At 41.8% G+C, this 1,153,433-nt stretch overlaps 4 protein-coding genes across 4 annotated transcripts; 1 reads left to right on the top strand and 3 right to left on the bottom strand.

The window, feature by feature from the left end:
• Positions 1 to 4,479: 4,479 nt before the first annotated feature.
• HPRT1 (hypoxanthine phosphoribosyltransferase 1) lies at positions 4,480 to 69,670 on the bottom strand. Its single transcript, XM_089657939.1, has 9 exons — positions 69,223 to 69,670; positions 44,687 to 44,793; positions 37,333 to 37,516; positions 30,048 to 30,113; positions 25,588 to 25,605; positions 23,730 to 23,812; positions 17,906 to 17,952; positions 10,869 to 10,945; positions 4,480 to 9,506 (listed from the first exon to the last, which is right to left on the bottom strand). The coding sequence occupies exons 1-9, from the start codon at positions 69,241 to 69,243 to the stop codon at positions 9,459 to 9,461; spliced, it is 651 nt and encodes a 216-aa protein (XP_089514065.1). The 5' UTR covers positions 69,244 to 69,670; the 3' UTR covers positions 4,480 to 9,458.
• A 22,115-nt stretch (positions 69,671 to 91,785) lies between these two features.
• On the bottom strand, positions 91,786 to 140,051 carry PHF6 (PHD finger protein 6). The gene is made up of 10 exons (XM_089657940.1): positions 139,898 to 140,051; positions 133,496 to 133,662; positions 129,745 to 129,846; positions 128,025 to 128,158; positions 124,213 to 124,256; positions 121,029 to 121,198; positions 118,493 to 118,636; positions 115,946 to 116,050; positions 106,983 to 107,116; positions 91,786 to 104,142 (listed from the first exon to the last, which is right to left on the bottom strand). Exons 2-10 carry the CDS (start codon positions 133,631 to 133,633, stop codon positions 104,016 to 104,018), a joined length of 1,098 nt encoding a protein of 365 aa, XP_089514066.1. The 5' UTR covers positions 133,634 to 133,662; positions 139,898 to 140,051; the 3' UTR covers positions 91,786 to 104,015.
• Positions 140,052 to 151,451: 11,400 nt separating this feature from the next.
• Positions 151,452 to 162,937, bottom strand: CCDC160 (coiled-coil domain containing 160). Its single transcript, XM_089657941.1, has 2 exons — positions 162,812 to 162,937; positions 151,452 to 153,425 (listed from the first exon to the last, which is right to left on the bottom strand). Exon 2 carries the CDS (start codon positions 153,419 to 153,421, stop codon positions 152,537 to 152,539), a length of 885 nt encoding a protein of 294 aa, XP_089514067.1. The 5' UTR covers positions 153,422 to 153,425; positions 162,812 to 162,937; the 3' UTR covers positions 151,452 to 152,536.
• A 155,174-nt stretch (positions 162,938 to 318,111) lies between these two features.
• GPC3 (glypican 3) lies at positions 318,112 to 935,017 on the top strand. Its single transcript, XM_089657942.1, has 8 exons — positions 318,112 to 318,506; positions 377,208 to 377,369; positions 564,004 to 564,695; positions 670,247 to 670,377; positions 677,273 to 677,398; positions 713,443 to 713,563; positions 797,746 to 797,902; positions 934,658 to 935,017. The coding sequence occupies exons 1-8, from the start codon at positions 318,356 to 318,358 to the stop codon at positions 934,837 to 934,839; spliced, it is 1,722 nt and encodes a 573-aa protein (XP_089514068.1). The 5' UTR covers positions 318,112 to 318,355; the 3' UTR covers positions 934,840 to 935,017.
• Positions 935,018 to 1,153,433: the final 218,416 nt, after the last annotated feature.

Consider the following 1,153,433-nt stretch of genomic DNA (forward strand, 5'->3'; position numbering starts at 1 on the left):
AATATTGGCCATGAAGTGGAGGGATAGGAGAGATGTTTAGGCCCTGTCCACCATCCGCAATGACACCATGGTGAAAACTGACGGAAGACGAGATCCCATCTGAAAGCCAGAGTATCTACAATTACAATCAATTCATGAGAGGGTGGATTTAAATGATCAGACGTTGCAGCCCTGTTTATCAACAAGGAGGTCCCTCTTCTGGTATAAAAAAGTTGCAATATATGTTTTCTACATGACCATTTTTAATGCATACATCGCCTATCAAAAGTCAAAGACCTACCACCTTCCTCAAATTTATAGATGTCGTCAGTGCCCTAATCTATTAGCAATGATCTCCACCACAAAGCATTTGCTCCGTTTGTGACAGCAGACTTCATTTCCCTGAGAATATTCCACCATCAGAAACTGGAAGAAGACACCCAAAACAAAAAATGTAGGGTATGCAACAGAGGGGGAGTTAGGAGAGACATCAGTTTGCATTGTCCCCAATGTCCCTCCCAATCAGGCCTCTGCATCGGAGACCGCTTCCGATGTTATCACACGTTAGTAAAATATTAGTTCCCCATATTTTTACCAGCCTGCAATTTCCCCATTTTTATCATATGTGCTTATCTTTTGCCTGCTGTCTTGATTGACCATGCCTCTGCCTTCCACCTTAATTGACCCTGGCCTGGTTACAGACAATGCCTCTGCCTGCCGTCTGGATTGTTTCTAAACCACATTTCTGCCTTCCACCTGAATTGGCCCTGTCCTGTTTATCAACTATGCTTCTGCCTGCCGTCTGGATTATCAACCAGGTTTATGCCTTCTTCCTGGACTGACCTCGGCCTGTTAAATCGACAATTTTTTTGCCTGCCGCTTGGATTGATCTTTTGCCCTGCTACTGTAGTACTGGGATTCAAGATAACACAGGGAGTCTCACATACTTGGGGGACTTCAGAGTAAACAGTTTTTGGTCTTCTCCGGGTTTTGCAATTCCCGTAACAGGGTCTGTTTGTCTGGAGGCTTCAAAGAGATTGGGGGGGGGGGGAAGGGGGGGAGAGACAAAGCCTCTACTCGTTCCCCAGTCCTACCTGACCAAGGCCCTACGCCTGATGTTCCTGCCTGCTGGTCCAATACTTTGGCTGTGCTGATCATATCGCTGCCTGTATTGACCCAGGACGTAAGGACCATGTTCCTGCCTGTTGCCTGGACCAATACTTTGGCTGTGCTGACCATATCTCCTCTTGCTGCCTGTACAGACCGAAGTTTTTTCAGACCATGTTCCTGCCTGTTGCCTGGACCAATATTTTGGCTGTGCTGACCATATTTGTGGCTGCTGCCTGTACTGACCCAATACATTTTATGGACTATGTTACTGCCTGCTGCCTGTTCTGACCCTGGCTTGTTAAACCACCATATTCCTGCCTGCTGCCTGGGAGATTCCTGTGGCTGCTGCCTGCTTCCTGGTCCAATGCTCTCCTCTGCGGGCAACTGCTCTACTAAAACCACAAGTAATCTTTTGTTTATCCTTTCTTCAGCTAGGCTGTGAAAGTCTCACATGCGGTATTGTCAAGTTCAGGAGGAGTAGCAAAATGTATTTGAGTAGAGAAGAAATATCTTATAAATTGACAACTTTGTGCAAAAAAAAAAAAAAAACAATTTTCTTTCCACATTTTCCAAAAACTTGGAATAAAAATTACAAGGTCAAGACACTCTTTATGCATGATAAAAAATATACCTTGGGATGTTTGCTTTCCAAAATGGAGGTCATTTTGTGGGGGTTTCCACCGTCATGGTGCTCCAGGGCCTTCAAAACTGTGATAGGTAGTCAAGAAATTAGATGAGTAATCTATGTCCCTTTCATGCTCCTGGAACACGTGAAGGTGCTACTTGGATGTTGGGTCTCTGTATGTGGCCAGGCTGTGGAAAAGTCTCACACACGTGGTATCGCCCTACTCAGGAGTAGCAAAAAGCATTTTGGGGTCAAATTCTTAGAATGGACATGCTGTATGTTAGAAATATCTTATAAATTGACAACTTTCTGTAGAAAAAAAAAGTTTTAATTTTTCTATCCACATTTTCTAAACTTTTGGAAAAAAATAACATGTTGAAAAGACTCATTATGCCTGGTAAAATATACCTTGGGAGGTTTGCTTTCCAAAATGGGGTCTTTTTTTGGGGTTTCCATCATCCTGGTGCTTCAGGGCTTTCAAAACTGATGGGTAGTCAGGAAATTTAGGTGTGCAATTTATGCCCCTTTTATGCTTCTGGAACGCATGAAGGTGCTACTTAGATGTTGGGTCTTATTACTTATGACTTATTTGCAAAATTTTATAATTGAAACAAAGAAAAAAACTTTTTTTTTTAATTTTCAGTCTTTTTTTTGTTGATAGTACAAAAAATAAAAAAAAACCCAATGGTGATTAATTTATACCAAAAGAAAGCTCTATTTGTGTAAAAAAAAAAAAAAGATAAAAATGTCATATGGGTACAGTGTTGCATGACTGCACAAATTGTCAAAGTGCAACAGCACTGAAAGCTGAAAATTGGGCTAGGTAGAAAAGTGCCCTGTATGGAAGTAGTTAAAGCCCCATACACATGATGAGAATATCAGATGAATGATTGTCTTTTTTGCATGCTAGTCTCATATCAAAAGTGAAGAGGTTACGAAAATTCTTGTATGACACAAACATTTGGAAGTGATGTAATGTATTGCATTTGTATTGTATTGTATTGTATTTTCTGATGAAAACTGTACTGATTAAACAAAAATCACACGAGAAAAATTTTCATTCTTGTCCCTTCAAATAATTTCAGATGAAAGCTGTGTACCAACAGTCAGATTATCATGCGATCAGAAAATTGTGCAAAAAATTCCGCTTTCAAAATGATCATGTGTACTAGATTTAAGGCAGAGTATATTCAAAGCTATTGCGACTGATGTGATATCTGCCTCCAGCCAGGGTTAATTTTGGTGAAACACAGCTTCTCCGCCCCTGCCTTATCAATGGGCACTAAGTAGAATGTTTCCTTGCTGGAAGTTCCAGATAAGAGCATCTAAAAACAGATAAGATGCAATTTGAATTTTTTTTATGTTTTGCTATATAAATGGGGTAAATAGGGACATGTAACTAATAAAAGGTAGGTATTATCCAAATATGGCTGCAAATGTGAAAATACCCTTTAATATGGACCATATAGCTCTCATTTAGAAAGTGCTAGTTGCTTACTATGCTAAAACTGCATATATGCAGACAAGGACATTGTTCCAACTTTTGTAACCAGCACAACAGGGAGGAAACTAGCATCTTAGAAGGAGAGCAGCAACAGCAGGGTTAACTTTTTTTTCCTGTTAAAGAGGACAATCAAAATCAAGGTGGTATCTATGTTTCCTCTGCATATTCATGTCTAAATACATGTGCACAGCAATCATACAATCATCTCATGTAGCTGTATGTGTATTCCATGTAAGCAATTACAAAAAACACATTTACACAAACGCAGCACTTAGACCTTTCAAATCATAAAATTAAATATTCTAACAAGTGTTATGCTACAGAGAGGCCTGGAAAAAGTTGAGGTTGAGCAACAACTAGAACACTGCTGTTCTTTTATTCCTGCCCTACATGAGCAGCTGTTGCTATGGCAAGCTCTATGCATATAGCCAGGGGCAGTTCTCTACATGTCACATGGAACATACACACAGCTGTGTTAGCAAATCAGTGTATTGTGTACAGGGGTTGGCAGCCACAAGGGATTGTCCATAGTATAATGGCTGACTTCTGCACCAATTGTCTGCCACTCAGATTGCTCCCCTAAGCATTAATTGTAATAAGTAACTACATCTGTTTGGGAGCCTAGCAACTGGAGTGCACAAGATGCATTATATGGCCATCTGCCAAAAGTGGACCACTTTTGACCTATGCAATAGAATTGTAAAAGCAGTGTTGATTGTCTGTTTTTAAATAGACTAACGTGCCTCACTGAACTCCCAAACTATAACCCATAAGTGATTACAATGTTTAGAAGGGCATTTTTATAAAATAGGTATGGATCATAGCTACAAAGATGTTATGTGGGAACAATGTATTTTTTTGGGATGTATATATTATGAAATATTATGTTGGTTTGATTGTATTTTTTATTTTAGTGCTTGCATTTTCTGACAAACAGCCTCAGTGATTCACACTGTGCTTGACTTTGCTAGGTATCAGCATCTGATTGCCCATGAGATCTGGATTTACAAATCCCTGTTATATGTTCTTTTAAACAATGTATTCTACAATAATGAAATGAAGAAAAAACATTGAATCATGACAAACCATGCAGCACCACCTAATAATTCACAATGCCTTTATAGTCTATCAGCATTTGTAAGATCACGCAAACAATGGTCAGGCTAAATGTCGGTTTCATATACTTAGGAAGTAGGTTTCAAAAGCGTTCCTTTTTTGCATAAATAAAATTTCCTATAGAAAATGAACAGAAAAGTCAACATTTTATAAATAATGGCAATTTTTCTTTATTTACTTGAAGGTGTTTTGATATTAAATTTCAGCTGCTGGGCAAGTTGTCCACTACTGACCTTTAACATACAGAAATAAGCAGAGTTCTGCCATTTTGTATGCTTCAAAAAAGCAGAAAACTAAAATCTTTCTATATAAAAAAAATAAATTAAACACTTAAAAAAAAAAAGAAGATACATCTAAAAGGAGGTTTATAATAATTTTAACTAAAGAGTTGCTAAGAAAGTCATCAGTTATTTACTTCAGATCTGCACCAAAACAAAACCCCTCTCAACCCTCCCCACCCTTCAGTCAAGAAACAGTGGGGGTGATTTACTAAAATTGCAGACTGCAAAATCTGGTGTAGCTCTGCATATAAAGCAATCAAATTCCAGCTTTTTTTGTCAAAGCTGAATTGAACAAGCTGAACTTAGAAGCGGATTGGCTACCATGCACATCTGCACCAGATTTTGCACTCTTCACTTTTAGTAAATCAACCCCAGTGGGACTTGCAAAGGACAATCTAGAGTGGTGGGATGCATGCAGGCTCTGGGCAAAATATTCTCTTTTGTTTTGGACAGTGTAGGGAATGGTTAAAACCAGTCAAGTTTTTATTCCTAAGTCTGTCTCCTTACTTCCTGTGATGAAAATTCTTTATTCAGCGACAGGAAATCCCCCTAAAGCCATCCATAGATGGAGCGAATTTCTTTCCTGCAACTACGGGTTGCAGGAAAGAAAATATCTCGAATTCTCCATCAACACTGACTGACTGAATCCCTCCTGCCTTTGTGATCTCCCAGGGGTGAGTGGGAAATGTTGAGCTGTCCCCGCCGGGAGAACACAGTGATTAATGCTAGTGGCTATAATAGCCACTAGCAATAATCACGTAAAATCCGACAGGCTGGTTGTACCCAAGTTGATCAATTTCCCCTTACCACCTGGGTAACATTTGGGATTCTCCATTTTTGTTCCCTTGACAATGGTCACCAGTACAAATAGAAAGGTGAATTTACCCAGTGGGGACATAATAACAACCGTACAATATATTGACCCCTCTGCTCTCTGACAAAAAAGGAAGGGTTAGTTATAGATACATCTTTAATATAATAAATACATCTGAAATACACCTGAAAGTATTCGATGTAATAAACTGAAACATCGATACTACATTTAGCAGCTGCCACAAGCCACATCATAAACACTATTACTTTTCAAAACTCAACTACACAGTATAGATAACTTTGCATCTTTATAAATACAGAATAAGTACCACACTATACTGGAGGATAGTAGTTCAACATCAGCTTAGGAAAACATTTTTTCTTTTCTGACTTCACTTGGTTGGATCAGATGCGTATTTAAACTCCTAAAGCCTAACTCCAGGTTTGTTTGGGCCAAGCCGACTCAAACTCTTTCCTTCACTAACTGCTGCGGCCAGTGCATGTGCTGTATAAAACTGTATGCAGTATGAATGCCATTTCCGACAGTGGTGCAGAACTTACTGTATGCTACTGGATCAAAACTGATTCAGGTGGACCACTTGCTCAGCCATTCACAGGAAGCCTTGTATTTTGTCACTGAATACATAGCTTCCACCAATTGGCTGAGATATATTGTGACATCATCCGCCCACCTCTCAGCCAATCAGTGGAAGCCTTGCAATCATCGAAAACATACAAGGTTTTCTATGAATACTGAGTGACGTTCAGCAGGTCTCAATATTGTTCTGACAGCAGATGGACGACCTGTACCTCTGCCAGACCACAGTGCTGCATACCGATTCATTGAGTCCTCTCTATCCCATACTTGAGACAATATTTAAAAAAACTTTCCAGAGACTCAATTCTTTTTTTTATAATTTCAAAGTCCGCTAAATATAATCGTTCTGTGTGTGAAGACGACAGATACTCCCTTTCTTCAAACCTAAAAACTGATCAGCAGGAATTATTATTGTCATGCATTTTTATAAGTTTTCTAATGCAGGTAAAATGCACTAAATTTGTTTTCAATCGGGTCTGTTACCATGAACAGGTTTTCCCATTAAGCTGAAAGAGTGTCTTTTAAAAACACAACGGGTCTGAAAGCATTCAGCAAGCTATGTTATGAACGGGCCCCAAAGCTGCACAATTCTAAAGCTGATGTACATACAGTGGGAAAAATAATTATGTGATCCCCTACAGATTTTGTAAGTTTGTCTACTTACAAAGAAATGAAGGGTCTATAATTTTTATAATAGATATATTTTAAATGAGAGACAGAATATCAACCAAAAATCCAGAAAAAACATGATACAAATGTTATAAATTGAGTTGCAGTTCAGTGAGTAAAATAAGTATTTAATCCCCTACCAACCAACAATAATTCTGGCTCCTACAGACTGGCTTTGTGCTCATGGGGTACAGATTAGTCCTGCCAATTTAAGAAGATGCTCCTAATGCCAACTCATTATGTGTATAAAAGCCACCTGTCCACAGAATCTCTTTCTTCCATTCAAACCTCACCATCATGAGCAAGACCAAAGAGCTGGTAAAGGATGTCAGGGACAAGATCATAGACCTGCACATGGCTGGAATAGGCTACAAGACAATCAGCAAGCAGCTTGGTGAGAAGGAAACTACTGTTGGAGCGATTATTCGCAAATGGAAGAAATACAAAATAACCATCAATCGTCCACGTTCTGGAGATCCATACAAAATGTTGCCTCATGGGGTAAGGATGATCATGAAATAAAATGAAGGATCAGCCCAGAACTACATGGGAGCAGCTTTCTCAAGACAGTTGGGACGACAGTCACCAAACAAACCATTGGTAAAACAATAGCGGCCATGGATTGAAATCCTGCAGCGCCCACAAGGTCCCCCTCCTCAAGAAAGCACATGTACAGGCCCGGCTGAAGTTGGCCAATGAACATCTAAATGATTCAGAGAACGATTGGGAGAAAGTGCTGTAGTTAGGTGAGATCAAAATTGAGCTCTTTGGCATTAAATCGACTCGCTGTGTTTGGAGGAAGAAAAATGCTGACTATGACTCCAAGAGCACCATCACTACAGTCAAGCACGGAGGTGGAAACATGCTTTGGGGCTGTATCTTTGCCACATTGAGGGGCGAATGGACGAGGCCATATTTGTAAAATCTTGGATGAGAACCTTCAGCCAGAACACTGAAGATGGGTCGTGGATGGGTCTTCCAGCATTACAATGACCCAAGGCAACAAAGGAGTGGCACAAGAAGAAGCACATTAAGGTCATGGGGTGGCTTAGCCAGTCTCTAGACCTTAATCCTATAAAGAATTAATGGAGGGAGCTGAAACTTGTTGCCAAGCGACAGATCAGAAGCCTTAAGGATTTAGAGAAGATCTGTAAAGAAGAATGGACCAAAATCCCTCCTGAGATGTGTGCAGACCTGGTAACCAACTACAGGAAATGCCTTACCTCTGTGCTTACCAACAAGGGTTTCTCCACCAAGTAGTGTTATGTTTTGCTTGGGGTCAAATACTTATTTTAACCTACCGAACTGCAACTAAATTTCTAACATTTGTATCATGTGTTTTTTGGGGATTTATGGTTGATATTCTGTCTCTTATTTAAAATCCAGAAATGATAAAAATTATAGACATTTCATTCCTTTGTAAGTGGGCAAACTTACAAAAACTGCAGGGGATCAAATAATTATTTGCCCCACTGTAACTAGATTAATATCAATATATTTATTGGTCAGGTCCATTTTCTATGCTGATTAATATTTGATTAAAAACTATCAACTACTGAATGCCACAAACCACCCCGCAGTCCAATTGCAACCATTTCATTTTAACTACTCATAATCCAGTTGTTCTGCTATGGCCAAATACAAATATTTAACTTGGGAACTGATGAATCTGCAACACTTCAGGTTTCAATGTGTGGGCAAAGGGTTTGGATAACCAACTACTGGATCACGCTCCTCAACATAACGACATACCGCCAGATAAGGGAAATTTATCAAAGCCTCTCACGGCTAAGACTAGTCAGACTTCTGCATGAGAGGTGTGGTGTGTTTTTCCTGCATTTTACATGTATAAACATTCATAACAAGAACACTGCACATTTTCCCCCAAAAACAACCCCACACAATAGCTGTTAAAATAGAACAAAAAGGCATAACTTTACTTCATTCTGGATAGTATTATAACCCGTGTCAGTTTCTTGACAAATATGTCCCATTGGGGAGATTTCCCTTCACTTCCTGCCCCATAGCCAAAACAGAAAGTGAGAAGAAATCCCTCCAAAGCGAGGGAATCCCTGGTTGTCACCAGAACTAAAAATCTTACAGGTACTCTAGTTCCTCCACCCCACAAAAAAAAAAAAAAATTAAAAAAAAATTGTTTTGCCTTCAGGTATACCTTTAATGGCAAAAACAGACATGCAGGATATATGTCTGGGGAACAATGAAGCTAGCTCACTGCAAGTTACACTGCTATATTCAAATGGGGCTTTCAATGGCTTCGTCAGAGACCGGTGTTTTAATCAATGAAATATGGTCTTCAGCCAGTGTTACCAAAACCTGCCTTAAGTCAAACGTAACTGTGTGTGGGTATCCACAAAACACAAGCTGTTCGGCCATATTTCAGGACAGCTTTAGAAACGACTACCACACACTCCAGTAGATAAACTATTAACACTCTTCAATCCTTTGCAAGTCCTTTACGTGCTATCAATGTACACGACTTAACTTCTGGGGAAAGGTCAGAGAGCATGCCAACATAACTCAAATAAAAGTCTTGTGTGATCTATAAATATAGACAGTTCGTTATACCATGGAGTGTCCTCCATAGTCTGTGAAGCAGAAAGAACTGACATGGGTGTGATGCATTCATGCAGGAAGGAGTCTAATATGTGAAGTGAATGAGTCCAGGTAGCATGAAGGCAGATATATCCACTGCAGCCTTAGCAGCACAGGAGCCAACGACTGAGCAACCATTTGCATATCCTTTTATGCCTTATACTTCTCCTTTCCATCTTCGCTAATCACACAGATATGCTGAAACACAAGACACAAAAGGTTATTCAGTGTGTAAAAAGTAAAACATATTGATAGCCTTTTCTTAGTGGCAGCCTTATTAAATGGTTTACATTGCTGAAAAATGTTTATATTTACATTATTTTCACTTTTGCCATTAACGTAGAACAAAATCCAAAAAAGCTGCTGTGCTTACTCAGCCTGCCTACTCACATGCAGCAAGAGGGTTGTAAATACCACATCTTGAAAAAATATACCACAGGTTGACGCCCAACTAAATGCACCATTACAAAATGCTTTAGTCATTATAAAAACCATCACATCATTAAAAAGCTTTCAAATCACAAAGGACCCAATGTATCTACAAACCCAAACACTAGGAGCAGTGTTAATTTTGAAGGCAAATTTAGCGTTAGTTATAGTCTTTTGACTAAAATGCCATTTTAGGTTTAACTGTATTTTAGTCATATTTCAGTCAACTAAAAACTCCAGTACAATTTAGTCAACTAAAATCAAATAATGTTAAATTGTAATGCATTATTTAAGCATTTCAATATAATTTCCAAACTCATTATATACTCCTGGAGTAAAAATCTAAAGTAGTTCTAAAGACTTAATACACACACACACACACACACACACACACACACGTGCAGTGGTTTTGCACAGAGCAACCCAGATCTTCCTCTTCTAGGGTCCCCCACCGGCACTCCTGGCCCCTCCCTCCTGTCGGGTGCTCCCACAGCAAGCAGCTTGCTATGGGGCACCCGCTGCTTAGCGTGTCCATTCACACATGGAGCCACAGCTTGGCCTGCCCCCTCTCTCTTCTCATTTGCTCACTGGCTGTGATTGACAGCAGTGGGAGCCAATGGCTTCCTCTTCTGTCTCAGCCAATAAGGAGAGAGAGTACCAGGATAGCCGAGACTCCAATGCACATTGCTGGATCGAGAGGGGGGGCTGGGGGGAAGCCGCACAGAGAAGGTTTTTTACCTTCCTGCACAGAATGCATGAAGGTAAAAAAAAACCTTGACCCTTTACAACCACTTTAAGGTTTGAACATGCACTTCAGACATAGATTTAGCCATTGTGATATATAACCAATGTTAATTTTGAAGTCAAATTTCGATTTAGTATCAGTCCTTTGACTAAAATGCCATTTTAGTTGTATTTTCTGAATTGTTTTAGTTGAAGCAGAAATGAGATCAGCTGTTGTAAAGATAACCAAACTACAAAACTAGACAAACTAACTGAAACGTATACAATATGAACTGTCAAAATGTTGTCAGTTTCAAATAGTTGCACCTGACCAAAACATGTAAAAACAGAAGTCACATAGGTATATTATATGCTGTAAAATCAATGCATGCTGTGTTAAACACTTACATTCAAATCTCTAAAATATTCATTGTAGTCTAGAGCATAGCCCACAACAAACTTGTCTGGCACTTCAAATCCTACAACTAAAAAGAGAAAACATTTTACAAAAGAGATAGCCAACAAGAAACTGCTTGCCTGGTTTTATTAGTAATTGGATCTACAATTTGTTTTAGAAGCAATAGATATCATTTAGGGTGTATGTTCACCCATAAGGGATCCTTCCATATTGGTTGGTTTGGTCTAGTTAAATTCTTTTTGCTATGAAGCACCACTGACATAACTTACCTGTGCCGAAGAATGTCTCATGTCTGGCTGGCTTCTCATAGTTTAGAAATGTTCTCCCCACAGTGCTGATCTTCTAGCACTGCTGGAGTTAAAAATCACTCACTGCAAGAGTAAAAAGAGTTGTGGCACTCACCTGCCTCCTCCATTCATAGAACTTGCAGTATTCTTTACCAGAATGCAAACTATTTTTTGATTGGAGGAGGCAGAGCCTGTCATTCATCTGCCCATCCTCCATTCACAGAATAGACATGTGACAACACTTCATTACAGGTAAATTGTCTCTGGTGCTGCATAGTAAAATTGTTAGGACAGACTGTGTTAAAACATAATACATACAAAAGAGAACCAAGTAGGATTTTTCAGTCCTGAAGTTTTCAGAAAAGAGCATGTGAAGCAGCAATGGTAAAATATCTTAATATTTTTAGTTGTGCTATGTGAATGAAAACATTTAACAGAAATAAAATGGGCATTATCCCAGTTTGGCTCCTGAGAGCAAAAGTAGAAATACACTGATATTTTTTGAAGAATTCCATGAAACTAATTGAATGGGAAAAACAATGTCAACAACCCAAAAGGCAGCATGTAGAAATGTTCGAATGAATCTTACTGTGTCATGCTGGTTGGTGTAAGGGGTGCTATTAGAAACAATTGTTTTACATCTAAGACATTCAGCAAACTGTATGACAATGATGACCATGAAAATGAGCAATAAATCTTTAAGCATTTTGTAAAATGTGAATGCTCAGTGAGGAAACGGGCTTCTAGTTCTGGACTTAAAGCATGATTAAAATCAAAACGTTTTTTCAGATTTGGTTAGAATCATTGTCCGGTTTTTATTGCTGTCTGCATTCCTGTTAGGGAGATTCACTGCTCTCCAACTGTCTTGATTGCCAGTATTGCTGGGAGTGAAAGTGAGAGTAAATCCAAAATTCTGAGCTGCCACCAGAGATAGCAAAAACAAATAAAACTGGCAGCGACTCTAACCTTTTCCTATTGAAAATGAAAAATATTTGCTTTCAGCTGTTTCTTCTGGCATATCACATACATTGTGGCATTGCAGAAGCAGGCATTGTTCTGAGGAACAGTGCCACAACCTGCATTTGTGCTAGAAGCACACTCTCAGCATACTCTCAGCATTCAGCCCATGCTGTCAGACAGCTCCTGGTCTCTCAATAATGATTGGTAGCTTGGAGGAACAGCTTACGATCGCTGTCATAGCCTGTGGTTGGCTATCAGTCAGTAAAGTCTGCCTCAGTTTAACCATTTGACGCCTGGCCAATAGCCATATGGCATCCGGAAAAATGCACTGGCTTTCCGGGAGGCCGCCATATGGCATACTCCCGCACATGCGCAGTTCGCACGCTTGCAGAGCCGCGCAATCTGTCACCGGCCGTGTACCTCGGACACGGCCGATGACAGATCTGAGTATCGGCTCCGTTGCCGGTACCATGTGACCTGCTGTGACCAATCACAGCAGGTCACATGACAGTTGTATACAATGGATGGCTTCATTCATGCCATCCATTGTATACTAGTGTCTAGCTGTGAATGGTCACAGCTAATCACAAAAAAAACAAAAACAAAAACAACAACCCCTGAATGAATCGATGTCATTCAGGTAAATGCTTGCTTATAGCAAAGTAATTCTTTGCTATAAGCATATTGTGTAAAAAAAAAAAAAAAAAATACTGATCACTTCCCAAAGTAGTACAATGTTACTATGGTAACATTGTACTACTTTGGACATAGTGAAATATGAAAAAACAAATCTTAAAAAAAAAAAAAAAAGTAATAAAAAAATGTAAAATAACAAAGATAAAAAAAAAATATATATATTTTTTTCACACTGTAACCAGTCAGTGTCCCTGATCACCGTCATGCCAGTTATATGATGACGCTGTACTGCACTGACAGTATGTAAAAAAAAAAAAAGTGAATTTTTTTTTTATTTTTTTCATTTTCCAAAAAATGACAAAAAAAATACAACTTCAAAAAACTCGCCATGCCTGTTATGAAATACATCGGACTGTCTACTTTGCAAAAAGGGGTCATTTGGGGGATATCTGTACTGTTTTGACATTCTTGGACCTCAAGAAATTAGATTGGCTGTCAGTACTTCAGGACTGATCAATATTCAGATCTATACCATAGTTTGTGAACTCTATAACTTTCCTACAGACTAAAAAATACATCCTAATTTGGGTTATTTTCACCAAAGACATGTAGTAGAACACATCTTGGCCTAAATTTATTAAGAACAGTTATTTGTAAACTTTTATAACAGAAACAAAGAAAAACATGTTTTTTTTTTCAAAATTTTCAGTCTTTTTTTGTTAATTTAGCAAAAAATAAAACCCCGGCGGTGATTAAATAAGTTCTAGTTGTGTGAAGAAAATGATAAAATTTTAGTTTGAATGACAATTGCGCGGTCATACATTGTACCCAAAGTGTGACAGCGATGAAACCTGAAAAATGGCCTGGGCAGGAAGGGGGTAAAATGCCCGGTATTGAATTGGTTAAAAAAAAAAACAGTGTGTAAAAACACAGTATATAGGAATATAAAATAGATCAAGCCTTGAAAGGTTAGTGTCAGGATCAAAAGGTCATAGTCAGTATGTTTATATTTGTGTCATGGTGATGGCTAGAAATATGCAAAGTTTTTAATTTTTTTTTCTTTTAATTTATTATTTTGGGCCACTTTTTCTGATTAAAAAAAAATGGGTAAAAGGTACTATGTCCCTAATGCTAATTTAAGTGTCTCCTGCTGCATTTTTCACAGAAATAATGTAACAGCAAATCCACAATAACCTACTTTGCGCAATACAAATGCAAAAAATCACTGCAGGAATAATACCAAGGTATTTATGTAAAAAAAAAAAAAAAAAAAAAAAAAAAAAGTTTAGTAGGAGTCAGACCTGCCCACTATTTAACTACTTTCTCATCTATGGCCAATGCTAGGTCTCGTGCACATCAGGTTTGTGTTCCCCTTGCTATAGAAATCAAAAAAGCAATGTAAAAGCAGTTCAATGCAACTTAGCAGCATGAGGAAGCAACCTAAAGCTGGCAGATACAGCACCAACAACATCACTTATGTGTACAGCTATGTATCCATTTTACCTCCAGGTGGCGGATCGGATAAAAATTAGGATTTTTGGTTTACCTGTATAATCCTTTTTGGAGTATATCAAACACAACCCCTCTCTGCTCCCCTAAGCCTTAGTTTTGTAGAACAAAATAGGGAAATGGGAAGGGAGCAACAAGGGAAGCTCTCAGTGCCCGTTCATATATATGCGGAGTGGATGCGCTTTGAGCCGCATCCAATCCGCATGACATGTGAAATAACATTGCTTCCTATGATACACTGCCAATGCAAAGTCCTGTACAATTTCTGAGCAGTGCGGTCCGGTTCAGGTGCGGACTACAGGCTATTGACTTCTATGGGAACCGTTTCTAAATCTGACGTGTGAACAGGATAAAATCCTGAGCTGGTCCTGTCCTGAACCTGATGTAAACCTGACCTGAACTGGTGAACAGCTACTGAGCTTCAATCGGCACCGCACATGTGTGAATCAGCACAGAGAGAAGGAAGTTTCCAAAACAGACAAGACCATTTTAAAAACCGTAATAAACCTCACAAAAAAAAAAAAAAAAAACAAAAACAAAAAAAAAAGTATATTGTAGATTTTGTAGGCTTTTTTTTGTTAATTTTCCCTGGTGATTCAGCCGTAAAGCACTTCCTGTCTTAGGGTGTCTACTTTGCCATTTGCTGAGAGTGCAGATCAGGAGCCAATCGGCAGACCTTTTTTCGTCATGCTCCTTTGACAGAAGGCGGCCAAATGGCCAGCTACTGTCGGACCAGCTGCTTTCCACACAGGTCAAATGTCGGACAGTTTCTATTAAACCTGCCAATGCCTCCCGACATTCGGCCCATGTGCACTAGGCTTAAGCAGGGTATACACGTACAGTTTTTTCCAATCAACAAGCAGGTTGAACAAAACAAAAAAACAAAAAAACAAAAACAAGAAAAACCCAAAAAACACTGACAGATCCCTGCATCAACACAATAGCCATTGGCTGGAAGAGCTAATCAAATGCTGGATTTCCAGCATAAGAGACAGCAGTACACATGGACTGAAAGTTGACAAGTTCCGGCTAAATATACCCAGCTTTAAATGAACTTGACCAACAAACTGAAGCCGAACTCCAGCTAATATTTTTTTCCTTTGGGATTAAAGTGGTTCTAAAGGCTGAACGTTTTTTACCTTCCTGCATTCTATTTAGTAAAAAAAAACAAAAAAACCACACATTACGATCGCTTTAAGGTTGACCATTTTAAGCACCCCTTGTCACTAATGGTTTGTCTCAACCCTCTTACTGCTACTTTGTTTGGACAGGTTGGTCTGTTAAGATAAGTTGAAAAATAAACTTACTGGCTGGATCACCAGGTGAAAGGAAAAAAAGCCTATAAAAAGAAAAAAACTGATGCAGCCACCACATCTAGGAAATGGTGAGCTGTAAATTTAATAGATTTTTGTTTTTAGGTTTAATGCTATAAGGTGCTTTAGGGTGACACTGAGACAAGAAGTTCTGCACAGGCGGAACAAGACATGTGACACTCTGCACAAACACTTTAACCAAGGAATGAGACATGATAGATCTCTGAATCAGAATGGCCAAGGCTGATATCGGTCCCTTGTTGATAATTCCAGAGACTTGTCCACATCAGACTGCAGAAAGGCTAAAATGCGTTGCCAGCGTTACATCTGGTGAAAACGGCGTTCCATGTACAATGGTATGTTTTCCTGGAGGTGGACTTTACTAGCCTTAAGGAGGGTAGAGATGAAAAATTCCAAAACTTCTCTGTCCCTCAGGACCTGGGCTTCAGCAGCCATGCCATCAAAGCTAGCGTCCAAAAGCCAGGATGAAAAAAACTGGACCTTGCAATAGCAAATCTGGCTAATCTCAAAGTGCCCACAGCTTTTAGGATGTCTGCAAACCATTCTCTTCTGACCAAAAAGGTGTTATGAGATTCAACGGAATGGTCTTTTTCCTGTACAACAGGTGAGGAAGAAGCTGCAGAGAAGAAGGCATAGATCAGTGAAAATAGATCCCAATGATTCACCAGGGCTTCTACAACAAACTCGAGAAATCCTTGCTTCAAGACATGAACCAGTCAAGTTTGCTAATGAATCTGGTTGCCAAGAGAACCAGACTTGGAATGCCCCACCACAAACTAATCTCAGCAAATACTCCCAGGTGAAGAGACAATTCTCTCTGATTTGGCTGCTGACAGCCAAGTTCGTCTGCCAATTTTCCATGCTGAGAATATCTGTAGCAGGAAGGGATCAGAGCATGTCTGCCAATTTTCCACACTGAGAATATGCACAGCAAAAAGGGCCCAAAACATACAGTTCTGCCCAAGACAAGATCAGGTTCAAGTCTTTCTGAGCAGAGTGACTTCTTGGCCCATCTTGATAGCTAATGTATGCCACAATCATGGCATTGCATGCCTGCCTCCTTATGGGAAGACCCTGAAGGTGGATGGATTGTGTAGAAGAACCAACTAAACTGCCCAAAGTTCCAGGATATTGAGTAGCAACTTTCACTCTTCTAACAACCACGTTCCCTGACTTGACCTGAGAGGTCTGGGACACCTCCCCATCCCGACAGGCTGGCATCCATCGTCAAAACCTTCCAACTCATCGGAAGAAAGGCTCTTCTGGTATCCATCATCTTCACGGATATTCACCTTTTCAGAGCTGACTTGGTCTTGGGAGTCAAAAGCGTAAGCAGATCCAAAAGACACCTGCGGCGTGTCCCAACAGAATAGAATAAAGAGCTAAGGAGTGAAACTTTGCAAGGAGAACTGCATTAAAAAGGTAGTTACCATCTTCCTCAACACCTTCATGAAGGTCAAATTGAGAGACTTTCCAAAAACCTCAGAGACTCTACCTGAGCCTGAAGACACAGGCATTTCTCCTGCAGATCCAGTACCTTCGCCAATACTGTGTTGAACATTACACCCGTGTTGAACATTACCAGGTATCCCCACACTGTGTAGATCAGGAGATGCAAGACATGTGTACTGCGTTCAGGGACTGGACAAAATAGAGCTTGCACATGATGTCATCTTCACTCTCTTACCTGTCAATTAAGGCCTGAGAACACAGAAAATATCATCTATCCCAACAATTACCCAACTGTAGGAGGTACAAGATGGAGTCATTAAATCTCGGCTTCTGAGAGAGGTTGCACTGCTCACCAACCCATATTCTCCCACAATACATCGCATCATGTGAATGCATGGTGGAGACCCTGTCATTCAGCTGGTCCTTCTCTATTCACAGATCACAAGGTATTGTGTGAGAATATTAATACAAACTCTCTGAATGGCGGAGAGGGCAGAAGGGGTTGGGCGAGCAGCACTACAGAACCGGAAGACAGCCACTCCTAGCAGTAATTGGCAGCTATGAAGGAAGCACTGAAGGATTGATTTGTATCAGAATCAGCAGCCTGCAGGTAATGGGATACACAAAGCTATACATAACTAATATGTTTGGTGCTGTACTAAAAAAAAATTAAAAAAAATGTATTTCAGTTTTAAAACACAAGTCTTCTGTTCAGTCTAATGTCCAACACCAAAGTACAATGGCCAAAAACAAAAAGGTCAAAACTAACTAAACCGTTCACTATACAAAGAACGTCTACAAATAGACTATCAAATGTGAATTCTGAATTATAGCAATAAAACTACTTACAATCAGGTCTATATCCGACACTCCTGGGAGTTCTTTTAACAAGCAAGCTGCAGGAAAAAGAAACTGTTGAATAGAAACAGGGAAAAAAAAAACAAAAAAAAAAACAGCACACACTACTGATACAATGCGACCAGTACTACAATACAGATGTCCATTGACACACACACAGAATAGAATGCATTAAAGGTAAAAAAACCTTTAGAATCACCCTCTATAGTGTGTACTTTTCCCTACCCAGGGTACTAAATGTAATTTCTCTCTATCAGCACTAGTCACTTCTGACAAGTTTTCCCTGACACAAAGAGGAAAAAAAAGTGACAGAGGAGGGGTCTCCAGCACACAGCCTGTGATTGACAGCCTCAGCTCTCTTCCTGTATGCTGTGTGAAAGGGGGGTGTGCCTTCCCTCTAATCAACTCTCCTCACTGAGTGCAGAGTGTAACTTCAGCTCCCTGTCCCCTGCTTTTTGGAAGCCCAGACAAGCTATAAAAATCTGCACTTTGAATGGATGTAGAGGAGAGAAGACAGCAGAATAACAGGAGCAACTTACGTAGGAGGATTTGTTCCATCTCTATGCATCACCTGAGGCTAGTCACTTAATTGGGTGAGGGCTTACAACCACTTTAAATGCATGCATTCATAACACTTAGCTTGTAGACCATGAGCTTTTTAGTTTCAAAATCCAACAGTGCCTGTGTGCGTAATTAATTATTCTTCTATTGGCTCACGGAAACAAAAAGGTAGTAAGTGGCCTTGCCACCTGCTGTCTGTAAATTAAAAACATTTCTAATTTATCTGACAGAGAAAAAAAAAAAAAAACTTTCACTAAAGTCCTAAACATAAAGAAAAATATGCAAACGCGTACATTGCATTGAGGAAAAATGAGGAGCCATAAACTAAAGTTCTGATTGCCCACAACAAATCGCAGGAACTGCTGATGCAGGGGTGAAAATGGGGATATGTAAATTGACCTCTATTGAAGATAAAAATTCCCTTTATTGCAGCAATGCAATTAGAGACCAGTTTGATTCCATACAAAATGTCTAGACCTGCAAGAAGGTGATGAAAACTTTCAAGTCTAGGATGGAGCAAACGCCACCAATGGGCTTCAGAATCAGAAACCGGTTCGAAAAAACCTGAAACTGTTCCTTGGAGGGAACTGGCACAATCAATCCCGAAAAAACGAAGTTGATGTAAGGCAGTCTCAAGGGCCTGCAATCTCATCGGAGAGGCAGAAATGTTGGAGGGCAAATTGGGGAGCGGTAGGGAGAGAAACTCCAGCTTGTACCTATGGGACACCAAGTCTTGGACCCAGAGACCTGAAAGGCCCTGAGCTCAGGCAGCTGAAAGCCAAAAGACAGCCATCCCCCCAACATGTAATAGTGGTGGCGTCCCTTCATTACTAGGGCAACTTTGTGCAAGACTTGGCTGGCATGGACAGTCAAAGACTTGTGACAGAACTAAGTGGAGTACTAGATCCATGAAGCGAAGGTCTGGGAGAGAACAAAACAAGTCTTCCCAAACCTCAAAGCAGCGGACTTCACCATGGATGCCTCAGCTTACTTTACTGGATAAAAGTACTTTTTCTCCCTGACTTCCTTAATAAAAGTATCTTGCGACTCCATGAAGCTGAATCCTAAGCATTTGTTACAAACTGCCCCTGCAGACCAATTTTGCAGTCAGAGAACCCTGTGAATATGTATGGATATGAAGGAGGAAAGGATGAACATAGCGTACCTTGTCATTTCCTGGAGGCCCACAACAAATCCACCCAGGGGCTGTGTGTCTGGGTTGTGAAGGCACTGACTAGAGATCTCACTGAGGTAGAGCGCTTTTACAGGCTCTGCCAAAGGGAGACCTATTGGATCTACGCCATCAACACTCTGTCCCTCTGCAGGCCTCAATGAGGAATTAGAGGTTGCCACCATCCTTTAACAAATAACTTTCATGTTCCACTCTATTTACAGGTTTCCCTTTGTTTGCCATCTTTAGATACACCATTCTAGTAATTATTGCTATCTAGAGACGTACTCCCATGTTCCTGACAGTATCTTGCTATATATTATTCTGACTAAATGATTATTATCTACAGGTTCTTCATCTATTATGGTTATGTGGGTGATCTGGAAATTTAATAATTTTTTGTGGGTGGACTACCTTAGAAAAGTACTCGATATGGTTGATCTAGTCCATAACACATGTTAATGCTTATATAATAGTATTTACTTGTCTCCTATGACGCATACTTTAGGTTATTCTGTGCATATAGATACAACTGGTTCCCCCTCCATCCTACCCCTTCACTTTTCCCATTTTTTTTCCCCCTTTCTTCCCATTTCTCCCTTTCTCCACTTTTTATCCCCACATAATTTCCACTTTCTTCCATCTTTGCCCATTGCCCTGTTGGGCATAATGAATCGAGTTGAATTTTTATCTCCCTCTTTATCATTCACTTCACATACATATAAACATAACTAGCTCTTTATGAGTTTACCTTTATTCCTAAATCTGTTATTGTGTAAGGACTACAATATACACCGTTATATCATAACCTTACATCACACACACAAATTTATATACACACACACACATTTTAATATACAGTATGCATATGTATATATTTATGTAATTTTCCATATGATCTAATTTTATGCCATATTATGTTTTAATTCACAGTTAGCAAATATCATGGTTGTTGTTAATTGTCAATAATGTTGAAATCAATTCTTTACATCATTTTAAAATTTTATGTATGAATCATCTTTTTAATGCCAGCCCGTTTCCCCTCCTCCCTGCTGTTCCTCGTAGTCCCATTAGTTGTCAACTGCATTCCCCATGTCCCATATAAGGCTGCTCTGTAATCCTAATCATCAGCTTGAGAGAGGAGCGCGCAAGTCCATTACGGACTCCGCGCATGTTCAGAAACGTGTTGCATCCCTTGCTGACGTCACAACACTGGACACTGCGGTTCATGCCTGCATTTCAGCGGGCGCCTTGGACCAGTGGAGATTCCAGGCCAGCTTTCTTCATCCACGCCGACTGTGCCCCCTGACTGCAGCAGCATCTCACCCTGGCAGAGTGGCAGTTTGGTCATCTACTTCTACTGATGAGCCTTTTTATTTCATTTACATGTGAGTTGCCTAACCACTTTGCTATTAAAGTTCCAAAAAAGTCTACATTCAGAGGAGCTATTTTTCTCTCCTTATATGGACATGAGAGCCAGGCAAGAAATTTGATGCAGGAGGAATGAGGAGATCCCAAGGAGATAAGAGAAGAAACTGAAGCATGGAGACGGAGCTTCAGATACCCAGGTGCAGAGTTTTGAGAGCAACCATAAGTAATCCCTGCTGGCCCTAGAAACAGTGTGTTTTGGAAAGGAAGGGACTGTGTGCAAAATCAAGAAGGGGGATTCACAGTACAATGGCACCAATACATATAGTATATTTGGCAAGAGTTACGGCCAACAAACAGGCCAACCTTTTAGACAATGTCTGCAGAGGAATTTTCTCAATATTCCCAAAAGGAGGTCTTTATAGGACTAAGAGAGCCAAAATTAAGATCCCACACAACTCCTTGAATAAAAGTACAGAATAAAGAATGATTAGTCCAGAAGTGCTTGGCACCACCACCTGTGGGGGTCTTGAAGGTAACAGGAAGGGCAAATACCTAAAAATAAGTTACACCAAAAGCATATACTCCCCCCCCCCCCCCCCCCCCCCACACACACAAAGCAAAAGGACACGCTGGGGCGCCTACACATGAAAATGTTGATTGCGATACACATATTACATATCACCACGCATGCCAGAATAAGATCAATTATTCTAGTACCAGATCTCCTCCGTAACACTAAACTGATGACCTATAAAGGGGCTTTATAAGTGCCAGCCATAGAAAATATAGGGTACTAAAGTTTGTTGCCGTTTCAGGAGTACACGCAAATGTAGGGTTTGACATGTTGGATATTTACTCGATGCAACCTCGTCTTTCATATTTTACAAAAAATTGGATAATTTATTGCTTTTTGTCTCCTAAAATTAACTTAAGTATTTTTTTACTGAAACCTTTGCAATATCCTGTGACATAAAAAATTGGAACTACCGCTGTTTTATTTTCTAGGATCTCTGATTTCAGAAAATATATAATGTTGGGGGTTGCGGTGCTGGAGAGAGGCATGGAGGGGAGGAGGAGATAAACAGCGCACTGTTAAAAATATTAAATGTTTAAGTCTCCATAAAGCCCTGTTTTTAAAAGCCCCAGACATTACTTAAAGCAGATTTAAATATGGTTTTGGTTAAAATGTAGGTTTTTTTTTTTTTAATCAGGACAAGTAGATTGTCATGAGGGACAAACAGACTGAGACACCAATTTAGTCCCCGGACATGTTGTTTCTTTCAAAAACTTCCACACCCCTGAACACACCATGGGCACTGTACCACTCCAGCCCCAACAGGCCTCCACAAGACCGGAGGTGTCTGCACACCCAGCAACGTACCCAGGGAATGCAGGTGAATATGAATCCAGAAGGCAAGCTCCACCGTCCCAGGGTGAAGGGGATAATGTGAGGACTAAGCAGACAACCACTAAGGTTTGGAAGAAGGAGGGGACTCCATGGAATAAACCACCTCAGGGAGTACCTGTGCCCCACACTGTGGATGGAGAAGGAAGGGAATGAACATCTGCATACCGATCCCGTGGAGCGTTGCCAGTAAAGCTCCCATAACAGATCCTCCTCTCCACCGAAGTGGGGGCTATCGGCCGGGGTAACATTGTGATCCCGGCTCCCCGGTCATATGTGTCCCCATAAGACATTTTTAAAAAAAAAACAAAAAAAACAAAACAAAAAAAAACAAAAAAAAACACACTTTTCTTAATCATACTTACCTAGGTGGATGCAGCATCGACGCAATGCTGCATCTGTCCCCCGACATCTCGAACTGAGAGAATAGACACCATTGAACGCTCAGTTCACCCTGCCATTCTGAACAGAGTGATAACTGTCAGCAGGTATCAGTAACTGTCATGGATGTTAAGGAGCAATCGGGATGAGTGAGCGTCTTCCCCATCCTGAACCATACCAGGCTACATGCCCTCAACATGGGGGGGGGGGGGGGTGCTCTGGGGCAGAGGGGGCTCCCCCCCAAAGCACCTTGTCCTCATGTTGATGAGGACAAGGACCTCTTCTCCACAACATTGGTGGGTGGTTGTGGTGATCTGTGCATGGGGAGCTTATCGGAATCTGGAAGGGGGCCACCAGATCTCAGCTTCCCCCCATGTGAATGAGTAGGGGTACATAGTACCTCTATTCATGCACCAAAAAGTGGAAAACGTGAGTAAAAACACAACAGATTTGGACAAGTCCTTAAAATGTTGGGCTTCCCTTAAAATCCATACCAGACCCGAAAGGCCTTCCCCACTGACAGCTGATGATTCATCGTTTGTTAATACCTTCTGTACACATCTTGTAAATACCTTTTTATGCATTACATTAAAACTACAGATATTAAAGGTCAGGAACCACATAATGTACATATATACCAAAAAAACGCAATAATGACCTCCACAAAATACTAAATAATTGGTTTAATTGGTTTAATGTATAACCAAGTCTACTGCACAGAAGGACATTTGCAGAAGCTAAATACTGGGTACTTCATAGACTCAGCTAAAAATACACAACTTCACCCTCTGAAAAAGTTAGAGTATACAACCGTGTGTTTTAAATAGTACACATACTGGGACAAACAAACCCAAAACTTGCCTACTTTCAGTTTGCACAAACGCTATAAATGTTACATAGACTCTATACTGTACTTTGACTGTTACCTGGCTACTTTGACCATCTTGGGATTGTATTTCTGTAGCATAGCAAGTAAAGTCTTCATGGTCTTTCCTGTATCAATAATATCCTGTGGAACAACAATTATGACATTGAGATTACTGTAAGGATAAAGTATATAAGCTGTCTCTGTACTTTTGTAAATGGTGCAGCAAAACATATCCCCTCTGGCCTGGTCCAGCAGCAGATTTAAAGCCAGACTCCACCAAAATTTAAAAAAAAAAAAAAAAGCCCTTATGACTTCTGTAAGGTATTTATAACTGTGTCAGGCGTTCTAAACCTTTCCATTCTATAAAAAAATAAAAAAATGTAAAGTTATTTGTTGGGATATGTAAAAGTTTTTAAAGTGATGTACATACATATATTTTTTTAATTTCTATAAAATATTTATTAAAAATCATCCGACAAGAGTGTAGTTGTGACTCTAAAAACCATGTAAGACTATTTTTGGCACAGAAGGTGACAAAAGCGACAACTGCTGGCAGCAAGTGTTAAATATGAAATATTCATATGTAAAGTACAAAGGAAACAATAAGCTGCATTTAACGTAAACCATCCCTTTGCCTTTTCAAGGCAAGAGTCAAGTTCTCTTGATAAGTTAAATAAATCTGTGCTAGGAGATAACCAAAGAACTTACAAAATTATATGGAAGCAGCACTCAGTAATTATCTGAAGAAAATACATAAAACCTGTTGCTCTTTCCCCTTAAATAAATATGCCATAACTAAACATATAATGTCTCAAATATTTACTGGTGAAAATAAAGAAACAGAGAGTCTATCCACAGATGGAAAAGTGCTGAATGGATATCACTTGTGATAACTCAAATCATCATAAATAGACCATGGAAAGAGAAAAAGGACAGACGTATAGTGCAATACGGTCATACAGTTTTATTATAAAATGCACCAAAGGGTACTCAAATGAGAAAAACAAAATACAGCACATATCTTCCAAAACACTGTCTGTCAGCAAGTATGACGACAGCAGCCAAGCAGGCTCCACTCAACATGTTTCATCACTAGAGGAAGTCTTCAGGGGCCAGTAAGTACCCATTGGTGCCTTCAGTTATGGAACATTTTAGTTATCAATAACACTTATTTTGATCCATATATATTTAAAAGGGGAAGCACAACAGGTTTTATGTATATACAGGTTCTCTTGGTAAGACACCCCCCAACACACTGATCCTTTCCTTCGCCATGCTTGCCTCATAACGCAGTTTGCTCTCCAGAGCCCTTGCAAATCCCATGCAGTTTCAAGTATGAAGATACATGTGGCCATATCTCCTTCCTTCCACTATGCAGTACTTCAGGCATAAAAAGCCAGTTACTAGGCCCAAGCATTGTTTTGCAGGAACACAGGGAAAGTGATATCTGAATAAGCTGCAACACAGACCAACATTGAGCAACAGGATGAAAGAGATGCATGGGTAAAAGTATCAAATGGGAGGGGGTGGGTTATCAGGAGAACCTGTCACTTTACCCTGAATTTACACACAGAAAAGATGCTTGCTTTGATTTATAGTATAGATAAAGAAGGCAATGCAATAAAAGGAAATATTGATGTAAAGAGCACAAGCAGAGGCTATAATTGAATACTCACTGCAATTGAGCTGGTTACCTAATACTCAAAAAAAAAAAAAAAAAAAAAAAAAAAAGTCCTGCCTTTTTGCATTGGTTTACCCAGTTGCAATGTACAATCATTCCTTCAGAAGAAAAAAAAACCCAACCATACTCTTTGCTATGCGCAGCAGTCTGGCTGAAACTGTCCCACATTCATGTCCAACATTGCAATAACAGATAAATCAGTGAAGCATAGATATGTTCTAAATTATCTACTCACCTCAACGATTAAAACATTCTGCAAAAAAATAAAAAAAAATTAAAATGCATTCAATAAACACCAATCAAAATTATCTAGTTGAAAGTATGCTTAAAAAGAAGTATGGGAATACCATTTTCCCCCAAAATTATACTTACCTAGGTGGATGTAGCATAGGTCCGATGCTGGATCTGTCCCCCACCAGCTCTAAGTGTGAGAATTCAGTGATCACATGATCGCTCAGTCACCGCTGTCTGCTCTGCCCCCCCACACTCACTGGAGAATTGGACTGTGAAGGGGGAGGGAGCGGGTGGTTCAGGCTCTCAGCAGATCACTGAGAGGCTAAGCCAGGTACCACTCCAGACTCCGGCGTGGATTCTGACTTTAAAGTGGGCCTGCTGTCAGCTGAAAAAAGGTCACAGGAGTGCAGAACAAACTGCACTCCTGTGACCCACAGGTGAAGTACAGCCAAAAGAACTTTGGCTGTACTTCTCCTTCAAATGCAATACTGTGCCAAAATTGTAGGCACTTGTGAAAAATTCTGTAGATCGAGAATGCTTTAAAAAAAAAAAAAAAAAAAAAAAAAAAAAATACATACTGTAGTTTTTCATCTACCAATTAAACTGCAAAGTAGACAAACAGGGAAAAACAAACCATATCAATATTTTTGCTTTTAAAAGAGCATCAACTTCTCCAGGTACACCTGCATATGGCTAAGGATTTTGTATTCACAGTCCAAAACCGTGCTAATAATCAGTGCAAATAATCAAGATACCAGGTAAGTTAAAACTGTTGTAAAGGCTCTAGGTTTTTATCTTCGTGCATCCTATGCATGAAGGTAAAAACTTGTGTGCAGCAGTGCCCCCAGCCCCCTCAACACTTACTTGAGCCCCACTGAGATCCAGCGGTGGGCAAGACAGCCTCGGCTGTCCCGGGTCTCTGCCTCCTCATTGGCTGAGACAGCAAGCGGGAGCCATTGGCAATCACAGCCAGTCAGCCAATAAGGAGATAAAGGGGGAGGAGCCAAGCCGTGGCTCTGTGTGTAAATTGACACATGGAGCAGCAGGCACCCCCATAGTAAGCTGCTTGCTGTGGGGGCACCCAACAGAAAGGGGGAGAAAAAAAGAACCCTTAGTATCACTTTAAAGTACAATCCACTTCTTATGTTGTCACATATATTGTATGGCCTGTATACTTGACACGGAACCACTTCAGATCTGGATTAATGTACTGCCTTCATGACCAGGCCATTTGGCACTGCACTACTTTAAACTGCCAATTGCGCAACACTGGACCCACATGAAACTTATAACATTTTATTTCACACAAATAGAGCTTTCTTTTAGTGGTATTTGATTACTACTGGGTTGTTTTTAATTATATAAATGAATAAAGACCGAAAATGTTGAAAAAAAAAAAATCATTTTTTTTTACTCTCTGCTATCCAATAAAAAAAAAAATTTCTTCACAAAATTTAGGCCAAAATTCTTCTGCATGTCTTTGGTAAGATAAAAAAAAAATCCCAATAAGTGTATAATGATTGGTTTGCATAAAAGTTTTAGCATGTACAAACGATGGTGTATATATACTGGAATTATTTTTTTATTTTAAATACTAGTAATGGCGGTGATCAGCAACTAGGTGGGAACTGACGAATGACATATCCAGTGACATTAATACAGTGATCTGTGCTATTACTATACACAGTCACTGTACTAATGACACTGGCCGGGAAGGGGTTAACATCCAGGCGCAACCAAGAGGTTGACTGTAAGCCTAACAATGTTTACTGTGTGCGGTTTCTCCTAAGCAGGCTTTGCAGGGAGAAAAAAACGGCGCATTGCTCTGTAGAGAGCCCTGTGTTGCTAAACAGGGGGCTCTTTTCTGTCATTCACTCAGCTGATCAGAGGGTTCCAGCCATACATCCTCGACAGGGACCTGCTGATTGCCTTGAGCTGTAGTGAATAACAGCACAGCTGGGGTGGTGGGCACGTGCATACCCCCTACCCAAAAAAGCCATATCACATACATGTATGTGACCTGGCACAGTGGGGCCGCTCTACCGTTTATATCTGTGGTAGGCAGTTGCCAAGTGGTTAATGTTGTTTTGGATCTTTCTTGAATCTAATAAAGATCAGTTACTAAAATAAACTCACAACCCCAAAACCATAAAATCCCTTCCTCTGAGTTGACAGACACAGCTTTTTCATATTCTCGACTATAGGGTTTATAGTGCCACCTAAAGGAGTTGGACTCTAGGAAGAAAAAAAAGAACACAGCACCACCTATCCTAGCTAATATAAACCCACTCTCTGCTATAGGTAGGTCAGTTAGTCACAAAGCAGTAAAGGAAAAAAAACAAATACAGGGGTGCTGTGCCAGTCAATGAAGTCAGAGAAGGGGATTTTACAGTGAGTATCAAAATCCTTTAACTTACGTTCATTGGACAGACACAGTTTGCTCGACCATAGAGACATCCCAAAGCAGCGCCTTAATTAGCTGTAGGATCCGGCAGCACACATGCAACCACCATAAAAAACAACCCCAAAAGAGAAACAAGGAACCTCAAACAGCCGCTTGCAGATAAAACCAGCTTCTGAAAATGCAAACACACAAACTTTGTAAAGCTTGGTAAAAGGTGTGCACAGAGGATTGGAACACCCAAGAGGCACTGATCGCCCTGGTGAAATGTGCCCGAACAGGGAAGGGAGGAGCCCGACACTTAATGGTATAAGCCTGAACAACTGTCTGCCTGATCCATCGAGAAATGATGACAGAGGATGCCACCAGGCCTTCTCATCAGTTATCTGCAATTACAAAAAGAGAATCTGACTTCCAGAAGGAAACGGTAGCAGACAGGTATGCATGAACCTCCCAGGCCACATTCAAGGAGTGCAGTGCAACCTCCCTAGGGAGTGGGCAAGGACACAGGGAAAGCAGGCCAATGTCCTTATTCAGATGAATTATTATCTGGCCTGTCGCCCAGCTGTTGATTGAAGGTCTCCGCTTGAAAAATCCCAGGAAAAAAAAAAAAAAAGCTATGGAACCACAGGTACCAGAAGGGAACTAGGTCCTCATCCTGAAACACTAGGAATAAATAACTGACTGGCCTATAGCAGAGAGGGGGTTTATAGCAGTTAGGAATGCCCATAGGCAGTGCTGTGTTCTTTTTTTTGCCTAGTGTCCTACTCCTGTAGGTGGCACTTTAAACTCTATGGTCAAGAAGAAGCAGCAGTTTGTCCGTCAATGAACATAAGAGAAAGCCCCCGATCTCCTCCCTTAACTTTTCTCATGCCCCAGTGTTCTCCTAACTGAACTATCTTACTAGCTTTTCAATAATCTTCACCTCCCCTCACATTTTACTATTTCGACCTGCATGCCCCTATGATGGTTTTTACCACTAACCAATCCTTTTTGGCCCATAAGAGACATTCAGATAAGGCATTGGTTTAGGCCCTGTAATTTTGCAACTACCCATCCTTATCAGTAGTCTTAGGCACTGCTTGGGCATATTTGTTTTCTTCTAAAAACCAATAAAAATGATTGAAAATATATGTTTTAGTTACAGGTGGAACCTATCCAGCCGAGTCTATCCCTGGATTCTAACTTGCATACACCAGCAAAAAAGAGCTGTCTTCTATAGGTACTGGCTCAGTTCCTACTTATCTAGCAGTTTTTTGCACCACCAACCTTTGGGTGTTCTAGTACCTCCTCTTGCCTTTACCATAATATGACAAAGAATCAAACAGGATGAGAAGGCCTTATAATGGTCACAGTAAGGTATGCAGACCCAGGAACTCAAGCACCGATCCAGAGATTATTTATATATATATATATATATATATATATATATATATAAAAATAAATAATAATAATATGGGGTGGTTCCACTCTCCAGGATCAAACAAAACAGTGAAATATCAGTTATGAGGATGACAGACCTTTTACATAAACAGGCTGGAAAAAATTAACCTTCCCTTAATTGTTCATAGTGGATATCAGTTGTACAAGCATCCATTCACTGACCGAAAAACATGCAACCATTGACAGAACACCTGATCTGAATACATGTTCTGGGTCAAGCAAGTACTGTTGTCATTAGATTAGCAGCTTGGCCAGGCAACCAGCATTATCTTAAGACAATCAGCAATAACAGTATATGTTTTTCTGTCATTAAAGATTTCTTTTAAAAGGAGAAATCCAGTTTTACCTTTTTTCTGAAACCTCTCCGGCTTCAATACTTTATGACTCATTGAACAGGACAAAACGTGCAGATCAGAAAAGTTAGAATGAAATAATCTGCATACTTGTTCCAGTGGAGTGACTCAAAATGACAGCCAGGAAACCAGTATCTTCATGAGAAGAGATGTACAAAGGCAGTCTCCATACACCCTACAGGTTTCCTTTAGAATGTAGGAAGCCTCTATGCCAGTGTGTAGAATAGGCTGCTCAGAGTAGCCTTTGTGCTGTGTAATACAAACCTTGCCTGTCAATGTGGAAAGATCATCTCCTCCTATAACTTTTATGTCACCCGTAGATTGATCATTCTAGAAGAAGAAAGACAGCAATGTCAACATACCATTAGACAATAACTTAATATGCAAAAAATAAAAAACTTTTACAGGACAACATTTTATAGGCACGTTTTACACAACACATTTGTAGAAAGAACTACAATGAGAATTTATTGGAAAAAAAGTACAGCCTGCAGGTTGTGTTCCATTATCGGGCCATGAATTACATGCTGAAAATAGTAAAAGGTCAGTAGGGCTGTAAAGCATTCACCCACACTGGCTGGTGTCCTGGTTATTTGACCATAAAATAGACTAGAATAATAAGATTTCCAGCATGAAAAGCCCAGTAGCAGTCTAGCTGCAAACACCTACAGAAACGGCTCAGTGATGATGAACCATCTCCTCCCCATTGCACAACCATATCTTTTCGAAGTAATTTTTAAGACAACCAACCAGCGAGTCTAGTGGATGCAGGCTTGCTGCTTATCCTTGTGCCCTGGTTATTTCTGGATGCCAATGCACAGGTTCCTCAAAGTACAGCACAAACAGTGCTGCTTCTGGTAAATAATCTTTTGAAGACCAATCTGTTTTTTTTTTTATTCAAATAGATCAAGTCTTCAGAATGACTGAGCTGCACACAGCACTCATAGCAGTCCAGTGCTAGGATATAGATATGTCTTCCTGACCAGCACCACTTTTTGTTTTAAAACCCTAGTAGAAGAGTGAGCAGAGTTGTTTGCTTGGTTGGAATGCATACATGAAGCAACCAATGTACAGCAGAACGTCAGTGTACAACGATGATGGAACAGTCTGTTGCTTCAGAGGATATCAGAACTCAATGCCTTATAAAAACACTAGTTGGATAATTTTCAGAGATTCCAAACTGACAATCACCTCCTTGCAAAACAAACCAGTGCTTTAGGCACAGTAAACAGAATATGATGGGTTAACCTGGGCCAAGCACAGAGAGGATACAGAGATATCTAAAATACCTCACAGTATCCAATTCTAGAGCGTCCAACCTGGTATTTCTCATTCTTTTCCTTTTTCTTAATTACCTTTACTACTCCTTTTTAACAAAAAGTGGGAAGTCAATGAGGACTTGTTAACTACAAACATGCCCTAATCTCTGATAACCAGATTCACACTGGATGCCTCAACTAGTCTGTTGGTTTTCTTACCCTAATATACCGCTCACACAGACCATTTTAGTTTTAGTTTGGGCTTATGGGTTTAATAATGAATAATTGTTTTTCACTTAGCAGTTATGCTTGCATGCAATACTTGTTCTCAATTTCTGATTTAAAGTGCAACTGTATGCTTATTAAAAGTATCCTTTAATTAAATCTCCTACCTTGATTGCATCCTGCATAGTAAAACACTTTCTTACTCACCACTCTAGCGATCTTCATTGTGTGTCCCTGACTGGCACTGCACAGCTGATGAAGTGAAAATGTTCACACAAGGACAGCTTACTGTGTGCAAAAGCCAGGACATCATTCTTTATCAAGGATAAGCCCTACTCCTGGAGGCCTCGGAACATCCAGTATAGCGTGGGTCATCCCTAGGAATACAGGTGCAGTGGCACATATGTACTGTAAGTGGAGAATCTGGCTGAGATGTTTTCCTTGCAAAGGCTGTGCAGTACCAGGCAGATCGCTGGAGTAGAGGACTGTGTGCATTTTGCAAGGCAGGGTAGAGATTTCATTAAGAATAACTGTACTAAAGATACAGTTGTCCTTCTGGAAGAAATGCAGTACACACAAAAAACCCATCACACTAACACTCTTTTTGACAGCAATGCCCTCAATTTGCTAAATGTTGTACTTCCAACAGCATTATTAACCATAGAATTCCTTTCATCATAAAATGGAGGTGGGCTTTAGATAATTGAACCAAAAATGGTACAAAGAACAATTCTGCAACAAATAAAAAATATGGCTATTAGATGTAAGCTATCACATTAAGTGCTGGAAAATTAAAGGTTTTCTAATAGAGATGAGTGAATCGAACATGACGAAGTGGAATTCGTTCCGAAGATTTGGAAAAATTCGATTCGCGACGAATCCGAAGATTAGCAAACTTCGGATGCACGAATCGAATTTTCCCAAAAATGGCGGCGACATGTGTGGCGACAGGAGAAAATGGACAGAGAAGATGGGGCGGGGATCTCTGGGAAGGCGCGCAGACAAGGCGCGCTGACCCATAATGCATTCATGAGTCATGAATCATGACATGTGATCGCATTAGCCAATCAGCAGCCAGCCAGCACTGTGTAATGGTGGAGCTATAAATCGCGGCCATCTTAGAATTCTCCATTAGCCTCCTGTCATTCAAGAGAGACAGACCTGTCTGTATTAAGGGACAGAGTTAGGGCCACAGAGACTTTAGGGCCACAGAATTGTTACTCAGGGCCACAGAATCGTTACTCAGGGACACAGCTATCAAAGAATCGAAAATTTAAAGTGACATACACCCTTTTTTTTTTTTGTGGCTGTCGTGCACAGTTGGTGCTGCAGTTTGCCGATTGTGCAAAATAAACTGACTTTCTGCTTCACAACCACTATTGTACGTTCAAAGAGTTAGATCCATTTACACGCCGGCTGGCAGTAATATTTTTTGGGCGATTAGTGCATTCCAGTGACATAAACGTACAGTTTACAGCCAACGGCAAGCTGCAATTGACCGATTGTGTACAATAAACTGACTTTCTGCTTCACAACCACTATTGTACGTTCAAAGAGTTAAATCCGTTTTTATTTTTGGGGTGCTTATTGAATTAAAGAGTATGTCAGACAACACGCAGAGGAGTGGCAGAGGAGGCAATGTTTCAGGAGCAAGCAGACGTGGCAGCAGAGGAAGGGGTCGAGGCAGCACTAGTCGCAGCCAGAGGCCAGTGCTCCCGGTGTCATCCAGCGGTCGTGTCTCCACCGACAACCCTGCCGTCATCGATTGGTTGACTCGGTCGTCTTCCTCTTCCCAGGTCACCTCTGACACCTACAGCCAACGGTCGGTGGGTACGTCAGACACAACAGTTAGTTGGCATGGCCCGGGAGCAAGCCCACTGAAATCACGTGTCCTCGACCTGCCCCTGTCCTTTGGTGTTCCCTCACCAAGCGAAGTATCGCATGCTGTGGGCTCAGCCCCACTGTACAGTGAGGAAGAGCTAACAGAGGGGGGTCAGGAACGGGGGGAGACATCCGCCTCTTCAGCAGCCAGGCGAAGAAGTACTGGCGAGGAGAGTGGCTCGGTAGCCGGTCTAGAGACAGGTCTGTCTCCTGACCCACACGCAGCTGAGGGGGCTAGTAGTGACGCGGAGACCCTAATTGATGATGATGAGGCTGATCGCACTTGGCAGCCTCGTCGTCATCAGGCTATTGCTTCCGCATCATCAGGAGAAGAGGGTGCCAGCTTGCCAGCGAGCAAAACAGTCGGTGGGTTGCCCAGGAGGCAGCAGGGTCGCAGCAGTGTCAGTGGAGCCAAACGGCCACGGAGTAGAGCACCAGCTCCACTGCAGCCTACCACCACGGCCAGTAGTGGTGCCGGTGTGCACGGAGGAAGTAGCAGTCAGCCAGTGAGGAGTAGCGGGGGCAAAGTTTCCTACTCGGCGGTGTGGCAATTTTTCGTCACGCCGCCCGAGGAAGTAAACGTAGCCGTATGTCGACTATGTGGCCAGAAAGTCAAGCGTGGCCAGGGGGCCAATGTTGGGACTACAGCGTTGCGTCAGCATATGCAGCGTCGCCATTCGGTGGCCTGGGAAAACCGTGATAAAGATACGGCGGTTCTGCCTGCCCCAGCCCCCGCTCCATCACCCGCTCCGTTACTTGCTCCGTCACCCGACGTCAATCGCCCTCTATCAGCCAGTCAAGGCTCCAACACCTCTGCTGAGGGGAGTTGTCGCTCGTTGGCATCTTCCGCTCGTTCAGATGCTCCTTCTCCTGCTACTCCTCTTCACGGATTCCGTCAGTAGTCTTTCTTGGAATCCGTTTCCAAGAGACAACAGTTTGCGAGCACGCACCCGACGGTGCAGAAGCTGAACGTCCTCCTGTCCAAGTTGCTGGTGCTGCAGTCCCTCCCTTTCCAAGTGGTGGACTCAGCACCTTTCCGAGAAATGATGGCTTGTGCCGAGCCGCGGTGGAGAGTGCCAAGCCGGCATTTCTTCGCCAAAAAGGCAGTGCCAGCCATGCATTCACATGTAGAAGAGATGGTGGGCCAGTCTTTGAGCATGTCGGTCTCTGCCAAAGTGCACGGCAGCGCCGACGTGTGGAGCTGTAACTACGGTCAGGGACAGTACATGTCATTTACGGCCCACTGGGTGAACGTGGTGCCGTCACAGCCGCACCAGCAACTTGGACAGGTCACGCCGCTTTTGCCTCCATGTTTGCACGTCCTTGGTCCAGCAAAGATGTCCGCCTCTACCACCTCTTCTTCCGCCGTGTCCTCAGCCGCCACCCCCGTGCCAAGTCCCATTACCCGACCGGCATATCACATGTGCAGGGCGCAACGGTGTCACGCTGTGCTGCACCTGGTATGCCTTGGCGAACGTAGTCACACAGGGGAGGAACTTCTGAGTGTAATGAACAGAGAAATCGACAGATGGCTGTCTCCGCGCAAACTGAAAATCGGAACCATGTTGACCGACAACGGAAAGAACATGGTGTCTGCTCTGCGTCAAGGAAGGTTGTGCCATGCGCCATGCATGGCTCACGTGTTCAATCTGGTTGTCAAGCGGTTCCTAAAATCCACCATCCCACTGCAAGACATCCTTAAAATGTCACGTAAACTTTGCATGCATTTCAGCCATTCCTACACCGCAAAGCACACCCTCCTTGAGCTGCAGCGGCAGAACGGAATTCCACAGCATCGCCTGATCTGCGACGTTGCAACAAGGTGGAATTCAACCCTACATATGTTAGACCGCCTTTACGAACAGCGAAAGGCCATCACCGATTTCCTGATGTTACAAGCGGATAAAGGTACTCCCCTGTGTAACTTAGATGTCAGCCATTGGGAGCTCATGCGTGACACCTGCCGCTTGCTCAGGCCCTTTGAGGAGGCCACGCTATTCGTGAGTCGGCAGGACTATGGGATGAACGACGTCATTCCTCTGTTGCACGTCCTGGAACAAATGCTGTTAACAATGGCTGGTCAGGGTGCGGTAGACGTGGCGCACAGATCGCAACGCCACATGACTCCTGTGGGGGCAGGACAGGAAGAAGAGGAGGAGGTAGAGGAGGACATTGGTGCTCAGGAATTATTGAGTGAAATGGGTGGTTTTTCCACTCAGCGGACAGGAGTGGAGGAGCAGGAGCATCTGGTAGAGGAGGAGGAGGAGGAGGAGACAGAGGACCCAGACGCACCGTGGCAGTATGCTGTGGAGATGGAGGCAGGGAGTCCCTCGCATTCCTTGGCACAAATGGCCCATAGCATGCTCGGTTGCTTGCGTAGCGACAGCCAAATAATAACCATCAGACAGAGGGATGACTTTTGGCTGTCCACCTTGTTGGACCCTCGCTACAGTTCAAAAATGGTGGCCTTTTTCACACCTGCTGAGAGGGAGGCCAAAATAAAGTACTATAAAAACCACCTATGTAGTCATGCAGTATATAGCCCTATCGGCCACTTTCTGGCATCCAGTTGCTGTAGCCCCCATCACCACACTGTGCCACGGGCCCCTGTGCCGCCTTCTCATACTGCTGCCAGATCCATCCTCTGCCATGTGCGTCTTTGTCGTCTGCTCACGCTGCTGGGTTCCAGTTTTAAACCTAGGCCTGTGTATGGCTTCCGAATACTGCTGCCTCCACCGCCACCCTGCACCATGTGCCTCTGTCATCTGCTCACGCTGCTGACGGCTTCCGCTTTTTAAACTAGTCCTGTGTATGTCTTCCGAATACTGCTGCCTCCACCGCCACCCTGCGCCATGTGCCACTTTCAGGTCTCCTTACACTGTTGGTGGGTTCCATTTTGTGATAGGGTGCTGTATGGCCTTCCATTGCTGCTGCCTCCACCGCCACCCTGCGCCATGTGCCTCTGTCGTCTGCTCACGCTGCTGACGGCTTCCGCTTTTTAACCGAGGCCTGTGTTTGGCTTCCGAATACTGCTGCATCCACCGCCACCCTGCGCCATGTGTCTCTGTTGTCTGCTCACGCTGCTGACGGCTTCCGCTTTTTAACCTAGGCCTGTGTATGGCCTTCAATTGAAGCTGCTTCTGCTCCGCCACTCTGCCATTGGACTCTTGATAGTCGTCTCCCCACGCTGCTGCTGAGCGGACTTTTTAACATAGGCCTCTGTATGGCCTTCAATTTTAGCTGCTTACGCTCCGCCACTCTGCCATGGGCCCCTGTACCGCCTCCTCATGCTGCTGCCAGGCCTGTAATCTGCCATGGGCCCCCGTACCGACTCCTCATGCTGCTGCCAGGCCCGTAATCTGTCATGGGCCCCTGTACCGACTCCTCATGCTGCTGCCAGGCCCGTAATCTGTCATGGGCCCCTGTACCGCCTCCTCATGCTGCTGCCAGGTCCAGAGTGTGTCATGGGTCCCTGTACGGCCTCCCATTGCTGCTGTCTCCATCGCCACACTCTGCCATGTGCCACTTTCAGGTCTCCTCACACTGCTGGTGGGTTCCATTTTGTCATAGGGTACTGTATGGCCTCCCATTGCTGCTGCCTCCACCGCCACACTGTGGCTCCACATTCTGGTTTTGGCCCCGTGACTGCCCAAATGAGTGAAGTGTGCGGTGATTCTAAGATCGACGGCACTCATCTGCATGTCATACTGACAGTATTATTTCTCTTCCCCAGCAGACTCCAAGGGCATTTAAATTAAAGGTACAGTGTTCTGCACTAATATAAAGGCTCTCTGAAGCCTAGAAACACCCTTTTTATAAGTTAAATTCGCAGCGAATATATTCGGCACGAAGCGAATTTAATCGGCGAATTCGGCGAATCAGCCGAACCAAATTTTTGAATAATTCGCTCATCTCTATTTTCTAAACATGGTGCCAGTCAGGTATGTGTGGGGGGGATTGCCCACTGTTCCACAGCCCCTATTTTAAATCAATTTAAGAGATTCTGATAAGATAGTAATAATAAAAAAATGTTTTGTTTTTTTTTTTTTTTTAAATAGGCCAGCCCGTTATTTATTCTCAGCTGTATCCAAGCCTCCTGATGATCACTTACAACAAAACAAGGTGGATTGCAATTCCCTATTCAGTCACTAGGTGGCAGTAATTAGCACAAAGATTATACTTACACAGTAACTTTTCAGCCTGATAAAGTCTACAGTCATAGGGATTGACCGGTCACTGTTTCGATTCAGTGCCTTGATATAGTCAAGTAGATCAGCGAAAAACTTGTACCCGCCTTTCAAGACACAAAGTGCAACTATATGATGACCTCCCATATCTTTCATGATGTCCCGAGCTAACCGTTCAGTCCTGCACCAAAAGACACACACAACACATTCCATAATTTTTTTAGTTCTTAGAAATTCATTAGAAGAAAGCAAAAGTAAAAAACAAAAAAAAAAAAAAAAAAAAAAAAAGGCAGAAAAAATAAAGTTGGGGTCCATTCACAACTCGGCTTTTTTACTGCACAGATTTCTGATTTTAGAAGTGTGAGGAGAGTTTTGTGCACTATACAATGAACTGGAAAACATACAAAGAAAATGTGAGAATTGCAGGAAAAACCCAGCAGAGAACAACTTTCATATTCAAAATGAATAACGTACCACACGTCATAATGGTAATGTGCAAAAATGTGCATTTTACTGCATTGCTGCAGCTCGCTAGTCTGACTAGATCCCAATACACAGAGTAATTAAGGCTTGGTTCACACTACTGTGGGACATGTGACCCACGTTTGCTTGGACACAGCCGCCCAAGCAATTGAGTGGGCTGTTGTGTCTGCATTTCCTGCACATAAAAAAGGTGCTTGCACTTTTAAAAAAAAAAAAAAAAAAAAACCATGGTCGCAAGCAAACCGCATGGTCTTTTTCACCATGCAATTTTCCTGTAGTACCCACACTGAGGGTTGAGATGCATGAGGGTACCATTCAGAATGAATGGCAGCCCAGCGAGTCTCGTAAAAGCGACTCCTGCACCCGCAATGAGCCTGCACAATGTGAACCAGGGCTTAGGGCTGGTTCCACAATTATGCATTGCGGTAACAGATTACTGCAATGAAAATAATGAACTGGTAGCGTGGTAGGTTCCATTCATTTTGAATGGCAGCCCAATGCTTTTTTTAGACTGTGGTACCTAGACAGTCTATTCAAAATTAATGAGCTGCCTTTTAAAGGCCACAAACATTAATGCACCAAATGCTGAACATTAATGTGTACTGCAGACATGTACATGTGGCTTTATAAATGATCATATGAACTTACACTACAGAATATGTAAACCCAACATTTCACATTCCTGATATGTGCCTTGCTGTACCATGTACTTGTGTTTAAAAGTATCTTGTTCTCTTTGTATTGCTTCCTTTGTGTGAAATCCCTGGTGTTCCTGCCAGTTCCTTTGCTTTCCTATTAAAAACTGACCACACTTAAGCTGACATGCCACCACCCCCCAATCACAGGGAAGATCAGTGTGCTGCTGTTTCTCCTCTCTGACCCCCTTATGCAGCTGGGAACAGAGGGTATGTGACGCACACACACACACATATATAGATAACATACACATCATACTTACCTGCTCTGTCTCAGCCAATGAGGAAAAAGACCGGGGGGAGTGTCGGCTCTTGTGCACATCACTGGATTGGGGTCAGGCAAGTATTAGGGGGGGCTGTGGGGGGAGCTGCACACTGAAGATTTTTAACCTTCATGCATAGAATGCATGAAGGTAAAAAACCTTCAGCCTTTACAACCACTTTTAACTTATTTTCTTTTCATTCTCCTACTGCCCTGTAGCCCATCCTGCCCATAAGCTGGGCAAGCCTGGCAGCGTTTGCAGTGCTTCCTATATTAATTATATTAGATAATAGTAACTCCCAGCCCCACACAGTCACAAAACCTTGCCACATGGAGAGTACATTAACCACTTCCAGCCCGCCATGTACTGTGGCAGGGCGGCAGCTACAGGCATGTGACGCAGCCGTACGTCGCTCTGGCTGTACTAACACAGGGGGGCGCTATGCACCTGAGGGGGCACGCAGTGCTCCCCCCTCACAACTGCTGTGTCCAGCGGACACAGCGGAATGAAGATCCCGGTGAACGGGACCCGGTGATCGCTCAGCAATCACAATTTAAGCAAAGCGGTTATGAATCAGTCTCATTCATAACAGCTCTGCTCCTCTTCCTAGTGAGCTGTGATTGGCCCACAGCTGTCACATGAAACATGCGGCCAATCAACACCCTGTACCATGTGACCAGCTCCAGCCAATCACAGATCACTATCCTGAGCTGTCAAAACTCAACTTATTCATGACAGTTCATGAATGAGTTAGGTTCTGACAGCAAGCTTTGCATTGCAGGACAAACGATCATTATTTCTCCTGCAAAGCAAAGTGTAAAAAAGAAGAAAGGAAAAAAAAACAGCTGCTGCTGCTGCATGGCAAGCCCTGTAACAATGACCACAGCCATTTATATTGGTCTTCCTGGTGCAGGCAGCTAGCACGGCTAGAGACGTTGCAGGTTGCACACAGAGTGCTGGCAGGCCACATGTTGGGTACCAGGATCATAGAAGAAATATCCTTGGCATATTGAACTTAAGGTGTTTAAAAATGGTCAGCCTCCAATTTTCATTTTTTTTTTTTTATCCAAATATAGTATATAACTTATTACTGTAATGTATGAAGTGCGTTTTCAAACTTAGACACTTCAGTAAGTTTAGTAACACGTTCCTTCAGAATTTAGTCTTTATATGCTTTTTTTTTTTTTTTTCCCTATCAGTGCTATTTATTTTCTGCCAGTCATACGACGAGCAAGACAAAAAATAGCATGATTTACAAACAATGCTTTAAAATCATTTATGGTAGAAAAAAAATGAGAAAGCGCTCAAGATAATGTGTAAAAATAGAAGCGTCTAATGGGTTGTTATGAATCAACTCAAATAGAAACGCCACCACTGGGAATTTGATTCATCAGACTCTTCTCTCTTGAAGTAGATGTAAATCTGACTGAACGGTGCTTATTAAATTATAGGCTAGTGATATAGGCTTCAGGTGATTGGACAGTGACAAAACTTTGCTGGAAATGCCACCCTGGGTGTATCCCTATACCCCCTACCTCCATGAGACAGTTTAACAAGCAATGCAGAGTAGCAGGAACAGAGGAGAAGGTGGCCCGAGAACTGTACTGCACTCCAAGTTAGGGTCTTTACAAGTAAGCTGGATATTCGTAGACCATGGGACGTCCCAAAGTAATGCAAAGGGGTTGGCAATAAGGCAAACAGAACTGTGCCAACAGACCCAACAATAACAGGAGTCAACTGACTCTTGTGCCGTCAGAACCTTGAGGCTGAAACCTGCATCAGCAAAAGCCTGGACATCCACCTGGTGAAACTTGAAGATGCCATGAACTAAAGACCAGGTAGCCACTTTGCAAAAGTTGGATGACAGAAGTTTGATATCAGAATGCTCAGGAAACACCCATCGATCTGGTGGTGTGAGACAACGTGTGCTGGAGTGGTCTGAGCCTTTACAGTGTAAGCCCTTGAGATGAGCTGTCCCATCCAGCTAGCAATAATGGATTTAGAAGCAGGATGTCCTTTGAAAGATACTGTCAACAAGACAAAGAGAATCCATCTTTCTTATAGAAGTTGTGTGTCTTTTGGATGAACTCCGATAGCTCTGACAACATCCAGACAATAAAAATCAGTCTCCTTGGAATGCTTGGAAGCAGGGCACAAAGAGGGAAGGACTAGGTCTTTAATAAAGTGACTGAAAAGTCTTAAGCTTTTTTTTTTTTTTTAAACAAATAGGTTTTTACTTACCTGTTCTGTGCAATGGCACTGCACAGAGTGGCCCCAACCTCCTCAGGTCTCCCGCCCATGCTCCTAGCTCCTCATCTTATTGGTGTGCCACTACAGGAAGCCACTTCCTATCATGGTACACCTGCGTGCTCAATCCCCAGCAGCGCCACCTGTGTTCACCGACACAGACAGGCTCAGTCCCGCTCCTATTCCTTGTCACAAGTAAAGCCTGTGAGGGGAGAAGAGGAAAGAGCAACTGCATATGGGCACTGCGCTGGATTGAGTGAGGACGGTAAAGTATAAGAAGGAGTGAGGGGGAGATAGTTTAACCTAAACATTTTTTTACTTTAATACAAGAAATACATTAAGGTAAAAAATGTTAGGGCTTTACAACTTTAATGTGAAAGTTAGATACGTCAATAAGGTAATTTTGCAGTAAAAAGAAAAATTCCCTGATGGGTACAAAGGGTGGTTTACACACACAAGGAGGCACAGTGTATTGCAAGGGTGGTCTAATCCCTGGTACCATGTTCTGGATCCATTTGATGCCATAAAAATTACGATCTTCTCTTACTTTATATGCGGAGCAATCGAGGCAAAATTTGCACTGGAGGAAAGGCATATATTAACTGGAACGGTATATACAGGGAACAACTGATGCTAGTGCTAGAAAATCCTTGGGTCCCTGCCACAAGCAGGGGTAACTTGTACCTTAATGCCAGGGTTTCCACATCTAGAGCTCTCCATTTCTGGCACAATAGATAGAAGATGTTGCAATGAAGGGCCCATTCCCCTTGGTCTAGGCTTAGACAGCTGAGATAGTCTGCCTTCCAAATGTCCACTCCTGGAATGTGAACAGCAGAGAGGGATGGACAGCTTTTTCCACCTATTAGAAGTACTTCCAATAAAACTGCATGACTTCTGATACCCCCTTGATGGTTGATACAGGCCACAGTCTTGTCAATGTGTGATTATTCCTTAGTCAGGAAACCCTGAAGAAGAGTGGTTCAGTAATTAACAGCTAGTTTTATTGCCCTGCGCTCCAGGATGTCGATATGGAGCTTGGTCTCTTTGGGTGACCTGAACTGTGAACCTGTGAGGTTGGCATCTGATGTCATCACCTTCTATGGGTGTGGCAGAAACAAATTCCCTGTTGCTTAGGCTGGACTAGAAATCCACCAAGTTGGAGGTTCCTTATATGGCTGGAAAGGCACAAAGGGAGGTCAAGAGAAGGAGCATGCTGGCTCCAGGCCAACAAGAAGTTGCGTTGGTGAGGCCTTGAATAGAATTGAGTGAAGGGTACTGCCTAGAATAAGACTACCGTGAGGCCAAAAACTCTCAAAGAATCTCACTGAAGGTTGTTCAAGATCAGATTATGGAATCTTAGAGAGAATATTGTCAGTGCCAAAGAAAGAAGAGGAGGGGAAGGAGGACGTAAAGCAGAACTTCCCCTTTAGGGTTAAAGTGGAACTTTAGGCTGAGGAATTGCAACAGGCGGACAGGCAGGATTTTTAATGCAGAAGAGACATGCTTTGTCTCTTCTGCATTAAAGCTACTTACCCGCTTGTCCACCCTTGTACTGCGAGCCGCGCATGTGCAACTCACTCTACAAAATTAGCAATGCTGAATCTGACTGAACTTCCGCATCACCTCCCGGCCAATGACCAGCGATCGAGACCCGGAAGCCAGCAGCCGGGCGGATAAAGGTTTTACATAAATAAAAGCGGATTTTAAGCTCCCCTGTCAGTGGTAAATTGCGTCTCATCTTTGCACCTTTAAAAGAGCTTTTCTGTTAAACAGATTTACTGGCTGAATCATCAGGTGAAAATAAAGGAAAGCAAATATTTGCTTTAGGGTTTAATACCGCTTTAACATATTTTTAAAAATGTATAAGAGCAATGTTTACGGCACAATAAGGGCAAAGGTAAGCGAATACCTTTGGTAAAACCTTTAAGGCTCTTTCACACTGACAGCACGGGGATGATGGACAGCGGGGCCCTGGTTTTACCACCAACAATTCTAACATTACAGCCTGACAAGGCTGTACACAGGCTGTGGCAATTTTAACTTGGCACCACCTGTCAAACTAGGCCATTGATATCAATGGGACTGCACTACAACCACATGCTTGGCTCACAGTTGTGAAGTGGTCAACAAAAAAATAAAAAACACACACGTTGTCAGATAGTATTGCCTGCCAGCCCCTGATATACCGCCCTCTGATTGCAGATCGCTTTTCAGAGGGTGATTAGCATTTCCGAAAGAGCGCTTTAGAGTATCTGTCAGCTCAAGACTGGAGATGTTAATAGAGTGGAAGTGTCAAATGTCACTTTAAATTAGCTGCAAGCTAAGCACGTCAAACAGAGATGTCCTAGGCCAATTTTCATTATAGGAATAATATGAAACTTTTTCCTGACAACTTATCACTAGGAGTAATCTGACTTTGTGATACTGCTTCCACTGGGAGTATTTACTTGCATGAAGTTAATACATACCGTACTTAGTGGACATACTTGAGTTTGTAGTTCCCCCACATGGGGGACATGACTTACTGATCCAGTGTGCCATTGACATGTAGTAAGTAAAACAGAAATGCAGTGTAGCTTTATGGCCTATTCACACCTATGTTTTGGTGCCATTGTGGTAATGGTTAATGTAAGTTACCACAATGTAAGTTACGTGCACTAACCTGTAGTGCTATTCATTTTACAAAATGCCCCATATTTTGCAGCACAACCTAACACAAGGCTATACATTATGTATAGTGTTGAAACTGCTTCAAAAAAAAAAAAAAAAAAAAAGCCAAGTCAGTTTTGTGGTTCGTTTTGGTGCATTGGCAGCCTATTCATTAGTAGTTTGCCTTAACCAGGCTTTTAAAGGCCTAGGGCTAGTAAGCACCCTCAAAGTTCATTGATTCTTCAGTAACTGTTTACCTGTATGGGCAGACAGTGGTACTGAGAGTCTGCAGGAGCCTTACATTGCACTCGCAATCTACTGATCGCACACACAGACAAAAAGTACATTTTTAGGGTAACATACACTTTAAAATTCCTTTCATGTGGAGAATATTTCTTCTTGAAGTGTATCTATACCCAAAAGGTTATATATTGCAGATTACTAGTCCTTTCTTTTTCATTTTCTGCATTCATTTTCTTTTTTCAAACTTCTTTTGCTTTATTTTTACCTGTCAATCCTGCAAATAACACTTCCTTCCCTGAGTGGCTACGTCACTCCTCCACTGCATCTATGGAGGAAGCCATGGTAGTCACCCTGGGATGCTCTCCTGATATGGACTACAAACATGTCCGTATCCTTTCATCTCCATTACATGAGAGGCAGGGGAAGTGTTAGTTTACAAGAGATAGCTAGGAAGGAAGATGTTCTTCGATGTAGATTACAGGACGTGACAAGGAAACTGCATTTCTTGCAAGATCAACAAGTATTTTCTGTATTTCTTGAAAGCTTGCAAAAAAGGAAAAAAACAATGCAGACACTACAAATCAGGACTGAAGGTTGCAATATATTGCATGGTCTTGGGTTTATTGATCCTTTAAATTTTGTTGTATTTTTAAGATAGGAAGCAAGGTGAATTCTCCCAGTGGGTACAGAGACTGTAATAAAAACCCGACAAAGGTTCTAACCTCTCTCTCACAGTGTCTAAAGCTACAGAACAACAATAAGTAGACCCACCTGTCCATTATTAGGCCATGAGGAATGTATACCTTCTCAAGATCAGCTGCATAGTGCTTTGGAATACAGAACAGGTCAAGGTCATATCCTTGCTCATCGTCAGCAAGCTGGAAAGGAAACAGATTTGAATAAGCAAACTTCTAAACACTGAAAATAATGGTCATGTTCTGTGAAATGCAAATACTCCGAATCAGCAAAAACCTATGCAAAGCATGCATATTTCTAGGATATATGAATAAGATTCATAAACCATTTAAACAGGCTGTTTAACCCCCTCCAAGAATAAACAGGACTTAATGGGGAGAATTTAGGAACACTGGAGCAGACAGGATTTGGAGCAGTTGTGCATGGCAATCAGCATCTAACTTCAGTTTGCTCTTTTAAGCTTTGAAATAAAGGATAGAAGCTGACTGGCTGCCATATAGAGCTGCTCCATACTCTGCCTTTTGTGTTCACTTTCCTTTCTTAGTCTATGAATAAAATGTGTGATGTTGATTAGAGCAGATACCAACCTCTGGAATTTTTCAAAACAATGAGTGGCTGGCAAAGCTAGTTCAAATATTGGTTACTTGTTTCCTCCATGAACGGGGGTGCACATACCCATGCACCAAGGCCAATGGAAAAAAACTGATTATCTAATCTATAAGCAAAAATAGGGGATTTTTTATTCAAATTTTCCTAAAGAGAGAGATCAAGCACAAGTTGCCTCGGTGTTCCTCAAAAAAAAAAAATCATACCATGAGAGGGTACATCTTATTATGTCTTCAGAATTATATCGATGACTACCTAAAAGAACATATATCAGGGATCACAAGATTGCAAAAATATGCCAGATATAAAGGATAGCTCCAACATGCCTATATCTTCATCATGGTGTAATATATATCCATGAGAGATATAAAATTCTCATCCCCTAAATTATTCATTATAGATAACAATCAAAAGTAACAAAGTTGGATGCGATTGCTTAACTCATTGACATTTATTCAACTCCACTATTTGACAATGCAGTCTTATCATACAACTATTTCTTAAAGCACTGCATGCATGTACATTTTCATCCACTCTTGGAAGAGGCTATTTACCCAATTAGTCCCTGACGAGAGACTACAGCTATCACTAAAGGGAGGGGGCTTTCTATCTCTGAATACTGTGACTACAGATCAGGGTGGATAAAAATCAATGATTTTTTTTAAAACAATAAAAAAAAAAAAAATTGTTTTTTTTTTATTTAAATCGGATTTTTTTAAATAAAATGCTTTTTGAGGAAAATATATTACCATCCAAAGGTTATTCCATCATTAAATAAAGATTAGTTTTTGAATTATGTAGAACAAGGCTGTATATGTTTAATTTTTTTTGTAAATAAATACCATTAATCCATGTCATGCTCTTCCAGAGGTTTTTGTAAGATTATTGGGCAGTTTCTCTGCCTACAAGATATTATCACAGATGCTTGATTTACTTTTGCAGTTCTCAAAACTGAATTTGACTCAGCGGAGATCAGATGCCTCTTCTTCACAGCAAAAATGTTATAACATGAACAGAGTTAAGAAAAAGACCTTAATCCTAACTTCTACAAACCTATGAATACAGAATCAACCCCTTCAGTGCTAAATTTCAAGAAGTTCAGTGAATAGAAACAATATTTTTGTGATTGTTTGGAGTGGAATAGATCTGCACAAGAAGAAAGTGAAACTAAGTGTGAGGAGGAAGGGCTGACAGTCTAAGTTTCTTAAAATATATATATTTTGTTTAGCCAAATTAGTTAACAAACATGGATGTTTGTTTAAGCAAATAACATATGCTGGAATGTTATCGTTTCAGTTGAATAAATCTATTTAAATTGTTATTATTAAGGTAATAATCATTTTTCCCCTTCCTAAGTACAACAGAAAAGTTGTCCAAATATGAATGATTAACCTATTAAACTGGGAATAACTAAAAAACTAATATTAAAAGTTGTTATTCTAAAAATCTTCATCTACTTGCATATTAAAGTTATACCAGCAAGAATTAGTCTTTATGTAGAAAACTATGATTTAAATCAAGCCTTACTGACTAGTGATTTAAATCAGTTTGATTTAAATCAAATCCACCCTGCTACAGATCCACCTGTACCCATCAGTTGACAAGATGTCAAATATTGGTTAGAATTATGCTTTAAAGAGGAATTTCATCAGACCTTTGCAAAACTAAGTCAACAACTACAAAGATTGTACCTGCTGATTAGAATACACATACTGTATTTACCAGCCCATGAAGTCCAGTGCAGTCTTCTTTGCTGGGTTTTTCTCTGTGCCACCATTGTGCGTTCAGGAGTGGGCTGTCATTTCTTGGTCGCCCACAGCCAGCCCCCTGCTGCACATGCATGTTATCATAGCCTGCAGGGAGACTGTCCTGAAGTCTCCTGGGATGTGCAATGTGATATCGCAGGCAATCTCAGGGCTATGTTATCCTAAGGTTGTGGGAGCAAGTACCTGCAGGAAAAAAGGTACCTGCTGCCTGTCCTAAGGGAAAAAAGCATGTGATTCTGTTGGAGGGAGGGGAGATTAATATAATGCTGAGTTGTCTTTAAAGTATGACGTTCCACTATAACTACTTGAGTGCCAGCCTGTAATACCCCTTCATTACCAGCAATGTTTCAGTGATGTGTTAGTTTACCTGACAGTTTACTTTTTCATAGACAGATCGATCTTTTGGAAGTATTTATTAATTACTGCAGTTTTTACTTTTTGCTATAAAAAGGAGACCAAAAAAAGAAAAAAAAAAAAGAAAAAACCCAGACGTTTCTCTTACTTCCCTATTTGTGTTAAAATATCAGAATGGTATGAAAACCCTCATAATGATCCTTTTTTGGAAAGTAGACACCCCAAGGTGATCCCATTTTTTACAACAATCTTTTGAAAATGAAGAAACATGCCAGTACTAAGGGGGTTAAACAGAGCTTGAGAATAGTGCACCAGACACATTACAGTACAGATCACACAGAGGGAGGAGGAAGTGAAGAGGTTAATGTACTGGTCACATAGTGGCGGGTTAGAAATGAAGGTTAATGAATAAGGTGCAGGATAAGGAAGGTGAAAGGATTAATATACAGGTCACAGAGACAGCATAGAGATAGTATGTGTTGGAGAGAAGGGGGTCATGAAAGGGTTAATAAAAAACCATTCCTTTTGTCAGGGAACACAGTGAATAGAGACGCAGATGCATTCAATTTTGTCCCCATTCATAATTACACACTCTCTCCCTCTCCGCTTACAACAGGGAATCAGCACTGTAGACAGTACCACGTGATCGCTACGATGACCAATCAAATGGTCCCTCAGATCAGTATGACACAGGGTCTCCGTTTACCCAGCTAATGATGGCTCAGAACACAGCATTCACCAGTCAAATTGGACACCCAACAGCTATTTATCCAGTGGCATTGATTAAAGGCACTGGCTAAAGAGCCTCCAATATGCCACTGACAAATATTCCTGGTACAAAAGATCTATTTGCCTGGTTGTCATGCTTAGGAAATTATTTCAAAATTTTCTGAGCCACAATACAGATTAAGCATTCTGATTTGACTTGCAGTGTGCTCAGTCTAGACTGTGGCTTGGTAAGTACTGGAGCCAGAGAAAGCCAAGCGATTAGCATTTTGAAAATCAAGAAAGCAATGGCAACGTTCACAGTGATCAGACCACTGCCTGATCCTATGCAAAATGGTAGAGAATCAAACTGATGAATTCAGACTGATTAATTCCAATTTAGTGCCAATAAACCAGCCATGAGTGAAGGCAATAAATGCACCATTTTACAGAAACAGAAACTTCCAACGAGTTTGGTTTGCCTTCAGCTGCTCTGTGTCCTTGTTGGATACCATAAACACAGCTTAAATCCTCCTGAATTATCAATGGAGCTTTATTCTTCACTGTATCTCCAGCAGTTTTCCAAAGGTGACTAATTCAGTATACTCTGGTGTAGATACATCCTGTCATATTGGGATCACCACACCTAACACTGTAAACACAGCTCTGTGTTTGGGAAAAACACCACAACTGCCCTGTACAACCCGGAGGAGGAAAATGGGTTGAACAAAGAAAGCTGATTTCAGCTGATTCTGCTTCAGTACAAGCTGGCTTCTGTTTTGCTGCTACAAACTGTAGCCAGCTTTACAAGCTACTGTATTTTGTTTCTGGTTACCAGTACACATTCTCCAATGGCAATGGGATAACCCTGCGAGCTTACACTGTAATGAAGTGGGTGCATATGAGCCCTGGAGTTCATTAAGTGTGTGGTGGATATTCTTTAGAAATCTGTCTGGTGGTAGTGTGACAAATGGTGGAACATTCAACAGAATGAAGTCAGTAAAGTGTATACGAAGCAGTTGCAGCTCTCACAATTGTCTCAAGTATCTCACCTGTGAAGAGGCAGACATTTTATTCCAGAATTCTCTCAAAGATACAACATAATCAACAATATTCTTCTTATTACCAATATGACAGTATTCCTTTACAAACCAGTTGCAACAATAGCTCCATACAGCAACGTCACAAATTAGTAGTTGAATTTGGGGTATGCAACAGTACAAAGTGAAAATGTTGCAGGGTTTTCAAAGCTTTTGACTACATACATATGTAACAAAATGTGTCAGAAATACCTTACTGAATTGCCCCTGCCCCTCCCAAACACACAAACCCTACTCCACCCTGTGTTGAAGAAAATTGCTGCACCTCCATTCACACACACAGAGCATGGCTAAGCCCTGCCTTCCGCTCTCTCCTCATTGGTTCACTGGCTTTGATTCATTCATTCTTTGTGGCATAGATTCCACAAGGTATTGGAAACATTCCTTAGTCTTTGGTCCATATTGACATGATGATCACCCAGTTGCTGCAGATTTGTCGGCTGCACATCCATGATGCAAATCTCCTGTTCCACCACATCCCAAAAGGTGCTCTACTGGATTTTGATCTGGTGACTGTGGAGGCCATTGGAGTGCAGTGAACTCATTGTCATGTTCAAGAAACCAGTTTGAGACGATTTGAGCTTTGTGACATGGTGCATTATCCTGCTGGAAGTAGCCATCAGAAGATGGGGACACTGTAGTCAAAGGGATGGACATGGTCAGCAACAATGCGCAGGTAGGCTGTGGCATTTAAACGATGCTCAATTGGTACTAAGGGGTCCAAAGTATGCCAAGAAAAGATCCCCCACACCATTACACCACCAGCCTGAACCGTTAATACAAGGAAGTATGGATCCATGCTTTCATGTTTTTTATGCCAAATTCTGACCCTACCATCTGAATTTCACAGCTAAAATGGAGACTCAGACCAAGCAATGTTTTTCCAATCTGCTATTGTGCACCTTTGGTAAGCTTGTATTAATTGTAGCCTCTGTTTCCTGTTCTTAGCTGACAGGAGTGGCACCCAGTGTGTTCGTCTGCTGCTGTAGCCCATCTGCTTCATTATGTTGTGCGTTCAGAGATGGTATTCTGCATACCTTGGTTGTAATGAGTGGTTATTTGAGCTACTGTTGCCTATCATCTCAAAGCAGTCTGCCCATTCTTCTCTGACCTTAACAGGGACATTTTTGTCCACACAACTGCCATTCACTGGATATTTTCTTTTTCGGACCATTCTCTGTAAACCCTAGAGAGGGTTGTGCGTGAAAATCCCAAAAGATCAGCAGTTTTTTTTTTAAATACTCAGACCAGCCCTTCTGGCACCAACATCCATACTACATTCAAAGTCACTTAAATTCCCTTTCTTCCCCATTCTGTTGCTCGGTTTAAATTTCAGCAAGTCATCTTCACCACATCCAGATGCCTAAATGCATTGAGTTCCTGCCATGTGATTGATTAGCGATTTGTGTTACCAAGCAATTGAACAAGTGTACCTAATAAAGTGGCCGGTGAGTGTGTGTAACACACACAATAAAATATATATATATATAAATAAAACACGTTTGGTGGTTCCAAGTAATTTTCTAGCAAAAAATACTGATTTTCACAGTAAACAAATAGTGTCAGAAAAAGGCCTGGTCGTAAAGTGGTTAAACAAAAATGGAGAGGAATGCCTGGGAAAGTAAAATATTCTCCCAAAAATGATAAATTACAACCCAGTCTACCAAATAAAAAAAAAAAAAAAAGAAGGAAAACTGATGTGTACAAAAGGTCCATTTAGAACTAGCTACGTACCTTAGCTTGAAATATCCTGCATTGCGCTAGCCAGTTCTGACACCAACTTTACTCCTCCAAACTTCTGCGAACACTTTTTTTTTTTTTTAAATAACTTTCTCAAGGGCATTGCTAGTCTGTGAAATAAGTAACCTTCAAATGTTTCCATACCTAAAGTGAAACACCTACAATGAAGTATCTCAAAAAGATTACGACTACAGCAAACACAAAACACTGGAGGGTATTACAAATACTGGGCCCAAGCAGCTGACAAAATTGGCCTTATTCACGGAGCACAAGGAACAAAGTTCTAGTTTGAAAACTGCAGAAACCAATAAGGATTAATTTTGCATTGGTGATCTGAGTTCCACAATGCCTAGTACAGCTTTCAAGAGCCAATCACAACAGTTTATGCAAAATTATCTGAAGGGACACGCACAAAAAAAATTTCTCGTACAATAACAGAACGAATGATTTTTCACAAAATTAGTATAGTATTTGTAAAAAAAAAAAAAAAAAAAAAAAAGTGACCAAGACGTGCACGCTAGGAAACGAAAAAAATATTACAATATATACATTATATCATCGTGGATTAGTTGTACTGTGTCTTACGAGAATTTTCATAACCCTAGCAACATATTAGTTTTCGATATGAGAATAGTATGGGAAAAAAAATGGACGATGATTTGTCCGATATTCTCATCCTGAGTACTAGGCTTTAAGATAATTCTGATTGCTTGATCTGAGCTGCACTTAAAGCAAAACTAACTTCTTGCAACCAACATTAACAATTTTTAATTCTTATGTTGCTAAAATTGACAGGAAGGTTTATTATTTCTACTTGTTATTTTAAATTTCTTTAGGTACTTCCTGGTTTCTGGCCTAGAACAAAATTGTGTTATACATCCAAAGAGTCTTCGTAGGCATTTTTTTCATGTAATGCTTTCATCTGTAGGAGTGGATGGGCTCTCTCAGCTAAGCACAACCTCCTGCCTGCAGACCTGAGCTAAGGGCAGATGGATACCAGGAGGTAAATCCTAGGCGAAACATCTACCCAGGGGGGCACACTAAAAAAATGATGGTTGTCTGGCTTTCCTATATTGTTCACAACACGCCGAATCGGAGGATGGTACTAACTGTACCAAATTCTCAGAATGGCAAAAACATTATTTGTCTTGATGTAGAAACATAGCGTAGATTAGGAAGTGATGTATGTGTGACCCTGTAGCCACACCCTTCAGCGCCATAAATTTGGAGTATATATAGATAATGTGATGGCTGCTAATATAGGAATATATACAGATATGCAGGTGGTTTTAATTACTATCCACTATGTCAGAATAGCTACATTTTCTAGGTTAATGCACAATATATAAATATTAAAAGCGAGAAGCATGCCAGAGATAGCCGACTATACCATATATAAAACAAACAATTTCAATAAACTTGTAATAAATGAGATAAACCTCATTAGTAAAAAAAAAAAAAAAAAAAAAAAAAAGATTATGTATGTGTGCATCACTCTTGTCCATTCATAAAACATTTCTGTTGCATGGCTCATTATTATACATATGATACATTGTTCATGTTATGAAATATATTTTCATGGCTGCATATTCTTCCAGGCTGTTATTTGTTTCCCATCTGTTTCTGACCATGTGCAGTCTCTCATTCGATTTTTCTTGTTCAAAAATAGTATACATTGCACGTATATCGTAAGTTCTGTTCACCAACAAGAACATTTTGTAGTTTGCTCCTTTGGACATTTTTTTGCTTGGAAGGTCTGAGGCAGCTCTCGAAAGGTGCGTACACAGGACGTGTACAGGTGAAACTCGAAAAATTAGAATATCGTGCAAAAGTTCATTTCAGTAATGCAACTTAAAGGTGAAACTAATATAGGAGATAGACTCATTACATGCAAAGCAAGATAGTTCAAGCCGTGATTTGTCATAATTGTGATGATTATGGCTTACAGCTCATGAAAACCCCAAATCCACAATCTCAGAAAAATAGAATATTACATGCAATCAATAAAACAAGGATTGTACATAGAACAATATCGGACCTCTGAAAAGTATCAGCATGCATATGTACTCAGTACTTGGTTTGGGTCCCTTTTGCAGCAATTATTGCCTCAATGCGGCATGGCATGGAAGCTATCAGCCTGTGGCACTGCTGAGGTGTTATGGAAGACCAGGATGCTTCAATAGCAGCCTTCAGCTCTTCTGCATTGTTCGGTCTCATGTCTCTCATCTTTCTCTTGGCAATGCTCCAGAGATTCTCTATGAGGTTCAGGTCAGGCAAGTTTGCTGGCCAATCAAGCACAGGAATGCCATGGTCATTGAACCAGGTTTTGGTGCTTTTGGCAGTGTGGGCAGGTGCCAAGTCCTACTGGAAAATGAAGTCAGCATCCCCATAAAGCTTGTCTGGGGAAGGAAGCATGAAGTGCTCCAAAATCTCCTGGTAGTAGGCTGCGTTGACCCTGGACTTAATGAAGCACAGTGGACCAACACCAGCAGATGACATGGCTCCTTAAATCAACACAGACTGTAGAAACTTCACACTGGACTTCAAGCATCTTGCAGTGTGTGCCTCTCCATTCTTCCTACATACTCTGGCTCCTTGGTTTCCAAATGAGATGCAAAAGTTGCTCTCATCAGAAAAGAGGACTTTGGACCACTGAGCAACAAACCAGGTCTGTTTTTCTTTAGCCCAGGTAAGACGCTTCTGACGTTGTTTGTTGTTCAAGAGCGGCTTGACAAGAGGAATACGACATTTGAAGCCCATGTCCAGCATCCGTCTGTGTGTGGTGGCTCTTGATGCACTGACTCCAGCCTCAGTCCACTCCTTGTGAAAGTCCCACACTTTTGAATGGCCTTTTCTTGACAATCCTCTCCAGGCTGCGGTCATCCCTGCTGCTTGTGCACCTTTTTCTTCCACACTTTTGCCTTCCACATAACTTTCTATTAATGTGCATTGATACAGCACTTTGGGAACATCCAACTTCTTTTGCAATTACCTTTTGAGGCTTTCCCTCCTTATGGAGGGTGTCAATGATGGTTTTCTGCACAACTGTCAGGTCAGCAGTCTTTCCCATGATTGTGATTCCTACTGAACCAGACTGAGACCATTTAAAGACTCAGGAACCCTTTTCAGGTGTTATGGCTTAATTAGCTGATTGGAGTGGGACACTTTGAGCCAAGAATATTGCACCTTTTCACAATATTCTAATTTTCTGAGATTGTGAACTTGGGGTTTTCATGAGCTGTAAGCCATAATCATCACAATTACGACACATCACGGCTTGAACTATCTTGCTTTGCATGTAATGAGTCTATCTCATATATTAGTTTCACCTTTTAAGTTGCATTACTGAAATAAATAAACTTTTGCACGATATTCTAATTTTTTGAGTTTCACCTGTATAAGCAAAATCGAACAGTCATTCCAAGTACGGAAATTTCCATCTGATCATATTTTAGTGTGTAGCCCCCCATTATTCAAGATGGCTGTAACTAGAAAAGCTAGGGGGTGTTTTCCAAAGCGATATCTTAAAATAAAGCATGACATGAATGGATGGATGGGGGGGGGGGGGGGGGGGGGGGGAGTTTAATTTGAATATTAAAAGTGAATTAAATAACAGTTTCATTTTGTGGTTCTCAGATACAATTTAGTTCCACTTTAAGCTGCCCATACACTTGACATTTTTTCATTTCAAAAACATAATTTCCATTTTTCTAATAGTTTGAGCAGTCAGAGATCTACTGCAGTGATAGTGCGACAGTAAAATTAGGAGCAGGATTGAAATTGTTTTTGTGAAAAAAAAAATACAATCATTTAAAAAAAATTCTAAAGGCCCTTTAACACAGGCTTTGCAAGCAGGTTAACCTGTACGTTTTTCTGGCGGACCTGATTGAAAGCTCCCTGGAGGTCTTTGGGCAGACAAATGTAAATCTACTTGCACCCATTTTCCTTCGTTAGCTCAAAGTCCCTCCAGAAAAGTACTGCGGATCCAGACTTAAACATGACGGATCTGAGGCTGCCTGATATAAATGGACATAAGCCTGTTAACATACTACAGCCCTTATAGCCATCATGGATCCACAACAGTCCATTATCAAAATGCAGACAAAAAGTGAAAAAGGCACAGATGTCACAAAATGGACATCTGTCCCAGTTGGCTCAGCTTTACTAGGTGATCTGTTCAACTGGACAAAAACACTAACGAGACACTTTAGCCATGAAGTCAGGGAAAATCAGACTTCACTAACAAAGTCAGAGAGGGCATAGTGCATTTTTTTTAATAAAAAAAAAGGTCATCTAATAAATGTTGTGTATTCCTACACTACACAAACACTTAAAAAAAAAAAAAAAACTGTACAATTTCTGTACAATCCATTTTAGATTTACTAAAATTGTTATCCGACAGCCTAACCCAATTGAACTAGTGTTCAATGGAGCAGGATTTACCACAACACAGTTTTTGATAGAAGACTACAATCAGGTTAGCAAAATGTATGGTCCATTTAGGCAGTACTTTTAAAAGTTTACTGTGGAATACTTTGGGGAATGAATTTGTGGACTTTACTGGCAGTTTTAAATAGACTCACTTTAAAGCTTAACTCTAGGCATAAACAAATCCAATAAGGGCTCATTCACACCATGGTACAGAGACATCCATTTTTTTTCACGCGTTATGCAAGGGCACAATGAAATAAATTGTTCTCTATGTTCCCTGTTCACACCACAACACTGGTATCACGTGCAGATTTTATTTCCGTGCAGGAATCTGCAACCTGTATAAAACTCAATTCAGCACGCATGAAAACTGATGTCTCTGCAAGTAAAATCCACTCATCAGTTTCCATCAGTTTTTCTGCACGTATGGTGCAAATGAGGCCTTAAAAGTGTTAGTTTGAGTTTTTATTTTTTTTTAAAAGGTGAACTAACACCATACACCCTCCCCTGACCCTGCTGTACTTACCTCCCAGGATGCTAGGCTGTCAGTGCCCACAGAACGAGTCCAGCAGCCTGGGGGTTTAAAATCCCCACTCTTCTCTGTGCAGCATTTCTGAGGACAGGCCAGAGTGAATTGCTCTAGTCCGTCCTAGAAGCACTGCCAATGCAGTATAACAGTGTGATGGGACCCTTGGGGAGATTTCACCCCACTTATTATCCTGGTGACAATGGTAGAGAGAAAAATCACCAACAGAAACACTGTCAGATATAAAAAATGTTTTTTCCCCTTCTAATAGAGTAGGGAAAGACTAGACACTGCCATCTTATTACTATCGATGTCCCACCTGAAGATTTTTCCTCACTTACTGTTAGGGGAAATCCCTTGGAAACAGTAAATACCTGACGTTTTCTAAATCTTCCACACACTACTTAGAACTAAAAACAGACTGGCCTTACACTTTAACATTTATGTACATTCCATATCCAACTTTCCTGATGCCAAACCTGTGGCCCTTGGGCACTTTTTATGCAGCTGTCGGGGCCCCTGCAGACACTAATCTGTGTTTCTCTTTTGTCCTGTAATAACAGTTTATAGCAGTCTCATGTAACATATCTCCAGTCTATGACTGTCTCCTGAAGCATGTCCACAGTCTCTGACTTCCCAACCAACCATATCAGTCTGCAATCTTAAACCCTCAGTTGTATGTTTTGCAGTCTCTGACCATCTCCTGCATCCTCTCCGCAGTCTCTGACCATCTCCTGCATCCTCTCCGCAGTCTCTGACCATCTCCTGCATCCTCTCCGCAGTCTCTGACCATCTCCTGCATCCTCTCCGCAGTCTCTGACCATCTCCTGCATCCTCTCCGCAGTCTCTGACCATCTCCTGCATCCTCTCCGCAGTCTCTGACCATTTCTTGTATCATTATTACTACTACAGGTACTTATATAGCGCCATCAATTTATGCAGCGCTTTACATATATATTGTATATTCACATCAGTGAATCCCTAACCCTCAAGGGGTGTACAATCTAAGGTATCATGCCCAGAGTCTTTGACTATATACTGATGTGTGTCCGAGAAGAGAAGTAAAGTAGTTTGAAAGGATTAAACAGCTCAAAAGCATCTGCAGGCCAACAAAATGAGATTGTTCAGTTGTCTTATGTTTAGTTCTTTCCATAAACAGGAACACACTGGTCACATGAGCCCTCCTGATTAAGATATGCAGACGTCTGCAGGGGGAGGTACAACTGACCAAGCACCAGCCACCTCATGTAGGCAGGCTAGTCAGACATGAGCAGTCTAATTGGAGGCATGACATGCACTCGTCATGTAAAGCATCCTTGCTCCACCAGGACTTGTCATGATCACTTCACAGACACTAGTATTAGTACATATGCACAGAAATGTTACTTCCCCTTTCTATGGAACAAAAGATGCCAGAAAAAGTTACAAAAACTTGTAAAATCTGAGTGTGATAAAAAGCACTTCTGATATTTTCAGCTCTTGTAAACTCCCTGTAGAAAATGGATATGCTGATTGATCCTCACATAACTGCGAACGATGCACCCAATTGGAACAATCATCCATGTGTATGGCACATCTAGGTTCATTTCTAATGCATAAACAGTGCATTCTATTCTTAGCATCTTCAACACAATAGACACACTTGGGGGCCCATTCTAGCTCACACCAACACATTCATGGTTACACATAGTTCATACTGCTCAAAAGTTTCAAACAGCCCTTTTGTTTACATTGTCTGCTGGCTAACCACCCTGCAAAAACTGGAGTTACGCTTATTTCACTCCATGGATGAAAGCAGAACACATTTCAATGAATACAGAGAACACATTTTATTAAATAACGACCATGCTGGTCACCATCTTCTTGTAAAAAACAAAACAAAAAACACAAACCACACACACCTCTCCGATCAGCAGGGTATCTATAAGCAGAGCAAGACATAAGTCATATCTGTGCCCACTCAGTTCATGTAGAGAGAACACAGGCAGACTCCACTGAGCTCCAAGGGCAGGCCGTGTGAACGAACTTCGCTGTCTATTTACATTAACTAAAAATTAGTTCTGACCTCAAAAACATACAAACTGAATATCATGCATTACTGTGTATGAAATAACCAATAAATAAAAAATAATAACTAAAACTACATTAATGACAATCCATTACCAAATAAAGTGCATCAAACCAAAGTGGCATGTGCTATTCAAATAAAGTGACGTGCTAATTTAAAGGATAAAAGTGCACCTTTGTAAAGAGAAAAAAAATAAAAATAAATAATAGCACATCTTCCTGCATTTAAATAAATGTGTAGTTATTTATTGATTTTACTAGGAGCCTAGAAGGCATTGCACCCGCGGTCAAGCAGATCACGGGTGCCAGGCAGGACTGCTGCAGACCAGTCTGTATATCTGTGTGCTCGTACCTCATAAGAGCAGGCAAATATACACAAACAAGAAGAGAGACTGAACTACCACAGCACTATGGTAGTTCATGGAGAACTACAAGACGAGTCACAAAGCCTGACGGTACTTGCAATTTTCCATTCACAGAATTCTGTGAATGAATGACGCAGCCAGACAGGCATAGCCCCGCATGGCCGCATCTTTTTTAGAAAAGGTAAATGAATCCTTTAATTTATCAATAGAGTCTTTTAACTACATCCAAAAGTCTATTTTCTATTTTTGTCCTCAAAAAATTCAACTGTCCATATGCGCAAAACACCAAAAAGGTCCAGATGTGCCAAAAATCTTCAATAGTGACTTGTGCAGTAAAAAAACTGTGCAAAAGAAAAACAGATAGAAGGCCTTGTTGGAAGGTAGATAATGGAAGCATGCTTAAATACATATCACATTAACAGCCTCCTTTAAAGCGGAAGCCAATGCAGAGATGCTCACCATTCCAATGGTCCCCACCAGCATCATCTCCTGTGCACCAAGTTTCTTCATCGGCTGGTATGGGATGTCACTCCTGAGCATGCACAGGACCTTGTCATCCTGACGCACGGGACGCGCCTAGAGCAGTGCACATCACTGTAAGTAACATGCACGGCTCATTGCAAACAAATGGAAGTGCGCCTAGAGCAGTGCACATCACCGTAACATGCACGGCTCATTACAAATGGAAGTGCGCCTAGAGCAGTGCACATCACCGTAAGTAACATGCACGGCTCATTACAAATAGAAGTGCGCCTAGAGCAGTGCACATCACCGTAAGTAACATGCACGGCTCATTACAAATAGAAGTGCGCCTAGAGCAGTGCACATCACCGTAACATGCACGGCTCATTGCAAACAAATAGAAGTGCGCCTAGAGCAGTGCACATCACCGTAAGTAACATGCACGGCTCATTACAAACAAATAGAAGTGCGCCTAGAGCAGTGCACATCACCGTAAGTAACATGCACGGCTCATTACAAACAAATAGAAGTACGCCTAGAGCAGTGCACATCACCGTAACATGCACGGCTCATTACAAACAAATAGAAGTGCGCCTAGAGCAGTGCACATCACCGTAACATGCACGGCTCATTGCAAACAAATAGAAGTGCGCCTAGAGCAGTGCACATCACCGTAAGTAACATGCACGGCTCATTACAAACAAATAGAAGTACGCCTAGAGCAGTGCACATCACCGTAACATGCACGGCTCATTACAAACAAATAGAAGTGCGCCTAGAGCAGTGCACATCACCGTAAGTAACATGCACGGCTCATTGCAAACAAATAGAAGTGCGCCTAGAGCAGTGCACATCACCGTAACATGCACGGCTCATTGCAAACAAATAGAAGTGCGCCTAGAGCAGTGCACATCACCGTAAGTAACATGCACGGCTCATTGCAAACAAATAGAAGTACGCCTAGAGCAGTGCACATCACCGTAACATGCACAGCTCATTACAAACAAATGGAAGTGCGCCTAGAGCAGTGCACATCACCGTAAGTAACATGCACGGCTCATTACAAACAAAAGTGAGTGAGAGGAAAATGGAAAGGTTTGGGAGTTCACAGGGGATATTACAAGGAGGCAGACAAACAGTAAGAAACAATTTCATGAAAAATAGATTACAGGATCATTAACCCCTTCATGCCTAAGGGTAAAACAAATCTTAAACGCCTAAACACAATTTTGCTACTGTTACATGTGTTAGTAAAACCGTACATATCATCACAACTACTTTGTACATCCAGGTGAATTATACCTTTTCACAACACAAACTGGGCTTTCATTCTGTGGTAAATAGTAATGGATATCTCCTGATTTTTTGTTTTTTATTATCAAAAAGGAAAACTGGCCCCAATTTTTTTTTTAATTGTGCTGTGCGTTTCTTGCTACTGCCGTAACCTAACACCAAAGAACAACCCAAAAATTTTTTTACAGCTCTTGACGATCGCAGCAATACCATGTGTGTATGTTGTTTGTACCTGTACTACAGTCCAGAAACAATAGTGCAGTTTGTTTTTTTTAACTAAACACACACTGACACCGATTCCATTAAAAGAAAATATATATATATTTGTTTTTTGTACCCATAGCACAGCCCAGAAACAATAGTGTGCATTTTGCTTTTTTTGTTCTACCTAAAACATGCGGACACTAATAATTGAAAAAAAAAAAAAATCATGCCCAAAATACACTGACCCTGACCTTTAACCCTTACTTGACCCAAGCACTAACCCTGGCACTAACCTAGATCACAGATGATCTCGGTATTTTCTTTTTTTTTTCCTTTTAAATCATTGGGAGCAGGAGAATTTATTTTGGGTTGTTCCTTGAAGGTAACTTTGTAGTAGCAAGAAATATACGGCTAAATTTAAAAAAATAAATATTGTTATTATCCATAAAGCATTAGCAACTTTTCTTTTTTTAAGGCTCCATGCACACTGGACATTTATATTAATGCTGGTAAAATTAGCTGTGTAAAATCACATTAAAAACATGAGTTTAGCGGTTTCGTATTAGCATTTAGCCACATATTTTCGCATTTGTGTTTACTGTTTTTTTTTTTTTAATACCCCCCAAAAAAATGTTTTCTTGGTAAACAAAAAAAATCCAAAAACGCTGGTGTGCCGCGATTCACCACGTTTGAGCGTTTTTACAGCTAAAAAACTCCTCTAGAAACCCACTAGTTCTGTTTTTTTTTTCCCAGCCAAAGAACGCCCCTGCCAAAAAAACAGATTACAGTCTGTGTGTGCATGGACACATAGGATAACATGCTGGGGGGGGGGTTTACTGGCTGTAGGAAAAAACGTCAAAAGCCAAAAACAGCAGCTGTAAAAAAGTCCAGTGTGCATGAGGACTAGTTGCCAAGCAGCAATTTGATATTGCGGGGCCACAACTGCGAGCCAAACATTTGGTTTGAGGTTGATCTGATTGAGCAAGTCTGACAGGTGGTGCTGCCTGTCAAACTCTGCGGCCAGAGTTAAAAATTCCATGGTCGCCATGCAAGGCATCATGGTCGCAGCATGTGTACAGCCCTGTTTTTTTTTTACTGCCACCAGTGTGAAAGATGCTTAAAAACCTGACAGGTGGTCTGATCCCTCGCCACTCTAGCTGAGAAAGAAAAAAAAAAAAGTTTTGTGTTTAGTTATTCTTTAACCACCTCCCGCCCGCCATATAGTAATATGCAAGGTGGTTCTCTCATTCTTGGAGGGCATCATATGACGTCCTCCCATTCTCACCATGCATGCGCGGCTCAGGGAGCGCGCAGCGCGGCGATCGGCGATGCACTGTGTCCCTCAGACACAGTGGATCACCGATCACGGAAAGAGCCGAAGACGCTGGCTCGGTCATGTGATCAGCTGTGTCCAATCTTAGCTGATCACATGTAAACAGGGAAATGCCAGTTAATCGGCATTTCTCTCCTCTCGAGCTGTCACGCTGACAAAGAGGAGAGCCAGTAATCGGCTTTCTGCGGAGGGGACATGTACACCGATCATCAGGGCACTGATGATCAGTGTAGCCCCAGCAGCACCACCTGTCAGTGCCCATCAGTGCCTCGTGCCAGTGCCCATCAGTACCACATCAATCCCACATAGCAGTGCCTACCAGTGCACATCAATGCCACATATCAGTGCCCATCTGAGCTGCCTTTCAGTGTCACCAGTCAGTGCCGCCTAACAGTGCCAGTCAGTGCCATATATCAGTGCTGCCTTTCAGTGCCTCCTCATCAGTGCCACCTATCAGTGTCGCCCATCAGTGCCCATCAGTGCCCATCAGTGCAGCCTCATTAGCGCACATCAGTGAAGGAGAAAAATCACTTATTTACAAAATTCTAAAAAAACAAAAACGAAGAAAAAAAACTTTTTTTTTTCAAAATTTTCAGTGGTTTTTAGTTTAAGAAAAAATAAAAAAAAAACCCAGAGGTGATTAAATACCACCAAAATAAAGCTCTGTCACAAAAAAAAATGATAAAAAATTTCATATGGGTACAGTGTTGCATGACTGCACAATTGTCACTCAAAGTGCGACAGCGCTGAAAGCAAGAATTTGGCCTGGGCAGGAAGGGGGTACAAGTGCCCTTGTGGTTAAGCATAAAGCATGTATGGTAAAGAAGCTTGCATGTAGTTTTTACATTAAAGAAATCCATTTGCTGAATCTCTGGTGTAGTTTATAGCTTAACCCACCTTCCTTAGGGATTCATGGTAATGCACATAAAATGGATGTAAAACAGAGATATGAATTTAGCTTATAAACTGCACACATGCCAGTAGCAGTAAATCTAGTGTATGTTCAGCTTGCAAAGCTGCACACAAAACGGAGGTATGTACCCAATGTACGGCTGCAAAAGAGGAAGGTGCACACTTTTACGGAAACCCTCCACCCCTGTAAGTGTTTTAGGCTGTATATACAGAATACACATGGATGAAACATGACGAACTTTCCACTAACAGGGCTTTGCACGTGGTTGAACTCTGAACAGTCGTGCTCTGCTTGCCATGCTGCAGTTTTTTTGCTACGTTAGAGAGCAGACTGAATTACAATCTAAACAAAAATTAGAAAATAGCTTTTAAATTAGCAGCTTTTGAAGTCACTAAATATATTGAACTATTGTTTATTTTTGCTTTACTTCATTGCAACAGAAAGAAAAGATAATATTCAATGCAAGATCACATACCCTTAATATCTTTGGATCTGCGCATTTGTTATATCAGGTTAATTGTTTTTTCCTGATTCAAAGATACTCAATTGCTATACAGCGCTTAAAAGAAATGGCCACTTACAAGCCCTGTTTTTCTGGTGAAGCTCCATTCAAGTTAGGTCAACTCAAGTTTTTATTGCTCAATGTCCCTGTTGCAGGAATTTCCTCTTGCTTCCTAATCTTTTTGACTGCGAGTGAAAATGTCCCCAGTTTAACAGAGAGAGCACCTAATGCTACATAATATACAGAAAAAACAAAAAAACAAAAAACACCACTTCCTGTTTTTAGAGGTAGTAAACAGCAAAAATAAATTTTCAACAAAAAGGTTTCCATGCAGGATAATAGCATAATGTGCTAATACGCATCGCATACTGGCACATTATGAAATACCTTAGAACGAAGCCCTCCAGCAGAGTGTTGTCACTGCTGACAGGGCTTCCATCTTCACCCGATCTTCCTTTAGAGTTCGGCTGTTTGACTGGCCAACCACGATGACAATCACTCCTGTGCATGTTCACAGGGAGTCATGGCCACGGCACAGCTCTAGTAGAAGAAAAAATAAAAAAAAACCCACAGCTAAGGAATATTAGTTGATTTCTATGTATTGCTTCCCTAATGGCAGTGAGGGAGCTTTGACAGGCTTCAAAAGTGCCCAACTAAGCCCACCTTTTTCCACTCAGTTACTCCATTCATAGAAGTCGGTACCACAATGAATGGAGGGGGCAGACCTTGAAATCATCCACTGATCCTCCATTCCTAGATCACATTCCATTCATAGAAGCAATTTCTATTAATGGAGGAGCTGAGCGAAAAGGCTGGACATAGTCAGGCCTGTCAAAGCTCCCTCAGTTCTATTAACCCTCACTGCTCCAGAAGATTATGGCAGAAGAGGTGGCGGAGGCATCAGGAGGAGGAAGATTTATGCTAAACAAGGACACCATAATTGTACTGATTTTGTACTTTTATTTTAACTCAAACTTAGGATTTAAAGGAGAATTTAACCTTTTGTAAAAATGAGCACTCACATAAAAAAAGACAAAAAAAAAAAAAAACCTTAATTAATATATTTTTCCAGCACAGACTGCAGAGCAGTGCAACGCCAACAACAGATTGTGGGTGCAATGCTCTAGCTCCTACCAACTTTTCCTCCAGCTCATATCCATACTGGGAGGTACATACCTTCAGTTTTGCAGGTAGAGGAAATATCTGTGAGGGACAGCAATGGAGAGGATTTGGTGGATTTATACTGGGTTGGACCAGGCAGCCACCTGGGGCCCAGGAATCTCAGGAGCGCCATGTCTTATCACTACCGTTTAAAGAATAATTCCAGGCATGGCTATATTATACATAGTTACATTGGTCCAGCTTGGAGCAATGTGGATATATATTTATCCAAACTAAGGTGGGACACTCATGCTGTATGATGAATACCCAATTCGAGGATCACATCAAATGTGGACTCACAAGATTCCACCCAATGTATCTCAAAAATAGGAAATGCAATCACAATCTATGCAATAATGTGTTTTACTTCAAAGTAGTCATCTTCATACAGGATTAAAGCAGTAAGCGACAGCACAGTTTTGAACCTAACCATGTTCTTCACATGCAGCTTGATGAAGAACAAGGTATGTTTGAAATTGCTGTTGTTTACTGCTTTAATCCTGTATGAAGAGGACTACTTGAAGTAAAAGAATTATTGCAAACATTGAGATTGCATTTCCTATTTCCTGAGATAGAGATATACAGTGCCTTGAAGAAGTATTCATACCCCTTGAAATATTCCACATTTTGTCATGTTACAAACAAAAACGTATGTGTATTTTATTGGGATTTTATGTCATAGACCAACACAAAGTGGCACATAACTGTGAAGTGAAAGGGAAATGATAAATGGTTTTCAAAATGTTTTACAAATAAATATCTGAAAAGTGTGGCGTGCATTTCTATTCATCCCCCTTTACTCTGATAGCCCTAACAAAAATCTAGAGAAAGCAATTGCCTTCAGAAGTCACCTAATTAGTAAATAGAGTCCACCTGTGTTTAATTTAATTAGTGAACAGCATCATGAAAGCCAAGGAACACACCAGACCGGTCGGGGATAAAGTTCTGGAGAAGTTTAAAGCAGGGTTAGGTTATAGAAAAAATCCCAAGCTTTGAACATCTCACAGAGCACTGTTCATCATCTGAAAATGGAATAAGTATGGCATAACTGCAAACCTACCAAGACATGGATGTCCACCTAAACGGACAGGCCGAGCAAGGAGAACATTAATCAGAGAAGCAGCCAAGAGGTCCATGGCAACTCTGCAGAGATCCACAGCTCAGGTGGGAGAATCTGTCCACAGGACAACTATTAGTCGTGCACTCCACAAATCTGGCCTTTATGGAAGAGTGGCAAGAAGAAAGCCATTGTTGAAAGAAAGCCATAAGAAGTCCCGTTTTCAGTTTGTGAGAAGCCATGTGGGGGACACAGCAAATGTGGAAGAAGGTGCTCTGGTCAGATGAGACCAAAATTGAACTTTTTGGCTTAAAAGCAAAACACTACGTGTGGTGGAAAACAAAAACGGCACATCACCCTGAACACATCATCCCCACCGTGAAACATGGTGGTGGCAGAATCATGTTGTGGGGGTGCTTTCATTGAGTAGGGACAGGGAAGCTGGTCAGAGTTGATGGGAAGATGGATGGAGCCAAATACAGGGCAATCTTAGATAAAAACCTGTTAAGAGTCTGCAAAAGAGCGGAGACGGGGCAGAGGTTCACCTTCCAGCAGGACAACGACCCTAAACATACAGCCAGAGCTACAATGGAAAGGTTTACATCAAAGCATATTCCTGTGTTAGAATGGCCCAGTCAAAGTCCAGACCTAAATCCAATTGAGAATCTGTGGCAAGACTTGAAAATTGCTGTTCACAGATGCTCTCCATCCAATCTGACAGAACTTGCAAAGAAGAATGGGCAAAAATGTCACTCTCTAGATGTGCAAAGCTGGTAGAGACATCCCCAAAATGACTTGCAGCTGTAATGGCAGTGAAAGGTGGTTCTACACAGTATTGACTCAGGGGGGCTGAATACAAATGCACGCCACACTTTTCAGATATTTGTAAAGAATTTTGATAACCATTTATCATTTTCCTTCCACTTTACAACTATGTGCCACTTTGACAAAATTTCAAGGGGTTTTTAAATCTTTGCAATTTATTAAAAAAAAAAAAAAAAAAAAAAAAACCACATGTACATAAGTATTCAGTCTTTGCCATGACACTCAAAATTGAGCTCTGGTTCATCCTGTTCCCACTGATCATCCTTGAAATGTTTCCATAACTTGATTGGCGTCCACCTGTGGGAAATTCAGTTGATTGGATATGATTAGGAAAGGCATAAACCTATCTAAGGTCCCACAGTTAACAGTGCATGTCAGAGCACAAACCAAGCCATGAAGTCCAAGGAATTGTCCTTAGACCTCCGAGACAGGACTGTATCAAGGCACAGATCTGGGGAAGGGTACAGAAACATTTCTGTAGCATTGAAGGTCCCAATGAGCACAGTGGCCTCCATCATCTGTAAATGGAAGAAGTTTGGAACCACCAGGAATCTTCCTAGAACGTTCTGCCCGGCCAAAATGAGCAATCGAGGGAGAAGGGCCTTAGCCAGGGAGGTAACCAAGCACCCGATGGTCACTCTGAAAGAGCTCCAGCGTTTTTCTGTGGAGAGAGGAGAACCTTCCAGAAGAACAACCATCTCTGCAGTACTCACCCAATCAGGCCTGTATGGTAGAGTGGCCAGATGGAAGCCACTCCTCAGTAAAAGGCAAATGGCAGCCCGCCTGGAGTTTGCCAAAAGGCACCTGAGGAACTCTCAGACCATAAGAAACCAAATTCTCTGGTCTGATGAAACAAAGATTGAACTCTTTGGTCTCAATGCCAAGCGTCCTGCCCGGAGGAAACCAGGCACATCTCACCACCTGGCCAATACCATCCCTACAGTGAAGCATGCCACCACGGCAGCGTCATGCTGTGGGGATGTTTTTCAGCGGCAGGAAATGGGACACTAGTCAGGATCGAAGGAAAGATGAATGCAGCAATGTACAGAGACATCCTTGATGAAAACCTGTTCCAGAGTGCTCTGGACCTTAGACTGGGGCGACGGTTCATCTTTCAACAGGAGAACGACCCTAAGCACACAGCCCACATAACAAAGGAGTGGCTATGGGCCAACTCTGTGAATGTCCTGAAGTGGCCAAGTCAGAGCCCAGACTTGAACCTGATTGAACATCTCTGGAGAGATCTGAAAATGGCTGTGCACTGGCGCTCCTCATCCAACCTGATGGAGCTTGAGAAGTACTGCAAAGAAGAATGGGAGAAACTGCCCAAAAATAGGTGTGCCAAGCTTGTAGCATCATCCTCAAAATGACTTGAGGCTGTAATTGGTGCTAAAGGTGCGTCAGCAAAGTATTGAGCAAAGGCTGGGAATACTTATGTACATGGGGTTTTTTTTTTCATTTTTTATTGTTAATAAATTGCAAAGATTTGAAAACAATCTTCTCTCACATTGTCACTATGAGGTCTTGTTTGTAGAATGTTGAGGAAAAAATGAATTTAATCCATTTTGGAATAAGGCTGTAATATAACAAAATGTGGCAAAAATTAAGCGCTGTGAATATTTTCTGGATGCACTGTATACACACCTCCACAGTACCCCAGCCTCATGCCTGTCCTCCTCATACCTGTACTACAGTATACACACCTCCACAGTACCCCAGCCTCATGCCTGTCCTCCTCATACCTGTACTACAGTATATACACCTCCACAGTACCCCAGCCTCATGCCTGTCTTCATACCTGTACTACAGTATATACACCTCCACAGTACCCCAGCCTCATGCCTGTCCTCCTCATACCTGTACTACAGTTTATACACCTCCACAGTACCCCAGCCTCATGCCTGTCCTCCTCATACCTGTACTACAGTATATACACCTCCACAGTACCCCAGCCTCATGCCTGTCCTCCTCATACCTGTACTACAGTATATACACCTCCACAGTACCCCAGCCTCATGCCTGTCCTCCTCATACCTGTACTACAGTATATACACCTCCACAGTACCCCAGCCTCATGCCTGTCCTCCTCATACCTGTACTATACACACCTCCACAGTACCCCAGCCTCATGCCTGTCCTCATACCTGTACTATATACACCTCCACAGTACCCCAGCCTCATGCCTGTCCTCATACCTGTACTATATACACCTCCACAGTACCCCAGCCTCATGCCTGTCCTCATACCTGTACTATATACACCTCCACAGTACCCCAGCCCCATGCCTGTCCTCCTCATACATGTACTATATACACCTCCACAGTACCCCAGCCCCATGCCTGTCCTCCTCATACATGTACTATATACACCTCCACAGTACCCCAGCCCCATGCCTGTCCTCCTCATACATGTACTATATACACCTCCGCAGTACCCCAGCCCCATGCCTGTCCTCCTCATACCTGTACTATATATACCTCCACAGTATCCCATCATGCCTGTCCTCCTCATGCCTGTACTATATACACCTCCACAGTACCCCATCCTCATGCCTGTACTACAGTATATAGACCTCCACAGTATCCCATCATCATGCCTGTGCTCCTCACACCTGTACTATATACACCTCCGCAGTACCCCAGCCTCATGCCTGTCCTCCTCACACCTGAACTATATACACCTCCACAGTATCCCATCATCATGCCTGTCCTCCTCATACCTGTACTATACACACCTCCGCAGTACCCCAGCCCCATGCCTGTCCTCCTCATACCTGTACTATACACACCTCCGCAGTACCCCAGCCCCATGCCTGTCCTCCTTATACACACCTCCGCAGTACCCCAGCCTCATGCCTGTCCTCCTCATACCTGTACTATACACACCTCCGCAGTACCCCAGCCTCATGCCTGTCCCTCGGCTCCCTTCCTCCCCCATGCTGGCCATGCAGTGTGTACGTGTTGTGCTCCCTCGTGACTTCCTCCCGCCTCCATGCCCCTTGCTATGGATTCTACAGTCCTCCCGCCATACACCCTGACAGGTCCCATCTGCCGCTCTGCTTGTCGTTGCCATGACGCCGGCTCACACCCCGAGCACTGTCTGTAGATCTCCCGGCTCCCCGGACTGTGTCACCTTCCCGTCCAGGAGAGGGAGAGCTCCGGGCGGAGCCAGGTTGGCAGTTCTAGTCCGGCCTGTACTCACCACCACACAGGGACTCGCCATGTCTGCTGATCCGGGCAGGAAGTCAGCGGCTGTGGAGGGAGATGTGCAGCACCTGATCGGCGTCCTGTGTACAGTACAGCAGGCCGGAGCTCACACACACATGGCCTGCCCGGGGCCCGCCCGCTAAGGAGGATGTGGGGTGGAGCTCGGCCCATTCACCTCTATGGGAGAGTCAGCAGGCACACCATCACCCCACCGTGCGCGGCCTCTCACATGGCTGAGCGGTCAGAGGTGACATCATACACCACGCATGACTCGGCTCGGGGCTACCTGCAGCCATGAAATTGGACCTTGGGAAATAAAGGGGTTAAAGCGGAGCTGAAGGGTGATTGTTGCACCCTCCCATCTGCCCCTTTAAGATGCAAGAGCTGCTGATAGAGATGTTCACATGAAAAGGCGAGAACTACCCCGCCCCGCCGGCAGTACCGCCACCAGACGCCGCTCCTTCATGGTAGTAGGGATGTGCAGCATGGGCGCCGGAACCATGTGCAGTGCATTTGTGGCGCATTATTCTGGGAGTTGTGGGGTGGCATGGAGTCCTAATATCACCTCCTCACCACATGCCAAACACCTGAAAAGAGATCCAAATGTAGATTGCTATTCAGAGGAGCAGCAGTTTAGATACGGGTCTAAATAGCTTAATATCACTGGTGGACTCTTTATTGCAGAAGGAACATGCTATTTCTAGGCACACAAAGGTGTTTAGGTCATCTGCAGTGACTTTAGTTCAGCTCTACACAAGGACATGGAGAATAGAACTGCATCCAGCGTGCCCCGATCAGACCAGAGAATAGAACTGCATCCAGAGTGCCCCGATCAGACCAGAGAATAGAACTGCATCCAGAGTGCCCCGATCAGACCAGAGAATAGAACTGCATCCAGAGTGCCCCGATCAGACCGTCGGAGTATAGAACTGCATCCAGCGTGCCCCAATCAGACCGTCGGAGTATAGAACTGCATCCGGCGTGCCCCGATCAGACCGTCGGAGTATAGAACTGCATCCGGCGTGCCCCGATCAGACCGTCGGAGTATAGAACTGCGCTCGGCGTGCCCCGATCAGACCGTCGGAGTATAGAACTGCGCCCGGCCTGCCCCGATCAGACCGTCGGAAGTATAGAACTGCATCCGGCGTGCCCCGATCAGACCGTCGGAGTATAGAACTGCGCTCGGCGTGCCCTGATCAGACCGTCGGAAGTATAGAACTGCGCTCGGCGTGCCCCGATCAGACCGTCGGAGTATAGAACTGCGCCCGGCGTGCCCCGATCAGACCGTCGGAAGTATAGAACTGCATCCGGCGTGCCCCGATCAGACCGTCGGAGTATAGAACTGCGCTCGGCGTGCCCCGATCAGACCGTCGGAAGTATAGAACTGCGCTCGGCGTGCCCCGATCAGACCGTCGGAGTATAGAACTGCGCCCGGCGTGCCCCGATCAGACCGTCGGAGTATAGAACTGCATCCGGCGTGCCCCGATCAGACCGTCGGAGTATAGAACTGCGCTCGGCGTGCCCCGATCAGACCGTCGGAAGTATAGAACTGCGCTCGGCGTGCCCCGATCAGACCGTCGGAGTATAGAACTGCGCTCGGCGTGCCCCGATCAGACCGTCGGAGTATAGAACTGCGCTCGGCGTGCCCCGATCAGACCGTCGGAGTATAGAACTGCGCTCGGCGTGCCCCGATCAGACCGTCGGAGTATAGAACTGCGCCCGGCGTGCCCCGATCAGACCGTCGGAGTATAGAACTGCATCCGGCGTGCCCCGATCAGACCGTCGGAGTATAGAACTGCGCTCGGCGTGCCCCGATCAGACCGTCGGAAGTATAGAACTGCGCTCGGCGTGCCCCGATCAGACCGTCGGAGTATAGAACTGCGCTCGGCGTGCCCCGATCAGACCGTCGGAGTATAGAACTGCGCTCGGCGTGCCCCGATCAGACCGTCGGAGTATAGAACTGCGCTCGGCGTGCCCCGATCAGACCGTCGGAGTATAGAACTGCGCCCGGCGTGCCCCGATCAGACCGTCGGAGTATAGAACTGCGCCCGGCGTGCCCCAATCAGACCGTCGGAGTATAGAACTGCATCCGGCGTGCCCCGATCAGACCGTCGGAGTATAGAACTGCGCCCGGCGTGCCCCGATCAGACCGTCGGAGTATAGAACTATGCCCGGCGTGCCCCGATCAGACCGTCGGAGTATAGAACTGCGCCCGGCGTGCCCCGATCAGACCGTCGGAAGTATAGAACTGCATCCGGTGTGCCCCGATCAGACCGTCGGAGTATAGAACTGCGCTCGGCGTGCCCCGATCAGACCGTCGGAAGTATAGAACTGCGCTCGGCGTGCCCCGATCAGACCGTCGGAGTATAGAACTGTGTCCCCAGACCGCCGCAGAGCGGAACCGCGTCCAGCGTGCCCCGATCGGACCGCCACAGAGCGGAACCGCTCCCGGCGTTTCCCGATCGGACCGCCGCAGAGCGGAACCGCGCCCGGCGTTTCCCGTTCGGACCACCGCAGAGTGGAACCGCGCCCGGCGTGCCCCGATCGGACCGCCGCAGAGTGGAACCGCGCCCGGCGTGCCCCGATCGGACCGCCGCAGAGTGGAACCGCGCCCGGCGTGCCCCGATCGGACTGCCGCAGAGTGGAACCGCGCCCGGCGTGCCCCGATCGGACCGCCGCAGAGTGGAACCGCGCCCGGCGTGCCCCGATCGGACCGCCGCAGATTGGAACCGCGTCCGGCGTGCCCCGATCGAACCGCCGCAGAGTGGAACCGCATCCAGCGTGCCCCGATCAGACTGTCGCAGAGTGGAGAGGTGCAGAAAAATGTTCTTTTCTCCCCACCGTGGCTCAGCTGCTGTGCATAGAAATGAATGGAATGTCACTTTGTGACAATTTCAATAAAGTAAGCACCCCATTAACCACTTGCCTACCGGGCACTTTTGCCCCCTTCCTGCCCAGGCCAATTTTCAGTTTTGCTGCACTTTGACAATTGTGCAGTCATGCAACACTGTACCCATGTGACATTTGTATCATTTTTTTCACACAAATAGAGCTTTCTTTTGGTGGCATTAAATCACCACTGGAGTTTATTTTTTTGCATTATAAACGAAAAAAAGCAAAACATTTGAAAAAAAAATAGTTTTTCTTTGTTTCTATTATAAAATTTTGTAATCCGCTATAGTTTCTCCTTCACTGATGTGAGTTGATGCACTGCACTGATGACCACTGATAGGCTGCACTGATAGGTGCCACTGCTGGGCATTTTTGGGGCTGCACTACTCAGTGCAGATGTCCTCTCTGACACTTGGTGGTTATCAGCAGTACTTTCCTACCGCTGTTACAGCGTGAGGAAAGTGCTGCCGATAACCAGCAACTGTATTTACTTTGTGATCAGCTGTGTCACTGGACACAGCTGATCACGTGGTAAAGGGCTGCTGTGATTGGCCTTTTACATTGTCATGCACGCCTCTGAGGGCTTGTTTTGGGAGGAAGTCATATGACCCTCTCCCAGAACTGGACAACCAGGCTGTAGCCGTCATTGAGCTGTAGCCTGGTTGTCAAGTGGCTAAACAAAGAAGTTATAAACCTGAAATAAAAGGGGTTTGTTAAATAAATGCAAAATATCTTTAGACAATAGTAGGCGGCGGCTCTTTATTGGGGTTAAAAGCACATGTATACATTTCTTAACCACTGGTCCTCCTGAGGATCTACCCCCCTTCCTGACCAGGCTATTTTTTGCGTTACTTTAACTGACAATTGTGCGGTTATGTAACGCTGCGCCCAAATGAAATATACAGCCTTTTTTTCCCACGAATTGAGCTTTTTTTCGGTGGTATGCAGTTTTTATTTTTTGCACAAAAAAAAAAAGACCAAAAATTTTGAGAAAAAAATAATTTTTGACATTTTGCTATTAAACCTGTCCAGAAAAAAATTTAAAAAATCAAATTACGTCAAATTTTAGGCCAAAATGTATTCTGCTACTTGTGTTTGCTAAAAAATCCCAATACATGTAAATTAATTGATTTACATGAACGTTATAGAGTTTACAAATTGTGGAATACTGGAATTTTTTCTTTTTTTTTTTTTTTACTACTAATGGCGGCGACTTATAGCAGGACTGCGGCGGGCATTCTGACACTGGGGGGAACTAGCTTGGTGTCACTGACATCCCCAGTGACACCAATACAGTGATCAGTGCTAAAAAAAAAAAGCACTGACGCTGTACTAATGGCACTCAGCAGGAAGCGGTTAACATGAGTGGCAATCAAAGAGTTAACTGTGCTGGGAGTGTTTTACTGGGGCCGGTGTGTTGGTGCTTCACTGTAAGGACACTGCTCTGGATGGCAGTGTGCCCGAGCTGACAGGGAGGACGACTGTTAGTAAACAAAGCAGCCCTCCTCCTCCTCATCGGAGATCCCCAGTAATCACCGGCTTTGACCCGATGATTGACGGCCGCAAATGGTGGCGCGGGTAGAGCTCACGCGCGCTCCCTACCCAGAAATGCAAAATCATGTATACGTGATTTTGCGCACCGCTGCCGCCTTGTAGCGGTATATCTGCTATAGGCGGCGGGGATGTGGTTAATAAACTTCCTTTAATGCCTGTTCACTCTGATGCAGTGTGGGATTCACAGTGATTACTGTGCGTTTCCCGCATCACAAATGCACTCCATTCCTGCAAACCACTGTGGGTGTCTGTTAATGACACCCCAAAAATGGATTGCAAAACAATTGGATCACATGGTTGTGAACACCCATGCAATCCAATTCCAGTGTGGGGAAAAGAAAGGTGCCTGCACCCTTTATGCAGGTGCAGTGCAATTCAAGCCATAAAAAATGGCTTTGTGACAGCTGAGAATCTGCCAGGAAAAACCAAAGGGGAACCTGAAACACAAAAACGAGAGGCAAGAAACTGCCCAGTACCAGAAAAGCCTAGCAACAACTAAACAAGCCTTCATTTCGCTTTTACCAAGGGGTGCCAGGGCTTGCAGTCCCATGGGGCCACTTCATATGTTTGTGGCCCTGCCATATGAGCATTCCCTGTTCACTCCTGCGCTACCTCGGCACTCACTGTCAGAGGTTGCTTCCGGGCTATGACTCCGTGGTACAGAAGTATGCTGAGTGAACAGGGAATCTCTGTCACACTATTAACATTTTTTTTCTTTTACTTCACCACCAGATAGGCTAGATCCGGCCCTGACACTCATACGGACATCATCCCCAAATGCTAATACCGATTGTTTTAGGGCCGGTTCACATTATAGGAATGCATTCCAAATGCATTTTTGTCACATTTTTGATGTGTTCCAGTGCGTTTTTGATGCATTCCAGTTAATTTTTTCCTCTTTTACTGCAATTTAAATAGGGACATGTGCGTTTTTGGTATGTTTTTAATGTGTTTTACCACGTTCCAGTACAGTTCTGTGCAGAAAAAATGCGGCCTGTTCTACATTTTTTTTCAGGACCTGGAAAGCACTGGACTGCAAGCACTGATGTGAACTATGACATTGACAACCATATAACCTACTTTCTGTGCGTTTTGGATGCAGAAAAAACACAACTGAAATGCATGTAGTGTGAACCAGGCCTTAGTGTACAGGCTGGTGTGAATGAGCTGTCTTTACAATGTATGCTGAGCTGCACAGGGTACATTCCCAGCACAACTCATTTCCAGAATACACAATGTCCTATACACCAGAGTTAGGTCATCTCTCACCAGCCAATCAAGAGGACCGAAGACCGCATCCCAATTGACACCATTGTGCCTGCTTGCACAGGGATGCATAGAACATCTGTGCATCTCAGTGAGGGTAAACACAGCCCTCCATGGGCGTATGGTTATGTACAGTGCCTTGAAAAAGTATTCATACCCCTTGAAATTTTCCACATTTTGTCATGTTACAACCCTAAACGTCAATGTATTTTATTGGGATTTTAAGTGTGAACAACACAAAGTGGTTGATTTACTAAAACTGAAGAGTGCAAAATCTGGTGCAGCTGTGCATGATAGCCAATCAGCTTTAACTTCAGCTTGTTAAATTAAGTTTTGATCACAAAAACTGGAAGCTGATTGGTTTCTATGCAAAGCTGCACCAGATTTTGCACTTTCCAGTTTTAGTAAATCAACCCCAAAGTGGCACATAATTGTGAAGTGGAAGGAAAATGATAGTTTTCCAAATTTTTTACAAATTATGTTAAAAGTGTGGCGAGTATTTGTATTCAGCCCCCTTTACTCTGACACCCCTAACTAAAATCAAGTGGAACTAATTGCCTTCAGAAGTCACCTAATTAGTAAATAGAGTCCACCTGTGTTTAATTTAATCTCAGTATAAATACAGCTGTTCTGTGAAGCCCTCAGGGATTTGTTAAAGAACATTAGTAAAGGAATAGCATCATGAAGGCCAAGGAACACACCAGACAGGTCAGGGATAAAGAAGTGGAGAAGTTAAAAGCAGGATTCGGTTATAAAAAAAATATCCCGAGCTTTGAACACCTCATGGAGCACTGTTCGATCTATCATCTGAAAATGGAAAGAGTACAGCACAACTACAAACCTACCAAGACATGGCCGTCCACCTAAACTGACAGGCCGGGGAAGGAAAGCATTAATCAGAGAAAGGTAACTCTGGAGGAACTGCAGAGATCCACAGTTCAGGTGGGAGAAGTTGTCCGCTGGACAACTATTAGTCGCGCACTCCACAAATCTGGCCTTTATGGAAGAGTGGCAAGAAGAAAGCCATTGTTGAAAGAAAGCCATAAGAAGTCCCATTTGCAGTTTGCGAGAACCATGTGGGGGACACAGCAAACGTGGAAGAAGATGCTCTGGTCACCTGAAACCAAAATTGAACTTATTGACCTAAAAGCAAAAAGCTATGTGTGGCGGAAAACAAACACTGCAGATCACCCTGAACACACCATCCCCACCATGAAACGTGGCAGCATCATGTTGTGGGGATGCTTTTCTTCAGCAGAGACAGGGAAGCTGGTCAGAGTTGATGGGAAGATGGATGGAGCCAAATACAAGGCAATCTTAGAAGAAAACCTGTTAGTTTGCAAAAGACTTGAGACTGGGGAGGAGGTTCACCTTCCAGCAGGACAACGACCCTAAACATACAGCCAGAGCTACAATGGAATGGTTTCGATCAAAGCATATTCATGTGTTAGAATGGCCCAGTCAAAGTCCAGACCTAAATCCAATTGAGATTATGTGGCAAGGCTTGAAAAGTGCTGTTCACAGACGCTCTCCATCCAATCTGACAGAGCTTGAGCTATTTTTCATAGAAGAATGGGCATAAATGTCTCTCTCTAGCTGTGCAAAGCTGATGGATATCCCCAAAAATACTTGCAGCTGTAATTGCAGCGAAAGGTGATTCTACAAAGTATTGACTCGGGGACTGAATACAAAAGCACACCACACTTTTCACATATTTATTTGTAAAGAATTTTGAAAACTATTTATCATTTTCCTTCCACTTCACAATTATGTGCCACGTTGTGTTGGTCTATCCCATAAAATCCCAATAAAATACATTTACATTTCTGGTTGTAACATGACAAAATGTGGAAACTTTCAAGGGGTATGAATACTTTTTCAAGGCACTGTTCACCCCATGTGCCGTGTGAATGAGGTCTTAGTTATCACTAGAACAAGTGTCACCTTTGCAAGGTTTGCTATTTCTCAATAATTTGTCCTTTTCTTAATTTTCCTTTCTGGTGATAATAGTCACCACAGCCTGAGAGGGTAAATCCCCACAGCGGGACACAGACAGCAATAAAAAACAAACTTCTAACCCTTCTCTACTCTGACTATACTGTCCTGTCTGCAGTGAAAGCCCCAAAAGTGTTATCAGATCTGCCCAGTTCTCCTCTGCTGGTCTATACAGCATCTCATCTACTGCTCATCTCCATAAGTGGTCCAGCAGGGAGACCTCAGGAAGGGCTGACAACGCCTGTTTGAGATTTCAGTGCAGCAGAAGCCACGCTGTCAGCTCATTACAGGTAGTTAGGAGCTCACTGAATTTCTGGTAGGATCAACAGGTATTTCTCTGCATGTGCAGCATCTTTAGAGACAAAACACTAGGGAAACGTATATTTGTACTGCAGAGATTCACTGAATATTTTTTTCCTAAATGGGTTTGTTTCCAGAGGAATGATAGGTTATATATTTACAAATATATATTAAATATGGGTAAACCCTCTCCTGCAATAGAAAAAAAATGGTTGGTTTGCTTTCCCCAGCATCTAGCTTGACTGTGGGTGAACCCAGGTAAACTAGATGTCATATCTGTGCTTCAACTGTGTAGGTAGCTGTTTGACTGGAGTTGCAGGGGGCTATGGGCTCATTCAGACACATGTCCAACAGTGATAATCCGTGATTCTTCCCAACAGAGAAACTAGCCCCATGCTCACCTTGTGTGCAGACAGCCACTGCCTACAAGGAGCAGCTGCATAACCAGGATTTTTCTACTGTACAAATCTATGGGCATAATCACTGCTGTTCTTATGTATCCACTCATCTGAGCGGTTACATGCAAATAGGGGCTTAGGCCGGCCTTGGATGCAGATAGTTCACATCCAAAGCCAGTGTTTAAAGACACATATCATCCAATGTGTGTGACCATAGCATAGAGTGAAGACCACTATCACAGCAACCTAGGCTTCCATAACACCTCAGCAGTGCCACAGGCTGATCGCCTCCATGCTATGCCACATTGATGCAGTAATTCATGCAAAAGGAGCCCCGACCAAGTATTGAGTACATACTATACTGCGATCAGTAATCCTCCGATGAGGATCCCGACATAAGGGGGGCTCTAATGTTAAAGGGAATCCGGGAGAACCCTGATTGGGTTTTGTTTTTTTGGACTGCAAATATTTGTATATATTAAGAGCCCCCCTACTGGAGCTGCCATCTTTGATGGTCTGGCACATGCACGGATGTGCTGAAATGCTCTGCCTGTCCTTGCCTGAGACCTGGCAGAGCCTTGGGGCAGATAAGCATGAGCGGGTTTGCAAACATGGCACGATTAGGGAGGCATGAAGTCTTCTTGTTCAGCCTTCTTCCTAATCGCATCATGTTCACACACGGATGCGCCAAGGGTCTCTGCCAGGTACTACAGGTGCATCTCAAAAAATTAAAATATCAACAAGTTAATTGATTTCAGTAAGTCAATGCAAAAAGTGAAACTCATATGTTTTATATAGATTCATTACACACAGATTGATATTTCAAGCATTTCTTTCTTTTAATTTTGATGATTATGGCTTACAGCTAGTGGAAACCCAAAATTCATCCAAAATCTCAGAAGATTAGAATATAACATAAAACCAAAAAAAAAAAGGATTTTTAATACAGGCATATTGGCTTACTGAAAAGTATGTCCATGTGCAGTATAGTATGCATGCAATACTTGGGGCTCCTTTTGCATGACTTACTGCATCAATGTGGCATGGCATGGAGGCAATCAACCTGTGGCACTGCTGAGGTGTTATGGAAGCCCAGGATGCTTTGATAGTGGCCTTCAGCTCATCTACATTGTTGGGTCTGGTGTCTCTCATGTTCCTTTTGACAATACCCCACAGATTCTCTATGGGGTTTAGGTCAGGCAAGTTTGCTGGCCAATCAAGAACAGTGATACCATGATCATTAAAACCAGATATTGGAACTTTTGGGAGTTTGGGCAGGTGTCAAGTCCTGCTGGAAAATGAAATCAGCATTTCCATAAGGAAGCATGAAATGCTGTAGGATTTCCTGGTAGAGGGCTGCGCTGGCTTTGGCCTTGATAAACCGCAGTGGACCAACACCAGCAGATGACATGGCTCCCCAATTCATCACTGACTGTGTAAACTTCACACTTGACCTCCTGCAACTTGGATTCTGTGCCTCTGCCCTATTCCTCCAGATTCTGAGACCTTGATTTCCAAATGAGATGCAAAATTTACTTTGGACCACTGAGCAACAGTCCAGTTCTTTTTCTCCTTATCCTATGAAAGACGCTTCTGACATTGTCTCTGGTTCAGGAGTGGCTTGACACAAGGAATGCGACAGTTGTAGCCCATGTCCTGGATACGTCTGTGTGTGGTGGCTCTTGAAGCACTGACACCAGCCGTAGTGCACTCCTTGTGAACGTCCCCCAAATTCTTGAATGGCCTTTACTTCACAATCCTCTCAAGTCTGCGATTATCCCTGCTGCTTGTGCACCTTTTTCTACCACCCCTAACTACATGTCTGCAGAAAGGCTCTGCCTGGCATATACAGGTGCATCTCAATACATTAGAATATCATCAAAAAGTTAATTTATTTCAGTGGTTCCCCTGCAACAAAAAGTTCCTTTTTGGTAAACGAATCCCAAAGGAAATCACATCTAAAGGGATGCAGACTCTGTCACTTTCCTCATTAGAGCCCTGCAAGTGCAGCAGCTGACTGATAGTGAATTTGAATGGGAGTGATTTTATAATTGAGTACATGGACACAGACAAACAGCAATTTCTTTAGGATAATAAAAGATAGGAATCTGCAACAAAGTTTGTTAAAATGATTGCAATGTACATAGATAAAACAAAGGGGAATGTTTTTTCTCCACAAAAGTGGAGTTACTCTTTAAAGTGATACGCAACTGTTTCTCGTGTCTAAAATAAGTCAAGTCCTTGCTCCAATGTTCTGAAAATGTTTCTAAAATGTGTACTATTACCACAACTAGTGGGGAGAGGCAGACAGTGAGGAGAAGCACTGCAGGAGGGAGAGGAGAGGAGGATGTGTGTGGATGGACAGTGCACCACAATCAATTAACCCATTACAAATCATTGTGCAACAATTTTATTTATGTGGCACATAAAATGCTAAATAAATAAATTGTCCCAAAATAAATTGGTGTATTTTTGTCTGTGTACTAGTCTTTCTTCGTATCTCCCTAGAATATATTTTTCCCACATGTGCACTCTTTTGTGTACATTGGTGTGAATGGGCCCTTACATACTTAGGACCCCATTTTGACACATGGGTGTACTGGACCTTGGCTAAACATCAGATGATTTCCTGTGCCCAATGGTAAACATTACAAAGTCTGAAAATACCAGATGCTCATGGAGGTAGCAAATGGATACAAAACAAACCTGAACTTTGAAACCAGTCAATGATTGATATCCATTTAACACAAAAGTTTTCATTAGATAGTATTTTCTGCCTCATACAAATTTGAAGCTGTATTCTATGCTATAGCTTTGAAACATTTAATCTAGCTCTGTATTCATTATAGAAAACTATAAATCTGGCTTCACATACACTACAAGTTTATTGCAAAAAGTATTGGGACGCCTGCCTTTATACGCACATGATCTTTAATGGCATCCCAGTTTTGAGTTAGCCCACCCTTTGCAGCTATAACAGCTTCAACTCTTCTGGGAAGGCTGTCCACAAGGTTTAGGAGTGTGTCTATGGGAATGTTTGACCATTCTTCCAGAAGCACATTTGTGAGGTCAGGCACTGATGTCAGATGAGAAGGCCTGGCTTGCAGTCTCTGCTCTAATTCATCCCAAAGGTGTTCTGTCAGGTTGAGGTCAGGACCAGTCAAGTTCTTCCACCCCAAACTCATTCATCCATGTCTTTATGGACCTTGCTTTGTGCACTGGTGTGCAGTCATGTTGGAAGAGGAAGGGGCCATCCCCAAACGATTCCCACAAAGGAGCATGAAATTGTCCAAAATGTCTTGGTATGCTGTTGCCTTAAAAATTCCATTCACTGGAACTAAGGGGCCAAGCCCAAACCCTGAAAGACAACCCCACACCATAATCCCCTCTCCACCGTACTTTACACAATGCAGTCAGGCAAGTACAGTTCTTCTGACAACCGCCACACATATCGCCTCTGCTCTAGACTACAGTGGCAGCATGCTTTACACCACTGCATCCAACGCTTTGCATTCCACTTGGTGATGTAAGGCTTGGATGCAGCTGCTGAGCCAAGGAAAACCATTGCATGAAGCTCTCTACGCACTGTTGTGCTAATCTGAAGGCCACATGTAGTTTGGAGGTCATTGATTCTACAGACAGTTGATGACTTCTGCACACTTCAGCATGCGCTGGCCCCTCTCTGTCATTTAACATGGCCTACCACTTTGTGGCTGAGTTGCTGTTGTTCCCAGTTGCTGCCACTTTGTTACTATACCACTAATAGTTGACTGTGGAATATTTAGTAGCAAGGAAATTTCACAGACTTATTGCACAGGTTGCAACCTATCACGGTACCATGCTTGAATTCACTGAGCTTCTGAGAGCGACCCATTCTTTCAGAAATGTTTGTAGAAGCAGTCTGTATGTCTAGGTACTTGATTGTATACACCTGTGGCCATGGAGGTGATTGGAACATCTGAATCCAATTATTTGGAGGAGTGCCCCAATACCTTTGGCAATATAGTGCATATGCATTGTGGTTACTTGCACATTACCACAGCGCATGAATCATGGGGTGGTTTGGTTCCATTCGGTTTAAATGGCATCCCAATGCACTAAATAAGAACACCTGTGTTGCAGCGCACCACAATGCATTGTTATGTATTGTGTTTTGCTGAATCAGATAACATGGTGTATTTCTAAGTTTGTAGGGTTGTATTGGCAGCCTACAAAAAATGAATAGGCCTTATTGAAATGCATGTTAATGCACTGCATCAGACTGTACAAGCTTAAATAGGGCCTAAAGTTGGACATAGATGGAGTGATTTTCTTTCCTGCAACCAAGGATGCAAGAAAGAAAATCACTCAACTCCCCCATCAACACAGTCAGTGTTGATGGGGTAATCCCTCCAGGGGAGCCATTCTGTTCTCCTGGTAGAAGGGAGCCATCCCCACCAGAAGAACACAGTGATTACAGCTAGCAGCTATAATATCCTTTAGCATTAATCGCATGTAAAAACAGACAGACTGGTTGTGACAAAGTTGATAGATCAATCAACTCGGATACATTTAGGCTTCTCACATGGTTTGAATCTTGGCCAGTCCCAGCTGAACTGGCTGAGATTTGGACCATCTATGGCTGGCTTAAGTGTATTTTTACAGTGAACCTGAAAATAAATTTGCAATCTTTTTTAATATCCCCCTCTTTGTTATCCTCTGCACAGCATAACTCAGACTGGGACCCTGAGCCAATAAAATTTTATTGCTTTGTGCACACAATCACAAATCCTTTAGCAAATAAATTAAAGGACCATATACATATTCCATTAGCCAAGTGTTCAGCTTTATGTTTAGAGAAAAACAGAAGTCTTACTAAACTGTTATTGTGTGTAGAATGTTAAGATTGGTGTGACGGGAACGTAGGCAGGACAGAACACACAAAGAAGATGGTAAACACACAAAGCTTTATTGAACTATGGAAGGCACTCAATCAGGGCGGGAAGGTAGAGTCCAGGTACCGAAAAAGGGGAAGAGAGGGGAGGAGCCCAAAATAATTGCAATCCGGCCCACGATAGGGCACTTCAGGTAGCGATGGCCCAAGCACTCAGGGGGCAGTCCAGGTAGCTATAATCCGGGCACGCAATGGGGCAGTTCATGTAAGGGTAAACAGAGCACACAATGACAGTTCAGGCAAGGGTAATCTGGGCATGCAATAGGGGTAGTCCAGGGCACTCCGCAACATGCGGCTTCTAGGGACACTCACGGAAAGCGGCTTGCGGACACTCAGCAGCAGGCGGCTTCTAGGGACACTCACGGTAAGCGGCTTGCAGACAGCAGCAGGCATCTTCTAGGGACACTCACGGCAAGCGGCTTGCAGACACTCAGCAGCAGGTGGCTTCTAGGGACACTCATGGCAGGTAGTTTCCAGGGCCAACCAGCAGACAATGTGCAGGAACACTCACGGTTTCAGGGACGGCAGCAGTCGGTAGAAAGGGACCCTCACAGTGGTCAGCTTTCCAGGGACAGCAGCGATCAGCAGACAGGGACCCTCACAGCGGTCAGCTTTCCAGGGACAGCAGGAGCCAGCGGACAGGGACCCTCACAGCGGTCAGCTTTCCAGGGACATCAGCAGGCAGGGACCTTCACAGCGGTCAGCTTTCCAGGGACAGCAGCGGACAGGGACCCTCACAGCAGTCAGCTTTCCAGGGACAACCAGCAGGCCTACAGGGACTCAGTGGGGGTCCTGACTGTGGGGTCTGGCCTCAGCTCAGACCCCACACAGCGCTTCTCTCGAGCAGGGGACCAACAGAGCGGTCAGCTTGCCAGGGACACAGCAGGCTCACAGGGACTCAGCTGTGAGGTCTGACCTCAGCTTAGACACTGCACAGCATCCTGTCCTGAGCGGGGAACAAGCATACCCACCTGGGTCCCGTGCCGGCCTTCTTAAGCCAGCGCAGGACACTTCCCAGTTGCCTCGGCAACGGTGGGCCCAGCGCAGGTTGTCGGGGCAACGAGGCACGCCTCCTGACTCTGGCCGCACTTTCGGGAGCGCGACCTTTGTCTCCAGTGGGCACAGAGTGCGGGAAGCCTCGTGCCCGTGCTGCGCCCACCGAGGGGCGCGCGGAGACAGGTCAGCGGCACTGTGCCAGAACCCCTGGCGGTGGGTTACTTTCCCCCCATCCTGCACAGCCTCTCTTTAAAGGCTGCGTCAGGATGTGAGGAGGTGACAAGAGGCAGGGGGGAGAGGTGCCACTTCTCATCCTGTGCAGCCTAACTTCAAAGGCTGCGACCAACAGGATGAGAAGAGGGTGAGGGGACACAGGCACCGGGGGGGGGGGAGAGGAGCAGGCACTCTGTGACAACTGGTATACTTTTCTTTTTGCTTTAGAGAGCGGACATGCACATGGATAGCAATTCATGGGAAACAAGGCTTGGTTCACAGTATCCATTTTGCGTTGGATGCTTTCTCCAGTGCCCTTTGCAGTTTTCTTTGCGTTTTTCTATGCGCGTTTTTACCACGCTTTGCCTTTTGTTCAGCTTTTTTTTTTTGGTTAAAGTGGAATTTGTTTTTGTTGCCAGGCAGAATAAAAATGCAAAACATGGCACAAACGTCCTACCATACATTTCAGCAGCTTCTCCATTGAACTCTATTGTAGCAAAAATGCTGTTTTTGGTTTTAGAAAAGTCCCTGACCCTCTCCAAAAACGCAGAAGCTTAAAAAAGTATAGATGTGAAAATGTTCCATAGGAAACCATGTTAAATGAACTGTAGTGTGTTTCTGCAAAAAACATAAAAAAAAATGCATTGTGTGAATGGAGCCTAAAATGCAAATCTAATTTTTTTTTTTTTTTTAAAGTAAGAAGTCAGAATAATCACACCCAGACTGATCAAAAGCCAAAGTTATATGCAAATATAAAATATATAGGGTTGAGGGATCAGGCCTATACTCACCCTTTTACAGCTGCCTGTACTTTTGAATCTAATGTACAGTACCCTTTTCTGAGGGTTAACCTCTGCATATACATCACGCATAAAGCCAGTCTGAACTGCTCAAAGTAAAGACAGATTTACTTCAAGTGCATGTTAAGGTGCTTCTGTGAAGCCTCAAAAAAAAAAAAAAAAAAAAGAGCCTCCCTATTACAAACTTGCGTACGTGTCATAGCAAAGCACAGGAACCAGTTGTACGTTGTTTAAAGACCATACAAGCTTTAGATAAAGAACTGTTTGACCTTTCCTATTTAACCAAAAAGGGCAGATACAGTGCCTTGAGAAAGTATTCATACCCATTGAAATTTTCCACATTTTGTCATGTTACAACCAAAAACTCAAATGTATTTTATTGAGATTTTATATGATAGACCAACACAAATCGGCACCTAATTGTGAAGTGGAAGGAAAATGATTAATGGTTTTCAAAATGTTTTACATATAAATATCTTAAAAGTGTGGCATGCATTTGTATTCAGCCCCCTTTACTCTGATACCCATAACTAAAATCTAGATGAACCAATCACCTTCAGAAATCACCTAATTAGTAAAAAATAGCCCACCTGTGTGTAATTTAATTTGAATATAAATACAGCTGTTCTGTGAAGCCCTCAGAGATTTGTTACAGAACATTAGTGAACAACCAGCAGCATGCAGGCCAAGGAACACAACAGACAGGTCAGGGATAAAGTTGTGGAAAAAGTTAAAGCAGGGTTAGGTTATAAAAAAAAAAATGTCCTAAGCTTTGAAGATCTCAGAGCACTGTTCAATCCATTATCCGAAAATGGAAAGAGTATGCCACAACTGCAAACCTACCAAGACATGGCCAAGCACCTAAAATGACAGGCCAGGCAAGGAGAGCATTAATCAGAAAAGCAGCCAAGAGGTCCATGGTAACTCTGGAGGAGCTGCAGAGATCCACAGCTCAGGTGGGAGAATCTGTCTGAAGGACAACGATTAGTCGTGCACTCCACAAATCTGGCCTTTATGGAAGAGTGGCAAGAAGGAAGCCATTGTTGAAAGACAGCAATAAGAAGTCCTATTTGCAGTTTGCAAGAAGCCATGTGCTCTGAACAGAGGAGACCAACATTAAACTTTTTGGTCTAAAAGCAAAAACGGTATGTGTGGTGGAAAACGAACACTGCACATCACCCTGAACACATCATCCCCACTGTTCAACATGGTGGTGGCAGCATCATGTTGTGGGGATGCTTTTCTTCAACAGGGACAGGGAAGCTGGTCAGAGTTGATGGGAAGATGGATGGAGCCAAATATAGGGCAATCTGAGAAGAAAACCTGTTAGAGTCTGCAAAAGACTTGAGACTGGGGCAGGAGGTTCACTTTCCAGCAGGACAACCACCCTAAACATACACCCAGAGCTACAATGAAATGGTTTAGATCAAAAGCACATTCATGTGTTAGAATGGCCCAGTAAAAGTCCAGACCTAAATCCAATTGAGAATCTGTGATCTGACAGAGCTTGAGCTATTTTGCAAAGACAAATTTGCAAAAATGTCACTCTCTAGATGTGCAAAGCTGGTAGAGACATCCCAAAAAGACCTGCAGCTGTAATTGCAGCGAAAGGTGGTTCTACAAAATTATTGACTCGGGCTGAATACAAATAAATGCCACACTTTTCAGATATTTGTAAAATACATTTACATTTTTGGTTGTAACATGACAAAGTGTGGAACATTTCTAGGGGTATGAATACATTTTCAAGGCACTGTAACATGCCAGAGAATGGCTTGTGGCCAACATTGTAACGGTTTGCTTCAGCAATTTTATGACTAAAGTGACTGTAGCTAAAAATAGAGACATCAATTGAAATGTAGCAAAATAGGCAAATTGACTTGCATGTATAAAGCAGTGCAATAGTCCCCACCTTTTTTTCACTTGGGTACCAATTTGCAGAGGTCAAGGGCTCTTTAGGGTGTATTATATTGCAAAGATGTGTCCAGTGTTATCTTTTTTGTTGTTGTTGTTTGAGTATCATGTACCTGATGATGGAGGCCAATGGAGAGAGGGCTTCCCTTGCAGCTAAGTTCCGGACTCCCCTGAGAGTGGGACAGTGGGAGTCAGGCCCAAAGTTGCACAGGTCGCCTGTAGGAGTGCTGGTTGATGGTCCACTCAGAAGCACAGCTAGTGCACAGGGATAGGTCTGCAGACAGGAGGCGCCTGTGCGTGGTATGTAAGCCTTCCGGGATTTGGATGTTTGCGGGTTAGTCAGTTCGAGCCAAGGTCAGGTACCGGGTGGGAAACAGAACAGACGTGGTCAGGTGGGATAGCCGAGGTCATACACAGAGGAGCGAAAGAGAGTATCCTTTAGCCAAGCCGAGGTCAGAACAGGGGGTTAGCAGACCAGATAGGTCCAAGTACAAGCCGGGTTGGAATCAGGAAGTCACAAGCCACAGGAAATAGGAACAAACCCCGGGGAGCTAGAGATCATCCAGCAACCAGAGGAAGCGATGAGCCTCCTTATAAAGGCAATCTGGCACCAGACTGAGGCTGATGTGTCCTTCTGCGGCCATGTAGAGTATTGGCAAAAACACCAGAACTTCTGCTGTGGACAGGGCCCTGACATTGAGATATGAACCCGGACAATGGTTTCCCTAGATCTGTGGCTCTTATACAGTTTTTAGACCACTTTTGGCTTGGGAACCATGAACAGTTTTGGAAGAGAAGCCACAAGATCCTTCTTTAGGCAGCACAGGTGCAATGACCCCTTGGGAAATCAGTATTTCTAGGGCTGCAAACAAAACTGATATTTTTTGTGGGTCCAAAGCTAGCCTTGAGTGCATAATGTGTGGAGGGGGAAAGCAGTGACACTCTAGCTTATAGCATTTGGCCACAACGCTGCAGATTCAGTCACCTGTGACTTCCTGAGCCCCTTCACTGTGGTGAGGATTTGCCTCTGGAACCAGAGGACTTGGGATTCCAGTCCTTTTTATGGAACTGGGGTCAAACCTTTTACTTTAAGCAACAGCCTGAGGCTGAGGCTGGTTGCTTACAAAAGGAACTCTTCGATTTCAGTCATCTCTGGTCACCTTCACCGTTTTCTTTATGGGTAAGAGTTTATTTTTAACCCGTCACAGTCTGGATGAAGTCATTCAAAGATAGTCCAAACAAGTGTTCTCCGTCAAAAGGGCAGACTTGATTTGCTTTTTTTTTTTTAATTATTATATCTTTTATTGAATTTTTTTTCCCCAAACACTTTCATATTTATCAAAAGAAAATACAAACCATTCCCCTATAAAATTGCTCACCCTGACTTCCCTCCCCCACCCAAATCCCATCCCGCCCAACAATTTTCTCCAGTCCACATTTTTCCATGATTCCCTTGTCCAAATATATATCTTTTCTTCAATCCTCTCCTCCTATAATCTTCATCTCACCACTCTATTTTTTTTCTCTCTCCCCCCCCTCTTCCTTTCTTTCTCCCTTTCCTCCATCTTCACTACGCTTCTTGATTGGTCGGTTCAATTCTCCAATGTCAGTTCATCCAGAGCTCCCACTACTTCCAGATATTTTTTAGATCTGCCAGCCCACATAGGATTCTTCTTATATGGCCAAACATAATGACCACCTTCTCCAGGTTAGCCTAATTGGCATACATCACTTCCTGCCAGTAAAAAAGAAAGGACTTAGGATTTTTTTTTTTGCAGCTTCCAGAAGCAAAAACCAGTGACTTTAGGGGAAGAGAACAGCAGCAGTATTTTCCAGTTAATGCATACCAACTCTATCAAGAAGCCCAGCATTCTTTTCGGTGTCTGAAACAGGCCTGGACCTCAAAACTCCAGAGAGGACCACCACATGCCACCGATTGTGTTTTCCGACTCATGCATGGAGGGGACGTGAATATGGCACTCATCCCTTTGAAAACGTGCACGAAATGCGTTAGGGAGGAGCCTAGCTGTTGTGATGTCATGCCACATGGAAGGCCGGCAGCCACCTTGCTTTGTCAAATACCAGATGTGAGTTTATTCTTACTCTGTGTGATTTTTTTTTTCACCAAATTTCAATAAAAATACTGCACTATAAAGCCCTTTATTCTTTGGCTCGTTGTTAATGAGCCCCCAAGGTGGAGTTTCCCCAGTGCTCACTGTGTTCCCATCCGGTGGTCTATGAAATCTGACGAGATATCCCTGGATACTGTGTGAGAAATCTGAACGTTACCTTGCATGCCGTACGTGTACCAAATTATTTCCAACATTTTTATCCACACCCACATGACACGATACTATTAACACAAATGCGCTTTTAAATTGTGCTTCTGGTGAGTGCAATCACATTATCAGCTCCAGTCACGGATTTCACCAACACGGATCACAGTATTGCTGGACTTTATAATATATATCAATAATCACTCAAGTCACTGTAATGCAGCTAATTTACATTTGTTCACTTTGCCAATACGTCAACTTGAGACGATTCACTCCATATTGTATCACTTAAAGTGCTACAAGGAACCTGCACTAATTTCACATTACCGTTTATTATTGTTTTTTTTAGCGCTGCATCTCTGTTTACATCTTTATATAGAGGGTAAGAGGTTTCACCTTTATGAAAGCAGCTTCATACCTAGCGCTCGTTTTTATTATACATTTTAGGCATGTGTTACATGCATTGCATTAAAGTGGATGTAAATGCTGTTTAACTTGTACTTACAAGTAAACCTCTAATAGATCTTACCTGTAGGTACTGTAAATATCTCCTAAAAACATGCGCAGTTTAGGAGATACTTACCCATGTAGAGTACCGACACATGCGCTCAGAAGGAATGGCATGCCCGTGACATTCCTTCAGAGCTGTGCGCCATAAAAAGTGACTCCTGCCCACATGCTCGGGAGTGATGTCATTGTTGCTCAGCCATTTAAGCCACCAGAGCCCGCAAACCCGGAAGAAGGATCAGTTGAGGCAGGAAGCCGTTAGTGGTGACATTGTGCCAGTGGAGGACTTTTTTTTAAGTTTCACATTACATGCTAGTATGTGATGCATACTAGCACATTATGACATCGCCTTACAGGGAAAAACTTTTTTTTTTTTTTTGTGGAGGGTTTACGATCGCTTTAACTTGCTTACTTTACATCTGGGATGAATACTGGGGAGGAATCAGTTTTTTTCCATTGTTATTTAGCAGCGGCATTCCACTTTATCGTCACAAGAAACCCCAATCCTGGATGAGGATTTAGTGTGGAAATGAAAGGAGAAGCTTACATTTTCATTTTTGACACAGAATTCCCACTTTCTATTCATATCAGACTGTAATCCTGGATGAGGGCCTGCTATGAATAATAAAGAGGAACCCTACTTTTTTTCTGCTGCAGGCTTTACCTTTATATTCAGATAAGACCCTAATTCTGGATGAGGGTCTGGTAAGAATATGAAAGAAAACCGCCACCCATGTCTGCTATGGATATTAAAGGGGAACCCCACACTTTTTGCAGTGGAGTTCCCCTTTATGTTAAATATTAAACCTTACTGCTGCATGAAGATCTGTTAATCGCTATTAAGGGGGAACACCACTTTTTTTTTTAATTCTAGTTGCAGGATTACTCTTAATTTTCACATAGGCTGCTAATGCTGAATGAGGATATCGGATGAAGATTAGGCAGTGGGGGAGGGGAACCATGCATTTTTTCCAATGTTATTTAGAAGCAGAATTCCACTTTATATTCACATCAGACCCTAATGCTGGATGAGGGTCTGGTGTGAGTATCAAAAAAGAAGCTGACAATTCCCCCCCCCCCCCCAAAGTGCCACCTTCATATTCATATCTGACCCTAATCCTGGATGAGTGGTATGGATATTAAAAAGGGACACTCCACAATTTATTTTAGCAGCACAGTAGCCTGTCAGGGGGTTAAACCAGGCCATGGGAATGATGATATACCTCACTGCCTGTAAAATACACTCTGTAGATAGCAAAGCAAGTGTAAATGAGGTGAAAGTCCTCTTTCACATGGGGCGTATCATTATGTACTGCTGGATTTACCCGTACTAGTTACGCTTCCGTGCAGCCATTGCATTCCAACTGACATGAATAGGAACGCCTGCATAGCAAAGCACAGAACACCTCTACATCCCCATACAGGTAAAACACAGCAGTACACATTGATACACCCCATGTGAGACATAATTGCTAAGTTTTATTTGGTGGTTTGTCAAAGGGCATGCTCACTCGAGTAGCTGAGAGGCAGTAAAGTCAAGGAAAAAAGTGATGGTTGTAAGAAAAAAAAAAAAAGTAAATTTAAAATTACAGATCCAAAATAATACCATGATCCATAGCAAATGGCAATTATCATCTATCCAGAAAGCCAACACATTGCACAGTCATCGCTGCTTCAAGACTTGACATTTTGAAATGACAGATGCATTGTTACTTGTAATTTCAACACCTAACAAGATCGTATAGCTGAGGAGATGGTTAGGAACACTAAGGATGTGGGGAGGCAAATAAGGACAACAAACGGAGTACCCTCCACGTTATCCAACTCTAGGTCACAGAAGTCCACAGAGGCAGCAGCATATATTGTACCATGCAAATGTGAGAACATATATTCAGCACATGCAAAAAAACAGCAATGAGAAGGGTGTGTTTACCTCAAAACATAAAAAAAAAAAAAAAAAAAAGGGGGGAAAAAGAAAAATACAAAAATAAGGGTCAAACTAAATCAGTGGCTGTAAAAGGTTCTTAAAGCACTTATCAAGGAAGTGCAGATTGATGATCGATGTGCTTATTAAGTCAGGTAAAAAAGGAACCTATTCAAATACACCACCACGATCACTACCACATGTGACCCAAACACATTGACTTTCTGGATAGAGGACAATTGCCATTTCTATACCTAAAAATATCTATAGTGGCAATATAATTTTTGATCTGTAATTTACATGACATTTTAGATGACTTTGTAATAAAATATACATGTTTTTATGAACCCAATTTTGATACTAATGGGTCATCCTTGCACAACCTTCACTTTCTTTTTTTTCCCCCCTTAATGTTACATACTAGATTAGGTTCATGACCTATGAGTATAGGGCTCGGTTAGCCCTTTCTACCATGTAATCCTACAACATGTCTATGTGTAAATCAATTGAGGGGAAGTAAAACCCCACTGCTGAGATGCATTTTAACTCATTATTTTAAACTGGTCCTTCTCAACAGACAACAAAAACCATTTAAGAGGTTTGTATTCATTTTAATATAAAAAAAAACATTTTCCATAAAAAAAAGAGAAGCTGTAAAGCACAAAAGAATATTTTAGTACAGGAATTAACTGTATACCAAGCTGATAAACCTCAGGCAATTATTCTATTCCTGCTATACAGCTTTGGAGCAACGTGTCACTATACATCATCTGCCAAGAAATGCCACCAATATATCTATTTTTACTGATAAAACAAGCTTGTTACATTTCCTAACATGGTTGTACAACAGTGATCCAAAATTCAGCTTTAGAAACCACTACTAAAGCTTAACATAATTGGTTATGAAATGATGGCAGAATTAAATACATACAATGCATGTAAATGTTACATACCTACTATATAAATAAGTTTTCATGCCTTATTAGTAAAACTATACCTACCAACAGATACAGTAAATACAAAGATGTACACTTTACTAAATGTTAACAAGTCACTATCCAGGAGATGCTCGTCAAGAATATACAAATACAATTATTTACATTGTAAGGCACTTTTCAAAACAGAGAAAATAAGACTGTATGATACATTATACCACAAGACTGCCCAATAAAATGCCTGGGGACTAAAAAGGAATAGGATTTCAGATGCAATGATAACATTGGCAACCACATCACTTCACAAACATGCATGCTTCCTGAAATTAAGTCCTGACCCCCAGGTTTAAACAATGGGCAAGCCTGTTATATAGTGATCACTTTCAGTCAGTCATTCTCATTGTCAATCACTCGAAGTCTGAGGCAAGTGCACTGTGCCACAAACAGCACAGAGGGTACATTTGGCTTATTTAATATAGCAGTACACACTGTAGTAACAACATGCTAAATTCAGCAGTCAGATTTCTGAAGAGAAGTGAATTCTCACTGGTTACTGCACCATGCACAGTTCCTCTCTGCCATACTGAATAAGCCTGCATGTACACAAGGGCATTCTTCACTTGTCACAAACATCCTCTGCCATATTGGCACAAACACTCAACTTGTACAATAAAGCATCAATGATTAGCTGCAAGGTGCACTAACCCACAGCAACAAATCACATTTACTGTAGTCAAATCAGTGGCTGCAAAGGATTCCAACACTTTACGCACTGCCTATTTAAATAAGCTCATCAGTATGTTCATAACAATGCACAGTGCAGAGGTCTACAGGCCAGAGTGGCCTGCAAGAACCAATCTGAAGTCAACCTATGATAGTCCAATTACAATGAACTGCTCACAGCCAATAACCCGTAGATCTACGGATTAAAGAAAATCTACAGGATTGTACTGTGGGGATTGTAGTGATAAAAAGGTATTGTACAAACATGGGAGAAAATGTAAAAAAACGTATTTCGTTATGTGAAGAACAGGCTAAATGCAATACACAGTGGTTTTAGAGATTTCATTCCAATTAGAATATATTTATATTTTCAGAATACTCATACCATGCCTGCATTTCATTGGAAGCAGACACTGTTTGGTTGACCATTTCCTGCTCGGCTCCTCCAATTTTTTTTTGTAATATAAGGACGTGGACGGGGGGGTGCTGACAGGAACCAGCCGGAATTGTACAGCGCTGAGCAAACCCTTTGGCGCTATATAAACTCGTAGTAATAATAATAATAATAATAATTCTCCGACTATGCCCAGCACTATATTGTACTTAAAAGAATGCAATTTCTATTTGGCTCAAAACATTTTCAGCAGAAATCTTGGTTGCTGGACAACATATCGGTCTCATTTTTAAAATCCCATTTGTTCCTAGAAGCAGCTTTATAGTCTTTTCTATATACTGATGAGGGGCAAGACCTGTCAGGCTTTTATTGCTGTGTCCCTATTGGAGAGATTCTCCATCACTTTTAGGCCTGGAGACACAACTGGAAATTAGAGGAATTCACCTCCCAATGAGGGAAAAGTCTACATTTGTCATCAAAACAGGTGTTCCCGTTGGGAGAATTTCCTTTTCGGTCCCATTCACACCAGCAAGATCGGTTGTGATTAGTTGCATTAAGGAATCCCATTTACTTGAATTTTACATTTGTTTCAGCTTTCAATGGTCGCTTAAAATCAGAAAATAAGAGTCTCCCAAAAAGGCACAGAGACCAAAATTAAAACCCAATAGAGGATTCTAAAACTAGAAGTTCTACCCACACTAAGTAACATTAATTAAACGTTAACCAGTTTCATAGTCACAACCCTTCTAGAGATTTTGATTCCCATTTACCTATATATACACATATGTACCTTTGAATGTTATGATATACAGAATAGGTCTTGCAACTTAGAAAAGGTGCTGCTTAAAAGCAAAAAAACAAAACAACTTTACACATAATAAAAATAAATGTTCTTTAGCAAGGAACATACATTCCACATTAATAATTATGCTACCAAAATTTGCGTGTGCTGTAAATTGCCTCCAGTATCGTTCCCATTTCGTCTTGCTGGAGGCTGCCATTTTGCTGAAGCCCAGACATTTGAGCAGCAGTTAAAACGGAACTAACCCCCCCCCCCCCCCCCCATATATCCTTTTCAGCCAAGGAAGCTGCCATCTGCTTGATCTGCCATGGTGCTGCACATATGATCAGTGATAACACCAATCATTTGATGGTTTGACAGTTTGGTTGAGAAAACAAGCAAAATGTTACAGTTAGCAATCCCGGCATTCCAGGAATGTAACAGTTTTTGGAAACTGTTAAAATCGATAGGTTTAGTTCCGCTTTAGGCCTCGTACACATCAGTGTGCAGAGACCTCCGTTCTTGTGCAAGCGTTCTGCAAGGGCACAACAAAATCAACTGTTCTCTGTGTGTCCTGTTCTCACAACACCACTAGTATCACGTGGGGATTTTGTCTGCACAGGAATCTGCAATGTATATAAAAGCTAATTGAAGAGCGCATGAAAACAGATGTAAACTGAGGTCTCTGCAAGTGAAATCGTCACGTCCGTTTTCATACACGTATGGTGTGACCGAGACATTACTCTTTAGACTACCAGATCAACCTCTACGAATTCATCACATTGCCTAAAAATGGACAGCAACTGTGCATGTGCAGAGCAGGGTGAGACAGTGCGTTACTGAATTTTAAACAGTATAGGCATTTATTTTTAATGTTTTACATAGCTATACCTGCAAAAAAGGGACCAGCCTTAAGTGATCTAGAAAGACTTAATTTTCTGACTAAAGTTCCACTTTAATATTGTTACAACAATCTTACCTTGGAGTTACAGGGTACATTCACTACAATAAAGCACCTAAAAATGAAATACACATCTAAGATTATTGGAGAGAGTACCTAGCAGCAGTGTAATTTTGTACTTGCCTTATGTATGATTAACAAAATCTCAATATGGATTCTTATATAAGAGGAGAGTTACAGATTTGAATATTGCACTCCGAGGAGTATTAGGAGTGAAGGAACACATGATTACTTGAGGGCCTCATGAGCAAAACCTCTAAATCAAAAAAAGGAGACACATGCATGCAATGCATTTCTCAAGAACATAGTTTAACCTCTAAAAGTTAAAAAATGATCACTTGGATAATTATGAACCGATAGTACTATCTAGAGCAAAGTGAACAAACTGGACGCAGTTCGTCAATATCACCTGCATGATCAACTGGTATGGCCAAAGAGTTTGAAAGTCTCTCATATTTGTTTCATTAGTTCTTTGGAGATGTGCGGTAAGTACATTTAAGTTCAAGAATGTCAGAAGATCTAAATTACCATCTGGCTCATTAAAGGTTCCTTGGACACTAGCAAGAAAGTCTCATATGGGGGGGGGGGGGGGGGGGAAGGAGTCTTGATAAACATCAGCCTGAGGCATAGAAAGGCAGATCTCTTACTGGGAAAAAAAATTTCTATAATCAGGATTGAGAGATCTGATCATGCGTGGTTTGAAATTTGTTCATCACAGTAAAAATGATTAGATTCTCATATGCAGAGTTTTCCAGCATGTTATATAGTGTCCCCACATGCAATTACGTTTTCTAACTCTTGCACTTTTATGCTGTTAAACACTACATTCGTACTGACCATAGGAGTCCACTGAGAGCCAAAGAGACAAAACCTTCAGGTTACTCCATACTGCCACTTATAGGAAAATTGGGCACTGGCAAACAAAAAATACAAAAAACAAAACAAAGTGTAGGGCAGCCTAGATTAGTCCCCTCTTACTACCTGCATACCTCTGCTTTATAGCAAAGCAGTACTGAGAGAATGATTATTAAAGAGGACTGGGACCCGTGTCCCTCACTGAACGCAGCAAACAAATGCTAACAATACAGCAATGGAGAACTGCCTGCAGTTCAAAGAGCCACCTTAAAAAAAGGACCATATGCCCCAAGTTAGTATCAGATGAGGGCACAATACACACATGGTAGAACTAGAGAATGCGTGAACAGGTGGCAGCTTTGCAAATTTTAGAAAGATCTGCCTGATGCCTAAAACCCAAAAAAGCACATCTAGCCAGGAAAGGGCAATCCCTGAGATTATGAACTTGGATGAGGACCTGTTTAAGCCACCTAGAGATGGCAGAAGAAGATGCTGATGTAAGCTTACGAGGGAGACGGAGACTCTCACAGCCCAATCACATTGGGGCAATGAGGTGAAGTTTCCCAATTTCCTTCTGGTGAATTGGAGATGGACACAAGAATGATGTTCTGATTGCAGTGAAAGGCAGAAACTACCTTGGGCAAAAAGACAACCTGGGCTTTGCAAAATAAGGCCACAAGTTCAGTCACCCTCCTCGTAGAGGTGATTGAGACCCTGTGGTGAGAGAAGAGACAGGAACATCTCTAATGGGATCAAACAGCAGTTTCTAAAGCACAGAGAGAAGCAGAATTCAGAGAAATCAAAGGCGCTCAGTGATTATGTAAAAAGGTAGGCCAGCACGGAGTGAGACTTTAGAGAAGGGCAGGCAGTGAGGCAACGCGGACTGCTCTGGACCTGAAAATAGCTCTGCAGCTAACTTGTTACTAGAACAGTCTGGAAAGTGCTGGAGAGCTGCAATCAAAGAGACCAGCTCTAGAAGGGTGTACAAAAGATGTCTTGATTGGTTAACAAAAAAAAAAAAAAAAAAAATTATATAAGAAAATGGTGCTAGTAATAAATCAGTCAAGTCGTTTACTTAAGATAAAATGTCTATCCTTTTAGGACACTAACAAGGGAGTATCCTAAGCTGGCCTACACTTTTGTATTTGTCAGTGTCCAAACCCCTTAAGCAACAGTATAACCTGAAGGTGAAATACTTTGTGTCCCTCAAACAAGAAAAATTCAGCTACAAGGTTTTTTTTTTTTTTGTTTGTTTTTTTTAAAAACAGAAAGGCAACCCAAGCAGGGGTGTGACCAATTTTCAACCTCTTGTAAAGAAAATAGGAGTCCAAATAATTAAAATAAACGAAGCTTACTGTTGAAATTCTGAGTATTTTTATGAACTTTTTCAACAAATGATCCCAAACTGAAGCAGAATGTGCACAATTAGTCTCATGTAGCAGCTCCTCTGCAGCTTAAACAGTAACTCCACTTTCGTGGGGGGGAAAAAAAAAAAAAAAAAAAAAAAAAAAAAAAAATTTATATAGCTTATACAATTGAGTCATATTGTAATTGAATGTTATTAAAGATTACCTTTCCTTTTCAATCTACAGCGCTGTAGTTTACTGTAAAATGCAATACGGCAACCTGGAGACATTCTGTACACAGATGATGTACAGAACATCCAAGAAATGTCAATTCCTGCTTGTGTAATTTGCTTACTGATTTTCCCAGAAGTCTACACTAAGATAAAATTCAGATTTTGGACATTTCTTGCAACAAACACAAAAAAAAAAAAAAACAGTTAACTGTATTTCCAGGACAGCTTCACAAGAGAGATAGGCTCCTCCCACCAGGAAACACCTGTTCCACTTTTTCCCCTATAAGCAACCTCTCTCCCCAGGGATCCTCAGTACAGGAATATAACCGAAGGCCTAGGATAAAGCACAAACATAAACAGTAGCAACATGTCTAGTCTATTAAATGACGGAACACCAGCATGCAACTATACAGTAATCAGGAGGGAGCTACGCTGTCCTGGAAGATTCCTGGAAATACAGTTAACAGGTAAATAACTGCATTTTCCCAAGTCATCTTCCAGGACAGCTTCACATGAGAGGATTCAATAGAAATATGTACATTAGACGCATTGGATTGCAAGACCTTCCTGCCAAACGCCTGGTCCTTGTTGGCGATCAGGTCCAACCAGTAGTGCCTGGCGAAGGTGCTGAAGCTGGACCATGTTGCGACCCTGCAGAGCTGTTCCGGGAAGGTGCCAGCTCTATCTGTCCTAGTAGCTGTGGTGGCCCTAGTCGATTGCGCTTTCAAGCCAGGTGGTGGCGCCAGTGCTGCGGTTTTGTATCCTGAGATGGCTTCTTTTATCCATCTTGCGATGGTGCCTGTAGAGGCATTGTATCCCTTCCTTGGTCCTTGAAATAAGACGAAGAGGCTGGACGAGCATTTCCATGCTTTAGTATGCTCGGTGTACGCAATTAGGCATCTTCTTACATCAATTTTGTTGTAGTCTCTTTGGTGTTGCTTGGGCTCCTGCAAAAAGGATGGTATTACAATTTCTTGTGTTCTATGGAAATGCGACGTGACCTATGGTAGGAAAGCCAGATCCGTATGGAGGATAATCCTATCGAACAGGATTGTGCAGTAAGGCTCTATCACTGACAGTGCTTGCAGTTTGCTGACTCTGCGAGCAGAGACCAGGGCTACCAAGAGGGTGGCTTTGAGGGTCAAGTGCCTGAGAGATATTTTCCCAAGGGTTTGAATGGCTCATGTTGGAAACTTTTTAAAACCGTACCTAGATCCCAGAGAGGGCATTTAGGCACGCAAGGTACTCTGTCTGGAGACAGCCCTCAGGAATCTGACCACCAGGGGATCCTCTGCTAACTTCAACTCCAGGAAGTTAGCAGGGCAGCTATTTGCACTTTGAGTGTATTAGAGGCGAAGTTCTCGTCTGCCCCAGCTTGAAGGAATTAAAAAGTACTGTGTTTAGGATAGGAGCACCTGGCGACTCATTCCCATTCCTCCAGTAGAACTTCCTCCAGATTTTGTTGTAAATGGCACTTGTAGGCTTTTTCTGCCCATCTAAGATGGTGGCGACCACTCTCTCTGATGAGCCTTTTTTAGTTAGACTACGCCGCTCAGAAGCCATGCTGTCAGAAACAGCTTTTCCGGGTGTGGGTGTACCACCGCCCCCTATACTAGTAGGTCCTTCATGGGAGGTATAGTCTACGGATCCGTTAGGCTCAGCTTCTTCAGGAAGGACCAGAACGGAGTTGTCAGGATGACTCTGGCCTGAGACACCTGTATGTTCTGTACCACTCTTGGTAGTAGTCTGAATGGTGGAAAAGCGTAAAAGGAGGTCTTCCTCCCATGACTGGGCCAGTGCATCTTTGAGGGTCTCTTTGAAGGCAGAAGTACTTCCCTAGTTTTACGTTCCTTCTATTGGCAAAGAGATCTATGGAGGGAGTGCCCAATTTGCTGCAGATCTGGGCGAACACTGTGCGGCTGAGGCACCATTCTGACTGGTTGATTTCCTCTTGGCTCAGCTGGTGCGCCAACAGGTTTAGGTCTCCCTTCAGATGGACCGCCATGATTCATTTTAGCTTTCCTTCTGCCCAGCTCAGGAGGGTTTCTGTTAATTCCATTAGTTTTGAGGACCTTGTACCCCCTTGCCTGTTCAAGTATGTGATGGCCATCATGTTATCCGGCAGGATCTGAATCTCTTTCCCTTCTATAACTCCTGAAAGGCCAGAAGCGTTTTTAAAACTGCCGGTAATTCCCTGAAGTTTGATGACCTTTTTGCGGTTTCCAGGTCCCACTTACCCTGGGTCAGGCAGCCCTCCATGTGTGCACCCCACCCCCGCATGCTTGCGTCTGTAGTGATTTTTGTTGGGTCCCAACGTGTGAATGTTTCCCCACTACTCAGACTCCCACACTGCGCGTGCGGCAAATGCTGGAATCCAGAGATGCTTGGCTGCCGTCCCAGTGGGAGAGGACGCGATTCTGTATCGTTCTGGAGTGTAGTTGCGCCCATTGTACTCTCGGTATGGCTGCGGTCATGCGGCTGATTAGCTTCATGGCATTTCCGATTGTGCAAACTGGCATCCCCCGAGGCTCCTCGTATCTTGTTGAAGTCTGAGCAATTTTTCTGGTGTTCGGTATAAGTGCTTGTGGAATCCAGAATGTATCCAATATGAGATTCTGTTGGAAGGGACTGTGATTTCTCTGTATTTATTAGCCATCCTAGGTTTTCCAAGGATATTGTATGCTTGACATGGCATTTCACAGCTCTGTGTCTGCAAACAAGAGTAGTTTGTCCAAGTAGGTGATAACGTTTATCCCTTCTAGCCTCAAGGCTTGCAGAGGTTCCGCAAGAATTTTCGTAAATATCCTTGGTGCTGAAAACAGACCGAAGGGAAGTGCATTGAATTGGAACAAGATCGTTCTCTTCATGTCCATTAGCGAAAACCTTAGGAACTTCCTTGACTCTCCTCTTATCGGGATGTGAATATATGCATCCTTTAGGTCTATTGATTCAATGAATACTCCGGGAAGGATTTCTTTCGTTGGGTAGATCATCAAGAAATTTTTTGGGTTTTACGAATCCGATCACTTCCTTTAGGTTGAGTATCATTCTGTACTTCCCAGACATCTTCCTACTTAGAAAAAAAAAAAAAAGGGAGTAGAATCCCCTTCCCTTTTCTTCTTCCTCCAACTGACTGACCACGTTCTGTTGGAACATTTCTTCCAGGAGGTTCACAAGTGTGTCCACCTTTACCACCTCCCTTGGCAAAGGAGTCGCAAGGAAAGTGTGAGGGGGAATTTGTGAAAAATTCTATATGGTAGCCGTTTTGAATTGTGTCTAGGAAAAATGCATTCTGGGTAGTCTGTAGCCATTGCGTTTGAAAGTGTCCCAGCCTTCCTCCCACCTGGCTCTGCCAGTCACTTGGACTGAGTTTTGGTTTTGTCCTGGTTGGGGTTGAACAGAAAACCTCCCTTTTTGAGACCCAGCCTTCCTTCTGGCCCTGAAATCTGGCTGATCTCATTGCGTGCTGCCTGTTGGGATGAAAAAATTTCCATCCCGCTTGCCTGCTAGGAACTGGATATCCCTTCCTTTTTGTCGGCAGACTTCGAGGACCGAAGTCAGTTCTGGTCCGAAGAGGAGTTTTCCCTCAAAAGGGCAGGCCGCAGAGTCTGGATTTGGAAGCTATGTCCCCCTGCCAGGATTTCAACTAAATGGCTCTTTGGGCTGAGTTTAAGAACGCAATTGATCTTGCTGTGTATTTGATGGTTTCATTCAATGCGTCTGCAATAAAGGCCACTGCTTTTTCCAAGACCGGCAGTGATTTAAGAATTTCCTCTGCCAGCGTACCTTGTTCAAGGTGAGAGCGGAGCTGGCCTAGCCATACGTCTAGGGTTCCGGAAACGCAGGTTGTTGCTATTGCTGGTTTAAAGTTCACTGCGGACGCTTCCCATGCTCTTCTGAGGAACATGTCAGCCTTTCGGTCCATTGGTCCTTTAGGGAGCCCACGTCTTCGAAGGATAAATCTCTGGATTTCCAAATCTTTGAGAGGGGAGCATCCAGTTTTGGGCATGATTCCTACCTAGACACATCTTCCTCCTTCAATGGAAAACGCCTTTTAAGATTTTCAGGAAAAAAGGCTTTCCTTTCTGGCTCTTCCCATTCCCCTTTTATGGTAGACCATACGGTGGAATGGACTGGGAACTCGCGGCCGATTCTCTTTTGTAGCCCTGCATATAGCTGGTCGTGCAGAGAGAGTTCCTCTTCTAGGTCTAGAGGTGTCAGATTACTTTCAAGAGACCTTCTGCATCTTCTACTGGAAAAAGGAACCATTGTGACTTGTGATCCTGTTCCAACTCAGAGGAAGGCGAGATGGAATAAAATCCGGAAGGTTCCTCTTCTCGATCCGCGACAGTGCCCAGGTTCTCTTTTCTTGACCGGTGGGGAAATGCCTGAGGTGCCGGGTTAAGGCCCATCTGGGGTCATTTCTGGCATCTGTTCCCTAAAGTTTTGAAAGGTTTTGGACATCAAAGTCATATTTTGTAGGAAATCTCTGAAGAGGAACCCCCGACTTTTTTGATCAGCTTATCGATGCACTCCTGGCACAGCTGCTTTTTCCGGACGCTACCAAGTTTCTTTTTGCAGGTAGTGCACTGCCCCACAGAAAGCCTCCTTTTCCTTCCCATCGTCCTCCAGTGGGCCCATCTAGGACAGGGAGACACAACATATAGGCCTCCTGAAAGCCAAGGGCTCCTAGGAGGAAACCCAACCAAGCATGCACCCACTGGCAGAAACTGTGATCCCCGTGGTGCTGGAGAGAGAGGGAAAGAGGATAGAAAGCTTCTTACCCCCTTGGGACGCGCACCCCCTCCCCAATGAGACAGCAGATAGGAGGAAGCATGAGGGGTACAGGGAAGGGGGTCATGCCAGTCGACAGGCTCCTACCTTGCTGCTAGCCTCCCACAGTGCTGACAGATCCACCTCCAATCTAGCCGCATTCCCACCCTTAGCATAGCTGTATTTGTAGGAAGGAGGGGCTTCCCCTCCCCACAATGGATGAGGTGGCCATGGCATGGGGTAAACTTTCGGACCACCACCCATAACCAAGATGGCGGCGGTCCACTTCCTATTCCTCGGGCAGCAAAAGTGACGCTCGCGGTTGTGACATCACCGACCCGCGCCTCCTCGCCGGAGAAAATCAGCGTGCAGAGGAGGAAGGTAGGCTTTGCCCCACAGGGTAGAGGTCCCTTTCCCAACAGGTCGGCGGAGCGGGCTTTATCCCCCCTGGTGAGCCCCGCAGGACCATAGATGAGAGGTGCTGTCTCCCCAAATCTCCTGTTTAGGGAACCCTGAATGAGGCCACCCCGTAAGGCCCCTGCCTTGCTGAGAAGAGGGAGGGGTAGCCCCATCCAGGAGGCCTCTGCACCCTGCCAGACGGCCATAAAACAAAAAAAACCACATGGGAGTAGTTCCTGGTCCGAAGGAAACACCAATACCGAGGATCCCTGGGGAGAGGCCACTTATTAGGAAAAAGTGGATCAGGCGTTTCCTGGTGGGAGGAGCCTCTCTCTAATGTGAAGCTGTCCTGGAAGATGACTTGGGAAAAAAAAAGTCATTTTTGGAGAAATACTCACAAAGGGAAATCTAAAAAGGAAGCAGACCCTATCACTTTCTTCATTAGAACCCTGTAAGTGCTGCAGCTAACTGATAATTATAAAACCACTCCCATTCATTTTGCACAAGGACACAAACAGCTATTCCTTCAGAATAACAAAAAGGTAGGAAACAAACGTACATTGATCACCCAGATGGGAATGTTTTTTTCCCTCAATAAAAGGGAAGTTACTCTTTAACTAATATACCATTTAATAACCGATCAAAGACCGCTTCACTGGATTATGATAATCATAAAATCCAAGCCCTTAAAAGTTCCAAATGTGTAAATGCTGCAAATCAACTGCAGCCCTCTCTCTAAACCCTTACGATATCTGACATGAGACCATCACACACAAGCAAAACTCAACATTTCAGCATTTATTCTTCCTAGAACAAGAAAGGAGTGAAAAGTCCTAGGCTCTGCCACAATACATGATCTTAGAGTTACATAGTCAAAGACATGTACAATATTGCTGAACCAGACAATAAGGGCAGCCAAATCCAATGACCGTGTCTCAAACAAATACCTACATTTTACAATTATTTCAACAAATGTAAAATCATGTAGGGGGAAAAAAAAGAAGGAAGAAGAGAAACACAGGTAAAAACACATTTATGAGACTGGCAATACCTGTTGTGGGCTAGCCAAATTAATTCTGCCAGTTGGGGTAAAGTAAACATGCCAACCAAATGTGATGTTTTTTTTTCTGGGTTCAAGAATTTTAAAAGAATTGTCTATTTAAAAGCAACTATTAAAATATAAAAATTAGCATGGAGAAATAGAATGGAAGAGACAAGCCCCAAAACAAGTGTGTATTGATGAATCCAGGTCATCTTAAACCAAATGCAGCTTTTTGCATGTAGAAAATGCTTGGTGGGGGAAAAAACAAAAAAAAAAAATCCCATTTTTCCCCACAGTCCTTTCTACCACTGTAGATAAAAGCGTCCAGAATTCTCCCATCAAAAATGGATGGAGTGTTCCCAGGACCCTCTCCCCCCTTCAGTTTCCATTGACTTGCTGTGGAGTGTTGTCTTGTGCACCTGTTGTGTTCCCTTTACTTCTGCTTTCACGTTCTTCATCTTCCTCATCTCTTTCATCATTGCCACTGTGATTCTTACAATATAGTCTGTTAAAGAGGGGGGAGAAAAAAAACCAAAACACAAAAGAATATTAATGGGTGTGGGTAATGTTTTTATATATCAAAAAATTTCCTCCCCCTAAAACGGTATGTCATTGTTTATAAACAAGGTTTTCTTTTACACTGTTCAACGGTCAATTGGTATAGTTGAATTTATTTTTCAAGTGGTAATTAAACTCTAAGCATGCAAATCACTGTGATAGTGTTAGGAGGGCTGCATGAAAGACAGATGTGATAAGCAATGTGTTCTGAGAAACTGATGAAAGGGAAAGGGGCTGCAGGGAAAATGCAACGGACACAAACAGGCTCAACTCATTAAAGCAGAGCTGCACCCAAAAGGGGAAGCTCCGCTTTAATGCTTTGCCCCCCGCTCCCCATTAAGGATTGGCAGCTTTGGGGAGCAGGGGGCTAGGGCAGATACCCAAATTGGACAGGTACCCGCTCCTACTTCCACTGTGATCGCCTAGGCGATCAGAAGTTGTCCTCCCTCCCCGTAGTCTTCGGGGACAGGTCCCTGTAAAAAAAAAAAAATATATATATATGATAGATAGAGATCCCAAGATCATGGCTGGCCCAATTCTGGTAAAACCGCTTACTGCCCAGTACACATATATACATACATACATACACTGGCCGGCAAGTGATTACAGCACTTTCTGCAGCTGGTTTAATCATCTATAGCAGCTTTTTTTTTTTTTTTTTTTAATCTTTTAATACATGCCTATTCTGGTTTAAAGATGAACTATAGCTTTCTCTCACCCACTATGAGCAGTAGTGGGATGAGGACTTCACATCCTGTTCTCAGAACAAAAGAGTTGGGCAGTGCTCAGTCATTTACAGGAAACTTTGTATTTTTAGAATATGTTACCTTTGATTGGCTAAGGTGGAGATCCCAGCAGTGACCAGGCTCTCACCAAGAGCTCAGGGTCAGGTACTAACAATTTGGACCCAGGACTCCCAGTTCCGTGTCACCCGATTGCTGTGATTGCCTCTGATTGGCTATCACAGTGACAAGTCATTCTGCAGCCAGCCCATGTGCTTCCTGTCTCCTCTGAATGGAGAGAAAAATACACTGTATCTTTATCTCCGTGCAGGGGAGAAAAATATGAAGAAAACTGTGTGAAAAAAACAAAACAAACACAGTTGAAGGTTTGATCTACTGTATGTTAGTGCCAGTTTTAGTGTTCAGGTCAAGGTAAAGGTCAGGGTCAGAATATTTTGGGTAGAATTTTAGTTTTTTTAAATTGAAGTCAGTGTGTTTTAGGTGGGAGGAAAAAAAATGCACTATTGTTTCTGGGCCCTACTATAGGTACAAAACTAAAGAACACATGTGGTATCACTGCAATCGTCAGGAGCAAGAGTATATTTCGGGTTGCTCTTTGGTGGTAAATTATGTTAATAGCAATAAATATACAGCTAAATTTAACAAAAAAAAAATTTTGTGGCAGTCTTCCTTTAACAAAAGTAATCAGGTGATAACCGTTACCATTTACCAAAGAGAAAAAGTCCAATTTAGTCTGAAGGGATTAAGATCTAATCCACCTAGATATACAAAAACAGTTTTACTAACATATGTTACCCCTTGGCGCCAACACCTCCTGGCCCTTTAAGGGGTTTGTGATGCCGGGAGGCAGGGTTTAGGGTCATGTGATAATCGGAAAGCTTGGTTTATATTGGGTATGCAAATATACAGCCCCTCTGCGCCAAGGTCCAGCTGCTGATAAGCCACATATTTGCGTACACTTGGCGCCAAGGAGTTAAAGTTACAAAATTGCATTCAGGCATTAACATTTGTTTTACCCTCAGTCACAAAGGGGTTAAGCTGGTGCCATGACCGTTGCCCCAGGTTCCCCATTTCAGGGTCCCTCCTGTCTCTTGCAGTATCCTGCGGAGTCACTTTTACTAGCAGGACAACTAAAGTTTGTATGTCAGTCCTCACATATCCATCAGTTGTTGGCATGGAAAGTAGTGCTTGTTCTGAACCTAGGTAATCATACGTGCCCAGGGTACATCTTTTCTATGATCAGGCTCTATGTAGACATGAGGAATGAAATATGATCACATGGTCCAAAGTCCCACATTAGGTAGGATCCTATTACAAATTTCATCAGAAGGGTGGCAGAATACAGGCTTTTAACTATAACTGTAGGTCCACTTTTAGCACAATGAAAGATCATTAAAGTGCTTGAACAGTTTTCTGTACATAGCAGAGTACTGCACATGTTCCACAGATGTCAGTTTAGCCTTAATTCACTACTCTGTTATTTGCCAATTATTTTCAGCCATGTGATTGCTATTTTTAAGCTTCAGCTTAAGCTGAAAAAGTTTTACTGCAAACGTGTTAAAGTTTAACAAACTGAGCCTTTGTACACAAACAGTTTAGAGACCCTCTGTGACATAACTGTACCAATCTGTGCTCTTTAAGAGAATCTGTCACTTTGCCTTTAAAGAGGTCTTTTGAAATCTCACAGCCCCATCAAAATGATTTTCAAATACTGCTATGCTTGCCTGCCACTCAATTTGTCAGAAATCCTCAGTACTTTGGGTGTTGAGGATTCATGTGACTATCCTCCTGTTCCTGCTAGTGAACAGTGTTATGACCTAAGTAGACAATCAGGAAGTCATTAACTCTGTAAGCGCAGACACTAACAGAGCATACACAGGGTTTAGGCTCATGGTTTCTCCGGCTGAATGGAGCTGCTAGTAAATAAGTGGGCGCGTCAAGTGAGATAAGAGAACCTGTCAACTGGTAAAGCCACAGATTCTCTTTATCTGAATATTTGAAGTGATATTTTTAATAGTTATATTACAGGGTCATCATATCTTACTTGTAAATGCCTCGTGACATGTTTTCAATGTATTTAGCCTTGTCTTCTACTCCACAATGATAATGATACGTCTTCACACAGGCCTTTATTTCACATCCAATGGTAGCGCCTAGCAGGCCACATAATGTACACTTCTGAATGGGAAGAGGGTGAAAAAAAGTGCTAAAATTACAAAACAGAGTCCACCTATTAGTACTTTAAATAAACCCCCCCAAAAACTACAAATGTAACTTGTGATTACATTTCAGTGGGTACACTATTAAAAGTTAATTTGGAAATTAAAGGCTGCATTATAGATTTTGAATGAGGTTCAGCAACATGTTTATGCAAGCATTTTTATCTACACTATCCCATAATGAAGCACAGTATAAAAGGAGGTTTGTGGGAAGCCACTTTGTGTTCATTACACATTCTATTTGTATACTACATCTTTAGTTCAAAACTAGAATTTTAAAGCCTTACGAAAAATCTAACCTTAAACACTATTAAACTGGATACAGTTATGCTTGTATTGTTTTATAGGCCAAAATGTTGCACCCATCCTTGCTGTTAAAAAAAAAAAAAAAAAACACACACCACACCCAACTGTAAACAGTCTGAGTACTGAAGATGTGAGATTCTTGAATTTATAAAAACTATGTTGCCTGGAGATAAAAACAGAGCAACAGGAAAGTTTGAATACTTGAAGATAAAAATAAAAATTTCAAGACAGGCTTATTGGTAACTTGTTTTCCAGTAGCCTCCCAGGACAGCACATGAGAGAACGCAGCTCCTCCTCTAACAGGAAACACACACCCACATCAACTTTAAATTGGACGCCTCTCCCCACTGTCTTGTCTGACAGTACCTCTGGCCCATCTGAAAAACATAAGCACAACAGTATAAACAATATTAGGGCAGGCAATTATTGCTGTCCTGAAAGACTACCAGAAAACAAGTTAGTTATTGGTAAGCCCAACTTGAATTTTCTCAAAATGTCTCTCAGGACAGCACATAAGAGGATAAAATGAGAACTTACCCCCTTAAGACAGGATCACAGCTTGCAAGACCTTCCAACTGAAGGCCTGCTCCCCAGCTTACAATAAATCCAGTCTGTAATGGTGTACAAAAAAAAGGAGGACATGCTTGACCACGTCACCACCTTACAAAATTTTTTCCGGAGTGGCACTGGCCTTCTCTAACCAGAGCGCTCGTAGATGCCAGAACTCTTGTAAAATGAGCGTGAATCCCCAATGGTGGATCAAGGTCTTGTCTGCCCATTGAAGAAATTCCATAACAGAGGTAAAGTCTTCTAGGGACCTGTCACTGGAAAAACACCTTCCAAACTTTCCTGTAAATTGCTCGTAACATTTTAGCAGCTTGCAGAAGGGTAGCCACTAGGCGTTGTGAGAAATCCTCTCCAACAGTTGCTTCTCAGAAACCATGCTGTGAGGCAAAACCTTTCTTTCTATCTTTGGATGACACAGCCATTCCTGTTGTAGCAGGTCTTTCCTGAGTGGAAGCGTTCAGTATGGTTTGACTGCTAGCCGGAGAATAGAAAACCATGGGGTATTTCAGCCAGAAGGAAGCTACGAAATGGCCACCACTCTTTCTGCTTGAATTCTCTTCAGGATCTGTGGAATTAGCTGGAAAGGGGGAAAAGCGTAATAGTGGGAAGCCGTACTTTTGGTTAAGGGCATCTTCTCACACCGATCCATCTTCTCTGTTCAAGGAGAAAAACAGACAGATTTTGGCATTCTGGCAGTTCGCAAAAAACAGGTCTATCAGTGGCTGACCCCATTCACGAACTAAGCTGAGAAAGACCTCCCGATTTAGACATAATTCTCATTCCGTCACTTAATACCTGCTTAAGAAGTCAGCTACCAGGTTTAGTGAGCCCCTTGAGATTTATTGCTGACAAAGACACCAGACTGACTCCTGCCCAGGGCAGAATTTCCCCTGCCACCCTCCAAAGACTCCTGCTCTTCGTGCCTCCATGCCTGTTTATATAGGCTACTGATGTGGCATTGTCTGAAGACCTGCACGTGATGGCTGTGGAGCTTCTGGGAGAAAGTGAACAGCACTAGAACAACAGTTTTCAGTTCCCTCCAGTTTGAGGAATTTGTCACTTGTGGTTTTGATCACTGCCCCTGCATCAGATAACTTTCCAAGTACGCTCCCCAGCCCCAGGAGTTGGCATTTTGTGGTGAGAATCTTTCCTACCGGAAAAGACCAGACCTCTTGAAAGAGTTTCCAGTTTCTTCCACCACCAAATGGAGATTTTTACCCTGCCGGGAACCTTCACTTTAGTGTCCAGTGAGGTCAAATCCCCATCCCATACTTTCAGGATAAACTGCTGCAGGAGTCTGAAGTGTATCCTTGTCTACTGGAATGGAAGCAGTTAATAGGCAGACATCAGGAATCTGATAGACACCTGGCTATTGCACTGAAGCCAACTGCATTTTTTGGGATTTCTCTTCTGGCAAAAAAAATCTTCCGTTCTGTCGAGCAGATCAAAAACAACTTTCTTGGACGGGGTCAGATTGGACTTTTGCACATTTACGATCCAGCCCAAGCTCTCCAGATGATTGCTTTCCTACTAGGAATATGTGGGAATATGTGGGAATAAAAGCCCATCTGTTCTTCTCCCGAAGGGACCAGTATAAACATTCTCTGAAGTATCCGATCCTGAATCGGATTCTTCATAGCTAGAGATTTTACCAGATTTTTCAGAATATCCATGACTAAACACCTTTTTGGAGGAGTTTCCGCAGACTCGCGTACCCTTTGCTGACAAGATCTCGGAGTCGGGCTGTGCAGGAGCATAGAAAAGGACTCACTTTTTCTCTGGCCTTCTGCGACCCCGCAAATCATCTTTTTTTCCCCTGTGGCTTGCAGCTTTGCTGCAGATGTCTGGAGAGAAAAAAAATGTTTTGGCAGTGGTTTCTTTTTCACAGGGAAAGATTTTTTATCCGTTGTGCGATCCAGAATTGACTCCAAGTCTGGCCCAAAAAGATCTCCATAAAATGGGATTCCATACAACCTTATGCAGGCCATAGATGGGTCAAAAATTGGCCGATTTTTCGGCTGAAAATAAAATCGGCCGATTTTCGGATCGTTAGTGGGCGATTTGGTCGGCCGTTTTTCGGTATTTTGGCCGTTTTTTTTTTCCGGTAAAGTTGGAAAAAAAACGGCCGATTTTCGCGGCAATTAGTGGGCAAATCGGCCGATTTTTTACCGATAAAAAAATCTGCGCATGAGCAGTGACCTGGAGGAAGAAGAAGAGGAAGAGGAAGAGGAAGAGGAAGAGGAAGAGGAAGAAGAAGAGGAAGAAGAAGAGGAAGAGGAAGAAGACGAAGGAGGAGGAGGAGGAGGAAGAGGAAGAGGAAGGATGAAAATAAGAAGAACTCCAGTCCAGCAAAAAGTGTCTCTGCAGAGAGCTCCGCTATTTCTGACAGTTCCTTGACATTTACAGAGGTTGAAACATTGTATCTATTTGTTTCCGAATAAAAACATCTGTATCCTAAATGGAAACAAATAGATACATTGTTGCAACTTCTATAAATGTCAAGGAACCGTCAAAGAAATAGCAGAGCTCTCTGCAGGGACACTTTTTTCCGGCTCTAGACGGGTAGAAAATCGGCCGATTTTTTTTACCATTGATGGTAACGTCGGCCACTTGAACAACAGATTTTTCGTTTTTTAAAAGAAAAATCTGCAGTTTTTCTCCCCATCTATGGCCTGCATTACTTTAGATGCTGAATTGCCTTGCCAGGCTTTCCTTTGCAGAATTAGATAGCAGTGCTGAAACACGTATAGATTCTGAGAATGCATCCGCTATAAATCCCACAGCTTCGGAAAAAGTGGGGAAAGAAGCTAAGATTTCTTCCTTTCGGAGTCTGTGCATTAATGTGTGCCTTCAGCTGGTTCAACCAGTGTTCTAGATTCCTAACCATGCAGGTGATTGCTATAGCAGGTTTCCAAATTTTCCATGATGGATTGCCAGGTTCTTTTCAACAGCAAGTCCATTCATTTTATCCATCACCTCCTTCAAGCTTCCCATGTTCTCGAAATCTGTGAAAACTCTGAGTCCAGCTTAGGCATTTTGTGCCAAACTGCTAAGGGATCTTTCTCAAATGGGAACCTCTTTTTGTTGGATCTGGGAAGAGAAAAAAAAAAAAAAAAACCTGTTTCCTCTGAGGATCCTGCCACTCTCTCTAGCATATCTGAGACAGCTGAATGCATAGGGAAAAATCTATTCTTTGGTGCGCTAAGCCCCAGGTACATCTGATCATGCAGAGAGAGATCATTCTCTTCCTCTTTAATGCCTAAGGTGGCGCGGATTGCTTGGAGAAAGCAATCTACCTCTCTTAATCTATCAGACCATGGTAGGGAGCAAGCTACCTGACCAATTGTATCCCAGACCCACCACCATAGGAAGCTGGAGACTGTGGGGTGGCAGTAGGTTCCAAAAAACTCTGGGTGGACCCCAATTAATCTTTAAGACTGCAAAGTTGCACTCCATTCCGTCCCCCCTGCCACCAGGAGGAAATCCCACAGTGAAACACACTGAAAACATAAAATGACAGCAGCATCTAAATGCCCACAGGATGACCCCTCCTACCTGGGCTTTGCCGGAGTCTCCACCTGTCCCTGGAACTGAAGCTCCTGCCTACTCCATCTGCAGTGTGCAGCAGTTCACATGGCTGTGGGTTCCAATCCCGGCATCCTAAGATACCGCTGTGCCAGTCCGGACTGGAAATAGGCACTGGATGTAGTCCTACCCCCTTTCCCTGCATTCCCACTGCAGAACTGAAACCGCATGCCCATCTGGAGGCTCTGCCCCACCGATATATTACATCATGGGCATGCCTAGACGCTGCTGAACACCAAAAACATGGCCACCGCCATGCCGACAACAGGGTACTGCAGCCTGCCGGCAGTACTGGCTCTCCCAGAGCACTGAAGGTGGAGAGAGGAGCCAGGAACAGGCCACCCCACCTGGTATACTGCCTGGAGGACCCTGCTGCACAACAAAAAGGTTACATGGAGACCTCTCTCATGCAGCACCTGAGAGAACGCAGTCTGGCACGGTTCCTGTAAGTTCATACCTTACTGGAGGAAACACAACAACTGAGGACTGTGGGGAGAGGCCTCCAATTTAAAGTTGATACAGGTGTGGGTTTCCTACCAGAGGAGGAGGAGCTGCGTTCTCTCATGTGCAGTCCAGAAAGACGTTTAAAACTTGACCAATATACTTGTCCATTCCCTGATAGAATCTGAAAATATTTAGACTTTTATTTAGCTTTACTTTGCCCGAGGACTCTTGGAGCTAAAGTCAGAGGTGACAGTCGAACCATTGCTACCTAAAAACACAGATCACAAGGTCACATTCTACTTCATTACTGCCATGTGCAATCAGGAGAGGTTCTTAAAGCCAACACACTAGGATAATCTTAGAAAACATTTTTTTGCAATTTTAGATTATACATATTATAATTTTATATTATATAAAAACCACAATTTTATTGATACATCCATAAAAACGTGAATAAAATCAATGGCCTAACACTCATCTCGCAACAGAATGTCCACCATTTAGTGGTTACAATACATCTATGGTGGTGTCCATATGCAAAGAGATAGTTAGGCTCACGTATAATGCTTTAACCACTTGCCTGCCAGGCACTTATACCCAGTTCCTGCCCAGGCCAATTTTCAGCTTTCAGCACTGTTGCACTTTGAGTGACAATTGCGCAGTCATGCAACACTGAACCCATATGAAATTTGTATAATTTTTTTCACATAAAACAGAGCTTTCTTTTGGTGGTATGTACTTGCCACTGGGAGTTTCATTTTTTGCACTATAAACAAAACAAAAAAACAAAAAAAAAAAAAAAAAAGAGCAAAAATTTTGAAAGAAAAAAAATTTGTTTCTCTTATAAAATTTTGCAAACAGGTAATTTTTCTCCTTCACTGATGTGCGTTGATGAGGCTGCACTGATGAGCAACAATGAGGGGCACTTACTGACGGCACTGCTGGGCACACACAGACTGGTGGCACTGATCATCAGTGCCGATCCCTCCTCTGACAATTGCCGGTTATCGGCAGTACTTTCCTCACACTGTGACAGCGTGAGGAAAGTACTGCCGATAAACGGTAACTGCATTTACCAGTGATCTGCTGTGTCATTGGACACGGCTGATCATGTGGTAAAAGGCCGCTGTGATTGGCCTTTTACCACATCACGTGATCAGCTGTGTCCGTAGGACAAAGCAGTCACGGAGATCGCCGGGTGCTTGTGGGAGAACGGCATATGACGCCCTCCCAGAACTGGCAGGCCACAGTGAAGCCGTCATTCGGCTATCTGCGGTCAGCAAGTGGTTAATAGATGTATCAATAAAACTGGCTTTTACTATATACATTTTGTGCTGTCAATTTTAGTGTCTAAAAAGTCCTGTATATTGTTTGGGATGTCAGCACTTGCACAGTTTTCACATCTCCGTATATTAACTGTGTTCAGATGACCTCTCACCTCCCCACTACCAGGTTATTCTTACAGAGAAAGTTTACAATACTATTAAGCCTTTCGGTTGCTACCAACATATGGTATACAGTTGTGTCCAAAATTATTCAACCCCCACTGAAATTGAGTGTTTTGGCCAGTTTGACATTGCTTTTGATCATTCAGTCATCTTGCTTACATTTACATTAAAGAGGCACTTGTAGGTCAGACAAATATAACATAACAGTTATAATGAAATAACCACAAATGTCTTTTCTGTGCTCACAGCATTATCAGTTTTATTCAACCCCCAAGTGACATTCAATCTTAGTACTTAGTACAGCATCCTTTTACAGTTATAACAGCTTTTAAACGTGAAGCATAGCTTGACACAAGTGTCTTGCAGCGATCTACGGGTATCTTCGCCCATTCTTCATGGGCAAAGGCCTCCAGTTCAGTCACATTCTTAGGCTTGCGCACTGCAACTGCTTTCTTTAAGTCCCACCAGAGGTTCTCAATCGGATTTAAGTCTGGTGACTGCGATGGCCACTCCAAAATGTTCCAGCCTTTCCTCTGCAACCATGCTCTAGTGGACTTGGAGGTATGCTTGGGATCATTGTCCTGTTGAAAGGTCCAACGTCTCCCAAGCCTCAGGTGTGTGACGGACTGCATCACGTTTCCATCCAATATCTCCTGGTACTGAAGAGAATTCATGGTACCTTGCACACGCTGAAGCTTCCCTGTACCTGCAGAAGCAAAACAGCCCCAAAGCATGATTGACCCTCCACCATGCTTCACAGTAGGCAAGGTGTTCTTTTCATCATAGGCCTTGTTCTTCCTCCTCCAAACATAGCGTTGATCCATGGGCCCAAACAGTTCTAATTTTGTTTCATCAGTCCACAGAACACTATCCCACAACTTTTGTGGTTTGTCCACATGGCTTTTGGCATACTGCAGTCGACTCTTCTTATTCTTTGGAGACAGCAAGGGGGTACGCCTGGGAGTTCTGGCACGGAGGCCTTCATTACGCAGTGTGCGTCTTATTGTCTGGGCTGAAACTTCTGTACCCACATCTGACAAATCTTTTCTCAGTTCCTCAGCAGTCACACGGGGACTTCTCTCCACTCTACGCTTCAGGTAGCGCACAGCAGTCGAAGTCAGCATCTTCTTTCTGCCACGACCAGGTAGCGTTTCAACAGTGCCCTTTGCCTTGAATTTGCGAATGATGCTTCCTAAGGTGTCTCTTGGTATGTTTAACATCTTTGCAATCTTCTTATAGCCATTGCCCTTCCTGTGAAGAGAAATCACCTCTTCTCTTGTCTTCCTGGACCATTCTCTTGCCTTCACCATGTTTGTAACCACACCAGTAAATGTCTAGAAGGAGCTGAGTATCACAGTCATTTTAAAGCTGCCTAATTGGTGCTTATTATGCTTGATTGCTGCTCGGTGACATCCACAGGTGTTTTCAATACCTGATGGAAAGCACCTGTATGAACCTCTGTTCTTCAGAGTGGTAGTCTTTAAGGGGTTGAATAATTGTGGCAATGAAGAAACCACATAAGAACCATTTACTACTGTATTACATAAACAATTGATGTCATTTTAGTTGCATTTGGGTAGTTACAACGTCCTTGTAGGATTTGATTCTGAATACAATTCCAAATGTACACTATAGTCCCTAAACCCCTTTACAGCATTGGGGGTTGAATAATTTTGGACACAACTGTACGTCTGCAGCAGTGGGGGTTTTAACACACAACTGCTACAGCAGACAAGAGTGCATGTACACCTGACAAGCCCACTGTCAGCTGCCAGATGGGTAAGATCTAGCAGCTGTACAGCTACCAGATTGCTTCCACACACTCTTGGTAGTCTAATAGCCCCCAGTGTCTCCTTAAAAGATAACCTTTGCAAAATGCTATCACATAGGGTGTTTTTGGTCCACATACAACAACAAATAAAGCGAAGGGAAGAAGGAAAAATAAAATTAAAGTTGCACTCAAGCACTTAAACTTATCCCCAAGTAAACATATGAGTCAGGGGCACACATCCACGTACAAAAAAAAAAAAAAAGTAAATTACGCTGCACTATACATATTGTGGCATATGCCAGGAAAACAGTTTAATGCCGCGGTCACATCAGGTACAACTTGCCATGTGATTTGCATGCCGTTCAACTTGCAAACCGCATGCCAAGTCGCACCCTATTGTCCACAATTCAAACAGTCAAAATTGGTGCGGAGCCGCACCGATTTCTAAAGTAGTACATGTACTACTTTTGTAGCGATTTGCATAGACATCTGTGTCAGATGTCTTGCAAATTGCACTTGAAATCGTCATCTCACCCCTAGCAGAGGCTAGGAGTGCAGGATGAGTGCTGACATGACAACCTGGAGGAGGGGATCACTTTGGTAGGCAAGTCAGTCAAAGTGCTGTAAATACGATAAGGCTTTCAAATATAGGTACAGAAATAATTACCATACGTTTTCCACGCTTCATTTCTTGTATTACAGTTTTGATATCAAAGTCACCAACTTCAGCCCTTGACGTCGTTGTTAGCTGGACTGTACCAGAAGAGAAAAGCTGCAGAAATAAAAATTTAGCATCATTTTGTTGTACATTAGAAACTAAATGGTGTTTTTTTTCTCTCCCTACTAGATACAGCATGTTAAGGCCTTACTGCAGGTGGGCTAAATCTGCCCAGAAATGTATACAAGGGTGGTTTTCTCTATGCATTCATATTAGAAATGTACAAGGGAAATCTAACAGACTGGGATATGATCAAATCTGCAAGCTTCGGATGTGGCAAATCCCTTTTGCTAATATTGAAGGCCGGTTCACACCACAGAAACAGACCAGATGCACACAAATGTGTTTTTGGTGCATTCTGGTGCACCCCCCTCCCCCTTTTCTTTCCTGGGCTTAGATTGCTAGAAGCCAGCACCTGCCAGCATCCCAACAACCAGTGACTCATCTGTGCTGTCAGCAGCAAGGATGAGTCATTTGTTGTTAACCACTTGCCCTCCAGAGGATTTACCCCCCTTCCTGCCCAGGCCATTTTTTTGCATTACGGCACTGCGTTAATTTAACTGACAGATGCGTGGTTATGCAACGCCTCACCCAGAAGAAATTTAAGTCCTTTATTTCCCCACGATTGAGCTTTCTTTCGGTGGTTTTTGATCGCCTGTGCGCTTTTTATTTTTTGTGCTATAGGCAAAAAAAACCTGACAATTTTAAGAAATTTTTTTTGACTTTGCTATTAAACATGTCCAGTAAAAATTGGGAAAAAAAACCCTGACATGGCTATAGACACCAATACGGTGAACAGTGCTAAAAAAAAAACAAAAACAAAAAAACACTGACACTGTACTAATGACACTGGGTAGGAAGGGGTTAATGTGATGGGCGATCAAAGGGTTAACTGTGTGTAGGGAGTGTTTTACTAGGGGACGGGTGTTTGTGTGCTTCAATATAAGCACATTGATCAGGATGGCTGTGCTATGCAGTGTGCCTGAGCTGACAGGGAGGAAGACTGTTTGTAAACAAAACAGTCTTCCTCTCCGTCGGCGATTGTCGGTAATCACTGGGCGCCAGCGGGTAATCAACGGCCAGGATCTGGTAATTGACATCCGCGGTCACTGTGCCACCGTGTAGCAGTATATCAGCTATATCGCGGCAGGTAAGTGGTTAAACCTGCTTTAAACTTTGTTTTTAAAAAATTGCTGACAGAGGATATTTAAGACAGAAGAGACACTGTTGGTCTCTTCTGTAATGCGTCAACCTGCCGGTCAGCCATCACGTACACAAAGCTCAGTGAAAACTTACAGCCTCGATCTGTGCCACTGCGATATGACTCCCTTGCGCATGCACAGGAGTGACATAGCGGCCCAGCAGGGATTAAGTCACTGGTTGTTAGGACACTGGCAGGTGCAGCAGCTAATGGCCAACAGAAATCACAGGCAAACAAAACGCATTCCAGTGCGTTTTACTACATTCCAGGGCAGATCAATGCAGAAAAAAAATGCAGCATGTTCTACTTTTGTTGACTGCACTAAAACATACTACACTGGTGTGAACTAGGGCCACTAGAGTACATGGAAAATGCAGTGCATGAGGTTTTGATGCAGATTAAAAATGCACTGGACTGCATGTGGTGTGAACCAGCCCTTATTGTGGTTTTAACAAATTGCTCATTCTAAACTCAATGTCTTCCATACTAGTGCTATATTGCAATTATTTAGTTATATAGATGGAAGACATTTAGGGGGACCTTTCATAGTGGAAGTAAATGCAAAACCTAACTCACTCTAAACCAGCTCTCAGCCACATTCTAAGACTAATCTATCTAGGCCTGTAAAGAACAAAAATCACTAAACCCAACTGTTCTGTAGCCGCTCGGGTCCAGTCCCACGCCGACATGTCAGCAGCCACTTAAGTGTGTACGAGTGTGCAGGAGAGGCAGCTGACAACAGAAGCCCCATAGTAGCTTCATGGGTGATGTCACTTCCCATGCATTTCAAAGCTGCTTACTGTCTCCTGCATACAGAGGGCGCCGCAGGACATCGGGCCAAATGGTTTAGAGTTAGTTAGGTTTTGCCTTTACTTCCACTTTAACTTGCTCTGAGAAAGCGAGGTAGGCCTACTGAAACAAAAGTGAAGCAACAAATTATGTAACGGACCATTGACGCTTACACTGCGGTCAACACCTGGAGCTGCAGGGGAGAATAAAAAAAAGGTGTGTATAAGCGAGTTGGGAGATTGGCTTTGTAGTATCTCTAGTCCTTTTGGGCCCCCTAAAAGCCTGGTCAAATGGCCTACAGGTAAGACAATAAAACTAATAAGCAATTTACAAAGCTGCACAGTTTTTTTTTTTTATATCAACTGGGGTCCTTTGCCTGCATATGCTATATTCTGAAAAAGGTGAACTTTAAAGAGACCCTCACTTTGCTGTGTTAACACCCTAGTATTTCACAACCAGATTTTATACACAGTTCTTGATCCTGATGCCAACATTTAAACACATACCATACATTTGTAGTGAGCAGCGGCCTTTTTTGCATTAAACACATGCAGTTTGCCCCGCGTTTCATTCTCTTCATCTCCTGCATGACAGAAGCCACACTTCGGTCTAGTGTCACTTGGACTGCTTCTATGCGGTGATCTATCTCTCTGGAAAGCAAGAATCAACAATGCAAAAAACACAAAAAGGTTGAATCAATTTAAAAATACTTCTGGCTGTTTTAGGTGAAGTATTCTGAGTATTTAGAAAGTTGGCAGAGAGGTTTGTTCAGCTATGTGGGGGCTGCTGGCTGTATGCATTTTGCTGCAGAGTTTAAGTGCAATGGAAAAAAAACAAACAAACAAAACAAAAACAAAAAAAAACAAAAACAAAAAAATTTTGTTCTAAATACTTAAAGTATAAATAAATAGGACTTTTGTACTCCGCATAAAATCATTTTCTCTTAGTTCATTGAAGGACAACTTCACTTCTTCACGGATGGGATTAATGCCGCCATCTTCAGGAGCACAATGCTAGGCACAACTTAAAGTGGCTCTAAAGGCATTTTTTTTCCTTTAAAAAGTGGTTCTAAAAAGGCAGTCCCCTTTGCCAACTGCCCACTTGTGCATGCTCGCTCCCGAGCTGCCTCTGTGTCTATGGGACACACAGAGCGTGGCTCAGTCCTCGCCCCACCAACTCCCTCCTCACTGAAAGTTCATAAAAATATTGTGAAATCCACTTATTCAACAAGATCCAGAACGTCAAACTCTGTGCTCCCCGAGTGCGCTCAAAAAAACAAAACAAAAAAAAAAACAAAAAAAAAACAAAAAAAACTTTCCGGATCTCAACGACGGCAATCTAGGAGGGTTTAAAACAATAAGAACACAAATTATAAAGCTCTTGGTGTTGAATAAGTGAATTTCAAAATTTTTATGAAGTTTTTCATTTTATATAGAAATACATATATGGACAATATTTAGGCGATTGCACAATATATGTGACTCACATTTTTGCTTCAGCCAAATTTTTTTCTTTGAAATATTGGTTTACTGCATGTGATTTATATATAGGGGGAAGGGCAACTTCTTAAAATCTGTGAAGAACGGTTTAAGCAGGAAAGACAAGGGACAAATACCCATACTGGAAATGTTGGCCCCACCGTGGTCAACCACTCCCACTGGGTGAAGGGGAGGAGCTGCCCCTCCATTGTTGCTGGCATGTGTGCTTCATGAACGGTGCGAAAAGGGGTAGGGCAGAGCAGATGCCCACAGTCAAAATGGCAGCTGTGGGAACGCTACACTGCTTGCTCACAGTCGCAGCAAAAGGTGCATTTGTGTACCCAGTACAGCTCCCGGGCAGTACACCCTCAGTATGTCCATGCTATTCCAGTGGCACCAGGCACCCTTTGCTCCAGGACTAGCCCTGTCAGTAGAGGAAACCCGTCTACCCTGGCAAGTGAATACTGAAACTAGAAAGAAAGAGCTTGCAGCCTGCACTTCAGCTACAGCAGAAACTCTCAGCAAACTTGGGACTTGTAGTGCTCCATCAACCAGATACCTCGAGGGGGTAGGGGATAAACACCTCAGATCCCATGCTGATTTCAGTGACATTGGCTAAAAGGCAGAGCTCAATAGAAAGCCAGGTCTGACCATCGTACACATACACCCTACAAGCCACTCTGCAAAAGAGATATTGCAGCCAATCCCATTATTGTGGGAAACTTCATGCATTCGATAACAGTGCTGGGGAGAAAAAAAAACCCACACAACAAAACTAGGTCCACTCTCCTGATCGGTGGACAGAAAACTGATCTGTGTTGCAGCTGTGTCCAATGAATGGAAGAAACAAATTTACAATTGCAGTTAAGTTTTCTGTTGCATTTACTCTGCTTTAGCGTCTCATGGTGATGCTTCACAAGTAAGCCATCTTAAAAGAACTGGGTAGGACTGAAACTTAAGCTAGCTGCCTGACAGTAGTAAAGAGCCGATGACACTATCATGGCTCTATCATGTGATCAGCTGCATCCAATCACAGCTGATCACACGTAAATAGGAAATGCCAGTTATCAGCTCTCCCTTCCTCATAATGACAGTGTGTGAGGAGAGCCGTTAAGCAGCATTTCTCAGAGGGGACATCTACACTGATAATCAGGGCACTGATCATCAGTGCCGCCTCGTCAGTGCCCTGATTGTCAGTGTCATATATGAGTGATGCCCATCAGCGCCCATCATTGCCACCCATCAATGATGTCCGTCAGTACTTAGTGCCACCCATCATATAAGGAGAAAAATTACTTATTTACAAAATGTTATAATAGAAACTAAGGTTTTCAGTCTTTAGTTTGTTTAGCAAAAAAAATTAAAAAATAAAAATACAGTGGTTATTAAATACCACCAAAAGAAAGTGGTCTCAGAAAAATTAAAAAAAGGTTGTTTGGGTAGAGCGTTGCATGACTGTGCAATTGTCACAATCAAAAGTGCGACAGCAATGAAAGCTGAAAATTGGCCTGGGCAGGACGGTAGTAAAAGTGCCCGGTAGGAAAGTTGTTAAATAGCTACTTACACTGGAACTGCTTTCTGTCTCTTCTGTACAGTGTGAAGATGGGAGTTTGCTCTCCTCCGGCTGCCCTCTTGAATTTGTGGTTCTGGACTTTCCACGGGATCCTCTCCCTCTACCACGGTGGCGAGAGGATGGACTCAATTCTCTGTGACCAAACCCTTCTTCTAACTCATCTTAGAGGGACAAAGGAAAAAAAATAAAAAACAAAAAAAAAAAAAAAAAAAAAACACAACACACCTTTTAGCAGGAAAAGTCAACCTTAAATTGCACCTTCAGTTTTCCAGTGTACTTCCTTTTATACTTTTAAAACCTTAGTAGAGAAGTACATTAGTATGTCTACTATTTCAATAGCTGGAAAGATGTTAGTTTACCTTTGTTAATAGGGACTGCTTCCCATTTCATGGCTAAAGTCTGCCAACCAACATTGCCCGTCCAGTACTTTTATGTTTGTTACTGGGACTTCATAAAAGGCAAGGCCAAGCATCTTGTGGGGTCACACTAAACATCATAAGTCCATGTGCACAACAGTCAAATCTTATCCAAATTAATTAGGTGAAAAATTAGTGCAGTTTTAATAATAAAGTGCAGAAGAGCAGATACTTGGTGCAGGAAACACAGGGCTGTGCTCCCCCTCCTGTGTTCCCCCACTCACCAATTGAGAATCCTGCTTTTAACTGGAGGAGTGGTGGAGGACTGAGGGAAAAAAAAAAAAAAAAAAAAGCCCAAGTCCAGGATACTCCGATCCAACGCATCTTGACCCTTATTGCGGTGCTTAAGGGTCAACATGTTGGTGAGTGGAGGAACACAGGATGGGAACACAGCACTGTAATTCCTGCAATGCTGCAAGTGTCCAATTTTTCACCTAATTCAATTACGTAAGATTGTACTGTTGTGCACTTATGGACTTGTACGTTAGTGTGTCACGTTTATAAAGGGCAGAGCTGTTAACTTGTATCATTTGAAGGGTATTTAACCTTTGTAAAAGCAGCCACTCTAAGGATTTTTTACCCATTATCCTATACACTGCTCAAGAAAAATTAAAGGAACACTTTAATCAGAGTATAGTATCAAGTCAGTTAAACTCCTGGGATATTTATCTGGTCAGATAAGTAGCAGAGGGGGTTGGTAATCAGTTTCAGCTGTTTTAGTGTTAAAGAAGTTAACAACAGGTGCACTAGATGGGCAACAATGAGACGACCCCAAAACAGGAATGGTTTTACAGGTAGAGGTCATTGACATTTTTTTCCCTACTCATCTTTTCTGACTGTTTTTCACTAGTTTTGCATTTGGCTAGGGTCAGTGTCACTACTGGTAGCATGAGGCGATACCTGGACCCTACAGAGGTTGCACAGGCAGTCCAACTCCATCAATACGTGCCATTATCAGAAGGTTTGCTGCATCTCCCAGCACAGTCAAGAGGAGATTCCAGGAGACAGACAATTACTAAGAGAGCTGGACAGGGCTGTACCCCATCAGCTGGACCAGTATCTGCTCTTTTGTGCAAGGAGGAACAGGATGAGCACTTGCAGAGCCCTATAAAATTACCTCTAGCAGGCCACTGGTGTGAATGGGTCTGACCAAACAATCAGAAACAGACTTCATGAGGGTGGCCTAAGGGTCTGATGTCCTCTAGTGGGCCTTGTGCTCACTGCCCAGCACCATAGAGCTCAACTGGCATTTGCCATTGAGCAGAATTGGCAGGTCCGCCACTGGTGCCCTGTGCTTTTCACAAATGAGAGCAGGTTAACCCTGAGCACGTGACAGACGTGAAAGGGACTGGAGAAGCCGTGGAGAACATTATGCTGCCTGCAACATCGTTCAGCATGACCGTTTTGGTGGTGGGTCAGTGATGGTCTGGGGAGGCATATCAATGGAGGGACACACAGACCTCTACAGGCTAGGCAATGGCACCCTGACTGCCATTAGGTATCGGGATGAGATCCTTGGACCCATTGTCAGACCCTACGCTGGTGCAGTGGGTCCTGGGTTCCTCCTGGTGCATGACAATGCTCGGCCTCATGTGGCAAGAGTATGCAGGCAGTTCCTGGAGGATGAAGGAACTGATACCATTGAATGGCCCCCACACTTGCCTGACCTAAATCCAATAGAAGACCTCTGGGATATCATGATTCAGTCCATCCACCGCCACCAAGTTGTGTTTCAGACTGTCCAGGAGCTCAGCGATGCCCTGGTCCAGATCTGAAGGAAATACCCCAGGACACCATCTGTTGTCTCATTAGGAGCTTACCCTGACATTGTCAGGCATGCATACAAGCACGTGGAGGCCATACAAAACTACTGAGTACCATTTTGAGTTGCTGCAATGACATTTCAGCAAAATGGACTAGCCTGCTGCATAATTTTTTTCACTATGATTTTAGTCCTCTGAAGGTTGATAATTTCATTTTAACATATTACCCAGTCCATATCAGTATAGATATCCAACATGATATTTTTCCCCATTGAGATCTGATGTGTTTTCAAAGTGTTCCTTTAATTTTTTTTGGAGCAGTGTATATTCTAATATTTTCATTACATATATTTTTATTAATTCTTTAATACACTTATTACTCACTATAAAGTTACTAAACCGCGGGTACTGTATATAGAAAATAATCTTGTACTGTGTGCTCTTACTTCACAATGCTTAAAGTGGTTGTAAAGCCTGAAGGTTTTTTTTTTTTTTAATCTTTGTGTATTCTATGCAAGGTAAAAAAAAAACAAAAAAAAAAAAAAAAACACCTTCAGTATGCAGCCCTCTCTAATACTCACCTGATCAAGTAACGTGCATGAAAACAGCTGCTGTCCTGCCTCTCCACCTCCTCATTGGCTAAGAGACAGCAGCAGGAGCCATTGACTCCCACTGCTGTCAATCATAGCCAGTGAGGAGACAGAGCAGGACTCGGGAGCAAGCACGCATGGGTGCCCCCACAGCAAGTGGCTTGCTATGGGCACCCTTAGAAGGGAAGGGGCGCACAGAACACTGGCAGGGGACCCGAGAATAGGAGGATCAGTGCTGCTCTGAGCAAAACGCTTGCAAAGAACAAGTATAACATGTTCGTTATTTTATAAAAAAACATTTAGCCTTTAATATCACTTTAAAAAAGGGAACACAGGTTACCTTCTATGGCAATCAGAGGACTCTACAGAAACATCAAGCCATAATATTTTAGACCTGGATATTTACCTTCTGAGTTATGCAGCTGTTCCTTGTGTTTTCTGCAATAAATCCTGCAATCAAAAAACTATAAATTAAATTATAGCAGAGTCTAAAAATTTACAAAAGTCAGTAATAACCAGGATTACAGCCACTTAAAACGGTAATAAACCCAAAGTGTAATATATTGCAGCTTACCAATCATTTAATGTGGTGGTTGTATTAGTTTTCTTTAAGAGGCCCTATGAACAGGGGACGTCTTTTTCCTCCACTGAATGCCTGCACTCCAGGAGAGGAAAAAGCGGCTTAAAAAAAAAAAAAAAAAAAAAAAAAAAAAAAAAAAAGACACCTAAAGCCACATTTTGCAAACATGTTTAGGGAAGTCAAGCATGTGGACGTTTATCCATTCAATTTACCAGATTATTAATTCATTGCGGCCACTGGAACGAACGAACGTGAAAGCGTGCGTGTCACATATGCCAACATTGAGCGTTTAAAGGGCAGGAAGGGATAATAAAATGCGCCTAAGAGCAGCATTTAAAACACCCTGTGTTCGTGAGCCCCTTTTCTAATGGTGATCTGGCCAGTAACACACCCAAGGCAGAGGGGCAGTATGTGCAATGCAGTGGGTATGACAATGGCAGCATGTGCAGGAAAGCAGTGTCGAAAGATTGACAGTGGGCAGCATGAGCAGGAGGGGAGGAAAGAGTATAACAGGAGACGGAATATGCAGAAGAAAAGTATGAGAATGGACTGTAGGTAAAGAAGAGGATTTCAAATTGTATTACAAGAGGCAATTTGTCCAGAAGGATGTGAATGGTACGCCAAGAGAGATTTAAGAGCAGGAGAAGAGTACAGAGGGTATTAAAGAGGGGAAATATGTGCAGCAAGAGATATGACAGTGAGTAGAATGTGAATGAGTAGTGGAAGCTATGACAAAAAGGGTAATATATGCAGGTGAGGATCGCAGAGGATATAAAAATTGGCCAAAATTAGTCCAGAGGATTGAAGGGACATCGTGTGCACCAGAGAATTGTGGAAGGTAGGAGAGCAAGCATTATGTGCAGGACAAGAGTGTGGAGGGTAAGACAACTGGACAAAACAGTTGGCTTTTGACTTACAAATCAGTAGTTACTGATCTTCCCATAATTAGAAACACAAATCACTGGAAAATATGATTAGTGCCACACAAAGGCATGATGGGAGTTAAGAAATAAGCCCCACAATGAATTAGGCTCCCATTTACAAACTTATAGAGTAATTATACAGCAGTAGCATTACAGCCAAGCTCTTACAAAAAAAACAGAGGATTTCACAAAAAAGAGGAATAGAAGCTATAAAAAAAAAAAAAAAAAAAAAAATAGATAAAAAACAGAAGGAGAAGGAGTGAATCAGTGGAATTAGGGGAGTTTAAAAATCAGGTCTAGAAGGAAGTGCTGAAGAAGTGGAAGATGGGACTGGACATTGGTGTATTTTTTTTTTTTTTAAAAAACAGAAAATGGCACAGCGACGCTGGAGAATATTATACTAAAGATAATAAAGATGATACTTTAACATTCAGGTCTTTAGCCTTTCAGTTGTAATGCCAGCTACAGAAGGATTGCACACTGGCAAAAAAAAAATTAAAAAACACCCTATACGCCAGCCCAAGAGAACCCCTGCTACTACCTACATGCCTCAGGTTTTTAGCAAAGCAACACTGAGCATATGATCATAAACAGTGGGCTGGACCCTGTGTATCTCAACAGACTGAAAAATTAGGATTTTTGGCTTATTTGTAAAAATCACAGGACTGCATATCCATTACTACTTTGATTAGGTTGCCAGGTGAATTAACACACAAGAATCTCAGCATTTTATATGAACATTTGACAAAGTACTTATAGACCTCCTAGAATTTAATGGGCATGGATTTCAGGTCAGCATTCCAAGTGAAACCAGGTGGTTGGGATTTCATGTGTGAAGTTGGACGCACAAGAATACCATCCAGTCTTTATGGACACTTGATGAGTTGACTTGCATGACTGGACACTTTAGCACGGATTTTTTTTTTTAACCCCTTCAGGAAAATAAGCTCACTTCATACATTGGAACTGTGTCACAATTTAATTATTGCAGGAGTGTGGAATTCTACATTTGGTTATGTAGTTTGTTGTTTAAGCAATATCATTGAGATCGTGTTACTCACATTTTGTTCAAGCGCACTTGTGTTTATTTTAGTAGATCACTGAAAGTTGTATTACTAATTTGTTATAGCGCTGCACGTTACACGTGTTATAGTCTACAAAAGTGTGAATGACAGTGTTAGCTGGCTGCTTATTAATGACCATAGTTGCACATACAGTTTATGGTACTGATTTTGACACACCCCTATCCCTCAAGACGTGGGCTTCAAAAGCCATGCTATCAAAGCCAGCAACTGTAAAGCAGGATGACAGACTGGACCCTGTGACAGCATCCTGTGACCAGAAAGAGCTCATAGCTTGTCTTCCAAAATATTTATGAGGTCTGCATGCTACACTCTTCTTGGCCAAGCAGTTGTGATCAGAATCGTTCTAAAGTCCTCCTACTTTAACCTGAGCAACAGGCGAGGAAGAAGCAGAAGGGGAGGGAAGGCAAGGATCAGGGAAAAACGATCCTAAGAAGTCACCAGGGTATTTATCAAAAATGCCTGAAGATCCCCAGTTGTTGACAACTCAGTCTGCTGTTGAATCGGGACACCAAAAGATACACATCTGGCATCCCTCACTGCAGACAAATCTATGAACACCTTTGAGTGAAGAACCCATTCCTCTGGATTCAGCTGCTGACAGTTGAAAAAGTATGCCTGGCGATTTTCTATACAAGGAATGTGCATGGCAGAGAGGGTCAGATTGTGAAGTTCTGCTCAAGACAAACAACTTGTTCCTGAGCAATGCAACTTGTCTCTCCTTGATGATTAATGGATGCTACAATCTTGGCACGGTCCTGCTGCAACCCAAAAAAGGGAGATAATGTAGGAGAGCCAGCCGAATTGCCCAAAGTTCCAGGACGCAGAATGGCAACTTCTGTTACTCTGAGAACCACGTTGCCTGAACCAAGAGCTCCTTCAGAACACCTCCCCAGCCCAATACACTGATAACAGAACCGGAGCCAAAAACTGAAGCTTAGCGGTGCTGGAGGAGTTCTGCCTGGGCAAGAATTCCTGCCCTTTTTTGGCGTCCATTCAACTGAAAGAGGCAGCATTACCCAGGTAGTTATGAATATTAAGCACACTGTGTCCTGTGACATACGATTAAGAAAAACATTTTACTGCTAATGCAAAAATCAAAAATTTTTTTTTTCTTTTTCGCTCATCCATTAAAGCCTAACCCCAGATTTTGTGATACGTTAAATTTCAGCCAAGCTGGGGGGCTGGTGTCAGTTGTAAATACCGGTCATGTTTCATGCTGCACCCTAAAAATAGGTGTGACATGAAACGTGGTCTGAAAGGTAGACTTAGCTTTCAACACCTCAACTGCGCACCAGGGGGTTAATGCTATAAGCTGCGGACAGATCACCCAGGAGTTCCGGTACACATGCTATATATTAAAGCAGAACCTCACCCAAAAGGGAAATTTCCTCTTGTTTGCATCCCCCCACCCTTCTCTATAGCAGTTAACAATCCAGTGTATGGGGTGCCATTAGGATTAATGTGTTTTTGCTGCGGGTGTGGAAAAGTCTGCGATTTCTACGCATTCAGATGTGAAACTAGCCTAAAACTGACGCCCCTTTAAAAGTGTGTTGTTACAGAACACTGAAAAGATCTAGTGATTTATACTTTTTTTTTTAATTCTGATAATCAAAGCTCACTTTATACCTACAGGTATATTCCTTGTGATGGGTTTTCCTGTATCTGGGCTTTATCATGCAAACCGCAGTGATAATGGTAAGTCCTGCGGCATGTCTTTACTTCACAACCAATAGTTGCTCCAGGACAATGGCAGAGTGTACACATCTAAAAAAGAAAAGATAAGATGACCACCAAACATTTTGCAATTCAGTCTGAAAGCAACTTCTGTCTCATGTTGTTGTAGGGAAGAAAGAAAAACAAAAAACAGAAAAGGAAAAAAACACCACATTTAAAAGTACTTGAAGCGCCCCATATATTTGAAGTCTGACAGTTAAGCCTGGTACACACGATGAGTTACGAAAATTCTCGTAAGACAAAATACAACTTCCCGCAATGGTGTCATGTATTGTATTCTTTCGTTTCTGAGTATGATCAGAATACTGATTAAACTAATATTGTTCTTCTATTACCGTTCAAGAAAAATTGTTGTGCTTGTCCCTTCGGATAATTTTGCATGAACTATCGTGAATGGCTTTCGAAAGCTGTGTACCAACGTACAGATTATCGGACGATCGCTTTGAAAGTGGTATTTTTCATCTGATATCCTCATTGTGTGTACAAGGCTTTACACGGTGTTAATTCCTCCAGAAACATTATACGATCTAATCACTAAGCCAAGATATAATAGCTGGAGCTAATGGGGATTCCCAATGCAAAGACACATTGTTCTTTGCTGAGTTTTATTAAAATGAGGAATTAAGTCTTTGTATGAAACACTGAAGGCATGAAATAAATAGACCCAGGGGTCCAGGGAAATAGCAGCAATGGAAATTGTCAATATTACATTTGTTGCTTTAGAGCAATTTGTATAAATAACCGGGCAGAACCATCACACGTGAAGTGGTTCCCTCTGTATCACATCCTCTCCAACAATGAGTAGGCTATGGAGATAGAGGCCATTCATGACAGGGAACGGGTGTAAACAGTGCAAAATAATTATGACCGATTTTTTTTTGCCATTTGTGCAGTCACATTCCGTTAGAAAATGGTCACCTAAGAAGTCTTCATTGAATGTTTTTTTTTTTTTTTTTTTTTTTTTTTTAACTCATCTCCTGTTCTACATTTCTCATAACCATCTATACAGGAGTCAGTGATGACCATGACAGATAGTGAGAGTGAATCTCCCTAGAAGGGACACAAACAGCAATAAAAACCATGATAGAAGTTATTAAACCTTCACATTTGATGCAAAACTAACAGAAAAAAGGCTGGCTTTATATACACTTGAATGTGCACTAAAGCATTCATTTTTAAACCTATTTTAATGCAAATTACACATTTGGTTCCAGTTTTAAACTGTAGCTTTGCAAAAACACAAAACTGAATGTTTTCCAGGTCCTGGAAGGTGCAGTAAAAGCAAAACCATCTTTTAGCACTGCAAGTTAGGAAACAGAGCCGCTGCATGCCATAAGCAAGTATTGATGGCTACCCCATGAATATATACATTTACAAACCAGTGTTTTTGACATGCATTGATAACATTTATAGCCCGATTCATTTTTTATAAAAAATACTCTATGGATAAAGCAGTTTTACCTTTCTATAAATAAACATTTCAGAACAAAATGGTTTGCTGGCTGTATTTCACTTAGAAGTAGATTAAAAAAAGTGTTGCATTCCCAATTTTATTTTGAGGTACAATAGGTCACAAATGTTCCCATAGACAGTATCCAATCACATTTGACATTTACCAGTTTTTTGCCCCTTCTTAATTCCTTCTGGATATCATCTATGGAGAACCCACCAAGGTTTTCACTGACAGACTGAGTAGATACAAGTGCTGATGAAAACAGCTGAGGAAGGGAAAAAAAAATAAAAAATTGGTATGAATTAGAGTGACTTCTCTGTATGAAACAATAAAACAAAATTGAATGAACAGATGTGTCTACACATACTTACTATTGAAAAACGCAATTTCAAAATATAATCTAACTCCCAAACAAAAACTTAGGATGAGATATTTGGTCAAACATACATTTCAGGTAATTGTAAATGCTCAAGTTTTTTTCACCTTCATGCATTCTAAAACCTTCTGTGGTAAGCAGCACCCCAGCATCCCTAAAATTTACCTGAGCCCCATCCCAATCCAGCGATGTGCACGGAAGCCTTGGCTCTCCTGGGTCTCTCCCTTTTCATTTGTAAAGAACAGCAGCAGCTATTGGCTCCCGCTTCTTTCAATCACAGCCAGTGAGCCAATGAGGAGAGAGTGGGAGTGGGGGTCAAGCAACACTCCATGTGTAAATAGACAGAGCAGTGGCTCAGAAGCGAGCCAATGCTATTCCGAATATAGGGCTACTATTGTAATCAGAGTGCCATAAAACCAGCACAAATGGAATGAAAGGATCACGATAATTGAGAGAACCTTTCGAAAGAAACTGAGCTTAGGCCTGAATTTTCATTCCGAAGTACAAGCATGTTCATGAAAGATCTCAAATTTGTCTGTTAATGTCTGTTCCCTTTGGGCAAACTCTTTTCCATCCCTGTCCATGTGATAGTGCCAAAACAGGAAGCAAGGAAAGCTTTCAACAGTGATGACAACAGCAATCAATATAAAATTAGCAGAGTGGGTAAAGTTGGGAATCTTTTAGGTTTTGACTGTGTCTTCATTTGAAATATTTCCTCTTATAGGTGGCGCGTCAGAACAGAAGGGTAAACCTCTCAGGAGACATAACGACATCTCTCTAACCAAACCAAAAAAAATATAGGTTTTGGTTGGCATTAGGCTGTCATGTACTTTTAACATCAAAGTATCAAAAATACTATCAGATTCACACAGTCAAGAACTGAGGAATGGTTTGCGGCAACTGTCAGGGCACATATGGTGTGAACAAGACATAAGACTTCAGCTTGATAGTCATGGATGAAAGGTTACATTTTTTATTTTTAAAGTGTTTAAAGTATGTAGAACCAAAAATGTTTTTCTAGTTTTGGATAGTGGAGGAGGATTAGAACCGCTACTAATTTTTTGCCACTTTCCAGCAGTCTGCATTCGAGTGCTTTACCCTCAATTCCTGTCTTGCTGACAAGGATTCAATTAGACAAGCGAGGTAGAATTTGCAACAGTGTTGCATAAAGAAAGAAAAAAAAAAAAAAAAAAAAAGAAAAACTGACACAGGTTCTAGCATTCCCACTAAAGAAATACATTTTTCTGTTTTAACAGAGCTCCCTTCACTTGCTGTCTGGTATAGTGTTGTCTGCAGGGCAGAAAGCAAAGTTAAGGTGTTACTATACCCACAACAGTAAAATCAGCCTGTATATGCAGTAAAGCATGCTTCTTATAAAGGGTCCAAAGGGTCAGGGGTTATGTAATCGCATAGGGAAGAGAAAGGAGAATGAAAACTCCTCCTACACTAACAGTAGTCACAAGATTTCTCTAACTGCATATGTGAAAAGATATTTAGCAGTTTATATTTACTAAAATAATTTCATTTCCATGTTTTGTGTACTGTGGTAGACCAGATATAGTGAATGCAGGGTCCTGGGTTTAGTAACACTAATGGATTCCTGAATAGGAGTAAAAAAAAAAAAAAAAAAAAAAAACTAAAAAAAAAGAAAAAAGGGTTGTAATCCTTTCCCAATCTTTCCAGCTGGAAAAAACAAAACAAAACAAAACAAAAAAAAACACCAACAACACACGTTTGGTGTGTTGTTGGTGTAACATACACCAACTTCTACTATGTTCCAGTTTCAGACTGCCCAACAGCAACAGACAACAGAGCCCCTTTGAGTTACGTAAACATAGTATTTGATGCTATAGTGCACTCAGAAGCTAGGATACAATCTGCAAGGTTAGGCAGTTGCAAAGAAGGCAAGAGTCAAGACTTCAGATGACCTTGCATTCCCTGACAAGTTGAAGAAACAAAAACTAATTAAGGTGTTAGATCTACAGTAGATTTTCATAAGCACACCCTAATCACTTTGAATTAAACATTGACATTCTTGCAAAAACTCAATAAAAACACACTGATCCATGCAAGGTTTCATTGACATAAGAGCACAACCTGTGTCTCTCCAGCCATCCTTATTTTGACAGTCTGACTGCATAGAACACATGCCCTTCCCTGGACTCAAACACAACCCTCTGTACTGAAAAAAGGACTCCATGTGCCTATATGAATGAGGCCTACAACAGTACAACTCTTATAATTAAAAAATATATATAATAATGACCTAAAAAGGTGTACTTGTGCTACAAACATTTACCTGGAAGGAACCATAGGGGACCACATACATCTTTATTAGAGTGCAACTATGCGCAAGATAATAAGAACATTTATACTGCAGTCATATACCAGCGCCCCCCCCCCCCCCGTAAACTTGTGTTATTAACCATTTATCCTGCCAGTTACACCTAAACCTTCTACAGAAACTCAGAAGCTCTAAATGTAGTGTGATGCTGATGTGAAAGACTTCATCTGCAAAGTAAATGCTTGGCTCCAGCCGCAATTAATCTCAACACAGAGGTATGGTAGGTAGCTCCAAAGCATCCTCTCTCAACCAAGGTAACATGGCTTCCTGAGGTTTCTTCAGGCGTGCCTTGGCAAAATGTCTCAAAAATTACCCAAAACGTGTATACAAGCCAGTGGGTGGAACGGCCCTACCTTTTAGTTACACACAGCCACAGGTTTTCATTGTGCTTCATTACGACCTTCTAGCTGCCGAAATCCTGACCACCAATATCATCAGTTGATAAGGAGGTTGGCAGCTGCCTGCACAGCATCCTATTTTGACCCTCCCCTGCCCCTCTCCATCAGTGCTGGGGTCACATTAGCTCAGTGATGGAGAAAAACGGAGGGAGAAGAGAAACACCGGAATACTAGTCAGTACCAGTGTGCAAGTGTATTTACTTTGGAAGAATAAATCACCCCTAATGTTGGGTGTCCTACATGTGTGGATGTTGCTGCGTTATATAAACCTATTAGAATAGTTTCTCACATTTTAGAATAGGGTACCTCAAGACTGTCCATAATTTTAAAGGGTGCCTCAGGACTGTCCATAATTTTAAAGGGTGCCTTTACTGAAAAAAGGTTGAAAAACACTGCTCTAGAGACGAATGATATCCACAAGCAACGTCAATTACCAGCATTTGTATCCTGGTGCCAGCTTACTAGATCATTGCTCAGTATAGATTCACCTATAGTTTACTACACATGAACATTTCAAGGTACTTAAGTGGACAATATGGTAGCTGGAAATGTATCAAGTTTGGCCATATGTGCTTCTAAGAGCCAGCCAAATGACCAAGCTAAATATCTAAATCATGAAGACCAGTGTATCCTCAGGTTTCATACAGTGGCAGATGAAGTTTTCATATTAATGATTCTTCCTTTCAGCATCTAGTCACAAGTGGGCCAACTACAGTTAAAATAAAATAGAACATTGTCTTTATTTGCTAAAATACACCATATAGCAACACCTTTACCTGAAAGAGTAGATACTAACCAAGCATCTGTGATGAGCTGCCACCTTCTGGTTGCTGGAAACCAGCAACTGTCCACACTCTTTCTCCCTGTTGGACCTGCAGAAACCACATTTTCGCTGCCGTAAGGATCCTTTCTTCTGTGCAGCAGAGGCAGACATGATTTGCTGCTTGCCAACTTTGTTTCAGACTGTAGAAAAAAAAAAAAAAAAAAAAAAAAAAAAAAAAGGAACAATTTTTAAAAACACTGCTTTTTTCAAGAGGGAATTAGGTATTCGCATAAAGGAAAGATCAACATCTATGGAGCTGTTATTTCAATACACATTCTCAGTTAGGAGACAGTGTATGAGGTTGAAATAGATGCAAATGTCAGACTTCAGCGGGATTCTGACCCTCAGAATCAGACTAAGAAAAAATAAAAGTTAAATGGACAAGAAGCCCAGTTGTAACTGACTTTAAAAGAGGAACTGAACGCCTGAAGCTGTGCCCAAAAAGGGCAGGCACAGGGCAAGAGAGTTGTCACCAGTATCGTCTGTGATCTTCATGCAGTTGACTTTTAGCAATTACTGACTTGCATCATGGCGCCTGGGTTCACACACTGCCTCCCATAGACTGCAGTGCAAAACTCCCTCCACTTACTTCAGTTAATAGCAATCTTATATGAACACTTACACTATATTGCCAAAAGTATTGGGACACCCCTCCAAATCATTGGATTCAAGTATTCCAATCACCTCCATGGCCACAGGTGTATAAAATCAAGCACCTAGGCATGCAGACGGCTTCTACAAATGTTTGTGAAAGAACGGGTCGCTCTCAGAAGCTCAGTGAATTCAAGTGTGGTACCATGATAGGCTGCCACCTGTGCAATACGTCCATCCATGAAATTTCCCTGCTAAATATTCCACGGTCAACTGTTAAGAGTTATAACAAATTGGATGTTACAGCAACTCAGCCACAAAGAGGTAGGCCACGTAAAATGACAGAGTAGGGTCAGCACATGCTGAAGAACACAGTGCGCAGAAGTCGCCAACTGTCTGCAGAGTCAAAGACCTCCAAACATGTGACCTTCAGATTAGCACAACAGTGCAGAGAGCTTCATGGAATGGGTTTTCATGGCCAAGCAGCTGCATCCAAGCCTTACATCACCAAGTGCAATGCAAAGTGTCAGATGCAGTGGTGTAAAGCAAGCTGCCACTGGACTCTAGAGCAGTGGAGACTTGTTCTCTGGAGTGACCAATCACGCTTCTCTGTCTGGCAAACCGATGGATGCGTTTAATGGTTGCCAGGAGAACTGTACTTGCCTGACTTCATTGTGCTAAGTGTAAAGTTTGGTGGAGGGGGAAATTATGGCGTGGGGTTGTTTTTCAGGGGTTGGGCTTGACCCCTTAGTTACAGTGAAAGGAACTCTTAAAGCGTCGACATACCAAGCCATATTGGACAATTTCATGCTCCCAACTTTGTGGTAACAGTTTGAGGATGGCCCCTTCCTCTTTCAACATGACTGCGCACCAGTGCACAAAGCAAGGTCCATAAAGACATGGATGAGTGAGTTTGGGATGGAGGAACTTGACTGGCCTACACAGAGTCCTGACCTCAACCAGATAGAACATATTTGGGATGAATTATAGCAGAGACTGCGAGCCAGGCCTTCTCGTCCGACATCAGTGCCTGACCTCACAAATGTGTTTCTGGAAGAATGGTCAAACATTTTCATAGACACTCCTAAACCTTGTGGACAGCCTTCCCAGAAGAATTGAACCTAGTATAGCTGCAATGGGTGGGCCAACTCAGTATTGAACCTACGGATTAGGACTGGGATGCCATTAAAAGTTAATGTGCGTGTAAAAGCAGGCATCCCAATACTTTTGGCAATATAGTGCATCTACGCATGCTACCCTACTCTATCACTTGCGAGTCTGGAATGCACTGCTACAAACTTGCACAGGACCCTTTTTGTAATGGTACTCAAACATGCAATGCATGTGGATTGCATTTGAGTGAGCCACCTCAATAGGAACACAATATCTAGCCTGTCATATGAACCTGAGTTTGAAAACACATCTAGAATCACATATATGTGAACCAGGGTGGCTCCATTCACACCTGAGTGTTTTGGGATCAGGGCAGCATCACTGATCACAAAACACAGGTTCAGGTGCCAGTTACTTTCAATAGCACCTAAAACGTGGTGCGGTTTTGCTGCGATTGTCGCAGGGCAAATTGCATTATGTGAAGCTTGTCGCCAAAACATTGCTTTGTCCCGGGCACTGACATCCCATGCTTCACAAAACAAAAGAAAAACAAAAAAAAATGGCTCCTAATTTTTCTTAGCTGGCTCCTAGATTCAAAGCAAATTTGTCAAGCCCTGAGCTATAAAGCTGCAGGCACAGGATTATCTAGACTCCCTCAGAAAACAAGCAAGCACAATCCTATTTTTCAGGAGCAACGCCAGACAAACATTAACATTTTCAAATGCTTCCTATAACACAAATCTTCATCTTTCAAATTCAGGTCCGCTTCAAATGCCTACTAATTTACACTCTGTCAACACCACCCACACTCCTAAAATATCTACAGTAAGAATCCCCCATTCGCACTAAGTCATTAGAGTTTTTTTTTTTTTCTTAGTGTGACATGCCATACAGATTTTTCTTTGGATTGCGCATTTTGGCCCCATAGACTTATTAGGTAAGTTTCAGGCGCTGAACTGCAGGCACCCGAATGCTCAAAAGAGAAGTCTATGCGAAGGCAAAGCCAACTAGAAGCAAGTCAAACTCTGCTCATTAGAAGATCAGCTGCAGGTCCAATATGTTTTTCAATGAATTCTGAATAACCTTAAGCGTGTCAAACTGTCAAAGCAGCAACACAGACAGGTCCTTAAAGTATAACACAAGCCAGGCTGTGTGTGTCCAGAGCCACCCACCTCACAGGATTTGACTCCAGCTGATACCCGAATCTCCTGTGAAACCAGGAAGTGAAAGGAGAAGACCTGCAGCTGTACAGCGCTGGATCAATCAGAAGAGACAGGTAAAATGTGTTTTTGGGGGTAGAAAAGGTAGACAAACTTTTTTTTTTCCTTGTGCGGGCAATGCAGAAAAAAAAAAAAAAAAAAAAAAAAACGACTTTAGAACCACTGGTCAAGTGTGCCCCATCTATGGCACATATACACCTATGTAATTTCTTGCTGCTCAGTAGTGGTCAGTGTGCCCCCCCTTTCATTGGTGGTCAGTGAGAGCAGTGTTACTCAAAGGATTGCAGAAGTACTCAAAGAGAAAGGAAGATGATTCTGGAGGATTAGAGACAGAGAAGGAAGTGGCAGGCACTCTAATGCAAACTATGGTACGGTTTACATTTGTGATTGTCGTGATGGACATATCCTAGTGACCATTTTATGCTCCCTCGTGCAGATTTTTCTGTTTAAAAATGTGGGCAGCATTTAGGCTTTAAAGTTAAGACAAAAAAAATTAAATAAATATTATATATATATATATATATATATATATATATATATATATATATATATATATATATATATATATATATATATATATATATATATATATATATATATATATAAAAAAAAAAAAAAAAAAAAAAAAATGTATCTCTCTAGTACGTGCACCACTTCCGTATGTTTCATCCTTTTAAACATGCTGCAAGTACAGGAAAACAATGAGATAATGTGTCAAATACAGTGTATATTCTACTTTCCTCCTTAACATAACAGTAATTTTGCATCTGAATTTCAAAACATGTGGTGACAGCCCTGCCTACTTCTGATGGATTACAAGAACGCAGACCTCTCTTCCTCTCATCTACCCCTCCTCACCTCCATAAACCCTCCTTGTTCATAGGACATCAGCCCATGACAGGTATTTTTGTACTGGAAATGATATAACAAAACACTTCCAATTGTATATTTAGCAGACTAAAAGGGAGCAAATAAGAGACGTTCATTGTTGGGGTTTAAATACACTTTAAAGACCTACTTCACTTTCCCTGACCACCTCTTATTTTTGCTGGGTTATCCACAAAAAAAAAAAAAAAATACTCACACTCCCAGATAATCCAGCGGTGTTCTGTAGTGATCTGGCAATCTGCTACTGCACACTGGCTCCTGCGCTGCACCATAATGTCAGTGGCAGCTTGCTCTCTCTTCTAGGTTTTGGCAGCTAGCCCCTGATGATGCACCATGGTGCACGTTCTGTAGGGTACCTGAGGCCGCCTGGGATGTATGAATTTAGTATCCCAAGTGGTTGCAGGCAACTGAATATGTCATCTCACCTAGGCAAGAATACAGGAAATGGAGGAAAAGAAAAACTGGGATCAGCAAAAAAAAAAACAAAAAAACACCCCACACAAGCTACCCATTAGTATACCTCCCCCCTATACAAAACAATACAATTCTGGAAACTCTTACCATTTAGGAGAAACGTCTAAATTAATTTTCATGACCTCTTCACTAGAATTCAAAAGATAACATCTGCTCTGCCAAGGAGCAGGTGTAACAAAAAGGGGTTACATCATGTCCTCTCCTCACTCTGCATTAAAAGGAAACTACCGTTCCCATCAACGACAAGGAATTGTAGTGAATGTGGGTGGGTACACTAGGCCTGTAAATGTTGAATGTGTCTGAGAGTCTCAGTCCGCCCACCTTTGCAAGTGGGGCTGATATAAATTGCTGCTTCCTGGAGAAAGAACTACAGAAGTGATGTGCCAAGACCAGTGGCTGGGGGAATAGGAGGCACAACAGTCTCCCTTCTTACAAACAGGAAACCAAAGAGAAATAATGGTTTGAATTGAATATAAACAGGCTATTTCAGAGCAACTACTGAGTGAACCTTAAGATGGTAGACCTATTCAGTGAAGGTAGGAAATCAGCAACAAGGACATGGAAAAAAAAATGTTTTTGCCCAGAGTTTTGTTTTTTAAACAAAAAAAAAAAACCAAAGTCTGAATGTTAAATAAGAAAAGGGCAGGAGTGATCGGACAGAAAGTGAGCGCGGAGGGTGCAGGTTTCACTTGGTTACTGGAGCCTGATATCAAGGCTAGGCTCTGCTGGCTTCCATGCCTCATCCAATGACACTTCCAACAAGAACTCTCGTCACACCAGGGAATGGATATTTGTGGGACTTAAAGAGAAACTAAATGTATAAAGTTAGAAGCTGTCAACAGGCAGGCTTTTCATCGCAGGAGAAACATGCAATGTCTCTTCTGCCATAAAGTACACTTTAGTTTACATTTCAGGATCCCGCTAGTGTGCCAGGATGACTGCACCCCTGTGCATGCATGGGAGTGATGTCATCCTGTTCCAGCCTATCAAAGCAGCCAAACACTGGCACCTGGAGGAAGCCAGGGAGAAGATACCGATGCCAGTGAGGGGCCTCGCGGACTTTTCACTGTTGGAATGGAAGTATGTGTACTTCTAGCTCTGCTTTAAGCTGACCATACACAGAGCGAAGTTTGGTCAGTCCCTGATGAACCGGAGGAAATTCACTCAGTGGGGGGACCTGTCAGCTGCCTCTCACCTTACATCCCTGGAATGAAATGGCAGGGAAGGAACCGGTCAGCCGAACAGCTGTGGCATCTAATCAGATGCAGGTACTGGTTGGGTATTTAGACAGCTAGTGAGGCCAGCTATCAGAATAAAATGTCTGCAGCGGGAGATCCCTCCATCCATGTGCAGGATGAGGAATCTGTTAGAGGTTTTCTATAGGAATCTATGGGCATCTTCAGCCCTGACATCAGAAGCCAGTCTATGGACTCATGTAGGTGGACACGGTTTTTAAACGCCACCTTTAGCATCACAAGACAGTGCGGTCTAAAAGGAAAGGTTTCACCGTCCTTACCAGCAATGCAGACACACCTCCATCGGGCACACTGCATCCCAACCAATACATGGCAAGGTGGGCCCCAGATCTGTCACCCTTTCTGCATTATCTCAAGAAATGAGAATCTGTAATGTTGTGATGGGCGGGTGCAGGTCATACACAGGACACAAACCTAGTCTACATCCAACAGGATGGTTCTCTCATACACCTGGCGGTGTCCCCCAGGGCCTGAAACATGTCAGGCTGCCGGCACACTGCTCTCTGAGGACAATTTGTGGAGGAGAACATACAGCTCTCATGTAATCACTCCAGAAGTGGTCATCAATGATTCCCTGGAAAACAATTCTAGAAGCGTTCAGAGGTATATCCTGTCACAGCCTGGACTCCCCCCTAAACCCCCCACACTGTGCTCGCACTGTCCCGGCCCCCTCATTCATCACCATCCCCCGCGGCTCCATTCACTACAATGGGCTCCTGCGGGAGGTTCAGGCTGCTCGGCCTCCCGCGCCTTTATAAGAGGCGGAGCCAGGGGGCCCCTCATACTGCGCCCCGCGGAACTCACGCTGGGGCCCTTTCCTTGGCAGCACTCACCCGCAGCCCCCGCTTCCCTCCTGGCGCCGCCGCAGCCGCTGTCACTCTTCTTCCACAAACACAGCCGTAATCTCTAATGTTTGTTTCCTTTCATTCCACTACGTACGGCGCGTTGACGTCACGTCAGCGGCGGGAAGCGCCGTCACCCGCCCCCTGAACCACGCCACGTGTTAACCCCTGGAGGCCCGCGGGCGGCCTGAAGAATGTGACAGCAATGGCTGCTGCCTGAGTGTACGGCGAGCCCAGTGTACAGGGAAGGGGCGGAGAGGAGGAGTGTGGGAGTACGGAGAGATCCGCATCTTCTGTGATCGCATTCCATCGTAGTGGATTGCAGCCAATAGGAATTCAAGGATTCTGGGACCTTTCCATGCAGATAAAGATGTGTAAAGCTGACTCAGGGCCCATTCACACCAGTGGCTGTATGTTATGCACCAAACACTTGTGCCCCGGACACACGATAAGAAAATCGTACATAAAATTTAGCAGAACCACTGATGGAACGATTGTCTCTTCGTTGATGAGCAGGATGTTTTAACCGATAACAATATTGTGAACGAACAACAGTGAATAATATCGCTTCGCATATCAACAACCGATTTTCTATGCGTTGGCATGACGGTCGTGCAAAAAAAAATGATCAAGCGCTATCACGCATGAGTGGAAACAGAAGATGACCCGGATGTTTATATCCAAGGAATCTTCGTAAACACGAACGAAAAAGCCAAATGTTAAAAGTAGATTGTCCTAATGAGATAACCCAGAATTGTGCAGATTATATTTTATGTATCACTATTTATGTATATAGGTAATGTAATAAATATACCCATTGCTGGTAATTGTGTATATCGCTTGTTCTGGCCAGAGGGGCGTGGCTACAAGGTCACACGCACACTGCATCACTTCCACTTGTACGGAAGACGTCAACACTATGTATTGCCCCGATGAACGATTTTTTTAGATTGGTTAACGTGGGCCTTGATTTCAACCAACAAACGAACGCCTCATTTTCTAATCGTGTATTCCCACTTTTACGTTCTGGAAGGCTTCGTGACCAGGGAATGTTTTGCTATTCAGCACTGTGCTGCTTTAGGCTGCCTATCCATTTTTCTTCTGCTTTTGTGTTAAAAAAAGTGTAAGAAAAACTTGTGACCATGTAATCCTATTGAACTCTTCACAACATGGACCTGATGAGGCTCCGAAGTGTTTTTAAAAATCTTTCTTGTTGCATTTTTGGTGCGGTAAAAAAACACACCGCAACAGTAATTTGGAAAGTTGATTGATCAGCACCAGGTATAGCATAGCCTACATTCCGCAGGACAGGAGGGTAGGAGAAAATTGGTGGGAAAAAAGGTTTGGGCTTTGGACAAACAGAAGAAATCTGGGCACATTTTTTTACTTTCTCATGCAGTGGGGCTGTACTTACCTAATCCATCGCTCCTCAGAGCACAGGACCGGTCCACACTGCCCCCCCCCCCTCATTCTTGATGTCATCACACCCATAGACCAGCTCCAGATATGAGGACAGCAGGAACAGTCCACTCCTGGATGTGGGGGAGTGCGGTTTTCCTGGAGGATCGGCGGAATGGCTAAGAATAATGTAAACCTGAGCCCCCTAGGCCTAAACAAAAGGAGCCCTTAAAGTGTTACTAAACCCACAACAGGAAAATCAGTCTGTATGTGCAGTAAAGCATGCTTGTTATGTTCACTGTGGAACCTAAGGGGTTACTCCTCTGCAATGTGCAAAAAGGCTGTTTGATCCTTTCTTCTCTGATCCTCCCCTTCTTCCAGCGTCCCCCTTTTATCTCCCCTCCTCTTGTTGATACAGACTGAATCCATAGTCACATGCACATGCTCAGTTTGGTGTGTATTGCTAGAGAGGTTTTTTTCTTTCTTCTTGGGAGAGTGCATGTGATCAGAACAGGGCCAATCAGCACTGTCCAGACAAAGGTCAGGGTTCTACATCCTCCTAGAGCTGAAAGAAAATGCCTCCTACAAGCTTTAACCAGTGCTCTGCTGAAGTCACAAGACTGCTATATACTGCTGATGAGAAAAGGTATGTAGCAGTTTATAATTACTAAAATAATTGCATTTCCATGTTCTGTGGGAGACCAGATATAGTGAATGCAGGGTCTGGGGTTTAGTAACACTTTAACCTATGCAGTGCAGGGCACATCCCCACTGCATGGGAAAATAAAAGTTTTAACTGGAGTTCTGCTTTAAAGCGGAACTAATCATCATACTAATCTCTCTAACAAGCTGAGGTCAGCAAGGGATCCCTCCCAGGCACTGTTCTTCTGTCATCTTCATTGGCTGGCATGGCATGACATAATCCCAGCACACAGGGACCGTGCCAGTGATGTAAGCTGAGCTGCACATATGTTGCTCAGTTTAAATGCCGTAGAAAACTACGAGCAGGCAGGTGGGAAATTTGATTTTTTTTTCAGAAGAGATATTTCATGTCTTTTCTTCAATTAACAGCCTGCCCACATACAGGTTTTAGCAAAATGCCTTCAGTTCCGCTGTAAGGAATGTAGACTAGGCCACTTCTGGTGCTAATCAATGCCAAAAACTTCCCAAACTATTATTGCAGGGGCTTTAGATACACATTGAGGCTAGGTTCGTACCTGTGCAGTTTGCGTTTGATCCGTTTCTACGTTGCATTTTGAACACGCGTTTTGCTTTTTTTTTTTCTTGTTGCTAGGCAGATTAAAAAGCATAAAAAACGCTTTTCTGCAGCGTCTCCATTGAAGCCTTTAGAACCAAAAACTCAACATTTTGTGTTGAAAAAAGTCACTGACCCTTTCCAAAAAACTCACCGGGTGAAAACGCAGAGATGTGAAGGTGTCCCATAGGAAATCATGTTAACACCCCAGCCGCACTGGGAGCGATTTGCATGCCATGCAACTTGCCAATCGTATGCCAAGTCGCACCCTGTTGTCCACAATTACAGTGGACTTGGTCGGAGCCGCACTGATTTATAAAGTAGTACTTGTACTACTTTTGGTGCGATTTGCATGGACATCTGTCAGATGTTGCACAAATCACACCTCAAATTGGCATGTCCCAACTTTGAAATTGTGCGACTTCACTGTAAGTCGCACGATTTCAAAGTCGGGCTTGATGTGACCGGGGTGTAAATAGACTGTACTGCATTTCTGCAAAATGCTGCAGGAAACGCTTAGGTGTGAACCTAGACTGAGGGAGATTTACTAATAATGGTGGACACAGAATCTGGTGCAGCTGTGCATAGTAACCAATCAGCTTCCAGGTTTTATTTTCAAAGCTTAATTGAACAAGCTGAAGTTAGAAGCTGATTGGTTACTATGCACAGCTGCCCCAGATTCTGTGTGCTCCAGTTTTAGTGAATCTCCACCTTTCTGTTTTGGTGACGACTGTATAATTTTGTATTTTTCGTGACTTTTTGTCCTGCTAACAATGGGCCCCAGAAAAACTAGAGGGGGTGAATCTCCCCAATGGTACACAGGCAGCACTGAAACCTGATAGAGTTTCCAACTATTCTATACTCCTCCCAAAACTCATAAATGTTTTGGCTTTGCATACTCTCTATGAGGTTGATTTATTAAAGGTAAATACTGTAGGCTGTTCACTATTCAAAGAAAGTTGCACTTTGCAAGGGAATTTTTTCCAGACTTATGCAGGTCATAGACAGGGAGAAAACCGGCCGTTTTTTTTCTAGAAAAACGAAAAATCAGTTGTTCAATCAGCCGACGTTACCACCATTGGTAAAAAAAAAGTCCGCTGATTTTCGTCTCGTCTACGGCCGGCAATTAATATATTAGCGGTGTCCCTGCAGAGAGCTCCGCTATATTTGACATTTAAAAGAAGAAATAGAATATGAATAATAAGAAAAAGTTGCAACATTGTATCTATTTGTATCCATTTCGGATACAGACGTTTCTATTTGGATAAAAATAGATACAATGTTGCAACCCTTATACTTTTAAATGTCAAATATCATAGCAGAGCTCTCTGCAGGGACACCGCTAATAGATTTGACATCTCTAAGTATTGCGGTTGCAAACATTGTATCTATTTGTATGGATACAAATAGATACAGATGTTCTTCTTTTTCTTTGGTCAGGGCTCATGTGCATTTTTTTAATCGGGAAAAAGATTGTCTGATTTGCCCATCATTGCCGTGAAAATCGGCCGATGGGCAAAATCGGCCGATGGGCAAAATCGAATGTTTTTTCCCCCAACATGAACGATTAAAAAAAAGTGTCAAAATCAAGAAAACCGGCCGACCAATTCAGCCACTAACGATCCGAAAATCGGCCGATTATTTTTTTGGATGAATGTTTGGCCAGTTTTCTCCCCGTCTATGGCCTGAATATTGAAAATTTTTACTTTGCAAAAAATACTCAGTCACATGCATGAAAAAATACAAAAATAGATTTTTTGCTTGCACATGACTGGATGATGGAAGTCAGCAGAGATTCACCTAATTTACTGAGCTCTGGGGAAAATTCCCCTGCAAAATCAACAGTCTATTTGCCTTTAGTAAATCAAACAATATGTCTGTAAAAACAATTTTAAAAACCTGCAGAGAAAGTAGTATAATATCTTGCCTTGGATCTGCAGTGATTACCAAGATATCATTTTTTGTATCGAAGATCCTGCACAGCGTTAAAGTAACCCAGTAAGTGGCTAAAGTATGAGCATGCATAAAGTATACACATACATACTTCCGTTCCAACAGTGCAAAGTCCACGAGGCTCCTCACCTGCATCGGTATCTTTTACACGAGCTGGAAGGGGGTCCCCCCTCCTGCCACAACCTTTACCAGGCTCTCTCATGCGATCGGGGAGCCCAGCAAGGATGCGTCCGGCAGCATCCTGTTCCTGAGACACAGTGGGAAGAATGGATGTCGTTCCTCCCAATGTGTGATGTAAAAAACCAGAAGCGACGAGGATTTGGTCACTTCCGGTTTCGGGCTCAAGTAAACAAGCCATTTCTGGCTTCAACAAGTATTAGATCACACCAATCTTGGATATTCTGGAGGCCACAGGAGAGATTTAGGGTCTAATAGACCCCAGATCTCTCCAAAAAAGTAAACCTGTCATGCTTTTCACAAGGGGTGTTTACATTTCTTGCAATAACAGTGTTAAAAAATAAAGTTACAGTGTTAAAAAAAAATCAACTAAATAATAAAATTGAAAAAAAAAAATTAACGCGCCCTTGTTCCACAGTGAGGGAGAATGTCACCAGCACACCGAGGTTCACCAATATGGGTCTAAAAGTTTTAATGAACAATCACATAGTTCCAGCAAGGAAACGTTTCGGAGTCTCGCAGGACCCCTTTGTCAGGCATCTGACCTGGTATCACATGCCTAATGAAGGGGTCCTGCGAGACTCCGAAACGTTGTCTTGCTGGAACTATGTGATTGTTCATTAAAGGTTTTGGACCCATATTGGTGATCCTCGGTGTGCTGGTGACATTCTCCCTTATTGATTCAGTTCGGTTCCAGCTGACAGTCGCTGCAGCACCCACTTATACACACAGCCATTTCTAACACAGGAACGTGTGCGTTTGGATTGTACACTTGTATTCTTGTCCCACAGTGCTCATGCACAAAGGTGAACACATGCATGTGTAAATGGTCATCACACCCGACGTGAGGTATCTCCGCAAAGGTCTAAGCAAGAGAAATAATTCTAGTTCCTCTGTAACTCTAAACTGGTAACCAGTAAAGGCTTTTAAAGCATTGCCTATTGGAGATTTTTAGGTACCATAGATCGGAGCCGTTCCATGGGCATACACAATTTTAAAGCATACTATGCTTGGTATCTATTCACTCGGCGTAACATCATCTTCGGCCACATATATGTGAACCAGGGCTTACTACTGCTTTAAAGAGGACCTGCAGGGCCGGCTGCTATGGTTAGGATGACAGCCTTGTATATAACAGGTGTACCTCCTGCAGAGTTGACAGCCCTCACTGTCTTCCACTGATTTTTCTGGCATGCCTTGTTCCCTCTTGTGCCATTGAGTGATCAGTGATGTAACTCCTGAGAAAGTAGGCTGGAGTGAAACTGTTACACTGAATTACACATGACAAAGACAATGTACACCAAAAAAAAAACTGCTAGGATATGGTGCTACATATGTGATCAGTTATGACACCAGCCAATTGATGGTTTGACAGTTTGGCTGAGAACACAGGAAAATGTGACAGTTAACATTCTTGACATGCATTCTTGACATGGTCTTTTGAAACCATTAAATCGATTGGTTTAGTTCCCCTTTAAAGTTTACTCTCCTTTGTTCTTGATGTCTTGAATCTTTTGAATATTTGAGAACGAGATGAAAGAATAGACAAAAAAGCTAAAGTAGAGTAAGGTGCTAGACTTTATTTGATTAGAAAATAAACCAATATTGCATTCATATATGCTGCCAAAGGATAAGTTCACCTTTGGAGTATGTGACATGTTCCACCCGTTTTTAGGGTGAAGCATGTAACATGTTCCCATAGCTGCAGCGGCACCCGCTGCTGCCCCGCCCCCCCTCTGACAGACAGTGCAGGCAAATCTGTCAGATTTGAAAACAGTGTGGCTGCAAAAGGCTCCGCCCACATGACTGCGTCATTCATTCATTCACAGAATTCTGTGAATGAGTGCCTACAAGTTGGCTGTGGGCTTGTAGATTTCATTGAACTACCAGGACACTGTGGAGTGCCGTGGTAGTTCACTGAAGTTTCCTGTCAGAATATCTGCTTGACTGTACATCCCGTACTGCAAGTAGTTATTCTGACAGGTCTGCAGGAGACCTGCATGGCATCAGTGATCTACTGATTGCTGGTGCAATGCTTTCCAGGCTCCTTTGGACAAAAATAATAAATGCACATTTTTTTACCTACAAAAAAATGTGCATTTATTATTTTTGTCTAAAAGGTGAACTTCTCCTTTAATCTACCTTTAATCTTTACCTACTTCTTCACTATATTTTTTCTACAGTTTTGCAAAACATTTTTTACATTTTCAATTAACGTTTTTGTAAAATTGCAAGAATAAAAATAGATAAAATTTACAAAACACCTTTATTTCACCTGTAAATAAATCTGCAATGCATTGTGCCAGAAACATAACTGTTGTATAATTACAAACAGGTTACCGAATACATATACGCACTCATAAGGCACATCTGTGTGGAGGAACCTCCTTCTGTTGAGAATGGTGATTGCTGTACTGTGAGCTGAAGAAAAAGTACTAAGGCAGCACTTCTGAGAGTAGAAGCAGGCTCTGGTGAAGAAGAAAGTAAGAAGGCACAGTAATATACAGCAATTTAACACTCACAAGATAGTGAAGTTTAATAGGCTCATCAATTGTCTTTCCTTTCATGGCATCTGTTGCTATTTCTCCTCTCTGTTGCCGACAAGCAACTGCAGGGGGAAGTGGAAGTGCAGGCCAAGATGGCCACCATAGCGTCAGGACCACCAGCGTGCATGACGGAATGATGTCACAAAAGGGGCAGTGATGAGTTTCGGAGCATGCGTGAATGGCTCCTTCATCAAGACCGGCCATACATGGGTCAAAATTCGACCAATTTTTCATCCGAAAATCAGACCTAAGAATAATCGGCCGATTTTCGCTCTGTCAATGGCACCGGCCAATTTTTGTGGTTCCTCCCCTTTTTTGGTGATCCGGTATGTTGGAAAATTCATGAAAAACAACCGATTTTCAACTCAATGATGGTCAAATTGTGCGATCGGTTTTCCGAAAAGAATATGCGTATGAGCCGTGACCTGGAAGGAACAGAAGCTTCGCCTGTTATATGGGGTGAACTTTATGACCTGGTCGGCCGATTTTCAAAATCATTGATGGCACCATCGGATTACTGAGCGAACGTTTTAGATTTTCGGGCAAAAAATCGTTCAGAATTCGACCCATGTATGGCCTGCATAAGCCTTGCATTGGTGAGCAAACTTAAATAGGAGAAGGGGGCTGGACAGCGCAGGAAAGAAGGCGGAGGTAGGCGTTGATTATAGCAAGGAGATGGACAGTGACAGTGCGTGTTAATACACCAAGCTACCTGGTAACAAATAGACTGACATATGTAATGCTAAAAATCTATGCACAATACATTTTACTACAGTTGCAAGAAAAAGTATGTGAACCCCTTGGGATTACGTGGAGTTTTGCATGAATTGGGCATAAAATGTGCTCTGAACGTCATCTAAGTCACAACAATAGAAGAACACAGTCTGCTGAACATAATACTACACAAACATTAGATGCTGCCATGGTTTAATTGCACATAACATGTAAACATTCACAGTGCAGGGAGGAAAAAGTATGTGAGGCCCTAGCTTAATGTCTTCTCCCAGAGCTAATTGCAGCCAGGAGTGAGCCAACCTTGACTCCAATCAGTGTGATGATATTGGATGTGTTGCTGACAGCTGTCCTGCCCTTAAAAAACACACACCTGTTTTGGGTTTACTGGTTTCAAGAAGCACTGTCTGATGTGAACCATGCCTCGCAGAAAAGAGCTCTCAGAAGACCTACGATCAAGAATTGTTGACTTGCATGAAGCTGGAAAGGGTACAAAAGTATCTCCAAAAGCCTTGATGTTCATGTGTCCACAGTAAGACAGACTGTCTACAAATGGAGAAAGTTTAGCACTGTTGCTACTCTCCCTAGGCATGGTCGTCCTGTAAAAATGACTGCAAGAGCACAGCACAGAATGCTGCATAAGGTAAAGAAGAATCCCAGAGTGTCAGCTACAGACCTACAGAAATCTCTGGCACATGCTAACATTTTTGTTGACACATCTACAATAAGGAAAACATTAAACAAGAATGGAGTACATGGGAGGACACCACAGAGGAAGCCATTGCTGTCCAAAAAGAATATTGCAGCACGTTTGAAGTTTGAAAAAGAGCACCTGGATGTTCCACAGCACTACTGGCAAAATATACTGTGGACAGATGAAACCAAGATTGAGTTGTTTGGGAAGAACACACAACACTATGTGTGGAGAAAAAAAGGCCCAGCACACCAACATCAAAACCTCATCCCCACTGTAGAACATGGCGGAGGGAGCATCATGGTTTGGGGCTGCTTTGCTGCCTCGGGGCCTGGATGGATTGTTGTCATTGATGGAAAAAAGAATTCCAAAGTTTATCAAGACATTTTGCAGGAAAACGTACGACCATCTGTCTGCCAACTGAAGCTCCGCAGAGGATGGGTGATACAACAGGACAGTGACCCAAAGCATACAAGTAATTCAACAAAACAATGGCTGCAACAGCACAGAATACGCCTTCTGGAGTGGCCCAGTCAGAGTCCTGACCTCAACCCGATTGAAATGCTGTGGCATGACCTTAAGAGAGCGATTCACACCAGACACCCCAAGAATATTGCTACTGTTAGGAATGGACTGGCCAGCAATGGTGGGACTCACCTGCCTTTTGATCTGCAGTACCAGGGCTGGCCAGCGGGTGCTCCCAGCAATCAGAGACTCAACCTTTCAGCCAGCTAACACCTGGAACAGATGATACTGGTGTATTTAAGGGATGGCCAGACTTGCAGACTCTGCCTTGGTGTTGTGTTTGTCCTGGGCCCTGTATCTGTCCTGCATCCGGTTTCTGTTCCTTTGCTGACTTCTCCTGCTCTGATCCTGGCTTGTGACCCTGACCATCCCTCTGTCTGACCCTCTGTACTACGCTGCTTGCTACCTGTTCTGATCCCTGGCTTGTGACCCGGACCATCCCTCTGCCTGACCCTCTGTACTATGCTGCTTGCTACCTGCTGAACCTGGCCTGTGACCCCGACCATTCTCCGCTTGCTCCCCCTGTACCTACCTGCCCAATTGATATTGACCCGGCCTGCCTGACGACGCTTGCTTGTATATACTGTTATTTGTGGGTGGTTTGGTTTGGTTTGTTTGCACCGTATTATGTTTTAGTATTGCACTGCGTTTATGTTTGTACTGTTAGTGTTAATAAATTATATTGTTTATAACATATCTGAGGTCTGCGTTTCCCTGCTTCAGTCACACACCTCTGGTCATACCTGGGAGCCCTGACAGCTACACTGAAACAGTTTTGTGAAGAGGAGTGGTCCAAAATTACTCCGGATCGTTGTGCAGGTCTGATCTGCAACTACAGGAAACGTTTGGTTGAGGTTATTGCTGCCAAAGGAGGGTCAACCAGTTATTAAGTCCAAAGGTTCACATACTTTTTCCTCCCTGCACTGTGAATGTTTACATGTTATGTGCAATTAAACCATGGCAACATCTAATGTTTGTGTAGTATTATGTTCAGCAGACTGTGTTCTTCTATTGTTGTGACTTAGATGACGTTCAGAGCACATTTTATGCCCAATTCATGCAAAACTCCACGTAATCCCAAGGGGTTCACATACTTTTTATTGCAACTGTAGTTAGAGTAAAGAGAATACATTTTATTAGAGTAACTCCATTTGCTTTACAGCTACTGTACAGTATATCTGGTTAAATTAAAAAAACTTAGTTTTTTTTTAATTTGCCATACAAATATATAGAACAAAAAGGAAGACAATGCCACCAAAATACCTGGTACCCTCCCTCTGAACAAAAATCTAACATCACTTTGGTATCATAATTATAGGCCCATGACTGAAATGTAGAAAATACTTAAGGGCCACACAGTATATGCGCATGGGTAAAGTGGGTAAACGATAAGTTCACCTCTCTGGACTTTACGTGTTAAACCCATATTTAGGGAGCAACATGTAACATGTTCAGCATCAGAACCACTCTCCCCCCAATCCCCTCCTGCTTGTGGCAGTGAGCCAGAGATCTTCTCCCAGTACTCACTGCCACAATTCAAAGAGAGTGTGGCTTCGCCCACACAGCCACGCCATTGATTTACTGATACCTGGGAATCAATGAACTACAAGTACCGACAGTCTTTGCAGCTGTTAAGCACTCTGGTAGTTCATTGATCCTTCTTATCAGTGTGAAACTGCCTGCCCATATGATGTTTGGATAGACAGCCTACACTGACAGTCTGCAGGAGACCTGCATGCCACCCATGATCTGCTGATTGCTGGAGCAATGCTTTCCAGCCTCCTAAAACTAAAAATAGTAAATGCACTTTTTTGGAAAACCTGGAAAGTTTTTTTACCTTAATGCATTGAATGCATTAAAGTGCAAAACCTTATACCTTTAGAACCACTTTAATTTATTTTTTAATGTGCCTAGAGTACCTACATGAATTTGATTTGCTATCAGGTTTTGTATCTCACTATACAGCAGCACTCAAAGAGGGAGGGGTTTGACAGGGAGCCAATAAGGTATTTTGCTTGCAAATGTGCTTACAGCGCATATACTGATAGGAGAAGAAAGCAGAAAGATGACCTCACCAGCCTGTCGCTACTCCTTCATTGATCAAACAGCAGGCTATGAGGGTGTATTGAGGATACCACTGTATTCTTTATACAGAAAAAATGATGTCATACAGCTTGTTTGCTGTCTACCACGGATATGTAAATCTTAGAGCTGAATGGACAGAAAAAAAAATACTTTTGCAACAAGACAGTTTACTTGTTTTCATTTCATTTCTGTATTTAGCCGTTTGCCTGGAGTTTAAAAGCGTGAGGAAACATATCCACATATCCTGATAAACTATCAAAAACATGCAGGAACATTGTACAAAATGTATTTTATTTAACATTAATATACTGTACTTACTGGGCCTTGTTCAAGATCATTTTCTTATGCCTCAATGTATTCATACAATATGTTGTAAACTTATTTGCAATTTTCTCAATAAAATCATTAAAAAATTGTCAATATGCTAGTTTACATTCCAGAATTAATGTTCTATTAAAAACCACCAGCAGCAACTCTATGCAGAAAAGACTGCAGAGGGTACATGTTATGTGGTAAAGTGGAACAACAGCGCTTATTGCTACATAAGCTACATATTGTCTATAGTAAACTTCTGGGTATAGTAAAAAAACAAACAAACTCATTCTTTCCACCTGTACAGGGTACCAATGCCTATGAATTACCTTCACTGCCACTCTGAAGAAGCCCTAGTACTTCCAGGTAGAAAGCATATGATATGTCACCATGCTTCCCCACAATGTAGGACTTCGGCCCTGAGTAGCCAATCACCAGACTCCAGCATTGTCACATGATGGCAGTGGTCATGTCTTTTTTTTCTCCTGTTTATACATGCATTGGCCCTCTAAAAAGTGTTCTGATGTGGATTGCTTTTTAGAGGGTGCTTGACAGGTGACGGGGAGGCATTATGTTTTAACCCCTAAATGCACACACCACTGTGCCGCAACTGCTTTCACTGCATGCAGTTGTGGCACATCCCCAATCACTTGAATGTGGTGTGTTGGAATGTGACAGCAGGGATAATTTTTTCTGCGGCATGTGTTTACCATCGTACAGCTGACTTTGTACCTTGGGGGGTGCAGTTGGGGAGGTAAAAAAATGTGGCTCAGCTGCATGTTTTTACTACCCTTCAGCCACAAGTGTAAACTAATCCTTTGTTTGCAACTGTTGACAATACTAGGTACGTATTAGAAGGGGGTGACAATGGGGATATAGTGCTAAAGGTAAGCAGAGGTGCCAGAAGGGGCCTAGTACAGGCTGAAGATTGAGTTTGCAATGTCCAGACAGGTTCACTTTAAAGCAAAACCTTCCATAGAAACCTGAGGTCTTTGTTTTTCTCTTTCTGCTTTAATGGATTCTATTTCTTCACGTAACTTATTTACTTTTCTACTAAACTGCAATTTCATGTTCTCCACAGCAAATATTTTTTCCAGTCCCTGCTGCTGTCTTAAACTCTTTAACTCATCCTCCAAGTCATTATTTTGCAGCTGCAGGTCCTGCGTCTCCTTTCTAGCTTTCTGTAAACTGTTGGTACAGTTCTGCAGCATTCCAGCTTTATCTTGCAAATCCTTTTTCAAAAACTGAACTTCTGCATCTTTTTTCAAGCCATCTTTCTGCAACTGCTTTAGCAAAACGCTTTTACATTCAGCGTACCGTTTAGATGCAGCCAGCTCAGCTCTGACAGCCTCTAACTCCTGTTCAGTTTTCTTTTGTTTGGCTTTTAAATCAGACAGTTGAAGCATGCAAGTGTCAAGCTGAAGTTTTAGCCGAGTTTCTTCACTATGTTTTTTACTCATTTCATGTCTTAAAAGGTTTAATTCATGTTCACTCCAGATACATTTTTTCTTGTCATCACCCACAGTGGTAGCAGAACTGCGGTTCAATTTTTGACAGGATGCACAGATGGTAGTTTGGGTCGTTACAGGTGTTTTCTGGCCAGAAGTCTCATCGTCATGAATGATCAGTTTAGATAAATGATCTTTTCTTTTCCTTTTTTCATCTTCTTGAAGTTTACCAAGTGCAGCATGGTAGATCCCTTCAACTGTCTGGGCTCTCTCCTTGGCCAACTTTTCTGATAGCAGAAGATCTGGTTCAAACGTCTCATACAACAAATCTTGTGCAGTGAAACGTGGAGTGAATAACTCTTCAACCCAGTGTTTCTTCTTGTCTTCCATGAGCCTGAGGATCAAAACCAGACTGTTATTAATTACTAATTAATTACTAATGTATTCCTAAATATATCTTTTGTATTCCTGATTTTTAAAATGAGCAAAAAATAGTCCCCCCCCCCTATAATCTCTCCGCCTCTTAGTAGGATGGTGACCTCTCACACATGCCCCGGAGGTAAATAGTAAATATTATTTTATATCACAGCCCACTCATTTCCATTCTGACTGGATCAGATATTGATTTGAAACGCAATATGGAAATATATCCAGGCAACGAGGGAAAAGAATCAGTCCACTGCCACCGGTTTTGGGAAAACAATATTGTCAGAAAGTTCAATCAATTTACCTTACCTTTAAGGGGCTATATAATGGAAAATTGTATCAAATACTTACCATAATTTTCCTTTCCTGGCACTAATCCATGGCAGTATACTAACATATGAGGGTAAACTTTTTCCTTGGATGTACAGGCAAGCAGATATACTGACAGGAAGAGAATAGAGCCGCTGTTTAAAAAGTGACAGCTCCCTGTACTTCTGTCATGGGGAGGAGGGGTGGGGGGGGGGGGTTTGAATGGGGGTAGTGGCTTCATCATTTGGGAAGACGTTACATATTCCACCCTAAAACAGGTGGAACATGTAACATGTTTCCAAAGGTAAACATATGCTTTAAATGATGTTTTTTTTAAGGTCTGTACTTTAAAGGGAACTGATAATCCACATATAATAAATACAACCCATAGAATACACATTTCTATAGAAGTCCTCCTTTGATAAAAGTGTATTGCATATTTGCAGCACATCTGGATTTACCATTCTTTATTGAATGTAAAGTGGTTGTAGACAAGAAATATCAACTAAGCATATCCCTCTATAGTAGGGGTGTCAAACTGTGGCCCTCCAGCTGTTGCGGAACTACAAATCCCATGAGGCATTGCAAGGCTGACATTTACAAGCATGACTCCCAAAGGCAGAGGCATGATGGGACTTATAGTTCCTCAACAGCTGGAGGGCCTCAGTTTGACACCTGTGCTCTATAGTGTATACTGGTCTCCAGAGCACTAAGTGTCATTTCTGTCTGCTGCCCTGTTCCTCTGTTATCTGCATGAGTTACTTCTTACAAGTTTTCCTGACACCAAGAAAAAAAAGGTGACAGTGGAGGGACCTCCAGCAGATTGACAGCCTCAGCTCTGTTCCTGTGAGCTGTGTGAAGGGGGGGGGGGTCCCTTCTCTCCAATCAGCTCTCAGAACTCTCCTCACTGAGCTTTGCAGTGTGTATTTTCAGCTCTCTGCTCCCTTTTTTCTGATAGCTCAGGCAAGATTTATAAATTATGAACTTTGAATGGCTGTAAAAGAGAAGACTGTAAATAAACAAGTACAACATTGTAGTAGAATTTGTTTAATCTCTGTGGATCACTTGAGGCGAGTTACTTCAGTAAGTATATGTAAGAGTTTACAACCACTTTAAAATGTGGTAAATATCACAGCTGCCAACCCTGATCTGTCTTCTGATATGCTGTACAGAGATGAAAAATTGTTGATTTTTATAAAATGATTTGCCATTAAATGCTGTTGAAGCGGAGTTCCGCTCATCCTGTCAAAAAATAAAAGTCAGCATCTACAAAAACTGTAGCTGCTGACTTTTAAAAAACAGCCACTTACCTGTCCCTCGGTCCCGTGGTGTGTCCCCTGCAGCCCGTTTCATCTGCCTTCCTGGATTCCTGGAGGCTGGCATCTTCAGTGGGGGCACCCAGCTGTGACTGCTTGCGGCTTCACAGCCAGGTACCCACTGCACATGCACAAGTAGCGCTGCACTTCATGAATGTTCCTGTAGTCTTCTGGGACCTGTCATGTGTCCTAGAAGACTAAGGAGGGAGGACACCTTCCGTTTCCGGTCGCCTAGGTGGTCCGACCGCAATTGGGAGCCGGTACCTGTCAAATTCGGGTACCCACTCCCCGCCCCCCAAAGGTGCCAATCCTTAATGGGGAGCGGGGGAGCAGTCCTTAAAGCGGAACTTCCCCTTTTGGGTGGAGCTCCGCTTTAAATTTTAGACTTGCAATCCTGATTTGACTTTGGCAGCACTCCCCCCCTGCACCCACTGCCGGAGAAATTTACAGCTTCCCCACATATGCAGGTTGCTCTTATAACCCATATAAAACACACTATCTATCAGCAGCTGACTTTTCACAAATTAGTTGAGATAGCTGTCCTGTAATTTAGCAATGGATAGAGGTGGAATAGCAATTTGTAGAAAACAAATCAAAAATGCCTAGTCCATTATCACTAGCCCACACAGCGATAATGCAGACCACTGCACATCATATGCAATTTAGCATAGCCCCGTAAGTTGCATTTATGAAACCTGGCAAACAGTATGCTTATTCAGGAGTTATGCTGAGTGATAATCAGACATGGGTGCCAAAACTGAAAAATACATTGTAATAGACACTGCAGACACATTGCATTCAGAGCTGGCTCTGTATACAGTTTTTAGGTGAAGCACAGTATGAAAGTGGCACAAGACTGCATTTTTCATTTTCCCCATCCAAGTTGAAACACATAGTTCTCAGCAAGATGGAAATTAGGTCATAATTCATCTAGTAAGGCTATCAAATAATGCATATATTCAGTAAATACTAAATACACATTTACAATTATTATTGTAAATTGGATCTAACATTTTTGGTGCAACTCTCACATTTAACTATGCACAGTGAAGGACTGCTGAGAGAACACATATTAACTGCATGTCTTGTTTTCAATCAGTCAGACCTCACTGATATATTTGCATTGTGAGAAAAGAGGGGGTCATAAATGACCATATAAAAGTAAGCATAAGGAAGATGCATTCATTCTAAAGTGTATCTAAGCCAAATCTTTATTTTTTAGTTTTAGATAGGCTATGGAAAAATAAACTGAAAGTAAGCAAAAATCTCAATTTTTGACTTGTTACCAAACAAGAACAGAGAGGAAATCTTTCAGTGGGGATACTATCTATCCATAGACAAGTAGTTTTTTTTGTTCAGCCAGTGGGCTGAATGAAAACAAAACAACAGATTCCTCCATCCATATAAGTGAGGAAGATGGAGAAACCCCCACTCCTTGCCAGGACATTGTATTCTGACAATGGGACTACTGTCAGAAAATTATTATTATTATTAGAAAATAAACATTTTCCAGTTTGGTTCTTCTGTCGGACAGGATAGCCACACACAGATCGAAATTCAGCCAGTTCCTGCTGAACTGGCCTAATTTCGATTGGTCTATGGTCAGTTTAAGGATCCTTTCTCAAGGGGTGGATTCTGTTCTGATCAGCAGGGGATCAGCTCACAGATCCTCCACTGAACGGAGCAGAGCGGACAGATGACACATCCGTATCTACATCCTATCTATATTCGTGCCCGCTCTTCCTTATGGGCATCTGGAAGTAAACAGACTCCACTGTTCATTTCCGTCTTCTTCCGTTTAGGCAGATGGGATTGGAAGGTAGTTGGGCTACCTTCCAATCCCATCTGCCTAAACAGAAGAAGACGGAAGAAGACAAATCCTCTTCTGTTTTTCATTTAGAGGACAAGTTCGAACCTGGAGGTTGGCGGGTGTAAAAAAGACATAAGTCCGTTTACACCTGACTGTCCCTAGGATTGTTGTCAGGAATGGACTCGCCAATGGTGGTGGGACTCACCTGCCTTGTGGGCTGCAGTACCAGGGCTGGCCAGCGGGTGCTCTCAGCAGCCAGAAGCTCACTCCTGCAATCAAGCCATCACCTGAGGCTGATTGCAGGAGGTGTATTTAAGGAATGGCCAGGCCTGCAGTCAGGGCCTTGGTGTATTGTTCCCATGAGCCCTGTACCTGCATCCTGTCTGCTTCCTGCCTGATCCTGACTCTGCTTGAACTCTGCCTGCACCGACCTCGGCTACTCCTGACCAATCTTCTGCCTAATCCTTGTTGTACCTTGTCTGCCCGTTAGCTACCGACCCGGCCCACCTGACTACGTTGTGCTCCATGTTTATATACAGTGGGGATCGAAAGTTCATCGGTCCACAGAACTTGTTTGCAAAATGCATCAGGCTTGTCTATATGTTCATTTGCAAAGTTCAAACGATGATTTTTGTGGTGAGGACGTAGAAGAGGTTTTCTTCTGTTGACTCTTCCATGAAGACCATATTTGTACAAGTATCTCTTTATAGTGGAATAGTGTACCACAACTCCAGTGTCTGCCTGATCTTTCTGGAGGGATCGTGCAGTCAAACGTGGGTTTTGAATTGTTTTTCTCACAATCCTGCGAGCTGTTCTGTCTGATATTTTTCTTGGTCTTCCAGATCTTGCTTTAACTTCCACTGTTCCTGATGACTGCCATTTCTTAATTACATTCCGAACAGAGGATATTGACATCTGAAAACGCTTTGCTATCTTCTTATAGCCTTCTCCAGCTTTGTGAGCATCAACTGTTTTCAGTTTCAGTTTTCTAGACAACTGCTTAGAAGAACCCATGGTGCTGATTGTTGGGGCAAGGTCAGATGAGTCTGGGCATTTAAAACCTTTGAGATTGACATCACCTGGTCTTCCCAGACGATGATTGAGAACAATCCATGACACTGGCAGGTCTCAGCTTGGCAAAGGGGGCAGTGCATGCTATAAATTCTGCAGGGTGCCCAAACTTTTGCAGACGCCATTTTTTTGTTTTCTGTTATTTTGAAAGTGTAAATGATGGAAATAAAATCTAACTTTTGTTGACATATTATAAGAATGTCTAATCTGTAATTTGATGCCTTTTGGAGATTATTCCATCTTTCCTTGGCTTCTTTATGCACATTAATACAAATTTTTAGCTGGGGTACCCAAACTTTCGATCCCCACTGTATATATATATATATATATATATATATATATATCAGTTAAGGTTTGGGTTTGTTGGACCTTGTTGTACATATTTGTGTTAGCTTTGGGTTTGGTTTGTTGCACTGCGTTTATGTTTGTGTTGCCCTTAATAAATTATATTGTTTTGCACGCTATACCTGAAGTCTGTGTTTCCCTGTGTCGGTCCACACACCTCTGGTCATACCCGGAGCCCTGACAATTGTATTGACCTTCTGGTCAGGTCTACCTGAAAGACTGACAGGTGGACCTAACCAGATCGCTCATGTGAAAGGAGCCTAAGACAGACTTTTCCTTACTTTGAAAGAAAATGTCTCCAATGCAATGTAGACAGGAAAATAATGTATAGTGTTTTTTTACATTATTTTCTATGGTCAAGAAAAGTTTTTAAAAATATTTTTATTTAAATTTTTTTTCTTTTTAGTCAGGTAAATATGAAATATTGCTTTGAGCCAGTAGGTAGAGCCCAAACAAAAATGTAGCATGTCCGCAGTCCCTGACCTTCATTACCTCTTTTAGATCTATAATTTCTGACAGTCCTCCCAAGCATTACATATATGGAACATTATGCGCAGCCCCTTGATGATGTCATTTAAAGCCCCCTTTAGATGATTAGTTGGTCCGGTTTATTTTTGTAACGAGTTCTCAAAATCGTGCCCAGAAACGTTTAAGTGTACTATGCCGTGGACCACTTGGAAAAGGATGTCCTGGGCATGATTCACTCCAGTACAGTATGCTTCATGTGAGTGATTGGCATATTCAAGGCTTTGGACATCTTTTTATGTCCTTTTCCATCTTTATAAAGTTCCATTACCTTGTTACGCAGGACTTTTGACAGTTCTTTTCTGATCCCCATGGCTCAGTATCTAGCCTAGTCAGTGCTTCCACGTAAGAGCTAACAAACTCATTGACTATTTATACACTGACACTAATTGCAATTTAAAAAGCCACAGATGTGGAACATTAACCTCTAATTGGCATTTTAACCCGTGTGTGTCACCTTGTGTGTCTGTACCAAGGCCAAACATTCCAGGGTATGTAAACTTTTGATCATGGCCATTTGGGTGATTTCTGTTATCATTATGATTTAAAAAGGAGCCAAACAACTATTTGATAATAAATGACTTCATATGATCATCATCCTTCAATAAAAGAGCATTTTTTGGCATGATCAGTCATATTTTCAATATCAATGCCAAACCTTCACAATTTCTGCCAGGGTATGCAAACTTTTGAGCACAACTGTATAATTGTAAAATATTCTCAAAATATTTGTGAGTAGGAAATGACAAAATAAAAGTCCATAGTTCTACTGCAGCTTTAGTCTGTGAAACAAAGTGTCCATCAACTCAATCATCCAGTGAAAATGAAACAAAGGTAAAAAAAGTGTCCATCAATTCAATAATCCAGTGAAAAATGTGAAATCCACCACCACAGAGCTACACAGCCTCTTACCAGATCTATACACCAAATTATAGGTGGTCCATTACGGAACAAGCTGTTGCGTTTTGGTGACATCACTCTCGTTCATTATACCTTCCAAATGCCATCTGCGAACCCACAACCTACCCCCAGTGTACACAGAGTCCCTGTTAAGGGTAGGAGGAGATCGTGACACCAGGTCTCTCATGGTGGAGATTAAGGATCGTATCACACACAGCTTGTGCCGTATTAGACCACCTATAATTTGGGGTCTATAGATCCGGTAAGAAGCTGTGTTGATGGACACTTTGTTTCACGGATTAAAGCTGCAATAGATCTTTGGACTTTAATATTTTTGTAATTTCCTAATCACAAATATTTTGTTGTGAACAATTTATAATTATATGCCAGTGGCTTGTGAACACTACAATTGTTTATTTGTTTTATTGGAGGTAAATGGTTAAACAGTGCAACAATCTTTGTTAATGAAACATTACAGCAACACAAGGCAGGAGAGGATGTTAACGCATTTCTTAATAGACGTGCCTACCCATAACCTGTTGTGTGGTTTACTCAGCGCTCGGCACAATGCACCATTCAGGTACATATAGAAATGCTTGTTTGAAAATGTACTGTTTCTTTTTCTAATATGCTGCAAATATGACTCTTACTTGATCCATTCAAGAATATCTGAAAGATTCTGGCAATCTGTGCTGTACAGCAGGCATCATTTTTTAAAAAGAGTTTTTTTTTAGAGTATTGTTTAGAATATTTAAAGCCTAAGGTTTAGGGAAAAAGATTTTATAAACTGTCACAAATGAAGTTGCTTACATTTGCAAGAAATGATAAAAGCTGCATGTGCAGCTCAGCTTACAGTGCCGTGCTGATCTCTGAGTACTGGGATGATTGGCCCTTGCGCATGCGCAGGAGTGACATCATCTTGCGCTGGCCAATAAATATGCCTGAATACCAGCACTCATAAGAAGATGCTGGCGAGGGACCTTTGGACAGATGAGTATTAAAGTGGTTCTAGAGCCAGAAGGCTTTTTAACTTAATGCATTACCTGCACTAAGGTAAAAAAAAACCTTTTACTAGTTGTTTTCCCAATATACTTATTATAGTCCTGTATTGATCGAGCGCTGTGCCCATCTGCAGCTGCACTGGTTCTCTCTCTCCCCTTTTACAGGCTTGGGCTGTATTCACACTATGTGTGATGACTGGCTTTTTACTGCATTGCAAAATGCTGGTCACTGCAAAGACACCCAGAAAACAATTGTATTGTGTGTCCCATTTACACTGCATTGTAGCCCAGAGCTGTGATAAAATGCAGACATGCTGCATTTTATCGTAGCGTACTGTACAGGATTGCATGTCACAGAACAGCAGCACAGTGTGCTGCTGTATAGTGACATGAATGATGTGTACTCTTTTACATTTCAAATAATGTTGAGTGAAGAAAAAAAAAGGGAAGCAGTGTGTGCATTAAATTGCACACCACACAGCCCCTACTGCAGCCAGAAAGGACAGCTGCAGGAGGAGAAACTGCTGTGGTTTACCTGTCCGGCAGCTGTACATTATGTGTAAACCGGCCTTCAGAGACAGCAGCAGACACCATTTTCCATAGATGCACAAACGCCCACTCAGGACTGAGCCCACAGGTGAGTGACCATAGGAAGTGGATTTCTCTGAGGGAGCACTGAGAAGAGGACGGGGACCCCAGGAGAGGAGGCTCAGGGCCACTGCATAGAGCAGGCAGTCCCTTTCATGTTGATTGGGATGCAGCAGCTGCACGGACACTGCCGATGCTCCCAATCTGACATCCATGTGGGTGTATGGCCCCAAGCGCAGACAGAGTGATCTCGGAGCTGTACACCCACAACCACTGGGATGTCAAATTAAGAGCAATGGCTGTGTTCCTTTAGCCACTGCATCCCAATTGATATGAAGGGAACTGCCCGCAGGGGGATGAACGGAACACCCATGCATCTCCATGGGAGTAAACACGGCCCTCGCACAGGCGTATACTGTAGTATATCCACAGGAACAAGGCCTAACACTGGCAGGGATGCTTACAATGGTCAGCTTTCATTCATTTATGTAAAACCTTCATCCCACCTGACTGCATCCAGACTTGGACATCCATCCCTAACCGCAGCTATCCGTGCTGTTTGTGGCTACATGTGAACAGCGGTGGCTGCTGTCAGCTTGTCATTAGTTTAAACAGGCTGAGCGGCCACTGCTGTTTGCAAGCCCTGGTCATTCCAGCTGCAAAAATGCACTGGCTGCATGTAAACGGCTATGTGAAGCAGGCGTGATTCTTCCACAGATACACAGACATTCATTGTTAGGGTGTACATACACTGTGATCTCTAGGACTATGAGCCCCATGCACCTCTGCAGGGATTGTGTCACACACGTATGTCACAGGCTGGAGAGTGGACACTGGAGTGATCACAGAATGGTGACAACAGCATTCACAGCCAATCAGCACTGCCAGCCGCACACAGAAAGTGTCAAGAGGTCAAGATACTGACAGGATCACCGGATTATTTTTTTTTGTATGCACCAAAAAGACGAAATAATAAAAAAAAGTCATGTATATTAGATTCAGGGAACAAGGGAACCATTATGGGCAGTACTTCTATCTGGCATTCCTAGGGTTGTTGGTTCGAATTCCAACCACGGCACCACCTGCCTGGAGTTTGCATGTTCTCCCTGTGCCTGCGTGGGTTTCCTCCGGGTACTCCGGTTTCCTCCAACACTCCAAAAGACATGCTGGTAGGTTAACTGGATCCTGTCTAAATTGGCCCTAGTATGTGTATGTATGAATGTGAGTTAGGGACCTTAGATTGTACACCCCTTGAGGGTCAGGGACTGAGGTAAATGTACAATATATATGTAAAGTGCTGTGTAAATTGATGGTGCTATATAAGTACCTGAAATAAATAAATTCATGTTTTAGGTCTCCATACAATTTAAAGTAAGCACACATCGCTGAACCCCTTTAAGGTTTAATATCACATTCTAAAAAGTAACGTTTGATAACTATTTATATGCCTTCCAAAAATAAACCGATCACGGGAGAGTTTCATACATACCCGGTCTTCTCTGCAGCACGACTCAGGAGACCCAGATTGAGTGCAGCGCATGCGCACCGGAGGTCCCTGCTCAGGAAGTGGGTGTGTACAGCTCATCCTAGCAACCAAAACACGCCGCTGGTGTCCAGCCAGATTCCTCTTACCAGGGATCTCTGCCAACCAATCAGCTTTTAAGAGGTGTAGCTAACGGCTAGTAAACTGCGTTACATGAAAACATCATGTGACTGGAATCACATGGCCGCTGAGCCCATCGATTGATGAGATCCTCCATTCTGAGTCTTTCTCAAGTGCGACCTCTACTGGTCACCGAGCAGAGCACAAGCCAGAAGTGTGTACACGCCGCCTGCACACTGACACGTTCCGGTTGTACAGCGAACCATGTGCATCCTACCGTCAATGGCATTAAAAAGACATCAAATTATAGTTATCACCCCTCCTGCCCTCATCTCCTACCTAGTCCTACCGAATCCCAATTTCACACTCATCTCTACCTCTCCCATTGCAGTACTGATTTGCGGAGATGTTTTTTTACCTGCATGAATTACAGGAGACGTTTGGGGTTTTCAAACAACAAACATTCATACTTGCCTCCATATTGCCCTCCTAACCCTCTTGTATTGAACTGTATTGTTGCTGTATTGTCTCCCTTTATATTGTAAAGCGCTGAGCAAACTGTTGGTGCTATATAAATCCTGTATAATAATAATAATAATATTGCAGCATTGGTGTGATGCTGCAGGTGCCCCACGCAGACTCTCAGGGCTGTTCACACCACGGTGCAGAGGCGTCAGTTTTTCTGCACACATTCTGCAAGGGCTCAATGAAGTCAGTTGTCTATGTGTCCTGATCTGGGGTGGACTGACAACTCATGGGGCCCCAGGCAATAGGGGATCATGTCCTTGCCCAAACTCAAAAAAGCCTATGAAAAAGGTACCAGGGGCATCTCATGGGGCCCCCTACTGACCCTGGGCCCTCGGGCAGTGCCCGAGTTTCCAAATGGTCAGTCCGCCCCTGGTCCTGATCACACCACAACACTAGTATCACATGCAGACTTCTTCTGCCAATGATCTGCAATGTGTATAAGGGCTCTTTCACACGGTACAGACCCGTTTAGCGGATCCGCTTGCTCAGCGAGGAATCTTTCCGTTGATCCCTGCTGAGCAAGCGTATGACAGGTCTGTGTCCACTCCGCTGCTGCAGAACAGACACACAGCTGCTCGCTCTCAATGGGCGGTCGGATGAAAACGGACTGCCTGTCCGTTTTCATCCGATCCGACAGACGGAAGGGGAATTGGATCCCCATCCGTCCCTTTTTGGCGGATCAGATCGGATGTCGGCGGGTATAAACGGAAACGTCTGTTTACACCCGCCGCTCCCTAGAGGAGAATGGAGGTTCCAATCAGGTCCGCCTGAAAAACGGGCAGGTGGACCCGATTGGAAAATTTGCGTGAAGGAGCCAGAAAACTAATCGAAACACGTATGAAAACTGATGTCTCTGTAAGTGAAATCTGCATGTCAGTTTCCATCAGTTATTCTGCACGTATGGTCCTTAAGGTGGGAATACACGATTACAAAATAAACTGATCGGTCATCTGACGACCGAGAGGCGTTCATTCATTGGTCGAAATCGAGGCCCACATTAACCAATCTAAAAAAATAGTTCGTCGGGCAATACGTAGTGTTGATGTCTTCCGTACAAGTGGAAGTGATGCAGAGTGCGTGTGACCTTGTAGCCACGCCCATCCGACCAGGACGATCAATATACACAACAATTACCAGCAATGAGTATATTATATTTAGTACATTACCTATATACATAAATAGTGATACATAAAAATATAATATGCAGCATTCTGGTTTCATTATCTCATTAGACCAATTTACTTTTAACATGTGGATTTTTCATTCGTGTTTATGAAGATTCCTTGGACATAGACATCCGAGTCATCTTCTGTTTCCGCTCATGATAGATTTTTTTTGCACCATCATCCAGGGGCGGACTGACAACTCATGGGGCCCCCGGGCAATAGGGGATCATGGAGCCCCTGTGTCCTTGCCCAAACTCAAAAAAGCCTATGAAAAGGGTACCAGGGGCATCTCATGGGGCCCCCCTACTGACCCTGGGCCCTCGGGCAGTGCCCGAGTTTCCAAATGGTCAGTCCGCCCCTGCCATCATCATACCAATGCATAGAAAATCAGTCGTTCTTATGCAAAACGACAACATTTTTCACTGTTGTTCAACCGGATTTTTTTGTTCACAATATCATTATCGGTTAAAACATCCTGCTCATCAAGGAAGAGAAAATCGTTCGATCAGTGGTTCCGAAAACTTTTTTGTACTATTTTCTTATCGTGTGTATGGGGCATAAGGCTGCATTCGCACCAGCAATTGAGTCCAGAGAGAATTGTAGCGGTAGGTCTCCATTGGGCTCTTAGCTGCTGTCAGTGGGTAGGTGCGGCTGCCGGCCCCGTTCACTATAATGGCAGGTCGCTGGCAGCCGCACCTATTCGTGGCACTCTGCACAGCCAGCGATTATCTGCATACAATGCACAACTATCGGGCAGATATGAAGAGAACCTAAGTATAAAATAGATGTGTGTTTGCTTTCAGAATTCCTAGATTACATTCAGAGCTCTCTTCCAGCATTAGTGATAGTGTTGTCTCTGGGAGAAGTAAGGGTAAATTTCTTTGGTGAAGAAAAAAAGCAACTTACAGAGATTCTAACTCTTCCCCATTTTCCCAAAAATAGAAATAAAAACTGTTTGGAATTTAATTTTAAGGGCCAGTTCACACTACAAAAATGCACTCCAGATGTATTACGGATACGTTTTTGCTTACAGTTCCCACCACACTCCAATCCGGTGCAGTTTTGAGGCAGTTTGCTATGTTCCAGTATGGTTCTGTGCAGAAAAAATACAGCATGTTCTACTTTTTTTTCTGCACTGGTGTTTACCAGGGCCATTGAAATACATGGAAAACACTGTGCGTGCATTTTTGATGCAGAAAAAAACGGACTGAACTGAATCTAGTGTCAACTAGCCCTTAGGGCTGATTCACACTATGGAAACGCAGTCCAGATGCTTTCCGGATGCGTTTCCGGTTGCGTTTCCGCATGTGCATTTTTGATGCATTTTTTGACATGTTCCAGTGTGTTTTATACATTCCAGTTCATTTTTTGCCTCTTTTTCTACAATTTAAATAAGGACATGTCCCAGTGTGTTTTTGGTGTATTTCAGTGCTTTTCGGTGCGTTTTTTATGTATTTTACCACATTCCAGTGCAGGTCTGTGCAGGAAAATGCAGCATGTTCTACTTTTTTTCTGCAACTGGAATGCACAGGAAATGCAAGCACTGATGTGAACTATGACATTGACAACCATATAACCTACTTTCTGTGTGTTTTAGATGCAGTAAAAAAGCAACTGAAATGCATGGAGTATAAACTGGCCCATAAGCTAAATTTACCTTCTGACAGTTTCACCCCTGTAATTAGGACATACATAGGTACAAATTGTTTTCTCACATTATCTACATGCACAGTCTTTTAAGTTATTTTCAGGAGAAGCAAGCAAATAGCAAAATTCAGTCATGAATAAGCCATGAAAATAATTATTTCCGTGTCCTCATTGTGCTTCTGGAAGCCCTGTAGGTAGAAAGCGAATGATCTGCATAAAAATGGGGCCTATTGGAGGGGTATGAAAGACCCTAAGAGATCGCATACCCAACCCAGCCACTCCCTATTTCCCTTTCACTCTCACCCTATCACCTTCCCCTATCCCTTCCCACCCCCTACTCTCCCTTTTTCATTTTTCTTTGCTTTGCTCCTCTTTGCAATGCCCTCTTCCTTTACAAACTTCCAAACCATACTGTTTTCAAAGCACCAATCTTTTATACTGCCTAGCTGACTTATACTCCTTACTCTTCAACAAACCCAAAAATCTTTCTAGTTGACTTCAAAGGACACTCTGTCCTTTTAAAGGTTCTATGGAGATCATAAAGTGCTTCTAGCAAACAAATGCAAATATTTATTCAAATGCAGATAACAAGCCAGTAGATTTGTCATATCCCAAACCTGCCTTGAAAGACACATCACTATTTACATACGACAGAATGTATCATACAAAGCTGTCTCCCACATATGCTATAGAAAAATTGTGATATATGCAAAGATACCTAAGTTATATTAGCAATAACTTTGCATGCCATCGATTGTTGAATTGTTGTCTGCTTTTTTTTAATAATAATAATAAAAAAATGTTACTACCTAAAGACCTGCTTGCAAGTCAGTGGTATCTGCACATGTGCCCCGAGCTAGGCTATTACACACGCATGTGCCCCGAGCCAGGCTATTACACACACATATGTCCCGAGACAGGCTACTGCACACACATGTGCCCCGAGCCAGGCTATTACACATGCATGTGCCCCGAGCCAGGCTATTACACACACATGTGCCCCGAGCCAGGCTATTACACACGCATGTGCCCCGAGCCAGGCTATTACACACGCATGTGCCCCGAGCCAGGCTATTACACACGCATGTGCCCCGAGCCAGGATATTTTACACACACACATGTGCCCCGAGCCAGGCTATTACAGACATGTGCCCCAAGCCAGGCTATTACACATGCATATGCCCCAAGCCAGGCTATTACACACACATGTGCCCTGATCCAGGCTATTACACACACATGTGCCCGAGCCAGGCTATTACGCAAGCATGTGCCCCGGGCCAGGCTATTACACACACATGTTCCCCCGAGCCACGCTATTACACACGCATGTGCCACGAGCCAGGATATTACACACACATGTGCCCGAGCCAGGCTATTACGCAAGCATGTGCCCCGGGCCAGGCTATTACACACACATGTTCCCCCGAGCCAGGCTATTACACACACATGTGCCCCGAGCCAGGCTATTACACACTATGTGATCTGAGCCAAAAGTGTCAAAAGCCAAATAGGCTGCAAATATTATTTTTGAATTAAGTTTTAAACTAATGTACGTAGCCCTTTAAAATTTGCATTAAGCCTGGGTTCACACTGATGTGCTGCGGAATTCGCTGCGTTTTCTGTTCGAATTCCTCTCCACATCACAATTGCACCCCATTTATGCGAACCGCTGCGGGTGTGTATGTTAAGTTAACAACACCCCGAAATCGGTCTGCAAAACACAGTGCAATGTGCAAAATTGGATCGCATAGGTGTGAATACCCATGCGATCTGATTCTAGTGTGGACCAAAAAAAGGATGCGGATATGGTGCGATTTGAGCCATACAAAATGTCTCGCTTCAATCGCACCGCACACAATTCGCACGTGATTTGCACAGGAATGCGGTGCGGTTCCTGTGCGAATCACATACGATAGACCGTACCGCAGAAGTGTGAACCCAGCCTTAAAGCAGACTTATGCTTTAAAATGAAAAGGCCGTTACTAGAGTTATCACCCTGAATGCTATTAAAAAATCTAAGGAAAGTATTTAGGGGGTGTATTATAAAGATTTCGCAGAGCTGTTTGCCCTGTGAAACTACATTTGTTCTATGTGAATGTGACAATATTAGAAGGCTATTTTCTCCAGGGAAAATGTTCATCATTCATCAGAATAACGGGCACTAGGTAAATACTGCAATATGGCCACTAGGTGGAGCTCACAATCCTAATAAAAAAGGAATTTATTTCCTATGATCATCAGCTCCATCTAGTGGCCATGATTCAGTATTTTCCTGATTCAAGCTATTCTTATGAATTGAGAACAGCTGGCCTTTAGAGAAAATAGCCTAGTAAGATTTTAGTTTTCTGGAATTTACACATAATGAATGTACATGCAGTTTCACAAAATGAATAGCTTTGCTATTTTTTTTTATAAATACTTCCCAGATCTAAAAGTTAACTTTCATGCTGTAATGCTGACCACGTGCAGATTTTATGTCAGAGCTGATCTATCAGAGGGATACATTTTACAGCTGCGTAGCTAGAATAATGTACCTGACTAGATACAATTTAATAGATTATTTAGAAAGCCTTTATGCTACATAGGTAATGGTAAAATCTGACTGAACAAATCTGAAACAAAATCTGTGTGCAGCCACTTTAATTCAGGAAATTACTTATGTTTCCACAGCTATACCTGGTTTTGGGTGGGTGCTGACCTCCCTAGACCCCCTTTTCATTCCAATGCTGGTGGGTCTAGCTGGCTCATCAAGGGGGAAGGACACTGCAGACACAGACTGGCTGTGTTTCACCCAGTATACAGAGGGTTACCATCTACTAACCTTAGAAGTTGGTGAGATGCCTGCTGACAACATCCACATTACACTTTGACAAAAGAGGGACAATGTTGGCTGCAAGCATCATGTAGCCAGTGACATTATCAATGCTTAAAGGGACCAGAATCAGTGTAATCATCAGTGCTTAAAGGGACATTATCCTGAGCACTCCAACATAACAGTTGGGCCCCAATAAACAGGCCAGCAGAAGATAGTGTATTACAGACTGCTGAACTGTTAGAGTGGCATAATTCCCTTAGTTAGGATTGTCCCAGTACTGGGTTTAGAAGTTGCTCTCTATACCCTTTGCTTGTTTTTACAGTACATTCATTTCCACTGTTCACCTATTTGCAATATATTTCTTGCTATAGTTTAACTGTTTTCTGTATCGTTGCTGTTGTTTTATATCTCTTTTTCTACCTGGGTACTGCATATACATCTGCAATAAATATTCCCCACCCAACCAGGTGTGTCAGAATGCTTTGTGCTAATTTCAGAGTTATGGGCACAGGAATAGGGGACCCAGTACATTCAACAGCTCCTTTGGGAGTAAGCACTACATATACTTCCAGAAGTCCATCAGGTCATTCAAAATAGCAAGTGGCTCACTTTAGACAATAAAATGTTATAAAACTGTATGTTGGCAAGAAGAAAGTGAAACCAAAGTAGACGTAGTAAACACTCAAATCCAGGTAAGAATGCTATACCTCAATGATCTTGATAATGGAATGCTAAAATTTTTAAAGGAAATAGATATCCAGCACATTTTGGGCCAATTACAGTGTCTCCTTTATTAGGACTATGAATCCAAATCAGGAATAAAGTAATAAATATAAACAATCTGATCTGACCTGACACTGAATCTAACACTGTTTGTTTTACAGTTTTTAACTATAGCCCCAATGTAGAGGATTGCCCCAATGCTCATTGACTATACACTCCCATTAATAAATATAACATCCATGTTCACCCTGTGCCTGTGTGGGTTTCCTCCGGGTACTCTGGTTTCCTCCCACACTCCAAAGACATGCTGGTAGATTCATTGGATCCTGTCTAAATTGACCCTAGTACACTGTATATGTATGTATGAATGTAAGTTAGGGACCTTAGATTGTATGCCCTTTGAGGGTTAGGGACTGATGTGATTGTACAATATATATACAGTATGTAAAGCACTGGGTAAATTGACGGCGCAATATAAGAACCTGAAAATAAATAAAATAAATAATAACATCCATCATGAAGATTGATTTGTCTGCTTTGTTTTACATTATTAGGTTTGCCCTCCATGCAGCGTTAAGCACTGGGTTTTATTTAGAAAAAATGGAGAGTACAAAATCTGGCGTAACTCTGGTACATCGAAACCAATCAGCTTCAATGTTTTATTGCCAAAACTTAATTGAACAAGTGGAAGTTAGAAGCTGGCTGCTATGCATGGCTGCACCAGATTCTGAGTGCTCTAGTTTTAGTAAATCTCCCCCACTATAGCTACATAGATTACAATGGTTGCCTAGGCAGCACAAAGGTGAGAGAGGGCTACCGTGGACTTCAATCCCACCCCTCACCCCATTTTGCATCTGAGCCCTGGGTCTGATGCCTCTCATATCCCTTTCACTTTTTGCTCACATTTTCAAGTACTGAGAGCACTTCCACTAAGCTAGTTACAGGAATTTCAGTGATTGCAATAGCATTTTCAAGGTAAACGATGACTAAACTGCATCTAAGCTATCAAGAGTGGGGCCCTCCTAACCCCCTTGTCTTGAATTGTTTTGCAATTGTACTGTAAAGGGTTACTTTGTAAAACACTGCACAAACCGTTTGAGCTATATAAATCCCAAATAATAATAATGATAATAATAATAAAAATAATAATTACTCCTGCTTATCAATGGCAATACCAGTCAATTCATAAATGAATAATAATAATCATAATTATTATTATGATTATTATTATTATTATTATTAATAATAATAATAATTACTCATACATTAATAGTTATAAGATACAAATACTTTAATGTCAGCTAATAAATATATATATTTGTAGTTCTATTATTATTCACAAGGATAACATAGTTTTATCAACCAATAATTTTCATTTTATCACAGAAGATGTACTTTATATGACCTTTGTCTAGAAAAAAATATCAATGTGCATAAATGAATTTAAAACCCCACTTAATAGCAACATAAATCTTCAATGAAAACAAACCAAGGAGTACAGCATTTTCACTAAAACATACTTAAAAGACAAGTAATCCATCCTGTTACACACTGCAGAGTTTTTGTAATAAAAAAGCATCCGCCTTTGACAATCAACTTCTTGACGGAAACTAACACCCACTAACTCAAGTTCCCCAGGTAGAGGTCATGACCCGTTGATTGGGTCAATAAGTAAATGGAAACTAAAGCTTTTACCAAGGGCAAAAAGACATTTTATTGCAAGAATTAAGTGTTCCTTTGCACTCCCTGTAAAGCAATATTGAAAGACTTTGCACAGAGATATAGTTCTAATCTTATAGTGGCTGTTGAAGATATCTGTGGAAAATAGAAGCATCCTCATGCAAACAGTGGATCAAACAGTTTGTTTACCATGCTTGTCAAGCCAAGGACTCAAAAACTGGAATCATAACAGGTGATCACTAAACTACTGGACATATGTAGTAGTGGACAGGTGAAATTTAAATTTTCTGTTTTGCATTTTCTATTGCTTCTTGTAAAATATCAACATGTTTGAAATAGTAATCTTGAAATCAATAATCGCTTGACAATTATCTACCCATTGCTACCCATATGGTGCATTTCATAGAATTTATCAAGCATAGAAGTGTACTTGTGTTTATACAAAAAATGTTCATGAAAAACATTGCCAGAAGTATCAAGAATAGCTTTTCCATTAACATTTTCACACTGATGTAATACATATACAGTTGCAAGAAAAAGTATGTGAACCCCTTGGGATTACATGGAGTTTTGCATGAATTGGGCATAAAATGTGCTCTGAACGTCATCTAAGTCACAACAATAGAAGAACACAGTCTGCTGAACATAATACTACACAAACATTAGATGTTGCCATGGTTTAATTGCACATAACATGTAAACATTCACAGTGCAGGGAGGAAAAAGTATGTGAACCTTTGGACTTAATAACTGGTTGACCCTCCTTTAGCAGCAATAACCTCAACCAAACGTTTCCTCTAGTTGCAGATCAGACCTGCACAACGATCTGGAGTAATTTTGGACCACTCCTCTTCACAAAACTGTTTAAGTGTAGCAATATTCTTGGGATGTCTGGTGTGAATCGCTCTCTTAAGGTCATGCCACAGCATTTCAATCGGGTTGAGGTCAGGACTCTGACTGGGCCACTCCAGAAGGCGTATTCTGTGCTGTTGCAGCCATTGTTTTGTTGAATTACTTGTATGCTTTGGGTCATTGTCCTGTTGCATCACCCATCCTCTGTGGAGCTTCAGTTGGCGGACAGATGGTCATATGTTTTCCTGCAAAATGTCTTGATAAACTTTGGAATTCATTTTCCCATCAATGACAACAATCCGTCCAGGCCCTGAGGCAGCAAAGCAGCCCCAAACCATGATGCTCCCTCCGCCATGTTTTACAGTGGGGATGAGGTTTTGATGTTGGTGTGCTGTGCCTTTTTTTCTCCACACATAGTGTTGTGTGTTCTTCCCAAACAACTCAATCTTGGTTTCATCTGTCCACAGTATATTTTGCCAGTAGTGCTGTGGAACATCCAGGTGCTCTTTTGCAAACTTCAAACGTGCTACAATATTCTTTTTGACAGCAATGGCTTCCTCCGTGGTGTCCTCCCACGTACTCCATTCTTGTTTAATGTTTTCCTTATTGTAGATGTGTCAACAAAAATGTTAGCATGTGCCAGAGATTTCTGTAGGTCTTTAGCTGACACTCTGGGATTCTTCTTTACCTCATGCAGCATTCTGCGCTGTGCTCTTGCAATAATTTTTACAGGACAACCACGCCTAGGTAGAATAGTAACAGTGCTAAACTTTCTCCATTTGTAGACAGTCTGTCTTACCGTGGACACATGAACATCAAGGCTTTTGGAGATACTTTTGTAACCCTTTCCAGCTTCATGCAAGTCAACAATTCTTGATCGTAGGTCTTCTGAGAGCTCTTTTCTGCGAGGCATGGTTCACATCAGACAGTGCTTCTTGAAACCAGTAAACCCAAAACAGTTGTGTGTTTTTTAAGGGCAGGACAGCTGTCAGCAACACATCCAATATCATCACACTGATTGGAGTCAAGGTTGGCTCACTCCTGGCTCCAATTAGCTTTGGGAGAAGTCATTAAGCTAGGGCCTCACATACTTTTTCCTCCCTGCACTGTGAATGTTTACATGTTATGTGCAATTAAACCATGGCAACATCTAATGTTTGTGTAGAATTATGTTCAGCAGACTGTGTTCTTCTATTGTTGGGACTTAGATGACGTTCAGAGCACATTTTATGCCCAATTCATGCAAAACTCCACGTAATCCCAAGGGGTTCACATACTTTTTCTTGCAACTGTATGTGGCAGGCCAGCAGGTGGGCTTTAATGGTGAGTTGCCATATATATGTCCACATATAGTCACTGACAGCTCTTGGTCACTGTTTACAACTGGGAGCTGGAGGGACAGTCTCCTGATCAAGTGACCACTGTGACAGCCATATACAGTGATCACATAATTAGGAAGTCTGCTTGCAATTCCTGGCATTCAGAACCCCTTTATGGGTCGGTAGCAAGAGGTTAAATATAGTTTTTTATCCTCTGTTTTATTAGCTCTGAGGAAGGGGGTTCAGCCCCCGAAATGCGTCAGCTTATCCGCATCATAAGACACAGTTGTATTGTGACTGTCTTTGTGGATCACCCATACTGCCTATAATCACGTTGGTTTGTGAGTATACATCCTTTCTATTTAATAAATTACGTTGTATACCACGGTAATGCACGATGAGAGTGCGCCCTTGTTTGTTTTCATTTACTTTTTAACACAAGTACATGGTACAACAGGCACATATCAAGAATATGAAATGCCGGGGTAACATACACTTTATGTGAGGGAAACTCCCCTCTTAAAACTGTTGTCAAAAACATGTGACCCCATTGGAAGATTTCCCCTCACCTCCTGTTCCATTAAAAGATACATTAACAAGATTTACCAATGGAATCAAGGAATCTTACTTTTTTTAGCAGATTAGGGAAGAATTAGAAACCTGCTTCCGGTGTACCTGTTAGGTCGATTTAACCTTTCTGCTTGTGATAATATTCGATTTTACCGAGACAGAAAATAATGGGAGATACAGAATTTTACAGCAGCCACCAGACCAAGCGATGGTAAATCTTTCAATGAGGCCATGTGTTCCAGTGACAGTCATTTAGGAAGGAAATTTTATTTTATTTTGTAGAGACTTTGTCTCTACAAAATCTCATCATAGGACAGGATACTTGCTTGTTCCTAATGTATGCAGTGCACACAGGCCCAAAGGTGCAGGAGGTCCAATATGTTCTCACTGCACACACTGGGAATTTAATATGGGAGGCACTCCTTGCCATGACAAGGAGCTGCATCTGCTATATGTGTTTGCATCTCAAAACAGATCTGTGCATGCTGAAACTGTACCTCTGAAGGGGGCAGGTGCAGTGCCAACAATATGCTGTATTCTTTGCATGTATTATGTATGTACCCCTACACACCTTTGCATTGATACTACTGCCAGTGGGTGCACTGGCTAGGCTTTTCTCAACATTCTCCATGAATTAATCTAAATAATAAAAGGTAAAACCTAGTAAAACTAAATAATTGTATGTAGGCTATAGACATTGGGGGCACAGGTGTTTATTGGATGCAATCACATTTAATTGCTCACACAAGTGGTTACATATGACGGAGCCTGGACACAAATGGTTTGCTTCCTGGGTCACATACTCTGGCTGTACAAGCCCCTAGCATAGTGTAGCACAGCATAGAGTCTTGAAGAAGAAGGACCAAGTTAAGACCTTGCACACAGACTCACTGCCTTAAGAAAACACCTCTAAGACAGGAAATAAACAAAAATCTCCCTAATGCGAAACAGACACACAGACAGGTAAAAAACAATAGGGGTCGTCAACCTTTCCTACTCTGCTCAAAACTAAAACAAAAATGTATATATATATACTGATATAGAAGAAGGTTCAACAGAAAGCAGCCTTCATTCATGAGCTGTAGAGAGCCTCATGCCTCCTCTCAACAGCTCTTGTGCACCCTCTCTTCTTAATTTTGTTGATGAATTTACGTACAGCTACCTAGAGGCAAGAATAAAAGTAAACATAAATTGTGCAAAAGTTAGGTTTTAGTGCTTCCAGTTTTATCTTGGTGTCCACAGAGGGCAAGCAGTGCATTGTGATGAATAAGTTCTTAGGGAACAAGCTCTATTTTGATGAAGAAAAAAAGTGATCTAAAAGTATCCTGTACTAGGCTCCACATACGAAATAAAAGGTATCAGTTTACAAACTGAATCTTAACAAGGTAATTTATGTTGATGTGCTTTCTATGCCAAAAAAAAGCAGAGCTCCACTCAGATGGGGAAGTTCTGCTTTAGGACATCCTCCTAATCCTCTGCCTAACTTGACATGAAATTTTGGAGTGGGTGGGAGCAGGTACCTAGTTTTGAAAGGTACCCGCTCCCACTTCTGCTCAGATCGCCTAGGCCAGAAGTGTCAAACTGGTGGCCCTCCAGCTGTTGCAAAACTTCAAGTCCCATCATGCCTCTGCCTTTGGAAGTCATGCTTGTAACTATCAATCTTGCAATGCCTCATGGGACTTGTAGTTTGCCAACAGCTGGAGGGCTGCCAGTTTGACACCTGTGGCCTAGGCAATCCAAGTGGAAGTTTACTTTTCCTCTTTCCTCCCTGCAGTCTTCTGGGACACATCACAGGTCACAGAGGACTGCGGGACCATTTACAAAGAGCATTGGAGCTAGCACATTCCCAATGGGCAACCTGCTGCAAAGCGGAAAGCCGCACAGCCGGATACTCACAGTTAAGATGTCAGCACCAGGGAACCTGGAGGCTAGTGAAGAACTAGTCTAAGTGAGGACAGCAGTGGATTTTTGGACAGGTAAGTGTCCATTTATTGAAAGTCAGCAGCTACAGGATTTGTAGCTGCTGACTTTTAATTTTTTTTTTAACAGACTGAACCTCCTCTTTAATATTGATAGAGGAAGAATATCTGAAAAGATAAGAGACATCAACAATCATTTGAAGTAATCATGCCATAACATGGTATTATAACCAGGACTGAATTTCTTGAAAAACTACAAAGACCAGGTTCTAGCATGGTAGCAAATTTGGGGAGCTGGCCAACATCCAATTTTCACAATATTATAATTTTTTTTTAAGGTGAAATGTTTTGGATAAATGTTATGACATATTCAACACATTTATTTATCTCTGTAAAACAGAACTGGGGCAGCCACCAACACTGTGGTAATCGAGATTGGAAAAATAAGACTTTAAATATCAAATCAATAGTACAGGATATCTGTGCAAAACTGTTTAAGAGAAGGCCAAATCTTGGCCACAAGGTTTGTGACTTCCCCAGTTCTGTTGTTGAAATATAAATTAGGGCTTGTGTAGATGGGGAGATGGGTTTTGTTGCTGAACACTGTTTTTTGCTTTTGGAAATAGCATAAATGTGAATGCAAAACCGCAAAGGGCTGCATTGATTTTCTTTGGCTGCAATGCAAACACATTTCAAAAGGACTTGCTGCGTCCAGGCAAAATTCAATCTCAAAAGTGCCATCAACACTACACCATTGAAGTAAATGGGAATCTGCTGTGTCAAAGGCATGTCAAAGCAACAAAACACAGCCCGCCTACACAAGCCGTAAATGTATTCTATATTTGGATGTCATAACATATACAACTTTAAAAAATCAACAAGTAAATCAAATCAGTAACATTTAAAGACAATGTACTAAAACGAGAACCTTCACAAAATCTACATTAAAGGGTTATCTCACCTTTTCAGAAAAAAATGAAAAGGTGAACACACACCCTATACCTTTTTTTTTTTTAATCCGTGGAGGTGCACAAAAACTCGATAAGTGTACAAAAATACCAACACAAAAAAGTGCATTTAGGGGTGTGTTTTTTGTCCACCCCCCGAAGGAGTAGGACCTCTACATTGATCCCCGGAGTGCAAGGCTCCTGACAGGCACAGATGTTTCCAACATGGTCCACTTAGCCAAAAGGCCTTGTGTCCTTATCCTTGTGATCAGCTGAAGCCAACCACCAAGTACTCAGTCGAGGAGCTCTCCCGAAGAGAGACCCCCAAGAATCGGGGGAGGGAGCAACCTGAGGGCTACGCATCCTCTCCCTAGACGTCAGGGCAGGCCAGAGGACCCACATCCTCCATCCAGTGAGGAAAAAACACACACAAAAGCAGCGCTGGTAGTTTAATTGTTATGCACAAAATATTGGATACATTGTGAGTAGATATACAGTTTTTTGCAGAATAAACATAGAGGTTTTACACTATTGGATGTTGTCATCTGTTTCACTTGGCAGCTTTGATACCACTTGAGCAGAGAACATACACAGCTTTATTTCCTGTTGGTGCCCTATATGGTACCAGCAAATAGGTCCACACACCTCTGAGCTCACTTTGATTTGGGGTCCTTGATTTTGGTAAGATGCTGTATGTGACAAGGTGGAGGGATGCACTGGAGGCACTTCAAACGGAATGTGGCACTAACAGGGGTGGATCATGGGGCCCCTGTGTCCTTGCCCGCACCCAAAAAAGCCTATGAAAAAGCCAATGAAAGGTACCAGGCGCATCTTATGGGGTCCCCTACTGACCCCGGGCCCTCGGGCAGTGCCCGAGTGCTCGAATGGTCAGTCCGCCCCTGGGCACTAATGGACTTATTATAAGTTTTTAACATGTAATCTTTATTTCTGCATTATAATTATGGTAAAGGGTTACTGATATTATTGGTAATTTCTTCACAATTGCACTATAGGTATGAATATTAGTTGGTGGTTTGGTTTGCACTAAAGTTTACATACAGCCCAACGCTTTTTGTATAGAGTACATAATTCAGAATGCTCTCTGATTAGCACTACCCTGAGACAATTACACATACCCTTTATTGTTATTTGTTACCAATAAAAGACATACTTGTGAATGAACAATATATATGTAGATCGCTGCGTAAATTGATGGCGCTATAAAAGTACCTGTAATACATAATAATAATAATAACATAACAGATATATTTGTTAGAAATATGAATCCATCATTTTTAGCTCATATGTTGTATAGTATGTTTACTGTAATATGTAATTCCAGTTTCATTCTTGGCCCAGCCATTCTCAGCTGTGTTCCAACACAGAGCAGTGCCTAGAGCTACTGACATTAGGTGGCTTTTGATACAAAGATTGGGATTCAAATATAAAAAGTAATAACTGGATTGTTTCAATCTGTTCTATAATGTTGTGGCATGTCTTGCTTGGCATGCTGCTTTAAAAACTTCAAATTCAATTCTACAATTCTGCAGAACAATACATTACAGGAACACATAAAAGCTATTCAATATTTTAAGAATAATTTATTAAAACAGATAAAGTTGATAATATTGCACACGTACACAGAATTATTTAGAATAGGGAAGAACCTGATTCTTCAAGCACATCTGTTACTGTGGCACATCAATATTACAGTGTTGCAGAATTCATGGAAATACTACAGTTTTTATTGTTCTCCATTATAAAACAGGATTTGTATAGCACCAACAGTTTGTGCGGTGCTTTACAAAATAAAGGGAAACAGTACAGTTACAAAACAATTCAAGTGAAGAGGTTTAGGAGGACCTTGTTTGTGAGAGCTTACAATCTAAAAGGGAGGGATATATAAAAATTAAACATCTTTGCAAGAAGCTGTACAGAAGCTACATAGATTCAAATCTCTCAATACTGCACTCAGAGTGTGCTAAGCATTGCATCATGTCATATAATACAATATATGCCATGTACTAATATAACACATAGCACAGCAGCTTTACACATTCAAGCTTAAAGTGTTTGCCTCTAAGTTTTGGATAACATGGGGAAGGGTTAGACTCTCTGACAAGTTTTACATTTTTTATTGTTGTCTGTGTCCCAGGGGTCCAAATAAGGGGGGTGGGGGGTAAAGAGGATCCTCCTCCAGAATGTCTGTTCTTTGCACAATTACAGCAGATAGGCTAGTGTAGCATGGCTCGAGGCTCCTACAGTTGCAATAAAAAGTATGCTAACCCCTTGGGATTACGTGGAGTTTTGCATGAATTGGGCATAAAATGTGCTCTGAACGTCATCTAAGTCACAACAATAGAAGAACACAGTCTGCTGAACATAATACTACACAAACATTAGATGTTGCCATGGTTTAATTGCACATAACATGTAAACATTCATAGTGCAGGGAGGAAAAAGTATGTGAACCTTTGAACTTAATAACTGGTTGACCCTCCTTTGGCAGCAATAACCTCAACCAAACGTTTCCTGTAGTTGCAGATTAGACCTGCACAACGATCTGGAGTCATTTTGGATCACTCCTCTTCACAAAACTGTTTCAGTGTAGCAATATTCTTGGGATGTCTGGTGTGAATCGCTCTCTTAAGGTCATGCCACAGCATTTCAATCGGGTTGAGGTCAGGACTCTGACTGGGCCACTCCAGAAGGCATATTCTGTGCTGTTGCAGCCATTGTTTTGTTGAATTACTTGTATGCTTTGGGTCATTGTCCTGTTGCATCACCCATCCTCTGCGGAGCTTCAGTTGGCGGACAGATAGTCGTACGTTTTCCTGCAAAATGTCTTGATAAACTCTGGAATTCATTTTCCCATCATGGACAACAATCCGTCCAGGCCCCGAGGCAGCAAAGCAGCCCCAATCCATGATGCTCCCTCCGCCATGTTTTACAGTGGGGATGAGGTTTTGATGTTGGTGTGCTGTGCCTTTTTTTTCTCCACACATAGTGTTGTGTGTTCTTCCCAAACAACTCAATCTTGGTTTCATCTGTCCACAGTATATTTTGCCAGTAGTGTTGTGGAACATCCAGGTGCTCTTTTGCAAAGTTTCAAACGTGCTGCAATATTCTTTTTGGACAGCAATGGCTTCCTCCATGGTGTCCTCCCATGTACTCCATTCTTGTTTAATGTTTTCCTTACTGTAGATGTCTCAACAAAAATGTTAGCATGTGCCAGAGATTTCTGTAGGTCTTTAGCTGACACTCTGGGATTCTTCTTTACCTCATGCAGCATTCTGTGCTGTGCTCTTGCAGTCATTTTTACAGGACAACAACACCTAGGGAGAGTAGCAACAGTGCTAAACTTTCTCCATTTGTAGACAGTCTGTCTTACCGTGGACACATGAACATCAAGGCTTTTGGAGATACTTTTTCAACCCTTTCCAGCTTCATGCAAGGCAACAATTCTTGATCGTAGGTCTTCTGAGAGCTCTTTTCTGCGAGGCATGGTTCACATCAGACAGTGCTTCTTGAAACCAGTAAACACAAAACAGGTGTGTGTTTCTTAAGGGCAGGACAGCTGTCAGCAATACATCCAATATCATCACACTGATTGGAGTCAAGGTTGGCTCACTCCTGGCTCCAGTTAGCTCTGGGAGAAGTCATTAAGCTAGGGCCTCACATACTTTTTCCTCCCTGCACTGTGAATGTTTACATGTTATGTGCAATTAAACCATGGCAGCATCTAATGTTTCTGTAGTATTATGCTCAGCAGACTGTGTTCTTCTATTGTTGTGACTTAGATGATGTTCAGAGCACATTTTATTCCCAATTCATGCAAAACTCCACGTAATCCCAAAGGGTTCACATACTTTTTCTTGCAACTGTATAAGTTGGGAGCCGCACTACTAAAGCACCTTCACAGCCATACCAAAGTTACTTTTTCTTCCCCTCCAAAATTCAGACAGAGAGAGTGAGCGAGAGAGAGAGAGAAGAGGAAATACTTGATTGGCTGCATCAGTGGCCAGGCTGGACTACTCACAGAACCTTCAGGGAGAGAGGAAAGAAGAGATGCAACCAGGAACTGAAGTCCTGTCCCCGACCTATGGCAACCAGAGTGAAAGAGGGGACTGGGAAGAAAAAAACTTTAGGGAGCCAAAGGACAAATGGAGACAAGCCACAAGAGAGTTGTGTACAGGGGAGAATAGGACAGGCAGATCAATTAGGCTCTATAGTACATGCCCACATCCTAAACTTATGATGGTCAGAAACACCAGGGGAAAGGAATCTGGGGTCTGTGGCCCACCTTAATGACTCTTTCCCCAGACCAGTAGATTGGAGTCAAGCAGCAAAAATAACTGAGCTAAAACTGGCTTGCTGTTTATGGAACCTTGCCTTAGAATTATTCTCCTCCAGAGGTTTGTACAAGTCTGTCTTCTTGCTTGTGGCACAGTAAATATTTTGTGGGTACAGTAATTGTACCATATGTTACCATGTACAAAATGGGTATGCTCATATTATAAGCCCCTCCCGTTTTTAGTGCAATTTTGCCACTTCCACAATAGGCTCTGTGGGACCCCTATGGGGATCATCACCCTTTAATTGTCCTGGTGACCATTGTTGTTACCAAGACAGTAAGTGTGGTAAAATCGAAACATTTTGAGTACTCCCCAGAACAAGAGGTGACGGGAAATCTTCCAATGGAGACAGCTGTTTTGGGGACAACTGTCTAAAAGGGGAATTACCTTCATAATTTCATTATTGGAGGTTTCCTCCAACGTTCTGTTGTGTTCCTGGGAAAAGAAGTTAAGAGATATTTCACAAATGATGCACAGACAGTAATGGAAATTTCCTGGTTAACCCTTCCATACTCTTTCCAAAATTAAAAAAGAAGTTATGTATACACTAACTCCAACCACAATTTTTCTTAGCATTGATGAAGAGAGTGAGGGTTAAAAGTTCTATCAATTTTCTTTTTATTTTAGATACTGTATTTGCTGTGTGTGTATATCTCCATTTGGAGTTTTTTTCCTCCTTTGCTGCCATGGTGTAGCCACATGAAAAGAGAAAAACGTCTCCAGTTCCAAGTCACTCCATGAATATACTGTATTTACATTTTAAAAATGAGGTGCGTAAAATGCTGTCCATAGCTATGATAAAATATCATACGCCATACAGAGATATACTATGTAATAATAAAATGTAATACAGGAAGCAGTGTGTGATCAGCTTATTTATTTCAAACATACTTTTAAAATTAATTAGCAACTATGTAAAATGAACAATTCTTTTCAATATCCCATTTGCACAGAAATAAAGTAATGAAGCACATTAAGTAAACTGATTACCATAAAAAAATGTTTGATAAGTTGGAAGAAGTGAAAAAATTATAATCACAATAATACTGCTAAACCAGGGGCAGACTGACAAATTATGGGGACCACAGGCAATAAGGGATCATGGGGCCCCTGTGTCCTTGCCTAAACTCAAAAAATCCTATGAAAAAGGTACCAAGGGCATCTCATGGGGCCCCCTACTGACCCCGGGCCCTCGGGCAGTGCCCAAGTTTCCAAATGGTCAGTCCGCCCCTGTGCTAAACACAAACATATGAATAAAGAGAACATTTCTGTTACTGTAATAATAAAAAATTTGATGTAATAGTACTTACTGACACATGTTCTTGTTTTATTTTTGTTTTACTATGTATGGGTTTGTTAAATAAATGAAAGAAAATGTACAGACTATAGAACATACAGCATCCAATCAGCAATCATATTATATTGTTCTATTTGTTGTAAACTATTAAAAGCTTTGATTTTTCAAATGCATTATTTTAAAGGATTCTACCACATATTAAGCTAGATTATGATTCCTTTGAACATTCAGAAACTGTGAAGATATTGATTTTTTGTTGAGGATCGGGAGTGGTTTGCAGTGGAAAATCAGTAATTTGGTGCCTTGTTTTAAAGTCTGAAACAAAAAGCTGCGTGGAGTGAGAAGTGGGACACAACATTATAAATAATTATTCAGAATGGTGATGCTCACACTAAATTTACACATTACACTATAAAAAATATGATCAATGGCAAACAACATCTTATTTGAGGTTTAGCTAAAGGCAAATCTTTTTAGACAGAGTGGTAAGAGGATGGAACCACTGTCAGGGTTTATTGTTGTTGGTGTCTGCATTAGGGAGATTTGCTCTCTCTAGTTGCCACCAATGTCACCAGGAATGAGGGCAAAACCCAAACTTTGAGTTGCCACCAGAATAGGAAAAGAGGGGAAAGCTAAAGATTTGTTCCTATGACAAATGTCAAAAAACGGATTTTCCATAAAGTGGTTCTACAGCTAAAATGTTTTTACCTTAATGCACTCCCTGCATTAAGGAAAAATGTTTTAAACATACAAACCTAGATGAGTCCTCAATTGATCTACAACTGTACATGGCTGCATTTCTTTTCTTTTCTCTCCCTCTACTTACAGGGACAGAGGCAGCATCTAAAGCCATTGGCCCCTGCTGCTGTCAATCACATGCTGTGAGGAGGGAGTGGGGGGCAGGGCCAAGCCGTATTGTGTGTGTCAATGGACGCATGCAGCCCAGCTCAGGATCACTCCCACACAGCTGCCCCCATAGCAAGTGGCTTGCTATGAGGGCAGACACAGAAGAGGAGGAGCAGAGAGATCCAGCGGGGGACCCTAGAAGAGGGGGTACGAGGCCACTCTGTGCAATACCATTGCACAGGGCATGTGTATATGTAACATGTTTATTATTTTAATTGGAAAAAAAGACTTTAGAAATGCTTTAAAGCAGAACTATACTCACCTTCTATCCAGCGCCATGGTGTCCTAGCGCTCCCTGCCAGTTGCTGTCATCTTCAGCTGGATCTGCTTCTGGGTACTTATCCTTGTCCATTTTCATTGACCCAGCTGATATGACCTCATTCCATGTGCCAGAGTTCCTTTATTTCAGCATTGCCAAAATTTGTATGTCTCTTCTGTATTAAAATCATGCCTTTTTGCCAAATGTTATTTTTCTGCTTAAGGCTATGTTCACATCTATTCAGACTGTGTTTGATGCATTTTCCGGGTGCATTTTGCGTCTTGTTTCATACCAGTTTTTGATGCATTTTTTTTGCATGTTGTGCTTTGTGTGACTTTAGTTGGTTGTCAAGGAGTGGGCATCCACTGGCATCCTTAACAACTAGTAAACAACATGGTCGATAAGGAGCAGGTGGCTGCCACGTCCTTAACAAGCAGCGTACTCCCCCCCAATCCATACCAGATCCTTATCTGAGCATGCATCCTGACAGGTCAGGAAAGGGGTGAGATGAGCGAGCATCCCCCACCCCACCCTGAACCATACTAAGCCACATGCCCTCAACATGGAGGGGGGTGCTTTGCGGTTAGGGGGGCTCCCCCCCAAAACACTTTGTCCCCATGTTGATGGGGGCCTTGTATGGATATGGAGGGACACACAACACTGTTTTTTTTCATGATTTGTTCATGTTTTTAATTGCCAGCAATAGGTTTGTTTGTATTGTATGGCTCATTGGTTGTTAAGGACACAGCCGCTGCTTAACAACCATGTTGTTTACTGGTTCTTAAGGGCACCAGTGGCCGCCCGCTCCTTATCAACCAGCTTAAAGTCACACAAAACACAACATGCAAAATCCTAAATGAGTAAAACAAACGCATCAAAACAAAATACTTGTGTTTTTGTTGCAGTGCCACTGAAGTCTATTACACACAAAACGTAATCTGCTGTGGGAAAACACATCCCTGACCCTTTCAAAAATCTGCACAGGCTCAAAATGCACAGATGTGAACTAGATCCTTAGGAAAGGTAAGAAAAACTTTTAGCTTTTAAAACCACTTTAAAAAAAAACTTTTAATAGTAGCTCCCCCGCAGCCCCCCATAAATATTTACCTGAGCCCAATCTCGATCCAACACTGTGTACATTTGCAGCTGCTTGTCTCCCCTCTCCCTGTTCTCACAGGCTTGGCTGAGAACAGCGCGAGTCATTGGCTCCTGCTGCTGTCCATCAAAACCTGTGAGCAGAGAGTGGGAGGGCGGGACGAGCTGGGCTGTGTGTCTGAATAGATGCAAACAACCTGGCTCCAATGCAAACAACCCCCCCCCCACACACACACACACTCCCTGTTACTTTTATAGGAGGGATAGGTATCCCTAAGAGTTGAAACCATGGAAAATGACAGTACGTCTACCAGATATATATAGACTTAGATACTTGAAAACAAAAACACATAAATGACACTACGTAATGTTACAAAGCATTTATGTTGACTTCTACTCAATAAATTCACAATGTTGCAATTTCCCTATCGCCAAAAAGTAGATTCTGTGCAAAAAATTCTGTTCTCCTTCGATCTCCAATTGTCATGTCGCTTGAGGCTCCACACATTTAAAGGATAAGTTCATCTTTTCAAAAAAAAATCATAAATGCACATCTTTTTGCAGGTAAAAATTTTTAATTTATTATTTTCTTATTGGGAGCCTGCAAAGCATTGCACGAGTGATCAGCAGATTGTGGGTGCTATGTAGGGATCTTACAGATTCTGTGTGTTGTACCTTGTACGATCATCAGTTACACACTTACAGGAATTTTCAATGAACTACCACAGAGCTCAACAGCGCCATGGTATTTCATTGAGAACTACAACCTGACAGCTGCAAAGGCTGTCGGTAGTTGTAGTTTCCCATTCACAGAATATTGTGACTGAGTGACATGGCCGGGTGAGTGGAGCTCACACACAGCTGCATCTTTTTTTAATTGTGGCAGATACAGGGAGAAGATCCCTGGTTTGCTGCCACAGCGGGGATTGTGGGTGGGGGTCGCGGGGGCAGCTGCAGCAGTAACATGTTACATGTTATACCCTGAATATGACTGTAACATGTTAGAAAAGGTAGCTTTTAACAACATATGATCTTCTGCACTTCTATTTTTAAACATACTATTCTAAAATAAGTGAAAACATTTCAGAGAGAACTTTAAGACACATACACCTTAAACATTATAAACAAGCCTGACTTAAAAATGTTCACTAAAATTTAAATACATTCAAACGATGGTAACATTAAAGTAAAACAGTGTAGCTAGCAAACTACGAGACAAAATCCAACTAAAAAATATCTCAGTTTTTCCTAAATTGAATAGATAGTTATAGCTGCAACATTTTTATTTGGTTTTAGAATTTTTAGGCATTATTTTACTAATTAGCTCTGTTAAGCTGTACTTTATTCACTATTTTAAATAATTCCTTTGCACATAATTGGTTGTTTACATAGAACATAGGTTCAAGTAAATACAACTATTTAAACCCAATAGATGTTAGGCTTTTACAAATGATGCACAATCCTATTCCTTCTGTACTGAAATGTATTGTAATTGTACTGTCTCCCTTATATTGTAAAGTGCTGCGCAAACTGTTGGCGCTATATAAATCCTGAATAATATTAATAATAATTTGGCAACATTTTTGAAGTATTAATAAGCTCTGTCATTGCAGAGATCATTGCTTTTCAAGAGGCAGATTAGTTTAACAAAATAAAGTAAATCTTTGAAACAGAATACAAAGGTGCATGACATTGTGATTATTGAAGTTTACAATATAAATCATTTTTATACCTAGGGAAGTGTGTGAATCTGCCAATACTATACTGTGGACAACCAGCTGCATGTGACTACTCCTCTAAATAGATTTTACATCTAAAAGTATATGACAATTAAATAAATGTTTCTTTTAGAACTATGTACTGCTAGTTTGTTTTGTTTGTTTTTTTTGTTTTTTTTTTTACTAGTGGCAATGGCAGCTCTATTTGTTTCAATAGTAGACACAAAAATAAACCTAGCTACAAAACCTATTTTTCAAAATAGCCAAAAAGTTGAAGTGACCATTGCATCCAGAAAACAGCCTAGCAGTCTCTGACATCAAAAGACAGACACATTGGGGTTGATTTCCTAAAGACAAAAGGGCTGTTCACTTTGCAGGGGAATTTCCCCCCAGCTTAGTGAATAAGGAGAAGCTCTGCTAAATTCCAAGATAATGAAAGCAAACATATGTGTTTTTTTTTCTTTGCCTGTAATTGGGTATTCTTTGCAAAGAGAATTTCACCATATTTAATATGTTAAAGCAAAATTCCCTTGCAAAGTAAACAACCTATTTGGTTTTAGTAAATCAGCCCCAATGTTTTAATTAATATTGATTATCAAGGGTAGCATGAATGCTTGTTTTATGTGATAGATTTTAGCAACTTTGGATTATTACCTATGTCTTAGACAATATTTGAAAAAAAAGGGTTTTCTTATGGTTTTCTGTGCCTACGAGACGTTTTGAGTGCTGATAGCATACAATTCATAATTTCATGAGTTAACATATTCAAACTTTTTCTTCTTTTCAAATCATCAAATCTTGAATAACATGTAGTTCAAGCACAATTAGTAGAACAAACACGCTTGTACCTGAACGGAAACTACATTTATAGCTATATAGAGCAAGGCCCTCTGATTCCTTTTGTACCAAACTGTATTGTAACTGTAATGTCTGCCTTTATTTTTTAAAGCGCTCCACAAACTGTTGGCACTATATAAATCCTGTATAATAATAATATTATAGCTAAATCTCTTAGCTTATTGGAGGTAATTTACTAAAGGAGTAGGTAATACCCAATTAGCAATGTATGTGTGTTTACCCTGAATACCCAGTTATGTGAAGGGGAAAAAAAAAAGACTGAGAGGTAATTTACTAAAGGCAAAGAGACTGTGCACTTTGCAAGTGCGGTTTCTCTGTTTTTTTCCCCCCCAGAGTTCTGCTTTGTAAAGAATACTCAATCAGGCACAAGAAAAAAAAACAGCATTTTTGCTTGCACAGGATTGGATGAGACATCAGTAGAGCTTCATCACATTTACTAAGCTCTGGAGATAATCAGTGCAACTGCACTTGCATAGTGCACAGTCTATTAGCCTTTAGTAAATCAACCCCTATGTCTTGCACATGCCTGGATTACTGTACCGAACACATCTTCACCTCATTCACTAAGCTCAGTGAACATTAATATAGCCATTAGCAAATGAAAATCATCGGCTTTTCTTAAAGATAAATCCTTGCTATCAAGATATATTGCAGATATATTTAAAAATACAGTGAGAACTGAAATATGTTATTGTGTGTGAAATGACATTAAGAAATGTTAAAATACACTATTTAAAATAAAAATTAAAAAATGTTCTTAGTTGATATTTTTAATTCTAATCTGTTCTTATCCTGGTTACAGTGGTCTGGCAGCAGTGAATCTGCAAATCACCAGTGATCTACAAAGGGCTGTTGGAAACAAGTGAAAGAAGAAAAGCTACAAAAGAATAGCAAGGATAATAGCAAGTAATAGTAAATTCAAGCTTTCTACTTAAACTGAAACTAAAGATAAAAACTTTTTTTAACACTATTGCATTAAAGGATAAGTTCACCTTTCGTAACATGTTACATGGTACACCCATATTCAGGTTGTAACATGTAACATGTTACAAAAGGATCGTCCCTGCTCCCCCTCCCCCTCCCCGATTACCTGTTTTTACAGTTAGCGGGGGATCTTCTTCCCCCTCTAGCTATCAAAACCTAAATAACACATGGCCGTGCGGTGCTGTGCCCAGCTACCACATCCCTCGTGGAGAGAACTACAAGTTCCGACAGCCATCGCGGCTGTCAGTTTGTAGTCCTCAATGCACTACCATGGCATTGTTGAGTGGTGTGGTTGTTTATTGGTTTTACCTGTCAGTGAGTATCTGCTTGCCCGTAGGAGGTACAAGCAAACAGATACACTGACAGGTCTGCAGGAGTCCTGCATGGCACCAGCGTTCAGCTGATCACTGGTACAATGCTTTACAGGCTCCCAAAACAAAACATTTTTTTACCTGCAAAACGTCTGACATAAAAAATGTTTTCTATTTCAGTTTACTCCCCCTTCCCTGTGTGAAGGGGAAGTGAGGGGAGAAGATATCCAGTGTTATGCATGGCTGTATCTCTTATCCCCTCTCTTCCTCTTCACTCAGGACTTGAGCCCCAGCAGGAGCTATTGGCTCCTGTTGCTGTCAATCAAATGTAGTGAGGAGGAAGCAGGGAGTCAGGGCTAAGCAACGCTGTGTGAGTCTATGGAGAATGGCTCCATAGACACACAGCTCGGGAGCAAACAGACACCATGAGCTTCCATAGCAAATTGCTTGCTACTGGGACACAGTAAGAAGAGGAGAAGCCAAGATCACCAGCGGGGGACCCGAGAAGAGAAGGATCAGGACCACTCTGTACAGTACCACTTCACACAGCAGGTGGGAATAACATGTTTGGTATTTTAATTAAAAAAATAGCTTCTATTAACACTTTAAATTCATATATTATATGTAATATATGTGTTACAATATTTTTCATTTCCAATCATTTCTTTTGAAAAACTGTAAAATAATGACATTATTTTGAAAGTATTTGTTTTCAAAAACTTTGATTAACCTTTCTAAGATTTATACTTCTTCCTCTTTTTGGTGCTGCACTTCCTCCTAACTTCCTTTTGGGAACACCCTCTCTCCTTGATGCTACTAGAAAGATCATGTGTCCCATGAGCATCTGTGGTGACACAAATGCGCAAAGCAGTGAAAAAAAAGTTTCTACTGGTCTCTCCTCCCTTATATTACCACAATGATGGACCAGCAAATAAGTACAACAACACATTTGTTTAGGAGAAAATATGTCAATTTTTTTTAATGAACTTTATTGCCCATGTGTTTTTTCTGCGGATACCTATCAATCAATTTCAGATGTGTTTCTCTCCTAACTTTTAGAGAGGATCTTATCTGTCAGGCAAAATGGAGCAAAAGTCCTTTTTTTTATTCCAGCCTTTCTGTGCTGCCTGAATACATTGACGCATAGAGCGGGTGGATGTAACTGTGCAGTTCTTAGTAGAGGAACGTGCAGACTGCAGTGGCTTCATAGAGACACCACAGCAGACTGGAGCTACCGCAAATACAGAAGTACTGAAGGGCAAAAAATAAAAACAATCTTGTGCAAACTAAAAGCAACAATAAACAACATGAATTCTCAGATAAAATGTGTTAGTGTAATGTAAATAATTTATCATTTGACTTAAAAAAACTAAAACTTTCAAAAACAATAAATAGTTAACTTTCCTTTTTCTTGTTGCAGGTGCCTGGCATAAAGCAAACATTTTTTGAAAGTAGTTTCCTTTTCAATCTTAGCACCTTTTATTTTTGCTTGTGTTCTGTGCTACCGTTTGTGCGTGTGTGGTGGCAGCAGAACTGGGGGGAAGGGATGTAAAAAACACAACAGGAGTTTAAGGGTCATCAGCTTTTAGCCTCAGCATGACCACCTCTGTAAAGTATGAGCGGATCACGTGGGCCATTCCAGGCTGTTAATAATTCATTCAGAGCACGTTTTACTCTTGAGGAAATGCTTTGTTCTTCACATTTCCCTGTTCCCCCCTCCTCCACACCAACAGCACAAGAAAAAAAAATAGTAATTTTGTTTTGCAGGACTTTTAAAAAAGACTGGATAAAAATAATTGCAAATCACACAAAATTTGAACCAATCACTAAACAGCCGCTGCTAAACGCAATTCTCGTTTTTGTAAGGTTGTTATATTCAAATAAAGTGATTTGCATATGTGTTTAGAAATTCTGATTTTTTTTTTTTCCAGCCAAAAATACTGAAATATTTAAACATTCTGTACCTTAGTTTATATCAAAAATAATTGTAAACATCCAGAAAATGAGGTATGAAATATAAGGACGAGCTTAGTGATTTCACTGAAATTGATCTTGTCACAAAATTACTGATTTTACCATCAGGGAAATTTCACCAAAGCAGAAACTTTAAGGTTTGCTCACTGAAATTTTCTTGAAAATAAAATAAAAAAGACTACTCTTCTTTTGAATTCATTTTTAGGGGATGTATTTAGAGCAGTTTAGTAGTTTTCTGTACTTGTTTTTTTATCTTGTTTGTGTGTATTTGATCATTATCTGTGGTCTGCTGTTTTCATTTTGTTACATTTAAATTTTTCACTATCCTATCCCTCTTGTATTAAACTGTATTGTTGCTGTATTGTCTCCCGTTATATTGTAAAGCGCTGAGCAAACTGTTGGCGCTATATAAATCCTGTATAATAATAATAATAAGCTGTTTTTTATGTCTATAAAAATGACTTAGAATAATGAGCTTGTTGATGGTCTGTTTTACTACAAGAACAGGATTGGTAAACAAGATTAGTAAAAATTTGCTTTCTTTATTATTTGCATTTAAAATAAATGGCACTCTTAAAGTCCATCTAAATTTCACCTTACCCTTTGGGGTTGATTTATTAAAACCTGGAGAGTGCAAAATCTGGTGCAGCTGTGCATGGTAGCCAATCTGCTTCTAACTTCAGCTTGTTCAATTTAGCTTTGGCAAAAAAACTGGAAGCTGATTGGCTTCTATACAGAGGGTCACCAGATTTTGCACTCTCCAGCTTTAGTAAATCAACCCCACAGACTCCAATGCATTTCAGCACACTTCCTTTGAAATTTAACTGATCAGTTTTGCCTGCATCTCTTATGATAGATAACAAAGGAACTATGCAGGCATTCACACTGCAAGTAGAGATTTTGATATAAAAAAAGATCTTTGTCAAAGCTAAATTAAATTATTTAAGAACATTCCATGAAATATTTTTGTGGTTAAAGACTTGACAGCACTGGTTGACTTAACAGAGAAAAAAAATGAAGGTAAATAATATTCTGACCCTGGATAACCTCTGATCAAATTCACAGCAATTGCTTTGCCAACAGAAACAAGAAAATGCAGCTCATCTGTTAAAGGGCAAAAAATTAATATATATATAAATATTTATATTATATTATATTACATATATTAAATGTAAACCTATTTACTAAAATCTTTTATAAACAGCTTTACATAGTGCTGGTGATCCTGCCATAAAGATCCAGGTTTAATCATTTCCTGTTTCAGGTCAGCCCGTGTCTCCCAGTGTTGCTCTTGCGTTGTCACTCCCTCACATTAACTTTTGATGGAGACTACAAATAACTGCTTCAGCGCACATTACACAGGTATGACCTGCTGTTGTCACCATCAGCAATTCCCCCCTGAGAAATGCCATGTGGCCATGTCTAGAGTGCATACATGTGGACAGTAAGGGGCTGATTTACTAAACCTGGAGAGTGCAAAATCTGGTGCAGCTGTGCATGATAGACCATCAGCTTCTAACTTCAGCTTGTTCAATTAATCTTTGAAAAAAAAAAAACACTGGAAGCTGATTGGTTTTTACTCACAGCTGCACCAGATTTTGCACTGTTCAGTTTTAGAAAATCAACCCCTAAGGAAGGCCATACATGGGTCGATTTTCGAACGATTTTTTGTTAAAAAATTGGACCTAAGAATAATCAGCCAATTTCGTTCTGTTAGTGGGGCAATGGCACTGCATGATTTTTTGTGGTTCCTCCCCATTTCCTTAATTGGGCATGCTGGAAAATTAGTGAAAAATGACCGATTTTCAAAATCATTGGTTGCACCATCAGATTACAGAACGAACAATGTTTTTGATTTTCGATCGAAAAATCATTTGGAATTCGACCCATGTATGGCCTGCTTAACACCCCCGGTCACATCAGGTGCGACTTGGCATGTGATTTGCATGCCATGCAACTTGCAAATTGTATGCCAAGTTGCACCCTATTGTTCGTAATTAGAGCGGTCAAATCAGTGTGGTTCTGACTTAGTGAGAGCCGCACCAATTTCTAAAGTAGTACATGCACTATTTTTGGTGCGATTTGCATAGACATCTATATCAGAAATCGGAATCTCACCCGACTTTGAAACCGTGCGACTTCACTGTAAGTTGCACGATTTCCAAGTCAGGCTTGATGTGACCGGGGGGTTAGTGACAGCAAAGAGGCTGCAGGAGATGAGCACTTAGATGCCACAAAGAGTGAAAATATGGTAAAAACAGGTATTTTATTCACACACATACACACACCGATTGTTTATGTGTTCCCATTCACACAGCATACCTAAAAATAATAATAATAATAATTAAAAAAAAAATCTTACCTTTCTAGTTGTTTGGAGTAGATTTATACATGCTAGCTATTCCTAGAGGGACACACAGGGGGAAAGTGATTGTAAGCTCTTATGAGCAGGGCCCTCTGAATCATCTTGTTTTTCATTGTATTGTATCTGTACTGTCTCCCTTTTATATTGTAAAGCGCTGTGCAAACTATTGGCGCTATAAAAATCCTGTATAATAATAATAAGAAACCGCTATCATATTTTTAATTTTTAAAGTGGTATTACTCAAATGCAAACATTTATCATATTGCAGCTTACCAATTCATAGATGTGATGCCTGCTATAGTTTTCTCTTTTTAGGCTTTCTTTCCTATCTTTTTACCTGGTGATCTGGCCAGTAAGTCTGTTGTTTTTCAACAGAACAAGATATCATACAGATGTAGCAGTTAGACGGTTAAGACAAACCATTGAACACTCACAGGGGTACTTACAAATATGATTAGCTTCTATTTATTTATTTTTGTAAAACTTTTATCCCGTAAGGAAAAAAAAATGTTTGCTGTAACTGCTTGAAAAGTGTTAGCCGGAGTTTGGCTTCAATTTGTTAGTGTATCTAAAGCTATACTAGTACATCTCATACTACCCTCCTCCCAGACTGATTGTGCTGCTGCCCAAAGGTGTCTCTGTTGCTCCTTCATTCAGAGTGGGGACACTCTTATAAAGGAGCTGTGTTATCCACCCGATTACCTGTTGAAAACAAGGAAAAGCCTAAAAAAAGAAAACTAATGCAGGCATTACATCTAAGGATTGGTAAGCTGCAATATATATTACATTTTAGGTTTTGGATTTAACACTGCTTTAGCTTATGCTGTGTGAACTGTCACAAATATTGGGCTTGTTCAGTGCAGGGGAGATTTACTAAAACTGCTGCAATCAGAATCTGGTGCAGCTGTGCATGGTAGCCAATCAGCTTCTACCTTCAGCTTGTTCAATTAAACTTTGGCAATAAAACCTGGAAGCTGATTGGTTTCTGGGCAGAGTTGCACCAGATTTTGCACTCTCCAGTCTTAGTAAATAACCCCCTGTGTCTGTTGAGCTGTGCTTTTCTGCACACATATGGTGAGAACAGAGCATGTAGAAAACAACTCTGCAAAAACACGTGTGAACAAGCCCATAATGTATGCGTTATTCCAATCTGGCTGCAAAAGCAGTAATATACTTCAATGTCCCAGTGTACATTGACTATCAGGGACCCTTTCACATGGGTGTTCAGTCTGGATCTGTCTCAGTTATTCAGGTGAATCCAAACTGAGCCACAATGTATGTCTATGTGCAGGCGGATGTAAACAGATGCACATCCATTTACATCTGACTCTGCTGATGTCTGCAGAAGTAAGAGGAAAGCGTCTGCATTCTTTTGTTGGTGTCTGTTTGCATCAGTTCTGTTTATGGCCATTTTTGGGCAAGAAGCATATTTTTTTGTTACACTTTTGTCACCTATGACTAGTTTCTTCAACAACTAAAAAAAAATGGATGTAAACTGAGACAAAATGAACAGAACTGAGCTGAAAATGAATGAGCAAACTGATGTAAATGGATTATTATAATACAGGATGTAACCTTTTTTTAATAAAAAATGTGACTGAATGGATGTCACCTGTGGGAAAGGACCCGGAAGGCTGATAGCATCAGTCATAGCTTTCACATGGTGAAAAAAATGGATGTAAACTGAACAGAACTGAAGACGAATGTGCAGACAAATGTAAATTATTATTATTTTTTTTTTTAATTATTATTATTATAATACAGGATGTAACTTTTTTTAATTAAAAATGTGACTGAACTGATGACTCCTGTGGGAAAGGACCCTGAAGGCTGATAGCATCAGTCATAGCTTTCACATGGTGAACAAAAATGGATGTAAACTGATGTAAAGTGAACAGAACTGAAGATAAATGTGCGGACAAATGTAAATGATTATTATTATTATTTATTATTATTATAATACAGGATGCAACTTTTTAAAATAAAAAAAGTGACTGAAATGATGACACCTGTGGGAATGCACCCTGAATGCTAATAGCATCAGTCATAGCTTTCACATGGTGAACAAAAATGGATGTAAACTGATGTAAAGCGAACAGAACTGAAGATGAATGTGCAGACAAATGTAAATTATTGTTATTATTATTATCATTATAATAATACAGGATGTAACTTTTTAAATAAAATAGTGACTAAACTGATGACACCTGTGGGAAAGGACCCGGAAGGCTGATAGAATCAGTCATAGCTTTCACATGGTGAACAAAAATGGATATAAACTGATGTAAAGTGAACAGAACTGAAGATGAATGTGCAGACGAATGTAAATTATTATTATTATTTATTATTCTTGTTATACAGGATGTAACCCAAATCAGGTTTTTGTTAGCAAAAAACATGACTGAACAGTTGATGCCTGTGGGAAAGGACCCTGAAGGCTGACAGCTTTCACATGGCAAAAAAAATGGATGCAAACTGATGCTAGAACAGAACTGTACTGGAGATAAATGTGCAAACAGATATAAATGTAGTATTATTATAATTATTATTATACAGGATGGAACCTGAATCAGGTTTTTCATAGCAAAAAACATGAGTGAACAGGCTATGAGGTTGATTTACTAAAACCGAAGAGTGCAAACCCTGGTGCAGCTGTGCATGGTAGCCAATCAGCTTGTAACTTCAGTTTTTTCAATTAAGCTTTGGAAATAAAACCTGGAAGCTGATTGGTTTCTGTGCAGAGCTGTACCAGATTTTGCACTCTCCGGTTTTAGTAAATCAACCCCAAAGTCTGTGTGAAAGGACCCTTAAGGCTGATAGCATCAGTCATAGATTTCACATGGTTAAAAAATGGATGTAAACTGATGTATAGTCACCAAAACTGAAGATGAATGTGCAGACAAATGTAATGTTTTCATTTGTTTGCACATTCATTTTCAGTTTTGTAAATTATTATTTACATTATTATTTTAAAATTATTTTTATTAAACAGGATGTAACCAAAATCAGGTTTTTCTTAGTAAAACAAATGTGGGTGAAAGAATGACATCTGTGTGAAATGACCCTGAAGGCTGATAGCATTGGTGGTAGCCTTTAGCTGGTAAAAAAAATGGAGGGAAAATAACCCTGAATAGCCTCTGACCAAATTTACAGCAATTTATTCCCTGACAGAAACAGAACTAAAATGCAGCTCAAATATATATTACAAAGGTGAGGTTGTGAGTTCTTCACCATAAAGGAATTTAAAAAATATTCTGCGAGACATTTAGGTTCCATTCACACTAATGTGTTTTTTAATGCTTTTTGTTTTCCTATGGGAAATGTTCACATCTATGCTTTTTTGAGCTGCTGCATTTTTGGAAAGGGTCAGGGACTTTTTTAAAAGCAAAAAGCAGTGTTTTTGCTACAATAGAGTTCAATGGAGAAGCTGCTGAGCTGCATGGTAGTGCGTTTTTGCTGCGTTTTGCATTTTTATTCTGCCTGGCAACAAAAAAAATCCACTTTAACAAAAAAAAAAAAGAGTTGAACAAAACACAAAAAGTGGTAAAAACGCCTCAAAACACATCAAATACGCATGTAGAAAAATGCAAAATGAACTGCAGAAAGCACTGCAAAACAAACAAAAAGCTCCATGCACACTAGTATTTTTTTAAGCTCAAACAATGCTGGAAAAAAATGCTGGATACAAAAATGCTTGAATAGCATTTTTTTAGTAGTGTTCAGAAACGTTTAGGAGTGCTAGCATTTTATTAGCGTTTTTTTCAGTACATGTAGAGAAAAATGTTTTTTTACAGTTGTTAGGAACATTTTAGTACAGTTTAGCAGCGGTTTCTGCTGGAAAACGCTCCAAAAACATTTAGCTCCTAGACGCTGAAGCTCAAAAAACGCTAATAGCGTATAGTAGTGTGCATGGACACTGGACGTTTTTACAGCTGCTGGCTTTTGGCATTTTTTTTTTCTACAGCCAGTAAACTCCCCAGCATGTTATCCTATGTGTCCATGCACACAGACTGTAATCAGCGTTTTTTGGCAGGAAAAAAACCCAGAACTAGCGCGTTTCTAGAGTTTTTAGCTCTAAAAACACTCTAATGCTGAAAATCGCTGAAAAACACAGCAAACCAGCATTTTTGGATGTTTTTGAGCAAAAAAAAAATTCTTTTGTAAAAAAATGCAAGCGTGAAAAAGCACGGCAAAACACAGATAAATGCTAATGCAAAAACACGCTGAAAATGCATGTTGCCAGCGTTATTAAAATGCCCCGTTTACATGGAGCTTTAGGATAACATTCTTTAGGAGCAGAAAAAAAAATGCTCATAACAGCTTCTAGCAGCTTAAAAAAACACTAGTCCCCTCAGTCATAAAAAACAGACGCAGGGCCCTTTTACGTGGGTGTTATGTTTGTCCAATTTTTTTTTTTTTTAATGAAACACGGACAGCAAATCATTCAAATGCGCTATGCAGGTGTGTCGGTTCAGGTGCGTTTTTTTCAGGGCTGTCGTTTTCCGTTTACATGGATCTAAATGGATATAAGCGGAGGTCATCTGTTTATGTCTGCTCTGAGGGGGGCCACCTCATCCCTTTACAATGGAACACACATTAATGACACAGGTTCTGGGGCTGATTTATTGCAGATAAGGCATTCAGGGAGTTAAATTACCACCTTAATCAGCCCCAGAACCTGTGTCATTAATATGTTTGGTTTTACAGGGATGAGGTGGCCACCCTACTGCTCTGCCATTTTTGGGCACTAAACATATTTTTTACTGATACTTTTCTCACCTAAGACTAGTTTATCCAATTAAAAAACATGGATGTAAACTGAGGTCAAGTGAACTGAAGATGGACATTTAAACTGATGATGAATATACAGGATGTAACTTGAATCAGTGTTTTCTCAGCAAGAAGCGTGTCTGAACGGACGACTTCTGTGTGACATGTTCCTGAAGGCTGACAGCATCAGTCAGTCTTATCATGGTAAAAAAAATGGAGGGAAAATAAGATTTTGACCCTGAATAACCTCTGAGCAGTTTTCTAGCAATTTATTCCCTGACAGAAGTAAAATGCAGCTAAAAAAATTTAGAAATAAAGAAAAGGGTAAAGTAAACGGAGTTCTGCACCAAAAAAGAATTTTCTTAGAAAAAAACAAACAGAAATGTGAGCGGAGAATCCCCTTAGTGACAGGGGCTGTGGTGAATGGTGTGCTAATTGAACGAGGTGTCAGGTTGATGTAGTTGGGGATGACACTACACTCGGTGTTTATTGGGAATAATTGCTCTTTTTGGTGGTGATTTGCCCGCCTCAGCCATGCCTTATCTCTCAGCTGCAGGACATCATTAATTATGCTAATTGTGTGAGCGGATATACTTTCCCCCTCTGGCTGGTTGGTAAAGTGAAGGAGCCGCCCTGGGCTCAGGTCACATGATTCGCTCTTCGCGCCACTTTCGTAAAAGCCCCTTTTCTGGGTATTTTCCCCCCGGTGCAGCTTCTCGGTCCGGGCTCAGGTAATGTTGTTTATGTTTTGCGGCTCCTCCGGGGTTTCCGCCACATTGGCTGCTCTCTGTGTGTTTCTCCCCCCCCTCCTCCAGCGGCTGCCTGTGAGGTGGGTGCTGGGCTGGCTTGGCTCTGCACCGTCCTTACTACGTAGTTTACCAAAACAAGGCGAGGGGGAGCCGGGCACCTGTACGAGTCGGCGGGGAGGCTGGTGGTGGCGGTCCGGGGCTGTGTGTTGTGCGGGGCTGAGATTGCCCGTGCGGGCTGTGTGCACAGGAAGGAGGAGAGGGTGATGTCTTTGTTTGTGGCCTGTGCTAGTGCTCGGCGCACGGTGGCGGCGGGGGGTGTACGGGGTGAGCACATGGCGGAGGGAGGGGTGGAGGACCGGACCGGGCACTTCATTCCAGGCTTGCGGTGTCGGGACTTGTAGTCCTGGGCTCGGTTCTGTTTGTTTGCCTGAGGACGGCCATGCGGTCTGTTAACCCCTCGTGTGCCGCTACAACTTCCAGCGGCTGTGATTAGGGGGGAGGGGAAGGAGGGGGGTGCCCTCCGCGTGTTGCGGATCCTCCACCGCCCCCCGCCCCGGAACACGTGGGTGCAGCGGGGACAGGACAATGGACACCTGTTTATTTCGCAATAGTGTGCGAGGCACGTGCATCGGCCATTTAAATGTACCGAGCGGCGGGCGGATGATGGCTGCTGGGGAGGGAGGACGGTGATGGGGAAGGGGGGGCTGATGCTGGAAGGGGGCGATGAGGGGGGTGTCAGGCGATCCGGCGCCGCAGGGGTTAAGGTTTGGCGCGGTTTTGCGGCATTTGAATAGACGGGACTTCATTTCCCAGAATCCCCCCCGGCCCCCCTCTATAATCTCAGCACGAGGGACGGAGACGCGTGGTTGGTGGTGAGCGGTGCTGGTGGGGCAGGTAATACCGGAGAAGAGAGGGTAGATCGGGGTCAGACACCGACAGATGGGCGGCTAGGAGGTGACGGCGTGCTGGGATCACTAAGCAGTGAGTGCGGACTCATCCCCGGGCACCCCGATCACTCAGTGGGGAGATGACGGCACCCAGATCTCCCAACTCAAACTCCACTTCCTAACTTTCCCTTTTTTTCTCCCTCTTTAGTTTCACTTTGTCTCCTAGTGAGCCATGATCCACACAACTCCCTGATCCCATGAAGGTGGACGAAGTCCAGGGGTGCTGTGCCTGTTCCGGGGCTCATTCAGACCAGCCACCAGCATGCATGCTGCCATGACTTGTCTAGGAGAGATGCTTCATGTAATCTTTGAAGTTCATCACTCAAGTCAGTGACTGCAGCATATTGCTGTGGGTTGTGCTGTCTACAATGCACATGGCTGTGTTCTGCATGGGACATACAGGGGCTGTGCCTGCTCTGGGCTCATTCACACCAGCCCCCGCTCTAACACGTTGCCCTGTCATGTTCCATTCATTTCCTTTTCTTTTAACTTTACTAAAGTGTTGACAGGTGACACTTCATTTACATCTCTGTACTGTACTATATTGCAGAGACTTGCTCCAGGTTTAGGCAGCACAGTGGTGTGAACAGGACACATAGAAAACCATCACTTTCTATGTGTACACTGATTTATGATCCACAGAGGTGGTGTGATTGAGTCCATAAGACTTTAGTTGGGTGAAGATCATTTTCAGTGCAGTTTGTTTTCATGTGTGGGTTTTGAGTGACGTTTATACACAACTCTACTAGAATTGCACTATGGGCCAATTCATACCATAGAAATGCAGTCTGGATGGCCTCTGGTGCATTTCGTTTTCTTATATAAGGACATGTGCATCTTTGAACTGTCGCTGCATTTTTGTACAGCTTGGTGTAGAAAAATTGCAGCATGCTCTAGGGTTCTCTTTTCATGTAACTTGCTGCACTGGTGTGAACTGCCATTGAAAACCATATAACCTATAATCCATGCATCTTCAATGCAGGTAGAATGCACTGGACCACATGTGGTGTAAGCCAACCCCTAAATACATGTTCATATGTTTGGTGTATTCTTTAGTCTATAGGGCCAGTATCATGCTGCAACTGCACTAAGTAGCACATGTATCTTACAAAATGTACTGCACTGATGTCAATGTGATTTCTATTGTCATACAATTCTGTACAACTAAAGGCACATCTGAGGGCACTGTGAACCAGGCTTTATTTAGGTCCAACTCATGTTGGAGAGTACTTCTGCATTGTTTGAGCTGACAGTTGCTTAATGTGCTTGATGTAAAGATTAATTTTCACTTTTTTTTTTCTCTCCTTAGGCTCTTGAGTTCTACTTCGTACAGCTGCTGTTTGTGGCCTGATCCGTCTGGGTTATGCAAAAGTGCTTATAGTGCAGGTAGTAATTAGTACCTACTGCACTCTAAGCACTTCCAGCATTGCCATGGCAATTGAATCGATTACTGCCGGACACCTGTGCATTGTGTACCAGCCGCTATGTGTTAAGGTGCATCTAGTGCAGTTAGTGGCATAGCTTAGAATCTACTGCTCTAAATGCTCCTTTTGGCACAAGGTGTTTACATATCCTCATCTTGCTCATGGATTGTCTTTTCCTGTGTATGTTCCTTGTTTTGCCCTGGCTGTGCCAAAGTGCTCATAGTGCAGGTAGCTTTCCTTCAGTTTCTACTGTAATATGGGCACTTACAGTACTGCCAGAGATGTGCCTACAGAATGTTCTTGTGGAACCCTATGTCTCTGCTCCTGTTAGTTTGGCTGGATTGCACCAGCTGTTTACAATTGCTGTGCAAATCCATGCAAAACTGACAGTGGCAGTAACCACCTGCAGAAGTTGTGTGATGCCCTTGGAGATCGCTAGCTCCTCCGTGGGTGGGGATTTGTTGCATTACTTGGGTCTGTGGTAAAAGTATTGCACTTGTCCCGGCCTGTGGAAGAAAAAGGACTGTCGCCGAGGACCTATCATAATGTGACTTGTCTGTTCTGCTGTTGTCGGGTGGATCACGATGCAATTTTGTTTAGCTTGGTAGAAGAAAAATTGCACGGTATCCATCTGTAAACCGCTGAACTATTCTGTTAAATTTTTTTTTTTTTATTTCCACAGGCATTTCATCCTCTTGACCTCTGCAATTGAGTAATGTAGACTTGATCATTTGTGGTTATATAGCTGGTGTAGATATGTTAGTTTTGAAAAGTGCATTTTTGTTTAATCCATATAATAAATTGTTAGTTCCTTTTTTATCAGTGTGGTGTATGTAATTTGTCATGTAATGCTAAATGGGGTGGTTCTACTAATGGTTGAGCAAAAGTGTATATATTGCCAGCATGCAGTGCATCTTAAAAAAAAAAAAAAAAAAAAAAAGTAAAGGCATATATTTAAATGATCACAGCCAAAGGTGTACCTTAATGAAATGTGCCAACATTTTAATAAAATGGCCACGTTTCAAGATCCATTGTGAGATGTACTTATACCAGCTCTATATGGTAGTTGCTACAGCACCCGCTTCATTTCCAGGAATGTGTGCAGTGATAACTTGTGCTTTAGTTAAGGGAACAAATAAGCCAAATGTGATTTTTGACTCTGGTATGCTTGTTAGACTAGTTTGGGGAGAAACCCCCACAGAACAACTTTAGCTATGTTAAGGGGGTTTCCTTTTGTTTCAGATTTAACCTTTATGGCACTTATGCTCTTTAAAATACTTTCATAAATCAGTTATGACTAACTCTTGCTAGGTCATGTCATCTCTTGAATCCTGCCTCAAAGGTGAAACAACTTGTGTCATAGGTTTTCATGTACATATGTAGGGTGGCTCAGACCTGCAGTACTGCTTACTGCCCTCTGAAAAGTGAGCTCTGGGTAATTGCTTTTCAGAGGATGGTAGAACAGCAGCTGGTCAGTGGTACTGCTTTCTGAATGCTTGTTTAAAATGCTGCACCACAGCTGCAAGCTGAGTGTTCCATTTGCATTTTGTGGAGTGGCTTTGTTCAACCTAATGGGCATGTTTGACTGGTGGTTACACTTGTTTAATGCTTCACTAGAATTAAAAAGTGCGTTTTGAAAAGTGTTGTGACATGTGTACAGCCTGTGGCTGTTTGACAGTTTAGATGGGTGCCCAAACCATTGCTCATCTGCCAGTTTATAATGCTGCCCATTTGAGAGCACTTGGGGTAACATGACATTTCAGAGGTCTGGAGAACATACAAAAACCCCTTTAAAGAATTCCAGGTATGGCATGGGTTCATGGCTGCTTATGCATAACCATTGCGCAGAGCAGGTAATTGTGTCAAGAGAATCGAGCCTTTAGAACCATTTAAACAAATCCTGGTATAAGATTGTAATTCAGGTTTTGGTGAATTCATGCACAGTTAAAGCAACATTAAACACAATTGTGTTATATTGCTGATCACCTTTTTGTCTTTACCTTCACCTGGTGGGTGGTCCATCCAGTATTGGCTTTAACCACTTGCCTTCCTGAGGATTTACCCCCCCCCCCGACCAGGCCATTTTTTTGCATTATGGCGTGGCATTAATTTAACTGACAATTGTGCAGTCATGCAATGCTGCACCCAAATTAAATTTTACGTTTTTCCCACAAATGGAGCTTTTTTTTTTTTGGGTATTTGATTGCTTTTCTTTTTGCACTAAAGACCAGTTTTGAGAAACTATTTAACTTTTTGCTATTAAACATGTTCTTAAAACCATTTTAGGCCAAATTGTATTCTACATGTCTAACTTTCAAACCATGTGACAAGCTGTGACCAATCACAGCTCACTTAGTAGTTCTCAATGGCTGCAAGAATGCAGACAGAAATGATTGCTTTTACATCCTATATGGGTGTAAAAGCAATCCATGTTTAAAAAATAAAAAATCATCATTCTTCCCCCCCCCCCCCCCCCCATAGTCACCATGGTGATTGACTCTTTGGTTATAAACTAATTTTGGCTTTTTTTTTTTTTTTTTTACTAAAGAGAATAAATTTAAGCCAAGATGTATGATGAAGTATTTATTTGCAAAATTTTTATAACACTTTAAAAAGAGAAAATTTGGACTTTCTCATTTACATGGCAAATAAAAATCCCAGCGGTGAATACCGCCAAAAAGCTTTATCTGTCTCCAAAAAAGGGTACAGTGTTGCATAACCACACAATTGCCATTCAAAGTAATAGCGCTGGAAATTGGCCTGGGCAGGAAGGGGGTAAAAGTATCTGGACAGAAAGTGGTTAAAGCATACATAAACCCACAGATTTAACCATTTCCTGGCACATTCTTGGTGTGCTTGTCTGCTCCAGCCAAACTCCAAGCCTGCAAAGGTCAGATTAAAATGGCCTATTGCATTAGAAGGGAACGTATGGCTTGCTTCTGCTTTAAAGCACATTTCTAGGGAGTGCAGGCTTGTAGTGTTCTTGTTGTACATGGTATGTATGTTGACTATACTAATGCCAGTTAACTGCATGTTTATCTCCCTTTGGCACTTTGATTTGGTGTGTGGGATTTTCCCTCCCTGCTGGAATATTATGTGGTGGGTGGTCCTTAATGCCTATCCCCTGCACATGACTCCAGTTTGTTTTAGGCTTGCAGTTACCAACAGCTGCTGGTTACTCTTTGTAGCTGAACCTAACAAGGCAGGCTTCAATCATATGACAGCTAAACCCAGCAATCATGTGACTGGAAAGCTGCTTTGACACCAGCACTGGTTTAAAGGGCTGCCAAGATGTGGCAGTAAGGGGTTAAGCAAAGTAGGGGAAGGACAACTACAATTCAATAGCCAGAACAGGAAGGAGAGCAACTACAAAATCCCCTTCAACAGTGTTCATGGAGTGGGGTTTTTATTGGCACTGGAAAATTGGCATAATCGCCATGCTGAGAGTGAATCTCCCCAGCAGGGACTAACCAACTTCAGTGGTACCACCCCTGCTTTGCTCAAAACTAGAGCGTTTTGGGGTTTAGACATTAGGGCTTGTATACATGCACATAGGAAACCTTGTTGCTGCAATGGGAAATCCAAAATGTTACAGCTGTCTGAATGGGGGTTGGTGGAATTTTGCTGAGAACAGAACAATTCTCATCAAAATTGGGGGAAGGGATGTTTTAAATTTGTTACCTTTTTCTTGGGTTTTCTTTTAACTCAGTGATGTAACAAATGGAGGGTGAGCCTCCCTAATTGCAAACTGCAATACAAGCTTAATAGGGTGTTCTAATCCCTCTCTACTCTGTCAACTTGTTTGAATCCTTTTGTGCCACAGCACATTGGCCCCTTAACATGTATTCACAGAACATGCTGTTTGACTATACATGTAAACCTGTGTTAAAAGCAATGGCCCTAGAGAATAAAATGGTAGGTTTGCTATTTTTTTTTCTCTCCCTGGACTGGCAGGGGGTGCAGGCATGTTCACGTATATGCAGTGCAGTATATTGCATGTGATTCGCACAGGAAGCACACTTCATTCCTTTGCAAATGCAATTTGTGCAGTGAGTTTGGAGCCATACATCTTGTGTGGCTCTAATCAAACCTGCACTAAAAACATGCGGGACTGCATTGGTTCGCATGAACAGGGTGTGATTCTGGTGTGGCATTCGCACAGAAAACGTGAATGCCGTACAGCATCAGTGTGAACCAGGGCTGATATAGAAAGCAATGCAAGGTTACATTGCTTTGCCTAGAGCTGTTTGTCTGCACGAAGTGGGCAGGCAGTCCACAAGTAAACTGTTAACTTGACCTCAATATTATCTGAGTATTGGCTCTGTTGTGGGTACCATGTGACCAATCACAGCAGGTTACATGACAGTTGTATACAATGGATGGCTTCATTCATGCCATCCATTGTATGCTAGTGTCTAGCTGTGAATGGTTACAGCTAATCACATGCACATGTCATGTGATTAGCTGTGGCCAAGTCACAGCTAAGCACAAAAAACCCTGAATGAATCGATGTCATTCAGGTAAATGCTTGCTTATAGCAAACTAATTCTTTGCTAAAAGCAAATTTGTGTTTTAAAAAAAAAAAAAAAAACTTCCTCCAAAGTAGTAAAATGTCACTATAGTAACATTGTCCTAATTTGGTCATAGTGAAATGTGAAATTTTTAATAAAATATATATTTTTCATACTGTCACTAGTCAGTGTCCCTGATCACTGCCATGCCAGTTATGTGATGATGCTGTACTGCACTGGTGACAGTATGTAAAAAAATTAACATTTTTCATTTTGTGAAATTATGACAAAAAATACAACTTCAATAAACTTGGCATGCCTCTTTTTGCAAAGTAGACAGTCCAACATACTTCATAAAGGGGTCATTTGGGGGATATCTGTACTGTTCTGACATTCTTGGACCTCAAGAAATTAGATTGGCTGTCAGTACTTCAGAACTGATCAATATTCAGATCTATACCATAGTTTGTGAACTCTATAACTTTCCTACAAACTAAAATACATCCTAATTTGGGTTATTTTCACCAAAGACATGTAGCAGAATACATCTCGGTCTAAATTTTATGAACAGTTATTTATTTGCAAACTTTTATAACATTTTTTTTTTTTCCTCTTTTCAAAATTTGTGGTTTTTTTTTTGTTAATTTGGCAAAAAATAAAAACCCCCGGCAGTGATTAAATACCACCAAAAGAAAGCTCTAGTTGTGTGAAGAATGTGATAAAATTTTAGTTTGGGTACAGTGTTGTATGACCGTGCAATTGTCATTCAAAGTGTGAGAGTGCTGAAACCTGAAAAATGGCCTGGGCAGGAAGGTGTAAAATGGCCCGGTATTGAATTGGATAAAAAAAATCAGGAGCTATCATTACCATCAGCCACCAAATGAGGAACCAATTTGTTCATCCTAGAGAATTAGTGTGTGGTGTTTGGGTTTTTACCCTTGGGCACAAATGGTTAAGTGTAAAGTTGATATTCTTCCTGATGGGTCAGATTTTGTGTGAGTTCCACAACTTGTGTATTGGAGAGTGCTGGACAAAGTAAATGGACTGATGGTGAAGGTTACCAGACTTGTGTTCCATTTGAGGACTACATATTTGCCTGCTATGGATTAGTCACAGCACATGCTGATCATTGGGTCCTGGCCAGTGATTAAGCTCCAGCAATCGGCGCTGGGTCCCACAACACAGATGTGTAAACTGGGTTATCTTTAATTTTGACTGGTCCCTGAGCTTTTCTCCTACCCCAAATCCTCAGCCTCCATCATTGGGGCTACAACTCACAGCATGTCTGTGCAGGCTGCCGGTTTCAGGAGAGGAGCTTCTGGCTGTAGACTCCCTCTTCTGCTTTCAGGGATTGATGTGTAGAGCAGGGAGGGTTCTGAATGGCTGCTGGGAAAGGCGCACTCACTTGCAAATACAGAATCATTACTCTGTTTACAGTAGAGACCAGACAATCATTGGAGATGGTGGAACTACAGGTAACTCAAGCAGGCAGCAGCACAAGCTCAAGGGGCAGCTGCTTTGGGCCCCACAGTGACAGGGCCCAGCGCAGCTGCCTGTCTTGCCCTGAATTAAAGACTGCCCTGGTGTAAACACAGCTGTGTTCAGTAACATGATCCAGCTTGCTTTGTGCTGCTTACTGGTGGTCTAGTTTAATTCCCAGAGTACACAAACACCTGTTTGGACAGATATTTAACCCCTTCCTGGCCAGTGTCATTGGTACAGCAACTGCCTATTAGCACTTATTGTAGTAATGGCACGGATGTCAGTGGCAGTTCACACAAAGTGTCAGATTTTTTTTGCCATGCTTTTGCAGTCCCCTTAGAAGTTGGATTGCTACCATTGCTAGTACAAATAATTCCAGTATATATCCCATAATTTTGTAGCTGCTATAACTTTAACAATCCATACAATGTGTGTGGGGGTTTTTGTTTTTCCTTTCCTTGGTGTATTTTGCAGTAGCTTTGTGCACCTGACGGGTGCACAATTTTAAATTACCCAATGCCTGGGAAATAGTGCTGGGCAGGTTCTTTCCCTTCTCCCCCATCTCCTCCCTACATATCCCTGGATCAGTATAGGAGGTTAAGAGTGCAGGCGGATATGTCCACTGGTGTCCCCCCCCCCCCCCCCCCATATCCTGACCCAGAAGTGATATGTATGACACTTCCAGGTCAATGCTGTCACTTTTTTCTCTTACTCTGGATGGAGAATATCACCAAAAAAATCATGCACTTTGTACTATGTGATGAATAAATAATTGTTTTTGTATACTCTAGCACACAATGTCAGGGCACCTATGCATGAGTCAATTGTGATACACACGTTGCATACTGGAATGAGAGAAATAATTCTAGCACAAGACCTCCATACACTAAACTGACCTATAGGGAGCATTTAAAGTGTCACCTGTAGAAAATATAGGGTACTAAAGTTTGCCACTTTACAAACACACAAATTTAAAGGTTTGACATGCTGGTGTCTGTTCACGCTGTGCAGCCTTTATCTTTTGTATTTTACAAAAATGGATAACTTGTTGGCTTATTTTTTTTTCTGCCCTTAAGTGTGTGTACAGAGCACCCAAGTGTTTCCATGTGAGGGTAAGCTGAAGGAATAGTGTCAGCAAATGCGCTTCTGCTGATTTACACCCCGGTCACATCAAAGCTCATTTTGAAATCGTGCAACTTACAATTAAGTCGCACGATTTCAAAGTTGGATGCTATGCCGATTTGAGGTGCGATTTGCAAGACCTCACAGATGTCTATGCAAATTGCACCAAAAGTAGTGCATGCCCTACCTTTTGCAATTGGTGCGGCTCCGACCAAGTCTATATGACCACTAATAGTGGACAATAGGTTGCGACTTACAATTTGCAAGTCGCACCAGATGTGACCGGGGGTGTTAGAGCTTGCCATTCCCTTTCCTGACAAGCACCCAGTTGGTGCTAATCATGCTACAATGTCTCTCCCCTGCCTGCTAGTCCTTGGTGCAGTGGTGGGGAGGAGATTAAAAAAAAAAATAAACCTTTTCAGGTTTATATTGTACTGTTCAAGTTGCCATATAGCTGTGTGGGTTTTTTTTTTTTCCCCCACACCCCTGACACGGGGTGTTGTGTACAGCCAGCCATGCAAGTGTTTGTTTGTATTTCTGTTTACCTGCGTTTATCCTTTTCTGAATGCAAAACTGCCATGGTTGAGAATGTTGCCCGCATACCATGCAAACAAGCCCACTGTCAAAAGCACACCAGTCATTTCACTTGTAGGACTGGTTTGTGTATCTGTACTTGAACCTCTTTGAAAATCTGAGAGCAATAAGTATCCCAGAGTCTTATTGGGATAATCTGATGTCTGTTATTTGATGCTTCTGGATTCACTGGTCAGTTACTGAACTGGGGAAAGTTGGAATTCTTTCTTCAGTTTGCTGTCTGCAGGTGAATGCTTCATGTTTCTAAAATGAGGCATTATTCTGGGGGGAAAAAAATGCATAGAAAAATATGAAGGCTGCCATTGCACTTTGAAAACAAACTAGGTAGCTGGCTGTGAGCCAGACCTACTGGGTTCATGGTCTGTCAACATGTTTAACCCCTTAATACCTAAGGGTAAAACAAATCTAAATACCTAAGCACAATTTTGCAACATTGACATGTATTAGTAAAACTGTACATATCCTCACAACTACTTTGTACATCCAGGTGAATTTATACTTTTTTTTTTCTCTATCCTAACCTTCACCCGAACACTAACCCTGGCACTGAATTAGATAAAACCTTGAGCTAGGGTTATAATGTAATTTTTATTTTACTTTTTGGGCCTTCTATGCAGGAAGGTAACCTGTGTAGCTGCCGTCTCCCTATAGCTCCGCAGTAGCTCTGAGGAAAGGGATTTATCCCCGAAATGCATCAGTAACCTGACCACACTGCCAGAACACTTGCCCATTGTTGCGGTCATCTCCATTATGCAAAGCTTTCTGTTTCAATAATTTTATTAAGACTTTTTGTTTAGAACATAATGAGCTCAAAGTATGCCCCTCACAGGGGCAGAGCAGAACAAAACCAAACAGACATCCTGCTTGTTTTTATCAGTCAAATAACGAAATGTCCATATACATGCTATGAGTTTGTCTTAACACCTTTTTGAATAAATCTTGGATAATGCACTAGGTGTTTGCCACCTCTCTGATCTTTTCCCAGTGGTTGGTTCACCCTGTCTGAGGAGGGCTGCATCCCTGAAGCATTATTTGTAGGTCACTCCTGTCCTGCTTCCCTTGGCCTCCCTTTTTGTCAATTTTATTTCCTGGAGTGTACACGTGGTTATCCTGTGTTTGCATCACTTTTAGGCATAGATGCACCTTGAAAAGTAATACACTAAAAAAAAAACAACTTTTTGCATGAAGAAAATAAACATGGAAATTGTAAGTTTCTAAATCAAAGTGGTTTTAGACAAACATGGGAATTCAACATTACTATGTTAGCCACTTTTTTTTTTCCCCTCTGGTGTGGTGGAAGGCCTTTCACACTGGTTTGAGCGCAGAGTACTGTAGCAATTATGCCCACAGCAATGGACGCGGTTCAACCATTTTGGCTCCAACCTCCATCTTGGCAAAGAATCATCCATTTTGTACAAACCTTTCCCCCTCATTCTCATTCTTCCTCTGTACAACCACAGTAACATATGGCCTGTGTTGGCAGTGTCACAGGAGGCCAGAGCCCAGCAGGGGCCTATGAGCTATAAAACCCCCAAGGGAGCTGGAGCCTCGCTGTCCACAGAAACTGAATAATCTGGCACCTTGGAAAAAGAGAACCTAAGACTTTCCCTGAGTTCAAACACATTCCAGAGGAGTGGAGACTAGCTAACACTTTTAAAATTCATTTTTCCCCTATGTCTCATATCTTGGAATATGAGATTTTCATAAAAACCAGGTATACATATTTGCCACGAGAAGACAAACCGTTTGATAGGTCACACTCCTTGACTGGAATACCTAGGACAGCAGAAAATGACATCTATTGAACACCTTCAAATAAGTATTTCATATGTAACCGTTCTTCAGATGTGTCTGCATAATCTACCTGCGGGCGGAATGTCACTTGTGCATAGCGAAAGTTATGAGCAAAGTATGAACTGAGAGATACTGGCTCTAGTTTAGGTATCCACCCAGACGATCCCTCCCTAAATGGAGCATTGGTCCTTTGACTTCAGAGACACCCTCTGCTGGGGAACTACAAAATGGGCTGTCAGGCCTAAAAGTTAGGTTGAAGAATTCTCTATTTTAACATCAGGACCACCTTGGGAGACTGTGCCCTTTTGCGCTGAAACTTGATCTGCTTAACCCAGGACTTTGGCAAGCACATTAACCCTCTAACTTCTCTATCTCTTTGCTGTGCGTGTGTTAAAAAAATAAATAAATATATAAACCTTTTCTGTAAATTATTTTTATTGCACCCTTTTTGACTTTTTTTTTATTTAAATCTTTCTGAAAGTGTTTGAACAATTTCTAAAGCTCCTTAATGCAATTTACAAATTCCTGCCTCTAAAAGAGCGCTACTGTTTGTTTAACCCTCTGTAGAACCTGTGGTGACAGTGCTATATAGATGATTCTCAACCATCATAGTGTTATTGCTGAGTTTCCTCTTTCTCAGTACAAAAAGGAGGTGGTGGCAGTGTGAAGGGTTAATTGCATAATTAACCTGACCCAGTAACAAGCGCATTCAGGCTGCCAGTACATCGATTGGTGGTCCATTAGCTGGAAAATCACTGTACAGGGTGCAGCTGGGTGAGGCATTGTAGCGCACGTGACATTGCGGTTTTAGATTGGCTAGTCCTTCAGTCACGAGTTTGGTGAGGTCAGGGGTCTGACACCGCGATTGTCACAAGTACCTGAATGTTTGCAACACTTCCCATAGAGTTTTCTGTTGCTTTTTTTTGGTGTGCTTTTAGAAAGTGAACCAAATCGGATCACTTCTTACACTGCATCTGTCGGCCCTGTTCTTTCACAGAAGCTTTGTGTATTTTGTGAATGCTTTCCCTTAATACAGTATATTTCCTGTCAGAGCTGGTCTACTTTTAAATTGCAGCTTTCTGACCATCCTATGGCAGATATACTGCTACAGGGCAGCACGGGCGTGTGTTTTTTGCATTTCTGGCTAGGGGTGTGCATGCCATACCTTTCGCTGTTAATCACCGGGTCCCGGACAGTGATTACTCGCCAGTGCCTGCTGATTGCCCAGCATCTCCAACAGGGAGAACTGTCTCTAAACAGTTCTCACTGTTGGCTCATGCACACTGCTTTGGATGGCTGTGCACAGCAGACATGCAAAGCAGTGTGATTCTCTGTAAGTGGCACAGTTAACCCTATGCCCCTCATGTTAACCTCTTCCTTCCCAGTGCCATTAGTATAGGGTCAGTGTTTTTGTTTTGTTTTTTTATTTTATTTTAAGTAGCCTCTCTCCCAGGGGGACCCTCCATATTAGTGTTTCCTCCAGCCAGGACAAAGGTGTGTGTTACACCCCCCCCCCCCGGCTGTCTGGCGAGGTACTGAGGCCCTCTTTCCTCCTCTTCTTAGCAAGGCAAGGGCCTTGTGGGGTGGCTTCAGCCAGGTTTTTCACCCTGAATCATCCCTTTGGGATGGGGTAGATAGACCCCCGGATGGTCCAAGCGGGGCTCTCCAGAGGGTATAGAAAAAATGAGGAAGGGTTGTAACAGCGCAAACACTGCAAAGTCCTGGGAAATGGTAGCTTGGGGTGATCGTGGTATTAGTGGCTACTGTATGAAGAGCGTAGGATTCCGTTTGGCACTGAGGGCAAGGCTTCCAAATAAGCTGTAGCAACTTCTGTAGATGAGAAAGAGAGAAGCGCCTCTAAGTGCAATAAGTCTTTTTATTCAAGTCTAAATGTAGAAACACTCACATGTGTGAAGCTGACCTCCCCACATCGCAGTAAGATGACGGCTCTTCACCCGGGTTACCACCCCACCGTTAACTATTGTTAACCACGGTTTTTAAGCTGATGATTACTTCACACGTGAGTGTTTCTACATTTTGGCTTGAATAAAAAGACTTATTGCACTTAGAGGCGCTTCTCTCCTTTTTCTCTCCAGAGGGTATAGCCCGCTCTGCTGACCTATTTTGGCAGTGCCATCCCTTGTGGGACAGAGGTAAGCTTACCTTCCTCCTGGATCTCGGCAGCATGGACCCAGGAAGTGCGGGACGCTGCGGCCGCATCATTTCCGGGTGCCAGGACTGTGTCACTTCCGGCGCTGGAGGAACAGGAAGCAGACCGCTGCCATTTTGGTTATGGGCGGCGAACCGCAAATTTGCCAACGCCATGGCTGCTTCATCCACCGGCCGCCGTGAGAGGGAGGTCGGCATGCCAGGACCCCAGGGAGGGGGTGGAGCCCCGTCAACCCTACAAAAACAGCCACCCTGAGGGCAGGCTGTGGTGAGAATGGAGGCAGATCTGGGGGAGGCCTGCAGCAAGGTAAGCCTTTTTTGGCTGCCACTTACAGTATACTTTGTGTCTCCCTGTCCCTAGATGGGTCCACAAGAGGATAGAGGGGGAAGAGCAACTCCTTTGTGAGTCCAAGGAAAAAAGTGCTACCTGCAGGAAGAAGCTAGCTAGCAACTGTGCCAAGAATGTATTGATAAGCTAATTAAGGAGTCGGGATCCTTTGAAAGGTTTTAGACGTGTTTTGCAGAAAATCTTTAAAGTGTTTTTTTTTTTTTTTTTTAGGGAGCAGAGGCAGGAACTAGCCCTGGACGAGCCCCAACCTGGCATGTCAGGCATTTCACCGCAAGGGAAAAGGAGGAAGCAAGACCAGGCTGCCACCGCGAGTACCTTCCAGTACTTCGGACTCGGAGGAAAGCGAGGCAGAAGACCAAGATCACAGATCGCAAAGGTTCCTTTTTCCAGTAGAAGATACGAAAGGCCTCTTGAAGGTGATCTATGATACTCTGGATCTAGAAGAGGAACATCCGGATCTCTCTGTACGAACAGCTATACGCAGGGTTCCAAAAAAGGCGGCTGCACATTTCCGGTTCATTCCATCCTATGGTCTACTGTAAAAAGGAATGGGAAGAACCGGAAAAGGCTTTCTTTACTAAAAACCTTAAAAGGCGATTTCTGTTTAAAGATGAGCCCGTGTGGGAATCCTGCCCGAAGCCAGACGCCCCTTTTTCAAGGATTTCGAAATCGACGGACTTATCCTTTGAGGACAGCAGTTCCCTAAAGGACCCAATGGACCACAAAGCAGACACATTCCTTAAGAGTGTGGGAAGCATCTGCAGTGAACTTTAAACCAGCAGTAGCAACAACCTGCATTTCCAGAACCTTAGATGTATGGCTGGGACAGATCCGCTCTCACCTTGAACAAGGTACATCGGCGTAGGAGATCCTGAAATCCCTACCAATTTTGGAAAAAGCGGCATCTTTTATCGCAGATGCATCGGCAGAGACCATCAGATATACAGCAAGATCAACTGCGCTCATAAAATTTCAGCCCGAAGAGCCATCTGGTTAAAATCTTGACAGGGGGCCGTTGCCTCCAAATCCAGGCTCTGCGGCCTGCCCTTTGAGGGAAAACTCCTTTCGGGCCAGAACTAACCTAGGTCCTAGTAAGGTCTGCCGACAAAAGGAAAGTATTTCCAGTTCCCAGCAAGCAAATATGACAGAAATATTTTTTTTTTTTTTTTTTTGCCCCAACAGGCAGTACACAACAAGGGAGGCCAGGTTTCAGGGTCAGAGTAGTGGCTGGGGCTCTAAAAGGGGCAGGAACAAGTCAAGGGGGAAGGGAGGTTTCCTCTTCAACCCCAACCAGGTTTCAAAACTCCCCCAAAGATTTTTTTTTTGTGCTCCCGCCCCGCCAAAGGACAGGGAAAAGGCAGACTCACTGGTGAACCTCCCTGGAGGGGATGCTCCAGCAGAACGTGGTTTGTCAGCTGGAAGAGGAAGTGGATTCTACTCCCATTTCTGTCTAAGAAGGAAGGTGTCTGGAAGTTACAGAATGATACTCCACCTGAGGAAGGTGAACGAATTTGTAGAACCCAAAGTTCCGCATGGAAACAATACACACTGCGAAAGAACTCCTTATGGCTTCAATAGACCTTAAGGATGCATATCTTCACATCCCGATAAGGGAAGAATCGAAGTTTGTGAGGTTTGCGCTGAAAGGCAAACTAAACTATCTCAATTCAATGCACTCCCCTTTGGTCTGTCGTGTGCTCCAAGAATGTTCACAAAGATTCTAGCAGAACCTCTACAAGCCCTGAGGTTAGAGGGGGTAAACATCATCCCTTATCTGGACGACTTGCTCTTATTTTCGGACATGGAAAGAGGCCTGGAATCCCATGTGGAACACACAATATCCTTCCTAGAAAACCTAGGGTGGTTAATAAACATGGAGAAATCACAGCTAGTCCCTTCCAGGAGGATCACATATCTGGGGTACGTTCTGGATTCCACAAATACTTATTGACGACAGAGTGCTCAAATTACAGCAAGATACAAAGACCTTCTGGGGGATTGCGACCTGCACAGTCGAACGCAATGAAGCTTGTCGGGCACATGACAGTCGCCATATTGGGGGGTACAGTGGGCACAGCTACACTCCAGAGCATTGCAGAACCATGTCCTCTCCCACTGGGATGGCAGCCAAGCATCCCTAGATTACAGTATCCGCCTCTCACACAAAGTAAGAATCGCTAAGATGGTGGGGGAATATCCACACATTGGAAGCACGAAGGAAGTGAAAGCAAGTCAACCCAGTAAGAATCACCACAGATGCAAGTATGTGGGGGTGGGGTGCGCATATGGAAGACTGCCTGGCCCAAGGCAAGTTGGACACGGAGATCTCGGAGGTCGTCAAACTTCAAAGAATTATTGGCAGTCTTCAAAGCTTTCACTGCTTTTCAGAAGAAGATGGTAGGGAAAGAGGTTCAGATCTTGTCCGACAATACAACAGCAGTCACATACTTAAACAGGCAGGGGGCCCCGAGGTCCCTGAGACTGATGGAACTGGCAGAAATCCTCCTGAGCTGGGCAGAAAGGAACCTAAAATCCATCACGGTGTTGCATTTGAAAGGGGATCTACATCAGCTGGTGGACTAGTTGAGCCGGGAAGAAGTCATCCAGACTATGGTGCCTCAGCCATACAGCATTCAACAAAATCTGCACCAGATGGGGTACTCCCTCCATATTCTTTGCCAACAGGAAAAACACAAAACTAGAAAAGTACTTCTGCTTGCAAAAGGAGCACAGGGAGAGATGCGCTAGCCCAACAATGGGAAGGGGGGGGGGGGCGCCCCCATACTAAATACAGTACTTGAATTCCTTCAAGCCGGGGCAGACAAGAACCTGGCTGCCAATACTCTTAAGGTGCAAGTAGTCAGATTCCTGAGGGCTATTTCTAGACGCTGAGCTCCGTCTATACCAAAATACCCTATATAGGACCTGGGCACAGTTCTAAAGAGTTTCAGCCAAAACCTTTTGAACCCTTGGAGGAATGTTCTCTCAGGCATTTAACCCTTAAGACCACCCTCCCTTTTTTTTTTTTTTTTTTTTTTAGCACTAGTCTCTGCCCGCAGAGTCAGCGAATTTCAAGCTCTGTTGGTAATAGAACCATACTGCATGATCCTGTTGGACAGAATCATCCTCTGCACGGATCCAACATTTCTACCAAAGGTCGCGTCACATTTTTACAGATCACAAGAATTAGTAGTACCATCCCTTGATGGAAACCCAAGCAATGCAAAAGAGGATGACTACAATAAAATCGATTGTAAGGAGATGTTTAATTGCGTACAGCGAGCGCATGAAAACACGTCCAGTCTCCATCTTGTTCCAGGGCCCAAAGAAGGGATACAATGCCTCCAAAGGCACCATCGCAAAATGGATGAGAGGCCATCTCAGAAGGATACAAAACTGCATCTCTGGCACCTCCCACCTGGCTTAACGGCACATTGAACCAGAGCCACCGCAGCCTCCTGTACAGAAAAGGCCAGGGCCTTCCCCGGACAGATCTGCAACGTGGTCCAGCTTCACCACCTTCGTCAGACACTACCAATTTAGACCTGATTGGCAACAAGGACCAGGCATTTGGCAGGAAGGTCCTGCCCTAATGTGCATATTCCTATTTAGTCCTCTCATGTGGAGCTGTCCTAGAAGATGACTTGTGGAAAATGCAGGTATTTACCTGTTAACTGTATTTCCAGGAATCTTCTAGGACAGTGAAACTACCTCTGATTTACTGTATACTTATATGCTGATGTTCCGTCATGTAATGAACTAGTGATATATTGTTTTCTACTATTTTTAGGCTTTCTCCTAAAGCTTCGGTTGTATTCCTGTACTGAGGTTCCCCCTGGGAGAGAGGCTACTTATAGGAGAAAAAGGTGGAGTGGGTGTTTCCTGGGAGGAGCCGATCTCTCGTGGAGCTGTCCTAGAGGTTTCCTGGAAATAGTTAACAGGTAAATAACTGTGGGGGGGGGGATTTGTGCAAAAAATAGATGCACAGGCAATCAAATACCACCACAAGCACAATTCGTGGAGAGGAAAGGATGTAAATTTCATTTTAGGTGCAGTGTTGCATAACTGCACAATTCAGTTAACCCATTCAATACCGGGCAATTTTACACCTTCCTGGCCAGTTTTCAGGTTTCAGCGCTCTCACACTTTGACAATTGCGCGGTCATACAACACTGTACCCAAACTAAAAGTTTATCATTTTCTTCACACAACTAGAGCTTTCTTTTGGTGGTATTTAATCACCACTGGGGTTACTATTTCTTGCTAAATTAACAAAAAAAGACCAATATTGTTTAAAAAAACACATTTTTCTTTGTTTCTGTTATACAAGTTTGCAAATAAATAATTGTTCTTCATCAATTTAGGCCGAGATGTATTCTGCTACATGTCTTTGATGAAAATAACCCAAATTAGGATGTATTTTTTAGTTTGTAGGAAAGTTTATAGAGTTCACAAACTATGGGATATATCTGAATATTGATCAGTCCTGAAGTACTGACAGCCAATCTAATTTCTTGAGGTCCAAGAATGTCAGAACAGTACAGATATCCCCCAAATGACCCCTTTTTGCAAAGTAGACAGTCCGACGTACTTCAGAAGAGGAATGGCGAATTTTTTGAAGTTGTCTTTTCTTTTTTTTGTCATTTTTTGGAAAATTCAAAAAATTTAGTGTGGTGTTTTTTTTTTTGTTTTTTTTTACATTGTCACCAGTGCAGTACAGCGTCATCATATAACTGGCATGGCGGTGATCAGGGTCACTGACTGGTGACAGTATGGGGGGGGGGGGGGGAAATAAATTATTTGTGTGTGGTGTGTGTTTTGTTTTTTTGTTCTTCATCTTTCACTATGACCAAAGTAGTACAATGTTACCATAGTAACATTGTACTACTTTGGGGAAGTGATCAGTGTTTTTGTTTTTGTTTTTTTTGTGCTTTGCTGTGATTTTGGCCACAGCTAATCACATGACATGTGCATGTGATTAGCTGTGACCATTCACAGCTAGACACTAGTATACAATGGATGGCATGAATGAAGCCATCCATTGTATACAACTGTCATGTAACCTGCTGTGATTGGTCACATGGTACCCACAACGGGGGCCGATACTCAGATCTGTCATCGGCCGTGTCCGAGGTACATGGCCGGTGACAGATGGCGTGGCTCTGCAGGAGTGCAATCTGCGCATGTGCGGGAGGATGCCATATGGCGTCCACCCGGAACGCTGATGACATTTGCCGGCCGCCATTCGGCCATAGGGCAGGCGGCAAATTGTTAAAGTAACATAAACCACTTCTACTGCTTCCTGACCGTCCTATAGCAGAAATGCTGCTACAGGGCGGCACAGGTGCACAAAATTGTGTGTGTGTGTGTGTGTGTGTGTGTGTGTGTGTGTGTGTTTGTGTTTCGTTCTCCCATGGTTTTCATGCCCCTCCCAGATGGTGTCCGATTGCCTGTCCAGTACACCATTCATCCCATTTAACTCCTTGATTGCCAGGAACACACTCCTACAACATAAACCTCCATTGCTAGTAGTGGCTCAACAGATCAATCATTACTTAAAAATAAATAAATAAATGCATTGTGGTTGTATTGGTCCACACCTGATTCTTCATGCCCATGTTCTCTGCTGCCATGGCCAGGCATAGATATAAGTATGTGTTTTATGCATTTCAATGATAACACACTGTCCTCGAGGTGACCCTGAATTTGACCAGCTCCACAAAATTCGGCCCCTTGTAAATAACCTTAACCAGAAATTTGCAGATGTCTATACTCCCCAGCAAAACATCTGCATTGAGTCCATTTTTCTGGCCACCTTGCATTCAATTTCTCCCCAGCAAGCGTGCCACATCTGGGGTCAAGATGTAGAAGACCTGTGAGGGCAACAGACTATACATAAAAGTTTCGGATTTATGAGGGAAAAGATGGTCATGTGTAAAAATTAAAAGCTTGGTCTTCAGGTTGTTAGAAGTTTATGCCACACATCATTCACTTTAATGCTAGGCATAAAATGCCCCCATCCCCCAAAATGACCCCTTTTTGGAAAGTACACCCTAAACTATTTGCTGAGAGGCATGTTGAATCAATAGAAGAATTTACTATTTTTACCATAAGTTTTTGGAAAATGTCAGTTAAATCACACAAGCCATGGGTATATCGTAAAATTAACCCCAAAGTACATTCTGCTACCTCTACTGAGTATGGGGATATCACATGTGAGAGACTTTGGGAGCCTGGCCACATACAAGAGCCTAAAATCCAATGACCACTTTGAAACCCCCCCCCCCCAATGACCCCTTTTTGGAAAGTAGAAGACACCCCAAGGAATTTAAAAAGGCATGGTGAGTATGTTGCAGATCTCAATTTTTCCTCACAAGGTTTTGAAAAAGAAAAAAAAGTTGGCACGAGTTTTGGAAAATGAGGAAAGCAAAAAAGATCTGCAAAATACCATGCCTATCGAGTTCCTTGGGGTATCTACTTTTCATAAAAGGGGTCATTAAGGGGGGGGGGGGGTTGCCATCCTGGCATTTCAGGGCCTCTCAGGAAGTGTAATGAGGAAGTAAAGCCCTTTAAAATCCTGAAGATGCTTATTGCTTTTTGGGGTCCTGTACTTAGCTAGACTGCCAAAGTCTCACATGTGGTATCCCCATACTCAAGATAAGTAGCAAAATGTATTTTGGGGAGTAATTCCACATATACCCATGGCATGTGTGAGCAATAAAATCATTTTAGTGACAATTGTGTTTAAAAAAAAAAAAAATTACTAAAGATCGTGTAACGCACAGTAAGTCTGTAATGCGGAAAAGATCAGCTTGCAAGGATCCTGTAGTCCATATAGGTGACGAGGCCTTTTGCTGTCCACTCAAAATTTGAGCGCAGCTGCCCCAGTTCTTCCTTCATTAGCTGCATGTTTTGGTCCAGTGATTATCAGTATTTAAAATGGACATCCACCTACATTTCACATCAGCATTTATCTATGCATGCCTGATGTGAAATCCCCTTACATTTTAAAATGTGGTGTTTGTTTTTGTTTTGTCTTGCTTACATTTCCTTGCGTATCTGGTGGTTAGGGTAGGCCTGGTCGTGCAGATGTGCATGCACTGGGTGACGCTAGAAGAATCTGGGAAAGTGTGTGTGTGTGTGTGTGGGGGGGTTCTCCTCCTCTAATGAAGTCTTGTGTCCAATGCCAATACACATTGGCTGTGTTTTTTGTGTTTGACTCTGCCCATGTGTATTTGTTTCTGGAAAATGTTTATTTGGCAGTTTATCAATGGTAATCTCTAAAACACTTTTTCAGAAAGCAAATAATGCAGAATTAAATGACAGATACTTACTGTGATTTTCCATTCCTGATGAGTGCCATGTCAGGGTAATTGGAACATGCTTCCAGGACCTAATAAATTTGAGCTCACCTGCAGCCTCGGTGTTCTGTGACTAATCCTACCAACCTGGGTGGGAATTGTGCTGACATGGACCTCCCATCAGGAAAGAAAAATTACAGTAAGTAACTGTCTTTCAGTGGGGGGGTTCCCCGACAGCTCGATCCCAGCAGAGCTGGGAACTAGCCACACAGGAGGGATAATGCTACACACTCTATTCTGACTAAAAGCAGAAGTCAGGATGACTGCTAAACTCAGCTGTCCTTAAGACTGCTTCTATACAATGAGGTGTCGTTGCCTTGCAGAAAGTGTCTGGGAACACTCGGCCTGCTGCCACTGACAAGGTTCAGACCTTTGCATTTGGGTGGGCAGTGATGTAATCACTGCCAGACCTTTTCAATCTGTAGGCCAAGGAGATGAGTTTCACCAACCAAGAGGCAATAATCTTGTTGGAAGCTGTGAAATAATTACACACTTCACCTAGAATAACAAACCAGTGCTCAGACTTCCTGATGGCAGATGTCGCCCTTGATGTAACATTTTTAAAGTTTGGCCCACATCTGATGGGTTCTTGGGTACTTAGGACAACGGTTTCTGTGATATTGATTCTGAAGGCCACTTAGGCATGATCTTGAGCATCAGTATGAGTACTACTCTATCTGGGATGAATGTAGGAGTGTTCTTTAAACCCCAGGGCCTCCAATATGAACATTCTTCTGGTTGATTTAATTGCCATCAGGAAAGCAGTTTTCAGCAAGAGGTACCACTTGGCCTGTTTTGCATCAGATGCCTTCAATCTAACACCAATGGGTGATTCTATTTCACAAACCATCCTCTAGGTAGGTTTCAACTAAGTTGCAGTTTGAACAACTGTATATTTGAGTGTTGTATGCTGGTGAAGGCAGAGATAGTTGCAATGTGGGCCACTTTCATATTTGAGTATAACCCTAACTCAAGCCCTGCCTGCAAAAATTTCAGAATGCGACAGACTTGTGGTGATCCCAGTGTAAAACGTTGATCAGCAGCAATCCTGTGTGTTTTTGTTTTTTTTTATCTACTGTAGTCACGGTTAGTGCTGTACTTTGCTTTCATTATAGTAGTCACAACCTTTACAGAGCATCCAAGATCTATTAGCCTCTGCCTCTCAATACCAAGGCATGAGCTTGAGCCTGTCAAGTGTTGGATGAATGGAACTTTGGAAAAGATCAGATCTTACTGGCAGAAGAAGTGAATCCTTGACACTCATTAGGAGGGGTGAAGGGTAACAAGGCCAAAAATGTATTTATTTATTTTTTCTATAGTGCAAATAACGCAGGGGGTTCTATTGGGGGGGGGGGGAAGGACACACACACTTAATTTGGGTGCAGCGTTGTATGACTGTGCAATTGTCAGTGTAACACGGCACCGTATTGCAAAAAAATGGCCTGGTCAGATGGGGAGGTAAATCCTCTGCAGAATATTACTGGAAATCTGCAACAGAATTACAATGTATATAAACCATCCAAGGGAATTTTGTTGACGACTTCTTCTTTTGTTCCCCTCTTGAGAAACTTGAGAGCACAAACAAATCTAAAAGGATGTCCTATATTCCAGCAGGCGATGCTGGTTGCACTAGTCATCCACAGGCAACTCCTCTACCTTCTCTGGGAATGCTGGTCTTTGGAGGGGGTTGGCATAATGGCACAACAGAAAAGCAAACAGAAGTCATCAACAGGTTAATGCCATGTGTGAACAGACAAAGCATTACTTTGTGCACCTGTTATGCAGAGTAATACCTCTGGAGGAGCTCAAGGTATGCACAGCGGCGGGAGGGGCAAGGCACAGCAATACCTAGCAATGCAGCATTTATTTGGATATAAAGCATTTTAAATTTGGCTCACCCAACCTCCATCCGACTGTAAACACTGGCATTGTGTGGGTGTGCATACCTAGGGGAGACTGCTGCCACCACTGCCTGCTTCATATGGACCCAGTGGACCCTAGACAAGGCTGTTAGCCATGATGAAAGTTACTCTGAGGACCAGCAGTGGGGCTCATTTTAGCGGGTACACCAGGGGTGCCGTGTCCAGCTCAAATCCACATGCATAGACCAGCCAGGTAGAGCATACCTAGATCCTGCACTTAGGAGGAACGCTGAGGCTGCAGGTGGGCTCAAATTTATGAGTTGGGTCCTGGAGGCATGGGGGATGGGCACCTTACCTAACTGTGCTGATATGGAGCTGTGCAGAAAATTGAATTCCCCACACTTCTTCCAGGACAGCATCCTGAGAAGATTTTTTTCCTCCCTTTTGCTGGAAAATTACTTTGCTTCTCTTGAACAGGCACACCTTAGTGAGCTTGATCATAGACAGACTGAATTTCAGTCAATGGCCAGCTTATGGGAGCAGCTGGCCCAATATGTTTTTGGGTCATGCGTAATAAACTGTTCAGGATTTTTAGAGTTTGCTTCCTGAACCTGCATGAATTGTTTTGCTAGAAAGTATTTGGGTGTCCTATGGCTTGGAGTGCTAGCTTTTTCTCCAAGATAGCTCCTGACTGTCTGCTCTCATGTGGGAAATAAACTGGGTGACTCTTTCTTCTAGGTGGCTGAGGGTCAGATTACTGTTATAGGATAATTTGCAGAGTTTTCAATTCTTGGTGCAAGTCCAAGAATCGTGCTCCTTGGGGCGCCGTGTTTAGTCTTATATTTTTGCAAAACCGCAAATAAGGGTTAGCCCTCTGCACTAGTGCATGTAGCCGCCATTAGTGTTTTAAGAGCTCTAGTGAAGGTTTCTTTTGAAGGCTAGGTTCTTTAGAGCTATACTAGGTCTTGGCCAGAATTGTTGAAATGTTTCCCAAAATGGGAGCTTTCTGTTTTTCAGGCTTTGTCTAAAAGGGCCTATTTTGGTTGCAGTGTTGAGACTGCAACCTAAACAAAAATTTGCAATGCGAGTAGTTACTTAAGCCTGGAGAATCAGTGAACTTCAGGTTTCTATGTGCGATATATATATATATATATATATATATATATATATATACAGTCAGGTCCATAAATATTGAGACATCGACACAATTCTAACATTTTTGGCTCTATACACCACCACAATTGATTTGAAATGAGATGAACACGATGTGCTTTAACTGCAGACTGTCAGCTTTAATTTGAGGGAATTTACATCCAAATCAGGTGGACGGTGTAGGAATTACAACAGTTTGCATATGTGCCTCCAACTTGTTAAGGGACCAAAAGTAATGGGACAGAATAAGAATCAAACCAAACTTTCACTTTTTAATACTTGGTTGCAAATCCTTTGCAGTCAATTACAGCCTGAAGTCTGGAACCCATAGACATCACCAGACGCTGGGTTTCATCCCTGGTGATGCTCTGCCAGGCCTCTACTGCAACTGTCTTCAGTTCCTGCTTGTTCTTGGGGCATTTTCCCTTCAGTTTTGTCTTCAGCAAGTGAAATGCATGCTCAATCGGATTCTGGTCAGGTGATTGACTTGGCCATTACATAACATTACACTTTTCCCTTAAAAAAAACTCTTTGGTTGCTTTTGCAGTATGCTTTGGGTCATTGTCCATCTGCACTGTGAAGCGGCATCCAATGAGTTCTGAAGCATTTGGCTGAATATGAGCAGATATTACCCGAAACACTTCAGAATTCATCCTGCTGCTTTTGTCAGCAGTCACATCATCAATAAATACAAGAGAACCAGTTCCATTGGCAGCCATACGTGCCCACGCCATGACACTACCACCACCATGCTTCACTGATGAGGTGGTATGCTTAGGATCATGAGCAGTTCCTTTCCTTCTCCATGCTCTTCTCTTCCCATCACTCTGGTACAAGTTGATCTTGGTCTCATCTGTCCATAGGATGTTGTTCCAGAACTGTGAAGGCTTTTTTAGATGTCGTTTGGCAAACTCTAATCTGGCCTTCCTGTTTTTGAGGCTCACCAGTGGTTTACATCTTGTGGTGAACCCTCTGTATTCACTCTGGTGAAGTCTTCTCTTGATTGTTGACTTTGACACACATACGCCTTCCTCCTGGAGAGTGTTCTTGATCTGGCCAACTGTTGTGAAGGGTGTTTTCTTCACCAGGGAAAGAATTCTTCGGTCATCCATCACAGTTATTTTCCATGGTCTTCTGGGTCTTTTGGTGTTGCTGAGCTCACCGGTGCGTTCCTTCTTTTTAAGAATGTTCCAAACAGTTGTTTTGGCCACGCCTAATGTTTTTGCTATCTCTCTGATGGGTTTGTTTTTTCAGCTTAATGAGGTCTTGCTTCACTGATAGTGACAGCTCTTTGGATCTCATCTTGAGAGTTGACAGCAACAGATTCCAAATGCAAATAGCACACTTGAAATTAACTCTGGACCTTTTATCTGCTCATTGTAATTGGGATAATGAGGGAATAACACACACCTGGCCATGGAACAGCTGAGAAGCCAATTGTCCCATTACTTTTGGTCCCTTAACAAGTGGGAGGCACATATGCAAACGGTTGTAATTCCTACACTGTTCACCTGATTTGGATGTAAATACCCTCAAATTAAAGCTGACAGTCTGCAGTTAAAGCACATCTTGTTAGTTTCATTTCATATACATTGTGGTGGTGTATAGAGCCAAAAATGTTAGAATTGTGTCGATGTCCCAATATTTATGGACCTGACTGTGTGTGTGTGTGTGTGTGTGTGTGTGTGTGTGTGTGTGTGTGTGTGTATATGTATGTGTGTATATATATATATAATTTATTTATTTTTTTGGGTTGATTTAGTTTTCAAAGTTGATCTGGATGTTTTACATAGATACCCTTGACTTGCCTTTGTACGCTAGGTATTATTCTGTCACTCTGCTCTTGTAGTTGGGTGGCTAAGCTTTTTAAAGTTTTGGATATCCGATGCATGGGTTTTGCAATCACTCAGTTTTAGAGCTAATTCTTTTTTTGTTTAAGAAATCTGTAAGGGGTAAAATATCAATAGGAATACCAGAGGCAGGTGGCTAAGATTGGCTATTACAGAAGCCTACGCAGGTATGTAACAGTATTTCTAGAGTCTTTCAGGACAGCTGCTACTGCCTGCCCTTAGTGGTGTTTTGTGGGGGATTATTTATATATTCTAGTTAGGTCTTCCAACATGACTTGAGGTACTCTTCTACAGCTTTTGCATTGAATTGGTGCTGTAGTATTTCCTTAACCAGTTCCCAAGTGCGCTATAGCCGAAGGACGGCTACAGTGCAGTTGTGTAATCCTGGAATGACATACATGGATGTCATTGCAGAATGCTCCCCCACTGTGCACTCCTGGTGGTGGCATTCAGTGCTGCCAGTGATCGTGGGGTCCTACGGACACAGCTGATCACATGATATAGTAAACTGCCAATCACAGTGGCCTTTTACCACGTGATCAGCTGTGTGCAATGACACAGCAGATTACCGGGTAAATACAGTTGCCTGTTATAGGCTGCACTTTCCTCACGCTGTCAGATCTCATCCCACTAAGAAGTTTTCCTGGCTTTATTCAATTTGGATTAGGTCAACACCTGGCTCTGAATAACTTCAAGAGCCAAGGTTAGCCTTACTGATCCTTTTCTAGTTTGGCTCTTGTTCCTGCTACTCTAATGGCTGGTTGTAATCGCATAGCTAGCTTTAGGGAGCTTGTATTTTCCAGGGAGTTATCAAGGATAAAAATGCTTGTTTACCATTCTAGTCTGTACCACTTTTTTGAACTTTAATTCCTCTTTGAGAAGTTCCTCCGCTCCTGGCAATTTTTAATCTATAGCCAAAAATATTAGCACACTTGCATTTCTGTCAGATAATGCTCCCCTTCATCCAGAAGATTGTTGCAATAACAAATGTTTTAGGCATTCTCAAGTTTATTTCTTTTGTATTGGTATGACACAAGTGGGGAAAGCAAAATCCTGACACATTCAACGCAAAACCCCCAAAATGGACTGGACAAAATTATTGGCACCCTCAATTCAATATCTGGCAGCACACACCCTTGGAAAAATAACTGAAATCAATAGCTTCCTGTAACCAATCAGGTTCTTGTACCTCTCTACTGCAATTTTGGACCACTCTTCTTTTGCCAACTGCTCCAGGTCTCTCAGATTGGAAGGATTCCTCTTTCCAACTGCTGTTTTGAGGGCTTCTCCACAGGTGCTCTGTGGGATTGAGATCAGGACTCATTGCTGGCCAGTTCAGTACTCTCCAGCGCTTTGCCTTAAACCATTTCTGGGTGCTTTTGGACGTGTGCTTTTGGGTCGCTGTCCTGTAAGACCCATGACCTCTGACAGAGACCCAACTTTTGGACACTGCCCTGCATTGCACCCCAGAATTCTTTGGTAGTCTTCAGATTTCATAATGCCATGCACACGGTCAAGACATCCAGTGCCTGAAGCAGCAAAGCAACCCCAAAACATCAGTGAACCTCCACCATGTTTGAATGTAGGAACTGTAGTTTGTTGTTTAAAAGCCTCGTTGCTTTTTCTGAAAACAGCAGCATGATGGGCTTTAACAAAGTTGTAATTTTTGTTTAGTCTATCCAGATAACGTTCTCCCAAAAGTATTTCGGCTTCCTCAGGTAAGCTGTGTGGGTTTTTTTTTTTTTTTTTAAATCCACATCCAAGGAGATTGGCTATAGTGCCATGGGCTGTAAATGTTTTCACAATGTTGCACACAGTGGACACAGGAACATAGGATCTCTGCAGACAGACTTGTAAGCTTGAGATTGTCTATGCTTTCCACGATTTTTGTTCTCAAATCCTCAGACAATTCTTTGCTGCATTTTCTCTTCTCCATGCAGCACACAGACACAAAACAGGTCAAATTTTAACTGCTGGCTGGAGTGATTTCTATATTGTCAGCATCTGTTAACGGATACAGGTGAGTTTAATTACCAGTTACAGGAGCATCACAAACTTGGAATACAGTTATTTCTTACACTTATGAGAAGGTGCCAATAATTTTGTCCAGACCATTTTTGGGGTTTTGCATGAAATGTGTCAGATTTGGCTTTTTGTTTCTCCACTTCTTTTGTCCTACCAATACAAACAGAAAAGTGTTGCAATTATGTGTGTTTAGGCATGCTCAAGTTTATTTCTTTTTGAGTGAAGTGGAGCATTATCTGGCAAAAATACAAGGGTGGGAAATTTATTTATTTTGTATTTGCACACGTAGTTTCCCTGGTTCGTCCAGCTGTGTATTTGTGAGATCTTTACCTGTGGAGTGGTGTTTTTCTTCTCCCTTTTTTTTTTTTTTTACTTTTTAAACCTGGCATAAGTTAGCAGTATTTAAAAATAAAGACTATAACCTGTGTGATTGTTTGTCTCTGCTAGGTTTAAAGCCCCTTCTCCCACAGTGCAGTGCATAGCTGTGGTTTTCACAGGAGTTAGCTGTGCTTTCTTTAGCCTTCAATTTTATGTTCTGTTGTGTTGGTGCACTTTCAGACAGTACACTAAAACTCCAGGATATAACCAGTCTATGGCAAATTGCAGCTAACCCACGCAAGAACTGAGGGTATACTGCAACGTAGACAAGTGTGATAGTTTTTGGATGAAAATTGAATTTTCGGAGATTCAGATGTATTTGAATCTCTGTGGATTTAGAAACACATGGCAACAAATCCAAAAAAAGTTATAACTAAATTAACAAATGCATCTATTTCTTTTGGATGATGAATAGGAGTTCAGGCCCATGGTGCAATGAAATCCATATTATCAAACAAATTCAATTGAAAATAAATGGATCTGAATTTCATTCCATTTGTTAATTCAGATGTGCATGGTGCCAGTCAGTATTGTCCAATCGGCTCATGCTATGTCTCTTGGTGGGTTCAGACTCGTGTTTGATAATATATAGCAATCTTCTGGAAAAACTGCAGAGGTGCTACTGCAACTACCATATAACATAAAACCCCTGAACACCAATGCCTCCTGGACCTTTTTAAGGGGTTTCTGATTATGTGACCACCATGATTGGCTGACATAATGGTCGCATAAGTAAGCTATCAGTTAATGTTGGGACTGCACAGGGCATATTTGCATTCTAATATGGAAATTTGCAGCCTCTGAGCATTAATGCCCACCTGCTGAAAGACTGCATATATGCGTACTGTCATCCCGAACAGGTTAACCATAAGCGTATGGATGCATGCCAACAGAAAAAAATACAAGGTTTATATATTAAAATTTATAATATTACATGCATCCAATGTATAAACTGGTATTATCAAATTCTGCACATATGTGTGGGTATATAAAGTTATTAATAGTGATCCAGTAACTCCTAGATAAATGTTGCAGCAAAGTCTGTTTGCAGGAGCCCTGGAGAATGATCGATGTTTGTCTTTGTGTGGGAGACTTTAAGTTGAGATCAGTGGTGATGGGGAGACTCTCCACCTGCTGTATGACCAGCCTGCAAAACAGCTTCTGCCACCCAGAAACTGTGGTGTAGCACTGGAATGCAGGATCAGCCTATCTACTCTAACTTAAAACTAGCTATGGAATCCCAGACTAGAAGAGATGGGAGTTAACTAAAATAACAGGAGCTGCATGTATATTCTATGCAATAAATGGGTGCTTTTTAATACTGTTAGATGACCATTACACAAATATAGTAGCACAGACCTAGCTATCCGGTACTGTGGTTGTGAGATAATAATAGGACAGAGACTTGCCTGTCACCAGGATTCAGATGAAGTTAATGGCAGCTACAGTTAAACAACCAGCACACAGGAACAAGTACCTAATAGTCTCTGCTTCTGGCCTGGATACAATACAGTATTGAAGTAAAGTGATACTAATCTTAAATGTGTGTTGTGTGTTTTACTTTAATGCAAGCAATACATTAAGTGCTCTCTGTGAAGGAGAAGAGATGTGCTGTGCACAGCTGCATCTCTTCTCCCCTTGCTCCCTCTTCACACAAGGACTTTGACAGCAGCAAGAGCCAAATGGTCCCTGCTGTTGTTCATCAAGTGTGGTGAAGAGGAAGTGGGGTGGGGCTAAGTTCCACTGTGTGTGTCTATGGAGTGTGGCTCCATAGCCGTGCAGGTCGGAAGCGAGCATGCAGCGTTTGTCCTCCATAGCAAACAGCTTGCTATGGGGACACACAAAAAGGAGGAGCTGGGATTGCCAGCGGAGGACCTGAGAAGAGGAGCATCTGGGCCACTGTACAGAGCAGGTGAGTATAACCTGTTGTGTTAAATCACCTGCGCTCTCTCTCAACTTCCTCTAAGTGTGAGGATTCAAAGCCATCCTCAGAGGCATAAAGCTGCTAATATCAGTATTATGTATTAGCGCTAACAGTAGATGGCAGCAAAGTTTACATTACAAATATTGTAAGGTATAGCCTAAGGAGAACAAAACACATGGTAGATGGATGGACAAAAAAAGATATTGCTAGCATATAGTCATTTTTCCTATAAGTGGTGTGGTGTTTCCTTTTTTGTACAAAGTAGATTTGAATTGGGATGATTAGTACATTTTGTGATGGATTACAATGAAATGCTCAGTTAACACAGGGGGAGAATAGGTGATGAAGGGAGGAGGGGTTAAGGTCTTGCTTTTTAAAAAGTTAGCTTTAGCTACATAAGAGTTTTTTTTTTTTTTTTTTTTCTTAAAGATAAAATCATGGTAAATGGCTTAATTGAAAGTAATGCTTATCTTGCTTTTGAAAACTAGGAGGATTTCCTTATCAATGGCCAGTACAATTATATCTGTAATGTTGACATTCCTTTGTTCAAAAAGTATGTGAAAGTAGGACTCTGCTGCTGTGGAGCCATATTAAAACACAAGAGGGCGATGTAGCACAGGAAACTACAAGGCAAAGGAAGTCAACAGTATAATCAGTGTTTTGTGTGTGGGTTTTTTTATTACATTATACAGGATTTATATAACGCCAACAGTTTGCTCAGCGCTTTACAATATAATGGGAGACAATACAGTTCAATACAAGAGGGATTTGAGGGCCATTATTATTATTATTCAGGATTTATATAGCACAAACAGTTTGCTCAGCGCTTTTGTTAAAGAAAAAATGCATAAGAGTTGTAGCTTGTAACAAGACCTATTTATAATATTGATAAGGATGTGTCTACAGTCCATGAGGATGATAGTTTTTTTATGTACTAAATAATATTAAAACCATCTCTACAGGTGAAATCTTGTTACAATAGAACAAACAAAATACAAATTAAGTCCAGGGTAAGGCATAAAATTAAATTTGATTTCTTGAATAGGTTTTCTAAGGTAAATTTAAAATTTATGTTTAAAATTATTTTAATTTTGTTATGTAATTATAGAGCTATTAAAGTGGTTCTAAAGGCTCAAGGTTTTTTACCTTCATGTATTCTATGCATGAAGGTAAAAAACTGTGTGCAGTGAATCCTCCACCATTGGCTCCTGCTGCTGTCAATCAAAGCCAATGAGTTGAGAATGGGGGTAGAGCTAAGGCACGGTTCTTTCTTATGGACTGCTCTTTTTTGTTCTGAATAAAGAACTTATAAAATGTATTTAAAAAAAAAAAGACTCTGGGAACCTTCACAGCGATAGGTTAATTAAATCCTCAAACCTCTGGACCAGTTTTTTTTTTTCTTCTTTTTCTTCCTTCTAATCAATGTGCTGTGAATTCTGGGGCTCTGCTATCAGTCCTAAGAGGTACTATTGTTGGCCACTGTTGCCTTATACGTATGATGATGCCTTGAGATTAAGCCAATGGCTTGTTGGCTACTGTTGTGCATTGATATCTGCTCAAGGGTGTGTTTATAGGTCAACCTCCTGGCATCACTAGTGATGGACAAGTGGAGCGGCTCTGGTCTTTCAGGTAATAGCAAGGAATGGGTAATTGCTATCTGAAAGCCAATGGAAAAGTAATGATGTGGCAAAAGTAAAGCTAAAAAACAAGCTGTATGTATGTGTATATATATATATATATATATATATATATATATATGTAATTAAATTTATTTTTTTCATTTTTTACTATGATCTGTAGATCTGAAATTATTTCAGAGGTCCTAAAGACCTTTAAAAAAAAAAAAAAAAAAAAAAAAAAAATCTTCAATTGTTTCTCTAGGGCAGAAAGGGTTTAGAAAGACTGATCTATGCTATTACAGTATCTTTGTACCATGTCTGCAGGGAGCAAAGGACTGTATATTCTATTTCCTTAGAAAAGAGATTCTGTCTGCAAAATTTGAAACCTTAAACCTCCTTTTCTACATGATCTTTTATGGAAAATTCAATTTTTTTTTTATATTTATTCATAAATTGCAAAAAAGAACTCCACAATGTGTTATACCAAGAAAATCAAAACGTGTGGGATGCTTAAGTTGCTTTCCCTCGGGAAAAATAGCTTATAGACAAGTTTTTTTTTTTTATATAACACCTTTTTTAAGTTTTTTTTTTATTTAAAAAATTCATTAAGATCAAGGGATATACCCATAAAAACAGTGCATGGATGATATCACACAATATTCAGTACAGTGAACCCCTGGACACCTTCCTATGTCATACGTTTCTGTGTAGTATGTAATAACAGTTTAGATGAAGGAAGTTGCCATTACCCAATGCGTTTTACCGGACAGGCTTCTTCAGGGGGTTCAGATAGGGTACACTGTTAATGCAAAGCATATAATATAATTTACACAGTTGCCTTTGCTTCCCACATTGCAGCAAATATTTTAAATTCACAATCAAGTTAAAGAAAAAAATACAAAAATGCACAGATTTTACACATACTGATGATCATCCTAACAATGCATGACCATATATGGAGAGGAGTGTTTACATGGCAGACGCCATAGGACACAACGATGGGGGTCCTACCCAGAAAACCAGAGGATATGGGTGGGGTGTGGGGGATCCATAACAGATGGAAATACTGACCACTGACCCTAAGCGGTAGTATGACCTATGAACCAACCAAACAGACAGCCTATAGAGGTAATTCTTGATAAAGGTTCTGGATGGTGCAGGAGTTGGGGGATATAGAATATGTATATGGATTTTTTTTTTTTCCAACTGGAATGTAGTTCTGGCACCTCCAGCACTGAATGTATGTAATAGCAAGGGGTGCTGGAGGGTCTATTTGATGCTGGCTGCTGGTAGCATCAATTGTTACTGACTCTTGATGAGGGAGGGGTCTATTGTCATTGAAGAGTCAATTGTTGCTTGGAGGGATCTACTGTTGAGGGGGGAATCTCTTGTTTGCTAGCTGCTTGGGAGATCTATTGTTACTGACGGGTCTATTGATGCTGCTCTTTGTGTTTTATCATTAACAAATTACCTAATACCCCAAAATGATATTTTGGTTCTGTATTCACTAACGGGGGTGGTACTGGTAGGTGGATAGGCAGTGGAACCAAAGAATGGTGCTTGTAGGGGGTGGAGACAAGGGGTGACTTGAAAGGGGGGAGTTCCTGCACCTATTCTCAGAGAACAAAAGCAGTGTGTGTGTTTGTATAATATTGTTATACAGCAGTGTTTATTGAGGTAAGTGTAATTTGTAAATTACACGTAGCTTAGTGGAAACGTTAAAGCAAAATACATCCCCCCTCCTCCTTCTCTCCCAGGTCACCTGGAAGGTTTACTATCCTGGCTGTAATCAGCAATTTGTGACTTATAGCAGTTGGTTCCATAGATTTGTATGGGAAGGGCTGCATCAAGTCAATTAATTAATCCAGGATTGAGCGCCTTTAGGCAATGTGTACAGTGAAATTTTGCAGCTGTACTGCATATGCTGTAAATGCTTCTGTATAATACCTAAATGGCTTCTCCTTTAATTCAATATATGCCAGTGCCTTGCTCTACCCTTGATTGCAGTTTAGGTAAAAGTAAGTGATTAGAAGAGTAAGTTCCCCCCAAGGTCATAATATTATGCTTATGAAAAACATGGGCTTACAGTTGAAGGGAGCATACAGTGCTGGCTGATTCTAGAGTGTTTGGTAACTTTCTGCTGGCATCTGCTTGGTATCATTTAAAATATTGATGGCTGTAAATGTCTGTCTGCAATCAAGAGTAACTCCAGGCACAACACAATCCACAGTTAAAATGCTTCAAAGCTCTTATCACAAGAGCTTTGACTGGCAGGGTGATTTAATATTTTTGGAATTGACAGTCTCATTACCCAATAAAGAAGAGTGAGAGGGGCAGAGGAGTGAGTGTCAAATTTATGAGCGTACCCTATAATCAGGGCTTCCAGTATGTTCTGCAAGGAGCAGGCACCTGGAAATCCTACAAAAAAGGGGGGTTGTGAAAAGGAATTCACAAAGAAAGCGGCTACACAATGAACAGAATGCGATACTCAGAAAAATTTCCAAAAATTATGCTTTATTACACATACAAATTTGACATATGGTCAATCGCCCTGGTTTACTATCACCTCAGTATGAGACAATACACACAGACCTAAAACCATATAAAATGACACCAAGACCGGTTCAAGTACTAGTGCAACAAAGACAGTGACTACTAGAGCCTAAAGTCTTTGTAGCACTAATTCACAGGTGAACACTTCCCACAGGAGGTGTAGGCAAAAATTATACCAAAGGTATACCATGTAACATGTTGTAACATGTAGACATATGCTACTACCAAAATGGTTATTTCCCGAGCAGGGAATATCAAAACATTACACTATTGATATAAAATATCACATGTATGCAGTGCAGTAAGCACAGTATGCGTCAAAAAGAGAAGCATGCCTCAAGGCCTATAAAAGACAAAAAATGAAAGGTCATAAATAAATGCAGTACACTCCTATAGAGGTACTCTTTGGTCCTGATGAAGCTGAGTGAGATATGCCCATCGGCGAAACGCGTTGACGTCATACGTCAGATACGTCACTTCCGGTCATGCGCACCAGGTGGAACGCACGCTGACCTACAAGGAGGAAGCCATCTTCACATGCCACGAGGCAGGCTTAAGCAGCACAGGCGCCGAGAAGAGGCTGGAACCCGCGGTATATCGGCCGATGTCAGCGGTTGTTCCCTGGCCTCTTTGGCCCTATAAGGCAGTACCTATGAAGGACATCTTTTCCTCTCCTACTACCCATTGCGCAGGTGGTGAGTGGACTGTTACAGGACATTAGTTATATGGTCCTCTGTGATCGATATAACCTATACATCCTATATAGAGTAAAGCTCTTCCAGTGACTTTCCACATATTGTTTGTTTCACTACAGGATGGGGACATCATGGTGCTTTTCATAGGAAACCGGATATACCACGTGTATCTCAACAGGCAGAAGGTTTATTGGGATTTGTCGTGTTTTCCTTACAAAAAGTGGTATGTAGTCCACATACAGTGGTGAAGAAACCATTTCAAGCAGTGCTCTGCTGTTTGCATCTATCCTTCCATCCTGGTAACAAATGGGGCTTATTCTCATTCAAGAGCCCTAAAGAAAATAGTCGCTTAGATTACAGATGAATGGGCCCCAACCACATGTGCCGGCATAGGAGTGTACTGCATTTATTTATGACCTTTCATTTTTTGTCTTTTTTATAGGCCTTGAGGCATGCTTCTCTTTTTGACGCATACTGTGCTTGCTGCACTGCATACATGTGATATTTTATATCAATAGTGTAATGTTTTGATATTCCCTGCTCAGGAAATAACCATTTTGGTAGTAGCATATGTCTACATGTTACAACATGTTACATGGTATACCTTTTGGTATAATTTTTGCCTACACCTCCTGTGGGAAGTGTTCACCTGTGAATTAGTGCTACAAAGACTTTAGGCTCTAGTAGTCACTGTCTTTGTTGCACTAGTACTTGAACCGGTCTTGTTGTCATTTTATATGGTTTTAGGTCTGTGTGTATTGTCTCATACTGAGGTGATAGTAAACCAGGGCGATTGCCCATATGTCAAATTTGTATGTGTAATAAAGCATAATTTTTGGAAATTTTTCTGAGTATCGCATTCTGTTCATTGTGTAGCCGCTTTCTTTGTGAATTCCTTTTCACAACCCCCCTTTTTTGTATACCTTTTTTGGCTACTGAATGGAGACCATTTACTGGGTGATACGGTAATTTATTGTACGACCTCTTTATAACTATCTTTAACACCTGGAAATCCTACTACTGTCATTTTCCAAAATTAATTTTTAACATTAAATTTACTTTAAGACTATATCTTCTCCACCTCAATACTGGGCACTTTCACCCCCTTCCTTCCCTGGCCAATTTTCAGCTTTCAGTGCTGTTGCACTTTGAAAATTTTGCAGTCATGCAACACTGTACCCATATGGATTTTTTTTTTTTTAATACAGCAGAAAGAGAGAGGTATTTAATCGCCACTGGTTTTTTTTTTTAATTTTTGCTAAACAAATGAAAAACTCAAATGTTGAACAAACTAAACATTTTGAAAGAGTTTTTCTTAGTATCGGTTTTAAACTTTTGCAAATAAGTAATTTTTCTTCTCCACTCATGTGTGCTGACGAGGTTTCACTGGTGGGTACTGATAATATGCCCCGATGAGGAGGCACTGATAGCTGGCACTGATGGGCAATGATAAGCTGCACTGATTATCAGTGTAAACAAAGTACTGAAGGCCTTGCCGGGTATCAGCGGTCTTTTATATCACACAGACACAGCATGTGATGAAAAGACTGCTGATAACGGCAAGTCTGTTTTACATGTGATTGGACATAGCTGAACACATGGTAAAGGGCATTTGTGATTGGCTATTTATTGTGATTTGTGATCAGCTGTGTCCAAAGGATACCCAGGGGTAGGGTGCTGGGACAACATCTATCGATGGCCTCCAAGAACAAGAGAGCTGAACTATAGCACAGTAGTAAAGTGGCTAAAGCCTAACTCCAGAAAAATCAGAAAATTTTCACTTGCAGTGGGGCTGTGACTGCACTGCAATAGTTAATGACTTGTTTATTCTAGGAGAGAGTAAAAACACTTTTGCTTACCTGATCTCCACTCCCGCTGGTGGCGGTGTTCCCCTATTCTGGAGTGAAGGACTATCCTTCTGCGTCCTCACATTCAATGCAGGTCTATGGACCCTGCATTGGTTTTGATGAAGTCAGTACCTTAGACCATTGGACCATGGGAGAGAGGACACTGTGGGGACCAGTCTAGCAGTGCAAAGGATCAGGAAAGTAAATCTTCTTTTCCATGCTCCCCAGACCTAAAGGAGCAATTAACCCTTGCAGTATAGGCACAGCCTCACTGGATAGTGGATTTTCAAATTTCCTAGACTGAAAGTGGCGTTCTACTCACGCTGTCATAAAATAAAAGTCAGCAGCTACACAAACTGTAGCTGCTGACTTTTTTTTTTAAAACAGCCACTTACCTGTCCTGTGGTGTGTCCCCTGCAGCCTGTTTCACCGGCCGTCCTGTATTCCAGGAGGCCGGCATTTTCAGTATGGGCACCCGGCTGTGATAGCTTGTGGCTTCACAGCCGGGTACCCACTGCACATTCGCGAGTAGTGCTGCGCTTCATGAATTGTCCTGTAGTCCTCTGGGACCTATCACATGTCCCAAAAGACTACAAGGAGGACACCTTCTGCGCACCTAGGGGATTGGACTAGAAGTAGGAGCGGGTAGCTGTCAAATTTGGGTACCTGCTCACCCACCCCCCAAAGGTGTCAATCCTTAATGGGGAGCAGTCCTTAAAGCAGAACTTCCCCTTTGGGGTGGAGCTATGCTTTAATGAACTACATCTATACTAATTATATAGCTTATATATATTTTTTTAAGGTTCAAATATTGGCTTACCTTTTAGCCACATAAAAAGTATTACACACAAAATTTAGCATCATGCCACAAATAAAAATAGTGGAATATCTTCCATTCCAGTTCCTAGACCTTGGTAGTGAATCAGTTAACATAACATCTTTGGCAATGTCTTGAAAATGGTGCCATAGATAAAAAAAAAAAAACAGTAACATCTATTCATCACCCATAACAAGAACATCATCACTGTCTGCAAACAATGACAAATTGCATCACTTGTTGTATGCCATGTCAAGGATATTGGGGACAAACCAGAGAAGGAAAAATAGAAGGTTCAGAGGGTAAGAAAGCTAATTGATGCAAAATGTCACAAACAGATGTTCCTTGCACCCCACAGTAAAGGTTATATGCCCTTGGAGAGAGAGAATCTTGCCACTTTTCACTAATACCTGTGCAGGATATAATGGCTATAAACTTATGTTCTTCTACAGCTAAAAGTATTACACAAAAGACCTAGAAGTGGAAACAGAGAATTTAAGGCTCATTGGTAATGATAATAGAAGGCCACTACTGTAACTTGAGCAGATGATGAATATACATCACTGTCCTTTGAGTCCTGCCCAGGAAGATGAAGTGGAAACTTCCCATCTGCTTCCACCTTCAAACCAAATGAACAGCCCTAATTAGTGGAAGCTGAAGGAGTTGGCTGAAAGCTTTTACTATGGAATAATTACACTAAAACCCCGCTGGGCACCCTGGTTCGAATTTTGATGTGAGCTGTTCGGACGTGTCAATTCCTAAAAAGCAGAAAATAAAAGTACCATCTACATTTAAAGTAACTATATTTGGTCAAGCCAGTTGCAATTAATCAGTTAGCTACAAATGTTGTCCAGCATACACTGCAGCTGTGTTAGTCAAAGTTCAGAGACCACATCACATGACCATCAAGAAGGCATTTATTAAAGCATAGGGTGGATCACATCAGCTCTCTGCGTCCTGTATCTCCAATCATGTTTACATTTTGAAGGCAGCTTTGTGGGTGGGGTTTAGGTGCCCTAGAGGCGGGGGGACTCTAAGAACTACCCTCTCTAATCACCTAAAAACTAGGTGGGAGTTTGTGGTCATAAGGAATCCTCATTAAGGCACAACTCCAGACTTAAAAGTGTGCAACAATGTACACAGTTAACCCTCTAGTAACCTGTGGCTAACCTGTTGTATTGTTAACAATAAGCACTCTAGACACTGCTACATTTAGAGAACACCACTTCCCAGGTGTGCAGCATTTAGGAACCAGTACCGCTGAGCCTGCGCCAGAGTCCACCAACCCAGCAATTCCTGTCACCCCACTTCCAGTGACATGTCCAACTGTTGCTACTGGATACAGGGAATGTATTTCACAACTACATGCTTGTTCTCTTCCAAGGGCCCCCTCTACATCTCTCCCCCTCTCCCTCTCGTGACTTCTAGTCTAGGTCCATAGATATGCTGCGCCACAGATCTGGTTCCAGTATGTGGGGAGCCAGTTGCTAGTGATGTGGCCAAGCATAACACCCCTTCACTACCAGAGTAACTGTCACCCTTTGCCAGTCACCCATTCCCTGGCTGGTTGGCTGCATTTAGCAATGATACATACATGGTTGTCCCTAGCAATGGCCATATAGCCTACACAAGACAGCGAACTAAATGCTGGACAAAAATGTACTTTTATCTACTCTAACCTACTGTCCCCCTGATATAAGCCCTGTTATTTAGATACTCTGTGCATTGCACCCCTTTTGAGAGACTTCAGACCAGTCTCATTTAAAGGGACAACAAACAGTCTTTACTGAAGTAGTGCAAAACATACAGATTCACTTACATATCTGTACAGAGGTTCTCTAAGTGCCCATTGGGCAATCATACCTGAGTAGCAGCAAGTCCACTAGTCCTTTTAGAGGCAAGAGTCCATTAAGGCAAATAATCCAGAGAGATAGCAAGTATCCTTAAAGTTCATGTCTGGCAATAATCCATACAGGCAATAAATCCATAATTGGCAGCCCCTCAGAGAACCCTGACTGCCCCCCCCCCCCCCCAATTGGGAGTACAGTCCAGCAGAGTAACAGCCTACACCTTGGCAGTGATTTAGCTAGAGCTCTCAGGGCACAGAACAGCCCCTATTTATATGGGCTGACCTGCAGGGGGTGGTAGTAGTGGGAAAACGTAGCCAGCAACGTTAAAGCCTTCCTCGCAGATCCATCCACCTAGCAGATCAACCCAGGGACATAGTGCAACCTAAACATTGTTACAGTTTTAGTTGCAAAACAGCCAGCTTGACCCAGATAGCTGCAGAACAGCACAGAAAAAAACATTAACCCTTTTTGAAGAGCTTGCTTTCATGTTTGAATTTTATTAGTGGCTGTGAGAAAAAATGAATTGTATCGAAATGTATTTCTATGTGAAAGAAGGCAAAGAGCCACAGTAGATATAATTTTGAGTACCTACTTCACAAGGAAGGGTTGTCAGATCATGATTGTAGACACATAGGACTGGAATGAATGGGTGCACTACAACAATGCCTGGATGATCATCCTAAACTGAACCCATGCAGAGGAAGGCAACAAGTTTACTTGGATCCCCCCAACCCAGAAACGCATACTTACCTTTCCTTCGTTTCCTTGCTGCTCCGTTTGGGTGAATAACATAACCTTCCATGGCACTCATTCTCCTGGTCTTCTATTCAGGATGGAGAGCAAGGAAAGACCAGGAGAACAAGTGCCAAGGAAGGTTATGTTGCAACTATTTTGTGGCTGTGCTGAACTTCTCCATGCTTGGGAGGATTAGGCCTTTATTCAGCCCACCCACTTACTGCACAACTAGCCGGCAGAAAAGAAGGGGAGAACTGCGGGGGACCAGAGGAAGGGGCAAGGTCGGACAGCTGCCTGCCCAGCTATTACCTGGGAGTCTGTGACTTTCTCTCTTTCCTGCCTTACTGAGGTTCTTCTTATCTCGCCTATCTATTGTCAGCTGTTGCACACTATGCATAGTGCACCCCTGAACCCTGCGCTCTGTACACAGCACACCCCTATACCCAGCACTCTGTATATAGCACCACGCCTAAACCCTACACTCTATACTCAGCCCACTCCTGAATCCTGCACTCTGTATGTAGTACACCCCTAAACCCTGCACTCTGTACCCAGAATGCCCCTAAAACCTGCAGTCTGTGGGGGCTGCCGTATTGAGTCTTTTTCCTTGGGTAAAAGAATGTCTAGCTTCGCCAATGGTATCAGGGCTTTGAACTCTTCCAATGTAACAGTTCTGGTGATTTGTGATTGGTAACCATTGTCCTACGGAGTTAGTTACATGCATCTGCATACTTAGGAGTATCTTTTTTTTTTTTTTTTTTTTTGCTTCTGGCATCTGGGATGGTAGAAGAGGGAAGAATAAGTGAGTGTGTGCTGTTTGGGAAGTGCATGTTAAAACAAACCGGTTGATTTGCTCTGCATGAGCTGTGTGCATCTGACATTATAATTTCCAGTTTTATCTAGAGTACCCCCTTAAAAGTTTACAATTACTTTCTACTTTAACAAGGAATGGCTTGCTCGCTAACGTTCTTTCATTACATGGATAATCCTGTGGCTGTTAGCAGAAACCTAGATATCCAGTTTTCTATGGATTGCTGTACTGAAGTGTGCTTATTAATGTTGTGGGGAAATATGCTATTGTTGATGATTGTATCATTTAGTTCAACAACACTGGCAAGGAGAATAGATCAGTTTGTACCATATTGCTTGGAGCATATACAAGAGTGTTTCATATGAGATGAAGCAGAATGATCTTTGCTGGGAAGAGGATGTAATGAAAGGCGATAACAGCAAAGTATGCTAAATTTACCTAACATCACACTTCCCCATACAACAATAGTCTGCACTTTTCAACAAATGATATTACTTCTTGTCAATCAGTCTGCCTTAAAGCAATCTTGTCATTATTGTCAAATGTTCTAGCAAAGCATACCTTATAAAAAAACAAACAAAAAACAACAATGTAAAAAGTATCCTTTTCTACTGCCCACATAGACAAACATCAATCTCTTTCTGAGAAATTGTCCCCTGAAGTCCAACGGGAAATCAAGACTTTTATGAACATGCATAACCCCATATTTTATCATTGCACTTGCTGAAGTTTAAAATTATAAAGGAGTTTTTAGCAGTAATAACCCTAAGCATGTTTTCGCATTGAAGAGAATAAAATAAACATTCTCCTGTAAACTATCTAATAAAATTCTTACCCCAGCACTTTCAACTTTCAGTGCTGCTGAGTCCTGCTCTTTTAGTGCTTCTTCCCTGAACTTTTGGTCTTTACAGGAAAGAGGTAACAGTGGACAGTGCAGTCTGGAGTTGGTCTGTTAGCTTAGAGAAGGAAAGGGCAGGAGGAAGGAGGAGCATGGGAATTCTTTGCCATCCTTGGTTATAAGGCTTTATTTACAGAACATGGAAATGCTATTATTTTAGTAAATATAAACTGTTAAATACCATTTTTTCATCAGCAGTTAAAGCTGTCTTGTGACTTCTTTCAGTGTCCAGCAGAGCACTGGTTAAAGCTTGTAGGAGGAATTTTCATTCTCCTCTCACAGTCCTATGAGACTGCAGGATCCCTGACTCTGTCTGGACAGTGTTATGCTTTGCCGCACATACAGATTGATTTTGCTGTTGTGGGTTTAGTAACACTTTTAAAACGACAGCCCTGATCCTCCTTTTCTGGGATCCCCCACTGGCATTCCTGACTCCTTCCCCTGCTGAGTCCCCAGTATAGAAAGCCACTTCCTATTGGGGGGGCATTCATGAGGGCTCACTCCTCAACCAGGCTGCTTGCGTCTTTTCGGACACACAGCCCAGCTTGGCCCTGTCCCCTGCTTCTCTCTGTTACGCCAGTGAGGGCCAGGAGTGGGTAGAAGAGCTGCGGCAGACATGCACAGTGCTGGACTCAGGGCTCAGGTAAGTATTTTAGGAGGGACTGTGGGGGAAGATGCATGTAAAAAAGTTTTTTTACCTTAATGCAGACCTTACCTTTACCTTAATCCACTTTAAGCTCTGTGTCCTATCTCACCATTCCATTCCATTTCCTTGTTATATTGACTTGTAATATTTAGCATACAGTATGTTGTCCATAAAATAACAAATATACATTTTTACTTTGCAATGTTTGTAGTTTTAAGGAATTGCATACTATGAAATATGGCTATGGAGAAATGAAAGGCTTTTTAATTGGGACTACAAGGCACAGCAAGTCTATCCAATAATGTTCAAATATAGAGAAATCTGGGAACTAGTCTCTTTTTATAAATATTACTTTTTCCACTCATTCCATTATGTTGTGTTCATTTTTATAGAAGCTTCCCAATCAATATATTTATCAGGAGACTAGTATAATTTTTATTGAAGTTGCATAAAGTATTATAGCCAGGCTTAGGAACGTAATGTGATTTTAATTGATTTTAACATGTTGGTAAGTGTATAATAGAAGATAATTTCTAAAAAAACGCATCCTCTTTTGGACACTTTTATGCTGGTCTGATGCTGTGGATCAGGTTGCGTAGAAATCCTATATAGTGTATTTGTGTTTTCATATATTGACTATACAGTGGGGTGGAATGAGTATACTTTATTTGAGGGTGGGGGTTTGTTTAGAGTTAATTTTTTTTTCAGTCGTTATTTAATTTTCACATAAGGTTTACAATAATAGGTGGAATGGGTTCCATCACAGTACAGTTTCCATTTTTTACATGCAAAATACACAATGACGATGGAACGTGAACATTGTAAAATGATGGAAATCCGTGTAAGCTACTACTGAGTCCATTGCCAGAAGTAAGAAGTGTTGAGGGTAAGATGGAGTATGATATGATTAAGCTTTAAGGCATAGACTCTATTGATTTTTCTCTGGGGGTCCTTATTAGAGACCATCACACCCCTGCTTCTATGAAGTCCACTAGGGAGTATAATAAAGATCATACCCTGCAATCAAACTGTGCTTTGCCCAGCCTGATTTGTTTTATAAGTAACAGTTGATTTACATGCATGGAAAATTTGTTAATTAGCAGCAAGGGAACAAAATTTTAGCAGTTCTAGGAAAACGCCTCTGCTTTTGCACCAAATTGTCTTTTGCTTAACCACAGTCTGTCATTAAAGCCTTAATTAAGGAATGGGAAAATATAAGGCCTCGTGCACATTGAGTGTTAAAAACCTCACCTTTTAGGAGCGTTTGACGTCTTTGTTTCTGCTTTCAAGCATCCCTCAACGTTACCCTGTGTGTCCATGCAATAATTGTAAAAACTTTTACAAAGTATAAGTTGTACTTTGTTACAATGTAAAAAGTACAATGTGTAGTTATTATAAGATATTACTTATATAGCACTGACAGTTTGCGCAGAAATACAGGGAGATAGAACAGTTATAATACAAGAGGACATGTAGGGTTTTGCTTCTGAAGCTTACAATCTAAAAGTGAGGGGTGAATGGTACAAAACATAGAAGCTGTGAGGGATGAGCTAATGGAGGTGGGGTAGTTATGAAACTATAATTCTGACAATATCTATTGCAGTGTTTACAGATAGACATAGTACAAACCCTTCTTAATTTTTCTTATATATTTATTATATATGTAAAAAAGAAATGGAGAAAGATTAATTAATTGTAAGTGATTAGTAAAAAATGCCAAGGGAAAAAGATGTATAAAGTCAGCAGACTTTGAAAACAGGAACACAAAGGTAAGGTCACAGACAGGTGTCAATTGGTTCCCTACTCCCATTTATTCTTTGAAAACGAAACATAAGGTCTTGCCACACAAGTACATCAAATAAAGGCAGTTTCCAGGCTTAGTGACACTTTCCAAGAATACTGGGAGACCCACCTTTATTCTGACACCTGAGGTTCTCAACCAGGTGTACAACACTTAGGGGTTGATTTACTGAAGGCAAATAGACTGTGCACTTTGCTAGTACAATTTCAATAATATTCCCTAGAGCTTGGTGAAAGAGGTAAAGCTCTCATGATTTCCATCATCCATTCATGTGCAAGCAAAAATGCTGTTTTTTTTTTTTTGTTCAATTTTGTGAAATACAAGTGAAAGTGATACTAAAGGCTTGAATTTTATTTATTTTTTAATCACAAATATGTCATACTTACCTGCTCTGTGCAATGGTTTTCCACCGAGCAGCCTTGGTCCTCCTCTTCTTGGGTCCCCCACTGGCATTCCTGGCTCATCCCCCTTGCTGAGTGTCCCCAGAGCAAGCTGCTTACTTTGGCAATACTTGTACGTGCTCACTCCTGAGTCATCTTGGTGTGTTTATAAGATAATTTAAAAAAAAATAATTTTTACTACTAGATAAAGGCATATTGATGTAAAGTTGCATACGTTTTTTAAAAAGCATTAGAGGTGCAGTCTACTGCTGAGTGGCTTTAATTTACTTCTGGTAGCTGGTTACTCAGCTTTGAGAATCCCTATAGTTAACACTTTCAACAACAGTGCTACAACACAGGTATTACATGCCTGCAAGTATTTGTGTTTTCAAAATGATCCCTGGTTCCTTTTAGAGCTACGTTTTGGTCAGATAAAAAAACAAAACAAAAAACAACAAATTCAAGAGGTATTGGGATTTCAATATTTATCCATATAGGGAAGTGAATAAAAGTAATTGTTCAAAGATCCAACTGGCTTTGGTTAGGCAGCTCACAACTCAACAGGGCTACCCTCCAGTGGGTGCCAAGAAAGTGATCTCAAGAAAACAGGAGGAGCTCAAAACCAAATGGTAAAGTAGTCCACAGAGGAGTCACAGTTAAATAAAACAAAACACAGCCAATGGGTTTTTGGCACCCAAAACACTTCTCCTTCATGAAGGCTTGAGATATATTCATGAACTTGAAAGGACTCAAGAAAGTGCTCCCTGTTAACTTGTATGGTGAAAGGTGTTAATGAATCATGGGAATCCATCACCAGAACTGCTAGCAATAATGGTAATGATACTGACACTATTACAACCAATAATGCTTGCACTGCTGATTATGAATTCCACTGATTCATTAACACCTTTCCCATACAGATTACATTAGGAAAGGTCTTTCTTGAGTCTATTCACTTTCTTTATTATATCTGAAGTCTTGATGGAGTGTTTTTGGCCCCCGAAACATGCTACCAATAGAGCTACATCAAACTAGTGCTCCTGTCATCGGGCGCATTCAGGGTAATGTGGTCTGAGTGGGGGAGGAGCCTGAAAATGGCGCTGACAGGGTGCTCATGGTGAGATTTCCGGAACACCTGAGCTCCTGTGACCTGCCAGTGACAGACATGCCCGGGAGGATGTGAGCTCTTGGGGCGCTTTGAACTGCCTCACTGCCCCACCTGGAAGTGTCTGACCTGGGAGAGGTGCAAGCTGTCAGCTTGAGGCGACTCTGTGGACGGAGGGCGGAGTGTCTGGTGCTGGTTAGTGAGGAGGTGGACTCTGCCGGGAAGCAGAGTGTGGGCTGCCGGGAGGCTGTGTGGCGGCTGTGGAGAGAGACTGGGAGGCCCAGACATCATGTTAGTGGAGGAGAGCCTGCTCATCCATCCCAGAAGGAATTGGGACCCAGTGAACCCCACTTAAGGTGATCCCCCAAACAGTGACCACCACAGATCAAACCAGCCCACCTTTAGATGCCCTTGAGTGCTCCGGGGGAGGAGAAAGGAGAGACGGTAGCAGTGTCCAGAGCAGCAGCAGCAGCAAGAGTGGAGGAAGGTGAAACGGAGGAGATATGACGGGCTCCTGTGGATGGTGAGTCATAAAGTTTTATATGGACTAAGTTTGCTTAAGGATCTTTCAGGGGGACCACCTGGTGGGCTCTGAAGGAGTGAAAGCGGTGACACCCAAGAGAAGGGAGGAGTAGAAGGAAGGAGAGGTGAAGATAGAGGGGAAAAAAAGACCACTGAGACCCTCTGGGAAGAAACTGGTGGATGGTTATACAGGACTATCTTTGGGACACTAGCCTAGTCGTGATATAACCCTAATGTATTGTATAGAAGTAACCTTCCTGTCTTGGAATTAAAAAAGATAGAGAAAATCCATTATTACCATGAAGAGTAAAGCTGTGAAAGGAAGGGGCTCTAAAACATCTCACGCAAGTTTAATTAAAAAATACATGCCCTCACAAGAGAAATGTGCAGAGGGTCAAACCCCTGAGAGACAACGGAGAAAAAGGAAGAGGGGAGATGGAAAACTGCATCGGGGAATGCTCCAGGCTGTCTATAAGAGTATCCATCATGAGCCAAAGTGTAGAAACTGAAGATACAGAAAGAGAGCTGGCTAAAGAAAAAGTTGCAGAACAAGTGAAGGATGCACAAACCAAAAATGACATTGCAGAAATGCTTTTGAGATTGGAACAGTCCATAAAACAAGAGCTGTCGGTAATACATAAAGACCTGGGGCAAGTGTTGTCATGGGTAGAAGAAACTGAGGGAAAACTGGATAAACATGCCCAGGCAACCAAGCTAGAAAAACAGATGGAGGAGATGTGAAAGGAGCAAAGGAGACTGCTATACAAATTGGAAGACCAAGAAAACAGAGATGGAAGGAGCAATCTGAGGATAGGAGGTTTGCCTGAGACTCCACAAGGAGAAGACCTGATGGAAATAAGGAGGAAAATGTTTAATACAATAATGGACAGACCAGTGACAGAGCATCTGAAAATAGATAAGAGTACATAGAATAGGAAGAACCCAAGGAACTGTGAGTGGAAATGCCCAGAGATGTGATCGTACGATTGAATTACTATAAAGATAGAGTGGATTTATGGAAGAAGATGAGAAGAGGGAGACCAGTAATAAAATATGAAGATACAAGTCTAAATATTTTTGCGGGTATAACACTAGAAACACTGGTCAGAAGGAGATTGTTGAAACCACTACTAGAACAAATGAGAAAACAAAATGTACACTACATCTGGGGATTTCCTGCATGTTTAATTTGATGGAGAGAGGGCCGCTCTGCAAGATTGAGGTTCCCAGAAGATTTAACAGACTTTTCCGAGAGACTAGAAATACAGAAAATAGACATTCCATGGTGGGAAGTAGGGGTGGAGGAGAATAGGGAATAAAAAATCAGAACTGGCAGTTAGTCCCTAAAAGAAGGGAACATTAGAGTTAAGATGGGTGGAGGGAGAAGGAGAGGGAGAGAGGGTGAGTTGTGAGAGAACCTACCATGGTGGGGTTTTTTTTTTCCCTCTCTCTCCTTCTCCCTTCTCCTTTTCTCTTTTCCATTTGTAGTTTGAGAATTTTACAAGAGAGGCAGGAAACAGGAGGTCACATTTACATCCAGACACGTGGTCAGGGTGGGTGGGTGTGGTCAGAGCTCCACCCTAGTTTGGAATCGATGGTGGAACTAGGACCACAAATGATTCAAAGGCAAGTTATGAGCCTAAGGGTTATGGGGGGGGGGAGGGTGAGAATGGTAGGGGAGATATTCCCAAGTTCCTTTTTGATGAATAAATATTCTCTTGTTGGGCCGAATTTAGAGGAGGAAAGAAGAAAGAGATAGAAAAGAAAAAAATAAGGAAAATGGAGGAAGTTCATTTTATGACATATAATGTAAAGGTTGATAAATAATGCAGTGCTGAAAATTCATAAAGTGACTGATGCATCAAGTGTGAGCACTATATTGCGCAAAAGTGATAACAGTATTAATTAAGTGTACCATCATGAGTTGACATGACTTCAGTGTATAATAACTGTAATTATGATATATAATCAATAAAATCTGGAAAAAACATGTAACAGTCCAATTTTTACGTGAAATCCGTGCACGTGACGTCCGTGATAAGGATCAGTAGTGTGATTGCACTTACCAGAAGTGCAATATTTTTGCGCCTGGGTATATATTATCCTCTGTGGTCATCTGGGTTCAGGCAAGGAATAGGAATCATCTGGCACACAGGCAGCATACAAGGCATAACTCCAGACCTCACTCACAGGACCCTCTCAGTATAAAGGAACAGCTCCTCAATACTTCATCACCACTGGACAATAATAGCTCAAAAAAGGATGTTTCCACCTTAAAAGGCTCGTTAAACACAAGCCAGAAACAAAGTGCTGATAGAGTATTATTTTATTGGTATGCAAAAAGGATCAATCCACAAACAGCTGTCAGCACAAAACTTACAGGGACAAAGATGGCCGCCGGCCTTCCATGCAGCCTCTGCGGCAGGACGTCAATACGGCAAGGCTCCTCCCTTGCCGTATTGACATTACATCACACTTAATGCATCAGTCACTTTATGAATTTTCAGCGCCGCATTTATTTATCAAGCTGTTTTGAAGATACAGAGGTTCATCCTGAATGCTAGCTGCTATTGTTCAACCAGGTACTCGTTCATTACCAGTTTCTTATATAATGTAAAGGGTTTGAATACAATGGGGAAGAGGCATAAGACTCTTAGAGAATTACTGCAGAGATCTATTGCAGTAGCGTTCCTACAGGAGACCCACCTATTACAAGAAACAAATGTTAAGTTGTATTCAAAATATTTCCCAACCTGGTATTCTGCAGATTCACCAACTAAGCATGCTAAAGGGGTCACAATTGGTATAGCCAAAAATCTTAAATTTAAACTAGAGGACAAGTTGGTAGACCCAGAAGGTTGATTTCTGTTCCTAAGGGGAAGGTTACAGGAAAAAGAATGTACAATGGCAAATATATACTGCCCCAATAGAAATCCAATGGCCTATCTGAACAATATTCTAAGAAGGCTCTTGGATTTTAAGAAGGGTAAATTAATTGTGGCAGGAGATTTTAAGTGTTGCATGGACCCTCAGATTGACAAGACGTCGCTTGTGCAGAGAGTTAGGAATAGAGATCTGAAAGCAATGAAAAGTATGCTATATCAGTGTCAGCTGGTAGATGTATGGAGAATAAACACCCTAGAGAAAGGGATTATACATTTTACTCTTCTACCCACGCAACGTATTCGAGATTGGATTATATATTAATAGAACATAGACTCTTGGAGTCGTTGGTTAAAGTAAAAATAGAAGTAACAACAATATCGGACCATGCACCTGTCACAATGAGGTTAGTTTGGGGAAAAGAACAAGATATGTTAAATATGTGAAAACTAAATGAGTCACTCCTTCAGGATCACGAGCTGGAACTGAGAGTAAAGAAAGAAACAGAACTCTACTTTGAAATAAATGAGATTAAAGGAGTCTTATTTACTATGGTATGGGAAGCACACAAGGCCTACATCAAGGGAATTTTGATAGCAGTGGGTGCAGAAAAAAAAGAGAGAACGGCGAAAGAAAATACATTTGTTAATAAGCGAATTATATGAACTAGAACAGCTACATAAGAAGAGAATAATAAAAGATATACAACAGAAAGTGATCAAAAAAAGGAAAACACCAAGTAGCCTAATGGAACAAGAATCGTGAAGAATATTTAATAGGATGGCAAAAGAATTATATCAGTGGGGGGAATAGACCTGGTAAATACCTAATGAGAGCACTGAGAAACAAGAAATCAAGGAATTTTATAGAGAAAATTAAAAATTAGACTGGTGAAATGGTGTATTGAACCAATGATATACTGCAAATGTATTAAAAAAAAATACTATAGGAAGTTGTACGAACTCAAAATTGTCTAAAGGAGGAGAGGAAGAAAGAATTAGAAAAAGACAGATGTATTTAAAAGAGGTGGGATTACCGAGACTGAGAGAGGAACACTTAGCTCTGCTACAGAAATCAATAACACAGGAGGAAATCCAATTGGCGCTGAAGGGAACGGCCGAGGGGAGGAGCTCCGGGCCAGACGGGTATACTGTGAGATATTATAAAAAATTTAAAGAACAGTTAGTCCCTAAACTGTGTACATAAATGAATGCTCTAGGAGAGGCAATGGAAATGAATTTCCAATGGGAAGAATTGTTGCAAGCACATATTACAATCATACAGAAGGAGGGGAAAGACAGGACCCAATGTACCAGCTACAGGCCTCTCTCACTGTTAAATATGGATACAAAATTATAAGTGAAAGTTCTGGCTACTAGGCTGAAAGCCTTAATGCTGGATTGGATCCATTTAGATCAAGTGGGATTTGTTCCTGGGAGGGAGGAAGGGAAGGGATAATGGCCTAAGATCATTGTTCCTCATAGAAAAAAGTAAGAGAGATAAACTTCCCATGTTGATCTTGTCAGTTGATGCTGAAAAGGCCTTTGATAGGGTAGACTGGGGCTTCATGATGGATACAATAAAGGTTCTGGGAATAGGCCCACAAATGATAGACTGGATTGGGAAGCTTTATTGTCATCCATGAGTTGCAGTAAAGGTCAACGGTTTGTTAGAGTGTTTTAAAATGTATAACGGGACAAGACAGGGGTGTCCACTCTCGCCCCTGTTGTTTGTCATATGTCTAGAGCCTCTTTTGGCAACAGTACAACATAGTCTAGATGTAAAAGGGATACAGATAGGAGAGAGAGACCATAAGTGGCAGCATATGCTGATGATATACTATTTTATGTTGTAAATCCTAGGCTGACACTACCTAACTTAAAGAGATTAATGAAACAATATGGAGATATATCAAATTTAAAAATTAACCCATCCAAATCGGAGATTCTTAACGTTAATGTTCCAGTATCTGAAAAAAGGCTCTACAGGGAGAATTTCCCTTTGCATGGAAAGAAAAAGAATTAAAATATCTGGGTACTATATTAACCTCATCACCCAAGAGTCTATATAAAATAAACTATATCCCATTACTAAATGATATAGAAGGATGAATTGCGGTTGGACCACGTTCCTGGATAGGACAGATAAACCTAGTGAAAATGATAATCGTCATGAAAATCCTATATAAATTTCATATGCTACCCATACAGCTTCCAGGAAGCTATTTTAAAGTGATTAGGAGAATGATATTGAGGTACATTTGGGGAAACAAAAAACCAAAATAGGATATGAAGTGCTGTGTAGAGATAAAGAAAATGTGGGTTTAAGTGTGCCGGACTTTAAGAGATACTATTGTTCTGTTTTGTTGTCACGTATTTTTGATTGGACATATACTAAAATAGGGAAAAGTTGTGTGAAGATAGAAAATACACTAAGTGAGACACCGTTCGAGAGGATTGTTTGGTTGCCACAGCAATATCGTAAGTTGGCTGAAGGTACGAGCATTTATACATGGAATGTAATTAAGGTTTGGGAGGGAATTCACAAAAAAATGGGATGGGAATTTAATTCTATGTTAATACCACTTGTGGGAACAGTGTACTTCCCACCTGGGAAGGAAGATATTTTGGGTGTATGGATTAGGAAAGGGAATGCACACTTAAAAGATATAATGAAAGAAAGAGAAATATATTCCTTTCAGGAGCTTAAAAATAAAAAGGTGGTTTTCATGTTAGATGAATGGAGATATTTTCAATTAAGTCATTTTGTTGCTACACTCCCAAAGCCATTAAGGACAATGGAGAATTTAAACCCATTTAAACAATTGTTTAGTGCAAGCAAGATACAGAAACATGGTACTTCCCATATTTATAAAATTCTTACTGCAATAGCAGGGTCTATTTCTCCAATGTATTTGGAAAAATAGAAAGGGAACTTGGAATATCATTTTAATAAACAACAAAAAAAGAAAATATTCTCATTAACACACGAGGCTACAGATATGAAGGTGGTGAAAATAAATTGTAAATGCCTAAAGAGGTGGTATAATACGCTGCGTATGGCACACATGCAATACGTAGAAAAACCTATGTGTTGGAGGGGTTGTGGGATTAAGGGCACATATATGTTGGGAATGCCCCAAAATACAGGTATAGTAGGAGGATATAATTCACTTAATACAAGAGATTTTGGGGATTATTATCTTGAAAGATCTATGCTTATTTCTTATAACTGAGATTACAGCAGAAAAATATACAAAATGTGATGTGATGGTATTCAATCTAATAAATGCGGCAAAGGGATTGATACCCAAATATTGGCTGGAACAGGAGCTACCAAAAATAAAAGACTGGATAAAAAAGGTAAATGATACTTAGAAGATGGAAGAACTGTATCATATTGAAGCAGATAAAATGGAGAGATTTAAAAAAAGATGGAAAAGTGGGATAGGTTTAAAAGATCAAGTAAATATGCTGAATTGGTAGGATTAGAGAATGATGAAATGAGAGACTATATATAAAAAAGATGGGTAACGGAAGCTAGGACAATAGAGAAGAGGAGAGGGAGGTCATGAGAATAGGAAAGGAAGAGAAGGAACTGGGGAAAATAGGGGAAAAGAAATGGGTGGGGGTAGGTGGGTGGATAGGATTGGGATTGGGTAGGGAGATCTAGGGTGCAATGAGATAAGGAAACATTTTTTTTTCTCTTTTTTGTTTGTATTGTTGAATAATGTAATAACATACTTTTTGTAATATTGAGATTATGAAACTAATAAAAAATTGCCTTGGCAGTGACAGGATCTCTATGCAGGACAGTGAAATATTTTCCTACTTGCACCCCCTGGATGAGTGAGACTTCATCCTCTAGTTGATCACTTACAATTTTCAGCATTTTTGCTATGGTGGCCACACACCTTTTTTTTCCGATCAATGTGCAATTTGATTACATTCATTGAATCCACAAACAATTCAATGCTCATAGCTTTCCTTCCAATCAATTTGGACATGGAGTCAATTGCCCAGGCCGAATATTATCAATTGTTTTGCATCAGTTGGCAGCACTTTGATGCTTTTGTACATAAATATGATTATTTTTTATGATTACTGTACATGGTAAAAACATGCAAATGATAATTTACGGTGGTAAGTTCCAATCATATCTTTAATATTGCTTGAAATACACTTTGTCTTATGTGGCTTATTGATCGAATGGGTTAACAACTATAGATTGTATTTCTATTGCAAGATATTGATCCAAAATTAAATTGATCATTTATCAAAGCATGTATGGCCACCATTAGTGAGGGAGCATTGCTTCACTCATCCAGCCGATGAAGAGCAATATATACAAGCAGGTTAGCATTTTACTGCAAATTTTAGTGATCCTGTTGCTGATAATGAAGGTTCATCAGTGACTGAATTGTTACTGTGACATGTGCCTTAAACTGGCCATACACTATACAGTGATTATACATTCTCCTGTATCTTATTTTTTTTTTTTTCCTTTATAATCAAGCAGGCCCTTTCACTACATAGTTGTTGGTAGATAAAAAGCAGAATATATAGTGTAAGGTCAACTTTAGAATGTCTGCCTTTCGCCAAGCCCTACCCCTTTATTTAGCCATCAAATGTCAGAGCCTCTACTTCCTACTGATTTCCTGGTATTTGTCTGTTAAATGACTGTGAGGTCTTTTCTTTATATGCAATCTTTTATGCACAAAAATTGCACCTGTGTCAAATCATATATTTTTAACAAGTTGACACTGTCTAAAGAGGAACCCCCAAGCAAATACTGTAGTTAAATACACAGTGGAAACGATTACTACAGTACCTGCCATTTCACTGTCCATTGACGAAGCTGGAGGCGGACATGACACACATTTATCTGCTTTTGGTGGGTGACACAGTAAACATGTGAATTTAGTTGTTTTTACATTAGGGTCTGTTCACACCTTAATGTGTTGTGCAGCACTAGGCAGTCTTATTTAGTACAGTCCACCACATAGACAAACAAGTTGCTTTATGTCCTATGTGTTCAATTCACATAACCATTTTGTGGTGAAAAAATAAACAATAAACTTTAAATGTAATTGTGACATTTTAAAGTGGTTGTAAAGGTTTTTTTTACTTGCATGCATTTTATGGTAAAAAAAACCTTCTCTGTGCAGCAGCTCCCCCAGCCCCCCTAACACTCACCTAAGCCCCCTCTCAATCCAGCGATGTGCACAAGCTATCCTGGGACTCCCTGTCATTGGCTGAGACAGCAGCAGGAGCCATTGGCTCCCGTGCCAGTCAATCACAGTCAGTGAGCCAATGAGAAGAGAGAGGGGCGGGTGCCCCCTAGCAAGCTGCAGGAAAGGGGGGAGGGGCCCGAAGAGCGGGTGGGGGACCCGAGAAGAGGAGGATCTGGGCAGCTCTGTGCAAAACCACTGCAAAGAGCAGGCATGTATGATGTGTTTGTTAAAAAAAAATAAAAAAATTAAGCCTTTAATATCACTTTAATCCTTTCAATGTCATTTTTGCATTTTTTTTGCACACGTTTAAAAAAATAAATGTTTTGGGGATTTCAGACCTAAAATTATGTATTTTCTGAAAGCAGGCACCCTAGAGAATAAAATAGTGGTACCTCCAATATTAACGCAAACATTTTGTTTATTAACTAAATGTCCCTTTGCTTAGCCCCTTATTAACCGTTAGTTTACTATAATCAGCCCTAATTAACTCCTTATTCTCCTCCTCCATTCAATTATTATTTTCCTGCTGATTTTTTTTTTTTCCGGTCCTTTCTATTTTAACGAATATTATTTAAACTTTTTTTTTTGTTTCTTTTTCATTAACATTTTTACACCTTTAACATATCTTTACATACATTTGAAAAAGGGGCAAAATTTAAAAAAACCAAAACACTTTACTTTTTGTAAATAACTTTGCAATGATTTATACCACAATCATAATTTTAAACATGAAAAATTACAGAATAAAATGTGCACTTTTTGTACGTGTCCCCTGGTACTTGTTGCAGGGGTAACACGTGGACAGTCAAAAATCAAGGAAATATTTTTTTTTTTTTTTACTCTGTTTTCTCGAGAGTATTGGAAATCCATCTAGTTGATCTGATTTACCCATTCACATCCCATGGGGGACAGACAGGAAGAGGCCTGTGGAAACATCATAAGTAAGAACAAGTTCCTGTAAAAAACATACTTAATAGCAATATCAATGGGTTTATGTTTCAGCAGGAAACAGATACAGGAATAAATATTTTGTGTCTGTAATGCGTACTGCTCAGAAGTTTCTTTTAGGAAATGTTTCTGCTGGTAGGATTTCCTTAAGAGCTCATGCACTTCTCTGTGTTTCTGATTGTGTGGCAAAGCATGCGTTTTTGGAAATGCAATGCAAATGCACCAAAAAACATGCTCTGCTCTGCTATGAGAAAAGGCACAGGAGTGTCTTTGGGGTATTTGTAGTGCAGAGGGCAACCCATTCAAGTGATGTATGTGCAATGCATGCTGATGTTTGAAAAATGTTCAAAAAAAGGCAAGCAGGAATACGAGTTTCCCTCCTATACTCACATTTGAATAGGGCCTAAATGTCTTTTTTTATTATGAAATGGATACTGACAATAACATTTTAGGTAAAAATGACTTTTTGGTAAATGTTATTTTGTAATCTGGAATCGGGAAGGAATTTGTTTCCCTGCAGAAGCAAATTGGACCATGCTTTGCTGGGTGTTTTTGCCTTCCTCTGGATCAACTGTGGGTGTAGGATTATAACTTTTTTTTTCTAATGGTTGAACTGGATGGACTTTTGTCTTTTTTTTTTTTTTTTTTTTTACAGCCAGATTAATTATGTAACTATGTAATTTTACAAGTTTCTATACTGGCGGTTTATGTTTATATTTTTACCTATTTAACATCTTTATTTTACAAATTCCTTTTTATTACGGAGCCCAAACTTGACACTAAAAAGCAAGCTGGGCTTTATAAGGGTCCCTTCATATGAGCTTTCTGATCAGGTCCATCTGTTAGACTTACACAGAGCTTCCAGGTAAAAACTATGAATGTCCATTTACATCCACTTACCTCCAAGTCCGTGCAGGTCCAATAAAAAAAAAACAAAACAAAAGGAAAACGGCATCCTTTTCCATTTTTCCAGATCTAAATGTGACATATTGGAGGTTGCCTGATGTTAACAGATGCAAGTCTGTTTTCAGCCGGCCACCTATAGGCCAAACATGGACCTGGAAAAGTCCACTGTCAAAGTGCAGAACAAAACTGAATGGACACAGATGATACAAATGACATCCATCCTGTTCTGCTCTAATTCATCAAGGGATCGGTTTTTGAATCCCCTGCTGAATGGAGTGGACAATGTCTATGTGAAAAGACCCTTGTAGGAAAGCCCAGCACTACCCTTATGCTTTTTGTCATATGTTGTTGATGCATTAGTAAGACCTCTACGAACACTAGTATCAAAAATGGGCTGTTTCCATTTATTTTGTTTTTGCAGAATTGAATGTACTAAATAATAAATAAATAAATAAATACTTCTAAAAATGTCCAAACCTGATTTAAAGCAGAACACCTAAGCACAGGAAAAACTGATCGGGGAAATATAAGTCCCATTTCACATAGACGTACTACAGCGTATGCCCAAACAAGGACCTTGTTTGACTACACAGGGATGCACAAGTGTTCCATGCATCTCTATACTGGCAGTCCCATTCATGTCAACTGGGATGCAGCAGCTGCACGGACACAGCCACTGCTCCCAGTTTGAAAGCTGAGGAGCTGCGGGTTCACTGCCCCCAGTGCACACAATCAGTGTTCGGGGCCACGCACCCTCATGACTGTCAAACTGAGAGTAGCGACTGTGTCCCAATTGACATGAATGGGCTTACCTGAATACACAAAACACCTGTGCAAGAAAAACACGGACCTTGTATGGATGCATGCCTAAAGTGGAACTACACTGTACCTGAGCACCACAAACCAAAGACACAATTTAATCCATTTATAATATGCAAAGCAAGCTCCTACTTCCATCCATGTCTCAATGCTTCATTTGCTGAGAAATCACTTTGAAAAACACCCCCAAGCATTTCTGGTCATGGCCATCTTAAGAAAGAAAGCAGAGGATTCATGTAATATTTACTCCCTAGAATCCATCTGTCTTTAGCTCAGGTATGCAGGCAAGAGGGTGTACTAAGCTGAGAAAACCCCTCCTCGCCTCCTGAAGACTCTGGGGATATATGACATCATTTGCCTAAGCATGGAAGTAACTGAAGAAATATAAAAAATAATAAAACAAATAAATATACTTTTCTATATTATTATATAGTATTAGTATACTATTTATGTATACTAGTATTTAGTAAATATATATAAATAGATATCTATTTACTAATACTAGCAGCATAACTGTTAAAACTAGTCAATGTTGATTGAGAGACTGAAGTTCCATTTTAGGTATGCCCATGTGAACAAGACCTTAGAAAAGTACTGAAGCAAGAAAGAGTCAGGCAACTAGCATTTTTAGCTGGTCTGCAATGATAGCCTCTGTATACCATTACCTTGTTTTTGAGATGTTGCCTTCCTGTGCTGCAGGAGGAGAATGGTGTTTCTCCTGTAGCTCATTCAATTTTATTCTTAGCACAGGAGATGCCTGAAAAGGAAAACACATCACAGAGGATAAACCCTAAGAAATTGTACTGTATATTTTGTATTTTTGTTTTCTTACATACTTACCAAATTTTTAATTGTTTATTTTATTACTGAACATAACAAATGGATCGCTCCACCCAACAGTGTTAGCATAACCTCAGCACTGGGTGCCAGAGTGCATAGCATTGCATCGCTGAGCATCCGCTGTAACTCCGCACAGGATCCTGTGCACTGCAAGACCATTCTACAAAATCATGGAACTGTCCTGCAAAATTTGGGACACTTGACAGATATTCCTTTAGCTCCAGATTTTGGATGTTAAATATAGAACATCATAGGACTGCTGGCTGTCACCAGGCTTTTAACAAGTTTCAAATGTTATGTTATGGTTACTGAATATCTACTGTAGTCTGCCAGCAGATTGTTTAAAGTGAGTCAGCATTCCCATTATGATAGCTACATACAGCTACTCATTAAGATCCTTCTGGCGAGATCCTGGGAACAATTAGGATTCCACATCCCAGGAGAAGCAGCTTTAACACAGTGCAGAAGTATTTTCTTGTGAGATCAGGTATCCTGATTGTTCCCAAAATCTCACCATATGGGTTGTGATGTCACCCTTGCCTATAGGCACCATAGGCAGAAGCCAAGGTGCTTAGCCGAGGCGACATCACTTTTTTTATCTTTTAAGAGCATTATTTAGCTCACCTTGACTGAATGGATTTGCTGCGTACAGCCTGCCATTGCTTCTTTGCATTGTTGTTCACCCACTTATTTGGGTCCAATATATATACCCTGAATGTGAAACTTCCCGTTTGAGATCTAAGTCGGACGCGCATGTGTGTGTATACACTGATGCAACAAAGCATCATTGTTTACAAGAGTACACTTATGTACAGTCATTCACTTGTATGGCTCACTGTCCATGGCACATGTGACTACCTGAATGCTGGATAGTACCTTAAGGTTTTCACAAGTCATAAATAGAGATGAGCGAATCGAACCAGGCGAAGTGGAATTCGTTTCGAATTTCAGGAAAAATTCGATTCGCGTTGAATCCGAATATTAGCATAATTCGGGTGCGCGAATCGGATTTTTCCCGATCAGCCGGCAAAAGTGTCCCTGCAGAGAGCTCCGCTATTTCTGACAGTTCTCTGACAGTTCCTTCACATGTACAGCGGTTGAAACATTGTATCTATTTGTTTCCATTTAGGATACAGATGTTTTTATTCGGAAACAGATACAATGTTTCAACCGCTGTAAATGTGAAGGAACTGTCAGAGAACTGTCAGAAATAGCGGAGCTCTCTGCAGATACACTTTTTGCTGTACTGGAATACTTCTTCTTTTCATTCTTCTTTTCATTCTTCTTTTTATTCTTCTCATTCTTCTTTTCATTCTTCTTCTTCTTTTCATTCTTCTTTTCATTCTTCTCATTCTTCTTTTCTTCTTCATGAAAAGAAGAATGAGAAGAAGAATGAAAAGAAGAATGAAAAGAAGAATGAGAAGAATGAAAAGAAGAATGAGAAGAAGAATGAGAAGAATGAAAAGAAGAATGAAAAGAAGAAGAAGAAGAATGAAAAGAAGAATGAAAAGAAGAAGAAGAAGAATCTTTTCATTCTTCTCATTCTTCTTTTCATTCTTCTTTTCATTCTTCTTCTTCTTCTTTTCATTCTTCTTCTTCTTTTCATTCTTCTTTTCATTCTTCTTCTTCTTCTTTTCATTCTTCTTCTTCTTTTCATTCTTCTTCTTCTTCTTTTCATTCTTCTCATTCTTCTTTTCATTCTTCTTCTTCTTCTTTTCATTCTTCTTCTTCTTCTTCTTTTCATTCTTCTTCTTCTTTTCATTCTTCTTCTTCTTTTCATTCTTCTTCTTCTTCTTTTCATTCTTCTTCTTCTTCTTCTTTTCATTCTTCTTTTCATTCTTCTCATTCTTCTTTTCTTCTTCATGAAAAGAAGAATGAAAAGAAGAAGAATGAAAAGAAGAATGAAAAGAAGAAGAATGAAAAGAAGAATGAAAAGAAGAAGAATCTTTTCATTCTTCTTTTCATTCTTCTTCTTCTTTTCATTCTTCTCATTCTTCTTTTCATTCTTCTTTTCATTCTTCTTCTTCTTTTCATTCTTCTTCTTCTGAGGATGAGGATGAAGAAGAAGAAGAAGAAGTAGGATGAAAATAAGAAGAATTCCAAGCCGGCAAAAAGTGTATCTGCAGAGCTCCGCTAAGTGTATCTGCAGAGCTCAGCGGTTGAAACATTGTATCTATTTGTTTCCATTTATGGAAACAAATAGATACAATGTTTCAACCGCTGTAAATGTGAATGTCAGAGAACTGTCAGAAATAGAGGAGCTCTGCAGAAACACTTAGCGGAGCTCTGCAGATACACTTTTTGCCGGTTTGGAATTCTTCTTATTTTCATCCTACTTCTTCTTCATCCTCATCCTCGGAAGAAGAAGAAGAGGATGAGGATGAAGAAGAAGAAGTAGGATGAAAATAAGAAGAATTCCAAGCCGGCAAAAAGTGTATCTGCAGAGCTCCTCTATTTCTGACAGTTCTCTGACATAGAACTGTCAGAAATAGAGGAGCTCTGCAGATACACTTTTTGCCGGCTTGGAATTCTTCTTATTTTCTTCCTACTTCTTCTTCATCCTCATCCTCTTCTTCTGAGGATGAGGATGAAGAAGAAGAAGAAGAAGTAGGATGAAAATAAGAAGAATTCCAAGCCGGCAAAAAGTGTATCTGCAGAGCTCCTCTAAGTGTATCTGCAGAATAGAGGAGCTCTGCAGATACACTTTTTGCCGGCTTGGAATTCTTCTTATTTTCATCCTACTTCTTCTTCTTCATCCTCATCCTCAGAAGAAGAAGAAGAGGATGAGGATGAAGAGGAAGAAGAAGAAGAAGTAGGATGAAAATAAGAAGAATTCCAAGCCGGCAAAAAGTGTATCTGCAGAGCTCCTCTAAGTGTATCTGCAGAATAGAGGAGCTCTGCAGATACACTTTTTGCCGGCTTGGAATTCTTCTTATTTTCATCCTACTTCTTCTTCTTCTTCTTCTTCTTCTTCTTCCTCTTCATCCTCATCCTCTTCTTCTGAGGATGAGGATGAGGATGAAGAAGAAGAAGAAGAAGAAGAAGTAGGATGAAATTAAGAAGAATTCCAAGCCGGCAAAAAGTGTATCTGCAGAGCTCCGCTAAGTGTATCTGCAGAGCTCAGCGGTTGAAACATTGTATCTATTTGTTTCCATTTATGGAAACAAATAGATACAATGTTTCAACCGCTGTAAATGTGAATGTCAGAGAACTGTCAGAAATAGAGGAGCTCTGCAGATACACTTAGCGGAGCTCTGCAGATACACTTTTTGCCGGTTTGGAATTCTTCTTATTTTCATCCTACTTCTTCTTCTTCTTCTTCATCCTCATCCTCATCCTCAGAAGAAGAAGAAGAGGATGAGGATGAAGAAGAAGAAGAAGTAGGATGAAAATAAGAAGAATTCCAAGCCGGCAAAAAGTTTATCTGCAGAGCTCCGCTAAGTGTATCTGCAGAGCTCCGCTAAGAAATAGCGGAGCTCTGCAGATACACTTTTTGCCGGCTTGGAATTCTCCTTCTTCTCATCCTTCTTCTTCTCATCCTTCTCCTTCTTCTCATCCTTCTTCTTCTTCTCATCCTTCTCCTTCTTCTCATCCTTCTCCTTCTTCTCATCCTTCTTCTTCTTCTCATCCTTCTTCTTCTTCTCATCCTTCTTCTTCTTCTCATCCTTCTTCTTCTTCTCATCCTTCTTCTTCTTCTCATCCTTCTTCTTCTTCTCATCCTTCTTCTTCTTCTCATCCTTCTCCTTCTTCTCATCCTTCTTCTTCTTCTCATCCTTCTTCTTCTTCTTCTCATCCTTCTCCTTCTTCTCATCCTTCTTCTCATCCTTCTCCTTCTTCTCATCCTTCTTCTCATCCTTCTCCTTCTTCTCATCCTTCTTCTCATCCTTCTCCTTCTTCTCATCCTTCTCCTTCTTCTCATCCTTCTCCTTCTCCTTCTTCTCATCCTTCTCCTTCTCCTTCTTCTCATCCTTCTCCTTCTCCTTCTTCTCATCCTTCTCCTTCTCCTTCTTCTCATCCTTCTCCTTCTCCTTCTCCTTCTTCTCATCCTTCTCCTTCTCCTTCTTCTCATCCTTCTCCTTCTCCTTCTCCTTCTTCTCATCCTTCTCTTTCTCCTTCTCCTTCTTCTCATCCTTCTCCTTCTCCTTCTTCTCATCCTTCTCCTTCTCCTTCTTCTCATCCTTCTCCTTCTCATTCCTCATCTCCAAGGGCATTTAAATTAAAGGTACAGTGTTCTGCACTAATTTAAAGGCTCTCTGAAGCCTAGAAACCCTTTTTATAAGTTAAATTCGTAGCGAATAAATTCGCATCGAATCGAATTTCTTCCTCAAATTCGGCGAATCAGCCGAATCGAATTTTTGAATAATTCGCTCATCTCTAGTCATAAAAATTGTCTATAATAGTCTGTGCATGAACCCTGTACACATGTGACCATTTGTAACCTATGTATACAAAGCAAACATCCACATATAACACGCAAACCTAGGAAATAGAACTAATAGAACTTTGTCACCTAAAATGTTTTCCATCACTTTGTTACCCTCACAGGTTGACATCTGTGCGGGTGGTGCCACTGCGGGACCTGCACAAATGCCTTCAGCTGCACCACCCACACAGAGGAATGAGGGACCTGCAGGCGGGTGACATTATTTCTATTGGCATGCACCCGCACTGGAAATTGCAATCACACTGGGAACCTCGGTTCCCATGTGGGCTGCGATTTGTTAAGTAGTGCTGGGACTTCTTCCCTGCGTGTCCCGGGAATTCATTCAAATGAATGGGTTCTCATGCCCATGCAAATTATTTATTTCAGGTACTTATATAGCGCCATCAATTTACGCAGCGCTTTACATATATATTGTACATTCACATGAGTCCCTAACCCTCAAGGGGCGTACAATTGTAAGTGTAAGGTCCCTAACTCACATTCAACTACAAGGGCCAATTTAGACAGGATCCAATTAACCTACCAGCATGTCTTTGGAGTGTGAGAGGAAGCCGGAGTACCCGGAGGAAACCCACGTAGTCACAGGGAGAACATGCAAACTCCAGGCAGGAGGTGCCGTGGCTGGGATTCGAACCAACGACCCTAGTACTGCCAGGCGGAAGTGCTAACCATTTAGCCACTGTGCTGCCCATTGGCCACACAGCCCACACGACCGCACAGATGTGAACCAGAGCTTAGGTAATAAAATTATTAGGGCTCATTTACACTGTTGCATTTTAATGCCAACTAAAAGGAATGTGTCCAACCTTCCAATAGTAATGGTTCCTATATCCAGCTGCTGTGCAGTGTGTTTTGAACAATACAACATATCCATTTTTTTCTGCTTTTTAGTGCATTGGGAGACCACGGAAGTCAATAGCAACGTATCAAAGTGCATTTACCTTTATTTGAAACAGGTATTAATGAGCCATGGTCAATGGCTGTGAACACCTCTCCACACACAGAAATCAAAATGGGCCGTTAAGCTGATTTCCAGGTATGGATATTTTTGCATACTTACATTGATCCAAGCTGGACCTATGTGCCATATCTGGCTGATCCCTATGGAATGTGGAAATCACTGTAGTAGGCACAACTACCGCAGTGATTGCCGCTAGCTTTGTTGTTCTGTCCTAAGCGAATGCCCTGCTGCATTGTGAACACAGGCGATTGCCTGCTCAGCAAGAGCGCCATTCATAGAATACTTTGCATTCTCTCAATGACTGCAAAGTGTTCCCTGATTGGGTGAGACGGAGATTATGTCTGCCGCTCCACCTTCAACAGGTATGTCACATACATAGTAAAGCTACACACACATGGATCGAAAACTGAAGGAAAAATTGAGTGGGTAAGACTAATTGTTCAATTTCTGTATGGTTAGTGTGCTTACTGTAACAGTCTCTTTGTATTTTTCAGATTGAAAATTATATTCTAATCATTTGTAGGTCAATCATTCGAAAAAAAAAAAGTAAGTGAAATGTGCATGAGCAGTGGGAGTAGTAACTGAAATTGATCAGAAAAACATGTTTAATGTCAAAAACGATCAGAAAAATTATTACATTTTCTGGAACATTTTTGAAACCATGATTGGACTGCTGACTATTAGATTGTAGGAACATTTTGATTATTTTTTACATTTTAATTTGTTTTTCTACTCAGCTATGGGCAGCTTTAGCTGTATCTATGTAACTCTGCTAAAATGCTTCCCATTGCCCAACGAATAAAATTCAAAACATGAACAATAACATATAAAGCCATTTATAACTCTGCCCTAAGTTACATCACCAATCGTGTCTCCAAATATCACCCAAACCATCTTCTCCGCTCCTCCAGTGACCTCCTGCTCTCTTCCTTCCATGCTCATCTCCAGGACTTCTCCAGAGCCTCCCCCATCCTCTTGAACTCTCTACCCCAATCTATCCGACTATCGCCTACTCTGCCCACTTTTAGGCGATCTCTGAAAACCTATCTCTTCAGGCAAGCCTATCCTGCCTACAGCTAATAACCAAATCTTATATTTATCCTATCAGTTCATCCCCCACAGTTATTACCTTTTGTACCACCAGCCCCTCCCTCTTAGATTGTAAGCTCCAAGGAGCAGGGCCCTCCTAACCCTCTATTGAACTGTTTCTGTATGGTCTCCCTTTTTAAATTGTAAAGCACTGAGCAAACTGTTGGCGTTATATAAATCCTGTATAATAATAATAATAATAATAAAATGTCTATAACCAAACATCAGCTGAAGAGTCGAGCTACCCAGGCTTCCATTATCCCCAATAATCAGGTTCCAGGCATTATTACATAGGACAGGGCTGTCTAGGGTATCCATAGAGCCAGAGGGCCATCAGAGGTGTAACGTCCACCACCAACCTACAGATCATAATCGGGCTGCATTCATGTTCTGGCTGACAGATGGGGTACCAGCTGGGGGCATAGCCACAAGGTACTTCAATCAGGTGTGCATCTGCCTTTGGCGCACAATAGATGGGCATGTAGGTGCGCAATGGGCGCACAATAGATGGGTATGTAAGTGTGCAATGGGCACACAATAGATGGGAATGTAGGTGCGCACAATAGATGGGTATGTAGGTGCACAATGGGTGCCTAATAGATGGGTATGTAGGTGCAGAATGGGTGCCTAATAGATGGGAATGTAGGTGAGCAATGGGCTCACAATAGATGCAGACTCCTGCAGACTGTTTGTGTAGCTCTGTGCTGATACCTCCGATACGGGCAGCCAGTTACTGAATTACAGGAAGGTCACAGAGATCACTGAGCTACCTAGAACACTCATTTCATTAAGAACTACAAGCTGTCAGCGGCTGACGTTACATGTAGTTTATTAATACACAGAACACTGTTAATAAATGTCATGGCTGTGTGGGTGGTTAAATTGTGGAAGTGGGTGCAGGGAGGGGATCCCCAGCACGCTGCCACAGGGTAGGGGATATTGGGGGGAGAGCAAACAGGTGCTAAACATGTTACACCTTGTATATGGGTGTAGCATGAAACATGTATGTTCACAAAGGTGAACTCATTCTTTAAAGGATAAGTTAATCTTTGGAACATGTTCCAGCTCCTGCCTCCGATCCCCCTTTCTCTGTAACAGCCGGAGGGGTTTTTTCCTCTCTCACTTTTTAAAAATAGCACAGCTGAGTGGGGCTCTGCCCACAGAGTCACTTCATTCATTCACTCACAGATTTCTGTGAATAAATAAGCTACAACTACCATCAGTGATCGAGGCAGATGGACTTTTACTATGAATAAACTGTGGGCATGCTGATCAGCATTCCTGTAGTTCATTCACACTGCATACAGCTCTGAAAATGACAGTCCATAGTCTGGGCAACAGAGCTGTACTGTAGGCAGTGTATGCACGATCCTGACATTGCACCCGCAATCTGCTGTTTGCAGGTGCAATACTTTGCAGGCTCCTGTTTTAAGAAATAATAAATATAAATGTTTTATCTGCACAAATATGTGCATTTATTATTTTATATGTCAAGGTGAATGTAGCCTTTAATGCTTTAGCTGCCAGGCGATACGTTCCACTTTTAAACATAGTTGGCCAGACTATTTTTGTAATGTTTCCATTGCTTTTTTATCGTTCCCTTGCAGTTTTCAGAGTTTGTAAAAGACCCCCCCAAACCTTACCAGAACCAGGAGAATAAAAAGAAGATTTTACTGATTTTTTTAGGCCCTACAACAGTTTAAAAAATGTTAATCACTCCTTTTCTCTAAAAAAAAGTGCTGCACACTAATTGACTGTTTGTACAGAAATACACAGAACACCTGTGCAGCCGATGTGTCCCAATTGACATCAATGGGATTGCTTACATGGGGATGCAGGGAACACCTCTGCATCCCTGTGCAGCTAAACATGGCCTCGCTGTAGTATGCCCTGTGTGGACAAGGTCTTAATTCTCCTTTAGAATTGAGGTTGGGGCGTGGCAAAAATGCTCAGCTGAGCTGCATTTCTATTGCCTGCCAACCACCCACCTTATCCGCAATAGGCAGCGGACAGGGGTGTTTACATGCTGTGGCCGTGGTGCTTTTCACCTGCGGCAAAGTTGATTTGACTTGTAGCAATCGGTGGGTGGCAAGCCCTCCGAACGTTATACATTCAAGCCAATGGGGAAGCGCCGCAAACATCCCACAACCGTGAGCAATGCACGTGGTTGTGGCATATTTGTTGGCAAAAATTAGGTTAAAACAGGGGAAGAAGAGGCATGGCTTCACTTCCTCACTGCCTGTCAGTAGTAGATCTGAATGTGGATCAGGCTTCAGTGGCAAGGGAGATTTAGATGCATGCCTTACATCTAACCATACTATGATTTTTTTTATTATATATATATTTTTTTAACAGGTACAATTTTATTTTTAATAATTCTTTAAATTTTTTTTTGGGGGGGGGGGCTTTAGAGAGATATCATGGGTCTAAATAGACCTCTAATGTTTCTTTTGTTTTTAGGCGGAGAAAGGGCCTGAAGACAGTCCCTTTCTCTGCAGCCTGAGCTGCACTGTAGGAAAAGGAATAGAAGTTTCTGTATAGAGACTCTTATTTATTCACAAGCTATGTATCCGTGATGAATGGACACAGAAGCAATTGGTATCAGGAATGGAAGGGGCTGTCAAACACATGCACATGAATTGTTTACATATTTTTATCCCCTGTGGTGCCTTGTGCAGCATGGGGGAGGCAGAGGAAACAGGAGCTTATAGCAGAAGGAGGAATGGCAGGTCCATACAGCATATGTGCCTGGCCAGCTGGAAGTGGTGGTGTAGGTCCATATGCTGTACAGACCTGTCAGTAAAGGGTTAAAGGAAACTTATGGCGAGCGAAGTATGTATATTGCTATCACTGACCTCCTAAAAAAAAAAAAGCTAGTTACACAGCTTAAGTACTTTACTGATTGGTATGGAATAAGCTTGCATCTCATAATGACCTCGTGTAGTCAAAGCTCCTGATCTCAATACTTGTTTCAGATCAGTGGCCCGTAAAGTAAAGCCATTGGATCAGCTTGACACATCGGTGTGTCTAGCATTTTCAGAAGTAAGCAATGGCAGCCTATATGTACAGTATCTTGGCAGAGACTGTGGATTCCCAAGATAAGAAAGGGACACAAAAAAATTGCATGTTTGTGTTCTATATGCATATACTGTATGCCTACACCAGGCCATACACTGATTGAAATGTATCCGTTTCAGCAAGGAGCAGTTGAATTTCGATCAGTGTGTTGCCATTCTCGCTCAACAGAAGTCAATCGCTTGATTAACTTGTGTCTGAGGGACTTAATGAAAAATTATTCTTAATTAGCTGCTGCCCATGATCAGTGTATTCCGACCTGTCATTGTCAGAATACAGTGTCCTGGCAGGAAGGGATTCCTTCATCCACCTCATTTGTGTGGGTGGAGGAATGTGTTGTTTTTTTTTTCCTGTTTAGTCCTGTGGCTGGCTCATGAATGAGTGCCTTGTTGTTGAGACTACAGATGCGAGGTGCAGCGTGCAGGCAGCCCATTCTGTTGGATGCAGCAGCTGCACAGACACAGCCACTCCTACTGAACTGTTAAGGGCCCAAAACGCAGACAGTCTTTGAAAACAAGGCACTTATTCATGGGCTACTTGTTTCCATCTGAGGCCTAACAGTGTATGGGTTGCTTAAGATTGGCTCTTTTACATCAGGAGACCAACAGACTACAGCACGGGTGTTAAACTGGCGGCCCTCCAGCTGTTGCCAAACTACAAGTCCCATGAGGCATTGCAAGACTTACAATTACAAGCATGACTCCCAAAGACTTCGCAACAGCTGGAGGACTGCCAGTTTGACACCCCTGGACTACAACAATACACTAACAAAATTATCTTGAACTTTCTTACATCAACCTCCTAGACATCCTCAGCCTTGGTGTGGCCATAGACCATCATGATGCTTAGACAGTTAGGCACAATATGACCATTGTAAAAGGTCATCCTGCTTTTAAGTGTGCTTGCATGCATGCTGAGATCACCTGTTCAATGCATTTTTTTTATATAATGAAGGAAGAGTGTGGAGTAGTCAGCCAAGATGATTTTACATGTAAACAATCGTTCCATTCAATGGTTCCCATTGAAAAGAGGGCCATTCTTTCATTGCAGAGCAGCCAGTGCTCGGTGTATGTCACAATGCATCTGTTAATACAGCAATGGGGACATTAATAGGCAGAACTCTCACAACTTTTTAAATGGTGAAAATTTTCATATCATCTGGGAACATATGAATAGTTCTTTTACATTAAGGTAACTCCTATTTGAAGTTTGATGCTTTTTGGATAATGTGGGAAATTGCCTCAAGCTGTTTGGCTCTGCTCACTTTTGTGATTTTACATTTAAATTTTTAATCTTCCCCAACTCACATTTCCTCTTTTTTTTTGCTGCTTTATTGAATTGACTTTTCCAATGAGATTCTGAGGATAAAAATATTAAAACATAATATTATACCGCTGGCTACAATAAAGTACAGGAAATTTGATATGAAGTGATAAGTTTCAGTTATGACTATAAGGGTATGCTGTCATATAGGGCTAAAAGCTCAGCACAATAACTAGAGGAACAATTCTTTCTATACAACCAAGTCTGCGAAAAGAGGAAAAAGGCTGCATACATTCATATTACACCAGACAGGTACTCAGTTGGTAATATAAAACTTTGCTAACAGTCTAAAGCAGTGTATACATGCAGAGTTTTTTGTTCAACAAGCAATGTGGATGCAAGGATGTCCCCCATCCCCAGCCAGCATACACAGATCAGTGCTCCAACCATTGGCTGCATGTGCTATTCAAATGCCAATGTTCCATCAGGACCGTTTGTTCAACAGAAGCCAATCTTACCACTGGCTTCTGTCAGACAGTGGTACACATTTTCCTGAAATTCGTCTGGTTCCTGCTAAAGCAACCAAAGCAATAGCAGGGCATAAAGGGTAAGTTCACCACCAGGGGCTGACTGACAACTCATAGGGCCCCCAGGCAATAGGGGATCATGGGGCCCCTGTGTCCTTGCCCAAACTCAAAAAAGCCTATGAAAAAGGTACCAGGGCATCTCATGGGGCACTTTACTGACCCCGGGCCCTCGGGCAGTGCCTGAGCTTCCAAATGGTCAGTCCGCCCCTGTTCACCACACAAGTGCAGTAGGTATGCTCTCCAGTTGCCTATGATGAGTTCAGTGGCTGTGACAGGAGAGAGTGCAAGTTGTTGTGTGCGTCCTGAAAGGCAGGACAGTGCTCCCTCCTATTGTAATTGGGTTTTCTGATTCTAACGGCTGCTCTATCCTTAAAATAACACAGTTTTGAGCCTTTGCAGCTGTAGAGGATTTTAAGAAGGCTCTTTTTTCAGTGCAGTTTTGGCCTACATTCTAAGAGCTGATAGGGAGCCCTGGCAGGAAGGTAGGATTAGAACACTATGCTTTTGGTAAAGGTGAATTTGGCCTTTACAAATTTGGATTTCTTAGGGAAAATTCTGCTTCAGGCTCCATTTAGTGCTGGTCACATAACCACAAGTCTAGTCATTTGGTCTCATGAGCTACAATAAAGGAAATGCGCAGACAATCTGAAGGGCAGATTATTAGCATATGAGGCTTTTTACTTAATGGTAGCCATGGAGCCAGACTCTAAAGATATTTCATTGATATGCAGAATCTTGTTAGTGCTAAACCTGTACTTGCGAGCCAATGGGTACACAAAGCTGCACCCCTAATTTACAAGAAGGCCTGGGCAGATAAATTAGTTATATATAATTTTCCTGGTTCCTCTCTGGTTTTAGGTACTTTCAGCAGCTGATTATTTAATCACTTACTGAATATGCAGCTTTTATATTTAATACTTGCCTACAGTATACTTGTTTAACCTGATGTCATGACTACTACTGCAGGTTTCCTGTTTGTAGCATATTATGGAGCCACTCTTGCATGCAGAGTCTGCCTACACTGTGTACATCAATAGAAACACCCCACACCACAGCCTAGGATGGCAAGGTAATCACTTTCTCCTCCTACCTCCTTTCTCCAAACTAACAGACTGGCTTAGGAATGCACTGTTTATGGGAAGCAGAACTAACAGAGCAGGAGCTAGCAGCAACATGCTTGGGTAAGGATTTTAACAACAAGTTTACTGGGGAATGTTTATTGTGCTGAATGTGTTATGCTAGTGAATGTTACACTTTATGCAATGAACACATGGCAATATTCAGTAGAGCTTCTTCATACAATTCACATTACTATTGAAGGTAAAATGACTGCTTTATCCCCGCTTCCTTCCTGAGTTCCAGGGGTATGAGAGGAGACTCCTGCTGATTGACTGCTTCCAACAAGATCTGTGGAGGCCAGTCAAGCCACTCCATGTCTATCAATCAAGCCATGCAGACTGAGTAGGGTGGCATGATAGCATGTGCAATTATTGGCTGACTATGAGAGTACAGGCACGCTATATGTAGGCACCGCATCCTTTAGGTCCTAGTGCAAGGAGCGAGGACACAACATGACCACATTACATACAGTACATCTACTTCTGTGGTTAGCATAGTCAGAAAAGAACAGGATGGCGTGATTTCTGGAGGAGACTGGCAAGATCACCAGGTGTTTAGTCTGCGTTTTTATCCATATATTAATACAAGCCTGAATTATATGAAATATGAGGGACAATTTGTAATCCCTATGCTTGTTCCAAGTCAATGACTCTGAAAATATTGTAAGTACTGTATGTATGCATGTGGGGATGAACCTTAGATTGTAAGCTCCTTGAGGGCAGGGACTGATATGAATGTATAGTAGGTAAAGTTCTGTGTAAATTGTCTGTGCTGTTTAAATACTTGTAGTAAATAGTAAATAAAGACAAAATAAATGTTCCATACTTAAATACGGTATTAAAGGGTCTATTTATAATTGTTTTCATCCAAACACATGATTTACACATCTTTCCAATAAATGCAGTTAGAAAACATGAGAATATTGGGTGCAGGATGTGTGAATCTTGGGTGAAAACATTTATAAATAAGCCCCTAGAAGTCAGATAAGACTACATAAAGTCCACATTTTGGCTCTTATACACTTTCTAACACTTCTTTTCTTCTGTATTGAAATAAACTGCTTATTATGTAGAAGATGTGTATATAAGCTGAACAATGGCAATTATCTGTCATGATTTTGTGACAATGGAATGACTTTTGACCCATAGAGTAACAAATACATTTCTAGAAAGGCCTGTCTGAAGCAAATGACGTGCTATATCTAGCCATACATGACCTTGTGATTGATGTGGGTTGATGCTGGGTTTGATCAGTTGCTTTGCATTTGTCAAGCGTTTCAGATTAAAGGGCACTTAATGCATTATTATGTATGCAAATGAAGCAGCGGTTGATCTTGCCTGTCACATTGTTGGATATTTTCTACGTTCTTGTGGGTAAAAAGCACATAAAAAATGTTCATTTTGCATTAAAACGCAATTGTATAATGGGAATATATGGCATTTCTTTCTACACTAATAGAAGGCTTAAACCCAGACAAACATATGTCCATGCTTATGCAAATTGCCGCTTTCTTCTGGGAAAGACCTTATTCAGCATTTCTTAATGTTTGTTGCCTGAAGTTTTCCAGAAACACTGCTGCAGATTGATGGAAGCTAGAGCAGATTGTCACTTTTGACTTTAGCAGTCAAAGAGATTCCTGGTTTTTAGTTTTAAAAAAATGAAGCGTGACTGGCTGTGTATTTATCAGATTGCAGTGCTGAATAAATCAGCACCACAATCCGATAAATGAAGACCAGAAGAAGAGTGGAAATGTTGGCCAAAGCAGACAATCACACTTAACAGTCATTGTTCTAAATGCATGTAAGAAAATAGACAGCTCAGCATTTTCTTTTTCCTCAACCAGCTTCATGTGTGAAAGTGCTAAGTCTTCAAAAGTGGCTTGTAATAGAAAGGACTGTGGCAGTAACAGGAAATAATTACTAGCCCTGTTTCATGTACACAAAATCTGATCTGTCGGGGGTACTCAAGTAATGGAGTCGAAAATCACAGACTTCCAGCCTATTTCATTTACATGAACACCACTCAGGGACACATTACAGCTAGCCACAAATGGATTGAACTTCGGCCGGTTAACCGTTTGCCCGCCGTTCTGTAGTAGAAGTATTGCTACAGGGTGGCAGGGCTGCGCAAAATCACTTATATATACGAGGTTTGCATTTCTGGGTAGGGGGGTGCGCACCGTTGATGGCTAGAGATGTCAATCACCGGGTCCCGGATGGAGATTCCCCGCTGGCACCTGGCGATCGCCGTGTAGAACTGACACGGGAGAGACCTGTGTGTAAACAAGACCGGTCTCTCTCCTGCCAGCAAGGACATGCATAGCAGAGAAATACAAAGCCGCATGTCTCTGTAGTAAAACAGCACACAGCACACACAATAAAACACACACTGCACACAGTTAACCCTTTGATCGGCAAAAAGTTAAACCCCTTCCTGCCCAGTGTCATTAGTACAGTGTCAGTGCTTTTTATTAGCACTGATCACTGTATTAGTGTTACTGGGAATGTCAGTGGCAGTTAGTCAGTTCCCACCCAGCGTCAGAATGCCTGCCGCAGTCCCGCTATAAGTCGCTGATCACCACCATTACTAGTATAAAAAAAAAATCTAGTATATACAGTATATGGCCATTTGTAGACATTATAACTTTCATGTAAACCAATTAATTTACACGTTTTGGGATTTTTTTTTTGTTTAGCAAAGACATGTAGCAGAATACATTTTGGCCTATATTTATGGCGAAATTTGATTTTTAAATTTTTTTTATTGGATATGTTTTATAGCAAAAGGTAAAAAACTGTTTTTTTTCTCAAATTGGTGGTCTTTTTTGTTTATAGCACAAAAAAATAAAAACCACACAGATGAATAAATACCACAAAAAAAGCTCTGTGTGGGGGAAAAAAAGGACATACATTTATTTTATGTTCAGCATTGCATGACTGTGCAAATGTCAGTTAAGGTAACGCAGCGCTGTATTGCAAAAAAAATGGCATGGTCAGGAAGGGGGGTAAATCCTCTGGAGGGCAAGTGGTTAAACAGAGATTGGCCAAATTTCCATATGTGTGTGACTATCCCAGTCTAAGAGAAGTCAACATCTGATGAACAGGAATGTTGTAAACCTTTTCCTGATTTGTGGCTGCAGTGGAGTCCTGCTGTCAGAATGCAATGGGTTGATTTACTAAAACTGGAGAGTGCAAAATCTGGTGCAGCTGTGTATGGTAGCCAATCAGCTTCTAACTTCAGCTTGTTCAATTTAAGCTTTGACAAATAAAACCTGGAAACTGATTGGTTTTCATGCAGAGCTGCACCAGATTTGGCAGTCTTGAATTTTAGTAAACCAACCACTATGGGGTTTATTTACTAAAGCTGGAGAGTCCAAAATCAGACTCCCTTCTGCATAGAAACCAATCCGCTTCTAACCTCAGCTTGTTCAATGAAGCTTTGGCAATGAAACCTGGAAGCTGATTGGTTTCTATGCAGAAGGGAGTCTGATTTTGGACTCTCCAGCTTTAGTAAATAAACTCCTATGTGTCAGTGGGGAGGATTCCTATATCCATGATTGTGTGGATGGAGGAATATGTTAATTTTTTTCCCATCAGCCCAAAAAATCACTTATGGGCACCCAACCAAAGGGATCAAGGCAAGGTAGCAGCTATAACTCCCCCCATTGTTTAGATTGACACTGATTGCAATAGGCTAGGCACAGAGCAACTGACCATTTCCACTAGCATGGCTTCATTAGACAACTATTTGTCTACAGATGAATCCTCTTTAAAAGAACAGGCAGGTTTATAAATTTGACCAGTTGTGCTATCCATGTGGTTTTCTGCAGGAGAATGAAGGTTGTAGCTGGGTCCCTTATACATCAAATTATCCCAAGGCTCCTTCATAGGTTGCCTTGTGGTCGTGGATGATCTTTGCCACTAATTTGCATATCCACTGTGGCAGAGGACACAAACTCCCCAGCACACATGAAGTCCTGCCTGACATTTAATGGATGTGTTGGAGTACAGTTTGTAAGAAGCATTGTCCTTTTCTGCTAAGTCCTGTTCTGTTGCCATGCCTGCATGGTGGCAAGACATTGAGAGAAAGTGTATGAACTATTGTTGCTCCCCTCAGAACACTGAAACATGTATGAACTAGTGCTTCTTCCCACAGGAGAGAAAACTAATCAGCTATCAGATAGTACCTATGAAATCCAACTCCACAAAGCAGAAATGTTGCTTAGTGATACTGGTATGTAGAAAGGACTCCGTGTCCAAATACTGGCACACTGCAGTCCTCTAAGTCATTTAAATTCCTAATTGTGTTTGAAAGGTTACCACAACAGCAAAATTATAAAAAAAACCCAATATCAGCCCTGTGACGATCGCGACGTCAGATTCCAGCCCTTCACACCAAACTCGTGACCGAAGGACTAGCCAATCTAAAACCGCGATGTCACATGCGTAACAATGCCACCCCCAGCTGCACCCTGCACAATAATGTTCCAGCTAATGGACCACAATCGATGTACCAGCAGCCTGAAGGCAATTGTTACTGGGTCAGGTTAATTACGCAACTAACCCTTCACACTGCCACCACCTCCTTTTTATACAGAGAAAGAGGAAACTCTGCAATATCAGCAATGACACTATTATGGTTGAAATAATCGTCTGATTAAACACACACAGTAGCGCTCTTCAGCGGCAGGAATTCGTAGTTTGCATTAAAGGCGTTAGAAACAGTTCAACACTTTCAGAAAGTAAGATTTATTACTAAAAGGTCAAAAGGGTGCAATAAAAAATTTTTTACAGAAAAAGATGTAGCCAATATATATATATATATATATATACAGAGAACAATAGCACAGCAAAAAGATAACAGGAATTTAGAGGGTTAACCTCCTTGGCGGTATGATTCTTTAGAGGGTTAACCTCTTTGGCGGTATGATTCTCCTCCTCCACTAGCTAGTGGCGTCCACCCTCTGATGAAGTGCCGTAGCACGAAAGGCCTCAGGAGGAGCCAGTAGCAAGTGTGACTTCCTGACCACTGAGACCATGAGGAGGTCCAGTGGTCTCTGATCTTTACCTCTGCTGGGTTAGTACATGGTTTACAATTTCTTTCACACTTACCAGTCTGCTTATTGGCTAATGGTATCTGTATGCACATGTGACCCTGGCTTTATGATTGTTGCTCTAATAAAGTTTTGAACCTACTACACTATTGGCGTTCCCTCTTTTCTTTGACTCTCCTGTTGGAGGGTTTCAGATTTAAACCTACCACTTTTGGGGTACCTGGAACCAGAAGGGGGATCCCTGTCTACCTATCATTTGGGGCGAGAGGGTCTCTGGATCTGGAGGTATTGCTGCACCCAAGGCTGATGTCAGTATTTAAGAGGGATGATCCCTGTGTTTTCTGGAGCTGCATGCCTGGCTGGTCTTCTGGATAAAATTACACACAGGCACATTTAAAATGTGCGGTCGGTGAGTGCGCATTTTTTCTATCTGATTCCAGTCACCTAATGAGGAGGAGGCCTGCACATATTTGATTTTATTGTGAAAAAGACTTTATGAACTATCTTTTATATATTTTTAATTTTTAATCACATTACAGCGCTGCACTATATATAATGTTTCTGTTATGAGGTCCAGTGATTCCTTGAAGTGTTACAGCAGCTGGTTTTTCTGAGCGCTCGCTATATTCACAACTCACTGAAATCTGTCCGAACAAGAGTCTATTAAACATTCCGGATATGATAAAATTTTAAACACGAAATCATAAATTATAATTTAATAAATAATCATAAGAAATAATAATATAATAATAATAAATTTAATTCAATAATATAATCAAACCAAAAACACTGAAATTTGAAATACAGAGGCAAATTCGCACATAGCTGAGCAAAGTCGCAAAATCGTTTTCAGTGTCTGATGACGAATTTCCCCACGAATCATTATCACTCAATTCTGCAAGTGGTTCTGATTTACTATCGCTGTTCTAAAACCGCTTTTGACGTAAAGGGACGCTTTTTGGACGCCATGGACTTTTCTAAGTTTCCAGGCAGAAAGAACATTCAAAATGCAGGCAGGGCACAGGACACAGCAGTAGGGACAAAATATATGTGAAATGCATTGAAACAGCAATGACAGAAAAAATGACATTTTTTAAAAATTTCAAATTTCCCGCCGGTTACAGCGCCCGTACGTCCCGAAGTCACAGGCACCGGAACACAGAAGCCGGATGCTGGCATCGGCCGGAGGAGATGGCCGGGGACGCTGCAGGGGACACTTCGCGGGAGCGAAGGACAAGGTAAGTGCTGCAGGGACCCCCAGAGCAACGCCGCATGGTAAGTTGGTGAATCTTTTGGTATAGAAATTTTACCCCGAGCTACACTCGGGAATACCGCTAAGGAGGTTAAAGTACTTGCCAGTCAGCCTTGGTGTAAGCAGCTTCAAGTTTCATAAGTCAAAAGGATTTATCTCCCACTGTCAGTTTCGATGTTAAGACAGGAGACTTCTCTTTCTCTCCCTTAACTCAGCTTAGCTTTTCTAGTATCTCCACCAGGTGCCTCCCTGGAGCAGTAAACCAATTGTCTCCTTTTGGGGAGGGAGGTGTAGGTGGAGCCCTAAGTTATGACTAGAAACTCCCATAGCTGCTATTATGATTCATAACTCATTCTCGGGGGATTTGGCAGCCTGGGCACTAGTATATTAATACTCAGCAGCATCTGCGGAATGGTTAGAGATGAAACATGTCATATACACTTGAATGGTTCAGGAGATATACTTTCCTGCTCTCCTATATATTCCAGCTAGGGAATGTAATATACTAAACGGTTTGTATTAACTTAACCAATCTGACAATATGCCTGGTTTTTATGTAATTAAGATTGTATTCTGATGACTGAATGCAATTAATATAACATTCCATGCTATAGGGTACAATGCACCACTGGCCAAAGAAACTTACCAGACTCCCCTGGACATCATTTGTTCATCATTGTTTTTCATGTACATGCATGCCATCTTGCTCCCTGGCCTAAATCCATCTCAAAATCACAAGGCATGGCATGGCATGTTTTATCAGGCAGCACAGTGGCTAAATGGTTAGCGCTTCTGCCTGCCAGTACTAGGGTTGTAGGTTCAAATCTCAACCTCGGCACCACCTGCCTGGAGTTTGCATGTTCTCCTTGTGCCTGTGTGGGTTTCATCCCACACTCCAAAGACATGCTGGTAGGTTAATTGGATCCAGTCTAAATTGGCCCTAGTAAGTGTATGTATGAATGTAAGTTAGGGACCTTAGATTGTAAGCTCCTTAAGGGTTAGGGACTGATGTGAATGTACAATATATATGTAAATGGCGGCGTAAAATTGATGGCGCTATATAAGTACCTGTAATAAAGAAATGTTTTATAGTAAATACGGCTACCCAGATGCTTTGTTTTTATCATACCCACCTTAATTTACCATATTCTCTGTGTCCCTTCATAGAATTACTTCCTGTGACATTGCTAGCACTTATCCCTTGCTGCAGCACTCATGTTGATCCCAAGGGTCTCTCTTGTCATTTTGTGCCCCTACAAGAAAGTGGGCTCCACAGGCAAACTGTCTGCCTGTGATATGCTGGGTTCATCACGTTCTCTTTCTAACTTCTCTTCCATACTCGCATTCTCCTTGTAATCCATCTTTGGAAATATATGTAGATGCTTTTATAGTTTGTGTTTTCATAATCGATGTGAAAACAGCTTTTAAAGCCATACAAGGTGACATCGCTTTGTTCTGCTGCTTCTGTCACGATTTCACATTTTTTTGCATCCTTTTGTTCAGCAGACTTGGATACCAAATTTCTTTCACTAAAGCATAACGAAGGACAAATACACTACTGTTCTGCCCCCTACGTGAACCTTACTTTTCTCTGGTTTTTATCCTTTTCTTTCCAACACAAGTGGTGCGTACATTACATAGCTCCCAGATTCATGCAGCCTCCCTTTTTTTTCAAATATAAATGTTTCATTAGTGCCCAACACAATTATGCTTCTTCGTTAGGGTCATTCATCATTTACACCTACCTTTTACTGTTTGTTTTTTGGGAGCTATGTGTACCTGTGAGTCTGGGCACTTATAACGAATTTACTTTCACCCAGGAGGAAAAAGCTAATTTCACAAATTACCTTATTCTGTTTTATATTTGTTTCGCTGTAATATTTCTTGTCTGTTCTCTATTCTCTAAAGATATTTTCTCTTGCATTGGTGTTGTTAATTTGGGCCTATAAATTTGTGTTTGAATTGTCTGTGTTTTTGGTTTGTATGCTATTCTGGTTAATATATGGGTGGATAACAGATTAGAATTAATGGTAGTTTGTAGTAAAAAGGCTCTAAACTGGCAATAGATTTGGGATGATAATTTTGTTTATCTGACCATTTTTGCATAGATTGAGTGAAGATATGTCAGTGAAAAGGGGAGAATTCCATGCAAAATCATAGGGAATGGAGCTGTAAATGCTGACTTGTTTTTAAAGGATAAGTTCACCTTTTGGGAAAAAATAATAAATGCAAATATTTTTGCAGGAAAAATATATTGTAGTTGTACAATGTAGTGATGACATTCCCTGTAGCTTTCAGCCCATACCTTTATACGGACTGACTGTTTACATGCTGTAGGGCTTGTAAATGAACTACAAGGCCACTCATCAGTGACCCTGCATTGTGTTCAGAACTACAAGCTGTCAACCGTAAAGTCTGACAGTATTTGTAGTTCATGTCAGTCATAGGAAACTGTGAATGAATTACATTATTTAAAAATAGTGATAGCGAGCGCTGTCACTGGGGGGAGGGCGAGGCTGCAGCTGCTGGAAAATGTTCCATATTCCACCCTAAATATGAATGGAACATGTTCCAAAAGCTGAAGTTATCCTTTAAATGTTCATGGTCTGTGGCTTTCATTTTGATCCCAGCCCCACTCACTAAACTAGACCCTGACCTGAAACAAGCACATAACCATTAAAGTATGAAAAGTCTAAAATTACCTCGTATTTAGATTGATATTGTTATATTAGCAATTACTGTATCAAAGTTCAGAGCATTTTAAATTAAAAGGAATTAATATAGAACATCTAGATTGAGTGCCTTATATGCAATAAAATGTTAAGTCAAGGAATCTCCTGATAAAAAAAATGGAGGCTGCCATTGCTGATTTCTCATTTTGCTAATGGCAATTCCCTGGTGGTTATGTTGACCCTGTAGATTCGATGCATTGAGTCACAAATTCAAAATAAATATGCCAACAAGGGGTTCTACTTTATTCCATCTTTACCAATTATCATCCTTGTCCATGTCAGAAGCTCAGAGAGTAATGAAGCCCAAGGCTTAGAATAACTTCCAGACAGAGTGCTTTCTGAAAAAGCTCAACAATTATGACAGCCCTTGTATTTTATTAATGACAGGCTTTATTTATAAAGAAAAATGAATTCTGGAAGCTGTGCCCAAACAAGGACACAGGGCAAAAGTGCCCAGTATTAATTGTGTTCTCGCTGCATATGAACTTTCACCCATTACTGACTTACCATGCCTTGTTCTGCACTGTATCTCTGTGTGGAGGAGGCCATCTTGGTAGGTGAAGAATTTTGCATTCCTCATGCAAGAGCATCCAGCAGTGAGAACAGTGAGCAGCACAAAAGTAACATCACCAAAACCTAATAGCTAGCAGTCAAAAGCAGCAATGCCTTAGTTCTGACACTGCAGATATCCTACTAAAGTGCTGTGGGCACAGAAATGCCTAGGCACCCTCACATCCAATACCAAAATGTTTTTTGGGAGTTAGAAATGGTTAGGACCCAGCGGTTTTTAATATTTTTGCTGATTGTGTCCCATTGGGTAGGTTTCAATTCCTTTTCCACAGACACAACAGGAAATAAGAGGTAGATTTTGTTCTATTTCTATTCATGTGACATCTGTTAAATTTGAAATTTTCTGTCCTTGTCACAGTGGTCATGGGGGTAAATGGATACACACAGTCACTTGAATTTTCAATGTATTGCCAAGGTTTACCAAGTTTCTGAAAAAACATAGGCATGTACATGTAGCAGAGCCCAAGTTTTAACTTGTTCCTATAACATGTATCATGTAAATATTGTGTCACCACTGAATAGCATGGGACCTTGAAGTGTAGAATTTAAGAGGCTTTTTGGAAACTATTAACAAAACCTGCAAAGAAGTATGGGGTAGTGGTAAACCATAGACCACAGTGAAGTACATGAAAAAGTAGTCTGTAGCAAGTTGTGGTCAAGATAAGCAGTGTTGAGGGAGAATCAGAAGGTGGACATAGGTCAGGGCAGGCAATGTACAGGAATAATTATAACAAGAGAAAGGTCAGCAAAAGCAGCAGACAGATGAATGACAGACAAGTATTAGAAACACCAGGAATCGTTGGTCATGTACAAAAGTGTCACAAAGGATCAGCAAAAACATTATGATTCGCGGCTGACTGAGCAGAACTTGCTGAGCATACATAGTCATACTTACAAAGAAAGGTGGAGGAAGTGAAGGAACAGCCAAATACTCCTGGGTGTGCTTACCTTGGGGTAGGGGGGGTCATAATAGCAATCAGAAAGCCTGTTCAAATAATCATGCCCTCACAGCAGTCAATCAACCAAAATACAGTATATCCAAATGTATTTCTTCATTATGGATATAGTGGGGAAGGAAAAGAATCCCCATCAAAACTTTAAACTTGTGGACAGAGCAAGATATAAGGGTAAATCTTCCAATGAGGACACCTGCTCCAGTGACCATGGTCTAAGCTGGGGATTCCCTACATTATGCAGAGATTGTCTCTTACTTTTTTCTTTCATTTGAAGGACAGAAAGTTAAGAGAAATCTTCTCAATGTGGCAGATGGCACAAATAGACCGATAGGGGTTTTAACCCTTCTCTAAAGCTGGCCATACAATGAGCGAATTTTAAGCATTTCCTAATGAATCACCCAAAATTTGTTTACTGGGTGGTTTTGCCAGCACCACTCTGTCTGACATCTGTATATTGAAAAGTTTAAGAAGCCAGGTGGTAAATTGTTGGCTGAACAGCACCTGAAAATCCTATAGCTGCTGACTTTTAAGAAACAAATACTTACAAGTTCATGGAATCCAGCACTGTCTTCCCCACAGCTGACTCGTCTGAAGGCTGCAAAACTTCATCATTGCCATCTTGGACTTGGGAGTCAGTTGTGACTTCCTGATGATTCATAGCTAGCTCCCCACTGTGCATGTGCAAGATCTAGCAGACAAGGAGACTGACTCTGCAGCCTCTTGGGATGTGTGCTGTTATCTCAGGAAGCTGCAGGCTTGGTTGAAGGTGATGATGTCCCCATCTAGGCGATGAATAGGACAAGAAAATACCTGTCAAAATAAGGTACTTGTTCTCTAAAAAAACAAAAACAAAAAAAAAACCCTGCAATTTAGATAGCAGCTGGGTGGGGGTGGGGGAGAAGACAATAGCAGCAACTTTCATTTTTGGGTTTGCTTTAGGATAAGCTTTATGGTAGGTGCAATCTGGCTCCTGTCACAAAATCAAAACACAAAGTGAGATCAATTAGCGAGACATTAATTCCATCTACCTAAAACTGCAGCGGAGCAAAAGCAGAAGGTTTACCCAATTTATCTTAATATGAGTTCTCTGTGATCCGCTTGAGACAGAATCTAAAATTCACCCCACATTGTCACTGGAAGTGTATTTCCTCATACTATGTTTTGTAGCTTCTTTACTGCTTCCTGAATCACCAATTACATTTCAACTTTCAAAGTAGATTTGGACGTAATTGGTGGCTGTGAGTAATGGCCTAGTACAGACACTTTGATACATCTGGTTTTCTGTATGAAAAACGTAAAGGTGCCTGAAATTGGTGTTTTTAGGAAGGGCTCTCCTGTAGGGTTTTAAGATCCCTAGATTTCCACAAATTGGAGTATCAATGCCTGGATAAAAAATGTAAGTACTGAACATGTGTGCTGTGTACCTCAGGATTTAAGTTTCCAACAACACTATATGGTTACATAGTTAGTGAGGTTAAAAAAAGACACTAGTCCAATTCAACCAACAATATATATTATAATAGTAATAATAATAAAAAAAGTACACCATTCCACTGGGACCATCAATTTATTAACATGTAAGGATCCCCGCAATGCATAGCCCCTTTGTAAGCAAAAGCAAAACCTCTATCACAGTGTTGCTCAAATCCTTTGCCCACTGAGATACAGGTGCATCTCAATAATTTAGAATACCATCAAAAAATTAATTTATTTCAGTAATTCAATTTAAAAAGTGAAACTCATATATTTATATAGATTCATTACACAAAGAGTGATATATTTCAAGCATTTCTTTCTTGTAATCTTGATGATTATGGCTTACAGCTAGTGAAAACCTAAAATTCAGTATCTCAGAAAATTAGAATATTATATAAGACCAATAAAAAGAGGATTTTTCATTCCTGCTCCTCTTGCATGAATTTCTACATCAATGTGGCGTGGCATGGTGGCGATCAGCCTGTGGCACTGCTGAGGTGTTATCGAAGCCTAGGTTGCTTTGATAGTGGCCTTCAGCTCATCTGCATTGTTGGGTCTGGTGCCTCTCATCTTCCTCTTGTCAATAGCCCACTGATTCTCTATGGGGTTTCAGTCAGGTGAGTTTGCTGGCCAATCAAGCACAGTGATACCATAATCATTAAAGCAGGTATTGGTACCTTTGGCAGTGAGGGCCAAGTCCTGCTGGAAAATGAAATCAACATCTCCATAAAGCTGGTCAGCAGAGGGATGTATGAAGTGCTCTAGAATTTCCTGGTAGAGGGCTGTGCTGACTTTGGACCTGATAAAAAAAAGTGGACTAACACCAGCAGATAACATGGCTCCCCAAATCATCACTGAGTGTGGAAATGTCACGCTGGAACTCATGCAACTTAGATTCTGTGCACACTCTTCCTCCAGACTCTGGGACCTTGATTTCCAAATGAAATGCAACATTTACTTTGGACCACTGAGCAACAGTCCAGTCCTTTTTCTCCTTAGCCCAGGTAAGACACTTCTGACATTGTCTCTGGTTCAGGAGTGGCTTGACACAAGGAATGCAACAGTTGTAGCCCATGTCCTGGATACGTCTGTGTGTGGTGGCTCTTGAAGCACTGACACCAGCCGTAGTCCACTCCGTGTGAATCTCCCCCAAATTCTTGAATGGCTTTTGCTTCACAATCCTCTCAAAGCTGCGGTTATCCCTGTTGGTTGTGCACTTTTTCTACCACACTTTTTCCTTTCACTGAACTGTCCATTAATATGCTTGGATACAGCACTCTGTGAACAGCCAGCTTCTTTAGCAATGATCTGGTGTGATTTACCCTCCTTGTGGAGGGTGTCAATGACTGTCTTCTGGACAACTGTCAAGTCAGCAGTCTTCCCCATAATTGTGTAGCCTACTGAACTAGACTGAGATACTATTTAAAGGCTCAGGAAGCCTTTAAAGGTGTTTTGAGTTAATTAGCTGATTAGAGTGGGACACCATGGGGTTTATTTACTAAAGCTGGAGAGTCCAAAATCAGACTCCCTTCTGCATAGAAACCAATCAGCTTCCAGGTTTCATTGCCTAAGCTTCATTGAACAAGCTGAGGTTAGAAGCTGATTGGTTTCTATGCAGAAGGGAGTCTGATTTTGGACTCTCCAGCTTTAGTAAATAAACCCCCATGAGTCTACAATATTGACCTTTTTCACAATATTCTAATTTTCTGAGATACTGAATTTTGGATTTTCACTAGCTGTAAGCCACGATCATCAAAATTAAAGGAAAGAAATGCTTGAAATATATCAATCTGTGTGTAATGAATCTATATAATATGAATTTCACCTTTGGAATTGAATTACTGAAATAAATTAAAGTGTTACTAATCCCAGAACCCTAAGTTCACTATATCTGGTCTCCCACAGTACACAGAACATGGAAATGCAATTATTTTAGTAAATATAAACCGCTAAATACCTTTTCTTATCAGCAGATAGAGCAGTCTTGTGACTTCTATCAGTGTCCAGCAGAGCACATGTTAAAACTTGTAGGAGGAGTTTACTTTGTGCTCTAGGAGAATGCAGAACCCCTGACCTCTGTCTGGACAGTGCTGATTGGCCCTGTGCTGATCACATGCACTCTCCCAACAAAAGAAAAAAACCCTCTTTAGCAATACACACTAAACTGAGCATGTGCATAGTGTCTCCACATGATATGTCTTATCAGGAGATAAAAGGGGGACGCTGGAAGAAGGGGAGGATCAGAGAAGTCAGGATCAAACAGCGTTTTTAAACAATGCAGAGGATTAACCCCTTAGCTTCCACAGTGAGTATAACCAGCATGCTTTACTGCATATACAGACTAAGTTTACTGTTGTGAGTTTAGTAACACTTTAATGTTTTGATGATATTCTAATTTATCAAGATGCACCTGTATAGTAATGCTCATAAAGAACCATTTTTTTCATGGTCACACAACAATACTATTTTTCACAAATAGGTGGCTCTCCAGGCTAATTGCCATTTAAAATTATTACCAAAACAGGAGCTGGTATACTCCCAGTGCAGTGAAGCAAACCTACATGTTTAAAGACATTCCTTTTCACCGCTTTCCGACCCCCCTATAGCAGAAATACTTCTACAGGGCGGCACGGGTGCAGAAAATCATGTATACATACATGATTTTCCATTTCCAGGTAGGGGGCGCGCACGAGCTGCGCGCGTGCCCTACCCACGCCGCCATTTGCGGCCACAGCTGTCAATCACCGGATCCCGCCTGGTGATTACCAAAGATCTCGACGAGGAGGAGAACTGTTTTCTTTACTAACAGTTCTCCCTGTCAGCTTGGGCACACTGCTTTGGATGGCTGTGCACAGCCATCCAAAGCAGTGTGCTTACAGTGAAGCACACAGACACCGCTCCATAGTAAAATACACACAGTTCACCATTTTGATCACCCCTCATGTTAACCCCTTCCTGCCCAGTGCCATTAGTACAGTGTCAGTGCTTTTTTTTTTTTTTAGCACTGATCACTGTATTGGTGTCAATGGGGATGTCAGTGACACCAAGTCGCTGATCGCCACCATCATCCACAGATACCGCCCAAATCGCCCACTCCGCTCCTCCCATGATATCCTCCTCTCTAGCTCCCTCATCACCTCCTCCCACGCTCGCCTCCAGAACTTCTCCAGAGCCTCTCCCATCCTCTGGAACTCCCTACCACAGCATGTCCGTTCAGCCCCCACCCTGTCTGCCTTTAGGCGATCTTTGAAAACTCACTTCTTCAGGGAAGCCTACCCCACCTCAACCTAAGAACTGTACTTGAATCACCTCCGCCAGATCATCCCCTGCAGCTATCACCTTTTGTATCACCTCCCCCTTCCTTTAGATTGTAAGCTCCATGAGCAGGGCCCTCCTATTCCTTCTGTACTAAAATGTATTGTAAGTGTACTGTCTCCCTTTATATTGTAAAGCGCTGCGCAAACTGTTGGCGCTATATAAATCCTGTATAATAATATTAATTACTAGTAAAAAAAATAAAAAAATCCCAGTATATATACCGCCATTTGTAAACGCTATAACTTTCACGTAAACCAAATAATTTACATGTAAAGGGATTTTTTTTATACCAAAGACATATATCAGAATACATTTTGACCTAAATATATGACAAAATTTGATTTTTAAAATTTTTTTACTGGACATGTTCAATAGCAAAAAATGAAAAATACTGTTTTTTTTCTCAAAATTGTGGTCTTTCGGGTTTTTTTAGCGCAAAAAATAAAAAACGCACACACGATCAAATACCACGGAAAGAAAGCTCAATTCGTGGGAAAGAAAGGACATAAATTTCATTTGGGTGCAGTGTGGCATGACTGTGCAATTTTCAGTCAAAATAACGCAGCGCCGTAACGCAAAAAATGACCTGGTCAGGAAGGTGGGTAAATTCTCAGGAAGTCAAGTGGTTAAACAGTACTTCAAACACGGGAAAGGTCCAAGGTCAGAAAGTTTTGAGTATTTTGTATTATAATAAGAATTTGTTCTTTGATATTTTGCTTACTCCTTCACTAGTGTGATTGCTTTAACTTCAGCAACAAAATAAATGATAATCAGTGTTTGAAGCTGGGCCAAGGAGCACAACAAGAAAAAGGATAATGCACAGTGGCTTATTTATCAAACAAATTGAAAGATGACCTTTCTTTATATTTGTGCTCCTCGGAAAGGAAAGCGCTGAAATGAGCACGCTCTGATGGTATGGAAAACATAATGGCCATGTATTCTTTGGGGAACAAGAGTCTGCAAAAAGGTGACATTCATGTAAAATTGTTATCTGGGATGTCGACAAGCCTCAGGTTCATCCCAAACATGTCACCAAGGAAATCTTACAGAGGAAAGTGAAATAGCTTCTTCCACCTTGAAATGACATTGACTGTTCCAGTGGCTACAGGCTGGATTTTCCAGATGAGTAATTGCTGTGTCTGTACCTGATCTTAACTCTTTAACAGCTTGAGAAGGGAGAAACTGGAGCAGAGCAATGCATTGTGGGCCTCTTGGCAGCCTATGTGTTAACAAGACTACTAATGAACGATCCAAAGTCTGTTACCCTTCGAGCTCAATCTGTTCCCGCAGGGACTTACAGACATTTTGTAGCCATCCACCCAAATCTGTTCGCTTACCAAGTTACTTCCACGCATCACAATACAGATCCACATGGGACCATTCATCAGAATCTCATTGCTCCATGACATGGCCACAGATGACAAAAGATGTATCACTTCACTGCCCGTAGGGCATTGCAGGACGGTGTGGTTAGAGAAGGGTTAACATGAAGTCCATTCCCAATGTGATGGCAGATGGCTTAGAATGATGACCTGCTGATCGCAATATATAACCTGTTGGTGAGAAGTAGCTTGTTGGCAAGAAAATCTATTCATTATGACAAAATGACACCAGTATTTATCAATAGATGAGAACAAGCCCTGCTTGGGCCTGGCATTAAGATTGCATTCTTGGAATGAAAAAGAATGAAGGACTAATGGTTAAAGCTAGGTGTGTTGATAGGTGGGTGTATACAATATGTCTGAAAGTGACTTTATTCTGAATCTCTTCACCTGACCCTATATATTATCTTTAAAACATGGCTAGTTTTAATAGGTTTACGTAAAGGGAAATTGTACTTAAAGAATATAATAGTTGACATTGCTAACCAATATTTCTGAAAATACTAGCTGCCTGGCTGTCAAGTTGATCCATTGGCTTTAATACTTTCTAATTTAGAAAACGTCTGCAGATTTGAAGTTCTGACTTAACTCGGTATGCTTATTTTGAGTTTTTAACTCAGAAGACATTGTGAATCATTTAAACATTGCTGCAGAGAGAGAACAGGGATGACCTTATTAGTGTACAGCTGCTCAGGGGCGGACTGACCATTTGGAAACTCGGGCACTGCCCGAGGGCCCGGGGTCAGTAGGGGGCCCCATGAGATGCCCCTGGTACCTTTTTCATAGGCTTTTTTGAGTTTGGGCAAGGACACAGGGGCCCCATGATTCCCTATTGCCCAGGGGCCCCATGAGTTGTCAGTCCGCCCCTGCGGCTGCTCCATCATTGTAGGTGACCAGGCTGTATTGCTTAACTGCAATAGAGAAAAGCTAGGTCAACAAATTCTTTGGCAAAATATACAGCTCTGGTACGTTTTTCAGCTATATATTTAGCTGTTGCAGTTCAGTTTAAACTAGTATTTGGCCTTTGAATTCATTTTAATAAGGTTATGCATGGTTCAATCACTTTTTTATAGTTGAATATTACATAGCTACTAATCATAACTAAAGTGTTAGTAAAACCACAACAGTAAAATCAGTCTGTATATGCAGTAAAGCATGCTTGGTATACCTACTGTGGACCTAAGGAGTTAATCTTCTGCATTGTGTAAAAAGGTAATTTGATCCTGTTTTCTCTGCCCCTCCTCTTGTTCAAATGTTCATGTCTTATCCCCTGATAAGACAGACTGAACTCGTAGCCACATGCACATGCTCAGTTTGGTGTGTATTGCTAGAGACTTTTTTTGTTTCTTGGGAGAGTGCATGTGATCAGCACAGGGCCAATCACCACTGTTTTAGACAGAAGTCAGGGGTTTTGCATCCTCCTAGAGCAGAAAGAAAACTCCTCCTACAAGCTTTAACAAGTGTTCTGCTGAACACTGATAGAAGTCACAAGACTGCTCTAACTGCTGATGAGAAAAGGTATTTAGCAGTTTATATTTACTAAAATAATTGCACTTCCATGTTCTGTGTACTGTGGGAGACCAGATATAGTGAATGCAGGGTCCTGGGTTTAGTAACACTTTAACCTTTTTTCAGATTAGAGCTGAAAGAACTATAAATTGTGGCTTCTAACTGTTTTCCTTAACTGAACTTCAGCTCATTCATATTCATATACAGTAGCAACAGTTATGATAAAGCAGCCTTGTTCACACCTGTGCATTTACTGTGCGTTTTAAGTATGTTGCATTAAAAAATGCTGCTTGCTACATCTTTGATGCATTTTCATTAAAACGCATGATACATAGTTCAATGGTAATGTACCTAAAACAAATGAAAAATGCACCCAAAGTGCATTGCACTTATTACACACTTAATACCAGGGGCGGACTGACAACTCATGGGGCACCCGGGCATTAGGGGATCATGGGGCCCCTGTGTCCTTGCCCAAACTCAAAAAAGCCTATGAAAAAGGTACCAGGGGCATCTCATGGGGCCCCCTACTGACCACGGGCCCTCGGGCAGTGCCCGAGTTTCCAAATGGTCAGTCCGCCCCTGCTTAATACACACTCAGATGTGAACCAGCCCTGTTTTTATACCTAGGTAAGAACGGGGATAATTAAACAGCAAAAGGAATATTTGGCCACAGGGTAAAAATGCAGGAGTAGGTGAGAATGATGTGGCAGCAAGTGGGGATTGGAGAGATGTGGTTGTAGGGGAAAGATATATCTACAAGTGGGGAAAAGCAGGTGTGGTCGAGTATTATGTAGCAGGGGGAAGGTAAAGGATGATGTGATATCTAGGGGCAGCATGGATTTTGGGGAATATGTGGCCATGGGGGCATGTAGTGGGGTACTGTGATTACAGAAAGAAAATAAGGTGCTAGGGAGAGATGACTATAAATGCAGTAGAAGGGATGGTCAGAATGCATATACATGGGGAGAGGCAGTGGTCATCACTGAAAGGTACAGTATGCATCTGCACATTCTGATCACTCCCATAATGTATTGTCTTTATTCTAAATGCCTTTTCAGTGTGCAGCATGGCTTCTGGAACACAGAAAAAGTATTAAAAACAAATCACAAAAAAACCCATAGGAAACAAAAAAAAAACAGTATCCCGAGAACAAATGATCAATGGATTCAGAATGCAGAGTGGTCTAAAATGTGTATAAATAGCAGCAGCACTCCATCGTATTCTACAATTTGCATCTCTCCTTAAAATTAGAATTTTCCCTCAACAGGATTCCAACAATGAGATGTCTGCATCTAAGTTCATGTATTTACCATTAGAAGTGGTCAATATGGGGGTGTCTTACTTATTTCATATATTTGTAATAGGGAGAGTGTAAAAGAAGGAAGCTACAATGCCTGTGGGTGTTTCAGCTTCACACTAGAAATCGGAAGGGCCCTCTGCACACTGCAATATACCCTTTCCAGCAGACTTTGCAATAAATATGGATATATAGTTCACACATATTGCAATACATGTTTAAGCTGGCCAACTGTGTCAAAGTAATCCCTCTATGGCCAGTCCTACTCTGCTCTGCCTACGCATATGCTACTGTGGACACAATGCCAATATAGGGGAATAGACAAAGTGGGGGAGAGCTACCAGGTCTAGATCTGGCTACTGACCCAACTTCACAGTCTCTTCCTAAAATATAAATACTAATTTTAAGATGACTAACCCTATATCCTTAAGCTTGTAAAAAAATATATGCAATGAATGCAAATATCTCTCTGATCTACAGTATCTATCCAAATTTATAGATAATATCATGCCCAACTTTATGGGAACCCTTTTGGATCCAAAAAGAACAATTCTTATTAGGATCAGAACAAAATATTATTATAACTTTTATTTTGTATAAAATGTATTACATTTATTGTTTTTAATATTGGGAATAAACATTATTCTTTTGCTGATGGCAAACATTTTGGTGGTGGGTTGAAATACACCTTTCTTTGTTATTTGTCTCAAACACTGCTGTGGTGTGATCTCTGTCTTTGAATTCCCATTACCCTTTACTTGTCCTGGCTATTATTTAAAAAATGCATTAAGAGTTTTGGTTAGACTAAAGGTTCTTTCAAAGGGGCACGCTCCATTCTGTTCAGCAGGGAAACCATGAGCATTTTTTTTTTTGACAGCGCACTGTGGTGAACCTGTGTTGGATCTATGGCCTGCTGAGTGTAAAAAGTAGAATTTCCTGTGTTTTCTCTGAATCAGATTGGGGACTGTAGTAAAAGACCACATAGTGTTAGCTAGTGTTATTCCAGTGTCAGCGACTCTCATACCCATTTCCTATGGACAGCATAAGATAGGTCCAAACAGCTTCAGCAACCACACTACTTAGTGCTACAGGATGACCCCTCAAGACCTGGGTTTACTCCAGGGACTCCAGACCTTCCTAAAATGTGGCAGCAGATATTTAACAGTTTGCCTCTCCCATTCCATTTGGCCTAACTCCTCACTAATTGGAACAAAGTTAAATTTTAAACAAAACCCATGTTTCACTTCTGACGCAGAATGACTCAAAATGAGGGGAACCCCAAAGCGCTGGAAATATGGAAGGAATTTGGCAAAACAGAAAACCAGCACTAGGGAAATAAGTCCCTTGACTTCCTTACAATAAATACCATCTATTGTATGTCAGATGAGATTTCATAGTGGACTAGCAGTGTCAGGGCCTTCTCAGGTGGCCAGAGAAGGGGTGACTGACACAAGATGACATCTGTGATCACATTACAGCTAGTGTTCTGGTTTTGCACAGCTGTTTAGAAAATGCACAAAAGGTCAGGAAGTATTCACGTTAAGGGTGTTTCTCACTGCAAGTTTTAAAGAAGAAAATACCACTTTGTGAATGAAGCCTACTGCTCGGGATGGAACAATGAGGTTCCATACTGAGCAGTAGGCGCCATTCACAAAGTGGTACTTTCTTCTTTAAAATTTGCTGTAAAATACCTCATAGCGTTTTTCAAAATTTTTTTTGCATTCACAAAAAAAGCTACTAAAATACTGCTTGCGGTATTTTTCGGAAATATGCGGTATTTATCTTGTGAAACCATGCAATCTTTTATCTCGTGCGATATGCAGTGGGATGGATACAGTGTAGAAAGGATTAGAACCCCTGTTAGCTTTTATTGCTAATAAAGAGGTAAAATGGTTTAAACTGTAGAAATATGTCAACTCACTAAATCAGTGTGGTCCCTGAAGTGTATGTATTAATACAAAAGAAAAAGGTGAGTAGAATACCAGGCAGGGCAGCTGCTTTCACAGGACACATGTGGTGTATCAAAAACAACTAAGTTAAATTAAGTAAAAACAAAATATCTTCCTAAATGTCAAATATTGAATGAAAATAGTATCAAAAATCTTGCACATATAGAACTACCTTTCTTCTACCAATAAAAATACAATGTTGTCTTTTTTATTGGTGGGAGAAGGGTATTTATATATGTGTGTTTTTTTAATATTTTAATACGATTTTCATTCAATATCTGACATTTAGAAAGATACGTTTTTCCTTTCATTGTAGTTTAAGCAAATACAAACTATTTTAGTTTTGGATAGTGTGGAGAAGTATTATAACACCTATTAGGTTTTTTACTGCTGTCTGTGTCCTCATTAGGGAGGTTCGCCCTCTCTATTTGTCCTGTTTACCATTATCATTAAAAGTGAAATGAAAAGGAAACCGCTACCTGTTAGTGTAAACGTTGAGTTTAACAAATGCCTCCAATCATCCTAATGTGCATGAAAATATAGGATAACACTGAGCTGCTTCTACAGACACAACACAAAAGTCCTGTAGAAGCACTGTTTTTAAGCCAGTGTGCATGGAACCTTAAAGTAGAACTATAGGAAAAACTTTATTTTTCATTTTGGATAGAGTTATTTATGTATTTATTTATTTATTACAGGTAGCCATATAGCGCCATCAATTTTCACAGCACTTTACATATATATTGTACATTCACATCAGTCCCTAACCCTCAAGGGGCGTACAATCTAAGGTCCCTAACTCACATACATATACATACACATACTAGGGCCAATTTAGACAGGATCCAATTAACCTACCAGCAGGTCTTTGGAGTGTGGGAGTTAACCAGGGTACCAGGAGGAAACCCACGCAGACACAGGGAGAACATGCAAACTCCAGGCAGGTGGTGCTATGGTTGGGATTTGAACCAGCGACCCTAATACTGCCAGGCGGAAGTGCTAACCATTTAGCCACTGTGCTGCCCATTTCCATGCAAATATTCTCGTCCGAAAATCTACACGTGCATGGCCAGCTTTAGGAACCAGTGACTACAGGATGTTGTCATATACATTGCATTCATAAAGTCTTCAGACCACTTTACACTTTACATATATATATTGTACATTCACATCAGTCCCTAACCCTCAAGGGCGTACTATCTAAGGTCCCTAACTTACATTCATACATACACATACTAGGGTCAATTTAGACAGGGTCTAATTTACCTACCAGCATGTCTTTGGAGTGTGGGAGGAAACCGGAGTACCCGGAGGAAACCCACACAAGTAGAGGGCGAACATGCAAACTCCGGACAGATGGTGCCATGGTTGGGATTCGACTATCCAACAACCCTTGTACTACCAGGCAGGTCATAACCACTGTCTGTTTTTTTTTTTGTTGCAATCTGTGTCCCCATTGGAAGATGTCCTCTCTATTACTTTTCTGGGGACAATGTAAAATTTTGGATTTTATTTCACTTTCACTTTCAGTGATAATGGTAAACAGGCCAAATAGACAGAGTGAATCTAACTGAGGCACAGACAACAATAAAAGCCTGACAGGTTTTCTAATCCACCTCTACTCTATCCAAAACTAAAAAAAAATTTTCATTTAGTAAATCAACCCCCAAAATTTCCATATTTAGGTTTCTGTGCATTACTGTTGAGAGAACTGATACCAAAAAGGCAGAAACTGCTCAAAATTGCCTATTATATTTTTACATTTCCAAAATACCGTATGCCTGTACCACTACTTAATTACAGCATGGATTTAATTATCTATTTCCTATGAATTGACTTTAACGCCTTTCATGTGGTATTTAACAAGCATTTTGAGCATTTTTGCGGTAAATACTGCAAAACAGTATAGTGAATTGACAGTTTCAGGATCACATGTGATATTTAGGGAAAATGTGTCCGGACACCTAAATACCACAAGCGAGTTTCTTTTTTGAATGGAGCCCAATGTTTCTGTTACTATTCACTGTAAGTGTTGTAGGAGCATTAATGACTGTCATAACTTAGATATACAGTACTTTGCATATTTTGAATGCATGGTGTGACCTTCCCGATATCGACAGCCAAGCTGTCATTGTGAAGTTTTGTTAGTCTGACTTGTAGCCAGTTTTATTTAAAAGGTTGCATGGAACATAAACTAAACAAAATAGAAAATAAATCCTTGCCAAGGCTTCTTCCAGTCACCGCCAAAATAAAATGTTATGTCAGGGGCGGACTGACAACTCATGGGGCCCCTGGGCAATAGGGGATCATGGGGCCCCTGTGTCCTTGCCCAAACTCAAAAAAGCCTATGAAAAAGGTACCGGGGGCATCTCATGGGGCCCCCTACTGACCCCGGGCCCTCGGGCAGTGCCCGAGTTTCCAAATGGTCACTCCGTCCCTGGTTATGTAAACCTTTTCCTTACTCATACAAAGTGAACTTTCACACCCACAGCTCTCTTAGGTATTGCTTCTTGAGTCCCAGCCCAAGAGCAACCTTTTGCTCCAGTCCTGCTTTACTTATACCACCTGGTGGTCACAAGTGGAAAGGAAAATCCGGGTGGCTCGAAAAACCTGGACCGGATTCCACCTTAGTTCTGTACATATAAAAGCATACGAGGTGATACTTAGTGTCCGTCAATCACCTCGCCTCTCATAATATCTATCTATATATATATATATATATATATATATATATATATATAATTACTTTCACTGTTTCACAGTAACAATGAACCCCGATAGTAGTGATTATTTGCTGTTTTTGTGCTATAAAAGGCTAATTTTTTTTTTTAACTCCATCATGATTTGTGATACAAAAAGCATGCTGCTGCTACTACTACATGTTTTATGCTAGCAATACACATATCGATTTTCGGCCGAGAATATTTGTACAAAAATTCTTTACATTTGATGAATGGACAAATGTCATTTGAAAATTTCACTTGCTTCTAAAATTCAGTTTTAAGATGAAAGTAATATCTCAGCGAAACCAACATACACTGTCTTAAAATTGGTTTGATTGAGAGATTTCTATTCTGCTTCTTTGAATTTACGCATCACTGTGGTGGAAAACAAAAGTCGATCTGACCCCAGTAACAATTAGAAAATCAAACAAATGTTCTTAAAATTAATTTTTTTTTGTGTATGGCCAGCATAAGTGACAGCAGGCGCAGGTAGCTTGTATCAAGCTACCTGCCTATGACAAGAAAGTCTGTCATGCATAATATTATATTACAGTCCTGTCTGAACACCTGCAAAACAGTGTTTTTAGAATTTTTTCTCTTTAAATAAAAATTTTGATCTCAGAATCTGATGATATGTACCTTATGCAAAGTCTCATAGTATATATGTGTATATATGTATATATATATATACACATTGCACAGAGCAGATATATATAACATGCTTATTATTTTAATTTTAAAAAAATTAAAGGTTTAATTATAATAATAATACTTGCCTCCCTTAAATTAAATCGTCCAATTTGCCATGCCGGCTTCTTCCGGGTGCCAGGACGCAGCCATTCTGTTGGGATATGCCTCTACTAACTTCTAGACTTTGCAATATTTGCCCACTCTTATTTGAAGAACTGCTTGAGTTCAGTTAAATTTGATGGTGACCGTTTGTGGACTGCAGTCTTCAAGTCATTCCACAGATTTTGAATGGGATTTAAGTCTGGGCTCTCTCTAGGCCATGCAAGGACATTCATCTTTTTATCTTTCAACCACTGTGTGGTCATTTTTGCTCTGTGCTTTGGGTCATTGTCAGGTTGGAAGGTAAACCTTCTTACCATTGACAACTTTCTGGCAGAGGGCAGCAGAGCCATTAAAGAAACTATAACATATTTTACTTGAATCCTAGCTGGGTTACTAGAGTCTCTAAACAATATCATCCAGTTTAGAGGAATCAAAAAGGGTTCTGGATTACACTGGGTGCATACAACCCCAGCTGTGTATGCATTTCTAGATTTGGGGTACCCGTGAAGGTGGTGAAAGTACCTGGGAACTAATAATTAACGTTGGCCGGATTTCAGTGGGGCCCTTCCTTAGGTGGTACACTGTCCAGAAAGTTAATCAACAAATGCTAAGCCGCTAAGAGGGTGTCTGTCTCTGTTTTGGCTAACCATGTGTAGAGGACAGTTAAAACATGTACTGTAGTTCACCTAACCACCTCCTGGCAGATGGCTACTCTGGTCCCAACGACTTGGCGACTTGCAATTACTAACGATTGGGTCTCGGATCCTCAGATGCGCCGCAGCCTCCCAGCTCAAACCCTGAAGACACAGTGATTCTCTCTATCAACTCAGTCTCTGATGGCAGTTCCAGCAGGTTCGGGTGTAGGTCCATCCCCTCTCTCTGACTTGGGGAAACAGGCACAGTAATAGGTCCTCTTAGCTCCTCTTTAATGGCTCAGATCCATCAGCTGTAAGGCACAGACCTTGGCTGCAGATCTGTCCCCACTGCTTTCTTCCCAGGAGTGACCAGCTCTTGGCAGATTTGCCAGGGAAAAACAGTGAAGCTCTCCTCTTCTTCTGCAGGGGATTTTGGGAATTAAAGTCCAGCACTTATTAGTCCCCACTGACAAGTATAGTCCACTGCCTCTTTAGGACTACATCTCCAATGGGGGAGATGCAACACAACAAGTCCTCTTCTGAATATTTCCATTGGCTTAACTCTTGCTCCCTCTTCCTCCGATTGGATCTGATCCTGCCTACCAGAAAAAAACACAGAAAAGAAGTGTGACCAACTGCAAGGAGAATAATCACATAGCCCGCACTCAGATCCTGGCAGGGGGGCAAGTGGGGATCAAAACTGCACACACAGGCTCCAGCTTCAGCCCTGAATGGTCGCTTCTGTCAGCAATGGTGAGGAGATCACAGAGCTGGCACATACACAACCTGCAATGTTTACAGTGGGAGAGGGGAGCTCGAAAGTCAGAGCCATCACTTGTACACAGAGTCCCAGCAGCTAAGTCTTATACCTGCCTGACGTTTGCATTAGTTTGAATGGGGGGGAACGAGTGTGGAATGGTGGGATTAGTGGTTTACATAATAAAGATAGCTAGAAGGAAGAGGCCCTTATTCCCATTAACATTTTGAGGGCATGTGACCTTTATGGTTTGGGCTGCATGCTCAGATATGGGTCTGGTATGGATTTTAGGGGGCCCCATGTTATTAAAAAAAAAAAATTTGGTGTGAGGTTCCCCTCAAAATCCAGATCTCTGGTATGGATTTTAGGGTGGGGGGAGTTGCATGCTGTTTTTTTTATTTTTGGCATGGGGTTCTCCTTAAAATCCGTACCAGACCCGAAGGCCCTGGTTTGGATTGGGGGGACCCTCACAAAGTTTTATTAAAATTTTTTAGTGCTGGCATTCTTATGTTTGCATTTAGCTGTCAGTGGGGAATCCCACTGCCAGCTGATGAGTCATTAGTTCTTAATGACGCGGCAGCCGTCCACTCCTTAGCAACCCTCTGCTTACCAGCTCATAGCAATGGTTAGGAGCCTGTAGTTGTGGTTAGCATTTTTTTCAGCTAGAAAATCACTCAAAATCACAAACCAGAGATTTTCTTTCTGCTCTTAAATGCTGAGCTTAAAAAATACTTCGAGACTACAAAGTGTGCATGGACACATAGGATAACATTATTTGCTTCTAGAGGCAAAAAAACCTAAACACTGCTGCTAGGAGCGTTTTTTTTTTTAATGCTAGTGTGCATAGAGCCTGAAGGTAGTAATTAAGGAATACTAGAATGCTTAGATGGGTGATGATTACTTGTCAGCCTCAATGGCAGTATTTTATATTTGCCACTTGTTAGAAATTAAAATGTTATACAGTATAGCATGAGAATGTCTGCCTCCATTAGGTGTCTTCTTGGTCAGATGACTACTTTGCTTTTGCCCTGAATTTGATTCATTTCATTAAAGCCTTTAAAATGACTGTCAACCACAAGCCTGACAAGACCACTTTAAGAAAATAGAGGCACTTTTGCCTCTTTTTGAACAAATATTGCTTGTGACAGCTTCTAAATGTCTCTCCAGACCTCTCAAAATGGGATATGGTTGAGAAGCTTTATTTACTAAGCATAAACAACTGCAGTGACTTACTTTATCCAGTGTAAATGACAGTTTTGCTCTCTGGTGCTCAAAGTGAATTATAAAAGCAGAAAACCAGATTGTTTAGAGAGATCTCCACAAACAGTGGAGAAGTCTGCAAATTAGAAGCCGCGCAGACATGAAAGAAGCCAAACACATGGTGTCTAGAGGACATCAAAGCAGCAGAGCAGTAATGAAACAAGTATGTGCTTGTGAAATAATGACACACAAGCAGAGTGGGCTATGACATTTTCTTTCTGGTTAAATCAACAATGCCATGTTTTGACTGAAGCCTACAGTATATGTACAGCTTGAAACAGAAGATATTCACGTGTCATCAAGTCCATCACAAACCAACCCCCCCTAAAAGTTCTATTCCTTATTTAAAGCAGAACTCTGGTATTTTGAAAAGTTCCTCCTCACTTCTCAGGCCCCATTTTTGCTTAATACCCTTAAAACATAACTTTTTTCCTGGGATCTTCTGATCAATTGCATGACATCCTCAGGTCTTCTTCTTTTCCTTCTGGCAGGGTGGGCAGTCTTCAATCCTGCAGAAGGCTGCCTAGGGCCAGTTTTACATCACAGGAGCCTATAGGCAGTGAATTCTGAAGCTCTGCTCCCCCCCCCCCCCCAAAAAAAAAGACAGCAAGAGCGGCTTTTTTTTTTCTTGCTAAAATTTTTTTTTATAAACATTTTTATATGTGTAAAAGGGAATGCTATGGACTTTGATGTAAAAGGGAACACTGCAGACTGTGATGTAAGGGGTAATTCTGATGTAAGGGGGTCTCTGGTTACCAGAAGCCCCCCTTACACAAGTTTTCCCAGAGTTACCCTTACATAAGAGTCCTCAGAGTACTCCTGTACATCAGAATCTGAAGGGTTCCCCCTTACAGTGCCTCTGCAGACCCCAATGTAAAGGGGAACTCTGATGTAAGGTGGTCTCTGGTCACCCCCCCCCCCCCCCCAATATCACAGTTAGCAGCGTTTTCCTTTACATCATGGTTTGCAGTGTTCCCTCTTAAATTAGAGTTCCCTTTTAGAACAGGGTCCGCAGAGGTCTCCTTGCACTGTGGGGTGCTAGTGTGAAGGGGCGCTAATTCATCAAGGGCAACAACCAGGGCACTGCATTGGGGCAAGGCACACACTTTTTGCTGTGTATCTTTTTTACTGACTGTACCTTTTCTGAGAATTCCCTGCAGACTTGATGAATGGAGGATAGATGGAGGATCCCTCAGTCAGTGTACTCCAGTGCCTGTGTGTTCACTTCACACTGACAGCTGCTTCTGCCCATTGCACTGATGATGTGATGTCTGCCATATGCCACCTTCCAACGTGCCCGCTGATTCCCTCTCAGCCCGAGCCTGCCCTTCCCCCAGCACTTAACTGAAAGAGGCTGGCAGTGAAAACATCTCTGTCTGTCTGTATCTCTTTCCCCTTATACAGAGGATCACCCCTTAAACAGAGGGTGCCTGTAGGCACATGCCTACACTGCCTATTGGGCAACCCTGCCCTGATGTCATGACTTTTACATCTCTATTCACAGTGTTGTACTGTGAGCTCAAGGTGAAGTACTGACACATCCCCAGTAGGTGGATTGAATGATGCTGGTTGGCAGAGTGGAATTTCTTGGGGGACAGCGCTGGAGAAATGGGGAATATTGCAACCAGAGCTGTTTTTTGTTACATGTTTTGCAACATGCTGGGCTATTTATTTTATTAACCTTTTATGCTTTCCTGGAGTTTAGCTTCAAGGAGACTGGGTTGAATCATGCTAAAAATTTATGTATGTCTCAGAGATCAGGTGGGAATCTAGATTTCATGGTTAATAGCTCAGAAAAAGCCCAAAATTATACCATATTACTTTTTCTTTTTTAGCTTTTTTGTAAGTATAGGATGTGGAAACTACTTTCTGACCATATTTTAGTGGGAGGCTTTAAACTGTGATTTTGCTCAAATCAGCATTGCCTGAATTGCTCTGTGTGCTGTTAATAAACATCGAAGACCCCCAAGGATATGAAAAGGAAAATCAGCACCGGGAAAAATGTATTTTTTTGTTTTGTTTTTAATGGCTCTGAATAGGACAGCCATCGAGTCATAAAATGGCTTGTATATTTCCTCCATATGGAAAATGTCAAACATGTAAATAAGATGCTGTTGAATATGAATATAAATTGTGCCTCCTAGCAGTATTAAGTTCAAAGGCATTTAATTAACCTTGTCAATCTCCAGAGGTGCTTCTACGCTCATAGGTTGGGTGAAGGTCTCATGCACTGAATTTGCAAAGCATTTAAAGTAATGTGTGCATTGATAGTGCAGCTATAATCATAAAGTTGAACCGATTTAGTAAAACCCTGGACAAATGTATTTTAAAGGGTGCCTGTCTCTATGGCAACATCATTAAACAAACAGTAGTTTGCCAATGTAGGTACTTTAAAGTGTCGGCACAAACCTATTACCCCTGAAATAAAAAAAAAAAAATTCATGTACAGGAACTCCCAGATGCTGTCTACGTGATATATACAAATGTTATTATCCACCAGGTTGTGGAGGTGTGCTTGCAACTTAATGGGAATGTGGGGGGGGGGATACCAGGGGTCAAAATTAGGAAATTTTGTAAGTTTGATGTTGTCATAGTGATTCCTCTTCAATGATGCGTGCCCGCAGTGCGGGTATGTATTTTGCTGGGTGCATTACTAAATGAAATTCATATCACTGGGCCATTGCACTGATATATTATATAATGGCCCTAACAGCTATACTGTTCACAGTGCAGTAATGCCACTAACTGACTCATTTAAAGGGGCACAGAGACAACAATAATGTAAACTTCAGAATCCAGTGGAACTTTCTGATTTAATCAATATAAAGCATCTGGAAGAGTAAAGAGTGATTGGTAATTGGTTCCTATAGGTTGTATATTTTGATGCTTTACTCTGTGAAGTATAAATTGTTATCATGCAAGTTGTGTGTACAAGAAACACAAAAAAACCTTTCCCAATAAAATCGGTCTCATGATGCCTGTAGGATGTTCCATGAGCAGGCAATGTAAGCACTGCTAACATTGTAGGTAAATGCAAAGACAGAAGGAGGGTTGAAGGACCTGAGTAACACATGTGGATGTTCCTGACAGCATTTACCTTGGAAGAGAACAACAGAGATCAGAACATACCTGTATTATCCATCGTGGCCGATTGATGTTACCCCCAAAGAGACTGCAGGCAGCAGGTGTTTGCCTACATGACTACTTTATAGACTTGAGAATGACAACCGATCCATCCTTCTTTCAACTGTCATCTCAATGCTATGGACTACCTAAATGTATTAAAGTGGACCTTTAACCATAAAATTGTGATAAAAATAATGTTCTTTAGCAAGAAACATACATTTCACAAAAATATTTATCCTACCAAAATTAGTGTCTGCTGTAAATTGCCTCCAGCATTGCTCCTGTTTCTTCTTGCAGGAGACTGACATTTTGTAGAAGCCCAAAGTCCTGAGCAGCATTAAATCTTTAGGCTGCCAACAGATCGGTCTCAACAAGATAGGTATAGTGCCGAAAAATAGAGAGCAACTGAGCATGTGCAGAGCAGAGCGAGACAGTGTATTACTAGATTTTAAACAGTATAGGCACTTATTTTTTATTTTTTACATAGCTATACCTGCAAAAGGGGCCAGCCTGCAGTGATCTTGCAGGATTTCATTTTCTGACTAAAGTTTCACTTTAAGCTTTTATATACTATATATATATATATATATATATATATATATTTTTTTTTTAAGCAGAACTGTTATAACTGCTTCTTCAACCAATTGTGTCAGGCATCTACGAACATTATATAAACGTAATACTGACCGGTGGTTATGAGTTTCTGTTCTTGTCCAGCTTTAGTGTTTGTGTTTTTTGACACACCAGCCACCATCGATGTCATGTGAAGATTAAACCAAGTATACTAGCTTCTCTCAGTCCCCACCTCTAGCTGTTTCTATAAATATAATTATATAGATACTATATCAGATTTTCCTAACCTCTTTAACACTGAAGAACCCTTAAAATAGTTTTCAGGTCTCAGGAAACCTTACAAAAATTATTACACTTATGGCCCCTGATCAGTAGATTGTAGAGAGTTTCAAATAAAAATAAATAACAAAGTTAATCATTATTATAAGAAAATAATAATAATAGTCAGACAGAGAAAAGTGTACTGACCTCTTACACTGGTGATCCCTTACTTTAATTGTCAGTGCAGAAGTAACTGCTTTCCTTGTTGGTCAATGTGGGAAGTAGACCAATCTGCCACTGCTCTACTCCCAATAAGCTTCTAGCAACCTCTTGAGAAACCAAAAGGGTTCCACATATCCTTGGATGAGGAAGGCTGCACTAAGTGGTATTCTGACAGCTAAGTGTTTTTATTGTAAGAACTGGTTACAGACTTGCACATTCATATTGAATAACCGTGGATATATTTACTCTCAGCAATCACCCACATTGCAAATATCTAACAAGCCCAGTAACTCCTGAGTGGGAACATCCAACATAGACAGCTGACTTTTCCTTCCAGAAATGTCTGCTGTGATTCCATTGTTCCCACTTACTGTACATGTTGATTGCCTTCAGATCCAACTAACAATAGCAGGTCTGAAAGAAGATAATGATATGGCCTTTAGTCATTTTATTCAGATTGAACACAGCTGTATATTGTGAAGTTCTGGGGGATGAATTATGACAGTTGTGTTTTTAATCAGACTAGAAGTGCAGTCAGCATATGGTAGTACATAACATTTTTTAAGCTCACCAAAATGTATCTAACTTAATCATATGGTTGTAAATTGAATTACATTTAAACAACCTATTCTACAGCAGTTGACCCTTTAATGGACCATTTTAATATTGACATAAGTAAACGAATTTAGTTACTTCCTGGAAGAAAGAGTGAATAATTTTTGTGTAATGTTCAAGACTGTATATTGTATATTAATTAGTAGAATATCCAGGGCCACATTAAATAACCTCCATTTACATGCATGCCACCTCTGCTAACACACTGGCTTTATGGAAACACGATATTCAGCAGTCAATTTAACATGCTCCTTTTAACCTTATGTTACAGGCACATTATTCTCCAGAAAGCATAACAGATGTTGATAAATTAAGTGTAATTTACTCATATTATTCTGTTCTGTGTATTACCAGTAACACATTTACTCATGAACTAAACATACTCCATTATATGCACCAATAAATCTGTGTATTTTACCATGGAAAGTAATAAATGGGTTATTAAACTAGATCACTAATAATGTGTATACTATGTTATTTCCTTAATTTCTTTATCTTATTTAGGTGTTTAGTCACATTATGTTTGCAGCTTATTTATGGATTGTGCATAAATCTATTGTTCAATAAATGTATTTTACAATAAATTTTTATTGTGATAACAGTGATACACTGTCATGTCACTGTTATGTTATTGTTATTAAATGTGCATACCAGGGGCGGACTGACAACTCATGGGGCCCCCGGGCAATAGGAGATCATGGGGCCCCTGTGTCCTTGCCCAAACTCAAAAAAGCCTATGAAAAAGGTACCAGGGGCATCTCATGGGGCCCCCTACTGACCCCGGGGCCCTCGGGCAGTGCCCGGGTTTCCAAATGGTCAGTCCGCCCCTGGTGCATACCCAAATGACCTGATTCTGATATATGTTCTTAATGTGAATGCCATTAGAAAACATTTTCAGAATTTTAACCTGGATTCAAATATGTGCGGGGTTAGTTTCAGTGCGATTTTTCAAACAATGGTGTGGTCCGGTTTCAATCACCAATTTAGTTGTGATTCAAATATTTTAAGTGCATGACACTTGAAATTGCTCCTGAACCAGACTGTAACTCATACCTGACTCTGCGGCCGGTCTGCATGTATGTGAACCAGCTCCATAGATAGCTGGCTTGGTTCACATGTCATGCGAACTGGATGCGGTTCAAAATGCATCCAATTCGCACATATGTGAACCGGAGCTCAACTGACAGTTTGGTTCACACTTGTGCGGGTGGTTCCCGCTGCAGGTCAACACCTGTTCCCGCAGTCGCAACCGCTTGCACAGAAGACCGCAGCAGATGTGTGTGCCATTAATCCTAATGGCACCCACATGCGCTGGATATCACAGCAGTCGCTTACCACACTGGGAATTGGACTGTACTTGTGGCTTCTGTGCGGGCCGCGATTTAAAAAATGATGTGGGGACATTTTCCCTGGGTTTTCAGGAGCACGGCAGCCCCTTCAGATGAGTAGGCTGTTGTGCCTGCGCAAAACGTGGCTCACACAGCTGCAATAGTGTGAACCAAGCCTTAATGAAAACGTTTCCTGCAGGAAACATGCATGCTGCCACTGCTGACTTCTTAGACTGAAAATTTTAATTCCTGGCTGACTCACTTACTTTACTTTAAAGTGTATCTATGGTCGAAATGTTAAATCTTTATATTCATTTCCACATTGAATTTCAATTATTTCTAGCCTAGTCCTATTCATTTGAACGATCAGGGAGTTTGTAAACTTACTTTGTGATGTTCCCCACACATTTACATTCTTGAATTCTGTGACACGTAGTCACTATGCCCTGTTGGTAAACATTGCTGAGCCACACATTTCACAGAGTCTGCCTTCTGAACTACAGAGGTGCTGAGAGGAGAAGCCAGTACAGGAATCACAGCTTGTAGACAGCAAAGTACCATGGGATACATAGTCCTTAGAAATGGAAAGTAAACAGTAAAACAAAAGCTAAAAAGCATGCAGGGAACGCACAAAGTTGTGGAAAGAGATGGCTAGCATACAGGCAGCACTGGCAACAAAAACAGATATTTTTCAAGAAAGCTTATATTGGATTGCCAAAGATAACTATTGCTTGCATTGCTATTGTTGATGTTGATAATAGGAAATTAAAGTACATTCTGTAACCAAATATTTCCTCTTCCTAAGTATTCAAACCAGTGGGTCTGCATAACAACCAGGCAACAAGCATTTTCAGACAGAGGTCAGCAATATAAGGCCCAATGTTTCTTTTAGGAAAGGCTTTGTGTAAAGTACACCTGAGGGTAATACGGTGACTGCGATTGTTAACCTCTTGTCTAAAATGCATGGCTGTCTCTGGCTATGACACTCTATGACTCACTGACCTTGAAGTTTTCTCAAGTCAAAACTACAGATCTTTGTGCTTGTATGGGAAGTGTTGACTCAGACACTATGTGGGGCCCAATAGCCAATAGAAGGAGTGCCTACCACAGGCTGACAATGCTGCTCTGCTAACTGTGAGGCAGTGGCTTAGCATTGTCAGCCTGCAACAGTAAGTGCAGTTATTGAATCTCTAGGTAAGAAACTTTGCAATAGGATTACTAAAACAATCTGCATAAGAAATTAGTGAAAGTGAAAAACGGTCCCAAACATGCTGAAAAAGTGTTTTGAGGTTTACATTTGCATGCCAGCCATGTAACAAGCATTTTCAGAAGAGGTCAGCTAGATATCTATCTATCTACAGTGGATATAAAAAGTCTACACACCCCTATTAAAATGTCAGGTTTCTGTGATGTAAAAAAAAGAAGACAAAGATAAATAATTTCAGAACTTTTTCCACCTTTAATGTGACCTATAAACTGTACAACTCAGTTGAGCAACAAACTGAAATCTTTTAGGTGGAGGGAAGTAAAAATAAAAAACTAAAATAATATGGTTGCATAAGTGTGCACACCCTTACACTAATACTTTGTTGAAGCACCTTTTGATTTTATTACAGCACTCAGTCTTTTGGGATATGAGTCTATTAGCATGGCACATCTTGACTTGGCAATATTTGCCCGCTCTTCCTTGCAAAAACACTCCAAATCTGTCAGATTGCGAGGGCATCTTCTGTGCACAGGCCTCTTCAGATCACCCCACAGATCTTTGATCAGATAAAGGTCTGGGCTCTGGCTGGGCCATTCCAAAACTTTAATCTTCTTCTGGTGAAGCCATTCCTTTGTTGATTTGGATGTATGCTTTGGGTCGTTGTCATGCTGAAAGATGAAGTTCCTCTTCATGTTCAGTTTTCTAGCAGAAGCCTGAAGTTTTTGTGCCAATATTGACTGGTATTTGGAACTGTTCATAATTCCACAAAGCATGATGCTGCCACCACCATGCTTCACTGTGGGTATGGTTTTCTTTTGGTGATGTGCAGTGTTGTTTTTGCGCCAAACATATCTTTTGGAATTATGGCGAAAAAGTTCAACCTTGGTTTCACCAGACCATAACACATTTTTCCACATGCTTTTGGGAGACTTTGGATGTGTTTTTGCAAAATTTAGCTGGACTTCTTAAGAAAAGGCTTCTGTCTTGCCAGTCTACCCCATAGCCCAAACATATGAAGAATACAGGAGATTGTTGTCACACCACACAACCAGTATATTCCTGCAGCTCCATTAATGTTGCTGTCAGCCTCTTGGCAGCCTCCCAGACAAGTTTTTTTTATCAACTTTTCATCACTTTTGGAGGGATGTCCAGTTCTTGGTAATGTCACTGTTGCACCATATTTTCTCAACTTGATGATGACTGTCTTCACTGTGTTCCATGGTATATCTAATGCCTTGGAAATTCTTTTGTACCCTTCTCCTGACTGATACCTTTTAACAATGATCCCTCTGATGCTTTGGAAGCTCTCTGCAGACCATGGCTTTTGCTGTAGGATGCGACTACGAAAATGTCAGGAAAGACCTACTAGAACAGCTGAACTTTATTTATCTATCTATCTATCTGTCATTAAATAACCAAAAGTAATTTTTTTGACCGTTCACTAAGAAAATTAATTTTCCTTCCCTTTTTACAGATATGTTCTCCAGGTTATCACCTCATGTTAGCAGTGCAATCATTAGCTTAGCTCAGTATGAAATGCCTTGCAGCAGAGGTCACGTCTGCCAGAACATCCTGCCCTTTCCTCTGAGCCTTGGGCACAAATCATACATTTTACTGGACGGCTACTCTACTGGGGATTTGGGAACTACGTTAAAGTGTTTTAAGGCTTATTTATATGGATAATTTACCTCTATGAGATGTTCTGATTAATGTTAGTGACGCCTAGCAGTAGAGGGAGATTATTTATTCTTTATTGAACATACCGGACGGAGTGATTTTCTTTTCCTGCTGAGACAAGCAATATGACATCTCCCAATTATAGTTGCCAATATGCTGTGATGGCATTATGCTCATACCAATTCATACATGTTTAACACCTATAAAGGCCAATATAAGTCTAACTATTATGTAATTGCCAGCTGTTCTTTATTTCCCTTACCAGATATAGCAACTCTGCCCATAAGTAAAGGCTAAGTTCATCTTTTATAAAATAAATAAATAAATAAATGTACATCTATTTGCAGATAAAAAAAAAAATGCATTTTTTTTTTACACTGAAAAACAATGTAAACCATTGCACCTGTAATCAAAAGATCATGGGTGCAATGTCAGGCTCCTGCAGATTCTCAGGACACTGTCTGTCCATACCTTGTATGGGTAGGCAGTTACTGAATTGCAGGAAGAATCAATGAACCATGAGAGCGCTCACCATTGCTCTTGAAGTTCATTAAGAACTACAAGCCATCGGCCGCAGTGGGCAACGGTAGTTGTAGTTCATCTATTTAGAGAACACTGTGAAAGAATGACACAGCCATGTCGGCGGAGCCCCGCACAGTTGTGCTGTTTTTTAATTGTGACAGCAGGTGCGGGGAGAAGATCCTCCACCCGCTGTCACAGGGAGGGTGGGAGAGGAGGCAGGAGCTGAACATGTTACATGCTCCAGCCCAAATACGGGTGGCACATGTAACATGTTATGAAGGTTACCTTATCCTTTGAATTAAGAAAGCTCTATTACAGTCTTTGCTAGTATAGAGTGAGATAGCTTAGAAAATAAATGTTTGCATAAAGATCAGCAGTTCATTATTTTGTCAGATATAAAGATATATTCACACCTTGTCCATTGAGCTGTGTTTTTCGGCACACCATTGCACATTTGGGGCAAATTCAGACCATGTGCGGTGAGCAGCAGTTTACTGTAGTGTAAAATACCAGTCACCGCTAGGACACACAGAAAACAATTGCAATGGTTTTGCACAAAGCAACATCGATGCTCCTTTTCTTGGGTGCCAGCGCTGTTGGCCCCTTCCCGCTGCTGAGTGTCCCCATAGCAAGCCGCTTGCTCTGGGGGCACTCGTGCATGCTTGCTCCCGAGCTCTGCTCGGTGTGTTTATAAGACACAGAACTTGTCTCAGCCCCACTCCCTGCTCGCTCCTCACTGACTGTGATTGACAGCTGAGGCTCCCGTGCACTGTGCTAGATCAAAATAGGTAAAGTATCAAAATAGGTAAGTATTGGGGCGGCTGAGGGGGAGCAGCAAAAAGGTTTTTTTTACCATCAATTATTTACTTCTGTTTCCTGCCTCCAGCTGACATGCGCCCTGCCCAGCTCCTCACAGTGTATTTTTGTCTCTGCAATTTACAGTGGACTGTGTCTATGCTCCATTCAAGATAGACCAATGTAATTATGTAAAGTTATCCATATCTGGAATTCTTCTAAGTATATATCAACTTTAATAAATACAAAGAAACTTGCTTCCACAAAATGGCCTATGTCTAAATAGCTGAAATGTTTTTTTTGTATTTATAATGCTCTAAAGCAGAATTGTGTCATCATTTATCACCATGTTAAGGCAGAATTTCATGTAATGGAAATGATCCAGCAAAATCTAAAGACATTTTCCTGTTTTTGAAAAAATCAAATGAATTTTTTGTTCTGGCAATATTATCCACACTAAAAATAAAAGTAAGTTAAAGCTATTATTTGTTACAATGTATTTTGTCAATGTAGGCTACTGTTAGCTGGTTTTATAGATGTTTTTTAAGTAATGATGGCAGCACAATGGCTAAGTGGTTAGCACTTTCACCTAACAATACTTGCTTTGTTCGGACCATAACACTACTTGCATAGATTTTGCATGTTCTCCTTGTGCCTGTGTGGTTATCCTCTGGTACTCCGGTTTCCTCCCACACTCCCAAGACATGCTGGTAGGTTAATTGGCTCCTGTGTAAATTGGCCCTAGTATGTGTATGTATGTATGAATGTGAGCTAGGGACCTTAGATTGTACGCTGCTTGAGGGTTAGGGACTGATATGAATACACAATATATGTAAGGCGCTGTGTAAATTGATGGTGCTATATAAGTGCCTGTAATAAATTAAATAAACAATGTTGTTCTTGCATCTCCATTTGCCACTTTGATGCTTTATGAAATAGGAGGAAAACAAAGTAAATTGCTGTGTTGAGACAGATTGATGTGGAAGAACATGAACGCAGAATGTTTCTGCTGTCTCTATAAATAGGCCACTGTACATTTACAATACTTTGGTGTAAAGACTTGTTGAATTAGTAAATGATATAGATAATGACAAGAGAAAAGCGTTTGACACAGTTCCCCACACACAACTAATGTATAAGGTAAAGTCTATGGGCTTGGAAAATCCGTATGTAAATGGATCAAAAACTGGCTAAAAGATCATATTCAAAGAGTAGTGGTTAATGATTCATACTCTGAATGGTCTAGGGTTGTTAGTGGTGTACCCCAAGGTTCAGTGTTGAGACCCTTACTTTTTAATATATTTATAAACGGTATAGGATCTGGGATTAAAAATCCCATTTCAGTCTTTGCAGATGACACCAAGCTTTGCAGTGGAATAACGTCCTTGCAGGATGTCTTCAATTTACAAGCCGACCTCAATGCACTGTTTAATTGGGCAACTATGTGGCAAATGAGGTTTAATGTTGATAAATGTAAGGTTATGCACTTGGGGGCTAAGAATATGCATCATACATACAAGGGGGTACAACTGGGGGAATCAATGGTGGAGAAGGATCTGGGAGTTCTGGTAGATCACAAGCTTAATAATGGCATGCAATGCCAAGTTGCGGGCTCTAAAGTGAGCAAAATCCTCTCTTGTATTAAAAGAGGTATAGACTCCAGAGATATATATATATATATATATATATAATTTTACCACTGTACAAATCATTAGTAAGACCTCATCTGGAATATGCAGTTCAGTTTTGGGCACCAATTCACAAAAAGAACATTGGGGAACAGGAGAAAGTACAGAGAAGGGCAACCAAACTGATAAGAGGCATGGAGGAGCTCAGCTACGAGGAAAGATTAGAGGAACTGAATTTATTCTCTCTTGAGGAGAGGAGATTAAAGGGGGATATGATCAACATGTATAATACATCAGTGGTTCATATAGTGAACTTGGTGTAGAGATATTCACCCCGAGGTCATCACACAGGACAAGGGGGCACGCTTTACGTCTGGAGAAAAATAAATGTAATCTCCAAACAATTAAAGGTTTCTTCACAGTGAGAGCTGTGAAAATGTGGAATAGACTCCCTCAAGAGTTGGTTCTGGCCAGCTCAGTGGATTGCTTCAAAAAAGGCCTGGATTCTTTCTTAGATACCCAGAATATAACTGGATATTAACATTTATAGGTAAAGTTGATCCAGGGAATATCCAATTGCCTCTCGGGGGATCAGGAAGGAATTTTTTGTTTCCCAGCAGGAGCAAATTGCATCATGCTTTGCTGGGTTTTTTTTTGCCTTCCTCTGGATCAACTGTGGGTGTAGGATTATAACTTTTTTTTTTTTATGGTTGAACTGGATGGACTTTTGTCTTTTTTCAGCCAGACTAATTATATAACTATGTAACTATGGACATCCTCCGAACTCACCTCTATCTTAACTCCAGATTCATCACACTGCAGCACCTGTAAACAAAGGGGAGGAATGCTGGTGACATCAGTGCCATTACATGGGCACATGCCTGTAATTAGTCAATGACATTGACCAAATATAAGCAGACTGCTGCTCTGTTCAGTAAAAACTGTCCTCTGAAGTGTGCAGGGAAGCTGACATTTCTGGGATTGTCGATGTGCTGAGTCCCCCTAGGTCTCATTGGTTCCCCTTGTTGATCTCCACATCATGACTTTATCCTGTAATAGGTGGAGGTCTACAGGAGAAACCAGTGAAGGTTGCAAAAGACCCAGGAGATCACTGCTGCCGGGGTAAGTTTCCCTGCAGACTTCACAGAACAATTTCTACTGATCAGCATTTCCACACCACAGGCAGCAGGAAAGGTAAACATGTCCTCAACTGTTTTGCAACTACACTTATTTTGAGCACTTTTATTTAATGACAGCGTTGCTTTAAAGAGTGTCAGATACTAAAGTGTGAAGCATTAAGCCCATTACTGACGGGCTGAATATTAGCCAGAATCAGCCTGTATGGTAGATACTGGCAGACATTCGGCCCCTGTGTACAGGCCCTTGTTTGACACAAGTCAATCTCACGACCGGCTTCTTTTGAATGTGCATGCTTGAAAACCAGCAGCCAGTTTATATCTGATCAGTGCTGTCAGCCAATGACTGCGAGTGGTGACTGTTGGGCTCTGGCGAGGGTGGGGGGGCATTCCTCCTGTCAGAACAAAATAGCACAGTGGGGAGATCACTATACTAGCATCAAATATTCAGTATAGAGGATTCTTCGTAAGCTCTTCAGTTTTTCTTTTGTTCAGCCTGCTGGGCTGAATAAAAAAAAAAATTAACCGTGTGTGCAAAGCTTTACTCTTCAAGAGAATGGAGATCCAAGAATAAGCAGCAGGACAGGAAAGTATCCTTGAAATTCATATAGCGTGTCAGACACTCTTCAGATTTCTGTCAGGCCTTCACACCACAATTGTTGATGCTTGCAATATATATATCTACCTATTGGAAACAGGAACAATCTGTTGCCTGTGGGCCAGCACTGAGGTTGGAGCATCCATACTGGACACTTGCCTGGCCACTGTGTCTGTCAGGCAAAGCTCAGACATTTGTTGGGTGAACTGAATCTGATGGGGATACTGAGAGACTAGTTTATTATTGGGAAACAGCCTGATGTGCCCTGATGGGGAATAGCCCAATAGCAGCCATGCAATCCTCCCCTCCTGCCATCTGCTGTCAATCACAAAGGAAGGTGAACCTGATGTGGAACTAGTCGTCTCTCAGCTTTCCCATTAGGCTTCCCCCACTGTCAGTGTTTGGCTTGCATCATGGGATGCTAGAACACAGGCGACCTAAATTCGGAGGACAAATGAAGTAAATAAAAAACACAATACATTGGAATTGCACATGTGCAGGAGTGACATCATCATGGTGTGACCAATCACATGGCCAAAGAGTCCAAATCCAGATGGAAGACCATGAGAAGATGGAGGTGCCAGTGAGAGCCGAGAGCTCAAAGCAGTGGTGTAGTTAGGTTTTATGCTGCCCTAGGCAACACATAAATTGTGTGCTCTCCCACACTCCCCCATCACACACATCTGAGCGTATTGGAATTGTGGGCAAAATTATGTCATTCTGTCTGCATTTCCAGACTGCACTAAAAACATGCCAAAATGCACAACACTCATTTGGGTGCCATTCATTGTTAGTGGCTTCCTAAATGCACTAAAGAAATTGGTGTGTTTTTGTGTGACAAAACGCCCTAAAAACAAACAAAAATGTGCTATTCAAAAACGCTCCAAAAAAGGATACTAGAGTTTTTGGAGCGCAGGGCTGCCCTTTCAAATGCCTGAGCTGCTCTATATGTTGCTCCAAAAAAAAAAGACACAATGCAAAATGAATGCAACCTAACCCCATTACCAGCATATCAGAATTTTGGGTAGAATATCTCGATTCTGCCTGTGTTTATGCCATGTGCATTTGGGTGCCGTTCATTCATAGTGGCACCCCAAAGTTGCTAAAATAAGGGAGTTTTGTCATACAAAAAACTGGAAAAATTGTGGTGTCCATAATGTGCCAAAGTTGGTACAGGAGCTACTTTGGAATGGAAGGCAAGCCTTTCAAATGAAATAAAACAAACAATATATGCGCTGAATGGAAGTGTAAGGCAGCTGGCACCAATAGGTAGTATACAGACCTAAATACATACAGTCATGGCCGAAATTGTTGGCACCCTTGATATTTTTCCTGAAAATCAAGTATTTCACACAAAAAAGGTATTGCATTAACACATGTTTTGCTATACACATGTTTATTCCCTTTGTATGTATTGGAACAAATATAAAACAGAGGCAGAAAAGCAAATATGACATAATGTCACACAAAACCCCAAAAATGGGCTGGACAAAAGTATTGGCACCCTTAACTTAATATTTGGTTGCACACCCTTTGGAAAACATAACTGAAATCAGTCGCTTCCTATAACCATCAATAAGCTTCTGACACCTCTCACCCGGAATTTTGGACCACTCTTCCTTTGCAAACAGCTCCAGGTCTCTCTTATTGGAAGGACACCTTTTCCCAACAGCAATTTTAAGATCTCTCCACAGGTGTTCAATGGGATTTAGATCTGGGCTCATTGCTGGCCACTTCAGAACTCTCCAGCGCTTCTTTGCCATCCATTTCTGAGTGCTTTTTGACGTATGTTTGGGGTCATTGTCCTGCTGGAAGACCCAGGATCTTGGACGCAAACCCAGCTTTCTGACACTGGGCCCTACAGTGCGACCCAAAATCCTTTGGTAATCCTCAGATTTCATGATGCCTTGCACACAGTCAAGGCACCCAGTGCCAGAGGCAGCAAAACAACCCCAAAACATCATTGAACCTCCACCATATTTTACCGTAGGTACTGTGTTTTGTTCTTTGTAGGCCTCATTCCGTTTTCGGTAAACAGTAGAATGATGTGCTTTACCGAAAAGCTCTATCTTGGTCTCATCTGTCCACAAGACGTTTTCCCAGAAGGCTTTTGGCTTACTCAAGTACATTTTGGCAAACTGTAGTCTTGCTTTTTTATGTCTCTGTGTCAGCAGTGGGGTCCTCCTGGGTCTCCTGCCATAGCGTTTCATTTCATTTAAATGTCGACGGATAGTTCGCGCTGACACTGATGCTCCCTGAGCCTGCAGGACAGCTTGAATGTCTTTGGAACATGTTTGGGGCTGCTTATCCACCATCCGGACTATTCTGCGTTGCAATCTTTCATCAATTTTCCTCATCCGTCCACGACCAGGGAGATTAGCTACAGTGCCATGGGTTGCAAACTTCTTGATAATGTTGCGCACTGTGGACAAAGGCAAATCTAGTTCTCTGGAGATGGACTTGTAACCTTGAGATTGTTGATATTTTGCCACAATTTTGGTTCTCAGGTCCTCAGACAGTTCTCGTCTCCTCTTTCTGTTGTCCATGCTTAGTGTGGCACAGACAGACACACAATGCAAAGGTTAAGTGAACGTCTCTCCTTTTTATCTGCTTTCAGGTGTGATTTCTATATTGCCCACACCTGTTACTTGCCCCAGGTGAGTTTACAGGAGCATCACATGCTTGTAACATTCTTATTTATCCGCAGTTGTGAAAGGGTGCCAATACTTTTGTCCAGCCCATTTTTGGAGGTTTGTGTGACATTATGTCGAATTTGCTTTCTTTCCTCCCTTTTTTTGTTTTGTCCCAATACACACAAAGGGAATAAACATGTGTATAGCAAAACATGTGTTAATGCAATACGTTTCGTGAGAAATACATGATTTCCTGGAGAAATATCAAGGGTGCCAACAATTTCGGCCATGACTGTATAAGTGAAACATGAAGTGTAGTGCCAAACATAAACTGATGAAGCTAAAATGATAAAATCAGTGAAAGAAATTTAAATAATATTCATCCACCACCATAAAGTGCTCTTGCTTGCAGCAAAACAATTCAAAAATGTCGTCACCATCTCCCAGTGAATTGAAGACTCACCGGAAATGGTGGCTGCCACTACAACAGCATTCAAGCCTATGTGATTACACAAGGATTCCAAAGGTACAGTTGCAAGAAAAAGTATGTGAACCCCTTGGGATTACGTGGAGTTTTGCATGAATTGGGCATAAAATGTGCTCTGAACGTCATCTAAGTCACAACAATAGAAGAACACAGTCTGCTGAACATAATACTACACAAACATTAGATGTTGCCATGGTTGAATTGCACATAACATGTAAACATTCACAGTGCAGGGAGGAAAAAGTATGTGAGGCCCTAACTTAATGACTTCTCCCAGAGCTAATTGGAGCCAGGAGTGAGCCAACCTTGACTCCAATCAGTGTGATGATATTGGATGTGTTGCTGACAGCTTTCCTGCCCTTAAAAAACACACACCTGTTTTGGGTTTACTGGTTTAAAGAAGCACTGTCTGATGTGAACCATGCTTCGCAGAAAAGAGCTCTCAGAAGACCTACAATCAAGAATTGTTGACTTGCATGAAGCTAGAAAGGGTTACAAAAGTATCTCCAAAAGCCTTGATGTTCATGTGTCCACGGTAAGACAGACTGTCTACAAATGGAGAAAGTTTAGCACTGTTGCTACTCTCCCTAGGCGTGGTCGTCCTGTAAAAATGACTGCGAGAGCACAGTGCAGAATGCTGCATGAGGTAAAGAAGAATCCCAGAGTGTCAGCTAAAGACCTACAGAAATCTCTGGCACATGCTAACATTTTTGTTGACACATCTACAATAAGGAAAACATTAAACAAGAATGGAGTACATGGGAGGACACCACGGAGGAAGCCATTGCTGTCCAAAAAGAATATTGCAGCATGTTTGAAGTTTGTAAAAGAGCACTTGGATGTTCCACAGCACTACTGGAAAAATATACTGTGGACAGATGAAACCAAGATTGAGTTGTTTGGGAAGAACACACAACACTATGTGTGGAGAAAAAAAGGCACAGCACACCAACATCAAAACCTCATCCCCACTGTAAAACATGGCGGAGGGAGCATCATGGTTTGGGGCTGCTTTGCTGCCTCAGGGCCTGGACAGATTGTTGTCATTGATGGGAAAATGAATCCTAGAGTTTATCAAGACATTTTGCAGGAAAACGTATGACCATCTGTCCGCCAACTGAAGCTCCGCAGAGGATGGGTGTTGAAACAGGACAATGACCCAAAGCATACAAGTAATTCAACAAAACAATGGCTGCAACAGCACAGAATACGCCTTCTGCAGTGGCCCAGTCAGAGTCCTGACCTCAACCCGATTGAAATGCTGTGGCATGACCTTAAGAGAGCGATTCACACCAGAGATCCCAAGAATATTGCTACACTGAAACAGTTTTGTGAAGAGGAGTGGTCCAAAATTACCCAAGATCGTTGTGCAGGTCTGATCTGCAACTACAGGAAATGTTTGGTTGAGGTTATTGCTGCCAAAGGAGGGTCAACCAGTTATTAAGTCCAAAGGTGCACATACTTTTTCCTCCCTACACTGTGAATGTTTACATGTTATGTGCAATTAAACCATGGCAACATCTAATGTTTGTGTAGTATTATGTTCAGCAGACTGTGTTCTTCTATTGTTGTGATTTAGATGACGTTCAGAGCACATTTTATGCCCAATTCATGCAAAACTCCACGTAATCCGAAGGGGTTCACATACTTTTTCTTGCAACTGTATATGTGTCTTGGCAGAAGGCTCTGTTGGTGGGTGCCATTCTATCTAGTCGAGCTACATAGTTACATAGTTACATATTTAGTCTGGCTGAAAAAAGGCAAAAGTCCATCCAGTTCAACCACAGAAAAAAAAGTTATAACCCTATACCCACAGTTTATCCAGAGAAAGGCAAAAAAACAGCAAAGCATGATCCAATTTGCTCCTGCAGGGGAAAAAATGTCTTCTTGATCCCCGGAGAGGCAATCGGATATTCCCTGGATCAACTTTACCTATAAATGTTAGTATCCAGTTATATTCTGTGTATGCAAGAAACAATCCAGGCCTTTTTTAACCTCCCTAGCGCTATGATTCTTTCCGATTTTTGGTGCTGAAAGCGGTACCATTAATTTGCATGTAAATATGTAGTTTTTTTATTGTAGGCTGTAATTTTTAGGAATAACTCACTGAAATCTGTCTGAACAAGATTTTAAATCATACATTTAATTCAATAATATAATCAAACCAAAAACACGTCCCGACGTCACGGGGACTGGAACACAGGAGCCGGATGCCGGCATCAGACGGAGGAGATTTCTGGGGACAATGCAGGGGACATATCGCGGGAGCCAAGGACAAGGTAAGTGCTGCAGGGACTCCCTATGCAGTGCTGCATGGTAAGCCCGAGTGTAGCTCGGGGTTACCGCTTTTGGTATAGACATTTTACCCCGAGCTACACTCGGGAATACTGTTAGGGAGGTTAAGGCATGTCAAACAACAAAAGTTCCCAGCTCAACTTGCCAGCCAGCTTGCAAACAAACTGAATTAACCTGTCTAACAGTATGCGTTAAAAACAGGGTTTAGTTAGCACACATTTGCAAACACATGCGTAAGCTACAGAGCCTCATCACGGCACCCTGATATTCTGTAGTCCTAACTCTACAAATTTTGAAAGCCCCCATAGTAGAGGCACATGTATTTAATGGATAGACCAAAAGTTAGAACTAGAAAATATCAGGGTGCCGTGATGAGGCTCTGGGAACGTTTCTCTTTTGCTGCTTGACATGCATTCCCCTTCCATGTGTTCCTGGCCAGTAATAGACTGGGGCAATGGCCATTTTTTGTACTTTTTTAAAGCAATCCACTGAGTTGGCCAGAAACAACTCTTGAGGGAGTCTATTCCACATTTTCACAGCTCTTACTGTGAAGAAACCTTTCTGTATTTGGAGATTAAATTTATTTTCCTGTAGTGAGATAAAGCTCGCCAAGAGCAAATAGACTTCCAATAGTGTAGTATTTGTTAAAATCCAGTAAAGTAAATAGCACAAAAAAAAATAAAATGTCAGCTTACATAAACAACTGCTGCTGACCCAAAATGGCGCAGCCACGTGTTGTCAGCACTGCAAACTCCTCCCCGACGCGTTTTGTCCAACGGGACATTATCAAGCCCTTTCAAAAGAATGATGTCACTCCAAAAAAAAAAAAAAAAAAAAGGCGACGCTCCCATTTCGCTAGATGTGAATAGGGCATAGCATTTAGATCTGCTAAAAAAATCAACAAATACATCTCTGAGAACAAAGCCCTAGTAGGTATTCTATGTCATTAGGGTTGGTATGTTATCATACAGATCTGTACCTGTGGGTGAGATCGGATCCATACACTGAGCTCAGCGCTTTATAATATACATTATTTTAAAAAAATGTGCTGGTTGTTTATTTATTTTGTACTGAGTCTATAGAGATTGATAAAGAGGGACAAGGGGCGGAGCTCCAGACGCAGGACTTCTCCCATCGCACAGGTGTGACCGTTAATGAGGAAAGCCTCGGTGCTGTAATGGATAATATCCAGTAGGTGGCGCCTGATCCGTACAGTAATAGCATTGCTCTGCTGAAAACCAAAAGGGGAGCATCCCAGGAGCCGAGCTCATTTCACCTCCCGGACGATGAAAAGCTGTACTGTGCTCCGGACTGTGTGTGCGCTCTACAGCCCGGCGACTCCCACCATATAACACGACCCCCATGCTGCAAGGACCCCCGCTCTCTCCTGCACCTGTTCTCGCAGCCAGGTGCTGTGGCATGCATTGAGCCGTCAGTGAGCTCAGAGCGGCACCGAGACTGAACACATGGCATCCTGGGAGGTGTGCGGAGCTCTGCTCCTGGCATGGCTGGTGCTGGGGGTGGCAGCCAGGGGGCCCCTCAACTGCAAGGAAGTCCGAGCCAGTTTTCAGACATTGCAGCCCGGAGTCAGGTGGGTCCCGGAGTCACCTGTGTCAGGTAAGTGCTCCTCCCTTCATTCTATAGACGTGACCCCAATCCTCCTGTGCTGCCAGGGTCAGAGCTGTGTGGAGATGCTGGGATTTGTAGTGCCACAGTCTGAATGAATGGGTGTGAATGTCTTTACATGAGACAACTGGGACCTGTAGTAGAATGGTGTCTATACCTATCTTATATGGAAGGTAGGTCTTATAATGTATGGACCAACTTCACAAAAGTGAGGACAGGACTTTATAACATGGATCAAGACCCTTACATCCTAGATTGTACTTGTGACATGACACTCTTCCAATGTTCGGGGCTCATTTACACCGCTAATGCGTGTGCGTTGCATTATTGGAACACGTAATGCAATGACATACATTTTATACATGTGACTTTTTTTCCCCCCTTGTTTTCCTTTTTTGCACATTTACATGCATTTAAATGTGATGCTCTGAAAAAAGTAATGCATGTCATACGTTTTTGTTTTTTTTTCCAGTGCTGGGCAAAAGCAGTGCAACACACTGGGGGTTATTTGTTAAAACTGGAGAGTGCAAAATCTGGTGCAACTCTACAAAGAAACCAATCGGCTTCCAGGTTTTATTACTAAAGCTTAATTGAACAAGCTGAAGTTAGAAACAGATTGGTTACTATGCACAGCTGCACCAGATTCTGAATGCTCCAGTTTTAGTAAATCATCCCCAATGCCTTGTTGTGAACTGCATTCGTAGAGAACCTTTTTTTTGTGTTTTGTTTTTTTTTTAGTTGTCATGCATTGGGAATGTGCTCACGAACACACCCCAGCTCATCTGGTGTGTGTGTATATATGTATGTATGTATGTATGTGTGTATATGTGTATATGTATATATATATATATATATATATATGTATATATATATATATATATATATATATATAATTTTTTTAAACTGCTTGCAAAAACAATTACATGCTTCAAACTGCTTGTATATAATATACAAAAAAAAACCCCACTTCAAACATGTGGATACATTACACAAAAAATCCACATGAATGATCTCTGCACATGATAAAGTGGATACATTACTGAAGAAACATAATATATTCACCAAGGGAGAGAGGCACTCACTGGACATGAAAGGAGCCAAGATGAGTGATACAAACGGTCTTATTTTGTCAAGACCTTGGTGGGCTATTCCCCTCCAAAACATTGGGCACTCAGTAAAATTACATTTGTATCACACATTCTCTGAATTGTATAAAGTGTGACACAAGCAAACATTTTATTTCTATTGCAACATAGCAATTCTTAGATGTGATGGTTGCATTAGTTTTCTTTTTTTAGGCTTTCTTTTGCTTTCACTTGGCAATCCAGTAAATCTGTTGTTTTTCAAAAGAACAGGCCCTTTTGCAGATGTAGCAATTAAAGGGATGGGACAAACCATTTACCACTGACAGCAGTACTTACAATGATTGTTATTTATGTAAAACCCTCATCCCAAAAGAAAAAACATTACTGTAACTGTAATTACAGTATGAGCTGGAGTATGGTTTCATCTTGTTAGTGTATCTAAATCTGCTAGTACATTTAATACCACAAGATTAACAATGTTGTTGTTAAATGGTGCTCCTTCACCCGGAGTGGGGGCATTCTAATACAGGAGTTGTGTTACTGGCCAGATCAGCAGGTAAAACAGAGGGAAAACAGCCTAAAAAAAGAAAATTAATGTAGCCACCACATCTGAGTGATAAGCTGCAATATATTATATTTTTGGTTTTGGGTTTAATTACACCCTAAATCCACTTTCCTTTTCACTGATATGGTGGTATTGCTGTAGGACTTTGTTGCAAAAACAGTGATGAACGGTATGCAGCCTGTCCAAAGCAGAAGATCTGCTTTCTGGGTATTCTTCCCCCAAAAGCATAGGGCCCTGGGTGCAGTAAAATGCTGGGAGGGTACCATAGCAGTTAGACAGCCCTGTGTGCAAAGAGCCCAAAAGTGTTGCAAATACATTTGTCCCATGCATACACACACACACACACACACACACACACACAAAAAAAGTACAACACATTAAAACACAACTCTATATTAGCCAATGTGTCTATGTACTTTGTGGTGTTTTAAATTCATATTTTAGAGCAGCGTTTCGGGGGAATAGAAAAGTGCCTAAAACCTGCATTTTAAGAGAAGCATATTGGAATAATTTACACCTATAAAATGTGTAATTTCAGCCTAGTGACTGGAGCAAATGAATAATCCAGCCATTTGAATGAAATAATGTGCATAAACCTTAAACACGTGGACATTTGTAAATATGCTGCAGACCAGGCATGAACTCCTGGCAGAAAGGTCCAGATTAAATGGGATTATTTTAATGCGCCAGTGTGCACGTAGCCCACCAATTAACATTTTGCAGGAATGTAATGGATGTATTCACTTTAAATAAATGTTTATATATATATATATATAATCACATTTTTGCATTTTTCTTTTGGAGCCTGTAAAGCATTGCACCAACAATCAGCAGATCGTTGTTGTCATGCAGGTCTCCAGCAAACTGTCCGTTTAATCCGTGTGCTCGTACCTCATACAAGCAAACAGCTTATTGATAGACTGAATGAACTACCAAGGCGCCTCACAGTGCCATGGTAGTTCATTGAGAACTAGAAGCCAGCATCCCCAAAGGGTGCTGGTACATGTAGTTCATTCATTCACAGAACTCTGTGAATGAATGCCACATGTGGGCGGAGCCTGGCACAGCTGCGCTGACTTAAAAAAACTGACAGTAAATATGGGAGAGGCACCTCTCCCTGTACTGCTGTCACAGGTTGGGAGGGGCAGCAGCTGCAACAATGGGAACTAGTTACATGTTCCATCCTAAAAACGGACATAACATGTTCCCAAAGGTGAATTTAACCTTCATTAAAAATTGGTGCAAGGCTTCAGACTTTGTCCACACTCCAAGGAATGTGTCATGAACTCCTTATTGAATAACCCCCATAGTGGCTACTTTCGAGTCCTGTGAATGTCTTTTTCCCCTAAGCCGGCTATATTCGACTGGTTCAGCAAGGACCGAACAGACCAACTTTAAATATATGAAAATATATAGTGCCGGTCAAATGTGTTTAAACATACAAGGTGCTTATCCCAAAATTGCATAGCCATAAAAAACATAGAGCAGAAAAAGGGACTTTTTAAGCACCAAAACTACAAAAGAATAAAAGATCTTGTATAAAAAAATACACATTTATTGAACATAGTACATCAATGTAAAAAACATAGACACAATACATAAAACATAATTTTGATGTGGATGGCGATGACTAGGCTATATATCACCAAAGAGAAAAACTTTAACGTGTTGCAATTCATTGAATTTATAATTTGAAAGATGTGATGCCATAAACAGCATTCATATGAAGAGTGACTCACATCGCCATTCATAAAAACAGAAATTCAAAGGATCCCTGCTGGTTAAGTCCAGGAATCGTCTATGCAAACAGACCCCTCAGTGGTCCAACTGAGTGAATGAATGATAAAATTGTCTAATGGAAGTCAATAGGGAATTGAAAAAAGTAACACACCCCTCTATCAAGCCCTTAGGTCAACCCAGACATCACTGATGAGCTTCCCATGTATGAGGTATCAAAGTGTGGAACCAACAAAATGTTTCCACAAATGGTCTCTCTATCTTATACCAAGATGGAAACTGCCCAGAGAACCACCACAGCTACAGCTCCAACTTTAAATATATGTATGGGGATAGTGGTTGTACAGAAGTCCTCTGTACAACCAGCCTGTTGAATGAATGCTGCTCGATCAGCGTTGCAGGCTATAGACCGCAGCGCTAATTATATTTTGAGGGCATTTTGAATGTTTCCCCACTGTCAGAACACAATAGCTGAACAGGAATGATTCCCTCATTCACCTCAGATGTGTGTATGGGAGAATCGGGTCAGTTTTTTTTTTTTTTTTCGTTCAACCCAGCGGTTGAACGAAACCCCCCCCCCCCCCCGAAATCATCTATGAGCTGTTTTAAAGAAATATAATAATATTAATAAAAATAATAATAATAAAAATATATATATTTATAGTTCAGTACAGTATACACTACCAAAAATACTCCTCCTGTTGGGTTTCTAGGATGCAAGGGTGAATAGATGTTGTTGTTGTTGTTTGTTTGTTTTTTTAAATATTTTTTTCTTGTAGTTAGTTCATTCTGTTAGCCTCAGCTGGACTTTTCCCTGCATGCTGTTCATGAACAAGATCCTACTTTGGATACTAGGGAAATTTGTAAGCTAGTCAGCCTTGCAGATTGCGAATTCCATGTCTACTGTCTGTTGCTGCGTAATCTATTCTAGACATTTTTCTCTTTTATTACCATAATTATTAGCTAAAACAAACCAAAGAGCTTTTATTATTTATGTGTGTGTATTTGTATGAAGTGGTTCCGCATGAACTGCTATCTCCCACAAAAAAGACAAACCGAGAAATACAGTATTTGTCCATCATCAGGTAAGTAGCCTGAGAGTTGGACCAGGTGTGGGTCACCTAATGCTAACCGTTATAGACCTACCCTATAGTTATGATCTCCTTGCTTATTCTCCATAGAAAAGAGACCATCCAGGCCATCATTACGGTGCACTTATTGTCGCCCACTGCTAGATCAGAAAGGACCTGAGTGCTGGAGTACTCAAAATCAAGAGCATCACTGGAGTGCTCAAAATCAAGAGCATCACTGACTTTTCTCAGAGCTTTTATGGTCACCCAAACACACCTTTTTAGTTTAGTGCATATTCCTTATTGAGGTTTCCTTTGAAATCAGAAGAAATGCATCAAAACGCATGTCGACATGTGCTGCAATGCATGGCAGCCTGCATTACATTGCATGTTAATATGCATGTTGATGCAATTCCTTTTGATTTGAGTGTAAAAGGCAGAGGTGTGTTTCCAGCCAAATGGTAACTTCACCTCTAGATAGACGAGCCCTTTTTAAAGTGCATTATTAATGATGTCTGTATGTGTGTTGCCATTCAATTGCACCCCAATATTCAATTGTGCCCCCCTCTCATCTCAATGCACATAATAACGGATATATATGTTGCTTTGCGGTGCGCTGAAAAAAGCGGGCAAATTTGTTCACATCTGTCCCCAGTGTGTTGAGGACCCATTATAAATAAATGGGTATCTCACTGAAACGTGTTGATGCAAAGAAAAATGCATGTAATTACACATATATTGTAGGTGTGAATGGCCCTAAGGGCCCATTCTCACCACTCAGGTCTGATGCAGGATGTTAAGGGCATGGACATTAGCATACGTGATGTTTTGTAGCAGCATATTTATTTAGATTTGATGCCAAGTACACCACAACAGGCCAAAAATGGTGCACGCACCATTCTGCAGCACAGCTTAATGCATGGTAGTGCAATAGCACGTTGCAGTGTGCTGCAAGTCTGGTGTATTGGGAAGTTGCTTTGGGTTGTCATTCACAGTGTGTTATTATAGGTTGTTATAGTAAAGCGGTATTAAACCCAAAACCAGAAATGTAATATATTGCAGCTTACCAATCCTTAGATATGGTGGCTGTTTTAGTTTTCTTTGTTAGACTTTTTTTTTCCATCACTGTGGATGAAGGAGCATAGGGCACACAACATCACTGTTAATGTGGGGAGTGGCAAGTGATGAAAAGTACTAGCAGATTTAGATCCACATACAAATTGAAGCTGACCGGTTACAGTAACCGTTTTTTTTTCTCTTTTGAGATAAAGGTTTTTACATACATAAAGGGCCCTTTCACACCAAATGCAGTGGAATGCAGTTTGCTGCACTTGGCTGCAATTTGGACTGCACTCCGATTGCATAGACAATCCAAAATCGAGGTTATCCCATGGGCATAGTTCACACCATTGCGGGGCAGTGCAGAAAAGAACACCATGCTGCATTTTTCTGCACCGCAAAAATGCATGCAAACACATTTCAAATGCACTGCAACATATCACAGTGCACATAGCAGCCCCAAGAAAGAAGGATGAAGGAAGTGACCTCACAGGACAAATGCAGACAGAAAAACGTGCATCAGCTGCATGTAATGCACGTGTCAACTGCATGTAAAACGCGCATCAAATGCATGCATAGTTAAAAACGCGCAGTTACTTTGTTTCTGGTGTGAATGGGCCCAAAAGCTGATCATTGTAAGATCACTGTCAGGGTTACATAGTTTGTCCTATTCATGTAACTGCTACATTTGCAAGACAGGATGTTTTGTTGAAAAACAGACTTACTGGTAGGATCACCAAGGAAAAATAAAAGCCTAAAAAAGAAAATGAATGAAGCCACCGCATGTAAGGTTTTGTAAACTGCAGTATATAATAAATGTTTTTGGGTTTAATACTGCTTTAAGTAAAATAGAACTATAGGCAAATGTTTTTTTGTTTTTTTTTTTCAGTTTGGATAGAGCACGGGAGGATTATAACCCGTCAGATTTTTTATTTTTTTTTTCCGCCATCTGTGTCCCATTGTGGAAATTTTCCTTCAATTTCGGTCCCATAGTCAAATAGGAAGTGAGAGGAAATCCCTGCAAATTAAGGGAATCCCTTGGACCAGTGTCTCCTTTGGAAGATTTCCCCTCTATTACTTTTCTGGGGACAACCCCAAATTTGGGATTTTCTTTAACTTTTAATGATAATGGTAAACAGGACAAAGTGAGAAGGCGACTCTCCTTAATGGGGAATCGGACAACAATAAAAAACCTAATAGGTGATCTAATCCATCTCTATCCAATACTATTAAAAATATAATCTGGCTAGCTAATCAACATGGTAACTTGTGCAATCGTGTTGTGTGACAATTAACCGCGTAAGGACTGCCCTATAGCAGATATACTGCTACAGAGTGGCACCTGTGTGCAAAGTCACGTGTATATATATGTGCTTTTGCATTTCCGGCTGGGGGGGGGGTGTGAGCCATGCACGAGTCCTACCCGCGCCATCATTCGCAACCGTAGATGTCAATCACTGGGTCCCTGCTGGTAATTACCTGCCAGCGCCCAGTGATTACCGAGCATCTCCGATGGGGAGAAAGATTTTGTTTACAAACAATCTTCCTTCCTGTCAGCTCAAGCACACTGCTCGGGATGGCTGTGCACAGTACAGCCATCCTGATCAGTGTGCTTACAGTAAAGAACATCCCTCCCACCCCTAGTAAAACACTCTCAGCACACAGTTAACCCTTTTGATCGCCCCTCACATTAACCCCTTCCCTAACCCCTTTTTTTTAGCACTGATCACTGTATTGGTGTCAGTGACACCAAGTTAGTTCCCCCCCTAGTGTCAGAATGTCCGCCGCAGTCCCACTAAAAGTCGCTGATCGCTGCCATTACTAGTAAAAAAAAAAAAAAATCCTATTATCTATACCACCATTTGTAAACACTATAACTTACATGTAAACCAATTAATTTACACATATTGGGATTTTTTTATAGCAAAGACATGTCACGGAATACATTTCGGCCTAAATTTATGACGAAATTAGATTTTTTTTTTTTTTTTTTACATTTTTAATATTTGGACATGTTTAATAGCAGAAAGTCCAAAATATTTATTTTTTTTCTCCAAATTGTCGGTCTTTTTTTTGCTTATAGCGCAAGAAATAAAAAACACACAGGCGATCAAATAAGCTCAATTTGTGGGGAAAAAAGGACGTACATTTTATTTGGGTGCAGCATTGCATGAGTGCGCAATTGTCAAAGTAACGCAGCGCCGTTACGCAAAAAATGGCCTGGTCATGAAGGGGGGTAAATCCTCAGGCGGCCAAGTGGTAAACCAATACATTGGTGCCTGCTTGGTAAGATTCAAAGAGCTAGAAATGTGCAGTAACCCACGGCAGCCAATCAAGTTTCAGCTTAAATTAGTTCTGTGCAGCTAGGGCAAAGGAACAATCCTGGCAAGTTCCTTTAGGTTCCTATGTTTTGCACAACACTCTCCTGTATTATAATGTACTTAAACATTTTGCTTGTTGTGCATACATATTATTATTTTTGTTTTGAAGTGAAAAATGCAATTTGGCATGCCACAGATGATTCAATTTTCTTTCCTGCACCCGCGAAAATCACAGTCAGTGTTGATGGGGAGCTGTTGTGTTCTGCAGGCAGGGAGCCTTCCCATTCGGCAGAGCACAATGATTGCTGCTGCTGCCATAGCCACTGGAAGTAATTGCATATAAAAAAATCTGACCAGCTGGCTGTACCCAAGTTGAATGATGGATCAATTTGGATACAACCAGCCTGCTCATAGATGTATCGAATCTTGGCTAGTCTCTGCCGAACTGGCCGAGGTTCAGCCTGTCTATGCCTGACTTTTGCAGCATTTAGGCTACATGTACATGGGGATTATTAGGATAATTCCATATATGCTGGATCTACCTTCCTGAAACTGCCAAAAAAATCAACTGTAAAAAAAAAAAATGCTTGGCCTGGTGCACGGTAAATGTATTTATGCGCAAATCATGCCAGTAGGCCTTTCTCTGAACGCAGGTTAGGGGGCATTTTTTATGTCCCTAAATGCTGCCCTAAAATACAAATCTAAATGTCCCGATGCGCATAGACACATTGGTTTATATAGAGTTGCATTCCGAGGCAGCAAAAAATGCTTCTAAAAGGGTTTTTTTTTTTTTCCTGGGTGCATGAGGCCTTACTTTTATTATCACTATGTATGCTACAGTTTCCTTAGTGTTCAGATTTCATCATTTTATTTGAGGCACATTAAATCACTGTAGTTGTAAAACATGCTCATTATCCTTCTAGAGTGGAATGTTTTAAACATAAGGTCAAATTAAAATCGTATGTGTTTTTTAAAAGCACGTGCCTGTTCACATGTGTTTTTTAACCACGTTTTGACAAATTTTACATGTGTTTTGGCAAGTGTTGTATTTATGCATATGATTGTTTCTTTTTTTTTTTTTTTAACCTTTTTTATTTAGGGATAAGCATAGGAAATCACAAACACTGTACAGTTAAAAGTAAACATTACATTTCAGCAGTGGCAGGGAATGTGTGTTTGGTATTGAAATATAATTCTCATAAATATACAATGTATTGCTGAGAAGCATATCTCATATTTTTTACTGAAAACAATGACATCCTTCTTTTGTTAAAATCTCCAGAGATAGAACATTAGAGAGATGAATACAATAGAGCAAACTGTGGATTTGATAAGTGTTAGACATTTTACTTGCACTTGTGTTGGTGGTTGGGGAGTCTTCTATTTACTTTTCTGATTGTACAAATTGTATTAAAGCAGTTCTTCGCCCTTTTAAAAAAAAAAGAAAAAATTAAGTCAGCAGCTACAAATACTGTAGCTGCTGATTTTTAATAAAAGGACACTCGCCTGTCCCAGGGTCCAGCTCCGTGCTCACCCAAACCGCTTCTTTGCCAGTCTTTGGGCACATTTGCTGTGGGCAGCCAGCTGTTTCCTTGCGGCATCACAGCTGGCTGCCCACTGCACATACTCAAGCTGCACTGTGCCTTGGTGAATGGGATCGGTGACGTGTCCCAAAAGGTTGCAGGCGAGCAGGAGGAGGACTTTTGGTGGATCGCCGTAGCAATCCAACCAGAAGTGGTAGCAGGTACCAATCAAAATCAGGTACCCACCCCCACCAAAAAAGCAAAAAATAGAAAAGGAGGGGGGGGGGGGGGAAATAAAATGCATCTTCCCCTTTAGGTTGAAGTTCTGCTTTAAGCGCCATTACACCCCTAATCCCATGGAAGAATAGGGACTTACTGACTTTTTAAAATTTTTTTGCAAGCTTGATTTAAATAATATTGTACTATTAGGTCCGTTTCACAAAGATGCGATCTGGGTCGATCACAGGGGAGGACTGACAACTCATGGGGCCCCCGGGCAATAGGGGATCATGGGACCCCTGTGTATTTGCCAAAACTCAAAAAAGCCTATCAAAAAGGTACCAGGGGCATCTCATGGGGCCCCCTACTGACCCCGGGCCCTCGGGCAGTGCCCGAGTTTACAAATGGTCAGTCTGCCCCTGGTCGATCACGATCTGCTGAATGAGGTGGATGTTGCATTTGTAATCGTTCCCATTCTTTTTTTTTTTTTTTCCTGCTTTTACAAACCAGAGCTTTTTGAGCCCATGCTAGATTTACGGACATTAAGATGATAGCTTTCTTGGAACCATTTACATCAGACTGTCTTTGATGCATTACGCTTCGGCAGGGCAGAATGCACAATTCTCAACAATATAGTTGGATCTCAACAATCTCAACAGGGCAAGTATAGCTAAAAAACGTTTTGGCGCATAGTGGTTTGGAGGAATTTGCCAAGACCTTGTCTCCCTAAGGTTGGGAATCACTGCTGTAGATGAGATGTATATTTTGATACCTTGTTGTTTGCTCTAGATACAATTTATAAACCATAATTTTGTTTATTTTTTTATTGAGCCTGAGTAATGTGTCTGTCTGGGGCACAAAAAAGGTTTGTTTATATGCAAAAATATTAAAATGAACTGCAAAGGGAAAGGTATAAAGCTGAATGCAGTTATGCCTGTCAAAAAGATTTCAGAAGCTCCTTGGTTTAAAGTGATTTTGTTTTTCTAGTTTTTTTTCTGATACTGAGATTTCTTTTTCTTTTAGAGACAAACTCACTGTTATAACTGGACACCTAAAATATTAATCTTATAAGATTAAAGCGGAGCTCCACACAAAAGGGGAAGTTCCACTTTAAGCATTTGTCCTCCGCTCTCCATTAAGGATTGGAACCTTTGGGGAGTGGGTACTAGAATTTGACAGGTACACGCTCCCACTGCTGTTGCGGTCACCTAGGCAATCGGAAGTGGAAGTTATGCCTTCTGAAAATTTTTTCTGTAATCTGGAGAGTGCACCATCAACATGCAGATGTCCCAGGTGGACAGGAACAGATTAGAGAATTATGGCAAAATCTCCTTATTAAATATGTAGGACATATAGGATTGCAAAGGGATGACCAGTTCAGAAGACTCTGCCTGTAGTTAAATGTCACTTTTTTATTTACTTACCCAACAATAAATATACAGGAAAGTTTCCCTACCTGGGATTACATCTTACATCAGCCTATGACTTGCTCTACCAGGTGAATTACCCAAAACTGTGGCTTAAATGTATGGCTTAAATGAAGATGATATCCGGCTACTTTTTTTTTTCTCTACATGACTCTGGTTTACTTAGTTTCAAAATGCTCAAAGATAAATTTGTTAGCTTTACACCAAAACGGTTTTGCAGTACCTAGAGATCAAATATTTTTTGCAAACACGACAGATCCTTCAGACCTGTATGATGGGACTGCTTGAAAGTAGACGTGCGCTTCGTTTTGTTAAGAATTGGAATTCGCATAGAAATTTTCTTTGGAGATTTGGACATATCCTGAATTTCCAAATCACAATGGTGAGGAATTTCAAGAAATCCAAACATGAACTATAATGAAACAAAGTAATGTAATGAAATAACATATTTTCCAAATTCGGATTTGAAAATAAATTTGAATTTGAAAATGAATTTGCATTAAATTAAAACCTGTTGCAATAAATACAGTCAGGTATTAAAGTGAAATAAGATGATGATTTTTACGTGGGCTGCTTTCACACTGTTCCGTTGCAAAAATGCTTATGCATTTTGCCATGTTTTTTTCTGCAGTGCATTGCATTTTTATACGTTTTTGCCGTGTTACTGTTAATTTCAACGGAGAGGTGCATTTTTTTAATGCATTTTGTATACAGTAGGACTTTTAATGGCACCTTCACACAGATCAGTTTTCAGTTTAACAAGTAGAAGAAAAATGCATGAAAAATGCATCGCTTTAAATCATATGGAACTCTTCACACTGATCTTTTGCGCTTTTTTAAAAGTCCTGCTTGCTGCATGTTTGGTGCGGTAAAAAAAATGCACATCTTCATTGAAATTGATGGAAAATGCAGCACAAATGCAATGCACCTGTTGAAAGTGCATAAAACATAGCAGCATGATAAGGACAACACTGCTCACAAAGAGTGGTTATTAGAAAATCCAAGCGGAGTAATACATTTTGAATATTTATTTTATTTGATCACATGGATCATATTGAGGTTAGACAGATACATGGTAAACAAATCTTAATAAAATCACTGATTTAAAAACATTCGGCGTCTCCAGAAATAATATCCGGCAATCAGGAATCCACATAATAGAAATTAATATAACCTGTTGGAAGTGCTTTGTCCAGGGGAAAAAACAAAATGCAAGCACGTCAACAATGCATATATCTGCCTAAAAATGCAGCTGAAATGTAAAGAACCAGCATGAAGAGTTAGATAGGATTTAAGGGGATGCATATTTCTTGCCCCTTTTTTTTTTTTTTTTTTTTTTTTTAACTGAAAAACTAATCAAAAACTGATCAGTGTGAAAGGGCAATTATTGTCTTAGGGTTGGATAAAGGTGAATCAATCAATCAGAATCTCCGAATCATAACATAACGAATACATCCGTAATTAATTTCATTTTCTTTGTTAGGATTCAGAGATTCTGATGAATCCACCTCCATCCAACCCAAACAGACTGCATAAGTATTATCTGATGAAATAACAAATCAACACAGGACAAATGTAACCGTCTTCTGAAATTCTAATCTAATTTGAAATGAATCTGAATATATAAAAGTACTCCGAATATACAAAACGAATTCCAAAAATGAATCATTCTAACAAAACAAATATGATGAAACAAAATTATTAACTTATCATATGAGTCTGAAATGAATTTTTCTGTAATGCACATCTCTTCCCAAAAGTGCACAGATTCTGGATCACAGTTTACGAAATGCTGTACAAGTGAAAAACATGATCGACAACCTGAGGAATGCACTAATATTCAATTTAGGCTAGTTATGCACATCCTCACGGTAGCAGAGAGTCCTAGCACATGCCTAGAAAGATCCCCCAACCATTCTTTAGGCTTGGTTCACATATATAAATTTTGCATTTGATGCTTTCTCTAGTGCTTTTTGCAGTTTTATTTTGCGTTTTTTTTTTTTTTTTTTTTTTTTTCTTTATGCTTTTTTGACAAATTTTTACAGCGTTTCGTGTTTTTGTTTAAGCTTTTTTTTATAGTAAAGTGGAATTGTTTTTGTTGCTGGGCAGAATAAAAATGCAAAACGCTGCAAATATGCAATACCGTGCATTTCAGCAGCTCCTCCATTGAACTCTATTGCAGCAAAAATGCTGCTCTTTCGTTTTTTTAAAGTCCCTGACCCTTTCCAAAAACCTTAGCCTCCCTTTTATTTTTTGCCCCCCCCCCCTTATTTTTTTTTTTTTTGTGTTTTTTTGTTAATTTTTCTTTACTAGGTTGGGAGTGGTTCCATACACCATTGGAGGTGTGGTCCTTCAAATCCTTGGTATTGGTCTCGGTTCTGCACACACCCTTTTTTGTTTTTCTCTTGTGGCCTCCCAGAACATGAAGCACACCTCTCACCTGTGAATTTATTTTTTTTTCTTGCATTACATCCTATCTTAATAACCTGGTTCATTCTTGTTTGGATTACATAATGTTTTGTTATGTCATTTTCTAATGTTATATTTGGCTTATGTAAGCCTGTTTCTTTCTTTTGTTCAATTTGTTGAACTTCATCTTGAAAATTTAATAAAAATGTATGGAATGAAAACTACTGGAAAATCACATCTTAGTTTGCACCACTTCACTTGGTGTGTTCGCAGCGGAATGGTCGTTGACATTTCTTGTGAAACAGGGAACAGTTTGTCTGGTTGGTAATTATGCATAGGCATGCACATCAGCATCATCATTCCGCACATCCATCACAAACCAACTTGTCTGATCAAGCATTCTTGCCGTACTGGAGGTCAATTCCTTCGTTGTACATCGTTTCCTACAAACAACCTTTCCACAGGCACTAATTCCTTTCTATACAAAGAATTATCTCAGTTTCCAAATTACTCATGAGATAGAGCCAAAAATACCTGAATGATGCTTCAATGTAGAGGAAATGGGCAGACCTATTGTAGGTGATCTTCGGATTGATGTTTTGATGATTCCCTTACTAAAAATGTTCTTTCTTTCTTAAATTAACAAATTATTTGACTCAAGATTGCATGTTAAGAGCTCAGCCTTACACTTGTTAGTAGGCTTTACATTTTCCAATGTAATAATCGGCTGCTTGTTTCTTCTTTGATCTGAAAGTGGCCATTGGACGTGATGGTTGCCACCATTTGAGGCGTATCGGGTGACTTTAATTTGTGTTGTAACTTGGCTTATGAGGATAATAATCACATTGCTTTCACACATTCAGCATGGTGCCGTCTTGTTTGGTTCGTTAGTTCTAAGATGAATGCATTGTGTTTTAATAGAGGTCATCTTTATGCCAAGGTTTGATCCATATGCTCCAGTTTCTGATGATACATTACCAGGAGATATGAACTATTTCAATCCACAGGACAAGATTTCTTGCTGTAGGCCATGCTCACTCAGTCAGCCAATGAATAGCTGACATTTCATATGGAATTGAAATTATGACTTTGCCATTGTGACAACTGGCTACATTAAAAAAGTGAATCGCTCATGAAGCGGAGCCCCTGGAGACTCTTGTCAAATCTCCTCTGTCTTCTCAGGTCAAATGGAAAAGGGAAGTGTCATTGCTAGCAGTATCACTTCTACTATACACAGGACCATGTCATTTTGGGTTCCTATCATTTCCTAAATGGGGTCTCTGGAGACATCCTGGACTGTGTGTTCCACACCTTCCACAGCAAAGCCTAGGGCAAGAGAGACAACCCACTGGAGGGCAATTTTTTTTTTTTTTTCATTAGAAGCAGCTTCTCTAATGACATGGGTTCATCCTCTTGGTCTAGAGTTTTGGCTTCTGCCTTTTTATTCAGTTTTTGGCAAGAGTGAAGTCCAGTGGAAATTACAAATATAGCTATTTAATTACAGATATTTTGCCAACAACCTTAACATTTTTTAATTGCATCTTCCATTTATAGCAGTTGTCTGAATGTGACTGCGCAGTCCAATAGACACAAGAGTTTAACTACTTTGCCCAGTTAATGCCATAATCTAACAGACCTGGTCAGACATGTTCTCTCTACAAATGTACGTGTGGACAGTTGTGGTGGGTGTCTGGCTGCTGCTCTACTTTACCAGGATATCCAAGTGAAAGAGCAGGAATAGCATTTCCACTAAGAGAAAGTAGTACTTTAAAGTGGTATTAAACAATTTTCCTTTTGAGTTAAAGGTTTTGCATAAATAAAAGCTGATTATTGTAAGCACACCGGTCAGTGTTAAATGGTTTGTCTCAACCCTCTTGCTGCATCTGCAGAACAGCTTGCACTGTTGAAAAACAGTCTTTTTAAGGCTCTCTTTTATTTTCACCTTGTGATCTATCCAAAAAGTCTAATACAGCTTTCACATCTCAGAACTGGAAAGCTGCAATATAAAAAAATGTTTACTTTTGTGTCTAATACCACTTTAAAGCTTCATTCTCAGGGACATTTGGAGGTGCAGGATCTGCCTTAAAAATCTTGTTTTCCTTTGCACTGATCCTTTTTTTACATTAGTGTTTACCCAAATGTGCATATATGACATATGTCCCAAATATGAAACTTCCACTTCGGGGAATGTGGTATGCGTGGGTAGACCATGATACAAGAAAGCATCAGCCTTTACTTAAGACTGAATACTAGCACACACACTCACTTCACTTCTATGGGAGGCTGTACACTCCTCCTGCCACTGCTCAGTCACAGGAAAATACCAGGAAATGTATGTGTTAGACCTTGTTTGTGCCTCCAAATGTCTGTATGAATGAGGCCCAAGGCTGCATTTAAACTTGATCTGAGGGTCTTTGGTCATTTTGCAAGCAATTTTGTAAATGTTTGTATAGGCATTTTTGCAGATGTCTGAGGCTTAAAGTCCAGGAACATTTAAAATGATTCTTTTCAGTGGAGCTGTGCTTGCACTGCAAAAGCTAATAACTTTTCGTCTAGGGGAAACCGTTTTACTTACGCGATCCTCTGCTTTCCCCACGCTCTGGTGGTGGACTGTCCCCTGGTGTCATCATGTCCAAGGCAGGGCTATGGATCCTGCTTTGGTCTTGATGGTTTTGGAAAAGCTGCAGGGACTGGTCTAGCTGCGGGGAGGATTGGGGAAGATATTAGGAATTATTTTTAATTCTTTTATTTTGTTCTATTAGACCAAAATGAGCAACTAACCCTAGCAGTGCAGGCACAGCCCCATTACAAGGGTTCATTTTTTTGTAATTCCCTAGCATTGAGCTTTAAACTCTGGGCAAAAAATATTTCCCTTGCAGTGGGAATGTGCATTCGTTTTTATCTAGGGAACTGGAGAAGGGACATATACTCCTCCAAACGTTCCTGCACAAGATTGGTCCCTTTACCCCCCCCCCATTGTGTGGTAAAGTGATCTTGTGATGTGGACTGTTTCTGACCGCATCAAGCCCATAAATCTGCTCTGGACTTGAGGACTTCAGGAGCATTCCGCCACTGAATTGGTTGGAGCGCTCTTTGCCGCTGCCTCTGAGGATTGGTGAGTATAAGCTTTCTGGTCACCCCTGGAGAAAACAAGCAGTTAACCTATCCAGTGCAGGCACAGCCCCACTACATGGGAAAAGTTTTTCTTGCCCAGAGTTGGGCTTTACGCATTTTTTTTATTGTTTTTAGCCGATTGAAAGCTAGTTACTAATTGAACAAAATGCTCAATAAGTCAGATTGCACGTTTTTTTTTTTTTCAGGTGCTCCCATTGAAATCTATAACGCCAAAAAAGGCTTAAAGCCTGTAATTTAAGAGAAGCTTGTGTACTTTTCAAGCGACAAGCTTCAAGCAGCGCTATGCTTGGGTGTGAACAGCACAATTGAAGGCCATAGGAGATTTGATGTTGAGCGCTTTGGAGGTAAGCGCTACAAAACGCTTAGGTGTGAAGGGGCTCAAAGGAAACTGAAAATCAGTAGAAAATCATAATTTGCAGTGGTGCAGGACTTTACAAAGAATACAATACAATGTTTAAGATTGTAATTGGGCTATGGTCTTTACTAAGCAAAATGTAGGAGTCTTCACGGAAGGATAATCTATTGTAAAACTGTTGGTAAATTGCCAAATCTGCTCTAATTTTGTTTTTAAATTGGAGATGAGGAAGTTGTTGAACCTTTTGAAAAATGCCTTACATGCATGTAAAACGTCTACAGGTAGTGAGTGCTTCTCATGCTTCTAACTGCTTTTTTACCTCTTAGGTGCCCCTAGGCATTGCAAAAAAAAAATATTCAGCTTAGCTGTGTCTTGTGAATGCTTGATGTTTGTGTAATCGCTCAAAGTGTGAAATTATTTTTGCACCATATGAAACATCAAGTTAAACCGCTAATCTTTCTGTGATTGTTCGGAGATGAGATAAGACAATTCTAGCATATGTCACTTTATCACATCACCCACGTTGCAGTGCATAGTTTCTGGATTGTAACATTTTCCTACTTAGTAGAAATAAATTACCATTTTTAAAGTAGAACTAAAGGCAAAACTATTTTTTTTTTTGTATTTAATTTTTGATTAACGGATCTCGTGTCCCGTTGGGGAGATTTCCCTTCCCTTCTCTTCTGATCTCCTAGCCAAAATAGGAAGTGAGAGAAAATCCCTGCAAGATGAGGGAATTCTTGGTTGTCGTTAGACCTAGTGTCTGCATGTAAGATTTTTCTCCTATTCCTGTTCTGGTGACGGCCCCAAATGTGTGATTTTTACTTTCACTCAGTTATAATGATAAACAGGACAAATAGAAAAGGGTGATTCTCCCTAACATGGGCACAGACAGTAATACAAACCTGACAAGTGTTCTAATCCCTCTCCACTCTAATTAAAATTGGAACAACTTTGCCTTTGCAAAAAGTAGGGATTTTTAGCCAAAATTTCATCATTAAAGTATATCCAGACAGCTGGGTCCTGGAGCAATCTTCACTACAGGGATGACTGTCCTCTTCCTGTCTCTAAACTTCCAGTGCTGCAATGGTTAAATTGGTAGTAAAGTCTGTTTTTTTAACATATCTACAGGTAGGCCTATAATAAGGCTTACCTGAAGGTACTGTAAATATCTTCTAAATGTGCACTGTTTAGGACATATTTACCTGTGTAGAGGATCGGCGCATGTGTTCCTTCAGAGCTGTGTGCCATAAAAAGTGACACTCATGGGCGCGGGAGTGACCTCACCATAGCTTGGCCTTTCAAGCTGCCAGAGCCTGCTAACCCTGCAGAGGGACTGAGTGAAGATGGAAGTCCTGTCAGTGGTGACAACGTGCCGCTGGAGGACTTCGTTTTAAAGCAAGTTTCACATAATGTGCTAGCATGCGATGCATACTAGCACATTATGACATTACCTTGCAGGGGAAAACTTTTTTTTTTGAGAGTTTACTACCGCTTTTAACAGCTCTTGGGTCTTCTGGCAGAACAACAGAACAGATGGCCTGAAGGAAAAAGCTCCCTTCTTCCTCCTTCATTGAGAAGGTTTTTCATTGGTTACACTGCCTGTAACATCATCTGTGAATTGAGGAGAGAATCCTGTCGCTGATCAGACATTTCCACATTCAGAGATTGTATATACAAACAAGCTAATCTTTCTGTGCTGGGGAATTTTTGTAAGGATCACCGGGAGACAAGACGGGTATAGATATTTCACTGCATGAGGAATCTGGCAGTGCAGTTTCAGAATTACAACTTTTCTTATGTAGTAAGAGGAAGGGACTGCTTAAAGCTCTGTTCACACTAGTGCGATTTCAGATTCGTCTTGAGTTGCACAGAATCACATGACAATGAAAATCACATTTTCAATGGTGTCCGTTCACATCAATGCAAATCAGCACAGCACGATTTTGGAAAATGTTCCTGTACTACTATGGTGCGATTTCCAGCATAATTTTGGCCCCATAGAATATGTAAACCACCTTTAAAGGATAAGTTTACCTTTTTTACCAAAAATATTAAATGCACATTTTTTTGCAAGTAAAAAAATGTGCATTTATTATTTTTGGTTGCAGGAGCCTGGAAACCATTGCACCAGCGATCAGTAGATTGCTGGTGACAAGCAGGTCTATTGCAGATCTGTCAGTATATCTGCTTTCTTGTACGGGATGTATGGGCAAGCAGATATACTGACAGGAAGAAGCTGTGAACTACCACGGCGCTCCACAGTGCCATGGTAGTTCATTGAGAACTACAGGCAGACAGCCGCTAAGGCTGTCGAGACTTCATTCCTCATTCACAGAGTACTGTAAATGAGTGACATGGCCGGGTGGGCAGAGCCCTACACAGCCACGTTTTTTTAAATTTGACAGCAGGGGGAGAAAAGGACCCTTGCTAGCTGTCAAAGCGGGGGAGGAGGGACCAGTTTATTCATAACATATTACACTCCTGAATATGGGTGTAACATGTTATAAAAGGTGAACTTATCCTTTTTAAAGTAGCATCCAAGTTGCACTATATAATTGCACTGAAAGTCTGACCAAAATTGGATTGCACCAGTGTGAACCTAACCCAAAGAAGCATTCCAGGAATGGATATTTTATACACATTAGATTGTTCCAGTTTGGACCAATGTAAATATGTATATACTTTCTAAGCTGGAAACCAGTGAAGTGGATAATTCTACTCCAGTGATCTCCACTTGCTTCCAGGTTTTGTGCTGAGCAGCTGCCCTGGTGCATTCTGAACACAGGTTGGCCACTTAGCACCATGGTCATTCAGAGGATGCTTTGCATCTTCTGAATAAATGCAAAGCGTTTTTGATTGGAGGTAGAGAGGCCATGTAGTCATGTCACATTCTCCACCATGTCCAAATATATGGATACCTGGAACTCTTCTTGAAAGCTGAGTTCCAGTGCAAATAAAAAAAATAAAATTAAAAGCAGCTACAAAAACTGTAGCTGCTGACTTTTAAAAAAAAAAAAACTGACATTTACCTGTCCCTCGGTCCCCCTTGTAAAACGTTTGTAATGCATTTCTAAATATGCTCAAAAACTCAAATAATAATGCTGGAAAATTACTGTGCTCAGGCATGATTGTATGTGTAAAGTGGAGTTCCAGTTGCATAAAAAAAGTCAGAAGCTACAAAACCTCTAGCTGCTGACTTTTAAAATACAGACACTTACCCGTCCCTCGGTCCAGTGGTGTGCTCACCACGGCTGGTTTCACCAGCTGTCTTCTGTCCCTGGCGCCGGGATCTTCAGTGTGGAGTACTAAGATACTGTTAATTTGTATACATTGCTACAGTGTAGTGTTGGACATCATTGTCCTATAATTGTGATAATGTCATATGTTCCCATATTTTCAAAAATTACCATAATGGCCATATCTACTTTTAATCCTCATTTTTAGCCACGCCTACAAAATAATGCTTCCATTTTAACATGGCCTTAAACAACCGATCACAGACTTTCGGAACAAGAGGCAGATATTGATCGTATAACGATAAAATACCTGGAGAATCAAGAGAAGGGGAAATGTGGGTGTAGCCACACTGCAGTAACAGTAGGGCCATGAGTAATGCACAGCGCTCAGGGGTCAGGAGTAGGTAACACACAGAGTGCAAGGGTCAGAATTAAGTAATGCACAAGGTTCAGGGATTTAAATTATGTAACACGGAGGGGGTTTATTTACTAAAGCTGGAGAGTGCAAAATCAGCCTCACTTCTGCATAGAAACTAATCAGCATCCAGGTTTTATTTCCAAAGCTTAATTGAATAATTGAAGCGGAGTTTAGAAGCTGACTGGTTTCTATGCAGAAGCGATCCTGCATTTCCACTCTACAGCTTTAGTAAATAAAATCCCAGAGAGACCAGGAGTCAAAATTCAAGTGGAGATCCACTCACTCTGTAAAAAAATAAAAGTCAACAGCTACAAAAACTGTAGCTGCTGACTTCCACTCACCTGTCCCACGATCCCGCGTTGCCCCCGCCGCAGCCAGTTTCACTGGCCGTCCTGTATTCCAGGCACCAGCATCTTCAGTGTGGGCACCCGGCTGTGACAGCTTGCGGCTTCACGGCCGGCTGCTCACTGCGCATGTGCGAGTAGTGCTGCGCTTTGTGAATGGTCCTGTAATCTTCTGGGACCTGTCGTGGGTCCCAGAAGACTACAGGGAGGGAGGGGGGAGGACAACTTCCGCTTCTGATTGCCTAGGTGCCAATCCTTAACAGGGAGCGGGGGACCAATCCTTAAAGTGGAACTTCTCCTGTGGTTGGAGCTCCACTTTAATGATTAACTGTTGGGCTTCCATTACAATGGAACTGCAGGCTGGCTAAAAATTGTAAATGCCTCCCCTTACTTCCCCAACATATGTAGAATACATAATGCTTGTTTTGTCTAGTGGGATCTAATGCAAAGAAGTAAATGCCTAACCCTCCCAGTCCTGAGAAACCCAGTGTTTCAATCCTCTTCTCTTAATGCCAGAATGTGGGTGAGCCTTGGACATCATAAGAAACCGCACAGGTCACCAATGACATTGGCGAAAGGGGTGGTGGTATGACTGACTATAATCTGAGACTGTAAAAATAAATAAAATGTTTTTGGCAAACTGGTTAAAACATGCCAAATCAATGGAGAGAAACTGCAGAACCAAAGAGTCAGGTAAGTAATCCTCTGTATAAGATCCCCTATAGACTAAATGAGCATCATGTTATGCTAGGGGGAGTGCATTGTTAAGCCTGGACTTTTAACATTGAAGTGGACCTGGACCTCTCTTTACAATTCACGCTTAACATGGATTAATAACAAACATATCAGCATTACAAAATAACTTTATTTAGTAGTGTTTTGTACCATGTTGGCCATCAGTTAATGCAGAATGTTTGGAAAGTGATACCCTTTATTGGCTAACTTAAAGTGGTATCAAGCTCAAAATCAAACACACAATATGTTGCAGCTTGCCATTCATTAGGTGTGGTGGCTGCATCCATTTTTCTTTTTATTTGGCTTTTTACCTCTGTCTTCACCTAGTCATTTGTCCAGTAACACACCTCCTGTGTTGGTGAGACACCATTTTGGAGGAATGAGAACAGGAGGCACAGTAGACAGCAGCTGTACTCAAGGTATATGTAAAAGACAGATTTATGCAGTCTGGTATAAATGTATATATCATTAAATGTAATTTACACTATATTGCCAAAAGTATTGGGATGCCTGCCTTTACATGCACATGAACTTTATTGGCATCCCAGTCTTCGTAGGGTACAATATTGAGTTGGCCCACCCTTTCCAGCTATAACAGCTTCAACTCTTCTGGGAAAGCTGTCCACGAGGTTTAGGAGTGTCTATGGGAATGTTTGACCATTTTTTCCAGAAGCGCATTTGTGAGGTCAGGCACTGATGTCAGGCACTGATGTCGGACAAGAAGGCCTGGCTCGCAGTCTCCTCTCTATTTCATCCCAAAGGTGTTCTATCGGGTTGAGGTCAAGACTTTGTTCAGGCCAGTCAAGTTCCTCCACCCCAAACTTGCTCATCCATCCTATGGACCTTGCTTTATACACTGGTGTGCAGGCATGTTGGAACAGGAAGGGGCCATCCTCAAACTGTTCCCACAACATTGGAAGCATGAAATTGTCCAGCCCCTGAAAAACAACCTCACGTCATAATCCCCCTGTCCACCAAACTGTACACTTTGCACAATGCAGACAAATACCGTTCTCTTGGCAACCGCCAAACCCAGACACGTCCATTGGATTGCCAGAGAAGCGTGATTCATCACTCCAGAGAACACCTATCCACTGCTCTAGAGTCCAGTGGTGGCATGCTTTACACCACAGCATCCGACGCTTTGTGTTGCACCTGGTGATGTAAGGCTTGGATGCAACTGCTCGGCCATGGAAACCCATTCAATAAAGCTCTCTATGCACTGTTGTGCTAATCTGAAGGCCACACGAAGCTTGGAGGTCTTTAGCTATGGACTCTGCAGACAGTTGGTGACTTCTGTGTGCTTCAGAATGCGCTGACCCTGCTCTGCCATTTTACGTGGCCTACTACTTTGTTGCTGAGTTGATGTCGTTCCCAGTTACTTTCTTTTTGTTTTATAATACCACAAACAGTTGACCGTGCAATATTTAGTAGCAAGGAAATATCATTGATGGTCTTATTGCACAGGTGGCAACCTATCACAGTTACCATACTTGAATTCACTGAGCTCCTGAGAGTAACCCATTATTTCACAAAAGTTTGTAGAAGCAATCTGCATGTCTAGGTGCTTTATTGTATACACTTGTGGCCATGGAGGTGATTGGAACACCTGAATCCAATGATTTGGAGGGGTGTCCCAATACTTTTGGCAATATAGTGTATTTACTTTGTATAGTATTGGGCTCATGTAAAACTCCAGCAACACCCAGACAGGGAGAGAGAGGAGCAAGACCGAGAGCCAATCATGTATGCTGGAAGCAAATTTGTTTACAAAAAACCACATTGATAGAGTAGAGAGCAGAGAGAGAAGAGGGTTAATATCATCAGTCGTCTTTTGCTGTCCAATCAGAAGACTGGAAGATGGAGTGAAGGCACAACTGCATTAAAGGAGAGTGGTGTCACTCACTTGGCTGTACTGTATGCAAATCTCAAGACTGGCTGGACAGGAATACAAATCCTTTCGCAGGTAAAATGGCTTCCATATATGAATTTCACCTACCGTGCGTATTTAGCTGCTTGCCTGGAGTTTGGCTTAAACGCTTTCCCCAATACAACAGAATTGCTTCATTCATTTTGTATCGTCTAAATGTGCTCTGGGTTCTTTTTCTAAAGCATCTGTTTTTACTTTGGGGTTTTACATTGTACATTAAGACATATGTTCTGTGTAAATATCTGGCTGCTCACATCTCCCTTGCATTTCATATAGAAATCTTGACTTGCCACATTTTGTGTATGCGGGATTCCTAATGCTTTTTTCATGAGAAAAGATTACAATCGCTCCGTGGGTCAGAAGTTCAGCGCTTTTTATACTCTTCCATAGCAAATACCAAGAGAAGTGTTACTAGTGCACATCTGCATGTTTAATTAATGTGGCTGGCTGGCAGCGCCTTCTTATTTTTAATCTTTTTAGTAGCATGTGTGAATGAAAGAACAAGTGCATGTTAAAACACCTTAGCTGCTCCAAAATATCTAGGAAAATCAAGCAGGTCTATGGATGTTAAACTTTTAACTTTTTACATTTCTTCAAGAGCACTCAAGGGGATAAAATGCACCTAGCTTCAAAATGTGAGGTCCACTTATTAGAAACCTACCTGTGGTTTGCTGTTGGTGTTCTCTTGTTAGGGCTTCTGTTTCTTGTTGTGGTTTGTGCTTTTCTCACCGGACCCTGGTATTCTTCCATTGCTCTCACTGTTTTTCCTTCTGTCATTTTTGGGTCCTGGTACCCATCTGTTTTTGCTTGTTGCCTTTTCCACTGTCCTGTCTGGCTTTCCCTGCACTCTGCCTGTTTCCCGGGGATAGTGGATAGGGTACTTGCCCTATTAACTGTTAAGATGGGCTGTGCCCACACATGAGTGTAGATAGGGGAATGCCTCCTGAATGTTCCTCTCTGTTCTCATTTTGTCTAACTCTGTTAATCCCTCTTTTCCCAACATTCCTGATGCTGCTGACTACAACCTCTGACCAGTTGGACTCTTTAAATCCCTTTTGCTTGATTGACCTGCCCTTGCTAGAGCACCTCCTGCCCTCTTTTAGTCTGCTCAGCTGTTTTACTTGGACCAGGGGTCTCCAACCTTTTCAGTAGAAGGACCAAATATTCTACAAATATTTGCTGGCTGAAAGAAATCCCGATCACGGGTCCCCCCTTACATCAGTAAAGATTCTGGTTGAACTCTCTGCACACTGCAAACTTTGAAAACATTTTTTAAAAAATAAAACAAACAGATTTTTAGTTCTCATGTATTGCAATACATGTTTAAATTGGCCTGCTGCATCAGAGTAATCCCTCTGTGGCCAATCTCTACTTTGTCCCACAAAATGCAAATGCTCCAATGGATATAGTGCCAATATGGGGCAGATAGCCACAGGTTTTAGGACAGCTACAGGGTTTGGGTCTGGCCATTGACCTGCAATGCAAATGAAGACACACAGCTGTGCTTATAGTTTGCTAGAAAGGGTATATAGCAGAATGCACAGGGGTTATCCAGAATCTTAACATTTGTTAACATGTGGTCACACTCCTTTAGCACCTGAAGGATTATACGGGGTGCAGCAACATAACTTCCTTTTTTGAAATGCGTGCCATTCAGGCTGTAGCGGCCATAGCAGGGCGGGAGTGGTCTCAGGCGACAGGCGTAGTTCTAAAGTTTTTTAAATCAGTTATTACGTGGGTCACTATGTTCAGACAAACCGCGAGTACAACAAGACGAAGAGCTGGAGTCCCTCGACCCATCAGATCACCTGAGAACATCGAAGCAGTGAGAGCTTTAATCTTGCGATCCCCGCAGCGTTCTGCGCGCAAACATGCGTCTGCCCTTGGACTTTCGGATCGTTCAGTGAGGCGAATTCTTCACGATGACCTTCATTACCATCCGTACAAGTTGGCGATTGTGCAGGAACTCTCTGAACGCGACTTCAATTCTCGGAGGAACGCATGTAAGGCAGTACTCGAAAACGTCCCTGAGGACGCAATTGTTTTTTACAGTGATGAAGCCCATTTTCACTTGACTGGATGCGTCAACAAACAGAACATGCGCTACTGGGCCAACACCAATCCTCGAGAATTGCATCAAAGGCCTTTGCATTCATCTAAAGTCACAGTGGGGTGTGCAATTGCCTCAGCTGGGATTATTGTTCCCTGGTTCTTTGAAGAAAATGAGGTCACAGTGTCAGTGAATTCAGACCGGTATGTGAACATGTTGGACGAATTTGTTTTTCCACGACTTGATGAATTGGACTTAGGGGACATTTGGTTCCAACAGGACGGAGTAACAGCTCACACTTCAAGAGCATCAATGGCTGTTTTAAGGGAACACTTCCCGGAGTGCCTCCTCTCAATAAGGGGCGATTTGGAGTTGGCAGCCCGCTCCCCTGATTTGGCCCCTTGCGAGGGTTTTTTGAAATCCCGCGTTTATGTAAACCGTCCAAGGACCCTACAAGACCTGAAGGCCAACATCCGCGCAGAAATTGCCAACATACCCGCTGCTATGCTGGTAAGGGTCATGAAAAACGCCAGAAATCAGCTTATTCAGTGTATGGACAATGGGGGGCGTCACCTACCTGATATGATTTTCAAAACTGTGTAAAACAGAACTTTAGATATGTACCTACATTATTAAGGACAATAAAACAATTCTGATTCATAAAATGGGTTTTATTGCGTTTTGAAAAAAGGAAGTTATGTTGCCGCACCCTTTATATACATGTCAAAGCTATTGTATTATGTTTTTTTTTTTTTTTTTCTTTTTTTCTTCTTCTTGCAAAGCTTTATAGAAAGGGTATATGGAAGAGTGCAATGGATTCATCAAGAATTTTTAGTGTGAACATGTGGTCACACCCTTTTAGCACCTGATGGATTATATACATGTAGAAGCTTTTTGGATTTGAGCACAGATATATTTTATTTCTACCTTGCATCAGGGCCCTCATCTGTGTCCTCCCATGCATCAGGTCCCCCCTTATGTCAGGGTCCCTCCCAGATTCTGCTTGGCAGGGAGAAGAAATGGAGATCATTCCCTTTTGTACACAGCCCTGTGTTGAATGTCAACGCAGGGCTCTCGGCTGTGATTGGACACAGCCGATCAGTAGGTCTTGGCCATGAATCATTGGCCGGGATCTGCTGACAAACTATGTGATAATATAATAATGTGTACAATTGCAGCGAGAGCAGAGGCATCTTTAAAACTGATTGGACCCTGGGCAAACATTCTCTTGACACCCCCCCCCCCACATGCAATTTCGCTCTCCATCTTCTCCAAGACAAACAATAAGTAGCTGCTAGACTCAAAATCAGTTTTTTACTGCAGCAGATCAGGCAGTGATTGCAACTGGTTGCTAGAGGTTACAGCATATCATTACTGCTCACTGACTGGTTGCTAGAGGTTAAAGCACACACAATGGCTTATTGGTTGCTAGACTGCACATCATTACTGCTCACTGATTTGTTACTATAGGTTACTGTGCATCATTACCACTTGCTTATCAGCTGCTAAAGGTTACAGCACATCATTACAACTCACGGATTGGTTGCTAGAGATTACAGCACATCATTATGGCTCATTGATGACTTCTGCACCCCAAACCTCTCCCAACCTCTCCACTCCAACCCCCCACCTTAACTCTACATGCCTGCTCTGCTCATCTATGCACCCACCTTCCTTACCTCTATACATCCCCTCCTTGCTCACCTGTGCACCCGAAACTGTAATTTCTTCTTTGCCTACCTCTGCACACCCCACCTGCAACACTTTGCATACCTTTTACAGAACAAGTTGATGGTAGGCTCAATGACCACTGTTGCAGGCAGGACTTTCAAGCATGCTCCTGTTTACTTCCCCAGTGGGCAGCATTCAGCAGAGGTGATGGTGGATGGAACCTCAGGGGGGCATGATACATATGAATACCACCACTATTTACATGCGAGTGTGGCCGCTATTTACATATCAGTGCAGGTTATTTACAAGTGAATACTGACATGATCTGGGCAGTATAAGTGACAGCATTTCACACTGAGATGTCAGGACACAGCAGAAGAGGAAGACTTCAAGGGACAAGGGTATCTAAACCTGGACAATTGGCAAATTTGAGCAGCTGCTTTGGGCCCTACAAAAATGACTGCCCCTTTTTCCCTGCCTTAAAGAGGTCCCTGATCAAGAGTAGGTGGACGGGGGCACGCATGCACTCGTGCCCTGTACCCGGAAACAGGTAGTGACCTATAGGTACCTTGCTGTGCCTGTACAGGCCACCCGTCGACAGTACATTGTGGGAAGGCGGTCCGTAAGGTGGGTAAAGGGAGATGCATGTCCTGAAAGCATAACAGCCATGTTTCAAAAGCTCTTTTGATTATATTGTTGCATAACTTGAAATTTTTGTCTTTGGTTCTTTTTTTATTTGTTACCTAGAGCAATTCTTTAAATGCCTACTTTTTTTTTTTTTTTGAGTTGGAAAGAAACTGGGGACATTGTAAGAATTCTAGCTTTTTGCTTACAAGAATCGATGAGACTTGTTTTCATGCATAACAGATCTCTGGAGTTAAACTGGTGTGAAAGAGTTTTGTCCTAGAAAACCCTGAGTAACCCTTTCTTCAACCCATAGTGTGGTAGTGCATCCTTGTAGGACTGTACTAAACACAAAATATGATTTGGCTTCATTAATACATCATGACTGTGTGAAAGGATGTTACATAGTCTCAATTAATATTTTAATGCTTGTGAGGGTGAAATGCTGTACTGGACTCCACTCCTTTTTGTTTTTCAGTGAGAGGAGACCTGGCACATCTAAAGGCAACTTTTAAAGGGATTTTCTGTGTTTTTTTTTTTTTTTTTTTTTTTTAACTATACATTGTGTTAATTTGTCTAATTCTTCTGGCATTTAAGTATTGTATTAGGTCATATTTGTCATGGTAATGATTCATATATTAATTTGTGTCTGCTAGAGGGCCACCTACCTAATAAACGTAATTACTGCAGTGCGCAGGCTCAAATCCAAATCAGAATGGGCAAGCATCAATCCAAAATGATTGTGTGACCTGAGTTGGAGGCTGTGCAGTGCATGGTTTACACTACACTGCTTCGCTCCCATGGTCGATACTGGGGAGGGCAGTGAAGCCAGACCTGGGGGACACCAGGTGCAATTGGTGAGTTCAAGCAACCACCAAGGCACAACCTCCTGCACTCAAGATGAATGTTCCAGGAGTGGAAAACTTTGTGTCTTTGTCAGCTTTAAAGTACTGGGTAAGCCCAAAAAGAGCACTAGTATCAGCCTTGCACATTACCTTTTAAAAACTTTATTGAAGAATTAAACAGTTGTGTACTCACAAATGGCATGTGATATCTAGCTCATCAGTACCCACAATGTCCTGCACAACCTGGTCCACTGCGCTGATCCCAGCGTAGGGAAGAGGCTACAAATGTCTGACATGTTTTAAGGGTAGGTACCCTTTTCTTCCTCAGAACATATCACATGTTGTTTGTGAGTGCAAACTGTTTAATTCTTCAATAACTAGTTTTTAAGGTAATGCACAAGGCTGGTGCACCCTCTGCTTTTGTTTTTCCAGTAATCTGTGAGTTATTTGCTCCTGACCCCAACTCTGCATTACTTTATCCTGACCACTCTGGGTGTTTTGTAATCCTGAGCCTTGCACTTTGGACATTACTTAAAGCGGAGTTCCACCCAAAAGGGGAAGTTCCTCTTTAAAGATTGGTCCCCCGCTCCCCATTAAGCATTGGCACCTTTGGGGAGCGGGAGGGGAACGGGTGCCCAAATTTTACAGTTACCCGCTCCCACTTCCGCTGCAATCGCTTAGGCAATCGGTAACGGAAGTTGTCCTCCTACCTTCCCTCCCCTGAAGTCTTGTGGGACACGTGACAAGTCCCAGAAGATGACGGGCCATTCAGGAAGCGCAGCACTACTCGCGCATGCGCAGTGGGAACCCGGCTGTGAAGCCGCAAGCTGTCACAGCCGGGTGCCCACACTGAAGATGCTGGTGCCTGGAATACAGGACGGCCGGTGAAACGGGCTGCGGCGGGGGCAACGCGGGATTGTGGGACAGGTGAGTGGAAGTCAGCAGCTACAGTTTTTGTAGCTGTTGACTTTTATTTTTTTTACAGAGTGAGTGAGTGGATCTCCACTTGAATTTTGACTCCTGGTCTCTCTGGGATTTTATTTACTAAAGCTGTAGAGTGGAAATGCAGGCTCGCTTCTGCATAGAAACCAGTCAGCTTCTAACCTCCGCTTCAATTATTCAATTAAGCTTTGGAAATAAAACCTGGATGCTGATTAGTTTCTATGCAGAAGTGAGGCTGATTTTGCACTCTCCAGTTTTAGTAAATAAACCCCCTCCGTGTTACGTAATTTAAATCCCTGAACCTTGTGCATTACTTAATTCTGACCCTTGCACTCTGTGTGTTACCTACTCCTGACCCCAGAGCTCTGTGCATTACTCATGACCCTACTGTTACTGCAATGTGGCTACACCCACATTTCCCCTTCTATTGATTCTCCAGGTATTTTATCGTTATACGATCAATATCTGCCTCTTGTTCCAAAAGTCTGTGATCGGTTGTTTAAGGCCATGTTAAAATGGAAGCATTATTTTGTAGGCGTGGCTAAAAATGAGGATTAAAAGTAGATATGGCCATTATGGTAATTTTTGAAAATATGGGAACATATGACATTATCACAATTATAGGACAATGATGTCCAACACTACACTGTAGCAATGTATACAAATTAACAGTATCTTAGTACTCCCCATCACAAAGGTAAATTGTGGATGTCATTACATCAATCCGTGAAGCCTTAGGAATGGCAGCTAACTAGCTTGACTGCTCACTAACAGCAATCTAGCCTCGAGTTCTTACTGACTGTCTCCAGAGTAGTTGCACCATGGCTGGCCTCAAACACTCTTGAGTGAGGTGAGCATAGAATTTGACATGTAATAAGCAGTAACACATCTATTGGGCTGTTCTTTCTGCTGTTGTGTTTTCCAAATGCATATCTGAAGTAAAACTCCACTTTTGAAGAGGAAAATACCTATCTTCTCTGGTACAACAATAGGCATCACAAGGATTCCTAAGGATTTTAAGGGAAGCCCTTCCAGATTCTTAACAGCTTTTGATTTGTAGACTAACCCTTTCGCTGTCAAGGAATTGTCCTATATCTCATTGCACTAGAAGGGCTAAAACAACGTGATCTTGTTTTAAAAACTGTACATCCAGCTCCTAGCTTTAATGTAGAAGTGCTCTGGGTGGCTATAAAGCTGGACAATCATTTCTACACCCCCTTGAAGATAACTGATGTCTCAGAGTACTGTAGCTCTATCAACATTATACTATCACATAGTAATACATTTTAAGCCCCACTTCTAGAGATTTTTTTATTCTGTTTTTTTTTTTATAGGCTTAATGTTAAGGCTTGACATGTTTGGTATCTATTTATCAACACTTTTACATGCTGTACCTTTTTTTTAGCAGGTCTTTTTAGTCAAGTCATGCGATGTCACTAGTTCTCTTTTCTTCTATTCTTTGCAGTGGGATGGTCTTGAATAGTGATGAGATAACCGACCTGTGTTCATTTCAGGGTGGGTTCAGCAAACTTTACTAAATTTCCAGTGCCAAATCTGAACCCCAATAAAGTCAATAAGAGCCAAATGTAAAAAAAGTAACGATTATTTTCTAGGATTCTAGGCAAGGGACTGTCAAACAAATGGCTCAGGAGGCTTGACATTGCCCTACAGGACATGTACTAAAGCAAAACAAAATTCCTCCATTTTGGTAGGGAGCAGTGATATTATTAATGCCCAAAGTAGAACCTTAAAATGCAAAATTCCTTTTAGGTAATATACCTGAGGGTTGGCCACACTAGACCCTTACCCGAGTGTGCAGCCTGGCAAGCAAGAAATGGAAGGGAGTGGGGGTAAGTGTGGGGTCGGTGATATCACTGATTGTTAGAGACGGCACTAACCGCCATGTATAATCGTGGTAGTAGTACTTTGAATATATATGATTTTCAGCTCCCTCCAAACAGGTGAATGTTTGGGTGTTTAGACTCATCCCTTACCCTGAATTGTGCAGAACATTGTCATATAATGAGACGGCTTTAACATTATGCTGGCAACATTAACCATTCAAAATTATTTAATATACTATTACTATCAGAAAACTTGCATCTTCAGGTGCCAGACAAGAGTTGGTGGTTAAGCATTATATTTATCCCTCTCATTAGTCTGTTCCTAAATTCCACAACTGAAGCATTTTTTTTGTACTTTAAGATGTCTGGGGAAGATTTCTTTTGTTTGGATGTGCAGAATGGAATCCAGAAATTGGAGATTGCCGTCTGAGGCGGATCAAATTTTCCTGTGCTGGGGAGGATGATGAGATAATGAAGACACTTCACAATTACATACAATTATGGCAGGGGCTTTGTAGTCTGCTGTGTTAGCACCACAAGCACCCTGGTGTCTAAAGAGCCAGCAACAGGCACAGGTGCTGTTAAGCATTCACTGACCTACTGAGATATAAATTTTTTTCTAATATTTTTTTCTTTGTCCCAGCTAATACAGTCTGCACTCTAAATGATATTATTAATAAGGCTGCCTCCACATGGCACTCTGTGGCTTTCTATTAATGTTTGGAGTACAGAATAGTGGCACCAGTGTGTGTTTGACCTTACGTTCTTTATATTTTCTGAATACTGATCAGTCCCATTGTGTCATGGATATTGCTGAGCTAGTACAGTCTTTGGTATAATTTGATCATTATTGTTATGCTTTTTTTGATTGTAAATTGCTTAAAGCTTTTCAAAAGAGAGTGAAGTTTGTGGTTGATCTAGCATCATTTAAAAATAAATGCATTTTAAGGAACCAATGAAAAAGTAAACATTTTCTAGCATATAGGGATTTTTTTTTTTTTGCATTGTTTGCAGGTTGACCAATACAACACTTACAAACAAAAATTAAAGAGGAATTCTAGGTATGTCATCTTTGTATGCCCCAGAAAGCTTCTGAGCACATGCAAAGTGTTCTCTGATTGGACTAGGTGGAGAGTGTGATGTCACTGCCCCACCTGTCCACCTCTTCCAATCAGAGAATGCTTTGCGTTCATTCAGAAAAACATTGTCTGAATGGTGCCCGCACTGAGCGGCCATCCTTCTGTATTCACAATGCATCGGACTGGCCACTCAGCACGGGACCCAGAAGCAAGTGGTGTTCTCTGACGTAGCAGTGTCAACCTCAGTGATTTCCAGCTTTCAGGGGCATTAGCCAGGTATGGTATATACATAGTTACATCGGTCCAAGCTGGACCAGTGTAACTTTGTAAAAAAATCTACCATACCTGGGATTCATCTTTTAAAGTGTTACTAAACTCAGGACCCTGCATCCACTATATCTGGTCTTCCACAGTACACAGAATGTGGAATTGCAATTATTTTAGTAAATATAAACTGCTAAATACCTTTTCTCTTTTTTTCAGCAGTTAGCGCAGTCTTGTGACTTCTATCAGTGTTCAGCAGAGCACTGGTTAAAGCTTGTAGGATGAGTTTTTTTTCTTTCTTCTCTAGGAGGATACAGGACCCCTGACCTCTGTCTGGACAGTGCTGATTGTCCCTGTGCTAATTACATGCACTCTCCCAAGAAGAAAAAAAAAAAACCTCTAGCAATACACACCAAACTGAGCATTTGCAGAGTGTCTCCACATATGTCAGGAGATAAGAGGGAGACACTGGAAGATGGGGAGGATCAGAAAAAGACAGGATCAATCAGCCTTTTTACACAATGCAGAGGATTAACCCCTTTAGGTTACACAGTGAGTATATCAAGCATGCTTTACTGGAGTGTAAATAACCAGCGTATGTAGTGATAGCTGCAGCGTACAGCTTTTCATGTCGATGAATGCTGATACACTGCTATACAACTTTTTCCCTCTAACCCTCCTGTATTGAATTGTTTTGTAACTATACTTTTCCCCTTTATTTTTTAAATACTGTAGCCACTGTATAGTAAGAGGGGGAACTCCTTCATATTAAAGCCATTTGTCACTTCCAGTTGTGTCTAACATGAAGTAAAGGCTTGTTTTACACTGGCAGCAAGCTGCCTCTCTGAAGAGCAATCTGTGCAGGATTGCATTGCAGAGGGCAGTTTATAGGAGGCTGGGAGGACATATGTTGCTTGCTCGCCTCCTGTTGTAACCCTGAAAATCCCACACCCACCACGCTGTTGCAGGGTGTGTGGTTCATACTCCCATTCTTGTTTGGTGGCAGTACTTCACAGCATTTGGAATGGGGGTATAATTCTTTGCCATGGCATATGTATAACCCTCACCAACTGCTGTTAGGTGAAGGGGGAGTGGTAGAACTGCCACTCAACCTATTTTTACAGTCCCCGGCCACATGTGTGAATGAGCCCTATAGGAAAGTCTCCCAATTGGGACAGAGGCAGCAATAAAAGCCTCTCCTTCATTTTTCAAACTAAAATGTAACTTTGATTTTGATAGCTTAATTTCATTGACGGTATAAATATGGATACATTACTAGAGCTACATTCTTATAGGATTTGTTATTTTGTGTGACCAGAGGCAGAGACTATTACAGTGTCAGAGAATTCTTATCCAGAAGTCTGAACAAGAAATAACAGCAGACTATACATGTCTCGTGGGAGAACAGGTTGGCACAAAGTTGAAGAATATTCCCCGGTTTCAAAGAAGCAGCTGATGATTTTAGATTTAAACAAAGCCGAGAACCTTACTTGCTGAGTCTGTCCTTGTAGCCAAGAGTGGTCTTTGTCCATTCCAGAAATAACATGAGAAATAATGAAATGATTCTTTAAAAGCTCCATTCTGTCATTTCCTGTGTAAAGGAAATAACCACTATAAAATGTAATTTTTGAACATTTGTGTCAAAAATGGGTATCTGAGAATTTTCATTCACTAAGATGATCATCACATAAGCACATCATCACATAAACAGAACATAAGAATTGCATGTGAACCAGGTGGAGTATTTGAAGTGGTTCTAAGGGCAGAACGTGTTTTTTTTTTTTTTTTTCTTTTTTCATCTTAATGCATAAAAAAACCTTCTGCATGTAGCCCCCCAACCCCTCTTATACTTAGCCCAATTTCAATCCAGCACTGTGCATAAGAGCAGACACTCTCTGCACTCTCTCCTTCCTCATTGGCACAGAGAAGGCAGTGGGAGCCATTGCCTATCACTGCTGTCAATCACAACGAATGAGCTGGGGGTGGGGGATGAGCTGGGCTCTGTGTGTCAATGGAAACACAGAGCCAGCTTGGAATTGAGCCCATAATAGTGTCCCCAGAGCACGCGGCTTGCTGTGGGGGCATGTGGCGGGGTGGGAGGAGCCAGGAGCACTGGCGGGTAACCCAATAAGAGGAGGATCAGGCCTGCTCTGTGCAAAATCATTAGTTGCACAAAGCAGGTAGAGTAACATGTTTTGATATTTTTAAAAATTAAAATGTTATCTTTTACCATCACTTTATGCAATTGTAAGTTTGCAGTTTAGTGAACAGTCTTAAGGAACTGTACTGAACCATGGTCCTATGACATTAAACAGCTTAGGCATGCTTCATAAGCTACTCTATTGTGGCACCAATAAACCACTTCCCGTCTGGTCTATTGTAATACAGTTGGGTGGGTGCTCTGTTATCCTGGCAGGAGAAAAGCTGCTTACAAAACATGCCCAAAGATCTGTTTTGCACACGTTTGTACAAGTGTTTTTAGCGTTTATGGATTCCACTGGTCAAAATAAATTATTCTGTCCATTGGAATGAATAAATTCTCAAGCGCTAAACATGTCTAGTGTTTAGGTGCATCAGATGTGTGGGTTTCTTCTTCCTTCTTTTTTTTTTTTTTTCTGCACAAAAGCTCCTTTCTGCAGCCAGCCCCCAAAGCTACTTCTCTTTGGTGCTCTGTTTTCTGATGTCACCCTGTACAATTTAGGACCAGTTGTGCTGTATTGTAAGTGGGAAAACCCAAGGGCTCACCCACAACCCAGAGCACTGGAAGGAAGAGGAGAGTGCTAGCTCCCGGGGATGAGGGATGAGGTAAGTATAATTTTGTCTCTTAATAGTGCCCTAGTCAAGTTTGAGCTTTCAACTTCTGCATTGTTCAGGGAGCCCCACTGCAAGGGTAGTTTGGACGTTTTCCCAAGTTCAGCTTTAAAGCCAAAATCAACCTTTCTAGCAAGCTGGGTTTTCCAGAGACATGTTCACACTAGCATAGTTTCCTGTGTGTTAACACATGCTACCAGCACAGAGCACAGGTAAACTACAGAACTCTGGTGGAATAAATGGAATGAAATAAAAAGTTCACACAATGGCACTTCAGTTCAGCTCGTTTTAACAATTGTATGCTGTGGATCTTGACTTTGTCAATGCACACTTTCAGGCCTACATAAGTAATGGCCATGTACAGAATCCTTCATGCCACACGTTAAGTGTTTTTAACACTCAGAAATGTTTGAAATAGTGGTATAATGAGCTATGTTTTGTGTATAAGTGCTACTGAAACGTGTAAAGCAAAAGCAAAGAGGTTCAAGTACAGATGAGTGAACAGGTCTTATGGCAAGGCAGTGAAATCATCCACTTTATACACCGTATTTATTATTGCTCTGTGGGCTGTTAAAGCTTAACTCCAAATATAATATCTTTTTTTTTTTTTTTTTTTTTCTAGTCTTCTGTACAAAATGGTAGGGTTAAAACCACTGTTGTTGTACCTGCCTGTGTCCCAATTGCGAACATTTACCCTTCTTTTCTGTCTGATGCCGTTGTCAAAAGGGCAGATCGTAAGGGCAAACTTAGTGTTACTAAACCCAGGACCCTGCAATCACTATATCTGGTCTCCCACAGTACACAGAACACGGAAATGCAATTATTTTAGTAAATATAAACTGCTAAATACCTTTTCTCATCAGTAGTTATAGCAGTCTTATGACTATCCGTGTCCAGCCGAGCACATGTTAAAGCTTGTAGGAGTTTTCATTTTGCTGTAGGAGGATGCAGGACCCCTGGCGCTCTGGACAGTGCTGATTGGCCCTGTGCTGATCACATGCACTCTCCCAAGAAAAAATAAAACCTCTCTAGCAATACACACTAAACTGAGCATTTGAAGTGTGACTCCACACACTGTCTTATCAGGAGATAAGAGGGGGACACTGGAAGAAGGGGAGGATCAGAGAAGTTAGGATCAAATGGCGTTTTTACACAATGCAGAGAATTAACCCCTTAGGTTCCACAGTGAGTATAACCAGCATGCTTTACTGCATATACAGACTGATTTTACTGTTGTGGGTTTAGTAACACTTTAATATACTCTGTAACCATGGTGAATGTTATCAAAGACCCAAAAATAGCTTTATTTAAAGAACCTGTGGTAGGGATAGCTCGATATAGACAGGTTCTTATTCACTTTTTTTCTGGCAGCCAAAATTGCTATCGCCACTGCCTGGAAGAAACCTGTGGTTGAATTGGTGGTAATGACGTGTAAGTTTACCTGAATAATGACTAATGAAAAGCTGGTCAGCATACTTTGTGACGCTACTCTCCGGTTCAAGAGAGTTTGGAATCCTTGCATACAATATCTTTAAACTTCTGCATAGGGAGTACCCTGGTGGTGACGGGGGTGCGGATGGCATGGATTGCAACTCCTCTTCTGTTTCTTTCCCCTCTTCTCTTTTAATCATTCTTCTCCTCTCCCCCCTTTCCCCTCCTTTCTCTTTCCTTTTTGGATCTGCTTGCACTTAATCTATTCCTTGAAGATATTGGGACTCGGGGAGCCTCATCTCCCTGTTTTTCCTCTCCTTCTTCTTGTTCCTCCAAGTGCTATGTGGCTGGTGAAAATGTTTTGAGTTTGTTGGGATTAGTTTTTCTTTCTCTGCCTCAACAGACAGGCGGGGGCGAAGGGTTCTCTGTAAGGGAAGCTTGTTTCTCCCATACCTAACAACAGCTTATAATTTAACACATTTCTTTTTAATGTTCGTAACGTTAATGCAAATTTCTACTGGTGATCTTATGACTGTCAGTATACAGTATATTCCTGCAGTGTGTTATTGTCATTACCATGATGACACTTTCTGCCACCTGCGTAGCAGTTTTACACTTTTTTGTTTGCTTTTTGATAACTCAGGAGAGGCCGATTTTATAGGCCTTTATTCTCTTTTATGTCTGCGTCTGCATTTTCAAACTTTTTTGTAAAAACTCTTTTAATAAATACTATTGACACAAAATAAAAGGTAGGAATCTGCAGCAAAGGTTCTTAAAAATCCTTGCAATGTACATAGATCACCCAGATGAATGTATTTTCCTCAACAAAAGTGGGAGTTACTCTTTAAACTAGCTATGGCTTCCCATTTAAAGAAAAAAAAAAAGTGCTGCAGTACATTTGCACTTTAGTCCTCCTTTAAAGTCCTACAAATATCTGTTGATCTTGCCAGTAAACTCCACCTAATGCAGCTTCCTGTGATGATTCAACACTGCTGCGCTGTTTGAATTACAGTGGATATCAAAATGTTGGGGGGGGGGGGGTGATTATCAGCATTGTCACTGCACCTGCCACATCTAGTCCTGCCCACTGCTTTCTGGATTAGCAGCACTGTCCCTGTTGCTGAAATACCCCACTGTAAGCTGTAGAGTTTGAGATGGGAAGCACGAGAGACACAAAGAAAAGTGGATTTCCTTACTACACTGGGAGTTACTTCTGACAGATTCACATTTGTGCTTTTTGCTGTAACGTTAATTATTTTATTACAGCATAGAGATTAAGGAATATAATACATTTATATATAAAAATTGATAAGTCCATATAAGATTCTAGAAGAGTCTCCAGAAGAAAAACTTAGCTCAAACTTAGAAACTGATGCAGGTGTTAAAACTTTGCTAAACCCATAAATAACTTTTTTTTTTTTTCCCCAAGAAGAAATCGAGAACGCGTTTTGAAAAAACTGAGAAATTCTTTAGTTGGGTCTGTATATACATTTCAAGATACTAATATACTAGTACAGCAATGCAGCCACCTTGATCCGTGCTGAGTAGAAAACCATATGCCAGGTATTCTATGCAACACCAGGTCTATAGGTGAAAGGCCTGGAGTACTCAACTGTCTGTTTCATACTCTCTCAAATTTATCTGAGCAATGCTGATTGTAATAATATGGCGCTTATAGTGTAAAGCAAAGCCCACATGACCAATACAATGCTAGGGGATGGGGGGTGGGTGTTATAGACTTCCATTGCAGTAGAAAAACTTTACAAGCTTTGAAATTGGGCCCTATAAACCGCCTCTCTAGTATGTGTCTGTGTCACTACTAATATGCTTAGCACACATTGTTTAGGGCCCAATTTAACTTCAGTCTGAAAGGCATGATTAATTGTACTAACTATGGTCCAGTATCTGTGAAGCTTAGGGCAACACCAGAACATAGACTATATTTCCAAAAGTATTGGGACGCCTACCTTTTACATGGAGATGAAATTTAATGGCATCCCAGCCTTAGTCCGTAGGGTTCAATATTGAGTTGGCCCACCCTTTCCAGCTATAACCACTTCAACTCTTCTGGGAAAGCTGTCCACAAGGTTTAGGAGTGTGTCTATGGGAATGTTTAACCATTCTTCCAGAAGCGCATTTGTGAGGTCAGACGCTGATATCAGATGAGAAGGCCTCGCTCGCAGTCTCCGCAATAATTAATCCCAAAGGTGTTCTATCGGGTTGAGGTCAGAACTTTGTGCAGGCCAGTCATGTTCCTCCACTCCAAACGCGCTCATCCATGTCTTTTATGGACCTTGCTTTGTGCACTGGTGTGCAATCATGTTGGAATAGGAAGGGGCCATCCTCAAACTGTTCCCACAAAGTTGGGAGCATGAAATTGTCCAAAAAGTCTTGATATGCTGATGCCTTAAGAGTTCCCTTCACTGGAACGAAGGGTCCAAGCCCAAACCCTAAAAAAACCCTAAAAAAAACACCCTACACCATAATCCTCTCTCCACAAAACTTTACACTTGGCACAATGCAATCAGGCAAGTACCGTTCTCCTGGCAACTGTCAAACCCAGACACGTCCATCGGATTGCCAGACAGAAAAGCATTGTAACGGAACCGGACCCAGACTGCACTTGGGTATTTCCGTTATACTCTCACTTCCCTGTCAGAACACCGACCACGGACACCACCGCTGACCAAACAGAAAATAGACAGCACCAGGCTTGTATGAAAGACAGGAAATAGGCTGCTTTATTTTAACATAGATACAAGATATATACACAGGGCAGGGAAATACACACCCAGACAGGAAACACATTAGCAGGCCATCCCATCAGGGGGAAGGGCTGCCGGAAACATTACATCCCATAATAGTTTACTAGAACAATGGGATGCAGCCGCATGGCAGTGAACAATGGGATACACCAGGTGGCAGTAGACAATACACAAACCCATACATCCCATAATAGTTTGCACTCAAGCAAGACACATAATAGAACAATGGGACAACCATGTGGCATTAAACAATGAACAATCCCCACCCCCCACTTCTACATGTCTACACAATATTAGGACAGATCACCCTGTACCCCTAACAGGCACAGGGTGGCTTACACATAAGAGGGATATGTGGAGCTGAGAAAGGAGTCTCCCCACCTCGCCAAAGGGGGCTGTGTTCCATGGCCTCCCACCCAAAGTCACTCCCGTCACAAGCATGATTCCTCACTCCAGAGAACACGTCTCAACTGCTTAGTCCAGTGACAATGTGCTTTACACCACTGCATCGAACGCTTTGCATTGCACTTGGTGATGTAAGGCTTGGATGCAGCTGCTTGGCCATCGAAACCCATTCCATGAAGCTCTCAACGTACTGTTGTGCTAATCTGAAGGCCACACAAAGTTTGGAGGTCTTTAGCTATTGACTCTGCAGACAGTTGGCAACTTCTGCACACTGCGCTTCAGCATGCGCTGACCACGCTCTGTCATTTTGTGTGGCCTACTACTTCATGGCTGAGTTCCTGTTTGTTCCCAGTTTCCACTTTGTTTTAATACCACTAACAGTTGACCGTGGAATATTTAGTAGCAAGGAAATTTCATTGATGGACTCATTGCACAGGTGACAACCTATCACAGTACCACACTTGAATTCACTGCGCTCCCGAGAGCGACCCATTCTTTCACCAATGTTTGTAGAAACAGTCTGCATACCTAGGTGCTTGATTTCATACACCTGTGGCCATGGAGGTAATTGGAACACCTGAATCCAATGATTTGGAGGAGTGTCCCAATACTTTTGGCAATGTAATGTATGTGTCAAATCACCGTGATCCCTATAGCACTTACTATACATCAGGTTCTGGTGCAAGCACATTTATATGATGTTTGAGAGGGATGTAGTGAATGTGTATTAATATATACAATCGAGAGAATCTTTGTGACACATTCAAAGAACTAAGATACTGAACTGAAGCAGTATCCCATTGATCCTCTATCATAGAACCTACATCAACTTCCCAACTTGGTGAACATATGGTATAGATGGACCCTCCCCTTCATGTAGACCCTCCTAATAGGGATAAAGTAACAATCTTTTCTGTGAATAATCCTCCCCTCATATAGCCCAACTGTGTCCTCCAACAAGCCCTCCAAGCGATAAGGCTGGCTCTGTAAGTGGAACTCAACCATATAAAGCGACCACAGTGCAGCACGTATGTTAAAAACTGATAGGTTTATTGAAATACACTCACATGGCAACAGTACAATAACCGCAGTGTGTAAGAAGTAGTAGTAAAGATGAAAACTGTGTCTCCTACTATACTGATGGTGTTCCAGCCCTGATATCACCTGCCTCCTCCCCACACGTATCGTCACGCATCACAAACCCTCCAAATAGGGGGTAAGAAGCATGGCATGAGATAAATCCCTTTTTTCTTAAGGTTAAAAATCGGAGTGGGTGAAAGCTGCCAGTTGGTAGGGAACTTTTGGACCAGTACTGAGTGCTGGAGTTGAAAGCAGTATGTACAGTTGTGTTCAAAATAATAGCAGCCAGACATCACTAACCTGATCAATCACTGTTTTTGGTAGAAATGATATTTCTACATGGCAAATCATTTACTAGCAGGTGTAGTAGAGTAATAGAAATCCAACAGACCCAACAGTCATGACATACATGCTGCTGATTCTGTGTAATTGAATCACTAATTGAAATGGGTATGTTCAAAATAATAGCAGTGTGAAGTTCTATTAGTGAGGTCATTCATTCTTTGAAAAACAGGTGACAATTATTGCCCTTATTTAAGGAAGGAAGGCATCAAATGTTGTACATGCTGGTTACAGTGCATTTCTCTCTGAAATTCTGAGGAAAATGGGTCGTTCCAGACATTGTTCAGAAGAAAAGCGTACCTTGATTAAAAAGTTGATTGGAGAGGGGAAAACATATAAAGAAGTGCAGAAAATAATAGGCTGCTCAGCTAAAATGATCGCAAATGCTTTAAAATGGCAACTAAAACCTGAAAGACGTGGAAGAAAGCGAAAAACTACCATTCGAATGGATAGAAGAATAGCCAAAATGGCAAGGACTCAGCCAACAATCCGCTCCAGGAAGATCAAAGACGGTGTAAAGTTACCTGTGAGTACTGTTACAATTAGAAGACGCCTATGTGAAGCCAAGCTATCTGCAAGAAGCCCCCACAAAGTCCCACTATTGAAAAAAATACGTGCTGAAGAGGTTACAATTTGCCAAAGAGCACATTGGCCGGCCTAAAGAGAAATGGCGCAACATTTTGTGGACTGATGAAAGTAAGATTGTTCTTTTGGGTCTAGTGGCCGGAGACAGTTGGTCAGACGACCCCCAAACACTGAATTCAAGCCACAGTACACTGTGAAGACAGTGAAGCATGGTTGCGCAAGCATCATGATATGGGGATGTTTCTCATACTACGGTGTTGGGCCTATTTATCGCATACCAGGGATCATGGATCAGTTTGAATACATCAGAATACTTGAAGAGGTCATGCTGCCTTATGCTGAAGAGGAAATGCCCTTGAAATGGGTGTTCCAACAAGACAACGACCCCAAACACACCAGTAAACGTGCAACATCTTGGTTCCAGACCAACAAGATTGACGTTATGGAGTGGCCAGCCCAATCCCGGATCTTAATCCAATAGAAAACTTGTGGGGTGACATCAAAAATGCAGTTTCTGAGGCAAACCCAAGAAATAGAGAAGAACTGTGGAATGTAGTCCAATCATCCTGGGCTGGAATACCTGTTCACAGGGGCCAGAAGTTGTTTGACTCCATGCAACACAGATGTACAGCAGTTCTCAGAAACAGTGCTTATACAACTAAATATTAAGTGATTCAAAGGAAAGCAAAATCTTCAAACATTTTTCAGTTTATATAGTGAATGTTTGAGTTTGTAAAGAAGAATACAAACACTATTTTTTGAACAGTCTAATCTTCACTTTTCTTCAATTTTTTTTAGAGGAACAACACATTTGATATGTTCTTCATGTTTTGATTTGGAATAGAATGTGTAGTGTTCCAATTGCATTTGTGTGTATGGAAATAAAAGCTTTTAGAAGGATTTTGAGCTTTATGCACTTTTTTCAACACTGCTATTTATTTTGAACACAACTGTACATATGATCAGGAAGACCAAAATGGGATTGCAGTATGGAAAAAGGGACCAGAATACCCCTTCTAAAGATCTGACACATGTAGGTAATTCCGTGTGCCTGCTGTTTGACGGCATGTTGAAGTTTAGCTAATACTGGATAAGTGTTATCCCTCCAAATGGGGCTATAAGAAATGCAGCCAGCAACCTGTTGGCAACTGTTTTAGCTAAGAAAAAACCCCAACTGAATATACTGTAGTTTGCCAATCATTGGATGCGGTGGCTGCATTAATTGTTTTTTTTCAGACTTTTTCTTTATTTTCACCTTGTGATTGGTCAGTAACACACTTCCGTCTTAGGGTGACTGCATTCATCCCTTCACTGCAGTGGGGAGGAGCAGCATAGCCACCCTTGGAAAGCAGCATTGTCAGTCAGTGGAGAGGGTGGTGTTAGATGTACTAGTATGTTTTTAGATGGACTTTTCGTTAGAGACTAACAATTAAAAGCCCAACTCCAGCTAAAGCTTTTTAAGCAGTTCCAGCAACAGTTTTTTTTTTTTTTTCCTTTTGGGATGAAGGTTTTACATAAATTTAAGGTGGTAATGTTGTTGCCTTTCATCAAAGCAAAAAACCTTTCAGACGCAGATCCCTATTCCCACCCCCCCCTTAAACATTTACCTGAGCACAATCTTGATCTTGTGCCCATCTGCAGCAGCTCTTCTCTGCACTCTATTCTCACAGGAGACTCCGCAGCAGCAGGAGCTGAGTCGTGCTTTTTATGTCAGAATTGAGCCTGCATGAGTGCCCCTATGGCAAGCAGCTTTCTGTGGGGGCACTTGCAGAAGAGGAACCAAGATCACCAGTAGGGGACCACCATTTGCACAGAGTGTGTGTGTGTGTGTGTGTGTGTGTGTGTGTGTGTGTGTATATATATTTTTTTTTTTTTTCTGTTTTTTTTTTTTTGTAATAAAATTTCACCTTTTAAAATTGCTTTAATAAAAGTTGACCTATGTAAGCACCCCTGTCACTGTTAAATGGTTTCTTTCAACCCTCCAAGTGCCACTTTTTGCTGGACAGCTTGGTCAGTTAACCTCTTCTTGTCCTTAGGCTGTGTTAATATATGGCCTTGGGAGCAAGCGGTTATACCTGGATAATGGCTGCAGCTCTCTGTAAAGGTCTGCTAATCGGCCCCTGTCTCTGCACCACAAGCTTGCTTTCCCGATGCCTCTTTCTCCATAGACATACTCTGGTTAAGCCAATTGGTTTTCCAACACTGCTGGACGACAGCCGGTCATGGGCAGCATAGGCATTCTCCACTCCACAGGTACCTGTATACGTGCGGATGTGGGGAGGGGAATGCCGCCGCTTATGATTGGCATCAGCTTTGATGGCTTCCCATTGGGATAGCTCAGCTCATCCCTATTCACCACCAATTAAGATTTGATGAAAGTCACTGTCACTGCTTTTATAAATATGCCCCTTATAGTGTGAGCTACTTAGGTTTTGATCAGTATTTCAATGCACCATGTTCAGTCCATTAATGTTTCAATTTACACTCTTTTACATTCATATGTCCTTATGGATTTTTTTGTAATGAACTTTCTTATACTTGTCATAAAAGTGTAAATGTATTTCAGGGTTTCTAGCTACCTCTCCTTGTTTGAGCACCTTTTTCAATCTAATTTGACCAAAAAGCTCCAGTGAATAGGGGCAAACTATAAAGACATTTAGCTGAAGGCACGGAAGTAATCTCTCTCAGCGCAAAGATCCTATTATCGGAATACTAATGCCTGCCCTCTATTATTTTAAAGGGAGCTTCACAAATTGCTCCATTTTAGCTGATTACATTTTTAACATATTTTTAATTTAATAGGTTATACTTGGCCACCTCCATGGGTCCCTGCGGAAGAATGTACACAGAAACGACATGATAAATGAAATTCTGAGCTTATTTCCGAAAGTTACTTTTCTAAATGATTTGGTCCTTTCTGTCACCTCAAATAGGTCCCAACAGATTTTCACTTTTAACAAGTACAGCTTGTTTAATATCTCTTTTAATTTTAGTTCAATAGTCATTATACCCCATGTTTTCCAGCTGGCTTGTTATTAGAATAACATTGTTATGCAAGTCTAGAAAGCAAGGATTATTAGAATGAGAGTACAGTGTGTAGGTTACTTACACTCCTTTTTGTAAAAAATTATCAAATAAGTTGCAGTAAAGTCCAGACCATAGTGACTACTAGGACTTCTGCTGTTCCCTGTGTCAGTCCTATAGAGCAGGGGTCTCCAAACTTTCTAAACAAAGGGCCAGTTTTATTGTCCTTCAAATTTTGAGGGGGCCGGACTGTGGTCATTGTGAGTAGAAAAGTCAAACAATGCCCATCATTGGTGTTAGTGGAAGGAATGTGCCCAATCAGTGGTAGCAGTATGAGGAATATTATTGGTATCAATGGGTGGAATGCTTCATCCTTTGTGTCGCTGAGAGGAATAGTGCCCCATCATTGGTGTCAGTGGAGGAATAGTGCCCCATTGCTGGGTCAGATAAAGGCAAGGAAAGGGCCACATCTGGCCCCTGGGCTGCAGTTTGGAGTCCATTGCTACAGAGATAACTTAGACCCATAGAGGGGATTGATCCACAGAGATGATGCCTTTTGACACCTGGGAAAACTCAAGAAAAGCTGCAGGTAAAGAAAATGTAGTGGAAAGTTGTTCATTTTAACTTTTATCTTTGAAGGCATCCACTTGTGCAAAGGGGTTCTTCTGTAAGAACTGTGACCCATGCAGTAGTCTACCCCAGCAACAAGTTCTAGCAGATTTAGTAGACTGAGGCTGGCCATTCACTATACAAACTGATTGTACAATCCCTGTATAATTTTCTTTACAATTACCAAAACTATTTAATATAGAGAAAAGCTTAAACAGTCTTTTTAATTCTGTATAGAATCAGGCAGGCACCTGTTCAACATAGTAGATCTGTGATTGTACACTTATATTGTGTAGTACATAGTCAGCCTTAGATTGTAATTACAACAAAGTATATAGTAGAATATCAGTCCAGGGAGTTATGATTGCCTTTTGGAATCTGAAAAAAATATCTTCGTTAATGTAGTTCACCTAAAACCCAACTAACTCTTAAGCTACTTGCAGCCACATTCTAAAACTAATCTATCTAGTCCTGTAAAAAATAAATTGTTATACATAGATTTTCTAAAGCTGATTCGGTTTCCAGCAGTGGATGCTGTGTGCAGGAGATAACTGACAATGGCTGTGTAATGCCTGGGAAGTGATGTAACCCATAGAGTTACTATGGGGTTTCCATTGTTGGCTGCCTCTCCTGCACACTCCTACACACGGATGCTGCAGCTCATAGCTCAGCATGGGACCGTACCGGATCATCTTCAGAAAAGGTATGTATAGCAATTTCTTCTTTACAGGGCTAGATAGATTAATTTTAGAATGTGGCTGCGAGTAGGTTTAGAGTTGTTAGGTTTTGGGTGAACTTGTACTTTAAAGGAAAAATTTGGGGTTATTTAAAAAAAAAAACAAAAAAAACCCATACATACTCATTTCTATGTTGCAGCTTTCCCATATCCGCTCTGACTAAAAACCTATGAGTCATCACACATTGGCTGATCTTTCAGTTCTCGGTCTTCTAGGAAGGGAGAAGTGACTGTCAGTTACTGCGCTCCACTCTGCTCCTGCAGCACTCAATGGAGTGCCAGGCTGGAGAGGAGTGGGCTTACAGCAAACATGACAAATAGAGAAGTTGTAACTCCCTAACACAGGTACAGGCCGCAATACAAACCTGATTGGTGTTCTAATCCCTCTCCACTCTGTCCAAAAATAATGTTTTGCCTTTAGCTATACTTCATGGGTTGTAGAGATGCAGGTTTCTTTTTTATAGTTGAATTTGATGGATATGTGGCTTTTTTTCCTTAATAAAACACTTGAGACTGCTCAGGTGGTGACGATGAAGACAGATTTTCCAGCTTAACATTAAGTTTGATAAATGTTTTGGCAAGGTCTTTTTTCAATGGCTTCAGAAAAGAAAAAAAGAAATAATTTTGAGCAAATCTTACTGCAGTTTAAGTGTTTACCTGAAGTGTTGGTATTCCTTTAAAGCAGTGTTTCTCAACTCCAGTCCTCATGGACCCCCAACAGGTCATGTTTTCAGGATTTCCATTATTTTGCACAGGTGATTTGATCAGTTTCACTGCCTTAGTAATTACCACAGCTGTTTCATCTGAGGGAAATCCTGAAAACATGACCTGTTGGGGGTCCATGAGGACTGGAGCTGAGAAACACTGCTTTAAAGAGACAGTCTTGATCATGGTGAGTCATGTGCTCGTAAATTTTACAGATGTAAATACAACCTCCGTTTCAACATATATTATTTATTTAGTCACTGACGGTACTGTGCAAAATTATGCAAACCACTTGTGAACAAAAAGTTGTAACGCAAAAAAAAAACGCAAAAAAAATAACAAAATGCAATATCAAAACATCTAACGTTTAATTCACTTTTTGGTGTGTATTTCATATTCACTTGTTCCACGCTCCAGCACTGAACCATCCCCTCCGTGTGTGTGGCTGCTGACTTTTAAGTTCCATTGGTGCCACAGTCACAGGGGGGCATTGGCTTAAAGTGCTAGATTGTTGCTTGGTATTTGAACAATGCATCCACATGCTAACAGCTGCACCCCCTGTGATCTTCAGCTACGTCTCCTGTGATCCCCAGTACCTCCTAGTTGTCCGTGTCACCCCAGTATATCACAACCTGTCACGGTTCCCCCGCACGCCATGCCCACAGCGACTAGCTAACCGAGGTGCACACGTGCGGCCATGACTTAGGGTAAAGAGGGAATAAGGGGGACTTAAATTTGAATATATAAAACCATCCGTGATACACTTTCACAGCCCGCACTACCTCTTGGCCACCACTGGAAGGAGACTCCAATCCAGCCGGCCGACCACACACGGGCAGATACGATCTTACATACAATCTGGTGCACTAATTAGGGTTGAGGAGCAGCCTAGCAATCACAGACCCTTCTAGGGTTCCTCCAGCTATCCTCCAAGCCAGAACCCCTCTGTAATCACTCTTCCACTGTCCACACACTCCCACACCAGACACACCACAAATGGTAGCTTGCAACACCTAATATTTTATTGCAGAATGGTCTGCCGGGACACCATACACACACAGATCTCTGTCTGGCAGATCTGCTACCTTACAATCTGCATGCAATCTGGCAACACACAGTGCAATTGCATACAGATAGGCAATGAACTTGACTGATCATTTAAAGACCCTAAAATTCAATACAATGCAATCTCTCCGGAGATATGAGCCCAAGCTTAAGTACCCCAGAAGTCACTTATTAATTTTATGATTTAATATCCCGAAAGTGGGCAGTGCATAAAATATGTACAAAGTATAAAAAGTTACAGAAAATACAAAGACAAACAATTGGCTATTCACTATAAAATAAAAGGGAAATAAAACTTTTACCAAGATTTATCCTGCGACTGGAGCAAGTCAGGGAAAGTCTGCGATACGTCAGTCAATAGGACGGGCTCCATACGAATCACAACATCCATACCTCAAGTCCTTAATTTATGGGAATTTGGACGTGGGCTGGACATTAGTCCTTGGCCAATTGACTCTGGGGGGTGTTCCTGTACCAGCCCACAGGAAATTCTGGGTGCTGAAATGCCCAAAGTCGATTGGATCAGGAACGGTTTAAATCACCAAGTCAGGGATTGAATTTCCGACACCAGCGCATTAGTCCGATCGCGACAGTACCAATCACTGTTTGGCTGTCGCAATCTGGCGCCACATAACCATTTCCTGCATTTTTCTGGCATTCTACATAGGTCACAAATACAGTTTTTGCATGCAGATGTAGCCTACAGAGTGTCCAATCAGAAGGAAGTATTTTCATCTCTCTGCAACTAATATTTTAGCTTTTATAAGAGATTATATCTATTCCTTTGATCTGCTGATATACTTTAAAGCTCCCAGACACATCGGCGCCCCCCCTGGTCTCCTGCAGCCAAAACGTCTGCGTTCCTCTTTTAAACTTCAGGAAGGTGGCAAAGTCTCCTCCTCCTCCTCTCACTTCCAGCCTGGAAGCTGCTCTGACTTTTTAGATGCTAATGTGTGAGCACATGCTCAACCTCCCTCCCACTATAACCCCATCAACTCTCCCCTCCTCTGACCTCGCAACCGCCCTACCCCCCACCACACCTAACATCCCGCACACTATAACCTCCCCAACACTGCGCTCCTTCAGCCTTGCTACCACTGAGGAGGTCACTAAGGTCAGAATCCCGCCTCACCAATTGCCCTCTTGACCCTGTCCCCACACAACTCCTCCGGTCACCCTCCTACTCCATCCTACGCTCCCTCTCCACATCTTCAATCTCTCCCTCTACTGGCATATTCCCCTCCCCCCTAGAGCATGCGCACATCACCCCCATACTCAAAAAACCCTCCCTGGACCCCACCGACCTGAACAAACTTAGACCCATCTCCCTGCTGCCATTTACTTCCAAGCTCCTTGAGCGCTTAGTCTACAATCGCCTAAGCGCCCACCTCACTGACAACAACCTCCTCTATCCACTACAGTCTAGCTTCCGTCCCCTACACGCCACCGAAACCGCCCTACTCAATCACTAATGACCTGCTAACCGCCAAAGCTAATGGCCACTACTTAGTCCTCTTAGTCCTCGACCTTTCCGCGGCCTTCGACACAGTCGACCACCCCCTCCTCCTTAAATTACACTCCCTCGGCATCAGAGACTCCGCTCTCTCCTGGCTCTCCTCCTATTTATCCCAACGCTCCTTCAGCATTACTTATAACGCTACCACCTCCCCCTCTCTCCCCCTCTCTGTTGGGGTTCCCCAAGGCTCGGTTCTCGGGCCCCTTCTCTTCTCCATCTACACCTTCTCCCTCGGCAAACTGATACACTCCCACGGCTTCAACTATCGCCTCTATGCCGATGACATGCAAATTTATCTCTCCACCCCTCACCTCACCCCTCACGCCCGTATCACCCACCTATTGAACAACATATCAGACTGGATGTCGCTCCAGTTCCTCAAATTGAACCTTTCCTAAACACAGGGAAACCTGATTTCCCCCCCCCCCCCTCCATCACGACCAACAAAGCCACCATCAGTCCCATCCCACAAGCCAAAGTCCTATGTCTCACTCTAGACTGAAACCTGTCCTTCCAACCCCATGTCCAATCGTTGGCAAACTCATGCAGGCTCCACCTCCGCAACATCTCTAAAATATGTTCATTCCTAACCCCAGACACGACTAAACAACTCAGTCACTCCCTTATGATCTCACGTCTGGACTACTGCAACTCCCTTCTCACCGGCCTACTTCATCACAGACTATCCCCGCTTCAGTCTATCCTGAACTCAGCGGCCAGACTCATCCACCTTACCAACCGTTCCGCTTCTGTCACCCCCCTCTGTCATTCCCTCCACTGGCTTCCGATTGCCCAACGCATTAAATTCAAACTACTAACACAGACATACAAAGCCATTCATAATGCTGCCCCAAATTACCTCACCGACCTGATACCCAAATACCACCCTACCCGTAATCTTCGCTCCTCACAAGACCTCCTACTTTCTAGCTCCCTGGTCTCCACCTCCCACGCCCAACTGCAGGACTTCTCCAGGACTTCCCCCATCCTCTGGAACTCACTACCCCAATCCATCAGACTGTCACCTACCCTGCTCACCTTTAGGCGCACCCTGAAAACCCATCTCTTTAGGGAAGCCTACCCTGCCCTCACCTAACAGCCGATCTCTTTTACTCCTCCTACCACTCCATCCCCCACAGCCACTTCCTCCTGTACCACTATCCCCTCCCTCCTAGATTGTACGCTCGAAAGAGCAGGGCCCTCGAACCCCCCGTGTTTTGTTTTGTTACTGTATTGTCTCATGTTCCGTCCCCCACTATAATGTACAGCGCTGAGCAAACGTTTTAGCGCTATATAAATACTGTATAATAATAATGTCTCTGAATACCTATGACCGAATATTGCTTTAATAACATTGAATGAAACTAAATTTACAATTACATATTGCTACTGATCACATCTCAGTCCAATCACTTGAATCCCACATCAACGTTACACAACCTGAAACCTTTGTCCTGTGTTCCATACTGCAGAATAAAGTTTGATCTGATCAGACCCATTCCTGATGGTAATGCATGATGGATAACAATCTATATGTACTTTTAGGCAGCGAGTATGCCATCATTTTTTACCAACTCACCAACTGATCCTTTGGCAGAAATACAGCCCAAATCTGCAGGAAACCTACTGTTCATGTACCTTTCACCAGCCTTAAACCTTCATTTTTTTTTTTTTTTACTCCTCAATACAGAGACGTGTGGGTTTTTTTTTTTTTTCTGCACTTCAGTTCTTTTTTTTTTTTTTTTTTGGGTGTTGGTAAATTGTTTGGATTGTGTTACCACCTTGGAGAAAGATGTTTTTGGTTATAATTCTTTCATGAAGACCACTATCAATAGGATTTCTCTGAAATGTGATTGGTTTATCATGGTCTCAGTGGTGTCTGCCAGTTCTAAACTGATAGTGGTTCTGTGTATTTTCTGGTAGCACTCGGTTTCAAAGGCCAACCAACACGGTGCCATGGTGTGAGATTTAAAGGTTAAATTGGTCTTTCCTTTTTAGTTTGAACACAGTTTCAAAGGTCACTGTCAGTAGAACACTACGCCGTCATGGTTTCAAATCATGCATTGCACGGAAGGTTCCCCTGATCAAGTCATCACATGTCCAGGCCTGTCTGAAGTTTGGCAATGACCATCTGGATGATCCAGAAGAGCCATGGGAGAAAGTCATGTGGTCAGATGAGACCAAAGTAGAACGTTTTGGTCTAAACTTCGTTTGTCATGTTTGGAGGAAAAAGGATGAGTTGCATCCCAAGAACACCATCCCTACTGTGAAGCATGGGGGTGGTAACCTAATGCTTTGGGGGTGCTTTTCTGCTAAGGGGATAGGACAACTGCACTGTATTAAAGAGAGGATGAATGGGGCCATTTATTGTGAGATTTTGAGCAACAACCTCCTTCCCTCGGTCAGAGCATTGAAGATGGGTCGTGGCTGGGTCTTCCAACATGACAACGACCCGAAGCACACAGCCAGGATAACCAAGGAGTGGCTCCGTAAGAAGCATATCAAGGTTCTGGAGTGGCCGAGTCTCCAGACCTAAATCCAATAGAACATCTTTGGAGGGAGCTGAAACTCCGTGTTGCTCAGTGACAGCCCCGAAACCTGACAGATCTAGAGGAGATCTGTGTGGAGGAGTGGGCCATAATCCCTGTTGCAGTGTGTGCAAACCTGGTCAAGAACTACAGGAAACGTTTGACCTCTGTAATTGCAAACAAAGGCTTCTGTACCAAATATTAACACTGATTTTCTCAGGTGTTCAAATACTATTCAGCAGTGCAAAAAAAATAAATTCTTTAAAAACCATACAATGTGATTTCCTGAATTTTTTTTTTTTTTTTTTAATTCTGTCTCAGAGTGGGAATGCACCTACAATGTGAATTTCAGACCCCTCCATGATTTCTAAGTGGGAGAACTTGCAAAATCGCAGGGTGTTCAAATACTTTTGTTCCTCACTGTATAAATGAAAAAGTCCAAAAATTTTGAAAGCGTTTTTCTTATAAAATTTTGCAAATAATCTTTCTTCATAAATCTTGGCCAAAATGTATTCGTTTATCATTTTGGTAAAAAAAAAAAAACCCAAATTAATTTATAACTAAAATTTTTTTAAAAATTTTTGAGTTTTTTTTTTTTATTTTGTTAACATACTGTCACCCTAGCTGTACAGTGTCACCATAGTGACACTGTACTACTTGTGGGGGGTGGTGAAGATTTTTTTTTACACTGATTGCTGTTACACCCAGAAAGGCTGGTTTAATGTAGGCCATAGACTGGTTGAAAACCGGCCTTTTTAAAAAAAAAAACCCCCCGAAAAATCAGTCGTTCAATAGGCCGACGTTATGACCAACGGTAAAAAAAAAATTGGCAGTTTTTTGTCCCGCATTTAATTACTTCTGTCCCTGCAGAGAGCTCCGCTATTATATTTGACATGAAAAAGTATTGCGGTTGCAACAATGTATCTATTTGTATCCATTTCGGATACAGATATTTTTATTCGGATACAAATAGATACATTGTTGCAACCACAATACTTTTTTCATGTCAAATATAATAGCGGACTGGAATTTTTATTCTTTTTCTTCTTCTTGTAGGTCACGGCTCATGCGCAGATTTTTTATTGGTAAAAAGATCAACCGATTGCTGGGAAAATCGGCCGATCGTGAAAATCAGCCACTTTTTTTTTTTCCAACTTCACCGATTTAAAAAAAAAAAAAAAAAATGTGCCAAAATCCTAAAAAACGGCTGACCAATTAACCCACTAACGGTGCGAAAATCTGCCGATTTTCGACCCGTCTATGGCCTGCATTATTGTCAAAGTTTAATTGTACAAGCTGAAGTTAGAAGCTGATTAGCTACCATGCACAACTGTACCAGATTCTGAGTGCACCAGATTTAGTAACCTCCTACATGATGTATTAAATACACATATGTGAACGCACACATAGAAGAGAAGAAATCTGTAAGGTAAAATACATTTTAACATATGCTTCAGTTTAACAAGTTGTATTTATAATTTGTCTTGTTCCCTCATTTCCTGGGCTGACTTTTAAAGTATCCTTTGTGCGCAAGAGTCTATGTAAATCTCATGACCAAACTGCAATAGTGTCTCAGCTGTGGTCAGAGCTGCTTTGTATTTAAAATCAAATTGTGAGGCATTTGAAAAATCCAGTGGTATAACAAAATGGTAACCAGGAGTCGTGTAAAAGAAAAAAAAAAAATTAAAACCAGTCTGCCTTTGGTTCCAGACACAGTCTGATTTCAATACATTTATTTGGCTACATTATCCCTCCCAATAAAAAGGATGGCCTTTAATCTGAAGATACGGACTTGCTGGAAGTCCCCCAAGACCTTTAGATGAGGGCCACATGTCCAATGCCTCAGAAATGTTCATGTAATTGGCTGTCAGAGAAGGGCTGATTCCTGATTTTCCTAACAAGAGGTTTGCATTTACTATTTTTTATATGTGCAGCTGGATTGGTTTGACAGCTCCAAGATAATGACTTTCTGTTAGGTTCATTTGTGCTTTTGTTATTCGGACCACCCTCACAAAGCAAGCAGCAGTCATCTATTTTATTTATTTCAGGTACTTGTATAGCGCCGCAATTTACGCAGCGCTTTACACAAATATTGTACATTCACATTAATCCCTAACCCTCAAGGGTCATACAATCTAAGGTCCCTAACTCATACATACACATACTAGGGCCAATGTAGACAGGATCCAATTAACCTACCAGCATGTCATTGGGGTGTGGGAGGAAACCGGAGTACCCGGAGGAAACCCACGCAGGCACAGGGAGAACATGCAAACTTCAGGCAGGTGGTGCCGTGGCTGGGATTCGAACAAACGACCCTAGTACTGCCAGACAGAAGTGCTAACCATTTAACCACTGTGCTGCCCACACCATACCTATTTACCAAACATTTCTGGCACTGTACCACAATACACCAGTCAACAATGGTTCCATATAAATGGGTATACCAAGTCATATGGTGGCCCTTGACAGGAGTCAGAATTTTCTGCCATATTCTTTATCATAGCTACAGTGTGAGCAAAGATTAGGAAAGAGTCTGTGTTTTGGCTGAAAGTGCTTGGTTAGTCTTTGGCCTGAATAAAAGCATTTACTTTGTAACAGAACTTGGGGTAACCTTCTCAGCAGCTGCCTGAACTCCTGAAATATTTAACTCAAGAGTTGACTTTACTTCCCAGAGAGAAGACAGACTTTTAATTAAATAGGAAAAAACAGGCAAATATTATGTTAAATTATTAAGCAGGCCAATTAGACAGTGTAATTCACTACAACTGGGTGTTTTATGATGTCTGTGTGAAGCGGTACCTTTAAACAATCTAAATGATTATTTGAACTTGTGAAGTTACTATGGTGACAGAATACTTGAGGCACATTTTTACGATGCTTATCTAATTCCTTTTGTGATCATACTGTGTTTGCAATCTTGAACCTACAGGCAAACTGTGGCCTACTGTTTTATTTATTTATATAGGTGCTTGGCAAGTTGGGGTTGTTAAATGAGTACCTCAGTGGTGGAACAATTAGCCATGGAAAGCAATTTAATCATCGTGAGGTAAAAATGAATCTTCTCATGGGAAGAGCATTATGCATACAAAAAAAAGAGATTAACATTTGTCTAACTCTAGCTTGAACAAGGAGTAGTTTATTTAGTACGGTTAGTTCACTCTCATTACCAAAACTTTTTTTTTTCTTTGCAGAATATCTATTCATCATTCATCCTGGACATTATTAAAGTGGAATTTGCATGAAAATGCAAGGTCCACTTACCCTGAAGTCCACAAACCACAAATATAAAAGGCGAATTGAAAGCATTGCAACAATAAAGATGGAAGAAATATTAAAAAAAAAAATACCCTGCACCTCAGCTTCTGGTGCATTTACCTTTGGTAATGGTGATTTCGCTAGGCCTTCACATTGAGTCCTAGGAAGACTTAGGATTCAAAATTCAGTGAAAATACATTTAGCACAGCTTTCCCACGATCCATCTTTAGGCAGATGACCTCACCAGTGTCTTTTTTTTTTTTTTTAATTTTTTTTTTTTTTTTTTTATTTATTACATTTTTAATTGATTTATATTAGCATGGAAATGCGTATGTGACATCTTGTATTTTAAAGCAAGGTCTGCTTTAATATACAGACATTTTATGGATAGAACTAATTCTAAATATAAGCATCTAAAGTGGTCCCATAGCATAACCTTAGTGCATTTTTAGGCAAGAACCGTTGCTGTGATGGAAAAAAAAAATCAAAAGACAGATGCGTAACTACAGATCATGGAATCTCATGGCAAAATTTGGATGGGCCCCTCTCCCTCCCCAAACAACTCCCTACTCTCCTTAATCTTAAATGATAGTGCGTTTTATGTCAAGGTAACAGGAAAGCTGTCAGTATAGCCAGGTTACTACTAGGAACAAGAGTTGCAGAGAGAAGTTGAAGGGAAGAGGGAGGCAGCAGTGCAGGGAATTGACATTTAAGCTTTATTTTCCAGCTAACTACATCTGCAAATGTCTTTTTATATTGTTTTTTAATGTAGAACATTAAACAGCTGTTGTGTTAGTATTTAGCTGACCAGGGTCGGATCTAGCCTGTCTGATTTAGGGGTGCAGTAAAAATGTCAGGGGGGCAGAGGATAAAAGGTCAGCAGGGCAGTGTATAAGAGTCAGTAGAGCAGTGTACAGGGGGTCGGCAGTTTGTAGGGCAGTGTACAGGGGTCAACAGGACAGAAGATAGGGGTCAGCAGTGCAGAGAACAGGGGTTAGCAGGGCAGGGTACAGGAGTCAGCATGGTGGAAGACAGTGGTCAGCAGAGTTGAGGATAGGGTCACTGTTGGCAGGGCACTTAAGAGATGATTTCTTCCCCACACAGCACATAGCTGAGATCAGCATCTCTCCACAGTGTATAGCTGGCTACTGCAGCTGCCAATCCAATCAGGGAATTTTACAGGTCAGAACTGCAACTGCAGCCAGCTACACAGGTGCAGATCGAAGCTGTGAGGAATCAGATCTGGTATGTGGGGAGGAAAAGATCTGTTGAGTGCTTTGTGTACAGTGAGGGCAGTGCCGGGACAAGGTCTTCTAGCACTCAAGGTGAAGGTGACAAACTGAGCCCCCCTATCCCTAACAAATCTTCCATGCCCCAAAAATCAAATCCCCCAATTCCTAACAAATCTATGCCCCAAAAATCACCTCTCCTAGCACACATCCTCTTTCCTTCCAAATCCCCCTTTCTAATACAATCCCTCTCCCCAAAATCCCCACTCATAGTACTAATTCTCTCCCCAATCCCCCCCAGTACAAATCCCCACTCCTAGTGTAAATCCTTTACCAATTTCCCCTTTCTAGTACAATTTCCCCCCTTCAACCCTCATAGCGTAAATCCTCTACCCAAATCCCCACTACTAGCGTACATCCTCCCCCCAAATCCCCCTTCCTACTACAAACTCTCCTAAAACCACCCCTCCTTGTACAAATTCCCCCCCATTTCTAGCACAAACCCTCTCCCCAAATCCCCACTCCTAGTGTAAATCCTCTCCTCAAATGTAATCGTAATTTTATGTAACTTGCTGTATGGAGGATTGCTGTTATGACAGGAGGTGAAGATCAGAGAGTCTGCATCTCCTTCCTGCTGCTCCTGGAGCAGAGCAGGGATGGGGGGGGAGCTCAGCGGGCATGGCACAAAGTATATGGGAGGACGGGGCACCTGGCCTAGGGGGTGCACAACTGAAATCTGGAGGGGGGGGGGGCACAGCGTGCCCCAGCACAGCCTACCCCAGCACCCTTTAGATCCGGCCATATAGCTGACTAGACAATGTGGTATTTTTACAGCCTGAGGAGGACTGTGTTAGGCATACAAGGGTAATTTCTGCGCTGGCCAGGATGACCAGAAGCTGAGCAGTAAATCTACACTACTAAAGCTGGCCATACAATGGCAGACTAAACAATAAAAAAAAAAGCTAACAGATGCCTCCATCCATGTTATTGAGTGTGGATGAATGGCTTTCTCATTGCAGCTATTGTATTTGAATGGATGCAGCTGCTGTTTTGGTTAGCAATTTTCCAGCAGACTACTTTGACAAAAGTCGATTGAACGATGACAGGCTGATGCTCTTTGTGCATCCAGCCACGATTATCGCAAGTAATTGCTGGCTGTACAAACAGTCAAGAATATCTGTGGTCACTGTCAGCCTGTTATTGCGTTGTATGGGCTGAGCTTCGCATACAACGCAATAACCAGCAAAGGCAATAATTGAGCACCACCGACTTTAAAAGTAAAATTAGAGCTTCAGCTTAACACTTTCATTTTATGTTCTGACAAATTCCTAAAGGCTTGTCTGAATAAAGAGACTATACTCGACATTCGGAAGTGTTTCTCTCAGTTGACCTGATGACACCATTGTTGCTCCAACAGGGACATGGTGACAACATATTTATTAGGCTAAGAAGGGTTTTTTTGGTTGGTGTTTTTTTTTTTCTTCTATTTCTGTCTGTGTACTCATTTGGGGTTTCTCCTCATTTCCAGCTTCAGTGAAAATGTTGTCAATGGGACAAGAAGTGAAGGGAAATCTCAACCGGTCTCCAACAGCAAAAACAGTTCACAGAAATTATAAATACTAATCTATCCAAAACCATAAAAAATTACTGCAAGCACTTTTAAGATAGTTTTTTATTTATTTTTTAACACCTTTTTGTGGTGATATTTTGCAGGATCTGATCTCCAAGTCTGTATCACAAAAACATCAAGCTGTTGCTCCAAGAAAATGGAAGACCGATATCAGGTGGCATCCCGTGTAAACATGGAGCAACTCATCCAGACTGCTAGTGCCAAGCTGAAGTTCCTGATCATTCAAAATGCAGCCATATTCCAAGGTAAGATGGGATGTGGGAGCATGTAACTGTCATTCATGGGCATGCAGTAAGCAAGTTGAGTAAATGTTTAACCGAAGATGAAAATGGCTGACACACTAACATTTCTGGTGCTTAAATGGTCAGCAGTGGACTATTTTGTGTGATGCATCTTAAATAGAGGAATGGCCACGTGGCTACAATTTTGCCTTACCCTGATCAGACAGTGGCCCAGCTACATACACCAGTCCAGTAGAGGTTACAGAACAAAGGCATATTGGTGGATGGTGTGGGTTTCTTCACATAGGTCATTTCAGCTGCCGTTAAAAACCATAAGGATGTGTCTGCGTCAGCACTTGACATTTGATCTTCCTGATTTCTTTATCAAGGTTAATATCTGAAATCTTTCATCTTTCTACACTGCCTCATGTTTCACATCCAGATGGATCACATACTGTTCCTCTTGGCCATCACCAACGTGTTCTGACAAAAGTGATGAAGATTCGCACAGTGAACCAGTAGCACATGGCACAGTTGATGCCAGTTTTGTGTTCTCTTTTCTGCTGTTGTTGCCAAAATAGCCATTACACAGCGGAGCTATAACTAAAAATTCTGAGTGTCCTGAGGAATCATTGAAATGTCATTTACAAACCTTTAACTCTTCAGCTTTAACTGTTTGTTAATTTTTAAGATTAAATGAGTCAAATTTTATGTTTTCAAGCCATACATACCCCTAATTAATATTATTAGGCTGTGCTTATGATGTTTTACATCACGTACCATTCCCTGTGGAAGATGCACTTACTGGAAATATATCAATGTGCACTGCGCCATATAAGATTACAAGTATCACAGCATAGAAATGGAAGTTAAAAGATGAATATTTTATACTGCACGGGATGTAATGTCAATACACAGCTGATGACTGGGCCTGACCACTGGTTCAGTAAGAGTGCCTTAATGCCTTGAAATTAAATTTTAGGTAGTGGAGATAGCCAAATTAATCACAGTGTGGTACAAATATGCACATTAGATGTACACATGAAAATGGAAAGCCCGTTAAAAGATAAAATAATATAATCAGGTCGTGCTGCAATATTCTCCTTCATTCCAGTGATTTTCCCTGCAGTACAGTTTTTCTTCTACTAGATGTCCTCTGTCTGATGGCTAACATGATTCAATCTACTTATCTGAGCCCAAAACCTTCCCCAGCCTGTGAATGGACAGTAAAATTAGAAGCAGCACCCTGATGAGCTCATCACTGTTTTCTCTTATCAGCATGATTCTTGTCAGAACATGAACTGATTTGGCTTGTGCTACTTTTTTTTCTTTTACACTTCAGCCCTGTTGTACAGTGACTGCTGATACCAAGTCTAAATTGTCTAATTTGACTGCTTACATTTAAGAAACAATACAATTAATGATGTATTGAAGATTGCAAAGCTTCATTAATTTGTGTCTTTTTATATCTGTCTTTACTTCAACTTAAATCTGTTTTCTATGGATAATGCCTCCTTTTTGCACATCTTCTATTTATAAGATTGCTTCTCCAATGTGTCAGAACCTGACAATATGTTTGATGCTGACACCCTCACAAAACTAGAAAATTTAAAGGGGGGAATTGGTATGACCTAGTTAGAGGACACTCCTCATGTGCTGCTAGCTTAGGTTTGTATTCCTCAGGCTCCAATGCCCTCATCACATTTACAGTGCATCCAGAAAGTATTCACAGTGCTTAACTTTTGCCACATTTTGTTATGTTACGTTCTTATTCCAAAATGGATTAAATTCATTTTTTTCCCTCAACATTCTACAAACAATACCCTATAATGACAACCTGAAAGAAGTTCGTTTTGAAATCTTTGCAATTTATTAAAAATAAAAAATGAAAAAAAAACCCCACATGTACATAAGTATTCACAGCCTTTGCTCAATACTTTATTGAAGCACCTTTAGCACCAATTACAGCCTCAAGTAATTTTGAGTATGATGCTACAAGCCTGGCACACCTATTTTGGAGCAATTTCTCCCATTCTTGTTTGCAGTACCTCTCAAGCTGTGAATACTGCCTGGATGCACTGTATGGTTATGTGCACTGTATGGATGTGTCTAACTTATTGTACCATAAGCTTTTGTATGACTACTCAAATTTGTTTTGCTGATTCCTCTAAATAAAGAACATGCCAATCCCTTCTAGCTCTCTTTTAAGTCCCCACAACATAAATGCACGAGACAATCCATGCATAGGCTGTGCACTACCAAAACCAGATACGGTCTCCTTTTCCCAATTTATACAAATGGGTGTTAGTGGTGTGCATGACGCAAAACCTTTGTTTCTTTTATATTAGGACAAGCTGTCCACTGGCTAATCCTTGTGTTGAGTTCAGAGATGGCAACTCAGTGGGTTCAGAGTTGCTTTTTGGCAATAAAACCAATAAAATGTTATTATGAACAATCACGCCTTAAGTTTCGCCTGACAATTTCAACACTCTACCTCTCATTGGTCGCACCCCTAACCATACCTCACCTAGTCTATATTCAGCAAGGGACTCTTGGGACTCATTTACACCACTGTGGTGCATTGCATTGAAGCAGTCTGTTCATCTGAGAGGGTTTCCTAAAGCAAGAAAAATGTGTGCACCATTTATAGCAGCAGTAGCTAATTACTGTGTGTTGTATTGTATTGTGCAGGTGCATTGGGGTGACATTCAGAATGAATGACACCACAACACCAGTTCGCATAATGTCCATTTCTGTATGTTGCAGTACTGTGTTACTGTAACACAACTGTGTGAACCCTAGTTCCACACCATGAATGCAGATGCGATTTTGCCATGTGGAATTCCAAAGCAGTTTTTTCTCCAGACACATCAGTACTTAGGAGTGTTGGGGCATAATTGTTTTCAAAGCAGCAGGGCAGGCACAAAGGCAGGAGGGGGATAGATGAGGGCAGTTATACTGTAGGTCTGATTTAAAGGAAAGCCATAGTGGTTATGGGTCAGTTTTTGGTTGAGCTTTTTTTTTTAAGTTAACACAGTAGGGAAAATAATTTATTTGATCCCAGCGGATTTTGTAAGTTTGCCCGCTCTTTGGGCAAACTTACAAAATCCGCTGGGATCAAATAATAATTTTCCCCACTGTATGCTTTTAAATTTGTTTTCTATCTGTTTTCTCTATTTATATACTGTACATAGATGTATGTTACCAATAAACATTTAATTCAAGACAAAGAGTTCCTAGACCACTGTAGATTATCTGTAGGGACAGCAGAGGAACTTGCTTTGAAGCTCCCTTTGTCTAATAGAAAGCTCTGACCATAAGGGATGATTTACTGCTCTGATGACCTATTCCAGTTCATTCCAATGGGCTTCTTTCAGCACACCTGACACAAAATAATTCTGATGTGAAAAGGAAACTAGAGCTTCATCTAGTGGCTGGATTGAAGACTACATAATAACATGCAATATTTTATATCTAACAAACAAAAACTGGTTTTTAGCCCTTACTGTATTTGTAAATATTTTCTTTGCTTCATTACAATAACAATTCCATGAACAATTCCCTTTTAATGTACCCCTATATGATGCATTTTTTTGGTCAATACTCATTAAATGTTTGCTTTGGTTGTGACATTTGGGTAAGTATCAGTAATGCATATTTATGATCACTTATCCTTCACAATCATTGCAGAAGCCTTTGAGCATGCTGGAAAAGGCATGTTTGAGTAAAAAATCATTTTCATTTACATATTGACTGTGAAACAAAACAGCACATGGCTACATCTGCAGCGATCCTACAGTAAAAAAAAAACAATGAAATATGCTCAGAAACTCACGTGACAAAGAAGATCAAATGTCAGAGAAAATTGCAGGCAATAGCTGGTTGCTGGAGTATCTTTTCAAAATGCTCAACTTTTAAATCTTCTATTGATTTCTGTGTATATAGTCACAGTAATTTATTGGGTTTATGTAATAATGCACTCAACATAGTACATTAACTAAAAAAAACAGAAATTCTATTTAGTTGTATTCGGTGTTATAAACCGATGAAGCATTTGATCTGTCACTTTATTCCTAGGAGAATATTTTTTTGTGACTTCTTATTCTGCATATTCACAAAGCTGTGTGTTTTTTTTTTTTTTTTTTTTTTTTTTTTTTTTTTTTTCATGTACATGCTGTATATTACATTCATATGCTTTATAAACACACATAAACCATTATTATAAGCAGGGTCTACATTTCCTATCAGTGCATGGTGTATCTGCCGTTTTACACACACATACCCTGTGCCCTCTAATTTGATGAGAGCAGACTCCATCCAGATGTTATTTTCCAGTAAATTAAATTTCTTATTGGCAAGTGCTTTTCCTCAGCAAGGTCCAATGGAAATAGGCTGGCATTTGCAAAATTTCATTCAGGCATATCTGCTACAATGTTCGCTTAACAAACTTTATTAGGAACTTAAAGCTTTTCGCCCTCAGGCTTTTTTTCTCATTGCCAAAAAGAGCAGTGCTTCCAAATTTAAATGTCCATAAATTACATTCAGACTGTGTAGTGTGTTGTTGCCGAATTTATAAATAAAATTATGCTTTTGATGTATGTTTGATTTCTGGCAAAGTAAAGTAAGTCCCATAACTGGAAATATTGTCAAAACATATTAAAATGAACCAGTTATGGTCTCTATAAAGTCTACAAAAACATATACAATTCAATGTTACTTGCTAAAACATAATATAAATTGTGTGTGTGTGTGTATGTATATATGTGTGATATATATATATATATTATTAAAAAAAATTAATGGAACACTTTTTATTCAGAGTATATCATCAAGTCACTAAAACTCCTAGGATATTGATCTGGTCAGTTCAGTAGCAGAGGGGGTTGTTAATCAGTTTCAGCTACTTTGGTGTTAATGAAATTAATAACAGGTGCACTAGATGGGCAACAATGAGACGACCCCAAACAGGAATGGTTTTATAGGTGGAGGCCATTGACATTTTTTTCCCTACTCATCTTTTTTGATGGTTTTTCGCTAGTTTTGCATTTGGCTAGGGTCAGTGTCACTACTGGTAGTATGAGGCGATACCTGGACCCTACAGAGGTTGCACAGGCAGTCCAACTCCTCAAGGACAGCACATCAATACGTGCCATTGCCCAGTTTGTGGTGGCTACCAGCACAGTCACAAGAGCATGGAGGAGACAGGCAGTTACTCTAGGAGAGCTGACAGGGCTGTAGAATGTCTTTAACCCATCAGCAGGCCCATATCTGCTCCTTTGTGCAAGGAGGAACAGGATGAGCCCTTCCAGAGCCCTACAAAATGACCTCCAGCAGGTCACTGGTGTGAATGTCTCTGACCAAACCATCAGAAAGAGACTTCATGAGGGTGGCCTGTGGGCCCGATGTCCTCTAGTGGGCCCTGTGCTCACTGCCCGGCACCATAGATCTCGATTGGCATTTGTCATTGAATACCAGAATTGGCAGGTCCGCCATTGGCACCCTGTGCTTTTCACAGATTAGAGCAGGTTCACCCTGAGCACATGTGATCAACGTGAAATGGTCTATGAAGCCGTGGAGAATGTTATTCTGCTTGTAACATCATTCAGTATGACCGTTTTGGTGGTGGGTCAGTGATGGCCTGGGGAGGCATATCCATGGAGGGACACACAGACCTCTACAGGCTAGACAATGGCACCCTGACTGCCTGTCTTGAATGAATTTGTTAGGAAAACCTTTTTTTCTGTGTGCAATTACCAAATCTTGTTTGCAATCAATGGCCCACATTTGTATTTTGTAGTATAGTGTCCCATAGAAAATGTTGATTTTGAAAGGATTTCTGACAAATCTGCTGGGGTGTACCCATTTATAATGAGCAGTGTGTGTGTATAAATTCATGTATGTATGTGTATATGGTATATATGTGTGTGTGTGTGTGTATGTATGTATGTATGTATGTATGTGTATGTATATGTGTGTGTATATAATTTTGAAAACAGAAATAGGTTTTTACATTTCTTGCCAAATTTTAATGATTTTGAGGAACATCACAAAGTTTACGTTTGCCATGTGTTAAGTTAGTGATTTGGCATTCAGTATTTAGCTCTTATTTACCTAAGATGTTGGTCAAATGTTTCAGGGATATCTTTTTTTTTTTTTTTTTTAACTAACTGCTTTTTTATAACAGAAATGGTGATCACTATAGTGGGAAACCCTTTTTTTTTAATTTTTTTTTTCCATGGTTCTTCAGCCACTTCCAGCTATGCTAGCCTTGCTTATTTAAGCATATAATTCTTCCTAGGCTTTATTTGTGATGTTTACACGGCTCACTTATATGGATGTCCACATTTTTAGCTATTTTCACCCCTTTGTAATAAAATGGCTAAAACAAATCTTACCACATTTAGTTTACCAATGAACTCTAAGCAGATATAAAAGACACAAATGAATAATTCTCCATTATCATTAATGAATCAATAAATGCATTTTTAAAAATGCAAGCAGTATAAGCACCTGAATGTGGCCTGGTAGCAGCCTTTTGCAGTTCTTGTGCAGCAGGGCTGGAGTGTAGGAGGAAGGACCAGTACAAGGGGCCAATTCATTTATGAGAAGATAAGCATGCAGATAGGAGGAGAAAGCAAAGTGACAGAGGATAATGTCATCTCTATGCCCCTTCTTATTTCTGTGTCTGGTGTCCCCCAGCCTGGGGTGGGTGCAGGATGAAATGATATCACAGGTACTGAATTGAATGATTATGTACATAAGACATAGTGACAAAAATAGGTACATAACGGAACCTAAATTAAAGGAGAATATTGCTGCAAAAACTGATTCTGGTAATTTTTATGTTTTTAATAGGATACATGTTTTTTCTTTTTGGCAGTTTTTTTTTTCTGCGTTATAGCTTATTGAGGTTTCATCAGTGTGATTTGCATGCTTGCTTGCAGTAACTGCAAAAGACCACATTCATTTCTTTGTGTAAATACTTTACTGTAAATGTGCTTGTAGACAAACCTGGCCAATTACAGTCATATCCGGTATTAGCTGTATGCCTATTAGCACTTGGATCCTCCTTGGATACCTTATGTCCAACTAATCAAGAGGGGGGAAGAATCAATAATCCAGACTTGATTCTTCAGGCCAGTGGCTTTAATACCAGATGTCTGTGGCAGCAGGGGGCATATGTCTTCAGAATAAGCATGCATGTTTGTATCCTAATTCTGCAAACCTTTTGCCATAAACCTTAAACACCATTTAGTATGATCAAACACATGCACAATGTTTCTCAATTCCCATACAGTTTGAATTTTGTGTTGTGCACTTGTGGACTCACTTGGGAGGCTGTATCTTAAGATATAAATGAGTTGAACGTGAACATCATTTTAGGTGGGAATAAATTAAAATAAGTAATCTGAGCACTTTTAACCTTCTAGTATAGTATGTCCTAACGCTTTATCTAACTGCCTTTTTTAAATAGAGCTGTTTGCTGATCTTGGTGTTAAGAACACACCAAACTTTTCAATAGCGTCAGAGTGTTTTTATGAAAGTTGCAGAGAGTATAGCTTTAGTAGCCTTGACCAATCTATTTAGCTCTGTTTCACCTGAATCTGGCCTATGGATGGTGTGTCAGACAAGCCATATTGCATTGCTTTTTTGGAGGGGATCGCATATAGCACTCTAGTGCTCCCTTGGCACCATTCCTGACACTGTATTTTTTTAAAAAAAGCTTTTTTATGCTGTCCTTCTACTCAAAGATTCTGTGACAGTGGAGAAGATACAATTACATAGCCAACATGTACAAATTCTAAATATTACTTGGTGCTGTGGATGTTTACTGGCTGCCACGTCCTGGTAAAGACCCGCAATGCTGCTGGTAAAGTGTTAATAGAATTTCAATGAACCTGCAATATGGGCAACTGCATGTCTTGGCTTACTGATTTTCCCAGAAGTCTGCACTAAGATACAAATCAGATTTTGAGCATCCTTGCATCCTCTGCAACTAACATTTCAGTTTTGATGAGATACTACTAAAGGGCTAATCACATCTAAAGGGATTCAGACCCTGCCACTTTCCTCATTAGAGCCCTGCAAGTGCAGAAGCTGAACAAGGAATGTCACTCCTATTCAGATTTACTTTGCACATGAACATAGACCAACAGCTATTTCTTTAGAATAACAAAAGGGTAGGACTCTGCAACAATGTTTGTTTGTTAAAATCACTGCAGTGTACATAGATCACCCAGAGGGGATTTTTTTTTCTCAACAAAAGAACGCTTTAGGTTTTCAGTGAAGAAAATTGACCAAAAAGGTGTCAAGCTATTGTTTCTTTTTGTCATATCCAAAAAATAAAGCAACGTTGGTGCTGCTAGGAACTTTGTTTTTTTTTTTTTTTTGTTGCTTATTCTCTTGCAGACTTGCAGGTAAAATAATTAGTGTAATTATTTCAATGCTTAAGCAGGCTACACAGGCTTTGATTGCATGATCTCTGTGCAATCTATTTTATGTTTACTAACAGCCAATGAGTAGCATTATTTTATTACAGGTACTTATATAGCACCATCAATGTACATGGCCCTTTATTTTTATATAGTACATTCACATCATTCCCTAACCCTCTAGGTGCATACAATCTTAAGGTCCCTAAATCACATTCATACATACACATACTAGGGCCAATTTAGCCAGGATCCATTTAACCTACCAGCATGTCTTTGGAATGTGGGAGGAAACCGGAGTACCTGGAGGGAGAACATGCAAACTCCAGGCCGGTGGTGCTGTGCTTGGGATTCGAACCAATGAGACCCTAGTGCTGCCAGGCAGAACTGCTAACCATTTAGCCATTGTGCTGCCCGTTCTACAGTTAATTCACTATTGTAGGTTATAAGAGTATATTTGTGCCAAGCCTAGCAATAAGCTTTTTTTTTCTGGCAAGAATTTTATGCTAAATTGAATTCACCCTCTAATCTCTGTGGCCAACTTTCATAAATCCTATCAATATACGTCAAAATTAGTCTAATTTTATTACATATTTCATTATGTTTTATGTGACGATGGTATAGCGTTTTGATTTGTTGCTGCACACAGCTGTCTTTTGGTTTTTTTTTTGTTGTTTTGTTTTTTTGCAGTAATCCTGTGGTAGAAAGGACAATAGCTTGCATAACAAACTTACATAATTACAGAGTAACCAAACTTAAATATAGGCATTGTATTTTTAAAGAGTTTCATTAAAGTGACACTGAGCAATATCCTTATTTTCACAAAATTACCACCACAATGCCAGACACTTTCACCCCTTTCCTGCCCAGGCCATTTTTAAGCTTTCAGTGCTTTGACTCTGACAATTACTCAGTCATTAAATTTTTTTTATCATTTTGTGAGACCGATTAAAGTTTTCTTTTGATGGTATCTAATCAGCATTTAGGTTTTTTTATTTTTTGCTATATAAATAAAAAAAAATACTCCAAATTTTGGAAAAAAAAAATACATTTTTGCAAATAAATCTTTCATTATAAACTTAGGCCAACACTTATCATGTATTCTGCATTTCTTTGGTAAAAATAACCCAAATCAGTGTGTAGACCCTATAACTTTTACACAGACAAAATAACACAATTAGAGATGAGCGAAGTATTCAAAAATTCGATTCGACTGATTCGGCGAATTCGTAGAAAAATTTTGATTCGAGTCGAATATATTCGCTGTGAATTTAACTTAAAAAAGGGTGTTTCTAGGCTTCAGAGAGACTTAATATTAGTGCTGAACACTGTACCTTTAATTTAAATGCCCTTGGAGTCTGCTGGGGAAGAGAAATAATACTGTCAGGCAGTATGACATGCAGATGAGTGCCGTCGATCTTAGAATCACCGCACACTTCACTCATTTGGGCAGTCACGGGGCCAAAACCAGAGTGTGGAGCCACAGTGTGGCGGTGGAGACAGCAGCAATGGGAGGCCATACAGCACCCTATGACAAAAATGGAAACCACCAGCAGTGTGAGGAGACCTGAAAGTGGCACATGGCAGAGTGTGGCGATAGAGACAGCAGCAATGGGAGGCCGTACAGGGACCCATGACACACTCTGGACCTGGCAGCAGCATGAGGAGGCGGTACAGGGGCCCATGGCAGATTACGGGCCTGGCAGCAGCATGAGGAGTCGGTACGGGGGCCCATGTCAGATTACAGGCCTGGCAGCAGCAATGGGAGGCCGTACAGGGACCCATGACACAATCTGGACGTGGCAGCAGCATGGGGAGGCGGTACAGGGGCCCATGACAGATTACGGGCCTGGCAGCAGCATTTGGAGTCGGTACGGGGGCCCATGACACACTCTGGACCTGGCAGCAGCATGAGGAGGCGGTACAGGGGCGCATGACAGATTACGAGCCTGGCAGCAGCAACTTGGACAGGAGGACGTTCAGTTTCTGCACCGTCTGGTGCGTGCTCGCAAACTGTTGTCTCTTGGAAACGGATTCCAAGAAAGACTGCTGACGGAATCCGTGAAGAGGAGTAGCAGGAGAAGGAGCATCTGAATGAGCGGAATATGCCAACAAGCGACAACAGGGGCCCATGGCAGATTAGGGGCCTGGCAGCAGCTATGGGAGGCCCGTAATCTGCCAGCACCCTATGACAAAAAATGGAACCCACCAGCAGTGTGAGGAGACCTGAAAGTGGCACATGGCAGAGTGTGGCGATGGAGACAGCAGCAATGGGAGGCCGTACAGGGACCCATGAGAGACTCTGGACCTGGCAGCAGCATGAGGAGGCGGTATATAGGGGCCTATGGCAGATTAGGGGCCTGGCAGCAGCTATGGGAGGCCCGTAATCTGCCAGCACCCTATGTCAAAAAATTCTACACACCAGCAGTGTGTGAGACCTGAAAGTGGCACATGGCAGAGTGTGGCGATGGAGACAGCAGCAATGGGAGGCCGTACAGGGACCCATGAGAGACTCTGGACTTGGCAGCAGCATGAGGAGGCGGTATAGGGGCCCATGGCAGATTAGGGGCCTGGCAGCAGCTATGGGAGGCCCGTAATCTGCCAGCACCCTATGACAAAAAATGGAACACACCAGCAGTGTGAGGAGACCTGAAAGTGGCACATGTTTGGGGCATGATTCATGGCGGATTTAGTCAGTTGTGTCAGGAACTGGTGGTTTGAAATCCAGACTAATCCACGCCTGATTCATTTTCACAAACGTCAGTCTCTCCACACTTTGGGTGGACAGTCGTGTCCTCCGCGGAGTTGCAATACCTCCTGCCGCACTAAACACGCGCTCCGATGCCACGCTACTGGCCGGGCATGACAGCCTTTCAAGGGCAAATTCAGCTAGTTGGGGCCAAAGGTCAAGTTTCGTTGCCCAGTAGTCAAGGGGATTGTCTACCTCGGTTGGCAGGGTGCTGTCCAAGTAGGCCTAAGCCTGTTGTTTGAGGTCCTGCTCCAGGTCCACCTGATGCTGCTGCTGCTGCTGCTGCTGCGGCTGGTTAGTAGTTTCCTCACTGCGCTGGTGAAGAAAGCTACTCATCATCGACTGCAGACTGAGGCAGCCGCTGCTGGTGGAGCTGCCACTGCTCCTACCACCCCACCCCTCCCCTGCTGCCATGGCAGCGGAACGCGAGCGCACAGGGCCCACAGTGTCTGAGGATGGACGTTGGCGCAGACAGGCAGAGACCAGCTGACTACATAGGTGGTTTTTATAGTACGTTATTTTGGCCTCCCTCTCAGCAGGTGTGAAAAAGGCCACCATTTTTGAACGGTAGCGAGGGTCCAACAAGGTGGACAGCCAAAAGTCATCCCTCTGTCTGATGGTTATTATTCGGCTGTCGCTACGCAAGCAAGCGAGCATGCTATGGGCCATTTGTGCCAAGGAATGCGAGGGACTCCCTGCCTCCATCTCCACAGCATACTGCCACGGTGCGTCTGGGTCCTCTGTCTCCTCCTCCTCCTCCTCCTCTACCAGATGCTCCTGCTCCTCCACTCCTGTCCGCTGAGTGGAAAAACCACCCATTTCACTCAATAATTCCTGAGCACCAATGTCCTCCTCTACCTCCTCCTCTTCTTCCTGTCCTGCCCCCACAGGGGTCATGTGGCGTTGAGATCTGTGCGCCACGTCTACCGCACCCTGACCAGCCATTGTTAACAGCATTTGTTCCAGGACGTGCAACAGAGGAATGACGTCGTTCATCCCATAGTCCTGCCGACTCACGAATAGCGTGGCCTCCTCAAAGGGCCTGAGCAAGCGCAGGTGTCACGCATGAGCTGCCAATGGCTGACATCTAAGTTACACAGGGAGTACCTTTATCCGCTTTTAACATCAGGAAATCGGTGATGGCCTTTCGCTGTTCGTAAAGGCGGTCTAACATATGTAGGGTTGAATTCCACCTTGTTGCAACGTCACAGCATGAGGAGTCGGTACGGGGGCCCATGGCAGATTACGTGCCTGGCAGCAGCAATGGGAGGCCCGTAATCTGCCAGCACCCTATGTCAAAAAATTCAACACACCAGCAGTGTGAGGAGACCTGAAAGTGGCACATGGCAGAGTGTGGCGATGGAGACAGCAGCAATGGGAGGCCGTACAGGGACCCATGACAGACTCTGGACCTGGCAGCAGCATGAGGAGGCGGTATATAGGGGCCTATGGCAGATTAGGGGCCTGGCAGCAGCTATGGGAGGCCCATAATCTGCCAGCACCCTATGTCAAAAAATTCTACACACCAGCAGTGTGTGAGGAGACCTGAAAGTGGCACATGGCAGAGTGTGGTGATGGAGACAGCAGCAATGGGAGGCCGTACAGGGACCCATGAGAGACTCTGGACCTGGCAGCAGCATGAGGAGGCGGTATATAGGGGCCTATGGCAGCTTAGGGGCCTGGCAGCAGCTATGGGAGGCCCGTAATCTGCCAGCACCCTATGTCAAAAAATTCAACACACCAGCAGTGTGTGAGGAGACCTGAAAGTGGCACATGGCAGAGTGTGGCGATGGAGACAGCAGCAATGGGAGGCCGTACAGGGACCCATGAGAGACTCTGGACCTGGCAGCAGCATGAGGAGGCGGTATATAGGGGCCTATGGCAGATTAGGGGCCTGGCAGCAGCTATAGGAGGCCCATAATCTGCCAGCACCCTATGTCAAAAAATTCAACACACCAGCAGTGTGAGGAGACCTGAAAGTGGCACATGGCATGAGACACTGTGGACCTGGCAGCAGCATGAGGAGGCGGTATATAGGGGCCCATGGCAGATTAGGGGCCTGGCAGCAGCTATGGGAGGCCCGTAATCTGCCAGCACCCTATGTCAAAAAATTCTACACACCAGCAGTGTGTGAGGAGACCTGAAAGTGGCACATGGCAGAGTGTGGCGATGGAGACAGCAGCAATGGGAGGCCGTACAGGGACCCATGACAGACTCTGGACCTGGCAGCAGCATGAGGAGGCGGTATATAGGGGCCTATGGCAGATTAGGGGCCTGGCAGCAGCTATGGGAGGCCCATAATCTGCCAGCACCCTATGTCAAAAAATTCTACACACCAGCAGTGTGTGAGGAGACCTGAAAGTGGCACATGGCAGAGTGTGGCGATGGAGACAGCAGCAATGGGAGGCCGTACAGGGACCCATGAGAGACTCTGGACCTGGCAGCAGCATGAGGAAGCGGTATATAGGGGCCTATGGCAGATTAGGGGCCTGGCAGCAGCTATAGGAGGCCCATAATCTGCCAGCACCCTATGTCAAAAAATTCAACACACCAGCAGTGTGAGGAGACCTGAAAGTGGCACATGGCATGAGACACTGTGGACCTGGCAGCAGCATGAGGAGGCGGTATATAGGGGCCCATGGCAGATTAGGGGCCTGGCAGCAGCTATGGGAGGCCCGTAATCTGCCAGCACCCTATGTCAAAAAATTCTACACACCAGCAGTGTGTGAGGAGACCTGAAAGTGGCACATGGCAGAGTGTGGCGATGGAGACAGCAGCAATGGGAGGCCGTACAGGGACCCATGACAGACTCTGGACCTGGCAGCAGCATGAGGAGGCGGTATATAGGGGCCTATGGCAGATTAGGGGCCTGGCAGCAGCTATGGGAGGCCCATAATCTGCCAGCACCCTATGTCAAAAAATTCTACACACCAGCAGTGTGTGAGGAGACCTGAAAGTGGCACATGGCAGAGTGTGGCGATTTTAGACAGCAGCAATGGGAGGCCGTACAGGGACCCATGACAGACTCTGGACCTGGCAGCAGCATGAGGAGGCGGTATATAGGGGCCTATGGCAGATTAGGGGCCTGGCAGCAGCTATGGGAGGCCCATAATCTGCCAGCACCCTATGTCAAAAAATTCTACACACCAGCAGTGTGTGAGGAGACCTGAAAGTGGCACATGGCAGAGTGTGGCGATGGAGACAGCAGCAATGGGAGGCCGTACAGGGACCCATGACAGACTCTGGACCTGGCAGCAGCATGAGGAGGCGGTATATAGGGGCCCATGGCAGATTAGGGGCCTGGCAGCAGCAATGGGAGGCCCGTAATCTGCCAGCACCCTATGTCAAAAAATTCTACACACCAGCAGTGTGTGAGGAGACCTGAAAGTGGCACATGGCAGAGTGTGGCGATGGAGACAGCAGCAATGGGAGGCCGTACAGGGACCCATGAGAGACTCTGGACCTGGCAGCAGCATGAGGAGGCGGTATATAGGGGCCTATGGCAGATTAGGGGCCTGGCAGCAGCTATGGGAGGCCCGTAATCTGCCAGCACCCTAAGTCAAAAAATTCTACACACCAGCAGTGTGTGAGGAGACCTGAAAGTGGCACATGGCAGAGTGTGGCGATGGAGACAGCAGCAATGGGAGGCCGTACAGGGACCCATGAGAGACTCTGGACCTGGCAGCAGCATGAGGAAGCGGTATATAGGGGCCTATGGCAGATTAGGGGCCTGGCAGCAGCTATAGGAGGCCCATAATCTGCCAGCACCCTATGTCAAAAAATTCAACACACCAGCAGTGTGAGGAGACCTGAAAGTGGCACATGGCATGAGACACTGTGGACCTGGCAGCAGCATGAGGAGGCGGTATATAGGGGCCCATGGCAGATTAGGGGCCTGGGAGCAGCTATGGGAGGCCCGTAATCTGCCAGCACCCTATGTCAAAAAATTCAACACACCAGCAGTGTGTGAGGAGACCTGAAAGTGGCACATGGCAGAGTGTGGCGATGGAGACAGCAGCAATGGGAGGCCGTACAGGGACCCATGACAGACTCTGGACCTGGCAGCAGCATGAGGAAGCGGTATATAGGGGCCTATGGCAGATTAGGGGCCTGGCAGCAGCTATGGGAGGCCCGTAATCTGCCAGCACCCTATGTCAAAAAATTCAACACACCAGCAGTGTGTGAGGAGACCTGAAAGTGGCACATGGCAGAGTGTGGCGATGGAGACAGCAGCAATGGGAGGCCGTACAGGGACCCATGACAGACTCTGGACCTGGCAGCAGCATGAGGAGGCGGTATATAGGGGCCTATGGCAGATTAGGGGCCTGGCAGCAGCTATGGGAGGCCCATAATCTGCCAGCACCCTATGTCAAAAAATTCTACACACCAGCAGTGTGTGAGGAGACCTGAAAGTGGCACATGGCAGAGTGTGGCGATTTTAGACAGCAGCAATGGGAGGCCGTACAGGGACCCATGACAGACTCTGGACCTGGCAGCAGCATGAGGAGGCGGTATATAGGGGCCTATGGCAGATTAGGGGCCTGGCAGCAGCTATGGGAGGCCCGTAATCTGCCAGCACCCTATGTCAAAAAATTCTACACACCAGCAGTGTGTGAGGAGACCTGAAAGTGGCACATGGCAGAGTGTGGCGATGGAGACAGCAGCAATGGGAGGCCGTACAGGGACCCATGAGAGACTCTGGACCTGGCAGCAGCATGAGGAAGCGGTATATAGGGGCCTATGGCAGATTAGGGGCCTGGCAGCAGCTATAGGAGGCCCATAATCTGCCAGCACCCTATGTCAAAAAATTCAACACACCAGCAGTGTGAGGAGACCTGAAAGTGGCACATGGCATGAGACACTGTGGACCTGGCAGCAGCATGAGGAGGCGGTATATAGGGGCCCATGGCAGATTAGGGGCCTGGCAGCAGCTATGGGAGGCCCGTAATCTGCCAGCACCCTATGTCAAAAAATTCAACACACCAGCAGTGTGTGAGGAGACCTGAAAGTGGCACATGGCAGAGTGTGGCGATGGAGACAGCAGCAATGGGAGGCCGTACAGGGACCCATGACAGACTCTGGACCTGGCAGCAGCATGAGGAAGCGGTATATAGGGGCCTATGGCAGATTAGGGGCCTGGCAGCAGCTATGGGAGGCCCGTAATCTGCCAGCACCCTATGTCAAAAAATTCAACACACCAGCAGTGTGTGAGGAGACCTGAAAGTGGCACATGGCAGAGTGTGGCGATGGAGACAGCAGCAATGGGAGGCCGTACAGGGACCCATGACAGACTCTGGACCTGGCAGCAGCATGAGGAGGCGGTATATAGGGGCCTATGGCAGATTAGGGGCCTGGCAGCAGCTATGGGAGGCCCATAATCTGCCAGCACCCTATGTCAAAAAATTCTACACACCAGCAGTGTGTGAGGAGACCTGAAAGTGGCACATGGCAGAGTGTGGCGATTTTAGACAGCAGCAATGGGAGGCCGTACAGGGACCCATGACAGACTCTGGACCTGGCAGCAGCATGAGGAGGCGGTATATAGGGGCCTATGGCAGATTAGGGGCCTGGCAGCAGCTATGGGAGGCCCATAATCTGCCAGCACCCTATGTCAAAAAATTCTACACACCAGCAGTGTGTGAGGAGACCTGAAAGTGGCACATGGCAGAGTGTGGCGATGGAGACAGCAGCAATGGGAGGCCGTACAGGGACCCATGAGAGACTCTGGACCTGGCAGCAGCATGAGGAGGCGGTATATAGGGGCCTATGGCAGATTAGGGGCCTGGCAGCAGCTATGGGAGGCCCGTAATCTGCCAGCACCCTATGTCAAAAAATTCTACACACCAGCAGTGTGTGAGGAGACCTGAAAGTGGCACATGGCAGAGTGTGGCGATGGAGACAGCAGCAATGGGAGGCCGTACAGGGACCCATGAGAGACTCTGGACCTGGCAGCAGCATGAGGAGGCGGTATATAGGGGCCTATGGCAGATTAGGGGCCTGGCAGCAGCTATGGGAGGCCCATAATCTGCCAGCACCCTATGTCAAAAAATTCTACACACCAGCAGTGTGTGAGGAGACCTGAAAGTGGCACATGGCAGAGTGTGGCGATGGAGACAGCAGCAATGGGAGGCCGTACAGGGACCCATGAGAGACTCTGGACCTGGCAGCAGCATGAGGAAGCGGTATATAGGGGCCTATGGCAGATTAGGGGCCTGGCAGCAGCTATAGGAGGCCCATAATCTGCCAGCACCCTATGTCAAAAAATTCAACACACCAGCAGTGTGAGGAGACCTGAAAGTGGCACATGGCATGAGACACTGTGGACCTGGCAGCAGCATGAGGAGGCGGTATATAGGGGCCCATGGCAGATTAGGGGCCTGGCAGCAGCTATGGGAGGCCCGTAATCTGCCAGCACCCTATGTCAAAAAATTCAACACACCAGCAGTGTGTGAGGAGACCTGAAAGTGGCACATGGCAGAGTGTGGCGATGGAGACAGCAGCAATGGGAGGCCGTACAGGGACCCATGACAGACTCTGGACCTGGCAGCAGCATGAGGAAGCGGTATATAGGGGCCTATGGCAGATTAGGGGCCTGGCAGCAGCTATGGGAGGCCCGTAATCTGCCAGCACCCTATGTCAAAAAATTCAACACACCAGCAGTGTGTGAGGAGACCTGAAAGTGGCACATGGCAGAGTGTGGCGATGGAGACAGCAGCAATGGGAGGCCGTACAGGGACCCATGACAGACTCTGGACCTGGCAGCAGCATGAGGAAGCGGTATATAGGGGCCTATGGCAGATTAGGGGCCTGGCAGCAGCTATAGGAGGCCCATAATCTGCCAGCACCCTATGTCAAAAAATTCTACACACCAGCAGTGTGTGAGGAGACCTGAAAGTGGCACATGGCAGAGTGTGGCGATGGAGACAGCAGCAATGGGAGGCCGTACAGGGACCCATGAGAGACTCTGGACCTGGCAGCAGCATGAGGAAGCGGTATATAGGGGCCTATGGCAGATTAGGGGCCTGGCAGCAGCTATGGGAGGCCCATAATCTGCCAGCACCCTATGTCAAAAAATTCAACACACCAGCAGTGTGAGGAGACCTGAAAGTGGCACATGGCATGAGACACTGTGGACCTGGCAGCAGCATGAGGAGGCGGTATATAGGGGCCCATGGCAGATTAGGGGCCTGGCAGCAGCTATGGGAGGCCCATAATCTGCCAGCACCCTATGTCAAAAAATTCAACACACCAGCAGTGTGTGAGGAGACCTGAAAGTGGCACATGGCAGAGTGTGGCGATGGAGACAGCAGCAATGGGAGGCCGTACAGGGACCCATGAGAGACTCTGGACCTGGCAGCAGCATGAGGAAGCGGTATATAGGGGCCTATGGCAGATTAGGGGCCTGGCAGCAGCAATGGGAGGCCCGTAATCTGCCAACACCCTATGTCAAAAAATTCTACACACCAGCAGTGTGTGAGGAGACCTGAAAGTGGCACATGGCAGAGTGTGGCGATGGAGACAGCAGCAATGGGAGGCCGTACAGGGACCCATGACAGACTCTGGACCTGGCAGCAGCATGAGGAAGCGGTATATAGGGGCCTATGGCAGATTAGGGGCCTGGCAGCAGCTATAGGAGGCCCATAATCTGCCAGCACCCTATGTCAAAAAATTCAACACACCAGCAGTGTGAGGAGACCTGAAAGTGGCACATGGCATGAGACACTGTGGACCTGGCAGCAGCATGAGGAGGCGGTATATAGGGGCCCATGGCAGATTAGGGGCCTGGCAGCAGCTATGGGAGGCCCATAATCTGCCAGCACCCTATGTCAAAAAATTCTACACACCAGCAGTGTGTGAGGAGACCTGAAAGTGGCACATGGCAGAGTGTGGCGATGGAGACAGCAGCAATGGGAGGCCGTACAGGGACCCATGAGAGACTCTGGACCTGGCAGCAGCATGAGGAAGCGGTATATAGGGGCCTATGGCAGATTAGGGGCCTGGCAGCAGCAATGGGAGGCCCGTAATCTGCCAACACCCTATGTCAAAAAATTCTACACACCAGCAGTGTGTGAGGAGACCTGAAAGTGGCACATGGCAGAGTGTGGCTATGGAGACAGCAGCAATGGGAGGCCGTACAGGGACCCATGACAGACTCTGGACCTGGCAGCAGCATGAGGAAGCGGTATATAGGGGCCTATGGCAGATTAGGGGCCTGGCAGCAGCTATAGGAGGCCCATAATCTGCCAGCACCCTATGTCAAAAAATTCAACACACCAGCAGTGTGAGGAGACCTGAAAGTGGCACATGGCAGAGTGTGGCTATGGAGACAGCAGCAATAGGAGGCCGTACAGGGACCCATGACACACTCTGGACTTGGCAGCAGCATGAGGAGGCGGTATAGGGGCCCATGGCAGATTAGGGGCCTGGCAGCAGCAATGGGAGGCCCGTAATCTGCCAGCACCCTATGTCAAAAAATTCTACACACCAGCAGTGTGAGGAGACCTGAAAGTGGCACATGGCAGAGTGTGGCGATGGAGACAGCAGCAATGGGAGGCCGTACAGGGACCCATGAGAGACTCTGGACCTGGCAGCAGCATGAGGAAGCGGTATATAGGGGCCTATGGCAGATTAGGGGCCTGGCAGCAGCAATGGGAGGCCCGTAATCTGCCAACACCCTATGTCAAAAAATTCTACACACCAGCAGTGTGTGAGGAGACCTGAAAGTGGCACATGGCAGAGTGTGGCGATGGAGACAGCAGCAATGGGAGGCCGTACAGGGACCCATGACAGACTCTGGACCTGGCAGCAGCATGAGGAGGCGGTATATAGGGGCCTATGGCAGATTAGGGGCCTGGCAGCAGCTATAGGAGGCCCATAATCTGCCAGCACCCTATGTCAAAAAATTCAACACACCAGCAGTGTGAGGAGACCTGAAAGTGGCACATGGCATGAGACACTGTGGACCTGGCAGCAGCATGAGGAGGCGGTATATAGGGGCCCATGGCAGATTAGGGGCCTGGCAGCAGCTATGGGAGGCCCATAATCTGCCAGCACCCTATGTCAAAAAATTCTACACACCAGCAGTGTGTGAGGAGACCTGAAAGTGGCACATGGCAGAGTGTGGCGATGGAGACAGCAGCAATGGGAGGCCGTACAGGGACCCATGAGAGACTCTGGACCTGGCAGCAGCATGAGGAAGCGGTATATAGGGGCCTATGGCAGATTAGGGGCCTGGCAGCAGCAATGGGAGGCCCGTAATCTGCCAACACCCTATGTCAAAAAATTCTACACACCAGCAGTGTGTGAGGAGACCTGAAAGTGGCACATGGCAGAGTGTGGCTATGGAGACAGCAGCAATGGGAGGCCGTACAGGGACCCATGACAGACTCTGGACCTGGCAGCAGCATGAGGAAGCGGTATATAGGGGCCTATGGCAGATTAGGGGCCTGGCAGCAGCTATAGGAGGCCCATAATCTGCCAGCACCCTATGTCAAAAAATTCAACACACCAGCAGTGTGAGGAGACCTGAAAGTGGCACATGGCAGAGTGTGGCTATGGAGACAGCAGCAATAGGAGGCCGTACAGGGACCCATGACACACTCTGGACTTGGCAGCAGCATGAGGAGGCGGTATAGGGGCCCATGGCAGATTAGGGGCCTGGCAGCAGCAATGGGAGGCCCGTAATCTGCCAGCACCCTATGTCAAAAAATTCTACACACCAGCAGTGTGAGGAGACCTGAAAGTGGCACATGGCAGAGTGTGGCGATGGAGACAGCAGCAATGGGAGGCCGTACAGGGACCCATGACAGATTCTGGACCTGGCAGCAGCATGAGGAGGCGGTATATAGGGGCCTATGGCAGATTAGGGGCCTGGCAGCAGCTATGGGAGGCCCATAATCCGCCAGCACCCTATGTCAAAAAATTCTACACACCAGCAGTGTGTGAGGAGACCTGAAAGTGGCACATGGCAGAGTGTGGCGATGGAGACAGCAGCAATGGGAGGCCGTACAGGGACCCATGAGAGACTCTGGACCTGGCAGCAGCATGAGGAAGCGGTATATAGGGGCCTATGGCAGATTAGGGGCCTGGCAGCAGCTATAGGAGGCCCATAATCTGCCAGCACCCTATGTCAAAAAATTCTACACACCAGCAGTGTGTGAGGAGACCTCAAAGTGGCACATGTTTGAGGCATGATTAATGGCGGATTTAGTCAGTTGTGTCAGGAACTGGTGGTTTGAAATCCAGACTAATCCACGCCTGATTCATTTTCACAAACGTGAGTCTCTCCACACTTTGGGTGGACAGTCGTGTCCTCCGCGGAGTTACAATACCTCCTGCCGCACTAAACACGCGCTCCGATGCCACGCTACTGGCTGGGCATGACAGCCTTTCAAGGGCAAATTCAGCTAGTTGGGGCCAAAGGTCAAGTTTCGTTGCCCAGTAGTCAAGGGGATTGTCTACCTCGGTTGGCAGGGTGCTGTCCAAGTAGGCCCAAGCCTGTTGTTTGAGGTCCTGCTCCAGGTCCACCTGATGCTGCTGCTGCTGCTGCGGCTGGTTAGTAGTTTCCTCACTGCGCTGGTGAAGAAAGCTACTCATCATCGACTGCAGACTGAGGCAGCTGCTGCTGGTGGAGCTGCCACTGCTCCTACCACCCCACCCTTCCCCTGCTGCCATGGCAGCGGAACGCGAGCGCACAGGGCCCACAGTGTCTGAGGATGGACGTTGGCGCACAAAGGCAGAGACCAACTGACTACATAGGTGGTTTTTATAGTACGTTATTTTGGCCTCCCTCTCAGCAGGTGTGAAAAAGGCCACCATTTTGGAACGGTAGCGAGGGTCCAACAAGGTGGACAGCCAAAAGTCATCCCTCTGTCTGATGGTTATTATTCGGCTGTCGCTACGCAAGCAACCGAGCATGCTATGGGCCATTTGTGCCAAGGAATGCGAGGGACTCCCTGCCTCCATCTCCACAGCATACTGCCACGGTGCGTCTGGGTCCTCTGTCTCCTCCTCCTCCTCCTCTACCAGATGCTCCTGCTCCTCCACTCCTGTCCGCTGAGTGGAAAAACCACCCATTTCACTCAATAATTCCTGAGCACAAATGTCCTCCTCTACCTCCTCCTCTTCTTCCTGTCCTGCCCCCACAGGGGTCATGTGGCGTTGAGATCTGTGCGCCACGTCTACCGCACCCTGACCAGCCATTGTTAACAGCATTTGTTCAAGGACGTGCAACAGAGGAATTACGTCGTTCATCCCATAGTCCTGCCGACTCACGAATAGCGTGGCCTCCTCAAAGGGCCTGAGCAAGCGGCAGGTGTCACGCATGAGCTGCCAATGGCTGACATCGAAGTTACACAGGGGAGTACCTTTATCCGCTTGTAACATCAGGAAATCGGTGATGGCCTTTCGCTGTTCGTAAAGGCGGTCTAACATGTGTAGGGTTGAATTCCACCTTGTTGCAACGTCGCAGATCAGGCGATGCTGTGGAATTCCGTTCTGCCGCTGCAGCTCAAGGAGGGTGTGCTTTGCGGTGTAGGAATGGCTGAAATGCATGCAAAGTTTACGTGACATTTTAAGGATGTCTTGCAGTGGGATGGTGGATTTTAAGAACCGCTTGACAACCAGATTGAACACGTGAGCCATGCATGGCGCATGGCACAACCTTCCTTGACGCAGAGCAGACACCATGTTCTTTCCGTTGTCGGTCAACATGGTTCCGATTTTCAGTTTGCGCGGAGACAGCCATCTGTCGATTTCTCTGTTCATTACACTCAGAAGTTCCTCCCCTGTGTGACTACGTTCGCCAAGGCATACCAGGTGCAGAACAGCGTGACACTGTTGCGCCCTGCACATGTGATATGCCGGTCGGGTAATGGGACTTGGCACGGGGGTGGCGGCTGAGGACACGGCGGAAGAAGAGGTGGTAGAGGCGGACATCTTTGCCGGACCAAGGACGTGCAAACGTGGAGGCAAAAGCGGCGTGACCTGTCCAAGTTGCTGGTGCGGCTGTGACGGCACCACGTTCACCCAGTGGGCCGTAAATGATATGTACTGTCCCTGACCATAGTTACAGCTCCACACGTCGGCACTGCCGTGCACTTTGGCAGAGACCGACATGCTCAAAGACTGGCCCACCATGTCTTCTACATGTGAATGCAGGGCTGGCACTGCCTTTTTGGCGAAGAAATGACGGCTTGGCACTCTCCACCGCGGCGCGGCACAAGCCATCATTTCTCTGAAAGGTGCTGAGTCCACCACTTGGAAAGGGAGGGACTGCAGCACCAGCAACTTGGACAGGAGGACGTTCAGCTTTTGCACCGTCGGGTGCGTGCTCGCAAACTGTTGTCTCTTGGAAACGGATTCCAAGAAAGACTGCTGACGGAATCCGTGAAGAGGAGTAGCAGGAGAAGGAGCATCTGAACGAGCGGAAGATGCCAACGAGCGACAACTCCCCTCAGCAGAGGTGTTGGAGCCTTGACTGGCTGATGGAGGGCGATTGACGTCGGGTGACGGAGCAAGTAACGGAGCGGGTGATGGAGCGGGGGCTGGGGCGGGCAGAACCGCCGTATCTTTATCACGGTTTTCCCAGGCCACCAAATGGCGACGCTGCATATGCTGCCGCAACGCTGTAGTCCCAACATGGGCCCCCTGGCCACGCTTGACTTTCTGGCCACATAGTCGACATACGGCTACGTTTACTTCCTCGGGCGGCTTGACGAAAAATTGCCACACCGCCGAGTAGGAAACTTTGCCCCCGATACTCCTCACTGGCTGACTGCTGCTTCCTCCGTGCACACCGGCACCACTACTGGCCGTGGTGGTAGGCTGCAGTGGAGCTGGTGCTCTACTCCGTGGACGTTTGGCTCCACTGACACTGCTGCGACCCTGCTGCTGTCTCCTGGGCAACCCACCGACTGTTTTGCTCGCTGCCAAGCTGGCACCCTCTTCTCCTGATGATGCGGAAGAAATTGCCTGATGACGACGAGGCTGCCAAGTGCGATCAACCTCCTCATCAAGTAGGGTCTCCGCCTCACTACTAGCCCCCTCGGCTGCGTCTGGGTCAGGAGACAGACCTGTCTCTAGACCGGCTACCGAGCCACTCTCCTCGCCACTACTTCTTCGCCTGGCTGCTGAAAAGGCGGATGTCTCCCCCCGTTCCTGACCGCCCTCTGTTAGCTCTTCCTCACTGTACAGTGGGGCTGAGCCCACAGCATGCGATACTTCGCTTGGTGAGGGAACACCAAAGGACAGGGGCAGGTAGAGGACACGTGATTTCAGTGGGCTTGGTCCCGGGCCATGCCAACTAATGGTTGTGTCTGACGTACCCACCGACCGTTGGCTGTAGGTGTCAGAGGTGACCTGGGAAGAGGAAGACGACCGAGCCAACCAATCGACGACGGCAGGGTTGTCGGTGGAGACACGACCGCTGGATGACACCGGGAGCACTGGCCTCTGGCTGCGAATAGTGCTGCCTCGACCCCTTCCTCTGCTGCCACGTCTGCTCGCTCCTAAAACATTGCCTCCTCTGCCACTCCTCTGCATGTTGTCTGACATACTCTTTAATTAAACGATTATGTGTCCCTGAGTAACAATTCTGTGTCCCTGAGTAACAATTCTGTGTCTGTGCGAGTAACAATTCTGTGGCCCTAAGTAACAGTTCTGTGGCCCTCAGTAACAATTCTGTGTCCCTGATTAACGTTTCTGTGGCCCCAAGTAACAGTTCTGTGGCCCTCAGTAACAATTCTGTGTCTGTGCGAGTAACAATTCTGTGTCTGTGCGAGTAACAATTCTGTGGCCCTAAGTAAAGTTTCTGTGGCCCTAAGTAACAATTCTCTGGCACTCAGTAACAATTCTGTCTGTCCCTGAGTAACAATTCTCTGGCACTCAGTAACAATTCTGTCTGTCCCTGAGTAAAAATTCTGTGGCCCTAAGTAAAGTTTCTGGGGCCCTGAGTAACAATTTTCTGGCACTCCGTAACAATTCTGTCTGTCCCTGAGTAACAATTCTCTGGCACTCAGTAACAATTCTGTCTGTCCCTGAGTAAAAATTCTCTGGCCCTAAGTAAAGTTTCTGTGGCCCTGAGTAACAATTCTCTGGCACTCCGTAACAATTCTGTCTGTCCCTGAGTAACAATTCTCTGGCACTCAGTAACAATTCTGTCTGTCCCTGAGTAAAAATTCTGTGGCCCTAATTAAAGTTTCTGTGGCCCTAAGTAACAATTCTCTGGCACTCAGTAACAATTCTGTCTGTCCCTGAGTAACAATTCTCTGGCACTCGGTAACAATTCTGTCTGTCCCTGAGTAACAATTCTCTGGCACTCAGTAACAATTCTGTCTGTCCCTGAGTAAAAATTCTGTGGCCCTAATTAAAGTTTCTGTGGCCCTAAGTAACAATTCTCTGGCACTCAGTAACAATTCTGTCTGTCCCTGAGTAACAATTCTCTGGCACTCGGTAACAATTCTGTCTGTCCCTGAGTAACAATTCTCTGGCACTCAGTAACAATTCTGTCTGTCCCTGAGTAAAAATTCTGTGGCCCTAATTAAAGTTTCTGTGGCCCTAAGTAACAATTCTCTGGCACTCAGTAACAATTCTGTCTGTCCCTGAGTAACAATTCTCTGGCACTCGGTAACAATTCTGTCTGTCCCTGAGTAACAATTCTCTGGCACTCAGTAACAATTCTGTCTGTCCCTGAGTAAAAATTCTGTGGCCCTAATTAAAGTTTCTGTGGCCCTAAGTAACAATTCTCTGGCACTCAGTAACAATTCTGTCTGTCCCTGAGTAACAATTCTCTGGCACTCAGTAACAATTCTGTCTGTCCCTGAGTAAAAATTCTGTGGCCCTAATTAAAGTTTCTGTGGCCCTAAGTAACAATTCTCTGGCACTCAGTAACAATTCTGTCTGTCCCTGAGTAACAATTCTCTGGCACTCGGTAACAATTCTGTCTGTCCCTGAGTAACAATTCTCTGGCACTCAGTAACAATTCTGTCTGTCCCTGAGTAAAAATTCTGTGGCCCTAATTAAAGTTTCTGTGGCCCTAAGTAACAATTCTCTGGCACTCAGTAACAATTCTGTCTGTCCCTGAGTAACAATTCTCTGGCACTCGGTAACAATTCTGTCTGTCCCTGAGTAACAATTCTCTGGCACTCAGTAACAATTCTGTCTGTCCCTGAGTAAAAATTCTGTGGCCCTAATTAAAGTTTCTGTGGCCCTAAGTAACAATTCTCTGGCACTCAGTATCAATTCTGTCTGTCCCTGAGTAACAATTCTCTGGCACTCCGTAACAATTCTGTCTGTCCCTGAGTAACAATTCTCTGGCACTCAGTAACAATTCTGTCTGTCCCTGAGTAAAAATTCTGTGGCCCTAAGTAAAGTTTCTGGGGCCCTGAGTAACAATTATCTGGCACTCAGTAACAATTCTGTCTGTCCCTGAGTAACAATTCTCTGGCACTCGGTAACAATTCTGTCTGTCCCTGAGTAACAATTCTCTGGCACTCAGTAACAATTCTGTCTGTCCCTGAGTAAAAATTCTGTGGCCCTAATTAAAGTTTCTGTGGCCCTAAGTAACAATTCTCTGGCACTCAGTATCAATTCTGTCTGTCCCTGAGTAACAATTCTCTGGCACTCCGTAACAATTCTGTCTGTCCCTGAGTAACAATTCTCTGGCACTCAGTAACAATTCTGTCTGTCCCTGAGTAAAAATTCTGTGGCCCTAAGTAAAGTTTCTGGGGCCCTGAGTAACAATTATCTGGCACTCAGTAACAATTCTGTCTGTCCCTGAGTAACAATTCTCTGGCACTCAGTAACAATTCTGTCTGTCCCTGAGTAAAAATTCTGTGGCCCTAATTAAAGTTTCTGTGGCCCTAAGTAACAATTCTCTGGCACTCAGTAACAATTCTGTCTGTCCCTGAGTAACAATTCTCTGGCACTCGGTAACAATTCTGTCTGTCCCTGAGTAACAATTCTCTGGCACTCAGTAACAATTCTGTCTGTCCCTGAGTAAAAATTCTGTGGCCCTAATTAAAGTTTCTGTGGCCCTAAGTAACAATTCTCTGGCACTCAGTAACAATTCTGTCTGTCCCTGAGTAACAATTCTCTGGCACTCGGTAACAATTCTGTCTGTCCCTGAGTAACAATTCTCTGGCACTCAGTAACAATTCTGTCTGTCCCTGAGTAAAAATTCTGTGGCCCTAATTAAAGTTTCTGTGGCCCTAAGTAACAATTCTCTGGCACTCAGTAACAATTCTGTCTGTCCCTGAGTAACAATTCTCTGGCACTCGGTAACAATTCTGTCTGTCCCTGAGTAACAATTCTCTGGCACTCAGTAACAATTCTGTCTGTCCCTGAGTAAAAATTCTGTGGCCCTAATTAAAGTTTCTGTGGCCCTAAGTAACAATTCTCTGGCACTCAGTAACAATTCTGTCTGTCCCTGAGTAACAATTCTCTGGCACTCAGTAACAATTCTGTCTGTCCCTGAGTAAAAATTCTGTGGCCCTAATTAAAGTTTCTGTGGCCCTAAGTAACAATTCTCTGGCACTCAGTAACAATTCTGTCTGTCCCTGAGTAACAATTCTCTGGCACTCGGTAACAATTCTGTCTGTCCCTGAGTAACAATTCTCTGGCACTCAGTAACAATTCTGTCTGTCCCTGAGTAAAAATTCTGTGGCCCTAATTAAAGTTTCTGTGGCCCTAAGTAACAATTCTCTGGCACTCAGTAACAATTCTGTCTGTCCCTGAGTAACAATTCTCTGGCACTCAGTAACAATTCTGTCTGTCCCTGAGTAAAAATTCTGTGGCCCTAATTAAAGTTTCTGTGGCCCTAAGTAACAATTCTCTGGCACTCAGTAACAATTCTGTCTGTCCCTGAGTAACAATTCTCTGGCACTCAGTAACAATTCTGTCTGTCCCTGAGTAAAAATTCTGTGGCCCTAATTAAAGTTTCTGTGGCCCTAAGTAACAATTCTCTGGCACTCAGTAACAATTCTGTCTGTCCCTGAGTAACAATTCTCTGGCACTCGGTAACAATTCTGTCTGTCCCTGAGTAACAATTCTCTGGCACTCAGTAACAATTCTGTCTGTCCCTGAGTAAAAATTCTGTGGCCCTAATTAAAGTTTCTGTGGCCCTAAGTAACAATTCTCTGGCACTCAGTAACAATTCTGTCTGTCCCTGAGTAACAATTCTCTGGCACTCGGTAACAATTCTGTCTGTCCCTGAGTAACAATTCTCTGGCACTCAGTAACAATTCTGTCTGTCCCTGAGTAAAAATTCTGTGGCCCTAATTAAAGTTTCTGTGGCCCTAAGTAACAATTCTCTGGCACTCAGTAACAATTCTGTCTGTCCCTGAGTAACAATTCTCTGGCACTCAGTAACAATTCTGTCTGTCCCTGAGTAACAATTCTCTGGCACTCAGTAACAATTCTGTCTGTCCCTGAGTAAAAATTCTGTGGCACTCGGTAACAATTCTGTCTGTCCCTGAGTAACAATTCTCTGGCACTCAGTAACAATTCTGTCTGTCCCTGAGTAAAAATTCTGTGGCCCTAATTAAAGTTTCTGTGGCCCTAAGTAACAATTCTCTGGCACTCAGTAACAATTCTGTCTGTCCCTGAGTAACAATTCTCTGGCACTCGGTAACAATTCTGTCTGTCCCTGAGTAACAATTCTCTGGCACTCAGTAACAATTCTGTCTGTCCCTGAGTAAAAATTCTGTGGCCCTAATTAAAGTTTCTGTGGCCCTAAGTAACAATTCTCTGGCACTCAGTAACAATTCTGTCTGTCCCTGAGTAACAATTCTCTGGCACTCAGTAACAATTCTGTCTGTCCCTGAGTAACAATTCTCTGGCACTCAGTAACAATTCTGTCTGTCCCTGAGTAAAAATTCTGTGGCCCTAAGTAAAGTTTCTGTGGCCCTGAGTAACAATTCTCTGGCACTCCGTAACAATTCTGTCTGTCCCTGAGTATGAATTCCGTGGCCCTAACTAGCGTTTCTTTGTCCCTAAGTAAAGTTTCTGTGGCCCTCAGTAACAGTTCTGTGTCTGTGCGAGTAACAATTCTGTGGCCCTAAGTAAAGTTTCTGTGGCCCTAAGTAACAATTCTCTGGCACTCCGTAACAATTCTGTCTGTCCCTGAGTAACAATTCTCTGGCACTCAGTAACAATTCTGTCTGTCCCTGAGTAAAAATTCTGTGGCCCTAAGTAAAGTTTCTGTGGCCCTGAGTAACAATTCTCTGGCACTCCGTAACAATTCTGTCTGTCCCTGAGTAACAATTCTCTGGCACTCAGTAACAATTCTGTCTGTCCCTGAGTAAAAATTCTGTGGCCCTAATTAAAGTTTCTGTGGCCCTAAGTAACAATTCTCTGGCACTCAGTAACAATTCTGTCTGTCCCTGAGTAACAATTCTCTGGCACTCGGTAACAATTCTGTCTGTCCCTGAGTAACAATTCTCTGGCACTCAGTAACAATTCTGTCTGTCCCTGAGTAAAAATTCTGTGGCCCTAATTAAAGTTTCTGTGGCCCTAAGTAACAATTCTCTGGCACTCAGTAACAATTCTGTCTGTCCCTGAGTAACAATTCTCTGGCACTCGGTAACAATTCTGTCTGTCCCTGAGTAACAATTCTCTGGCACTCAGTAACAATTCTGTCTGTCCCTGAGTAAAAATTCTGTGGCCCTAATTAAAGTTTCTGTGGCCCTAAGTAACAATTCTCTGGCACTCAGTAACAATTCTGTCTGTCCCTGAGTAACAATTCTCTGGCACTCGGTAACAATTCTGTCTGTCCCTGAGTAACAATTCTCTGGCACTCAGTAACAATTCTGTCTGTCCCTGAGTAAAAATTCTGTGGCCCTAATTAAAGTTTCTGTGGCCCTAAGTAACAATTCTCTGGCACTCAGTAACAATTCTGTCTGTCCCTGAGTAACAATTCTCTGGCACTCGGTAACAATTCTGTCTGTCCCTGAGTAACAATTCTCTGGCACTCAGTAACAATTCTGTCTGTCCCTGAGTAAAAATTCTGTGGCCCTAAGTAAAGTTTCTGTGGCCCAGAGTAACAATTCTCTGGCACTCCGTAACAATTCTGTCTGTCCCTGAGTATGAATTCTGTGGCCCTAACTAGCGTTTCTTTGTCCCTAAGTAACAGTTCTGTGGCCCTGAGTAACAATTCTGTGTCTGTGCGAGTAACAATTCTGTGGCCCTAAGTAACAGTTCTGTGGCCCTCAGTAACAGTTCTGTGTCTGTGCGAGTAACAATTCTGTGTCTGTGCGAGTAACAATTCTGTGGCCCTAAGTAACAGTTCTGTGGCCTTCAGTAACAATTCTGTGTCTGTGCGAGTAACAATTCTGTGTCTGTGCGAGTAACAATTCTGTGGCCCTAAGTAAAGTTTCTGTGGCCCTAAGTAACAATTCTCTGGCACTCAGTAACAATTCTGTCTGTCCCTGAGTAACAATTCTCTGGCACTCAGTAACAATTCTGTCTGTCCCTGAGTAAAAATTCTGTGGCCCTAATTAAAGTTTCTGTGGCCCTAAGTAACAATTCTCTGGCACTCAGTAACAATTCTGTCTGTCCCTGAGTAACAATTCTCTGGCACTCAGTAACAATTCTGTCTGTCCCTGAGTAACAATTCTGTGGCCCTAATAACGTTTCTGTGGCCCTAAGTAACAATTCTCTGGCACTGAGTAACAATTCTGTCTGTCCCTGATTATGAATTCTGTGGCCCTAACTAGCGTTTCTTTGTCCCTAAATAACGATTCTGTGGCCCTCATTAACAAGTCTGTGTCCCTGAGTAATGGTTCTCTGTCCCTAAGTAACTTTTCTCTGTCCCCAATTATCGTTTCTGTGGCCCTAACTCTGTCCCTGTCCCTAGTACAGAGCGGTCTGCCTCTGTTCAATAACTGCAGGCAAATGAAGAATTCCAAAATGGCCGCTATTTATAGCTCGACCATTACACAGTGCTGGCTGGCTGGCTGCTGATAGGCTGATGCGATCACATGTAGTTGAGGAATGCATTATGGGTCAGCGCGCCTTGTCTGCGCGCCTTCCCAGACATCCCCGCTCCGTCGCCGCCATTTTCTGAAAAATTTCGATTCGCGCGTCCGAATTAGGCTATTTTTCGGATTCGGCACGAATCGAAATTTTTCCGATATTCGACTCGAATTCCACTTCGGATACTTCGATTCGCTCATCTCTAAACACAATCTATAGTGTGTGTGTGTGTGCATGTGTGTATGTATGTAAGTGTGTGTGTGTGTATATATGTAAGTGTGTGTGTGTGTATATATATATGTGTGTGTGTGTGTATATATGTGTATATATGTGTGTGTGTGTGTGTGTGTGTGTGTATATATATATATATGTGTATATATATATATATATATATATATATATATATATATATATGTATATATACACACACATATATGTATATGTGTATATGTATATATGTATATGTGTGTGTGTGTGTATGTGTATGTGTATGTATATATATATATATATATATATATATATATATATATATATATATGAAAATTGATCAATGCTGATTTATTGACTGCCTTTCATTTCTGGAGGCCCTAATATGCCAGAACAGTACAAATACTCCCCAAATGACCTTTTTTTGGAAAGTAGACCGTCCAATGTATTTGGTAAAAGGCATGATGAGTTTGAAGGTGTAATTTTTTTTGTCACAATTTTTTTGGAAAATAAAAAAACTTTAAATAAAAATTTTCACAAAGTTGTCATTTTAGCAAGTTATGTCTCACACACCGCATAGGCATACTTATAATTACACCCCCAAAGCAATCTGCCTTGTCTACCAATACTTTTTCACAGCCTAGATTCATATAGGGGCTCAATCCAAGGAGCACCTTTTGGACTTTCAAGGACCATACATTACACATAATTGCGCATCATATTATCTGACTGCCTATCACATTTTTGGAGGCCCTGGAGCACCGAAACAGTGGAAACACCCATAAAATGACTCTATTCTGGAAACTATACATTCCAAGGTATTTCCTAAGAGGCATAATGAGTCTTTTGAAAATTGTATTTTTTTTTTTTGACACAATAATTTGGAAAATGCAGGAAAGAAAATGATTTTTTTTCTTTACACAAAGTTGTTAATTTATAAGATATTTCTAACACACATCATAGTCCTGCTTAGAGTTACACCGCAAAACACATTCTGCTACTCCTACCAAGTATAGATATACCACATGTGTTAGATTTTTTCGCAGTCTAGTCACACAAAGGGGCCCAAAATCCAAGGAGCACTGTCAGGCTTTCTAGGATCATAACTTTTTGCATCGAATTTCTAGGCTACCTATCACATTTTTGGAGACCCTGGAGCACCCGGACAGTGGAAACACCCATAAAATTACCATATTTTGGAAAGCAAACGCCACAAGGCATAGTGAAACTTTTGAAGACTTACATTTTTTTTTTGCCACAAGTTTATGGAAAATGCATAATGAATATTTATTTATTTATTTTTTTTTTTTACAAAAAGTTGTCAATGTAATAAGATATATTTCTCACATGCAGCATGGGCATACTTAAAATTTACACCTCAAAACACATTCTGCTAATCCTTATGAGTATGTGATACCACATGTGAGCATTGGTGGACTGACATCTCATTGGGCCCCCGGGCAATAGGGGATCATGGGGCCCGTGTCCTTGCCCAAACTCAAAAAAAGCCTATGAAAAAGGTACCAGGGGCATCTCATGGGACCCCCTACTGACCCCGGGCCCTCGGGCAGTGCCCGAGTTTCCAAATGATCAGTCCACCCCTGCATGTGAAACTTTCAGTGTTTGGACTTCTTATATATACTGGACATTGTATCTAGTGTATCAAACAAAATCAACCAATTGTATCAAATCTAATGTACTTGAATGGTCACCTCTATAGAAATGGTCAGAGAATATAAGCCAAGCAGCCTAGCCTACTGGTACGTGACTGTACACAGAAATGCCATGTTCATTGGCAAGGAAGTACAGAAGAGAACAAAAGCATTCCTGTGGTTCTAGCAGTACTGTTGTCCCCATGGGATGGCTGTGACTGGTGTTTCTCAGGAATGTAATCAGCAGGATGTGAAGATGTGTAAGTTCAGGTGCAGGCAGAAATATGGTCAGAAAACAGGCAAAGGATCAGTCCAGGCAACAGGCAGAAATGTGCTCATTAAAAAGCCAGGGTTAGCACATGCCATGGCAGCGATTGCTTGCTCCGCAGCTGTGGCAGGATTAATTCCATCTGTACTCATGCTGATAGTGACCCATTCAAGTGAATGGGATTGCTTGTGCGGGGTCCAAGGGGTTAAAGCAGGTGGCGAGGGGGTGATACAATGCCTCCTCACTGCTTGTCAAATGCTCTCTGAAGATTTATCTGCATATGGATGGCTCATCAGAGAGCATCGCACATGTTAACAAGTATGATGACGCTGTGACTGCTGTGGCAGTGATCAAAGACTATGTAACTGGTTTGGCGGTCATCAGGGACACTGTAACTGGTGTGGCGGTGACCAGGGACACTGCAACTGATGTGGCGGTGACCGGGGACACTGTAACTGGTGTGGCGGTGACCGGGGACACTGTAACTGGTGTGGCGGTGACCGGGGACACTGTAACTGGTTTGGCGGTGACCGGGGACACTGTAACTGGTGTGGCGGTGACCGGGGATACTGCAATTGGTGTGGCGGTGACCGGGGATACTGCAACTGGTGTGGCGGTGACCGGGGACACTGCAACTGGTGTGGCAGTGACCGGGGACACTGCAACTGGTGTGGCGGTAACCGAGGACACTGCAACTGGTGTGGCGGTGATCGGGGACACTGCAACTGGTGTGGCGGTGATCGGGGACACTGTAAGGCCTCTTTTACACAGCAAGGTTGGTGTAGCACCAATGCATGTAACTTTTGTTACTATGTGTTGTGGTGACACGCATGTTACCACACAGCAGTAGCATGACCTGGCTTTAATGGCTTTAAAAGAAAAGTGATGCAGGTTGAAGGTGCAGCTATGTACATGGAGCAACTTCCAAATCCTCTTGAAAGTCTTGAAAGTACTGAATGCAGCCTGCCTCCTGTAAATTCCTATAGGTTAGAGAGGTAGTTCACCATATTGATAGACCAAAAAGAATGTATAGGGGGATGTGTGCTTGTAGCAGGCTCCAACTTTTCAGAGTGAATGGATGAGGGGATGTACAGTGGGGATCGAAAGTTTGGGCACCCCAGCTAAAAATTTGTATTAATGTGCATAAAGAAGCCAAGGAAAGATGGAAAAATCTCCAAAAGGCATCAAATTACAGATTAGATATTCTTATAATATGTCAACAAAAGTTAGATTTTATTTCCATCATTTACACTTTCAAAATAACAGAAAACAAAAAAATGGCATCTGCAAAAGTTTGGGCACCCTGCAGAATTTATAGCATGCACTGCCCCCTTTGCAAAGCTAAGACCTGCCAGTGTCATGGATTGTTCTCAATCATCGTCTGGGAAGACCAGGTGATGTCAATCTCAAAGGTTTTAAATGCCCAGACTCATCTGACCTTGCCCCAACAATCAGCACCATGGGTTCTTCTAAGCAGTTGTCTAGAAATCTGAAACTGAAAATAGTTGACGCTCGCAAAGCTGGAGAAGGCTATAAGAAGATAGCAAAGCGTTTTCAGATGTCAATATCCTCTGTTCGGAATGTAATTAAGAAATGGCAGTCATCAGGAACAGTGGAAGTTAAAGCAAGATCTGGAAGAACTAGAAAAATATCAGACAGAACAGCTCGCAGGATTGTGAGAAAAACAATTGAAAACCCACGTTTGACTGCACGATCCCTCCAGAAAGATCTGGCAGACACTGGAGTTGTGGTACACTATTCCACTATCAAGAGATACTTGTACAAATATGGTCTTCATGGAAGAGTCATCAGAAGAAAACCGCTTCTACGTCCTCACCACAAAAACCATCGTTTGAAGTTTGCAAATGAACATATAGACAAGCCTGATGCATTTTGGAAACAAGTTCTGTGGACCGATGAGGTTAAAATTGAACTTTTTGGCCGGAATGAGTAAAGGTACGTTTGGGGAAGAAGGGGCACAGAATTTAATGAAAAGAACCTCTGTCCAACTGTTAAGCATGGGGTTGGATCAATCATGCTTTGGGGTTGTGTTGCAGCCGGTGGCACAGGGAACATCTCACGAGTAGAAGGAAAAATGGATTCAATAAAATTTCAGCAAATTTTGGATGGTAACTTGATGCCATCTGTGAAAAAGCTGAAGTTAAAGAGAGGATGGCTTCTACAAATGGATAATGATCCTAAACACACCTCGAAATCCACGGGGGATTACATCAAGAGGCGTAAACTGAAGGTTTTGCCATGGCCTTCACAATCTCCTGACCTCAACATAATTGAAAATCTATGGATAGACCTTAAAAGAGCAGTGCGTGACAGACAGCCCAGAAATCTCAAAGAACTGGAAGACTTTTGTAAGGAAGAATGGGCAAAGATACCTCAAACAAGAATTGAAAGACTCTTGGCTGGCTACAAAAAGCGTTTACAAGCTGTGATACTTGCCAAAGGGGGCAGGACAAGATATTAACTCTGCAGGGTGCCCAAACTTTTGCAGACGCCATTTTTTTGTTTTCTGTTATTTTGAAAGTGTAAATGATGGAAATAAAATCTAACTTTTGTTGACATATTATAAGAATGTCTAATCTGTAATTTGATGCCTTTTGGAGATTTTTCCATCTTTCCTTGGCTTCTTTATGCACATTGATACAAATTTTTAGCTGGGGTGCCCAAACTTTCGATCCCCACTGTACAGATGAGCGTTAAGATTGCCACCTCTTCCAGCCACAAAGGGTCTGTCTTGTATTCTGTGAAAAGAATACAAGACTTTTTATGAATCTGTGAAGACTGTACTGGAGCCACAACTGTAAAGCTGGGAAACTGCCAACATGTCTTTGGAGAGTGGGAGGAATCCAGAATACCCAGAGAAAACCCACTTAGGCACGGGGAGAACATGAAAACTCCAGGCAGGTAGTGTCATGGTTGGGATTCAGACCAGCAACCCTCGTGCTGCCAAGTGGAACTGCTAATCCTTTAGTGATTGTGAACATACATATATTTTCTTAAAATAACAAACATGTCAGGTACTTTCCTGCTCTCTGCAGTGGTTTTTGACAAAGCAGCCTTGATCCTCCACTTCTGTGGGTTCCCCCGCCAGCGCTTTTGGTCCCCCCTGCGGAGTACCCCCATGGCATGCTGCTTGCTATAGGGGCACTTGTGCATGCTAAATTTCGACTCCGCCTGGCCCCCCACTCTCTGCTCACTTGTCGTGATTGACAGCAGCAGGAGCCAATGGTTCTTTCTGCTGCTTCCATGTCTAGTGAGGTGAAAGAGAGATCATATGGAGCCAGAAGGTTTTTCACCTTACTGCAGAAAATTCTTCTACCTTTACAACCACTTTCAGCTTTAAACGTATATGGGAGGAACATCAGTGCCTTTATGGCAGAAAGCGATATTAAAACCAAAGACCAATAGTAATATCTTGCAGTTTACCAATCATTACATGTAGTTGGTGCATTTTTTTTTTTTCTTTTTTTTTTGTCTTTTTTTTGTCTTCTGGTGGTGGGGAGGTTTACCTGCTGTCAAAATCCAATAGCCTGGTGGGGAGGATTTGGATTTTTTTTTTTTCATTCAACCTATTCCTTGAACAAAAAAATTACTCATCTGAGGACTGCCTTAGGCAGTCTCAACAGGGGATGCCATTAGATAGCAGCATTGTCAGTCTGTGTAGAGGGTGATGTTAGATGCAGTAGCAGATTTTGATAGACTTGAATTTGTTGAGTCCAACTCCAGTCAACACTTTTTAATCCGTTATAACAAACCATTTTATTTTTTATTTTTTTTTACATTTTGGGATAAAGTTTGTACATAAATGAATAACTGCAAGCACTGTCAGTGTTTTGATGGTTTGTTTCAGCCCTCTACTACTTTTGCTGGACAGCTTGGTCTGTTCAAGGAAGGAAATAAGACTTACTGACCGGATCAACAAGTGTGTTTAAAAAAAAAAAAAAAATGCAGCCACCACAAGTGTTTATATTTTCTATCATGTTGAGTTTGGTTGTCTTGGTGATATTAAAGCAAAATAAAAAAGGTAATAATTTCCTGTGTGCAACAATATCACACAGAAACATTGCTTTCCTCCCTTTCTAGCAGCCCCCGTTAGCACTGTAGGTGCCTCCTTCCTTCAGCTGCCTCCTGTAGCAAGCTGAGTTGCTAAGGAGGCACCCATACGTGCACACTCTCTCCAGGTCTTGTGCCGAGCTGTGTGTATCCATAGATGCACACTGCAGCAGCAAGCCATATCCATAGGTATGTAGTAATGACAGCAGGAGCTTATTGCTGTGTTGCCCTCAATTTTTCCTGTGAAGGAGAGCTGTACACAGGGATGGAGTAGTGACATGGAGCCAGGTAAGTGTTTAGGGATGGGTAGGGGGCTAGGGCAGCTAAGGGCAATTTGTACCTTCCTGCAGAGAATGCAAGGTAAAAGCACGTTTAGGCTTTAGAATCACTTTAGGTATTGATATGATAAAGTGGCCATGAATAATTTATTTGTTAGAGATTGTCTAGGCTTTTATTAGCTTTTCTTTGAAAAATTCTACCGTACCTGAAGTTGCTAGCTTAAATATCATGGTGTGCCCTTGGAGAGTTTAATTACCTTCTTCTCTTTATTTTTCAGTTTTTGTTGTTCGCATTGAGGCTACTGGCTAAAGCCAGAATTATTAAAGTCCAGGATTATACAGCAGTATGACCAGCTAGTAAACTGGTTACCTTGCAGCCCAGAGTAGCTTCGAGCCCCTAGAATTAATAAAGACTAACATTACAAATGTTCTGTTTTCATGCTGCCTTTTTTGTTTCTTAGTAGCATGCCTATGTTGACGTATGTGCCCTGTAACCTTTATTTAATGAAAAAACTTTGCTGACCTCCAAACATGCAAGTTGCCTGGCTGTTGCACTGAACCTCTGGCTGCAATAAAGTGACCCGTAGCGATTATGTAGCAGGCTATATCAGAATGCGTTTTTTAAAAAAAAGCATTTCCGTGGTGGCCAGTGTATTTGTGTAATGGCAGGTTTTCTTTAAAGAGAACCTGACAGTTCTGTATCAGTAGATATACTAGTTCACTATCAGGTCCTCTTTACTGTTGATTGACTCATGGTAGGGAGCAGATCCATATCTGCTATTCATTCCAATAGAGGCATTGGAATCCACCCACTGCGCTGTCAGTCACAGGCAAGGAGGACCTGATGGGGAACTAGTCTGAGTTCCCCACCAGGCTCCTCCCATCCAACAGGTGCAGCAACCATGAATTCCACTTGGGTGGGCGGAGTCTGATGGGGATCTCTGGGACTAGTCCCTCTTCAGGTCCGCCTAACCTATGATTGATAGAAGATGGCAAAGGGTGGATTCCAAAGCTGCTGTTGGACTCAACAGCAACTGTGAAATCTGCTATCAATCATATGTGGACATGATTAAATTTAAAAAGAGTGAAAATGCGAAAAAAAAGTTTTTGTTTCCATTATAAAATTTTGCAAGCAGGTAACTTTTTTCTCCTTCACTGATGTGCATTGATGAGGCAGCACTTTTGGGCATTGATAGGTGGCAATGATGAGTACCGATAGGTGGCACTAATAGGTAGCACTGACTAGCAGCACTGAATGGCAGCACTGACTGGCGGCACTGATGAGCAGCACTGCTGGGCACGTTTGCGGCTGCACTGATGATCAGTGCCCTGATTATCACTGCAGATGTCGGCTTTGACCGTAGCTGGTTACTGGCAGTACTTTGCTCACGCTGTGATGGCGTGAGGAAAGTACTACCGATAACCAGCAAGCGTATTTACAAAGTGGTCAGCTGTGATTGGACACAGCTGATCACGTGGCAAAAGGCCGCTGTGATTGGTTTTTTACCATGTCATGTGATCAGCTGTGTCTAAAGGTCATAGACCGTATCGGGTGCGAGCTGCGGGGGGCCGTGTCCTGGGAGGACATCATATGACTCCCTCCCAGAATTTGACTACCACGCTGTAGCCATCATTCGGCTATAGTGCAGTAGTTAAGTGGTCAAACATGTATTGTAGTGCATATGAACAAAAAATCCCTGTTTTTTGTGCAGTTTGCTAGAAAGGGTGTATACCAGTGTGCAGCGGGTTCATCCAGAATCATTGGTTGCTAGGACATGGGTCCTTCGTTCTAGCAATCAATGCTGTAAATGTAAGACACAAGCCTATTAATAAAGTAATGAACACACAACACCCCTCTTATATGAGATCACGTGACTGGAACACTTTTAGTCTAGATACATATAAGTATCATTGCTTTACAGGGTAGTTGGCATAGGGCTTAGAATGGGGGTAGGTGCAGGTTTAAAGTGTTACTAAACCCAGGACCCTGCATTCACTATAGCAGTTTATATTTACTAAAATAATTGCACTTCTGTGTAGTGTGGCAGACCAGATAAATACCTTTTCTCATCAGCAGTATATAGCAGTCTTGTGACTTCAGCAGAGCACTGGTTAAAGCTTGTAGGACGAGTTTTATTTCTGCTTTAGGAGGATGTGAAACTCCTGACCCTATTTCTGGATGGTGTTGATTGGGCCTGTGCTGATCACATGCACTCTCCCAAGAAAAAAAACAAACCTCTCTAGCAATACACACCAAATTGAGCATGTGCATGTGACTACAGATTCAGTCTATATCAGGTGGTCATTTCAACAAGAGGAGGGGCAGAGAAGTCAGGATAAAACCGCCTTTTTACACAATGCAGAGGATTAACCCCTTGGGTTCTACAGTGAGTATAACAAGCATGCTTTACTGCATATACAGACTGATTTTACTGTTGTAGGTTTAGCTACACTTTAAGCTTAGTTAGGTTTTGACGGGAATTCTACTTTAATTACTGCCAGTTTCTTATCTGTAAACTGGCAGTAATTCTTTTAGAATGTGTGGCAGCCATAGTGACATTCGAAAGTGGCAGTACTAAAAACCTTCTGTATATGGGGCAATACCTGAATCCAAACTAATGCAAGACCTTCATGAATTTAGGTGCAGGCCATATTAAAGGGACCTTACCACCAGAAAAGTGACATTAATGCGTAATTGAATTCCTCTGTCAATTCCTTTAAATTAATCATTTTAATTCTTCCTAATAGATGTTGGAAATTCTAGGACATACTGTAATGGAATGTACATCTGTGCATCAATTTGTTGCACTGCACTGGGTGTATAGATTTTACTTGACCTAAACCCTGTAGAGTACAGCAGAATATTAATCTGCACTGAGAAAACCAGGACATGGCTATCACATTACCCGTTTTGTTAATTAGCCCCATGCATTAATCACACAGCTGCAGATGCAAAAGAGCAACTGTTTGGAATCTAAAGTGACTGTGACACAGCTGCAAAAGTGACCACAGAGAATAATCCAAATCAGAACAAGTTCAGTTTATCATTGAGATTGTGAATATGAATAGAGAGCAATGTCCTCTCCAAATGCTTTTTCTGTAGAATGTGCTACTAGCATTGCAGAGAGTTGAGCGAGGCCTTACCGATCAGCTTCAATGACATCTCTAGGGGCACGTAGAAAATGAATAGTGTAGGTCAGAGGTGGGCACATGCTATGTTCTCCTTTCTGTGAAGGGTGAGCAGTGATTCCAGATGACTATGCATTTAAGTCTGTTTTGGGTTTTGTTTTTTTTTGTCTTGTACCTTTAGTTATCCCGGTGATTATATGTATCCCATATGTTGAGTATATAGACACATGTCTTAGGATCTGATAATTGGTTCCCAAACCGCTAGGTCCCTCCATGTATGGCAACTTTTAGTAGAAAAGTTTAACGCCATCCAATACAGTTTCAAGAACATGTGTATGAGGCTGTTTACACTTGAGGTCGGGTGTCAGTAAAAACACAGTTGAGCCACGTTTTTACCGCCCTCTTTAAGTTGCAAAGGCAGCTGGTCAGGGTTGTGCACTTGCCACAACCATGATGCTTTGCTGCATGGCAAGAATTCTAACCCATGTTACATTCATTGGTCAGTCCCACCTGCTGAAAACTACAAATTCAAGTGAATTTAGCCATGCCCCAACTGCTCTGCAATTATGTACAATGCACAGACTTATGGCGCTGTGATGTGGGCTTTAAGGAGACTAACAGGCAGTGAAGAAGGGACATATTACTTCCTCACCTCTTGAAAAGAATTCCACCACAGATTGCTCTTCAGAGAGCAATGCTTGTGTAAACAAGTCCTTTACATTATTATGGTCATAATTGATGAGCAGTAGCAGATGTGCATGCAATCATTTGGTACTGTGGACCTTGTTTCATTTGGGGTGGCTATCCAGGAAGTCCCTACACTTGAGAAGCGGGTATGATAGTCTCACTATTGAGAAGGTAACAGCAGTATCCATTGACTATTGTGGAGGGAGGCCTGGTAAATTTTGGATGTGATTTGGGTTCCATATTCCTATACATACACTATGTATTTTTGTGTTCCAGCTTGTACATTCCAGGAGGTCCCTGACATATACTGGGAACACACCTATTGAATACATGGTTCACTCAAATTTAAAGCGGGAAACCTACGGAAACCCAGGATAACTATTTCATCATTACACAACTCTGCCTTATATGGTGCTCTGTTGGCTAAGATGACCCTAAATTGAAGACGCTTAGTGTTTTTTAACATGATTTTATTTTTTTCATTTGTACACCGTGCTCATGTTTAACCTCCCTATGATCTATGTGATCAAATAAAGTATTGTTAAAATTCCTTTGAATTCATATTACTCCGCGTGGATTATTTAGAAACCTTCTTTTTCAGATAGGTGTGTCCTTGTCACACTATCATATTGCTTAGGATGTGCATGCAAGACCTAAAAACTTAACTCTAGATGCATTGTTTTATCTTTATCATTTCTTGTCCTGGTGTCACAGGGACAGGAAGTGTGCACAAATCTTTAAGTATATTTGGCTGGAGTCAGGCTTTAAACTCTATTATTTCTTGTATTGTTGCATTTGGATTATAACAAAAGTATGGTTGGTTAGTGGTGCAGCACAGTGGCTAAGTGGTTAGCAGTTCCGCCTGGCAGCACTAGGGTTGGCAGTTTGAATCTCAACCACAATACTACCTGCCTGGATTTTGCATGTTCTCCCTGTGCCTGCGTGGGTTTCCTCTGGGTACTCTGGTTTCCTCCCACACTCCAAAGACATACTGGTAAGTTTATTGACTCCTGTCTAAATTGACCCTAGTATGTGTATGTATGATTGTGAGCTGGGGACCTTAGATTGTAAGCTTCTTGGGCAGGGACTGATGTGAATGTACAATATACAGTTGTGTTCAAAATAATAGCAGTGTGTTGAAAAAGTGAATAAAGCTGAAAATCCTTCTAATAGCTTTTATTTCCATACACACAAATGCATTGGGAACACTACACATTCTATTCCAAATCAAAACATGAAGAAAAATATATAAAATTTGTGTTGTTCCTCTAAAAAAAATTGAAGAAAAGTGAATATTAGACTGTTCAAAAAATTGCAGTGTTTGTATTTTTCTTTAAAAACTCAAACATTCACTATATAAACTGACAAATGTTTGAAGATTTTGCTTTCCTTTTGAATCACTTAATTAATATTTAGTTGTATAAGCACTGTTTCTGAGAACTGCTGTACATCTGTGTTGCATGGAGTCAACCAACTTCTGGCACCTGTGAACAGGTATTCCAGCCCAGGATGATTGGACTACATTCCACAGTTCTTCTCTATTTCTTCTCTATTTCTTGGTTTTGCCTCAGAAACTGCATTTTTGAGGTCACCCCACAAGTTTTCTATTGGATTAAGATCCGGGGATTGGGCTGGCCACTCCATAACGTCAATCTTGTTGGTCTGGAACCAAGATGTTGTACGTTTACTGGTGTGTTTGGGGTCGTTGTCTTGTTGGAACACCCATTTCAAGGGCATTTCCTCTTCAGCATAAGGCAGCATGACCTCTTCCAGTATTCTGATGTATTCAAACTGATCCATGATCCCTGGTATGCGATAAATAGGCCCAACACCGTAGTATGAGAAACATCCCCATATCATGATGCTTGCACAACCATGCTTCACTGTCTTCACAGTGTACTGTGGCTTGAATTCAGTGTTTGGGGGTCGTCTGACAAACTGTCTCCGGCCACTAGACCCAAAAAGAACAATCTTACTTTCATCAGTCCACAAAATGTTGCGCCATTTCTCTTTAGGCCAGTCAATGTGCTCTTTGGCAAATTGTAACCTCTTCAGCACGTGTTTTTTTTCAGCAGTGGGACTTTGCGGGGGCTTCTTGCAGATAGCTTGGCTTCACATAGGCGTCTTCAAATTGTAACAGTACTCACAGGGAACTTTAGACCTTCTTTGATCTTCCTGGAGCTAATTGTTGCCATTTTGGCTATTCTTCTATCCATTCGAATAATAGTTTTTCACTTTCTTCCACGTCTTTCAGGTTTTGGTTGCCATTTTAAAGCATTTGTGATCATTTTAGCTGAGCAGCCTATCATTTTCTGCACTTCTTTATATGTTTTCCCCTCTCCAATCAACTTTTTAATCAAGGTACGCTGTTCTTCTGAACAATGTCTGAAACGACCCATTTTCCTCAGAATTTCAGAGAGAAATGCACTGTAACCAGCATGTACAACATTTGCTGCCTTCCTTCCTTAAATAAGGGCAATAATTGCCACCTGTTTTTCAAAGAATGAATGACCTCACTAATAGAACTCCACACTGCTATTATTTTGAACATACCCATTTCAATTAGTGATTCAATTACACAGAATCAGCAGCATGCATGTCATGACTGTTGGGTCTGTTGGATTTCTATTACTCTACTACACCTGCCAGTAAATTATTTGCCATGTAGAAATATCATTTCTACCAAAAACAGTGATTGATCCGGTTAGTGATGTCTGACTGCTATTTTGAACACAACTGTATGTAAGGCGCTGCATAAATTGATGCTGTTATATAAATGCCTGTAATATATAAATTAGTGCTTGTCTCAATGTCCTTGCAACACTGAAGTCCTGGCCTCTGTTCCCACCAGAGGATATTTTTTTTGTTCTCTCCGTATAGATTTCCTCTTGCAGACCAAAGCCGTACTGACATGAAATGTGACTATGATTGACAGATTGGATTGTAAGTGCCTTTAGGGTAGGAACCAATGTGATGGGTTCACTGCGGTTTAGTGGACTAAATTGATGCTGTACCAAATGACAGTAAATACAGCTGTGTTAATAACTATAATACACAATTCCTCTAAATATTTATTGCTTATACAGTGTGTCTAATAAACATTTATGCAGGGCACTTTCTGACTGTTGTGTTACTCTGGACTAAAAACTGGCTGTTAGGGCTTGAATACAGAAGCATGTGCTGTTTTCAATATATCATAGCACTACGTTTTTTTTTTTTTTGTCTTTTTTTTCTATTTTTTAAATTTTTCAACATTTCATTTAACCCCCAGCCCAACAGTGCAGTGTGACACATTGATGCATGTTGTAATGCATTTTTGGGTGTTGCACTGCATAAAATTGGAGCATGCTTACATTTTTCAACACATATCAACACACTAGTTGGGAGAATGAGGGACATGCGTTGTACTTGCCTTTTTAGCCTGCGTTGATCAGCTCAAAGTGCATGAAGCCACAGCACCATGTGGTTCCACCAGCTGCACTTTTTAAAAAGGACTGGATACTTCTTTCCCTGCATTCCTCGCAGGTACAGCAGACCATTTTTGAGCTGCTGTACCTGCGCAAAAGCGTACATGACTCGCACAAGTGTGAACCTACTCCTGTTCTTCCCTCCATCCTCATAATACTACAAAACATAATCGTCCTACTGTACCCATCAACATCTTCATTTTTATCAGACCTCAGTATTTTTTTTTTATGTTGCTGAAACATTGCAATTCTGTGTTACGTAACACTTTTGTAATAGAATGAAAAAAAGTAATTAGAACAAATAGAAATTGTTTTCAAGAACATTTGAGTTGTGAACTTTAACAGATTTGAGCGGACCTCACATTACGAACATTCGTAGATGCGAACAAATCGTGGAAGTAGCTCACGTGTCTGCCGGACATTGTCATAGTTGTGCTGCTGTGTCCTTACTGTACAATGCAATGGTGTACAGTAGTACAGTGCTCAATCAGAGCCCAGGATGTCCAGAAGCAAGAGGAAAAGCAGTAGTGATATGGAGGGGACTACTAGGAAGAACAAAGCAATAACCATGGAAACAAAAGTGAAAATAATTGAGAGATTGGACTGAGGCGATGTTAGACGTCGCTCGTTTTTATAACATTAATCGTTCAACCATTGGCACAATTCTAAAGAACAAGGACAAGATCATGGAGCATGTGAACTCTGCTGTGCCAACGAAGTCAACAATAATATCCAAAAAGTGTGGTAAAGTGATAGAGGAGATGGAGAAACTTCTCAGTGTGTGGATGCAGGATCAGTGTCGAGTCCCACTCAGCTAATGCTTTTTCAAGAAAAAGCTAAAAGCCTGTTTGAAGACTTGAAGAAAAAAACGGGGTGAACAGTGTGCATCTTTTAATGCCAGCCATGGATGGTTTAACAGATTCAAGGCCAGAGCCAACCTTCACAATGTAAAAATGGTGAGGCTGCGAGTGCAGATACCATAGCTGCCCAAGAATTTCCAGCAACACTTTAGAGAAATTATTGATGATGCTTATGTATCCCAACAGATTTTTAATGTCGATGAGACAGGAGTGTACTGGAAGAGGATGCTAGAACAAAGTTACATCCGTAAAGAGGAAAACTCGAAGGCAGGCTTCAAAGCAGCAAAGGTGGCAATGTTGTTTGATGCCAATGCTTCTGGCCATATGAAACAAAAGCCTCTCTTTAGTTTACCATTCAGAGAACCCAAAAGCCCACAAAAACATAGCCAATGGGTGCCAGGGATCTCCGCGATCCCCGCAGCAATGGTCCCGGCGCAGGCGCAGTGCGCCGCCCTGTGCAGGGACGCGGGCACTAGGTCTGGGCTGGCCGCGGCGTTCGAGTTCGCGCATGCGCAGTAGAAGCCGCAGCCGCCCGCTGGGCACCAATGGCAGCGCAGGGCGCGTTATTTAAATGGCCCTGAGCTGTCATTCAGTGCCTTCTGGTCTTTCCTTGTATCCTGTATCTGCGAACCTGTGTTAAGTGAGTTACTGACCCGGATTTTACCTGACCTTGTTGCCTTCTCCTGCCCAGACCCTTGCTTTGCCTGACCTCTCTCCTGGATGCCCCTGTCTAGATCTGACCTTCCGTTGCTGACCTGGCGTGTGACCAGACTACTCTCTGCCCGCTGCTTTGTACCGCTCCGTCCCCACAGTTACCGACCCAGCCTGTTTGACCTTGCACTTGCTCAGCCATCCATCCATCCATCCCAACGGGATCACCCGACCTGCTCATATCAGGCTCTTCCCTGTGGGAGCCCCTGGCGAATACTGCTACCACTGACAGGTGTACTCAGTAGCCATGACCTGGTCTCAGGGTACTCCAAGTCCATCCCCACCATCAGGGGCCCTGGTGAACACGTACCCTGGAGCTTAGATTCCGTGCGCTGGGGACGTCTGACCAGTGGAGTGCTAGTGGTACCGCCAGGCGGTCCCTTACAATGGCTCTCTACCTGTTGTGTGGAAGAATAACTCCAAAGCCTGGGTTACACATGCCATTTTCCCAGACTGGTTTTTCCACCACTTGATCCCAGATATAGAGAAATATTGTTTGGAGAAAGATATCCCACTCAACATTCTTTTGCTGCTTGACAATGCACCAGGTCACCCCCAATTCATGGATGACTTTCATCTCAACGTCAAAGTAGTGAATCTGCCACCTAATACTACGGGGCTCATCCAAACTATGGACAAAGGAGTTATTGCGACTTTCAAGAAATATTGTTTACGTCATACTTTCTGTCAGGCAGTGAAGGCAATTGATGAAACGGGAACAACCTTGCAACAATTTTGGAAGGACTATAACATCTACAAAGCCATAAAAAAAAAACACCAACTTTGCTTGGCGTGAGGTTTAGGCTGTCACCATGAATGGGGTTTGGAAGAACCTTTTGCCCGCAGTTTGTTCATGAAGTCCAAAGAGGTCTTTAACAACTTAGTGACCCTTAGCACGAAGCTGGAGCTAGATCTGCAAGAGGACAACTTCATTGAACTCCTTGCTGTGCAACATGAGGAGCTTGCTAATGAGAACCTGATGGAATTAGAGGCCCAGCAAAAAGACGAAGAGAGCCAAGAGGAAGATGTAACTGAAGAACCGAAGAGATTCACAACACAGGAAATGGCAAGGGGATATTCTTTACTTGAAGAGGCACTGTTAGTTTTTGAGGCACAGGACCCCAACATAGAACGATACACAAGGTTGGAGCAGCTGTTCAGAATGCCATCCAGTGCTACAGAGTCTTCTATGATGAGCAAAAGAGCTACTACTCAGACATCAGTAGATTTTTTTTTTTATTTTTTTTTCCAGAGGGTAGACAAAATTGAATCCATTAAAAAAACCTGTATCATCAACATTAGATTTGAGCGAAATTCTATCTTGCCCTCCATCTCCTATTGCTGATGATCCTTTAGCTCCATCAACATCAGGTGTGTGACAAATTCCATCTTGGCTTAACACCAGGTTAGCTAAAGAAGACCCCTGTAAAAGCGGAGAGTGGTTTGGGCACCAGCTAGAAGACGATGGAAAGGCAGATTTTCAAGAAATAGGACTATTTTTTTTTTTTTTAGGTTACTCTGGACCTCCTATCTTTTTCAAAATTAAAAAAAAAAAAAAAGTATTTCTAGTAGCTATGCTTAAATAGTACACTTCCTCCAACAGCCCAAATCACAAGGCCTACTGGGACATGTAGTCCCTGAACAGCTGTGTATATCTGCGATGCCACCTTTCTCCTGCCCATCACCGGGGTACAGCAAGGGAAAGACTGAGTTTGGAGCGGTCCAGTGACTGCAACTTTACAACCAAATAAAGTAATTATATGGAGCTGAAAATACATTGAGCAGGTTTGGGGAACAATGTTTTATCTAGAGTTCTGCTTTAACTTTCCAGAATTCAACACTAAAATATAAAATTTGAATGGACTGACCCTTTGAAAATCTTTTAGTGTTCATTGGTGGTTGTCCTGCAGGGTATTTTTGGCACTTTGCCCTTTTAGAAAGATATGTTTCCTTTTTAAAATTAGTAATGAAAGTTAAATTTTGCAGCATAAACTATTTTACTTTGAAATCAGTGTGCTAAACTGCCTGACAGGTCATACTGTAATTGATGCTGTTACTGTATTTATGCTGAGCATATCACAATGGAGACTATAAATTGCTTAACAGAATTTGCATTAGTGTTAAAAAGATATCTCACTGTCTAACAGGCTCGTAGTGACCTGGCTGCTTGTATAGTTTGAAAGCTTAGTATTGACATCTTAATTGAGTTGACAAACTTAACGTTGCCTGAATGACATGCATATTCAGCATTGTTCGATCATATTATTTTTCGTCTCTGTAGTTGAATATAATAAAAGGTTCTTGCCCTTGGCATTTTCACCCCAGGTGGCTCCAGTAAGGAACTGTGCTTGCAGAAAATCCATTACTTAGATTCTAATATTATAGTACAGAGCATTTTGAACTCTTCATTATTTTTATCCCTTGTATGATTGTTGGCTGTAGTGATCAAGGATAGAAATATGAAAATGCCATTACGCTTTCTTTTTTTTTTTTTTTTTTTATCAAGCATGCTTACATTTTTCAACACATAACACACTAGTTGGGAGAATGAGGGACATGCGGTGTCCTTGCCTTTAAGCTGATCCACGCAAGCTAAAAGTTCATGAAGCCACAGCACCATGTGGTTCCACCAGCTGCACCTTTTAAAAAGGACTGGATACTTTTTTCCCTGCATTTCTCACAGGTACAGCAGACCATTTTGGATAGTCAGAACAAGTATATCTCAACATCTTATAGTCACTAGTTTTGGGTCAGTGGTGAGGAAAGGTTAAGAATAATGGCTCAAGATTGTGCACTATAATAAAGTCAGCATGTCAGTTCCTACTAAGGTGATACTGGGTTGGCTGAACATGTATATTTATAAACCAAAGTGGAACCCCTGGCCCCTAAATAGCTTTCTATTGCTATTCCTCTAAGAACAGGCTAGTATGGAGGTGTCTACTCATGGCATAAAAATGCACTTTACCCAATAAGCACATGCTTCATCATTCTAACCTCTGACTACTTGAAGGAAGGATATTCTTTTCTATTTCATGTGTAGTGTATAAGTATCTTTACTCCTTTTTATCTAGGCCACAACCATAAAGTGTGATCAAGCAGGCTGACATAATATGCTGCTTGTCTGAGGATGGGATAGTTCTGATCCGAAAAGGTTTTCTATCCTGCTTAATCATCTGTTCTCCCAAGAGAGTGGCTCCGCACACCTCATATAGACAGACATGAGATCACTCAAATCTTTTTGACCAGAGCAGGCTATAGTCCAAGTACCTTAAGCAGCTACACATGGCTATTAGATTTTGTGCCTTTTTTTGCTGCTGTTGAGGTTTGCAGTAGTTTTGAATTGTAAGGATAGAGACAGATTTTGTCGCACATGGAGACAAATGAGAAGAATTGTTAGGAGCATCTGAAAAGGAACTTCAAAAGTAATGTTTGTAGGTCAAGTAATGTGTAAGTCTAACACTTGCAGGTATTTATTACCTTTTAGTAGATTACATTACTCTCCCTGATAATGACTTGGTCTTCCATTCTGGATGGCATCATCTTTGTTCAGGCATCTTTTACATCATAGCTGAGAAGCTGGCTTAGAGATGACATAATGGTACAAATCTTGGTACCTGTGCAGGTGTTGGCTTTTTTCACAGATCAGAACCTTGTTGCCGCCTCGCACCTGTTTGTCTTGCTGCATACTGACAATGTTAGGATCAGAATGATCACAAGGATGGAAGACTCCATGCTTCTTTTATCTGCAATACGCTGATGCTAAAATTCCCTTAAGATGTTCCTATCAGCCTGAATTGTTTATTAATGATAAAATAACAGCCTAAAATATGCATAGTTCTTTACAGTATATTATGACATGTCTGGAATACAGTATATTCATACAGACTTGGAAAGTTGCTGGATGGGTCCTCTTTGGATATAATTTTATGTCCTAAATTTTTACCAGGGGTGTAGGCAGTTTCTGTATGTATCCTGTGTCTTGAATTGTGTTGTCAGTTGATGCTTCATTATTGATTTACAAAGTGTCCTCCCAGACTTGACTGCAAGGTTGCATGGAAATGCATGTGTATTATTTCAATGTATCTCTATGGCCTACAGTTATTAAAATATGTGCAACAGTACTAAATTATATATTTTTTTTTCTTAGTCCCCCTACAAAGTCTCACAAATACTTATGCCATTGATATCCACTTACTGCAGCTCCCTATGAGGGTACGGCTATGATGATGCGCTGCTCCTGAGTGCAGAACAGATTTACCATTCTAATTTATGTTCTGCATTCTTCCCTACAGTGGGATGAAAAAATATTGCATGGGTGTAGATAACATTGTCATTGACTATAGCTTGTCAATCAGTGCCTGATTCTAGTCCTGCCCACTGCTTTCTGGATTGTCTAAACTGCCTCTGTTGCTGATACCCTCTCACTGTGATCTGCAGTGTCTAGAAGGGGGGATCATGGGAGACACACATGGAGAACTGGCAAAGTTAGGGAAGGTTGTGGACGTTTTAACTTTTATAAGGCTTGTGCATCACATAATAACTAGATTTGATACTTTCAGATTTGGTACTTGTTTTATATAGGAGCCTTATTTAAAAGACTAATTTGTACTTTTTAAGGTTCTGAAATGATTGGAGTATAATTGGTAGCATGGTGTGTTTTTTAGGTGAAAACACTAAATATCTCTTTGCCATCTCTAAAAGCAGAGTAGGTACCGTATGTAAATATAGAAGATGCAGAACAGAACGTTCCCATAAACCATCAGACAATTCAGCCTTGGAGGTAAATGGGTAGAAAATGTGTAAACTATAAATCTATTGCCTGCATGTATTAGTATAAAACTACTTGCACAGCTTTGACTATGTATTCATCACCCTTGAGATTTTTTTAACATTTTTTAATGTTACAGGCGTCAATAAAAACCGATTATAATTATGAACGGTCTGTCAGTTAGTTACAAAATGGTATCAAAGTAGATAAAAGGTATATATTTTATTAAAAATTCAGTAATAAAAATGGAAACCCTAATTGCATAAATATTTTATTTGCTATGAAACTTTCTAAACAAGTTCTGGTGCAACCATTTGCTTTCTGTTTCAGTCATTTTTGTTGCAAATTTTTCTTTACAAAAAAGAAGGAACAAGACATAAGTGCATCAATGTTCAGACTGCATCATCCACAAAGATATTATGACTCATACAAAAAAGAAAAGGCACATAAGGATAGCCACCAGGGTCCCATCAGGTCAGAGCAAGACAATATAATTTTTGGAGCCTCCCTCGGCGGGACTCGTGGAGGCCGAGGCAGCATCAAACATAAAATAACACTGTAAAGCAATGTCATAGTTGGCAATTAAAAATAGATGTCCAGGTATAGGACCAGGGAGTGTCAATGCTCAAGGCACTGAGCCCCCCCCGGGGGGGGGGAGTGAATGGAAGGGATGGGGAGGGGTGGAGGGTAAAGGGGAAGGACCAGCCTAAGGGGGGGGGGGGAAGAGAGGAGAGAGGGATAGAATGAAATCAGAGGCGAGCAAGCACCAGAAGAAACGGTCCAGCCCACACCCACCCAGGAGTAGGTCCCGACCTTCCGGGACTTGGTGAGCCATGGAGTCCAAATAGGGGTTGTTTTGTCCCGCATTACACTCACCAATTTTTCATTAAGCATAATCCAGATGAGCTTACATCAATGCGATGCCAATGATTGGACTTTATGTTCTTGGCGAGGAAAATCGCCACAGCTCAGAAAAGTAAATCAAGGTCTGAGTGTGTCTGGGGACGTTGTCAACCTGCTTATTTAACAAAGCGATACAAGCATCTTTGGTTATGTTGACCATGGTGACCGAGAATATGAGGGAATGTATCCTCATCCAGAAACGATGGACTGCGGGGCAGGACAACCATATTTGTAAGACCGTGACTGTCTGGCCACAACACCTAAAGCATAAGGCTGACACTCCTGGGAACTTGCAGGAGAGGCCGTGTGGGACCAGGTACCATCTCGCCTACACTTTAAAATCCCGCTTCTATCAGGGCAACATTTAGTATGCCTCTGTGAACGCGAGAGTTCCAGGACCGCCAATCTTCCTCATCAATAGACACATCCAGGGCTCCTTCCCAGGCGACTTGTTAAGAAAGTTTGGCTGACTGGGTAGTGAAATATTTGTACAGTATAGAGATGCAGCAATTGTTTCCTTCATACATTTGTTATCAAACATACATGCAGTCAGATCATGGCTCTGTTTTTCTGTAAGGTATTCAAGAAATGGTAGATATACTGCAAATGGAATTTCTCCGAAACGGGCATCTCCAGACTGTGCAAAAAATGAGTGAGCGGATCCCCTTAGGAAGTCAAGGAAGTCTCCTATTCTATAAAGTCCTTTTATTGACCCACCAGCTAAAGTTAGTGGAACGAAGTCCTGGCGAGAAGAGGATTGTGAAGAACGTGGGCCGCTGGCATGTGTGGAGAATGCAAGGGCCATCGTTTGCTTTTTAAGTCCCACAGACTGAGGGGGTTGGAGAGAGTAGGACATAGGATAGTTTTACAACGGTGCGATGGAAGTCATAGCAACAGATCCATGGGAAGTGGGGGCAGGCTAGGGCTTTGATGGACACTCATTCAGGCTTGTATCCCCAATGATGATGTTGACATAACTGCGAGAGTTGTGCTGCAACATATTTTTGAAAATCTGGAACACCCAAACCACCCGCTTCCTTTGGGGAGTACATCGTGTATCGGGGCAAGCCTGTTGCCCTTAGTACCCCAAATGTAATGGAAAATTTTTGCTTGAAACTGCTGGATTGTCGCCAATGGGACCAGGGTGGGTAGTGTTCTAAAGTAATATAGCAGTCTGGGTAAAACCGTCATTTTGACAAGCTCCCATCTGATCATGTTATCACGTCCTCTAATAATTTCCTGAACAGGGCTGGGTAGTTTGCCTTGTAGACTGAGGAGATGCTAGGAGTCATTGTTTACCTAAATTCTAGAGCAAGGATTGCTGCCATTGAAAGGGATACTGTGCCTGAATACTTTTTGTAGTGTTGAGTACGCTAAGTTCATGTTCATTGCCTCAGACTTATCTCGATTCACTTCTAGATCCAAAATATTTCCAAAATGATCTAGGAAGGATAGCAAATTTGGCAATGAAGTGTTGATAAATAACAAGAGGTCATCGTAAAAAATGCTCATTTGTGGCTTTTTATGAATAGTTTTAAATCATTGTTCATTCGAGAAATTGGCCGATAGTTGGCCACATCACTGAGAGCTCGATGAGGGTTTGTAATGAGAGTTATATATGCTCTATTGGAATCTAAATCTATAGGGTCTCCATGCTGTATGGCATTAAAGTATTGCTGTAGGGGTATGGCTAAGAGGGAAGCAAACTTTTTATAATATAGAGATGTGAACCCTTCAGGACCTGGTGCTTTTATCAACAGGGCTTGTTTAAAAGCCAATCGTACCTTCTTGACCATGTTATCTCTTTTTTACGCAAAGTTCTCTGTGTTTCCTCCATTATAGTGCGAAAAGCAGGTGGGCAATAAAATGGTAATAGTTACATAGTTAGTCTGCCTGAAAAAAGACCAAAGTCCATCTAGTTCAACCACTAAACCCCCCCCCCCCCAAAAAAAAAGTTATAATCCTATACCCACAGTTGATCCAGAGGAAGGAAAAAAACCCAGCAAAGCATGGCTCCGTTTGCTCTTGCAGGGGAACAAATTCCTTTCTGATCCCCCCGAGAGGCAAACTGATATTCCCTGGATCAACTTTACCTACAGTTGCAAGAAAAAGTATGTGAACCCCTTGGGATTATGTGGAGTTTTGCATGAATTGGGCATAAAATGTGCTCTGAACGTCATCTAACAATAGAACACAGTCTGCTGAACATAATACTACACAAACAGATGTTGCCATGGTTTAATTGCACATAACATGTAAACATTCAGAGTGCAGGGAGGAAAAAGTATGTGAACCTTTGGACTTAATAACTGGTTGACCCTCCTTTGGCAGCAATGACCTCAACCAAACGTTTCCTGTAGTTGCAGATCAGACCTGCACAACGATCTGGAGTAATTTTGGACCACTCCTCTTCACAAAACTGTTTCAGTGTAGCAGTATTCTTGGGATTTCCGGTGTGAATCGCTCTCTTAAGGTCATACCACAGCATTTCAATTGGGTTGAGGTCAGGACTCTGACTGGGACACTCCAGAAGGCGTATTCTGTGCTGTTGCAGCCATTGTTTTGTTGAATTACTTGTATGCTTTGGGTCATTGTCCTGTTGCATCACCCATCCTCTGCGGAGCTTCATTTGGCGGACAGATGGTCGTACGTTTTCCTGCAAAATGTCTTGATAAACTCTGGAATTCATTTTCCCATCAATGACAACAATCCATCCAGGCCCTGAGGCAGCAAAGAAGCCCCAAACCATGATGCTCCCTCCGCCATGTTTTACAGTGAGGATGAGGTTTTGATGTTGGTGTGCTGTGTCTTTTTTTTTTTTTCTCCACACATAGTGTTGTGTGTTCTTCCCAAACAACTCAATCTTGGTTTCATCTGTCCACAGTATATTTTGCCAGTAGTGCTGGGGAACATCCAGGTGCTCTTTTGCAAACTTCAAACGTGCTGCAATATTCTTTTTGGACAGCAATGGCTTCCTCCGGGGTGTCCTCCCATGTACTCCATTCTTGTTTAATGTTTTCCTTATTGTAGATGTGTCAACAAAAATGTTAGCATGTGCCAGAGATTTCTGTAGGTCTTTAGCTGACACTCTGGGATTCTTCTTTACCTCATGCAGCATTCTGCGCTGTGCTCTTGCAGTCATTTTTACAGGACGACAACGCCTAGGGAGAGTAGCAACAGTGCTAAACTTTCTCCATTTGTAGACAGTCTGTCTTACCGTGGACACATGAACATCAAGGCTTTTGGAGATACTTTTGTAACCCTTTCCAACTTCATGCAAGAACAATTCTTGATCGTAGGTCTTCTGAGAGCTCTTTTCTGCGAGGCATGGTTCACATCAGACAGTGCTTCTTGAAACCAGTAAACCCAAAACAGGTGTGTGTTGTTGAAGGGCAGGACAGCTGTCAGCAACACATCCAATATCATCACACTGATTGGAGTCAAGGTTGGCTCACTCCTGGCTCCAATTAGCTCTGGGAGAAGTCATTAGGCTAGGGCCTCTCATACTTTTTCCTCCCTGCACTGTGAATGTTTACATGTTATGTGCAATTAAACCATGGCAACATCTAATGTTTTTGTAGTATTATTGTCAGGGATCCAGGTATGACCAGAGATGTGTGGACTGACACAGGGAAGTAGCAGGCTTCAGGAACACAGGCGTAGTCAGGGCTGGAGAGGTGGAATGGTCAGGCGGGCTGTAAGGTACTGTCAGGCACCGCCCGGCGGGATCTCTAGTGACCCACAGAACAGGATTCCCCAGGGCGCGGAGTCTAAGCCCCAGTCTGCCTTTTCACCAGAGCCCCTGATGGTAGGGATGGACTTGGCGCAGGACTGAGACCAGGTCGCGGCCCCTGAGTGCACCCAACTGTGGTAGAGGGGTCCGCTGAGGGTATGTACCGGGGGAAAGCCTGATGTGAAGGGGCTGGCAGGTTTGGACAGTAGTGATTGGATCTGTGCGGGATGGATGGATCGTCTGTATAGCATCAGGCAGGCCAGGTCAGCAACGTGCGGGCAGTGAGGTACCGGAGGGGCAGGCAGAGAATAGTCAGGGTCACAATCCAGGTTCAGTAACTCACGGGCAGCGCGGTACAGAGGATCAGGCAGAGAATGGTCAGGGTCACAAGCTGGGTTCAGTAACTCACGGGCAGCGCGGTACAGAGGATCACGCAGAAGGATGGTCAGGCAAGCCAGGGGTTAAACAGGAGACGGTCAGCAGGGTCAGGAATAATGCAGTCGGCAACAAATCAGATAGGCAGAGGAACAGGAACACAGGATACAAGGTACAGGGGCTCATGGGAAACAACACCAAGGCACTGACTGCAGGTCTGGCCATTCCTTAAATACACCTCCTGCAATCAGCCTCAGGTGATGGCTGCCTGCAGGAGTGAGCTTCTGATTGCTGAGAGCACCCGCTGGCCAGCCCTGATACTACAGCCCACACGGCAGGTGAGTCCCACCACCAGTGCTAAGTCCATTCCTGACAATTATGTTCAGCAGACTGTGTTCTTCTATTGTTGTGACTTAGATGACATTCAGAACACATTTTATGCCCAATTCATGCAAAACTCCACGTAATCCCAAGGGGTTCACATACTTTTTCTTGCAACTGTATAACTGTTAGTATCCAGTTATATTATGTGCATCTAAGAAAGAACCCAGGCCTTTTTTAAAGCAATCTACTAAGCTGGCCAGAACCAACTCTTTAGTGAGTCTATTCCACATTTTCACAGCACTTACTGTGAAGAAACCCGACGTATTTTGAAATTAAATCTATTTTCCTCCAGACGTAAACCGTGCCCCCTAGTCCTTTGTGATGACCTCAGAGTGAATAACTGTACACAGAGTTCACTATATGAACCACTGATGTATTTATACATGTTGATCATATCCCCCCTCAATCTCCTCTTCTCGAGAGAATAAATTAAATTCCTTTGATCTGTCCTCATAGCTGAGCTTCTCCATGCCTCCTATCAGTTTTGGTTGCCCTTCGCTGTATTTTCTCCAGTTCCCCAATGTTCTCTCTCCCCCCTCTCTCTCTCTCCCCCTTTTAGCCAGTTTTCTATCAGTTTACATACTGATTTTACCAAGCCTGTAGATTTTACCTTGCCATGTGTGGGGAACTGTGTCGAACGCTTTTGTAAAATCCAAGTATACCACATCCACAGCCACCCCTCTGTCCTAGGTTTTGCTCACCTCCTCCTAAAAAGAAATCAAGATTTGTCAACTTCTGACAACTGTCTTCCATGAATCCATGCTGTCTGTTGTTTTAAAATATTTTTTTCAAGCAAGAACTCACCATGTGGTCTTTTATTAAACTCTCCCGTATCTTCCCAACTATAGAAATTAAACCGGTCTATAATTACTTAGTAAAGATTTTGATCCCTTTTTAAATATAGGCACCACATTGGCCTTACACCAGTCCAGTGGTGCTACGCCAGTCACTCAAGAGTCCCTAAAAATTAGAAACAATGGCTTTGAAATGACAGCTCAATTTGGCCGAAGTCCGGTTGGATGGATACATTTCTATCATCATAGAATTGCTTATAAGAGGATTGAAATTCTTGTAACATCACCCTTGGGTTTGTGAGAAGGAGCCGTCTGCTTGTCTAAGCTTAGGAACATGGGGTGGAGGATGCCTGGGAGCCAATATAGTCGCTAATAGTTTACCTGGCTTATCCATTTGAGAGTAAAATTTCACCAGAGTCCATCGCAGCTGTTTTTTAGCTTTCGTAGTGAGGCATACTTTCAGTTCCAACCGGGCCGTCTCTATCCATTCATGCAGTGCTAGATTAGGGTTTTGCTTATGCTCCTTAAGCAGGGCTGCTAGGTTCTCCTCCTCCTTTTGTCTAAGCAAGGCTTCATAACGCCTTATACCTGGCGGCTATCTCAATCAAAAGTCAATGAATTGTGGCCTTGTGAACAGCCCAATTACACATTGAGGATGTGTGAGTAGGATTGTTCAGGGAAAAGTATTCTCTCAGGACCAGTTCAATATTGAGGCAAGTCGCTGGATTAATAAGGTGGGACTCATTTAGCCGCAAGGTACAGAAAGTGGCAGGACTTCGTAGGAAAGAAATCAATGCAATAATGGCAGAGTGGTCTGACCAAGGAACTTCTAAAATCTTTGAGGATGTGCAGAGTGGCACGGAAGTGGAGGAAATGACGACATGGTCTATCCGCAAATATGCCAGATGGACATGGCAGTAGTAAGTGTAATGGCATGTATCGGAATTAAATTCACACCAGACATCCACCAGGTCATAGTTGTGTAGCAGTTAAGCAAATCTAGTTCCTATCCTAGTGGGTTTCAAAATTTGAGTGCTTGGTGGCCGTGTCTCATCTAATGAAGTAATCCAATGCAACATTAGAATCGCCACCTATCAGCAGTAGGCCCTCAAATAGTGGAGACAACGTCTCAAACAAAGCATGAAAGAAGTTCAGTTGGGCTCTACTGGGGGCGTAATAGGTAAAAATTGTCACTAAGGTTTCCTCCAGGTCTCCCTTGACCAGTAGGAAGTGACCCAGACGATTAAGGAGTGCTGCACCATCCGGGAAAGTGTGACTTGCTTTGGTAGGAAAAGGTCAGACGAAATGAGAAGTAGCAGCGGTATTTATTTCCCTGTTGTTGAAGGGTAAAAGAGGCTTAAAGGACCTGCATTTCTGTACAGTTGCCGGCAAGATATCTGCAAAAATGTGTACATCACGATGGAGTAGCTGGATTGACATGAGCTCCTGAGCCTTTTGCATGACGCTCTCCTTCACCCGATAGTAGTGGAGCTTGACTATGATGTCCCTGGGTGGCTCGTTGGGATGCACGGCTATAAGAGCTCCGTGGGCTCAGTCAAGCTTCAATTTGTGCTCAGTGACATCAGTTAGCAATGCCGTCAGCAATTCAGTTGTGGCGCTAGTAACATCATTCACAGATTCGGGGAGACCCCGTATGCGGAAGTTATATCTGATCGTTTTTCTATGTCATCGATTTTTGCCAATACCTCCTCTAATCATGCCTTAAGCTTGCAGATGTGGTCTTTCTTTTTATTCATCCTGCCCACTGTCACGTTAAGCTTATTCTCAATGGTATTAATTATCATTCCCAAGTACTTGAATTCCTGTTTTAAATCCTCAACCCCTGCTCTAATAGAGCAGAAAAACATTCCAATATAATGGGGTACCCAGCATATTCGGGTTGAGAGGCCAGATGTTGGGTATGGAGGAGTTCCAGGGAGGTCTGCAGGCTATTCTGGCTAGAGAGGATATCCCCCATAGCCCTGTCCATAGAGGACACCGATGAGAAGGGGTACTCGCCACCAAAGATATCTCCCTCCTATGGGGGTAGGAGGGACCGTCTGTATGGTGTTGCAGTCCTCAATACCCTCGGGTGAGGCAGTGGCAGGTCTGGGTTTAGGCTGGATGGCCAAGGTGGAGGCCGCGTGTGGAGCCGGTGCCACCATGTTGGAGGAACCGGTCAGCTGAAGATCTGCTTCCCGCAGTGGCTGTAAGGCAGCTTTGGACTTCCCTTTTGCCGTGAAGGGATAGTCCAGTGTGACAAGAGGTTCCCTGGGTGGAAGCGAGACAGATGAGTCCCCCCGACTCAGCAGGATGCTGCCAGATTAGGCTGGATCACGGCTGAGCTCTATCAGGCCACATCCGCCTTGTTCAGCCATGCGCATGCACCCCTTGCGACCATTTGCTTTCAAACATTTCATACTTCATTAAGTTAAGTCCACCTGGGTATAAATAAAGTTTTTAACATGAACATGGAGTTAATATAACCTTATGCAGAGCCCTGTAACCTGTTAGAGATCATAACTAAACGTTAAGGAGACCAAGATGTTATCTCCAAACAAGCCTGAAATAAAATTCTAGAGATGTACCAATCAGGGCTATAAATTACAAGTTGCACAATACCCTGTTGTACTTGGAAAGTGAGAATTTATTACAACCACAAGAGAAGGCCATCCAAAAAAAAAAAAGTGCATGGCTAAGGATGGCAGTAGAATCCAGTGGTAACAGTGAAGGAGCTAAGATAGATGTGGTAACAGTGAAGGAGAACTAAGATAATAGGAATCAGAAATGACAAAACTATTTTCATAATGCATCAAAAACTGAGCTCTATGGAACAGTGGAATTTGAAATGTCAAGCTGAATAAAAGATCAAGGCTTTTAGCAAACTACAGACACAAGGGAAAAAAAGGTTCTCTAAAATATTGAGACCAAAAGAAAACTTTTGGCTTTTATGTAAACTGTTCTATGTGGTGTAAAGTATATACTGCTTATAGTCCTGAGCACTCCATCCACTGTGAAGCATGGTGCTGGTAGCACCATGTTTCTGGAATGCTCTTCATTAGCAGGGATTTGCAGAACTGAGGGCAATATGGAATTAAACCACAACCAGAGCAATTCTAGAGAAAATCCTGTGTGTCTGCAAGAGACCTAAGATGGGGTCTAATTTTAAACAGGGCAACACCTAGCCAAAGCTAAAATGGAATAGTTTAAAACTAGGACCCTGAACATCTCAGAATGGCCCAGTGACCTGACCTCAATCCAGTTAAGGATTTATGGCAAGACTTGAAATTAATGTTCTTGAAGTGTCCCCAACCAGCCTGACAGAACCAGAGCAGTTTTGACAAATAGAATGGGTGTATTGCTAAGATCAGATGAATAGACTGGTTGACACCCAAAGTAAACACAACTGCAACTTCAGCTAAAGGTGGCTCTACCACATATTGATTCAGAGCTGTTGAATACTTCTACAATCAAGTAATGTATACTTTTTTCTAAATGAACTTTTGTATCCCCCCAATTTTGTTTTCAAAAGTGTTAAAAACATGTTCTGTAAAAAAATAAAAAAGTAAGACTTTATAATATGCAACCATCCAAAAGCGTTGAATAACTATGCAAAGAACTGTACATATTTGTTTGTTCATACACTTTTTTTCTTTGATCTGCATTGGAAATAATTGTTATTGTAAATGGCAGTAAGTCATGCTTTCCCAGTGATGATTTCTAGTCATTACAGCATCTGCTGGCAGGAAATTCACTTTTTTTCATCTAATTGGACAAGTCAAGTGTCATAATAATCGGAAGAAGGCATGGCAGGGTACTGGCTGCTCTGTAGCTTCTCACTTATTAAAGCATGAGCCTTATCTTGGTTTTCTTGAAGATGTTACATTTGAAGTGTTATAGGTCACTTCCAACTATATGAACAATTTTCATGCTGTCTAGCACATTACAAGGCACAGTACAATATTTTTAAATTAACACTTACATTTACTAGAGCATTCATTTACAAGGCACTTTGCAGTCTTGGAAAGAGCATCAAATTTACACTTTTTTTTGCCACTGTTGGCCATAGTATTGAATAATTATACACACAGTAGATATGATGTATCTGTGACATCTTTGACATGCAGACTTAAATGTAGAGGGACTTTTGTTACCAAACAGTATGCATTTATTTATTTTTTCTTTAAATGCAGATACATTAAAAGCTTGCCAAAGACATTAGATGGTGTGGGCACAATCTAGTGGAAAAAGACAGTGTAACTATTCAAACATCAACACCCATATTGAGATTGCCCATGCATGTGTATTTGCCAGTGAAGATGGAAGAACAGTCAGGCCCTAGTGTCAAGTGACCTAACAGAATATTGTTTCTTCTAGACCCTGATCATACCTGAGCAGAGCGGTTTTTGTTTTTTGAGAGTTTTGCAAGCATATTATGAGCATTTTAGAAGCTTATTACAAGCATTTTACATGTGTATTCAGCTTCAGATGTTTTTATTTTAGCCAATAGAAAGCACTAGGGGGAGGAGATTAGGGGTGGAGAGCTGCTGTTTTGCAAGAAAATTTGCAACAAAACGCTCATGTTATGAGTTTTTCAGACATTCCCTTTGAAGTCTATGGAGCCAATCTGCCTAAAAGAAGCTCCTGTACTTTTTTTGAGTGACCAGGTGTTTTGCTACAGGCAACAAAACACTCAGATGTGAATGGGGCCATTAAAATGTATGGGATTTGGTTTGTTGAGCATTATAGAGCTAAAAGCATCAAGCAGAAAATTGCTCAGGGCCTGAAAGTGTATATTTTCTGTTGTAAAGGAACTCCTACAGTATACATAAGATGTGCTCCATCTTGTTGCCACTATTCAATGACTGCTTGAATAGTGGATTGTCAATAAAATTTGTGCTTTGCTTTCACCTGTACTGTTCCAATATGTAACTCATCTATAGCAAAATGCTTTTTGAACTCAAATTTTCACTACAAAAGAGAAAAATTAGGGAAGTTAGTAAATCAATGCAGTGACTAGCACTAGTAGCCACATCTTTCTTCTATGCTGTTTTCCTACTCTTGGCCGATAACTGTGGCTGCATGATGTGCATGGTGGGTAGCCTCATTGTGTGGTTTCACGGTACAGAATATCTACTACCGCTGAGGCCGTAATTCTGGTTGCTAATATACTGTTAGCAGTGTTAGTGAAATGTTTTAATTCACAGGGACATCTGTGTGTTTCTTTTACCTCACATAAAATATCACCCACAATCATAGTGGTGTGTGTGTGTGTGTGTGTATATATGTGTGTATGTATATATATATATATATATATATATGTGTGTGTGTGTATATATGTATATGTATGTATATATGTATGTATATATATATGTATGTGTGTGTGTGTGTATGTGTATATACAGTCAGGTCCATAAATATTGGGACATCGACACAATTCTAAAATGTTTGGCTCTATATACCACCACAATGGATTTGAAATGAAACGAACAAGATGTGCTTTAACTGCAGACTGTCAGCTTTAATTTGAGGGTATTTACATCCAAATCAGGTGAACGGTGTAGGAATTACAACAGTTTGCATATGTGCCTCCCACTTATTAAGAGACCAAAAGTAATGGGACAATTGGCTTCTCAGCCGTTCCATGGCCAGATGTGTGTTATTTCCTCATTATCCCAATTACAATGAGCAGATAAAAGGAGTTCATTTCAAGTGTGCTATTTGCATTTGTAATCTGTTGCTGTCAACTCTCAAGATGAGATCCAAAGAGCTGTCACTATCAGTGAAGCAAGCCATCATTAGGCTGAAAAAACAAAACAAACCCATCAGAGAGATAGCAAAAACATTAGGCGTGGCCAAAACAACTGTTTGGAACATTCTTAAAAAGAAGGAACGCACCGGTGAGCTCAGCAACACCAAAAGACCCGGAAGACCACGGAAAACAACTGTGGTGGATGACCGAAGAATTCTTTCCCTGGTGAAGAAAACACCCTTCACAACAGTTGGCCAGATCAAGAACACTCTCCAGGAGGTAGGTGTATGCGTGTCAAAGTCAACAATCAAGAGAAGACTTCACCAGAGTGAATACAGAGGGTTCACCACAAGATGTAAACCATTGGTGAGCCTCAAAAACAGGAAGGCCAGATTGGAGTTTGCCAAACGACATCTAAAAAAGCCTTCAAAGTTCTGGAAAAACATCCTATGGACAGATGAGACCAAGATCAACTTGTACCAGAGTGATGGGAAGAGAAGAGTATGGAGAAGGAAAGGAATTGCTCATGATCCTAAGCATACCACCTCATCAGTGAAGCATGGTGGTGGTAGTGTCATGGCGTGGGCATGTATGGCTGCCAATGGAACTGGTTCTCTTCTATTTATTGATGATGTGACTGCTGACAAAAGCAGCAGGATGAATTCTGAAGTGTTTCGGGCAATATTATCTGCTCATATTCAGCCAAATGCTTCAGAACTCATTGGACGCCGCTTCACAGTGCAGATGGACAATGACCCAAAGCATACTGCAAAAGCCACCAAAGAGTTTTTTAAGGGAAAGAAGTGGAATGTTATGCAATGGCCAAGTCAATCACCTGACCTGAATCCGATTGAGAATGCATTTCACTTGCTGAAGACAAAACTGAAGGGAAAATGCCCCAAGAACAAGCAGGAACTGAAGACAGTTGCAGTAGAGGCCTGGCAGAGCATCACCAGGGATGAAACCCAGCGTCTGGTGATGTCTATGCGTTCCAGACTTCAGGCTGTCATTGACTGCAAAGGATTTGCAACCAAGTATTAAAAAGTGAAAGTTTGATTTATGATTATTATTCTGTTCCATTACTTTTGGTTCCTTAATAAGTGGGAGGCACATATGCAAACTGTTGTAATTCCTACACCGTTCACCTGATTTGGATGTAAATACCCTCAAATTAAAGCTGACAGTCTGCAGTTAAAGCACATCTTGTTCGTTTCATTTCAAATCCATTGTGGTGGTGTATAGAGCCAAAAATGTTGAATTGTGTCAATGTCCCAATATTTATGGACCTGACTGTATGTATGTGTGTATATATATATATATATATATATATATATATATATATACACACACACAGTAGATGTCCAGCATATTTTTCCCCCATTGAGATCTGATGTGTATTCAAAGTGTTCCTTTAATTTTTTTTTGAGCAGTGTATATTCTAAGATTTTCATCACATACATTTTTATTCATTCTTATTTAATACACTTATTACTCACTATAGTTACTAAACCGTGGGTACTGTATATAGAAAATAATCTTGTACTGTGTGCTCTTACACAATGCTTTTACTTCACAATGCTTAAAGTGGTTGTAAAGCCTGAAGGTTTTTTTTGTCTTCATGTATTCTATGCATGAAGGTAAAAAAAAAACCTTCAGTATGCAGCTCTCTCGAATACTCACTTGACTCCCACTTCTGTCAATCATAGCCAGTGAGAAGACACAGAGCAGGACCTGGGAGCAAGCACTCATGGGTGCCCCCATAGCAAGTGGCTTGCTATGGGGACACTTAGCAGGGAAGGGGAGCCCAGAACACTGGCAGGGAACCCGACAATAGGAGGATTAGGCCTGCTCTGAGCAAAACCCTTGCAAAGAACTAGTATGACATGTTTGATATTTTATTAAAAAAAAAATTAAGCCTTTAATATCACTTTAAAAAGGTAACACAGGTTACTTGCTATGGCAATCAGAGGACTCTACAGAAACCTCAAGCCAAAATATTTTAGATCTGGATATTTACCTAATGAATTATACAGCTGTTCCTTGTGTTTTCTACAATAAATCCTACAATCAAAAAACTGTCAGTGTTACAATACACCTACCATTCGATTTTTAGACTGATCATTTCTTTGTGAGTGGTCAAACATTCAAAATCAGCAGGGGATCAAATACTTCTTTCCTTCCTTCACTGTGTGTGTGTGCATGTGTGTATGTATGTGTGTGTGTGTGTATATATATATATATATATATATATATATATATATATATATATATATATATATATATACACACACACAACACCTTATTAGGTACACCTTAGTATTTGTGGCATAGATTCAACAAGGTATTGGAAACATTCCTCAGATTTATGTCCATATTGACATGATGGCAGCACACAGTTGCTGCAGATTTGTCGGCTGCATATCTGTGATGCTAACCTCCCGTTACACTACATCCCAAAAGTGATCTATTGGATTGAGATCTGGTGACTGTAGAGGCCATTGGAGTGCAGTGAACTTATTGTCATGTTCAAGAAACTAGTTTGAGGTGATTTGAGCTTTGTGACATGGTGCATTATCCTGCTGGAAGTAGCTATCAGAAGCTGGGTAAACTGCAGTTGTAAAGGGATGGACATGGTCAGCAACAATACTGAGGTAGACCGTGGCATTTAAACGATGCTCAATTGGTACTAAGGGGCCCAAAGTGTGCCAAGAAAATACCTCCCCACACTATTACACCACCACAGCTAGCCTGAACCGTTGATACAAGGCAGGAGCATTCCAAATAGTTAAATTTTGGTCTCATCTGACCAGGCTATATTCTCCCGGTATTTCACCGGCTTGTCTAAATGTTGTGCAGCAAACTTTAAACAATCTTCAAAATGCTTTTTCTTTAGCAATGGAGTTTTGCATGGAGAGCGTGCACACAGGACATGGCTGTTGAGTTCATTACTTTATTGTTTTTATTTAAACAATTGTACCTGCTAATTCCAGGTCTTTCTGAAGCTCTCCACAAGTCGTCCTTGGCTCTTGGACAACTCTTCAGAAATCTTGCGAAGAGCACCTGGTCATTGCCAGTTTATGGTGAAATGATGCTCTTTCCACTTTCGGATTATGACCCCAACAGTGCTCACTGGAACATTCAGAAGTTTAGAAATCCTTCTGTAACCAATGCCATTATGTTTTGAAACAATAAGGTTGTGAAGGTCTTGAGAGAGCTCTTTGCTTTTTTTTACCCATCATGAGTTGTTTTTTGGTAATAAGACTTGGTAATGAGACCCCTTTTTTTAGGCCCTCAGTTGAGATTGAACCAGCTGATATTATTTTTCTCTGACAAGGGGCAGAATTGCTTTCTAATTACTGCTAGATTTCATAGCTGGTGTCTTGGCTTTCCATGCCTTTTACACCTCCCTTTCTTCATGTGTTCAATACGTTTTCCTGGTGTCACTACATTTTATTACACATAACTTAATTTTTGAACTTGGTTGTTTTGGTCTCAATGTATGGATTGCACGGGTTGTTACCTACATGTGGTGAAAATGTCATGTCAATACCACCTTTCAAAATATATTTACAATAGAAAAAAAACATGGTTGTGTGTGTGTGTAGCTGCTGGGTCACTTTTCTGGCATTAACCCCTCTTGTTAATGTACTGCTCCAAATTCCTGAAGCATATGCAACGCTTTTGGTTCTGACAGTGACTTGTGCACCAAGTTCGGATCGATTTTAATGTGCACCACTTTTACATTGTCTCACTAAATGCACCAAATGTAAAAGTGGAGCCAATTAGGACCAACTCTTTTAGCATACGGAGAGAAAAAGAGGCTCAGACAGATTTTCCAAAAAGTGTCTCGTGCATTCTAAAAGTGGTGCAGCATGAGTCAAATTCAAGTCAAGTGCAAGTTCTAGACAGGTTCATGAATTTGGTGCATTCTTCTCCCCTTTCAGAATGCATGAGAGACACTTAAGCAAAATCTGCTTGTGCCAGTACTTATGAATTCCAGGGACTATGTCTACAATTTATAAAGTGCCATAAAAATATCATATGGACCTCTTGGCTATAACATTCCTAACAATGGAGCAATCTGTGTGTATATTACCTTTTTTTACAGCTCTGACCTTAAGCCTTTTCAATAGGTCGCTAAAAGAGGTGTATGTTGTGTTTTTTCTAGGTTATACTGCTATTCTCTTGCTAAGTGAGACAGTTGAAGAGGTCATGCAGTTTTAATAGGAATGCAGAACACTGGTTTTATTTCTGCTTATATGTTCTGACACATTTGACATTTTACAAAAGTGCAAGATGTTTCATACAGGAAGTTTAAAAAAAACTTGGCTTTTACTGAAAAATTAATTATCCTGCCAATTTCCTTTAGTGACAAGTGGACCAAAACATTGACTAAATATCATATTGAAGCAGGACAGGTATAACCCAGAAAGGGCACTTGGGGCAAAAGGTTCTAATTAAACTTTTTCTGTTTTTTTTTTCATTGGTGCTATGATAATACTATACTGAAGCCTCACAGATAACAGGCATACAGTACATCTTCAATGTTCTGTGTACTATGAAAAGGCTGGACATAGCTGTCCAAAAGAAATAATACATTTCTTTAAAAGGCTTAATTAATCAGTGTAAAAATAAAAAAGGGACAATGAAATAGGAAATTTCTGCCCTGCTGGTTTGATAAATTCAATTAAGTGATAAGGAAAAGTTGGGTTCCAAGCTGATGCTCTATATCCTCTGAGTGAATTTTGTATTTTTTCTTTTCAGGGACTTGTCTTGTGGTGATGTCCTTTTTTCCTTCTTGGCCCTTATCAATAGATCATACAACTAGAGAAGCACAGCAAAAGGGCATTGGTGCTTTCAGAATATTAAAGTGGAACTTTTATAATAACTTGAATAAAAAATAGCAAGGAACACACATTCCACATTAACAATTATGCTACCAAAATTAGTGTGTGCTGTAAATTGCCTCCAGCACTTTTCCTGTTTTCCTTGCTGTAGGCTGTAATTTTTGCTGAAGCCCAGAGCCCTGAGCAGCATTAAATCTTTTGACTATCAGCAAATTTGGCACAGTGCCTAGAAACAGAGAGCACCTGAGCATGTGCAGAGCGAGATCGTAGATTGTAAGCTCCAAGGAGCAGGGCCCTCAAATCCCTCTTGTATTGTTACTGTATTGTCTCCCATTATATTGTAAAGCACTGAGCAAACTGTTGGCGCTATATAAATCCTGTATAATAATAATAAGACAGTTTTTATTACAGGATTTTAACCTCCCACCCAGCCTAAAAAAATGCCAGCCAAGTGGGAGTGCTGCCATCCTGGATGGATGTCATACGACGTCCCCCCAGGATCGCACCTCACACATGGCCCACAGGCTATTCTGTGGCGCAATCTGTCACTTGTGTCCATGGCACTCTATAAGTAATTGTAATAAATAAATCCTAATTACCTCCCCAGAGTAGTAAAGCGTCATTATGGTAACACCCTGTCCTGGTAACAGTATGTTGAACAAAAAATTGTTAAAAAAAGAAAAAAATCATAATAATAAAGAAAAATGGATAAGGCTGTATTGCACTGGTGACATTCTTTTATGTCCTTTTTTCCATTTTTATAAAGTTCCATTACCTGGTTACGCAGGACTTTTGACAGTTCTTTGCTGATCCCCATGACTCAGTATCTAGCCTAGTCCAGTGCTTCCACGTAAGAGTTAACAAACTCATTGACTATTTATACACTGATACTAATTGCAATTTAAAAAGCCACAGATGTGGGACATTAACCTCTAATTGGCATTGTAACCCGTGTGTCATCTTGTGTGTCTGTACCAAGGCCAAACATTCCAGGGTACAGTTGCAAGAAAAAGTATGTGAACCCCTTGGGATTACATGGAGTTTAGCATGAATTGGGCATAAAATGTGCTCTGAATGTCATCTAAGTCACAACAATAGAAGAACACAGTCTGCTGAACATAATACTACACAAACATTAGATGTTGCCATGGTTTAATTGCACATAACATGTAAACATTCACAGTGCAGGGAGGAAAAAGTATGTGAAGCCCTAGCTTAATGACTTCTCCCAGAGCTAATTGGAGCCAGGAGTGAGCCAACCTTGACTCCAATCAGTGTGATGATATTGGATGTGTTGCTGACAGCTGTCCTGCCCTTAAAAAACACACACCTGTTTTGGGTTTACTGGTTTCAAGAAGCACTGTCTGATGTGGACCATGCCTCGCAGAAAAGAGCTATCAGAAGACCTACGATCAAGAATTGTTGACTTGCATGAAGCTGGAAAGGGTTACAAAAGTATCTCCAAAAGCCTTGATGTTCATGTGTCCACGGTAAGACAGACTGTCTACAAATGGAGAAAGTTTAGCACTGTTGCTACTCTCCCTAGGCGTGGTCGTCCTGTAAAAATGACTGCAAGAGCACAGCGCAGAATGCTGCATGAGGTAAAGAAGAATCCCAGAGTGTCCGCTAAAGACCTACAGAAATCTCTGGCACATGCTAACATTTTTGTTGACACATCTACAATAAGGAAAACATTAAACAAGAATGGAGTACATGGGAGGACACCACGGAGGAAGCCATTGCTGTCCAAAAAGAATATTGCAGCACGTTTGAAGTTTGCAAAAGAGCACCTGGATGTTCCGCAGCACTACTGGCAAAATATACTGTGGACAGATTAAACCAAGATTGAGTTGTTTGGGAAGAACACACAACACTATGTGTGGAGAAAAAAAGGCACAGCACACCAACATCAAAACCTCATCCCCACTGTGAAACATGGCGGAGGAAGCATCATGGTTTGGGGCTGCTTTGCTGCCTCAGGGCCTGGACGGCTTGTCGTCATTGATGGGAAAATGAATTCCAGAGTTTATCAAGACATTTTGCAGGAAAACGTACGACCATCTGTCCGCCAACTGAAGCTCCGCAGAGGATGGGTGATGCAACAGGACAATGACCCAAAGCATACAAGTAATTCAACAAAACAATGGCTGCAACAGCACAGAATACGCCTTCTGGAGTGGCCCAGTCAGAGTCCTGACCTCAACCCGATTGAAATGCTGTGGCATGACCTTAAGAGAGCGATTCACACCAGACATCCCAAGAATATTGCTACACTGCAACAGTTTTGTGAAGAGGAGTGGTCCAAAATTACTCCAGATCGTTGTGCAGGTCTGATCTGCAACTACAGGAAACGTTTGGTTGAGGTTATTGCTGCCGAAGGAGGGTCAACCAGTTATTAAGTCCAAAGGTTCACATACTTTTTCCTCCCTGCACTGTGAATGTTTACATGTTATGTGCAATTAAACCATGGCAACATCTAATGTTTGTGTAGTATTATGTTCAGCAGACTGTGTTCTTCTATTGTTGTGACTTAGATGACGTTCAGAGCACATTTTATGCCCAATTCATGCAAAACTCCACGTAATCCAAAGGGGTTCACATACTTTTTCTTGCAACTGTATGTAAACTTTTGATCATGGCCATTTGGGTGATTTCTGTTATGATTTTAAAAAAAGCCAAACAACTATTTGATAATAAATGGCTTCATATGATCATCATCCTTCAATAAAAGAGCATTTTTTGGCATGATCAGTCATATTTTCAATATCCATGCCAAAATTTCACAATTTCTTCCAGGGTAGGCAAACTTTTGAGCACAACTGTGTGCGTGTGTGTGTATGTATATGTGTGTGTGCATATATATATATATATATATATATATATATATACCAAAGTTTATGAAGAAATATTATTTGGAAAATTTTACAATGGAAATGAAAAACGTTATGTTTGTTTTTTTGTTTTTCTCAGGGTTTTTTTTGTTTAGCAAAAAATAAAAACCACAGTGGCGATAAAGTACCACCAAAAGAAAATTCCATTTGTGTTAAATTATATAAATGCAGTGTTGCATGACTAAGTAATTGTCATTCCAGGTGTGACAGCGCTGAAAATTGACCTGGGCAGGAAGGGGGTGAAAGTGTCCGTTACTGAAGTGGTTAAATAGTATAGGCACATATTTTTAATGTTTTACATAGCTATACTTGCAAAAGAGGTCAGCATGATGTGGTTTAGCAGGACTTAATTTTCTTTTCAAACTTGCACTTTTAAATTAGTAATTCTTTCTACTTTTTAGTATCTTTTATGCTTTAAGGCTCTATTCACACATAGCAACTTGGAATAAGGCTCAGAATCGTCATGATTCTGCTTGCAATTTCAAATTGCGCAAAAATTGTGACAAAACGTGCGATGCGTGTTTGGGTGCAAAAATATTTTATATGTGCTCCCATTGAAGACTATGTAGCCAAAAAGGCATTATGCTGCACCTGCATCTTTCCAATAATTGCACTACACCTTGTTGCATTGGTGTGAATTGGTACCACAGAAAATGTGTGTTCTTTTGGCTTGCATTGCAGCATACTGGCAGACATAGGAGAAGTTGCATTAGTGTGAATTTGGTGTTAGGGTTTTGTGTGTGCCCATCCTTTTGAATGTTTTCCATTTTCCTATTTCTTTTAAAAATAGGAAATGGGGAGAGAGATGACCCCTTTCCCACAATGTGCTAGGAAATTAAGCACAGGGATCTTGCTTGATTCAGTCCTTAGTACATAACTGCACACTTTTTCAAGCAACTATCTGAAGTATGGATGTTGGGTGGGTTGACCCTTAAACCGGCCATACATGGATTGAAATTTGTCCCATTCAGCAGGGACAAGTCGAATTTCAATCCATGTTTTGGCAGGTTGATTGTACACAAGTCAGGTCTTTCCCAAACCGTTAAACTTTATTTCCCAAGAGAGTAAGAATGTGTATTCATTCAGACATTTGTCTTTCAAAACTCAACTGGAAGTTTAATACAGAGTAGGTCATAGTGATCAGGCAACATCATATAGTAACATAAGGTATAGATAACTGTATATGTACAGAAACAAGTGATTCAGTGAAAATTGGTAAGGTGAGTTGAAGACGTGGCCAGGGAGCTGACAGGACAGTGAGCATATAACTAGGCAAATAAAATTGTATTGGGAGTTTAGATTGAGAGATAATGGAGGAAAGAAGAAAGAGAACAAAAAAGGAGGTAGGAAAGTATCCAATGTTCTTTGTGGCCTGTTGGGATCCGTGAGTCCACCATCCAATCCCAGGGCAGAAAGAGAAGCCCATGGTGATTTCCAAGCACAGTCAAGAAGGATATTTTATATGCCAAAACTCCCATATTTTGTGTTTGTTGAGAGAGTCATTTAAGATAGCCATTAGGTATTCCATCCTTTTTGACATCTTGGATCCTAGCACAAAGCTCCGTCTGAGAGGAAGGGTCATGATGTTGTTTCCCTTTAATGGTGACTAGACATCCTGCTGTCGTGAGAATATGTGACACCAGTTGCTTAGACGTTTAGAGAAATTACGAGGGGGCAAATCCAAGATATATGTTTTAAGTGTATATAGGATCCAGGAGCCAAAGATTTAATGGATAAGGGTGTGGTTTGTTAACCAGTAAGGTCTGATAAGTGGGCAGGGCAAATGGATATGTTGATCCCAAGACCATTCTTACACCTCCAGCATCTGTTATCTGCGAATGGTATACGGAGCATAATTTATCTGGGGTGTAATGCCAATGAAAAAATATTATATTGGTTTTCTTTATATAAAGTGCAGGTTGAACTCTTCGCTGCCTGAGACCAAGTTGTTTGCCAGGTTGTGAAAGGTAGCTCCTCTCCTAGTGTTTGCTCTCATTTCTTCATATAAAAATGTTTTGGTGGAGAATGGGAGGGCATAAAGATTGGCAATTTATATATGAGAAATTAGTCCTCTGCGTGATGGGACATTCAAGCAAATTTTTTCAAATGGAGTCAGTTTGGGAAATTGTTTGGTGTTAGTAAAAAATTGGGAGTAATAGCGGATTTGAAAGTATTGATAGAAAGCTTGCTTAGGGAAATCGTAAACACTCTGTAGATCCTGGAATGAGTGGAAAAATCCAAGTTTTGGGGTCCGCCAAGTAGCCATAATGGAATAGGCCTCTGTCTTTCCTAAAAGAAATATCTTGGAAGTCAAGCGATCTGGAACAGCAGGAGTAAATAGGAAGGAGATATTTAGAGATGTTGTGACTGTTAAGGTATGGTCCCTGTCTATCCCCTTTATTTTTACTTGATGATCTGCCAGTAACATGCTTCCAGCCCTAGGGTAACCACTCTCTCAATATACTGTATCTTTCTCATAACATGGGGGAAATACTCTAGGAACAAAGGAGAAAATGGGGAACCATGAAATCTGATAGAGGTGCAGCACAAGAGGAAAGCAGTTATCAGTTCACAAGAATTCTGGCAGGGTCAAGGAGTTCTACTTTGCATTTTGCAACAGCCGTAACCATACACTTTTTAAAAAAAAAAATTTTAGCAGATTTTTCAGCAAATAAGAAGTTCATTGATGGGGTTTACATTTGTTTTAAAACCATGTACCCACATGTGGCTTATGTCTTCTCTCAACAGTTGAAAGAGGGTGAATTAATTTGATTTAAATACAGAGCTCCCCCTAGTGGATAACCTTCACATCTTTCTAGTTATTACAACAAATACACACAAGCACATAAACATTTGAGGGTCATATAAATTACTTACAAGAAAGCGGTGTTCACTAAAAATATAGTCTGATTTTCTCTTGGAATAGGTTTCCGTGATCGTTTCTTCAATGCTTGTGAATGCATGTAGTAAATAATCTTTCTGGATCCATTGCCCTGGTCCATCACTATGCTTGGATGCTGTGAATTTGAAACACACAGCTGTCTTTCAGATCCTCAGAGAGTGCTGTGATAAGATCTACAAGGCTGTTTGCTTTTACAGGTAGATTAAACACGCTGCAAGACTTTGAAGCACCAATGAGATGTTGAAAGCAAGGGAAGATGTTATCGGTTTCAGACTGTGCTCTCTCTTGTATAGTATTACACTTGGAGCCCCGCTAAGTATTTAATAGTTGCACTGACTTCTGGGATTACCAGTGCAGTGCTAAAAGAATGGCCTGATCTGCCTTCAGGGAACTCTGTCAGGTCAAGTGTTTATTAAGCTTAGATTACATTTCATGCTCCCTGTATCATTATTCTTTGAATTACCATGAAACCATTTTTATTCTTTTTATGAGTTTTCATATCTGTGATGTTATGCTGAAAATGGTTGTTGTGTGCAAGAACTGTGCAGCAAAATCATATAATCTGCATTTTATTAGTAAATCACCAAAGTAAAAATAGCAAATTACAATGATTGCTCTTAAAACCTGCAATCAGAAATTGCATTTGTCAGTGATAACTATGACGATTACCTACCTACAAGCAGACGGATTTGCAATTAGGTTGTCTCACTTGCATGTCGGAAAAGGTCTGTGACCATTGCTGGAAGACATCATTGCGTTTCTCTAATGCTGACCATACATGTAGAAATTTTGATTTGAGTGGATGAATTCTAATTTTTGTTGAAATTGCAAAGCAATAGGATAGTTTTACTCAACTACAAGATATGTGACCACATTTGCAACTTGGGTGGAGAAATTTGCCATTTTGCAAATTAAATTGCCATTGTTTTTTTCTTATTGTGATTCAATTTAAAGAAACAATATTAAAGCTCTCAATGTATTGGCAAGTTTTGACTTCACAATAGATTGAATTCTGATAGTTGAACACCTGTGTTGAAGACTCCTTAGTTTCATGACAATTCTGTACAGGTAGTTGAATTATGTAGAAATCTTCACTGCAGGGATTCCCAGTCCTCTTCCTTCTGCTGAATGATTAGCACCTCAGAGGTTATTGGCTTTGGATCTTCTGTGAAAAGTTTGCTACGAAGACTCGCCCCCTCACTCTCCTTCTCCACTAAGAAATGTTCTTCCATTGCTTTCACTGCATCTAACAGGATCTCTGAATGAGGGGAGAATCCTGTGGCCATGATTGCCAACTGCCAGTAAATCCAGTGTTTTTTACAACTGTCTGTAAATATAAGGGACTGATAAGTTTGTCTTGTTGTGTTGACATTTGTAAGTGTAAACCAGCCAAATTACTTGTTATGCCCCTTTCACACGGGCATCATCTGATCAGTCACTTTTTTTTCAAAGGAAAAACGTACTCCGTTCACATCAGTTTAAATCAGTTTTTACATCCGTTTTCAGTTCAGTTTATTTCAGTTTTCACTTCCGTTTATATCACTTCAGTTTATATCAGCTCAGTTCAGTTTACATCAGTCTACATCCCTTTTTGGCATATGTTTTTACTTAGTTTTTGCAGAGACCAATCAGAGGTGACAAAAGTATAAACAAAAAATTTGCTTGCCTAGAAACGGACATAAACGGAACTGATGTCAGCAGATGGCATCTGTTTACATCTGCTCTATTCAGTTTCAATGGATCTGGACGTACCCTTGTACATTTAAAAAAACGGACTGTAACGGACACTGATGTAAACGGATGGTAAACTAATGATCATCCATTCACATCCGCTGGTTCATGGAAATACATTGCTGTCCTGTTTTCATTCTGTAACGGATGGATGAAAAACAAACGGTCCGCCCATGTGAAAAGGGTCTTATGGGTATTGGCATGGTTTCCATATTGTGTTTTATACTGTTTTAATGTAATTTTTCACGTTGCCATTAAAAAAGTGCTCCGTCAGTAAATTTTTCATGTTTTGTCAGTAAAAAATGCTGCGGGAGGTTGGCAACATTGCCTGTGACTCATCAGACCCTTCCCCCCATTCAGACGATGTTACAGGCAGTGAAGGTGAGGAAGAAACAATTCTCAATGAAATAGGAGGGAGGAGAGCTGTTCCACTGCAACTGAAGTAGTGCCAGATGTTCAAAAACAGGAAGATGACAGGGCATCCCTGCAGTATATATCTCTACATGATCCAGCTGCCTGCAAAATGTGGGATATCCATTACAGCTAAGCTAGCTTATGAAACCGTTTTTTTTTTTTTTGTTTTTTTATGTCTAAACTTCAGCTTTAACTGAAGGGTTCTTGCATGTACGATGTGCATACAATCCCAGCAGTGGATGAAAGTATACTTGTCTAGTGTGTGGGTTACCCCTTTAGGTGAGGCTCTTCTTTAGGTGGTGCACTGTCACTTTAAGAGTGGTGTTGCTGAATATAAACGAGCAACTAGATCAGATCAATCTCTATGGTGTTTACTGTGTATGTCAAGAAATTAGGATATGTAGCCCAGCTCCAGGCATGAGACTTGTTTGGTCCTAATGGCTAGGTGGTCAGCAGGTTCCAAACATCAGGTCCTAGATCCTCACACAGGGATGCAGTCTCTCAGCTCTGATCTTGAAGGCACAGTGGCTCTCTCCCTCAAGCTCAGTCTCTGAATGCAACTCTGGAAGACCCACATGCAGGTCCATCTTCTCTTCCTGGTAAAAGTTAAGTCATAGCAACAGGTCGTCTTAGTGCCTCTTCTGAGCGATCTGGTCCCTGCAATCTGAGAGCACAGACCGTGATTCTAGGCCTGCACTTTTCTCTCTCCTGGCTAGACAGCATGGCTCTTAGAAGATTTACCCAGGAAATCTGTGAAGCTCTCCTCCTCTTCTGAGAACAAAGAATTGTGGCTCCTGTAGTTTTGCAGCTATTCAGTTATATTGAACAATGTAACTGTAAGACTAAATTACCGAGCATCCTCTGGCGTCTGCATGTAAGCCCTCTCCCTGCCTCTGATTGGTTCCAACTCTCCTACTCCCTGATTGGCTCCAGCCCATGCCAGGAGGCAGGGAGCAGGAGCAGGGGATTTCGCACAGATCCTCCCTGCTAGCAGCAGTGAGAGAGGGGAGAAAAGATGAATGCAGCACAAGCTAAAGAAGTAATGCATATTCCTCTTTAGAGAGCTTGGCTAAAACAAATTTTCTAGTATGTGTATGTTGGATGGAGGAACAATTATTCAGGGATTAAAAAAAACACACAAAGAGGGAGTTAACCACCCGAAGAGCTGTACATGAACCATATTTGTGACTTTCTCTCAGTCTCAAATCAAATCTTAAACTGGGTATACACTAGTATATTTTCAAACTAAAATTTGGCTGAAAATTCTTAGTTTGCTCGACTAATTGAGAAATGCTATTCGAAAGTACCTCCAAATTTTTGTTTGCTTTTAACATTTGGATTAGGAACAAATGGATTTTACCAAACAAAAACCATACACAGTTCCTACTCCTTTGAATGGTTTCAACACTGAATTCGAAAAAGACTGATGATTTGACCCCACTAACAATTAGAAAATCAAACAAGCAGTCTTAAAACAAAATATTTTGAATAAAATTCTACTAGTGTATACTTGGCTTTAGGCTGGATTTACAATCTTGTGGTGCATCAAAGGAGACATTCTAAGCATGTTCTGCCCACTTATTAATGGCCACCACATGGTCTTTAAGTGTAATCTTGATGAAAGATGGGGATAAGGGTCCCTAATACACAAGGTGTGGAGGAGGCCCCAGCTTTTTGATCCAATACAATATATATAATATATATATTACAATATATTACCATGACAATGAGTGGTGTAGGGATGAAATTGGGATCATCTTTCACCATGATTGGCCAATCCTCAGTTCTACTTCAAAGAAAAATAATAAAGAAACCTTGTTTTCTCTTGTGATATTACCTTTCACATGATGTTTGTATCCAGGAGAAACTCATTTGTTTTTGTGATAGTAAATGTAGCCTGCAGAAGTTTACATCCTTCCCCACTGTCTGTGCTCACATAAGGGAGATTATCCCTTTCGCTTTGTCCTGGTTACCCTTGTCACAAAGAGAGGCCAGACTTGGTTCTAAATTTAATGATGGGGACTTACACAGAGAGCTGTGTAGACAGATCTTGTTAGCAGTTTCCTAGTCTGTACAAGAAAAAAATCAAATTATGTTTACATTGAGTCAGAATTTAAATTGGCAGCTTACTCGAAGTATATCCACCAGGGTATTCCATTTACAGTTTATGACAAGAAAATGCTATGCATGGCCACGCATTTTCTGTGTTGCTATCTCACTGTTGTAAGCCGGTTTTGTCTTGAACCAACGTAGTTATTGAGCTACGGCATTAGAGTACCAGGTATTTGTCTAAACAATTTCCCTATTCTGAAAAATGAATGCCTATGCTTTGAGAACTGTAAAGATAGTACTGTGCCATTTGGGTCTAAACATATAGAGTTGATTTTATTAATCTAAACTTGAAAAGTTTCTGTTGACTTACAGTACAGTACCCGGGCAGTTTGTCCTGGTAAGCTGTCATGAGCAGGGCCTCCCTAACACTCTTGTCTTGAATTATATTGTAGCTGTACTGTCTCTTTGATTTGTAAAGCACTGTGCTTTGGCATTATATAAATCCTGCATTATTATTATTATTATAATTAGCATCAGGCATTGCCATGGTGGGGGCAGGCTGGCCACCAGCACCCTAACATTCAATGAAGCTTTAGGGTGCATGGTGTCATTTGTTAGTGTGGCCTGCCCACACCATGGCAACACATGATGCTGATCCAGGACAGGTAGTATGCAAGGCTGCCCTCAGCATTCTGAAGTGAGCATTCATCTGGACCTGCTGGAGCCATAAGGTAAGAGGGTCTCTGTGGAGGAGAGATAATGTTGCTTAGGGGGCTCTCACGTATTGGGAGGGAGAGTGGACTTATGATTTAATTAAAGGATTTTGTGATGGGGAGACTTTGATGTGATGGACTGAGTCTAACGAGACGGAGGAGCTTCTTATTTAATGGGGTGACTTTTGACATAAAGGGATGTGATGTGATGGGGGACTCTGATTTGAAAGGGGGACTCTTATGTGAAGGAGGAACTTGTTTGTGACCAGGGGGCTTCTGATGTAAAGTTAACTTCATCAAGGTGGTTGTGTGCATTGTTCCACGCTCATGTTTTTATTAATGGCAAGCAACATTTTAATGTTTTTTTTTTTTTTTTTTTGAGGGTACATTGGGTTTTCACATGTTTTTGGTGTTTTTAATGGGTCCGAAAAGAAAGGTTGAGAATTGCTGACTTTTGGTATCCTCAACACATAGTGTTGCATAAGGAAGAAAACTAAAAAAAAGAACATTTTTTTTTTTTTCTATTGGGTGGATAGTGCAAAGGATGCACTATATATAAATACACTTTCTATCTGCTAGGCAAGCTACTCTGTAGGAGACATAAAGCATTGTTGAACTCTGACTTAGTTTGTTGCCCCACTTCTACTTCCACATCTTGCTGCCCATTTGCTCTTTACATATTATGGCTCAGGGAATCCCCAACAAAGAAAACCATCTTTTTGACATGCATAGTTATGTAGGACATAGACTGCTTTCACTACATGCACTGTGTGAGGAACTAATAATTAGAGAGCAGACTGCAGAAGCCTGCATTTATTTGCTAACATACCAAAGGTATGTTCTACAATATGGTAGGCATGCCTGAAGCAGTAATTAAAATCCCTCCTCTCCGTGTTTAGGGTGAATCTAGAATAAGGCAACATGAGGTGTTCAGACAAGGCAAATGTCTCATCGCCAAAAAGCACCATGGACAAGGATGGTTCCAGAATTCATGTTGTAAAAACAGTAGCATCTAAGCTACTGTCAATAGAACCCAGTTCAAAATAACACAATAATAAGCTACCCCTAAAATCACTATAGAACCGTGTTTAAAAAAAATAATCTGCTGCCACTGCCTAGAGACATTTTACTTTTCCATCAATGGCCGCAACACAGATGGGGAATTGGCATCGTTGTAAGAAATAATTGTGCAATGGTTGACCATTCCTTTAGACCCCTACATCACTCATTACGTCCCAAATGGCAGAACAAGTGTGATGGACAGTGTTGCAAGTGATTTACTTGCCTTTTAAGAAGCTGTAGTGTAGGCTTGAAAATGACTGCTAATTTTTTACTGATCGCAATGCATCTGTAAAAAATTAGCATAAAGAATTGCCAGAAGATGTAGATTTTTATTTTACAGTGGATACACTAAAGACTGGATGGTGAAGCATAAAAGATAACTTCAACTGTTATCGCAGGATTCAACAGGAGATGAAAGTGGCTCTGCATTGGAAGTTGCAAGGAGAGTACATGCCCAAGAACTAGATCCAAATTCCTGTCTGTGAAATGCATATGTAAGCATTCTCTGTGGTGTATTTACTATTGTTAGGCCAAACTACTGTAATAACAGATGCACATAATAGTACTGGATCCAGCAAGGAGATTAGTCAAAGATCTGAAGATGACTCAGAGCCTCTGGACATTGAAGCAGAATTCCCACATAAGTGGGCTATAATACCACAGCTCACAATGCCAAAATCCTTCATACTACACTCCTGTTCTTATCTCTATTCCTTACACTCACAACCCTCACAACCACCTACTCCTTTTCCTCCCAGTACTGCCCCTCCTGGTAACCAAAGCTCAGCCTACAGTGACTATCAGGCTGATAACTACTTTGCAAATACCATCCCACCTAACATACTCTTTAGATGTTTTAATCATAGGGCTATTTCCAATTATTTTTGGGCAAACCAAATAGTTTTTTTCTGTTTTGACAAATGTTATGTTACATCCATGTTGGATTGAGCTTGTCCACATTGCTGACTTTTTGTTATAGTACTTCCAGGAGTCCTGGTGGGAATTCCTTGCTGGAACTTCCAGGATTTCTTGCAAGATCCCTGCCAATATTTCCAGGATTTGGAGGACCTCTTGGACTTTCAGAGTTCCCAGGAACAATGTGTCAGGAATACAGAGTGTTGGTATTCTATGCAACAAGCATGGCCAGTTATGTGTGGACTTGCACAGAGAACACCAGGCACAAGTATAATGTAAAATAATCTAATTTATTATGAATACGTGAATAGCAAAAATATAAATGCACCTCCCATATATTAAAACTAAATAAATCAAACCAGATAATCAAATAAGTGAGTGAACAATGAACAACTGCCCAAACCAAATATATACAAATCAGGATACGAGAAGCGTAATTGGTGTCAGAGCCAAGGTCATGCACAGGAGATCAGGCAAAAGGAGCAGGGCACAAGCCAGGACAGGGAGATGGTAAACAGAAGAAGGAACCAGCAGGCAGGTAACAGATCAGGCTGCAGGGTCAGGATGCAGGACAGAATTAAAATGCAGGAACACAGGTCAGGGGCACATGGACAAACACCAAGGCAAAGAGGAGGCGCACAATCAAGGTTTAAATACACTTCCTTCAGCGAACATCAGGTGATGCCTAATTACCATAAGCTTCTACCTGCTGAGATACGCCCGCTGGTGGACACCGGAACTACAGCCTATAGATATGGTAGCCACAGTACCACCAGCAGGTTGAACCCCTTCTTGACATAATGTTTTTAGCATATCCTCGGTCCAGAAGAGTGTTTTAAAGTGTCTGTAAAGTCTGTTTTTTAAATTAAAATAATAAACAGGTTTATAGTTGCTCTGTGGGTTTTGTACAGAGCAGCCCCAAACCTCTTTTTCTGGGGACCCCCTGCCGGTGATTTCTATATTGTGAGCACTTGTAAATTGATACAGGTGAGTTTAATTACAAATTCCAGGAGCATCACAAACTTGGAATGCAATTATTTCTTACACTTTTATAAGAAGGTGCCAATAATTTTGTCCGGTCCATTTTTAGGGTTTTGTGTCAAATGTGTCAGATTTGGGTTTCTGTTTCTCCACCTTTTTTGTGCCATACCAATACAACAAAAGAAATAAACATGAGACCACCTAAATATTTGTAACTGCAGCAATTTTCTGGGTGAAGTGGTGTATTATCTTGTATTATCTGACAGAAGTGCAGGGGTTTCAATATTTATGGCTATACCCATGCTAGTGAGAAGTTCCACCCAAACTGCACAATATACAGTAACTGAAAATGCATTATCGACACATGTAAAACATGAACTGCCATGTCAGCACCTCATGACACATGTAAAAAATGCACCTTAAACGCACAATGCTACACAAATACCTAACTAACAAAGGCATAGTTAAAACTCACATCTCCTATATGTACGTTAAAGTATACATTAATCCTTGCCTTGTCAAGCAACCAATGCAATTTAAAATAGAAATGAAATGCAAAATGTGTATATATAATCAAGAATTGTCAGGAATGGACTTGCCAATAATGGTGGGACTCACCTGCCTTGTGGGCTGCAGTACCAGGGCTGGCCAGCGGGTGCTCTCAGCAATCAGAGACTCACCCCTGCAGTCAGCCAAACACCTGAAGCTGATTGCAGGGGTTGTATTTAAGGAATGGCCAGACTCACAGTCAGGGCCTTGGTGTGTGTTTTTTCATGGGCCCCTGTATCTTGCATCCTGTGTTCCTGTTCCTGTCTGACTTGTTGCCGACCCTGCCTGATCCTGACCTCTGCTGACTTCTCCTGTTTGATCCCTAGCTTGTGACCCTGACCATTCTCTGCCTGACCCTCTGCACGGCGCTGCCCGTGAGTTACTGAACCCAGCTTGTGACCTCGACCACTCTCCCGCCTGTTCCTGGTACTCAGTTTGCCCGTTTGCTACTGACCCGGCCTGCCTGACGACTCTTGCATTGAATGTATTGTTATCTGTAGGTGGTTTGGTTTGTTTGCATTGTGTTTATGTTTAGTTTTGCAGTGTGTTTTGTATTGTTAGTCTTAAATTATATTGTTAATACCATATCTGAAGCCTGCGTTTCCCTGTGTCAGTCCACACACCTCTGGTCATACCTGGAGCCCTGACAAGAACCTAGGCATGCAGATCACTTCTACAAACACTTGTGAGAGAATGGCTCACGCTCTGGAGCTCAGTGAATTCAAGCGTGGTACTGTGCTAGGTAGCCACCTTTGAAATCCGTCCATCCGTGAAATTTCCTTGCTACTAAATATTCCACGGTCAACTGTTAGTGGTATTTTAACAAAGTGGAAGCAGCTGGGGACAACAGCAACTCAGCCACGAAGTGGTAGGCCATGTAAAATGACAGCTGGATCAGTGCATGCTGAAGTGCGCAGAAGTCACCAACTGTCTGCAGAGTCAATAGCTAAAGACCTCCAAACCTCATGTGACCTTCAGATTAGCACAACAGTAGCTCCTAGAGAGCTTTGTGGAATGGGTTTCCGTGGCCGAGCAGCTACATCGAAGTCTTACATCACCAAGTGCAATGTAAAGCGTTGGAAGCAGTGGTGTAAAGTGCGCCACCCCTGGCATCTAGAGCAGTGGAGACATGTTCTCTGGAATGACGAATCACACTTCTCTGTCTGGCAAATCTGATGGACATTTCTGGTTTTGGCAGTTGCCAGGGGAACAGTACTTGCCTAACTGCATTGTGTGAAGTGTAAAGTTTGGTGGAGGGGGGATTATGGTGTGGGGTTGTTTTTCAGGGGTTGGGCTTGGCCCCTTAGTTCCAGTTAAGGGAACTCTTAAGGAGTCAGCATACCAAGACATTTTGGACAATTTCATGCTCCTAACTTTGATGGCCCCTTCCTGTTCTAACATGACTGCGCACCAGTGCAAAAAGCAAGGTCCATAAAAACATGGATAAGCAAGTTTGGGATGGAGGAACTTGACTGGCCTGCACAGAGTCCTGACCTCAACCTGATAGAACACCTTTGGGATGAATTAGAGCAGAGACTGACATCAGTACCTGATCTCACAAATGCGCTTCTGGAAGAATGGTCAAACATTTCCATAGATACACTCCTAAACCTTGTGGACAGCCTTCCCAGAAGAGTTGAAGCTGTTATAGCTGCATAATGTGGGCCAACTCAATACTGAACCCTACGGACTAAGACTTGGATGCCAGAGTGCATGTGCGTGTATAAGGCATCCCAATACTTTTGTCAATATAATGTATTTTATTTGTGTATGTATATATGTGTGTATATGTATGTATGTATATATGTATGTATGTATGTATGTGTATAAATATATATATATATGTGTGTGTATATATATATATATATATATATATATATATATATATATTGTGTGTGTATGTGTGTGTATGTATGTGTGTGTGTGTGTGTGTATGTATGTATATATATATATATGTGTGTATATATATATATATATATATATATATATATATATATATATATATATATTTATCAGTGATCACATAATCTCTGTTCTCAGCTGCATAAGGGGCTTAGAGAGGTGGACAAACAGCAGCAAACTGATCTTCCCAGTGATTGGCTGTGCAGAGACCTGTCTGCATAAGTCTTTGCATTGGAGGACAAGTAGGCTGTTCTTCCAACATAGTCAGAAAACTGACCACACTGAGATGGGTATGCTTTCATGTTTTTAGTGTGGTCAGTTTTAAATAGGAAGGATGAGGACTGGCAGGTACACCAGGTATTTCACAGAAAGGAAGCATTACAGAGAGAACATTTATAGTTGTTAACACATGTACAGTTGCAAGAAAAAGTATGTGAACCCCTTGGGATTACGTGGCGTTTTGCATGAATTGGGCAGAAAATGTGCTCTGAACGTCATCTAAGTCACAACAATAGAAGAACACAGTCTGCTGAACATAATACTACACAAACATTAGATGTTGCCATGGTTTAATTGCACATAACATGTAAACATTCACAGTGCAGGGAGGAAAAAGTATGTGAGGCCCTAGCTTAATGACTTCTCCCAGAGCTAATTGGAGCCAGGGGTTCACATACTTTTTCTTGCAACTGTAAATATGAGAGTATAATGTGTTTTATGCATTTCAACGACAACACACTCTGTTGTCCTTGGGGTGACCCTGAATTCGGCCCCTCGTAAATAACTTTAACCAAAATTTGCAGATGTCTATACTCCCCAGAGGTCCACAGGCTATACATATACGTTTCGGATTTACGAGGGAAAAGATAGTCACGTGGAGCCCACCGGATGCCCAGACTACATGGGAAGCAGTGGCAATATAGTTTGGGACTTGGTGTCATCCTTTTTCCATATGGGGTACCACTTATATGTGGACAATTTTTATTCAAGCGTGCCACTATTTAGACATTTGTACAATCTTGGAGTTGTCATGTGGCACTGTGCGACCTAATGTGTGCCAACCATTAGAAGTGGGTGGATGCGGGGCGGTATATTCTAATGGTGGGCATACCACACACTTTTTCTGGCAGAGATTTCTTCTCTTTTTTTCATTCAGCCCACAGGCTCCATACACAAAAAAAAGAACATAGCATGTATACCCAAGAAGGACTAGCAACATACTGGTACATCACTGGACTTTGTTTATACCAGGATGATGCCTACAGCTGCAGGCATCATCCTGGTATAATTTTTTTCAGCCAGCGATCGGCTTTATTGTAAAAGCAATCCTAGCGGCTAATTAGCTGCAGGATTGCTTTTACAAGCAGTGGGAGATGATGCCCCCCTCCCCTGCTCCATGGCCTCTCGGGCAGTCCCATGCCATTGGGGGAACCTGCGAATGCAGCCGGTGTTTCTGCCAGCTGACTATACAGCTGATTGGAGACGGGAATGGTGCCAATCATCTCTATAGCATAAGAAATTGGAAGCTGTGAGCATTTTATCACTTCAGTTTTGCAGGATATAAACAGCGCCATTTGTAGATTGGGAAAGCATCTGATCACACCAATCTTGGTGAGATTAGATAATGTAAGGGCAGAGGAGATATCTAGAATTTAATAGACCCCAGATTTCTCAAAAAATAATATATGACAATGCCCATTGAAGTTATAGGGGATATTTGCATTCCCTGTGATGGCATTAAAAGTGATCAAAAAAAAAAAGAAAGGGACAGTGTAAAAAATCAAAATAACTTAAAGCACCCTCGCACCCCCTGCGTGCGTGAGCGTTGACCCTGTGCCAGTATGTAAACAGCAGTTGCACCATGAATGTGAGGTATCACCGTGAACATCAGATCAAGGGCAGTAATTCTAACACTAGACCTCTGTAAATCTAAAAATGGTAGCTTGTAAAGGCTTTTAAAGCGTTGCCTGTGGATATTAAAAGTGTATGCAGTTTGTCGCCATTGCATGGGGCATGCAGTTTTAAAGGATGTCATGATTTAGTATCTATTTACTCGGCATACCATCATGTTTTATATTTTACCAAATAATTGGCCAATATATTGTGTTTTTGTGCATTAAAAGTAAAAAAAGGTGTGCTTTTTTTCCCCAAACAATTTGCGTTTGAAAAATCGCTGCGTGAGTACTATGTGACATAAAAAATTTCAGCACCCACCATTTTATTCATTAGGGTTTCTGCTTTAAAAAATATATATAATGTTTTGGGGTTCAGAGTAATTTCCTAGCAAAAAATACTGATTATGTTCATGTGAACAAAAATTGACAGAAAAAGGCTTGGTCTTTCTGGTGCTTAGAAGAGTGAATGATGTGTGGCATAAACTTCTAATGCTAGACATAAAATGCCCCCACCCCCCCAAAAAGATCCCTTTTTGGAAAGTAGACACCCCAAACTATATGCTGAGAAGCATGTTGAATCAATAGAAGAATTTATTTCTTTTACCACAAGTTTTTGGAAAATAACAAAAAAAAATTATTTTTTGTACACTATTTCCATTCAAATGATTTATTGCTCACACATGCCATGGGTATATGTGTAATTACTCCCCCAAAATACATTCTGCTACTTCCCCCGAGTATGGGGGTACCACATGTGAGAGACTTTTTGGCAGTTTAGCCAAGTACAGGACCCCCAAATCCAATAAGTACCTTCAGGCTTTTAAAGGGCTTTATTTCCTCATTACACTTTCTGACTACCTATCACAGTTTCGGAGACCCTGAAATGCCAGGATAGCAGCAAACCCCCGAAATGAACCCTTTTTTGGAAAGTAGACACCCAAAGAAATTTAATAAGCATGGTGAGTATTTTGCAGATCTCGTTTGTTGCCACAAGTCTTTGGTATATGAAGAAAGAAAACAAAAAAAATTTTCTTTCTTTTTTTATGTTTCAAAACCTTGCGAGAAAAAAATAGATCTGCAAATACTCGCCATGCCTCTTTTTAAATTGGTACATCTACTTTCCAAAAAGGAGGGGGGGGGGTTGGTGCTATCCTGGTATTTCAGGGCCTCCAAACTGTGATAGGTAATGAGGAAGTGAAATGAGGAAGTTACGCACCTGTTAGGCTTTCAAAGTGGTAATTGGATTTCAGGCTCCTGTATGTGGCTAGGCTCCCAAAAAGCCACTTGTGGTATCCCCATACTCGGTAGAAGTAGCAGAATGTATTTTGGGGTGTAATTCCACATATACCCATGGCTTTTGTGAGAAATGTATAATTTAAATGACAACTTTGTGTATTAAAAAAAAAAATGTTTTTGTCCTTTTCCAAAAACTTGTGGAAAAAAAATAAATCTTTCATGGACTCAATATGCTTCTCAGCAGATAGCTTAGGGTGTCTACTTTCCGAAAAGGGGTCATCTGGGGGTGATTGTACTGTACTGGTATTTTAGCACCTCAAGAAATGTGATGGGCAGCCAGAAAGTAAATGCTGTGTAAATTCCATTATCTATACCATAGTTTGTAGATGCTATAACTTATACAAAGCAATCAATATATACTATTTATAACCAAAAACATGTAGCAGAATACATTTTGGCCTAAATTTATGATGACATTTTAGTTTTTTGGATTTTTTTTATGACAGAAATGAGAAAATAGGTTTTTTTAAACTCTTTTTTTTTCCCCCCAATTTTTTTTGTTTATAGCGCCAAAAATAGAAAGCACAAGTGATCAAATACCACCAAAAAAAAAAGCTCTATTTGTGTGAAAAAAGGACACAAATTTCATTTATGTACCATATTGTATGACCACGCAATTTTCAGTTAAACTAATACAGCACTGTATAGCGAAAAATGGCGTAAATTGCGGTATCTATACCATAGTTTGTAGAAGCTATAGCTTTCACACAAAGCAATCAATATACACTTATTGGGATTTTTTTTTACCAAAAACATGTAGTAGAATACATTTTGGCCTGAATTTCTGACTAACTTTGAGTTTCCTATTGCTATTTTTTATAGACGAAAGTAAAAAATATAGTTTTTCTTCCAAATTTCCTGTCTTTTTTTTATTTATGGCATGAAAAATAAAAAGCGCACAGGTGATCAAATACCACCGAAAGAAAGCTTTATTTATGTGAAAAACAGGACGTAAATTTCTTTTGCATACAGCATTACATGACCACGCAATTATCAATTGAAATAGTGCAGCGCCGAATAGCAAAAAGAGGCTTGGTCATTAAGGGGGGTAAATTCTCAGGATGGCAAGTGGTTATAATGTGCTTGTTGTAACCATATTGGCTTTGATACCTAAATTAATTGCCACATTATTATTATTTCTGAAAAAGACAAAACTAGTGAAAGTAGAACAGTGCTGAATAATGAGAACAGTTTTTTTTTTTTTTTGTCCCAGGTCCAAGAGTCAATGCAGTGATGATTTTATATGAAAATATATAGTTTTCTTTTTTGTGTTTTTTTGGTTTTTTTGTTTATAAAAGAAACTGTTTAACAGAATTTTGTATGGAAAGCATTCATGTTGAGAAATGTCTTCTCCAAGTGTCTTATTTCTGCTAGCAGGGAAACTGAGAGAAAATGAAACAAACATACAGTATTTTTAAAATTGAGACACAAATGATTTGCAAGCTCATAAATTGCAAAGAACAATGAGCCGTGAAGCATGGTAAAAACAAGTCAGGAAGGTTTATTTGGATGTCGACTCTTTAAATTTATTTTTACACTGTGTTTAAATTTTTATAGTAATACTATTCATAAATTCTTTGTAATTAGTATTCTTTTATGTTTTTGATATTAAATAACTTGGTGAAATTTCTTTTGCATTCCGTCACTCTGCCTTACATTGTCCTACGGAAAGCACTTGCTGGTTGTCCCCTGCTGGGGAGCAGTCATTCAGATAAGTAATAAACTTGTCCAAGGTTAACTTGTTTCACCATATTAAGAGTGTCAACAGTGTTTGCTCTAGTTTTCCATGCTTCTCTGCCCTTTTCTCTCCATCGACACAAATAGTTAATGAAACGCCAAAAATCTTTTAGCCTAAAGTTGGAATAATGCCCGATTCTATGACCACCTTCTAAAGTCTTTGGCCAGCTTTTGGCACAGACCATTGGTCTTTTATATTCTTTATATTCCTCTTCCAGCACACCTCTCAGTGACATTAACAAATATTTTTGAAAGTAAATGTTCATAAGGTAAGTTAGATTGTGCCTGTATGGCTGGCCTATCTTTTAGTACCACTTTGAACACTTTTTTGGTTGCTGTTAAAGGAAAAACTTTTTCTTTAGCTTTGGAATGCATGGGGGGGGGTGTATTAGTACAGGCTGTCAATGTGCTCTGTGACCCCGTTAGGGAGATTCCCTGTCTCTATTTGTGGCGTTTACAGTTATCATCCAAAGTGACAGAAAACTTAAAATTTGGGTTGTTTCCAGAACAACAATATTGGTGACCCTGGTGAGAACCAGTGATTCCCTCACTTTGGAATTTCCTCTCAATTTCTGTTTGGTTATGGGACAGGAGGTGAAGTGAAATCTTTCCAATAGGACACAGATGGCAAAAATCCTGATGGGGTAAAAATCCTTCCTCACGATATCCAAAGAAAACCCCAAAAAACGTTTGCTTTTAGTTTTTCTTTAAGTGATTGAAAGGATGAAGTAAATCTCCTATTAAAGTGTAACGCCAGTCAAATATTTTATTCTTAGATTCTGGGAAGAGGAACCCCCTTTTTTTTTTTTTTTATGGTCTGCCTCCTTTGGGAAGATTTCCATGCACTCCTTTCCATTGTTCACAGAAAAGGAGTGTAAATCTCCCTGAAATTAGGAGAATTCCTAATTTCCTAAGCCCTCCACTCCTGATTTATTTACAGACATGCAATTTTGAATTTCTTCACACTTTTTTTCCAGTTATAGTGGTCACCAGGCCATATAGTGAGCTTTGATGTACCAGGCAGAGACAGAGCAGCAATAAAAACCTGCCCACCAATAGCGATCCCAATATCTGACACTAGATAAGCCTTGCTGCTTTCTTAAGTTCGGGTGGAAGGGGGAATACTACAGGACAAACATAGGAAGAAAGTGCACCAGCCTAGTGTATTTCCATAGGACTTTAATATAAAATTAAAAATAAAAAGAATCCCGGCAATTTTTATTTAAGTTCTATGATAATACACTAGGCTGGTGCACTTTCTTCCTATGCTTGTCTTATAGTTTAAATTACCCCCGCCCCCCCTCCCATTTTTCTAAACCTCTACTTACCTGGTGGTGGGTTACATAGTTTGGCTGAAAAAAGACAAAAAGTCCATCCATTGGGTTCTGCACATTGATCCTGCGCTGTCCTAAAGAAATCCTTTTCTCTTCTGGCAGCCCTTGGTCCTGCGCCGAAATGTTTTGTGTGACGTCATGAAGACTTCTGACTATTCTGGGTTCAGCCAGTGGGCCTCCCGATGATACACCACTGGGCCTGTCACACTCCTCCTTTGTGACTGAAAGACTTATAAAGAAAGTACTATCTGTGTTGAGGACTGGAGGATGGGTAGAGAGGAGGGATGATGGTTTAGAGGGTAAAGGTCTGCTTTAGAATACAATCGGCCAGCAAACTTTGATCAGTTTCATGGATTAAAATACATTTATTACATCGAAGGAATAACTGTAATTGTGATGTTATAGAAACCGATTGAAACTGGAACCCTTGCAAGCAATGTGGTGGAAAATTATTGGATTTTCTGTCACATTCGATTGGGGTTTCTTTAGCTTGATTGCTCAGCGGTTATTTAGAAATAGTGTATTCTTTTTTTTTTTTTATTTTATTTTAATGGTAAATCAAATTGAAATCAAACGATTTCATCATGAATAACCAGTTTTAGACAATAGTGATTGGAATGAGGAATGTATCTCAACCTCTCGAGTTAAAATTGATACATAAAATTAAAACCATCTTGCTTCTATAAATCCAGTTAACACAGTTATAAACGCTGGTTCATAAACTTAATTCTCTGGCTAGAGAACAGTAATTGTGTTGACCAGAATATTGTAAAGTAAATAAAATTTTTTGTTGCCTAATAAGGCCTGCAAGAGGATAGAATTGGAGCAAAGACAATGCAGAGTAATTTGGGAAAGGCTTTACTGTGAATAGGGGGATAGATGACAAGAAGGGCACATTGGTTCATCCCTATAGCAGATGTTCCATTTTAGTTAGAAAAGCTGAAAGAGAAAATGCACCAGCAAGGGAGAGCTGGATATATTTTTGGCAAAGAAGGGCAAGAAGAGATCTAGCAATTAAACTGAACAAAGAATATTGATCCGCCAAGAGACGTGTCCCCATTTTTATGCAGCCTAGAAATGATAGTTGTCTGTATACCGTTAAAAAGAAATGTAAAAATAAACTCTCTTGGGGTTTCCCCCCCCAAGTCAGTAGAGATGAGATATGTCTAAGGTGAAAGTGAACGACTGATTTCACAAAAGTTTGTCTGTTAGCTAAAGGGACCCAGAGGGTTAGTTTTGCAAATATAACCTTGTTGCAGAATTGTATGGTTTTGATACATTTGCTCCCTCATGGGCTACATTTCTTTCACACGGGAGACCGGGGGGTGCGGGGGGGGGGTGCCAGGATCTGCACTGGTCAGTTGTGAGGTCCAAGATTGGCCTGAACTTGCAGTGATTAACTCACACCTGGTTCTATCCTGTCTACGTCTTCCAGTTCAAGAGTTTTAGTGCTTAGTGAAAGGGTTTTGCCCTTTTCTACAGAGATATTTCACCATGTAATAAATATCTCTGCAGCCAGTTGGGGATCATTTCTTTTTCTATGTAATGAACCATCATTACATTAGACTGGTATATACCATTCTGACAGATTGGCTTACATAAGGCAGAATAAAGGAATTATTAGATCATGACCATGTCTTTTTTTTCTTTTTTTCTGGTACAGATCAACTCAACTCAGTTGTGACAAGCTTAGAGATTCTGTGTATAGCCCTACAGAACACACACAGTCCACATGTGTTTATCTGATGCTTCTCTGTTAACAAGAAACAGGAACTTTTATTTTCAGAGAAAAGTCAAAGTTTAACTATAGATGCAGCTACAAACATATAAATACTGCCATCTACTGGTTGAAGAATATGTATCTACTGAATACTTATACTGATGTAGTTGTGCAAAAATACATCAACATTGTATTGCAACAGCTCCACTCAACAACTACACCTCATATTGTGCCCAAGTTGTTTGTGCTGTGTGTGAATGCAATTTTAATGTTTTTACTCCTTGCCAGTATTAACCAACTCATTGCAGTTCAGCTGATACTGTTCATCTGTAATTTTAGCCTTTGCAAGTAAGATATCCTTTTTTGTGATGGCACAACTGTCATATTGGAAGGTCACTACATTGCCTTGTTTTGTGAGCTTCTTCACTGACAAAAGATTAGTTTCAAGAGCGGGGTCATACAAGACATTTTTCACCGTTCTCTTTCTGGTGTCACTCTAGGAAATAGGATAGTAAAGAAAACCGTCTTCTATACCTTCTGATTCCATTATTTGGCCATTAGCTGTGGTGATTTTTTTCTGTTTTTCTCTGGTCAAGGTAAATAAAGACATTTATGTAATTTTTCATGTGACTAGTAGCTCCTTAATCAACACATCATGCCTGGAAAGATGAGGTGCAACTTTTGGAAAAACATATTAGTTATCTTGAGAATAATCCGTTTCTTCCTTCACACTTTTGGCCTTTTGTAGTTTAGTTTTTTTTTTTGCATTCTAGCTTCCCAGATTCTGCAGTCTGCTTTTAAATTACCTTGTTTCTTGTACACAAAGCATTCCTGTTTTTTCTTGTTGCATGTTACTGTTTTTATTCCTATGTTTTGTCTTTAAAGCAGACTCTGTGACAGAAGCACCTTCACTATTAATGCTTTGTTTTACGTTTATATTCATCCACAAGCTTTCCCTTAACATATTCCAGTGTCAGTTCTTCATCTGGATGTGCATAAAGTGCTGTGACAAGTGTTTCATAACTTTCTGGTAAACCACTAGGTAAGAGTGCTGTAACATGAAAATATTTTATTTCTTCTCCTATATCTCTTAGACATTCAACCATTTCCAGGGTGTGCCTTATGTAATCCTGCATATCCTGGCCTTTCATCAGCTTGGTTTGGTAGAGCTTTCTAATCAAATACAGTTTATTGCTGAGATTAGCTCTTTTAATGCTCTTTTGTAATCTTTCTTTAGCAGTTTTGCACTTACACATACTGTGTGTATGATTTGATCATCTTCTATGCTTAGAGAGATTGTGCTCTGAGCTTTCTGGTCTTTCTCTGTTCACTCATCTGACGGGTGTTCTCACCTGATGTCATTTATACATTTCCACATACCTTCTCTTATTAGCAGCATTTTCATCTTGAATTTTCAAGACTGTTAGTTCTGGCTTGTCAGGTTTGCAAATGAAAGCTTTGTTACGGCTGTGTTACTGGCCATTTTCATTTATTCTGTTGCAGTCTTCTTTCTGTTGTATCTTACACTCATTTGCTGTAGTCCGCTGTGACTGGGTGCCTGGGCCCATAACCTGTTAGAGATTTTGTATATAGCACTACAGGACAGACAGTGAACCGTTCACATGTGTTTTATCTGCTGCTTCGCTGTTAACAGGAACTTTTATTGTCAGAGAAAAGACAATAAAGATTAACCACAGATGTAACTACAAACTTCCAAACACTGCCATCTACGGGTAGAAGAATATATCTCTACTGAATACTTATACTGATATAGTTGTACAAAAATACACAAACATTAACCTTTTTCCCGCCGCCCTATAGTGTGTGTGTGTGTGTGTGTGTGTGTGTGTGTGTGTGTGTGTGTGTGTGTGTACGTACAGTGGGGATCAAAAGTTTGGGCACCCCAGCTAAAAATTTGTATTATTGTGCATAAAGAAGCCAAGGAAAGATGGAAAAATCTCCAAAAGGCATCAAATTACAGATTAGACATTCTTATAATATGTCAACAAAAGTTAGATTTTATACCATCATTTACACTTTCAAAATAACAGAAAACAAAAAAATTGGCGTCTGCAAAAGTTTGGGCACCCTGCAGAGTTAATATCTTGTACTGCCCCCTTTGGCAAGTATCACAGCTTGTAAACGCTTTTTGTAGCCAGCCAAGAGTCTTTCAATTCTTGTTTGAGGTATCTTTGCCCATTCTTCCTTACAAAAGTCTTCCAGTTCTTTGAGATTTCTGGGCTGTCTGTCACGCACTGCTCTTTTAAGGTCTATCCATAGATTTTCAATTATGTTGAGGTCAGGAGATTGTGAAGGCCATGGCAAAACCTTCAGTTTACGCTTCTTGACGTAATGCCCCGTGGATTTCGAGGTGTGTTTAGGATCATTATCCATTTGTAGAAGCCATCCTTTCTTTATCTTCAGCTTTTTCACAGATGGCATCAAGTTACCATCCAACATTTGCTGAAATTTTATTGAATCCACTTTTCCTTCTACTCGTGAGATGTTAATTGTGCCTCTGGCTGCAACACAACCCCAAAGCATGATTGATCCAACCCCATGCTTAACAGTTGGACAGAGGTTCTTTTCATTAAATTCTGTGCCCCTTTGTCAGGGCTCCAGGGTATGACCAGAGGTATGTGACTGACGCAGGGAAACGCAGGCTTCAGATATGTTATAAACAATACGATTTATTAACACTAACAATACATAAACGCAGTGCAATACTAAAACATAACACAGTGCAACCAAACCACCCACAGATAACTATACATACAATGCAAGCGTCGTCAGGCAGGCCGGGTCAATAACAAACGGGCAGGTAGGAACAGGAGGAGCAGGCAGAGAGTAGTCAGGTCACGAGCCGGGTACAGCAACTAACAGGCAGGTAGGTACAGGGGGTCAGGCAGAGAATGGTCAGGTCACGAGCCAGGGATCAGAACAGGAGAAGTCAGCAGAGGTCAGGATCAAACAGGGTCAGCAACAAGACAGGAACAGGGACAGGAACAGGAATGCAGGAACAAGATACAGGGCCCAGGAAAAACACACACACCAAGGCAAAGACTGCAGGTCTGGCCATCACTTAAATACACCTGCATAAGCAGTTTCAGGTGTTTGGCTGGCTGCAGGGTTGAGTCTCTGATTGCTGGGAGCACCCGCTGGCCAGCCCTGGTACTGCAGCCCACAAGGCAGGTGAGTCCCACCATTACTGGCAAGTCCATTCCTGACACCCTTCTTCTCCAAACGTACCTTTGCTCATTCCGGCCAAAAAGTTCAATTTTAACCTCATCGGTCCACAGAAATTGTTTCCAAAATGCATCAGGCTTGTCTATATGTTCATTTGCAAAGTTCAAACGATGATTTTTGTGGTGAGGACGTAGAAGAGGTTTTCTTCTGATGACTCTTCCATGAAGACCATATTTGTACAAGTATCTCTTTATAGTGGAATAGTGTACCACAACTCCAGTGTCTGCCAGATCTTTCTGGAGGGATCGTGCAGTCAAACGTGGGTTTTGAATTGTTTTTCTCACAATCCTGCGAGCTGTTCTGTCTGATATTTTTCTTGGTCTTCCAGATCTTGCTTTAACTTCCACTGTTCCTGATGACTGCCATTTCTTAATTACATTCCGAACAGAGGATATTGACATCTGAAAACGCTTTGCTATCTTCTTATAGCCTTCTCCAGCTTTGCGAGCGTCAACTATTTTCAGTTTCAGTTTTCTAGACAACTGCTTAGAAGAACCCATGGTGCTGATTGTTGGGGCAAGGTCAGATGAGTCTGGGCATTTAAAACCTTTTGAGCTTGACATAACCTGGTCTTCCCAGGCGATGATTGAGAACAATCCATGACACTGGCAGGTCTCAGCTTTGCAAAGGGGACAATGCATGCTATAAATTCTGCAGGGTGCCCAAACATTGCAGACGCCATTTTTTTGTTTTCTGTTATTTTGAAAGTGTAAATGATGGAAATAAAATCTAACTTTTGTTGACATATTATAAGAATGTCTAATCTGTAATTTGATGCCTTTTTGGAGATTTTTCCATCTTTCCTTGGCTTCTTTATGCACATTAATACAAATTTTTAGCTGGGGTGCCCAAACTTTCGATCCCCACTGTATGTATGTGTGTGTGTGTGTGTTTGTGTGTGTGTGTGTATGTGTATGTGTGTATATATATATATATATATATATATATATATAGTGAGGAACAGAAGTATTTGAACGCCCTGTGATTTTGCAAGTTCTCCCACTTACAAATCATGTACGGGTCTGAAATTCACTTTGTAGGTGCATTCCCACTCTGAGAGACAGAATTTAAAAAACAAATTCAGGAAATCACATTGTATGATTTTTTAAGAATGTATTTGTCTTGCACTGCTGAACATAAGTATTTGAATACCTGAGAAAATCTGTGTTAATATTTGGTACAGAAGCCTTTGTTTGCAATTACAGAGGTCAAACGTTTCCTGTAGTTCTTGACCAGGTTTGCACACACTGCAACAGGGATTTTGGCCCACTCCTCCACACAGATCTCCTCTAGATCTGTTAGGTTTCGGGGCTTTTGCTGAGCAACACGGAATTTCAGCTCTCTCCAAAGATGTTCTATTGGATTTAGGTCTAGAGACTGGCTAGGACACTCCAGAACCTTGATATGCTTCTTGCGGAGCCACTCCTTGGTTATCCTGGCTGTGTGCTTCGGGTCATTGCCATGTTGGAAGACCCAGCCACGACCCATCTTCAATGCTCTGACTGAGGAAAGGAGGTTGTTGCTCAAAATCTCACAATAAATGGCCCCATTCATCCTCTCCTTAATACAGTGCAGTCGTCCTGTCCCCTTCACAGAAAAGCACCCCCAAAGCATGAGGTTACCACCCCCATGCTTCACAGTAGGGATGGTGTTCTTGGGATGCAACTCATCCTTCTTTTTCCTCCAAACACGACGAGTGAAGTTTAGACCAAAACATTCTACTTTATACTCATCTGACCACATCACTTTCTCCCATGGCTCCTCTGGATCATCCAGATGGTCATTGGCAAACTTCAGACGGGCCTGGACATGTGATGACTTGAGCAGGGGAACCTTCCGTGCAATGCATGATTTGAAACCATGACGGCGTAGTGTTCTACCGACAGTGACCTTTGAACCTTCATGTCATTGACCAGCTCCTCCCTTGTAGTTCTGGGCTGATTCCTCACCTTTCTTATCAGTGATACCCCACAAGGTGAGATCTTGCATGGACTGACAGTCTTCTTTGGCCTCTTCCATTTTCTAACAATTGCTCCAACAGTTGATCTATTTTCACCAAGCTGCTTGGCAATTGCCCCGTAGCCCTTTCCAGCCTTGTGGAGGTCCACAATTTTGTCTCTGGTGTCTTTTGACAGCTCTTTGGTCTTGGCCATGGTAGTAGTTGGTGTCTGACTGACTGTGGGGTGGACAGGTGTCTTTAAAGAGCTCAGACAGGTGCTACTAAGTTGTTTGTTGCAGTGTTTTTTGGATCATTGTCCATCTGTACTGTGAAGCGACGTCCAATCAACTTTGCTGCATTTGGCTGAATCGGGGCAGACCATATATCTAAACACTGCAGAATTCATCCGGCTGCTTCTATCTTCTGTCACATCATCAATAAACTCCAATGACCCAGTGCCACTGGAAGCCATGCATGCCCATGCCATCACACTGCCTCCACTATGTTTTACAGATGACGTTGTGTGCTTTGGATCATGTGCTGTTCCAAGCCTTCTCCACACTTTTTTTTATTCCCGTCATTCTGGTACAGATTCATGTTTGTTTTATCCATTAAAAGAATGCCTTTCCAGAACACAGGTGAAACTCAAAAAATTAGAATATCGTGCAAAAGTTCACTTTTCCCTTCCACATAACTTTCTATTAATGTGCTTTGATACAGCACTTTGGGAACATCCAACTTCTTTTGCAATTACCTTTTGAGGCTTTCCCTTCTTATGGATGGTGTCAATAATGGTTTTCTGCACAACTGTCAGGTCAGCAGTCTTTCCCATGATTGTGATTCCTACTGAACCAGACTGAGAGACCATTTAAAGGCTCAGGAACCCTTTGCAGGTGTTATGGCTTAATTAGATGATTAGAGTGGGACACTTTGAGCCTAGAATATTGCACCTTTTCACAATATTCTAATTTTCTGAGATTGTGGATTTGGGGTTTTCATGAGCTGTAAGCCATAATCATCACAATTACGACAAATCACGGCTTGAACTATCTTGCTTTGCATGTAATGAGTCTATCTCATATATTAGCTTCACCTTTTAAGTTGCATTACTGAAATAAATTAACTTTTGAACGATATTGTAATTTCTCGAGTTTCACCCGTGTGTGTGTATATAGTGTATATGTATGTATGTGTGTGTGTATATATAGATAATTATGAAAAAAAATTATATATATATATATATATGCAAGAAAAAGTATGTGAACCCCTTGGGATTACGTGGAGTTTTGCATGAATTGGGCATAAAATGTGCTCTGAACGTCATCTAAGTCACAATAGAAGAACACAGTCTGCTGAACATAATACTACACAAACATTAGATGTTGCCATGGTTTAATTGCACATAACATGTAAACATTCACAGTGCAGGGAGGAAAAAGTATGAGAGGCCCTAGCCTAATGACTTCTCCCAGAGCTAATTGGAGCCAGGAGTGAGCCAACCTTGACTCCAATCAGTGTGATGATATTGGATGTGTTGCTGACAGCTGTCCTGCCCTTAAAAAACACACACCTGTTTTGGGTTTACTGGTTTCAAGAAGCACTGTCTGATGTGAACCATGCCTCACAGAAAAGAGCTCTCAGAAGACCTACGTTCAAGAATTGTTGACTTGCATGAAGCTGGAAAGGGTTACAAAAGGATCTCCAAAAGCCTTGATGTTCATGTGTCCACGGTAAGACCGACTGTCTACAAATGGAGAAAGTTTAGAACTGTTGCTACTCTCCCTAGGCGTGGCCGTCCTGTAAAAATGACTGCAAGAGCACAGCGCAGAATGCTGCATGAGGTAAAGAAGAATCCCAGAGTGTCAGCTAAAGACCTACAGAAATCTCTGGCACATGCTAACATTTTTGTTGACACATCTACAATAAGGAAAACATTAAACAAGAATGGAGTACATGGGAGGACACCACGGAGGAAGCCATTGCTTTCCAAAAGGAATATTGCAGCACATTTGAAGTTTGCAAAAGAGCACCTGGATGTTCCACAGCACTACTGGCAAAATATGCTGTGGACAGATGAAACCAAGATTGAGTTGTTTGGGAAGAACACACAACACTATGTGTGGAGAAAAAAAGGCACAGCACACCAACATCAAAACCTCATCCCCACTGTAAAACATGGCGGAGGGAGCATCATGGTTTGGGGCTGCTTTGCTGCCTCAGGGCCTGGACGGATTGTTGTCATTGATGGGAAAATGAATTCCAGAGTTTATCAAGACATTTTGCAGGAAAACGTACGACCATCTGTCCGCCAACTGAAGCTCCGCAGAGGATGGTTGATGCAACAGGACAATGACCCAAAGCATACAAGTAATTCAACAAAACAATGGTTGCAACGGCACAGAATACGCCTTCTGGAGTGGCCCAGTCAGAGTCCTGACCTCAACCCGATTGAAATGCTGTGGCATGACCTTAAGAGAGCAATTCACACCAGACATCCCAAGAATATTGCTACACTGAAACCGTTTTTTGAAGAGGAGTGGTCCAAAATGACTCCGGATCGTTGTGCAGGTCTGATCTGCAACTACAGGAAACGTTTGGTTGAGGTTATTGCTGCCAAAGGAGGGTCAACCAGTTATTAAGTCCAAAGGTTCACATACTTTTTCCTCCCTGCACTGTGAAGGTTTACATGTTATGTGCAATTAAACCATGGCAACATCTGTTTGTGTAGTATTATGTTCAGCAGACTGTGTTCTTCTATTGTTGTGACTTAGATGACGTTCAGAGCATATTTTATGCCCAATTCATGCAAAACTCCACGTAATCCCAAGGGGTTCACATACTTTTTCTTGCAAGTGTGTGTGTGTGTGTGTGTGTGTGTGTGTGTGTGTGTGTATGTATATATATATATAACACATTATACTCTCATATTTGGCCATTTTGGCCTAAATGTGTAACTAACTTTGAGTTTACTATATATTTTGTATAGCCGAAAGTAAAAAATATTGTTTTTCAAAATTTCATTTTTTTATTTTTTGTTTATAGCGCAAAAAATAAAAAGTGCACAGGTGATCAAATATCACAGAAAGAAAGCTCTATTTGTGTGAAAAAAAGACGTAAATTTTGTTTGTGTACAGCATTGCATGACCGCGCATTTATCAGTTGAATTAGTGCAGCGCCGAGTAGCAAAAAGAGGCCTGGTCATTAAGGGGGGTAAATCCTCTGGAGGGCAAGTGGTTAAACAAACAGAAGTGAGGGAGAAAAGGAAAGTTTTGGGAGCTCACAAAGGATGGTACAAGGATGCAGAAAAACACAGAGAGAGGATTTTATGAAAAATAGATTAGAAGCCCATTAAGTAGTGGAGGTGTTTGGTGTTTGTAGAATTAAGGAAAGGGAAACTATATTGGTTTTTGTTTTCCTTCTCTTTCCTTCCTTTTTTTTCTCCTTTCTATTTTGTATTCCTTCCTTCCACAAGACTGAGAATTTGGTGTAATAAGAGAACCAGATTATTAGCATAAATAAGTTTCTGATTTATTTTTAATTTTGGCTGGATTGTTCTTTCAGGTTGGCAGTATGCTAACCAATTTTGAGTAGCAATACTGGACAGTATATTACTTGTTAGATAGGGTTTAACTACAATGTACAAAAATTAGAACATCACTCATAGAAAAATTCTACAGTAAGTCATTTCTTTTTATTTCAGAAGTATTGCAGTAGTTGAAATCTTTATGAAGAAATATAGTTCTTGTAGTTTTCAGAAAATTTACCCAAGTATAGCTAGCGTTATACGTGAAGGAACATACAAGGTCATCCAAGCTAATAAACACTCAAGTTCCATTGAAGCTGAGCTTGTGCGATTGTCTGTTTAAACGTTCTTGGCCATTTACACAAAAGAGTTCATTTTTCTTATACATTGACAATTCATTGGAGAGATAATCTCCAAGTTTCCTTTCTTTCTTTGTTTCTGTATTTGTTCTCTTGGCCTTTAAGATTGCAGAGGGACTACAGCTTAGCCACCTCCACAGTGTGCGGGGAAGTTTCTTCTTACTTTCTTAGTCCCTCCAGATGAGCTTGGTCTCCTTTTTAGTGGATGTGAAGTCCTGCTGTGTTAATAAGCTTTACAGTACCTAGGACTCATCCTGAATTTATTCACATACCTGTTTATGGCCTAATAAAAATATCTCCATATTTTAGCAGTATTTTATTCTAAAGGTCACCTTTCACACATCCCCTGCTGTTAGGGGGAGGAAATTGAATTTTAGCACTAAACAATGTAATGGATATTTTGAAGCAACTTGTGGATAAAATACCTTTTGCGAAGAGCAGAATGCTTCAATCCATCCTCCAGTCTAGATTAATGGGCCAGTGGCGATGCACTCATCCAGACAAACTCAATTTTCACTTTTTTCAACGGTTCATCAAACATCTTTCTGCATCATTTTTCTTCCTTTCCATGAACTGCGGAATTATTATTATTTTTGCAAAGAGAAGAAATATAGACATTACCATGAAACACAAAAATAGAACCTTGCATTCTGTCGGATGTTAAGAACTAGTTTCTCGTTTAAAAATGTCTTGAGGTTCAACCTGCAAGAAAATAATTAGCGCTGCTGCATGGTGTCTGTATCAGCTAGTTAGGGGATGCTCAGAATTGTACTTCAGATTAACCCTTTTCATAACTAGGTTTAACGAAAAACAAAGTACAACTTCTGTGCAAAGTTTGATAAGCTATGGCTACTAACTGATTTTTCTTTTTTTGCTGGTTTAAAACATCAGCAAAGGTTGAATTGAGATTGGTTGGTTGCTGTGGGTTCATACTCTGTACATCATTGAAAAGCCCTAGATATGTATATCAATATACCAACACTGTTTATTTAAAAAAAAAAAATATAAACATGACTTTTAAGACCTTCTGTGTCCCCTTTTTACTCATTATTTCAGTTGCTAATAGGACATTTCTTGTTAGTAATCTTAATGCTATCAAGTGACACAGTGGCACAACAGAAAAGTCTAACTGCACTATTGCTGGGGAAAAACGATCCCTTCTGAGTGATATTTGTACATTGCAAAGATTTTTAACAAACCTTTTGTTGCAGATTCCTACCTTTTTCTGCTTGAAAGAAATCTGTTTGTTTAACCATGTCTCTTCCAGACCGATTTCCTGAATACGAAGGTCCGTCTAACCACATGGTGCACTCTGTGTTCTAATGATGAAAGCAATGGGCTGCTACATGGTGATAGAGAGCACCCTGCGCATGCATGGGTTTTGAATGAGGAACATTTGCTTTTGTGAAACTGGGGGCAAACGTTCAAGCTATGGAGCATCCCAGATCCATAGCAGAACTAGTCTATCTTACAGTGGGAGTTCTTCAGGCAGGATTTGGGAATACCGTTCTAGGTGTGCTGGTAAGGCATTTAAAGGAGAAGTATGGTCAAAGCTTTTTTGGTTTTTATTCTCCTATGGATCACAGGAGTGCAATTCATTCTGCATTCCTGTGACCCATTTTCAGCCAACAGTGCGCTGAAGCCCTCTATTGGCTGATGCCACGCAGCCAATCTAGGTGTCAGGGCAGGGCTGTGGAACGGACAGGTAGGCCTAGTGGCAGGGTAACGCACTGGCTGACGACAACCACCACCAACAGACTGAAGTCCCTCAGGGCGCGGAGTCTAAGTCCCAGGCTGCCCTTCACCAGGGCCCCTGATGGTGGGGATGGACTTGACGCAACCAGGGACCAGGTCGCGGCCCCCGAGACACCCCAGCTGCGGTAATGGCCGCCGCCAATGGCGTGTAGCTGGTGAGAATGACAATAGCGTAGTCAGACAAGCCGGGTCAATAACAACGGGACAAAACAGTACAGAACAGTAGACAGAGAATCACAGGTCACAGGCCGGGTTCAGCAACGGAAGGTCAGATCAAAGGGAAACACAGAGAATGGTCTTAGTCACAAGCCGAGTCAGAATGCCAGAAGAGTCACGAGCGTATACACAGAGCTGTAGCAAGACAAAGACACAAGACACAAGTGCAAAGAGCATGTGCAGATCCCAGGCTTATATGTACTCCCTCTGGGGGATGGACCTCAGAGACCTGAAGGCATAAAAGATTCCCATCATGCTCAGCAGAAATCCAAGATGGATGCTAGCACATGGAGTAACATAACCTCTGGGAAAAGGTAGGACCTTGACACTAGGCTCTGGAAAGATCTTGACCATATGGTCGGAATCTGCCCAGAAGCCTGAAGGACTGCTGGTTCAGCCTCACAGCATGAAGGGGCAGAGCAGAGATCCAGTGACTGACAGTCCTTTGCTCACTGAAGACTGAGAACTGAGTGATCAGTGGGTCTTGATCGCTCGGTTCTTAGTCTTAGTCTTAGAAGCAGCGGGGAACAGATGCAGCATCAGACTGATGCTGCATCCACCTAGGTGAGTATAGTTTATTTTTACAGAACCCCATACTTCTCTTTTAAATGTAGCACAATATTTTAAAGCTGCAGAGTAGGTTTTTTAAAACACACTGGGACCCTTTGACTTTATCGTGTATTTTATAGAAAAGATCAACTTGTCTTTTAAATATTTTTGTAAAATTGAGCTGATGGACATCAATTAATACAGCTAGATCACAGAACTGTACAGCAGGTTTTGTGCTAAGTGCTAATTAAATAAAGTCTTAAATGCTTGTATTGCACAGTTCTTGTGTCATCACCCTAACCTTGGTTAACAGCCTTTAAAAGTAACATTTTCCCAGAACTCATTGCATAAAAATACAGTTCAATGGCCTACCACCATTAGAGGAGCTTACATCTGTAAAGGTTCTTCTCTTGTATTTAAATGCAGATACATACATCTCTTTGACATTAGAAAAAAAATATTGATTTGGTTTATAGACTCTTACTGTAGATCTTGTTCTATGTTCTGAATTATCTTTTTCTAGCTTGGGGTGATGACTTTTATGTAGGTAAACTACTACAGGACTTGGATGCTTAGCAGCTCCAGTGTGCTGAGGCACAAAAATCCCAGGCCCTTTCTGGTGCTTGGAGAGCCACACGTGCCGCATACAGCCTACAATACAAGGGGATGGCTGTATGCAGCTGTACTTTAGGTAAATGCTGATGTTTTCTGCATTTACTTGCACATGCGTGAATGGTGCCACATGCATGGGCAAGTGGCAATGCAGAAATGGCTCCCTTGGCGGCAAAAAGCTCCAGGAGTATTAGGCCCCACAACACAGGAGCTGTTAAGCATCTGTGTGAATGCAGCCCTAAAGTTTCAGCCCACACAATTTACCTTTTTATGTGACTTGAATTCATTCCTGTGCAGCCAGATTTAGCATGTTTGTAAATGGATTTAAAAGAGAGCTGCAGCATCATGAGATATGATTATGCCCTGTGCAACTACCTTTTAATTCTCCAAAGTTTGTGTATATGACTGATAAATACTTGGCCACTAATTATTATGGTGAACGCTATCCACAGTTTCAAATTGTGGTCATAGGGGGGCATAAAGTTCAACCCTTGAGGTCACCAAAGAGTCTCACATATTGGTATGTATAATTCTTCAGAAGACTGGTAGAGACTGTGGACATATGGCAGGAGATGGTCCAAGACTGCTTTGAAAATCGGCAAAGGAGACTGGTGGAACTGTAGTATAGTAGAATTAAATATAATGTATAGAAATATGAAATAAAAAATTATATAAAACTACAATGCACAATACAATGCAAAACTATTATAATACATTAAATTCCACATGGACATACACATGATTACAATTGATCAACTTGGCTGACAGAGACATGTAAAAGCAGCAGAAGTGCAGTAAGCATAGGAAACTAAGAATAATGGACAAAAACGTGGGTTCATTTTATTACAACCCTAAAGATTGTTGGCTGAATGATTGCTTGCTATATTAAAATGTCCTTCAGATATTCTAAGCAAAGAGGCAAGTACACAGATGATAAATCCTTATTGAATTTTCATTGAGAATTCTGAAGCCTCACATCTCCCCCTTGAGATATCTCAAGTTGCTCAACTCGTCACCTCGAAAAATTATCTTTCAGGAAACGGGAGCTGCTGCATGAGCTTTGTTTAAATCGCTGTATATTCTTATTTATAAAGCATTATTCGTGCATGCTGTGTTTTGCAGCATTAGCATACATATATTAGATGGAAGGAAGCGAGGATCCCATACTGGGATCAAAGTGTATGAACCATGGTAGGGGATCCCTCCCTCTATTACTATTGGGGATTGTCAGAGGGAAAAAGCAAATCAAAGAATGTGTGGCTTTTTTAGCACTTGGCCAGAGGGGCCAGAATGTGGTTTTGAAGTTTTAAAGTACACCATTTTTTCACAATGGCAAAATGTGGTATTAAATGAAAACATTTTTCAAGTATCTTTAAAGTGACTGTGTTAGTAAATTATATTTTGATTAAACCAGTTGAAGCCAGGCAGAACAAATTTTGTAATGGTGAGTCAGACCCAGATGCTGGTTGGTCATGCAGGTGACATTTACAGGGAAATTTACGCAGTGCAAATATGTAACGTGCAGTAATATTTTCTTCTACCAGAATTAGTCAAAATGGACCTAAATCCTCAATTGCTGTTTAAAGTAGGTTAGGTTGAGGGAGAGGGGGTGGTATCAAATTCTAACCCCAGCTTTTATTGTAAAAAATTTTCAGCAGCTTTTAAAATTAAAAAAAAAAAATTTTGGCCCGTATACTTTTTTTTTTTTTTTTTTTCGTACTGCGCATGCAGACTTGCTGCTCTGCAGTTGAGAACTAATCATCTTTCAGATTCAAATAATGGCCCACATCATTCAGCTTATAGGAATATGCAACTTTTAACTTGCAACCTAGACTAAACAAGCCTTTAATATTGTCTTTTAATATAAGTAACTGCTATTGAGTTAAGTCATTGGTTCCCATTACATCCCTATTAACAGAAGGCACTTGCCTTGCATCATTTAGCTATGTACTCTATGTTCAAGCAGTTATTTAAAAGCAAAGCTCTTTGCAAAGTAGTCTTATACAAACTTTTGTTTCATGTTGGTAATATGATTGTGTCAGATTTTGTGATCTGTACAAGGAGGAGTCATTTAGGCTCATAGATTATATTGTTACTCTCATTGCAGTTATACACTGACTTTTTCATTCATTATTAAAATTTTGACTGTCTTGCATTTTTTATCAAAACAGAAATAAGTGTTTTGAAGAGTTGCACAATCCAAAACTGATATTTTCCTCTTACTGGGACAGGAAACAGATTGCCTTCAGCTCTTTAAAAGGTGGTCCTACAGGATCATGGCCTTTCATTTGTGTTTCCTCCAGGCGGAGAAGAAACATAGCCTGTAGGAATCACTGGTTAACAGGAGGGACTTGGACTGCGAGGGAGTTGAATGGAGTGGCATCCATACTTGTCAGCATGTTGGAAACTCGTGCACTGCCCGAGGGCCTGGGGTCAGTAGGGGGCCCCATGAGATGCCCCTGGTACCTTTTTCATAGGCTTTTTTGAGTTTGGGCAAGGACACAGGGGCCCCATGATTCCCTATTGCCCGGGGGCCTCATGAGTTGTCAGTCCGCCCCTGCTTGGCAGCTTTACGTGCGGTGGTGGGAAAAAGGAGGAGTTGGTGTGCGCACACGTTCGGCGCTCCCCCAGTTCAGTTGCAGGTGTGTGGGCACCGGCTGCGTTCCCCCTGTTTGTCCGGATGTGGGCAGCTAGCCCAGAAGATGCCAGAGGTCATGTGACTGGGTAGGTGACATCTCTGCATTCCAGGGGCTTCTGGTTCCTGCCTCCTGGGTGCAAGAGGAAGGGGAGGGCCAGGCCAGTTGCTTATTTCTGGCGCCAAACCAGCCCAGACTGTGGATCTCCAGTCACCAGAGGACACAGGGACCATTATGGAGGACTTCTTCCAGGCTCTGGGGCGAAGCAGGCACCGACGGCTCACAGGTAGGATCGTGGGGCTATTTCCTTAAGTCTTTTGTGGGTTATTGTGAGTGTCAAAAGGAGGTTCTGTAGCTACTCGGTGAAGACTAAATTATGTGTGGCTGCTCTGGCTTAGATATTGGCACTTGGCTAACCTGGGCCCTCCTCCTTTTTTCTTTGTTATTCACAGGCTGAGGAAACAGCCAAGGAGGACAAACCTGCAAAGAAGTGTGCTAGCTGTAGTACAAGATTGTCACCCAGTTACAGCATGTCTCTTTACACCCTGGTGTATTGCTAAACTGCTAAAATCTGAAGCAGAATCTCCATATGCAAAATTTCTGAGCTCATTCAGAAAGGAAGTACAATCCACCTTACAAAATAGATTTTTGATAATATAGTATACCAAAAATGTTGCGCAGAGTGTAAATATTGTCATTAAATGATTAAAAAAAAGTATTCTATTTATATCACATTTGTAGCAAAATTCATGTCAAATTAACTCTCCCATGAATAAAAAATGTCCATGAATCAACATAATCCTGTGATAAATGCTCCACCACCACAAACCACAGCCTCTTATCAGAAAAATAGACCCCGGGTTATAGGAGGTCTATACAGGCATGAAGCTGTGTGTGATTCAACTTGGATTTTCCACTCCTAAGGTTTTTGGATGTTCTGATATCCTTCCTCTTTTTAAAAGTGAAGCACTCAAATGCAAAGAAAGATCTCTATACTCCCTATGGGTAGGAGAAGTCTATACTAACGTCAGCCTCGCTAGTTGAAGCTGGCACCAGCAGCGTTCTGTGAATCGTCATTTTGTGAGTAGAGTATTTTTGCTTTTATTAAATAAACCATTGGGGTACTTCACTATAGAGATTTTTATTTGCATTTGAGTGCTTCACTTTTATAGAGGAAGGATATTAGAATATCGGAACAGTTTAGGAGTGGAAAATCCAAGTCGGATATAACCTGGGGTGGAGCATTTATCACAGGATTATGTTGATTCACGGACACTTTCAAATCATTGGATTATGTTGATCAATGGACTTTTTATTCACAGGAAAGTTAATTTGACACATGAATTTTGCTACAAATGTTATATAAATAGAGAATACTTATTTTGTTTAATCATTTAATGACAGACTATTTACACTAAGCACAACATTTTTGGTATACTAAGTCACAACACATGGTGGAATGTTTGAGTGCAACAGGGAAATCATTTTTTGTGGTATGTCACTAAGCAAAGTGAAATAAGGGGTTTTCTGATGTTTACATGCCTTCCATGTCAGTCAGAGCAGATATCTTCCCCTCCACCTCCAATAGCCTCAGGCTCATCAGAGTCTACGGGAGTTAAAGCTTTTAGCCCTGTGCAGGATGAGCTGGACTCCTCTGACTCAGATTTATGTCAGGAGGAGAGTCAGGCTGAAACCTCTTAGGTAGCAAACCACAAACTCTCTTTAGAAGAAGTGAATGAGGTTTTGGGAGCAATATATGACACCCTTGAGGAGGAGGAAATGCAGCTTTCTAAGCATGATTTAATGTACCAGAGTTTAAATAAAAAGAAACTTAAAGTTTTTCTTGTCCACAAGTTCTTGATAGATATGATTCTTTGGGTGGATTCTAAGGGTTGACTGAACCAGAGAAGAGGCCATTTTTTCCAGGAAGTCTAAAAAGAAGATTCCCTTTTGATGTCAGCCCTAGTTCCATAGTGGACAAGTGTCGAAAATTAGATGTCTGTCAAAATTTTCAAAACACACCAACATGGGTCACCTTACTGATACAATGGATAGACAGGGAGATGTGATCTTGGGATGCATACATGGTGAATCTAAAGCTAGCGTTTGCCAATATCTCTAGGTACGCATGTTGTAGCTATCTCAACTACAGGAGCATCTTTGGGCAGATACCCTTAGGGAAGAAATACTAAAGTCTCTTCCTACCCTCTTCAGAGTTGTCGATTTTTCATTGCGGATGCCTCAATGTAAACAGTTAATCTCTCTGCTCTGCAGCATTGTCTGTAGCAGGCAGAAGGTCAATTTGGCTTAAGACATGGTCCGAGGAAACTACTTGAAAACTGTATTTGCAGTATTCCATTCTCTGGGGATATCTTGTTTTGGCTGGAATTGAATGCTGCTCTTGAGTGGACGGTGGATAGGAAAAAAGCTTTTCCCATTAAAAAGCCTTTTCCAAGGAAGACATTTTTTGTCCATTTTTAAGGAACAAGCAAGATAAGAAGATAAACCAAAGAAACCATGGACAGGTCACAAAGGGAAACCTAAAGCGAACATTTTGTTTAACCCGCCATCCCAAAATACCAAGAAGCAATGATGCTAGAGGTTTTGTTGGAGGAAAACTGTTGGAATTTCTTACACAATGGTCAAAGATTACTTCCAACAATTTTGTCTTAGACATTACAGTATAGGCAAAGGCCATATGTTGGAGTTCGATGCAAGGCTGCCCGCAAGATTCCTAGTGACCAAATTGCCAAGAGACCCAGCAAAAGCTCAGGCTCTTCTGCTCCTATTGGACGAATTAGTGGACCAAAAGGTTCTGGTTCCTGTTCCAAAGGTGGAATAAGGAAGAGGTTTTTACTCTGTGATTCTCCTAAAGAAGCCTTTGGGGAAATTCAGTTAATCGTGAATCTTCGTACGTTAAACAAGGAGATAAAATACAAAAATATCCACATGGAATCAATCTGTTCATTTAGGAATTTGCTGAAAAAAGATTATTATATGGCCACTTTGGACTTGAGGGATGCGTACTTGCATATTCCCATAGGAAGTGGTTCACATAGATATCTGCGTCTAGAAGTGGAACTAAGTGGCAGCATTTATTATTTCCAGAGCAGAGCCCTACTGTTTGGGCTAAGTTTAGCTCCAAGAATCTTTACCATAGTTCTAGTTTGAGGCCTTGGCACCGTTAAGACTTCAATCCATATTAGTCATACCATATCTGTACGATCTTCTTTTCTTGGCAACTTCAAAGGAGAAGCTTCAGCAGGATTGTTGATAGCCCAAACATGGTTGTCGAAACTAGGTTGGATTGTCAATTCGGACAAGTCGAACCTTTTTCCATCCAAGGAGATTCGATTTCTAGGATATACAACCCATTCAAAGGAGCATAAGATCTTTCTTGCAGAAGAAAAGAGGGCTCATATCAACCAAAAAGTAGCCCAGATCCAAGACATCCATGCTGTGACGATAAGTGAGATAATGCCAGTGCTCAGTCTTATGACCTCCTCGATACCAGCTGTACTTTTGGCCAGATTTCATCAGAGACCACTTCAAGAAACCCTACTGTGAAACTTCAGGGGAAGAGACTTGGAAGACAAAGTACTGTATATCTTCCAGCGTCTGTGAAATGCTCCTTATGGTGGTGGTGGAACCAAATACATTTTTTACCAGGGCTTTTCCATGCCAGCTTGTGGGGTTGGGGAACTGACTTGGAGGGCTGGTGGATGCAGGGTGCTTTTTCCTACAGGAAAGGAAGACCTGGTCCAATTGAAAGGAGCTTATGGCAGTAGCCAGAGGTCTGTTGGCCTTCCAAGAACACCTCAGAGACCACAATGTTCAGGTACTGTAAGACAACAGAACTACAGTAGCTTACCAGAACAAGCAGGGAGGCAGAAGGAGCCAGAACCTAATGCAAATAGCACAGACCATCTTGGTCTTGGCAGAAAGAATTATGTATTCTCTCTCAGCTCTCCATTCAAGAGGGAATCAGAACAAAATCCACTATGGATGCCCTTCAAAATCCGTGCACTTTGGCCTTTGCTAAGTTTTCCTGTCTCTCCACATGATTCCAAGGAAGTTATCAAAATATATGAAAGAAAACACCTCTTTAATCCTGATTGCTCTACATTGGCCCTGTAGGTCATGGTTTTCTCTCCTTGTCTCTCTGACGTATTGTCCTTGCTTCATTCTTCCACTCAGGCAGGATCTTCTTTCTCAGGGGCCAGTGCTATATCCCAACTTGGCTATGTAGAGATTGGCAGCCTGGTTTTTGAAGAAGAAATTCTAAAATCTAAGCGTCTTTCTAACAGAGTGGTTAACACCTTGAAGCAGAGTCAGAAACCAGTAAATAGAGCTACAGTGCTCAGCATAAATGAGAACACTCCTTTTGAAAAGTAATATTTTAATCAATATCTCGATAAACACAAGAAGAATTTACAAAATTTTGACACAGTGGAGCTTTATAGAATATTTGTTTAGCTCATTACATAAAAGTAAAGTTAATAGTATAACTTAGATTACAAAATCTTCAGTTTTGCTCAAATTAGTTGATGTAAAAATAAATACACTCCACAACAAAAACTACTCCATCTAGTATTTTGTATGACCTTCATGGTTCGTAAGGACAGCACCAAGTCTTCTAGGCATGGAATGAACACGTTGGCGACATATTGCAACATCGATCTTTTTCTATTCTTCAAGAACAACCTCTTTTAGAGCCTGCTCAACTTAGTGATGCTCAACTGGTCTCTTCAGAATTCCCCATAAGTGTTCAGATCAGGAGGCATACTTGGCCACTGAATGACTTTCACCCTGTTCTTCTGAAATGCAATAGTGGCCATAGATGTGTGTTTTGGATCATTGTCATGTTGGAAAAGTGCACGACAATCAATGGCACGGAGTGATGGTAGCATCTTCTCTTTCAATACAGAGCAGAACATCTGTGAATTCATGATACCATCAATGAAATGCAGCTCCCCAACACCAGCAGCACTCATGCAGCCCCACAGAATGACACTGCCATCATCAGGTTTCACTGTAGGCACCATGCATGTGTTCTCACCTCTGCAACACCATACAGTCTTGAAGCCACCAGTTCCAAAAACATTTATCTTTGTCTCATTACTCCAGAGTAGAGTCCCAGTAGTCATCTTCGTTTTAAGCATGGGCCCTGGCAAATTCTAAGTGGGCTTTTTTGTGCATGGGCTTTAGGAGAGGCTTCCTTCGTGGACGACACCCATGCATGCCATTCCTCTGTAGTGTATGCTGTATTGTGTCATGGGAAACAATCGCCCCAGTTTGGCTTTCTACTTCTTTAGCTAACTTCAGTCAACTTGCAAGGTGATTTTCTTCAATCCTTCTCATCAGATGATGCTCTTGTCGAGGAGTTAACTTCTGTGGACGGCCTTTAAGTCTCTGTGAGATGGTTGCACGTACATCTTTGTTAAATTTTTGTATCACTTTTGCTACATTATTCTGACTGATAAGTAATGCTTTGCTGATCATCTTGTAGCCTTCACCCTTCTTGTGTAAAATACATTTTCTTTCTCAGGCTTTGTGACATTTCTCTTCTATGTGGTGCCATTGCTAACAGCATGAAATGGGAAGGGGTTTTCTTTAAGTAACACCCTTTTATAATCGTCTGCTGGACACCTGTTTAATGAATAATTAGACTCACCTGTAGTTGAATTCTTGTTAATTAGGATTTTGTTGTCTAAATTTTAAGGCTTTCATTGGGGTGTATTCATTTTTTGCAACATGGTCTTGAATGAATGTTAGGAAAAATACTTTTTTGTGTGTTCAATTTAACAAATCTTGTTTGCAATCAATCGCCCACAGTTGTGGGAGTATTTTGTAGTATAGTGTCCCATAGAAATGTTGATTCTGAAAGGAAAGTAAAGGTTTTCTGACAAATCTGTTGGGGTGTACTAATTTATGCTGAGCACTGTATATACCTAAAGGTATTGGAGAAATTCAATCTTTGGATCTCAGAGCATAATGGGTCTAAGACTCAGCAACACTCTTAGTTTCTACAGGATGGTGTCGATAAAGGCTAAGCCCTAAGTACCATAAAGATACAGATAGCAGCATTAAGTGTGTATCCCGCAAGTCAAAGTCCTTTGCATCATTCTGGACTCAAACCTTTCCTTCCAACCTCATGCCAAATCACTTACAAACACATGCAGGCTCTGCCTCCGCAACATCGCCAACATACGTACCTTCCTTACCCTAGACACCACTAAACTACTCGTACACTCCCTGATTATCTCATGCCTTGACTACTGCAACTCCCTTCTCACCGGCCTACCCCAGTGTAGGCTCTCCCCACTTCAGACCATCCTGAACTCATCAGCTGGACTCATCCACCTCACCAACCGCTCCACCTCTGCCACTCACCTCTGCCTATCCCTCCACTGGCTCCCGATTGCCCAATGCATCAACTTCAAACTACTAACTCTGACCTACAAAGCCATTAACAACACTGCCCCTAACTACCTCACTAACCTGATTCCCAAGTACCACCCTACCCGTACCCTTCGCTCCTTATAGGACCTCCTTCTATCTCCTCACCTTCAGGCGCTCCCTGAAAACCCACCTCTTCAGGGAGGCCTACCCCACCCTCACCTAACAACCATTCTCCTTCATTCCTCCTACCACTCCATCCCCCACAGCCACTTCCTCCTGTACCACTTCCCCCTCCCTCCTAGATTGTAAGCTCGAAAGAGTAGGGCCCTCTAACCCCTCGTGTGCTGTTTGTTGTTGCTGTACGGTTTCATGTATTGTCCCCCCCCCCTATTGTACAGCGCTGAGCAAACCCTTTGGCGCTATATAAACTCGATGTAATAATAATCATTAAAAGACTGCAAGAAGACCCCTAATAAACAGATTCTGTAAGGCAGTAGCTGAATTCAAACCAACTAAATATAAGAGGATTCCAACGCGGGATCTGCCTTTTGGATTTACATGCAATTACGAAGCCTCCATTTGAACTCCGATATTTCTGGTATCAATTACTTCAACCAGAACGGTCAGTGAGATTCAAGTTCTTTCAATCAGAGAACCCTGTTTGCAGATCTTACATGACAGAGATCCAGCCTTTGCTCCAAAGGGATCATTGGCTTTCCACAAGAGTCAGAATATAGTCCTACCTTCTTTCTGCAGTTCTCCAGCAAATTAAAGAGAAAGGCATCTCCATCTGCTGGACATTGGGAAGTGTTTACTGACCTATTTGGAAACAAAAAAGTCCTTTTGGGTCTTCGGAAGCCCTTTTTGTCTTTTTTTTTTTTTCTGGAAAACGGAAAATAAAGCAAGCCTCAAAATGGTACAATTGCCAGATGGCTCAAGGAAGCTATCTCAAAGGGATATAGAGCCCTAGATATTGATCCTCTTTCAGCCTTAAAGGCTCATTCCACAAGAACACTTTCAACCTCATGGGCAGAAGTAGCCGGTGCCACCCCAGAGCAGATATGTAAAGCTGTCATGTGGTCAAGCTTTTCTACCATTGTGTGGCATTAGTGCCTTGACGCTTTGACAAGTCAGGACCAGGCTTTTGGGAGGAAGGTCCTCCAAGCTGTAATCCCCCCCCCCCCAAGTATGGTAAGTACTTGCTTATCATCTCGGGGGCTGTCCTGGAAGACGACTGGGGCAAAACCGGAGTTAGGTTTACAGGTAACTTTGTTTCCAGGAGTCTTCCAGAACAGCATGTTCTCACCTGATATGAGCAAGTTTGGTTGTTGGTTGCATATGTTTATATTTTTTCAGGTACATACTTCGGTTCTTGGGTTGACTGGCCACGTTCCTGTAGGACTGCTTTTTAAAGGAATGGAGGCAGTGTGTTTCCTGTCCCAGTAGGAGGAGCTCCATCTCTAGGAGGCTGTCCTGGAAGACTTCTGGAAACAGAGTTACCAGTACGTCTAACGCAAGTTTTCAGATTTGCCTAGCTTCTAGTAAGTTGACCAAATCGCTGACTAAATTAAATGGAGGCTAACACATGAATCATTAGTTTTCCATTGGTATTGCTGTAGGCCCTCATCTTCTTTGACTGATTTTTATGTACTTTAAATATAGGGAACACGGTGGGGTTTATTTACTAAAAGTGGAGAGTGTAAAATCTGGTGCAGCTGTTCATTATAGCCAATCAGCTTCTTAGTTCAGCTTGTTCAATTAACTTTTGACAAAAACAAAAAACTGTAAGGTGATTGGTTTCCATGCAAAGCTGCACCTGATTTTGCACTCTCCAGTTTTCATAAATCCACCCCTTAGTGTGCACATGACCACAACATGTATTGCTCATTTCAAACAATGAAAAGTTATAGTAAATCAACATTATAATGTGAGGCAGCCTCTACAGCAGAAGGAAGACTGGGATTCTATAATGGAGAATACAGTGGGAGGTCTTTTCTTTTGCAGAACGAGGACTGAGATTTTATATTAGAAAATACTGTAGATGTAGAAGATTTTAGCTTTCCTTTCTGCAGAAGAAGGTTAGAGATTACATATTTGAGAAAACAATAGGAGACGTTTAGCTTCTCCTGCTGCAAAAAGGAGCATGGAGATTGCATAATGGAGAATACAGTAGGAGAAGTTTAGCTTTGTGTGTTGCAGACAGAAGATGGTGATTTCATTCAAGAAAATACAATAGTAGACAGTAGTGCTGCAAAAGGAGGATTAATATATTGTTATGGAGAATGCTGCTGCTGAAGGAGGACTTCCATGAAACTCCATAATGGAGAATATATTAGAAGTTTAGCTGGTCTAGTTTCAAAAATAGGACTGAGAGCCCATAAGGCTAGGTTCACACCTATGCAGTTTGCACTTGAACCGTTTCTGCATTGTGTTTTTTGCACCTACATTTTTTTGCCGCATTTTTGATGCGTTTTGTGGTCGGTTTGTTTTTACATTTTTCTTGTTGCTAAGCAGATTTAAATGCAAAATGCATCAAAAACACTCTATATTCTTTTCTGCAGCATTTCCATTGAAGTCTATAGAACCAAAAACTCAACTTTTTGCATTCAAAATAGTCCCTGACCCTTTCCAATAAAAACGCACTGGGTGAAAACACGGAGGTGTGAACGTATCCCATAGGAAATAATATTAAATGGACTTTACTGCATTTCTGCAAAATGCTGCGGAAAATGCTTCAGTGTGAACCTAGGGTAATGGAGAATACAACAGAAGATGTTTTAACTTTTCCATAATGGGGAATGAGGTCTTTCAAAAGACACCATAATGCTTTTTGGGCTACTTTTTTCATTCTTTTTTTTTTTTTTCATTCTTTTTTTTTTTTTCAATCTTTGTTTTACAAAAAATGTTTAATACAAGGTTCACCCATGACATTGGTTTTGCAGATTATTCTTTACAAAGTACAGCAGTACTATCTCCCTTTTTCTGAAATTCTATATGGACCCCTAAAAAGTGGGTAGAGTTTGAGCTTCACTTGTTATCTCTGAAAAACATCCCTTTTTCAGCAAAGAGGTTACTGTAAGTCCACCTTTTTAGTGCTGTTAAACTTTCTTCCGTTGTATTGCTCCCCATTCCACACCCTCTGTCAGTGTTGCACCCACCTGTCCCCAAATAGTTTCGGTTTCGGACAACAGCGAAGGATTAGAGCCCTTGTCCAGTTTTTTGTTTTTTTTTAATCTCTGTGCTGGGGATACCTTCTCTGTTTGTTCTGATGACCATCTTCAAAGAAACAGAAAGTGGTGAGAAAAACAAATATTAAGAGTTGTTACTGAAACTGGAGGTAAGGGGAAGCTTGTTTCAGTGCCTGGTTGAGGGGATTTTCCCTAAGTTTGTAAAGATTCCCTCTCACTTTTGCTTCTTCTTCTCACTGGCAATAGGATATAGACCGCAAACAAATAAACTGCCTGTTTTTAACTTTTCGCCATTCAAAAAAAAACAAAAAACACATTTAAGCTAAACATGCAGTTTATTTCTACATTACTTTCACACTTAAATCAAATTTCATTTTTTAAGATTGACAAAAAGGCACTACATTACATGAAAGGTTTTGTTCTCGGCAGAAGAAGGCCGCCTACAAGCTCAGAATAGCTATAAATACATCCTCAAGGTCTTTGTAATTCGCTTTTCAGTAGGTTTCATAGTAAAGTAACAAGGCAGATGGATTGTAATCATGAACATTCTTTTCTGAGAAAACGTTTTTTTTCTAGATTGTTTTTTTGCATTGTGATTAATGAGACTGCTTTGAAACAAACAGTTTCATTTTAATCAATTCGTTTGTGTGCCGGGTTTTAAAAGCTTATCTGAATGTTGTGCACTGCAAACTTTCTGTAATGATCTAATGACAACAGGTTTTCTGCTCTTTGAATCTGTTTTACTTAAAGTGGTTATAAAGTCAGTGTTTTTTTTTTTACCGTAATGCAGGGAACAGCTACAGCTGTCTGAGAGCGCAGGCATGCAACAGTCAGGGCATGGTATGGTAGTTTGTTGAATGGGGACAGACTACAGGAGATGCACTACATAAACTGCTAGAGATCATTGCTATTACAGCAACTTTACAAATAAATTATTACACATCTGTGTTCTTAAAAATTACTTATGCAATATTTGATATTTCTCTCCCCAAGAATCATTTAAAAAGATTATATGTAAAAACACAAAACCTTAAAAAGAAAAAAGGTTGGACAGCAATCAGAGTATACAAGGTGCAAAAAAATAAGCCAAATAATTTAACAACTAGAAGCCAATCTAAATAATAATTTTCCTTCTATGATCAGAGTAATTTATAAAACACAGACTATTGTCTGTTGGGGCTCCAAAGTATACTTAATATGTTTCAAAAGACAGGTTGGGCACCAGGGGTATGAGGGACTGCACAGGCTGATACCATTGTGAATTTTGATACTTGACACTAATTACTTTTCACAAATAAAGACAGAGTTGCACTAATCTGCATATTTTATATCAGCCTGGAGTTCAGCATTAATAGCAAGAGACAGGCATAGTGGTGCTGTACTGAAGTAGTAGCATTTATTGGTCACCATGGTAGTTCAATTTCATTATAATTCCATAGTATTGTAAAGCAATTGCATAAAAGTGTCATGTTTTCAAGACTGACTAATTTTGTTCAGAGTAAAAATGTGACAGTTCAATCATGTTGTTTTTATGGAGTTCACTGTGTCATTACATACTGTTTAGGCTAGAATTCAGAAAGTTGGGAAAGTGATGATCCTGGATAGCCATCTGAAGCTACTGATCTAATAATACACACACTCTTCGTGATACTTCAGGGCAGGCAAGGAGAATATTTTGACCTAAAAATGTGATGTGAAAAAGATTTTAATAGGTAGCTCTAAGGTTAAGGGATCATTTAAATATAGCCCAAAATAAAAAGTAAAATGTTGAATGGACCTTAGGCAAGATATTGCTTACTGCTTTTTTTCGGCGTTCCTTCTGAAAGATTGTGTACATAGCTGTAAATTTCCCAGTAGTGTTCAACAAAGCCTGTGGGGAAAGGACTGCTAAGCGCCATTCTGAAGTTAGTGAAGAGAAGGTCAAATGGAAGATAGGTGTAAACAGCTTGTTTATCGCTGTATAACAGAGAAAACAAATATCATGAGTTGTCACAAAGTGCACTAGACCTTCACTAAAGTCAACATCATGTACTCTGGAGATCGGATTCTCGATTAATTATTTTTACAAAATATTGTAATAAACTAATAAAATTTGTGATTATTAAAAGACAAATTTATATTTAATGTTGCATGTTGTTGGTTCTATTGATAGGATATTACTCTACTCAGGGTTGTATTTACCACAAGGCAAACAAGGCATTTGCCTAGGGCAGCATTTTTCAGGGGGGCAGCGGCATCTTTCACAGGGGCAGCAGCATTTTTCAAGGGGGCAGTGCCGCCAACCAAAAGAAGGGATGGAAGAAGGGACACACGCAGCATGGGGACCAGGTGGGATCTGAGAGAGGCTGCGGGCTGCTTGGTGTATGCAGAGCCGGACTCTTGTTCTCGGGGATGTCCGGAGTTGTGAAGGTGAGTGTCTTCTCTCTCGCAGGGGTGGGGATTGCCAGTTTATGGAGGGCGGCGGTAGTTGAAGGCTCTCTTGATTGGGTTGGGGGGCTGAGGTATTGTTGGTCAATGTCAGGCTCTCTTCGTGGGAGAGGGGGGTGTTGGTTGGTGTCAGGGTCTCTCCATGGGGTGGGGTGAGGGGGGCAATTTTGTGTTGCCTAGGGCAGCATGAAACCTAATTACACCAGTGACTCTACTATCACAATTCTTCATCTTTGTTGTGATCTTCTGGTCCAACCAATCTTTCATATTCTGCAAATTGCCTTTCTCATCTGTTTTTTATAAAAGGGTTCCCATATGTGTACAGAACTAACTGGCAGCTGGAGTCTTTCTATATTTGCTTGCCACTGTCGGTGATCTAGTTTGGCCAAGTGCATGTTACATTAACCTCTGAAGATGTTCTGTGTATACAGGACAGTTTTGCTATGGCTTTGTTTTCCAGCATAATATAATTTTTGGTAGTACCTTTATGCTGATCTAAGAAGTTAAAAATAAAATATCTAAGCCTCTCACCTAAAAACACAAGCAACAATGTGTCTGTTCTGGGTAAAGAAGTAATCAGGGTGACTAATAGAATTGTGTCAGATGACTTAGAGAAACCAGGCAAAAATGACAAGCAGAAATCTTCCATGACTACAAGGACCACCAAAGCTCTGTGACTCATTACTGGGGAGGTGAATGTGGAAGAACAGAGTGAAATACATTCTGTTTCTCTATTTGTAGCATTTATTACATACATTATTATTATTCAGGATTTATATAGCACCAACAGCTTGCGCAGCACTTTAAATTGTGGGCAGACAGTACAGTTACAATACAATTCAATACAGGAGGAATCAGAGGGCCCTGCTTATTAGAGCTTGCAATCTGAGGGAGGATCAAGAACTACAAAAGGTAATAACTGTGGGGGAAATTCTCATCGAGAAAATAAAAGTACAGTTAGGTGTGGGCAGGATAGGCCTTTCTTAAGAGGTGTTTTCCCGAATCATTTAAAAGTGTACACATTAGGAGATAGTCAGACAGATTGCGGTAGGGAGTTCCATAGGATGGGAGAGGCTCAGAAGAAGTCCTGGAGGTGACAAGGGAGCTAGAGAGCAGGAGGAACTAAAAGAACAATTTTGATTGGTATTTTGAGACTAGGTTAGTGATGTAGCTGGGGACCAAGTTGTGGATTGCTTTGTAAGTTGTTAGTATTTCTATTTAATTTGTCAGGTGAGTGGAAGCAGTGGAGTGGAAGCAGTGGAAGGATTGTCAGAGAGGAGTAGCAGACACTGAGCAGTTGGTAAGGTGGATGAGTGTGGCAGCAACAGTCATGATGGACTAAAGGGGGCATAGCCTATGTAAAGATAAGTTAATGGGGAGGGAGTTTCAGTAGTCAAGGCAAGAGATTGAATGAATTAGAAGCTTTGTGGTGTCATTGGTTAGAAAGGGGCATATTTTAGAGATGTTGCATAGGTTGAGGTCGCAAGCCTTGGCCTGTTATTGGATGTGGGGCTTCAAGAATAGTTCGGAGTCCAGGATAATACATAGTAGCTTGGCATGCGGGGATGGGTTGATAGCTGTGCTATCGATCTTGACAGAGTAGTCAGGGGAAGGTACATATGGGGGAGGAAATATGAGCTCAGTTTTGGAATGATTGAGTTTGAGGAAGTGGTGTGACATCCAGACTGATACTATGTCTGTCTGTTAGTAAATGAGTGATGCGTGTGGATATTGACGGAGTGAGCTGAGGGGTAGAAAGATAAATTTGGGTGTCATCAGAATGGAAATGGTATTGGAAGCAATGAGAGGCTATCAGCTGATCCAGAGAAGAGGTGTAGTTTGAGAATAGAAGAGGTCCAAGAACAGAACCTTGGGGGGACCCTAACAAAGAAAGGAAGAGGATGCGAGAAAGTAAAATTCTAAGGGATGCTGAAGGTGTGGTGGGATAGGTAGGTAGGATGAGAACCAGCAAAAAGTAAAGTCACGGACATTAAAGGAGTGGGGTTTTTAGAGGAGGAGGAGGGTGCTGTGTCAAAGGCAGCAGAGAGGTCCAGGAGTAGGCGTACAGAATAGTGCCCGTCTGTTTTAGCCATTAAATCATTTGTGAGTTTTAGGAGAGCAGTTTCTGTGGAGTGATGAGGATGAAATCCAGAGTGAAGGGGATCAAAAAGGTTATTCTCAGTGAGATGGTTGCTCAGATAAACTGCACATTTTAATGTATGATCATCATTTTATTTCATTTGTAATTTATTTGTAAAGGCGTCCTGTAGCTGTTATCTGTATAACAGGAGTTATGAACGTGACGATTGGCACCTCAGGAACCCAGCACTATTCCATAACAACAGAAAGTCCTCAGCCTAATTAGAATTTACACAGGACTCCCTCCTTATAGCTTGAAAAAGTACTGGTTAAAGAAATTGCGTGTTAAATCCCCAAGGAGACCCAGTATTCACTCCACTTGGTTCCACTGAGATCTGTGTAGGGGTCAAAGGGTATTTTTATTTCAGTTAGTGCTGGCTATAGCTCACCCTAGACTGAAGCACAAATTATATATGTTCCTATGGAGGGAGGTTTGTTCAGCACTGAAGCCACCTCCCTTTATTCTGCAGCCCTGTCCCCCACGCCCTCCTCCTCTGAATGCTTTCGGGACCAAACTCAGCAACTGTGCCTGTATTGCAGCCCTGTGCTTTCTCTAACCTCTGACAGCTTCAGTTGTAGTGAACAAATTTATATGTACTAAAGGGAAAGACTGAGCTGAGACTTGCCCTGCCACCACCAGCTTTGCAAGGGAAGAGGGTGGGAGACTTAAACTTTCAAATGACAGTTTGTTAAGAGAAGCACACAAAATAAAACCTCTGCAACACATGCTGGCAGGTACTACTTTAGTTCAAGCTTTGGTAGTGTAGTAGCTGGTCCATGTACACTCTACTTCTTCTAGAAGTATTTGTTTAGTGGAATTTGTGAGCTGCAGATTGTGATCCTGTAGACTTCCATTGCAGCAAATGTTTCCAGTGATGAAAAGTAGGGAGCCCATGGAGAATAACCATTGAGCGAACATCATGGAGGTAAGTGAAATTATTATTATTATTATTATTATTATACAGTATTTATAAAGCGCCAATAGTTCGCTCAGCGCTGTACATTACAAAGGGAGACAGAACATGTGACAGAACAATACCAATACAATGCAAAACATGAGGGGATCAAGGGCCCTGCTCTTTCGAGCTTACAATCTAGGAGGGAGGGGGTGGTGGCACAGGAGGAGATAGCTGTGGGGGATGGAGTGGTAGGAAGAGTGGAGGAGGGAGGCAAGTTAGCAGGGGGTGGGGTAGGCTTCCCTGAAGAGATGGGTTTTCAGGGTGCGCCTAAAGGAGAGGAGAGTAGGTGATAATCTGATGGGTTGGGGTAGGGAGTTCCAGAGGATGGGTGACACCCTGGAGAAGTCCTGGAGGCGGGCATGGGAGGAGGAGACCAGGGAACTAGAGAGAAGGAGGTCTTGTGAGGAGCGGAGTGTGCGTGCTGGGCGGTACTTGGATATTAGGTCAGTGATGTAGTTCGGGGCAGTATGGTGGACAGCTTTGTACGTCAGCGTTAGGATTTTGAATTTGATCCGTTGCGCAATCGGAAGCCAGTGGAGGGATTGGCAGAGGGGGGTGGCGGAGACAGAGCGGTTGGAAAGGTGAATGAGTCTGGCAGCCGTGTTCAGGATGGACTGAAGAGGGGATAGCCAGCGGCGAGGCAGGCCAGTGAGGAGGGAGTTGCAGTAGTCGAGTCGTGATATGATGAGGGAGTGGATGAGCTGTTTAGTGGTTTCTGGGGTTAGGAACGTGCGGATTTTGGCGATGTTGCGGAGGTGGAGTCTGCACGAGTTTGTTAAAGATTGGACTTGGGGCTGGAAGGATAGGTTGGAGTCCAGAATGACACCCAGTACTCTGGCCTGCAGGGCGGGTTTGATGGTAGCGTTGTTGGATGTGACGGAGAAATCAATGGGGGGTGGTGTCCGGGCTGGGGGGAAGACAAGAAACTCGGTTTTGGAGAGGTTCAATTTAAGGAAGTGGAGCGACATCCAGTCTGATATGTCGCTCAGTAGGTGTGTGATTCGGGCTGAGACCAAGGGGGTGAGGTGGGGGGTTGAGAGATAGATTTGTGTGTCGTCGGCATAGAGGTGGTAGTTGAAGCCGTGAGAGTGTATGAGTTGGCCAAGGGAGGAGGTATAGATGGAGAAGAGAAGGGACCCGAGGACAGAGCCTTGAGGGACCCCAACAGAGAGGGGGAGTGAGGGGGAGGTGGTAGCATTATAGGTAACGCTGAAAGAGCGTTGTGACAGGTAGGATGAGATCCAGGAGAGAGCAGAATCTCTGAGGCCGAGGGAGTGTAGTTTTTTGAGGAGGAGGGGGTGGTCGACTGTGTCGAAGGCCGCAGAGAGGTCAAGGAGTAGGAGCACTGAATAGTGTCCATTAGCTTTGGCGGTTAGCAGGTCGTTGGAGAGTTTGAGTAAGGCAGTTTCGGTGGAGTGTAGGGGACGGAAGCCGGACTGTAGGGGATCGAGAAGGTTGTTGTCGTTGAGGTGAGAGCATAGGCGGGTGTAGACTAGGCGCTCGAGGAGTTTAGATGTAAATGGGAGCAGGGAGATGGGTCTGAGGTTGTTCGGGTCATTGGGGTCCAGGGAGGGCTTTTTAAGTATGGGGGTGATGTGTGCATGTTTCAGAGGGGAGGGGAAAGTGCCTGAGGAGAGGGAGAGATTGAAGATGTGGGTGAGGGAGCGTAGGATGGAGGAGGAGGAAGGTCGTAGGAGTTGTGAGGGGATAGGGTCGAGGGGGCAGTTGGTCAACATGTTACACATCTCACATTGCCCTATTCTCAGATAAGTCTCTGAAAGGTTATTGACATCAACTTGTATACCTGACATTCTGTTTTCAATCAAGTCAGGCCTTACTCACAAATTTGATCTAGGGGAAAAGAATACTGAAGCACAGTCATTATGTAAGGCTACTGAGTAGGGGACAGTACCTCAATATATATTGAACAAATGTAGTTGCCCTTTGTACATACATGTTTATGGATTCAATGTCTTTAAACGATTAGCACCCATTTTTTAGTTTAAATTTGCTAAATATATTACAGGTACATATAAACAAAAGTTGTGCAAAGTCATATAGCATGCTGGCAGGGGACAGGCATTAATACTCAGGCTGTGGCTGCTTTCTCCAGAAAATCAACTGTAATACTTTACACACATTTTTGTTTTGATGCACCTGGAATGTATTTTCCCAATTTAAACTTAAAGTTCTAGTGAGACATAGAGGGAAATAAGGGGGAGAAAGAAGTGGGGCCTGAGCGGACTTTACCATATATTGAAATAAGTGTTTGCACATGCATGAGTCATTTTTGTTTTGAGCTGCAAAAGTAAGCCAATATTTTAAGATCTTAAAAGATAAGTTCAACTTTTGTAAAAAAACAAAAATGCACTTCTTTTTTGGAGATAAAGTGCGTTTTTTTTTTTTTTCAATTTTTTTTTTTTTGACTCTGCAGCCTGTGAAGCATTGATCCTGCAAGCAGCAGATTGTGCTTGTGCAGATGGTTGTAGTTCATTCATTCACAGAACTCTGTGAATGAATGATTTGGCCATGTGGGTGGAGTCCCACACAGCCGTGTTGTTTTTAATTCTGACTGCGGGTGCAGGGAAAGGATCCCCACCCACTGTCACGGGGGGGGGGGGGGGGAGGATGGCTGGAGAAGAGGCAGGAGTTCAAACATGTTACATATTCCACCCTAAGCATGTTCCAAAGGTGAACTTATCCTTTGAAAAGTGTCAGTATTTTTATTAACACATCTGCTTTTGCCAATGAAATAAAAGGTTTAAGTTTGGAATACAGTGCGTTGAAATAACTGCATTCACTGAATATAGCTGGATCAGTTTATATGAGTCATCGAGCCGACTCGGTGGCAGCTTACTCTATCCATTCTCTCTTTGATCTGGCTTTTGTTTTATTGTCAAATACATTTTAGCTTCCTGCAAACAAGACAAAATGAATACATAACAGAAAATTGTACGAGACCTGAATACCACATGCTTTTAGTCAGTACACAGACACAATACTGTATATACCATGCAGACTAAAACCAGAATCTGTTCATGTTGAATGTTCTAAAATCAAAAATTCCATGAGCATGAATATCAGCTGTGATGTAGCCCATTATTTACAATGTGCCTTTGCACACAGGTGCGTAAATAAGCAGCGTGTATTCCTCAGTAAATGCAAATGAGGAAATATGCATTTTTGGTCAGTAATTTATGCTGCCTGTGATAAAATGTGCACAAATACTCAGTATGAACAAAAATATTATTGAATTTTCCTTAAGAATATATTGTGTGCGCAAATGCGTGCACACGCATATGTGGACATATACACGCAAAACAAACTCTTGAATTTATGTTAGAAAAAAAGAAGATGCTCAAACATGTACTGTGTGCAAGAGGTCTTAAAATAACAAACATGTAACAAAGCGGCCTTGAACCTCCTCTTCTGCAGTCCTCCGATGACACTGTAGGTGGCTTCTCTTCTCTGTGTGGCCCCATAACAGTTGCTTGCTACTGGGGCAGACGTGAGGGTATCCGATCAAGCCGGACTCTGTGTATCCATAGACACACACAGTATGGCTCAGCACTGTCCCACTCTCTTCTCAGAGAATTTGACAGCAGCAGGAGCCAGTGGCTCCCGCTGCTGCCTCTGTGCCTGTAAGGAGAGAGAGCAGTGATGCTGCTCTCGGGCACAGTGCTGAATCGAAAAAGGAGTATATGGGGAGGGGGGTAGCAAATACTGGAAAGTTTTTTTTACCTTCATACATTGAATGCATGAAGGTACAAAACCCTTAAGCCTTTAGAAGCAGTTAATCATATAAAATGAATACAGTGTACATGCTAATAATCTGTTAAATTGCAGTCATTCTAATAATGCAAGGATACAATAGCTTTGTTAAATCATACAGGACCTCAACCTGTGGTCAGGCTATTGACCCTAAAGTGCTAACTAATAAACCGTAAAGGAGCTTTAAAATAGACTCTCACTGAACTCTCTAACCTCATGCACATGATTGTACAGCATGCAGAGCCTGTGTACTGACATTTCAGGGACCTGCTGCAGCGTACAGCCTACCGTTAAGAGGCAGTTGTATGCCAGGAGCTGTGTAAAGCACCCATATGCGCACTGATGCTCAGAATGAAGATACTGTGTAAGTAGATCCTGGGAATGTCAGTATGCAGGCTGTGCATGTTGTACAGCCATGTGCATAAATCCAATAGCTGTAGGCACTAATGGGTAATTCTAAAAGTTCAGAGCAGAAGTACTCAAGTTAAAGTTGTTCTCTAAGCAACTCCTCTGTCCCAACAAGGACATACAGCTTGCTTAGAATATGCAAATTCCTAAATGCCCCCAGCCTGGGCTCATGTTCACTTTAAGAGGAGTTTTACAGTACCGAATATGGTGGGCAGCCACTGACATGGCACTGTTAGTCCTATAACAAAACGTTGAGTTTGCTCAAAATCGCAACTCCCACTAATATTAGCCCTGGAATCTCTAATAGGCGAGTACCTGGAGTCTCCAAGAATGACTTACAACATCTATCTAGAAGCATTCTGCTACATAGTGTTGACTTTTGGCAGCTTTGTAAACACAGCCCTGTTCTCCAGCTTAAATGTGAAAGATTACAGACATCTTGCTAAAGGCACCGCTAGAATAGTGCAAAGAAATAGGTCCAGCATTTCTGCACCAGTTCTCCAAAGTATAGAATAAGAGACAGCTGACAAGCCATGAAGTAGAGCACCACGTCCGAGGCAAGAACCTTTTTTCTTGCTTTTTAGATTAGAATGGTCTACTTATTGCCTTTTTAATTATTTGGTTGACATGGGAAGGGGCTGCATTTACACTTGTGGGCCAGTGCCTAGGTCAGCGGGATTAGCAGGGGCAGCACCAAGCCTCAAAATTTACTGGCACAGATGGGGAGATGAGGCAGTTTTTCTATTCCCATTGCATTTTGTATCAATATCAGCTAAGGGATGAGGGGAACAATTCTGTTATCTTGCCTAGGGGCATCTTTGACTTTAGAAATGGGCAGAATGAAGGCATAAATACATACATTTATTTAATAAAAAGATTTTCAAAATACTGTATAAATGTGGGGATGTCAGCATAAAAATAATACTCAATGATTTGGAGAGTATTGAAAATCTTTTAGAAACGTTTTTGAATTGTTATGCAAGTGAGCGTATTAAAGTGTAACACTGCCATTTATAGTTTTTACAACACTGCAAACTTTGTATGCATGATTTTCTCTGAGCCCTTGAGATCAGCATGGGAGTTCCACTGCTTCTACTGTTTTCCGTGCATAAATAATTTATTTAGATAACTAATACTTTTAATGTACTGTATCTTATCAGTTGACTAGTTGCTTTTTATTGTATGGTAGAAATTGAAATTCAGTAGGTAGAATAATTCCTGACATCTGATAGTGAAAGTGTTGGCTGTGTGTGTGTATATATATTCATTTAATTAATGTAATTTAAATAAATAAATATAGAGTATAACGTTTTTAATCTTTGTGGACTTATTCATAAATGAATATTGATTTATTCACCTAAATATGGATGCTCTTTAATTACAAAGTAGGTGAGCATTGTTATAATCCATTTGATTTTTTTTTTAATGAAATGTGTCTTTAAAGAGGAAATGTACATCTAAAGAGCACCTCTATATTTACACTGACTAAGTAATCTTAGTGCAGTTTCCGAAACCAAACTAATTTTTACTGGTCTTTCCATTGCTAGTGCTAATAGTCATGGAAATTTGGATGAATTAAAAGCATAGTACTGGTCTGTATGAGCAACTTAAAAAAACAACTCTCCTCTCATGAACCTTCCTATGCTTCTTGTGCCAGTCCTGAAGATGCAGTTTTTAGGTGGTGGCTCAGATACAGCATGGCTCCAAATCACCTTAATTATCTGGAAACCTGGAAGGGGGAAACATTCAGACTGCCTTTGCTAGCTTTTCCTTCTGATAGGATTACTAAAGCTGGGTACACACAGATCCTTTTTTTTTTTTTTTTTTATTATTCAGCCAGAAGGCTGAATTAAAAAATAAAAAAAAGATCAGATTCCTGCATCCATAAAAGTGACGTGGGTGCAGGAATACAGGAGTCCACCCAGCTGGGACATTGTAATCTGACAGAGGGACTAATCATACTGCCTACATCCAGGGCCAATCACTCACATGTGATCGCTGCATGAAGGATTACATGTGAATGGCTGCCTCCTTTCAATGGGCTTCCTCCTGCAGCTAATCACTGAGAACCCCTGCTGAGGTTCATGCATGTAATTGGCATACTGTGAATGCACCCTAATACCAAATTTAAGACCTAGAAATAGGTATTCTGTCAGCCAGACACTGTACTGGCAACCTTTACATTCATAGAATTACTACCACATTCCTGTTATATCAGCTTTCATTTTTTCTAAATGTGACTGCACAGTAAAATGGGTACCAAAGTTTCACCAAGCCGCTCACTACACTCCATAATCTATGTATTAAATCTCCCACACTGCAGTGCGTGCCCTAAAATGATATACCGTACTCATCTTGTGATTCCCACACTTAAATGAAAGTAATCTTTTATCTCCAGTGCGGAGCTTCTACCTACCACTATATACAATGCAAAATAATATCAAAGCATGGGGCAGATTTACTAAAACTGGTGCACTCAGAATCTGGTACAATTCTGCAGAGTAACAACCCGCTTCTAACTTGAGCTTTTTCAATTAAGCTTTGACCATAAAACCTGGAAGCTGACTGGGTTCTATGTAGAGCTGCACCAGATTTTGCAGTTGTACAATCAAAAATCTCTACATAATTCAGTCCTCTTAATGTGAACCCTTGTAATATGTGCGCTCCTATTTTCTCAAGTGTCTTCTATAACCTTTACTCCTTGTTACCCACTCCCGTGTGTCACTCCAAAGCAAAAAACTCCTCCTGTGCATCCACAGCAGAGTTCATTTCCTCTGATAGAAAAGGCACCTGAAGGCATTTCCAAGTGAACACCCATTACAAATTTTAACATATGGCGGTACTGGACTATAAAGCGAAAAAACATGAGACATGAACAGTTGAAGTTGAGGGGACCAGACATCATCGTTTTTGGCATCTGATCCAAGAGATTGGCTGATTTGCATATTAGACCTCCCAGCTGCAGACACTGAGACAAATATGTTTGGTTGGAAGGTCTAAATCACTCTGCCATAAAACCTAGACAAAAGTTTTATTTAGACTGTAGTGCATTTAAATCCTAGGAGATTAAAAAAAGACATAAAAATATGCAAAAATAAACCAGCAAATCATGCTCCACATCATTGTCTCACAAGGCACGAATATTTGTGGAGGGAAAACAATACGCTAAGATGCTTTGAGATGTTGCAGGCAGCCTCCCATCAGTATCCATTTGTATATCGTTTATAGACACTCAACATGATGCCTTGGAGATAAATCTTTGCAGCTGCATGGAAAGGATTAATTTTACCATTAACCAAGAGAAAAATAAAACAAGAGCAAGAAGTTTAGCGTGCACAGAAGGAAAAAAAAAAGTAATTATGAGTCATTGTTTCCTTTGAAGCCCTGCGGATTTTATTCATTGCAAATAGGCAAGAACTTTGAATGTGTTATAATAGTGTTCAAAAACAATATTTCTAAATGTCAAGATAATGTGCTCCGGGAACAATTAGATTACAGAGCCCAGTGTGAGCATCGTATTACATCTGCTTTCTCTTGTAGTTTTATATTCCTCGGAGGCAAACGCAGTAGGAAATCTCCAGTTATTTGAGAATCCTTCTTCCCAGAAGTGTGTTTTTTTTCCAGTGCTTCCTCCTCTACACTGTACTTTTAAATTAGAAGTGATGTACATGGTCCTTGTGATATGCATTAATAGAGGTTGCACGCCCAGACATACAGTATTAACTTACTGATGGCATGTAATGTGTTTTGTGGCGCAATCTAGGAATATATTAAGAGTCAGAGGTGGGTACAGAAAACTCATGTCAGAATTTTGTTTTCAAAGGGGAAATGTTATACCTGCAGTTTTTCATTGTATTTTTACATATTCACACTAGCAGCATGTACCTACAAAGGCCCTGATTCATCAAGCTGTATTCTCACATAATGTGTGCTAAATCAATGTTTGTAAACCTTTTTCACACAAGGTACCCCTTTAACATTTTGCACAAACTTCAGACTCCCTATTTAAAAATGTCCGATTTAATGGTTTCCACATTGCATCAGTATCCACACTCAACATTGAGCTTGGTTCACATATATTTATTTTGCGTTTGATGCTTTCTCCAGTGCTTTGTACAGTTTGCTTTTTGTTTTGCCTTTTTATAATACACATTTTTGATGTGTTCTTACAGCATTTTGCTCAGCTCTTCTTTTTTTTTTTTTTTTTGTTCAAGTGGAATTTGTTCTGTTGCTGGGCAGAATAAAAATTCAAAACGCGTTAAAAATGCACTACCATGCATTTCAGCAGTTTCTCCATTTAACTCTATTGTATCCAAAAATGCTGCTTTTTGCTTTTAAAAAAGTCCCTGACCCTTTCCAAAAATGCAGCAGCTCAAAGCTTAGATGTGAACATGTTCCAAAGGAAACCATGTTAAATGGACTGTAGTGCGTTTCTGCAAAAAGCACTAAAAATGCATTGGTGTGAACGGAGCTTTAGAGGTGATTTATTTTTACAAAGAAAATAAGCACATCGGTACTCACTAGAACTCCAGCTTTTCTATTCTCCCTACATTTCCCTCCATCACTTAGCTAACATTACGTTACTGTTAACGGAGGGGGACAAATAAAGATGTTGTGCAGGTGCCAGAAGTCTGTTTTATCAACCAATGACATCATTGGTTTTTAGGATGCTGATAGCTGGGCCAGATGGTGCCCATGGTTGTAATACTGCACCCCTGTATAAAAACCCTTTGGATTTGTTTAACAAGAATGCAGACTTAAACCACCTGCCAGCTTGTTTACAATTGTGGGAAATTTGATGCGATTTTTAGGCATTTGTCAAGGCAATCCTGAAGAATCCAGAAGGATTGTTCTAAATAGTTAAAATACATGTAACTGAATGACAAAACGTGCACCTGTGTCAAGGCTATAGACGTTAAACTATTTACATACAGTATCTGTAACTAGCAGAGCTTTCGAGATTCTTAAAAAGCCATCCCTGATCTCTCTACCTGCTTTCGATGGGAAGTTATCATTCACATCAGGTGTGCTGGGCCTGCCTTGCCCAGCACAGTCCCATTGCAAGACAAGACAAAAAGGGTTGTTCCCTATATCAGCAGTGGTGTGCACTGCAAATAGTACTGCATGCAGTACTTTTTTCAGTGCAACAATCTGCAAGGAAAACTACTGCATCGTAAAAACACTGTTAATAGAACTTAATTAAATAAAGTTCTGACAAAAAAGAAATGTAAACTCTGTGAAGCGCTGGGATTGGCATTGTTTACTCTCAGCAGCCATGCATTCAGAGCAGTTTACTGGAGTGAACGAGCTGTCAAGTCCGGTTTTAATAATTTCTGACAGCGTAGAAACACCTGCTGTTTACATTTGAGGGCTGATTGGCTGCCAAGAAAAACACATTGTGTTGTGAAATTAAAATCAATTTCTTCACAATGCTTACAGATACAGAGATACGTGAGGGTTTGTTTTAGGGCTTGTTCACACCAGGTGCGTTGGGATTGTCTTGGCAGCCTTGTTCCCCATCATGCCAGTTCACACCGTTGTTGTGGGTGGCATGCATTATAGCAGGGTGTGATGTAATCCACCACATCACACCACGCTTCAGCCAATAGAAATTAATGATCGGTGCTTATCTGCAAGTGGAAGCCCCATTAGAAGCAATGGAAGGTTGAATGCTTCCACAGCAAATTGTGGCCACTCACTTGTAATCCCTTAAGCAGCTATTACCTGTGTAAATGTATGAGTAAGCGAGCGCACCAAGTAAAGCTGCTGATGCACAAAAAGGAACCACAGAACCTTTCTAAGAGTATGACATAAAAATGGGGTGTGCAGCGCTATACAAATAAAACACACGGTCACAAGTATGACAAAATATGACAAAAAAGTCCTATAAACTGAATAATATACAGTGCAAGGTGATGTGATATCAGTCCAAAAAGGTATATTCCAGTGATGGAGTATGAATGACTTCAATCCAAATGGGTATATTCCAACATCGTAACATGAAGGTGTAGAAAAATTGCCCACTCACCGGAAGTGCAATTTAATGTGCACATAGAAATTCCATGAAGCCGGAAGTCCCGTGAAGGTACAGCCTGATGATGAAGGTGCCCTCTGGTGGTAAATGGGGTGACGGCTGCCAGAGATGATGGTCTGGACCTATATCCCAAATTCTCCTGCCTGGATGGACTCCTAAAATGCTGGGCTGAGATGTGAAGGCTCAGTGCCAGGTGATAGAGATGGAAATACTCATGGTGTAGTATTATGAAATGTATTTATTGGGTAAAGATCATTATGATAAAATAATACACGTACAGGGTTAGAGTACCTATACAGATATAGTGTGAAATGAGCTGTTTGAATACACTGACCAGTGGGTAAAAAATGGTGGCCACCGGACCTCCTGATCCGGTGGCGTAACGACAAGGTGTGCAGAGGCTCCTCCTAGACGCGCTTCGTGTTTGGGATATAGGTCCAGACCATCATCTCTGGCAGCCGTCACCCCATTTACCACCAGAGGGCACCTTCATCATCAAGCTATTACCTGTGAATGATCGGTCCTGGACGCTGGCTGTATGCATCCAGGGTTGATCATTTACAAGTAACTGCTGTTTGAGTGATTACATGAGAACATCTGTGTAGCAATCATGCACACAGAGATGGATGGGAACCTCATTTTGGCAAAGGACCGTCCATCTTGTATAATTATCTCTCTCTCCCTCTTTCCTCATCCCTCTTTGTTGAGTGACATGTGGTCGGTGTGTGTTTGCAGAGATCACGGGCAACAAGCTCAGTGGGAGGGCGTCCTGGCTATAAAACCTCACTAGCTAGGTGCCCCTCTGTCTAAGAAACTCTTGCTTGGAAAGGGATCATAAAAGCATAAATTGAGTCCTTCTCTGAGTTCAAAGACATTCCAGATAAGTCATAAACTAGACACCACATTCAACATCCATTTTCTCCTATGATTACATATCTTGGATTATGAAAGACTTACACAAACATGGAGCACATATTCGAATGGCTCACTTTAATACAAATCGTTTGGTATATTACATCCCCTAGCTGAGATCAACTCAACAGGAGAGCAGAAAATATCTCCTTAAATATCCTAGCCGGTATGTCATATTTCATATGTAGACATTCAGCAGATGATTCTGCACATTAATCTACCCATGGGTGGAATGTTACATGTACCTAGGAAAAGTTTTATGGGCCATAATATAAGCCACGAGGGATTTTTGTTCTAGTTTGGGTCTCCGCCCCAACACCCCTCCCCAAATGAGGCAATTGGTTTTCTGCTGTAAGGAGACACCCTGCTGAGATCCTAGAAAAAGGCTGTTATGCTTGGAGTGTGTGTGTGTGAGAGTTGAAGATCTCCCTGCTTTACCATCGAAACTAACGGGGGGAGATCAAAGCATCCTTTTGGCTCTGAAACTTGGAAGCTGCTTAACCCAGGACATGTGGCAAGTACTTTAACCCTCTAACTTCTCTCTGTTATCTCTTCGCTGTGCTATTCTTCTCTGTATATTTATATATATATAGATTGGCTACATCTTTTTCTGTAAATATTTTTATTGCACCCTTTTTGACCTTTTAGTAATAAATCTTACTTTCTGAAAGTGTTGAACTGTTTCTAACACCTTTAATGCAAACTATGATTTCCTGCCTCTAAAGAGCGCTACTGTGTGTGTGTGTTTTAAACTTCGGTATATCTCTGCCTGCGGTGACAGTGGTATACCAACGATTATTCAAACATCACTGGGTATTGCTAATATTGCTGAGTTTCCTCTTTCTCTGTACAAAAAGGAGGTGGTGGCAGTGTGAAGGGTTAATTGCGTAATTAACCTGACCCAGTAACAATCGCTTCCAGGCTGTGGCTTCAGACTGTGGTCCATTAGCTGGAAAATCTGTGTGCAGGGTGCAGATGGGCGTGGCATTGTTACACACGTGACAGCGCAGTTTTAGATTGGCTAGTCCTTCGGTCACGAGTTTGGTGAGAAGGGCTGGGGTCTGATGCTACGATCGTCACAATCTGTGATTAGCGGTGTGCGTTGTCAACATACACACTTGTACTCCTTTTCAGTTCATTGCTCCTCTATATTGAATATGAAAAGGTTTGTGGAAGCTCCAAGTTGACCTGATGGAAACTTACATAGGGCTAAGGGGCACTTTCCCAGCATTCTGGCTTTTGATTGGCTGCTTAGGCATGCAGTACTGCCCAGTGGAAGGATGGGGGGGGAAGAGTCGTGTTTTTCATCCCCGGAAGTGTTGGGTATTTTGCAGCACTGTAGCGGGTGAACATACAGGCAGCAAAAGCCAGGTTTATCTAAGCAGAGGGCAGGACAATAATAAAAAAGCCTTTGGCATGCATGGGCACAGCACAAGTTCCATTAAGGTGACTTCTATACTACTGCAGCTTGATGAATCAGATATTGTATGTTAAAGGTGTAATGTAAATAAATGTTTTCCCCGAACAACTTTGTGTCCATGTACAACATGTGTACATTCACTGTGACCCAAACTAAATTGAAAGATGCCGCTCAAGGTTTAACCAGGTCTTCTTATGTAGCAACTGCTTGGAGTACAGACAAGGACAGAGCTCGTCCCCAGTTCTAGACATCTAATGGAAAAGTCCTGGAAGTCACACATCTCTAAGCCCCAGTTCACATCAAATGCGACGTTGAAATCATGCTACTTCATATGCAGTAGCGTGGTTTCAAAGCTGTGAACCTGATGCAATTTCATATGTGTCTTGCCTGACGTGTGTGACTTCATGCACAGATATCCATGCAAATTGTACCTGAAAGCACTGAAAAATATAGCAGGAACTATGAATGGTTCCACTGTCGACAATAGGGTACGTCTTGTCAGGTGATTTGGAATTGTCAAATCGCATGACAAGTCGTATTGGTGCCTTGCCTGACGTGTGCGACTTCATGCACAGATGTCCATGCAAAGTGTACCTGAAATCACCAAAAATATTGAAGGAACTATGAATGGTTCCATTGTCGACAATAGGGTATGTCTTGTCACGCGATTTGGAATTGTCAAATCGCATGACAAGTCGTACTGGTGTGAACCGGGGCTTACTTATTATAGGCAACTCCTATAATTCTAATTATAGAAGCATTGTATTTGGACACCATGGACAACTCCTATATTATAAATATAGAAGCATTGTATTTGGACACCATGGAACACAGCACACATAGGAGTGATATTGCCTTTGTACAATGCAGCACTTCTTTTGTGTCTACCTATATTTCATGCTTGTTATCATGAAAATGAAAACTATAATGGGATTTTCAAGGCTGCATGTTACTTAGGCTACAGAGAGTGCCAACTTCTAATGTACTACTTAAGCAAGGAAACATTGAAATAATTAGGGCTGATCATTCCATTAATGTGAAAATATCATAAGCCCATAATATGCTGGTTGAAGAATGGGAAATTGTCATTTAGTTTTTTTTTCTATCTTTTTTTGCTTTGGTTGGCGGAAAGTGGAGGTTTTTATTTTTTATTGTGTAGAGAAGATATGCAATGCTTGACCACTTGTTAGGGCTCAGATTATTTCCTAATGTCAGGTTGCTGCAACATATGAATGGCTTACTTGGACAGTTTAATTTTCCTTTACCAATCAAGGAATGAAAAGTTTCTCTTTTTTTTTTTTTTTTTTGTATTGTGGCTCTGGTTAATCTCTGCATTGATCCCAAGGGCCCCTGATAGCCATGGCTGAAAAATAGTTCATCGGACTCCCTGGAGTTTCAAAGGAAATATATACCCTTGGAAAGCTGTGCTAATGCATAATTTTCTCCCAGACATGGACAAGGATTCCTCAAGGGTATCAATAGGGGGTGGCTGTTTAAGCTAAAAGAAAAATGCCCTTTAACGCAAGAACCCCTCCCCCCCCCCCCAATTTACAAGATATTGCCAGATAAACAACTTGTGATAAGACGTGCCATTTTGTTAAATTAGGAAAAAGCTCATGGCTTGATATGGCAACATTTTCAATAATCTAGAAATCATGGCTTGGATAGGTGTTTACGGTTTCAGACCGCTTCACTTTATCTTTTTCATCTTTAAAGTTCACTTTGTGACAAAGGAGAGGAACTGTTCACTGAGAACTTTTGTCTCATCTGGCTGTAAAGGTTATAAATATTCAGGTCCTCCTAAACGTCCCCTGGTCATGCTTGCTAGTAGAAAAACTGATCAGCTTGCATGACCTTTCCCTGCCAATTGCTGTAGTACCTCTCCCCATAGACCAACCAACAACTGAGTGCTGTTACCTCCCTTCTGCATATTTGAAAGCATGTACGTCTGCCTGTCATTCGCATGTTTTAGAGAAATCATTCGGCAGTCGAATAATGCATGAAAGGCCAGCTAGGTCATCTAGCTTCTGTAGGCACCTTTAAGGATGAATACTAAAGTTTAGATAAATCTAGAAAAGTTGTGCAAATGGTGGACAACAGTTCACTGCCACCAGCTCATTAATTACAGAAGCAATGATACAGCAATGCTTCGCTAATGTAAAGCCAAGTATGGTGGTCATCTATCAAGACTTACACAGTAGAGCAAGCAGGGGCCAATGTGTATGGAACATTTCCTAATGTGCAGCATAAACCTGCAGCCAAGCTTTACCTACTGAAAAAAGTTGTATTTATTTGTGTTTTTTTCTAATGCTGAGAGAGCCTTGAATGTCAGTGAACACAAAAATTAGGTACATTAATTTTGGGTGCGTGCATGTTTTTTTCTTGTCATGCAGTTTTATGTTCAGCAAAGATCATGGCACATATATTTATTTGTTTGGCTTTGTTAAAAGGTGAACTAATATATTAGCAGTTTTATTATAGCTCATTCCAAGTTCAGGAAACGTGTACCCTTTGGAAATGTTGCATGTAAGGGTCTTAATTATAAAGCGGTTAAGTCAATTTTTTTACATAAATTCTAATGGGATTTGTAACTGTCATTTCGATAAAAGCAAGCATGGTTTTGTTGAATATCTTGTCTAGATGTTTATGACTTAAATACTTATTGTAAGTTACACTTCATAGTATGTGATAGATATGAAATGTAACTCCAACATTGAGCAATTGGAAAAGTGTTGACAAAAGGTTTAGTGCTGCATAGTCGAATATTTTCAGACAGTATTTGAGAAGCTTGTTTCACAGAGAAACACAATGTTATGCACTGTCCATAGTGCTGATCCTGTGGACTAGTATGCCCACTTCAAAGGGCAGCAAGCATGTAACCTCCTGCCATACTGATACCAGCCTGTGCTGTGTACTTGATATAATGGCCAGCTGGTAGGGTCACATCATTAAACTTTTTTAGAATTGTATATCTTTGAAACCCAGGAGTTTACTTGTAACATGACAAAAGAATTGCCAGTAGCTCTTTTTCTGGTGAACCTAAAAGCGATGTTCACTTTCAGAATTATTTTATCTACTGAAAAGTTGGGCTAAAGAAATTCATTCTTTCCATTTTTCCTTGTGGGCTATGCATTTCTTTACATTTATTTTGCTATACTCTTTTTCGGAATAAAAAAAAAATTACCATATATTTCCCAGTTTTAGACAAAAAAAAATTAAAGCGGAACTGAAGGCAAAACTTTTTTTTTTTTTACATCGTTTCCTGTATCATAGCGACAATGGGAATTCTAAAAATATATAATCCCCCTGCGCTCCACTGGTATGAACAAACACAACCCCAAATATATGCAAGCTGCTACCACCTATTCCCAATACCACAGGATGTATGACATAAAAAACAATATTGGTGAAGCGCTTCACATGAAAAAATAAATAAGTAGGTGCAATGATATAAAAATACATATAAAGTGACCACACTGTATTGAAAGGTATTGATAACTAATGCTAAATAATCCCCCCAAATAATATATAAGTGCTAAGTGCTGAAAGTGCAAAACAGGTCATGCGTTTACTGACTAAATCGTGCCAAAATACAATATATGCACAGTGAATTAATACACAGTAACATAGCACACTCTAACTGAAAGTGACAGGTGCTCAGTAGGAGTATGAATAATGGTAAAAAGTAAAATCCACAATAAAGTGTAATAACAAAGTGCTTGACATTTCATGTGCAAACAAACACCTCGATGTCAGTGCTTCAATTCGTCACTCCAAACATGATGCGTGTTAGCATGCCACACGTGTATATCGTAATCCAAAAATGGCTAAAGTGCCTCCTCACCTTAACCATGCGACCCCTAAGGGCCACAATGCTTTGAGTAATATAGCTCCACCAGACTGAGGTCAGGCCCTGATGTCGGACAAGAAGGCCTGGCTCGCATTCTCCACTCTAATTCATCCCAAAGGTGCTCTGTCGGGTTGAGATCAGGACTTTGTGCAGGCCAGTCAAGTTCCTCCACCCCAAACTCGCTCATCCATGTCTTTATGGACCTTGCTTTGTGCACTGGTGCACAGTCATGTTGGATCAGGAAGGGGCCATCCCCAAACTGTTCCCACAAAGTTGGGAGCATGAAATTGTCCAAAATGTCTTGGTATGCTGATGCCTTAAGAGTTCCTTTTATTGAAACTAAGGTGCCAAGCCCAACTCCTGGAAAACAAAACCCACACCATAATCCCCCCTCCACCAAACTTTACACTTGGCACAATGCAGTCAGGCAAGTACAGGGGCGGACTGACAACTCATGGGGCCCCTGGGCAATAGGGCCCAAACTCAAAAAAGCCTATGAAAAAGGTACCAGGGACATCTCATGGGGCCCCCTACGGACCCCAGGCCCTTTGGCAGTGCCCAAGCTTCCAAATGGTCAGTCCGCCCCTGGGAAAGTACCGTTCTCCTGGCAACTGCCAAACCCAGACATGCCCATCAGACTATTAGACAGAGAAGTATGATTTGTCACTCCAGGGAACACATCTCCACTGCTCTAGAGTCCAGTGGCGGCATGCTTTACACCACTGCATCCGACACTTTGCATTGCAGTTGGTGATGTAAGGCTTGGATGCAGATGTTCGGCCATGGAAATCCATTCCATTAAACTCTCTATGCACTGTTGTGCTAATCTGAAGGCCACATGAAGTTTGGAGGTCTTTAGCTATTGACTCTGCAAACAGTTGGCGACTTCTGCGCACTTCAGCATGCGCTGACCCTGCTCTGTCATTTTGCGTGGCCTACCAATTCATGGCTGAGTTGCTGTTGTTCCCAGTTGCTTTCACTTTGTTATAACCCCACTAACAGTTGACCGTGGAATATTTAGTAGCAAGGACATTTCACAGATGTACTTATTGCACAGATGGCAACTTATCACAGTACCATGCTTGAATTCACTGAGCTCCTGAGAGCGACCCATTCTTTCAAAAATGTTTGTAGAAGCAGTCTGCATGTCTAGGTGCTTGATTTATATACACCTGTGGCCATGGAGGTGATTGGAACACCTCTGAATCCAATGATTTGGAGGGGTGTCCCAATACTTTTGGCAATACAGTGTATATTTAAGTGTAGATAAAGTTTTTTAATGTTTTGTAATTGCCTTTTTCTACTGACAGGCAGCAGTGACAAGCATTCAAAATAGTAAGGAAAAGTCAATAGTGTCATAAAAATTGTTACAGGATGACTTGGATCTGTTCCAATTGACAATTTAACATCAAAACTGAAAATTGTGCAGTAGACAGAGAAACCCTTAAATTATATTTTACTGATGAAGTTGCCTGTTTGATAGCCTGTTTTATAAGACAGACTAATATCCCCCTGCCTTCATAGTAGGCTGTTGTGATAGTAATCTAAACAGATACTAATTTCCTGATATTCTGACATGCAGTTCCTTCTTCATGTGCCTTCATAATTGCATGGTATTGTCACGAATCGGATTTGTCGTCTGTAGTCTTCTGTTGCCTTTTTTTTCGTTTCTGTGTCATTAGCAAAAATTGGTATTGATTTAAAATGTTACAGATACATTTTTCTTGTTGCCAGCAGTGGACACAAATCAATCCCAGCCAAATTGCTGGGGAGATCTTTCCTCGTGACCTTTATTTATATAATGTGTGTGTGAGTATGTGTGTGTGTGTGTGTGTGTGTGTATATGTATATTATATATACTAAAATATTAAACGTTTTTAGTTGAAAAGCTGCTATAGAAAGTGTTCTAGTAACTGTATGTGGTTCACACCTATGATACATATACATATATATATATATATATATATATATATATATAGTTTATTTTTTTCTTTTTAATTTAACATGCCTCAGTTTATATTTTCCCACACTTACATGTAGCTCAGGTTGTGCAGCAAAATGATGGCTATGGGAGATGGGACAAACCATATACCACTGCCAGAGGTTCTTAAAATGGTCAGCTTTTATTGATAAGGTTTGCATAATTAAAAAGCAAAACACCTGTTGCTTTAACTGCTTACTGCTTTAAGCCCGCGTTCACACAGATGCGACTTGACAATTAAAAGCACATGGCAAGTTGCACCCAATGATTGGCAGTGTAACTGTCCTTGTCTTGTCACTTTTGGTGATTTCGGATGTGACTTGTATAGACCTCTATGCCTGAAGTTGCACAGATGTTTTACAAGTCGCACTAACATCTGACTTTGAAATCGTGTGACTTCCAGTGAAGTCACATGATTTCAATGTCCTATTCAGTGTGAACCCGGGCTCAAGGTGTTAGCCAGAGTCAGGCTTTAGAGTGGAACTTTAAATTAAAGAAAAAATGCAAGCAAGGCAGGCTTTTTTTTAATGAGGCATACTAGAGGGGAGGTTTACAAAAAGTGGAGCACTCAGAATCTGTTGCAGCATGGTAGCCAATCAGCTTGTTTAATTTGGCTATAAACCCTGGAGGCTGATTGGTTTCTGTACAGAGCTGCACCAGATTTTGCACTCTCCAGTTATAGTAAATCTCCCCTTATGTCTCTTCGGCATTAAAGTATTTTTATTTGTCCATGCAGTTCAGTGTATAATTTCAACATCTGCAGAGATGAATGAATGAACTGCACATGCACAGGAATTGCGTCATCTCAGCCTGACAAATCAAAACAGCCGAAGAATGGAATACAGAAGACGGCAGGGACCATCTGAACTCAGCATTGCTGATGTGGAGGTGAGTTTTTTCCTTTAATTTATCATATATTTAAAATCCATATAAAACTACATGTCAGTCTATAGCTGGCCATTCAGGCTGAACTCAGTCCCACCGGCTGTTAAAAATATCCGAACAGTGGCTGCATCTGATTGGATGAAGCCACTGTTCAGCTGAAAATTTCCAGCGGGCTGCTTCAACAAAAGTTGATTTAAATAATCAACTTTCGTCACAGAGCAGGGCCATCCAATGAGTGAATTTCGTCCGGCTCTTCAGGAACCGACTGAAATTCCCACAATATATGGCCAGCTTAAGACTCCACAGGTTGGAAGGTGATCACACTGCAGTTATTCATTGCAGAACGGACAGCGTTGTCACCATATTAAAGGAAGTGGAAAACCAACAGATCTAGCTGCAGGACCAACAAGTAATACAAATATGTTACAGGGAGTACTCAGAAAAACAAACTGCAGTGTATGTCAGTTTAGCCTTTGCCCATAATTCCACTTTAATTTTTTTGTCAGCTTTGTCCAAATGTCACATGAAATGGTATTTATTGTACCGAAGTGCAAAATACTATGCTTGCAAGCTTGTGTTTGGGTTAAAACAAACCCGCAGCTCAGAAAGCAGACTGGCAGTAGCATGAGAGGATGGATATTGGTGATGTGTCTGGAGGAAGCACAGCAGATGTTCAAGTCTTGTCTCCATAGATCTCCGCTCTTGAATTTTCCTCCAGATGCTTGTAAATGACATAAAGCAATGATATTTATTTTGAGCTCTTTAGCAATACGTTCAAACTCCCTGACAAATCACCAGCTTCTGCCATAAAAATCTATAAACGCTCTAATCACTGTGCAGTATTTGTTTTTGCTTTCATTTTAGGAATAAGGAACAAACTGCATAGGCCTAGTTCGGCATTCTAGTATACAGTCACGCTAAGGTTCTAATTTTCAGTTTTCATTTTAAATAACGGTGAAGTTTAAGAAAAACTTGGAAAAAGTAGGTGATAAAAAATAACATTTTTTGTTAAAGTGTAAGTTCACTTTTTTTTTCAAAAATCCTCATAACTGGCTTCTGTAGCCCCTCAATTTATTGAGGTGTAGCACCGCCTCCTCCACCACCCAGATGTCCGTACTTGCCTCCAACGACTTTGGCTTCCCATGTGGTCTTGAGTCTGGCTGGTAAAAAGCCAGTGGAAGTTGCCTGAACCTATGCTTCAGCCTCCTATAAACCTGAACAGGGTTGCAGTACAGGTAATTCTTCAAATCTGCTGGATTCTAATGGCCCATCTCCATCCCCCTCATCAAGTCTTCTATTTACCTTGCAACACCTGTTGTGTCCTGCTGAACAATGCACTGTTGGGTTCTCTGCTGGGAATTAATGAAGATTGTGGCACTCATGCACAGGAGAAAGCGGACTTCACAGCTACAGGTAAACTATAACACATGGATGGCAGCTGGGAACAGCACTGAACCCAGTAAACATGCATTGAGTAACCACTTGCCTTCCTGAGGATTTACCCCCCCCCCCTTCTTGATCACGCCATTTTTTGTGTTACGGCACTGCGTTACTTTAACTGACATTTGTGCAGTCATGCAATGCTGCACCCAAATGAAATATCTGTCCTTTTTTTTTTCAACAAACAGAGCTTTCTTTTAGTGGTATCTGATTACCTGTGCATTTTTATTTTTTGCGCTATAAAAAAAGACCGACAATTTTGAGAGAAAAAAAAAACTATTTTACTTTCTGCTATTAACCTCTTGACCGACTGATGGCTACAGTGCGGTTGTACAGTTCTGGGAGGGCATCATATGATGTCCTCCCAGAAAGCGCCCTCCCTGCCCGTGCCACCTCATCAGTGCTGCCTATCAGTGCAGCCTCATCAACGCACATCAGTGAAGGAAAAAAATTACCTGTTTGCAAAATTTTATGTTAGAAACAAAGAAAACCTTTTTTTTTCAAATTTTTTGCAGTTTTTTGTTTATAGTACAAAAAATAAAACAATTAAATGTCACCAAAAGAAAGCTCTGTTTGTTTGAAAAAAATGATAAATGTTTCATATGGGTACAGGGTTGCATGACTGCGCAATTGTCATTTAAAGTGCAACAGCGCTGAAAGCTGAAAATTAGCCTGGGCACGAAGGGGTTAAAAGTGCCCAATAGGCAAGTGGTTAAATATGTCTAGTAAAAAAATTTAAAAATCAAATTTTTTCATAAATTTGGGCCAAAATGTATTCTGCTACATGTCTTTGCTAAAAAAAATCCCAATACATGTAATTAAATTGGTTATGTGAAATTTATAGCGGTAAAAAAAAAATCCTAGTGTATATATACCGCTATGTTATTTTTAATTTTTATTAGTAATGGCGGCGATCAGCGACTTATGGTGGGACTGCGGCGGGTATTCTGACACTAGGGGGAACCGACTTGGTGTCACTGACATCCCCAGTGACACCAATACAGTGATCAGTGCTAATAAAAAGCACTGACACTGTACTAATGGCACAGGGCAGGAAGGGGTTAACATCTGGGGTGATCAAAGGGTTAGCTGTGTGCTGTTGTACTGTGTGTTGTTTGTGTTTCACTGTAAGCACACTGCTTTGTATGGCTCTGCTATGCAAAGCCATGCTTAGGAGTGTGCAGGACCTGACAGGGCAGACAACTGTATTGTTTAACCACTTGCCTACCAGGCACTTATACCCCCTTATTTACCAGGCCAATTTTCAGCTTTCAGCGCTGCCGCACTTTGATTGACAATTGCGCGGTCATGCAACATTGTACCCATATGAAATTTTGATAATTTTTTTCTCACAAATAGAGCTTTCTTTTGGTGGTATTTAATCGCCACTAGGCGCTTTACTTTTTGCGCTATAAATTAAAAAAGTGCAAAAAATTTGGAAAAAAAAAAAAAAGTTTCTTTGTTTCTATTATAAAATTTTTCAAACAGGTATTTTTTTCTCCTCCACTGATGTGCGTTGATGAGGCAGCACTGATGGGCACTGATAGGCGGCACTGATGGGCACTGATAGGCAGCACTAAAGGGCACTGATAGGCAGTACTAATGAGGTGTCACCGATAGGCGGCACTGATAGACAGCACTAATGAGGTGTCACGGATAGGCGGCACTAATATGCGGCACTGATAGGTGACACTGATGATGGGTACTGATAGACGGCACTGACTGGCGGCACTGAATGGCACAACCCCTGGGCACTGACTGGTGGCACTGACTGGCAGCACTGGTGGGTGGCACTGGTGGGCGGCACTGGTGGGTGGCACTGGTGGGCACAGGTGGGTGGGCACAGGTTACAGGTAGGTGGCACTTCTGGGCACAGGTGTGTGACACTGCAGAGTGGCACAGGTGGGTGCACTGCTGGGCACAGGTGGGTGCACTGCTGGGCACAGGTGGGTGCACTGCTGAGCACAGGTGGGCGGAGCTAGTGGGCGCACTGCTGGGCACAGGTGGGCGGAACTTGCGGGTGGCATTGCTGGGCACCGATCATCAGGGCACTGATCACCAGTGCCCTGATGATCGGTGCCGATCCTCGCTCTGACAACTGACGGTTCTCGGCAGTACTTTCCTCACGATCTGACAGCGTGAGGAAAGTGCAGCCGAGAACCGGCACTTGCATTTCCCTGTGATCAGCGTGTCATTGGACACCGCTGATCACGTGGTAAAAGGCCGGTATGATTGGCCTTTTACCACATCACGTGATCAGCTGTGTCCGTAGGACACAGCGATCACGGAGATCGCCGGGTGCGCGCCCCCTGGGGCGCGCAGGAGAGCGCGTTCTGGGAGGACGTCATATGACGTCCACTCAGAACTGGCCGGCCGCAGTTTAGCCGTCATTCGGCTATCTGCGGTCGGCAACTAGTTAAATATATTTTTCTCCCTCTGTTGGTAATACTCCTCGATCACCGGTGTGATGGTGCATGGCGTCAGACCCCAGCTCTTCTCACCAACTCGTGACCGAAGGACCAGCTGATCTCACACTGCGCTGTCATTTGCGTGACAATGCCACTCTCAGCTGTGCCCTGCACAAAGATTTTCCAGCTCGTGGGACCATAATCTATGTGCCAGCAGCCTGAGAGCGATTGTTACTGGGTCAGGTTACGCAATTAACCCTTCACACTGCCACCACCACCTTTTTACAGAGAAGGAGGAAACTCAAATCTTAGCAGTAACACTGTGATATTAGTATAAGCATCTGTCACACGCACTGTCACACACACTGTCACCACAGCCCAGATGTATTCAGAGGATTATCACATACACTAGCACTCTTCAGAGACAGGGATCCTTTAGTTTGCATTAAAAGCTTTAGAGACAGTTCAACACTTTTAAAGAAAAAAGGATTTACTACTAAAAATGTCAAAATGGTGCAATTAAAATATTTACAGAAAAGATGTAACAAAGATATAAAGAGAGCAATAAAACAACATAGAAATAAAAAGTTCAGAAGGCAGAATACTTGCAAAAGTCCTTGTTTTGAGCAGAATCTAATTGTCTGAACAAAAGGTTGCCTTGGCTCTCAAGTCTCTTGGATGGTTCCTGATCGATGTTAAAGGAGAGCTGGTGGTGGTGGCAGTGTGAAGGGTTAATTGCGTAACCTGACCCAGTAACAATTGCTCTCAGGCTGCGGCACATAGATTGTGGTCCAGTGAGCTGGAAAATCTATGTGCAGGGTGCAGCTGAGCATGGCATTGTTGCGCAAGTGGCAGCGCGGTTTTAGATTGGCTAGTCCTTCGGTCACACGTTGGTGAGAAGGCCAGGGGTCTGACACAGCTGTGACCTCACAAGATGGCTGTCATGTACAGCTTCCATACCTCTATTGCGCACAAACGTCACAACCGGGTGCCGGCGAGTAATCATTTGCCGGGACCCGGTAATTGACAGCCGAGGCCGCGAATATGCAAAGTACCCAGAAATGCAAAGTCACACATACACACACACACACACACATATATATATATATATATATATATATATATATATATATATATATATATATATATATATAAAATGTGATTTTGCGCACCTATGCCTCCCTGTAGCAGTAGCTTTGAAGCACATTAAATCACTCGTTGGTAATGTGCGGTGACTGTACTGCTCAGTACAACATTCTTCTTTCTTGATGTATGGCTCATATATACTGCACTGTGTGATAAACAGCTACTTACCATAGTATCTACAGATCTTTAATGCAGAAACACTTTGGTACAGACAAAGTTGTGGCTTTTCATATGCTTTCCTTTACACACTGTAGCCAGGAAGATTATAGGCCAGGCCTTAGCTGGCACACTTTTCAAAAGGAAAATAATTATATGCAAAAAGATTCTTTATTAGAACCGAGTGTTTTAACCCCAGAAATCTCAAGCTGTAGCCTGGTCAGTCCAGATGAGACAAGTCGTCTTTTTTTTTTTGTTTTGTTTTTTTTCTTTTTACATTTTCCAGACTAAAGGCAGTTGCTGAATGCAGCAATAAAAGTAGATAAAAAGTTGCTCTGATTGTATTGTGTTTTGGCCATTAAGCTAAATACATGTTTATATTCGAGATACGCTGCTTGTAGGGATCAGTGAACCTTAAAGGTTGCATAATAGGTGGTCTAGCCCAACTGTGCTGATCACTTTCTGAATGCCCATGTGCATGGATCCTGCAGGTAGGCATAGACATTAAACAGCAATTTGATGTGGAAACACAATTCCAATTTACCTAGAACATTCACTGTATTGATCTGTACTATTGTATAGCCTGAGTCTACATGTTCCTGTGGTGCTGCAAAGAGTGCAGACAACTTCAATTGCTCCTTTGTGGAATTTCATAGAAGGAAGCAGCAGGAGGACAAGTTTACATTTGACACTTCTAATTTGTTGCAGTTTAGCTTTTAATCATTTTGTAGAAAATAACGATTGACTTTTCAGCACTATGTGATGGTAAATTATTAGACTGCTTTATTGGATGTAGTAGCCAGCATTTATGTGTACAGGCCGTACAGGGAGTACACTATGTAACAGTGGGCGAGCTGGCATCTGACATCCCTTTGCTGGGCATACGTTTTCTGATCTGTTACTTTGCCAGATTGTGACGACTACTGGTAAATTCCTCATCATTTCATCATTTTAAACCCTCTGGTTATAGGCAGATTAATAAATGCAAACAAGTCTGCCTATTCTGCTCGGGAGAAAGCTGAGGTGGGACATTTATTGAAAGGCTCCATGCACATTACCATTTTTTTTTTTTTTTTTTAAACAAAAAAAGTGCTCGATAAAAAAATGCTGGTAATAGCTTTTTTTTTTTTTTTAGTAGTGTCCAGAAGTGTTAGCATTTTCTTAAGGTTTTTATAGTACATGTAGAAGAGGAAACAAAAAGCTAGAAACGATGCTGTTAGGAGCGTTTTAGTATCGTTTAGCATTTTTTTTTCTTGTTGGAAAACTGCTCCAGAAAACTCTACTAAATCTATTTTTTTTTTGTTTATAAAAACTTGATTCTTGTGAGCTACTATGGTGTATTATGTGCCTTTTTATGTCTTAGCAAAGTGAATGAATAAAACAAAAAATATATAATTACAATATATATACCTGAAAACACCACAATGAATGAATTGTAAATAAATATACTATTGTGTATAATTTGAAATGATTTAAATAAATATTTGAAAAGCAAATAAGTGGATTGCCTACACCATACACATACTCATGTGTTACTATAATCAAAAAAACAAATAAAATGTGTTGCGCTAAACTAAAGATTTTCCACTGATGAAGCCACGTGACCCAGTGGCGTAATACACGGCAAGTATGAGTAGTGTGGCAAACACATAAGAGGAATGTAGAAGAGGAAACAAAAAGCTAGAAACGATGCTGTTAGGAGCGTTTTAGTATCGTTTAGCATTTTTTTTTCTTGTTGGAAAACTGCTCCAGAAAACTCTACTAAATCTATTTTTTTTTTGTTTATAAAAACTTGATTCTTGTGAGCTACTATGGTGTATTATGTGCCTTTTTATGTCTTAGCAAAGTGAATGAATAAAACAAAAAATATATAATTACAATATATATACCTGAAAACACCACAATGAATGAATTGTAAATAAATATACTATTGTGTATAATTTGAAATGATTTAAATAAATATTTGAAAAGCAAATAAGTGGATTGCCTACACCATACATATACTCATGTGTTACTATAATCAAAAAAACAAATAAAATGTGTTGCGCTAAACTAAAGATCTTCCACTGATGAAGCCACGTGACCCAGTGGCGTAATACACGGCAAGTATGAGTAGTGTGGCAAACACATAAGAGGATTCTATGTCATTGCACAACAAAGCTATTTTATTAATTTTGAGTGCATTATTTTAAGCTTAATAAATACTTTTTAAAGGAGATAAGGCACTATATTATATTTAATTACATGACATTCATGCACATGGAGAGATAAATCAAAAAGGAGTCGAGACCCCCTAGAGGAGAGTGGGATAAGTCCATCCATCCAACTCCAGGAAAACAGGTCTCTGGGAAACAGCAAGACCCCCTGCTGGAAAAAGAGAAATACTCCACTCATCCATCTGGGACAGGGATATATGTATCTATTAATCTCTAAGTGCATTTAAAGGGACACAGGCTATCTTTGACCTCACTTAATGGTTTGGTCATAAAAATCAGATGAGCACACACTGGTGAAGGAGCACATGAGAAAAAGTTTTGTGGACTTTTTTATATAGTTTTCACTAGAGGAAGACATCACAAATAGTCACGGATTGTTTTTGGAAATAAACATGCATTTGTAGCAGGATTGCATACCAAAGTGTGGACTCACATATGTTATTTAAAATTAATTTTAAATTTATTTAAATTATTTTAATTTACTTAAATTATATATTGTATATGTATACATTTTTTTGAGTTTCTTCATATTTTTTACTTAGTGGAGCGCGACACATTTTATTTGTTGTTTTTTTTTTTTTTGCTCCTAGACGTTGAAGCTCAAAAAATGTTAATAGCCTAAAGTAGTGTGCTAGTGTGCATGGAGCCAAATGTTTGGGCAGTCCTGGCAAATCTGGTTCTACTGGCAAGTATGCATTGATGAGCAGTCACCATCTAATTGTACTGAAAATTTTAAACTAATCACACACTTTACCATCTTGTTTGTATAACATCTGTGAAGTTTGTTTTTTAAATAATGTGATGTGAGGGTCTATATGAGCTTTTTTTTTTTTTTTTTTGCTATTTTTTTTTTCATACACATGCACATTTAGATGTAATTTGGAGTTAGACATTATTAATTGTTTATATTTGTATTGCACTAATATATTATACAGCCCTTTACAGAGAACCATTTCACAGAAATCACTACCCCTCAGTAGCTTACAATCTAATGTTCTTCAACAGTCATACATACTGAGCCACTGAATAACTTTCATAAATATTTCTACTTTGTGCAAGGAAACTCATGCAAAGGCTGAGAGGGCATATATACGTCTCATTATCACACTATACTACTTGATGGAATTCAGACCCAGTGCCCCGGAACTCAGGTGATACACAGAGATGTAACAAATCCACCTACATAAGTTGTATTTGTCTGCAGTCTTCACTACTTTACATCTGTTCAAAGTGTTAAGTTTTTAAAGCTTGTCTGCGTTCAGAAAAATGGGGGGCAGAGAGCTGAAGATCTGCAGAGCTCAGTGAGGAGTGCTCTGAGAGTTGATTGATGGCCTCAGCTCTGTTCTTATGTGGGGAAGGGGGGTGTCTCTTCTCTCCAATCTGCTGGAGGTTCCTCCCCTGTCGCTATTTTTCTCTTGGTGTCAGGAATATTTGTCAGACGTAATTCATGGAGATAGGGGAATGAAGGAGCAGACATATATGACACCTAGTGCTCTTAAAGTGACTCTAAAGCTTTGTTTTTTTTAAATAACAAACATGTCTTTACTTACCTACTCTGTGCAGTGATTTTGCACAGAGTAGTCCTGATCCTCTTTTTTTTGGCTTCCCTCTGATGCTCTTGACTCCTCCCCCTCAAGCAGTGCACCCAGGGAGGCCACCGTGAGCCAAGGCTCTATGTGTCCATAAGACAAAAAGAGCCACGACCGACTCGCCCCCCCCCCCCCGCTTTCTCCTCATTGGCTCACTGACTGTGATTGCCAATAGGCTCCTGCTGCTGTCTGAGCCAGTGAGACGGAAGAGTCCTCAGACTGCAGAAGCTGTTGAGGACATTGCTGGATTGGAGAGGTCTCGGTTAAGGATATTGGGGGGGCACTGCACACAGAAGGTCTTTTACCTTCATGCATAGAATAAATGAAGGTAAAAAACCTTCTGCCTTTAGAACCACTTTAAAAGAGTAAAGTGCGCACTATAGAAGGGATATGCTTTGTTCATATTTCATGTCTTAGGTTTGTAACCACTTTAAGAGCTTGTTCACACCACAGGGCAGAGACAACAGTTTTTCTGCACGCATTCTGCAAGGGCACAACAAAATCAGTTGTTCTCTATGTGCCCTGTTCACACCACAACACTATTTTCTGAGCAGGAATATGCAATGTGTCTAAATCTCCTTGAAGCACAAATGAAAACTGATGTACAGCAATGTCTATATAACAGAAATTTGCTTGCCGGTTTCCATCGGTTTTTCTGCATGTAGAGTGTGAATGAGGCCTAAGTCTCTTTTATAAAGCATTCAGCCAAAATGTCCCAACTTCTCTTTCCTTTTGGGATCAGTTAATTTGTGGAGTTTGGTGCCTTTTTTTGGTGAACTTAAAGCTAGCCACACATTATTATAACAGAAAAGAGTCACAGTGCAACATCTGAGGATCCTAGTTGTGCCTAAGAAGGGATAAAAACAGCAACTTTGGTTGTAGTACCATCCAGTCATCATAAAGACAATCCACTTGGCTAACCTCCCACAATCCAAGTGAACATGTGTGAGCATTCATGAATCCTCTTTCAAGAGAATGATGCTTGGAGAATATAAAGTGGTATTGAACCTGAAACCAAAAATGTAATATATCGCAGAATATCAATCATTGGATGTTGTGGCTGCTTTAGTTTTCTTTTTAAGGCTTTTTTTCTCCTGTTTTTCACCTGGTGATCTGACCAGTAGCACACCTCGTGTATTAGAGTACCTACACTCTGGATCTAAGCTCAGCAGAGACACTGTTGGACAGCAGCATTGTCAGTCTTCGGGGAAGGGTAGTATTAAGCAGACCATGCATGGATTAAAATTTGGCCACTTCAGCGGGGGCCGGGTGATTGTCGATCCATGTGTGGACACTGTAGTTGAACAGAAGTCTGCCTACAGATCAACTTCTGTTCAACCACCCTGTTGGTATATTTCCGCTCAATCAGCACTGCAGGCAGTTGGCTGCAGTGCTGATCTGTGTGCTCTAATATCGGGGGAGTCTTGCTGACAGAATACAATGACACAGTTTTATATAACACAAATAATGTGCCTGCAAAACATAGTCCATACAATAAAGGGCTTGATAAATGGCCAGCCTTAAGTCTAGTAAACACAGTTTTTTTTTTGTTTTGTTTTTTTGTTCAACATAGAGGGCTGAACAAAACAAAAACTGACAGATTGTCATACTAACACATGTAATATTAGTGTGGCGATCTCCCCTGCTGTGTCTTTGTGTTCTGACGGGAGCTCCCCCACCCTCCCTAGAATACATTGATCAGTGCTTAATATAACAATCAATAAGTGTAGCGCTCTATAAACTAAATCTCAACATAAAAAATGTGACATAATGGTGGAACAAACCGTGAATCCTAATAATATATATGAATGCTACAATAGTGCAATATCACACGATATTGTGCATATGGTGGGAATGACTGATATTAAGCCCCCTAATACAGGGGATATACCCTATAAAAAAAAAAAAAGTGCTCAGTGTCAACACACTCTATTCATAACCATAAATAAACCGCTGAAATCAGAAAAGAATATATATATGCAACAAGTGAATATAAATGAACACATCACTCAAAATGATATCTTATATAACAAAACGTGTCACCAGTGTCCACAACAATGAATGCAAACATGCAGGTGAATCTTGTGCGCTTGTAGGCTCTGGTGATGACTCCACACACAACTAGATTGGCTCCTCACCGCCTTGCTGCAACCCTAAAAGGGCCTAAATGCCTTATGGATCACTCCTGGATCCCCCTGGGTTAAAGCGTGTCCTCAAAGAATATCCTAAATGGCTCTTATCCAGAAAAAGCAGCTCCAGGAGGAACAGAAAAAAGATCCATCGAACCAACATCCCCCAACCTCCCCGAACCTGACGATATCGGGTTATACAAAGTGAAATCCCGGAGTCCGCGCTCTGCTCTCTGCACCGTCTGATCCCAGAATGGAGGAGGAGCAGATCATACACATCGAATGATGGTTTTCCAGAATGTCCCTTCGACAAAACTTATTAGACCAACTTCTATTGGAAAGACAGCTTCTATTGGAAAGACACTGACCAAATGTCAGTCAGTTTCTGTTGAACCGGCTGATACCAGCTGATATTTGGTCCATGTGTACTCCGCCTTAGGTATACTAGCAGATTTAGATACACTAACAAATTGTAGCAAAGCTCCAGCTTACAATTTTTAAGCAACTACACAAACAGTATTGTTTCTTTTGGGATAAAGGTTTTACATAAATTAAAGCTGACCATTGTAATAAGCCCTGTCCGTGGTAAATGGTTTGTCTCAACCCTTTAACTGCTACATCTGCAGGACAGCTTGTTTTGTTGAAAACAATAGACTTACTGGCACCCCCACTGGATCATCAGATGACAATAAAGGAAAGAAAGCCTAAGAAAAAAAAACTAATGTAGCCTTCCAATCTAAAAATACAACTTCATGTATTTATAAGATGACAAAAAAGATTACAGAACCATGTTTTGTAAGTATGCAAAGATCCTGACGGTTTTCATGTACAGCACACTTCTTCATGAAAAACAGTTGGGATCATTGCCACACACCAAAAAATCTATCTGTATAATTTAAAGCTAATACAATGCATGCTTCAGCCTCTTGGAAAATCATCTTTTAGATCAATTCTCCTAACCAATGTTAACTACAAGGGCATGTCTGATTGGAAACAACTTGAATGGATTATTTAGGAAAGCTCCATATTATGTTGTTTGTCATTCTAAAGGGTGTTTACATTTAGATTGTAGTTTGTATGGTCATTTTACCACATTCAGTTTGCATAATACAAGAATGTAATTATCAGTGTTGGAAAATTGGAAGCAGAAAATGTGAAGTTTGTGGTCAGTAGTACAAATTGCAGACCTCTAATTAAAGCTTTTTCAGTCATCCTAGCACTGCTTCATACAGCCACATTCAAATGCTTTAATGCATTGCATGTTATGTGAGTCAAGTTTTGATTTTTTTTTTTTTTTTTTTTTACAATGCTGTATCTGGGTGGGGTGATCTCTTAATTGCCATCTATTTGTCAGAATAAATTAGATTGTCACTGAATGACTAAATAAGAATATTGTCAATCCCATGTGGACATCTTGTTGAGAACATATTTTTATTCCTAATTAAGCTTTTATGAAGATGAATATTAAGTGAGAGAGCGGATTTGTAATGTTAATAAACAAGTATAACAAATAAAAGAAGAAAGTAATTAAAAGACATGCAGATCTCAAAGGCTGTGCCCCAAACTGAATTAATCTGATCCATTGTATTACAAACAACAGAGCCACGGTGTAATCACATCAGAGAGAGAGGTCAGTAGGTGCAGGTTATATTTATCTACTCTTCTGAGCCATCATGTTTTCTGATTGCAGTTTGGTGATTTGCAAGAAATAAAATATAATGTAGGCTTTACATACAGTCAGGTCCATAAATATTGGGACATGGACACAATTCTAACATTTTTGGCTCTATACATCACCACAATGGATTTGAAATGAAACGAACAAGATGTGCTTTAACTGAAGACTGTCAGCTTTAATTTGAGGGTATTTACATCCAAATCAGGTGAACGGTGTAGGAATTACAACAGTTTGCATATGTGCCTCCCACTTGTTAAAGGACCAAAAGTAATGGGACAGAATAATAATCCTAAATCAAACTTTCACTTTTTAATACTTGGTTGCAAATCCTTTGCAGTCAATGACAGCCTGAAGTGTGGAACGCATAGACATCACCAGATGCTGGATTTCATCCCTGGTGATGCTCTGCCAGGCCTCTACTGCAACTGTCTTCAGTTCCTGCTTGTTCTTGGGACATTTTCCCTTCAGTTTTGTCTTCAGCAAGTGATATGCATGCTCAATCGGATTCAGGTCAGGCGACTGACTTGGCCATTGCATAACATTTCACTTCTTTCCCTTAAAAAACTCTTTGGTTGCTTTTGCAGTCTGCTTTGGGTCATTGTCCATCTGCACTGTGAAGCGGCGTCCAATGAGTTGTGAAGCATTTGGCTGAATATGAGCAGATAATATTGCCCGAAACACTTCACAATTCATCCGGCTGCTTTTGTCAGCAGTGACATAATCAATAAATACAAGAGAAGCAGTTCCATTGGCAGCCATACATGCCCACGCCATGACACTACCACCACCATGCTTCACTGATGAGGTGGTATGCTTAGGATCATGAGCAGTTCCTTCCCTTCTCCATACTCTTCTCTTCCCATCACTCTGGTACAAGTTGATCTTGGTCTCATCTGTCCATAGGATGTTGTTCCAGAACTGTGAAGGCTTTTTTAGATGTCGTTTGGCAAACTCTAATCTGGCCTTCCTGTTTTTGAGGCTCACCAATGGTTTCCATCTTGTGGTGAACCCTCTGTATTCACTCTGGTGAAGTCTTCTCTTGATTGTTGACTTTGACACACATACACCTACCTCCTGGAGAGTGTTCTTGATCTGGCCAACTGTAGTGAAGGGTGTTTTCTTCACCAGGGAAAGAATTCTTCGCTCATCCACCACAGTTGTTTTCCATGGTTTTCCGGGTCTTTTGGTGTTGCTGAGCTTTCCGGTGCGTTCCTTCTTTTTAAGAATGTTCCAAACAGTTGTTTTGGCCACGCCTAATGTTTTTTCTATCTCTCGGATGGGTTTGATTTGTTTTTTCAGCCTACTGATGGCTTGCTTCACTGATAGTGACAGCTCTTTGGATCTCATCTTGAGAGTTGACAGCAACAGATTCCAAATGCAAACAGCACACTTGAAATGAACTCTGGACCTTTTATCTGCTCATTGTAATTGGGATAATGAGGGAATAACACACACCTGGCCATGGAACAGCTGAGAAGCCAATTGTCTCATTACTTTTGGTCCCTTAAAAAGTTGGAGGCACATATGCAAACTGTTGTAATTCCTACACCGTTCACCTGATTTGGATGTAAATACCCTCAAATTAAAGCGGACAGTCTGCAGTTAAAGCACATCTTGTTCGTTTCATTTCAAATCCATTGTGGTGGTGTATAGAGCCAAAAATGTTAGAATTGTGTCGATGTCCCAATATTTATGGACCTGACTGTATATGGTTTTTATTTTAGGTAAGGAGCTTTTTTATTTTACGGATTAGCAAGTAACATTTGTAAGCATTTTATATGCCTAGAGTAAATTTCCTGGTGCTTTGTACAATATGCCATACAAGTGAATGACTGTAAGCAGCCATACCCTTGTAAGTGCTCAAGCCTACTTGCATCTGTGTGTACTTGTGCATCCGCATACAATGCATTTTCCATCACACAAGTTTTAAGTTCAGGACAAGAGTCACATGCTCAGGTAAATGCAGTGCAACTAAATGTTTGCAAGTGTACGGCAGCGTATAGCCTGTTATATGTATGTCAGACTGCATTCCAATCTCAGTAGAAAAAGTGTAGTCGGACTTTACTGGCACAGAAAGGAACACATAATGTAATTATATAAAGACATGTTTAAGATTTATTACAAACAATCAATAAAAGCACACGTGGACCTATTGCAGGGCTTAAAAATAAGTGCCATATATAGTTTTCTACTAAAATATTTGGGATTTACCAACTGCTACTTGTAGCAATTGTGTACACAGAGATGGATGCAAACCTCTTCTTTGGCAAAGGCCTCCATCTTCTATAATTTTCTACTCCCAAATCAGCTTCCCTCATCCCCCCTCCCTCTCTGTTGAGTGACAGGTGGTCTATATGATGCAGAGGTTACAGGCAATCAGGCTCAGTGGGAGAGCTCCAGGGCTATAAAATCCCAGCCTAGCTGGTGCCCAGATGTCTGTTAGCTTCTCAATCTGGGATATCATAAAGCCATAAAATCAAGGCCTTCACTGATCTCAAAGACATTCCAGGTAGTCGTGAACCAGACATCACATTCAACATCCATTTTCCCCTATGATTTCATATCTTGGAATATGAAAGACTTGCATAAAAACCAGGCATAAATTCAGATCGGTCACTTTAATACAAGTCGCCTGATATTACACCCCCTAGCTGACATCTACAGGAGAGCAGAAAATTATATCTCCTAAACCGTCACAGCAGGTATGTCATATTTCATATCTAGACGTTCAGCAGATGCGTCTGCATATTAATCTACTAGTGGCAAGTCTGCTAAATGCACAGAGGATAAGTTATGGGCCATGATATAAGCTGCGAGGGATTTTTGTTCTAGCTGGGGTCTCCACCTACACATCCCTGCCCAAATGAGGCAATTGGTTCTCTGCTTCAAGGAGACACCCTGCTGAGTTCCTAGAAAAGCTGTTATGCTTGGAGTTAAGCTAAGCTGAGTTGAGTTGAAGTTGAAGAAGCTCCCTTTTAACATCGGAACCAACTTTGGGAGATAAGGCCCTTTTGCTCAAAAAACTTGATCTGCTTAACCCAGGACTTTTGTCAAGTACTTTATCTCTCTAAACTTCTGTGTTATCTCTTTGCTGGGTTATTGCTGTGTGTGTGTGTGTGTGTGTGTGTGTGTATATATATATATATTGCATCTTTGTCTGTAAATATTTTTATTGCACCCCTTCTAGTAATAAATCTTACTCTCTGAAAGTGTTGAACTGTTTATAAAGCTCTTTAATGCAAAGAACCCCTGTCTCTGAAGAGCGCTACTGTGTGTGTTTAAACCTCTGTATACCCTGCCTGCAGTGACAGTGGTATACAGACGATTATTCAACATCATAGTGTTATTGCTGATATTGCCGAGTTTCCTCTTTCTCTGTACAAAAAGGAGGGGGTGGTAGTGTGAAGGGTTAATTGCGTAATTAACCTGACCCAGTAACAATCGCTCCCAGGCTGCAAGTACACAGATTGTGGTCCGTTAGCTGGAAAATCTTTGTGCAGGGTGCAGCTGGGCGTGGCATTGTTACGCACGTGACAGTGCGGTTTTAGATTGACTAGTCCTTCGGTCACAAGTTTGGTGAGAAGAGCTGGGGTCTGACACCGCGATCGTCACACTACCTATCAACCATAATAAAAGGCTTATTAAACTTGCTTCTTGATTCTAACAAAATCTGTAGCCTTGTGGCGATAAGCCCTCGCAGGTCATTGCTTTTCTAAGTTAGCTTCTTCAGGACAAACTCCCAAAGTGGGCCATGAGATAGAGAAAAGAAGTGAAGGAGAGGTGGCGATCAAGGATTACTCCTATGGCTAATAAATATCTAATGATCTTGAGATGTTAACCATACTATGTAACAATAGCTCAGTATTGTATCCAATATTCCAGGAGTGGTAATCATCCGCAGGAACAGTGGCTTGATCTATGTTACACGCCTGATGGCACTGAAAATTGGTATCATGGACCCCTTATAGGAAAGTTAAATTATGTTCCAGCCACAATATTTGGCATGGAAAAACCATTCCTGGGAAGGAGAAATGTAACGTCGCCAAAAACCATCCATCCACTAGACCTAATGGAGATTGAACAGCCAACTAGCTTAAAAAAAACTCAATACAAGACTGCCATAGGTTTAGCCTGGAGCTCTAAGGCCTGGTTCACACCTACAGTGGGGCAAATATTTATTTGATCCCCTGCAGATTTTGAAAGTTTGCCCACTTACAAAGAAATGAAGGGTCTATAATTTTTATCATAGGTGTATTTTAAATGATAGAGACAGAATATCAACCATAAATCCCCCCAAAACACACGATACAAATGTTCTAAATTGTGTTGCAGTTCAGTGAGTAAAATAAGTATTTGATCCCCTACCAACCATCAATAATTCTGGCTCCCACAGATTGGATATGTGCTCATGTGTTACACATATTTGTCCTGTCAATTTAAGAAGGTGCTCCTAACGACAACTCATAGTGTATATATAAAAGACACTTGTCCACAGAATCTTTCTACCATTCAAATCTCACTATCAAGACCAAAAAGCTGTCAAATGACAAGGGACAAGTTTGGAGACCTGCACAAGGCTGGAATGGGCTACAAGACCATGAGCAAGAAGCTTGGTGAGGAGGAGACAACTGTTGGAGTGATTATTCGCAAATGGAAGAAATACAAAATAACCATCAATCGCCCTTGGTCTGGAGGTCCATGCAAGATTTTTCCTCATGGGGTAAGCATGATCATGAGAAAAGTGAGGGATCAGCACAGAACTACACGGGCAGAGCTTGTGAATCATCTCAAGGCAGTTAGGACCACAGTCACCAAACAAACCATTGGTAACACAATATGCTACCATGAATTGAAATCCTGCAGCACCCGCAAGCTCCCTCTCCTGAAAAAGGCACATGTACAGGCCCATCTGAAGTTTGTCAATGAACATCTAAATGATTCAGAGAAGGATTGGGAGAAAGTGCTGTTTTCCGATGAGACCAAAATTGAGCTCTTTGGCATTAACTCGACTCGCCGTGCTTGGAGGAAGAAAAATGCTGACTATGACCTCAAGAACATCATCCCTACACTCAAGCACGAAGGCGGAAACATTATGATTTGGGGCTGTTTCTTTTCCTAAAGGTACAGACTGACTTTGTCACATTGAGGGGCCAATGGACGGGGCCATGTATTGTAAAATATTGGATGAGAATCTTCTTCCCTTAGTTAGAACACTGAAGATGAGTCGTGGATGGGTCTTCCAGCATGACAATGACCCAAAACATACCGCCAAGGCAACAAAGGAGTGGCTCAAGAAGAAGCACATTAAGGTCATGGAGTGGTCTGGCCAGTCTCCAGCCCTTAATCCTGTAGAAATTTATGGAGGGAGCTGAAACTGAGTTTTCAAGTGACAACCAAGAAAATTTAAGGATTTAGAGAAGATCTGTAAAGAAGAGTGGACCAAAATTCCTCCTGAGATGTGTGCAAACCTGGTAACCAACTACAAGAAATATCTTACCTCTGTGCTTGCCAACAAGGGTTTCTCCACCAATTACTAAGTCATGTTTTGCTTGGGGTCAAATGCTTATCTTACTCACTGCACTGCAACTCAATTTATAATATTTGTATGGTTTTTTTTCTGGATTTTTGGTTGATATTCTGTCTATCATTTAAAATACACCTCTGATAAAATTTATAGACCCTTCATTTCTTTGTAAGTGGGCAAACTTACAAAATCTGCAGTGGATCAAATAATTTTCTCCACTGTATGCGTGTTGCAAACTGCTGCAGTAAAAAAGGGTCCCTGACCCCTATAAAAAATGCAGTGGCTGAAAACGCATAGATGTGAACATATTCCATAGGAAACCCTGTTAAATGGACTGTTGGGCATTTCTGAAAAAAGCACTAAAAATGCATAGGTGTGAACCTGCAGTATGAGATGGACAGATTTTTTTTTTAATCCATCTTTTCTTTCGTTTTACTAGGAGTGGCTTTTGTAATAGAGAGTATTTGCTGTTGCTGTAGAAGCAGCCTCAAGGCATCTCCCCCAAATGTTGGTATATGTCCTTGGACAACCCGTTATATGTATCTTGATAAAGTGACAAATCTGAGTTTACTGGTTGGTACGTTGTGTTCATGCACTACTGTATGCACTCTCTCTGTGATGTAATCACTTTGAATGAAACCGTTTGGACGTTACTTGAGGATCCCTGGTGTGCTGGCAATATCTATGTTTAGCTATATACAGTATGTCTCATAATTGGGAGTGGAGATTGTTTTGAGTTAGCGACCACACTTTCCAGAGGTGCTTTAAAGTGTTACTAAACCCAGGACCTTGCATCCACTATATCTGGTCTCCCACAGTACACAGAACACAGAACTGCTAAATACCTTTTCTCATCAGCAGTTAGAGCAGTCTTGTGACTTCTACCAGTGTGCACACCTGTACTAGCTAGAGATTGTAAGAGGAGTTTTCCTTCTGCTCTAGGAGGATACAAATCCCCTTACTTCTGTCTGGACAGTGCTGATTGGCCCTGTGCTGAGCACATGCACTCTCCCAAGAATAAAAAAAACCTCTCTAGAAATACACACCAAACTGAGCATGTGTATGCCTACAGTGAAGTTTGGAGATAAGTGGTGGTTGCTTGAAAAAGGGGAGGAACAGAGAAAAAAGTATCAAACAGCTTTTTTACACAATGCAGGGGATTAACTGCTTAGGTTCCCAAGTGAGTATAACAAGCATGCTTTACTGCATATGCAGACTGATTTTACTGTTGTGGGTTTAGTAACACTTAAAAGCAACAGTGTGGTTTTACATGGACCAAAATCCCTCCTGAGATGTGTGCAAACCTGATAACCAACGACAAGAAATGTCTTGCCTCTGTGCTTGCCAACAAAGGTTTCGCCACCAAGTACTAAGTCATGTTTTGCTTGTGGATCAAATGCTTATTTTACTCATTGAACTGCCACTCCGTTTATAATATTTGTCATATTTTTTGTGGATTTTTGGTTGATATTCTGTCTCTAATATTTAAAATACACCTATGATACAAATTATAGATACTTCATTTCTTTGTAAGTGGGCAAACTTACAAACTCTATGATATATGCACACACTTTTTTCACCTGGTAAGTATGAAAAAATACAAATATGTCGTCTAGTGTCGCGCTACAGACAAGTTCAGCCATCTGTCAGGCTAGTATGACTATTGCACTGAAATGGTTCTACAATATAACTTCCCTGTCACAATGATCTCTTAATCTGAAGCTTCTGTCTGACTTATCCCTGTTTTCACAGACCAGGAAAGCACTTTAAATCCGAAGAATGAGCGGGTGTGATTTATAGTGTTTTTCTAGTCGGTGAACATATGGATAATTCAAGCAGAAGTTAAAGGTAACCTGTCATGAGTGGAATGTGAGTGCTGCTATTACTGTCCATCTTCTGAAATGCATTATTGCAGCCATAGCACTGTTTATTAAAAAACCTACTACGATACATTTATAAACACACAAATGTGCATTGTGCTCTGCTTTGGGACTCTGAAGTGATGCAATATATATATATATAAAAAAAAAAAAAATAGAAAAGCCTGGCACATGACCTTGAAAGTCTTGTGAGCAGCTTTCCGCCAGTCATGGAGAACTACTTAGGGCAACACAGGTTCCCTATCACTATCCCTATCAATGAGCTTCCTATGTTTTCTGACAGCCCTCTGAAATCTTTTTCTACACATATTGCCCACTGTTCTACCTTCTGCCACAAATCTCCTCCTATTGCCTGCTGTCATACACTTTGTAATCCTATCCTGCATATTCCCACTGTCATAGCCTTCAGTACTCCTCTACAGCATATATTACCCACTGTCATACCCTTCATACACCTATCCTGCATAGTTAATTTTGTCATCATAAGCTTTGCGCTTGTGTAATATTCATACTGCCTGCTCCCATACGTTCTGACACTCCTCTCCTGCACATACTGCCCACTGCAATACCTTCTTTTACTCCTTTGCTGTGTAAACTACCTGCTATCATGCTATCTGGCTCTTCAGTCCTGCAAATACTGTTCACTGTCATACCTTTCAATACTCCTCTTCTGCACATGCTGCCTGCCATCAGAATGTCTCCTACTCCTCTTCTGTATATACTGCCTGCTGTCAAAACCTCTCACCTTCCTCTGCTGTAAATACCTCTTCCATTGTCATAACCAGCTGCACTCCTCTACAAAGCATATTGCCTGCTGCCATACCTTCCATCACTTCTTTCCTGCATGTTATAGATTATAATGTCCCCCTTCAAATGGTTTTAAACCCTTACATACATCCAGTGAAGTGACTGGCCTTTGGCAATGCACAGAGGTTAAACAAATGCTCCTACATAGGTTGTGCCTGCAGCTATCAGTAGTCCTCTCTTCTCTATAGCTATTCAAAATGCAGAATTTATAAAGCTTATCTGAGCTTTCAGAGGCAGGGGCGGAGATCTAAAATTAAACACTGCATAGCTCAGCGAGGGGAGCACCTGAATGTATGAACTGGATACCTCCCATTCATACACCACACAGGAACAGAGCTGAGGCTGTTAATCACAGGCTATGTGCTGGAGGACCCTCCCCGTCACTTTTTTTTTTCTTTTTTTTTTCAGGAAAACTTGCCAAAAGTGATTCATGTGCATAGCAAAGGAATGAGGCAGCAGACAGAAATTACATTTAGTGCTCTTTCATGTCTGAGGTTTACACTCACTTTCATTATAATGTCAAGTTTGTTTATACATTTTATTTGGGTTATTAACATTTATTAACCATTGTTTGTAATATCCCGATCCCTGAAAACAGGGACACTTTTTTTTTATTTTTTATACGAAATACAATAAATGAATATTCAGCTTTTTAAAATTATTTTTGGTCTTTTGAAGTATGTTTTTTCTGATGATCATTGAGTCGATTTACCTCTTACCCTTTGCTGTTCAATATGAATGGGACCATCATGCAAAATTAATGTCTGACTGACCTTTTACTTTAGAGGAAAGAAAAACTTTCCTCTATTATGAAGACCCTTTTTAAACCTATTTTTATTGGGTTTTTTTTCTAATTTTATCTAGGAGAATGCTTTTATATCTTAAAGTGTTACTAAACCCAGGACCTTGCATTCACTATATCTTTCCCACAGTACACAGATTATGGAAGTGCAATTATTTTAAAAAACATAAACTGCTAAATACCTTTTCTCTTCAGCAGTTAGAGCAGTCTTGTGACTTCACCTGAGCACTGGTTAAAGCTTGTAGAAGGAGTTTTCTTTCTGTTCCAGGAGGATGTAGAACCCCTGACCTCTCTCTGGACAATGCTGATTGGCCCTGTGCTGATCACATGCACTCCCAAGAAAAAAAACCTCCTCTAGATATGCACAATAAATTGAATTATATAGTATTCACATTGGGTAAAGTGTTCTTTATAGAAGACTTTTTTTTTATTTTTTGGTATGCCTAGGTTTGAGTTTTTATGGTTTATCTTTTTTTTTTTTTACAGCACCTTGTAGTGTTTTAATATAAATATTTACTGAACAGTGCCATTCTGAGGTTAAATGGAAAGAATCGAATACTTTGAGATGATTATCCAGTTCCCTAGTGCGCAACCTGCAACCCTTTTGCACTTATTGTGGGTACTTTGGTTACCTCCTATGCTCCAATGACATGCTAGTATGTTATCTGGCGCCTGTCTAAATTGGCCCTACTATGTGTGTATACATGTATGAGTGAATGTGAGCTAGGGACCTTTAAATTGTAAGCTCCTTGAGGGCAGGGACTGATGTGAACATACAATATATATGTAAAGTGCTGTGCAAATTTACATCACTATACACTGTAAATACTGGTAGTAATAATAACAACATAGTTACATAGTTAGGCTGGCTGAAAAAAGACAAAAGTCAATCCAGTTCAACCATTAAAAAAAAAAAAAAAAGTAATAATCCTACACCCACAGTTGATCCAGAGGAAGGCAAAAAAAACAAAGCATGATCCAATTTGCTCTTGCAGGGGAAAAAAAATCCTTCCTGATCCCCCGAGAGGCAATTGGATATTCCCTGGATCAACTTTACCTATAAATGTTAGTATCCAGTTATATTCTGTGTGTCACGTACCTGGTTGGGGAGCCTGATGTGGAGAGAAGGCGTCCTCTTACGACTCCCGCTCGGAGCCCCTGATAGTGGGCTCTATACACCACCACAATGGATTTGAAATGAAACAAACAAGATGTGCTTTAACTGCAGACTGTCAGCTTTAATTTGAGGGTATTTACATCCACATCAGGTGAACGGTGTAGGAATTACAACAGTTTGCATATGTGCCTCCCACTTGTTAAGGGACCAAAAGTAATGGGACAGAATAATAATAAATCAAACTTTCACTTTTTAATACTTGGTTGCAAATCCTTTGCAGTCAATTACAGCCTGAAATCTGGAACGCATAGACATCACCAAACGTTGGGTTTCATCCCTGGTGATGCTCTGCCAGGCCTCTACTGCAACTGTCTTCAGTTCCTTCTTGTTCTTGGGGCATTTTCCCTTCAGTTTTGTCTTCAAATCGGATTCAGGTCAGGTGATTAACTTGGCCATTGCATAACATTCCACTTCTTCCCTTAAACTCTTTGGTTGCTTTTGCAGTAGGCTTTGGGTCATTGTCCATCTGCACTGTGAAGCGGCGTCCAATGAGTTCTGAAGCATTTGGCTGAATATGAGCAGATAATATTGCCCGAAACACTTCAGAATTCATCCTGCTGCTTTTGTCAGCAGTCACATCATCAATAAATACAAGAGAACCAGTTCCACTGGCAGCCATACATGCCCACGCCATGACACTACCACCACCATGCTTCACTGATGAGGTGGTATGCTTAGGATCATGAGCAGTTCCTTTCCTTCTCCATACTCTTCTCTTCCCATCACTCTGGTACAAGTTGATCTTGGTCTCATCTGTCCATAGGATGTTGTTCCAGAACTGTGAAGGCTTTTTTAGATGTCGTTTGGCAAACTCTAATCTGGCCTTCCTGTTTTTGAGGCTCCCCAATGGTTTACGGTGGTGGTGGTTTGTAGTAAACCCTCTGTATTCACTCTGGTGAAGTCTTCTCTTGATTGTTGACTTTGACACACCTACACCTACCTCCTGGAGAGTGTTCTTGATCTGGCCAACTGTTGTGAAGGGTGTTTTCTTCACCAGGGAAAGAATTCTTCGGTCATCCACTACAGTTGTTTTCCGTGGTCTTCCGGGTCTTTTGGTGTTTCTGAGCTCACCGGTGCGTTCCTTCTTTTTAAGACTGTTCCAAACAGTTGTTTTGGCCATGCCTAATGTTTTTGCAATCTCTCTGATGGGTTTGTTTTGTTTTTTCAGCCTAATGATGGCTTGCTTCACTGATAGTGACAGCTCTTTGGATCTCATCTTGAGAGTTGACAGCAACAGATTACAAATGCAAATAGCACACTTGAAAATAACTCTGGACCTTTTATGTGCTCATTGTAATTGGGATAATGAGGGAATAACACACACCTGGCCATGGAACAGCTGAGAAGCCAATTGTAACATTATCTTTGGTCCCTTAACAAGTGGGAGGCACATATGCAAACTGTTGTAATTTCTACACCGTTCACCTGATTTGGATGTAAATACCCTCAAATTAAAGCTGACAGTATGCAGTTAAAGCACATCTTGTTTGTTTCATTTCAAATCCATTGTGGTGGTGTATAGAGCCAAAAATGTTAGAATTGTGTCAATGTCCCAATATTTATGGACCTGACTGTATGTCCATATTTCTGTGCTCAAAGCGGTTCATTTTTTGGCATGGAAATATGTATTTTATTTTATTGTAGGCCTGTAATTTTTAGGAATAACTCACTGAAATCTGTCCGAACAAGAGTCTAGTAAACATCCCGGGTATGTTACAATTTGAAAACTAAAATCATAAATTATAATTTAATAAATAATCATAAAAAATATAATACATTTAATTCAATAGTATAATCAAACCAAAAACACTGAAATTTGAAATATAGCACAAAGTTCGCACATCACTGAGCAAAGTCGCAAAATCATTTTCAGTGTCTGACCAATTTCCCCACAAATCATTATCACTCAATTCTGCAAGTGGTTATGGTTTACTATTGCTGTTCTCTAGCTGGTTTTTTGACCTAAAGGGGCGCTTTTTGGACGCTATAGACTTTTCTCAGTTTCAAGGCAAAAAGAACGGTACAAATGCAGGCAGGGCACAGGATAAAGCACTAGGGACAAAATGTATGTGAAATGCTTTGATACAGTAATGTTTTACTATGTGATTTTAGTGTATTTAGTGAATGTCACTTTTTGTCATTTTCAAATTTTCCGCTGTCCATCCCCGTACGTCCCGACACTCGCAGGGGATGGAACCCAGATGACAGATACCGGCATCCGCCAGAGGACATTGCCGGTGACACTGCAGGAGGGACATCGCGGGAGCGCAGGACAAGGTAAGTGAAGAACAGATCCCAGAGCAGAGCTGCATGGTAGCCCGAGTGTAGCTCGGGGTTACTGCTTGTGGTACTGAAACTTTACCCTGAGCTACACTCGGGAATACCGCCAGGGAGGCTACAGCAATCCACTGAGCTGGCCAGAACCAACTCTTGAGGGAGTCTATTCCACATTTACTGTGAAGAAATCTTTCTGTGTTTGGATATTACATTTCTTTTCCTCCAGACATAAAGAGTGCCCCCTTGTCCTCTGTGATGACCTCAGGGTGAATAGCTCTACACAGAGTTCACTATATGAACCACTGATGTATTTATACCTGTTGATCATACCCCCTCCTTAATCTCCTCTTCTCAAGAGAGAATAATTTCAGTTCCTATAATCTTTCCTCATAGCTGAGCTCCTCCATGTCTCTTATCAGTTTGGTTGCCCTTCTCTGTACTTTCTCCAGTTCCCCAATGTTCTTTTTGTGAATTGGTGCCCAAAACTGAACTGCATATTCCAGATGAGGGATTACTAATGATTTGCACAGGGGTAATATGATATCTCTCTCTCTCTCTCTCTGGAATCTATACCTCTTTTAATAGGATTTTGCTCACTTTAGAACCCGCAGCTTGGCATTGCATGCCATTATTAAGCTTGTGATCTACCAGAACTCCCAGATCCTTCTCCACCATTGATTCCTCCAGTTGTACTCCCCCTAGTATGTATGATGCATGCATATTCTTAGCCCCCAAGTGCATAACCTTACATTTATCTACATTAAACCTCATTTGCCACATAGTTGCCCAATTAAACAGTGCATTGAGGGCGGCTTGTAAGTTGGAGACATCCTGTAAGGCTGTTATTCCACTGCACAGCTTGGCATCATCTGACCCCAAAGACTAAAATGGTATTTTTAATCCCAGAACCTTGGGGTTACCACTGACAACCCTAGACCATTCGGCGTATGAATCATTAACCACTACTCTCTGAATATGATCTTTTAGCCAGTTTTCTATCCATTTACATATGGATTTTTCCAAGCCTGTAGACTATACCTTACACATTAGCCAAGTATGGGGAACTGTGTCAAATGCTTTTGCAAAATTCAAGCATACCACGTCCACCGCCACCTCTCTGTCCTAGGTTTTGCTCACCACCTCACAAAAAGAAATCAGATTTGTTTGACAACCTCTCTTTCATGAATCCATGCTGTCTGTTGCTTAAAATATTTTTTCCAGCAAGAACTCATATATGTGGTCATTTATTAAACTCTCCTGTATCTTCCCAACTATAGAAGTTAAACTAACTGGTCTATAATTACTTGGTAAAGATTTTGACCCCTTTTTAATTTTGGCACCACATTGGCCTTACACCAATCCAGTGGTACTATGCCAGTCATTAGAGTCCCTAAAAATTAGAAACAATGGCTTTGAAATGACAGAGCTCAATTCTTTAAGGACCTGTGGGTGTATGCCATCCAGTCCAGGTGCTTTATTCACCTTTATTCTGTCTAAATATTTTTGGATCATATCAATTGTGAACCAATGTGGATCATCTGGAGCTGTCAATTCCATGCCCATTATGGACAAGAGCTCCCCCATGCTCCTTTTGTATACACAGAGCTGAAGAAGGTAGTAATAAATGTGCCTTCTCTTTGTCACCAGTCACCCACTCTAGATTTTTTTGTAAAGGGTCTACATGCTCGGACCAGACCTTTTTACTATTAATATATCTGAAGAATTTTTTTGGGGTTTGTCCTGCTATCTTTTGCAATCTGTTGGTCGTTCTCAATTTTTTGCGGCCTTTATTTCCTTTTTGCATGTTCTGTTATTTTCTTTGTAATGTTTAAATGATGATGGCATTCTTTCATTTTTATATTTAATAAAAGCTCTTTTCTTATCTATAGCTTTTTTTTAACTTTGGCCATAAGCCACATAGGTTTGATTTTTAGCCTTTTTAAACTTGCCCATGGGAATATATTTTGCAGTGTGTTCACATACAGTTTTTTTTTATTTAAGAACTCCCATTTCTGTGTTGTGTTCATTGATGCCAATATTCCCTCCCAGTCTAAGTCTTGGAGAGCAGCTCTCAGCCTTAGAAAATTAGCTATCTTAAAATTGAGCATTTTTATTTTTCCCGTATGTGCTTGCTGTTTACAGCGAACAATAAATGAAATCATGTAGTGGTCACTGCTACTCAGATGTTCTTTTATATGGACATTCGTAATAAGCTCTGCATGGTTTGAGATTACCAGGTCCATCAGAGCATCGTTCCTAGTTGGGGCCTTTATAAACTGTACCATAAAATTGTCCTGTAGTAGGTTTAAAAATGCCCTTTAACTGTTCCTGCAGTACCATTACTCTAGTCAATATCTATTTAGTTAAAATCCCCCATTTTTATCTCTGTCCCAGCCCTTGCAGCCCCTTCAATCTGTGCAAAGAGCTGAGTCTCCACCTCATTTACACTGGGAGGCCTATAACAAACTCCAATGATTACCTTTTGTAGTGTGCACCCCCATGTGCAGTTCCACCCATAACGCTTCAGCCTCATCACACTCTCCATCAACTAGATCCTCTTTCACACTCGCACTGAGATCACTTCTCACATAGAGACAGACACCACCACCTTTCCTATTTTTTTTAGCCAGGAATATTAATGTTCTAGTCATGTGAAAAATGAAGCCAAGATTCAGCAAAACCAATGAAATCATAGTTCTCTTCTCTTCATGCACCATTCCAACTCACCTATTTTGCTTGGCAGACTTCTGGCATTTGTGAACAAACACTTTTGTTCATTGACACTTTGTTTTACATATTTGCATATTTTTTATTTTCATACAAATGGTACCAATTCCAATGGTTGTTTGTAACATGGGAACCTTCTTATCTGCCCTAGCCTCCCCTCCCCCCATCTTTCCCCATTCCACTGACCCCTGTCTGATCTGTCCACCCCGTTATAATCTAATTCTCCCTCCCCCTTCGATCCTAGTTTAAATACTTCTCCAGCCTTCCCATAAACCTCTCCCCCAGCACAGCAGACCCCCTTCCATTTAGGTGTAAACCATCTCTAGCATATAGGTTGCACCCCAATGAAAAGTCAGCCCAGTGTTCCTTGAAACCCAAACCCTTCCCTCTTACACCAGGTCTTTAGCCATGCAATTAGTTCTCTAATCTCCTTCTGTCTTTCCTGAGTTGAGCATGGCACAGGTAATATTTCAGAGAATATCACCTTGGAGGTCCTTCCCTTCAACTTGCAGCCTAGTTCTTTAAAATGATTCTTAAGGAGCCTCTACCTTCCATGTATTCTGTCATTGGTTCTAACATGGACCAAGACAGCCCCTTCCAGTAATTTATCAACCCGGTTCACCACATACTGAACCCGGGCACCAATGAGACGGCAAACCATTCGGTTGAGGCAATCCTGGCAACAAATTATTCTATCAGTCCTTCTGATTATACAATCCCCTACTACCACCATCTGTCTAGTCCTTCCTACACTACCCTCCCCACCCCTCCCAGATGGTTTGCCCTCCCGCCTGTTAGGGATAGCAGTGACATCCAGGGCTGCCACCCCTGAGCTTGCCACCCCTACATTGTCACCCAACTTCGAAAATCTCTTTGGATGCACAAACCCAGGGCCAGCCTTCCTTTTCTGTTAGCCCCTACCACTCCTCCCTCTCGTTACAGTAACCCATCTTCCTACCTGATAATCCTGACTAGCCCCTCCACCCTCCACATCAATCCCATTAGCTACCTGCTCAGAGAGCAGAAGACCCCTTTCAAGGTTGTCGGTTCTGCCCAGTGTTGCAACTTGCGCCTCCAGATCTCTAACACAAGTTTCCATAAGGGCAACCTGCTCACATCTGTTGTAGCGGTATCCATCCTGGAGCTGTTGCTTCATCATTGCATACATGTGGCACACTGTGCACTGCACAAAACCTTTCACCCTGCTAGCACACATTATCCCAGTTACAATATTAATAGGAAATATCAGTTGTCACTTACAGGTTAGTAGACTCCTGTTATAATCTCCTGTTTTCAACTCCGGTTTATTAACTCCCCTTATCAAATGTTCACTGTCAAAGGTCCAGCAAGCAAAATACAGGCAAGCTCAAGAATAAGCAAGCTCAGAGTGAGCTCTACAGAAAGTTAGTTATATAGTAGCGTTAGCACCTGTGACAAATTAACCCCTCCCCTTAATTAGCAGACTGAAGGAAGGAAAGGAAGAAAAAAATGCTATTTAAAAAGTGGCAGAAAAAGTGATTTAAAAAAGTAAAATATTTTAGCAAAGACCCAAAGAAGAAAATTAAACTACAATCACCAGCAGTCAAAAGTAAAACTTTTTCAATCTCCACTCAAATTTCCCACTCTTTTTATCGATCAGCCAGCAAAAAGTGCCAGACTATAATAACATATTATTGGGCCCTTTGGGTTCCTTGACTGGTATCTGTTTCCCTTACCTAGGTACTTAAGCCAGTGAAGGGAACTATTCTTTAGTCTATATTCTTATAGTTGCATGGTTTTGGTTTATTTCTTTCACACAATCTTAGTTTCTCTATGATGTCCACCCTTTTTATTCTCTCATATTTTATAATGGATCCTATTGACAGAAATTATCATAGGGGCAGAATTCATTTTTAAGAGTGCTGTGGGGAGCACAAATTTAGATGCAATGGTTTGTAAAGGGAATGCTATAGTAATGATATCTAGCAGTCTAATGTAATGTGTCTCCTATGAATATCTCCTAAAGCAGGTCACCAGTCTCTCAGCAACCACAGCTTGTTTGCAGTCTCTGATCATCTGCTGTAGCATTTCTGCAATAGTGATAAGCCAAATATACCTGGGCTCAGTTTTTGGGAGGTGCTACTAAATTTTAATGTTAATCTGAACCTTATTGAAGTCAATGGGAGACAACTCTTTAAAACCCATTCTGGCCATTTTCAAGGCTAATAGGGCAAGTGATTATCAGCCAAATAGCATGCAAAGCGGGGCACTACCCTGTGAGACATTTACCAATTGAAAATAATGTTTTTAAAAATTCAGTTCAGCAGCATCTATTTTAATGTCTGAAATCAAGTATTAAAAAATACTAAATTCATTTTAATGTGCCTGGGGGGGGGGGGGGTGCCCTAAACCTGCTTGTGAAGCTGGGATATGTAATATGTACTACAAGCAAAGTAATATTTACAAAGAAAAAGAAAACATTTTGTTAGTTTACATGAGGACCCCCTAAATTAAATGGCATGGGGTGCTAGGCACTACCCTGTAAGACATGCACTAATGCAAAAAAAAAAAACCTTTTTTAAAACTTTTTTTTCAGCTGGGAACATCTATTTTAATAACCCTTAAAGAGAAACTTTAAAATTGCAACATTCCTTCAGATAACATGCTTGTCCTAAGTCTGCTTGTGAAGTGTCACACCTACACAATGTAAACCATGTACTAAAGAAAAAGTGACATATACAAATAGTCTGGCTTGCCCACAAATGCTGAATATGGAAGGTTCAGGTCAAACCCTGCAATGGATGGAAACACAAACCTCATCCCTAGTCTACAGTGTCTGACCATCTCTTGTAGCATGCCTGTAGACGTTAACTATCCCCTGATGCATATCTGCCTTTCCTGACAACTTTCAGTAGCATTACAAGAACTGAATTTTATGTGCAGCTGTTTTGGTGATGTCTGGAGCCGCACTTGAGGCTCCCTATATTAAGATAGTTGACCACCACTGATCTAATTAAAGAGGAACTTTGAGCAGTTTTTGCTGCCATTTTATGTCTGCTACAGACATTCCACAGTAATATGCTGACAAGCAGGTGCAGGGTACTAAAAGCTGGAATGGCTGCACTTGTATGTCAAACCATGGCCTTAATCATAAAAACTAAATTTTAGGAGGGGTTCTTTTTTAATGTAATTTAAACAAAATGACTAAATTACCATATTCCTTTTCAGTGTTTTTAATGGCTTGGAGGAAGGGAGAAGGGCTCAAATAAGCTGGAATTGGGCTTCAAACAGGTATCTCTTTGTATGTATTTTGCATAGAGACAATTCTAAATCTTTACTACAACTGCTGTTTTGTTTTCTATTATCATTTATCATAGTTGCTATGGGTAATACAGACACTCCTTTTTTGCATACTTATCAGGCATTTTCATGACATCTTAGCAAATGGTGATGAAAGCTGATGAATGGCAAAGTTGTATTCTATGTGTGGGAATGGAGTGGTTTTCACTGAACCCCATGCTTTGTCAAGGCTTAGCAATGCTTTAACTCACTGCCTTAATTTGTGTGCAATTAAACAAAGAATGCAGACTACATGGAGACAGGACACACAGAGGAATCAAAGAGTAAGAGCACTATTAGTTCATTTATGGGCTGTACTTGCTTTCATGCTGTGTCATTAGAGTTCCTATATTTACTGTGCAAAATGACTATGCTAAAAGATTCATATAATCAATGGGCGGCTATGGATCTTGATATAAAATATGCAGCCTACAGGCACTGCTGTCTAGCTGGGTCTTTTGTTGGAAAAATGCATACTTATACATAGTATGGCTGCTCAGATTAAAGGATATTGTTCACAAATCAGTTCATTTGAATTTTAAAGCCCCACTCCAGGGTTAACTATTTGTTAAAAATAACTGACTTGCAAGATTTTAAACACAAAAAAGTCAGTTCACAGCAATACTTGGCTCCTCCATGATTAAGTCTCCCACAGCCTCACTGCTTTGTCATCTAGTGCCAGTCTTCTTCCAGGTTGAATTGCTTCCAACATCATTCAACCCACTTCCTGTGCACTTAGGGTGTCAGACATACCGTTGGGGCAGCGTATTATCAAACCAACCTAAACTCAAAGGGAAATGCTGCCGGGAAGGGTGTTTATATCATTAAATGATGCTGTTCTCTGCCTCAGTCAGGACTGTCCACCACTGGAGATGGTAGGGCACATGACATGACATCAGGTGACAGGTCAGAATATGCCGGGTGTAAGGAGTCCAAGAAAAGCTGAAGTAGAGCTTACTGTCATAATTTTGAAACAAACTTTCAATGTTGTCAAGACTTGCCTAACTAAAAATGAAAACATAAACACACTGCTTGAATAGTTGTTTACTAGATCTAGATTGGTTTTTTTTAAACCCTTTCAGAGAAACAATACATTATTCAGTTTTTATCTAGTAACTGCTCAAAAACATGCAAGTGGTACCATATTCCAAATGAAAGTTAATGATTACATATAGTCTGACTTGGCCCATCCACCAAATATCCTACATATGCAAATGCTGCTGAACAGGAATGTCTACATAGAACTGATTTTTAGGTTTCAGAACAGGTTGTCATGTTTGCACATTTTGAGCAAACAGAAGCTAGGCATAATAAAATAAAAACATGTACTGTATTTGTAAAGTTGACCCTTGTGTATTTTTTGCAATCTTCCAACAGTTATACTTTAAAGTGCACTTTCTCGAGCAAATTAAACCGAGCACATGTTGAAACACTGCAAAGGTTGCCTTGAGGGAAAACAGCATGTCAGAATAATCAGTAGATTCTGAGATACAGATATCTCATGTATTATGGAGGCTCAACTTTTCTTTTAAAACAAAAGCTTGGTTCTTCACTTGCCAAACTTTCTTAATGGTCCTTTTTATTGTGATGGGTGGAGTCAGTGACTACTAGAGAAAGCCGGGGGGGGGGGGGGGGCAGCAGAGGTGAGTTTCATATAATTTCATCTACAGATATTTCTGGACCAAAACATCCATTGAAGGTAACTAGAGGTTGTGCATTTTTTTTTCATCATATGTTTAGTTTGATAATCTAATGCAGCCCACCCCCAACCTTTTTATTTATTTTCAATTCCTTTGATCAGATTGACAGTCCCAGTAAAGAAGTGTCATAGAGTCAACAGTATGCAAATATCCAGCAGGTACTTATGATAAGGATGAAGTTGGTTTTAATAAAACATTTGAAGTTTAAAGTGTTACTAAACCCCAACAGTAAAATCAGTCTGTATGGTGCCGTAAAGCATGCTTGTTATACTCACTGTGGAACATTAGGGGTTAATGCTCTGCATTGTGTAAAAATGCTGTTTAATCTTGGCTTCTTTGATCCTTCCTTTGTTCCAGTGTCCCCCTCATATCTCCTGATAAGACATATCATGTGGAGACACTGCACATGCTCAATTTGGTGTGTATTGCTAGAGAGGTTTTTTTTTTTTCTTGGGAGAGTGCATATGATCAGCACAGGGCCAATCAGCACTGCCCAGACAGAGGTCAGGGGTTCTGTATCCTAAAGAAAATCCCTCCTACACGCTGAACACTGATAGAAGTCACAAGACTGCTCTAACTGCTGATGAGAAAAGGTATTTAGCAGTTGTATTTACTAAAATAATTGCATTTCCATGTTCTTTGTACTGTGGGAGACCAGATATAGTATATAGTGAGTGCAGGGTCCTGTGTATAGTAACACTTTAAAAATTGGTTTCATGGGAGAGTTTTTTTTTTTTTTACTGGGTAATTGTAAGCTTGGTGTACTATGACCGAGGGACATCTTACACGTTTAAAGAAGGAACTATTTATATGTACTGTTACTGTAGAATCTTTAAGATTATCAGTCATGGGAGTTTGTATCATATATATGTCCCATCCTTCTCTGACTTTGTGTCTATGACTAAACCCTAACAGTAGCGCATGGCAGGAGTTCCATGTACCATGGATCATAAAGTTAATTGAAATAAGAGATGAGCATTGCGGGGCTTGTTGGCATATTACTAGATTTTTATGGTTTGCTTTAAATAGAAGATGAAAAAAAGCCAAGGCACATTTACTTTTTATTGTAAGTCTTTTTATGCATGATTGAGCTAATTTATTAAAGAAACAAAGTGTGCGTTACCCACGGCAGCCAGTGAGATCTACTTAAAATAAATCTAAACCAATAAACCAAAGTAGCAGGTTCTCATTTTAGTCCACCACTTAAATAAACAGGACACGGTAATAACATAGTAGCCAGCAGATACAACCACATAGTGTAGTGCGATACCAGGCTACCAACAATCCTGGCTGTCAGATGCTGAAAATTCTTCAGGTGGCATACTTCTTGGAAATCTAGGAAGTTTTGGCTTTAGATATACTTTTAAGCAGAATTAAACTCTTATTTTAGAAAATTGCTAGTAGGTACGCCTTTAATGCACAGGGAATCTGAATGTCTCTTCTGCCACAAAAGTTTCTTTCTTCACTAATGAAAATTTTTTTCTTGTTACACACTGAGGCGAACATGCACACCTTATTTTCTAAATCCGACATGTCTTGGGTGCCAGGACAAATTAACTCCAGTGTGCATGTGCAGGAGTTATGTCATCCCAGGCCAACCAATCAAGATGACCAAAGTCATCCAACACACAGGACCAAGTGACGAGGTCATTAGCAGTGACACAGTAACAAATGAGATCGCTGAAGGGGTAAGTATGATATAAAGTGCAAGGATGATTTCAATATTTGCATATTCTGTAAAAGCTTGTCCAACATGTTGCAGAGTTGAGCTTCGCTTTATTACTTTTCTTCATTGTATCCTATTCTTCCTGCTTTTTGGATAAAAAAGGCATTCAGTGTAGCTTAGGGTGTGGTTGCTATTATCCCTATTTCCATAATCGAGAGAACTACATCTTACATTTAATGGGATTTTTAAGGCGACCTTGGAATATACACAAAGAAACCAATTATTTAAAAGATCAACATTTTATTTAAACAAATTTCTTTTGTTTGGCAAATCAGCACATATCGGGTAGACATTGCATATTAACCAGTAAAAAATACAACAATTTTAACAACTCATTCACTTAGCAAATTGTAGTTGTTGAAATATGCATCCAGTGATATCCTCCAAATTTCCATCTTGCAACCTCAAGGTTTGACTGCAGATATAGTCACCCTGGGATCCAACGTGTTTCGAATGCATTTTTGGAGAAGGTTGAGCAAGGGGGTAGGTACGGAGGTCCTCTCTGATTACCCCCTACACTCCTAACTGGGGGTCTCCTCCTGGAGGGGGGCCGGAAGGGGGTTCGTGTTGGGGTCCTCTCTGATCACCCCCTGCAGCCCTCCTAGCTGAGCTTCTTCTTTTACTGGAGAAGAGGGGGCAGAGGGGTATGTGTGGGGGTCCCCTCTGATTACCCCCCTGCAGTCCATTTAGCTGGGAGTCTCCTTTCACTGCAGGGGGTTCCTGTATTTCTGAATGAGTGTCTCCCTATATTTGTCTGTATTCCTGGATGGATGGAAGGGGGTCTTTTTTAATTGCCCCCTTCAGTGATGGGGGAATCTGTAAATATAGAGCAGGAGTCAGGGGGTCTTATGTAGAGGTAGGCAGGTGTCAGGGGGTCTTTTATAGAGGTAGGTAGTGTGTCAGGGGTCTGATATAGAGGTTGGTAGGTGTCAAGGGGTCTTGTATAAAGGTAGGTAGATGTCAGGGAGTCTTATATAGAGGTTGGTAGGTGCCCAGGGGTCTTATATAGAGGTTAGTAGGTGTCGGAGGGACTTATTTAGAGGCCATTGTGTAGAAGGGAATTATGGTATATAGAGGTCGGTAGGTGTCAGGGGGTATTATATAGAGATTGGTAAGTGTCAGGAGCATTGAAAAGATGCAGTTAGTGTTAGTGTGGGGTCCTGCTCAAAACAGTTTACCTTGTCGTGGTAGCAGGCTTCATATTTTTGGCCAAATATAGAATTCCTTATTGTTAAACCTTGAAAGCACTAACTTGGAATACACTTTTTTTCATTTTCATATATTAAGTTGTAAGAGTGTTAAAATAACAGTGGACTGAAGGACTCAGTGGAATGGCCAGTGGATGGATTTGCTGGGACTGCCAGTGGGTATGCTCTGGGAAATGTTGGTGTTCAGGCCTGGGGGGCCTAAGCCTAAAGCTGTGAAAGGGTCTTGAAATTTCTGATGGTTGCCCTGAAAGTATATTCTAATACAGCAAATATTGTTTGCCAGCTTTAATAGCATTTCGATTTGTTAAAAAATAAATGTGTACCTTTTCTGGACGTTTTACTGGTCAGAAGATCCTACGGCTTACCTTCCCTCTCTTCCTCATAGCAGTTGGCATATTTGCACAGTAAGTGGGTCGGCTACTGTAACACCACACACACACACACTGGGGAAGCCCTCTGAATCCCCCCAGTAGGTAGCTGCCAGCTCCTGTGCTGCAGTGCATGGTAACAACCTTACATTCTTTATCTAATCCTTGTGCTTAAAACATCCAGCAGGCCTCTCTGCTCCTATTTTTGTAATTGTATTTCCCTGTCCATCACTCTAGTGTCGTTCTTGTCATGGAAGGTTCTGTACACAGCCTTTGATCCCTTTCACCTCCCATTTGTCCTTTTCTGCTAGAGACACCCAGTGATGCAGCTTTCTCTCAGTAATGTTGCCACAGCTGCACAGTAGGTCGACAGGCTGTGTATACACTTCACACAGTGGGGAAGTATGTTGCAGTTTTTGGATTGTGCTACTGGCAGCCACAGTCATTCAGCTAAGCAGGTCTCAGCAGAGGGGACATGGCAAGCAGCAGGATGACTATAGGATAGAGGGGAAAGCTGCTGACATTCATCTGAGTAGAGCTGAATAGGGGGCATGGTTGCAAAACTGACTACGGAGATACAAGTGTGTGTGTGGGCACGGTGTCTGTAACTTCTAGAAGCCATCCAAAGGACACAGACTGATCACTCCAGCATGGATCTGCTTGTGTACTTGTAGTCATTTTCAAACAATAACCAAACTGAAAGGATTACCATGTATTTCAGAGCAAATGAAGATGTAAGTAAAAAACAGGCTTGAGTTACAATTAACAACATAAAAATACAGACAGTGTAGCCTAAGAGCCCTAAAGATACAGACAATAGAGTCCTAAGAGCTGTGCTGCATTACGATTCAGTATGATATGAAAAGTATGAGTTTGCTCCTAGCCAACCATCACTAAAAATTAAATCAATATTGAAGTATTGACATAATTGTTTTATACAGGGAAAGAGCAGTTATTGTATTCTGGAAGTTGATCAAAATAAGGTGTGTCTTTTAGAGTTTACATAACAAGGGGAGATCAATAGCTTTCATTCCAGGCTGTGACAGCACATTATAAAGTCTCTGCTCAGCAGATAAACTGGCCAAATAATTGGGCATTGCTGAGATGAAATTTTGATGAGTGTAGAAATTTCTATGTGTATGAATTGAAGGTTTATCGGTGCCATAACATGTCAATATCACTGTTTTTCCTAACATATTGTACATTTAATTGAGATCTTTGATATGTTGTGCTCATTCCTTGATTTGCTAACCCTGTATTCTTAGGCTAAGGGCTATTTTTAAAACCAGTATATTTTTCATAACTCTGTTCACTTGACCCATATTTATTACCGTTTGAGCAGTTATGTAAATATTTAATCATCAATGTGGAAAACAGGATTGCAGTAGTTGCTACAATTAAAAGCGTCTTATGACATAACCCTCTGTTGAAAAATGTCCACACCATTATTTAAACTGATTACTTAGGCTGGGGTTCACCCCTGTGGATATTTATTGTCTTTGAGATGTTCATTGTGGATGGAGACCCTAATGAACAAACAAATTTTGAACCTAGAAATTACTGGAGACAGGTGCGTAACTATAACTCACAGGGCCCCATCGCAAATTTTTTTTTTTTTTTGAGGCCCCCTTGCCAAACCTGGAAAAAAAAAACATTGAACAAAAACCTGATGTTCTCATGTGGCAAAAGCCCTGAGCTAAAGCATATATGAAGGTTCTTGTTTTTAAGACCCCCTTGCGCTTGTAGCCAGTAGGACACAGAATGTGCCCTTTCATTGATTGTTAGTGACATTGGTGGTCAGTAGGAGAAAGAGTCCTCCCTAATTTTGGTGGCCAACAGAATCGAGAATGCTTGCTTCCCCAGTAGGAAAAATAATTTCCGCTTTATGTGAGTGGGCAGTAGAAGAAAGAATGCTTTTTCCGTTGGCGGCCAGAAGAGTAAGCATACTTACTTGTGGTCAGTAGACCAAAAGAATACCCCTTTACAGAAGGAAGAATGCTCCCTTACATTGGGCAGTAGAAGGAAGAATGTCCCTCTATGTTGGTTAGTAGAAGGAAAAATACATCTCAATATTGGTAGTCAGTAGGAGAAATTGTGCTCACTTACTGAATGTTGGTGGTCAGTAGGTGGAACAATGTTTGCTTACATTGGAGCCAGGTGGGGGGAACAATGTTCTCTTATGCTGGTGGTCATTAATAATAACAATGCCCCCTTATGTTGGTGGTCAGTAGAAGCTTGAATCCCTCTTACATTGGTGGTCAGTGAGAGAAAGTATGCCTCCCTCTGTTTGTGGTCAGTAGGGATAAAATGTGACAGACCCAACTGGGACACAGGGGCTTTTGGAGACTATGGACTAGCCTTCTACCCAATGATTATGGTCCATGGAAGAGACCAGGAATTTTTCTGCTTCTCCTGGTCAGAGCATGGAGGAGAGCTGGGGTCTTTTAAACCCTTTGACTGGCCGGGAGTAGTTACAAGAATAATGCGACCAGGAAGTCCCCAGAACAGTTGTGAATCTGCGGGAATATTGTGTTGAACAAATCGTGCAGACTCACCTTCACAAGCTGGGGATTTCTTTGGTTTTACCTCAACATCTTGTCTGTGTTTGATGCTTGGGGTAAAGAGCTGGTATTAGTTATCAGTCTGCTGGAAGGGTTTGGAGGGCAGGAGTCACCGTTTGGTGGAGGCACCCAGTCGGGCTGCCAGGTAGTCAGTCACAGAAAGAACAATGTTCCTTTACACTGGTGGTTATAGGAGGAAGAATAAGTACTTCTGCCCACTACCCATCAGTGGAAGAACTTCTAAGGTAGTTGTCAGGTGGTGATCCCTTTGCTGCAGGTCCAGGCCATAGGCAAAAGAGAGCTGTGGCTTGCAGTGTAAAATCACCATTGGTGGGATTATAACACAGAGTAAGTAGTCGCCTGGATAATCAAGTCACTTCCTCACCTAGACAAGTGACTTCTGCAATTTTTTTTTATCACTGATGGAACAGCAGCACAACAATCTTGACAGCAAGTGAGTGATGCATGGAGCTGGGTGAGCATTTATATCGCACAGTAAACCGCTGCTGTCCATTACATTGTGAATAGGCCCTTAGTGTTCTAATGAGCAAAGCTGAAGTGTTGGCATCCCATTTAGCAGATGAGCCTTGGGGAGTATCTCACCAAAAATTTAATTCTTATTGTAGGGAATGCCTAAAATTTTACTTGTATCTTAACGTGGACTTCTGAGAAAATCAGTGAGCCATTGGGACAAGCAGGAAATTACATTCTTAGTGACATTCTATACACAAACCGTGTAGAGAATGCCTCCAGGCTGGCATGTTGCATTTAACTTTTTTTGTCTTTGTTTTAGAAATAACAGCAGCAGCAGACTGAAATGGAAAGCTAATTTCTAATAAAAGTTAAATTACAAAATAGCTTGTGTAATACATAGTTGTGTTCAAAATAATAGTAGTCAGACATCACTAACCTGATCAATCACTGTTTTTTGGTAGAAATTATACTTCTACATGGCAAATAATTTACTAGCAGGTGTAGTAGAGTAATAAAAATCCAACAGACCCAACAGTCATGACATGCATGCTGCTGATTCTGTGTAATTGAATCACTAATTGAAAGGGGCATGTTCAAAATATTAGCAGTGTGGAGTTCTATTAGTGAGGTCATTCATTCTTTGAAAAACAGGTGGCAATTATTGCCCTTATTTAAGGAAGGAAGGCAGCAAATGTTGTACATGCTGCTTACAGTGCATTTCTCTCTGAAATTCTGAGGGAAATGGGTCGTTCCAGACATTGTTCAGAAGAACAGCGTACCTTGATTAAAAAGTTGATTGGAGAGGGGAAAACATATAAAGAAGTGCAGAAAATGATAGGCTACTCAGCTAAAATGGACGCAAATGCTTTAAAATGGCAACCAAAACCTGAAAGATGTGGAAGAAAGCGAAAAACTACCATTCAAATGGATAGAAGAATAGCCAAAATGGCAAGGACTCAGCCAACAATCAGCTCCAGGAAGATCAAAGAAGGTCTAAAGTTACCTGTGAGTACTGTTACAATTAGAAGGCGTCTATGTGAAGCCAAACTATATGCAAGAAGCCCCCGCAAAGTCCCACTGTTGAAAAAAAGACACGTGCTGAAGAGGTTACAATTTGCCAAAGAGCACATTGACTGGCCTAAAGAGAAATGGCGCAACATTTTGTGGACTGATGAAAGTAAGATTGTTCTTTTTGGGTCTAGTGGCCAGAGACAGTTTGTCAGACGACCCCCAAACACTGAATTCAAGCCACAGTACACTGTGAAGACCGTGAAGCATGGTTGCGCAAGCATCATGATATGGGGATGTTTCTCATACTATGGTGTTGGGCCTATTTATCACATGCCAGGGATCATGGATCATGGATCAGTTTGAATACATCAGAATACTTGAAGAGGTCATGCTGTCTTATGCTGAAGAGGAAATGCCTTTGAAATGGGTGTTCCAACAAGACAACGACCCCAAACACACCAGTAAACGTACAACATCTTGGTTCCAGACCAACAAGATTGACGTTATGGAGTGGCCAGCCCAATCCCCGGATCTTAATCCAATAGAAAACTTGTGGGGTGACATCAAAAATGCAGTTTCTGAGGCAAAACCAAGAAATAGAGAAGAACTGTGGAATGTAGTCCAATCATCCTGGGCTGGAATACCTGTTCACAGGTGCCAGAAGTTGTTTGACTCCATGCAACACAGATGTACAGCAGTTCTCAGAAACAGTGCTTATACAACTAAATATTAATTAAGTGATTCAAAGGAAAGAAAAATCTTCAAATATTTTTCAGTTTATATAGTGAATGTTTGAGTTTGTAAAGAAGAATACAAACACTGCTATTTTTTTGTACAGTCTAATATTCACTTTTCTTCAATTTTTTTAGAGGAACAACACAAATTTGATATATTTTTCTTCATGTTTTGATTTGGAATAGAATGTGTAGTGTTCCCAATGCATTTGTGTGTATGGAAATAAAAGCTATTAGAAGGATTTTGAGCTTTATTCGCTTTTTTCAACACACTATTATTTTGAACACAACTGTATATGTTGTATTAATTTTTTCAATAAAAGTGGAGTTTTCAAGGGATTTGATCTGCACCAGAGCCAGCATCCAGAGCGATGACAATACACCCTTATCACCAGTTCATATTATTAAAGTAAATCTGTCTTGAGAGAGAGAAACATTGAATTCCATGTGAGTTAGATTCAGTGTGGTATAGGTCTGCATTGCTAATCGTGTTTTGTGGTATACAGAGAGTGTTGGAATGGCAAGAAGCAGGTATGATTTTCTTTATGACCTGGCAATCTGAGGTCTGTTTTGGGGAGATTTTCTAGTTGTCATTGAGGGGGGGGGGGGCATAGGGTGCACTATGAAGCCCAGGAGATAGTATGGGAATGGGAGCACTGTGAGGCCCAATGGGTGTTATGGTGAGGGTTTTACTGACAGATTTACTTGATGTTATGGGTTGGTGTGTACTGTAAGGACCAGTGGGTTTTATGGGGAAGGCTGAACAGTCAGGTTCACTTGGTGTTACTCGATGGTGTGCATTGCAGGGCTTAGTGGGTTTTAAGGTGAGGGGTGCATTGTGAGCCTAAGTGGGTGTTATGGGGTGTGTACTGCGGGGCCCAGTGTGTGTTATGGATATGAGTGTACTGTGAATCCCAGAGGTTGTTGTGATGAGCGGTGCTCTAGAAAGGTGTCGCTATAAGGGCCTGTGGGTGTTACGGGGATGGGTACCCTGTGAGCCTAGTGGGTGTTATGTTCAGTGCACTGTGAGGTCTAATGAGTGTTAAGAGGAGGGTGTACTGTCAGGTTCACGAAGATTCACCTTCTTTCGTTTATTTATTTTTAACATGGTTAGATTCCCATGTTAGGATTTTGTACATATTATATTGAGATATGCAGGCTGTGAAGATTCTATATTTTCATATTCTGCTTTGGTTCCTTACCTCCCATATTGCCACATTAAGAGAAGTAAGCTAGAACCTGTGCCCTGAAAGGAGTCTGTTAATTTGCACAACATGATCTAGCAACAGCCCAGGTGCTCCATTCCCATGCCTCTGCCAGCCCATAGTGCAGGCTACTTTATGGAAAGACAGGATTTATAACATGCTTTACAACATGACAATTGTGAAATAGCATTGATACGTATCTATTTTTGTCCTTCTACTTTAACAATTAAATCTCCAAAAATGAAAGCTGATTTTACTTTAAATGAATAACCAATGGCAGTCCTCAGCAGTCAGTTTCGACACCGACAGTCCTATTTCGGCCTCTGTGTACCTAGTGCATGACCCACATTTAATTCTGGCAGTCACAGACAAGTTTGGCACTCTGATTTATGTGAGGAAGAGTGAGGTCCAAATTTTAAATGGAATGAATCGAAAGACATAATTCTTCAGAGGTTATGCTCTGCCCACAGTGGTCCTCCTTCAGCTGGTCTAAGTGATGTTCAAACAATAACATGCATTAACCATTTATGGAATGCTCTATAAGAAACCATTTTTTTACTTTATAAAAGGTGTACTATGCCCAACACATAGCATTTCCTGTTATTCTTTTGCATGGTAAGTATGCCCACCCATTTGTTACAGTGCCCTGCTGTTGTCAGTGTCTGATGCTGGCTGTCTCACTAGGTTGTAAAGGCAAGCTCAGTATGTGCTTGTATAAAAACAGTTGGTAATGGCAGTTTCAGTGTTGCATAAGTTATAGCAATGGTGCCGCGCCCTTTAAATGAATATATATCTATATGTAAAAGATATAATTGGTGAACTGCTTATAGCGATTCATTAAATTGCTTAGTAATGAAAGAAATATCAAACAATATAAACCAACATTGATAGTAAAATAATGGTTAGAAAATAATACATATAAATGTGCAATTCATGAGTGAATACGATCAAATGTGAATCCCATTATACTTGCGGCTTGCTCAATATGCTGTAACAAACTGCTCATACAATCCAGATAGTCTGTGCTAAGGGACTACTGGGCCATAAAGCGTGGATTTATTCTGGTATGTTCCTTTGTAGAAAGCAGACTGGGTGGTTCACCTCCTTACTCCTGGTAGTGCTGTTATGGGTGAATCCGGGATATGGGTCCTCCCTTCAATAGGCTCTATATATTTTCTCCCTTAGAGATGAACTTTATTAGTCATCAACCAGCAACAGGACGTCAGGGAAGTCGATTTCTTGTAAATCTCAGAACTCCCACACGGTGTTCTGTTATTTCTTCCCCAGAGACATTCAGAATACATGAAATCTCATGGGTGTGCTACTGCTACTTCATTGTCCAATCAGGAAGCCGGAGGTGTGTCTTTCCTCAGCGTGTACGCCTGCTTTGAGCCGGGATCAGGACATCGGGGGAGTAGATTTCTTGTAAATCTCAGAACATCCACACGGTGTTCTGTTATTTCTTCCCCAGAGACTGTCAGGAATGGACTGGCCAGCAATGGTGGGACTCACCTGCCTTTTGATCTGCAGCACCAGGGCTGGCCAGCGGGTGCTCCCAGCAATCAGAGACTCAACCTTTCAGCCAGCTAACACCTGGAACTGATGATACTGGTGTATTTAAGGGATGGCCAGACTTGCAGACTCTGCCTTGGTGTTGTGTTTGTCCTGGGCCCTGTATCTGTCCTGCATCCTGTTTCTGTTCCTTTGCTGACCCTGCCTGATCTGAACCGCTGCTGACTTCTCCTGCTCTGATCCCGGCTCGCTCCTGACCATCCCTCTGCCTGACCCTCTGTACCACGCTGCTTGCTACCTGTTCTGATCCCTGGCTTGTGACCCTGACCATCCCTCTGCCTGACCCTCTGTACTACGCTGTTAGCTACCTGCTGAACCTGGCCTGTGACCCCGACCCATCTCCGTTTGCTCCCCCTGTACTTACCTGCCCTATTGATATTGACCCGGCCTGCCTGACGACGCTTGCTTGTATGTACTGTTATCTGTGGGTGGTTGGTTTGGTTTGTTTGCACTGTATTATGTGTTAGTATTGCACTGCGTTTATGTTTGTATGGTTAGTGGTAATAAATTATATTGTTTATCACATATCTGAAGTCTGCGTTTCCCTGCGTCAGTCACACACCTCTGGTCACACCTGGGAGCCCTGACAGAGACATTTAGAATACATGAAATCTCATGGGTGTGCTACTGCTACTTCATTGTCCAATCAGGAAGCCGGAGGTGTGTCTTTCCTCAGCGTGTATGCCTGCTTTGAGCCGGGTTCAGGATCAGGACATCGGGGGAGTCGATTTCTTGTAAATCTCAGAACTTCCACACGGTGTTCTGTTATTTCTTCCCCAGAGACATTCAGAATACATGAAATCTGTAGGAATCCCTGGATCTCCTCACCCAGAGCTGTGATCACATGACCCGCCGCAAACGCCTCTCCTCATAAACTTTATTACAGTTTCAGTGTTGCATTTCTCACAGGTTCAATTTAACTTTTTAATGAAAAAAAAAAACTTACAACCTCTAGAATTAGTATTTATTTAGTATGCTTTATTTACAGTATATTGTGATCTTTTTACTTCAATATAAAATCATTAATGAACTATGTATTTAAATATGGGACTAAACATTTAACAATGTTGAAGTTTCTCGACGAGCCTTGCTGTTCAGCAGACAAATTATAGGTGAAGTGTCTGCACAGAACAGCTTTCACTTGCCAGGGTAATAATATAATGCTTTCTCTTCAAAAGCATGCATTCATGTGGCTGGACCATTGTTCTTGCTGAAAAGCTAGGCTTGTTGCCTCTGTACATTGGGAATACAATATCTACATGAAAATGCATTCCAGTCACAAAAGGAAAATGGTTCATATAAGCCATCAATGTGTTTTGCATTGGCACATTTGATGGATTTGTTGAGAAATGAAAGGTTATATAAGAATCATCCTTATCTTGTGAATTTTAACATAAAAATGGTATTAAAGTATGCAGAAATATATAAAAATTTACCAAAATAGCATTTCATTCACTGTCTTTTTTTTTTTTTCTATTGCAGAAGCATTTGAAATGGTAATACGTCATGCAAGAAATTACACAAACACAATGTTCAAGATGCATTACCAGAACATCTCACTGAAAACCTTTAAACTTGTTGGTGAATTATTCACAGACATCTCACTGTATGTCTTAGGATCGGATATTAATGTGAACGATATGGTCAATGAGTTTTTCGATGGTTTGTTCCCGATCGTCTATAGTAGTTATTTAAACCCGGGGTTCAAGGACTCTGTTGAAAATGTAGAATGTCTTCGGCTTGCCAGAAGAGACGTCAGTGCTTTTGGCCACTATCCCAAAACCATCATGACCCAAGTGTCAAAATCATTGCAAGCATCTCGGGTTTTCCTGCAGGCCCTAAATCTTGGCATTGAAGTGATCAATACTACGGATTATTTAAAAGTTAGTAAGGACTGTGGCAGGACTCTCCTGAAAATGTGGTATTGCTCTCATTGTCAGGGCCATTTGTTGGCACGGCCTTGTGCTGGATATTGTGGAACTGTTATGCGAGGCTGTTTGGCTAACGTGGGAGAAATTGACCCTTACTGGAATGAGTACATTTCATCGATTGAGAGACTTGCTAAAGAAATGCATGGAATTTATGATCTAGAACGTGTTCTGCTCAATCTCTACTCACTCATCCAGGAAGCCGTGGTGCATGCTGTAAAGAATGGAGGAAAACTTTCCAGTGTGGTAAGTTCAGTGCATTATTGAGAAAATTGAAACACTATATTAGCTCAGAGTTCAATAAACAGAAGAGTTTTTACATGGTATTGATGAAATATGCAGAGTTTCACACTTTGGAACACATTTCAAATAGTTCACTTTTGGCTATTGCAGAGGAAGAGCTGTACTTGGTGTAAATAGTCTCTCCCAGGAGATCCTTATTAATGGATTGAACCGCACTAGTCAATTTTTTCTTTTGTCAACTGTGTGACTAGGCAGAGTAAAGCTGGCTATAAATTATACAATTTTCTTGTACAATTTTCCTTTCGATTTACCAAAACCATACAATATGAGGTCAAACCTAAACACTTTCACTTTGTAAGCAATTGGGTAGGCCTTTGCACTACGTACTTCAATGTATATCTATAGGAATTTGAATAAGAAAATTGTATAATTCTGGTAAGCTTCACACTTTAAACCATTGCCTAATGTAAAGAGCCTAAACTTATAATGTTGATTGGCTCTATCTAGCGCTTTTCTTGTCTTTTAATTTGCTATACATACAGATTTGCTATACATGCATTTGGAGAAAAAAAAAAAGAAATATATATAATTTTTGTTTTTAATTCACATATATTTTTTTATTTGTTTTATATGCTTTTCACAGTGCTACTAGTGATTTGAGTACTATATGTTCGATTACTTCATGAAAATCGGTTCATTTGCTGACAAAAATTATACAGATTGTAGTAGAAAGAAGGGTGAGAGTGAAATTAGCTCTCCATTGTGCTGCTTCTCCTCTCCCTGTCCAGTAACTGCATGCGGAGAGTCCAGGGAAAAAAATTGCTGTTTGGAACATCTTTAAATTGAAGGTGAATCTGGCAGCACAAGCTGGTTTTGTTTTCTCTTTAATGGCCTATTTATTTAAATGTAATGGAAACACTCCCTGCTTCATATATTTTTTTTCAGTTAATTTTATTCTCTAGAAGCCCTTCAGTCACTCCTTTTCAGGAATACCAAGGCCCAATACCCTCTTACGTTGTCCATACTCACCACAATTAAGGCTTGGAAAGTGAGTCTAAATTTCAAACCCCAAACACCAGTTCTCCCCAAATACTCCATTATGGCTGAATTCCAGCCTGCAATATCTTTATTCTCTTCCCGATCCACAGGGTTGGGCCAAATACAAAATTAAGGTGCTTTTTCATGTGATTGACCAGGGCAAGCTGCTGTCATTCTTGGATCTCCAGTTGAAATATAATACACATCTGTTCTGATACTGGCAACTATCCCACGCCTTTGGTGGACAATTTTCCAATGCCCTTGTCATCTTAACTGTGTCTGACCTCGAAGATGTTTTAAGATTGGATTGTTCAGATAAACCTATGTCCGTTCTATACAAGCATTTATGTATGTCTACCTTTCCGGACTTGACTTCCCTCTGGTATAGATGGTTAGCTGACATACCCAATTTGGACAGGGAGGATTGGTCGGATATCTGGGATGGAACCTGCCAAGACAGACGTTTGGGAGCTGCTATTGCTGGGCAATCAAAGGGTGAGGAGTCACTGGACGTCTGACATTTGCTGGCATGTCAGCTTTCTAATTTCAGACAATTTTTTAGTGTGTGGTGTATGCTGTTAGACAGCTGACAGGCACAGACTGGCAGAATTCAGATGACCTCTGATACTCAAGTTAGTGTCAAAAATGACATAAGCATAAATAAGTGGAAAATATACCAGAAATGCACCACCTCCCACCAGACCTATTGTAAAATGAACGCTGGGCAGAAGCACTACTATCCTGGGAGGGTGTCTTATGCAGTTCTCCTACTTGGGCTTCATGTGCGCACCCTACGGGGCGTGCAGTAGCACAATCTGTCACCCGCTGTGTCCACTGGTGTCCAGACTGATTGTTATACTGAGTCTGTCCTACTACCATGTGATCACTGTTACAAATGACAGTGATCACATGTAAATAGTGCACAATGGCTTTCATTCATAGCCATTCATTGTGTACTATTGTGCTCTCTGTGATTGGTCACAGTGATCACATGGTACAGGGACAGATCACAGCAGACCTGTACCATGTGATAGCTGTGGCCAATCACAGCAGTACTCAATGGCACATAAATGGATGACATTCACAAAAATTGTTTATAACAGCGATCAGATCATCACCGTGATAAGCAATCATAGTAAAAAAAAATGCGGATTATCTTCCCATAGCAGTACAGTGTCACTATGGTAACATTGTACTGCTCTGGTTACAGTATGCAAGTTAAAAAAAAAAAAATATATATATATATATATATATATATATATATATACACACACACACACACACACACACACACAAAGCGTATATATATTTTTTTACATACTATCACCAGTCAGTGTCCCGCACCAGTTACATGATAACATTGTACTGCACGTATGTAAAAAATTTAATTTGAAAAAACACAAATTGTATTGTCTTCATTTTCCATATAATTGTGACAAAGAATTACAGCTTCAGAAAACTTGCCATGCCTCTTACTAAATACCTTGGAATGTCTACTTTAAGGCTGCAGAAAATGATAGGCTGTCCATACGTCAGGACTGATCAATTTTAAAATATGTACACCATACTTTGTAGACTATAACGTTCACACAGATAAAAAATAATATACACTGATTTGGGTTATTATTACCAAATATATGTAGCAGACTGCATTTTGGCCTAAATTAAAGAAGAAAGATTATTTGCAAAATGTTTATAACAAACGAGGAATAACATGTTTTTTGTTTTTTTCAAAATGTTCTGTATTTGTTTATATTCTTTTATATATCACAAAAAAAATCAGTGGTGATTAAATACCATCAAAGAAAGCTCTACCTGCTTCAAAAAGTGCTAAAAATGTAATTTGGGTACAGAATTGCATGACTGAGTAATTGTCATTCAAAGTGTGATTGCTCTGAAAGCTGATTATTGGCCTAGAGGAAGCGGGAAGTCAGGTGTTGAGGTGGTTAAACATAAGCCTACAAAAGCATATTCATTCAAGACTTATTATTCAGATTTCTGAAAGCTCATTTGTGACTTTAAAAAAAAAAAAAAAAAAAAGCGCTTCAAAATCATTTGTCTGCCACTACACCGTTGGTGTCAGGTTCCGACTGTGCATTGGCTGTAAGTGCCAGAGGTGCCAGCTGTCAGTGACAGGTGAGATCCATTGCTACGCCCAGTAGCTGAATCTATCTGCTCCAATGTTTATACAAAGCACTCTATCAGAATAGCTTCCTACTGTCACTCATTTAAAAGGACTGTCTATTTTATGGAGCCAACTCCGTCTATCCCTTCTTTCTCCTCAATTGTCCTTTCTTTTTGTATGATGTATAGACCTCTATAAATAAAATTGTACTATTTAACTATCAATGCTGTTATACAGCACTAAACCTCTTATCCACTCTTTCTAAATCATTGTATGTTATTTTGATTAACCATAATAAAAGAAAATGAGTGGAGAAAAGAACCTGTGTTTTTTTGCAAATCATTTTTGCTTTCATTGTGAAGTTGGACGAGAAACTGTTCAATCGTAAACTGCGTAAAGGGTTCTTTGCTGTTAAAGCGGTGAGGATGTGGAACTCCTTTTACAGTTGTGGTGTCAGCAGAGAGTGTAAGTGCTCATGTACACTGCAGCTGATAAACTAACGTTTAGGAGATGTTCAGCGTTTTTTTCAGCAGCCCCTGAACTCACCCTAATGTTTTCCTATGTGTCCATGTACACATCGTCGTTTACAGTTGTTTACAGGCAGTTGAGTTCTTAGTCGTTTTTTTGAACGCAGAAAACTTGTGTTCAGCATTAGATTTTATCAGCGTTTCAAACGCAAAACGTTTGTAAACGCAGCTAACTGCATTTATGGGCGTTTGCGTTTGAAATTATTTTTAAACTCTTCCACTTCCATATTCCGTCCAGAGCCTTTTTTCATCATGAAAAATGCATGCGTTTTCTCGGTACTCAAATGGACCTGGTACACCATACTTTGAGGTTTTGCATGAAAAAAATGTCAGACACTGCTGCAATAATTTCTGCACAGAAATGAGCTGGAACACATCCAAACACCACAAAAAAAAAAGACAGCTAATCTCAACAAATACTGCTTTCTCTGCTTCTGCTCTCTCTATTTCTCTCAAAATGTCTGAAATAGTTAATTTTTTACTGTTTTTCAGTGCATTCTGGGCATTTTGGAAGGTCTCCTGAGGTTATCTTTTAAAAACACTACTAAACGCAAACGCTCCTAAACGTGCATAAACGCGGTTAAACAGACATTTTTTTTTAACCTATGTTTTCCAGCAGTCAGTTTTCATCGTTCAGAAATGTCCTGTGTACACAGGCCCTAATTAGTTCAAAAACCTTTGAATGTGTTTCTTAATGAACACAATGTACAGGGATATGGAAAGCCGTATACACACACATTCTCTCAGGTTGAACTGGATGGAGCGGTGTCTTTATTCAACCTTACCAATTATGTCACTATATAAATTTTGTCATATTAATTTTTCATGGTCTGTATAACGAAGATGTGGGAAGCGCATGCTCTTTGCCTTTCTACTTTGGGCTAACTGGTCTCCCTCATTTCCATCTAAGAAAGTTGTGATATATGCTATGTGATTTTGCATTGTGGTTATAGGCAAATTGTGCGATGCCATCTTAGAGGTACAAGGCATTTCTTTGAAGGAAAAAATATGGAATAAATAGTAATTTTAAGTTAAATTTTTTTTTTTACATACTGTCACCAGTCAGTATCACTGATCACCGCCACGCCAGTCATATGATGATGCTGTACAGCACTGGTGCCAGTATGTTAAAAAAAAATCTGAAAAAGACTCACTTTTATTTAGTTTTTCCCAAAAATTATGACAAAACAATTACAACTTCAAAATGTCATGCCTCTTATTAAATACCTTGGACTGTCTACTTTCCAAAAAGGGATTATTTGGGAGGTATTTGTAGTGTCCTGGTATTTTAGGGTCTTAAGAAATGAGGTAGGCCATCAGTACATCAGGACTGATACATTTTCAAATATTTATACCATAGTTTGTAGACTCTACAACTTTCACACAGACTAAATTTATATACACTGATTTGGGTTATTTTTACTAAAGAAATGTAGCAGACTAAATTTTGGTCTAAATTTGTGAAGAAAGGCTATTTGTTTGCAAAGTAATATAACCAAAACAAAAGTTGTGTTTTTTTTTTTAAAAAATTGGTAATTTTTTTTGTTTTATATTACAAAAAATAAACCCAGTGGTGATTAAATACCACCAAAATAGAGCGTTATTTGTGTGAAAAAAAATAAATTTCATTTGGGTACAGTGTTGCATGACTGAGCAATTGCCAGTTAAAGTAGCACAGTGTTGAATAGCAAACAAAATGCTCTAGTAATGAAAGGGGTAAAACCTTCTGGAGGTCAGATGGTTTAAACTCTCTTCCTTTTTAAAGTTGTATTAAACCCAAAGCACAAATATGATCTATTGCAGTTTACCAATTTTTAAATATGGTGTATATATAGTTTTATTTTTTGGGCTGTTTTTACCTAATGATCCAGCCTGTGACTGACTGGATAACTGAAAGAAGATAAAAAAAAAAAGCCCCAAAACTAGCACAGCCACAATTTCTTGGTAAGCTGCAATGTAATACTTTTTTGTTTTTGGGTTTAATATGGCTTTAACCCTTAGGTCCCAACAAATATGTTAAGAGGCTTTCAATCACATTTGCTCCTGCTGCATGATTGTCAAATGCTCATATAAACTTGTGCAATGTCATTTAGCATTTATGGGTTTGCAAATTTGTCAAACAGTACCTGTTTTATTGTGAGCTTTTACATCATAATAAACCTTCGAGAAATCTTCTCAAATTCAATGTATTCACTGGACAACAAAGACAGTCAATACAACTGATCCTTGCAGGCTCTGTGTATATCTGGAGACAATTTTTTGTTTGGAACTAAAATATAACCAAGCCCAGAGCTCACTGGTTTTTACAGAAAATTACTTTTTAATGAAAGAATAAAAACTGTTGCACTTGGTTAAAACATGTCACAAGGTTGGTTCCCAAACCAATTGCCCAGTCATTTCTGGAGGCAGAAGCAGTGTCCCAAAACACGTAAGAGGCATTTGTTAGTTTCCAGGTTGCTAACTTCATCCCCATCGATCATGCCTATAATACTCAACAGCTGTTGAAGCTTTTGTAGTATGTTGGCCCCTCTCTTGTTTACATCCTGCCCGTCCATCCATCCTTTGACATCAGAGATAGAGGCACCATCAGTTTCCTGCAGGGACTAGGTGATTGGTTTTGGAACCATTATGGTGATACACATGTAACCAAAAATCTTTGTATGAAAATCCTGTATTTATGATTCACTGCACAATCAGTACTTTATGTTTTTTAGTTAACTTTGTCTCTGTTTTTAATGGAAACCTTTAATAGAAGGACATGGAAACTGCCATTGATGACTTCATAATTATTTATTATAGGCATTTATATAAATGAAATAATATTTTAAAATTGAATAATATATTAATGTGGCGCTTACACTCAAACAAATGATTTTCAAAATAAATGAACACATAAAAAGTCCAAATGATTCAGTCCATTCTTGTGATCACCACGTGAAAATAATTCATAATCATATATCACTTTGATCTTCCAACAATCACCACGTGAATAGTTGTGAAACAAAATAAAACTGTGCCGTGCTCCCCTCTCAGGTGTGCACTCACCAAATCTAATTGCTTCCCATTCTCATGGTTGGCATACTGAGCTTTTGGATATGAAATTCTTCAAGATACAGACCCCCTTCAAAACACAGAGCAGATTCCTCTAAAATGTCATAAATGTAATTTACTTGGTTGTCAAGCTGACCCTGTAGCTTAAAGTGAAAATTTAATGAAAAAAGTGGCCATACATCTTTTTTTTTAATGCAGAAGAGACATATTGTGTGTCTTCTGCATTAAGTTGCCTACCTGCCTGTCCACTCTGTACAGTGTAGAATTTCGGCAATGCTGAGATGACTGGACTCCCATTTGTGCGTTGGAACGATGTCATCTTGGCCCTGCCATTAAAAAGGTTGGGGATCGATACCTGGAACTCTGGCTGAAGATGTTAGTGGCTGGTGGGGAGCTCTGGTACTTTGCAGCACTGGGGAGATGGCGAGTATAGCTTTGCTTTAAAGGATAAGTGCAATTTAAAGTAAAGTACACTTCTCCCGTTTGCCCCCTTCCCCTGACCTGACCCGACCCACCCTCTACTGCAGATACAGGTCTACCTTGATCTGATGGCCACTGTACAAACTTGTACTTTTCAGCCCTGTAAACTTCTGTGGGACCATCTCTGATCATCTCCGGCCCCAGAACATGGCCTTATAGAAGTCTGTAGGACACTAATGCACAGGCAAAGTCAAGACAGTAAAAACTTGCATTGCTGGATGTAAACAAACAATGGTAAGTATGCAGCTGTGGAGGGGGAGGGTGGCTTAGGTTAAAAAGGATAAATGCACTTTAACCATTTGCCAACCACCAACAGTATATTTACTGCTGGAAACCATCTTTCTCAGGCACCGCGATGTGCCCATACATCGCGGTGAACTTCCTGGTTTAGAGGTGTGCATGCCTCCTGAGGATCTGTGCTGTGACACAGCATGAGTTTGCCAGCAGGTTATAGCCAATTATTTTGGACATATACCTGCTGATCGGTTGTGGCCAATCACAGCACAGACTTCTGTGTGTTTGAAAACAACAGGTTACAGTTCAGAACCGAAAGCAGGGAGAGACCCAGCCAGATCTGTGTGTAAAAGCAGCACACACTTGCATACACTTGTTAGGCACACATTTAATCCCTTGATTGGCCTCCTGATTACTCTTGTCATTCAGTCAGTGTCATTGGTACATTATCACTGTATTAGCATCACTAGCGATTTCAGTGTCCCTCTTAGCCAGTGTCAACTAGCCTGATTGACCGTCATATTATTACAGTTCCACTATAACTGCCATTACTACTATAGTATCTGTACAGATCAGTATTTGGATCACAATCAAAAATATAATAGTGTCCCCAATAGTACAGTGTCTCCCAAGAAGTGCAGTGTTAGATGTGGGATTTTTTTTTACCAAAAACATGTAACCGAATACATTTTGGCCTAAATTTATAAAGAAATTTGATTTGATTGGATTTGGTTTTATAACAGAGCATAGAAAATAATATAATTTGTTTTTCAAAATTTCTCTATTTTTCCATTTATAAAATAAAAATCAAATCAAATGTAGCCAAAAGAAAAGACAAAAAGTGATATAAATTTCATTTTGATAGTGTTGCTTGACCTGGGTAATTGGCAGTTAAGCACTTGAACTCTACACCGTGTTCCAAATTATTATGCAAATTCTATTTAAGTGTCACAAAGATTAAATATTTTGTTTTTCAGTTTATCTCATGGATGGCATTGTGTCTCTGGGCTCTTTTGATCACTGAAAACATTCTCGGACACCTGTGATAATTAGATTGACAGGTGAGCCCAATTTAAAGAAAAACTACTAAAGGAGGGTGTTCCACATTATTAAGCAAAGCACCATTTTCAAGCAATATGGGGAAGAAAAAGGATCTCTCTGCTGCCGAAAAGAGTGAAATAGTTCAATGCCTTGGACGAGGTATGAAAACATTAGATATTTCATGAAAACTTAAGCGTGATCATCGCACTATTAAGAGATTTGTGGCTGATTCAGAGCACAGACGGGTTCGTGCAGATAAAGGCACATTGAGGAAGATTTCTGCCAGATCCATGCATCGGATCAAGAGAGCAGCTGCTAAAATACCATTACATAGCAGCAAACAGATATTTGAAGCTGCTGGTGCCTCTGGAGTCCCACGGACATCAAGGTGTACAGTCCTCCAGAGTCTTGCAACTGTGCATAAACCTTCTATTCGGCCACCAATAACCAATGCTCACAAGCAGAAACGGCTGCATTGGGCAGAAAAATACATGAAGACTAATTTTCAAACAGTCCTGTTCACTGATGAGTGTCGTGCAACCCTGGATGGTCCAGATGGATAGAGTAGTGGATAGTTGGTGGACGACCACCCTGTTCCAACAAGGCTGCGACGTCAGCAAGGCGGTGGTGGAGTCATATCTTGGGCCGGAATCATGGGAACAGAGCTGGTCAGCCCCTTTATAACTGGTAATGGTTCGGTCATGCAGAACTGTATCCACAAAAAATGTATATAATTTTTTTTTACACAAATAGAGCTTTCTTTTGGTTCTATTTGATCACCACTGGTTTTTTTTATTATATAAATGAAAAAAGACCAAATATTTTGAAAAACAAAAACAGTACTTTTTACTTTCTGTTATAAAACATATCCAATAAAAAAATAAAATTTCTTTAATCCCAGTAAATATATATCCCAGTAAGTATATATTGATTGGTTTGTGTGAAAGTTATCGTGTTTACAAACTATGGGATATATAGTGGAATTTGTATTTATTTTTTATACTAGTAAAGGCAGTGATTACTGATTTATAATGGGATTGTGATAGTGCGGCAGGCAGTCTGTCACTAACTGATGCTGGCTGAGAGGTACACTAACTGACACTGACATCACCAGTGGCACTAATACAGTGACCAGTGATAATACTACACACTGTCACTGTACTAATGACACTGACTGGGAAGGGGTTAACATCTAGGGGCGATCAGAGGGTTAACTGGGTTCCTAACAATGTTTAATGTGCTGCTTTTTACTAAATATCCGTTCCTTCTCAAGTGATTGGTCAGCAAGTGGTTAAAGTAGCACAGTACTGAATAGAAAAATATGCCCTGTCATGAAGGGGGTAAAACCCCCCATCCTAAAAAATATATGTGTGTGTATGTATGTATGTATATATATAATATACGCACACAGTGGATATATAAAGTCTACACATACTTGTTAAAATGTCAGGTTATTGTGATGTAAAAAAATGGGACAAAGATAAATCCTTTCAGGACTTTTTCCACCTTTTTTATGTGACCCATAAACTGTACAACTCAGTTGAACAACAAACTGAAATCTTTTAGATGGTGGAAAGTAAAAGTCAAAAACTAAAGTAATATGGTTACATAAGTGTGCACACCCTTACACTAATACTTTGTTGAAGCACCTTTTGATTTTATTCCAGCACTCAGTCTTTTTGGGTATGAGTCTATCAGCATGGCACATCTTGACTTAGCAATATTTACCCACTCTTCCTTGCAAAAACACTCCAAATCTGTCAGATTGCAAGGGCATCTCCTGTGCACAGCCCTCTTCAGATCACCCCATAGATTTTCCATTGGATTAAGGTCTGGGTTCTGGCTGGGCCATTCCAAAACTTTAATCATCTTCTGGTGAAGCCATTCCTTTGTTGATTTGGATGTATGCTTTGAGTCGTTGTCATGCTGAATGATGAAGTTCCTCTTCATGTTCAGCTTTGTATCAGAAGCCTGAAGGTTTTGTGCCAATATTGACTAGTATTTGAAACTGTTCATAATTCCTTCTACTTTGACTAAGGCCCCAGTTCCAGCTAAAGAAAAACAGTCCCAAAGCATGATGCTGCTACCACCATGCTTCACTGTGGGTATGGTGTTCTTTTGGTGATGTGCAGTATTGTTTTTACGCCAAATATATCTTTGGAATTATGGCCAAAAAGTTCAACATTGGTTTCATCAGACCAGAACACCTTTTCCTACGTTCTTTTGGGAAACTTCAGATGTGTTTTTGCAAAATTTAGCCGGGCTTGGATGTTTTTCTTCATAAGAAAAGGCTTCCATCTTGCCACTCTACCCCACAGCCCAGATGTATGAAGAATACGAGAGATTGTTGTTAAATGTACCACACAGCCAGTACTTGCCAGATGTTCCTGCAGCTCCTTTACTGTTGCTGTAGGCTTCTTGGCAGCCTCCCAGACCAGTGTTCTTCTCGTCTTTTCATCCATTTTGGAGGGACATCCAGTTCTTGGTAATGTCACTGTTGCGCCATATTTTCTCCACTGGATGATGACTGTCTTCACTGTGTTCCATGGTATATCTAGTGCCTTGGAAATTCTTTTGTACCCTTCTCCTGACTAATACATTTTAACAATGAGATCCCTCTGATGTTTTGGGAGCTGTCTGCAGACCATGGCTTTTGCTGTAGGATGTGACTAAGAAAATGTCAGGAAAGACTTACTAGAACAGCTGAACTCTATTTGGGGTAAATCAGAGGCACTTTAAATGATGGCAGGTGTGTACTGACTTCTACTTAACATGATTGTGAAGGTGATTGCCTCACTCTGAACACCGCTACATCCCCAGTTGTAAGAGGGTGTGCACACTTATGCAACCATATTATTTTAGTTTTTTATGTTCACCCCCCCCCCCCAAAAAAAAAAAAGATTTTGGTTTGCTTTTCAACTGGGTTGTACAGTTTATAGGTCACAATAAAGGTGAAACATTTCTGAAATTATTTATCTTTGTCTAATTTTTTTACATCTCAGGAACCTGACATTTTTAACATGGGTGTGTAGACTTTTTATATCTATCTATATGTGTGTGTGTGTATACACACACAGCATGTAAATTATTTGCAATACACAGGGCAATGACAGATTCATATTATACAGTTTTTATGCAGCAAGAATTGTAATGTTTAGTAGTTATGCTAACAGACATGTAACATACAGGAAAATAATAATTTAGTTTTAATTGGTTGTTCTGAGCTCTGCTTCCCCTTTGTTTCCTGAATCTTATCCATCTATGAATAAATATTATGCTAGGTTTTTTACAGCAGAATATTTATGCAGTGAAGCGATAGTAACCCTCAGCTTATGTAACATTTATGTTGTGTAACCTATCATATATTATAAGAATATGTATTAGTAACCTGACAGAATACACAATATTAGACTAGAAATACAAAATGTAGACAAATGGTGTAGTAATCCATAACGATAAACATCAATAAAATGATGCTGATAGAATCTGGATTTTTCAGAAAGTCTTTGGGGACGTTCCAGGTTTTAGCTTTGCCTCCCTGGCATCAAAGGGGGTTCATTAGAGGCAGTGAACCTGGTGACGGAACAATGGATAGACAGGTCCTGTAGCAATCTAAGAGCACGGTTGCTGGACAGGACAGGACTGGTAGGTGGCAGAGGATAAAATAGTATATATAAATTGGAAGTGAAAAGGAAACCTTTTTCTCTGGGGGGGAGGAAGAGAAAAAAAAAAACACACTCCGGATATTGGCTTGTGTAGTGTGTTATGGTGCATTTCCATACAACTAACGCACATACAGCACATTTGTAAGATTATCAACCAAATCTGATTTGCCATTCCTAGACCCACTTGCGGAAAAATTACAAAAGTTACTTTAATTTTATTAAACTTCTATTCCCAGAAGTCAGTGAATAAGTGGCAAAATATTGAAGACTGCCTGAAGTCTGTCACTTTGGAAGCTGGAGACACCTCTCAGTGAAGGGCAGACAAGGGAAAGAGGTGGAGGGAAACATTCAGAATATGGAATGCCAAGAGATTAGAGAAATAAAAGGAGACTTGGTGATGGCGAGATGGGCTGTTTAATAACAAGTGCAGAAGTGCGCCAGCAAAAAAGTTCTTCATACCCATAGAAACAACAGTTAGGGTAGTACTGACTCCATTTTTTTTACTGTAATCACTGTGGGCTATTTGCCTATTAAGCCTGCAGATAGATGTTTAATCACTTGCTCTCTGGAAGATTTACCCCCCTTCCTGACCAGGCCATTTTTGCGATACGGTGTTGCGTTACTTTGACAATTGCATGGTCATGCAACACACTACCAACATTAAATGCATGTCCTTATTTCCCCACAAATAGAGCTTTCTTTTTGGTGGTAATTGATCACCTCTGCGGTTTTTACTTTTTGCATTATAAACAATAAAAGACCAACCATTTTGAAAGAAACCCAACATTTTTATTTTCTACTAGAATACATATCCAATAAAAAATTTTTAAAATCAAATGTCTACATAAATGTAGGCCAAAATATATTTTGCTACATATTTTTTGATAAAAAAAATCCCAATAAGCGTTATATTGATTAGTTTGTGCAACAGTTATAGCATCTACAAACTATGGGATATATACTGTAAATGTTTTTTTTTTAATTCTAGTAATAATGGCTGTCACGATTGCAAGATCGCCACCACCACCAACATGCGACAATCCCACGATCGCGACGTCTATGTCACGATCGCGGCATCAGACCCCAGACCTTCTCACCAAACTCGTGACCGAAGGACTAGCCAATCTAAAACCGCGATGTGACGTGTGTAACAATGCTACGCCCAGCTGCACCCTGCACAATGATTTTCCAGCTAACGGACCACAATCAATGTACCGGTAGCCTGGGCGATCGTTACTGGGTCGCATTAATTACGCAACTAACCTTTCACACTGCCACCACCTTCTTTTTGTACAGAGAAAGAGGAAACTCGCATTATCAGTTATAACACTATAATGATTGAAATAATTGTCTGTATAAAACGGTCCGCAGGCTGGTCATAGAGAGGTTTAAACAAACAGTAGCGTCTCTTTAGAGGCAGGAATTTGTGAGTTGCAATACAGAGCTATAGAAACAATTCAACACTTTCAGAAAGAAAGATTTATTACTAAAAGGTCAAACGGGTGCAATAAAAATATTTACAGAAAAAAGATGAAAAAAGAGCCTTAAACTGGAGCCAACATCTTTCATAATTCATATCTAAATAATCCTCGGACTTGTCTGCATAATATACCCGCGGGTGGACTGTCGCTTGTGCAGATGGAAAGTTATGGACCAGAATATGAGTTATGAAAGATGTTGGCTCCAGTTTAGGGCTCCGCCTGATGATTCCTCCCTAAACAGGGGATTGGTCCTTTACTTCAGAGCCACCCCCTGCTGGGAAACTTTAAAACAGGCTGTCAAGCCTAAGAGGAGTGAGTTGAAGACATCTCCCATTTTAACATCAATACCACCTGGGGGAGATCCATGCCCCTTCTGCTCAGAAACTTGATCTGCTTACATCCAAGGCTTAATGGCAAGTACCTTAACCCTTTAACCTCTCTCTTTCTCTTTGCTCTGCTGTTAGTCTCTGTATATTTATATATATATCTTAGTTACATCTTTTTTCTGTAAATATTTTTATTGCACCCGTTTGACCTTTTAGTAGTAAATCTTTCTTTCTGAAAGTGTTGAACTGTTTCTATAGCTCTGTATTGCAACTCATGAATTCCTGCCTCTAAAGAGACGCTACTGTTTGTTTAAACCTCTGTATAACCGGCCTGCGGACCGTTTTATACAGACGATTATTTCAATCATTATAGTGTTATAACTGATAACGCGAGTTTCCTCTTTCTCTGTACAAAAAGGAGGTGGTGGCAGTGTGGAGGGTTAGTTGTGTTATTAACCCGACCCAGTAACGATCGCCCAGGCTGCCGGTACATTGATTGTGGTCCGTTAGCTGGAAAATCGTTGTGCAGGGTGCAGCTGGCCGTGGCATTGTTACACACGTCACAACGCAGTTTTAGATTGGCTAGTCCTTTGGTCACGAGTTTGGTGAGAAGCTCTGGGGTCTGTTGCCGTGATCGTGACATTTTAGACGTCGCGATCGTGGGATTGTCGCATGTTGGTGGTGGCGATCTTGCGATCGTGACATATTGGTGGCAGCGTGATCAGCAACTAATAGCGGGACTGTGATATTGTGGCAGACATTTTTACACTAACTGACAATTTGTGAGAACCAGTGACACTAACTTGGTGATCAGTGCTAAAAATATACACTGATCACTGTACTAATGACACTGGTTGGGAAGGGGTTAACATTTAGAGTGATCAAAGGGTTGTGTGTCTAGCTATGTGCTTGGTGTACACTAGATGGCACTGGTACAAGAGGATGTGATGGATCCTGTTCCCAGCTCTGCAAGGACATATGATGGATCACTTTCTCCTGTCACAGCATAGCTGTGTTCTTCCTACCTGTCCGAGGATCTGCGGGTACCAGCAAACATCCGTTCGCATGAACTTGCAGATCGGCTACTGCTGTGACAGTTCACAGCAGAAGCGCTCCTCCGGGGGTCGCACTTGCCCCATGAGGTGGAAGTGCAAAATCACATGTATAGGTCAGCCGTCTTGTAGCAGTGAAACTGCTTTAGGGCGGAAGTAAACTGGTTAAATCAAGTAAATTTTTGCAAAAAATTAAAACAAAATGCTAAGGAAGAGGTATTATACTTGTCTGTTCCAGCAGGAATTTTTTTGTATTGGTACTTCCTTTAAATCATTTTTCATGCTTTACACACATTAGTTGGCAATCCTCTCAGTGAATTAATAACAAGGTTGTGTACATGGATTTTCTCTGTCTTTCTTCCAATGTTCAAACATTAAAAAAAGCTTCAGTTTTTCCACATTCTCAGTCAGGGAGACAGCTAGGAATTAAAGGTTATTTTACATGTCAAAGCTTCTTTGAAGTGCATTTACTAAAATGCACATGTGGCTTGTAACACCATCCCAGGACAAATGCCCTCAAAATGTGGGATGGTTTCTTGTCAGGGGAGATCCCTCAGGCAAAGTGCCATGTCCCCATGTTGATGAGGGCAAGGCCTCTTACCCTTAACTCCGGCACAGTGGTTGTGGGGGTCTGCAGGTGGGGTTATTAGAATCTGGAATCTCCTTCCCCTACTCATTCACAAACAAAACGTAGGACATAAATAATGACACCACACTTTTTGAGAAGTCCTTTATTATAAAAAAAAAGTCTTGTGGTATAGATCCATCATCAATCATGTTGTCCAGCGATTTAGGTCCCCCTCAATCACAAAGAACGGCACCCACCAAAAGAAAAAAACACACGGAGACGTTCAAGTATTATACAAAAGACTGCTTCCTAGCTGGCAACCAAATGTAAGCAAAACGGTAGGGCCTCCCAGTAGCTGATACCACAGATCAGATATGCACTGTTTGGTCAATAACATCACCGAGTATACCCTGTCTTTGTTTGCATTTGGCTGTTAGTTAGGGAACTGTCATTCCCTGTGAATGATCGAGGGGATCGGGCAGAAATTGTTTTTCATTCAGTGGGTATTGTTCATTGTAGGTTATGAGGATGCACACTGCTGGATGACATGTTTGAAGATGGATTTACATCTTTGGACATTGTGTATTTTTTCTAATAAAGGACTTGTCAGAAAGGGTGGTATCTTTATTTACTGTTCATTTGTGAATGAGTAGAGGTTGTATGCACCCCCTACAAATTCACATACGAAGGGGGCTGTATCTGGGAGCCCCCTTATTTTCCAGATATCAGTAAGCCTCCACCCACAAACCCTCCCCCTCCCAACCACTGGGCCTGGGTCATGAACATGGGGTTAAGGTGCTTTACCAGTGGGGTCCCCCCTAGCAAGGTACCCTTCTCATGTTGAGTATAGTTCAGGAGAGGGGGTGCTTGCTGGACTCCTCCCCCTTCCTTCCTGCCAGGTCGTGTCTGGTGTGTAATTAGGGGAAAACGTGGAACTTTCTTTTTGCTTAGGGTCCCCTTTTAACATCTACTGTATACTAGACTCATATCCTAGATGAGGGTCTGGTATAGAAGTTAGTGGGCACACCTTGCAAAAAAAAAAGTGCGCCCCCAAATCCTACACCAGAATCCTAGACCACCACAGTTTACAAACAGAATAAAGCAGGATATGATGGACAGCAGCAGGAGCCAGTGGCTCCCGCTGCGGCACGATCCTCCTATTTGAAGAGAAAGAGAGGAGAAGAACTGAAGACAGGCACAGCGCTGGATCGACGCGGAACTCAAGTAATTGTTTGAGATTGGAGGGGGGGTGGGTTGGGAGACACAGAAAGCAGCAAAATGTATTTACCTTAATGCAGAGAATGCATTAAGCTAAAAAATTATTTAGCTTTTGAACCAATTTAAGGGCATCCCCATGCATGTGATTTAAAGTAATTTTGCAGTTTTAATGTTTATGCATTTTTAAAATCAGTACTTTGTGCCAAATGAAATGTTTTAAAAAAATATATTTTGTTTTGAGAAATGTCTCGAGTAATTTGTTTGATAATCCCTGGTCTGCTGGTCTAGAAAGCATGTTCATTACTCATTTTTAAAATTCAGCTCACATTGACCTCAGTGGGGTTCTGATTCAGCATCCAAATTTGGGTAAAATTTTCTGAACCTGTCCATTACTCAATTGTTTCTGTTGCAAGTGCACTAATACGGCTACAATCACCTTAACCTGCCCCAAACCGAACCCAGGTATGCCATGCTCACCACTAGCTGCTTCTCTTCCTGTTTAATTCAGGTATAGTTTAATGGCACATCTTAAAGGATAACTATACTTTTGTAAAGTTATCCTTTAAGTTATACCCCCAGCATTCTCCTCACCTTTCCAAACTCCCACCAATTACACTCTGTGCCAACCATGGGGAGCCACTTATCCATTACTGCAAACTCTGCCCACGCTTGTCCCCTTCTTCTTTGCATATGCAGAGAGCAAATTTCATTCAGCCCATGTGTGACAATGGAGGCTTATAACCATCCGTGTGCATTCAAAACAAGCTTGATAAATTCTGTTTTTAGAAAAAAAAAACTATTTAAGCGACCTTTGCGTGATGGTCCGTCCTTAGCCTGCCCCCCAGACACTCACTTCTGACGAAACACGTGAGGTGGGGCTTGTTGCGGTGATAGCATGAATCAGGATCGAGATTAGGATTGCGATTGATGTTTGACTTGTAGCAAGCCACAGGAACACCAAACAGGAGAACTGTGTATGCTCCTTATTCAGCTTGATGCTGCCTTCCAGAATGCGGGTGACTCTTCTCTATATTATCTACGGTTTTGCACTATGGAAATGTATTTTTATCTTTGAGTGATTTGGGAGTTTTACCTTTAACTTGCACTTTAATCAGAGGAGGTATAACTTTTGAATGTGATACCCTCATCTACCCGAGCATTGTTTGACCTGTTTCATGCAGGGGTCACTACACTTTGGTAAGAAACTAGTGTGTGCATTTTTGGAGTGTGGGCTCTTCCATCACCAGACAGAGTTTCAAGACATCACTTTGTTTTTTAATCAACACTTTTGGTGGTGTTTATTTTGGATTATTATTCTCACAAGCACATGGGACACTTACTATTGGACTTTTTTGGCATTTCCTCATTGCACTAATTTATATTGTTGATTATACTGTATTTTATCATAATTTCTTTATAAATCACATTTATGTATTCTTAGCGCTGCACTTTTTTTTCCCTTTTTTCACAAATTCTGTTTTTATGCTGAAGACCTACAGCGATGGTTGTCACTTAGAAGGTATATGGGGCCTAAAATGCTGCTCTTGATATCACTGAAAGGCCAAATACAATATTTATTATATGTATTGCTACAAAAGACTGTCAAAAAATGAAGACTTGCAAGAGGAGATGGTCATAGATTGTACTACAGGATTTGTTCGAGACTGGAGTCAAGCTGTCAGACTAGAGATATGTTTCATGAACCTGCTATCGATGACGGCTATTACAGATCTTATTCAAATCAAAACTCCCACTGTTGACTGCTGGGTCTGAGGGCAGCATTGCAAACACCAAAGTGCTGCATGTGGCCCTCAGGTTACAGGTTAGGCACCAGGTACCTACACAGTTATGACATTCTAAAGAGTAGTGACAATACACTGAAGAATCTGTGCATCTGAGGATAGCAGTCAAAAGCACAGGGACAATACCCAATTAAATTTTGCTTTCAGGAAGCATTTATAGGTTTTGAAAAATCAAAAAAGTGGTACATTTTAAGGCAGATTTAGATATAAATTATGCCTTTACATAACTAATTGCATAATGCATTTAAACTATTTTGGCATTGCATAAATTAATTTTCCTTTTTACATTTTATTTCTTCTAGCATTTTGTTTTTCTCTAAAATGACTCATGCTGATTTTTGTGCCCAAAGTTCTTTGACACATTGGCACAGACAAACTATTTAAAAAAGAACTAAGCAACAGTGGTGTCAAAACCCCGCATATTTTACCATCTGGCACTCTTAAGAATACCTTCTATCAAAGATTCCTTCCCTGGGTTGAGACTGAAGTGCTTTGTAGCCATTGTATATTCAGTTTTGTTTCACTGTTACTACGTCGAATATCTTTTAATCAGCACCAGTCTTTGCGGAAAGACAAACAGGCCGTGCATTATCTCTAATGAGGCAATCTGTTTAGTTTTATGCCGTATTGTACATTAACACCGCTCTCGATAATCTTATGTAGGCATCAGAGAAGAGAAAAGAATTCTCTCACAGTTCTGGCAGCTAATCGATAACTTTTTACCCACCCCTCCTCAATGGATTGATGTTTTAAAAATATTCAAAGCAAAGTCATTACTTACAGAATTACATTGTTGATTTTTTTTCTTACATATACAAGATATACATCCATCACATCCTTCTGCCGTTTTTCTCTAATCTTTATTAGAAAACAACAATTTAACTGGCTTTGATTCATCAAAGTCGGAATAGAGTTTTTATCGTTGCAGTGATTAAACTGTGTCACATTGTCAGCATGTGGAAAAATGTTAAGAGACTATGATTTACTGCTTTGATGGTTTATTGTTTTTTAATGAGTTTTAGGAGTTAAGTTTTAATTAATAGTAACCATACCTTATTAAAGGTGCCCAAAGACATTTATTTCTTTTTTCTGAATTTGGTAACTATCTAATATCTATGGCATACCTGCAGAGATTGCTGGCCAGGCGATTGAGTCTAATAAAGATAGAACATTCTCCTGGAAAGCTGGGTGTTGGAGGTGCCTGCAGTGCACCTCTTCTGCGCTACTCCATAAGTCTTGGGTCTAGTTTAAACTTATATTGACTAGTAACAAACATTAAAGCTCCCACTGCTTTAACATTTTCTTGCTTTTGTGAAGTGTTTTTGCATTAAAGAAGCTTGGCTTAATACCCTCAGCTCTGCTGATCCACTGTTCAGTATTACACCCATGTTTGCTGATCCCCCCCCCCCTCAGTAGTACCCCCATCTCTGCTGATCCCCCCCAGCTCCTCTCTCTCCAGTCCCCGCTTACCTCCCACTGTATGGCTCCCGTGCAGTGCACCATATATGATATCTGCTAGTTTCTCCTGTTCTGGTCCCCTAGCTCTGCCAATCCTCTGCTGCTCAGTCCTCACTGTCCCCATTCACCTTCCACTTTAGTAGTCCGATGTTTCACCCCACATGTGCTGTCTGCTGGTTGCTCTGCTCCAGTCCACTCCCAGCTCACCTTCCTGCTTCTCCATGCTGCACACCAGATTTGAGATCAGTAGCAGATACTGCTGGTATATATGCACATGAACTGGAGTGACTGCTAATGACGTCTTTCTGGTTTGCTTGTTGGTTTCCCAGTGCATCCTGTCTCATGCCACCAAAACAAAGATAACTCTGAATAAGTGCCCCTCAACAGCTGCAAGTACTGTTAAGGAGTGCTGTGATAGACTTCTGTGGAGGCTTTGGAGATGCATTGAAGCACCAAGAAAGTGACATTGGGTATATATTCTGAAGCAAAGTAGTACACACTAAACCGTGTGTACTGGACTGTAAGGTAACCATTTTATTTAGTGATAGCTGTTTTGATTGGCATTCAAAGTGCTGTAAAATGTTGGTCAATTGCCACATTATGAAGCAAGTGTAAACAAGGCCATAGGGTGGTGCAATTGTGTCTAAATGTCTGATTGTACTTTAGTGTTAGTAGTAAGCTTAAAGTAGAACTATAGGGAAAATTCATTTTGGATAGAGCAAGGAAGGGCTAAAAACCCCTGTCAGATTTTATTTCATCATCTGTGTCCCATTGGGGAGATTTCCCTTCACTACCTGTCCAATAGCCAAACAGGAAGTGAGAGGAAATCCTTGGAAATTAATGGGATTCCTTGGGTACCCCGCAGGTCACTAGAACTAGTGTTCCCATTGGAAGATTTCCCTTCTATTACTTTTCTTGGGACAACCAAAAATAAGGGATTTTCTTTCACTTTCAATGATAATGGTAAACAAGACAATCAGATAGCGAAGCTCCTTAACGAGGGCACAGACAGCAATAAGAACTGATAGGTGTTCTACTGCATCTCCGCTCTATCCAAAACTAAAAAAATAAGTTTTGTTTTTAATTATACTTTAAAGCTAATCTCCAGGTTTTAGAGAAGTTTAAATAGTTTGGACCAAGCTGGTCCAAAGCAACTATTTACTTCACTAACAGACATGTTTTTTGGTACAGACTTTTCTTTACAGGGAAGGAAAAGATACATTGTGGTTGTTTTAAGCTGATCATATATGGGTCAAATTCAAAAATTTTCTATCGAAAATCTTTTCTAAGAATTTTTGTTCAAATTTCGCACCATTGGTGGGCCACAGCAACGGCCGATTTTCGAGCAACCATAGAATTTAAGTGAACGGTCATGTTGGAAATTAAAAAAAAAAAAACAACAAATTTCTAATCAATGATGGGAGAATCGCACAAGAAATGTAACTGAAAAAGAAATGAGCATGAGCTGTGACCTGGAAAGAACAGAAAATTATTGGCCATGAAAATTCTTTTCTGTAGCAACATAAGGTGAAATTGAAGGCTTGGTTGGTCTTATTTCGAAATCAATGGTGGCAATATTGGATTACAAAATGCACAAAATGTTTGATTTTCTAAAGAAAATTTATTCGGAATTCCACCCTTGTATGACCTGCATTACTAAAGCTGAAGAGCGCAAAATCTAGTGCAGCTGTGTATGGTAGCCAATCCGCTTCTAACTTCAACTTGTTCAGGTAAGCTTTGATAAAGCACCTCCAAGCTGATTGGTTTCTTTGCAGAGCTGCACCAGATTTTGCACTCTCCAGTATTAGTAAATCAACACCATTGCACGTCTCCTCCCTAGAGGATACTGTTTTTTGTCCTCTTCATACAGAAGAAACAACACAGCAATGTGCTGTAGAGTGAATGATCACTCTGATAAACTATCAACAGCGATCATGTGATTGGGATCCAGCCTCCCCCCTTAATTTTCTTAATTTCAAACCCCACCGTGTTTGGTTTTTCCAGCCGCAGCCAAAGACCACCATCTTTTAAGGAGCCCTGTGTTATGCTATAAAGTTATAAATCATCTGCTTATGCTAAAAATTGTAGGAGTCCAGTGAAAGATTGTGACTCCTTCTTAAATTCCAAGTTTTCCTATAACTTTTTGCAGATAAATTAAATCTCACACATTATTGGACATGTCCCTGATGACACTGTGGTATGTTCCTAAAGGACTATGTCCATGAATGAAGTTGAGCCCCAGAAGTTGTTTTGTATATATCCACTATTTATTCTTGAGAATGTATCATTTCAATTGATTTGGACTTTTGTTTTACTTCTTGAATCTGATATCTTCACCATCCTTATCAAACCAGCAGAAATTCTAAATTCCTCTATTTTATAAAATAGTACCCTTCTTACAATATCATATCCTGACTGTAGTCATTAAACAGATGGTATAAGTTGATAATATATTCACCGCATTTTTATTTTTTACAGAATTGTGAATAACAAGAAAATCTGATCCCTGGTTAATCCTTCTTTTTTTTTTTCTTGACAAAAACCGCATTAATAGGCATTTCTTCAACATAAGGTTCTATTCTCATTGACAAAATTCTTGACATTACTTTATATGGGGCATTTAGCAGTGAGATATGATAATTCATACATGTTTATCTCCTTTCTGTAAGATAGGGCAATTATTTCCAATTTCCATGTTTTCAGCATTTGGTCTTCATTCCTGCCTTAGTTGTGAACCTATACCTTCCACTCCTAGTGCTATATTGTTTTTCATTTTTATGGCTATCTCTTCTGCTTTATATTTAAAGTATAACTAAAGGCAAAACTTTTTTGTAGTTCTGGACAGAGTGGAGAGGTATTAGAACACCTGTCAGGTTTTTATTACGGTCTGTTCCCCACCCCCTCACCCCCTCTGTTTGTCTTGTTTACCATCATCAGTGAAAGTAAAAGAAAAAAACTAATTTTGGATTGTCCCCAGAAAAGTAATAGGAGGGAACCTTTCCAATGGGGATACTATTTCTGATGACCTGGAGAGCCGCAAGGGATTAATTTGCAAGGATTTCCTCAAGTACTGTTTTGTCTATGGGACAGGAAGTTAAGATAAATCTCAATTGGACAAAGATGTAAAAAAAAACCTGACGGGTTATAACCGTACCTTACTCTATCCAAAATGAGAAAAAAAAAGTTTTGCCTAAAGTTCTACTTTAAGGACTTAGTTTTTAGTCACAATAAAATGAAACATTTTTATTGCTATTTTCTCATTTGGAATTTGTTTAATAGTTTAACGTATACAGCTCAACTTTGTAATATTTTCTTCTTGTTTCTAATTAGGTTTCCCTTTTCATCTCCATGCATAGTTGTTCGCAGTTGAAGCCCCTTAGTTTACTAATCTCTTTGGGCAAGTTTCTCATTTCTTTTCAAACCGTTTTTCCATTCATTGGAGCTTTCCTTTTCATTCTCTTTTCTTCCTCCTGTAGATTTTGTTTACCATTCCTATTTCTCTCTAGTATGTCAGTCCCCGCTTTATTTCTTTTTAAAGTTCTCACCAAACATCTTTTCTCTGTACAACTGAATAACCAAAACCTTTTCAGCAGCTCCTACTGGTATTTGTTTATTTTCAGCCATATTCCGCCTTTGTTGCTCAAGGACAAGATTATCACTATACCCAACTGTGTTGTTGATGATTCCTACCTCCCATTCACACTTGAATGTTTTTCTGCACCTAACTATGGCTGACTATGCAGAATCCTATTCTTTCTAATTGTCCCCAATGTTCCCTGCTCACTTGCCCTACATGCATCACCCTATAGTTAAACTGCTGTTTTGTTTGTGTATTCAAGTGTTTTTTGTCCCATACACTTGAATTGGAGTTCCTTTTTCATGCCAGATGAACTTCTCTTATTCTATAGAACTGTTCTCTTCCCTTAGCCCAGCCCTAAAAACAAAATCCTGAAGCTTGATAAACGTGCCAAAACGCCTGTAAAACATTGTGAAGATCGCGGCGTCAGACCCCCCCAGCCGTTCTCAGCAACTTGTGACCGAAGGACTAGCCAATCTAAAACCGTGTTGTCACGTGCGTAACAATACCACGCTCAGCTGCACCCTGCACAAAGATTTTCCAGCTAATGGACCACAACCTATGTGCCGTAGCCTGAGAGCGATTGTTACTGGGTCAGGTTAATTACGCAATTAACCCTTCACACTGTCACCACCACCTTTTTGTACAGAGTAGGAGGAAACTCGCCAATATTAGCAATAACACTATGATGTTTTAATAATCGTCTGTATACCACTGTCACCGTAGGTAGAGATATATAGAGGTTTAAAACACACAGTAGTGCTCTTCAGAGACAGGGATTCTTAGTTTGCATTAAAGAGCTTTAGAAACAGTTCAACACTTTTCAGATAATAGGATTTATTACTAAAAAAGTCAAAAGGGTGCAATAACAATATTTACAGAAAAAGATGTAGCCAATATATATATATAAATACAGAGACCAATAACACAGCAAAGAGATAATAGAAAGGAGTTTAGAGAGGTAAAGTACTTGCCGTCAGCCCTGGTTTAAGCAGCGTTCAAGTGTCAGAGCAAAAGGATACCGTTCTCCCAAAGTTGGTTCCGATGTTAAAAAGGAGAATTCTTCAACTTAACGGCTCCCAGCATAACAGCCTTTTTCTTGGAACTCAGCAGGATGTCTCCTTAAAGCAGAGAACCAATCGCCTCATTTGGGGAGGGGTGTTTAGGCGGAGACCCAAGCTACAACCCAAAATTCCTCCCAGTTTATATCATGATCAATAACCTATCCTAGGTGCATGTAGCAGCCTAGCCACTAGTAGATTAATAAGGAGAATCATCTGCTGAATGTCTAGATATTAAATATAGCATACCTGCTTGGGACGGTTAAGGAGATATTGTTTTCTGCTCTCCTGTAGATTTCAACTAGGGGGTGTAAGATATCAGACGACTTGCATTAAACTGAGCTAACCGAATATATGCTTGGTTTTTATGTAATTATTTCCCAGCTCCAGATATAAAATTATATGGAAAAGTGGGTTTTTAAATGTGAGTCTGTTTTACAGCTAGCTGGAATGTCTTTGAAGACCAGTGAAGGACTGGTTTATGGTTTTACGATTCTCTCAGATTGAGAAGCTAACAGACACCCGGGCACCAGCTAATTTGGGATTTATAACCATGAAGCTGTGCCTGATTGCCTGTGCACGTCTGAACCCTAGAGTACAGGGACCACGTGTCACTCAATTGAGAGGGAGGGGGGATTGGAGGAGGGAGAGAGATACAAGATGGAGGATCCTTAGCAAGATGGATAACCGCGTCCATCTCTGTGTGCACAATTGCTACAAACATCTTGAAAAAAAGACTTTGAAATCAGCAGGAATATGCTGTGCTTACACTCTGTTTAGGTATTTCACTACAGCACAGTGCATGAACTGTGGGTAAACCTGTAAGGTGTGCAACATTTACAATACAACCAGGGGTGGACTGACCAGTTAGGCACTCGGGCACTGCCCGAGGGCCCAGGGTCAGTAGGGGGCCCCGTGAGATGCCCCTGGTACTTTTCATAGGCTTTTTTGGTGTGGTTTGAGTGTAAGCGAGGACACAGGGGCCCCATGATTTTCTTTTGCCCGGGGGCCCCATGAGTTGTCAGTCCGCCCCTGAATACAACTTTGCCATAGATGTATGTTTACTGAAAACCGTAAAGCATGGTCACCGCGCTACTAAACAGTAAGCATAGCATATATATAGTTATAGAACAGTGATGACTGCACAGAAGGTTAGGAAATGGAATGCATTTTTAAAATAAGATATCGTTACATGCTGATTGCATAGAAAGGTTTAAAGGGGCAGTCCAGGTGACATTAATAACTGAAAATGCATTAGCTGCATCTCGGGCAGATTTGCTCATATAAATGGTTTAACCTTTTTGGTTTGTGCTAAATAGTGTGCAGATTAATGAGCTCTAGAAGACAACTGGTGCTTAACTGTACCAGATAGCACTACTTTCTTTCAGAGACTTATGCATGAGCATCATGGTGATTATTATAGTACTGATTTTAGCAATTACATTCATTATGAACACACCGAGGGGAATGTATCAAAACTGGAGCAGCTGTGCATGGTAACTGTGATGATTGCGGCGTCAGAACCCAGCCCTTCTCACCAAACTTGTGACCGAAGGACTAGCCAATCTAAAACCGCGCTGTCATGCGTGTAACAATGCCATGCCCAGCTGCAGTCTGCACAAAGATTTTCCAGCTAATGGACCACAATCTCTGTACCTGCAGCCTGGGAGTGATTGTTACTGGGTCAGGTTAATTACGCAATTAACCCTTCACACACCACCTCCTTTTTGTACAGAGAAAGAGGAAACTCGGCAATATTGGCAATACACTATGATGTTTTAATAATCGTTTCTATACACAATGTCACCGCAGACAGATATATGCAGACATTTAAAACACACAGTAGTGCTCTTCAGAGACAGGGGTTCTTAGTTTTCATTAAAGAGCTTTAGAAACAGTTCAACACTTTTCAGATAAGAGGATTTATTACTAAAAAGGTCAAAAAGGTGCAATAACAATATTTACAGAAAAAGATGTAGCATATATATATGTATATATAAAAATACAGAGAGCAATAACACAGCAAAGAGATAACAGAAACGAATTTAGAGAGGTAAAGTACTTGCCAAAAGTCCTGGGTTAAGCAGCTTTCAAGTTTCAGAGCAAAAGGGTCCCTTATTGCCCAAAGTTGGTTCCAATGTTAAAACGGAGAATTCTTCAACTTCGCTTACTTTTTGCTCCAAGCATAACAGCCTTTCTAGGAACTCAGCAGGGTGTCTGCTTGAAGCACAGAAACAATCGCTTTATTTGGGGAGGGTGTTAGAGGCAGAGACCCCAGCTAGAACCAAAATCCCTCTCAGCTTATATCATGACCCATAACTTACCCTCGGTGTATGTAGCAGCCTAGCCACTAGTAGATTAATATGCAGACGCATCTGCTGAACGTCTAGATATGAAATATGACATACCTGCTTAAGACGGTTAAGGAGATATTTTCTCCTGTAGATGTCAGCTAGGTAGTGTAATATATCAGGTGACTTGTATTAAAGTGACCGATCTGAATATATGCCTGGTCTCCTTGTAAGTCTTCCATATTCCAAGATATGAAATCATAGGGGAAAGTGGATTTTTATTGTGATGTCTGTTCTACGGCTTATCTGGAATGTCTTTGAAGCCCAGCGAAGGACTGGTTTATGGTTTTAAGATCATTTTCCAAGCAAGAGTCTCGCAGACATACAGGGGCCAGGCTAATTGGGGTTTATAACCATGAAGCCCTCCCACTGTGCTTGCTGCCTGTGATCTCTGTATCATACAGGCCACATTCTTGGAGGCCTTTGGCAAAATGGAGGTTTGCATCCATCTCTGTACGCACAATTGCTACAGTAACCAATTGACTTTTAGCTTCCATTTCAAAGCTTAACTGAACGCTTTAAAGTTAGTAGCTGATTGGTTGCCATGCACCACTATGCCGAATTCCATCTGCTCTAATTTTGATAATTCCCCCCATAGTATTTTTTTTTGTTCCTAACTCACTGCTTACTTAACAAGCCAGTTTATTTGTGTGTGTGTGTGTGTGTGTGTGTGTATGTATGTGTGTGTGTGTATATGTGTGTATATATATATATATATATATATATATCAGCAAGAAGGAGACAAAATTTAAGAGATCAATCTGGTGGCAGTTATATCCAAAGAGTCCTTCCCTTTAAGGAGCCGCTTTGAAGAGTCTTACTCACATTGGAAGATGCTTTTGAGCCTTGTTTGCTGCCTATATTCTGTGCAGCAAATCTTTCTGTTGAGTGCATTTTGAATTGGTGGCAGGACTCACTGAGGATCTTTTGGTGGAGAATTTGTTAAAGACTGATACATCACTGAGGATTGTTATTATTATATCAACCATCATCACTAGTGACTTTATTTAGTTTATATGTATCTTATGATACTTAGTTTATTAGCTGCACATTTTTTAGACATAAAGTATATTTCTTCACAAGGTTAGGGCATATTTACCTTTTAGTGCTAGCAGCTGGTTTAGTTCCGCAAAGCACTGATTTTTTCCTATATCTATTAACTCTACTGTTAGCTGACATAATTCTCTGGAGAGATCCTGACTTTAATGTCAGAATTCACCCAGATTCCTGCCAGCAGCTGGTTCAGCCCTTGCATAGCCTGGCGCTCTAGCGAATGCTGGAGGGGCAGAGCAGAGAGCCAGTAATTGGCAGTCACCGGCTCTCTACTCACTGAGAACTGAACAATCAGCCTTAGATTGCTTGGTTCTCAGTCTTAGAGGTGGTGGGGGACAGATGCAGCATTGGACTGATGCTCCATCCACCTGGGCGAGCATGTGTTTTATCATTTTTAATTCCCGTACCCAAATATTTCATCCAGAATTGCTATACTAAGTTGGAAAAACAGCTGCATGCACATTGAACGTTTGAACTTTAGTATTAGATGACTGACTGTTGATGCATGAAATTAACAAATCTTTTAGAAACAAATTCTAAGCAGGGAGAAATTTCCAAGAGCTAAATAGGACCTGCTATGTGGCCACACTGCCTTGTGAGAATTTAATAACAGTAATTATTTTAAACATCTCTCTCTCTTTTTGTAGCAATGATCACGTGTGACACATTTACATGGCTGGAAATGAGGAACTTGACTGTTGTAGATGATCAAAAATGTTGCCTGTGTTGGGGACAATTTCTGCATATGTCAGTCTTATGGCAACACTGAAGCCATGCCCCTTTTTCCTGGCATGACTTGATTTGGCACAGATAGAGATTACACTAAATGTACATTGCAGCACAGTAGAACATTGTATAGGACTGAAGGTCCCATAGTACATATAATAACCAAGCAGCATTGACCACAATAATTCTACATGAAATGGAGTTGGTTAGTTTATAGTAGCTATTAGCCAACGTGATTAATTGTCCTCTCTGCTGCCCATTGCAATATTTTTTTCGTCAACAAATAAATGCACATCATTAACATTGTTACTGTATTGCACTGTGCATGGATTAGATCGCCATAAGATTTGTGGATAAACTTTATGAGCTCTCCAACCGTGTCAGGCAAAGATGTATTTGGATGTTTTAAACAGATGTTGTAATGCTTTTAAGCCTCTTGTCAGGAAATGAATAGAGATGCTTAGTACGGATGGACTATTTATTAAACAATACTAAGAATGATAAGGGTATTATGTTTAGTACACTGCCTGTACTGGCAGACAGGAATGGCGTAGCAGTATTAAGATGTCCAATTTATGTACGCTATAAATTGCAGCTATTTATTTGTTTCTTGGATGGTGAATATGGCGTATTCCATTTGGGTAGGATGTATTACGTATCTAAATCATGTCTAACTGCATTATTGTTGGCTGTAACTGTCCATAAATATTTACAAGCGTTCATTTGTATAAAATCTTCCCTTAATCACATCCCCCTTATGCAGCTGTCATTCTGCTTTTCTCTTCCAGAATGCTATTCCACAGGGACAAAACTGAGCGAATATTTAAATCCTGCTATCATAAATTCTCCTTGGTTATATTTTCCTGACCCAAGACCTTGAGGTACTAAGTGGTTTCTAGAGTACTTAGAGGTTATTTGCATAAAGGAAGTCATGAATGATATCCTTGCTTTTATATAAACTTGCTGCATATTTATGATGCAGGGACAGCTACTTTCAAGAGGAACTCTTATTGTGGCCAGACATACACACAGACGCATGCTGGATGGTCATTCAGTGGCCTTGTAAAAATCTGCGTTCCTCCTGTTTATGATGGACCCCAACAGGGAGATCAATAGTAGAGAGCAGAGTGTGCAAAGCCTCCCCAGTGGTGCTGAACTCCATAGACTTCATAGAGTCCTTCCACACTTCCCATGTAGAAAATCTTACTTTCTTTTACCAATTTTATTATCGGCTGTTGATTATTACAGCTATTAGCAAAAGCATGTTGGCATAGGACACACACCCTGCCACACCCCCTTATAGGAGAATTCTATAAAAACAATTGTTGGCTAAACACACAAGTAGTTTTTTGACCACTACTATTCCTTTATATTGACTTTGTAGATTTACAAATGCAGCAATTTAGTAACTGGATGAAAGGTTTAACTTTGCAAACACTTTTTTTGATGGATAAATAGTGTATTTTATATAAAACTATATAAATCAGACCAAAATTTTGGACAAATGGGGAGGAAGGAGGGACAGAGGGACTTTGTTCCAAATGAGGGACAGTCCCTTGAAATTAGGGAGAGTTGAGAGCTAAATTGTAACACTGCAGTCTGTGTTCATACAGTGGCACACAACAGACCTTTACTAGGCACCTGTCTGTATTTAGCCACTGCAATACAAAACTCACAGAGAGGGATTGTGTTCATTACTTTACCAATGTTTCTGAAAAGTTAGCTCTTCCATGTTGCCTGTGTCAACAGCCTCTTTGCTGATGTTTAGCACCTGAGTATTATTTATTATTACATATACTTGTACATCAATTTACGCAGCGATTTACATATATATTGTACATTCACATCAGTCCCTGCCCTCAAGGAGCTTAAAATCTAAGATCCATAGCTCACATTCATACATACACATACTAGGGCCAATTTAGACAGGAGCTAATTATTCTACCATCACGTCTTTGAAGTGTGGGAGGAAACCGGAGTACTCAGAGGAAACCCACACAGGCACAGGGAGAACATGCAAACACCATGCAGGTGGTGCCATGGTTGGGATTCAAACCAACAACCCCTAGTGCTGTTAGGCAGACGTGCTAACCACTTAGCCATAGTGTTAGGATTTCCTTAACTTTTGATTTCACTAATATTTCTGTTTATTATTAACCACTTCTTTACTGGGTCAATTCTGACATTCCTCTCATATATGTAAAAATAAATGTTTTTTGCTATGAAGTTACTTGGAACCCCCAAACATTATATATTTTTTTGTAGCAGAGGTCCTAGAGAATAAAATGGTGGTCGCTGCAATTTTTTATGTCACACGGTATTTGCGCAGCGATTTTTCAAATGCAATTTTTTTTGGAAAAAGTATTTTAAAAACAAAACACAATATATAACTCAATTTGTTTTTAAAATATAAAAGATGTTACACTGAGTAGATAGATACCCAACATGTCACGCTTTAAAATCGCAAACACTTGTGGAATGGCGTCAAACTACGGTACTTAAAAAATTTCAATAGGTGATGCTTTAAAAATTTCTACAGCTTACCAGTTTAGAGTTACAGAGGAGATCTTGCACAACACACCCGAGGTGGGCAAGTAACCATATCGGTGGGAGCACGGCCTTCGGCAGGCCACTCCTGCCAGTCCGAAACTTGAAAAAGATCTGGCTGCTGGGAAGGGGTATGCAAAGTGAAGGACTGGTTTTGCTTGTTGAGAATGTGGAAGGTATATCCCCATCTGTAAGTGGCCCCTCGCAGCTTGTATCACCTCCAACAGGGGGTGCACCATGCCCCTCATTCACCTGGTATGTTGAGAAAGATCTGGATATGCACCCCATCAAAGTCCAACAGGCCATTCTGCCAAGCTTTACGGAGGATATCTTTTTTAATGGTGTAATAGTGGACTCAGCAAAAAATGTCCCTAGGAGAACCTAGATCTGGGCAAAGGAATCCGGTGTTCTCTATCTAATTCTAGCTCGGTATCTAAGGCTTTGCCCAAAATGGTATTACAAATAGCTTGGACCGTGGTGCTAAGGTCAGAACAAGATGTGGATTCCGGTATTCCCTTTAAACTCAGATTATTTCTCCAGCTGCAATTCTTGGCGTCATCTAGGCAGAGGTGGTAAAGCACCTGCGGGAGGAGGTACAATATTCCTTCAGTGCAGTCAGGCGAAGTTAACTAAGTTTCTTTCTTCCAGGGAGGCAATGCTGGCATCCACTTATTTCCTGCCTGACCTCTGCTATCTCCTTCTGCAAGGCACCCTCAATCCTCTGTACCATAGATTCTAAGTCCATCCTGGAAGGGAGGGCCTCTATGTTTTGCCTGGTGGGTAAGACTCAGATGATAGATCTGAGCTCAGAATCCATCGTCCAGTGTTGCAGGCCCCACTATTGAGAGGGCTCCGACACAGATGAGGAGGATTCGCTGGTGATCCACGGGGTGGGTATAGGGGATAATGACAGCTGAATGTTCTCCTCGCTCTGCAGGAGGCTCGCGACTACCTCTTGTCATGAGCTGCTGCTCCCGTGATGTGTGTGCAGCTGAGTGGCCGTGTGCCATCTTGGTCATGCTGTGGGTTCCACTGGAGGATGTGGCATTGGAGAGATCTGTGAATCCCTGCTGTACGTGATGCCTTGATGTGCCCAGAATGTCTCTGTCCCCTGGTCATGTGTGTGTTGGCTCGGTTTGTTGAAGGTAGCCCTTGGAGTAGCTATGGAGGAACGGAGCTCCAGGGATTAGTAGCTGCTCAGCCTCATGGTCTGAAAATCCCTCCCCCCCCCCCCCCCCGACACACACACACTCTTCCCTGTTTAGCCACACTCTGACAGATCTTTCAGTGCTTCATGGGCTCTCCAGCATCTTCAAGCTGCCACCTGGTCTTCTGTTTTCAGCAATTCAGCAATTTTCAAGTCTTGCCACAGATTCTCAATTGGATTTAGGTCTGGACTTTGACTGGGCCATTCTAACACATGAATATGATTTTATCTAAACCATTCCATTGTAGCTCTGGCTGTATGTTTAGGGTTGTTGTCCTGCTGGATGATGAACCTCTGCCCCAGTCTCAATTCTTTTGCAGACTTTAACAGGTTTTCTTCTAAGATTGCCCTGTATTTGGCTCCATCCATCGTCCCATCAACTCTGACCAGGTTCCCTGTTCTTGCTGAAGAAAATTATCCCCACAGCATGATGCTGCCACCACCATGTTTCACGGTGGGGATGGTGTGTTAAGGGTGATGTGCAGTGTTCGTTTTCCACCACACATAGCAATTTGCTTTAGGCCAAAAAGTTCAATTTGTTTATATTCACTTTGTATATCTAAATCTGCTTGCACATCTCTCCACCCAGAGTACCAATGCTGCTGTCCAAAGGTGTCTCTGTTGCTCCTTCATCCAGAGTGGGGGCATACAGGAGGTGTTACTGGCCAGATCACCAGTTGAAAACGGGGGGGAGACAAAGGCAGCCACCACATGTAAGCATTCGTATACTGCAAGATTACATTTTTTGTTTTGAGTTTAATACCACTTTAAGCTTTACTTAAAAATTGGCTTTAAATAAATGGTGTGCATAAGGAATTCATGGTGAAAATTGTTTTACTTTCCATCCACTTTTAAATAAATCTTTAGGTATGCTTCCTTTGTCACTTTACTGGCATTGCAATGTACCTTAGTCATTTGAGACTTTACCACACGTAAGAAGTCTATGCCTTTTAACTATCAATATATAAGGAAATTCTCAGTGTGTCCACACTAAAATAAATGATATAGTTTTTCTTCATCTTAAAACAGCAGCTGTGGGTGCAGATACAGGGACTGAGGAATATTTGTCCTCAGTCCCTTTCTCTATCTAAATTATGAGACATCAGGGGTCTGTTTAGACCCCTGACACTTCACCAAAGGCCCTCCCAGCAGGGCTGTTAAAAAAAAAAAAAATGGATTTGTTCTTATTAGTTTTGCTCTCTGAAGAATAGTCAGCTTCGCTATTCAGAGAACATTTGACCGGTGGTGAGGAGGCAGATTGTCTCCACAGTACTGTACCAAAACTGTACGTTGCATGCTGTTGTGGGGTGCTTGCAGAGCAGCACTATTCAATTGAATGAGTCTTGATCATTGAGGGCATAAATTCTGCCATGGCTGAGAAGCATAGCATTGCACCCGTATCATTTTAGTGAAAATTTAATTTGACATATTGGGTGGAGGTCCCTGTCAGGACGGCTGTACTGGGCCCTGTGATTTTACCAGCAGCCCTGCTTATGAGAGTATGTTTCCATTGGTGTGCCGAGACAGCAATATTCCTGGCTCAAGGTCCCCCCAAGGGTATAGACTGTATCGAAGGTCCCAACTCCGACACCCATTCTTCTATGTCCCAATATACACACAATGCAACACTGTGGAAGTAGGAAGACAAAAAATCTGAATGCTTTTGTTTTCTTCTAAATTTCCCAACTCTGACTGAGCAGCATGCCCTGTGACTGTTATAAACCCTAAACACAATATATTTTAAATTTGATAATCTCTGTAAAATGAAGAGTGTGAAATAAATCAATATCCGCTGACTTACACTCTGTGCTTAGCATGCTAAAATTCCCCCCTTGTTCGGCCTTGTTATCTTTCTGTGTATTTTCCACTACATCAGAGGTCATCTACAGTGCATGTCTCCTGTCATAGGAGTTTACCAGCAGTGACACAAATCCTCCAGAGGAGCACAGGGCTTAAAACAAGACTAACATTCCCATTAACAAGACAGTAGATTGCTTTCTGAATTGCATCCAAGGGAAGAGAGATCTGGAAATGTATCCCTAGCTGAGATTTTTGTGTAAAGAAGTTTTTGGTGCATTGCAAAGCTAAATGAAGTCCTGAGATTAGCATAAACCTTGCCGCAAGAGTTAATTTAATTTAATCGTCTTCCCTCGACAAAGGGTATATTAGGACTGGTGCAGCCATGAGAATTAAATGTAAGACATCAAACTAGTCTTCTAAATTGTAACAACTGAAAAACCCCATACATCTGACTGTGTTTTGCTATTAGAAGAAATAGAAGTGGTTATTAAAGGGCAACCAGGATAATCAACCAAACTGCAAACTGCACATGCAAGCCAAGTAATGCCATCATTCTGGTAAATTGAGAGTAAAGGCACTGAGGATTTTTGCTAGTGGCTGGATCAAGAACACAATAGTCCAGACACCTTGTGGTGTGGGCCAGAAGCAATGTGGAGAGTTTTGCAGACATAGGGGAGGTAGTTGGGAGAAGAGAGCTGGTGTGTTGGGCAAAGGGTGGGTACTATTATATGGTGGCAGCCGTCATCTCCCATTTAGCCAAATCCATATTTGGAGGTCTGGAAGAAAGGCATGTAATCAAGGATGATTCAGTGATAATGCGATTGGTCAAGTGATTTGACAGCACAATGCTCAGGGTGTAGTAGCAACTTTGGGAATACCAGGAAAACTCCGGACACAAACTTGAGGAAAACAAACTTTTTATTAATCAGCGCTGAGTGACCTAGCAAGCAGCTCATGCCAGCAAGCCAAGTGGCTTGAGAAAACATCTCACAGAGTATACATATGCAAAATTACGTCACAATACATATATTTCCTCTTTCACTTTCTGTTAATTCAAAAAGCTTTCTAAGCAATTCAGAACATGGCCTTGCTAGATCATTTATCTTCAGCTACAGATAAGAGTACCAGCTACAAGCTGAAACACATTACTTCACAGGAAATAAGGGTGAGGGGAAGTGAGATGATGACCTTGTTTTTTGTAAACAGAATCTGTTAGAAATGTTAAAGTTTAAAGGGGTACTCTGCAATACTTGGGTGCTGCCACAGGGTAGTACTTTTAAAGCCAGCAAGTGTTTGCATGTCCAGAATAGCAGATTACTTTAAGCATTCTATACTCCATCCATGTCTGATTGAAAAACAGAAGCTCTGGATAGGTAAGATGTGCTACTATAAAGCTTTATTATCACAAATTTCTGTATTGACAGGACTTTACATTAAAAATGGCATGAAAATGCAGGATCATGGTAATTCCCCATGCAAACATGTTGATTTAAACAAAGAGAACAAAATATAAAAAAAAAGCACATTATATCATTGTTTCAGTTCCCTCACTTAGGTGCCCAGGATGTAGAGAAAACTGAAGATACTAAATCACATGGGAATCTGTATGGATAGAAGATGTACCTTCTGTATTATGTGCCCCTATTGCAGTTGGTACTTGGCAAGCCCAGAAGTGAAATTACAGAGAAGCAGGTGGCACACCTCTACCATATTCTACACCTGCCTTTTTCAAACAGGGTGCCCTTTGGGTTTCTTCTGTACCATGTGATCCACCATGCAGTCTGGTGCAGGCAAACGCACTGTATTTGCTACCTGTGTTTAGGGTGTCATTAAGATAACATTGACACCTACAGCAGACCGCAAATGCAGTGCGTTTTGAAAGCGGTGCAGGAAATACACACACAATGCAGGTTTCCTGCACTGCGTTCTGATGTGAACGGGCACTAAAACATGTTAAGATTTGATACAGTATATATGTCTTTTTTTTAAACCGAATTGTGTGACCGTACCAGGCCCTAAGAACTATGTTTCCACTATGAAAGTGTAAATATATCTTTAAAAGCAAAGGCTTGCTTGTTGAATTTATTCAAACAAGATACGAAAAGATAGAACAAAAGCGTAAAAAAAGGCTCAGACTGTCATCAAGCCTTGGACAAAAGCATAAAAAAAGGCTCAGACTGTCATGCCTTGTACTGCTTTGTGTTTTTATAGAATGCACAGAAATATACATAAAATGTTTGTGTGTATATATGTGTGTGTATACGGTGGATATGAAAAGTCGACACACCCCTGTTAAAATGTCAGGTTTCTGTGATGTAAAATAATGAGACAAAGATAAATAATTTCAGAACTTTTTCCACCTTTTTAATGTGACCTATAAACTGTACAACTCAATTGAAAATCAAACTGAAATCTTTTAGGGGGAAAGTAAGCCTAAAACATTAAAATAATGTGGTTGCATAAGTGTGCACACCCTTAAACTAATACTTTGTTCAAACACCTTTTGATTTTATTACCGCACTCAGTCTTTTTGGGTCTATCAGCGTGGCACATCTTGACTTGGCAATATTTACCTACTCTTCCTTGCAAAAACACTCCAAACCTGTCAGATTGCGAGGGCATCTCCTGTGCCATATATATATATATATATATATATATATATATATATATATATATATATATATATATATATATATATATATACATATACATACACACAGTAAATTCGTAAGGTATTAAGACTCCTTTTTTTCAGTTTTGTTATGTTACAGGCTGATATTACATTTGTTTGAATTAATTTTTTTTCTCTTTATTCTACACTCAGTACCCCATAATGACAAAGTGAAAACAGAATCAAAGATATGGAATTTATAAAAAAAAACAAAAACAAAACTGAAATATCACATTGGCATAAGTATTCAGACCCTTTGCAACAATACTTGAAATAAGTGTTAATTTCTTCATTGAAAATATATTCGACTAAATTAACACTATTTAGTCAACTAAAATACAACTAAAACAGTTCTGATTACTAAAATACTACTAAAACTAAAATTGCATTTTAGTCAAAAGACTATACCTAAAACTAAATCTAAATTTGATGTAAAAATGAAAACCGTACTACCACATAAGAATAAGTAGGGGACATCTACCAAGCTGCTATAAGAAAAAGGCTTTATATTTCTTCTTAATATTTAATGTTGGTAATATATTCAGGTAATATGTGCAATGGCACTACAGCCAATAGTTTACAGTGCTTTTTTTTTTTAATATTATAAAGTTGCACTTGTGTTTGTCAAAGAGCAATATTTTTATTTGTTTATGAAACTTGGTTTTATTTATAAAGACGGTATACAGTAGATCACAATCGCTAAATCTGTGTTTGTAGTGCATCTTCAAACCTTACACCCCGGTCACATCAAGCCCGATTTTGAAATCATTCTACTTTCAGGTGTGATTTGCAAGACATCTGACACAGATGTCTATGCAAATCGCACCAAAAGTAGTGCATGTACTACTTTAGAAATCGGTGCGGCTCTGACCAAGTCGGAACCGCACCCATATGACTGCTGTAATTGCGGACAATAGGGTGCCACTTTGCATGCGATTTGCAAGTCACCTGGCATGCAAATCACATGCCAAGTCACACCCAGTGTGACCGGGGTCTTTATACTATAACTATTAACATGTTATTAGATTTCTACTCCAGAAGTATACAATGAAGTTGGTAATTCTAGAGAAATACTACTCAGGTCATTTTTTCATAGATTTCAATGTATTTGCATTTACACGCATTAATAAGCATTCACAGTATCCAGTCTGCCCTGGGATGAATGCAATTAAATGCAGGTAAATGTAGTATGAATTAATATAATTACATGCTTTTTTTTAATGCATTTATAAATGTGCTATGAATGCATATATGTCCCTGCATGTGTCAATGGGGTCTAACGTGTAAATGTGACTCTACCAAGTATGATGTGATGTGCAGAGTATACGCAGTATATGGAGTCAAGTCTTTCCTTATGTGGTAGATACTGTATATATAAAAAAAGAAAGGCTGAAGAGATCTGTATAATACTTCAATAAATAGTGCTGCTAACTTCAGCAAGAATATGTTTGTTTGCTCACTTCATATTAATTGAAGTTTTAATTAAGAACTTTGGAAATGTTGAAAGTCAACATTGTAATTCTCAATGATGTGCAAAAAATGTAAACACATTTAAGATGCACTGCTGCTTTTTATGGCTTTTGTAGTAATAAAAAAGTTTCTGCAAATGGAATTTCCTGCTACAACAGAGACCAAATACAAACTTTGTGTTAATGTTGTGAAATAAACACTCACAGGGACATAATCTAGTGATTACATGTCCAGTATATATTGCTATTGGACCAGATCATTGTTTTTAATGACTTGGGACGCTATAGGTTTAAATTCTTTTGCAGAATAGTAAACTTTCTAATGAGAGGAGACTGAGCGTGTGGCAGTGAATTGGTTTCACACACCAGGCATGACCATAAGACTGAAAAAAAGCTAGTGTAACAGAAGACACAAGAAATCGTTGTACAAGTATTCATTAGTTAGCATGAGAGCAATGAACAGCAAACAGACTAAGAGTACACAGGGAAACACTGAAGCAGACTGCAAACCCCATAATGAAATAAAAGACAGGCTTAAGATGGGAATACAAAATAGAAAATCGACCGATCAGTCATCCGACGACCGAGAGGCATTCGTTCGTTGGTCGCAATCGTGGCCCACGTTACCCAATCTAAAAGACTAGAATGAGCGATATACACAACAATTAACAGCAGAATGAGTATAATATAGTTTATTATATGCATAATTCTGTTTTCATTATCTCATTAGGCCAATCTGCTTTTAACATTTGGATTTTTCGTTCGTGTTTACGAAGATTCCTTGGACATAAACATCTGGGTTGTCTTCTGTTTCCCGATAGCGCTTGATAGATTTTTTTCTGCACGACCGTCATACCAACGCATAGAAAATCAGTCGTTCGTATGCGAAACGACAAAATTTTTCACTGTTGTTCAACCAGATTTTTTCGTTCACAATATCTTTATCGGTTAAAACATCCTCCTCATCAACGATGAGAAAACCGATCGATCAGTGGTTCCGCAAAATTTTTTTCTTATCGTATGTACGGGGCATTAGGCCCCTTTCACACGGGCGGTTAGATTTCAGCTTTTAGCTGCGGTTTTACCACAGCTAAGTGCAGACAATGCATCTCTATGGCTCCATTCACACACTGCATTTAGCAACATTTTCATAACATACGGTTTTATGGGTTTAGAAAAAATAAAATTGACAGCATCCAGGAGCGATGTACTGCAGTTATCTGTACATAAACACAGTTAATCGCAGTACAAAGAAAAAATAAGTAAACAGTTGCTATAGTAAAGGTAAGAATTTACTAACGCAGCTAACCGCAGCTGCATGTAAACATACATAAACATACATAATCGCAGATAAACGCAATGTGCAAACGCAAGTGATCTCAGTGCCAGGAGTGCTGGAATTTCAAAATAAAAAACCTCATGCATTTACATGCGGAAGAACAACCGCCCGTGTGAAAGAGGCCTAAAGCTCACAGGGGATCATGGAGGTGGAAGGCTAAAAGCTAACAGATGTACACAAGGAAAGCAAAGGCAAAAGGGCACTGGGATGCTCAGTGGATATAATAGATGCAAGGATATAGGTTGCAGGCAGGAACACAGAGAATCGCTGGAGATAGGCTGGAAAACACTTAGAAAACTGAAAGCATGGTGTCTACACTGGAAGGTTCGGAGATGCCTTCAAAGCCAATAGAAACAAGGGGAGTTTGGTACAGGAACACTAGGAATCTTGGAGTCACTAGGACTCACACAAAGCCAGGGATGCTAGGAGTCTTGGGGTTACTTGGAATCTTCTTGGAAAAATGGGGATACTAGGAAGCACTGGGGAAAACTGGAAATCTTCCTCCACTTTTAAACACTGGGGAACCTACTTAGATCATCCCGTAATGTGGCACTTTGTCACGCTGGTACTTTACTCCAACGCGGATAACGAAATGTTTACTCACAGAAATGTTTTTGGGGTTGCTCGAGCCTGGGCGATATGAAACTTATTTGGTGGTCCTGCCCTGCAGTTAGGTTATAGATATGGATTTATAATATGGCCAATACGGTTCTACATGGTAAAGTGGTTGTAAAGGCAGAAGATATTTTACCTTCATGTATTCTATGCATGAAGGTAAAAAACTTTCTGAGTGCAGCTCCCCTCAACCCCCCCCCCCCCCCATTATACTCACCTAAGACCAAAATCGATTCAGCGATGTGCATGAGAGCAGAGACTCTCTTGGCTCTCTCACTGCTCATTGGCTTAGAGATAGCAGTGGAAACCATTGGATCCCGCTGCTGTCAATCACAGCCAGTGGGGAGAAAGTGGGGCTGAGCAGTGCTTTGTGTGTGTTTTATAGACACACACAGCCGGCTTGGGGACGAGCCTGCATGAGTGCCCCCATAGCAAGCGGCTTGCTTAGGTGGGTACTCAAGCAGAGGGGAGGAGCCAAGAGCACTGAGGAGTAGGATCAGAGCTGCTCTGTGTAAAACCATTGCATAGAGCAGGTAAGTATGACCTTTTCTTTTAAAAAAAAAAAAAAATGTTTAGAATCACTTTAATCTTCACAAAATCTTTGGGAAGCCCTCCTCCATAAGCCAAGAGAAAATGCGTCCCAATGTGAATGCACACTTTTCACCCAACATCTTCATGGCAATGTAACAGACGATCGCTAGAGCTCGATTGCAAGCGACGGGTTCAGTGTACACCTATTACCGAGAAGTTGACAGCGATTCTTAATGACACACATGATGATAAATTTTTATGCATTTTGCAGCCTTTGCTTGACCCATTCCCAATCTTACAGTCAACCATTTGCTTTTTGGATCTATAAATGTACAATAAAGGAATGTGGTCATATACCCGGAAGCCATGGGGTACACCTCCCCTCCCTTTTTTTTTTTCTCACATGCATTAGCCTTTCCTTTTTAGCAAACCCCACCCTTAAAAGCCTTTTTTGATCACGTGGGTGGAAGGGAGGTCCTTTTTTTCACTCTTCTTTTGCCAGCACTGACATATCCAAACTGAACAGACACTACCCTATCTTCAATTAACCAGTGGCTTCTGGGTCTTTCAGTGACATTAGCTTGATCCTTCAAAAGATTAACATTCTCTAGTTATTTAACACTTATAGGGATATGATCCCTCTACAGACAAAATCCCCACCACCTGCTATTAGGGTTGTCTTTGCACTATATTTCAGAGGGTCAGAATTTATATATCCTATTTAAGCACTGAGGGTTGGGCCTCTTTGCAGACACCATTGCACGTGTTGTGGCTGTGTTACACATTTTATTATGTTAGGTCTCTCTTTTCAATAAAAATATAGTAAAAGAAACACTGGGCAACACTAGGAATCTTCTCAGAAAGTCAGGGTCGCTGGGGAACCTGGCAATAGGAACACTAGCTGTTGTACATGGTATGCCTGAGGGAATGAGCCCAGTTTAAATACGGCCTTACTACACATGTAATTAACTGAATGAACAGCAAATGGATAACCAGTCTTGAAGACAAGTCTTGTGGAATACAGGTAACAGCAGAACCCTGCACGTTAAAGGTATGGAGGGTACTACGTGTACCAGCATACCTGCTGGCCTTTGAGGATAAATGTGATAGATCAGCAGCTAAGCTGCAGACTTGTGACAAGCAGACTGACCACAGGTAATAAAGGTGTATTTTTACAACTCATTCTCCGTCTCCCTTTGCCGCCAAACCAGACCTCTGCACTTGCTCTCAATCACATTTATATGACATAATATTTATATGGCATAATTTTAGTACTGCTTGAGACTTGAGTTGGAACAGACAGACTTAACTGACGAGCGCTTGTAACATCTAGCCAGTATTAAGTCAGTTTACTAGTACACCTTACCATGAAACAACTTTCAGTTACTATAGTGGAAAATCCCACTATACTCATTTCAGGACTTTTCTGTAACAAAATTCTGAGAGTGATTTAATCTGTTCTTAAAAGGGGTGGTCCCAATCTTTATTTAATTTTTCTTTATTTTCCTCTTCTTTTTTTTTCTTCTGTTTCTTTAGTCTTTTTTCTTTTTTGACTGTCTTTTTCACTGTACTGTATGTTTTTGTGTATGTTTCAGGTTATCATCCAAAATCTTAAATTAAGTAGGGCCACCTAAATGATCAAGTAAGGGAATTGTTCATTCATTTGTAGGGATCTGCTGTCCTCAACTTTTAGATGGTAATATCAGTATAGTGTCTTTGGGTGGGGATGACTTAGCCGCTTTCCACCCCATCCTCCTGGCCCTTTAAGAGGTTTTAAATGCCAGGAGGTGGAGGTGGGCATTCTGATCATGTGGCTGTTGTGATTGTCGGTCATAACGGTCACATGATTGGATAGCTCCAAATGCAAGTATGCATCAGGAGCTTTACAGTTCCCATTTGTAACTGTGCTGGGAGCTCGCAGGGTGTGCTCTCTTAGCGCAAAAAAAGTGTTTACATAGGACCACATATATGCGGCCTTTCAGCATTAAAGAAAAACTCACATGGACTTTTGAGGTGCCTCAAAGAGTAACATACACAGAAATACATAATTAAAAATGTGGTGAGAATAATTCCCCCTTTTTGCACTTTATTAATGGATTAATTAAAACTAGAAATAGTTCAGCTCAAAGACATATAGGTAAAACACACAACATAGCAAGGCCCACAATGTGGCTTTTCACTTCTAAATATACACTGTCAGTCGTATATACAGGAGCAATAACTCTTAGCCTGGGTTCACATATATGCGGTGTGTTATATCGCATGTGATTAGCACAGGAACTGCAACGCATTCATGCGAACCACATGCGATTTATGTGCAGTGCGATTGGAGCCATACATGTTGTATGGCTCTAATCACACCGCACCCACACCAAAAAGGTGCAAGACCATCTTTTTGGTCCATACGAGAATTGGATCGCATGAGTATTCACACCTATGCAATCCAATTCTGCACATCGCACCACGTTTTGGGGACCGCTTTCGGGGGGGTTGTTAACTTGACATACACACCCACAGCGGTTTGCATGAATGGGGTGCGATTCTGATGTGGGCCAGAATTCACACAGAAAACACTGCGAATTCTGCACCGAATCAGTGTGAACCAGGGCTGAGCATCAAAATATAGAGATAAGAAAATTAATCCCAGAAAAGATTAACTGAAGTATACAAAGATGAAAACCTAGTATGCATACATAAGAATATTTATATCCCTATTGTGTCAACAGAGGGAAGGAAGGAAGAAAAAACACAACACTATATTCAAAACTGAAAAGGGAGGTTTTACTTACTAGAATATGTATATATTGTGTATATGTGTTTTTGTTTTATGTGCATATTTTTCTTTAGTGTTGTAGTAGTAGCTTTTGTCCTCCTGAAGAAGCAGGCACAGATTCTTGTGAAACATGTTGCAATAGATACCATACTTTGATGCTAAGAATTTTTGCTCCTGTATATATGACTGACACAGTGTATATTTATAAATGAAAAGCCACATTGTGGGTCTTGCTGTGCCATGTGTTTTATCTGTATGCGTTTGAGCTGAACTAGGTCTAGTTTTAATTAGTCTATTAATAAAGTACAAAAGGGAGAATTATTCTCCCCAAATATTTAGTTATGTATCTCTGTGTATGTTACTCTTTGAGGCACCTCAAAAGTCCATGTGAGTTTTTTCTAGGAGTTTCTTGTTCAGTTTGGATGTGGTGCTCCAGTTTTTAAGGGTTAAATCTGCCTAGCCCCCTATGTACTTATTCAGTGCTAAAGCCCACCTGCCCAGAGGCTACATATATGCATAACTTCGACAAGAAGTGGTTAAAAAAAACCCAGAAGGAGAAAGTGATGGGGGGGGGGGGGTTTATTTTTGTGAACACAATTCTCATACATCATGGAAGGCGGCCATTTGGCATTTTCACCCTGGGCGCTAGATGACCTTGTTTCAGCACTGCCCTGGCCCCCCTTATATTTACCTCAGCCCAATGTTGATCCAATGCTGTGCCCGAGAGCAGCATCGCTGTGTGCTCGCTCTCTTCTCACTGGCTCAGAAGCAGCTGCTGTCAGTTACAGTCAGTGAGGAGGGAGTGGGACAGGGATTAGCTGCAGCCTGCACTGTTTGTGTCAGTGGACACACAGAGCCTGGATTGGGGGCACTCAGTTGGCTGAGAATAACATGTTTGATATGGAAAAAAAACTCCCCTTACAATCGCTTAACTTCTATAATTTACTGAACTAAGAAAATTTTCAAACCACTACTGGTACTGTACACGTAATTACCACTTGTGCTTTATCTTTCTGTCTTAGAAATGTCTTTTATGTGCATCTATAATGGTGATTTTATAATTTTTTTAATGTATCAGAACAATTTTAATGCTCAGGTAACAGGTGCACTTTAAGACAAAGAAAGCACCTTTTCTTTATAGGATATTGTAGATATTGTGTTCCCTTCTGCTGCAGAATGTAGGTAAAAGCTCTTTGTTAGATTTATTGCCATATAAATGATCCCCAGCTGTTCAGAGGCTTCTACAGAACATAAATGTAGTGTTTTGTTGTTCTCCTTCATAATAAAGTCCCCTTTGCACTCTCTCCTCATCTCCGTGCTTGACCTCCTCATCCTGTCTGCATGTGATAAATGGGGGGATGCCACAAATGAGGAAATATTACCTCTATCTGTCCTTGGCTGATGAAAATTCCTCATAGAATTTTGTTAGTATCGTCTTCCTAGATACAACAGGTTTAGATAGGATTTGATTGTCCTTGTTTGTTACATGCCTATTCATGGTTTCTCTTAACTTCTTATCATTTTTCCTTTTTTTTCTTTTTTTTTTTTTAACACCTACATGAGGTTCATAAACAATGTCTTTAAAACGCTTATCTATGTTGAAACCTGAGATTTATTCTATCCTTCAATTTATCCATATAACAATTTGAAATTGTATTGCACAATTGGCTCAGAACTGCATAATAATGAACTACAGCCTTCTGGTAAAAGATGATGCTATGCATGTTTATGTACATAACCGTAAATACTTGGACTTGCTCGCAAGTTTAAAAAATTATGGTCGTGATTGAGTAGATCAATGGCTCCCTATAGTCTACCTCCTCCCCTATGGCTATTTCTGTTCAGCCTGTCCATTTGTAATGAGAGTTCATAAACAATGATCAACTTATGTGGTGGTTGTTATAACCCACACATATCACCAAGTGCACAATAACTTGTAGATACTTTTTGTTTATTGAACTTTGCACATTCAATTATAGGGACAATGTCCAATGATATTGTGTTCTTAATTAAATGTAGTGGGGTTGATTTACTAAAACTAGAAAGTGCAAAATCTGGTGCAGCTGGGCATGGCAGGCCATCAGCTTCTAACTTCAGCTTGTTCAATTAAGTTTTGACAAAAATGCCTGGAAGCTGATTGATTGGTTTCTATGCAGAGCTGCACCAGATTTTGCACTCTTTAGTTTTAGTAAATCAACCCCGGTGTGTTGTTACTTAGTTTTAACCAGCTTGAACATTTGCTTAGCCTGTTCTGTGCTCTGCAGGTGTTTCCCAAGCTCAATGGGTTGAATGCTTATGCCTGTCACTGTGAAGATTTCAGTACTTAGTGTTGGATGGGCCATCACTAAGTTATGAATATGTATCTAAGCAAACCAATTCTGGAGGTCCTTGCTCAAAGTTATAGTTTGGGACATTAAAAATATTTGGGTCACTTTTGCAGTGTCATTTACCTCCTGTGTTTAGAGTGTCTTTTCACTTGACTGTCACAGTGAGAAGCTAGTAGAAGCTGTGACGGGCGCGGCGTCAGACCCCAGCCCTTCTCACCAAACTCGTGACCGAAGGACTAGCCAATCTAAAACTGCAATGTCACGTGCGTAACAATGCCACACCCAGCTGCACCCTGCACACCGATTTTCCAGCTAATTGGACCACAATCGACGTACTGGCAACCTGAATGCGATTGTTACTGGGTCAGGTTAATTACGCAAGTAACCCTTCACACTGCCACCACCTCCTTTTTATACAGAGAAAGCGGAAACTCAGCAATACACTAGGATGATTGGTTAACCGTCAGTATCCCGCTATCTCTACAGACCGGTTATACAGAGGGTTAAACACTCATAGTAGCGCTCTACAGCGGCAGGGATTTGTAAGTCACATTAAAGAACTATAGAAACCATTCAACACTTTCAGAAAGTAAGATTTATTACTAAAAGGTCAAAAGGGTGCAGTAGAAATATTTACAGAAAAAGATGTAACATATATATATATATATATATATATATATATATATATATACACATATATACATATATACAGAGCACAGCAAACAGATAACAGAAAGAAGTTTAGGTAAATAAGTACTTGCCAAATAAATGCCTGGGGTTAAGCAGTTTCAAGTCTGATGAGCTAAAAAGGGATTTCTGGTCTCGCACTCAGTTTCGTTGGTACCGCGCGATTCCCCTTTCGGTCTGCTAGATGTTAAATTGCATACGGTCCGCACTTCTCTGACTACACACAAAGCATAACAGCTTCTTTTCTACAAAAATCAATTGGTATCTTCTTACAACAGACAAGCCTATTACCTTATTTGGGAAAAGGATGGCATAGACAGCTACACTGAATGCATTCCTGAGGGAGGGGGAATGAGGGGATACATAAAGACTTCTTAACGCAGTGAGAGCCGTGCCTGGCTCTTGTATGCATGACTGTGACAGAAGCTACTTCTGGACATTGCAAGATCTCATTGGCCATCAATCAAGGTATCTTTGACTGCTGTTAGAGAACCAATAGCCAGATTTCCACTACAGCTTAAAGACTGTCACTGCTCTTACAGGGTTATAGATCTGTCTGGCTGCTCAAGGGCCAAGCAATTGACAAGAGGCTATTAGGTTCTGGAAGCATGTGTGTGCGAGGGGGGGGGGGGGGGTTGCACCCTTACCCAGCTGTGCTGACATGGAGCTGTTAGGAAGTGAGGATTTTTGACTTTCCTGACACTTTTCTGGAGTATAGTACAGAACACAGATCACCCTCCCTCCTGTCATGGTGTTCTTTGATAGCAAAAAAACCTTAGGATTACTGGGAACTTGAGGGGTTGTATTGGCTGTCCTGATAACTTTGTTTGCCGTTGTGCTCACCTGCAAGCATATAACACATGGCCAAGACCAAAAGTGAAACTTTTTTTTTCCCTAATAAGAGGTTTATACTCACCTGTTGACCCCTTACATTATCTTCTGGGGTCCTCTGCCAGTGCTGTCTACTTCTCCTCTTCTGTGTGGGCCCCCATAGTAAGCAGCTTGTTATGAGGGCACATGGAGGGCATGCAACTAAGCCAGGCTCTGTGTGTTCATAGACTTACACAGGGCAGCTCGGCCCTGCACCTCCTCTCTCCTTGCGGGTTTTGACTGACAGACACAGGAGCCAATGACCAGTGAGAGCAGGGAGAGGGAAGAGAAGACCAGCAACTGGGCACAGCGCTGGATTAATGGAGGTAACTGTTGGGGGGGGGGGGGTTGATTAAACTAGTATTGGAAGGTATTTTACCTTAAGACAAATGTAGCATTAAGGTAAAAAAACCTTTAGTGTTGAGAACCATGTTAAAGGAAAGCAATGGTTACAGCACACTTTCATTTTAACATCAGCATTGGAATTGCAATACAAAAAAATTGATATATTTGACAATGCAATATAAGCTTACTTGAAAAATCTCTCCATGTTGTGATTGCTGCTGGTCTGCTGGCCTCTTTTCACAATATCTTGAATTTCCAGCATGCTTTGTAGCTTCTCTTCTGCTGTTAACATTCTGTTTCAATATGTTTAATGTAGTTGTAGTTTTCAGAATTAACATAACAAGCTCTCAGTTTACCCTCACAGGGGCTGAGCTAAACATTCACATTTGAAAGCAGGCACATGTAAGTATTATGGATTGTCCGAACAACAAGATTCTAAGCAAAAGGAGGAGGACCAGCAAGGAAATTAGAGCAAATATCCCAATCATCGCCACGCTGTCCTCTAAGGGGCAACAGTCCCCAAAAATGTCTTCTAGGAAGGGAAAGGGATAACTAGGAGTGGGAAAGGGAAAAGAAGAAGGGAGAGGAAAAGGACCAAGGGGTAAAAGGGTATCACGGACTTGGGATTGGCGTAGGCAACAATTATAAATGATAATAGCAAGTTAGAGGTTCACAAACGTAAGGATTGGATTGTGAGTTATTCATGATACTGGACATCTGTTCATTAATCATCAGGGCAGTTAACCAGGTTTTCACACCCAGTAAGGCAACAGACGGAGTCTTCCAGGCATGAACAATGGTTCGCAGAAATAAAAAGGTATGTGGCCAATTTCTGCTGAGGTGCAGAAAAGCCCGGTACAGGGCAATGTAAGAGAGCCAGCCTGCCATCTTTACGGACCATCATGTGAAACAAAGTCTGCAGCAAGCCAAAAACCCTGCACCAAATCTTGTCAGCCACTGGTATGACCATCAGATGTACAGAACATTCCCACGCTGACCACAGTTCCTGAAACATCTGTCGCTACAGTCAGGATAGGCATGAGCAATCTGAGTCCCAGACCCAGTACCGCCTCAGTAGAGGTTTATTGGCAGCCTTAAGGTACTGATGGAGCATTTTGCCACCATCGTCCAAGCCTTACTCCAGTTCTCCCTTTCAATTGAGGATGCAAGATTCCATTGTGCCACATAAGAGAGGAATGTTGGGGATGTCCTACCGTTAGAGACAGAGTGTTGAAATACTGTAAGGCCAGGAGACCCAGGTTAGTGTTGGCTGGTGTGTTCATAAGACCTCTTGTGAAAAGGGTATGTGGAAGTACGGCGAAGAGATGAAATCTGATGATAAAATTGCAAATAATGAAAATGTTCCCACTGCGTGATCTCATGTGTTTCCCTGACAACTTCCCATGATGGAAATGAATGGGTGGATAGAAAATTATGCCCCTCGTAAAGTCATGAGTGGTTCACCAGGAAAAAGAGTGAGGTTGTTCTAACCCCCCCGGAGGGAAAAGAGGATTATTAGTGATTTGGCAGGAGGGGTGAAAAAGGGAACATCAGATTGACTGAATAAAGAACACTGCCGTAAACTTTCAGTGTAGCATCAAAATATCCCATTCTGATTTGCAGACCTCAGGCTTTGATTCCTATACTGACTGTGCCTCCTGAAACTCTGCTCAGCACTCCTTCCTTCCCTCTCTTGTTCAGATGGCAGGCTCTGTGAATTCTGTGACACTGCAGTACCTACTTCAGTACATAATGTCACAGAATTCAAACAAAGATGTGGGATTCTTCAAGAAGTACATTTACAGACTTCCAAGATTGTTGAGATTATTAGGAGTAGGGTGGAAATAAATTAAATACAACGTGGAAATTAATATAGTGTATGATTTAAAATTTTGACCATAGATGCACTTTAAAGGAGCCTATGTCCTGTACTATACTCTAAGAAAAAAGGATTTTACAGGTGAGTCAAAAATCCTAATTTGTCTTTCCTTTTTTAACCACTTGCTGTCCTTAGGCCTTTTTAAAACTTCAAGTGGTTAAAACAATTTGCAAGCTATAAGCCCGATATAATTTTTTTTCAGTTTGATCATCTGTTCAATAAAAGTGGTCCAGGTGGACTGTTCTTCCTGAAACTGTGCTCTTGGGAAACATCTGTATAAATATAGTGTAACATACAACATGTTAAACTGCCACCAATTCTACAGGGCCTCTGTTTCCAGAAAATATGTAATTTTTTTGTTTGGGGGGGGGGGGGAGAGGTGTCTAAGTAATTTTGTAGCAAGAACAAAAGTGAAGTGGTTACTGTGCATATCATCAGGCTATGCAACTTCACTTGCGACTGGACAGTATATGTGTGTGGTTAAAATTTTAGGTAATTATCTGAGTGGCTCAATGGCTCATATGCCATTCATCTACATCTACTAATTGCAGATCAGTTAAGGTTGGGGGAGATGGCTGGGATAAAGCTGGCAACACACGGTAGTAACATACCAAATGGTCACTTTAACCAGTTTTTACCAAAACCATAAAATAAGTCCTCACAATTGAGATTGATTGCTGTTTAAGTGTAAACAACTTATTAAAGTGTTTTTTAGTAAATTTTGTGAGACTGACCATTCTTAGGTGTAGATGATTAGTTTTAGGACTAAAGATAGCATAAGAGTTAGAACAGAGGGAGAAGGTTAGTTTGCATGCTGGAGTGACAGGTAGTCATTCTAGTTTTGTACAAATGACTGTTGTCATATGTATATAAGATCACTGCTACCAATTAGCTTCAGGCATCTGAATTACTGCAAAAGCTGCATTTCTGTTGAATGTATAGATAATGGAATCAAAAAATTAGATGCACACATCTAATCCTAATGTGGTCTGGGTCCCCATCACCCTTGTGGATAATAATTGGAAAGGATGGCATAGTTCCTCCTCCATATATTCAATCAGTTATTGGCAGGTAGGTCGACAACTACCTATTTGGCCCATAATTATACAATGCATAAGCAGGGTATTAATTCACTATCCATCCTCCTACGCAATGTTTAACCCAACAAGTGGCTGCAGAGTAAGGAAGGAATTTGAGAAATTAATGATGCCATTATGGAAAGTAAAGAATTAATGAAAAAGATGTAGGACATTAGGCCTTCTTCTCTATGTTGATAGATATGGTCAGTGATATTGGCCATCTAAAATATTTGAATACAAAGTATAGCTGTAATCCATACTTAATCTACTCTGTGTAATTATTTACATTTGTAATGGAAGATTGGAGAACTAATTATGAGAACACATTACAAATGATTGTGGCTATAGTTTTTAATGAGTACTCCTTTTAAACATCCTTAATAACAGCACTGTTGAGAAAGCTAATATCCTGTCCTATAGCATATTGCCCCATGTATCCACTTATCATCCTGGTTTCTATTTCATATTACCTAACTGCACCATTAAGGCCTCTTTTACTCAGCATCCAGATTTGGTCTTAATGGATTATTTAATATAAGGACTTAAATTTGTTTGACATTGGTACTGTTTATTACAAATGCTCTTTTACGAAGTATCGCAGTGTGTGGACTACTAATGCCAAAGTGCATTCTGCTTCGTTGATATGCTCAAAGACTTTATTTTAGTGATTAGAGCTTTTTGGTGCCCGCTCGAGTGCTCACGGTTTTGGTTGTCATTTTTGCTTGCTACTTATTGCTAGAAATTGGGTTTCTATGGCCCAAACTAGGCTCATCCCAGAGCCCCCCCATGCCTTGCACTTGATTTGCTGCAACTAACATGTTTGACTATCTGATCATTAAGATTGTGTAACGAGCATTTCAAAAGTCAGATTGAGGCCTTCTGTGTTGTGGCCCTTTTGTCACTATTATGGTGCATATGAGTAGTTTCCCTCTGAGTTTTCCCTAACATGTACTAGAAGTGTAATGAGCTAATAATTCAGTATACAAAAATGCAAAGGACTTTTATGTATGTGTCCAGACAGATGTATGTGTCCAGACAGATGTATGTGTCCAGACAGATGTATGTGTCCAGACAGATGTATGTGTCCAGACAGATGTATGTGTCCAGTTAGAAGCCCGTGAAAGAGATTTTGAAGTTTATCAGTTCACAAGTCAGATGTGCAGACACTTGACCACTATGGTAGATGAAATTTATGACTTGACCATCATGTCAGTTCAGATACTTGGCCATGATAGCAGATGGAACAATTCAGGTAATTGACCATCAAAGCAGGTGGAACTTGCAGCAACACTTCAGCTGTTGATCAGTGACAAAGTCTTTGATGGTTGCTGCTGTCAAAATAGTTTGTCTCCCTTCTCCAACATGCTTCTGGTTGAAGTCAAGGCAGGTGTGGTAACAAGACTGTCAGTCCAACATTCCATAACTTACAACAATGACCATATAGCCCATTCTAGATTTCTGAACAGGTAAATCCCATGATCCCTAGTGTCCTGACCTAACACTAAAGAAAAACTCAGCTTTTCTGTCAAGAGTGAAATATTTTTACATGAACACCACCCATCTACCACCTGAACTCCACACTACTCTGTGTCTACTTAAACTATAGGCCCAATTTCAAATGTATGTGTTTCCTCTGTGAACTCTGGTCTCCTCCCACATTCTAAAGATAATCTCTCAGGCTAACTGTCTCCTGTCTACACTGACCCCAGTATGTGTGTACAAATTACCCATACATATGTGTCACTATACTCTACATGCCAGTCCCAAACCCAAATAATCAGGGAGGATTCAAGAAAAACTGGAGAACCTATTTCATAACGATTTACTAAGCAAATTTAAAGAAACAACCAAATTTTAGTGTAAATGTTCTGGTTTCTTTACCCTTCAAAACAAGTAAACCATCCAAGATATGAAAACAATATTACTATTAATCAAACACAAAGTTTCTCTCTATTGTTTCAAATTCAACCTAATCAGAGAAAAAAAAACTCTTAAATAGCCATCATGCAGAATCAAAATTATTAGCTGCCAAGTTTACAGTTAAATATATATATCAAGTGCAGCGCTAAATAAACAAAGTGAAGTGATAATCAAAATACATGCTTATAAATAAATGTCCATATAAATCAAATCTTCAATAAATCCATAGAAATAATGTTCAGTAAGTGTCCATCCACTGCCCTAAAGGAGTGTGCTTGATTGCAGACAATATCATTCAATAATAAATAACCACCACTGTCCCTGAGTGAATTGCAAACTCACCAGTTAGTTGCTGCCACTACAGCAGCACAAGCACCAATATAGCCCGGCAGGGACCTCTTGAGAATGTCCTATTGGACGAAATGCGTTGGGGAGGAGTTACAGTGCTGACATCACACCACTGCGCGATCCTGGGTCTGCAGTGGCCATACATGTAAGCTGGCTTCTGTTTGTTTGTACTATTGTTTATACATACAAAGCTGTCCATAACACTGCCCCAAACTACATCTCCGACCTGATATCCAAATACCACCCAAAACGTACTCTCTGCTCCTCACAAGACCTCCTTCTCTCTAGTTCCCTGGTCTCCTCCTCCCATGCCGCCTCCAGGACTTCTCCAGGGCTTCCCCCATCCTCTGGAACTCCCTACCCCAATCCAGACTTTCACCTACTCTCCTCTCCTTTAGGCGCACCCTGAAAACCCACCTCTTCAGGGAAGCCTACCCAGCCCTCAGCTAATTGCTGATCTCCTCCACTCTTCCTACCACTCCATCCCCCACAGCTATCCCTCCCATACCACTATCCCCTCCCTCCTAGATTGTAAGCTCCAATTAGCAGGGCCCTCGAGCCCCTCGTGTATCGTATTGTTATTGTACTGTCTCGTGTATTGTCTCCCATTGTAATGTACAGCGCTGAGCGAATTGTTGGCGCTATATAAATACTGTGTAATAATAATATACACACTCTTTTATCATTGAAATACTACACTATTGGAAGTATCTTTTGCTCTTGGCGAGCTTTATTTCACCAGAATCTGGACAAGGAGGATGCGGTCCATTTATTGATTGTTATAATGAGATACACACGTCCCTGCTGGGCTATATTGGCGCTTGTGCTGCTGTAGTGGCAGCAACTAACTCTGGTGAGTTTGTAATTCTTGGGTGGTGGTGGTTATGGGTGGTGGTGGTTATTTACTATTGAATTATATTGTCTGCAATCAAGCACAGTCTCCCTTCTCCAACATGCTTCTGGTTGAAGTCAAGGCAGGTGTGGTAACAAGACTGTCAGTCCAACATTCCATAACTTGCAACAATGACCATATAGCCCATTCTAGATTTCTGAACAGGTAAATCCCATGATCATACCGCCAGGGAGGTTAATTATTACCACTTGGATTTTCATTAACCTCCCTGGCGGTATGATTATTTCAGATTTTTGGTGCTGAAAGCGGTACCATTATTTTGCATGGAAATTTGGCGTTTTATATTGTAGGCCTGTAATTCTTACGAATAACTCACGGAAATCTGTCCGAACAAGAGTCTAGTAAACATCCCGGGTAGGATAAAACTTGAAACACGAAATCATAACTTATAATTTAATAAATCATAAAAAATAATAATATAATACATTTAATTCAATAATATAATCAAACCAAAAACACTGAAATTTGAAATATAGCGCCAAGTTCGCACATCACTGAGCAAAGTCGCAAAATCGTTTTCAGTGTCTGATGACGAATTTCCCCATGAATCCTCACTCAATTCTGCAAGTAGTTCTAATTTACTATGGCTGTTCTCTAGCTGGTCTAAAACCGCTTTTGACCTAAAGGGACGCTTTTTGGACGCCATGGACATTTCTCAGTTTCCAGGTAGAAAGAACAGTAAAAATGCAGGCAGGGCACAGGACAAAGCACTAGGGACAAAATGTATGTGAAATGGTTTGGTACAGTAATGTTTTACTATGTGATTTTAGTGATTTTTGTGAATGTCACTCTTTGCCATTTTCAAATTTCCCGCCATTCTGTCCCCCCGTACGTCCCGACGCTCGCAGAAGACGGAACCCAGATGACAGATGCCGGCATCCACCGGATTACATTGCTGGGGACACTGCAGGAGGGACATCGCAGGAGTGCAGGACAAGGTAAGTGACCAAGGGATCGCGGAGCAGCACCGCATGGTAAGCCCGAGTGTAGCTCGGGGTTACCACTTGTGGTACTGAAACTTTACCCCGAGCTACACTCGGGAATACCACCAGGGAGGCTACAGGATGTTCATCAAAAGTTGTCTATATTTCACCATGGTTGAGATGGCATTCACAGATCCACCATATTTGTGCACAAGCATTATATGTCACCATCCATTTTGATTTGTCTGTTTTCGCCTGTTGTTGAATCCCATACAGATCTTGAAAACTCCTAAACTTCTAGGAACAGATCTAGTTCTTTCTGTGTTAACGAGAAAACTTAAAAATAGTGTTATATTCTAAAGTATCACACATCATTACAATCCCCAATAAGGACCATACAAAGATATACATGTACATATCTAGTGACCATTCACCATTGTCCTTACTTAAACTGTTACCCTTAGCTTAGTCATACATTTAAGTTGTTATACAAGGAGTAAGAGAGGGGTCACCCAAACACAGGCACAGACTGCAGCCATCTTTTCTACAAATTGATTTTTTCATTTAAACATACAAAGGCTCACATTTCTCATAACTCTCACCTTAGTTTCATTACTTAACCATTCTAATGTTAAACATATATAAGCCCTAAGACATAAGAAGAAAAACTTATTTTATACATCAGCTGTACTTAACTTTACCTTTCTATCTTAATTCAGGTAACATTGTCACATTTACCACAGGAAAAACAACATTCATTCCTCATGTCTTCATACATGTACCATATCCTCAACATTCGCTAACTACCCACAAAACATGTTTAGATTCAGACATACACACATATCCTACGTTACTGCAGTAAGCAAAATCTGAGCATCAGCTCATAGTTTTCAAAATTAAAAAAGATGATTTCTCTGAAACGTGTCTATAGTCCAGAGTTCAATGCTTTTACTGCTATCATAAATTGAAGCTTCCTGATAATACAACCATTCCCTTGTACATCAGTCTCTCACTCAATTTTTCAAACCAAAAACAATATCTTCACCGATGGGTAAATCTCGTAAGTGCAATGGGATTCCACCCAACACAGAAATGGGCTCACACCTGGCATCTCAATTAAGCCAGCTAAGTATCCGATACATTTTCTATGCTTTCTGAATGTACTATGGCTTACAAAACAAAAACACAACATTAAACCCAGCACAAACAATCTAGCACAATTCTGCATCATTATTCGTATCTCTAGTTTACATGGATCGAACCCCACTTCTAGTACCTTGTGTTTTGTTATGTTTTTGGGGTTGTATTCGAAATGTGCAAAGAGAGATCACACAAATACTTAAAACATTTATTACAAGTAATGACAGATAAAAATAAAGAAAATATAACAAGAATACTTCACTAAAATAACTGTTTCTACCATGGGTCCCTCCATTATATGGCATGGCACACAGGAGACCACAGATGCATGCATACTAGCTTGCATACCTAGCTGTGTTATATACTGGACTTGTATGTAGGGAATTGGTCAACTCCCCTTGCAAGCAATATGACCTTTCAAGTACTTGGTCATTTTACAGTAACATTCCTTTGGTGTGACTCATTTAAAGTCAACATCCTTGTCTCATTATTAGATATCGTGAGCCAACAATAATGATTAAATATAAAATATACAGTTTCCCCATCACTGAGCTGCTGTATATGTCAAGATCAATATGAGCCTTTTCCTGCTATGGACTTTAAGTGACTTTGTAATGCAATAAACTTGCTTTTTGTATACTATCATCTGGATATAACCAAAAATTATACTTTGTTATACAATAAGACTCATATTTTGACCATCCAAATTGGGGATTATATATGCTTGGAATTGATCAGAATTCTCCAGTCATTATTGAAATGACTTTGATGTTCACTCCAGGAAGGTTTGATTATGTTCTATATATCTGTATGGCTGTATATTCAGAGTTGACATAGCCTGCTGCACATTATACTGAATGTAGGTTATTTTGATTGTGTTACCAGGTTTACAACATGTTTATGACTGTGGTCTTCTGGAGAGGATTCATAATTATTTCAACTGTGTCCAACAGTCTGACCTTATGCCCCGGAGTATCCCTGGATTAAAAAGTACCCAACTTTGCTGGTATTCACCAGATATGTCTGCACTGCAAGTATTTATAAGTCAGAGATGCAGTATTTAACTTTCCTGCGTATATGTTTGAACAATTCAGCATCTACATAGCACAATGGTATGCAAGTACTTCATGTTCTGAATGAACAAATCAAACAGATTGCTTTTATTTGTGTTTAACCTGGAAGACTAATTCTGCTAGCATTGAACATGCTTACAAAGTGGTGACAGCCAACTTCCTATGCTTACAGTACGTTTCTTTACATATTTTGTGGACAATCCATGTAGCAGCATATATTTACGTACCATGTATATAAAGGGTGATGGTCAACCTGCTATGCTTACAGCCAGCAAGTACTGTTACTTATTGTTTGGACAATCCATGAAGCAGCATATATTTACTTACCTTAGATGTAAAGGGTGATGGTCAACCTGCTATGCCTACAGTAAGTTGCTTTGCATAAAAATAATTTAATGATATTATATGAAGAGTTTTCCCTGCTAACGAAAGTTATAATGCTTTTTGAATGACTACCAAGAAACAGTTATCTTTTTGGATACTATTTGGACTTCAAGCGAATATTTTTATAGAATTGCAGTGAAGCAATATTTAGAGTATTTTCTTGTCTGTGACCCTTCTATTTTAAATGGTTGTATAGTGGGGGATCTACCAGGGCTATTAATATTTTTCTAATTAATAAATAGAGGTTGTTATGCTGTTGTGTAAGTTTTTGTACATATCCCCTATAGCAATATAAATCTGACAGAGGAACTTCTAACCCCTCACCACTCTATACAAATATTTAAATAAATAAAAGTTTGCCTTTAGTTATGTACATGCTCCAGGGACTTGTATCTACAAATTACAAAGCTAAACTTGTTGCAGAAATCTCTGCTGTGCGCTACCAATCCCTGTTAGTCTACATACTGTTTTCTGGGCCCTGACCTAGCATGTGGCTCATGAGTGCAAGAATAACTGCTTCCAACCACAGACTCCTAAAAACAGTAGTTTACTTCTTGACAGGTTCCCTTTAAGATACTCTTAGACATTGCATCAAAGCTATGGTTTGTGCCTTCGTAATTCATGACTGCAAGTAACATGTACCAATCACTGATTTCCCCTTAAAACCAACAGGACAAATGTTATAGAATATCCAGTGACTATTCAGAAAGCCAGTAAATGAGCTATTCAGTAGCTTGGTTAAATTGCTTTGTGTGTATGGTACATTGCAGAATGCCTACGGCATGGCATATGATGATACTTCATAGGATCTGATTATACATCCAGCTTTTTCAAAGCAGATATTTTATAATAGGTGCAACTCTGACAATTAAATCAAAAGGAGTCTGGTATTTAATGACATACATTGCTATGAATGTTTTCGTTGCTGTGAAAATTCCTTCTATGATTCAGAATAATAACACTTAGGCGGTAGATATTTGATTTTTAGTTATTGATCAGAATGATGAAGGAAGACTTTGTTTAAAGCCATGAAAGGTGTATTGACTGAAGAAGCTCTTTTGATCAGCAGATACATTTTAGGATAATACGCACACCAGTTTCCTTAGGGAAGTGGTGATTAATGTAAAAAAAAAAAGTTTTTGAAGACAATGGTTTAATCACCATGAATTGTTTCTTTTTTTTAGACCAACGCAGAGTTTTTTTTCTAGTCTCCAGAATGTTGTAAAGGTGCTTGAGATAATTTGCTGTTTGTAATATGAGCTTTTGTAGACATCTGACAATCACACCTATATAAACTTTTTGGACATTTGATTTAAAAACCACAGATAATGATATAAAGCTCCCCCCCCCCCACCTTGTTCTGTGCTTGCCAGTTAAGTTCCTCCACAAAAAACACATCAAACTATATTTTTATGAAATTAGTTTAGTGCATAGGAGCACCCTTATGCTAGAGCAAAAACTTCCTCCAAACTATTGCCACAAGGTTGGAAGCACACCAAAGTAAAAATGTCTTTGGATGCATTAACAGTACCCTTTACTAGAAACACCTGAGCTCACTAATTTGTAATGGTGTCCACATACGTTTGGTCATACATTTTGCATACAGTATATAGTTACATATAGTTAGTCTGGCTGAAAAAAGACAAATCCATCCAAAACAAATCCATCTAGGTCAACCATAAAATAAAAAAAGGAAAAAATTCCTTCCTGATCCCTCGAAAGGCAATTGGATATTCCCTGGATCAACGTTACCTATAAATGTTAGTATCCAGTTATATTATGTGTATTTGGAAAGAATCCAGGAATTTTTTAAAGCAATCCACTGAGCTGGCCAGAACCAACTTTTTAAAGAGTCTATTCCACATTTTCACAGCTTTTACTGTGAAGAAACCTTTTCATTTTGGAGATTAAATCGCTTTTCCATAAGACTCTACACTGACTTCACTATATGAACCACTGATGTATTTATACATGTTGATCATATATCCCCTTAATCTCCTCTTCTCAAGAGATAATACATTCAGTTCCTCTAATCTTTCCTCATAGCTGAGCTCCTCCATGCCTCTTAACAGTTTGGTTGCCCTTCTCTGTACTTTCTCCAGTTCCTCAGTGTTCATTTTGTGAATTGGTGCCCAAAACTGAACTGCATATTCCAGAAGAGGTATTGCTAATGATTTGTACAGGGGTAAAATTATATCTCTCTCTCTGGAGTCTATACCTCTTATAATACAGAGGATTAAGAAACCGCAGCTTGGCATTGCATTCCATTATTAAGCTTATGATCTACCGGAACTTGCAGATCCTTCTCCACCATTGATTCCCCCAGTTGTGCTCTTGCTGGTGTATGATGCATGTGTATTCTTAGCCCCCAAGTGCATAACCTTACATTTATCAACATTTAAACCTCATTTGCAACTCCCTCTGAAAACGAGTATGTACTCGAAACGCTTCAGGGAGACCCCCCTGTACAAGGATTTATGACCTATATGCTACCTTATTACCTCTGGATATAAGTGTCAGTTGTTTTTTCCACTTTTTTTACCTACTTGCAATTGTAACGCCTGCTGTTATAATAAATACTACACTTTTGGAGTTTTCTTTCTCTCTGGGCTCATTTTTTGGAAATCGTGAGCCCCCCCCCCCCTTCCTTAAGGTGCTCCATGGTAGGAGACGTACACTAAAGTACATGATCCCCCCGGTGGCTGAAATCCATACTGCATGATGTACCCAATGTGATGATCACACATTATACTGGAATGAGGAAATCTGCGCTGGTCTGATGACATCTGGTGACTCAACCCCACCTGACGACCTCAACTGTTTGCAGAGTTCCGGTTCCCAGAGTACCTTTGGAGTAGGTCTTATTTACTCCAATGCACATAACCATGTTGTATCTGGTTAGTACATTGTATACTCACTTCTCACGAACCACGGAAGTCACGTTAATTTAACAACCATCTAAGGAACCACGATTGCCACGTTGCACTCTTTAAGACTTTTACTCATTCTTTATTTATGTCATTTTTATCTGCAATATCAAGCGCTGCATTTTTATCGATTATTGTACATTACATTAGAGGATTCAGGTATTTCCTTTTTTATGCTGGCGGCTGATTTTATATATTTACTCTGTTACCCAGCGCTCGTATATCCATTGTTTTATTCTCATTTACAACATAGTTGCCCAATTAAACAGTGCATTGAGGTTGGCTTGCAAAGAGACATCCTTTGTAAAGATTCTGACCCCTTTTTAAATATAAGCACCACATTGGCCTTGCGCCAATCCAGTGGTACTATGCCAGTCATTACAGAGTCCCTAAAAATGAGAAACAATGGCTTTGAAATGACAGAGCTCAATTCTTTAAGGACCCATGGGTGTATGCCATCCAGTCCAGGTGCTTTATTCACCTTTATTCTGTCTAAATATTTTTGGATCATATCAATTGTGAGCCAGTGAGGAACATCTGGAGCTGTGTTAATACCATGCCTATTATGGACAAGAGCTCCCCTATGCTCCTTTGTATACACAGAGCTGAAGAAGGTATTTATTAAATTTTGCCTTTGCTTTGTCCCCAGTCACCCACTCTAGATTATTTTGTAAATGGCCTACATGTTTGGACCTGACCTTTTTACTACTAATATATCTGAAGATTTTTTGGGGGTTGGTCCTGCTCTCTTTTGCAATCTGTTGTTCGTTTTCAATTTTTGCATCCTTTATTTCCTTTTTACATATTTTGTTATATTCTTTGTAATGTTTAAATGATAGCATTCCTTCATTATTAACAAAATCTCTTTTCTTATAATTTATAGCTTTTTATATCTTTGGTCATAAGCCACATAGGTTTGATTTTTAGCCTTTGAAACTTGTTGCCCATGGGAATATATTTTGCAGTGTGTTCACATACAGTCTTTGAAGAACTCACATTTTTGGGCTGTGTTCATCGATGCCAATATTCACTCCCAGCCCTGGAGAGCAGCTCTCAGCCTTGGAAAATTAGCTCTCTTAAAGTTGAGAGTTTTTCATCTTTCTGTATTTGCTTGATATTTTCAGCTAACAATAAATTAAATCAGGTTATAGTCATTGCTGCCCAGATGTTTTTATATGGAAATTCATAATAAGCCTTGCATGGTTTGAGATTACCAGGTCCAGCAGGGCATCATTCCTAGTCGGAGCCTCTATGAACTGTACCATAAAATTGTGCTGTAGTAAGTTTATACATTTTTGTACTTTAACTTTTCCTGCAGTACCATTACTCCATTCAATTTCCAGGTAGTTAAAATCCCCCATTATTATCACTGTACCAGCAGCCCTTTTCAGTCTGTGCAAGGAGCGGAGTATCCACCTCCTCATTAACACTGGGAGACGCATAACAAACTCCAATGATTACCTTTTGTAGTACAAACCCCCATGTGCAGTTCCACCCATAATGCTTCAGCCTCATCACACTCTCAATCAACTAGGTCCTCTTTCACACTCGCTCTGAGATCACTTCTCACATAAAGACAGACACTACCACCTTTCCTTTTTACTCTGTCTCTCCAAAAGAGGAATAGCCAGGAATATTAATAGACCAGTCATGTGAAGAATGAAGCCAAGATTCAGAAATATCAATTAAATCATAGTTCTCTTCATGCACCAAAGCTTCCAACTCACCTATTTTGCTTGGCAGACTTCTAGCATTGGTGAACAAACACTTTAATTCATTGACACCTTGTGCACATGTATTTTGTATATTTTGTATTTTCATACAAATGTTACCAATTCCAATGACTGTTTGGAACATGGGAACCTTCTTATCTGCCATAGCCCCCCCCTTCCCCCCCATCTTTCCCGATTCCACCCACCAATAATACTGACCTCTGTCTGATCTGCCTGCCCCATTATAATCTAATTCTCCCTCCTCCTTCGATCCTAGTTTAAATGCTCCTCCAGCTTCCCCATAAACCTTTCCCCCAGCATAGCAGACCCCCTTCCATTTAGGTGCAAACCATCTCAAGCATATACAGTTGTGTTCAAAATAATAGCAGTGTGTTGAAAAAAGTGAATAAAGCTCAAAATCCTTCTGATAACTTTTATTTCCATACACACAAATGCATTGGGAACAATACACATTCTATTCCAAATCAAAACATGAAGAAAAATATATCAAATTTGTGTTCCTCTAAAAAAAATTGAAGAAAAGTGAATATTAGACTGTTCAAAAAAAATAGCAGTGTTTGTATTCTTCTTTACAAACTCAAACATTAACTATATAAACTGAAAAATGTTTGAAGATTTTGCTTTCCTTTGAATCACTTAATATTTAGTTGTATAACCAATGTTTCTGAGAACTGCTGTACATCTGTGTTGCATGGAGTCAACCAACTTCTGGCACCTGTGAACAGGTATTCCAGCCCAGGATTATTGGACTACATTCCACAGTTCTTCTCTATTTCTTGGTTTTGCCTCAGAAACTGCATTTTGGATGTCACCCCACACGTTTTCTATTGGATTAAGATCCGGGGATTGGGCTAGCCACTCCATAACGTCAGTCTTGATGGTCTGGAACAGCAATGGGCAAACTACGGCCCGCGGGTCGTATACGGCCCGGCGGACCTTTTAATCCGGCCCGCGGAGCTAGGCTCCCGCAAGGCCAGTGGTCGGCAAGCCGCGGCTCTTTATAAATTTAGATGCGGCTCTCCTGTGTGCCGGGCGCCCGCTCCCCTCCCTCCTCTCCTCCTCTCCCCTCCCTCCTCTCCTCCTCTCCCCTCCTCTCCTCTCGGATGGCCGCCCCCCCTCTCGGATGGCCGCCCCCCTCCCTCCTCTCGGACGTCAGGACTCTGCAGCTGTCAGGATGTAGGCGGGGCAGCCAGGATGTAGGCGGGGCAGCGTGACGAACTCCTCTCACAGTCCTCCCTGAAGACCAGAACGGCGCGGGAATACGAGAGGAACGCGCGGACCAAAGGTAAGTGAATTGACACAGGGGGGGGACTTACTATATGGGGGATGAATTACTATATGGGGGACTTACTATATGGGGGACTTACTATATGGGGAATGAATTACTATATGGAGGACTTACTATATGGGGAATGAATTACTATATGGAGGACTTACTATATGGGGAATGAATTACTATATGGGGGACTTACTATATGGGGGATGAATTACTATATGGAGGACTTACTATATGGGGAATGAATTACTATATGGAGGACTTACTATATGGGGAATGAATTACTATATGGGGGACTTACTATATGGGGAATGAATTACTATATGGGGGACTTACTATATGGGGAATTAATTACTATATGGAGGACTTACTATATGGGGAATGAATTACTATATGGGGGACTTACTATATGGGGAATGAATTACTATATGGGGGACTTACTATATGGGGGATGAATTACTATATGGGGGATGAATTAATATGGGGGATGAATTAATATGGGGGATGAATTACTATGTGGGGGATGAATTACTATGGGGGATGAATTACTATATGGGGGATGAATTACTATGAGGGATGAATTACTATAGGGGGGATGAATTACTATGGGGGACGAATTACTATAGGGGACGAATTACTATATGGGGGACGAATTACTATATGGGGGATGAATTACTATGGGGGATGAATTACTATGGGGGATGAATTACTATATGGGGGATGAATTACTATATGGGGGATTAATTACTATGGGGGATTAATTACTATGCTTACTATGGGGGAATATTACTATACTTACTATGGATGACACATACACATCATTCATCTACTCTTGGTCCGGCCCCCGGGTCCAATATATGAACCCATTGCGGCCCTCAAGTCAAAAAGTTTGCCCACCCCTGGTCTGGAACCAAGATGTTGCACATTTACTGGTGTGTTTGAGGTCGTTGTCTTGTTGGAACACCCATTTCAAGGGCATTTCCTCTTCAGCATAAGGCAGCATGACCTCTTCAAGTATTCTGATCTATTCAAACTGATCCATGATCCCTGGTATGCGATAAATAGGCCCAACACCGTAGTATGAGAAACATCCCCATATCATGATGCTTGCGCAACCATGCTTCACTGTCTTCACAGTGTACTGTGGCTTGAATTCAGTGTTTGGGGGTCGTCTGACAAACTGTCTCCAGCCACTAGACCCAAAAAGAACAATCTTACTTTCATCAGTCCACAAAATGTTGCACCATTTCTCTTTAGGCCAGTCAATGTGCTCTTTGGCAAATTGTAACCTCTTCAGCACGTCTTTTTTTCAACAGTGGGACTTTGCGGGGGCTTCTTGCAGATAGCTTGGCTTCACATAGGCGTCTTCTAATTGTAACAGTACTCACAGGGAACTTTAGACCTTCTTTGATCTTCCTGGAGCTGATTGTTGGCTGAGTCCTTGCCATTTTGGCTATTCTTCTATCCATTTGAATGGTAGTTTTTCACTTTTTTCCACATCTTTCAGGTTTTGGTTGCCATTTTAAAGCATTTGCGACCATATTAGCTGAGCAGCCGATCATTTTCTGCACTTCTTTATATGTTTTCCCCTCTACAATCAACTTTTTAATCAAGGTACGCTGTTCTTCTGAACAATGTCTGGAACGACCCATTTTCCTCAGAATTTCAGAGAGAAATGCACTGTAACCAGCATGTACAACATTTGCTGCCTTCCTTCCTTAAATAAGGGCAATAATTGCCACCTGTTTTTCAAAGAATGAATTACCTCACTAATAGAACTCCACACTGCTATTATTTTGAACATGCCCCTTTCAATTAGTGATTCAATTACACAGAATCAGCAGCATGCATGTCATGACTGTTGGGTCTGTTGGATTTCTATTACTCTACTACACCTGCTAGTAAATTATTTGCCATGTAGAAATATTTCTACCAAAAACAGTGATTGATCAGGTTAGTGATGTCTGACTGCTATTATTTTGAACACAACTGTAGGTTGCACCCCAACGAAAAGGCAGCACAGTGCTCTAGAAACCAAGATCTTTCCCTCTTACACCAGGTCTTCAGCCATGCATTGAGTTCTCTAATCTCGCTCTGTCTTTCCTGAGTTGCGCATGGCACAGGTAATATTTCAGAGAATATCACCTTGGAGGTCCTTCCCTTCAACTTGCAGCCTAGTTCTTTAAATTTAATCTTAAGAAGCCTCCACCTTCCATGTATTCTGTCATTGGTTCCAACATGGACCAAGACAGCTGGGTCATGCCCAGTCCCTCCCAGTAATTTATCAACCCGGTCACCACGTGCCAAACCCTGGCACCAGGGAGACCGCAAACCATTCGGTTGAGGCGATCCTGGCAACAAATTATTCTATCAGTCCTTCTGATTATAGAATCCCCCACTACCACCAACTGTCTAGGCCTTCCTTCACTACCTTCACCAACCCTCCCAGATGGTCTGCCCCTCCCGGCTGTTAGGGATAGTAGTGACATCCAATGCTGCCACCCCTGAGCTTGCCACCCCCACATCTTCACCTAACTTGGCAAATCTGTTTGGGTGCTCAATCCTAGGGTTGGCCTTCCTTTTTTGTGAGCCCCTACCACTCTGTCGTTACAGTAACCCATCTTCCTACATGATAATCCTGACTAACCCCTCCACATCAATCCCATTAGCTACCTGCTCAGGGAGTAGAAGACCCCTTTTAAGATTATTGGTTCCATCCAGTGTTGAAACTTGCTCCTCCAGATCTCTAATGCAAGCTTCCAGAAGGGCAACCCGCTCACATCTGTTGCAGCAGTATCCATCCTGGAGCTGTTGCTCCATTGTTGCATACATGTGGCACACTGTGCACTGCACAAAACCTTCCACCCTGCTAGCACACATTATCCCACTTACAATATGAATATTACTAATAGGAAATATCAGTTGTCACTTACAGGTTAGTAGACTCCTGTTATAATCTCCTGTTTTCAACTCCGGTTTTTTAACTCCACTTTGTCAAAGGTCCAGCAAGCAAAATACAGGCAAGAATAAGCAATCTCAGAGTGAGCTCTACAGAAAGTTATATAGTACCTTTAGCACCTGTGACCAATTAACCCCTCCCCTTACTTAGCAGACTGAAGGAATGCAAGGAAAGGAAAAAAAACATGCTATTTAAAAATTGACAGAAAAAGTGATTTTAAAAAAGTAAAAGCTGCTAGCAAGACCCCAAAGAAGAAAATAAAACAATTGCAAGCACCAGCAATCACCAGCAGTCAAAAGTAAAACTGTTTTTCACTCTCCACTCAAATTTCCCACTCTCTTTAGCTTTCAGCCAGCAAAATGTGCCAGACATTGCCTGGTCTTTCACAGGAATTAATGAGTGTAAAACATTTTTCAATCTCTTTACTAAACTCTTAAACCACAAAGGTCTATATTCAAATTTTCAAGGCTTGTCTGTTGTTGAACTGAAACAAACACATGTGCAGCAAAGTGAATGTTCCCTTTTTTAAAAATAGAAGGGGAAAAATGCTATTTTGGGAGATTGCCACCTATATGACTTTGGGGAAAAACTATGAACATTTGTGAAAGAATGGGTCGCTCTCAGGAGCTCATTGAATTCAAGCGTCTTACCGTGATAGGTTGCCACCTGTGCAATAAGTTCATCCGTGAAATTTCCTTGATACTAAATATTCCACGCTCAACTGTTAGTGGTATTATAAGAAAGTGGAAGCAACTGGGAACAACAGCAACTCAGCCATGAAGTGGTAGGTCATTTAAATGACATAGTGGGGTCTGAGCATGCTGAAGCGCACAGTGCGCAGAAGTCACCAACTGATGCCCGCCCAGCAAAGAGACAGCCCCTCCAGCAAAGAGACCGCCCCATCCACCGCCGCTACAGACCTGTCACAGTGTGCGGGTGGCTGTGGGTGAAGGAGCAGCGGCTGGCCGAGGAGGTGTCCCTGTGTCAGTGGTGTTTCCTGCTTCTCTTCAGGAGCTGTCACTGCCACTCCTCCTGTCGGCCCTGCTTTGGGCATAGCCACACAGCAGGAGGTGAGCGGCAGCCGCGGTCTGTATTAGCACCGACCAGACCGCGGTCGCCACTCACCTCCCGCTGTGTGACCTGGTCATCTTAAACCCGGCAGCCCCTGCCCACCGGGCAAATGCCCGGTATGCTCTATGGCAGGGGTGGCCAACCTGCGGCTCTCCAGCTGCTGCAGGACTACAAGTTCCATCATGCCTCTGCAAGTCAGTAACTTCCCATCTTTGCAATGCCTCATGGGAAATGTAGTTCCACAACAGCTGGAGAGCCACAGGTTAGCCACCCCTGCTCTATGGCCTGTCCGGGACTGCTTCGGACTAGGACTGGGATGCGATCTAAAGTTCGTGTGTGTAAAGGCAGGCGTTCCAATACTTTTGTCAATATAGACTGTGTAGGTGGGGGTGTGTATGTATATATGTGTGTGTGTGTGTGTGTGTGTGTATATACAGTCATGGCCGAAATTGTTGGCACCCTTGATATTTTTCCTGAAAATCAAGTATTTCACACAAAAAAGGTATTGCATTAACACATGTTTTGCTATACACATGTTTATTCCCTTTGTATGTATTGGAACAAATATAAAACAGAGGCAGAAAAGCAAATATGACATAATGTCACACAAAACCCCAAAAATGGGCTGGACAAAAGTATTGGCACCCTTAACTTAATATTTGGTTGCACACCCTTTGGAAAACATAACTGAAATCAGTCGCTTCCTATAACCATCAATAAGCTTCTGACACCTCTCACCCGGAATTTTGGACCACTCTTCCTTTGCAAACAGCTCCAGGTCTCTCTTATTGGAAGGACACCTTTTCCCAACAGCAATTTTAAGATCTCTCCACAGGTGTTCAATGGGATTTAGATCTGGGCTCATTGCTGGCCACTTCAGAACTCTCCAGCGCTTCTTTGCCATCCATTTCTGAGTGCTTTTTGACGTATGTTTGGGGTCATTGTCCTGCTGGAAGACCCAGGATCTTGGACGCAAACCCAGCTTTCTGACACTGGGCCCTACAGTGCGACCCAAAATCCTTTGGTAATCCTCAGATTTCATGATGCCTTGCACACAGTCAAGGCACCCAGTGCCAGAGGCAGCAAAACAACCCCAAAACATCATTGAACCTCCACCATATTTTACCGTAGGTACTGTGTTTTGTTCTTTGTAGGCCTCATTCCGTTTTCGGTAAACAGTAGAATGATGTGCTTTACCGAAAAGCTCTATCTTGGTCTCATCTGTCCACAAGACGTTTTCCCAGAAGGCTTTTGGCTTACTCAAGTACATTTTGGCAAACTGTAGTCTTGCTTTTTTATGTCTCTGTGTCAGCAGTGGGGTCCTCCTGGGTCTCCTGCCATAGCGTTTCATTTCATTTAAATGTCGACGGATAGTTCGCGCTGACACTGATGCTCCCTGAGCCTGCAGGACAGCTTGAATGTCTTTGGAACATGTTTGGGGCTGCTTATCCACCATCCGGACTATTCTGCGTTGCAATCTTTCATCAATTTTCCTCATCCGTCCACGACCAGGGAGATTAGCTACAGTGCCATGGGTTGCAAACTTCTTGATAATGTTGCGCACTGTGGACAAAGGCAAATCTAGTTCTCTGGAGATGGACTTGTAACCTTGAGATTGTTGATATTTTGCCACAATTTTGGTTCTCAGGTCCTCAGACAGTTCTCGTCTCCTCTTTCTGTTGTCCATGCTTAGTGTGGCACAGACAGACACACAATGCAAAGGTTAAGTGAACGTCTCTCCTTTTTATCTGCTTTCAGGTGTGATTTCTATATTGCCCACACCTGTTACTTGCCCCAGGTGAGTTTACAGGAGCATCACATGCTTGTAACATTCTTATTTATCCGCAGTTGTGAAAGGGTGCCAATACTTTTGTCCAGCCCATTTTTGGAGGTTTGTGTGACATTATGTCGAATTTGCTTTCTTTCCTCCCTTTTTTTGTTTTGTCCCAATACACACAAAGGGAATAAACATGTGTATAGCAAAACATGTGTTAATGCAATACGTTTCGTGAGAAATACATGATTTCCTGGAGAAATATCAAGGGTGCCAACAATTTCGGCCATGACTGTATATATATATATATATATAATATAATATAATACAGTAAAGTAAATATTGAACACGTCAATATTTTTCTCGGTAAATCTATTTCTAAAGGTGCTATTGGCATGAAATTATCACCACTTGTCGGCAACAACCCAAGCAATCCATAAATACAAAGAACACAAAACAAATAAGTTCAGAAAGTTATATGTAATAAAATGGCACTTCAGAGAACACATCCCGACTGCTCTAGAGTTCAGTGGTGGTGTAATTTACAACATTGTATACGACGCTTTGCATTGCACTTGGTTATGTAAGGCTTGGATGCAGCTGCTCAGCCATGGAAACCCATTCCATGAAGCTCTCTGTGCACTGTTGTTGTGCTAATCTGAAGGCCACACAAAGTATGAAGGTCTTTAGCTATTGACTCTGCAGACAGTTGGCGACTTCTACGCACTGTGTGCTTCTGCATACGCTTACTCTGCTCTGTCATTTTACATGGCCTACCACTTTGTGGCTGAGTTGCTGTTGTTCCCAGTTGCTTCCACTTTGTTATAATACCACTAACAGTTGACTGTGGAATATTTAGTAGCAAGGAAATTTCACTGGTGGACTTATTGCACAGGTGGCAAACTATCACGGTACCACATTTTAATTCACTGAGTTCCTGAGAGCGACAGTCTTTCACAAATGTTTGTAGAAGCAGTCTGCATGCCTAGGTGCTTGATTTTACACAGCTGTGGCCATGGAGGTGATTGGAACACCTGAATCCAATGATTTGGAGGGGTGTCCCAATACTTTTGGCAATATAGTGTGTGTGTGCGTATATATATATAGGTGTTTGTGTGTATATGTATGTATGTATATATATATATATATATATATATATATATATATATATATATATATAATTTTTTTTTTTTTTTAAATATAATAAATTTGGGCGGCACAGTGGCTTAGTGGTTAGCACTTCTGCTGTGCAGTAATTGGGTCATGGGCAGGGGTGGACTGACAACTCACGGGGCCCCCGGGCAATAGGGGATCATGGGGCCCCTGTGTCCTTGCCCAAACTCAAAAAAGCCTATGAAAAAGGTACCAGGGGCATTTCATGGGGCCCCCTACTGACCCCGGGCCCTCGGGCAGTGCCCGAGTTTCCAAATGGTCAGTCTGCCCCTGGTCATGGGTTCAATTCCCAAACATGTCGCCTCCTGCATGGAGTTTGCATGCTCTCCCTGTGTTCGTGTGAGTTTCCTCTGGGTACTCCGGTTTCCTCCCACACTTCAAAGACATGCTGGTAGGTTAATTGGCTCCTGTCTAAGTTGTCCTAGTTTCATCCCTGGCCACGCAGGATCCCCTGTATTGTACAGGTTGGGGAAAGACCTGGCAACCTACCCTGTAAAATAATTGCTAAGAGAATTCATGGAAATAGTCGCTTATGAGCGATAGTCCATGCAATCGCCAAGGGTCGGATATGACTGAATGGATAGATAGATATAATTTAACAATTACAAATTCCTTTTTAAGGGAAAATGTCATCATTAAAATGCTTTTGTGGCATCTATCCTGCTCAGCATGCTGAGTTTAACAGCGCTGCAGCTTGCTACTTCCATGCTGAGATCTTGAGGACACGATGTTGAGACTCGGCAACATTGAGAATAGAATAATCTAATTCTTAATTGATGTACATGTATGATCAGAATTGGAAGAATGCCCTCATTAGCTGTGACAAGCCCGGACCTCCGCAGTGTATTTAGTTAATTTGGTTTATTGGAGTGGGCGGCAGTTAGGTAACCAGTAGTCTGTAAATAAAGTCTCTAGAGATTTGGAAGAAATGATCAGATTTTAATTGCTTGTTCTAGAAACTGAACTATTTGAAGGTACACTATTAATACCATCTTTTATTATTTGGATGTGTTTTTGAATGCAATCTGCTATACAGTGTTTGTAAAGTAAAATTTTTTTTCTAAATGACAAACCTGTTAGATTTACCTGCTCAGAGCAGTAGAATTGCACAGAGCAGCCATGATCCTCCTGTTTAAGGGTCCCCCCGCTGGTGCTTCTGGCTTCTTTTCTCCTTGGAGTGCCACCATAGGCAGGCGCTTCCTTATGTGGCACACCTGTGGGCTCAATCCCGAGCTACGCTGCCGGCGTTCATAAAAACAGTCAATTCGGCTCAACTCCGTGCTCCTTCATCACAGGATTTGACTGACAGCAACAGGTGCCAATGGCATCCTCTGCCTCAGAAAAGCCTGTGAGAGTGGGAAGAGCTGCTACAGATGACCATAGCGCTGGATGGATTGAGGTAGGTTTAACCACTTCCTGCCTGACCTATTGCAAAATGATGGCTGGGCGAGACTTTTGTCATTCCAGGTGGATGTCATATGACATCCTTCTGGAACACTTGTGGTTGCGATCTGTCACTAGCTGTGTTCACCAGACAAAGCCAATGACCGATAACTGTACCAGCCTGCTGCTGGTACCATGTGATTGCTGTGACCAATCACAACAGATCACATGACATTTGTAAACAATGAACGGGTCCGAGCCATGCTATTCATTGTGTACAATTGTGTTGCTAGCTGTCATTTCTCACAGTGATCACATGGTACAGATAGGGCCAATCATAGATAATCACGCTGAACTAATCTATTTCATTTAGTGAAAATGCTTGCTTAAAGCAGTGAAATTCACTGCTATAAGCAATCAAAATATGTAAAGAAAAAAAAAAAAAATCCTGATGACTCCCAGAGTAATACAGTGTTACTATGGTAACATGATATTACTCTGAGAATATAAACGGAAGAACTTCCTGCGCTAAGAATGGGGCCCTATTCACCAAGCTGCTGACACAAACCTCCTTACCAAAATGAGTGAATAAACATATATATAAAGTGCAGCGCTATCCCTAAACTTACTAAATAAATATAAAGTGCAAACTAACTATTCAAATAATAGCAGTGCTCTGAATAAAAACACAAAGTGCTAGACCTATGTGCAAAATGTGCAATTACAAAAAAATGTGCAATCCGTGTACTGCCAATTAGGAATAAAGTGCGATTGGTGCCAATCACTAACAAAAATCACTGCACACATCTGTTATAAAAAATAAAGTCCATATGGAGAATAAAAGTGTCCAAATCCAACATAAAAAACTCTCAATCTTCATGCATGTGCTCACACGTGTCCACACTGTGTGAATCCAAACAAATAGCTGTAGTGGCCCCTCACCTCCTTGCCAAGACCCCACAGGGTCAGCTCGCTTTAAACCAGGACACCACTCTGATGACTCACCAGGTCCTCTCCCGCCTCTTACACTCTATCATCAGTCTCCTCCTCGGTTCATATATAGACAAAAACTCATATAGTGTAATCCTGTTTATTCTTCAGAAATAGATATATAGAAAAATTGCCCACTCACATTTGATTTCTTCTCATTACACGCCTTCAATACCCCATGCTATGAATCTCCTGCATGGGTATTAGATACAGGGATTTCAAATATGGCCGCCATGCCGGAAATTATGTCACCGCGCTCCCAGAACCCTCCTCGCGTTCCGACGCGTTGCATCACGGTAACACGTGACTTCCTCAGGGTTAACGCCCACCGAGGACTGGATTCTATAAATGCTACTCCTGACCCAATCAAAGATTGGGGGCGGACCCGAGCGGCCATTTTCTCGGAGTGCTCACATATTGCCCATTATTGCGGTGACCTTTTGCACATAGGTCTAGCACTTTGTGTTTTTATTCAGAGCACTGCTATATTTTGGTTAGTTTGCACTTTATATTTATTTAGTAAGTTTAGGGATAGCGCTGCACTTTATATATATATATATATATATATATATATATGATATTACTCTGGTCACAGTGTGTTAAAAAAAGAAAAAAAATTAATAAACTTTTTTTTTCATATTGCCACCAGACAGTGTCCTTGATCGCTGCCACATCATGATGATGCTGTAGTGCACTAGTGACAGTGTGTAGTATAAAAAAAGTGAAACTTTTTAACATTTTCTTAATTTTCCCAAAAATTATGACAGAAAATTACCACTTCAAAACATTTTCCATACCTCTTACTAAATACCATGGACTGTTTATTTTCCAGAAGGGGTAATTTGGGAATATGTGTACTGCCCTGACATTTTTGGGCCTCTAGAAATGGGATAAGACATCAGGATTGATCAATTTTCAGATATATACCATAGTTTGTCGACTCTATAAATTTCCTACAGACTAAGTAATAAACACTGATTTGGGTTATTTTCACCAAAGAAATGTAGCAGAATACATTTTTGACAGCGCGAAAAGCTGAAAATATGTCTGGGCAGGAAGGTGGTGAAAATGCCTGGCATTGAAGTGGTTAACGGGGGTGAGGGGGCGATATTACTGCCAAAACATTTTACACCCTAATGCAGGGAATGCATGAAGGTAAAACATGTTTAGCCGTTATAACCACTATAAGTAATAATAATGTGAAACAAATGGTAAAGTTCTCAAAACAGTATTTCTATTTGATTCATAATTATATGTGTAGTGACCTTCACATGCTGCACTTGCATGCAAGTTAATTAGTAGGACATGCAGCACTATAGTTTGTGACTTATACTCTCTCAATGAATGTCTAAAGACAGCTGAGGTTATTTAAAATGTATTAAAAAGCATTACAAGGATCTACACTTACCCAGATCTATTTATAATCAAGTGCAAAAATTCTTGTTCTGGTTCAGTGACTAGCTAGTGTAACATGTTCTCTTTGTGCTTCATGTGCATGGCACCTGGAGACAGGGCACAGAAGATATGCAGGCTAGATCAGACAGTATATTTAACATCTCACAGGAGTGAGATAGCTCTGTTCACACCATTAAAGTGATCTTGTTAAATCTAAAAAATAAATCCTAAATCCGGGTTTCTGCAATAGAAATATTATGCACCCATCACCAGCAGCCTGTGTGTTCAACCTAATGTTTTCTAGCACTGCAGTCTCAGACAAACTTCAGCATTTGACACTGTGAAGAATATGATTGTAAGCTCCAAGGATCAGGCCCTCCTAACTCTCTTGTATTGAACTGTATTGTTGCTGTATTGTCTCCCATTATATTGTAAAGCGCTGAGCAAACTGTTGGTGCTAAATAAATCCTGTATAATAATAATATGATGCCTGACTGTGTCTCCTGTCCTGTGCTGTGCCATAAAACTTTGACCGTGACATCAATGCTAAGGAACCAGCAAAGTTCAGGGATCCATGGAGTAGGTTTGGCAGTGCATTTTATGGCCTTTGGTGGTAATTGCCCGACTGTAACTTGCTTCATACATTTGTAAACTAGAAAAAGCAGGAAGGCAATAAATGAGCACAAAATTACAGTATCTGGGGTGTTTTGTGTACATACAATATACAGGACACCCCCTCCTCAATGATTTCAGTTACAATAAAGCTACATAATTTGTGTCAGGTTAAGAAATGCATAGCTAGCTGCATATTTAACTAGAATGGCAATCGTATTAACATTATGGACCTAATCACACTTGTTTGATCCTGCGGTAAAAAACATCAATTTTATGACCTGAAAATGCACTCGAAGAGCTGATTTACACATACAGTGCCTTGAAAAAGTATTCATATCCCTTGAAATGTTTGTACATTTTGTCATGTTACAATCAAAAATGTAACTGTATTTTATTGGGATTTTATGTGATAGACCAACACAAAGTGGCACATGATTGTGAAATGGAAGGAAAATGATAAATAGTTTTCAAAATTTTTTTACAAATATTTGAAAAGTGTGGCGTGCATTTGTATTCAGTCCCCTTTACTCTGATACCCCTAACTAAAATCTAGTGGAACCAATTGCCTTCAGAAGTCACCTAATTAGTAAATAGAGTCCACCTGTGTGTAATTTAATCTCAGTATAAATACAGCTGTTCTGTTAAGCCCTCAGAGGTTTGTTAGAGAACATTAGTGAACAAACAGCATCATTAAGGCCAAGGAACACACCAGACAGGTCAGGGATAAAGTTGTGGAGAAGTTTAAAGCAGGGTTAGGTTATATAAAAATATCCCAAGCTTTGAACATCTCACGGAGCACTGTTCAATCCATCATCCGAAAATGGAAAGAGTATGGCACAACTGCAAACCTACCAAGACATGGCCGTTCACCTAAACTGACAGGCTGGGCAAGGAGAACATTAATCAGAGAAGCAGCCAAGAGGCCCATGGTAACTATGGAGAAGCTACAGAGATCCACAGCTCAGGTGGAAGAATCTGTCCACAGGACAACTAATTAGTTGTGCACTCCACAAATCTGGCCTTTATGGAAGAATGGCAAGAAGAAAACCATTGTTGAAAGAAAGCCATAGGAAGTCCTGCTTGCAGTTTGTGAGAAGCCATGTGGGGGGATACAGCAAACATGTGAAAGCAGGTGCTCTGGTCAGAACTTTTTGGCCTAAAAGAAAAACGCTATGTGTGGTGGAAACTGCACATCACCCTGAACACACCATCCCCACCATGAAACATAGTGGTGGCAGCATCATGTTGTGGGGATACTTTTCTTCAGCAGGAACAGAGAAGCTGGTCAGAGTTGATGGGAAGATGGATGGAGTCAAATACAGGCCAATCTTAGAAGAAAACCTGTTGACTTGAGACTGGGGCAGAGGTTTTCCTTCCAGCAGGGCAATGACCCTAAACATACATCCAGAGCTACAATTGAATGGTTGAGATCAGGGATCCTCAAACTACGACCCATGGGCTGGATACGACCTGCCAAAGCCATTCATCTGGCCAGCCGGGAAAATAAAAATCAAAAAAAAAATGGACTGGCAAATAGCTAGGCTACTCACTGGGTCCTCGAGCCGTGAGAACCCAGTGAGTGGCTGCCTGGAAGTCCGATTTCACCTGCTGCAGCCAAAGGAGCAATAGGAGATGAGATTACACCAGGCACCAGGTACAGTGCATTGTGGTGTTCAGTGCATTAGTGTACAGTGCATTGCTGTGTCCAGTGCGTTAGTGTCCAGTGCATTAGTGTACAGTGCATTGTGGTGTCCAGTGCGTTAGTGTCCAGTGCGTTAGTGTACAGTGCATTGTGGTGTCTAGTGCGTTAGTGTACAGTGCATTGTCGTGTCCAGTGCATTAGTGTACAGTGCATTGCTGTGTCCAGTGCGTTAGTGTCCAGTGCATTAGTGTACAGTGCATTGTGGTGTCCAGTGCGTTAGTGTCCAGTGCGTTAGTGTACAGTGCATTGTGGTGTCTAGTGCGTTAGTGTACAGTGCATTGTCGTGTCCAGTGCATTAGTGTACAGTGCATTGTGGTGTCCAGTGCGTTAGTGTGCAGTGCTTTGCGGTGTCCAGTGCATTACAGAGTACAGTGCATGGTGGTGCCAAGTGCGTTAGAGTACAGTGCATGGCAGTATCCAGTGTGTTACAGTGTACGGTGCATTTTAAATATTATATTGTTTTTTCCTGTTTTTGTGCACTACAAATAAGATATGTGCAGTGCTCATAGGAATTTGTTCATATTTTTTTCAAACTATAGTCCAGCCTCCCCAACGGTGTGAAGGGCCCCCTGTTTAAAAAGTTTAAGGACCCCTGGTTTAGATCAAAGCATATTCATGTATTAGAATGTCCCAGTCAAAGTCCAGACCTAAATCCAATTGAGAATCTGTGGCAAGACTGGAAAATTGCTTTTCACAGACACTCTCCATCCAATCTGACAGAGCTTGAGCTATTTTACCAAGAAGAATGGGCAGAAATGCCTCTCTCCAGATGTGCAAAGCTGGTAGAGACATCCCCAAAAAGACTTGCACCTGTAATTGCAGTGAAAGGTGGTTCTACAAAGTATTGACCTGGGGGGCTGAATACAAATGCACGCCACACTTTTCACGTATTTATTTGAAAACCATTTATCATTTTCCTTCCACTTCACAATTCTGTGTCACTTTGTGTTGGTCTATCACAAAAAAATCCCAATAAAATACATTTATGTTTTTGGTTGTAGCATGACAATGTGGAACATTTCAAGGGGTATGAATACTTTTTCAAGGCACTGTATTTGAATTGGATGCATTTTGAATTACATCCAGTCACATGGCGTGAAAGAAAATTGCTTTCTACTGTGCCTGCTTTTCATACTGTATAACTGGTGCATCCGGAGTGCAGATTCAGTGCAAACTGCTAAAGAGTCCTGGCAATTTTCTGAGTAGTGCAGTCCGGCTCAGGTGTGATTTCAGGCCTGTTTACTTCTATAGCAATGCATCTGAATTGCACATGTCATTAATTTGTGAACAGGATAAAATCCTGACCTGATCCTGATGTAAACCAGACCTGATCCTGCCTAAACCTGACCTGAAGTGCTGAACAACTACTTTCTCAAATCGCTGTGAAAACAGAGCTTCAATTTGCACTGCACATGTGTGAATGCACATCAAGTAAAAAAAAAAAAACACATCCTGCGTCACTAGTTCATATCAATGCAGTGCAGTTTAGTCTAGTTTTAAAGGAACCTATAAGGGCCCATTTACATCCACACTTGTATGCTACTTACCACACATGCAACATGTGTGCATATGGGTGAATAGGCCCAAAATTACAAAATGGCTTGTCAAATTTTGTATAATTGATTAATATGTATGGTGTATATTTTTTTCTTAGTTGAGGTTACCTTTAAAAGTGTATCCAAGTCAAAAAGCAAAAAGTTTATATATTGTAGCTTACATATGCTTTTATATGGTGGCTGCAATAGTTTTTGTTTTGAGTTTTTTCCCCCTTGTTGTTTCTCCTGGTGATTTGGCCAGTAAAGCTGGCCATACATTATATCATTTTCTTGAGCAATTTTTCTTTTGTTTTACCAAAACCATATAATATGTGGTAAAACCTACACACTTTCAATCTGTATGCAGTCAGGCAAGCCATTGCACTACAAAGTTGAAGGTAAATCTGAAGGAATTTGAACAAGATAATTGTATAATGTATGGCTACCTTTTTAGTCTGTTTTTTTTCTTTTATAACTTTCTTTAACAGACCAAGCTGTTTAGCAAAATTTGTCTCAAACAGTTGTGAAAAACTATTTTTCAATGCCAGGGAAGCTTACATGGCTTCTCACAAACTGTAAAAATGTTTATCACAAAATGAAAAAAAAACAGTTTCTGTAACTGCTTAAAAAAATGTTAGCTGGAGGTAAGCTTTCATTTATTAGTCACTTAACAAAGTCTAAGTCTGCTACTTCATCTGACATGCTCTGTGCTGCTGTCCTAGGGTTCCTCCATGGAGCGGAGCCACCCTAAATTTAACCATACACTGATCTAAATTCAGCAAGTCCAGCAGGGACCATCTCAATTTCGATCAATGTGTGGGCTCAACAGAAGCCAATCAGCTGCAGCCGCTGATCAGTATATTCTGAGTCCACTGGCTAAAGGACAACTAAGTCTTAAATTCTTGATTTTGGTTTTAGATATGCTTTAAGCGAATAATGACTTGCCCAAACTAAATATACTGCTTATTTAGTTTAGAGGTGCTGTAATAAAGTGTATTAGTTAATTCATTCCATGGTTTCATAGGCCTCCTCCCTGCTGAATGAGGCCCCTACCCCCCTTTCCCAAGCCCCTCTTCTTCTTTAAGCATATGGCCACCCCCTTGTTGATGTCCTCATGTAGTACCAGTCCTGTTGGGCTTTAAATAATACATTTGCTGTGTTTTTCAGTTAATATATGTTTTGACTCCTTTTTGTTTGTAATGTTTGTGTGACTTTTGTTTTGTTTGCTTGTTTGTTCCATATTTTGGCTATATCAATTGGGTCATTGCTTTAGAAGTGATGCAAAGCTCCCTTAACCATATCAAAGTCTCAATTCACAAAGCTTTGCACAAGGGTAAGGATCTTTATTTTCAGTTACATGACTGTAATTTTTAAATCTCATTGAACTAAGCTGAAAACTGTCACTTTTTGGAAATTAAAATTCCATATGTGGTTTTAGCTTTGTGAATTTAGCCTTAAGACTTGTTTGTTTTTTGATTAGCCTACATATGTAATTAGCAAATATGGCTGCTTCTAAAACTGTCAACATAAAAAAGGTTTTTATACAATTTTTAATAAAAGATTACATTAGGCTTATCACTTCCACATATATATCTTATAAAGCCTATAGTCTCCTTTTAAAGGCAGTGCAATGGTTGTGTGTAATAAGGCCCAAAGTTGCTATAAATTATGCACTAAAGCATATGTATGAGTTAGGGATGTGGATAATGAGTTTAAATAGACAATCAATAAGACCAGTGGAGCCAAATGTTTATTTAGTTCTCTTAATTAGTATTCACTTGAGAGTACACCAAGCTGTATGTTTAAAGCTATGTAATCAGCTGAGCAGCATGGCAGATTTAGATATGTAATAAAAGCCTCTGGGAAATTAAGAAGACAAAGCATTAGGAATACAGCAGGCATTAACATACATTAGCATTTTATGATACCTATAGAAATGCTGAATGTTCATGGCTAATCCAGTTAGGGGGCCATATACTTGACATGACATCAGCCATCAGGATTCTGTTAAGCAGCTGGATTGATTTTACAATTAGGATTACATGGGTGGCCATACATTGGAGCAGTCTTTCTCCACCTTTTTACCATAGAGAAACACCTTAAATAATTTTCAGGTCTTGGGTAACCCTTACTAAGACCAATTCATTAAGGGTCAATGGGAAAATGGCCCTTACATTGGTGGTCATTGAGAATAATACAATTTACATTGGTGGTTATGGGAAGAAGAAATGCCCCTTACATTGCTGGATAGTGGGAAGAATGCCCCTTACACTGGTGGTTAGAATGCCACTCTCACAGACAGCTTAAAAGATCAGTGGTGTTATGCTGTTGGCTCTTTCAAGTGGCTTTGGCTCCAGAGCTGTGTAGACATTAGCAAAAGGGGGGAAGGGGGCGGGGTGCCACAGCTAAAGGAACCCCTAGCAACCTTAGGAGGTAGCCTAGAGTTCCACCATGAACCGCGGTTGAGAATGGCTGCATTGAAAAGTAAGATTGCATATATCTGAACTTACAAAGCTGATCATACAATGGGAACATTCCTAATTCACTTGTCATACAATCCCCAACTCAGATTAGGCTGGGTTGTCACATTTTCATAATCTACTGGGCTACCGCTTCCCTAGGTGTAGAAATGTGCACTGCAACAGTTTATTGAATTCTCACTGTAACTTCAACTTTAGTGAATAATATCTGATGTTGGTCTTCAAAGTTCCTTCCCTGCAGCTCATTAAGCCCATGTAATAGGAATAAAGTTGTTTGAGATAATATCCTGTGTATGGGCAATTCTATGAAAATATTAAGTGATGCATACTATATGATTGATGCTTGCGGTATCCAGTACAAATATTACTGAGTGTTAATTTTTAATGCCTCTTTTTAAAAGGATGATATTTTAGGACGCTTTTTAAAATGCACACTGCATGCACAGTAGTCATCTTTGAGGACAGGCAAAACTAATTTTTGCCTGCTAGACTTACCTATCCATCACCCTAATATTTGGGTGTGTTAATAGTGAATGGTCTATATTTTTTAAGAAGTTGACATGAAGGAAAAATTTGATCACCAACAGAACTTTTTATAAACGTACATCATTATGCTCTTGGAAGAAGTGGGAGCACTGTAAGCCCCTCCTGATGCTGACTCCAACATTAGCAATTGGCTAGACAAATCCTACCTTGTCATGGCATGGGCAGGATTTGACTGGTAAGATCAAGAATTCCATACAGGTTGGGTTGGCATTATTACCCGATCTACATGTTGGATAAGCTTGAACTTATGTGTGTACAGATCTTATGACAACATACCCATCTACTGTTCTCTGTGTATCATATTCATCTTATTTCATGTAGGAACAGATAATTTATATATAAAGTGTCCTTTGTTGTGGAAGGGTTGTTAAACATAAAATCCATGAAACATAAAAAGTTCAAAATAATGTAAATGTCCAAGCTTTGAAATTATTTAGGTTCCAGAATCCCACACGGGTAAGCAGTATTAAACCAGTATACTTTTTGATGAGGGCATGAATGCAAGACCGTTCAGATATCCACAAATGCTGTAATCATAGTTTGTGATGGGTTTTCATATATATATTTCTGCAGTTCCATGCTTAAATCTGTTGGCAACACAGTAATATTTTTTTATAGCATCATAAGTTGTATACAGCTTTTTTTCGGCTTTAGGTCACTTGTACAAAATATTAAAGCCAATGTTAAAATGTAGCAGTTTCTAACATATTGTGTATTTTAGATATGCCATGTTCTTGAAATCAATGTATATTGCTACAATAGTCTCCAGTTGTCAACATAAATAATTTCACACAAACACAGTAGCAATCTTCAACTTGCTTTGCTACATTATTACATATTGGTTCTGTAACACTGCATTGTTCACAGCCAAGCAATGTAAGCTGGTCCAAGCTGAGATGCATATCACAATGCAAACTGCTTACATTGCATAAAACAGCATGATGGGTTTAGGTTATCCCTTTTGACTAATGAATGTGGCAAGAGGATAACTAGAAACAGCCATGCTTTAAAGTTAACTTTTCTGCTGGGTAAGCACAATAAATTGGGAATTTTCTTCCTATACCTCACTTTGTCCTGTGTGGTGCTCATGCACATAACTGGCATTGAAGCTGATTTCTTATAATAAAGAAATCGCCTTTAAATCATTTTATGTAGTCATTCAAAATATTTGAAAATGCATTCTTAAATACTGTAATCATGCCTAAAATCTATTGTTATATTAAATTTCAATCTCTCACACACCTGAAATCAGGCTGAGTAGGCATGCCAGCATTGTGAGCCAATGAATTTAAAGACCTGCAGGTTAAAGATACTCATACATAGCAGAGCAGTTCTATATTAAGGCACAAACCAACTGCTTTCAGCTAGAGCGCTATAATAATGTGCTTGAAAGAAGGCGGGCACAACTCCAATGGCAGCCTGTTTTATTGAGAACAATATGAATAGATATGATTTTCAAAACTGGTCATTGATCCACTCCACCTACTTGAGAAAATTTGCTGGTACTATAGACATGAGATTGTCGTCTGATTCAGATGAAAATGGACTAACTGGGTAATGTTCAGCTTTGATTTAAAGTGATTCTAAAGACTTACTTTTTTTTTTTTTTTTAAATAGCAAACATGTCTATACTTACCTGCTGTGTGCAGTGGTTTTTCACAGAGCAGCCCAGATCTTCCTCTTCGCAGGTCCCCCATCAGCGTTCCTGGCCCCTCTTTCCTGCCGGGTGCCTTCACAGCAAGCAGCTTGCTATGGGGGCACCCGAGCATGCGCACTCCCCAGCTGCTGCTCCGTGTCCATTCACACTTGGAGCTACGGCTCGGCCCCAACCCCCCTCTTTTCATTGGCTCATTGGCTATGATTGATAGCAGTGAGAGCCAATGAAGAGCGGGAGTCTCGGGATAGCTGAGACTCCAGTGCACATTGCTGGATCGAGAGGGGGCTTAGGTGAGTGCTGGGGGGGGGGGGGGGAGGATGCTGCACAGAGAGTTTCTCACCATCGTGCATAGAATGCATGAAGGTACAAAACCTTCAGCCTTTACAAGCACTTTCAAAGTGGTTACAAAGTTCAAACATTTTGCATCAAGGAATTACTAAACTGCTTTTACTGCCTTTTGTTGTATACTGTCTCACTTGCCCTTGTGGGTTTTACTATAAGTTGACCCATCAGTCCCCTAAGGGTGCGCTTTAGGGAACAGGAGTGTGAAGAAAGGGTCTCCAAAATACAGTGTTTACTGACATTTTGCTATGCATCATAATAAGGATCTCAGCTTGTTGGGTCTGTTTGCGATTTAAACCATCCCTTCCTTAATGTGAATGGAGGTGGATTAAGGAAACTATGTGCCCTGGAAATTTACTGGATCTTCGATTTAGACAGTCTGTACCCTAGTAGTTTGAATGAAGAATTAGACTTTCGTACCATCATTTGATGTGATCTAAAAAGGTATAATCAATTTCTTTTGCTCCTCTCCTTTAATAATGAATATGCTATGTAGGAGAAATTGATGCTTATACAGGAAAATGCTGTTTTTGTGGAGTGATGATTATGGCATGATCGCCAATTGCTACTTAAACTAGTCAAGGTAGTTCCTAAGAGGCTGACAAAGGGGAGATCCTCTGACACTTTCTACACTACTCGTGACTCCTCATCCAATTGTGATATATTGACAATCAGGCTAAGACTGTGACATAAAATAGGCTTCGGCATTTTAGACTGAGCAGTCCCGAGCCTGGGGGCCCTTCCCTTGGAGCCAAATGGTGGAACACAAGGGCCTAGTTGGAAGTGCGACCTTTGTGACCCAGGTAGTTCCGCAACTGGTGACAGTCATTTTTTGGGGTTTTTTTTTTGTTTACCACTTTATTTTTTATTGTTTTTTACATTTTTAGGAGCCTCACTGGGAGGCTTTCTTGAGATATTGGGGTCTAAACAGACCCTTGACATCTTACTTCTGAGACAGAGAAAGAAGATTGAAGACATACCTCTCAACCTCCATCTCTGCAGCCTCATCTGTACGGAATGAATGGACAGGAATAGCTCTGTACAGAGCTTCATATTCATTCATAAACTGAAGTATAGTAAATACAATTTACTATGCCTCACTTCTCACTTCTCACTATCACTTATCTGTATTGATCAGACAAGGAAGAGGCTGGTAAATGACATATTTACCAGCTTCTTCCCCATTTTCCATCCTGACAGATCCCCTGCAGCAGCCGGCAGGAGAAGGGAGGAAGGAACCCGGAAGTGCTACAGGGGATAGAGGGAGGGACTGAGGGAGTACACAGGAGCATGGGCAGCAGGAGGAGGATAGAAGGGGCGGCATGTAGAGGAACTGATCTATCCATTTCTCTCCTGCAGCCGCTGAATGCCTGCAGGAGGGAGAGGAGGAGAAGCGAGAATTCAGCAGCTGCAGGAGAGAAATGGACAGATTGGTTCCTTCCCGCTGCCCCTCCTGTCTAGGTGGTCCTATCCAGGCCTGGTGACAATCCAAGTCTGCCTGCTTGTCCCTTCAAGTGCTGGTGTTTCTTCCCATTCCACCGGATGTTGTCTTTTAAGCACTGCCCCTTCTGCTAGCCAGGGCAGGAAGCTGTCACAGAGACACTGGCCATTCTTGACTTTGTGTTTTTTGGATTCCATCCTTACATTTGTGAGTGTGCGTTAGGTACAATTTTATAACATTAAAATGGAATTAAACCTAAAACCAAAAATGTAATATATTGCAGTATACCAATCATTAGATTTAGTGGTTGCATTATTTTTTCTTTTTTTTTTTTTTAATACCTTTTTCCCCTCTGTTTTCCGGATCTGGGCAGTAACACATTTTAAAAATAAGGGTTCCTAAATGAAGGCGTAACAGGGACATCTTTGGATGGCAGGATTGTCAGTCTGATGGGGTGGTAATGTTAGATGCAGTAGCAGATTTAGATACACTAACAAATTAAGCCAAGCTCCAGCAACCAATTTTATGTTACAGCAACAGTTTTTTCTTCCCTTTTGGGACACAAGTTTTTCATAAATAAAAGATGACTAGTGTAAACACCACGGTCAGTGCTAAATGATTAGTCTCAACCCACTAACTGCTACATCTGCAGGACAGCTTGTTCTGTTGAAAAGCAGCAGACTTACCATCTAAGTCACCAGGTGAAAATATAGGGGGGAACAAAAGTCTAAAAAAACAATGCAGCCATCACATCTTAGAACTGGTAAACTGCTGTATAATAAATGTTTGCTTATGAATTTAATACTGCTAGGTGTTGGAGGCTTTTGGGCAGGCTTGCAGGAGGGGGAGAGCACAGGGGGCCTAACAAGTGTAGTGATGGTCATTTGTTGTTCATTGACCAAGCTGATGGTTGAAGAGTGGCACAAATAAATGGAGGTCCTAACTGTACTGTCAGACATTGGCTATACTGCTTGGAAGAGTTGTGTGGTTTAAAAGAATGGCTAACCAAATTGAGCATATTTTGTCCACTACAACAGTGTTCTGCATTAACAAATGAAACATATCTCCATTAATGCTCCAAAAGATTTGGTTTGCCATAGTGTGAATTGTATTAATTGTTTCCCTTTCTCACACTACATAGCCTCAGAGCTTAGCCCAATTGGCCTTGGATATTTTGCCCCAATTTCAAAGTGCCTTGATCTCTGACACATTCAGATTGCTAGCATGTTTGAGCTTACAACTTTTAACTCTAAAGTATACCCATACTTTTGGACATTTGTTAGTTGTAAATCTGAGTGCTTTTTTTAGTATTCATACTTAAAGTACCATAATCTGCAAACCTTTGTCCAGTCAGATTTTCTCTGAATGTTTTAATGTATGGATTGGCCAGCTTGGGAATACTTAAAAGTTTTACAAAGACAACTCAACAAGTTACTCACATCAAACACAAACAGAAGAAAGCTGGCCAACTATTCTTGAAAAGATTTGTTTACCAGTCATGGCTGGGTCTTGGTTTTGAGCTGTCCAGTATTTAAAAAATGTGGTTACACGTCTAATTGCTTGGTATGTTTGCTAAATATATGGATTGATTGATTGCAGTTCAAAAGAAAAAGAAGTTGCACAGCAACCACCATGTTCCAGTTTGGTTAGTAATTGATGGGACTTTTCTTTTGGTCAATGTCAAAGAAGATTGTTGGACAGTAATTATGGTGGCAGGTCAAACATGTGCTAGGGGTTCACAGATTAGATGTAAAGCTACTCTTTACAAATAGTGGGCACATACATGGGGTATTGTTAGCTATTGGCTCAGGGGTGTTTCATTTTTCATTTTTTTTATACACCTTCAGCATGAAATTCCTAATAATTCTAATAATTCTCTGTTTGGGCTTTTCTTTTGTATGTAAGTGGAAATTCTGGAAAATGTAGGTATTTAATTAGAATTGTTGTTCAGTATGTCATTATATTCTAAATAAACTGAAAATATGTCTGAACTAAGACACAAGTATAGCATTACATGGCTGACCTCCTGAAAATACTAGTTTACTTTCTACTTCTGATTTCAAGCCTTCTAGTCACTGTCCTGCAGCAAGTTAAGTCAGAAGTCTTGATTTGCATACCGCTTTGAATTGGCGATACACAGTGTAATAAGGTCTTTGAATTGGCAGATCTGCAGTAGAGGCTTACTCATGCCAGCTGGTGGATATGATACTTCCAGTTCGTTTTAGGTTTTGCTTTGAGGACTCCTCTCATTGAATCGGGCAACCAAAGTTCAAATGTTGTGTTGGTTTTTTCCCAGCGCATAGATTGTTGCAGAGAGGTATTGTTTGGAATACCATTGTATTCTTAGAAACGTTAAAGCAGTTGGGCCCTACCATTGCATATATAGTGGGGACAGAAGATCAGAACCCTTAAATTGCTACATGGAAGTTCTAAGCAAAGGTTGACTTTAAGTGGGAAGAGTCTTTCCTCCAACTCCAGCAGTCCTTCTGTCCACATGCACAATGTCCTTTGTATGCCTTATCCACAAACAAAGAAGCAAGTGTAATGCATGGAAAATTCTGCTGTGATACATGTCAGAGTTGAAGTGGTTGTAAACCCTTACATATACCCTGTGAAGTGACTGGCCTCAGGTGGTACACAGAAATGAAACAAATCCTCATACATAGGTGGTTGTTGTTTCTCTGTAGCCCTCTCTTCTTAACAGCCTTCTAAAACATACTGCTCAAAGGCTATTTCTCAGCTCCAGCAGGCAGGGGGAGGGGATCTGATATCACACACTGCACAGCCTAGAGCAGGGAGCTGAGTGTAATCCGAGACATGAGTGGAGGGAATGGACCCACCCCATTCTTCACAGTCTCATAGGGAAATATGCACAGCTGAGACTGAGAGTTGAACATCTTCTGTGTGCTGAAGGGGGGCCCAGTCACCTTCCAGTATTCTGTGATGTCAGCAAGTGAGTGATACAGATAGCAGAGGGAAGACAGAGCAGACAGAAATTGGATGTGATGCTTTGGATTGAGGCAAGTACACACTATAGAAGGATAATGTGGCTTGTTAATTTTTCATTTCAGAGGTTTACAACCACTTTAAGCTGTCCCCTGGGAAACCAGGGGTCAGTTTTGGCATGCAATAAAGGTATGTTATGGAATGTTTGGTGCATTTTATGAAGACCATATTATACTACGTATAGCGACACATTCACTTTAAAGGATAAGTTCACCTTTTAACAAAAAATAATAAATGCACATTTTTTTGCATTTTTCTGTGTTTTTTAAAAATTGTGACAGCTAGTGGGAGGAGAGAAACCCCTGCTAGCTGTCACAACGGGGGATTGGTAGGGGGGGGGGGGGGTGCTGGGGGACAGTCTTTTCATAACGTCTTACACCTTGAATATGGGTGTAATGTTACAAAAGGTGAACTTATCCTTTAACTTTAAACAACTTAATGACATCTCCAAAAATGCAGAATTGCTGAAACATTTCACTTCAGTTCTGTTACAGAACTGCCAAATACAAGTCCAGTACTATAATACATCACATTACATTCTTTTTCATTGTGTCATTCACAAGACAAGTAGAATTTTATATATTCTTGTTATAAGTTAATTATATGTCAGGATTTCTTTACCTGCCTTTATTTGCTTCCGTATTTGATTTGGCAGCAGCAACATAAAATGCATTGACTGGTTTTATGAATAAATTAAGACAGAGTGTTGGCTGTCAATGATAATAGCCCATTTTTATATAAGCTTCATGTTGTGCAATTTCTAGCTTTCTGTTTTTATTGGCCCACAAAGCTGAGAATTAATTTAATACTGTGAATCTTTTGACATAGTAAAGTGCACTAGTATTTGTCTAAATTAATCAGAGTTAAAGTGGTTTGATCATGCTTCACAATGTTTAGTTCAAGTAGGCTGTGGCAGTGTTGTGATCTGTCATGATGTTAAAAGGATATTATGTCCCCCAAGATTCTCAACAGGGCAGGTTGAGGGGCAACAAGGTGCTTGCTTAATTTGGAGGAAATTGTGTTTTTGTTTCCTCAGTGCTTGGTAAAACTCTGTTTGGGATCTGGAGATTTTGTAGTGATCTGGGAGGGAGGAAATCTCCAAACCTGGGACCAGGTTTTAGAACAGCCAACACACTGGTTTACTACCACTTTAAATCCTTTTAAGGATTAGCAGTGATGTATATTGATTACAATAAATAAATAATAATACATTACAGATTTTGATGGACATAGCAGCCATGATTTTTTTTTTCTTGAAAATGCTAGCTGCATGGCTATCACTGACCTCAGTGCTGTGAGTCTCTACCAACTTGGAACCAGCATGCAGCTAGTGAGGGCACAGGAAAGTCAGGACACCTTATCTGCATGCTTTATCTGGGTCAGTGACTTAGGAAATACTGATGATTTTGGACCAACATAACAGCCAATCAAATGGCGATTTTAAAACGGGAATTTAGTCATGGCATCCAATGTATTTTATAAGCACTGGTATTCAATGTATAGGTGATTTATTACAAATGTTACAAGATGTGCAGCATATGGTATGCTGGAGCTCCCTCTGGTGGATAAATATAAACTTTCTAACTGCTTGCTAGTTACAGTATATAATCTTGCAAAAGGAAAAGAAAATCCAAAGTAAGCATGACTGTCTAGCTATAAACTAGATCAGCTAGGATTTTGGTAAATTTGGCAAAGCAAGTTTTTTTTGTCTGAATTTAAAGGACATGTCTTTATTTTTACCCTATTAAGCTAATTAATTGATATTTTTTAACATAATCTCTGCTTAATGACAAGACATTGTTGAAGTTTAGCAATAGCAATGTAAGATTTCAATTATGGATCATCATTGGCCAATTTTATGGTGACTTTTCTGTAAACACAAATCCTAATGGTCATAATGCCCCCCTCTTGCTTGAAAAAAAATTAATAATATACAAGAACATGGAAATTCCTCTTTATCCTGATGTGTTGTATCTGATGTAGTACTAGGTCCACCCATAATATAGAGATATCAGTCTTCTTAATAGCGGAAGGTTGAAATGCCAATATATACTATACACCTGTCCAAATGTTGTGTAGGCAGTTAATTATGCCTGCTATCCTTATAGCAGCTGGAATATGGCAAGAAAACCTCAAGTGGGCTTTAAAATGGCTTTCTGCTTCCATTGTATAAACTAAAACCTAAGCTGTCTCAGGAGTCTTAAAAAGCAGCAGGGCCTTACTTGCTTCAACTCCCTCTGCTCCAGTGACTGATATTCGCTCCAGTGGCTCGAAGTTGCTGCCTCTCTTCAGTTCTTTCCAGGTATATATGAAACAAACATAACCTTTGCCAAGATTAGAATAAATTGCTGAGCTGTGGTATATCACACTCACTTCTAGAAGAACTTGGTGCAAATGAATGAGATCAGGAGCAAGGGTTCCACTTACACAAGTAATTTAGAAGCAAGTCTACTGTTACAGCAGAGTAGCCACAGAAGAAAAAACACGTTTAAAAGCCACATGTAAAGTGTATCTTTTGGTCAAAATACAAAATCATATATTTACTGCCACATGTATGTCAGTTATTTCTTGCCTACACCTATTAATGTGAACAATTTTGAAGTTTGTAAACTTACTTTATGAAGAATCTCACATACTCACTTTGAAACATGTAGCTAGGTACTTGGTTTAGAATGGAGAGTGAGAGAAACACTGGCTGCAACTGCTCTCTGTAGCTGCTGCCCTGTGGTGCTGAACTGGTTAACAGTCATATCAGCAAGAGGAGGTAGCTGCTGAGCAGGAAGACTTTAATAGACTGAGTCAGGCAGCACTGCTCTGTGGGAACGGTAGTCCAGAGGAGAGGGACCTAACTGGAATCAGTTTTAAACTTCATGTCTAAGAGGGAGATTGCCAGGAGGAGGTGAAAGAGCTGCTTTTTTATGCTGTACAGGACACTGCTTCCTCTTGCCATGAGGGAGCCCAGAGAGTGCACATTGCTGTCCAATGTGCATCAGCACAGCTGCATAACAGCGGTTGGAGCAGGATCTGGAGTGCTGAGTCCAGGTGTGCTGACAGCCAGGGTCATATGGGAGCAGAGCAGAAAGTCTAATCACTGTGTATGACTGGATGGTGAGCTGAAATATCACTGGGACTGGTGAGCTGCTGCTGTGGGGATTTACTATCTGCTTCTAGAGAGACTGAGCCCTTTAAAAACTGACCATACAGCCATATTATAGTCTGCTGCCTCATATGCACCAGCAGTACAGCTGGGCCCCAATGCTAGCCGGCTGAGGAGTTAGGAATAAAGACAGTCCCTTTACAACTGCTACACAGAGACCTTCACTTATTGTTTATGCTAAGAGGTACCTCTCAGGAGATATTGCACAATATCCTAATCTATCTCATAGAGTGCACGCTAGAATACTTATAGTATTATTCACATTCTAGTTAATGTCAAACTGGCGGCACTCCAGCTGTTGCCAAATTACAAGCCCCATGATGCATTGCAAGACTGACAATTACAATCATGACTCCAAAAGGCAGAGGCATGATGGGACTTGTAGTTTCGCAACAGCTGGAGGGCCACCAGTTTGACACCCCTGAGTTAATGCTTCTATGCACAGTATATTGCTGACGTTGTTGATTCATGAGTTACTCCAGTCTAGAGGTACAGAACTCTATTCTAAGTTACCATGTCATAGTGGTTATACTGTCTAGCAGACTGTGTCTGAATCTACCTTCTGTGTGTTTGTTTGTTTAAACCACCATTCATTCTAACCTGTACCAATACATTGAGTTTATTTACTATGACATGATCTTGTGTCTATTTCCTGGTGCTAATTCACAGGTGTGTAAAAGGTATTATATTTGTGCTTTTCGAAGTGCTTGCAGTATCTTTCAATCAGCTAGGTGTATCAGAGGGGCTGAGGTGGTTCTTGGAGTCGAGGCGCAAAGCAGAGAACCTAAAATACCAAGCAGTATTGCACACGTATTCACTATGCCGCTTGAGTAGACACTCCTGTGTCACACAGTTCAGAGCCTGCCTTCTGAACTATAGAATTGCCTTGAAGAGGAGTTTCAGTAGGCAAAGTCAGTACAGGAATCACTACTTTCAAGCAGCAATGTACCATGAGATATGTAGTCCTTAGAAGTAGAAAAAAACAGCAGAGGAGTAGCTGCAAGAAATGTAGGGATTCTAGGAAGTTGTGGAAATAGATGGCCAGGAGATAGACAGCAAATGAAAGAAGGTTTTTCAAGTAAGCTTTTTTTGGATGATCAAAAATATCTATTGTTTGTATTGCTGTTACAATGCTGCTGATAAAAAATGAAAGTGACCATTGAACTCTTTAATAAGTCAAAACATTTTAGCATAATGGGAGGCCCATCTGAAAGTTAATTTTCCTAAAATGCTTTTGATACATGTAGAAAACTCTATTTTTGTGCAGTGTCTGTTCACCTAGGTATTGTTTGATAGAATGATCTAAACTCTACAGAACGAAGCAAAAACAATTCCTAATGGCAAAGTTCTGTAGATCCCCAGATATGACTCATGGCTCCCAATTGGCCCTATTTTGGAGGACCAGTTACTATATTTGGAAACAAATCTTTAGTTTCCTCATTCTTTCTCAAATGTTCCACTTTTAGCTCTGGTGTAGGGTTCTGTACAAATGTACTATTTACCTGCCAGATGTTTTTTTGTTCTAAACTGTCATCCATCCTTCAGATTATTGTATTATTATACTCAGATCTACAGTACTGTGCAAACGTTTTAGGCATGTGGGAAAACAGTTAAGAAATCTTTCAGAAAATGTTAATAGTTTATTTTACCAAATCAGATCAATATTTGGTGTGACCCTTTACCTTCAAAACAGCATAAATTCTTCTAGGTGCAGTTGTACACAGGTTTTGAAGGAACTCAGCAGGTAGGTTGTTCCAAACATCTTCTAGAAGAAAGTACAGATCTCCTGTGGATGTAGACTGCATCCAATCCTTCTGTCTCTTCATGTAAACCCAGACAGGGTTGATGATGTTGATATCAGGGCTCTGTGGAACCAAAGCAGCATTTTCAGGACTCCTTGTTCTTTTTCACTTGAAATATAGTTCTTAATTACATTGGGGTCATTGTCCTGCTGCAGAATAAATTTTGGGGCCAATCACATGCCTCCCTGATGGTATGGCATGACAGATAGGTATCTATTTGTATTTATTTTTCACACCAGCCCTAAACTTTTGAACAGTACTGTGTAAGACAAAAGTAACTGAAAAAAATCCATTGGGTTTACGTGATCATTTTTGGCATTCCGTTTGTCATTGTCCATCATGATGTGTGTCCATTGCTTAAATATTCTGTGACTATAGGTACCCCACTTTCCCATCTCAGAATTTTAGGAGGTATATATGACCTTATGCTATTTTTGTTTCAGTATCTGAAGCTGGGAAATTTGTTAATAAATTAACTGATATTCTAAACCAGCTAGCCAGAACAATGAGCACCAGGCATTAAAATTAAAACTCATCTCTGGGCAAAACAAAGTCCCACTGCATCCTTTTACTGCCAGGTCTGTGTGGCCTATGAATCCACAGCACTACTTCTAGCTGGCCAGATTCGTACACCGTACAGACCTGCATTCCTCATCTGTAAGCTTATGGGGCCTTGTGGAGCCTAAAAAAAATTGATAGCACCTTCTTTTTATTCTACTGGTCATGTGCTTTCAGAAAATATATTGTATGGGGGTCTTTTACAAACTCTGAAAGCTGTAAGTGAAAAATGAAAACCTCCAGATTTTAGAGAAACTTCTGTGTACGTTCAATTTTCACTAATTTGCAAAAAGACACAATTTAAAATTTGACAACTATTTATTTTATTAACTCAATACAGTTAAGCTTTTATATTAGGTATTTAGCAGGAATTTTGTAAAATTTGCTGTGTTGGCATTTGCTAATAATGGTTTTAGTGTATTTTTAGCAAAAATATTGTTTTGATAAACATTTGCACAAATATTGCAGGCCTTAAAAACCAGTAGCACCTACTTTTTATTCTACTGGTCATGTACTTTCATAAAACATATGGTTAGGGGGTCTTTTACAAACTCTGAAAGCTGTAAGGGAATAATTAAAAAAACAATGGAAACATTGCAAAAATGGTCTGGCCACCTGAGTTTAAAAGTGGAGTACACGACCTGGCAGCAAAAGGGTTAAAGCTGCACTCTGTACAAAACAATTTATATTTAAATATATTCTTCAATAACCAAAAAGGATATAAATAGACTTTGTGTGCAGAAAATGCCTTTACAAACCCAGATATTACCTTGAAAATGTAGCAGTAACATCCTCATTGTGCTCTACATAGTCTGCGCAGACCAGACAAGCCACCCTGAGCAAGGAGAGAGTAAGGACAGCAGATATCGGTCTTTATTACAGGAAGCTCCTGCAAAGAGGTAGTTTCAAACAGGATTACTACACAGACCTGGAAGAAATTACAGAAATCACACCAAGATTCAAGTATAAATACACATGGCTTACTTATTTAGAGTTAAGTTTTAACACTTCATATCAGTAATCCTCCTATCAGCAATACCAAAACACACTGGTTTTAGCAAAAAGGGTAATACAGTCTCCTACTAGAAGGAACATTCTGGGTATACTACCTTATTAAAGTTAAACTCTGGGCAAATAAAAAATACACAGCTCTAAATCCATCTATACATTAAATGTTACTTTTTTACTAAGTACTGTAGGTACCTGAATTTAACTCTGTATCAGCCCCTGTATGTCAGAGCTCAGATTGGAAGGGTAAGAAGGCAGCAAAAGAACCCTAATTAGATGAGTTGCAGTGCTCATGGTATAAACATTAACATGCTAAGTGTAGGAGAGAGCAGAGTGACAGAGAGAGAGGAGTTCATCCATCTGCTGCTTCTTGTTTTACTGTGACAAGCTGAGGAGGGACAAGACCTGTATATGTTACTAAATTCCTCCAGAAAGGGCTGTGCTGTGTGACAGAGCTGTGTAGATCTGTGCCAGGGCAGAATTCTTTGGCAAGGTAAACCGATCAATTATATGTATTTTGTATGTGTTATTAGAAATATGCCTGGTATTCAGCTTTAAAGCGTGAGGACACGTCTAATTTCAATAAGGCAGGCCCTAGTCTAGTTGACCTGCAGTGTGACAAGAGAATCAACTGTGGACAGAGCCAGCAAATGACATGAACATGTATGGATGCCACTATGTGCATATAAAGGTTCAAATTTATACACAGAAAGAAACTGCTGCTTATTTACTGGGATACTATTGATATGATAACCATGGGAACATTGGCTACCTTTTTCACATAAGTGGGGTTCTCTCTTTAGGCTTTGACCTGCATTTTGTGTTATTTATATTAAGGCTACTTTGAACTGTTTGTGTAACGGACCGCCTGACAGTACCTCTATCAGTCCCCTGATAGAGCCTTCCCAGAGTGCGGAGTCTAAGTACCGGAGCACTTATTCACTAGGGCCCCTGATGGTGGGGATGGACTTGGAGCGCTCCGGGACCAGGTCGCAGCTGCTAGGTATCTCTACCAGAGGTAGAAAAGTCTGCCAAGGTCTCCAGCGGGTTAAGAGTCTGATGTGAGGGAGCCCAGGGATCCCTGAGGGATGGAAGGACGGATGAGCAAAGTCAGAGTCAAACAAGCCGGGTCGGTAATTAGCGGGTCGGTGAGGTACAAGACGATAGGCAAAGGATAGTCGGGTCACACGCAGGGTCCATACCAAAAGATCAGATCTATAAGAGAACATCCAGGAGCAGAGTCAGGCAAGCCAAGGGGTCAGGACAGGAGAAGGCAATAAGGTCAGACAATCCAGATCAGAGTATTCACTACACAGGCAACAGCATACAAAAGACCATTCGGCAACAAGTGTCTGTGCAGGGCTGGTTTAAGTAGCCCGCCCTGCACCTGACAGGCGCCGCCTAGGTCCCAGTGCCTGCCTAGTACTGTCAAGACGACGGGTGCGCCTGGGTCCTAGTGCCCTGCTACCTGCACGTCTTGACAGATGCCTACACATGTGTAGACCCATGCGTCGCGATGGTCCCTGACAGTTTGGCATATACTTTGCCTATTTAGATCAGATGCTGCATTTTTAAAGCTTCTTGTTGCCTCCCTACTTGTCCTGTGGATTTTAAGACATAAAATTAATCCTCTGTTGAGTGTGGGACTTCAGTGTATATACAGTATATGTCTGAGCATAATGGTGGATGCAATAGCTTGCTGACCTCCAGCAATTTTAGATAGCAAGGTCAGATTGCTTCTATCACCACATTATTAGGACATCTCCTTGTAATCAACATCTCTGATCATCTCTGCACTTGCCTGGTAGACGTGATGGCGGTGATTTCCAGCACCTCCGCACGTTCCTTAAGATTATACTGTACATCTCATCCTCATTCGTGAAGAAGAGGAACTTTATTCCAGAAAACATGGGTTGGAAGGACAATCCAACACCCAGTGTCATATTGCTATAGTGCATACATTGTTTACCATTGCCGTTAGGTTTTTTTTACTGCTAATAATACAAACACTAGGGTGTGATATGCCTTCTGGATGAGTTCTATGCAATATTTCAGCATCTGTATTTTGAATCACTTTTGAACATTTGTATATTAAAAGGGAAGTAAGGGTTTTGAACAAAAAAAATAAACATACATACTCACCTAGGTCAAAATCAAAGTCCCCGTGCTTAAACCAGGTAAATCCGATGTAAGTGAAGTGCTGCAGCTAGGGCTCCCGTATGCTCACCATATAATCTGAATGCAAAAGCCGGAACTCATCCAGGGGCTGTAAAATCTTTATTAATGAAGATGATTAAGGCTGTGCCTAGCTGAAATGCTTCGGGTGTTTTAATCACAGCTATTTAATAAAGAGGAATTTACAGTCCCTGGATGAGTACTGGCTTTTGCATTCACACTCACCTAGGTAGATGCAGCATTGTTCTGATACTGCATCTGTACCCGTCACCTCTAAGACTGAGAACTGCACAATCAAAGACCACCAATCACTCAGTTCTTCAGTGAGCAAAGAGCCAATGACTCTCTGCTCTACCCCTCCAGCGCTTACTGGAGCACCAGAATGTGGAGGAGCAGGAGCGGCTGGCTCAGGCTCTGTGGTGCTCTGAGAGGCTAAGCCAGCTACCACTCAGGCATCTGCTTAAATCCCAACATTGAAGTTGGGATCCCTCTAGTGTCTGGACCAGCTGAGTGATGTCAGCTAGCAGAGGGCTAAAGCAGAACAAAGTGCACACCACAGGAGAAGTTGGGCCAAAAGAGCTTTGGCCGTACTTCTCCTTTATACAGTATAAAACATCTGATTTTATTAATGTTGAGGTTCCATAAAAGTCCACTTGCTGAACACCAAATTTGTGACTTAAAGTGTATCTCCCTCCTTTTTGTTAATTTTTTTTAATGAGTATGGAAGGTTAGACACTTTGTCTGTTTTTTCTTTTTTTGTGGTCTGTCACTCCATTGAGGAGATTCACCCTCTGTCTGTCCTGCTGACCATTTCAAGTGAGGGAAAATCCAAAATGTTAGGGTTGCCCCCAGAACTAGAGGTAAGGGGAGATTTTCCAATGTGATTACCTGTTCTGTGGACAACTGTCAAGAGGGAAATTTTCTTCACTTTGGGAGATTTTCTCTAGCTTGTTGTGTCTCTGGGACAGTGAAGGAAAATTTCTCCAATGGTACACATGCAGCAAACAATAAATTGAAAGGGCTTTAAACCTTTCCCTACTCTAACATTAAAGTGCATGTGTAATTTTACATTTTGGATAAAGTCAGAATCAGCCAGTCAGCACCTTGAGGAGGTCAATAATAATATCCAAAGTATTGCTCATATGACACGTTTTCTTCAAGCTTTGCTACCTTCTGAGAACAAATCATGGATTGCAGTGATTCTGCACTGTTTTCATTTGAGCTCTTTATGAGAAATACTCCCTGTGTTCTTTACTGTACAGTATATGTCATTCAAATCTTATTGTCTGCAAGACTGGAGACAGTGATGGGGATGGTTATCTTCAGTACATCAATTTAATGTTTTTCAGTGGCCTATTGTAAACCCTTTTTCCACTTGTATATGGCTTTCACACAATATCCTTCATCCTGCGGTTGCTGTTTTTAATTTTCATAAAGTTTAAATGGTTTTACTATTAGAAAGTCCCTGCCAGCAACCTTTCATTCCTTATAATCGGGAACAGTGTCATTATGTAGGGGAGGAGGACTGAAGTGCAGACTGCAGTGAATAATGTAATCGAGTAATGACGTTGCTTGTGCCACCAGTAGTACCTGGCTAATAGCATTTCATGCTGTTGCTCTGTATTCAAGCAGTACATTTATATTCATGGACATAATACCCAGAAGAAATATTAATCCTTAAGTCCCAAAAGAATCAACATAAGATGAATAGCCTCATTCCATTAGGTTTCAGTCTTGTGTAGCTCACAGATCTGAGCCTGTTCCCAAATAAAAGTATTTGTAATGCAAGAGGAATTAGGACATTAAATGAAATATATAGGCTGCCACTGCTAACCTTTTCCTCTGAAAATGCTAGTTGTCTGGCTTTATGATCAATAACTGCAAGGTGTTCTGAATCATCTGCCCTGCTCAGAATAGGAGTTCTCATTTCAGTTGATGTGTGTGTAGAGATGTGCTGGTTGCTTTAAATCTTAAACAGCAGTTGCAAAGCATTTTTTTTTTCTTTTCTCTCTTTGTGAGTGACAGACAGGAAAAGCAGGACTGTACTCTAATTGGTTGTTGCTACAGCTTCGAAGGATCCACCCATAGCAGCACTGTTGCAGCTGACCGTATGATTGGCTGTGGAGGAAAGGACAGAGGAAAAAGGAAGAAGAAGCACATGTGGGGAGGCAGACATTTTCAGGGGACCGCATGGAGCAAGGGCTCCTGGTGTAAAGTCACAGAGTCTCACTCTCTGTGCTGCTAGAGCCCATGGGCTGGGAGTGTGTAGCAGAGGAATTGTTGCAGGAGGACAGTGTGCAAATCAAGGATTGTCCTGCCTGACACTCAGGATTACAGCCACTCAAGTGCATGTGTCTCTCAAAGTCTGGAGCTGCTGAAAGAGAGAGGATTTCTACTGCTGTCTAATGCTGTTTAGAGGATAATCCAGGAACAGTGAGTATTCTGTGATGAAAGGGGATTTTGATATTGCTGCACTTGCTGTTCATCTCTGGAGAATGGTCATGAGAAAGCCTGCTCTCTAATTCTCAGAGTGACATAGATCTTGGAAAGCCCAAGCTGCTCACAATTAGCTATTCCTGCTGCTGATTGATGAGAGAACTCTGTCACTGTATATTACTGGTTTGTCTCCTCAAAACGTGCTGTGGCTGAAGAGTGTGTTTTAGTTCCAAGTCCCCACAGAAGCTTGCTGCTCTAAATATACTGAGCAAGTGTCAGTATATCAGGATTTCACCTGTATGGTAAAGATTTTGTTGAAGTGTTGTTTTTCCTATTGCAATGTTCACTGGAAGATTCTGCTTAAAGGAGACTGTGCTATCCTGCTACCCCTGGATTACAAATACTCTCCCATTCAGAGAGTGAGCGCTCTTCCATTGATTAAAGGGCCCCAACGTTGAGAGACTAAGTTTCATCCCACTGGCCAGTGGTTAGGTTGGACATTTCTGCTTTAGATAGTACTGCTATAACAAATGTCAACAAACTGCTAAATCTCATTAACAGTTATTGTTTTATGTGTCAATGTCACTCTCATATGCCACCCTAGTCAGTGTGATACTAGTCAGTTTTTGGAGTCTTTGGTGAGTGAATTGTGACTTCTTACTGTGTTATGCAAAGTGGTAGCTGTGTTTTATGTGCATTACCTGTGTTAAATCAGCTAGTTCTTTTTCAGGGTTTGTCTTCTTCAATAAAACCCATAAAAAATATTCTCAGAGTGTCGAAGTGTTCTGGGTATAATCGGAGGTGTCACCAGATTCAGGTGACACCGGTGACACCGCTCCGAGTCACCCCTGGTCTTCATTGCCTACGCACCTATGGGCACCATCCATTTGTTCCACCCCCTACTCACCTCCTAGTACTGAAAACAGAACCATGTATCATTTTGTGGTGCAAAGTAATTTGTATGGAATTTGCTAATGATAACAAGAAAAGCAGTAAAATAGATGCCCTGCACCCAGCAACAATAACTTCCCCCCCCCCCCAGCAACAATAGACCTTCCTAGCAACAACAGATCCCCTACAATAACATATCCCTGCAACAAAATACCCCTCCCCCCAGCAACAATAGATCCACTACAGGAACAATTAAAGCCCATCTGTAACAACATACCTCCTAGCAGCCAGCATTAATAGACCCTCCAGCAGTCAGCAACAGCAGCACCAATAGGCCCATTCCTTGAGTAGATCTCTTCCAGCTACAATTGACCCCCCCCCTGCAACACAAGACCTTTCCCTCAACAATAGAGATCTCCCAGTGACAAAAAATCCCCCAGCAGCCAGCATCAATGGACCATTCAGCATAATCCCTTGCCATTGCATACATTCAGTGCATACATTTGTGCTCCCCTAAATAGCTGACTTTGAATTTGCTAAATTACTTTGATTCCAAACAGAGGCACCTTCTGGAGCTAGTAGATGCTTTTCTAATTCAAAATGACCAAATCGGCAATTCGTCAAATAGCCATAACTTCCCTTGTGATCATTTTAGATTCAGTTGGATCGAATATTAAGGCCAGGGTGGAAAATTGTTAACCATTTAGCATCAGTCAGCAGTAATAAGATGCTTTGGTAACTAATTCAATGAATTTTTAATAGATCAAATTATGAGATTGCATTGTGGAAATTGAGATGTGATTAATAGTTTATGATCATATCCTCCCAACTATCTGTGCAAAAAATCCACTTCCCTGTGTGTGGTATATTGAGCAGTTAGGTTGTTGACTATAGATAAAGTATTCCTATGGGAAAAGAACGATCATTTATCAAAGTGTTTTTAACCATCATTACACTTTCATCTTTTATAAAATATGGCAAAGAGCATTCTATAAAGGTGTGCATTGTATAAAGGTCTGTAGGAGCATCATCTGCATGGAGCTGGTATACTCTCCCCAACACTGGATTCCTGATGTTCTGCTGTCATCTGAAACATATTGGTGGTTGGTTAATCTGCTTCCACCAAAATTCCTGTGTGTGCGACTGTGAAAAGTATATTAGACTGTAAGTAGGGCCGGTGCTAGACTATTTTGCACCCTAGGCAAGACCAGCTACTTGCGCCCCCCACCCCCCAAAAAAATAAAATACATTTTTTTAAAAGCAGTAGAAAATATTAAATCAACAAGACATGAACCTGCTAAAGTTCTTTTAATTTGCAAAAATAAGTGCCATAAGATGCCACCAGCAATATTAAAGACAAAATTAGTGTCATGGACGGACTGTATCTGTGGCTGACAGTGGCAGGGTGACAATTGTGGTGAGTGGAGGATGATGGATCCACACTTTGACAGATCCCAGGCTGGAATTCCCCAGGCAATGGGGGGGGGGGGGAGATAAAACGCTGTGACAGCAGGCAGCACACACACCACCTGAACTGAGCGATCCCACACAGTGGCAGATCAGCAGGCACTAGGAGAGCAGGCTGGGGAATCGTGATGATGTCATCACTCACTGTCACATTGCACATGTTATGGATGGCCGGGCGGGTCACAGACATCAGACAGACATTACCTTCCTCCGCAGCTTCCCGTCTTCTGATGAATGGGAAGAGAAGTGCTGGAACTCCACAGTTATCAGCAGAAGCCAGCCAGTTTACAGTAAAGGACAGAGTCTGAGAGGAACACTAGAAGGAGCTGCACAGCAGCTGCTACACTGGCCCCAGACACCCAGCATCTTCTTCTGACCTTTCTCCCCCCCCCTCCCTCCCCTGCTTCCCCTCTCCTCAGCTGAAGGATCATTCATGATGTGGCGGTGTTCCACAAAGGGAGAGTGCCGGCCTGTGCTGTGTCCAGGTGCCCCTATGATGCAGTGCGCCCTAGGCGGTGACCTAGTGGAAGCATCGTCCCTGACTAAGTTCCTTTGGGAGTTAGAGGCTGATGTTAAAAGCCTTGTGTACTTTGTACAGGAAATGTACATTTTTGTGCTCTATATAAGCCTTATAACTGCCAGAACTCATTTTATTGTTACTGGGACTGTTCTGATGACAGGTGAAGCCGAGTTTTGACCTTTTTTACTGTTTTGTTTAATTAGGTTTGTTAGGATAAACTGCAAAAGTGAATAGCAAATGTTTTGAGTATTACTTGAGGAAATAATCCAAGAGAAAATCTTTCAGCAGCCAAATGTTGGGTTGCAGCAGCCTCTTGTGGGCACTTGCTGAAACTAGTTTTGTTTCTTGGTTTAATGGCTATATTAAGGTATTTATAGATTACAGCCGTATTATACAGCGGGTGTCTTTGATGTTGCATGGAAATTCTGCTATGTAATATATGTACAGCTTCAAACTGCACAAAGCTGAGTCAGGCATTTATGGCACTGCTGACAGCGGTACAAAATCTACATTTCCATGTAGAAAATATAGGTTTAATGTTGCTGTTCATTGGGAAACTGGTTATGTTTATGAGAATGTTTATAAGAATCACCAGTGTGTTTAGAGTGGGCTTACCAAGCCTGTCGATTAACCTGGAATACCCTCGAATTGAGTGCACCTAGTGCTACCCCTGAAGGTTGTTATTGGACATGTAAAACTTACAGCCCTTACAAGACAGGCTAAGGGCCGGTTCACACATGAATTGCACAGGAACGTGATTCACATGCAAGCTGGGTGCAGTGCGATTTCAACCTGAATTTTTGACTTTTTGCTATAAAACAAATCCCATTAAAAAAATTAAAAAAACGAATTTTGTCATAAATTTAGGCCAAAATGTATTCTACATGTCTTTGCTAAAAAAATAAATAAATCCCAATGCACGTAATTTAAATGGCTTACGTGAAAGTTATAGTGTTTACAAATGGCGTTATAGATACTAGAACTTTTTTTTTTATACTAGTAATGGCGGCGATCAGCAACTTATAGCGGGACTGCGGCAGGCATTCTGACACTGGCGGGGGACTTACTGACTGCCACTGACATCCCAATGACACGAATACAGTGATCAGTGCTAATAAAAAGCACTGACACTGTACTAATGACACTGGGAAGCAAGAGGTTAACATCTGGGGCGATCATAGGGTTAACTGTGTGCTGTTTTACTGTGTGTGCTGTGTGTGTTTTACTGGGAAACGTACTGCAGCGTATCTCTGGCCAGGACCCAGTGATCGACATCTGTAGCCGTCAGTGGCTGTGTGTTTGCCCCCTACCCGGAAATGCAAAATCATATGTATGTGATTTTTGCGCAACCCTGCCGCCCTGTAGCAGTAGTTCTGCTATGGGGCGGTCAGGAAGCGGATAATGATTTTAAAGATACAGTTGATATTTTGAGTGGTTTTATAAGAAGAAACAAAGTTTTGGGGCTATCTAATATGCTAAAGGCCTTACTCCACTTTTTAAAAAAAAAATCTGACTACTTCAAAGGAGAGCAGTGAAATAATCAAAATCATATTTCGACTAAAGGTGAACTGAATCAAGACATATAGTTATAGACACAGGAAAAAAAAGAAGCAAGACAAAAAAGAGAAAAAAAACCCCCATCTATCGATCTGTCTATCTATACCTTTTTTAAATCAAATTTTATTACAGTTATACAGCAACAGAATTATTTAGACAGAAAGGTAAGGTTCTACCTGTGTGCATAGTTACAGACATAAATAACAGATCTCGGTCCAATACATCATTATTGATACAGTATGAACACGACTGTGTAATATGAAGTAGTGGGCATTGTACAAACAGTTTGTGGTGTCAGATGATAGAATACACATCAGCCCAATGAAACTACAATAAAGATGGTCATACAGACAATTTTCAGATGTAATATATATATATATAGCAATAGTAAGCAATGAGTAAGTAAAACTTTCAAATGCTTGTCCAATGCAGCAGACTGCGCTAGATCAAATATGAGTATTCTAGCCCCGAGATCTCCAGCCACCGTTCCCAGCATTTCTGAAATGTTTTGGGATACCCTCTATGCTGATACATAAAGTTCTTCTCTCTAAACCATATTACCAGACTGCTTACTTCAACTGAATGTGGGAGGAGCAGGGAATATCCTTTTTTGGGTAATCAATTACACAACTGATATCAATCTGCTAATTGATGTGTGAATATGGGCTGTAAAGATTTCTTCATCCAAGACAACCAACACTCAGATTTGGGTCAGCAGCTAGGGTACTTTCAAATACACCATTGATAGTGTCAAGAATGTTTGTCCAATAACGAACTAATTTAGGATATCACCAAAGCATGTGCATCAGGTTGCCTGATATATTACCCGTTTTTAATAGTGTTGTTGAGCCGCAGTTCCACCAAACATTTTCTTTTCAATGGAGGACATGTACTGTATGTCCTAATGTAGGCCAATTTCAACTTCATTTGTCATTTCTATACAGGCATTGAATTAATTAAAAAGTCAGTTGTTAGGGTAATGGGATTTCCAGTTTGGCTCTACCAACAGAATGCAACCCGCCAGTTTTACACTGTGTAATGACTTTGGGGGTAATCTGAAAATTTATGCTGATACAGTGCCTGCGAAATTTGAACTGGTCACCGAGCACCCTGTTGTCTGATGGCAGTTTGAATTGCTGGAAAATCTCTCTTTACACCTTCAAAATCAGGGTCAAAATAATGTAGTCAGGTAGTCCCCCCCCCCCCCGGCTCATCTGCTTGCTGTCTCCGCCTGTTTATTCTGTAAACAGGCAGCTTTACTGTGACAAGGGAGAGGTAAGCTGCAGGCTGTCTGTGTAACTCCCTGCTGCCCCCTCCTGTCAGCAGCACAATTAAACCATGGCAACATCTAATGTTTGTATAGTATTATGTTCAGCAGACTGTGTTCTTCTATTGTTGTGACTTAGATGACGTTCAGAGCACATTTCATGCCCACTTCATGCAAAACTCCACTTAATCCCAAGGGGTTCACATACTTTTTCTTGCAACTGTATCTAGAGTGAATGATCACTGTGATAGCCAATCATATGCTTTCACCTCAATCCTGATTCCAAGGGTTGGTTCCCAGCTGTTAATATGAGACTCAGAGCAGTGTCATCAATCAGAGACCTTTTTACCACTGGCAAGGTAATGTCCGTCAGTAAAGTTGTGACTGCAAAACTGAGGCTGTATATTTTAGGGTGGCTGGGCAGTGATCTTTTCTTGTCCCTACAATCATTTTCCCACCTTCAGACACCCTTACCTTTGAGGATTTGACAACTAATGAACCCAATTCCTTAAATAATCAGGGACCATAGACCTCTCAAGTAACTCAGACCTTTATGCCCTGTTTACAACAGTCAGGAGTTTGCTATGACACAAGAGCCTATTCATTTCAACCCATCAAATTCAAAAGCAGTTGTAAGGGGGGCTTCTTATAAGACAGGGCCAAGAATTATTTTGAAGCCCCCCCAATTCCTTTATAAAAATGGTTTCATTATCATTTGTCTGTGAATTACCATTTAGATGCATATTGCTAAATATTTTTAATGCTCTATTCATGTGCATTTTTACTCATTTTTTTCAAATTTTTTTATCATGCTGTTACTAAATAACCATTTTATATTTGGCGTATTTATTTTGTTAAATATTGAATTCTGTGGTTTTAGTCTGCATTTAATGTTTGGCATTTTTCCTTTTATTAAGTACCTTCTTTATCAAATCTGCAAAGCATTGTTAAGAATTTCCTTGAAGTTGGTCTTATGTGACACATCACATCATTTGTGTTGCAAACAGAAGATATTAATACATATTTTACATTTACAGGTTACCAAACTGTGTGGTGGTTCAAAACAAAGGGTGACACGGTCAACTCGCAGTGGAGTGGATGTGTATGTTGGTAAAAAGGTATTCAAGGCTAACGCAGACAATGAAGAGACATTATCAGGAAAAAGGAGGTATATAGAAAGCTTTCATCTGTTATTACATGACAGCCTACTAAAATTGCATTATATTTGGAATGCCAGTGCCTTTCAACGCTATAGGTAATACAGATCACTGGGGTCAGGCTAATTAGTAGATAATGGATATATGCAAATATAAGAAAATACAGTATGCCAGACCCTGTTTAGATGCTTTTTAATTTTTTTTTCTTTTATTAAAAATATGTGATATCCACATACTATATGAGCAAACCGTGAACTCTGCATTGGAGTCTTATATTAGTCTTTCTGCTTCTGGTGTAGTAAACTGTTATGCTTTGAAAGTCCATTTTAAACTATACTTGGGGAATGCTTGTGATAAAACTTTGGTATCTTTTCTATTGACCTCTAGTCTGGTGGTTAAGATAATGTTCTTTATTCATCCTAAAAGTGTATTATACTGATGTCAAATAGAGTAGGTAAGCCACATATTCATGTTGCAAGAGGGCTGTGCTTGCCTGGGCCCCTTGCTATAGAGAACATCAGAGTAAAGTCAGAAGACCTTATCTGCATTCGTGTTCTACAGCAGTGTAAAGGGTTGACGCCAGAGAGTTGGCATGACACCTTAACCACTTCAGTACCAGGCACTTTCACCCCCTTCCTGCCCAGGCCAATTTTCAGTTTTCAGCACTGTTGCATTTTGAATGACAGTTTTTTTTTTTTTTCTAAATAAACAGAAGACTGAAAATTTTGAAAAAAATGTGTTTTTCTTAATTTCTGTTATAACATTTTCTAAATAAATAATCTTCATAAATTTATGCCAGCATTTAGCTACATTTCTACAGAATGTAGGAAAGTTAGAGTCCACAAACTATGGAATATATATCTGAAAATTGATCAATCCTGATATACAAATGTCTCCCATATGACATCTTTTTGGAAAGTAGGCGGTATGATATTTAGTAAGAGGCATGGCAAGTTTTTTGAAGTTTTGGAATTTTTTTGTCACAATTTTCTGAAAAATTAAAGAAAAAAAATTTCCCCCAATTTTTTCTGTTTTTTACACACTGTCACCAGTGCAGTACAGCGTCATCATGTAAGTGGCGTGGCGGTGATCAGGGACAAAAACATTAAATTTTTTTTTTCAAATATTTCTTTTTCTTTATTACATTTGTTTCTTTTTTATAGCTTTTTTTTTTTTAAACACTGTGACCAGAGCAACACCGTGTTATTATATTAACACTGTACTACTCTGAAGAAGTGATCAGAATTGTTTTTTTTTTTTTACACACTGTGATTGCTTATACGGTTATACCCATGAATTTCACTGGTATAAGCAACAATTGTTACTGAATTAAATGGATTCATTCAGTATGTACTATTTTTGTTATCTGTGATTTGCCACAGCTAATCACATGATACAGATGGCCCTGCCTGTATCATGTGATCACTGTGACCAATCATAGAGATCAACACAATAGTACACAATGGATAGCATGAATGAACACCATCCATTGTGTACAACTGTCATGTGATCTGTTGTGACTGGTCACAGCGATCACATGGTACCAGCAGCGGCTCAATACACTGATCCGTCAACTAGAAAAAGACAGTGTGGTTGTTTCAAGGACTACAGTATGAACAATTACTTGAACAATAATTAGCTGCATGGTTGAGAAAGAAGCCTTTACTGCGCCAATGCCACAAAAAAGCCCAGTTACAAATGACCGAAAGCACCTTGACACACCTCACAGGGCTTTTTTGTGGCATTGGCGCAGTAAAGGCTGCTTTCTGGCAACTTGACCATGCAGCTCTTATTTGTTCAAGTATCATCTTTTTGTGCTCATTGACACAACCACACCATCATTTTCCAGAGCAGCCTGTATTTTTCCTGTGGTTACCTGTGGGTTTTCTTTGCATTCCAAACAATTCTGGCAGTTGTGGCTGCAAATTTTCTTTGTCTACCTGACTTTGGCTTGGTTTCAAGAGATCCACAAACTTTCCACTTCTTAATAAGTGATTAAACAGCACTGACTGGCATATTAAGGCTTTGGATATCTTTTTATATTCTTTTCCATCTTTATAAATTTCCATTACCTTGTTACACAGGTCTTTTGACAGTTCTTTTTCTGCTCCCCTTGGCTCTCTATCTACGCTGCTCAATGCATTCACATGAGAGCTAACAAACACACTGACTATTTATACACTAGTCACAATTTAAAAAGCCACAGATGTTTGAGGTTACCCTTTAATTGCCATGTTAACCTGTGTGTGTTACCTTGTGTCTCTGTTCCAAGGCCAAACATTCCAGGGTATGTAAACTTTTGATCAGGGCCATTTGGGTGATTTCTGTTATCTTTAGGATTTAAAAGGGATCCAAAACACTATGATTGGCAAGTATTGGTACCTATACTTTCAGTCAAATACTCGCTGATAACGAGTACCAATACTTTGCAGTGCGATTTGGGTCAATACAAAATGTATGGACGCAAATTGCACCGCAAAGGATAGCATGTGATTTGAACAGGATTGCTATTCCTGTCCAAATCGCATGCAGTTTCCCCACTGCTCATGTGTGAACCCAGGCTTGTTATAGCCTGATTTCACAAAGGAGCAGTGCTGGAAACCTCCCTGCACCAAACCCTTGCTGTCACAAAAGGAAAAGCTGGGGATTTGAAATCCTCGTGGCTTTCTCTCCTCTCAGTGCAGGGATAACAGTACGGGCTGGACTGCTTTCGAAAATTGCACCACAAAGTATCGGTTTCGGGTATCTGGAGCATTTGACAGGTACGAGTACTCGGGAAAATACTCAGTATCAGGGCATCCTTACATCAATCTCAATGAGACATCAGCCCATGTTAAAGCTGAGCTGTAGGCAGATACAGAATATGAAAACGAATGTAACTCGGTACTCGATAATACATAATGAAATGTTTTTTCTTTAAATTCAAGCAGTGCAAGTCCCTTAATTTCAGCTAGTATCAACCTCTTGTTATTCATTGGGGCTGTAGTGTTAGAAGGAGGAGGAGCACAAAGAGGCAATCTGTTCTTGTACTGACCAGAAGCATGCTGGTAGGAGTAGAAAGCAGAGTGACAGAGATGAACTCATTACTATGTGGTGTTCACCTGTGATAAAAATCATTCCTTATTTTTTCTTATATATCTACTTTGGGTGGGCTGCACAGCCAGGCTAGACAATGTACCCGTACGTCACAGCCTTTGTTCCTGGTTTTGAGCATGTGTGCATGTGCCCCCTGCTGACTCCTGATCTGTGAGTAAAAGCAGCACATATTACACTTTTTTAGGCACACAGTTAACACCTTTATTTCCCCTTCATGTTAACCCCTTCCCAGCCATTGTCATTAGTACAGTATTATATTTGATCACTGTATTAGTGTCAATAGCGACGTCCATATCAATCAGTTAGTGTTCCTCCAAGCCACTGCCTGTTTGCGCCAGATTGCCCGCCACACTAGTATAGTGTCTCTAGCTGTGCAAATTCCAGTATACAGTTGTGTTCAAAATAATAGCAGTGTGTTGAAAAAAGTGAATAAAGCTGAAAATCCTTCTAATAGCTTTTATTTCCATACACACAAATGCATTGGGAACACTACACATTCTATTCCAAAAAAAAATATATCAAATTTGTGTTGTTCCTCTAAAAATAAATTGAAGAAAAGTGAATATTAGACTGTTCAAAAAAAAAATAGCAGTGTTTGTATTCTTCTTTACAAACTCAAACATTCACTATATAAACTGAAAAATGTTTGAAGATTTTGCTTTCCTTTGAATCACTTAATTAATATTTTGTTGTATAAGCACTGTTTCTGAGAACTGCTGTACATCTGTGTTGCATGGAGTCAACCAACTTCTGGAACCTGTGAACAGGTATTCCAGCCCAGGATTATTGGACTACATTCCACAGTTCTTCTCTATTTCTTGGTTTTGCCTCAGAAACTGCATTTTTGATGTCACCCCACAAGTTTTCTATTGGATTAAGATCCGGGGATTGGGCTGGCCACTCCATAACGTCAATCTTGTTGGTCTGGAACCAAGATGTTGCCCGTTTACTGGTGTGTTTGGGGTCGTTGTCTTGTTGGAACACCCATTTCAAGGGCATTTCCTCTTCAGCATAAGGCAGCATGACCTCTTCAAGTATTCTGATCTATTCAAACTGATCCATGATCCCTGGTATGCGATAAATAGGCCCAACACCGTAGTATGAGAAACATCCCCATATCATGATGCTTGCGCAACCATGCTTCACTGTCTTCACAGTGTACTGTGGCTTGAATTCAGTGTTTGGGGGTCGTCTGACAAACTGTCTCCAGCCACTAGACCCAAAAAGAACAATCTTACTTTCATCAGTCCACAAAATGTTGCGCCATTTCTCTTTAGGCCAGTCAATGTGCTCTTTGGCAAATTGTAACCTCTTCAGCACGTCTTCTTTTTTTCAACAGTGGGACTTTGCGGGGGCTTCTTGCAGATAGCTTGGCTTCACATAGGCGTCTTCTAATTGTAACAGTACTCACAGGGAACTTTACACCTTCTTTGATCTTCCTGGAGCTGATTGTTGGCTGAGTCCTTGCCATTTTGGCTATTCTTCTATCCATTCGAATGGTAGTTTTTCGCTTTCTTCCACGTCTTTCAGGTTTTGGTTGCCATTTTAAAGCATTTGCGATCATTTTAGCAGAGCAGCCTATCATTTCTGCACTTCTTTATATGTTTTCCCCTCTCCAATCAACTTTTTAATCAAGGTACGCTGTTCTTCTGAACAATGTCTGGAACGACCCATTTTCCTCAGAATTTCAGAGAGAAATGCACTGTAACCAGCATGTACAACATTTGCTGCCTTCCTTCCTTAAATAAGGGCAATAATTGCCACCTGTTTTTCAAAGAATGAATTACCTCACTAATAGAACTCTACACTGCTAATTAATATACAGTGCGCTTATTGGGATTTTTTTAAGACGTGTAGCAGAATACATTTTGGTCTAAATTTATGAAGAAATTTGATTTTATTGGATAAGTTTTATAACCGAAAGTAAAAAAATTTTTTTTTCCCAAAATCTTCTGTACAGTGTTGCATGAACAGCAATTGCCAGTTAAAGTAGCACAGTGCTGAACAGTAAAAGAAATGCTCTGGTCATGAAGTGGGTAAAACCTTCCATGGGTCAAGTGGTTAATGGTCTATGCCGGGGGTGCAGAATTAAAATTCAGAGGTTTAATCCATAAATTTTCATTCCAGCGGAGGTCCAAATTGCATGTTTGTGTGATGACTCTGTCATATCACAGCCCCTCTTTTATTTCAAAATCCCATTCTTACATCAGTTTCCTCAGTCCCCCTGCATATCACAATCCCCCCTTCACATCAGTTTTCCCTTCACAGTAGTGTTCTGAACCCCCCTTCATAACGGTATCCTCTGCCCCCCTTCACAGCACCTCCCCACAGGTGTGTCCTCTGCCCCCCTTCACGGCACCCCCCACCATGGTACTGTCCTCTGCCTCCCTTCACAGCACCCCATCCATGGTGCTGTCCTCTGCCTCCCTTCACAGCACCTCCCCACCGTGCTGTCCTCTGCCACTCTTCACAGCACCTCCCCACCGTGCTGTCCTCTGCCCCCCCTTCACAGCACCTCCCCACTGTGCTGTCCTCTGCCACTCTTCACAGCACCTCCCCACCGTGCTGTCCTCTGCCACTCTTCACAGCACCTCCCCAACGTGCTGTCCTCTGCCACTCTTCACAGCACCTCCCCACCGTGCTGTCCTCTGCCCCCCCTTCACAGCACCTCCCCACCGTGCTGTCCTCTGCCACTCTTCACAGCACCTCCTCACCGTGCTGTCCCCTGCCTCCCCTTCACATCTCAACACCCCACAGCTCTGCCCCCCTTCACATTACACAACCCCTGGAACCTTTGGCACCTTTCACATCACAGCCTGCTGCACCTTGGACCCCCTTACATTACACAGTCCCTGAACCCCTGACCCCCCTTATATTACACAGCCCCTGCTTTCATCAGTTTCCCCTTCATGGTAGTGTTCTGAACCCCACTTCATAACGGTATCCTCTGCCCCCCTTCACAGCATCTCCCCACAGCTGTGTCCCCTGCCCCCCTTCAAAGCACCCCCCCCCACGGTGCTGTCCTCTGCCCTCCTTCAAAGCACCTCCCCACGGTGCTGTCCTCTGCCTTCCTTCACAACACCCCCTCACGGTGCTGTCCTCTGCCACCCTTCACAGCACCTCCCCATGGTGCTGTTCCCTGCCTCCCCTTCACATCTCAACACCCCACAGCTCTGCCCCCCTTCACATTACACAGCCCCTGGAATCTTTGGCACCTTTCACATCACAGCCTGCTGCACATTGGACCTCCTTACATTACACAGTCCCTGAACCCCTGACCCCCCTTATATTACACAGCCCCTGAACCCCTGACCCCCCCCTTACATTACACAGCCCCTGCACATCTGACCCCCCCCCCCATTAAATTACACAACCCCTGCACAGCTGGCCCCCTTTACATTACACAGTCACCTGCTGGTTGACTTGGAAAGTTAACTCCAGCAGCTCCGGCTCCCACCCACTTTTCATCCCTGCTGTGTCTCCTTCTCTGTGTGCAGAAGTGTTCTTCCCCCTGCTCTCCGCTCTGCTGTGTTAGTGGCAGAGGCAGGGAGAAAGAACGGGCTCCTAAATGGCAGGACCACTGTAGTTCGGATGGACAGTGACTGGGACCGCATCTGGACTGTGGTCTGCCATTTAGAGATGCCTGCTATGCATTTTTATATTATTTTTGGCTGGATTTTGGCTGGATTTTGGCTTTATAAAATACACGGCCTGTATTATCTGTACAATAAAAACAACTCTAAGTTGGAAAAAAACAAACCATTTTTTGTCTTTCCATGTCGCAATTGCTAACATATTTTCTTTTTCTAGGGAGTTTATAATGAAGTTGAAAGCCTACAGTCACTTCTATGGCAACCTCCCTGCACTTGTCTGTCGTCACAGCACTGTTGCTGAAAATGACACCTTCTGCTGGAATGGACAGGAAATTGTTGAGAAGTAAGTATCTACTATGTCAAGGATTTATTTTGGCCCTCTTTAGGCTAATGACATGCTCTTTAGTATCCTCCAGTTTCCCTAAATAAATGTACAGTATATTGCCATCTGGGGATTTGCAGTTCCTAGATCCCATCAGTTTTACTAGCAAATGAGCATGTAAATATTTTTCAAAGTTGGAAATCATTCAGGGGCTTGTGGTCATCCCCTTCCTTATTGCCAGTCTCTCCCATCTTATCCAGCAAACTTTTAGGTTGTCCATAGTTCGACAGATATCTCCCAAATGGTGGCCACACACATATTGATATCATCTTTCATTTGATCATTTAATGTTAAATAAAAAATCGAATTAAATAAAAACCTCAAACCAAATACCTTCTATTCGATCAATTTGGTGAATCCAATTTTACTCTGCTTTGATCAGCCATTGCAGAATTTTATTGAATGCTTCTGATTGATTGAACAAATATCAGCGTGAACAAATATCTGCATGTCAGAGATCTGATTGTAATACAGATCGATCAGTTCAGATTAAGTTTAATAGATCATTTTGATTAATTATATTTTAAAACCATTACTGTGGTGCCCTCCTTGTTCTCTAAGGGGAGCTAGAGTCTTTATTGATAGAGAGGAGGGCTGACTAGCAGTCTGGGTGTAATAGCCAAAAGGTCAAATTGTGGTCAGGAGCTGAGAGGCTTTGGAAGAAGGTCTAGAGGCAGTGGGTGGATCTGAGGATTGGCTGGCTTGTACTCTTGAGGGATCCTAGCCAATCCACAACAGAAGTTTTGGCAAGAGGCTGGGAAACCCTTAAAAGTGCTGCAGGAGAGTACGGGTGGAAGACAGTGAGGAAGATGTGCAGCTGAAGGCAGGAGGCTGCGAGGAAGCCCAGTGCAATAGGGCCTACCTGCAGGCCTGGAGCTGGAAAGAAAGAAAACTCAAATTTTCAATGGCCCCCAGAGCGAGGACTACCTGTATGGCTGTGAAGGAGTGGCCCAGCTTAAAAAAAAGGCCTGGTAGCAGCCACCAACCCACAAACGGTACAGGAGAGAATCTGAGTGAGTACCCCTGCACCTTCTGGGTGGATAGGGGAAGGAGCACTCTGGTGGGAAAACAGATTTGTTACTTATTTGGGACTGTACACTTTTAAAGTAACAGGCACCAGATCTCCTGTTCAGGGATACCTCCAGAGTGCTGGGTGAAGAAGAGGAGTTCATCCTGGGTCTGGGGTGGTACATTAAGGAGACACTGGCTAGCTCTCCAACAGAAACTGTGCTGTAGTGAAGGCTTGTAAATAGTTCCAGGAAGTTGTCCTCAGTTCATCAGTTTCCTTGGGCATCCTGTACATCACTAACCCTATCCCAATTTAAATTCCCTAAATAAAACAACAAAACCAAAGCTCAAGGACTGATCTCTGACTATGGATGCAGGCCTGTGTGAAGATGCGTGTTACCTGTGCAGGACTCTGGGGGGACCCACATCTTCTAGTGACTCCTAAAGGGGTAGTGCTTTTCAGTTAGTTACAAAGTATGGAACAATGCCAAATGTTGCTTTGTTCAGTATTTTAATCAATTATAAAGGGCATATTTGCGTATGTAGATTGATCACATATCGATAATGGTATGGCCACCATTAAAACGACAGGCAGTGAGATACCTGCTTATTTTCAAGTATGGAACAAAGTTGCCTGGGAGCCAGAACCCTTTTACAATATTTGTCAAGCAAATGATTTACTCTGCTCCTCTACATGGAAGAATTTCTGTGTCTAGAAAGGATCGAGACCCAATCCTATGGAGATTTTCTAGCAAATTGGACAATCTTTGTGTCTTATCTGCTAGAGAATCTTGCTAACTACCTTCTGGAGAACAGAAACATCCTGATTATTGCAAGCAATGCTGAAAGCTTCACAAGCACAGTAAACAGAGCAGCCTCAACCCTCCTCTTCTTGGGTCCCTCACCAGTGCTTCTTGCCTCCTTCTGCAGAGTGCATGCTCACTCCCGATTCCTGGTTCTGTGTGTCTATGGAAGACACACAGCATGGCTCAGCTCCTTCCTCACTGGCTGAAGTGGGCACTTCGCTGGATCCTCAGGTAAGTATTAGGGGGGGCTGTGGGGGGAGGTGCACACTGAAGGATTTTTACCTTCATGCATAGAATGCATAAAGGTAAAAAAAAACCTTCAACCATTACAACCACTTTAAAGGGTTGCTTGTTCCTGAGTGCAGGTTTTTGAAGAGTTAGGCAACCTGCACAACAAACGTAAGTATAACCTATGACTAAACTGCTACAGATAGGAGGAAGGGGAGTAGTGAAGGATAAGTGTACTTACTTATCCTTTTATAAGTCTACAAGTGTGTTATTTCCACCCATAATTATGGCTCTGTCCTCTGATGAGCCATTTAGTTTTGGTTTAATCTCTTCTGAAAGATTGCATATGCAGATTGCTGACCTTCTGTACAGGAAGGAACCCTTCTATTAATGACAGTTACATTATCCGGGGATAAGAATTTCATTAAGATCCATTTTAATTCCTCATATTCAAGTAATACAGCTTCCCAGCACTATTAGGAAAAGAATAGACGGAAGTATATATCAATGTCTCCAAAGTAAGTAACCTTAGGTATTAATTAACCCCTACTTAAAAAGCTGACCCAAAGCACTACAGGGACGAAAATATGTCAGCGGATCATTTTTAAAAATTACCCATGTATCAAGGATATATATCTATTAATATGAATAACCAGGCCTGGGGTTCTGTATGACCTCTATTTGTCCAGTAGAAACAGAGGTTTGGAGACTTTTTTTTTTTTCTCTTTAATTTAATGTGCATTTTAAGTTTGATTTTTGCAGTTAATGTTTAATGGAACTTAATTGAGCCTATGTTAAATGTCACTAGAGCTCATCTGCCACAATCTGACTCCATTTAGAATACATTTCTTAGTGGCTGCAGTTATAATCCATGTTTTATATACTATCCCATTATTTACAAGACAGTACATGTAAGGGAAGAGCTAAATTATCATTGCAATAGTAAAAGTTAATTGCAAAATCCTGCCTGCTAAAGTTTGTATTCAAAATCACATGAGCCAAAAGTGGTAAGTGGGGAGCTTTACCTGCTACGGTCTCATAATCCTTAACCGTGGTTTTAATAAAATAATTATGCCATTTTACTAACACTAAAATTACAAAAGATGTATGTATACATTTTTTTTTCTTTTACAAAAGTGGAGTTACCATTACTAGAAACAGAACTGTACATCAAAACTGCTTTGCAACGAGAAGGGTCTACAAGATATCATTAGGGAGCTTATATTAATAATAATAAGGCATACGTCTTGATCTGTCCTTTCCTTGGCCCAAATGGAAACCATTAGTGATAAGAGATTTCATTTTTCTTTTAATACTAAATATGGAGAACCTCCCATGATCTGGTAGGAGTGGGAGGTAGCTGGCAAAACTGGCTGTTCCAGGTAGCCTTATGGAAAGAAAAGGCCATAAAAATAGCAGTGTGAGTGATTGAACCCTGAGGGTGTAAATTATGATTATAATGTCCTCAGCATTACACTCCAGGAGCTCTGCTTGGGTCCACCCATATTCTTTCATTGTAATTGTAGTGCTACCCCCGAAGGAGCCACTTGGTAATTTTGGGTCCCCTGTTCTGCACTACAAGCACAAGTAGCAATAAACGAACACACACCTGCTTAGTGGTAGACACTATTAAAGCGATTCTAAAGGTTAATTTTTTTCTTTTGTAAAATAACAAACATGTCTATACGTACCTACTGTGTGCAGTGGTTTTTCACAGAACAGCCTGGATCCTCCTCTTGTTGGGTCCCCCACAGGCTCTCCTGGCTCCCCCTGTCTGTCGGGTGCCCCCGCACCCTGCTTGCTTTGGGGGCACCCACTGCTTCGTGTGTCCATTCACACATGGAGCCGCTGCTTGGCCCCGCTAATTGGATAACTGGCTGTGATTGACAGCAGTGGGAGCCAATAGCTTCCGCTAGCTGTCTCAGCCAATGAGGAAGCAGAGACCCGTGACAGCCGAGGCTGTCATTCACATCACTGGATTGCAATAAGGCTCAGGTAAGTATTGAGGGGGCTGGGGGAGCTGCTGCACACAGAAGGTTTTTTACCTTCATGCATAGAGTGCATGAAGGTAAAAAACCTGCAACCTTTACAACCACTTTAACTATAATTAAGGACTTACATAAATGGCAATTTAGGTACAACTTGCTAAACGAAGTAGGACTGCTCTCTAGTAATAAAGGTCCCTCTCTGGCTGGTGGTGCTGGGCAGCGTGGTTGTTCCTCCACTCAGATGCACAGCAGAAGTGGACTCCAGTGACTTGGTCCCTGGCTCTGATGTCCTTCCTCCCCAGAGCCTTGCTTTTCCCTCTCTCCATGGTAGTGCAGCTATGCTCTTCCTCTCTCCCTGGTTGTGCAGCCCCCTTCCTTTTTCCTGTTCTCCCAGTTCTTTGCTCCTGGGCATGTTGGGGCTGTAGTCCATGCCCTATCCAATCCCATGGGCCGACTGTCTTCTGGGACTACATGTCCTATGATGCACCAGTCCTGTCCCCTCATTGGTGTCTGGCTCTGGCCAATGGGAAAGGTTGCGAGGGAGGAGTCAGAGTGGGTGGCAATCCTGGTAAGCACCACTCTGCCCTCCTGTCAGCAGTGTGAGGAACAAGGGGAGGGGGGGGAGAGCAAACGCTTGCAGCGGCTGTACTCAGCTATGTATGCTCTCTTGAGGTAGCTAACTACCCAAAATTATAGATGTCCCATTATGGCTTCACCTTCTACATGTAGTCATTAGGCATGTCATTCTATGTTTCCTGCTGCGTGAAAGTAGCTGGATGGCAATCATTAGCAACCTATTATGCTTTAGTAGAATGTCATCTTCTCCAATCATAATCAGATTGGGAAATATGTGGATGACAATAAGCCTTCCTCAAGTCCTCCAGCTGAACCTTAACCCATGGTTCACATATATGCGGCCATGTGGGCTGTGTTTTGCGCGGGCACGAGAGCCCATTCATTTGCCATGTGACATGCAGGGAAGAAGTCCCTGCACTTCTTATGGAAACACAGCCCACGTGGGAACCTCGGTTCCCAGTACAGTTGCATTTTTCCAGTGTGGGCTGCGTGCTATTAGAACTAATGGCACCCACCCGCGGGTCCACATTTCTCTGTGTGGTTGGTGTGGCTGCATTGATGTTCATGTTGATCCGCAGCCGCACCACCCGCACATATGTGAACCTAGCCTAACAGCCTGAAAGTCTGTTGGCTGAAGTGGAAAGATCTGGAATAGTTGGCAGTCTGTTGGCTGGAGTGGAAGCATCTCAATCATTTTCCTCTAAAATAAACTGGCACTAGAAGTGACAATACAGCTCTGCCCCTCTTCATGCATGTTTGTATAGAACTACCTGAATCATTAAAGCCTAAGGGGTTGATTTACTAAAAGTGGAAAGTGCAAAATCTGGTGCAGCCATGCATAGAAATCAATCGGCTTCCAGTTTTTTTTTTTCTCAAAGCTTAAGTCTGGCCATACACTATACACTTTTCTCTCCAATTTCTGCCCGATTTCCTTTAGATTTACCTTCAACTATGTAGTGCAAGGGCCTGCCTAACTGGATACAATTGAAAGTGTTGTTTAGCTTTGACCTCCTATTATATGGTTTTTCGTAAATCTAAAGCAAAAATCTCAAGAAAATTGTATAATGTATGGCCAGCCTAATTGAGGAAGCTGATGTTCGGAGTTGATTGACTACCATGCACAGCTGCACTAGATTTTGCACTCTCCAATTTTAGTAAATTACCTCCTAAGTGTAGCTAAAATAAAAAAGAAAACAGATTATGGAGGATAGTTGAAATGTCCGCCCCCTCCATTCATGAATGCTCTAGGAATGGCCTAGTTGAAAAAAAAGGGTGGGCATAGCTGGGCTCTCTTGGTAAGAGCCTGTGACAGCCCCTTAGTTGTATTAACCCCTGCTGCTCCAGATGATTACAGCAGCAGGGGTGGGGTGGGGGTCATGGACAGAGGAAGGTTTCTACCAACAGCAGAGGTTTCAGCCCAAGGCCAAGGGTCACATTATACTGACTGTAAGTTATGGCCCCTGTGCTAATTTTTCTGTGCTTTTTTTCTCAATATGTTTTATTACGTTTTAGCAAAATGAGTACAGAAGATGACAGTTATCAATGTATAAATCCACTTGTGGTAGCCTGGAGCACAGGGCAAGTGAAAAGGGACAGTGATAAAGGTTACATTGCACCTAAATGTCCAGGGTGTTCACCATTTGAAAAAAATCACAAACAATTTATCAAAGATAACACCAGAAGACTTGTATAGAGACTAATGTGGGGTACACACTATAGGCTTTTTTTTTTTCTTCAGCCAAGCGGGCTGAACAAATAAAAAAAAAAAAAAGAGGTTGATCGCTGTACTAACACAAGCTATGTCAATACAGCGATCTTTCCGCTGTGCTGTTTTGTTCTGACGGGCGACCACCCTCCTGCCATGAAGCACTGCCACTCTCAGCTGCACCCTGCACAAAGATTTTCCAGCTCACTGGACCCCAATCTAGGTGCCAACAGCCTGAGAGCGACAGACATCATGGAACCAGCTAATTGGGTTTACAACCATGATGTGTATCCAGCTGTGCCCAATGCTCTTGTGACCCCAGCATACACACACACCACATGCCATTCAAAAAAATGGGAGGGGGACTGATTTGGAGTGAGAATGATATTTGCAGAGTATGATCCAAATTATGGTTGTCATTGTCCATATCTGTGCACACAATTATCACAGGCATCGCTGCCCAGCATTGATTGGCATTGGCATCATAATGAGAGCTGGTGATTGGAGGGCTGAGGAGGAAAAGTGAACTTATCCTTTATCCCTTGCAGTTACTTTGGCTCCCTAGAACTAAACAAGCATTTAACCATTGCAGTGTGGGGCAGCCCCACTGCAAAGGAACATTTGTTTGCCCCAAGATGGGCTTTAAGTAAATCTGCTACTTTTCACTGCATAGGCAAAGCACAGGTTTGCTTTAAGGTCTGTGTCCATCGTTTAGCTGTATACATTAGCAAAATGCATCTGGAGAATGTACACTGTGACTAATACAACAGACTGCTTCCTATGTAATTGCAAATTGTTTTCTATGTTTTGTGTTATGTGTAAAGAAGTGAAGATAAATGCCAGGTCTGTCAAATGCATACAGTCAGGTACATAAATATTGGGACATCGACACAATTCTAACATTTTTGGCTCTATACACCACCACAATGGATTTGAAATGAAACGAACAAGATGTGCTTTAACTGCAGACTGTCGGCTTTAATTTGAGGGTATTTACATCCAAATCAGGTGAACGGTGTAGGAATTACAATAGTTTGCATATGTGCCTCCCACTTGTTAAAGGACCAAAAGTAATGGGACAGAATAATAATCATAAATCAAACTTTCACTTTTTAATACTTGGTTGCAAATCCTTTGCAGTCAATTACAGCCTGAAGTCTGGAACGCATAGACATCACCAGACGCTGGGTTTCATCCCTGGTGATGCTCTGCCAGGCCTCTACTGCAACTGTCTTCAGTTCCTGCTTGTTCTTGGGGCATTTTCTCTTCAGTTTTGTCTTCAGCAAGTGAAATGCATGCTCAATCAGATTCAGGTCAGGTGATTGACTTGGCCATTGCATAACATTCCACTTCTTTCCCTTAAAAAACTCTTTGGTTGCTTTTGCAGTATGCTTTGGGTCATTGTCCATCTGCACTGCGAAGCGGCGTCCAATGAGTTCTGAAGCATTTGGCTGAATATGAGCAGATAATATTGCCCGAAACACTTCAGAATTCATCCTGCTGCTTTTGTCAGCAGTCACATCATCAATAAATACAAGAGAACCAGTTCCACTGGCAGCCATACATGCTCACGCCATGACACTACCACCACCATGCTTCACTGATGAGGTGGTATGCTTAGGATCATGAGCAGTTCCTTTCCTTCTCCATACTCTTCTCTTCCCATCACTCTGGTACAAGTTGATCTTGGTCTCTTCTGTCCATAGGATGTTGTTCCAGAACTGTGAAGGCTTTTTTAGATGTCGTTTGGCAAACTCTAATCTGGCCTTCCTGTTTATGAGGCTCCCCAATGGTTTACGGTGGTAATGGTTTGTGGTGAACCCTCTGTATTCACTCTGGTGAAGTCTTCTCTTGATTGTTGACTTTGACACACATACACCTACCTCCTGGAGAGTGTTCTTGATCTGGCCAACTGTTGTGAAGGGTGTTTTCTTCACCAGGGAAAGAATTTTTCGGTCATCCACCACAGTTGTTTTCCGTGATCTTCCGGGTCTTTTGGTGTTGCTGAGCTCACCGGTGCATTCCTTCTTTTTAAGAATGTTCCAAACAGTTGTTATTGCCACGCCTAATGTTTTTGCTATCACTCTGATGGGTTTGTTTTATTTTTCAGCCTAATGATGGCTTGCTGCACTGATAGTGACAGCTCTTTGAATCTCATCTTGAGAGTTGACAGCAACAGATTCCAAATGCAAATAGCACACTTGAAATGAACTCTGGACCTTCTTATCTGCTCATTGTAATTGGGATAATGAGGGAATAACACACACCTGGCCATGGAACAGCCGAGAAGCCAATTGTCCCATTACTTTTGGTCCCTTAACAAGTGGGAGGCACATATGCAAACTGTTGTAATTTCTACACCGTTCACCTGATTTGGATGTAAATACCCTCAAATTAAAGCTGACAGTCTGCAGTTAAAGCACATCTTGTTTGTTTCATTTCAAATCCATTGTGGTGGTGTATAGAGCCAAAAATTTTAGAATTCTGTCGATGTCCCAATATTTATGGACCTGACTGTATATTATGTTGGTATGTCAAACATAATTCTGTAGTAGAAAGCTTAAGCAGTCAATTCAGTTTAATTCCTAGCAACCAAGCATCATATTACTGCCAAATTGAAATATAGTACACTATCTAAGTAAGAGATTAGCTCTGTGCTGATAATGAAAACATAACTGCAGTGTAAAATCACAGATCACATGATCAAGTGCAAAAGATGCTCTGTCCTGTATTTCTTGAAAAGCCTTACTGTGTGATATACATATCTGTTCAATGTATATCCAGCAATTTACAGGTTTACCTCCCATCCCCACCACTGCCTTTCCTACTATTCACATGAACAGGAATATTCAGATGGGCTCAAAGTTTCTGTTCATTGAGCATTCAGGCCTTGCAGGTGCTGAATGGTTGTTGAATAGTCCTGTAAACCCAACTTTCCTTCTGTGTCTATAGGTACCCTTAAATACAAACTATATTGATTTGGACAATTCTATATTACCTTTTTTATACTTAGGTTTGTTTTTATATCTTTAGAGAGAATCGTCCATTATCTGACACTTGGATTTCCAGAGCACTATGGGTTAGCTATACAGCACATTATTAGCTGCCTACTTTAAGGAAGACTTTGATTGAAACCCCAGGATTAGCTGCCTGGTAAGGGATTTATCACTGCCCTGACTCATTCAGATATGTGTGTAAATTGCAGCTTCAGGTATTGATCTTTGTAAAGAACATTTTTTCCCACAGGCCATAATAAGATGACATCTGAACAAAAAGTGCCTGGAATCTCCATCTGCTAACTAATGAGAATACAAAATATGAATTTTGTTTAGTATATTATTTATGGATCAATTTCAGTCTTTTTTTCTGGTACAAACTGTAGCCAAAATACAATATGATGCAGCATATGTACAATGGCCAATTAGAGATGATATACAGAGAATACTTAGCACATGAGTGTTACACTGCAGTGTGGCTTACGTAAGTGATCCAGAAGTAGAGTGTCACTCCAAGTATCCTTTGAACTACATCTGGAGCCCAAGGAGACCTCTTGTTATTGCAGGATGATACTGATACTTGGACTGAGAGGAATACTCTAGTTGAAGGAAGAAACCTCACTGTGGGAGGGGAGCTTATTTCCAGTGTGGGCTAAAAGGAAGGGTGCCTACAGAAGGGTAATGAGTGGGAGAAGGGAACTGAGGTGGAGGGCAGGTAACAAGGAGGGGAAAAGGACATGCTGAAAATGGGTGGTGGTGGGGAGAGTGTAAACTACCATCCTTCACTGGAAATGATATAGGAGCAGAGGTTTGATAAACTGGTTGAACAAATGGGGAAGTAGGGTTGGTAGCAGGGAGAAAGAGAGAGGGTGAATGGACAGGTTGAAAGCCACCAGCATCAGCCAAAGTTGCTTACATTTGTCAGTATCCACTAGAACCCAGTCTTCATGACTTGGAAGCCAATATTTTATTCCCTGACAATAAAAAAAAGAATATTTTACCTTTTTTTTGCCTAACCATAGTAAGGAAATAATTTACTTTTGCGTTAATCACAGGGAGTCAAATTCTTTTTCTGTTAGTTAAATAGTCTGGATGAAAAAAGACAAAAGCCCATCCAGTTCAACCATTAAAAAAAAAAAAAAGTTATAATCCTATGCCCACAGAGTTGATCCAGAGGAAGGCAAAAAAGCCCAGCAAAGCCTGACACAATTTGCTCCTGAAGGGAAAAAAGTTCCTTCCTGTTCCCCTGATAGGCAATCAGATATTCCCTGGATCAACTTTACCTATAAATGTTAGTATCCAGTTATATGCTGTGTATCTAGGAAAGAATCCAGGCCTTTTTTAAAGCAATCCACTGAGCTGGCCAGAACTAACTCTTGAGGGTGTCTATTCCACATTTTCACAGCTCTCACTGTGAAGAAACCTTTCCGTGTTTGGAGATGACATTTTTTTTTCTCCAGATGTAAAGTGTGCCCCCTTGTCCTCTGTGATGACCTCAGGGTGAATAGCTCTACACCGACTTCACTATATGAACCACTGATGTATTTATACATGTTGATCATATCCCCCCTTAATCTCCTCTTCAGTTCCTTTATTCTTTCCACATATTCCAGATGAGGTTTTACTAATGATTTGTACAGGGGTAAAATGATGTCTCTCTCTCTGGAGTCTATACCTCTTAATACAAGAGAGGATTTTGCTCGCTTTAGAAAACGCAGCTTCGCATTGCATGCCATTATTAAGCCTGTGATCTACCAGAACTCCCCGATCCTTCTCGACCATTGATTCCCCCAATTGTACCCCTCCTAGCATGTATGATGCATGCATATTCTTAGCCCCCAAGTGCATAACCTTACATTTGCCACATAGTTGCCCAATTAAACAGTGCATTGAGGTCAGCTTGTAAATTGAAGACATCCTGTAAGGACATTATTCCACTGCACAGCTTGGCGTCATCTTCAAAGACTGAAATGGGATTTTTAATCCCAGACCCTATATCATTTATAAATATATTAAAAAGTAAGGGTCCCAACACTGAACCTTGGGGTACACCACTGACAACCCTAGACCATTCAGAGTATGAATCATTAACCACTACTCTTTGAATACTATCTTTTAGCCAGTTTTCTATCCATTTACATACAGATGTTTCCAAGCCTGTAGACTTTACCTTACACATTAGCCGTGTGTGGGGAACTGTGTCAAATGCTTTTGCAAAATCCAAGTATACCACGTCCACCACCACCCCTCTGTCCAAGGTTTTGCTCACCTCCTCATAAAAAGAAATCAGATTTGTTTGACAACTTCTGTCTTTCATGAATCCATGCTGTCTGTTGCTTAAAATATTTTTTTCCAGCAAGAACTCATCTATGTGGTCTTTTATTAAACTCTCCAGTATCTTCCCAACTATAGAAGTTAAACGAACAGGTCTATAAGTACTTGGTAAAGATTTTGATCCTTTTTAAATATTGGCATCACATTGGCCTTACGCCAATCCAGTGGTACTATGCCAGTCATTAGAGTCCCTAAAATTAGAAACAAAGGCTTTGAAATGACAGAGCTCGATTCTTTAAGGACCTGTGGGTGTATGCCATCCAGTCCAAGTGCTTTATTCACCTTTATTCTGTCTAAATATTTTTGGACCATATAAATTGTGAGCCAGTGTGGATCATCTGGAGCTGTGTCAATACCATGCCCATTATTGACAACAGCTCCCCCATGCTCCTTTGTATACACAGAGCTGAAGAAGGTATTTAATAAATTTGCATTCTGTTTGTCCCCAGTCACCCACTCTAGATGATTTTATAAAGGACCTACATGCTCGGACTGGACTATTAATATATTTGAATAATTTTTTGGGGTTGGTCCTGCTATCTTTTGCAATCTGTCGTTTTTCAATTTTTGCGGCCTTTATTTCCTTTTTGCGTATTCTGTTATACTCTTTGTAATGTTTAAACGATGATAGTGTTCCTTCATTTTTATATTTAATAAAAGCTCTTTTGTTATTCTTTATATCTTTTTTAACTTTGGCTGTAAGCCACATAGGTTTAATTTTTAGCATTTTAAACTTATTGCCCATGGGAATATATTTTGCAGTGTGTTCACATACAGTCTTTTTGAAGAACTCCCATTTCTGTGTTGTGTTCATTGATGCCAACATTCCCTCCCAGTCTTTGGAGAGCAGCTCTCAGCCTTGGAAAATTGGCTCCCTTAAAATTGAGCATTTGTATTTTTCCCGTATGTGCTTGTTGTTTACAGCTAACAATAAATTAAATTATGTTATGGTCACTGCTACCCAGATTTTCTTTTATATGGACATTCATAATAAGCTCTGCATGGTTTGAAATTACCAAGTACAGCAGAGCATCATTCCTAGTTGGGGCCCACTGTGAACTGTACAATAAAATTGTCCTGTAGTAGAAAATGTTTGCCCTTTAACTGTTCCTGCAGTACCATTACTCCAGTCAATTTCCGGGTAGTTAAAATCCCCCATTATTATCACTGTCCCAGCCCTTGCAGCCCTTTCGCTCTGTGCAAGGAGCTGAGTCTCCACCTCCTCATAAACACTGGGAGGCCTATTACAAACTCCAATGAATACCTTTGTAGTACGTACCCCCATGTGCAGTTCTACCCATAGTGCTTCAGCCTCATCACACTCTACATCAACTAGGTCCTCTTTCACACTCGCTCTGAGATCACTTCCCAAATAGAGACAGACACCACCACCTTTCCTATTTACCCTGTCTCTCCGAAAGAGAACATAGCCAGGAATATTAATGGCCCAGTCATGTGAAGAATGAAGCCAAGATTATGCCGATAGTTTGTAACATGGGAACCTTCTTATCTGCCATAGCCTCCCCCCCCCCATCTTTCCCCATTCCACCCACCAATAAATACTGACCCCTGTCTGATCTGTCTACCCCATTATCTAATTCTCCCCCCCCTTCAATCCTAGTTTAAATATTCCTCCAGCCTTCCCATAAACCTCTCCCCCTGCACAGCAGACCCCCTTCCATTTAGGTGAAAACCATCTCTAGCATATAGGTATCGCCCCAATGAAAAATCAGTCCAGTGCTCTAGAAACCCAAATCCTTCCCTCTTACACCAGGTCTTTAGCCATGCATTGAGTTCTCTACTCTCCCCCTGTCTTTCCTGAGTTTCGGATGGCACACCTTGGAGGTCCAAACCATGGTTAGTCATGTCTCACTTTGATTGGGGAGGAACAGGCTGTTGTACAGCTTTATGAAGTAGGAAAAAGATCCTGCTGCAATGTGCATACATAATTTTAATCAGGGGCGGACTGACAACTCATGTGGCCCCTGGGCAATAGGGGATCATGGGACCCCTGTGTCCTTGCCCACACTCAAAAAACGTCTATAAAAAAGGTACCAGGGGCATTTCATGGGGCCCCCTACTGGCCCCGGGCCCTTGGGCAGTGCCAGAGTGCTCAAATGGTTAGTCCACCCCTGATTTTAATATATACCTAGAAAGAAGGATTTACAAAAAGTAACCTACACGAATAATTCAATATAGTGATGGCAAGAGAAGTGAAGTTTAGAAGTAGAGGTCTTGTAGGGGCAAGTGATAAAAGTCTTTTACTTTGTGACTGTTACAATTTCTACAAACAATATTTATGCTTACTGTACAGTATATTTTATATGATAAAGTAGCAGCACTGATTATTTTACACAATATGCATTTGAGAAATGAGTGTGATGTCATACGACATGTGGTGATGGCAGAAGGAAGCATGGTTGGGTTTCAGTTTGTTTACAAGACCCAATAATTCACATGAGAAAGGAAGGTGAGATTGTCTTGGCTGATGTTCTATACAAAGAATGAATACATTAGGGTCACTGGTTTCAAGTGACACCCAAAGGGTCCTTCTGGTGCTGTATTTAAAACAAAAAGTAATGCCCAGATCTCATTTATTTTAAAAGGCAGTAGAAACCAACAGATCATCCACTCTTGGTCATAGTAAAGGAAAATGCCAAATGTTTGATTTTGTTTGTGTATTTCCATAAGGTTTAGCAGCAGCTTACTGAGTACATAACCATTTCCAAAGCCCTTTTCCCTCTGAAAGCTTGACATCTAAAGTGCCTGCTACAGTCATTCAACCCAAAACTACCTTATATTTGGGTTGTAAAAGGAATCTCATACAAACATTGGGAGAAAATATAAACTCTGTTCCATGTTTTTGTGTTGTGGGAGGAACAAGTCAAATCTGGTCACTGCAACTGACCATGACTTCTGTTCACACCTTTTTGTTAAAGGTTACATAATCCATACAATTTAATAATACCTAGATTGTTTCAGTGAGCAGCTTGTCATCGTATGGGATATATCCACATGGCTGGATTCCTGCTTCCATAGACCAACTGTCTTGTACCACTCTTCTTTCCACCACAGATTGTCCAGCCTTGAAAGTACATTAACAAAATTAAATATCATAGGCTGGTAGTGAAAAGGCTGAAATGTGTGAATCTCATTAAAACATATTGTATCTTGCCTACACCAACCAGTCAGAAAATAATTACTTTCTTTAGGGCTACCCCCTTGGTACTTGACCAATCTTATAAACTACATATTTTTTCCCATAAATTCCTACCTCCCTATCTGTATAATGTATAAAAGGGCCTGGCACTCCATGCAAGGTTAAAGCTAATCGTCATCTTATTTAATAATTTAGTTAACCATTCCCTACATTTAGTATTCATTGTATCCTGATATATTCAAACAAATGCTGGAATATGTTATTTACTGTACATTGTTCAATAAAAAGGGGTTTTAAAAAATGCTCATGTGATTATAGCTTGAGTCTTCATCCATTCATATACTCCAGATTTATAACAAACCAATATGCCTGCATTTCTGGTACTGACTGCACAACCTGCAAACGGTTAACCATCCAGCATGCACAGTTTGGGTGATGCCTGTCAAAGACATTTATTATGTGAGCTGAGAGCTGTAATCTGTGATGAACACACTGCACATGGCAGGCAGCATGCTGCTTTAGATGAAGGCAGCCAGTGAAATATGAAGCCATTGGGCGATTGTGATCTATAACTGAACTCTGGCAGTGCACAGAGCAGCTAAAGGTCTTACAGATGAAAGTGTCATTGACAGAGTGCGCACTCTCCCCAATGTGAAACATGCCATTTAGAACTATGTGAAAAACTCTGCAAGCTGTTCAGGCATTCAGGCTGCAATCCAGGTCCATACGGTCTTGCATGTCTGTGGTAAACAAATACATTGCTTTCTAATTTGTGCGTGTGCCAGAATACTTTCTTTGATGATTTAAGAATGTGGAATGAATATACATTTTAGCGATCAGAGTCCCAAAAGTAAACTGGTTTTATTAGATGTTATTTTTACTTAATGCATAATATGACAGAGTAGTTAACCAGTCAAGTAAGGCCACCTGAAACTAATATTTAAGGATAAGTAATTTCTGGATCCATTTTTTTTGCTTCCCGTATATTTTTAATTTTAAAAGGTATCTCAATTCTGCTGTGTACTCTGTTTTGGTTCTCCTTAAATGGGAATTGAATCCTGTAATAGCCTTAGCAAGCATATAGAGTTTATGAAAAATGGGAGGGGGCAACACAATAATTGAATAAATAGAAGGATTCATTAAACATGATGCAAATAGTTGGTGGCCTGTGCCTTTGAGGGGGCTCACAACACCTCCCTGCTCAGAGTTTTATATAGAGATGGGTATACTGGATATAGAAAACGTGGAGTGATCGGGATATTATCTGGATTGGGTGCCAGTGCAACAGCAAGTTGACAGATCTGTGAACTGACAAGAACCAATCCAAAACAAAATTTTGTATCATTTGTGTAGAACAGGGGTGGGCAATTAATTTTACCAAGGGGCCACATGAGAAACTAGGACTGTTGTGGTGGGTCAAACTTAATTCTACTACGTATTAATTTTTGACCTGGAAAGGTTTGTAAGTACCTCCTAGATTGTAAGCTCGAAAGAGCAGGGCCCTCAAACCCCTCGTGTATTGTATTGTACTGTTTTGTCTCATGTTCTGTCCCCCCCGCTATTGTACAGCGCTGAGCAAACCTTTTGGTGCTATATAAATACTGTATAATAATAATAATGTAAACCTATAGAAAACTGTGACAGACCCAACCGGTACAGGGGCTTTTGGAGGGGACTAGGGGCTAGCCTTCTATGGGATCGCTCTTCTCCAGCCATGGACACACTTGGGTAGCATACCCAGTAGCACCATCGTCCAGCACCATTTCCGTCTGGACCAGCCTCTCCAGCTCCATCAGCCATTCCTCCAGAGGAAGCTCTCCTACGAATGGTATCTGCAATGCAAGCTGATCACAAAATGGGGTTTGAAATAATTCTCCTTGGAGAACCTGAACCTTCTCGAGGGCCTTGTTGCACAGTTCTCTTCTGATCACATCCTTCCAGTCCAGTCCTTCTGCAGAAACTGGGCCAGAGTTTACTGCAGTCTCCACTGAAATTCAGCTGCCGTTTCCTGTCCTCCTTCATCCATAATCCCAGTGATAGTTGGATTTCTCTGAAGGGAGGAAGCAAATGCCACTTCTGCCACCAAATACAATGGACCGCCTGTCACCCAGATTGGGTGATTCCATCAGAGAACTGCTTCCTTGCCACTAGGACACTATCAAGGTATTATAACTGGGCATTGCACCTAAGCTAGTGTCACCTAGTCTTGGGTGCGATGCCCAGCTATAGTGCCAAGTGGTCCAGTGGCGAGGAAACATTTGTCTGAATGAATCGCCCAATCGAGATGACAGGTGGTCTGTCACAAAAAGAATACCCAGAGCTAGGAATAATAGGTACAACTGCTCAAGAAATAGGTCTCTCTCAGATGGGTGGTCAGGGGCTGGTAAAATGATTGGCCGAGCCGTGGTTTTACCTCAGCCCACCTGAAATGTAAAATAACAGAATAATGTTGCTGCTCACATGCTACAGAAGTGGCATTTTTAACTTGGGCTGTAGAGTTTCACCAGTAGCACAGCTTGTCAAACTCACCCATTGTGTTCAATAGGACCACGCTGCAACTGCATGCAATGTATGTGATTACAGTGCAATAATACAGCATTATAGGGTTAAATGTGGCAGTGAGGAGGCAATATAACACCTCCTCACTGCCTGCCAATTGCCCTGTAAAAAACACTGTAACTGCAAGGAGAGAGACTGAGATCGGTACAGAGAGATTTCTGTAGATCCTGACCTGCAGTGAAGAACAAGTGCACGGCTCCTGAAGTTTGCCGTGAACCGGCACTAACACAAAGAACTTGGCAGGTTAGCAGAGGGTTGGGACGTGTTCTAGGCATCGCTTTCCCGAGCCTCCTCACTGTATCTATCAGCTTCCCAGGCTCTGTCAGTATGCCTCTCTGGGCCTGTCAGCTTCCTCGGCGAGTAAGGCTCAGAGAAGCATGCTAGCAATGGAGGCATCAAGGACCAGATAGGGATAGTGAAAGGGCTGTTTGTGGCCCTGGGGCTGCAGTTTGCCCAGGACTGGCCCTTTAGCCTACCCCCTCTTCCACCCAACTATGTTTACATTCTCTGTAGCAATATGGATGCTTGCCTCCTTCCTGCATCCTCCATATATGCAGAACCCATGTTCTTTTCCTTTGCATTTAATTATTTTATTTATTTATTTCAGGTACTTATATTGCACCGTCAATTTATGCAGCGCTTTACATATATATTGTACATTCACATCAGTCCCTAACCCTCAAGGGGCGTACAATCTAAGGTCCCTAACTCACATTCATATACAAGGGCCAATTTAGACAGGATCCAATCAACCTACCAGCATGTCTTTGGGAGGAAACCAGAGTACCGGAAGGAAACCCACGCAGGCACAGGGAGAACATGCAAACTCCAGGCAGGAGGTGCCGTGGCTGGGATTCGAACCAGCGACCCCAGTGCTGCCAGGCGGAAGTGCTAACCATTTAGCCACTGTGCTGCCCATAGCCACTGTACCCTGCACATTTCCTGGGGTACTAAATTATGACTGGTTGGATAAAATGTTTTGATTGGATAACCTGAATCAATGAATGCTTTGCATCTTCAAGCCATATTTGACCAGCAGATGTCAGTGTGAAATCTTAAACTGCAACTCCTTATCCCCATAAAATCCTAGAGCTGAGAAATATACAGGGGAGGAAGATACAGATAAGTAGATGTGCGCTAATGAGGCTGCAGTGATGGGCACTGATAGGCTGCACTGATAGGTGGCACTGATGGGCACTGATGAGGAGGCACTGGTAGGTGGCACTGATGGGCATTGAAAGGCATCACTGATGGGCACTGAAAGGCAGCACTGATACATGGCACTGTTAGGCGGCACTGACTGGCACTGTTAGGTAGCACTGACTGGCACTGATAGGTAGCACTGATGCACACTGATAGGCGGCACTGACTGGCACTGATAGGTGGCACTGATTGGCAGCACTGATAGGTGGCACTGATTGGCATTGATAGGTGGCACTGGCTGGCACTGATGGATGACACTGAAAGGCAGCACAGATATGTGGCATTGATGTGCACTGGTATGCACTGATATGTGGCATTGATGTGGCACTGATAGGCACTGACAGCTGGCACTGATGGACTTTGACAGGTGGCACTGCTGGGTCTACACTGATCTTCAGGGCACACTGATCATCAGTGTCCTGATGATTAGTGTACATGCCCCCTTCGCGGAAAGCCGATTACTGGCTCTCCTCTCCTCTCGGGCTGTCAGCGTGACAGCTCGAGAGGAGAGAAATGCCGATAACCGGCATTTCCGTGTTTACATGTGATCAGCTGTGATTGGACACAGCTGATCACATGACTGAGCCGACATCTTCAGCTCTTTCCGTGAACGGTGATCCGCTGTGTCCGAGGGACACAACGCACCGCTGATCGCCACGCATGCGCGGTGAGAATGGGAGGACGGCATATGACATCCTCTCAGAATGAGAGAACCACCTTGCGCTCCTCATTGGACTATATGGTGCGCGGGAGGTGATTAAGTGAACTTGTACTATGGCCATAATAAACAACATAACAGATTCCCTTTAGGAAAAATGCTTTAGGCATTCTGTATTTGTGTTCCCCTGCCACCCCATATCTATGTATAAATCAAAATGTATCTAAGGCTAAGCATGCCCCTGACCCCCCCCCCCCCCCCACACACACACACACATTCGCATGATAGTGCTCTGGCCTAATTACACTGTTCAACAGGTAAAAAGTTTTGGGCATAAAATTAGCTAATCTTACATAATTTTGGGGTGCTGAAAACGAAAATGACCCTAAAAAATGTTGATTGGCTCTAGTTTCCATGATATATTCATCCATCTAATGACGTAAGCCATTCAAAATTATGATGCAACTTCAGCTGCATATTGCGCAATTGATACTGGTGACCAATAGAAAATTGCATGTATACTGAGATGATGCAATATTAGCCTTTAATTGCATCACTTCACTGCATAAAAGCTGCAGTATCTGTAGCTGATTGTAGTTCGACAGCGTCTTTACATTTCGTTTTATGCTTATATAGGCTACTCAGTAATGCCTCAAACTTGTGTGAATAAAGCAGATAATTTCTGCTATATCTGCGGTGAAATAACTTTTATCTCACAAAAAAGGAGGATAACAAGAATGATTAAGAAAGCCTACAACTTGTATTTTGGCTGCAAGATAGGAGACCAGGACAAGAGCTGGGCACCACATATATGCTGCAATTCTTGTGGGACGGCACTGGAGCAATGGTTGAATGGAAAAAAGGCATCTATGCCTTTCGCTGTGCCAATGATTTGGAGAGAGCCAACAGATCATGTTAGTAATTGTTACTTTTGTATGGTGCCTCCAATTGTAAAAGGGCTAAATAAGAAGAAAAAGTTATCTGTGCACTATCCAAATATTCCATCGGCAATACGTCCAGTTCCTCATGGAGAGGGGCTACCAATTCCTAAAGCACCAGAATCCTTCGTGGTTGAGTCAAGTGAGGAAGAACCTGAAGCGTGTAGTCACTTGCAGTTGTAAGAGATAGCCCTTTCCTCGAATACAAGAGAAAAGCCAAGAGAAGCAAAACCGACACAAACTGAAGACAAAACTAGTGAGAATCCTAAGTATTAAAATGATTCAACTTAGCTTATGGCTATAATTTTTCTTGGTAATCCTATGCAATATATTATGCCATTTAGGCTTTGTTATGTAGTCAATATCACTTGCTTTATATTTGTGGAAAGACATCTATCTATATAATTATTGTGCATTATGTAGTCATTACGCCTATAGTAGAAAACTTTCCGTTTACAGAAAAACTAGAGCCAATTGACAAATTTCATTGTTATATTTGAACTCAGAATGTGAAATTCATTAAGAAATGGATCCTTTTGTTTCCAAAACTGGCAAAAAATAAAAATTTGTTGAACAGTGTTATTGCTTTTAAGTTCTGAGAGCTACATTGTGGAAGGCAGGGGCAGTGTCACATATTCACCCATTCTCATAAGTACTGGGCTTTTCTGAGGTGTTTGTTGATGGACTGGGGTTGTGGGAGAGCACAAGGAAGGCATAGGAAAATTACAGCACCTCCTGTAAAGTAAACGTATTTAATGGTACTAACAGAGGGAAGCACACCTTAATTATAACTAGAAACAGCATTTTGCAGGCATTAAAACATGGTAATAAAATCATTTGCATCCATGACATTTGCTTATTCAACTATGAATCCCCTTAACTTGTATCTTAGAAAAAAATCATAATAGATATTTTGTTTGCTATCGGTAGATAGACAGAAGCCAGGGGGCAAACGCCTCATCCCAATACATAAGACAGCATCTTCTAGCCATACAATACATGCCATGGCATTCCCTAAACTGCACTAGACAGACATTGTGACAAAATATTTTAATCTACATACACAGCACATGAGTGGATTTAAATGTCAAAACAAGTCATATCATTGTATAAGAGGAAATGTGTACAAGTGCTTTGTATTTAAGTCTACAGGGCTCCGAAATAAATGTTTGGCAGCTGTTGAATTTAAAGTTTAATCCTTAAACTCAGACTGTAGATTTTCCCTATATTTAAACTGATACACTTATACTAACCGGATGACTGCAGTATGCCTCACACGAGTAAGTATATTCAGAGAAGGAGACATTCCAGGACCCAAGGTCATGGTCTGAACCCCAGAACAGCAGATCAAAAGTTCTCTTTCAGATTCAATGTAGTGAATGCATCAAGGTTAATACATCCACCACCTTCATACAAGCTTCAGGATGCTTTTAAAAGTTGCAAAGATCAAAAGCCGACGATGAAAAAAACACAGATCTGAATAAACAAGCATACGCACTTCACTAAAAAGGGCACTTTATTGATCAGGGATTCTCAACCAGGGTCCCGTGGAACTCTAAGATTCCTCCAGAGGTGGTTAGGGGTTCATTAAGCTGTGGCTGATTGACCTCCCATCTTGTGGTTCCTCCGTGGTTCCTCCATGGTTCCAGGCACAATGCCACATGGCAAAACCAGTGGTATGACACCAATATGCATTTCTACTGACCACCAAATAAGTGGCATTCTTCCTACTGATCCCAGATTAACTGATTTTTTGCTGGGCTTCCCTGAGACCTGAAAATTATTTCAAGGGTTCCTCTAGGGTAAGAGGTTTGAGAAAGCCTATTATAAATATAATGTAAAACGCTGAGCAAACTGTTGGCGCTATATAAATCCTGTATAATAATAAATATTCAAGGTCTGCTTTCTTCAAACAGTTAACATTTTTTTTGTTTTGTGGACACTTGGAGTCCGCATGATTCCAGCATATTTACAAGCTTCACTGAGATGAAGGGGCTGAAAAGAATCAAGTGGCAAGAGGCTAGAGATTTTAAAAATGGCTTTTAAACCTAATTCCAACAGATTGTATAGAGGTAAATTGAGTTTATCTTTAGTAATTTCAGAATTTTGTGACTAGTTTAGGCGGTTCACTGGTTTGTTTTAATTCTCCATCTGTGTTTGCTCAGTAAAGTAACATTTTAATTAAAAAGATGGCATTGCCTTATGGGACAGTGGTGGACATGCCAGAACTCCCCTTTTAAGCTCTAGAAGAAATTTACATGCCCAGGTATACAGAAGACCACAAATAAATGTTCCTGCTCTTGGGAAGTTATTTAACTTTTTATGGCAGGTTCGCTTTAAGATTTTAATATTTGTATTCTGAAAAAGATGGGCTTCCGAAGACTAAATAATAGGATGAAGGAAAAGGCAGCTTCTCAAATAGTGCTTTAGACGTATTAAAAGTTTAATCTGTATCTGCTTAAACAACATTTCAGATAACACTTGTGGTTATTTCCAACGGACATATCAGGCTCAATTCACTACTATGAATGAGCGGTAATGTACAGCGCTGAGCGAACTGTTGGCACTTTATAAATACTGTATAATAATAATAATAATAATGCTGCTACTTATTTTATCTAATAATGATTTTCTCCTAAATAAGAGGTGTCTTTATTTTTTCACATTAAGTAGCATTAATCTGTTGAAAGCCATATATTTTATGCAGAAAAGGATTCTCAATTGTGAAGTCACCCTGAGATGACCATCAGGGACCTGCTGCCTTGGACACATCTGTCATTCCAGCAGGTCCCTTAGTCTCCTCGAGCTGGCTACATAATTGATATACCTCTTCTGGAGCTGGTGATCAACTTAAAGAAATATTATTTTTATTATATTATAAATATTCAATATACTTATTTTCTTTAGGCAAGAGTTCCTCTTTCAAAAATATATACCTTAAAGTAGGTTTATTTTGGTCTTGTTTATATTATAACATGATATAAAGGTGCCATGCTTTATAACAAACTTATTATTTTGCTGATCAGGATGATAACATTAGCAGTATACATCTTTATCTGCCCATGCATTTGTTTAATACACAGCAGCTGCCTTAATAAATAAATCAAATGGCATATTACAGAGCCATGCAAATTCTTTATCATTTGACACTTGGAGTCTCCTTGGATTCTTTTACTCTTTATAAGGGTTTCTTTTAAGGAGAATACTAAACATCTACAGAATCTGTGATCTCTGATTACATGAGCTGACAATCTGTTGTTACTCTGTTGCAGAGATGTGTTCTTTTGAAACTCCAGAGACCTCGTATTATGATCTTAAGTCAGGGTTGGGCTCGCTCCATATGTTATTGTACACACCAAGCCAGCTAGCATCTTGGCATATGTGGGTGAAAGAACAGAGAAAACTCCAACACGTGGTAGATATTTGCTGGTCCTCTCCACATGAAAGAGAAATGCATATGTTCACAGTAAGGTCAGAAAAGCTTGGGCCATATCCTGCTTATATGTTCTTGATGCAGGGTGACAAGCTCTCTGATACTCAGTGATTTAAACAGTAAACAGAAAACCGTTTATTGTGTAAGATGTCCTGGAAGATGTATATTCCATACTGCTGAAAAGAGAAATTCTCACTATCACTTGCTGAAATTCAGTGAAATGCATCACATTCATTGCCGTATGGGATGACCCTAGTTCTCTGCAGTATTTACTATGGGAGTCTTTGTATATTGTTTCTGTGGCTGGAGTGAGTTTTTATGACCTCTGTTTTTATGATATACCTGTGTGCCTCCACTTTTAATCCGGTGGCCTCTACTCTTTGAAAATGTGTTATTACACGAAACGCGTTAGCGAGACCCCCCTGTACATGGATTATTGATCTGCATGCTTCTATGTTCACCCTTGATGTGTCATTTTTTTAATCTGAATTTTGATGTAACTCCATCTGTCCATTAAAAATACTACACTATTGGAGTTTTTTCTCTTCTGGGCTAATTTTTTTTATATTTTGAGCCCCCCCCCTTTCAAGGTGCGTTTTAATAGTGGATTCACACTTAAATGTATGATCCCCCCGATGGCTGAAATCCGTACTACAGGATGCATTTAATATGATGGTTATGCTCACTACTGGAATGAGGAAATCTGCCCTGGTTTGATGACATCTGGTGACTCAACCCCACCTGACGACTTCACCTGGACGCAGAGTTCCCGTCTCCAGAGTACCTTGGAGTAGGTCTTATTTACTCCAACGTACAAGAATTTGTGCTATCTGGTTAGTACATTGTATACTCATTCCTCACAGCCACGGAAGTCACGATAATTCAACAGCCACTTATTGAACCACGATTGTCACATTGCACCTTATGATTTATACTTAAGACTTTTATTCCATTGACTTTTATTCATTTTATGATCTGCATATTTTAGCGCTGCATTTTTACTGATTACTTGCATATTTTTGGAGGATTTGAGGTATTTTCCTCTTTTTTTCTGGCTGCTCACTCCGTCTCTTTACACCACCCAGCGCTCGTATACTACTGTTTATATCTAAAAAATAAGTAGCTGCTGACTTTTAAAAAAACAGCCACTCACCTGTCCCTGGATCCCACGGTGTTCTCCCCACAGCCCATTTCACCGGCCTTCCAGTTTTCCTGGCACTGGCATCTTCAGTGTGGGCACCAGCTGTGACAGCTTGTGGCTTCACAGTCAGGTGCCCACTGCGCATGTGCGAGTAGCACTGCGCCTTATGAATGGTCCCGTAGTCTTCTGGGACCTATCCCATGTCTCAGAAGACTATGGGGACAGAGGGGAACAACTTCCACTTCTGATTGCTGAGGAAGTGGGAGCAAGTACCTGTCAGTTTCGGGTACCTGCTCCCCTCCCACTCCCCAAAGGTGCCAATCCTTAATGGGGAGTGGGGGACCAGTCTAAAACGGAATGCCCCCTTTTGGGTAGAACTCTGCTTTAGTGCGCAAAACTTTCAATCCTAGTGCATTTTTGCAGCGTATTGCAATGCACACTGAAGAAGTCAGTTTACAATAACCCTCAGCATTGGTGTCAGTAAACACAATAACCCCTCCCTCAATCATTGGTGTCGGTGGACGCAATAATAACCCTCAACATTGGGGTTAGTGAGTGCAATAATGACCTCCCACATTGGTGTCAGTGGATGCAGTAATAACCCCCAACATTAGTGTGGGTGGAAACAGTAATATCCCCCAACACTGGTGTCAGTGAGTGCAGAAATAACCTTCAACATTGGTGTTAGTGGACACAATAATAATGCAGTAATAACCCGCAACATTGGTATTAGTGGATGCAATTTTAACCCTCAGTAAATGTGTCAGTGAAAGTAATAACCCCAGCATTGGTGTCTGTGGATGAAACAATAACCCTCAGCTTTGGTGTTAGTGGAGACAATAATAGCTCCCAGAATTTGTGTCAGTGGACACAATAACTGTCAGCATTGGTGTCAGTGGATGCATTATCAACCCCCCAACATAGGTGTCAGTACTAGTAACCCCTCTGCCCCCATTTATAGTCACCGACCGTGAAATTTAATACCTTCATCGCTCTGCATTGGTGGTCAGGACATTGAAATTTAACCCACTTCCATGCATTGTTTGGCAATGAAAGTTAACCCTCCACCTCCCCACATTGGTGGTCATGGCAGTGAAATTTAAACCTCTCTACATCCCTGAATTATTGTTCATTGACAGTGAAAGTTAAGCACCCCCCCATTGGTGGTCAGTGGCAGTTAAAGTTGATATCCGCACCCCCATTGGTGATCACTCTCTCTCCCCCCCCCCCAGCCCTGGGTCTTTGCTTGTACTCTGTACAGAGATAACTCATCTCACAATACAGCCTCTCTTTCAGTACCACTCTAACTGGTGCCCAATAGCTACATATAGAGGCTAAAGCATGGATTTTTTTAATGACAAAGTCTCTTTAAAGTTGAACTCCAGAAAATGCATAAATGCATTTATGTACGGTTTTAAACAAGCCTTTGAATGTACAGTATTTTAAAAGTAATTAGTGTAAGTACCCAATTATGTCTGCATTTCAACCTCCCTAACCCACTTGCACAGTAACGCTGGCTAGAAGAGAGGGGGGGCAGCAGGTTGAGCCAGTCTGGCATGATTCATTAGTCTATTGCATCTCCTTCATTGTCCAATAAGCAGGCTGAGGTGTGTTTTTGACCAAGCTCTGCTGCAATTGCAGTAAAGGTGATGGGTCTGTGATGTCTGGCAAAATAAAACAAAACTGAACAGATTTTCAAATCTTTTTGCTGGCAAAATACCTGTTCTCTGCAAATACCTGGCAAGAATCTATAAATGTAATGAATCCGGCTGCCCAATATGTTATATCACTAAAGATGCCTAAAAAGCTTCTTTTTGCCATAGCAATAGCGACCCTTGCTGATAATTATTTGGCAAATGCAGTCTTCTGGTGGCATTCAGTGGCAAATGAAAAGTGATCCAACATCATGTCATCAGTATTTTGAAATGGACTATGTCTGTTTGGGCTGAAATCAAATAATTGCTGTCCTTTAGGGATTCCCCAATTAGTTTGTGTTTTATGGGATAATTCAATTGTTAATCAATTTTGTACAGTTCCTGACTCTGTGCTATGGCATTCATATTGAAACGTTAACAGATGTAAACCATGAAACCTTGGGGGCACTGTGTATTTTTTTCCCCCACAATTGCAAGAGAAGTATGAACTTCCCTGCAACTTTTACTATAGATTCTTAAACTTTGTCAGGGTTTGGAGACACAAGTTAGACAAGTGCAGGCACTTACCCCCCCCCCCCCCCTTGTCTCTTCCTCTTCCCCACCTAAAAACCCATTTCCACCTTTTAAAGAATACAGAAAATTGTATTATTTGGTAGTAATTTTTTTTCAAAAAAAGAAATGTGATAAAATGTATAAAACAATACACCAAACTTTCTAAAGAGATTTTAGAGTCACTTACATATTGGGTTTGATTTATTAAAAGGTCTTAGCCCTAGTTCACACTGATGCGGTTTTAGACTGCAGTGATACGGATGGCATGGAAAATAAAATGAAATTCTTCAGAGGTTGTTCACATCTATGCAGTCCACACGCAGTGCTTTTTGAAAAAAAAGTGGTGTGATCCAATTTTGAGGTCCATAGAGTTGAATGTAAATCATGTGAAATGCTTATTTGTTCACTTTACATGTGATTCCAATGCATTTTTGCCAAGTCTCCTGTGTGTTACTGAGGAGAGAGAATATAAATATTAATCCAAAATCGCAACTGCATGAAAATTGCAGGAAAAATGCATTGCTAGCCAAGCCGAAAATCTTGGACAACTAAGAGATAAGAGTAGATTACGTGTCAATTGCCTGAAACAATACAGTTCTATGTCTTAGTAGGTTACAGCTGGCTGTGTGCCTAGAAATATTGTTACCTCATTTTTTTTCTCATGAGGATGCAGCTGAAGAAAAGAAACCTCAGGGAGAACCCTATATGTATAACAAATATAAAATAAAGTTTCTAAAGCATACTGTAACTCTTGAGTGAGGCCCACTTGCTCAGGGCAAATGGCAGTTGCACTAATTTTCCCCAGAGCTTAGTGAGAGCTTCGCTTTGTAAAGAATACCCAATCAGGTGCAAGGAAAATAAAAAAAACATAATTTTGCTTGCACATGATTGGATGAGGGAGATCAGCAGAGCTTCAGAATTGGCCCAAACTGGAATTGGGTACATCGACTCTCTAATCTCTACATTTGTGGCATATGTGGTTTATCAGCTTCTCTCCTTGCTGTTTACATCAGGAGCAGCAGAAGGGACCTTGTAGTAACATCCATGATTCAACATATTTATAGAGATAACACAGCGTAAATGAGTACTATCAACTCGTATAAACATTAGTCATGAAATGTATTTTGTTAGATATACATGCATTTACGTGCAACAGATCCACACATTTAAAAGAACCCTTTGCTTTACACATTTGCACGCACCTGCAATATCAGCACTGTCAAACACAGACGCAAGCACACTTGCGCGTACACACACACCAGTGGTGTATTTAGGTTTTGTGGTACCCTAGACAACACAAAAATTGGTGCCCCCCCCACAGAAAGAGCCTGACATTGACCAAGAACACTCCTGTCCTCCACCCGAGCCTTCCACTACCACTGCCCCCATACACCAGCCACCATCCCCCAATGGCGAGAGAGAGAAAGACACTCGCCTTCACAGCTCCGGACATCCCCAGGAACTAGAGTTGGGCTGTGCATACACCGTCATGAAACCGACAGCATCTCTCAGAAGCCACCAGGTCCCCATGCCACGCGTGTCCCTTCTTTTGTCCCTTCTTTCAAGGGGCAGTGCTGCCCTCCCCAGAAAAATGCTGCCCTAGGCAAATGCCTTGTTTGCCTTGTGCTAAATACATCCCTGAAACACACACTCACCAATGCAAACACTAACATCATCACACATGCATCTGCATATTTACACTCCCTGGTACTCTGTCATCTATATGAATAAAGGACTTTTACAACATTAGTGGCATGGCAGCAATAGGAGAATTTAGGACCCTGTATTATTGGAATGCCAAGTCAAGATTTCCTAGATAATCAATTGCTTTATTTGTTTAAAAGTAGTAATGAATCCTGATAAATGAGTGTTCGCATTTATAAACAGGATTCTGTAACAAGGAAATGGAAGCTGAAGCTTCAAATAATGGCACTGAAAAAGCTTTGACTTAAAATTAAAAAAAAAAATAAAAATCTTTGTTCACATTTACTGCATGTTCTAAATGAAATCTTTGATCTGCGCTACTACTGGCCAGTGCCACTAGGTGGCACTCTTAGAACAATTCATTGTCCTGGAAGGTTTATAATGACTGATTCACTTTTCATGCAACAGAAGTCAGGGTGTGGAATAACCTTCTGAGAAGGAACTTGAAACATCTCAAAGATGTTGAGTGTTAAACATAAAAGAGTAACTCAGTATGCCTGTGTGAGTGAAATAAAGGAAGGGGGGACAGTGAGTTATGGAATGGAGAGGTCTCAATTTGCGTAGGGTAGAGATAACCTAGGGCAAGGTGCTTGCTTCATTTGCAAAAGATTCAGACTTGAAAAATAAATTGTCCTGTTCCCTGTGTGTAGTGGCTGTTCACTGCACAGTTTGTAAGTAAACAATACATCTCTAAAGTTGCCATTTCCTCTCGTTATATCCACCATTGAATTAACTCTAAATTTCACATTTTTCCTCAATTTATATCTAATATTGAATTATATTGGTCTTGCCATAATTCATTTAACAGGAATCTGTTATTTATATTTGTAACTAGCAAATGTCTGCTTGGTCATTAATGGGTAAATTGAGGCTGATTGGGTTTTAACCTCTGAGTGAGTCACATCACTGAACGCTTACTTTTTGTTCAAGTGCACCCTTTAGGGAGAGAAACTGCTAGAAGAGTGGGAGCCGATCATAGTTTACTGAGATAAAAGTCTGAACAGGGGATGATCATAGGCCATTGGGAGAAAAGGCAGTGGGAACAGATCACAGGTTACTGGATGAAGATGCAGAACATTTGCTGATCATGGACCACTTAGAGAAGAGGCATAGCATGAGCCGATCATAGATTACTGGGAATAGAGGCAGGACAGGGACTGATCATGGACCACTTAGAGACGAGGCATAGCATGAGCCATTTATGGATTGCTGAGAGAAGAGTCCAGACAAGGGCTGATAATAGGCCATTGGGAGAAAAGGCAGAGTGGGAGCTGATCACTGGTTACTATAAGAAGGTACAGGACATTGGCTGATCATGGACCACTTGGAGAAAAGGCACAGCGTGAGCCGATCATAGATTACTGGGAGAAGAGGCAGGAGAGGGACTGATCATGGACCACTTAGAGAAGAGGCACAGCGTGAGCCGATCATAGATTACTGGGAGAAGAGGCAGGAGAGGGACTGATCATGGACCACTTAGAGAAGAGGCACAGCGTGAGCCGATCATAGATTACTGGGAGAAGAGGCAGGAGAGGGACTGATCATGGACCACTTAGAGAAGAGGCATAGCATGAGCCATTTATGGATTGCTGAGAGAAGAGGCCAGACAAGGGCTGTTCATAGGTCATTGGGAGAAAAGGCAGAGTGGGAGCTGATCACAGGTTATTCTAAGAAGATGCAGGACATTGGCTGATCATGGACCATTTAGAGAAAAGGCATAGCGTGAGCCGATCATAATTACTGGGAGAAGAGGCAGGATGGGTACTGATCATGGACCACTTAGAGAAGAGGCATAGCATGAGCCGATCATAGATTACTGGGTAAAGAGGTAGGACAGGAACTGATCATGGACCATGAGGGATGAAAGAGGAATCAAAATCGCAACCTAACATTGACATTTGGGTAAGGGGGGAATAGAGTAGGCATAATTTGGTGGTGGTTGGAGAGTATAGCAGCAATTAAGGGAGGCTTAGGGAATGCTGTTGGGAACTTTATTCGAGGGGGGAATTGGACAGTGCTGCTGGGAACAATTATACAGTATTGACAGTTATAAGTACCATGAGAGGAAGAAAAGGGAAAAGTTCTCAGGAGTAGTCTGATGAGCACAGGCAAAGCTGTCCTTTACAGGCCCTGACATTGAGGCTGGGTGCAGGTGAGGAGCTGCCATTCACAACTTAAGCACTTTTAGTTTATATTTGCTGAAGCTGTGTTACAGATCAAGAACAGGGGTCCCAGAGGATACGGGGATAAGGATTGACAAACAGTATGGGGGAGATTTATTAAAACAGGAGCATGCAAAATCTGGTGCAGCTATGCATAGAAACCAATCAGCTTCCAGGTTTCATTGTCCAAGCTTAAAGTGGTTGTAAACCCTTCCATATACCAAGTGAAGTGACTGCCCTCAGTGACGTGCCTGACGAAGGGGCACTGCATGGCTGTCAAATGTTGTCTTTGTGTTTACCATGTGACAACGAAATAAAGCTTTGGACCCATTTTGAGGAATCCTTTTTGTGCTGGTGACATTTCTTCACTTTGATTGTCTACAGTTCCCAGCCTGTCATCACTGCAACACCCAGCAATACTGAACAGCCATCTTCAGGAATGTGTCATTGGGAATATTGCGATTGGCCTCAGGTGATACACAGAGATGAAACAAGTCATCTTACACAAGTTGTACCTGTTCATCAACCCCATCTTTTCCCTACATCCATTCAAAGTGCATAATTTACACAGGATCTCTCAACTCAGAAAAGCAGTGGGAGGAGAGCTGAGGTTACATCAGTGAGGAGATCTCTGAGAGCCGATTGGAGGGAAGAGACACATGCCCCTTCACACAGCTCACAGGAACAGAGCTGACGAGGAAAACATGTCAGAAGTGACTCATGCTTGTAGCGGAGGAGCGAGGCAGCAGACAGAAATGACATTGTACTTTGGATTGAGACAAGTATACACTATAGAGGGATAGGCTTTGTTCATATTTCATGTTTGAGGTTTACAATCACTTTAATTAAACAAGCTGAAGTTAGACGAACACAAAAAAAAATCTGCACTTAGGAGTGTGCTCAAAAATCACAATTAGTTATGGCTCCATCCTGGCTTTCATGGATCACTCTTGCCTTGCTGCCCTCAAAGGACTGGGGAAGTCCGAGAACACTGTAACCAGAGAGCAAAACAGAAGGAGCACTGGCCTAGTGCATTATCCTTAAAACATGATTTCATTTGCATAAAAGTGGTAAGTATTATACTGATAAAAGACAAGTAAATCAAAGGCTCACTGTGTAAAAACAGCACCAGTCCGCAATACATCACATCCCATCACATCAAGCCTGTTGGATGTTCATTGACCAGATGGTGTTGTTTTTATATGATGATCCTTTGATTTACTTGTCTTTTGTGAGTATAATTCTTACCACTTTTATACAAATGAAATCATGTTTTAAGGATAATGCACTAGGCCAGTGCGCCTTCTGTTTTGCTTTCTAGTTAAGCTGAAGTTAGAAGCTGATTGGCTACCATGCACAACTGCATTATGTTCTGAATGTTCCAGTTTTAGTAAATCTCCCCCTTTGTATTTTATTGCTGCCCATCTTTCCCTCAAAAATTAGCCCGCACACTGACCAATTATCCTGAGAACCCTAAAGTTCCTCCTAACACACATACACTGAAATCTAAGTTTCCACTACCCACAAATTAGATTTGTGAGGAACCTTGCTCCTGACACCTCTGGTGAGTACCTTTTTGCTTTCATGCAGACTGGCACATAGGCTTTTGCTGACCAAGCACACTGCACTCAATAGCAACTGTATATTGGCTAAACCAGGTAATCTCACTTAAAAGATAGAGAGAAAACAGGTGGCGCACACACCTAGTGCATTATCCAAGGTTTATTGTAGGAATGAAATAATAAAAACATACTCACAGACGAAGCATGTATCTAAAAAGCATAGAAAAATGACAATGGCCACAATGGCGGGCAAGGTGTTCTCACTGTCAGTGCGGTCAAATGTTGATGCGTTTCGGGGACGAATCCCTTTCCTCAGAGCTGATGACCAACCTCTGATGCTGATGTATGATGTATGGACAGAAAGAGCCTCGCTCATACATCAGCATCAGAGGTTGGTCATCAGCTCTGAGTAAAGGGATTCGTCCCCGAAACGCATCAGCCATTTGACCGCACTGACAGTGAGAACACCTTGCCCGCCGTTGTGGCCATAGTCATTTTTCTATGCTTTTTAGATAGATGCTTCGCCTGTGAATGTTTTTATTATTTCATTCCTACAATAAACCTTGGATAATGCACTAGGTGTGTGCGCCACCTGTTTTCTCTCTATCCAGTGGCTGATTTCCCCGTCTGAGGAGGGCTGCACCCCTGGAACATTTCCTTTTGTCGTCGCTGTCCTGGTACCCTTGGCTTTCCTTTTGGCTGTGCATATCCTGAGGCGCTGGAGAGTACATACGATATCCGAATCTCACCTAAAAAGCTAGTATGAGCACACACTCTCCCCATCTCTTTCCACCAGCCACCAGTAGAAGGTAACAATGCAAATCTTGCATGTAACCAATAGTTGTGTGGTAGTTAAGGTGATTTCCCTACACAGCTGGAATCCTACACCGTCACTATGACCGCTGTCCACACACAATCACAGATTCCTATCTGGCAATGAGATTTGTCCTTGCCTATGATTTCACTTACTGGTACTAGTCAATGCTATCAGATTGGCTGTCTTGTTCCCTGTCTGCCTACCGCTGCAATGCGGTAGTAGCAGCCTTACCCCAGCCCCTTAGGAGCTTAACTGAAAACATGCTAGCAGCAGTGACTGTTTCTGCTCAGGGATGTGATGGCAGATACCTGGAGTTGGTTATGTGACGATCGCGGCGTCAGACCCCAGCCCTTCTCACAAAACTCGTGACCGAAGGACTAGCAAAACTAAAACCGCGCTGTCACGTGCGTAACAATGCCATGCCCAGCTGCACCCTGCATAAAGATTTTCCAGCTAATGGACCACAATCTGTGTATCTGCAGCCTGGGAGCGATTGTTACTGGGTCAGGTTAATTACACAGTTAACGCTTCACACTGCCACCACCTCCTTTTTGTACAGAGAAAGAGGAAACTCGGCAATATCAGCAATAACACTATGATGTTTGCAGAAGCGTCGGTATACCACTGTCACCGCAGGCAGAGATATACCGAAGTTTAAAACACACAGTAGCACTCTTCAGAAGCAGGGGTTCTTAGTTTGCATTAAACTGCTTTAGAAACAGTTCAACACTTTCAGAAAGTAAGATTTATTACTAAAAGGTCAAAAGGGTGCAATAAAAATATTTACAGAAAAAGATGTAGCCAATATATATATATATATATATAAATATACATAGAACAATAGCACAGCAAAGGGATAACAGAAAGAAGTCTAGAGGGATAAAGTACTTGCCGTCAGCCTTGGTTTAAGCAGATCAGGTTACAGAACCAAAAGGATGCCTTATCTCCCAAAGTTGGTTCCGATGTTAAAAGGGAGGATCAACTTTTTTTCAACTCCACTTAGCTTAGCTTTTTCTAGGAACTCAGCAGGGTGTCTCCTTGGGGCAGAGAACCAATCGCCTCATGTGGGCGGGTGTTGCAGGCGGAGACCCAAGCTATGACCAAAAACCCTCCCAATTGATGTCATGGTTCATAACTTACCCTGGATACATATAACATTCTATCCACGAGTAGATTAATACGCAGAATCTTCTGCTGAACGTCTACATATGAAATATGACATACCTGTTGTGACGGGTAAGGAGATATCATTCTCTGCTTTCCTGTATATGTCAGATAGGGGGTGTAATATATCAGACGACTTGTATTAAAGTGACCGGTTTGAATATCGGCCTGGTTTTTAGGCAAGTCTCTCATATTCCAAGATATGTAATCATAATGGGTCTTGAATGTGATGTCTGCTTTATGGCTTATCTGGAATGTCTTTGAACTCAGTGAAGGACTTGGTTTATGGCTTTACGATATCTTTCCAAGCAAGAGTCTCACAGACATATGGGCACCAGCTAATTGGGGTTTATAGCCATGACGCCCTCCCAATGAGTTTGCTGCCTGTGATCTCTGTCATCATCCAGACCACATGTCACTCAACAGAGAGGGAAGGGGGATATCGGAGGAATCTGATTTGGGAGAGAGAGATACAAGATGGAGGGGTATGGAGCAAAATGGATGACCGCGTCCATCTCTGTGTACACGATTGCTACAGGTCAGACTGTGCCCGAATGTGTTAAAGGATAAGTTCACTTTTTTAAAATAATAAATGCCAATGTTTTTGCATGTAGAAAAACGCACATTTACTATTTTTTTTTTTTTGAGCCTGGAAGCATTACACCAGCAATCAGCAGATCGCTCCATGCAGGACTCCTGCAGACTGTCAGTGTATCTGCTTGTCCGTACATCCCATATGTGCAAGCAGATAGTCTGAGAGGAAGACTCAATGAACTACCACAGCGCTCCACAGCGCCATGGTAGTTCATTGAGGACTTCTAGTTCAATCATTCACAGAATTCTGTGAATGAACGATGCAGCCATGTGGACAGCTAGAACAGGGAATTTTTCCCTGTAGTGCTGTCACAGGGAGCGGGGGATCATGCAGTGGCTGCAGCAGTGGGAACATGTTATGTGTTCCATCACAAACAAACACAAGGATTTCCCAGCAACACTTACTACCAGCTTGTGAAACAACCAATTTGGCCCTGTTTTAACAGTTTGCGTTACAGACAGAGGGTTTTGTTTGCACACATTTGCAAATACATGTGTAAGCCACAGTCCCACGTCAAGGGTCCTCTGTATACTGTGGACCTAACTAAAATTTCCAAAGCCTTTATAGTTGGAGCACATGTATGAATGAATAGGTTAAGGGCAGGTGTGCCTGGAGGAGCCCATCCCTCCTTAAAGGTACAGGGACGCATGTGATGCCCAGCTATGCCAAAATGATAGCAAAGGCATTCAATGCATCCAAATTAGCCAACTACACAAAAAATGGCAACCATCCCAACCTATAGCCAGCCTTAGCAGTAAGGTGCACCTTACTGCTAAGGCTGGCTATAGGTTGGGACAGTTGCAATTTTTTTTTTTTTTTTTTTTTGATGTTACATGTTCCAACCTTAAAACGGGTGGAACATGTAACATGTTCCCAAAGATGAATTTATCCTTTAGTGCCTTTATAGTATCTATGGTACAGCTTTTGAAATCTGACACAAAAGTGGCATAGTCTCAGTACAGGAATGTTTTTTCCTTTAACCTTGCCTGTGGAATTTCCTTAGCTGGCAGCATTAAGCAGATCAATCCTAACATCTTTGTGATCTGTCAATATTCTTTCAGGTTCAATCCTTACACAGTGAAAAATGGCTTAAAGGTTCAAACAAGCAACCAAGAAGGGAAAGCCAGGAGTACTGAACCCGTAATTAACCAGATCATTGATAAATTGAATCACGTCAATCAGGTAGGTGAAAAGAAAACACACAGCTGTTTAACTGAATATTAAACAGTCAATACAGTGTCAGATTGGGTATTCAAGATCATTCATTATTTTTACTTGAATGCATGTTTAAGAGAATTCCCGGAGATGGAGGATTGTTTTCTGTTTTTATTGGACTGCTTTTCGTCATAAACTTGTGTAACATTCAGCTGGCCTCACACCAGTCTTTTGAAGTATGGAAACAAGTTTTATTGTATGTGGGGTGGGTATTTCATAATAAGCCTGGTTGAGATTTTTTTTTTTGGATGATCATTCTGGGGCCCATGCATATTTGATGGATATAACCATGCTTGTTTCTGTAGTAATCGAAGTGAAAAAAAACCAAAAAACTTTGGGCAAACAAATTGCAGAGTTTTTTTTTTACCATTATTTAAACAACCGGAATAAGTGTACCATCCTTATTTGTTGCAAGTATTGCTGCCTCTGAAATCTGCTCATCTATCTTTTGTCTTAGTCACCATCAGTTAATAAACTAAAGAAGAAGATAACGGCTACACATGAAAGTCATGTCAAACATTAGAGGTCTTGGGCAAACAGCAGACATGACGGTGTTTTTTTAAATTTCTAGATCAGTGAAAAATGTTAATTTATTGTGACAGGGCCACTTTAATCAGTTGGGGTCAGGAATGTGTGCTGGCATTTGACCACATTTTTTTCATAGGAGGCACAGTTGATCTGAATTGGGCAGAGGCTGGGGGCTGTTTCTTATGAATGTGCATGCCAATGTCATTCTAGTAAGGAGGAAAGAAAGGTCTTTTGGTTATCAGATTACCTAACATCCAAGCTACATCAAATGCCTTTGGCCAGCTTTACTCTTGTCTCTGTTATTCTTTTTTGTGGCACTTTTTCCAGTAAAATTCTTTGCCTACTAGAATGTGCATCTTAATACACATCTAGAATATCTGTGTGACTGAGCAGATCTTTCCTTCCCTTCGATGAGAGGGTGCTAATTGCTTGTGCACTACTGAATTACACAAAAAATAGAGGAGATTCTAATGCTACAGAAGACCGAACGATGTTTCCCTGGTTGTTAATTTTGGAGAGACAGCTGTGCATGTCCATGGTAAGGCCAGCACCTTTTGCTGTGTTTTCCATAAGTATCAACTACTGCAAACTCCATTAGCAACAGTAATACTGACTTGTGAAGGCCACTGCAGAATGGAGATGCTAGAAACTCATATGCAAAGATATTAACATCATATTTCTCAAGATATGAGAAGCCGGGGAGTAATTCAGCCAATAAAATAATAGCTCCGGGTGGAATTAAGAGACCCTGTGGTATAGAAGTATGGCATGGGTTTCAGCTAACTTGCTCTGAAAGGTAAACCCTCCAGGAGTCCTATTTTTTCCTTCTCTGTTTGGTGAGGCACTGAGCTAGAATATGTGTCCATCAGGGATCAGAAGGTATAAATTTTTCCATTGCACAAACAGCCTGGAACAGTCTCAAAAGTAATGGGTGCTGCAGCAACTAGCAGATGGAGACTGGAGACAGCACATATTTGTCCGCACATCATGGATTAACGAGTTTTGTCTGAAGCTTTTATTGAAGAATGATCACATCACAAAAGAACCAAGTACAATATTTTGGAGCCGTGATGACATGCCTGACAAAGGGGCGTGGTGTGGCTCCGACACGCTTCACTTGGTACTTTTTGATGTTATCATTCTTCGATAAAAGCTTCAGATGAAACTTGATGATTCGTGGTGTGCTGGCAAATATTTGCACTTATCAGGAGTCAGGACACAGAAGTGAATCAGAGATAAGGATGGGTCTAGCACCTTCCAGAATAAGCAATGGGGGTTCCTGCATTTACTGTCCTCACAAGTTCGCTTAAAGTAATTGTGTAGTGATTATCTATTGATTTTTTTTTTTTTAAGGTGAGGATAAAAAAAGTCATGCAATTATAAATATTAAATATTGCCTATAAATATTAAACCTTAATTAGATTTCTATCCAGGCTTCAAATGAGGCTTTATGATCCTTTTTACATGTTTTTGTGTGTTGTAGAGTCTGTTTTTGTTTTTTTTTGTTTTGTTTTTTTTATCTTGTTTTGGTTTATTTATTTTTTACTGAACTCTATAGTTTAAGCTGAAATTGAAATACATGCAGTGAATGATCCAGAAGAATGGTTAATCAGTGATTGGGTGAAGTTTCAATTAGACAATTTTATACCTGGATTGTGGATTAAAAAAAACCAAACAAATACAATTGACCTAAAACATTATAATATTATTATTATTATATTATTAATATACAGTATTTATAAAGCGCCAATAGTTCGCTCAGCGCTGTACATTACAATGGGGGACAGAACAACAATACAATACAATACAATGCAAAACAAGAGGGGATCGAGGGCCCTGCATTATAGAATACTTTTAAGCTAAAATCATGTGTCCACCTTTCATCCATCACCCAGAAATTTGCTTATACTTTGCTAAACCTATATATGTCCTTTTGTGTACCTAAAAGTTTCAGATATATACTGTACACTCAGTATGCCTGAAGAACTGCTTGCTTGAAAGCGAGCTTGCAAAAAATACTTTGAAAATAGAACTGCAAACATTTCCTTCCTGCAAATCAGTAATAAATAGCTGGAGCAATTAAACTAGTAAAACCACATGCCGCTGAAGTGATCCCTGCATTATGATTCTTTCCTTTTGTGGAATGGGAGTCTAAATTGTATTTCTGTGAATGATGTGTATTAGCAGGTATCTGGCAATTCTCATCTGCTGTATGAGCTGTGTGACTCTGTTGAGTCTAGATCTGGAATTTAAAGCTTAACCTGCATTGTTCTCCTGTGAGTTAGAGGTCATTCATTGGTTGTTAACATGACCCTCTCACACAAATGGAATCTGAATAGAATGAGCAATTACAAGGGAATTCCATTCTTGGATTGTTTGTGACGAGTGTAAAAAAATATAAGGGAACACACATTTCTTCAGCTTTGTGTCTAAATTATGTTGTACATCCGCTATATTCTGCATTTAGGCAGGTACAGCCTTTAGTAGCCCCTTAGGAAGTTATTTCACTTAGCCTTACCCTCTGTTTAATGTGTGTATGAAATATCTGCATCCAAGGGAAGCACTAGTGGTTTGCGCTGGTTTTATTTTTTTAGGGTTTTAGTTTTAAACTGATGTTTGGCATCAATTTTTTCTCTGTGTACATGGCCTTTGTTTTATAAATAAACTTTAATAGCGGATTGCAGGACAAAGGATTCCCAGAGCACCGGACAGCAGATGCACCCTGCCTTTAGGCTTGCTCTTTCAGTTTGAAACCTCAGAGCAATCTGATAAGAACCGCTCTGACTCATTCATGTATGTGTAGATTTTATAAGCTTGAGCCAGCATTTAAACAGGTTTTTTGCTACAGCTGTTAAAGAGCTTGTGGGAAAAAAAAAGTCTTGGTAGAAGGCGAGATACCATTCATATGCAATATTTCATATATACTAGACTTAAAAAAGAAACTTTAACTCCTAAACTTAATGAAAAATATAATATACATATATCACTGCACACTGGGGTTTATTTACTAAAGCTGGAGAGTGCAAAATCAGGCTCATTTCTGCAAAGAAACTAATCTACTTCTAACCTCAGCTTGTTCAATTAAGCTTTGGCAATAAAACCTGGAAGCTGATTGGTTTCTGTGCAGTAATGAACCGGATTTCTCACTCTACAGCTTTAGTAAATAAACCCCACTGTACTGACTCCGGAGTGAAGTGAATAACAGGCTTCAGCTAAAATCCCTGCCCATCAGTCATGCCTACATTGGGCTAAATTGTAGAGAAGAGATCTCTAGCAAGGCTAACACTGCCTGGAATTCCAATGCAGCAAAAGGCAGCATTGTTAGCTCAACTAGGGAGTTAGTAGCTCACTGTAATTCTGGCAAGATTGATAGATATTTTTATGTTCTTACAGTGGTTTTAGGAGAAAACATAAGAAAATGTGCATGTTTTTCAAAGATGTACTGAATATTTTTTTATCTTGCCCAGACATATACTTGAAATATATTCAAGGACATTTCAAATCAGGGCATATCTAAATTACGAATATTCCTTGTAAGCCACACGGCTAGAATTAATGGCTTAGACAAACTACATAGTTCAATTAGCATTAGAATCCATAACTGAATCTCTGGCCATGTCATGCCACAACTTAGAGGGAAATATTATTATTGGTATATATTATGACTTCCCCTTTTTTAAAGAAGTAATTCTTACTCTTTGTATATTTTTCACATTTTTATTATTATTTTGAGTTTTTTAATAATAGCAGCATCCAGTGAGTGTATTTCCTCTCCGTATTATATTGGCGCAATGATGTTGGTATAATAGAAGTGTTGTATTTATTGAAACATTTCTTTGGTAACTAACTTTTTAGTAATTCTTACTCTTATTGAAAATGTGGACATTCAGAGGTAGATGCAGTTATGCAAATAATTATCGGACTGACCATTAATTAAGTGCTTATAGAGGCAAGTGAAGTGATATTCTGATAACGTCTAAATTAAATTCTACTTTCCTCAGAACAGTAAATATCTGGGAACATTATGAATTATGATAAAGAAAACAAGCACAGTAAAGACAATAACACCCCCCCCCCCATTATTTTCTCCATACCCTAAAGGCTTTGTTCCAAAAAAACTTAATCTTTAAAATGAATTAAAACATTGCACAGTGTATTCAAATGGAATTTATAGAAACCACACTGTAAAATTAAACTAGTAAGAACATTATGGAAAAGCTTCATTGCTAGACTGGGTTTCGACACAACATAAAAGATAGTCAAATGTATTTACAAATGAACCTTCAATCTGCCTGCTGCCTCACTTTTTCCTTTTGACTGTCAAGTTGTTTTATATGCTACAAGCATTAGACTTGTAAAAGCTTATTAACAATATGTAAAAAATGTAACTGTTCTATTATACGAGTCAAACAAGTTTGCAGATATAACTTTTGACCTGTTCACTATGACTATAGAACAAAGCAGCCCCCAAAAATCTTTACATGAAACACTTCCCAGTAGGTTGGATGCCTGCACCCTCTACTGTGCTCTTTGGTTCCTCCCGCTAACCCTTACATCTCTACAGGACACATTAGGAACATAAGGGTTGGTGGGAGGAACCACACAGAGGATGCAGGCATACCACATCCACACACCAGGAAGTGTGTTGGATGTGAAGTGTCTTCAGGTCACATAGCTCTGCAGCAAAGAGAAGATACCATGAATGACTGCTGGACTATATAAGTGTGCACACAGCAGCAACAGTTTACAGCTACTTTCACAAATATGTGATAAACTGCAGGTCGGATATCATCTCACTGCCACTAGTACATGATGATGACTTTCAGCTTCACCCTGCAAAGAGATTTTCCAGTTTGTGGCACCACAATCTAGGTGCCAGCAGATTGGGAGGGATTGACACTGGATTTAGTCAACTAGGCAGTTAACTTGTTACATAGCAAACAGCTGCTACCAGATATTCTTTAGTAGTAACACAAACCACTCACAATATCTGCAATAGCAATTCTGATTTTTAAGATGTCTGTAATACATGTTGTCCCATCATATGGAAAGTTCAGAGATTATAATATTGCAGTGCCCTTCAAAGAGACAGGTATTCTTTAAACCCTCCCTGTCATCTGACTCATGGCCCTTTAAGAGTTTTAAAAGATGGGAGATGGAGGCAGGCATTCAGGTCATGTGATCGCTGTGATAGGCTGTCACAGTGGTCACATGATTGGAAAGCTCCCAATCGCAAGTATGCATCGGGAGCTTACCGATCCCCACCGGCTACCACCGGCTACAAACAAGCAAGATTTCTGGCTCTCACAGACCTGTACCTTCTTCTTTAAGAGGCTCCTCTGTCCTGCGCTCATTACCTGTATCAATGGCACCTGTTTGAACTTGTTATCAGTATAAAGACACCTGTCCACAATCTCAAACAGTCACACTCCAAACTCCACTATGGTGAAGACCAAAGAGCTGTCGAAGGACACCAGAAACAAAATTGTAGACCTGCACCAGGCTGGGAAGACTGAATCTGCAATAGGCAAGCAGCTTGGTGTGAACAAATCAACTGTGGGAGCAATAATTAGAAAATGGAAGACATACAAGACCACTGATAATCTCCCTCGATCTGGGGCTCCACGCAAGATCTCACTCCGTGGGGTCAAAATGATCACAAGAACGGTGAGCAAAAATCCCAGGACACACAGGGGGACCTAGTGAATGACCTGCAGAGAGCTGGGACCAACGTAACAAAGGCTACCATCAGTAACACTCTACGCCGCCAGGGACTCAGATCCTGCAGTGCCAGACGTGTCCCCCTGCTTAAGCCAGTACATGTCCGGGCCCGTCTGAAGTTTTCTAGAGAGCATTTGGATGATCCAGAAGAGGAATGGGAGAATGTCATATGGTCAGATGAAACCAAAATAGAACGGTTTGGTAGAAACACAACTCGTCGTGTTTGGAGGAGAGAGAATGCTGAGTTGCATCCAAAGAACACCATACCTACTGTGAAGCATGGGGGTGGAAACATCATGCTTTGGAGCTGTTTCTCCACAATGGGACCAGGACGACTGATCCATGTACAGGACAGAATGAATGGGGCCATATATCGTGAGATTTTGAGCGCAAACCTCCTTCCATCAGCAAGCGCATTGAAGATGAAACGTGGCTGGGTCTTCCAACATGACAATGATCCCAGACTTACCACCCGGGCAACGAAGGAGTGGCTCCCTAAGAAGCATTTCAAGGTTCTGGAGTGGCCTAGCCAGTCTCCAGATCTCAACCCCATAGAAAACCTTTGGAGGGAGTTGAAAGTCCGTGTTGCCCAGCGACAGCCCCAAAACATCACTGCTCTAGAGGAGATCTGCATGGAGGAATGGGCCAACATACCAGCAACAGTGTGTGCCAACCTTGTGAAGACTTACAGGAAACGTTTGACCTCTGTCATTGCCAACAAAGGATATATAACAAAGTATTGAGATGAACTTTTGATATTGACCAAATACTTATTTTCCACCATAATTTGCAAATAAATTCTTTCCAAATCAGCCAATGTGATTGTCTGGATTTTTTTTCTCATTTTGTCTCTCATAGTTGAGGTCTACCTATGATGCCAATTACATGCCTCTCTCATCTTTTTAAGTGGGAGAACTTGCACAATTGGTGGCTGACTAAATACTTTTTTGCCCCACTGTATATATATATATTGGCTACATCTTTTTCTGTAAATATTTTTTATTGCACCCTTTTGACCTTTTAGTAATAAATTTTACTTTCTGAAGTGTTGAACTGTTTCTAACGCCTTTAATGCAAACTACGAATTCCTGAAGAGCGCTACTGTGTGTGTTTAATCCTCTGTATAACCTGCCTGTGGTGACAGTGGTATACAGACGATTATTTCAACCATCATAGTGTTATTGCTAATATTGCCGAGTTTCCTCTTTCTCTTTACAAAAAGGAGGTGGTGGCAGTGTGAAGGGTTAGTTGCGTAATTAACCTGACCCAGTAACAATCGCGCTCAGGCTGCTGGTACATCGATTGTGGTCCATTAGCTGGAAAATTGTTGTGCAGGGTGCAGCTGGGCATGGCATTGTTACGCACATGACATCGCAGTTTTAGATTGGCTAGGCCTTCGGTCACGAGTTTGGTTAGAAGGGCTGGGGTCTGACGCCGCGATCGTCACACTTTCATTTTTTAATCCTTTTCATTTTGTCTTTTTTATTGTTGTCTTTTTTTTTGTAAGACCTTTATCGGTGAGCATTGTTCTGCACTGCTTTCACTCTTTTATTAAACAATAGTTTAAAGCCTTGAAATGATCTCTAACGCACCAAGTGGCCCTGTGTAAAAAACTTATCGTGCTGAGAGCTCTGAGGAAGAAGGCTTGACCTTCGAAACGCGTCAGCGGGACTGAGTACCTACACCCATGATGGGATTCGCGCTGGTCTCTTGCGTTTGAAGTCCCTTGGTGGACTTAAATGCCTGTTTTTATCCGCTGTTTGTGAGTACCATTCCTTCATTAAATAAATTTTGGTTACTGAGGTAATGCACAAGGTTGGTGCGCTTCTTGTTGTTTCACTTCTCTGTGAAATGGTTGCACTTACATCTTTGTTAAATTTTTGTATCACTTTTGCTACATTATTCTGAATGATAAGTAAAGCTTTGCTGATCTTCTTGTAGCCTTCACCCTTCTTATGTAAATAAATTATTTTCTTTCTCAGGCCTTGTGACATTTCTGTTCCATGTGGTGCTATTGCTGACAGCATGAAATGGGAAATGGGTTTTCTTTGTTAAGTAATGCCCTTTTATAATCAACTGTTTGCTGCACACCTGTTTAATGAATAATTACCTGTAGTTGAATTCTTGTTAATTAGGATTTTGTTGTCTAAAATTTAGCTTTGCTCCTAAGACTTTCATTGGGGTGCATTCATTTTTGCAACATGGTCTTGAATGAATTTGTTAGGAAAAATACTTTTTTGTGTCTTCAGATTAACAAATCTTGTTTGCAATCAATGGCCCGCATTTGTGGGAGTATTTTGTAGTATAGTGTCCCATATAAACTGTTGAGTTTAAAAGGAAAGTATAGGTTTTCTGACAAATCTGTTGGGGTGTACTAATTTATGCTGAGCACTGTAAGTCCTGAGTTAATCATGAGTTCTCTTTTATATATGGATTCCGCAGAGAGAGAATTGTGCCCCCGTGTCTTGTTACACCTTGTAAGATGGGAATGTTTGTCTTTTCTAGTCTTTCCTGTAAAGATCTCCCCACTATAGCTAGAGTCACGACAATTGTGTATAGCCTACCCCCCCCCCCCCCCACCAAAATGTCATTATTAATGGACACAAACACAACATAACTTACAAAATTCCTGTTAAGTCTAAAAACTAAAACTGTACACATTTAATAGATAAAGCTGTCTGTGTGCATGAGGTTTTAGGGCCTATTCACGGGCACTGTGGCCTATACAGTGCAAATCAGCGTTTTCCTTATGTGGCTGGAGCTGTGTGCACTTATTACTCTATGGGAATGCAGCAGCTCTACAAACACAATCACAGGTCCTAATCTGACAGGTGTGTGGATGCATGTGTATGGCCCCGAACACAAACAGTGTGCATTCAGGGCAACTCACCTGCACACCTGTCAAATTAGGACCTGCAGCTGTGTCCCCATTTAGTAACAGGTTGCTCCAGCTGCATGAACAACTACTCTGTATCTTACTCAGTTTTGGGGTGCCCAGAGCTCATTACTGTCATAATAAGTAGAAAGCCTTAATGGAAGACATTGGCTGTCATACCCCCCCCCCCAACAGGGTTACTTTGTAAACTGTTGAGACACTGCATTGATGTCTTAAAAGCATTGTACACTTTCAAATGTTTCCGTTGTTTTAGCTGGATGTTACTTTAGTTATATTCCCTGTGTTGTTTGCCTTACCTTGTAATGATCTGCTCACATGTTGCTGCTGCAATTTGCAGTGTCATGACTGATTGATTTACCTACGTCAAAGTATTTCTGCAGCTAGCCTGTCCCTATACGCTAAAGGAACAGGCAATTTTGTGTTCTGGGTCACACAACATCCATCACATGGCTCATCAATTACTCTATAGTACTCTATACTGCATGTTAAGTTCTCTGTTAATTGCTCTGCCTGTTTGTGTCTGTGTCAGATCTGATTACTGTTTAGCTCTCACCTGCAAAGTACTAGATTGAGAGACCCAAGGATTGTGGGATAAGTAGTTTCTTCACAGAATATGTTCTTAGGGCTCATGTACACTGCAGCTGATAAACTCACATTTAGGAGCTGTTCAGTGTTTTTTTCAGCAGCCTCTGAAATCACCCTAATGTTTTCCTATGTGCCCATGTACACATCTTCGTTTACAGGCATTTGAGTTTACAGCCGTTTTTTTTTTTACTCAGAAAACTTGCGTTCAGCAGTTGATTTTATCAGCGTTTCAAATGCAAAATGCTTGTAAATGTGGCTAAACGCAGCAAATTGCATTTATAAGCATTTGCGTCTGAATATTTTTTTTAACTCTTTCAGTTCCCAATGCTTTGGACAAAACACTGAAAACAGGATGTTCCAACCAAGCTTGTCACACATTGTAATGACCAATTCACACCTCAGATTTCTCCCACCCTTGGAAACAAAAGATATGTTAGGTATGATATATTATATATTAAGATATGTATGACCATTAACACCTGAAATTCCTCCTGAAGACCCCCTGCAAGGTGGCCTTAATGACTCACTCCACCAGACACCTATCCCACCCTTGAAAACAAAAGAAATGTTAATGAGCAACTCACACCTATGCTAATTTCAACACATACTGCTGTCTCTGCTTCTACTCTCTGTATTTCTCTGAAACAGTCTGAAATAGTTAATAATTTACCACTTTTCAGAGCATTCTGGACATCTGAGAGGTTCACCTGTGCTTATCTTTAAAAAACGCTTCTAATCGCACATAAACATGCATAAATGCGCATAAACGCCTTATGCAAACGCGGCTAAACAAACGTTTTTTAACCTACGTTTTACAGCAGTCAGTTTCCATCATTCAGAAGTGTCCCGTGTACATGGGGCCCTAAACTACAGACAGACATCATGAGTTAACCTGTGTAGTGCTATGCTGCATGCCTCATGTGTGAACACAGACGCTTCTGACACAGCAATGTAAAGATTTACCCTGCTATAGACTGTGTGTATGGGTTAACAAAGACACCATGAAACTACAAGATCAATGCACATCAGCAAGGTGCAGGTAGGAAGGTTTATAATGTCTTTAAAGGGGTGGTAGGATGGCAGGAATAGTAATAACAGAGTGCAGCGCTAAAAGATAAGTGCAAAAGGCAAATAGTCCGTAGTTGTTAACTGGATATAAATATATAGTCCCAAGAAATAACTGATGAAGACCAGGAAGCAATGGAAAGAGTGCGCACTCACCGGACGCGCACGGAAAATGCGTGTGAATAAATGTCTCCAGGAATCCTAAAATAGATGGAGAGGGTGAATTCCAATCTTTGGATCAATCAGCCTGGGAAGATTTATCAGAGATCCGGAGGTCCCCTTAAGGTTGGTATAATTATCAGCCAGATTCCAAGAGCTCCGTCCCTCTGGTGGTAATAGATGAGCACTACAGGAATCCTGCTGTGTCCGGCTCCAGCACTACACTCCTCTCTCTCTCCTCTGTGGGGGGTCCAAGAGTCTCATCACGTCCAGTGCAGGTTTATGAACCGTGTATGTTATGTGGAGTGTGACACCTTGGACAGTCAGCAGTTTACAGAAGAAGCGTAAAGTCCTTTTCTTGGGGTTATTAGGGAGACGGGATGAGATATTCAGACACAACAGATTATCCTTCCCTTATACAGGAGAACCGGCACATAGTAACATTTCCTCTCTCCTCGCCCTGGTCCGATGGCAGGTATGTCACCGATGTTTTCATTTGGAATACTTATCACAGGCACCCAGCAGGTGAAGGTCTCAGCTGATTTTCAAATATTTCCTGTTTCTTCTTGCCATCTGTTGTGAAAAGCTTGTCTTATACAGAGCTTAGTATCTCAAGCTGAAATTAACACGAAAGTACAGTTGTGTCCAAAATTATTCAACCCCCAATGCTGTAAAGGGGTTTAGGGACTATAGTGTACATTTGGAATTGTATTCAGAATCAAATCCTACAAGGACGTTGTAACTACCCAAATGCAACTAAAATGACATCAATTGTTTATGTAATACAGTAGTAAATGGTTCTTATGTGGTTTCTTCATTGCCACAATTATTCAACCCCTTAAAGACTACCACTCTGAAGAACAGAGGTTCATACAGGTGCTTTCCATCAGGTATTGAAAACACCTGTGGATGTCACCGAGCAGCAATCAAGCATAATAAGCACCAATTAGGCAGCTTTAAAATGACTGTGATACTCAGCTCCTTCTAGACATTTACTGGTGTGGTTACAAACATGGTGAAGGCAAGAGAATGGTCCAGGAAGACAAGAGAAGAGGTGATTTCTCTTCACAGGAAGGGCAATGGCTATAAGAAGATTGCAAAGATGTTAAACATACCAAGAGACACCTTAGGAAGCATCATTCGCAAATTCAAGGCAAAGGGCACTGTTGAAACGCTACCTGGTCGTGGCAGAAAGAAGATGCTGACTTCGACTGCTGTGCGCTACCTGAAGCGTAGAGTGGAGAGAAGTCCCCGTGTGACTGCTGAGGAACTGAGAAAAGATTTGTCAGATGTGGGTACAGAAGTTTCAGCCCAGACAATAAGACGCACACTGCGTAATGAAGGCCTCCGTGCCAGAACTCCCAGGCGTACCCCCTTGCTGTCTCCAAAGAATAAGAAGAGTCGACTGCAGTATGCCAAAAGCCATGTGGACAAACCACAAAAGTTGTGGGATAGTGTTCTGTGGACTGATGAAACAAAATTAGAACTGTTTGGGCCCATGGATCAACGCTATGTTTGGAGGAGGAAGAACAAGGCCTATGATGAAAAGAACACCTTGCCTACTGTGAAGCATGGTGGAGGGTCAATCATGCTTTGGGGCTGTTTTGCTTCTGCAGGTACAGGGAAGCTTCAGCGTGTGCAAGGTACCATGAATTCTCTTCAGTACCAGGAGATATTGGATGGAAACGTGATGCAGTCCGTCACACACCTGAGGCTTGGGAGACGTTGGACCTTTCAACAGGACAATGATCCCAAGCATACCTCCAAGTCCACTAGAGCATGGTTGCAGAGGAAAGGCTGGAACATTTTGGAGTGGCCATCGCAGTCACCAGACTTAAATCCGATTGAGAACCTCTGGTGGGACTTAAAGAAAGCAGTTGCAGTGCGCAAGCCTAAGAATGTGACTGAACTGGAGGCCTTTGCCCATGAAGAATGGGCGAAGATACCCGTAGATCGCTGCAAGACACTTGTGTCAAGCTATGCTTCACGTTTAAAAGCTGTTATAACTGTAAAAGGATGCTGTACTAAGTACTAAGATTGAATGTCACTTGGGGGTTGAATAAAACTGATAATGCTGTGAGCACAGAAAAGACATTTGTGGTTATTTCATTATAACTGTTATGTTATATTTGTCTGACCTACAAGTGCCTCTTTAATGTAAATGTAAGCAAGATGACTGAATGATCAAAAGCAATGTCAAACTGGCCAAAACACTCAATTTCAGTGGGGGTTGAATAATTTTGGACACAACTGTAAATGATTCTGATTAGTGACATAACCCCTTAACAGACGGCTGTGTTCAAGGTTTTAATAAGAGACCGCATGCCTGCCAACCAACAATGTACCTGGAAATCCACAGTGCTCTGGGAATCTGGGAAAAGCGCTGAGCAAACTGTTGGCGCTGTATAAATCCTGTATAATAATAATAATCATTTTGTCATGCATGCTTATAAATATTTTTTTAATGATGGAAAACTATGATAGTTTCTTTTTAAAAAGATTGTGTACTGTTCATTTGCTGTCATGCTGCTGCACATTTACTACAACAAAAGGTCAAGCAAGGTTTTGTATATAAACAATGCTTCTTTGCACACTGCACTCTTTTCCCATGTTATTTTACCATACCTGGAAGTCTCTGCTCTTCATTGAGTGGCACATAACAAAGGCCTGGTATGTAAGCCTTCAGAAAACCAGATGTAGATACAGCAATAGTGAAGGATCAGTCTCCCCTTTCCCTAAAGAACTAGTTAAACACCAGCTCATTCAGAAATCTGTCCACTGTCTGCAGGGCTTGTTTGGCTCATTAAACATTTCCATTGTCAGAAGTTTCTTTTTGAAGTACTTTGAAGCTTTGGGGCTGCTTTAAGAAAAATCTGCACAGTGAAAATCAAATGCCATTTATGAAACAAGGACATGTATTAGCTTTACATGGCTGTGGAGAAGTCATTGTGAATAGTCAGATACTTTCTGTTTGGTTTTGCCATTTAGGCTGGGATAGCAGTGATCTAGTAGGTTAAGTAAGAACCGTCAAAGCTGCAAGCAAGGAGAAAAATATATTTTATGGGCAGGCTGTGACGTCCAGCCCATCTGCTCTCTGGTAACCCTGTTGATTTCAAAATCTGACTGATCCATACATATCACGGCTGTGCCATATGCCTGGTGATAATATAAGGCATACATGTGTCCAATGGAAATCTCTTCATATACAGTGCCTTGAAAAAGTATTCATACCCTTTGAAATGTTCCACTTTTTGTCATGTTACAACAAAAAACGTAAATGTATTTTATTGTGATTTTATGTGATAGACCAACACAAAGTAGCCCAGAATTGTGAAGTGGATGGATAATGATAAATGGTTTTCAAAACTTTTTACAAATATAAGAAAAGTATGGCATGCATTTGTATTCAGCCCTACTGAGTCAATACTTTGTGAACCACCTTGCACTGCAGTTACAGCTGCAAGTCTATTGTGAGGATGTCTCTACCAGCTGTGCACATCTAGAGAGTGAAATTGTTGCCCATTCTTCTTTGCAAAATAGCTCAAGCTCTGTCAGATTGGATGAAGAGTGTCTGTTAACTGCAATTTTCAAGTTTTCTAAGAATTTTCTCTTCCATTCTTTGATGGATGCAGTGAAGATTGGTAGATCTTGACCACTGGGTCATAATGCCACCTGCAGGTGTAGGATGCTAGTTAACACAAAGGAACAGATTTGTTTTTCAAATTAACAGGCTGTGTAGCAAGCCAGATGTATATAGATTCTTGTAGTTCTAAATCACAAACCTGGTTTTTTAATGTTCACGGACTGAATATGTTCATACTATAAAAAGTTAAGATTAGATGAACAAATACATAGATACTCCTTAGAAAAACCTGCTTTATTCAAACAAACATTAAAATCTGTTACCATGATATGGGCAATACCAGAATACCTTCTTCTAAGGGACACCAATAACAATATTCTTCTTAATAGTATCTTTAACCAATTTCAGTAGTACTAGCACATGCAGTTTCTAATCAATACATATGTCATTGAATAAAGCTGTAACTTTGGTAGTGTCCACGGACTGACACCCCTGAAGCAGCTAGTGGAAACAGGCTAATCTGATCTCATGACTTTTTGTAGTATCAACATATATAGTCCATGAAAGTCCAACAAGCAGGTGGTTTTGTGATGTGTAAATTGTTTTACCAGGGACTCTGGACATTCTGGTGGACGTTGAGTAGCCATTTTGGTAATTTAGGAATATTTGTGTAGTTCACCCAGACCTGCCTTTGAGCACATGCACTTTCTTGCTACTGTATCACAATATCTTCCAACATTTAATCCTTCAGTTTTGGCTCACAAAAACGTTTTCATTTCCAAGCCTCCTCCAACAATTCTTTCTCGAGGACCTGTGTTCTACCTTGCTGAACGGTCACTGGCTTTACCGGCCTGGCTGTTGAGAGCCATGTGTTGAAGGTCAGGGGTGTGTTGAAGGCTGTGATTTCTACTATGCTCATGGCATCTAATGCTATTTCTTGTAGAATTTAATACGCTAAATGGCAGGCCTTTTACACTTGGTGTGAGTCCTTGTAGATCTGTCCACAATTTTATTCTGTGGCCTGGTTCTTGGCTATTTTAATTCAAGGAGAAAGCTGTAGCAGTATGACCCCCCCCCCCCCATGACCCTGTAGGATCTGAATTTGGTACCTTCAGTCTTACAAACGACCCCTTTTTAGAATACTTGCATCATCCCCTTACTGACCCTATTCAGATAGTGGACTTTCTGCAGTGTGACCTTGTGAAGATCCCCATACATTTACTTCTGTGATGTGAGTAGGCACTGGTGTGTCACACATTTCACAGAGCCTGCCTTCTGAACTACAGAGGTACTGAGAGGAAGAGCCTCAGGAGACGGAGTCAGTACAGGAATTACAGCTTACAGATAGGAAGGTATCTTGGAGACATGTAGTACCTAAAAATGAAAAGTAAGCCACAGAGGTGACACTGCAAAGCATACAGGGAATCCAGGAATTTGTGGAAAGAGATGACCAGCAGACAGGCAGAATCAAACCATAAAAAGAGTTTTTTCAAGTAAGCCTATATTGTTTTGTCAAAATAATTATAGTTTGTATTCCTATTACAAAGTTGATGTTCTAAAATTAAAGTTTTCTGACTGTTATGACCATAGTACTCTTCTATTAGACGTGTTACTGCAATTTGCCACTGTTTGAAGATCACAAATGAAAATGACAGAGTAAAATTAATGTTTTTGCTTGCTGTGCATTCTTAGGCTCCATGCACACTAGTGTTTTTTAAAGTGTAGTTTCAGTGAAAATAAAAAAAAAAAAGTCAGCAGCTACAAAAACTGTAGCTGCTGACTTTTAAAAAACTGACACTTACCTGTCCCCCAATCCCGCTGTGTTCCACCCGCAGCCTGTTTCACTGGCCACCCTGTGTTCCCAGTGCTGGCATCTGCATTGTGGGCACCCGGCTATGACAGCTTGAGGCTTCACAGCCGGGTGCTCACTGAGCATGGACAAGTAGTGCTTACTGCACTTTGTGAATGGTCCTGTAGTCTTCTGGGACCTGTCACGTGTCCCAGAAGACTCTGGGGAGGGAGGACAACTTCCGCTTCCAATCACCTAGGCAATCGCAGTGGAAGTGGGAGTGGGTACCTGTCAATTTTGGGTACCCGCTCCACCCCAACCCCCACCCCCGCTCCCCAAAGGTGCCAATCCTTAACGGAGAGCGGGGGACCAGTCCTTTAAAGTGGAACTTCCCCTTTTGAGTGGAGCTCCACTTTAAGCTCCTAGAAGCTGAAGCTAAATAGTGCTGTCCATGCACATTATTTTGGGCTAGTAGTGCTTTACTTCAGCTTCAGCGGGGGTTTTTTTCTGACAGAAAAAAAAAGCTAAACGCTACTAAACTGCTCCTAACAGCATTTTTCTTGCTTTTTTCTTTCCTGCATGTACTGTAAAAATGCTAATAAAATGCTGATGTTCTTAAACGCTACTAAAAAATTCTATTACCATAATTATTTATTCAGCTTTTTTTAGCTTAAAAAAAAAACTGCTAGTGTGCATGGAGCCTCACAACTTTTTGAGCATTTCGATTTTTAATTCAGAAACCATTGTTGTTGTTTAGTACTGCCTAACTCAGTTATTATCAGAAGCATATTATTTCTTGTTGACCAAAAATTTTTGTGAATATGATCAACATTAATTGAGTATTCTTTATCCCCACTGTAAGGCAGGACGAATAAAAAATTTTTTGTGTCCACTTTCATGGCATACAGTATGCTGGTTGCTAGGTGGCGCTGTTGGTCTGAGTTCTATGCGGGCGTAATTTAAACCGGGCACTGTCTTCTAACCTGTTATGTAGACTGACTTAAGGGAGGATTTTGTGGTTAATAGCCAAGAATTTCCTTTGAAAGCAGGTGAAAAAACAGCCTACATTCCAGCATTTTTTTCATAAGCTACTGGAAATGATTTTCTAGTCTCAGAGCCCTGGGTATTTTATTGGCTATTAATCAGTGCATATTCATTGTTGGAGCTCTGTTTTGAAAGGTAATGCAGATAAAACTGCTATCCTGAATATTAACGACTAGCATTATGTCACCACATTGTACTCTGACAAATCTTCTGGAATTAAAACGCCCTCTATCCCAGGCACACACGATGATGGCTTTGAAACTTGATTATTTTTATGAGCGGTATTTTTTTTAAGATGTTCTAACTATGCCAGCCACAATTGATTTAATTAGTTTGGGCTAAGTCATTGTCTATAACAATTCACATGTGTTCAGCACATTAGCAGCTGCTGGAGAAGTGTAGGTACCGACATATCTTTTCATAAGCAGCACCGATATCTTTCAAATAATAAATTATACTTTAAAGTTGTGTTAATATGGTCAAGATGCTTTATTTTCATCCATTATTTGCAGAACTTCCACTTGGTAATTGAGTTACAATATGCCGCTGATAAGCTAGAGAGTATAAAATGTGTTTTTTAAACTAGAGCAAATTAATGAAAGAGGGCTGTATTCATAAAGCAGCCAATGAAATTTGGCAAAATAAAAGAGTTTATTGCTACCGGTTTTTCTGCTAGTTCATAAATGCTAGGGGAAAAAAAATCACTGAATTCCGCAAACAAAATAAAAAAATTGGGCTGTTTGAAGAAATAAGATCTTTGCTGTTTAAATTATATATTGTAAATATACATTGTAAATACACACCGATCAGCCATAACTTTATAACCACCTACCAAATATTAAGTAGGTCCCCCTTTGGCTGCCAAAACAGCTCTGAGCGGCCGAGGCATAGACGCAACTAGTCCTCTGAAGGTATGCTATGTTATCTCACACCAAGCCATCAGTAACAACTTCTTTAACCACTTTAGAAATACGGCGGTTGGGCGGCACTGATAGGCAAAACCACGGTTTAAAACGCGTGTTTTGTAAACAAATAGGGGCGCGTCGCCGCCCTATCTGTCCCGCCGATCACCGCCGCGGATGTCAATAGCCGGGTCACAGCCGGTCCTTTACCGCCGATCGCCGGGAAACAGCGACAGAGAGCACAGCTGCAGTAGCTGTGCTGTCTGTCACTTTCTTGTCAGCTCGAGGACGAGCTGATCGAGACAGAAGAGTTTCTCTCTCTCTCGATCAGCGGTGTCCTGTGCAGCACATTCCCCCGCCCCCTAGTAAAACACTCCCCCTCACTCAGATAACCCTTCCCTGCAAAATAAAGTTAACCCCTTCCTCCCCAGTGCCATTAGTACAATGTCACTGTTTTTCTTTTTGCACTGATCACTGTATTAGTGTTTTAAGGGATGTCAGTGACCCCAAGTCAGTATCCCCCAATGTCAGAATGTCCACCGCAGTCCCGCCGTAAGTCGCTGGTCGCTGCCATAAGTCACTGATCGCCGCCATAATTCACTGATCGCCGCCATTATTAGTCTAAAAAAAACCCTAAAAATCCCAGTATATTTGTAAACGCTATAACTTTCACGTAAACCAATTAATTTACACATATTTTTTTTTTTCTTTTTAGCAAAGACATGTCGCAGAGTGCATTTTGGCAGAAATTCATGACTAAATTTGATTTTTGCATATTTTTTTTTACTGGACAAAAAATAAAAATCGCACAGGTGATCAAATACCACCAAAAGAAAGCTCAATTTGTGGGGAAAAAAAGGATGTAAATTTCATTTATGTACCGTATTGCATGACCGCGCAATTGTCCGTTAAACTAGCACAGCGCTGTATAGCAGAAAAATGGCGTAAGTTGCAGTATTTATACCATAGTTTGTAGACGCTATAACTTCCACACAAAGCAATCAATATACACTCATTGGGATTTTTTTTACCAAAAACATGTAGTAGAATACATTTTGGCCTAAATTTATAACCAACTTTGAGTTTACTATATATTTTTTATAGCTGAAAGTAAAAAATATTGTTTTTCTTCAAAATTTTTGGCCTTTTTTTGTTTATAGCGTGAAAAATAAAAAGCGCACAGATGATCAAATACCACCGAAAGAAAGCTCTATTTGTGTGAAAAAAAGGACGTAAATTTCGTTTGGGTGCAGAATTGCATGCCCGCACAATTATCAGTTGAATTAGTGCAGCGCCAAGTAGCAAAAAGAGGCCTGTTCATTAAGGGGGGTTAAGTTCTGAAGTTGCAAGGTGGGGCCTCCATGGATATGACTTGCTTTTCCAGCACATCCCACAGATGCTTGATGGATTGAGATCTGGAGAATTTGGAGGTCAAGTCAACACCTCAAATTCATTATTGTGTGCCTCCAACCATTTTTGAACCATTTTTGCAGTTTGGCAGGGCACATTATCCTGCTGAAATAGGCTAGTGCCATCAAGGTATACCGTTTTCATGAAGGGGTGTACTTTGTCAGCAACAACAATTAGGTAGATGGTACGTGTCATAGTAACATCCACATGATAGGCAAGACCCAACCAGGGGCGGACTGACAACTCATGGGACTCCCGGGCAATAGGGGATCATGGGGCCCCTGTGTCCTTGCCCACACCCAAAAAAGCCTATGAAAGCTACCACGGGCATATTATGGGGCCCCCTACTGACCCCGGGCCCTCGGGCAGTGCCCGAGAGCTCGAATGGTCAGTCCGCCCCTGAACCCAACATTTCCCAACAGCACATTGCCCAAAGCCTCACACTGCCTCTCTTGGCCTTCTTCCCATACTGCATCGCACGCACACCCAGCATTCCACATGATTTAAATGTAACCATTATTCATCAGACCAAGCCACCTTTTTCCATGGTCCAGTTCTGAAGTTCACATGCCCATCGTTCAAGCTTTTGGCTGTGGACAATTGGTCAGCATGGGTACCCTGACCGGCCTGCTGCTACACAGCCCCATACGCAACTAACTGTGGTACTCATTATTCTGCTTTCAACAGCTTTCATCTGCTTTCTGCTTTCATTAGCTTCATGGGAAACATGTTTACTTGCTGCATAATATATCCCACTGACGTTCAGATGCCGTTGTAATGAGATAATCAACATTATTCACTTTACTTGTCAGTGATCTTAATGTTATGGTTAATCTTTGTGTATATACGAGGAGCATTCAAGTCAAACCCAGACTTTAGTTTATATAATAAAAGAACAAATTTCAAGGAGTGGAAACTGCATTTTTTTTTTCAACATGCTCCCCTGCTACAGTCATGCACTTATCCTACCATTTAACTAATGCCTGGAAAGCTTTGCCATAGAAATATTTGTCAGTACAGCTGGACGATTCCAAGACAGCCTGCTTCACATTGTCATTGTGTTCACCGTTCCCACTAGTGGTGCACCGAAATGAAAATTCTGGTGCCGAAATCGAAAATTCAGAATGCACTTGGCCGAAAACTGAAACCGAAATGGACAGTTTTTAAAAATGAATATATTTTTCAAACGTAATTTTTTTTGGAAAAAAATACACTTTAATAATTAAAAAAAAACACAATATATACCCCATGTTACGCCGAGTAAATAGATTGTGCACACTCGTGGAATGGCGTAAAACTATGGTACTTAAAAATCTCCATGGGTGACGCTTTAAAAATTCCTACAGGTTACTAGTTTTAAAGTTATAGAGGAGGTCTAGTACTAGAATTATTGCTCTTGCTCTGATATTCATATGTGGGCTTGTCCTATGTATGCGTTCACCACTACACGCGAGCACGGGGGGGCAGGGGCACTTTAAACTCTTTTATTTATTAAAATTTTTTTTTTTACACTGTTGCTTTTAAAAAAAATGTTTTTTATCACTTGCATAATCAATGCATGCATCCCTTGTGATAGAAATAAGTAGTGACAGGTCCTCTCTATGGAGAAATATTGGGTCAATAAGACCTCGCATCTCTCCTCTACAATGTAAAGCATTTGATCAAAAAAAGCATTCTAGTGCTTTAAATTGAAAAAAAATGGCCGCTGAAACTGGAAGTGACGTAGTGACATTGCTCCGGTCCTCTAAGGGCAAAGAGATGAGTGGAGGCCATTTTCCTTTACTTATCTCTATGTCCAGCTCCGGGATCATTCAGTGGTTTCCCAGGTAAGGCTGAGAAATGGTGCGTGGTGGCAGATGGGCAGGCAGCGGCAAGGGGCGGGGTTATTTTCGGCACCTGTATCGGTGCTTATTTTCATATCAGCCAAAGGCCGATAGAGGTGTCTTCAGCGGAAACGTTTCGTGCACCGAATTTTCGGTGCATCCCTAGTTCCTACAGAAAGATTTGTCTCTTTTGCAATTTCACGACAGGTTATGCATCGATTATCCAGGATCAGGCATTCAACACGCTAAATGTTAACAGGAATGACTGCTGTGAGCTGGGAACCACCATGGCTGGGATAGTCAATGATGGACATATGGCCATCTTTGAAACGTTTACACCAATCATATGTCTTACTGCATCTTAGCGCCTCATCACCGTACTGTGCTTGAAGTCTTCTGTAGATATTGTAGCAATCGTGCACACAGAGATGTATGCGGTCCTCCATTTTGTTAAGAATTTTCCATGTTGTACCATCTCTCACTCCCAAAGCAGGCTTCCTCCTCCAATCATCCCCCCCTCCCTCTCTGTTGAAGGACGTGGTCTGTTTGATGCAGAGTTCAAAAAGGCATTGAAACCCAGTCGGAGGGTGTCCTGGCTATAAAACCTCACCAGCTAGGTGCCCCCCTGTCTGGTAGCTGTGCAATCTGGGATATTGTAAAAGCGTAAACCAAGTCCTTCATGGGAGTTCAAAGACATTCCAGAGAAGGCATAAAACAAGACACCACATTCAACATCCATTTTCCCCTATGATTTCATATCTTGGAATATGAGAGACTTGCATAAAAATCAGGCATATCGTCAGATTGGTTAAGTTAATACAAACCGTTTGGTATATTACATTCCCTAGCTGTAACATATAGGAGGGCAGGAAAGTATATCTCCTGAACCATTCAAGTGTATATGACATGTTTCATCTCTAACCATTCCACAGAGACTGTTGAGTATTAATATACTAGTGCCCCGGCTGGCAAATGCCCCGAGAATGAGTTATGAATCATAATAGCAGCTATGAGAGTTTCTAGTCATAACTTAGGGCTCCACCTACACCTCCCTCCCAAAAGGAGACGATTGGTTTACTGCTCCAGGGAGGCACCTGGAGGAGATGCTAGAAAAGCTAAGCTGAGTTAAGGGAGAGAAAGAGAAGAGTCTCCTGTCTTAACATCGAAACTGACAGTGGGAGAGAAATCCTTTTGACTTATGAAACTTGAAGCTGCTTACACCAAGGCTGACTGGCAGGTACTTTAACCCTCTAAATTCCTTTCTGTTATCTCTTTGCTGTGCTATTGTTCTCTGTATATTTATATATATACATATTGGCTACATCTTTTTTTGTAAATATTTTTTATTGCACCCATTTGACCTTTTAGTAATAAATCTTTCTGAAAGCGTTGAACTGTTTATAACGCCTTTAATGCAAACTACGAATTCCTCCCGCTGAAGAGCGCTACTGTGTGTGTTTAACCCTCTGTATAACCTGCCTGCGGTGACAGTGGTATACAGACGATTATTTCAACCATCATAGTGTTATTGCTGATATTGCCGAGTTTCCTCTTTCTCTGTACAAAAAGGAGGTGGTGGCAGTGTGAAGGGTTAGTTGCGTAATTAACCTGAACCAGTAACAATCGCGCTCATGCTGCCGGTAAATCAATTGTGGTCCATTAGCTGGAAGATCGTTGTGCAGGGTGTAGCTGGGCATGGCATTGTTACGCACGTAACATCGCGTTTTCGATTGGCTAGTCCTTCGGTCACGAGTTTGGTGTGAAGGGCTGGGATCTGACGTCGCGATCATCACAGATATCAGCGGGTTATACGTCTTTGTTCACAAGAGACTTTATCACACACTATTCCATGCACGAACGAACACTGTTGTCTGCCTTCTTGATTAACGGTCTCTGGACTGGCCCAGGACATGTGTGCCACCTATTAGTAATAGGACGCACTTGCCACTTACTCCTGCATGTAGTACCGGCACACTAGCATCCCTTTTTATACCTGTAAAATTAAAAGTCCTGGTTTGACTTGAACGCCCCTCGTATAATGCAAATACAATCTAGTTATGTGATTATTAGAAATTATTGGAAATACATGTAGAAAACGTTCTGAAAAGTGAGAAAATCTAAACTAAAGAAAGTGTGATCAGTTTTCCCACAGTAAACTATTCAGAGAGCTTTGTGAAAAGAATCCTGAAATTACTTTTTTTTTTAAATATAATTGTTTATTAAACTTTTGCATTTAAGAAAGGTCACACGTTTTGGCTCATTTAAAATTAACAATGAGGGCAACAATCCAAATAAAAGCTGGTGATAGGTATTAAAGGAACTCTATGAACACCACATACACTTTTATTTAATAGCATCAGCACTGTAATAACAAATCATAGTTGTTTTTGACAATCCAATATGTTTGCTTGATCTCCTTTCATGTTGTGATTGCTACCTGTCTGCTGGCTTTCTCTTTCCACAACTTCCTGTATTCCCTGCATGCTTTGCAGCTTCTCCTCTGCTTTTCACTTTCAGTTTCTAAGGACTACATATCCCATGATGCCTTGTGGCCTGCAAGCTGTGATTCCTGTACTGACTTTGCGTCCTGAAACTCCTCCTCTCAGCACTAGTTCAGAAGGCAGGCTTTGTAAAATGTGTGACACAGCAGTGCCTATCAATAGGTCATTGCATACATGTCACAGAGTTCAAGGAAGTAAATGTGTAGAGATCTTTACAAAGTACATTTACAAACGTGTTCAGAGTAGTAGAAGTAGACTATAAGTAATTGAAATTCAATGTAGAAATAAATATATGATTTTATGTTTGGACCATAGATAACCTAGATGCCAGCACATGGCTGCAATAGCCTCGAGGACCCATTCACACCACAACCCTCCCTTTTCCTTGCGTTAATGCAAGCATGTTTACATGTGCTGGCATGCAGTTGGTAAATGTGTTGCAGCACAGTGGCTAAATGGTTAGCACTTCTGCCTGGCAGTACTAGGGTCGTTGGTTCAAATTGCAGCCACGGCACCACCTGCCTGGAGTTTGCATGTTCTCCCTGTGCCTGCGTGGGTTTCCTCCGGGTACTCCGGTTTCCTCTCACACTCCAAAGACATGCTGGTAGGTTAATTGGATCCTGTCTAAATTGGCCCTAATATGTGTATGTATGAATGTAAGTTAGGGACCTTAGATTGTACACCCCTTGAGGGTTAGGGACTGATGTGAATGTACAATATATATGTGTAAAGTGCTGCGTAAATTGACGGCGCTATATAAGTACCTGAAATAAATAAAATAAATATAATTGTTTTTTCATGTGTTGCAAAACATTTATTAAAACGCTTTTATTTATGTTTTTGCCTGTTTATGCATGTTACAGTACTTTCTTAAGCACACTGCAAAGCCATGGTCTGAACTAGTCTTGTTGTAAAACATTACGTTTAACTGTCTATACATTGAAAAAAATGCATCTGGTGTGAAAAAGCCTTTAGTCCTCCTGCCCTGCCTAAATACAGACCCTTCTGACCACGCCAAAGCTTGCCTGTCACGTCTGCTTGCTACGCATTCCTATTGGATAGCAAGTCATAGTTTGAAGGACAAATTTTTTCCATAGATCATATAGGCAAAAGACAGTTGCATGGACCATAAAAAATTCAAACATTAAGAATGATTGATTAACCCACAACATTTATGGTAGTTAAATAATGTATTTATAACAGAGGTCTGTACATCAGATCAAAAAGAGGGAGCACTAAGGAAGAATAAGGGACAGTTGGATTTGGTTTGCAAGAGAGGACAGACCCTCAAAATCAAAGACAGCTGGGAGTGATGTCATACTGTGAGTCAATGACAATATATGGGAGTTAGGAGGAAGCAGACAAGCTTTAACACTACAAGTATTCCAGTGTTACCAGATCACAATAACTCATCATTTGGGCAGCATTTAGTCACTGAAAACTTCTTTCATGAAAGTTACAGTATCACTTTAAATACTATACTATTAAATAAATCAAAATTAAAGATACAAATCATTATAGTCCTTCAGAATCATTTTTCACTTATTAGACCTCAACAGTCAGTAATTTGATTTGTCACTATCAGTTTCTGTACTTTGCTGTTCACCATTATTAAATGAACTTATTTGTAGACCATGTCCTGTGATAAGGTCCTGTAACTAGGCAACATGGACCTAAAACCCAATGATAATGGGGCACGTTGTACATCCTTATGATTGTAGAGTTATTTATTTGTCTGAAAATACCTTGTGTTCAGTGTTGCATGCGTTCTAGAAAATATTTAATAAAAACATTCCAGAATAGGACAAGCAATTCCTTGCATTTTTTTGTAATCTCGAGTAATCTGAGTAACTCCGGCAAGGTAAAGTCATTATGCCTGGAAAATGGCTTTCCTCTACAGTCAGTCTCATGGCAATTCAGTGCACATTTTATGTTTACAGTTCCATTAGGTAACCACTCTGCTCTGAGCTGGCCTGTTATCAAAGGAAATCGTTGCAAACACTTTATACAATAAACTGTAATAAAATATTTTGTTTTATTAAGTGATGAATAGTGAGTAACTGGTAACATATGGAAAGGAAGGTACAGGAGTAATACATATTAGAACAAAAACTGACCAACACATTGGCAAAAAGATCCATTCTGCTATCAGTGTTGAGACAGTTTGAGAGGGAAACTTTGTAGGTCTACACCTACAATTATTCAGGAGAATGTATACCCACAGGCACTCCAAGAAACAGTTGAAGGCACTGCAAAGATTGTTTGAGAACAAATGTGACATTCCTTGGGTCTCTTTTTGTTATAAAGCATTGGAGATATCAGGCTATTATTATTATTATTATACAGGATTTATATAGCGTCAACAGTTTGCTCAGCGCTTTACAATGTAACGGGAGACAATACAGCAACAATACAGTTCAATACAAGAGGGTTAGGAGGTCCCTGCTCCTTGGAGCTTACAATTCAAGAGGTTATGTCACTGTCAATCCTTCATGCCAAATAATTGTAATTCTACTTGATGAGAAGACACAACTTGCATATTTGCACTAATTAGAAATTAATTGTATACAGCAGGGATATTGAATTAAAATTCAACAAGGTCCGGGCAGTAAAATTTGCATGCATCAGAGGTCCGAATCTCATGTAGGCCCCTGTGGTGCATTTTCGTGTGTGCCAAACCACGTGTTGCTGCGGTGCATTTTTGAAAAATAAGGGTCGGGGACTTCTTCAGGTTTCTAGCAGGTAGTGCTGACCTATCCACAGCGTGTGCACCAAATGCACTTGTACAGATCTGAACCTGTTCTCACATCAGTGTCCTCAATCCCCACTGTGCATCACAGTCCCCTCCTCACTCACAGCAATATCCCTCTTGATGAGCGTCCTCAGCTCCCCCTTTACATCACCCCCCACCACCCCTTTCACAGTAGTGTTCTCACACTTCCTTGACATAGACCCTCACCTCAACAGTATTATCCTCTACCCCTTCACTGAAGAGTACTCTGCCCCTTTTTATATCATCCCCCCACATTACTGTCCCCAGACCCCCCCCATGTTACTGTCTTCAGCCCCCACATTACTGTCCTCAGCCCCCTTCCATGTTACTGTCCTCAGCCCCCCATGTTACTGTCCTCAGCCCCCACATTACAGTTCTCAGCCCCTCCCACTTTAATGTGCTCAGTCCCCACACACTACAGTCCTTAGCCCCCACATTACTGTCTTCAGCCCCCCTTCACACTGTCATTCGCCCCTCCCCCACTGTCCTACCTTACACAGACAGTGATTGATTGCTAGGACTGCACTTAATCCTAGCAACCAATCACCTGCTTGTTAAGCTCGGGCAGCTCCCACCCTCATATATGAAAATACACAGCAAAAACAATCCCAATCCAATATCCCAAAAAAGTTATCCACCTCCACCCTTGAAGGCCAAACAGACAAAATATATAAAACTTTTTCTTTTTTTTACCCAAATAATAAATATGTCCGCCAATCCCACCTAACAAAAAGTGTCCAAAAAAATATATATAGTGTCCCAAATGTCTCAATTATCAAAATAAATCTCCAAACATGTAGATCATTAAATTCTTTCTTCTTCAAACTTGCAAATCCTGATGACAATTAAACCTCAAAAGAAAAAAAACTTAACATAGTGTCATACCATTTAAATAATAAAACACACGTGCCACTCTTTGTGCAACATGCAAAATCTATGTACACGTGTATACTCTATAAGTGAGTATCTCTATACAAGCAAAATTTATATCAATGGACGACACTCACATAAAGTGTCAGCTACAAACAAACGTGAAAACTAAAGATATCACTCCAAACGATGTGTATCACCACACTCTGTATATAAGTGTACACCTTAGACCCAAACCCACAATCTCCACCTCATGTGCTGATGGATAATTACCCTATGCAGGAAAATATAGGGCATCACATCACTCTGGGTTGCTATCTCTTCATTCAGATATCAGGCTTCCTCCAATCATTAAAATAAGGGAGAAGCAGCTCCTCCTCACAGGGATACAGATACAAACAAGTTTTAGGGAAACATTAGCCACATGTTCCCACTTCCAAGATGGCCGCGATCGCACTTCCGGTCAGCGTCGATACGTCTGACGTCACGTGTCCCTGACGCGTTTCGTCACTTCCTTTGACTTTATCTGAAGGGTAAGGACGTCTGCGCATCGACTCCTTATGTACCGCCCTTCCTACATTAACGGCACCACTAAACGCCATCTTGGAAGCTGGAAACCGCCACCCACACTCATTTCCATTATCCCTTGTTTACAACAACAGATCTAAAGGACATTTCACATCTTATCCCAAACCCTATGCCTCTATACTATCATATCACACCAGGAGCACCATGGAATATGCATTACAATAAAATCCAAAAAAAACGCCAACATACAGAAAAATACATCTTAAAACATTAAATACATATATATACTTTCTATTATTTTATATGCTCCAAATTGATCTACTTCACCCTTACCTACCCACCTTGTGAAAACAACCTTATATCATACTTAAACAATTCTCATATATTAAAAAATATACCTATCCTCATTCCTGTATTATTCATACAATATACCCCCTCTACTGGTCAAAAATTGGAATCACCCCTCTACTATATTAATTACTTTAATTATATCCTATTTTCTTATAAAACAACTTTAAATACCATAATTATCATTATATCAATATCAATATATACGTCTATCCTTCCCATATGTCCAGACACATATCTTTACGCCTAATAAGCAATTTTTTAATATTAAAATCAAAAACATATCATTAAATAGTTCTTAATTAAAATAAACTTTATATTATCTCCAAATTTGATATTCTCAATCTTATATTATATTACCTCCATGGGTCCCCATATAAATATTCACGAATCCATATTACCTTCCCTCAATGTATATTAGGTTTTATTAAAAATTTCCTATAAGGTAAATATCATATATTAGATATAAAATCATCTAAAAAAGTATTAATAAAAAAAATTTTATATATTAAAAATCCGAAATAAAACAGTTCAAATCCAATTCTACATTTAAACCATTCGGTTTCAAAGTGTTCAAATTAAAAATCCAATACGTCTTGTTTTGTGAAATGCTTCTTACCCTATTACCTCCCCTCCAATGGGAGTCCACCGTGTCTATACCACAAAACTTTATACCACTAGGATCCGAATTGTGGTATTCTTTAAAATGACGTGAGACGTTATGGTCCTTTTTCCCTTTAATAATATTAGCTACATGTTCTTTTAGTCTGGTACTTAGATTCCTTTTAGTTCTTCCCACATATTGTAATGGACACGGACATTCTAATACATAAGTCACATACTTAGTGTCACATGTAATGAATTTTTTTATCTTAAATTCTTCTCCTGTATGAACCGATTTGCAACTCCCGATTTTTTTCTTTTTAGTGCCTGTTACTTTACACATTTTGCATCTTTTACATGGATAGAACCCCTGTAGATCAAACATCCTCATTTTTTTGGGGGGTGAAATAACCCCCTTCACTAATAAGGTCCTTAAATTGTCACTTTTTCTGTAAACAAACTGGGGTTGGTTGGGTAACACATTACTCAATCTCTGATCTTTGGAGCTCCCACCCTCCATCCAGAACTGTCCTGCCTCCCGCTGTCAGCTCTGTGAGGATGATCTCGAGACATCTGGAGGAAGAAAAGACTCTTAAATGGCAGGACTGCATGGGTCCGGATGGGACAGTGACTCGGTCCGCATCCGGACTCCGGTCTGCCATTTAATACAGATATAGAGATATCAAAATACTGTATACCAGGCATCACTAAATGGCGGACCGGAGTGATGCCTGGTATACAGTATTTGATATCTCTATACAGTTATTATTTCTAATATCACAGGTTGGAGTTTATGAAACCTGGAGCTCTGGAGCTAAGACTATGTTTACCTATAGCAACCAAACAAAATTATTTTCTATTTTTCCAAAAGAATAAAACATTAAATAAGTTTTTTGTGGGGAACCACATGTTTGATACAAATTATTCAGTGGGGTTGGTTTACTAAAAAAGAAGAGGTTGTTCATTTAGGGTTAGAGGTCTGGACCATGGGTTTTGACGGTGTGATTCACATATGTTTTGATGATGCAAGTCTATACAAGTACTGTTCTGTGCTACCAACAACAAAAATTAAAGTTCTTAAATGGGTCTGTGACGTCTAGGGAAAAAATAACAATCTTGGCCTCCTCAGTCAATACTTATACCATGAATAGCCTGCCCCAGAGGTGAGTCTACTTTGATATTGAGCAGCCAGTATGGAAGGTGTGGTCACTCAAGGGTATCAATGCATATATGTAAAACTGTGGGACATACTGGCCAGGTTCTTATGATCATCATTCACTTAAAGGGTGGGTCCCACTTCTCATGAAAAATGAAAAGGTGAATTAACTCCAAATATCCTGGCCACCTTTCTGGACCTTGTGTACATAGTGGCTATGATACCCTGTGCTACCAGTGTAACCATATGTACCCTGCAACACACAGCCCTGGAGTTAGTATCCTTCATAATGCTTGCAATGGCAAATGCTCACTTGTCAGCACAGGCATGTGATCATGCTGACCAGTGAGAAGCTTATCTGAAACTTCTTTTGGTAAGGTGTTCCAGAGGAAAGAAGTGTTTCTCTTTGGTCAGCGTGGTCATGCAGACCAATGAGCACTTACTATTGCGAGCATTATAATGGATATTCACTCTGGGGCTGTGTATTGCAGTGTACAGACTGCTACACTGCCAGAACAGGTCTTCATGGCCGCTACTGCTACAGAGCGGCAGGGCTGTGCAAAATCATGTGTATATATATGGGATTTGCATTTCCGGGTAGGGGGCACTGCCCATCCGCTAGGGATGTCAGTCACTGGGTCCCAGCCGGAGATTTCCCTCCGACACCTGGTGATCATCGGGCAAAGCTGACGGGAGTGACCTGTGTGTAAACAACACAGGTCTCTGTCCTGCCAGCAAGGACATGCTGCTGTGTATTCTCTGCACAGAAAAGAAATGCAAAGCAGCATGTCTGTGTAGTAAAACACAGCACATCATGTAAAACAGCACACTGTAAACCCATTGATTGCCCCAGATGTTAACCCCTTGCTGTCCAGTGTCATTAGTACAGTGTCAGTGCTTTTTAATAGCGCTGATCACTATATTAGTGTCATTGGGATGTCAGTGGCAGTTAGTTTCCACCCAGTGTCAGAATGCCCACCGCAGTCCCGCTAGAAGTCACTGATCGCCACCATTACTAGTATAAAAATAATAAAAATTAAAATTCCACTATCTATACCGCTATTTGTAGATGCTATAACTTTCATGTAAACTAATAAATTTACATGTATTGGGATTTTTTTTAGCAAAGACATGTAGAAGAATACATTTTGTCCTAAATTTATGAAGCAATTTTATTTTTAAATTTTTTTTTTTACTGGATATGTTTTATAGCAAACAGTACCACCGAAAGGAAGCTGTATTTGTGGGAAAATAGGACATAAATTTCATTTATGTGCAGCGTTGCATGACTGCGCAATTGTCAGTTAAAGTAACACAGCGTCGTATCGTAAAAAATGGCATGGTCAGGAAGGGGGGTAAATCCTCTGGAGGGCAAGTGGCGAGACAACCAAAGCACCTTTCCACCACTTACCGATCATTTCTTTTGAATGTTCTCTGATAACAGTGTTGACTGTGTTCCCAGCATCAGCCCTCCACACAATTATATACTCATGCATTCAATCTGTAGATCTGTACTTTGTAATATATTTGTAATAATATATTCCTAAACAAACACTGCAGGTTTTCAAGTCATAAATTGTACAGATTGGAATGTTTGTTTTTCTTAGATGTATCATTTGCAAAAATGTAAAGCAGTTAAACAAGACCTGCGCTTGCAATAGACATCGGAGGAATACATCAGTGGTTCATAGAGTGAACTCGGTGTACAGCTATTCACCCTGAGGTCATCACAGAGGACAAGGGGGCACTCTTTACGTCTGGAGGAAAAGAAATTTAATCTCCAAACACGGAAAGGTTTCTTCACAGTAAGAGCTGTGAAAATGTAGAATAGACTCCCTCAAGAGTTGGTTCTGGCCAGCTCAGTGGATCGCTTCAAAAAAGGCCTGGATTGCTTCTTAGATACACAGAATATAACTGATACTAACATTTATAGGTAAAGTTGATCCAGGGAATATTCAATTGCCTCTCGAGGGATCAGGAAGGATTTTCTTTCTCAGCAGGAGCAATTTGGATCATGCTTTGCTGGGTTTTTTTGCCTTCCTCTGGATCAACTGTGGGTATAGGATTATAACTTTTTTTTTTTTTTTTATGGTTGAACTGGATGGACTTTTGTCTTTTTTTCAGCCAGACTAACTATGTAACTATGTAAGGAAAGGGACAGAATAATCTTCTCTGCACACAAAAACTTGATTAGCACAAACTACTAAGAATCCTGTTTTAAACTCCTAACACGTTAGTATAGAACTCCACAGGCCCTGCACCAATTGTTCCTGTCTACCAAAAATCAATGTTGGAGGTATGCAATATATCAACAGGAGATATTACACATTTTCTGATCCTTCCCCTCCATACAACCCTTCTGGGTAGAAGTGCATTGCATTGCGCTATCAGTGTTTTACAGATCATATACTTCTGGATGAGCTGGCATTTTATTTACTGCATCATAAACCTTTTTCCAGACAAGCATACAGGATATTTATCCTAACTCACCTGCTGTAGAAGCAATCACTTGCGCCATCCATTGCGTATGGATAACTAAGGTAAATGAAATCAAGCAAATGGAAGACCTTCTTGCCTCTTGGAAACTTGACACATTCTGACAGACCTGATTTTTTTTTCCAAACCAAACTCACCAATATTTCTGAATATGGGGCTCTTCTGTGTCCTACTTATTCATCATGATTTCCCAAGTCTCAGTAGGAAGGCAGGCCCCAGTCTGGAGGAGAGTTTGGAAGCCAAAAAATACCTCTATCCCCCTTTCTCTACCTTCTCCCCACCTGCATTTCGGATTCTCCTTGACCTGCCACCCCTATCTGGACATACCTGTCCTGCTTCTTATTCCCCACTTCACTCACTATGCTGAAAAATCCACTCGCCTATTGGAACCCACCTTTTTTGGCAGGCTAAACTGTACGATTGTAGTAAGTACTTTTCTATACATCAGTTTGTCTGATCTATGAAAGGAAGTGCAATGCAATGTTATATATGTTTGTTGCACTGTGATGCCAACAGTGTAATGTATGTGATCTGGTATGTAAAGGATGATTAGAAAAATGTAAAGCAGTTATTTATGTGGTCTTGCCAGCCACTTTAAAATCTTAAATGTAGAAGTCCTGCCAAGAGCAGGCGCCACAATGTGCCCACTATTCCCCAGCCAGAAAAACCTCTTGTGTGTTTTTTATAACTTTGCTAATTTTACCTTTTGTAAGTTGTACTTAACTAATAAGAAGTCTGTATTCTGGTCATAATAACACGTGTCTTGTGGTATCTACTCTCAAAATAACAAGCAGGATCATTCGAAGTAACAGAAGTACCCCCTGAACCTGACAACATTACTTCCTAGGGAGATTGTACCATTGATTGAGAAGACCACTTGTTTCAATTAACAGATTGTCCAGCTTTTTTTAGTCAAGTAAAGTAAAAATAAAATCTTCTAGTATCTCTGTCTCCCAATCACGAGCATGGCTTCCCAAATTTTAATTATAATTGGTCTTCTTTTCTGAGAAATCCTTATATGGTTCTTCCTAAAACAATATTTCCTTTGTCCTCCTAATCAAGTGGCTCTATTTAAAAGGGTAAAACCGTGTAATGGAATTTGATAGAGGGTTCTCCTGAATGCCTTAGACGCTCCTATGTAAATCTTCGACCTTTTGACATTTTGTCAAACTGCTCCATTGAGCAGTCATGTATTTGTTTTAACTTTTCTTGTTAAATATTTTTTATTGTAATTTCACAAAGAAGTGAACACAGTAACTTGTTTCAGCTTTTACACTGTAGGTCTTTGGTATGAGAGTATACTTGGAATGAGCTAGGTCTGTTTTCATGTAGCCTTTCATAATACAGTGGTCACATTTAGCAGAAATAATTGAGTCCCATTGCCATTGTTGTATGCAGCTGTGGCATGTTGCATAAAGGATATAAGATTTCATCGTGTTTAATTCTGATGATAAACAGGACGGTGAAAGGGGCTTTTTTAGCCATGGCATTCCCAGTTCTGTACTTCGGTGCACATGGGTCAAAAGAAAGGAGTTGGCTGAGGATCAACAATTTGTTCAATTGTATTTAGGGGAAATGTATATATGAAATGGATACTTTTAGCATTCACAAATCTTTATTGTACTGACAGCCCATAGCCACAGTATGAGTCCTTTACTGACTTAGCTGCAAAAGTTTAGCTGTGTAGTAAACCATCCCAATTTATCAGTATTTACATGTGATTAGAGTTGTGCAACTGATGATTCTGTTTTATAACAAAGATTTTTTTTTAAGAAATAGACTTCACAGTGTACACCTTAACCTCTATAACATTTTGTGCTTGCAATTAATTTTGTCACTTATATTTCTTTTCTTTTAATTTAAATATTTTTATTAATGTTTCATATAAACAAGTTATACAAACATACTCATTAAAACCTTCGCATATTATCAAAACATTTATCGTTTCATCCCCCCCCCCCCACCTATATACCACCTATCCCCCCCATCCAATCCCTGACCCCTTCTGCTCTGCATTTTCCTGTTCATTTCTGGAGATCATAATCCCTATAAAGGAAGAACAAAATATGTTTCCATATTATTCTATGTTAATCCCCCATAACCTCTAAGGCTAGCCTTGACTTTTTGAATTCCTCCCATTTGTTCCATCTTGTATGGTGACTCTCCATCTTATCTTCATTCAAATGATAAAGTTTTTCCAACTTACATATTTGATCCACCCTATCCACCCAGTCCTTTATTTTCGGCACCTCCTGTCTCCTGCAATATTTGGGTATCAGTCCCTTTGCTGCATTCAAATAGTACAATAAAACAGATTCTTTGTATTTTTTAACTGAAACCTTAGTACTATGCAAAAAGCAAATCGCTGGGTCTACTAGAATATCAACCTCTGTAATTTTCGGAATCAAGCTTACTATTTTCCCCCAATACTCTTGTATTTTAGAACACTCCCACCACATGTGATACATTGTGCCTCTACCTCCACATCTACACCATAAAGGTGAATTATCTCCACTCAATCTGTGTGCCACACTCGGTGTGATATACCATCTTGCCAAACACTTATAATTCTTTTCTACCTCCTGCATATTTATATTTCCATGGATTATTCTATACAATTTCCTCTGTTTTTCCGCATCTATTGTTACTCCTATTTCTCTTTCTCATTTTTCTATATATGTAGGGCTTATATCTGCATTTATTTCAGTGAGAATCTTATATATTTTAGAGGTTCCATGTTTCCCATCTCCCCATGTACCTAATAAGTGCTCAAAAGGATTCCAATCCTCTCTTATTCTTAAAGGCTTTGGAAGCTTTCCTATAAAAGGTTTCAATTGAAAATAACGCCACTCATCCATTCTCGTAAAAACTTCTCCTTTTTTTTCCAATCCCTTAAGCGATCCTATTTCCTCCCCCACCATTATATCGCTTAATTGTGCATCTTCCTTCTTAATCCACTTCCCTGTGATACCTTCTTTACCCAGGGGGAAAAACTCTGTGGACTTTAAGGGCATTAACAATTAATTAAATTCCCATCCCATCTGTTTTTCTATTTTAACCCAGCTTTTCCCCTCTGCATTATATGTCCAGTCAAAAATTCTCGTCATTATTACACAGTTATAATAACTTTTTAAATCTGGGACTCCCAATCCTCCTTTCTCTTTATTTATACCTAAAATTTCCTGGCTTATTCTTGGTTTTTTATTCCTCCAAATAAATTTTTTTAACATTTTTTTAATTGATCTAAAGTATACTTCTAGTAGTTTAATTGGTATCATTTGAAATTTATATAATATTTTTGGAACAATCACCATTTTTATCAAATTTATACAACGTATCAATGACGGGGTTCCCCCTCCTAATTTTTTTCGTTCATCCCTGATCTCATTTAACAATGGGATATAATTCAATTTATACAAGTTCTTGGAGGATACAGTTAATTTTATTCCTAGATATTTAAATTCTTTTTCTCTCTCTACTTGGAAGGTTTATGTTTAAAATTTCTGTTTTTGTTGGGTTACTTTTTAAATTTGACATCTCCCCATATTCTTTCAGTGATTTCATTAAATTTGGCAATGTTTTCCTTGAGTTTCCCACATAGAACAGCATGTCATCTGCATAAGCTGCCACCTTATGCTCCGTATCTCCTATCCAAATTCCTTTTATATCAATATTATTCCTTATTGTAGCCAAAAGAGATTCCAATGATAAAACATATAGCAATGGAGACAAAGGGCATCCCTGTCTAGTTCCGTTCTGCATCACAAAATACTCTGACAATTCCCCATTAACCATGATTGCTGCAGAGGGTTGACTCTATAATTTCCTTATCCACTCTCTCATTCTAGGTCCCATCCCCAATACTTCCAATGTATCCAACATATATCCCCAATCTACTCTATCAAATGCCTTTTCAGCATCGATAGCGTGCCACTGCAGGGATTTTCTCTTTCCTACTTTTTTGTATGAGAAACAGAGATCTCAGTCCGTTATCTCTACCCTCTCCCCCTGGGACAAAGCCTAATTGGTCTATGTGTATCCATTCCGACATTAGGTCTTTCAACCTGTTTGCCAGAACTTTTGCATATAGTTTGGTATCTGTGTTTAATAAGGAAATTGGTCTGTAACTTGAACAGTGAGTATCATCTTTACCTTCCTTTATGTATGAGAACTACATGGGCTTGTAGGGATTACCTCCTCATTTCCATCTCTCCTCCCAGTGCATTCATATATATCCTCAGTTTAGGTACTAATAATTCTTTATATTTTTTATAGTATTTCACTGTGTATCCATCAGGTCCTGGACTTTTCCCAGCTATAGTGCTCTTTAACGCTAAGTGTATTTCCTCCTGCGTTATTGCTGATTCTAGGGATTTTAATTACACCTCACTTAATTTTGGTAATCCTGCCTTTTTTAATTATATCTGTCTTTTTTCTATTTTTCCTACTTCATCTTTACTTATGGAGCTGTAGGGGAAAATATTATATAGCTTATTATAATCTTTAAACACTTTAGCTATATCATTAGTTGAAAACATTAATTCTCCTTTGTGGTCTCTTATTTTCTCTAAAACATTAATTCTCCTTTGTGGTCTCTTATTTTCTCTATGTAGTTCCTAGATTTTTTTTTTCTCTGAGCCCTCATTTAAATACTTTCCTGGCCTATCTCCCCATCTGTATCTCTCACTTATTTTATTGAACACTTCTCTTATCTTCTTCCAGAAATGTATTTAATTCTTCTTTTATTTATTACCCTCTCCATAATCTCTTTTGTTACTTTTATGTTTATGTATCTGCTCTAACTCACAGAGTTCACTAAGAAGCGTGTTTATTTTTCCTCTTCTTTCCCTCTTCTTTTTTACTCCAATTGCTATCAGGATTCCTCTAATATAGGCCTTATGAGCCTCCCACACTGTTACTACGGACACTTACCCAGAATCATTTTGCTCAAAAAATTGCTCTATTTCTTTTTTTACTCCTTTGATCCACCTCTGAATTCTGGAGAAGTGTCTCATTTAACCTCCATAATTTCCCCCCGATCTGCTCATTTCCCCAAAGTATTATTGTCACTTATATTTAATACCCCATTTTACGATTCTTCACTTTTTCTGACCTTGTCAAGGCTAGATTTATAATTCCTGTACTCCAGTCACCTGGCTAGCCCTAGTATCACACTAATTAGATCAGACAGCATAACCACACTTAGAACTGATGACTAGAAGAGTTAATTTCAAATGGATGACTGCTAAGTATACAGTACATCCCTTCAATGACTATAATGCACAAACTACACAGATATGGAATAGGCGAGGTTGTGTCTTTACAAATCCCGCCATCTGTGTATGTTGAGACTCTTGAATGGTTTATGTAGTGCTCTCAATCCCAGCAGAAAATGGAATTTGGAAAACAAATCAAACCTTTGTAGTTTTCAGCTTTCAGTAGGCCCATGTCTACTATACTCAATGAAAGTGTATGTGTAGGTAGACAGGATCAGTGTTGAACCTTGCAGAATATGACCTGGAATTTGGGGCTCTCAGTACGAGAACATCTAAAGGTATGTGCAAGCAATGCTCAGTGTCTGTACTGCAGTGCTGTATCCTCTTAAGTACCTCTTGTGGTTCTTTAAGTCAGAGCTTAGTAAATAGGATGGAGCTATGTTTACTTCAACTATTCATGTGCTAACATAAATCCTTTTTTTTATCCCCACATGATTGGGTATTTAGGGTTAACACTACCTTATCTACGATCATGCAGTTTTCATACTGAATATCCCCTTTACAACTTGTTTAGTAAATCATCTCCATTGTTTTAATTAGGGCTCCTTGCTTGAAAAGAAAAAAAAATGATTTTTTTTCTCACATTTTGGTTTTCTCTTGTTAAAAGCTTCTGGAAGTAATATAATGTGTTTTGTATTTTTGGTCTCTTGCGGTGACACTTTGTGCACTGTTATTCTCCGCTCCAGGAAATTTAGTGCAGCTTGTTCACTCATAGAACTAAATGTTCTTAGAAGTCTCATGACTCTTAACATTTGTGTTCTCTGTTTTCGTCATGCAACAAGGACAGGCAGCCTAAATGGCTCCAAAAACATTGACAGAATTCTCTGAATAACTTTGGCTTTGGAAAAGAAAAAGAATCCAGAGCAAATTCTAAGAATCCCTATGTCATTTCTGTTATGTGTCATCTGGATAAAAAGAAATTATAAAAAAAGTCGCTATATTTGTCTGATCTTTTGATCTGGAAGGGTTTTTCTCAAACTATGGGTCAGGATCCATATTATGTCTTGAACATATTTGGGACCCCTGTGTGATGTTCAGGTGCTAAAACAGCAGATCGCTGATCGGTAATAGCACATTGACTATGGTTTACAGCACATACAGAAAACAAGAATGTTTGCAAGGAAGGAGGAAAAGGCAATTACTCAGGCAAGATTCTAAAGTGAAGAAACACAGTATTAGTTTGTTATTACAGGTACTTATAGCGCCATCAACTTACGCAGTGCTGTTACATATAGGTTGCAAATGTCTACTACTAAAAGAGAATTCAAGTAGAATTGTATTTCTCTTGGCTTTAATCAAATGTACAAAAACAATGGAGAGCACCAAAATGTGTTATACGTGTTGAAGTTCTCAAAGTTAGCAAGTTAAAAACATAACACCCACAGGATGAATACTAACCCAAGGAGTTTTTCAATGGCAAGACAGAAAGTTTACAAATAAAACAAAAAAAAACGGTGCTTAGACTGAGGAAGGGTAAGTTGTTTTAAGCAGAATGAGCTTCTCAGTAAAACAGTAGCTAGCATCATACCACTAGTTTATACATCATTGCTCTGCAATGGATCTCATGTAGTCCTTGGTTCCCCTCCAAATATGATGAATTTTGAATACAAAGGTACTGTAATTGTTTGCATTTCTGTTTTTTTAAATTATATTTCCGTTATTTGTCTTTTGTATGGCTTTGTTGACATATTGGTAAAAACTTTCTTCCTGGGTCCCAGTATGGTAACAATTTTCTTATTTGTATCCTCAGTTAAATTTTAAGAACCCTTGATCTAGAAGAAACTGCATATCCGTACCTTATTTTGGATCTGACACAGATAGATTCCTTCTGCCTTTGCTGCTATAACTAGATTTACCATAACATGCTTGCTAATATTACATTATGAAATCCAGGATGATTTGAATCAGTTTACAGTTTGACATAGCTACACCCATCTGCTTGAATATTTTCTATGGGGCTTACGTAGGAAACAAGTGCTAAAACAAATTTCTTGTTATCCCTAGCAACCGGTTTTCAATTGTCATTTGTGAAAATGGAAAAAAAAGCATTTTGGTGGTGTGTCATGAGCCACATGTGCAGTAGCACTAACTTAAAAAGTTTTTTGTTTCCATCAGTTGGTGGTAACAGTATTTAATTCTTAATAGCAGCTATGTTATATGTTAGGAAAAAAATACAGTGCTGTATTAAAAATATTAGGTCACTATAAAAATTAAGAAAATATGTATATATTTCCGGTGCCGTATATGGCACTAAAATGTTACACATACAGTAACCTATAAGAGTAAAGTAAAAAGAAAGGTGCTAAATATTTAGACATCCTATTTCTGTCTCGTTAAATTAATTTTGCCAGCCAAGGCCATAAACTTCTTGAACAGTCTCCGTCAGTTTTCGTAGTACAGCAATTGCATTTATATTTGGGTTTCATTAGTCCCCTCCAGCATATGGAAGGATACCAGAGTCATTCTCTCCCGATGTAGCACTTTGTAGTTAATCTCCACTGCCAGTTTTATTTGCCCCCTTTAAAAGACCAAGGCCTGTTAAAAATTAATGGCCAAGGCAAAGAAGAAAGGTTTAAGCAGAGAATTTGAAATGAGTGCTGAAACCATTTCAGCAGGTTATGACTCAGATTTCATCCATATTGAAGGACTTGTGCCCTTGCATTTCACATCCTTTAATCTGAAACCTGTTCTTTTTAAGCATTAATATGCAGCCAGATGAGTTCATTCTTCAGTGGGTGATATCAAAGTACAAGGGATAATTCACTAATGCACATCGAATGGGATTTTCTACAAATTATCGAGACACACTCTTATATATTCATTTCAGACAACTTCACTTTCTATTTTATTTATGTCTAACAGCTAGATGGTGTTGGAATAATGATTCACAGGCTTCACTGACTTACCTGGATTAGTCTTAAAACTTTCTCTAAAGAAAGGCATTTTTTTGCCAAACAGCTATTCATAATAAACATATTGTGCTACTTTTTTTGAGTAGCATTTAGTATAGAATAAAGGAATCTGTTATATTGACAATAAATCTTTTTTGGTCACAAAGTGTACTTTAACCTGACAAGATTATTGAATGATAAATACACTGTATATTTGACATTTTTTTAAATTTCTAGTTATTGTAATTTGCCACATGTTTGTACTTGGGGAAACATTTTAAAATATTTTAATATGGTATTTATGGATTTTGGAGCAACAAAGTTTGGTATTTTGCTAAACTTTGGTTGTTTGGTTCAGCAATTGTTTGGTTTCCTATTTGATAATGACTGTGACAATTCGTGTTACTGATTTGAACATAAAGTTTGTCTAAATCATGAGGTAGAAAGAGAGCATCAACAGATCACTATTGAGTACCGTTACTCTAGATATGTTTCCACTGAAGATGGGGCAGAAGATTGGGATGGGAAGAGTTCCCTTATATCCTGTTCTACTGACAGCCTACAATTTGGGATTTTCTTTCACTTTCATTCCTGGTGAAAATGGTAAACAGCTCAAATAGAGAGGGTGGATCTCCCTAATAGGGGCACAAACAGAACTAAAAACCTGACAGGTGTTTTAATTCACTCCAGTGTATCCAAAACTAAAAATATAATTTTTCCTTTAGCTACAGTCATGGACAGAAATATTGGCACCCCTGCATTTCTGTCATATATTGCAAAATTTCACCTAGAAAACTGTTGCAGTTACAAACGTGTAGGCATTCTCATGTTTATTTCTTTGTTTGCATTGGTATGACACAAAAAATGGCAAAACAAAAATCCAAATCTGACACATTCCTTGCACCCTCAATTTAACCACTTGCCTACCGGACACTTTTACCCCCTTTCTGCCCAGGCCGATTTTTAGCTTTCAGCATTGTCATATGGAATAACAATCGTGTGGTCATGCAACACTGTACCCAAACTAGATTTTTATCATTTTTTTAGACAAATATTTCTTTCTTTTGGCAGTATTTAACCAATTCAATACCGGGCAATTTTGCACCTTCCTGCCCAGGCCAGTTTTCAGGTTTCAGCGCTCTCACACTTTGAATGACAATTGCGCGGTCATACAACATTGTACCAAAACTAAATATTTATAATTTTCTTCACACAACTAGAGATTTTTTTTGGTGGTATTTAATCATCGCTGGGGTTTTTATTTTTTGCTAAATTAACAAAGACCAAAAATTTTGAAAAAAACACTTTTTTTTTGTTTCTGTTATAAACGTTTGCAAATTAATAATTGCTCTTCATAAATTTAGGCCAAGATGTATTCTGCTACATGTCTTTGGTGAAAATAACCCATATTAGGATGTATTTTTTAGTTTGTAGGAAAGTTATAGAGTTCACAAACTATGGTATAGATCTGAATATTGATCAATCCTGAAGTACTGACAGCCAGTCTAATTTCTTGAGGTCCAAGAATGTCAGAACAGTACAGATATCCCCCAAATGACCCTTTTTGCAAAGTAGACAGTCCAACGTACTTCATAAGAGGCGTGGCGAGTTTTTTGAAGTTATATTTTTTTTGTCATCATTTTTCGGAAAATTAAAAAATTAGTTTCACTATTTTTTTTTACATATTGTCCCAAGTGCAGTACAGCGTCATCATATAACTGGCATGGCGGTTATCAGGGACACTGACTGGTGACAGTATGAAAAAAAAAATATATATTTTTTTCATATTTCACTATGTCCAAAGTAGTACAATGTTACCATAGTAACATTGTACTACTTTGGGGAAGTGATCAGTATTTTTTTTTTTTTTCTACACAATTTGCTTATAGCAAAGAATTACTTTGCTATAAGCAAGCATTTACCTGAATGATATCGATTCATTCAGGGTTTTTTTTTTGTTTTTTTGTGCTTAGCTGTGATTTGGCCACAATTTGGCCGCTGCGCGGCTTTGCAGGAGCGCGATCTGCGCATGTGTGGGAGAATGCCATATGGCGTCCACCTGGAACGCTGATGACATTTGCCGGCCGCCATTCGGCCATAGGGCAGGCGGCAAATGGTTAATCACCACTGAGGTTTTTATTTTCTGCTAAACAAACAAAAAGATCAAAAAGATGGGCACTGAAAATCAGCACAGATGGGCATTGAAAGCCAGCACAGATGGACACTGATGGGCACTATTGGCTGCACTGATGGTGCTACACTGATCATCAGGGCACTGATTAGTGTCTTGATGATTAGTGTAGATGTTCCCCTGAGAAATCCGCTGCCAACTCTCCTCACGCGCTGCCAGTGTGAGGAGAGGACTACCGATAACCTATTTACACTGTGATCAGCTGTGATTGGACACAGCTGATCACATGGTAAATGGCGGCTCTGATTGGCCCTTTACTTTGACACATGATCAGCTGTGTCTGAAGGACACAGCGATCACAGATCACACATGGCACATGTGCCCCAGTGGGCGTGGGGGGGGGGGGGTGTGGTTCTGGGTGCTTGCTGGAGTGCTTGCTGGAGTGCTGGGCAGGATTGTGGGTGGGAGCGGCTGGCTTAGGCTCTCAGTGCTACGCTCAGAGGCTGAACTAGCTGCCGATCAGACATCTAGGTAAATCCAGACATTGTCAGGATATATCTAGAGACTGGAGCAGCTCAGTGACATCAGCCAATAGTGGGTTTTAGTGTGCTCTCAGTTGATTCTGGGTCATGAGTGCACAAAGTGCACTCTTGTGACCCACAAGAGAAAAGTGGCCAAAGGAGCTTTGGCCATACTTTACTTTTAACAACTACAAATCGTTGTAATCACCTTTAGAAAAAAAAGACCAGTAGCTGCAGGCGTACTTGTAACTTCTAAATACAAGATACTTTACTGCTGCCATTTAAAAACAAAATGCACTACCGTTTCTGGAAAATGAATAACCTATATTTACAAAAAAGACAGATTACTTGACAACTGCATTGAAGCTATAAATAGCACTATGTATAAATTGGCATTTGTTTATATGGCCTAGTTAATTTTAGTGGTGTGGCAAGAATGGTACTGTGTATGGTAGGAATTCTTGGCCTCTTTTCTCTGCCAGTTTCCCTACAGTAGACACTGGATGTCCAGGAAGTGAACTGCCTGAACCTCTGATGATTTATAGTTCAGGATTATCTCTCTTCGGGTTCTATGTGTAATTACTTTTACCATGGAAAATAAAAATGGTTTATAAATCAAAACAGGAGTGTGAAAACATAAAACACTACAATGTACTCTACTTTTTGAAGTACCCTCTACACTATGCCTATAATAATTCATTTAAATTACTTTCAAGAAGGCAATTAATAACTTGAAATAGTGCCTCCAGGTAGTTTTCAGCTATATTTTAGAATTTTGTTTGTTAGTAAAGTATCTTAAAAACAGATATCTTCTGTAAACTCTGACTCTGAAAGTCTGATTTATACCAATGTGAAAACAATGTAGCCTAAAAATCTAGTAGTCTATTGCGGGGAAAGCCTGCCAGACTGAAATATAGGAACTTTTACTGCTGACTAATTTTTCAAAGTGCTCTGGAGCTATCATACAGGTCCTTGTTTGACTATTTAATGTGGGGGTCAGCAACCAGTAGATTGCGGCCAGGTGACTGGTGATCGTGGCCTAGACTTGCTGACCTGCCATCCTGGAGCATAAGAGTGCAATGCAGTGCGTCCAGGGTTTTTTTTTCTCAGAGAAAAGGTGCAGGAACTCACTCGACCCCCCCCCCTCCTAAGTCACACCTCTAGAACCTCCCATTAAAACTGCCCCTTTAGAAAACAGAGAACCAAGTATAACTTAAAGTGCCATACAACTAATTTGTATGGAATTTGTTTATAAAAAGCAATGCAAACATTTTGAAATATCTAGCATTTACCAAAGTAAGCACAGAAGCACTTCCAGACAATTTCAGCATTCTTGTCATGTTTCTTCTCCGCTTCTTACATCAGTAGCATCCCCAAATATCCAGCATAGAGACATCCCCAAATATCCATCAAAGAGACATTCCCATATATTCAGCAAAAAGACACCCCCAATTCCCGAAAACTAAGTCTTGTCTCCGCAGCACACCAGTTAACTTGTCAGGAGGCTGAGGAGGAGGAAACAGGCTAGCTACCCACATGACTGAACAAGCTGCACTTCACTCTCAAACAGCGAGTTGACTGGCACCAAAATAAGCTTTCCGTCGGTATGCAGGGAGAGGCAGAGCAGAGTGCGGATCACTCTGCCCTCCTGCTCTCAGGCGGCAGCTTTATGATCCCTCCATAGCTGCCCTGCTTTCATACAGGCAGCAGCCTACACAATGGTTGACACAGACAGGGCTTGGCTCCCGATCAGCTCCCACACTGTCTCTGACGGAAGTTCCAGAATGCAGTTCCGGCGCGTTCTACCAGAAAAAAAGCCCTGAGTGGGTCTACTTGTAAAGTTGGAGCTGTAACAGGGAGTCGATACCTCTTCTGTAGTGCTGGCTCCTGTCCCAGAGTGATTCCAGTTGCACTCCACCTCTTATCCCAGCTAGCGGTCTCGGCAGCAGGTGCCAGCAGCAGGAAAGAAGATATCTTCAAGTCAGTGTGAAGCATTACACTAGGAATATTAGTATAGACCTGCTTTCTTACTGATGCGCTGCAGTTTCCCCACACCATGGGAGCAGTGTGGTGTACCAGCAGGTTTCCTGCACTTAGCCATAGACTTCTATTATATCCTGCGGGTTTGGTGCACTTTCTGAACGTGCACCAAAACTCCTGAATGCAGGAGTTTTGGTGCGCTTTCAGAAAGTGCACCACACCTGCAGGATATAATAAAAGTTTAAGACAAATTGCAGCTAACCTAGCAAAGTTGCGGCACATCAGTTTGAAAAAAGCCTTACAGGGCGCTTAGAACATTCAGGGTTCATTTACGGGGGGTATACCCCGATAGGATGGATTTTTACCACCTCTGCCCCAAACTGCACCCCCTTTAGCAGTAGCCAGGGGTGTACACATGCTGCAGCAGGAGTTGTACACCCTCTCATGGTGGGTGGGTAATCCATCACTGTACAAATCACTTCTGTAGATTTCACCTCTGTAACTTCTCCAAAATACCCCAATTTTTAACCAATTAAACCACTAAGCAACTCATTCACTCCCTGGATGTCTCTTGCCTTGACTATTGCAACTCCCTTCTCAGAGACCTACCTCTCCCCTTTCTCCCCTAACCCCTTTCAGTCTATCATAAATACTGCTGCCAGACTCCTTCACCTTACCAACTGCTCAGTGTCCTCCACCCTTCTCTGCCAATCTGTCCACTTTATTCCAGTTGCCCAATGATTAAAATTCAAAATACTAAAAACCACATATAAAGCTGTTTACAACTCTGCCCCTAACTACATCATCAATCATGTCTCTAAATGTCAACCAAACTATTCTCTCTGCTCCTCCCAAGAACTGCTACATTTTAGCTTCCTCGTCTTCTCTTCCAATGCTCATCTCATGGACTTTTCCAGAGCCTCTCCCATCCTTTGGAGGTCTCTACCCTAATTGCTCTGGCTTTCTCCTACTCTGTCCAGTTGTAGGTGTTCCCTGAAAACTCAACTCTTCAGGGAAGCCTACCCTGCCCTTAGCAAACAGCTGAATCTTTTATTTCTCCCAGCATCTCGTCCCTCTTAGTTATTACCTTTTTGTGTCACTTGTCCCTCCGTATTAGATTGTAAGCTCTCAGAAGCAGGGCCATCCTAGCTATCTTGTATTGAACTGTATTGTTAATGTACTGCTTCCCTTTATACTGCTAAGCGCTGTGCAAACTGGGCGTAATGCTTTAATCGCCTTTTGTTTTGATGCACCTGCAGTATGTTTAACTAAATGAAACTTAAAGTTCAATTGAGGTTTATGTGTTGGGACATATTGCTTGTTTGAAATTATAGCCTTCCTAAGCAGTGAAGCATGGGGTACAGCCCAAAACATGCACATTAAAAAAAAGAAAAGTTGCCAATGGCAGCACCAACAGTATATTGCTTTCTTGTAGATTCATTTTAAAGTGACCAAAGTGACAGAATTATGAAAGTATGAGGTCTTAGGACCTTTACATGCACTACAGTTTCTTCTGACATGCAGTCAAATACAATGTGTCATAGGACAATTCATACTTATAATTTTCCCTGCATTGCTCCACAGCTCGACCACTTGACCAAGCTTACTTCACTTCTCTCTTTGTTGCATTTGAAGTGTTGGACTTTGCATACATTAACCCATATTTGAACTACGCAAAACCCTCTTCCTCACTAGTATTTTGCACTCTTTTGTCCAGTGTGGCTGTAGATTTATATTTGTTAACCACTTCACGCCTAAGGGTAAAACAAATCTAAATACCTAAGCACAATTTTGCAACGTTGATGTTAGTAAAACTGTACATATAATCACAACTACTTTGTACATCCAGATGAATTATACCTGGTTTTGTTCAGGACAAATTGGGTTTTCATTTGGTGGTAAATGGTAATGGCAATCTCCTGATTTTTTTTTTTTATTATCAAAGGAAAACTGGCCCAAAATAGTAAAAAAAAAAATATTTTTTTTATTTAGCTGTGTGTTTCTTGCTACTACCTACCACCAAAGAACAACCCAAAATAAATTCTCCAGCTCTTGACGATCGCAGCGATACTATATATTTGTATGTTATTTGTTGTTTGTACCCGTAGTACAGTCCGGAAACAATAGTGCGCATTTTGTTTTGTTTTTTTTTTTCTTTTTTACCCAAAACACACTGACATTGACACTAACTGACACTGATACCAATTTTTTTTTAATCCTGATCTTTGACCCTGATCTTTTGATCTTGACCTTGACCCAAACAATAGCCCTGGCACTGAACTAGATCAAACTTTGATCTAGGTATATTTTCTTTATTTTTTAATATTTATCTTTTTTTTTTTTACAAAAATTTTTTCCTCTATATGCCAGTAGTTAGAAAGATACAATGTATCTCTCGGCTTCATTCATAGACAGAGAAAAAAAACAAAGGGGCCGGGCTGCACAGTGACTGATCACTGTGATAGCCAATCAGAGGCTATCGCAGCGATCATGTGACCCGGAATTGGGAGTCCCGCATCCCGATAGTTAGAACAGGACCCGGGGAATCGGGAGTCCCGCATCCCGATACTTAGAACAGGACCCGGGGCTCTCAGTGAAACTGCAGTCTTTGTGCTGGGAGCGCGCAGTGTGGCATGCTCACAGTACAAAGACAGGTACACAAATATGCGGTCCCATGGAAAAACACCGTTCCGTGAGGCCGCATATTTGTGTGACGTCGGCATCAAGGGGTACTTAAATCAGTTTGTGTTGACACACTCTTTAATAAAAAAGGGGTTAAAAATGCCACCCCATTTCTAAGATCGTAGAGCATGTCTAAGAATTAAAAAACCCCAAAAAACTGAGAAGCAATAAATATAGCTAAAAATCAAATTGGCAATGTAAAAGCAAAGGGTTACATCATAACTGATATAATGGAAGTAAATTCACAAATTTCATAAAATAAATAAATACATGTAAACAGACAATACACAAGTAATGCAATATGAGAAAGGAAATAAAAGCACTTAAAGCAAACCCATGCAGGGCAAAACAACAGGTTTTCTTTAATTGAATCCATAGCATGTCCGGCCATTATGCATAGAAATTCCTTTGAGGCTCTGTACTGGCCTAAATGCCATTTGCCAGTTCATATGTCCTGTGTCTTATGCTAGCTCCGGGGTGGTGATTTTTTTTTTTTAATGGGTTTTATTTTACAGCTTTGCTGAATCACTGTAAACCCAGTCAGAGTATGCCTTTGCCTTAACCTTAATTACCACAATTCTTAGAATGAGGTTAATTTTCTTGCATAATTGCAATCTCCAGAGTCCCATATTATATATATTTGTTTTGGGCTTCTTTTTCATTAGGGGGCTTAGATTACTGAAGATAAAGTTAAACTCTAGGCAAAAAAATAAAAATACAGATTAAATCGATATCACAGAGCTGTTTAACATGTCAAATTATTTGAATTTCTGTTCATTCAGTCCTGTGATTTATATAACTTTTGTAGCACAGCCCTGTCTAGCAGAAGAGGCGACCTAATTATTATCAGGTCCCCTCTCCCGCTAGACTCGGCAGTAAAAGGAAGAGTAGCACACTGATCTCATCTCCCTTTCGCATGACTCCCTCTTACAATTTGAATGACACCTTGCACAACGGCACACCTGACTCCTTCTGCTGCTTCTCCCTTCCAATCTTTGAGCTCTGCTGTACAAACTATATAGCAGACTGAAAGAGGCTAATACTAGTTACACTGCTTGCATTTAAAAATATATTTGATTATATGTTAATGATTTCAGGGCTCCTTTTAATCTTTACCTTGATTATATGCCTGAAGTTCAGCTCTAACATGTTACCATATAGATGATATGTGTATTCAGTACAGGCCTCATTAAACTGTGGAACTCTAGCTAAGCTGCATAGCCATTGCCTGAGTCTGAGCTGACGTCTGTTGGTGAACAACCAAAGTGATGTGCGGCTATTCTCATTTCAGCAATGTTGGCTGCAGTTCAGAAGCTACTGGGCTGACCAAGTTGAACATATTTAGATTGTAGTATTGCCTTTGATCAGGGATCACGATGGTAATATTTAGCATCTGTGAAATCATTCACACTTGCTGGCACAAACATTAATCCTAATCACAAGTTACTAAGTGATCAAACCAGCTATTAATATGTATTTTTATTTTTCCCCTAAACATATACAGACAAGAGTTGAGAGTTTACTCTAGATTCCATTGATAATTCAAAACAAAGCAGTAGTTTAAGAAGGGTTTCTTCTTTCTGCTTTTTAAAACCAATGCATGTTTATCCCACTGCTGACAGGGTAATTTTACCTGTGCCTACTCACACCATTTATATGTTTGAAAGAAAAAAAATGACTCCAAGGCTCCAGCTCAGTTTCCAGCCTGATGCAGCCTGGCTTTGAAGATCCACTTCATAGGAAATGTATAATGTTTGTGTATGTAGTTCCCTGTTTCTCCTTACTATTTTCTGTAAAAAGCCTGTATGCAACAGAGTTCAGTAGCTCAGGCCAAAATGTATACACACATGTTATGAAGTTAGAGGAGTGATTAATCTCTTTTTAAAAGCTCCATCAGAGCTTTTAGGGACAGACTGCTTGTCAAGGATAGGGGACCCGCTTCCACTAGGGGTGGAGGGGCTGACCGAGACCAGGACTAGTTCCCTCTCTCCCTTGTTTGTTTACATTTGCAGAGTGATCACAAAGGCCTCGGCTGGCTGCTGGTTTAGTGATTGGAAGGGCCAAGGCACAGAGTCTACAATACTGCATGGTCTTCACCAGAGCTCCTAGAGGTGGAGATGTTGTGCTGCAGGTGATATCCAGGTTGTGGTCCTCTGACTTACCCCATGCAATACAGGAGTTACTGGATTCATTGAGTGACAGGTAACACAAGAGTGAATAAGGAGTGCACAAGAACACACAGAGGCACAGATGAGAAACATGGGCAGGGAGTGCACAGGTGCTGATAATGAGGGGCTGACATGGAACACACTGGTGCAGCAAGGAGGAACAAACTGAAGTATGGATGGTGAAGGCAGACTGGATACAGGTATGAGTGCACAGAGTGACAATAACAGGACACAGACTAAGGAACACAACCCTGGGGCAAACTGGGGAACAAGGATGGGAGCAGGCTGGAACACACTGGGAACACAAGGCTGGAAACAGACTGGGACACACTGGCAGCAACATGCTGGAAAAATGCTTGAAGGAAGCTGGGACACACTGAAGACATTAGGACTTCTGGGAATCTCTAGAGGCTCAGGAAAACTTGTGAAGAGAATAGGGGAGGGGGGGTCCAGCTGGTAGTGTGTGGAGGCTTGAACACTGAGCAAACCGCGTGGAAGCCCTTTAAGACAACACCCCTCTGTAGCAATCGTACCCACAGAGATGGATGCGGTTCAACAATGTTGCGCCAACCTCCATCTTGGCAAAGGATCATCCATCTTGTACAAACATATCTTTCCTCATTCTCCTCCTCCCTCTCTGAGAGTCACAGTGACATTTGGTCGGTGTGTGTGTGTTGGAAGTGTCACAGGCCGGCCAGGACACAGCAGGAAGCTCCGAGCTATTAACCATCTTTGAGCTAGGTGCCGGGACGGCTGGGAAGCTGAGCAATCTGGCACCTCATACAAAGATAACCCAAGCCTTCCCCTGAGTTCAAAGACATTCCAGAGGAGTAAGAAACTAGATAACACTTTTAAAATCCATTTTTCCCCTATGTCTCATTTCTTGGAATATGAGAGACTTACATAAAAAAACAGGCATATCTTCAGATTGGCCACGAGAAGACAAACAGTTTGATATGTCACTCTCCTTGGCTGGAGTACATAGGAAAGCAGAAAATTACATCTCTTAAACCACTCAAGTATGTATTTCATATCTCATATCTAACTGTTCCTCAGATACGTCTGCATATTAATTTACCCGCGGGTGGAATGTTACTTGTGCCTAGGAAAAGTTATGAGCCAAAATATGAACTCTGAGAGATTGTGGTTCTAGTTTGGGTCTCCGCCCAGACAACCCCTCCCCAAATGAGGCATTGGTCCTTGGCTTCAGAGACACCCCCTGCTGCTGGGGGACTACAAAATAGGCTGTCGGGCCTAAGAGTGTTAGTTGAAGAATTCTCCCGTTTAACATCAGAACCAACTTGGTAGATGTGCCCTTTTGCTCTGAAACGTGATCTGCTTAACCCAAGGCTGAGGCATGTACTTTAACCCTTTATCCTCCTTTCTGTTACCTCTTTGCTGTGCTATTGTTCTCTGTATATTTATATATATATATTGGTTACATCTTTTCTCTGTAAATATTTTTCTTGCACCCTTTTGACCTTTTAGTAATAAATCCTTTCTTTCTGAAAGTGTTGAACTGTTTCTATAGCTCGTTAATGCAACTTACGAATTCCTGCCTCTAAAAGAGCGCTACTGTGTTTATTTAGCCCTCTATATAACCTGTCTGCGGTGGCAGTGCTATACAGACGATTATCTCAACCATCATAGTGTTATTGCTGATATTGCCGAGTTTCCTCTTTCTCTGTACAAAAAGGAGGTGGTGGCAGTGTGAAGGGTTAATTGCGTAAATAACCTGACCCAGCAACAATAGCAATCAGGCTGCTGGTACATCAATTTGTGGTCCATTAGCTGGAAAATCGTTGTGCAGGGTGCAGCTGGGTCTGGCATTGTTACGCACGTGACATCACAGCTTCAGATTGGCTAGTCCTTCGGTCACGAGTTTGGTGAGAAGGTCAGGGGTCTGACGCGCGATCGCCACACCCTCTTTGACTGGAAGCCAGCAACTGTACACAAAGAGAGACCCATTGCTGGAGCATCTAACAGGATAACCCTTTAGGTGAATGTGGCACAGCCAAACTGAAAGGGTAAGACATTTGCTGTGCTGTCAATGTACAGCCATGGCCAAAAGTTTTGAGTGACACAAATATTAATTTTCACAAAGTCTGCTGCTTCAGTGTTTTTAGATCTTTAGATCTTTTTGTCTAATGTTACTATGGTTTACTGAAGTATAATTACAAGCATTTCATAAGTGTCAAAGACACTTTTATTGACAATTACATTACGTTTATGCAAGGAGTCAATATTTGCATTGTTGACCCTTCTTTTTCAAGATCTCTGCAGTTCCCCTGGCATGTTGTCAATGGCAGCCCATTCTTGCATAATCAATGCTTGGAGTTTGTCAGAATTTGTGGGTTTTTTTGTTCACCTGCTTCTTAAGGATTGACCACAAGTTCTCAATGGGATTAAGGTCTGGGGATTTTCCTGGCCATGGACCCTAAATTTTGATGTTTTGTTCCTCAAGCCACTTAGTTCTCACTTTTGCCTTAGGTCAAGGTGCTCCATCATGCTGGAAAAGGCATTGTTTGTCTCCAAACTGTTCTTGGATGGTTGGGAGAACTTGTTCTTGAAGGATGTTTTTGTACCATTCTTTATTCATGGCTGTGTTCTTAGGCAAAATTGTGAGTGAGCCCACTACCTTGGCTGAGAAGCAACTCCACACATAAATGGTCGCAGGATGCTTTACTGTTGGCATGACACAGAACTGATGGTAGCGCTCACCTTTTCTTCTCTAGATGCCCCAAGCAATCGGAAAGGGGATTCATCAGATAAAATGACTTTACCCTAGTCCAGAAGAGCTACTGTTTTGAAGTTGCTGTGATCCAGTCTGCTAGCTATTACAGTCTGGCCTCTGTCAGAGTTGCTCAAATCCTTAGGCTTGCCTTTTTTTTTCCTACTTTCAACACATCAACTTTAGGGATAACATAAAACCAACACTGCTCTAGGTGGGTCTGCTATATGGTCTAACATGTTATCCTCATACCTGCAGGTGCAATGCCCAGTTTGTGTACTGAAGAGTAGCATGTGCAAAGGTTCTGGTTGGCTACACTGCAAAATTCCAGTTTATTGAAAACTCACATAAAACAAGCACATATACAGGCAAACGTTCAGGGGGTGCAAGAGGAGAAAAAGCATTTCATGCTGATTTAGTGCCTACTCAGTCAGTAAACTGGAATTTTGCAGAATGCAGCCATCCAGAACTTTTGTACACCCTTCAGGGACAACATATTTGCCTGCTGCCTAATATATCCCACCCACTTTCAAGTGCCATTGTCACAAGATAATCAATGCTTATCATGTTAATATATATATATATATATATTTTCCTCATTAAAGCTAAGGGGTTTCAGGGACAGTGGAAAAATAGAGCATGTGCGACAAATTCTTAGAGGCTTATTTACAAACTGCTAATCAGGAAGGAAATTAGCTGGGAGACCCATACTGCTCACCAGTGGGGGTGCTGGGGTATGGTATATGCACGCCATACTCTTTTCCCATTCGATCACAGGACCAGGTGACAGCTGATGGAAGAATAGGCATTGCATGAAAAGAAACACTTTTGGGTCTAACTTTCCCAAATCAGGACTATAACTGCAAAAATGTAATTTGATTCTGAAGATATTAAATTAGTGGGCCAAAGCATGATGGCCGAATACGGAATGTACATAGTTGTTGCACTGAAACCACTGTCCTGTGTAAAGTAAATGTTTTGATACCGCAGATCAATAAGTAAACTGACAAATTCCTGTTGTAGATTTTTTACCTTACCTTACTGTGGGGACCATAACAATATGTTTAGAATCCCACGCAGCATTTATGGAGCACTTTTTTTCCTATGAACTTTTACAGTGTTGAAAAACAGCATAGCAGAGCTTTGCTCTGGCAGCTAAAAGAAAGCCCTCACCATGTACGTGTAAGGGGGATGACGATTGGGCAGGTGTTGCTGCCAAACTGATCAAATCCCTGCCCTGCTACTTCTTGGAAAGGACATTTGCCAACCTGTTGTTGATGGAACTCTCTACAATTATGTGCCCACTCCTGGCCACAATCCCCTATCAACATCCCTAGCCATTTAATATTTGTGAATAAAGGAATTTCCACACATAAAATCTATTTTCCGCACTTTACTGTAACTTCACAAAGGTTTTCATAACATCTGGCATCTTGCACCGCTGAATCTTCCAATAGCACTGGATATCAGTATAGCCGGCTCTGTGGGTAAAGCTTGACAACCACAAATTAGACCATAGTGCAGCACGCTTCTTAAAATGGCATGTAGTTTATTATAAAACATATACACTCACATGGTAACCAAGTAAAATAGCAATAAAATCAAAGACAAAGCAGTCAATAGAAAAGTGGTATCCTGCCTGACTGTACGGCGTCACACACCACGTGACTTCGTCACGTGGTGTGTGGGGAGGAGTCGGATGACGTAAGCACTGCAATGTAAGCACTATACACCACCATAATGCATTTGAAATGAAACAAACAAGATGTGCTTTAACTGCAGACTGTCAGCTTTAATTTGAGGGTATTTACATCCAAATCAGGTGAATGGTGTAGGAATTACAACAGTTTGCATATGTGCCTCCCATTTTTTAAGGGACCAAAAGTAATGGGACAATTGGCTTCTCAGCTGTTCCATGGCCAGGTGTGTGTTATTCCCTCATTATCCCAATTACAATGAGCAGATAAAAGGTCCAGAGTTCATTTCAAGTGTGCTCTTTGCATTTGGAATCTGTTGCTGTCAACTCTCAAGATGAGATCCAAAGAGCTGTCACTATCAGTGAAGCAAGCCATCATTAGGCTGAAAAAACAAAACAAACCCATCAGAGAGAACTTTAGGCGTGGCCAAAACAACTGTTTGGAACATTCTTAAAAAGAAGGAACGCACCAGGGAGCTCAGCAACACCAAAAGACCCGGAAGACCACGGAAAACAACTGTGGTGGATGACCGAAGAATTCTTTCCCTGGCGAAGAAAACACCCTTCACAACAGTTGGCCAGATCATGAACACTCTCTAGGAGGTAGGTGTATGTGTGTCAAAGTCACCAATCAAGAGAAGACTTCACCAGAGTGAATACAGAGGGTTCACCACAAGATGTAAACCATTGGTGAGCCTCAAAAACAGGAAGGCCAGATTAGAGTTTGCCAAACGACATCTAAAAAAGCCTTCACAGTTCTGGAACAACATCCTATGGACAGATGAGACCAAGATCAACTTGTACCAGAGTGATGGGAAGAGAAGAGTATGGAGAAGGAAAGGAACTGCTCATGATCCTAAGCATACCACCTCATCAGTGAAGCATGGTGGTGGTAGTGTCATGGCGTGGGCATGTATGGCTGTCAATGGAACTGGTTCTCTTGTATTTATTGATGTTGTGACTGCTGACAAAAGCAGCAGGATGAATTCTGAAGTGTTTCGGGCAATATTATCTGCTCATATTCAGCCAAATGCTTCAGAACTCATTGGACGCCGCTTCACAGTGCAGATGGACAATGACCCAAAGCATACTGCAAAAGCAACCAAAGAGTTTTTTAAGGGAAAGAAGTGGAATGTTATGCAATGGCCAAGTCAATCACCTGACCTGAATCCGACTGAGCATGCATTTCACTTGCTGAAGACAAAACTGAAGGGAATATGCCCCAAGAACAAGCAAGAACTGAAGACATTTGCAGTAGAGGCCTGGCAGAGCATCACCAGGGATGAAACCCAGCGTCTGGTGATGTCTATGCATTCCAGACTTCAGGCTGTAATTGACTGAAAAGGATCTGCAACCAAGTATTAAAAAGTGAAAGTTTGATTTATGATTATTATTCTGTCCCATTACTTTTGGTCCCTTAACAAGTGGGAGGCACATATGCAAACTGTTGTAATTCCTACACCGTTCACCTGATTTGGATGTAAATACCCTCAAACTAAAGCTGACAGTCTGCAGTTAAAGCACATCTTGTTCATTTCATTTCAAATCCATTGTGGTGGTGTATAGAGCCAAAAATGTTAGAATTGTGTCGATGTTCCAATATTTATGGACCTGACTGTATATTAATTCATTAGAACACAAATAACACGTGTTTGCAGCAGCTCATTATATGTGGTATTCTTTACTGATTCTGTACTTTATTTAGCACATTGGCAGTGCACAATTTTTTGGTTTCACATACACGGGAGTTGACATTCTGTGGTTGCCATGAATGCACAGAATGGTCGCACATATCTTATAAGCCATCATCCCTCTAAACCTCTATTCCTCTCCTTGGGAATACCACGAATTTGGGGCCATTTCCCCATGCATATGAAGTCCACAGTCGTTTGCTTCCAATACCAAGTAGAATAAAGATGCTCTCATTAGTATACCAGTCTCTTCCCAATGTCCCTTCCATAGCTTTACCCAGCTGGGCACATTCCCAAATGGCACACTCATTCCTAGGCTTCAGCATTACGCACAGAGGACTCAGGCCTGGCCTAACAGGCCTTTTGCACTCCACTGTAAGATCTTCAGAAGAAGGTCGAGGGGAAAGGATTACTACAGCTATTCCTTCTGTGTTCTGTACCATCTCATCTACATTAAAGTCAATTCTGTAAGAGATTACATCTTAGCAGCTCCAAGGTGCTTGGCTCCCATGTGCTGACTACACTGGGCTCATCATGGGCATTTATAGGGCAATGACTTTACCCGTGACATCAGAGGAGGGACTTTGAAAGGGGACGTAACACCCAATTACAACGTACTCTTACTGTACTAAATTGGGACCAGAGCCATCTAGTGGCAGGCAAGGAAACTGACTGCACCTGCCAACATGGGGACAATCAGGGGGTGATAACGAAGTACTAATACATATGATGGGCTGAACATTGCAATGACATGCAGAACACTCTCTGGACTTCTGCTGTATAGTGCTGTTAGACTTTAAAAGAGCTTTTTAGAAATGAACACACCTAATGCATTTAAGATGTGTTGTTGATGTGTTTTGCGTGTGTTTTTGATGCATTTGCATCACAGTAAATAACACTCTCCAGATGCTTCCTCTGTGTTAGTTTTCTATTGTATGGATTCTTGTATGTCATCTCAGCCAGTGACACTTTGTACACACATCTCAAGTGTGCTATAAACATCATAGGGGCATTTGTGAGGCGTTTCTGGCCCATTTGCAGTGTATTTATATTGACATAAATAGAGGCATTTGGGGAGTGGTAAATCCAGCCGAACGCTGCATGTTGGATAACTTTTGGTGTGAACAACACGGAATTGACACAGAGCATTGACAGGCATTAGTGAGGCCTAAAAATACAGATTAAACGCCTGCTTTTGACACCAGTATAAGTGAATCTACAGAGAGTGGGATAAAGTTTACTAAACCATCTCCAACCCATGACCTCTCTGATTCCACTGGCCGGTATTCTGCTACCCCTCATGTATTTTTACCAAAGATCAGTGGCAGGCATTGTTAGAAATGTCAGTGCAGGCGACAGAATACTGTCACTGTAGGGTGTGGCAGAGAAGAGCCCCATGATTTCTAGTTTTGTTGCTGAGAACGTTTCTGCTCTTTACGTAATTCAGCATATTTTAGGCTACATTTCTGTAGAACAAAACAAACTGTTCTCACTGTTTGTTTTTCTTTTTGTTTGTTTTAAGGTGTTTGCATATTTTTTTTTAATTTAGAGTAAAACCATGACATGTTAATTCTATCTTTAAAGGATGTTTTAAACCAGGGTTCATGGGATTTGGGTCTGCCTAGACTCCAGATATTAAAAAGAATGCTTCAGCAAAGCAAATAAATCTGACACAAGTGAAGCCAAATCCCCCAAAACTCTAATACATTCTTGTTTTGCAACCTCTGACCATTTCCTCCTGTACTGTTTCCACAATGGATGTCAAAGGCATTTCAGTCTGCACTTTTTATAAAAAAAAAAAAAAAGCTATATATTGAATAAAATACATTTTCTGAAGAGAAGAAAGCTATTTTTGGAATGAAACATAAAGTATTCTATGTGAAATGATCAGATAAGAGGTCTGAGGCATGAAAATTGTCCAAAGGAAACATTTTCTGATCAGCTGGACAGCATGTCTCTTCCATTTCTGTACATTCACAGTAATTCTTTGTATAATGTAAAAGAAGAAGCTAGTCAGTCAGATTATTCAGGTGGCTAAAATGTATACCAAGCTCATATTAAAGAAATGTGTCAGCTCTAAAATATTTACCCTTTTACATTTCATTTTTTTTATTACTTTTTATGTAATACAAACCAGAATTGGCTCAAAAAACTACGCACAAAAAGATCCTTCTGTGTTGCTCTATAAGCAGTTGTTGCATGAAGATATAGTGGTACAACTTTAACAAACAAAAGTAAACCATACATAGAATGCACAGCATGTACCTAGAAGATCAGAAAAATGTATATTATGGGGTAGATTTTACTAAAAATGGAGCACTCAGAATCTGGTGCAGCTGTGCGTGGAAGACAATAAGCTTCTAATTTCAGTTTGTTCAATTACGGTAAGCTTTGGCAATAAAAGCTGGAAACTGATTGGTTTCTATATAGACTTTCACCAGAATTTTCACTTTCCAGTGTTAGTAAATAACCCCCTATGGATCACCAATGTTTTGTGTAGAAAGTGTATGAGTAGTTTTAATCTAAAGCTGGATACGCACGGACCAAAAATCATCTGAAAACAGTCAGTTTGGCAGGAACCAGACAACTTTTGACCGGCTTCTGTGGAACAAGCATGCTGGAAAACCAGCATCCAATCAGCGCTCACAGCCAATGGCACTGACTAGAGATGAGCGAAGTATTCAAAAATTCGATTCGACTGATTCGGCGAATTCGTAGAAAAATTTTGATTCGAGTCGAATATATTCGCTGTGAATTTAACTTAAAAAAGGGTGTTTCTAGGCTTCAGAGAGACTTAATATTAGTGCTGAACACTGTACCTTTAATTTAAATGCCCTTGGAGTCTGCTGGGGAAGAGAAATAATACTGTCAGGCAGTATGACATGCAGATGAGTGCCGTCGATCTTAGAATCACCGCACACTTCACTCATTTGGGCAGTCACGGGGCCAAAACCAGAGTGTGGAGCCACAGTGTGGCGGTGGAGGCAGCAGCAATGGGAGGCCATACAGCACCCTATGACAAAAATGGAAACCACCAGCAGTGTGAGGAGACCTGAAAGTGGCACATGGCAGAGTGTGGCGATAGAGACAGCAGCAATGGGAGGCCGTACAGGGACCCATGACACACTCTGGACCTGGCAGCAGCATGAGGAGGCGGTACAGGGGCCCATGGCAGATTACGGGCCTGGCAGCAGCATGAGGAGTCGGTACGGGGGCCCATGGCAGATTACAGGCCTGGCAGCAGCAATGGGAGGCCGTACAGGGACCCATGACACAATCTGGACGTGGCAGCAGCATGGGGAGGCGGTACAGGGGCCCATGACAGATTACGGGCCTGGCAGCAGCATTTGGAGTCGGTACGGGGGCCCATGACACACTCTGGACCTGGCAGCAGCATGAGGAGGCGGTACAGGGGCGCATGACAGATTACGAGCCTGGCAGCAGCAACTTGGACAGGAGGACGTTCAATTTCTGCACCGTCTGGTGCGTGCTCGCAAACTGTTGTCTCTTGGAAACGGATTCCAAGAAAGACTGCTGACGGAATCCGTGAAGAGGAGTAGCAGGAGAAGGAGCATCTGAACGAGCGGAATATGCCAACAAGCGACAACAGGGGCCCATGGCAGATTAGGGGCCTGGCAGCAGCTATGGGAGGCCCGTAATCTGCCAGCACCCTATGACAAAAAATGGAACCCACCAGCAGTGTGAGGAGACCTGAAAGTGGCACATGGCAGAGTGTGGCGATGGAGACAGCAGCAATGGGAGGCCGTACAGGGACCCATGACACACTCTGGACCTGGCAGCAGCATGAGGAGGCGGTATATAGGGGCCTATGGCAGATTAGGGGCCTGGCAGCAGCTATGGGAGGCCCGTAATCTGCCAGCACCCTATGTCAAAAAATTCTACACACCAGCAGTGTGTGAGACCTGAAAGTGGCACATGGCAGAGTGTGGCGATGGAGACAGCAGCAATGGGAGGCCGTACAGGGACCCATGAGAGACTCTGGACTTGGCAGCAGCATGAGGAGGCGGTATAGGGGCCCATGGCAGATTAGGGGCCTGGCAGCAGCTATGGGAGGCCCGTAATCTGCCAGCACCCTATGACAAAAAATGGAACACACCAGCAGTGTGAGGAGACCTGAAAGTGGCACATGTTTGGGGCATGATTCATGGCGGATTTAGTCAGTTGTGTCAGGAACTGGTGGTTTGAAATCCAGACTAATCCACGCCTGATTCATTTTCACAAACGTCAGTCTCTCCACACTTTGGGTGGACAGTCGTGTCCTCCGCGGAGTTGCAATACCTCCTGCCGCACTAAACACGCGCTCCGATGCCACGCTACTGGCCGGGCATGACAGCCTTTCAAGGGCAAATTCAGCTAGTTGGGGCCAAAGGTCAAGTTTCGTTGCCCAGTAGTCAAGGGGATTGTCTACCTCGGTTGGCAGGGTGCTGTCCTAGTAGGCCTAAGCCTGTTGTTTGAGGTCCTGCTCCAGGTCCACCTGATGCTGCTGCTGCTGCTGCTGCTGCTGTGGCTGGTTAGTAGTTTCCTCACTGCGCTGGTGAAGAAAGCTACTCATCATCGACTGCAGACTGAGGCAGCCGCTGCTGGTGGAGCTGCCACTGCTCCTACCACCCCACCCCTCCCCTGCTGCCATGGCAGCGGAACGCGAGCGCACAGGGCCCACAGTGTCTGAGGATGGACGTTGGCGCAGACAGGCAGAGACCAGCTGACTACATAGGTGGTTTTTATAGTACGTTATTTTGGCCTCCCTCTCAGCAGGTGTGAAAAAGGCCACCATTTTTGAACGGTAGCGAGGGTCCAACAAGGTGGACAGCCAAAAGTCATCCCTCTGTCTGATGGTTATTATTCGGCTGTCGCTACGCAAGCAAGCGAGCATGCTATGGGCCATTTGTTCCAAGGAATGCGAGGGACTCCCTGCCTCCATCTCCACAGCATACTGCCACGGTGCGTCTGGGTCCTCTGTCTCCTCCTCCTCCTCCTCCTCTACCAGATGCTCCTGCTCCTCCACTCCTGTCCGCTGAGTGGAAAAACCACCCATTTCACTCAATAATTCCTGAGCACCAATGTCCTCCTCTACCTCCTCCTCTTCTTCCTGTCCTGCCCCCACAGGGGTCATGTGGCGTTGAGATCTGTGCGCCACGTCTACCGCACCCTGACCAGCCATTGTTAACAGCATTTGTTCCAGGACGTGCAACAGAGGAATGACGTCGTTCATCCCATAGTCCTGCCGACTCACGAATAGCGTGGCCTCCTCAAAGGGCCTGAGCAAGCGCAGGTGTCACGCATGAGCTGCCAATGGCTGACATCTAAGTTACACAGGGAATACCTTTATCCGCTTTTAACATCAGGAAATCTGTGATGGCCTTTTGCTGTTCGTAAAGGCGGTCTAACATATGTAGGGTTGAATTCCACCATGTTGCAACGTCACAGCATGAGGAGTCGGTATAGGGGCCCATGGCAGATTAGGGGCCTGGCAGCAGCTATGGGAGGCCCGTAATCTGCCAGCACCCTATGTCAAAAAATTCTACACACCAGCAGTGTGTGAGGAGACCTGAAAGTGGCACATGGCAGAGTGTGGCGATGGAGACAGCAGCAATGGGAGGCCGTACAGGGACCCATGACAGACTCTGGACCTGGCAGCAGCATGAGGAGGCGGTATATAGGGGCCTATGGCAGATTAGGGGCCTGGCAGCAGCTATGGGAGGCCCTTAATCTGCCAGCACCCTATGTCAAAAAATTCTACACACCAGCAGTGTGAGGAGACCTGAAAGTGGCACATGGCAGAGTGTGGCGATGGAGACAGCAGCAATGGGAGGCCGTACAGGGACCCATGAGAGACTCTGGACCTGGCAGCAGCATGAGGAGGCGGTATATAGGGGCCTATGGCAGATTAGGGGCCTGGCAGCAGCTATGGGAGGCCCGTAATCTGCCAGCACCCTATGTCAAAAAATTCTACACACCAGCAGTGTGTGAGGAGACCTGAAAGTGGCACATGGCAGAGTGTGGCGATGGAGACAGCAGCAATGGGAGGCCGTACAGGGACCCATGACAGACTCTGGACCTGGCAGCAGCATGAGGAGGCGGTATATAGGGGCCCATGGCAGATTAGGGGCCTGGCAGCAGCAATGGGAGGCCCGTAATCTGCCAGCACCCTATGTCAAAAAATTCTACACACCAGCAGTGTGAGGAGACCTGAAAGTGGCACATGGCAGAGTGTGGCGATGGAGACAGCAGCAATGGGAGGCCGTACAGGGACCCATGACAGACTCTGGACCTGGCAGCAGCATGAGGAGGCGGTATATAGGGGCCTGTGGCAGATTAGGGGCCTGGCAGCAGCTATGGGAGGCCCATAATCTGCCAGCACCCTATGTCAAAAAATTCTACACACCAGCAGTGTGTGAGGAGACCTGAAAGTGGCACATGGCAGAGTGTGGCGATGGAGACAGCAGCAATGGGAGGCCGTACAGGGACCCATGACAGACTCTGGACCTGGCAGCAGCATGAGGAGGCGGTATATAGGGGCCCATGGCAGATTAGGGGCCTGGCAGCAGCAATGGAAGGCCCGTAATCTGCCAGCACCCTATGTCAAAAAATTCTACACACCAGCAGTGTGAGGAGACCTGAAAGTGGCACATGGCAGAGTGTGGCGATGGAGACAGCAGCAATGGGAGGCCGTACAGGGACCCATGACAGACTCTGGACCTGGCAGCAGCATGAGGAGGCGGTATATAGGGGCCTATGGCAGATTAGGGGCCTGGCAGCAGCTATGGGAGGCCCATAATCTGCCAGCACCCTATGTCAAAAAATTCAACACACCAGCAGTGTGAGGAGACCTGAAAGTGGCACATGGCATGAGAGACTCTGGACCTGGCAGCAGCATGAGGAAGCGGTATATAGGGGCCTATGGCAGATTAGGGGCCTGGCAGCAGCTATAGGAGGCCCATAATCTGCCAGCACCCTATGTCAAAAAATTCTACACACCAGCAGTGTGTGAGGAGACCTGAAAGTGGCACATGGCAGAGTGTGGCGATGGAGACAGCAGCAATGGGAGGCCGTACAGGGACCCATGAGAGACTCTGGACCTGGCAGCAGCATGAGGAAGCGGTATATAGGGGCCTATGGCAGATTAGGGGCCTGGCAGCAGCTATAGGAGGCCCATAATCTGCCAGCACCCTATGTCAAAAAATTCTACACACCAGCAGTGTGTGAGGAGACCTGAAAGTGGCACATGGCAGAGTGTGGCGATGGAGACAGCAGCAATGGGAGGCCGTACAGGGACCCATGAGAGACTCTGGACCTGGCAGCAGCATGAGGAAGCGGTATATAGGGGCCTATGGCAGATTAGGGGCCTGGCAGCAGCAATGGGAGGCCCATAATCTGCCAGCACCCTATGTCAAAAAATTCTACACACCAGCAGTGTGTGAGGAGACCTGAAAGTGGCACATGGCAGAGTGTGGCGATGGAGACAGCAGCAATGGGAGGCCGTACAGGGACCCATGACAGACTCTGGACCTGGCAGCAGCATGAGGAGGCGGTATATAGGGGCCCATGGCAGATTAGGGGCCTGGCAGCAGCAATGGGAGGCCCGTAATCTGCCAGCACCCTATGTCAAAAAATTCTACACACCAGCAGTGTGAGGAGACCTGAAAGTGGCACATGGCAGAGTGTGGCGATGGAGACAGCAGCAATGGGAGGCCGTACAGGGACCCATGACAGACTCTGGACCTGGCAGCAGCATGAGGAGGCGGTATATAGGGGCCTATGGCAGATTAGGGGCCTGGCAGCAGCTATGGGAGGCCCATAATCTGCCAGCACCCTATGTCAAAAAATTCAACACACCAGCAGTGTGAGGAGACCTGAAAGTGGCACATGGCATGAGAGACTCTGGACCTGGCAGCAGCATGAGGAAGCGGTATATAGGGGCCTATGGCAGATTAGGGGCCTGGCAGCAGCTATAGGAGGCCCATAATCTGCCAGCACCCTATGTCAAAAAATTCTACACACCAGCAGTGTGTGAGGAGACCTGAAAGTGGCACATGGCAGAGTGTGGCGATGGAGACAGCAGCAATGGGAGGCCGTACAGGGACCCATGAGAGACTCTGGACCTGGCAGCAGCATGAGGAAGCGGTATATAGGGGCCTATGGCAGATTAGGGGCCTGGCAGCAGCTATAGGAGGCCCATAATCTGCCAGCACCCTATGTCAAAAAATTCTACACACCAGCAGTGTGTGAGGAGACCTGAAAGTGGCACATGGCAGAGTGTGGCGATGGAGACAGCAGCAATGGGAGGCCGTACAGGGACCCATGAGAGACTCTGGACCTGGCAGCAGCATGAGGAAGCGGTATATAGGGGCCTATGGCAGATTAGGGGCCTGGCAGCAGCAATGGGAGGCCCATAATCTGCCAGCACCCTATGTCAAAAAATTCTACACACCAGCAGTGTGTGAGGAGACCTGAAAGTGGCACATGGCAGAGTGTGGCGATGGAGACAGCAGCAATGGGAGGCCGTACAGGGACCCATGACAGACTCTGGACCTGGCAGCAGCATGAGGAGGCGGTATATAGGGGCCTATGGCAGATTAGGGGCCTGGCAGCAGCTATGGGAGGCCCTTAATCTGCCAGCACCCTATGTCAAAAAATTCTACACACCAGCAGTGTGAGGAGACCTGAAAGTGGCACATGGCAGAGTGTGGCGATGGAGACAGCAGCAATGGGAGGCCGTACAGGGACCCATGAGAGACTCTGGACCTGGCAGCAGCATGAGGAGGCGGTATATAGGGGCCTATGGCAGATTAGGGGCCTGGCAGCAGCTATGGGAGGCCCGTAATCTGCCAGCACCCTATGTCAAAAAATTCTACACACCAGCAGTGTGTGAGGAGACCTGAAAGTGGCACATGGCAGAGTGTGGCGATGGAGACAGCAGCAATGGGAGGCCGTACAGGGACCCATGACAGACTCTGGACCTGGCAGCAGCATGAGGAGGCGGTATATAGGGGCCCATGGCAGATTAGGGGCCTGGCAGCAGCAATGGGAGGCCCGTAATCTGCCAGCACCCTATGTCAAAAAATTCTACACACCAGCAGTGTGAGGAGACCTGAAAGTGGCACATGGCAGAGTGTGGCGATGGAGACAGCAGCAATGGGAGGCCGTACAGGGACCCATGACAGACTCTGGACCTGGCAGCAGCATGAGGAGGCGGTATATAGGGGCCTGTGGCAGATTAGGGGCCTGGCAGCAGCTATGGGAGGCCCATAATCTGCCAGCACCCTATGTCAAAAAATTCTACACACCAGCAGTGTGTGAGGAGACCTGAAAGTGGCACATGGCAGAGTGTGGCGATGGAGACAGCAGCAATGGGAGGCCGTACAGGGACCCATGACAGACTCTGGACCTGGCAGCAGCATGAGGAGGCGGTATATAGGGGCCCATGGCAGATTAGGGGCCTGGCAGCAGCAATGGGAGGCCCGTAATCTGCCAGCACCCTATGTCAAAAAATTCTACACACCAGCAGTGTGAGGAGACCTGAAAGTGGCACATGGCAGAGTGTGGCGATGGAGACAGCAGCAATGGGAGGCCGTACAGGGACCCATGACAGACTCTGGACCTGGCAGCAGCATGAGGAGGCGGTATATAGGGGCCTATGGCAGATTAGGGGCCTGGCAGCAGCTATGGGAGGCCCATAATCTGCCAGCACCCTATGTCAAAAAATTCAACACACCAGCAGTGTGAGGAGACCTGAAAGTGGCACATGGCATGAGAGACTCTGGACCTGGCAGCAGCATGAGGAAGTGGTATATAGGGGCCTATGGCAGATTAGGGGCCTGGCAGCAGCTATAGGAGGCCCATAATCTGCCAGCACCCTATGTCAAAAAATTCTACACACCAGCAGTGTGTGAGGAGACCTGAAAGTGGCACATGGCAGAGTGTGGCGATGGAGACAGCAGCAATGGGAGGCCGTACAGGGACCCATGAGAGACTCTGGACCTGGCAGCAGCATGAGGAAGCGGTATATAGGGGCCTATGGCAGATTAGGGGCCTGGCAGCAGCTATAGGAGGCCCATAATCTGCCAGCACCCTATGTCAAAAAATTCTACACACCAGCAGTGTGTGAGGAGACCTGAAAGTGGCACATGGCAGAGTGTGGCGATTGAGACAGCAGCAATGGGAGGCCGTACAGGGACCCATGAGAGACTCTGGACCTGGCAGCAGCATGAGGAAGCGGTATATAGGGGCCTATGGCAGATTAGGGGCCTGGCAGCAGCAATGGGAGGCCCATAATCTGCCAGCACCCTATGTCAAAAAATTCTACACACCAGCAGTGTGTGAGGAGACCTGAAAGTGGCACATGGCAGAGTGTGGCGATGGAGACAGCAGCAATGGGAGGCCGTACAGGGACCCATGACAGACTCTGGACCTGGCAGCAGCATGAGGAGGCGGTATATAGGGGCCCATGGCAGATTAGGGGCCTGGCAGCAGCAATGGGAGGCCCGTAATCTGCCAGCACCCTATGTCAAAAAATTCTACACACCAGCAGTGTGAGGAGACCTGAAAGTGGCACATGGCAGAGTGTGGCGATGGAGACAGCAGCAATGGGAGGCCGTACAGGGACCCATGACAGACTCTGGACCTGGCAGCAGCATGAGGAGGCGGTATATAGGGGCCTATGGCAGATTAGGGGCCTGGCAGCAGCTATAGGAGGCCCATAATCTGCCAGCACCCTATGTCAAAAAATTCTACACACCAGCAGTGTGTGAGGAGACCTGAAAGTGGCACATGGCAGAGTGTGGCGATGGAGACAGCAGCAATGGGAGGCCGTACAGGGACCCATGAGAGACTCTGGACCTGGCAGCAGCATGAGGAAGCGGTATATAGGGGCCTATGGCAGATTAGGGGCCTGGCAGCAGCAATGGGAGGCCCATAATCTGCCAGCACCCTATGTCAAAAAATTCTACACACCAGCAGTGTGTGAGGAGACCTGAAAGTGGCACATGGCAGAGTGTGGCGATGGAGACAGCAGCAATGGGAGGCCGTACAGGGACCCATGACAGACTCTGGACCTGGCAGCAGCATGAGGAGGCGGTATATAGGGGCCCATGGCAGATTAGGGGCCTGGCAGCAGCAATGGGAGGCCCGTAATCTGCCAGCACCCTATGTCAAAAAATTCTACACACCAGCAGTGTGAGGAGACCTGAAAGTGGCACATGGCAGAGTGTGGCGATGGAGACAGCAGCAATGGGAGGCCGTACAGGGACCCATGACAGACTCTGGACCTGGCAGCAGCATGAGGAGGAGGTATATAGGGGCCTATGGCAGATTAGGGGCCTGGCAGCAGCTATGGGAGGCCCATAATCTGCCAGCACCCTATGTCAAAAAATTCAACACACCAGCAGTGTGAGGAGACCTGAAAGTGGCACATGGCATGAGAGACTCTGGACCTGGCAGCAGCATGAGGAAGCGGTATATAGGGGCCTATGGCAGATTAGGGGCCTGGCAGCAGCTATAGGAGGCCCATAATCTGCCAGCACCCTATGTCAAAAAATTCTACACACCAGCAGTGTGTGAGGAGACCTGAAAGTGGCACATGGCAGAGTGTGGCGATGGAGACAGCAGCAATGGGAGGCCGTACAGGGACCCATGAGAGACTCTGGACCTGGCAGCAGCATGAGGAAGCGGTATATAGGGGCCTATGGCAGATTAGGGGCCTGGCAGCAGCTATAGGAGGCCCATAATCTGCCAGCACCCTATGTCAAAAAATTCTACACACCAGCAGTGTGTGAGGAGACCTGAAAGTGGCACATGGCAGAGTGTGGCGATGGAGACAGCAGCAATGGGAGGCCGTACAGGGACCCATGAGAGACTCTGGACCTGGCAGCAGCATGAGGAAGCGGTATATAGGGGCCTATGGCAGATTAGGGGCCTGGCAGCAGCAGTGGGAGGCCCATAATCTGCCAGCACCCTATGTCAAAAAATTCTACACACCAGCAGTGTGTGAGGAGACCTGAAAGTGGCACATGGCAGAGTGTGGCGATGGAGACAGCAGCAATGGGAGGCCGTACAGGGACCCATGACAGACTCTGGACCTGGCAGCAGCATGAGGAGGCGGTATATAGGGGCCTATGGCAGATTAGGGGCCTGGCAGCAGCTATGGGAGGCCCGTAATCTGCCAGCACCCTATGTCAAAAAATTCTACACACCAGCAGTGTGTGAGGAGACCTGAAAGTGGCACATGGCAGAGTGTGGCAATGGAGACAGCAGCAATGGGAGGCCGTACAGGGACCCATGACAGACTCTGGACCTGGCAGCAGCATGAGGAGGCGGTATATAGGGGCCTATGGCAGATTAGGGGCCTGGCAGCAGCTATGGGAGGCCCATAATCTGCCAGCACCCTATGTCAAAAAATTCTACACACCAGCAGTGTGTGAGGAGACCTGAAAGTGGCACATGGCAGAGTGTGGCGATGGAGACAGCAGCAATGGGAGGCCGTACAGGGACCCATGAGAGACTCTGGACCTGGCAGCAGCATGAGGAAGCGGTATATAGGGGCCTATGGCAGATTAGGGGCCTGGCAGCAGCTATAGGAGGCCCATAATCTGCCAGCACCCTATGTCAAAAAATTCTACACACCAGCAGTGTGTGAGGAGACCTGAAAGTGGCACATGGCAGAGTGTGGCGATGGAGACAGCAGCAATGGGAGGCCGTACAGGGACCCATGAGAGACTCTGGACCTGGCAGCAGCATGAGGAAGCAGTATATAGGGGCCTATGGCAGATTAGGGGCCTGGCAGCAGCTATGGGAGGCCCATAATCTGCCAGCACCCTATGTCAAAAAATTCTACACACCAGCAGTGTGTGAGGAGACCTGAAAGTGGCACATGGCAGAGTGTGGCGATGGAGACAGCAGCAATGGGAGGCCGTACAGGGACCCATGACAGACTCTGGACCTGGCAGCAGCATGAGGAGGCGGTATATAGGGGCCTATGGCAGATTAGGGGCCTGGCAGCAGCTATGGGAGGCCCGTAATCTGCCAGCACCCTATGTCAAAAAATTCTACACACCAGCAGTGTGTGAGGAGACCTCAAAGTGGCACATGTTTGAGGCATGATTCATGGCGGATTTAGTCAGTTGTGTCAGGAACTGGTGGTTTGAAATCCAGACTAATCCACGCCTGATTCATTTTCACAAACGTGAGTCTCTCCACACTTTGGGTGGACAGTCGTGTCCTCCGCGGAGTTACAATACCTCCTGCCGCACTAAACACGCGCTCCGATGCCACGCTACTGGCCGGGCATGACAGCCTTTCAAGGGCAAATTCAGCTAGTTGGGGCCAAAGGTCAAGTTTCGTTGCCCAGTAGTCAAGGGGATTGTCTACCTCGGTTGGCAGGGTGCTGTCCAAGTAGGCCCAAGCCTGTTGTTTGAGGTCCTGCTCCAGGTCCACCTGATGCTGCTGCTGCTGCTGCGGCTGGTTAGTAGTTTCCTCACTGCGCTGGTGAAGAAAGCTACTCATCATCGACTGCAGACTGAGGCAGCTGCTGCTGGTGGAGCTGCCACTGCTCCTACCACCCCACCCCTCCCCTGCTGCCATGGCAGCGGAACGCGAGCGCACAGGGCCCACAGTGTCTGAGGATGGACGTTGGCGCACAAAGGCAGAGACCAACTGACTACATAGGTGGTTTTTATAGTACGTTATTTTGGCCTCCCTCTCAGCAGGTGTGAAAAAGGCCACCATTTTGGAACGGTAGCGAGGGTCCAACAAGGTGGACAGCCAAAAGTCATCCCTCTGTCTGATGGTTATTATTCGGCTGTCGCTACGCAAGCAACCGAGCATGCTATGGGCCATTTGTGCCAAGGAATGCGAGGGACTCCCTGCCTCCATCTCCACAGCATACTGCCACGGTGCGTCTGGGTCCTCTGTCTCCTCCTCCTCCTCCTCTACCAGATGCTCCTGCTCCTCCACTCCTGTCCGCTGAGTGGAAAAACCACCCATTTCACTCAATAATTCCTGAGCACAAATGTCCTCCTCTACCTCCTCCTCTTCTTCCTGTCCTGCCCCCACAGGGGTCATGTGGCGTTGAGATCTGTGCGCCACGTCTACCGCACCCTGACCAGCCATTGTTAACAGCATTTGTTCAAGGACGTGCAACAGAGGAATGACGTCGTTCATCCCATAGTCCTGCCGACTCACGAATAGCGTGGCCTCCTCAAAGGGCCTGAGCAAGCGGCAGGTGTCACGCATGAGCTGCCAATGGCTGACATCGAAGTTACACAGGGGAGTACCTTTATCCGCTTGTAACATCAGGAAATCGGTGATGGCCTTTCGCTGTTCGTAAAGGCGGTCTAACATGTGTAGGGTTGAATTCCACCTTGTTGCAACGTCGCAGATCAGGCGATGCTGTGGAATTCCGTTCTGCCGCTGCAGCTCAAGGAGGGTGTGCTTTGCGGTGTAGGAATGGCTGAAATGCATGCAAAGTTTACGTGACATTTTAAGGATGTCTTGCAGTGGGATGGTGGATTTTAAGAACCGCTTGACAACCAGATTGAACACGTGAGCCATGCATGGCGCATGGCACAACCTTCCTTGACGCAGAGCAGACACCATGTTCTTTCCGTTGTCGGTCAACATGGTTCCGATTTTCAGTTTGCGCGGAGACAGCCATCTGTCGATTTCTCTGTTCATTACACTCAGAAGTTCCTCCCCTGTGTGACTACGTTCGCCAAGGCATACCAGGTGCAGAACAGCGTGACACCGTTGCGCCCTGCACATGTGATATGCCGGTCGGGTAATGGGACTTGGCACGGGGGTGGCGGCTGAGGACACGGCGGAAGAAGAGGTGGTAGAGGCGGACATCTTTGCCGGACCAAGGACGTGCAAACGTGGAGGCAAAAGCGGCGTGACCTGTCCAAGTTGCTGGTGCGGCTGTGACGGCACCACGTTCACCCAGTGGGCCGTAAATGACATGTACTGTCCCTGACCATAGTTACAGCTCCACACGTCGGCGCTGCCGTGCACTTTGGCAGAGACCGACATGCTCAAAGACTGGCCCACCATGTCTTCTACATGTGAATGCAGGGCTGGCACTGCCTTTTTGGCGAAGAAATGACGGCTTGGCACTCTCCACCGCGGCGCGGCACAAGCCATCATTTCTCTGAAAGGTGCTGAGTCCACCACTTGGAAAGGGAGGGACTGCAGCACCAGCAACTTGGACAGGAGGACGTTCAGCTTTTGCACCGTCGGGTGCGTGCTCGCAAACTGTTGTCTCTTGGAAACGGATTCCAAGAAAGACTGCTGACGGAATCCGTGAAGAGGAGTAGCAGGAGAAGGAGCATCTGAACGAGCGGAAGATGCCAACGAGCGACAACTCCCCTCAGCAGAGGTGTTGGAGCCTTGACTGGCTGATGGAGGGCGATTGACGTCGGGTGACGGAGCAAGTAACGGAGCGGGTGATGGAGCGGGGGCTGGGGCGGGCAGAACCGCCGTATCTTTATCACGGTTTTCCCAGGCCACCAAATGGCGACGCTGCATATGCTGCCGCAACGCTGTAGTCCCAACATGGGCCCCCTGGCCACGCTTGACTTTCTGGCCACATAGTCGACATACGGCTACGTTTACTTCCTCGGGCGGCTTGACGAAGTATTGCCACACCGCCGAGTAGGAAACTTTGCCCCCGATACTCCTCACTGGCTGACTGCTGCTTCCTCCGTGCACACCGGCACCACTACTGGCCGTGGTGGTAGGCTGCAGTGGAGCTGGTGCTCTACTCCGTGGCCGTTTGGCTCCACTGACACTGCTGCGACCCTGCTGCTGTCTCCTGGGCAACCCACCGACTGTTTTGCTCGCTGCCAAGCTGCCACCCTCTTCTCCTGATGATGCGGAAGAAATTGCCTGATGACGACGAGGCTGCCAAGTGCGATCAACCTCCTCATCATCAAGTAGGGTCTCCGCCTCACTACTAGCCCCCTCGGCTGCGTCTGGGTCAGGAGACAGACCTGTCTCTAGACCGGCTACCGAGCCACTCTCCTCGCCACTACTTCTTCGCCTGGCTGCTGAAAAGGCGGATGTCTCCCCCCGTTCCTGACCGCCCTCTGTTAGCTCTTCCTCACTGTACAGTGGGGCTGAGCCCACAGCATGCGATACTTCGCTTGGTGAGGGAACACCAAAGGACAGGGGCAGGTAGAGGACACGTGATTTCAGTGGGCTTGGTCCCGGGCCATGCCAACTAACGGTTGTGTCTGACGTACCCACCGACCGTTGGCTGTAGGTGTCAGAGGTGACCTGGGAAGAGGAAGACGACCGAGCCAACCAATCGACGACGGCAGGGTTGTCGGTGGAGACACGACCGCTGGATGACACCGGGAGCACTGGCCTCTGGCTGCGAATAGTGCTGCCTCGACCCCTTCCTCTGCTGCCACGTCTGCTCGCTCCTAAAACATTGCCTCCTCTGCCACTCCTCTGCATGTTGTCTGACATACTCTTTAATTAAACGATTATGTGTCCCTGAGTAACAATTCTGTGTCCCTGAGTAACAATTCTGTGTCTGTGCGAGTAACAATTCTGTGGCCCTAAGTAACAGTTCTGTGGCCCTCAGTAACAATTCTGTGTCCCTGATTAACGTTTCTGTGGCCCCAAGTAACAGTTCTGTGGCCCTCAGTAACAATTCTGTGTCTGTGCGAGTAACAATTCTGTGTCTGTGCGAGTAACAATTCTGTGGCCCTAAGTAAAGTTTCTGTGGCCCTAAGTAACAATTCTCTGGCACTCAGTAACAATTCTGTCTGTCCCTGAGTAACAATTCTCTGGCACTCAGTAACAATTCTGTCTGTCCCTGAGTAAAAATTCTGTGGCCCTAAGTAAAGTTTCTGGGGCCCTGAGTAACAATTATCTGGCACTCAGTAACAATTCTGTCTGTCCCTGAGTAACAATTCTCTGGCACTCAGTAACAATTCTGTCTGTCCCTGAGTAAAAATTCTCTGGCCCCAAGTAAAGTTTCTGGGGCCCTGAGTAACAATTATCTGGCACTCAGTAACAATTCTGTCTGTCCCTGAGTAACAATTCTCTGGCACTCAGTAACAATTCTGTCTGTCCCTGAGTAAAAATTCTCTGGCCCTAAGTAAAGTTTCTGTGGCCCTGAGTAACAATTCTCTGGCACTCCGTAACAATTCTGTCTGTCCCTGAGTAACAATTCTCTGGCACTCAGTAACAATTCTGTCTGTCCCTGAGTAAAAATTCTGTGGCCCTAATTAAAGTTTCTGTGGCCCTAAGTAACAATTCTCTGGCACTCAGTAACAATTCTGTCTGTCCCTGAGTAACAATTCTCTGGCACTCGGTAACAATTCTGTCTGTCCCTGAGTAACAATTCTCTGGCACTCAGTAACAATTCTGTCTGTCCCTGAGTAAAAATTCTGTGGCCCTAATTAAAGTTTCTGTGGCCCTAAGTAACAATTCTCTGGCACTCAGTAACAATTCTGTCTGTCCCTGAGTAACAATTCTCTGGCACTCCGTAACAATTCTGTCTGTCCCTGAGTAACAATTCTCTGGCACTCAGTAACAATTCTGTCTGTCCCTGAGTAAAAATTCTGTGGCCCTAAGTAAAGTTTCTGTGGCCCTGAGTAACAATTCTCTGGCACTCCGTAACAATTCTGTCTGTCCCTGAGTAACAATTCTCTGGCACTCAGTAACAATTCTGTCTGTCCCTGAGTAAAAATTCTGTGGCCCTAATTAAAGTTTCTGTGGCCCTAAGTAACAATTCTCTGGCACTCAGTAACAATTCTGTCTGTCCCTGAGTAACAATTCTCTGGCACTCCGTAACAATTCTGTCTGTCCCTGAGTAACAATTCTCTGGCACTCAGTAACAATTCTGTCTGTCCCTGAGTAAAAATTCTGTGGCCCTAATTAAAGTTTCTGTGGCCCTAAGTAACAATTCTCTGGCACTCAGTAACAATTCTGTCTGTCCCTGAGTAACAATTCTCTGGCACTCCGTAACAATTCTGTCTGTCCCTGAGTAACAATTCTCTGGCACTCAGTAACAATTCTGTCTGTCCCTGAGTAAAAATTCTGTGGCCCTAAGTAAAGTTTCTGTGGCCCTGAGTAACAATTCTCTGGCACTCCGTAACAATTCTGTCTGTCCCTGAGTATGAATTCCGTGGCCCTAACTAGCGTTTCTTTGTCCCTAAGTAAAGTTTCTGTGGCCCTCAGTAACAGTTCTGTGTCTGTGCGAGTAACAATTCTGTGTCTGTGCGAGTAACAATTCTGTGGCCCTAAGTAAAGTTTCTGTGGCCCTAAGTAACAATTCTCTGGCACTCCGTAACAATTCTGTCTGTCCCTGAGTAAAAATTCTGTGGCCCTAAGTAAAGTTTCTGTGGCCCTGAGTAACAATTCTCTGGCACTCCGTAACAATTCTGTCTGTCCCTGAGTAACAATTCTCTGGCACTCAGTAACAATTCTGTCTGTCCCTGAGTAAAAATTCTGTGGCCCTAAGTAAAGTTTCTGTGGCCCTGAGTAACAATTCTCTGGCACTCCGTAACAATTCTGTCTGTCCCTGAGTAACAATTCTCTGGCACTCAGTAACAATTCTGTCTGTCCCTGAGTAAAAATTCTGTGGCCCTAAGTAAAGTTTCTGTGGCCCAGAGTAACAATTCTCTAGCACTCCGTAACAATTCTGTCTGTCCCTGAGTATGAATTCTGTGGCCCTAACTAGCGTTTCTTTGTCCCTAAGTAACAGTTCTGTGGCCCTGAGTAACAATTCTGTGTCTGTGCGAGTAACAATTCTGTGGCCCTAAGTAACAGTTCTGTGGCCCTCAGTAACAGTTCTGTGTCTGTGCGAGTAACAATTCTGTGTCTGTGCGAGTAACAATTCTGTGGCCCTAAGTAACAGTTCTGTGGCCTTCAGTAACAATTCTGTGTCTGTGCGAGTAACAATTCTGTGTCTGTGCGAGTAACAATTCTGTGGCCCTAAGTAAAGTTTCTGTGGCCCTAAGTAACAATTCTCTGGCACTCAGTAACAATTCTGTCTGTCCCTGAGTAACAATTCTCTGGCACTCAGTAACAATTCTGTCTGTCCCTGAGTAAAAATTCTGTGGCCCTAAGTAAAGTTTCTGTGGCCCTGAGTAACAATTCTCTGGCACTCCGTAACAATTCTGTCTGTCCCTGAGTAACAATTCTCTGGCACTCAGTAACAATTCTGTCTGTCCCTGAGTAAAAATTCTGTGGCCCTAAGTAAAGTTTCTGTGGCCCAGAGTAACAATTCTCTGGCACTCCGTAACAATTCTGTCTGTCCCTGAGTATGAATTCTGTGGCCCTAACTAGCGTTTCTTTGTCCCTAAGTAACAGTTCTGTGGCCCTGAGTAACAATTCTGTGTCTGTGCGAGTAACAATTCTGTGGCCCTAAGTAACAGTTCTGTGGCCCTCAGTAACAGTTCTGTGTCTGTGCGAGTAACAATTCTGTGTCTGTGCGAGTAACAATTCTGTGGCCCTAAGTAACAGTTCTGTGGCCTTCAGTAACAATTCTGTGTCTGTGCGAGTAACAATTCTGTGTCTGTGCGAGTAACAATTCTGTGGCCCTAAGTAAAGTTTCTGTGGCCCTAAGTAACAATTCTCTGGCACTCAGTAACAATTCTGTCTGTCCCTGAGTAACAATTCTCTGGCACTCAGTAACAATTCTGTCTGTCCCTGAGTAAAAATTCTGTGGCCCTAAGTAAAGTTTCTGTGGCCCTAAGTAACAATTCTCTGGCACTCAGTAACAATTCTGTCTGTCCCTGAGTAACAATTCTCTGGCACTGAGTAACAATTCTGTCTGTCCCTGAGTAAAAATTCTGTGGCCCTAATTAAAGTTTCTGTGGCCCTAAGTAACAATTCTCTGGCACTCAGTAACAATTCTGTCTGTCCCTGAGTAACAATTCTCTGGCACTCAGTAACAATTCTGTCTGTCCCTGAGTAACAATTCTGTGGCCCTAATAACGTTTCTGTGGCCCTAAGTAACAATTCTCTGGCACTGAGTAACAATTCTGTCTGTCCCTGATTATGAATTCTGTGGCCCTAACTAGCGTTTCTTTGTCCCTAAATAACGATTCTGTGGCCCTCATTAACAAGTCTGTGTCCCTGAGTAATGGTTCTCTGTCCCTAAGTAACTTTTCTCTGTCCCCAATTATCGTTTCTGTGGCCCTAACTCTGTCCCTGTCCCTAGTACAGAGCGGTCTGCCTCTGTTCAATAACTGCAGGCAAATGAAGAATTCCAAAATGGCCGCTATTTATAGCTCGACCATTACACAGTGCTGGCTGGCTGGCTGCTGATAGGCTGATGCGATCACATGTAGTTGAGGAATGCATTATGGGTCAGCGCGCCTTGTCTGCGCGCCTTCCCAGACATCCCCGCTCCGTCGCCGCACATGTCAGCCGCCATTTTCTGAAAAATTTCGATTCGTGCGTCCGAATTAGGCTATTTTTCGGATTCGGCACGAATCGAAATTTTTCCGATATTCGACTCGAATTCCACTTCGGATACTTCGATTCGCTCATCTCTAGCACTGACACTTCCAAAATGAGGTAGGATGCCATTAAGCTATGATGTGAGGAAATCCTTTGGAAGAGCCCTCTGACTTTTCAGGGTATCCCACAACACCCAAATTATTGCAACACGACTGGTTTTTGAGGTCATAAAATATATTTTTAATGTCCGCCATCTCCCTAGCTGAATCCATGGTGGCAGCAGTCAGGGGACCCAGTGTCATCTAAAATACTAATGCATTTCATTGCTGCAATTGTACACTCTCTGAGGGTCTGGACATCTTTTTTTTTTAAAGAGAGAAAAGTCTTTATGAATGGTTTATATTTGTGTAGATGTGAAGATTTACAATCCTTGATAGCCTCCAAATTTGACATTGTTTGGTTTCAGCTTGTGTATGGTGTCACGACCCGCGGTCGCCGCCACCAACAGGCGACAATCGCACAGCCGCGACTAACAGTAATACGTCACGCCCACGGCATCAGACCCCAGACCTTCTCACCAAACTCGTGACCGAAGGGCCGGCCGATCCAAAACCGCGGTGTGATGCGCGTAACAAGGCCCCACCCAGCTGCACCCTACACAGCGATTGCCCAGCTAATGGACTACAATCGGTGCCTGCAGCCTGAATGCGCTTGTTACTGGGTCGGGTCAGTTACACAACTAACCCTCTACTGCCACCACCACTTTTGTCGGAGACTGGGAAACTCCCGTTACCAAATATACACTATAATGATTGAAATATTGATCTATATAGCACGGCCCGCGGACCTACTATACAGAAATATAACCACAGTAGCGTCTCTTCAAAGGCAGGGATTCGTGAATTGCAAGTAAGCGCTTAGAAACAGTTTAACACCTTCAGAAAGAAAGATTTATTACTAAAAGCGTTGGATGCAAAATAAATATGTACAAAGAGATATCACAAAAATATATATATATGTATATAAAGACACAGCAAACATAGAATAGCGAGGAAATTACAGGGTAAGTTACTTGCCTTGCCTGGTTTTAGCAAATTCAAGATGCAGAGCAGAAAGGTTCTTTGATCTCCTCTGTTACGATGTTACCTCGGAGATCTTTTTAAAAACACAGCCACAGGGAAATCGCATGATCCTTTTGACCGTTTGATTTTCCTGCGGTTCCCGCAAAAGCGATGTAGGCTGATGTGTGGGGGTGCCAATCAGAATGAATGGCAGGCAGGTGCATCTTGCAAGAGCAGAGTGTTTTGGCTGTGGGTGGTTGCAGGTGCTGAAACAGATGCGATTCCTGCACCCACAACCAGCCTGCACAGTGTGAACCAGGGCTCACTGATTGAGTCTGATAAGTGCACTGAGGTGCTGGAGTCTGGTCTTTGTGCAACGATCCTGACCTTAGCTAGACTGCACAATCTACTCTGCCATCATGCACATGATGTCAACACCCCACCTCCCTGCCACGTCCAATCAACATTTTTATTTAATTGAGATAATGCAAATTGTTTTCTGAATGAAGCCCATACAATTAAGCGACCTCCTGTGTTCACTAAGTAGTTGAGCAGCTGCTCGGCACAGGACCCAAAGTCTAGCAGTGATCAATGGAGTAGTGGTTCTTACTATAGTGGTTTCTAGCCTCCACAAGGATCCCATAGGTATGGCTTATGCATACTTACATTTAGTCCAAACTGGACCAATATAACCATGCAATAAACATAAAACTAGTCAGCAGGTAGGCTGTGCTCCCTCTATGCATGTCAATGTTTTATTTTCAGTGTTGACTGGAGTGTACATTTAAGCATGTGTGGGAAGTAAAAGTGTCTTCAGTTGACGTGCTGTTTTTTGTGATCACATTTTGAGTTCAGCTGTCTATGACAAACGTCATTTATGGTCCATGATTACAGTAAAATAAACCCACACATGTTTTGAAAGTAACCTCCTGCAGAGAGAAAATTGATCTGTTTTACTTGGAGCAAGAGGGCAAACTGCTCACCTAGATATCAGGAAATGGCACAATTCCAGGTTAACATCTTTAGCTGAAAGAGGAAGACTGAACATTGAGTACCAATTGGGAATAGTAAGAAAAGACTAGCAATCTCTTCAGCTTTGATGAGGGATTCTTATGAAAGGAAAGCATGTTTCAATTTACTTACTTTTTCATGAATTCATCTCCAGATTTACCCAGGGAGAGGGAAGAAAAAGTGTTTGAATGAGTATATTTTAGTAATAGCAAGCACTTCCAACTCCCTAGAAGGGCCCTTCCCAGAAGCCTGTAATTTAATGACAATTTAAGATTTGTTTTGCTCCACTGTTGGAAACATTGTGTAGTTTGTTACTAAAGTAATAAATATTTTCTTTGATTGAATCCATACATGCTTGAAATGAGTTTGAACATTTGCCCTGCAGTAAAGCAGAGACAAATGTAAAAGAATATTTGCTGAAGGGATAGGACTTTTGTGTTAAAGAAAAACTCAGATTTCCGAAAAAAAAACAACATGCTTATAACTGCTACATGATCCATTTTTGTAATTTTATAATGCTAAAATGACCTTTCCATTTCAGTATGCAGTCAAATTTCCTATAAATGTCAAGGAAATTTACATATTTTCCTGGCAACCATGGTAACAGTATTCATATAGTTAAAAGCATTTCTATAATTCTTTATCCTTAGTTGCTATTACTGGCTCACTGCCTCTTCACTTTGAGTCAAATTATTAGCAGTCTGTATCAAATATGGCATCTCTGGCAATCTCCTTAACTTGATATACTGAGAATGCATTTTTGTGTATCATGTGTGCTGCCTGTCTAACAGTGTTCAGAAAAAATAAGGTCCGGCTGTTCTAGTAGGTCTTTCCTGACATTTTCTTAGTCGCATCCTACAGCTAAAGCCCTGGTCTGCAGTGAGCTTCCATAGCATCAGAGGGATCTCATTGTTAAAAGGTATCAGTCAGTGGAAGGGTACAAAAGAATTTCCAAGGCATTAGATATACCATGGAACACAGTGAAGACAGTCATCATCAAGTGGAGAAAATATGGCACAACAGTGACATTACCAAGAACTGGACATCCCTCCAAAATTGATGAAAAGACTGGAAGAAAACTGGTCTGGGAGGCTGCCAAGAGGCCTACAGCAACATTAAAAGAGCTGCAGGAATATCTGGCAAGTACTGGCTGTGTGGTACATGTGACAACAGTCTCCTGTATTCTTCATATGTCTGGGCTATGGGGTAGAGTGGCAAGATGGAAGCCTTTTCTTACAAAGAAAAACATCAAAGCCCAGCTAAATTTTGCAAAAACACATCTGAAGTCTCCCAAAGGCATATGGGAAAATGTGTTCTGGTCTGATGAAGCCAAGGTTGAACTTTTTGGCCCAAAACCTTCAGGCTTCTGCTAGAAAGCTGAACATGAAGAGGAATTTCATCTTTCAGCAGGACAACGACCCAAAGCATACATCCAAATCAACAAAGGAATGGCTTCACTAGAGGAAGATTAAAGTTTTGGAATGGCCCAGCCAGAAACCCAGATCTGAATCTGATCAAAAATCTTTGGGGTTATCTGAAGAGGGCTGTGCACAAGAGATGCCCTCACAATCTGACAGATTTGGAGTGTTTTTGCAAGGAGTGGGCAAATATTGCCAAGTTAAGATCTGCCATGCTGATAGACTCATACCCAAAAAGACTGCGCGCTGTAATAAAAACAAAAGGTGCTTCGACAAAGTATTAGTTTAATGTTGTGCACACTTATGCAACCATATTATTTTTACTCTTTTATTTTTACTTCCCTACCTAAAAGATTTAAGTTTGTTGTTCAACTGAGTTTTGCAGTTTATAGGTCACATTAAAGGTGGAAAAAGTTCTGAAATTATTTATCTTTGTCTCATTTTTTTTACATCACAGAAACTTGACATTTTAACAGGAATGTGTAGAATTTTTATATCTACTGTACCTCTTACTCATTCACATGGGTGGATGGGTCAGACTCACAAAACCACTGAACCAGGGTTGTGGGGAATAGGCCCTTGTCCTCATTGACATGCTTTGCCAGGATAAAGGTCTGGTATAGATGAAGGGGAATCCCTGGCCATTTTTTTTATAGTAGTAAAGTGGCTGAAGCTGTCAATTGCTGGCAATTTAAATGGTGTTTTATTTCTTTGTAAATGTCAGTTTTGCTGTAGTTGGTTGCATGTGTTATACAGATGTGCAATGTCACAGGCAGCCTAAGGGCATACCTAAGACATGTTATTTATAATAATTTTGCATTTTTAATGTTTCACTTTAACCATGATTAAAATCACTGATCCCCACCAAACAGAATTTATTTTTTTTTTGCTTTGCTACATGTTTCCAATGGCATTGCCTCATGCCATTTGTTTAACAATACTTTGCTTGTTAGCCACGAAAGTGGCCAATGCTGATTGTAAACATTTGGCTCTCATTGAATTCAATAGGGTTCAGATTAAGCACTTGAACGTCTGCAATGTTCACTGAACCTGCCCAAAACTGAGTTAAGTTTGGCTCATCCCTAGTCAGGATGTGTAATAAGAATTTCTCTGTAGAATTCATGGCCATCCAGTTTCACATTTGTTTTTTTCCAATAACCAAAAGCTTGTGACCATTAGGGGAAATGAGACCTAAAAACCCACATGAATAGCTGTGTTGGTAGTTCTTACATTGGTGCTTGACACTGATCACTTTTTAAAGCTGAGCTTCAAACAAGCAGATAAATTAATGCTTGAAGTATACAAGATCCATTGGAAGTCCATGCACATGGTCCATGGAGTATCTGCCTGGGTGCACTGCAGCAAAAGTAACATCAGTAGATAAATAGTAAGTAGTAGAGGCACTCATCAGTCTTTGAGCTGAGGAGTGTGTCCAAACAAGAGGTGCTTTATCTATCCAACGTTTCAGTGGATCACAGTAGGTACATTAAATGTAGAGGTCATACATGGAGGGATTAGGAGATGAAGGGGTTAATGTACTGGACACATACAGTGAAGAGGTGGAGATGAAGGAGTTAATGTACAGATGTGCAGGATAGGGGAGGTATACAGGTCAGATTAAAGATAGGTTGGGGCTGAGAGTATTGTGGTGGGAATGACATTGGAGAGGTGGATTCCAATACGTTTGGCACTGTTACAGCATTGCACTGGTTCTGGCTGGTGGTCAGGAGTCTGTTTCCTCTCATACACTGATCAATATGTTAGTGCTTTATTGTTTGTTGTGTGATGCTGTGGTTGGTCACATCAATCACATGGTACAGATCCACTCTCATTGGCTCTGTACCTTTTGAACTCTGAGCTGCTGTGCCTAATATTGGTGTGATCACAAACCTGTGCATGCAGGTGTACACAAAAGTTCTATTCCTGGAGGATGCAGCAGTATATCACCTAGAATAATGGGGTGCGGACTGTCTGTTTTGAAGCCTTAAAATGGTTGTTAGGTTTTTTTAATAATTAAAATAATAAACAGGTTAATATTACCTGCTCTGTGCAGTGGTATCACACAGAGCATCCCCGATTCCCCTCTTCTGGGGTTCCTAGCACTCTCCGTATGCCACCATAGAAATCCGCTTCCTGTGGGGTGCACTCCTGAGCTCTGCTCTGTGTGTCCATAGACGCACACAGCATGGCTCGAACCCTGCCCCCCACTCTCTGCTAACAGGATTTGATTGACAGCTGCTGCCTCTCTGTCCTATGAGAGGGGAGAGATCCGCTGCAGACAGGCACAGCACTGGATCAAATGAGATAAGTATTTATGGGGTTTAGGGACAACTGCTGTAGAGAGGTAAACCACAATGCTTTACCCTCTGGTAGCCATCCTTTCTGACTGTAGTAAGGGGCAGTTTGATTTTTTATTCAGCACCTTACACCCCCCCCCCCCCATTAATGTTGTTGTACAGCAGCGTGATGCAATCCTGCTTGGTGCAGTGAGATGAAATGCAGCATGTCTGTATTTTATCACAGCTTAGGAATCCATTTACTGTGTGAACAGGGAACGCAGAAAGCAATTGTTTTCTGTGTATCCTATCAGTGACTGACGTTTGACAGTGTAGTAAAATGCCGGTCACCACACATGGTGTGAATTAGCCCTAATAAGCACTTGCATATTTTCCCACTTTAAAAAAATCCCACTCTGATAAATGGGAGCTTGTGTACTGTGCCCAAACATATACATTCTAGATTATAACAGAGGAATAGTACAGAATCTCATTTATGTGATGGCTGCCTGGGGCTGCTGTTATCACTTTCAATATAGCAGCATCCAGCAGCAGTCACAGACCTGATCAATATCATAATATCATCTGTAATTGCAAGAAGATTAAATGCATGATAATGATATGGAACCGGGTCTATTTAAAGGTGTTAAAGTTTATAGGAGATTAAAAGCAATGAACTCTCTTAGAATAAAAAAGTGTTGTAGTGTCTAAACTGCTCTAATCTTCTGATCGCATGGTTGTTTGAAATCTTGTTAGTTTCTAACAATCAGAAGTAGAATTTGTGCCCCTAAACCACTCACACCTATTCTAGCTTTCATTTTGGAATAAATTAGGTTAAGCCCTTGATGTCAAGAGACTTGCAAAGTACAGTAGCTATTTCTAACCACTCTATCTCTTGTTTATACTGTTCCAGCTTTATATCACACAGGGCTGGCCACTGTTAGATTAGGGTGCTTCTTTGCCTTTGAAAGGTGTTCGATGACTGAAGCCACTTCCATTTCAAAGTCATGGCACTTGTCCTGAAGAGTCCAAATCTAATCCTGAAGACAGCTGCTCACTGACCTTCAGCTAGTCCTTTCATATGGCTGCCCTCTGGGCACTTGAGCTGCATGATGTGTGTGTTGGGTAGGGCTAAAAAAAATGTATCCAATGGGTGCTTATTTGATGCTAACTTCAACACGGGTATGTTAAATATTACTAGGGGAGGGACATTTAGGTAGGATTGGGAATTGAATGGCACTGAGCCAAAAGGACATTTTGAAATTAGTCGTTCAGCTGCAGCTAAAGGCAGAGCAATACAATATTTGCTTTGGGTATTATGCTTATATTAATAATCTTGGCATTATTTCTAATGTATTATCATGCTAGGCTTTTCTTCTTAATTACTTCTCGTGTGTCCTCAGCTTTTAAAGGGAATGTCAACACAGCGTAGGAAAAACATTGGAAGAACTGCAGAAGATGAGGAATCACAAAGTGGTGATTGCGATGATGAGGATGAGTGTGAAGATGGCTCAGGAAAAAGTGCCCTAAGAATAAGGAATCGCTTAAGGTTAATACCAGGTAAGACTGATTTATATTAAACGCGCCACTAATTGCCTTATTTTCTAAAAATAATCCAAAAACTTTCACTACCTAATGACCCTGAAATCTATTTTTTATAAAAATATTTTCTTCTGTGCTTTTCTGGCTCCTTGTAACATTCTCCAGGGGCTCCTGAGGCTTCCTTTTCGCTCACACTTTTGTTTGTTTGGATTACGCAATGAATGTTCGTTGTGGTCAGGGGCACATTTGCTGCAAGGCAAACAAGGCATTTGGCTAGGGCAGCACTTTTCAGGGGGGCGGTGCGGTGGCAGTGCCGCCCCCCCCCCCTTTCCCACGGAAGTCTCGCTTCCGTGGGAAAGGGACAGGGGCAGAGCGGCAAAGGATGAGGGTACAGCAAGGAGGGTCACCCGGGCCAAGGGACCGGCTGCAGAGGAGAGCGGAGTGGTGGGTGGATCAGCGGTGAGCGCTCGGAGCGCGTGAGGGGCGGGGCCCGCTGTCAGTGTGCCTCGCTGTCAGTGTGCCAGCTACACCGGGATGTGCAGGAAGGTGCCAGTGAAGGAGGAAGCAGAAGAGGATGAGGTCAGGGTGGGAGGAGCCCGTCCGCTCTTTTGCCGCCAGAGATCCTGGGGGAGAAGGGACACAGGCAGCCGTCCTCGAGTGATGCTGACACCATCTGGAGGAGCCGCTGCTGGACAGGTAAGTGCTTTGGAGGACTGGTGCTTCCCCACTCCTGTCTTACTATCCCCCGATACACTGCCCCCCACCTGTTCCACTTCCTCCCCTCCTGTCCCCCACATTGTCCTACTACCCCCACTGACCACTGACTAAACAAAACAGTCCTCCTCCCCGTCGGAGATCTTTGGAAATCACAGGGTACCAACAAGTAATTACCGGCCGGGACCCGGTGATTGACAGCCACGGCACTTTCCTATATGAGAAGTAGTGATGGTCTGAACACCCCCCTGTTCAGTTTGCAGTAGAACATTCAAACCTAAAGAAAGTTCTACCACGAACATCGAACCTAATGCAAGACTATGGGACTCGAACTTGTAAATTGGCCATAAAAGGTGTATGAAGACTCGGGTACTGAAGGACATAAATCAGTGGAAATTTTTTTTTCAAAAATTACTGTTTTTAAAGGGGCAGTCATTTTTCATTGCTTGAAGTAAAAAAAAAGTAAATTCCTTTAAATATCATGCCTCCTGGGGGTCCCCTTAAACTACCTGCAAAGTTGCACATCTGTACAATGTATAGAACCTGCTGCAGCAGGACTAACATTTAAAAAAAAAATGAAATTTTAATTAAAAAAAACACAGTGTGGGGTTCCCCCCCCCCAATATATACCAGACCCTTTAGGTCTGGTAGGAAGGTGAGGAGGGATTCCACAATACATTTTTTTTTCAAAAAGTGCGTGGGGTTCCCCCTAAAAGCCATACCAGATCCTTTAGGCCTGGTAGGACTTTTAAGGGAAACCCCATGCCCCAAAATTGGTGGAAATAAAGTGTATGGGGTTCCCCCCTAAAAGTTATACCAGGTCCTTTAGGTAGGACTTTTAGGGGAACCCCACCCCTAAAAGATGGGGGGGGGAAACGCGTGGGGGTCTCTCCTAAATTCCTACTAGACCTTTGATCCGAGCACAGGCCTGGAAGGCCAGGAAACTCAGCTGTGATTGGCCAAAGCATTGCACCTGATTTGTGGTCAGGTGCAATGCTTTGGCCAATTAAAATGCGCCACCAGAGCTCATTGCATTATGGGGCGCGTGGGCGAACGGCCCCCTGAACTCCCCAGATGTTTGTGTGTTCAGTGAACACACGAACACCCAATGTTTGAGTCGAACTTGTGTTCGACTCGAACATATAGACCTTCCCTAATGAGAAGCATGTTGCTGTGGCATTGTACAAGTTATTTAAGAAAAAGAAACTTATCGTGAGTGTGTGGAAGCCTTATGTCCCGAGAAATTGTGTTTAAACAGTTTAGCGTGCAATTGCCCAGAAATAACCATGCTAACGCATATAGAATAAGTCCATTTATATGTACATTACAAAGTATTAAGAAACAAGCTTGGCATTATGGTTGGTGTAGTTTTGTGCTTAGTTCATTAGGAGCTGAATGTGCAGGCTGCAGTATTTTTGAATGAAGCTAAGCAAAAAAGCATTTCTTCAAATACATATTCTGGTACGTTGACCATTCTGGCAAATTGCAGATATACCAGGCTACCCATGGGTTTGCCCATGTTCTCTGACAAACTGTAATTTAACATCCCTGCAAGTATACATACAGAAATGTTCTCTTTTGGATTGCTCAAAATGTCATGTTACATATTTGGTAGGAATGACCATTAGGGTTTGTTGAGTTTTTTGATTACTCCATTCATACAAATAAAGGTTAACAACTGGTGGCTTGCAAGCCTTCTTGATGCTCTTGGAGAGCTTATTTGTACTGACTGTGGGAAATCTGAACTGTGGACTGTTGGTGAAATATTCATTGATGGTAAGGAAAATGTTCACTTTTCAGTGAGTTATGTGATGCAAAACTGGACATAAACCACAATGTTGACAAATAGAGGCTGCAGACCTCATTCGTGCTCAAAACTTCAAGGTACTGTAATGACTTGCCTGAGTATAATTCAGGAAACACCAGATGGTAATGGAACAGCCATTGCATGTGTTTGTATAAGACCCTGGACTAATATGCATTGATGATTTGTACTTGTGTTTCTGTTGCAGTCATAGATAGTCTGCTATTGTGAATCATGTGATCTCTAACACCTAATGCAGTCATGTCTTATGCTGAGAGCTAAAGGTTGTCTTTTACCATGATTAATGGAGTAACTGTGAATCCTCACAAATCATTTGATGGTGGTCTACTGTATTGCTTGCTTTAAAGGGCTTAATGATTGTGTTCTATCACTGTGCACAAGTAGAGCCAAGAAGTGCAACCAACATCAAAGTAACAGTGATGGTGTGTACAAACAAGAAACGTACAGCAAGACAGTATGTTATGTACCTGGTGGATGAGTTTGATGAGGTGGGGAAGGCCTCTCTTACACCTCCAGCCCAGGGTCCATGATAGAGCTTACAGGGGATGCAAGGGCATCGAGTTTCATCAGTATTTTGCTGGACTATTTGATGGAAATGCACAAGGCTAGTCACTGAAACAGTGGGAAGATGCACTGGCTAAAGACCGTAAATTGGTCACAGGAACAGCAAGATAATACACTATTAGCAGGCCAATGCCCACAACAATCATACATGCCAGGGCACACTCAGTGAAGCATGCACATGTGTGACTGGCAGCAACCGTGCATGATTAGCTCAAACCAAACCTACACCTACGCACAGGTGCTCATGTGGGCACACTGTCATGTATTCTAGCATAACCTTCCTGACATTGCCCCCTCCTTAGGGACAACCCTTGGATGTCTGACTGGACCAAATTTCTGGATGGGCTTAATAAAACATTCTCCCATATAAACATTACAATTGGCTCCCAAGAATTCTCTTCCTGTCAAAAACTCTTTCCACTTGATCAAGTACTAAACCTGACACCTTCACTTTCTGCAGTCAAGGGTGGCTTCAGCCACATAGTCGTCAGTGCTGTTAAGAATTACTGGCTAAGGTGGTCCTATATTTCAATCCAGAATCAGGTCAAGCATTGCTATTTCAATATAGATACATGGAAAACAGGAGGTATCCTATCCTACACGAGTTAATTAATACAAGTTCACATTATACATTGTTAAATTTCCTTTTTTACTTAAAATGGACAAACATACTGTAGTTGGGTCCAAGTTTCTCCATTAGGTAAGTTGTAGATAGCCACACTCAGTCAACCTGGTTAGGAATTATCTCCCCTTTTCCTATTAAAGATTCTCTTATCTGTTTTTCCTTGACCCCTACATCCTGAAGCCTCTTGTTTGTGCTGATGGAATTTAGACTCTCCTGTACCGCTGGTACTAAAGGAACTGTACCAGAAAAATTAACAGTAATTATTGGATATGCTGAATTGTATGCTATCAAGAGAAATCCTTTAGAGGTATATTGTACCCTTTCGTCTGATACCATATTACTAGGGATACCATGGAGTGTCTCAATTTTTTTCACAAATATTCAATCATCGATTGGATAGGGTCCCTTTTGTTGGAAAAAACAAATCCCATTTTAAACAATCTACAATGTCATAGCTTGTAGTGTAGCAGCCCTCAGACAGTGAAAGTTCCACTATAAAAACCATCATTTTCCAAGGACTGTCAGGAATTGCAAGATGCTTCAGTAAGCCCTAAGATTTCTTCCTGTTTCTCTTATTCTGTATGCAAGTGACACAGGCATCAGCATGCTGCTTTCAATCTTCCCCATGGCCACCAATACAAACATTATACCAGATCAAAAGTCCTATGTAATGGCAAATGACCTGCTAGAGAATGATCTTGGCAAAAGTCCAAGACCGCAACAAAGCTACCAAGGTACAAATATCTTATTAAACCAGAGCAGATAGTACTTTATACATAATGCAACTCCTTGGGCAGTGCTCTTTTCCCAGATGTTTAATTTGGGACAGGGGATCTGTTTACAGGAACAAAAAAATCCCCGCAGACAGTGGTATCAGATGATGGTGGTTCTTCAGTTTCACAAAACAAATGGGATAGTGCGTCTGGTTTGTTATTTTTAGACCCTGGCTGATAAGTGATATGAATAAGAAAGCATGAAAAGAATAATGCCATCTAGGTTGGTGAGGTGGCAAATGCTTAGCAGCTCTCAGCTCCTCCAGGTTCTTGTGACCTCTAAATATTAATATTGGATGAGCCACCCCTTCCAGAATATATCTCCATTCTTCTAATAAGGTTTTATTTGCCAGAAGTTCCTGGTGTCTAAAGTGTTAGTCTTCTTCTGCTGAAGTAAGTTTGTGAAAAGAAAGCCATCTGGTGCAACAAAGTTCTTGGACTCTGATGATGTGACACTGTCTTAGCCTAATCAAATGATGTCTGGGCCAATGTAACGATAAGAGTGAGTGACAGTTGGGGAGAATTCATTAATAATCAATTGATGTTTGCAAATCCAACAATCTGCCAAACCTCCTTCTGATCAGTTTTGACTCTTTAAGGGTCCATCGCAATGCCTTCAAGGGAAATTATCAGTCCCAAAAACTATTTTTTTTTTTTTGCTCAGATTTGCACTTTAGCATATTGTGTGTACTGTCTGAGCTAACCAGGAGCTTTCTTGAAGCAACACCAAACAATATTTGTTTTCCCCGTCAAAGATATCCACTACACATTCACTACATATTGGCCCTGTTTTATTTTTCATTAAATTATTTTTCACTGTTTTTTTTGTCTCTTTGCCATGTCCTCCATGAGCTCCCAAACCTCTCCTTTCCCCTTCACTTTTATTTTGGAACGAGCAGTGCATGATAGTTGAGGTCATGTTCACTGCTCTATGCACACTACAAAACTCATAGTTCTTGGTCCAAGAGAGGATGTATGCATTTCCAAGTGCAAGCAGTGGTTGTTCTGCCAAAACAGTTAGAGGGCCTCAGGAGACAGTGGAGGTCATAGGAGACCTATTTGCATAGTTTCTGGTGCTTCGTTGACTGATGTGGCTAATCTCATGGAAACAGGGCCTGGTGGAGCTGGAACCTTTGGCAGCATCCAGGTAGGTCAGAACTGGTCATAAATATAAATATAAAAAAATCCATGCTCAGACTATGCAAATCTGCTGTTCGTAGTTCCTGGCTGATAAGTGATATGAAAAAGAAAGCATGAAAAGAATAATGCCCATCTAGGTTGGTGAGGTGGCAGATGCAGCCACCAGCACAAAGTTTAAGATATCACAATTTATAACAAATAACAATATAAAGTGTGCAGCGCTTTTCTATGAATAAATTACTAAACCAATATAATCCAAGTGCTCTGTGTGTATATACACTAAAAACTTAAACATTAATGGTAGTAACTGTCACAGGCATCTTGCTCCTTGGGCTGAGCGCTAGCAAGTTTGCCTCCCTGTTGGGACTGCATGTGGGTTCACCACATGCAGGCTCCCATCCTGTCGCCCCCCCCCCCCGTCTCCATGGGCATGGTGTGACCCCGCTCTCCCGCACTCTGTGCCCGCCAGAGACAAAGGCCATGCTCCCTGTGCAGGGCCAACATGGGCGGGGCCCATTGCCATGGTACACCAACACCAAGTCTTGGGTTACCACGGCAACGAGAATGTGCCTGGCTCTGCATACAATGCCGGAGCGGGCCCCGGTCTCCGTTGCTTACTGGTTGCTCCCCCCTGCCTGCTGTTGAGGAAGGTCTGTGCTGCAGCCAGGCCCCCACTGACCCCCCATTTCTCACCAGCCTTCTTCACTAAAAGCTGGCTACGGACCTCCCCGCCCTCGTCCTCCTCCAGGTTCTCCCCTGCTAGCTGGTGAGTGATTGGATTAACCCCGTGGTGCTTGGATCTCTGCCCTGTGTGGACTTAACCCTCTCTGCCCTGATCTGCATTCAGTGATTGGATTAACCCCGCTGTGCCCAGATCTCTGCCTGTGTGGACTTAACCCACTGTGCCCTGATCTGCATCCAGTAATTGGATTAACCCCGCTGTGCCCGGACCTCTACTCTGTGTGGACTTAACCCTCTGTGCCCTGATCTGCATCCAGTGATTGGATAAACCCTGTGGTGCCCAGATCTCTGCCCTGTGTGGATTTAACCCTCTGTGCCCTGACCTGCACTAAGTGATTGGATTAACCCCGTGGTGCCCGGATCTCTACCCTGTGGGGACTTAACCCGATTCTGCCCGAAACCCTTGCCCGTGGACTCCAACCCCTATGATGTCCCACCGCCCTGTCCTATTGAACCCGGTGGACTATCGGCCCCCTGTTGTCCCATATTGCCATCCTGAGAACGCTACTGGGAATAAAATCAATACTGGCATGTCACTGCAAACTGCAGCATGAATAAATCCCACACTTGATCCTTCCGGCCGGTGGGCACTATGCGTGATTATGTCACGTTAGCTTTTTACGTTTTGTCATGCTTTTGATGTTTTCAAAATCAGGCTCAGGACTGATTCACACTGCAGCTTGCTGTGACATGCCAGTATTGATTTTATTCTAATGTGAATGCACTATCATAATTTAAATAAATATATTTTATGGGATTTACTGCATAACCAGGTCTGGTCTGTTCTTGTGTTCCTTTACTGCATGAGTGGAGTAGGACAGGAAGCCAGAATACGCCTTTTCTCAGGGCATTATAGGGATTAACCCCTCAAGCACTTATGGCCACTCATTAAATTGGAGGGCCATGGATGTCTGGTAAGCATTCCATGTTTCCTGTCTCCACTGGATACCTTGTATTCGTAGAACCACCACAAGAGTCACTAATTGTTGCCAACATCCCAGGGAGATACAAAGATTTTTTTCCCCTCAAGAAGAAAATGGGACTTTAAAAGCAACTCAACCAGTCACTAAAAGTACAAAATTACAGATGCCTAAAATTTACATCACATAGACAAATATTGATAAAAAAAAAACATAGAACGGCTAGAAATATAATATGTGATTTAAAGCTTGATGTAAATGTGAATCATCCTTCTACAACTGAATGGTATTCTACTGAAGAAGTCTTTCCTGCTCTTTTCTGACACACTTCAGAAAAACATATTTCTTTCATCAAGGGTAGTCTGAAGGAAAGGATGGCAAGATAGAACTCTACAATGCGATAAGCAACAATGAGAATCCATACATATACAAATACATTGTTATATGATCAGTACAATGCATACCATTCAGTACTGATATTCGTATTCACAAGCCTCCAAATAATGTTAAAAAATGTATCTTATTGTCCACTGAAACCACCAGCTGGAACGCCACTGGAAAATGTGGGGATTCTTTGGAAATTGGTATCTTCTTGCACAGTGTGGACCTTATATTGAGCACACAAGTGCACATACAGTATGTATGGCATTTTATATCACTTGATTTAGTCATTATTATTTTATTGTTACTGTCTTCTATGTTCACATGTTTAATCTGTAAGATACACATAGGACAGAATTGGTGGCTGTTTCTTTCAGCTCTTAATTTTCTCAAACATCTGTATGTTTGAATGGCCAGGCAAATAAACTGTTCTGGATAATCTAAAATCCCCCCCATGTGCAGTTCAACATTCCAGTTATCCGAAAAGACCAAATAAAATTGGTAACCCAGAGCCACATCGTTGCAGCTAACATGCACCCGTGACCATGCACATGCTGGGAAGTACATATTCAAATGGACACACCTGCATGATTGGCATCAACCCTGCGCAAGAAGCTGCAAGCCAGCCAAAGCCTGTGCAATGGTACTTGTGTGGACATGGCATATTTCATTCTGGCACAACCTTTGTGACATGGTAGAAAAGCACTTGACACACTGACTGGCTGCTGCTGTTTTCACTTGAGACAGACCGCTCACAGAGCTGTTTGACTGACATTTCTTTTCCCTCTATGAGTGCTCAGTTAATATAAGTTTACATAATGTGTAAGACCAGATTTGCTCTGTATGTCTGTACAAGCATATGATTGCTTATTTAATAACATAAGGCAGATTATGGTGGCTATGCCCACAAGGGTCAGGACATCAAAAACTGATATTTTATTAGCTGATAAATGATGGATCTAGGGCAAGGGTCTCCAAACTATGGCCCTCCATAGGAACTGCAAGTCCCATGAGGCCTTGCAAGACTCTGACAGCCACAGGCAAGATTACCAGAGGCATGATGGGACTTGTAGTACTTCAACAGCTGGAGGGCCATAGTTTGGAGACCCCGGATCTAGGGTATAGGCACTTGCTCAGGCTCATAATCACTGTTACCCTGCACTTCAACATACCCATTACCTTTTTGGGTATAGGTTACACACACACAATGTTGTTGATCAGAGTCTAAACCTTAGCAGAGTAGCTCAGCAGTTTTCATGGAATATAGAGGGTGCCAAGGCAGTCCACACTAGGATGAGCTGCAGTAAGTCAGAGACTGGGTAGTCATATAACAAACAAGGGACTAAAGCCAGACAGTCGTAGACAGTGACAAGGGATGAGATTAAATCCTATCCTTCAGTCTGAGCTTGAGGTTAAGGTAAGGAAAGTTCAGTGAAGTCATGAAAAGCAATGGAGGAGGACCTAGAGGGGGTAGGCAAAGAAGAGGTGGCAGAATCCGCAAAAACAGATGGAGAATAGTCAGATGTGGGGAGGAAACAAAAGAAGGCCTAGCAGTATCCAAGAACCATCTGACCACTCAACACCTCACTGCATATCAGATGTAACCCACTGTTCTGATGAATGATCTCTTTGCAGTTAGGTCCCTGGCACTGGACAGTTGAACCTGCTAGCATTTTTTGAATATTCATCAGGAACTCTAGAGCTAATATTGCTGCAATTGCTGGGCCCATACACCTGCCAGAACCATTACAAGAGGTTGCACCCTACTTGCTAGGTTTTTTTTTTTTTTAAACTTTTTTCATCACGGACAATGCATTAGGTGCTAAACTGCAAGGTTAGGGGAACTAGAACCAGGGACTACTGTAACAAAATCTTTAATCTGGAGTACCAAGAAGACACCAGGGATGACACTTTTGCTCCTACTGACAAGCAGATTTCAGTTTCCATAGTTACATGTGGAACATTGTGAATTCTAAATGACTGCTGTGATTTAGTCCTCTGGCATATTGTTAAATAAGCCAAATATGTTTTAATTCCCATCTCTTGTTATAGCCTTATTTACCATATGTGTCTTCTTTCCAAACTAAGGAACCATAACATATTCTTCCAGGCGGCTCTGATTTATCATTAATGGTTTCCAGCGTAACCTTATGTCCAACTTGTAACACAAGGGGCCGTTTCAACTAGTGATTTATGCATACTTGTAAAGTGTCAAGTCAAAGTTTGTAAGGGACTACAAGCATGATAGTAAGATGTGTACATGAAGAAATTCATTATGCTACCCCAGTGAGAAACAAAATGCCCTGGGAATTTTTTCATACGTTTTTTATTATTTCAGACATCTGCAATGTATTATTCTGCATCCTGGACAGATAATGTTTGCAATTTAAAAAAAATATTCATATCCATTTTGACAATGTATTCTATGCTTGACATTGGATACATTCTGTGATAGAGGCACTTGTTAAGGTGTTACTATAAATAATATTGTATTTATGTTGGTTTTAGCAATTTGTTCCCATTGTTTAAGTAAAGTATTAATATTTAATGACCTTTTTCATTTAACACAATATGAGCTGGGTGTTATATAGCTTAAATGGTAATATTAACCTCTACAATGTTGTCTACACACACAAGAGCAGAAGCTACCAGCTTTGTCTTAATTAACAAATGAAGATATACAATGAATGACATAACCATGACTTATTGTTATCTGCAGCCTCAAGGTCACCTATTGTATTTCTCAACAGGATTTGGACAAGAAAAGAGGGAGAATCTCCCTAATGGGGTAATTGCAGAAATAAATACTGACAGAATTTTTACCCTTTCAATCTAAAAAAAAGTGGTTTTTATTAGGCTTTAATCACTTCACTGTGACTGTACATCTCTAACCCCTTGTCTACCAAAGTATGTTTGTTTATAAATGCCATAGTAGTCAAGGGGTTAACCCCTTTATGACCAGAGTCAAAACAAACCTTAATGCCCAAACCCAAGTTTGCAACGTTGACATGTGTAAGTAAAACTGTACACATTGCAACTGCTTAGGGTGTCCAGGTAGATTATACTTTTTTTTTTTTTTTTTTTTGTGGGGGAGGGGGGGACAGATTTGGCTTTTTTGGTGGTAAATGGTAATAGCTGATTTTGTTTTATTATGAAAGGAAACTGGCCCAAAATAGTAAAAAATATATATAATTTTTAAAAATGAAGCCTTATACCCCGATGCAATGTATCTTCTCCTTGCTAGTGGGAAAGTCTGTTCCTCCTCTTCACCAAGGAACAACAACAAGGGTGAGCTACAGATTGAATAATCACTGTGATAGCTAATCAGAGGCTATCATAAAATATACATTTGATAAATAAGCAATTATCATGCAATACATAAATGCAACTGCCTCCATTTGTTCTACAGGGCCTCTACTTTCAGGAAATTATATAATTGCTTGGGGGTTTTAAGTAATTTTCTAGCAAAAAAATGCAGATCTTAATGTGTAAAAAAAATTGATCCGATAGGGAAGTGGTTCAAATGCAAAGTTATGAACCCAGTGACATTTAAAATGGCACCATATTTATAAATTGCATCAACAGGCAGTCATTGTTCTTGCTAATGTCCATGAACTGATCCACCTGAGTGGCTCTGTACCTTAAGAATGCTGTGGTTGGTCATAGAAAAAAAACTACACAGTGATCACATGATGTAAACGTTGTGTGTTAACATTTGTCAACTCTCCCCTTCCTCTTACAACAGAGGAAGGGGAGGAAATAGTAACTAATGAATTATGAATTATTTATTCTTGAGTGTGATAGAAGCTGAAAGTAAAGCTTGACCCTTTTATACCTCCTACTCTACTACTGCATTACTGATCTCCATAGTGTCTCACTGGGTGATCTGTTTATTTATCCTTTGGCTCCCCTATAACTGCTCATCTGCACATTAACTCCACATTAGCTCCCACTTTATTTGACTTGTACATTAACTTTTTCACCACCTCTTCCCTCTGTGTATGTGCTGTATCTAATGCACCATTACCAAGCTCCATTTTTTAATCCCCTAAATACCAGCTTGGTTCTTCAGTTACAAAAATCACCTTGGGGTGATTAGCAAATGAAGATATGTCTGCATTCCATTTATGGGTTATTTATGGGTGTTTGTGCTGTCCTGGCATATTTACTTTAACAGAACATAAGAAAAAAAATTGTGTTCTATTACTATATATTGTAAAAAAACAAACCAGTGGTTATTATTTACCAGCAAAAAAGCTGCATCTATCTCACAAAAGATATAAAATGAATTGTGGTACAATGCTGTATTTCAGAGTAATTGTTGGTCACATAACCCTGAAAACTGAAAAATGGCCAGGTAATGAATTGATAATACAGACTGGTAATAAAGTGGTTACAAAATGACTATCCAACCAAGTTAGTTTATTGCTGTAACAGCTATTTTGTCTGTTGCTCAGAGCAAAATGTGTCTACAGTTTCTTTTGTCCAGAACTTAATTTAAAGTAGAAACGTGAGATGACGGCCTTGCTAGAAATTAGCTGTATCAGGGGAAACCTGCAATTATTGTTCAGATAAATGCCCAGACACTCAGACCCGCTGGCTGTGGACTTCGTGGACATCTGTGTACCGTTCATGTGCTGGAAACTTTAACCTGAAACTGGGAAACAAAACCACAAACGCTGCTAAGTAATCCAAATAGTTTTCGTCCTGCAGGAATTTTATTCAGCTCCATTTTTGTCTTTTCCGTTTTTGTATAATCAATAAAAAATGCTAGAACTGAGGTTACTTGTACAGGCTATTTAGAGACTTACACGTGTATGGAGGAAACATTTGTTAAACATAGTAAATGAGTGAAGAATGCCAAATTTATATTACTACACCCTGTTCCAAATTATTATGCAAATGATATTTTGCTCATTTACCTAAATAATTGATGTAAATAACAGTCAGCATAATTCTCATGTTATCAACTATTAAGAGTACAATTCAAATTTTATTGAACAAACCTCCTAATGATAACAGTATTTTTTTTAAACATAAAAAACTTACAATACACTGTTCCAAATTATCACGCACAGTAAGTTTCAAAACACTTTATAGGTTGTAAAGAACTGAAAATTGTCATTTGTTGTGTTTGCAGCACATTTACTGAAATCAAAAGCTATTTCAATCAAACTTTTTAACGAAATTTTAACTTTTTAAACATTTTAACAGGTTACATTACATTTTAACATAGGACCCCTTATTTGATAGCAGCTTCACAAGTCTTGCATCCATTGAACTTGTGAGTTTTTGGACAGTTTCTGCTTGAATTTGTTTGCAAGATGTCAGAATAGCCTCCCAGAGCTGCTGTTTGGATGTAAACTGCCTCCCACCCTCATAGATCTTTTGCTTGAGGATGCTCCAAAGGTTCTCAGTAGGATTGAGGCCACACCATGACTTTCTCTCCTTTTATCCCCATAGCAGCCAATGATGCAGAGGTATTCTTTGCAGCATGAGATGGTGCATTGTCATGCATGAAGATGATTTTATTACGGAAAGCTTAGTTCTTCCTTCTGTACCAGGGAAGAAAGTGGTCAGTCATAAACTCCACATACTTTGCAGAGGTCATCTTTACACCTTCGGGGACCCTAAAGGGGCTGAACAGCTCTGTTCCCATGATTCCGGCTCAAAACATGACTCCACCACCGCCTTGCTGACATCGCAGCCTTGTTGGAACAGGGTGGCCATCCACCAACCATCCACTACTCCATCCATGTGGACCATCCAGGGTTGCACGGCCCTCATCAGTGAACAGGACTGTTTGAAAATTAGTCTTCATGTATTTTTCTGCCCGATGCAGCCGTTTCTACTTGTGAGCATTGGTTAGTGGTGGCTGAATAGAAGGTTTATGCACAGTTGCAAGACTCTGGAGGACTCTACACCTTGATGTCCGTGGGACTCCAGAGGCACCAGCAGCTTCAAATATCTGTTTGCTGCTATGTAATGGTATTTTAGCAGCTGCCCTCTTGATCCGATGCATGGATCTGGCAGAAATCTTCCTCAATGTGCCTTTATCTGCACGAACCCGTCTGTGCTCTGAATCAGCCACAAATCTCTTAATAGTGCGATGATCACGCTTAAGTTTTTGTGAAATATCTAATGTTTTCATACCTCGTCCAAGGCATTGAACTATTTCACTCTTTTCGGCAATAGAGAGATCCTTTTTCTTCTCCATATTGCTTGAAAATGGTGCTCTGCTTAATAATGTGGAACACCCTCCTTTACTAGTTTTTTCTTAAATTGGGCTCACCTGCCAATCTAATTATCACAGGTATCCAAAATTGTTTTCAGTGATCAAAAGAGCCCTGAAATACAATGCCATCCATGAGTTAAACTGAAAAACAAAATATTTAATCTTTGTGACACTTAAATAGAATTTGCATAATAATTTGGAACAAGGTGTATGTACACTTATTTGAATGCCAGTACTAGCTGTATATTATTGTGGTAGATGAGCTTGCATGCTCTGTATTTTTAGAAAGCAGAGTCTGGAGATTTTGGTTTGGTTTTATTTAGATTCAAGCGCCACAGGTGAAAGATAAAATTAAATTGAGGCTCCATTCACACCTGAGCGTAGAGATTTTCAAGCATTTTCTTGCAGCATGTTTGGGGTGCATTTGGTAAGTTTGTATAAGTGTTTTTTTGTTTGTTTCCAAATGTGACCTCATACATTTCTCCTCTACCTCTGTTGGTTGTATTTGTTTCCTACTGTGTGATGTGAGAGTGAGATGTTGGTAAACAGATGGAGAGGAGTTATGGTTATGAACATACATAGCTTCACTCAGGCAAGATGTACTGGCAGTGGCAGGAAAAAAGAGGTACTTGGAGGGGAGACTGTGTGGCAAAACTGAGAGAATAAGGAGGAGCGTTGGTTTGAAGAGATATTCGTATGGCTACAGGGATAATGGGCAGCTTGGTACTAAGGTTGCAAAGATGCAGGAGAATAGTTTTAAGGTTGTGTTGTGACAGGTGATTCAAAATGTTGGAGGAACAGTTGTGTGTGCTGGTGTCGATCCACATGGGAGATGACTAGTAGTTGGGTAATTTGGACCATGGTGGATGTAAGCAGTTGGCAATGTTGCTGGCCGGTAGGGGGTGGGGGGTTGCTGATGATGCATGTGTGTATGAGGATGGAGCAGGATAGTAAATAAATGAGTCAGTTAGGTTCATGACCCTGGTTCTCATCGTCACCTGCCAAGACTCTGGGCTGCAAAGAGATAAAAGCACCTCCCTACTGTAAATTTTTCAGCTGAAGTCCACCGTAAGATTTACAAATTTTTTATATCTCTGTACTTGAGATCTACCCGGCCAGCCCTTCCTACATTATACTGGAGGAGTAATTTCTTCCATTTCTGGGACAGGTAAAGCGCATAAAGAGCTGTTGGGTGTTGGTGGAGTGGTTGGTGGTTGGTCCTGTCTTTCTTGTAATCCTGCCAAAGGTTCAGCTTCTGCATCCTTCTCCACACACTGGTTCCTAGAAGCTATGGGTCCTGTAATTAGAAAGATACTTTGGAACACCTGTATTTTTTACAACATTATTCACACTTTCAGATGATGACTTGCTCGGACCTTTCGATGATGACGTTTAAGAAACCAAGTTACTGCACATGCACAATTGCATTGGAGCAATTGATGGGAAACACATTAGGATAATCAAGCCAGTAGCAAGTGGAAGCAAGTAGTATATTTATAAAAAAAAAGTTTATTTTGTGCTGTTGTCATTGACTGATGCCAATTCTTGTTTTTGCTATATTGGCAGCTCTGTCTGTAGTTTTTTTTGCTCATTCTACCTTTGGACAGAAGCTGCGTGACTTTTAACTTGACCTTCCTGACAACTCTACACTGCCTGGAACAACAAGTCCTGCTCTGCCCTGTGTCTTTGTGGGGGTGAGGCGTTTGCCCTGGGGGAGCACCTGCTAAGGCATGTTTTTTGCACACTGCAATTAACCTGAATATGCAGAACAATGATGTCAAGGCAGCATGTGTCCTCCACAATTTTGTCCGTGAGTGCAACGGTTTCCTTTTCTAAGAGGGAGTCACAGACACAATACCAAGGGCCCAGTGGACAGGAATTCTTGGAAGTACTAATGGTGCACATGTGAGAGATGAATTTGCATCATTCTTTGTCTCCCACAGTGGAGCTCCCATGGAATCTTTGCATACTTGTACTGATGCTTTCAAAATATTTTTTTTTTGGGTGCTATTGACTTTTTCTGCTATCTCTACCTGACAGGTAAAAAGAGTTTTTTACTATTACAACCCCAGTGGATTGCCCAGTGTCCTCTCATAACCACATTGGCAGACTGTCGTCAACACTACCATAATCACCAGTCCTATTAGATACTGTAGATATGACCTAAAAAGAACATGTTTCAAAAAACATCTGAAGAAAAATAAAAAGGATTTTACAAATTTTATTTTAAAAAGATGGCAAATCACAAAGACACAAGTAAATAGCGACACTAGCTCCTTATGTGCAATAAAAGCTTTGAATCAATTTGCTGTTGCTAACAATGGTAGTTACTTCATCTGACACAATGGGGGATATTTACTAAAACTGGAACACTCAGAATCTTGTGCAGCTGTGTATGGTAGCCAATCAGCTTCTAACTTCAGCATGTTCATTTAAGCTTTGACAATAAAACCTATAATCTGATTGGTTTCTATGCAGAGCTGCACCATATTTTGCACTCTTCAGTTTTAGTAAATAAACCCCAACAAGTCAATTTCTTAACTTTGATTTCAGATTCAATAATGCATGATTTAATAATCCTGTTTTAGTTTTAAAGTGGTTGTAAAGGGTGAAGGATATTTACCTTCATGAATTCTATGCATGAAGGTAAAAAAAACCTTCAGTGTGCAGCTCCCCCCGCAGCCCCCCACCCATACTTACCTAAGCCCGATTTTCATCCTGCTGTGCATTGGGAACCTTGGTGTAGCAATCATGCAGAGATGGACGTGATCATCCATTTTGCTCCAAACTCCTCCATTTTGTATCTCTCTCTCCCAAATCAGATTCTTCTGATCACCCCCCTCCCTCTCTGTTGAGTGACATGTGGTCTGGATGATGACAGAGATCGCAGGCAGCAAACTCATTGGGAGGGTGTCATGGCTATAAACCTTACTAGCTGGTGCCCCTATGTCTGCAAGACTCTTGCTGGAGAAGGAATCGGAAAACCATAAACCAGCCCTCACGGAGCTTTAAAGACAGGTAGTCGTAAAATCAGACTTACATTTAAAAACTCACTTTTCCATATGATTTTATATCTTCAAATAGGACATAATTACATAAACATGGAGCACATATTCGGATGGCTCACTTTAAGACGAGTCGCCTGGTATATTACACCCCCTAGCTGGCATATACAGAAGAGCAGAAAATTATATCTCCTTAACCATCCAAGCAGGGATCTCATATTTCATATGTAGACGTTCAGCAGAAGATTCTGCTTAATAATCTACTCGTGTATAGAATGTTATATGTATCCAGGGTAAGTTATGAACCATAATATAAGCTACGAGGGATTTTTGGTCATAGCTTGGGTCTCCACCTGCCCAAATGAGGCGATTGGTTCTCTGCTTCAGGGAGACACCCGGCTGAGTTCCTAGATAAAGGCTGTGATGCTTGAAGTTAAGCTAAGCTGAGTGGAAGTTGAAGAATCTCCCTTTTAACATTGGAACTAACTTTAAGAGATAAGACCCTTTTGGCTCTGAAACCTGATCTGCTTAACGCCAGGTGGATGGCAAGTACTTTATCCCTCTAAACTTCTTTCTGTTACCTCTTTGCTGTGCTATATATATATATTTATATATATAAAAATATTTACAGAAAAAGATGTAGCCAATATATATATGTATATATTGGCTACATCTCTTTCTGTAAATATTTTTATTGCACCCTTTTGACCTTCTAGTAATAAATCTTACTTTCTGAAAGTGTTGAACTGTTTCCAAAGCTTCTTAATGCAAACTAAGCACCCCTGCCTCTGAAGAGCGCTACTGTGTGTGTGTTTTAAACTTCTGTATATCTCTGCCTGCGGTGACAGTGGTATACCAAGGATTATTCAAACATCGTAGTGTTATTGCTGATAATGCCGAGTTTCCTCTTTCTCTGTACAAAAAGAAGGTGGTGGCAGTGTGAAGGGTTAATTGCGTAATTAACCTGACCCAGTAACAATCGCTGTCAGGCTGCTGGCAAAGAGGTTGGGGTCCATTAGCTGGAAAATCTTTGTGCAGGGTACAGCTGGGCGTGGCATTTTTACGCACGTGATAGCGTGGTTTTAGATTGGCTAGTAATTTGGTCACAAGTTTGGTGAGAAGGGCTGGGGTCTGGCGCCGCAATTGTCACACTTGGCTCTCCCAGATCTCTCCTCTTTGGCCTCAGCCAATGAGGAGGGAGGGGGCACGGGACTGAGCTACACTCTGTGTGTCCCATAGACTAGAGGGGGAGAGCTGGGAGTGCTGGTAGGGGACCCTAGAAGAACAGCATCAGGACTGCTCTGTGCAAAAACATTGCACAGAGCAGGTAAGTATAACAAAAAATTACCTTTAGAACCACTTTAATTATTCAGAAATATACTCCCATACCTATATCATTTGGGTCCCATATCTGAAAAGGCTATGAATACCAAAGGGAATGAACCTGCTTGGTTAGGAACATCTGCTCTAACCCACCGACACTTTGCACTGTCTGTTCCCAGATTATACAGATTCCTCAAAAAATGTGCACTGTGTGCTCCCTTGTTTTCCATCTAGTTTTGTTTGTTTCCATTTTTGTTTCATGTTCACAAACTAATTTTTATGTTTCACTTTGAGTAGATTTAGACATGCATCTAAATCTCCCTTGCCTCTGAGGCTCTGCCTCTGACAAGCAGTGAGGAAGTGGCGCGATGCCTCCTAACTGCTTCTTCTAACCCCAATTATGCTGACAAACACGCCACATTCACATGCGCTGCATGTGGTTGCAGAGAAATTGCAGCACTTCTCCATTTACTTGCATGTTTAGCATACAGCAGACTTGCTGCCCACCGATCGCTACATTTCTGGCGAAGCTTGCCATGGGCTCAAAGCATGCCTATTACAGCTTAAGGGGGGCAGTTGGGGGATGTCAAAACCGTTGCTGAACCGTTTATTTTTGTCGTCTCCCCCCCCCCAACAAGTCTAAACAAAGTGTTTGAGTCATGATACATTTGTATATCATGTTGAAATTCTGAAACATTACATATTGTTATTCATTTTATCTGCACTCATGTCTTGATGCTAGATTTAGGATATCTCCTTTATTACTTTAATCGCATAAAATGTTCCAATATCTTAATTTTGTCAGCCATTTCATTGGCTTAGGGGTTCAGTTACAGTTTTTTTTGCAGGGACTGTGGCATACTTATTCATTTATTTTACCATTGTGTTTTCTGATTTTATTTTCATCCCTGCATGATTATAGACCATTTTAAGTAGATATCATTTTATGTACAGTGTATATTGCTGTATTATAATATGATTATCCAGGTGTTGTCTCTCCTTTGCTTTGTTTGGTTTGCTGCCCTTGCAGATCTGGCAATGTAGCATGCATAACATTTATAGTAAGCAGCTTGTGTAGATTGGACAATGCAATGTATTTTTAGGTACATTCAGCTAACATTTTATATGGTTATGAATTGCTTCACAAGTGCATTTGACATTGCAGTAGACCTTCTCCTGACTTGCAATAGAACTCTTTCTTGCATCAAGATATTTCTAGCTGCGTTCAAGTTGCATTCTCCTTCGCTTGTGTAAAGAGAAGTCTATTAGTTATGTGAACAATCCCTAAATGGCCTCTGTTACCCAGTGAACTTGTGGACTTGTGTAATGATTTGTGGAAAGATGTCTTTGCCTTAGCAATTATACATTCCCATCGCATTGCCCAACAGACAACAGTATTTAACATATTTCTGAATTTCTATCATATGGAGCATCAGTACAGAACATATACAGGTTTGGACCAAGCAAAATGTTTCTTATACTTTCTTGGTTTTGCAGCTTGAAGCAGATGGAAGACTTAGATCAGGTATAACTGTACCCTAATTTAATAGATGCATTTCTGAGAAGTGATCCCCACCCAAAAAGCAGACCTTTAGTTTTGCTGACTTTATGGAATTTTTTTCGATTCCCTGTTTTTCTTTGCATAGTTAATAGTGAACCATTGCCTTTAACAACAGTAGAAGCTATGTACTTTCTGGAAGCTCTTTTGTTCTGCAGATGGGGGCAATTTAATACTGTTTATTATCTTACCCTTTTATAGCTTAAGGGGCTTTGATGGTTTGCTTCTCTAACAAAGGCCTTGAAATGGAATGTTACAGGATAACTGTTACCAAAAAAGCTACCAACTTCATTGGCGGATTATGAAAAAAATCAGAGTACTGTCTTCAAATTTTAGTTTGCTTTCGATGAGAACTACTTATATTGTAAAGTAGAACTTAGGGCAAAACTTTGTATTAATTTTGGATAGAGTAATGGAGGGTTATTACCCTGGTCAATTTTTCCCATTCGGGAGAATTCCCTTTGCTTCCTGTCTCATAGTAAAAATGGGACGTTAGAGGAAATCCATCCAAAGTGATGTAATTCCCGGTTGTCACCAGAACTAGTGTCCCCATTGGAATAATTCCTCTCTATTCCTGTTCTCATGACAAACCAAAATTTGGGGTTTTCTCTCACTTTGATTCTGGATGATAACAAACTTGGATACTGACAGAAATAAAAACATGACTGATGTTCTAATCCTTCTCCATGCTATCCAAAACTATGAACATTGTTTGCCTTCCTTTTTAAAATGAAGCTGTTACTAAGAGATTATACAGGTTACTATTGCTAAGCTCTCCTTTTAAAAATGCTAGTTGGCTGGCTGCCATGTTGATCTAGTGGTTTCAGCTAGTTGGTGAGCTGTCATGCTGATCCTGGGACTTTATTACTTTCAGGAATTTGCCACAAACACATATGCAGATCAAGGGTATTGTTGCTGTATTGTCTTCCGTTATATTGTAAAGCGTGGAGCAAACTGTTGGCGCTATATAAATCCTGTATAATAATAATAAGGGTTTTTACCTTTTTTTTCATATCCCATTGACTTAAATATTGAAGGCAGTGACAGCCAGCCAGCTAGTACCCTTGAAAAAGATTTCTGTAATTGCAGCCCCCATGATTCTCTCAATATAGTGTTTTTTTAATCAGAATATGAGCATTCCAGAGAAGATTTATCTGAAATTTGTGTTGGGTGTGACTAGTAGAAATTTTCCAAAAAAAAGTATTTTTTTTCTTACTTTTGTGTTCTTATATAATAATATAATTCTCTGCCCATAATTTAGAAACTCAAATGCTCTTAATCGGTTCTGTTCTATTTGTCTGAAGAATGAGAGTGCCCTTACTGGATACTGCGGCAGTCTCATTGGAAGGTGGGATGGTCACTGATGGGGGTTTATCCAAAGAAGGTAAAGTTTGAATGACCATTGGGTTTTTGTTTATTATAACATCCAAACTGGTCAGTGCATTGACAGCGTTTTACAGTTTACTGAAACATCAAAATGAAATTGAATGAAAATGAGAACACATTGTGGCAAATTCATTTAAAGCAAAGGGATCAGTAGATCGCTGATGCCATGCAGGTTTCCTGCAGACCTGTCAGAATGTCTGCTTGCTATACGGGATGTACTGTATGGTCAAGCAGATATACTGACAGGACGCTTCAATTAACTACCATGGCACTCCACAGCGTCATGGTAGTTCATTGAAAACTACAAACCCATAGCCACTAAGGCTGCCAGGACTTGTAGGCACTCATTCATATAACACTGTGAATGAGTGACGTGCCCGTTTGTTTTCAAATCCGACTGAAACTTCTCCCCGTACTATCTGTCGGGGGGGGGGGGGGGGTGGGCGGCTGCAGCTATGGAAACATGTCACATGTTCCACCCTAACACCGGGTGGAACTTGTAACCTGTTCCAAAGTTGAACTTATCCTTTAAAGATCATAAAAGCTGAGTAGAAACAGTGAATCAGCAGCATGAAGAAGTGAAAAAAAGGAGTGAAGACGTCACGATTTGGAAGGGTATTGGTGAACTGACAGAGTCCTCTGAAAAAATTTAAAAAATGTCTCGTAGGCTGCATACCCCCTAGAACAGCAATGGGCAAACTACGGCCCGCGGGCCGTATACGGCCCGGTGGACCTTTTAATCCGGCCCGCGGAGCTAGGCTCCCGCAAGGCCAGTGGTCGGCAAGCCGCGGCTCTTTACAAATTTAGATGCGGCTCTCCTGTGTGCCGGGCGCCCGCTCCCCTCCCTCCTCTCCCTCCTCTCCCTCCTCTCCCTCCTCTCCCCTCCCTCCTCTCCTCCTCTCCCCTCCTCTCGGACGTCAGGACTCTGCAGCTGTCAGGATGTAGGCGGGGCAGCCAGGATGTAGGCGGGGCAGCGTGACGAACTCCTCTCACAGTCCTCCCTGAAGACCAGAACGGCGCGGGAATACGAGAGGAACGCGCGGACCAAAGGTAAGTGAATTGACACAGGGGGGGGACTTACTATATGGGGGATGAATTACTATATGGGGGACTTACTATATGGGGAATGAATTACTATATGGAGGACTTACTATATGGGGAATGAATTACTATATGGGGGACTTACTATATGGGGAATGAATTACTATATGGAGGACTTACTATATGGGGAATGAATTACTATATGGAGGACTTACTATATGGGGAATGACTTACTATATGGGGAATTAATTACTATATGGAGGACTTACTATATGGGGAATGAATTACTATATGGGGGACTTACTATATGGGGAATGAATTACTATATGGAGGACTTACTATATGGGGAATGAATTACTATATGGGGGACTTACTATATGGGGAATGAATTACTATATGGAGGACTTACTATATGGGGAATGAATTACTATATGGAGGACTTACTATATGGGGAATGAATTACTATATGGAGGACTTACTATATGGGGAATGAATTACTATATGGAGGACTTACTATATGGGGGATGAATTACTATATGGGGGGATGAATTAATATGGGGGATGAATTACTATGTGGGGGATGAATTACTATGTGGGGGATGAATTACTATGTGGGGGATGAATTACTATGGGGGATGAATTACTATATGGGGGATGAATTACTATGGGGGATGAATTACTATAGGGGGGATGAATTACTATGGGGGACGAATTACTATATGGGGGACGAATTACTATATGGGGGACGAATTACTATATGGGGGATGAATTACTATGGGGGATGAATTACTATATGGGGGATGAATTACTATGGGGGATGAATTACTATATGGGGGATTAATTACTATGGGGGATTAATTACTATGCTTACTATGGGGGAATATTACTATACTTACTATGGATGACACATACACATCATTCATCTACTCTTGGTCCGGCCCCCGGGTCCAATATATGAACCCATTGCGGCCCTCAAGTCAAAAAGTTTGCCCACCCCTGCCCTAGAATCACCTTTCCCAGTCTGATAATATCATGCACTTGTCAACATGTTACTTCTCCCATTCCTAGAATGAAAGTAAATATTTTACTTCTACAACTTTGTTTTGGGGAGGTAAAGTTTGTAGAATAGAGAACTTTTTTTTGTTCAACAAAAGAGGGGCATTTCAGACTGAGGCAGACCAGGTGGTGTGTGCTAATGGATTGACAAGATAACTGACTGCAGTGAACTGGCCCCTTTGTGCCTGAGCTGCAGGTTTATAAAGACAGGTTTGTGTGCAGGTTCATTAACAATACACAGCACTGAGTGATGTGGTATACACATGTCTGGGCCTCACTTTCTGACGATGAATTATCTTCTAATGATACATTGCTACTTGCCGTCTGGATTTTAGGTGTGCTGCTAGGAATGTAATAATTGCTGGAAGGGATACTTATTCCTTTGCACCTTATTCGCTTTCCAGCTTCCAAGAATGTTTCTGGATAGCAAAGCAAAGGCTGTGGGACAATTATCTTAACATATACTGTATAATAAAAATGTGGGTTTTTTTTTACCAGTAATGATATACATACAGAATGTTTATAAAGCTTAATCTACTTCCCAAGGCATAAAAAAGTTCACCCAAAACTAATAAGATTGTCTTACTTGGAACCATAGCTGATCAGCCATATAACAGAACAGCAGAGCATCTTCAAAGCTCTACCAAAACTATCAAAGTAATACCCATTAATTTTTAATGTTGTAAAGGACAGGTAAAGACAACTGAAGTGCTCCGGGTGGAGGTAAAGTTGAAGTTGTTCGACTGCTGATATCACATTAGGAGAACACCCATTCCCAAAATTGAAAAGGATCAGCCCAACCAGAACTGTTGTTTCAGTGATAGGTGGAGTTTTCTGGCTTGGGTCATGCACTGACTTCTTGTATGTCTTGGAGCTTAAGCCACAACTTGTGTTTTTTTTTTTTTGGTAGTTTTTGGCTCTGTTTCTGTCCACCTCCTGTTGTTGAATTCTCCAGAACATGACATCAATTAAAAAATTCAACAGGTAGTGTGGGACCTCCTTTAGAATGGCCATGGCATATACCCAAGAGACAGTTTAACTCCCCAGCATCAACCAAAAACTGAAATGTCAAAAAGTATCAACAATTTCTGAGATGCACAGTTGAATAAAACATGGATCCTTTACAAAAAAGAACTTCTGTATATCTTCCAACATAATGTCAACATAAAGAATGTCTGTATGTCTTCCAACATGATGTCAACATCAACAAAATAATCATTTAATATAAAAATTAGTCATGGACACAGACAAGTTGTATATATTAAGGTGTAATTAATCCAGCTAGTCAGCACAGAAAACTTTTTCTAGCTTTAGATTAAAAAACGCTTTTTTTGTATATATGTATATCTGAAAATCTTTTTTTGTGGTTGCACTACTAAGCTACCTCAGCAAAGTGTTGCCCCTTACTCTAACCTATCTGAGCTTCCAGTAAACACATTTAGAGCAGGCTTACCTTGGACATACCCCCTTAAAATAAAGTAGAAATGGCAGCCACTTGCTCTGTTGGAATAAAGATAAAGAGACTTAACCCAGTGTAAATATGGACTAAAGCCAGAAGCAAAAACTCACAACCAGTCATAATATTCATAACAACCTATGGCAACCAATGATTAAGTAGAAGTACAAAAATTTAGAAAGTGGAATGGACTGAGGCCATGCTAGAGCTAAAAGACCTCACCAACAGCAAGTAGTACAAGTTCTCACCTGTTTTGATAAAGTTTTGTGCAAGAACTGGAAGGTTAAACCATCCACAAACTTTTTATAATGTTAAGTTGCTTGATAGGGATATTGACCTTTTTGGCAAGCCAAACCTAGATGCTAAAGTTGACTTACCTGGTGTTTGGCCTTTCTTGAATCTTGATAGTGATGGAACCACTCTATTCTCTTTGTGTCCCACGTTTCCTCTAATGTATAGTGGTGTCACAGCAAACCAATGCAATAGCTTAATTCTTAACCGTTTCAAAGGTTAGTTTTTATTACACGTGAAGGCAAAATGATGTTCAGATTGCTTAGGTTACTTCCTAGGCAGTTGGTTGGCTAATCAAGTAATATCTACATACTCATAGATCACCCAAGCATTTAAAATTATTTATTCAAGCCAAGGTAGGCAGCTAACCTAAACAAATGCTTAGGTCACAAAAAAATAAACAATACTAGGTAGCATTTACCAAGACCCCAAGCAAGGTAGCATTTACCAAGACCCCAAGAAAGAATTTCACTCAATTGTCTTAGGTTTGTTTCTAAAGCGGTTTCGTTATTGGTGTTAGACATACAAAAACATCACAATTCACTAGAAGCTTTCTGGATAAAATTGAATAATACCCTTTAACATAGAAGGGGGCTTTCATGATTCAACTTATTACATTTCAAGAACCTTCTTGGAAGTATGTATTAGATATATTCCTCATAATAGTTTTGTTTTATACATCTCCATTCTCGACAGTTTAGTTCAGTTTATTTGCAATTTCCTTCTTTATTTATAGAGATCTCCTTTACAACCAAATGCTCTTCTGCCTAGTGCTGCTCTTTCACTGTCTAGGGATAAATAGAGGACACCATCTTTAAGGGCCTATCCACACAGTGTGGTGCCATATATTTTAAATAGCACCCCAATGCACCTAGGGAATGCAGCACAATGCACTTGCATTTTAGCTCATCCATACTCGTGAAAAAATGCATGTACTTTTAAATGAGCGTTGGAATCCCCTTTAAAGTGAATGGGCTGCCTTAATACAATATGCATGCGATAATGCACCACCACTATCTGAATGGGCCTTCTATCCTGGTGGTGTACCAGTGCAGTGTAGATCTCCAAAGTTGGGTTGATGGAAGTGCACATCCTTTGGCATGTAAAACCACTCTTATATGTGTTACATCTGCTCGTCTAGCTGTTCGGCCTGGAGTTCAAGTAAAAGTACAATCGATTAGATTACACAATTACTGTTTCCATGCTACTCTATCTTTAAGCTCCACACTGAAATCATTACTCTGACAAAAAATCTTGACAGGAAAAAGCAGCAAGAAATAAGGAGAGTTTGCCAGAATAACATCAGACTTATAATGGTAAATATTGTTTTACTCACACCCAAGGGTGGACATACAGCCTGTGTTGTTTCTCTGGGGCCCCAAAGAACAAAAGGGTTTATCATAGCTAAGCTGAGTTTAGAGTGACCACCAAGTGCAGTAAAAGGAAGCCAGGAAATAGGGTGTAAACCAGACTGATAAATGATCTGTGATCATTTTAGTGGCCCAGCTGGTGTTAGTAGCATCATGTGTATCAAGTATAAATGAACAGGATGTGATGAAGTGTTAGAGATAAAGTGGAGAGCAGGGCTCCAGAGGAGCTGCCTGGGTATAGCATTAGCAAAATCTGGTGCAGCTCTGCATAGAAACCAATCTTCTTCCAGGTTTTTGTTTTTTTTGTCAAAGCTTAATTGAACAAGCTGCAGTTAGATGCTGATTGTCTACCATGCACAGCTGTACAAGATTTTGCACACTCCAGTTTTATTAAATCAATCCCACTGTGCCATAAAGTGTTCACACTTGGTATACCACAGTGATGACATTGATAAGGGGCATCAATACCATTTGTCTTCATGGATACCTTGAGGCTGCATCTGTCACTGGCCATTGCAAGTTCTTCTCCCTCCATACAAAGGGAAATAATTAAGCAATTGCACTTCTTTAATTGCACGGTCACCCAAGATATTATCAGTTTTGAAATATAAAGACGATCTGGCAGTACAAATTTTAATTACTTTCTGTAAGTAAATATTTTTAACATACAGTGAACCTTTTGTTTTATTATTGTTGGATCTGGCAGCTTTTAGCCTGTGTTACATTTTTTCACTCTGTGTGGAACACAGTATTGAATGTTCAACTTACTTTTACATACCACAGGATATATACTGTATATTTTCCAAAGCTTCAAAAGCACCAGATTATTGGACATGCTTTAAAAACAATACTAAGTAACAAAAGGAGCTCATGATTGTAATTTCTACTAGCAATCAAACACATTCTCACATACTGTTGAATTATGATAGAAAGGAAGATGTGTATATTTAATATATCTATGTCTTGAGTAGCATGTTCCTCTTCCCCATTCCAGCTTTCTCCTTGGGTAGCTTTAGTGATTGCTGAGCAACCAGTCTGGGTAGTTCAGTGCTCTGCTGCCAAAGTCCATACAGTGAGATTTTTACACCACACGAATGTCAGGGTGGCAATATGGATATTGTTGTGCATCAGTGTGGCATTTGCCAAGGAACTCCATATTCAGTAAGACTTTTTTGCAGACTTCTGAAGACATGTTAAGCCTATGGTCAGACTATCCCAAAGCTTCAGCTGGTTGGGCATTCATTGGGGTATATTGTTCTATGCTAAAGTGTAAATGCAATTTCAACACAGTCACACTTACTGTTTAGGCATTCCACCAGTCTTTTACTTGCATATTCCAAATCAAGCGAGTCCTCGAGGCTGGGTCACTGTGTCAACTTTAATCTACAGATTATGGACATGAAAGGGCTTACTCGAGTCAACCTTTTAAAATGAACTACCTAGCTCTTGACCTTTGAAGCTTAACTGCTGTTATTAAAGACACATTAATGTAGCTGTGTATTCATTAATATGTAATTAAACATTTTTCAAATGCATGGCATGTACCTGAATTTTTGTTGGTATCCGCTTCTTGCAGTCACTGTACAGCAGGGCTCTGGGGGATGGAGAAGCAGTACAGGGGGGCAATCAGTTGTGCTGCAGTGCAGGAGCATCCTGATAGATGGAGAGGACAGAAAGATAAACTCATCATTCTGCTGCTTTTTCTTCCATTGTCCAGTCACAGGCAGGTGGAAGAAAGAGACATGTAAATGTGACTGTACGACAAAAATAAAATCAGGTCTCCTGTCCTGCCAGATAGGGCTGTGTGGTCATGCAGAGCTGTACTAATCTTAGAACTGCATGGACAGAAATAAAAAATTTTTGTAAGGCAAAATAAGTTCCTTATACATTTGTGCTCAAATGTTTGCATACCCTTACTGCACTTTATTATTTTTTGTGTTATACTTCTAATTTTGTTGCTTATATTTCTGAAATTTGTTATGTGCCTAATCAATATGACAGTGCTTAACTTCTACCTCCTGATTGCTTACTTTGGTCATGTGGATGCTGCTACCCTCACTGATTGAGGGGTACCAGAGTTTGACTACAGTTGAGATTGCTCTTTTTTTAAGAGTATCTTTCTAAAACCAATAAAAACAATTTTGACCAAAAAAAAAAAAGTTTTCATACCCAGGCAGAAATGATGAAATTTTTACATTGATATAAAAAATATGACTGATCATGCCAAAAACCGTCTTATTTAAGGATAGTGATCATATTAAGCCATTTATTATCACATAGTTGTTTGGCTCCTTTTTAAATCATAATGATAACAGAAATCACCCAAATGGTCATGATCAAAAGTTTACATACCCTGGTATGTTTGGCTTTGGTACAAATGATACACAGGTTATCCGGATATCTCTTTCCCGCAGTTGTCACTGTGCCAACACTCAGTGACAACTGCAGGAAGGAGAGATCCGGATCTCAGGGACAGAACCATGCCGGGTACAGGGAGAGTCCGCATTCATGTGGTGTACTGACGCCCAATAACAGCCCTATTCCTCCAGAGAGGGAGTCTCCAGTTAACCTTTGTGAGCTGCACCCACCTATCCCCTAAGGGGAACTCTGGACACCCCTGGATCGTCATTTAAAGCCCCGGGACCTATCCATCCTAAGAGGGAGCCACTTCCACAACTGGCCCAGATGATTACCTTGATGACACCAGGATATATTATACAATGCGCATAAACATTGCATGTTCGGTGAGTGCGCATTTATTCTGTTTCAAGATGAGCACAAGCACCGACTGAAGCACTTAGAACTATACGGGCACAATTTTAGTCATCAATACAAACTATCATATATATATATATTGATTTTATTACTCATATCATATTTATTATTATTCTATTACCAATACGAAATATTTGTCATTACTCATATCATATAAGAATTTTGCACATATTTATTACTATTAATTTTAAGCGCTGCACTTTTATACTTTGTGTTTTTTAAAGGTTTTGTTTGGTTACCTTCGTGCACAGCTGCTAACAATCTTTACTTGAAAAAACTTTTTAGTGCACTCACATATACTGTATATTTGCATGTCATCTTACTTCCTGTTTGGCTATGGGACAGGAATTCAAGGGAAAGCTCTTCAATGGAGCACATATGGGGGGAAAAAAAAACCTGACAGGTTATAACCCTCCTTTACTCCATCCAAAATAAAATAAAAAGTTTGGCTTTAGTTCTGTATTCATGTAGTCGACACAGTTATGCTTATAGGGTTCCCAGATTGTGCTAATGCTACCAAGCTCTGGACCTCTTTATTTTTTTAGTTTTAGACTGTTTATCAAGCCATACGTATTCTGCCATCACTTTACTCTGTTTAGCTTACGTCGACTTGTTTGTGTGCAATGTAGAATGCTCTTTATAGAAATTACAATTTTTGAGAGTTAACAAGGAACACTGACCTTCCAGGTACTGCTCTGCATACACTAGGGGAAAATTAGAACGCCATTATTTTTTTACTTTGTTTATATTCTTATTACTGTCTGTTGCTCAGTGTGAAGAGTTTGCTTCCCTGTCTTAGTGACGAGATAGGGAATCTCCCAACAGCAGACAGTTAATCCCATTCCTGCTCTGTTTAAAAATTGTTCAAAGTGTGGACAAGTCCAAGGGGATGAAAACCTATGGAAGGCTCTGTAGCTTAGTGAATTGAGCCTGAAATGTTCAGGGTGACAGAGTTTTGATCTAGTTTTAGCTGATCTAATTATTGTAATTAAGAAGATTACATATGGGCAGCACAGTAGCTAAATGATTAGCACTTCTGCCTGGCAGTACTAGGGTTGTGGGTTAGAATCCCAACCATGGCACCACCTGCCTGGAGTTTGCATGTTCTCCCTGTGCCTGCGTGGGTTTCCTTTGGGTACTCCAGTTTCCTCCCACACTCCAAAGACAAGCTGGTAGGTTAATTGGCTCCTGCCTAAATTGGCCCTAGTATATGTATGTATGAATGTTAGTTAGGGACCTTAGATTGTACACCCCTTGAGGGTTAGGGACTGATGTGAATGTACAATATATATGTAAAGTGCTGTGTAAATTGATGGTGCTATATAAGTACCTGTAATAAATAATAGTCAGTTCTGACAAAATGTTTTTACCAGCTAAATTATTTTACAACAATATAAAAGTTTTCCATTGATTCTGCATTTTTCATTATAATTGCAGTGAATACCTACAGTGGGGCAAAAAAGTATTTAGTCAGCAACCAATTGTGCAAGTTCTCCCACTTAAAAAGATGAGAGAGGCCTGTAATTGGCATCATAGGTAGACCTCAACTATGAGAGACAAAATGAGAAAAAAAAATCCAGACAATCACATTGACTGATTTGGAAAGAATTTATTTGCAAATTATGGTGAAAAATAAGTATTTGGTCACCTACAAACAAGCAAGATTTCTGGCTCTCACAGACCTGTACCTTCTTCTTTAAGAGGCTCCTCTGTCCTGCACTCATTACCTGTATCAATGGCAACTGTTTGAACTTGTTATCAGTATAAAAGACACCTGTCCACAACCTCAAACAGTCACACTCCAAACTCCACTATGGTGAAGACCAAAGAGCTGTCGAAGGACACCAGAAACAAAATTGTAGACCTGCACCAGGCTGGGAAGACTGAATCTGCAATAGGCAAGCATCTTGGTGTGAACAAATCAACTGTGGGAGCAATAATTAGAAAATGGAAGACATACAAGACCACTGATAATCTCCCTCGATCTGGGGCTCCACACAAGATCTCACCCCGTGGGGTCAAAATGATCACAAGAACAGTGGGCAAAAATCCCAGGATCACACGGGGGGACCTAGTGAATGACCTGCAGAGAGCTGGGACCAACGTAACAAAGGCTACCATCAGTAACACACTACGCCGCCAGGGACTCAGATCCTGCAATGCCAGACATGTCCCCCTACTTAAGCCAGTACATGTCCGGGCCCCGTCTGAAATTTGCTAGAGAATAGAACGGTTTGGTAGAAACACAACTCATCGTGTTTGGAGGAGAGAGAATGCTGAGTTGCATCCAAAGAACACCATACCTACTGTGAAGCACTGTGAGGGTGGCAACATCATGCTTTGGGGCTGTTTCTCCACAAAGGCACCAGGACGACTGATCCATGTACAGGACAGAATGAATGGGGCCATGTATCGTGAGATTTTGAGTGCAAACCTCCTTCCATCAGCAAGGACATTGAAGATGAAACGTGGCTGGGTCTTCCAACATGACAATGATCCCAAACATACCACCCGGGCAACGAAGGAGTGGCTTCGTAAGAAGCATTTCAAGGTCCTGGAGTAGCCTAGCCAGTCTCCAGATCTCAACCCCATAGAAAACCTTTGGAGGGAGTTGAAAATCCGTGTTGCCCAGCAACAGCCCAAAACATCACTGCTCTAGAGGAGATCTGCATGGAGGAATGGGCCAACATACCAGCAACAGTGTGTGCCAACCTTGTGAAGACTTACAGGAAACGTTTGACCTCTGTCATTGCCAACAAAGGATATATAACAAAGTATTGAGATGAACTTTTGATATTGACCAAATACTTATTTTCCACCATATTTTGCAAATAAATTCTTTCCAAATCAGCCAATGTGATTGTCTGGACTTTTTTTCTCATTTTGTCTCTCATAGTTGAGGTCTACCTATGATGTCAATTACAGGCCTCTCTCATCTTCTTAAGTGGGAGAACTTGCACAATTGGTGGCTGACTAATACTTTTTTGCCCCACTGTATGTCATCTCTATATAGGATCCATGCAGACTAAAGATAGCAGAGACGACAACTGGCCAGCAGACAAATTTCACTCAGTGTATGGTCCAGCTTTAGACTTATGGCACAGCACTGGTGGTATGGTTTAAGCTTGGACAGTGGCAACCCCCAGTGAAAGAACTCTGGAAAGACCTTGAGTAGCAGCAGGTCAAATGGACACACAGGGTAGAAGTTGAACAAGATCTTAGTTAATGTTAGCCTGAGGGCCAGTTATCTGGAAGTCAGAAAACAGAAGTCAGGTACCAGAACGAAGACAACCAAGGTCAGGGTAGACAGTGATCAGAGGTGGAACAAGGTTACGCAGGAAAGTTAGGATAGCATGGGAGGCAAGTCAGGATCAAACAGACTGCATCCACTGTAAACACGTTATACATTAACTTTAACAGTAAGCAAACTTCAGGTACAAGGCCACTTTAAGGCTACAATGACCAATTAGCTTGTTCTAACAGACCCATTGAGGCCAGGGATACCACACCTGCACCACTAAAAAGACAATTTGTCCAAACATGCAAGTATACCAATGGTTTTTGGACAGACAATATACACTTTGCACAGCACAAGCAAAGCATTTTCTCTTATCCGCTCCACATTGAAAGGAAAGGGAAATTCAGAATTGACCTCTGTGTTGCAGTTCTCATGCTCCCCAGGCAGGTAATATGTCTTTTTACACAAGTATTAGGTAGGTCCACAGCATCCAGAGCTTGTGTCTATGAAGTATAAAAATAACTGTCAAAGCCAGTGGCATCAATAATTTGTTCAGATGTTCCTGGCAAAATCTGCCACATCTTGCAGCAATACTAACAATGGAATTCTGTTCAGAGAATCTGAAAGCGTTTAGAAAGCCACGACAGCAAGACACAATCACTAAATTCAACTGATGATCTGTAGTTGAATTGGGAGACTGTGAAACATCTTCACCTTTGAATAATTTCTTTTTACAAATTTATTTAGTGCTAGTATGGTAGTTCTATCTCATAGATAAATAAACCAGTGTTTAGGAGAGACGCAGATAACTAATATAACTACCGCACAACAGGAAGCATTAGTTGACTGCTCATAATTCCATCATGTCATTCCTCTTCACCAATCCACTGCTGGAGTTTTAAAGAAAAAAACTAAATTTCCAAGAAAGGGGAACGAATCTGTTAGCTCTCCCAAAATGCAGAACTGTGCTATTGTCAACCCAAAAACACTGGGGGTACATGCTTTGCTTTCACAGAATCAATATTTACATAGAAATTTTTAAAGTGATGAAATCAGTGTATCCTAGTGTTATTGACAGCACCCTGTAGGTGAATCTCCCTTTAAGTGATATTAAAAGTTCATTTTTTTTTTCGCTTATTTGTTTTTTAAATAACCATGTGATACTTACCTGCTTTGTGCAATGGTTTTGCAAAGAACAGCCTTGATCCTCTTCTCCTTGGGTCCCCCGTTGGTGCTCCTGGCTCCTCCCTGTTGACCAGTGCCCCCAATAGCAAGCAGCTTTCTATGGGGACACTGGTGCATGCTTGCTCCTGAGCCTCACTCTATGCGTCCATAATGCACAATGAGCCGCGACTCGGCTCTGCTCTCCCCCCTTCTCCTTGGCTCACTGGCTGTGATTGACAGCCATGGGGGCCAATGGCTACTGCTGCTGTATCATCCAATGAGGAGAGAGAGACCCAGGACAGTCAAGAGGGGGGCTCGAGTGAGTATTGGGGGGGCTGTGATGGGGGGGGAGCAGCACACAGAAGGTTTTCTGGTTAACACAGGTATCAGTGTTGATGAAAACAAAGCTAGATACTACTCTGTCAAGTTGATTGAGTTAGAATAACAGACAGGAAACTTTAATAGGTTACCTGCAAGGAAACATGTGCAGTCATTATTGCTTTGCACAAAAAGGGATTCACAGGCAAGTATATTGCTGCTACTAAGATTTATCGGATCATCATGCACTTCAAGGAGAGAGGGTTCAGTTGTTGTGAAGAAGGCTTCAGGGTGCCCCAGAAAGTCCAGCAAGCGCCAGGACCATCTCCTAAAGTTGATTCAGCTGCAGGATGGGGGCACCACCAGTGCAGAGCTTGCTGAAGAATAGCAACAATTGTGCATAAGAACACAGCCATGAATAAATAATGGTACAAAAACATCCTCTAAGAGCAAGATCTCCCAACCATCCAAGAACCGTTTGATGAACAATGCCTTTTGCAGCATTGCCATGAGGCCAAAGTGAAAATTGCCTTGGGAACTTGTGGTCAATCCTGAATAGGCAGGTGAACTAAACAAAAAAAAAAAAAAAATTCTGACAAACTCCAATCATTGATTATGCAAGAATGGGCTGCCGTAATTCAGGATATGGCCCCGAAGTTGATTGACAGCATGCCAGGATGAATTGCAGAGGTCTTGGAAAAAGAAGAGTCAACACTGGAAATATTGACTCTTTGCATAAACTTCATGTAATTGTCAATAAAAGCCTTTGACATGTATGAAATGCTTGTAATTATACTTCAGAATACCATAGTAACACCTGACAAAAAGGATCTAAAACCACTGAAGCAGCAGACTTTGTGAAAATGTATATTTGCGTAATTCTCAAAATGATTGGCCAGGGCTGTAGTTCAATTTCAGATGTGGCTTAAGTCCTACAGAGTCATTTATTACTTTGATGTGATTCTAGCACTATTTTGGCCCATAGAATATGCAAACCACATTAGAAAATGCAACCAAATTGCACTACATAATTGCCATAAATGTCGATTCAAAATCGGACTGCAGTAGTGTGAACCTAGTCTTACAGAGAAACTGAACTTTGGAAGCTGTGCCCAAAAAAATGTCTGACAAAGGAGTACTCCACACTATTGGCTGTGGTCTCCCTGCAGGTGACCTTCCTCAATTATTGACTTGCCATGCCTTGTTCTGCAATGTGTCTCTGTATGAAAGCAGCCAGTAAAGGCATGTCTTTGCTATCTTGTGTCAGATCTACCAAGGAGAACAGTGAGCAGTAGGGGAGCAATTCTCCTTAACCCATTCCTGTCCAGACCTAGGGGTAGTGACCTTGTCTTCACGGTGTATCATGGGTACAAGGTCACCAGGGGAACTATCCTACTCTTTAGTGCATCTGGAGATGCCTGTTGGTTGACCCATCCTGTCCTAACTGCTACCTACTGACAGTTCTCTAGATGCCTGCTTCAGGCCTTTCATCAATAGACCCCACCTCCTTGCACCTTGGGCAGAAATTATAATTCCAGGAGACATTACTATATGGATGTTAGGAGAAGGATTAGTCCACACCAGGAATACCTTTAAACAGTTTGCAGAATAAGTAGATATAGGGATATTATATAAAGATATAAAGAGATATTTACATATTTTAGCCATACCTTGAAATTGGCAGCACTCAGCTTAAGTTGCAAACAGTCCAGCATAGTTCAGAGAGATGTGGCATTACAGTAGAAATGTTAGCAGCCCATTGCTTACAGAAAGGGTGTCCTAGAGTTTAGGATACCAAAGCAGAGAGATACGAGTAGTCCATTAAAATTTATACAGTACTTCCACTGCTATAGGCTTATACTGCAGTGCCATTGATTTTTCTACCACATCCCCAGTGTAATAGTGTATAACCAATCCTTCCTCAAAATAGAGAACAGACGTTTGTGGGATTTTTAAAGTGGATAGTCTCTCAAAGAAATGTCATTAGTCATACATTTGTTAAAATCCAATCTTTTATTAACACATGGCCATTACTGTAGACAAAAAGTGACTACTATTAAAAAGGCAGTAATAACCTCACCCTAATTAAAAACAAAACACAAATATTTACACATTGTACAAAACATATGGCCCTCTCTGAACACAACCCTTTGAAACCCATCTGCATCTTCATGATATTACAGATTCCTCCCAGGGCTAACAATCGTTGTGGTATCTGTTCTGTTGAACAGGTAATGTCCACCCACGCAGAAAACCAGTAATTACTTTCATCATAGAAACTAAACTCAGCCAGCTCCACACCTTCCTAAAATAGCCTTACCTAGGGTGCCCTGCTTCTAGCAGGGGCAGGGCTTCTACTTACCCCAAGAAGCTACTAAGCCAGCTTTCACTCTCAAGCTATGGGTTCATCAAATGGCCAATCAGGAAAACTACAACAGACCACATCCGTACCCTGTCTTGTCCTACCCTACAGCAGAACAGCAGTAAAATCACCAAATATTATTAGCTTTGGCTAGCAGTCAGAAGCAGCAGTGCCTGAGATCGTACACTGTGGATATACAGATAAAAGGCTGTAGGAAATGGAGTCCCTAGGTACCCTTGCATACCGAGAAGTGCACTGCTATTTTTTAGGAAGCGTTCCAGACAAAGGGTAATTTTTTTCTGTGTACACAATTAACATTTCTGGATATTCCATACACCATATCAAATCTTTTAAAATTCAATTCCGCTTCAATTATCAGCTGTGATAGATATTTACTGGGACCTTTGCTAATCAGCCAGAGAAAAATATTAGAATGAGAAAGGACTGATGGTCTGTAGATTAGAAGCAACATTCTTCAATCCATTTAAAGGTTCATTCCCCCCAAAACTCATGTCCATTTTGGATGAATAGTCATCAGTGTCTAGTATCACTTTGGAAATCCAAGGTGAAACCTGATTTTCCTACCCTGCCCGCTGCTGCAACCATTATTTTTAGATGTATGTCATGCTGCATAGAATTCAGGTAGAAAGTTAAGAGCCAGGGGTCAGTTGAGATCATTAGTGTCTATCCTATAATATATATATATATATATATATATACTGTTACGGTACTGAACATTTAAATACAATGTAAATACATAGATCTCTGGTTAACAACACAGTTACACAGCTTCTACAGAGAGCAAACAGAATTGCCATTCAAGTCACTCAAGCCACTTCATACCTCTGCTTCAACCTGTGTTTTGGGGGACAAAGAAATTAATGTAAAGCAGCAAAATCTGCTTGTGTGTTTTAACTAGTATATGGTATGGCCATTAGAAAGAAATCAATTATTTTAACCACAGCCAGACCTAAAATGCATGCACGAAAATGCAGCACTGTTATGTGATAAAAACATGTCTGCGCACACAAATACATTCTACAATGCAAGTTATAAATGTTCATGTATTTTCACAATGCAAAGTGTATTTTTACTGTCAGGATGTTAAAATAAAAAGCTGTGTACTTAAAGAAAAAAAATTGAGGTTAGCAGAAATTGACAGTCCTACTTGTTTGTTTTTTTCTTAACTGTCTGATTAAAATATTAACGAGATGTAATTTATACACCACATGTGTTCTTCACATCACTGCCATTCCCGAGTGTCTTGGAAATGGTTTGCTTTATGGGGTTTGTCATGTGGAAGCACTGTATGCTTGATTTGCATTTACAAAGCAATATTAGCCTTTGGTTTTGTCTTGCACAATAGGTAAACAATGATTTTTGTAGAATGCCAAATCTTTAATAAATTGTCTCGTTATCCTTTTGAATTGGGACATATGCTCCCAATTACTGCTTCAATAACAATGTGACTAGGCGTGATTTCTCAGCAAAGGAATGTACTGTCTCTTTTCCAGCAAAAGTTTTTTAAATCAAAGTTGTACTGTGATATTTTATTAAACAGCAAATATTTTTCTTCCCTAAAACCCATGGGTACCCCCAGTCTCAGTGAAATATGCATGCAGATATTATCACACAGAGCTATATCATTCTTACTACTTGCATTCCGTTCTACCAACACTCGGTTTTTCTTGACATGCTTTTTGTAAAACATCTGCTGAATTCCAGTTAGTTTTTTTCCCCTAACACTAGATCTATATGTTACTGTATTTTTGCTAGTATTATAGCTATTTACACCAACACTATGGATGCACAATGAATGAAACTGAGCTTAGGTCTAAGCACTGTCCTGCATACATGCTGAACTCCAGTTCAGCTGTTGCTGCTGTTTATGGTGTCTCTGTCAAGAAAGGGACACTGCTGTTGGAAATAGAAGCTCTTTCAGATTTTTGTGGTTTGGCGTGAAAAGTAAAGCTTTAAAGCATTTAAAAATACTAAATATTGCCCTTATATACGATGAAAATGAGGTCAAGCAAACTAAAAAACTGAGTGAGGGGGAATATAGAGTCATACTGAGCACAGTGCTACCCCCATCATTTTCCAAAATTCACAAGTCAGTGACAGAAATAGTCATTTATATTCCTTCTCTATGCTTAGCATTCATGGAATTTAACACATTTGACAAAAGAACACATTCCAGTTTACAGCAGTTTTAACATGATACAGGTCCAGTTTCATTAAACCCCAGTTGCAAGTATCCCTAAGCCTATAAATAGCCAGTGTAAATCTGCATTACGCCAAAGTCATCTAATGGGATCAGATCATAAAGTGCTTTCCTGGTATGAGATTTAACGACACACATCTGGGAGTTTGGTTTCTGAACCACACAGAGTTAAGTGTTATACAATTTCCATAATTAGTGCTATGATGGAGCTACATTAATAGGAAGTCTTTACACAAAGGCATTAAAGAATAACAATCCATTAAATATCAATCAGTTAAATACCAAATATGCCTATGCTATGATCAATGCTATTTCTGGGAGGCAAATGAGGCACATTACATCTAAGAGATCGTGCATAAGATCATGTTTGGCATCTATCAAATTGTGATTTTGTTCAGTTCAGTAATACGTTGGTTGTTGGATTGGAGTGGTCATCTGGAAATATTGGCACAATTAGAAAAACTGGCATTGAGGGAGTGTCCACTGAACTATGGATGCTTCAGAACTCCTACATTACACCACTTAGCATTTTTAATGAGTGAGGGTTGTCTCAGTGACACCCTAGAGGGTCCACAAATAGCTGCTTCAACTGTCATCTGAGAGCTCTGGTCTCCATCAAAATAATGCATGAATGTTGAGAGTCATTCATGAGAATCTGATGCACTAGATTGGACTACTCTGAAGTGAATTGGACTTGCACGGGAACCAAAATACAGGAAATATTTTTAAAGGAGAAGTGTGGGCTTTGAAAAAAACAAACATACATACTCCCCTCCATGCTGCAGCATCAGTGTGAGGTGGTAGCTGTCCCATGTTGGCTCTCACTTTTTATTGCTCTCACTTGGATGTTCATGGTAATACCTCAACTGTGTGGTACCTGTCTTGAGAAAATTACAGGAGCTGCCATTTTTTTTACCTCATTCTAAATTTTTTTGTCACGTTGCTGTCTTTGGATTCACTATTTCTGAGTCCCTGACCCAGATCAAGTACACACATTTGAAAGTCAGAGTGCAGTCATAACTGCTGAACATTATTGGTTTCAGTTCCATGCTTTAGAGAGTATTAAAGACATCAGCATCATGGATCAGCAAGACTGCCAGACAGCTATCATTTTGAGGTAAGGCTTTCTCAGTATATTTTTTTTCTTTTTGTGTCCTGCAAAACATGATAAATTAGACTTATGTGAGCTAATACAACATTTTTACTAAAAAAAACAACTGCAGATAAGCCAGGTTTTACAGGTGAGTTGTTCTAAATATATTCAGCTGCTTGAATGCATCTTGCAAAAAATGCTGATCCTAGTCATAATAGTATCACTGTATATTCTCTATATGCAAAATGTCCACAAGGTGAACTGTTTGTAAATGTGAGAGCATTATTATGTTTCTCTCCGCTGAGCGCCAGTGGCGCATGCTGCATGTTTGCCGAGTTCTCGCCGCTGAATAATCCAATTGTGTGGTGTAAGGAGAAAACTTGGCAATGCTGCTTCCGATTTAGCCCTTTTACTGCAGATTTGGAAGGACTTGAAAGTAACACTTACATTTATATTTGCTAGGTCAATTTCTTACCTAATTATGCATAAAGTAACACTTTTTTTTATCTGTTCCTCAATAGCCTTTCTGTTTTTCCTTGTATCAACCATGGTCATATGCTGAAACCTTGAATTTCAGGATACACATGGATTTTTGTTTTGCTATATTGGCTAGGATCTGCAATTGGAAAACAGCACACAATGGGTTACAAAATAATATTGGCAAGACATTCTGCTCATCTAATCCGTTAAAGAAGGAATCTGCAATATTTACTTCATTAATTCAGATAATTAAAAAAATGGACAGAAACATGCTGTACAAATACCAAGCAGAAAGTGGTTTGTATTTTTTTTTAAATCCTGACCATTTATAGATTAGTTTTAAAGGATGAATTCACCTTTTATAACAACATGTTACATATTACACCCATATTCAGGTGTAACATGTTATCAAAACACCAGCCCGCTGCTCCCCCCCGATCCCCCGCTTTGACATCTTCTCCCCCTTCTCCGCTAGCTGTCAAATTTTAAAAAAATGTGGCCGTGCGGGGATCTGCCCACCCGGCCACGTCACACATTCACTGTGTTCGGTTTTAGTGACTGTCGGCTTGTAGTTCTCAATAAACTACCATGGCACTGTGGAGTGCCATGGTAGTTCATTCAATCTTCCTGTCAGTATATCTGCTTGCTTGTACATCCCGTACAGGTAAGCAGATACACTGACAGATCTGCAGGAGATCTGCATGGCGCCAGAAATCTGCTGATCGCTGGTGCAATGCTTTACAGGTTCCTGCAGCCAAAAATAATAAATGCATGTTTTTTTTTACCTGCAAAAAATGTGAATTTATTATTTTTTACCAAAACGTGAATTTATCATTTAATACTTTATTGGCTATCACATGAAAGTGAAAGGAAGGCATTGGGGCATCTGCCAATGTCTGCTCTAATGTTGGGGTTAAAATTGTGTATTTTATTAACTTGAGTACCAAGGCAAGTGCATGTTGCTTTGTATTGAATGGCTTCACCAAGTACAGAGCCAATCACAGGAAGCCAGTCTGGGAATTTTGAAAAACAGAGAACTATATTATAGGGTTGATCAGTCATTTGAGGATGGATAAGAGTGAGCAGTGGTTTTATAATTTGTATAATGACAATGATGAGTGTATGTGTGTGTGTGTGTGTGTGTGTGTGTGTGTGTGGGGGGGGGGGGGGGGGTAGAGGATCATGCCAGAGTCCTGACCACTTTAGGGTGCATAAATGAAATCCTAAAATCCAAGGCAACCATTTGTTTCTGAAAGTTTTGAATGTATCACAATAGTAAACTGCTGGTCATTTCATTTTCCTCAACTGACAAACTTCAGCAACCCATTCTGGGATGGTAAGGGTCATGGTGGTGCTTCAATGCCTGGGTATTAAAGCTGTGGCTGCAGTAAGAAAGAAGCGGAGTAGTGATTTTTTTAGCTGCAGGTAAAGCGCAAGAGAAAAATCCAAAGTAGAACTAGTTTTGGAGCAAAGGGGACATTAGATGTTGTGACCTGAACATGTATATGGGCTGTCTTATCCCAAAAAAGGTTTAAGCAAGTGATATTCCCACAGGATGTGGGTTAAGTTGCCAATAGCGGAATAGCAGCACCAGCAAAGGCTAAGTGTACTTGGTAAAAGTTGGGGCAATGTATGGATGTATTCCAGAAAGTTACTAGTTTAAAGATTTTTTTCATGGGCTGTACTGTCCATGCATAGTTTGTAGGTTAAACAGAAGCTCATGGTTTTATCTCCTGAGACATTGCAAAATAGAGTTTCTCTATTTGGTTGTGTGCAAGTATTCCATATGGGAGAGATTTAGGATGGTCAGGTTAATTAAGTGAAAAATATCTACTCCAAATATGTCAGAGATGAGGATAATGGTTTGTTTTGAGATGTGTTGAATAAAATGTGGTAACTGGAGATATTGCATTCATGTGCCACTGTGTGGAGAATGAGAACTAAATAGCTGCGTCAGTGGATCATTGATGTAAGCATTGGGTAATGAAAGGTGCAGATACCTGCCAATGGAGAGATGTGTGAGTGCTGCATGCCAGCAAAAAGTCATGGTTACCCATGATAAGGGTGAGTGGGCCGTGATATGTATATAGCTGGAATTTGATCATTGCAGACTGCCAGATCGTAAGCACCATGGGAATGAAAAAAGGGATGACTGTCTATTTTGGAAGAGAAGTGGGGAGTAGCTACTTGAGAGCATGTAGAGGAAAAAGATTTAAAGAGAAACTTCACTTCTTGTTGAGAAAAATCCCTTCTATGTGATCAATTTACATTTCAAGGATTTTAACAACCTTTTTAGCTGCGACCTACCCGTTTCTGTTCTTGAGAAAAAGCTGTATGTTCTCCTATGTTCTTGGAATATTGATTCCTGAATCGGAGAGTCTGTGTTCAATATAATCAGCTAATGCACTTGTAGTGTTCCATTAAGGAAAGTTGCAGTGTCTGCATCCCTTTAGAAGTAATTAACCCTTGGAGTATCTCACCAAAAATATAATTCCTGTTGCAGAGTATGTCATAACTTTTACCTGAAAACTTCTAAGAACATTAGTGAGACAATCACTCAAGCAGGAAAATACATTTATGGCAAAGTTCTGCACACCACTGTGTACATAGCATCTTTCATATTGCATTACATTTTACAGAAAATTACAGCTGCTCTAAATTGAAAAGGAAAGGTAATTTTTAATAACAATAAATTACAATTTGGCTTGTGTAGCAATTGTATATGCAGTATTATATTTTATATATTTTTTGGCCATTTTTCTTTATGAAAGCAGATTTATCCTTAAACCACATTCAAATAAAGCTCAGTTTTAGAATGTGGGAGGCAAACCAATCTCATATATGTGTAAGGTGGGTAGCTGTATAATACAGTTCCACATCTAGTAATGCTGCTTCTCCTTGTTCTTTTCATTAGGTCAAAATGTGATAGGGCAGAGTGATTTACACTATATTGCCAAAAGTATTGGGACGTCTGCCTTTACACGCATATGAATGGCATCCCAGTTTTCGTCCATAGGGTTCAATATTGAGTTGTCCCACCCTTTGCAGCTATAACAGCTTCAACTCTTCTGGGAAGGACGTCCACAAGGTTTAGGAGTGTGTCTATGGGAATGTTTAACCATTCTTCCATAAGCGCATTTGTGAGGTCAGGCACTGATGTCGAATGAGAAGACCTGGCTCGCAGTCTACACTCATCCTAAAGGTGTTCTATTGGGTTGAGGTCAGGACTCTGTACAGTCCAAACAATTTCCTCCACCCCAAATTCGCTCATCCATGTCTTTATGGACCTTGCTTTGTGCGCTGGTGTGCAGTCATGTTGTAACAGAAAGGGGCCATCCCCAAACTGTTCCCACAAAGGTGGGAGCATGAAATTGTCCAAAATGTCTTGGTATGCTGACGTCTCAAGAGTTCCCTTCACTGGAACTATGGAGCCAATCTCAAACCCTGAAAAACAACCCCACACCATAATCCCCCCTCCACCAAACTTTACAGCTGGCACAATGCAGTCAGGAAAGTACTATTCTCCTGGCAAATGCCAAACCCAAACACGTTAATCGGATTGCCAGACAGAGAAACGCGATTTGTTACTTCAGAGAACACATCTCCACTAGTTTAGAGTCCAGTGGTGGCGAGCTTTACACCACTGAATCCAATGCTTTGCATTGCACTTGGTGATGTAAGGCTTGGATGCAGCTGCTCAGCCATGGCAACCCATTCTATGAAGCTCTCTGTGCACTGTTGTGCTAATCTGAAGGCCACATGAAGTTTGGAAATCTTTAGCTATTGACTCTACAGACAATTGGTGACTTCTGCGCACTGTGTGCTAAAGCATGCACTCACCCCGCTCTCTCATTTTACATGGACTACCACTTCATGGTTCAGTTGCTTCCACTTTGTTATAATACCACTAACAGTTGACCGTGGAATATTCAGTAGCAAGGAAAATTTCACAGATGGACTTATTGCACAGGTGGCAACCTATCATGGTACCACCCATGAATTCACTGAGCTCCTGAGAGTGACCCATTCTTTCACAAATGATGGAAGAAGCAGTCTGCATGCCTAGGTGCTTGATTTGATATATTTGTGGTGATGGAGGTGATTGGAACATGTGAATCCAGTGATTTTGAGGGGTGACCCAATACTTTTTTCAATATAGTGTAGGTACAGTCTAGAAAGGCAGTGTGGGGGAAGGTTCATTTTGAAAAATGCAATTCTACCAAACCATATATGATGGATATTTTGTAGTTTGGAAAAAACATCATTAAGTAATGGTGCATAATTCAATTTGTACAGGGTTGAAAGAATAGAGGGAACTTGTACCCCTAGGTACATGATATGGTCCTGTTTCCATTTGAGGGGAAAGGAATTTTGAAATTGCATCTGTTCAGTCACTGGAAGCTGTATGTTTAGGGTTTCAGACATCTGTAGACTAACTTTGTAATTTCCAAGTTCACTTTAGCATCCCAATTTCTGTATTAGAGAGGGAATCTGTGTGAGGATTAGAAAGATACAGCAATAAGTCATCTGCATATAAGTCCATTTTTGTAGGTATGGGAGCCAAGGGCTACTGCTTAAATGGAGACATTTCTGGATGTATTGTTCTCTAGGTATTCCATTACTAATATACAAAGTATGACAGTGCTAAAAAATTAAAAATGGTCTGCAGTGGAAGAGCGTGAAAGTGTCCAAACTTGAAGTGGCTAAAATGGCATACTTTTACCTTTTCACACTGCTGTGACTTCGACCTGTTAGATTGCTTTCATAACTGCTCAAAGCAGAAGTGTCCCAAAGCATGGGGTACAGGCTTGTCCTAATATCAATCCAGAGGGCTAATAAGTGTAAAGAGAAATAGATCACATCTACTCCCAAGAGCGGCCTCAGCCTACATGCCTCCACCAAACTACACACCCTGATGCATTTCACCCCGCCAACTGGGGTTTAGCCATAGAGTACTACAGTTAGGTCCATATATATTTGGATACAGGCACAATTTTAGTTTTTTTGCAGGTATTTACCAAAACATATTCAAGCTATAGTTATATAATGGATATGGGCTGAAAGTGCACTCTCTCAGGTTTAATTTGAGGGTATGTACATCCAAATTGGAGGAGGGGTTTAGGAATTACAGCTCTTAAGAGTAGCCATCCCCCCTTTTTTCAAGGGACCAAAAGTAATTGGACAGTTGAATATAACCATAAATAAAATGTTCATTTTTAATATTTTGTTGAGACTCCTTTATGACAATGACTGCCTGAAGTCTGGAACCCATGGACATTACCAAAGACTGGGTTTCCTCCTTTCTGATGCTTTGCCAGGCTCTAACTGCAGCTGTCTTCAATTGTTCTTTGTTGGTCTTTCTGCTTTTAGTTTTCCCTTCAGCAAGTGAAATGCATGGCCAATCGGGTTGAGATCAGGTGATTGACTTGGCCATTGCAGAATATTCCACTTCTTTCCTTCAAAACCTCCTGGGTTGCTTTTGCATTGTGTTTTGGATCTTCGACCTCCTGGAGAGTGTCCTTCACTTGTCTGGATGTTGTGAATGGGTTTTTCTTTACCATAGAGAAGATCCTGCGATCATCCACCACTGTTGTCTTCCATGGACGTCCATGCCTTTTTTATGTTGCTGAGCTCACCAGTGCATTCTTCTTTTCTTAGAATGTACCAAACTGTTGATTTGGCCACTCCTAATGTTGCTGCTATCTCTGAAGGATTTGTTTCATTTTTGAAGCCTTACAATGGCCTGTTTCACTTGCATGGACAGTTCCTTTGAACGCATGATGTAGGTTCACAGCAATAGATTTCAATTGCAAATACCACACTTAGAATCAACTCCAGAACTTTTATCTGCTTAGTTGATGAAGAAATGATGGAGTAGCCCACACCTGGCCATGAAACAGCCTTTGATTCAATTGTCCAATTACTTTTGATCCCTTGAAAAATGGGGGATGGCTACTCTTAAGAGCTGTAGTTCCTAAACCCTCCAATGTGGATATACATACCCTTTAAATTAAACCTGAGAGTGTGGACTTTAATATCCATTATATAACTATAGCTTGAACATGTTTTAGTAAATACCTGAAAAAAACTAAAATTGTGCCTGTGTCCAAATTTATATATATATATATATATATATATATATACACACACACACACACACCTAATTGTATGTAGTCCTAGAACCCTGAGTCACAGATACACAGAAAGTTGTATGACAAGTCAAAACACATTCATTTCAATAGGTGCTGTCTTAATTGCTACAACTGAAGTTGCAGTGGCAAAAACAAAATTGTTCCTGCATTTTTTGCGTCTTCCATGCAACATGAGTGCCATAGAGTGCAATGTTAAAATCACAAAAGTTGCAAGGAAGTTGTTTCTTTGTCTTATCTTGCAACTTTGGCTGCGATTTCAGAGGGTTTTGTAAGTTCAGGATTAATATGTCACACTCTGTATTATGATTTGCCAAAGCCGAAGGTGCATGAAAGCTATTAACCCATTGCAATACAGTAATGTTTATAACAATTACTACAAGTCTGTGTGCATGTACAAGTTGTAGCACAAGTGTGGATGTGAGTATAGATTGTTGTACTGTACAGTAGCAGAGATAGTTATGAAATCAGACTGTACTACCCTGTAATCTTTCCAACCACGAACCATCTGAGCAGTAGAATTCCTTGATTTATGTTCTTAGCTGTGTTTTCCTGTAGCCTTGAATTACACTGTATCCAGCAAAATAAACAACCGTATATATAGCATGTATGCTAAATATAGCAAGCTGAGGTTTTGGCTTGTTTCAAAACACCACCACTAGAGACCAAAACCATTTATCAAAACGAAGATTACCTTGACTGGCCTGCAATTTAGCAATTAAAGGGATTAATATATATTTAATGTGACTGCAGCTGACAGGCTCTTATTTTCTGCTTTGCACATATCATTATATAATATTTTGGGGTTAACTAATGAGCTGACAGATACAGTTACAGAACGTATTTTTAAAAGGTTTTCTAGTAAACAGTTGTATGAATCTGGAAAGATGAAGCAGAATCTGTGGGTGTTCTGAATTCAGTTTAGCCTGCCAATTCTAGCCTGGAAGTCACATGGGTGGGCAGAGGGCATAAGGTATAATTCAGAAGGTCTGGTTTAGCTAACATTTTTGATTGCAACTGTGCTAGGATGTCATATGTCCTATACATAGCCTATAATTTTGTTTTCAGCATCACCTTTTGATTTAAAGTGAACCTATGCATAAAAGAAAATGACCGTTTACAATGGTTTGAGTAGAAATCTCTATTCTGTGCTGCATGCTATGTTTTAGCTTTCCATTAGTTGCTATTTGCATAAGCAGAGGCCCGCCCCAGATCGAAAATTACCAACTGATATAAAGCTCAGGTGGGGGTGTTTAACTGCTTGCTGACCACACTATAGCCGAAAGACTGCTACAGCACAGCTCTCCAGTTCTGGGAGGACTTCCATGGATGTCCTGCCATGCACGTGCCTCCCTGGGGCGCACATCTGGTTTGCTTTGTGACCACAGATCACAGATCGCGGAAAAGGGCCACAGTGCCCTTTCCCATGTGATCAGCTGTGTCCAATCAGAACTGGTCACAGAGTTGCTGGTTATCAGCATTTTCCTTTACTCATACTGTCTCTGTGTGAGGAAAAGAGACCTGATAACTTGCCAGTCTTGTAGTACATTGGTTACACTGATAATCAGTGCCCCAATTTTCATTGAAGCCCAATCAGTGCCAGTCAGTGCAGCCTCATCAGTGCACATTAGTGATGAAGAAAAATTACTTCTTTGCAAAAAATTTTAACAGAAACTAACAAAATTTTTTTTTTGGTTTGTATTGAATTGGTTAAGGTGGACCGGTGTGTTGATCAGGCAGCACATGCTCACCTTGTGCTCCACAGTTACTCAGATCAGCTGTCCTCTAGGTATGGGAAAGCATGTGGCTCACTCCATTTCCTTCTATCTGATGGTGCAGATGCTTGTTGTTTGACCTAGAGCTGTCACATGGCTGAGCAAGGAAGAGTCCTTGTAAACTCCAAACTGTGACATCGAGATTACACAGGGCTTCTTCTATTAGCTCTTGGATTACAAGCAGAGCATTGGGGATGAGTCTAAAGCCAGTCATTAATGGATCAAATCTCAGCCGGTTAAGCAGGCTGGCTGTACTAAAGGCAATCCATCGATTGACTTCAGTACAACCAGCCTGTCAAATATTTTTGCATGAGATTGCTTCCGGAGGCTACAGGCTCGCCATCGGCAGAACACAATAGCACTGCAGGAGGGATTCCCTCATAAACCATCCATGGTTGCAGGATAGAAAATTGCATCATCTATGGTATGGTTGTTGTATCTTTTTATCTCTTAATAATCCTGTAATCTATAGATTTTATAATTTGTAATAGTATTTTTGCTATAACACATTAAACATTTTTTAAGTAAACAAAGGCAATTTGAGTGACTGTTTAATACAGGGTGTATGTAAACAGCAATGGCGTTACAACATCAAAAGAGATAAGGAGCGTCCAGTATATCAGTACTACAAGGACAAAACAGAGATTTTATGGGTTTTACAATGATCCATCAGTTAATAACAGTGCAGCACAACTATGGTAGTTCATACAAGCAGACACAAATGTCAGTGTCCCTGATACAGTACCATCATGTGAACAGGGGCGGACTGACCATTTGGAAACTCGGGCACTGCCTGAGGGCCCGGGGTCAGTAGGGGGCCCCATGAGATGCCCCTGGTACCTTTTTCATAGGCTTTTTTGAGTTTGGGCAAGGACACAGGGGCCCCATGATCCCCTATTGCCCGGGGGCCCCATGAGTTGTCAGTCCACCCCTGCATGTAAAATTTGTTTTGGGGGGGGTGGAATGATCGAGGCGTATGGCACCCAGCTAGCTAGACGTTCAGGATAGCAATTTAGGCCAAGTGGCATCATTCCATGTATTCCAGATCTTATCAAATTTTGGCGGGCAACTCCTGCACTAATAGGTTAGTCTATGCAGGGGTAGTACATTATTGATGGAGGACTGCCAAGCTGATACAGTGGGTGGGGAGGGTGATTTCCAGGTTAAAAGTATTTCTATCCTAGCACTGAGGGAAGAAATAAAAAAAAAACTAATAATTTTACATAGCTACCCATCTCCAAATATTCAGTACCATCTAATATTATTAATATTATCCTATAATAAAAATATTATAGGATCCAGTCCTAACTGCAAGTCACACACCTTAATAGTCTCAGTCACAGATTCCCAGTTTGGCATCTCTATAATAGAGGGTTAGAAGTCATCGGATATATGTTGGCCAGTCTTTGTGGGGTGTCCCACATGGAAGAAAAATATATTTGAAATATATTTTTAAAATATTCCTCCCAAATATATTGACATATATTTTAAATGCTATATATATATATATATATATATATATATATATATATATATATATATATATATACACACACACACATATGCACTGCATGTTGAAATGCATTTTTTATATATTACAAAATATATGAAAAATATTTTTAAAAATATATTTTTTTAAATATATTCTTCAGATTTTTTGTAACAAAGTAATTTTAACATATATTTTTACATATAAATGTAAATTAAATGTATTTTTAAAGTCATACAGTATATTTGAAAATGTATTTTTAAAAATGTTTTTCATATATTTTGTAATAAAAACTAATTTCAACATACAGTGTATGTATTTGTGTGTGTGTGTGTATATATATATATATATAGATAGATAGATAGAGATATATATATATATATATATATATATATATATATATATATATTGGATACGGCCAAAATTGTAGTATTTCAAATATATGTCAATTTATATGGGAAGAATATTTTTAATATACAGTATATTTTTCTTCCATGTGGGGTAGTAGAGTGATCTTTGGGGGACATCACATGTATGAAGTAAGTAGTCACGCAGTTATCTAAGTCTTCTGCTGTGAGATCTGGCAAATCTGTCACCCATTTTTGATATGAGCGAGTGATTTTAGTGAAGTATACATTAGAAAGTCAGAGGTATATACAGGAAAAAGGCTTCCTCATCACTCATGAGGATTACAACCATCTAAGAGGATCTGATTCCAGGGTGGGTGGTAGTGGAAATTGCACGAAGGCATGACACAGGATTTTTGCTTTAAAATGCCCCTTAACTTGCCTTAAAATATCTTTACACTTCAGCGCTCTGTGATGTCATATCTAACTAACAGCCTACTCCAGTTCTCTTACTGAGTTCTGATTACTGGGAGCACTGAGTCTAACTCTGGTGTCAGTGCAATGTCTACCTGCATATCTATTTCTGTGGCTTTAACTGGTTTTGTCTTGCAAAGCCCATGTTCACGTTAATCTACTTTGAAACATGGAAATTGTGGAACACTGGGTGAAAGAGAAATGTGTTGACAGCTCATGCTGTCATCTACCTGCTGCTACTAGAGTTGTCATTTACTATTATAGGTGTGCTGTGCAAGAATGGAAAATCAATGTTAGACTGAGAGCAGTGAGGCAGACCATACATTTTATTTTTTTTAACCAGAAAGTTGAATGAAAAAAAAAAATTATCCAATTCTCCGATCCACATCTGTTTGTTTGGCCGGCTTCTGTCGTAGGGGCGGGTGTACACATGGGCTGAATGTCCACCAGTTTCTATTAAACCAGCTGATATTCACAGAAGAGGTTTTTTTTTTGTTAACAAAGGTAATATCTGACATCCTGTGGTGTGCTCTTATGCAGGATTTTTAAATGTGTAAAAGTGGCTATAGTTTTACTTTAAAGCCTAAAAGAGTCGTACGTTATACGAAGTAACAATTTTCATTTAGGACCACACAGAAATATTTGTCCCCAAAGTGTATATATTTTGTCTTTGTAAACATTGATGTACAGCTCTGTAGATTAATATGTTGATCTTGATAGCAGGATTGGAAGGAAGAATTCACACGGCTGTTAATGGTAGAGTTCATGAGAAAAGGTCTGTATTACAAATTGCTCTGCAGGCTGAATAACGGCAAGCTAATTCCACTGATCAGACTACATGAAACAGAAGTGGATAGATTATGAGAACAATCTGCCAGCTGAGGCCCTCTCCTTATACATGTCTTGTGCTTATTAACCAGCCATTAAGTACTGGAGTGATGTCAGAGGATACAAGTACTGACTAAGTAACCAAGACATATTATGGATGGATGTGGCTTTAATCGGTTTATATGCCTTTAGAATCATTTAGAAGGAAATTCAGGCTTAAACATTTTAAAGAATACAAAAGGAATACAACTACCACTTTGTATTATATGAATGATGTTTTGGTGATGTATAGGACCATGCATGTTATTATCTGCAACCTTACACCCACCCCTAGCTGTACCATTCTAATCTATCCCATGTTCCTAGTTGTGATATCCAAGAGATAAGAAAAAGAAGAGAGAAGATAATACGAAACACATGATATTGATCCAGTCTACCCCCAAACAATATACTGTAGCTGCTGACTTTTAATACAAGGATGCTTACCTATCCAGGGCTGTCCTCATCCAAGCCAATTCTTCAGTGGGCTTTGGGTCTAGGCACTGGCATCTTAACTGAAGGAAAATGGCTGTGAAGCCTTGCTGCACTGCGCATTGTCCGTGGTCCTGAAGTCTTCTGGAACCTGTGATGTGTCCCAGGAGGCTGTAGGCAAAGGGAGGGGGGGAGCTGAACTTTTGCCCAGATCACCTTTTCGTCTTGGGCGGAAGTAGACGTGGGTAACTGTCAAAACCAAGTACCCCCTGTCCTTCCAAAAAAAAAACAAAACAAAAAAGTGCCAAGAGAAGGGGGTGAAGAGGCAAACGAGCGGAACTTCCCCTTTTGGGTGAAGTTCTGCTTTAATTATGTGTAGATTTTATTTTCTGTAGCAAGATGCTCATATATACATTTGAAGTATAATATATAATAGTCCAAGGGGGTTATTTTTAATTTACAGTGGACACCTTTATCTGCTCTGCTCTCAGCTGGACACTGCATCTGCTTTTTATTCTTCATGCATAGCACTGCAGAGAACTCTCTGACAGGAGGAGAGGCAGGTCATATGACTGTGACCACCACCTTTTTTAAATGAACGAGGCTTTGCTTGTTTAAGGTCTCCTAAGCAAGTGAAGCTCCATTACTGTAGTTTATAAATATGCCTTTTTTAAAGCAGCAGTATGGTTATCAAAAGATAAAATCCTTATCTTTGTGAATTTAACACAATCCATGTAATTTTCGTATAGGCCTGATATCACAGCTGTATTTACCATTATGCTATTTCTGGGCCTGTGCCTGACCTAGTTACTTGCCTTACTAAGAACTGGAGATTCTGTCCTTCCACCACCAACCAGATTGACACCTATCCTGGAAGTCTGAATCTTACTTGTGGCGGAGGTGAAATAACTCCAGTTCCTAAAGTGAACAATTGCTTTGCCCTCCAGGATGAAGCAACAGGTTCAGTTTACTTCGGTTCCCCAACTGTACATATTCATCATTCGTTCAAATCTCCTGCTGCCCCATTCAGTTATTTTACCCCATCTACCAGATTCAGAATGTCAGGACAACTGGGAATTTGATTATTAGCCAAGGGAAACGATTTCCAGTTTTTATTATATGAAAGCATTCCACCAAGATTGACCTGTTTTGTGCTATGCAAATGTAAAAAAATAGTATATTTGAATTTATTTTCTCTAAGATATTCATTAAAGTGATTTGTGAATGAAAAAGCAAAAATCTCACACTTAAATAATAGCACCTTAAGGTTGGAGTAATCAAACAATGTATATAAATTCAGTTATTACCTTGTTGACTTTTCAGGTACTAAGGTCAGAGATCATCAATTCATTCTAGGATTTCAATTAAAATACGTCCTTTTTTATAACATTTCAAAACATGTAATCCCACAATTGTATTTCCTGTATTGGCAAGTATATGCCCATGTAAATAATACAGCATTTACAATACTTGAATATTTTTGAAGCATTTTGTGAACAGAGTTCACTACTTCAAGAGAAGGGGAAGTCTAAAAATGTTTTCGTTTATCCAACCAGTCAACCACTTATAGTATATTGGCAGTAGAATATTATTGTCCTACAAGACAACAAGTCCTGGTGATATTTCAAGTTAGATTAGGTCTTAGGCATAGTGCTGCAGTCATTCAATATTTTGTCAGTGTCTTGTGAAATCATTCTTAATGTGGGATTGTATTACTATAGAGAAGTGGTGTCTGGTGTCCAAAGGGATAAGTGGCCCACTTATAGGATATTCCATCTTTTAGGTCAATATTAATGCACCCTTCAAGAGTATGTAAACCCAATATTTCATATGTTCCTGCTGTACCATGTGCATGTACAAAAAAGTATCCTGTTCTCTTTGTATGGATTGGTTTGTGTGACATACCTGATGTTACTGCCAGTCACTCTTCCCTGGCATGGCACACTAGGCATGAGAGCACAGCATGGTCAGTTCTCTAGCTGTGCTGGGGCCTGCTCTTTTCCAATGATTAGACATGTGCTGACATGCTCCTCTGCAAAACATTTTACTGGGTAGACCAGTGTGATGTTGTTTCTCCACCCTCACTTCTCTATGCAGCTGAGAACAGAGCGTATATGATCACTTATAAAGAAGGGGGAAAGAATCATTTCTAATGTTTTTTATATCTATACACAAAGGTTTTACCTTTCATTCTTTAAACTGAAAATGGTTATTTTACAATTTGGGGGTTTACATATACTTTAAGCATCCCCTCGCAATTTCTGAGATGCCACACAGTCATCTGGGTCTTATGCAGGCCATACAAAAATCGTCCAAACGAAAAATCGGCCGATATTCACACCGTTAGTGGGAGCAGCCCGTCGGCCGTTTTTTGCGGATCTTCTCGTTTATTTTTATCAGTCATGCTGGAAAATCCATGAAAAACGGCCGTTTTTCGTGGACATTGGTGGCAGCATCGGCAACGGGGCCGACCAATTTTTCATTTATCGGCCGACAATTTGGCCAATAAACGACCCCACTATGGCCTGCATTAAGACCGGTCACATAAAAGATTTGGAAAGATATTGAGTGCCTTTGGTGTTATCCTCAAGACCTAATCCTAAAACAAAAGAAATCAACAGGATTGGTTGTTTTGTGGGACAGTAATATTTCACTGTGAATATACCATAAGCAGTTGACTGGTGGGGTAAAACACAACTGTGTTTAAATCTTTCCTACCTCTTCTCCTAAGGTAAGCTCTGTTCACAAATGGGTCAAGATTCTCGACAGTCTCCCTACATTCAGCGGATTATTTGTAAGTGCTGTATAATTTAAATATGCATCTAAAAACCAATATAGGAAGTACAACTGTTGGGTTGTAGGCCTCAGAGGCGCTTGAGTTACTAGGGATGTGGTATAAGTAATATTTTGGCATTCATAATACATCAGTAAATGGGGTATATTTTGCTTTTATGGTTTCTTTTAGTAGTCGCAGTGTAGCAGAGGAAGACAGAGTTTTATAGTAACATTGCATAGGCAACGCTTTTGTCAGGTGATCACTATCAAATTACAGTGTACGCTAGCTTGTAGTTAACATGTTTGATTTTCAGTTTCATTCAATGGCACAATAGCTATATGAAAAGCCTTGTCACAGTAAGTATACAGGCTACTTCAATGTGTACAATAAATAGCGGAACAGTTTTCTTTTTTTTCTACTTTTGTTTTGTTTTATTCTTTCTTCTGAAAATGTCCAAAATATGCCAACTCTGCAACTGTGTTGAGTAAACAACCCTTCCCCCCTCTCATGGCTTCATTTTTTGAGAATGAGGAACATTGAAACCAGATTTTTTTTTGCAGAATACATTTTATATCTGTCAAAACTAGTTTATTTCCATAACTACAACTTCATAAACAGATGATAACTTTACTCTGCAGAGCCGGCAAACTGATGAAAAACAGCAATCAGAGGTTTATGTATTGGGCAGAGGGGAAATTATTTTTCTATTTGAGTAAACCATCCTGAAGACTCTTGCCTTCTTATGTTCAATAATCTGGTTTGTGGGTTAAATGAAGGGGAAATTCAGTTTACTTCAACTCTTGACATCACTGAGATACTTTGAGTTGAGAGACAACAGCATTATGCAGAGGGGTTTTCCAGTTTTTATAAAATACCTTATTCCATTTTAAATCCAAATTTTGGGACCAGACACTTAAGCAAATGTGATGCTGTATTCAGAAAAGTAAGTTCCTAACCTATAAAACAAAATGGGAAGGTTTACAGTTCTGCTCAAAAGTTTGCATACCCTGGCAGAAATCGTAAAATTTTGGCGACTCTCCTCTGAAAAAATCTTGTGAGCTGCTATTCTAAGTGCAAATACCAAATAATATTATAGACAATATAAATACTGTGTAAATAATTGTGAATTGCTTACACCATACACATACAAATGTGTTAATTATTAAATAACAATGTAGTGCCACGCTCCACTATCAATAAACAACTTAAATCATCTAACACATAGTCTAATAAATAAATGTCCATGCAGGATCCGTGTTTTTTTCCACCCACTATTATGTAGAAATGGAATGCTTCTTAGTTCACCTCATGTAATGTATTCAAACCAATGTGTGTTCACCTCCACCAGTTGTGCTCTCACCATATTTCTTTAGCCCGCTGTCTATTGGATAAATTCCGATACAAATTATCTGCTATGCTACTGGCACTTTTCAGTCCACTGTATCCTGTGTTGCCTAAACCCTGCTAACTTGGACCATGTGTTTATTAATGTATATAATTGATGTGCTACCTCTGCCTGTTAGCTAAGTGTGGTAACTACTACCACTCTAAATTCTACTCCATACTTTTAAAGTAATATATATATATATATATACATATATATATACACACACACATACAAAGTACCATAGTTTTACATATAAATGTGCATAAAATATATACAAAAAATACAATATAAGATTAATTAAAAGTTTAATAAAATTGAAATTCAAATTTACAGACCTACACTTGTACAGGGGAGGTGGGTATAAATACCCCACTTCAAATATGCAAGTGTATATACATTTGGATTGTTTTGTTTTAATTTATTTTGGTGACATACAGAGCCAAAAGTATTAAAATTGTGCCTGTGTCCAAATATATATATGGACTTAACTGTATGCTTTGCCCTGTCTTACTCACCAGCTGAAGGGGGACTGCTCCTGTTTGCTATCTTAAAACCACTGCCACAGTATGACACTAACCATTAACTGTGAACAATAGATTTTCTGTGCAAGAAGGACTCTATACAAGCATGCTATATACTAGTTTGTCATACGGGCTATGGATCCTTACCTCCATTGATGAATGGACAGTGATACTAGCATTTAATCCACTTGCATTCAGCCACAGAGATGCCCATATAAATAGGGATATTTCCCTGCTCTTTTCAGTGTGCATGTGCAGTTGCTCTAGCATAATCACTTGTATTGGGCAACTTAATAGTATCTTGCGCTATACTCTATCATGGTATATAAGAATGTCTATGTATGTGTGCTTGGTATGCCTGTGGCCCAGGCTGGTTTTTATTGTTTGACAACGTTGTCATTTATTTTTAATTTTTGTTGGGTGAAGGGGTAATTGCTCTTTTGATACCTTCATATTTTTAATAAAGTTTGTTATATCCATCCATTAGCTTCAAGCAGCAGTTTTTATCTCTCTGTTGGGACCTCTTTTTGTGTGCATCTCTTTTCAAACTACATTTTTCAGCTGGTATATTTTGGTTCAGAAGAGGACACCACTTTTTATTTTAGATGTGAGTCGACAGTAACATACGTGTTCAACCTGCAATGGTTCCCGTTTGGTTTTAATTTTTCATAGTATTCAGGATAGATATGGAGCAATGGGGAGCAGAAAAGAACTGTCAAAAGGCCTGCTTAACAAGGTAAGACAACTTTTATGAAGATGGAAAAGGATGTAAAAAGGAATCCAAAGCCTTAATTATGCCAGTCAGTACTGTTCAGTTACTTATAAAAAAAAAGTGGAAAATTTGAGGATCACTATTCCAAGCCAAGGTCAGATAGACCAAGAAAGATTGCAGCCACAATTGCCAGAAGAATTGTTTCAGATACAAAGAAAAACCCACAAGTAACCTCAGGAGAAATACAGACTGTTCTGGAAAAAGGCTGTGTGGTTGTTTCAAGGAGCACAATACAATGATACTTGAAGAAAAATTAGCTGCATGGTCGAGATACCAGAAAGAAGCCTTTACTGTGCCAATGCCACAAAGTAGCCCTATTACAATATGCCCGACAACACCTTGACATGCCTAACAGCTTTTGGCACACTGAAATCTGAAATGACAAGACCAGAATAGAGCTTTATGGTCACAATCATAAACGTTAAGTTTGGAGACGGGTCAACAAGGCTTATAGTGACAAGAATACCGTCCCCACTGTGAATCATGGCTCACGGATGTTTTGGGGGTGGGGGGGATGGGTGAGTGTAAAGGCACGAGGAATGTTGTGAAATGTGATGGCAGGATGAATGCAGCATGTTATGAGGAAATACTGGCAGACAATTTGCATTCTTGTGCACGAAGAAGTTTGTGGAATGGTCATCACAGTCTCCTGACCTTAGATAACCAAGCCACTCTGGGGAGATCCCAAAACGTGTGGTTCATGCAAGACAACTAAAGACTTTACATGACCTGTAGGCATTTTCCAAAGATGAATGGGCAGATATACCACCTCATGGACAACTATTACACTACATACTGTCATTGATGCTAAAGGGGGCAATATGCAGTACTAGGAACTAAGGGTATGCAGACTTTTGAACAGGGGTCATTTCATTTGTTTACTTGTTACACAGTTAGTCTGGGTGAAAAAAGATCAAAGTTTATCCAGTTCAAACATAGAAAAAAAACCAAAAGTTATAACCCTACACCCACAGTTGATCCAGAGGAAGGCAAAAAAAACCAGCAAAGTATGATTCAATTTGCTCCTGCACGGGAAAAAAATTCCTTCCTGATCCCCTGAGAGGCAATTGGATATTCCCTGGATCAACTTTACATATAAATATTAGTATCCGGTTATATTCTGTGTATCCAAGAAAGAATCCAGGACTTTTTTTTTAAAGCAATCCACTGAGCTGGCCAGAACCAACTCTTGAGGGAGTCTATTTCACATTTTCACAGCTCTCACTGTGAAGAAACCTTTCCGTGTTAGGAGATTACATTTCTTTTCCTCTAGACGTAAAGAGTGCCCCCTTGTCCTCCTGTGATGACCTCAGGGTTAATATCTCAACACTGAGTTCTATATGAACCACTAATGTATTTATACATTTTAATCATATCCCCCCTTAATCTCCTCTTCTCAAGAGAGAATAAATTCAGTTCCTCTAATCTTTCCTCATAGCTGAGCTCCTCCATGCCTCCTATCAGTTTGTCTTCTCTGTACTTTCTCCAGTTCCCCAATGTTTTTTTGGTGAATTGGTGTCGAAAATTGAACTGCATATTTCAGATGAGGTATTACTAATGATTTGTCCCGTGGTAATATGATATCTCTTTCTCTGGAGTCTATAACTCCTATATAAGAGAGGATTTTGCTCGCTTTAGAAACCGCAGCTTGGCATTGCATACTATTATTAAGCTTATGGTCTACCAGAACTCCCAGATCCTATTCCACCATTGATTCCCCCAGTTGTTACCCCCCCTAGTATGTATGATGCATGCATATTCTTAGCTCCCAAGTGCATAACCTTACATTTATCAACATTAAACCTCATTTGCCACATAGTTGCCCAATTAAACAGTGCATTGAGGTCGGCTTGTAAGTTGGAGACATCCTGTCTGGACGTTATCCCACTGCACAGCTTGGTGTCATCTGCAAAGACTGAAATGGGATTTTTAATCCCAGACCCTATATCATTTATACATGTATTAAAAAGTAAGGGTTCCAACACTGAACCTTGGTGTACACCACTGATAACCCTAAACCATTCAGAGTATGAATCGTTAACCACTACTCTCTGAATACGATCTTTTAGCCAGTTTTCTATCCATTTACATACTGATTTTTCCAAGCCCGTAGACTTTACCTTACATATTAGCCATGTGTGGGGAACTGTGTCAAATGCTTTTGAAAAATCCAAGTATACCACGTCCACCGCCACCCCTCTGTCCAAGGTTTTGCTCACCCCCTCATAAAAAAAATCAGATTTGTTTAACAACTTCTGTCTTGTATGAATCCTTGCTGTGTGTTGCTTAAATTTTTTTTTCCCAGCAAGAACACATCTATGTGGTCTTTTATTAAACTCTCCAGTATCTTCCCAACTACAGAAGTTAAACTAACAGGTCTATAATTATTTGGTAAAGATTTTTACCCCTTGTTAAATACTGGCACTACATTGCCCTTAGGCCACTCCTTTGGTACTATGTCAGTTATTAACCACTAGCCTACAGGGCACTTATACCCCCTTCCTGCCCAGGCCAATTTCCAGCTTTCAGCGCTGTTACACTTTGAATTACAATTGCTCGGTCATGCAACACTGTACCAATATGACATTTTTAAAATCTTATAACATTTTTTAAAATCATTGACAGATAGAGCTTTATTTTGGTGGTATTTATTCACCTCTGGGTATTTTATTTTTTCTTAAACCAAAAACTACTGAAAATTTTGAAAAAAATGTTGTAAATAAGTGATTTTTCTCCTTCACTGATGTGCGCTAATGAGGCTGCACTGATGGACACAGAAGTGGCACTGATGAGGAGGCACTGGTAGGTGGCACTGATGGGCATTGACAGGCATCACTGATGGGCACTTAAAGGCAGCACTCATATGGCACTGATAGGCAGCACTGACTGGCACTGATAGGCGGCACTGACTGGCACTGATAGGCGGCACTGACTGGCAGCACTGATAGGTGGCACTGACTGGCACTGATGGGTGACACTGAAAGAAAGCACAGACGGGGACTGTGCGACGATCGCGCATCAGACCCCAGACCTTCTCACTAAACTCGTGACCGAAGGACTTGCCACTCTAAAACCGTGATGTCACGTGCGTAACAATACCATGCCCAGCTGCACCCTGCACAAAGATTTTCCAGCTAATGGACTACAATCTGTGTACCTGCAGCCTGGAAGCGATTGTTACTGGGTCAGGTTAATTATGCAATTAACCCTTCACACTACCACCACCTTCTTTTTGTACAGAGAAAGAGGAAAGTCGGCAATATCAGCAATACACTAGGATGATTGGTTAATCGTCGGTATCCCGCTATCTCCACAGACAGGTTTTACAGAGGGTTAAACACTCATAGTAGCGCTCTTCAGCGGCAGGGATTCGTAAGTCACATTAAAGGGCTGTAGAAACAGTTCAACACTTTCAGAAAGTAAGATTTATTACTAAAAAGGTCAAAAGGGTGCAGTAGAAATATTTACAGAAAAAAGATGTGCTCTATATATATATATATATATATATATATATATATATATATATATATATATAGATAGATAGATAGATAGATATATATATGTTACAACAGCACAGCAAACCGATAACAGAAAGAAGTTTAAAGGGTTAAAGTACTTGCCAATCAGCCTTGGGTTAAGCAATTTCAAGTCTTATGAGCTCCAGGATGATTTGCTTTCTTGTCTCTACTGCTAGTTTTGTTGGGACATGGCAGGAGATTCTGCTTTCTCTCGGTCTGCTAGATGCTAAAACGCAGATGGTCCTCACTTCTCTGACTACACACAAAGCATAACAGCTTCTTTTTCTACCCAAAATCAACTTGTATCTCCTTAAAACAGACAAGCCAATACCTTATTTGGCAAGAGGATTGTATAGACAGCCCCTTAGCAAGGTATGCTGAACGCATTCCTGAGGGAGGGGGGAAATCGGAGGAGGGAGACTGATTTGTTTTGGGGAGAGATACCAAAATGCAGATGTTTGGAGCAGAATGGATGACGGCGCCCATCTCTGCGTGCATGATTGTGACACACTAATATGTGGCATTGATGAGCACTGAAATGTGGCACTGGCAGGTGGTATGGATGAGCACTGAGAGCTGGCACTGATGGACACTGACAGGTGGCACTGCTGGGGCTACACAGATGATCAGGGCACACTGATAATCAGTGCTCTGATGATCTGTGTACATGTTCCCTCCGAGGAATGCTGATTACCAGCTCTCCTCTCCTCACGAGCTGTCAGCGTGACAGCTCGTGGGGAGAGAAATGCCGATAACCGGCATTTCCCTGTTTACATGTGATCAGCTGTGATTGGACACAGCTGATCACATGACCGAGCCAACATCTTTGGCTCTTTCCGTGGATCGGTGATCCGCTGTGTCCGAGGGACACAGCGCGGCGCCGATCACCGCGCTGCGCACTCTGGAAGCCACGCATGCGCGGTTAGAATGGGAGGACGTCATATGACATCCTCCCAGAACGAGAGAACCACCTGGCGTCTGTCATATTACTATATGGAGGACGGGAGGTGGTTAAAGAATCCCTAAAAATGAGAAACAATGGCTTTGTTCTCAATTCTCAGTTCTCAACAGATCTCAATTCATTAAGGACCCGCGGGTGTATGCCATCCGGTCCAGGTGCTTTATTCACCTTTATTCTGTCTAAATATTTTTGGATCATATCAGTTGTGAGCCAATGTGGATCATCTGGAGCTGTGTCAATACCATGCCTATTATGGACAAGAGCTCCCCCATGCTCCTTTGTATACACTGAGCTGAAGAAGGTATTTAATAAATTTGCCTTCTTTGTCCCCACTCACGCACTCTAGATTATTTTGTAAAGGGCCTACGTGCTCAGACCGGACCTTTTTACTATTAATATATTTGAATAAATATATTTCTTGCCATGTTTTAGTTCATGATTGTGCAATTCTGTTATGACTTACAGTTGAATATGAACCTTATAAGAAATAAAAGAAAGGCAAACCATTTTTTAAGAAAATGTGAGTGAGTAGGCAAAATATACTCTTACCAATTCTCCACAGGTATGCAAACCTTTGAGCAAAACTCTAGTTGTCTGTGTGTAGGAACCTATGTTCTTGCATGTGTGGTATTCTGTGGACACAAATATGGTGAAAATATTACATCTATGAATGGATAACTTTCCTTGTTCCTTGGGATTATTGGTAGAGTTGGAGATTTAAAACTTTTAAATCTAGGCAGATTTAAAAGAGAAGTATGGGAATGAAAAAAGACAAACCATTATACCTACCTATGTGGACGCAGCATCAGTCCCCTCAGCTGCGTCTAAGAGATCTGAGCAATAAAAGACCACTGGCTGCTCAGTTCAGTCTTCAGTGAGTCACTGGCTCTCTCCTCTGCTCCTCCAGCACTCAGTGGAGCATCGGGCTGTGGAGAAGGCAGCTGGCTCAGGCTCTCAGCAGCTTGCTTAGAGGCAGAGCCAGCTGCAGGTGAGGAATCTGGGTGGATCTCAACTTTAAAGTCGGAATCTCTCCAGAGCCTGGATTGACATCAGCGAATAGCAGACTTCAGCCCACTGTTGACTGAAAATGGATCACAGGAGTGCAGAACTAAGTGCTCTCCTGTAATCTACAGGAGATGTAGGGCCAAAGAAGCTTTAACGTCAAACTTCAATTTTGTTTAAAACAAAAAACAAAGGCCCTAAAAAAATTAGCATCATCTAAAATGCCTACAATCTGATGCTGTGGCTCTGTACAACCACTTCTATATAGGATGCCGCCAGTCCTCTGGAATTAATGTCATATTACATTGAATTCACCTTCAGAGAGCCCAGGCTCTCATGGACCTGCCTCCTGGGTGAATGCCATGCTGGCCTTGACTCGTGAACAGCGGGGCCCTCCCATGTGAGTATAGGAGCATAGTACTGTCCAGAAGTAAGCACTGCTCCCACCACTGCTGAGGAGGAAGGCTGAAGGACAAATGGTATGTGTAATGAGTCTCTTAAGGAACTAAAAGGGAGAGATGGAGTTAAGTTTTAAAGGAAAAAAAACAATGAATTATTTATAAGTGCACCTGATGTAAATATCTGAAACTGTGGTGATATCATTCTTCTGTGATCTTATGTATAGAAGCAGTGACATGGAGAAGAAGGGCCAGCAATAGCAACCAACCAAGATTTTGCAAAAATGTTCTCACAGGAGGTAGAGTCAGTAGCAAGATGACTTATTAGAGTGCGGTTTCTCTCTCATTGTCAATTCAGAAAGCTGGGAGTGTGCCCAGGTTCTGCTGTAGCTGAAGTAGAGACCCGGCTACAATGTCTGGCCTGGGTCACAAGACTAGCTGCAGACAGTTACAAATCCTTTTGCATAAAAAAATAGAGATCAATATTTCACCTGTGCAGATAGCTCTCTCTCTGGAGTTTGGATGTAAAGAGAAGTTGTCACAGTAAAAAGAGCACATGGACACTAATTACGTAATATAATAGGGTCTACTTATAAATACTTTGCTGTGTGAATGCATCAGCATGCACGCAGCCATCACGAATATTTGTGATGTGTCTAATATTTTTATTTCTTATCATTGTCAACTCCACCTAGTGGCCATAATGTAGTATTTTCTTGAGTGAAAATACCACATTATGGCCACTAGATGGAGTAGACAATCATAGGAAGTAAACATAGTAGACACATTGCAAGGATTATTCTCAACCACTGAGTGAATGCTGAGACTTTTGTTAAGCAATTTTTTTTAATAAAATGTTTTGGCCGACTCTGCAAACGACAAAGTAAATTTTTAAATGTAATACAAAAACAGCTCTACAACTCTCTGATGCAGAATTGCAATGTATCGCACTGTTTTTCTACTGTTAGCCACTATAGCAATGTAAGTTCTATAAAGTATTAGCATGCCCTACAGCACTGTTATGTGACAGATCTGCATTAAAATAATTGTAACTATCAGGTCAAAAAGACACCTTGGAAAGATTAAACTTCCTGGCATTAGATGTTAACTAAACTCCATGATAAGTCTATCTGGTCCGTGCAAAGAGTTAGATCACGTATATTCTGATACCTGGCAGTCACGTGGTACTGTTTTTTTTCTTATTTACAGTATCAGTAAACACGTTTCTTTCTTTCATCAGTATTGGGGATGGAGATGATTTCACTGAAGATTGATTCCGTTTATGTAATGTAAACATGCTGAGTGCAGGCGTTGGACAGAAACGCCTATAGTGCATCTAACAGCCGATTACCACAAGGCCAACCTTTTATTTCTGAGTTATGACTCACAGCAGATGGGCTCCATTTACATTTTAGCCTAATACCTTTGTTTAAAAAGAAAAGGTTTCCCTTTTCAGTATGAACGTGTTGAGCCATATGTTTCTGATTTTCCCAAATATTTTGGAAATTTTATAAACATTTTCAGAATGCCAAAGGCTTTTCAAGCCATTGAAATTCAGCTATTTGAGTTGGAGCCTGCAATTTCTGCTTGCTAAGTATTTTAAAAGCATTACAATATTCCTCCTTCATGCACAGCCTTGAACGCCATGTAACAGTTTGCATGTACACATTCTGTGCTGGAGGTACAGATAATTACATCTCGGGCATATGTTTCCGACCAGCTCTGCGTTTATATTCTCACATAAATTTGGCATCTGGTATTAGTCATCAGTCATTTTACATACTCTAAGTAGGCCTCCCTGAGGTATGTAGCCAAGATGACTGAACCGGTTTACAGAGATTACAGTGCATTCACGTCCAGGTCATGCTGGGGGCATGCAGTGGTTCCAGTTGTCATATTTTTACGTAATGCCGGTCTTGAATATAATAGCTATTGCCTGATACTTTGAGCAAATATACATTTCTGCCCTCAACTGTTATATAAATCATAAATGATTTTGTCAAAGAAAACTGAATTTTAGAGTCCATCTGTTAAGACCTATTAGCTGAACAATAGCAATACAGCGCAAACACATAGAAGTGGCTGAACAGGATTACAAGAACCCCAGCACTCTCCAATGAAAAGTATGGCACTTTCTTGGCATGTCAAAGTCCAGCCCACTTGCTGTTTGCTCATCATTTTTGTCTTGAAGCCCACCACTGCCAGATAAGTTCAATGAGACCGCATGTCAACTGGGCTCTTCTGAACAACTTTTTTGCTGGAAGGAGAAAATCGGCTTCAAAATGTGTCTAAAGCTACATTTTTGCAAATGCATTTAGGCTCGTCAGGCACTTAGGGGTTCATTCACTTCATTGTACAGAAAATGTATTCTGGCCAATAAAATGAATGAACACTTAAGTGCTAAATGCATCCAGCAGTATTGCATGTTTAGGTGTTTTTTGTTACGCTGAAAAGCTCTTCCGCTGAATATGACTTTGGTGCTTTTGTTTTGTTTTTTTCTGCCTCAACTTTTCTGAACACCTATGTGTGCATGGACACATAGACTAACATAAAGGGGTGTGTAACCACCTCCCACCCACCATATACAGTCATGGCCGAAATTGTTGGCACCCTTGATATTTTTCCTGAAAATCAAGTATTTCACACAAAAAAGGTATTGCATTAACACATGTTTTGCTATACACATGTTTATTCCCTTTGTATGTATTGGAACAAATATAAAACAGAGGCAGAAAAGCAAATATGACATAATGTCACACAAAACCCCAAAAATGGGCTGGACAAAAGTATTGGCACCCTTAACTTAATATTTGGTTGCACACCCTTTGGAAAACATAACTGAAATCAGTCGCTTCCTATAACCATCAATAAGCTTCTGACACCTCTCACCCGGAATTTTGGACCACTCTTCCTTTGCAAACAGCTCCAGGTCTCTCTTATTGGAAGGACACCTTTTCCCAACAGCAATTTTAAGATCTCTCCACAGGTGTTCAATGGGATTTAGATCTGGGCTCATTGCTGGCCACTTCAGAACTCTCCAGCGCTTCTTTGCCATCCATTTCTGAGTGCTTTTTGACGTATGTTTGGGGTCATTGTCCTGCTGGAAGACCCAGGATCTTGGACGCAAACCCAGCTTTCTGACACTGGGCCCTACAGTGCGACCCAAAATCCTTTGGTAATCCTCAGATTTCATGATGCCTTGCACACAGTCAAGGCACCCAGTGCCAGAGGCAGCAAAACAACCCCAAAACATCATTGAACCTCCACCATATTTTACCGTAGGTACTGTGTTTTGTTCTTTGTAGGCCTCATTCCGTTTTCGGTAAACAGTAGAATGATGTGCTTTACCGAAAAGCTCTATCTTGGTCTCATCTGTCCACAAGACGTTTTCCCAGAAGGCTTTTGGCTTACTCAAGTACATTTTGGCAAACTGTAGTCTTGCTTTTTTATGTCTCTGTGTCAGCAGTGGGGTCCTCCTGGGTCTCCTGCCATAGCGTTTCATTTCATTTAAATGTCGACGGATAGTTCGCGCTGACACTGATGCTCCCTGAGCCTGCAGGACAGCTTGAATGTCTTTGGAACATGTTTGGGGCTGCTTATCCACCATCCGGACTATTCTGCGTTGCAATCTTTCATCAATTTTCCTCATCCGTCCACGACCAGGGAGATTAGCTACAGTGCCATGGGTTGCAAACTTCTTGATAATGTTGCGCACTGTGGACAAAGGCAAATCTAGTTCTCTGGAGATGGACTTGTAACCTTGAGATTGTTGATATTTTGCCACAATTTTGGTTCTCAGGTCCTCAGACAGTTCTCGTCTCCTCTTTCTGTTGTCCATGCTTAGTGTGGCACAGACAGACACACAATGCAAAGGTTAAGTGAACGTCTCTCCTTTTTATCTGCTTTCAGGTGTGATTTCTATATTGCCCACACCTGTTACTTGCCCCAGGTGAGTTTACAGGAGCATCACATGCTTGTAACATTCTTATTTATCCGCAGTTGTGAAAGGGTGCCAATACTTTTGTCCAGCCCATTTTTGGAGGTTTGTGTGACATTATGTCGAATTTGCTTTCTTTCCTCCCTTTTTTTGTTTTGTCCCAATACACACAAAGGGAATAAACATGTGTATAGCAAAACATGTGTTAATGCAATACGTTTCGTGAGAAATACATGATTTCCTGGAGAAATATCAAGGGTGCCAACAATTTCGGCCATGACTGTAAGTAAATGTCAGATGGGCAGCGGCTCTTTTGTTCTGGGAGAATGTCATATGACATCCTCCCACTCTAACTGCACATGCGTGCTCCTGGGGGTGCGCGGCACGGTGATCGGTGGTGTGCTGTGTCCCTGGGTCACAGCGGTTCACCGATCACAGTAAAGAGCTGATGACACAGTCTCTATAATGTCATCAGCTGTCCAATCACAGTCCAATCACAGCTGATCGGTTATCAAGAAAATGCCGGTTATCAGCAGTCCTCTCCTCACGCTGACAGCGCCGGTAAGCGGCATTCCTCAGAGGGGACATGTACATGTACTGGCAGGTGGCACTGATGTACCTGTGTCCTGATGATCAGTGTAGCACCATCAGTGCCACCTGTCAGTGCACATCAATGCAACATATCAGTGCCTACCAGTGCACATCAATGCCACATATCAGTGCCCATCAGAGCTGCCTTTCAGTGCCAACTATCAGTGCCACGTATTGGTGCCATATATAAGTGCTGCCTTTCAGTGTCCACCAATGATGCCTGTCAATGCCCATCAGTGTCGCCTATCAGTGCCTCCTCATCAGTGCCCATCACTGCACCCTCATTAACACATCAGTGAAGGAGAAAAATTACTTATTTGCAAAATTTTATAACAGAAACTAAGAAAGAAAATGTTTTTTTCAAAATGTTCAGTCTTTTTTAGTTTGTTTAGCAAAAAATAAAAAACCCAGTGGTGATTAAATACCACCAAAAAAAAGTTCTATCTGTCTCAAAAAAATTATAAAAATGTTGTTTTGGTACAGTGTTGAATGACCACGCAATTGTCAGTCAAAATGCAACAGTGCCGAAAGCTGAAAATTGGCTTGGGCACAAAGTGGGTAAATGTGCCCGGTAGGCAAGTGATTAAAGGTAGAAGAGAGAAAAAACTGAAATGCCTGTAAAACAGGAATTTTTTTAGCTGCAGTGTGCATGAGCTCAGAAAGCGCTTTAAAGAATAAAACATTTGAAAAAATGTAAAAATATATGTATCTTATACTTTACCTTCTGGGCACTTTCACTAATGTCACTGGGCCCCTCCTATCCTGAGAAAGCTCATCATTTCAGTTCGCGTCAGAAGACGCTCCAGCAGTAGGACAAAAAAACTGTTTTTGTTGCATACTTCTGAAAATGTGAAGCACCACTGCAAAACTGCAAAGTGTTGCCCCCAACACTAAACAAATCAAAACAAATCTTAGCTCACAATCTGGGGAGTAAATTTGAGTGTAGGATTGCTTTTATAGTAGTCCCATCTTCCTTAAAGTGATTGTAAACTTTTTTTTTTAATAAACACGTTCTATTTACCTGCATTGTGCAATGGTTTTGTACAGATTAGCCCCAGTCTTCCTCTTCTGGGGACCCCGCCAGCGTCAATGGTTCCAGTTGCTGCCTCTTTGTTCTGTGAGGAGGTAGAGAATGGAGAGAGCAGCTGTTCTCGGGCACAGTGCTGGATCGAGTTCAGGTAAGTATAGAGGAAGATAGGGGGATCCTGTGCACAGGTTTTTCACCTTAATGCAGAGAATGCATTAAAGTAAAAAAACCTTAAAGTGTTACTAAACCCTGGATCCTGCATTCACTATATCTGGTCCCCCACAGTATACAGAACATGGAAATGCAATTATTTTAGTAATTATAAACTGATAAATACCTTTTCTCATCAGCAGTATATAGCAGTCTTGTGTCTTCTATCTGTGTCTAGCCCACCACTAGCTGAAGCTTGTAGGAGGCATTTTCTTTTTGCTCTAGGAGGATGGAAATCCCCTGACCTCTATCTGGACAGCGCTGATTGGCCCTGTGCTAATCACATGCACTCTCCCAAGAAAAAACAAAACAAAACCTCTCTAGCAATACACACCAAACTGAGCATGTGCAGATGGGCTACAAGTTCAGTCTGTATCAGGTCATTTCCACAAAGGGAGGGGCAAAGAAGAAAGGATCAAACAGCCTTTTTACACAATGCAGAAGATTAACCCCTTAGGTTTCACAGTGAGCATAACAAGCATGCTTTACTGCATATACAGACTGATTTTACTGTTGTGGGTTTAGTAACACTTTAAGCCTTTAGAACCACTTTAAATGTACAGCAAAACACCAGAAGCCAAGCTTTACCCAAGGCCACTGAAAATGTCCAGTGAGTGTCTGCACAAAGCAGACTTGCAGCCACACAGATCAGTTTAACTACCTTCCAGCACTGCAGCCCCCCAGTTGGAATCTCGGTAAGGACTCTATCTGCATGGCGTTTGCATATTCTTCCAGTGCTTGCGTGGGTTTCTTCATAGATACTCCAACTTCCTCTCAAACTCCAAAGACATGCTGGTAGGTTAATTGATTCCTAGTATGTGTGCACATGCGAGATAGGCACCTTAGAGTGTAAGCTCCTTGAAGGCATGGATTAACGTGAATATACAGTATTCTAAAATGTGGCGTAAATTGCCAGCACTATATAAATACCTGTAATGAATACGAACTGCCAAAAAAAAGGTACACATGGATGGAACAATACACATAAAAACCTCTAGCACTTAGAGAAGTAATAAACTCAAAAGCAAACATTGATAATATTGCAGCTTGCCAATTATTACTTGTGATGACTGTATTTGTTTCCTTTTTTAGGCTTTATTTCTTCTGTTTTCATCTTGTGAACCAGCCAGCAAATCTGTTGTTTTTTAGAAGCATAAGCTGACCAGCAGAATGTATCAGTTTTAAATGGAAGAGACAAGCAATTAAAGCGAAGTTCCACCCAAAATGGGAAGTTCCGCTTTAATGCTTTGTCCCCCCATTAAGGATTGGCACATTTGGGGAGCTGGTACCAGAATTTGACAGGTACCCCGCTCCCACTCCCTCCCCGTAGTCTTCTGGGACACGTGACAGGTCCCAGAAGACTATGAGGCCGTTCACAAAGTGCAGCACTTCTCACGCATGTGCAATGGGCACCTGACTGTGAAGCGGTCACAGCCGGGTACCCACACTAATGATGCCGGTGCCAGGGAGAGAAGAGGGCAGGTGAAGCCAGTGGTGGTGAGGACACTGATGGACAGGTAAGTGGCTGTATTTTAAAAGTCAACATCTACAGTTATTGTAGCTGCTGACTTTTTTTTTCAGCTGGAACTCTACTTTAACACTGGCAAGGGGTCATTAAAATGATCAGCTTTTATTTATTCATGCAAAACCTTTATCCCAAAAGGAAAAAACAGTTTGCTGTAACTGATTATAAAGTGTGAGCTGGAGTTTGGCTTGCATTTGTTAGTGTATCTAAATGTGCTAATACATTGAACACTCCTCTTCCACCAGAATGGCAGTGTGGCTATCTGCTGTACCTACTATCTCATTTCTCCAGTGTTGTGTATCACTAATACAGGAGGTGTTTGTGCCCAAATCACCAGGTGAAAAGAGAAGGAGAAAAAAACTGATACAGATAACCTATATTGATTGGTAAGCTGCAATAAATTACATTTTTGGTTTAACGTTTTTTTTTGCGTTTAATAGCACTTTCCAGCACAATTTCACCAGTAAGCTGGCTCCAACATTGTCCTGCTAAATCCTTTTTTTTTCTCTGTGGTTCCATTTTCCTCTCCCTTCACAAACAGTGTACCTGAAATCAGATGTGCATGTACCGTGTTAAAACATGACCGTCATGTGTATTCATCTGTGTGTATATATATATATATGTATATATATATATATATATATATATTTATTTATTTATTTTTTCCTTGTCAGGGATTACAGTAGCAAATCTGCAGTTCTAAATGTCTTACATCAGGCCACATTTGTATTGCACAGCTCTTGCCACAAAGCTCCATCTTTTTTTTTTTTTTCCAAAGAAGTGGCAGATGTGGATTCTCACCCCACCACATGCATAATGGGCACACATAGGAACTGGCACTTGTACCAAAAAACTCCAGTTCATACATGCACCATACTGCTTTTTGCTATTTTCACAAGCACCTGGCAAGACAAAGCAGCACAACTATCATCTTAGTCTGATTGTAATTAGATAACCAAGAGGATTATAATAATATCAGTAAAGACAGACTTGTGCCCTTTGCTTCTCTGATGTACTGTACAGAAAATGTTATGTTCTGAAAAATGTTTCATCTGTTCATAGCAAAGGAAATAATGCTATGCCTTCCAAGCAGCTGTTAAACCAGCTTACACATCTTTTTAAATAGAGAGACAATAGACAGAATATGGATCTTTATAAAATTTAATGACTGTGCTTTTCTGTGGCCCATAACAAACCGTGTAATAGAACGATTTTGGCATGTTTTGGTGTACACTTGATCTTAGATCAGATCTTCAAAAGTGCAAGATCCAGTATGTGTCTGTCAGTATTTTAATAATAAGAGCAGCAGACTAAATAAATCTGTATTTGATGTAGGCCAACTGAGCTCCACTGAGCTTTGAAAACTTCCTTCATTTAGGCTTTTATAACCTCTTGGGATGTTTGAGGCTGAAATAAATGAACCATTCCCAAAGTATACATTGGTTATTGAATGCATTAATGGAATTCTCTTAATCTGAAAGTTCTGAAATGAAGACACATCACTTACTGCAACTTGGTTATTGGCAGCCAAAGTATTTGTCTATGTAGTTTGATTAAGTTGTCCTGCTGCAATAAGTTGAATTCACATGACAATTTCCTTGCGTATTTGCCAGCATTGTGTGTAATTCTCAGGATAGATCTGTGCCATGCCCCTAATCTACACTATCTACTTATTTTTCTGTATGGTAAAATCTGGCATCTTTTATCATGTGATAGTCTGACCAGTTTTTTCATCAAAAGAGATTATAAAGTCTCAAACAAATCTGGTGTTGTTGATGAGAAATCTATTTTTCCCCAGTCATCTTCCAGGACAGAGAAGCCCCTACCACCTAACACAGAAAACACTTGATCTACATTAATATAAAAAGACACTAGCCCAGGGACTGCCAGTGTATGTGGCTCCTCCAGCCACACAGGATCACTTCATACTTTATTTTTCTGTCAGGCTTGTGTGCTAGGTGGCAGGGGCCTCCCAGCCGTAAGAACTCCTAAACTGGGGCAGTGCCCCAGGAAGGGGGGGGGGTACTGAGGCTCTGGCCCCTCCAGAAGGGATAGGACCCTCTCTCCCCAACAGTTATTTGTATATAGGGGTATCCAAAGGAGGCAACCCCTGTCACTGTGAGAAGCTGTAGGTGAGTGTTTCCACTATGCTGCTGAGGTTGGTGCTTACTAGGCTCGGGTTCCCTGGCGTCATGGTGATCTGTGCCAGCTTCTGGGGGCTTGTGGAGCCAGGAATGTCAGGCGGGACGTCGCTTCTGTTCTGGGTGATGATGTATTTCATGCGGGGTGGGTGTTGCCATAATGATTTTGGGCTGTTGGAATCCCCGGAATAGGAGGCAGTGGAGACCAGTGTAGAGCATATGGATGAACCAAAGAGGCAGCGAGCGGCTGCATTCACAGTGACAGATGGGACCCCAAAATGAATATATGGATCTGGCATGGTTCTGAATCCCTGGCAGTTCAACATTGAGATGGCTGCAGCAGAGGAGATGGATCAGGGGTCACAGTCAGATCCAGCCGCTACGGTTAGAGAAAGGTTCTATACAGTTCTCATCTTTGTCCTTGCTGCCTGCTTAGTGGAGGTGGCACCAAGCAAAAACATTTTTTTATGGCAATTGATGGTGGGGTAAAGGGCTGTGCACCTGGTTAGCTTTTATTCCTATTTTTCTGTGCCGAGGTAGGTTCTAAGTTCCCCATCTCTTGCTTGTACCTTTTAGGCTAAAGGATGTGAATATAAGGACGGAGGAGGATCTTCTGAGTGTCAAAAAAAAAAAAAAAAAAGAGTTGTGCCTCGTGCACGAAAAAAATTGTCATCCTCCCAGAATAAATCTGTGCCCAGGAATGTTTAGATGTCCTAGCTAAAAAGAAACCGGCATTTGTGTTTAAAAATTTACTGGATACTATGAAAGTTGAGATTGTTAAAACTTTCCAATCTTTTAGATCACTACTACAAAATTTAGCCCCACAGAGTGTCTCATTACACGCACCTCAGGTGTCAGTACAGCAGCCTTGGCTCCTGAACCTTCGGTTATGTCAGAGGAGCAAGGAGTGCTGGAAGAGATGGAAGAGAGTTCTAATAGGGATTCAAGTTCTGAAGAAGGGGAAGTCAGGGAAGAAAAAGTGTCACATACAAAGATTTGTGTTCCACTCAGACAAGACCAATGACTTACTCAAATTATATGGCACAATAAAACTGGAGTTAAAGGAAAATGTTGAAAATGAAATGTTCATGACAGGCTGTATGCAGGGCTGCAGGCAGGTATGTCCAAGTAAGTCTGCATTCAGCTTTAAAGGGCACTAACTTGCAAGAGGGGAGAAAACCAGAAAAAAATGTGTTTATCCCAGGCGTCTCAAAGGGTGCTTTCTATTCAAACAGGAGGAAGCCTCCTTGTGGGGAAAATGTCCTAAGCTAGATGTATCCTTTTTGAAAGTAGCAAAAAATTCAGATCTCTCATTTGAAGATACAGTATTTTTCAAATACACCAATAACAAGAAGGCAGAAGGATACTTGAAGAAAGCATGGGAGGCAGGTAAAGTAAATTATCAGCCCGTTATAGCCACCACATAACCAGAATGCCTCACCTCTAGCTAAAACAGTTAAGGACTCTGTAAAATTATAAACAAAAAGAGGAAGTCATTGAGGCTCAGTCCTAAACTAGGTATTTGCTTATATTGCAGATGCTTCAGCAGAAGATTTTAGGTTTTCTGCCAAATATATGGCCTGATCAATGAGGCTAAGAGGGCTATCTGGCTGAAAACTTGGCCACGAGATTCATCATCAAAAGCCAAACTCTGTGTAGTTGCCTTTCAAGGGGAATCTTGTGTTCGGCGAAGACCTAGATTCAGTAATAAAAAGGTTGGTGGATAAAAAGAAAGGTTTCCCTAGGCCTTGGAAGCAACAGAGCAAAAAAATCTTAAGTTAGCCATGAGCCACCTTCAAGGATTGGGTTAGCTAATAAATAAATAAATTTTGCCTTAGCCACAAACATATGTTTAATAGAAAAAACAACGCAAACCCTGGTGGATGAATCTTGCAATCTAATTTTGAACTCCATGGTATCGATCAGAGTTATGATGAAACTCATCTCCTAGATTGTAAGCTCGAAAGAGCAGGGCCCTCGAACCCCTTGTGTATTGTTTTGTTACTGTATTGTCTCATGTTCTGTCCCCCACTATAATGTACAGTGCTGAGCAAACCTTTCTGGCGCTATATAAATACTGTATAATAATAATAATAGGGTTGATGGCAGTCTCTTCAGTTTCACATGAAAATGCTCCAGAGGTTTATGTTAACAGTCTGGAATGGTGGACAAGAGTCAGTGTGGAAATGCTGCACCAGGTGAAAATGTCCTTACAGTGGTGACTTCAAACAGAAAATTTGACATCTGGGCATCCAGGGACACAGGTGAATCCAGTGAGGATTACGATGCATGCAAGCTTGTGGGATTGGGGAATCCACATGGAGCACCAGATGGCCCAGGGAAGATGGAGCCAAGCATTGGCCCACTATTCGTCAAATGCAAGAGAATTAAGGCCAATCTGGAAAGCCCTGCTGATTTTTGCTGTCTTCATAAAAGGAAGACACGCACAAATATTTTCAGGCAATGTGGCTGCTGTCTCAAACAAACGAGCTAGGAGGTTAGAGAAGCTTATGGATATAGTGGAGCTCATCTTCTCTTGGGCAGAGGAAAATGTGTTGTCTCTATCAGCAGTACACATAAAGAAGGAGCTGAATACAGAGTGGAGTCTAAACCAGGAGGTATTTGATATGATTTGCACAAATGGGGTCTACCAGAGATAACAAGCAAAAAAGCCTGGGGGTGGATGCATTTGCAGACCCCTGGGAGGGGGATCTTCCGTATGCGGTTTCCTCCTCCAGACTCCTTCTTAAAGTTATATTGAGAGTCAAGACCTCACAAACAAGAGTAACTGAGTGTTGGCCCAAAAAGGGCATAATTCTCTGCTCTCTGGAATCTCTCAGTGGACTCTGAGGAGCTATTACTTCAGGGGGAACTTACCCATGTGCGGACTAGCTTTCACTGACAGCCTGGCTTCTGAGAGGGAGCTGTTGAAGACCAAAGGCTTATCAGATCAGGTGATTAGCACCATTCTAAATAGTAGAGAAAATTCTAGTAATGTAATTTGCATTTGGATAACGTTTTGAGCCTACCGCAAAGAGTATGACAAAGTAACAGGACCTATGATCCTGGCTCTTTTGGATTTTCAGCAGGATGGAGCAGATTTGGGGCTGGCATCTAATATCCTAAAAGTTCAAGTGGCGGACTTATCTAACTTTTTGACGTCTGCTTAGCGGAGCATTTATTAATCAAGTAATTCATTAAAATGGTGTCCAGGAAAAAGATACCACAGAGAAAAAAAACACATTTCCAGCCTGGGGCCTTTCTTTAGTTCTACAGAGCTTCATTAGAGATCCATTTGATGAGCTGGAAGACAGCACTTTAAAGCTTCTTATGTATACGATTGTCCTTCTAGTAGCTTTAATCTCAGCAACGTGGATTAGCAGTCTGTAGCAGAACCATACTATACAATATTTCTGGATAAAAAGTCCTTACGTCAGATTCGGGGTTTCTCCCGAAGGTGTCGACTGATTTTCAAAGGACAAAAGGAAATTGCCATCCCGTCCTTCTGTGGGGACGGAGGAGACTTAACAGAATAGATGTAAGGAAGTGCTTGTTGAGCTACATTGAATGTACCAAAGAATAGATGTCAGTGTCCAACCTATTTTTTAGGGCCAAAAAAGGGTTGGCAGCCGCTAAGGTTACTATTGCAAGATGGACAAAGTCCGCCATTGTGGAGGCCTACACTGCTTCTGCTCTGGAACCACCTGAAAACCTTAGTGCTCACTCCACTAGAGCTTTGGCTACTTCATGGGTGAAAAAAGCTGGCGCTACCCCGATCCAGATCTGCAGGGTAGCCACCTGGTCCAGTTTTTAGACCTTCATATTGCAGGCCATAGATGGGTCAAAAATCGGCCGATTTTTCGGCCGAAAATAAAATCGGCCGATTTTCGGATCGTTAGTGGGCTATTTGTTCGGCCGTTTTTCGGTATTTTGGCAGATTTTTTTATTTGGCAAAGTTGGAAAAAGGAGGAGGAGGAGGGGGGAGGAGGAGGAGGAGGGGGGGGGAGGAGGAGGAGCCGCTATTTCTTTGACAGTTCCTTGACATTTACAGCGGTTGCAACATTGTATCTATTTGTTTCCGAATAAAAACATCTGTATCCTAAATGGATACAAATAGATACATTGTTGCAACCGCTATAAATGTCAAAGAACTGTCAAAGAAATAGCAGAGCTCTCTGCAGGGACACTTTTTGCCGGCTGTAGACGGGATGAAAATCGGCCGATTTTTTTTTACCATTGCTGGTAACGTCGGCCGCTTGAACGACCGATTTTTCGTTTTTTAAAAGAAAAATCGGCCGTTTTTCTTACCGTCTATGGCCTGCATAAGACATTACTGGCTGGACCTGCTATCTTGTGTTGACCAGGCTTTTGGAAGGATAGTGTTTCAGGCCGTGGTCCCTCCCTAGTAGATATTTGTGATGTCTCTCGTAAGCTGTCCTTGAAGATTACTGGGGAAAACAGAGTTTTTTTACACTTTAACTTGATTTCCAGAAATCCTCCAGGATGGCGCTATTTCCCATCCTTATTGATATTGTCTGTTATCTTGGGACTATGGGTATTCATTATTATGGACAATCCCTGGTCTAGTGCCTTTTATATTAATGTGGATGTTGTGTTTTCTGTGCTAAGGAGTGGGAAGGGTCTCTCTCTCATAAATCATCCTGGAAATCAAGTTAACAGGTAAATAACTCTGTTTTCTTTTAACTGGGCACTGTCTTGAAAAAGTTAATACACATACATCCCTTGATGGATCATTCCATTTTTACATCCCAGTAAGCAGCTTGTACCTCTGTTGAATGAAGGATCATGCAGGCCCCAATTTTTGGCTCCTGACTGCAGTATGGATGTAGCAGGGTTTGAGAAGGTTAGTGGGAATGAGAGTCAGGCTCACCAATTTACCCAGTAAGCAACCTCACCAACCTGACAGTTAAGCAGCTCCTGGAGCTATACTACAGGGTTATTTGGCTCTCAAGTTGCCAGTACTTACCAACACTTTTATGTTTCCTTCCTCCACTAGGCAAATTAGTCTTCACTTACAGAACCTGACATTTGGTGTGGAGTGCCCCATACCTATTACCCTCACTGCAGGCAGCTATAGATTATGAAAATTTATGGTCATACAAACCTATGTTATTTTAAATTATTTGTTAAAGATCATCTATGATTTTGCATTTACAACCAAAATTGGAGAAAAGGGAGTTTTGATTGAATGAATTACGGGGCCTAGAGCCTTCTTCCTCTATCTCCTACACACAGCCAGTGAAGGATCGGATACGGAAGTAAGTGTAATTCACATGCTACATTACCTCTATCTGGTTGCATGGTTCCAATGATCCCCACTTTCTACAATAAATCAATTCTGTAATTGACAATGACAATCCCCATGCAAACAAAGCACCGTATTCATTTAATCCCACCCCTTACTGCTTACACTCACCTTCTGTTCTGATCCCCTTCTACCCCATCTGCCCAGTGGAGCAAACTGTATAAGCTACAAGTCAGTCATGGCTCTCGCTCCTTCCTACACAAAAGTGTACAGGTCTAACTATTTGCTCCTCAGGCATCATTATGGGATGTAGGGTATATGGTCATACGCTTCTATACCCAGAAGTACAGAGTATTTGACTTTGCTTTGGTGGGTAACTGGAGCTGCAGTTCACTTAAAGCTAGCAAACAGGGTTCAGTGAAAAAACATACATGGCAATTTAATATATAATATGCAGAAATAGCAATGAAAACCAGGAGAGACTAATGGCTAGTTAAAACTCTTGTGAGCATATACCACTGTGTGTAGTTGTGAATGGTGACAGACATTCTTTATGGCAGAAAAACACCCAAATGGTTCAACCTGGTGAAAAGTAACCAGGTGTAACAGTGTTCATTTCCATGCTGACTAAATGAATATATGTAAATGCACATAAAATCTACCATATCAAAAGCGCTATTATAGTCACACGATTTGTTTTTGCACCTGCTTCACATCATATAGTAGCCAAATATTTGGCCAAGGCTTCTGAGCGGCTCTGATACGTCATATTTCTAAGCTAGCCTTAAATTGCTTTCAGTATTTTGTTAAGCCTCTCTTTAGTGTGTCCAGCAGCGAAAAGGTTAAACCCCAAAAGGTTGTCTGGTTTGTGTTAGGTTTTTTTCCCTCCACTGTATTTTTTTAATGTCATGAAAATATATGTCTCTGTGTACATCGCCTGAGAGTGTGCGCAGTGCACATAAGTGGCTTATGTGTCAGTAGGTTTTGGGATGGAAACAAAAAGGTGTTAGTCACTTTAAACAAGGTGCCTATTGAGGCTGTGTGTGCAGGGCAGGCTCGTGTGGGCCTAATAGCTCCAGGGACCTTGTGAAAGGAAATGGATAGCAAAGTAAACCAAATGGCCACAAAATTAAAAAGAACCCATTTAAACTTTGTTATTTCAGAAATGTTCTATAATTGGTATATAGAACCTGGCACATGCTATCTGCAATACTGATAGAAATAACACATCCACGAAAAAGAAAGTCAGGAGGAACAACTCTATAGTCTAACTTTTGCATAAACTATTTATAGATGTTTCTGTGAATGAGATTAGTTTAAAGCGATATTAAAATCAATTAAAAAAAAAAAAAATTCCATACTTATCTGCTCTGTGCAGTGGTTTTGCACAAAGCAGCCCTGATCCTCCTTATCTCGGGTCCCCCACTGGCACTCCTAGCCCATGCCTCTTGCTAACAACCCCTATAGCAAGCAGCTTGCTATGGGGGCACCCAAGCAGGCTTGCTCTAAAGCCGCCTCTGTGCATTTCCATTCACACACAGAGCCATGGCTCAGCCCTGCCCCATCTCTCTCCTCATTGGCTCACTAGCTGCGTTTGACAGTAGCGGGAGCCAATGGCCCCCACTGTCGTCTCAGCCAATGAGGAGAGAGAGTCCTTGGAGAACTGAAGCTTTTGTGCACATTGCTGGATCGCAATGGGTAAGTATTGGGGGGCTGGGAGGGCTGCTGCACACAGAAGGTTTTTTACCTAAATGTGTAGAAACATGACGGTAAATAACCTTGAGGCTTTACAACCACTTTAAAGGCTAAGTTCACCTTTTATAAAAACATAAATGCACGTTTTTGCAGGTAAAAAAATGTGTTTTTAATGTTTTTTTTATTCCGCAGCCTTACAGGCATTGAACCCGTGATCAAAGAAGATCATGGTTGCAATGCCATGCTCCTGTCAGTCATTTAAAAAACTTGAGTTGAAATTATCCAAGAGAAGAGCATTTTATATTCACCAATCCGATGACATGTTTCTCATACCTTCCCCCTGTTTCAGCACAGCACCCTTTCATCGGTCTCTTTGCCATTCAACACTTTATAAGCTGTGCCCTCAGCCCCATGTGTAAGCAGGTGCTAACAAGGTGTCTGTATTTGAAGACCTGCTTCCACTGCAAAATTCTTGTGTTAATGCCATTAATGTGATTGCACTTAGCAGTTGGGCTGCCCAGGTGGGAAGGGGTTAAGCCAGGTTCTGAATTCTCCTGGGTTTTCTGGGCTCTGACCCCCCCCATGCTGCTAATAAAAAGGAAGAGGGCTCTGCTCAGAGCTATGGGTCATGGCCTGCATTGGAAGGAGAGGCACAGCAGAAAGATCAGCAACATTCTGAGCACCTTTTGGTCAGGACTCTTCCACACTATGGACTGTTAACTTGGAAGCTTTGTGTTGGGCTGCCTAAGTTTAGTTGGGGGAAGACTGTTATTGCACTGTTGGACTGTACTGTTGAGAATGCTCAGTAAAGTTTCATTAACCATTTCATGCCTTTTCTGAAGTTACTGCAAAGGGGTTCATGGTAGTATATGACGTATGACAAAGAGCAGGGCCTGTAGCACACAGGGTGAAGAGGAGGATATGTAGTTACTAAGAGTAATCAACACAAGGAATGATATGGCAGCCAGACAACGGGAGTATGGTGCCAGCAAGGGTGATGGATAGTGAGGGGATGGGTGTGCTATTTCCCTCCTGGGTGGTTGATGCCCCAGCTAACCAGGACTGCATTTGCATGGCGGAAACCTAAGGGACCTAGCCACAGGTACAGAAGGAGTTAATCAAGTTAAGTCGTGCATGCAGAAGGTTCATGTGGTGTCATGGTGGAACCTGTATTCTATCACTGAGAGTGAGATGATAGGTAAGCTGGACTGGTGGAATGTGACATTGCTCCATTGTTTTAACTTTAAAATGCCACATTCCAAGCACAGGTGTACGTATCATGGGATAGTGTGGTATGTGCAGCAAAGCCTCGGTATGGTACAGATGCACCAGGTGTACTGCTCATTTCTGATTTGGGGTGCTGCCTTAATGCTGACTACACTTGAACATGGCCCCGCCTAATCCCAGGCATTAGAGAGTGCGTACATCACAGAAGCAGGAGAGAGAGGAAAAGGCCTTGTGTGCACGGGCGGGGTGGCCTTGCCCACACATAGTGTGGCTCCAACCCCCAACAGTCGGGAGACACAGGTATTAGACGCTTCCAGATGTGTCAGATAGCAAAAATGCTGATGGAAGCTTCAGCACTGGAAAAAAGGAAAGGTAAAAGACACAGACAATCAGAGAGATCAAGATAAAAGCTCTTCTTTGCAGGAGCCTTTCAACTCAATTTTTTTAAACAGCAGAAAAGGTATATAAAGCACAGAGCTGCAGAAAAAATTATGCAAGGCAGGAGGGAGATTCTTGCACTGTAGGTCCTCAAGTACAACTTCCTCTTGAGCAATTTGCATTACATTGGCCATCATATAGAATGAAAAGGTTTACATTAAGGCCTCGTTTACACTTGTGGTGCCCTCTGAAATGCGATCCACAGTGGATTGCTTTTTGGAGGGCAGTTAACAGGGTACTCAGAGGTGACATGCCACCTCCTGAACGACTATTTTAACCAATAAATGCCATTCACGCTGTACCACATCACATCTAATGTACTCCGTTGCAGCATATTATAGGTGGTCTTTTAATAGTTAAAACAGAGGTGGTCCCATTTAATTGAAAGGTTGCATTCACCTGCTTAGCGTGACGTGGTATAATTTATGGAGGTAGTATGTGTACTGCCTGCTCCAGCGGCCATGTTTGGTTAAAGTGGGTGGGATTGGGGGTTGTTATAACCAGGGGCGGACTAACCATTTGGGCACTGCACAAGGGCCTGGGGTCAGTAGGGGGCCCCATGAGATGCCCCTGGTACCTTTCATTGGCTGTTTCATAGGCTTTTTTGGGTGTGGGCGAGGACACAGGGGCCCCATTATCCCCTATTGCCCGGGGGCCCCATGAAGTGTCAGTCCGCCCTGGGTTATAACTATGATTTAACCGATTATCTCCCCCACTTCCATCTGCCAGTGTAAGCAATGCCTAAAGCAAACCTATTATGACAAAAATTGCTATTGCTAAATTCCTTCTGCTAGTTCCCTGATTGTCATGCTGAACCTAATTTTTTCACCATGCCAATGGTGCAAACTGAAAAAATGTCGACCCTTCATACTGGGGTCAATATTCCTTCAAGAGACCTTTTGACTAAGAAAGTGACCCTACCATTACCATGATCAAAAATCCTGAGCCAATTACATTATTTGCTTGTGCTGTTAAGCTCATCTCATGCTGGCCAGTGAACACAGAAATGCAGCATGGCACACAGGTAATTTATAGTTATCCAGTCAAAAGGGGACATCAGCTGCACTTGTAAAAACTATTATTTTAATACATGGCCCCAGTACAGGATTGGAAGAATACAGACTTTTTTCAACTGTGCATGCAGGATTGCTTTTGAATTATTTAATAGGTGCTGTGTGACCTTACCTTCATTAAAAAATAAGCTGAAAAAAAATCTATATTGCCATCTGCCTTGTCTTCATCTCACTATAGCTTGAAGCTGTTGTCCTCTACATTCAGTATTAACTTCCCTGTTTTCTTCCTGGGATATTATAAAAGGTTTTCTAAAGTTAAATTTGTGGATCTTGACCAAACCCTGAATACTAGGCTTACTTTGTGTTTGTGATTGATGTATTCTACGCAGTGCCGAGAACGGTATTGTACATGTTGCTTTTATGCTGCTAAAAAAGTGTACATAGAATAGAATTCTTAGACATTGCTAAACATCCAGGAATTCAGTTTTAAGTTTTCCTTTATCCTTCTAATAAGTCTATTACTAGCATTCTGGCATATTTTAAGGGCTTTTCATGCTGCAATGAGAGAGACTTGGACATGCTTTGCATTTCAAACTTTCTTTGTCTGTGAATCTACAGAAGGCAAAGTTATTTCAACTTTAAAATAACAGGCTCAGTGTACAGCTAAGCTCTCTTCATTCCCAGTTTCTTACATTATTTTTCAGCCTGGAGTTTGTGTTGGCTACAAAATGCTGCATTCACAAAAAAGAGAAGAAAAAAATTTCCAAGCAGGACTTAAAAAGCTGCGACTGTGCTCGAGTGGGCACAAAGGTCTCCTTTCCAAGGCCATTAAGAAATTCCAAATCTGCCCAGTTTTCAATCGTGACAGTAAATTAGCCTTGCTAATTTCTGTAATTCCAGCTGATAAATGAGTTTGAAAAGTGAACAGATGAGGCCTCTCCACAAGTAGAATTTCATTGTGCATTTTTGTTTAACTCTTTGTAAGCCTTGGAGATCAGTGCCGGAAGGGTTAACTTACTGGAGCTGGTGATAATAATACTGCAAACATAATATTGATCTCTATGTTTACATATTATAGAATGAGGTGTGCTCTTTATGAACAGGATTGGGTGAGTGTCTGTTTGTGACTGAACTCAGGGATAGATGCTAGATGATACTTCATACACATCACCAAAAGTATGCTGCGAGATCAAGGGCAGAGGCTAGGTCAAAAGCTCTTGGCCATGATCAGTGTACTTTATTGGACATAGCTGTATGATCAAAACATTCTCAAGTGCTCTGGGATTCAGTCACATCCATCTGGTATCATTTGTTAAAAAGAATATCCGAATTGTGATATAACTGTATAATTCTTAACTGCTCCGAGTTTTGAGAGATGGTAATATTAGGGCTAGATGAAGGTTTATTGGAACTAGTGGAGTCCCACTCCAAACAAAGCTTTGATCAGCCTGACTTTGGGTGTGAATTATGATTTTAGCATTGAGAGGTATTCATTTTGTGGACTTTGGTTGATTGGGTTCTATATATTATACCAGTCTTTCTCAATCTTTTCAATGCAGAGGAACCCTTCAAATAATGGTCTAGTCTTGGGGGAACCCCTACTAAAAATGTGTATATCTATAACTCATGATACATTGTGATGGTCAGCGGGAAGAATGTCCCTTACATTTGCGTACGCTGCAAAGAATTATCTACTTACAGATAGCAAAAAGGTTCAATGGTGTCAGTGGTAACTTTTCTGAGGAAGAAATTGCTCATTGCTTAAGGATCCCCTAGAAACCTCTGGAGGAACCCTAGTTTAGAAACCTTTTGTTATAGCAATGGTGGAAAGCTAGATAAATAATAAGTGGCTAAGATGTGGCCTTGATTCATATTTGTGCTTTTATATATTTTTTGTTTTATTTCTAATACTGTTTTAAGTACAGAAGTGTTTCCGAAATGAGTCCTCAGGGACCACTAAAGGGTCTTGTTTTCCAGGTCTCTTCTCACAGTCTCAGGTGAAATAATTAGGAGCTGCTTTTACAGTGTGAGTAATCAATAAAGCTTGGCATCTGCCTGAGTGTGTTCAAACCATGACATATTGGTGGCCCTTGAGGACTGGAGTTGGAATCACTATAATGCTGGATACATTGAGTGGTTTGATTTAAAAAGTTGACTGTCTTGCATTTTGACTGATAACCTTGCCAGGGAGTCCTCACAGAGGGTCAGACACCACCTGAATTTGATTCATTTAAATCACTGGAGAGTACCAGTGGTGCCAAATATGTCAACAATGATATTTAGTCAAATACACAGTGTAGCAATGCTGTAGGTTTGGATTTAATTCTTATCTTCACACACACATAAATCTGTGGCTAAAGTCAGAGAATGTATTTTATTTGAACAAACGGATTTTCCTAACATAGATGAAAACCACCATCATATCAATGGAGGGCTGTATGAGGGTTCTGTGTTTCTAGGCAATTCCTAGGAACCTTTTAGGAATATTCCAAGCAAAAATAAGTTCTCATCTGCACCTAAACAAAACTTACATTTTAAAGAGATTTTTTTTTATTATTATTATTATTATTATTGCATTCAGAACTAAAATATATATTGGGAAATTCATAACTCAAAATACCCTCAGGGTGCAGCACCAAAAAGGTGATGGTGCTTGCACCCGATTCATGTACCTTGAAAAAATAAACCCTAGTAAGAGAAAATAATGGGGCTTATAAGGTACCATACCATTATGGGTATAAGGATGCATAATAATAAACAATATTGTATAAAATAGAGCATATTTTATTATGACATTATAAAAAAAAAAAAACATACAGAGTGGTAAGAAAGACAAACGCCAATGTAGGCAAATACATAATGAGGCAACAAAAATATAAAGAAATAATAGTGGGCAAAGACTCTGGCTCGGGATCGTGAAAACGTTACGAGCAAGAGTCCTAAAATCCTATTGATACCATCAAAAGAATTGATCATCATCAAACTGGTAAAACAATTACAGACATGAAAGGTATGAAAAATGTTGGTAATTAGTGGAAATATCTAAATTCATATAGACTTACCCAAATGATAGACCATTGGATGTAATTTGAGAAGGGTGGCAATTCCACTAGAAACCAAAAATGCTTTTCCATAAAATTGAATCTAAAACTGGATAATCAATCAAGATCCGACACGTTTTGTGGGATGTGACCCACTTCTTCAGGGAAAGTGGAAAAACTGAGCAACAATGCCTACAGTGGAATCAAAAATATACAACCAATTAGCAATGAAAATACAGATGAAGCATAACAATGTACACAAAATTATATAAAGCAATAAATAAAAAAGAGGCACCAAATTACCAGTCAATGATAGCACTCTGTTCAATAGCAGCACCTGATGTACATGAAGATCAGTAGTGATTGGATACACAAAGGGAGATTCTCTGAGCTGCGGGGAGGAAACCACCAGTCCAAGAATACCTCAGATCAAATTGGGTAGCAACTGTTCTAAGGGTCCATAAAATAATCAGTGATTAGAGATTGGAAAATTCTCTTTTTATAAAAATTCTAAGCCTCTCCTATCTCTGAAAAAAGGTACATGAATCTGTCAATGCTGACACTGCAGAGGAAGTGTCCATACTGGACACTGCTTTCTCAGTGTGCTCCCTCACTCCCCAGCCACTCTGCTATCTAGAGACTAGTTCCCCATCAGGTCTGATTTACTTTGGAATAACAGTGGATAGCAGTGAGCAGATCCATAGCCACTATTCGGTGCAAGAGTGGCTTTGGAATATACTCACTGTCACAGGCAAGACCCACCCAACAGATACAGTGACCATAAATTTGAGTTGTTGAAAGGAGCCTGATGGAGAACTCTGAGAGGCTAGTTCTCCATCAGGTCCACCTTGACAATGGATGGCAGTGGAAGGCAATGGGTGGATTCCAGAGCCATTATCGGATTGAATATGGATCCACCCACTGCCATCATTCACAGGCAAAAAGGACCTCATAGCGAACTAGTCTGTCCTCATGGCGAAGTTCCCCATCAGGTTCCACCTGTAGCAATTGTACGTCCAAATATGGATGCGAACATCCATTTTACTAACAATCCTCCATCTTGGGTCATCCTTACTCCAAATCAGCTCCCCCCTCCCTTTCTGTTGAGTGACATGTGGTCTGTGTGTGTGCTGAGTTCAGGAGTGCACAGGGCACAGCTGGATACCCTTGATGGTTGTAAACCCAATTAGCTGATGCCAGGGTGTCTGTCCCACTCTTGCTCTGAATGCCCTGAAGCTGATCGTAAAGCTATAAACCCGTCAGTCACTGGACTTCAAAAGCATTCCGGGATAAAAGTAAAACCTATATCTCATCTGGAGGCCACTTTTTTATACACTTTCATAATTTCTCGTAAGAAATACGTACAAGCATATACATATATGTACAAAGCATATATTCAGAGAGGTCATTTTAATACAAGTCACCTGATACCTTACACCCCTAGATTACTTCTACTCGAGAGCAGAAAGCGATATCTCTTTAACCGTCACAGGCAGATATGTCATATCTGGTGTCTGGACGTTCAGAATATCATTCTGCATATTATCCTGCCAGTGGCTAGGCTGCTGCATGCACCTATGGAAGGTTATTGACCACGATATAAACTGCGAGGGATTTGGTCATAGCCCGAGTTCCTCGCCTAAACACCCTTCCCCAAATGAGGCGATTGGTTCTCTGCTTTAAGGGGACACCCTGCTGGGGGACTAGAAAACAGGCTGTCAGGCCTGAGAGAGGTAAGATGAAGAGATCTCCCTTTTAACATCAGGAACCAACTTTGGGAGAAAGGCACCCTTTTGCTCAGGACCCTTGAATCTGCTTAAACCAAGTACCCTGACAAGTATTCTACTTCTCTAAACTTCTGTTTTCGCTCTGTGTGTATGTGTGTATATATATATATATTGGCTACATCTTTTTCTGTAAATATTTTTATTGCACCATTTTGACCTTTTTAGTAATAAATCCTATTACCTGAAAAGTGTTGAACTGTTTCTAAAGCTCTTCAATGCAAACGAAGAATGCCTGCTACTGTGTTCTGCGCTACTGTGTGGTTTTAAACATCTGCATATGGAGAAGAGAGCAGGTGTGCAGGGTTAAATAGGGAACCCAGTTCAGTTAAGCCATAAAGGGGTTGGTCCAGCTCTGGTTCACACTATTGAGGTACGGGAAATGCTGCAAACCCTGTGCATTTCCTGAACCGCAATGCAAATGCACTATTTTGTGATCTGCTGCAGATGGCAATTTAAAGTTAACACCCCAAAAGCAGGCCGCAAACGCAGTGTTTTTCCTGCACTGGATTACATAGTACAACACGACCATGTGATCGTGTTCCAGTGCATTTCCCAAAATGCTGCAGGTACCTTTTTAGTGTGGATGCGGTGCAGTTTGAGCTATTCAAAATGAATGGGTGAGCTTATATCGAACCACAGAAAATTGCATGTGAATTGCACAGGAATGCGCTGCATTTTCTGTGTGATTCATATGTGGTTCCAAGTGTGAACCTAAGCTAAGGGAATGTAGGTTCAGTGGAAGTTAGGGAGCATTGTCTGGGAGGTAAAGAAGGGCTAGGGGAGGAAGGGGTGGAGCTGGGATGGCAGTGTCTGGTATATGTGGTCACCCAGATATGGGAGTTAAGCTAGACATTGGGTACTGGGGGAAGGGACAGGCTGTTGGGAGGAGCATGATGACATAGAATAGGCTGGGTAAGGCAAAATCAAGGGGGGGAAGGGAGTAGAGGGGATGGAAAGCAAAGCAAGGTCAAGCAGGGAACCCAATTCAGGCAATAAGGAGGGGGAGGCTAGTGACAAGGGATGCATTGAGTTACAGGTGGGTGTCAATTGTCACCAAATTACCTGCCATTTGGCCATTCTCTTCCCTTTACTCAAGGTCTTTTCATCCCCTCTCCTCCCACCCCCTTCAGTGTCCACACCCCACCAGCTCCTAATTTTACAGTCCTGCTCCAGAACTTCTTTTTGGCAGATTGCGCCCTATAGACTTAAATGGGGACATTTGAAAACCCATGACATGAGCGTTTTGTCGCACATTTTCTGCTCAAACAGCAGCTCTCTGCCCCTAATCTTGTTTGCCTAAACAAAAACACTTGAAGCTGTTCAACTCTTGTAATGCATTTCTAAAAATGTTCAAAAACGCAAATAAAAATGCCAGAAAATTGCTGCGCTCAAGTATGAATGTATGCTTAAAGCAAAAGTTCCAGTTGAATAAAAAAAATAAATATAAAAGTCTGCAGCTACAAAAACTGTAGCTGTTGACTTTAAAAATACAGACACTCACCTGTCCCTCGGTCCAGCGGTGTCCTAACCACGGCTGGTTTCACCGGCCGTCTTCTCTCCCTGCTGCCCGCATCTTCAGTGTGGGCCCCCGGCTGTAACAGCTTGTGGCTTCACAGCCAAGTGCCCACTGTGCATGTGTGAGTAGCGCTGCGCTTTCTGAATGGTCCCGTAGTGTTCTTGGACCTGCTATGTGTCCCAGAAGACTACGGGGATGGAAGAGGGAGGAAAACGTCCGCTTCCGAATACCTTAGGCCATCAAATTCAGTTACCCACTCCCCAAAGGTGCCAATCCTTAACGGGGAGCGGGGGACAAAGGCTTAAAGCGGAATTTCCCATTTTGGGTGGAGCTTCGCTTTAAAGTACACCTAGAAGAAATGTGGATTTTGCTATTGCTGATGCCAGTTGCCTGGCTGTTGTGATTATTATAATATACAGGATTTATATAGCGCCAACAGTTTGCGCAGCGCTTTACAAAATGAAGGTAGACATTACAGTTACAATACAATTTGGTGCAAGAGGAATCAGAGGGCCCTGCTCGTTAGAGCTTACAATCTAGGAGAGTGATGATCCCTTGTCTTTCACGCTTTCTCAGTTTCACAACGCAATAGAACCTGATACATTCACCACCCTAGACCTTCTTTCTGCTCTCTCTGCATTCTGGTGTGCAGGTGACTACATTCACCATCCTAGACCTTCTTTCTACTCTCTCTGCATTCTGGTGTGCAGGTCACTACATTCACCATCCTAGACCTCCTTTCTGCTCTCTCTGCATTCTGGTGTGCATGTGACTACGGGAATCTGATATTAAAAATAGATTTCTGGTGAATATACTCTAAATGTCTTAAATACATCTAACAATGTTTTAATAATACATAAAGGCATTTTCAAAAAATATTTACCTGGAGTTTGGACTTGATCTTGAAAGACCTAAAAAAGTACATGCACCGTATTTTTATATACATGTATAAATAATATCTGCAAGCGTACGCATAATTGAAGGACATTGCAGCCTCGCCCTGCATTTGTCAGCTGGTCGTAATAGTTTGAAGTGTTTGCAAGCTGCTTATAATAGTGATCTGTATTGAGAATGCTGACGGCTGCCAGGGGACAATATACATTGCTTCTGAGATGTCAGATAGGACATTTTTACTTTTTTTTTTTTCCCACCAGGTGTTTTTTCATTTTAGTAAATATGCATGCCCAACAGTGAAGAAATGGGTTTTCATATATTCATCATGTGGTACCAACTAGATTGTTGGTAAATTGTTGTGGTATTAGGCTTATAGGTCAGCCGGGACTGTTTAGGCAATTCTGTATGGAATCAGAAAAGCTAATGGGGTTGGTGTATTAAGCTGGAGAGTGCGACATTTGGTGCAGCTCTGTATAGACGCAAATCGGCTTCCAAGTTTTATTGTCAAAGCTTAACTGAACAAATTGAAAGGAAATTCAATTAGTAGGCCACATAAAATGACAGAACAGGGTCAGTGCATGCTGAAGCGCACAGTGCGCAAAACTTACCAGCTGTCTGCACAGTCAATGGTTAAAGACCTCCAGTCTCCATGTGGCCTTCAGATTTGCACAACAACAGTGTGTAGAGAGCTTTATGGAATGGGTTTCCATGGCCGAACAACTGCGTCCAAGCCTTACATCACCAAGTGCAATGCAAAGTGTTGGATGTGGTGTAAAGCATGCCACCACTGGACTCTAGAGCAGTGGAGACGTGTCTGGATTTGGTGGTTGCCAGGAGAACGGCACTGCATTGTGTCAAATGTAAAGTCTGATGGAGGGGGAATTATGGTATGGGGTTGTTTTTCAGGGGTTCGGCTTAACCCCCAAGTTTCAGTGAAGGGAACTCTTAAGGCATCAGCATACCAAGACATTTTGGACAATTTCATGTTCCCAGTTTCATGGGAACAGTTTGGGGATGGCCCCTTCCTGTTCCAACATGACTGCACACCAGTCACAAAGCAATGTCCATAAAGACACGGATGAGCGAGTTTGCGGTGGAAGAACTTGACTGGTCTGTACAGTCCGGACCTCAACCCGATAGAACATCTTTGGGATGAATTAGAGCAGAGACTGCAAGCCAGGCCTTCTCGTCCAACATCAGTGCCTGACCTCACCAATGTGCTTCTGGAAGAATGGTCAAACATTCCCATAGACACACTCCTAAACCTTGTGGACAGCCTTCCCAGAAGAGTTAAAGCGGTTATAGCTGCAAAGGGTGGGCCAACTCAGAATTGAATCCTACTGACTTTAAGACTGGGATGCCATTAACGTTCATGTGCGTGTAAAGGCAGGCATCCCAATACGTTTGGCAATGTAGCGTATGTGTGTGTGTATATGTATGTATGTGTGTATATATATATATATATATATATATATATATATATATATATATATACACACACACACACACACACACACACACACACACACACACACAGAGAGAGAGAGAGGGACTGTGTTGGGCAGACATTTACGTATTCCAATTCTATTTCACCACGAGAGGGAGCAGCTGTGCCTTTCCTGTTCCTTCTTTTTGCTAAGGTTTGTAGCGTGTGTAAAAAGATCTTTTTTCCTGCCTGGTTTATTTGACTGCACAACATAATGGTGCTTGTTCTTACAATTATACTGTATATATGATATGCTTCTATTTCCCTAGATTAACTTTCATTCAGCAGCATTTTCAACAGTTTAAGTACTACATATCTAAACATAAAGCCTATACTCGACTTTACTGTGCAAATTATTCAGCTTTTGCCAGTTGACTCATAAATCTTTATGTAAAATCATTTTAGCTGATTTGAATTCAGTGCTCTGTTGTTAATTCTGAAGGTCTCCTTGTGCAAGGAACAAATGTAACAGCTGACCCAATGTAAAATCTTTTTCAGACAATTCTTCCATTTTAATTCTGAGGGTTATCCACAATCTCTGTTCAGAGACTTTCTGCCCCCTATACAACACTATAAGCATTGATCTCAGGAATTTAGGTATTCAATAATTAAAAAAAAGACATGGAGCAAATATTTTTAAACCTCTTTGGTAATGAATATGTTTGCCCCAACCTCCTTCCCCATTATTTCAAGCATTTGAAAATCAATTCACAGCACAATGGAAGAAAACAAAACTATAATATATATAAATATATATATATATATATATATATATAAAGTTGGTATTTGTACAGTCATTTTTTTTTCAGTTGGGTTTGGCCTTTTAAAATAGGAGCCATTATAATGGGAGTTTTAAAAGTATTCTGCTAGCAGGCATCATTATGGGAAAAAGCTGTTGAAAATATATTGGGTAATGTTTGTGTTTTGAATGACTTCCTTCAGTACACAAGTGCACATTATTCTGGAAGACTCCGTTACTTGAGCTCTACCAAGCTGCTGCTAGAATTCTAAAATGATGTTTTATAACCTCAAACTAATGCAATAAAAAACTTTCAATTCCTTCTTTTATAGGGCCTTTCAATGCTTTTCCTTTCAAGTTGCTTTGCAGGGAAAAAAAAAAAAAAAAAACACCACAATTTTGGTATGTTCGACCTGGTGCTAGCCAGATGAAGTTATTTATTAAGAGGAATGTGCTAGAGGCCGATATACCTTACCAGCCATTAATCCTCCCACTGTGGGGCCTGAAGTGCATGGCAAGTGTCACAACTGCAGAAGCTTTACTTCTTTTGGAAAAACGTATTTTTCTCATTGTACTATTTAAAGTACGGTATATTGTAACCCAAGAACAAAAAATGTATTATTGCATCTTATCAGTCCTTGGAAGTGGTGGCTGAAATCCATCATCTTTTTATCATCTGTGCATTAAACTGAAATCTCAAAAATGTTATTACCCTTCCCAGCCATCTTCTGTCAACTCTAGACCCCCACTCCCCCATTTTATGAAGATGAGGAGGTGGAGGCTACTGTAGTCCAAATCAGAAGATCAGCCCATAGTAATAATGTTGGTACTGTATAGATACAGTAAAATGAATGCGTGAGTGAATGCTGTCACCCTAGAACAGTAAATGTGTTATTAGCAGAATCACCAAGTGAATGTAAAGGGAAAAAGAATGAGAAAATGAAATACAGGCATCACATTTAAAATGCCATCTATGGTCAAAATTTAAAATCATATATTCATTTCCAAATTTAATTTTAATTATTTCTATCCTCAACCTAGCAGCAACCAACCAGCAGACAGGCAACAATCGCAAAGTGAATTTAGTAAGCTTAGATTGGATTCTAGATGACTATTGTTTGTATCGCTATTACAATGCTGATATTTTACAATGAAAGTGTATGCTGTGACTGTAATTGCTTAACTCATTTATATAGCACTGACATATACGACACATTAGCCAGAACATATTTCAACATCATTCGTTACAATGATTGTAGCCAATTGCATTCATACTTGGAAATATAGAAGCATGGAAACTAGATTAACCACTTGCCACCCGAAGACTTTCCTTGAGTTGCAGTGGCTATACTGGGGCCATGGCTGCAGTGGAATCCGTAGAATTTGTAGTAAGGTTGTATTCAACTTTTCCATTGTCCCCTCCCGCCTATTGAGTGTTAGAATCAGCGATAGTATGTATGAAGAGTGGCCACACTGACTATAAAAATTCTAAAGAGGATGAGTGGGGCAAAGATTAATTTATAGGAAAGGTTGAGCAGGGAAGACCATGGAAAATCAACTTACAGGAAAGTTTGCATATAACTTTAGCTGCCCAATTTTTTGACATGCAGTTTCTGCCTATATAAGGTAACCTCTGCCTATCCCAGTTTTCCATCATATGCTCAGCTTAAAATAAACTGCTTTGTGACAGGTTTACTTTAAACAGCAGGTATTGTGTTGAGGGAGATTCCTGATTGATGCCACGTAGTGCAGTACGTATTTAGGGACCACCTTGTGCAGAGAATAAACATCTCTATTCAGTAAAACAATATTTTGTGGAAGGCAATGAGAAGGATTTATGTAACTATCTCACTTCTACAGCTTCCATCCTCCTGATCAGATATAGAAGGAGCAGCAGCACACTTAAATGACATGACAAGGGCAGAAAACACAGTGAGCAAAGTTTAATAATGTATGAATAGCACTACACTAATTTGCTTATAGTTGTTTTTTTTACATAGAAATACCTTTTATTTAAATTTTTTCAAGTGGTCTTGTGATCACTTTTTGTCTCAATACAGTTGTGGCTGTGATTCAACTGTACCTATATATGGTTTCTGTTGATCTTGTAATGGGGTTTAGTAACCAAATGGTAACTGACCATTGCAGTACCTGCCAAATAAAAAAAAAAAGGGGGGGGGGGTTGATGTCACTACAGGCAGAGCTTGCAGTGATAATGCTGAATACACTGCCGCTTCCTACACAATGCAACAATGCAGAGACATCCAAATCAGCTTTTAGGGTCCATACACTCTGGGCATAAAAAATACTGCTTATGTAGGTTTTTGGCATTTTTTTCCTTCAGCCTGTATAAGCAGTTCTAGGTTAATCTTTGTTCCTGCACATTCGGAAGTTTACAGGCTTATTTGGAGAGAAGCATTTTCAGGCAGAAAAAAATGCTTGACACACATAAACACCTAAGAACACATAAACATGGCATTTAGGAGCATTCAATGTTTTCCCGTGTACAAGGATTATAAAGAAAAATGAGCAGAGGGAAATGTTTAAAAAAAAAAAAAAACCACTCATAAAAGCAAATGCTCTTATACTCATACTCTTGCGCAACACAAACCACTGTGAGCATTTTTATGTCACTAGCGTGCATGGACCCTTAGTCTGTGGAGGACAAGTTGGACCCATCTTTTAGCATTGTCAGTCTTCAGTAGTGATGGGCTTGATATTCGAGTCGAACGTAAGTTCAACTTTAAAATCTGCAATTCCTGTGGCTGTTCGCCGACCCCACAATGCACTGCGCTCTGACAGTGCATTGTGATTGGCCAAAGCATTGCACCTGATATGTGGTCAGGTGCATTACTTTGGTCAAACACAGCACAATTGGTTGGAGCTAGTGGTGACATCACTGCTAGCTCCGCCCAAAAGTTTACATCTGACCAGCAACTGTCAGACCTGTCAGATGTGGCAAGTGCTTGGCAGGTGCGGACGGGTCGGTGGGCGTCTTTTTATTTTACATTTCAGCGAGTCGGCATTGTCATGACAATGCTGAACGTTGTGATTGATGATGGATTACATCGATGGAACCATTTTTTTTGCTTTTTTTTTCTAATAAAGGACTTATTAAAAACTTTTGTTTTTATTTACATTGTACACTTTTTTGGTGAATGATTAGGGGTACCCCATACTCATTCACAAAGGGGTCAGGATATGGGGGCCCCCTTGCTAAAGGAGGCTTCTAGAGTCTGATAAATCACCCCCCCGCAGACCCCAACAACCACAGCCCAGGGTTGTGGGGAAGAGGCCCTTGTCCCTATCAACATGTCCCATTCCCCCATGTTGAGGGAATGTGGCCTGATATGGGGGGGGGAACATTTGTTTGGCTGGTAGGAATATAGGGGGGACCCCATGCTTTTACCTAATTTTTTTAGAATGGGGGTTCCCCATAAAAGTCCTACCAGGACTAAAGGGCCTGGTAAGCCTTTTAGGGGGAACCCCACGTGGTTTAAAGAAATTTTTTTTACTTTACTGTGGGGTCCCTCCTAACCTAGCGACCAGTCCTAAAGGGTCTGGTATGGATAGGAGGGGCACACTGTTGTATTTTTGTTTTTTAAATGTTATTTTTTTTAAAAAAGGTCACCCCTGCTGCAGCAGGTTCTATACATTGTACAGATGTTTGACGTTCTCGGTCCAACTTTTGTTAAGTTCGAATGTTCAACCGTGCACCGAACCAGGGGGTGTTCGGCCCATCACTAGTCTTCAGAAAGAAGTGACCTAACAGGAGGAATATTGACAAATCAACAGCTGAGCTGAACAAGGAACAAAGGAGGGAGACATTTTTCAAATATGTGTAATGATTTTCTGAGGCCTAAATGATTAAATGCCAGAATATTGATTTAAGTCATGGACTCTACTCACTCAGCTCCCTGCCCCTGTCCGCACATGCAGCAGAGCCTAATTGGTTCCTAGTGGGGACTCTCCTTTTCTTAGTGTTGCTGTGCTGGGAATGATAGAAGCTGATATGGCAACAGATTCAGGTATTTGTTGTTTGCCTGCAAAAAAAACTGTGCTAAATGGTAATTTATGAATCTGCCAGGATTTCAACATACCTTTTAGGAATTTTACCTTTTAGCATTGAAATGAAAATGTAAAATAATTACTGGGACTTCTAACTGAACACTAATCAATGCTGCATTAAAGTGTTTCTTAAGAATCTTTTAATGAGACAGAGTAAATCCCTGACCTCTTCATTCAGCTCTTTATTAATTGTGGAATGTCTGAGACAATGATGAGAGCAGAGCGTCCTGCCACGGCCTTCTTTTAACTACAGTATTGGCTTTTGCTAATGACACAGGGAACAAGGACTGAGCTAAATCCACAGCAGCTGACTGCTTGACTGATGACTCCCTGTGGTTCAGTGACCTTGCCTGGGATCCCTTCCCCTGGCCTCTCCTCCGCCCATCCTTTGTCTAAATTAGATACTGTAGTGTAGAATGAATCGCAGTGGTTATACACTCGCCACTTCAACGTTTTTGCCAGAATTCCACACTTCCCTCTGCTTGGCACTGCTGTAATGATTTCTTTCACAACCCCAAGGCGCTCATAATTTAAACCTGTTAAATATGAGTAATTAGGCCATTACCACCTCTTCCAAATGTTTTGTTAATATAGATTTGGACAAGCTCATTTTTTAAAACTATTACCTGTTTATTAAGATGAATGCACTATAACGTGATTAAGCCTGCGTGTAATATTTTTTTTTTGTTTGTTATTTAGTGTGCTGATTGCATGACGTGAAGGATTCCAGTTGCATGTATGCTTCCAAAGACCGATTTTACTGGCTTCCCCTGGGGCTACACACCTCTTAGGTTATGCTGTTCCACATATTTTTTATAGTGGAACGCCAGTCCAAACGTTTTAGTTTTAAATAGGTTAGAACCTAGATTTTTAGGATTCCTTTTCAGAACATTTTCTTTTATTTCCTGTTCACGTGAAAATGTTGTCACTGGGACAGGAAGTTAAGGTAAATCTATCAAGTATACAACAGTAATAAGGCACTTTTTGGGGGGAGGAGGGGACAGGAACAAACAAAAAAACTCCCAGCTATTTCTCTTTGTTAACACTGGGGTATGCACCTCATTTTCTTTCCCATTGACAGCTTTGGTCAGTGGTCAATGTCACCACAATAGGGCTACAGATAGAAATAGAACACACAATTTTCGAACCATTTCCTCTTCCATCTAAAAATTACTGGGCTTTAGACTGCCTCCCCGTAACCTGAGGCAGGGCCTGCAAGTGATGGATATTAGGTCACATGAAGGGTACTTTTAATGCCTGAATTAAAAAATACATTTATGGATTTATTATTGATTACAGAGCTGCATCAATCTTTGTCTTTATATCTGCCCAGAGTTTAGCTTTAAAGAGGGTTTCCACTTACAGAATGCTTTCAGTATTGACACTTTTGCAGGTGATGTAGGACTGTATTTTGAGTTATCAGTATATTTCATTATATATGTATTCGTAAGTTTGGATTTAAATGCCATATTTCTACCCCATTTTTTTTCTGTTCTAAATACAATTGTATGCAACTGGTGAGGTCAAAAATCATGTAGTGGCACAGAGGGACGTATTTATCAAGCTCAACTGGAAAAAGAGTTATTGTAGGCCAGCAATGCTAAAAGATGGGCGGAACTTGTCCTCCACAGACTAAGCCACTTTTGATGTCTCTGTATGGTTTAGAAAGTGACAGTGTATGCAGCAATTACCCAAAATTTTGCTTCACTTTGATCATGGTTTTTTTCAGATCATTTGTAAGATTTAAATAAGGTTTAAATTTCAATCCATGTATGGGCTAGCTGGACGTACATATGTAGATCTAGTTGTACACAAGTTGATCTAGCAATCGACCTGTGTACAGCCAGCTGTTGGATTTTCCCCAAATGATCAGTGTCGCTGGCTGTCACGTTTCCGTTCACATCAATCCTGCTCTAGCTCCTACCTATTTGCTCTGAACCTAGGTAATAGTAAGCCTTTGCACCTGTGTGTTAACGTTCAAGCAACATGTCTCCACGTAGAAACCGGACCCCTATGATTCCTGTCGTGTTCGCTGACGTTTGAATACTCTCATATTTTGTGTGTCGTTTGATCCTGTCTTAGTTCTCAGTGTTTTTCCTCTGGCTGTGCAGTTATATTCCTTTGGTTTTTGTCCGTGGATTCCTTCATCCCCTGTTGTGTGTCCTTTTCAGCAATGTTTCTTATTGCCTACGGTTCTTTCCAGCTTTCTGCAGTAGGTTACCTTGTTACCTAGTATCCTGCGCACACCCCTTGTCCTTCAGTGTGCTGTTTGCATGAACTGTGCCCACACGGGTGTATTAAAGAGCTGCAACCTGGGGGCTGCCATGCAGTGCAACATCCGTACCTCCAGTGGCTCTGTTGAAGACCAGGTGGCTCCTTAGATCCTGCAACTCTCACACCACCGTTTGCGCGTGGTCACACTGCTCCTACATCTGGAAGGACCAGTATCCGGGTACACCTGTTTAGTTGTTGCCACTGGGCCCGTTAGTTCTTGCGTTACAATCCCAGATGGTCTTACCCCCTGAATGTGACACTGGCTATAGTTGACAACACTGATCATTGTATTCTGCCACCTGCAGAATACAATAGCTCAGTGGGAGTGATTCCCTCATCCATATCGAATATGTGGATGTGGGAATTGTTGGTTGAACAAAAAAAAAAAAAAAAATCATACATGGCCTTATCTTAGCCCCTTCATCTTTTTTTTATTACTGTGTCCCCACAGGGAAGAGTAACCTCTCTATTTATCCCAGTGACCATTGCTGCCAACATGAAAAGTTAAAGGAAACCCAAAAACATCCAAGCATTTGAATCTCTTGTAAGGCCACCATACTATTGCCTTCCCATTACCAGATTTGTCATTTGGATCACTTTATCCATCTATCATATGGCCCTGCGTTAAGATGAAGTCAAGGAGGCTGGTATGTTACCTTCCTCTAAGAATTATAGTTTCTACTAGAGTGATAGAAGAAAAAGGTGAACATTAAGATTGTGGTGAGGTGGTGCAAAAGAACACAAAAAGCCCACCTCTAAAGTAGTGACAATAATAGGTTTGATTCAGAAAGTAAACAAGGGATCCTACTAGTGCACTATATAATAAGATGAGTATTATAATTACGTTTTGCTTTTTTACAAAAGCAACAGCACAGCCCCCAAGTGATTACCATGAGTAATGGATACAACATGGTGTGTATAGTAGGGGTTATTGACCATTTTGAATAAACAGACCCCCAGTGGATTTCCCAATATGTCAACATAATCCATTCATCAAACTGTCAAAATCATTATCATCACCAGTCCGATTGGTTACCAGCGTGACTGCAAAATAAGTCAGTAGCTTTGTTTTACTTTCCATATGAATATCTGGAAACATAATAGATGAAAGTATCATACAGATTTTGCTAGAGAAAAAGCAAATCACAAATACAGTACACAAGTTAGCTAAAACTAGTATAGATACCATTGGTTAAGAACCATTGGTATATATTATAAATAATGATCACCTACCCAACACCAATTGTGATCAGTTGCTATTAGGAATTAGAAATAACTTTTTCTTGTATAGTCAGGGCTTTTTTTCACCGGGAACACAGTTCCAGCACCTACATCACTGAATGGCAAGGGATGGTGGGGTGTATCACTAATGTCATCACTAAATGTCCATTATTCCTCTCACACCAAACTTCCTGTCTTTACAAGATAAGGTATAATATATACTATACAATGGAAGGAAATTTACTTTATTAGTGAAAGTGTGCAGCTTTGCTGACACAGTAATCCTCATGTGACCTGAGCTCGCCCCCTGCGCAGACACAACAGTCTATCACATGAAGATGATCCAGCAGTCACATCCTTCTCAGGCTCCATGATCTCAGTGTGACACTTCCTTATTGCCATGCCTTACACTGCCCTGCAGCTGTCACAAGTGTGTGTATGTAAAAGATATAAATTACACATTAAAAATAATAACCGTTAAATGTGGACTTCTCTGATGAAATGTAATTAGCACTTTTTAGGTCATCGCACAGTGCTGCATGCTTCTTTAGTCCAGTCACCCTTTGTAGTTATTAAATTATTTTTGTTAGTTTTTTTCTTATAATAGGCAAACTGCATTTAAGGAAATATAAGCAAAACACAGAATTCACAAGTAGCTGAATCAAAAGGAAAACTGCATACTTCTGTCTGCATTTTGGCTGTGCTGTTTGGTAGGAGAGTTAAAGTTTGTATAAACCCTAACTGGACGACATTTAGATTGCTAGAGCAATGCATATTAAAAAAAAGCATTTTTAAAAAAATTAAAATACAGTTTTCACTTCTTTACCCTTTTCTTTTCATGCTGCTGATATCCTCCAGCCTCTTTTAGGCAGCCTATAGAGGAGTCTTTTTTTGTTGTTTGTTTTGGGGTTTTTTTGTTCAACAAGCGGGTTGAACAGAAAAAAATTGTGGATGGGGGAATCCTCCTGCTATCCCTTTGTATTGTGACAGAGGGTTTTTTTGCCCCGCTGTCAGAATACACTGATCAGTGCTGTCGGCCATAGCTGTCAGCTCTGATTGAACAGAAGTTTTCCAGCAGGGCGGCTGTACAACCACCCTGCCCATACATGGATTGAAATGCAATCCATGTATGGCTGGATTCAGACACTTGCTATCTACATTCATACATACTAGGGGGAGTACAACTGGGGGAATCAATGGTGGAGAAGGATCTGGGAGTTCTGGTAGATCACAAGCTTAATAATGGCATGCAATACCAAGCTGTGGTTTCTAAAGCAAGCAAAATCATCTCTTGTATTAAAAGAGGTATAGACTCCAGAGAGAGATATAACCTATTACCCCTGTAAAAATCATTAGTAACACCTCATCTGGAATATGCAGTTCAGTTTTGGGCACCAATTCACAAAAATAACATTGGGGAACTGGAGAAAGTACAGAGAAGGGCAACCAAACTGATAAGAGGCATGGAGGAGCTCAGCTATGAGGAAAGATTAGAGGAACTGAATTTATTCTCTCTTGAGAAGAGGAGATTATGGGGGATATGATCAACATGTATAAATACATCAGTGGTTCATATAGTGAACTCGGTGCAGAGCTATTCACCCTGAGGTCATCACAGAGGACAAGGGGACACTCTACGTGGATTGCTTTAAAAAAGGCCTGGATTCTTTCTTGGATACACATAATATAACTGGATACTAACATTTTATAGGTAAAGTTGATCCACGGAATATCCGGTTGCCTCTCAGGGGATCAGGAAGGATTTTTTTTTCCCCTGCAGGAGCAAACTGGATCATGCTTTGCTGGGTTTTTTTTGCCTTCCTCTGGATCAACTGTGGGTGTAGGATTGTGACGGTGCACGGCATCAGACCCCAGCCTTTCTCACCAACTCGTGACCAAAGGACCAGCCGATCTCGCACTGCTCTGTCACTTGCATAACAATGCCACTCTCAGCTGTGCCCTGCACAGAGATTTTCCAGCTTGTGGGACCACAATCTATGTGCCAGCAGCTTGAGAGCGATTGTTACTGGGTCAGGTTAATTACGCAATTAACCCTTCACACTGCCACCACCACCTTTTTACAGAGGAGGAAACTCACAAATCTTAGCAGTAACACTGTGATATTAGTATAAGCATCTGTAACACACACTGTCACCACAGACAGGGATATTCAGAGGATTATTAAATACAGTAGCACTCTTCAAGAGACAGAGATTTTTTAGTTTGCATTAAAAGCTTTAGAGACAGTTCAACACTTTTCAGAAAATATGATTTATTACTAAAAAGGTCAAAATGGTGCAATTAAAATATTTACAGAAAAATATGTAACAAGGATATAAAGAGAACAATAAAACAACAGAGAAATAAAAGAAAGAAGTTCAGAGGCAGAATACTTGCAAAAGTCATTGGTTTGAGCAGAGTCCAAGTGTTTGAACAAAAGGCTGCTTTGGCTCTCAAGTCTCTTCGATGGTTCCTGATGGATGTTAAAAGAGAGCTCTTTTTTCTCCAGGCTGTCAGTTTTTTTCTATCATCTCAAAGGGGTGTCTCCTGAGAACAAATGGCCAATCATCCAGTTTGGGGATGGGTGTTAGGCGGTAACCAAGGTTATGACCAAATCCCTTACAATTTCATACTAAGGTCAATAACCTTCGATAGGTACAGGTAGCATCCTAGCAACTGGCAGATTAATATTTAGAATTATATTCCAAATGCAAAGGTACCAAACATAGCATATCCTTGCCAATTTGGATAAAAGAAATTGCTTTCTACTCTCTTGTAGGTGCTAACATAGGGATGTAAGGTCTAATGTGACTCATATTAAAATGACCTATCCGAATATATACTTCATATTAATGTGCCCAGTTCCTGCTGAAGTTTATGAATTTGTATGAAAAATGACTCATGTGGAATGTACGTTTTATGGCACACTCTAGCTGTAATGGCCTAACAGGTCATGACTGACTGAGTTATTGTTTTACGATCGGGCAGAGGAAAGTGGTTTTCAAGTAGACTCCCTGGAACCAGACTAATTAGTGGTTTACAGCTATGGAGCTCATCTAGTTGTGTTTTAGATAAGAGGCCCTTTTGACCTCTGTTCACTTACAGCCTCACATTCCATTCAAAAGGGAGGAGGGAGGACAGGAGAGACAACATGGCTGCGACCTAACAAGATGGCTGTTCATGTACAGCATCCATGCTTCTATGGCGCATAATCATCACAAGGATTATAATTTTTTTTTTTTTTTATAATGGTTGAACTGGATGGACTTTTGTCATTTTTCAGGCAGACTAACTATGTAACTATGTAACATACACTCTCTCCAAACTCTGTTGCACATCATTGCTCAGTATTGGCTTACTGATAGAGGCAATGATGGACCATGTTTGCACAATGTGTATCTGTATATCTGCTTGTAGTCTCCACTAGGGGTATACGTGACAGGGTGACATCCGAGGGAACGGTGACATCCGAGGGAAGGGTGACTCTTGACACCTCATAGCAGGAACTGTCTGAACAAAGACCTTTATGGTGGGATCAACAGGTGTTACTTAATGAAAATTACATATTTCACATGATTAAAAACTTTTTTTGAGGTTGTATTAACATGCTAAAGCCTACACGAGGTTTTAGCGACTGGGTTTAGATCTACTTTAATGGTCCACATCAGTTATTTATAAGCTATAACATAAAATATTTACTTTTGACTCTATGTTTAGAACCATGCTAGTTATTCCAGATTATGTGAACTCCGCTTGCATGACCATGCATCATTCTTAAGCCAGTGTCTTTAGTCCAGGGAGTAAATGTTGAACCTGGATGATGCCTGAACAAAAGGCACTGGGTAGAAAGAAAAATGTTTGTTTTTTTTTTACTTTCCTAGTCTTCCTGAATTTGTCTTGTCAGTAATGTTACAGAAACTGGTGCAAATACTTGTCTGAATCGGGGTGCAAGTAGATCTAAAGGAAACTACCACCAGAAATGTGTTGGCACTGCTTTACTGAATTCCCCTCATAATTACTTACTAACCGCTAAAACCAATGGTCACTATTCCGTACTCTTGCTCTTGGATTTCTCCACTGCCTTTGACACAGTTGACCACCCCCTCCTCTTCAAAAAACTCTATTTACTAGGTTTCTGTGACTGTACTCTCCGTTGGTTTGAATCTAAACTATCTCACCGCACCTTCAGTGTCACAACTCTACTTTCTCCTCTCCTACTCCTCTTATTGTCGGGGTCCCCCAAGGTTCTGTCCTTGGACCTCTCCTATTCTCGATCTATACTTCTTCATTGGGTCAGCTGATAGCTTCCCATGGTATCCAATACCATTTCTATGCTGAAGATACAGAAATCTCTCTAATTCTCAGCTCACCCTATCAGTTTCCTCACGTATCACCGATTTACTAACCGACATATCAGTCTGGATGTCACACCACTTCCTAAAACTCAATCTATCCAAAACTGAGCTCATAATATTTCCTCCCCCACGTTCCTCTTCCCCTGATACCTCGGTCAGGATCAATAGCACCACTATCAACCCATCCCTGCATGCCAAGGTACTAGGGATAACCCTGGATTCTGAACTATCCTTTCAGGCCCACATCCAATCCCTGTCCAAATCATGCCGCCTCAACCTCCGCAACATCTCCAGAATATGCCCCTTTTTAACCAATGATACCACAAAGCTCCTAATTCACTCCCTGGTCATCTCTTGCCTCAACTACTGCAACTCCCTCCTCATTGGCTTACCTTTACATAGGCTATACCCTCTCCAGTCCATCATGAATACTGCTGCCAGGCTCATTCACCTTACCAACCGTTCAGTGTCTGCTACCCCTCTCTGCCAATCTCTCCACTGGCTTCCAGTCGCCCAATGAATAAAATTCAAAATACTAACAACAACTTACAAAGCCATCCAGAACTCTGCCCCCAGCTACATCACCAACCTGGTCTCAAAATACCAACCAAACCGCTCTCTTTGCTCCTCCCAAGACCTTCTGCTCTCTAGTTCCTGTGTCACCTTGTCCCATGCGCACCTCCAGGGCTTCTCATCCTATGGAACTCCCTACTCCAATCTGTCCGACTGTCTCCTAATCTATCCACCTTTAGATGATCCCTGAAAACCTCTCTCTTTAAAGAAGCCTATCCTGCTTCTACCTAGTAAACCACCATTTATTTCCTCCATCAGCTCATGCCCCACAGCTATTACCTTTTGTATCACTCAACCCCCTCCTCCTAGATTGTAAGCTCTAATCAGCAGGGCCCTCTGTTTCCTCTTGTACCAAACTGTAGTGTAACTTTAATGTCTACCTTCATTTTGTAAAGCTCAGCACAAACTGTTGGTGTTATATAAATCCTGTATAATAATAATAATGTTTTGGGGTGTCAAGTAATTTTTAGGCCTAAAATGTGCATTTTAACATGCATTACATCTTAAAGGATAAGCTTGCCTTCTGATAAAAAATAATAAATGCACATATATACTGAGAGGAAGCTTCAATGACCTACCAGAGTGCTCTACAGCACTGTAGTAGTTCATTGAGAACTACAAGCTGACAGCTGCTAAGGTTGTCAGGACTTGTAGTTTCTCATTCATTATGAATGAGTGACGCGGCCAGGCAGGCAGAGCCCCACTTTAGCCGTTTTTAAAAAGAATTTTCACAGCTAGTGGGAGGAGAAGATCCCCCACTAGCTGTCAAAGCGGGGGAGTGAAGGCCGGTCTATTCATAACATGTTTCACCCTGTTTTTCAAGGGGGGGATATAACAGTAAGGGAATTAAAGAAGTAATACAGATCTGTTTTCTACACATTGCTTTGCAAAAACAATCTACAATACCTGCTGCTAATCAGTTAGGGTCACAATACTCTATACACTCTGACTGTACAATCTCCTTTAGGTCTACCACCAGCTATAGAATGCAAGGGTCTGCCTAATTTGATACAAATTGAATGAATTGTTTAGGTGCATTCTCATATTACATAGTCATGGTAAATCTAAAGGAGATTATATGATCAGATTGTACAGTGTGCAGTTGTACAGTTTCTTTTTTTAAACACATTTTTAGTGCGTTTTCTGGTTGCCAGCATGCAGCTGTGAAATATGGGCATGTCAAACGCAACAAAAAACGTAGATGTGGTGCATTTCTGAGGTGGGTTCGATACATTCTTATTGGCTTACAATAGAAGGTTCCTTTTTAGAGCACGTTTTAAAAATTACAGCAAAAATGGAGTATGTAGGACTTTTCAAAATGCAGTTACATAGGAATAAAAAGGGGAATCATTTTATGTACTTTTGTTGTGCTGAAAAAGTGCATTTTAGCGAGGCAAAAAAGCACAGGAGTGTGAAAGGGGTCCAGGAGCCAAATAACACTATATGAAGTGACAGACATTTTACTGCATCATAAAATGTCTGTTACAGCAGGGACACACAGGAAACACTGCAACACAGCCTAGTGCTGCACTAAAATCCAGACATGCTGCACTTTATCGCAGCACACCAGGCCAAATCGCATTGCAATGTCATGCAGCACACTCTTATTCAAACTTACATTGACTGTCCGCTTTATTAGGTACACCGGTTCAATTGCTTGGTAACACAAATTGCTAATCTGCCAATCAAATAGCAGCAGCTCAATGCATTTAGGCATGTAGGCACAGTGAAGATGACTTACTGAAGTTCAAACCGAGCATCAGAATGGGGAAGAAAGGGGATTTAAGTGACTTTGAATGTGGCATGGTTGTTGGTTCCAAACAGGCTTGTTTGAGTATTTCAAAAACTTCTGATCTACTGGGATTTTCACACACAACCATCTTTAGGGTTTAGAGAGAATGGTCTGAAAAAAAGAAAATATCCAGTGAGCTGCAGTTGTGTGGACTAAAATGCCTTATTGATGTCAGACATCAGAGGTGAATGGGCAGATCGGGTTTGTTTTGACATTCAGATGGTAGGGTCAGAATTTGGGGTAAACAACATGAAAGCATGGATCCATCCTATCTTAGCAGCGGTTCAGGCTGGTGGTGGTGGTGTAATGGCGTAGGGGATCTTTTCTTGGCACTGGCAAGGTGTACCTAATAAAGTGGCCAGTGAGTTTATTGCTGGTAAAGGTTAACTTGTCTCTATAGCCAAAACCTTTTTTCCACAGTTTTGATGGGTAGGGAATGATTAAAACGCCTGACTAGTTATTTTTTGCTCTCTGTAGTATGGAGAAAATTCACTTCCTATCCTATAGATGCAACAGGAAGTTAATTATCCCCAGAACAAGTGTTACCATTTGAATATTTCTCCCTCATCTCTTGTATAGGGGAAAACGCACAACATATGGATTTATCGTCACTTTCATTTTTGGTGACAAGTAAAGTGAATCTCCACAATGGGTACTCAAACAGGGAAATAATCTTGACAAAAGGTCTAAGCCTTTCCAAATCTTAAAAAAAAATGTTTTACCCTAGAGAGACACCATAAAACCTTAAAACATTTACTGTGTCTTTATGCTAACAATTTTGTTTTCAGCACTGAATGATTTGGGTGTATGGTTCATGTTTAGCCAGAGCCATGGCATAATATCCCACCCCTCAATGGCTGATCATGTGGCCAAATGCCTAGGAAACTAGGATTTAAGTAGCCTAGATGGCCAGTATATAGTATTTACCTGCATATGAGTGGATTTAGTTTTCAAACTAGTTCAAAAAGTTCCTTCTCTAATCCTGAAAGCAAGGAATAGTAGATCCTTGACGTGTAATTCACTGTGTATAGACCCCATTGGCACCATTCACCCAGGATCACTGTACAAATCCCTCCTTCCAAGGTTGCATTTACCAAAGTGGCAGCCAAAGTTATTACTATAGTAGACACAAGGTTGAACCTGATGTGCTATCCCTGCCCCTTCTTTCCAAAGACAGTGGCCCATAGTAGGCAGCTAGCTTGCTAAGAATAAAAAGTGCAGTTCTTTAAGATGACCAAAAAAAAAAAAAAAAAAAAAGATTCAAGATGATAATATATTACCCGAGAAAGAGGCAACAATACATTGTAAATACAAGCCAGCATTTCTTTGTTTCTCTTGGACTCTGTAGACCTCAAGAATGAAATACCTGTCTCATGGCCAAAAGACTAATCCTTTGATAATACATACATCATTACTGTCATGTATCATGTCCTGTGTGCAGGAAAACAATGCTGAGTGCTTTATCTTACAGCTTGAGCTGTTTTCAATGGCTCCAAACTGTATGTTTCACAGCCGTGTCCAGGGAGCGCTCATGTGTCTGCTTAAAATTCTTTTCCATTCCTTGTTGTGACTCCAACATCCTTCCCAGGGAGTTTTAGCATATCCAAGCAGGATTGTCTGGGGGAAGAAAAATGCGGGTCAGGCAGGATGAACAGAGACATACATCCATCAGGCATGACAGAGGACACACAAAAATGGTTCTGTCCTTCTCATTAGATATTGTTTTTGGCAAGGGCCATTGCAGTAATGTATTTGTTGTATACTCACATTTTTACATGTATACAAATAAATCAACCAGCATGAAATCCTTGTCAATGGAAAACAAAAAAAGTTAAAAATGAAGCATATTAAGAATCAATAAACCTTTCTTTCAAAAGAGTGGTAAAATGTAGCTGAAGCATTTTTTTTTTTTGTTTCGGATAAAAACATTAAACCCACGCTTAGGTCTTTACTGCTGTGTGTCCCCGCTGCATACAGTAGATTTATTCTCTCTGTCCTGGTGCCTGAAAGTGAGGGAAGATCTAAAATTGAGTTGTCCTGAACAGGAATGGAGGGTAAATCTTCTGATAGAGACAATAGTCTAAGAGGGGATTTTCCTGTGGAGAGATCTCCCCTCACTTCCTAGTGTGTCTCAAGATAGGAAGTGAAAATATTTTTTTCCAATAGAAAAAGACAGCAAAAAAAATTACAAGGGTTTTAACAATTCCTTGATATGTTCTATAGTGATGTAGAAGTCAGGAGGATGGAACCACACCCTGCAGCAGAAGCCAGCTGACACTTTGCCGATCGGGCATATTTCCAACATGCCCGTTTGAGAGAAGTCGGACAGGCTGCTGCACACACTGGCCGAATGTCGGCCGGTATCTGTTGAACTGGCTGACATTCGGCCCATGTGTACCAGCCTTTAGTTTATTTTAGCTTGCAGGCCACAGTGTTTCAGAATAACTACAAAAGCAAGCTGCTACTTTGCCACTTTTTTGACAAAAAACAAAACGTTATATATAATACCATTACCAACAAAATCAGCAATATATTATTGCCTTACAAACGCCAGAAGTGATTTTTTTCCTACATATCAGACTGATGCTATAGCTGATATTTTTTTCTTTTTTTTTTTTTTTTTTTACACAAAAGGAAGATCCTAAAGGTCTCCAGGGAATCTTATCCACAACAGGAATGACATGCAAAGTATGTGGAAATGTAGTGAAAATAGCTGTAAATTGTGTGAATGTGTTAATCTCTGCTCAGCTGACATCTTTGAATGATTAACTAGAAGATTTCTGTTTCTAGTAGTAGTTTCCAGGGTCTTGCTCAAAGATGGTGACATTTAAAACGGCTTGTCTGATGAATCCTCCCTGACAGTTTAAATTGCTCAGACATTCACGTTTCAAATTTGGTTCCTTAGGCTTCTTTTTTTTGCTTTTTTGTTATGGCTTGATCTAACTTAGTGGAAAATTAATGATAATTAAAAGCATATCTAAGCCCTAAAACAAACATATATTACAGTCTACCAGTTCAAGATCTGTGGCTGCGTTTGTTTTCTTCTTTCAGACTTTTTCCCTTTTTACTTGGTAATCCTACCAAATACCATTTCAGTCTTTGCAGGTGACACCAAGCTATGCAGTGGAATAACCCACTGGCTTCCACTAGCCCAACATATAAAATTCAAAATACAAACCACAACATACTAAGCCATCCACAACACTGCCCCTAGCTATATCAATAACCTCATCCACAGATATTGTCCAAATTGCCCGCTCCGCTCGCCTCCAGGATTTCCCCAGAGCCTCCCCTATCCTCTGGACCTCCCTACCCCGGTATGTCTGGTCAGCCCCCACCCTGTCTGCCTTTAGGCCTACCCCACCTCCACCTAAGAACTGTACTTGAACCATCTCCATCAGATCATCCCCTGCAGTTATCACCTTCCCCTTCCTTTAGATTGTAAGATCCAGAGAAAGAGCCATCATATTACCCTGGTACAAATCATTAGTAAGACCTCATCTGGAATATGCAGTTAAATTTTGGGCACCAATTCACAAAAAGAACATTGGGGAACTGGAGAAAGTACAGAGAAGGGCAACCAAACTGATAAGAGGCATGGAGAAGCTCAGCTATGAGGAGGAAAGATTAAAGGAATTTAATTTATTCTCTCTTGAGAAGAGGAGGTAAAGGGGGGATATGATCAACATGTATAAATACATCAGTGGTTCTTATAGTGAACTCTGTGATGACCTCAGGGTGAATAATTTTACACCGAGGACAAGGGGGCACTCTTTATGTCTAAAGGAAAAGAGATTTAATCTCCAAATAAGGAAAGGTTTCTTCACAGTAAGAGCTGTGAAAATGTGGAATATACTTCCTAACCAGCTCAGTAGATTGCTTTAGAAAAGGCCTGGATTCTTTATTGGATACACAGACTATAACTGGATATTAACTTTTATAGCTAACGTTGATCCAGGGAATATCTGACTGCTTTTTGGCGGATCAGGAAGGAATTTTTTTCCCCTGCAGGAGCAAATTGGGTCATGCTTTGCTTGGTTTTTTTTCTCTTACTCTGGATCAACTGTGGGTATAGAATTATAAATAGTGTTTTTTTTTCTTTTTTAGTCCTCATGCACACTGAACATTTTTACAGCTGCTGTTTTTGGCTTTTGGTGTTTTTTTCTACAGCCAGTAAACTCCCCATCATGTTATCTTATGTGTCCATGCACACATAGACTGTAATTGTTTTTTGGCAGGGATGTTTTTTGGCTGGAAAAAACCCTAGAACTAGTGGGTTTCTACATGAGTTTTTTTTAGCTGTAAAAATGCTCTAAAGCTGAAAAATGTGGCAAACCTGTGTTTTTGGAAGGTTTTTGAGCAAAAAACATTTTTTTCTTTTGGTAAAAAATAACGCAACAAGCGCAAAATGCTGCTAAACGCTAATGCTAAACCACTGAAAAACTCAAGTTTTTAACGTGACTTTACACAGCTAACGTTACCAGCGTTATTAAAACGCCTCGTGTACATGGAGCTGTATGGTTGAACTAGATGGACGTTTGTCTTTTTTCAGCCAGACTAACTCTGTAACATACTTCCTGTCCAGGGGCGGACTGGTACCTTTTTCATAGGCTTTTCTGAGTTTGGGCAAGGACACAGGGGCCCCACGATCCTCTATTGCCCAGGGGCCCCATGAGTTCTCAGTCCTCCCCTGTTCCTGTCCCTTTATGGCTACACTCATTCCTCCATTGTATCATTGTATAAAAGAAACCATAGTTGTCACACGGGCTGGACCTTTGCCCTTGTACATCCCCATTACATAGTAGACTGATGGGACTAGTGGTTATAAAAGAAAGATGGGAATATTTGTGCTTTTGTTTTCAGCCTACACAAAATGACAAAAACATTGCATTTCTGGCAAGATCTGGTATTTTCTGTACTTACCAAAAATGTTCTTAGCCTGAAAAAAAAGACGACTAATGCAGCCACCAAAATTTAATGAATGGTAAGCTGCAGTATAGATCATTTTTCATTTTTGTATTAGATATGCTTTAAGCCTGATATAGTTATGATTGTATTGATTTTTTTTAGAACATGTACACACATTCTGTAAATACATGCACCCAGATTGTGAGGCTGGATTGTATATGTCACCTAGGTGTCCTCTAAGTTTCTCACATGCACATGGTGAGGGTTTCCAGGGATTATGGCTGTGTAGAAAACAAACGTTTTCTCAGAATCTTCTAAGTTCTGCTTTATTGCTGGATTCTGCTAGAAGGCAGAGGCTCTGAAGCTTTGGGTGGTATGAAGCCTCCATTCCTAGGTCCATATATTACCTGGTAGCCAGGCCTCATTATGTATGTGAGCAGACTAATGCCCATGGCTCTCCTGGTGTCTGCTGTTGGAGATTGCTACTTACAAAAAGACTGAGTGCTGATAGAACACTAAAAAAGGTTGAAGTGCTACCTGTTTGTTTTGAGGAACCCTATTAGTCAAGAACTGACCCAAGTTTAGGTCATGGCTTGGACAAGCACACATTTTGTTTGTTTTATACTATGGGCTTGCTGTGTAAAGCCTTCCTGCATTGAAAAATTTTTGTTTGCTAAGAAAAAAAATACAAGACAATTCTTCTTGGACTGTTCCTGGGGCTTGTGCACGGTTTACTACTGCAAATACTATTGAACATTTATCCCTTACAATAGATAAAAATCTTTCTGCTCTTCCAAACTTAGTATCTACTTCAATAATCTCTTTAAAATTCTCACAGCAGAGTCTTGTAGTGAAGATTTTTTGCTTTACGCAAGTCGAAATTTCATGCAGCTGATGGGGCATGAAAATAACCTTTTATCAGTATTGTGTTTGGAAGTTACGTGCAGCAGTCAGATCTATGCCACCCATGTGCATGTTCTGCCCACCCTGATGCCAATAATAGTCTTCAAGAAGACTGAGCTCTGCAGCACTAATTTGTACTCTGGTACTTGCTGAGCAAAAGTGGAAAGAAAGGTCAACAGCTGTAGTCCCTGCAGGGCCTCTCTCTCACTTTCTCTGCTCAGTCTGTTATCTATTTTAGTACTTTTTATCTCCTCTACCACCATTAGGTCAACTGAAAAAATAAAAATGGTTCTGCTAACTAGTAGCCCAAAGGAAAAAAGCTGAAAACACCACAAATAAGTTCTGCTGTCCCTGGCTCCCTAGTGACCAGCAGAGTTAAGGCTCAGACTACTATGTGGCTTGCCCATTTATAAAAGGTTTCTTTGAAGCAAAGTGAAATTGATTGTCCTGTAAAAAGGACTACTGAAAGGGTGGAATAACATTTTGCTACACAAACCCTTTAAACTATAGAATGTGACTGACATTAAAAAGCCTAATGAGAAAATGGAGCGTGTTGCATTGTAAGGAGAAGAAGATCAATATTAGGCAATCATTGATGCATTGTTTGTGGAGAATACTGGGGGAGTGATGAGGATAATCTGTGCAATTTCCATAAATATAAAGGCTCACCATAAACAATCTGATCCCACCCAATTAATGTTTGGAAGAGGCTATATGACTAACCCTAGGAGGTGTTGGAAAACAATTCTAATGTCAGAATCACTCACTAGAAGTGTGTCAGCGAATGTGTCACCTGACCAATCCTGGGAAGGAACGTGTTCATGACTAGGGATGTGCTCAGGCATCCTCCAAACTCATCTCTAATCTAGCTGAACTATCAAATTGACCCTTTTTTATTCCAATCAGCTGTGGGCTGGGTCAATTCCACCCCACAGCACACCTACACAAAAAAGGGCAGGATGCTGGTGATATCCATGCCCTTAGATGGGCACATTTAGGCCCATGTTAAGTCAATCACATTTGTTTACATTTGCTGCGGGAGGGGGGGGGGGTAATTGACCTGGCTCACAGCTGATTTGATTTAATAAACTACATTCTGATAGTCTGGATAGAGATGAGTTCAGATGATGCCCAAGTCAGATGGAACAGCCACAGACATATCTTTTTACCAATATTTCTCAAAAAGACTCCTGACCATTCAAGACTTTCCTAAAGTAGCTCCTGTACTACATTGTAAGGTCACACTCCCTTTCCAATTGCTGAAATGCTGCATTGAAAAAACAAAAATCAGTAATGGAAAAAATCTATATAACATACCATCCCCACTGGTTTCCTTAGTGTAGGGTCACTGCACTATCCTCACGACCAGTGAAAATTGAGGTACTCAGCAATCTCCAAAAATTCACCTGAAGGATGTCACCCTCACCTTTAAACCATGGGTATCAATCCCCTTCCCACAGTTGTTTTTCATTTATGTTTTTAAGTGTTTCAGCTGGGGGTAGATGAACCACAATTAAAAAAAGTGCACCTTGTTATTTAGTTCCATTTTCCTTTTCCTGCAGGAAAACACATTAAAGCGATTTTTTTTTAAACTAAAATAATATATAATACAATAGGTTCGCACAGAGCAGCCACAAACCTCTTTTTCTTGGGTATCCCACTGGCACACTCCACTCCTCCTCTCCGGTGAATGCCCCCATAGAAAGCCACTCTCTCTGGGGTCACTCGTGCGGGCTCAATCCTGAGGCTTGGCCCACCCCTGCTCCCTCATCACAGAATGTGATTGCCAATGGCTCCCGCTGCCATTGATTTGCCTTATGAGGCAGAAGAAAGCCACTGCACAGTGCAGTACAGAAGTTTTTTTTTTTTACCTTAATGCATAGAATGCATTAAGATGAAAAACCTTCGTGTTACTAAACTCAGGACCCTGCATTCACTATATGTGGTCTCCCACAGTACACAGAACATGGAAGTGCAATTATTTTAGTAAATATAAACTGCTAAATACCTTTTCTCATCAGCGGTTAGAGCAGTCTTGTGACTTCTATTGTGTCCAGCAGAACATTGGTTACAGCTTGTAGGAAGAGTTTTCATTCTGCTCTAGGAGGATGCAAAACCCCTGACCTCTGTCTGGACAGTGCTGATTGGCCCTGTACTGATCACATGCACTCTCCCAAGAAGAAAAAACTCTCTAGCAATACACACTAAACTGAGCTTTTGCAGAGTGTCTCTACACCATATGTCTCAAGATAAGAGGGGGACCCTGGAAGAAGGAGCGGATCAGAGAAGTCAGGATCAAACAGCCTTTTTACACAATGCAGAGGATTAACCCCTTAGGTTCCACAGTAGGTATAACAAGCATGCTTTACTGCATATAAAGACTGATTTTACTGTTGTGGGTTTAGTAACACTTTAAGGCTTTAGAACCACTTTAATTTTACTGCATGAAAATGCATTTCAAGTAAAAAACCCATTCTTTCCTATGTGAAAGACTTACATCTATGCACTGTATTTTATGGTGTTTCTGTTTTGCTTTCCTCTAAACCAACCTTTTGGAGTTGATATTAGGTTGAATTGATAAATATGGATCATCTTCAACCTTGTTAGCTATGTAACTAAAGATCTGTGTGTCACCAACATAGTTTTCTGTTCCTTGGCAAAAGATTCATTCTAAAGTCTTATACAAGTAGAGAAGTCCCTTTAAACCAAAAGTGGATTGCTCCACAGTTGGCGCATACCTTCTAGTTGGCACACAGAAAACAAGGATAAGAACTGGCATGCGAGCTGTATTAAAGCTGGTATGTACATCCCTGTAGAAAACATATTTAGGCATGGCAATACACCCTTGTTTTACCATGAAAGGACAATGTCGACTTGAGCACACGAGAGAATGCATTCCACACCATCAAAAGAGGTGGAAAAAAAAAGAACATCAAAGCATTTTGTGCTGCTTCTATGGACTCATCCCTGGCTGGACTACTCAGAAAGCAAGGAAAGAGGCCAGAAAAGATCTGTTCGTGTCATGCCAAAGCATGGGAATGTCATTCCAGAGCCAGGCATTTGGGTCTTCTAGTAGCTTGTGCCACCAGATGGTCCAACACTCAACTGAATAGAGTGACAGTCAGACGGCTGATAACCCCATCTGTGCTGGACCCATGTTATTCTGCCAATCTACGGCCCATATTATCTCCCAGTCTACAACATAAAACTTGGAATGGTGCTATGTCTGTTTCTGTGGAGCAAGAATATATATTATGGCTAGGATATTTTGTGCTGCAAAAATGTAATTAAACTATTCTTGATACAGTTTTTAAGTAATAAAATAGAGCCTGATTTTCTAAAATTGAAAATAACATCAAGTGTATTACTGCTTAGCAGTATCAGAAACTGCATTTAACAAATACTTTTGTAAGTTATAAGTGTATACACAGCCAAAAGGTTTAATTTATTTAATTTTATAATGCCATTACGTATTAGTGAACTGGCCCAACTAAACCAATAGTAAATTCAAGGAGGAACTACTGCATGTGGATTTATTTTTATATTGATCCACTTATCCAGCCAATTTACTTATTGATTAATTGGTGAAAGGGTGTTTCCTTACTGTTAATGTAGTTTTCAGCATTTTTTTTTTTAAACTGAATTACACTGACTATTCAGCACTCTGTGTTTATAAAGCTTGGTGATATGCTGTAATTCCCATAGTTGCTTAGGCTATTGCCTAAACAAGGTTTTAAGTATGAAGAAAGGCTCCTGTTTGACAGTCCAATAAGATACTAAATCCAGTTATTATGGGATGTGCAAACCGCAAAGTAAACCAAAATTTCCTCTACGTGCTCTAAACGCCAGTTCACATATGCTGATTGGATGCAATGAAATTAATTGTAGATGTGGCAAATCAATGGCAAAATCCTAAATGCTTTTATTTTAATTGAAAACATGTTTTCAGAAATCTGCATAGAAGCTGCACCGGCTTTCAACACTCCTGTGCCTGGATACTGAATATCATTATTCAATAAGCCCATGCTTAGGAATAATTTAGGATGACAATGTAGAATTAATCTGATCACTGACAGACTTGGCAGCACCCTGTAACTTGATCTAGTTTGTGAATTCCTTAGCATGTGTTTATCATGGTACTAGATTCACTTTATAGGTATTTAAAGCTGGAAACCCAACTAAAGATAATGTGAAGGCAAGGGGATAGCAAAACAGATCAGCTGCAAATATCAATAAGAGACCTTGTGTTAAAGAAAAATGGTCTACATTTGTACGAATAATACGAGCCACAAGCAGTGGTAGAAGCAGGAGTAGTCTATTAAGGTACACAGGATTACATAGCTGTCACCACTAACCTCTCTTCCTGAAAATTCTAATTAGACCTGTGTAATTTTTCAACCTGCGTAGCTATGTAACTAGTTGTCTGGCTGTCCTACTGATCTGTTGGCTTCAAAACTGTAATTCACTGATCAGGAACAGGTATGGAGATTAGAATGTCACTGAATATTGACTTGACTTTTTGCATGCTTGTTCCAGGACCGTGATGCAGAGAATATTAAAGCCCTTTGAAAGCCTACGTACAGTGGGGATCGAAAGTTTGGGCACCCCAGCTAAAAACTTGTATTAATGTGCATAAAGAAGCCAAGGAAAGATGGAAAAATCTCCAAAAGGCATCAAATTACAGATTAGACATTCTTATAATATGTCAACAAAAGTTAGATTTTATTTCCATCATTTACACTTTCAAAATAACAGAAAACAAAAAAATGGCGTCTGCAAAAGTTTGGGCACCCTGCAGAGTTAATATCTTGTACTGCCCCCTTTGGCAAGTATCACAGCTTGTAAACGCTTTTTGTAGCCAGCCAAGAGTCTTTCAATTCTTGTTTGAGGTATCTTTGCCCATTCTTCCTTACAAAAACTTCCAGTTCTTTGAGATTTCTGGGCTGTCTGTCACGCACTGCTCTTTTAAGGTCTACCCATAGATTTTCAATTATGTTGAGGTCAGGAGATTGTGAAGGCCATGGCAAAACCTTCAGTTTACGCCTCTTGATGTAATCCCCCGTGGATTTCAAGGTGTGTTTAGGATCATTATCCATTTGTAGAAGCCATCCTCTCTTTAACTTCAGCTTTTTCACAGATGACATCAAGTTACCATCCAAAATTTGCTGAAATTTTATTGAATCCATTTTTCCTTCTACTCGTGAGATGTTCCCTGTGCCATTGGCTGCAACACAACCCCAAAGCATGATTGATCCAACCCCATGCTTAACAGTTGGACAGAGGTTCTTTTCATTAAATTCTGTGCCCCTTCTTCTCCAAACGTACCTTTGCTCATTCCGGCCAAAAAGTTCAATTTTAACCTCATCGGTCCACAGAACTTGTTTCCAAAATGCATCAGGCTTGTCTATATGTTTATTTGCAAAGTTCAAACGATGATTTTTGTGGTGAGGACGTAGAAGAGGTTTTCTTCTGATGACTCTTCCATGAAGACCATATTTGTGCAAGTATCTCTTTATAGTGGAATAGTGTACCACAACTCCAGTGTCTGCCAGATCTTTCTGGAGGGATCGTGCAGTCAAACGTGGGTTTTGAATTGTTTTTCTCACAATCCTGCGAGCTGTTCTGTCTGATATTTTCTTGGTCTTCCAGATCTTGCTTTAACTTCCACTGTTCCTGATGACTGCCATTTCTTAATTACATTCCGAACAGAGGATATTGACATCTGAAAAAGCTTTGCTATCTTCTTATAGCCTTCTCCAGCTTTGTGAGCGTCAACTATTTTCAGTTTCAGTTTTCTAGACAACTGCTTAGAAGAACCCATGGTGCTGATTGTTGGGGCAAGGTCAGATGAGTCTGGGCATTTAAAACCTTTGAGATTGACATCAACTGGTCTTCCCAGACGATGATTGAGAACAATCCATGACACTGGCAGGTCTCAGCTTGGCAAAGGGGGCAGTGCATGCTATAAATTCTGCAGGGTGCCCAAACTTTTGCAGACGCCATTTTTTTGTTTTCTGTTATTTTGAAAGTGTAAATGATGGAAATAAAATCTAACTTTTGTTGACATATTATAAGAATGTCTAATCTGTAATTTGATGCCTTTTGGAGATTTTTCCATCTTTCCTTGGCTTCTTTATGCACATTAATACAAATTTTTAGCTGGGGTGCCCAAACTTTCGATCCCCACTGTATATATCTCACAGGGTAAATATATCAACCTTAATTGCACCTGTAAAACTGATACCTTTTCAGAAGAAGACAGTGCTCAGACCTCTGGCAGCTGGTCATGTAATCTCTGTCAAATGGATTTATGGTCTGACATTCGGGTAGAGCTGGCTAAACAATTATCTTCTTTGGCAAATACCATGTACCCAATGACCCTGATCACCAGCCACTGGTGGAAATCCCAAAGCACCTGTTTTAGCAAAGGTACTTTACAGCTACTCTGTTTTATGAACCACATTTATTGCCACAGTTATAACTTTTATTTAGCAAAAGGGTCAATTTTATTCACCCCAGTTGAATATGGACACCCCTCCACCTTAGTTCAGGGGATCCAGCTGAAAAGTACTGTTAATACTACAGCTTAAAATACAAACAGAGTATTGTTAACCCACTTACAACACTATGCCCATTTATATATAGTCAGGGCAGGTGGGCCTTAACCCCCAGCCATCACACATACTGTACAGTGCCTCCAGAACTGTGATTGAACTGTCAGCAGCAGCTCATGATCACATTGGTAGGATGGGCCTGTGATGATCTCAGCACTGTGCAGCCAATTACAGTGTAGAAAGATCAATAGCCCCTCCTACCAGGCCTCACCGCCCATTTAGAGTGCTGGCTGGAGCTGGCATAAAGGGGCACACAGTACAAAGACAGGGCATTTTTAATGCTACATCATACAATACAAAGTACGGATGTGCCCATACTGAGTATTTTCACAAGTACCAGTGAAAATGCTCCTAATACCTGAAACAGATACTTTGCGGTGCAATTTGTGTCAATGCAAAAATGTATGGCTGCTAATTTCACCGTAAAGAATAGGATGCAATTTGAAAAGGAAACTGCATGCAGTTAACCAACTGCTCCTGTGTGAATACATCCCCACATGCCGTTCTCTCCCACTCTCTGCTCAGCATGGGATCAGTGCAGGGTGGTCTTCTGCACCATTCCTGTGTGAACTCGGGCTTTGACAAGAAAGTGGGGAAACAACATGTGATTTGGACAGGAATTGCATTCTTTTTCAAACTGCTTGCTAGTCTTTGTGGGTTTTTTTTGATTCCATACATTTTGTTTCAACAGAAATCACACCGCAAAGTGTCGGTACTTGGTATCAGCGAGTACTTGTCCCCTCCAATCAAAAATGGGTGTTGCTGCATCCCTAGTACAAAACCATATTAGTTAATTTTGTGCTTCCAACCTGGCCACATCTTGGGGCATGCCTTTTCCTGTTCCAGCATGATTGAGCCCTTTTTCACATTGATCCAGATCTACAAAATACATTGCTTGATGAGTTTGGAGAGTGGAAACCTGAGTGACTTGTACAGAATTCTTGACCTCAACCATGGGCTGGAACATCAGTTCGAGTCGGGTTTTCTTGCCCAACGTGTGTACCTAATATCACAAATGCAGTTTTGGCTGAATATGCACAAATTCTCACAAACACACTCCAAAATCTTGATAATATCCTTCCAAAAGTACTAGAAGGTGTTATAGCTGCAAAGGAGAAGAGGGATATTCCTCATAGTTGCACCCATAGGTTTGGAATGGGATGTCCAAAAAAGTCATAATGGTGTGATGTCATCTGTCCACAAGCTCTTCACCATATTGTGTACATACCTTCCCTATTTTTTATCTGAAAATCATAACAACAGATAATTAAATATTATACATACTGCATAGAATTAGGGGGTATACAGTATTGTGAATGGATACAAAATTAGGTGTCCGCTTTCATTTTCAGGCAATCCAACAGTATTCGGGTTCTGCAAGAAAATGGGGGGGTATACTCTTAATTTGCTTATTGACTAGGTGCCACATCCTCAAATATTGGACATTTTCATGCAATCTCTTCAAGAAAATCTAACAGGACTTTAATGGTACCACCACAATTGTAAAATATATATAACAAAATTCTTGATTTTCACCTGTTAAAACAATATATTAAAATACATATCAATTGCACATCTTGTTAACATTGCAATTTATATAGTTCATATAAAGAGGACACCCCTGTTGTTCATGAGTGAATCCCGCAATTGATTACAGGCAAAAAAAATGACAGATAATATTTTTGCATTCAGTGCATTTCACAGGACAATACCTAATTTTTCAGAAAAGAAAAATATTCTATCTGGAATGACATCAATATGATGCTAAACCTCAAAGGAGGGGGAACACTCGCACAGGGATGAAAGTTCAGCAGATAGTTCTTTAGAGAATATATTCTCTCTCATATACTCCATTCTATGATCTAGGAGTCATCATGAATTCCTTTTGCCTGGATCCAGGTTTGTGGCTTAGCATCTAGATCCACCCACCCATGAAGGTGTTTTCACTGTGTTAGTTTTAATATACACACCCAAAGGTTTCCATTTTTTTTTTTTTTACATTTCTTCAGTTACTTCCTGGTTTCCATGCCTAGGCAAATGTCATTCATTGCAGGAGTTTTCAGGAGAGTGAGAGGGGTTTCTCAGCTATACACATGCTCCTGCATGCATGCATGAGCGAAGGACAGATGGATTCCACATGAATCATCTACCCTTTCTCAAGATAGCTACGGGCAGAAATGCTTGAATCCAACACCACTTTCTCTTTTCACTGAAAATAAAATCTAGAAGACCAATCCTACTAAAACTATTTCAGATTTCTCTGCCACAGATTTGGCCATATAAATATGTATTTAATGGCACACTTTTGAATTTCTCATGGTGCACAGCGAAAGATTCCACGACTGCACATAGCACCGTTTCACTATATTTTCCTTTACACCCAGTTATCCCATTGGATAACAACTGCATGGGAAAGTTTAAATTAAAAAATTAAAATCATTTATGAACTAAATTAAATTAATTTTGGTGATTGGTTAGCAGCAAATCTAGAACCTCAATGACTGGGTCCATATTAACCATTTGGCCTCCTGAGGATTTACCCCCCTTCATGATCAGGCCATTTTTTGTGTTACGGCGCTGCATTATTTTAACTGACAATTGTGTGGTCATGCAACATTGCACCCAAATGAAATTTATGTCCTTTTTTCCCCACAAATTGACTTTCTTTTGGAGATATTTGATTGCCTGTGCAGTTTTTATTTTTTGCTCTATAAGTAAAAAAAGACTGACAATTTAGAGAAAAAAAACTATATTTTGGACTTTTTGCTATTAAACATGTCCAGTAAAAAAATAAAAAAAATCAAATATCATAAATTTAGGCCAAAATGTATTTTGCTACATGTCTTTGCTAAAAAAAAAATATCAATACGTGTACACTAGTGTGCAATCATGCACACAGAGATGGATGCAAACCTCCATTTTGGCAAAGGCCTCCATCTTTATCATTTTCTACTCCCAAATCAGCTTCCCTCATCCCCCCTCCCTCTCTGTTGAGTGACATGTGGTCTGTATAATGCAGAGGTCACAGGCAATCAGGCTCAGCGGGAGAGCTCCAGGGCTATAAAATCCCAACCTAGCTGGTGCCAGATGTCTGTTAGCTTATCAATCTGGGATATCGTAAAGCCATAAACCAAGTCCTTCACTGAGCTCAAAGACATTCCAGATAAACCGTGAACCAGACATCACATTCAACATCCACTTTCCCCTATGATTACATATCTTGGAATATGAAAGACTTACATAAAAACCAGGCATATATTCAGACCGGTCACTTTAATACAAGTCGTCTGATATATTACACCCCCTAGCTGACACAAACAGGAGAGCAGAAAATGATATCTCCTTAACCATCCCAGCAGGTATGTCATATTTCATATCTAGATGTTCAGCAGATGATTCGGCGTATTAATCTACCCGTGGATAGAATGTTACATGTACCTAGGAAAAGTTATTGACCATAGTATAATTTGTGAGGGATTTAGTCAAAGCCTGAGCTCCCTGCCTACAATACCCCTCCCCAAATGTGGCGATTGGTTCTCTGCTTTAAGGAGACACCCTGCTGAGTTCCTAGAAAAAGGCTGTTATGTTTAAAGCTAAGCTAAGCTGAGTTGAGCTAAATTGAAGATTCTCCCTTTTAACATCGGAACTAACTTTAGGAGATAAGGCACCCTTTTGGCTCAGGAAACTTGATCTGCTTAAACCAGGACTTTTCGCAAGTACTTTATCTCTCCAAATTCCTTTCTGTTATCTCTTTGCTGTGTTATTGCTCTCTGTGTATATATATATATATATATATATATATATGCTACATCTTTTTCTGTAAATATTTTTATTGCACCCTTTTGACCTTTTCGTAATAAATCTTGCTTTCTGAAAGTGTTGACATGTTTCTAAAGCTCTTTAATGCAAACTAAGAACCCCTGTCTCTGAAGAGCGCTACTGTGTGTTTTAAAACGTCTGCATACATCTGTCTGCGGTGACATTGTGTGACAGCGTGGTTTTAGATTGGCTAGTCCTTCAGTCACGAGTTTACGGGAAAGTTATAGTTTTTACAAATGGCAGTATAGATAATGGGATTTTCTTTTTTTTCTACTAGTAATGACAGCGATCAACGACTTTTAGCAGGACTGCGGCAGACATTCTGACACTGGGGGGAACTAACTTGTTGTCACTGACACCCCAGTGACACCAATACAGTGATCAATGCAAAAAAAAAGCACTGACACTGTACTAATGACACTGGGCAGGAAGGGGTTAATGTTAGGGGCGATTTAAAAGGGTTAATTGTGTGCTGGGAGTGTTTTACTAGGGAGCAGGGGGGGGTGTTCTTCACTGTAATCACACTGATTGGGATGGCTGTACTGTGCACAGCCATCCCGAGCAGTGTGTTCAAGCTGACAGTCAAACAATCTTCCTCCCCATTGGAGATGCTTGGTAATCACCGGGCGCCGGCGGGTAATTACCAGCCGGTACCCAGTGATTGACATCCACACGCGCCCACTACCCGGAAATGCAGAATGATGTATATATACACGTTATTCTGCGCACAGGTGCCGCCCTGTAGCAGTATATCTGCTATAGGGCAGTCCTTAAGCAGTTAAACAATCAGAGAGAGAGAGAGATAGGACAGTGAAAGTGACAGGAAAGGTAACTGCTTACATAAGCACCCCTGTCTGCAGCTGCCATGACACGGACCCAAAGCATCACGGGATTGCCTTGTTAAGGCAGACAGACATTCTAACTCCTAGTCATTTTCTCTGTCATTTACCTAATTGTTTGAAGCATGTCTAAATTTTGACTTCAGGTCCTTTTTAAAAACATGGCTATACATTTACCTCTACAAAATATATGTGACTTTTCTTTGAACAAATAAAATAAATAAATTAAAATAGGATAAACTAAAATAGTACCAACACAAAACATCAAACCATAAAAAAAAAAATAAAAAAAAAAAATGTCCAAAATCCCACCGTGTCCAAAAACAATTCAAAATATAAAAATCAAAAATTCAAAATTATAACAAAAATAATCCCCACAGGTGTAAAGTAAAAACTTAAACTTTTTCTTCTTCTTTCATCACCAAAACCTTCTTAACCACATGCCGCCCAGCCACCGCATATAAACGGTGGCAGGGCGGCGCTCGTAGGCAAAAGCACGTTTTAAAACGTGTGCCTACAAAACAGGCAGGGGGCGCGCGCGAGGCACGCGCCCGCCCTACCTGTCCCACGGGTGTCAGCAGCGGGTCACGGCCAGTTTTTACCGGCCGTTTTCCCGCGATGAGCGGTAAACACTGAAACAGAGCAGGGCTGCATTGTTTACACACAGCCTGCTCTGTGACAGTTCGCCGCCAAGCTGCAGAGGGAGAATACAGTTTCTCTCCCTCGATCAGCTCCCCCCTCCCTCCCCCGTCCAGCACACACCCCCGCCCCCTTAGTAAAACACTCCCCTCACACAGTGAACACTAAAAATGTTAACCCCTTCCTCCCCAGTGACATTAATACAGTTTCAGTGTTTTTTTTTCACTGATCACTGTATTGGTGTCACTGGGGATGTCAGTGACCCCAAGTCAGCTCCCCCCCAGTGTCAAAATGTCCGCCTCAGTCCCGCCATAAGTCGCTGGTCGCCGTCATATGTCGCTGATTGCCGCCATATGTCGCTGATCGGCGCCATTATTAGTATAAATAAAAAATTTTCACCCTTCTGAAAAAGTCAAAGGAAGTGACGAAACGCGTCAGAGACACGTGACGTCAGACACATCGACGTTGACCGGAAGTGCGATCGCGGCCATCTTGGAAGTGGGAACATGCGGCTAGTGTTTCCCTGAACCTGTCCATGTGTGTACTTCTTGTGAGGAGGAGCTGTTACCATCCGAATTTTTTATGTGAGTTACCAATAAAGAAGAATATCTTTTATACTGTGACTGGTTTTCTGGAGGAAGGTGGAGGAAGTGGCCCTAGTCTTTGGAGAAAATTGATGTGAGGAGAAAGTAACCCAGAGTGGGATTGTGCCCTGCTGTTTCTGCTATAGGGTAATTACCCATCCATATAAGAGTTGGAGAGTGGTGATCTGGGCTTTTTTGGCTATCACTTTTTTATATATAGGGTGTGGTGATATACACTGGCAGTGTTATTTGTGGAGTGGTTTTCACACATTGTATTTCATATCCTATGTGAATGTGTTTTCACTTATATTGACATTCACCTATCTGTATGTGTTTAGACACTCGTTTAGAGTATACACATTTATTTAATATTTTGCATGCTGCACAGTGAGTGGCACGTGTGTTTTGTATCTTTTAAGGTATGACACTATGTCGAGTTTTTTTCTTTTTTTGAGGTGTATGAACATCAGGATTTGCGGGTATTAAGAAGGTTTTGGTGATGAAAGAAGAAGAAAAAGTTTAAGTTTTTACTTTACACCTGTGGGGATTATTTTTGTTATAATTTTGAATTTTTCATTTTTATATTTTGAATTGTTTTTGGACACGGTGGGATTTTGGACATTTTCTATTTTTTTTTATTTTTTTTTATTTTTTATGGTTTGATGTTTTGTGTTGGTACTATTTTAGTTTATCCTATTTTAATTTATTTAATTTGTTCAAAGAAAAGTCACATATATTTTGTCTAGCTGGCCTTCAAGGGTGGAGGTAGATTACTTTTCTGGGATATTATAGGGTTAAGTGTTGTTATATAGAATTACAAATATACATTTACCTCTGTCTCACACAATTTACCCTCTCTTCTAGTAGTCCTAATCGGAATGTGATTCATAAAATGTAATGCTGCACAAAAGGATTAAAATGGCAAGGAAACAAATAAAACTATATAATTAATGTGCATTGTTTGATATGCCCCCCAGACACTGGCTTATTTTAATAAGGAACAGATTTTTGGAGCAATTACTAACATTGTTTCTCAGGGCCAAAAGGTTCACAGCGAGAATTCGCGTTGAGAATTGCTTTGCAAGCACGTAATCCAGGCAGCAGAACATTCAGCTGTGATGTGAGTTAAAAGTTGGAAAATTGTCATTAGCTCAAGCTATGGTTTTGGATTTTTGTACAAGAAACCTTTTGCTTCTCAATGGATCAAGGGACACTGCAGGTGTTTTGATGGACAAATAGTTTCTAAGGTGAACTAGAACAGATTTCATGTTCTCTCTTTAAAATATTTTAAGAGAAATTATTATTTTAAAAATGTTTTACAGATTTATAACTGATAGAGTATACTTGTTGCAAGGCAGTATAATAAGAAGGAATCGGTGATAAGTCTTACCTGTTGGTACAGTGAATATCTCCTAAATGTGTACAATTTAGGAGATATTCTGATGTGCAGCAGTCGGTGACATCACCGTCACATGCAAACTGTGCTTTGAATGGACTGCACACTCGAGTATGCCATCCATTAAGAGTGCTGTGCCGCAACTGTGACTCCTGCATGTATGAGCAGGAGTGATGCCATTCAAAAGGCTGGAGCCCACAAACCCGGAAGGAACACCGGGTAAAGGTGGAATCCCTGTCAGTGGTGAGAGCATGCCTGGAGGGAGCCTTTTTATGGGCAAGTCTGTCATAACATGCTAGTATGTGGTGCACAGTATGACATTAACATCTAGGGGGGCAATTTTTTTCCCTTTTTACAGCTTACAACCGCTTTAAGATTTGTTTTAGCCTTGGTCATGAAGGGGTTATATAATGGCATGGGTATTTTACATTAGGAATCAGCCAAAATATAAAGTCATTTAGGTAAAAAATATTTTTATCTTATTAACTCTTCCCCTAATGTCCAGAGGAAGGTCCATCCATTGTCTATTATTTTGTTCTAGCTGGGAAATCAGAGGACAAACATTATTGGAAATATATGTACGCAAAGGCAATTGGAACACAACTGCAATATATTTGAAGGAATGTGTAATCTGAAGTTGCGAGCGTGGGTAAATCACCTGAACAGCCACTGGATGAAAAGGGAAAAAGACCCCCAACTGACCCGGAAGCCTGAATAGTTACCAAAATTCTCAATCATATTCAGCAGACAGTGCAAGGACTCATTGGGGTCCCCCTATTTATATCAGAGTGTCATCCTTGTAGAGTGAAAGACACTCTTCCAAGGTAAGGCCCATTTTATCTAGTGAATTACAGATGTGGATGGCTAGGGAGATAAGGGCACCTTTAGGTGCAACCTGAAAACCCATCTCTTCAGGGAAGCCTACCCCACCCTCACCTAACAGCCGATCTCCTCCACTCCTCCTACCACTCCATCCCCCACAGCCACTTCCTCCTGTACCACTTTCCCCTCCCTCCTAGATTGTAAGCTCGAAAGAGCAGGGCCCTCGAACCCCTTGTGTATTGTTTTGTTACTGTATTGTCTCATGTTCTGTCCCCCACTATAATGTACAGCGCTGAGCAAACCTTTCTGGCCCTATATAAATACTGTATAATAATAATAAGGGACACCCTTGTTAAGTAATCCAGAGGATAGCAAAGGGATCAGAGTTATGATTTTTCACCCATACCCTCTTCACCAGATCAGTGTAAAGTCGCTATCAAAACCTTTGCAGGTATCAAAGAACACTATCACTCTTGTGTGAGGATAGTGGAGAGTGTGAAATATTTCAGCGGATGTTCACCCTAGTTACTACCTGGGAAAAAAAAAAAAAGCCCTTTGGTCATTACTCAGATGCGTGAGCACCTTGTTAATTCTATTAACCAAGACCTTCACTAGGATCTTGAGCATAATCTGACCTCACTAGCTGGGCCAGGAGGCGACCCGCTTTCCCATGTTCAGAAGTTTTTTGGGTTGTATGTAGCATTTTCTTTTTAGTAAGGTCTGAGAAATGGAGTTCATAAGATGTTCATATGTTCATGAAACCAGTCAGCATGGGTGGCTGGTGAGGGGATGTTGGCATAGCTATGTTCCACATGAAGCATAGCTGATTCTATTTCCTCAGTAAGCATGCGGCTATTTTTACGCAATATTCCCATAATAGACAGAAATGTACCTCTTGGAGACATACAATGTGGGGTTTGTATTTCTTAAGAAAGGAAAATACCAGGGACCATTTGTGGGCAAATGATTATCTTTGTAGTACGCACTCCCATGTGCAGTTTCACCCATAATGCTTCAGCCCCATCACACTCTCTCTCAACTAGGTCCCGTTTCACAATCGCTCTGAGATCACTTCTCACATAGAGACAGACTCCGCCACCTTTCTTATTTACCCTGTCTCTCTGAAAGAGAACATAGCCAGGAATATTAATGGCCCAGTTGTGAACAATTAAGCCAAGATTCAGCAATACCAATGAAATCATAGTTCTCTTCATGCACCAAAGCTTCCAACTCACCTATTTTGCTTGGCAGACTTCTGGCATTAGTGAACAAACACTTTAATCCATTGATACCTTGTACACACGTATTTTGCATATTTTTTATTTTCATACAAATGGTACCAATTCCAATGGTTGTCTGTAACATGGGCACCTTCTTATCATCTGCCATAGCCCTCCCCCCATCTTTCCAATCATGGCTGTCACAGTGCATTGTGGGTGAACATACAAACAGCCGATGTTCCACTCGAACATTGAGCCCAACACTACAGCCCAGATAGTTTAATTTACTTTTCTTGGTTAACACTCTGATGGTTTGCTTGGTCTGTGTTTTTGGCTCTGTGTGTGGCTATCGAGCATGGTGTTCCCATAAAACTCTGGAGGTGATTTATTCAGCTTGAGGAGAGAGTGAACAGGAGGATTTTATCCCAAGTGTGTACTGACCTTTTATCTGAAAAGGGGTCAATAAATATTGGTGAGTGAGACCCGTGGTGGTGGTGTTGGTGGGGGTTTGAAGCATGGAAGGTAATTTTGAGAGAAAGCACTGAGCACGAGTCACTTTAAGGATTATTGTTTGCAATGATTATATGTTGACTTAGTCAATTTATGGACTACTTGCAATATTTGTGTGTTGTAACCAGCACTTTATCGACTATTTGTATATGTATGTTGGCACATATTTGAGCACTGTATGCATTTTGTTATATATGCTCCTTTTTGTTGATGGTTCACATTAGGTGTTTTTTTTTTTTTTAAAGATTGTGTGCTTAATGAATCGTCCTATGTAGCAAAACAGACAGTTTGAATTGAATTAAGGTAGTAGATAAGTGTTTCCTCCTTTGCTTTGTATTTAGTTAATATGGTGTGTTAACATGCACATGTGTTAAGCTGGCCATAGATGAAGTGATTTTCTTTCCTGCAACCCTAGGTTGCAGTCAGTGTTGATGGGGGAAGCCCTCCTGTAGAGCCAATGTGCTCTTCCGGTGAATGGGCGGGGGGAGTTATCCGTGCCGGGAGAACACAGTGATTACTGCTAGTGGTTATAATAGCCACTAGCAATAATCACATGTTAAATATGACAGGCTTGGTCAATGAACTTTGGTAAACTCAGCCTGTCCATACACTGTTCGAATCTCGGCCAGTCCCTGCTAAACTGGCCAAAATTTGAACCATCCATGGCCGGCGTTAGAGCAGCAGCTATCCATAGAGAACCTTGCTTCTATATGGTTTATAGCAAGTTTTTCACAAATTACACTATTTGTGCTGGTGTTCACCCTAATGTCAATTCAATGTTGTTTAAGAGTGGAAAAAAATCTTGTGAAAATGTAATAAACAAAAACTTGATTTAAAAAAAAAATAAAAAATTGACTATGTCCTCAACATGTTTTTTTTTCCCATCAGGGACAGAGTTGTCTTTTTTTGCATTTGGGCAATGTAGTTAGTTTATGTGCAAGTTGTGCTTTGTGGAGATCCCTCTAATGACTAGAGATGCCAGTCCAACCACCATCCCAAGTAACATAGAATCCTGTGTTACAGCAGTCATGCTGATAAAAAGAATAGGCCTGTTTCTGACTGGCTCCACTTCAAGGTCCAGAGTCTATTAAGTGGGTCTCACCCATTTTTCCATAGGCCATGTGATTATCTTATAAATGGGTATTTTCTTCCCTACATTGCTGGAAGTAAACCAGTGTGAACAAGCTCAGAATAGTTCCAAAGCTTTGACATAAGTCGGGTGTATCTATCTTTCCATCATGAAGTGACTCAGAGCATGCCACTGAAAATCATGGCAGATGTTTGCTTTGATGTGGTACTTGTATTAGAATTCGAGACTTGTATTGTGTAAGCTGGGGTTCAAACAAAAGCTGCAAGGTAAGGAGGAAAGGCAAACCTAGAGACAAATTCTTTTCTTCATATTCATTTGATAAATATATTTTATCAACAGTCTAGTTGTCAAAGTTGGCAAAGCAAAATAACACTATAAGACTGCTGGTACATAAGGAGTCTATTTGGTTAAAATGGGTTTTAATAATCTGGGTATATAACAATGTTGATAAATGCAGAGTTTATTTAATTAAAATGTTATATATTAATTAGTGAAAGCCTGATGATGACCTAACAGGAGAATAACAATCTTGATTCTGAAGGAGCCTCTACTGAAGAAGTTTTTATCCTGCCAGTGTAGACCTCTTCTATTGAAAATACTAGTTCTCTGGCTGTCATACTCATCCAATAGCTTCTAAGTTACTGACTTGGAACAAATATGTAGCGTTGGAGTTTTGACCTTACTGTAATCTGGAAAATGCTCACAGACCAGAAGAGTCAATGTCTAAAACATAGGAAAAGCCAAATAACTGGCATTTTAAGAAGCAGGTCTGCAACTACATTTTTGTGTGTCATTACAGGTTTACTTTAACTAGAATAGGTATATATGGTGCTGCAATGTAGTAAAGTGACATCTAGCATTTGCTATGCCTATCGCGTAATAGGCTACAGCATACCTCCCAGATTTATAGGATGGAAAAAGGGATACAGCTTTGCAAACAGTTTTTAAGCAAAGATCCCTACCACACCTCTAGTTACGCAAGTAATATTCCTACCATGCTCATATAAACCCAAATATACATGCCCTGGGGCACGTGAAACCTTAACACAAACATAACAGACAAAATCCATGCAGATAGGATGCCTGTTGGAATTTGGAAATCATATGCCTGTTGGAATTTGGAAATCATATGCCCGCCTTGTTATACCATGTTTCAGGTTACACCCATATTAAGTTTTTAGGGAAAAGAGTAAAAGATGGTATTAAGCACCATCTCCAAACTGCCCTTTTTTTTTAATTTAGCACAGTTGTCTCCAGGCCCAGGATTGTTTACAAAAGTTACTATAAGTCCCATCTGGATTCTTCGTAGATGGGACATTTTAGAGTGCTGTTGATCCCTCCTCCCTCACTGCTCTGTAGTTCAGCAGCACGTCCTGCCTGAAGTCTATACTTCCATACATACTTTTTTTTTTTTCACAAGCAGTAGACTGTCTATAAGCTCAAGATCCAGTACAGAAAGAAAGAAAGAATGAGTGCTTTGATATTATACTGCCCACCCAAAAATCTGTTTTATTCTAACATTTCCTTGTCAATGACATATCACCCCTGTGCTACAACCTAGAGGGTCCTTTGAAACCTTTGTATTCTGTTGTGGTGCATTACAGTTTACGGGTGTTAATTCATTCCTTAATGACAAGTCAATGCACCATAAGCTGAATTCATTCCAAATGAATGGCACAACTGTGTGTTGCAGATACTTATACAGCACTGACAATTAACACAGTGCTTTACATATATATTGTACATTCACATCAGTCCCTGCCCTCCAGGAGCTTACAATCTAAGGTCCCTAAACGCACATTCTAATTTACACATACTAGGGCTGATTTAAGACAGGAGTCAACTGACCTAATAGCATGTCTTTGGAGTGTGGCAGGAAAAACACGCAGGCACAGGTAGAGCATGCAAACTCCATGCAGGTAGTTGTATGTTTGGGATTTGAACCAATACCCCTAGTGCTGGCAGGTGGAAGTTCTAATCAAGTAGCCACTATGTAATGCACATTTACCATGCGCTACTGCAACACATTGGTCTGAAGGAACCCCCTAAATATTAGTATTAACTAGTGTAAAAGGCGATTATTTTCTTAACAGTAGGTGGTATATTTAAATATTTTGGGTGGAATGTTACTGAAAGCAGCAATCACAGAGTTTGCATGCTTGTGCATGACACTGTAGAGGATGTGTTTATTCTGCTGGGCTAGTTTATCTCACGGAAAGATAACAGCACCATATGCCATGTTATTCTATTGAATTGATTCATGGCTTCCTTGGACATTATGATAAATCTGTTACATAATGAGGGGATCAAGTCTGCAAAGATAAGCGGAGTTATTAAATTATATTTTAACACCACTGCTTCTTAGGCACTTTTTTTTTTTTGCTTGAGTGCTGATAAAAGGCATGCATGGGTGTCATCTTAAAATAAACCTATACCTACATCTGTGACATATGAATGTTATGTAAGGTTGTTTTTATTTGTAGTAACAGTTAAGTTTTCAAGACAAAATTTCAGGGTAATACAACACACACACAAAGTTACCTGGCATGACTAAATATGGCCACGTATCCATATAAGAATAGTGATATCACCAGCATCCCCCAGCAATAAATCGCAATTTTGATGTTCAGATGGAGAGAGGTTCAGAGACACCCAAACTCATTTCTATTTTGAACCAGCTTTTTGATCGAATTAACACTGTAGAGGATGTGTTTATTCTGCTGGGCTAGTTTATCTCATGGAAAGATAACAGCACCATATGCCATGTTATTCTATTGAATTGATTCATGGCTTCCTTGGACATTATGATAAATCTGTTATATAATGAGGGGATCAAGTCTGCAAAGATAAGCTGAGTTATTAAATTATATTTTAACACCACTGCTTCTTAGACACTCATCTCTATTCTGAGCCAGCTTTTTGATTGAATTAACATTGGCCCATGCATTACGATTTGGCACATTTACCTGTAGTCTTGTCAGGGGGGCATGTGACAGGGTGACAACATAGGAACACAATTAGAAGACATTTGTCATCGCATAGCAGGAAGTACCTGAGCAACAACCTTCATGGAAGGATCAAAACGCATGGTTTTAATAAAAAGGTACATAATTTAAGAAATTGAATCCTTTGAAAATACATTGACATGTTAAAGCTTGCATGAGCTTTAGCGATCAGATTTAGATTTACATAGGAGTACATGGTGAGGAACTTGGAATATCATAAGTGCAGTGGATACGTTGAAACATAAAGGGGAGTCGATCACCAAAAAAATCTCTCTTATGCTTGGTACACACCATCAGTTTTTTTCATTCAACCCAGTGGCTGAGGAAAAAAAAACAAAAAAACTTTAGAGCCCGGGAGGAGCTCACTGTACTAACTATCAGATGTTAGTACAGCGACCTCCCTGCTGAGCTATTGTGTTCTGACAGGGGGACAACCCCCCACCACCAGAACACACCAGTTATTGATGGCAGCCATTGGCTGCCAGCACTGATCAGATGCTGGTTTTCCAGCATGCCTATTCGACAGATGCCTGCCAGGCGGGTGTATGAACAGGCCAAATGACAGATGATTTGTATTGATCCAGCTGACACAGGCCAATATTTGGCCTTTGTGCTCTTGTGTGTATGGGGCTTTATAGGCCACTGGTGAATAAAGTAATCTCCAACTTGCAGGCTGAATACAAGGTCCAGGTCAATGAAGTATGGTGTATGTAGCTTCTTTAAAAATAATATAATTGCCAAAGAAGTAGTAATTAGCCTTTAACAACAAGCAATAGCAACTTACATCAAAAACTCCTGAGACAGGTTTTTTGGATGAGTGAAAAAGTTAGTGTAATTTGTGAAGCAGGCCATAAACCACCTGAAAGCAATGCATACACAGGGATCAGACTGTTTAGAGGTACTTCTAGGAGGCTACAAGGTTACATTCACATAGATGGCCAGAGGCAGATAGTTTGTTGTGTTCAGAGGCAGCTAAATGCCTAGTGACACCACTAGGGACACCATAATTTGTAAGGTCAGCTCCATGTGAATAGAAATGGGATATTGCAGCAAGAGAGTGCAGGTTATAGCTTTCTAGAAGAGCACAATAGCAATTAGTACAGGTTTTCTTAACCAGTCCAATTACTCATTCTGCCTTATAGCAGCTGGCCAGTGGTGCACCTAGAGTTATGGAGATAGTTGCTTGATTTAAAAAAGAAAACAAAAGTCATATTGGGTGACTGTCTATTGTTTAATTAAAATGGAACTCCAGTGCCACGGTTCAATGCATAGGTTTACTTCCAAATTATTCCAAGTTTGCCTGGCCGTTCTTGTTACAAACATAAAACTCTGTCAGGAAGGTTGTGCTGCTACTTTCTGGTTTAGCTCCCTACTCAATGAACAGGTGATCATGTTGATATATTGTCCATTGAGCAGGCTAGCACTGGAGAGGTGACATAAGAAGTGTCTTTTGTCTGCCTGGCTGTGGAATGTGGCAGAAGCACAGAAGTCAAAAAATTTTCTGTGCTGATTTACAAATACCTTGGCAGGTAACACCGTTAGCCTATTTGTATTTTAACAATCCCTTTAGCTAGGTGCCCAGAGTTTTTTATTTTGAATCCTCCACATCTGTCAGATCTGAGACTTTCCCGCACTGGCTTCCCAAGGACAACAATGCATTTAACAAAGCAAAAATGAATTGACTAGAACAAGGTTCTCACTCAGTGATTTGTTTACAATGGAATGATCAAACGCAAGCTGTGATGCCTCTTAATTGAAGGGTCACAATGCCATTTACACCTGATAATTTTCTTTTTCACACCATTAATACAAATGTTACTTTGTAACCTGGAAAATAATCCTATCAGCAAGTACCTGCAGTCTAAACTAATAATGTGCATGTGTAAAGTCCATGAAGAACAGTGGCTCTGATAGAGCATCTTCCCTTAGTGCAATAATTACATTTGTAACCCATCAGCAGCTGTTTACTACCCTAAATAGGCATACATAGAATAGGGCCACTTCACTAACTGGATCAGTTGTGTTAACTGTGCTAGTTATTTTGTTTCACAATAATTTGCTCATTAAATCATTTCATTTACACATGCAGATTTAATAGGTCTTAACCATTATTTCTTTAAGGGAGATTTTTTTCTTTTTAACCAATTAAACATTTTTTGGTGAATCTGAACTTTTTTTCATTTGAAAACTTATATCTCCACATCAGCTTAGCCCAATTTTCTGTTCTCCTTACTAGATACCTCATGGAACCTTGCAAGCAACGTCAGCAATATTTAAAATTACAGCTTGTCAGAAGAAGAGTTCAGGGGCTTAACCTCTTCCTGAAAATGCTTGAGATCTGGCTATCATGATTACTCAATAGTTAAATACTTCCTGTGTCATTAACCTGAGACAAATAAGCATATCGGGAATGTCAGAGAAACATTACTTAAAAGTAAACTTTACTATCATATTCTTAGCAAGATGTGGTCTATTTTAAATGTGCAGATAGAGGACTCTCAACTTAGATATTTTTGAGCAGATATCCTGTCTATGGGGTACCTACAGCCACTACTTTCTGAAACTCACCAAGGAGAGTACTTGCACAGTTTAAGAACCTTTCCAGTGGCTATTTTCTCTCCAAGCCAGAAGGAGGAGTAGGCATGTAGAGACATTTTCTATGCTTCCCTCCAGCCTTGCTCCATTGACCTGTTGAATTGACTGAAGCAGGTCATGGCACTCAAACAATGCAAGTGAAGGTTCTCAGATGTCCCACTTTCCTTTACTCTTGGTAACCTTTAGTGACATTGTCCTTTTAAATAATCCTTCCCCTTTAGTGTAGACCAACTGAGATAATAGTTACCTTCAGCCCCAACCCAGTAAGCTTTCCTCTGACATGGTCCTGGACAAATTATTTGCATTCTACACATGCATGCAACAGCTCCATTCATTAATTTTGGTAGCCTTGTGAATGGTAGCCTCCAGCAATCCCTCATCAATATAACTTACTCCATGTTGGAGTATCCTAGGTGGGCTATACTCAGGGAGATGGGAGATGAATTAAATGACAACTTCACAAAAGTTGCAGTTTTTTGTCATAAAAAAAAAACCCCATGGGAAAAACATGCCAAATATGATTTTTCTGGTAACAACAATGTGTTGCAACAAACAGTACAAGTGGCCCTTCTAAGGCAAGCCAAATATTCAACTTCAGATTCTCGTGCAAGTAAATTACATAAAAACAAAGCCTTATCAGCAGCTTTAAAGTCAGCTCACTCTGAGATCTGCATCCCACATTGTTCACTGGAATTTAGGAGGTGACCTCTTAGTAGAATTGAAACTGGACATGTCTGAACAAGATCCATTTTTTGGAGCTGTTAGATTGCCAAATAATATCCTAAAATCTCAGGCCCACCAGGCCTAAATAGATCAATATGTTTTTAATGGAGAGACTGAGCTTTCTTCATTTTAAATGAATGCTAGAAAAAAAAAAAAAAAGACTGTACTTAACATGGACTCTGGCATTCGCATACCTCAAGAGATTAAATTATTACAATTATTTATTCAAAAAATGAGTCATTTATCATAGTTCTCTAAACTTTGCATGCTTTAGTTTAACAGATAAGAGATAATGTTTGCATTTGGCTGAGGATTGACAGCACGGATATTCAGTTTATGCTGCATTAGGAAGACAAAAATAACATTTTACTACTGTTTTTAATTTGTGAATAAGAAACTGATGACTGCATGCCGCTAAAGTTATATTGTTGTTGTAGGAAAACTATAAAGTATCTTAAAGAGACATTCCAGGCAAAACTGAAAATTAAACCTTGAAAGGTTTAAAGGAAACTTTGCCTACCCACTTAATATTAATAGAGATTGGGATGGTTTATGAAATGTGTTGAGAATCTGAAAAAGTTGTGTAAATATTCACTTTAATTATTCAACCATGTTCAAACCTAATTATGTTCACTTTGAATACACACCTACTTTATGTGCAGATGAAATAAGTAAACTAGAATTTAGTTTTCACATAACGAAATAACTGAACTGAATCTTCACACAATTTATAGTTTGCAGATTCTTGGCTACTTTATCAAATTGGCCTCTTTGTCTCGAATTTAAAACATGAAAAAAATGGCTACAGGTATAAAGTGGGAAGCTTAAAAAAGAGGCTGCAGATGTGGCTAAATGATGAGTTATCCTGACAGGCAAAGTTCTGATTTTTTCGGGTTGTGTCTCCCAACATTCATCTTAGCACATTATTATGATGGACTGCCTCACTGGCCATTGTGCTTTCAGGAGCTTTTTTTCTTTGCTGTAGAAACCGAGTCTTTGTTTATCTTTGAATAATTACTGTAGTGCTGAACCCCATACATTTTGGCTGTTTTCAGGTAATTTTGGAACAAGCTTTCTTGTAATGCTAGAACACCCTCCTTGCTGCATCTCCCCAACCACCATTCAGATTTGAACCTTCCTTAAGTATGAATGTAATTGGTGGTGCTGGGAGTGCACACTGTGTTCCACGCTCAGAATGGAGGTAAGTACTATTGGTTCCATTGAGTGATTTCAACAGCCCCTGTTTTTCTATTATACTGGGGTGCTTCCTAAAGGTATATAAATATGCATTGGAGGTATTGCTTAAAGCATGATGAATCTAATTAAGGGTTTTAGGTTAATTACAATTCTCCCTCTTGTTTTTTTAGATTCGGACTATGAACTGGACATGGACGATGTTCCATTTAATAAGCAGATGCGTAACCAGCAGGATCAGCATGGCAGAGACATCATTCACTTCCAGTCTGGAAGCCACAGAATAAAGACTGTATCAGCTACACTGCTTGTTCCAGTCACTGTCACCATGTTAGGACTTGTCTCAGTGATCTAACGTTCTAATCTAACCCCTTCTTTTCCTGCTAGCTCCGTTACCTTCCTGGCTGAATTTTCCAGTTTATAACATTCCTGGTTCATTGTAAAGTAATCTTAAAAGGAGAAATGAATTTTATAAAGTAAATAATAATGTATTAATAAAGACAATTTCTTTATTCAAAAACTTTTTAAACAAATGCATAGTCTTGTTGTTAATTTTTGTTGTTTTCTTGCAAATGACACATTGCAGTGTTTTAAAAGCTTGTCCTATCTCCCTTTCCAGCAGACAAACTGGCACTGGATGGACTGCACAGAAAACTTTTTTGGCATGCTCTTGGGATGGGGGTTACCACACAGCACAATCCTAGGGGACGTTGTAGAAACAAATATTAGTTGTAAAGAGATACATTTACTGGAATACATTTTTTTTACTTGGGCATTAAGAATTATTAACCATGTTGTTAATTTTTGCAGTTTAGTGCTCCACCAGTCTCTTTGCAGTCACGTTCGGTCTACATGCAGATGCTCCAGCAGCACCTGCATGTCTTTGCGGAGGATGGGTTTTCTGATGGAACCTCCACCATATTAAGTCTCCATTGGAAACACATGTGACAGGGTGACAATACAGGAGAGAAAGTGAGAGACAGCAACAAAGCATTGTCATCCCATAACAGGAGGTGCCTGAATCATAAATTACTATTTTAGTGAAAGTCTCTGTACTTTAACAGTACATTGGTTTGACAAAAGTGCTGTTACATTTAATTTTTTTACAAACAACACTTAAGCAGTGATATATCGTTCAATCCAAGCACACAGACTATATGACATGACAGATAAATAATTCTTGCTGGAGCAAGCATGCCCAAACTTGTCACAGTATTTGAAAGTGCTATCAACGAGCTTCTCTATATGCTCCCTTTTGGTAGCTTTTTTGTTATATCTGACAAGTGCAAAAAACTATTGATCTTCGCAGCAGACCTGTATTCTCTGCACACTTTGGGGTTGATATACTTAAACTGAAGAGTGCAAAATCTGGTGCGGCTGTGCATGGTAGCCAATCAGCCTCTAACTTCAGCTTGTTCTATTAAGCTTTGACAATAAACTGGAAACTGATTTTCTATGCAGAGCTGCACCAGATTTTGCACTCACCAATTTTAGTAAATCAACACCTTTGTGTGTTATCCGGGAAGGAGTCTTGGACTACAGAATAACAAGCATTTTTGTTCTATAGCTCTTAAGAGTCCAAGTGTTGGAGTAGTTTAGGAAAATACACTGGGCACAACTGGCATTTAGTCCACCAAAAGGTTGTGTGTTGCCATTCCACAACAGGACATTTTTTCTGCACTTTAACAGTTTTGTAACTTATTTCACGCTTTGGTGAGCATTCAAGCATCATCTGGCTTTGTACCACCACCCACCCTCTCCAAACCAGACAGAATAAACCTAAAAGATGTATATGCAGACTTCTTAATGGGTCAAAACTCCTATATACAGTCTGTCCAGAAATAGGAAGTCAAGAAGGCATGCTATTGCCTACAAATCAATTTTTAATATGCAGCAATCATGTTCACATACAGTGGGTAAAAAGTATTGAACACGTCACCATTTTTCTCAGTAAGTAGATTTCTAAAGGTGCAATTGACATGAACTTTTCACCATATGTCAGCAACAAATGAAGCAATTCACATACAGAGAAACAAATAAGTTCAGAAATTAAGTTACGTGTAATAGAATGGAATGACACAGGGAAAAAGTATTGAACATGCTAACAAATTTATTTAATACGTCATACAAAATCCTTTTGTTGCTAATGACAGCTTTAAGATGACTTCTGTATGAAGAAACTAGTTGCATGCATTCCTCAGGTGTGACTTTGGCCCAAACAGTCTTCAAATCATTCTCCCACGCAAACAGACTTCAACTCTTGAAGGTTCCGTGTGTACATTTTATGAACTCTGATCTTTATTTCTTTTCATAGATTTTCTATTGGATTCAAGTCAGGTGATTTGCTGGGCCATTCTAGAAGCTTTATTTTCTTTCTTGAAACCAATTGAGAGTTTCCTTGGCTATGTGTTTGGGTTCATTGGGATCATTGTCTTGCTGAAAAGTCCACCCTTGTTTCATCTTCATCATCCTGGTAGATGGCAGCAGATTATCAAGAATGTCTTGGTACATTTTTCCATTCATCCTTTCTTCCAATGATATTAAGTTTTCCAGTATGCCGAAAAACAGCCACACACACCATGATGTTCCCACCTCCATACTTCACTGTTGGTATGGTGTTTTTGGTATGTCATTTGACCTCCAAACATGGTGTGTATTATGGCATCCAAAGAGTTCAATTTTGGTTGCATCTGACCAGACTATATTCTCTCAGTATTTCACAGGCTTGTCTAAATGTTGTGCAGCAAACTTTAAAATGAATTTCAACATGCTTCTGCTTCAGCAATGGAGTCTTGCATGGTGAGCATACAGGCCATTGCGGTTGAGTACATTACTTATTGTTTTCTTTGAAACAATCGTACCTGCTAATTCCAGGCCTTTCTGAAGCTCTCCACAAGTGGTCCTTGGTTCTTGGACAACTCTTCTAATTCTTTTCACTCCTCTGTTAGAAATCTTGCAAGGAGCACCTGGTCATAGCAGGGTTATGGTGAAACAATGGTCTTTCCAATTCCGGATTATGGTCCCAACAGTGCTCTCTGGAACATTTAGAAGTTTAGAAATCCTTCTGTAGCTAATGCAATCTGTATGTTTTGCAAAAATAAGGTTACAAAGGTCTTGAGAGAGCTCTTTGCTTTTATCCATCATGCGATGTGGCACCTTTGTAATCAGACACCTTTTTATAGGCTGTCAGTTGGGATTGAACCAATTGATATTACTTTTCACTGACAAGGGGTAGGATTGCTTTCTAATTATTGAAAGATTTCAGATGGTGTCTTGGCTTTCCATGCCTTTTTGCACCTCGTTTTCTTTATGTGTTCAATACTTTTTTCCTGTGTCATTCCATTTTATTACACATGATTTCTGACATTATTTGTTTTGGTTTCTTTGTATGTATGGATTGCATACATACAACCCTGACCCGAAGTACTAACCACAATTAATCATTAAATGGCAAACATGTTCAAATAGGAAATCCAAAGAGTTCATGCACATTGAGGTTCTGTTACTAGGGGCAGAGGCTGTTCCTTTAGAAAAGTGAAAGCACCTTTAGTGAACCGATCACTTTGTCTAAAGGAAACTCGTCTTCACTTATTCGCTATCACGTGAAAGAGAAAAAACATTTCAAAGAACAACTTCTGCTCGCTTAGTAAATCATTCTAGCGTGTTTGCCCTTACTTATCTCAATTGCCAACAGAGAACCAGGGACATTTCAAACCCAGAATGAGCAATGGGGGCAACATCCTAAAAATAATCATATACTTGTACAGCTTCAGTATTGCAACCCAAAATGCCTAATTACACACTCAGTCATAAAATCATACGAAAAATACCACTTGACGCAACCGTACGATAATCTGATCATTAGTAAGCAGCTTTTCTCCAAAATTATTCTAAGGGGACAAGCACAAATATTTTTCTTGTATGAAACTAGATCGTATAATATTAGTTTAATCAGTACAGTTTTGGCTAACAATACAGATATATTACATCCCTTTCAAATTTTTATTCTGTTGTACAAGAATTTTCGTAACCTCTTCACTTTCAATATGAAACTAGCATGCAAAAAAAAACAAACAAAAAAAACAGATGATCGTCCAATATTCTCATCGTGTGTATGAGGCTTTATGCATAGGGACCAGTAAAATAACAAAATACAAATAGAGACAGAGATAAGCAGCTTCCTTATTAAATGATACATTCACCTTTGGAACATGTTAGATGTTCCACTTATTTTTAGGGTGGAACATGTAACATGTTCCCATAGCCACAGCCGCCCCCCCTCCCTCTGACAGCTGGTACAGGAAGAAGTTTCCCTGTACTATCTCAGATTTGAAAACAGTGTGGCTGTGTGGGACTCCACTCATATGGCCTCACCGCTCATTCTCGGTGTTCTGTGAATGAGTGCCTACAAGTCCCGATAGCTTTAGCAGCTGTGGGCTTGTAGTTTTCAATGAACTATCACGGCACCGTGGAGCACCATGGTTGTTCATTAAAGCTTCCTGTCAGAATATTTGAACATCCCCTATAGGAAACATATATTCTGACAGATCTGCAGGGGACCTGCATGGCATCAGCAATTTACTGATCTCTGGTGCAATGCTTTACAGGCTCCTTTGGACAAAAATAATAAATGCACATTTATTATTTTTGTCCAAAAGGTGAACTTATCCTTTAATGTTTTACCAAAGATTGAATATGTGGTACTTAAAAAAAATATTTATGTTTATGTCAACCCATAATCTATTTTCAGTGTGTTTTGCATCATGGCTTACTCTATAAAGTTTTTTTAAAGAAGTTTTTGTGAATCTGTTGCCTGGAGACCCTGTCAGTAACACTTCCTGTTGCAGATGGACAGTGCTAGGCCACTGCCTTGAAATTAGCAGCATCAGTGTCAGGATGCTGTGTGTGCTCCTTCAGTTGGCCATTGGGCTATCTAGACTGTACCCCAACAGCAAACTGAAAGAGCTTGTACAGCAAGCTCACAATACTGCTGCTAACTGGAAGGTCAATGAAGGAAGTGTCTCTAGGTAACAAAGTTTGCAACAGATCAATTAAAACAATGTGGTGAAGAATGTTGTAAACAGTAAAGGCATGACAGCAAACATTCTGAAAAACACATTTACGCTTAACATACACTTTTAGGAATGTGCCTGAATTTGAATATGTATTCATTGACCAGGAAGTGATTCCTCAGATCACTTTTAAGAGACCTGTCCTAGAAGAAACATGGAGGCTAACATTGCTGACGGTTTGTCAAGATGTTCTAGTGGTTTCAGTTATTTCTGAGTCACTGGCCTGGAACAAGAATACATGGGCAATTTTGCTTCACTCTGATTTAACTTGCTGCATACCTGATGTTACAGGGACATATTGAACAGGCTGGAGAACCTGTCTTGGGTGGAGGAAAGATTAACCTCTTCATGCTGCCTTCTAGCAGCACAGTATGGCTTCCCTATTATGTGACCACTGTGATTGGTTCTCACAACGGCCACATGGCTAGAGTTAGTGACCAAGAGTTGTCATTGACAGCTCTGAGTGCACTCTCCGCACACAACCTTAGGCAGCCATGAAGGGATATGTGCAACGGCTGGGCATTAAAGCCCACTTTTCTTCTCACCACATATATGTTTTACATGATCAGTAAGAAGTTCATCTGAAATATGGTGCAACAAAACAGCCATCATTGGTGTAAACTTTTGAGTAACCCAAGACAAGAAATTCATTTAATTAGAAACTTCAATTTAAATGCATTTAAAACCATCTCTCAGGGCTTATGAAAGTTCACAAATGCATCCCATACATATTGTGTAATCGCTATATCAGTTTAATGGTTTCACAAAAATGACATTTAGGTATTCAAACGAATACTCATAAAGTTGACCTCCAGGCAAACAAATTTTACCTGCCAAGTGAATCACATTTCCATAAGATATAGAAATTAGCCTGGTCACCTCCCTGCCCCTAGCCTAGGTATGGACAGTGAAAGGGACAGGTGAGCTCATGTCTCTCCTCTCTCCTACATTTGCAGCAGGCCTCATTGATTTCTAGGAGGTGCCCCATCTTTACCACTCAGTGCTGCTGTGCAAAGAATGACAGGAGGCCGATACCAAGCCAGATTCAGGTACATAAGTACGCTAGTCGAATTTAAAATACATTTAATGTTTTTTTAATGGGTACATTACTACATGATTGGTGTTGTTTTGCCTCTGCCTGGAGTTAAGTTTTATGTGAAAATAATAAGAAAACAAACACATGAAATCTCTTATTAGATGCACATTGCAACCATCATTACTAGGCTATTGCGCATCTTCACAGACAATCAGGCTTGCCTTTGCTTGTTTGTTTTTTGGGAATGATAACACAACAGAAGACCCCCTGCTGATAACCTTATCAACTTTCAAGACCATCCCCTTGAGCTTTCTCCCTGCACAACATGTGAGAAAATACCTCTATTTATTCATCTTCCAGCAGTGCTATGACACAGTACTGCAATAAGGTCAGATTAGCCCTGAAACAAATGTTTATGGCTCACTGGGGAAGTACAAATTCCTTCTCGATGTGAGGCCATGCCACCCGGCACTCATAGCAGAGTTATGTAATGGTTACATTACTGGAAAATATTACAGAAGACACAGAATTAGAACGTTTTCAATATTAGGCAAATGGCAGCAGTCCATAACTCTCGGACTGTACAGCCAACTATGCAAGTACAGCCTTGATTAATTGGGTCACATAAATGGTTTGCTTCAAGTAAGAGGATGTAATAGTTAGGATCCATTTATACTGTTATGCTGCAGAGGGCAGCCCATTCAATTGAACAGGTTTTCTAATGAAAAAGGAGCAAATATCTTTAGGCTGCACGTCTGGGAGGCAAGGTGCATTGGAGTGCCTTTCACACAAGCATATGTTACCACAGCACAATAGTGTAAAGTGGCCCCAACAGAAACAATCTTCTAGTTTACCTGTAGATATATCTACTCATCTTCAGCTTTCCTCAGTCTTTTTATACCAGAGGAAACTACAAAATACAGGGATCCTCTGCTAAAAATAACTATAGCCTACAGCTCACAGTACATTAGCAGGGGCGGACTGACCATTTGGAAACTCGGGCACTGCCCGAGGGCCCGGGGTCAGTAGGGGGCCCCATTAGATGCCCCTGGTACCTTTTTCATAGGCTTTTTTGAGTTTTGGCAAGGACCCAGGGACCCCATGATTCCCTATTGTCCGGGGGCCCCATGAGTTGTCAGTCCGCCCCTGTACAATAGTGTGTTCAATTAGTTGTAGAAAGTTTAACATTAAAGCTGAACTCCTTGGCGCCGGCCACATGCATATACAGCGGGTAAAATAGGTATTGAACACGTCACCATTTTTCTAGGTAAATATATTTCTAAAGGTGCTAATGAAATTAAATGTTCACCACATGTCAATAACAACACATGCAATCTATACACACAAAGAAACCAAAACAAATAAGTTCAGAAATTAAATTACGTATAATAAAATGGAATGACACACGGAAAAAGTGTTGAACACGCTAACTGAAATTTATTTAATACTTTGTACAAAATCCTTTGTTGGCAATGGCAGCTTCAAGATACGTCCTGTATGGAGAAACTAGCATGCATTGCTCAGGTGTGATTTTGGCTCATTCTTCCACACAAACAGTCTTCAAATTTTGAAGGTTCCGTGGGCCTCTTCTATGAACTCTGATCTAGCAGCTTTATTTTCTTTGAAACAATTGAGAGTTTCCTTGGCTTTGTGTTTGGGATCATTGTCTTGCTGAAATGAGCACCCTCGTTTCATCTTCATCATCATGGTAGATAGCAACAGATCAAGAAGGTCTTGATACATTTTTCCATTCATCCTTCCTTCAACGATATAAAGTTTGCCAGTACCATATGCTGAAAAACAGCCCCACACCATGATGTTCCCACCTCCAAACTTCACTGTTAGTATGGTGTTTTTGGGGTGATGTGCAGCGCCATTTGACTTCCAAACATGGTGTGCATTATGGCATCCAAAGAGTTCAATTTTGGTCTCATCTGACCAGACTATTTTCTCCCAGTATTTCACAGGCTTATCTAAATGTTGTGCAGCAAACTTTAAACGAGCTTCAACATACTTTTTCTTCAGCAATGGAGTCTTACGTGGTGCGCGTGCATACTGGCCATGTCGGTTGAGTGCATTACTTAATGTTTTCCTTGAAACAACTGTACCAGCTAATTCAAGGTCTTTCTGAAGCTCTCCATGAGTGGTCCTTGGCTCTTGGACAACTCTTCTGATAATTCCTTTCACTCCACTGTCAGAAATCCTGTGATGAGCACCTAGTCATGGCCGGTTTATGGTGAAATGATATTCTTTGAACTTCCAGATTATGGCCCCAACAGTGCTCACTGGAACATTCAGAAGTTTAGAAATCCTTCTGTAACCAATGCCATCAGTATGTTTTGTATCAATAAGGTTGCAAAGGTCTTGAGAGAGAGCCCTTTGCTTTTAGCCCCAGTGGCAGAATTTGGAGCCATGTATGGACGGCTATAGTATTAGACCTTTCTGCCGCCTTTGTCAGGATTGACCACCCGCTCCTCCTCAGAAAAATATTCTACTTCCTTGGCTCTAAAATGCTTTTCTGGTCCTCCTCCTCCTACCTATCTAAACTCTCCTTCAGTGTCAGATAGAATGCAACCTCTTCCTCTATCCATAAGGGTCCCTCAAGGATCTCTCTGACCCCTTCTAATCTCTACCTACACCATTTCACTTGGTCAGTTGATAACCCTCATATCTCCACCACCATCTCTATGCTGAAGACACACAAATCCATCTCTCTACTCCTCAGCGCACCCCTTCAGTCTCCTGAAGGAAACTAGAACTCAAAAAATAAAAGCATGAAGTCATCTAGAGAACTAGCATTTCTAGACAATATTCTCTATACAGATTTCCTTTCATTTCACTTTTATCTTTACAATTTTGCTTATGTGTACCTGCATTTTCTCTGTTATGCCCACAGATGACTGATGCTCAATTCAGAGTAAAAGCACTCTATAGGATTGAATGAAGTTTGTCGTGCATATGCGCTGACCCAACTGAAATGACTAAGATAGGAGGCGGTGTGGTACTTTGGAGGCCGCACTGCTCAGACCTTAGCAGTTCACAGATAGATAGGTACAAGACTGGTGGGGGGCTGGGGGCAACAGTGGTTAACTAAGCATAATGGAATGGAAATTCATTTACACTTTAAAGACTTCGTTCACGTTTTACAAAAATTAGCCTGTGAGTTTGATCTTAAAAAATTGTGCAGCTTTGGGCATTGCTCTCAACATTACAGAAGCAAAAATCTGCAGCTTTCATTATAATTATTATGATAATACAGTTTTTATTTAGTGCCTACTGTTTCACAGCGCTTTACAATATAAAGGGGGACAGTACAATTGCAATACAGTTCAATACAGAAGACATATGAGGGCCCTGTTCATGGAGCTTATAATCTACAAGGGATTGGGAGGTGGTACAAAAGGTAATAGCTGCAGAGAAAGATCTGATGGAGGTGACTCAAGTACAGTTCTTAGGTGGAGGTGGGGTAGGCTTCCCTGAATAAATTAGTTTTCAAGGATCGCCCAAAGGCAGACAGGGTAGGAGTTGACCGGGCATACTGGGGCAGGGAGTCCCAGAGGATGGGGGAGGAGTCTCTGGAGAAGTCCTGGAGGTGAGCGTGGAAAGAGGTAACAAGGGAACTGAAAAGCAGGAGGTCTTGGGGGGAGAGGAAAGGACAGTTTGGGCAATAGGTTGGTGATGAAGCTAGGGGTGATATTGTGGATGGCTTTGTATGTTGTGGTTAGTATTTTGAATTTTTTATTTTGGGCTAGTGGAAACCAGTGAAAAGATTGGCAAAGAGGGCAACAGTCACGAATGTGTACTAGTCTAGCAGCAGCAATCATAATAAACTAAGGGAAGATAGCCTGTGTAGGGGGTAGGCCAGTGAGGGAGTTGTAGTAGTCAAGGCTAGAAATAACCAAGGAGTGAATAAGCAGTTTTGTTGTGTTAGAAAGGAAAGAGCAAATTCTGGAAATGTTGCGGGGTTAATGCGGCAAGATTTAGCCAGTAATTGTATGTGGGGGCTAAAGGAGAGGTCAGAGAATTATAGCAGCAGCTTTCATGTCCTAGCAACAAGGCAGGATTTGGAGATTGCCAACTGCAAGATTTTGGCCAGGCTTCCTGGGGGCCCAAATGGCCTACATTATAACAATAAAATGAATGAACATTTTACAAAGCTGCATGTTTTTTTTTTTTTTAATCTACTTAGGTCCCCTTGATTACATAGACTATTTTCAGGAAAATGTGAACTTACACTAGATGAAAAATCATTTGAAAATATGTCAATTGCACAGTTCGTTGGCTCTTCTTATGACCATGCGTTGTTTTTTTGACTAGTGTATGGCTAGCTTTAGCCTTTTACAACTTGTATAAAGCTCAAGGCATCGAAGGTGTCTCAAAAGTTTGTTTTTTTAATAACTTCAGTTAGCGAATATATGGTATCACCTAAAACACCAATCTTTCTGAAAATTATACATTACAAATTGTTAATCCTTCTACTTTTGTATTTTACAAAAATGTATACTCATAAAACTTTGCAAAGCACACAACCAATGAAAAACATGTTTCCTGGTGCAAACACTCTAAAGTGATGGAAAATAAAGCTGAATTATTGTTGGTCTTCCTTACAAGTTTCACATATGTATTCTTTATAAGATGGTTTCTCTGCTGGAAGAGTAAAGATAGGTCAATATGTGTTAATATAAAACCTCCAAAACACAATCTGCATCAACCCTATGAGAAGTAAGCAAATTATAAAATACACAAAACAAGTAGATGTGACTCGGCCTATCTTTTGTCTACTGAGTTAATTTGAAAATTAAATACCCTTTTATTGTTAGTAAAATCTTTATTATGTAAAATAGAAAGTTTGGTGTGTGGGTGATAACCTTTAATGGTTAACTTGAGTTATTAAGAAATGCAAGCCTTTTGGATGTTTTTCTCAGGTTTCATACAATTGTAAAAAGCCTGAAGAAAGCATCCAATGTTTCCTGAAAGATTGCATATTTAGTAACCCAAATTATCCAATAAAGGGTATATTCAAAAGGTCTGCATTAACCAATGGCTAACACAGTACTAAACTCTACTACTACTCCTCCGTAAAAAAAAAAAATCACTAATGCTACACTGAGCCACTGCGGGCCTATTCCATTCATATAATACATCAACATATGCATCAGATACCTCAGATACCATCTATAAAAGCTTGATGTAGTAGAACATTGTCCCTGGTAAATTATCAATTTCACAACTGCAAATTATCAATTTCACAACTGCAAATTAAACATGCTAACTTTTATTGTATTTATGCAATGCCAAGACTTGGCATATCATGAAGTCTCAAGTCACCAAGTTTAGGCAGTGCTGAAAAATCTGAACTGGCTAGTTGTCTCACAGATAACAACCAAATTATCTTCTGCTGTTGCTATAGGCAGAACATACATTGACTGATCTAACCAGTTTGCATTAGGCTTCTTTTATATCTAGGATCATTTTATAAATATCTAGAGATTATATAGGGTTTATAAACAAAAGTGAGGGTCCTGAAAGCAACCTGTGCAAATGCTTTTAAAGAATATCTAAAGTCAAAACACCTTTTAGAATTTTGAATTAAAACCACTGGGACTTTTTTGTGGTATGTCCATTTGCAGAGATTTTCCTTCATTTCTTGTTTCAAGATACAATAGGAAGGCATCTCTTCGAAAGTGACAGGTATCCTAATGGGCAACCAGAAAGCAATAAAACCTCATAAAATAAAAAAAGCCAGAACCCTATAACGTGCCTTAGTTACTTTTATTGTGGGCACAGCAAAAAAAAAAAAAAAAAGGAGTGCCAAAGAAAAAAGTACCCAGAACCATGTGCCTCCACTGACATTTCAGGGCCCCACAGGACTCTTTTTCTTAACCACTAGGGGACCGCCCACATATACTGCGGCAAAACGGCCCCTGTGCGCAGGATCACGCTTATAAACGGCATCCTGTTTACATGGTAGGGGGCGCGCGCGACCGCCCTACCCGTGGCACCGACTGGCAAACACTGAGAGGGAGCACAGATGCATTGTTTTCAATGCATCTCTCCTCCCTGTCAGTTTCACACACACTGTTCTGGAGAGCAGAGCTTAGCTTTCCGGAACAGTGTATAACGATGAAGAACAACCCACCCCCTAGCAAAACACTCCCCTCACACAGTTAACCCTTTGATTGCCTAAAAATGTTAACCCCTTCCTACCCAGTGCTATTAGTACAGTGTCAGTGCTTTTTTTTGCTCTGATCACTGTATTGGTGTCGCTGGAGATGTCAGTAACCCAAAGTCAGTTCCCCCCCCCAGTGTCAGAATGTCCGCCGCAGTCCCGCCATAAGTCGCTGATCGCAGCTATTAGTATAAAAAAAAAATCCAGTATCTATACTGCCATTTGTGCACGCTATAATTTTCACGTAAACCAATTAATTTACATGCGTTGGGATTTTTTTTTTAGCAAAGACATGTCCCAGAATACATTTTGGCCGAAATTTATGATGAAATTTAATTGTAAAATTTTTTTTACTGAACATGTTTTATATCAAATAGTCCAAAATATAGTTTTTTTTTCTCAAAATCATTGGTATTTTTTTTACAGCGCAAAAAATAAACTCACAGGCGATCAAATACCACAGAAAGAAAGCTCAATTTGTGGGGAAAAAAATGATGTAAATTTCATTTTGGTGCAGCGTTGTATGACCGCGCAATTGTCAGTTAAAGTAACGCAGCGCCGTAACACAAACCGCTTCTGTAACCGCTTCCTGACCGCCCTAAAGCAGAAAACTGCTACAGGGTGGCACAGGTGCGCTAAATCACATATATATATATATATATATATACACACACACACACACACACACACACACAGGATTCGCGCTCCTGTGGTTTTCATGCCCCTCTGAGATAGCGTCAGATTGCCCGTCAGTACACCAGTAATCACATTTAACCTTCTGATTGCCAGGAACACTCTCATACACAATAAACCTCCATTGCTAGTATAGTTTCTGAACGGATCAATATCTTTGATCAGATCAGCACTATACAATTGTTCACATTAGTATAGTGTTCCCAAAAAACACAGCATTAGCGGGATCAGCCCCAGCACCTGCGTTTAGCCCCTACGCTTACCCCCAGCAAGTGCAGTGTCAGTAGGTCACTGTCACTTGATACAGTGCACACACAACCGCAGTGTTCGCAGAATCAGGCCTGATCTGTTAGCACTTGCCGGTAAATTTTGATTACTCTCATATGCAGCAGCGTGCCAGTACTAGTGCCGTGCTACCTTTTGGTGAACTAGCAAGCACTAGTGGCCTAGTACATCCTGGTCTTTCACATACCTCTTAGATTGTAAACTCCCAGCATCATTTGGGGGCGTTTGCACTGTCCTGGTATTTTAGCACCTCAAGAAATGTGATGGGCAGTCAGAAAGTAAAAGCTGTGTAAATTCCATTACCTAAACCATAGTTTGTAGATGCTATAACTTTCACACAAAGCTATCTATACACTTATTGGGATTATTTTTTAACCAAAAACATGTAGCAGAATACATTTTAGCCTAAATGTATGATGAAATTTTAGTTTTTTTTGGATATTTTTTATGACCGAAATGAGAAAATATGTTTTTTTTTAAAAAAAAATAAAATTTTTCTTCAAAATTATTTTGTTTATAGTGTACAGGTGATCAAATACCACCAAAAGAAAGCTGTATTTGTGTGAAAAAAAGGACAAATTTAATTTATGTACCGTATTGTATGACCATGTAATTGTCCGTTAAACTAGCGCAGCGCTGTATAGCAAACAAATGACGTAAATTGCAGTATCTATACCATAGTTTGCATACACTATAACTTTCACACAAAGCAATCAATAAACACTTATTAGGATTTTTTTACCAAAAACCATTTAGCAGAATACATTTTGGCCTAAGTTTATAACTAACTTTGAGTTTATTATATATTTTTTATAGCCGAAAGTAAAAAATATAATTTTTCTTCAAAATATTCTGACTTTTTTTGTTTATAACGCGAAAAATAAAAAGCGCACAGGTGATCAAATACCACCGAAAGAAAGCTCTATTTGTTGGTCCCCTGCTCGAGAATGGCTGTGGGGGGTCTGAGCTGAGGCCAGACCCCACAGCCCAGACCCCTCTGAGGGTCCCTGTCTGCTGATCTCTGTTACTGGGAAGCTTCCCCCTGCCTGCTGATCGCTGTGTCCCTGGGAAGCTGCCCCCTGCCTGCTATGTCCCTAAAAGGGTGAGCACTGTGACAATCCCTGTCTGCTGATCGCTGTGTCCCTGGAGAGCTGCCCCTGCCCACTGTGTCCCTAGAAAGCTGAGCACCGTGACGGTCTTTGTCTGCTGACCGCTGCTGTCCCTGGAAAGCTGACCGCTGTGAGGGTCCCTGTCTGCTGATCGCTGCTGTCCCTGGAAAGCTGACTGCTGCTGTCCCTGGAACGTTGGCCGCTGTGAGGGTCCCTGTCTACTGACTGCTGCCGTCCCTGAAACCGTGAGTGTTCCTGCACATTGCTGGTTGCCCCTGGAAACTACCTGCCATGAGTACCCCTACAAGCCACATGCAGCAGAGTGTGAAACTGTCCCTACTGTGTGCCCTATTGCCCTTGCCCGGACAGCCTTAGTGTGTGCCCATATCACCCCTGCCTGGACTGTCCGTGGACTTCCCTCCCCCACTTTCTTTTCCCTGCCTGGACTGTCTGTGAGCCTGCTGTTGTCCCTAGAGAGCTGTGTGAGGGCTGTGCTGAGGTCAGACCCCACAGCCACGATCCCTATGAGTCCCCGTGAGCCTGCTGTTGTCCCTAGAGAGCTGTGTGAGGGCTGTGCTGAGGTCAGACCCCACAGCCAAGACCCCACTGAGTCCCCGTGAGCCTGCTGTTGTCCCTAGAGAGCTGTGTGGGGGCTGTGCTGAGGTCAGACCCCACAGCCAAGATCCTGCTGAGTCCCCGTGAGCCTGCTGTTGTCCCTAGAGAGCTGTGTGGGGGTTGTGCTGAGGTCAGACCCCACATCCAAGACCCCGCCGAGTCCCTGTGAGCCTGCTGTTGTCCCTAGAGAGTTGTGTGAGGGCTGTGCTGAGGTCAGACCCCACAGCCAGGGCCCCGCTGAGTCCCCATGAGCCTGCTACCGTGAGTGTCCCTAGAAGCTGCCTGCTGCTGAGTGTCTGCAAGCCGCTTACTGTGAGTGTCCCTAGAAGCTGCCTGCTGCTGAGTGTCCGCAAGCCGCTTACCGTGAGTGTCCCTAGAAGCCGCATGTTGCGGAGTGCCCTGGACTGCCCCTATTGTATGCCCGGATTATCGCTACTCGAAGCGCCCTATCGTGGGCCGGATTACAATTATTTGGGCTCCTCCCCTCTCTTCCCCTTTTTGGGTACCTGGACGCTACCTTCCCGCCCTGATTGAGTGCCTTCCATAGTTCAATAAAGCCTTGTGTGTTTACCATCTTCTTTGTGTGTTCTGTCCTGCCTACGCTTCCGTCACAACCCCAAACAGGGCAATAGTCACTGCACAACCATTAATGCTGGCCATAGATGGATCAAAATTTTGCCAGTTCAGCAAGAAACGGGCCAAATTTCAATCCATGTGTGACCACCCCCGTTTGTCAGAGGTTGAACATTGCTGGAAACATGTTCTCAATCAGCAGCTGCATCCGCTGATCGGTGTATTCTAACAGCAAGAGTAGAGTCTCGCTATCAGAATAAAAATGTCCCAGCGGAAGGATTCCTATATCTACCTCGCTTGTATGGATGGAGGAATTTGTTCATTTTGTTTCCAGCCTCACTGGCTGATTGAAAAAAAATTAGTAAACTACAGCCAGCTTAAGCATCAACCCTGTTGGGGTGCAGAGTGACTGGAATGCCATTAGGATGAAGTGTCTTATTTTCACTGAAACCTCAGTGCAGTGGAGGAAAAAGTTTTTGGCACTTTTTCTTTGTCACCTGTTTTGTTGAGCCCTCAAACAACTGAGGCTCATTTTGGAGTGATGGCTTTTTCTATTTTATGAGCTATAATACGATATCACTAGTAGCCTTGTTTTCCAAACCAGTGATGTTCACGGGCAGGTGCTGGAGGGTTTTGTCTATTAAAAATTTGCCAGAGGTTTTAAGTTCTCATCACTTTCCCCAAAACTATAAATAAAATACCTTAAGAAATATGCTAGCTTTCCACATGGTTCCATCTTTGCATTCTCTTGAAATGAACCAATGCTGCAAGGTTCAACTATATCACCCCTACCAAACCTTTTTAACATGATAAAACCCTTGAAGTATCTTTCAGGTTCCCTGATATTTACTATATCTAAAGCTCACAGTACATTAGTGTGATGGACACTGGGAAAAATGCTACCTTTGAAGTCATTGGGAAGATTTAAAAGATAGTTTAAAATATCATTGTTTTCAGAGGTTACATATCTGAGAAGCAAACATTGCTCAAGGAATCCCTAGCAACTGGAGAAACCCTAGTTGCACAGGGCTGATATTCTAGGTTTTATTCTTAGCAGGACAGTATACAAATGCTTCCCCAACCCTGTGCAGGTACATCATGTATGTCATTTGGCCAAACACATGTCAGGCCTGAGAAGGCTCGGCAGATTTGAGGGAAACTTCCTGGTCCCTCTGATGCTCCTCTGTACGTGGCATTAAACTCTAATTGTATTCTGTACTATGATAAACTACAAAAGATCCAACACTCTTCTCTTTCCATCAGTTTCTACCTAATCCAACAAGCAGTTCACACAAAACATTGTCACATCCAGATGTTGTACATCTAAATAAATAACACCATTAAGTGCTGGGAACCAACAAATAAAAACAATGACACTTTTTAATGTAAATCTACAAAACATGGCCCAGATGCTCACGTTAAAATAAAACATATGAAAATATTTTAGTTAGAAGGAACTAAAGTGGATGGAAGCCTTTTCTCTGTTTGAAGCATAAACACTAGGTCACTTAAGGGTCGTAAAGTGCTAACTGGAAAGCGCTAGGAACGCCTTTCGCACCAAGTTAAAGGTCAGATCTGTAATCCACTTTTCCACAGAATGTATACAAATGCCATTCTTTTGCTGAAATGTAATGAATCAGTTCCTCAGCTGGATTCATGTTGTTTATTTTTGCATTTACATGTACACCAAACAGACAGCCCTGACTGACAATGAAGAAATCCACATCCACTTTGCTATGATCTTACCTACCTAACAAAACACACAGGACATATTTGAAAGAGAGGCTTTATTCAGAGTCACAGAAACCAAGATATCCTGGAAGGTATGGTCTGCACCTATACTGTATGTAGATGTAGAAGGCTTCTTGCACATGGGTTATGTATTTGGATAAACACATGTATAGCCTATGGGTGTATGCAAAAATAGAACATTTAAAAATGTACTTTTTACAATAGCAATGGTCTATGCCTGAGAAAACCTGTGCACAGCCAGTGATGTCTATGGAGGTTGCATGTAGACCCTAGACTTTCCATATGGGGTAAATACTCTGAATCAGGGGCGTACTGACCATTCGAGCACTCGGGCACTGCCCGAGGGCCCAGGGTCAGTAGGGAGCCCCATGAAATGCCCCTGGTACCTTTTTTATAGGCTTTTTTGAGTGTGGGCAAGGACACAGGGGCCCCACGATCCCCTATTACCCGGGGGCCCCATGAGTTGTCAGTCCACCCCTGCTCTGGATTTACATTGCTCAGGATCATTTGCCATTGTTCAAAAAGTATGTGAAATGCAAAAAGGAACACATTTATGAAGAGTTTATTACAAGACGATGACACAGTGGAGCATTTTCTTGATACTTTAACTACTTATAAGTAACAGTTCCATTTTCAGGACAAGCTCAGGGGCCCATCATTTTTTTCTAAGGTCAAATCAGTACTGATAAGAAGAGGATAGGCCCCGAAATCAGTATGTCCTGAAAATGTAACTGTTAGTTGAGTACTGTCTGTAATACTTTTTCTTTTAATTTGCACGGTGTTGCTGCAAGTGCACTATTATGGCTACAGTCACCTTTGAGCGGGTCTTCACACTTAACAATAACATATCTACTCTCCTCCCCCTACCCAGCTACACAAATATCCATCTATTTTTGTTTATTTTTTTAGTAGAGGTTTCAATCTGCCCTCTCATCCTCCCACCTTGCCTAGGTGAATGACGTGCAGTCTCTTCCGGAGTCTCCTGGGATATGTGACCTGCATATTCCAGGAGGCACTGGGAACACTACAGTCATTCCATTCATTAAAAGGAGGAGGGGGCAGTTCTACCAGGCATCATGACCGTAGCAATCGTGCACACAAATATGGACGCGGACGTCCATGTTGCTAAGGATCCTCCATCTTGGTTCCAGCAGGAGCGCCCTATGGACTATACAGCTTGATTTTATATACCTGTGGCCATGGAGGCGATTGGAACACCTGAATCCAATGATTTGGAGGTGTGTCCCAATACGTTTGGTAATATAGTGTAGGACATATGTTTTTTATGGACTGCAGTGGATCTGGAAGAGCGGGCTGTGCTGTCTGGCTCACAAGACTTACAGAACAGAATCGCAAACACTTTGCAGGTAAGGTTTTACCTATGTGTGTATTTAACGATTTACTTAAAGTTAGCTTTGCCATTTTGGATACTATGAGTGATGATTCTACCCTGTTCTTTGGAGTGGAGAACTCAAAGATGATAACAATATCTTGGAAAACCCGTTCATGCAATAGAGAGCATTTCCAATGGTCCTCATCAATCACGTTTTAATCTGTTGTTCATCTGTTGCAGACAATCCCTAAAAAGGCAGCTTTGCTTTTGAGTAATAGGATGTATATGGTGAGCCAAGTTTTTACTTTTCCAGAAGCAAAATTCTGCACGGAAGCAGTGAGGAAACGGTTATTGCATGTAAATGAGCATTTTCATTACATTGTTATTGTTACCTAATATACCTAATGCATTTAGACTCCAATCCAATAGCATGATTCAAAACGGACATAATTAGTGAGGTAATGGAGATTAGCATGTAATTTTATTTTAAACAATAATATGCAACTCGCCCTCATCTCGTAATAGGGTTTGTTTTGCACCGCATTTATGTGAGATGACAAATGGCTGTATGTGGTAAATTGTACAAACAAGAGCACAGAGACCATCATAGCATCCAGTGATTTATTTCTCAGAACTATTTAACTTTGATTAATGAAGCAGCTGAAGTATGAAGGGATTTCATACAGGGTCAGGAATGCAGCCTTATCACTAGGGGCCCAATTCATCTTACTGGCACATATATTAGGCTATTAACCCATATAGATGTGCTGTGTCTATGAACAGTAAAGAGAAAAGCTTGATCAGTTGCGTTGACCATATGTGGAAGATCTTTCATTAGTTAATATAATTATATTGTTCATTTAGACAGCACCAACATGTTTTGAAGCACTTTCCTAGGAAACGCATAACCAGGCATATCAGTTGCTGCCCTGAAGGAGCTTATGCAGTGTATTGTCCCTATTTCAGACATGTACACACACACACACACACACACACACACACACACACACACAAACGGTCGGTCCTAGGCAGAAGCTAACAATATTACCAGTATATCCACATGTAAACATTTTATGCATGTATTTAGGAGGAAATGTAGGCTGGAAGGCAGCAATACTAACCACCAAGCAACATGCTATTTCCTCCTACTATTTTCTTTTTATCCTCTGCATGCTTCTCCTAACGTATGCGATCTTATCTCCTTATAAACATGTCCCATATACAGGAAATTGTATATAAGATTTGGACAGACTTATAAATTTAAAAGGAAAACTGTTCTGAGACAAATACTGCTTAAAACCTGCAATTGCTGACCTCTTCTGAAAATATTAGTGGCCACCAGAGACCTCAGATCAATAGAGGTCCATAGTCAAACACTTTGGCGTACATCCTACAAACACTTTGGCTGGTTGAATTTTTTTTTTTTTTTTTTTTTTAGGAGCTGGGTTTTCAATCATGGTCTGATAAAAAGCATAGTTTTCCAACCAGACATTAGACTACTCCCAACTTCCTATTCAGACTGATAGATTTATTATATTCAACTCTGCACAGACTTGCTCAATTAAGCTCATTAAACTGGCTACTTGATAGGCTTTTCATGCCACTTATATACCTATGTTGACATAACACGTCCCATGTCCACTAATACATCCTATGGATTATCATCTCAATGTAATGTAACCTGGACTAAGCTAGTCCCTGTCTGACTTGAACCTGACAATTACTGAATCAGGATACATGGGAGACCCAGAAGAAGGTGCCCTGGGTCTGTTAAGAGACTAAAATTTAGGAAGTCTATTTTGTAGCTGGTGCTCAACCTAAGTGGTACCACAGCCTGGAGAGAAAGTCAAGGGGAAACAGATACTCTATGGTTTCCTGGGTCAATGGAGCAGCATTCTGGTTGGTTACACTGCAGCCATGTGACCCTTGGTGGCCATCTTGAGTTAGCAGAGTCTATACATGTTCATGCCCCAAGGTATTTGGTGTGCATTTTGGGAGTGGCTAGTGTAGGTAGAGAGACCCCGCTTGTTAGGGAAAGTAACTAGCGGTAGGTAAAGGTTTCAGATGAGAAGGTACAGGCTACGGATTTGCTAACCCGGAAAAGATCCTCCCCACTTGGGAGTGGACAGGCCACACTTCAACCTCTGAAAAGACACAGTTGGCACCTCTCCTCAGTCACATCTTTGACTGCATTGAACTGCCAGTTATTTCCCTAAGTGGCGTTCTCCTGCTAGAATGTTGGTAATGTTGGCATTCTGCTCAGTATAAGTTTCAAGTTTTATTACAACTGGACTGTGTGTTCACTGCCACAGCACTGCTCTGCACCATGTCCCCCCCCCCCAATCATTCACTGGCCAGTGTGACAAAACGGTGACTGTTATAGCAAGTTAGGGCTATAAATGCAGTTCAGCACTGTTAACTACGGCTATTCAAAATACTGCAGGTGTTTAACGATTTCTCTCAGGAGTAGCATTATTGTCTTATTTATTGTTTGTGTAAGTACACTTGCAAATCCTCTCTTCTTTTAAGCTATGCTTGGCCTAATACATTCTTTAAAATATCTCAAGGTGTGTCAGTAAGTGCTGGGTGAGTGAGGTGTGTCATTTTCAGGTGTGCAGAGAAATCATAAAATAATTCAGCAACTCCTCTAGGGGTAGTGCTAAAGTCTCTTGCTTAGACTAACACCTTTTTATTAACAAAAATAGTTATCTAATTATTTGTGCTCTGATTTAACATGTCTTCAACAATTGTGTTAAGAAGGCATTTTTCCTGGTCACAATTTAGCCTTCATGCACACTTGACATTTTTACAGCTGCTGTTTTTTGGCTTTTGACGGGGTTTTTTTTACAGCCAGTAAACCCCCCAGCATGTTATCGTAGGTGTCCATGCACACATAGACTGTAATCAACGTTTTTGGCAGGGACATTTTTTGGCTGGAAAAAGCCCAGGACTAGTGGGTTTCTAGTGGAGTTTTTCAACTGTAAAAATGCTCTAACTGCTAAAAATGCAAAACGCAGAAAAACGTGGCAAAACACTGCTAAGCACTAATGCAAAAACGCTAAAGAAAGCTGAAAAACCTAGGTTTTTAATGTGACTTTACACAACTAACGTTACCAGCGTTATCAAAACGTCCCATGGGCATGAGGGCTTATTGTGAAGGCTTATTTCCTTTAGAACGTAAAAAATACACAAATGAATAAGGAACTAGCAAAAAGCTTCCAACACTGCATAAAATAAATGTAGCAGATACCCAGAAGTAAATAATTGTAACAACATATAGAAAAGCTCTTTCCATTCAGCCGTTTTGTCTCCTAGTGAAGGGTCTAACAGCCCTTTTCCTACCAAATGGAAGACGGATGCTTTGTCCCAACATAGGTCACAGTGTTTAGACATAGACATGATCTGAGGTTTTACCTGGAGGCATTCAGAGAGTAGGGAAAGCAACATGTGGCTATTGGGTTTAGTTGAGTCCACCCCCAACCTCACCCCCTCACTCTCTGCCCGCATCGCCCACCTCCTAAACGACATAGACTGGATGTCGCTCCATTTCCTCAAACTTAACCTATCCAAAACCGAGCTCTTGGTCTCCCCCCCCCCCATCCTCTCCATCACTACTAGCAACGCCACCATCTCTCCCACCCTACATGCCAAAGTCCTGGGTGTCACCCTGGACTCCCACCTCTTCTTCCTACCCCACATCCAACTACTATCTAGATCTTGCAGGCTCCACCTCCGCAACATCTCCAAGATACGCACATTCCTCACCCCAGACACCACCAAACAACTCGTACACTCCCTCATCATCTCACGCCTGGACTATTGCAATTCCCTTCTCACTGGCCTACCCAAACAAACGCTATCCCCACTCCAGTCGATCCTGAACTCAGTGGCTAGACTCATCCACCTCACCAACCGCTCCACATCTGCCACCCCCCTCTGCCAATCCCTTCACTGGCTCCCGATTGCCCAACGCATCAAATTCAAACTGCTAACTCTGACCTACAAAGCCATCCACAATGCCGCCCCAAACTACATGACCGACCCGATACCCAAATACTACCCTATCCGTGCCCTCCGCTGCTCATAGGACCTCCTACTCTCTAGCTCCATGGTCTCTTCCTCCCATGCCCGATTGCAGGACTTCTATAGGACTTCCCCCATCCTCTGGAACTCCCTACCCCAATCCATCAGACTGTCACCTACCCTCCTCACTTTCAGGCGCACCCTGAAAACCCACCTCTTCAGGGAAGCCTACCCCAACCTCACCTAACACCTGATCTCACCTAACAACTAACCTCCTCCACTCCTCCCACCACTCCATCCCCCACAGCCATTTTCTCCTGTACCACTTTCCCCTCCCTCCTAGATTGTAAGCTCGAAAGAGCAGGGCGCTCAAACCCCTTGTGTATTGTATTGTTACTGTCTTGTATCATGTTCTGTCCCCCTTGCTACTGTACAGCACTGAGCATACCCTTTGGTGCTATATAAATACTGTATAATAACAAAAATAATCTCCAGTTATCCTGTAAGGGACAGTTTTATTAGCATTTTGTATTCCCTGTTAGAAACGAATATAAGCTGGTGCACAATATTTTACAGAGGACCCCCTTCATACAAGGAGGCCTGGAAGCTTTGAGTGGCTCTCTGGGGCCTCTTCTATGACACATCAGTGTAGTGCGTGACATCCTGGAGTTTTATAAGCTCCATTTACAAATGTAATGATGCATTAGAGAGGCATTATTATTTAAAATCCACGAAATGTGTTGTAATTGTAGAGCCGTTCTCTGAAGATCTACTTCAAATCCCATACTGTCATTACAAAGTAGAGTCACTGGGTTATTTGTCTAGAACAAAGCTGATTAACAGTCTTGGCAATGGGCTGGGTCTGCTATTTCCAAAGGTATATTCAAGTATTATACAATATGTTAAACATATTTTCCCCCTACATCAGTTATGAGAGTCAACTCAGACCCAAAACATTTTTTTTCAAGCACTGTATTATCTCTCTACAGTATTATACTGTTTGTTATTCTCATGAATGATTGAATTTATTTCTAAATTATTTTGATTTCATTGTCTGTCAAAAAACGCTGATCAGTGGCCACAGCTGCTGATTGAGGAAATATTTCCAAGATGTCTATTTGACTGAAGTTGAATAATCTAACACTGTCAAGTAGGGATGGCCACATGCTGATCGAAATACGGTTCCTGGGAAACCACACAATTTTTGATCAGTGTATGGTCAGCCTATATACATATACTGTATATGAACTGTTTTTCCTTCTCAGCATTATAATTAAATCATCTCTTGCCCCTTGTTAGCATGTGGCTTGACAGCACATAGGCTTGCTAGGTAGTTGGTGTCTAATGGGAGCTATGTCAGTATAGACTATGTAAGTAGAGCATCTTCTCTATGCCTACTGCAATACTAATCAATGTCCATTGAAGGGGACAAAGTTGTTATCTTGCCTGGGGCCCCATTTTGCCTTAATCCACTTCTAGGGGTCATAAAACAGCTTGCCTAGGAAATACTGGAAATATAAATCTGGCCTTGGTATCCAGACTAATGCAGATAGTGTGCATTAGTTTTTTTTTTTTTTCCAAAAATAATATTTATTAGGAAAGTTAAGGCAGATCAATGTACATGCAAATATAGATTACAGTCCGAACATAGACACAATATGTAGCATCCTGTTTTGCAGACGGGCTATGAGTTTAAATTGTATTACAAATTGAGGTGAGGTATATCTTTATATCAAAAGGTATATAGCAAACCAGGAGATACAGTCAGGTCCATAAATATTGGGACATCGACACAATTCTAACATTTTTGGCTCTATACACCACCACAATGGATTTGAAATGAAACGAACAAGATGTGCTTTAACTGCCAGCTTTAATTTGAGGGTATTTACATCCAAATCAGGTGAACGGTGTAGGAATTACAACAGTTTGCATATGTGCCTCCCACTTGTTAAGGGACCAAAAGTAATGGGACAGAATAATAATCATAAATCAAACTTTCACTTTTTAATACTTGGTTGCAAATCCTTTGCAGTCATTTACAGAATAATAATCATAAATCAAACTTTCACTTTTTAATACTTGGTTGCAAATCCTTTGCAGTCATTTACAGCCTGAAGTCTGGAACGCATAGACATCACCAGACGCTGCGTTTCATCCCTGGTGATGCTCTGCCAGGCCTCTACTGCAACTGTCTTCAGTTCCTGCTTGTTCTTGGGGCAATTTCCCTTCAGATTTGTCTTCAGCAAGTAAAATGCATGCTCAATCGGATTCAGGTCAGGTGATTGACTTGACCATTGCATAACATTCCACTTCTTTCCCTTAAAAAACTCTTTGGTTACTTTTGCAGTATGCTTTGGGTTATTGTCCATCTGCACTGTGAAGCGGCGTCCAATGAGTTCTGAAGCATTTGGCTGAATATGAGCAGATAATATTGCCCGAAACACTTCGGAATTCATCCTGCTGCTTTTGTCTGCAGTCACATCATCAATAAATACAAGAGAAGCAGTTCCATTGGCAGCCATACATGCCCACGCCATGACACTACCACCACCATGCTTCACTGATGAGGAGGTATGCTTAGGATCATGAGCAGTTCCTTTCCTTCTCCATACTCTTCTCTTCCCATCACTCTGGTACAAGTTGACCTTGGTCTCATCTGTCTATAGGATGTTGTTCCAGAACTGTGAAGGCTTTTTTAGATGTCGTTTGGCAAACTCTAATCTGGCCTTCCTGTTTTTGAGGCTCACCAATGATTTACATCTTGTGGTGAACCCTCTGTATTCACTCTGGTGAAGTATTCTCTTGATTGTTGACTTTGACACGCATACACCTACCTCCTGGAGAGTGTTCTTGATCTGCCCAACTGTTGTGAAGGGTGTTTTCTTCACCAGGGAAAGAATTCTTCGGTCATCCACCACAGTTGTTTTCTGTGGTCTTTCGGGTCTTTTGGTGTTGCCGAGTTCACCGGTGCGTGCCTTCTTTTTAATAATGTTCCAAACAGTTGTTTTGGCCACGCCTAATGTTTTTGCTATCTCACTGATGGGTTTGTTTTGTTTTTTCAGCCTAATGATGGCTTGCTTCATTGATAGTGACAGCTGTTTGGCTCTCATCTTGAGAGTTGACAGCAACAGATTCCAAATGCAAATAGCACACTTGAAATGAACTCTGGACCTTTTATCTGCTCATTGTAATTGGGATAATGAGGGAATAACACCCACCTGGCCATGGAACAGCTGAGAAGCCAATTGTCCCATTAATTTTGGTCCCCTAACAAGTGGGAGGCACATATGCAAACTGTTGTAATTCCTACACCGTTCACCTGATTTGGATGTAAATACCCTCAAATTAAAGCTGACAGTCTGCAGTTAAAGCACATCTTGTTTGTTTCATTTCAAATCCATTGTGGTGGTGTATAGAGCCAAAAATGTTAGAATTGTGTCGATGTCCCAATATTTATGGACCTGACTGTACATAGAGTATAATAGATAAATTGTTATAGGTAAATTACTAACCTATCTACTTGTAAGCCCTTATGTTGAGGGAATGTGAAATGTTGGGAAGGAATAGCACATGATGATGTGTTCATTATGATTTGTGTGCCCAATTCGGGAGCCTGTGATCCACAAGAAATTAGTCACACCTGTATGAGAGAATAAGTGCTATAGTTTGTTGTGGATATATGAATGATGAAAGTATACAAAAAGGTGTGAGATAAAGAGAAGTAAGAGAGGTGAATAGATAGAAGAGGAGATGTAGAGTGAGGTAGTAGGGGGGGAAATATTATTATTATTATACAGTATTTATAAAGCGCCAATAGTTCGCTCAGCGCTGTACATTACAAAGGGGGACAGAACATGTGACAGAACAATACCAATACAATGCAAAACATGAGGGGATTGAGGGCCCTGCTCTTTCGAGCTTACAATCTAGGAGGGAGGGGATAGTGGTACAGGAGGAGATAGCTGTGGGGGATGGAGTGGTAGGAAGAGTGGAGAAGGTCGGCAAGTTAGCAGGGGGTGGGGTAGGCTTCCCTGAAGAGATGGGTTTACAGGGAGCGCCTAAAGGAGAGGAGAGTAGGTGATAATTTGATGGGTTGGGGCAGGGAGTTCCAGAGGATGGGTGACACCCTGGAGAAGTCCTGGAGGCGGGCATGGGAGGAGGAGACCAGGGAACTAGAGAGGAGGTGGTCTTGTGAGGAGCGGAGTGTGCGTGCTGGGTGGTACTTGGATATTAGGTCGGTGATGTAGTTCGGGGCAGTGTGGTGGACGGCTTTGTACGTCAGTGTTAGGATTCTGAATTTGTTCCGTTGCGCAATCGGAAGCCAGTGGAGGGATTGGCAGAGGGGGGTGGCAGAAACGGAGCGGTTGGAAAGGCGAATGAGTCTGGCAGCCATATTCAGGATCGACTGAAGCGGGGATAGCTAGCGGCGAGGCAGGCCAGTGAGGAGGGAGTTGCAGTAGTCAAGTCGTGATATGATGAGGGAGTGGATGAGCTGTTTAGTGTTTTCTGGGGTTAGGAACGTGCGGATTTTGGCGATGTTGCGGAGGTGGAGTCTGCATGAGTTAAAGATTGGACTTGGAGCTGGAAGGATAGGATGGAGTCCAGAATGACACCAAGTACTCTGGCCTGCGGGGTGGGTTTAATGGTGGCATTGTTGGATGTGATAGAGAAGTCAATGGGGGGTGGTGTCCGGGCTGGGGGGAAGACAAGAAACTCAGTTTTGGAGAGGTTCAGTTTAAGGAAGTGGAGCGACATCCAGTCTGATATGTCGCTCAGTAGGTGTGTGATTCGGGCAGAGACCGAGGGGGGAGGTGGGGGGTTGAGAGATAGATTTGTGTGTCGTCAGCATAGAGGTGGTAGTTGAAGCCGTGAGAGTGTATGAGTTGGCCAAGGGAGGAGGTGTAAATGGAGAAGAGAAGGGGCCCGAGGACAGAGCCTTGAGGGACCCCAACAGAGAGGGGGAGTGAGGGGGGGGTGGTAGCATTATAGGTAACGCTGAAGGAGCGTTGTGACAGGTAGGATGAGAGCCAGGAGAGAGCAGATTCTCTGAGGCTGAGGGAGTGTAGTTTTTTGAGGAGGAGGGGGTGGTCGACTGTGTCAAAGGCCGCAGAGAGGTCAAGGAGTAGGAGCACTGAATAGTGGCCATTAGCTTTGGCGGTTAGCAGGTCATTGGAGAGTTTGAGTAAGGCGGTTTCGGTGGAGTGTAGGGAACGGAAGCCGGACTGTAGGAGATCGAGGAGGTTGTTGTCATTGAGGCGAGAGCATAGGCGGGTGTAGACGAGGGTCTCGAGGAGTTTAGATGTAAATGGGAGCAGGGAGATGGGAAAAGAAGAGAAAAAAAAGGGGGGGGGGGAGGAGAATGGGTAAGGAGTAGAGGGAATGTTAGAATTGGTAGTTGCAGATAAACTAAATCACATTGTTTTGTACGAGCCAGAAAGATAGCCATATAGCTTAGGATTCAATACGTGCAAGATCATTCAATGGGGCAACGAGTGGGTCAAGAACTCAAAAGGCAGGCCACGATGCCTAGTCTCAATCCAACCAAATGTGTCACAAATGCGTCACCGGCAGACAGAGCGTCCCCAGAGACAACATTTTGTCTAATCATTCAATCAGGGGGTGTAGGTTGTTCATGCAATAAGAGGTGATAGGTAGTGGTGGTTTTGAAATGACTCCAACAAGCCCATGTCTTCCTGAATCTCTCGGGATGGTCTTTTGCTACAGAAATCAATTCCTCCATTTCCTCAATTTTGTTGATCCTTGCAAACCATTCTCAAATAGTGGGAACCAGGGGCGGACCGACAACTCATGGGGCCCCCGGGCAACAGGGGATCATGGGGCCCCTGTGTCCTTGACCAAACTTAAAAAAGCCTATGAAAAAGGTACCAGGGGCATCTCATGGGGCCCCCTACTGACCCCAGGCCCTTGGGCAGTGCCCGAGTTTCCAAATCGTCAGTCCACCCCTGGTGGGAACATGTGTTGAGCACCAGTGGACTGGGATGCATTGTTTTGCTGTGTTTACCATGTGCATGGCGAGTGATTTACGATACGTCCTAAATGGAAGAGCGGAGTGGTGGAGCAAGAATTGTGCGGGGGAGAGGTCTAAGGAGTGCGTAGTTACTTGCGTGATTATGGTTTGGATTTTCCCCCAGAAAGGCTGCAGCAATGGGCAATCCCACCAGATATGCAGGAGTGTACCCGTCACCTGGTGACATTGCCAAGTTTGCACTAGTTAAATAAATACATAAGTGCATTAAATGGTTTTTGTTTTCACATCTGCTGGGGATTCAGCTTTCAATCTGCAACACCCTCCAAGAATGAAGCCCATCAGCCACATATATGCTGCAGCTAGTCCTGCTCTTGATACTGCTGTGTTTCTGGACCCTAGAGAAATCAATTCATCATTTATCTTAATACTGAGAGAGGTTGGGGAAATATGTTTATTTGTGAATTTCAACATGACCAAGTGTTCATTGTAGACAGATCCTCTTTAAGACTAAATAGAATATGTTATGTTATCTTTGTGATTTATATATGAACGCTTCAGTCTTGGGATTTTGTGGTATGTTAACTTGTATGAGAATCCACTGACTGATTTACAGGCCACATCCCAAGGCAGCAAAGAGGGTGAGATAAGCAATTTATAATCACCATAATGACTTTGAACGTTAAAAATTACCTACACGTGACTTAAATGTCTGTAAAAAGTAATAGCACTCCCTAGCACACTTAGCTTCCCACCAGAGTCTACATTAAGTTCAGCTCATGATGTGAGTAATTCATGTACGATGGATGGTGCATGTAGTGATAAAAGCAAGTTAACAAGCTTAGAAGTCTGTGTTATGGATAGTTGTAATTTTGGAGCGATTTTAAGTCTTTGGGCATGTTATACTTTTACATTACACATTTATACGATATATATTGTTATATTCCTTGAATATTAGCGCTCAGGAGTATGCGGAATAAAAACAGGAAATAAATTATCTTCACCAGTACACCTTGTTAGAGGTATAATCTTGTCTTTTATTCACAGAAAGCAGCAGGCATCACTGGACGACATTTCGGGAACTAACAGAATCCTTTTTTCCAGGGCTGAGCATCAACAAACTTTCCTCCACTCTTAGGACACTGCCTTGAAAAAGGGATCCTGCAAGGTTCTGAAATGCTGTGATGCCTGTTGTGTTATGCGATTAAAGGACAAGATTATTACTATACCAAAAAAAGTGTGCTGGTGACAATCCTTTTTTCCCCCTATGACTGCATAATGGCTCCATCCACCAATTCACTTCAGCACCCTTCATAAACTGTGGGTGAGCCTGTAAGGTGAGAGATTGTTTGAATACAACTTCTGGTTGTAAAAAAAAATCTCTTTATTTAATTTTATACATAATGGATATGTACACACCAAACGTTCTACAATATATCCACACAGATTGAGCAGGTTACTTTTCTCCTTTCTCTCACTGACCCTCAATAGCTCTGCTGGTATCCTCATTATTCTGCAAGTTCAGATTTCCATGTTGGGAGAGATACCATTTTCTGTGCTGCCTTTGTTATCTGGCCAGGTCGTTGTGTGACTGGCAAAATGTGGAACTCGCTGTGAACCAGCAGCTATGCTGTGGACATTCAAATCTTATCAACAACCAGTAGATGAGATTTAAAACAAGCCCTCACTAGCCTCTGTAGCTGCAGGCAATGAAGAGAAATGCATGCTTAAATTTATAGCAGAGCAACTGAAATAGCTCCGCTCACCTTATTTCACCTAGCAGCAGGGACTTGGCAGCCTGTGGGTGGGGCTTAACCAGCATCCCTGAATATTGAGGGGAGTCAACACATGTTGCTTCTTAAATAATATTTATTTTGCAGAAATTGAGTGAATACAGAAATAAGGTAGTTTTAAGAAATAGCTCCACGAACTGTATGTTGCAGGTGACACTCTTCTTCAAGCAGAAAGGTCATGTCCATCAACAAGCCATTTTTTTCAAAAGCAATATAATATGAGCTTACAAATCACAAAGCACATTCCTTGGAGGTATCCATATAACTAGGTTGCCTTGAGATCTCCAATGTCCTTGCACTCTAAACCAACTGATGGTGGGAGACCATTACACGAAGCTGGCAGAAGAGATATCCTGTTAGGGGAAAGTATCTTTCCCACTTTGTCCAGTCCCGCTCCCTAACTCTGCTCCTATTCTCTCCCCAACTATCAGGGCTCTGTCTGTGACCTACTCCCACACTGCGGGCACCCCAAATTATGTAAAAACGGTTATTTAATCATTTCTGTGCCAAGATATCTGCCCAAATCTTATCGGTTTTCAAAAATTGTGCTGCATTTTTCCTTAAAGTAATGACTATCCCCAAACTCATGTGTCATCAAATTAACACACAAGTGTGTATATAATCCATTCACGAAGACAAAAAATTAACATTTAAAAAAAATATATATATATTTTAAACCAATAAAAGTTCCAAAAAGAATGTAATCTTTATTAGTTATTTCTCCAATCACTATGGTGCCACCAGTCATTGAAAGCCCCATGTATATGCTCAAATCTTCTCTCGATTTATGCACCTCCACCAACACACCCGATGTGCTCTCACCTGGAGCTTTTGACCTCACATATACAATGTTTGGTCAAATAGCGCTTGTGTCCCTTTAATTGGACTTAGTAAAGATGTCTCCTGAGTAATGATTCATTCTTGTGGGTAGATTGAATCCTCTGTGTACAACCTCCATGGCTCAGCATGAAGAAACAAATGGGCAAAACAGTGCTTTATCATTTAAAACACCTTTATTCTAAAGGCATGAAAGCCTAACAATGAGCCACTCACATTTCTTTGGTGCTCAATCGCACCAGATACAGCCAGCATGTATAACAGCAATATATCCTTAATATTATATTATCAGCATTCTCATATTACCAATCGAAGAGCGCTGTGACATCATCAATCTCCCCACCTCTACACGTTGTGCCACAAGGTCATCTGGCTTCCTCAGAGGGATATGATTGGATGTAATGCAACTCTAACTTTATATATAGTGACAATTGCAGTCATTTTTTGTCATCCTGCCTAGTATACCATTCTCAACATGCTTGTACAGCAGCTATATTGTTGTGGATCTGGGGCACTGGTATACACAAAGCAAATCATCAGTTTAATACCAATCACCCCCTATCCCCAATTACATAAAATCTACATACAGGATAACCATATAACTGCATTTGCAGGTCTCCTACTCATTTGAATATTACCTATTGCAACCCCAACCTATGAAAAATTAAAATATTTAAAAAATAATTAAAAATAAAATCATCAATTATATAAGAACATTATTAATAATATGAAATACAATCTAAAAAACCATTAAAATATTTTTTACGATATATAATAATCTGTATATTAAAAATATTATCCATTTTAAATCTTACTACCAACCTTGATCATTATCAACATGAATCATTATCCTTATCATTACATGTATTTGAACATAATTTCCAATTTAAAAATCACAAAAATTGAATCCATCCTATCACACTACTTGCGGTGTATTCATTCTTTATATTAGAGATATTACTACTTTAAAGTGCACAAACCTACCAACATCAGTCGTGGACCTAAAAATTACTCAGAAAACATAGATCAAATTCTGCATACAAACCTTTGGGGATAAGGGACCCAAACTCATGTATCCTGTCAGGGCAGGAGCTGAGGAACGGACAGGCAGGCCTAACAATGTAACGCACTGGCTGACGACAACCACCACCCACAGACCAAAGTCCCTCAGGGCGCGGAGTCTAAGTCCCAGGCTGCCCTTCACCAGGGCCCCTGATGGTGGGGATGGACTTGACGCAGCCAGGAACCAGGTCGCGGCCCCCGAGACACCTCAGCTGCGGTAATGGCCGCCGCCAATGGCGTGTAGCTGGTGGAAGAGACAAAAGAGTAGTCAGACAAGCCGGGGTCAACAACAACAGGACAGAACAGTACAGGACAGCAGACGAGAATCACAGGTCACGAGCCGGGTTCAGCAACAGAGGGTCAGATCAAAAGAGAATACAAAGAATAGTCAAGACAAGCCGAATCAGATACCAGGAGAGTCACGAGAGTCAGAACAGAGTAACAGCAACACAAAGACAGAAGACACAAGTGCAAAGAGCATGTGCGGGCCACAGGCTTATATGTCATCAGCCACACCCCTCTGGAGGATGGACCACAGAAACCTGAAGGCATAAAAGGGCTCCCATCATGCACAGCAGAATCCAAGATGGACACCAGCACATGAAGTAACATAACCACAGGAAAAAGGTAGGACCTTGACAGTACCTCCCCCTCAAGGGCCCCTCCCCCTCCGCGGCTCAACAAAAGGTTTCTGAGGAAAGCGGGTATGAAAAGCGCGGAGGAGGGCAGGAGCATGGACATCCGCAGAAGGAACCCAGGAACGCTCCTCGGGACCATAACCGCGCCAATGAACCAGGAACTGTAATTGACCGCGCACCAATCGAGAGTCCAGGATCCGGCTCACCTCATACTCCTCATGACCGTCAACCCGGACAGGACGGGGCCGAGGAAGAGAGGTAGTGAAGCGATTGCAGATCAGAGGTTTCAACAGGGAAACATGAAAGATATTGGAGATCCGCATCCCAGATGGAAGGGCAAGTGCATAGGCCACCGGATTCACTTTGCGGAGAATGCGGAAAGGACCGACAAAATGGGGAGCCAGTTTGGGTGTGGGCACCCGAAGATTGAGGTTGCGAGTAGACAACCACACCCGATCGCCGACCTGGTATGAAGGAGCGGGCAACCGTCTGCGATCAGCCTGGAACTTCTGGTGCTGAGCTGAGTCCCTCAAGGCCCTCTGGATCTGCCCCCAAGAAGAACGCAGGGCAGCAAGATGGTTCTCCACAGCCGGAATGTCCTGTGGTGAGAACCTCTCAGGTAATACCGCGGGTTGAAACCCATAGTTGGCCATGAAGGGAGACATCCCGGTGGAGGAGTTGACCGCCGAGTTCCTGGCAAACTCTGCCCACGGCAGGAGATCGGCCCAATCATCCTGATGGTCTGAAATATAACACCGAAGGAATTGTTCTAAGGCCTGATTGGAACGCTCCGCAGCCCCATTGGACTGCGGGTGGTAGGCTGATGAAAAGGAGAGACTAATACCCAACTGGGAGCAGAAGGCACGCCAGAATCTGGACACGAACTGACTCCCGCGGTCTGAGACAATCACCTTAGGTAACCCATGCAGGCGAAAAATCTCCCTGGAAAAGACCGTGGCCAGTTCCTGCGCTGTGGGTAATTTCCTGAGTGGAATGCAATGGCACATCTTGGAAAACCGATCGACGATCATGAGGATGACCGTATGACCCCGAGACACCGGGAGGTCTACAATAAAGTCCATCCCTAGATGTGACCAAGGACGCTCCCCATTGGGAATGGGTTGCAGAAGACCCAAAGGGAGATGCCGTGGAGACTTATTCTGGGCACAGATCGAACATGCCGCTACATAAGAGGCAATGTCGGCACGGAGGGTTGGCCACCAGAATAAGCGAGAGACGACCCAACACAGCTGGTTCTTCCCTGGATGCCCGGCAGTTTTGGCGTTATGGTAGGTACGCAGCAGGCGGGTGCGCAATCCCTCAGGTACGAAACATCTACCCTCCGGCCTCCTGGGAGGAGCATCAGTTTGAGCCGCCAAAATCTGCTCCCCAAGGGGAGAGGTCAGACTGGTGCGAATGGCAGCCAGGATCTGATCTGGAGGTATAAGTGAGATTGGCTCAGAGTCCTCCCTGGACAACTCAGAGTATTGCCGTGATAACGCATCAGCCCTGACATTCTTGGAACCAGGCAAATATGAAACCACATAGTTGAAGCGTGACAAGAACAGAGCCCATCTGGCCTGGCGGGGTGTCAATCTCTTGGCCTCCGAAAGATAAGTCAGGTTCTTGTGATCGGTAAGAATGAGGACCGGAACCGCGGAACCCTCGAGCAGGTGCCTCCATTCCTTGAGAGCCAGAATGATGACCAACAACTCCCGATCTCCAATCTGGTAGTTGCACTCAGCCGAGGAAAGCTTCCTGGAGTAGAACCCGCAGGGAAGTAGGGGTCCATCGGGCGACCGACGCTGAGACAGGAGAGCCCCTACTCCCGTCTCGGAAGCATCAACTTCGAGGACGAAGGGCAACCCAGGATTGGGATGCGAAAGAATCGGAGCCGAAGCAAAGGCAGCTTTCAGAGCCTCGAAAGCTCTGATGGCCTCGGATGGCCACTCGTGAGGGTTACTCCCCTTCTTGGTTAGGTCAGAGAGAGGCTTTGCCAATGTGGAGAAGTTCCTGATGAACTTCCGATAGTAGTTGGCAAAACCCAGAAAGCGCTGAATGGGCCGAAGACCATTAGGACGAGGCCACTGCAGAACTGCCGCAACCTTCTGAGGGTCCATGGAAAATCCCTCCGCGGAAATTATGTAGCCCAAAAAGGCAACCTGGGATCGATGGAACTCGCACTTCTCGAGTTTACAAAAGAGTCCGTTCTCACGCAATCGTTGCAGCACCTGCTTAACATCCTGGACATGGGACTCCATGGAGGTAGAGTAAACCAAGATGTCATCCAGGTAAACCACTACGCATTGCTGCAACAAATCACGAAGGACATCGTTTATGAATTCCTGAAAGACCGCGGGCGCGTTACACAATCCGAAGGGCATCACCAGGTATTCGTAGTGCCCAGTTCTAGTGTTAAACGCGGTCTTCCACTCATCCCCCTGTCTGATCCGTACGAGGTTGTACGCCGCCCTAAGGTCGAGTTTGGTAAAGACCGTTGCTCCCTTAAGGCGGTCGAATAACTCAGAAATCAAAGGAATTGGATATGCATTTTTAATGGTAATCCGATTGAGACCCCTATAATCGATGCAGGGCCTCAATTCCCCACCTTTCTTCTTTACGAAAAAAAACCCCGCTCCTGCTGGGGAAGTAGACTTACGAATGTGCCCCCGGGAAAGCGCATCCACCACGTACTCCTCCATGGCCTTATTCTCCGCAACCGAGAGAGGGTACACCCTGCCACGTGGAGGAGTGGCCCCGGGTTGCAGGGATATGGCGCAGTCGTAAGGACGATGCGGTGGTAAGGTACCAGCGCGTACCTTATCGAACACGTCCCGGTATTCCCCATAGTCGGTGGGCAACGCAGAGTCCGAGGAGGCACACAATACCTTAACCGGCCCCCGGATGCACCCGGCCCCACACTGTGGAGACCATGAGAGAATCTCGGCTGTTTGCCAATTGAAGGTTGGATTGTGCCTCTGGAGCCAGGGATACCCCAAAACCACCGAATAGTGTGGGGAAGAAATCACCTGAAAACAGGCCAACTCCCTGTGAACAGCCCCAATGGCTACCTCTATTGGCAGGGTCTCGTGGGTAACCTGCGGCGGCTGCAGGGGCCTGCCATCTATTGCTTCGAGAACCAATGGGGCAGCACGAGCCTGCAGGGGAATGGAGTGCTGCGCAGCAAACGAGCTGTCCAAGAACAACGCACCGGCCCCAGAGTCTACCAACGCCTGGGCCGTCACCGAGCCCCCTGTCCAAGAAAGGACCACGGTGATCAGTGGCTTATCCTTGCGGGACGCCGGGGACGAGGAAACTCCACCCAAGATCTGTCCCCGACATGATCTCAGGTGCGAGCGTTTCCCGGACGGACCGGACAAGACTGCCGAAAGTGCCCACCGAGGCCACAGTACAGGCAGCGACCCTCCCGACGCCGAGCGGCCCGCTCCCCCTCGGAAAGGCGAGCAAACCCCAGCTGCATGGGTTCCCCACCAGACAAGCCATCCCCAGGAGGCGTGGGAGGAGAGGGAGGAACGGGTGGGACAGAAAACGCAGGTGCCAGTCGATTGGAAGGCCTCCGCAGGCGTTCCTTGAGTGAAGGCCTCTCCCTGAGCCTGGTGTCAATCAGGATCAGGAAAGAGATGAGCTCCTCCAACACCACAGGCAGTTCCTTAGCTGCAATCTCGTCCTTCAATGAGTCAGAAAGACCCTGGGAAAACGCAGCCACCAGAGCCTCATTGTTCCAACTGACCTCTGCCGCCAGGGTACGAAACTCTATAGCGTACTCGGCCACGGTCCGTGAACCCTGATGCATGGTCATGAGCAGCTTGGCCGCCGAGGTGGAACGAGCCGGTACGTCGAATACCCTACGGAAGGCATCGACAAAACCAGAAAAATCTTGAATCACCGGGTCGTTCCTCTCCCATAAGGGATTCGCCCAGGCCAAGGCCTTGTTTGAGAGTAGTGAGATGAGGAACCCCACCTTTGACCTCTCAGACGGAAAGGCGTGGGGTATTAATTCAAAATAAATACCCACCTGGTTGAGGAACCCACGACACTGACTCGGCTCACCCCCAAAGCGCTGTGGAAGAGGGGCTGAACCGGTCATACCTCTGGACACCGCGGGTGCCGCATCAGCCGCGGCGGTAGGCACAGCAAGCGGAACGGCATCGGAAGCGACCACCGGAGCGACAACCGGCCTAATAACACCAGGAGTAAGGTGCGCGGTGCGTGCAAGCAGAGTTTGCAACGCCTGAGTGAACTGATCCAACAGGTGATCCTGTTGATCGAGTCTGGCGACTAGCATTGGGAGCGAAGGCGTGCCTGCACCGTCAGGGTTCATGGCACTTGTGTAATGTCAGGGCAGGAGCTGAGGAACGGACAGGCAGGCCTAACAATGTAACGCACTGGCTGACGACAACCACCACCCACAGACCAAAGTCCCTCAGGGCGCGGAGTCTAAGTCCCAGGCTGCCCTTCACCAGGGCCCCTGATGGTGGGGATGGACTTGACGCAGCCAGGAACCAGGTCGCGGCCCCCGAGACACCTCAGCTGCGGTAATGGCCGCCGCCAATGGCGTGTAGCTGGTGGAAGAGACAAAAGAGTAGTCAGACAAGCCGGGGTCAACAACAACAGGACAGAACAGTACAGGACAGCAGACGAGAATCACAGGTCACGAGCCGGGTTCAGCAACAGAGGGTCAGATCAAAGGAGAATACAAAGAATAGTCAAGACAAGCCGAATCAGATACCAGGAGAGTCACGAGAGTCAGAACAGAGTAACAGCAACACAAAGACAGAAGACACAAGTGCAAAGAGCATGTGCGGGCCACAGGCTTATATGTCATCAGCCACACCCCTCTGGAGGATGGACCACAGAAACCTGAAGGCATAAAAGGGCTCCCATCATGCACAGCAGAATCCAAGATGGACACCAGCACATGAAGTAACATAACCACAGGAAAAAGGTAGGACCTTGACATATCCACCATGATTCCTTTTTACTCATCTCTCTAATCATTTTGTCCCCTTTCCAATGCTTCTTGTAAATTTCTAATCTGCAGAATTGCAGATTACTATAATCCTTGTTATGCACCATTTTAAAGTGATTAGAAAGGTGATGTTTCTTATAACCTCTACCTACATTATATACATGTTCCTTTATCCTGTCCTTTAATGCCCTTTTGGACCTCCAAACATACAGATACCCACAAGGGCAGGTCCAGAACCTTTCCATTTAATTAAATATTGGAGTTGGTTCCTCCTTTACCTACAGTCAACAATTGTTTCTACCTCATATGCCTCTTCGCCATCGATCACTGGTTCAGGTGGCCCCAGTTCCCGACCTGGAAAAGGGTTAGAGACTGCAGACTTGAGCAACGATAAGTGGAATACGGGATGGACTTTTAGAGATTCTGGTAATGTGAGCTTGTATGCTACATCGTTAATGCTCCTTTTTAATGGAAAAGGTCCCACAAATTTGAGGCCTAACTTCTTTGAGGGACAGGTTAACCTTAGATTGGCTGTTGACAACCATACCTCCTCGCCAGGTTCCAGGACCATGTCCCCTTTCCTTTGTCAAATAATTTCTTATTGGACAACTGAGCCTTTGAGATTGTCTCTTGTAGCATCTTGTTGTTCTGTTGAAGATATTCAAAGGTATCTTGGACTGCTTTGATTGCGGATTCAGGCACTAGATTGGACAGGAATGCAGGATGAAATCCATAGTTGGAGAAGAAGGGAGACTGTTTTGTGGCCGAGTGTTTTGAATTATTATATGCAAATTCAGCCAAGGGTAAAAGTGATACCCAGTCATCTTGGGAAAAAGACGTGAAACAACGAATGTACTGCTCCAAGGTCTGGTTGGTTCTGTTTAGCCGTTGGTGTGAGAGTGATAGGCGGAAGAGAGTGAGAGTCCCACTTTCTACTTCTCGTAAAGAGCTTTCCAGAATTTCGAGGTGAATTGTACCCCTCGATCCAAAATGATGTTCCCTGGGACACCATGGAGGTTCACCACCTCTCTTATCAAGATTTGGGCCATTTTTGCTGCAGACGGTACTCCCTTCATGGCAATAAAGTGGGCCATTTTAGAAAACCGATCCACTATAACAAAAATAGCCAAACATCCTTCTGATGGTGGCAGTTCTACAACGAAGCCCATCAATATCATTCTCCAAGGATGGTCAGGAACAGGTAGAGACCTTAATAATCCTCACGTCTTACTTCTGTTACCCTTGTTCCATATACATGTGGGACAGGAATTTATGTAAGCCTTGCAGTCCTTCTTCCACTCAGGCCACCAGAACAGGCGTTGCACTAGGTATAAGGTCTTGTGGACCCCGAAATGTCCTGCCAGTTGATGGTCATGACAGAGCCCTAAAAATTGCCAGTCTGGCAGTTTCTGGTGCAAAAATTCTGTTTCCTGACCATAGTAACCCTTCTCTAGAGGACAATGTTATTCCTGGAGGGGATGGAGCCCCAAAAGATGCCTGCTGAATCTGCGAAAAAAGGTCTGGTTGTAAAAGACAGAAGTTACCTGTTGAGAGCACTGTGTCAGGGGTAGGAGGATCCTTCGGGTCATCAAACATCCTAGACAGGGAATCGGGTTTGATATTCTTAGAGCCTGGTCTATAGGTAATGTGGAAGCTGAATCTGGAAAAGAAGAGTGCCCACCTGGCTTGTTGGGGTTTTAGACGTTTCACAGTCTTCAGGTACTCCAGATTTTTGTGTCGGTGTAGATCAAAATGGGGTGTGCTGCTCCCTCTAAAAAGGTACCTCCATTCTTCCAAGGCTGATTTGATGACCAGTAATTCTCGGTCCCCTACGTAGTTTCTCTCCGCCAGGGATAGCTTTCAGGAAAAGAAGGCAACAAGATGAAGCAGGAGTTTCAGACCTGGCCGCTGCGATAGGACAGCCCCAACAGCAGGCGTCTACTTCTACCACAAAGGGTAGTGCTGGATCCGGATGGCTTAATATGGGTGCTGAGATAAAAAGTCCCTTTAATGCGTCAAAAGCATTTTGGGCTTCCCGTGTCCAACGGAATCAGGTTCCTTGTTTGGTCAATTGATTGATAGGAGTGATGATGGCTGAAAACCCCTTGATGAACCTCCTGTAAAAGTTGGCGTCAGGATGTCGTCAAGGTATACAATCACAAAGATGTCTAAGAAGTCCCTGAAAATGTCATTCACTAGGTGCTGGAATGTTGCAGGGGCATTACACAGTCCGAAGGGCATAACTAAGTACTCGTAGTTGCCAAACCTGGTACGGAAGGCTGTTTTCCACTCATCTCCTTCTCTGATCCTTATGAGATTGTATGCCCCTCTTAAATCCAGTTTTGTAAATATGGTCGCAAATCTGAGCCTCTGGAATAGTTTTGGGACTAGTGGCAGAGGATATCTGCTCTTCACCGTGATGTTATTTAATTCGCAGTAGTCCACACATGGATGGAGGGAGTGATCTTTTTTTTCACAAAGAAGATCCCTGTACCTGCTGGTGAGGTGGAGGGGCGGATGAACCTCTTTTTGAGATTATTTTCGATGTAATTTTTTAATGCCTCCAACTCATGCTCTGATAGTGGAAAGATCCAACCAAAAGGAATCTCAGCTCCAGGTAGAGGATCGATCGGGCAGTTGTAGGGCCTGTGAGGTGGAAGGCTGTCTGCACCACATTTACTGAAGATGTCCAGAAAGTTATGGTATGCTGCCGGAACCATTTGGCCTACTTCGGTATCATTTTCCATGCATAACAGGGGCCCGGATTGAGCAGGGTCTTGGGGCAAGCAGTGCTCATGGCAGTAGGCCGATTGAAAGTCCACTTCACCAGATACCCAGTTTACACTGGAGTTGTGGGCCTGCAACCATGGGATCCTCAAGATGACTGGAAACAGTGGTGATGCAATAACATTCAGGCATAGTAGTTCCTTGAGGCCAGATGGAGATATTACCACAGGAAGTGGGATCGTTTCCTGTGTGACTGCCCCAGACTTAATGTTAGATCCGTCGACCAGATATACGGTCAGTCTCTGAGTCTTGGCTTTTAAGGGTATCTGGTGTTGCTGAGAGAAGGTTGTGTCGATAAAGCAACTGCAGGTCCCAGAATCAATGATAGCGGGTGTGACTATCGCAGCGTCAGACCCCAGCCCTTCTCACCAAACGTGTGACTGAAGGACTAGCCAATCTAAAACCGCGCTGTCACGTGCATAACAATGCCACGCCCAGCTGCACCCTGCACAACGATTTTCCAGCTAATGGACCACAATCGATGTACCTGCAGCCTGAGAGCGATTGTTACTGGGTTAGGTGAATTAAGCAATTAACCCTTCACACTGCCACCACCTCCTTTTTATACAAAGAAAGCGGAAACTCAGCAATATCAGCAATAACACTATGATGTTTGCGTAAGCATCTGTATACCGCTGTCACCGCAGGCAGAGATATACAGAAGTTAAAACACACACAGTAGCGCTCTTCAAAAGCAGGGATTCTTAGTTACATTAAAGAGCTTTAGAAACAGTTCAACACTCTCAGAAAGTAAGATTTATTACTAAAAGGTCAAAAGGGTACAATAAAAATATTTTCAGAAAAAGATGTAGCATATATATATATATATATATATATATATATATATATATATATATATATATATATATATATATACACACACACACACACACATACATACACACACACATACACACACACAGACAGACATACATACATACATACATACATATACATACATACACACATATATATATATACATATACATACATACACACATATATATATATATATATATACACACACACACACACACACACACACACACACATATATATATATATATATATATATATATATATATATATACACACACACACACATATGAATACACACATACATATATATACACATATATACATACACACACACACACACACAGCTGGGCCTGGATACCTTTTGAACTCAGCATCCAGGGACCATGTGTCACTCAACAGAGAGGGAGGGGGGAAGGGGGGATTGGAGGAGAGAGAGATACAAGATGGAAGATCCTTAGCAAGAAGGAGGACCACGTCCATCTTTGTATGCACAATTGCTACAGCAGGTACTGGCCCAAAAGCGGGAATGAGATGGATATGGTAAGATGAGCAGGATTGATAGTTGGTAGTTTAGCAGGCAAGGTGGTCAGAGACCTACGTAATTTTGCAGGGCAGTTCCATACATAATGGCCTGATTCTCCGCAATAGAGGCATAGGTTGCCCTATCGGCGGCATTGACATTCCTCCGGGGTGAGGGAGGTTCATAGCAACCCTATTTGCATGGGTTCAGAGTCATCAGAATTGGGTGCAGCAGGGCTGGTTGGTGCCATGCTTGCTGGAAGTGGTACCCTGGGTAGCATCCACATGGGGCGAACTTAGCCTGCGGATCTTTCCAACCTTCGTTCCCTAAGTCGGCGGTCAATCTGGATAGCCAGATTAATAAGCTCTTCCAACATGTTAGGTACCCTGACTCGAGCTAGCTCATCTTTAAGGGGTTCGGCTAGGCCTAAGAGGAACTGGTATCGTAGGGCAGCAATGTTCCAATTGGTATCGGCGCTCCAATGCTGGAATTCTGTTACATAGTCCTCAGCTGCCCTGGGACCCTGCTGAAGAGAGTGTAGTGCGGCTTCTGCAGATGCAGATCTCTGGGGATCGTCAGAGCTGCGCCATAGCCTCAAAAAAACGATTTAAGGAAGTCAGCTTGGCATCTTCGTTCTCCAGCAAATGGTGGGCCCATGCTTGTGGTTCGCCCTGGAGGAGTGAGATCACAAACCCCACCTTGGTTGACTCTAAAGAAAAGGTGCAGGGTTGCAAAGCAAAACAGAGTTCACAGGCGTTGTGGAAGGCCCTGAATTTGTGGTAGTCGATAGAAAATCTTTCAGGCGTAGGTACTCCAGGTTCAGGGGGCAACATCATCACTGCAGGGTTCACCATGGTTCCTGGAGCGACAGTTGGAGTGGATGTCGCTGCGGTGCTAGCAGAGGGTGTGTGTGCAGATAAAGTCTGAAAACGGTTCTCCAGATAGTTATAACCCTCTTGCAGGACCTTGATGGCTTGTGTCAGTGCCACAATGTGCTGGCATATCTCTTCCAGAGGAGAGGCCCCTCTCTCAGACTCCGACATGGCCTTCTGGTACTGTCATGTACCTGGTTGGGGAGCCTGACATGGAGAGGAAGCATCCTCTTACTACTCCTGCTCAGAGCCCTGATAGTGGGAACAGAGGGCATAGAGCCAGGAGTGGCACGAGTGCCAGGTAGGTCTGGAGCCGGTGGCAGGCAGGTGAGACCCAGGAGATCCGGATACAGGCTAGGTGTGGATGCAGGAACGTAGGTGCAGCAGCAGGCAGGTATGGCGGCAATCAGGATGCAGACTGGGAACGGACACAGGAGCGTGGATGTGGCAGCAGGCAGGTATGGCGGTGACCAGGATGCAGGCCAGGTGCAGGACCGTGGGTGCAGCAGCAGGTAAGTATGGCAGCAATCAGGATACAAGCCAGTAGTTGGTAGTAAGTAGGTGCAGCAGAATCAGACAAGCCGGGTCAGGATCAAACGAGCAAATCAAGTACAAGGGAGCAGGCAAGTATATAGTCAGGGATAAGCTGGGGTCGGTGCAGGCGGAGTTCTTTCTTAGTCAGGTCAGATCAGATACAGGCAACAGAATCAGGTTATGAAGTGCAGAACGTTATAGACCAAAAGGCATTGTCCAAACTGTATTGCAGGTTTAAATAGCCCGCCTTGCGGTGACGTGTACGCTACTGCGCATACGCACGCTCCTGCGCATGCACGCCTACACATTCCCGCACATGCGGCCCGAGGGGATCCTGCGCACAGCTGCACGGAGGGATCCCTGACAGCAGGCTAGTGCACATATCGCTTATAAAATTAAATCCCTTATAAAATATCTCTTTCTTGTAGAGGGATGAGTAAATTCTATACATCTTTGGATATTATCAAAAATTCATAAGCAGCTATAGCAGCTGCCACAAGCATATAAATCTTTTGGTTTTGTTTCAAAGATCATTTATTTTTATTAAGTGGACTATTAAACTTAATTGAAATGCATGTGAAAAATAAACTGTTTAAATGCCCCTTACTTTGCTAAAACCTAAACTGCTAATAAAAAAAAACATGTAATGCATATCTGTCAACAGCTCCTGCCTACCTCTTGCAGTCTTCAATAGATTTTCCAAGGCAACACACATACTTTACTTCAAAGGGTAGGATCTGAGTTAAAGTGGAGCTCCACTCAAAAGAGGAAGTTCCGCTTTAAGTCTTTGTCCCCCTCTCCCCATTAGGGATTGGCACCTTTGGGAAGTGGGTACCCGAATTTGACAGGTACCCGCTCCTACTTCCGCTGCGCTCGCATAGGCAATCGGAAGTGGAAGTGGCCCTCCCCCCGTAGTCTTCTGGGACATGTGACAGGTCCCAGAAGACTACGGGGCCACTCACAAAGCGCAGATCTTCTTGCGCATGCACAGTGGGCACCTTGCTGTGAAGCCGCAAGCTGTCACAGCCAGGTGCCCACACTGAAGATGCCTGCACCAGGGAGAGAAGACGACTGGTGAACCCAGCCGTGGTGAGGATACCGCTGGACCAAAGGACAGGTAAGTGACTGTATTTTAAAAGTCAGGAGCTACAAAAACTGACTTTTTTTTTTCCAGGTGGAACGCTGCTTTAAGGTAGAGCAAACGATTGGCATGTGACATTACTCTTTAACTACTTCAGTACAGAACACTTAAAGCCCCTTCCTACCTGGGCCAATTTTAATTTTCGGCGCTGTCACAATTTGAAAGGCAACTACTCATGCAATACTGTACCCAAATTAAATTTAAATCATTTGAGACAGAGCTTTTCTTGGTGGTATTTAATCACCATTGGGTTTTTTGTACATTTTTTTGCAATATAAAAAAAAAAAGGGAAAGTGTGGAAAAAAAACACATTGTTCTTTTTTATCTGTTAGAAATTTTTGCAAATAAATAATCTTTCTACATAAATATAGGACAAAATGTATTCTGCTACATTTCTTTGATAATAGCAACCCAAATCAGTGTATATTATTTAGTCTGTGTGAAAGGTATAGCATCTACAAGCAACTGGGAACAGCGGCAACTCATCCACGAAGTGATAGGGCACGTAAAATGACAAAGAGGGGTCAGCACATGCTGAAGCACACAGAAGTCACCAACTGTCTGCATAATCAATAGCTAAAGACCTCCAAACTTTGTGTGGCCTTCAGATTAGCACAACATTGTATAGAGAACTTTGTGAAATGGGTTTCCATGGCCAAGCAGCTGCATCCAAGCCTTACATCACTAACTGCAATGCAAAGCATCACATGCAGTGGTGTAAAGCACACCGCCACTAGATTCCCGAGCAGTGGAGACGTGTTCTCTGGAGTGATGAATCATGCTTCTCTGTCTAGCAATCCGATGGATGTGTCTGGATATGCGGGTTGCCAGGAGAATGGTACTTGCATGACTGCATTGTGCCAAGTGTAAAGTTTGGTGGAGGGGGGATTATGGTGTGGGGTTGGTTTTCAGGAGCTGGGCTTGGCCCCTTAGTTCTAGTGAAGGAACTCTTTAAGGAGTCAGCATACCAAGACATTTTGGACAATTTCATACTCCCAATTTTGTGGGAACAGTTTGGGGATGTCCCCTTCCTGTTCCAACATGACTGTGCACTAGTGCACAAAGCAAGGTCCATAAAGACATGGATGAGTGAGTACGGGGTGAAGGAACTTGACTGGCCTGCACAGAGTCCTGACCTCAACCCAACAGAACACCTTTGGGATGAATTAGAGTGGAGACTGCGAGCCAGGCCTTCTCGTCTGACATTAGTGCCTGACCTCACAAATGAGCTTCTGGAAGAATAGTCAAACATTCCAATAGACACACTCCTAAACCTTGTGGACAGCTGTTATACAACCCCTGGCAAAAAGTTTTAAATTACCACTCTTGGAAAATGTTCAATCAATTGTTTAACTTTAATGTCACAGACATGCCTCAAAACTATTTTATTTTTATTTTTTTATTAAACTTTTTTTCCATTACAAAAACACAACAAAACATCATTTTCATTCAAAATACAAACATTTCCCCTGAATTTTACATTCCAACCTCCCCACTAACCCCCCCCCTCACAACTTACCCTGGTCCATATACTGTAACTCTTTCCAATCTATACCTGTAATCTTTCTCCTCTGTTCTCACTTCCCACTCTCCTTTTTCTTACTATTCTCTTTCTTTCCCTCCAGCCTATCTTTTCCCTTTTCCTATTCCTGCTACAGCCTTACAAAAAACATTCCCTTTATTCTCCTACCTCAAATCAGATCCCTGGGCCTCTCACTACTTCCATAGATTTTCCAGAAGTCTTGAAGTCAGACCATCTATCCCATTCCTTTTCTAAATTTACCCATATTACCTTTGTCTATATGGTAGAACTCCTCCATCTTATTTATATCTTCCAGTCTGTCGAACCAGTCCTTAATTGTTGGAGGCTCCTGTACCTGCCAAAATTTAGGAATAAGCCCTTTAGCCGCACTAATTAGGTGGTATAATACACTATTTCTATACTGCTTCACTGGTACTTCTGTCCTATAAAATAAACACCCCCCCGGATCCTTCTGTATAGTTGCCCCAATATCTCTTGTATAAACTGGATTACATCTTGCCAAAACCCCTGTATTTTTGGACAGTCTCACCATATATGTGGCATTGTTCCTTTAGCTCCACATCCCCTACAACATAATGGTGAGCCTTCCAGTCGTTATGTGCAACACTCGGTATCAAATACCACCTTGTTAAACATTTATAATTAATTTCGACCGTATTTAACCATGTGTTAATTTAAACATTTTGTTTTTCTGTGATTCATTCATTTTGATCCCAGTTCCCTTCTCCATTCTCTAAGAACAGTGGAGGACCTGCCCCCCCCCAATTCAACAAGATTCTTATATATCCCAGAAGTAACATGTTTTGGAGCCATACTGGAACCCAACATTTTTTCAAATGGGAGCATGTCCATCGTCAGTGGTTAAGGCAACTTCGCAACAAAATGTCTTAATTGATAATATCTCAATTCATCTAATGCCACAAATAACTTTTTTACTCTTTAAGTCTTGAAAAGTGCCCAACTTCCCTTTAACTACTATATCCCCCAAACGTGCATCTACATCTTTAAACCGTTTCCCCAAAATGTTATCCTTTTCCGGCGGGAAAAACTCAGTACCCACCAGGGGAATCAACAATGAATTGTACTTCCAATCCTTTTGATTGTGCATTCTAACTCATACTCTTAATACATCCTGTGTAATGTACTACTAGTCTCATCCATAGTGCAAAACTTTTGTGGTATCCAGATAATCCTCTCTAATCGTATATTTAAGTATTAGTTTTTTTATTATCCCAAAGAAGGATCCTGGGATATGAACTGGGAGCATGTGGAATTTATATAAGATGTTTGAGACTATCACCATCTTAACCAAATTTATACGCCCGTTCTAAGAGACCCTTTCCCTTGAGAGCCTGCTCAGGTCATCCTTTAATTTATTAATGGAATACAGTTTACCCGGTATATATTATTTATAGAAGGAGTCAACTTTACACCTAGGTAACCGAATTCCTTCTCCCTCCATGAAAATGGGAAGTCTTTTTGTAAAGTCTGCATCACATTTTTTGAAACATTAATGTTCAAGATCTCTGATTTTGAGGGGTTTATTTTCAAGTTTGAAAGCTCTCCGTACCCTTTTAGTAATCCCATTAGGTTAGGCAACGTTAACCCAGGGTTCACAATATAAAACAACATATCATCAGTATATGCCACTACCTTATGCTTTATCTCACCTATCTTGATTCCTCTAATATCAACACTTTCTCTTACCATCGCCAGCAAAGGTTCCAGGGATATTACAAATAATAACGGGACTTGTACCAATGTACATCTTAAAAAAACCTTGAGAGGGACCCATTTACCTTCACTGCCGCTGATGGGCCGTTGTAGAGCTCCTTTATCAAACTCATCATCTTAGTCCCTATTCCCAAGGCCTCTAGGGTATTTATCAAACCCCCAGTCTACCCTCGATCCACAACAAAATTGTTGGTAACTTTTCTCTCTTTGCCCTCTGTAGAAGAAGCAATGTTCTTAAACCATTATCCCTCCCTTACCTTCTTGGGAGAAAACCCACTTGATCTAAATGTATCCCATTCTGGCATCAGCTCTTTTAACCTCATAGCTAGCACCTTCGCAAACAGTTTTATATCTGTATTTAGTAGTGATATAGGTCTATAGCTAGCGCATTGTGAACTATCCTTTTCTTCTTTTAGGATGATCGTTATATATGCTTGCAGCGATTCTGCTCTTATTCCCATCCCCTCTCCTAAGGCGTTCATATATGTACAAAATTTAGGCACCAATAAGTCTCCAAACTTCTATAATACCCCACCGTATACCCATCGGGTCCTGGGCTTTTCCCTCCTGCTGTATTCTTCAGGGCCGTATTAATTTCCTCCTGGGAGTTCTCTTGTTCTAACAATACTAATTTTCTTTTAATATTCTTGGCAGGTCTGCCTTTTTCCCCTCTTTTCTTCCTCTGTAGCTTTCAGGTTCTTAGGTTTTACATCATACAACCTACTATAAAATGTTTGGAACGTTTCTGCAATATCAGTGGTGGAGTACACCAGTTCTCCTTTTTCATCTTTAATCCTTTAAATATAATTTTTCGATTTCTTCTCCTTAAATCTTTTCATTAAATATTTTCCTGGTTTATTCCCCACTGATACTGTATCTCTCCTTTGAAACCCTATTGAAGATCTTCCTTGATTCCTGTTCCAGAAGGTCTTTTAACTCTTCTCTTTTAAGTATAGTCCTTGAACAAACCTCTGTATCCGATCTCTTTTTATGTGCCCGTTCTAATCTGTATAACTCCTCCGTCACCTCCTTTATTTTTCTCTCCGAATCTTTTATTTTTTATTTTTTGTAGTTACTGCGGCTGTCAGGATTCCCCTCACGTACGCCTTATGTGCTTCCCAAATGTTGGCCACAGAGACTTCCTCAATTTAACAGAAAAAATTGCTCTGTTTCCTCCCTTAGCCTCCTCCCTAATTCAGGGTCCTGTATAAGAGTCTCCACATTGCCCTTTTGTGTCCTTCTCCTCCTACCTTTAACCACTTGCCTACCAGGCACTTATACCCCCTTATTTACCAGTGCTGCCGCACTTTGATTGACAATTGCGCGGTCATGCAACATTGTACCCATATGAAATTTTGATCATTTTTTTCTCACAAATAGAGCTTTCTTTTGGTGGTAATTAATCGCCACTGGGCACTTTACTTTTTGTGCTATAAATAAAAAAATGAAAAAAATGTGAAAAAAAAAAAAAGTTTCTTTGTTTCTTTTATAAAAATTTTCAAACAGGTATTTTTTCTCCTTCACTGATGTGCGTTGATGAGGCAGCACTGATGGGCACTGATAGGCGGCACTGATGGGCACTGATAGGCAGCACTAAAGGGCACTGATAGGCAGTACTAATGAGGTGGCACTGATAGACAGCACTAATGAGGTGTCACGGATAGGCGGCACTAATATGCAGCACTGATAGGCGGCACTGATAGGTGACACTGATTATGGGTACTGACAGACGGAACTGACTGGCATCACTGCTGGGCACTGACTGGTGGCACTGACTGGCAGCACTGCTGGGCTGCACTGGTGGGTGGCACTGGTGGGCAGCACTGGTGGGTGGGCACAGGTGGGTGGCACTGGTGGGCACAGGTGGGTGGGCACAGGTAGGTGGCACTTCTGGGCACAGGTAGGTGGCACTGCAGAGTGGCACAGGTGGGTGCACTGCTGGGCACAGGTGGGTGCACTGCTGGGCACGGGTGGGCGGAGCTAGTGGGCGCACTGCTGGGCACAGGTGGGCGGAACTTGCGGGTGGCACTGCGGGGCACCGATCATCAGGGCACTGATCATCAGTGCCCTGATGATCGCTGCCGATCCCCGCTCTGACAACTGCCGGTTCTCGGCAGTACTTTCCTCACGATCTGACAGCGTGAGGAAAGTGCAGCCGAGAACCGGCACTTGCATTTCCCTGTGATCAGCGTGTCATTGGACACCGCTGATCACGTGGTAAAAGGCCGCTGTGATTGGCCTTTTACCACATCACGTGATCAGCTGTGTCAGTAGGACACAGCGATCATGGAGATCGCCGGGTGTGCGCCCCCTGGGGCGCGCAGGAGAGCGCGTTCTGGGAGGACGTCACATGACGTCCACTCAGAACTGGCCGGCCGCAGTGCAGCCGTCATTCGGCTATCTGCGGTCGGCAGCTAGTTAATCTTACCGTGAGAGGAGCATGATCTGAGATAGACATAATTTCTATGTTGGATTTAACCAGTGAATGCAATTGTCTATGCTCGATCATAATATAATCCAACCATGAATATGATCTATGCACCAGGGAGAAGAAGGTATAATCTCTTTCTCTGAGATGTTTCACCCTCAATGCATCCAATAGCTGACTTTGATGTAACCTCTTTTTCAACATTCTTAGTTTTTTACCTCCTCCTCTCTGCACAACCCCTTTGCCTGTATGTTGCCCTGAAATCTGACGTGGGATTCCCCCACTGGTGATTCCTAAAATGGGGTAATACTCTGAACATGGACACCTACTCCTACCCACCGCTCTCAACGTGGAGCTTAAGTGTTTATTAACCTGTTTGGCCTCCCGCCGCCCCGCTGACTCTACTTATTTTTCCCGAAGACCTGCTGAAAAAAAAACACAGGGGGTGGAGAGGGGGAGAGAAAGGAGAAAAAAAAATGTGGGGGAGGAGGAGGGGACAACAATTCATCCCCCAGAGCCACCTATCCCTCCCCAATTCAGTCTATCTTGTCTTTTTATTCACTGGCTGCCACTTCTCTTTTTTTATTACCTTACACTTTCATTTGACCCCTCCAACCACCCCAAAATTCCCACATTCTGCAGTTCTAATTTTTCACAAAAGTCACTTCTTTTGGGAATCTTAGCCTTGCTGATTTCCCATCTTTCCACCTGATCAGATATGCCGGGAATCCCCAATTATATCAAATTCTTTTTTCCCCTCATCTGATCCAATAAGGGTTTCAATAATCTATTTCTAGCTATTGTCTCAGCAGAAATGTCTGCAAAGACTTATCGTTTCGTTTCTCCAATTTTTAACTCTGGTGTCTCCCGCAATTTTTTCCATATTCTCTTTCCTCATAATCCTGGAATCGGATAATCACATCTCTAGGGGTGTCTGATGTTACTCCTGGTGGGTGTCAACTGGGCACTTATACCCCCTTCCTTACCAGGCCAATTTTCAGCTTTCAGAGCTGTTGCACTTTGAATGACAATTGCACAGTCATGCAACATTTTACCCATATGAAATTTTTATCACTTCTTTCCACACAAATAGAGCTTTATTTTGGTGGTATTTACTCACTACTGGGTATTTTATTTTTTGCGCTATAAAGAAAAAAATTTCAAAAAAAAAAAAAGTTTTTCTTTGTTTCTATTATAAAATTTTGCAAACAGGTAATTTTTCTCCTTCACTGATGTGCGTTTATGGGGCTGCACTTATAGGCAGCACTGATGGGCACTGACTGGCGGCACTGTTGGACACTGGTGGGTGGCACTGGTCACATGTGGGTGGCACTGCTGGGCACAGATTTACCAAGAAGGTAAATCATTGCGGAATGTTGCAAAAGATGTTTGTTGTTCCCAGTCAGCTGTCTCTAAAATCTGGACCAAGTACAAATTAAATGGCAAGGTTGTAAAAGGGAAGCTTACTGACAGACCAAGAAAGACATCAAAGCGGCAAGAAAGAAAACATAAAGCAATGTGCCTTCCTAACAGAAAATGCACAACAAAACAACAAATGGGCAGAAACTGGAGGTAATGTCTGTGACCGAACTGTAAGACATCGCCTAAAGGAAATGGGATTTACATACAGAAAAGCATCATTAATACCTAAACAATAAAAGACAAGGTTACAGTGGGCTAAAGAAAAGCAATCATGGACTGTGGATGACTGGATGAAAGTGATATTCAGTGATGAATCACCAATCTGCACTGGGCAGGGTGATAATGCTGGAACTTTTGTTTGGTGCCATTCCAATGAAATGTAAAAAAATTACTGCCTGAAGAAAACATGCAAATTTCCAGAATCATTGATGATATGGGGTTGCATGTCAGGTAAAGGTACGGGGGAGATGACAGTCATTAAGTCTTCAATAAATGCACAAGTTTATATTAAAATTTTGGACACTTTTCCTATTCCATCAATTGAAAGAATGTTTGGTGATGATGACATCATTTTTCAGGATGATAATGCATGTTGCCATAGGTCCAAAGCCGTGAAAACTTTCCTTCAAGAAGGACACATAATGTCAATGGCATGGCCTGCAAATAGTGCGGATCTCACTCCAATTGAAACTCTGTGGTGGAAACTAAAGAAAATGGTCCATGACAAGGCTCCAACCTGCAAAGCTGATCTGGCAACTGCAATAAGAGAAAGTTGGAGCCGGTTTGATTAAGAATACTCTTTGTCGATAGTTAAAACCATGCCTCAGAGAATTCATGCGGTTATAAAAGCCAGAGGTGGTGCAACAAAGTACTAGTGGTGTACTGTAATGTTTTTTATTTTCATGATTCAATAATATTTTCCTCAGAATTGAGTGATTCCATATTTTTTTCCTCTGCTTGATCTGCAAAAAACAGTTGCAACTGATTACAGTTTTATTTTTTTTAAGCATTTCTTAAAGCCAGAAGGTTGGAATGTTAAATGAAAATAAGTTTGAGGCATGTCTGTGATTAGTTTTTTTGTTACACAATTAAATGAACATTTTCCAAGAGTGGTGATTCCATACTTTTTGCCAGGGGTTGTAGCTGCAAAGGGTGGGCCAACTCAATATTGAACCATACGGAATAAGACTGGAATACCATTAAAGTTCATGTGTGTATAAAGGCAGGCGTCCCAATGTTTTTGTAAATATAGTGTATATTTGAAAATTGATCAGTCCTGATGTACTGACAGCCAATGTATTTCTTACAGTACAAATACCCCCCAAATTACCCCTTTTTGGAAAGTAGACAATCTGAGCTATTTAGTAAGAGGCATGTTGAGATTTTTAAAGTTGTATTTTTTTGTCATAACTATGTGAAAATAAAAAAAAATGTTTTTTTCCCACAATGTTTTTTTTTCCTTTACATACTATCACCAGAGCAGTAGAGCGTCATCGTATGACTGGTGTGGCATTGATCAAGGACACTGACTGGTGAATGTAAGTAAAAAATAAATACATACATTTAAAAAAAAAAAAAAAAAAAAAATTTCATGATTTGATTTTTTACATAATTTTTTCTTTTTACACAATTGCTGATAACAGTGATGATCACTGTTACAGCAATCATTTTTATGAATAGAATCCATTCATTGCTATTGAGTACTACGGTCCGATTGTCCACAGCTATCACATGGTACAGATGCGCTGTAGTTTGCCATTTCTGTACCATGTGATCACTGACCAATCAGAGATCATCAAAATAATACACATTGAATGGCTATGAAAGAAAGCCATTCATTGTGTACAACCGTCATGTGACTGCAGTGATTGATCACGGCAATCACATTGTACCAAGGCCAGCCTGGTACAATGATCTGTCGGTGGACAAAGTGGGTGACAGATCACACTGCAGCATGGCCCCGGGAGGATGTCAGATCCACCAGAACTGTAGTGCTCCTGCGCGCCTGTCATTTTCCTGTAGGCCAGGTGGGAAGCAGTTAAGAATGGCCACAGGATCTGTTGCTACATTTTTCTTTGGGCTTAATTAGCTCAGGGGAGCCTGGAGCCTGTGCCAGGCAATTAATAAACATTTTGAAAAGTTTGGGTAATTTGACAGCAAGGGTCTGCTTAACATAGGCTTCAGGTTGACTTTTGAAAATGCTATGCTATTGAGGTGAACCATCTTGTGATTTTTCTTTAATGCAACAGTGATCCTGCTGTAAACGCAGAGTAGATATCTTTTTATTAGATGAGCCATGAGCTTCTTAGCATACTCTAAAGCTTACAGGTTAACTGTCTGAAGAGAGTGAACATATTTATAAGAAAAGACAGAAAAAGTGAACAAAATGATGGAAATTAAAACACGTTGAAAAGATAACAGAGGAACCAATTCCAATAACATTAGTGCAGAGGAAGTATTATTCTTCACCCCGGACACTATTATTCTAGGAGGTGCGGATAATATGTTCTTATATTTGTATATTATTAAAAGTTACCAGTTAGGAATGATTTATATCCCTGGCTATGCATGTTTTCCTATTTCAAGTGCTGACTTAAAGGAATTCTTTCAGGGCCTATCCCAAAGTTTCCAATCTCTTGTTGATCCTTCATTCCATTACAGGCACACACACCCTTCTTTGCAAGAGAAATATAATTTCTAAAAAGGTGGTTCTTAAATCTGTTTGAAAGTAATTTTCTCACAGGGCAGAAGAAGAATGTAACACCCAAGAATCATACTTGGCCCTAATATCATGACATCGGAAAACTAAGACACCCATGGACTGAGTCTTCTCCAGTTTCACTGTAATAAATTCCTTATATTTCTACTACAAAACACAGTTATTATCCATTTTTTATTATTGTGCATATGCATCCCTATCTGTTAGGGATCCTATCTCTATCCCATAACATCTGCTAATTCACCTCCATCTACAATAATCACTTTTTTGTAAAAATAAGCAAATATGCAATTCACTTGAAAGTTGGCTTTTTGATCATTGGTACGTTTAACAGAGTTCCATTAAAACTGCAGACAAAAATAAAAAGCTACAAATTTTGCTTTCTAATTATTCCTCAACCCATGGAGACATAATAGACTTGGATATCTCAATATTCCAGATATTTCATGGCAACAAGGACCTTAAGCCTAGCAGATGCCCTGTAAAAGAGGTCCTCTGCCTTTAAAAGAAAAAAGAAAAAACGAAAAAAAAAAAACACACATTGTTATGACTTCCAAACCAAATAAAAGACACCTTCCCCCCCCAGTTGGTCAAATTATCAGCCAACTTCATTACTTAACATATACAGTAAGTTAAAATACTATCTGTCAGGAGCCGCCGCGGCGTGTGGCTCGGCGCAGGCACAGTGTGCCGGCTTGCACTGGTGTGCGGGCACTAGGTCCTGGCCGGCCGCGGCGGAGACGGAACTCGCGCATGCTCACTTGGGGCCGCGGATGCGCGCCTGGCACCAATGACAGCGCAGGGCGCGGTATATAAATCCGCTCTGCGCTGACACTGGTTGCCGTTTGGTCTATCCTGTGTTCCTGCTTCTGTATTCGTTGGTATTTGATCGTTGCTGACCCGGATTGTTCCTGACCGTGCTGTATTCTCCTGCTCTGACCCCTGGCTTGCCTGACCTCTCTCTTGGATGCCCCTAATTTGCTCTGACCTATTGTTGCTGACCCGGCGTGTGACCCGACCATTCTCTGCCTGCTGCCTTGTACTGCGCTGCCCCCATGGTTACCGACTCGGCCTGTCTCACCACGCTTCTGCTCATCCATCCATCCTGCTCGAGCCCAACCGCCTCTTCACATCAGGCTCTCAGTTTGCAGATACCTCTGGCGGATCCCTCTACCATGGGTGGGTGTACTCAGGGGCCGCGACCTGGTCTCGGTCTGCTCCAAGTTCATCCCCACCATCAGGGGCCCTGGTGAACAAGCAGACTGGGACTTAGACTCCGCACTCTGGGGAACCCTATTCCGTGGATTGCTAGAGGTACCACCAGGCGGTTCATTACAGTACCAAACGGCCATGACAGAGCCTGGAAGAGGACCATCCCCACTAGAGGACATATGCCAGCACCTGGCAGCTCTGACCCAAACAGTCAAGACACTGCAAGATGAATACACACATCTGGAGAACCGCATTCAGACGCTAGCCGCACCTGCCACCACCTCCCAGAGTCCGGCTATCCCTGCTTCATACGGGAAATCTCCAGGACCATCTACTGGAGCTATATCCGCGCTGCCTACTCCAGAACCCCGCGTTCCACTGCCGGAACATTTCAGCGGGGACCGAGCACAGTTCTGGGCCTTCGGGAACGTGTGTCTACTCTACTTTAGTCTGCAGCCACGCACATTTTCCACGGAGGCAGTTAAGGTGTAATTTATCGTATCCCTGCTCCAGGATGAACCCCAGGACCGGGCTCACCGTCTGATGGAGAACCACGATTCCCACCTGGAAATGGTAACAGATTTTTTTGATGCTATGGCCTTGTTGTACGATGACCCGCAGCGGGCAGTCTCCACAGAAACGGCCCTGTACTCCCTCCGACAAGGCCGCTGGGCAGCGGAGGAATATGCATCAGAATTTAGATGATGGATGGGGGATACCCGGTGGAACGACGCTGCTTTACGCTACCAGTTCCGCATAGGGCTCTCTGAGGCTCTTAAGGACGAGTTAGCTCAGGTAGGCCTACCCGATTCTTTGGAGGACCTCATTACCTTGGCCATTCAGATAGACCGCAGACTGCGGGAACGCAGATTTGAGAGGACCAGCCAGGGTCAGAGAGCAACATGGGTACCCCCTCGGAGCTCAGTCCAACCTTTTCTGGGAGGAAACTGGATCCCAGAGCCTGTGGATAACCCCGAACCCATGCAGCTTGGATTGGCTCAGCCATCATTATCGGCCGAAGAATGCCAGAGGAGAAGGTCTAGGAATCTGTGCCTGTATTGTGGAGAAGCCGGTCATATGGTGTTGCTGTCCAGTGAAAATGAGTAAGTCTGCCTCACTTTTTTCTTCTGTATCTGCTGAAAGTCTCAACCAATCCAATTACTTAGCCATTCCTGTTTCCTTTCAGCTCCCAGTTAGAACCGTGTCGGTGACGACAATAATTGATTCCGGAGCATGCAGTTGCTTTGTGGATTTAGATTTTGCCCATCAACAGAAAATCCCCCTCCAGACTAGGGAACGGGGTCTTAACATATTTTTTGCTGACGGGTCACGTATCAAGTCGGGGTTGGTAGACCGGGAGACTCCTATCTGCACCACAGTAGCTGGCCATCATCGGGAGTTCCTCCGACTGGACGCTATAGCCTCCCCTCTTTTCCCAGTCATTCTGGGGCTTCCTTGGTTGCAGGCCCATAACCCCCAGATTGATTGGGAGACCGAGTCCATTCGGTTCCAATCGCCGTATTGTCGGGAACACTGCCATGCCTCGGGCCCATGGCTCCCCAATTCCTCCTCTGCATGGACGGAGATACCTACCTAATTCAGGCCATCCCTCCGGCCTATCACAGTTTTTTGGACGTCTTCAGTAAACGGGGGGCAGACGTCCTTCCTCCACACCGAACATATGACTGTCGAATAGACCTCCTACTTGGTTCTGAAATTCCGTTCGGTCGGATTTTCCCCCTGTATGAGCTAGAACTAGGGGTCCTCAAGGAGTATATCAATGAGAACCTCCGAAAGGGGTTCATCCGCCCCTCCACATCACCAGCTGGGGCTGGAATCTTTTTTGTGGAGAAAAAAATGTAAGTCCCTACGGCCCTGCATTGATTATCGCGATTTAAAGAAGATCACGATAAAAAAAAAAATCACTGCCCCTGGTCCCAGAACTCTTCCAGAGACAAAGTCAGCAGTGATCTTTACAAAACTAGATTTAAGGGGTGCATACAATTTGGTCCGTATAAGGGAGGGGGATGAGTGGAAAACAACATTTCATACTTGATCTGGCCATTTCGAGTATTTTGTCATGCCATTTGGACTCTGCAATGCCTCGGCCACGTTCCAGCACTTCAATGATGTATTTCGGGATTATCTTGATGTTTTCGTGGTCATCTATGTAGATGACATTAATCTTCTCTCCCTCACTCGAAGCTCATAGGGGTCATGTTACAAGTGTATTGGAATGATTACGCCAACATGGACTGTACGCTAAAGCTGACAAGTGCAGCTTCGAGCAGCGCAGTATTGCATTCCTGGGGCTGATCATCTCCACCACGGGGGTTGCGATGGATCCACAGAAAGTCTCTGCAATCTTGGGTTGGCCAGAACTCACGGACAAGAAGGGCGTGCAACGCTTTATTGGGTTTTCAAATTTTTATAGAAAGTTTATCAGGAACTTCTCTGGTCTGGTTTCCCCCATTACCCAGCTGACCAAACAAGGGGTCCGTTTCAAATGGACACCTGAGGCTCAAGCGGCATTTGAAACTCTGAAGGGATTATTCACCACCGCTCTCAGTCATCCGGATTCCTCCCTGCCTTATGTCTTGGAAGTTGATGCCTCGGAAAATGCTGTAGGGACCGTCCTGTCCCAGAGGAAAGGCACCAAGGAGCTCTTGCACCCAGTGGCGTTCTTCTCGAGGAAACTTACATCAGCAGAAAGGAACTACGATATTGGAGATCGAGAACTTTTGGCCATAAAAACCGCACTGGAGGAGTGGAGATACCTGCTGGAAGGAGCCACACATCCAATTCTGATCTTCACCGATCACAAGAATTCAGAATATTTGAGAACGGCAAACCGCTTGAGACCACGCCAAGCGAGATGGGCACTCTTTTTCTCCCGGTTCTCCTTCCACATCACGTATAGGCCAGGCTCCAAGAACACGAAGCCTGATGCTCTTTCGCGCATGTTTGAAGACCCTGAAGAGGTCCCTAAACCTGACACTATCTTGTCCTCAGAACTTCCTGGCCCTCCAAACGGAGCTACGTTCCAGGCTACCCGGGTTGTCCCTCCAGAGCAAGGGAGGGCTCTTATGGAAGGAAAGGCGAATCACGGTACCAGAAGAAGTCTGAACATTGGTCCTGGGACACTGCCACCATAACCCGATGGCAGGTCATTTCGGAATGGTGAAAACTCTATTAGAATTAGAATTACTTCAGCGCACATTCTGGTGGCCAAGTATGATCAAGGATTGTGAGATCTACGTCAAGACCTGCGCCACCTGCCAGAGGAACAAACCCTCCAGGAGCAAGGCCTGGGGTTTGCTACGCCCACTGCCTATACCTGATCGACCGTGGCAAATGATTGTGATCGACTTTATAGTCGAGCTCCCTCCGTCTCAAGGCCACACCGCGATCTTCGTAATAGTGGATCGCCTGTCGAAGATGGCCCACTTCTTGCCTCTGAAGAATACGCCATCGGCTCTGGAAACAGCTCAAATCTTCATAAGGGAAGTGGTAAGACTGCATGGAGTTCCTGAAGACATTGTCTCAGACCGAGGAGTCCAAGTTACCTCGAAGTTTTGGAAGGCGTTATGCGAAGCATTAGGAATCAGATTGTCTCTCTCTTCCGCTTACCACCCAGAGACGAATGGGCAGACGGAGAGGACAAACCAAACATTGGAGCAATACTTGAGATGCTACACGTCCTTCCTGCAGGACGATTGGCTGGCACTTCTGCCGCTGACCGAATTTGCCTACAACGTGAATCATTCAGCTACGGGGCAATCACCATTTCTTGCAATTATGGGTTCCATCCCACATTCCTGCCTGATCTGATTGCTGAAAGCTCAGTTCCTGACACTCAAAGCACGCTGAATTTTGTTTCTGCCAACAAGGTACTTCAGGAAGCCATCGCAAAAGCTCAGGAGGACAACAAAAAGGCCTTCGACAGGAAGAGAAGGGGGGAACTAGTGTTGCAACCTGGGCATCAGGTCTGGTTGGCAACAACGAATTTGAAGATGTCTTGTCCGTCGAAGAAACTGGGGTCGAAGTTTGTGGGTCCATTCCGGGTGAAGCGAATGATCAACAAAGTTGCGTATGAACGCACTCTTCCGGAAACTTTTAAAATTCACCCAGTTTTCCATGTGTCGCTACTGAAGCCAGCTACGCCAGACCCCTTCCCGGATCGGAAGTCCAGACCTCCAGAAGTAATAACCATGGATGAACAAGAAGAATTTGAGGTGGAAGCAATCCTGAATTGCAGGAAAAGGGGGGGCCAGACAGTTCCTGATCAAATGGAAGGGTTATGGCCTTGAGGAGAACTCATGGGAACCGGCCCAAAACGTTCATGCCCCCAGGCTTGTCTGGGAATTTTATTGCAACCACCCGTGGAGGAGAGATCAGTTTTGCACCCGGATGTTGCCCGTAGGGGGCAATGTCAAGAGCCGCTGTGGCGTGTGGCTCGGCGCAGGCGCAGTGTGCCGGCTCGCACTGGTGTGCAGGCACTAGGTCCTGGCCGGCCGCGGCGGAGACGGAACTCGCGGGTGCGCACCTGGCACCAATGACAGCGCAGGGCGCAGTATTTAAATCCGCTCTGCGCTGACACTTGTTGCCGTTTGGTCTATCCTGTGTTCCTGCTTCCGTATTCATTGGTATTTGATTGTTGCTGACCGTGCTGTACTCTCCTGCTCTGATCCCTGGCTTGCCTGACCTCTCTCTTGGATGCCCCTAGTTTGCTCTGACCTATTGTTGCTGACCCGGCGTGTGACCCGACCATTCTCTGCCTGCTGCCTTGTACTGCGCTGCCCCCACGATTACCGACTCGGCCTGTCTCACCACGCTTCTGCTCATCCATCCATCCTGCTCGGGCCCATCCGCCTCTTCACATCAGGCTCTCAGTTTGAAGATACCTCTGGCGGATCCCCCTACCACGGGTGGGTGTACTCAGGGGCCGCGACCTGGTCTCGATCTGCTCCAAGTCCATCCCCACCATCAGGGGCCCTGGTGAACAAGCAGACTGGGACTTAGACTCCCCACTCTGGGGAACCCTATTCCGTGGATAGCTAGAGGTACCGCCAGGCGGTTCATTACACTATCACCAGCTTTAATCTGCTCCGTAATCATGCCCCCCCCCTTTTTTTTCTTTTTTTTTTGCCTACTCTCTTCAAAAGCGAAATGTTGCTCTGCCCCCCATGCTTCAAATATACCGTCACCAGAGTGTATCAGATTCATTGGGAAACAGAGAATAATTCATTCTTATCAACAATTTGCAGTACATAGAACAAGCAATTACCAAAAGCTCTAGAAATGTCCCAATCTTAGAAAGTGTTACAGGCGGTACTATTGCCCAGCTTCTTTAGCACACTTTATCTCAATGTACCCCTCTCCCTCTTTCCATGGAATTCTGCACCCTGGCATATTATCACAAATTTGGTAGACTTGCCCAATACCAAACAACCGCATTGGTGGTACAACAGCAGTTCCTGATTACCAGTTATCCCCTCTGACTTGCCTGCTATACAAGCATTTCCATCTGTGAGTGAATTACTTTTACATCAATCAAAGAACATTTGGTACATGATGAATGTCTGCGCTGTTCCTATGGTTTGATATCTTATTATAAATTACTTAAATCCACTTCCCATTAAAGTAATCCTAAAGGCAGAAGGGTTTTTTACTTTAAATAATTCTATGCATTAAGGTAAAAAAAAAAAAAAAAAAAAAAAACCTTCCGTGTGCTGCTTCCTCCCCCCCTTACCTGAGCCCCATCTCGATCCAGCGATGTGCTGAAGATCCACGGCTCTTCTGGTTTGCTCTCTCCATATTGGCTCATAGAGCAGCGGGAGCAATTAGTTTGAGAGAGAGAGAGAGATCGTGCCCACGCTGTGTTTGAAAAGACAATGTCCATTCACAGGAACATGGCTCAGGAGCAAGCTTGATTGAGTGCCCCCACAGCAAGAGGCTTGCCATTGGGGACACTCGGCTGGGGAAGGGAGCCAGGACAGCCAGCGGGGGACCCAAACAGAAGAGGATGGGAGCTGCTCTGTGCAAAAGCACTGCACAGAGCAGGTAAGTATAAACACATTTGGTTTGTTTTTCTTTTTTTTTTTTTTTTTTTTAATTGCAACCTTTAGGATTCACTTTAAATCGCCCAATGCAATACTTAGGCTGCATTCACAACTGCGCATTTTATAGGAGCGACGCTTGAAAAAAAAAAAAAACAACAACAAATCAATATTTCTCTATGGAGATGGTTCACATCTCCACTCCAAGACTAACAACTCATGGGGCCCACAGGCAATAGGGGATCATGGGGCCCATGTCCTTGCCCAAACTCAAAAAAGCCTATGAAAAAGGTACCAGGGGCATCTCATGGGGCCCCCTAGTGACCCCGGGCCCTCAGGCAGTGCCAGAGTTTCCAAATGGTCAGTCCACCCCTGACTCCAAGTCGCCTGAAGCTCAAAAACGTCTTGGAGCTACTTTTGTAGCTCAAATTGGGCAGATTTGCAAATTTTTGTCAAGTTTACCTAGCAACAACTGATGCAATAGATGATATTGGGCACAATTCACGGAGCGATATCTTACCGCATCCGACTATGGGTAGGATACCGCATAGCATTTTTTAAAAACACGTTTAAATTCACTAAAAAAATGCTACTAAAACACAGCATGAGTTATTTTATCAAGTCATGTGGTAGTTTAGTAGTAAAAACCATGTGTTAATGTTTCAGCTGTCAAAGGGGTTCCCCACTGACAGCTGAATGTAAAAAGAATTGCTGGCAATTTTAAAAAAAATGGTGTGGGTTCCCTCCTCCATCCATACCAAGCCCTTGGGTCTGGTATGGATTTTGAGGGGAACCCCCATGCCAAAAAAAAAAAATTGGCGTGGGGTCCCCCCCAAAATCCATATCAGACCCTTATCCAAGCATGCAGCATGGCAGGTAAGGAAAGGGGGGGGGGACAAGGGAGCACCCCCCGAACCATACCAGGCCACATGCCCTCAACATGGGGGGGTGTTTTGGGGCGGGGGGCTCACCCGCCCAAAGCACCTTGTTCCCACGTTGATGGGGTCAAGGGCCTCTTCCCCACAACCCTGGGCTGTGGTTGTGGGGGTCTGCAGGTTGGGGGCTTATCAGAATCTGGAAGCCTCCCTTTAGCAAGGGAGTCCCCAGATCCCGGCTCCCCCCTATGTGAATGAGTATGGAGTACATGGTAACACTACCCATTCACAAAAAAAAACACTGTAGTGTGAAAAAAGACAAGAGACAGTCTTTGACAAGTCCTTTATTAAAAGAAGGAAAATTATTATTATTATTATTATACAGGATTTATATAGCGCCAACAGTTTGCTCAGTGCTCTACAACTACAATACAAGAGGGTTAGGAGGGACCTGCTCCTTGGAGCTTATAATCTAAGAGAAAATAAAAAAAGTCCCCCAAAGTAGATCCAACGTCAATCACGATGCCTGCCACCGCCCGAAAAAAGAAAAAGAAAAAAAAAAGGCTCCGCTCCCGACGCTGGCTCCCGCCGTCTGACTCTTCCACTGGCTTGACAGTTCTTAAATATGTAATATTTAAATATACCCGCATGACCCTGCCCCAGTGTGACATCATCGACCAGGGCATGCTGTATTGCAGTGGGTAATGGCCAAAACTCCTGCCAGGTTTTTTATTCTGTTTGTGCCTGCCTGGAAGAATTTTCTTCATTTGTCTTGGAAACACAAAGGGAAATATGTTTAAAGTGAGAGGAAAGGGATCACTGAAACGGATGTCCCCAAAAGATTAATCCTCACCTCCTGTGACAACTGTAAAATTATTGGACTTCCCATAACTGTTGAGGTGACAATGGTCCTCAAAGCAAATGACAAGGCTGAAAAACACCCACACCCAATAGAACTTCTAAGCCTTTAACACATGTTCAAAAAAAAAAAGGGAGTTCACTTTAGAAATTTTTTTTTAAAGCAAACATCAACTTATTTCCCTCTAAAATTAGATAGGTATAAGATAACTGACCCCCTAATGTAGCATGAGCAGAAAACGAATCTATGTATAGTATATGAAGTACAATTCAATATCAATACAAACCATATATGAATGCTCGAAACCACAGCTATTCTATTTGCTTGAATGTAATTTGGAACCTGCGCTTACGCAGGTGACCACATTCAATGTCTTTTGAATAGACTTGCTCTGCAGACGTGGGTTTCACTAGCTTGCCATCCCAATGAATTTCTCTTTAAAGAAAGAGTGCTTAAGTAAACACGCCTTCGCTGAAAAATAATCCATAAAGTAATGTTCCACAAAACCTGTCTGTTCTACGGAACAAAAGATGCAGATTTGGTTTCATGCAACTTCATATGAAAGAAAACTGCTGAAGAAAAAAAGGTTTGGTTTATCTTCAAAACATATTTCCCTTGAACTTCAGTTCATTGAAGATTGAAATGCAGCAATAAATAAACTGAACTGAAAGCAAATCATTTCATGGAAAAAATATAACATGCAAATCATAGCAAAAGGGCCTTGACTATGCCTCTGTCTTGTTTAGATTTCATTCTTTAGTCTGAAAATTACAAACACATCGCCATATAAAGCTTATTTTGTTGACGTTACCAAGGAAAAAGAAAAGAAAAAAAAAAAAGAGAGAAAAAAGTGAATATAAAAAGTGGAAAACAAGTCTTTCTAATTAAAGGTCTTGAATCCTCAACATAAATTATGAACGAATTCAACAATCTGTATACAGTTTAAAAATGTTGAGGTTACAAAAGTGTCTGAAGGAAGAAATGCCTTAGCTTGTTCTAATAAAAGAATCTGGTTGATTTGGGCAACATATACTTTTTGTGATCATTATTCACACAGATGTTCATAAGTGAGCCTTGTTGTCGTTTTACCTTTTGAACTGGAGTTACACAACTAGAAAAGAAAAAAAATGCAGGTCTTTATGAAAAAGTGTTTGATATGAGAATGTTGTAGATTAGCAGTTCTTTGATTCAAAAAACACTTTATGGATCTGGAGATCAGTATTTACACGTCAGGTTTTCCTAGACACATCTAAACTATGAAGCCCTTTTGTACAAGATCCACCACGATTGCTGGCAACTCTGGATCTTCTGTATATGCAGAGATTGTCTTTCAGTTGTGCAACACACTAAAGAAAAGAGTGATGGGTTTATGCTTTGTAAGCTATAAAGAGCCGTCCAATTCCTTTTTACATGCCCCACATTCCTTTCTCCCAAAAGGTCTCTTACTAAAACTTAGAAACACGTGTCCAGGAAAACACAATAAGGGAAAAGTTATCACGAATAAAAGCCTAACTCTAGGTTTCATTTCACCACAGAAAGTATGTAGCAGATGCTACATAGAGTTTATAGAGTGCTTAAAGCAGGCTTATTTCTTGGTAATTGACAGTTGGATTGGGACAGCTTGGTCCAAACAAACTATTAAAGCTTAATTGTAAGCTTCATTTTAGTTTAAAGGCTTGCCACTGTCCATCCAAGCATGTTGCTGTAGCAAGGTCCTCATCTACTCACCAAGCTCAGATGCAGACGCAGGCTGATTTAACTCCATTTCCCTCAACTCCCTGGATTCCTTGACATGCCCAGGGAATATAACTTCCTTGGCTTTCCTACCTCAGGAGTGAATGATCTGCAGCCAGGTCAGAATCAGAATGCAAGTAGTCAGACCAGAGTCTATTAGCACATACAGTTGCAAGAAAAAGTATGTGAACCCCTTGGGATTACGTGGAGTTTTGCATGAGTTGGGCATAAAATGTGCTCTGAACGTCATCTAAGTCACAACAATAGAAGAACACAGTCTGCTGAACATAATACTACACAAACATTAGATGTTGCCATGGTTTAATTGCACATAACATGTAAACATTCACAGTGCAGGGAGGAAAAAGTATGTGAACCTTTGGACTTAATAACTGGTTGACCCTCCTTTGGCAGCAATAACCTCAACCGAACGTTTCCTGTAGTTGCAGATCTTTCCTGCACAATGACCTGGAGTAATTTTGGACCACTCCTCTTCACAAAACTGTTTCAGTGTAGCAATATTCTTGGGATATCTGGTGTGATTTGCTCTCTTAAGGTCATGCCACAGCATTTCAATCGGGTTGAGGTCAGGACTCTGACTGGGCCACTCCAGAAGGGGTATTCTGTGCTGTTGCAGCCATTGTTTTGTTGAATGACTTGTATGCTTTGGGTCATTGTCCTGTTGCATCACCCATCCTCTGCGGAGCTTCAGTTGGTGGACAGATGGTCGTACGTTTTCCTGCAAAATGTCTTGATAAACTCTGGAATTCATTTTCCCATCAATGACAACAATCCGTCCAGGCCCTGAGGCAGCAAAGCAGCCCCAAACCATGATGCTCCCTCCGCCATGTTTCACAGTGGGGATGAGGTTTTGATGTTGGTGTGCTGGGCCTTTTTTTCTCCACACATAGTGTTGTGTGTTCTTCCCAAACAACTCAATCTTGGTTTCATCTGTCCACAGTATATTCTGTCAGTAGTGCTGTGGAACATCCAGGTGCTCTTTTGCAAACTTCAAACGTGCTGCAATATTCTTTTTGGACAGCATTGGCTTCCTCCGTGGTGTCCTCCCATGTACTCCATTCTTGTTTAATGTTTTCCTTATTGTAGATGTGTCAACAAAAATGTTAGCATGTGCCAGAGATTTCTGTAGGTCTTTAGCTGACACTCTGGGATTCTTCTTTACCTCATGCAGCATTCTGCGCTGTGCTCTTGCAGTCATTTTTACAGGACGACCACGCCTAGGGAGAGTAGCAACAGTGCTAAACTTTCTCCATTTGTAGACAGTCTGTCTTACCGTGGACACATGAACATCAAGGCTTTTGGAGATACTCTTGTAACCCTTTCCAGCTTCATGCAAGTCAACTATTCTTGATCGTAGGTCTCTTGAGAGTTCTTTTCTGCGAGGCATGGTTCACATCAGACAGTGCTTCTTGAAACCAGTAAACCCAAAACAGGTGTGTGTTTTTTAAGGGCAGGACAGCTGTCAGCAACACATCCAATATCATCACACTGATTGGAGTCAAGGTTGGCTCACTCCTGGCTCCAATTAGCTCTGGGAGAAGTCATTAAGCTAGGGCCTCACATACTTTTTCCTCCCTGCACTGTGAATGTTTACATGTTATGTGCAATTAAACCATGGCAACATCGAATGTTTGTGTAGTATTATGTTCAGCAGACTGTGTTCTTCTATTGTTGTGACTTAGATGAAGTTCAGAGCACATTTTCTGCCCAATTCATGCAAAACTCCACGTAATCCCAAGGGGTTCACATACTTTTTCTTGCAACTGTAGCTGCTACAAAAGGATCCAGCGACTGTGGGTAGCACCATCCCAGTTTTACCAGAATACTGGAGTTCCAGTGGGGTGGCCCTTTGTCCATGGACTTCTCCAATTTTTCACCTTTGTTACCAGAATTACCTTGGACTTCACTGTGGAAGATTCGGTCTATGAGGTTATATTGCAAGTAGCTGTGTTATAAACTGTTTTACTGAAATAGAGATTCCCACCTTGATTCTCTGTTGTCGTAGAGTCTGCAGACATGTTACCCTGTCTGAGCGATAGAGACATTGACGTAAAGGGGTTTATTTACTAAAGCTGGAGAGTCCAAAATCAGACTCCCTTCTGCATAGAAACCAATCAGCTTCTAACCTCAGCTTGTTCAATGAAGCTTTGGCAATGAAACCCGGAAGCTGATTGGTTTCTATGCAGAAGGGAGTCTGATTTTGGACTCTCCAGCTTTAGTAAATAAACCCCAAAGAGTCCATGTTTGTGCAGCTCTCATATTGAGACTCCATAGTGTATGCATGTTCTTTGCCATCATCAACCGGTTTTGTATTATTTTGCAGTGTATGCTTTTGTCTTCCTATAAAATTGTTTAACTGGGCAGCACAGTGGCTAAATGGTTAGCACTTCTGCCTGGCAGTACCAGGGTTGTTGGTTCAAATCCCAACCACAGCACCACCTGCCTGGAGTTTGCATGTTCTCCCTGTGCCTGCATGGGTTTCCTCTGGGTACTTTGGTTTCCTCCCACACTCCAAAGACATGCTAGTAAGTTAATTGGATCCTGTCTAAATTGGCCCTAGTATGTATGAATGTAAGTTAGGGACATTAGATTGTACACCCCTTGAGGGACTGATGTGAATGTACAATATGTATATGTAAAGTGCTGCATAATTTGACAGTGCTATACAAGCACCTGTAACAATAATAACTGGCGCATTATTATGTCGAAATCTGCACCTTTTTAGTGAACTGCAAGTTACAGTTACTCCATCTGTGCTGAGGGAATGGGCCTGTGAAGAGCTGGAAAAAGGAAGAAGTTACTTTAATTCCCTGTATGGGAACAAATGTCTACTAACCTCTTTTGTTGTGAGGTCCTGTTATCTGTTGAGTGCTTGATGTTGGATGTTGCACACCATATATACATAGGTTTTTCCACATGGATTTCTTCTTATGTAAAGAGGCTGATCTTTTTGTGGAGCTGGACAGTTTATGGTGTCCATATGGTCCTGAGCTACCTGGTACAAATGTACAGCACTGTACACAAAGTGTTAGTGCTTAGAAGTGTGTAGGGTACAGCGCAGTAAAAAAAAAAAAAGTCAGAATTATGTAATATAAAGTCCAGAATACAGAGTGTAGTGGTCAGGATTATGCAGTGCACAATACAGCACAGAAGTTGCAGTGGTCAGGATTATGCAATGTACAGTATGTACCATACTGTTCACTACGCACTATGGTACATGGACTTTACTGTTACATACTTATGGCTGCTGCTTATGGCTGTACACTGCATGTTGGGGTCTGCTGGGTTATGTTTCATACAGTATTACTGACCCTTGCCCTTTGTATGTTGGTCAGTAGGTTACATACTGTACTTCATACCCCTGCTCTCTGTACATTATATGATCTGCACAATGGGCTGTACATTACATACTTCCTAATCCTGCATTTGGTACATTAGATAATCTTGACCACTGCACTATATTTAAAATGTTGAACATTATATACTCCTGAACCCTGCACACTACATGTTATTAGTAATTACACAAAACTGACTAAATTGTTGTTTCAAACAGTTGATTGTTGCACAGTCGTCCTTGATTATTTTAATGAAGTTCTTTTTAAAGTAGATGGAAAGGCTAAAATTAGCAATGTTTTAAAGTTGGATCCCCACTACTCTTAATTGCTGTATGCAACTTGTAAGAAATCTCAATGTCAGTATCTTTTTTAAATCATCTTTTATGCGCTCTTCACAATACTTTAGAGCAATAGACACCTGTGGGATGATGTCAGTACTCTAAGGATTCATTGCTGTGGTCGGGCCTGCACAGACACTATTTGGAAACATTTTGTTAAAAAGGGCATTTCTACTAAGATTTATTTTAAACTGTATATAGCAGAGGTAAGAGGGGAGGCAACATTTAAAATGTTTATATTAGCCTTTACTTCTACTTTGGAGGGAGACTCAGAGAAAGTGTTAGCTGTATTGCTATACTCTGTGTGCAGAATATCATACCTAATGGAAAAGTTTCAATTTCTTAAAGTTATTGTGCATCTGTAAGATTCACTGGTGACACAGTAATTTAAGCATCATTTTGTGGGTACAAGGACTGTGACATATGTGTACCATGTAGACAGTGAGTAGGTTCTGGTTCACTTCAACCATACTACTTTAAGACCATCACACTGTCAGCATTCTGTACTCTGGCCACACTCACCAATTGTCATGGCACGCTACACACACTACATCATTGTTTCTCTAAAGGTGCAAATACACTTAAAAAAAATAAAAAACACACAATATTTTGTATGAACACTAGCTATATAGTGATTAATCATTATTATGTAAAAAAAATAAAAAATAAAAAATAAAAAAATAAAAAAGGTACTTAAAAATGTTTTACATTGTTTACCCGTGGGGTGTATTTTTTTTTTTTAAATGATTGAGGTTATTTGTTTTAAATTTCCTTTTAAAATTCTAAGTTATAGAACCTCTCTCTTTGGTTCAATGTAGTCTGTGTTCTCTGGTCATCCAGGGTTCATAGATACATTTTTCTACGAAGTATAAAAAAATACAAAAAACACAACACCAAATAAATTTACAAAATGCTTTTGCTGAAACTGAATGAATGAATAAAATGTTTATTGTAAATTATGTTAAATATCACATGCAGTGAAGGTCTGCATAACAAATGTTCAGCTATCTTGTGACACAAAAATATAGATTGATGGCAGGAGCATATATAGGTTCCTAAAAGACCTAAGTCACGTCTGGGTAATAAGATTGAAATGTTGTGGAGCTTGTAGCCATGGCAAAAAAGGGGTGAGGCGGTCTTTTGCCCCACATACTGTATCATCCGTCCCGTCTTTTTTTTTTTGGCTCTTTTTTCATACTATTAGTTCTCTTACCTCACAGGTATCCCCTACCAAAAGGACCCAGGTTGCAAAAGGTCTCCAAAAAGGTCCCATCACTGCCACTTTCACCACACCTTATACTGTGAAGAGAAATTAAAACTCAAAAAGTAAGATCATACATGAGGAAGTTTTTCATTGATATACAAAAATCCTCTGTGGATTATTTATTGGCCTAGTTTAAATCAATTATACAATTAAAGTTGGGGCTATTTACAAAGTTTTTTTTTTTTAATGACAGCAAGAGTGAAATTAAAAATGACATATATCATTAAAAAACAAAACAAAAAAAAAAAAAATTTTTTTTTTTTTACTTTCCCCCCCCCCCCCCCGTCAATTATCTTCAATTTATGGTGGACCAGACTTTTTTGCACAACAATATATTGAAGACAACACCAAATCATTCAATGCTCATCCGTTTGAATGGAGACTTCTAACAATGGAGGAGTTTACATTTTTTGGGGGGCTTACGATCAACATGGGGCTGGGGCAAAAAAAAAAAAAACATGAACAGTGGAAAATTACAGAAGACCCAGTCCCAACCAAAACCCTCAGGTGTATCCACAATTATAAACAATTCACGGGGGGGGGGGGTGGGGAGTGGATTTAAATGATCAAACACTACAGCCCTATTTATGAAGAAAGTCTCTCTTCTGGTATAAAAAAGTTGCAATTTACCTTTTCCATTTGGCCGTTTTTAACGCATAAGTCACCTATCAAAAGTAAACAAAGACCCACCACCTTCCTCAAATTTATAGAAGATGTCAGCACTGCCCTAATCTACCAGCACGGATCTCCACCAGAAAGCATTTGCTTCAATTGTGTCAGCGGACTTCACGAGCCACATTTCTTTGAGAACATTCCACCAACAGTAACAGGAAGACAATAAAAAAAAAAGTTGAGTATGCAGCAGAGAAGGAGTTAGGAGAGACACCAGTTTTCATTGTCCCCAATGTCCCTTCAGGCCTGTGCATTGGAAACTGCTTCTGACTTTATCACACACCACCATAATATTAGGCTTACGTTTAACAGCCTGCCATTTGCCCATTTCTAATATCTGTGCTGAACGATTGCCTGCTGCCTTGATTAACCACGCCTCTGCCTTCCACCTGAACTGACCCTGGCCTGTTTACTAACGATGCTACTGCCTGCCACCTGGATTGTTTCTAAATCATGTGTCTGTCTTCCACCTGCATTGACCTCGGGCCTGTTAATCGACCATGTTTTTTGACTGCCACTTAGACTGATCTTTTGCCCTGTTACTGTAGTAGTGGAATTCAAGATAACACAGGGGCCTCATATAAGTGAGGGGAGGCTTCAGAGTAGTGTCCAGAGTAGAGAAAAACAATTTTGGGTTTTCTCTGGGTTTGTAATTCCCTGATCAGGGTCTATTGGTCCAGAGGCTTCGAAAGAGAATGGTTGGGAAGAAGCCTCAAAACCCTGTGCCCAAGATTTAACCGACTAAGGCCCTAAGCCTGATGTTCCTGCCTGCTGCCTGGACCAATACTTTGACTGTGCTGACTATATCTCTGCCTGCACTGACCCAGGACATTTTATGGACCAGGTTCCTACCTACTGCCTGGATGATGCTTTTGGCTGTTGCTGACCACATCTCTGTCTGCTTCCTGCTCTCTCCTGTAGACAACTGCTCTACTAAAACCACAGGTAATCTTTTCTTTATCCTTTGTTCAGCAAGGCTGGGAAAAAGTCTCACACGTGGTATTGCCATACTCAGGAGAAGTAGCAAAATGTATTTTGGAGCGTAATTCTTAGTATGTCCATGCTGTGTGTTAGAAATACAGTTGTGGCCAAAATTATTCAACCCCCAATGCTGTAAAGGGGTTTAGGGACTATAGTGTACATTTGGAATTGTATTCAGAATCAAATCCTACAAGGACGTTGTAACTACCCAAATGCAACTAAAATGACATCAATTGTTTATGTAATACAGTAGTAAATGGTTCTTATGTGGTTTCTTCATTGCCACAATTATTCAACCCCTTAAAGACTACCACTCTGAAGAACAGAGGTTCATACAGGTGCTTTCCATCAGGTATTGAAAACACCTGTGGATGTCACCGAGCAGCAATCAAGCATAATAAGCACCAATTAGGCAGCTTTAAAATGACTGTGATACTCAGCTCCTTCTAGACATTTACTGGTGTGGTTACAAACATGGTGAAGGCAAGAGAATGGTCCAGGAAGACAAGAGAAGAGGTGATTTCTCTTCACAGGAAGGGCAATGGCTATAAGAAGATTGCAAAGATGTTAAACATACCAAGAGACACCTTAGGAAGCATCATTCGCAAATTCAAGGCAAAGGGCACTGTTGAAACGCTACCTGGTCGTGGCAGAAAGAAGATGCTGACTTCGACTGCTGTGCGCTACCTGAAGCGTAGAGTGGAGAGAAGTCCCCGTGTGACTGCTGAGGAACTGAGAAAAGATTTGTCAGATGTGGGTACAGAAGTTTCAGCCCAGACAATAAGACGCACACTGCGTAATGAAGGCCTCCGTGCCAGAACTCCCAGGCGTACCCCCTTGCTGTCTCCAAAGAATAAGAAGAGTCGACTGCAGTATGCCAAAAGCCATGTGGACAAACCACAAAAGTTGTGGGATAGTGTTCTGTGGACTGATGAAACAAAATTAGAACTGTTTGGGCCCATGGATCAACGCTATGTTTGGAGGAGGAAGAACAAGGCCTATGATGAAAAGAACACCTTGCCTACTGTGAAGCATGGTGGAGGGTCAATCATGCTTTGGGGCTGTTTTGCTTCTGCAGGTACAGGGAAGCTTCAGCGTGTGCAAGGTACCATGAATTCTCTTCAGTACCAGGAGATATTGGATGGAAACGTGATGCAGTCCGTCACACACCTGAGGCTTGGGAGACGTTGGACCTTTCAACAGGACAATGATCCCAAGCATACCTCCAAGTCCACTAGAGCATGGTTGCAGAGGAAAGGCTGGAACATTTTGGAGTGGCCATCGCAGTCACCAGACTTAAATCCGATTGAGAACCTCTGGTGGGACTTAAAGAAAGCAGTTGCAGTGCGCAAGCCTAAGAATGTGACTGAACTGGAGGCCTTTGCCCATGAAGAATGGGCGAAGATACCCGTAGATCGCTGCAAGACACTTGTGTCAAGCTATGCTTCACGTTTAAAAGCTGTTATAACTGTAAAAGGATGCTGTACTAAGTACTAAGATTGAATGTCACTTGGGGGTTGAATAAAACTGATAATGCTGTGAGCACAGAAAAGACATTTGTGGTTATTTCATTATAACTGTTATGTTATATTTGTCTGACCTACAAGTGCCTCTTTAATGTAAATGTAAGCAAGATGACTGAATGATCAAAAGCAATGTCAAACTGGCCAAAACACTCAATTTCAGTGGGGGTTGAATAATTTTGGCCACAACTGTAGCTTATAAATTAACAACTTTGTGTAAAAAATGCTTTCATTTTCTTTCCACATTTTCCATAAACTTGTGGAAAAACCCTGTCATGTTCAAAAGACTCACAGAATATACATTGGGGTGTTTGCTTTTCAAAATGGGGTAATTTTGTGGGTAATTCCATTGTCCTGGTGTTCCTGGGCCTTCAAAAGTGTGAGAAGTAGTCAGGAAATTAGATCTGTAATTTATGTCGCTAGAACTCCTGAAGGTGCTCCTTGGATGTTGCACCTCTCTACATGGCTAGGCTGTGAAAAAGTCTCACATGTGATATCAAAAAACTATGCAAATAAAAGATTATATGTGCAACTCAAAAATTCTCAAATAATACATAGAAAAATTATATTATTGAAATAGTCCCACTCCAAAAAATAAATAGAATATGGTGAATAGAATTCTATTCACAGAAGTCTGTGAAAACGCCATGGAGGAGGGGCAAAACGCGTTGACATGCTGTCATCTATCGCTGACTGTGAGATCTGTACCATGGTTATGTGGTGATTTGGCTCCAGATATAATAAATGCTGATTACATTTTTTTAAGATCTGAGTGGTTTGGTATTTGAATTCATCCTGTTTCAGTCTTACAGTATTACACTATATATATATATTTTTTTTTTTTTTCTCTGCACAAATTATCTTCCTATGGCGAGTGATCTCTGGTGGTCCTGGAGATTGGAGGCTGATTAAATTTACAGTTTGGAGTTCTGGGGCATTTGTCTTACCTACAGTTTGGGATTTCTATCTATACCTGAAGATTGGAGGCTGATTTGAGGGGATCTAGGATTCCTGAGCCCAAAAATTAGAATATTGTGCAAAAGTTCATTTATTTCAGTAATGCAACTTAAAAGGTGAAACTAATATATGAGATAGACTCATTACATGCAAAACAAGATAGTTCAAGCCGTGATTTGTCATAATTGTGATGATTATGGCTTACAGCTCATGAGAACCCCAAATTCACAATCTCAGAAAATTAGAATATTGTGAAAAGGTGCAATATTCTCGACTCAAAGTGTCCCACTCTAATCAGCTAATTAAGCCATAACACCTGCAAAGGGTTCCTGAGCCTTTAAATGGTCTCTCAGTCTGGTTCAGTAGGAATCACAATCATGGGAAAGACTGCTGACCTGACAGTTGTGCAAAAAACCATCATTGACACCCTCCATAAGGAGAGAAAGCCTCAAAAGGTAATTGCAAAAGAAGTTGGATGTTCCCAAAGTGCTTTATCAAAGCACATTAATAGAAAGTTATGTGGAAGGGAAAAGTGTGGAAGAAAAAAGTGCACAAGCAGCAGGGATGACCGCAGCCTGGAGAGGATTGTCAGGAAAAGGCCATTCAAAATTGTTGGTTGGAATTGTTGGAATTGTTGAGTGGACTGAGGCTGGAGTCAGTGCATCAAGAGCCACCACACACAGATGGATCCTGGACATGGGCTTCAAATGTCATATTCCTCTTGTCAAGCCGCTCCTGAACAACAAACAACGTCAGAAGAGTCTTACCTGGGCTAAAGAAAAACAGACCTGGTCTGTTGCTCAGTGTTCCAAAGTCCTCTTTTCTGATGAGAGCAACTTTTGCATCTCATTTGGAAACCAAGGACCCCAAGTATGGAGGAAGAATGGAGAGGCACACACTGCAAGATGCTTGAAGTCCAGTGTGAAGTTTCCACAGGCTGTGTTGATTTGGGGAGCCATGTCATCTGCTGGTGTTGGTCCACTGTGCTTCATTAAGTCCAGGGTCAACGCAGCCATCTACCAGGAGATTTTGGAGCACTTCATGCTTCCTTCCACAGACGAGCTTTATGGGGATGCTGACTTCATTTTCCAGCAGGACTTGGCACCTGCCCACACTGCCAAAAGCACCAAAACCTGGTTCAATGACCGTGGGATTACTGTGCTTGATTGGCCAGCAAACTCGCCTGACCTGAACCCCATAGAGAATCTATGGGGCATTGCCAAGAGAAAGATGAGATATATATGAGACCGAACAATGCAGAAGAGCTGAAGGCCGCTATTGAAGCATCCTCGTCTTCCATAACACCTCAGCAGTGCCACAGCCTGATAGCTTCCATGCCACGCCGCATTGAGGCAGTAATTGCTGCAAAAGGGGCCCAAACCAAGTACTGAGTACATATGCATGCATATATTTTTCAGAGGTCCGATATTGTTCTATGTACAATCCTTGTTTTATTGATTGCATGTAATATTCTAATTTTCTGAGATTGTGGATTTGGGGTTTTCATGAGCTGTAAGCCATAATCACCACAATTATGACAAATCACGGCTTGAACTATCTTGCTTTGCATGTAATGAGTCTATCTCATATATTAGTTTCACCTTTTAAGTTGCATTACTGAAATAAATGAACTTTTGCACGATATACTAATTTTTCGAGTTTCACCTGTATATGCATATTCTGGAATGAACAGATTGCACTATGTAGGGTCTTTTTGTGTTACTATGATCCTGGGAGAGGTTTGCTGGTAGCTGTGTGGAGGTTTGGATTGAGGAACGTATACCACAACTGAAGGGAAGCCTGTGAGGAGTCTCTACTTATTAGGATCGGTGTGATCCCTTAAGCAAACTGGCCCTTTGGGTTCTATGTAAGGAGGTGAGGGGGCATTTTGGCCACTGAAGGATTGCCACGTATTGATCACCTAAACATTGTCACTTGCATGCGAGTGAAGTCGGAGCACCATCATATATGTTGTTGCTTTGGGACTTGATTTCATGATTATATTTTTGTTTGCTGATGGTTTTGAGTATTGTTTAGTGCTATTCACATTTTTGTGTGTGTGATGTATGACACCTAGCACTGTTTGCACTGTTTATGTTCCCATAGAGGGAATTCATGTGTTGCACATATTATTCATTTGGATCCCTCAAGTGTGGATTTGAGGGGGGATTGAGTGTTGTGCACCTATATTTACGATTATCGCTTACATTTTATTTTTATTTATTTTTGTTTAGTGCTACACTGTGTCATCATAAATCATAACAAACCCCTTCCCTCCACCTTCACAATTATTAAAATCTGAATCTTCTGAGGAGTGGGGGGATAGGATCCATTCTTGCTATCTTATGGTTATCTGACATTTATTTTGTTGGAATTTGTACCATACTGCCTTGAAAAACTTGTTTTCAATAAACATTATTGGAAAAGAAAATCTGAAACTTCTGTAGTATAATCAGGGTACCCTACAAAATGCAGGCCCTGTATTAAACTTGGCATAAAGGATATATGAATACATCATAATCCATTGAAAATAAAACCATGACATGCAGAACGTCAGCATAAAATATCAGACAGTTCTCCATTTAAACAGGGTCTCTCCAGGGTAGAATACAATCCACAATGCTCAATTATTTCATAGCTGGAGTACTCTATAACAATTGTTTCATTTTTAATGGACGTTATTACAGACAAATAGGAGTGAGTTGCCATGGGAGCGGCATGCCTGCATTTCTCTTGGGTATTGGAAGAAAAAATGTGTGTCTAGCAAATCTTGGTGCACTCTGGCTTCAGTTCGTGGATGATGTGCTTATGGCCTGGAGAGGTACCCCTGAGGCTTTGTTAGAATTAGTTGATTTGAATGACAATGCACATAATATTTTGCTTACTTCACTCTTTGACAAAGAAAAGATCCAGTTTTTGGATTTGGAGATTTATCACAAGGGAAAGGTCTAAAAGGCAAAGACTTTTCGTAAACTTACAGCTTCATTGCTACGTGCGGATAGCTTCCACCTCCCTACTCAGAAGAGTGATTCCATGTGATCAGTTGCTCAAAATTAAGCAAAACTTTTCACAAGGATAAGATTTCCGAATGGAAGCAGTCAAGCTAATAAGCAGATTTGCAGACAGATGATACATACACATCTAAAAAAGTAAACTGTATTTTGCATGAATAAATTCTTTGGTGATTTTTGGTAATGTAGTGCAAGCAAATTTTTTTAAATAAAAGTATCCATGTGACTGCAAGCATTCAGTGTTCCTTATTTCTATACAAATTATTATTATTATTATTATACAGTATTTATGAAGCGCCAATAGTTCGCTCAGCGCTGTACATTACAAAGGGGGACAGAACATGTGACAGAACAATACCAATACAATGCAAAACATGAGGGGATCAAGGGCCCTGCTCTTTCGAGCTTACAATCTAGGAGATGACTTGCAAGTGTACCTATTGCCCTGTGTCTGGTTTCAGTTGGACATGAGGAACGTTATATCAAACAGTAAAACGGTATTCAACCCAAAACCAAAAAAAGTAATATGTTGCTGAATACGGCTGAATTATTATTACTATAATAACACACTTCTTGTATTAGAATGGACAGATATACTTTTTATACAGCAATACTGCTATTCTGGGGGGAGGGGAGTGTCAGATGTACTAGCAGATTTTGATGCACTAACAAATTTAAGCAAAACTTCAGCTAACACTTTATACACAGTTACAGCAAGCAGGTTTTTTTTTCTTTTGGGATAATGGTTTTACATAACTAATTAAAAGCTGTCCATTGTAAGCACCTTGTCAGTGGTAAATAGTTTGTTTCAACCCTCTAACTAATACATCCGCAGGACAGCTTGTTCTGTTGGGAAAAAAACAAAAAACCCCCAACAACTTACTAGCTAGGTCAGGGGTCTCCAAACTTTCCAAACAAAAAGGGCCAGTTTACTGTCTTTCAGGCTTTAAGGGGGGGTGGACTGTGGACAATGGGAGTAGAAAATGCCCCAACATCAGTGAGGGCAAACAGTGCCCCATCATTGCTTTTAGTAGGAGGAATAGTGCCCCACTGTTGGTATAATTTGGGGAATGATGCCCCATTGTTGGTGTCACTGGGATAAATGGTGCCCCATCATTTGTGTCAATGGAAGGAATAGTACCCCAAGGGAATGAAAGGCCAGAAGGGCACAAAAAGAGCCAAATCCGGCCCTCAAGTCACAGTCTGGAGACCACTAGGCTAGATCAACAGGTGAAATTAAAGGAAACAAATCCTAATATAGAAAAACTAATTCAGGTGTCACATCTAAGAATTGTTAAGCTGCAGTATAATAAAGGTTTGCGTTTGGGTTAAATACCACTTTAAAGGGAGATGTGCAGGGGAACTTGTTATTTTTATTTGGTGGGATATTACTTTTACATTCAAATGGTGACACATTTTATTTTTAACTTTTTCTATCTCATCACATTTCTTATAGACTATTATACCAATTCATTTTTCAAGAAAATATATATTGGTTTTAAACATTTATTAGCTGTAAAGTGAATTTTCTTTTCTGAGTAACCTTTCATTCCTTTGTGTGTCTCAAAAAGGAAATCATGGTGTAAAAAAAAAAAAAAAAAAAAAAACAATACTTCCTCAGGAATCTTCAGTTTTTTTATTTTAACATATGCTTTAAACACCCAGTAATACTTATTTTAATCAGTATTCTTGCAGTCTTCTGCCCTTCTGGTTTTTGTGGTGATAAATTGTTTGACTAGTCTTGCTGTCACCTCCTTCATCTTCACCATCATGCTTGGCCCGTAATTAGTGAACAAGTTCAGTATCAGCATCCGCAACATGGGTTGCAGCGCCAGCCATGTGCTTCAATTCACACAGATTAATGTAATAGCACACAAATACTGTAAGATAAAGGAGTTTTATGACTGCTTGCTATATTTATTAGAGATGAGCGAATCGAAGTATCCGAAGTGGAATTCGAGTCGAATATCTGAAAAATTTCGATTCGTGCCGAATCCGAAAAATAGCCTAATTCGGACGCGCGAATCGAAATTTTTCAGAAAATGGCGGCTGACATGTGCGGCGACGGAGCGGGGATGTCTGGGAAGGCGCGCAGACAAGGCGCGCTGACCCATAATGCATGCCTCAACTACATGTGATCGCATCAGCCTATCAGCAGCCAGCCAGCCAGCACTGTGTAATGGTCGAGCTATAAATAGCGGCCATTTTGGAATTCTTCATTTGCCTGCAGTTATTGAACAGAGGCAGACCGCTCTGTACTAGGGACAGGGACAGAGTTAGGGCCACAGAAACGATAATTGGGGACAGAGAAAAGTTACTTAGGGACAGAGAACCATTACTCAGGGACACAGACTTGTTAATGAGGGCCACAGAATCGTTATTTAGGGACAAAGAAACGCTAGTTAGGGCCACAGAATTCATAATCAGGGACAGACAGAATTGTTACTCAGTGCCAGAGAATTGTTACTTAGGGCCACAGAAACGTTATTAGGGCCACAGAATTGTTACTCAGGGACAGACAGAATTGTTACTGAGTGCCAGAGAATTGTTACTCAGGGACAGACAGAATTGTTACTGAGTGCCAGAGAATTGTTACTTAGGGCCACAGAAACTTTAATTAGGGCCACAGAATTTTTACTCAGGGACAGACAGAATTGTTACTCAGTGCCAGAGAATTGTTACTCAGGGACAGACAGAATTGTTACTGAGTGCCAGAGAATTGTTACTCAGGGCCACAGAAACTTTACTTAGGGCCACAGAATTTTTACTCAGGGACAGACAGAATTGTTACTGAGTGCCAGAGAATTGTTACTCAGGGACAGACAGAATTGTTACTGAGTGCCAGAGAATTGTTACTTAGGGCCACAGAAACTTTACTTAGGGCCACAGAATTGTTACTCGCACAGACACAGAATTGTTACTGAAGGCCACAGAACTGTTACTTAGGGCCACAGAATTGTTACTCGCAGAGACACAGAATTGTTACTCGCACAGACACAGAACTGTTACTGAGGGCCACAGAACTGTTACTTAGGGACAAAGAAACGCTAGTTAGGGCCACAGAATTGTTACTCAGGGACAGACAGAATTGTTACCGAGTGCCAGAGAATTGTTACTCAGGGACAGACAGAATTGTTAATGAGTGCCAGAGAATTGTTACTTAGGGCCACAGAAACTTTAATTAGGGCCACAGAATTTTTACTCAGGGACAGACAGAATTGTTACTGAGTGCCAGAGAATTGTTACTCAGGGACAGACAGAATTGTTACCGAGTGCCAGAGAATTGTTACTCAGGGACAGACAGAATTGTTACTGAGTGCCAGAGAATTGTTACTTAGGGCCACAGAAACTTTCATTAGGGCCACAGAATTTTTACTCAGGGACAGACAGAATTGTTACTGAGTGCCAGAGAATTGTTACTCAGGGACAGAGAGAATTGTTACTGAGTGCCAGAGAATTGTTACTTAGGGCCACAGAAACTTTAATTAGGCCCACAGAATTTTTACTCAGGGACAGACAGAATTGTTACTGAGTGCCAGAGAATTGTTACTCAGGGACAGACAGAATTGTTACCGAGTGCCAGAGAATTGTTACTCAGGGACAGACAGAATTGTTACTGAGTGCCAGAGAATTGTTACTTAGGGCCACAGAAACTTTAATTAGGGCCACAGAATTTTTACTCAGGGACAGACAGAATTGTTACGGAGTGCCAGAGAATTGTTACTCAGGGACAGACAGAATTGTTACGGAGTGCCAGAGAATTGTTACTCAGGGCCACAGAAACTTTACTTAGGGCCAGAGAATTTTTACTCAGGGACAGACAGAATTGTTACTGAGTGCCAGAGAATTGTTACTCAGGGACAGACAGAATTGTTACGGAGTGCCAGAGAATTGTTACTCAGGGACAGACAGAATTGTTACTGAGTGCCAGAGAATTGTTACTTAGGGCCACAGAAACTTTAATTAGGGCCACAGAATTTTTACTCAGGGACAGACAGAATTGTTACTGAGTGCCAGAGAATTGTTACTCAGGGACAGACAGAATTGTTACCGAGTGCCAGAGAATTGTTACTCAGGGACAGACAGAATTGTTACTGAGTGCCAGAGAATTGTTACTTAGGGCCACAGAAACTTTAATTAGGGCCACAGAATTTTTACTCAGGGACAGACAGAATTGTTACTGAGTGCCAGAGAATTGTTACTCAGGGCCACAGAAACTTTAATTAGGGCCACAGAATTTTTACTCAGGGACAGACAGAATTGTTACGGAGTGCCAGAGAATTGTTACTCAGGGCCCCAGAAACTTTACTTAGGGCCAGAGAATTTTTACTCAGGGACAGACAGAATTGTTACTGAGTGCCAGAGAATTGTTACTCAGGGACAGACAGAATTGTTACGGAGTGCCAGATAATTGTTACTCAGGGCCCCAGAAACTTTACTTAGGGCCACAGAATTTTTACTCAGGGACAGACAGAATTGTTACTGAGTGCCAGAGAATTGTTACTCAGGGACAGACAGAATTGTTACTGAGTGCCAGAGAATTGTTACTCAGGGACAGACAGAATTGTTACTGAGTGCCAGATAATTGTTACTCAGGGCCCCAGAAACTTTACTTAGGGCCACAGAATTTTTACTCAGGGACAGACAGAATTGTTACTGAGTGCCAGAGAATTGTTACTCAGGGACAGACAGAATTGTTACTGAGTGCCAGAGAATTGTTACTTAGGGCCACAGAAACTTGAATTAGGGCCACAGAATTTTTACTCAGGGACAGACAGAATTGTTACTGAGTGCCAGAGAATTGTTACTCAGGGACAGACAGAATTGTTACCGAGTGCCAGAGAATTGTTACTCAGGGACAGACAGAATTGTTACTGAGTGCCAGAGAATTGTTACTTAGGGCCACAGAAACTTTAATTAGGGCCACAGAATTTTTACTCAGGGACAGACAGAATTGTTACTGAGTGCCAGAGAATTGTTACTCAGGGACAGACAGAATTGTTACGGAGTGCCAGAGAATTGTTACTCAGGGCCCCAGAAACTTTACTTAGGGCCAGAGAATTTTTACTCAGGGACAGACAGAATTGTTACTGAGTGCCAGAGAATTGTTACTCAGGGACAGACAGAATTGTTACGGAGTGCCAGATAATTGTTACTCAGGGCCCCAGAAACTTTACTTAGGGCCACAGAATTTTTACTCAGGGACAGACAGAATTGTTACTGAGTGCCAGAGAATTGTTACTCAGGGACAGACAGAATTGTTACTGAGTGCCAGAGAATTGTTACTCAGGGACAGACAGAATTGTTACTGAGTGCCAGATAATTGTTACTCAGGGCCCCAGAAACTTTACTTAGGGCCACAGAATTTTTACTCAGGGACAGACAGAATTGTTACTGAGTGCCAGAGAATTGTTACTCAGGGACAGACAGAATTGTTACTGAGTGCCAGAGAATTGTTACTTAGGGCCACAGAAACTTGAATTAGGGCCACAGAATTTTTACTCAGGGACAGACAGAATTGTTACTGAGTGCCAGAGAATTGTTACTCAGGGACAGACAGAATTGTTACGGAGTGCCAGAGAATTGTTACTCAGGGACAGACAGAATTGTTACTGAGTGCCAGAGAATTGTTACTTAGGGCCACAGAAACTTTAATTAGGGCCACAGAATTTTTACTCAGGGACAGACAGAATTGTTACGGAGTGCCAGAGAATTGTTACTCAGGGACAGACAGAATTGTTACGGAGTGCCAGAGAATTGTTACTCAGGGCCCCAGAAACTTTACTTAGGGCCAGAGAATTTTTACTCAGGGACAGACAGAATTGTTACTGAGTGCCAGAGAATTGTTACTCAGGGACAGACAGAATTGTTACGGAGTGCCAGATAATTGTTACTCAGGGCCCCAGAAACTTTACTTAGGGCCACAGAATTTTTACTCAGGGACAGACAGAATTGTTACTGAGTGCCAGAGAATTGTTACTCAGGGACAGACAGAATTGTTACTGAGTGCCAGAGAATTGTTACTTAGGGCCACAGAAACTTTACTTAGGGCCACAGAATTGTTTCTCGCACAGACACAGAATTGTTACTCGCACAGACACAGAATTGTTACTGAGGGCCACAGAACTGTTACTTGGGGCCACAGAAACGTTAATCAGGGACACAGAATTGTTACTGAGGGCCACAGAACTGTTACTTAGGGCCACAGAATTGTTACTCGCACAGACACAGAATTGTTACTCAGGGACACAGAATTGTTACTCAGGGACACATAATCGTTTAATTAAAGAGTATGTCAGACAACATGCAGAGGAGTGGCAGAGGAGGCAATGTTTTAGGAGCGAGCAGACGTGGCAGCAGAGGAAGGGGTCGAGGCAGCACTATTCGCAGCCAGAGGCCAGTGCTCCCGGTGTCATCCAGCGGTCGTGTCTCCACCGACAACCCTGCCGTCGTCGATTGGTTGGCTCGGTCGTCTTCCTCTTCCCAGGTCACCTCTGACACCTACAGCCAACGGTCGGTGGGTACGTCAGACACAACCGTTAGTTGGCATGGCCCGGGACCAAGCCCACTGAAATCACGTGTCCTCTACCTGCCCCTGTCCTTTGGTGTTCCCTCACCAAGCGAAGTATCGCATGCTGTGGGCTCAGCCCCACTGTACAGTGAGGAAGAGCTAACAGAGGGCGGTCAGGAACGGGGGGAGACATCCGCCTTTTCAGCAGCCAGGCGAAGAAGTAGTGGCGAGGAGAGTGGCTCGGTAGCCGGTCTAGAGACAGGTCTGTCTCCTGACCCAGACGCAGCCGAGGGGGCTAGTAGTGAGGCGGAGACCCTACTTGATGATGAGGAGGTTGATCGCACTTGGCAGCCTCGTCGTCATCAGGCAATTTCTTCCGCATCATCAGGAGAAGAGGGTGGCAGCTTGGCAGCGAGCGAAACAGTCGGTGGGTTGCCCAGGAGACAGCAGCAGGGTCGCAGCAGTGTCAGTGGAGCCAAACGGCCACGGAGTAGAGCACCAGCTCCACTGCAGCCTACCACCACGGCCAGTAGTGGTGCCGGTGTGCACGGAGGAAGCAGCAGTCAGCCAGTGAGGAGTATCGGGGGCAAAGTTTCCTACTCGGCGGTGTGGCAATTTTTCGTCAAGCCGCCCGAGGAAGTAAACGTAGCCGTATGTCGACTATGTGGCCAGAAAGTCAAGCGTGGCCAGGGGGCCCATGTTGGGACTACAGCGTTGCGGCAGCATATGCAGCGTCGCCATTTGGTGGCCTGGGAAAACCGTGATAAAGATACGGCGGTTCTGCCCGCCCCAGCCCCCGCTCCATCACCCGCTCCGTTACTTGCTCCGTCACCCGACGTCAATCGCCCTCCATCAGCCAGTCAAGGCTCCAACACATCTGCTGAGGGGAGTTGTCGCTCGTTGGCATCTTCCGCTCGTTCAGATGCTCCTTCTCCTGCTACTCCTCTTCACGGATTCCGTCAGCAGTCTTTCTTGGAATCCGTTTCCAAGAGACAACAGTTTGCGAGCACGCACCCGACGGTGCAAAAGCTGAACGTCCTCCTGTCCAAGTTGCTGGTGCTGCAGTCCCTCCCTTTCCAAGTGGTGGACTCAGCACCTTTCAGAGAAATGATGGCTTGTGCCGCGCCGCGGTGGAGAGTGCCAAGCCGTCATTTCTTCGCCAAAAAGGCAGTGCCAGCCCTGCATTCACATGTAGAAGACATGGTGGGCCAGTCTTTGAGCATGTCGGTCTCTGCCAAAGTGCACGGCAGCGCCGACGTGTGGAGCTGTAACTACGGTCAGGGACAGTACATGTCATTTACGGCCCACTGGGTGAACGTGGTGCCGTCACAGCCGCACCAGCAACTTGGACAGGTCACGCCGCTTTTGCCTCCACGTTTGCACGTCCTTGGTCCGGCAAAGATGTCCGCCTCTACCACCTCTTCTTCCGCCGTGTCCTCAGCCGCCACCCCCGTGCCAAGTCCCATTACCCGACCGGCATATCACATGTGCAGGGCGCAACGGTGTCACGCTGTTCTGCACCTGGTATGCCTTGGCGAACGTAGTCACACAGGGGAGGAACTTCTGAGTGTAATGAACAGAGAAATCGACAGATGGCTGTCTCCGCGCAAACTGAAAATCGGAACCATGTTGACCGACAACGGAAAGAACATGGTGTCTGCTCTGCGTCAAGGAAGGTTGTGCCATGCGCCATGCATGGCTCACGTGTTCAATCTGGTTGTCAAGCGGTTCTTAAAATCCACCATCCCACTGCAAGACATCCTTAAAATGTCACGTAAACTGTGCATGCATTTCAGCCATTCCTACACCGCAAAGAACACCCTCATTGAGCTGCAGCGGCAGAACGGAATTCCACAGCATCGCCTGATCTGCGACGTTGCAACAAGGTGGAATTCAACACTACACATGTTAGACCGCCTTTACGAACAGCGAAAGGCCATCACCGATTTCCTGATGTTACAAGCGGATAAAGGTACTCCCCTGTGTAACTTAGATGTCAGCCATTGGCAGCTCATGCGTGACACCTGCCGCTTGCTCAGGCCCTTTGAGGAGGCCACGCTATTCGTGAGTCGGCAGGACTATGGGATGAACGACGTCATTCCTCTGTTGCACGTCCTTGAACAAATGCTGTTAACAATGGCTGGTCAGGGTGCGGTAGACGTGGCGCACAGATCTCAACGCCACATGACCCCTGTGGGGGCAGGACAGGAAGAAGAGGAGGAGGTAGAGGAGGACATTTGTGCTCAGGAATTATTGAGTGAAATGGGTGGTTTTTCCACTCAGCGGACAGGAGTGGAGGAGCAGGAGCATCTGGTAGAGGAGGAGGAGGAGGAGACAGAGGACCCAGACGCACCGTGGCAGTATGCTGTGGAGATGGAGGCAGGGAGTCCCTCGCATTCCTTGGCACAAATGGCCCATAGCATGCTCGGTTGCTTGCGTAGCGACAGCCGAATAATAACCATCAGACAGAGGGATGACTTTTGGCTGTCCACCTTGTTGGACCCTCGCTACCGTTCCAAAATGGTGGCCTTTTTCACACCTGCTGAGAGGGAGGCCAAAATAACGTACTATAAAAACCACCTATGTAGTCAGTTGGTCTCTGCCTTTGTGCGCCAACGTCCATCCTCAGACACTGTGGGCCCTGTGCGCTCGCGTTCCGCTGCCATGGCAGCAGGGGAGGGGTGGGGTGGTAGGAGCAGTGGCAGCTCCACCAGCAGCAGCTGCCTCAGTCTGCAGTCGATGATGAGTAGCTTTCTTCACCAGCGCAGTGAGGAAACTACTAACCAGCCGCAGCAGCAGCAGCAGCATCAGGTGGACCTGGAGCAGGACCTCAAACAACAGGCTTGGGCCTACTTGGACAGCACCCTGCCAACCGAGGTAGACAATCCCCTTGACTACTGGGCAACGAAACTTGACCTTTGGCCCCAACTAGCTGAATTTGCCCTTGAAAGGCTGTCATGCCCAGCCAGTAGCGTGGCATCGGAGCGCGTGTTTAGTGCGGCAGGAGGTATTGTAACTCCGCGGAGGACACGACTGTCCACCCAAAGTGTGGAGAGACTGACGTTTGTGAAAATGAATCAGGCGTGGATTAGTCTGGATTTCAAACCACCAGTTCCTGACACAACTGACTAAATCCGCCATGAATCATGCCTCAAACATGTGCCACTTTGAGGTCTCCTCACACACTGCTGGTGTGTAGATTTTTTTGACATAGGGTGCTGGCAGATTATGGGCCTCCTATAGCTGCTGCCAGGCCCCTAATCTGCCATAGGCCCCTATATACCGCTTCCTCATGCTGCTGCCAGGTCCAGAGTCTCTCATGGGTCCCTGTACGGCCTCCCATTGCTGCTGTCTCCATCGCCACACTCTGCCATGTGCCACTTTCAGGTCTCCTCACACACTGCTGGTGTGTAGAATTTTTTGACATAGGGTGCTGGCAGATTATGGGCCTCCCATTGCTGCTGCCAGGCCCCTAATCTGCCATAGGCCCCTATATACCGCTTCCTCATGCTGCTGCCAGGTCCAGAGTCTCTCATGGGTCCCTGTACGGCCTCCCATTGCTGCTGTCTCCATCGCCACACTCTGCCATGTGCCACTTTCAGGTCTCCTCACACTGCTGGTGTGTTGAATTTTTTGACATAGGGTGCTGGCAGATTATGGGCCTCCTATAGCTGCTGCCAGGCCCCTAATCTGCCATGGGCCCCTATATACCGCCTCCTCATGCTGCTGCCAGGTCCAGAGTCTGTCATGGGTCCCTGTACGGCCTCCCATTGCTGCTGTCTCCATCGCCACACTCTGCCATGTGCCACTTTCAGGTCTCCTCACACACTGCTGGTGTGTAGAATTTTTTGACATAGGGTGCTGGCAGATTAAGGGCCTCCCATAGCTGCTGCCAGGCCCCTAATCTGCCATAGGCCCCTATATACCGCCTCCTCATGTTGCTGCCAGGTCCAGAGTCTGTCATGGGTCCCTGTACGGCCTCCCATTGCTGCTGTCTCCATCGCCACACTCTGCCATGTGCCACTTTCAGGTCTCCTCACACACTGCTGGTGTGTAGAATTTTTTGACATAGGGTGCTGGCAGATTATGGGCCTCCCATAGCTGCTGCCAGGCCCCTAATCTGCCATAGGCCCCTATATACCGCTTCCTCATGCTGCTGCCAGGTCCATAGTCTGTCATGGGTCCCTGTACGGCCTCCCATTGCTGCTGTCTCCATCGCCACACTCTGCCATGTGCCACTTTCAGGTCTCCTCACACACTGCTGGTGTGTAGAATTTTTTGACATAGGGTGCTGGCAGATTATGGGCCTCCCATTGCTGCTGCCAGGCCCCTAATCTGCCATAGGCCCCTATATACCGCTTCCTCATGCTGCTGCCAGGTCCAGAGTCTCTCATGCCATGTGCCACTTTCAGGTCTCCTCACACACTGCTGGTGTGTAGAATTTTTTGACATAGGGTGCTGGCAGATTAAGGGCCTCCCATAGCTGCTGCCAGGCCCCTAATCTGCCATAGGCCCCTATATACCGCCTCCTCATGCTGCTGCCAGGTCCAGAGTCTGTCATGGGTCCCTGTACGGCCTCCCATTGCTGCTGTCTCCATCGCCACACTCTGCCATGTGCCACTTTAAGGTCTCCTCACACACTGCTGGTGTGTAGAATTTTTTGACATAGGGTGCTGGCAGATTATGGGCCTCCCATAGCTGCTGCCAGGCCCCTAATCTGCCATAGGCCCCTATATACCGCTTCCTCATGCTGCTGCCAGGTCCAGAGTCTGTCATGGGTCCCTGTACGGCCTCCCATTGCTGCTGTCTCCATCGCCACACTCTGCCATGTGCCACTTTCAGGTCTCCTCACACACTGCTGGTGTGTAGAATTTTTTGACATAGGGTGCTGGCAGATTATGGGCCTCCCATAGCTGCTGCCAGGCCCCTAATCTGCCATAGGCCCCTATATACCGCTTCCTCATGCTGCTGCCAGGTCCAGAGTCTGTCATGGGTCCCTGTACGGCCTCCCATTGCTGCTGTCTCCATCGCCACACTCTGCCATGTGCCACTTTCAGGTCTCCTCACACTGCTGGTGTGTTGAATTTTTTGACATAGGGTGCTGGCAGATTATGGGCCTCCTATAGCTGCTGCCAGGCCCCTAATCTGCCATGGGCCCCTATATACCGCCTCCTCATGCTGCTGCCAGGTCCAGAGTCTGTCATGGGTCCCTGTACGGCCTCCCATTGCTGCTGTCTCCATCGCCACACTCTGCCATGTGCCACTTTCAGGTCTCCTCACACACTGCTGGTGTGTAGAATTTTTTGACATAGGGTGCTGGCAGATTAAGGGCCTCCCATAGCTGCTGCCAGGCCCCTAATCTGCCATAGGCCCCTATATACCGCCTCCTCATGTTGCTGCCAGGTCCAGAGTCTGTCATGGGTCCCTGTACGGCCTCCCATTGCTGCTGTCTCCATCGCCACACTCTGCCATGTGCCACTTTCAGGTCTCCTCACACACTGCTGGTGTGTAGAATTTTTTGACATAGGGTGCTGGCAGATTATGGGCCTCCCATTGCTGCTGCCAGGCCCCTAATCTGCCATAGGCCCCTATATACCGCTTCCTCATGCTGCTGCCAGGTCCAGAGTCTCTCATGCCATGTGCCACTTTCAGGTCTCCTCACACACTGCTGGTGTGTAGAATTTTTTGACATAGGGTGCTGGCAGATTAAGGGCCTCCCATAGCTGCTGCCAGGCCCCTAATCTGCCATAGGCCCCTATATACCGCTTCCTCATGCTGCTGCCAGGTCCAGAGTCTGTCATGGGTCCCTGTACGGCCTCCCATTGCTGCTGTCTCCATCGCCACACTCTGCCATGTGCCACTTTCAGGTCTCCTCACACTGCTGGTGTGTTGAATTTTTTGACATAGGGTGCTGGCAGATTATGGGCCTCCTATAGCTGCTGCCAGGCCCCTAATCTGCCATGGGCCCCTATATACCGCCTCCTCATGCTGCTGCCAGGTCCAGAGTCTGTCATGGGTCCCTGTACGGCCTCCCATTGCTGCTGTCTCCATCGCCACACTCTGCCATGTGCCACTTTCAGGTCTCCTCACACACTGCTGGTGTGTAGAATTTTTTGACATAGGGTGCTGGCAGATTAAGGGCCTCCCATAGCTGCTGCCAGGCCCCTAATCTGCCATAGGCCCCTATATACCGCCTCCTCATGTTGCTGCCAGGTCCAGAGTCTGTCATGGGTCCCTGTACGGCCTCCCATTGCTGCTGTCTCCATCGCCACACTCTGCCATGTGCCACTTTCAGGTCTCCTCACACACTGCTGGTGTGTAGAATTTTTTGACATAGGGTGCTGGCAGATTATGGGCCTCCCATTGCTGCTGCCAGGCCCCTAATCTGCCATAGGCCCCTATATACCGCTTCCTCATGCTGCTGCCAGGTCCAGAGTCTCTCATGGGTCCCTGTACGGCCTCCCATTGCTGCTGTCTCCATCGCCACACTCTGCCATGTGCCACTTTCAGGTCTCCTCACACTGCTGGTGTGTTGAATTTTTTGACATAGGGTGCTGGCAGATTATGGGCCTCCTATAGCTGCTGCCAGGCCCCTAATCTGCCATGGGCCCCTATATACCGCCTCCTCATGCTGCTGCCAGGTCCAGAGTCTGTCATGGGTCCCTGTACGGCCTCCCATTGCTGCTGTCTCCATCGCCACACTCTGCCATGTGCCACTTTCAGGTCTCCTCACACACTGCTGGTGTGTAGAATTTTTTGACATAGGGTGCTGGCAGATTAAGGGCCTCCCATAGCTGCTGCCAGGCCCCTAATCTGCCATAGGCCCCTATATACCGCCTCCTCATGTTGCTGCCAGGTCCAGAGTCTGTCATGGGTCCCTGTACGGCCTCCCATTGCTGCTGTCTCCATCGCCACACTCTGCCATGTGCCACTTTCAGGTCTCCTCACACACTGCTGGTGTGTAGAATTTTTTGACATAGGGTGCTGGCAGATTATGGGCCTCCCATTGCTGCTGCCAGGCCCCTAATCTGCCATAGGCCCCTATATACCGCTTCCTCATGCTGCTGCCAGGTCCAGAGTCTCTCATGGGTCCCTGTACGGCCTCCCATTGCTGCTGTCTCCATCGCCACACTCTGCCATGTGCCACTTTCAGGTCTCCTCACACTGCTGGTGTGTTGAATTTTTTGACATAGGGTGCTGGCAGATTAAGGGCCTCCCATAGCTGCTGCCAGGCCCCTAATCTGCCATAGGCCCCTATATACCGCCTCCTCATGCTGCTGCCAGGTCCAGAGTCTGTCATGGGTCCCTGTACGGCCTCCCATTGCTGCTGTCTCCATCGCCACACTCTGCCATGTGCCACTTTCAGGTCTCCTCACACACTGCTGGTGTGTAGAATTTTTTGACATAGGGTGCTGGCAGATTATGGGCTTCCCATTGCTGCTGCCAGGCCCCTAATCTGCCATAGGCCCCTATATACCGCTTCCTCATGCTGCTGCCAGGTCCAGAGTCTCTCATGCCATGTGCCACTTTCAGGTCTCCTCACACACTGCTGGTGTGTAGAATTTTTTGACATAGGGTGCTGGCAGATTAAGGGCCTCCCATAGCTGCTGCCAGGCCCCTAATCTGCCATAGGCCCCTATATACCGCTTCCTCATGCTGCTGCCAGGTCCAGAGTCTCTCATGGGTCCCTGTACGGCCTCCCATTGCTGCTGTCTCCATCGCCACACTCTGCCATGTGCCACTTTCAGGTCTCCTCACACTGCTGGTGTGTTGAATTTTTTGACATAGGGTGCTGGCAGATTATGGGCCTCCTATAGCTGCTGCCAGGCCCCTAATCTGCCATGGGCCCCTATATACCGCCTCCTCATGCTGCTGCCAGGTCCAGAGTCTGTCATGGGTCCCTGTACGGCCTCCCATTGCTGCTGTCTCCATCGCCACACTCTGCCATGTGCCACTTTCAGGTCTCCTCACACACTGCTGGTGTGTAGAATTTTTTGACATAGGGTGCTGGCAGATTAAGGGCCTCCCATAGCTGCTGCCAGGCCCCTAATCTGCCATAGGCCCCTATATACCGCCTCCTCATGTTGCTGCCAGGTCCAGAGTCTGTCATGGGTCCCTGTACGGCCTCCCATTGCTGCTGTCTCCATCGCCACACTCTGCCATGTGCCACTTTCAGGTCTCCTCACACACTGCTGGTGTGTAGAATTTTTTGACATAGGGTGCTGGCAGATTATGGGCCTCCCATTGCTGCTGCCAGGCCCCTAATCTGCCATAGGCCCCTATATACCGCTTCCTCATGCTGCTGCCAGGTCCAGAGTCTCTCATGCCATGTGCCACTTTCAGGTCTCCTCACACACTGCTGGTGTGTAGAATTTTTTGACATAGGGTGCTGGCAGATTAAGGGCCTCCCATAGCTGCTGCCAGGCCCCTAATCTGCCATAGGCCCCTATATACCGCTTCCTCATGCTGCTGCCAGGTCCAGAGTCTGTCATGGGTCCCTGTACGGCCTCCCATTGCTGCTGTCTCCATCGCCACACTCTGCCATGTGCCACTTTCAGGTCTCCTCACACTGCTGGTGTGTTGAATTTTTTGACATAGGGTGCTGGCAGATTATGGGCCTCCTATAGCTGCTGCCAGGCCCCTAATCTGCCATGGGCCCCTATATACCGCCTCCTCATGCTGCTGCCAGGTCCAGAGTCTGTCATGGGTCCCTGTACGGCCTCCCATTGCTGCTGTCTCCATCGCCACACTCTGCCATGTGCCACTTTCAGGTCTCCTCACACACTGCTGGTGTGTAGAATTTTTTGACATAGGGTGCTGGCAGATTAAGGGCCTCCCATAGCTGCTGCCAGGCCCCTAATCTGCCATAGGCCCCTATATACCGCCTCCTCATGTTGCTGCCAGGTCCAGAGTCTGTCATGGGTCCCTGTACGGCCTCCCATTGCTGCTGTCTCCATCGCCACACTCTGCCATGTGCCACTTTCAGGTCTCCTCACACACTGCTGGTGTGTAGAATTTTTTGACATAGGGTGCTGGCAGATTAAGGGCCTCCCATAGCTGCTGCCAGGCCCCTAATCTGCCATAGGCCCCTATATACCGCCTCCTCATGCTGCTGCCAGGTCCAGAGTCTGTCATGGGTCCCTGTACGGCCTCCCATTGCTGCTGTCTCCATCGCCACACTCTGCCATGTGCCACTTTCAGGTCTCCTCACACACTGCTGGTGTGTTGAATTTTTTGACATAGGGTGCTGGCAGATTATGGGCCTCCTATAGCTGCTGCCAGGCCCCTAATCTGCCATAGGCCCCTATATACCGCTTCCTCATGCTGCTGCCAGGTCCAGAGTCTCTCATGCCATGTGCCACTTTCAGGTCTCCTCACACTGCTGGTGTGTAGAATTTTTTTGACATAGGGTGCTGGCAGATTAAGGGCCTCCTATAGCTGCTGCCAGGCCCCTAATCTGCCATGGGCCCCTATACCGACTCCTCATGCTGTGACGTTGCAACAAGGTGGAATTCAACCCTACATATGTTAGACCGCCTTTACGAACAGCAAAAGGCCATCACAGATTTCCTGATGTTAAAAGCGGATAAAGGTATTCCCTGTGTAACTTAGATGTCAGCCATTGGCAGCTCATGCGTGACACCTGCGCTTGCTCAGGCCCTTTGAGGAGGCCACGCTATTCGTGAGTCGGCAGGACTATGGGATGAACGACGTCATTCCTCTGTTGCACGTCCTGGAACAAATGCTGTTAACAATGGCTGGTCAGGGTGCGGTAGACGTGGCGCACAGATCTCAACGCCACATGACCCCTGTGGGGGCAGGACAGGAAGAAGAGGAGGAGGTAGAGGAGGACATTGGTGCTCAGGAATTATTGAGTGAAATGGGTGGTTTTTCCACTCAGCGGACAGGAGTGGAGGAGCAGGAGCATCTGGTAGAGGAGGAGGAGGAGGAGGAGACAGAGGACCCAGACGCACCGTGGCAGTATGCTGTGGAGATGGAGGCAGGGAGTCCCTCGCATTCCTTGGCACAAATGGCCCATAGCATGCTCGGTTGCTTGCGTAGCGACAGCCGAATAATAACCATCAGACAGAGGGATGACTTTTGGCTGTCCACCTTGTTGGACCCTCGCTACCGTTCCAAAATGGTGGCCTTTTTCACACCTGCTGAGAGGGAGGCCAAAATAACGTACTATAAAAACCACCTATGTAGTCAGCTGGTCTCTGCCTGTCTGCGCCAACGTCCATCCTCAGACACTGTGGGCCCTGTGCGCTCGCGTTCCGCTGCCATGGCAGCAGGGGAGGGGTGGGGTGGTAGGAGCAGTGGCAGCTCCACCAGCAGCGGCTGCCTCAGTCTGCAGTCGATGATGAGTAGCTTTCTTCACCAGCGCAGTGAGGAAACTACTAACCAGCCGCAGCAGCAGCAGCAGCAGCAGCATCAGGTGGACCTGGAGCAGGACCTCAAACAACAGGCTTAGGCCTACTTGGACAGCACCCTGCCAACCGAGGTAGACAATCCCCTTGACTACTGGGCAACGAAACTTGACCTTTGGCCCCAACTAGCTGAATTTGCCCTTGAAAGGCTGTCATGCCCGGCCAGTAGCGTGGCATCGGAGCGCGTGTTTAGTGCGGCAGGAGGTATTGCAACTCCGCGGAGGACACGACTGTCCACCCAAAGTGTGGAGAGACTGACGTTTGTGAAAATGAATCAGGCGTGGATTAGTCTGGATTTCAAACCACCAGTTCCTCACACAACTGACTAAATCCGCCATGAATCATGCCCCAAACATGTGCCACTTTCAGGTCTCCTCACACTGCTGGTGTGTTCCATTTTTTGTCATAGGGTGCTGGCAGATTACGGGCCTCCCATAGCTGCTGCCAGGCCCCTAATCTGCCATGGGCCCCTATACCGCCTCCTCATGCTGCTGCCAAGTCCAGAGTCTCTCATGGGTCCCTGTACGGCCTCCCATTGCTGCTGTCTCCATCGCCACACTCTGCCATGTGCCACTTTCAGGTCTCCTCACACTGCTGGTGTATTCCATTTTTTGTCATAGGGTGCTGGCAGATTACGGGCTTCCCATAGCTGCTGCCAGGCCCCTAATCTGCCATGGGCCCCTATACCGCCTCCTCATGCTGCTGCCAGGTCCAGAGTGTGTCATGGGTCCCTGTACGGCCTCCCATTGCTGCTGTCTCCATCGCCACACTCTGCCATGTGCCACTTTCAGGTCTCCTCACACTGCTGGTGGGTTCCATTTTTTGTCATAGGGTGCTGGCAGATTACGGGCCTCCCATAGCTGCTGCCAGGCCCCTAATCTGCCATGGGCCCCCGTACCGACTCCTCATGCTGCTGCCAGGCCCGTAATCTGTCATGGGCCCCTGTTGTCGCTTGTTGGCATATTCCGCTCGTTCAGATGCTCCTTCTCCTGCTACTCCTCTTCACGGATTCCGTCAGCAGTCTTTCTTGGAATCCGTTTCCAAGAGACAACAGTTTGCGAGCACGCACCAGACGGTGCAGAAACTGAACGTCCTCCTGTCCAAGTTGCTGCTGCCAGGCTTGTAATCTGTCATGCGCCCCTGTACCGCCTCCTCATGCTGCTGCCAGGTCCAGAGTGTGTCATGGGCCCCCGTACCGACTCCAAATGCTGCTGCCAGGCCCGTAATCTGTCATGGGCCCCTGTACCGCCTCCCCATGCTGCTGCCAGGTCCAGATTGTGTCATGGGTCCCTGTACGGCCTCCCATTGCTGCTGCCAGGCCTGTAATCTGCCATGGGCCCCCCTACCGACTCCTCATGCTGCTGCCAGGCCCGTAATCTGCCATGGGCCCCTGTACCGCCTCCTCATGCTGCTGCCAGGTCCAGAGTGTGTCATGGGTCCCTGTACGGCCTCCCATTGCTGCTGTCTCTATCGCCACACTCTGCCATGTGCCACTTTCAGGTCTCCTCACACTGCTGGTGGTTTCCATTTTTGTCATAGGGTGCTGCATGGCCTCCCATTGCTGCTGCCTCCACCGCCACACTGTGGCTCCACACTCTGGTTTTGGCCCCGTGACTGGCCAAATGAGTGAAGTGTGCGGTGATTCTAAGATCGACGGCACTCATCTGCATGTCATACTGCCTGACAGTATTATTTCTCTTCCCCAGCAGACTCCAAGGGCATTTAAATTAAAGGTACAGTGTTCAGCACTAATATTAAGTCTCTCTGAAGCCTAGAAACACCCTTTTTTAAGTTAAATTCACAGCGAATATATTCGACTCGAATCGAATTTTTTCTACGAATTCGCCGAATCAGTCGAATCGAATTTTTGAATACTTCGCTCATCTCTAATATTTATATTGAGCAAAAATGAAAACATATACAGTATATCTGACTGACTTTCAGAATACCTCTGGGTTCCTGAGGAAGCTTACTGTGAAATGCTAACCCATGTGGCTTGTGTACAGAATGGTTACAATTTATCAAACCGATGAAACCTTTGACTGTTTGAACTGCTGCACAGAGGCAAAAGCATACAAGTTTATGTACAGTTGTTACATGTTCTAACTATCCAGCTGCCTAATTTTTTGCTTTTTGTTTATTATTTCAATATTGTGTACAAAAAAAAAAAACCTGGAGATTTTTTATATACGATGTTGTGCTATTTAGTTGAGGCACCTTAAATATCCGAATATCCTTTGTTAAGTATTTCTGTTTTTTAAAGGGATGTGGTGCCAGTTGGATAGCGTTTCAAACCTAAGGCTATACTATATGTTAACCTCTTTGCGCCGATGCCTCCCGGCCCTTTAAGGGATTTTAACAGAAAACAGAGGGAGAGGGTAAAATAAAAGAAAACTGATGTAGCCACCATATCCAATGATTGGTAAGCAGCAATATATTACATTTCTGGTTTTGCGTTTAATATTGCTTTAGTGAATGAGAAAGCAAAATGAATGCATCATTGAAAAAACTGCATGCAACAAACACTGGACAGAACCTACAGATTTACCAGTTTGTCTTCAGTAAAACTTTTGGGGGTTAGCAGGTGGAGTCAATATTATAACACGAAGTATAAAAGCAGAAGCCATACACCATTATTAAGGTTTTTGAGTGCTACACTTTGCACACTGGAGTGAGCAAACAGTCCTCGAGCTCAGTTGTGTTTTTTTTTTTTATTAAAGGGGATGAACTTGGATGAGGTCTAGGGGTATGTGGGATGCCCTGGGAACTGTAGAACATGATGACAACTCCTTAGTGACTATGTACAAAAATGCAGATATAAAACATTCTCTCCTTTAAGAGCACCACAAACTCTTAGGTGTACCTCCTCAGACCCCGCATGATTCTTCCTCTTCACCCAACTGCCTGAGGGTATCCCTGAGCAAGGAGGCCTGAGAGCTGTAAATTTAGAACAGTCCCAGATGAGAAGCTAGTTGGGTCTTGCACCTGACTGTCCTCTCCCCTTTTCTGGCCCAGGAGGTGTAAGAATACTCATGCTGTCCTCTCCTGTTAGCTTGGTGGATTTAATAAGCTTAATAATGGTATGCAATGCCAAGCTGTGGTTTCCAAAGTGAGCAAAATCCTCTGTTGTATTAAAAGAGGTATAGACTGCCGAGAGAGATATGATTTTACCCATGTACAGATGATTAGTAACACTTCATCTGGAATATGCAGTTCAGTTTTGGGCACCATTTCACAAAAATAACATTGGGGAACTGGAGAAAGTGCAGATAAGGGCAACCAAACTGATAAGAGGCATGGAGGAGCTCAGCTATGAAGAAAGATTAGAGGAACTGAATTTATTCGCTTTCCTGAGAGAAGATTAAGGGGGGATATGATCAACATGTATAAATACATAGGTGGTCCATATAATGAACTCGGTGTAGAGTTATTCACCTTAAAGGTCATCACAGAGGACAAGGGGGCACTCTTTACGTCTGGAGGAAAAGAGATTTTATCTCCAAATACGGAAAGGTTTCTTCACAATAAGAGCTGTGAAAATGTGGAAGACTCCCTCAATTGTTGGTTCTGGCCAGCTCAGTAGATTGCTTTAAAAATGCCTGGATTCTTTCCTAGATACACATAACTGGATATTAACATTTATAGGTAAAGTTGATCCAGGGAATATACGACTGCCTCTCGGGCAAAGTTCATGTGCGTGTAAAGGCAGGTGTCCCAATACTTTTGGCAATACAGTGTATATCTATCTCTCAGGATCTAATCTATAAATCTAATAACATAGCAGGATTTTACCCCAGCCGTCCAGAAAGATACTGTGACCCATGAGAGGAGCAGACCCTCCTGGTCAATTTACAATAAGCCAAAAGTGCTTCCTGCGTGGACAAAATCATTACCAAGGTAAAGAATGGAGACACTCCTAGCCTACATACTGATGAAACCACCTAGGTGTATTGAACTTGAGTTTGAACTCTCTCCATTTAGCCATTAGTTACATCAGTTTAAGTTCACTGTTTTCATGTTTATTGGTGGCTAATATGGAACTTTCTGCAGCATTCTCGAAGATGAAAGTGCTGCTACAGTTTAGTGCTAGAGAAGACAAAACGTTTGTGCATTCCTCCCATCTTCATGCCTCATCAAAGGGTATAATGTGATGAACCAAACAGGCCAGCTTAGGCTGTCACAACTAATTACTGAGCTACAGGCAAACACTACAAACCTGAGCCACATTTTCTTGCGGCTGGGCCCCTTTGCAGTTGAGCTTCTTGCAAGAACCCTGAGGCCTTTTATGACCCCCTAAGGAGCTTCTAGGCATGGTACTCTCCTTTTGGGGATACTTTCTGAAGGGAGATGTCTGTATGATCCTCCACGGCTACAATCTGCTGGTGACAACCCTGGGCGCCTTCTTTTATTAACTCCTTAAAGGCAGATGGGGCCCTCTAAGGACTGCATAGCAATCAGCTCTGCTGTAATAGAGGAGTTTAAACATTTGGCACTTTAACTCCACGTGCTCTACAACCAGAAGGAATGATGTGCATATGACTATAAGCAGCTCTCTTCTGGGAAAAAGAGTTCAGGAACTTTCATATTTGAATAAAAACAAGCACTTTGTAAACAACATAATTTGATTAAAAACAAGGATTTTTGAACTTTGTGAGACGGGTCAAAAAATAATTATCTTTATTCTTATATAGACAAGACTTTGCAGCCGCAGACAGTACTTTCCTGGCAAAGCTTACCATCTAATCTCATTGCTTGAGGCAAAAGGGAGATAAAGAGCAATGAAGAAAAGATTGTGAGATGAAGAGAACACAGCAAATCAACCAGACTATTCTGCTGCTACATCCAGCCTGTAGGAGTCCAATTTTAGTTTAAAATCAGTTCTGCCATTGAGAATGTGTACAGTTTACACTCCGATGTAAAGGTACACATACACTGAAATTGTTCCTCTCTTTTATACATTGCACACTAACTGGATACTGCATCTCATGTGAGATCCCCTATAGCTGACCAAACACTATGCAAATTCCGAACAGTTCCTGACGAATCAAACAAAATTTGATCCATGGCTAAGATAAAAAAAAAAAATGGCACAGGTAACAGAAGCAACCTACAGGGAAATCACAAGGGCCATAAAAAAAGTCCATATATAGTCCATTAAAAATCCAGAAAGGAAAATTAAATGGACACTTCAGGCAGCCCATATATGAGCTAGAATAAGAACAACTCTAGAGGTAAGAATACAGAAAAACACACACTGAGAACAAGCGCCATCTGAGTGTAGTAATTGGTTAAAATTACTGTAAGTGATTCAATCTTTAGTGCAAATAAATATGATTTTAACCAATTACTACACGTATTCTTGGTGTGTGTCCATGACTGACCCACCCCCTGGGAAGCACCACCCTCCCGCCTGACATCCTCCGACTGAAGAATCAAAGGAGTTGGGCTGAAAATTTTCAGCTGAACAGCTGCTGTATACAATCAATTTCAGCTACTGTATGGGTATTCTGACAATCAACAACAGCTATTTGAGTACAGTAGGCACAGCAGGAGATTCATCTATCCACCCTGTATAGTGCAAATGAAGAAATCTGTTTTGTTTTGTTAATTCAGCCCAAAAGCACAATTAAAAAAATCTAATAATGTATGCTTAATAATGTTTTAGATGTAAACTTATTCAGTGGCATATGTAACATATTTGACACCCGGGGTGTATTTGTTAATAACACCCCCACCCCCTTCCTTACCCTTCCATGTTGCTCTAATTGGTCAAAATTTTTTTCAGTGGTAAACATTAAACTACATGAATAATAACAATAGATACAGTAAGGATTTTTTTCAGCTTTTCAATATGGTGGACCATGTCAAATCAGTCTGTATATACAGTAAAGTATGCTTGTTATACTCACTGTGGAACCTAATTAATCCTCTGCATTGTGTAAAAATGCTGTTTTATCCTGTCTTCTGTGATCCTTACCTTCTTCCAGTGTCCCCCTCTTATCTCCTGATAAGACATATGTGTGGAGACACTCTGCGCATGCTCAGAGGTCAGGGTTTCTGCATCCTTCTAGAGCAGAATGAAAAGTCCTCCTACAAGCTTTAACCAGTGCTCTGCTGAACAAGACTACTTTGCTTATGAGAAAAGATATTTAGCAGTATTTGAATTTCCATGTTCTGTGTACTGTGGGAAACCAGATATAGTGAATGCAGAAGGGTCCTGAGTTTAGTAACACTTTAAAGCACAAAAGTCCATAGCCACATTGGTTTGAGCTGTAAATGGACACTAATGAGAAAAAAAAAACAAAAAAAACAGATACTTGGTAAAAAATTACATTAGCTGCACATAGTAAAATGTATATTCTGGGATATCATAAATAAAATGACACTTTAAGCTCAATTTACTAAGCTAAAATGATTGTCATTAAGACCAGAATTAAAGGGCAGCAAAATAACCAGCGATGGTTTTCTTCTTAAAGTAGAACTGTAGGCAAAATGTGTGTTTTTTCATTTTGGAGTAAGGGAAAGTTACAACCCCTGTTATATTTTTTTTTTGCCACCTGTGTCCCCTTGCAGAGATTTCCCTTCACTTCCTGTCCCATAGCCAAACAGGAAGGGAGATGAAATCCCTGCAAATCAAGGGAATTCTTTGTGGACCCCCAGGTCACCAGAACTAGTGTCCCCATTGGAAGATTTCCCCTCTATTACTTTTCTGGGGACAGCCAAAATTTGGGATTTTCGTTTTCCTTCACTTTCAATGTGAACAGTAAACAGGACAAAGAGAGGATGAATCTCCCCAACGGGGACATAGACCGCAATAAAAACCCAACAGGTGTTATAATCCCTCTTTACTCCATCCAAAACTAAAAAAAAAAAGTTTTACCTTTGGTTATACTTTAATCTTAAAGGAAACATACAGTCTTTTAAAAGGAGTTCAAAGAAATATATGTAAAATAAATCAGTTTGATGTTATTTGTAAATAACATTTGCATTACTCTTTAATGCATATAAAACGTGCAATAAAATCACTTGAAAACGCTCGTTTGTAGCACAAGCGTCTTCTAGCTTTCATATCTGGCATTTTTGATTTTCCAGTGTGCATGAGGCCTTCAAATTAAAACGTTTTTACATTTAATTTGTTATATACACAGTATATACATAGTGACAGCAATAATTGCATTTCCAGGCTGTGCTTCCTCTTTGCAGTGTTACATAATGGCTGTGCTTCACAATGCAAATCAGAGTCGGCGGACTACTTGAAAACCATACATTCCTAAAATGTAACCAGAAATTGTTTTCCAGATATTGGAAAAACCAAATTAATCTTCCACAGCATAGTCCATGCTCCCTTCTGATTGTTCTTCTAATGATGGCATCTTAGACCCTTGCAGAAAGACCACTGCTCCATACACAGCTAGAACAAGGAAAGCGCTAATAGTGCCAAACCACTGATAGCAGCAGTCTAAAATAATCTTTTCATTCCCAAGCAGGATGATACGAGTTAAAGATTAAGAACAATCTACCAGGAGCGGACTGACCATTTGGAAACTCGGGCAGTGCCCGAGGGCCCGGGGTCAGTAGAGGGCCCCATAAGATGCCCCTGGTACCTTTTTTCATAGGCTTTTTTGAGTTTGGTCAAGGACACAGGGGCCCCATGGCCAGGGGCCCCATGAGTTGTCAGTCCGCCCCTGCAATCTACCCTTATCAGGTCTTTTAATGCTGCATGTGTATACTTGATTGGACTTTATATTAATTAGAGGGATAGATTTACGGATTGCTCTCATTTTCCTGCAAAAGGCAAAAGCTACTGTTATGTCTTCCGCGCTCCTCAATTACTGTCCCAAGTGATACTTTTCCCAGTCTTCTCCTGCACAAACAGCCTTCTTTAGCAAAGTTTGTAATATTCACGACCTTGCCCATTCTGGAATAGGTAAACTCTTCTGAGCTTAAAGTGGAGTTCCAGCCTTTTTTGCGTTTATTGTAAGTCAGCAGCTACAAAAACTGTAGCTGCTGACTTTTAATAAACACACACTTACCTGTCCTGGAGTCCAGCGATATTCTCACCCACAGTGCCGGAATCAACTGTGGGCACCAGGCTGTGACAGCTTGTGGCTTCACAGCCTGGTGCCCACTACGCATGTGCGAGTCGTGCTGCACCTCCTAATTGGTCTGACAGTCTCCTGGGACCTGTGAAAGATCCCAAGAGACTGCGGGGGGTGTAAGGGGCCAAACTTCCGTCTCACTTTGCTGTGGCAAACTGAGCCGGGAGTGGGAGCAGGTAGCTGTCAAAACCAGGTACCCGCTCCCCCCCAGAAGGTGCCAAATATGGAAGTGGAGAGGGAAGGAGGTATATAAGCTTCTACTTTGTTGTCTTCCAAGGATTTCCGCTTTAATAAGTTCACCTTTCATAATGTTTCACCCAAATTCAGGTAAAAGGTTAGAAAATGACAAGATCCCCGCACAATATTTCAGTAAAAAAAATAAATATCACAGTAAAGTGAATTTTAGGGCAAACATACGCAGTAAAATACCCACATTTTGATAAAATATAAAAGATGAGGTGCTGAGTAAACAAATACCCAACATGCCAAATCTTAAATTTATGTGCGCCTATGAAATGGCAACAAACTTCAATACCCGATATTTTCTATAGATGCCGCTTCAAAAGCCCCTATAGGTCATAAGTTTAGCGGAGGAGGTCTAGAACTATTGCTCTCATTCAGTTGTGCGTGGCGATATGTAACATGTGTTTTACAATCAACGTTTTCGCGTGTAGGTGCCCGACAAGTGCATTTATGCTCATACGTGCGTATATATGGGGGTGGGGATGTTATGTGCTTGGGTGTAATTTTATTTTTTTACAAAAATTAAAAAAAATAAAAGTTTTTTTAACTTGGCTTTTTTTTTCCCATCACATAGGGGACACAAAGCTCCCTATGTGATGATTTTTTGGGGGCCAGGTTCTCTTTATTGAGATATGCAGGGTCTAAAAGACCCCACGTCTCCTCTTTGATCCTAGCCAGGAAAGTGAGAGCAGTGACCCAAAAGTGACGTAATGGACATTGCCTGCCTGGTCACACAAAGAAGGGGAGTGGAGCAGACTGCTCTCCTCTTTCCCCTCCACCCGCCGGTACACACAATGGCTCTTCCGGAGCCCTTATATGGGCAAGTGAAACCTGGTTACATTGCAGAGGCGTGCCCGTGGGGCGGGTTACCACAGATTTGGGGGCTGCAGTCACCGGGGGCAGAGCCACCCGACTGCTTCTGTGTCAGTTTTATACACAATCCTGCTCATTTTATGTTAAGGGGCACTCTAATGGGCACAACATAGAATGTGCCCATCAGAGTGCCCCTTAACATAGAATGTGCCCATTAATATAAATGTGCCCATCAGCATGCCCCTAATTTTAGGTTAAGGGGCACTCGGACGAGTCCATTTTATGTTAAGAGGCCCCAAATGGGCACATACTGTGGAAAGGGGCAGTCTGATGGACACATGTGATGGAAAGGGGCACTCTGATGGAGAATATGATGTAAAGGGGCACTCTGATGGAGAATATGATGTAAAGGGGCACTCTGATGGGGAAATATGATAGGAAGGGGTACTTTGGGTGTAAGGGGGCACTCTGACGGGAATACCTGATGTAAGGTGGCAATGTGATGGGGATACCTGTTGTAAAGGGGCACTCTGATGGGCACACCTGATGTGATGGGAATACATGATGTCAAGTTGAATTCTGATGGCGACACCTAATGTAAGGGGGCACACTGATGGGCACTGCCTATTTGGACCTTGGCCTGAAGAAATTTTTATTTCAATACCCCTGATGTAAAGGATGCACCATCTTTCCCACCTCAGAAAGTTGGGAGATACATTTGACAATTCTGATCATCATGCATAGTTTTAAAGTCTGGCTTGTATGACTGTGAAGGTAAGGAATGTCCCTAATGTGACTAATCATTTGTTTGGAACTAAACTGCATCTGAGCAACACAAACAAAAAAGATATTTAAAGTGATTGTAAACCCTACCCTTGTAAAACAATCTATTCAGTTTAAAGTAGAAATGCAAGGTAAAATGTTTGTGTATAGATATAAAAAAAAAAATATTTTAAATACTTGTTCCCTTTTTTTCACATTCCCTCTGTTCATAGCTTCATAGGAGATGGGGGAGGAGAAACAGCAGTCACATTGATCTTCCCAGTGAAAGTCTGTGCAGGGGACGGGGAACGTGCCAGGACAAGTCTGATCATTGGAGAATGCACAGCTAGAGAACTGACTGTGTGATCATGGTGTACTCTCCTGATTAGTGTGGTCGGTTTTTAATAGGAAAGCAGATGGACTGGCAAGACCACCAGGGATTTCACACGGATTATACTGGATATTTGTACCCACTGAGAAGTTTCCTTCTTATATTGCAAAAGCATATGACAATTGTGAACCCATTGTGAACAGAATGCAAGTCCTGTATCTTGATCCTTTGATTTTACAAAGAGAACAGGATGTACAGCCAAGCTGATATACTGACAGGAAGCTTCAATGGACTACCATGGTTCTCCACAGCGCGTGGTAGTTCATTGAAAACTACAAGCCTATAGCTGCTAAGGCTGTCGGACTTGCAGTTCCTTCATTCACGGAAGTCCGTGAATGAATGATGCGGCCGTATGGGCGGAGCCCCGCACAACCGCACTGTTTTCAAGTTGGGCAGATAGTACGGGGAGAAGTTTCCACGTACTGTCAGAGGGAGGGTGGCAGCTGCGGCTATGGGAACATGTTACATGTTCCAACCTAAAAAAGGTGAACTTATCTTTTAAGATCACACTGCACCAAAGCACATCATACTGCAGTTTTTGCGGGTAGTTGCATTTGCCAGATGACTGGGGCTGCCATTAGGAATTAATGGAATCCACTCGCATCTGCAGAAGTGTGTTTTTGCATACATTCCCGCACTGCAGCTGGTGTGAGCAAGCGCTAAACTTTTATTTTTTTATTTTTATTTAATATTCCCTGTATTTATTTACAATAACACCAGCAAGGTGTGTCTATAGAAACTTTCTTTCCATGTGTCATGCTGAGGGCCAGTTCACTTGTGTATCTTTTTCTGCATCAAAAAATGCATGGACAGTAGGTTACATGGATTTCAATGGCAAATTTCACATAATTGCAGTGCGGCATTACAGAGAATAAAAATACATAAAAACTACCACACAAAGAAAAAAAAAAAAAAAGCAAGAGGGGATAAAACTCATACTGGAACACATTAAAAACGTATCTAGAACGCATCCAGACTGTGTTTCTATGGTGTAAACCATCCCTTACTCAGTTCAGCTGCAGCATGTCATCCTTTCCTGAATTGAACTAGGCACAGTGCCTTTGAATATTGTCACAGTTGCTACAATAAATTATCAGCTGCTGGTAGATTATGGCCACAGAAAGGTGCAACAAAAAATGTCCAGGATATAAACACACTCACACAAAATGAACACAGTAGAGCTATTGCACACTATTTTTTCCTCCCCACCTTTGCTCCAGGAGGAGGAAAAAGTAGCATAAAAACGCACCTAAAGTTTAGGCTTGTCAAGCATTTAGGTAATATTAATTTATTTTGGCCATTGAAATGAACAAATGCTCAAGCACTAAAAAGGTGCCCAGCGTTTAAGTACATTTAGGCTGGGTTCAGATGAATGCGGTGCTGTATATCGCATGTGATTCCCACAGGAACCGCACTGCATTCCTGTACAAATCACATGCGATTTGTCTGCGGTGCGATTGGAGCCATACATTGTATGTATGGCTCCAATCACACCGCACCAAAAAGGTGCAGGACCCTTTTTCGGTCCGCACTAGAATCTGATCGCATAGTTATTCACACATATGCGATCCGATTAAGCACATTGCACCGCGTCTTGCGGACCGATTTTGGGGTGTTGTTAACTTAGCATACACACCCGTAGCAGTTCACATGAATGGGATGCAATACAGAATTCGCACAGAAAACATTGCAAATTCCACACCGCATCAGTGTGAACCCAGCCTTAGGCTGGCCATACATTATACAATTATCTGCAGATTTTCTGCCCAATTTCCTTTAGATTTACCTTCAACTATGTAGTGCAAGGGCCTGCCTAATTGGATACAACTGAAAGTGTTGTTTAGGTTTGTCCTCCTATTATATGGTTTTTGGTAAATCTAAACCAAAAATCTGCAGATAATTGTATAATGTATGGCCAGCCTTACACTCGTTAACGCATTTTTCCTGCTCAAATGCTCCTTTCCTGTACATGCAAGTAAACTTCTCTGTGTACAAGGACACAGGCTAGACATGGAGGAGCATTTAGAGGCAGAAAAAAAACAAAACAACAACACACAAAAACATGTCAGCTGCGTTTTTAATGCCCCCTAAGGCATGAGGCCTTAGGATAAACTGCAATCATACATGTACTGAACAGTCACCCAGATTTCACTTGAACATAAATGAAAGTATTACAAAAATGACACATAAATCAGCACACCAAGCTATAATGCATCACAGGATTTAAAGTGGAACACCATTTTTTTGGGGGGGGAGAAAAACCAATCCAGTCCAGGTAAACATTATATACTGCAAAGATTTTAACAGATTCCTACCTTTCTGAAGAAACTACTGCTTGTTTTGCCATGTCTGTTCTGAATGGGAGGGTCTGCCTTCGTTATAACCACCTGGTGCGATCTCAGGCTTGTAATGAGGAAAGCTGCGGTGTTGGCATTACTTTAGTAGAGGACGGTCATACACAATCTGACTGTACGATCCCTGCTCAATCTCATTTAAATTTACCAAAACTATGTTATATGAAGACAAACCTATATAATCCAATCAATTTCTTTCCAGCTGCATCCTTCTCATTACATAGTTGCTGGTGGATCTAGTGAAGATTGTACAGGCAGACTGTATAGTCAGCTTTAGACTGGATTTTAACCTTTGCATTTAGCTTAAAGGGTAAGTTCATTTTCGGGGGAAAGAATAGCAAATAATAAAAAATAATATAGCATATGCAATTGTGAAGTCAAATTGCAATTGAATGTTAATAAAAATTACTTTTCCTTTTCAATCTGCAGTGCTGTCATTTTCTGTAAAATGCGATATGGCTACCTGGAGGTGTTATGTACACAGATGGTGTACAGAACGCCCCCCAGAAATGTTATTTCTTGCTTGTGTGATTGGCTTACTAATTTTCACAGAAGTCTGCACTAAGATGCAAGTCATATTTTGAGCATCCCCTGCACCGAAAATGTCCTTTTTGGTGAGATCCTCTGAAAGGGAAAGCAAGTCTAAAGGGATGCAGACCCTCACACTTTCCTCATTAGAGCCTTGCAGGTGCAGCACCTGATTGATAATTATAAAGTCATTTCAATTTACATTCACTTTACACATGGACACAAACAAACAAACAAACAGCTATTTCTTCAGAATAACAAAAGGTTATCTGCAACAAAGTTTGGTAAAATCCTTGCAATTTATATAAATCACCCAGAGAGGAATGTTTTTTTTCTCAACAAAAGTGGAGTTAATCTTTAATGCCTTTGCCATTGAAATCAATGGAAATGCACCAAAATAGATATCATCACGTGTGTTAAAACACACAAAATGTATTATGATGTGCGTTATGAGCGTTAACATTCAGCACAAAGCACACTGCAATGCTTGATAATGCAGGTGGACCTGTGTTTGCTGCATTTCCATTGATTGTATTGAAGACACAAAGAAACAGGAAACTTTGAAAAAAAAACAAGAGGAAAAAAAACCTGAATTGGAACACATTGAAAATGCATCAAAAACGCACCAGTATGCATCAAACATGCACATGCAGAAACACATCTGGACTGCATTTCTCTGGTGTGAACAGCTCTCAAGGATAATTTTTTTCCCTCCAAATAAAAAGAGGTTATACTTATGCAGGCCATACATGGATAGAAATTAATGAGGTTCAACGGGTACCGGACGAATTTCGATCTATATATGGGCACCCTGGTTGTACAAATTTTGATCTACTGATCAACTTCTGTACAACCAGCCTGTTGGATAAATGCCACTCGATCAGTGCTGCAGGCTATAGCTAGCTAAGCTGGCAGAACTGATTGGTGTATTCTGATGGCGGGGAATCCTACCTGCTGTCAAAATGCAATAGCTCAGTGGGAGTTAATCTCCCATTCACCTCGATTGAGTGTGTAGCCAGGTGCCGACTATATCATTATGCCATTCTGGGACATTTACAAATGAGACAGATGAGACCCAGTGTAGGGACTACTACATCACTTCTTGTTAGCAGAGTGGATACAGCAGAGGATCTTGGGACCTATAGTCCTAGAGCCAATACATCCTGTATTCCTGATTGAAATACACTACTACACTACACTACTACACTACAATACTACTACCAGAGAGCTGGTGAACAAGGGGGATGCTGGGAAAGCAGATATATTCTACAGCAAATGGCTGGCTCTCTTTTTTGGCACAAGTTGACTGCCTTCCTCCTCCAGAGACATATTGCTGGCCTACTACTGAGGGACTCTGCACATCAGTTAGGCACAGCAGTGACACTGATTACCACACTGGTAACCCACTAGCATCTCTGTACCAGGACTGTCATTGTTCAGTCTTTACACAGACATCTCTGCTTGCTGCGCAGACAGGCCTTCAGGCAGTGACTCCACACATCCCTGCAAACAGTCAAAAGCCTGAGCAAGAACTCTGTTCCTAAGAGACCTTGCTATCTATAAGATTGCAGATACCTTTACACTTCAGTACCAGGAGATTGTTGCTTTGAGCAGTACCACAGACTATCTGTTTAATTTCATTGAATTACCAGTATTCATTAATTTTTATGGGCCCCACCATTGCTAGCAAAAGACAGCTGATACCACATCATCATCATTATACATCACAGGACTCAAGTTGCAATCTCTAGTTAAAGGGACCTTTTCTCTTTTAAGGCCATTGCTATTAAAATAGGGGTACTTATATCTATTCATAGCAGAGTATATGTTTTCATAATGCTCTGCATTCCCCATTGTGGCTCGGTGGTCCTGATAAGTCAACAAGCCTTTTCTTCCCCCTCTTGATCCTGGTGTTGTAATTAAATGGTTGAAGCTTATTACTCATGACCGTATCATCTGATAATGTTGCTAATTGATTATTTCTATTTTACTAGTGTAGCGGGGCCATTGCTGTTTCCCTTTTAAGACTGCATATTGTCAGAAAGGGTTTGATTGGCTCAGCTCTCAGCAGTACTGGAGTGTTTGTGGGAGTTGCAGTTTCATCACAGAGGCAGACAATGTAACTTTATACTGCACAGGAATACAGGACCAGGATGCTTTGAAAGGAGGAGGGAGAGGAGAGCCACGTTGGCCTTTGCAAAGGACATGTGGGAGCAAGTCTGCAGCCCCTGCTGTTGAAGTACACTGACACTGTTTCCAGAACAGCAGAGGTTGCTAAGGACAACGGTTGTCTACATCAGCTGAGGTCAGTGGCAAATGTGATCATTGGTACAAGTCACCCACGACAGCAGTTACCGAGAGCAACGACATCTCCCACCGCAAAGAGAGAGGTCAGAGTGTTGGAAATCGCAGGTGAAGCACCTCAGAGTTTATGCAGCACCGATAATTAATTGACAACCGGAAAAAACTAGCCAGAGAGACAGAGCCCCATTCATCATCCTTTCAAGGAGTTAACCCCTGGAGACTGTTCTTCTTGGATGTGGTGAGCAACTGCTAACCAGTGACATGTCAGTCCTTAAGAGCGCTCCACTTATTCACTAACACAGGCCTGTGCAACACATAGACTCACACAGTGTTACAATCCCACAGTATACAAGTGAATTTGGGATTGAGCCTAAAGAGATGTTAGTTTAGCTGGGGACATATTGCTGCTATAGTTGCAGGGGGTTAATTCTGATCTATAGCTATACTGGTATATAAGTATATACATGAATATTGTGTTTATTGATGTTATTGTGCCAATTCTAGAAGGTTTGTATATTCAGTGCATTTAACTGCTATTTTCCAAGTTAATTTACAGTCTATTTACAGAGCTTTACCTGTCTTATTAAACCTGTTATAAAACTACCCACAAGGTCTACTGGTGTGTTGTGGATCCAATATATATATGGTTCTTCACTGAAGTAAGGACAGAAGTGCCCGTTAATTCCAGCGGCTCCTTCGGGGGTGAGCGCTACACTAGTGTTCTGCTTTTCTGTGTTAACTGGAGTTCTACATCCTAAACCCATTATTTCTGTGGCCTACTATTTTGGACAAGTTTAATATAAAGGTGTTACTACAGAATTGTGTTTCCTGCATTATTATTCTATACTGTTGAAATACTGTAGGTCTGAATCCAGAGTGTCAGAGGTGTTGTGAGGCTTGCAAGGTTGCAGAGCAACCACTGGGGACAAACATTATCAAGCAACATCTGCAAGGGTAGCACTATGAGTGGATGGGGGAATTGGGTCAGTTTTTTTGTTCAACCCGCCGGTTGTACAAAAAAAATGTACACTGCATTGGTACCTTACTTGCTCTGTGCAATGGCATTGCACAAAGCAGCCCCTTACATCCTCTCCAGGGGTTTCCCTGCTAGTACTCTTTGCTCCTCCACTTCTCAGAGTGCCCCCTCAACAAGCTGTGTGCTGAAGGGGCACTCATGCAGGTGCACTCCTGAGCCAGGCTATATGCATTCCCCCCCTCCGGCTCATAGGATTTGAGTGACAGCATCAGGAGCAAATGGCTTCTGCCACTGTCTGTATGTCCTGTTTGAAGAGGAGAACAGTGCTGCAGAGGGCAGAGCGCTGGATGAAGAGAGGCGCTATGAGTGAGAATATAACCTGCGCAGAGGACTGATCAATTAGACTGGCTGCTGCTAGCAAAATCACAAATGTGTACCGGAGAACAAATGTGTGAGTGCAAACATAAAAATTGCTGCGCTGCCTCTACCAAAAACTACTTTAAATAATTAGTTTTAAAAAATGAATGAACTCCCTACTACACAAAGGGTCCCCACAAATGTGCATGTGCTATAATGCCCTGTGGGCTGGCAATTATATCCCTCCTCCCCAGTGACTAAATCCCAAATAAACCAATAAGTAAATACAAGGTGCTTAAAGGACAATAGTGCTAAAAATAGGGCATATACGATGCCATGAAACTGTGTATACAGTGAAATTGTATAAAAGAATATATACTGTGTATATATATATATATATATATATATATATATATATATGTCCCAATAATTGTTCAGACATATAAAAGTTCCAAAAAAATGTAACGTTCCAAAAGAAACCCCAAAGAAACCCCCATCCGCATCCGGTGTGAATATTAAGTGATACAGTAGTAAATCTTCTTAACCGTAGCAATTCTCTGTGCGTAGTGCTCCAATTAGTGCTCCCCCTCCAGAGCCCCGCTCACCACAGATAATTGACCACCTGGAATGGTAGGTCAAATATTGCATGAGATGTTGCAACGCTCTCCTGCAGGAAAGTTGGCCGTCTGTGTGGTCGTGACACCTCCATATGCTGATGACAGACTCCATAGTGGAAACACCGCTAGATCAATTGTTTGCGGCAAAACTCCTCCAGAACCTTCACTGTACTCCTCCATCTCCGTAAAAACATCAAAGGGAAACTTCCATAGTGTAACACCGTATTTATTAGGTAAAAAAAATCTAAAATTGCCTGATGACGTCATGCGACGAAACGTAGAGCAGGGCTTGATAGCGCTACACTTGTCCTCTGAGAAGGAATAGCTTTTTGCTGGCATTTAAAGTGCCATACACATGTTTTTTATGTAAGTGCAATTTTAAAGCTGGCAATACATTGTTTGAATTTTGGTTGGTTCTTAAAGAACAAAAAAAAAAATTGCTCATTGGGTGTCCCTTTCACCCTTCTCCCACCCAACATCCCTCGATTGCAAAACCATAGAAGTCAGGTAGAAAATTGTTGGGCAAAATATGACTCCATACATTTAGATGCAACTGTTGTTCTGATATTCTGACAGCTTGGGGGGAAGCTGTCAAAATAAAATAGGCACAGCAGTAGATTTTTCTATCTAGGGCTGAATAGCCTGGATGAAGGAGTCTTTTAGTTTTTTCTTTATGTAGCCTACAGGCCAAAAAAATTAGGAGAAAACAGTGTTTTCCTGGTTTAACCTCCCGCCCTTTAAGAGTTTCAGAAGCTGGGAGGTGGGGAGCGGTTTTAGGGTCATGTGACCGCCGTGATTCGCCATTACGGTGGTTACATGATCCGGAAAGGTCCCGATCGAAAGGAGAGCTCAGGACCTTTCTGGGAGTAGCGGACATATGTGCTGGGAGCTGCTACTTCTACTGAGTATGGGGATACCATATATGAGAGACTTTTTGGCAGTGTAGCCAAGTACAGGACCCCAAAATCCAATAAGCACCTTCAGGCTTTTAAAGGCTTTATTTCCTCATTACACTTCCTGACTACCTATCACAGTTTTGGAGGCCCTGAAATGCCATGATAGCACTTCCTGACTACCTATTACAGTTTTTGAGGCCCTGAAATGGCATGAAAGCACCAAACCCCCCCTAATGACCCAATTTTGGAAAGTAGACACCCCAAGGAATTTGATAAGAAGCATGGAGAGTATTTAGCAGATCTCGTTTGTTGCCACAAGTTTTTGATAAATGAAGAAAGAAAACAAAAACATATTTTTTCTTTTCTTTTTTTAAATTTCAAAACCTTGTGAGAAAAAAATAGATTTGCAAAATACTCACAATGCCTCTTTTTAAATTCCTTGGGGTGTCTACTTTCAAAAAAAGGGTCATTTGGGGGGTTTGGTGCTATCCTGGCATTTCAGGGCCTCCAAAACTGTGATAGGTAGTGTGGAAGTGAAATGAGGAAGTTACACAACTTCAGACTTTCAAAATGGTCATTGGATTTCAGGCCCCTGTATGTGGCTAGGCTCCCAAAAAGTCTCACATATGTGGTATCCCCATACTCAGTAGAAGTAGCAGAATGTATTTTCGGGTGGAATTCCACATATACCCATGGCTTGTGTGAGCAATATATAATTTAAGTGAAAACTTTGTGTAAAAAAAATAAAATGTTTTTGTCATTTTCCAAAAACCTGTGGTAAAAAATAAATCTTCCATGTACTCAACATGCCTCTAAGCAGATGGGGGTGTTTGTACTGTCCTGGTATTTTAACAACTCAAGAAATGTGATGGGCAGTCAGAAAGCTATGTAAGTTTCATTATCTATACCATAGTTGATAGATACTATAACTTTCACAAACCAATTAATATGCAGTTATTGGGATTTTTTTTTACCAAAGATATGTAGCAAAATACATTTTGGCCTAAATTTATGACTAACTTTGAGTTTACTATATATTTTTTTATAGCCGAAAGTAAAAAATATTGTTTTTTTTCAAAATGTTTGGTCTTTTTTTGTTTATAGCGCAAAAAAACTAAAAAGCGCACAGGTGAGCAAATACCACCGAAAGAAAGCTCTATTTGTGTGAAAAAAAGGACATAAGTTTCTTTTGGGTACAGCATTGCATGACCGCGCAGTTACCAGTTGAAATAGTGCAGCGCCAAACAGCAAAAAAAGGCCTGGTCAGGAAGGGGGTAATGTCATCAAAAGCTTGACTAATTCATTATAGGTGTAAGAAAGTGTCCATACTCTATACAATGATATTGTACAATCTCTGCACGATCTCTTTTAGACTTACCAAAACTATATGACAGGAGGACCCACCTATCAATCCAATCACTCTGTGTCCAATCAGGTAGGCCCTTGCACACTTCCCCAGGACTCACTTTTCCTGTTTTCAATACTACAGCTTTACTCCACATAGGTGATTACTCAGCTTGTGCACACTCTGCTAATTGATTGACCTATGCAGTCTACGTAAGATAGAAAATAAAAATCGATGGCTGTATATAGAGGTGTCCGTTTATGACACAGAGAATAGCTGCGATTCAGAGGATCGCAGCTATTCTCTGGTCATTCACAGTTTATGACACTCAGGAGATCAGCGGAGAACATGTTCAGCCCTTCACTGGAGATCTGTGTTCTCCCTCCAGATTTTACAGCCCAGAGCTGGAGAATCGGAGGAACCGCAAACTAAGCAGCGATAATTTACCTCTGCTTAGTAAACTGATCTTTTACTGTAATCTCATGAGATTATAGTAAAATCAGCCGTTTTCCACCGTTTGTTGACCGTTCTCCAGCGTCTGTAGACCGTTCTCCCTTCGTTTGGAGAACTGCTTCATAAAAGGCATTCACAGGAGAACTGTGTTCTCCGAGAATGCCGGAGAACTGAGCAGTGATCATTTATCGCTGGTTCATAAACGGACACCTTATTGAGAATGTTGATCACTGACTGCATTGGAAATGCATGCACCTGAGGAAGCAGGTGGGAGCCATCGCCTGGAGGAGGAGGAGGACAGGTGCAAGGTAGGTGCAGGGTGTGTTTCAACAAAGTCAGCTGGTGAACTGCCTCCTCCTACTGACTCCTACTGCTTTTTTTTTCTGCAAACGAAGTACATTAATGGTATATTGGTACATAATGATGCTGGAAATTAGAAAAGAAAATATAAAGCCTTTAAAAAACACCTAAGGAAGCTATTAAGTATCTATTACCAGTATAAAAAATAATTAAATGTTTTTTAATTTTTACTTGTATAAATGCCTCATTGAGGCAGAACTCGGGACCAATAAAGTGTCTGCTATTCTTTTGTGCTGACAAAAACATAAAGACAAGAAGAGAGAGCATAGTTAACCTGATTACTTGTTGCTGCTTTTTTGCTGTCCAATCACAGACAGAGGGCAGGGAAGTGACCTAGCTGTGTTGCCTTATTTAGAGTAGAGATACACTATATTGCCTGAAGTATTGGGACACCTGCCTTTACACGCACATGAACTTTAATGGGATCCCATTCTTAGTCTGTAGGGTTCAATAGCTTCAACTCTTCTGGGAAAGCTGTCCACAAGGTTTAGGAGTGTGTCTATGGGAATGTTTGACCATTCTGCAAGAAGTGCATTTGTGAGGTCAGGCACTAATGTCGAACGAGAAGGCCTGGCTCACAGTCTCTGCTCTAATTCATCCCAAAGGTGTTCTGTCGGGTTCCTCCACCCCAAACTCGGTCATTCATGTCTTTATGGACCTTGCTAGTCATGTGGAAACAGGAAGGGGCCATCCCCAAACTGTTGCCACAAAGTTGGGAGCATGAGAGTCCCCTTCACTGGAACTAAGGGGCCAAGCCCGACCCCTGAAAAACAACCGCACACCATAATCCCCCCTCCACCAAATTTACACTTGGCACAAACCCAGACACATCCATTTGATTGCCAAACAGAAAAGTGTGATTCATTTCTCCAGAGAACACATCTGCACTGCTCTAGAGTCCAGTGGCGGCGTGCTTTACACCACTGCATCCAATGCTTTGCATTGTACTTAGTGATGTAAGACTTGGATGCAGCTGCTCCCCCATGGAAAACCATTCCATGAAGCTCTCTATGCACTGTTGTTGTGCTAATCTGAAGGCCACACAAAGTTTGGAGGTCTATAGCTATCGACTCTGCAGACAGTTGACAACTTCTGCGCACTGTGCGCTTCAGCATGCACTGACCCTGCTTTGTCATCTTACGTGGCCTACCACTTCGTAGCAAGGAAATTTCAGGGATGGACTTGTTGGACCTATCACGGTACAATGCTTGAATTCACTGAGCTCCTATGGGCCACCCATTCTTTCACAAATGTTTGTAGAAGCAGTCTGCATGCCTAGGTGCTTGATTTTATACACCTGTGGTCATGGAGGTGATTGAAACACCTGAATCCAATGATTTGGAGGGGTGTCCCAATACTTTTGGCATTATAGTGTAAGTCAGGTTACCATGTGTAGAATTACTAATCATTCAGCAGAATATACACACTATATTGCCAAAAGTATTAGGACGCCTGCCTTTACACGTACATGAACTTTAATGGCATCCCAATCTTAGTCCATAGGGTTCAATATTGAGTTGGCCTACTCTTTGCAGCTATAACAGCTTCAACTCCTCTGGGAAGGCTGTCCACAAGGTTTAGGAGTGTGTCTATGGGAATGTTTGACCATTCTTCCAGAAGCGTACTTGTGAGGTTAGGCACTGATGTCGCATGAGAAGGCCTGGCTCACAGTCTTCGCTTTAATTTATCCCAAAGGTGTTCTATCGGGTTGAGGTCAGGACTCTGTGCAGTCATGTTGGAACAGAAAGGGGTCATCACAGTGGCTAAAAGGTTAGCACTTCCGCCTGGCAGTACTAGGGTTGTTGGTTCGAATCCCAACCACAGCACCACCTGCCTGGAGTTTGCATGTTCTCCCTGTGCCTGCGTGGGTTTCCTCCGGGTACTCCAGTTTCCTCCCACACTCCAAAGACATGCTGGTAGGTGAATTGGCTCCTGTCTAAAAATTGGCCCTAGTATGTGTATGTATGAATGTGAGTTAGGGACCTTAGATTGTATACCCCTTGAGGGTTAGGTACTGATGTGAATGTACAATATATATGTAAAGCGCTGCATAAATTGATGGCACTATATAAGTACCTGAAATAAATAAAATAAAATCCCCTAACTGTTCCCACAAAGTTGGGAGCATGAAATTGTCCTAAATATATTGGTATGCTGATACCTTAGAAGTTCCCTTCACTGAAACTAAAGAAGCAAACCCAACCCCTGAAAAACAACCCCACACCATATTCCCCCCTCCACCAAGCTTTACACTTGGCACAATGCAGTCAGGCAAGTACCATTCTACTGGCAACCACCAAACCCAGACACGTCCTTTGGATTGCCAGACAGAGAAGCATGATTTGTCACTCCAGAGAACATGTCTCCACTGCTCTAGAGTCCAGTGGCGGCGTGTCTTACAGCACTGTATCCGACACTTTGCATTGCAGTTGGCAATGTAAAGCTTGGATGCAGCTTCTCGGTCATGGAAAACCATTCCATGCAGCTCTCTATGCACTGTTGTTGTGCTAATCTGAAGGCCACATAAAGTTTGGGGGTCTTTAGCTATTGACTCTGCAGACAGTTGGCGACTTCTGCGCACTGTGTGCTTCAACATGTGCTGACCCCGCTCTGTCATTGTACGTGGCCTACCACTTCGTGGCTGAGTTGCTGTTGTTCCCAGTTGCTTCCACTTTGTTATAATACCACTAACAGTTGACCGTGGAATATTTAGTAGCAAGAAATATATTGCACAGGTGGCAACCTAACACGGTACCACGCTTGGAGTCACTGAGCTCCTGAGAGCGACCCATTCTTTCACAAATGTTTGTGGAAGCAGTCTGCATGCCTAGGTACTTGATTTTATACACATGTGGCCATGGAGGTGATTGGAACACCTGAATGCAATGGTTTGGAGGGGTGTCCCAATACTTTTGGCAATATAGTGTGTATACTGTATACAGTATATAAATATATATATATATATATATATATATATATATATATATATATATATATATATATATATATATATATATATATTGTGGCAGTGCGGTGTCCTGCCACGGTCAAAATAAAGCTGAAAACCCTGGATTCTCAACCAGGCAGGTTGAGGGGCTCCAGAAAGTTGATGTATTGCAGAGGAAACTGGCTTTTCGGTTTCCTCATTTATTCATGAAGTCTGTTTTGGGATCTGGAGCCAGGAGATTTCAAAGAGATCTGGGAGGGATGAAATCTCCAATCCGGGGTCCGTGTTTTGAGAACCCCCAGCACACTGATTGCACAGGTGTGTGCAGGCCTTTTTATAGAGGCCTAACCATGGTTCTGGGCTCCACCCCAGCAGTTAGGAGGGTTCCACCCCGGCAGACGGGAGGTCTCTGCCTTGGAGTCAGGTGGAAGCCAGACTAGCGGTGTGCTAGTGACATATTTTGGGAAGAGTCTGCAGGAGGCAGACTTAAAACTGCGTACAAGCCAGGAGGCTGAATATTGTTTTGCTTGATGGTGGATACCCCTGCGTGGGAAGCATTTTTGTTGTTTGAACTTTCTTAAATAAAAGTGGGCAAAAAAGCCCTGAAAAGAAAGCGAGTTGCTGTGTGTTAAAGAAGAGCTCTACCACTTGAAGCGAGTTCCCACATATCAAGAAAAACAGAAGATAAGTGAGCGCTTATGTGATAATATATAACATATAATAAGCAGCAGCTGTACACCCAAAAGGCACCGTATCAAACCTTCAATAGCATATATGTGAACAGGGAGGTGCAGCGCTGTATAACCAAACAAATAATAATTACACAATAGTGAACAGTGACTGTAAATTAGTAATGCCACTATATGGTGGCTCTAGGTGAAGAGAGTGAAAAACAGTCCAGTGAAGGAGTGCTCTTAAGATCCAGGGTGATCTTCAGACGTCCAATATACAGGACCATCGGGTGATAAAATATAAAGACTGCGCACTCACCAGATACGCAATCTTTATGCGCATTTGTGTAAAATTATCACTAGACCTCCTGTATCATCATCCTGGTCTGGTCAGATCTGGTCAGCATATCCCTCATGGCCCGGTAACTGGATGGATGCAGCTGTTCCGTAGACTTGGCCGGTTCTCACCAGAACTCAAATAAATAGAAAGGGCCACATAGTGTAATATCCTCAGGTATCTTTATTGAAGGCACAGGATAGCAGAAAATCCAACTTACAAAAAATACTGACCCAGGTATGAATCAAAGATGGCCGCCGGGGCCCCTCGTGGCGCCGGCGGTGAAGCGTCCAACCTGCTGTAGCTATCTCTGACGCGTTTCGAGCGAAGGCTCGTAGTCATAGGGGTGCAGCTTACAGTGAGGGGGTGTTGTGCTATTGAATAAAGATAGCTATAATAAGGAAGTATATAATATTCTGGGAGATGTGGATACATACTGCCGTCTCCCAAAGAATCCTTTGCTTGCATACAAAAAATCTCTAAAGACTATTATCGCTAAAGGTTATTCGGATAACATTATAAATAAAAAAGAGAAGGAGTTTTTATGTCCATCGGCTCCTAGGATACCGGTCATGTATATTCTCCCCAAGGTGCATAAAAATTTAGAGAACCCTCCCGGCAGACCCATCATAAGTGGTATTGGATCTTTATGTTCCCGAGTAGGACAATACATAGATTATTTCCTACAACCACTAGTACGGAAAACGCCATCTTATCTGCGAGACACAAAACAAGTGTTGCAGGATATTCAAGGCCTCCATGTCGATCATGATACAATTTTAGTTACTGCTGACGTGGCTTCTTTGTACACGAGTATTGATCACATAGAGGGTATGCAAGCAGTAGATTTTTATCTTAATGAATCTACTCTGTCTCCTTTACATAAACAGTTTATTCTCACCCTTTTGGATTTTGCTATGACTAGAAATTATTTCTGGTATGATAGTAATTTTTATTTGCAGACTAGGGGTGTGGCAATGGGAGCGAAATTCGCCCCAAGCCTGGCAAATTTGTTCATGGCAAGATGGGAGGAGGATGTTATATATGCCAGAGATTGGCCGGAACTATACTTCTACAGGCGATATATTGATGACATACTGCTTGTCTGGAAAGGGGATGAACAGACACTAATAAATTTCTTTGGCACTCTTAACAATAACACCTTAAATATCAAATTAACTTTTGATTATAGTAGATCTAGTGTAAATTTCTTGGATTTGACATTAATAAACCAAGAAGGTACCATCATAACTTCTTCCTTTTTCAAAGAAACAGACCGCAACGGGTACATTCCCATCAGTAGTTGCCATCACCCGTTATGGCTTTCAAACATACCAAAAGGCCAATTCTTAAGGTTGAGAAGAAATTGCACTTCGGTTGATACCTTTTTTTCACAGGCATCTATATTAAAAAATAGGTTCTTGGAAAAAGGATACGACGATGCAGATCTGACCCGTACTATGCACGAAATAGGGAATATGGATAGGGATTCTTTGCTTGCTAATAATAATGTTTTACAAAAGTCACAAAAAATTTGTCCTTTTGTTACTACATTTTCCAGACAATATAAGACTATCTCGAGGATTATTAATCAGAATTGGAAAATTCTGAAGGCGGATCCAGTGTTAACTAAAATCCTCCCTGATAGACCCGAGATTACTTATAGAAGAGCTCAACCTCTGAGGAATCTTATTGCCCCAAATATTATCAACCCTCCTAGGAACATTTCTTTTTTGAACGATACCACCGGTTTTTTCCCATGCAACAGGTGTATTATATGCACCTGTAATAGTAATAGGAAAAAGAGGACAGATAATTTCACATCGACTAGTACTGGTAGGACATTCAAGATCAATAACTTCATATCATGTCATAGTAAATATGTCGTGTATCTCTTGCAATGTCCGTGCAAAAAACAGTACGTTGGGCGTACCATCAGAAAACTTAAGGATAGACTTCGTGAACATGTTAGCAATATTAAGAAGGGTTTTAAAGATCATTCTTTATCATTACACTACAGAACCCATCATAATAGGGATCCATCTTCATTACAGTTTGTAGGTATTGATATAGTACAGGCCCACTGGAGGGGCGTAAATAAGAAAAGAGCAGTCTCGCAAATGGAAACAAAATGGATATTCCAGATGGACTGTATGCGCCCCAAAGGACTTAACATAGAATTGGATATCAATAGTTTCATTGATAACAGCTAATTGGGACTAGTTAGATATCCTTCTATCTGTACATCTATATTCGAATTCTTTACAACTGATCCTATGTACAGTATATCCATCTTATTTTATTTTATTTATTTTATAAAACTATAAGAGTTTCCGTTTGCCATTATGATGATACATATTTATTTTAACAAATATGTTATTATATTAATAATTCTACATGCACTAATGACCCACTGGTCTATAGATGCATGTTTTATTTTTACAGTTGTATTAAATATATTTATTGTTGGTCATTACTGGTTTAGAAATGACTTTCATACATAAAGGTATTTATGATGTATTCATCTATTAAAAATTCTCTTGCTTGGCAGATGTTATATGTTTGCCAGTATCTATGTATGCATGATCACCAGGTTTTTATATATATTTTTTATATACGTTTTTATATATGTTTTTAAATATGTTTTATTTTATTTTTATATAAATACACCCTTGTATGGGTTTTACATAATCACACTATTTGGGCTAGGATAAACATGGGCTATATACTAGGATTTTGGATCTATTAATTAAGGATCCATCCTGGTTTTTGCCCATAGCCATATCACTTGGGCTTCACTCTGCACAGGTGACCCATAATTTATGGATTGAATTATCCCTGGTGCTCATAGCATCACATTGAACCAGCTATGGTGTTCATAGCATTCGTTCTGCTGTTTGTCTCAGTGCACCTGACGATTGGCGTTTGCGCATGCGCCATCGGGTCGGGCTACAATAAAATGGCGCCCGTAGCGCGGACATCCAGCGTAGGGAAAATGGCGCATGGCGTACTGCGCATGCGCCAATGTCCGTATTTAGCCATTGTCACTTGCGTCCACCACTGTAAGCTGCACCCCTATGACTACGAGCCTTCGCTCGAAACGCGTTAGATATAGCTACAGCAGGTTGGACGCTTCACCGCCGGCGCCACGAGGGGCCCCGGTGGCCATCTTTGATTCATACCTGGGTCAGTATTTTTTGTAAGTTGGATTTTCTGCTATCCTGTGCCTTCAATAAAGATACCTGAGGATATTACACTATGTGGCCCTTTCTATTTATTTGAGTTCTGGTGAGAACCGGCCAAGTCTACGGAACAGCTGCATCCATCCAGTTACCGGGCCATGAGGAATATGCTGACCAGATCTGACCAGACCAGGATGATGATACAGGAGGTCTAGTGATAATTTTACACAAATGCGCATAAAGATTGCGTATCTGGTGAGTGCGCAGTCTTTATATTTTATCACCCGATGGTCCTGTATATTGGACGTCTGAAGATCACCCTGGATCTTAAGAGCACTCCTTCACTGGACTGTTTTTCACTCTCTTCACCTAGAGCCACCATATAGTGGCATTACTAATTTACAGTCACTGTTCACTATTGTGTAATTATTATTTGTTTGGTTATACAGCGCTGCACCTCCCTGTTCACATATGAGTTCCCACATATGGTGGAGGATGCGGGCAGAACTAGAGATCCCAGCAATGAAGTAAGTTCATGTGTTGAACTGTGTTTGGTGCATGACTCTGCACTATCTGTGTGTGCAGGTGAGGAGATCCTGCAAGAGAAAAGGAACTTGCCTTAAAGAGACAGTGCTCTATTGTGTTGCTGGACTGTGCAAAATTGTTGTGGAGTGACTGCAAAGATGGGGCGGTCAAAACTCAAAAAAGAAGCAAGATTTTCTGAAATGAGAGACAGAGCCCTGTGGCTGGAGGGGTTGTTATCACCAGAACAAGCCCCATACATGGCTGCACAGAGTTTGCCACAGTGGGAAGTGCATGCTGTTGTCCCTGGCAATGCTGGTGAAAGGAAACCAGTTTTCTGTGTGCAGAGTACTAAGCCTGAAAGAGGATGCAGTGTTGGAAGTTCGGCCAAGATACTGCCGCAAGAGCGCTGTTTACGGTGCAGTGAATGGGGGCACACTGTCTCCAAGTGCCCGTTATCCCAGCTTCCAGTGCAAAGTGACACAGCCAGACAAAGGTCTGGGTATGCAATTGGGAAGCCTGCTTGGAGTTCCAGGAAGGAGCAGCAGGTTGCCCAAAAGTTCCAGAAGAATGTGGTTGCCCACAGCAACACAAGTGACTTCAGGCCTGCGTACCCTGTGAGAGAAGTGTCGTCTACAGAGGATTGTGGCAACGCAGAGATGAAAGTTCAGCACATCTGGAGGAACCCACAAAGTTCAGCTGGGAGAGTGCCATCTCCCATAGCAACAGGAGAAAGCCTGCCAACCAGGAGAAGGGGCTACAAGGGAGATGTGGTTCCGTATCCCAAGAAGGTTATCGGTGGAACCATACCCTGCCTGGAATGTGGTCAGTTTGGGCATGGTATCTTTACCTGCCCCAGATTATGGAATACCACTGATGAGGGTGGTACTGGGCAAAAGTCTTCATCTGCAAGCCCAGATTGGTGTTTAAAAATTTTGGCAGCCACCTCTAGCAACAGTGAGGAAGTACCTGTTGTGCCTGCAGGGGGTGCCAAGGAGTCAGAAGTGCCTGCCACAGTATCATCCTATAGCTGCATGGATGAACTGGCTGGCCAAAGCCAAGCAGAGGAGATGACCGAAAGGATCCAGATACCACGCACTCAAGTGAAGAAGGTGAAGCCTGTTGAAGTGATGGGTAAGACTGGTACTTTTGAGAAAAATGTGAGAGATACTAATGCACTGATTGAGACTGACTTTGAGACTCTCTGCTATAAATTTGGGATACTCCCAGTTGGGAAACCCACTGCTGGTGATTGTGAGAAAGACTTGCCTCTGTATAATGCTTTTAGTGGGGAGGCAACGGTTAAAAATGTCAATGTGGAGAGTACTGATATTGGGGTTGTACCAATGTCATATAAACAGAATGGTGAATTAAATGTAGTAGGGGTGACCACTAAGCAGGATGTGTTATCTCCCCTAGCAACGGTGGTTAAGGTAACCCAGGATAACTGTGGTGTTGCTCTGGTGGACCAGACTGTATCTGAATTGAGTGATGAGAATTTATTTCAGTCTAGCAATGGTGAATCTAAAAGGTATGAACGTATTCATAATGATGATGGGTTAATGCAATCCACTAATGCAAAAGTTTTTGCAGTGAATGACATGCCACTAGGTCATGGTGGTGAGAGTAGGAAATTGCAACCGGCTGTGCCTAGAAAAGGAGTCTCCCATTGTGATATGGATAATGAAGATATAGGTAATGGATCTGATACAGAGCCACTCTGTCCCTCTGTGTCTCCTTCAGCGGTTGGAGTGGTACTGCGTAGTACCTCTGATGGGATCACAGGGAAGATGGACTGGGACAGATGGGCAACAAGCTTGTTGGCATTAATAAAAGATACCTCTGTTGCCAACAATGAAGTGGACACAACTTCTGCTGTGCTGAAAAGAGGGACTGTGGAGCAGCTGTTAGTCCAGGGCGCTCCTGTCACTGCCAAAATTAACCCACCGCTGGTAAAAGGCACCATTGAGGATAAAAACTCAGCAGAAGTTTTGCCCACAGCCCATAAAGAAGTTAATGGTGTAGTATACCAAATTGATATCCATAGAGAAGATGTGGAAGAGCTCATTGACACTGAGCCTCAGAGTATTTGGTTGAATCCCACACCTGGTTACGCTCTGGGAGAGCCCCAGGTTATTGTAATGGGTACCTCCAGCCGAGAGGAAGCCTCGTTAAGAAGCACCACCTCTGAGGCATCAGTAAATGAGTGTCTCCATGTCTCCAGGAAGGTCTTGTGTGTGGAATCGGGCTGTCTTTTTATAACAGACCTGCTGAATGAAATGTTAGCCTTCTGGAGTGTACAGCCGGTGTATACCTTGCTGTCTCTTCCATGTTCGGGAGAGCTGGTACAGTGGGGTCCCGCTAATCGGAGCTTGGTATTACGGGCTATACAAAACAAAGATGGTCAATATAGGAATTCTGTGATACCATCCTTGTTGGTGATAGTGAAAATTGTCTTTCAGTGCATTGCTGGGTTGCTTCATAGCAGTCATCTGTATGAGAGGCACACCAAAGTACTGTTGGACAGGACAGAGGTTTGGGCAGAAGTGCCAGAAGACACATGTATATGTGATTTGGTTGGGGTCGTCTACCCAAATGTAGAATTGTGTAAGGATGGTTTGGCATCAGGACAGTTGCTGGCAGAGTCTTTTGTGACAGCGAAGTCAATGGGTAGTGACGTTTCCATGGGAGATGCCCACTCCGCTGTATGTAATTCCTCTCCAGAAACTGCCCTGCCAACTACTAGTGAACTGAGTTCTGACAAGAGTCTTTTGGCTAATGATAAAAAGGGAAATGTGTTGATGAATTTGGATTGTCTGATTACTATGTGTGATAACAAAAAGAATGGTAGACCTGGTGGTCAAGTTGACATGGTAGCTGGTCATCCTGAAAGAGGTAATGAGTGCTTAGCAGGCACAAGAGAGGTTAAGAGTCTAGCAATAGGCCCCGTACAGGTTCAGGAAGGTCACTCTGGAAAAGTTTTCCAAAGGTCCAGTAAACGCCCAAGTTGTAAGAATGAAAGGTCTAAGGGAACTGGCCCAAAGCTTAACAAGGGGACGTTAAAAGTGTTTGATTCCCAAATAAAAGAGCCCACCTCTATTACTAAAGGGTCTAAAAATATAACCCCATCAAAATTAAATAAAGCAAAAAGGGATGGTCTAGAGGAATTTGAGGGAGCACGTTGTAATGTTACAGGTACCAGGCATTTGAAGCTTAGGAGTCAACCCCGGGTTACAAAGGGTACTGAGTTTTGTAAACCCCCTAGTGGTAAAAGGACTAGCATAGTCTTAAGAAAATTAGAAAGACCGCGCTTTTGGAAGCGCACTCGTAAAAAGGCACGGGGATCTCGTAGAGCCCAAGTAAGGGGAGACAGGGGAAGTCACCTCTTGGGGCAGGGAGTAGTGTCTCCCTTTGTTGAAAATGAAGTCAGCCAGGATTGGACCTTCACAGGTGATAGCCCGCACAGAAGGTCTAAAGCAAGGGTTTTAGGTTTGTGTGTTCCGCCCCCTACGGGGTCAAAACAAAGGGGGGGATATGTGGCAGTGCGGTGTCCTGCCACGGTCAAAATAAAGCTGAAAACCCTGGATTCTCAACCAGGCAGGTTGAGGGGCTCCAGAAAGTTGATGTATTGCAGAGGAAACTGGCTTTTCGGTTTCCTCATTTATTCATGAAGTCTGTTTTGGGATCTGGAGCCAGGAGATTTCAAAGAGATCTGGGAGGGATGAAATCTCCAATCCGGGGTCCGTGTTTTGAGAACCCCCAGCACACTGATTGCACAGGTGTGTGCAGGCCTTTTTATAGAGGCCTAACCATGGTTCTGGGCTCCACCCCAGCAGTTAGGAGGGTTCCACCCCGGCAGACGGGAGGTCTCTGCCTTGGAGTCAGGTGGAAGCCAGACTAGCGGTGTGCTAGTGACATATTTTGGGAAGAGTCTGCAGGAGGCAGACTTAAAACTGCGTACAAGCCAGGAGGCTGAATATTGTTTTGCTTGATGGTGGATACCCCTGCGTGGGAAGCATTTTTGTTGTTTGAACTTTCTTAAATAAAAGTGGGCAAAAAAGCCCTGAAAAGAAAGCGAGTTGCTGTGTGTTAAAGAAGAGCTCTACCACTTGAAGCGAGTTCCCACAATATATATATATATATATATATACACACACACAATGTATATATCTTGTATTTAGCTGTATGACCAAAATTCAGCTTTATTCGAATTCAGCTTTTGTTACATTTACCTAGAATTGCAGGACTTAAACAATACATTTTGTTTTATTTCAACTATTTCAAACTATTGGCGCTTTATAAATACTGTATAATAATAATAATAATTTCAGCTTAGCTGTAATCACTCCTACTGAGGACCATTATACAAGACTTTCAGTTATCGGCATGACTGTTATATTACTTATATAATTAAATAATTATTGCTATGATCAACATAGTTTTGGGGCTGATGGAACTTATTATGGAAAAGTCAAAGAAATCATTCAATGTTTTCTGAGTAATTTATAGGTGTTTTTATCTTGTTCCTTAATCTCCTATTAATGTTGTAGGCAGTTAAATATTTTGACCGCTTATAGGAACATATTGTAGCCCACGCTAATCCATTTCTGACATAAGGTTTTTTTACCCAGAACATATTTGCTATATAACACTGAAACTTATCATCAGGCTTTTGTGAAATATTTTCTTAATGTTTCCAGATAAGATAAATATTCCCAGGCCTTCAGTATGAGATTTTGTTTTTCAAGCAGGCTTTAGTAATCCTATATGGGAGATATTTCCCCATAGGTGAAGAGAAGTGGTCACAGCTGTTTCTTGTGTTTATGATGTCATAGATGCATATAACACCACCAAAACTGAAGGCCTTTGTTAGAGGTGATACTTGTGTAGCTTTTAATTCCAGTAAATAAACTCTCATTATTAACTGTTTTTAACCCTTACACTGCTAGCATTAATAAATAGATAGGAAGGTATATTGTAGTTACTTGTTTTAAACTTTTTTTTTTATGTAACACCCTGCTATAAATGTCTAATGCAGGATGTTGAAGCCAACACTAGATGGCAGTGTTCTGCAGAACAGTAGCAGCCACATGCTGAAGAATTGCCATGTGGAACTTGTGTGCTGAATTGCAGGACTTTACTGAAGAACAGTGCACTAGGAAACTACATTTCCCAGAGGAGCTTGCGTGTGGGCGGGGGCAAATAAATATCACATCTCGGGTGACTGAGCAAGAAGTGTAAGGGGAGAGATCAAGAGAGAAGGAAGAGTGTTGATGTCTGAAGTGCTGAACCAGGCCGCGGAGCCAGAGTTGGAGAGAGGGAGGCAGAGTAGAAAAGAGCCTGCTGATCATCAGTCTTGCCACGCTGCCCAGTGAGCCAATCTGTTAGCAGGAGACCAGATGGGATGCTGAAACAGGACCGGAGAGTCTTTTGAGGCCCCCATCCACAAAGAAAGATGGACTGCTATGATATGATGGACATCATTGATCGGGTGAGAGAGTCCCATACATCCACTAAGTGAACACTGAGATTTTCATCACATCAGCTATCTACCTGCATATAGTTGTGGACATTACACATAGTTGCCCCAGATACGGCCTAGTTTTTCTAGCCGCCATCGTTGGGATACATCTGCATTACAGTCTCATCATCCAAGCTGATCGCAGGACACACACATGCAGACCAGATTACAGCAGTTCCAACTGAAACTATTTACCCTTCCCTGCAGAACGGGATTTCTATTACTGTTGCCTATGGCCCTTGACACCCAGAGAGGTGTTCTTGCTACTTAGACACTTATGCCAATTGTTACTACTCACTATTTCAAATCTGCCTTTATTTAGTGTCTTAAAGAGGACCTTGCACTAATTTACTACCATTGAAAGGAACAGTACAAAATATTTCCCTTTTTCCTCATTATTCTTTGTGTTATCATCATGAGGAACTATCAACTTCATACGAACTGGGCCCCAACAAGCACGCAGAAGACTCCATAGCATGCTTAAAGGTACATTGGTCAGTTATAAATGTGAGCTCTCTACACTTCAAATCTAATCCTTGCCATCAGGTTCTGAGGACCCATAGTAAGTTCACCTGTTTCTTGATAGTTGTTCTTTCTCACTGGGGATTCGACAGTCCCTTCAGATTGGAGGCACTGGATTATTTCTGAAAGCAAGCCTGCTAATAGTCATGAGTATTTTACTATGGATGCTGTCACTTTTACTCAAAACTGACAAGAGTGGTCTTGTTTGCTACGTATGCAAATGTTATTTTGTTCATTCTGATCATGCTACGTTTAAATTCAATATAAATTTTAGTTTACACTAACCTGTGTGTGGGTCCATTTTACAGTGGTGACTTATTCTGGCCACCAGGGTACAATGGTGTCAGCAGAGGCTGGGATTTCAAAAAGAGGTCCAGATTGACAGGGAACCCAAAAATTACTAAGCAACCCTTAAGGGGGTAGTGCTACATTAAATACATTTCTAGAGTTACTATTTGGTTTCTGGCCTAGGCCAAATTATGTCATGTGTTCCAAGGGGTTTCATGGTCATTTTCTTTTTCATCATCTAGAAGATGGGCTGTCTGCATGCCTGAGCTAAAGGCAGATGGATTCCAGGAAGCAAATGCTACATGAATCAACTGCTCGCACTCAGGATGACCATGGCTATAAAGGCTAGGGGGTGTTTATTTTAAGTGATTTCTCAACAAAATAAAGCATGGAGAAATTGATGGATGGGCAAATCTGCTTTAAATATTAAAAATGAATTAAATAGTATTTATAGTTTGTGGTGCTCAAATACAGTAATGTTATCTTTAAAGTGGTTGTAAAGCCTTAACGTTTTTTACATTAATGCATTCTATGCAATAAGGTTAAAAAAAATGTCTGCTATAGGATCCCCCACTCACCTCCTTTATAGTTACCTGAGCCCAATCTTGATCCAGCACTGTGCACAAGAGTAATGGCTCGCTCTGCTCCCTCCCTCCTCATAGGGCAGATTGATAAGCAGCGGGAGCCATTAGCTCCATATGCTGTCAATCAAATTCTGTGACAAGGGAGGGGCTGTCTGTGTCTATAGATGCAGATAGGGCAGCTTGGGATCAAGCCAACATGAGTGCCCCCACTGAAAGCAGCTTACTATGAGGGCACTCACTGAAATGAGCTAGGTGCACCATGGGTGGACCCCAACAGAAGAGGATCGGGGCTGAACCATTGCAGAGTAGGTGAGTATGACATGTTTATTATTTAAAAACAAAAAATGAAAGCTTTACAGTCACTTTAAGCACTTCTGCGGGTTATTTTTTTTAATTATTATTATTATAGTCACTTAAAAGAACCTGTTCAATGCAGAAATATATGGCTGCCATTGCAAAATTGTGACAGCTTCCATATTACTTTTCCCATTTCTTTTGCTTTAAAGTGAATGTATAGCCATTTATTTTTACATTTTGAGGGGATAGTTTTAGTGCTGTCTGTGTGCCATCATGGGAGCTTCCCCCTATCTATTTGTCCTGTTGTACAGTATAAAGAAAACCAGCAGTGAGGAAAGTAGGTAGAATGTCATTGTTAACTGCTTTTTCTAAAAGAAATTTAGTTGCCTGGCTGTCACGTTAATTCAGTTGCTTTGAGTCTCTGATCCAAAACAAACATGCAGATCAACAGATTCTGACTTCACTTGGTGTATTCTTGTTCAAAGTCACAGACTCAGAAGGTACAACCAGTGACAACCAGGCAGCTAGCATTTTCATAAGCAGGTTAGTAATAGCAGCTTCCAGATTTCTGTCAGTACAGGTTTCCTTTAATGATTAAGATCAGTCCTTTGCAGCTTGTTCTTTATTATATCATAAATGGTAGATAGAAGCAAAGGAACAGTCCCGGAGAAAGAGGGTTTCGAGTGCCATGAATCAGAAAGGCTGAGAAAAGTTGTAACCCCATCACAAGTTTCACAATTATTTTCATATCTTTGATTGGGACACTTTGTTCTCTCACAGATTGATATATGTGGCCAGAGGGGGGATAGAGCACAGTCTGCACCTCCTTTCTGTTCTCTCCTCCCCAGCACTGGCCCAATGCTATCTGCTCCTAGTTGACAGAAGTGACCCTGCTGTCAGTACTTCTTTTAGCCTAGAGTAAAGCTGGAGGGAACTCTTGGCGGCAAGGAGACCCAGCAGGCATACTGATTAGCTGGAGGCCCCAGGTGAGATTCGGAGAGTTTCCAGCTATGCTTCTATTCACCAGGACTACTTTGGTCTTAAAGTAGTACTAAAGAATAAGATTTTTTTTTTTAGCTTATCCACTAGCCTACAGGGCACTTATACCCCCTTCCTGCCCAGGCCAATTTTCAACTTTCAGCGCTGTCACACTTTGAATAACAATTGCGTGGTCATGTAACACTGTATCCATATGAAAGTTTTATAATTTTTTTGTGACAGATAGAGCTTTATTTTGGTGGTATTTAATCACCTCTGGGTTTTTTATTTTTTATTAAACAAACCTAAAACCACTGAAAATTTTGAAAAAAAAAAAGTTTTCTCTTAGTTTTTGTTATAAAATTTTGTAAATAAGTGATTTTTCTCCTTCACTGATGTGCGCTAATGAGGCTGCAGTGATGGGCACTGATAGGCTGCACTGATGGACACTGATAGGTGGCACTGATGAGGAGGCACTGGTAGGTTGCACTGATCGGCATTGACAGGCATCACTGATGGGCACTGAAAGGCAGCACTCATATATGGCACGGATAGATGGCACTGACTGGCACTGATAGATGGCACTGACTGGCACTGTTAGGTGGCACTGACGGGCACTGTTAAGCAGCACTGATAGGCAGCACTGACGGGCACTGATAGGCGGCACTGATGCACACTGATAGGCGGCACTGACTAGCACTGATAGGCGGCACTGACTAGCACTGATAGGCGGCACTGACTGGTACTGATAGGCGGCACTGATTGGCAGCACTGATAGGTAGCACTGACTGGCATTGATAGGTGGCACTGACTGGCACTGATAGGTAACACTGAAAGGCAGCTCAGATGGGCACTAATATGTGGCATTGATGTGCACTGATAGACACTGATATGTGGCATTGATGTGGCACTGATAGGCACTGGCAGGTGGCATGGATGAGCACTGACAGCTGGCACTGATAGACACTGACAGGTAGCACTGCTGGGACTACACAGATCATCAGGGCACACTGATCATCAGTGCCCTGATGATCAGTGTACATGTCCCCTCCGAGGAATGCCGATTACCGGCTCTCCTCTCGAGCTGTCAGCGTGACAGCTCATGAGGAGAGAAATGCCGATAACCGGCATTTCCCTGTTTACATGTGATCAGCTGTGATTGGACACAGCTGATCACATGACCGAGCCAACATCTTCGGCTCTTTCCATTGATCGGTGATCCGCTGTGTCCAAGGGACACAGCGCACCTCCGATCACCGCACTGTGTGCTCCCAGAGCCGCGCATGCGCGGTTAGAATGGGACGACGTCATATGACGTCACCCCAGAATGAGAGAACCACCTTGCGCCCGTCATTGTACTATATGGCGGGCAGGAGGTGGTTAAAGTGGTGGTAAACTCTTACATACAGAATACCCAGTGAAGTGACTGGGATCAGGTGATACACAGAGATGGAACAAATCCTCCTACATACGATGTACCTGTCTATCTGCAGTCTTCTCTTCTCTACATCAGTTCAAAGTGCTGAATTTACAAAGCTTGTCTGGGAGTTCAGAAAAAAAGGGGCAGAGGGCTGAAAGCATACATTGCAGAGGCGAGTTCTGAGAGCTGATTGGAGGGAAGAGACATCCCCCCCTGTACAAAGCTCACAGGAGCAGAGCTGAGGCTGTCAATCTGCTGGAGGTCCCTCCCCTGTCACCATTTTTCTTTTGATGTCAGGAAAACTGTTCAGAAGTGATTAATGCTGATAGCAAAGGAACGAGACACTTTGTGCTCTTAATTGAGACAAGTACACAGTATATTGGGATATGCTTTGTTCATATTTCATGTCCGAGGTTTACACCCAATACAACCAAAGAGTAACTCCACTTCTATTGAGAAAAAAAATAACCAATCCCCTCTTGGTGATCAATGTAACGTTGCAGGGATTTAAACAAACTTTGTTGAAGAATCCTTCCTGTTTCTGCTCTGAATGAATAGATATTTGTTTTACCATGTCCTGTGCAGACTGATTCTGAATAGGAGGTTCATTATAATTACCTAGTGCATGCTAAGTGTTCTGATGAGAAAATTTGCAGCTTTAGAAGTATTTAACCCTTAGGGCCAGTGCACACCAGAACACCATGAAGAAAAGGTGTTTTGTGTGCATTTCCCACACTGCGCTCAAAACGCATTGCCTATGCGATCTGCTTCAGGTGCTAATGTAATCGTAATGGCACTCCAAATGCCGATCACAAATGCAGTGTGTGTGCGGGCACCAAATTGCATGGTATTGCAGCACTGTGCAATTTGGTGTGGAATGTTTTTTCTAAAAAGCACTGCATGCAGTACTTTCTCTGCTTTCCAGTGCAATTTCAGTCCATTCATATGAATGGGCTGCAAAATCGCACCACAAGGGAACGTGCAGGAATCACAAAGAAACATGGCCATATTCCTGTACAATCCTGATGTGAACCAGCCCCTAAGGTGTATCTCACCAAAAAATGAAATATTTGTTGCAAAGGATGCCTAAAATTTGATTTGTATTTTAGTGCAGACTTCTGGGAAAATCAGTGAGCCAATCACACAGGATATTTTTGGAGGTGTTCTGTACACAAACTTTGTACAAAATGCCTCCAGATGGCTATATGACAATAAATGTCAAAGGCTGTAGTGCTGAAGATTGTAATTGGAAATGTAATTTTTTAATAACAATAAAATATATTATAGCTTGTGTGGCAATTGTATATACAGTGGGGATCGAAAGTTTGGGCACCCCAGCTAAAAATTTGTATTAATGTGCATAAAGAAGCCAAGGAAAGATGGAAAAATCTCCAAAAGGCATCAAATTACAGATTAGACATTCTTATAATATGTCAACAAAAGTTAGATTTTATTTCCATCATTTACACTTTCAAAATAACAGAAAACAAAAAAATGGCATCTGCAAAAGTTTGGGCACCCTGCAGAATTTATAGCATGCACTGCCCCCTTTGCCAAGCTGAGACCTGCCAGTGTCATGGATTGTTCTCAATCATCGTCTGGGAAGACCAGCTCATGTCAATCTCAAAGGTTTTAAATGCCCAGACTCATCTGGCCTTGCCCCAACAATCAGCACCATGGGTTCTTCTAAGCAGTTGTCTAGAAAACTGAAACTGAAAATAGTTGACGCTCACAAAGCAGGAGAAGGCTATAAGAAGATAGCAAAGAGTTTTCAGATGTCAATATCCTCTGTTCGGAATGTAATTAAGAAATGACAGTCATCAGGAACAGTGGAAGTTAAAGCAAGATCTGGAAGACCAAGAAAAATATCAGACAGAACAGCTCTCAGGATTGTGAGAAAAACAATTCAAAACCCACGTTTGACTGCACGATCCCTCCAGAAAGATCTGGCAGACACTGGAGTTGTGGTACACTATTCCACTATAAAGAGATACTTGTACAAATATGGTTTTCATGGAAGAGTCATCAGAAGAAAACCTCTTCTATGTCCTCACCACAAAAATCATCGTTTGAACTTTGCAAATGAACATATAGACAAGCCTGATGCATTTTGGAAACAAGTTCTGTGGACCGATGAGGTTAAAATTGAACTTTTTGGGCGGAATGAGCAAAGGAACGTTTGGAGAAGAAGGGGCACAGAATTTAATGAAAAGAACCTCTGTCCAACTGTTAAGCATGGGGTTGGATCAATCATGCTTTGGGGTTGTGTTGCAGCCAGTGGCACAGGGAACATCTCACGAGTAGAAGGAAAAATGGATTCAATAAAATTTCAGTAAATTTTGGATGATAACTTGATGCCATCTGTGAAAAAGCTGAAGTTAAAGAGTGGATGGCTTCTACAAATGGATAATGATCCTAAACACACCTCGAAATCCACGGGGGATTACATCAAGAGACGTAAACTGAAGGTTTTGCCATGGCCTTCACAATCTCCTGACCTCAACATCATTGAAAATCTATGGATAGACCTTAAAAGAGCAGTGCGTGACAGACAGCCCAGGAATCTCAAAGAACTGGAAGACTTTTGTAAAGAAGAATGGGCAAAGATACCTCAAACAAGAATTGAAAGACTCTTGGCTGGCTACAAAAAGCGTTTACAAGCTGTGATACTTGGCAAAGGGGGCAGTACAAGATATTAACTCTGCAGGGTGCCCAAACTTTTGCAGACGCCATTTTTTTGTTTTCTGTTATTTTGAAAGTGTAAATGATGGAAATAAAATCTAACTTTTGTTGATATATTATAAGAATGTCTAATCTGTAATTTGATGCCTTTTGGAGATTTTTCCATCTTTCCTTGGCTTCTTTATGCACATTAATACAAATTTTTAGCTGGGGTGCCCAAACTTTCGATCCCCACTGTATATATTTTTTTCATATGAAAGCGGAGACGCCCTTTAAGGTAAAAATTCCCCAGTACATTTTCAGAAAATACCCCATACCACTGTCCCCAAACACTTACTTGTACTTGTCTCTGCCTCTGGGTCCTCCACGAATGGTGCTGTTCCCCTGAACTTCCTGATCGTAGGGGAGAGATGTGGTGAGAAGAGGTAGTGATAGACCCTGGCAATGAACACAAACAGAAACAGTCACTTGAAAGTGAAGAATTACTCGACTATAAGCTGTACGTACAGGACAACAAATGACACCATGAAACTGCATGATCCATGCACATCTTATGCAGGTGAAAAACACAAGGTACAGGTAAGAAGGTTTTTAATGCCTTTGAACCTTCAGTTTAAATCAGCTAAATACATTATAGGTGCATGGAAGCAAAAGGTGTGCAAAGTCTCACAGTTTGTTTTCTTTCTAAAGAAGTGCTGTGGAGTGGGAAAGTTGCTCTCTGTGTGGTCTCTCTGCAAAGGTCTGACATGCCCCTGCTGAGTTAGATCCAGAGCTTGCCATTCAGAGGGTAGCATATGAGGCTTGGTAACTGCAGAGCTAGGATCTGACTGAGTATGGGGTGTGCTGGACCTTTGCAGAGAGACCACTTTTTCCACACATAGAAAAAGGGTCCTACTCTGCAGTTGCTGGCAGGGGACAGGCTTTTCTGCTCAGGCTGTGCTTGCTTTAGAAAGAAAAAGAACATCAAAACTCACAAGAACAACACTGACAGCTCACATCCCATGTGACTGAGCTGTTTACTGACAGCTTACATCCCATGTGACTCTGGAACTCCCTACCACAGCATGTCCAGTCAGCCCCCACCCTGTCTGCCTTTAGGCAATCTTTGAAAACGCACTTCTTCAAGGAAGCCTATCCCACCTCCACATAAGAATGGTACTTGAATCACCTCCACCAGATCATCCCCTGCAGCTATCACCTTTTGTATCATCTCCCCCTTCCTTTAGATTGTAAGCTCCACGGACAGGGCCCTCACATTCCTTCAGTACTGAAATGTATTGTAATTGTACTGTCTCCCTTATATTGTAAAGCGCTGCGCAAACTGTTGGTGCTATATAAATCCTGTATAATAATAATGTGACAGGGTTGCATCTGGTGGGAAATTGTGGCAGTTTTCTATATGGAAATATTCTGTTAAAGCAGTAGTAAAGTCTGCTTTAGAACTTGTACCTATGGGTAAACCTAGAATAATCTATTCTGTTAATATGGCATACACAACTTCTGACACTTTTCTGCGTTCATGAAATATGAACAAAGCATATCCCTCTATAGTATGTACTTTTCTCTATCCAGAGCACTAAGTGTAATTTCTGTCTGCTGCCTTATTCCTTTGCTATCTGCATGAGTCGCTTCTAACAAGTTTTCCTGACACTAAGAGAAAGAAGATGACAGGGGAAGGATCTCCAGCAGATTGACAGCTTCATTTCTGTTCCTGTGTACTGTGTGGTGGGGGGGGGGGGGGTGTATTCCCTCCAGTCATCTCTCAGAGCTCTCCTCACTGAGTTCTGTAGTGTGTAATTTTTGGCTCTCCGACCCATTCTGTCTGCCAGCTCATATTTTGAACGGATGTAGAGAAAAGAATACTGCTGTTAAACAGGTACAACTTATGTCAGAGGATTTATTTAACCACTTCAATACTCGGCACTTTTACTCCCTTCCTGTCAAAGCCAATTTTTAGCTTTCAGCAATGTCGCACTTTGAATGACAATTGCATTTGACAATTGTACCCGTATGTAATTTTTATAATTTTTTTAGACAGATAGAGATTTATTTTGGTGGGATGTAATTATCTCTTGGTGTTAACATTTTTGCTAAACAAAAAAAAAGTTTTTCTGTTAAGCAAATCGGTAATTTTTCTTCTTTGATGATGAGGCTGCATTGATGGACACTGATAGGTGGCAATGATGGGCACTGATATGCTACCCTAATGGGCATTGATAAGCTGCCCTGATGAGCACTGATAAGTTGCATTGATGGGTACAGATTGGCACTGATGGGGCTACACTGATAATCATGGCACTGATGATCAGTGCCCTGATTATCAGTGTAAATGTGTGCTGTCATAGGATTGCTAGCTATCGGCTTTCCTTTCCTTACATGGTGACAGTGCGTGAGGAAAGGAAATGTCAATAACTGGCATTTGTTTACATGTGATCAGCTGTGATTGGATACAGTTGATCACATGGTAAGGGGCCTCTGTGATTGGCCCTATACCTTGATCTGTGATCAGCTGTGTCCAAAGGACACAGCAATCACAGAGCACTTCTGATGTGTATCCTGGGGGTGCATGGGGTTCTAGGAGGATGTCTATGGATTCCCTTTCAGAACTACATGACTGCACTGTAGCCATATTTCAGCTATAGCACGGTCAGCAGCTGGTTAATATCTGTGTATCACCGAAGGCCAGTCACTTCATTGGGTATGTGTAAGGGATTATAATCACTTAAACTCCCCAGTTTGTGTTTTGATGCACCTGGTATGTATTTGGCTGATAAACTAATGGTTCATTTGGGCTTTAAATTATATTTTCTAAAGGAGAAAATGAGTCTAAACTCTGATCTTCCCTTTCAGCAGAGACCACATGACCAAGTCCCTAGGCCCTTGTTAACTAAACTGTGGCATGGGGCTGCATGTGGCCCTCTGACACTTTTTATGTGGCCCTCAGGGACCCTACATACATTATTCTGTATTTTCTTTTGCCTTGTAATAACAGAGCAATTTCTAGCAGTCCAATGTAATGTGTCTTCAGTTATGACAAATTCCTGAGACATATCCCACGGTTTCAAGAACTATTATGACAATTTCCCATACCATGTTAGCAGTCTCTAACCATCTCATGTTGTATGTACTACAGTCTCTGACATTTTTCTATAGCATTGCATTATTGAATATTTTGTGCAGCCCTTTGGGGATGTCAACGACTGCACTTGATGCCCCCTGTGCCAAGAAAGTTGGCCACCACTGCCCTAGACCTTCAGGCATGTAAGCAGCACTGAACGGAGTCTGGTAGCATATTCTCCAGGAATCGTCTGGTTGTAGGAAAAATTTGATGCATTTGAATATGAGCCATGCTTAATTCCCCTCTGAATTCTGTCAACTGCATTTTCAATCAATTTTTTTTTTGCATGCAAAATGATATGCTCTTAATTGTCGGCACTTCTTAGAAGAAAAACATCTCACTATAAAGCCTGGAATTGAAACGTGTGAACTGGAAGTTAATTATAACCATAGCACAGTAAAGTGAATTCAGCAGTCAGATATTCCTGTAGAAGTGTATTGGACGGTAGAGGGAATGGAATGCAGGGCTTTGATCATTCTTGTAGTGGGTGGTTTACTTCAGAAACATGCCAAGCAGAAAAAGCATAGCGCTTCAATCACAAAGGATGGGTTCACTAATTGGAATTTGTTCCACCGCTAATTTCATTACTAAACAGTCACAATTTGTCTTAGTTTAAAAACTGATCTACCCTCCTGTTTAACTGAATGATGTAAACGGATGATAGCCTGCTGTCTGGTTTTAGTTGCAGTTATCAGAGGACTGATGAAGGGGGTAACATATGTCAATGTCTCAGTTTAACGTAGCAGTCTTATAAGTCTTTTGTATCTAAAATAAAAACGATTTGTCTTGGAAATAGAAACCAATCAGTTTCTCATTTTCCAAATTACATAAAAGGAGTTCAGATGGCCTACTGATAAAAAAGACAGATAGGTATGTCTGGCATATTAAACTCTAAGAAGATAAAATACACAACTTTGCAGCTCTGTAATCATAAATACACCATTAAATGTGTTCTTTTATATGCAATCAGTGTAAGTACCTGACTTTGAACTTGTATCAGCCTATTGCAATCTCTGTACAGCAGGGCTAGAGTGTGAGAGGAAGAAGCAGTTCAAGGAACCAAACAGTTTGTGTGCTAACAAGATGCAAGCTAAGAGGAGAAAGCAGAATGACAAAGAGATGAGCTCATCATTGAGCTGCTTCTCTTTTCACTGTTCAGTCACAGGCTGGGGCGGGTCCAGGAGGATCTGGACTTAGAGGAAGTAGGGAAAATGATGGTGGCCATCACACTGAGGAAATCTAGTGGGAGAAAAAATTACTGCCAGGGAAATCTCTAGATTGAATCTGAATATTGTGACAAAAGCTGTTTTTGTCATTTATCTTTCATTGGGATATTAATTTTTATCTTGTGATTTTTTTTTAATGTTGGCAACTATAGCACTGGGAATTAAAAATGTGATTTAAATAAGCAATAAGGACATTGCACATAGAAAGAGGTAGTGAGTGAATACATCTGATGACTTATCAGTGTGTTGCTGTTCTTTAATGATCTCTTTCATTGTCCAATCGGAAGGCAGACTACAGATGTAGCACCCTTTTAGATAGGTGCTAGGTTTAGCTAGATAAGATTTAGTTTGTATTCTTATAGGTAAATGTATTTGTCACACTGTAGACAGTGCGGTTGTAACGGTTGTTAGGTAAAAGCATAACTTGCACACTGTAATTAGTGTTGCTGTGCTCTGCTAGTTAGGTCTGCTCAGTGAGTTTAGCTGCTGCCAGCCTGATAGCTGCCTCTGCCTCCAGAAAGCTTAAGAAGTTTCTATATGATAGGTGTGGAGCTATGCAGATGGCAACATGAATGTTGAAACAGTTCCAGCCTATACCAGAGAGATAGGCTCTGATGCATGCCGGGTAACTGTATATATTCATTGAGCACACTGAGCTCTGGGTCTTTCCTGTATAGGATTGCTCCAGCCTGGAGAGGGCATGCTACCTTCCCAAGAATTGCTGCTGAATCTACTGCTGTAGGCCCCAGGTGGGCAACCTGAGGGCTTGAATGCTGAGACCCATGTTCTGCTAAAGCTGACTGAGGAGCCATGCACTGAAGATCTGGGTTGGTAGCAAACTGCTGCTCTTGGGCCTTGTGGGTAGAGACACCCCTAAAGGATCTTAGAGACTGTGCGCTAATTACCCCTCTGATGCTAGGGAGTTAGCCATAGGTCTAGCTAAAGGGGAGACCAAAGAGCTTTGTCCACTGAATATCCTACCTAAAGGGACTCTGCTCTAGTTGCTACTACTACTACTGTTGCCTTAAAGTAGAAGTCTACTGTTTTTTTTTAAGCACAAACTTTATCATAGCTTATCCGAAAGTATACATAAGTCCTCAACTGTACACAGTTTCTGTTTTTGGAGTATCCCACCTAATTCCCTCATCCCTATCCAGGTTCTCCAAAAACAACATCCCTTGACTGGTCATTGAAAAAATGTGTGAATAAGCCTATGTGCCTGGCTGTGGGGTAAAGCTTTTGGTGAAGACCCGGACAATATTTCTGTGGCTCCCAGGGGATTAACGCTACACAGGAAAGTGACATCACTGAATTCCTTAACAGAACAAGTGATTTCACCCTCTGGGTTGTGCTGTCTGACAGAACTATGTCTGGTTTATGAATCACAAAAGTGTCAGGACAGAATTACAAATTAGCAGATAAGTTCCTATACAGTTGCAAGAAAAAGTATGTGAAAACCTTGGGATTACGTGGAGTTTTGCATGAATTGGGCATAAAATGTGCTCTGAACTTCATCTAAATCACAACAATAGAAGAACACAGTCTGCTGAACATAATACTACACAAACATTAGATGTTGCCATGGTTTAATTGCACATAACATGTAAACATTCACAGTGCAGGGAGGAAAAAGTATGTGAACCTTTGGACTTAATAACTGGTTGACCCTCCTTTGGCAGCAATAACCTCAACCAAACGTTTCCTGTAGTTGCAGATCAGACCTGCACAACGATCATCTGGAGTAATTTTGGACCACTCCTCTTCACAAAACTGTTTCAGTGTAGCAATATTCTTGGGATGTCTGGTGTGAATCGCTCTCTTAAGGTCATGCCACAGCATTTCAATCGGGTTGAGGTCAGGACTCTGACTGGGCCACTCCAGAAGGCATATTCTGTGCTGTTGCAGCCATTGTTTTGTTGAATTACTTGTATGCTTTGGGTCATTGTCCTGTTGCATCACCCATCCTCTGCGGAGCTTCAGTTGGTGGACAGATGGTCGTACGTTTTCCTGCAACATGTCTTGATAAACTCCGGAATTCATTTTCTCATCAATGACAACAATCTGTCCAGGCCCTGAGGCAGCAAAGCAGCCCCAAACCATGATGCTCCCTCCGCCATGTTTTACAGTGGGGATGAGATTTTGATGTTGGTGTGCTGTGCCTTTTTTTCTTCACACATAGTGTTGTGTATTCTTCCTAAACAACTCAATCTTGGTTTCATCTGTCCACAGTATATTTTGCCAGTAGTGCTGTGGAACATCCAGGTGCTCTTTTGCAAACTTCAAATGTGCTGCAATATTCTTTTTGGACAGCAATGGCTTCCTCCGTGGTGTCCTCCCATGTACTCCATTCTTGTTTAATGTTTTCCTTATTGTAGATGTGTCAACAAAAATGTTAGCATGTGCCAGAGATTTCTGTAGGTCTTTAGCTGACACTCTGGGATACTTCTTTACCTCATGCAGCATTCTGCGCTGTGCTCTTGCAGTCATTTTTACAGGACGACCACGCCTAGGGAGAGTAGGAACAGTGCTAAACTTTCTCCATTTGTAGACAGTCTGTCTTACTGTGGACACATGAACATCAAGGCTTTTGGAGATACTTTTGTAACCCTTTCCAGCTTCATGCAAGTCAACAATTCTTGATCGTAGGTCTTCTGAGAGCTCTTTTCTGCGAGGCATGGTTCACATCAGACAGTGCTTCTTGAAACTAGTAAACCCAAAACAGGTGTGTGTTTTTTAAGGGCAGAACAGCTGTCAGCAACACATCCAATATCATCACACTGATTGGAGTCAAGGTTGGCTCACTCCTGGCTCCAACTAGCTCTGGGAGAAGTCATTAAGCTAGGGCCTCACATACTTTTTCCTCCCTGCACTGTGAATGTTCACATGTTATGTGCAATTAAACCATGGCAACATCTAATGTTCGTGTAGTATTATGTTCAGCAGACTGTGTTCTTCTATTGTTGTGACTTAGATGACGTTCAGAGCACATTTTATGCCCAATTAATGCAAAACTGCACGTAATCCCAAGGGGTTCACATACCTTTTCTTGCAACTGTATGTGTATTTCAACTGTTTGTCTGCAGTTAGGTTTCATCAATAAACAACATAGAAAACTGAGAAGTATATCAAAGATAAAATGAAAGAGGGGACCGCAAAATGTCAAATAAAAAATGAATCAACTGAAAATTAGTAGCCGATGTATGCAGAATGATAAGAAAAGGATACCTATAATAAGCCAGGACAGTTGTTAATCAAAAACTTCACCAAGGTAAATCTTCTCCTCTCTTTCTCTTTTGAAGAATGATAACTAACAGCAGATTGTCCAGAATTTATGGGTATTCACTATCAGTAAATCAGTGTGATCTGGGTCAGATCATAATGTGAGCACTTTGGTTTGTTCACCTCTAATCAGTGATCACCTCTAATCATTGCTTCACTGTGATTGTCTATGCAGGAGGTGGTGTGGGAATTGTTTCGGCCAAAGAATCTTAGCAGATGTTTCAGGAATGTTGCATATCTCCAGAGACTCTACAGTTGCTGAGAAGAGTGGGTTTGTGTTTTCTTATCAAGTCAATAGACTGTTCAATATTAATTTATGAATGTTGAAACCTCAGTGTTAAAGCAGACTTGTACTCAAACATTAATTTAAAGCCATGTGAAAAGCTTTACTTGACGTATAAATAAAGAGTAATAGAAGAGCTAAAATTTGCATTGTCTGGAGAAAATCCTGCTTTGTGATTTCCTTCATGGTCAGCCAAGAGACCAGACCAAAAACCTAAGCATCCCGGCAGGACTGTTCACAAACCTTCATGATGACATTTGCCAACATGCTCCAGTCAAAACTTAAATTGATTCTTAAGAGTTTTACAAGTAGTGCATCCTACCTGTTCATTATTTCCATTTTTCCATTGACATTGCTATACTTACTGGTCCACCGGGATTCATTTTATCTGTCATCTGGTGACCTAAGAACCCCAGCTTATGAAGCAGGAGTGCTGTTCCCAAAGACACCCACTGCAGTCATCTTCATGTCTTATCAGACCTGAACACGCTGAACACACATGGTGGCACAATGCATACATTATTGTGCACTAAGGTGCACTGCAGTGCATAGCATTAGGGAACCCATTCAAAACAAATGGGCTGCAAAGCTCAATGCTTATAAAAAGTGAAGGCTACATTTTTTTGTGTGCTTTGGTGTGTTTCTGCAAACCATTAGAAGCACTCCCAGTTACTGTGTGAAGTGCTCCCTGGATTCTAATGCCAGCAGAAAAGAGTAAGTATACAGGAACAGTGGCCATGATTTTAGTCGTTCATAACAGTTCATGCAAAATCTTCCAAAGGGACAAACACAAAAATTATTCTCTTACGATACCAGAATGTACATTTTTAATTTAATCAGCACAGTATTCATCTGAATTAAATCAGAAGACCAAGACCACGCATGCTCAGAATTTTCATAACTTTAGCAACCTGTATTCTGAACGTGTGTATGGTGCTTTAGTAAGGCAGTTTCTGTGGAATTTTGGGGGGGTGAAAGCCACACTGCAAGGGAACAATAAGGTTGTTCTCAGTGGTGTGGTAACTCATGTGGTTGTAGACTAGGCATTGTAGAAGTTTGGAGGTAAACAGGAGCAAGAAGATGGGTCTAAGATTGTTCACCCTGGTGGGGTTTAGAAAGGGCTTTTAAAATATGGGGGTGACCTGTGCAAATCTTAGAGGGTTGAGGGAGATGCCAGTGGAAAGATAGAGCAAGGGAGTAATCATAGTAGTTGTGAAAGAACAAGGTCCAGGGATGGACATACAGTAAATCTATACATCTAAGCCCTAGTACACACTAATGCTGTCCGGGAAATGCAGCGAATCCTGTGCATTTCCCACACCGCATTGCAATCGCACTCTGGTATGGGTGTCAATGTTAAATTAACGACACCCCGAAACAGATTGCAAGACGCAGTGCAATTACCAGAATTCGCATCACATGCGAATCATGTGCAGGAAAAAAAGGGTCCTGCACCTTTCTGGTGCAGATGCAATGTGATTTGAGCCATACAAAATGGCTCAAATCGCACCGCACAGACATTGCATATGATTTGCACAGGAATGTGGTTCCGTTCTTTTGCGAATCACATGCAATGTGCTGCACCACATTAGCGTGAACCAGGGCTAAGTGTCCTTATCCATTCTTATGCCTAGTACACATGATGAGAATATCGGACAAATTAATGTTATTTTTGTATCAGCATGCTAGTCTCATATCAAAACAGAATAGGTTACTAAAGTTATGAAAATTATCATTAGACAGAATAAAACTTCGAAAGAGTTGTAATGTATTGTATTGTAATGTATTCTTTCATTTCTGGGCTCTCTCGATTTTTTTCTGTACAAATACTTCACTAATTACAAGAAAATTGTTTGTTCTGTTCACTTTCGGTAAAAAAATGTCATGATTGTCCCTTCAGATAATTTAACATGAACTGTCACGATCAGCTTTCGAAAGCTGTGTACTAATGATCAGATTATCAGAGGATCGCTCTGAATGTGGTTTTTTTTTTCATTGTGTGTACAATACAAATATTCAGCAGTGCAAACTAGGCACTTACTAATCACTCATCAGATATGCTAGCAATCAGATTAGTGTAGGGTTTTGTATTTTTAAAAGTTGGATGGTGTGCTCCTGTGCTCCTCTCTTCTCCTGCCGCTTCTGCTGCACTCTGTCAGAGTGGGCTGTGAGATTACCTGGTTGTAGCAATCATGCACCCAGATATGGACGCGGTCATCCATTTTTGCTCCAAACCCCTCCATTTTGTATCTCTCTCTCTCAGATTCCTCCGATATCCCCCCTCCCTCTCTGTTGAGTGACATGTGGTCTAGATGATGACAGAGATCACAGGCAGCAAACTCAGTGGGAGAGCTTCATGGCTATAAAACCCCAGCCGAGCTGGTGCCTAGATACCTGTTAGCTTCGCAATCTGGGAGATCGTAAAACCATAAACCAAGTCCTTCACTGAGTTCACAGACATTCCAGGTAGTCATAAAAACAGTGTCAGGAATGGACTTGCCAATGGTGGTGGGACTCACTTGCCTTGTGGGCTGCAGTACCAGGGCTGGCCAGCGGGTGCTCTCGGCAGCCAGAAGCTCACTCCTGCAATTAAGCCATCACCTGAGGCTGATTTCAGGAGGTGTATTTAAGGAATGGCCAGGCCTGCAGTCAGGGCCTTGGTGTATTTTGCCCATGAGCCCCTGTGCCTGATCCTGTTGTCTGCCTTCCTGATCCCTCTGCCTGACTCCTGACTTTGATAGAACTCTGCCTGCACTGACCCCGGCTATTCCTGACCACTCTCCAGCCTGCTCCTTTGGTACCTTGTCTGCCTGATTGCTCCTGACCCGGCCCGTCTGACTACGCTCTGCCTGCCACTTTGTGTCTTGTCTCCCCGATGGTTCCTGACCCGGCCTGCCTGACCACTCCACCTCACCAGCCTTGACTGCTCTTGTCTGTGTACATTCCGTTATGAGTTGGAGGTTTGGTTTTGTGTATATTGTGCATTTTTATATTTGTGTATAGCCTTTAATAAATTATATTGTTACACCATACTTGAGCCTGCGTTTGCCTGTGTCAGTTCACACATCTCTGGTCATACCGGGAGCCCTGACAAACAGACTTACATTTAAAAACTCACTTTTCCATATAATTTTATATCTTTAAATAGGACATAATTACATAAACATGGAGCACATATTCGGACGGCTCACTTTAAGACAAGTCACCTGGTATATTACACCCCCTAGCTGGCATATACAGGAGAGCAGAAAATTATATCTCCTTAACCATCCAAGCAGGTATCTCATATTTCATATGTAAACGTTCAGCAGAAGATTCTGCGTATTAATCTACTGGTGAATAGAATGTTATATGTATCCAGAGTTAGTTATGTACCATAATATAATTTGTGAAGGCTTTGGTCATAGCCTGAGCTCCCCGCCTACACAACCCCCTTCCCAAATGAGGCGATTGGTTCCCTGCTTCAGGGAGACACCCTGTGGAGTTCCTAGAAAAAGCTAAGCTGAGTTGAGCTAAGTTGAAGAATTCTTCCTTTTTAACATTGGAACCAACTTGGGAGATGGCCCTTTTGCTCTGAAACCTTATCTGCTTAACCCAGGCTGACAACAAGTACTTTATCTATCTAAATTCCTTTCTGTTATCTCTTTGCTGTGCTATTGTTCTCTGTATATTTATATATATTGGCTACATCTTTTTCTGTAAATATTTTTATTGCACCCCTCTGACCTTTTAATAATAAATCTTACTTTCTGAAAGTGTTGAACTGTTTCTAAAGCTCTTTACTGCAAACTAAAGAACCCCTGCCTCTGAAAAGCACTACTGTGTGTGTGTTTTAAACTGCGGTATATCGCTGCCTGCGGTGACAGTGGTATACCGATGCATATCCAAACATCATAGTGTTATTGCTGATATTGCTGAGTTTCCGCTTTCTCTGTACAAAAAGGAGGTGGTGGCAGTGTGAAGGGTTAATTGTGTAATTAACCTGACCCAGTAACAATCGCTCCCAAGCTGCCGGCACACAGGTTGTGGTCCATTAGCTGAAAAATCTTTGTGCAGGGTGCAGCTGGGCGTGGCATTGTTACGCACGTGACAGCGCGGTTTTAGATTGGCTAGTCCTTCGGTCACGAGTTTGGTGAGAAGGGCTGGGGTCTGATGCCGCGATTGTCACACTGGTCACTGCTGTTCCCCCTCCTTCTTGGTAAGCAGCAGAGGACTTATCAGAACAGGTACAATAATGGGACATGTAGTTCCCATTATTATAGTAATGGGACATGTAGAGCGCTGCCTTATGGAAGTAATGAGGCTTGAACTACAGTGCTTTGTGCCTACATCCAGAGAGTACCGAGTGTGACCTGTGTGTTGAGGGACTAAGCCACTTCCAGGATACAGTCCATGCTGTGCTGAAGAGAAAGAAAGAGAGAAGAGTGGGACTTTCTAGGTACCAACCAACAATACCATTAAAGTAAAAAAATACAAAATGCATTGAACACGATTACAGATTATACATGACACATATACTGGACCAGTTAGTGCTAAATCGTAACTACATAGATTAGTAGGTTGTGTTCCATCCATTGGGAAGTTTCCAGATGGATTTAGAGACCTGGAAACCTCAATTCTTGATGAGCCTTCATCAGGAGCAGAAAAATGGTTCAAAGCAGAAAACATATGGATAAAAACCACATGTGCACATAAACAAGGCCATTCATGTAACATAGGCTACTGGTACATACCCAAAGAGGGAATATGTAAACAAAAACACACAAAGAAAGATGCATGTCCTAGATGGCAGACCCCAAGTGGAGACCGGCTAGGTGCAGGGCGAATGAACCCAGCCAGTTTGTACTATAAGCAATAATCCTAAACAAAAAAAGAGATAGTTATAATATTATGGCCACAGAAAAAGTACCCTGAATAAAAACACAATGGCAACATCATCATCAAAACTACATTGCTTACCTACCAGAATCAGAGTGTGATAGATGTTAACTTTAAGAATCCTAAAATGGTCACAATGGATGTGCACCCATCCCAATGCTTCACGCACCCAAAAAGGTCAATAAATAGGATACCACAGACCAGGGTCTAAACAGGGAACACAATCATTAATCAGAAGACCCCTATAGGCTCATAAATTGGGAAACTGATTGTGGCGGTATCTCCATACCTACCAAAACAAGATATCAGAATATGTAAATCTAGAGGTCACATGGAAGATTACATCGGCTTCAAAGCAGAGGTAATGCTAAATACATCAACCGCATATGACAAAGCATGGCCTCTAATCCATTAGAAGGGAGATTAAGGCATATACCTAGTAAATAAAGCATACAACACACAATATAGAATTACCCTAATAGTCAACTGTATAGGAACCCAAGCTATTCCAGCTTCCAAGAAACTACCTGCCAAAGTTGCGGCCTGCAGATGTAAAGCTTCCCAAATTGCCTCAGTGATTCCCAAACACATCCATGGGGTGGACAGCACTGAGTGCCTCCAAGTGTGTCTCCAATTAAAACCCAAAAACAAATCAAGTGCTAACAACCAGCCAATGAACAACCAGTCCTCTAATTAGTAATGATAAAGGCCAGCTGGGTATCCGGGGAGAGGAGGTTAACATACAAAACTGCCCCTTCCCTCCTCCCCGCCCGTCCAATTTAACATGAGGTGTGATTGCCAGCCAGACAAGGGCTGCTGCGATCACTATGGATGGTGAAAGAAGGAACCACATCACTTCCGGTGCACCTGATGTCATTTCCGGCGTGCCCTGAGCACTGTCCCAGATGTAAAATGCACAGCCATGTTTAATTAGGGCAGGCGCTAGCATGAAATGGGCCATCATGGCGGAGTCCCCACAAAAAGTAAAACCCCACACAGTAAAGGCAATTGCTATCCGGGGAAAACCACTAGCACAGATAGCAAACAAAGCCCCCGTTCCCAATAATTATGTGCTTGCACCACATGTCTTCCAATAGGGGAATACACATTCCCAGTTGTAGCAGCATTAATGTGTTCCTTGAAGAATCGATGGCCCACACCTGTATTGAATTTATAGGCATTTCAGTTGACACTAGTAATATGGAATATTGAAAAAGCATATAGATTAAAAATATTACCCCTCTCTTTTATTAGAAGAAAATAAAAAAAAACCTAAAAGAAATGTCGCCGTTTTTACACTATTTAGTCTTTGCTAATAGGGTTTTACTAGAATGTAGATTTTTTTCCCAGGTATTTATATATGTAAATTTCAGGTTTAAAATTGTCATGTTCACATGTCAGAATTAAAAATAAAATGAGGGAAGGTATGTTGGTATGGTTGATGTTTTAGAGAATTTCAATAGTAAGTCAGTGTGAGAACAATTTATTTTGGATAAGGAATTCTGTCTATTCACAGATGCAATGGGTTCTACTGGATCTTCTGCAGTATGGGGAAAACACTGGTTCACAAGATCATGGCTAGAGATGAGCGAATCGAACCAGGCGAAGTGGAATTCGTTTCGAATTTCAGGAAAAATTCGATTTGCGTCGAATCCGAATATTTGCATACTTCGGGTGCACGAATCGGATTTTTCCCGATCAGCCGGCAAAAGTGTCCCTGCAGAGAGCTCCGCTATTTCTGACAGTTCTCTGACAGTTCCTTCACATGTACAGCGGTTGAAACATTGTATCTATTTGTTTCCATTTAGGATACAGATGTTTTTATTCGGAAATAAATAGATACAATGTTTCAACCGCTGTAAATGTGAAGGAACTGTCAGAGAACTGTCAGATATAGCGGAGCTCTCTGCAGATACACTTTTTGCTGTACTGGAATACTTCTTCTTTTCATTCTTCTTTTCATTCTTCTTCTCATTCTTCTTTTCATTCTTCTCATTCATCTTCTTCTTTTCATTCTTCTTTTCATTCTTCTCATTTTTCTTTTCTTCTTCATGAAAAGAAGAATGAGAAGAAGAATGAAAAGAAGAATGAGAAGAATGAAAAGAAGAAGAAGAATGAAAAGAAGAATGAGAAGAAGAATGAGAAGAATGAGAAGAAGAATGAGAAGAATGAAAAGAAGAATGAAAAGAAGAAGAAGAATGAAAAGAAGAATGAAAAGAAGAAGAAGAATCTTTTCATTCTTTTCATTCTTCTTTTCATTCTTCTTCTTTTCATTCTTCTTCTTCTTCTTTTCATTCTTTTCATTCTTCTTTTCATTCTTCTTCTTCTTCTTTTCATTCTTCTTCTTCTTTTTCTTCTTTTCATTCTTCTCATTCTTCTTTTCATTCTTCTTCTTCTTCCTTTCATTCTTCTTCTTCTTTCCATTCTTCTTTTCATTCTTCTTCTTCTTTTCATTCTTCTTTTCATTCTTCTTCTCATTCTTCTTCTCATTCTTCTTCTTTTCATTCTTTTCATTCTTCTTCTTCTTCTTTTCATTCTTCTTCTTCTTCTTTTCATTCTTCTCATTCTTCTTTTCATTTTTCTCATTCTTCTTTTCATTCTTCTCATTCTTCCTTTCATTCTTCTTCTTCTTTCCATTCTTCTTTTCATTCTTCTTCTTCTTTTCATTCTTCTTTTCATTCTTCTTTTCATTCTTCTTTTCATTCTTCTCATTCTTCTTTTCTTCTTCATGAAAAGAAGAATGAGAAGAAGAATGAAAAGAAGAATGAGAAGAAGAATGAAAAGAAGAATGAGAAGAAAAATGAGAAGAATGAAAAGAAGAATGAGAAGAATGAAAAGAAGAATGAAAAGAAGAATGAAAAGAAGAAGAAGAAGAATGAAAAGAAGAAGAAGAATGAAAAGAAGAATGAAAAGAAGAAGAAGAATCTTTTCATTCTTCTCATTCTTCTTTTCATTCTTCTTCTTCTTCTTTTCATTCTTCTTCTTCTTTTCATTCTTCTTTTCATTCTTCTTCTTCTTTTCATTCTTTTCATTCTTCTTTTCATTCTTCTTTTCATTCTTCTTCTTCTTTTCATTCTTCTCCTTCTTCTTTTCATTCTTCTTCTTCTTCTTCTCATTCTTCTTTTCATTCTTCTTTTCATTCTTCTCATTCTTCTTTTCATTCTTCTTTTCATTCTTCTTTTCATTCTTCTCATTCTTCTTTTCATTTTTCTTCTTCTTCTTTTCATTCTTCTTCTTCTTCTTTTCATTCTTCTTTTCATTCTTCTTTTCATTCTTCTCATTCTTCTTTTCATTCTTCTTCTTCTTCTTTTCATTCTTCTCATTCTTCTTTTCATTCTTCTCATTCTTCTTTTCATTCTTCTTCTTCTTCTTTTCATTCTTCTTTTCATTCTTCTTTTCATTCTTCTCATTCTTCTTTTCATTCTTCTTCTTCTTCTTTTCATTCTTCTTCTTCTTTTCATTCTTCTTCTTCTTTTCATTCTTCTTCTTCTTCTTCTTTTCATTCTTCTTCTTCTTCTTCTTTTCATTCTTCTTCTTCTTCTTCTTTTCATTCTTCTTCTTCTTCTTCTTTTCATTCTTCTTCTTCTTCTTCTTTTCATTCTTCTTCTTCTTTTCATTCTTCTTCTCATTCTTCTTCTTTTCATTCTTCTTCTTCTTCTTTTCATTCTTCTTCTTCTTCTTTTCATTCTTCTTCTCATTCTTCTTTTCATTCTTCTTTTCATTCTTCTTTTCATTCTTCTCTTCATTCTTCTCATTCTTCTTTTCATTCTTCTCATTCTTCTTTTCTTCTTCATGAAAAGAAGAATGAGAAGAAGAATGAAAAGAAGAATGAAAAGAAGAATGAAAAGAAGAATGAGAAGAAGAATGAGAAGAAGAATGAGAAGAAGAAGAATGAGAAGAAGAAGAATGAAAAGAAGAAGAATGAAAAGAAGAAGAATGAAAAGAAGAATGAGAAGAAGAATGAGAAGAAGAATGAAAAGAAGAAGAAGAAGAATGAAAAGAAGAAGAAGAAGAATGAAAAGAAGAATGAAAAGAAGAAGAATGAAAAGAAGAATAAGAAGAATGAGAAGAAGAATGAGAAGAAGAATGAAAAGAAGAATGAGAAGAAGAATGAAAAGAAGAATGAGAAGAAGAATGAGAAGAATAAAAAGAAGAATGAAAAGAAGAATGAAAAGAAGAATGAAAAGAAGAATGAGAAGAAGAATGAGAAGAATGAAAAGAAGAATGAGAAGAATGAAAAGAAGAATGAGAAGAATGAAAAGAAGAATGAAAAGAAGAATGAAAAGAAGAAGAAGAATGAAAAGAAGAATGAAAAGAAGAATGAAAAGAAGAAGAAGAATCTTTTCATTCTTCTCATTCTTCTTTTCATTCTTCTCATTCTTCTTTTCTTCTTCATGAAAAGAAGAATGAGAAGAAGAATGAAAAGAAGAATGAAAAGAAGAATGAAAAGAAGAAGAAGAATGAAAAGAAGAATGAGAAGAAGAATGAAAAGAAGAATGAAAAGAAGAATGAGAAGAAGAATGAAAAGAAGAATGAGAAGAAGAATGAAAAGAAGAAGAATGAAAAGAAGAAGAATGAAAAGAAGAATGAGAAGAAGAATGAAAAGAAGAAGAATGAGAAGAAGAATGAGAAGAAGAATGAAAAGAAGAAGAAGAAGAATGAAAAGAAGAATGAAAAGAAGAAGAATGAAAAGAAGAATGAGAAGAATGAAAAGAAGAATGAGAAGAAGAATGAAAAGAAGAATGAGAAGAAGAATGAAAAGAAGAATGAGAAGAAGAATGAGAAGAAGAATGAGAAGAATAAAAAGAAGAATAAGAAGAATGAAAAGAAGAATGAAAAGAAGAATGAAAAGAAGAAGAAGAAGAAGAATGAAAAGAAGAAGAAGAATGAAAAGAAGAATGAAAAGAAGAAGAAGAATCTTTTCATTCTTCTCATTCTTCTTTTCATTCTTCTTCTTCTTCTTCTTCTTTTCATTCTTCTTCTTCTTTTCATTCCTCTTCTTCTGAGGATGAGGATGAAGAAGAAGAAGAAGAAGAAGTAGGATGAAAATAAGAAGAATTCCAAGCCGGCAAAAAGTGTATCTGCAGAGCTCCGCTAAGTGTATCTGCAGAGCTCCGCTAAGTGTATCTGCAGAGCTCAGCGGTTGAAACATTGTATCGATTTGTTTCCATTTATGGAAACAAATAGATACAATGTTTCAACCGCTGTAAATGTGAATGTCAGAGAACTGTCAGAAATAGAGGAGCTCTGCAGATACACTTAGCGGAGCTCTGCAGATACACTTTTTGCCGGTTTGGAATTCTTCTTATTTTCATCCTACTTCTTCTTCATCCTCATCCTCAGAAGAAGAAGAAGAGGATGAGGATGAGGATGAAGAAGAAGAAGAAGAAGAAGAAGTAGGATAAAATAAGAAGAATTCCAAGCCGGCAAAAAGTGTATCTGCAGAGCTCCACTAAGTGTATCTGCAGAGCTCCGCTAAGAAATAGCGGAGCTCTGCAGATACACTTTTTGCCGGCTTGGAATTCTCCTTCTTCTCATCCTTCTTCTTCTTCTCATCCTTCTTCTTCTTCTCATCCTTCTCCTTCTTCTCATCCTTCTTCTTCTTCTCATCCTTCTTCTTCTCATCCTTCTTCTTCTTCTCATCCTTCTCCTTCTTCTCATCCTTCTTCTTCTTCTCATCCTTCTTCTTCTTCTCATCCTTCTTCTCATCCTTCTCCTTCTTCTCATCCTTCTTCTCATCCTTCTTCTCATCCTTCTCCTTCTTCTCATCCTTCTCCTTCTTCTCATCCTTCTCCTTCTTCTCATCCTTCTCCTTCTCCTTCTTCTCATCCTTCTCCTTCTCCATCTTCTCATCCTTCTCCTTCTTCTCATCCTTCTCCTTCTTCTCATCCTTCTTCTTCTCATCCTTCTCCTTCTCCTTCTCCTTCTTCTCATCCTTCTCCTTCTTCTCATCCTTCTCCTTCTCCTTCCTCATCTCCAAGGGCATTTAAATTAAAGGTACAGTGTTCTGCACTAATTTAAAGGCTCTCTGAAGCCTAGAAAGCCTTTTTATAAGTTGAATTCGTAGCGAATAAATTCGCATCGAATCGAATTTCTTCCTCAAATTCGGCGAATCAGCCGAATCGAATTTTTGAATAATTCGCTCATCTCTAATCATGGCACTACAGCTGGTGTGAAAATGCTATATGAAAAACAAAGTCTTATTAGAATTTTTCCCAATTCCGATTGCCATTGAAATTTGGGGTGATTATTTTTGCAACAGAAGATTCTTGCTTAGGACAGACAACAAACAGGTCTTAATTCCTCAGGTTGTGCAATCTCCCAGCTAGCAATAGTTTTTCATGGTATTCAACATGCTCTCAAAGGTTACAAAAGAGTTAAGTTTTGTACACATGATCAGAAAATACTGAGTGAAATAATGATAATCTGATCAGTAGTCCACAGCTTTTGTACGAAATCATTCGAAGGGACAAGCACGCAAGAAGGTTCTCGTACAATACCATATTGTATGATTTTTGTTTATTCAGCACAATTTTTGTCTGAAAATACAATACATTACATCACTTCTAAATTTTTATTCTGTCATGCAATAATTTTCATAACTTTAGTAACCTATTCGTTTTCGATATGAGACTAGCATGAAAAAAAAACATATGATCATTCGTCCAATATTTTCATTGTGTGTACAGGGGTTTAGATTCAAAGTATAGGTTACTGGTTGTGTTTGTGTCTCCCCTTTTGAATTTGTGTTGTTTATTGCAGCTTTTTGTTAGCACTTTTTTCATCCCAGGTTTCGGAGCTAGTTCCAGCCAGAAAAGGTCATAAATCAGGTATTATCATGTTTAATATAGTTTGTTCTTGTGAATAAAAAAAAATGGATCTTTTTTTCTTTAGATAAACCAAACATGGCCAAGTATGTTAAGGTTCCTCACTGGAGAGCTGGGCTATGGTGGGGGTGGTAGGGACTGGCTCTGACTCTTGGTGGATCAATGAAAGTCTGAGCAATGTGGCAGTTCAGACTTCTGAGTGGATCCTGACCATATGGTCTTTTCAGAGCCTGGACTGGTTCTGTGACATCAGCCAAAAGGCTTTATTAGTTGGCTGAAACAGGTCACAGGAGTGCAGAACGAACTGCAATCCTGTGATCCACAATAGAAGTATAGCTAAAAGAGCTTTGGCTATATGTCTCCTTTAAAGAGGTTCCTAAAACGTCTTAAAATAGACCATCTGCAACTGTCTTCTCACCATTTTCACATAGGGACAGTCACAGACGCATCTAGACTAGGTTTAGAAACTGCTAACATTAAAAAATTACAGAAAAAATTCAAACAGCTAGAAACTTTGTCATCATTTTGTGACAATCTTGCATTAATTAGATTGTTTGACATTATTTTATATTTGGGCTCAATGGAGAACATCAAGAAGGATATACTCAGAAAATTTAGGCCAGAATCCTTGTTTATCTAAAGTATTTTGGAGCGGTAGAAGGGTATGATATGGGAGGATTTAATTTTTGAATTAAATAGGCTACGTAAAATTTGTCAAGCCCTTGATATCGTAGTACTGTACCTTGGGGCAATGGCATTGGTCAGCAAAAAAACATGGAATTAATTTTCAATATTAGGAATGACCTGTGATGTATAGAAATGTCATCCCCTCTGACAGTAATTGGTTTTTTTAGAGAAAATCCCAAGGATTGGATGACTTTATTCTCTTATTGTAAGACCTCTGGAGAAAATCAGAAAAAGAGTTTACAGAGTTGTACAAAAGTTTATGCCTTTAGTAAATGGGCTTTCTTTCAGGCACTTGTAGCTGGAGGATAGCCTATCTGGACTATATACAGGTGAAACTCGAAAAATTAGAATATTGTGCAAAAGTTCATTTATTTCAGTAATGCAACTTAAAAGGTGAAACTAATATATGAGATAGACTCATTACATGCAAAGCAAGATAGTTGAAGTCCAGTGTGAAGTTTCCACAGTCTGTGCTGATTTGGGGAGCCATGTCATCTGCTGGTGTTGGTCCACTGTGCTTCATTAAGTCCAGGGTCAACGCAGCCGTCTACCAGGAGATTTTGGAGCACTTCATGCTTCCTTCCGCAGACGAGCTTTATGGGGATGCTGACTTCATTTTCCAGCAGGACTTGGCACCTGCCCACACTGCCAAAAGCACCAAAACCTGGTTCAATGACCATGGGGTTACTGTGCTTTGATTGGCCAGCAAACTCACCTGACCTGAACCCCATAGAGAATCTATGGGGCATTGCCAAGAGAAAGATGAGAGACATGAGACCAAACAATGCAGAAGAGCTGAAGGCTGCTATTGAAGCATCCTGGTCTTCCATAACACCTCAGCAGTGCCACAGGCTGATAGCTTCCATGCCATGCCGCATTGAGGCAGTAATTGCTGCAAAAGGGGCCCAAACCAAGTGCTGAGTACATATGCATGCTTATACTTTTCAGAGGTCCGATATTGTTCTATGTACAATCCTTGTTTTATTGATTGCATGTAATATTCTAATTTTCTGAGATTGTGGATTTGGGGTTTTCATGAGCTGTAAGCCATAATCATCACAATTATGACAAATCACAGCTTGAACTATCTTGCTTTGCATGTAATGAGTCTATCTCATATATTAGTTTCACCTTTTAAGTTGCATTACTGAAATAAATGAACTTTTGCACGATATTCTAATTTTTTGAGTTTCACCTGTCCTGCCACCTTAACTTGATGCCAGTTGGGTCTTCTTACCCATCTGGTTTCTGAGGACAGTATTTTAGTGAAATTTTTTAAGTTTCATGATATTGAAATAAAGTTTATATTTTAGATATTTTTAGCCAATTTTAATGTCCATATATATTTTGTTAGTTTTTTTATACTTAACTTTTATGTTTATTACCTGCATACTACCTACAGTCCCAATTATACTCCCTGAGTGTGTTCAGGAGCCCAGGGATTTGTGGTAAATAGAGTTAAAGAAGCCTGTATCTGCATTTAAACATAGTATGTAAATGGACACTCTTGTTCGGCTCTGTTAGCTAAGATTATGTCCTGTTGACATTTTACCTGGCAAGAAGTGAGGGAATTCTCCAACAGCAACACAAACTGAGATAAAAAAAAACTATTTATTGTTTTTGCTTTTGTTGAAGGAAATTTGGTTACTGTGTCAATGAGCACAAAGGCAGTGACCAAAGTCTACTACAGAAACTGCTATAAAACCTGAAAGAATTTCCAACCCTTCCCCTTTCTGTCCAGAACCAATGATAACAATTTGACTGAAGTAGTTTAACTATCCAGTTTCCACCAAGAACTAAAAGAGCAATTTTAGGTCAGCTGACCCTTTATTGAGATGTTTCCATGACCCTATTTTATTTTTTTTGCATCAGGATACAGAGGAGTTTAGCTACTTCTCTGACACATCTCTGACAACACCAGAGCAGACAAAATTGGGGGTCATCAAAAAAGGTTTAATTAGGAGAATAATATAGTGTCTTTTCCATAGCCAGCTGTAAGTCTGGTTCAATCACATGACCCACCATGTCTGCACAATATCTCATCAGATGGAAGCCTGGAGAGGAAAAGTTGTAATTCTTCAGGCTATGTTTGTACTGGAAAACTCCTGAACACTGCTGACTGAGTGGGAGACACTTCACTTTTCACAAGTGCTCATCATCTGTTTAAACGGCAGTATATTTAGTTTTGCCGAGATTCCACAGAATATAAGCTGCTGCTTTGCATGAAGGTTTTCCTGTCTCCATTTATATAAATATTTTGAAAGGGCTGACCTGATGGGGTGGTCTGTTGTCTGCAATGACCTGGGAGTTTGGAACTGTTCATTTTCACATTCTGTCCTAATGATCCCAGTGATATAAGATGAGCAGGCTGCCACATCTAAACTCCCTATGCTCTATTGTAAACAGAGACGTTTCATGGAGTTGATCTGCCTAAAGAAGTTAGCTTGAATAAACTTGGGAGTCTGCTTAGGAAACTGTCATAATTTACACAGTGTAATTTAGTGACCGACTCCAAGTCACATGTATTAGCTAAAGTTTTTGTTTACTGGCTGGGATATGTGGCCCTGCATATTAACATACATGTTAAAGGACATGTCTGGGCAAAAACAAAATGTATATACACTGCTCAAAAAATTAAAGAAACACTTTTTAACCTCCTTGGCGGTAGGATTATTTCAGATTTTTGGTGCTGAAAGCGGTACTATTATTTTGCATGGAAATATGTAGTTTTTTTATTGTAGGCCTGTCATTTTTAGGAATAACTCACTGAAATCTGTCCGAACAAGAGTCTAGTAAACATTCCGGATATGATAAAATTTGAAACACGAAATCATAAATTATAATTTAATAAATAATCATAAAAAATATTCATATAACAATAATAAATTTAATTCAATAATATAATCAAACCAAAAACACTGAAATTGAAATATAGCGCCAAGTTCGCACATTGCTGAGCAAAGTCACAGAATCGTTCTCAGTGTCTGATGACGAATTTCCCCACAAATCATTATCACTCAATTCTGCAAGTGGTTCTGATTTACTATCGCTGTCTAAAACCGATTTTGACCTAAAGGGACGCTTTTTGGACGCCATGGACTTTTCCCAGTTTCCAGGCAGAAAGAACAGTCAAAATGTAGGCAGGGCACAGGACAAAGCAGTAGGAACAAAATGTATGTGAAATGCTTTGAAAAAGCAATGTTTTGCTATGAAATAATCGTTTTAAAAAAAGTTACATTTTTAAAAACTTTAAAATTTGCCGCCGGTTCCAGCGCCCGTATGTCCCGACGTAACAGGGACAGGAACACGGAAGCTGGATGCCAGCATCGACCGGAGGAGATAGCCGGGGACGCTGCAGGGAACACATCGCGGGAGCGAAGGACAAGGTAAGTGCTGCAGGGAATCCCTGAGCAACGCCGCATGGTAAGCCCGAGTGTAGCTCGGGGTTACTGCTTGTGGTACTGAAATTTTACCCCGAGCTACACTCGGGAATACCGCCAGGGAGGTTAATCAGAGTATAGCATCAAGTCAATTAAACTCCTGGGATATTGATCTGGTCAGTTAAGTAGCAGAGGGGATTGTTAATCAGTTTCAGCTGCTTTAATGTTAATGAAATTAACAACAGGTGCACTAGATGGGCAGCAATGAGACGACCCCCAAAACAGGAATGGTTTTACAGGTGGAGGCCACTGAAATCTTTTTTCCCTACTCATCTTTTCTGACTGTTTTTCACTACTTTTACATTTGGCTAGGGTAGGTGTCACTACTGGTAGCATGAGGCAATACCTGGACCCTACAGAGGTTGCACAGGCAGTGCAACTCCTCCAGGATGGGACATCAATACATGCCATTGCCAAAAGGTTTTCTGTGTCTCCCAGCACAGTCTCAAGAACATGGAGGAGATTCCAGGAGAAAGGCAATTACTCTAGGAGAGCTGGACAGGGCCGTAGAAGGTCCTTAATCCATCAGCAGGACCAGTATCTGCTCCTTTGTGCAAGGAGGAACAGGATGAGCACTGCCAGTGGCCTACAACAAGACCTCCAGCAGGCCACTGGTGTGAATGTCTCTGACCAAACAATCAGAAACAGACTTCATGAGGATAGCCTGAGGGCCAACATCCTCTAGTGGGCCCTTTGCAGGTCAGCTACTGGCGCCATGTGCTTTTCACAGATGAGAGCAGGTTCACCCTGAGCACATGTGACAGATGTGAAAGTGTCTGGAGAAGTCGTGGAGAATGTTATGCTGCTTGTAACATCGTTCAGCATGAATGTTTTGGTGGTGGGTCAGTGATGGTCTGAGGAGGCATATCTATGGAGGGATGCACAGACCTCTACAGGCTAGACAATGGCACCCTGACTGCCATTAGGTATCGGGATGAAATCCTTGAACCCATTGCCAGACCCTACACTGGTGCAGAGGGTCCCAGGTTCCTCCTGGTGCACGACAATGCCCGGCCTCATGTTGCGAGAGTATGCAGGCAGTTCCTGGAAGATGATGGAATTGATACCATTGAATGGCCCCCACACTCGCCTGACCTAAATCCAATAGAACACCTCTGGGATATCATGTTTCAGTCCATCTGACGCCGCCAGGTTGCACCTTAGACTGCCCAGGAGCTCAGTGATGCCCTGGTACAGATCTGGGAGGAAATACCCCAGGACACCATCCGTCGTCTCTTTAAGATCATGCCCGGCATTGTCAGGCATGCATACAAGCATGTGGGAGCCATACAAACTACTGGGTACCATGGGCCATATAAACTACTGTGTACCATTCTGAGTTTCTGCAATGAAATTTCAGCAAAATGGAGTAGCCTGCTGCATCATTTTTTCACTTTGATTTTCAGAGTGTCTTTGAGTTCAGTGCTCTGTGTGTTGATAATTTTCATTATGTTCCTAACACATTGCCTAGTCCATATCAGTATAAATACCCAGCATGAGATTTTTGTGTTTTCAAAGTATTCCTTTAATTTTTTTAAACAGTGTGTATATATATCATCTCTGCACAGGATCATTTTCCCATGTTTTGTCTTTTTTACAAACACTGCAGCCACAAAGAATAATGGCCCGTACACACTATAAGAAAATCGTATGAAAATTTTCATATGAGGACCGATTGTCCAATAATCGGATCGTTAGTACACAGCTTTTGAGAGCCGATCATGACAATACATGCAACAATATCCGAAGGGACAAGCGCAAACATTTTTCTCGTACGATACCAGATCGTAGGATTTTTGTTTATTCAGTACAGTAGTCATCCGAAAAAACAATACAAATACAATACATGACATCACTTTCAAAATTCTTTTCTTTCATAGGAGAATTTTCGTATCTTTAGTAACCTTTTCACTTTCGATGTGAGACTAGCAGGCAAAAAAAAACGTTGATCGGTTGTCCGATATTCTCATCGTGTGTACGGGGCTTAACTCATGAATTCTTCAAGAAATCCAGTGCATTCCTAACTTCATGTTTAAACTGGCAGCACTGCCTCTGCTGCATTGAAGCCCAAAGCAGTGTCATCAGCTCTCCTCTGCTGTGCTTTAGAACGTGTTTAGGAATTCAGAAATACACTGCAGGTGCAGTAATTCAAAGTTTTTATATCTTTCAAAACATGGTATATTTCTCATCATTAGTGCTGGCACTCTGCCTTCAGTACATACTCAGCCACTGTCTTGGAACAAGTATGGATTATTTGAAGTCAACTGCCTGTAAGCATATTTTATTTTGCATATTTCTGGGTCAGAAGTCCTTTAATTCCATTAACCCCAGCTTTCCCTATTTTTCATTTAGTTGGCCAACATCTTAAAATAAAAGCAGCTTCATTCAGTCCAGAATAATTTAACTGATCTTGAAATAAGTGGTTGTCTACCCAACGCTTGGGAAAGAAGACCAGTAAGCTCATACAACCAGATTAAAGACACCTAAAAAAAGTATATGTAAAAAAAACCAGTAATAATACAAAACAAGGTCAAGGAGGGGCATCAGTGAGGGTCCACAAAGGTGGGGTTGGTGTGTCTCAGCTTGGAGTTGGGCTTGAAATCCGAAGCACAAAATGTTGCGTTTCATAAAAAGAGTGATAGATGGATAAAGGGATAGACTTGTTTGACCTAAAACATGTGAATAGACAAAATGGAAGAATATAAGTATATAAGTAAAGTTAAGAGCATTAGTTCCAGCCAGGAGGGTACCTAGGCAGGTGCAGGGGGTGCGCGCTGCACCGGGTGACACCTTTTGCATGGGGTGACACCGGACCCGCTCCACGGAAAGGTGCGTTTTAATGCAAGCTGACAATCCCCACAGGATGGATCGGATCTGCGGATTGAGCATAATGGATTGGAGTCTGATCCATTATCCTCCCCAATCCGCAGATCCGACGGTCGGCTTGCTTTAAAACGTACCTTTTCGTGGAGAACATAGAGAGATCAGTTAACCCCGTATAGGTTGCAAGCCGACGATCCCCGCAGGATGGATCGGATCTGCGGATTGGGGAGGATAATGGATTGGACTCTGATCCATTATGCTCAATCTGCAGATCCGATCCATCCTGCTGGGATCATCGGAAAGGGCATCACCAAGTGTTCCGGCAGCGGGTGACACCAACAATAGGGACGCCCCTGGTTACAGCCAACAAATCTTACTAATCATAGAGTTAGCGACCTTTGCTAGAGACTCATAAATCCCCATTCTGAATTGTTGTTTGGCTCTTAAAACTAGAATTGTGTTGCAAAAAAACAGACAGTATACTTTGCATGTTTCCATATGGGCACTAGGGTAGCTAGGTAAGAATACTGACAACAGCACTACCTGCATGAAGTTTGCATGTTCTCTCTGTACCTGTGTGGCTGTCCTTCCACACTCCAAAGACATGCTGGTAGGTTAATCGGCTCCTCCGTAACTTGGCCCTAGTATGTGCATAGATGAAAGTGTGTTAGGGACCTACCTAAGTTATTCCTTAGATGTACGATATATACTTTACACATATAAAGTGCTGCGTAAATTGTCGGTGCTGTATAAATGCCAGTAATAAATAAATATGAGTGATCATCGGAATAAAGACAATGCACATACTTTATTAGAGCAAATGTGCCATTTATACATCTTGTGGCCTAATTGAGCCTTGGAATTTTTTGCACTCCAATATTAGATATACAGTATTTGGGCCATTATTTTATATATTATAGTGGAAATGTAATTAGGAACAGTATAATCTCAGGATACTTGACAAATTATCCAGAAACAAAAAAATTATGGTTGAAAAACAGCCCACATGCCACTACTTCAAGTAACTGTGGTTGGAAGAGGTCTAGTCTACCTGTCACACTACGAGTGGTTAATATAGGAACAAAGATATGTATTGTATTATGTTACATTGCATATAAATGAAAATGTACACATTACCTGTCCACATTATGTCAGGAAAGACAATTGACCCTGTGGTAATAACCTCTGAGGTATGTCTTGTACAAATGAGGCTTTTTAAAAGATTAAGTGGTCTGCAAAGCCAAACATGTGATGTTACTTAATAAAATATATCTATCAGCAATCAGAAATTTGAGTTAGTGCTTGAGGGAAAGAGGGAATTCCACACATTGAGAAATATAACATGATACAGCCAAACTGCCTGAAACAAGTGTTCCAGCTGAACATTTTAAGTCTTTTGATTTTTATGCTTAAAGCAAACATAAAGGCAAATGATTTATTTTAGTTTTGGATTGAGTGGGGAAGGGTTAGACACCCTGCCAAATTGTACTGTCTGTGTGCCTGCTGGAAAGATTCACTCTTTTAGCTATTCTTGGTGACCATTGTCACTGGGACAGATAGTGAGGGAAAAATACAAAATTTTAGAGTTGTCACCAGGGCAAGAGGCAGAGTTAACTCATCCAATCAAAACACCAGCTTCTATGTCAACTCTCTACGAGGAAAACTCTTCCCATTTTTTCTTGGACTTCAAGACAGGAAGTGAAGGGATAATAAGGAACTTACAACTCAGCATAATGCAGTGTGGAACAGGGATACAGCCAATCAGTGATCATATGAAGCCCCTGAAACCCTTGTAAAGACTCTACCGATTGAACTCTTAAAGGGCCATCTCCCACTGGCTGTAGAGGGTAACCAGTGGGAGATGCCACAAGTCTCACAGGCACACATAAAGCTAAAAACAAAAGGTCATGTTTTTAAAAAATATCCCGATACATATACTTTTCTCAGCCGCATGTCATATTGCAACTGTAAATATAAACTATATCAAGGAGTAGTGCTATAAAGCAGCATCCACACATAGAATAAAAACTGATACTGAGCATACAGGATCTTAAAGAGGTTCTGTGTTACATTTACATTCAAAGAACACAAATAGAGAACTAAATCTAGTGTGTATAACAAAAGAATTAGTACTATGCATTGTATATATGCAAATGTTTTCAAACATTTCAGAAATAGTAGCCAAACAAATAGACTCCAAACATCTTCAAAATATGCCCTATCTTAACCAATGACACCATAAAGCTTCTAATTCACTCCCTGGTTATCTCTTGCCTTGACTACTGCAATTCCCTCCTCATTGGCTTAGCTTTACATAGACTGTCCCCCCTTCAGTACATCATGAATGCTGCTGCCAGACTCATTCACCATTCTGCTACCCCTCTCTAACAATCCCTCCACTGGCAATGCAAATCACAATACTAACAACAATGTAAAAAGCCATCCACAACTCTGGCTCAAAATTTGCTGGTGTGAACTGAAGCCATAGGATATAAGGAAATTTCCTTGTTGCTGCATTGGGAGTGCATTGGATATTGCTGCCTAATGTAGCCCAACACTACTGATGTGAAGGAGCCCTCAAAGGAGATTTGGGCATCATGCAGAGTGACAGGCTGAAAGAGGCATAATACTTACCTAACTGATTTTCAGTGATTTTTCCTTGGACACGATCCCAACCAGGTGCTTTCCATATAGCACATGACTGCTGTGAACTTATTTGTTCCTATGGATAGGAGCCACAAGCGGCTGTCATAAATATGGCAATCCTTATGAATGAATGGGACTCTGGCATGCATACACTGCTTCTGGGATAGACCACTAAAGAGGAAAGTTATGTAAGAAGGTCACAAAGCATGCACACTGATATGAAAAAGTCAGCTTTATTTTCCTATTTATTAAAAACATACAATGACAACATCACACTGGATGTCCCCATCCACACCATATCACATATACAAAGTGTAATTTGTCAATTTCTGGCTGTTTTTGTAACATGCATTTACAAGTTTGCATTACCTACCTTTCTACCACTTGCTCCTTTTGCACCTCTGGGCTTAAAGTGTTACTAAACCCACAACAGTTAAAATCAGTCTGTATTTGCAGTAAAGCATGCTTGTTATATTCACTGTGGAACCTAAGGGGTTAATCCTCTACATTGTGTAAAAAGGCTGTTTGATCCTGTCTTCTCTGATCCACCCCTTCTTTTACTGTCCCAAATCCATCTGCTGATAGTACAGAGCCATAGAAGACACTCTGCACATGCTCAGTTTAGTGTGTATTGCTAGAGAGGTTTTTTTTTTTTTTGGGGGGGGGGGTGCATCTTATTGGCACAGGGCCAATCAGTACTGTCCAGACAGAGGATAAGGGATCACGCAGTCTCATAGGGCAGTGAGTGGAGAATGAAAACTCCTCCTACAAGCTTTGACCAGTAATTGGCTGGACACTGATAGAAGTCACAAGACTGCTATACACTGCTGACAAGAAGAGGTATTTATCAGTTTATATTTACTAAAATAATTGCATTTCCATGTTCTGTGTACTGTGGGAGACCAGATAGAGTGAATGCAGGGAGGGTCCAGGGCTTAGTAACACTTTAAAGCTTTCAGAAAAATCTTGTTCTTAAGTAGTTGAATTATACTAATAAAATCGATATGCAGCGCTAAACAACACAATAAATGAGTAGTATTCTTAATTCATAAATACTGAACATTCAGATATGTACAAAATGCATAAGCACTAATAATAGTGCAAAATTAGTGCAGTGATAACCATGTTTGTACCGTTGCTAATATAAATGTTTGAATAGGATAACGAAGTGGCGGTGGTAGTGAGTCTAATCACATGAAGATAAATTTCATCAAAAATAGTGCTCGGTGTTCCGTGACTTCAATTTCTGTTGTGAAAATCCGGTACAATAATGCACTTACCAGAAGTATAATGAAAGCATTATATGTAAAACATAAATGTAGTATCATCAGGGTCTGGTCTATGGTCACGTTATCCTCTGGCTCTATGATAGACTCTCAGAGATGGAATGACTCACACTCGGGGGTCACCTCAGGCTCAAAGATTTGTCCAAACCAGCTCAGAAACCCTGGTAGCACCTTCCCAAATGGCTCCACCTTATGAGACTCGCAAGAAACGAGCCAAGGGGCAAAATGGTACTGATAGTGTAGTATGTTTATTGTAATAGAAAATAGAACCGAAACTGAAACAATATAATGAACTCACATGTAGTAATAAAAATGGCCACCAGGCCTTCCTCATAGGCTGTGTGTGGCTAGGGTGTCAATCTGGTGGATTCCCCTGACATGTTTCGTGCATCAAGTACGTTATCAAGGGGCAGAAGCCAACCAGAGGACGCCAGGTTAATAAAGACTATCACGCAAGCGCTGGGGGGACGGGCGCATGCGCGAGAACAACACTCGTCGCATTATGCAGAACCTTATGCACATGCGCGTCACTTGCCGCATCATGCGAGACAGTGTGCGCTTGCGTTGCCACGTCACCGTCGACTAATGCGCATGCGCTGGTAAACAGTATAGTAACAGTATGTCACTTGATTGCAGAGGACCGGTAAATTATATTCCGATTCCCCACATTTGCATTTACCAGAAGAATATGGACAAAGTGCCCCGGATATTATTAGTAATTTGGTGATGAACAATTACTACTGACAATATGTAGTTCAGAAAGAGGCATGTATTATTGAAGTCTTGTACATGTCTCCACTACAGGGTAAGCGGACTCCATTTTGTTGTAGTCCTACCATAAAGAATATAGAAGCTTGGATCAGAAGAAACACAAATCAAGCTAACAACTATTGTAAGTTTAGAGCATGGGTGCACTTTTAACATGCACACCTTAAGGAATAACTCTTACATCTCTTAACTGGTTTGCAAATGTAGAAAATGAAAATATAGTAGTAAACGTAAATCAGAGCACAATGAGGATTAAATACATTGTGTTTCTTCTGATTCAAGCTTCTATATTCTTTATGGTAGGACTACAACAAAATGGAGTCCGCTTACCCTGTAGTGGAGATATGTACAAGACTTCAATATTACATCCACGACCTCTTTGTTTCCCATTCCCTCAACCTCCTAGCGATCACGGAAACCTGGATCCAGGCCACTGACTCTACCTCCCCTGCTGCACTCTCCTACGGAGGTCTCACCTGGACCCACTCACCCAGACCCAACGGTCGTAAAGGTGGTGGGGTTGGTCTGCTCCTGTCACCGCAGAGCACCTTCCGAGTCCTCCCAAACCCCCCTCTCTATCCTTCTCCTCCTTCGAGGCCCACTACGTCCGGCTATTCTCCCCAACCCCCCTGAAGATTGCTGTGATATACCGGCCTCCTGGATCCATATCCCGCTTCCTGGATGACTTTTCCTCCTGGCTACCCTTCTTCCTCTCCTCTGAGCTACCCACCATCATCCTTGGGGATTTCAACATCCCTGTCAACCTCGACAACCCGGCCACATCCCAACTCCTCCACTTAACCTCCTCCTTTGCACTTGCACAGTGCATACAATCCACCATCCACTCCGACGGTAATATCTTTGATCTCGTCTTCTCCAACCGCTGCACTCCCCACAACCTCACTACCACCCCCTTCCCTCTCTCTGACCACAACCTGATTACCTTTTCTATCTCTTCATCCTCCAACGCCTACCCCTCCAAATGTCACACTACTACCAGCCGTAACCTCCGCAACCTTAACCCTGCCCCCCTCCACTCTGCAGCTGATCAACTCCACAACAGCATCCTCCCCCTGTCCTGCCCCAACTTGGCTATGACTGCCTATAACAACATGCTGTCAACAGCCCTTGACTCACTAGTGCCTTTAACCACACGCAACATCAGACCCCGACCGCTCCAACCCTGGCAGACTGATCACACCAAAACCCTCAAATGACTCAGCCATGCCCTGGAGTGACTATGGCGCAAAACCAAATCCCAACAAGCCTTCACCCGCTACAGATCTGCCTTCCACACCTACACCTCCTCCCTCCATGCAGCCAAACAAGCCTACTTCCTGACCCTCATCAAGGCCCTCTCCTCCAATCCTCGCCGACTCTTCTCCACCTTCAACTCTCTACTCTCTCCACCCAGCACCTCACTCACCGCCCTTGAGATTGCCAATCACTTCAAAAACAAGATTGACACAATTCGCAAGGACATTGCCGCAACTCACACTCCCTCTCAACCCGTCCCCTCTCACACAGCTATCCCCCCTCTCCATCGACATAACCCACAGGGACTTCGTCACTGCTCTAACTCCCTCCAACCCCGTTCCCCCTCACTCAGCTACCCCCTCATCATCCCTCTCCCACGGCCCCACCACTGCTCTGACCTCCACTTCCAACCCACCCTACATTCCTCATACTGAAGCCCCCTCAACACTCTGCACCTTTGACCTTACTACCATCGAGGAAGTCTCCAAGGTCCTCTCTGATGCCCGCCTCACCACCTGCCCCCTCGACCCTATCCCCTCACAACTCCTACAACCTCCTTCCCCCTCCATCCTATGCTCCCTCACCCACATCTTTAATCTCTCCCTCTCCTCCGGCACTTTCCCCTCCCCTCTGAAGCATGCACACATCACCCTCATACTTAAAAAGCCCTCCCTGGACCCCAATGACCCACTTCGTTATCCTATTCAAACATTTATATTAGCAGCGGTACAAACGTGGTTATCACTGCACTAATTTTGCACTATTATTAGTGCTTATGCATTTTGTACATATCTGAATGTTCAGTATTTGTGAATTAAGAATACTACTCATTTATTGTGTTGTTTAGCGCTGCATATTGATTTTATTTGTAACTCTGAGGTGTTGAGGATTGCCTTTATATGCTAGCTGCTTTTCATTAGAGTGTAGTGTTGCGCTCGCATCTGTATCTGATAAGTTGAATTGTACTGGCTGTTGTTGTGAGATGTTTTTTTCTCCATATCATGATACACACATTTGTGTGATCTTGTAAACACATGTTGCAAAAACAGCCAGAAATTGACAAAGTGCACTTTGTGTATGTGGTATGACATGGATTGGGACATCCAGTGTGATGACAATATTCTCATTATATGTTTTTAATAAACAGAAAAAGGTGGAGGTTTATAGGTATATTAGTTTGATACTTTTTTGTAATAAAGCTGACTTTTTCTTGTTCAAATATTTTATTGTAAGGCAACAAGCCAGCATTACAGCATAACAACATTAGAGGTTACAGATTAATAGGTCAAAGTTTAGGGATCAACAGGTGAAAACTGTACAGTAGAAAAGATACATCGTACATCTTACATCTGGGAGGTGTACAAGAATGTCCAGTGTGCAACCTTAATCAATGCGGTGACAAGCATTATCTTTACACAAGAGGATATACCAATAAATGCATTCTAATAAATGAACATTGATTAATATAAAGTTGGCGCCAACAGGTGCAAATGTGAAATGTGGGTTGTGTAATTCAGTGAAGCGATTCATTAATTAAGGGGGTTGTAGTACTAGCGCAATTGCCTGCGTGATGGCGATAGGGATTAAGCGGTGATCACCTCGATTGACATGATCAAGAATATGCCGTTAATGACCAGTCTAGAAATAAACGTGGTGCCAAAGGAAGGAGAAGATTATTGGAGAGGAAAGAGAGTATAAGAGAGAGGGAGAGCGGGAGAGGACGAGGGGTTGGAAGGGAGGAAGGGGCATGGTGTGAGAGTATATATGAAAAGCATGAATGGGTGGGGAGTATTGGGGGAGGAAAGATGGTATGAGTAGCCAATAGGAAGCCGTAGAGAGCAGTTGAATAGCCTCGAGGGAAGGCGCAGCCCTATTGTGTATAAACCAGGATCGGTGCAGATCCTAACATGCGAGGAGTAAGGAATCATCGAAGTAAGGTGGCAAGAAGTGTTCTACCCAGGGTTTCCAAAGCCATTCATATGTGCTCATTTTGTCTTGAAGAACTGCTTCAACCTTAGCGTGAAACATGGCCCTTGTAATCCTGTGCTTGACTTCTAAGATGTGGAGGTGAGGGGTTTTCCAGGCTTTAGCGATGGTTTGTTTTGCTGCAATCGTGACCCGCAGAAACAGTTTGAAGTGTAAGCGGGACATGTCCAAGGGTCTTCTGTTAAGAAGGGCTGTGGCTGGGCCTGGGCGTAAGGAGTAGGGGAGCATGGAGGAGAGAATACAGAAAATCTCTGTCCAGAAGGTGGTGGCCAGAGGGCAGTCCCACCAGATTTGATAATGAGTGCCAATGCCGGAGCAGCCTCTAAAACAGGTGGAAGGGTAGGTAGGGAGAAATTTAGCTATCTGAGCGGGAACCATATACCAGCGCATGATCACTTTATAATTTGTTTCTAAGGCCACTATGTTTTGTGAAGCTGATTTAGTATTTAACCAAATATCTTCCCAGTCGGATGGATCAAGAGCTAGACCAAGATCTCTCTCCCATTTGTTGACGTATTGTATAGATGAAGGCGCCAAAAGGTGGGAATAGAGTGTGGATTTTAGGCCTCGTGCGTGTGGGTCGTTCTTGCAAGTCCGTTCAAATTTGGTCATAGCTGGTGAAGTGGGGGTTACTCCGCAGGTTGGGAGTGAGAAAGTGTTTAATTTGTAGGTATTGGAATATTTCAGACCCTGTTTTAGTTTCAGATATGTTTTACTCAAATAGGGGAATATCTTGAAAGCGTCTGGGGTCGTCAATCTGTGTACCCTAGTAATGCTGTTGTGGATCTAGTTGTGGAACGCAGAGGGGGATGTCCAGGCTGGTGTAAATGCAGGGTTGTGGAGAAAGGACATCATAGGGTTATGAGGAGAGCACAAGCCAAAACGGGTCTTGAGAGTATTCCAAAGAGACAGACTATGCTTGGTGATTGGGTTTCGGATTGTGCAACAGTCTTGTGGGTGAAGCTACAATAAGTTTGCAACTGATAGTGGATCACAGTCTACGGCCTCTATAGCAACCCACAGGGGGGTTTCATGAACCGCGTGGTATTAAGGGAGTTAAGCGAGGTGTGCTTCTTGATAGTATTAATGAAATTGGGAAGGCCTAGACCTCCTGATGTCTTGGAGGTGAAAAGCGTTGTCTTAGAGATTTGCGGTCTAATTTTGCCCCATATATAGGACTGGGTTCGGCGTTGGAGAATCTCGAGGTAGTAGAATGGGACAGGTATAGGAAGGACTCGAAAAAGAGTATCTTGGGCAGGACGGACATTTTAACAACATGTGCTCAATCTATGCTAGGGGCAAAGAAGACCAGGAATCATGGAGGTTGGTTAAATGTATCAACATAGGCAGGTAATTAGTGGAAAAAAGCATGGACAGGTCGAAGGTAACCTTGATGCCTAGAAAGGGGATATGGTGTGGGGACCAAGACAACGGAAAGGTGTCTTGGAGCTGTGTGAGGACGGAGGGAGGTATAGAGATATTAAGTACCTTTGATTTTTGGAGGTTGATTTGCAGATCAGAGATAGGAGAAAAACGTTCAAGCGTGGACAAAAGACTTGGGGCAGAGATAAGTGGAGTTGTCATAAATAGGAGAATATCATCTGCAAAAAGGGTCAGTTTGTGGTGGTGGGCTCCCAGCTCTAGTCCCCAGATGTTAGGGTTATTGTATATTGATTGTGCGAGAGGTTTGATGAGTAGGGCAAAGAGGAGAGGGGACTAAACTGGCAAGATATCTGGTATATTATTATGAGTTAGGTATGCTTTAATCGCAACTTCTATCTGGGCCCGGTGTTCTGGGTGAGCCAACAGGGTATCGTTGAGGCACCAGGTAGAATCTTTAGAACTGGGGATTGAAGAGTCTAGTGTTTTAATGACAGCGTTATGGTCCATCCGGGTATAGGGTTCAATCACGGAGGACAGTATGGTGGGTGAAGAGCCAATAGTTAGATATATGTGTTCGATACGTGAGAAGGTGTTTGGATGAGAAAATGTGTGTATTGCCTTCTAGCTGGGTTGACCTCATGCCAGGAGTCGAGGAGAGAGTGTTGGTGGAGAAGGGATTAGAAGCTGCGCTTAGTAGGACTGGATACATTGGGATTTATCCAAAAATGGGTATATCACTTGATTGGAGTGGCCACAAATGAGCAGAGTGCCCCACTTGTGAGATTCAAATACAGTCAAGAGATGGGAGAGAAAGAGGGTCGTGTTACAGTTTGGAGCATAGTAAGATACTATGGTAACTTCCGTATTAAGAAGGTGGCCAGATATTATGATGTAGCACCCTTCAGGATCTTTTATTTCCGCTCAGAGGGTAAATGGAGTAGAGCGATGAAACATTATTAGCACTCCTCTACGTTTTTTTATCTGCTGAGGCTGTATATACTTGTGGGTAAGAGGCACTGAAGTATTACAGATAGCAAGATTTAGTGAAATGTGTCTCCTGCAAGCAGACTACATGAGCTTTGGCAGAGGAAAAAGATTTGAAAGCTTTGGTTCGTTTGTGTGGTGAGTTTAGACCTTGGACATTAAGGGTAAAGATATTCACGAGGCCATATTTATGGCAGGATCTATGCAATTGAGCTAGGATAGGTCAGGTGGCAACCAACTCTTGGGTCTAGGAAGACAGATAGAAAGGAAAGGAGAGAAAGAGGTCAAGAGAGAAGAAGAGAGAAGATGGGGGAAAAAAAAGAGAGTCCCGTGGTGTTCTAACAAATGAGAATTTTTAAGAGAAAAGGCTACAAATCTGCCTAACCAGAAGGGGCTGAAAACCCCAAACTGGGAGGCTAAACTTTGTCCTGGGGGATCCTGTCTGGGGCTACCCAAGTGCAAGGTTGGGGGCAACAGTGATGGCCACCCCGTGTCACAACGGCTGTAAGGTGTCATGATAAGTTATCAAATAAGCAATAGTTACAGCTGGGGCTTAAAACAATCCCTGGGAACAGGGCTGTAGGTGTGTGCTAGGTGATATGTTGTATTGAGGAGGTTCTCGATAGGTGTGAATTTTGAGATATAATTTTATGAAGGGAAGAGCACCCTAAGGGTGGGGAACATGTAGGATATTGGTGGGCTTGGACGCTCTGTACTTCGGGGAAGGGGTTGGAGGAGGTTCTCAAATTTTGGGTTTAGTGTGATGTAATAATTAGAGATGTAGTAGGGTCAAGCCTGGATCTGTAGGCTAACAAAAACCTGGTATGTGGTAGCTGTAACTTCCTTCAGGGAGTCGGAGTGTTAATAGCGTGTACAAAAAAAAAGGATAGTCATATGTAAGCGAAGGATACAGCAAAATAGCGGATGTAGCAGTGGATCTGCTAATATTCTTGTGGGTTCAGTAGTGCCGAGTCAATAACTGTGCCCGACGTGGGCAAAGTGGTAAAACTAGAAAAGATCCAGCAGTGGGTCATAGAAGAGGTAGGCCAAAAGTTCTGCCTAGCGTAGTCAGTCCATGGAGTTGGAGGGTTCTTGAGCTGGTGAGGTGAAACAACCTCGCTGGTTGGGACCACGCAGGTTAGACCCGTTGGCAGAGGCGGAGGGTTTTAGTGGAGAGCAAGAAGCTGAACTACGTCTGGGTCGATTCTCGACGAGTGGAGATGAGGGAGTCACTAGATGGAGTTCTTGTAGGAGAGCACGGAGTTCCTCCGAGGACTTGCAGGTATACTTGGTTCCCTGAAATGTAAAGCGTAGACTAAAAGGGAAGCCCCAGGTATAGGCAATGCGGTGGCATTGCAGGGTCAATAATTGAGGTTTACGCTTAGAGATAGTCAGTTGTGAGAGGTCTGTAAATAATTGTTAGTCGTGTCCATGGAAGGAGAGAGGTTTTCGCCGTCGTGTTGCTGATAAGAGTTGCTCTTTGGTGCGATAAAAATGCAGCCCAGTTATGATATCTCTCGGAGGGCCCTCTGGTTTGCGTGGGGCCAAGGCCCAGTGAACCCGATCCATTTCAAGCCTCTGCACAGGAATAGAAGGAGCCAATTCCTGGAATAAGGCCATGATTGTAGATTGGAGATCAGTGACGGTTTCAGGAATGCCTAGTATCATAATAATAGAGCGTCTGGCCCTGTTTTTGTGATCTTCTAGCTTAGATTGCAGACTAAAATTTTCTTCTTAAGGATCTCTAGTTCCTCCGCATGGTTGTTCAATGTGACTTCTAGGTCATCGTTTTTTTAGTTCTAGGTCTGAAGTATGCTGGCCTAGTTCACAGATCTCCCTAGAGAGGTGATCTGTGATTTGATCTGAAGTCTGTTGGAGCATATTCTCAAATTGTTTCAACAGGCCTGAGTGGGGAGAAGCGGTTTGTGCTATAGGAGAGGAAGCTGTGGGATCTCTGTCCTGGTCAGCGTCAGTCCCTGCCCCACTTTTGTGGGAAGTCTGTTTGGAGGAGCGGGGGGAGCCCGTTTGAGGAGATGGCGCCGCCGCCATTTTGGAGGAGGCTTCTCAATCACCTCGCGGATGCTCTTTGGATTATTTTTGGGTCCGGAAACCCCAGCAACCATCTTATGTGTTCCCGGGTGCTTACCAGGCATGTGGGAGGATTGTGCAATCCCCTCGTCTGTCCAGCTACTGCTCCGATCGGCCGTGTGAGTGGTGGCGGAGCGAAACTCTAGACTGGCATGTCCGGCTCAGGCGGCTCCGCGCATGCACCCCCAAAGATGACTTTTTCATATCAGTGAGTATACTCTGTGACCCTCAAATATAATTTTCCTTTTAAGTGGTATATCCCACAAGTAGTGTACAGAGGTTTTGTAGTTAAAGGATCACCCCATACACACATATGTCTCATTATTTCTTACTCTGACGCTCTAGCATGCATAGCCAGTATTATAAGGAGCCAACCTGGCTTGAGAATAAATCGCTGGAAGATAGGTATTATTTCTAATGGCCTGCACTCAGTGGAGTGTGAAAATATATTGACTGACAATTTCAATAAAGGTGAAATTGTCGTTTAATGTAAATGTTAAAGCGGTATTAATCCAAAAAGCAAGCATTTATTATATTGCAGCTCACCATTCTTAGATGTGATAGCTATATCTGTTTTTCTTTTTTGGCTTTCTTTCCTGTATTTTCACCTGGTGATCTGGCCAATAAGTCTGTTGTTTTTCAACAGAACAAGCTCTCTTGCAGATGTAATAGTTAGAGTCATGAGACAAACCATTTAACACTGACAGGGGTGCTTACAATGATCAGCTTTTATTTATTTATGTAAAAATTTTATTCCAAAAGGAAAAAAACTGTTGCTCTAACTGCTTAAAAAGTGTTAGCTGGATTTTAGCTTCAATGTATTAGTGTATCTACATTTTTTAGTCCATTTAACCATCACTTCCCCAGATTATGGTGCCCCTGTGCGCCTTCATCCAGAGTGGGGAACTCTAATGTGTGTTACTGGGCAGATCACCAGGTGAAAACAGAGGGAAAAAGTCTAAAAAAAGAAAAAGAATGCAGCCACCATATTTTATGATTGGTAACCTACCATGTGTTAAATGATTGTTGTTATTATTATTATTATTATTATTAATAATAATAATATTATTACACAGGACTTATATAGCGCCAACAGTTTGCGCAGTGCTTTACAATATAAAGAGAGACAGTACAGCTACAATACAAAAACAAAGGACAAAAACAAGAGGATTAAGAGGGCCCTACTCATAAGAGCTTATAATCTAATAGGGTGGGGCAAGTGGTACAAAAGGTTATAACTGACCGATGTGAATGTACAATATATATGTAAAGCTCTGTGTAAATGGATGGCGCTATATAAGTACCTGAAATAAATAAAAATAAACTAAAATAACTGTGGGGGAATTGAAATGATGGAAGTGATAAATGTCTATTTGGAGATGTGACGATCACGGCGTCAGACCCCAGCTCTTCTAACCAAACTCGTGACCGAAGGACTAGCCAATCTAAGACCGCGCTGACACGTGCGTAACAATGCCATGCCCAGCTGCACCCTGCACAAACATTTTCCAGCTAATGGACCACAATCTGTGTGTCTGAAGCCTGAGAGCGATTGTTACTGGGTCAGGTTAATTACGCAATTAACCCTTCACACTGCCACGACCTCCTTTTTGTACAGAGAAAGACAGACAGGATATACAGAGGTTTAAACACACACGGTAGTGCTCTTCAGAGGCAGGGGTTCTTAGTTTGCATTAAAGAGCTTTAGAAACAGTTCAACACTTTCAAAAAGTAAGATTTATTACTAAAAGGTTAAAAGGGTGCAATAAAAATATTTACATAAAAGAGATGTAGCCAATATATATATATATATATATATTGTGACAGTAGGCAGGTGAAATCACCTGGTTGCGTCCTGGATGGACGATATATTTGTCCAAGGTTCAGGCTTTATGGGGATTTGTACCACTAGGGGGAAGTGCTGAGTCCTTCAGCACTGAGGTAATGAGCCCAGCTGAAGGTAGTGGGCTCATTAAACACATCTATAAAACCTCCCAGAGTGCTTAGGGAGTTGCTCCACCCTGGAACCAGATCTGTGCCTGAACTGTCTGGGGAGCTGACCTGTTATTTGTGTGCAGAGAGACCAAAGCCTGTGTGGCTAACCTCCCAGTACTAGCAACTAGGTATAGCAGCAGGCTGTACCTAGTGGGTAGCTAGGGAAAAGCTGTTGCAGTAAGTAGCCAAGTTTGCCAGGATTTATTTTGATGTTTCTTTTTGTTTATCATTTTTTCTGTAAATATTGTAAATAAATTGCACCTGTTTGTGTTCACCTCCACTATTGTTGTGCTGTGCCTATCTTTTTTTTGTGTTGTGCACCCATCCAGGGGGTCACACACACCCACTGCCGAGCTAACCCTGTTACATATGGTGGAGGACGGCGGGCAGTTGTGGTAACTAAAGGCCAGCATGGAGGAGATAATCAGACAGTTGGCTCTGGCAAATGCCAATCAACAACAGGCAAATGCCAATCAACAGCAGGCAAATGCAAGTTTCCAGCAGAGCATTGCAGCCCAGCAGAAGGCCTTGGAACAAGCAGAGGTCCGCCATAGGGAATTGCTGGTGCAACAGGACCAGAAACACCAGAAACAAATTGAGGCTGTTTTGAAGCAGCTCCAGCAGAGGCAGCAGACTGAGGCTGATTCTGGTAAAACACCATCATTTTCTGTGGGCCGTTTATTGCCAAAAATGATGGGAGAGGATGATCCGGAGGTGTTTCTAACCACCTTTGAAAGGACTGCTGAAAGGGAAAAGTGGCCTAAAGAACAGTGGGCTGGGATGATGGCCCCATTATTAACTGGAGAGTCGGAAAAAGCTTACTATGACCTGGAGCCGGACCAAGCCAAAAACTATGATGTGCTAAAAGTGGAAATTTTGGCCCGGTTGGGTGTTACCCTCGCTGTCCGTGCTCAGCGGGTACATAATTGGACTTTTCGGCTTGGGAAACCTCCCAGGTCACAGATGTATGATCTCATTCACCTGAGCAGGAAGTGGCTGCAGCCAGAGACTTTGACCGCCCCAAAAATTGTGGAACGTGTCGTCATGGATCGGTTCCTAAGGTCTCTGCCTAATACTATTCAAAAGTGGGTCAGCCATGGAGACCCAGAAACTGCAGACAAGCTGGTGGATCTAGTGGAGAGATACTTGGCTACTGAGAACCTGACCTCCTCTTCCAGAGACTCACGGACTTTCCACCCTAAGACCAGACCATCCCCAGCGGCGGGTAAGATGACTACAAGGGGTGAGGGTGGAGAGAGTGAGAGGGTGGGAGTATTACCCAATGTCTGGCAAGAGCGGCCAGGAAGGCCAAGGCCGCAAGAAGCGGTGAAAAAAATTATTTGTTACCGCTGCCGGCAAGAGGGACACATTGCAGCCAATTGCCCAGTGGTGGATGAGCCTATACAGTGTGACTTTCTGAGCAATAGACGTCAGTCGCTGTTTGCGACAGTGGTATGCACGGCCAGCCCGGGCACTGAGAAACATTTGTGCAAAATGACTGTTAATGGAAATAATATTGTGGGGTTGCTGGATTCAGGTAGCCTGGTAACCTTGATAAGAGAGGAGATGGTCACTACAAAGGTCTCTGGGCATAAAAAGGTGGCAGTGATTTGTGTGCATGGGGACACTAGGGAGTATCCCGTGGCTACTGTGTTTTTTGAGACCCCCAAAGGTAACCTGTCTCATCAGGTAGGATTGGTACCTCATTTACCACATGATGCCATTGTGGGGAGGGATTTTCCAAAATTCTGGGAACTCTGGGATTGTTCTGACCCCCCCACTGTCTCCCCTGCAGACCAGGAAGGTGAATCCCAGAAAGCGTCTGAGTGTGGTGAGGTCTCTCCCAAGTTCCCCTTGTCGGTACTAGCTGGGGAGACCCAAGGAACTGGGGAGGAGCCCGCCTCCTCAGATGAAAATCTGCCGGTTGTGGATTTCTCGGATTTAGAGGTGCATAGGGAAAATGTTGCCACCGAACAGCTGAAAGACCCCACGCTGATAAAAGCCCGGGAAAATGTAGTAAAAGTAGATGGCCAACTAGTGAGTCCTGAGAACACTGCTGCTTATCCATACTTCCTTGTGGAAAGGGACCTACTCTATCGAGTTGCTCAGGGGGCAGAAGAAACCATTGAGCAACTGGTGGTGCCCAGACCTTACAGGAAGTTGGTGTTGGAGTTGGCCCATGGACACATCCTTGGGGGTCATTTGGGGGCAGAGAAAACACGGGAAAGAGTACTGAAGCGGTTCTATTGGCCTGGGGTCATTAAGGAGGTGGAAAATTACTGTTCCTCTTGCCCTGTGTGTCAGAAGTCGGCCCCTATGCCCCATTTCCGTAGTCCACTGGTACCTCTTCCCATCATTGAGGTCCCCTTTGAAAGGATTGCCATGGATTTGGTAGGTCCGCTGGTGAAATCCGCTAGGGGGCATCAGTACCTGTTGGTCATACTCGACTATGCCACCCGCTATCCAGAAGCAATTCCACTCCGAAATACCTCTGCCAAGACAATAGCTAAGGAGCTATTCCTCGTTTTCAGCCGAGTGGGTATTTCAAAGGAACTGCTGACGGATCAGGGAACCCCCTTTATGTCCCGGGTGATGAAAGAGCTGTGCAAACTGTTCAAGGTAAAACAGTTGCGCACCTCTGTGTATCATCCCCAAACTGACGGGTTGGTGGAAAGGTTCAACAAAACCCTGAAACAAATGCTAAGGAAGGTGGTAGATAAGGATGGAAAGGGTTGGGATTATTTAGTACCCTATTTGATGTTTGCCATCCGGGAGGTACCCCAGTCCTCCACAGGGTTTTCACCATTTGAGTTGCTCTATGGGAGACACCCAAGGGGGCTGTTAGATATCGCCAAGGAAACTTGGGAAAGTGAGAGTTCTCCCCACCGGAGTGTGATTGAGCACGTCGCCCAAATGCAAGATAGAATTGCCCAGGTCATGCCTATCGTAAAGGAACATTTGTCCCAAGCACAGTTAGCGCAGCAGAGTGTGTAGAATCGGGGGGCCCAGACCAGGTCATTTGCTGAAGGAGATAGAGTGCTAGTGCTAATCCCTACGGTTGAAAGCAAATTCCTGGCCAAATGGCATGGCCCCTACGAGGTGATTGAGAAAGTGAGTGAAGTGAATTACAGGGTCAGACAACCAGGAAGGCGGAAACCGGAGCAGATCTACCACATTAATCTGCTAAAGGCCTGGAGGGACAGGGAATCCCTAGTTGCTGAGGGTTTGTCACCAGCGCCATCTAACTGCTTGGTTCCGGAGGTTGGAATAGCAGTCACGCTGTCTACAGTTCAAAAACAGGAGGCTAAAGAGTTTGTGCTCCGCAACACAGATGTTTTTTCTGAGCTGCCGGGACAAACCTCGGGGGTGGAGCATGACATTATCACCCCACCAGGTGAAAGAGTAAAACTGAAACCCTATAGAATCCCAGAGGCTCGACGGGAGGCAATACGTGGGGAAGTACAGAGAATGCTAGATTTGGGGGTGATAGAGGAGTCCCAAAGTGACTGGTCCAGCCCCATAGTGTTGGTGCCCAAACCAGATGGGAGCTGGCGATTTTGTAATGACTTTCGACAGTTGAATAAAGTTACAAAATTTGACACCTACCCCATGCCAAGGATAGATGAACTAATCGACCGACTGGGAGCAGCCCGGTACATGACAACGCTAGACTTGACAAAAGGTTATTGGCAAATTCCCCTGGCTAAGTCGGCAAAGGAGAAGACTGCATTTGTAACCCCAGAAGGGTCATTCCAGTATAAAAGAATGCCGTTCGAGTTACAGAATGCACCGGCCACCTTTCAGCGAAAAATGGATCAGATTCTTCGTCCCCATCAAAAGTATGCTGCAGCGTACTTGGACGATGTGATTATCCATAGCGCAGACTGGGCCTCACATTTGCCAAAAGTTCAGGCTGTGCTAGACTCAATACGGAAAGCTGGGTTTACGGCCAACCCAAAGAAGTGTACGATTGGACAGGAGGAGGCCAGGTACCTGGGGTACACTATTGGGAGAGGGGTAATAAAACCTCAGATAAACAAAGTGGAAGCAATACAGAATTGGCCACGCCCAAATAACAAAAAGCAGGTACGGGCTTTTCTAGGAATTGCTGGCTACTATCGGCGATTCATTCCCCATTTTGCTTCTATGGCAGTACCCCTAACCAACCTGACAAAAGGGAAGGAGCCTGTCATGGTTAAGTGGTCCCCTGATGCTGAAGCAGCCTTCCAGTCTTTAAAAAGGGCCTTATGTAGCCAGCCAGTCCTATACTCCCCAGACTTCTCAAAAGACTTTGTGGTCCAGACGGATGCATCCAATGTTGGCTTAGGAGCAGTGCTGTCCCAGGTTTGGCAGGGGGAGGAGCACCCAGTAATCTATCTCAGCCGAAAGCTAAAGTCTCACGAGGAAAATTACGCCACGATTGAGAAGGAGTGTTTAGCGGTGAAGTGGGCCCTAGATTCCCTTCGGTACTATCTGCTGGGCAGACATTTTGACCTGATCACAGATCACGCTCCCTTGAAATGGATGGCTCAAAATAAGGAGACCAATAGAAGGGTAAATAGGTGGTTTCTGGCCCTACAGGAATTTACCTTCACGGTGAAGCATCGCCCTGGTGTTCAGATGGGAAATGTGGATGCTTTATCCCGGGTACATGCCTGCCTGGCTACTGGTGTTACAACCCCAAGGTTGAAACAAGAGGGGGGGGTATGTGACAGTAGGCAGGTGAAATCACCTGGTTGCGTCCTGGATGGACGATATATTTGTCCAAGGTTCAGGCTTTATGGGGATTTGTACCACTAGGGGGAAGTGCTGAGTCCTTCAGCACTGAGGTAATGAGCCCAGCTGAAGGTAGTGGGCTCATTAAACACCTCTATAAAACCTCCCAGAGTGCTTAGGGAGTTGCTCCACCCTGGAACCAGATCTGTGCCTGAACTGTCTGGGGAGCTGACCTGTTATTTGTGTGCAGAGAGACCAAAGCCTGTGTGGCTAACCTCCCAGTACTAGCAACTAGGTATAGCAGCAGGCTGTACCTAGTGGGTAACTAGGGAAAAGCTGTTGCAGTAAGTAGCCAAGTTTGCCAGGATTTATTTTGATGTTTCTTTTTGTTTATCATTTTTTCTGTAAATATTGTAAATAAATTGCACCTGTTTGTGTTCACCTCCACTATTGTTGTGCTGTGCCTATCTTTTTTTTGTGTTGTGCACCCATCCAGGGGGTCACACACACCCGCTGCCGAGCTAACCCTGTTACAAATATATATATATATATATATATATACACACACACACATACACATACAGGTGAAATTCGAAAAATTTGAATATTATGCAAAAGTTCATTTATTTCAGTAATGCAACTTAAAGGGTGAAACTAATATATGAGATAGACTTATTACATGCAAAGCAAGATAGTTCAATCCGTGATTTGTCATAATTGTGATGATTATGGTTTACAGCTCATGAAAACCCCAAATCCACAATCTCAGAAAATGAGAATATTGTGAAAAGGTGCAATATTCTAGGCTCAAAGTGTCCCACTCTAATCAGCTAATTAAGCCATAACACCTGCAAAGGGTTCCTGAGTCTTTAAATGGTCTCTCAGTCTGGTTCAGTAGGAATCACAATCATGGGAAAGACTGCTGACCTGACATTTGTGCAGAAAACCATCACTGACACCCTCCATAAGGAGGGAAAGCCTCAAAAGGTAATTGCAAAAGAAGTTGGATGTTCCCAAAGTGCTGTATCAAAGCACATTAATAGAAAGTTATGTGGAAGGGAAAAGTGTGGAAGAAAAAGGTGCACAAGCAGCAGGGGTGACCACAGCCTGGAGAGGATTGTCAGGAAAAGGCCATTCAAAAGTGTTGGGGACTTTCACAAGGAGTGGACTGAGGCTGGAGTCAGTGCATCAAGAGCCACCACACACAGACGGATCCTGGATAGAGATGAGCGAATTTCTCAAAAATTCGATTCGGCTGATTCGGCGAATTCCAGTATGAAATTCGATTCGATGCGAATTAATTCGCTACGAAGTTAACTTATTAAAAGGGTTTCTAGGCTTCAGAGAGCCTTTAAATTAGTGCAGAACACTGTACCTTTAATTTAAATGCCCTTGGAGATGAAAACAAATAGATACAATGTTTCAACCGCTGTATGGAGTGAGTGTCCCAGAACTGTCAGAAATAGTCTATTTCTGACAGTTATGGGACATTCACTCCATACAGTGGTTTCAACCGCTGTATGGAGGGAATGTCATAGAACTGTCTGAAATAGACTATTTCTAACAGTTCTGGGACACTCACTCCATACAGCGGTTGAAACATTGTATCTATTTTTTTCCATAAATGACATTCTGCAAATACTGTCAGAAATACTGTCAGAACTGTCAGAAATAGTCTATTTCTGTATGGAGTGAATGTCCCAGAACTGTCAGAAATAGTCTATTTCTGACAGTTATGGGACATTCACTCCATACAGCGGTTTCAACCGCTGTATGGAGGGAATGTCATAGAACTGTCAGAAATAGACTATTTCTAACAGTTCTGGGACATTCCTTCCTTACAGCGGTTGAAACATTGTATCTATTTGTTTCCATAAATGGATCCATTTATGGAAACAAATAGATACAATGTTTCAACCGCTGTATGGAGGGAATGTCCCAGAACTGTCAGAAATAGTCTATTTCTGACAGTTCTGGGACATTCCCTCCATACAGCGGTTTCCGGCAAAAAGTGTATGTGCAGAGTTCCTCTATTCTGCAGATACACTTAGAGGAGCTCTGCACATACACTTTTTGCCGGCTTGGAATTATTCTTATTTTCATCCTACTTCTTCTTCTTCATCCTCATCCTCATCCTCTTCTTCTTCTGAGGATGAGGATGAGGATGAGGATGAAGAAGAAGAAGAAGAAGAAGTAGGATGAAAATAAGATTAATACCAAGCCGGCAAAAAGTGTATGTGCAGAGCTCCTCTAAGTGTATGTGCAGAGCTCCTCTAAGTGTATCTGCAGAATAGAGGAACTCTGCACATACACTTTTTGCCGGCTTGGAATTATTCTTATTTTCATCCTACTTCTTCTTCTTCTTCTTCTTCATCCTCATCCTCATCCTCTTCTTCTTCTTCTGAGGATGAAGAAGAAGAAGTAGGATGAAAATAATATTAATTCCAAGCAGGCAAAAAGTGTATGTGCAGAGCTCCTCTAAGTGTATCTGCAGAATAGAGGAACTCTGCACATACACTTTTTGCCGGCTTGGAATTATTCTTATTTTCATCCTACTTCTTCTGCTTCTTCTTCTTCATCCTCATCCTCTTCTTCTTCTTCTGAGGATGAGGATGAGGATGAAGAAGAAGAAGAAGTAGGATGAAAATAAGATTAATTCCAAGCCGGCAAAAAGTGTATGTGCAGAGCTCCTCTAAGTGTATCTGCAGAGCTCCTCTAAGTGTATCTGCAGAATAGAGGAACTCTGCACATACACTTTTTGCCGGCTTGGAATTATTCTTATTTTCATCTTACTTCTTCTGCTTCTTCTTCTTCATCCTCATCCTCTTCTTCTTCTTCTGAGGATGAGGATGAGGATGAAGAAGAAGAAGAAGTAGGATGAAAATAAGATTAATTCCAAGCCGGCAAAAAGTGTATGTGCAGAGCTCCTCTAAGTGTATCTGCAGAGCTCCTCTAAGTGTATCTGCAGAATAGAGGAACTCTGCACATACACTTTTTGCCGGCTTGGAATTATTCTTATTTTCATCCTACTTCTTCTTCTTCTTCCTCATCCTCTTCTTCTTCTTTTGAGGATGAGGATGAAGAAGAAGAAGAAGAAGAAGTAGGATGAAAATAAGATTAATTCCAAGCCGGCAAAAAGTGTATGTGCAGAGCTCCTCTAAGTGTATCTGCAGAGCTCCTCTAAGTGTATCTGCAGAATAGAGGAACTCTGCACATACACTTTTTGCCGGCTTGGAATTATTCTTATTTTCATCCTACTTCTTCTTCTTCTTCTTCTTCTTCTTCTTCATCCTCATCCTCAGAAGAAGAAGATGAGGATGAAGAAGAAGAAGAAGAAGAAGTAGGATGAAAATAAGAATAATTCCAAGCCGGCAAAAAGTGTATGTGCAGAGTTCCTCTATTTCTGACAGTTCTCTGACAGCTTCTTCACATGTACAGCGGTTGAAACATCTGTATCCTAAATGGAAACTAATAGATACAATGTTTCAACCGCTAAACATGTGTTCCTTCTGTCAGAGAACTGTCAGAAATAGCAGAGCTCACTGCAGGGACACTTTTGCCGGCTGATCGGGAAATATTCGATTCGCGCACCCGAAATAGGCAAAATTTCGGATTCGACGCGAATCGAATATTTCCTGAAATTCGACTCGAATTCCGGTTCGCCTGGTTCGATTCGCTCATCTCTAATCCTGGACATGGGCTTCAAATGTTCTATTCCTTTTGTCAAGCCGCTCCCGAACAACAATGTCAGAAGCGTCTTACCTGGGCTAAAGAAAAACAGACCTGGTCTGTTGCTCAGTGGCTCAAAGTCCTCTTTTCTAATGAGAGCAACTTTTGCATCTCATTTGGAAACCAAGGACTCAGAGTATGGAGGAAGAATGGAGAGGCACACACTGCAAGATGCTTGAAGTCCAGTGTGAAGTTTCCACAGTCTGTGTTGATTTGGGGAGCCATGTCATCTGCTGGTGTTGGTCCACTGTGCTTCATTAAGTCCAGGGTCAACGCAGCCGTCTACCAGGAGATTTTGGAGCACTTCATGCTTCCTTCCGCAGACTAGCTTTATGGGAATGCTGACTTCATTTTCCAGTAGGACTTGGCACCTGCCCACACTGCCAAAAGCACCAAAACCTGGTTCAATGACTGTGGGGTTACTGTGCTTTGATTGGCCAGCAAACTCGCCTGACCTGAACCCCATAGAGAATCTATGGGGCATTGCCAAGAGAAAGATGAGAGACATGAGACCGAACAATGCAGAAGAGCTGAAGGTCGCTATTGAAGCATCCTGGTCTTCCATAACAACTCAGCAGTGCCACAGGCTGATAGCTTCCATGCCACGCCGCATTGAGGCAGCAATTGCTGCAAAAGGGGCCCAAACCAAGTACTGAGTACATATGCATGCTTATACTTTTCAGAGGTCCTATATTGTTCTATGTACAATCCTTGTTTTATTGATTGCATGTAATATTCTAATTTTCTGAGATTGTGGATTTGGGGTTTTCATGAGCTGTAAGCCATAATCATCACAATTATGACAAATCACGGCTTGAACTATCTTGATTTGAATGTAATGAGTCTATCTCATATATTAGTTTCACCTTTTAAGTTGCATTACTGAAATAAATGAACGTTTGCGCGATATTCTAATTTTTCGAGTTTCACCTGTGTATATATACTGTATATACAGTTGAGTTCAAAATATAGCAGTCAGACATCACTAACCTGATCAATCACTGTTTTTGGTAGAAATAATATTTCTACATGGCAAATAATTTACTAGCAGGTGTAGTAGAGTAATAGAAATCCAACAGACCCAACAGTCATGACATGCATGCTGCTGATTTTGTGTAATTGAATCACTAAATGAAAGGGGCATGTTCAAAATAATAGCAGTGTGGAGTTCTATTAGCGAGGTCATTCATTCTTTGAAAACAGGTGGCAATTATTGCCCTTATTTAAGGAAGGAAGGCAGCAAATGTTGTACATGCTGGTTACATTGCATTTCTCTCTGAAATTCTGAGGAAAATGGGTTGTTCCAGACATTGTTCAGAAGAACAGCGTACCTTGATTAAAAAGTTGATTGGAGAGGGGAAAACATATAAAGAAGTGCAGAAAATGATAGGCTGCTCAGCTAAAATGATCGCAAATGCTTTAAAATGGCAACCAAAACCTGAAAGACATGGAAGAAAGCAAAAAACTACCATTCGAATGAATAGAAGAATAGCCAAAATGGCAAGGACTCAGCCAACAATAGCTCCAGGAAGATCAAAGAAGGTCTAAAGTTACCTGTGAGTACTGTTACAATTAGAAGACACCTATGTGAAGCCAAGCTATCTGCAAGAAGCCCCCGCAAAGTCCCACTGTTGAAAAAAAGACGTGCTGAAGAGGTTACAATTTGCCAAAGAGCACATTGACTGGCCTAAAGAGAAATGGTGCAACATTTTGTGGACTGATGAAAGTAAGATTGCTCTTTTTGGGTCTAGTGGCCAGAGACAGTTGGTCAGACGACCCCCAAACACTGAATTCAAGCCACAGTACACTGTGAAGACAGTGAAGCATGGTTGCGCAAGCATCATGATATGGGGATGTTTCCCATACTACGGTGTTGGGCCTATTTATCGCATACTGGGGATCATGGATCAGTTTGAATACATTAGAATTAGAGATGAGCGAAGTATTCAAAAATTCGATTCGACTGATTCGGCGAATTCGTAGAAAAATTTCGATTCGAGTCGAATATATTCGCTGTGAATTTAACTTAAAAAAGGGTGTTTCTAGGCTTCAGAGAGACTTAATATTAGTGCTGAACACTGTACCTTTAATTTAAATGCCCTTGGAGTCTGCTGGGGAAGAGAAATAATACTGTCAGGCAGTATGACATGCAGATGAGTGCCGTCGATCTTAGAATCACCGCACACTTCACTCATTTGGCCAGTCACGGGGCCAAAACCAGAGTGTGGAGCCACAGTGTGGCGGTGGAGGCAGCAGCAATGGGAGGCCATACAGCACCCTATGACACACTCTGGACCTGGCAGCAGCATGAGGAGGCGGTACAGGGGCCCATGGCAGATTACGGGCCTGGCAGCAGCATGAGGAGTCGGTACGGGGGCCCATGGCAGATTACAGGCCTGGCAGCAGCAATGGGAGGCCGTACAGGGACCCATGACACAATCTGGACCTGGCAGCAGCATGGGGAGGCGGTACAGGGGCCCATGACAGATTACGGGCCTGGCAGCAGCATTTGGAGTCGGTACGGGGGCCCATGACACACTCTGGACCTGGCAGCAGCATGAGGAGGCGGTACAGGGGCGCATGACAGATTACGAGCCTGGCAGCAGCAACTTGGACAGGAGGACGTTCAGTTTCTGCACCGTCTGGTGCGTGCTCGCAAACTGTTGTCTCTTGGAAACGGATTCCAAGAAAGACTGCTGACGGAATCCGTGAAGAGGAGTAGCAGGAGAAGGAGCATCTGAACGAGCGGAATATGCCAACAAGCGACAACAGGGGCCCATGGCAGATTAGGGGCCTGGCAGCAGCTATGGGAGGCCCGTAATCTGCCAGCACCCTATGACAAAAAATGGAACCCACCAGCAGTGTGAGGAGACCTGAAAGTGGCACATGGCAGAGTGTGGCGATGGAGACAGCAGCAATGGGAGGCCGTACAGGGACCCATGAGAGACTCTGGACCTGGCAGCAGCATGAGGAGGCGGTATAGGGGCCCATGGCAGATTAGGGGCCTGGCAGCAGCTATGGGAGGCCCGTAATCTGCCAGCACCCTATGACAAAAAATGGAATACACCAGCAGTGTGAGGATACCTGAAAGTGGCACATGGCAGAGTGTGGCGATGGAGACAGCAGCAATGGGAGGCCGTACAGGGACCCATGAGAGACTCTGGACTTGGCAGCAGCATGAGGAGGCGGTATAGGGGCCCATGGCAGATTAGGGGCCTGGCAGCAGCTATGGGAGGCCCGTAATCTGCCAGCACCCTATGACAAAAAATGGAACACACCAGCAGTGTGAGGAGACCTGAAAGTGGCACATGTTTGGGGCATGATTCATGGCGGATTTAGTCAGTTGTGTCAGGAACTGGTGGTTTGAAATCCAGACTAATCCACGCCTGATTCATTTTCACAAACGTCAGTCTCTCCACACTTTGGGTGGACAGTCGTGTCCTCCGCGGAGTTGCAATACCTCCTGCCGCACTAAACACGCGCTCCGATGCCACGCTACTGGCCGGGCATGACAGCCTTTCAAGGGCAAATTCAGCTAGTTGGGGCCAAAGGTCAAGTTTTGTTGCCCAGTAGTCAAGGGGATTGTCTACCTCGGTTGGCAGGGTGCTGTCCAAGTAGGCCTAAGCCTGTTGTTTGAGGTCCTGCTCCAGGTCCACCTGATGCTGCTGCTGCTGCTGCTGCTGCTGCGGCTGGTTAGTAGTTTCCTCACTGCGCTGGTGAAGAAAGCTACTCATCATCGACTGCAGACTGAGGCAGCCGCTGCTGGTGGAGCTGCCACTGCTCCTACCACCCCACCCCTCCCCTGCTGCCATGGCAGCGGAACGCGAGCGCACAGGGCCCACAGTGTCTGAGGATGGACGTTGGCGCAGACAGGCAGAGACCAGCTGACTACATAGGTGGTTTTTATAGTACGTTATTTTGGCCTCCCTCTCAGCAGGTGTGAAAAAGGCCACCATTTTTGAACGGTAGCGAGGGTCCAACAAGGTGGACAGCCAAAAGTCATCCCTCTGTCTGATGGTTATTATTCGGCTGTCGCTACGCAAGCAAGCGAGCATGCTATGGGCCATTTGTGCCAAGGAATGCGAGGGACTCCCTGCCTCCATCTCCACAGCATACTGCCACGGTGCGTCTGGGTCCTCTGTCTCCTCCTCCTCCTCCTCCTCTACCAGATGCTCCTGCTCCTCCACTCCTGTCCGCTGAGTGGAAAAACCACCCATTTCACTCAATAATTCCTGAGCACCAATGTCCACCTCTACCTCCTCCTCTTCTTCCTGTCCTGCCCCCACAGGGGTCATGTGGCGTTGAGATCTGTGCGCCACGTCTACCGCACCCTGACCAGCCATTGTTAACAGCATTTGTTCCAGGACGTGCAACAGAGGAATGACGTCGTTCATCCCATAGTCCTGCCGACTCACGAATAGCGTGGCCTCCTCAAAGGGCCTGAGCAAGCGCAGGTGTCACGCATGAGCTGCCAATGGCTGACATCTAAGTTACACAGGGAGTACCTTTATCCGCTTTTAACATCAGGAAATCGGTGATGGCCTTTCGCTGTTCGTAAAGGCGGTCTAACATATGTAGGGTTGAATTCCACCTTGTTGCAACGTCACAGCATGAGGAGTCGGTACGGGGGCCCATGGCAGATTACGTGCCTGGCAGCAGCAATGGGAGGCCCGTAATCTGCCAGCACCCTATGTCAAAAAATTCAACACACCAGCAGTGTGAGGAGACCTGAAAGTGGCACATGGCAGAGTGTGGCTATGGAGACAGCAGCAATGGGAGGCCGTACAGGGACCCATGACACACTCTGGACTTGGCAGCAGCATGAGGAGGCGGTATAGGGGCCCATGGCAGATTAGGGGCCTGGCAGCAGCAATGGGAGGCCCGTAATCTGCCAGCACCCTATGTCAAAAAATTCTACACACCAGCAGTGTGAGGAGACCTGAAAGTGGCACATGGCAGAGTGTGGCGATGGAGACAGCAGCAATGGGAGGCCGTACAGGGACCCATGACAGACTCTGGACCTGGCAGCAGCATGAGGAGGCGGTATATAGGGGCCTATGGCAGATTAGGGGCCTGGCAGCAGCTATGGGAGGCCCATAATCTGCCAGCACCCTATGTCAAAAAATTCTACACACCAGCAGTGTGTGAGGAGACCTGAAAGTGGCACATGGCAGAGTGTGGCGATGGAGACAGCAGCAATGGGAGGCCGTACAGGGACCCATGACAGACTCTGGACCTGGCAGCAGCATGAGGAGGCGGTATATAGGGGCCCATGGCAGATTAGGGGCCTGGCAGCAGCAATGGGAGGCCCGTAATCTGCCAACACCCTATGTCAAAAAATTCTACACACCAGCAGTGTGTGAGGAGACCTGAAAGTGGCACATGGCAGAGTGTGGCGATGGAGACAGCAGCAATGGGAGGTCTCCCATTGTCCCAACATGGCCCAAATAGTCCCAACATGGGCCCCCTGGCCACGCTTGACTTTCTGGCCACATAGTCGACATACGGCTACGTTTACTTCCTCGGGCGGCTTGACGAAAAATTGCCACACCGCCGAGTAGGAAACTTTGCCCCCGATACTCCTCACTGGCTGACTGCTGCTTCCTCCGTGCACACCGGCACCACTACTGGCCGTGGTGGTAGGCTGCAGTGGAGCTGGTGCTCTACTCCGTGGCCGTTTGGCTCCACTGACACTGCTTCCACTGACACTGCTGCGACCCTGCTGCTGTCTCCTGGGCAACCCACCGACTGTTTCGCTCACTGCCAAGCTGCCACCCTCTTCTCCTGATGATGCGGAAGAAATTGCCTGATGACGACGAGGCTGCCAAGTGCGATCAACCTCCTCATCATCAAGTAGGGTCTCCGCCTCACTACTAGCCCCCTCGGCTGCGTCTGGGTCAGGAGACAGACCTGTCTCTAGACCGGCTACCGGGCCACTCTCCTCGCCACTACTTCTTCGCCTAGCTGCTGAAAAGGCGGATGTCTCCCCCCGTTCCTGACCGCCCTCTGTTAGCTCTTCCTCACTGTACAGTGGGGCTGAGCCCACAGCATGCGATACTTCGCTTGGTGAGGGAACACCAAAGGACAGGGGCAGGTAGAGGACACGTGATTTCAGTGGGCTAGGTCCCGGGCCATGCCAACTAACGGTTGTGTCTGACGTACCCACCGACCGTTGACTGTAGGTGTCAGAGGTGACCTGGGAAGAGGAAGACGACCGAGCCAACCAATCGACGACGGCAGGGTTGTCGGTGGAGACACGACCGCTGGATGACACCGGGAGCACTGGCCTCTGGCTGCGAATAGTGCTGCCTCGACCCCTTCCTCTGCTGCCACGTCTGCTCGCTCCTAAAACATTGCCTCCTCTGCCACTCCTCTGCATGTTGTCTGACATACTCTTTAATTAAACGATTATGTGTCCCTGAGTAACAATTCTGTGTCCCTGAGTAACAATTCTGTGTCTGTGCGAGTAACAATTATGTGGCCCTAAGTAACAGTTCTGTGGCCCTCAGTAACAATTCTGTGTCCCTGATTAACGTTTCTGTGGCCCCAAGTAACAGTTCTGTGGCCCTCAGTAACAATTCTGTGTCTGTGCGAGTAACAATTCTGTGTCTGTGCGAGTAACAATTCTGTGGCCCTAAGTAAAGTTTCTGTGGCCCTAAGTAACAATTCTCTGGCACTCAGTAACAATTCTGTCTGTCCCTGAGTAACAATTCTCTGGCACTCAGTAACAATTCTGTCTGTCCCTGAGTAAAAATTCTGTGGCCCTAAGTAAAGTTTCTGGGGCCCTGAGTAACAATTATCTGGCACTCAGTAACAATTCTGTCTGTCCCTGAGTAACAATTCTCTGGCACTCAGTAACAATTCTGTCTGTCCCTGAGTAAAAATTCTCTGGCCCTAAGTAAAGTTTCTGTGGCCCTGAGTAACAATTCTCTGGCACTCCGTAACAATTCTGTCTGTCCCTGAGTAAAAATTCTGTGGCCCTAATTAAAGTTTCTGTGGCCCTAAGTAACAATTCTCTGGCACTCAGTAACAATTCTGTCTGTCCCTGAGTAACAATTCTCTGGCACTCGGTAACAATTCTGTCTGTCCCTGAGTAACAATTCTCTGGCACTCAGTAACAATTCTGTCTGTCCCTGAGTAAAAATTCTGTGGCCCTAATTAAAGTTTCTGTGGCCCTAAGTAACAATTCTCTGGCACTCAGTAACAATTCTGTCTGTCCCTGAGTAACAATTCTCTGGCACTCCGTAACAATTCTGTCTGTCCCTGAGTAACAATTCTCTGGCACTCAGTAACAATTCTGTCTGTCCCTGAGTAAAAATTCTGTGGCCCTAAGTAAAGTTTCTGTGGCCCTGAGTAACAATTCTCTGGCACTCCGTAACAATTCTGTCTGTCCCTGAGTATGAATTCCGTGGCCCTAACTAGCGTTTCTTTGTCCCTAAGTAAAGTTTCTGTGGCCCTCAGTAACAGTTCTGTGTCTGTGCGAGTAACAATTCTGTGTCTGTGCGAGTAACAATTCTGTGGCCCTAAGTAAAGTTTCTGTGGCCCTAAGTAACAATTCTCTGGCACTCCGTAACAATTCTGTCTGTCCCTGAGTAACAATTCTCTGGCACTCAGTAACAATTCTGTCTGTCCCTGAGTAAAAATTCTGTGGCCCTAAGTAAAGTTTCTGTGGCCCTGAGTAACAATTCTCTGGCACTCCGTAACAATTCTGTCTGTCCCTGAGTAACAATTCTCTGGCACTCAGTAACAATTCTGTCTGTCCCTGAGTAAAAATTCTGTGACCCTAAGTAAAGTTTCTGTGGCCCAGAGTAACAATTCTCTGGCACTCCGTAACAATTCTGTCTGTCCCTGAGTATGAATTCTGTGGCCCTAACTAGCGTTTCTTTGTCCCTAAGTAACAGTTCTGTGGCCCTGAGTAACAATTCTGTGTCTGTGCGAGTAACAATTCTGTGGCCCTAAGTAACAGTTCTGTGGCCCTCAGTAACAGTTCTGTGTCTGTGCGAGTAACAATTCTGTGTCTGTGCGAGTAACAATTCTGTGGCCCTAAGTAACAGTTCTGTGGCCTTCAGTAACAATTCTGTGTCTGTGCGAGTAACAATTCTGTGTCTGTGCGAGTAACAATTCTGTGGCCCTAAGTAAAGTTTCTGTGGCCCTAAGTAACAATTCTCTGGCACTCAGTAACAATTCTGTCTGTCCCTCAGTAACAATTCTCTGGCACTCAGTAACAATTCTGTCTGTCCCTGAGTAAAAATTCTGTGGCCCTAAGTAAAGTTTCTGGGGCCCTGAGTAACAATTCTCTGGCACTCAGTAACAATTCTGTCTGTCCCTGAGTAACAATTCTCTGGCACTCAGTAACAATTCTGTCTGTCCCTGAGTAAAAATTCTGTGGCCCTAAGTAAAGTTTCTGTGGCCCTAAGTAACAATTCTCTGGCACTCAGTAACAATTCTGTCTGTCCCTGAGTAACAATTCTCTGGCACTCAGTAACAATTCTGTCTGTCCCTGAGTAAAAATTCTGTGGCCCTAATTAAAGTTTCTGTGGCCCTAAGTAACAATTCTCTGGCACTCAGTAACAATTCTGTCTGTCCCTGAGTAACAATTCTCTGACACTCCGTAACAATTCTGTCTGTCCCTGAGTAACAATTCTCTGGCACTCAGTAACAATTCTGTCTGTCCCTGAGTAAAAATTCTGTGGCCCTAAGTAAAGTTTCTGTGGCCCTGAGTAACAATTCTCTGGCACTCCGTAACAATTCTGTCTGTCCCTGAGTATGAATTCCGTGGCCCTAACTAGCGTTTCTTTGTCCCTAAGTAAAGTTTCTGTGGCCCTCAGTAACAGTTCTGTGTCTGTGCGAGTAACAATTCTGTGTCTGTGCGAGTAACAATTCTGTGGCCCTAAGTAAAGTTTCTGTGGCCCTAAGTAACAATTCTCTGGCACTCCGTAACAATTCTGTCTGTCCCTGAGTAACAATTCTCTGGCACTCAGTAACAATTCTGTCTGTCCCTGAGTAAAAATTCTGTGGCCCTAAGTAAAGTTTCTGTGGCCCTGAGTAACAATTCTCTGGCACTCCGTAACAATTCTGTCTGTCCCTGAGTAACAATTCTCTGGCACTCAGTAACAATTCTGTCTGTCCCTGAGTAAAAATTCTGTGGCCCTAAGTAAAGTTTCTGTGGCCCAGAGTAACAATTCTCTGGCACTCCGTAACAATTCTGTCTGTCCCTGAGTATGAATTCTGTGGCCCTAACTAGCGTTTCTTTGTCCCTAAGTAACAGTTCTGTGGCCCTGAGTAACAATTCTGTGTCTGTGCGAGTAACAATTCTGTGGCCCTAAGTAACAGTTCTGTGGCCCTCAGTAACAGTTCTGTGTCTGTGCGAGTAACAATTCTGTGTCTGTGCGAGTAACAATTCTGTGGCCCTAAGTAACAGTTCTGTGGCCTTCAGTAACAATTTTGTGTCTGTGCGAGTAACAATTCTGTGTCTGTGCGAGTAACAATTCTGTGGCCCTAAGTAAAGTTTCTGTGGCCCTAAGTAACAATTCTCTGGCACTCAGTAACAATTCTGTTTGTCCCTGAGTAACAATTCTCTGGCACTCAGTAACAATTCTGTCTGTCCCTGAGTAAAAATTCTGTGGCCCTAATTAAAGTTTCTGTGGCCCTAAGTAACAATTCTCTGGCACTCAGTAACAATTCTGTCTGTCCCTGAGTAACAATTCTCTGGCACTCAGTAACAATTCTGTCTGTCCCTGAGTAACAATTCTGTGGCCCTAATAACGTTTCTGTGGCCCTAAGTAACAATTCTCTGGCACTGAGTAACAATTCTGTCTGTCCCTGATTATGAATTCTGTGGCCCTAACTAGCGTTTCTTTGTCCCTAAATAACGATTCTGTGGCCCTCATTAACAAGTCTGTGTCCCTGAGTAATGGTTCTCTGTCCCTAAGTAACTTTTCTCTGTCCCCAATTATCGTTTCTGTGGCCCTAACTCTGTCCCTGTCCCTAGTACAGAGCGGTCTGCCTCTGTTCAATAACTGCAGGCAAATGAAGAATTCCAAAATGGCCGCTATTTATAGCTCGACCATTACACAGTGCTGGCTGCTGATTGGCTGATGCGATCACATGTAGTTGAGGAATGCATTATGGGTCAGCGCGCCTTGTCTGCGCGCCTTCCCAGACATCCCCGCTCCGTCGCCGCACATGTCAGCCGCCATTTTCTGAAAAATTTCGATTCGCGCGTCCGAATTAGGCTATTTTTCGGATTCGGCACGAATCGAAATTTTTCCGATATTCGACTCGAATTCCACTTCGGATACTTCGATTCGCTCATCTCTAATTAGAATACTTGAAGAGGTCATGCTGCCTTATGCTCAAGAAGAAATGCCCTTGAAATGGGTGTTTCAACAAGACAACGACCCCAAACACACCAGTAAACGTGCAACATCTTGGTTCCAGACCAACAAAATTGATGTTACGGTGTGGCCAGCCCAATCCCCGGATCTTAATCCAATAGAAAACTTGTGGGGTGACATCAAAAATGCCGTTTCTGAGGCAAAACCAAGAAATAGAGAAGAACTGTGGAATGTAGTCCAAACATCCTGGGCTGGAATACCTGTTCACAGGTGCCAGAAGTTGGTTGACTCCATGCAACACAGATGTACAGCAGTTCTCAGAAACAGTGCTTATACAACTACAGTGGGGATCGAAAGTTTGGGCACCCCAGCTAAAAATTTGTATTAATGTGCATAAAAAAGCCAAGGAAAGATGGAAAAATCTCCAAAAGGCATCAAATTACAGATTAGACATTCTTATAATATGTCAACAAAAGTTAGATTTTTATTTCCATCATTTACACTTTCAAAATAACAGAAAACAAAAAAATGGCGTCTGCAAAAGTTTGGGCACCCTGCAGAGTTAATATCTTGTACTGCCCCCTTTGGCAAGTATCACAGCTTGTAAACGCTTTTTGTAGCCAGCCAAGTGTCTTTCAATTCTTGTTTGAGGTATCTTTGCCCATTCTTCCTTACAAAAGTCTTCCAGTTCTTTGAGATGTCTGGGCTGTCTGTCACGCACGGCTCTTTTAAGGTCTATCCATAGATTTTCAATGATGTTGAGGTCAGGAGATTGTGAAGGCCATGGCAAAACCTTCAGTTTACGCCTCTTGATGTAATCCCCCGTGGATTTCGAGGTGTGTTTAGGATCATTATCCATTTGTAGAAGCCATCCTCTCTTTAACTTCAGCTTTTTCACAGATGGCATCAAGTTACCATCCAAACTTTGCTGAAATTTTATTGAATCCATTTTTCCTTCTACTCGTGAGATGTTCCCTGTGCCACTGGCTGCAACACAACCCCAAAGCATGATTGATCCAACCCCATGCTTAACAGTTGGACAGAGGTTCTTTTCATTAAATTCTGTGCCCCTTCTTCTCCAAACGTACCTTTGCTCATTCCGGCCAAAAAGTTAAATTTTAACCTCATTGGTCCACAGAACTTGTTTCCAAAATACATCAGGCTTGTCTATATGTTCATTTGCAAAGTTCAAACGATGATTTTTGTGGTGAGGACGTAGAAGAGGTTTTCTTCTGATGACTTTTCCATGAAGACCATATTTGTACAAGTATCTCTTTATAGTGGAATAGTGTACCACAACTCCAGTGTCTGCCAGATCTTTCTGGAGGGATCGTGCAGTCAAACGTGGGTTTTGAATTTTTTTTCTCACAATCCTGCGAGCTGTTCTGTCTAATATTTTTCTTGGTCTTCCAGATCTTGCTTTAACTTCCACTGTTCCTGATGACTGCCATTTCTTAATTACATTCCGAACAGAGGATATTGACATCTGAAAAAGCTTTGCTATCTTCTTATAGCCTTCTCCAGCTTTGTGAGCGTCAACTATTTTCGGTTTCAGTTTTCTAGACAACTGCTTAGAAGAACCCATGGTGCTGATTCTTGGGGCAAGGTCAGATGAGTCTGGGCATTTAAAACCTTTGAGATTGACATCATCTGGTCTTCCCAGATGATGATTGAGAACAATCCATGACACTGGCAGGTCTCAGCTTGGCAAAGGGGGCAGTGCATGCTATAAATTCTGCAGGGTGCCCAAACTTTTGCAGACGCCATTTTTTTGTTTTCTGTTATTTTGAAAGTGTAAATGATGGAAATAAAATCTAACTTTTGTTGACATATTATAAGAATGTCTAATCTGTAATTTGATGCCTTTTGGAGATTTTTCCATCTTTCCTTGGCTTCTTTATGCACATTAATACAAATTTTTAGCTGGGGTGCCCAAACTTTCGATCCCCACTGTAAATATTAAGTGATTAAAAGGAAAGCAAAATCTTCAAACATTTTTCAGTTTATATAGTGAATGTTTGAGTTTGTAAAGAAGAATACAAACACTGCTATTTTTTTGAACAGTCTAATATTCATTTTTCTTCAATTTTTTTAGAGGAACAACACAAATTTGATATATTTTTCTTCATGTTTTGATTTGGAATAGAATGTGTAGGGTTCCCAATGCATTTGTGTGTATGGAAATAAAAGCTATTAGAAGGATTTTGAGCTTTATTCCCTTTTTTCAACACACTGCTATTATTTTGAATACAACTGTATATGTATAAATATACAGAGAGCAATAGCACAACAAAGAGATAACAGAAAGAAGTTTAGAGGGATAAAGTACTTGCCGTCAGCCTTGGCTTAAGCAGATCAGGTTTCAGAGCCAAAAGGATGCCTTATCTCTGAAAATTAGTTCCGATGTTAAAAGGGAGAATCTTCAACTTTGGTCAATTCAGCTTAGCTTTACTTCAAGCGCCACAGCCTTTATCTAGGAACTCTGCAGGGTGTCTCCTTAAATCAGAGAACCAATTGCCTCATTTTATGGAGGGGGTTGTGTATGCAGGGAGCTCAGGCTATGACCTGTTAAGGACCGACCAGCGGTAGCCTCTAGCACTCCACAGACCAGAATTCCCCAGGGAGCGGAATCTAAGTCCCCACCTGCTTGTTCACCAGGGCCCCTGATGGTGGGGATGGACTTGGAGCAAGCCGAGACCAGGTCGCGACCCCTGGGTGCAACCAGCTGTGGTAGAGACACCTGTCGGTGGTACGTAGCAGGTGAGAGTCTGATGTGAGGAGGCAGAGTAAGCGAGGTCAGACAGGCCAGGTCGGTAACAGCAGGACAGGTCAGTACAAACGGAAGGGAGAAGAATAAACGGGTCACAGTCCAGGTTCGGCAACAGGAGATCAGAGGCGCAGGAGTAGGCAGTAGAATGGTCAGGCAAGCCAGGGGTCAGAGCAGGAGAAGTCAACAAATCAGGGTCAGGCAGGGTCAGCAGCAAAACAATCTCACAGGATACAGGAAAGACCATACGGCAACTAAGCACTGTCAGAGCCTGTTCAAATAGGGCGCCCTGCGCTCCTATTGGTGTCAGGCGCGCATCCGCGATCGCGAGTGTGCATGCGCGGGTGCCGTTGCCATCGTGGGTGCCCAGGTCCTACTGCCCGCACGCTAGTGCACCTCGGCATACCGCACATGCCCAGACTCACGCGCCGCGATCCCTGACATGACCAAAGCCTTCACAAATTATACTATGGCCATCAAAAAGAATAAATACGAGCGCATCTATATAGCAGCTGAACATAAGGTACCAAACACCCTCAAAACAATATATATCACAAGATGCAGCGCTAATGACTATAACATGTATGCATAAATCAAGAAATCTGTCATAAATGACTAAACAGTAGAAAGTTCATAAAATGGGTGACTTTAGTGCTCTCTTCTCCTATATATCCTCCTGATGGTCAGGCGTTTGTGCAGAATAGTGCTGAAGGGGTGCACACTCACCAGAACGCACAGATAAATGAGCGTTTATTATAGATTCCCCTTTAGGATCATCAACTGGACATGCTGTGGTATTACGACAAGACACCTTCCAGACCTCCTAGATGTTCCTGTATATTCCCTGGTTTAGATGACCTGCGTACTTCTCCTTAGGATCAGCATACGATTCGTACCCCACAGAGAGATGAGTGGCTAGAATGGGTACTCCCCAAGGGAGTCAGAACAAAACGCATCCATAGTGTAGTAGGTCATATAAGGATTTATTTAAAATTCAGCAACCCGTGTACACGGTATAAGGTAAACAAAATGGACTAACCGTCCAGTATTAAAAATGACCGCCGGAGCGCCACGATGCTCCGGCGGTATGACGTCACGGCGTTCTTGGCTCCTCCTTCACAAATTATACTATGGCCAATACTTTTTCCTAGGTACATATAACATTCTATCCACGAGTAGATTAATACCCAGAATCTTCTGTGGAACGTCTACATATGAAATATGAGATACCTGCTTGGATGGCTAAAGAGATATCATTTTCTGCTCTCTTGTATATGCCAGCTAGGGGGTGTAATATACCAGGCGACTTGTCTTAAAGTGAGCCATCCGAATATGTGCTCCATGTTTGTGTAATTATTTCCTATTTGGAGATATAAACTTATATGGAAAACTGGGTTTTAAAATGTAAGTCTGTTTTATGACTCCCAGGAATGTCTTTTGAAGCTCCGTGAGGGCTTGGTTTATGGTCTTACGATATCCAAGATTGTGAGCTAACAGGCATCTAGGCACCAGCTCGGCTGGGGGTTTTATAGCAATGACACCCTCCAAATAAGTTTGCTCCCTGTGATCTCTGCAACAAACAGACCACATGTCACTCAACAGAGATGGAGAGAGGATATCGGAGGAATCTGATTTGGGATATAGAGATACAAAATGGAGGGGTTTGGAGCAAAATGGATGACCGCGTCCATCTTGGTGTGCATGATTGCTACAGGAGGCATGATAGTCTTCCCTGAAGAGATGATTTTTCAGGGATTGCCTAAAGGCAGCCAGAGTGGGGGATAACTGGACAGATTGAGGTAGATAGTTCCAGAGGATGGGAGAGGCTCTGGCAAAGTCTTGGAGGAGGAGACAAGGGAGCTGGAGAGCAGGAGATTGTGAGAGGAGTGGAGTGGATGGTCTGGGTTATACTTGGAGACAAGATTGGTGATGTAGCTTGGGGCAATTGGGGTAGTTGTGGATGGCTTTGTAGGTTGTTGTTAGTATTTTGAATTTAATTCGCTGGGCATTCGAAAGCCAGTGGTCAAACCAAATTCTTGGTTTTGAGTTTAGTACCGCTTTAACCTCAACTGAATGACATTTAGTTTGCTAAAGTGCTGTATATCATAACCAACTGATATTTTTGTTTTAAAATAAAATACTTGATTTCACCTTCTTTAACCTTTGTTGCATTTTAGTGTTTCTAAAGTCACTTTAAAGTCACACTACATAATCACACTGAAAGTCGCATTAAAAAAGCATAGCAGTAGCGTGAACCAAGCCTAAAAGCATGTTTGTCCCTGTGGTGACTGTAGTCATATTAGTGTGTTTGTAACAATACAGTTTAGTACTATCTGCAATACATTTTTATTTACACATTGTGCAAATAAAAAGCATCAGGGACAGTACCCAACTGTGTCCTTGTTTTCAGCATATATTTTGGGAAATACATTCAATTGAGTGGCATCCACATGAGGATACCCTGCAAATGATTACTTTCTGACCCTTCATTTGTTTTCTAAAGTACTGCTCTTTGACGCTGAAGAGTTAAACGAATTGATGTATGAAGGAGACATTTGTAAAGTCGAAAACGTAGCTCCCACCAATGACACTGGCAGTTCACTTATCTTAGAAATGATACTTGAGTGTACAAGGATTTCATTATGGCGCTAGTGGTAGTTTATTAAGTCTGAAATGATGCAAAATTGCTTTTCCCTGAAGACTTGTTTTAAGACGAATTGCAATTCTACATATCAGAAATAATGGTGGCAAAAAGCGATGCCTTTTAAATGGGTAATTTCAAGTTCTTTAATGGGTCTAATTATTCTTGAGGCCTATTATCCTGCAATGTTCCTCAGCCACTGGTCTACAGGGAATGGGAATAGAAAGAGATCTTTAGCATATCCCTAATTACCACAGCTGTGCCTCTGCAGGGTGATACGGAAAATACAGTGTTCACTATTAACAGCCTCTGGGGACTATACCTGGTAAATACAGAGAATGGTGCATCCCATTTAGCAACAGACAAAAGCATAATATAGACATGAACTAGTCTTTAGTACAGATGGCAATGTGTAGAGGAAGCATTAGAACATCATCAGACTGAAACATTATCTCAGGACTCCAGCTTTACATTGTCAATACATGTGATGTTTACTAGTAAAGAACAATTGCTTTAGTTTTAATTTGCCAGTGATGTGTATAGAGTAACACTAACTTTTCTCCCTAATCTTTTCAGATGTTATTTGAATGGTATGAAAAACCCGGCTGCTCAACAATCACTTCTCTTCATATCAGGAGTGTCTAGTTTCTGGATTTTAACTAAAGCCCAATCGTTTTTTGTTTTCCATTTTCCATCACATAGTAAATGGTCAAAACATATTTTTTTGTCATCTGTATCACACTGGGGAGATATAACTTCCTGTCTTACAAACACAAAAAGTGGGGGAAATTCCCTCTTAGATATTTATTACTAGAACTATTGTCTTCATTGGAAGATTTTCCCTCATGTTGTGGTGACAGCTCAAAATTCTTAACTTTTAGTCCCGGTGACAATGGTCACCAAGACAAACAGAGAAAATGACTCTCCATAGAATGCAATAAAAACCTGACAGAGGTTCTATCTCCTCACAACTCTTTCCAACATAAAAAAAGGTTTGATTTTAGAAACACTTTACATATTTGGAGAGCATAAGTTGCTAAAGCATGCAATGGTTGTTGAATAAAGATTGGGTTAAAGGAAGAGATTCAACCACTAAACAAATTTTCTTGTTTGTGTTATCAAAAAGGCAACATAATCTTGGTCTTGAAGGAGCAATAGCTATTGGTAGAGAAAACACAATCTCCAATAGTCTTTCCCCTCAAAATCAAATAGATGTAGGTGTTTACAGAAGTGCCCATAAAGGGTGCCATGCCCAGTAGCTACCCATAGCCAACTTCAGATCTATGCAATGATTTAGTGAGATGCAATCCACCATTTTCAGCAATTTTACCAGATTACAGTTTCCCATTTTCTTCATTACAAACAAGTCCTGTAAGTTACAATTTTCATATATGTTAAAACATCCAAGTAGTATTAAAAACCTTTAATACTTTAACACTATCAAACTACCCTTTGACTGTCAAGAAAGCATATGTTACAAGTTTTCTAGTCTTGGGAAACTGTCCCTTGATTTATGTTGTTGTATGTCCATTCTCAGCTGTAATAGGAAATACTGCTTGGAACTTTGAACCATTTTACGACATCTCTTGACCCCAAGGACCTTCTCCCGACAAGCTATAAAGTGACATTTCCTGTAAATATGGATTCACAGCATAATACTTGCAATGGAGTTATTTTCACAGATGTCATACTAGAATAAGGCACATTTTTCATAGATGCTGTGCTGTGTTTCCAAGCAGCTTGTACCCTCAATTAATGTGCAGGAACCGGTTAAGCAGGCTAAACAAATAAATAACTAAAAATAAGTTTGTGTTCTGAGCACAAAACTGTTACATTGCCCCAAGGAGGAAGGCTCTATGACTGCCATAAGGAAGCAATATCCTGTCCTACACCTCCCCCGGCTTTGCAATGTGAGCTCCACAATACCTACTAGTTACAATAGAATCTAAGAAGTCTCATTTAATACTAATGCACACAAGTATTTGCATTTTCTGATCTAACATTAGCTGACCAAAGACATTTTGTGTCATGGTCTGACCATCTCAGGATGTCTTATGGGCCAAAGTCTAAACTGCTTTAAATGTTAGAAGTTCTTGTTTCAACAGAGGGAGGGGGTGCTGTAAAATGAGAGTCCTATGCAGATTATTTAGGGGAAAACAATATATACAGCCCATGTTTTTCTAACCTGTTCAGTTACTATGTCCACTAGGGTCATTTGTAAGGTCTTTTGGGCTCTGTTCCATAGACATAGAATGTTGCCTGATTCAATTAGGCCTTATTCACATGGGTGTGCTACAGCATACACCCGTGCAAGTGCCGTGTTTGCCTGCAAAGGGATGCACAGGTGTTCCGTGCATCCAGTGGGAATAGAAGACTGTAATACAATGTCTATGGGTACCTTTAGACTTTAACTTCCCAGGCCTCACTACCTATTCTAAAGGTCCCCTTCCCCCCAGGTGCTCACTTACCTGTTATCTGTGTTGGCGGCCTTCCATAGTGTTTAAAAACTCCATGGTGAATTCTAGTCAAATGCTGCCTGTTCCTGCACAGTAACTTCCTATAGACTCAAATAGGGCCTTATTCCAATGGCACAAGTACAGTCCATTCAGGTCAATGGGAAATTACTTTGCAGACAGTGTTGCATAAGTATTGTACATGGAGGTGTAAACACTGGGGGGCTGCTGTGTTTCGAAAGAGGTGATTAATCACCCGGCTGGGGGTTTTAGCTTAGAATAGGTTAGGCAGCTGGGGGGGAGGGGGGGAGTAGTGGCTAAGAAGTGTTTAGTCTAAAGTGAACCTGTCCTTCAAAATTTCAGCAAAGAAAACTTGAGTTAAAGCGAAAGTGTTGCGCATAGCAATGAATAGGATTTCTTGTCTTGCTTTCCCATTGCAATCTGCCTGGTCAGTCTAGGTTAATGCTATTGTTTTCTTTGCTCATACAAAAACTCAGCAGTACCATGTCAGCAAATACCGGTTTTATGAGAATAAGAAAAGCTGATGACACGTGCCGGCCCTTTCATAATAATACAGATTCAATATTTGTATTTTGCCAGTCAGTGACTGAACTACAGTAGCAAGTCATAATTTCTCATTTAGACTAAAGCAATGTTTTTATTGAAAAAAGTTTTTTTTTTTCCCCCCAGTCGAGTTTACACTTGAATGGTGTCCGGGTTTATTAAAAAGTCAGTCACCCCAAAAGTGATATTGCAAATTCTCATCTAAACTTTAATATGGTAATGACATTTCAAAAGTAATTTCAATATAGTCAAATCTTCAGCTTTAGAAATAAACAAAAGTGAACGAGCGCAACTTAATGTAACTTGATGCAGGTTAGATAGAAAAGATTTGATAATGTGGAGCTGCTAGCAAAAAAGGTATACCTCGGCACCTCAGTGATATAATAAAGTCTAAGAAATGCAGCGCTAAAATTAAAATAGTAGTAAATGACCATAAAGTGCAGAAAGAATGTTCATATAGATTGTTCATTCATATTATAAATATATAAATGTCCTGAAGATGAAAAATACTCCAATACTGTCGAGGTCAAAGTGGTGTAATATACTCCTGGCTGCTCCGTGAGGTAATAGTACAATAATGCACTTACCAGAAGTACATACAAACTGAGCGTTGTATATAAATAATCCGTGAAGACATCAGGGTCTGGTCACCGGAATGGCGTCATCTAGGGCTGCAGCAGACTCCCAGGGATGGTGTCACTCACACTTGGGGGTCATCACAGGCTCACCAGAGGGTCCAACGCCGTCCAGACTCCTGGAACCTCTCCACCTTAGTTGGCTCGAAATATAACGAGCCCGGGAGGCAAAATAGTGCTAATAGTGTAATACCGTTTATTTGAAGATCCAAAAAATTTGTAAACTGTAGGACACTCACATGTAATACAGCAAAAAAAGGCTCTCAGGCATAACCTCTAAAGAGTTAACATCCGGAAGAAAACAGCGTCAAATAAGGGGATTCCCTTGACATGTTTTGTGCGAACTGCAAGTTATCACCCCTTTGATAACGTACAGTTCGCACGAAACATGTCAGGGGAATCCCCTTATTTGACGCTGTTTTCTTCCGGATGTTAACTCTTTAGAGGTTATGCCTGAGAGCCTTTTTTTGCTGTATTACATGTGAGTGTCCTACAGTTTAGAAATTTTTTGGATCTTCAAATAAACGGTATTACACTATTAGCACTATTTTGCCTCCCGGGCTCGTTATATTTCGAGCCAACTAAGGTGGAGAGGTTCCAGGAGTCTGGACGGCGTTGGACCCTCTGGTGAGCCTGTGATGACCCCCAAGTGAGTGACACCATCCCTGGGAGTCTGCTGCAGCCCTAGATGACGCCATTCCGGTGACCAGACCCTGATGTCTTCACGGATTATTTATATACAACGCTCAGTTTGTATGTACTCCTGGTAAGTGCATTATTGTACTATTACCTCACGGAGCAGCCAGGAGTATATTACACCACTTTGCCCTCGACAGTATTGGAGTATTTTTCATCTTCAGGACGTTTATATATTTATAATATGAATGAACAATCTATACGAACATTCTTTCTGCACTTTACGGTCATTTAAATCTTCAGCTTTGCTTATAGTGTTTGTAAACCCATACTGTAAAATCACAAATATTACAGGTCATGTTTCTTTCAGTCTGTACAGTAACATGACAGTTTGCTTCTTGTACATCAGAATCTAAACATTACCTGGTGATTCTCCAAGTTGCATGAATGGAACTATATGTTTTATAGTGACAACGTTCCTGCAACTGCCTCCAGTGTATTGTGAGCAGGTATGATCAGTGTCATTGCTTCAAACCCTATCTATCACTCTTGTACACACCCTATACCCTGCCCTGTGCTGCTTGATTGATAGAAGCTCCCACCTATAGCAAAAACAAACTGATGACAATTTTCTCTAGCCTCAGTCCCAACAAGACAAAAGAGAACATATTGGTCACAGGACCATGTGGTAAAACAAATGAATAAAAGAATAAATTTAAATTTAGGAATAATTGAAAAATGTTTTGCACGTAGGGGACCCTATATGCCATCATAGCACTGTGCATGTTTGTGTGTTATGTGTAAACATTTCATGTGCAAAAAAGTAAAACCAGCCATGCCTGCAAAGAAGTTTATTCTTACCCCTCCTGCTGGAAAACTGTGGAGCTGCAATGTGGGCATTTGGGTGAGGTAAGTATTTAACCTTTAATTTGCAGACCTGGCTTTGTTTATATTTTTTAAAATGTTGAAAAATAATACTGTAAAACAATACCTAGTGATCCTGCCATGAAGGTCTTTGTTCAGACACTTCCTGTTATAAACAATACTCTTTCCCTCTGTCCATAGTTGTCACCTTCAGGAAACCTGCACCGAGGGCTGCAAGGAGGTTGCAGGAATTCAGTAGCACTTAGATCCAACAAATATATAAATACAGTAAATATAGTATTTTATTTTAAAAAGTCACTTATGATACACAGATCTCTAGCAAACTAAATATCTTTCCATTAGGGCTTCAAAATGACAGGTCAGCAATAGCAATGTATATATTTTCTTAGCACAAGACCATTTTACAGCTGTGCTTTTGATGTGGTGAGAAGTAGTAAAAAATCTTGCTTGGTGAGTGCAGCACATGAAACAAAAATGTTGCTCTCTGCATCTTTGCTGTGGTTTTCAGAAAAACACACCTTCTGTAGGATGAATGGTAATATCTGTCTCAGTGGACAACCTCTTCCCTAATTCGCACTATAATGCCATACCTCCAAACTGTCCCTGATTTCAAGGGACTGTCCCTGATTTGGAACAAAGTCCCTCTGTCCCTCTTTCCTCCTCATATGTCCCTCATTTTGGTTGGATCTATATAGTTGTATATAAAAAACACTATTTATCTTTCAAAAAAGTGTTTCCCAGTGCTAAACCTTTCATCCAATTTCTAAGTTGTTGCATTTGTAAACTTCAAAAGCCAGTGTAAAGGAATAGTAGTGGTAGAAAAAAAAGCACTTGTGGGTTTACCATTCATTTTTTGGTCTAATTCTCCTTTAAGGGGGCATGCTACGGGGTGTGTCCTACATACATTTGCTAATAGGTGTTCCTCCAACCCATCCAGGGTCGGACTGATCATTTGGAAACTCGGGCACTGCTCGAGGGCCCGGGGTCAGTAGGGGGCCCCATGAGATGCCCCTGGTACCTTTTTCATAGGCTTTTTTGAGTGTGGGTAAGGACACAGGGGCCCCATGATCCCCTATTGCCCGTGGGGCCCCATGAGTTGTCAGTCCGCCCCTGTTTCTGGCTGTGGTCATCTTGAGTAAGGGAAGATTATTCATGTGACATTTACTTCTTGAAACTCAACTACCCTTAGCTCAGGCACGCAGACAACAGGGTGTGCTTAGCTGAGAAAACCACTCCTCCCCTCCTGAAGACTGCTGGGATATATGACATAATTTGCCTAGGCCTGGAAACCAGGAAGTAACTGAAGACATATTAAAAAAAAAAGTTTACAACCAGTAAATATGATTTCATTTGTCATATTCATTATGTTGAATTAATTTGTTTTCTAAATTTGTTTTGTTATATTCAGCATTTATTTCTTATATTTGTTGGTCCAACAGGATTCAAAAAATGTTGCAGTTCTTCTGAAAGAAGAATATTATAAAGAATAAGAATTCATTTTTATTAGTATTATTAAGAATATATATTAGTTTTCAGTTTCGGCAGTTCAGGTGAATTTGATATTCATATATCAAAACTATTCGGAAGGATTCAATATTTTCAGATGCAACAGAATAACTAATGCAAAATTTCACTGCCCCGTATTTTTTAAACCATGGGGGAATACTCAACCTTAAGGCAGGCCTCTGAATTTAGAGATGACTGTGTACACTTGCACAAAACCTGTCCTCAGTTACTCTTGGGTCCCTGTGTAAATGTACATCGTCCCACTATAGCTTGCAATTAGACCGGCCATGCTAAACACTGACCACAGCCACCTGTCCAGTGTTTCTCACTACCGGTCCCAGCATGGAACTCCACCATGCAAATAGCGTGGGCTTCAAACATCAGTGCTGCCCATCTGTTCCCAGCAGTGACGCCCACAAGTGCTCAGCAGTGCCACCCACCTGTGCCCAGCAGTGCTGCCCAGCAGTGCCGCCCATCATTGCTGCCCAGCAGTGCTGCCAGTGAGTGCTCAGCAGTGCTGCCAGTCAGTGCCCAGCAGTGCTGTCAGTCAGTGCCACCCAGTGCCGCCTATCAGTGCCCATCATTGTTGCATATCAGTGCCAGCTCATCAGTGCCGCCTATCAGTGCCCATCAGTGCAGCCTATCAATGCCCATCACTGTTGCATATCAGTGCTATCAGTACCACCTCATCAGTGCCGCCTATCAGTGCCCGTCAGTGCTGCCTACCAGTGTCTGTCAGTGCTGCCTATCAGTGCAGCCTCATCAACGCACATTAGTGAAGGAGAAAAATTACCTGTTTGCAAAATTTTATAATAGAAACAAAGAAAAACGTTTTTTTTTTAAATTTTTGCTCTTTTTTTGTTTATAGCGCAAAAAATAAAACATCCAGCGGTGAGTAAATACCACCAAAAAAAAGCTCTATTTGTGTGAAAAAAAATTATAAAAATTTCATACGGGTACAGTGTTGCATGACTGCACAATTGTCAGTGCAACAGCACTGAAAGCTGAAAATTGGCCTGGGCAGGAAGGGGGTATAAATGCCCGGTAGGCAAGTGGCAAGAGGCAATTCCACCTATAACAGGTACATGTTTAAGGCAGGCTGCTTGCTAACTGTACCTTTCATTGCTTGTGGCAACCACATGTATTTGCGTTAAGGTGACTCTTAGCATGTTAACACTTCATACCCCATATGATAGTGACCCAAACTAAATACTAAGTGCATACAGGTGCTTATTACTTGCAATGCACTCTGAATGACCTTAGGCCAGGCAAAATGCAACTTTTCAACACTTTACTGTAGTGAAGTAGACAAGACAGTCCAGCAGAACTTCAATAAAACAGTCATTATCCCTAAGTCTCTAAGTCAGGGTATTGTGCTCCCTGGAGTACCTGCACAGGTAGAGTCCATTTGAATAAAAGGTCCATTAGTGGCATTCAACAGTAGCTGGTATCACCGGGGCGAACCCCAGGTTGGAAGTGTCTCACATCCTTCAGGCTCCTAAGTGGCTGTATCCCTCATGGAACACTGTTGATGGACCAGCTGCAAGACCTCAGACCTGGCCCACTCTCCATTTTTTTTATCCATAGGAGCAGTGGGTCATACCCAAAGATTCTGCCAAAAACAAAAGAACCAGGAAAGGCATTAACCCTTACCCACCCGCCTGGGGCAGCACCTAACCATCTACTTTTAACCTGCTTACAAACTGACTGACTGTGACAGTTACAAATTACATTTAAATCACAAATTTACTCCAATCTGAATTATCAAACAAATTTGAAAATTGAATTAATTTCCCCATGGGTCCGAACTACTATTGTATCATGTGAGGTCATCCAAATGAAACATATGAAACAAATACCTTTGGTAACTTCGTTATAACTTTTTCAGATTCGTTGACATTTGTTACTATGTCCTTTTGGAGATTCATATACATCCGAATCTTCAAAAATAAAATTTTCATCCAAAAATCAGTTTGAAACGAAAAACGCACATGTATATTGCAATCACTGAATGCTGTCAGTAGACCATGTCCTATTCTAAGATTTACTTTCAAATTCTAAGGACAACATACCCCATGGAGCCTTGCTGGATGCAAGCTGTGATTCCTGTACTGACTCGACCCACTGATCCTCCTCTCAGCTCCTCTGTAGTCAGAAGGCAGGCTCTATGAAATCTGTGACACAGAAGTGCCTACGCAAATTGCATAGTGAATACATGTCACCAAATTCAGAGCAATAAATGTACAATAAATAAATCTTCACAAAGTAAGTTAACAAACTTTAAGATCAGACACAGGTCCATCCAGTTCAACCAATGGGAACAGAATAAATAGAAAACCTCCATATACAAATCCCTATACCCACAGATGATCTAGAGTAAAGCAAGGAAAAACCCCTAATTTAGAGGCATAGCTTGAAGCTTGTGGGCCCAATGCAAAAGTTGACCTGGGGCCCCCCACTACCTGCCACCATGCACCAAGTAGCTCCCACCATGTACCAAGATATGATAGCTGTATGGTGGCTGTCTCTCTTCTCTCTCACCTGCTGCACACAAGGTGAGGGCAGGCAAGCCACACTCCAAGCTGTCGGGTGAAAGCGGTAGGTTTGTATGTAAAAGAGGACACTCAGCAGGTCCTCTGACTTCCAGATCCACATACAAGTCCACTGCTTTCATCCAGCAGCTCACAGTGTGATCTGCCTGCCCCCACCTTGTGTGCACGTGCAGGGCTGAGCAGGGGCAGAAGGGGGGTACTGTACTGGGCTGGGTGGGGGATGATCAGAGAGCGTGTCTCTGCAGATATCAAACCTTTTAAAAAACTTTTACAACACCTTTCTTTTATACGTTATTAAACAGCACAGAGTTACCTCTCTCATGACCAGGCTACAGTGAAATGGAGGTTTAGGATATTAAGGAAAAGTAACACCCCCTTCCTGGTAATGACTCATGCCCTCCTGCTTCCTCTTGGTATTGGCAGATGACCCCTCCTTCAAGAGCCCCCCACTTCAGATAATCATAGATGACCCAATACTCCTGTAAAGACAGATGACTTCCCCTCCTGGTAATGCTGGTAATGACATGTTCCCCCACCAGGTAATGACAGATGACCCCCTCCCCCCACCAGGTAATGACAGACTACCCTCCCCCCACCAGGTAATGACAGATGACCCTCCCCCCACCAGGTAATGACAGGTGGCCCTTCCCCCCCACCCGGTAATGACAGTTGACCCCCCCTCCTCCACCAGGTAATGACAGATGACCCCCAGTTTCCCACCAGATAATAACAGATGACCCCCCTCCCCACCAAGTATTGACAGATACCCCCTCCCCCACCAGGTAATGACAGATACCCCCTCCCCCACCAGGTAATGACAGATGACCCCTTTCCCCACAAGGTAATGACAGATGTCCCCCATCTTCAGGTGCCCTCCTCCTAGTAATGACACATGGCCCTCCGGGGAATTACTGATTCCCCCCCCACCATCCTGGAAATGTCACATTAGCCCCCCCATGCTGACAGATTCCCCATCCAGCTCCCCTCTGCTTGTCCTGCTCAAACTGTCACAGTAAAATCTGCAGCCTCTGAAGCCCGCAGTCCCTCGGGGGCTCCTCAGGTGGTATTACGGGATTTTGTGAGAATTTTTGTGTGAGTGGCAGCAGGTTGTGGGGAGGGGTGAGGAGGTGCATGTCTGTTCTCTGCACGGATCCAACTGGTATATTTTTACCTCCCCAATGACAGCAGTACCAGCTCCTGGATGGTGCACTCCACCGCCTTCCTTGCTCAGCCCCGTGACAGCTCGGTGTCCATCCCTGCCTGGTTGTCAGCACTGACACTTTCCCATCCAGCAGGGCTGGCCTCACCCTGTCCTTCCTCCACTATTCTCCAGTTCAGGAATTGAAAATAGAGCCAAAAGCTCAGAGCTTCCACTTTGCTCCGGATTCCATTTTGATCGTGATAGTGACAGAGAGACAGCACGGCCCCCCTGGAGCATGAGCAGGGTCACAATTGTGACCCCTGATGCAATGCCCATGCCCTATATAAAGCATGGTCCAATTTGCTCCAGAGGGGAAAAATATATTCCTTCCTGTTATTACAGAAGGCAATCAAATAAAATAAAATAAAATATATTCCCTTGATCAACAATCTATGATGCTATTATCTATAAATGTTAATAACCAGGTATGTTTTGTATATTTTAGCAATGCATCCAGCCCTTTTATTAAAACAATCTACTGGGCTGGCCGAACTAGTTCTTGAGGGAGTTCATTCCACATTTTCACAGCTCTTACTGTGAAGAAGCCTTTCTGTATGGTGATCATACCCCTTAATCACCTCTTCTCGAAAGAGATTAATTGGAGTAGACTAGAAATTATTGAAATGCAATGTGAAAATTAATATATGAATTAAAATTTTTACCATAGGTATGCTTTAAATGTTAAAAATAAAAAAAAGAGGCAGTACAGTGGCTAAATGGTTAGCACTTCCGCCTGGCAGTACTAGGCTCATCAGTTCAAATCCCAGCCACAGCACCACCTGTCTGGAGTTTGCATGTTCTCCCTGTTCCTGTGTGGGTTTCCTCCCACACTCCAAAGACATGCTGGTAGGTTAATTGGTTCCTTTCTAAATAGGCCCTAGTATGTATGAATGTGAGTTAGGGATCTTAGATTGTACACTCCTTGAGGTTTAGGGACTACTGTGAATGTAATATATATATACATACATACATACTGTACATATATATATATATATATATATATATATATATACACATGTAAAGTGTTGCGTAAATTGACATATATTATTATATGGCTATATAAGTACCTGAAATAGTCTGTCTACAGTCAGCTTTTTACATCTAAAATGGTTCTTTTGCTCTTGACCTTGGAGATTGACATCAGATGTTTTTGTTCATTGCAGATTAGTAATAATAATTATTACTTTTTTCAATAACAAATTCAGCCTAGTTGAATTTTCTAAGGTTGAATAATCTTCTTCTCCTTTGAAAACTTAAAGAGTTGTTCATGTTGTGACTTGTGGAAAACATGCTGGGACTTGTGAGACAGAGGGAGGAGAAGGTGGATCTCAGTGGGTTGCCAACAAAAGACCAAAGGTGGGGGTAGAGACTTTCAGATACAGGAAAAGGTTATTTGTACAGCATTTAGTTGCAGATTTGCTGGAGTGAAACCCGAGAACAAGATGTCGCGAAACAGCTTGAACTGGCCTGGGATATAGATGGGCTTCTTTGTGGTTGGTAACATGGGAAGGTCAAATATACGGAGGAGATAAAAGCCAGTGAAAAGGGGGCTTTACTCAGATTTCTCCACCAGTAGCTCAATATCAGATAATGCTCTCCCAGCTCTCCTTGCCTGCGGGTTAAAAGGCATTGTGCTCTAGGCTAATTGTCATCAACTTGCTGGCTTAATTCGTTTTTAATGTCACGGCATGCAAGATTTTGATACAAAATGTTAGTGTGCTAAAATTAAAAGGTGTAGAGAGGGGAAGCTCCCTATTTCTCAATGAAGTTTACTCCAGACTCTTTTTGATATCCAAATATCTTAAAAATTTACCTATTAATGATGTTGTCAGTTTTCTTTTTTGAGCTGGAAGGTTTACTACTATAGAATGAGTTTTTCTAGACTACACAACTAAAATATTTTGTTGTGTCCACCTAGCTTATGATAATTGAGAGTCAGAGCCATGCTGTGTCTATGCCAAGCCCACCACCGACAGCTGCTACATGCTGAGAAGGAATGGCCACACACAGTCCCTTTTAAGTCCAAAACAAATCATTTATTTTGGGTGAATGATGCTTAGAGAATTTTAGGTGTCATTTATAGAACTGTCCATGAAAATAAAAATGTTCCTATATGGCATTTCCAGGATGAAAAAAAAGGAGAATTCCCTATTGCTGTGAACAATAAATTGCCATAGGTCTTTAAGACATGATTTGCATGAAGCTCATGCTATTAAAAATTTAACTCCAGTCAAACTTTTTTTGTTTTGGTTTGTTTTGAGAAGGGTTAGAATACTTGTCAGTGAGACTTACAGTAACTGCATTTCGTGCCCATGCATCCTGACCATTGTCACCAAGACAGGAAGTGGGGGAAATCCATTTAATGGAAACACAGGTTACTACAAGGACATGACAGAGGTTCTACTTACAGACATTGAAACATTTCCATTCTTTGCCTGTTCTGGTGAAAACCCAAATGTTTTCCCAGTCAAATTGAGAGAGTAAACCTCCTCAACCTCCTAGGACACAGACACCAATAAAAATGTGACAAAGGTTCTAAATTCACCTAAAATTGTATACCTCATTCGTGTCCTCCCTATTCCAGTGCCAGCAAAATTTCTTCGCATTCTACAATGTAGGGTGTCCACCTTCATCTGGGTCAAAACAAAGACAACAAGGTAGCCAAAGTGCAGGATAATAAGGCCATAATATGGCGATAAACTGTGTTTTTCAGTTCCTTTTGTTCTGCTCCTCTGGTTTTTGACACATCCACACCAGCCTATCAGCCTGCTGATTGGTCATTTCAAAGCTGTCACCTCATTTTAATTTCCTGTCCATTTCTTTGCATGTTTACCAGCCCTTTGATTGAAATTGTTCCTGCCCTCTGATTGATTGTACTTGACAAAGGAGATGGGGCCTCTGAAATGCATTGTACAAAACCCTTTTACAATTCCTGGTGTATGCCTGGTTTGTTGAGGATGGCCATTGATGCTGCTATTTTCCACCTTCACACGGCGCGTCCGGTTTCCAGTAGATGACAGCTGTAGCCAGTCTGCAAGCCACATTTACCATTCTTTCACAAACACTGTCACTTGCCTCTACATCCAAGCAGCACCTCTCTTACCTGAATGTAAGTATGGATATTTGTTTATTTAATAAATAATATATTGTTTTTACTAATTCCTGTGCTTTGGCTATCTTGTTGTCTTCTATATGCCATTGAGGATTCTTCCCAGATCCGATGTGCCTAGCAGCGGAATTCCAATTGAGCTTCCCATCCATTTATCCATCCATCCCTGGTCTTCATTCCATACTGACGGTTATCAAGGCTGCTGAATACTTGTATCCATTATCCTGAGCCAGGATTTCACCACCTCATTTGCTCTGGAGCTCCACTATTAGGAATAAGTACATTCAATTGATTGTTTTTCATGCACCAAACTGAGAGCACTGAGATACTCTTCTTCTTTCTGGGTCAAAACAAAGCCTCGTCTTTCTAAGACGACACTTTACATATCCAAACTTAGGGGTGGCCTCATTTTCCTAACTTCCAACACTATGCCGCACACCTGGGCCAGCTCTCCAACTATCATGCTACCAAGGAAGTGCTGTTATTGGTAGGACTAGAGTCAGTGGACTGTAACCCCCTGTTGGTTGCCAACCATCTCTGGTTGGAACCATCCCACCACAGCACCCTCACTAACCCTGTCACAATGCACCACCTTACAAGCTGGGACCATCTTAAATTTCATTATGGCCTGCAATCAGCCCCAGTCCTTGCTCTCCTTCCTTTGTAACCCAGCGTTTTATCCAGCTTGGATGTCTGCTTCCTCCTTTTTAAAATGGTCCTCTGCTGGCTTGATCCGGATGCACAAAATTATCTCCTCCATGACGATTAAAGAATTTCTGACTCTCTGTGAGTCCCTTATGCCATTCCCTCATCAGAACTGTTTAGGTACCTTCAGATAAAACACTACCTAACCCCTCTGATCCCATCCGAACTTTCAATCCCCCCCAATTGTCTTCCTTTGCTTGCAAAAGTGACCTCCATAGGAGAGGTCTTTTCTCAGCCTTGTGACAAACGCAGTGCCCTCCTCACCAAATCATGACAAAGGACCAGCCAATCTCACACTGCACTATCACTTACCTATCAATGCCTATCAATGCCACTCTCAGCTGCACCCTGCACAAAGATTTTTCAGCTCTCGGGACGACAGTCTAGGTGCCGCAGCCTGAAAGTGATTGTCATTGGGTTAAATTACTAAGCAATTAACTCTTTAAGCTAAAACCACCGCCTTTTGACTGAGAAGGAGGAAATTCATAATCTTATCAATAACTATGATTTTAGGATGTCTGCAACACGCATGGTCACAACAAACAGGTATGTTCAGAGATTTGTAATACAGGGATTCTTTAGTTTGCAATAAAAGCCTTAGGGACAGTTTTAACACTTTTCAAAATAGGGTTTAATGACAAAAAGGTGCAAATAAAATATTTACAGAAAAAAGAAAACAATAAAGCAACAGAGAATTAACCACTTTACTTCCGCCCTATAGCAGATTTACTGCTACAGGGCAGATGTTCTGTGCAAAATCACGTATATAAATGTGACTCTGCACTTCCAATGTAGGAGGGGCGCACGTGCTGACTGGACACAGCAGAAGCTGATCTACAGGTGCATGCCAATGGATGAGCGCTGGCACTTGTTGATACCCTAGGAGACTGACAGAACACAGCTCTACTTTGGATTTAATTCATTTATTTTGTATTGTTTATTTTTTTTTTATTTTTTACTTCTTAGATTATTTTTTCCATGAGACTGTATTTTCTTTAGTTGGTTTCTGTTTGTTGATGTGTGGTCCTCACCTGCAATCTATGGGAGCGATGGGGAGCCGCAAGTGGGTCCACGCACTCTGCACCGGATATCTCTTCTGATTCCCTTTGGGAGGGACTTTTGCCACCTTGGAGATTAGCGGACTTACAGTGGGGGGTGGGGGGTGGCTTGGTGCCTGTGGCACATCTCCATATACCACTATGAGACTTCCGGGAAACCCAGCTGGGAAACCATACATGACGCCAGCACACACCGTGTCATGGAAGTGATGTTACTACGTGGCGCTTCGAGATTGCGCATGCGCAGTTGGAGATGAACGCCAGAGGACCTGGTCAGGCACCATTTTTCTCCCTTGGATGACACTCGATGGGAGAACCTGTAGTTTACTCCCCCTGGGAGAATATTTTTGACTCCCCCTATCAGCTAGCCTTATGTAGAGATATGCCTTTTAACATTAATTTGCGGTATACACATCCAGAGTGGAGACAGCTCTTGCGAGCGGATTGGAGATGTTTAAATGCTAACCATGGATGGCTCACTGTAAGTGTAATCATCTTTGGGATTTGCTTTCTATTTTGATTAATATCAAGGGAAACCATTCTTGAGGTAATATTGAATATTGAGATATACAGTCCTCTCAATGAAGAGGAATAATATTTAAAAATTCTAATATTGATTTATGCCATATATCATTAAATGAGTTCACTACTCAGGAGATATAGAATGTATTCTATCTAAAACTTGATGTGGTAGTATAATTTCCCCTCCTTTTTACAACAGTGGACAGTGAAGTTTCAGAGGTCCTTGTGTATATTCCATCGGAGCACTGGCGGCAACTGTCTATCGCTCCATGGCTGCAGGAGATGGCCATCATATCTAACAAAGTTTGATATATGTAAGAAATTTTCTTATTGGGAAACAGTTCACGATTATTTGTTGTAATATGTTTGTGATAAGAATCTTGTATTGCAGAGTGGTATAATTTCCCTGAGGAAGGAGCTATTGAAAAAAGCTTTGAAACGTGTTGGATGCCCCGGCCTAATCAACTCTTAAGAGCTAACAAATTGTGTCATTGTGGATATGTTTTGTATATGTATTAGCTGGGGATACCACTGCATAGAATTTGACAATATGTATACTTATGTATAGTTCTGGAAATTAACTGTGCTACAGGAAAGAATTTTGGTGAAAAATATGGACATGTAAAGTAATGTATGTGAAAAGTTTTGCTCCTAATTTACTGACTTTTATGTCTTTGAAGAGGTTGGAATAATATAATAAAGATGTTTTTATAAAAACATATGTAGTTTGGTACATGATTGTCTGCAAAATCCCAAAGAAAAGGGGTTCTCGAATATTGTGATTTAACTGGGATGGTGGCAACAACATCCACAGCCATAAAAAAACTTTATTTTCTGAGTTTCTCAAACTTAGCCACTCTGTCTAGAAGCACAGCTTCTATCTTAGCGTACATCATCATGTTGAACTCTGAGGACAGATAGAGTGGACGTTTTTCAGGCTTTCGCAATTGTTTGCTTGGCTGCAGTGGTAACTTGAAGACGTAGTTTAAACTGTCAGAGGGTAACAGACAATATTTAATAATGCCACGGTGGGGTCTTGATTGAGGGGAGTGTCAAAAAGTTTGGTATATCAAATATGTCTGACCAGAAAACCTGTACCATTGGGCACTCCCACCAAATATGAAGGTGAGTGCCTGTAGCATGACAACCACGAAAACATACAGGTGAATATTGCTGCATAAATTTAGTAGTCCTGGCGGGGATCAAGTACTATCTAGTGAGAACTTTGTAGTTTATTTCCAAGGCCATGACGTTCTTTGAGGAAAACTTAATGGTTTCCCCTATGTATTTTGACAATATGTATACATATGTTTAGTTCTGGAAATTAACTGTGCTACAGGAAAGAATTTTGGTGAAAAACATGGACATGTAAAGTAATGTATGTGAAAACGTTTGCTCATAATTTACAGACTTTTTGTCTTTGAAGAGGTTGGATTAATATAATAAAGACATTTTTATGAAAATATATGTAGTTCGTTACATGGTTGCCTTCAAAATCCCAAAGAAAAGGGGTTTCTTGAATATTGTAATTTGAGAAACTCTGGATGGACAACTTCTTAACTCCCAAATTTGACAATACACTATTGCTCCCATAGTTTGCGACCTATGTGCCCCTGCTGTGAACTCAGTCCCACCCTATGGAAGACTCAGATGCCCCTCCTCCTTCACCCACCTCCTACAGAGTTCCCCCCCCCCCATACCTTCTCTCTTCCTTCTTACTTTTTTTATTTCCATTTTCCCCTCAGTTTTCCCATTTTCATGTCCTCTTTAGCTTATTGTGAACTGGAGTTTATCTATTTTTTACCTTACCCCCACTGATTGTGCCCCAATCTCACTATGATCTACTTCTTTAGTATTGGAAGCCTTAAGATTATATTGTAAAGCGCTGCACAAACTGTTGGTGCTATATAAATCCTGTATAATAGTAATAATAATAATCCTCTCTGTTACAGAGGGCCCTTGATGCCCATCAGACATGCAATAGTAATTATTACTGTTGAGCTGATTGCTTAAACGTTGGCATGGAGTAAAACCGACCACTTGAATGAACCGGCTTCCTCTGTTTCCCGGGAGCATTGCTTTGTGCACTTGATGGCCTAGTCAATATTGTTACTGCAACCGTTTCCTCTACCAATTTTGGTTTGCTTTGTTCTCAATAAAAACGTTTGACAAGAAAAACCTGATAAAGGTTCTAACACTTACCTACTTTTAATCTAAAATTAAAAGCACATTTTTAGAAACACCAGGAGCATGTTCACACAGTATGTGTTGGGCTGCATTTGTCAACACAGTCCCAATGTATGGATAAGGCAAAATGTATTGTTTTTCGTTGTGTCAGTTCATACCAACATAAGGCACCAATGAGGCAGACAACATTTTATTGCACTACAGTATCTTGCAATTTGCTGCTGTGCGTCGTTATGAGCTGCAGAGCATGTTAGGCAGAAAAGAAATGTGAATTTTTTTTTTTTAAAAAGCAAAAAACCCTCATTGCAGTGCATGTAAAAATTAGGCTCCACGTACACGGGACATTTCTGAACGATGGAAACTGACTGCTGGAAAACGTAGGTTAAAAAACGTCTGTTTAGCCGCGTTTGCATACCGCATTTATGAGCGTTTGCTTTTAGAAGCGTTTTTTTAAAGATAACCTCAGGAGACCTTCCAAAATGCCCAGAATGCACTGAAAAACAGTAAAAATAACTATTTCAGACATTTTGAGAGAAATAGAGAGAGCAGAAGCAGAGAGAACAGTATTTGTTGAGATTAGCTGTCTTTTTTTTTTTCTTTGTGGTGTTTGGATGTGTTCAAGCTCATTTCTGTGCAGAAATTATTGCAGCAGTGCCTAACATATTTTCTTTCATGTGAAACCTCAAAGTATGGTGTACCAGGTCCATTTGAGTACAGGGAAAACGCTTTTCATGCATTTTTCACGATGAAAAAAGGCTCTGGACAGCATCTGGAAATGGAAGAGTTGAAAAAAAATTTCAAAACACAAACACTTGTAAATGTGGCTAAACAAGGCTAACCACGTTTATAAGCGTTTGGCGTTTGAAACGCTGATAAAATCTACTCCTGAACGCAAGTTTTCTGCTTTCAAAAAAAATCGACTGTATACTCAACTGCCTGCAAACGACTGTAAACAACGATGTGTACATGGACACATAGGAAAACATTATGGTGAGTTCAGGGGCTGCTGCAAAAAAAACGCTGAACAGCTCCTAAACGTGAGTTTATCAGCTGCAGTGTACATGAGCCCTTAA

Source organism: Staurois parvus, unplaced genomic scaffold (genome assembly GCF_062004578.1).
Source record: "Staurois parvus isolate SC_StPar_1 unplaced genomic scaffold, SC_StPar_1.0 ptg001045l, whole genome shotgun sequence".
In the NCBI taxonomy this organism is placed as follows: Eukaryota; Metazoa; Chordata; class Amphibia; order Anura; family Ranidae; genus Staurois; species Staurois parvus.

Excerpts from the sequence above, each read along its gene's own strand:
- HPRT1 (XM_089657939.1), bottom strand. The coding sequence starts at position 69,243 with ATGGCGAGTCCCTGTGTGGTG. Across the intron at positions 44,794-69,222 it reads TGGCGAGTCCCTGTGTGGTG|CTTGCTGACGATGAGCAAGG; the intron begins GTGAGTACAGGC and ends TTTCCTTTCCAG. Across the intron at positions 17,953-23,729 it reads AAGATGGTCAAAGTAGCCAG|CTTGCTTGTTAAAAGAACTC; the intron begins GTAACAGTCAAA and ends TTTTTCCTGCAG.
- PHF6 (XM_089657940.1), bottom strand. The coding sequence starts at position 133,633 with ATGTCTGCCTCTGCTGCACAGAAGAAAGGATCCTTACGGCAGCGAAAA. Across the intron at positions 118,637-121,028 it reads AGACAGAAAGCAGTTCCAGT|AGAGATAGATCACCGCATAG; the intron begins GTAAGTAGCTAT and ends CTTGCTTTCCAG. Across the intron at positions 116,051-118,492 it reads CTGCTCACTACAAATGTATG|CTTTTCTCTTCTGGTACAGT; the intron begins GTATGTGTTTAA and ends TTATTTCTGCAG.
- CCDC160 (XM_089657941.1), bottom strand. The coding sequence starts at position 153,421 with ATGGAAGACAAGAAGAAACACTGGGTTGAAGAGTTATTCACTCCACGT.
- GPC3 (XM_089657942.1), top strand. The coding sequence starts at position 318,356 with ATGGCATCCTGGGAGGTGTGCGGAGCTCTGCTCCTGGCATGGCTGGTG. Across the intron at positions 318,507-377,207 it reads CCCGGAGTCACCTGTGTCAG|GATCTGATCTCCAAGTCTGT; the intron begins GTAAGTGCTCCT and ends GATATTTTGCAG. Across the intron at positions 670,378-677,272 it reads ACATTATCAGGAAAAAGGAG|GGAGTTTATAATGAAGTTGA; the intron begins GTATATAGAAAG and ends TTCTTTTTCTAG.